The sequence below is a fragment of the Eumetopias jubatus genome, unplaced genomic scaffold, assembly GCF_037043125.1.
Source record: "Eumetopias jubatus isolate StellerSeaLion01/CBP00866 unplaced genomic scaffold, mEumJub1_p1.0 scaffold_4, whole genome shotgun sequence".
Lineage (NCBI taxonomy): Eukaryota > Metazoa > Chordata > Mammalia > Carnivora > Otariidae > Eumetopias > Eumetopias jubatus.
In genome coordinates this window covers 140,783,474-141,936,906 of record NW_028274810.1, presented here as the reverse complement: position 1 = coordinate 141,936,906, position 1,153,433 = coordinate 140,783,474, and the positions used below count along the sequence as shown (strand labels likewise).

Sequence of the window (1,153,433 nt, the reverse complement as noted above, 5' to 3'; positions counted from 1 at the left end):
TGGTTGACAAGCCGAAGTGGCAATGTGACTATATAATTTATTACATTATTCCATTTAATTCTTACAACAACAATAGAGGTAGATATTATTGTCTCTATTTTACAGATGAAAAACTGAGAGTATTATATATCATGTTGGTAGTCAAGAATTTGGGAATCTAATGGAATACCTGGCTGGCTCAGTCAGTAGAGCATATGACTCTTGATCTTGAGGTCATGACTTTGAGGCCCACATTGAGCATAGAGATTACTTAAAAAAATAAAAGTTAAAAAAACTTTGGGGGCGCTTGGGTGGTGCTGTCGGTTAAGCGTCCAGCTCTTGGTTTTGGCTCAGGTTGTGATCTCAGAGTCGTGGGATTGAGCACAGTGCAGGGCTTCACACTCAGCATGGAGTCTGCTAAAGTTTCTCTCTCCCTCTCCCTTTGCCCCTCCCCCCCATTCTATCTTTATCTCTCTAAAATCAATCAATCCATCCATCAATCAATCTTTAAAAAAAGACCTTTGGAATCTGAGAATATCATGGGTCTAGTACTAGGGTTCTCATTCCTTAGCACTATTGACATTTTGGATCAGATAATTTTTTGTTGTGGGGGTTTGTCCTGCGCATTATAGGATGTTTAGCAGCATCCCTAGTTTCTACTCACTAAATACCTGTCATATCCCTCTCCTCACAGGTTGTGACAAGCAAAAACATCTCCAGACATTGCCAAATATCCTCTGATTGAGAACCACTGGTTTAGTGTATTCTATTCATTAATTATGAATATTAAACTCCAAACATTCAAGATATAAACTCAAACCATTTTCTTTTTTTAAGATTTTATTTATTTATTTGACAGAGAGAGACACAGCGAGAGAGGGAACACAAGCAGGGGGAGTGGGAGAGAAAGAAGCAGGCTTCCAGCTGAGCAGGGAGCCCAATGCTGGCTCAATCCCAGGACCCCGGGATCATGACCTGAGCCGAAGGCAGACACTTAACGACTGAGCCACCCAGGCGCCCCTCGAACCATTTTCAACACTCACCTTCATAGGGGGCTTAGTTCTTTGTCTAAATCTTTAATTGATGTTGTGGTTGATGAAAACAGACTTTATGATATAATGGACATATTTTGCATAAATATTTTCCTATCTTGTGAATTATTTCCACCCTAATGTAGAGCAAATAAATGAACATTTTTAAGCCTTCACTTTCATAAGTCAAATTGGTGACGGTAAAAGTTGTACCAGTTTACATTTCTGCTAGCAGGATAAGGGAGTCTATCTTACCACATTCTCACCAGCATTGGCTATTATGTATATATTTCTATCTTTGCTAATATAAGTTCTCACTTATATTTATATATTATTTTTATAGATATTTATATTGTCTTATTTCTATATATATTTTAAAGATTTATCTATTTGAGAGAGAGAGAGAGAGTGAGCGCACATGCAGGGGAGGGGGCAGAAGGTGAGGGAGAGACAAACTTTGAGCAGATTCCACGCTGAGCGTGGAGCTCTGAGTGTTGAGCATCATGTATGGCATGATCCCACCACCTGGAGATCATGACCTGAGCTGAAACCAGGAGTAGGTCATTCAACCAACTGCACCCAGGCGCCCTTGTCTTACTTATATTTTTGAACACTAGTAAGGGTGAATATTTTCTCATATGTTTTAGCAGTGGTATTTCTTCTTCTCCTAATTGTTTGTGTCTTTTCTTCATTTGTGTGTTGGGGTCTTACTGATTCTTCTTATCCATTTGTTTGAGCTCTTTATGTAATGTGACCTGAGAGGAGAAATTTCTACAAAATAAAAGCTTATATGAAGCATTTGAACTTAGACTTTATTAAAACCTTGGGCAGATGGCAAAAGATTTACATCACAGCAATCTCAAATGGAGTTCTAAGCACTCCTGCTTTTGTAAGCTCTTTATCATGTTGCTTCCTTTCTCTTCTCTCTTCCCTTCACTTCCCTATGCTTTCCTTCCACCTCTTCATCCCAATTTTGTTTCTTTCCAATCTGGAAACTAGTTTAGTTATGTCTTGGTTTGTCTCCATTTACCCAAGCTCAGTTTATCTTTGATTTTTGCTAGTTTATCAAGACATTTTCCTAAGCAAGAACAATTCCTTTTCTCAGGAGAATACCAGTACCAACTTTCAAGATATTTTAAATATTATAGGAGGATGAAGTGATTTTGATTTCTATTGTGCTATTAGTTTCAAATACTTCCCCCACTTTAATTAAAACACTTATCTTCTTCCCTTAAAAAATGTGAAGAAAAAATAGATATTCTCTATGCATTTTTTCAGTGCCTTTAAGCTTAAAAGGTACTTCCTGGTGGGGAGTATATAGGTATTTGGAAATGGAGGGAAAAGTGTGGCATGCCTGCTATGCATACTGACATACTTAGCACGCTCCTACGTGTAGTATAGAAAAGTGAGCTTCCTCTCTTTTCGTAAAGCATATTCTCTTACTATTAGAAGCATTAGGAAGCAATCATGCCCTGCTTACATTAAATATGCTTGCTAGATTTTTGAATGAGATATGCTGGACCTAGTAATAGAGCTAACATTTATTGAGCACTACATTACACTGCCTTTCAAGTATAACATAGTGTTTAAAACATTGGAAAGTGTCAGGAGGACAGAAGTGGACGCATTTGAGTTTAAAATTTAAGAAACTGAGAGAATTCTGCTTCAGGGCCACATACAAACAAAAAAAACCCAAAAGATTTCAAATGCAGACCCTAAAATTGCACTGTCCAAACCAGTTGCCACTAACCTCCTGTATTTAAATTTTAATTAAAGTGAAATAAAATTTAAAATTCAGTTTTGGTCACACTGCCACGTTTCAAGGGCTCAGTAGCCACATAAGGCTAGTGCGTACCATATTAACAGCACAGAATAACATTTCCATCATTGAAGAAAGTTTTATTGGACAGTACAGAGCCAGCAAAACATTGCTTTTAGGCCCATTTTTGTGATGCCAGATAAAACTTTTGAAATTCCTGACAAGTTTCCAAAGCTGTGTTATAGAACTTGTTGTTGGAATTGCCTGAACTTCATCCAGAATTGATGAAAAATATCAGGTTGGGGATAGTTTGGTTGGTTGTTACTTTCTGTCCAATTTAATACTGAGGCTTTAAGAAATTTTGTGGTGAATTTCTAAAGGACCCAAGAGCAGAAAAGGCATGGGATAGCTCAGAAAACCTGGGTCCTGTAATGTACAGTAATCCTGGTGATCATTTGCGGGGTGTTTTCTATGTGCCAGCCACTGTGCTAAATGCATACTTCCTTCAATCCTCACAATACCTCTAAAAGATGTGTATCATTACCACCATTTCACAGGTGAAGAAGCTGAACTTTAGAGGCCTAAGGTCACACAGATAGTAGAACGAGGATTTAAAACGAGGTATGTTTATGCTCTTGTGCTAAACAGCTCTGTTGACTTCTGGTTCTTCACTTTCCTCATCTGTAAATCTAAAAGGACTAAGTTAGAAAATCCCAAAGTTCTCTACCGTTTCTAAAACTATATTCTAAATTAGAACACCCCCTTATTTTCCCAAGCCAATGGAATATGCAGGGTTCAGAAGAGCGGCTTGCTACCTTCTTCCTCTCAAAGGATATGCTTTTTCCCCTGTCCATACCTTTGTTCTGAAGGTACATGGTTTCTCATTATGTAATGTGGTTTCAACTATCGTGATGTTTATCACACGCCACACATACTCCTAAACTAGATAACGTGCCCTCTCATGGCAAGAAGTGATTCGCTCTGGTAGATAAACCCTAACAGAAAATTAGCAGAATGCCTAGTGCACAGTAAATGTTCCAGGAACATTTATGGAATTAACTGGAAGTGGACTGGAAGGAAAATGTGAATCAGCCGAAGTAAACTATTAAAGGATGTTACTCAGAAAACGGGGCTGCCTGAAAAAAACCCCGAGTGGGGTAGCCTGTATAGGGGGCTGGAGACAAAGTCTGACCCACAGAAATCTGAAAAATTGGGATAATGTTAGGGATGGTGGCGATGACGTTCACAGGGGGCGGCCCAGACGGCGCCAGGACACTGGGAGAGGCGGCAAACCCCACCCACCCCGAAACGGCAGCCGCCAGCCCTCCCGGGACTCCCGGGCTCCCCGGTGAGCCTCCCAGCCCCGCCCCTCCGCGGAGGTCGCGGCTGCGACGGCAGCTGCGGCTGCGCAGTGGCGCGCGCGTAGGCGAAGCGGCGCGCGCCGCGGTCAGCTGACTGCTCCGGCTGGCACGTGACTTGCTCCGTAGGCGCTGGGGTCGAGAAAGCCGTGAGGCCGGAGCTTAGGTCCGGGAGGGATGGAGCGCTGAGCCGTTAACGTCTGCAAGGCTGTCCGCCTCCGTACCTGTTAGTGCAGCCACTTCGTCGTTTGACACCTTCCTGGGTCAGTGAGCGATGGTTACCCCGGATGGGGAGTCCTGGCCAGGCCGAACCTTGTGCTGCGGTCGCCGTCTGGGAGGGATGGGGGTGGGTGCAGGGGCAGAGACTGTGGCGTTGGAGCTGGCTGGGTGGTTGTGTTTGGTTTCTCTGCGTCGGTTCGTTGAAACCTTGGGCGTGGGTTCTGTTTCTAAGGAAGGGGAAGAAGGGAAAAAGAAATGGCCCTAGCGGGTACTGAATAGCCGACCCAGGAAGGAGAAACACTGCGGGTCTGGGACGTTTCTCCTTGGAAGGGGGGCGGGGAGCGAGTCCACGCCCCTTGATTTAGAGGGATGAAATGTGATAGAGTGGCCCAGATGAGGCTCTGGGGTGGTGTGTGTGAGGTCACAGCGGGCTCAAGAGCCTTCACTGGCTTACGCGCTTGTGAGTAGCGCGGGGATGGCAGTTTAAAGGGTCTAGGAGCCCCTCACTACATGCAGGGGACTCTCACAGAGGATGCAGGGTCTTTGTAGGCAGGGAAAGAACAAGAATCCAGAGAACTCAAACCATTTTTTATTAGAATGGGGAAGGGTAGGCAAGAAACCCCTGAAAAGGAACTTGAGGGGAGAGTCACGTATGGCAAATTGAATCACTTGAGAAAATGAGTAAAGAGAAGCTGATACTCTTTTCAGAGGAAAAATCTGGTATGTTAGGGAAAAATCAAGTATTTCAGTGAGATCTCAGTACTTAGCACTGCTCTGGGAGTGCAGGAGTGGGGTTGTAAACAGTCCAGCCTTAGGAGTTCGCACCAGTGTTGGGGAGATAAGTCACACACACATGACACAGTGAAGTACTATGAGGTTATATGTAATTATCAAAAAAATTGCTAAGTGCCTTGGAATTGTGGAGCAGGGACAGAGGTATGAACTGACACTACCAGGAAATTATCCTGGAGGAAAGATAACGGGGGTTGGGTCTTTGCAAGCCAGTAGGATTTGAACAGGTGGAGAGAAATGAGAACTTTCTTGGCAGGGAAAGCCACAGGATTTGAAGGTCTGAAGATGAAAAGAGTACTTCTAGGGGAGTTAAAAGTCCAGGTTTATGGTGTATTTGAATTCCAGAAAAGTGAAAAATAAAGTTGGGGTCAGATAATGAAGACTTTGAATGATATTTACTCATTCATTCAACTGATATATATTGAGCTATATACCAAGTGCTATGCTGGTACGAAGGTTTAGAAAACAGGATCACTCTCCTAGAGCTTCCAGTGGAGTGGAGGAGAGATGGGTCTTAATAAATAATTATGCACGTGTGAAATGTGCTTGGAAGGAATAACAGTGGTGTGAGAGAGTTTGTAAAGGACATGGCCTTTATAGAAGGTTCAAAGAAGGCTTTCGGAGCATATGACTTCCAAACTGATACCTGAAAAGAGGCTAAAAAGAATGTGAAGGTGTGAGTAAAAACATGGCAGACACAAGGAACAGCGTATGTCAGTGCCCTGAGATGTGAAGAGGAATAAAGCTTTTGAGAAGTTGTAGGACTAGCAGGGTTGAATCTGGAGAGAACTATGTGAGAGAGGCAGGCAGGGGAAAGCTGGGCTCAGGCCCAGCAGGGCTTTTATCCTAAAAGCAGAGGGAAGCCAGTGAAGATGATAGGCAGTAGAGTTGAGTTAGACGTGGTTTTTAAAAATAAAATTTTGTTGAGACTGTGGAGGGTGCAAAACTGAATGAGGGGAAACCACTTCAGGAGGACATTGTTGTAATTCCTGTCAAGAGATGGCAAAGCAATTTAATAGTTTCCTCCTGTAGGAAATGGAGAGCCACTGAAGGATTTGAAGGCAGGATACCTTCTCTCTCCACTAAGGAATTAAGGAGAAGGTTTAACCGTATTCACTTTCAGAGGAGCTAAGGAGTTGGGGAAGGGGAAGAATGATTAGATTCTATTTTGACCCTTCACTGAGGGTAGTTATAACTACCCCCTAAGCAGTCCTGAGGACAGGGGAGGCTGGATCATTTGGGAGTTGACTGGAGATTCCTTTGCAAAAATCTGTTTTGGCCTTCCAGACTTTGGTAAGGTTACTCCTCCAGAATACCTTTTATTGAATAGTAGTAACAGGGTAGACTCAATTAACTTTCATGTTTATTTTGTTCTCACAGGTCTTTGAGAGAGAGTAGATGAAAATGCATTTCATTTTATAGATAGGAACCTATCTAAACCCTTGGAACTAGAAACAGGTTTGTCTCAGTCTGGCAGAACTTTCACAGTGTGCTGACTGCTGGTATACTGTTCCTCCTGATTACCTACATAATACTTACCCCTAATCACATCTAGAGAGGATGAGTTTCCTGAAGTACGTTGTAATCTTCGATTCAGCACGTTAGCACTTTTGGTGTACTTTTTCTAGTAGGACACCTTCAAGGGATTTGGCAGTGGTGGTCAGTGCTTTAAAAACTGATTTTCTGTAAGCTTGGGTAAAGCTAGTCAATTTACAGTTCTGCTGGAGGAGATAATAAGCAACAGAGTGGAGCGCACAGTGCTCAGGTTGTCAATCACGGTTCTTTGGCAACAAGCAAGTCTCAAGTTGTGCTGAAGACCGAGCCTTGGGGTTGTGTCTCAGAACTCCCGGATCTTTTTCTCTTTTGGTGTATCTTGCAGGGACTAGATAAAATCTAAGGAAACAGTACTCGGGATCTGACTGAAGTAAATGCTGAGAGCTAAGTAGTTAATGTAATTCTGCTTTTAGAACTGGGCAGGAGATACTTGTTTTTAATTTTTGGCATATCAGTATCAGGGACCTCATTTACATTGGCTTTTACAACCTAAAAAGAAAATTTAGGGCTTCAAAAATTTTATTCTGTGATTATTTCCATAACTCATGAAATAATTCCATTGGCCAAAGAGCAACACTGGAATGCCAGAATAAGCCTTTGCAGAAGGATCTCCTTGGAGTCCACCAGTTCCGAGGCAGTCCTCCTATTGAACTTGTTGAGGGATAGCTACAAGTATCTCCTAGTTAAATTTTGTTCTCGTACATACTTTGATCTGTCTGCAGAAGTCAGTCGTTTTCACCCTTTGGATGTGAAATTATATGCTGTTTTAGTTGTAAACTCATTCATGTTAGATTCCCATTTCATCGACCTTTTGTTTAAAGATTTTATTTATTTATTTGACAGAGAGAGAGACAGCGAGAGAGGGAACACAAGCAGGGGGAGTGGGAGAGGGAGAAGCAGGCCTCCCGCCGAGCAGGGAGCCCGATGCGGGCCTCGATCCCAGGACCCCGGGACCATGACCTGAGCCGAAGGCAGACGTTTAACGACTGAGCCACCCAGGCGCCCTATTTCATCGACATTTTTAAGACATAGTAGAAGCCTGGGGTGCCTGGGTGGCTCACTTGTTAGGTGTCTGCCTTCGGCTCGGGTTGTGATCCCGAGATCCTGGGATCAGGCCCCTCATTGGGCTCCCTGCTCCGCGGGAAGCCTGTTTCTCCCTCTCCCACTCCCCCTGCTTGTGTTCCCTCTCTCGCTGTCAAATAAATAAATAAAATCTTAAAAAAAAAAAAAGACATAGTAGAAGCTATTACTATAGGTGCCCTTGGAAAGATAGCTCAGCAATGACCCAGGGCATTCTAAAATTTCTTATTGACACGAGTGACCCTTGGAGCCAGAAATTTCAAACTATATTCTTGATAATGAAGCAAAGTTATTTTCTAGTGGTAAATCTACTTCTAATGTTGTATCACTGTGTAAATCTGCTATACATTTATTGAGTTCAAAAAGGAGCCAGGTGGGCAGTGGAGGAGAGGTGCTTTGGTTACATCAGAGGATAAAAGCGTTTTCGCTCTTTATCTAAAATGAGGTGTGTGTATATTTGAAAATGAAATGCCAGGTAAGTGCAAAAATGGTGTTTTATAAAAAAAACTAGTGTATTTTTAAGCAAACTATGAGTGAATAGGAAGTTATTTATAAACTAAACTGATTAACAGTTGGATTAACTTTACCATGAAGGGTTTTCGTTATGAACCAGGCTATAGCTTAATGTTTCTGTATGGGTGTTACTGGCATTTTGGACAAGACGGTCTGTTGTTTGGTCCCTATCCACTAAATGCAGCTAGTAGCCTCCATGTTGGGACAATCTAAAATGTTCCCATACATTTCCAAACTTCTCCTGGAGGAGAGAGATACCATTTGGTTACAAAACACTTGCATGTGGTGCTACCATTTATTTGTTGGACAGATATTTGAGTGCTCGGTAAGTGACAGGCACTGTTAGTTGTTGGGGGTATAGAAGTTAAGAGTAGTATTTTAATAAACTAGCATGTAAAATGTGTATAGTCACTAGCTATGTGATCTTGGGCAGATAATTTCATTAACTGTTCTTTGATCTACAAGTGGGGGTGGTAATAACATCTTTGAAGAAGTTAAACACAAAATTGCATAGCACATTGAAGTGCTTATCACATAGTGCATATTCAGTAAGTGGTTGTTACTATCAAACAGAATCTCAAGCTTACTGGAGTGATGAATTGGGAAAAACTAACTTGTTTTAAGTCTGTAACTTGATGAATCTCAGGCTACATTGTGTTAGAGATATAAGCATCTTCTGGTGGAATGTGGTATTGTGGTCCAATTACTGTTATAAAATACCGGCCCCAAATTAAAGGGAAGTAACACTTTGGGAGCCATGAGTGTAGATTCAGGGATTCCCCTGGGATGGAAAGAATTGTTTGTTCCTTGGGTCATTGCTGAGTTGCCTGTGGCAGAGAGGAAGTCTCTGGGAGCTCAGAAGGTCCTGATGGTTACTTTCAGTGATAGGTGTACAGTGCCCTCCTGTCTTCATTTAGCTTTACTAGAAATTACAAGAAATTTTCGCTAACACACCCTAACACCATCCACCTTGCCCTCCCTCCCCACATTTCAGTTTTTATGACTGATATCTGTGTAAAAGTTAAGGCTTGGCTTTTACAGATTTGTTTTTAGCCAACTGTGAAATAAAAAGATAGTAGTTTAGGGGTGCCTGGGTGGCTCAGTCAATTAAGCATCCAACTCTTGATTTTGGCTCAGGTTGTGATCTCGTAGGTCTTGGGATTGAGTCCTGCATCAGGCTCTGCTCAGCGGGGAGTCTGCCTGAGATTCTTTCTCTCTGCCCCCCCCCATCCCTCGCTCATGTGTGCATGCACTCTCCTCTCTCTCAAATCTTTTTTTTTTAAAAAGATGTAGTTTATAAAATCTGTCTATTAAAGATAAAATTGTCTTCTATCTTTAAACGTATTTATGGGTTGGAATTCAGGTAATCTGTAATGGGATTATAGAGCAGTTTTAAATATTTCAGTTGAAAACAAAAAAGGCAAAAATCAAGGTTTATTTAAAGAAGGTATATGTTCTGACAGTTTCAAAATTTCGTTCTGTATGAATCATGAAACTACTCCTTGAAAGGTAAAATTCCCCTTTTAGTTATTGGAAACTTTTAAACAAGTTTTATTACCAGTAAGCCCTTCCCACAATCTCAATTAAGATGCTTCTGTTTTGAAGGGTAGAATTTTAACATTCAAAGACGAAATAGTTGTTCTTGCTTTTTATTTGTATGGTGTTAACAATTTGTGGGGTAGGATGTGGCAACTTTTTAAAACGAATGGGTTGTGGTAAATCTTTTGCACTGATGAATTCTCAAAAGTTGATGTATCACAGTTGGAAGGCGGTGATTGATATTTCACTGACATCTGAGGTGTATCTTGTGCTTGTTGAAATAGGCCACTTTAGTAAACTTGGTATTTTCAAGTACTGAAAAGGAGGTTGTTTTGCATGTAAACCACCTTCAGTCTTAATTTGTTGTGAAAATCTTTTTTAAAGATTTTATTTGTTTATTTGACAGAGAGATAGCGAGAGCAGGAACACGAGCAGGGGGAGCAGGAGAGGGAGAAGCAGGCTTCCTGTTGAGCAGGGAGCCCGACGCGGGGCTTGATCCCAGGACCCTGGGATCATGACCTGAGCCGAAGGCAGACGCCCAACGACTGAGCCACCCAGGCGCCCTGGTTTTTTTTTTTTTAAACAAAAGTGAACATTTCTCCCCTTATTACCAAAGCAATACATTTTCATTGTGCTCACAGCATAACTACAGTCAAGCTTTGCTTTGAAGCCTACTTTTAAAAAAATGGAACTTAAAAAGCTGAAAAACACATCTAAGGTGAAAAATTCACTTTATGAGATGAATAGCAGAATACTCTGAAGAAAAGTTCAGCAATCTAGAATATAGAGCAAGAGTGTACCCAAACTGAAGCATAGAAAAACAACTGAAAAAAATGGATAGAAGCTTTTTGACCTGTGGGACAATGTTGGGTGGTTCAACATGTGATTTTTGTCTCAAAGAAGGCAAAGGGGAGCAGAAAAAAAAATTGAAAAAGATAATGGATGAAATTTTTTCAGATTTGATGAAACTAAACACAGATTGAAGAAACTCAGTGAAGTCCAAGCTGTGGAGTAGGCAAATTTTTCTTATGCCACAGCATATATTATAAAAGAAAAAATTGGTAAATTAGACAGCAGAATTGAACACTTCACAGCACTAAGTGTTGGTGAGCAGTATAACAACTGGAACTTGAATACCTTGTTAATGTATCTACTTTAGAAAACAGTTTGGCAGCTTCTTATGAAGTTAAGTGTATGCTAATTATTCAACTCAGGAATTCCACTTCCTGATGTTTATCCAAGAGAAATGAAAATATATTTTCACAGAAAGCTTTGTAGTGGAATAAACCAGAAACAGTCTAAATGTCCATCAATAGACAAATAAATAAGCAAACTGTAGTACATTCATGTAATGAATAGTAAGCATAAAACAGTGTACTTCTGATGCACACAACATGGATAAATATCAAAGATGTGCTGAGCAAAAGGAGTCTGATACAAAGAATATATAATGTATTTTCCATTTACAGTGGACTTCTAGATCAGGCAAAACTAATTTGTGGTGTGACAGCAGATCAGCATCTGTCCAGGGCTGGCAGTGCAGTAGGAATTGACTGGGATTGGGTGTGAGGGAAGGCTTTGGGATGACAAATGTTTTAATCTTGGTTGTGGCGGTGGTTCCACAGGTGTGTACGTTTGTCGACTCATTAAACTACCTTGATAATGAGTGCATTTTATTGTCTATATTTCAGTAAAGTTGATTTTAAAAAATACAGGGGAGGGACGCCTGGGTGGCTCAGTTGGTTAAGCGACTGCCTTCAGCTTAGGTCATGATCCTGAAGTCCCGGGATCGAGTCTGGCATCGGGCTCCCTGCTCAGCGGGGAGTCTGCTTCTCTCTGTGACCCTCCCCTCTCTCGTGTGAGCTCTCTCTCAAATAAATAAAATCTTAAAAAAATACGGGGGGGGGCGCCTGGGTGGCTCAGTTGGTTAAGCGGCTGCCTTCGGCTCAGGTCATGGTCCCAGGGTCCTGGGATCGAGCCCCGCATCGGGCTCCCTGCTCGGCAGGAAGCCTGCTTCTCCCTCTCCCACTCCCCCTGCTTGTGTTCCTGCTCTTGCTATCTCTCTCTCTGTCAAATAAATAAATAAGAAATCTTTAAAAAAAAAAAAATACAGGGGAAGTGAAGGGAGGTAACCAGTTATAAACCAGGTACTTTAACTATATTATCTCATTTAATTCTCACAGTTACTTATTCATTCAAGAGTATTCAGTCATTTAAGCATCTGACTTTGGCTCAGGTCATGGTCTCAGGGTCCTGAGATTGAGCCCTTTGTAGGGCTCCCTGCTCAGTGGGGAGTCTGCTTCTCCCTTCCCTGTGACCCTCCCCCCACTCATAAGCACATGCAATCTCTCTCTCAAATAAATAAAATCTTAAAAAAAAAAAATATTCATCAGATACTTTTTGAGGTTCTACATTCTGGCCTCTGTGCCAGGTACTGAGCATACTGAGTTGTGAGCAAAAACTGTCATGGTTTCCACCTACTCCAAGGGGAAGTTTATTTGGAAGAAAGACATTAATAAAAAGTGTCCCTCAGGGAAATACTGAAAAGAAGGTGCTATGAAAGCATATAATACATTTCATTCTTACCATATAATGATATATGGTATCCTTTTAGCAAATCATGGTATATGATACATGTTAGATATCTCCTAATAGATGAGGCACTTTCTGTGCCTTGGTTTCTTTGTTTGTAACTACTACCTATCTAATACGGTTGTTTTAGAACACTAAATGAGTTAATATGTATGGAGTGTTTTAACTGGTGCTAGTACACAGGAAGTGCCCAATAAGCTTTGGCTGTTACCTTGATGACCTTTGACATTGTAATTGTCTAATGTTGCAAGGGTACACTTGGACTTGACTCAGGGAACACTGGGGTAGGACAAGGTTTTGGGGAAGAGATTATGAGTTTGACTAGAAATGTTGGGTTTTAGGTGCTTTTGAGACATCCAAGTGGAGACATCGTGTAGTTAGTTGAGGAGGCTTGTTGGGTACAGCTCCAGATGCAGCAGAGGGGCCTGGGCTGGAGATAAAAATTTGGGAGAGTGTTTAGCATCTAGTCTGGAATTTCCTTAAGTATAGATAACATCTTCAAGAGAAAAACTATACACACATGTTTAAAAAAGTTTTTTTAAAAGATTTAAAAAAAATTAGTGCGCCAGTGGGAGTTGGGGCAGAGAAAGAGAAGCAGATTCTCGGCGGAGCATGGAGCTGGTTGCAGGGCTTGATTTCACGACCCTGAAATCATGACCTGAGCTGAAATGAAGATTCAGATGCTTAACTGACTGAGCCACCCAGGCGCCCTGTGTACACACATTTATACCCACATATAGCAGAGGGACTCAGACCTAGATCTGAGTCTTGAGGAACTCCAACATTTGATTGGAGTGTCATTTATTTATTTATTTATTTTTTAAAAAATTTTATTTATTTATTTGACAGCGAGAGCAGGAACACAAGCAGGGGGAGTGGAAGAGAGAAGCAGGCTTCCCGCAGAGCAGGGAGCCTGATGCGGGGCTTGATCCCAGGACCCTGGATCATGACCTGAGCCGAAGGCAGACACTTAACAGCTGAGCCACCCAGGCGCCCCTGCAGTGCCTTTTAATTTTCTCTTTTGTTTAACATATGATTTGTCTGTATTTATGCCTGAATTCCAATATGTAGGATGAAATAAAGGGAAATGATTAGGAATAAAAACAGAAGTCATTTGAAGCATTCAGAGGAGGTGGAAGTGTCTAGGTTCGTAATGAGAAGATAACCAGGGGACACCCAATTTTGACTCTGTTTCCATGCAGCTGAGATAAAAGGGGAAATGTGTTTAGCAATATGGATTTCATTTTCTGATCCCAAAAAGTACATATGTACATTCATCTGCAAAGATAAATTTTATTTGGAACTGGTTTCTTAAATTTCAAGGAGAATTTTTTTTAATTAAGTAAGCGCTACACTCAATGTGGGGCTTGAACTCAGTGACCCTGAGATCAAGTGTCACATCTCTACTAATTGAACCAGCCAGGCGCCGCCCCTCAAGGAGAAATATCTTTTATGTGACTTGTGTCCACAGGATAACTGGACATTGTTCAGAAACAGAAAAAGGGATTTTGTAAAAGATTTACTGATGCTGTTCTCATGGGCATTTCTTACATTCATTGTTTTGTTGACTCCTTCCAACAGCTCTGTGAAGAGATTTGTAGTATTCCACAGATGAGGAAACTAGTGAGAGGATAGAGTGTGTTAGGATTTTAACTATTATGGACTCCAAAGTTTGTGCTTATTTTCTTTCTGAAATCAAGGTCCCTTTTTAAATTTAAATTTTATCTCCAGGTCTTTTGAATCTCTTATTTATTTTGCTTTTCTGTTTAGAGATACCATTGTTCCTTCTAGGAGCTAGGATAGTTTGGGATGTTGGGTGTTGCTGTTTTAGAAATTGTGATGATTCTGGATGAAACAAAAAGGGAAGGGAAGCTCAGATCAGGTCCCTTTATCTAGCAGAATTCCTTGGGCCTGGAAGGAAACAGGACAAAAGGGTTTAAGGTTACAAGTGGATCTCTCCAAATAGGAGAGCTCAGGTGGGTGAGTGCAGAACATTTTCTTCTAGCATGACACAGAAGAAAGAACATAGCTTTACAGTCAAACCCAGTGAGATTTGAACCCCATTTGCCACTTGTGGAACCTTGGTAAATTAGTAACCTCTTCACGTATTACTGCCTAGTTCATAGGGCTGTCTAGAGAATTAAATGAGATAGCATAGGAGATGTGTCTAGCACAATACCAAACATAGAGGACACCTCTTCCTTCCCATCACCAAACAGGCCCTAGAGAAGGCTCCAGTTGAAAGATGGAATTAGAGTACTTTCTGTAAGTTTCCTAGACATTTTTTCAAGTTTTAGTAATCTCTGCACCCAGTGCATGCCTCAAACTCAGAACCCTGTGATAGAGTCACATGTTCCACTGACTGCGCCAGCCTGGCACCCCTTTCCTAGGCATTACTAGACTCTACTTTTGCTTAGAATTATTATGACATTATTTCATTTGATCCTGATAAAAGCTCAGTGAAATAGGGTAGGACAGGTATTTATAGATAAGAAATGGGGTCCTTTTTCTTATATCTTGAAATACTTTGGAAACCTGTTGGATGAAAAAGATTTTCTAGAACTCTAAATGGTATGATAGTGACATCTACTGTAATTGCTCATATTATTACAGTCTTTGAAGAAGCTGCATTTTGGATAATTTTAAAAATCTCAGGAAGAACTTAATTGATTTAATCATCTGCTATTTTGAGGGGAGAGGAGGTATAAAATGTCATCAGATATACTTTAACAGAACCATTTGTATAAGTAATTAAAATAAAACCTCAAATTTCCAAAAACTACCATCACAAAGAAGATCTGTATTATTAAAAAAGAAGTTGAAAGATATTATTGGATTCTCTAATCAATCAAGAATTTTAAAGTTCAAGGTAGTCCTGTAATTGGTGTTTGGGTTAAAAAAAAAAAGCTAGATTTGATAAGTATAAGACTATTAGGTGGAGGAGACCAGAGATAGGGAAAAGCCAAAGCTGAAGTGGCCAAAGGCAAGTGAAAAGATAGCAGGGTTTGGAGCAGCTTAGGTGAGGTGACCCAGCTACAGTAGAGAACAACAATGACAGGAAGGCAGGAGATAGAACCACAACATTTCATCAGCAATTCAATTTGAAAAGCAGCTTACTGAGATGGATCCTGTAGTTAATATAGGTGAAGCCCAAGCTCTTACCTTTACAACCTTATGTGATTAGAGTTGCTCAATATGTCGACCCTAAAATATTTTTTAAAAATTCCAAAACATCAAAAAGGTTTTTGCTCAATATATTATTATACTTGGTCATAACTTTATAAACAGATTCGAAAGCATCTTTACTAGTATTAAAACAGAAAAGTTGTGTTCGGAGGATTAACGTAGTACCAAGGCTACTTTATTCTCTGGATTTCCATTTGAAAGTTCATTCAATTATAATTTTATAAATTTGCTAAGTATTCTCTTTTACTTTATCATAATTATATTCTTGTAACAGTTAAAATAATTTTGAAATATTTCAAGTATACAGAAAAGCTCAAATATTTAAGATCGACAGACATCCATGTATCCACTACCCAGATTTAACAGGTATTAACATTTTGCCATATTTGCCCCAGATATTTTTTTAAAGAAATCTTAAATACATAAGCTGAAGCACCTTGCTCCTATGCATGTTTCTGTATTTTCTGTAGATACATATTTATGAACAATCTATACCATTGTGTGGGAACTTCAGTTGGTAACTGCTTTGGAGAACAGTTTGTCAGTACCCAGCAAAGTTGATGATGGTTTTTGTCAGTCATCTCATGATATATAACAAACCACCTCAAACTTTAGGGGCTTAAAACAGTGATTTCTTATTTCTCCTGATTCTGTGGGTTGTCTCAGTGCTTCTTCTGCTTGTTTCACTTGGGCTCATTGATGGGGCTGCAGTCAGCTGGGACATCGCTATGCTGGAAGTTTCAAGAAACTCAGCTATTCCGTAGTTTCTGCTGGTTGTCAGCCCTAGTGTTGCTGTTTCTCTGCCACGTGACCTATTATTTTGCACTAGACTAGACTACATGCTTCCTTCCATGGTGGTCTGAGGACCATAAGAAACAGAAGTGGAAGTTGCAAGGCCTCTTGAAGCCTGGGCCCTGAACTCACATAGTGTGGCTTCCTTGAGTTTTGTTGGTCAGAGCAAGTCACAAGACCAGCCCAGATTCAAGGTGAGGGGGAATAAAATCCACTTTTGATGGGAGGAGTGGCAGTCACATTGCATTGGAGCATGGAAAGACTTGTCGTCTCCATATTTGAAGACAGTCTACCACGTGATCATACTCAATTCAGCGGTTTTACTTCTTTTTATTTTTATTTTTTTAAGATTTATTTATTTATTTATTTGACAGAGACATAGCGAGAGCAGGAACACAAGCGGGGGAGTGGGAGAGGGAGAAGCAGGCTTCCTGCAGAGCAGGGAGCCCGATGTGGGACTCGATCCCAGGACCCTGGGATCATGACCTGAGCCGAAGGCAGACGCTTAACGACTGAGCCACCCAGGCGCCCAGCGGTTTTACTTCTATCCTGCAGAAAATTCTTTCACAAAAACAGACATGCACAAGCATTCACTGAAAAATTGTTTACAATAGCAAAAAAGTAAAATATAACTATTCTTCCAGAGGAAAATGGATAATAAAATTTAGGTTATTCATAAAATACCTTATAGCAATTAAAATGAATGAACTACATATACGGATCACCATGAATAATTCCAAAAACAGGGTGAATGAAAAAATTAAGTTGGAAAAGAATATGGGTAGAATGATATTTATATAATAGTTTTAAAATTTAACATTTGAAGTTTCTCAGGTAGTCTAGTGATTTTGTTTTCAAGTCAAAGCTTATCTCTGGATGGCTTCTTTAGAACTTGGTGCTCTGAGTGGCTTCCTTCCATGGATGGCCAGTTAAGCTGTACTGTTTTCTGGCCAGACTGAATGCTTTTTCTGGGCTTACCATCACTAACAAGCCTGTGTTTAGTTTGTTGATCATTCGAGACAGTGTAGCTCTTAAATGCATCTTTATCATTAATGTTGGAAAAATCATTTTATTTTTTTTAAATTTATTTATTAGAGAGCACGAGAGGGGAGAGGGTCAGAGGGAGAAGCAGACTCCCCGCTGAGCAGGGAGCCCAGTGCAGGACTCGATCCCGGGACTCTAGGATCATGACCTGAGCCAAAGGCAGTCACTTAACCAACTGAGCCACTCGGGTGCCCTGGAAAAATCATTTTACAGTAGAATTTTTGAGATAGTCATTTAATACCACCATCTATATTTATACCAGTTTAACCTGTCTGAATTTCTTATCTGTAAATGGGGAGGATGATGTGTATCTCATAGAGGTATTGGGAAGATCGAGATAATAATGTATAAAACATTTACAACAGTACCTGGTATATAGTAGATGCTCTACAAGCAGAAATTGGAAAAAGATAAATATATAGAATGGCGTCTGTGTTCACTGCACTTTCAGTTGTATAATGCATGGGATTACTTCAATTATAATTCTAAAAATAGGCTGAATGAAATCATGAAATTAATAAAAACCCATTATAATTAGCTATAATACTTTACATCTTAAAGGAAATTTAAATTTACAAAGTCTTTTCACATTCATTATATGATTTTGTTATCAGGACAACTTTGTAAGGTAGTTATTTTCTATTCAGGGGAGCGTCAACAATCACAGTAGCAGGAAAGTTTATGGTGGTTCTAATGAAGACATATTAAAGTGGAAATAACGGTATGGTAATATTTCCATTTTTGAGTTTGTGTACTTTACCTACTTAGATTCTGAATACATTTGGCTCTAGACTTTTGTTTTTCTGTGTGAGAGGGAGGGAGGAAGGAAAGAGGGAGGTTGTAGAAGAGGGTTGGTTGTGTCTTTTTTTTTTTTTAGATTTTATTTATTTATTTGACAGAGAGGGGAGAGGAGAGGATAAGAGAGGGGAGTGGCAGGCAAAGGGAGAGGGAGAAGCAGGCTCTCGGCTGAGCGGGAAGCCCAATACGGGACTTGATCCCAGGACCCTGAGATCGTGACCTGAGCCGAAGGCAAATGCTTAACCAATTGAGCCACCCAGGCATCTGAGGGTTGGTTGTATCTTAATGGAACTCTTTGGAAAGGGGATCCACACAGAGCCTCTCACTCAGATTCAGTGGGATTCTATCACTACCCCCCCCATCATATTTTTACGTATAAGGCTAATTGGCAAGATTTCTTTTGCAAATTTATAAATGTTTGATGGCAACTAAGTATATGCCAGGGATTTGAGGAGATTCCTTTAGGTTGAATATGGATTAAAGTTAATGACCAATTTGGCTAACTTTGTTGGATTTGCTAAGCCAGATATGACAGATTTATTTAGTGGCTACTGTTCAAATGCATTCGTTCAATTCCTTCTCAAAGGTAAAAGTTATGCATGTTTTTAAATTTCCTATTTTGGTTTTATGTTTTAAAAGTTTAAGATAAACCTATAAATTTGTGACTTTTCTACTTTTGTGAAATGAAACCGTTGGTAGCTAGAATTTGAGTAATCTTCTTTGAGTAATTCCCATTTTGGATGTTTTGTAATTTAAAAAAAATTAGATACTTCCCGTGTTAGGTCTTTGTCATTTTTTTTTCTAGTATCATAAATAAATCCCCTTTTACCATTTATGTAGATTTGCTTCCAGGTAAGTAAATTTGACTTTGCTTGAGATCATCTGCCAGTGCTGGATTAGTTTGAAACAGGTTAATAATTATCTTATCCTGTGACTCTGAAATACTTTAGGAACAAATGGTATTAAAGGTATTTTTTGTTTGTTTTGTTTTACCTTTCAGAGTCCCTCTTGATTTTGGAAAAAATACTTGGTAACAAATATGACTGAGTTCTGGCTTATATCTGCTCCGGGGGAGAAAACATGTCAGCAAACTTGGGAGAAATTGCACGCGGCAACTACGAAGAACAATAATCTTGCTATTGCTTCAAAGTTTAACATTCCTGACTTAAAGGTAAAACTGCATGGGGCAAAATAGTTTGAGTTCATCATGAAGAGGACAATTGTCTCTGCTTACCTTTGAGAAGAAATGAGATATCTGGGTTCCTTCAAGAAAAAAAAAAATCTCATTTCTTGTCATTGGCATAATTGAAAACTTACCTTGTTCTCTCTGATCTTCAGATTTTAAATAATGAGGAAATTGAGATTTTAGAAGTAAACTACCAAAGTGAGATAACATTTTTTAAAACTTTTGTGCTTTTCTATAAATTGTAATGAGAAATCTTATGAAAATATTTGATATGTTACATTCACAAATATGATCTTCAGAAGTGAAAAATCTTAGTAATATATATTAAATTTCACAGTGAACCCAATTTTTTGTTAATTAAATTCATATAGTGTTCAGTAATGTTGTAAATGTTTTACCTTTGTATCCCTTTAATCATACTTGGCAAGTCTCGCCTAGTTATTTAATGTAGTTAATTTATTTAACAGTTATTGAAGATCTGTAACCTGGCAGCCTCGAAGGGAAAGCAGGCTGTCAGAAATTTTACAGAATGAAAAAAATCATGATATTTTTATTTTGCTGGTTAACTTAGCAGGCACTTATACATCACATTCATTTAAGAAATACTTAAAATTGTATTTGGGGAGTTATGAATTGCTTTGAGACACTGATAGTCATGACCCCTATTTAAGAGGTGCTGCTGTAAACCATGACTTCAGATGATCCACCCGTCACTGAGCAGCACAGGTAGAGGCAGAGGCCTGCCATTAGGGAATCTGCACATCTTAAATAGTGGTTGTACCCATGAATTAGAGGATTATCTTCCACATATAAATAGCTTTGAAAGGTCTGACAGACATTTTTTAACCACACTTGTACTTTATGAAATAAAATATGGAAAACTTAAGATTTGTGGGCCCTTCAAATCAAGATGTTGTATCACCTTGTAAAAAAAAAAGGGGGGGGAATGAAACCTAGGTAGTAAAATGGTATATTTCCCTCCTAGGTTGGCACACTGGATGTCTTGGTTGGTTTGTCGGATGAACTGGCTAAACTGGATGCATTTGTAGAAGGGTAATGTACTTATATGCATAGACTAGAGCAAAATGAGAGTCACTGTTATCAGGCTAACTGGACATTGGGCTTATTAACACATGTATACTCTGCTTATTGGAATGGTTTTAGAAAATAATGACTTATTTTTTCTTTGTAAATCATCTTTATGAAGGTACAATTTATATACAATAAAATATACCTGTTTGAAGTATGAAAATAGTGACTGTCTTTTTAATACTTTTATTGAAATATAATTTACATCCCACGCAATTCAGCTATTTAAAGTGTACTGCGATTTTTAGTATAGTCACAGAGTTGTGCAGCCATTGCCACAATCCGTTACGGTACATTTTCATCACTCTCCCACTTCCACCATCACAAACCTTCTGTTACTTGTCCCCCCTTACTCCCTGCCCGTTAGTCTATTTTCTGATATATGTATAAGATTTGCTTATTCTGGACATTTCATATAAATGGAATCATACAATATATGGTCTCTTGTGACTAGCTTCTTTTCCTTGGCATGTTTCAAGGTTTATCCATGTTGTAGCATGTATTGATATTTCAATTTTCTTTTTTACTACCAAAGAATATTCCATTGTACAGATACACCATATTTTATTAATCCATTTATCAGTTGGTGGACACTTAGGTTATTTATTTCCATTTTTTGGCTAATAAGAATACTGGTATGAATATTTGTGTACAAGTGTTTGTATATTCCTATGTTTTCATTTCTCTTGGGTATGTACCTAGGAGTGGGGTTACTGGGTCATGGTGGCTCTATTTTTAACATTTTGAGGAATTGCCAGACTGTTTTCCAAAGAGGCTGCACCATTTTATAGTCCCACTACCAGTGGATAGAGGTTCTAATTTCTCCACATTCTTGACAAACTTGTTACTATTCATCTTTTTTATTATAGCCATTCTAGCGGATATGAAGTAGTATTTCATTGCATTTTCCGTTTGCATTTCCCTAAAGATTAGTGATGTGTTGAGCATTTTTTCATGCATTTACACTGGCCATTTGTGTTTCTTCTTTTGAGAAATGTCTATTGGATCCTTTGCCCATTTTTTAATCATCTTATCTTTTTATTATTGAATTGTAAAAGTTCCTTATAATTCTAGAGACAAGTCAGACTTATCAGGGGGAGTGGGAGAAGGAGAAACAGGCTTCCCACTGAGCAGGGAGTCCGATGTGGGGCTCGATCCCAGGACCCTGGGATCATGACCTGAGCCGAAGGCAGACACTTAACTACTGAGCCACCCCAGGCACCCTGTCTTCACTTTCTTAATAATGTCCTTTGAGGCACATTTTTTTTTTTTTTAAGATTTATTTACTTATTTTAGAGGCAGAGAGAGAGTGCATACATGCAAGCAGTGGGGAGAGGCAAAGGGAGAGGGAGAGGGATAGAACCTCAGGCAGACTCCCTGCTGAGCACAGAGCCTGCTGCAGAGATCCATCTCAGACCCTGAGATCATGACCTGAGCCGAAATCAAGAGTTGGACGCTTAACATTGAGCCACCCAAGGTGCCCCCCCCAATTTTTTTTTTTAAAGGATTTTATTTTTAAGTAATCTCTACACCCAGTGTGGGGCTCAAACTCACAACCCCGAGATCAAGAGTCACTGCTCCACTGACTGAGCCAGCTAGGTGCCCCTGAATCATAAAATTTTTTTTTTAGATTTATTTATTTATTTTGAGAGAGTGAGAATGAGAGAGAGAGTACATGAGAGGGGGGAGTGTTAGAGGGAGAAGCAGGCCCCTCGCTGAGCAGGGAGCCCGATGCGGGACTCGATCCCAGGACTCCAGGATCATGACCTGAGCCGAAGGCAGTCGCTTAACCGACTGAGCCACCCAGGCGCCCTGAATCATAAAATTTTAAATTTTGATGTCCAATGTATCTATTTTTTGTTGCTTGTGTTTTTGATATCATGTCTAAGAAACTATTGCCTGATTCAAGGTGACACAGTTTTATAGCTATATTTTCTTCCATGAGTTTTATAGTTTTAGCTTTTACATTAGGTCCTACATCCTTTTTTTTTTTTTTAAGATTTTATTTATTTAGAGAGTGAGTATGAGCAGGGGGAGAGAGAGAATCTCAAGCAGACTGGGCCAAGTGTGGAGCCTGACGTAGGGCTTGATCCCACAAACCTGAGATCATGATCTGAGTCAAAATCAACAGTTGGACACTTAACTGACTGAGCCACCCAGGCGCCCCAGGTCTTACATCCTTTTTGAGTTAATTTTTGTCTATGATGTGAGGTAGGAGTCCCAAATTCACTTTTTCGCATGTGGGTATCCAGTTGTCCTAGCACCATTTGTTGAAAAGACTATTTTTTCTCCATTGAATTGCCCTAGCACCCTTGCTGAAAACCAACTGAGTGTAAATGTGAGGGTTTATTTCTGGACTCTCAGTTCTATATTTCTTTCTAATCCTTATTTCTATCTTTATGCCAACACCACATTGTCTTTATTGTCGCTTTGTAGTAAGTTTTGAAATCAGAAAGTGTGAATTCTCTCTGTTTTTCTTCTTCAAGGTTGTCTTGGCTATTCTTACACCTTTCATTTTCATACGGATTTTAGGATCATCATGTCAAATTTCTGGAAAGAAGTCGGCTGGGATTTTGATGGGGATTGTGTTGAATCTGTAGGTCAGTTTGGGGAGTATGGCCATCCTAACAATTTTAAGTCTTTGTTCCGCGAACATAAGATGTTATGCCATTTATTTGAAGATAGTGATGCTCTTGTTTTTTTAAAATTCAGTTACAGTAAAAGAGTTTTTCTAAACTACAGTTTTAGTCACTCCTGATATTTACTTGCTCTGTATTTCAGCTGAAGATGGATATGGGATCCTTGATCACTTTTTGCATTTTGATTAATTGGCAGAACCAGTCTACGATTACTTTGATTCTTGGAATACAGAGCGTTAAATACTTAGGGTTTGGGTAAATAGGTACAATTTTGTAAGATACAGAATTTTGGAGAATCTTAGAAATGTATATTTGAAGCTCTAAGGGAACTTATTCTTGAAGTCTGTTTGGAAGGGTTTCCCATGTATGCTATTAGGCTTTTCTTTATTGATGGAACAGCCATAATGCAGCCTCTCTGGGTAATAGAGGCTGATGTTGCAGAGAGACCTTTCAACATAGCAGTGTGTAGTAAGTAAATAGACAAAGATGTACTGATGGTCTTTAATATCGGAGGCAAAAAAGTCAGACATGTTTACAGTAGATAAAGCAAGAGATATTAAAAGTTTTAAGATGAGGCACTTGGCAATAAGAGTGAGTCAAAGGGGGGGCGCCTGGGTGGCTCAGTCGTTAAGTGTCTGCCTTTGGATCAGGTCATGATGATCCGATCGAGCCCCGCATCAAGTCCCCCATCAGGCTCCCTGCTCCGCGGGAGGCCTGCTTCTCCCTCTCCCACTCCCCCTGCTTGTGTTCCCTCTCGCTGTGTCTCTGTCAAATAAAATCTGTCAAATAAAATCTTTAAAAAAAAAAGGATGAAAGAAAAAGTACAGAGTACTTTACGGTGAGTAATTCCATGCATTCATTATAGGGCAAATGTGAAAATAAGTATTGATGATATTCTCAGAGCTCTAATTTGATGGTATGAACATCTCTTTGTTTCTTGGTTGCGATGAAGTTTGAGGAATCTCTTTGTAGTTGCCATCCCTGAGGTGATTGTATTCCCTACAGTCCCATCCCCTCATCACAGTTTCAGGTCATGACCAAGAGCCGTGAAGAAGGGAGGTCCCTGAGAATGTAATTATTTGGATCCTTATTAATCATCTCGTTGGCACTATAGGTCTTTCCTTAAATTGTCATTGGGATATCCTGAATGTAGTGTAAGATTTGCTCACATTTTTTAGGGAAGGAATCTGGAAAGTATTTAGGTTAAATGTAGTTCATTTGGTTGTGGAATCAAAAGTTACCTGCGCAGTTTGTCCGCTGTTCTTTTCTGCACTGTTATGTAATCTTATCTTTGTCAGTTTTTCTGAAACAATGAGGAATTTAAAAATCCTGTAGTTGTTAGATCTTGGTAGAATTGACAGATGGGAGCTTAATGACTTAAATGTTCCAGTTTTTAAAGGTTGAACACTGTGATATGTGGAGTAGATTACAGTTTTTACTTATCAAGTAATCTAATCATCAGAGCAGTTTTTAAGGCGACCATGTGTACTTTGACATAGATACTCTTGTAGAGATGCACAGGGAGATTGGGAAGTTCTGAATTACACACTCGGTTTATAAATTTGACACTAGGCAATTCTACACTCTGAACTATTTCTGCGGTAAACATATGGCCATTTTTGCATGTTCATAGCAAATGGTTCTGTTTATAAGATGCTTGTGAAATTACACGGGAATAATGGCTTGTCTCCTTTGAAGGGATAAGTGAATTTTGGAGACACAGCCAAGTGTATGTACAAATCCCCAAGCTAAATGTGTTGAAGACAGCAGTTTACATCATTTTTTCTACAGTTGTTCTACTTTATTAGGTTTGAAGTCATTTAGCATAGGGTTTTTTCTGGCCCTTATTGGTTCATGTTGCAGGAATTTCTTTTTCTTTTTCTCCTAAATATTTATTAGAGAGAGAGGGCACATGTGTGCAAGTTAGGGGAGGGGCAGAGGGAGAGAATCTCAGGCCAACTCCCTACTGAGCATGGAGTGAGACACGGGGCTCATCCCCAGGACCCATGAGATCATGACCTCAACCGAAACCAAGAGTCGATGCTCAACTGACTGAGGCACCGAGGTGCCCCTTGCAGGAGTTTCTTAATTTGTCCACCTGTTTATCCTCCCTGCCATTGAGCATATGGTCCTCAGATTAATTGTCCAAAGCCTTGTTTTGACCATGTTACACTTCTGTCTAAAGTCTGACATCAGAGGCTATCTATCCGCAATCTGGCTCTAGGCTACCTTCCTGGCCTAACCTCCCCTTCTCAGCACAGCACTCCGGGCAGTGTGGATCCCTTGTCATCCTCTGAATGCCCTTGCTTTTCTGCCCCTCCTGATCTTGACTCAAAGGATGCCTTGCAGCAAGAATGTACTTTCTTCCCATCTCATCATCCTTTCAAAACCATTCCTGTCCTTCATTGCCCTGCTCATGAGTCATTATGCTTTTTTGATTATAGTAGCTGGAAGAGATCCCTTTTTCCTTTGTGCGCCTCTCTCTCTGTAACCTGGTATTCTCAGCTGGCGCTTAACCATAGATTACTTTGTATTTAGTCATTTGTGTCTTTTGGTATCTCTCCATTTGATGTGAAACTAGTGTTGTTTGTTTGTTTTTTGTCTGGTATACCTTTGTATCCCACCCAGCGCCCAGAGGCAGACATGGAACTGGAGAAAGAGCACCAAAGTCCAGACACCATGTTTCTAGTCCCAGCTCTGCCATTAGCTGGTTTTGTGACTTTCTGTGATTAAGTCAGTTATTCTCTTTGTACCTTAACGTCTTTACTTATATAAAATGAAGGGATTGACAAAGTGATATCTAGGTGCCTCAGTAGTTAATGCACTATGGTTTCTCTTTAGCATTGTTCCTTGCATGTAGTAGATGCTTAATAAATAGTTAATGAATAAATAATACAGGACCTCATTCTTCATCATTAGTGTTGCTTGTATTCTGTTGCCTGTCAGATCTCTTTTGTCCTAAGTGAAAGCATATAAGTGGTGAATGCTAGCTCCCAGCCTCCATCCTTTGTTGTTGGTCCTTGCAGTCAGATTCGTTGATCCATTTTTGTCATATAATGTATGTTTCTCATTAGTTTCCCATTACTTTCTTTCCGGACTTAATAAACATATTGCATGTAGTCTCTTTAAAACTCTACAGTTACTCAGTTGAGCTTCGCATATAACAAAATCTTGGTCCCTTTTATCCTTAAAACCTTATTTGTAGAAGTTATGACCCGTGTTCTGTATTATACAGATAGATGTAATGGGAACGGATATGGTCAGATTCATGTGCTTATGTAGTGTGTTCATTGTATAGCATGGAATTGAGGTCTTTTTCCTGAAAATGATTGTTGTTGTTGTTGTTTTTTTTTGTGCCTCCCAAGGGTGGTTAAGAAAGTGGCTCAATACATGGCTGATGTATTGGAGGATAGTAAAGATAAAGTTCAGGAGAATCTGTTGGCCAATGGAGGTAAGCTAATACGTCGGGATTTGATACTGACTTACATAAGGTGAATGATTTAGATACGAAAACAGGGAATTCGTAGTTGAGTGTCTCTTTGACTCTACATTTTTTATTCTTTTCATTTGAATGTGAAATGGTCTGTGTTTTGAAGATTGTTGAAGTATAGACTCCTAGAAACAATTATCACCTGGTTTTAATAGATTTATTTTCAGTTTAGGTTGGCAAAGAAAGAACATACTTTTGCCAGAGTCTGCTTATTGAGGAGACAGTTTGAAGTTTCTTAATCTTTGTGTCTTTCTCCGACATTTGAGGCATATCATGGCTATGCGCATATTTCATTTTTTAAGTCATCAAATTAGAAGGAGCATTTTAATATATAGCTATATATACACACATACACATACACACACATATATGTGTATATATAAAAATATAAAATTTTGAGTAAGGAGAAGAGAGCCAGTCAGAATACAAGTAAAAAATATTGATTAATCCATGTTATTTAATATAGTTCCACATTTTTAAAATCAGGACTCTCCAGCAGTGATGATATCTTTACTGATTCTCTGAATGCAAATTTCAGCATTAAAAGTTATTACTGTGTAGGAAACCATAAATACTCTGTTGCTTCTCAGTAATTAATTTATTTCCTTATTTCAGTTGACTTGGTTACTTATATAACAAGGTTTCAGTGGGACATGGCTAAGTATCCAATCAAGCAGTCCCTGAAAAATATTTCTGAAATAATCGCCAAGGTAAGATAAAAAATGACACAGGTAGGACACATTGATTTATAGTGGTTTTATTTTATAAGTATTTAGCTGGGAAATACTCTTTAGGTTTTGACAAAGCAACTAAATGATATGTGACTGATACAAACAGGAGGTACCCTTAGTACAACTTTACGAAAAAAGATGTTAAATATAACACTTTGCTGTGTACATTATCCAAGTTGTGGTGTTTACTTACTTAAATGGTTAACTTAGATATTTTATCAACAGTGTTTAAGAAAGTAAACTTTAAAATTCTGTATTTATGATTTATACAAATTTAAGGGTAACAGATTATGTAGAACAGGAACATTAAAGATTTAGTAGTCATTCAGGTAGATGAAAATGATTACTTTAGCATGGTTATGTATAGTACTGATTCAGACATTAAACTTTATGGGCTCTCTGACCCCTTCTGACATTCAGTATCAATCCTCTACCCCCCAAAATGCCTGTATTCACATACACATGATTTTATGTACAGTTTCAGGTCGTACACAGATCCTGTGAAGCTCATCCACGAACTCACCTTTTATATTGTAGTCCTTGAACTTGAGAGAAAATGTAAAAGTCTTACCTGAAGCTATAAACAGGGCAAATAGACGAGGCCCTTTTAATTGTCAACATTGTTATGATCTGGCTAGGATGAAAATAATGGTTTAAATTATTTGGACAGACTTTTTCCTGGCTCCCAATGACTTTATTTGAACAATGTGCTCTATAGTTAAATATAAATGAGTAGCTTATTAAGGGTTTTAAAACTGAAGTCATCATTATAATTTAATGAAAATGAGTAGTTTATATAAAATGCTCTTACTGTGACTGAGCCTTATTTTCTTTTGATCCTGTTGAAGGATCTAATCATCATCTTCTGATACTAGTATAGATGAGGAAACAGGCTCATAGAGGAATGGTAACAATGGTAGAGCTGAGTTGGAACTAGTTCTTCAAATGTTAAATCTGATTTGTACTTTCTTCCTAAATTGTTAGTAGTTTTTTTTTTTGAAAAATCAGCTTTTGTAACATTTATAAATAATATTCATCCACAATTGTTTAATTGCAAAAATATTTTGTGTAAGAATAGCGGTGTTGTGAACAACAAAACTGTGTAGTTTATTACTTTCAGAAATTAATCCTTCAGCCTTCTGAAGTTAAAGCCTTTTAATCAATAATCTCTGTACCCAGTAGCCTAGATTGCATTTATGTGGTTTAAGAAATAGTATCATAACAGTAATTAAAATATATGTGGACTAAAACATTATCTTTGGTAGAAAAGATTCATATGGAAATTACCAGGGTTATTAAAAATGAAGTAGGTTATTTTTTAAAATGACCTTTTTTAAAGTTGTGCTTTTAAAATAATGGTTCTTACATCAGCAACCAGTGATGGTGTTTTTTAAAGTAAATGTTCAGCTACTTTGTGTTAGTAGAGGCAGATTTAGGAAAATTTTGCCTATTTTTCTTTTTCATTTTTAAAGGGAGTGACTCAAATTGACAATGACCTGAAATCTAGAGCATCCGCATATAATAACTTGAAGGGAAATCTTCAGAATTTGGAACGGAAGAATGCGTAAGCGTATCAAGTATATGTGAATATTAAGAATTGGGGGAGCACTCTAGCATACATTGAACAAGCTATTGTTGGGGTTTAGTGAATTCCAATTTATGCTGTTTTTGTAATCAAAACGGTGTTTGTTTACTTCATGGAGAAAATTTTATTAATTCAGCCTAGTCAAAACAGATGCGAGACTGATTTATTGTACTTGTTTAGTTTATCCCTTTATGCATTTAAGTTTTTACTGAAAAATTGCCTAAAATTGTTTTAAATCAAATCATAGTTTAATTGCATAGCAATTACTTGCTGCTTAAAAGAATTCTATCGAAGAATCCTTTTACAATGTAATTTATCCACTTTTCTGTTTTCCAAGTTTAGCTTTTTTACGTGAGGTTTTTAAAAGAGCACGTTTGTTTTCTTGATCTCATTGTACTATGACTACTGCAAGTGTAGCTTTTAGCATTTAACTATCCAAGTTATGCATTCATATTCCAGAGGGAAAATTGGTTGGATACCATCAGTGGTACAAACAGGGCAAGTCATTTTCATTATGAAATGTACTGGGAGGTGAAATGAAGACTGATTTGAAAGAGTTGATTATTAGGTTAACTAACCAAAATTGCTTAGTATCAGATGATACCCAGGGAGAGGGAAGAAAATCAAAGGTTGTCCTTAGATGATATAATTTTGTAATTATGATGAAATAGACTTTAATTGACATATAATGAATAACACTTGCCCAGTCAAGGTATTATGTATGTAATCAAGAGAAGAGCTGAGTTACAATAATTAAAGCAAACACAAAGGAAGATACTAGAGGCAAATTTTGATAAATGTTGACATTTCTTTAATAGTGAGGGTGGGAAATAGCTAAATTTTGACTTCTTGCAAAGTAAAAACGTTAACTAATAAAATTAACCCATTTCTCAAGATGTATATATAGTACATATATGTGAATATAATTAGCCTGCTATTTCTTTACTTGTGTTATGGAGGCATTATCAGCCTGATTATTTTTTTCTTACTCCTCAGAGGAAGTTTGCTAACTAGAAGTTTAGCAGAAATTGTGAAGAAGGATGACTTTGTTCTTGATTCAGAGTATCTCGTCACATTACTGGTCGTAGTTCCCAAGTATGTCTTGTAATTACAAAAGTTTTTTACTTGTTAAAATATAAGAAAAATGTTAGTATCTGATATTGTAATTTGAAGTGTTCCATAGAACCCAGTTGTAAAGGGACTGTTACGTTGTCCTTCATTCTGTGAACCAACATGTATTCATATGGCACACATAGTAGAATTGAGTTCATAATCTGGTAATGGAGACATCAGTTATAAATTGCAATTCCAAATCAAATTTAGCAGCTTAGTAGAGTGGGCTTATTTAAAAATTAAATAATGCTAAATTTTTAGATTTTTTTAAAAATACAGATTTTAGATTTTTCAAAGTAGGAGCTCTTTGTATTTGTTTTTCTGAAAAATCTTTGGTTAGGATGCATTAAACCCTTTAAGAAGCAAAGGATGGATTAGGTCAGGGGTTAGCAAATTTTTTCTTTCAAGGGCCATACAATCAATATTTTACATTTTGCAAGGCCAAGGTTCTCTTACAACTACTCAACTCTGCCATGTCAACTTTGTGGTTGTAGCTGAAAGCAGCTGTACATAGTACATACAGAATGGATGTGGCTGTGTTTCAGTAAAACTTTATTTACAAAAACAGGCATAGGCTCTGGGCATAGTTTTCCTGGATTAGAGAACCCTTTGAAATCTTCTTGAGACCAGCTCTTCTGTGTTAGGTCACGTTTGATCATACTTTATCTTGGTAAAATGAAACCTTTGGACACTCATAGGAAGGATTAGAACTCTGTGCACATGCACGGGTGTATATGAGAGAGAAACACTGTTAATGGTTTCACTTCTGACTTGGATTGAAGTCTCACTATCAGGGAATCTTTGGAGGATCCAAACTGAGGTGGGGGATTTGGGGATTCTTCACAGAACTCTTGCACGAATTCTTCCTTTGCTGTGCTCTCCATTTCTATCTGGTTAGGGAACTAGGAATATTGGAAAATGTAGGAAAGCACCCGCATTGAATTTACCGTGGCTACAATATTATCTGGCTTCTGCTTTTCTCCCCTTACTGCAGAATACTAGAGCACTGATTATTTATAATAAACTTCTTTGTATCTGTGTCTTTATACTATGTAGGAAAATAACCTTTGCCCAGATAAAAGATTGGCCGCAATCTTTATTGAAAATTTGTTTTTAAGATCAGAAATTTTTATAGTTTTCCGTACATAGTAATTGAAACATAGGACCTAGGGTACCTTACATGTTGAATTATTCACGATGTGGCCTACAAATACTGCAGTTCATTAAATTGCAAACATAACTGTCTTTCTGCACACGCCCAAATCCGTTGGCCTCTACAGAAGATTGTTGCACAACGTTCTGTGCAGCATGGTTTGCTGTCACTTAATTTACTCAATGCTTCCTGGTACGCTGTGCTTTTAATAAATATGGTTTGATGCAGCCTTTTGTAACGGCCAGTGAATAGACATGATAGAGATTTCAGTATGGCCTTTAAATTAATTTATTTTTAATAAGGTAATGCATTTAACTGCAGTTTGAAAGTCATTTAGAATCTGTACTTTGCTTTACTTCCTTTCCAAACTTAGTTCTAGGATGTGCCTCTTTTGCAATAGTTACTGGATATAAGAGTGGTGAACTGTACTTCCTGCTTCACACTTACTGTGTTTGAAATTCATTCTCAGTACGAAACTTGAATTTTTTTTTTTTTTTTTTTTTGTTATATAGATTTGAGGTATACTTTAGTTGAATTTCCTGTTTGTCCCATATTTTTTTCTCTTTCTGGTTATGGCAGGAGGTAAGACTTCTTTTTTCTTTTCCACTACTTACTGTACCTTTTCTGCAGGTTAAACCACAACGACTGGATTAAGCAGTACGAAACACTAGCTGAAATGGTAGTTCCAAGGTCTAGCAAGTAAGTAGTAGTCTTTGTAAACCTGTTTCTTTCTTTCCTAGAATTCCTTTTTATAGTTGGGATGTTGGATTAGGAAATAGCTTTATCTTTTCTTTGTGGTAAATTTATGGTTTCAGGACCATCTTTTTCACCTTATAAATAAGTTAACTCTAGTTATCACAGTTAAAGACCTGGAAGGGACTTTGTACAGTCTGATTGACTGTCTCATGTTTATAGATGGAGAAGTTTGAGGCCACAGGGGTGAAGTGGTTTGCCCAGAGTCACACATCTCATTAATGGCAGGACTAGAATTAGAACCCAGGTCACTGGTGTGGTACTTTTTCTGTCATGCTTTGCCACCTTCTGAAAATTCTTCATTCAATATTTATTGTATACCTACTATATGTCTATAATTCTTCATTTCTCTTGCAAAGGAAGTATACCAAAATGGCTGCTAGAGTACCATGTTGATCTCAATTTTCAGTGAGCATAGATTCTACCTAATCTATATCTTCCATTAAAAAAAAACTCAAGTGTCTTTAAATTTATGGATTGATAATACAATATCTAATTTGATATTTACAACAATTCTGTGAAGTAGTTGGAGTAATTCTTGTGGAGAAAGAAGTAAAAATACAGAAGAATTATATAGTTGCCTAATATATTTGGTTGCATTGGCTGTATTAGTGTCCAGGGACAAAGGACTAAAAGTCAGGTTTTTTAATGTTAGGTCTTATACTGTTGACACTACCATGTCATTTTTTCCTGTATTCTGTCATTGCACACGAGATATTCTTTGAGAAAATATTAAATACAGTGTATATGCACCCCCCCCAAGGATCCTTTTTGTATGGTTATGCCTCAAGAGGTGGCAACGTGCAGTGAGAGGAAGTTATAGCAGATAGTAAAGAAGTGGTATTAGTAAGGGTAGGCCCATGCAGTATTTTCTTTTCCAGTTCATTGTGTCATATGGGAGGTAGCTTAGTATAATGGAAAGAGTGCTGGGCCCAGGGATTTGAGTTCTGTTGCTGGTTCTGCTACCAACATGCTGTGTGACCTGGGATAAGTCTTTTACCTTCTCTGGGCCTCATTTTTCATTGTCTGAAAAATGAGCATAGCCCCTTCCCAGTACACATTATGAGGCTATTTTAAGGCTCGATAAGATATACAAAATATAAGGTAATATGATTATCATAGTTTCACAAATGTTGATTTTTTTGAGAACTAAACCACAAACCTCTGCTCATCATGAATTTTTTTTTTCCCATTTTGGGGAATACCTTCCATTCGCACCAGCCCTTCACATGGTAGACTGAAGACTAAGGGACAGCCTTAGTCTTCATATTAGTTTCCCACTGAAGCTGTTTATCCTGACGAATAACAACTTCTTATACCTTTATACTCTGTAGGATGTTAAAGCCATAGAGGTTATTATGTCTGAGAGGAGGGGAAGGAGGAGACCAAGGGCCCAGTGTATACAGAATGTCCTCACAGGTTGTACATATGCCAGACCCAAGGTCCTGGGGAAGGGTGTGTACCTGTGTTCAGGTTTACTCTGAAAGAAGGACATTAAAAATATTACTTAAGAGATTTACATCTCTTGAACATTACTCTAGTAGCTTGAAGGAAAAAATGCCAAGTGGTAAGAGTTTAGTGTAGACAACGCCTGTCTTCTGGACGACGAATAAGTGCTCCCTGACCACCAGTCGGTGCAAACCTCTGTTCTGCCTGTGTCTCTGTTCTGAAGGCCTTTGGAACCACTGACGTGAAAGCTTCGCTGTTTAAATTTAGTCCACAAGAACAGCAGCAGCTCAGCCAGCACTGTGACAGGACTGCTCATCATGTGGGGCAGACAGGCTGTGCTGGGTTAGTTTGGAATTTTGTCCCCTGTTCAGGAAAGATCTCTGTGACTTGATGCTGGATTTTTAGCTCATCATAACAACATTTTTGAGTAGCTGCTGTGTGCTCGTGATTGTTCTAAGTGCTTCATTTTTAAGTAGCAATACTTTGACTTGTTGCTTTTTGGCACTCGAGTCCTTACTCTTGGGAGCAGTGAAGATGAAAGTAGAATTGTGAGGTAGAAGAATGGATTGAAAAATACGGTCTTCAAGGGCGCCTGGGTGGCTCGGTCGGTTGGGCGGCTGCCTTTGGCTCAGGTCATGATCCTAGGGTCCTGGGATCGAGTCCCGCATCAGGCTTCTTGCTCGGTGGAGAGCCTGCTTCTCCCTCTCCCTCTGCCTGCCTGCTGTTCCCCAGCCTGTGCTCTCTCACCGTCTCTCTCTCTGTGTCAAATAAATAAAATCTTTAAAAAAAAAAATACGGTCTTCAAATCTGAAGGAAATAATTTCACTTAAAAAATGCTTAGAATCCAACTATTTGTAAAATATTCTACTTAAGTCTTAAAATCATTGGACAGTTTGAACTCCCACCATTGTTGTGTGGATAAGTGCAGGGCTGTGTGTCAATGCCATGCACAGTTATGGCCAGAGAAGTGGAGGCTGGGCTGCTGGCTGCTGCTTGTTGGAAAAACTGTTCAGAGACCGGTGTTTTTCACTTACACTTAGGATTACCACTTTCCTTTTTGTCTACTTTTCTTTGTGAAGGTAGTCTGACCAGGTCCGATCACTAGTTGACTTTTGCCTTTTTTCTATTATTGGAAACAGTACCAGAAGCGCATTGGTGCTTCCCAGAGGGTTTTGGCTGGGGAGCTAGAAGAACCCAGCTTCGAAAGCCTGGGAAAAACTGTGCTAGCCATCGTGCAGAGAAAAGTTTCCCCTGTGTTTTGGAGCAGGGGTGGCAAAGATAACTTTTGGGAAGAAAAGCAGGAGAGATGCCTTGGCAGTGACATAGGCAGATTAATTAGGGAACAGAGAAGATGGCAGGTCTGAGTTTTAGGACCGAGCTAAGAAATCCGAAGCAGCAGACAGAGCTAGTGAGCTCTAGAAGCAGGGCTACTCACACAGGTGACTGAAAATGCCGTCTCCTTCAGGCCCGGTTATATACCTGCGTGAAGGTCGTGCTACTATTTCTACGTAACGGTAGAACTAAAGGAGTGTGCGTTTGGGTCATTTGTTTGAACCTGGTAGAACTTGTGCAGCCTGGCTTAAGCTAAACTAAGCTCCCTTTCAGGCACAGTCCAAGTCCATGTTTCATCATGAAAAGATGGCACTTAACTCTTTCCTCTCCTTCTGGCTTTCATTTTGTTTCTCTGCTTTGGTCTCCTATGTCACTTAAGGTCACTGCTGGTTTTGGCTTGGTTTGAAATCCCTCCAGCTTCTGGCTTCTCATTTCCCCGATCCCTGCAGCTCACAAACCGTCACCTCCACTTGAGTTTTTTTGGTTGTTGTTTATTTATTATTTTTAGAAAGATGTTATTTATTTGTCAGAGAGAGAGAGAGAGAGAGAGCAAGCGCACAAGCAGGGGGAGCGGCAGGCAGAGGGAGAAGTAGGCTCCCCACTGAGCAAGGAGCCTGATGTGTGGGACTCAATCCCAGGACCCTGGGATCGTGACTTGAGCTGAAGGCAGATGCTTCACCGACTGAGCCACCCATGTGCCCCTCCACTTGAGTTTTGTAGGCTCTTGCCTTGCCTCACTCTTGACCTCTAAAAAGGCTTTACTTCTGGGCTCTTAAATCTGTAATCCAGTTCTTGAACCGGAGCCTTCTTTCCATCTTTTCCACTGTCCCAGAACCTGCTCTTTGACCTTGTCCACATCTCTAGTCCCCACCCCTTTGCTCTGACACTGTTGATCTCCTCCAGTCATGCTTCCTCTTCTGCTGAGCCTGGACTCTTGAGTCAGCACTTTAGCTGTTGTCTTGCCTGCACCCTCATCTCTGGCCCCATGACCTCCTGCAAACTGTCTCCGAATTAGTCTGTTATGCAGCCTGCTGGCTTCTACGCCTGAGAGCTGGAGAGAATCTGTTAGCCCTGAGTATTGGCGAGTCTAGACTTGGGCTCTTCTATCTTAGTGGGACAGCCTGTTCTTCTGTCAGCGCCTTTTCAGCCACACCCAGGGCTCTCACTTCTGCCTGCAGCTTTGGGACTCCAAAATCTCCCTCTGTGGCCTGGCTGTCCCCATAGTTTCAGACTCCCACACCTGGGTTCCTCCTGGGCACTGCACATGTCTACGCCGCAGGTAACTACCAGTAGGACATTATCCCCCCCCAACCTCAGCCTAAGTCGTCCATCTCCCTTGTAGTGTGTGGCAGCAACGTGTGCCTAGTTACCAAGCCAGACCACGGTAGTCATTTTGGACTCTTACGTCTCCCTCACTGCCTGCCCTCCCCCCACCCAATCTAACAGTTGTGTTATTTCTACCTTCAGTAGCATTTGGTTGACTCCTACGAAATTGCTATTTTGTAGGTCAAAAATGGCCAGATACCAACAACTTCACATGGTTCAGCTGACTTGAACACCCCCCCCCCCCCGCCCCAGTAGCTATAGCCGCTGCTTCAGTTTAGATTCCCGTCTCTTGCCTGGACTGTTGGAATTGCCATTAGCTGGTCTCCTTTATCTCCACTCTTTTTTTCCTCTCATCAGTCTCCTGCATTGATGCCATTTTCATTTTTGTGGTGTACTGATCTATGACTGGCACAGGTGCGTGCACACACACCCACCCCTTGTACTCTGTTCCAGCTATGCTTGTATCTGGCAGAGCCCCAAATGTGCCATGCTGTTCCACACCTGTGTGCATTTGCGTGTGGGGCTCTACTGGCATGTTCTCTCCTTCGCCTGTCTTTCAGACTTGCACTTGGCATCACTGCTTTTGTGAACTCTTTAATGTCCCCTGAGATAAAGTTATCAGTTTCCTTTTTGTCCCAATATGTCACATATATCTTCTCTTATAACATTTGCAATTTTGTACTGTATTACTTGTTTCTGTCTGTTTCCTCGATTAGACCCATGCTTTGAGGTCAGCGAACCACGATGTCTTAGTTTTATTCCTAATATGTAGCAAGAGCTGGGCACATTTATAGAGGCTTAGTACATGTTAAATGACTGAAAGTCCATTATGCCAAGGACTCATGGTTCCTTTTTTATAATGTTCTAAGCAATACCTTTCCTGGGGTAGGAAGGAAAAGCAAATGGTTTCTATTTATTTTTTCTTAATAAGGTAGCACAGCAGGATTTAGTCATAAAATAAGACTGAATTTTTATCTTGGCTTCCTTCACCATAAGATTTTGAATAAAGTCGGACAACTTTGCTGTGACCCCGGTCTTTACATTATAGAGGAGCCTGCATAATAGACACCCTGCTCACTGTCACAGAGGCGTGTCAAACATCAAATGCTTTTGAAATGGTCTTTAAAATGGCAAAGTACTGTGTGAATTTAAAAGATAACTATGACAATGGAGGAATATTGTTAGGGGTCTGCACTAGCCTTTCAGGTTGGATTTGGATTTGTTTGATTGCAGTGTGCATTTTACAGAGGTAAGCCTGGGAGACCTGAAGATCATTAAAGGTTTTTTATTGAGTTCTGTCCACTTGGTGCTTGCCGTGCCTTGGATTTGATAGGCACCGAGAGCAAGAACTAAGGGTAATAGTTTTGAGAGAGTACCTCTTATTTATTTTTTTAATTTTTAAGTTTTTTTTTTTTTAAAGATTTTATTTAATTGAGAGAGAGAGGGAGCGAGAGAGGGAGCACAAGCAGGGAGAGTGGCAGGCATAGGAAGAGGGAGAAGCAGACTCCCCACTGAGCAGGGAGCCCGACGCAGGACTCGATTCCAGGACCCGGGGATCATGACCTGAGCCAAAGGCAGACGCTTTACTAACTGAGCCACCCAGGCACCCTAATTCTTAAGTTTTTAAAAGATTTTTATTTTTAAGTAATCTGTAGGCCCAGTGTGTGGCTCGAACTCACAAGATCAAGAGTCACATGCTCTAGCTCTATTGACTGAGCCAGCCAGAGAGGGCACCTTTTTTTTTTTTTTTTAATTTAAGAGAGGGAGGGGGAGAGGGCAGAGGGAGAGAATCTTAAGCAGGCTCCACTCCCAGCGCAGAGCCCGATAGGGAGCTCGATCTCAGCAACCCTGAGATTGTGACTTGAACCGAAATCAAGAGTTGGTTGCTTAACTGACTGAACCACGCAGGCGCCCCGAGAGGACACCTTTGAAAAGGAAGTTTAAATGTTCCAAATCCAGAGTAGCTGAGTTTCTCTCTGTGTTGGTGATGACAGTGGTCAGTCTTCCCAGAGACGTCTGCTGGTCCTACTGCTGGAGAGGTAGACCAAGAGCCAGGCTAGCATCAGTTCTTATAGCCATTCTGCCATTAAGTATTGTTGTTGCCTCCTGAATTTACCTGAATTAACCTAATCAAGCAGTTCTTAGACTTTCTTGGAAAAACTAAACTTGCTTTTTTTTTTCCCTCCCCCCATATTTAGTAAAGTATCTTTGAATTCCACAAGCACTCCCTCAGGTTTGTAAAACATTATTTTTTTGGATTTCAGAAGTACCACATTATAAATAAAAACTATACAAACAAAAAAACCTAATACTTGGAAAATAGAAAGGAAAAGAGACCCCTCCACACACCATTAAGTGATGCTGCTGCCCCAACATCATCACTGTTGAACAGGTCACTGTATAGCTTCGTAGACCCCGCATATGGGTTTCTCTACATAAGTAGCTATAGGTAACTTTTGAAAGCCAAATGAGAGTCATAGTATACATGAACTGTACAGTTTGCCTTTCCAAACAGCTTTTCCCCGGGGCATTAGAAATTTATATGACAGTTAAATTTTCCCTACAGTTGTGTCTGGAAAGGTTTTTCCAGTGATGTCCATGAGACCCATGACTGGATAGAAGTTTTGACCTCGCTGGGATCTTCTAGAGCCTAGGAGGAAGCCCTGAGATGCATAAAAGTGTGTTTTGTCAGAGGATATTTAGACCATTGCATTTGTCTGTTTTTGAGTTAGGGTGTTACGGGGGCAGTGGGGAAGGAAAGATCTGAGGTAGAAGCTATTGGCAGCGCATAGATGGTGAGCCAGGGCTCAGTGGGCTGGGCTGGACTGGAGAGAGGTAGAGAGAATTTGGTACCCAGAAGAGAAGAAGGTACTTACTATTAGCAAGGAAGCAGGGTGACTCTGGAATAAACTAGCTACTGGTTTTGTCTCAGCCAGCCTGGCAGTGATAGATGGAAAAGCATGGTTCTTAGAGCTTGGACACTTTACTTGAGTAAATGTTGGATTTTGTTGGGTTAGGAAGAGGTAAATGGCATAGGGCTGTTGAGGCATTGTAAATAAACACATCGTAAACACTGAGTATCCTCAGTGTTGGAGGCAATACAGGTGCTTAGCCTTGAGGTGATTTGGGAAGGGCTGCCATATACCCTATTGTTTGTCCTCCTTCTGTTTGTGAATTCTGCCCTCAGTGTGAAAGAGAGCAATCCATATAAAGCTTTCAATGGACTTTTTTGTGTTTCTTTTTTTCCCCATAGTGTTCTCTCCGAGGACCAAGACAGTTACCTTTGTAATGTCACCTTGTTTAGGAAGGCAGTTGATGACTTCAGGCACAAAGCCAGGGAAAACAAGTAAGATAATTATTTTTTGTTTTTTAATTTATTAGATCACCTATATACACAGTATGGACAATTTTGTTTTTCCCCCCACCCCAAATTTAGATTCATTGTTCGTGACTTCCAGTATAACGAAGAGGAGATGAAAGCAGATAAAGAAGAAATGAACAGGCTTTCTACTGACAAGAAAAAGCAGTTTGTATGTGTTCTTAATATTTAGTATTATGAGCATTAAGCAGAAGAAAAAGCAGTACTGCTTTTTATTTTATTTTTTTATTTAAAAATTTTTTTTAAAGAAGAAAATATTTTTAAGACATTTGATTTTAGATATTTTTTCTATTAATCAAAATGAATTTAAGCAAACATAGATCTTGAAGTCCATACCTTAAAGTTATTTACTCCATCGAAATCCATATCAGGAATTAATTTTAAATGTAGTGTAGTGAGGTATTATTTTAATTAAGTAATAGTTTTTTCAGGAAGAATTTTTCATTTTCTGGAGGCAAATTTTTTTAATGCTGCAATATTATATTGAAGCAATTTCTATTTAAAACCCCTGGAAAGTTAGTATGTTTTAGGCAAAATGGAGAAAGGGGATGGAATTGTGACAAGAGAAGATGGTGTCAACTTCCTTGTCATCTTTAAGTGCCGGCTTACTATGAAGACTAGAAGCTAGTATGGAAGGGGTGATGAGTGAAAATTTATTTCTCTTGTAATGAAAGAGAAAATAAAAGCAAATCCCATTTAAAATTATTCCTAAGTACTTTATAAACCATATCCTCTCAGTTGGGAGAAAACTAATCCTAACCAAGTGATGCCCAGTAATACCAACTTGTTAAGACGGTCCAGAGCCTTTTTAAAGACCTTTAAAAAGACCTTTAACCAAAGATTTTCACTTTGTCATGTCCTTTTTGTTTAAATTAATTGGTTAGTACATCAAATGAACCTAATGATGTTCTGTAAATAATTTAGCTGAACTGATCACGTATGTCTTTTACATATTGAAAGGCAGTATTAAGTTATTTAAAATCTGTTTAAGGGTGTATTTTTATTTAGTATTGGAAATCATATTAAATATTTTAAGTTCAAAGAGAAGTTGTCCTATGTAATAGAATCATTAAGAATTTAGAATGTGAAGAGGTTTAAGGGATCTAGATCAACACCCCTGATTTTACAGATGAAAAAATTAAGACCTAGGGATATGTATTAGATGACTTACTACATAACTGTTTGTCCTGTTCCTGAGAAGTTGTTTGTAAGTTGAATTCTATTTTAAATGTTTGAAATGTATTGCATAATAAGTTCAGGTTTTTATATTTTGGTTTTCAAACCTAGGGCACATATATGTTATGTATCAGTTTAAACTACTTTCATTAAAATACGTGCCTTTTTCTGTATAGTGAGTAGGATCCATCAATTTTGGTGTCTGCTGAGGTTTCAGTGTAGTGGCTAACCTTTTAATCATATTTAAGATGAGGTGTCCAAGATAATGAGAAAAATGAAACATTTTTAAAGTGACTATAATGTGATTTAATTCTCCTATAGATTCTTACTGGATAGTCACTCCTTTAAAAATATTTGGTTTATTTATTTCTAATTGCCATTTTCAAGACCAAAATTGTAGTGATTTTTTTTTTTCCTTTTTATAGGGACCACTTGTACGGTGGCTGAAAGTAAATTTCAGTGAGGCGTTTATTGCGTGGATTCATGTGAAAGCATTGAGGGTTTTTGTTGAGTCTGTTTTAAGGTAAAGAAAGTTGTCAAGAAACTTGGAACTGAAGGGTTTATAGATCGCTTTACATTAGACCTCTTTGTTAAAACATATGGTCCAGTAATAGGAAGTTGATGTGGGGGAAACCAAACCGACAATCATGAGAGAGAAATTGTCAGTATCATACATTCATACTAGTCTTGTCCTTGATGCCAGGTTTGGAAAAAGCGATCCATACTGCTGTATTCCCTGGTTCTTTGCTGGTGTAGTTAAGTTAAAAGTAGATTATAGAATATTTAGCTAATGTTTGTTTAAAAGAAGATCTTTCACATACTTTACATGTAGTTTGATACACAGTATACTGATGATGTATTTGAAATCACTGTTTCATATTAACCTTAAATATTTTATTATTTTGAGATACTTAAAAATCTCAATCATCTTGTGATCTTCTGTACAGATGTAGTTCAAAATACTTGTAGCCATGCTCGCTATTTGTAAATTTCATTGACTTTTCAAAAGGTAATTATGTTGTTCCTTATCATGAAGGTGTCTTCTATAAGTATACATATTATTGCTGAGGGTATTCATAGATTAAAAATTGAAGAGTAATTAAAAGTAATTCATAGTAGACAGTGGGTTCTCATTTTAAGGAAGAGTTCTAGTGGACAGTGAGGACCAGAGAAGATTTGAGTTTCTTTGTATATTAGTTGAACTTGAAAAGGTGGTCATTAAAATGAGACACCGTCTCTCTGTTAACTGATTAAAGAAGACTATGAGAATATTTGCTTTGAAAAGAATCTCTCTTTGTATATTTACTTGTGTTACATACTGTACATTTGCTTTCTGATAAGGTATGGCTTGCCAGTGAACTTCCAAGCAATGCTACTTCAGCCCAATAAGAAAACAATGAAGAAACTAAGAGAAGTATTATATGAATTGTATAAACATCTAGACAGCAGTGCAGCAGCTATTATTGATGTAAGTACTTATTAGGCACCTTGGAAGAGTAGGAACTGGAATGAATTTCAGAAAAAATCATTGGAAGGAGATAAATGGAAAAGGGATAGTAAATATTGTATTATTCTATGTTTTTATTACTTTGAGGGTCTCAATTAATTTGTTAGATAAACATAGCAAGTAATTTACATTGTTTACCCTGTTTTATACTAGTTCGATCAGTGCTTTTGCTTCTAAGCCAGTCATCGTCTTGCTATAGATCAGATGTTTATAGCTGCAGAAATAAAGAAGCAACCGGTCATACTATACTACTTATTTACCAAAGTTAATGAATTGCAGAGAAGAAGAAAATAAGTAGTTAATTCCGTTGTATTTGGTACAAGGAGCGATGTCAGTAGAGGAGCATGTTAAAAGGAACTACCATTTTTCTAAACTGGTGTGTTTATATCTTCTTTCAAACAGAGGGAATAAGCAAACTATTGCTGTTTAAAATTGTAGTGGGTTTTATTTCATATTTTTTTATTTCAAATATCTTGTTGGTTTTTTCTTTTTAGGATAGTAGTATCTCACATTTGCATTAGTTAGAACCCACGAAACGTCAGATTTTCTTGAAGAAAATGTAGAACGTAATTTCCTGCATTTTCATGTAATTGTCAATAAAATATGAGGTTCAACTATTTAATACATAATTTCCTACCAGTATATTCCTTTTTTTTAAGATTTTATTTATTTGAGGGAGAGAGAGCATGAGGGGAAAGGGAGAGGGAGAAGCAGACTCCCCACTGAGCAGGGAGCCAACTCGGGGCTTGATCCCAGGATTCCGAGCCAGAGGCAGACGCCCAACTGACTGAGCCACCCAGGCGCCCCTCCTACCAGTATATTCTTAAAACGTGTAAGTGATAAGTGATACCATTAAAATCATACTTGGTTTACTTCTCTTCAACATTTTAGTAAGCCGGGTACCCCATAAACTGAATACCCCAAGCCTGAGATTTAAAAAGTAATTTTATACATTATGCATAAAAAGGGATCACAGGGTCATGGTTAAACACATACAGGCTTTGGAATCAGTGAGTGCTTAAATCTGGCTTTACTACCCACTGTGTTTCCTCATTGGCAAAATTGGAGTAATAATGCCTAACTCAGATTAAATTAGCATAAACATATACACTTAGCTCAGAGTAGATGTTCAGTAAGAAGGTAAATGGTAATACTTAATTTCTTCTTCTTCTTTTTTTTTTTTTTTGATTTCTGTAAGTACTGATTTGGATAACTGTCTGATTTTCCTATAGGCTCCTATGGATATTCCAGGCTTAAACCTGAGTCAACAGGAATACTACCCCTATGTGTACTACAAGATTGATTGCAACTTGCTGGAATTCAAGTAAAATTGAGCTCCTTCCCAGACAATCCTGTCCTTGTGTTGGTGTATTCTAACAGAAATAGATTCAGTATGACAGTACTTTTAACTCCCTATTGTCCTTTGCTTGCTTCTGACCACTTTTCCTAGTGAGTTCTTCCATAGTGGTCCATCTCTCAATATTTCCTTCTTAAAGGAAAATAGATGTCTTATTTCTTTTTATTGATCAGGTCTGTAAATGTGTACTAAAAAAAAAATCAGAGTTTATTTATAAACAGAATAGTTTATTTAAAGAGAAGGTCTTCATTGATACTGTGGTATGCATTAATTCCATTTGTTACTGTTGTGCACAAAAGCCTTGTTTACAAGGGAATGGTAAACGTTTATACCATTTTGCTCATTGTATTTAGTAGACATAACTGTTTAATAGTTACTGAATCATGATGTAATGAAATGTGACGATATTCAGGTATGTGCTTTCTGAATGTTTCAAATTCCAATCTGTGAGCACTGTTGACACCCACAGGAGAGAATAAAATTACCTGTACAAAGGTATATTGTGGTGTGTGTAACTTCAGAAGGTAACAGTTCAGGTTGAGAATTTAATAAAGGAGAGCATAGCTGCCTTGCTGTGCCACTTCCAGGCTTTTGTTCTGTATCAAGGGTCAGCTGTTTGTGTCTGGCTCGCGTATGATTTAAGTGTGCCAATTTCGGGTCACAGCACAAATGTAAAGATTATTTTTCAATATATGATGGATATTTACATTTAGACACTAGATTTTTGAGTTCTTGCAAATAATTAGGAAGTGGGGCCGACTTTGAATAAAGTGTAGCGAAACTGTGCAGCTTCAGTCATTTGTTCTGTGTAAGTCCTTACTTTACATGTTTCCTTTCTAGGATTTTCTAATTATACAAGCCTTTGTTTTGACATATATGTCATTCATGACATTGTCTGAAAAAAGGCATTGTTTGTTGTAAAAAATCTCTGAACTGGACGACGTCGTTGAGCATCCTGAAGGAGCTTCTAACGAGGGTTCTGTGACAGTGCTCCCCTTCCTGTGCACTCCCAGGGCATTTCTCAACTATTCTATTCCTTCTAGAAATTCACCTTCCAAATCCTTTTCACTTCGCAAATTTATATTGTTATTTCAGAAGAAATTTACCTCAAACATTCAGACTTCTAGAACGTAAAAAAATGAGAGATGACCCTTCCTCTCCCCCCAGATTTCTTCTCAAGGGAGTTGATGTATTCTTCCAGGCCTTTTTCTGTGTTTCCACAGCATATATATCACACACATGCAAACATAGTTTATTTTTAAATAAATGTAGGATCAGACTGCATAGATTCTGTCACTTGCTTTTTTGCTTACTAGTATATCCAAAATAGCTAGATGTTAGTCTATCTAGAGCTACCTCATTTTTTTCCACTGGCTGCATGGTTTTCCATCACGTATTTCTGCCATAATATAGCTGACTGATTGGATATTTGGGTTATTTTTTTTGTTTTTGCTCTTAACAAACACTGCTGCAGTAAACCTCCTTCTACAGGTATCTTTGTTTACTTGTGTTAGTATTTCTGTAAGAAAGACCCTGGAAGTGGGGTTCGTAGATCATAGGGTATGTATATTTAAAGTTTTGACACGTACTGCCAAGTTCCCTGTCAGAATTCTAAATTTAAGACATGTTTAAGACATGTTGCAGATTTTATTTTCAATTTTCCTTTGGATAAAAGGAAGCTGAAAATTTTTGGTTTTGGTGTCAGGAAATTCTGGTTTTCTGTCTTTTGCAAGTGTTTTTTGAGTCTTAGTATCTGTACAGTGGACGTAATCTGTGATAGAGGATGTGTTTTGAGAAAGTGAAAGATTGATAGGCCTACGTGATGACTTTAAGATTTTACCTGGACATTAACATTGTTCTGACGTGGGTAGGTAGGGTTGTTTCAAGTTTAAAATCCCAGTGTGTGTTTGGAACTTCAGGACTTTCACTGTAATTTCTATCAGGGATACAGAGTGACCGAGATGTAGCTCTCAAGCTCTTGTGGAGCCCAAGCCGAGTTCTGCTGCTGCTGAGCCCTGTGATCTCCATGCCCCATCCCTCCTTCGTAGAATGGGGATAACTAGAGTGCCTACCTCATAGGGCTGTTGTTCTGAGTGCAAGAGTTCCCACCTGCACGTTTAGGGCTTTGAAATGGTGCCCGGTGAGAGCTGGAGGCATGTACTCGGAATCCTAGATGAGTGCCTAGAGCTTCTTTTCACCTGTGTTTAGTCATGACATTGTGGAGTTTGAAGGTTAGAAGGAAGTAGTGTGTGTGTGTGTGTGTGTGTGTGTGTGTGTGTGTGTGGAGTTTGAAGATTAGAAGGAAGTTTGTGTGTGTGTGTGTGTGGTGGGGTGAATAGACTGTGTGTATGTAGCATAATGTTAAAGCAGTTTGAGTGTCTCTGAGCTTCAGTCTGTGTTGGATTTTTTATATTTTTGAGGTAGCTACCATTCCTGGGAAGGGACTCTCCTATTCCTCTTGCCTTGTTTGTTTCAGAGTCTATTGGTTCTCCTCTAGGATAGAGCTCAGATTACTTTGAGATTCATTAGACATTTATTGGGTATTTGTTCGAGACCATTCTGCCAGTGCTCTCAGTACCTGTTGCCTGATCCCTTCCCCATGTTGTTTGTGTTGGAAGGACTGGTGGTCCCCATTCTACTTGTGGAGGCTTAGGGGCAAAGGACTTTGGTGATTTCTTTGTTAGATCTCACAGATTTTGAGTTAGGTTCCGAATATGAACCTAAGCTTTCTGACTGCTGGGCTCTTTTGTCCATATCATGCCTCTTGCCCTCTACGGGGTCCTGTATGAGTGAGACAAACACTTTCCTTCAACTTAGTCCATGTGATAAAGAGAAGGAAAAGGCATTACATGTGCTTCATGAAATATTAAATTGTGCTGGTATTTGGCACGAACGTAGGAACCCAGACCTTTTTTTCAGTGATGGGTAATGATGTGTCTAGCTGTTGCATGCTAATTTCAGTAGCCCAGGTTATTCAAACTGGAACGTTTTCCTGCCTGCTGAAGTTGCTCTTAGGCAGACACTGTGTGGTCTGGGTGGAACAGACTCCAATGTAGCTTTTTGAACGAACATATGCCAAGTAATACCTTTCAAGTAATACTTTGTGCATCACAAATACTCAGCAAACATGAACTTCAAATTTAAATAGTCCCAAATGTTGGAAATAAAATATAACAAATTGATCTAGATACGAAGTTATTCTCCTTTATTCTCAGCTGCATTTTTCTTTTTTTTCCTTAAATCAGAGTAATAGGGTGCCTGAGTGGTGTAGTCAGTTGAATCTCTGACTCTTTGTTTCAGTTCAGGTCATGATTTTGGGGTCGTGAGATTAAGTCCTGTGTCGGGCTCCACGCTCAGCATGGAGTCTGCTTAAGACACACTGTATCCCTCTCCCGCTGCACCTTCCCTGCTACACACCCCTGCTCTTTCTCTCCTTCTCTCTGTCTCTCAAATAATAAATCTTAAAATCAGAGTAACAAATGCACTAGGTTAAAAACCATATATACAAATATTATAAAATAGCTAATAATTAAAACCTTGCTATTCTATAGAGAAAAATGGTTTTTTTCTGTTAACATCAATAAAAGATGGTTTATCTTAGAAGGTCTGTAACAGTATTATGTTCTAAAGGAAATGCATTGAAAACTGTCCTAATTTAGTTGTCTGTAAACTGAAGTTTACTCATTTCAGTAATGTAAACTTATTTAGGGTCTTTATTTTTCTAGCCTAGATAGCTTTAGATTAATATACGAATGTAATTCTGGCTTTTTTTTTTTTTTTTTTTTTAAGAACTATTACCCACCAGAACTATTTTACCAGCACATTCACCTTTAGAATAGTTTTGGATCTGGGCCCCATGACTTGTGGGAGAAAAAGGGAAAAAGGTAAAACCATGGAAGTGATCAGCAGTAGGGAATAGCGCCTGGGAAGGTTTAGCTGGAGAAGAAAGTGAAACAGGAGAAACAGGACATCCTTCACACCAAGAATGGTCAAGATAGTGCAAGAAGAAAAAAGTTTGAAACAAAGCAGAAGTTAGAAGTTCATGAGCAGACACACAGATTTTCTAACAACTGCTTAATACTGAAATTGATTAGATCTACAGCAGTTCCTACTTGGGGAATTTAATAAAAATGCAGATTCATTGCCCAACTCCACCAAGATGTGGTTTGTAAGTCTTGTGTAGATCCAAGGAATAATTGACATTTTTAACAAACACCCAGGAGACTCAGAAGCTGGTGATCAGCCAGTTAAGAGACCGCCTTTGAAAGAGTCTTCCTCTGAACCCCCAGTTAGTGTTGTTGACTTAGGATTTGGGAGCATCTTGGGATCTCCTTCAAATAGTGATTTTTCTCTCTTTCACACAGACTACATTCAGTAGGATAATTATGAATAAATCAGCTTCTCTTCCTCTGCCACCTGAAGAAGCATTCTACGTTACTAATCAACAGAACCAGAAAGTTCTGCCTCAGCAGAAACTGATCAATGTAGGTGTCCTCTACCTTTGCAAGGCCATAGAATATCAAATTGGAATTTTCAAAAACCATCTAAAGTAACCAAAATCACATTTCTATCCTTTTTTGAAAACCCAGTTTGGGCGTGATTTATCCTGCTTATAAAAGTGTAAAAGAACAACCAGAACAGATTTTCAAAGAATGGTTTGCATGAAGAAACAAAGTTAAGACAAAAGTGAACAAAGTAGGATGCAGCAAAGATTACTGTTAATGTTAGACCAAAAGAAAAACTGTATAGATTTGAACTTGAAAATAATCTTTTTTTTTAACCCGAGGATGAACAGAAACTATCCAGAATATCAAATCCAAAGAGCAGCTTTGATGTATTTTGCGGTTTCCTAGGTATGTGGATGATCTCTTTGACAGAACATTCTTAATTACCTTTTTCACCAACACAACTTGCCAGATTTTATATTTAACTATCTTGGGTACCAATTTGGGCTGGTCAGTACAGGTTTTAATGTGTTGTTAGAAGCATAAAGTCACTTGTTTCTTAAAAAAAAGAATTGTGACTATACACGGGTAGTACATTTCACCACAAGAGGGTGCTCTGGTGCCATTTAGAAGCAAACAGGTAGCTTAATCCCCCAATCCCCCTCATGGTTGGTTATGAAACATATAATCAATTTAGAGGAGCCCACAAACACTAGGTAGTGCTCTGATTTGGGATATTTTGTTAACAAGTTAATGTTATTAATATAAAGTTCTCAGAAAATTTTAGACGACTTATATTCATTTTGTGAATTAATCCAGCCTGTGCGAGGGTCTGTGTGTATAGAAGCAGTGTTTTAGAACCCAAACACTGGTGCCAGCCAGTGATAGTTTTCCCCAAAGACAAGATGAGAAAAGTAAGGCTCTGTAGATATGTCTGTCCGTCTGTGTGCACATATGTTCATTTATTCAGCAAATTGAGCACATACTATGAATCAGGCATAGTTTTTGGTGCCAGGGGTATGATGCTGAGCAGTAAAAAGGCAGAGTGAGAAATGAGAAAAAGCACTGTAATTACTGATCTGTGAAATCAAAAGTCTAAAAACATCCCTGAGGATATCTGTCCAGAAAAATCAACCTGTACTATTAGTCAGTGAGTGAAGAATAGACCTCCCTGCCCCCCACCGAATACAACCATACAGTTGGCCTGGTTCAGCACTGTCCAAAACAATTTTCCACGATGATGGACATTCTGTATTTATGCCACTCACTGTGGTAGCCTCTGCCACATGGGGCCATAATTCACTTGAAATATGGCTGATGTGTTCGAGGAAGTACATTTTTAATTTTTAATTAATGTAAGTAGCTACCTGTGGCCAGTGGCTACTGCACTGGCCAGCACAGGCCTAGTTGGTTATGCTCGAATCGTGAGCTGTTTTGCCTTTGAGTTCCCAATATGCCCCATGTCCTTTGGCTTTTTGTGTTCCTCTAACTGGAAGAGCCAGCCTAGCTTCTGTTCACTCTGATTGCCAGATTTAACTTCCCTGCCAGCCTGAGAAACAAGGCTTTCTGAGTCATTGTTGATGTGCCTCAGATTGCTACACAGACAGCTTTCACTTGGATCACAAAAGACAACTACATATACTTTGTGTCTTTATGTGCATGAGGGTAAACTGGTTGCAATATTGAAAGACCAAAAGCTGTTTCTGATGGGAAATATTGAATCCACAGAATTGGAAACACAGCTGTGTGGTTCTGAAGGGGATATAATTTCTTCTGTCAGTCAGTGCTCACTTAGCACTCATCGTGTGCAGGGCACTCGCATCTGTAGGGAGACATCAGGGAGATGCTCAACATGTGTTCCTGAACGACGTTTTTTTGGTCTCTGTTGACTCTCTTAGGAATTTAAGAAGTTCATAGAAGAGTGAAGCAGTCCAGGTCTCTAGCAAGAAGAGTGACAATTTACAGGGAACCAACTCTTGGAAAGAGGAGAGTTGTATATGAAAGGATAGCACCCGTCTGCGGGTTGTTTTCATCAGTGGTATGTTGGCCTGGATCTTGCCGCATTCTTGAGCCCAGTGGCACCAGCTTGCAGGACAGCTGGCCTAGGGAGGAAGGAGCGCAGTCAGAAAGCCAGCTCCTCCCCCCGTCCTCCCCACCGAGCCCCAGGCTCCCTCTCTGCTGTGTGCTCATTGTCTCTCTCCGCCTTGGCAGCCAGGCATTCAGGCATTCTGGAGCTTCTCTCCCCTTCCCAGTCCTTCCTTGCCCCAGTTTGTTTTGAGAGCCTCCTAACTGGCCTTGTCCTCTCTGCTCACCTTCATAGCACCCTTGCTCGGCTGCGAGGGCACTGTCAGGTCACTGCCCACAAATCCTGAAGAGCTCCTCCTCATTTACCCACAGAAGAAAGTCCCTTTGTTCAAGTTGGATTGTTTCTTTCTTTTTAAGTTAGCTTCTCTTATGTGTTTTCTGAAAGCAGGATGTTTAATGTTTTTAATTTTGTCTGAAGTTTCTTTGATGGGGGAATGTAGACTGTGGGTATTTGTTACGAATGCTCTAAGGGTCTGTTTTTCTCTTCTGGCCCTTTGGAGCTGGCCCTATGTGCTAGATCCAGGTCCTACTGTGATCTTAGACAGCCTGCCACCCTGGGTCTGACTCCATTTCTTCATTTACAGAAGAGGGATGGTGGTGATAACACTGCAGGATCATTGTGAGGATTAAACCTCATGGTGTGTTCAGATTTTTTGACAAGGTATATGCATTGAAGAGGGGGTTCAACATGCTAACGGCCACTTTTGTTAGTAGTAGTAGTATTTTTTAAGATTTTATTTGTTTATTTAACAGAGAGAGACACAGCGAGAGAGGGAACACAAGCAGGGGGAGTGGGAGAGGGAAGAAGCAGGCTTTCCCCCTGAGCAGGGAGCCCGATGCAGGGCTGTATCCCAGGACCCTGGGACCATGACCCGAGTTGAAGGCAGACACTTAACGGCTGAGCCACCCAGGCGCCCTAGTATTATTTTTTTATGCTACTTGATTTTTGTTTCTTTTTTGCTTCTTGGCTTCTCTAGCTTAGGTGAATTGAAATTAGTTTCCCTTTAACTATATCTATTTAGAAGGCAAATTCCTTCATTAAAAATCCACCAGGATTGGGGCGCCTGGGTGGCTCAGTTGGTTAAACCGCTGCCTTCAGCTCAGGTCGATCCCAGAGTCCTGGGATCAAGCCCCGCATCGGGCTCCCTGCTCATGCAGGAAGCCTGCTTCTCCCTCTGCCTGCCGCTCCCCCTGCTTGTGCTCTTTCTCTCTCTCTCTCTCTCTCTCTCTGTGTCAAATAAATAAATAAAATATTTAAAAATAAATAAATTAATTAAAAAAAAATCCACCAGGATCATAGGATAGGCAGCTCCAAGGGTGTGTGTGTGTGTGTGTGTGTGTGTGTGTGTGTGTGTGTGTGTATCCCCAAAAGAATTGAAAACATAGATTCAGGGGCGCCTGGGTGGCTCAGTCGTTAAGCGTCTGCCTTCAACTCAGGTCATGATCCCAGGGTCCTGGGATCGAGCCCCACATTGGGCTCCCTGCTCAGCGGGAAGCCTGCTTCTCCCTCTCCCACTCTCCCTGCTTGTGTTCCCTCTCTCGCTGTGTCTCTCTCTGTCAAATAAATAAACTCTTAAAAAAAAAAAAAACATAGATTCACACAAAAGCTTGTACATGAAAGTTTGTAGCAGAATTTATAATAACTGAAAAGTGGAGACCCAAGTGGCCATCCACTTAAGATGAATGAATGGATAAACAAAATATGGTACGTCCATACAAGAGAATATTACTCAGCCATAAAAAGGAATGAAGTCCTGATCCATGCTACAACATGGCTGAACCTTGAGGACGTTGTGCTGACTGAAAGAAGCCAGACACGGAAGGTCACAAAATGTCTGATTCCTGTTACATGAGTTGATAGGAGTAGGCAAATCCAAAGATAGAGAAACCAGATGAGTGGTTGGTGGGGACCAGGGAGAAGCTGGGGATTTAGAGTGGCTGCTAATGGATACGGGGTTTATTTTGGGGGGAATAAACATGTTCTGGGGTTAGATAATGGTGATGACTGGACAACCCTGATATACCAAAAGTCACTGAATTGTATAATTGAAGAGAATAAATTACACTCTGTGTATTATTTCTCAAAAAACCTACCAAGAATGAAATCAAATTTTCAACAAATTCTCTCAATTCTTGGCTCGTGTTTATGTCAGTGTAGTTGTAAAAATTAATTTGAATTCCCTTTGGTGAAAGAGTTTTGTGTTTTAGGGTTTTTCTCCTTTCCGTGGTCTTGCTATTCATTGTGAGGTTTTCTCCTTTTCTGTTAATCTCTGTTTATCTTTTGTGTTTTCCTTCGTTCCTCTCATCATCCCAGTGAGACTTGGCTGCAACAGCAGCCAAACCCCGCCTCTGTTTCCAGGGCGGGGACACATCGGTTTCAGGAAACTCTGATGCCACTGGTCATCAGTGTCAGCACTCAGCCCACCTTCCCAGCAGTCTCTGAGGAAAAGGTCCATTCTCTGAGACTTTACTGGCCTAATGGTTTAGTGTACATGACCCCAATGACTTGTCTAGATAAAAGAATCCTTCGTTCATTCCTCCCTTCAACAGCCAGTTACTGAGGACATACATTACGAGTTCCTTGAGGGTAGAATCCTCATTCACTCAGCACATACTTAGCTGTGGCTCAGTACCAGTTGCTGGAACAGGAGTGAGCAGTGAGGAGAGGGCTCCTGCCTCTACGGAGCTCACCTGCTGGGGGTTGGTGGCAATGGACACGTAATAAACAAGACCCTTTACTTCTGAATGTGTGAGGTGATAGTGACCTGGGCTGGGAAGGGGTAAGGGGAGCTGTGGCAGACGCGGGGGGGAAGATGCCAGCCAGAACCAGGGGGAGAATATCCCTGGCTGAAGAAACAGCAGATGCAAAGGGCCCCAAGAGAGAATTGGCTCAGAGAGTTGGAGTGGCCGGTCAGCAAGTAGGAAGCTTCATGAGCGAGGGGGTATAGAAAGTGCAACACATGCAGGTGGGGTGGGGCTTACAAGCATGGTGGAGAACTGAGATTTTGTTCTACAAAGGGAACCCATTGTATGGTCTAATTTACATTTTTCAAGGATCATGCCAGAACAGTCTTACTCATGTGTTTGTAACCGCAGTTTCTCACTTCGTGTTTGGCACGTTCATAGTAGGTGCTGGTTCGTCCAGTGGGTGGGCGTATGGGGTATACACCACGCCAGGGAGTGTGCCTGATGCCGACCCCAGAAGCTCTTCACCTTGTCACTTTTAAGAGTGTTTTGTAAACATACGTAATACTCTCCTGAAAATGTCCATGAAGATGCAGAATCTAACAATTTATAAACTTATTACTGATTTTTTTTTTTGCAACTGCCCTGATTTCTTCAAAATCACGGTCATTGCATGTTTATAAAATGAGTTGGCATTTTAAATCATATTTGATACATAACTGGCTAACTCTGCACCTAGTAGCTAGTAACAGAGTTGTTCTCTGCTAAGAGCCAACACGACAGCAGGGCTTTTGGGGGATGGAAGGGGCACTCTGGGTTCTAACTCATTTTTCCAGTGTGTCTGAATTTCTTGCTTCCATGCTCCTTAGAGGGAAAAACTTTTTTTTTTTTTAAAGATTTTCATTTATTTTAGAGAGAGCACGAGCGGGGGGAGGGAGAAGGAGAGAATCTTAGGGAGACTCCACACTGAGCACGGAGCCCCATGTGGGGCTCTCTCTCAGGACCCTGAGATCTTGACCTGAGCGGAAACCAAGAGTCAGATGCTTAACGGACTGAGCCAGCCACCCCAGTGCCCCAGGAAAATTGTCTTTTTGTTTGCTTCAAATTGCTCTGGCCTTTTGCTGGGAGACCAGAGGCTATATGATCTTCATCCACTAACTTAATGCAGGAGGTGAAAATCTATCACGTGAATTGCCACTGCTCTAACTTCCGTCTTGCCTCTGCCTCTTCAGTCATTTAAGGCATTCATCTGGCTCAGCTACGGCGGATCCCTCACATTCTGCTAGGGGAACTGATGCAGCTTTGGAGAGACAGGAATGCTGGGGTCTATGAGTCGACTGAGAAGTGTTCATGTAGGTTCTGGAATGGTGCCTGTGTCATAGGTACTAATGCTGAAAGGAAGTGTCAAATTTTCCATAGTCCAAGCTTTCCAGAACTTAGTTGGCTGCTTGCCCCTGAGAATTTCTTTTCTAAAATAAATGGTTTGGAACACTCTTATACTTGCCTCCCAGACACACAGTTGCAGTTCCTCCTGCCTGGGAAAGTTAACTCTCCAGCTGTAATACGGTGCACAGCGTCATCCTGGTTTAATCAGCTTCCAAAAACTCATTAAACCCCACATTAAAATTGTAAGGCAACAGCAAAGTTGATTCTTCCCCCGCTCCCCCTTTGATGCCATTGTGGTTTTTTCTGGCTTTCCTTTTTGGTTCCTGGTCTTACCCCCTATTCTTTCTTCTTAATTTTGTTTGGTCAAAATCTTTCTTTTAACATTTAGGTTCCCTTAGGCCTGTTCCACCTTGGTAATTCCTCTGCTTATTCTTTCTTCTGTTTTCTCTCTTGAATTCAGAACACCCCTTTCCCACGAACCTGCTTTTTCCTCCTGCAAGGATTGCCGTTGAAGAGAAAGCTGAGTTGCCTGGAACTTCATGTCGCTACGCAGCCGTTTCACATCCTCTTTTAAGCCGAGGGAATGAATGATAAGATCATGCAGTTAGGCAGTGTATTCGTCAAGGTCTCCAGAGAAACAGAACCAATGTGATATACATGTGATCCTTGAACAGTGTGGGGGTTAGAGGTGCTGATCCACCGCCCTGCATAGTTCAGAAATCTGTGTATAACTTTTTCTTTTAAGAAAGATTATTTATGTGAGAGCGAGAGAGGGAGGTGGGGCAGGGTGGGGAGGAGCAGAGGGAGAGGGACAAGTAGACTCCACGCAGAGCATGGAGCCAGATTCAGGGCTTGGTCCCACGACTCTGAGATCATGACCTAAGCCAAAACTAAGCGTGAGAGGCTTAACTGACTCAGCCACCCAGGTGTTCCCTGTGTATGACTTTATGTTGACTGTATGTTGACTCTCCAAAAACTTAACTAATAGTCTGTTGACCAGAAGCCTTGCCAATAACATAAAATTGATTAACACATTCTTTTATGTTACATGTATTACATACTATATTCCTTACAATAAAGTAAGGTAGGGAAAATGTTACTAAGAAAGTTGTAAGGAAAATACATTTATAATACTGTACTATTAAAAAAAAATCTGTGTAAATAGACCAATGCAGTTCAGATCTGTGTTGTTCAAGGGTCAACCGTGTGTGTGTGTGTGTGTGTGTGTGTGTGTGTGTGTACAAAAGGGATTTATTATAATACATTGGGCCACAGGATTATGGAAGCTGGAAAGTACAGAATCTCCAGAGTCCATGTCCCAGTTTGAGTCCAGAGGCCAGAACTGCTGTAGAACCAGGAAGAGCTGATGTCCTAGCTGGATGGCCATGAGGCAGGAGAATTCTATCTTACTTGGGGCAGGTCAGCCTTTTGTTCCATTCAGGCCTTCAACTGATTGGGTGAGACCCACCCACACCAGGGAGAGCAATCTGCTTAAGGCAGTGCACTGATTGAAGTGCTAATCTCATACAGAAACACCCAGCATAGTGTTTGACCAACTCCCTGGGCACCCTGTGGCCCTGTCAGATTAACATCAAGGCAGCTCCTGGGCTGGGAGCTGTATGTTGTCCAACATGTACAGAAGCTGACCTCAGGTCAGAGCTGGGACATCATTTTGTAGTTTGACGCCTCTCTGCTCTTATGTTTCTGGTCATGCACCCTCTCACCATGTTTTGTACATGCTCTTTTTACTGGTCACTGGTCGGTGGCCTCTCATGCATCACAGGAATTGCTCCAAATTTCCTTATTTTCCAAGTTCTTTTCCTAACTCCTGCCCCTTTGCTTCCCATGTGAGATCTGGCCTCTTCTTTCGTGGACGGGAGAAACAGACTTGGACAGGTCTGTTAATTCGCCCAAAGTCACGCGGCTATTGAGTGGGCAAACTGGGATGGAATTTGAAGCCATGGGCCTTGTCAGTCCCGGGAGCCCCCCTGGGTGCCAGGCACCATGCCAAGCGCTAAATGCCCTTGTTTCCCCAACGTCTCTAACCTTGATGCCTCTGTCCTTCCCATTTCTGGAAGGGTGTGTCCTGTTCCAAGCACCCAGCACTGCTCAGGTCTTACTGACTAGTGCCTGCTTCTTAGTGCACAGGCCTCTGGCACTCTACTCCTGTAATTTTCTTTCCTGCTTATTTTTCCCCTTTATATTTGTGGTATAAAAACATCCTTCTGCTCTTTCATCCTTAAAAACTCTCCCTTGACCCTGTGTCCCTCTCAAGTTATTACTGATCCCTTCTCTTCGTTTTACTCCCCATTCTTTATTTTTAACTCCCAACAAGTCCTTGGCCTGCTGAGACCCAAGCTGCTGCTGCTGTCTGTCCATCCACCGACACTATTCTTGGCAGAGGCCTGGAGAGCATCCTGTTCAATCCCGTGTGACTGTTCTGCTTGACTCCACAGCATCTGTCACTGCTGACCATTTCTTCCCCCAGGAACTCTCGTTCCTTCTCTGCTCTTGCTCAGCTTCCCCCACCTTCCGTCTGTGCCCCCTCCCGCCCGCGGTTCTCACGCTTGACTGTGCATGAGCATCACCCCGAGGTTGTGTGGCACCCCAGGTGGCGGCCCCGCCTCAGGGCTGCGGATCCAGTAGGTCTAGGTGGGCCCCAGGGTTTTGCATCTAATTGGACTCCAGGTGATGCTGCGGCTCCTCCAGAGACCACACTTTGACACTGATGTTGCAGGTTTTCCAGAACGTTCTCTCATTGTGAGTTCCCCTTAGTGTCATCCTCTCTCATGGATTCTGGTGTCATTTATTTTCTGAAATTCAGTCATCTCCACATCTCTCTGGTCTCGCAGGTAGATGTCCTTTGAGATTGTCTTTAGTATTTCTTGGAAGGGTACTTTTGGCATTTGGGATGTGACAGTTCTCTGCTGAGTGGGATGGTCCTATGCCCGGAAGGATGTTTGGTTCCACCCAGTCACTGGAATAACCAAGACAACCCCCACCCCTGCACATTTCCAAATGCCCCTAGGGGTGTGGTGCTGTCCCTGGTTGGGAAGCGCACTAGGTTCCCCCATCCTGTACCTCCTGTATCCTAGCACATGCCTAGTCAATCAAGCAGAGACCTTGCCCTTCTGCCTCAACCTTCCTCCCTTTTAATTGGTTACCAAATTCCATCCATTTATTTCTAAAATAGCTCTTAATTCTGCTCCCTCTTCTGTAGTTAAAAGCACAGGTTTTAACGTCTAGCTTCTTGACAGGAGTTCGAATTAAAATCCTAACTTGGCCTTTTAGTAGCTTTATGACTTTAGGCAAGCTAACTAATCTGAGTCTGTCTCTTCAATCCATAAAAAGAAGGTAACTCCTACATAGCATTATTGTGAGGATTGGCAGTGAGTACTAAGCACTTTTCCCTGACACAGACGGGCCTCACATTTCCCACCTTAGACCAGTGCAGGGGCCCCCTGCCTGCCTTCAGTCTCCGTGCCCCAGCCCTTGCTGGGCATCGCCCAAGGAGCTTTTATAAATGTAGCCTGGCCAGGCCACTCTCTGCTTAGGAATCTTCATGGATCCCCATTGCACATACAGTTAAACTCAGCGTGACCTACAGAGCTCTTTGGAAATACGATTCCAACCCAGTCTTTCAGCCTTACTCTTGTCTGTCAACCTGTTCCCTCTGCTCACCACCTCCCCCAGCCCCCTACCCTGCCAGCTTGCATTCCCTCTCTCTCTCTCTCTCAAGGGCTCACTGCCCCCCCCCCCCGCCCCCTTCACATCCCCATGTTTCTCCTTTGCCTAGGAAGGGCCTGCTCCTTCTAGGCCGGCTCAAATGCCCCTTTCTCTTTGTGAAGTCTTTTCCTTGTGCCTCCTTTGACCCTTGGCTCCCATTGTGAGAGGTGTGTGCCTGTGTTTTGGCGTGTGTGTTGTCTTTAGCCGATTTCCGGTTTCTCCTTCGCTTGCTGAGTGTGATGTGGTCGAAGGAGCACGGGCTCTTTCCCACGACACACACCTTGGGCTGCATCCTGACTCAGCCACTGTGGAGGCGTGTGACATTGGCACGTAGCCCCTTTGTTCATGAGTGGTGTTTGGGTTCTCCTCTCTGCCTCCCTGGGTCAGATGAGATCACATCATTAAGGCACCTGATACAGTTCTCAGTGGGGAATCGTTTGGCAAAATGCCCCTGGGGCTCTCCACTGCCCTTAGTCTGAGAGGCACTAGCCAGGGCCATTCCAGTTGTATTCGTTTTCTGTTGCTGCCACAACTAGTTACTGCAAACTCAGTAGTTTTGACAACACAAGTTGATCATCTTACAGTTTGGTAGGTCAAAAGTCGGACACAGCCTTATCCAGTAAGGGCAGGCCTGTGTCCTGGAGGCTCTAGGGAATAATCAGGTTCCTTGCTTGGTTTGGGTTGTTGGCAGACTTTACTTCCAGGAGGTTGTAAGACTGAGGTTCCTGTTTCCTTGCTGGCTGTTGGCTGGGGCCACCCTGAGCAGATAGCAGTCTGTCTCAGGTCCTTGCATGGGCCTCCCTAGAGCTCAGCACCAGCCACGAGACATCACATCTCATTCCGCCGCCTCTGACCCATCACATCCATAAAGGCCCTTTTGCCATGTAAGATAACATATCCACAGTCCCAGGGACTACGGTGTAGACATTTTGAGGGGCCCTTATTTGCCTGCTACACCTATCATGCTTCTAAACTCTCTGAAATATCACTGTGAATGTTACTTCCTTTCTTGATGATCCTGTGGTCATTGTCTGCCAAAGAATCCTTTGTTTCTGTGATACCAGATAGCTCTTCTTGCACACGGTGAGCGAGGTGATTGTTGGTTGTTTTTGGTAGCCCAGATCTGGTCCTCCTCCTTTGGGTAATGGTACCCTGATCCTCTAGCCCCACTTCTCAGTGTTTGTGAGGTGGTACTTAGCCGGCTGGCCAGCTCAGGGATGGTTGGTGGGCCCTGATGACACAGCTTAAGAGTGATTGGGCCAGGGATGGGGACCCGTCCCACACCAGGCCCCTGAGACATTGACCTGGGACGTTTGCTGGAACTATTGGGCAGGAGGCCTTTCTCCTTCCAATGGGACAGACGATTGGATAGAAAGGCAGCCCAGAGATGGAGGTGGTTATCTTGAGATCACCAGGAGAGGGAAGAACCTGCCAGGGAATGAGGCCAACCTGGAAAATCAAAGCAGACCTAAAAAATGGAAACTGATAGATTTCTGCTGACCTAGTTTGAGCCCCTGGATTTAGAATTTTCTGAAGCCTGATGTGTACCTGGACTTTTAAGTTATATCAATAAATTCCCTTTTTTGGCCTTAGCAGGGTTCAGTTGGGTTTGTGATGACCGTGTGTCCTGACTATAACCGTGAGCGAAGGTGGAATCCCAGAGCTGATGCGTTCGGATAATGGAGCTCTCTCTTCCAGATCTTCACTGAGATTTTGTGGAAGGACTTTTTGCTTCTAGTGGTGCTTATTATTATTTCTCCAGAGTTTTTCCGAGGATCCTCTGCTCCTACAACTTAGTGGAAGAACTTCTTTTTAGGGACACCTCTAGTTTCAGTGGTTGTTTATTCATTTTTTAAAATTTTAAATAAATCATTCTGGGCCAAGCTGCAGTAAGAAGGTGTGTGTGTTTCTAGGGAGATGTTGGCAGGACAGTGAAGAGCTGTGTCCCGGGGACAGGGCAGTCTTTGAGCAAGGGATGAGGAGGAAGGAGCCCTGCCCGCTCCCCCTCCTGCCTGTTCCCCAGGCAGTCTGCTAGCCAGACCCAGCGCTCACAGACAGACCTAGAAGGACACTCAGCACAAAGACACGCATAAAGCTGGGGATCCCCCGATATTTGAGGAAAACCAGCCTGCTGAACAGGACGAGAAAATAACATGGAAGGAAACATGAATCAGATAAGTAGAGTAAGACTTGTTGAAAAAATATATGAAGATTCATGTTTATAGACAAAGAGCTAGGCATCCCGGGAATTGTTAAACATTAAAAGGTTAAAAGGCTTTCTAAGAAATGATTTATTCTCAATCCAACTGAACATTTTCATGAGTCCTCCAAAAGCATGTTAATATAATGTGCTTAGCATGGGGGTTTGCACAAACTCAATAGACATTAGCTATTATTCAAGTTAATAAATGAAAAAAAAAGCAAGTTGAAGAGCAGTATTGTAATATGTGACTGTATTATTAAAACAGAGAGCAAAACTCCATCTTTTTAGAGACCTATATGTGTGTAAATGCCTAGGAAAGGCCTGGAAAGAGTCACTGCTGGGGAAGCCCAGGGTGGGGAGTGAGGAGTGGTGTACAGAGATTTTTACTTTAGTTGGATGGTGTGCATTTTTTACAGTGAGACCGTATTCAAGTCCATTATTTTAATTAACACAGATTTTTTTTTTTTGGTTTAAGTAAAAGAAGAAGTAATAAAATCCCACAAAGCCTGCTAATACAGTCTTGTCTATAACATGGGTTTTTTTTTTATTCCCTTAGCCCCAGTATTATAAGTGACTGTTAACATGTTTTTTATGTTAATCCTTGTTAATGTACAATCACCATTTGATCCAGAGTTTTTGAGATGCAGGCCAAGATCCATCAGAGGGTGGTGAAACCAGTATAGAGGGGTTCAAGCAGCACTTTCTTAGAAAGAGAGAGACAGAGAAAGAAAGAAAAAGAAAGAAAGGGAGGGAAGGAGGGAGGGAGGGAGAGAGGGAGAGAGAGAGAGAGAGAGAGAGAAAGGAAAGAAAGAAAAGAAAGAAGAAAGAGAGAGAGAGAGAAAGAAAGAAAGAAAAGAAAGAAAGAAAGAAAGAAAAGAAAGGAAAGAAAAGAAAGAAACAAAGAAAAAGAAAATAGAAGATAACCGAGCAGAACAGAATAGAATAAAATAAAAAACATTAGTGTGCTTCACAAGTTGTAAGCAGAAATACTGTTTTGTGAAACTTTGTGACATGAAATGTATTTCTTACTGTGGCTTGTGGCCCTAAAAGTTTGAAAAAACCCTAGTCTAACTTGCTTTCTTCCTGTGAGGCTGCTAAATGCAACTGAATTTTTTCCTTTAGTGTTTTTGCAGAATACATTTTCTTGAATAATTAAATACTAAATCAAACAAGAAACACTGCAGATTTATTTTTGCCATTTCCTCAATAGGTTCAGCTTTGAAAAGCAGAACCAACAGAAGTTGTAAATGATGCAGGAACTTTGTCTCCTCCTTCTAAGTGCTCATTAGCACAGTCCAAGAATCTCTCCAAGTGAGGGTCAAGAAGCTGCTTCTAGCTTCTAAAGTACATCATTCCTTTGTAACTTAATGAGGAAACTAGCCAGCAACTAAGTAACCTGTCAAGAATTTCTTTCAGCCTAGATTTCCAGTTACAAAATATCAAAAAGGGACATTTAGGGTCACTCTAGCCTTTTTAGAGATGCTTGTGATAAACACTCATAGTATTAATATTTCAAGGAGGACATGGGTTAAAAATCACGAATAACATTTTAAAACAGATTGTCAATAAAGGATCAAGAAGCCATATATACAAGGAAGAGTTTGGAAGGTGAATTTTTGGAAGTCATGAGTCTAGGATAGGCATACAACTTGTCTTCTCTGTGCAACAGTATATTTTTATTCTCCTAAACCTAATATGTTGTATGAATCACATAGAATATGTTTAATAAGAGAAATTTCTGAGCTCAACACACATGATCTACATTTACACATGGAGACTTAACTGTCCCCTCTCGCTGCTTTCCCTGATCCCAGCCAGCTCATTTTACTCATCTTCTCTTGGAGCTAAGTTAGTTCTTGATGCGTCCACTGCAGTGTGGGACTTGTAATGGGTGTGAAAGAGCCTCAATGCGAGTGAGGCAGTGAAGCTCTAGCAAAATCTTGCTCCAATATGTCTAAAGCCAAAGTCAGTCAGTTATCTTTCATATCTGTTTTCTACAAAAGAGAACAGCTTAACTAATCCATCATCCCACATAACTGTTATTTTTGCAATACATTACATCGTGTGTGTGTGTGTGTGTGTGTGTGTGTGTGTGTGTGTGTGTGTGTGTAAGTACAATTATTTTTAACGTCCTGTTTGGTATTCTGTTCTCACTTACCTATTGCCTTCCTCCCTAGTATGCTTGATTATCTGTGTTGATTTTGCTGCCAGTGTTTGGGCTCTTCCATTTTAATAAAAAAGGAAATACAGCTAGATACAGATGCTCATGTTATTTGAACCTATTTTTACTCATCAAAACAGTGCTTCTAAGTCCTAAATAAAGCAGCAGCCAGTCTTGGTCTTATTTACTACTGAAATAAATCCCCCCTTCCAGCCTTCTCAGAACCACGTTCTATTTCCAACCCATATTATTCCTTGGGATATTCCACTTAGACTGGTCATTGGAAAAACTATGATTTGGAATCCACACTTCTCACGGTATTGTGTTAGTGACCATTGTGATGGCAGGGCCTGGAGTGGCTAAGGGCCTTTGGGTTCTAGTATGATGGGGGGCTAGGGAGTGCCCCTTTGTCTTGGCTTGAAGGGGTAGCAAGGCGTTGGATCCCAGGCAAACCCTCCAGTTAGCCCTGCCCCAGGGACAATGTCGAATGTTTCCCTCCCCCAGTACCTTCACCTCGACAGGTATCTAGGGACCTCCTCTTCTTGAAGAAGCTTTACGTGTGTTCAGGACATTAAAACATAAGTCAGAAAAGGACAGATTCCTGGGCACAGACAGGTGCCCCCTATCTAATGGTGGCTGGAGGTAGTTAATGCATGACAGACAACCTGGTATCAGAGAGATTGTGGCAGACACTGTTGGTTGCCTCTCAGTAGAGTAGTCCAGATTCCCTTTCCTTTCATACCCTGTTAGAAGAGCTCTCTACCCACAATAGAGACTGACTATGTCAGATGTTCCTGGCCTCCACTCTCAGCTAGGGGAGAGAATGTGACCCAGTCCTAACCAATGAGATGTAAAGGGAAGTCTGCTGAAGGGCATCTAGCAAAGATTTTCCTCCCCACTAAAAAGAAATATGCACAAGAACCCTTCTTCCCTGTCTCATTTCATTATATCTTTGGATGCAGTTGTATGAGGATGTGATGCTTGGAGCTGTGGAAGACATCTTGCATCCATGAGGTGACAAGCCTAAAAACAAAATAAAACAAACAAGCAAAGAACAGTTCTCTGAGGTAGGAGAAGAGAGAGCCTGGGCTTTAAATGACATTAAGTTGCCAAACCAACTTTTCTTTCTTTCTTAGGACATCATATAAGATGATTAAGTGTCTCTGTTGTTAAGTTATCTTTGGACAGATGTGTTACTTACAGCCAAAAGTGTTGTAAAAAGAAGTTAATGAGAAGGACATCCAGGGAGCTCCCCAGCCCTGGTGGTGTTTGGTGCCCACTGGGGTAGAGGCTGAGGGTGGTGACTTAGCTCCTTAACCAAAGGTCCTGTCAGGTATAAAGGCCCCATGTCTTGGGTTCTTCCCCTTATTCCTGTTGCCCTCCAAGTCTCTGCCCCCAGTAGCCTGGGAAATCTTTTTCTAATCTGAGTGTATAAAAATCTGGCCCATGTTCATCCTGATTTTTCTGTGCTCTGAATTTTCTCAGGGCCTACGCTGTTAAAGCTAAAAATATCCCTTTATTCTCCTTCCACTGTAGCATTTTTCAATTTACAAAACAGCCTCAATGCTTAAATGGGGGAAAAGCCAACAGGACATGTATATGTCGTAGTGGAAGGCAGAGCTGGGGTGGGCGTGGGGAGAGGATAAGGCAGGTAGAAGGGAAAAAAACAGAAAACAGTATCAGTTAATATTTTAAGCCTTGTATCCATTCAAAAAACTCTAGCCTTTTTACAGATGCTTGTGATTAACACTCGTAGTATTAATATTTCAAAGAGAACATGGGTAAAAAATCACAAATAACATTTTAAAACTTTTCGACTTTGTTCCTTTGTCATCTGTCAAAAAGGCAAAGCCACTTTCAAATCCGATACATAATGTTCATCCATTTAGGAAGTGTTTTCAGAGCCAAGATCTATGTGCTAGGGATAGGGCAGTGTACAGAAAGAAGTTTCTGCCATCGTGGAGTTTACATTTTAGAGGGGGAAGACAGACCACAAGCAAGTAAAGGAAAACAGAGAGTCTAAGAGGACGATAAGCATGATAGAGATAGACGGGTGGATTTGTAGTTTTCAGTAGGAGGTCAGGGTTCCTTAGAAAGAGATGTGCACGAGGAGATGAGGCAGCCAGCCGTATAGACACCTGGGGTGGGAGCATCCCAGCAGAGGGAGCAGCTCAGGCAGGAGATCGCTCAGCATGGATGAAAACTGTTCAGGTCAGTGTGGCTGGAATGGAGTGAACAAGGGTGAAAACTAGGAACAGACCAGGTTCCAGAGCTCACAGGAGCCAGACGGGGGAGGGCCCTGCTTCGGACCAGGGAAGCTTAGACAGTGCCTCTTCACCGATGCCCTTCGGAACCCCTGGCTGGCAGATGCCGCGTCCTGCAATTGGTTGTCGGAGGTCCCCACCTGCCTGGGTTGTTCTGTGCCACCGTAGACAGCAAAGCAGAGGAGGACTGCTTTTAAAAATTACCTGCAAATCATATAGCCAATGTGTATGGATTTCTGGAAAATCCTGAAAATTCAAAAGGCATTCCCTCACGTACCAGGCAATGGAATTTTGTTTGGCTTCATTTGGACTCATTTTGTCAGTGACATTTCCCCTCCCCAAAGGCAACAGTGACATAGAATATTTGGGGCTGTTTTAAAGGAAACCAAAATTTGCATTTTAAAAACTTGGTAAAATAACATTTGATCAAAACTATACATTTATTATCAGTTATTTTAAAAGTGCACCACATCGCCTGGCCTCTCCAGCACCTTCAACTCTCTATGCATTGATATGGCATCTCCATTACCTACGCAAGCTTCCCTTCGGGTAACTCTTCTCCCTCCCTCTCAGGGGAACAGATTTAGCAGGTAACTCTGTTGTCTTCTACCTGGTTCGGTTCTCCCTTTGCATTTTTTCTCCTTGGGCCTTTCTCTTGGGCATGTCAGTGGCAGCTGGGGGTTCTGACCAAAGAAGATGGGTTCAGGGCTGGGGGGCAGTGCTCATTCTGGGGAATCACTGAGCGAAGCTAGAGCTCCATTTTTTTTTAAAGATATTTATTTATTTATTTATTTATTTACTTACTTACTTATTTATTTCTGAGGGAATGAGAGAGAAAGAAGAGGGGCAAAGGAAAAGGGAGGGAGTAGGGAAAGAATCTCAAGCAGACTCCCCACTGAGTGTGGAGCCAGAGTTGGATCTCATGACCCTGAGCGGAAACCAAGAGTCAAACGCTTAACCGACTGAGCCACCCATGCACCCCTAGAGCCTAATGTCTTTTCCCATCGTCTGTTACTGACCCATCGTGGAGTCTCTGAAATTTTGACCTGGTGTGAAATCCTTGAACTGACAGGATTTCTATAGGACGGCCTGTGTCTGCCCTTATCAGGACCACTTCCGCCTTCACTCTGTCTCAGTAGATGGGCGAAGGCTTTTATGATTCCACCACAATCTCTCAACTCGGTTACAGGTGTTGTGTTCCAGTTAGAAGTGCCCACGAGTTGCTCATCAACTACATACTGAATCTGGATCTTCTTGAAGAGAGGTATGAGTGTGCGGACTGGGACGATGATATCATTCATTCTTTTCCTGAGTAGACATTTATGGAGTGCCTGCTGTGTGTTGGTCGCAGGAGCTGCAGGAGATAGCCAAAGAAAAAAATTCCAACCCTGGAGAAGCTCATGGGTTTTTTTCTTTAGCAGTCTTGAAAGGACTCAAAATATTTACTCTCTAGCTCAGAGGTCCCTTCCGGATCTTTCCTTGTGGACTGAGGATCTTTATGTCCTACCAGGGCCAGATGCATTCTACCTTTATGTCCTACCAGATGTGAAGGCAGCTGCTCAGGGCAGGGATGCTGGTGATGATCTAGAAAGCTGAGGCCCAGAGAAGGCAAATGTGACCTCCGGTCACCTGGTGGTCTGGTGATGGTGTTGGGGAGGGACACTGGGCATTGCAGGCTGGGGAGCAGGACAGGGGAATGTTTGGGGGATGCCTGAATTCCAAAACAGAAGAAAGGCTGGATTTCTGTGAAGCAGGAACATCTCAGAGGAGATGGGGGGGGGAGGATTCCAAGTTCGCAGATATCGGGAAAAGAGAAAGCTCTCTCCTTTCCTACCCCTCTCACCTGCCATGCTTCCTCACCCCAGCACCTGGAAGGAATGCAGATTTCTGTCCATTCTGGGGCCTAAGGACACAACTGAAGAGTTAATGTACTATATGTAATGTGCTGAGAACCATGCCTGGCACAGAGTGAGTGCTGTATAAATATCTATTGTTGTGATTCTGTTATTTTAGTTCCCAGATGATCAGACAGATAGACCTGGACTTTTCATTTGAGCAGTCATTAGTGGTGGGAATGCTGGTCTGAATTCTATGCAGGCCACTTTTGGGCAGATGGCCCATCTATGGCCCATCTCTACACCAACCCTTGCTAATGTCATGTGACTAGATCCCTCTGCTGCCTCTTTTGAGAACTTCCTTTCTGAAGTGTAGGAAGCTGGGGGAAGCTCCCAAGCCCCATTTCTTCCTCAGAGCGGGACAAAGTGGGGACAATGAGTCATCTGCCATGAGTAGTTCTGGTTGGCATCCATGTAGCAAAGAGCCCCAAGGACACCTCGGGTCCAGAGGTGCAGTGAGAAGAGGCATGACTCTGTGAGGAGGTGAGGAGGATGGAGGTTCCTGTCTGGAGAGGGGGCTCTGGAATACTCAAGCATCCCGAAATCCCAACTCACATCCCTGTTGGAGAGCATGCCCCGTTATTATGCAGAGGGCGGCTCTTCTCATGTTCTTAGCAGTGTGGGAACTGTTCACAAGGGTTAACCAACCCTCCTGAGACTTACTAGGGTTCCTTGAAGGCTCCCAAGAGTTTGTCTGGAAATGGAAATTGGAAAAAAAACCATAAACCAGGTAGTTGGGGGCTCCCCTGATGGTAGGGGGCTCCAGTCACCCATATGACAAATGTAAAATAAATCTTAAGGGACTGTCATTATAGAAAGTGCTTAAAAAGTAAGACTGGGCCATTACAGTATCCAGCATCTACCAGATAGCTAGCATGAGATAATTAATTGAAAATGCACAATATTATCATCAGCATTTCCAGAGGGTTTAATAAGTGCCAGACTGTGCTGAGTGCTTAGTTATCTCGTGTCACCTTCCCGGCAACCCTGTGATGACAATAATCATGAGTGACTAGATATAGAGCCACGGTCACTTGCCCGAAGCCGCACAAGCTGGCTTCAGCCCTAAAGCTGTGTTCTTAGAACCATTCGAACTCACTGCTTGGGAAATCATTAGTTTTCCTTATGAATAGTCACAAGGGTTCTGGAAACCAGTCACGCCTATTAGAGGAAAGCTCTCGTTTTGGACTTTGAGGGGCAGGGAGAGAATATTTATCGTAGTCTGAGGTATAAGGAAAAAAGGAAATTGGTCTCATGTCTTCTGAAATCACATGTCAAGTGGTCAGATTACTTCAGCCACAGTGGATTTTGGTCTCTGCTTAGCCCGCCGCAGGTGCGCTTTGGGGATCCGTGTTGTCAGACCCAAAGCTCCTTTCTCTTCTCTTCCTGGTTCAGGATTGGGCCAGGAGGCTGGGGGCGCAGATTCTGGCTGGCCCAGGCTGTTCTCGGGGACCCCAGGGTGGGCCCCTCAGCCTCCTCCACCTTAGCCTTCTTGTGCGTGAAGTGGGGGTACCACACGGCCTTCCTCAGAGCTCGGGTGGGAAAGGTCAAGTGTTGCACAAGCGTGCCGCATCACCGTTCTCAGGAGGCTGCGGAGGGAGATTTAGGCACTCGGCAGAGACGTGGCTGGGTGCAAAATCCACTAGGCGGCCTGAGTGAGGGAACAGGCGTGCTGCTGAGGATGGAAAGCTCCACAGAGATCTATTTTTGAGACTGATGCAGAATCCCAGGCAGTGATGTGCCAGTGACTCAGCCCAGTAGGTGGAAGTGATTTTAAATAATGACAGTATCAACCGTCTTCCTCCTCCCGCGGTGCCACACATCAGCACACACACACTCAGCCCCGCACCCACGGAGTCAGCCACTCCGCGGGAGATTGAAAAGGCTGGAACGACCCACGGGTGTCTCGGCGCATCCCCCCGGGCCAGTGGGGTGAAGGAAGGCGTCTATTGAGCAGTGTCCTTCTCATCCCTCCAAACCAGCCCCGATGACCGAGGGGGGACAAAAAGGTGACTCTGTACGTCCCCCAAGTTTCAGCGGTCCTCTCAGAATGAAGTGAGCCGTCATGAGAGCCACCACCCTCAGGGAAGAGGACACACGAGTTCATTAGAAAGGGAAGCCACCCAGTTTCAGTTAAAAACAGCTAGAAATCGCTAGCACTCGAGAGAGGAAGAAACGGCAGTAATTGGATTGGCAGCTTCTGATGTCTCTTTATAGACAGAACAATAAAGGGGCATGGGCTCAGGAAAGGGGGCGCAGGTCATGCCGGGTTGGGATCCCATGAGTTCCTCTGTGATTCACTGAGCTCGAACGGTGCCCACCGCCGCAGCTGCCTCGTGTTATCCTTGACCCCGGGCGCCCCCAGAGGCGAGGGCTCCATCAGGGACTTTACTGGGACTTCTGGAGGCTTGCAGGGACCAAACAAAAATCAAAGCCCTTGAGCTAGCAGTGGGAGGAGGGGAGGGCGGTTTCTTAGGAGCAGCCACCTAATGAAGAAGAATGAGATGGGAAGGGTTGGAGGGAAGAGTCCGGAGACAGAGTCCATCATGTCAAAGGTTGCAGGGGTTTGAAGCCTTCGTCTGCACCCCTCAGCTTTACTCGGGCCAAAGCTAGGGGCTCCAGATGGGGAGCAGGGACCAAAAATGATTTATTTTGTGTGCATCATTTTAAGGAAGATCCAGTGTGTACTGTCAGGACCAATACAAATTAAAAACAGGTTTGACTCTCTCTGCTGAAAATGAAGGAAAAGATTTCTCTTTCTCTCTTTCTTTCTTTTCTTTTCTTTTTTTTTTTCCCCAAGCATTGACTTTAGGACACTTGCCATTGAAGGTACCTTCTCTCATCTTTGAAAGATACACAGATCATTTGGAAGATGAGATTGGCATTTTTTCAGCGCTATGGCCCAAGAGTGTCTTCCTCCCCGGACCTAAGCACCATCTCTTTGAAATGTGAACATCAGGGGAGACGCTGTTCTGTCTCTCAGCTTAGGTGGGAGGGTAGGAGCCTAGCTTCAGTGGGCACCTCCTTCTGAGCTGCAAAATAACCTATCATAAAGTAGGAGAAGGTGGTTTCTCCTCTGGATAAAGCCAATTAGCTAGCGCGGAAGGTCCTCGATTACCAGGTAAAGTTAGGATGAACTATGTGTGACCAGTGGTGCTGTGAAGTCCCTTTACTTGAGGACTAGTCATGGTTCATCTTGAGAAAATGTATGGAATGGACATCTGCTTGGTTCTATGAAAGGGTGAGCTTGCTTTCTTTCTCTGCAATTCCTAGTGAATTTTGTGTGCTGTGCATCACACTCTGGTTTAATGCTTATTCAGTAATAAAACTGATTCTGTTCTCTATACTCCCTTTGTGGAGAGAATTTGTGGGTTGAATGAAGATTTTGATTTTGAATGTATTTCTCCAGCCATCCTCACCTATGTCTGTTCTGTGGCTGCCTGCACCCAGTCCATATTTATAAGTACAATATATGTCCCCTTGCCTTTTTATAGCTGAAGTTCTCTTAAAGTACCCAAACATTTGCTAAGAGATGATTTTAAAGCTCAGTGAAGGAAGGAGCAGATATAACTACTTTCATTTTATGGTGGTTGCAGAAGGTGCGGGGCTTGTTCGTGTTCATGTTGACTGGAGAAAGGTAAGGAAGTGTTAAATCCAAGGACACTCCATATCTGCTGTCCTGTCGCCCAGCCCCTAGGACCCCACACCACCTGATTTTCACTGTGTTATAATATTATAATTTTCTTTTCTAATCATCTGTAATAGTCACATATCCCCCAAGTTCCTGCTCATGATCTGCATCATCACATTTGATGAATGGTTAAAAATGCAATTTGCGGGGGCGCCTGGGTGGCTCAGTTGGTTCAGCGTCTGCCTTCTGCTCAGGTCATGTTCCCAGGGTCCTGGGATCGAGCCCCGGGGTGGACTCCCCACTCAGCGGGGAGCCTGCTTCTCTCTCTCCCTCTGCCTCTGCCCCCTGCTCGTGCTCTCTCTCTCTCTCACACAAATAAATAAAATCTACAAAAAAAAGCAATTCGCTCTCCTTCTAGATGTATGTGCAAGAGAAATAAGTGCATATTTCCACTGAAGGGCTTGTACAGTAATGTTCATAGCAGTTTTATTCATGATAGCCAGAACCTGGAAACAACCAAAATACCTATCAACAGGTGAATGGATAAAGCAGTTGTGATGTGGGCGCCTGGGTGGCTCAGTTGGTTAAGCGACTGCCTTCGGCTCAGGTCATGATCCCGGAGTCCCAGGATCGAGTCCCGCATCGGGCTCCCTGCTCAGCAGGGAGTCTGCTCCTCCCTCTGACCCAACCCCCTCTTGTGCTCTCTCTCCCACTCTCTGTCTCAAATAAATAAAAAATAAAATCTTAAAAAAAAAAAGCAGTTGTGATGTATCCATACAATGGAATACCACTCAGCCACTGAACTCAACTGCTGATACACACAGTAACATTAGTGAGTCTCAGAAACATTCCACTGGGCTAGAGAAGCCAGACACAAAAGAGCACACACTGTGTGAGTCCGCTTCCACGGTATTCTGTAATAAGCAAAACCAATCTCTAGTGATGGAAAGCAGCTCAGTCTTTACCTGGGGTGGGAGTGGGAGAGGCTGACCATAAAGGGGCACGAGGGAACTTTCTGGGATGGTGGAAATGTTCTATTTCTTGATGAGGGCAGAAGTGGCCCGGGTATATCCCTTTATCAAAACTGAAACTATATGCATAAAATGGCTGTAGTTAACTAAATCAGCAAAGTTTATTCAAAAAATAAATTTTTCTTTGTGCACAAAATTTGACATAAAAACACAAACTGCAGTTCGCTTTCCCAGCTGTGGGGACTGGGTTCGCAGGAGGGACGCTGCCTCTCTGCGAAACCAGCTCCCAGCGGGCCGCAAGGTTATGCTGGTCTGTCCCCATCTCCGAAGGGCTGTAGACAGAGGCGGGCTCACAGTCTCGTGCAGCTGGGGGTGGTGTGTTCCCAGAGCTCGCCTCCTGGGGAAGCGGCTCTGTCAGAACCGCTAGTTCTCCAACATCTTCCTTTTGTGGGGCACATCAACTACTTAGCCCACGGTAGCCAGGTTGTGATGATCCTGCGGCTCTTACAGGAACGAAAGGGCGGTGACTCACGCGTCACGTTGATGGGAATAGTAAGGGCTCCCTTCTCCATGCAAGGAGGGAGCAGAAAACTCTCTCTTTCAATATTACTTTTTTTTTTTTTTTTGTAAATGTCATTTCAGCTCCTCCCCACTGACTCATTTGAGAGAAATACCTGTCAGGCCTTATATTGGTTAAGTCAAATCCTTCCTCAGAACAAGACCGTGTAGGGTGCAGGGAAATCACTGAACTCTCATCCATGACTACCAGGCGGGAAACCCCGCTTCTCTCTTGGTTCTGTGAGCCATGCCACGGGAAGGCAGCGACACGGCCCTTCTTGGACTGGTTTTCCCACGCTTGAGGTTCAGGCAGGGGAAGATGGGCCTGAATTGTAATTTGTTGTTTTAAAATGGACATCTCGAGGCCTGCAGACACCAGAATGGGATCCTAGGGAGATTTTTCAAGAGGCTTCTGTGGATTCATCGGATTTCCATCCACCTTAGGAAGGCTTGGGGGAAGAAAGAGGTGAAGCAGAGACAGGAGTGATGCGTGTCCAAGCCTGGGGACAGGATTTCGGGCTGTCGCCAGAAGCCGGTAGAGAGGCGTGGCCCAGACTCGCCCTCGGAGCCCTCAGAAGGAAGCACCGAGCCAACACCTGACTTCGGCCTTCTGGCCTCCAGAACTGCGGGGGGATACATCTCAGCTGCTTGTGCTCCCAGCTTGTGCTACTTCGTGGTACTTTGTTCTGGTAGCCCGAGCAAGCTGGTCCCAAAGCTCGGGTGGGAGAAAGAGCCTGCGTGGGTAAAGAAAGGTTGCAAGGCCGTCGTAGCTCGATGCGTGAGAAGCAGGCCTCCACCATCCCTCTGGCTGGGACCTCCGTAGGGGAGTCTCCCAGACCCATGTCCTCTGGCTGCCTGTCCCTATGGAGCTCACCTTTCCACGTTGCTCATCTGGAACATGGCGGGGGGGGGGCTGGTAAGAGCATGACGCCTGGCCTGCCCATTTCTCCGGGTGCTGGCGAGGAACAGAGGAGACTGTTTGAAAGCGTCTTGTGAATCACATGCACAGGGTGTTAGATGCACCTTCTGTTGTTTCAGAGTTTCGACAGAGACCCCAAAGGGAAAGAGAAATAGCTGCTTATCGATGCAGGACTCACTAAGAGCTTATTATGCAATCAGCTTTGAGAACTTCAGCTGGTCACCGACCTGGAGACCATAGAAGAGGCTGGGGGGTGGGGTGCAGCACAGGACAGGTGGAGAGAAGCTCGTCAGCGTGGGAGCTGTCGTGGTGTGAGGGGCTGCTTCTCCCCCTTGGCCTCGTACTCTCCCCACAATAAGCCTAGTGAGACTCTGGCTTCAGAGTGCCCACAGAATGCTTGACAGGTGCCCTCTGGAGTTGGAAGGACAAAGGACTGATACTTGAGTCACATTTCAAACCACAAATGCAGAGCCTGGTTGGAGGAGCGTGTGATGGCAGGACAAGGAGAGAGGTACAGAGCAGTAAGCTACACTCATGACCGCTCTCAAAGGAGCGCTTCTTGTAGCTGATGAGGACCCCACAGAGGAGAGCTACCCCTGAGTTACCTTAAAAGGGACGCTGCCCTGAAGGACCATCTGCAAGGCAAGGTGACCCCAGCAGTGTGACTCAGGATGGGGCAGACATCAGAAGCCAGGGGCCAGGGACAGTTATAACTGGGCAGCTCAAGGAACATCCCCGATGTCTAATATTGCCTCACAGAGAGACCTCTGGGGAATCTGCAAGAGCTCCCTCTGGGAGAGAGTAAGCACTCCGGCAGGCCACACCCCTGGGTCCTGTCCTGAAACTACTCGTGCCGATCAACTACTATGCTTTACCACTCTCCCCTCCCTACTCTCGGTCTGGGGCTGCCAGAGTGAGGTGAGAAATGGAGAAGTCCACCATGCTTTTCCTCTTCTGTTTAGAGTTCCTTAGCCTGAGTCAGTCCTGAGTTTTACATTGTGGGATTTTAGCTTTGAGAGTAGACTGAACTGGACTTTCCAGTATCTGAAGAAGGTGATTGGAGTGACTGGAAAAGCTGTGGAACTTTTCTCAGAATCCATCCCGGGATAGGGAAGAACAACCAGAGAGCAGTTGCTTAAAGAAGCAGTGGTCAGAAAGAATCAAGATTTTTTTTCTGTTTGTACCATATTGCATTTTATTCTTTTTTTTAAAAAAAGATTTTATTTGAGAGAGAGAGAGTGTGTGTGAGAGCAGGGGAGAAGAGGCAGAAGGGGAGGGGCAGAGGGAGAGAGAGAGGGAAAGGCAGACTCCCCACAGGGGCCTGACCCCAGGACCCTGAGATCATGACCTGAGGTTAAATCAGATGCTTAAGCCACCCGGTCGCCCTGTATCTTACTGTTTTAATAAAGAGGTTATAGTTAGATAAATGTTAACCTTGGAACCTCCTTTTTTGGGAATAAAAGGATCAACAGAGCTCACTCTCCTTATTGTAGCTAAATGAATATCCACATAAAGGGCATGTCATTAATTTTATTTAGAGTGAATCCTGAATTAGCAATACACATAGGTATCCATTAAGATTTCTATTTGCATTCAAAGAAGATGAGTATTCCTTAAGTTGTACTTTGCATGACGTTTGTGAGATAACTGTATAAGATTACAATTAAGCGTTAAATGTTTTTAGGCAACTTGAAATGTGTAGGAATGCATTAAACCATAAAATAGCATTAGAACAGCCTTATAGTTTATAAAGAATCTTGACGTATCTTGAGTACCAGAAATTCTAGTGCCTGAATCTGGTAATATATTACTCTTGGTGTTAGTTAAGACTTCTTTGGGAGCCACAGAAACCCAACTCAGACTAGCTTCTGAAGGAGAATACATTGGTTCATATAGCCGGGAAGTCCAGAGGTGGATCTGGTTTCAGACATGGCTGGATGTAGGGCTGCTTCTCTCTCTCTCGGCTCTGCTAGTGATGCTTCATTTCATTCAACAAACTTTCTCCAATATGGTGGGGAAAATGTCTCCCGTCCCCTTCTATCTCCCATGCTCCGCAACCATGGTAGAAAGTGAACCTGTCTCAGCAGTGTCCACAGAGCTATAAGCCCCGAAGACAACCCCGTCATATTCCACCCCGAACCAAACTCTTTGGCTAAGAGATGGGAAGCTCTGACTGGCCAACTTGGGTCATGTGGCCATCTCTGTTGAAGGAGGCTGTCTGTCGCACAATGGTTAGCAGTCCATTTAATGGCCCTCACAGAATGGTCAAGAAGTTATTAGTAGAAGGGGATGGAACAGCATGCTGCCTTAGCACGTGACAAGCTCTGTTTTCTTCTTCATTCACAGAGACGATTCAGTTGGCACTTTCTAGGTCTGGAGTCGAAGTGATGTCCCTTCACCCCATACCACCATTGTCTGATTGCACTCAGAGCCAGCCTCCCCATCTGAGCCCAAATCATGGAGGGACTGGCCTGGAAAGAGAACCTATTTTGAATACGTGTAGCTTTCTCCTTAAAGCATCAGAGTTTATTTTTTAAATCCATCTGTCATTTATTTATACATTATTTATACTTGTTTTAAGTTTTCTGCGAAAACAACTCATGTAGTTTCTGTTTTCCTGACTGGCCCCCAATTGATTGAAACATATCCCTTTGAGACTGATTACCACGTGTAGGGCTGGCTGTGAAAGGATGAAGTTTGTTCTTGGATCCAGGACACCTCCTTTCCAGGCTCTGACTCCCAGATGCTTCCCACAGCCCCAGGCTCCACATCACGCTGCCAGCCTTCCATTCTTTTCTCTCTGTCACCCACACCCCAGGGGCTGCGTTCTGCTAGGTGACTGTACCTGGTCATGGGTGTTGGTAAGACCGCCCAATCCCCTAGTTTGCTAGCTAGTTGAAATGTTTCCCTCCTAGATAAACTATTTCCTTGGTTTAGATAAACATGCTTCTTAAGAAGGCCTTTAGGGGATGTCAGAGATGGAGGAAATCTCAGTCCCAGGGGCTAACTAGAGGCTTCCATGCACATAGACACAGTCATCTACTCTGCCCATGTGTTGGGCAACATGAGGGCACTTGCGTGTTTCTTCCTCCTTTGACACCTTCGCATCTGGGCCAGTGGGAAGGTTAAAGCACAATCAGGCTGATGCATTCTAACGTTGGTCAGTATGAGAGCAAGGCTGCCAGAGCCTCAGAGATGTTATTTGTTAGAACAAATCATTTTTAGCTGGTACAGATAAATTGGTTTAATTTTCTCAAGCAGTTTAAACAAAATTTGCTAAGCTTTGTTTTGAGTAATTCAATGCAATTTGAACTATGAATTGTGTGTAACTGTTGTACATTTGGTCATGAACAACTACTCCTCCTTCCCCTTTCTGTGGAAAAGGATTTTATCTTCTGTGATTCTTTCAGAGCCCCCATAGCATGTCTATTTTCATGCTCAGTTCTTAAACCTACAATTTATTCAACCAATCCAGTGCTTTATTATTTTTTTTAAAGACGGCTTTTTTTTTTTCAAAGACTTTATTTATTTATTTGACAGAGAGAGACACAGTGAGAGAGGGAACACAAGCAGGGGGAGTGGGAGAGCTGAGAGGCAGGCTTCCTGCCGAGCAGGGACCCTGATGCGGGGCTCGATCCTAGGACCCCGGGATCATGACCTGAGCCAAAGGCAGATGCTTAACGACTGAGCCACCCAGGCGCCCCTCCAGTGCTTTAAAATATTTCAAGATAGTATATGGAAATCATAAACACATGGTAGGCGCTCAGTAAATGGTAACTCTTAAGAACACTGTGTCAGATTGTATTTTCTAAATATGGTCATAACAGTCTTTCCCACCCCATATATTCTTTTAGAACCTTGCCACTCCCCCATCAAGAGGTGAGGACTATGCTCCCTTCCCTTGAGACTGGATGGGCTTTTGTGACTGCCTTGACTATAAGAGTACAGAGGAAGCGATGCTCTGAGACTTCTGACGCTAGATCAGAAAAGCTCTCTCTCTCTCTCTCTCTCTCTCTCCCCACTTTCTCTGGAGCCCCGAGCCTCCATGTGAGAAGTCTGGCTACTTGAAGCCCCCACGCAGGAGAGTCCATAGAGCAAATAGCTATATATCTCATGATAGAGAGAGAGTATGGTGGTTGAGGAGCCCTGCTGTTCAGCCATCAGCTACTGGAGTCTTCTCAGCCCGGGTGCCAGACACACGAGCGAACCTTCAGGGGGTTCTAGCCCCACTCACCACCTGACTAACTACAGGAGGGACCCTAGGGGAGAATCCCCAGGTCTGTGAGATAATAATAAGTTATTGTTGTTTTAAGCCACTAACTTTAGGGATGATTTGTTATGTCTCAATATCTGATACAACATTTAATATTTGTCAAGTACTGACTGAGTCAAGCATTGTGCTAGGTACTTGATGGAGATTACCTCATTTAATCCTGACTATTCCCCTGAGCTAAGCATTTTCACTCACCCTCTGAGAAGTCAAGTGATCTGTCCAAGGTCACCCGACAGTGGACGACAGTCTGATCTGGGGTTTAAGCTCCCAACCACCAAGACCTGCACACGCAGCGTTCCCTTTGTTCATGACTTTTCTGCTGGGTAGTAGCATCTCCTCTGACCTCACGCACATGCTGTCTGTCACCCAGCAGCAGAGAAGTAGAGCGTGTGAGCAGAGGAGGGGCCAGCGGGGCCTCACAGATACAAGATGATCACTTCCAGCCAGTGCCTCAACCCCAATGCTATAGTTTTGACCCTTTAGCTTTCAGACTGTGTGGTGTTTTAAAAAAATCCCCAGTGGTGGTGGCATTGGTGGGTGGAGACCTATTATATCATATTAGTCATTTATACTCAATGAGACTGAGTTTATAGGAAGCTTTCCGGTTGGAAGATTTTAATGGCAGCTGGGGGTAAGGGAGGGAGAGAGAAAGAAGGAAGGAAGGGAGAGAGGGAAGGAAGGAAAGAAATAAAACAGTGAAAACGTGGAACAGACACCCAAAAGGAAAGGGTTCAGAGATTGGGGTGCCAGAGACAAAGATTCATTCCTGTATGAATGTATTTATTCATTGTCATTCAAAAATTGTATTGAATGTCCACAACATGCCCTGCTGTACATTAGATGCAAGGCATGGATATTTCCTACCCTCAGGTCATAGGACTAGAGATGCTTACAATGTGTTACCGGAACCCTTACTCCTCGATAGGCAGAAAGATCAGGGAAGGCTTCCTGGAGGAGGTGACAGCTGACCTGAGGCTTAAAGAACAGCAGTTCACCAGGCTGACAGGAGGTGGAAAGTATTAAGTGGAGGGAACAGCATGAGCAAGGGCATGGAATGGTATATGTGAGGGCCATGAGCAGTTCTGAGGTACTAGAAGGTAACGTGCAAGTCAGGTTGTGCTGAGAGATGAGCCTGGCTTGCAGGTCACAGAGAGGGCTGTGGCAGTCATTTCCAAAGTTTGAATTTTGTCCTTGGGTGAGGTGGAGCCACTGAAATGTCTTCAGGGGGCTCCAAAAAACCACGTTCACCAGCTCTCCCTCCTCACTTCTGACAAGCTCTGCCCAGCAGGGTTTGTTGTCCAAATTCTACAGATTGAAGACCCCCCCCCCGCCTTAAAACCAAACTTGTTCAAATTCTAGTGGCAAAATCCACGGGGAAAATGACCTAGCAGGGTGAGGAAAGTTTCCCCATGCTGGGGTAGCTGGCTTGGCTCCCTTTCCTCCTGAGGTGTGGAGGCTCATGAGGGTAGGGTGGTGGCTTCAGGTGTCCATGGTCCCCTTCCTCAACTTTTCCTTTTTTGAATTCCTTTGGCAATACCCGACTCATTTGGCCCTTATCAAGTGCTCCCTTAAATGGTTAATTGATTTTTACTATATAAATACTAACTCTGGAACTAGACCATAAACTCCTTCAAGGTACAAGTCTTGCTTTGAATATTTTGTGCCCCCATGTATCATTGGTTCGAAATGAGGTATGCCAGGTAAGGTTCTAGGGGCTGGGTAGGGAGAAAAGAGAGTAGGTCTACCTTCAGGGAGCTCACAGTCTGCCTGGGCAGATAGGTAAGTAGACAGGAGATGTAGGCTGTGTTTGCTCTGGGCTATACACTCGTGGTTTGGGCCATCCTGGATCTCTCTCTCCACCTTTTCTCTTGAAAACCGTGTCCTATCCAATAGGTTTTCTTCTCCCAACTTGAGAGGTGGCACCCAAGGTCTAGGCTGAAATCCTGTACTCACTTCCATGATTAGGCATGTGACCAAGGGGTTGGGCCAGCTGAGGAGTCAGGTGCCTGGTTTCCTGCTGAACTTGAACGTGGGAGGGAAGGGGGCAGGGGCTGCTCTAGCAGCATGACTCCAGTGCCTGGGCCTATAATGCTCCTTCAGCTCCAGGCAGTCTGAGCCGAGTTTTCTACAGAAACCAATAGAAAATAGAGGTATTATGAAAGAGGGGTGTTATGGGATCATATACAATTATGTGTCACAAACGTGTATGTGTGTGTGCGTGTGTGTGTGTGTGTGTGTAATGGTTTCTGGAAGGAAGTGATACCTGACCTGAATCTTGAAAGACCGGTAGGAGTTAACCAAAGCTCTTCCAGACAGAGTGGCAGGCCTGTGCTTGCATCCTGCCATTAGAGTAGGTGAAATTCCAGAAGGCTTTAGTGCCTCTGCATTCTGTTCTAGTGCTTCCCCAAACATCTATGAAGAGAAAACACTTTCAGAAGATGTTACTGGATAGGGGCACCGGGGTAGCTCAGCCAGTTAAGCATCTGCCTTCAGCTCAGGTCATGATCCCCGGGTCCTGGGATGGAGCCCCGCATCGGGGTCCCTGCTCGTGGGGAGCCTGCTTCTCCCTCTCCCTCCTTCTCATGCTCCCTCTCCCCCCTTCTCATGCTCCCTCTCCCCCCTTCTCATGCTCCCTCTCCCCCCTGCTCATGCTCTCGCATGCTCTCTCTCTCAAATATATTTTTTTAAAAAGATGTTACTGAATAGATGCGCAGAGAGAAAACTGTGAACAAAATTGCTCTCCTTTCAGCATTGCTGGTTTTCTCTGGGCCCTTAATATGTTAATGTGCATGCAAGAACAGAATCCTTTGTCCGCAGGACACAAATCATGCTGTCTGCGTTGAACAGTTTTGGAAAGTTTATAAAGTGCACTTTTCTATGAGATGTGGAGTAATAAATCACTAACACTTAACATCCTGCCATCCTGGGTTTGTAATTGGTGACACTGTTGTAAAACCAAATTACATTGTACCAAAGACAATATAAATGTGATGAAGTGGGTAAACAACAGCATGATGGATTACTGGAAGCTTGTCAGTAGTTCCTGCATAATTTAGCCTTACTCTGTGTTGCACATGAAGGGCACTCACGCAGGCATCATTCTGTAATTCACCGGAATACAGCGTAGATGGCCTGGATGGGTGGAATGAACCATGACAGTGGATGCATCCTGGCTCAGTTAGTGGAAATCTCCAAGAGGTGAGCCCATTTTTATTAATCATGCGACGGGCTTTCGCAGAGACCCAGCAAGAGATTGTGTGGAGGGACGGGCCATGGCAGGCTCAGCGAGTTGAGATTTCAACTTCAGGGTAATCGGAAGCCTTCGGAGGCTCTTAACGCGTGGGGTGTGATGATCAGGTACACTTCAGAAGGCTCATTCACAGAGAGGATTTGAAGCGGGGGCTGATGCTAGAGACCAACTAGTTAGGAAGCTGTTTCAGTAATGGGGGAAGTCATAGAGGGCCGAGCTGAGTGAGTGTTGAACGGGAACGGAGAGAGCGCAGGGCCTGAGAGACATTCAGGAGGCAGAACTGGTTGACTTGGCTCTGGAGCAGCGGTGGGGACCGTGAGTGAGGAGGGAGGAGTGGGAGGACGACCCGCGACTTCTGGCTCGTTCAGCGGTGTGGACAGCTGTGGCCCTACAGTTCGCAGACAGTCTTGTAGAGAGGGAGCACTGCACAACGGACCTCAGTTCGAATCCTGGCTGTCAACTACTTAGCGCCGCGACCTTGTGCAAGTCAGTGAGCATCTCTGTGCCTTGGTTTCTTCACCAGCAAAATGGGATGGTAGTACCGCTCTGCTGCCAGTATAAGATGGCAGACGGCGGGCTCGAGAAGTGGCAGCCACTGCTTCTGAGACAGGGAGCAGGGAGGAGAAGCGGTTTAGGGAGACAAGCAGTCTCATTTTGGAGACGTTGCCCTTGCGGTGACTTGGGCAGCTACGTGGGGGTGTCCAGTAGGATATGAGCGATCCGAGTATGGGATTCTGGAGGAAGGCCTGGGCTGCGCAGAGGAACGGGGGGCCATCAGTCTTTTAGAATTAGACCAGGCCAGTAAAGGGCAACAGGCCGAGAGAGTCCAGACAGGAAGTGGAACGGAGGGCCGAACGGAGGGCGTGGGTAGCACCACCACTCGGGAACAACAAAAAAAGCACGTGCAGAAGACCCCTTACCCGTGGTCTCACTTCCGGCGGTTTCCGTTCCCCGCCGCCCGCCCCCGCCCGCCGCAGATGGTCCTCCTGACCAATCAGCACACGTCAATAGTAGCCTCACCCTGCGTCAGCATGCCTGCGTCGTTCACGTGACCTCATCGCCGCAGGTGGTTGGTCTGTCCTCTCACGTCCTCCCAAGAACAGGGGGGAGTACCTACAGTAAGCTATTCCGAGAGAGAGGCCGCGTTCACGTAACTTTTATTACAGCATATTGTTATAATTGTTCTCTTCTGTTGTTGCTGTTAATGTCGTGCTGTGCCTGATTTACACATGAAACTGCATCAGAGGTACGTGCATCCAGGAAACAACAGGTGTGTCTGGGCTTCGGTACTGTCCTCGGTTTCAGGCATCGCTGCGGGTCTTGCAGCGTGTGCCCCGGCTGATAAGGGGGGGCTACTGTAGCAATGAGGAATCGGAAGGAAGCACAAACTGGAGTCACAGGGCCTGGATTTGAGTCTCAGCTCCACTGCTTACTGGTTTTGTGATCCCAGGTAACCCACATAACCTGGCAGGCGTCAGTTTTCTCATCCCTAAAATGGGACTGCTACTGATAATAGCCACTTCCGGAGACTTTGGTGAACTAAAGTACGTGAGCTTGTTTTTTAACCTAGAAAGCTTTATAAGTGGTTCCATGTAATCATTTTTTCCCCCTTAGACTGAATCTAAGAACAAAGTGACTTTAAGAGGCACTCTGTGACTCTGGCCTCACTTGCTTGGAAGGAGTTCCAGTCCACTTAAATTCCTCTCAAGCAGTTCAGAAATCGCTGGGCTAGAGGTACCACCAAAGCATCTGTTTTCCTCTAAGGGGCTCCAAGCCCTTCCAGGGAAATGGCCCCTTATGCACAGGCCCTCCCATTTTCACCCACTTGACCTCACCACCTTGGTTACAGCTGGTGGGAGGAGGGGTGGGCCCTGCCCCCAGGGTCTCGGATGAGCCAACAACTCCCCAAGTCTCCCCAGGGGCCCATGCACTGGAGACCCTCCCCTCTTCTGTGCAGACGTTTGGACTCAGGTGCGCTGGATGGGAGTGGGAGCTTTGGGAGCAGAGTGAGGGTAGCTCACGGCACACCTCACCTGCTTTGGGCGCAAAGGTGCCTGGTGCCTGGGAGAAGCTGCTCTGCCTCCTGCTGTTCTCTAGCTGTTTTCAATTTCCTTTCTTTCCTGCCTTCACTATAAACTCCCACTGGTTAAGGTAACCTGGGAGTGTTGCTCTGTCTCTCAACTTAGAGGAGACCGATTGCCCTGGGAGAATCACAAGGTCCCTGCAGAGGTGCGGAGTTTGCTCAGAGTAAAGTGCATCAGCTACTCTATTTGAAAATGGAAATGCCATGATGTCTACTGACGGGGGGCTGGTAAACAGGATCATGGCATCCACACCACCATGAGATCCTACAGCTGGAAAACAGTACAAGGAAACCCTTTATGTACCAGTATGGAGTGATCCACAGGACATTTTCCTCAGCAAAAAGTGTGAGGTTCAGAACGGTATGTATAATCTTCCATCACTTGGGCAGCAAAATGAAATTCATAAAATATCTCTGGAATATCACACATAATCTAATGACACTGGTTGTCCATGAGGAGGGGAGCTGGGTGGCTGGTAGCAGGGGTGAAAGAAGGAATTTTCACTGAACATCCCATAATGACTTTTTCTGAATATAGAACCTGAAATTAAATCACCTACTTAAACAATCACATCAGGAAAAAAAAAGTCTTAAAAATGTGCTTTATGAAGTTGAGCAGTCCTGGGTTCAAGTTTGGCTCCACAATTTATTGCTGTGTGTTATCGAACAAGTTACTCAACCTCTCTGAACTCAGCTTTCTTATTTGTAAAATAATAACAGTAATGCCAGTCTGATAGGACTGGTGCAGTACTCTACCCTGTGTCGCCCATAGCTGCCATTCAACTTTGGCTATTGCCATCGCCAATTTTCCCACAAGGCGTTTAACATTACCCTCCTAGCCTGTCCCGTGCTCCTCAAGATGCAAAATTTCAAAGCAGTGCTATATTTTGTTGGCATTTTTGTCTTTTCTGTTTGTTTTTGTCCAAAATTCTCCCCAGGATAAGGGCCATGGAAGTTGGGCCAAGTAAATTAGAATGAGCCTCTGTTGTGCTCAAAATCAGTCTTCTGTTTGAAATGGGCTCATTGTCTTTGGACCCAGCCTATGTCTATCTTTCTTTGGAGTGAGTTCTTCCAGTCCCTTCTTAGTCTCTTCTGCAGTCTCTTAACAGCCCACCCATGGATTCTCTAAGCACTTGTAACTGCCTGGTGAACACATTAAGCTATGATGTTAGTTATTATGGTCCCCACTTCCCATCGTCTTCAGTCACAGTATTTGATGCATTATAGTCACAAAAGTGTGAGCAGGATTCCAGCACAGTGATGACTCCGGCGCTCAGGGGCTGGAGAGACTAGGGCCATGTTGCTTCTAACAGGAGAGAGGATCCAAGCCAACTCCGTCGTCCTATCTTGCTGGCACTAGGGGGCGCTATCTTGTTTAGCTATTTTCTTAAGTTTTGCTTTAGCTTTTGAATGGATGGGCCTGCTGTGATCATATCTTGATGAGTGGACAGTAAAAGCTACAGGAATATGATTACGGAAAGGAAGGCCAGGTCTGTGTGTCTGGTTTTCTCTCTGGGGAGTGAGTATTAATGCACATTCCCAGGCTCAACCCCCAGGGCCCTGTCTCAGTGGGTCTGGACTGGGACCCAGGAATGTGCATTTTAGTAACTCAGGTGATAGTGGTATGTGTGTTTCAAAGGCCAGACTTGAGAAAGCAAAACACAGGGGTCGTTTGTTTGTTTTAATCTCCTTTTCCTCTCTTTTCGTAAAAATATGTCTGCTGACTCTCACTCATGGTGGTGTTGCCCCTCCTGGGCCTGCCAGTCTCTGAGTGTACACTCATATTTGTTAGATCTTCATCTGTGGGAATCTCCCAGGTTTAAATTGGGGGTGCGCTCTTCAGGAAGGATTTGCATCTGTTTCTGCCAAGCGCTGCTAACTTGGAACCACTCAGACGTCTACTAGAATGATAGCCTAACAGAAGAGTCCAAGGCTTGGCTCCTCCGCCAGGCTGCTGGCTCAAGGGTTGTATCTGGACCATGCCACTGCTACCACCATTTGCTCAGAGGACAGTTCTGTTCTTCCTTGCCTGATCACTGCTTGCAGCTCGAATTTCCATTTCTGGTCTGCTCCTTTTTCTGGGGAGGGGTGCCTTGGCAACTTCCCTAGTTTCCTATAAGCCCAGTGTTGCATCTGTAAGTGTAGTCATTTTGCAGCAGGAGGGCCCTCCAGAATATTGAATCCAGCACATGACCAGTGGAAGTCTTTATTTTCAAATGTAGACGTGCTTATTCCTGTGAGATAAAAGGGTAATACATCCATCGTGGGAGTTATTCAGTGGAGGCAGTTTGGCGTCCCACACTGTAGGAGGGTTGAAGGAGACAGGAACATGCCAGGAGATGGTCTGTGTGTGACTTCTCAGGTAACTGTTGGTGTATTCCACTGGCTTCCACCCTGAGTATCTTGTTGAGGCCTGACAAGGCAAAAAGCAGAGTCCCAACAAATTCTACAGTGTTATTTGTGTCTGCACCTATCTTTTTCTTCCCTCTCATTTCAGGGAAGGAGATGTTCCTCCCATATCAACATCTGTCCCCACTCTGTGGGCTTGGGATTCCATCCCTCTAATCTTCTCAGGGACTTTGCTCCTTCGAATCCTCCCTCTGCTACACCATCAGCTTCTCCCCCCCCCCCCAGTAAATAATTCTCATGCCAAATGTGCTCCATTTCCCATCTTTAAAAAAACCCACCCTTGACCCAAGCTACCCTACCCTCACTATTCTAATCCCCTTTAGAACCAAATATCTCAAAACACTTGGCTATACATGCCCCCATCACTTCTTCACTTTCCATTTACCTTCTTTTTTTTTTTTTTTAAAGATTTTATTTATTTATTTGAGAGAGAGAGAATGAGAAATAGAGAGCACGAGAGGGAAGAGGGTCAGAGGGAGAAGCAGACTCCCTGCTGAGCAGGGAGCCCGATGTGGGACTCGATCCCGGGACTCCAGGATCATGACCTGAGCCGAAGGCAGTCGCTTAACCAACTGAGCCACCCAGGCGCCCTCCATTTACCTTCTTTTCTCTTTGGTTTCTATTTTTAGTGAGGTGATTCACACACATTTTTTAGCCAAGTAGTTCTGTAAGGCTTGTTATGAAAAACAGTCCCCTATTCTGCTTCCCCCATCAAAGACAGCTACTTATAATTCTTTTTGCTGATTTTCTTTTTGGCATTTAACTCTGTGTTTTTAAATAAAATGCTAATATCAAGTTGCTTTTGATCCCTCAATTTCAGGGACTTTTAGGCAATTTTATCTGCTGACTCCCCCTTAGAGAGAGTGAGGATTTGACTCTCATTTTTTCCATAATTTTTCTTCCCACAGCACTCACATACACTCTTACATCAGGTTAAGGATATGGTTACATTACAGTTTTGCTTGATTCAAAAATCAGTTTTTATTTTATTAAGATATTGAGAGTTGAGCTATGTCATAAATCTAGATGACTTTTTTTTCTTATACAATCTTTAATTTTCCCTGGGAATGCCTTTTTTTTATTTGCTTAGTTTCCATGTACTTATCACCAGTTCAACTTCAAGCTGTCACTATTTAACTCTCCTCTCAAATCATTTAGATTTAGCTATCAATTTTGTTTATTCTCTTGAGGAAATCTCTTCCAGGACCTTCTGACCTTTACAAATTTAGTTCTTCTCCAGTCTGCCTTCCTGAGCTGGTGTAGTTGGCACTGTCTCTTAGGAGGTCCCTTCACCATGAGCCTGGGATTCTCTTCATCTTTTTCTTCGGTCCTGAGTCTAAACTCTTCTTCCTTCCTTTTGTGGGGCATATCTTCCAGTTAATTCTTGAGAAAAGTGGATGGGAGGTAAATTTGGGGGGACCTTGCAAATGGAACTGCCTGAATTCTAAGCTTTTACTTAATAGATGGTTGGGCTGGGTATAAAAAGAATCTAGGTTGAAAATAACTTCTTCAGAATTTTCAAGGCAATGTTCCACTGTGATCTAGCCTCCAGTGTTATGATTGAGAAGTCCAAAGACATTCTGATTCTTAATCCTCTAAATGTTACCTGTTTTCTCTTGTGAAGCCTGTAGGCTCTCCTCTGTGTCCCCAGTGTTCTGAAATTTTACAATGATGTGCTTCGGGATAGTTTTGCCTTCATCTATTTCGACAGTTCAACTCTAGAAAATTTTCTTGAATTATTTCATTGATGATTTCCTTCCCTCTGTGTTTTCATATCTCTTTCTGGGATTCCTATTATTTGGGTATTGGAACTCCTAGGCAGATCCTCTAATTTCCGTATATTTTCTTTCCTGTACTCCATCTTAATGGCTTTTTTGCCTAAGTTTTATTTTTCTAGCCCTTCTACTGAGTCTTTCATTTCTGCCATCTTAAATTTAATTTCCAAGGGCTCTAGTTTGTTGTTGTTTGTTCTCTGAAGGTTCTGTTTTACTTGCAATCTGTTTTTCTTTCGTGGTTGTTGCATCTCCTCTAATATCTCTGAGGATACTAAACATCATTTTCTGGAGGTTTTTTTCCCTCTTATATAGTCTTTATTTTCTCCAAGTAGCTCTTTCACATGACAGGCTTTCTTCACATATCTTGTAATAGTTGCTGTCTGCTTATGCTTGACAGTGGGGGCCAAAAAGCTGGTTTGAAGCTTTGTTAACATGACTAGAGCTTATCAACTGTGAGCTTCATAGGAGGGCACTCTGGCCTGGCTGTTCACTTGGGTAACCCTGATGCAGGTATCTTGCCTCTGGACTGGACAGTTTCCCAAGAGAATCTTCCCTGCCTGTGTTCTGGAAGGTGAGGAGGGGGAAGAGCCCCGAGGAGTCTCAGTACACGTAAGCATACTGTCTCCTCATCTTCCTGCTTGGTACCCCAGCCTAGAGAGAGACCCATTGTTTTATCTTTCCAGAGAATGAAGCCCATCTGAGGGAGAGCAGTAAAAGACTATTCAGGACATGGTGGGGGTTCTGCATATACAATTATTTTTAAGACTGCTTTCAACCAATTCTCCTTGTTCTCATGCCAATTCCCAGCCCCCTTGCCTTACCTCTACTTTTAAAGTTTCCTAGTGCCGCCAATCTCTGCGACTTTGAAAGTGTCCGTTGTGTTGGTTTGAGGCTTCCTCACTACTGACTCAGATCCAGCTTTCTTCAATCTGCTTTATCAGTTACAGCTTATCTATGGGATTTTCAGCTTTCAAAATGTGGTGGTTTTGTGCTCTCCCCTTCTCACTGTCCTTCTGGGTTTACGGAAAAGATAGTCCTGTTATTGGGGTTTATGTGGGGTTTCAAGAGGGAGTAGAGTTGGATGCGTGTGTTCATTCGTTTATTGGCCCATCCTCTGGCTCCGGCCCCACTGACCTCTCTCTCACCAAGGTCACCAGTGACTCCATGTTCCCAAATCCAGCACGCTGTTCTTTGTCCCTGACCTGCACCACCTCTCAGCAGCTTTTGTCAGAACTGAATGCCCTCTTCTTGGCAGGTCCTTTTCTCTCTGCTTCTAGGACACCACCTCCCGCTTCTTTGATGTCCCCTTCTCATGTTCTTCTCAAGTTCATTTTCCTCTACCCGTCCTCTGAAGAGTGGTTTCTTCAGGGCTGGTCCCAGACCACCCTCCCTTCTCTCCCTTCTCTCCCTCTCCACTCTCTTCTCTCTCCTTAGGGAACCCCACACTTTTGTTCGTGGCTCCGCCACTGACCTTCCTTGATCTCCCGTCTTCTCTCAACTCCCAGACATGTTTAATTTCGAAGCATCTAAAACAGAACTCCTGATTTTTTTTCTCTAAATTTATTTCTTATCAAGTCTTTATTACCCACCCTGCTACTCAAGCAGAAATCAGAGAGTCATTCTTGTTTTCTCCCTCTTCCTTACCCCTGACATCCAAAACATCAGCCAGCCTTTCTGACTCTCCCTCCGTAATGTGCCTCTAGTCTGTCCATTTTCCCCATCTTCACTGCCACCTTCCGAAGCCTATGAGCTGCTGTTGTCTGTCTCTTGCTTTGATGATTGCAGCAGTCTGTGAACTGGTCTCCCTACTTTTTTTCTTGGCTCCCTAAAATCAGTTCTCCACACAAGTGATCTTTTAAAAACCGAACAGCGGATTAGTTTCTCTTCTGAGAAAAATACTTTGTGTTGTTCTTATAACAAAATCCACACTTGTTGCCATGTCGCTACCAGATGCCATGGCTTCTCTGCTGGGCACCCTTGTTATTTCCCTGGATGCCACCACTTCTAGGCACTGCAGTCTCCTGTTAGGAGCCCTAGACACGCCAGACCACACACCTCTCCTACTTTTCTGTATGTTTCATCTGGTTAGTAGAGTGCCAGAGGAGTGAAACTTATGCCCTAGTATCAGACAGCTGTAAAATTTTTAAAAATCTCATTTATTGAGGTATAATTGACATTGACTTCAGATGGACAATATAGCGATTCCATATCTGTACCTATGGTGAAATGATCACCACAAGAGGTCTAGTTACCAATTCATCTACTCTCAGCAATCCTCAAATATGCAACACAGTATCATTACCTATGGTCGCCGTGCTCTACATTACATCCCCGGGACTTATTTATTTTATAACTGGAAATTCTACCTTTTGACCTCCTTCACCCATTTTGCCTGCTCTCCACCCCCCACCCCTGGCAACCACCACAGACAGCTTCGAGTGGAACTGTTTTCTCATTTTGCTTCCATTCGCCTCCTTTCTACAGGCTTGGGCACAGGTTCATAGAGGAAGAGAATTCGGAAGCCTGGGGACTTACGTGGGGCAGGAGGTGAATCTGGATAACCACTGTGAGGCTGCACTAAGAGCCTTCCTTCTTTCTGACTGCCAAGACCTTCATTTATGAGCAAGCTTGCTTTTCCCAAATCTTCTTCCCAGGAGGCTTTCAGTCTCTGAAGCAAGTAGAGTTCCCCCGAGCTTTGTCCAGGGAGGTTTAGATGTTTAGCTTTAACATGTTCCTCACCATGACCACTTACTTTTCTTTAATTCTCTAATCATCTCCCCACCCCGTACCTTTTCCCCCTAAAATGTCTCCATACATTTTTGAGGGACCAAAAGAGATACACTGTGCTTCCTGTCGGGCTTATTCAGGAAGGTGCCTTTTTCTCCCCCCTCCCCCATCCTACTTCTATTATTATTTGAGATGCTTTGATAAGCATGAAACCGCCTGCTTTCTGACCTGTGATGGCAGCATTTCCCTGAGATTCCTTTTTTTTTTTTAAGATTTTATTTATTTTTTGACAGCAAGAGGGAACATAAGCAGGGGGAGTGGGAGAGGGAGAAGCAGGCTTCCCGCTGAGCAGGGAGCCCGATGTGGGGCTCGGGGCTCGATCCCAAGACCCTGGGACCATGACCTGAGCTGAAGGCAGACGCTTAACGACTGAGCCACCCAGGCGCCCCATTCTCTGATATTCCTAAGTGAGTTGCTTGCTGTTAGCTGAGAACTTGAAATGCACATCAGTGCATTAATTCAACCTTATGAAGGAATCTATCAGGAGGTAAAATCAACAATGCAGATAAAACATTCTCCCAGCCCACACATAATTTTTACTAGCTTGTTTCTCCCCAGCACTGCCAGGATGAACACCCTATGCAATATAGATAATCAACATAGAGATCAAATCATTGTTCTCATACTCTGGCTTGTTCCTGGATTTGGTCATGTGACTGTTTACAAGGGAGTTCTAAAGTGTGGAGTATTTTTCATCCTATTTGCAGTAACTGTTTCATTTTTCTCAATTCCAAATAGGATTACTAAAAGCATAGACACTGCTTGAAACTGGAAAATTTCTCCCAAGGCTCTGCTAATCTTCATTTTTCCTCCTGTGAATAGTAGGAACACATGGAGCTTTTCTTTTTCTTTTTTTTTTTTTTAAGATTTTATTTATTTATTTGAGAGAGAGAGAATGAGAGATAGATAGCACGAGAGGGAAGAGGGTCAGAGGGAGAAGCAGACTCCCCGCTGAGCAGGGAGCCCGATGCAGGACTCGATCCTAGGACTCCAGGATCATGACCTGAGCCGAAGGCAGTCGCTTAACCAACTGAGCCACCCAGGCGCCCCACATGGAGCTTTTCCAAATGGGGTTGCCCTTGGAGAAGACCTCTCCTTAGATGTTTGCAGGTAGCCAGCCCCATCTGAACAGCTTCCAGTGGACGACTGGCACTGGCAGTGTGATTGATGGGTGCACTTCGGTGTTGCCTCTACCTGTGTTTAAATCTTGGCTTTGGTATTATGCTTGACATTCGACGAGTCACTTAACCTCTGTAAGTCTCAGTGTCTTGTTATAAAAATGGGGCTTTTAATAGCACCTACCTCCTAGCATTGCTGTGAGGATTAAATGAGCTAATCCATATGCAAAGTGCCTATTATAGAGAGACTGGGACATATAAGTGTCCCATAACTGTTAGCTAGAATTAGTCATAGGAGCTGGGTGGGAGACCACTGTCTCCCCCCTGAGCGTACCTGCTGCAGTCTGGGAAGCCTGTCCGTGTGTACCAAAGGTCCATCTGATACACTGTTTATCAGAAAGGACGTTCTTGCAGAGATGGTCACCCTCCAGAGCCCCCAGTTGGTTTCCATGTCACCTCTGGGTGAAAAATGCAGCTGCATCTGTGCAGAAAGCTGGTCCTGCCTATTGGCTCTGCCTCTCTGGCCAGAGGTGGAGACACGAAGGGAGAGGTGCCTCCATACATTCAGAGCCCCCTTGGGGTTCACTTAGCTTGTTCCCACTCTGTCTTCCTCTTAGGAGGCCAAGACTTTAAGGAGGTTGAAGGAGAACATGTAAGGTCAGCCCTGCGATGTCAAAAGCAGGACAGAAAGAAGACCTAGCCGTCCCAGCCAGTCAAGGAATAACAATGATGATAATAAAACGGTTTTGAAGATTAAAACAATAGCTAGCCTCTATTGAACACTCGCCATGTGTTAGGACTTGTGTTCACTGTCCCCTCTTAGCAACACTGTGAAGCAGGTACTGTGTTTATGTCCATTTCATAGATGAGAGCAAGGCACAGAACAGTGCCTCTGGTCTCACATGAGTAAGCATCGGAGTCCGAATTGGAACACAGGTTCATTTGAGGGAGGAAAAATGCTAAAAACACTTTAAATCCTTGATTTAATGACCCTGAAATGTAGGCAGAGTCAGATGGACCCTCCTTTCCTGGGCAGTGTATCGGGCGCTTCATGTATCTGGACAACTTCAGTCTTCAGAATGCCCCACTTGCTGCCTCAGCTGCTCTCCCATCAGCCCCTGAGCGACCAGCTCTTTCAGGAGGCAGTGTTTTCACTGGGTTCTTACAAATGAAAGACCTGGTGTCTGCCCTGCTCATTTTTTTCCTTCCCTCTCTTTACGAGAATCAGGAAGTCATGTTTTTCCTGTAGGATAAGGCGATTACTTTTCTATTGACTGAAGACAAGCAGAAAGCAAACTCAACCTCCTTTCCATGTTGATTTTACAGGGACAGGATTGAGAGATGGCCTGACTTTCCTGCATCTCACCCCTGTCTCTTAACATCTATACCTTCCCTGATGAAGGCAGGCAGTTCCAATGGCAACAACCAAGATGGCGTCAACAGAGTAACTGACTGTGGTCCTTTTTGCCCTCATCTGGGAAAGATGAACAAAAGTCACCATCTGTTCCCCTGAGCTTTGCCATGCTGTGGTCTAACATTATACATAAGTACAGTTAACAGCCTGCCCTACCCTAAGGAGCAATATAAATATGAAAATTAATTTGTATGTTTTCACTTGCCTGGGATTCATTTTTATTTGCTCTGACTCAGTAAGGCAAGCAACTCTTTTCAAAGGGAAATAAATAAGATACACCACATCTCTTTAATGATCGGAGGTCCAGGTTAAGTGTCCCGTAGGTAAGCAAACAGCAAACAAAAAATTGTATGTGCTTTCTTTCAGAGAAAGAGTCTCAATGATCTGGCCTACTCTGGGCTACATGAACATTTCTGAGAACAGTCAAGAGCTCCAAGCCACAGTTTGCCTCCGTGCTCCAGGCCATGGTCAGAGGTGAGGAGAACATTCTGTTCCTGTCCTCGAGCTTTGCCTTAAAAACCCAAACTCTGCACTCCTAGGCTCTTGGCATTGTAAACTTGCAATCCCCCGCCAGCAGCAGCAGACCGAATCTGTTCTCTCTTTCAGTTCCTCTCTCTTCGTCAGATTATATTTTGACAAGTGCCTGCTGGTTCTCAAACTACTTTTCCGATTCACGTGCTGTCAGAATCTTCTGGGTTCAAGGTGAAGGCTCGATCAGAGAGAGCTGATGCATGGAATTGGGACCATTGTTCTTAATAAATACTGCACTTTAAAAAAGGCAGCACCATGCAAAGCCATAGAAAATGCTCTTTCTACAAACTCGGGCAGAAGTTACAACCTGCCCTTCCTTTGCTCTAAAGAGAGGGAAGCCTCCCTGCGTACGGACTGAGATCTAGGCTCTAATCTTCCTCTTCATGATATTTAGAGTAACCTTTGGCAAATGATTCAACCTTTCCTTGTTTCAGGTGAAGAGGAAGTTCAGAAACAACACTGTGGATTCACCCAGGGTGATGCTAGGGGACATAGATAATGAGGGCGCCAAAGTGCTAGGTCGTGCTCTGTGCACACTTTATCAAAACCTTCTCTGGGCTTTCACAATTGTCTCTGGAATTAGTCCTGTGGGACTCTGGCTCTCTCGATCTCACTTCTAATTCAGTCCCCTTTTCTTCTAACTATTATAGTCTACAGTTTGAAGTCCTGTCATTTTAAAACCTCACGCATCCACTTCATCATCTGATTTTCCTCTCCAGGCCGTTTCCAGGAGAATGTGGCTCATTCTCCCCATTGAGAGAACAAATCGGTTATTCATTACACCTTATCAATGAGCTAGTCCTACACGGAAAGGAACTATAGTGAAATCAGAAACTTGGAAACACTGGCAACTGCTTTGTCCTGGGTTTTCCTCTGGGATATAACAAAGCTCCACAGGACATTCATCCAGGAGCCGAGATAAATTCTGAAGACATTGAAGGAATTTGCTGAATCTCTTTAGAATTAACCCAGAGGAGCTGACCTCTCCTCTCCTGAGACTTACTTGGTTTAAAGATTCATGGGGAAGAATTTACAGTGTTTAGTTTCACATTTAAATTTAATTTGCTATATCCAGGTTTTGGGGTAACATGCAATTACTTTCTTTTTTCCAAGTTTCTGCTTTCACCCTTTCTCACTTCTTAAACCAAATCCAAAACTCATTTATCTTCTTGCTGTTTTAATATTTCAGTTTCTCTTTGTTTTTACTCCAGTTGTCATGTTTACCTTGTATTTCCTGAACTCCAGTGCCACACATCTCCCCAGGGATGGAGTCATTTTTTAAGGGTGAGAGAGGAGGAAATGGGCCCATGTGACACTTTGCTGACTTTTTTTTACCCAGACGTGAGGAATGCAATTAGATTTTGTGCTTTGGGGCGCTAACGTGGAGCTCTTTTCCTTTAAAACAAAATTACAATTTGTAGATCCATGAGGATGTGTCAGCTAGTCAAGATTGGGGAACAGGAAGGATGTTCAGTGGAAACTACTTGAGAATCCTCCAGACAGAGGGCATGGGGCTACAGTTCTGGTTTGCTCACTGAATGTGGAGTTGTGGGGTACTTGCTGAAGTTTGGCATTCAGGACTAAAGAGATTTACCTGGGGTCTGCATCCTGTTGGCCAGAATTACTGCTGCTATAGCTGCTCATTTGTGTTACTTTTTTGCTTGTAAAATTCAAAACGTAGAAGGCAGTGAATCCGTCTGAATTCTTTTTTCAGATGACTGATCCTGAGGGCAGGTTGAAGGTCCTGCAGAGCTTCTGTTCTGTCTTGGACTGTGACTGTCTCAGTGAAGGTTGCCTTTCTTCAGCTCGCTGACAGTTGGGCAGAGCTCTGTGATGCTAGGCCACATAAATAAGATCTGGAGGTGAAAGGGATTTGGTCCGTAAAGCCCTCTGCTCTAGTTTCCACAGAAACAAGCCAGGGGTGATACCCACCACAGGGGCTCTTAAAGCCACAGATACTTCATTCTGAGAATCCCATCATGTTACAAATACCATTCAGCAATAGTTTTTTGTTTTTGTTTTTTTAAGATTTTATTTATTTATTTGAGAGAGAGAAAGAGAGAGAGCACAGGAGGGGGGAGGGTCAGAGGGAAAAGCAGACTCACTGCAGAGCAGGGAGCCCAATGCAGGACTCCATCCCAGGACTCCAGGATCATGACCTGAGCCGAAGGCGAATGCCTTCCTCTCGTTCACCCAACCAACTGAGCCACCCAGGTGCCCCTCTGCAATAGTTTTTAAAGGCATAATCTACTTCATTGCTCAGGATGGCTTTGGCTAAGGCTTTCAATTCCTTGTTGCAACCTTCCTTTAAAATAGTTATTTTTTGTTGTTGCTTTTATTGTATGTATGTATGTATGTATGTATGTATGTATGTAGGCTCCACGCATGGAGCCCAATGCAGGGCTTGAACTCACAACCTGAGATCAAGACCTGAGCTGAGGTCAAGAGTTGGACGCTTAACCCACTGAATGTCCCTGTTGTTTCTTTTAAACTTGATGGGAAAAGGTGACCAATTCAGGCCAGTTGAGTTATAGATTCGGAACAGATGGTTTAAGATAAATTACTACACTTTACATATTTACATTTAATTTATTACATTTGTTTCTAAAGTTTTGGAGAAAATTCAGTACCAACTAAAGAGTTATAATTAAAAGTGTACAGACCCAGCAGTCAGAGGCCCAAGCACACGGATTGAAACTTCATTTCTGCCAGAGATCACACTTTACTTTGTGATTTTGGGTGATACCACAAACCTCTCTGGACTATGATTTCCTAGTTGGTAAAATCAAAGGACTGGATCAGCTGATCTCTAACTTTTTCTAGGTTCAAAAATTGTCTGAATCTGTGGTTTTATATAACAGCAGAAGAGATTCCATGAAAAAATAGAATGTTGCTCTGTCGATGATGATTATGTAGGAATGGGGGTAAGAAATTTGCAGGGAAGGTTGCTAGTAACATCATAAAGGAAGGAAAAGGGAAGGAGGGAAAAGAAAAAATACGATTTACCAAACTTCTGCTGTGTGCTAAGAACTTCACAGACATTATCTCATGTGAAAATATCATTTCAGTGATTTCCTTCTTAAGGGACAGAGATGCCATTTTTGCTTCTTGCCCCAAATGTGCATGAAAGCTAACATTGATTGAGCGCTTTCTATGTGCCAGGCACACTCCCAAGCACTTTACACGTACTTAGACCATTTATTATCCCCATTCTCAGATGAGGAAACTGAGGCACAGAGCGGTTAGGAAACTTACCAACATTCAGTTGGTAAGTGTCAGAGCCAAGCTCCAAACTTAGAGAGTTGGGCCCTAGATCTGTGCTCTTAACCCCATCCCCATATTGCCTCTTGTCATTCATTTATTAAGAAAATATTTGTTGAACAGTATTTGAAGGCAATGCCCTAGGCTTGGTCTATTTACGAGATGCTACGTATTATAGACAATGTAGTCTACATTCTATACATTATGTAGGATATAATGAATACTATACCTTTATTCTATATACTTTATAAGGTGTATCAAACAGTACACACTACAGCCTATATACAATGAGTAATATACACAGTATATTATATGGGTGTTATATATATACTAGCAATGTTTTGCCATAATAGGTATTTAGTAAATATATGTTGAATGAATGAAAACGATACTCATTCAACATCATGTTCTATTCTGGCAGAGCTTGATCACTGAGGATTTATTCTTCCAGTTCTTCCCCTTTCCAGCCCTCTCCTTTAAGGGCAGTTTTCTTCTTTTTTTTTAATTTATTCATAAGAGACAAGATGGGGGGGCCAGGCCGGAGAGAGAGAGAGAGGCAGAGGGAGAAGCAGGCTCCCGGGGAGCCTGATGCGGGACTTGATCCCAGGGTCCTGGGATCGTGACCTGAGACGAAGGCAGACGCTTAGCCATCTGAGCCACCCAGGTGCCCAGGGCAGTTTTCTTTTACCAGGTGTCTGGCTTCTCTGGGACAGGCAAATTCATTGGCCCACCCAGGTCTGAGCTCTAGTGTGCAACAAGTTGCTGAGTGTGCAACAGGGAATGAATGAAGGGCTGACAACTGGGCTGTGCATACAGGAATGTCAAGGCTGCAGGTGGGCTTGGAGGGAAGCCAGCCATGCTCCCAGCCGCATCCAGAGAGGGTGTCCTGGATGCCCAACAGTTCCTGGTCCTGTTTTGCTTTCTTTGAAAACAAAGTTAAAAGTCACAGAACTGGAGAGGTGTTAGTGATAGAGTCTAACCCAACTCCCTCAGAAATCATAGGCCCCATTCCCTACTCTCCAAACCAGCTAAGACCAGAAAAGTTCTCTGACTGTTCCTTAATTCTTAACGGCATTACTTTCTGCCCATTTTTTTTTTTTTTTTTTTTTTTTGGCGGGAGGGCGGGGTAGATTGTCCTCAGCTTCACTGCTTTTGAAACAAGTGGCCAGAACGCTTGGGATCCCTTCCCAAGCGCTTCAGTTCTTCCCAGAATAGATGAATGGAAGGAAGGAAGGAGGGGGAAAAAGGAGGAAGGAAAGAAGGAAAGGAGGGAGGGAGGAAGGAAGGAGAGGAGGAAAGTGGGAAGAAGGATACATGCATGAATGGATGAATAGATGAATGGATGAACTGGGGAGTGTGCGGACGCATGGATGCGCAGGACCCTGGGAGCGTAACCCCAGCCCGCGAAGCCGAACCCCTCTTGGGACCCTGCCTTCCTCTCGTTCTCTGGGCACCGCTCCTGCGTCCCCGACCAGCTCCGGCGTTCTGAGGGAGGGAGCCGGGGACGAGGGGGTGGGGAGGGAACGAGGGAAGGGAGGGCCTGGGAGGAGAGGAGGAGGGGCGCGGGGAGAGGGCGACGCGTGGGGGGCGGGGGGCGCGGCGGGAGCTGGGCGCCTGGCTGCGGCGCGGGCGGGCGGGGACACGATGTCGCCGCCGCCGCCGCCGCCTGGGCTGTGCCGCTGGGGCTGAGCAGCCGCCGCCACTGCCACGGGAGCGGGAGCCCGAGCCCGAGCCGCGAACCGAGGGGCCGCCGGGCGCGATCGCCGCGCGGGAGAATGGGCTGTGGCGGGAGCCGGGCCGATGCCATCGAGCCCCGCTACTACGAGAGCTGGACCCGGGAGACCGAGTCCACCTGGCTCACGTACACCGACTCGGACGCGCCGCCCAGCGCCGCAGCCACCGACAGCGGCCCCGAGGCGGGCGGCCTGCACGCGGGTGAGTGAAGCGGCTCCTGCGGACCCCAGGCGCCGGGAGGCCGGAGCCGAGAGAGAAGCGGGAGGGACACGGGGCGCCAGGGGCAGCCAGAGGTTTCCGTGCGGGTGGTAGGGGGTTGGGGGGGCGGTGAGGAAGACAGACAGACAGACCCAGGCCCAGGGAGTGGGGTCAGCGCGAGACCCTTACAGAGGCTCAGCCAATCTCCGGAGCCGCGGGGAACCCAGCTCCCTGCCTCCGCCAGTGCTCGCTCAGTGCAGGGACGCATGCATCGCTGGGAGGACAGCCCACCTGGCACGCACACCTGCTCCTCAGCCCACGCGCGCCCCGGCCCGCCTGACTTCGCCTCTGTCCCGCTTCGTTCCCCACGCCCCACGCCGGCCCCTGTGGACCCGATCCGGCCACGTCTCCATCCACCCGCTGCCTGGACCGTCTCTGCCTTGATTTACAGACACGGTGCCTGACCCAGATTGCCTGGGTGGAGTCCTCCTCTTCGCTTCCCCTTCTCTCCCTGCAGGGAAGGAGTTCCCCTCGGGCTGCGAAAACCAGGATCCAGGGCACAATGCACGCCCGCCCATCCCATCACTAGTTCTGCACTTAAGCTTACTTCTCCAGCAGGTGTTCCGGAGCGAGGACTCCCTCTCCACCCTGTGGTGCCTCGGTGCTTCATATGAGGCAGGGCACAGGTGTGGACTAGGGCTGTAAATTACATACTCTTACCATTCTCCCTGTAGCAGAAATTTAACAGAAGAATATGCAAAGAACTTTCTCTGTGGGTCACACATCAGATTTTTTTTTTTAAAGGAGACACTAATAATTGTAGAGTAGAGATGAAAATAGTCTGTTGCCACAGACTGACCTTTAGTCATAAATGTGTTGGTGGAAAAGGAAAATACCTCACTACTTAGTATATGGATGTTGTCAAAGCTAGATTCTTATTTGCATAAAATATTTTAACTCTTTCCTGACCCCTTTATGTTGTTGGCATTTTTGAATAATGAAATTTGAGATAGAAAATGAGGTTAATTTGAAGCATACTGTATATTATAAGGAGGAGGAAAGAAATGTGAAATACTCTTAAAAGTTCAATAATCCTAAATCCATGCTTCCTACATAAGAGCTGCCGTTTTAATTTTAAGAATCAGTCCCTCCATCTTGTAGGACCAAAGCTGGCTCCTTTTTCATATGAACTTGGTGAGTCCCTTTTTTTAAAAAAGCAAGAACTGTCAGTGAAAATGGTGTAAGACATAACACTATATTTGTCTCTAATGTTTCTGACTCACCGTAGTAATCATAATGGTTACTTTGTGTCGCTGGTGCTTTCAGCAAGTTTCCAAATGATGTGTTGGCTCAATTCAGTGTCAGAAATGAGGATAAGACATAAGCCTTCACAAGGGACCTGGTAAAAGTTAGATTTAACAGCATTTCCCCAGGAGGTGTGGTACTTCTCAGCAGAGTCAAAGGCCAGAGCTGCACTCTAAGGAAAAATGGTTGAAAAGATCTAGTGTGGAAAAAAAAAAAGTACAGCTTCAAGGACTGGTTGCCTTGGTAACTGGGAGTATATGGTGTGTGTGTACCTACGTGTGGGTATGAGATGGTTATTATGGGATGGCTAAATATTCATTTCCAGTACTTACTCCTTTTTAGTCTGCCATCCTGACTCCTGTCCCACTGTGCCTCATCAGATCGGTGCCCTGCAACAGGTAGGGCCTGGGACAAGCATGCTCATTTGTGGTTCCTTGCCAAATATGGGACAGCCTTGCCAGGCAGGTGGTCCTGAAGATGTCCTTACTGAAGTTTGCCCACTTCGACCCAGTTAGCCTAGATTCTTCAAAGTGCCTTTCTCATCGCACAGATGCTCTTTTTTTTTTTTGAGAGAGAGAGAGCAAGAGCTTGAGCTGGGGCTGGGGTGGGATAGGGAGGGGCAGAAGGGGAGAGAGAGTCTTAAGCAGGCTCCATGATCAGCACAGAGCCCCGAACTGGGCTCCATCTCAGGACCCTGAGATCAAGACCTGAACTGAAATCTAGAATCAGATGCTTAACCAATGAGTCACCCAGGCACCCCCTACAGCTGCTTTTAAAACTGTACCCTATTCCATTGAAATACCCAGCCCAGTTCAAAGATTGCATTTCTTCTGGTGCTCTCCCCCACTACCAACTCCATACTCATGTCTACTGAAAAGTCCCATTTAAGCATGTCTGCTTGTAAATCTTACTTCAGTTTCTTAGTCCAGTCCAGATTGAGGGCATGTCACAGGACAAATAAATATTTGTTGGATGAATTCTGCATTTTACTGCAGGAAGGGCGGCATGTTTTTTTGCCAGTCCTACAAAGGAAAGAGTTTCTTGCCTCCCCCTTACTCGAAAAGTAGATCCTGAGCCTCTGGTTCCTGTTTTTGGAGATCATCTCCACTAGCCAGCAGAATTCAATTAAGTTTTTAGATTTGGCTATTATGTAGGCTGGAATTAAAGATTTAGCTGAAACCACAGTATCTGATAGCCCGTTGCTTCCCTGTGTCACAGCAGCGTGTCTCGCTGTCACAGGAGGAAATTAAATTGGTCTGACATGATTTAGTCTTCATAAAATCGGTTTGCTGGATTGATTTTTACTTCCGTTGTCTAATGAGGGTCTCTCAAGGAGAAAGGGAGTCTCTGAGGTTACCATGCCCAACCAGCTCAGCCATCCCATACATGAGTAACACCCTAGCTTTACCTCAATTTGATCACAGGTCCCTTAAATTAAACCCTTAAATATCCCTTCTTGTACTGTTAGGTATTTTCCCTAATTTCTCTAGGGAATAAAACATTTCAAATTTCTCTAAAGTCCTTCTATTTTACAGTTTTAGATTGCTATAATTGCTTTAGGAAATGCAGGATGGAGGATTACAAAGTTAGAGACTCACAGGAAAACAGTTCACCTAAATAAATTGAAATATGTAAAATAAAATGAAGAACACTTAATATTACCATCAGTTAATGTTTATCGATGACTTACCGAGGGCTGGGGACTATACAAAGCAGCACTTAACGTAAATCATCTCACAAGTCCTCAGGGCCAGGATGAGGTAGGAGCTGTGACCATCCTTCTCTTACTAGTAAGGGAATGAGGCGTAGAGTGTGGGAGTGACTTCCCAGTCCAGTACTGGGATCCAGCTCTGCCTGAATCCAAAGCCCATACTCCTAAATATTGCCTTCCTGATTGATGGGAGAGTAACTAAAGAATTCTTGCTTTTACAGTTGATGGGACTCAAAGTCTACTGTGATCTCTTGATATTCTAGTCTGGTCTCAGATAGCATAGTTTTCTTCTGCAGCATCCCTGAGGATGGGGTATGTCTTCCCTAGGGAAGGAGGCCCCCACATACCTTAGTGGAGCAGTTCCCCTTGTGAGAAACTCTTTTGGCTGCCTTGTAATTTCTACCTGGTGAACTCCGTGCCCTTGCAATCAAGTCTTGTACAGACAATTCTCAATATTTGAAGAGAGCTATTGCATCTCCTCTGACCATTGGTTCTCCAGGCCAAACACATGCAGATCTTTCAGTCATCTCTCAGGCTTGTGGGGACCTGACCATATTATTTCCAAATATGCCATTTGGTTTGTCAAAGTCCCTCTTGATACAAGAGACCTGTGGTTATCTCCAAGCTCTTCGGTATTAGCTGAGCAACACAGAGCAACATGTGGGCGCTGAACCTCTCCTAGTGCAGGTAAAATCAGGTTAGGATTTGTCTGTTTTCCTGCGGCTATATTGCCTTGATGACTCACATTAAACTTGTGATGAGTTAAAACCCTCAGATCCTTCTTTTTAGTCAAATTTAAGTCCTATGACATAAGAGATGTTGTCTGTGCTATAAATCCAGCACCTGGAACAGTGACTGGAGCATAGGTGGCACTCAGTAAATGTTTGCCAAATGAATGGCTTTTCCCCCTCATGAATCCTGCAGTCATATTATTGATTTCAGTCATCCAAAGTTGAGATTTTGTATTTACTCCTATTAAAATGTATCTTGTTGGTTTCAGTTTAATACTTAAATGTGCTGACCTTGATTCATCTTGATAGTGCCATTAAGACAATATTCTAGGTCTTTGTTTCCTTCCTTGAGAGGGAGTACCAGTAGAGAGCCCACCTGGGGCTTTCTGATGAATAAGGCTCCTCCCTCCCCCTCCCCCCCAGCTCCCTCTATCTGCCTGTTACAGTTGTGGTTATATTTTCAGATAATTTATCCATGAATGCCTGCCCCCTCAAGCATGACAAGCTGTATTAGTTAGGTAAGGGGTCTTTTTTGCTCACCACCAGATCCCTGTGCCTAACACTGTGCCTGTAGTAGGACCTCAAGTGATCTTTCTTTAAGGACTAAATCTCCTAACACTTCTCTGTGTCCATTTCGTTCTCCTGGATTCCCCAGAGATAATGTTTTCCTTCCTTGGAAGTTCCATCTGCTCATCCTTTGGGGGTTCTTTTCTGCCTGATTGGTTGCAAAGTAAGAAAACACCTCCACTTTTCTCTGCTCCCTTTGCCAAACACAAATCTCTGTTACCAGGGTTGTTTTGCAAAAATCACTACAAAAACAGGTGGGAGCAAACCCAGGCGATTCATAAAGTTTGGGAAGTCTCCTGTGCTCATGGCCCAGGCCCCATGTGCGCAGAGTGACATACGGCCTGCCACAGGCTCTCCAGGGACTGTGTGCAGTCCCGTGGGGGCACCGGTCACACTGCGTTGTTCTGTCTCTCCAGGTAGCCTGGGAGCTCTGCCGGCTTGGGTGCTGTGTGAGTGACCATTGCACGCCTGCCTGTAGAAATAAATGAATGGTTGGAGAAATGATCCCGCTAAGCAAGTGAAGTTTTATTTTACATCCTCTTTCCTGAGTCTTATCTTAGATGATTTTGTCTTAGAAATCAGTCCACTGAACTGTGTCTTTTTTAGACACTAGATAAACTATTCTGACTCTAACTAGAGATGAATTTAAGGTTCCAGACTTGGGCCCCACTCAGAGGAACATCATCCCCTCTCAATCGGCACAGAGTCTTTTCCGGGCTTGTCCTGTACTCAGCAATCTCTCGGGCTTAACTGGTCCTGCCTTTGCTTTGGAATCTCGGCGCCCACAACCCCTTCCTGCTGATGAGGCCGTCCTGGCCTTTGGTGCAGTCGGATGTCTGAGCTTGTTGTTCCCGGCAGATGACCTGGGCTTGTATCCCGGGAGCCTTTCTGTGTCAGGCCCACAGCCCCTAGCCACTCTCAGGCGACCGGTTTGCTTCAGTTGCAAAATCCTATCTCTGCCGGGACTCCTACAGAGATTCTCTGGCTAGTCTGAACACCTCCTTAGCTTTCATCTGGAAAGGAGGCTGGATGGTGTTATCCTGAGCCCACATTATGTTCTAGTACCTTCCGCCTTAGCTGCCACCAACATTCACCTTACGTGCTGTGCTCCCACTCTGTCCCCCAACCACCTCCATCGCTGTGTTGTTATGGGCTTAATTGTCTGCCCCCCAAATTTCTATGTTGAAGTCCTAACCCCCAGTACATCCAAATGGGACCTTTTTGGAGATAGGGTCTTCACAGAGGTTAAAATGAGGTCATTAATGTGGGCCCTAATCCAATGTGACTGGTGTCCTTATAAAAAGGGAAATTTGAACACACGAATAGACACCCAGGGAGAACCCCATGTGAAGGTGAAGGCAGAGGTCAGGGTGATGCTTCTCCAAAGAACATCCAAGATTGTCAGCAAGCCACCGGGAGCTAAGAAAGAGGTCTGGAACAGATTCTCCCTCACAGCCCCCAGAAGGAACCACCCCGAGCTCAGATTCCTGGTCTCAGACCTGTGTGACAATAAATTTCTGCTGCTTAGGCCACCAGTTTGTGGTCCTTTGTTACAGCAGCCCTGGAAAACTAATATGAGTGTCTTTATGAGCACTAACATTGTGAACATTTGGAAATCACGAAAGGATTTGTATTGTCACTGCCTCATACTTCCTTCAGAGATTGGGTCTGTTCTCTTGTCATTTAAATTCTAATACCATTGATAGAGCATCTAATGTATGTGAGAATTTTTCTTTGGGACATTAGTTTACGTAACTCTCTAAAATAATCTCATAAGCCATCGTGCTCCCCCTTTACTGGATGAGGAAACTGAGATTCAGTGAGATGAGGAGAGCGAGTCAGGTCACCGGCCGAGGGACTGGAAGAGCCCGCACTGGAAATCCGGTGTCTTGTTTCTAAATCCAGGGCAGTGGCCATCATGCCGTAACTGGTGAGCTTGGAGTTAGTGCCTTCCTCCATCCCATCTGCCTTTAGCGGTTTTGAAAACCTACTTGGAGCAGGAGCCTCCTGCCAGCATTTACAAGGCTGAGGACAGGAGTCCTTGAGTGGACACCGGCAGCCCTGTGGCAGCAGCGCTACCCCCCCGCCCTTGCTGAGCGCCCTGAGTGGGCTGCAGACAGTGCCCCAAAAATCACCCACATCCCAGTCACGATGGCCTCCTTAAAGATGAGCGGTCTTGGGGCAGAATTGTTTTTTTTTTTCTGGTTTCAAATACAAGGATGTTGCTTAAGAAACTTGAGAAAGTGTTAGAGAAGCACACAGAAAGAACTTCTGTCAGCATTTGGGTATGGTCCTGCATCTAGGTGCCAATGGGGCATCTTGTATCTTCTGTAGGGATTATATTTAAAGTTTAGGGGACATAGGAGAACTTCCTCAAATTTCTTGGAAGCTCAAAGGCCAAGAGAAAAAAAGTAGTTCTGTTTCTCTTTGTGTTTTGGAAACTATTTGGAGGTCATGGCAGCCAAAGGCTAGTTTGAACGGAGGAAGGGGTGAGGGGTAGGGAAGGCCCTGGATAAGTGAAGGGATTTTTCTCCCCTTTTTCCTTTCAGTACTAAGCAAATACAGTTGAATTCAGGTAAATTACATACAAGGCAAATGCATAGCGTGACTCCACCGTTTACGATAATCATATCCCCCTGTCACCTCCCTGCCACCCTCACAGTTGGCTCAGGCTGAGTTTTATATTCTACCCAGCTGTTTCTGGGATTTATGGTTGCTTTATGGATGTAGCAACATGGTCTGTGGTGTGTGTATGTGTGTGTGGGGGGGGTTGTGTAGGGGCCAGTTCCCTCTCTGAGCCTCAGATGCCCGTGAGGTCATGTAGACTGGCTGCTCAGTGTTCCAGTTCAGGTACAACCCAATTCCCTTCCAGCTCTGGATCTCTGTGTCAGAGCAATAGTACAGAGTGTCTACCTACATCCTGCCATGTGGTGTCTGTATAAGGAAGCAAAACCAGAAGCCTTAGATTTTTCTTAATACAGCTCCATCTTCTTTATGAATAGTGCCAATTTCTCCCAGAGTCTGGGGTTAGGTTTTCTATTAGTCTTCATTTGGGTGATTGTGAGTCTTGGTCTTTTTCTGTCTTCATAGGCATTTTAGTGGGCAGTTGGGCAGGACTGAGTGGGTGGCTCGTGACCAGATGCCCTTCAGCCCCAAAGTCCAGCCCAGAGCCTGTTGAGCTTCTCCTGCAAGCCGCTGCATCAGCCTGTAACACATCCTCACACGCAGGACTGCCCAGCCTGACCTGCTGTCGGTTTATAATTTCATATGCTTCCTTCCCTTTTGATGAGCCAGCTTCTCACAACCATCATGACCTCCAGTCTCTGGACCTTTCTGGGCTTTCTTCTTTATCATCATCATCTTCCTTATTGTTTTGCTTGAAGATTATAGTTCAGTGGTTAGGGAATTAGACTCTGACAGCAGACATTGACCAGCTTTGTGACCTTGAGCAAGTTTCTTAGCTTGTCTGGATTTCTGTTTCCACAATGTAGGATAGGAATCATTGTAGAATGAATGTGCTTACAAATATGAAGTGTATGGGCTCTCAGAGCTGCCATTCTGGTACCTAGGTTCTCCTCACCTCTTCAGTCTTGCCCTGGGCTCAGTGTCAAACCTGGGGTACTCTTCCTCTGTGCTCCTTACATCCCTGGTTCTGAGTTGCCTGGCATTGCTGGAGCAAGTCATGGGTGTTGGTGATTGCACCCAATAGTAATTCATTCTCGAGAACCTCAGTGTTCTTACCACTTCTTGGCAATTCTATTAATTCCTTATTAACATGCTGTGACAGTCGCCATGTAATAGCTCCCAACACTTTGCTGTTCTTTCCCTCTGAATACTAAATAAAAAAAAAAAATCAAAGGCTTGCTATGAATTCTCCCATCTTTCCCTCCAATCACCTGTTTTATGTTCTGGGCACCTCAGCATTTAAAAAACACCTTAGCTACCCTGTCCTCATCTCTGCCTGTTTGGATTCTAAGTGCACTGATGAGGTTGTTCGTCGGTGAGGACATCACAGGCAGTGCCATCCGCAGGGTGAGGGCTACTCTGCATCTCCATTGGTCCTCCCTGAGCATGTTTTACTTGAACCTCAGCAATAGCCTGCTTCTGTTCTTGCCTTTGACAAGTCATTCTTCATGTTAGATGGAGAAAAATCTTTTAAAAACATATATTAGCTCTTGTCCCTCTCTTGTTTAACGGCCTCCGGTAGCTTCCAAAGCTGTTATATATAGAATAAAACCCCAGCAAACCCTTTCCTTGACCTGCATAACCTGGTCCTGCTGCTTCTCCAGCTTTGCTTATCCTGCTCTCTCTTTCTCTGGCTCACAGTGTTCCAGCCACGCTGGCTTCCTCCACTTTCCTGGGGCCCCTGCTGGAATGTGGCCCCTCCCCCTCCCCCCTCATTGACTCCACCTCACCCTTCAGCTCTCAGTTCAGATGGCACCTCCTCAGAGAGACCAGCCTTCCCCAGTTACCATCGGATTATTTTTTTTCTTCTGATCACTGAGCCTGTCATTGTCTTGTTCATTTACTGTTTATGTCTTTACTCCTTCACTCCAGGAGGTGAAGGGCTGCGGGTCATATTCGCTACTGTCGCCCAAGTACTTAGCATGGTGCTCAGCACAGAGTAGGCGCTCAAAGAATATTTTTTTTAAAGATTTATTTATTTATTTATTTGAGAGAGAGAATGAGATAGAGAGAACATGAGAGGGGGTAGGGTCAGAGGGAGAAGCAGACTTCCTGCCGAGCAGGGAGCCCGATGCAGGACTCGATCCCAGGACTCCAGGATCATGACCTGAGCCGAAGGCAGTCGCTTAACCAACTGAACCACCCAGGTGCCCATCGAAGAATATTTGTTGAATGGAGGGAACTCTCCTCATCTTCTGTATTGGTAAGGAACTGCTTTTGGTGGCAGGAACAGAAACCAGGGGAATGTGGGTTAGCAAGTAGAGGCTTTAGCTTCTGCACTTTACAGAGAGTCTGGAGGGAGGCAGCTGCACTGCTCGGGAATGCTGTCAAGGACCCGAGTTTATTACTTTGCCATCTGTGGTGTGTGAATTTCATCCTCATAGTTGCAAGGTGTTGTTGCATCTTACTTTAGATAGGCAGAAGGGGGAAAGGCGCGTTCTACCCAAGTCTGTTCCTTTTTATCTGCAAAATGATAGCTTTCCCAGAGCCAGTAAGCTTTGCTTGAGTCTCATTGGCCAGAACTGTGTTACATGGCCATCCCTGGCTGCAAGATAGTCTAGGAGATCGCGACTTTTATTTGGGCGCACACCTCCCTAAAAGTCTTGTGGTCCTTTTGGCAAAGAAAAAAAGGGGGAGAACGGATATTGGGTAGGCTGCCAGCAGGGTAACTACACCTTTCATCCTAAGGCTGCTTCAGAGGGGAGACAAGATTAGTAGGAGAAAGGGAAGGAGAAAAGAAAGGAAGGAGAAGGGGAAAGGAAAACGAGGAGAGGGAGGTCTGCTAGACACCAGAGCAGCATAATTATTGGTATGAAGATTTTACAATAGTAATAATAATAATAATAAAACAGTGTTTTTAGTATTAGCATGTGTTAAGTGAGTTCACGAAGGTTGATATCTGTTGGGAAAGTTACATGTGCTAATATTGAACTGATTTGAGAAATAATACAGTAGCTTAAACTTAAATCTTTTGGAATAGTCTTTTAACATCAGACCCTGTGTGGTGTACACGAGATGTGCAGTGGGCATTCCTTTGTTTTCTGCTTCATTTTCCTGCAAAGTTAATGCCAGCCGGAAAGTGATGTGCCCCCTGCTACTCGGTGGCACCGATTTCCAGGGGGCGGGAACGTTTGTGGTGGTCCACTGTGCAGGGTCACACGGATGCTCAGGCTGGGGGCTTCTGGTGGAGAAGCAAGACAGCCAGTCGGCTCATTTAAAGCCTTGACAGTATTTCCTGCGGAAATCTAAAAAAACCACCCCGCTATTGTCTCTCAGGCTTGTGGACTTGAGGGCAGGAGGAAACTGAAAGGATTTGAAGAAAATAGCAGGGCTGTTTGGGAAACCGGTCGTCATAACAACAGGGCACAGCGGCGGCTACAATGGAAGTGCCAATTGCCTGTGCACCCTTCATAAGGGGGATGGTTCAAGTTGAAGCACGAAACCGAGGCCTCATTAAATTACTACGTGAGTTGCTTTTCAGGGACAGTCTCTGGTGCAGCCAGGCTCAGGTTTGCTTGGCTGAGGTGATAAGTGGTGTGTGGGCAAACGCAGGTGAGCACAGCCACTGACTCCCGAGCGTGGCTGCCCTTAGCGCGTGCCCAGCGTGGGCCCCGCGCGGAATCTGCATTACCTAATTCTGTTATGCCCGTTTTATGGGTGGGAGAAGTCAGGGAGGCCAGGTGGCCTGCGCCAGGGCTTGAAGGTTGTAAGTGGCTGAGGGGGCTCTGGAACCCAGCTCTGTCTTCATTCTGAGCCCTGTGCTCTTTCCTTCATGCCAGCCGCCTAGCTGATCACTAGCTCTGGGCCTCGGTGCCTTGCAGCTCGACGTCTGCAACAGCTTTGTGACCTGTCCCCTGGCCCCCAGTCACTGCCGCTCCGGTATCTTTCATACCGTTGCCAGGTGAATATTCCTGAGGAATAACTGGGATCATTATTGTGTTATTTTCCTGCTCAGAGCCTTTCATGATTTTTCTTTGCCAACTGAATGCAAGTGTCTTAACCTGGCATTTAAGGCTTTCTCTTCGGCCTTCCCTTCCACTAGCTGTCTGCAGGTCCTCTCCACTTAGCCTGACCCACGGTTTGCCCTTTGCCTGGAGCACCGTATCCTGTTGCCTCACCCCCAGCCCACCCCCACTGAAAGCCCCACAGCTCCTGTGTGCCACCTCAGTCCTGTGTTCCCTTCTGACGCGCACCTAGCACGCTTATTCTGGTTTGCATTTTCTTATTATGGCCATGTCATGTCTACTATCATGCCATATACTCTTACAGACTGTCAGGAAATAGACTGAGGTGGACTTTTACTGGGGCGAGCTTTAGGGAACAACACGTGTGGGGGCGAGGGGGGCGGGGCTGGGCTAAGGGAGCAGGGATGGCCCTTCAGATACTGTAATGAGAGGTGTTTTCACCCTCTACCAGCCAAGTTTTACCCACAGGCTGCCCCCAGCAAGGGGAAGCGATCTTGGGTGGGACCACTTCCTTCCACGGAGGGCATTTCCTAGAGAGGCGCTCAGCTACGAGCCGTCAGTGGTCACCTCTCCTGGCCGCTTGAGGATCTGGTGCCTGTCCTGCAGGGAGATCCTGGGAGGGCCCGTACTCCTGATTTCTCAGTCAGCTTCCCTAAGGCTACACGTCAGATTCGCTTGGGCAACGTAAACAAAAGGCCCCACCCAGGGCTTCTATCAGGGCCAGAAAGGCTGCAGGTTTGACAAGTTCTTCTCTAGGTCAGGGCAGAGTGGAATTCCCCGGGTCTGGGGTGGGGGGGCTTAGGATTCTGCATTTCTTTCTTTCTTTTTCTTTTTTCTTTTCTTTTCCTTTTCTTTTCTTTCTTTTTCTTTCATTTTGTTTATTTGACAGAGAGAGCACAAGCAGGGGGAGCGGCAGGCAGAGGGAGAGGGAGAAGCAGGCTCCCCCTGAGCAGGGAGCCTGATATGGGGCTGGATCCCAGGACCCTGGGATCAAGACCTGAGCCCAAGGCAGATACCCAACTGACTGAGCCACCCAGGTCCCAGGTGATGCTGATGCTGCCGGCCCAGGGACCTCTGAGAGAAGGGGGTCCTAAATCACAGGCTGGCAAACCTTTGCTGTAAAGGGTCAGATGGTAAACATTTTAGGCTTTGTGGGCCATGTGATCTTTGTTGCAGCTACTCAACTTGATGTTTTTAGTACCAAAGCAGCCAAGGGCGATACATAAATGAATGGCCATGGCCCTGTGCCAACTCAGATTCCTGTCCTAGGTAATGCAGAGGCTCGGCCAGGTTTAAGAGCCATGGTCTTTAACCCTCAAGGCAGCATGGAAGAGAGAAAAGAACAGGGCTTGCAGTTAGGAGTCCCAGACCTCAAGTGCACCTCTAAAGAGCTTAGCACATACCGAGCCCTTAGCAGTATTGGTGGGATGAGCAAATAAATGGGACTAAGAGCATTTCTCACCATGAGGGCAATTTTTGAAGGTGGTGAAAGTATCTCTGATAACATTAGTCATTAAGGCATTAGATATTTTATTATGCAAATCATAATCCTGAGTGGAGTGGGGTCTGGGAAGCACAGTGTCCTGGCGCCACCCGGAGTAAGAGCTCTGGGGAGCTCCCTTTGCCTCGGGCTTCCAGGAACTGGGACTCTTCCATCCTTCCAGCACAGGTCACGTTGATTCAGTGCTGGGAGCATTGCCTCCAGAAATGCATTTCCCAGCTGGCAACTCTTCTAAGGGTGTGGAGCTGCTTCCAGAAGGTGTGAGGAATAGTTTCCTGGGTTTCTCGGAGCTTTGCTCACTTTTCCTTAACTCAGTTTCCCCCACAGCCTGTGACGCCGTTGCTGGGCGCATGGGTGGCTCTGTTGGTTAAGCATCTGCCTTGGGCTCAGGTCTTGATCCTAGGGTCCTGGGATGGAGCCCCACATGGGGCTCCCTGCTCAGCAGGGAGTCTGCTTCTCCCTCTGCCCCTCCTCCCACTTGTTCTCTCAGTCTACCTCTCTCTCTCTTTCTCAAATGAAGTCGCCACATGTCTGGTTGGTTGTGAGTCTGGGCAGCTGATGAATGGGTTTCTGTTATGATGTTTGCTTTTCTGAATCAGGTGTTCCTTTGTAGAGATGGGGGCTTCTAGCCATTATGTAAGGCTGCAGAAAACACCCAGTGAACTTAGAGAAGAGGGATCATTTAAATAGAAGCTGCCAAAAACGTTAACAAAGAGACGCAGGGAGAGTGTGCCCAAGCCGGTTAGCTTTATTTTTTTCTTTTGCACAGGAATTCAAAATTCAAACACTGACTCTTGTTAGAACCCCCAAATCCCACAGCCACAAGGAAAAGAATCAGAGGGAAATGTAATGAAAACTTACATGAGAAGGTGATTTAAACATATATGTAGTCACATACACACACACACACCAGCAATTATATTTTCAACTGAGTATTGCTCTTCCCAGTGGACACCAGCTGCTTGCAATTGCTCAAAACAACTCTGGAATCCCTTAACTGTAGCCTCAGGCATTTTTTTTAACATAACATTTCCACACATACAATAGTTTAAGACCTTAAAATGACACACACACACACACGTTTCAAAAATCTATATATAATTGGGAGAATGGTATAACAAGCCCGCACATATCTGTTACCCAGCTTCAACAATTATCAATGCATGGCAAATCTTGTTTCCTCCTTACCTCCATTCCCTTTCACCAATTGGACTAGTTTGAAGCAAATTCCAGAAGTCATGTAACTTCGTTCATAAATACTTTTGTATGGATCACCAAAAGATGGGGACGCTTTTATTTTATTTTTTTTTAAAGATTTATTTATTTATTTTGGAGAGACTGAGAATGAGAGAGAGAGAGAGCACATGAGAGGGGGGAGGGTCAGAGGGAGAAGCAGACTCCCCGCCAAGCAGGGAGCCCAATGCGGGACTCGATCCCGGGACTCCAGGATCATGACCTGAGCCGAAGGCAGTCGCTTAACCAACTGAGCCACCCAGGCGCCCCTGATGGGGATGCTTTTAAAAAAAATAAGATTGAACCATATGAAGTGGTCATTTCTTTTAAGTTGAAATGGTGTAATATCAGCAATTCTATATGCTTTAACCTTATAACCACAATAACGTTATCACACCTAAAAATTAATGAAAATTCCTTAGTTCTCATATAACTAAAATTCAGTCATGTCCAAATTTCGCCAATGGTCTCACCAGTGTTTTTTCTACAACTGGTTTGTTTGAATTGGGATACAAAAGATGTCCACACATTGTATTTCATTGATCTTTTTCCTCAATTTCCTTCAATTTATAGATTTCCCATTTCCTCCTCCCCCCTTTCAATTTTTATTTATTGAAGAAACCTGTTTTTTTGTTCTGTAGGGTTTCCCATTTGGGGGGATTTTGCTGATTGCATGACTATGGTGTTGTTTAAAATGTGTCCCTGTGTTCCCTGTAAACTAGTAATTAGAACTGCATGCTTGAAGGGCTTCAGGTTCAGTTTTGGGGGCAAGAATGCATCGTAAGTGATGCTGGTACTCTTCCCGCTGCACACATCAGAGACTGAACAGTATCTGGTTATCTCTCATTGCTGTGAGGTTACGATCAGCTGTGCCAACCCGATCCATCCGTTATAAAGTATCTCAGCTTCCTGTTGCTGATAATCATTCCCTATATCAATGATTTTATTAGGAATTGCAAAACGATAATATTCTAACATTTCTTAGCTGGAATTCTTTTAGAGGGGAGGGGGATGGGGGGATGGGTTAGCCCGATGATGGGTATTAAGGAGGGCACATACTGAATGGAGCACTGGGTGTTATACAAAAACAATGAATCATGGAACACTACATCAAAAACTAATGATGTAATGTATGGTGACTAACATAACATAATAAAATAAAATTTAAAAAAAAAGAATAACTTTTGCTTTGGTTTCCCTGAAAGGTGGAGTAAATGCCTCTTTATTTCCCTTTGATGATAAGTTTTCAGTGCATTCCCTAGTTTCTTCAAAGGGGGTCAACAGGTATTTTATTTTAAGATTTTATTTATTTATTTGAGAGAGAGAGCATGAGAAAGAGAGCATGTGCACAAGCTGGGAGGAGGGGTAGAGGGAGAAGCAGGCTCCCCGCTGAGCAGGGAGCCCATTGCAGGATTTAATCCCAGGACCCTGGGATCATGATCTGAGCTGAAATCAAGAGTCAGATACTTAACAGACTGAACCACCCAGGTGCCCCTAGATTGCTTTGTTTTAAAGGTTCATATGTTTCATTTTGCTTTTGTGGTAAATTTTCTTTTTTTTTTTTTCATTTCAGTTAAATTTTGTCTTGTCTTATATTTAGGTAAGGAGTTTACATGATTCCAATGGCAAATCTACAAAAGTTACATTTAAGAAGTCTAATTTTCATCTCTGCCCCCTCTACCCTGTTCCCTTTGTCCTCCTATAGATACTCATTTTATTAGTTTTTTGTTTTATCTTTTCATTAAAAAAAGTATACATACATACTATACCCTTTGTTCTATACTTTTCACTTAACGTATTACAGGGATCATTTCAAAGCAGTATATAGATAAGTTCTTCATTCTTTTTTATAGCTACAGTTGTGTGGTGCTCAGTTGTGTGGATATGTTATAATTTATTAAACTGGTCTCCTATTAATGGCCATTGGGATTGTTTCTAGACTTTTGCTACACACATAATCTTATCCATGTATTTTTTCATTTTTGCCAGTGTTATTTTTAGGCAGATTCTTAAAAGTGGGATGGCTAGGCCAAAGCCTGAATGCAAGTGTAATTTTGCTCAATATTGCCAAATTCCTCTCCTCAGGCCTTGTACATTTTGCATTTTCACCAGCAGTGTATGAGAGTGCCTGTTTTTCCACATCCTTGCCGACACAGTATATTGTCAAATGGGGGGGCTTAGGGGGCTTTGTCACTTTAATAGATAAGACGTTGTAGCTCAGTTTTACTGTGCATTTGTATGAGTAAGTTTGCTGTCTTTTACACGATTATGTGCACATTGCTTTTTCCCTCCTGTATACAATTTGTTCATATCTCTAGGCCTGTTCTTTTGATCATATTTAGTAGTTGCAAATCTTTGTCCTTTGACGTTGACTGAGATATTTTGAAAAGCAAAAAAGTCCCTAATGTTATTTGGTAAATAAAATTGTTGGGTTTTTGCTATCAGATGGAGCAGCTGGGGGCTGGCTGGGCTTCTCCATATGGTCTTTCTGCATGGGCTAGTTTGGGCTTCCTCACAGCGTGGTGGCCTCAGGGCAGTTGGACTCTTTACATAACTGCTCTGAGCTCCAGCACAGTCCCAGCTAAAAAGAGAAGCTGCATTGCCTCTTTATGACCTAGCCTCGGAATTACGCAGTGTCACTTTTCCTGTGTTCTTGGTTACAAGTGAGTCACAAGCCTCCCTAGATTCAAAGGGAGGGAATTAGACCCCACCCCAGATGAAGGGACAGCAAGATTCTAGAAGAGCATGGCAGTTTTAAGAACTGTGAAGGGTCTGAGATTTTACTCGACTAGTTAGCTGTGAGTTTCTTGGAAGCAAGTGAGACACGAGACTCCTGGGTCAGAAACAAAGGCACAGCAAGCCTCACAAGTGTCAGCATGTTGGCTCTGATCCCCTTTCCCCAAGTCTCACAGGGCTGCGGGGATGAGTCCAGGCAGACGTCTGCACATGCAGTAGACTGCATTACCGGAGATTTCTGTGCCCACTAATCTGCTGAAACTCTTCCCGCGAAGAGTGGTCTTATAAACGCAGTCAGTGTTCCCCGTGAGCTCTCTGCAGCTCTCAGCACTGTGGATCTGGCTCATCTCCTCTGCCCACACCCTCCTCCCCAGTTTGGAAGTCGGCTTTTCCCCTTGCTTTCACCGCCCCCACTGCTGGTGACTTTCTCTTCTACCTCTGATTATGTCTTCTCTGCCACCCCCTCCTTTCTTGGCTCCCTCCTTCCTGCTTCCTGTCGCCCCCACCCATGGAGATGTGACTCTTCACACCCTTCTCCAGTAGTCTTCCCTCATTCAGCTGAGCTCATCCACTCCTCTGACTTCAGTTTTCCCCGGTGGTGGCTCCATGATTCTCCGGACTCTAGAGCCACATTTCCAGCCAGTCACAAGACATCTGACTGTCGTCGGCCCAGTGCATCAAATTCAACTTGCCCCAGGCCTGATTGACCTCTTCTTCCACACGTTGGTCCCTGCTGCTGTGTGTCCCCTCGCAGTTCACCATGGTCCTCCTCTTGGTGGCCAGGTGCAAGACTTGGCAGTTATTTTGCTTTCACTCCCATCTTTCTGTCTCTCTCTGCACATTTAATGCGGTATCAGATCCCACAGACTGTCTCTGAAATGTCTCCTGTAATGAATCATTTCCATCTTTCCAGCCCCAGGAATATTACCCTAGTTCAGGCCCTTAGTCATGTTCATCTTCAAATTGTTTCCCATTGACCTCTCTGGATGTGGGGCATCTTGATAGCTAGGCAGGCATCCCCCTCTTCTCTCATTGCTCCTGCTTATCTCTCCCTAAACCATAAGCTCAGTTTAATCTTATGCATTTCTCAGATAGAGAATGCTCTTTTTTACTTTTCTCCTCCTTCCTTTCTACAAATATTCTTCAGCACCCAGTGTGGGGTGGGCACTGTTTTAAATATTGTAGCAGTAAAGAAGACAGCCAAGACTGTTCTTGGAGCTTACATTCAGGTTGGGGGTAATGGTGATGGGCAGAAAAATAAATAAGATAGGTAATTTTAGATATTGGTAAGCACCATGGGGGAGGAGGGGAAACAACCCAGATAATGAAATAGAGAATAACTGGGTTGAGGGTTGGAGGAATTAACAGATTGAGTGGTTAGGGAAGGCCTCTATGAGAAGTGGTATTTGAGCTAAATTGTGGGTGAAAAGTGGGGCGGGGGGCGGACTCATGAATGTTAGGAGCCAGAATTCCTCAGGAAGAGCCACCAGCAAGTGCAAAGGCCCTGAGGCTGGAATGAGCTTGATGTGATTGAGGCACAGAAGGAGGCCAAAGTGATGGGAGGGAACTGAGAGGGAGTGTGTGGCAGGAGAAGATCTGTGTAGGGGATGGAATATGAATAGCCTGTGGATGATGGGCAGGAGTTTGGGCTTCATTACAGTGGTGGCAGGAAGGAGGGCTAAGATTAGGTGCCCCTGCTACAACTTGAAGTCTCATATTAGGTTCTGACCTTTCCATTCTCTGGTCATTCCTCACACTCTTGCCTGACCATAGATGTGATCCTGTCACTCTCCTGCCCCAAAACATCTTATGACCCCTGTTTCCTATTGGACAAATGATGAAATTTTCAGCATGGCATTCCAGGCCCTTGGCCGCCTGGCCTGAGCCTTCTCTCCCTACCAGTTCCACATCCCTGAGTCCTTACTGTTTCCTAGGCCTGCCCTTTTCTTTCTGTTCTGTCCTTAGTCTTACATTTTCCCCAGATGGAACATTTTACTTTCACACTTGTTCATTGTACAAGTCTAACCCAAAGGCCAACCCTCTGCAAAACCTCCCTAAGTTCTCCCTAGGTGGAACTAATCTGTTTCCCCACATCCCCATTCTATTTTTTTGTCCTTTTTATCATTATTTCCACTGTTGTATAGTCAGCCTTGTATACATGTGCACAGGCCCACCCTGCCATAGGAATGAGGGCTCCTTGGGGGCAAAAGTCGTGTCTTGCTCATCATCTGTCCCTTATGAAGCCTTGCATGAAATAGGAGCTCCATTAATGTTTTCTGAGATTGACAAAGTCGGCACACATACTTTGTTATCCTATCTTGCCTTTGAAGAAGACGACGGGCTATTGCTTGGCTATAAAACTGTGAGATTTCAGGCATGGCTCCATGGACGTGAAGCTGGGTGGTTGCATGGCTACAGAACTCCATGCTCCAGTGACCACACTGTTGCTTTGCTGCATGACCGCTTGGCTGCATAGTTGTGTGGCTGTTTAACTGCATGAATATATAGAAACATAGCTGTCTGGCCACTGGTTGCATGGCTGCATGGCTGGGTAGCTACTTTACCATGGGACTGTGTGGCTGCATACCCATATGGCTCCACTGCTTGACGGAACACCTTCCCTTTGCTTTTCTGTGAGTTATGTCAGGATTCCCAGCAACATTCTGAGGCTGGTTGGGTTTTCCATAGGGAAGCCATCGGCATTTGGGGTGGCACTGCTGCGTGCATTGCTGGACATTTAGCATCTCTGGATCCAACAACCAAATGGCAGTGTGGCTCCCTTTAAGACACTGGAATGCCCTCATACCTTTCTAAACTACCTCTCTCTCCACCTAAGACCCCGAGATCATGAGCACAAGGGGGATAAAGTGAAGGAAAATTACAGAGAAACTGTGTTCATCAGCAAAAGTTCATAGCTAAAACGGATCCAAACAAGCCCTAAAGTTTTTATGAGACATTCAAGACCTGGAGCATAGGGCCTTCCTGATGCCCCAGCTTGTCAGCAGGATGCAGACTAGAATGTATTTTCTTACCTGTGATCTGCAAATTGGAGATTTACTTGTTTCCATATAACAAGTACTTACATGTTTTACTTACTTTGGGCCAGACACTGTTCTAGTCACTGAATACTTGTAGCAACCCTGTGAAGGTCACATTACCCCTCACACCCCCCCCCCCGCCCGTTGCAGATGAGGCCACACAACACTTTATGACACAGTTGTCTTATAATAAAGCACAACCCTAGAATGTTGTGGGGCCGACTGAATGCTGTGATGTATGTCAAGGACACAGCTCTCGTATGTGCTCTCTGAATACTGGCCATCATTCATTATGCTGTGACTCTGTCCCCCTTCCCAATGTACTTCCCTCATCTAGGCTATACAAGTTCAAGTCCTTTTAGATGTTTTAGGTCTGTCATCCAACTAAGGCCTGTGTTGTTTGCTTTTCCCTGAAATGACCACACATGATGGGTACAGGACACGGATCTGTCTTTGGGAGTGGAGGTCATCTTCACACAAGGTTTTTTTAGGGACCCTGAATTTAAACTGCCTTTTGTGTCATGCTTGATTCTTAGAATCCACTTGCTTCTATATGCACTTGTTTCGCCAGTCCCTGCTCCTGAAAGGCTGTAGGCTTCCCTTTGGTTGTTTTGGTTCCAGAGAGGGTGAGAACAAGAGGGAAGGGAGGCAGATAAAAAAGAAGGCAGAAGCAAAATATTTGTCATTGAAAAGAGTAGGAGAGAGCCCTGCTTTCCCAGACTGCTTTTTGCAGGCCTCAGGAATACTTTGTACATTGCCAGGGACCTCCTTGAATCTGGGCTTGAAATGGAGAAGAGATATGGATGGGGAGGGGGAGCACCTGACGGCAGATACCGCTTTCTGGAATGGGCAAGCATACTGGTAAGGAGACTCCCCTAGCCAGCAGGTTGGGAAGAGGCAGATAGTGATTTACTGTTATTCAAAAATACCTGGTTTTATTTTTTTTAAATCTCCAGAGTGCTTAAATAAATATATTTGAATATACCTCTGGGTTGTTGAATTTGTTCAAACCCAATGAACACATTAACCATTCATGAGATACTTGTGCCTCTTTGAAAGGCCTGGTAATAATCCTCTTTAAGGCAAAGCATAACCACTTAATCTCTTTCTTTGTGTGTAATACTAAAGACAGCATCTAAACTGGATTTATACTCCACTGATGCCCAAAGGGACTTAGCTTGCCACAGTCACAAGGCACATTAGGATGCTTAAAGTCTAAACGGACTCTGAAAATACATGTCTTTAACAGTTAATTCTAATGATTAGTTCATAAGACAAATCAAGAGTCTCATTCTAGGAGTGATAATCCTTTTGAAGTGTATAATCATTTTGCCTTCACGAGTCACTTACCTACACTATTTTGCCTCAGGTGGTGCCCAGAGTATTTATTTAGTTACCTAGGTTTTAATTTTCTTTGCTCCAGGTTTTGCTTTTGGGATGATATAGAAATAGATGTTATCAAAGGACTGGAGACTAAGATGGATCAAATATCGCTATCCTTCCAATTAGAGAAGTGACCTTACTTTTTGCCCTCTATGAACTAATTTCTTTATTCAAGAGTTACTTAGGGAGCACTTTCAAAGCCCTTAATATAGTCCTAAGCAGTCAGGAGAGATCCACAAAGAGCCCTTGGTGGAGTTTACAGTTAAGTGCAGTGCCGTCCAATAGAACTTTCTGTAATGATGGAATGTTCTGTATCTGCACTGTCTGATACCCTGGCTACAGCTCTCCATCATTTGAAATGGGGCTAGTACAGATGAATTTCTCATATTCTTTAATGTTAATTTAAATTTACATAGCTCAAATGTAGCTAGTGGCTACCATATTAGAAAGGGAGGTAGAAGAGATAATAACCTGATTCACACAGTTAATTACAATTGTTGTAAATGTTACAAAAGAGAAAACAGGTACTCTGGGAAGATGAAACTGGCAAATGTAACCTAATCTAAGGCTCGTAACCTAATCTAAGGCTCGCTGAGACTTCTCTGAGATATTGATGTTTGTGTTAAAAACTGAAGTGCTTGAGATTCACTAGGTTGGGGTTGGTGTGGGCAACATTTTTAGCAAAAGGAAGAGCATAGGGACGCCTGGGTGACTCAGTCAGTTAAGCAGCTGCCTTCGGCTCAGGTCATGATCTCAGGGTCCTGGGATCAAGCCCCCCATTGGCTCCCTTTTCAGTGGGGAGTCTGCTTCTCCTTCTCCCTCTGACCCTCCTCCCTGCTTGTGCTCTCTCTGTCTCAAATAAATAAATAAAATCTTAAAAAAAAAAGAGCATGTACAAAGGCTTTGGCGGCAGGAAGAGCTTGGCACTCTCCAACCAGTGTGATTAAACCATCATGAAGCAATGCATGAGAGGAGGCAAAAGAGGGGTTGGAGGGTTGGAAGGGTTGGGGGTGAGGAGTGGAGAAGAGGCGGGGCTAGGTCACATTAGGACCCCATAGGCCACATTAAGGATCTTGGATGTTATCCTAACAGCAGTGAGAAGCCTTGAGCAGGAAAGTAACTTGATCCAATGATATATATTTTTAATGTTAAATATTTTCCAGTTATATACATGCCAGATTTTAGAGTCAAACAGTTTCTACGAGGCTTGCTATGAAAATCAGCAAGTCCCCTGATGTACGAAATTTCCAGTTTTCAGTTCCCTCAAGGTAACTACTTCCAGTTCTTTCAGCTGATTCTCTTGGTTTTTACTTTTGTGTCTCTAAATACTTTGCAAGTGTTACTCTTTCTCAATGTTGCAGTTGAAGACCTGGTCTGTTGATTACCCACAGGGAGGGTGAAGACCTCACTCTTTCTCCTCCACCCCCCACCACTCCCAATAGAGTTGTAACATAATTTGGTTAGATGGATGGTCAATGTTTGTATTTTTATGACTTTGTCAACACTATTTACAGCTGAAACATATCTATTGTGATTACTTCTCCTTTCACACAATGTTTTATTTTTGCACTAAGAATTTTTTTTAAAAATTTGAACTCCTCGCTGATTCATGTTAAACTATCCTCTGGTTGTGTAAATTTCCTTTTAACATGTTTAAGCACATTAGGAATTCTATCAATTTTTTTTGTTTTTGAAGAAATTGCCCTTGGCACTTTCTGACCTGCTCCAGTCTGGGCTGCTTGCTTTCCAGGCTCACTGCACAGCCCTTGGCTTGGAATCTGTCTTCACCATTAACCTGATGACCCTCTTAGCCCCTCTCTTGTGTTGAGTTGATACCGTATTTCTTGGATCCTGCGTCTTCCTCTTTCTTAGACGGTTCTTTTATTTAGCCAAGAACATGCTCTAGTAGCTTCCTGTGTGGGAGGTAACATTTTTGAGACTGCATTAAAAAAATTTCTTTATGCTTTCTCTCTTCAATTGATAGTTTGGCTGGATGTAAAAGTCTAGTACGGAAATCCCATTCCTTTAGAGGTCTGAAGGTATTACTCCATGTCTGCTAGGGTCCAGTATTGCTGTTGAGAAAATTTAATAGTATTTCTTCTTCCCCTTCTCTTTGTCCTTGGAGGATCTCTTACATATGTTTTTGTGGGATTGGGGAGTGGAACAGAGCTAATTGCAGTTGCAATGATAAAATTCTTCATTTAAAAATTGGAATTCAATGAGCCTGTTTTGTTTTGGTTTGGTTTTGTTTAAAAAAAAACACCTTGGTTATAATGTAGAAAATGGATTTGGTGGTTCCTGGTCCTTGTGTTAATTATATGAAGTACTGGGTAGAATTTGTCTCCCAGGAAGATATATGTCCAAGTCCTAATTTCCAGTGCCTGTGAATGTCGCCTTATTTGGATATAGGGTCTTTGCAAGTGTAATCAAGTTAAGATAAGGTTATACTGGATTAAGGCGAGCCTTAATCCAATGACTGATATCTTTATAAGAAAAGGAGATTTGGACACAGACAGAGAGGAGAAAGCACCATGGGAAGACAAAGGCAGAGATTGGAGTGATGCGTCTACGTCTGCAGGCCAAGAAATACCAAGGATTGCCAGCAACCACCAGAAGCTAGGAGAGAGGCATGGAACAGATTTTCTCTCAGGGCCTCTAGAAGGAACCAGCTCTGCCCACGTTTTGGTTTCAGAGTTCCAGCCTCCAGAACCGTGAGAGAATAAATTTCTGTTGTTTTAAACCCCCAGTTTGTGGTATTTTGTTATGGCAGTCCTAGGTAACTAATAAGGGTGGGTATTAAATTATGCAATTTAGTGTTCTTAGAAATGGAAGGTGTTTGGAGAAACTTTCAGTTTTCCTAGAAATTGAATGTGCCTTTGGATATGAAAGGTGATTTACCCTGAAATAGGAATTTGTTCCCTAAATCATTTATCTGTCAGTTTCATTGAGTACATGTCTTAAATTTTCTTGAAACTATAAAAATTGTCATAGTGTAGCACACATCTGTATGTATCTTAATTTCTGGCTAGCTTTTAAAATGCCTGTCTGATTTCTTTGGAAAACCATCAAGTCAAACAGAGCCAGCTGAAGTTTAGGAAAGCCAATCTGAAAAAAGGAGAGGGTCCAAATATATCTTGATTCCTCTTGATCTGACACTGGATCTTCCAACAACAACAAATCTAGTAGGACTTTCTCCCCACCTCCTGCTGTGTCTTCCTCCTGAGGTTACTGGGGACCCCCAGAATCTAAGTTGGGTCCCCCAAATTCTTCCATGCAATCCAGATTCTAGTTCCTCCACATGGATTTTTCTAAGGACCTGATATTATCTAATTCTGCCACCATGACCAAGTTCCTTACTGGTGGCCATCCACTAGGATTTTTCAATTATCTTGGGAACACTCATTTTATTTTATTTTTTTTAATTCCAGTATAGTTAACATACAGTGTTATATTAGTTTCAGGGGTACAGTATAGTGATTCAGCCCTTCCATACCTCACCCCGTGCTCATCACAGCAAGTGCCCTCCTTAGTCCCCATCACCTATTTCCCCCATCCCCCACACCCACCTCCCCTCTGGTAGCCATCGGTTTGTTCTCTATGGTTAAGAGTCTCTTTCTTGGTTTGTCTCTTTTTCCTTTGTTCATTTGTTTTGTTTCTTAAATTCCACATATGAGGGCAATCATATGGTATTTGTCTTCCTCTTACTGACTTATTTTGCTTAGCATTATTTTAGCTCCATTCCATCCATGTCATTGCAAATGGCAACATTTCATTATTTTTTGTGGCAGAATAATATTCCAACGAGTGTGTATATCATATCTTCTTTATCCATTCATCAATCGATGGACACTTGGGCTTCTTCCATAGTTTGACTGTTGTAAATAATGCTACAATAGACATAGGGGTGCATGTATCCTTTTGAATTAGTGTTTTTGTATTTTGGGGGGAAATACCCAGTAATGTGTTTACTGGACTGTAGGGTAGTTCTATTTTTAACATTTTGAGGAACCTCCATACTATTTTCTACAATGGCTGCACCAATTTGCAATCCCACCAACAGTGGAACCATTCATTTTAAAGAACACATTAGTAAGTGCTGGGCAACCACAGGGACACATGGAGAGCAGAGAAAAGCAACAAGGAGAGAGGAGGAAAGATCTCACCAGCAGATTTTAGGTGTACCCCACCTCTCTTTATTACCTCTCAGGTCAGAGTGAGGACCTGGATGAACTCAGGAAACCCAGGCAAGGTGAGCTTCCCACCCCAAATCGAGATTGCACGCGAGAGAGGAATTGACTATCAGTCCAAAGGCCAGTTCTCCACGAGTCAATTTGCCAGGTAGGAAATCCACTGACTGCCTAAGGGCTTTCCCTCACTTGGGGTCCTGCCTCAACTTTGCTGCAGCTGCTTTGTCTTGGAACAGTTAGTCCAGGATTATTTTAAGTGTAAATAACGGGGCTTTTCCTTAAATCATTGTTGCTGCCTGCCCTCCCTCTTTGGACTGCTGCTGGGTTACTGTATCCACTCCCAACTTCTGCCCCTGTCCTTGACTGCTCTCCTGGTGGGTAGGACCACATATAGTTCCAGCGAACTTCCCTAGACCACAGGTAAAATTGTCTGATCGTGCTTAGGGGATTAATTATTGGGCTCCACTCCCCCCACCCCCACCCCAGTGAAAAGAGTATTTGATCAGTTAGCTTTTGGCAAATTGGTCTTTCAGTGAATTGATTTGGATGAACTGTTTTTTGACAAAATGATGCAGAGGCCATCTTTTGCTTTAGGAAGTCAGTAGAAGGTTATAAGGATTAGGTAACTAGGTATCCTGAATTCAGTTCTGGCTTGCTTCTTATTACTGAGGCAAATTTCCACATCACCTAAGCTCCAGTTTCTCTATAAAATGGGGATAATAATGCCAAAGGTTAATTGACCCCAGAGATAACCTAAACAGATTTTTTTTAAATTTAGATTATAGCCTATTAAAAATTCACATATTAGGTAAAGCTACCCCTTACAGCTCTGTCATAAAACAAAAAACAATTTACAAAGGTGAGACCTACAAACTAGAAAGCCAGTAACATTGTGAATAATAGTATTAATTTAGCAGATAATTTTGTTTTGTAGAAAATGAGTTACACTGTTGATTTTAGTGGTAGAAAGATATGTTCACTTGTTTTCTGTTTCACTTTTGTGCACTTGATGCTTTTAATTTGGGAGCATAGTGGACCATCCAATGAGTCATCATCATTATTGTAATTCTTTTTCATTTTAAAAGTAATGCCAGTTTTCATCATCCACCAAGTCAGTACCTTGAAGGATGGGAACTGCACACCACATCTGTTACAATAGGATGCCATCATTTCCAGCTCAGCACCCCTGTATTTCCTTAGGCTGGGTGATTATTCAACTCTCCCACTCTCTTCTCTATTTAAATGACTCAAAAGTCTTCATTTATGATGTCATTTCCCTTTTACGTATGTAGTGCGGAGGTCTCATTTATACATTTTTATTGCATTTCAAGACTATTAAGGGAGTTGGTGCCAATACAGCCTTAAAAACAATACCAACGGGGGCACCAAAATCATGGAATTCTACTACATCCATCTGGATGACCTTAAATATGAAGATTATAATTTTTTAATTAGTTAAATTGAAAATAAATTAAATTGTAAATAATAAGTTAGTTATCATCCAGATGGAAGCACGAGAATATATCCTCAGTTCCCCCGGGAGTTTGCTGACCCCTGCATTTTTAGGCACATTGGCCAAAATGTAGGAAAGCATTTGGCATGTAGAATGCACTTGGTAAAGGGAAATTGTTGTGATATTTACATCAGAACCATCCACTAAGACCAGAGATTGCCAACCTGTATTTTTAAGGTTAAATCAACCGGATTTCAATGACTCCATGTTCCAAAAGATTAATAAGATATTAGGAAGAATATTACTCAAATTAAACCCTGACAAAGTTGAATTTGAATCTCAAATAACTGGTAACAGTGGTGCCAGAAGTGAGTAAAGTGATCTGAGGAATGCAAACTTAGTTATGCTTCTTGCCCCACAGTCTTGCAGTTCTCAAAGTCACCAGGAGGCCCTGATAAATTTCTTTTAAAAACCTATCACATGTGGCGTCTGGCTGGCTCAGTCCGTGGAGAGTACAACTCTTGATCCTGGGATTGTAAATTCGAGCCCCATATTGGGTGTAGAGATTACTTTAAAAAACAAAACAAACAAAAAAACAACTTAAAAAAACCCTATCGCATCAAGAAGGAAGATGCTGTGAGGAGGAGCATCAGCTGTCCGTGTGGAGAGCACTGGTCCCCCTTGTAGAGAACACTTGATCCATAAGCAATCCAGAGAATGAAAAATACTTCATGAGGACACTGCACAGCTTTCAGGGGAATAAAACTCCAGAAGCAAATGGTTAATTAGACTCTGAAAGGGGGCTGGATCCTGAATCTACTCCTCCAGCCTTCTTCCCCAAGATGGACTTTTTCTATTAGAAAGACTCATTTCGGTCTACCTCCTGTGTGTCTCCTTTCCTACTCACACAGAACACTTTACTTCTGACAGTTCTGGTTACCACATGTGTGCATTGATAACAGTGTTGGAAATAAAGACCTATCTCTTCTGTGAGTTAAAAAAAAAAAAAAAAAGGCCCATTCTTGGTGCCTTGGTCTTTCTACCACGGTTAAACCCCTTGGAGTTTCAGAAAAGCCCTGCTTAGGAAGAAGAGAACATTGTTGGATTAGGTTACTGGCATCCCATCTCCATGAAATTATGGTCAACCAGAGAAACTTAGATGCTTCTAGCCAGAAAGACATTAGGTCACTTTTTTTTTAGAAATTTTTTTAAAGATTTTATTTATTTATTTATTTATTTATTTGAGAGAGAGAGAGAGAGAGAGAAACAACATGAGAGGCGAGAAGGTCAGAGGGAGAAGGAGGCTCCCTGCTGAGCCGGGAGTCCAATGTGGGACTCGATCCCAGGACTCCGGGATCATGACCTGAGCCGAAGGCAGACGCTTAACCAACTGAGCCACCTAGGCACCCGACATTAAGTCACTTTTATTAATAAACTGTTCCAGCATAGTTTTCACCACCTTGAGTATAAGCAATGTTTTATAATATCAAAAATGTCAGAAACACAGCCAATGTATGGAGCTCTTTGTAGTCTCACTACAGTGTTGGCCCCACAAGGGTAGGGCTCATGTCTTCTGTATATGTTTACTGCTATGCCCTCAGCCCTAGTACAGTGCCTGCCACATTGTAAATGCTTAATGGTTATTGAGTAAATGAAAAAAAAGTGTTCAATTTAAGAGTTCTTTATTTTGATATCACTTTCTTAGTGTGATAGAATATAGTAGTTTGATTTTATTTCCTAAGTTTTATGTGACAAAAAAGTCTACAACCCTGTGTTGTTTTCTGTATCAGTTAGGGTTCGGTTTAGTTGTGAAGAAGAAACCGGAAGAGCTATGTTTTAAAACAAGAGAGAGGTCTGTTTCCCTCCAGGGCTAGTAGGGTGGCTCCAAAAGTTCTCAGGGACTCAGCCTTCTTCTACCTCATGGCTCTGCAATGAGCTTACTGCTCTGTTATGCTTGGGGGGGCCTTTGGACTCCTGGTCCAGGCGTGATGTCACATTCCAGGGTAGAGAAAGAGAAGGGAATGACCTGCCTCCTGCCTTTAAGGAAATGTTCTGATGTTGAATTACTGTGTTGTACACCTGAAGTGAACATAACAGTGTATGTTAACTAACTGGAATTAAAATAAAAACTTAAAAAAAGAAAGGCAACCTTCTGGTAGCATCCACTATCACTTCCATCTCATTGGCCAGAATTTAGTCACATGACCACATCTAGCTTCAAGGGAAGATGGGAAATGACTTTTAGCTAATTGGCCACATACCAGGCTAAAAACCAAGATTCTGTGACGAAGGCAAAGCAAAGGCTTAACATCAGATGGCCGTTAGCAGTATGCCCACAGTCCCCCAGACTTTTCTGAATCATTTAGAAAACATGGGAACCACGGCTGAAGGAGGCTTTCCCTCTCTGTCTCTATTGCCTGGAATTATACAGGTTGCTATCCACTCAGCAAAACCCCAGGACAGAGCCTGTCAGTTGGGCCGAACTGCTCTAGCCTCTTCTGTTATTCATCATGCCCTCCCTCCCCAAACACTGGGAAGCCCGGAGACTTGTGTCTCTTTGCTTTGACTCAGCTCTTTCTCAAAGCGAAGCAGCTCTCTCTTCCCACCTCTGCCTTCACCGTCCCTTGGTTTCCACCACCCTCGGTTTACTCATTTTCCTTTATTAACATAATTCTCTGATAAGCATGAACTCCAGTGAAAGGCAAGGTTATGCTTGAATGAAAGCAAAACAGAAAATTGAAAATGCATGCAAATCAAATTGCTGTGAAAAGAATTCCTGTTTTCTTGCTTATGTTCTAGTTTCAGGGTTATTTTGTCATTTCTGAAAAATATCCCTGTGGTAGTGGTTCCTGACCTGTTTCCTCTCTTTCCTAGATATACTGAGGAAAGGAATTTATGTATAAATCTATTCATTTCTAAGGGTCTCCAAAGTCGCCACCCTTATGTAAATAGACTGGCTCCAGCAATTTGGAAATGGTACCTGGAAACCTTTTGATTTTTATCATTCATATTTATAGCAACGGGCTTGAATACTAAATTAAGATTCGCTCCTTTGAATGCCAGGAAACTGCCTTTGGGTGGCCTTTGTCCAGCTTGGCCCCAGTTGTCGGGCTGTGGACCAGGAGCACAGAGCGTACCCCACCCCCTGGTGGGCTTTTGAGAAGAGGTTCTGGTGGAGAAGGCCGGCATCGACCATGGCTGAGCACAGTGACTCACTGAACTAAACTTACTCTTACCAGCCCCTACTTTACATATATCATCCTCTCAATTACTAGTGCCATTTTGTAGGTCATGAAATGGAGGCTTAAAGATAGAAGCAGGGGGGGCGCGCCTGGGTGGCTCAGAGCGTCTGACTCTTGGTTTCGGCTCAGGTCATGATCTCAGGGTTCATGAGATCAAGCCCCATGTCAGGCTCCACGTTCAGCAGGAGTCTGCTTGGATATTCTCTCTCCGTCTACCCCTTCCCCTGCTCTCTCTCGCTCTCTCTCTAAAATAAATAAACCTAAAAAAAAAAAGAAAGGAACTTGCCCAAGATCACGCAGCTGGTGGAGACAGATTCAAACCAAGCCGGCCTTCCTCCAAAACCCTTCCCTGCGGCCATAAGAGTCTCAGACTTTTAGAATTCATGGGCCAGTAAAATTAAAAAAAAATTTTTTAACTTAAAAAAAATATGTGTGTATGTTTGTATGTGTACATGCTAATATAGAGGAGCTAATTTTTAATTTGCATCAGGGCATGGAAAAGGTCTGTCATTTGTTATTACTATCATTTTGTTGGAAAGAATATTTCTCTGTCTCCTCTCTCTCTCTCTCTCTCTCACACACACACACACACACACAGAAAACATTGCTAAATTAATTCAGCAAGTATTTATTGAGCATCTATTATGTGCCAGGCACTGAAAAATATGGTAGTGACAAAATAAACGAAAATTTCTCCCTTGTTACTAAATTCTAATAAGGCATGATACAATTTTCAAAAAAGACAGAAAGCACATAGTATGTTAGAAGTGAGTGCTGTAGGGGAAAAAATAGGGCCGGGAAGAGGGATCCGAGTGTGTGGGGGAGGAAGGCCTTGTTGAAAGTGAAGGAGCACACCATTCTTGCTGAAAAAGGCTGTGTGCAGTCCTAGCACACGCACATACCCACGACGTGATGTCATTTTTCTCACCACACACTGGGGAGCTTGCCTCTAGGACGTGATATGTGGAACCCCCTACCCTGGGCTGTCCTAACTCCATAGAAGTGGGGATGGGAGGCACTGGTGAGGGTGGTTCAGGCTGTGCTGCTGGTTCATCCCCCCCAACACACCCCCCCACCTCCCCACCCCCCGGCCTTTTCTAACAGTTGGCTTTCATTTCCTAGGCTACTGATTGGCTGAGGTTTTGTCTTGCCTAAGACATGATCCAGGAAGTTTCTCATTATGCCTCAGAGCAAATCAGTTATTACCAAGAAAGAACTATGAGTCAAAAACTTCTGCTTCTTGAGGACAGATGTTCTGGGGCCCTGTGCTGCCTGCCCTTCTACTGTGCTACCTTCCCTTTGCTAGACTTGCTAAAGGAGCCTGAGCCAGTGAGGACTGGTGTGTTCTCCCCACGTGTTTCCAGCTGCCTAGGGGAAGAAAATTTATGCAAAATATCCTTTCGTTCATGTTAGGAAGGTTTTCCTTTGGGTTTTGTTGTTGAAGTTTTTGTTCAAAGGTGTTTCTAAAACTAGAAATAAGACGGTAGAGGTGTTCGGATCTCAGAAGTTCAGTTTCTCTCTATAGCCACCCAACTCATGAAATGTTTCCCACCTTCTCAGCAGCCTGGGTTCCTCTAGAACCTGAGTTTCTCTCTTTTTTCTCTGAGTACAGTTGTCCCAAATTCTCATGAAGTGAGTAGGGCCACTTGGCACTTAGAGTCACAGAGCTCAGAGTTCTAACCCTAGCTCTGCCTCTGACTAGGTTGAGACCTTGGGAAAGTGACTTGAACTTTCTGAACCCTGGTTTTCTTATCTGGTATACTGAGATAATAAGAGTATCTACCTCATAGGGTTGTTACATCAGAGCATGCATGGTAACTACATCAGATGTCTGTTACATCAGAGCATGCATGGTAACTAAAATGGATTGAGAATATATTATGCACCACCTGCCAGTCTAAGTGCTTTGTGTGTATTAACCAGGTGAGTTTGCCATAAACTCCTTCTGACAGGAGCCATTATTGTCTCCATTTTACAGAAGATGGAGCTGAATTGCAGAGAATTTAAGTAGCTTTCTCAAGATTACTCTGTGTTCCTCACACAAAGAGTGATGGTTTTCATTAATATGGTCTCTGGTGAAGATATTAGGAACCATCTGGTCTATGCTTGTCTTCAGAGCTCAGCCTGGAGCTGCTACTTAATAGGGTAATTTCATTAATGGAAAAGGAATATATCAAGGCATGTTTCTCAAATTGCTAAAAACTTAATTCTCATAGAAATAGTGAGCAGGTGTCACTATCTGTTGGACTCATTAATGAGGGTCACAGCAGGATGATAAAGTCTGGTCAAAAGAGAAGATGAGGGTGTGGTTATTAAAAAGACAACATGAGGGCTTCTTGTTGTGATGGAACTATTCTGTATCTTGACCGTGGTGGTGGCTACATGGCCCTACTCATGTGATGAAATTGTACAGCACTAAACACAAATACAGAAAAGAGTCCACGTAAAGTTTGGGAAATCTGAGTAAGCTGGGTAGATTGTATCAGTGTCAACATCCTGGATATGATCTTATCCTATAGTTCTGGGGGGAACCGCTAAAGGGCATACAGATCTGTGTGTATTATTTCTTCCGACTGATCTCAAATAAAAGGTTAACGACAAAACCAAATAAATAGCTCAGAAAAAAGAGAATATGAGAAACTGGTTGGTTTATTTTAAATAGACTGGAAAGAAGGAAAGCTGAGATAACATTGAACATGGAAATTTTATGGGCAAAAAGCAGCTCCATCATCTTTGGATTTATCCTCTCTAGCAGATGGAAAAGAAACTTACCACATATTTTCAGTTCATAGAATTGTAACATACTTGGGTCACAGTCAAATGTGTGAACAAAGTTGCACACTATAGAGCAGGGTTTCTCAACCTCAGCACTATTGACATTTTGGGTCTGGAAAATTCTGGGTTGTGGGAGGCTGTCCTATATATTGTAGGATGTTTAGTGGCATTCCTGGCCTCTATCCACTAGATAACTGTAACTTCTCCCAGTCAATAACCAAAATGTCTCCAGATATCTTCTGGGGGTATAGTCGTCCTGGTTGAGAGCCATGATGCTAGGCTCTTAGGGCCCACAGAGCAAGAAGACCTTTAGGTGAACTTGTTATTAAGTGCTCCTAGCATGACATAAATCATCTTTCGGCATTATTCCCAGGTTTTGGATAACTGTTCACAAATAAACCCACCAATTACAGGGTCATTGTGCTGGACAGAAGCACAGTGTGCTCTGTCGGGAGTTACAGACGTTCAGCACAATAGGAGCCTTGGAGATTCACCAGGCTTGATCCAACCTCCTCATTTTACAGCTGAGGAATGTGAGTGGAGATGGCTTCCCGAAGGCAAACAGCAAGTTTGTGGCAGAGTATGTCAGTGAAACCCTCTCTTGTTCCAAAATGGATTTAAGGCAGTTGTTAGGGAGTCATTAAAACTTTGTGAGCACCAGTCAGGTGCCAGGTCCTGTACTAGGCTCCAGGCTTGGGCGATGACACTTGAGTTCCTGTCCTCAAGGTATTGGGGTCTTACTGGGGAGATGGAGCTGTGGGCAAATCACAACTGTGAGACTTGGAAATAATAAGGTGGATGGGGGCTGGTAGAGGGTCATGATGGCCTTAGGGTCTCAGAGCTTAGGGAAACCTAAGGAGGCCTAGAATTCCCAGATCCTGATCAAGGAGGGGTGGTCGTATCCTTGGCAGGAGCCTGAAGTTGTCACTCCTGGCGCAGGGGGAATGTGAGGTCTGACAGGGATCTGCCCACAGGGCAGGCTTGGGCCAGGTTCTGGGATGACTGGGAGCCAGAAAATAATGATAAGAGAGGGGATGCAGAAATGGGACCTGTGAAGAACAAGGGGGAGAAAGGAGCTGATTGACAGACAGCCAAGAGAAAAGGCCAAAGATAGAACAGGGTGGGCTGGTGGGAGGAATGAAATTCCCAGATGGAGATGAAAGACAGCTGGAGCTGAGGGAGAAGAGAATGGGGTCAGGCCACTCAGCGTTTGTAGCCTGGCGGTGCCAGGGGCTGGTTGTTACAGGTCATGATGGGGCTGTGGGGAGCTCACAGGCACAGGCTCGAAAATCTGAAGCTGGGACTTCCATGCTGGCAGCACGGGGGCTCCCGCGGCGCTCCCAGGAGGTACTGGCCTCTGGAACCGAGACTCGACCTTCCGAACAAAACCCTGGAGAGGAGGGAGGGCAGGGCTGGCCTGGGGCTGCTTCTGAGATACTTTGCATGCAGAGCATCAACCTCTCCCACTGTAGCAGTTAATGGAAGTAGGCTCCTGCCTTCCAGCCCTTGCCTCCTTCCTCGTGATTACTGAAGAGTCAGCGAGAGGTAAACTGGAAAATAGGCCCCCGTGGGATTTCTGGAAAGGCTCAGACAGAATCGGAGCGCAAGAGGTGCCAGGTGAGGTGCTGCCTGGAAGTTCTCTGGCGGGCAGCAAGCTTTCCTTGGGGAAGATCCTTTCCAGAAAGGAGGAAAATATGTGGAGGCGGAATCACCAGGATTATGTGCAGATAAAGATAGCACTGCAAAGGAACTGAGTCGAAGATTTTCCCATCCCCAGATTTTTATCAGTCCAACTTTTTTAAGACTCTGGCTAACCAAACATCTATCATCTATGTAGTGGTTTTTCTCCTTTCTTTTCCTCTCTGGATACTTAGATTAGAAAAACCTGATAAACCTCAGTGACAGCATTCCCGAAAACAAAGCTTGATAGGGGAAAAGGGGGAGAGAGTTGGTTTTCCTCTCCTTAGGATAGAGGATGCAGCAGTTAGGCTCTCTTGGAATGGTCCCTCTCCGCCACTCCCCTTGTCTTACGGAGGTGGGTTGGTTATTCTGTGGGGGTGGAAGAGGCAGGAATTGATTGGTGGGAAGTTGTAATTTTAGAACATTAACCTTTGCAAAATTTTCCTGGGCGGGTCATGCTGTGACTAGGGAGTCGTGTAAGTGGTTTGTGGTAACTCCATGCTGCTAACTAATAAAATTCCCCCTGTGCTGTATGTCTATCTATCTGGCATCTATCTGTCTTAGTCTGTATTGATTTCCCAGGACCTAGGGGCCACAGCTACCATGGATTTGGACCTAATAGCCATAACAGAATAAATGAGAATTTGATTAATAATAGCTAATATAAATACTAACATTTCTTGGCACTCTCTATGGGCCAATTCACGCATGCTGTATGGACTATTTCCCTGGAGTCTCACAGCCATCACACATTCATTTTATAGATGAGAAAACTAAGAGTTAGCAAGAATAAACAACTTGCCACAAGGTCCACAGAGTACCTGGAAGGGCCAAAAGTCAGACCCTTTAGGAATGGTGGTTCCTCTGCTGCTTGGAAGAGGTCACATTTATCTCTTGCTTTGTCCCATTGCTGTGGGGCTTGGCCCACCAGACCATGATGAACCTTGTTCAGACATTGCCCTGGGCTGCCACCGACTGGTGGTAGGGCCCGCTTTGGTGTGGGTTAACCTGGGACTTTGCAACAAAGGGAAGCTGAGAACCTCCAAACCTACATTATAAAATAAACCCTGTTTGCTAGACCTGAATACATGTAACCATACTTTTTTTTAAAGAAAAGATTTTATTTATTCGAGAGAGAGCGAGAGAGCACAAGCCGGGAGAAGGGCAGAGAGAGAGGGAGAAGCAGACTCCCTGCTGAGCAGGGAGCCCAATGTGGGACTCGATCCCAGGACCCTGGGATCATGACCTGGGCTGAAGGCAGATGCTTAACCCACTGAGCCACCCAGGCGCCCCTCCACGTAACCATACTTTATATACTGGCTGGATTTTGCAGTGTCATTCTGTGGCCGACTCCTGATCCCTCCTCACAAAGATTTGGGATGAGGCACTTAGCTGGAAATGAAACACGAAGTTTCCTTTTTGCACTGTCCGGAGCCGTTTTCTCCTTTCATCCTCCGCATTCTGCATCCTTTGCGATCTCATATCCCACCCTGGTTTGCCAAGAAATTGAGTACCATTCAAGAAGTCCCCATTTCTTCGTCTGCAATCATGCAACACCTCCACTCCAGCCACATTTTCTAAGGCTGTTTTGTGAGGCTCCAGTCAGTTCCCTTCCCAGTGTGCTATTATTTAGATCCACGAAATGCTAGAACATTTGACCATGTACACTCCCCTTTGCGGTGAACTCTGCAAAGTGCCTACTTCAGCTGCTGTTATGCCCACACAGCTTTTCATGTTCTCTACCTCATCCTGTGGTGTAAAGAGGCAGAGAGAGGCTCAGTGGGTGATCCTATATGAGCCGCCGGGGCTTTTAAGTGCACAAGTTTGCCATCAGAAAATCGGTGATGTCTAGTAGAACTGAAATGTGAATCTGGGGCGGAGGTACCGGCCAGTGAGACCAGGACCAGGGGATCCATACATTGGGCGAGCCCCGTGGCCCAGGTGTGTCCAGGGAATCTTTCCCGGCGACAGACGGACATGTAGGCTTCCATGCAGCGGCCACAGGATTGCCAACAGTGCTTTTCCGGCAGAGGTTGGGGTGACGAATGGTGCAGCCCCACTGCCCCCACTCTATATTGCCCCACTGAGAAGGCATCTTATCACACAGATCGGTCCCAGGCACAGAAGTCAGGGTTGTCATTGGAATACATAGGTTTGCAAAGCAGGATGGGAAAACTCCCACGGTGCCAGTGTATTCGTTTCGTGTTACTGTTGTAACAAATCGCCACAGATGTAGTGGCCAAAACATGATTTGTTCTCTTCCAGCTCTGTAGTTTAGACGCCTGACCTCCTCTCTCTGGCCTGAGGGGTCAGCAGGGCTGTGCTCCTCTCTGGATGCTCTAGGGGAGAATTCATTCCCCTTCCCAGCTTCTAGAGCCTGCCCACATTTCTTGGTTTATGGCCTTTTCCTCCATCTTCAAAGCCTGTGATACTGCACCTCTGTGTGTTTCTTTCACAGTCCCATGACCCTTTGCTTCTTGCTCTTCTGCTTCCCCCTTCCACTTTAAAGGACTCTTGTGATTACACTGGACCCACCTGGATAATCCAGGCTCAGCTATTTTAAAGGTCAGTTTAAAACAGCTGCCTTAATTAGATTAGCACCCTTAATTCCCCTTTGCCAAGTAACTTAATATATCACAGGGTCTGGGGATTAAGAGTGCGCTTTTTTGGGGGGTCTGGGGGGCATTATTCTGCAGACCACACCATGTACATAGTAGAGCTGCGGTCAAACAGAGCTGCAGAGGAAGAGGTCCGCCATTTATCAAGTGCCTACTAGGTGTCAGACAGTGACCTGGGCGCATTATAGATGATCTCATTTAGTCTCCCAACATTCAGCGCCTCATTTACAAGTGAGAAAATGCTGGCTCCGAGAGGTTTAGTGACTTGCCCAAAGTCCATAGCTGGTGACTGTGGAATTCTGTCTGTATGTCCTCCAGTCCGTGCTGCCTTCGGTTAGCCTTTGCTCCCTCCCAAATGGGCCCAGAGGCTTCCAGATGTATGTGAGCATGTGTGTGTGTGGGGGGGGTGGGGGGCGTGAGGCTGAGGGACAAAAACACAGTGAGAAGTCACCTTCTGAACTTGAAGCGAAAAAGAATCAACTTAAAATAGATGAGAGCGGCAAGCAGGTGCAGTGACTCATCCGAGAGGAACTGTTGGCTGTTCGGCTGCTGACAACAGGGTCGTTAGGGTGCCAGCCCAGGAGACCCATCTGGATGAAAGCCCAGAGAGCTGTCATTTAGTCAGTTGGTTTATAACTTGCCTGATGCAGGGGTACCTTTGGAATCTGATCAAGGCATAAGGAGGTCTCAGGTTTTTATCCAACCCTCTGTAAAGGGAGGGCACAGTGTCATGAGGGAGGGTAGAATAGTCCCTGTCTGTGGCTTCACCACTCCCAAGCCTGGGTGGAACATTTGACTCAGTCTCTGCTGGCCTCTTCTCTCATTCCTTCTCATTAACCACTGTGAGCCTTCTCTTTCTCTTTGTGTGGTTATCCTAAAGTTTTCACACATCTGCTTCATTTATCAAGATCTAATGTTTATCAATATTTCTCCTGTTCCTATATTAGCTTCCTTCCTTCCTAGGAAAAAAGACACTTGTGCTTGAGAGCAACACATGGGGCTGTGCCTCACGCCTCAAAGTTATGTGACGCCAAGAAACCGTGGCCAGAGACACCTCGGTGTGTGATCTGGGGGGATCAGAGGGAGGAACTGCGAAAGGACTCAGTCCCCTGCCACCACCTTGGATTCCTGCTAGTCTGTTCTCTTTAGTTACTAAGTGTGTTCATTATTTCTACGGCCCCTTAACAAAGTACCACAGCCTGGGGGCCTTAGAGCAACAGGAATTTGTTCCCTCCCAGTTCTGGAGGCTGGACGTCTGAGATCATGGTGTTGGCAGGGTTGGTTCCTTCCGTGGGCTGGGAGGGAGAACCTGTTCCGTGCCTCTCTCCTAGCTCTGATGGTCTGCTGGCAATTTTTTGGTTTTTTTTGGTTTGTAACAGCATCACCCCAATCTCTGCCTTCATGTTGTTTCTCCTTATGTGCATGCGTCTGTGTCCAAATTTCCCTTTTTTATAAAGGACACCAGTTGTCTCGGATTAGGGCCCACCCTAATGATCTCATCTTAACTAAGTTAACTAACTTCATCTGCAATGGTCTCCAAATAAAGTCACGTTCTGAGGTCCTGGGGATTAGGACTACAGCATTGGAATTTTAGGAGACACAATCCATTAGACTAATACACTAAGTAAACTACTAAGTATAGTAAGTATACTCATACTTTCTAATGCATTTGTGAAAAAAAATTACAGTGTATCTGAAAGGTACTTTTGAACCTGAGGGTTTGCCTCAATAGTACTAATAAAACATTATAATTCATTTTTTCCAGCTTTATTGAGATACAATTGACATACACCGTTGTGTAAGTTTAAGGTATAAAACATTATGATTTGATATATGCATATATTGCAAAATGATTACCATAGTAAGATTAGTTAACACCTCCATCCCCTAATATAGTTACCTTTTTCTGTGGGGTGAGGACTTTTATGATCTACTCTCTTAGCAACTTTCAAGTGTACAAGATAGTATTGTTGAGTATGGTCACCAAGCTGTCCATTAGATCCCCAGAACTTACTCATCTTATAACCGGAAGTTTGACCACATTCACCTCCACCCCCCTGTTTCTGGGAGTTCTGTTTTGTGTTTCTGTTTTGTTTTGTTGTTTTTTTAGATTCCTTATATAAATGAGATCATAGAGTATTTGTCTTTCTCTAACTTATTTAACATAATGCTCTCAGGATTCATCCATGTTATTGAAAACGCTAAGATTTCTTTCTTTTTGTGGCTAATATTCCATTGAGTATATATGTACCATATTTTCTTTATCCATTCATCTATCAGTGGATACTTAGGTTGTTTCCATTGTCTTGGCCATTGTAAATAATGCTGCAATGAACAAGGGGTGCAGATATCTTTTCAAGATAGTAATTTCCTTTCCTTCAGATACATACCCAGAAGTGGAATTGCTGGATCATATGGTAGTTCTAGTTTTCATTTTTTGAGGAACCTCCATACTGTTTTCCACAGTGCCTACACCAGTTTGCATTCTCACCAGCAGTGCAGGGGGTTCCCTTTTCTCCGCATCCTCGTCAGCACTTGTTATCTCTTGTCTTTCTGATACTAGCCATTCTAATAGGTGTGAAGTGATATCTGATTGTGGTTTTGATTTGCATTGCCCTGATGATGAGTGATGTTGAGCACCCTTTCATGTACCTGTTGGCCATCCGTATGTCTTCTTTGGAAAAATGTCTATTTAGGTTCTTTGCCCATTTTTTTTAATTGGGTTGTTTGGGTTTTTTTTACTATTGAATTGTATGAATTCCTCATATATTTTGGATATTAGCCCCTTGTCAGATACAGGATCTGCAGATATTTTCTCCCACTCCACAGTATGCGTTTTCATTGTACTGATGTTTTCCTTTGCTGTGCAGAAGGCTTTTAGTATGATGTAGTCTCAGTTATTTATTTTTGCTTTTATTGCTTGTGCTTTGGGTGTCAAATCCAAAAAATCATTGCCAAGACCCATGTCAAGGAGATTCTCTCCTGTGTTTTCTTGCAGGAATTTCATGGTTTCAGGTCTTACACTGAAGTCTTTAATCCATTTCGAGTTAATTCTTGTGAGTGGTGTAAGACAGGGGTCCAGTTTCATTCTTCAGCATGTGACTATGCAGTTTTACCAACACCATCTGTTGAAGGCTGTCTTTTTCCCTAATAAAGCATTATACTTTGTGCCAACGTCTCCCTACCCAGCTGGCCTGCACTAGTGTCTCATAGGTGGCCTGGGAGAATAGAGACTGGTGTGCCGTCCATCAAAAGCCAGATGTGCACCCTACCCCTGCCAGGGCTCTGTTCTGGAAGGACAGCTGCATTTCTATGGAAGACATCTTTCCTCCAGGGAATAGTTAGGTTTTGCAATACCTTAGGTACCATATATGCTTACCGAGGGCTCTGTTTTATTAGGTGTACCTGTCTTAAATTTGTGTTTCTTTGGCCTTCCCAAATCCACCTAGGGCAAACAGTGTCTTTCTTAGAAATGGTTGAATGATGGGGCATCTCAATCCCTGAGTTTTCTTGTTCACTAGAACTGTAATGGAAATCCATCCCTCATCTCTAAAAGGAGGAGAACAGACAGGGGCAGTTTAAACCTCACTCCCTGCCTGCGTCGTTCAGTTGGCTAGAAAACACCTTTCTGCAATTCTGAGAACTCTGCAGGTTGTAAGATCATTTTTTTTTATTTTTAAAAAGTTTTATTTATTTATTTGTCAGAGAGAGAGAGCACACAAGCAGGGGGAGCAGCAGGCAGAGGGAGAAGCAGGCTTCCCGCTGAGCAGGGAGCCTGATGCAGGGCTCGATCCCAGGACCTCGGGATCATGACCTGAGCCGAAGGCAGATGCTTAACTGTCTGAGCCACCCAGGAGTCCTGTGAGATCATTTTAATAACAGCTTTTAAGACGGGGAAAATGCTGAGCAGATTAAATATGCACATCAATTTAAAAATATACAATAATTTCAGAAACAAAAATGTGTTGTTTGGAACTCAAGATATATGCTATTTTGGAGTTATCTTCTAAGTGCTGGTGCTAAGAGTTATAATGGAAAAAAGTCAGACACAGTCCTTACCCTCATGGGGCTTTATCCTCTTACACTGGAGACAAACATTAACCAAGTCATTAATAAGAGAGTCACAAATGTGCTAAGGGCTTTGAACTTGAAATACAAAGCACTGTGGGAGTGGCCACCATGGGAACCTTGCATTCACTAATTCATTTCCTTTCCCATTTGGTACATGCCTATGGAATCGGGCCCACTTTCCATTTCTTTGTTTGTATGAGACCTCTTTTATTGCCAGGGTCTTGCATTAGTCCTCACTGGAGCCCACATGCCCAGTTCTATACTTACACACAATTTAAATGTTTGTTGAATGGGATTGAAGAATGAGATGTTAAGCCCCTTCAGCCCAGAGGGCCAAGCCTCATCCATCTGTGGTCCTTAGGGCCTGCCCCAGAGGCCGCTGAGTAACAGCACCTACGATCACTGTCCGCAGAGCCAATGTCTGGGAGTCACTTCCTGTTTCTGTTTATGGAAGGTCAGCTAGTGTGTGGTAAGGCACCTACTAAGTGTCGGACCTGCTCTTGGTACTTTATTAGATGAGGAAACAGACTTTGAGAAGTGACTTGCCTAAGCTCATTTAACAAATAGGGGATGGTGAAGGGATTGGACCCCAGTTCTGTCTGGTGGCGAAGTCAGTTCTCATTACACTGTGACACCTCGGCCCCAGACATAAGAGGTCAAGAAAACTGTGGTGAATAGAAGAATCTGGTTCCTTCTGAAAATCCCAAAGAGTTTTGTTTCTTGTCACCAAACTCCTTCTGTTGTCCACAGGGATTATTTTCCATCTGCCTCAATGCCTCCTCTTCATCCAAACTGATCTCCCTGCTATCCTGGACACTCTTGATTAAATTTGCCCAGAAGACACCTTCCTGCTTTCTTGGTCTCCTGGTACACATACCCAAATGCCCCAGCCCCAGAAGTGGAGTCTGGAGTGTATTCTCCTGTGGCCATGGGGAAATTTACTTGTGACAGAGAGAAGAGTTGTGGGTAATGGTGAGCTAAGCTATTTGATAGGGTTCAACGTTAGGGGATTTGTCCGACTGTCCTATTCAGTCCGTATAGCCTCAGGTCTCACTGGCCTCTGGGGACAAATGGGTTCCTATGAAAAGCAAAGAGCCTCTCTCACTGTTTCTTGCCACCACTTGTTCTCTCAGGCACCTAGCTCTGTTGCAGTTTGTCACAGTAGTTCCGGGATCTCCAGGGTGCAGCTCACCAGTGAGACCAACCAGCAGCTGTCTGCTCCCATGGGGTTCTGTCTTTGCTTTTTGTCTTTTGACTTTATGCTTTGGAAACTGCCTCCCACCTCACCGTTCCTCCCCCTCCACACACACACACACCCAGGGCCCTGGCCCATCTTCCAGGCACATTTATTTCTGTGGCGGAGCATCACTGCTACTTCCAGTCTGCACTCGTCCCCTCTTAGTGCCACTGCCACTAATACTCTAAAGCATTTGTGTTCAACCAGGCTGTTTCACTCCCTAGGGGACATTGGACAAGGTATGGAGACTGGGTTGTCACCACAGGGGGCGGGTGCTATTGGCATGTAGTGGGTAGAGATCAGGAGTGCTGCCAAACACCCCACGATGCTCAGGACAGTCCCCCACGACAAAAAATGATCTGTCCCCAAAAGTCAGTAGTGCTGAGGTGGAGAAACCCTGCTCTAGAGCCAGGATATTTCGAAAAACCAGAGCTATAAAGTAGGAAAGAAAACCTCGCTCCCCACTTTTTGTTATGCTGTGATTTTAGAGGGGCCCCCACATAGTGTTGCTTGCACCCTTATCTTAGATAATTTTTTGAAAAGCAGCTTTCTGAATTTTTGCTTATGGCCCATGTCCTCTCCCTGGGGTCAGGTCGTGGACAGCAGACGGGTCTTAGGGACAAGCACTGATTGTCTTTAAAACTGTTCCTTCCTCTGACCTTGAGGCTTGGCTCTTCTTACTGGGTAAGGCCTGCTGGGCCTGGCTCCTCTTCCCTTGGGGCAAGTTATTTTCAGGAGGCTTCTCAGGCCCTGATGCAGATATGCTGCTAGCCCCCACCAGTTTGTCCTGCTGTGTCTGCACTCCAGTCTGGATTCCAGCTTACGCTCAAATGAGAGGATTTTTTTTTTGTGAGTCAGTGCCCAGGTGCTACAGAACTTGTATGAGCGCAGTTGAAGGGTAAAGCTTGTGGTTTACTTTCTGTGTCAGTTAGGACTCTTTTGGGAGCAAGTAATAAACATATCAACATCCACCAAAACAAAACACTAAGCAAAAACAAGGGACTGTATTGGTTTGGGGTGAGGCTGGGTTCAATGCTCACATGGTGCCAGGAACCCGTGTCTCCCTCTCTTTCTCTCAAGCCCATTCTTCCATGTGGGTTTTATCCTCAGAAAGGGTCTCCCCTTGTACAGGTCAGACCACCGCCACCGACCCACCATGCAGTTTCCAGACTCAAATCTACTGGGAAAGAGACAGACTCTTAAAATAGCTCCTGCAGAGAGGGCCTGAGTGTTACTGGGGTCATGTGATGCCCCTGAACCAATCACATGGTCCCTGAGAATACAGAATGGCAATTGGCTTTGCCCTTGGTCTGGTGCTCCTACCCAGACCCCAGGTCTGAGAGTAGGAGGCTGGGATTCCTGGGAAAAAGAGCCCAATGGTGGAGGAAAGGCCGCTGCATGTGCTTTAGAATCTTAGGGGCTGTCAAACAAACTGTGGGATCATTAGGGAGATCTGGAAGAGACTCTCTGAGGAGGAATATGTCCTTTTATTTATCAGAGAGAGAGAGAGAGAGAGTATGCACGTAGGGGAGGGACAGAGAGGGGAGAGAGAGAATCGTAAGCAGGCTCCATGCTCAGAGGATCCCATCCGTGGACCCTGAGATCATGACCTGAGCTGAAATCAAGAATCAGTGGCTCAGTGGACTGAACCACCAAGGTGCCACAAGAATATATCCTTTTAAAATGAGAAAGGATTGATAATTTTATCTTTAAGCAAATTGGAATACATGGTGTGGGGAGCTGGGAGCTAGGAAGGTGTAGAAAGTTATGAGGGAACTTTGATGGAAAGGAAATATTACCTGCATGTTCCTCCAGTTATGCTTTTTATAGCCCCATAATTTGGAGTGTTTTTCCCTTCCTAAACCTTTCAGTACATGAAATTTATAAACACTTTGATTTTTGCTTGATGATATGCCAAGATGTGTTTGACAGTAATGAGTACTTATATTTTTCTGTATCTTAATTCATTCATGTTTTAGATTTTTCCTAAAACTGCTTGTGAAATTTCACATCTTCATTTCAATAGGCAACTTTCTAAAACAATGTTTCATTATTTTCTTTGTAAAGTCAAAATGTGGCAATTAAAGTACTTTTCATTTCCATTAGACTTTAAAGTGCTTTTCTTCAACTTCATATCCAAGTACTTTTTAAAAGCATAATTTTTTTAAGATTTTTTTAAAATTTATTTATTGAGAGAGAGAGAGAGAATGGTAGAGAGAGAGCACATGAGAGGGCAGAAGGTCAGAGGGAGAAGCAGACTCCCCGCTGAGCAGGGAGCCCGATGCAGGACTCGATCCCGGGACTCCAGGATCATGACCCGAGCCGAAGGCAGCCGCTCAACCAACTGAGCATAATTTTAAAATAAAAAAAAAAATTTTTTAAGAAAAAAATGTCTTTGCACCTATCGCAGGATAGTAATGAGGCTTTTTAAAAGCCAGGCACCCAATTCAGTGCCTGACATGCAGTGGGCTCTTTATAAATAGAAACTCCCTTCTGCTCATTTTTAGAACCCTTAAAAATCTCTGATGAAAAAAATTATTCACTGCAGTTTGTAGAGATGGTGATGTTCATGTGAGCCAAGAGGTTATAAGACTTGAACCTGCTTTAGAGTTTCACTTTAAATAAAATATATCATTTAATAATTAAAAATGAATTAACAAATTGTAAGAATTGGTCACAAATTATTGTTATATTTCCCACGCTCCATTTGAGAATAATATAGGTAAATGAGAGCAAAAACCAAAATGCCAAAGCTCCCTGGAGATCTTTCTTCTTCCCAGGTTAGTAGAAGTATCTGGGCAAAGTCATAGAGATAGGAACAAAATCTATTTTTGTTCCTGAACAAATGAATAGCCTTGCTGGGGAGAGAAAACCTGGGCACATGGAACAAGCAAGGAATCAATGAGCCCTACTTGTGTGATATTGACTACAGATGCCTAGCAAACACCAATCAGTGTTGCCCTCACCAGGTTGGAAAGATGAGGGAGTGAGGAAGAACACTGCAGGTAGAGGGTCATCCTGAGCAGTAACACCAAAGTCGGCAGGAGTCTGGCATTTATGGGGCACAAAGGACACCAGCCTGCCTGGAGGATAAGGCATGTGATGAGAACCAAGCCCAGATAGTTACAGTGAGCCCATTCGATGGAGCACTTGAAAGCTGGGCAGAGGTGTTTGGATCTGATGCAGTGAGGAAGAAAGCCATGTTTGGGGAAGACTCATCTTCCTGTCATGATGTGGACATTCCAGACAGTGGAGAGAGACTGGAATCAAGGAGGCCAGTTGCATGCTACTGCAATAATCTGGAAGTGAGGTGCATTGGACCTCTCCAATGGGAGCATAGGTGGAGGGCAAAGAGCTCTATGGGAAGATGGGTAAAAGGAAGAAGTGACAGGGCTTAGTGTCAGACTTGATGATAGGGAATGAAGGAGAAGGGAAAGGAAATAACTCACATGTTTTAAGGCCAGAGCCTAGAAAATGGGTGGCGTGACTGATATAGAGGAGAGAGTCAAGGAGAACTAGATTGAAGGTAATAAGTTCAGTTTGGACATACTGAGTCTAAAGTGACTTGAGGGACTTCCAAGTGGAAAAGTTAGACTGCAGCTGGTTCTGCAGGGCTGTCTACATCTTTGTCTGAATCTCTTCCTCTCTTCCCCCCATCTCTTCAACACATCCTGTTCCCCATCCCATTGCTCAAGTTGAGGTCCTCCAGATAGTGTAGCAATCCTGACCAATTTTCCTTTCTCCAGGCTCAGCCTCTTTAATCTGTCATCTTCCATGTCTTTGGACTTTTTTCTTATTTTCATTATGCCCATAATTTAGTTTTCCAGATCACTAATTCAGTATTTATCTAGGAATAGTATAAATTGTTGGGAACTCCCTTTGCTTTTTTCTAAGAGGAGCAAGTAAAGGCTTTAGATTACTTTCGAATAACTCACGAGTGTTGACCATTGTTTTCTTCAGTATAATGTGATTCTGAGACTGGACCATGAGGATGACTCTATTTAGAAGGACTGCATTGATTTCTGTTTCTGACTCTCCCACTAGATGTGAGGACTTGTGGGGCAAAGTATGCCTCTGTGAGTCACCAGAGCCTGGTGACATGTCTGGTGCCTGTTGGGCATCAGCAGATACCGGGTGAGATGAACTGAAAGGAGCAGAGAGCTCGGTGTCCAATGTGAGCCACCCCAGTGAGGACGGGTGTCATTTCTGAGGAGCATATGAGAGAGCAGGGAATAAGATGTTTCAGTAGGTGGCCATCTCAGTGATGCACGAACCACCAGGTACTGGGTTTTTTCCCTGAACAGAAACTATGACGCCATGTGGGTCAATAGTGGGGTTCCTGAGTAAGCCAGTCCCCGTACTGCATCTGTGGGATCCCTGTGTGAACCTGGGACTCACGAACTTTTCCACAGGGCTCGCTCCACTACCCTCTCGTACATCCAGTTTGAATGGGGGTACTAAAGAAAAATCAATTTTGCTCGTTTTTTTAAAAAATTTTTTATTGTTATGTTAATCACCATACATTACATCATTAGTTCTTGATGTAGTGTTCCATGATTCATTGTTTGTGCATAACACCCAGTGCTCCACGCAGAATGTGCCCTCCTTAATACCCATCACCAGGCTAACCCATCCCCCCACCCCCCTCCCCTCTAGAACCCGCAGTTTGTTTTTCAGAGTCCATCGTCTCTCATGGTTCCTCTCCCCCTCTGACTTACTCCCCTTCATTCTTCCCCTCCTGCTATCTTCTTCTTTTTCTTTTTTCTTAACATATCTTGCATTATTTGTTTCAGATGTACAGATCTGTGATTCAACAGTCTTGCACAATTCACAGCGCTCACCATAGCACATACCCTCCCCAATGTCTATCACCCAGCCACCCCATCCCTCCCACCCCCCACCACTCAGCAACCCTCAGTTTGTTTCCTGAGATTAAGAATTCCTCATATCAGTGAGGTCATATGATACATGTCTTTCTCTGATTAACTTATTTCACTCAGCATAACACCCTCCAGTTCTATCCACGTTGCAAATGGCAAGATCTCATTCCTTTTGATGGCTGCATAATATTCCATTGTGTATATATACCACATCTTCTTTATCCACTCAGCTGTCGATGGACATCTTGGCTTTTTCCACAGTTTGGCTATTGTGGACATTGCTGCTATAAACATTGGGGTGCACGTACCCCTTCGGATCCCTACATTTGTATCTTTGTGGTAAATACCCAGTAGTGCAATTGCTGGATCGTATGGTAGCTCTATTTTCAACTGTTTGAGGAACCTCCATACTGTTTTCCAGAGTGGCTGCACCAGCTTGTATTCCCACCAACAGTGTAGGAGGGTTCCCCTTTCTCCACATTCCCACCAACATCTGTCGTTTCCTGACTTGTTAATTTTAGCCATTCTGACTGGTGTGAGGTGGTATCTCATTGAGGTTTTGATTTGGATTTCCCTGATGCCGAGCGATGTTGAGCACTTTTTCATGTGTCTGTTGGCCATTTGGATGTCTTCTTTGGAAAAATGTCTGTTCATGTCTTCTGCCCATTTCTTGATTGGATTATTTGTTCTTTGGGTGTTGATTTTGATAAGTTCTTTATAGATATTGGATACTAGCCCTTTATCTGATATGTCATTTGCAAATATTTTCTCCCATTCTGTCGGTTGTCTTTTGGTTTTGTGGACTGTTTCTTTTGCTGTGCAAAAGCTTTTTATCTTGATGAAATCCCAATAGTTCATTTTTGCCCTTGCTTCCCTTGCTTTTGGCGATGTTTCTAGGAAGAAGTTGCTCGGCTGAGGTCAAAGAGGTTGCTACCTGTGTTCTCCTTTAGGATTTTGATGGACTCCTGTCTCACGTTTAGGTCTTTCAACCATTTGGAGTCTATTTTTGTGTGTGGTGTAAGGAAATGATCCAGTTTCATTCTTCTGCATGTGGCTGTCCAATTTTCCCAACACCATTTGTTGAAGAGACTGTCTTTTTTCCACTGGACATTCTTTCCTGCTTTGTCAAAGATGAGTTGACCATAGAGTTGAGGGTCCATTTCTGGGCTCTCGATTCTGTTCCATTGATCTATGTGTCTGTTTTTGTGCCAGTACCATACTGTCTTGATGATGACAGCTTTGTAATAGAGCTGGAAGTCTGGAATTGTGATGCTGCCAGCTTTGCTTTTCTTTTTCAAGATTCCTCTGGCTATTCAGGGTCTCTTCTGGCTCCATACAAATTTTAGGATTATTTGTTCCATTTCTTTGAAAAAAGTGGATGGTATTTTGATGGGGATTGCATTGAATGTGTAGATTGCTCTAGGTAGCATTGACATCTTCACAATGTTTGTTCTTCCAATCCATGAGCATGGAACGTTTTTCCATTTCTTTGTGTCTTCTTCAATTTCTTTCATGAGTATTTTATAGTTTTCTGAGTACAGATCCTTTGCCTCTTTGGTTAAATTTATTCCTAGGTATCTTATGGTTTTGGGTGCAATTGTAAATGGGATCGACTCCTTGATTTGTCTCTCTTCTGTCTTGTTGTTGGTGTATAGGAATGCCACTGATTTCTGTGCATTGATTTTATATCCTGCTACTTTACTGAATTCCTGTATGAGTTCTAGCAGTTTTGGGGTGGAGTCTTTTGGGTTTTCCACATACAGTATCATATCATCTCCAAAGAGTGAGAGTTTGACTTCCTCTTTGCCGATTTGGATGCCTTTGATTTCTTTTTGTTGTCTAATTGCTGTGGCTAGGACTTCTAATACTATGTTGAATAGCAGTGGTGATAGTGGACATCCCTGCCGTGTTCCTGACCTTAGGGGAAAAGCTCTCAGCTTTTCCCCATTGAGAATGATATTTGCTGTAGGTTTTTCATAGATGGCTTTTATGATATTGAGGTATGTACCCTCTATCCCTATACTCTGAAGAGGTTTTTTTTTTTTTAAGATTTATTTATTTATTTGAGAGAGCGAGAAAGAGAGAGAGAGTACATGAGAGGGGGGAGGATTAGAGGGAGAAGCAGGCTCCTCGCTGAGCGGGGAGCCCAATGCGGGACTCGATCCTGGGACTCCAGGATCATGACCCAAGCCTAAGGCAGTCGCTTAACCAACTGAGCCACCCAGGCGCCCCTACTCTGAAGAGTTTTGATCAAGAAAGGATGCTGTACTTTGTCAAATGCCTTTTCTGCATCTATTGAGAGGATCATATGATTCTTGTTCTTTCTTTTGTTAATGTATTGTATCACGTTGATTGATTTGCAGATGTTGAACCAGTCTTGCAGCCCGGGGATAAATCCCACTTGGTCATGGTGAATAATCCTTTTAATGTACTGTTGGATCCTATTGGCTAGTATTTTGGTGAGAATTTTTGCATCCATGTTCATCAAGGATATTGGTCTGTAGTTCTCCTTTTTGATGGGGTCTTTCTCTGGTTTTGGGATCAGGGTAATGGTGGCCTCATAAAATGAGTTTGGAAGTTTTCCTTCCATTTCTATTTTTTGGAACAGTTTCAGGAGAATAGGTATTAATTCTTCTTTAAATGTCTGATAGAATTCCCCTGGGAAGCCATCTGGCCCTGGGCTTTTGTTTGTTGGGAGATTTTTGATGACTGCTTCAATTTCCTTAGCGGTTATAGGTCTGTTCAGGTTTTCTATTTCTTCCTGGTTCAATTTTGGTAGTTGATACATCTCTAGGAATGCACCCATTTCTTCCAGGTTATCTAATTTGCTGGCATAGAGTTGCTCCTAATATGTTCTTATAATTGTTTGTATTTCTTTGGGGTTGGTCGTGATCTCTCCTCTTTCATTCATGATTTTGTTGATTTGGGTCATTTCTCTTTTCTTTTTGATAAGTCTGGCCAGCGGTTTATCAATCTTGTTAATTCTTTCAAAGAAACAGCTCCTGGTTTCGTTGATCTGTTCTACTGTTCTTTTGGTTTCTATTTCATTGATTTCTGCTCTGATCTTTATTATTTCTCTTCTCCTGCTGCATTTAGGCTTTATTTGCTGTTCTTTCTCCAGCTCCTTTAGGTGTAGGGTTAGGTTGTGTATTTGAGACCTTTCTTGTTTCTTGAGAAAGGCTTGTATTGCTATATACTCTCCTCTCAGGACTGCCTTTGCTGTGTCCCAAAGATTTTGAACAGTTGTGTTTTCATTTTCATTGGTTTCCATGAATTTTTTTAATTCTTCTTTAATTTCCTGGTTGACCCATTCATTCCTTAGTAGGATGCTCTTTAGCCTCCATGTATTTGAGTTCTTTCCAACTTTCCTCTTGTGATTGAGTTCTAGTTTCAAAGCATTGTGGTCTGAAAATATGCAGGGAATGATCCCAATCTTTTGGTACCGGTTGAGACCTGATTTGTGACCTAGGATGTGATCAATTCTGGAGAATGTTCCATGGGCACTAGAGAAGAATGTGTATTCCATTGCTTTGGGATGGAATGTTCTGAATATGTCTGTGAAGTCCATTTGGTCCAGGGTGTCATTTAAAGTCTTTATTTCCTTGTTGATCTTTTGCTTAGATGATCTGTCCATTTCAGTCAGGGGGGTGTTAAAGTCCCCCACTATTGTATTGCTGTCAATGTGTTTCTTCGCTTTTGTTATTAATTGCCTTATATAATTGGCTGCTCCCATGTTTGGGGCATAGATATTTACAATTGTTAGATCTTCTTGTTGGATAGACCCTTTAAGTAGGATATAGTGTCCTTTCTCATCTCTTATTACAGTCTTTGGTTTAAAATCTAATTTGTCTGTTAGAAGGATTGCCACCCCAGCTTTCTTTTGGTGTCCATTAGCATGGTAAATGGTTTTCCACCCCATCACTTTCAATCTGGGGGTGTCTTTGGGTCTAAAATGAGTCTCTTGCAGACAGCATATTGATGGGTCTTGTTTTTTAATCCAATCTGATAGCCTGTGTCTTTTGATTGGGGCATTTAGCCCATTTACATTCAGGGTAACTATTGAAAGGTATGAATTTAGTACCATTGTATTGCCTGTAAGGTGACTGTTACTGTATATTATCTCTGTTCCTTTCTGATCTGTGCTGCTTTTTGTCTCTCTCTTTGCTTAGATGACCCCTTTCAATATTTCTTGGAGGGCTGGTTTTGTGTTTGCAAATTCCTTTAGTTTTTGTTTGTCCTGGAAGCTTTTTATCTCTCCTATTTTCAATGAGAGCCTAGCTGGATATAGTATTCTTGGCTGCATATTTTTCTCGTTTAGTGCTCTGAAGATATCATGCCAGTCCTTTCTGGCCTGCCAGGTCTCTGTGGCTAGGTCTGTTGCCAATCTAATATTTCTACCATTGTAGGTTACATATCTCTTCTCCCGAGCTGCTTTCAGGATTTTCTCTTTGTTTCTGAGACTCGTAAGTTTTACTATTAGATGTTGGGGTGTTGACCTATTTTTATTGATTTTGAGAGGGGTTCTCTGTGCCTCCTGGATTTTGATGCCTGTTTCCTTCCTCACAGTAGGGAAGTTCTCTGCTGTTATTTGCTCCAATATACCTTCTGCCCCTCTCTCTCTTTCTTCTTCTTCTGGGATCCCAATTATTCTAATGTTTCGTCTTATCGTATCGCTTATCTCTCGAATTCTGCCCTCGTGGTCCTGTAGTTGTTTCTCTTTTTCTCAGCCTCTTTATTTTCCATCATTTGGTCTTCTATATCACTGATTCTCTCTTCTGCCTCATTTATCCTAGCAGTTAGTGCCCCCATTTTTGATTGCACCTCATTAATAGCCTTTTTGATTTCGACTTGGTTAGATTTTAGTTCTTTTATTTTTCCAGAAAGGGTTTCTCTAATACCTTCCACGCTTTTTTCAAGCCCAGCTAGTATCTTTAAATTCATGATTCAGAACTCTAGGTCCGACATCGTACTAATGTCCGTATTGAGTAGGTCCCTGGCTGACGGTACTATCTCTTGTTCTTTTTGCTGAGGTGATTTTTTTTGGCTTGTCATTTTGTCCAGAGGAGAATAGATGAATGAGAGAACAAAATGCTAACAGGTTAACCACATCCCCAGCAAATATACTCTATACAAATCAGAAAAGACCTGAAACCAGGGGAAAAGAAAGGGAAAGAAAGAAGAAAGAAAGAAAAAAAAAAGAAAAAGATGAAAAACAAAAACAGAACAATACAAAAAAAAAACCCGAATATGATCAAATATGATCAGGCTAGTGCATAGATCAGTGCCACACACTAGATTTTGGGCATATTTTGGTCTGTTAGAAAAAAGTGCCTCCTAAAATTTTAAAGGAAGAAAGACATATATGTACAAAATAAGGGTTGATACAATGAAGGGATGGAAGATGACTGTAAAGATGAAAATTATAAAAGATCTTATAAAAGGAATTGATACGATAAGAAGTTGTTTGAAAAAAGAAAGAAGAAGATTTAAAAAAAAGGAGAGAATGTGATCAGGCAGGAGACTAGAACAAAGCCATACACTAGTGATTTAGGGTATATTTTGATCTGTTAGAAGAAACTGTATCTCAAAATTTTAAAGACAGAACAACTTATATATATATGCCAAAAATAAGGGTAACTACTAGGAAGGGATAAAATATGACTCTAAAAATGAAAAATAAAAAATGTTTTTTTAAAAAAAGCGATTGATAAGATGTTGGTTGAAAAAGGGAAAAAGTTAAAAAAATTAACTTTGAAAAACTAATGAATCATGGTAAAAAAGCCATGAATTCTATGTGCAGTATTCCCCTAGCGCTGGAGTTCTCCCGTTCTCCTTGATCGGTAAACTTGGTCTTGGCTTGCTGGCTGTTCGTGCTGATCTTTTGGGAGAGGGGCCTGTTGCCGTGGTTCCCAAATGTCTTTGCCGGAGGCGGAATTGCCCCGCCCTTGTTGGTCTGGGCTAAGCAAGCTGCTCGGCTTTGCTCTCGGGAACTTTTGTTCCCTGCAAGCTTTCCGTGTGGCTTTGGAGAACGACAGTAAAAATGGCGGCCTCCCAATCTCCGCCCCAGAGGAGGCAAGAACTCGGGGCTCCACTCCTCAGTGCGCCCCCAGAGAAAAGCAGCCCATCACTCCCGTGTCCCCGGTCTCCGGCCGCACTCCGTGCTCACCTGGCCTGTGATCCAGCGTTTCTATCTCTGGCACCCGACCCCGTGTGGAGTCCCCAAACCCAGCAGATCCCTGCGGTGCGCTTCCGCGCCGCTCCTCCCGGGGGAGGAAGGGGAGTCTCCCTGGATCTGCCACTATGTGGGGTCCCTGCTGGAGGAGCAGTGGCCCGACTGGGCCGCGGATCGCAGTTTATGGCCACCCCGAGCTGAGAGCCCGCGTCTAGGCTCCGTCTCTGCAGCCGGCTTCCCCGCTCCGATACCTGGGAGCTCTGCCGCACTCAGGCTCCCCCGGTCTTTCTGTGACCCCAAGGGTCCTGAGACCACACTGTCCCGCGAGGGTTCCACCCCCCGCTTAGCCACTGCAGCGACGTTCCTCAGCGGAGCCGACTTCTGAAAGTTCGGATTTTGTGCTCCGCGGCTCAAGCACTTGCCAGAAGCGGCCGATGGAGGCCCCCTCCCCCGCCGTCTATCCTCCTGAATATCGCCTCGGATTTACTTCTCCGCCCGTCCTACCTTCCAGTAAGTGGTCGCTTCTCTGTTCAGAGAGTTGTTGCTACTCTCTACTTCGATCTCCTGTTGAGTTCGTAGGTGTTCAGAATGGTTTGATCCCCATTCAGCTGAATTCCTGAGACCAGACGAAATTCAGGTCTCCTACTCCTCCGCCATCTTGCCTTGCTCTTGTTTTACACTGAAGAAAAACTGCCTGAGAGGAAAATCCCTGGACAGAATTTTGATTTTTCTCAAGCTTCACATCCCCTGGTTCTAGTATGCTAAACTAAGCAAAACTGTTTCAAAATGGATTCTGTGCATTTAGGGTGGAATCAGGTCACACAAACAGGTTATTGGCTTTACAGATGATGTGGTCCAAACACCACTGGAAAAGCCACCTCCTCCTGTAAATATCAAAAATGGTAATATAATTTATTTATTTATTTTTTAAGGATTTTATTTGAGAGAGAGAGAGCGAGGACATGAGAGGGGTTAGGGTCAGAGGGAGAAGCAGACTCCCTGCCGAGCAGGGAGCCCGATGCGGGACTCTATCCAGGGACTCCAGGACCATGACCTGAGCCGAAGGCAGTTGCCCAACCAACTGAGCCACCCAGGTGCTCTGGTAATATGATTTAAAGCGAAACCAACTGCACCTACTCCCAGAACCTTGCAGGAACTTGTCAAAAGGGGGAAGCTTGAACTTGACTTCTTAGGAGAAAAAAGTAAGCTTAAACCTGCTTTTATCTGGGGAAAGCTGCACAGACAGGAACCAGGGATTTAAGAGCCAGTTACTGCATTTCAGAAATACAAAATCAGATTGGCCCATTTGGAGTTCTTAAATGTATGCTTCCTACAGAAAACCCACAGCATTTCTGTCTTATGTGGCTGCTACAGAAGAGATTTTTGGTTATTACCAACTACTTAAACATTTGTAGTGAGTAGGTTCTCAAGCTTAATCCTGTTCTTTCTGGCTGTGTCCTTTCGAAATGGTTACCAAAATCCTTGTCATCTAGATTGTGGTTACAGATGATTATCCTAATTAAATTACCATTATTTTTCTCTTTTCCCCCTCTTTCTATATACCCCATTGCACTTGTCAGTTGCGTATTTTGGCAAAAGCTGTCTTTCTGAAAAAAAGCATAATCACCAGTCACAGCCTTCTGAGAGTGGTTTCCAACCTGGTGAGTGCAGCTGGGAAGATAATCGTCTCAAAAATGTATTCAGAGGGCTAGGGAAGCTCTGGAAGGAGGCAGATCCCCAAAGGCAAGGCTCTTCTTACTGGACTCCCTGCCTCCAGGCTTGAGCCTTTCGCATGGATCCCCCACACTGTCCCCAGGCTGCCGTTGCCCACAGGGCACCATCCAAACTCCTTAACAAGGTGCTAATGGCTACCCATGATACGCCCTCTGCCTCTCTCTGACCTGCTTTGTACTTGGCCACCAGCAATACCCCTTGGACATCTCTCTTCCCCACCTCCCAAATATCACTGCCAAAGGGCAAAGATGGTGCCTATCTCCTTCACTACCACATCCCCAGCTCTAGAGCAGAGCCAGGCACATCGAAAAAGTGCAGGTAAATACGCATGGCGGCACAACCGGCTCTCCCGTGGTCTGTTTTTCTCTGGCTCTGGAAGGAATTTTGATTTTTCTCAAACTTCATATCCCCTGGTTCTAGTATGCTAAACTAAGTCTAATGGAGTCTTCTCCATTGTTGTTTCCTTAAAATCACTATTGAATCCCTTGAAATGCTTCAAGGATAACCTTGAGTTTCTGGCACCTTGTCTCTAAGGTTTCTTTTGTAATTGGAATAGCTAACAGCTTGGTCACCCTGCCTCAAGCTTTCACCTCTAAATAAAATCCATTGAACTGAAAAAAAAAGAAAAGAGAAAAAGGGCACCTGGGTGGCTCAGTCATTAAGTGTCTGCCTTCAGCTCAGGTCATGATCCCAGGGTCCTGGGACCAAGCCCCGCGTATCAGGCTCCCTGCTCAGCGGGAAGCCTGCTTCTCTCTCTCACACTCCCCCTGCTTGTGTTCCCTCTCTCTCTGTCAAACAAATAAATAAAATATTTTAAAAAAAAATCAGCCCATTTTCAGCCCAACTTGTCTGTCCTTCAAAGAAGGGGAGGCACAGCAGGGGTGTGAATAGTATGTTTTATCTTTTATCTCTGTCACGTGTGTCCCATATCAGCCCACTGCTAACACACAGTGAACACACCCCGAGGTAACAGCAATCTGTTCTGCAGTCCGGGGCTCCCACTTCATCTCAACCTTCTGTCCTCTTGACTGGCCTCCTGGGTGCCCCTTAGCTCTGGTCTCAGACCCTTTAGGGGTTACACTCTGACCAGATCTGGGACAAAGTGGTCCATGTGACACGTAGCTCTTTGATGATACTGTCTTGTTTCTATGGTTTTCTGCATTCTTTTTCATCCACCCAGTGCCCTCCCTCGCTCTCCAGAAAGGATCTGAAATCAGCCTTTGCACCTCGCTGTGCCTGGGGGTGGGGAGTTGTGAAATCAAGCCCGACTGTGTGCCAGGCGCACCTGTTCTGTTCTTTGATCACTACTGTTTGATGCCAGCATCAGAATTCTCATTTTATATCCAAGGAAATTGAGGCTTAGTGAGGCTAAGTCATGGGGCGATGACAGAGATGGTAGATGGGAACAAGATGTCTCCGGAGTCACACAGATCTGAGTGTTGAGTCCTGGCTCCACTGTTGGCTGTTTGCTCCTCTTTGAGTGACTTATTTGGCTTCTCTGAGGCAGTGAGTAAAATGGGAGTCACCATAGTGGAGAGTTTGACAAACAATAAATGTTACTATTTTGTCACTTCAAGAAAGGTCACACGCTTGCAAGGGGCAGAGCTGAGCTTTGAACCCAGGCCTGCCTGGCTCCAAAGGCAGCGCCTGCGCCACTGTAGCACATTCCTCCTGGGTGTACAGTCGCCAGGCATCAGTGATATACGTTGAAAGAACATAGATTTAAGTCATTCAACTCACAGACTCTTAGGGCCCCAAGAGGTTCAGTGTCAAAATAGAGTCAGGTTTAGGGCCCCTGGGTGGCTCAGTTGGTTAAGCGGCTGCCTTTGGCTCAGGTCATGATCTCAGAGTCCTGGGATCAAGTCCTGCATCGGGCTCCTTGCTCGGTGGGGAGTCTGCTTCTCCCTCTGCCACTCCTCCCTGCTTGTGTGCTCTCTCTCTCAAACAGATAAAATCTTTTAAAGAAATAGAGTCAGGTTCAGAGATACGGAATGAAGAAAAAAGTAATTCAAATCTTGTGTCTCACAAAGAAACGTATCACAAGGGAAGGAGTTTATTTTTTCAGCTTTACTGAGGTAAAGTTGACACAATTGTAAGATATTTAAAGTGTTCGGGGCGCCTGGGTGGCTCAGTCAGTTAAGCATCTGCCTTCGGCTCAGGTCATGATCTCAGGGTCCTGGGATTGAGCCCAGCACCAGGCTCCCTGCTCAGCTGGGAGTCTGCTTCTCCCTCTCCCTCTGCTCCTCCCCACCCCCTCATGCTCTCTCTCTCAAATTAATAAATAAAATGTTTTTTAAAAAAGATTTAAAGTGTTCAGTGTGATTTGAAATCCATTATAAAAGGATCCCACTATTGAATTAATTAGCACATTCATCACCTCACATATTTACCTTTTGTCTGTGTGTGAGAGAGAACACTCAAGTTCTACTGTCTTAGCAAATTTTAGTGATTCAGTACAGTGTTATCAACTACAGTCACCATGTTATACATTAGATCCTCACACTACTCACCTTACAGCTGAAAGGTTGTCCTTTACCAACTCTTCCTATTTCTCCCACTCCCAGCCCCTGGCAGCCACTTTTCTAATCTCTCTGAGTTCAGCTTTTTCTTTTATTTCTTTTTCTTTCTTTCTCTCTATCCTTTTTTTTTTCCCCCTAGATTCCACGTAGAAGTGATACTATGCAGTATTTGTCTTTCTCTCTCTGGTTTGTTTCATTTAGCATAATGCCCTCCAAGTTCATCCATGTTGTCACAAATGGCAGGAGTTTGGAAGGAGTTTACTTTTGATGCACAACAAAACTTCTTGGAAATCTTCTGACTCTCAGACGTTTTTGTTTTTTTTTTTTTTAAACAAACCAGGCAGTGGCTCCTCTCTCCCCAAATCTCTCTACTCTCTCCTTCTGCCCATACCACTCTTCTGCTTCCTATTCCTTCTCCACCTAAACCCTATTAAATACATCAACTGAATGTCGCTCTTTTCTTTGACTTCCTTCCCACTGTTTTTTTTGTTTTTTGTTTTTTTTACATGGATTCTTAAACCCAGAAGCAGCTGTGAGTTCATTCTAGCAAATAAGCCTTCCTGCTCTGAAATGATTGGGAGAAGTGGACAGAGGTGAATTTAAGTTACCATGTCACTCTCCTGGAATTAACTCAGTTTTAAAACTTAGTGCTAATTGCGGCGTAAAGGATACTATTCCCCCGGGTAAGGAATTTCAAGCATCAGCAGAAAGGGAACATTTTGGAGGCTGGAGGGTCCTTCCTTTTCCACACAAAGTTGCCCCTGGAGACTTTCCATCCTGGAATCAGAGGCCCAAGGGTCAGGCCATCAGCATGTTTCCAGGGCCCCATCATCAAAGCTCCCCTGTCTAGCAGTGGTGACGCCATCTGTAGAGAGGAAGGGACAGCCCAGTGTGACTCACCTCTCGCCTCTACCGTCGCCAGCCCCTAGGCAGCATTGCCCAGCCTTGTTACCAACCCTTCTTGTTCCTCGGCTCAGGGTGCCCTTAGCTGAGATTGTCAGAGGACTGCTTTCACCAGACGGCTGTGATGTTCGCAATGAGCTGCCATCCCTTTGTTTGGCAGCACAAACCCCTAAAGTGAAAATGGAGTCTGGGGAGAGCTACAGTACTGTCTTTGTCTTTGTATTTAGCCCTGGATCCTGGAAAGGCACCAGCCTTGACTGGGGGCCCTTGGAAGCCACAGTAACCTGGAAAGGATGTGGGGAGAGTGATCTGCGTCATAGGACAGGGCTGTCGGAGGCTGATTTCACTGTTGACGTGCACTTTCCTTCACTTCCTGATAATTGCACAGTAATCAGAACAGCAAGCATGTTTCACATTTGCACTTGCTTCCTTTGGAATTTCAGCCATTTGGTACAGGAGGGAGAAAACACTCAACGTACAGAGGTCTATATGGCGGCTTCTCCTTGCAGTGATGGTACTAGGTCTGGCATCCTCCTCAGTGCTTCAGGACCATTTCATGAATGCCTAATATATGCCAAGCATGGTAATGAACAAGACAGGCATGGTCCTTGTCTTCATGGAGCAACCAGGCTAGTGGGACAGGCAGGCATAGAACAAAAAATTCCAACCGGGCTGGATGCTCCCAAGAACTACAGGGTGCTATGGGACAGAACTAGGGGAACCCAACCTAGTGGGAGGAAGGAGTCTGGGAAGCCCCCTTGCTCTCCGCCTGCAAGGAAGTCATGTTTAAGTTGAGGCAGAGAACCAACCAGGCCAAAGGAGGAGCAATCTAGTAGAAGGGACAGAGTGATAAAGGCGGTGAGGTGTCTTTGATGTCTAATAAGGCTGGAACATAGGGAATGGTCGGGAGAGCATAAACTCGTGAAGCCAGGAGAGGCAAAGTGTTCACATGGAGCCCTGCGGGACGTGTGGGGGTTTGGGACCTTTATCCCAAAGGCGTGGAGAAGTCAGTGAAGGGATGGGCTAGGATCTGATGCCTGGTCCTAAAAGATTGTTCTGGCTGTGCAGTGGAATCCACAGGCCATTATCCCTTTGTTCCGCAGCCTCTCTCGTCCCCTTGATTGGATCACCAAGTGTCTGCAACACTCTGGTTTTGTTTGCTTCCCTGGAGTTCTTTTCCATCCCGGATCAAGTAGTCATGATCCCGCCTGGAGTAGAGATTGCCCGAGGCCAGCTGGCTGCACCCCTGAAACGGGAGGTGTTGAGTGCAGAAAATGAGCCTTGGCAGTGGCTTCTGAGTGTTCGAGGACAAGTGATGAATGTGTAGTGGGTGACCCAGAGGGCTGTGCACCTGGCAGAACGATTTCAGGGTTCCGAGGGGTAGAAAATGCACCAAGGTAGTTTAATTAAATACACTTATCTTCCCCTGTCTGTACTTCATTGCCACCCGCTTGAATCTGTTGGCAACTTACTTGAATTCTAAGTATTCTTCCTCTTCTTCTTTTTTTTTTTTTTTAAGATTTTATTTATTTATTTGACAGAGAGAGAGCACAAGCAGGGGGAGCTGCAGGCAGAGGGAGAAGGAGAAGCAGACTCCATCCCAGGACCCTAGAACCATGACCTGAGCTGAAGGCAGACGTTTAACTGCCTGAGCCACCCAGGCACCCAGATTCTAAGTCTTTCTAAAGACCAGCTCCACCCTGAGGAGTAAGACCTGTGAGCTGTGGAATTATCTTTTAAACAACAAACAAAAAGTCTTTCATTTATTTTGATGATATCATATACTCCTGTTATTGCCTAGCCTTGAAAAGGGAGAACATGATTCATTGTAGGTTTTGTTTTTTGTTTTTTGTTTTTTTTCTAAATGATGTGAGTAAACACAAATGCATTGAAAGCAAAGGTTTTAGAGTCTGACAGACCTGGGGTGGAAGCCTGGCTCTGGCCCCAGCTGTAGGACCTCAGGCAGAATACTTAAGCTCCGTGAGCCTCAGTCTCCTCTTCTGGAAAAATAAGGGATTGTAAGACCTACTTATATGGTTGGTGTGACAGAGAAATAGAATTGGGAACCAAATTCCAATGCCATGCTCTTAGCTACCAGTCCTTTCAGGAGTCCTCCTGTCTTTAAATCCTTAGTTCTTAGCATGGGCTGACACTCAATGGGAGCCCACAAATGTGAGTTTCATTTCATTTCTTCTATTACCTTCATTGTCAACAATGCCCAGTCTTTCCCTCTAAACATTGTGCAAGAATCCTCTCCTCTGTGGGGACTAACCATGCCTGATTTCAGTCATGTAAGTGATCCCCAGGTTCTAACCAACATCTATAATTAGTTCCATCCACATTCACTGTTAGGATACCCCAGTGAATTGTCTGATGGCCCTGCAGAGAGTTAGACATCTCATCTCTTGATTTTAAAATGGTTGACCTTTCTTTGTAGAATGGACTAATAGCAACGTGTTAATGCTTGTGGGCTGTTCTTGTCTTGTGTGTCGTTATATTTGATTACTATTTTTGATAGCGTATTTGATCAAATATAATCTAATAACTAAAAGATAAATAGCCAGATATTCTAGGTGGGTCCAGAGCCACTACTAATGAGAAAAGGCAGAATATGACAGCTCTATTTTTAAAAAATAATTTTTATTTCAGAAGTAATGTATTTTAAAAGGAGACATGTTATAGATAAGGCCCCATTAACCACCCTCTCTGATCTTGGTTCCCTGCCTTTTCCTCAGAGACAAACATCGTTATCAGGTTGTTGGGTGTACACATACACGTATATGTATAAATACGCATAGATAGACACGTAAAGATATATAGACACACGTGTGTATTGCTGTGCAAAAAAATATAATGACACATATAACAGTGTTTTTTCTACATAAAAGCTGTCATTTTTAATGTATTTATCCTCTACTTGCCTTATTCCACTCATTATTATATATTGGACTTCTTTCTGTATAAATCTTTATACTTTTAAATTGTATAGAATTCTGTAGGATAGGTAAAGCACAGTTTAGTAAATTGGCTTAGTAAACTGATTGGCTCTGCTGGTTCCATTTTCCGCTGTTTCAGTGGTATAAAGAGTGTCCTCAACAGGCCTCTTTGTGCAGTGATAAGAGCTTTTCCACAGTAGACACTGACGACTGGAATCGCTGATTCAAAATGTGCACATTTTAAACTTGAATAGATTCTGCTAATTGTCCTCCAAAATTGTTTGGTTTATACTCCCACCGGCGACCTATGAGAGAACCCATGCATGGACCCACACCCTTTCAACATTGAATATTATCAGACTTAACTTTTGCCATTCCGATAGGTAAGAAACAGTATTTTGTTTTTTAAATTTTGCATGGCTCTGTTTTTCAGTAATTTTTAAATAAACTGTGAAGTTTCCAATTAAGGGACAGAAGCATAAAGAATTCAGGTGGGCAAATGCTTTATATCCACTAATAGCAGCCCAATGCTAGACAGGGTAGGCACTTATAGATGCTAGAGGATTGGTTGATTGCTTTGGATCATTTTAAAATGTCAAGAATTAAAACAATACAATTGACTTAAATCTCCTAATTCTGATTGAGCCACATATACTTCTTCTGTGTAATAAGGATGTCTCGCCCAATTTCTAACATCACCTGAGAGGACGATTTAGTGCCAGCTACAGCCAGCCTGGAAGGAGCCTGCTGAAAAAGCTAGTTGTACTAAACTCAGAAAGTGTCAGGGAGTAAAAAAAAAAAAAAAAAAAAAAAAAAACCCCAGGAAATAAGCGCTCACTTCCTTAAAGGGCTAACCATCCCCCAAAATGAACCAAGGAATAAAAGAAAACAGAGAGGAAAATTTCACTGGGTGACTCTTTCCCTAAAGAAAAATTTCACTAAGTGAAAGAGTGAAGGGCAGGCCATGAAGACTAGCATGAGGCCAGGTATCTTGGGAGCAGCATTAGGGTGCAACCCTGGAGTGTTTTTCAATCCCTAACTGATTAGATCTGCTGACTTTGTGGGAAAGAGCCAGGCCATAAGCCAGCACACCTTGTCTGTACACATAAGGAAGTGGGGTAGGAATGAAAGATCAAAGGAAGCCTTCCCATTCAAGCAGAAATGGGGCCCTGATGGGCAGGGCCATGGCCAAGGATGGCAGCAGGCCCTGGGGGGGCCTCCTGGGACTCCACCCTATTCCCGGGACTGCCTTCCCAGCCATGCTACGGGTGCCACTTGTCGGGGATTGCCTGGGATTGCCTGGGATTGCTCGGGACTGCTCAGGTAGACAATTCCCTGGAGAGGCAGTTTCAGCCTGAGTGAGAAGGTGGGATCCAGACTGGGTTTCATGGAAAAGGACGGGAAAGTTAGATGCGTGGATGGATATGATGCATTGTCTTCTGAATGTTTGCTGCCTTGCCTCGCCCTCCACCTGTCACAGATAATTGTCAACACCGGTCCAAATTCTTGTCTTCTGTCTCCGCCCCCTGCCAATGGGAGTTCAACCTTTGCCATCCATCTCCCATTCCCCTCTCTGGTGTCGGCCTGGAGGGTTTAGTGCAGACTGGCAGAGGCAGGAAGAAAGGGAAAGTGGGTGGAGGGAAGATGTCACTGAGAGACCGCCATCCTCCTGCACTGTAAGCTCGGGTGTAACCCAGCACCCAGCAGAGTGCCTGGCATGTTTAGGCACGGAACAACTGTTTTTCAAATGACTGGCTAATTCTAAGACAGAGGATAAAAGAGCAAGTAAGTGATCACTTATGATGATGAGGAAGAAGCACGTGAAGGAAGGGATCCAAGGGAGAGAGGGAAAAGTAAGCCTGACAGATTCTAACAGTATCAGCACAGAGAAGGAGAGTGAGGTCTTGATCTTTCCTTTCGTCTGCCTCCCGGTTCATCAGCTTATTTGTTGTCCTTGGGTGTCTCTGGGGAGAGAGGAACCCAGGCCTGCCTGCATTCAGTGCGGACAGACGGGACTCCTCTTGCTTCTCTTGGGATCCTTTCAGTTCAGCTGTTGCTCTCAGCAGGAGTCTTTCTTGCATGCTGCGGGATACCAGGGGGAAGCCATTTGCACCACCCATCCCCATGGCCAAGGGCAGATGTGATAGGCTGGCAACTCATCTCAGGGAACAGGGTCTCTCCAACACCCTCCTACCCAGGACCCATGGCCTTTGGCAACTGTTAGACTTGAATTGCCGTTATCCCTGTAGACGTACAAGTCCATCGGTCCGTCTCTCTCCCTGACCATTGCTGTTCAAAGCCAAATGTGCTTCTTTCTTTTCTTTAGTCAATATAACATTCCAAAATGTGTTGCTGACATTTTTTTAAATTACAGCTTTATTGAGCTATAATTCACATACTAATCAATTGACCTGCTTAAAGTGTACAATTAAACGGGTTTTACTGTATTCTCAGAGTTGTGCACAATCCATTTCAGAACATGTTCATCACCTTAAAAAGAAATCCTTTGTCTTTTAGTAGTCATTCCTTATTCCCCCCGCCCAACAACCCCAGCTCCAGGCAATCATTAATCTATTTTTCTGTCTAGAGATTTACCTATTTCTGCACATTTCATATAAATGGAATAGTATACTATGTGACCTGTAACTGGCTTCTTTTACTTAGCATAATGTTTGCAAGGTTTATCAGTGTTGTAACATGTATCGGTACTTTGTTTTCTTTATTGCCAAATAATATTCTGTTGTATGTGTATACCACATTTATTTATCCATCTGTCATTGTTGGATATTAGGGGTGTTTCCATTTTGGGGCTACTATGAATAATGCTCTGTGAACACTTACGTACAAGTCTTTGTGTGGACGTGGGTTTTCGTTTCATTTCATTTCATAGACATAGGAGTGGAATTTCTGGGTCATATGGTAACTCTATGTCTAACCTTTGGAGGAACTGCCAGACTGATGTCTAAAGTGGCTGCACTGTTTTTCCAGCAGTGAGTGAGGGTTCCGAATTCTACACATACTCGCCAGCACTTGTTATTATCTGCCTTTTTCTATTAAAGCCATTCCAGTGGGTGTGAAGTAGTATCTCATGGTTTTGATTTATATGTCCCCAATACCTAGTGATGTTGAACATCTTTTCATGTGCTTATTGGCCATTTGCATTCTTGTTTGAAGAAATGTCTATTCATACCCTTTGCCTATGTTTTCATTTGGTTAGTTGTCCCTTATCAGATATAAATTTGCAAAAATTTTCTCCTGTTTTGTGGATTGTCTTTCCACTTTCTTTATGACGTCCTTTGAGGCACAAAAGTTTTAAATTTTGGTGTCCAACCAAAATTTTGGTTGAGGGTTTGATGCCCAATTGCTATTATTGTTTGTGCTTGTGGGATCATTTTTAAGAAACCATTGCCTAATCCAAGGTCATGAAGATTTATGCCTATGTTTTCTTTTAAGTGTTTTATAGTTTTAGCAATTACATTTAGATTTTTTATCCATTTTGGGTTAACTTTTTTGTATATGGTATGAGATAGAGGTCCAGTTTCATTCTTTCAAATGTAGGTATCCAGTTGCCCCACACACTAGTTGAAAAAACTCTCCCCCGTCTGCCTCCCCCGCCACCAAAAAAAAAAAAAAAAAACTCTTTCCCCATTGGCACCCTTGTTCAAAATCAATTGACAATAAATGTAAGGGTTGCTCACCATTTTTAAAGGACTTCCTGATACTAGCCTTACAAAAAGCTGCATACCAGCTTCTTACACATAGTGTGTGCTCAGAAATTACTTATCACATTGAAGAAATGACAGCTACCTCTCCATTTTAGTTCATTTTGAAAAATAAGGAGACAAATTCTAAGTGGCTGGGTAGTTGCAGTTTATTTAATATATACCTCACTTCAGGCAAAATTATCATCAGCCACGTGCTCAGGGCCTAAGCCCAGACGTTGATGAGCCAGGGTTTCACCTGATGTGGCTTTAGGAGATTCTTCCCAAATAGACTGCTAGTGTCTTATACTTTGGTTTTCAGTCATTGAAGGTCTGACTTGCAGGTGGTTTCAATGACTTTGGACACTGAGATCACTTTCACCAAAGAAAGCCAGGTGCTTGGGTTACAGAGGAGTTGCCCCTTGTCCTCCTTTCCACATGGCTTCCAGCTATCATTTTTAATTTCTCTGTGCTGACCCCCTCCTGGCTCCATTTCCAAAATAGTAAGAAACTGGCAAGAAGTCATTGGTTGCAGGTTCTCAGCAAGCTTTGGACACAGCTGTTTCCCGTCTTTTGGCAAAGTCGGTGATTTAGCCTGTCTTCTGGATGGAATGAAAATTTTGTGAAGGATGTCAAAAAAAGACATACCCTAGGGGCACACAGATGACCCTCAATTTCCTACTACAGAGTTCACTGTGGAAAGAAACATAGTTGGGCATTTTGCATGTAACCCTCAAAACTAGCGTGAGCATCAGTCTCCATGTCAGGAGCCTAAAAGTGCAGTTTTTAGAATTCCACGTCTCAGCATCACTGGAAGTGGGTAGGGTGGAGGGAACTTGTTAAAATGCGTACTCCTGGGCCCCTACTGAATCAGAAGTTCTGGGAGTTGGACACAGGGATCTGCATTTTATCAGACACCCCAGGTGGGTCTCATGCCCACTAAAATTTGAGAACTGCCTACTTGGGATTTTTTTCTTTGAAGGATATGTGAATACTTGCTAAGACCGCAAGCTTTGGAAACATACAGAACCTGCATTAAACTGTTTCTTCTGCTGTAAAATAAGAGTCACTCTCCCATCTTTCAGACTTGAGAGGGCTGGCATGGAGTAGAGTTGCAGGTGCAGCTCAGGGTCTCATACAATGCAGCTTTCACAACAATGTCCCCCTGCCTGGGGCACTTGGCACCTAGTAGGGTTGTCAGATAAAATTCAGGAATTTCAGAAAAACAACAATAATTTTTTTAATACAAGTGTGGCAGCAATGCTGAGGCCAGTTTCCAGGGTGTAGGGCTTGGGAGGCCAAGCTCTATGGAGGGATTTGGGACATTGTGCTTGGATAGATAACCTCTGTGACTCAACATCCAACCCTCCCCAGAAAGTCTGAGAGCCTCCCAGAGCATTTAAATGAATTGCTTTCCTACTTTAATTCCCTAGAGTCAATTTCTGTTGCTTGTAGCTGAGAACCCTGACTGATGCAGCATCTTTAACTTCCTACTCAACAACTTGCCATCTGTCCTCTGTTCCTACCACTCTGAGCCTTCCCAGAAGTCGCCAGGAGCCTCCTAATTGCACGGTCTCTATGGCTTTTCTTGGTTCTGTACATTTTTTTGGTGGAGGAGTGTATAGAGGACACAGTGCACCCTGGCGACCCTGCAGGGAGGCAGCTAGGGGAACAAAGACCTGACCTCAGTATGCTACTCTGGACCCCTCTGCTCGGGAGCTAGTGGTACCCATTGGCAAACCCAAATAGAAACCAGTGGATGAGGGAGCCTGTTGACATGGTTCCTTCAGGTCAGTGTCCTGGGACGTACAATAGGGTAGGGAGGAGGGGAAAGTGAGTGTGGAGGAACAGAAGGAATATATCCGGCATGCAGGCTGTATACACTGTCCTAGGTTTGGTTCTCTGGAAGCAGAGCCTGAAAGGGGATTTTACGCAGGTGACTCCTGGAGACACTACTGGGAGGGGAACTGTGTGAGAGAGAATAGGGAAGTAGGGTGGGCCAGAGGAAGGAGCTGGGCAGAGATGTAGTTTCAGGTTTAGTCTAGCGTTAGCCTGATCCAATGGGTTGCTTTGGAGCAAAGGGACAGAAATTGCCCTGCTCAGAGACAAGGGGGCTGAGCTGTTGTACCCCACCCCCCCACTTTTAATTGATTATTGACCATGGCTGTACCTGATGTAATCAGCCAGGCCTCTCCTGGTAAGGGGGCTTCCTTCAGCCAAGGGCCAGCCTTAGGAGAAGAGGGCAGCCAAGAGCTACTAGCCACCAACATCCACCGCAGCTAGGGGGTGGGTGTAGGGGTCAGGTAGGTGGACCTCGGTGGACACCAACAGCATCTGCCAGAAGGACATTTACCACCTTGTGAACAAGAGATAGCTCTGGGTGATGAGGTAAAAATTATTCTTCCTTTGTGGTTTTCTATAGCTCACAAATTTTCTAACATTGTATCTATTATTTTTAGAACTAGAAAATACAAGTTAAATTAAATGCATGCAGCAAAATCATCTGGTTTATTGTAGGCAGAAGCAATAGTAAATGACCCCATATTCCTGACCCCCTGCAGTTACCTCCTGAGCACACCAGGCAGATGATCCCCTCTCACTATTAGCTCCTCTGCTTATTTATTAGGCTCAGCGGGCCAGTCATTTAGCACTTCATGGGCACCAATTGTATGACTCATAAATCAAGTATGTAACTAATGTGGCTAATGGAGAAGGGCGCCATGAGGAGATATTAGGCCATACAAAAATAAGTACAATGTATGTGCCAAACATGTTGGAACTTTATATATGTTGTCTTATTTAATCCTTACAATGGTTTCTAAAGTAGGAATTGTTATTCCTTTTTTTTTAATTGTTATTCCTATTGAATCAATGAGGAAGTCCCTGGATTGGGGATTAAGAAACCAGAGTTCTAATTTTTGATTAGCCACCAGTGAAAACTGAAAATACTGGACCAAGTGAATGATTTTCCAGTTGTGTTCCTAGGAACCCTGCAGCTGAGCAGAGAGGCCCAGGGAATTGCAGGGCTGCTGAGAATGCAGGAGTGACCATTTGTGCCTTAGCCATAGCCGCTCTGCTTTGATCTTAACTGTTGGCAGGACTGGCTTCATGGGTGTGCACCCGTGCAGCAGCACAGATTCTGCTGAGCTCAGAAGGGGCTCTCTACTTAGGATTTAATGTTCTGCAATATTCCTTTCTTTCTTTTTTTTTTTTTCTTTAAGATTTTATTTATTTGACAGAGAGAGAAACAGCGAGAGAGGGAACACAAGCAGGAGGAGTGGGAGAGGGAGAAGCAGGCTCCCCGCTGAGCAGGGAGCCCGATGCGGGGCTTGATCCCAGGACCCTGGGATCATGACCTGAGCCGAAGGGAGACGCTTGACAACTGAGCCACTCAGGCGCCCCACATTCTTGAAATTCTTAATAATTTTATCTTTTATTTTGTGGTTTGGAAGTGAAATCCTCTGGAACAATGGAGCATTTGCCGGAGGCTTGCTCGGTTCCACTTCGTGTTGCCTATCTGCCTCCCTGGGATGTGTTCTCCACAGCCTGCTCTTGGCACCTGTGTCCCCAGCCTCCTTTTTCTGCCTTGCCTTCCCCATCCTGGGTTAGCAACTGGGTTGCATTGGCAAGGAGGAGAGCTGGCCATGGGCATGGGGAGGATTGGGGTCAGATACATGTGTTGAATGTCTTAGAGTAAGATACGGGGGTGGACATCCCAACCCAGGCTGGAAACACCATGGGACCTTCAGTGGATGGCTCAGTAGTGCCTCTTACCTACCCTTAACCCGGATACCAAGTCATGAGCAGCATAGAAAATGGTAACATTCTTATGGCCCACTGTGCTAAACAGTCAAGGTAGTACTGGCTAGCTGTGAGTCCCACTCAGTAACCCGAAGAGCTAAAGGCAGTTCTACCCTAGACTAAGGTAGGTGGAGCTTCTGCCTCGGTCTTGCATTGCCTTTTCTGCCCCCACCCCACTTGGTTCCACTCCTCCCTACAGGGCAAGGGGACATACCTGACAAAGTCCCCAGCCCTCCTTCAGGATCAGTTGCTTTTGTTCTCAGTCCATCACAGACAAATGTGTGGTCTTACACTGTGCATGGCTAATGCACAGCTCACACCACTTGGGACTCACTCTGTGAGTTGGACAGCTCTGGAACTGGTCTATCTTCTATTAAATCAGAGATGTTCAGTCACAGAAGTTCACCCTCACATGTTCCAGTAATGTCAAGTGCCATAGAAATTTCTAAATGCTTGCATTCAGTTTTTTTACTTAAGCTACAGCAGACCAGTAACAACAGTTTGGTCCCTGGATCACACTGAGAAGCTCTGTTCCAGACTCTTCTGTGGGTGCTGGGACCCTTGAATTACCAGCCCAGATCACGCCAAGCCTGCTTTCGGGTTTTTCATGGGCCTCTTCTCCTGATTCATTCTCCAGGTTAGCACTCCCCTGGGCCACGGGGCAGCTAGAGATGGAGATTGAATATGTGTGCTGGGGTGTCCATACACCATACACATGCATGTGAGGCCCTTTAGCTGTAGGATGGAGGGGGATGAGAAGAGACAGAGGGTAGGCTGCCAGCTGATGGAGAAAGGGGGCCCCAAAGATGTGGGGCAAGCCAAGCTGAAAGAATCCATGTCTCTGTGTATCTGGAATACGTCCACAGTGCCCCAACGTACTACAGCCTGCCTGTCAGGAAACTCCAGACCCTCCATTTTCTATTTTCAATGTTGAATTCTGATTTATATCCCATTGCCACAGATGAGAGCCTCTTAGCATTTTGCACAACAGGTGGGTGCCCTGTGGACGTGTGTGTTCTTTGGATCACTGCTTCCTCAGCTGTGCTGGGATTGTGGCCTCACCAGCTCTGCCTAGTCAGTCAGCCCTCCCGCTCTTTGTACATCAAACATGCTGTGCTTCTGATGCGTGCCTCATGGCAAATAATTTCTCAACACTCTGGGAAAGGATTTTGTTTGTTTTCCTTAAGTTTGATTAAAAGCAAATGCAGGCTAACACCCCAAAAGAAAGATAGGCAAATGACTTGACAGTTTTAAAAAAGCCCCACACAATTAGCCAGTAGGCACATAAATAGTATGGTATCTCTAGTAAATCAAGCAGTGTAAATCCGAGGAGTGAGATACTTTATTTTGCCTCTTAAATTGGCAAAGATGAGAAACAAAAAAGAAAATATTCAGGGTTTGTGCAGGTTCGGGGAATATTGCCATTTCATATACTGTTGGCAGAGGGCAGTAGGGTAATTGGAGATTTATAGAGGTAAATCTGGCAAAGTATTGCAAAAGACTTTACAATGTGCCTATCCTTTGAAATCTTGAAGTCATTGTTCTATATTTTCTTAATCCATTGGTTGTTGATAAAAAGTCTAATGTCAATCTCATTTTGCTTTTTGTTTTTGTTTTTGTTGTCCTCTTCGAAGCTTTTCTTGTTATTGACAGGGTTTGAATTTTCACTAAGCTCTATCTAGGTTGGCTTTTCTTTTCATTTGTCTTGTCAAGTTTTTGGTAGGCTATTTCAATTTGGGATTTCACATCTTTCTTCATTCAGTTCTGAGAAATACTATTATTTCTGTGAATAATGCTTCCCTTCATTTTTCTCTACTCTCTCCTTCTGGAACCAATCTTCGATTGAGGTTGTAATGTCTGGATTTTGATCCTGTGTTCCCAACGTGTTTTTCATATCTTCACTTGCTCCTTCCAGGAGAATCGCTAGGGCAGCTCACTCACTTGCTCTTTATGTTTGTCCTGCTATTCAGCTTCCCTACTGAGTTTTTAAAAATTCATTTCAACAGTTAAAATTATTATTTCAAATATCTTTAGTCACTCTTGTCCTTGTTTTGTGCTTACCTTATCTTCCCTCATTTTTCTGGGCAGATTAACTACACTTATTTAAGATTTTCTGCTGCATACCTTATTAGCTACATTTCCTAGGGTCTCCACCATAAAGTTTGCTGTCTCTCTTCTATGGTATTGGCCTTCTCCAAATGTTTGTTTATTCTTGTTTTGTGCTAATTTCTGTAACTGAAATTTCATGTAGAACGTCAGCTGCGCCTACTTCTTTTGAGAAGCCCACTTGGAAGGCAGGGATGGAAACTATTGGCCTAACTCTTGGCACTATTTCCAGAGAGTCAGCCCTCATGGTATGGATCTTTTTTTTCTCTTTCTCTCAGGGGTCACCAGCCCTTAAGAGTACTGCCCTTCTCTCTGCGCCAGGCCCCTCTCTGTGCTGTTTCTACTTAACAACACTTCTGACACCAGATGTGTGGGATTTTTTTCCCACCAAATCAACCAGTTCTCCAACTCTCTGGACACTGACTAGGTGTCCTACAATTCAGCTCAATTCTGACACCAACTACCTGGAGTCAGCACAGCCCGCACAGGTGAAGGGCTCAGTCCCACAAGATTGCCCCCCACGTCAGATGCCAATCTCAAGTCCCAGGTCACCACCTGTACATGTGCCCCTTCAGCTGTAAGTTGGAGTTCTTAGATTCCCTCCTCAGCTTCAGTGATTTGCTAGCATGGCTCACAGAACTCAGGGACACTTTACTTACGTTTGCCAGTTTATTGTAAAGGATATGGTAAAAGATACAAATGAACAGCCAGGTGAAGAGGTACACAGGGCGTGGTCTAGAAGATTCGTAAGTGCATTCTGTTCCTGTGGAGTTGGGGGTTGTCACCCTCTTGGCACATGGATGCTTTTACCAACCTGGATGCTCCCCCATTATTGTTATTTAAGGGTTTTTTTAATTGGAAATTTCATCATGTAGGCATAACGAATGACTCAATTTCCAGCCCCAGAGTTTGGGAGGTGGGGCTGAAAGTTCCAAGCTCTTAGTCAAGATTAGGTCTTTCTGGCAACCGGCCCCTATCCTGAAGCTATCTAGGGGACCTCCAAGAGCTGCCTCATTAGAATAAATGGCACTCCTGTCTCTCCTGTCACTCACAAAATTCCAAGGACTTTAGGAGCTCTGTGTCATGAACTGGAGCAAAGACCAAATGTTATAACAAAAGATGCTCCTATCACCCTGTCACTCAGGTAGTTACCAGGGTTTTAGGAGATCTATGCCAGGAACTGGAGGGAAAGACCACATATGTATTTCTTGTTCTGTCACAACATCCCACCTCACAGACCGCTCTGTGACTGCTGGCTGGCCTCCGCTGCTGGAGGAGTAGAAGCACCAGCCCACCTGGTTGCCCCTGGCCTCCCTGTGGCTACTGCAGAGCTTCTGCCCGCTTCTGGTCTCCCACCTGCTCGTCCCCCTCATGCTTCCTGGGCCACCTTTGCTCTGTTCAGTCAGGTACTCTTCAACCAAGTATTCCTTGATGTAACCCTCTTGCTTTTCAGTGAGGCTATTTATTTAAACCTCATTCTATCATTTCTTGGCATTTGTTATGGAAGGAGCATATGCTCAGTCCAACACCTGCAGATGGAATGGTGTAAAAAAAACTGTATAACCTTCAAACCAGTAACTCCACTTGTAGGAATTTATCCTAAGGAGATAATTAAGAATAAAGCTTTAAAGCTTTAAGGGGCGCCTGGGTGGCTCAGTCCGTTGACATCAAACTCTTGATTTCAGCTCAGGTGGTGATCTCATTGGTCGTGAGATTGAGCCCCGCATCAGGCTCTAAGCTCATCGGGGAGTCTGTTTGAGATTCTCTCTCTCCCTCTCCCCCTGCCCCTCCTCCTGCTCTCTCTCTCCCTCTCAAAAAAATAAATCTTAAGAAAAAAAAAAGAAGAAAGCTTAAAGCCTAAGGGGTTTCAACCACAGTGACATTGTGAAAACAAATAACCAGCTAGAGGGGATTAAATAAATGGTGACACGGGTGCCTGGCTGGCTCACTCGGTAGAGCATCCAATTCTTGATCTTGGGGTCATGAGTTCAAGCCCCACATTGGGCATAGAGCTTACTTTAAAAAAATTATAAATGGTGACACATCCGTACAATGGCAAACTTACTGTGTGAAAACTAACAAGGCAGAATATTGAATTGCATGGAAAAATGTCATTGATGTTAGTAAAAGTTTCAGGTTACAAAATTATTTTAAAGTCTCATTTTCGTTAAAAAAAAAAAATACACACAAAGGGGCACCTGGGTGGCTCAGTCAGTTAAGCGTCTGACTCTTGATCTCAGGGTCATGAGTTCAAGCCCCACATCAGGCTTCACACTGGGCGTGGAGCCTATACATATGTATATATATGTATATATAAATATAAATATAAATATATATATATATTTAAAACCCCCACACACATGTTCTTTTAGAAAAGGGTAGTTTCGCATGGTGGGATTATAGTGACTTATTTCTTCTTTGTGGCTTTTTCCCCACATGGTTGGGGATTGTTTGCAGCAGCTGTCATGTGCAAGACGCCCGTGCCATCCTCTGCTTCTCTCCCCAAGGTGTGCTGGAAGATGGACTGTCCTCCAATGGTGTGCCCCGATCTACAGCCCCAGGTGGAATCTCCAACCCAGATAAGAAGATGAGCTGTGGGACCCAGTGCCCGAATCCCCAGAGCCTCAACTCCGGCCCTCTGACCCAGAAACAGAATGGCCTTCGGACCACGGAGGTAGGTCACAGCCACAGAAGCCACTTGGTTCTGGAGAAGGGGGGAGAAGCTTGCTTCAGAACAGGGCCACGCTGAGATGGTGCCCAGGGAAGGAGCAGTGACGGCTCCCCATGCCAATGGAGAGTCTTCTACTCCACCCATGGGAAACCTGTTGCAAAGGCAGGACCCCACCCCATTCCCATTCCTCCCTTGAGGGTTGTTTTGTTGAGTCAGCAGAGATGGGCCCTTGCTGTCTGCACTCTAAAGGAAGCCTGTGTTTGCTTAAATACAGCTTTGTTCGAGGATCCCTTCAGCACAGCTCTCACCATCTTGACACTGAGGATGGTACTGGGCACAGGAACCAGTTTGGGGCCAGGCAGTGGGCAGGGCCCAGGGTTGACAGGGAAGGAGAGAGAAGACAGGTGTGGTAGGAGACAGGCCAGGCGTTTTTACCTCACACCCTCCCCCGAGGCAGGCAGTGGGAGCATCCCCACAGTGGTGGTGGGGCCGGGGGGCCTGTCATTGCAGAATGTGGTGGCAGCGTCACCCTCAGACTGTTAGTGTTGAAGAAGAGGCAGGGCTGTGGCATCACAGTGCCAGGGGAGCTCCTTTGGAGTCTTTCCTTTCTCCCAGAGCTGTTGTGGGGAGGTGCTCCCCCTGCCGGCTCTAGCTCCTCCCACTGGCAAGACTGCCCCTAGTAGGCCCCGCCCCTAGTAGGCCCACCGGGGTCGGCCCTCCTTCCTCTTCCTTCCTCCCCCACCTCCTCACCTGCCCCTGCCCCACTGCTTACCTGATGCTGATTTTCCAAACCTACCCCCCCACTCTCCCCTGTCAAAATTTATTGGTCCTGGCCCCTCAGGCCAAGGCCACCTGTTTCCTGACTCTACAACTGGTTCTTTAATGATGGGATTCTTGAGTCAGTTACCTCCCTAACCCTTGGTTAGAAAACCTGTTGCCAATTCAGCTTTAATGCTTGTTAACTAAGTGGCCTGGCAGGAACCACTTAATCTTTCGGAGTCTCAGGTTCCTTATCTACACAATGGAAATAATAGCACAATGAGAGAACAGATGGGCCCGCTCTGTGTAAACTGAGAAGTGTTGTAAGACCCGGCAGTAGGAATTAGCAGGGGATGGTTAGGCACACAGCACCCAACAGGATGGAATGAAGCACTGGTGGTAGCTCTTTAGACTCAGAAGAAAGACATGGAGGGGAAGGGATAGACTTGAACTTGAGGGTGGCCCTCTGAGCGTCCTGGATCACCTACTCGGCCTGTGCGTGAGCTGGCCTTCTGGAGGCCTAAGCATCATTGCCTCCCCGCCCAAGGGTAGGCCCCACAGAACTATGCTCAAAAGCTGGGTGACTGCTTTAGTGCAGGCGTGACATTTGTTCCGGAGCCTCCTTCCCACGCGTGTGCCCTCACCTTTTGAGTCAGGCTGGGTCCTGGTGGGCAGGAAGCAGCTTTGCCTGGTGTGTGGCATGCTCCATACACTGGCTTCCTGCCCCCCCCACCCCCAGCATTCAGCCCTTTAAAATTGTGCTCTGCGGTTTACAAAGTGCTTTTAGGTCTGCTGGGGCATTAAATCCTCCCAAGAGCACTGTAAAGTAAGCATCATCCCCAACTTACAGAAAAGGAACCCGATTCATTTGACTTATGACATGAGTCGTTCATGTAAGTGCTGGAGATGAGTGCCAATGACTTGAACTCGAAACAGGCGACTATTATAAAGATGGAGCATAGAGATGTGAATGGACGCTTTACTGAAGAATAAGGTGTTAGTCTTTTATGGCCACAGTAATGCTGCATACCAAAGCACACCAGCATTCAGTGGCTTCAAACAGTCATCTTTTGTTTTTCCCCTCACAGTCAGTTGCAAGTTGAGTGGCTAGGCCTGACTTTCGACACCAGGCTCCTCGTGTAGCTCAAGCTGTTCCATGTATATTATTTTGGGAATCAGGCCAGAAAAGCAGCATCTCTGAGGCATATCTTCTCATGACTGCAGTAGAAACCCAAGAGGGCAAAACCAAACTATCCAAACCCATTTCATGTCTCTGCTCATATCCTGCCCAAGGAGGTCACATGGACAAGCCCAACATCAGGAGGGCAAGGAAGTACACACTGTCCCCAGTGGAGAGACAGCAAAGGATTAAGGGCAATCATGCTATCTACCACATAGAACGTACATTCAGAAAAACGCCCACATCGGTCATAAGTGCAATGAATCTTTTTAAGGCGACACACCCATGTAACCGTCATCCATGTGAAGACACAGAACATTTTCCGTACCCCAGAAATCTCCCTTGTGCCCCTCACCGTGGTGACTGGGATGTGCCAGTCACTGTCCACCTCTGCAAACCTAACCACTCTTCTGACAGCTAGCTAGATTCTAGGTCAGTTGTGTTTATTTTTTAGACGTTTGTAAATGGAATCATACGGTATGTGCTCTTTTGTGCCTGGCTTCTTTTGTTCAACATGGGGCAGGTGAGACTCATCTGTGCTGTTGTGAGTTGCAAAGATTTGCTCATTTTCATTGTTATGTGTATCCCATTATGTGACTGTAACCATCCTATTGAAGGACATTTGGGTTGTTTCTGGTCTGGGGCTATTGTGAACAATACAGCTGTTAACCTTCGTGTGCATGCGTGCTGGTGGACATTCATTTCTTTTCTGAGTAGTCCTAGAAGTAGAATTGCTGGCTCATAGGATGCGGCTATATTCGACTTCTGTAGATACTGACAGGTAGTTTTCCACGCTCACCAGCTTTACACGCTAACCAGCCATAGGTGAATTCCAGTTATGGAACATAAGAATTTAAAGCCAGGAAGTTGGGGCGCCTGGGTGGCTTAACTGCTTAAGGTACCAACTCTGGACTTTGGCTCAGGTCATGATCTCTGCATCCCGGGGTCAAGCCCCACGTCAGGCTCCACGCCCATCGGGGAGTCTGCTGGTCCCTCTCCTTCTGTTGCTCCCTTGCGCTCTCTCTCTTTCTCTCAAATAAATACATAGATAAATAAAATCTTTTAACAAATACATAAATAAAGCCAGTAAGTTGTGCTTCGTCTTCCTTAGGCCTGTGACATCAGCCTTGCAGTCAGGCATGGAGCACTAAGCACTTGTTATATTATCTCACCCAGTCCTCACAATGACTGTAAAATGTTGATATTCTCACCAGTTGACAGAGGAGGACGGAAACTCAGAGATGGCCGAGGGAAGCAGCGCCCCGCACCCCCCCCCACACACACACGCGGTGGGGCCCCCCCGGAGGCGGGGGCGGGGGTGAGGAGCTAGCCCACCTGACCAGCCCCAGGAGCAGGTGGTACCCGCTGATAGGCCATCCATGCAGGTTGTTTTCACAACCCAGGGAGCAATGGCTGTGGTGTAGCCACTTCCCAGATAAGATCAGGGAGCAGAGGGCTTCAGTTCTGAGTGTTCAGACAGTTGCTGAAGTGCATCAGTGGTCTTTGTGTCCTGGGATCTCACCATCTCATCATCTTGCGCCCCCCCCAAAAGCCATGGCAGAGGTTCTTCTACCCACAGTGGCAGTTTATAAGCCAAGCTTACCTCTGATTGAAGCTCCTGTCAGCAGCGCTGTCTTGTCCCAACACAGCTCTCAGCGGTGAATCTGCTCAAGGAAAGTAATTTTCTTCCTAAACTCTCCGGGGCCTTTGACATAAGTCTTCCTTGCTGCTCCTCTATACTCTGGGCTAAAGCTTCCTGCATTTTCAGTGACTGGCTCAGGCAGTATCCACTCGCCTCCTCTCTCTTCCTCTACTCCCCCAAGATGACCTATTACCCTTTCACCGCGTTCCCCTGTACGGCATCCGGCCACCAGGCTCATGGCTTTGGGCACTTTTTAAGAGCTTTCTTTCTCCAGAGGAACCCGTTCATGAAGCATGCATCTTTATGCACCTGCCTACATTCCGATGTAGAAAACAAGTCTGCGTGTTAGAGGCAATCCTTGCTAGGCCTGGAAAAGTTCTGCTCGGTTCCTATAAGCACTCCTTGGATTCACTCGTGTCATGTTCTTCCATGGAGGGCCATCAAGGTGCCAGGCACTGTTCTGATGCCAAGGACCCAGGTGTGGAAAAGGAACACGTGCCCTGTGCTCTGAAGCGACTGCCAATTTTAATGGGGGTGAGGTTGGGGGGGCTCAGATAATACAGAATGCATGAACAAGGGCTTCACCAATTTGAAGCAGTGCTGTTTATTTCAAGGAAATAAAAGGCCATTAATAGGGGATGGCAGCTCCTCCGGTTAAGGTAGACGCCTCTGCACAGGTCAGACTGCTTTCTGGAGGGTGCTAGGGACAGCTAGTGGTGCTAATGGCTGTGGGTAGCAGCGTCCCCTGCTCTGAGCGCCTCGCCACTTCATGCCCCAGCCGAGAGACCATAGCTTCCTTCCTGCGATTCCCTCGGCCCCCGTCTTCCGCCTAGTGTGAATAGGTGCTAACTAGTGAGAGGGATGTGACAGTAATGATATTCGGCAAGTTGGAACTGTCTCGGTGGAGAGCCCTTTCTCTTTTTCTGCTGTGTCTTGATTTCCTCCAGTCCCTCGGGACCTTCCTGACATCTCAGCATCTGAGAAATCCTTGACTGGATCTCCTTCCCCCAGCCTCTTCCCTGAGCTTGACAAATACCCAGGAGCAAGTCCTATAGATGCTCTTCTGTCCTGCTCATTAATCGTTCAGGAAACTCTGGACTGCCTCCAAACATTTGCTCTCCAGGCTGAATGTGCCATTTCCTCAGCCTTAGGACTCCTGTTTTTCTCCCCCAGAACTATCTCCTCAAGTATTCAGCTAAGGTAGAAATGTATGTGTGGATACAGCTCTGAGCAGACGAAACTTGAGTGTGTGGCTGGTCTCCCAATGAGCCCGCATGTCTTTGGAAGCTGCGTCATTGTGAGTTACTTTATTATTCTTGACAAAGTGGCCAGACCGCGCTGAAGAACTCCACCGATGTCCTGACCGATTCTCAGCGGAGGAGCTTCCTCCTTCTGCTCCTGCTCCCCCTAACCCAGTGTCTGACTGGTGGCCAGGCTTGGTCCAGTCCAGGAAAGATGGACTTCGGCCAGAAATGGCTCTGGCCAAAGAGGGAGGCCTGCTCCAGAAAGAAGGATGGGATAAGCCCAGAATTTCTCCAGGGTGGTGGTAATAGGAGATACGTGAGAAGTGTTTGGAAAGTAAATATGAATTTCTCCTTGCAAAACAAAAACATGCCATTAAAAGGAGGGAGAGAACAAAAGAAACCATTGAGGAAAACCAGAGACGGAGACCTGTCAGAACGGCACTTTGATGCACATTTTAGTTTGAGCCTGGGAAAAGAAGGTAATTTAGCAGTATAGGGATGTGGAGGGGTGTGTGGGTGGGTGTGTGTGGGTGGGTGGGTGTGTGTGGGGGTGGGTGTGTGGGTGGTGATTTCCACTACCTCCGTATATGCAGCTATCTGCTGGCTGCCACCTTATATACATGAAGAATTGCAAGACTCACTGTTCATCTAAGGGTGTGTGGAAACACCAATCCTACTGGAAGACTCTCGGGGCAGAGACCTCCTTATTCTTCATTCCCTTGCCCCCTGAGCCTGCTTCAGGTTACGAATCTCGTATGTACTCATCAACTGCTTGGGACCTTCCTGACATCTCAGCATCTGAGAAATCCTTGACTGGGTCTCCTTGATCGAATGAGGCTGGCCTAGTACTTCACTAGGATTAGAAAGGTTTCCCACAGAACCACTCCTACCCGGCGCCACCATCTTATGATTGATGACTGTACTGTGGGATCCCCAGTACTTTTCTCAAGCAGGTTCTGCTGCCTTCCTAGTGTTTGATCTACCGGAGGTTCAAGTTGAAAAGCAACAACTCCTTTTGGCACTTGCTACCAGATAGATCTAAACCCCTATGCTGAGTAGCCGAAGTGAGTACCATGCATGAGGCTGTGGTCGGCACAGGATTTGCTCCAGGCTTGGGGGGTTCTGGAGAGTTTTGCCTGAGGCGTGACCTGACCCCTGCTTTTGGAGCCTAGCATCCTGGCCCTGGGTGGAGTTGCTACGATCAAATGTTTCCTGACGACCTCGAATGAGTGCCGTGAAGCAGCAGCAAGTAAAATCACAGAATTCAGGAATAGCTAGACGTTAGTTGTTATCTGTTTCCCTTTAATGGGGCTTGACTGAAAAGAAAAATGTCTTGAGTTGCAGCTGACAAGGCTCAGTCTTTAATCTTTTGGGAAGGAAGAGGGGGGAGCTGATATTTTTCAGTGTCTACCATGAGCCAGACACACTGCATATGGCATCATCTTTACCCCTCACTCTACGGGGGAAGCAGCGTTTCCCACTCAGGAAAACAGGCTCAGGAAGGTTAGGTATTTGGCCAACGTGGCCCAAGGAATAGTGATGTGGCTCTGTTAGACTTAAAACCCAGATCTGTCTGCCTCCAAACCCCATGTTCTTCCTTCCCATTACCAAAAAACAGTGGAGAATTCAGAGTAAGCTTTGGCAGAGTTGTGGGAGGCTGGATGTGGGACCCGGGTCCACCATCTTTAGTTCAACCCACCGTCTTCATTGACATTGGCCTTGGGAAAATTATGTTGGCCTGAGTGAATTCCCCTGTCTCATTGGGAAAGGGAGTGCAGTACCATTTCTGGCTCTCTCAGGGATGGCACAAGAAACAGTCAACTGTAAGCATAATGTAAATATGTGTGAAAGTTCTAGGGCAGGGCAGTGCAAACAGGTGTGCTATTCCCAGGACATTTTTTGTCTTCTTTCTGAAGATTTCTTTTTATACGTGTGCTCAAGTTATTTGTTGGGTGTCTATTATGTGATAGGCACTAAATTATATTCTGGGGATATATTCTGCTGAACACAACACACTGGGTCCCTACCTTCTTGAAGTTTATAATCTGATGAGGATGTAGAAAATATGCAAGTAAAAAAAGCAAATATATAATCCAAACCATGGTTAAGGCCAAGAAGGAAGTAAAGAATACTGGGAGAGAGAAATCTTTAGCTGTGGTTACCCCTGGGGAAAGCACAAGTGTGGCCAGAGCATAACAATGTTACTTTTCATTCTGCCTTCTCTACTCTTTGAATTTCTTTTACCATAATTTTGTATTGGTTTTATAAATAAAAAATACAGTTAGAGAAAAATCGATGTCTGATAAATCATAATCTCAGTAAGCCTTGCTTTTCTTTGTTGTCTGTGAGGAACTGTGAAAAGGTTCAGATGATCTCGTGTTAGGTATAGATATATTTGTGGAGTCAAAGTAAAGTTGAGAACATCTGTATTCCCATGTTGAGGGTGATGTGAGAAACGGTGAGCGGACTCAGCTGCACCCCTGAGTCCAGGCACACTGCCCCTACTTCCACGGAGAACGAGCTGGGTCGTCGACTTCTAAACCCCAAGAGAAACAGTTTCATCTGGGTTCGAGGCTGCCGGGAAGTTATCACGGTCAATCTGGTTACCCTTGAGAAACAGCAGCCGATAAATTACTTTTAATTAAAGAGGCAGCATCAAGAGGACTAAAATCCATGATTCATAGAGTTCTAAACCTGCAGAAATGAAAATGAGGCAGAGGGAAGAAGAGAAAAGCTGTAAAGCTGAGTGAGAAACAAGAGGTGGCCCATTAACAAGAGTCAGTGGTGATAAAACTCACAAAGCAAGAATTTTAGAAGTGGGGAAAGGATTGAATGAGCAGAGAAGCCACAGAAGAAAAAGGTGCCAAATGGGTTTCTCTCATCACTGAGTTGCAAACCAGGAGTTTTTTTTTGTTTTTTTTTTTTAAGCCAGTAATTGCAAATGGAACATGTTTTCTTTTCCTGTAGTTAAATAAAGGGAGTGGGCTGTGAAATAAAAAGGTTTGGCTGGCTGAGAAGCACATCATAGGGGAAAACGCCTCTTCTACACACTGTCTGAGGAACCAAATGGGAAAATTGTTCCGTGTATCCCGATGGCTCTTCTCTTGTAGGAGGGCAACGCAACTTCTCAAGAGGGCTTCTAGAGAAAATAACCTGGCATTGTGGTTCTCTTTTTCCCTCTCCTTTGGGCTTGAAATCTGAGATTTCCAAGTTGTACCTAGATTCCAGCAATGACCCACCCCTCCACCCCCGAATGTCTGCATTGCTCTTTCATAAAGCACTTGCAGAAGAATGCCTTGTTGTTCTGTTTAACTTGATAGAGTTCATACAGCATGATTATTTGAGAGTGGACTCGTTTATGGCTTAGATAGAGCCTGTACCCACCACTGGAGTAAAGAACTTCAGTTGCCCTTTATCCAAATGCATATGGCGCAGCCTTACCGTCGGTGTTGTTTATAAGGAGCTAGAGCAAGACCCATAGTTCTGGTAGAATAAGAAGGTTTTCAGTTGAAATTTAGAATGTTTGACATCATCATTTTGCAAACAGAATTAATGGCAGCTCTAACTGGGCTGACTGACTGACCTGGTTTGCGGGCACCTGAGCAGGTTCCCAGAATGAAGGACTTCCAGTTTTAAAATGGGCCGATCTTGGGCCAGCTGGGAAAAGTTCGTCACCCTATTAATGCTGAGTGACATGCATAATTCTCTCAAAAAGGCCCACAAAGAATCAGGCATTATTGCCCCATGTTTCAGGGAAGGGAACTGAGACTGAGAGGCTAAAGCAACGTATCTTGCAGCAGCTGACTGGTGACAAAGCCTTTCCCCAAGGCCAGCTATGTCTAGCCCCAAAGCTTGTGCTGTAAATAATGCCACTTTGGATCGGCTTTCGATATCCAGATTTAAGAAACTTGCAAAAAGAAAAAACAGAAATTGCCTTGTTGTTCTTGAGATTAAAACCGTACATATTCTGTGGCTGTTCTGGGAATGACTGTTGTGTAGCTTTGGACTCTTAAACAGGCAAGGAAATGAAGAATCATCCAACTATTGAATTTTTGCTTATATTTTTAAGCTTAGAAAAGCAGACTAAAATATAGAGCAGAGCATTTTCTGTTTATAATCTTTAATAACCTTTTGTGAAATCTTGCCAGGAACTCTAAAGAAAAGCAGTTACACTGTTTGGAAAGTTGACATTTTCATTCTGGAAAGCTCTCTTACTGCCTACCGGTTTGAGGGGAAAGCCGCTGTCAACTTGGCTCATTTCAAATAAAGCTTCTGTGTCTCCATTCCATGCCCCGTTCTCAAGGCTTGTATGCAGCAGCACCTGAAATGCAAATCAGATGGAATCGGCCTCCTAATTGCCGCATTTTTCTTTAGGAGACAAAATTGGTTGTGGGACTTTAGGAGTTCTCTGCTTTTAGGGAAAAATAAACCCATCAAAGTCACTGCTTGCCCTGGTGCCAGTTCAGGCTTGGAAGAGCTGAGAGTAAGACTAAATCCTTAAAACAGCATTGACTTCTGGTTGTTCAAACAAGGGGGCATTGACAAATGCAGTGTGCTCATTCAGTCATTCATCCACTAATTCAGCCAAACTTCAATAGAGAGCCTGCTCTGTCTCAGATGGTGCCAGGCACTGGGAACATGAAGAGAACAATGAAGTCCTAGCTCATGACATCAATGGACAGGACTAAAATTGCATATAGACAAAATTATCCCGTAAACGCCCCTCAGATCACCCATAAAGTATTCTTAGGTCAGGTCCCCTAGAAGCCGAGCCCAAGACAAGGATTCTTGTGCAAGCAGTTGATTGAAAGAGTAGTCTCAGGTGAAGCCTGTGTGGTAGTAAGGGAAGCAGGAGGGGCAGAGGACCCAGTTCAGTCTTATATGAGCTCTGCTGAATCCCACACACAGCCTGATCCCACGGGGGCTCTGGAGCATGAAGATGCCATAGATTTACATCCCCTCAAGGCAAAATGGCCAGCCTTTTGTATCCCCAACAATCAGACATTGGCTTTGGGCTGTCTCCAGGAATTAGTGTGTGACCTCTGTCGCATTTCTGAGCAAGGTGGCTCTGATCAGATGAGGGCAATTCTCAAAACGTGGGTGTTGCTGTGAGCAGTTAGCTGCCAAAACTCAAAGCAGTTGGGGGATGGATGCACCAGGCACGTAAAGAGAATCTGGAAGGGGCATCCCAAACAGCTACTACACAGGATTTATGTGACAGGCTACAAACTACAGATCATTTGTTAGTAAATCAAATAGGCCAATTTATTTTTCTCCAATAGCCCCATAGTCCACCATGTCTTTGGATGCACTACAGATAAAGTAGTTGTCCTGTGTTCAAGGGTTATATTATATTAAGAACATGTATCTACCCACACTCACACCCAGCATGGGGAGATGCTCACGCCCTGGGAGATGCTCCCTCAGATCTGAGGCTGACCGTGTCTTCCAGGAGGCAGACGTTGAGATGTCATTATACAGGATGCTTATTGGGCATCAACCCCTGTGGTGAGGAGGGATGGAAGCAGGAGTGGCCAGAGGGAGGAGGTGAGCCAGCCAGATGCAGGCTGAGCAACAGCTGCAGCTGACCCCACCCCCTGGGGACCTCTAGAGCCTAGCGTCTTGTCAGAGCTGGCCTGCTTTGTGCCAAAATGTCCAGGCCTTTGTACCCCCGCATTGGGCCACCCTGGCAAGGGCAGGACCTGGGGTGAGGTGGCTTTCTGCAGCTGAGCACCCCAGGGGGACACCTGGAAGTTATTTACTGATTACGCTCCCAGGAGCTAGGCAGCAGGTCTTCCTGGACTGAGGATTGGGCGGCACCTGTCTGTCCATCCACTGTGGAGGCAACTCCTGTGACCCCTCCCGCGCTCACTCCAAGCAGTTGAGCAGAATGGGCACAAAATCACTCCCCACTGGGTAAAGTTTACTCTTGAGGCGGGACACATGAAGTTGAAGAACCTACAGTTTAGTCAGTACTTTAGTATTTAATATGAACTCCGGACTTTTATCAGCGGTTTATCTTCACTTAGAAGTAGATAATCTATCTTACTTTTTACTTATTATACTTACTAAATCTTTTTGTGGTCATTTTTTTTTAAGAGTTTATTTATTTGGCAGAGTGAGAGACAGCCAGAGAGGGAACACAAGCAGGGGGAGCGGGAGAGGGAGAAGCAGACTCTCTGCTGAGCAGGGAGCCCAATGCGGGGCTCCATCCCAGGACCCTGGGATCATGACCTGAGCCGAAGGCAGACGCTTAAGGACTGAGCCACCCAGGCGCCGCCGTGGTCATTTTTTTTTAGTGACAGGCATTATGCTGAGTCCCTTAATGCATGACCTGATTTAATCCTTACAATGATCTGGTGAGGTAGGTACTATTAATATTCCCTATTTTACGGATGAGAAAACTGAGGGTTAGGTTAGAAAAAAACTTGCTCATGGTGGAATTATCTAGTCAGTATTTGAACCACAAAGTCTGTCTGGCTCCAAAGCTCCACTCCTTCTCTGCTTTACTAAAGCTAACTGTGAAACCTTCCACACTACCCCTTGATGGACCTTAGCGATTATTGCATTCATTCGACAATGTTTTACTGAGCATGCCTTATGCCAGGCTCTGTGCTAGGTCAGTATTAGACTTTTAACAGAGAAACCTTTGAAAAGGAGTATATATGCATGTGTTCTCGTGTGTTCTTCCTGCCTCTGTGCGTGTGTGTGTGTGTGCGCGCGCGCGCGTGTGCGCATTTATGTAACAATCTCAAGAGGTGAATACAAATTTGGATATTTTCCACTAACTCAATTCATGATGTTAAACTTTAACAGGCTAAAAGAGATGCTAAGCGAATGCCTGCAAAAGAAGTCACCATTAACGTTACAGACAGTATCCGACAGATGGACAGAAATCGAAGAATGGCGAAGAACTGTGTTAACTAGCAGAGTGTTCTACTAGAAGGGTGGATGGACTTCTTTGGTGCCCTCCACATGCTGGACCCCATCAAGGAGGCTCAAAGAAGTGGGTGGCCCTTGCTGAGTGTGAAGAATGCTGCCGCTTGAGACACTCTCTTACCTGGCAGGCCAGTGGCCGCCTGGGCTTTTGGGACATTCTCTGCCTCCTACTTACCACGTAGATGTATTGGCGCAGTACTTGCATAGGGTAACAAGCTGCAAATGTGCAGTTTGCCTCTTTGCAACTCCTGCGGTGTGGTCTGATGGAAAAGTGGTGAGCAAAGGCCACAGGTGGGTGATGAAACAGACAAGAAGGAGTAGGTTCCCTGGTGAGAGATGCTCACGTGGCTGCTAAGCTCCTGCCCGTGGTCGTGTGCACACTTGCGGGCCAGCTTGTTCTTTCATTTGTTCTTTCTGAATACTGCCAGTACCGCCATCAGAAAGCTTACCGTGTTCACTTAAAAGTTGTTTTTCACCCAACTGCAAGTCCAGATATAGGAGAAATCACGAACCAGGAAAACTCCCAGCTCTACTTGTTTCCTTAGCTCGGTAGGAGACAGATTCAGATCCCCTGTCACACGAACTAACACCCCCAACACCCACAGCGTGTTTTGGGAGCTCTCCATGAGGCAGTCACACCCATTTCTCGCCTGTCTTCCATGTCCCCCCCCATACCGGTGTCCACGTCAGCCTCCATACCACAATACCGTGGTCACCGTGGTCCACGCACCCAACCTGGGACGCCCCTCAGGGCTCAGCCAAACACCGCATTTACGGAGCTTTCCAGGTCTCTCTGCTTGTACTCTTGAGTGTTTGTTCTCTCCAGTTGGGTCGTTTGCAATTGTTGATCAAGGCGCGGACACAGCTCACAAGAGGGCGATGATCCAGAACCCACCAGCAGCATACATGGCTTCGCTCTGGCCTCTCGACCATGGCGCCAGGACTGTGCCATGTGCTGTCTGTGAAGGAATTGCTTTAGAAAGCCTGGACCTGGTTGCCGTGCATTCACGCTGACACGAGACTGATGCGCCCTGTGTTAGACATCAGAGGTGGGGAAAATGTCTTGATAGATTAAAATTATCTAACATTTCTTTAAACATGTTCAGGTGGAAGTACTTCCTCCAAAGTAATGTAACATGATTTTTAAAGGACTGTTAACATAGCCTGGATTGGGGAAGGTAGGACTAAAGATGTACCAGATGATACCAATAAACTCCATGTTTAGCAGAAATAGGCAGCCTGATGGTGTGTTTATATAATATGGTCCAGAGAATTGACATGCCTAGATTACAATTTAGAAACGGCCTCATGACCTGCCAATTTTGTTATTCCTCAAACACAAGGAAATAGTGCCCGCCCACCCTCCCTCCCTCCCTCCCTTCCTTCCTTCCTTCCTTCCTTCCTTCCTTCCTTCCTTCCTTCCTTCCTTCCGTAGACTGTGTATTTATTCATTTAGCATTAAATACCAACCCTGCACCAGGCACCTTGCAGATGTTGGGAGATTTGGAGTCTGGCCAGTCACACTTGCGTATCCTGACTCTAACAATGGACTTAATAACTAGGGGACTACCTTCAACCCTAAGGTTTGGGTGTGTTGTGAATTGTTCCGTAGTGGAACTCACTTTTACATTCAGAATAGGTTTCTCTCTTAAACCCTGGATCTGGGCCTTCTCCTTATCACTGCACAAGCCTTTACCCTGCACAAAACTAGTTTTCCCAAACCTCCATCATTTTGAGGTTCTTTGAGAAAGGGCTTTTGGGGAACTTCATGTTCTGAAAATGAAAAAATAATGATAAAAGCAAAACCTGTGACTTCTGTGGCCCCACTGGCATTACTCAGCAGGAGCCCCCAGCTGCCAAAGGTTGGCAATGATCCTGCACGTTCAAGGCTCGTTCTCCCAGGGCACATGTGTCGTGTTTCTGTGTGGGGTGTTCCTGCTGCCCCCCCCCCCTTCGTGTGCTATCAGTTGTGGACAACACCAGTTTCTCTTCACATCCTTGTTTTTGCCTCACTTAACTGCTGCAAGCTGTTTGGGATTTAACTCGAGACAGTGTCTGTTTCATGTAGAAACAAGGTCTCACTCCTGGGGGAGAAGGGAATGAAGAGCATATATGATCTGCCTCTCCCTGGAACAATCTGGATTTCACAAAGATAGTGATCAGAAGTTAAACCATGCTACTGGAAATTCATCTGGCAATTTTTTCATGTGTGCATGATACAAGAACTGATTCTCACGATCCTATTAACATAACTTTTTATTGCGAAGTTTGTGTCAATAAAGTCATCAATTTCAAGCATATGAGAGTCTTTACTGGAACCTTAAATTTATATTTAGGGCTGTTTAGATTTTTTTCTTCTTTGATAGAAAGGTCTTTTATATAAGTGATCTCTGTGAACCCTTCAAAAAGCCTTATGAAGTAGGTAAGGAGACCACTAGTCTCCAATTGACAGTTACAAAAGTATTTATAGTCACTTAACTAGTAAGCGATGGAGCAGGGGCTCAAGGGAGAGAAGTCTGCCTGCAAATCCCGTGATTTTTCCAATATATAGCGTGGTGCCTTTCCTGGCAAGAAGGTCTAACAGGGCTGGGAGGCTGAGCCATTTCACAAGGTCTGAGAGGAAGCTGAGCCCCGGTCTGAGAGGGTGACAGCAGTGACTGAGGAGGGCTGGGGAGCTTGGGGCGTTTGGGTCTGGCCCAGGCTTCCTTATCCCTCCAGAGAGGGTGACCCTGACCTAGCTCAAGAGGGCATCTTTGGTGAAAGTCAGAAAGAGGAGAGACCTCACGACTTAGAGGAGCTTGAAATCACACCTGTCAGAAGAGCTGCTAAGACTTCAAGCTGAGAGGAACGGGGGCCACCAGGAACCCCCCCCCCCGATCTGCCCAGGCCCCAAACGCTCCTTGATGCACAGGCCAAGGACTGTACCTCCTCGCCCTGTCCCGCCACCACCTCCACAGCGTTCCCCGCTACCCCAGGCTACCTGAATACACTCCTGTTTGGACTCCCTGTTGAAGCCCCGTTAACCTTCACCTGCTAATGACCCTCACCAGCCCCGCTCGCCAGCTGCCCCACCTGCCACAGAAATGTATCCCATCCATGTTTGCTTCCCCAAGCAGGGTCACAAACCAGCAGCATCTCTGCCGGCCCAGATGACAGACATGCTCTGTTTGTCTGTCGTGGTGTTAAAACCCGAGAATTTCACAGAAAAAGCCAGCTCTGGCAGGGACTTCTAGTTTAGAACTCCAGTATCCATCCTCCCCTTCTTCCTTAGCTGGGCCCACATCCACATCCACTTAGAAAAAAGATTATATTTTTCAACCTCCTTCGCAGCTAGGAGTAGCTGTATGATTTAGTTCTGGCCAATGAAAAATAATAGTGGGGCATGGAAGCTTCCAGGAAGTCTCCTTGTAAAAGAATGGTCAGGCCCTTTCTTTTCTCCTTTTCCTTCCTGCTTCCTAAAATGAAGAGGTAATGGCTGGAGCCACAGCAGTCTGCTAGGTCATGAGGTGACCTTGAGAATGGAAGCCATGCTGAGCTGAGCAATAAATTAGAAGCAGCCTAGGTTCCTCGTTCCACTGAGTCTCCATGGATTGCACACCCCAGACCTCTTTTTGTGAGAAATATACTTCTACCTCATATAAGCTACTGTTTCATGTCACTACTCACAGCCAAACCCAATTCTAGTTGATACACAAACTTTCTGTCTTCTTTTGAAAATTTGGGAGATCTTACACCTCTGGTCTCTTACTGCCCCTTGGCCACAGTTGGCCGCAGCTGATCAGGCTGCGTTAGCTAAAGTTACAGTCTCTAGACGGTCATGGCCCCCACCACTCACTGTGGCTTCCACACAGCAGCCTCTAGATTGGTGTTGCCTGCCTGAACCCTGAGACATTGGCATTTGCAACCCCTGCCCCAAATTGTGTTCCCAATGTGTTCTTTTCAGGAGTCATCAGAATATAGAAGGTCCTTTTCCCCATCCCACCAGTCTGGGAAGCCAATCTCATAAGAATTTTCTGGGCAGGCAAATTACAAACATGACTCAAGAGACACCTGGGTGGCTCAGTCAGTTAAGCGTCTGCCTTCGGCTCAGGTCAGGATCCCAGGGTCCTGGGATCAATCCCCACATTGGGCTTCCTCAGCAGGAAGCCTGCTTCTCCCTCTCCCTCTGCAGCTCCCCCTGCCTGTGCTCGCTCTCTCTCTGTCAAATAAATAAAATCTTAAAAAAAACCCAAACATGACTTAATATTTAAAGTTATGTATTCACTCACACTTTCATTTACTCCATGTGTATTTATCACGAAGCTTCAATGTGAGTGAAGAATAAAACAGACCTGGCCCCCTGCCCTCATCAAGCCGGCAGAAACACAATAAAAACAAGCGAAAAGAAATAAATCATCACGATAATTTAAGATGGTGATAACTGCTAAAAGAACGGAGGGGCACCTGGGTAGCTCAGTCTCAGGCTCTTGGTTTCGGCTCAGGTTGTGATCTCATCACGGGTTGTTGGACAGAGAGCTGAGTGCCCCCCCCCCCCCGCCGTGCTCAGCTGGGAGTCTGCTTGAAGAGTCTCTCCCTCCCCCCATGTGCACATGTTCTCTCTCAAATAAGTAAATCTTTTACTAAATAAATAAATACAAGAATATTAACAGAAGAATGGACTGGAAGGAGGCAGGAATGCAAGCAGGAGACCATTTAGGAGGCTCCCACAGTGGCCCTGGGGAGAGATGTTAGTGGCAAGGAATAGGGTAGATGGATAGCAGTTTCTATTTTGGAAATAGAAACATTAAGATTTGCTGTTGGAATGGGTGTGAGAGGTGAAAAGAAGGAAGCAATCAGGGGGATTCTTAAGATTTTGGTTTGTTCGACATGGTTCTTTGTAAGACAGGGTACGACAGGGTGAGAGACATTTTGTTGTTGTTAATGGTTCACCCAGCTGGGCTGTCTTTCCCCGTTTCTCTGGCAGTGAGCTCCTAAACTCTTTCAGCACTATTTAGGTCTCCTTAAATTACCTCGGATTGTTCCCGCAAGCCACCCCGCTGGGAAGACCGTAGAAACCAGCAACAGAAGGAGTGTGTTCTTAATTCTTTTAGGAATATGGGACCTATCAGAAGATCCTGACACAATCAGACAACGGATCACCCAGGTTTTTTAACCCAACAGAGAGCACGTCTGTGTTATTGCCAGCCTGAGCTTTACAGTTTTAGTTTCTTAGCTAGGCCTTCTCCAGGTGGAACTCCACTTTAAAAGAAAAAGGGGTGACTAATATTGCCCTTTCTGATCCTTTTCCATAACATGGCCACGTGCCAGGGAGAGAGCCCAAAATTTTTGTTTGCCTTTTTATTTCATTTCATTCTCCAAAGAGACTATGTCCTTCTGTTCTAATAGCTACATCAGCCATGGGATGGACTGTGAAATAGGGGCTGGCAGCCAGCCAGCCAGGAAAAACAGAACACAGGCCTCAGGTGCAGGAGACAAATCCTAACGTGTCATTTTCCAACTGTGTGCCCCGGGGGGGGGAGGGGTTGCAAATTGTGGAGCCTCTCAGAGGCTCACTTCCCTTCAGCGGAAATAATAGCATCTTTTGAGGGTCTGTTGTGAGGATTCAGTGAGACAACAAATGTAGGTCACATGATGTCGGTCACCTTATAATAATTATGGCCCCGCGCCAGGTACAGAGCTGGGTGCCTCTCGCACACGCTCTTCTCTCTAATCAGTAAAGCAGTCCTGCCAGGTGAGCCCTGTCGGCCCCCTTCACAGGTGAAGAAACCAAGACTGAAAGGCAGGATGCCACCGCTAGCAAACAGGGAGCTGGGATATGCTTGCCTGTGAAACTCCATGCTCGGCCCATTGCACCATGAATGTGAATTTCCTTCCTGTCACGATGGATGGCAAGTGACTTCACAGCCCTATTTATAGCATCCGTGTCTCAGCACTTCCCAGCTGTCAGTGCTAACGCTGGAATCAATGATTGCACCCTACATACAAATCTGTGAAATCTCACCCTTGTTTCTTCTCAACTTTCTCTTTTTTTCTTAACAGCAACAAAGGCAGTGGCCGTCTTTTGAATCATGCTATAATATTAAAATTCCTTTGAAGGTAATACTAATACATTTGGAGGATCTTTCTAAAATGTATTGCAAACCTGAGTATTATAGATCTACCATAGTGATCACTCCTTCCTTTTTTGTTTCAGAATAGGAAAATGATGGCCTGAGACAGCTAGGTCCTCAAGGAGAAAGGTAGCATGCAGATGGTAGCACCAGGCCATGGAGGCCTCTCAGCTACTGCTTCTGGAATGGAACAAAATGGAATAGAATTTTTTCCTAGTTAAAAAACTTAGCAGGTGGAAAGAATTAGGATCCCTTGCCATGGTTGGTTTGTAGTATGGCTGCACAGTGGAATCACCTGGGGAGCTTTCAAAAACAATTTATGCCTGGGTCCCACCCTGGAGATTCTGGTTTAATTTGTCTAGTGTGCAAATCTGCACGGGAAGAGGTTTCAAAATTCCCTAGAGGGTTCTCATGCACAGCCAGGGCTGAGAACTACTGGCTTAGCTGATCACAGACAGAATTAGTGTCTCCAAAACTCTGTGAGGGGATCTTAAATCATAATCCCTGGGTTTGAATCCCAGTTTCACCACTTACTAGCTTTGTGACCTCGGGCAAGTCATTTAACTTCTTTATGCTCTGGTCTGCGCATTTATAAAATGAGGCTAACTGGTAGCCCACAGTAGCAGGGGCATTTAGTAAGGCTCTATCTGTAAAGCACTTATCACGCTGCCCAGCATATGAAGATAAACACAAGGTTATTAATTATTGTTGAACTGTGCTACAACCCTGAAATTCCAGGACATGGGCAAGACCTGGCATATAAAACTCAGCTCAAGGGTAAATGTACCAGAGAGCTGGGTCCTTATTTGAGCACGTTGTATCCTCCAATCCACCACAAATGTACCTTTTTTCAAGATAGGCACTTATTATTATAAAGGAGATTTCAAAATGGAGCTAGCAAGCATAGCTGAGAAAAATCTCTTTGAAATTGGGTTGGGAGGCCATAAGGGAGGAAGAATTTACGGACGTCCTCATAAGAGAAACTATGAACTTTTTGTCAGCTGCAAGCCCTTGGCAAGGACCTAACTCCCTCCTCACCATGACACCTGACTCATTCGCATTCCTTACTTTGAAAAGAGCCCACGTGATTTGACAAGTTTCATTCCCTCATTTTCGTATTAACCCAAGCAATCCCACGCCATAGTTTCAATTCCTGTTCTGCACAGAGGATCTAAATGAGAACTACACGCCTGACCTCTGTCTTTTCTGCCTCCTCTTTGTCTTCCTTGGAACAGGAGTCAGGTTTCTACCTGAAGCTGTGCCTCCCGAATTGCAATTCTGATTGCCCACATAAATGCCTGTTTACTTAAATTTTCAGTGAATTCTTTCTTGGTCATTATTCAATGCAAAATGTACCTTGGGCACCATGGGACGAGGAGAGCAGCCGCCTTGAAGAAATCTTCCTAAGGAACCTGTCTTTGGCTCTGGGCAGAAAACCTGACTCCGAATAATGCAGAAGAAAACTTGCTTCCTTGGCTTTAGGCTGTAAGGGGTTGGTGTTTCCCTTTAAAGGTGTCTGAGCTTCCATTTGCAAGCTCTCTGGAGTTAAACTGGTAGCTAGCAAGTGAAACATGATTTTAGATGTAAGGGAGTCCCTAGTGAGGAGCTGTCTGGCAGTGGATTGGGGATTTTCACATATTTGTTTTGCACCAATAAAATGTCTGGAACCTGGCATCAAAGATGCAATGCTGTTCTCTGGGAAGGGAGAATGCTCAGCTCCAGCATGTGCGCCAAAGTTGGCGATGTCCCCCGCAGACCCAGGGTAAGCTCATTTGATTCTCCTCGTCTGTTTAAGACCTCTTAACTTCCTTCCTGGCTGTCAGACCCAGGAAAGACCCAAGTAAATATGTATATTCAAATAGATCACTTACGTGGACATGGAAAATTAAATTCTTTTAAAGATCCTTCTAGAACAGCTTTATTTGACATCCCTGGAAGACGAAGAATAGTGGTAATTCGCCTAATTCTTGAGTAAAATCAAGGCTAATTTGTGAGACGCAGAAAAGCTTCTGGACAAAGAAGACTGAGTGGAGGAGAGAGACTCTGGTGACCCTACATTTACTGCTGTAGCCTTGACCCCATTATTACAGCCTCGGGCCAAAGGCCTAGAATAAGGACAGACCCCGGCTTGGCTCCAGGCCAGGCTACTCATCACCGTGAGGCAGCACAGCTCGTGGGGTGGGATCCCAATATGGCTTTATTTTTGTCTCTGTCTCTTAAAAATGTATCCTAAAAGGGAAGGTTTTTCCTTGGCACCTGTAGCAGCCCTGAGACTTTTCTGGGCACTCTTAGATATCAGAAAGCCAGGTAGTCACTGGGAGTCACAAATGTGATCTCCATTCAGAAATCAGAATAGCAAGTCCCAGGGAAGTTACCAACCAACAGTGAGTTGATCTTCACTCAAAGGTAAGCTTTCTCCCCCTCGGGGCTGGTGGCCACAGGAAGGGCCTGGAGGAAGTGGCTGACGGGCCAGGGGGCAGAAGTCCAGGTCAGCTCCTGCCCCTTATTTGCTCACCTTCTCTCTCCTCCATTCCGGAGTCTGCCAAAGGATGAGGGGGAAGGGAATGGAGAGTTCTTATTTCACAGTTTGAAGTTTGCTTTCAGGGGCATCTGGGTGGTGCAGTTGGTTGAAGCGTCTGACTCTTGGTTTTGGCTCAGGCTCTGATCTCAGGGTTGTAAGATGGAGCTCGGTATCAGGCTTCGAGCCTGCTCTGAGTTTCTCTCTCTCTCTCTCTCTCCCCCCCTCTCTCTCCAATAAATAAATAAATCTTAAAAAAAAAAAAAAAAGGTTTGCTTCCAGCTCTCAAATTCTTCTAATACTTAAAGTTCTTATTTTTGCTGCTTTGGTGTTTTTGTTTTGTTTTGTTTTCTGGGCATTTCTGTGTTCTCATAAACTCCCTCGCTGGACCCCTCCAACCGCACCTCCTGGGCTGGGACCCTGTGGCTGTTGATCCCACTCTGCCCTGGTTCTGGGGATCCACTCCATATAGTCTCACTCTGTTGAAGCCCATTCCCCTCCCCCCCCCCCCCCCGCCAAGCTATCCTTCTGGGCAGGAGTCCACATGACTCAGGCTCAGCTCTGGCTCCCCCTGGACAGCATCTGCCCCGGCACAGGGTGGGTGGGTCAGAGCTGGCCTCTGCCAAGGGGACGTTTGAGCCGAAAGCTGAGTGACTAGAGGAAACCTGCTGCACAAAGCTGCCATCTGGGCAGAGAGGAGTCTGGGCAAAGTGACAAGCAAGGGCAAGGACTCTGAGTGCAGCTGGGGACTGGGGAAGGCCGGTGTGGCTGGAGCCAAGGGAGAGCAGGGGGATGGGCGGGAGTCAGGTGGGGGGTAGCAAGGCAGGGGCCGGATGCGGGGAGGGGGGCCTGAAGAGCCGTGGCGAGCAGTCGGAGGTTTATTTTTACAAGGTCCTCTGGCTGCTGTTTGGAGAAGTAGATGGATTTGGGATACATTTTAGAGGCTGAGCCACAGAACTTGCTCTTTGGCTTAGAATCGAGACAGAGCAAGTGAGGAAATCAAAGATGATTCCTACGTTTCAGGCTCAAGCAATTGGCTGGTTGGTGGCGTCATTTACTAAGAAAGAGAAACTAGGCGAAGGACAGGTTTGGGAGAGAAAATCAAGAGGTTTTTTTTTGCCCTTGCAGTGTCTGGAGGCTATTACACAGTGAAGATACTGAGTAGCAGTTGGAAATTCAAGTTCTGTAGCTTGAGGGTGAGATGAGATGGTCAGACCTGCAGGTACAGATTTTGGAGTCGTTTGGTCCAAAATGTGGGCCTTTTCTCACACCACCAAGCGAGTCTTCGACACCATACGGGTGTTCCACAGTTCAATTCAATTCTGACATTATTTCCCTGCAGAATTCAGATTCATTCAGTTCCACAAGACTGCTCCCCCCGCCCCACTTCAGATGCCAATCAAAAGTCCAGATTGTCACCTGTGCTGTAGATCAGAGGTTCCCATGACCCAATCCCTGGGTTCCATTCATTTGCTAGAACAGCTCACAGAACTCAGAGAAACATTTTACTCCCTATATTACTGGTTTAGTAAACACTCAGTCCTGAGACCCTTCAGATGTCTATCAGTGAGTCACATGCTTAGAGGATGATTCCTAACATGTATCTTATGGTGGGGGGGTGGCATAGAGGAAAAGGGAGCTTCCAAAGGAATTTCTATATGTTTAAAGTAGACTCACAGGATCCTGGAGGGTCAGGCTAAGACCGTCTTTTGCCCTTGGCAAAGTGTCAACATCGAGGCAGCTGAGTGACCAGAGGAAGGTCACTCTGCCTGTTTCCTTGTCAATGGGCTGGAAGTAGTAAGGAAATTTAATAATTTTTCTTCGATCTTTGTTTCTCACATCACTAAGGACTTTCCAAAAGTCACCTCATTAACAAAAGACACCTTTATGGTTCCTATCATTTAGGAAATTCCAAGGGTTTTTTTAGGAGCTCTGAGCCAAGAAAGGGAATGAAGACCAAATATATATTTCATATTATAATATTGCAGGATCACATCAGCAATACACGATGTTTAAATTCATGGGACTGAATGAACTCACCTGGAGTGGGGAATGTGCAAAGAGAAGTCCTTCCTCTCATTTTATGGATGAGACGGCTCCGCTCAGAGAAGCTGTGTGCCAGGTTTTCACAGCCAATCGGCAACAGAATCAGGACTAGGAACCAAGTCTAGTTTCTGGCGAGGGTGACACCAAAGGATTCTGGGATGGGAGACTCTCAGTGCTAAAACCATGGCAGTCCCAGGCAACCCAGGACAATCTGATCACCCTAGTCCCAGACCAATGATCTTCTGGGGCCATTTTCTCCTTTGGCAATGACAGTTGAGACTTGAGTGATTATAGTCTGTGACTCTGTTTATTCTTGTCTTCGAAGGGAGATTGTTTTCATTCTGTTCATTTTTGTTCTATGTCCATGAACTATTATGTTCATTTTGGAGGAGATTTAGCTTTTCCTGAGAGGAAATTATGAGTAGTAATTACCATGTTTTCCTGCTCCTTCTGGAATACTCAGAGCAGGAAAGGGAATCCTTCTGGATGGTACCACGTGATTAACCCTCCAGACAATGTGGACACGTAAGCTGGTAGAGGAGGCACAGGAGAGAAAGAAGCTCCCCCGAGCCCAGCCTCTTGCCCAACTCAGTTTCTGCTTGTATTTTGGTCACATCCTGTCTCTCCCATCCTTTGCCTTTATCTCCCCCTTCCTAATGCCAGTGCCTAGGTCTGTAAATGTGTCCTCACCCGTGTACCTTACATCTCACAGTCAGTGGCCCTCTCTCCACCAGACTGCTCGAAACAGAACCTCTGGAGTCGCCTTTGGCTCTTCCCTCCGCCTCTGTCATGGAATCCTGTCTCATACCCGTGACAACAACGTCTTTCCCACCCGTCTTTTCCAGCGTGCCTCCCAACCTCCACCTTCGCCCCCAGGCCACCACGCCTCCCGGGTTTCTGCAGACCTTTCCTTACCTCTCTGCCTCCCTGTTTGCCTGAAATCCAGACTCCACACTGCTGACAAAATGACCTTCCTAGAATTGTTCACTGCCCTCAAGATCCAGACTCAGTAAGACTGGCTTACTGAATATTCACTTCGAACTCTGGCTCCTTCTACCACCTTTAGCCAGTGTCTGCATTTGGACCAGAAAATCCTTTTGCATCTTCTCGTGGGCAAAATAGAAGACCATCTTACGTTTGAGGTCACTTTATGTGTGGCAGCGATACGCTGGATGCATGTAAAGGAAACATCAATCATGTCCTCTCATCTAGCTTCTGTCTCCCTGGCTCCAGCCCTGGCTACCTGGCTCCAAGGTGCAGTCTTCCCAAGGAACGGCTTCGGTGTGGTGGGAATATCAAGGGACCCCTGTAGATTTCCATCCCTGCCACCTTCAAATCCGCCCAAGTATTTTAATCTGTCTGAGCCTCATTTATCTAATCTGTAAAACAAGGACACTCAATAAACATGGATTATAGTAGTCCACCCTTATCTGTGGTTTCACTTTCCACTGCTTCTGGAAGCAGATAATCCTTTTGACCTGTCCTCAGAAGGTCAATGGTAGCCTAACGCTACGTCCCAGTGCCTGAGTCATGTGTCAGTCACATCACTTCATCTCATCCCGTAGGCATTTTATCATCACAAGAAGGGTGAATACGGTACAGGAAGATTTTGAGAGAGGGAAAGCACATTCAGATAATTTTTATTGCAGTATATTGTTATAATTGTTTCTATTTGATTACTGTTGTTGTTAATCTCTTACTATGCCTGGTTTGGAAATTAAACTTTTTCATAGGTATATATGGTATAGGAAAAACCGTAGTGTATATGGGGTTCACTACTTTCCACGGTGTCAGACATCCGTTGGGGGTTTGGGAACATATCCCCTGGGGATAAGGGGGAGCTACTGTAAATCGGAAACTTCCCTGCTCTAAATTTTCAGTAGCTCTCACAGCCTGACTTAAGAACCAATTTCTCAGTCTTTCAAAGCCCTCCTTGTCCTTGCAGCTCTAACCGAGCTGTACGTATTTTGTGCTTCAAATCAGGCTCCTTGCAGCCCTCCGAGTACCCATCGCACATTCTGCCTCTGGCTCAAGTCTCCTCTGGAGCATCCTCTCCCCACCGTGGTGGGGATCTTACTCATCGTCCGAGGTTCAGTGCCAGGGATAACTCATTCTTCAATGAAAATTTCTTAATCCCCTCAACCAAATGCAATCTCTCTTTCCCCTGAACGCCCCAGGGCTCGCTCTAGAGCTTATGGCACCAACCTATCCTATCGTAGATGTTCTTATGCTCATCTATAAAGTGATAAAGATTCTTCACTTGATGGTAAGGGCCTTAGCTCCATAGAAGATACTGTGTTGAGCATTCTGTATGATCAGCATATGTTTATTAGACTGGAAGCACTCGTGGGACATAGGGATTAGCAAAGTCCATGACCTAAATGCTTACTTAGGAAGTCATGAATTCATTTGTCATTTATCAAGCATTTACTGAGTGCTTTTAAGTCCTGTGGGCATAGAAAGAATTTTAAACAGAGATCCAATTCCTCATGATCTCATAGCCTAATCAGACAGCTAAAATATAAAACGATAAACACAATAGGAAATCAGAAGATAAATAAACACGAGTATAAAGACTTTATTATTGCTGACTATAATAAAACTCCTTAAAAGACTCTATTTTAGTCTTTGTAAAATCCCAACATCTAGATATATACACCCAGCCATGGTAGCTTAGAAAAGGGAGCAAAGAATTTTTACTTCCAAATGCCTACATTTGGCATGCCTGCAATGCCTGCAATGCATAGACATTATCTCGTCGGAGATCTTGGGGGATATTATTAGTATCTTCATTTTATAGATGAGGAAAATTGGCTTCAGATTTGTTGTGTAACTCGGGGAAGGTCGTACAATTAGAAGTTCTTGGCCAGCTTTTAAAACCAGGACTTTCTGATAATCAGTCGGCCTGTGATATCCCTTTCTAGTCAGCAGTCAGACCACTACCTGAAGGCCCCTGAGTGGCCTAGACGTCGTGTAGGCATCTGTTCTAGGGACTGGAACTACTGATCGGGAGCTGTGAGAACTTGCCCCTTGCTCTGAAGACCCAGATGTCAAAGGAACCAGGGATACTTGGCCTGGAGACAATAAGATCTAAAGGAACTATTCTACCAGGAAAGGTAAGACACGCCAGGTGACAGCTCAGGAAAGAATGGTCCTTTTGAGACCTGAACACAAAGTGCCTCTTGGAAGTACAGCCTTTGAAAGCACCACTCAGGGGCTTCAGTAAGAAGAAGAAATATGGGTATTGAAACACAGCACTGAAGATATTTTCTGCTTTTCACAGGGAAGCAATATGTGACTTGCTCCCGTTTCAAGATGCATTTGCCCCTGGTCCTTCAGAATCGATTCGCTGTACCATGACGGGCAGTGGTCAGCAGAAGCTCAGGGCTCCAGGGATGACACAGAAGGCTGAAAATTCTCATTCTCCTGCCAAGTTCTTATTTACCACTGAAGTAATCTGGAGAAAATAGCTTGAGACTTTGTGTTCAGTTTCCCCCTCTGGATTCAAGTTGGAGAAAACAATGCTAATTACATTTCTAACAGCAGTGAATACATTTGAAAGTCAAGCTCTTTTGCTATGTCAAGGAAGTTTTTGTCATAATTAAGGAGTGTGCCACACACTAGTCATACATAAGATTTGGATCTGTACTAATTCGGGTGAGAGGGGGACCGAGGTGTCAGTATAGTTTAAAAAGCTCCCCGGGTGACTCTGGTCTGCAGCTGGGGTTGAGAACTGCTCGTGGAGTGGAAAGGACACGGGCTGTGGAGTTAGACAGACTTTGGTTCAAACCCTGGGTCTGCATTTTCTAGTTGTGTGACTTAAGGTGGATTTATTAATGATTTAAAGCCTCAATTTTCTCCTTTGTCGAGGAAGATGAAGTAGAGCTTAGTGGGTTTGCATTGAAGATTAAATGAGATAACTAACAGGTAAAATATGAAATTGCCTGGCACAGAATATCTTATAAATATGTGTGCTCTTTCTCCCTTTAAGATGTAATCGTTTTGAACAGATTCAAGTGATAATCCTTTACAGAAAAGGGGGCAAGCCCCATTGACCTTCTGTCGAGAATGGAAGTAAGAGCACATTGGTATTGATCTGGGTAGATGAAGGATGAGGTCAAATCTCATTTTACTCTGTGATGGATAATCATATAAGGGTTGCAAATCACAGGTCTCTCAGAATATTCTATTGTTGTTTCAATTAAATTTTGCAGTACCATACTACAGAATTTTTTTTTCAGAATTTATATTTTAAACATCTAACAAACTTTTTTCTGAGGTATCTTTAGAAATCAAGAATTACTTGGATTTTCTGCTCCATTTACTTTTTTTATTGGCTTGTTCACCAATGGTGGCTATCAGTTGGAAGTTCACAACACTAAAGAACAAAACAATACTTGAAAATACCCAATAGAACAAGATAACTTTATTTAGTTATAAATCGGGTAATGCGGGACATGGCCCAGCCGATTGGTTTTGAATAACCTTATAGAAACTCTGTTGGAAGTCAGCTGAGCAGAGGGTCAAAGAGATCTTTTTCCTCCTGGTCCCCAAGACTGAGGAGCTCGCCTAGCCCAGGGGATGACTCAATGTTGTATTGCTCTCCCACCCCTACTTCAAGGACATGGATATTAGGTACTATGATGAAAACAAAAAATCATGTAGCCATAAGAGAACCTGGGTGGTTCAATTCAATCAGCAAAACAGTGCTCAACTCATAAGAAATAAATCCCCAATTCGTGTTTTTCTTGAAAGAAAAGAAGTTAACATTTTCTTATAAAAGCTATGTGCATTCGTAGTATACATGCAATATATACATAGTGTATATATTTTATGTCCTACAGTGCAGTCTAAGTGCTCGGGCTCAGGAGGACAGATCTCTATCCCATCTCAGCTTCCCAGTTACTAGCTAGGTAGCTATCCTGCTAAGCCTCAGGTTGCTCATCCTTGGAATGAGAATGATAGTAGTGCAAATCTTATCAGAGATCTGCTGTGAGGATGAGGTGCTGGTGCTGGACACAAAGCAGTCACTCCAAGTGAGCTACCGATATTAAAAATGGGCGGGGGATGACATATTTGGAATTCATGGTCTGGGAAACACTTAGAACAATGTCTGGCATGGTGTTGATTGAACCCCAGCCATTATCGTCAGCGGCCCTGCCCTCTTCTTCATCACCCTAGTAGCTGATTTCATTACCTGCAACGATACTTAGTGCCGAGTTACTTTTGGAATGCTTTTCTTTTCCCTCTAATTGCCAATGCATTTCTCCTAATATGTAGGATACTGTTCTGTATAGATAAAGATTTGTGATTTGTCCTGCATAACCGACCACCTGGGCCTGCATGCACACAGGCAGGCTAAAGAATGTTGTTTGTGAGACTCCTGCTGTGTGAATAACCCTGGGAACGTAATTTTTAAAATATATTATCTGGCCTCCAGGTCAGAACTGGCCCTTCTGTTCTGGAGGCTAAGAGCTACAAATCCAATCTTCTCACATCCCCCTCCTGCTGCAGGCAGGGCTGGCTGCCTGGAATGGAATCCGGGAGGGCAGGCAGACATAGCCCAGGCTCCTTGAAAATAGAGAAACATGATCACATGAAAATGCAGCTTGCTCCAAATTGCCCGTAGGCAAACAAATGTTTAATTTCAAACCCTGTTATTTGCCCTATAAATATGGCCCTTATGGGGATAGTCAGTTGGAAGTCTCACCTGAGGGGGGGACACTCCTCTCAATGGGACTTCAGCCTGGCTGTCTCCCCGGGGCTTCCCCAGCTGATGAGGTGGGAGGTTGTAAGTACTCGATTTGATGTCACTTGGCCTTGTTCTCATTTATTGCCCACTATTCCCTTTGTCTATGTGTAGATTCCTTTCCTCTTCTGTTTCTATTAGGTTTCTATAATAATAATAATAATAATAATAATAATAGTTTTCTTTCCTATTTGAAACCAAAACACGGCTGTTGTGAATCTATATAAACAGATATTTTTATCCCAATATTTCCCAAAGTGACCCACAAAGGTGTCAGTCAGCTCCACACAACCATGAGACAATACTGGACTCACGGTACTCAATATACATATTCAGTAGTTAATATTTCTTTCTTTTTTAAAAGATTTTATTTATTTATTTGAGAGAGAGTGTGTGCACACAAGTAGGCAGAGTGACAGGCAGAAAGAGAAGCAGACTCCCCACTGAGCAAAGAGCCCGATGTGGGGCTCGATCTGGGATCACAACCTGAGCCAAAGGCAGACGCTTAACTGAGCCACCCAGGTGCCCCAAAATAACTGATGTTTCTTGACCACTAACCAGTACTAGGCACTTATGCAAGCACATTCATTAACACACTTAATTCTCAAACTAATTCTTTGAGGTAGTTTCTCTTACTACCCCTTATGGCTGACACTGTGGATTGGCTACTCAAAAGTCATTTACATCCCTTTCCTTCATGACTGGAATGCTGATGTGAGGACGAGGGTGCAGCAGCCATTTTGCAACCATGGGACAGCAAGCAGGAAGACGGATGTCTCCATGCTGAGAATGTCAAAGCAGAAAGAGCCCCACAACATTCATGAGCAGCTACAAGGGCCCCGAATGGCCCAAATAGGGACTTATTATTAGATCAGAAAAATAAACCGTGAAGTAACTCTGACAAATTTTCTGTTCCTTGGGCCAAATACATGTCTAATTAATGCATTTCATGTTATGGATGAGGAAACTAAAGCTCCGTGAGTTTGGGCAACTTTTTCAAAGTCATGCAACTGGTCGGTGTTAGAGACAGGATTCATACCCAAATCTGCCCAAGACCGATGCACATGCTAGTAAGCACAAAACCCGCTGCCCTGCTCTCTCATTCTCGCATTTCCATCAGGGGGTCATGGCTCATCCTTTCCAAACTATGTGTCACAGAATTCAGAGATTATTCATAGGTGAGCCTCAGAAGAAAAACTTCTCTGGTAAAATAAGAAACACTTCATCCTATGGTCCTGTTTTTGTTTTTGTTTTTGAGAACCTCGATGCACAATGTATCAAAGTTTCTGAAAAATTCTGCAACAAAGAAACCTGCCTGACTGGTTAACTCAGAGGTTCCCAAATGTATTTGCCAATGGAACACATTTTTTTTTAAAAGTGACAATCCTATGAGTTTCCTTCAGAACATTGTTCCCTGGAACACCAATTTGGGAGGTCATTCACTGAATTTTAATTAAGAGTTATTTCCTTAGTGTTGGCTTAAAGTAGAAGAAAGTGAGTCACAAGGAATTTGCTACTTTGTGAATATTCTTGAGGATTTTGTCCCCTACACAACTCAGGGCAACCTATGTAATCGCTAAACAGTTTCTATGAGAATTCGGGGCCCGGTCGAAATAAGCACCTCCCGAGGAAATTGTCTGCTTCCTTTTTTCTAATAATGAGAATTATGTGACTTACTGTGTCTTCTCTTCTGCTTTGGATTTCCGGAAGCTCAGAGACAAATGGGAAACAATTGCTGGCTCAGGTTCCTGGGTTTTACATATTTATGTTTTCTTTTATCTGATCTTGATTTTCCTCGGTCATGATTCTGTATTTGAATTTTATTGGTATTATTGTGTATGTTCTTGTGACGACATTCTTTGTGGAATGGGGCGGAGTATAAACAAACACTAATCGAGATTGTCTTGAAAAAATAGGTCACATGGCCTCCTTGTCAATATGGTCATCCCTGTAATGCCTGATCAAGGAATCAAGTTAATTCATTTACATTGATACTATAAAAGTGAAATTATACTACATAATTGAAATTATGTCTTATGAATATCTAATAAAATGAGAGAAGTAAGTCTTCACAGGGGGCATATATTCCTAGAGATGAAACATAAATACCTTTTATTTGACTATATTCTAATATAAATTGAACTTTTATTAGAACTAATTGTACTTCTCTAGATTGCTGAGCTAACTCAACATCCATACTACCAAATTAGGCAACAAATTAATCACAACTGTAGGGGAGGGAAACTTTTTCCTTCTTCCCTTCTAGGGCCTTTGGCTGGTCTAATAATTAAGTTGACATGAGAAATTAACAGGAGAAAAACACATTTAATTTCCTACGTATGGGAGCCTCAAAGATATGAGGCTCAAAAAAGTGACCAAAGCAGGCAACTTTTATACCTTTTAGACAAAGAAACAACACATTTGTGAAGAATTGACACAACGAAGGGGTTTGGGCTTGGGTGGCACATTAATGAAGCAACAAGGTTTATTTATACAACCTCCTTGGCTTTGGATTCCCTATCCCTGGCCATGAGGGTGCCTTCTGTCCTCCTGGTATAGGGAGGATACCTTCACATAGGAGATTTATTTCCTGCTTTCATGGAAATGAAGGACAATCAGAGTGTCCTTCTTGCACCAGCTGTTTCTCAAGTAACCTTAGTTTAAAATCATGTGCCAAAGTGGCATATTTTTGGGTGGCAAGTTGTGCTTTCATTCACAACCTTGCAGAAAAATAAAATCAAGAAAGGCAGACATGCCCTATGATATATATCTATTGGAGGAAACTTAATTTAGTTAACCGTGGTTGACTAACCATTACTTCCTTAACAAGGAATAGAATTGGCAACACAGAGGAGCAGTAAGTTACTCATGGGGTTGATTACCTGTACCATTCATTAAAGGGGCAGCCCTGCAAGCTCCAGACCAATAAGCAAATGTTAACTAAGGGCACATTGTGAAATTCAGTAGGCGGATACAAAGAAATATGATACAGACGTTGACTTCTCAACTGTTGAGGGGAGAATGCTCAGGCGTTGAGTAGGAGCCGGGAGAGAGAGTTTGGAGTATATTATTTGTAGCTGCTCTCTTCTTTCAGGTAGCAAGAAGATGTCCTCCTCATGGTTCTCAGAAAAGGATTGTTGCAATATAAACTCAAAGAAAGAGAAAGTTCAATTTTAGCTTTTGGGTTTCAACATAGATCTTGTAAACTCAGGGCAGAGAAAATGGCTTGAGAAAAAAGAGTTTTCAGGAGTGCCCTCATTAACCTTGCTAGAGTTAGACAACATCAGACAGAAAGTGCAAAGACTTAAATATAGAAGTTTATTTCTCTTTCTTATTAAAAAAAAAAAAAAAAAGCCTGGTCATGTAGACCTGACATTGTCACCAGATACCAGATTCCATCTGTATTTTAGTTCCCTCCTAGTAATGGTTTACAGCCTTACGATTACCTCCTGGTACAAAATGGTTGCTAGAGCTCCAACCATTATATCCACATCCGAGGCAATAGGAACTAGGGAAAGGAAAAAGGGTTCCTTCCTACAGAGTCAGATCACTTACATAAGTCACCACAGAAGTCCCACAGAACATCATGTTGTATTTCATTTGCCAGAACTTAGTCACATGGCTATGCTTAGCTGCAAGGGAGCCCAGAAAATGTAATCTTTTGTAGGGCCTATGCACTACAAATAAAATCAGCACTCTGTTACTAAAGTAGAAAGAAAGAGTGGATATAGGGTCACAAATAGCAGTTTCTGCCACAACCCTGAAGAAGTCAAGGTATAAAATTGATACCATAAATACAAATTGAGAGTAGTCCTTGATCAAGCAATGGCAAAATTTCTCATTCAGGATGAGATAACCATCCTTTGGACTGCGTGATGGAGGAGGAACAGAAAGGAAGTGAGGAGAAAATGGATGTTGTGGGTCCCAAGCAGGTTCCTATGCTCAAAGATTCATGACCAAATCCTCCAAAGAAAACTCAGATAGACTGGGGGATGCAAGAGCAGAGGTTCTGTGCCTTGCTTCCAGGTGAAAATCCAGGAGGTGACAAGCCTCATGGAATTGCCCCAGGCCTATGTGGTGAGTTATCCGTAATAGAAATGGCAGCCTGATGTGTCTAGGCAGGGAGAGCCTGAGACAACTATTAATAGATCGCCTATGACCCTAGGGTAGTTTGGGAGAACATCCAAAATGAATGTCTGCAAGCCCTTCCCATTCCATTCTGAGGAGCTCAAAGGTAGCTGACAAAGGTCAGCAAGCCTGAAGATACTTTGAGATGGAGATAAGAGGGAGGCAGGGTGACCTTCCTGGACCTACTACCAGAGACCAGATGGAGAACCCAGATGTCCTAGAAATTTCCAGGAGGGGTGACGCACATCTCCATAGATGCCGGCTGGGACGTACACCTCCTGGTCCTCAAGCACTGTGGCTCTGTGAGAGCTTTCAGAACAATCCAGAGAATGAGGTGGGGAGGGTGGTGAAAATCCTGAATGGAATGAAAAAAAAAATCCAGATCTGAATGAAAAAACTCTGATTTGAATGGGTTTTCTCTAAAATGGCTGGGATTAAGCTATGTTACTAGACAAAGTGGGGGCTTGAGATTAAATTAAATTCAGTTATAGAAAAAAAATTCTGTACCACTGAGTGTGTGGTGTGTGGACATTCCTCGGCCACACGTGCTTTCTTGGTTTGTCGTATCTCACTCTCGAGTCATTCAGCTCAGAATTTTGGCACCTTCTTTCTTCAGTGGTATGTGAGAAGTAGTGACAAATGAGCATTTTGCTATTTCGACTGAAGTTATTTTGAGTGAACAGAATTTCACTGTCACTTTGCCTCAGTAATAATTGTACCTCAGGTCTATGAGTCACAAACCCCCTCTCCACTCCCCACCGACAAGTGTCTACACCCAAGGCCCAACATGTATTTCCCAAACTTTTGCTGCATCTGAAGTGACCACTTGGTTCTGTCCTCCCCAGGGCTTTTCCAGTTTTAGTAATGGAAGTCCCGTGCCCCCGGGAATCTCTTCAACCCTTCCCAGCAAACCAGGACCATTGGTCACCCTTGCTGTGTCAGACTCACCTGGAGGGCTTGGTTAGTATGGATTCCCACGCTCCACCCTCAGAGCGTCTAATTCAGCAGCAGCGGGGGTTGAAGCCCAAGGTTTTGCATTTGTTAATGAGCTCTTGGGCGATTTGATGCTGTAGGTCTGTGGGCCATGTTGTACGGGCCCAAGAAACAGGTCAGTTTTTTCCCAGTCTTTTTTTTTTTTTTTTAAAGATTTTATTCATTTATTTGTCGGAGAGAGAGAGCACAAGCAGGGGGAGCGGCAGGCAGAGGGAGAAGCAGTCTCCCCGCTGAGCAAGGAGCCTGATGCGGGGCTCCATCCCAGGACCCCGGATCATGACCTGAGCCACCCAGGAGTCCCAGTCTTAACATAATAAAGCAATGATGTTGATCCATATATTTAGTCAATGACACACTTGTGGCAAAAACTTTGACCAAGATCTTAAGTTTCTTTCCTCTTCTTTTCTAGCAATTCCCTTGCCAGGCCAGCCGTGTGGGGCTGCACTAGAGCTCATCCCCTGGGGGCTTTAGTCTAGAACCTCTCCCTCCAGCCCCTCTAGAAGTTCTCTAAGCACTTAATTTTTTATATTGAATCCTTTCCTGCTAAAACCACCAAAAGAGTGTTCTGTTATCTGTAGCTGAATCGGGCTGACAAATCATGGGACCCTGGAACACAGTTTGAGAAGCAGTAAAGAAAAGGGGAGAGGAGTTTGTGCACATTTCCGGGAGCAGGGGAGAAGGAAAAGCAGAGATTTCCTGTGAGTGCCAAAGCCTGTCTAGACAAAGATGTCCATGCCCACCTCGGCAATTTACGAGCAAAACACTTACCAACCCAGCTATAGAAAACCATATCAATACGTTCCTGAACAATTACTACAGTCAGCAAAGAAATGACATCATCCCTCCTCTCAGTCAGAACAATAAGCTTGCTCTAACTCTGTATACAACAAAAGCAAACTCTGTCTGTCTAACATATGGAAATGAACGGACTTGAAGGTCATGGTGATCCTTCTGTGGTCTAACCGGCCTCCCCCAGCACAGTGTCTTACCCTAGAAGATCACAAATCTGAACACAACTAGACACAGTAAAATCACCTGAGCCCAGTGAAGACTTCTAGAGACCCAGGTCCTGCCATGCTAAGAGGAGTAAGTACAATCTAGAAGAAGGGAGTCCCCAAATTCTCAAACATCTCCCAGGAGATCAACTTCACAGCCATTCCTTTTGATTTTTTGTTTAAGCCTTAAAAAATTCCTTCATTATGTAAGGTAGAAAGGAAAAAGAGATGGCAAACATACTCTCAACTACAAGGTCACTAATTTGCTCCATCAGGCATGGTGGGGGACAAAGTAAATTATGAAATCTTTTTTTTCTAATTTTTATTTAAAATTTAGTTAACATAAAGTGCAACATTGGTTTCAGATGTACAATTCAGTGGTTTATCACTTACTTACAACACCCAGTGGTCATCATGACAAGTGCTTAATACCCATCACCTATCTAGCCCATCCCCCACCCACCTCCCTCAATCAACCCTCAGTTTGTTCTCTATCATTAGGAGTCTCTTATGGTTTGTTTCTCTCTCTCTCTTCCCCCCCCCCATATATTCATCTGTTTTATTTCCTAAATTCCTCATATGGATGAAATCATATGGTACTTGTCTTTTTCTGACTCACTCTAGTTCCATCCATGTCATTGCAAATGGCAAGATTTCATTCTTTTTGATGGCTGAGTAATATTCCATTATACCACATCTTCTTTATCCATTCATCAGTTGATGGACATTTGGGCTCTTTCCATAGTTTGGCTATTACTGATAATGCTGCTTTAAACATCGGGGTCCATGTACTCCTTTGAATCTATATTTTTGTATCCTTTGGGTAAATAGTAGTGTGATTGCTAGATCATAGGGCAGTTTTATTTTTAACTTTTTGAGGAGGCTCCATACTGTTTTCCAGAGTGGCTGCACCAGCTTGCATTCCCACCAACAGTGTAAGAGGGTTCCCCTTTCTCTGCATCCTCACCAACTCAATGTAGACCATCCTTAATATTAACTCAAACATGCCAATGAAATCCTTGAAATTGGGTTATGCATGTGTACAGACTCAGTGCTAGATATTAAAGTTAATACTCCTCCTGATAGGGGCACCTGGGTGGCTCAGATGGTTAAGCATCTGCCTTCGGCTCAGGTCATGATCCCAGGGTCCTGGGATCGAGTCCCACATCGGGCTCCCTGCTCGGCGGGAAGCCTGCTTCTCCCTCTCCTTCTCCTGCTCGCCCTGCTTGTGCTCTCTCACTTTCTCTGTCAAATAAATAAATAAAATCTTTAAAAAAAAATACTCCTCCTGACAAAGCAGCACTTCTGCCAAGACTTGGAGAGTGGGTCTGCATGCACTGATAACCCATCACTGCATGCACCGATAGCACTGACAAACGCAGGGAAGTACTGTACATTTTTCTCTGTTTTATTTTCCAGCTTTATTGAGATATAATTGATACATAATGTTGTGTAAATTTAAGGTGCACAGTACGGTGATTTGATACATGTGTGTATTGCAAAGTGATTACCTTAATAATGTTTGTTAACACCTCCATCACCTCACATAATTACCATTTGTGTGTGTGTGTGTGTGTGTGTGTGTGTGTGTGTGTAGTGAGAACATTTAAGATCTACTCTTTTAGCAAATTTCAAGTATATAATACAATATTGGTAACTCCAGTCAGCATGCTCTGTGTTAGATCCTGGAAACAGCACACATTGCATTAGCCCGACTCTCTTATGCCTTTGCAGACACCTTACACTGCCATCTTTGACTCAATTTAAAAATCCTTTTCTGACTTGCAAAAGACTTTGCAAGAGATGCTTTGCGTAAACTTGATTACTATTCTGTAAGGTCCCATTCTAACAAGGCAAAAGAATCAACATAATCCTTTTTCTGCCCCTCTCAAAATTTGGCTTCTTATCCCAATAGAAACTCTTTACCCATTGGGTTATTTAAAAGGTATAAAATCATCATATGTTGCAGCTTTTACATTTTTACTTCTGTTTTTCTCTCCTGTTACACTTGTAATGAACCTATTATAATTATTTCACCCATTTTTTGGAAGGCACTTTATATACAATTCTTCAAGTTATGGGGTAGAACAAAAGGGTAGAATCATTCTTTATCCCACTTTTAATAATAGAACAACCAGGCAGAAAATCAGTAAGGAAATAGAATTGAACAATACTATACACCAACCAGACCTAACAGACATGAATGAATCTTGAGAATGCTGTGCTAAGAGAATGTTAACCACAAAATACACACAAAATACACACATTGAATGATCCCATTTGTAGAAACTGTTCAGAATAGGTGTACCCATAGAGATAGAAAGTATAGTAGTGGTTTCTAGAAGCTGTGGGGAGGAAACATGACTCTGTCTGGTTGGGAAGGGAGAGAGGAAAGATAGACATTCCTGTCTGGGACCTTAGTATCAGATAACTCTGTGCCCTTAGAAATGAGTTCTAACCTAAGCATTTCCTTGCAACTTTCTAAGTGAAACCAATATTAACTGCCGTTCATGTGTCACTGGAATTTTGCTAAGATTTATGACATACTAGGCATGAAGTGAAGCTGGGAAGGGCACCAACGGGGCCCAAGAGGAGGCATGAAGAATGGGAAAGGAGAGGAGGAGAAATAGTCTCTTCACCCACTTTATAGGGCTGTTGCAAGCATCAAAGGATGCCGCGTCTACGCAAGTGCTTTGCATCCACAGCACACCATGTAAATGAAAGGAATCATTACTGTTTAATGAGCCAGAAGAATAGTTCACTAAATTATTAGTGTCTGACTGACTGTTCAGTTCTTATGTGTAGGATCATGCCCAGATTTTCCATAGAAAATTTTGGTCTTTGAAAGATTGGTGTGTCATAAATATAAACAGTCATTAGGTGGCATAAATTATCCTGTTACTAGGACTACGTGAGATGTCAACAAAAATCTCAAGTTCATAATAAGATTTTTCTCAGCACATTGACAGAATTTGAGACAGGATTGAGACAAGGGTGTAAAAACACTTTGTTAACTGGAAAATGCTAAATAAAGGCCAGTTATTACTATCATTTGAACTAAGTAAGTTGTATTCATTTTGCTTTTATTTTTAAATACATGTCGAAAAATACCAACCAATTTCCATTTCAGTCCCATGACAATATTTATTGGTGCCATCTGCTGGTGCTGGAAGTTCCTGAAAAATTGATGAGCTTAAGATGAACCAAATGATAAACAGCGCGGTACATGGTATTTCAAGTATATCTATTCCTCACATATTAATGTTAACATAGGTAAAGTTTCTGGCATGCATTTCTCATATTAAAATATTCTATGTAAAATATTTTGATGCTGAATAAACGAATATGTTTCATAAGCTGTAATATTCATTCATTCCAGCACTCTATTTTGAACTCTTTGGGTCTGCCAGGCCCCGGGATAAGAATTAGGGATGCAAGGAGGTGTAACTGTCTCTGCTTCCAAGTGGTCAGGGTCCTCCATTTAGTGGGGGAGAGGACAGATCCATAAACAACTAAATGTGACAATGCCCTGGGGTAAGCAAAGACCCCGATGGGGGAAACCGAAGAGGGAATCTCCCCAATCCACGAGGTGGTGGTCTTTTCCACAAAATATTGAAATCTCCTACCTTTTCAGGGGTGGAGGAGAGAAGGAAGAATTACAGAAGAAAAATCAAACTTGAGGAAGTGAAGCTATCAGGCCAATAGAGGTAGGAATTAAAAAAAAAAAAGGCTTCCTCCAATCACAGGAAACAGGTTCAAGTGGTCTCCATGAACAATGAGCTGAATTTATTTTATTTTTTTAAGATTTTATTTATTTATTTGAGAGAGAGAGGGGGGAGGGGAGGGGTAGAGGGATAGAGAGAGAGAGTCTTAAGCAGATTCTGCATTGAGTGCGGAGCCTGAGGTGGGGCTCGATCTCAGGGCCCGGAGATCACCACCTGAGCCAAAACCAAGAGTCAGAGGCTTAACTGACTGGGCCACCGAGGCGCCCTGAGGAACTGAATTTTAAACTCTGTTTCATTTTAAATTAATTTGAGGCACCACGTGCAGCTAGTGGTTTCGTATTGGACAGCACAGACTTAGCCCCCTGTGATGCACAGCAGATCACAGAAGGGCTGGATTGCAGCTGAGAGCAATAAGCAAATCATGGCCAGAGGGTCAAAGCCAGAGAGGTGTGGGTTCCCTCCCTGGCTCTCTCACTTCCTCTATGTGTAACCTTGGGCAAGAGACTCAGTCTCCGGAAGTCAGCTATAGCATGGCAATGATAATAGTACCTACTTCCTAGGAGGACAGTTATTGGCAGAACCAAGCAAGATGATGCAACCATTCAGCAAATGTCTGACGCATGGTAGGTACCCAAAAAATGTTCATTATAATTATCATCTAAATTATTTCCAAAACTTGATCGTGGGGAGGCAGGGCAAGATGCAGGGCGTCTAACGGAGCGATGGTAGGCCGATTTGGCTCCCAACACTTCTTAGAGCTGTAATTCCGTGGGTGTATTTGCTAAACAGTTTCTTTCTCCTCTGTGTTATTCTTTGTCTGTCTGGAGATTTCAGTCTTTCTATTCTTCTTATAGTATGGACTGTTTGTTTTATTCTGTTTTTTTACTTGACTGACTTAATTATCATACTGTTAAAGCCATACTAATGTGGAAAACTGACTAATGATTACACGCTATAGAAGTCTGCAATTATGTCAAAATAATGTTTGATGGACCTGCCACAGTGATGTAAGTTTTCTTGCTAATTATTGTTTTGTTCCCAGGGGTGATTTTTCTGATACCACTATGACATGTCATGGGGCTTTACCCATAATACACTGCATGGTAAGTTTATGTCTGACTGACTTTTCCTTATTATATTCTTTTTTTAAAAAAAGATTTTATTTATTTATTTGAGAGAAAGAGAGAGAGAGAGAGAGTGCACGGGGACAAAGGGGTGGTGGGGACAGGCAGACTGAGCTGAGCGTGGAGCCAGACACAGGGCTTGATCCCACAACCCTGAAACCATGACTGAGCTGAAATCAAGAGTTGGATACTTAATCCAGTGAGCCACTCAGGTGCCCCTCCTTATTCTATTCTTAAAGATGAGATTTATAAATGTTCGCAAATGTTTTATAATAGCTCTGATACATTGTGGGGCTTGATTTATTACAAAATCTATTATTTTTGCCAAAACTAGCACCGTCTCCCACAATCTCTTCTCTTTCCATGGTTTAAGAGAGCAGACTAGCATCTGGATGCTTATTTTTTTTTAAAGATTTTATTTATTTATTTGAGAGAGAGAGAATGAGAGATAGAGAGCACGAGAGGGAAGAGGGTCAGAGGGAGAAGCAGACTCCCTGCCGAGCAGGGAGCCCGATGTGGGACTCGATCCCAGGACTCTGGGATCATGACCCAAGCCGAAGGCAGTCGCTTAACCAACTGAGCCACCCAGGCGCCCTGGATACTTATTTTTTACACAAATAACATAGATATGCCTATATATTATCAGCGGCCTGGAGAACAATATTCCGGTTGAAATTGACAGGAATTTCACAAGACATGACTGCCCTTTGCAATGGTGTTGAAGGAGCATCTTGGTTCAAGTCAGAAACAGCGCTAATGAGGTACCCTGGGAGTGGAACATTCTATCATGAGGTAAAAAAAAATATATATATATATATTATTTTTTATTGCTCAACTACATTGTTAAACATGGTACATTTCTTAGATAACTTACAAGGGAGCGTTTTTGAGGAAAGGGTAAACATAAAAGGAATGTTGAGCCCTAAATGGAACCTAAGCCAACAATAACAAGATTAGCCTGCATGCAGCTATGAGCCTGGATAAATTGCTCTCAGTATAATGTGATGACCTGAGCACAGGCACATCAGACCTTTCACTTAAGCCGGCCAGAGTCGTGGATTGCTCTGAATATTTCCTGTGGATATGCTTTTAACACTAGTGGGAGCTCTTGACGTTAGGGGAAAAAAAATCACAAGACCCACCGTTGTTCTGCAAACTTCTCCCTCTCATGTTAGATCCAGTCCTCATGTCTAGGAGACTTTAACCTTAAGGACATCATCTGCCAAAACTTAGATCAATTTTTTTTTAAGTGCATGCTTAGCCTTAGCATAAGTCACTAGAACATGGAAGTAAATAATTTGCTACACAGTCTTCCTTTCTAACCTCTGAACAAGAGCTAAGCCAGTGCCAGGAAGTTAGTCCTGGGTCCTTTGTTACTGCTGTCTTTCAATTTTAGGTTATTTCCACACCTGTTATGTATATGAGACTGTCACTCGAAGAAAATCACACACAAAAAGCACATGAGAAGATGCAGAGGAAGGAGCAAACAATTGTTTTCCTACACTTTCGAGGACACGGAAAGGGAAATGTAAGAAAAACAGTAAAGCTTACTAAGCATTTACCTGTGACATTTGACAGTGGTATTTCTGCTTCCCAGAACAGCCTTTGTCCGGTGGTCTGTCCCCTCAGTTTCAGCTGCTGTGACACCTTGTATTCTATCTAGCACTTTATTAAACTCCTGGTGAAAAGCCTGGACAAAAGAGGGCAATTTCTCCCTAACTTTGGCCTTCTAGACCGTGGTACTTGATTGCCAATGAGAGGGTGGCCTGGCATATTCTTGGGAAGCAGAGAAGAGACTCTTATATTGAGGGATTACTTAATCTTGGAAGGGTTGAATTTCCACTTTCTTGTGCTCTCTACCGTAACCCCGACACTCCTCCATAATTCTATTTCTGATAAAAGAATAAGAGAACCTGGAAGAAGTGAATCATGAGCTATAAGCTGTCCTGGGGACCTCAGGATCCATCCCCTTCCTTACACATTGCGGTGAAGACTCTGAGACCTGGAGTAACTTGATTCAAGTTTTCTTTTGATTCTTTCCAGGACACCATGCTACACATCATGAAAATGCATTGAATTAAATTCCTAGCTTCCATTAGGTGGAGAGCAGGTAGTAGAGGGACTTATTAAATGTCAGGCACCATGCTAAGGGTTTTATGTACATTCTCTCACATAATCCTCATATCAAGTCTATGAATTATTATTATTCTAATTTTTCAGATTCATAAACTAAAGGTTGGAGAGTTTAAGTCACAGAATAGTGAATGGCTGAGCCAGGATTCAAACCCAAATATGCAAAGGCCATTTATTCAAACTGCTATGCTACACTATGTTGTCTATGTAAAATATAACTTATTGCCAAGACATGGGGAGTAATTAGAGACCCCAGGAGACAGTGAGATCCCAGGAAACATCCAGTGCGGGAATCATCCCTTAAGAGTAATAATAATGGTGATAGCTACCAGTAACCGAGTTCCTGCTAAAGGCCAGGCCCTTTGTTTTCGTTATTTAATTGAATTATTACAACCACTCTGTGAGGTAGGGATAATTACATACCCATTTTTCAGATGAGGAAACTGAGAATTGAAGAAATTAAATAACTTCCCAAGTCACAGAGTTGGAAAGTGGTAAAATGAGACTGATAGGTAAATCTAAGTAATTTGAAATGTCCTGCTCTTACTCATTTTAAGATGAGTGCCTGGCCACAGAATCTATTTAATAGCTGCCGAATACATGAATAAATGAATGGGAAAAAAATGAATGAATCGGGACTGCAATGGAATATGTACCTGTTATGTAATGCCCAAGTAGGCCTTGGTAAGAATCTCTTAAAAACAAATGAGTAACAAATATATAATGCTTTGTTTTGCTCCGAAAGGTAGAACTGGGACAAATCCGTGGAAATTGCAGACTTCCTGTGGCTTCCTGCACAGGAATCTGGCTTCAACATGTTCATTGCCTGGATGACCTTCAATCCTATGATTCAAAGATTCTATGAGAATCAGTGTCTTTATAGAGGCCTAATAATGAAGAACCTTCCAACATAGAGCTGCCCTGTGAAACAGTGATCTGATTATATAATAATATATTTGAACTGATTTAACAGGTATAGAAGCCATGAGAGAGAACTGAAGACACTTACCCAGGGTACGGAGTTAGTAAATGTCTAGTACAGGTATCTAACCCAAGAAGTCTAAAGTTACAGCCCTTTCGACTAACCATCCTACACTGCCTCTTGCTATCCAATGTAAAGGGGAAGATTGTCAGCAGGGACTATACTTAACCTTCACAAAACCTGGTGGTTGTAAGTAGCCCCCCGACACCTTTCACCAGGCTCTCTCCAGAGCACCAGATGTCACCAAATACCTCATTCATTTTCCAGGCTTCTCCCACCTCAAAGTCGTTTTTCTTACTTCCTGTTTCTAAGGAATTTCACTGTTACATTTGAAGCTTAGAACCGTGATCAGGAGAAATGTTTAAAAAGGCTCATTACCAAAAGTATGGGAGCAATTAGAAAAAAACACTCCTTTCCCAAAAGAGAATCAATTTTCCATTGTGAGAGTTTCCATCCTACCCAGAAATAGAAGTGTGCATAAATTAGGTTTAGAAAAATGTATGAGATGGGCTTATGCAAAAGGCTTCAGCAGGGAATCAAATGCTAAATAAAATGATAAAAGCAGATCTGATAGTCATGCCTAATGTCCTAGACGTGTCCAGTTTTTTTCTTCCCTGATATAGTTTCTCTGCAGCTCATGATAGTTACAAAATGTCTCAAATGACTATTTTTGTTGTTGTTGCTGAGTACAATGGACTGCCAACACTTCAATCGTAGTTAAACTAGTCCAGCAGGAAAAAAGCCAAGGAATGTCTCCTTTCCAACGTTTTCTGCAGTGTGGTAGTGTATAGCTCTCTGCTATAAGATTTCTGAAATGAGAATTCCAGTCGCCAGACTGGATGAAACATGACCAAGACATATACACTTTTCTAGAAGTTTCCTCTACCTTATTTAATTTCTCCCTCAGACCAGGCAGTATTACTCATTTCCCTACTAGTATTTTTTTTTTCTGACACCTCTTGGGGCCCTGGTACAACACCCCCTCCCCCCGCATTCCACAGATACACACAGTAGGACTTTGTCATTCTTGACTTGATGTGGGACAGTGGGAATCCTCTACTACCCCTCACCTCCAACCCACTGCTAGGGACTTGACTGCTGCCTCTAGGCAGAGTAGTATAAATACTTGTCTATCTGCTTATAGACCTTCTTTTTATTTCACCCATTTGTCTAACTAATTATTTTAGAGCATTCCTATAATCTCATCTCCTTCTTGCCTGTAGTTTTTTTAAGACCCAGATAGGAACCCCTCATTTCTCCCACCTCTTGAAATTAACCATCGGGCTCTCAAACCCAAGATGCCAGTCTTGTTCAGGGAAGTTTTCATGGAATGCTTCCTTTTTCTTTTTTAATGAACTTTATATTTCAGAACAGTTTTAGGTTCACAGCAAAATTGAGTGGGAAGTACAGAGAGCTCTCACATCCCCCTGGTATACCCCTGGTCCTCACAAGCACACAGTCTCCCCCACTGTCAGCAACCCATACCAGAGTGGTGCATTTGTTACAACTGTTGAACCTACATTGACACACCATTATCAATCAGAGTCTAACTTTTTTAAAAAAGATTTTATTTCTTTATTTGAGAGAGAGAAAGAGAGAGCCGGCATGAGCAGGGGGGAGGGGCAGAGGGCATGGGAGAAGCAGACTTCCCGCCAAGCAGGGAGCCCTACAGGATTCAATCCCAAGACTCTGAGATCATGACCTGAGCCAAAGGCAGGTATGCTTAACTGACTGAGCTACCCAGGCGCCCCACCCAGAGTCCATACTTTATGTTAGGGTTCGCTCTTGGTATTGTATATTCCATGGGTTTTGACGGATGTAAAATGGCTTGTGTCCACAGTTATAGTATCATACAGAATGGTTTCACTGCTCTACAAATCCTCTGTGCTCTCCCTATTCATCCCACTTCCCCTTCAATCCCTGGCAACCACTGATCTTTTTTACTGTCTCCATAGTTTTGCCTTTTCCTAAGTATCATATAGTTGGACTCATCCTATAATTCTTCACTTTTTTCAAATTGGCTTCTTTAGTTAGTAATATGTTTTCAAGGTTTCTTCATGTCTTTTTATGGCTTGATAGCTCATTTCTTTTTAAGTGCTGAATAATAAATATTCCATTGTCTGGATGTACCATAGTTTATTTATTCATTGACCTACTGTCTCAGTCAGCTTATGGTGCTACAACAAAATACCATAGATTGTGGGTGACTTAAGCAACAAACATTTATCCCTCACAGCTCTGGAGGCTGAGAAGTCTAAAATCAAGGTGTCAGCAGATCTGGTTCTTTGTGCTTTATGAGGGCTTGCCTCTTGGCTTGCAGATGCCCACCTTCTGGCTATGTCCTCACATGATGGAAAAAGAAAGCTTTGGTGTCTCTTCCTCTTACAAGCATACTAATCCCATTATGGGGACTCTATCCTCATACCTCATCAAAACTCAGTTACCTCCACCTCTTTCCTGCAGTGTCATGTTACTACTGAAATTTTTATTTCCCAGTAATACTGGAGGTAGTAATTAGAAGGTGTATTATTTCTGGCCAACCATAGTGGATACAACTACAGCAAAAAGGTTAATGGCTAGGCTAGAGACGCTATAGCAATTAGCTTTTAGAGCAGGGAGCAACAGGCCATGCACTTCAAGTGAAAGTTTTCAATAAAGGCTATCGTCTACTTGTGTTCATAGACTCCCCCAAATTAAGTCAATAAGCCATCACATTCGCACGTGTCACTTGGAGGGACTGCAGCCTTGAGCAGAGCTTTCAAGGGTAAGGCAAACAAGAGTTTGGGAGGGAACTTCAAGAGGGAAGGAGCCCCTGGAGCCCAAGCTCCTTTCTTCCTCTGTCACCTTCTTTGCTCCCGCTCACTCAGCTTCCTCCAGCTGGGGTCCCCCTACTGCTGTTTGCTCCCTCCACTCCTAAGGCCTGGGCATCAGGTCAGCGATTACAAGCAGGTCTACCCACATGACCTGTGCGGGCTCCAGGCAAGAGTACAAAGGAGGACACCGTACCATATGTCTATATACTTAAAAGCCATAAATCAAGCTAACAGACTGTTAAATAAAATATGTTCTGCCTCCCTACCTTTATCATAAAATTTAAAAAAATTTAATGTATAAAGGTATATTTTAATGAGCATAGGCAAATTACCAAGTTCAAGAAATGTAATTATTATTGTGTGCATCTGCTTAGCCTGGTGACAGGCTGGAGATGTTTGGATAAGTAATAAAATAAAAACTTGGCACAATTTACAAGTGATATGTTTACTCCATAAACTTTATTTTCTTCTCTTCATTTTAGCAAAATCACTTAATTTTGTTATTATAATCATGATTTTCATATAATCAGTGTTCTATTAACAACAACGTTAAATTACATAACTTTCCTGAATTGTTATAGCTCTTGGAATGTTTGAACTTAATTTTAATTCAGAGAAACTCTGTTCTGCTAAGGCAGTAGCAACTGAAATGTTGAGCCATTTTTTAAAGCAATACTTATTTTAGAAAATGAAGGATTGGAGTTTCTGGTCTGGCATGTAAATAACTGAGAAGCTATCACTCCATCTGAACAAGTGAAAAGCTGAATAAACTGAAGATCAATAACTTTTCTTAGATCTCTCAGAGAATTGAGATCATAAGGCCACTGCTGTTCCTCAAATTGGAGAGACAGACACAGAGAATCACAACCTATCAGAGCAGAAACCTTCCAGGGGAACGAGTAGGGGATAGGAAAACTTGAATTCTAATTGATGATTTGCTGGAGACTCAGTGTAGACATGTCTGAGTGTTAAAAACCCCACGGGGACCCAGTCTTCAGGGAACCCCCAAACTTGTGGGTTTGTGCATCTGCAACCCCCGAAGCTCTACCAGGTTCTGACAGTGACTAGTGGAGAAAAGTCCCCTCATGTTTCTGGCAGGGGAAGGAGCAAAGAAACCATATTAAAATATGCCTGAGCATTCTGTTCTTCTTAATAAGGGCTGACTTCCAGGGAAATTATTTTGTCAAAGCCTAACCTATTGGGATTTTATCAGAGCCTGAGTTGGGGGAAGAAAAATACCGGACCCCTCTCAGCCCACTCCGGTGATATTGTCCCATCTGAGAAGAGTATAAACTGATAAACACTTGTAAAGTTCACAAGCTCCCTAAAAGACAGCCCTGATCATAGGTCTATAGAATGCTCCCCCACCCCCCACCCCCCACCCCCCACTCCCCACTTTATTTTTTTTTAAGATTTTATTTATTTATTTGACAGAGTAGGAGAGAGAGCTAGAGAGGGAACACAAGCAGGGGGAGCAGCAGAGGGAGAGGAGAAACAGACTCCCCACTGAGCAGGGAGCCCAACGCAGGACTCGATCCCAGGACCCTGGGATCATGACCTGAGCCAAAGGCAGATGCTTAACTGACTGAGCCACCCAGGCACCACCCCCCATCCCTATGTTAATACCACATCACTAAAGCCTCATTTACTGCAGTTCTTTTTCCTACTACATCATGTCTGGCTTTCAACAAAAAGTTACAGGGCATACTTACAATGCAAAAAGACTCAATCTGAAGAAATAGAGCACGCCCCAGAACTAGACTCAGATATGCAGAAATGTTGGAATTATCAGACCAGGAATTTAAAATAACTATGATTAATATGCTAAGGGATCTAAAGGAAAAAGTAGACAGCATGCAAAAACAGATGGGTAATATAAGCAGATACATGCATACCTCAGAGATACTATGGTTTGGTTCCAGACCACTGCAATAAAGCAAATATTGCAATAAAGCAAGTCAAATGAATGTTTTGGTTTCCTGGTGCATATAACAGTTATGTTTACACTATGCTGTAGTCTAGTAAGTGTGCAACAGCATTATGTCTAAAGAAACAATGTACGTACCTTAATTAAAAAATGCTGACCATGGTCTGAACTTTGAGTCATAATCACTGATCACAGATCACCATAACAGATATAATAGTAGTGAAAAAGTTTGACATAATTTGAGAATTACCAAAATCTGGCACAGAGACATGAAGTGAGCAAATGCTGTCACAAAAATGGTACCAGTAGACATGTTCAACACAGGGACAGGTGCTGGGGTGTGGGGCGAGTCACCCTGCCCAGTGCTGGAAGCCTGGGCGGGGCGTGTGTGTTGGAGGGTGCAGTTACTTGTGATTCAGGGCCCACAGTCTTCCTCCCCCAGACATTCTGTCACCCTCCTGGCCCAGCTTTGTTCATTAGGAACAGGATAGAGAGTCCAGAAATACACCCATATAGACTTGACAAAGGACTGAAGACAATACACGGAGCAAAGAGAATCTTTTCAACCAACAGTGCTGGAACAACTGGACATTCACATGAGAAACAATGAATCTGGTCACAAATCTTACACAAAATCTTCACAAAAATAAACTCAAAACGGATCATAGACCTAAATATAAAACACAGAACTATAAAACTCCTAGAAGATAACATAGGAGAAAGTCTGGAATTCGTTAGGTTTGTTGATGACTTTTTCTGTACAACACCAAAGGCATGATCCATGAAAGAAATAATTGGTTAGCTGGACTTCATTAAAATTAAACACTTCTGCTCTGCAAAAGACAGTGTCAAGAGAATTAGAAGATAAGCCACAGACTGGGAGAAAATATTTGCAAAAGATATATCTGATAAAGGATTGTTCTCCAAAATATACAAAGGACTCTTAAAACCCAACCAGAAGAAAGCAAACAACCCATTAAAAAATAGGCCAAAGACCTTAACAGAAACCTCATCAAAGAAGATACACAGTGGGTGGCTCAGTCTCTTAAGCGTCTGCCTTCGGCTCAGGTCATGATCCCAGGGTCCTGGGATCGAGTCCTGCATCGGGCTCCCTGCTCAGCGGGGAGTCCGGTTCTGCCCCTGCTTGTCTTCTCTCTTGCTGTGTCTCTCTCTGTCGAATAAATAAATAAAATCTTTAAAAAAAACAAAAAGAAGAAGATACACAGACTGTAAATAGTGCATGAAAAGATGTTCACATCATATGTCATCAGAGAAGTGCAAGTTAAAACAACAATGGGATTCCACTCTGCTCCTATTAGAATAGCAAAAATCTGGAACACTGACAACACCAAATGCTGTTGAGGATGTGGAGCAAGAGGAACTCTCAAACTTTGCTAGTGGTAAGGCAAAATGGTACAGCCAATTTGGAAGACAGTTTGGCTGTTTCTTATATAACGAAACATGCTCTTACCTTATGATCCAGAAATTGGGCTCCTTAGTATTTGCCCCAAAGAGTTGAAAATCTAACATCAATACAAAACCTGCACACGGATGTTTATAGCAGTTTTAGTCACAATTGCCAAAACCAAGACCTCCTTCCAGAGGTGAATAGATAAATAAATGATGGTACATCCAGACAATGTAATTTTATTCACCACTAATGAGAAATGAGCTGTCCAGCCATGAGAAGACGCTGAAGAATATTACTAAGTGAAAAGAGGCCAATCTGAAAAGGCTACATATACAATTCCAACTATATGACATTCTAGAAAAGACAAAACTATGGAAAGAGGAAAAAGATCCCTGGTCGTTGGGTCTTAGGAAGAAAGGAGGGATGAATAATAGGTGAAACATCTGAGATGTTGTGTGACATGGTTGGTACTAAAAACCAGGTTGACTTCTAAAGTAGTCCAACTTTCTATTAGGCTTTTGCCTCAATAAAACTGTGGGACCTGCCAGGGCTGGAATCCCATTGCCACCTGCCCTCAGGTTGGTGGCCGGACTCCCGGAATTAACAAAAGGGATTTTTTTTTTTTTTTTTTTTTTAGGATAGTTACCGAGGAAGTTACCCACTTTCCAACTAAGGACACCTGGACGATTGACTTTACAGAGCAAGTCTGCCCCCTTTTAAGAACTCTTGTGTGTCCTGAGATACGAAACGCAGGGGGTTCTCTTAAAGGAAGTTTTGTTTAGGGGATGACCAAGAGCTTCAAGAAAACCCTTCTAGGCCGAACCCCTCTGGACCGGGATAGCGAGCCGCGCGGCCCAGTCGTGTGCTGCGGGTACCAGAACAGACGGCAAGGTGGAGGGGACCTGCCGGCCGCACAGCGGGACCCGCAGCCCGACCCCGGTCACTGGGGCGCCGCCCGGGCCGCAGCGCAGGCGGGGCCGGGCGGAGGGCCAGGTCCGCCGCCGTCGCCGCCGCCGCCGCCGCGAGCCCAGACCTGCCCGCCCGACCTGGCGGCGCAGTCTCGCGGGATCGCTCGGCCCTCGCTCCCCGGGCCGCTCGGGAGGCAGCTGGAGTTCCGGACGCTTCCCGGAGCCGCCGTCTCAGGTCGCGGTGGGCGGACGGCCGACTGGACGAGGACTGGAGGGAGGTGAGGCTCCTCGGGCCGGTTGCGCGCGCGGCCGCGGCCCGGCGGGTCCCGGGGCGAGCGGGCGGGCCTCGCGGGCGGGCGGCGGGCCGGGAGCCACAGGTGTGCGGCCGGCGGCGGCGGCACAGGCCGCGCAGGCCAGGGTTTCCGCAGAAGTTGGGGCCAGCTCCCGAAGGACGAGGCCGGGGCCCCCCGCCGCCCAGCCGGGCCGGGACGCTACTGCCCGGCTGTAGGCCCCGGGGCAGGTGGGGCGAGTTACCGTGCCAGGTGCTGGAAGCCTGGCACCGGGCGGGGGCGGGGGTGTTGGGGTGCGGGGTGCGGTTCGTCGCGACTCAGGGCCCACAGCCTTTCGTCCCCCAGACGTCCGTCACCCTCCCGGTCCAGCTTTGTTCCTTTTCCCTTTCGATGGGGTCACTCCTCGCCCCAGCCCGTGAGAGCTAATTTCGCTCCTCCGGGAGGAATCCTAGACGTCTGCGCCTAGTTGGCCCTTTGAAAAGCAGGAAAGTCTCAACGTCTCTCTCCCAGAGACTGCCACAGAAACTGGCTCTTTGGAGCCCTTAAAGAGTTGAGGAACTCATTAGGTCTTAAGGAATTGCCCTGGGACTCAAGTTTTCTCGTGCGTAATCAGATATCCAACAGGGGCCCTCAGATTTTACAATTCTATTAATGCTTTTTAACTTATTCCCAAACCCAGTATGACTTTTTTTTTCCTCCACCGCACTCATCCTCTGTCCCCCTTTTACCATCTGTTTCAGACAGCACAAACGTTCTATCATCAGTTCCCTAGAGATGAGACTTCCTCAGCAAATTCTGTATTCTGTGCCAAAGCAGGTGGAAGAGTATCTCGAAAGGACGGAATTTTCCGTCCTTTTTCCAGTGTTAGTTACCCAGGGTGAAAATCTTAACTCTGCACTTTGATGTCCGCGTTTGAGTTTATGACAAATGTTGCAGATGCCCTCTCTTGGTTGTTTTTACAGTAATTGACCCAGAACTCATTTCAGGAAAAGAGCTTCCTTCAAAATGGCAAAATAATGAAAGAGGAATTTGAACATTTTATTTTTGGATGGAAATCTGAGGATGAAAATTCGAGCGATTAATCCCAGCCATGTGGTAAAACCAGGAATTTGAAGAAAATGGAAATGTTGACATTTTTGTGGACATGTGTTTTTCTCCCCTTCATAAGAGGGCACAGTCTTTTCACCTGTGAACCAATTACTGTTCCCAGATGTATGAAAATGGCCTACAACATGACATTTTTCCCTAATTTGATGAGGCATTATGACCAGAGTACAGCTGCTGTGAAAATGGAGGTGAGTATTTCTTCACACATTTATAGAGAAATAGTTTATGTTCTGCTCTGGAATAAACTATAAATGTGACTTTTTTTTTTTTTTAAACACAGTAAGGGATTCCTTTAAGTTGTGCACAACTTCATATTTTGAATACATCCTTTTGAAAATTAATTTCCCCTATTAGGTTTTGTGTGGTTTTGTGGCCCTTGTTAGTGGATTTGCTTAAGGTAGGGTTCATTTTATATGAGACATAGTGATGATTTTGAAATATCTTGCAGCTAGCAAATATTTTGCTTCCCTGAATCAATTATGGTAGTTCCTCTGGAAATGTGAATTCTGAATTTTTCCTAATTCATTGAACATATATCCTACGTTGCTTGGACTAAAAGTGCTTGAACTATATCCCTATATTTTCATAAGTAGTTATAATGTTCACCTGGCACAGGTTTTCTGAAATAAATCCATTACTGGAAGATTTGGGGGCTGTAGTGTTTCGCTAAAAAGTGACTTTTTTTTAAGCGTGGCACTTAAGTACTGTTTGTAAGATACCTGTTAAAAGAAACCACATGTCTGGGGAGGAGCAGAGTGACACTAAAGATTGCCTTAGGTACCTCAGTTACCTGCCTCCGGTTTAGAGATATGCAGATTGCTAGGGATGTGTGGGAAGAGTTACCTGTAGAGACGGGAACCTGCCCTCCTGTACAGATCTGTTAGGTTGATAAGTCTGACTCATGAAGGAAAGAAGACAAAAATTTTTGTAGTTTTTCTCCAGAAGAAATGTCCAGGGGTGGTAAAGGCTTTTCCCCCTCAGAATGTTGCTAAGAGATGAAACTCCTACAATTTTAATGTAGACACTAATTTAAAAAGTGATTAGATTTGATTTTGTGCATTCAAAAGTCTTCCACTGTTGTTTAGTTGAATAGTTTTTCGACTACCTCATTTGTAGATTCAGGTCTAAAATAGCAGAACTTTGGGAGGGATGGGTTGGCTGGGCGATGGACTTTTTTTTTTTAAAAGATTTTATTTATTTGAGAGAGAGAGAGAGCACAAGAGTGGGGAGGCTCAGAGGGAGAAGCAAATTCCCCACTAAGCAGGGATCCTGTTGCGGGACTCGATCCAGGGACCCCAGGATCATGACCTGAGCCGAAGGCAGTTGCTTAACCAACTGAGCCACCCAGGCGCCCCATGCAAATTTCATTTCAAAAAATTTCTATAAAAATTAAACTGGGAATTTTGGTACTTTTTTTTTTTTAATCTCTATTCAGACTTACCTCTCTTTCTCTTTCTCATCTGTGCCATGAATACCAAGTCTCCTCTCAACAGTTTTTACGTGGCTCTCAACAGTTTTCACCAGTTGCTCCTCTCTGGTGATGTCAAAGTGATTTTATTTAAAACGAAAACCCAGGGGCGCCCGGGTAGCTCACATGGTTGAGGGTCTGCCTTCGGCTCAGGTCATGATCCTGGGGTCCAGGGATCGAGCCCCGCATCGGGCTCCCTGCTCAGTGGGGAGTCTGCTTCTCCCTCTCCTTCTCCTGCTCCCCCTGCTTGTGCTTTCTCTCGCTTTCTCTGTCAAATAAATAAGTAAAGTGTTAAAAAAAAAAAAATCCACACAGTCCACTTTGGGGGTAACATTCTTCACCATTTCCCTAGAGCTAGAAGAATAGACCTGACTCTAGAGTGGCACCCCAGGCTCTTCATATGGGGGATCTTGCCTTCCTGTCCAGCTTCCCCACTTGTCCCTTTAGACGTTACACACTCTGCTTCAGACAAACTGACCTCTTTGTAGAACTCACACCCATATTACTCTCAGTTCTGTACCTTTGTACACATTGTATGCATTGCTTCCCAGGCTTTCTGCCTACCATTCACCTGCTCCGTTTCTGCAGGTCTCAGTTAAAGCAGTAACTGTGCTCAGTGAGGCTTTCTTTCACCTTTCTCCCAAGCATATGTGATCTGCTCACTTTCTATACTCTGATAGTACTAAAAATATACAATGGTTCTTACACTTATTATGCTGTATTGCAGTTATTTATGTGGTTCTCATTAGATTGCAAGTGTGTTGAGAGTAAGGATGGTGTTTATTCATTTTTTTCCCAATGCCTAGTACAATGCCTCAGAGCCCTGTAGATGCACAGTAAAAGCTAAATAAAGAAAAGGTGGTGTTTCCTGTTCTAATAAATCAGCAAAGAGAATTTTACCTCCAAATCTTTACTTTCCCCCTCTATCGTCTGCAGTATTCAAGTGAAAGAAACTCTGATATTTTTAGGTGGTTTGCATATCACCCACTTTGGATCTACCTGAGCCTAGTTCTTATGAAGCGTATTAGTTGACATCCTCTATATTCTTTCCCATATTTGCATGATACATGTTTCTTAGAACTTTTTTAAAGAATCTTATTTTGGGGGCACCTGGGTGGCTCATTCTATTAAGCATCCAACTCTTGGTTTCAGCTCAGGTCATGATCTCAGGGTCCTAGAATCTAGCCCCACGCAGGGCTCCCTGCTCAGCAGGGAGTCTACTTGTGTCCCTCTCTCTGTCAGAGACAGAGACCCTCTGTCAGAGGGTCAGCCTCCTCCTGCTCACATGTGCTCTCTCTCTCTCTCTCAAAAAAAAAAAAAATCTTTTAAAAAAAAGATTTTTGGGGCGCCTGGGTGGCTCAGTCGTTAAGCATCTGCCTTTGGCTCAGGTCATGATCCCAGCGTCCTGGGATTGAGCCCCCGCATTGAGCTCCCTGCTCAGCGGGGAGTCTGCTTCTCCCTCTCCCACTCCCCCTGCTTGTGTTCCCTCTCTCGCTGTGTCTCTTTCTGTCAAATAAATAAATAAAATCTTTAAAAAATATATTTTTCTCTTTAACCATTTATATTTATATGGAGTGAAAGAATTCACCTTTTGATTGGCTCATTGTATTATAAACCACATGTCTCAGTTTTTTTTCAAACATTGTACTATAGTCTAGTCAAATACTAAATCATAACTGCACATAGCCTGGCTTTTACAAAAACAACAAAAAAAAGTGCTTTATAACTTCTCTAAAGAACAGATTGTATTTTACACTTCCAACCCGCTGCCTTCCGCTCCTGCTGGTCCCTGTTGTGTTCACTATGAATTAATATTAGGATGAGGGGCTGAAGAATTATCAGCTGATTACAACAATCAGTTGTGCTTTCTTGGCTACCAAGAATTCCATATGTCAACAGATCTATCTCCTCTTCTACACCTTAGTTTTCATTTTGTATGAGGGCTATCCTGTTTTATAGTCCTAGAATTTATAGCATCTGTTTTCCTTGCTCATCCGTGATTACAGGAGATGGTTTAGAACAGTGGTTCTCAAAGTCCAGTTCATAGACCAGCAGCTTGTGAACTTGTCAGAAATGCACGTTCATGGACCACCCCCCCGCCCCGCCATCCCAACCTAATGAATCATCTGTCAAGCTAGAGCCCAGGAGGCTGTGTTTTAACAAGCTAAGTGCAAACTTTGTGTAAAGGACCAAATAATAAATATTTTTGGCTTTGCAAACCAGACAGGTTCTGTCACAGCTATTCAACTCTGCAATTGTAGCAAAACAACCATAAACAATATGTAAACAAATGAGTGTGGATGTGTTTTCAGTAAAAGTTTATTTACAAAAACAGGCAGTGGGTCATTTTTTGGCCCACGGGCTGTAGTTTGCTGGACATGGTTTAAGGTATTTGAATGTGTTCTTAAGGATTATACACACAGAGTATGTAATAAGTAAACATTATTGTTCATTCTTGTTAATATGTTACCTGAGCTATATGTTATTTACTTTCCACATAAATTTTTCTAAGGCCAAATTTATCACAGACCACTGACTGGGATATTCTGGCTCTTCGGTTTTGTTTCAGAGATTGCTTGAAATGAGGGACTTTAGTTTTTTATGTATTTGAAGCTGAAGTAATTTGTATTTCAAAGAGTTAATTTACAATTCTGAACAACAACTTGGCTTGGTAATGAAAAGGATGTTGTACAGCCTAACTCTCCCAAGTAGAAAAACAAATGGCTGCTGGTTTTCCATTGTGTTCCTTTTTGTTTCGTATCTAGAGCATTGTTTCCCAAATTGTGAGGTTGATGTCCCTTGAGAGACTGATTTCATCCAGAAAGAGCTGAGACTGATCTAGGGAAAATGGAAACAGGAATATTGTATTTTTCTTTTTGAATTGCCTTCATGGAGGTCTAGGCAAAAGCAAAGTCATGTATTGTGTTTGGAACAGCATGTGGTCCTTCCACTTTTGAACATTCTAAAGGGAGGTAAGACAAAAAAAACCCTTTCCTTTCCACCTGTTAATATGCACCACTAAAATGTCTCTCTATCCAATTAAAAACAGAGGAATGGAGAAAAACTGTATAAACAAACTTCTAAGGAAAAAAACCTATTTCTGCTAGGCAGTGATTTTTAAATATTTTCACTTTCCTGCTTTTAGAAGAGTCTAGTGGGCCCCTTCATTTCCTCCTTATTCTCTACTCTTATATCTCCATATAGAAGGAAAGAAAATATTTAGTGTGACTAACTTTTGTTTTTCAGGAAAGACTTTCTGAATATAGCTGTAACTATTCTGAAAGTAAGTTGTTGAGTCTTTCAAAATGAAACAGATATTGAAATGTGTTCCAAGTCAGTGTGTGTATAGTGGCTGCCTTTGTATTTTTAAATGTAGAACTCACAAACTTAACTTCCTTTGTGATACTGTGTTATAGTAGTGATGTAGGAAAGTTGTTAGGGTTCAGAGCCAAGGAAGAATTCTTGAGCCGTCTTGGATGGTAAAAGGTTGTTTTGTTAAAGCATGGGGACAGGAGTGTAGAAAGAGCTGCACTGGGGTCATGAGGAATGGCCCATTTTACACTTTCAGGTTGGGAGGGGGTTAGGGATACCTAAGCCTCCCAGGTTATTTTGGAAACAAGGATCCTGAGGGGGGCTAGCTATTGTTAGGAAAAGGTCATTTATTACTGTTTGGTAAAAACTCAGTCATGAGACTCTTCAGATATATTTCAGCAGGTCATATGCTTGGAGGATGATTGCCAACATGTATGTGGCGGGGGGGGGGGGGGGGCGGGTAGAGAAAAGGAAATTTCCAAAGAAATTTTTATGTTAAAGTAGACTTACAGGATCCTGGGGGTCGGGCTAAGATTTAGCCTTTTGCACTTAGCAAAGTATTAACATCAAGGCAGGAGTTCCTAGAGGAATGTCACTCTGCCTGTTTCAAGGACTTGTCAGTGGACTGTAAGTAGTAAGGAAATTTAATTTTTCTTTTACCTTTGTTTCCCACATCAGTAGTAAGAAAGTACCATGACTATTTCTGCATCTGCAGAATCAGAATTAGACGTGTATGTGAACAAAGACCAGTACTTCTCCTGGGAGACTGAGCTGATAGGCACAAGGTCCCTACAGGACCATTCCTTGATATTCCACAGTCTAGGACATTACTAGTTATGCCTTCAGGAAAGCCTGTCCACAAAGAGACGTGGTTCTCTCAGACCGTGAGAAGACTGTTGTGTTGTGGTTATTTCCTTTCCTTGAGAATGTGACATGTAGATAATGAAGCCTTATGACTCTGGTTTGTATATTTATCATGTATTCATTCATTAATATTTGTTGAATGTGTACCTGAAAGTGTAGTTTCCCTGGAATTAGAGTTTTTCCAAGTTACAAGTTTTAATTTAAAAAGTTGACTCTTTACTAGACAGATTCTTTTGTAGTATCAACCAGTTATTGTGTATATTTGTCTAATTTCCAAAATGAACAGTCTTTTGGAGAAATAATTTAAGATTTATAATGCTGCCTGCTAAGAACTAGTTTAAAAATAACAAGTATTCCATTGTGGAAATAATGCAGATTCCTGCTTTTTCTTCTCTTGTATTCCAGGCTCTGGTCTGTATTATTTAAAGAAGCTCACTTGCCTGATATTGGTCACATTCATGAAAATAAGTGACAAAGTTTGCATCACTTTCTTGTATCGTTGTTGTTAATCTTATGGAATTTACTTGAGATCTCTGTAGCCACTTTAACGGTATTTACTATCTGAGGTGTAAACATATAAGGACCCCTTTAGGTGTGCCTGGGTGGCTCAGTCGGTGAAACGTCTGCCTTCAGCTCAGATCATGATCCCGGGGTCCTGGGATCGAGCCCCACGTCGGGCTCCCTGCTCAGTGGTGAGCCTGCTTCTCCCTCTCCACCGCTTGTGCTCTCTCGTGCATATGCGCTCTCTCTCTCAAATAAATAAAATCTTTTTAAAAAATAAATAAAGATCCCTTTAGATCTTAAGTGACTCTGTTGTCTAGCTAAGGCCTATCACTTTTTTTTCCTCAATTATTTTTTAGACTTATTCACTTCCCCCCAATTTTCATTACCATCACTAGAAGTTGACTGTTTTGGTGCTTTTTTAAAATAAGGAATAAAGCTTTTAGCACTTTCTGAGAGTTACTGTGTATGTCCCCATAAGTAGAAAGCACAGATCCCAAGCTGAGAATCAGATATTTTGTGGCACTCGGTCTCGGTCAGTAGTAAAGTGCTTGCTTCCTTGCTTCAGCAAAGTGACAAATGCTTATACATGCTCTTTTAGTTTAGTAGTGAGGGAGTCAGGGCATAGCTAGGGTACTGGCACAGGACCACTCTGCTCAGGGGTAGCTTTATATATTTTTTAAAAAATCAAAATATCTTTCTTCTTTTGATCGCTCTCTAGAAAATTCTAACCCAAACTTTCTCCTGAGGATCTTACAGGGTCACTAACTCCAGGCTTACATTATGATTCCTTCCGTTGTCAAGTCATGGCATGGGAAGCTAGCTGGTGTGTTTTAAGGAAAAAGATGGTAGTATGGCAGAAGCAGGCACTCTGAGAGGGTACACAGTTCGCTCGTGCTGCTTTCCCATGTCTTTAATATCTGCTAGGGCACTTGAAGATGGAATGCTGTTGGGTATACCTGATGTCATGAGTTGGTGAGTTAACTGAGATAGTACTCAGTTCATGAGAGGTAGCTTCCGGTGGTTATGTGTAGATGTCCCATAGTTGTATCTAGTCTCTACCAGGAACTATTAGCAAAACCAAGGTGGAAGGTCCTTTTGTTTATTTAAGGTTAATCTCCTCATCGGAATATATCTATGGCAGCTTTATGTCCTAAATATGGTGGGCCATTGCGATGTCCTGTGAAGCAACAATATGGTTAGAGTCTCTGACGATGAAATTGAGGCACAGAGATGAAGAGCTGATGTTACTCTAAGGTGGTGCTTCTCAAACTTTGGTGTGCATGAGACCCCTCTGAAGGGCCTGTTAAAACACAGATCACTGCCCTTACCTGGAGAATTCCTGAATCTGTAGGCTGGGGTGGGATGGGGAGTTTGCACTGCTAACAAGTTCCCTTGCGATGCTGCTTACTCAGGGACTGCTCTGAGAACCACTGCACTAAGGCAAGTGGGGAAAGATGTGTTGTTGTCCTTCTAGATGAAAGTAAATGGCTTTTGGAAGCAGAAAGCATTGGCCAGATTAGCACGGGCCTGCATATGAGGTGCTAAGACGGTACTGATTTGCTCCCATAGAGAGCACATCTGGAAAAGCATCTTAGCCATTAGATTAAGGTTGCTTGAGACAATCTATTAATAACATATTTGGTTGTGCTGGAGAGTTAAAGTGGACAGGTGCTAAGAATTACACCCCTAAATATGTTTTCAGTGGTCTTACTAGTCTCTGAAAGTGCCCCCCACCCCGGCTTGTAGTATTGCTTTTGATTTTCTACCATGGTAGAGGGAGATTTCTAGTGGTTTTCATTTGGCTGCTTCTACCATAATAATGTTTATCCAGGAAGCTGTATGGTGATTTTGCTGTTGCTAAATACAGCTATTTGAAGTATGTATGCATGGACTTGGGAAATTACAGTGGGTTGTGTTTGGGGTCCCACCAAACCCCTGTCATGAGCCCATTTATCATCTGACCTCCAGAAGTCCAGTTTCTGAAACTAGCACATTGAATCGAGAATGAATACACCCGTATCAGTGTATTTTAGCCCTGTCTAAAATTCTGTTCTTTCCTCCTTAATCCAGCACACTCAGAAACCAATATAGTGAACATTGTCTTACAAGTAATGTATAGTCCTCTTTTCCAGATTTGATTTTGACTTGACCCTCCTAGGGCATGCTGCGGTAGAAACTCTGCTTATAGGTTGAGACGTTGAAGAGTGGTTTGGATGTGGTATGAGGCTATTTCTTTTCTTCTGACATAGCACATCTTTCAGATGAGGAGCACCTGCCCCAACAGACAAGGGATGAGAGTCTGCTCCGAGGTCTTCAGGTTCAGAGAGCTCTGTGTGAGTACTCTAAACCTTGTCTTGTACCCCCACTTCAGATCTGGGGGCCCCACTGCTTCCAGATCACAATATCTCTCCATTCTTAGGGGAAAGAGAAGAAGATTTACCAAAATATAATTTGGCAACCTGCGGGATCAGACTGTGCATTTGGTTTTCAACTTCTTAAACCTTGAATCCTTTTAATCTTTGTATTTTATTCCACTCCTTGAACCAAGAATTGAGGGATGCCAGTTTGTCACTCTTTTCCTAAGCTAAACAGTGCCCCTAGAAGCTCACACCTCAGCCCACAGTGCTTGAACACCTCATGCTTTCCATACGATCTTTGGCTTCTCTGGCAGTAGCCACTCAGCCTTACCTTTACTGGGCACATCATCCTAAGATATTCGGGGAATTTAAGTGATTACAAGGAAAATGCAATTAGCTGGTTTTCTACTATATACCATGGGCTGCCAGATTTGCATCTCCGAGTGCTGGCAGAGTGTTCACTGCTCTTGGCCCCAGTTAGGCCAGAACACCAGTTCTAGGATTCCTCCTGTCTCACCGAGGTCACCTCCAACCCATTCTTTATATAATTGCTGTACCAGTCAGTCTTCTTGGCTGCAAACAATAGAAACCAACTTTGACTAAATTAAGCAGAAAATGGACGGATATTGGATAGCTTCTTGAATCGCTGGGGAGACTGGAGAACCAGGTTCAGAATAGAGAGGGGAGCAAAGGGAACCAGGACACAGCTAAGATCATGCCATAGGATCAGTCTGTCGCCAGTGCCAAGGCCATGGGACACTTTAATTAGACCATTGTCCCTGGATACTTATTTTGACACTGCGGGCCTTATCAATGCCTTAAATAATCTGAGTGGATCTGTTCTTTTGCACAGCCTTTTCCCCAAGAATCACAATCCTTGGAGCACCCAAATGGCCACGCTTAGATTACGTGCCTATGTGTTTATTGTCAGGTTGCACCCCTGCACCTGTCCTTAAGCTTCTGTAGCATCTCACCTACTTTGGGATTCCCAAAATAGGGTTGCTGGGCAGATGGAAATGATAAGCGTTCACTCCAGAGCTCAGCGCAAGACAGGATTACCTATCAAGGAGGAAATTTCATTGTAGTTCCTGTAGTTGTTTTGAAATTTATGTCCAGCTCTGCTACTCAAGTCTTTGTTACCTTCCTTGTAAACTTTGAGTCATAAAATGTCCTTAGAGATTATCTGGCAATTCATCACTCTCATTTTACTGACGGATGGTCTGAGACTCCAACACAGAAAATGATCTGCCAAAGGTGGCACGAGTAGTTAGTTAATGGCACGGCTAGAGCCGGAATTAGAATGCTGGCATTTTTTCTGACAAAGGATTATATAAAATACTTTGCATATTTTGGTCCTTATTGTCTATTTATCATAGTTTGACTCTGGTTATATTTGAGAATGGAGGCATCAGTTGCCTTCTTAATTGCCCACTTCTTCCTCATCCCTGCTAGTGCTAGTAGTAACTACCACAGGATTTCTGCCAGGGGCTAACCATTTCCTTAAAGGAGGCTATGTTTAATTTCTCTGAATGTTAAAACTATAATCAACTAGACTATTTTATTTTTTAAAGATTTTATTTATTTGTCAGAGAGAGAGAGTGCGAGCTCAAGCCGGGGGAGCTGCCAGCAGAGGGAGAAGCAGGCTCCCTGCCAAGCAAGGAGCCCAATGTGGACTCCATCCCAAGACTGTGGGATCATGGCCTGAGCCGAAGGCAGACGCCTAACCAACTGAGCCACCCAGGCGTCCCAGCTGGACTATTTTAGTTACTATTGAATAGTAGAATCTCAAAAGCATTGATACTTTATGTTGTGGTGGGTTACTGGATGAGTTTCTGAGCTGCCTTTGAGAATGAAATTTGAAAAGGAGAAATTCACAAGTGACACCATGAAGGTTACTTACTGAGAGACTTGAAGGAAGTATGTTACTAGGGGCGGGGAAGAAAGGGAGCCGACTGATCAGACTAGGAACTTTGAATCTTTGCTAAATTCACATATTTACATAGCACTTGTCCTGCTAAATAGAAATACTAGTTTAATAATATGATGGAATTCAGAGTATAAGATTATGGACATAAGAAATGTCACAATGAGCCAAGTTAGTAGTTTTTCCATCTCAGGGCTTGGTTTCTGAGAAACACAGTACATTTGGTGGAAAACCATAAGTGATTCCTATCAAGTTTTTTAGTTCAAATGATTGGGGAAATATGCTTGTTCTATTTGTTCTGTTTTCACCCAATTGGGATGAGTTCAATAACAGGCTGACTACCCATTATTTGAAGTGCTCTTGTTCTATAATTATTTGTTTTAAAAAACCACCTGCATCAGGAGGTACATGTGTCATCTGAAATGTAATAAACAGAGTTTGAGGTGTTATACTCTTTGATTATGTGTACTCTGAACATTTATTTTTCAAACTGAAGACTTTTGTTTCATGTAGAAGTTTACCAGCCCCCTTTGGATATCTGTTTTCCCCTTCATCCTTATTGGCCTTCTTGCCCATCTTGTGGTTTGGGGACGGGTAGTTTTCAGGGAGAGTTGGGTGGTAGTGTAGTGTCACAGTTAAAGAGGACATACTCTGGAGTCGTGTGGACACACGTTCACATCCTGGTTGCCACTTACTACTTAGGACACTCAATGAAAGTTGCTCGTGGAGGCTCGGTGTCCTCATCTGCAGGGTGAAGGTAAGAACATCTCTCACAGAGGATTGTTGTAAAAGAATTGGCACATGAAAAACCACAGTGCCTAGTTAATGGCAAGTGCAACTCTGATTTATTATCAGTACCTCTAGTGTTGGTAAAAGGAGCATTAAGCAGGAGTAAGGGCACTGAGATTCTAATTCAGGTTAGATTTGGGGACTTCAGTAACAACTTCAAGAAGCAGTTGGATTCTGTTTTCTCACTTTTAACCTGAAGGTCTGGATTAGGTCAGTGGTTTTCAGACTGTGATCTTTGGAAACGCTTTGAGGTCCCTGGCAGGGGAGGGAAGCAGTGAGAGGTCTCTCCGGGGGAGGGCTTCCTTTTCAGCCGGAACAGCTGTGCTTTTATTTATTTAATATATCGGGCTTCTTTGTAATCTCTTATTTAAAGAAAATCTTCTTTGGCAAAATGCACACACACACATTTAGAAAATAATAGATTAAAAGTCCACTCAAGTCCCTTCCAAATCTAAAATTCTTCATGTCTGTTAGTTTGCAGCAGAACTTGAAAGTGGTCCACGCTGGAGGTGACCTGAAGACATGTTTTATTTGTCCTGTACGGTATTTTAAATGTTTATATTAAAGTGCCAAAATTTAAAATTTGGAGATTTTACATAAAAATCTAGATTCTGTTTCCTTCTGAAAGATTGATATCTCTGACAAGTCTGTGCCCCCATGGCAGCCGCCCCCAGCTGCTCCTGCTCTCTTCTACCCTCTGAATTCACCTGCCTGGCCTCTGAAGGTATTTGAGGGTTCAACATCTGATTTATTGTCTGCTCATTGCATGAACCCCAACATTGTTGGATTAACCTGTGCTGGCATTCTAGAAGAATTAAGCAAAGGATGGGACTTGCTATATTTGCCCTGTAAGGAAATGATTTTAACATAGCAAAAGGACATGTGTCACTTTCATTCCACCTGCCCTTAAACTGGACAGTAAAGAGTTCTTAAATGCTGACTAGCTATTACAGAATGACTCCTGAGTTAGAATTAAACACAGTGTATTTTCATTCTTTCCACTATAGGTGTGATTAACAGACACTCAAAGATTTTAGGAACGAGGCTTATTTGGGAATAAGGAAATAAATGCTACTAGTTGCCCATGCTTCTTCTTGCACCTCAGCTCCAGAATGGGTACTCGCACAGTCTGGGCATTCTCCCCCTTGCGGTAGAGAAAACAGAGAAGTACTCTGCTGTTTGTTCTCTAACAAGCTCCTGTTAGGCAGCAAAGGGTCGGACTTAGATCATTCGTATAAGGGCGATATGGTACACCACCTGTGGAGGGCCTGTCTTTGCCTAGTCACCTTGCCCCATCAGCACAGGGTGAACTCTCCACTGGTCCAACGTCCTTTAAAGCTCTTGTTCTCTAATTGTTGGGTGTGGGTTCTGTATGTGCCCTTTAAATCACACTTGTTAATTGTAGTGTTGTAATCACATCTCATATTTACTTATTAATTTTTCTATGTTTATCCTTTCATTTACTGGGAAATATGCATTGAAATTTCTCATTAAGATCATGGAATTCTCCATTTCTCCTTGCAGTTTCGTTGCTTTTTACTTTATACATTTTATGCTATTTTATTAGGTGTATACAGTGCTCAGCAATGCGTTTTAAAGTATATCTGTTGCAATTTATCCAGAATCTAAATGTTTTTTTGTAGGAGGTATTTAGTTGGTCACACTCCTAGAAAGTAGAAGTCCTCATGCTTTTTTCTTTCATTTCTTACATTCCTTCAGTTGCTCAGCACCATGTCACATTTTTATTTTATTTTTTAAATTTTAATTCCACTGTAGTTACCCTATAGTGTTAGATTGGTTTCAGGTGTACAATGTAGTGATTCAGCAATTCAGTATTTTACTCAGCGCTCGTCAAGATAAGTGCACTCTTTAATCCTTATCACCTGTTTCACCCATCCCCCAACCCACCTCCCTTCTAGTAAACATGTTTGTTCTCTGTAGTTAAGAGTCTGTTTTTAGGGGGGAGGGATTGTCTTTTTTTGTTGTTCCTTTGTTTTGTTTCTTAAGTTCCATTTATGAGTAAAATCATATGGTATTTGTCTTTCACTGACTGGCTTATTTCCTTTAGCATTATACTCTCTAGCGCCATCCATGTTGTTGGAAATGGCAAGATTTCATTTATTTTTATGGCTGAATAATATTGCATTATATATCTACCACATCTTCTTTATCCATTCATCTATCAAGGGACACTTAGGCTGTTTCCATAATTTGGCTATTGTAAATAATGCTGCAGTAAACAAAGGTGTGCATACATCCCTTCAAATTAGTGTTTTTGTATTCTGTGGGTAAATACCCAGTAGTGCAATTACTGGATCATAGTGTAGTTCCGTTTTTTATTTTTTGAGGAACCTCCATACTGTCTTCCACCGTGACTGCACCAGTTTGCATTCCCATCAATGGTGCAAGAAGGTTCCATTTTCTCCACATCTTCGCCAACACTTGTTCTTTCTTGAGTTTTTGATTTTAGCCATTCTGACAGGTGTGAGTTGATACCTCATTGTGGTTTTGATGTGTGTTTCCCTGATGATGAGTGATGTTGAGCATCTTTTCATGTGTCTGTTGGCCATCTGTATGTCTTCTTTGGAGAAATGTCTGTTCACGTCTTCTGCCCATTTCTTACTTGGATTATTTGGTTTTCTGGTGTTGAGTTATATCAGTTCTTTTATATATTTTGATCGATACTAACCCTTTATTGGATACATCGTTTGTAAACATATTCTCCCACTCAGTAGGTTATCTTAGTTTTGTTGATTATTTCCTTTGCTGTGTAGAAGCTTTTTATTTTGATGTAGTCCCAAGAGTTTATCTTTGTCTTTATTTCTTTTGCCTCAAGAGACATATCTAGAAAGATGTTGTTATGGCTGATGTCAGAGAAATTACTCCCTGTGCTCCCTTCTAGGATTTTTATGGTTTCAGGTCTCACATTTAGTTCTTTCATCCATTTTGACTTTATTTTTGTGTTTGGTGTAAAAAAGTGGTTCAATTTCATTCTTTTGCATGTAGCTGTCCAGTTTTGCTAACACCATATGTTAAAGAGACTGTCTTTTCCCCATTGTGTATTCTTGCCTCCTTTGTTAAAGATTAATTGACCATATAATTATGGGTTTATTTCTGAACTTTTCTGTTCCATTGATCTTTGTGTCTATTTTTGTGCCAGTACCATACTGTTTTGATTACTACAGCTTTGTAATATAGCTTGAAGTCTGGAATTATGATACCTCCAGTTTTGTTTTTCTTTTTCAAGATTGCTTTGGCTATTCAGGGTCTTTTGTGGTTCCATACAAATTTTAGAATTGTTTTAGGAATGTGAAGAATGCTGTTTCATAGGGATTGCATTAAATGTGTAGATTGCTTTGGGTAGCATAGACATTTTAACAATATTTGTTCTTCCAGTGCACAAACATGGAATATCTTTCCATTTGCGTCATCTTCAATTTCTTTCATCAGTGTTTTACAGGTTTCAGAGTACAGGTCTTTCATCTCTTTGGTTAAGTTTATTCCAAGGTATTTTATTATTTTTGGTGAAATTGTAAATGGGATTATTTTCTTAATTTCTCTTTCTACTGCTTCATTATTATTGTATAGAAACACAATGAATTTCCCTACACTGATTTTGTGTCCTGCGACCTTGCTGAATTCATTTATCAGTTCTAGTAGTTTTTTGGTGGAGTGTTCAGGGTTTCCTATCCTATATATAATGTCATGTCATCTGCCAATAGTGAAAATTTTACTTCTTCCTGACCAGTTTGAATGCCTTTCATTTCTTTTTGTTGTCTGAGTGCCATGGCTAGGATTTCCAGTACTATGTTGAATAAAAGTGCAGAGAGTGGACATCCTTGTTTTGTTCCTGACCTTAGGGGAAAAGTTCTCAGTTTTTCCCCATTGAGTATGATGTTAGCTGTGAGTTTTTGATATAAGACCTTTATTATATTGTTGTATGTTCCCTCTAAACCTACTTTGTTGAAGATTTTTATCATGAATGGATGTTGTATTTTGTCAAATGCTTTTTTCTGCATCTATTGAAATGATCGTATGGTTTTTATCGTTTTTCTTATTGATGTGATGCATCTTGTTGATTCATTTGTGAATATTGAACTGCCCTTGCATCCAGGAATAAATCCCACTTGATTGTGGTGAATGATCTTTTTAATGTATTGTTGGATTCGATTCACTGATATTTTGTTGAGGATTTTTGTATTTATGTTCATCAAAAATATTGGCCTGTAGTTCTCTTTTTTGTGTGCTGTCTTCATCTGGTTTTGGTATCAGGGATGCTGGCCTCATAGAATGAATATGGAAGTTTTCCTGCCTCTTCTATTTTTTTAGAAAAGTTTGAGAATAGGTATCAACTCTTCTTTAAATGTTGTTAGAATTCACCTGTGAAGCTGTCTGTTCCTGGACTTTTGTTTGTTGGGAGTTAATTAAATTACCCATTCAATTTCATTGCTGGTGATTGGTCTGTTCAAATTTTCTATTTTTTCCTGATTCAATATTGGGAGGTTATATGTTTCTAGGAATTTATCCATTTCTTCTAGGTTGTCCAATTTGTTGACATATAATTTTTCATATTCTCTTACAATCCTTTGTATTTCTGTGGTGTTGGTTGTTATTTCTTCTCTTTCATTTCTGATTTGGTTATTTGAGTCTTCTTTCTCTCTTTTTGTTTGTTTGTTGTTGATCTTTTCAAAGAACCAGCTCCTGGTTTCATTGATCTGTTCTATTGTTTTGTGTTTTTTTTTTTAGTTTCTATGTCATCTATTTCTGCTCTAATTTTTATTATTTTCTTTCTTCTGTTGGCTTTGGGTTTTGTTTGTTGTTCTTTTTCTAGTTCTTTTAGGTGTAAGGTTAGGTTGTTTATTTGAGATTTCTCTTCTTCAGGTAGACCTGTATTGCTATAAACTTCCCTCTTAGAACCAATTTTGCTGCATCTCAAAGATTTTAGACCATTGTGTTTTCATTTTCATTTCTGTCCATGTAATTTTTTATTTCTTTGATTTCTTGGTTGACCCATTTATTGTTTAGTAACATGTTATTTAACCTCAATGTATATGTGTTCTTTCCAGATTTTTTCTTGTGGTTGATTTCTAGTTTCATAGCATTGTGGTCAGAAAAGATGCTTTGTATGACTTTGATCTTTTTGAATTGGTTGAGACTTGTTTTGTGGCCTAATACGTGATCTGTTCTGGAGAATGTTTCACATGCACTTGAAAAGAATATATATTCTGCTGTCTTAGGAAGGAATGTTCTGAATATATCTGTGTCATTCAAAGTCACGGTTTCCTTGTTGATTTTCTGTTTGGGTGATCTGTCCATTGATGCAAGTGGGTGTTAAAGTCTCCTACTGTTATTGTATTACTATCAGTAGTTCCTTTATGTTTGTTATTAACTGTTTTATGTATCTGAGTGCTCCCATGTTGGGTACATAAATATTTACAATTGTTATATTTTCTTGTTGGATTGTCCCCTTTGTGATAATATAGTGTCCTTATTTGTCTCTTGTTTCAGTCTTTGTTTTAAAGTCTATTTTGTCCAATATAAGTATGTTATGCCACAGCTTTCTTTTCACATCTGTTTGCGTGATAAATGCTTTTCCATCCCTTCACTTTCAATCTGCCTGTGTCTTTAGGTCAGAAATGAGTCTCTTGTAGGTAGGTAGGTAGCATATAGATGGGTCTTGTTTTTTTTATCCATTTTTATCCGTTCCATCACCCTGTGTCTTTTGACTGGAGTGTTTAGTCCATTTGCATTCAAAGTAATTAATGATAGATATGTATGCATTGCTATTTTGTTACTTGTTGTGTGGTTATTTTTATAGTTCTTCTCTGTTCCTTGTTTCTCTTGCTCTCTTCTCTCGTGGTTTGCTGGCTTGCTTTAGTGATATACTTGGATTCCTTTTCTTTATTTTTTGTATATCTATTACTGTTTTCTGATTGCGGTTACCATCAGGTTTGTATATAACATCTTCTGTATATATCAGTTTATATTAAGTTGATGGTTGCCCAAGTTTGAACCTTCTTTACTCTTTCCCCTGCTGTGTTTTACATATATTGAGTCATACTTTATATTCTTTTAATTTGTGAGTCGCTTGACCGATTTTTACAGATATACTTAAATTTTACTGCTTTTGTGCTTCCTACTTTTCTTACTCTTACTTATGGTCTTTCCTTTCCACTCAGAAGAGTCCCCTTTACCATTTCTTGCTGGGTTGCTATAGTAGTCATGAACTCCCTTAATCTTTGTTGTCTGGGAAACTCTTTATCTCTCCTTCTATTCTGAATGATAACCTTGCTGGATAGATTATTCTTGGCTGCAGATTTTTTTTCCTTTCAGCACTTTGAATATATTATGCCACTTTCTTCTGCCTGCAAAGTTTCTGCTGAAAAGTCCGCTGATAGCCTTATGGGGCTTCCCCTTGTATGTAACTGTCTTCTTTTCTCTTGATGCTTTTAAAATTTTCTCTCTGTTACTACTTTTTGCCATTTTAATTACTATGTGTGTTGGTTTGGTTTCCTAGGGTTGATCTTGTTGGAGGGCTTCTGTGCCTCCTGGATCTGGTTATCTATTTCCTTCTGCAGATTAGGGAAGTTTTCAGCTGTTACTTATTAAAATAAATTTTCTGCCCCCTTTCCCCTCTCTTCTTCTAGGATTCCTGTAATGAGAATGTTATGCTTGATAAAGTTGCTGAGCTTCCTAAGTCTGTTCTCATTTTGCATAATTTTTTTTCTCTTAGCTGGCCAACTTGATTATTTTCCATTACTCTGTCCTCCAGGTCACTAACTCATTTTTTTGCTTCCTCCGGCTAGCTATCTATTCTATCTAGTGTATTTTTTTAAGCAGGCTCCATGCCCAGCCAGAAGCCCAGTGTGTGACTTGAACTCACAACCCCAAGATGGAGACCTGAGCTGAAGTCAAGTTGGACACTTAACCAACTGAGCCACTCAGGCACCCCTCCCTCTAGTGTATTTTTAATTTCATTTATTGTGTTCTTCATCTTTATTTAGCTCTTTTTATCTTTTTTTTTTAAGAGTCTCACTAATGTCCTCCACTCTTTACTCAAGTCCAGTGAGTATCTTTATGATCATTACTTTAACTTCTCTATCAGAGGCATTACTTATCTCTGTTTTCCTGCGGTCTCTTGTTATGGTTTTGTCCTGTTCTTTTATTTGGTACATATTCTCTGTCTCCTCATTTTGTCTAACTCTCTGTGTCTGTTTCTGTGTGTTAGGAAAGTCAGCTACATCTCCTGTTCTTGAAAGTAATGGCCTTATGAATAAGAGATCCTGTAGAACCCTGCGGTGCAGTGTCCCCTGTTCCCCAGAATCTGGTGCTTTAGGGGTATGTCCTATGTGTATTGCATGCACCCTGCTGCTGTGTGTTGGCCACTTTTGCCTTTAGTCCAGTCTTCTGCAATGGCTCTCTTTGCCTGTTGTGGGCAGTGTTTCATCCCTGTGTTGTTAGTGGGCCAGTGTGGGGCCACCTTGGGCTTGAGTTTAGTCAGACCAGGCATTTGCCTGAGATTCTATAGCACCAAACTGAAGGGTGCTTTCCCTGTGTTGTCCCTTGAGAAGCTTTTATTGGTTGGTGGGCCTGCAATCAGACCACCTGTCTGCCCCCAGCCCACTGCTGGGACTGTCCGACTGGGGTGTGTGGTTATCTTCCCCTCACCCAAGGGCAGGAGTCACTTTGCAGTGGTGCTGTGGCCCCGTCACAGCTCCTTGCACACTGCCCGGCTTGTGGCTCCAGTTGGAATAGGCTCCAACCAAGAGCTGTTGGAGGAGGCAGGGCCCACAGTGTCCACAAGGTTTGTGCTGGCAGAGGGGAGCTGCCAGTGCCGGGTGTGGCCAGTGCAGCCACTGGTATGGAGCCTGCAGTTTTAACAAGGCATGCTGGTCTGTAGTGGGACCCACCACCACTGGAGGATTGAGGCTTCACAAAGCGCAGGGGTTGGGAGACAAGGTGTTGGCAAGGTGCGCCAGTATACTAGGGAGGAGACCTTCAGTGCTGGGACTGAGGCAAGCTTGGCTGGAGGGGGCAGACCCCCTAACAGGGCAGGTGGTGGTATAAGCAAGTTAGGTAATGAGTGTCAGCTCTGGGCTAGTTCCCAAAGGTGGCCATGTGTTTGTGCTGGGGGTGCGGAAGGGAAATGGTTCCTGCCAGCTCCTCTGTTCCTGGGGGAGTCTCCCAGGGATCTCTAACCCCTGGGGACACACTCTGAAATTAGTAAATAACCCTCCTGTATGCCCCAGACTGCTGTGTCTAGGCTGTATCCCCACGGGTTGTTTGTAGTGCTGTCTCTTTAAGGTTGGGAACTCAGCTGGCTCTCCCAGAAACCGGCCTGCTGATTTTTAAAATCTGAGGCTTTAAGTTCCACTCACAAAATTCAGCCCCTCTAGTTTTGAAAGCCAAATGTTATGGCACTTCATCTTCCCCATGCAGGCTCCCCTGTGTGATAGTCTTGCTCTCCCCTCTTCATGTCCATGGTTCCCTCCTTTCCAAGGACTGCCAGGGTTCATTTAGCTCTGACCACATCTCCACCCTTCCTACCCTCTTCAGTGTGGCCTCTTCTCTACCTTTAGTTGTGGAGTTGGTTCCACCAGTCTTTGGGTTGTTTTCTGGGTTTTTTACACTGATGTGAGCATTACCTAGTTGTATCTGTGGGCCAAGGTGAGCTCAGGGTCCTCCCATTCCTCCATCTTACCAGATGGTCCACTTCCATTCCTTTTTATCGTTCAGAAATGTCTCAGTGTTTATAGTTCATTGATAAGATCTTTTCCTGGTTTTTTGTAGAGCTATAGATTTTCTTTTTTTTTATCCTTAGACCTTTTTTCCCATTTCAGTGGCATTTGGAGAGGGAAGAGGATGTTAATATGTAAGTTCAGTGCATTCCTCTTGAATCAGAATTTTCATCTCTTACTCTATATGTACTCTTTGGGCAATTTCATTCACATAATTCAATCACCATTTTTATAATGATGGCTTCCAAATCTACATCCTTTACCTAAAGTCTCTCACTTGCAGAGCTCTATTTATTTAACCGGCTGCTAGTAGATATCCACATTCGCATGTCCCATGGGTACTTCAAACTGTCCATCAACAGGTGAATGGATAAACAAATTATGGTGTAGCCACATAATGGAATAGTACTTAGCAATTAAAAAAATGAACTGTTGATGTACGGAACAATATGGATGAGTCTCAAAATAATGATGCCAAGTGAAAGAAGCCAGGCAAAAAAAGAATATATGCCGTATGATTCCATTTCTGTAAAACTCTAGAAAACACCACTCTATAATGACAGAAAGCATATCAGTGGTTGCCAGGGGAGGTGACTGGCTTGGGGTGGGGGTGGGAGGGGAGAGGGGAGATAGGAGGGAGGGATTACAAAGAGGCAAGAGGGAACTTTTCATGGTGATGGATCTATTTATTTCCTTGGTTGTGGTAGTGGTTTCAAAACCCATCAAAGTTTACACTTTATACATGTTCAATTTATCGTATGCCAGTTATACCTAAATAAAGCTGGAAGAAAACCCTCGGTATTAAAGGCTTTTAACAGAAAAATGGCAGTTCCTGCCCACTCTTCTCTGTCCCCCTCCCAGTCCTCCTCCCCAAAGGCAGGCACTTGGAACTCTTCCAGGGCTCTTCTGATACATAGGCCATGTTCTAATATGCTTAGTCTGTTACTTATTGATTCTTCCATTTAGAACTTCAGGCAGTCTCTGTTTATTCTTTCCTATTACAGTAGTTGATAATTTATTTGTCTCACTCTACTATTTTTACTTCTCTTCCCTGTGTTCTAATACAGTTCTTGGTTAAATCAATCATCAGTGCTAGCATTACTAGGAACATTAAATATTGTACATTATTGAGTCAAGTAGTATGCTTTGATTGCATGTATTTCTTTAATACCTTCCCTCTTGGTTAACTGCATTTTCCCTTATTTGCTTTGTTTTTTACGTACTTATAGCTAATTTTTTTTCCTGATGTCCCAACAGACTTTTAGACATCTAACAGCAATTTTTTCAGATGCTCAAAATATATAATCTGTCAATTCCAGTCCCCCATTCCCTTGAGACAGTCCTCCTGCAGCTGTCTGTCCTCCTATATATGCCCTGATTGCTTTCTGGACTAGATACATAGCCATCATGCTACGGCTTCTTCTCACCATTCTCCAGTGTTGGCAACTAATTCCCGAGTCCCACGTCATTTTCCTTCATGGTTTATTCCTATATTCCTTCAGTTGGTTTTAGGAATACTACATCCTCTAGTTGCTTCCTAAAAAGGGATACTTGAAAGTTAATATTTTTTATTCCTTACAGGGCTCAAAATGTCATTATTTTACTGTCACCTAAATGTTTGGTTAGGTATAGAATTCTAGGTTAAGAGTAATATTCCTTCAGAATATTAGAGTTATTTTTGCACTGTCTTCTAGTATCTGATATTCAGAATTTAATTCCTTTGTGTGTGACCTGTTTTTTTCTATTTGGAAGCATTTATGATCTTTTTATCTTGATGCTCTGAAATTTTTTATTGATGTGCCTAGTTCATTCATTGCTCTGGATTCTTCATTTATTTGACAAATATTTATAGAAAAAATCATTCTATACACACACACACACACACACACACACACACACACTGTTCTAGGCAGTAGGGATATAGCAGTGAAAAAAATAGACAAAATCCCTTTCCCTCATGGAATTTACATTCTAGTGGTAAAGGCAGAAATTAAGAAATAAACTAGTATATAATGAAATGTCAGATAGTGGTAAGGACTATAAAGAAATACAAAGCAGAATAATGAAACAGAGAATGGAAGGACAATTTTTTACATAGGGTGGGCAGGGAATGCTTCTCTGAAGTGACAGTTATGCAGAGACCCAAATGAAGGAGGACACAAGCCTTGTGACTATGTGGAGGAAGAGTGTTCTAGGTAAAGGGAACAGCAAATACAAAGATTCTGAAGCAGAAATACACATGGAATGATGAGAAGCAAAAGGCCAGTTGGGTGGCATTGGAGTGAATAAGAAAGCATGGTAGGAAATGAGGAAAAGGGTGGTAGGAAAGTGCATTTGTAGCCAGGGGCCAGGAAATTTAAGGCCTCATAGGACTTGATGAGGACTCTGGAATTTATTCTAATGGAGTCTTTTGAACAAGGACAAACGTACATTTTAAAAGAATCACATCGGTTGGAGGGTGGATCTGAATGGAAATGGACTGTCAAATTTGCAAGAATGTTAAGTAGTGAGACCATTAGGAAGCTATTTCAGTAGTCTAGGTGAAAGATTTAGTGGCTTAGATGTAGTAACTTAGCAATAGTGAGAAATGGTCAGATTTGAAATATATCCTACAGGGAGAACCAACAGGATTTGCTGCTGGGTTGGATATGGGGTGAGAGAAAGAGAGGAGTAAAAGATGAATGTTTGGATTTTTGGCCAGAGCAACTTGGTGAATGGTGGCACCACCTAACTGAGATGAGGGAAGACTGAGGGATTGTTTGGGAGATAGGGTGCAGGGGATTGAGTTGTGTTTTGGACATACTGGGTTTGAGATGCATGTTGACAGCTTATTGGAATTCTCCTTGGAGGCAGGTGGTCATCAACTAGAGGGTTCACAGGAGAGATGGGGCCAGAGATAACTTTGGGAATCCTTCACGTACAGTTGGTATTTAATGCCATGGTTCTGGATGAGTTCCCTGGGGGGTGAGTATGGATAAGAGTGCGATCTGAGGATGGAACTCTCGAGCACTCCAATATTTAGAATCGGGAAATGGAAGAGAATCAAAAAAAGAACAGCAGTGAGATAGGTAGAAATCCAGGAGAATTCATATTCTAGAAGCCAGTTGAAAAAAATATTTCATGAGGAGGGCGGGATCCACTGTGTAAAATGTTGTTAAGAGTTTAGTAGGGTAAGGACTTAGAATTGACTATCGGATTTGACCATGTGGAGTTTATTGGTGGCTCTGACAAGCAGTTTCACTGAAGTATGAGGATGATTGGAGGGAAGCTCAAGAGGGAATGGGGAGAGCAGAATTAGAGAAAGAAAGTAAAGACAACTATTTTGAGGAGTTTTTCTATAAAGGGGAACAGAAAAATGGGATAATGGCTGAATGGGAATTGGGATGTGGAGTCAAGGAAAGATATTATTGTTTTGTTTTGTTTGTGGTGGGAGATAATAGAACAGGTTTGTCTGATGGGATAATCACTGTAGCATAGGGTTTGGAATTAGGGGGTTGAAAGAGAGGAGAATATGAGAGAGATCTCTGTAAAATAAAATTGGGGGCACCTGGGTGGCACAGTTGGTTAAGCATCCAGCTTTTGATTTCAGCTCAGCTCATGATCTCAGAGTCATGAGATTGAGCCTCACATCGGGCTCCGTGCTCAGCATGGATTCTGCTTAAGACTCTCTCTCTCCCTCTGCCTCTCCCCCTGCTCATGTTCTCTCTTTCAAATAAATAAATCTTAAAAAAGAAAAGAAAAGAAAATTGACTGACGTTTTAGCCCAGAAATGTTTTAGTCATAAGACTGCAGTGTGACGCCAGCCTTTTCAGTTTGTAAACTAGTACCCTTCTGTTCTGAAAAATGTTCTTATATTCTATATTTGATTATCATCCATACCCCAGTCTCCCTGTTCTTTCTGGAATTCCTTTAGTCATGTGTTGGACACTTGGACTGATCCTCTGATTGGGAGAATTTTCTCTCTGTCCATCTCTTCCCTCAGCCTTATCTTCTAATCCTTCTGTAGAGTTTTGTTTTTTTTTTAATTTGAGCTATCTTACTATTTTAATTTTCCATAGCATCCTATCCCTTTTAAGTGAGTGCAGTAACTTCTCACTTAAGATCTCAAGGTTTTTATTTGTTCTGTGATTTGTTTTCTTCTGTTCCCTGCATAGTCTCTGTTTCCTCCAAATATTCAATCATCTGCTTGCTTGTTTTGGTCTCTCTTTGACATGGGAGGCTTTCTTCAAATGTCTGATGATCCTTGGCTGCCCATTTTTATTTGTGTGGGGCACTAAAAAGCTCCATGTGCAAGAATGGGGCTTGTTACTGGTGGGCTTCCTAGTAGGGTGAGCTCAAGGTCAACTGGCTTTTTCATTGTCAGTGTGTAGAGCTCTTCAAGACTGTTGAGTTTTTTCAAAGAATGGGGATGGTAAGGTATATGCCTGAACAGAACAGGAACAGGAAGATGAGGGCTTCATGTTCCTACAGGTAGACTGTTATTCAGTCCCCCTCTTTTCATTTTGTGCATTATCCCTGCCCTGTGCTTGATGCCCCAAGTGCAGAACATCTCCATCTCCGTTTCTCCCGGAGACAACCCTGGTAGAATGCAGTAGTCATCTGGGCTGGGGTAGGGGTGAGGGTAGCTTTTTGTGCTACTTGGTACCTCAAAGAACTGAGACTCTTAGATTATTTAGAGCACATCAGCTCATTGTTATCTGAATCCCTCCACTCCTACTTCATAATCCACCCCATGTCCCATTAAGGCACTTTCCATTCCTCTAATAGCTTTCCATCACGGAAAGGCTGGGGCTTTTTTTTTTTTTTTGGTCATCGGAAAAGTCACGTATGCTAATGTAGTCTCTTCTGTTCACTTACTAATGGGTTAGTGCCTTTTTTTCCCTTTATTATAATTTTAGTGAGGAAGCATGAGGAGGGAAAGGGGGTAAACATATGTGGTTAATGTGCCAGGTTTATCCGGAACCCATCTGCCTCTCTGAAGTGTAATCATCGCAATAATGTTTACTGAGTGCTTACTGCATGCCAGACACCGTTTGAAGTGCTTTACATTTATTAATTCCATACTCATAACAATCTTATGCAATAGGTACTATTATTATTGCCATTTTACAGATGAAGAAACTAAGGCACAGAAAAGTTAACTTGACAAAGTTACACAGCCAGTAAGTGGGGGACTAGCATTCCAACTCAGCTGTCAGACTCTAGAGATACTTCCTGCTTTTAAAACTCTCCAATAGTATTTCATTCCTTGATTTCAGATTCCAGACAACTTAGCATGCCATTCCCGTTCTTCACGATCAGGCCCAGCGTACCTCTCCAATCTCACCTCTCTCAACTCTGCCCTTAACACCACCTCTTTGACCTTATATTCTAGCCACACTAAGCTTGCTCTGCATGGAGAAGGTTCTAGTGATCCTCATGCCTTTTTCATGCTGTTCCTCTGCCCCAAACATTCCTTCATTCTCTAGAATGCTCAGTACAATGTTAGGGTATTCCATTTTATTAAATTGAATATTTGCATAATTTATTTTATCTAGCAATCAACTCATGCTTTTGTTTTGTTTTTTTAAGATTTTATTTATTTATTTGACAGAGAAACAGAGAGAGAGAGGGAACACAAGCAGGGGGAGTAGGAGAGGGAGAAGCAGGCTTCCCGCTGAGCAGGGAGCCGGATGTGGGGCTCGATCCCGGAACCCTGGGATCATGACCTGAGCTGAAGGTAGACGCTTAACGACTGAGCCACACAGGTGCCCCTCAACTCATGCTTTTGATTTGATTTAGCATGTCTTCTTGAAAATGTATAATTGAATAAAATAATAATATTCCATTATGTGTGATGGGTTCATAAGTCTAACAGACTAACTGAAATTATCTCCTTTAAATTTGATTGTATTGAGGGACACCTGGCTGGCTCAGTCAGTAGAGCATATGACTCTTGATCTCAGGGTCATGAGTTCAGACCCCATGTTGGGCATAGAGATTAGTTTAAAAATAAAGAAATTAATAAAAGTGAAAAAAATTGACTATTGAGAGTGAAATATTCTTTTGGAGTGTAAGTGAAAAGGTATATACTTTAAGTAGTAAATAAGTTCCATTCATTTGTTATTAAAATGTTTTCTAACCTTATCTTGCTCTTTTTCTTAATAGCCTTTTCTTCCTCTTGCAAATTTGGAGTGTTCACCAAACATCGAAACTTTCCTTTGCAAAGCTTTTGTACCAGCCTGCACAGAACAAATTAATGTGGTTCCACCTTGTCGTAACTTTTGTGAGAAAGTATATTCTGATTGCAAAAAATTAATCGACACTTTTGGTATGCGATGGCCTGAGGAACTTGAATGTGACAGGTAAATTATGTTTTCAACTGAAAGCTACCAGTGATCTTTTAATGTTGATATTAGTTTTCCAGAATGTTTGTGACAGGCTTTCATTATTTAATTTAACACATGTTTATTGCACACTTAACATATGCCAGCCACTGTGGTGAGAGTGTTTTGGACACAATGGTGAGCAAAAACAGATTTACAGTGGGAACTTACAGTGGGGTGGGAGGAACAGATAGTAATCAAATGATTATAATAATAAATGTAAAATTATAACCATGCTAGATACAACAGGGAGAAGTACACAGTTCTCTGAGAAGATGTAAGGGTGCCTTTGACCCACACTGGGGGGAAACGAACTTATTATCAATTCACTGACCTTTTTGCACATTGACCTTGACTCATTACTTTTGTCTCCTATTCTCTAGACACTGGGGGATTGTAATTTGAAATATTCTGCTGATGTAATGAGACTTCACATGATAAAGCTGGGAAGGAAGCTGTGTCTACGTTTTTGTGTCTTTATCTATAGTCTGAAGTGTAGAAGCTTTGTAGAAGTCATATACCTCTGGTGGATAATTGTTTTCAGGAACAATTGATAATATACGGTAAAGATGAGGATGCTCGTACCTTACCTTCTAGACAATCCCCTTCTATAGAAGCTTTTACACAAATAAGGAATCATGCTAAGAATACTGATTGCCACATTATTCCTAATTATTTAAAAAAGGGAAAAAGTGAAACTCCACTGTAGAAGAATGACTAGTAAACTGTGATGTACTTGTACACAAGAATACCATGATACAGTTGATAAAATTAATGTAGTTGATCCACCTCTGTAAACATGGATAAATCTAAAAATTATAGTGTTAAGTTAAAAGAGGATGCTACAGGATAATATATATAGTATGATGTCATTTATATAAAATTTAAAACCTTCGTAAAACAGTATTATATATAACATTATGGTTAGAAAGTCACATAGTAAAATTTTTTTTAAATGCATAAGGAGAATAAAAACTGAACTTGTACTAATGAGTATTTCTGGGGTGAGAGGAAAGAGAATAGGACCAGAAAGGGGTCCCAACTGATCTCTACTGTTATATTGTTTTCTTTTAAAAGATATAAAGCAAAACTGACATAATATTAAGTTTTAAAAATGCTGGTAGATACATAGTGTTCTTTTTATGGGCATACATTTTAACATTTGCTACTCTTATCTATATCCGAAGCATATTTTAAACATTTTCTTCTTGGGGTGCCTGGCTGGCTCAGCTAGTGGAGCGTGAGACTCTTTTTTTTTTTTTAAGATTTTATTTATTTATTTGACAGAGAGAGACACAGCGAGAGAGGGAACACAAGCAGGGGGGAGTGGGAGAGGGAGAAGCAGGCTTCCCGCTGAGCAGGGAGCCCAATGCGGGGCTCGATGCCAGGACCCTGGGATCACGACCTGAGCCGAAGGCAGACGCTTAACGACTGAGCCACCCAGGCGCCCCGGAGCATGAGACTCTTGACCTTGGGGTTATGAGTTTGAGTCCCACTTTGGGTGTGTAGAGATTACTTAAAAATAAAATCTTAAAAAAACACAAAAATAAATAAAATGTTTTCTTGTTAGAAACTCCCACTAATTTTTATTTTTTTTAAAGATTTTATTTATTTATTTGAGAGAGAGAGCACAAGTGGGGGGAGGGACAGAGAAAGAGGGAGAGGGACAAGCAGACTCACACATGAGGAGAGAGCCCAGTGTGGGGCTCAATCTCAGGACCCGAAGATCATGACCTGAGCCAAAATCAGACGCTTAACTGACTGAGCCACCCAGGTGCCCCAAAACTCGCACTAATTTTTAAACTATATAGATCCTCCAAATTAATACTCATGTGTAGAACTCAACTGAGTAATGAAGTTTTTCACAAAACAGAAATACACCTGTGTATATCATTCTGGTCTCCCATAAACAAGGGAGGCAAGGAGTACAGACTTCCAGTTATAAAATAAATATGTCATGGGGACATAATGTACAGCATGGGGAATATAGCCAATAACATTGTATTAATTTTGTGACAGATGGTGATTAGGTTTACTATGGTGACCATTTCTCAATGTATATAAATGTCGAATCACTATGTTGTACACCTAAAACTCATATAATATTGTATGTCAGTTATACCTCAATTAAAAAAACCCAGCCAAACTGAAACAGAATAGTGATGTGAATTAAGCTGGTCCCCAGTCTACCTCTTGGTGATCTTCTTGCCTTTAAGAATGTAGAGATCACGTAAACTCAATCCAGCAAGGGGAAGGGTCTCATTTCAGTCAATTTTAACTGTCAAAACCTTAGTCATATGGTTGAGCTACTTTGCTTGTGGGCATTAAAAAACAAGTGAACTTCCCCAAGACTTACATTTCAAATGCTGTAAACAGACAAGCCAACACTTTTTTGTCTGGAGACTACTAATTAAGATACATTCTTTCTTTCTTTTTTTTTCAGGATAAATTCTTTCTTATTTAGTCTGGGAAGCAGAAATTATTTAAAAATTATTAATTGGGGCACCTGGCTGGCTCAGTCAGTGGAGCATGCAACTCTTGATCTCAGGGTTGTGAGTTCAAGCCCCACCTAGGGTGTAGAGCTTACTTAAAAAAAAGTTTACAAAATAAAAATTATTAATTGATCATTTTCTGAGTAAGGGAATTTTCATATTCACTTGCCTCGTATTAAATATATGTTAGCGTGTTGGGGCCTCACTAACAACTACAAGTTTTTGGTTAACTTCAAAGCTCTAACCTATAATCTATCCAGGTTGTGTGTCTTCCCATCAATTATGAATGCATAAGGTAATACTTTATAGTTGGAAAGCATAGCATTAAAATAGTGAATCAGTAAAAATGTTGCCTTCAATTTTTATAATCTCTACAGATTGCAATACTGTGATGAGACCGTTCCTGTAACTTTTGATCCACACACACAGTTTCTTGGTCCTCAGAAGAAAACAGAGGAAGTTCAAAGAGACATTGGATTTTGGTGTCCAAGGCATCTTAAGACTTCTGGGGGACAAGGCTATAAGTTTCTGGGAATTGACCAGTGCGCACCTCCATGCCCTAACATGTATTTTAAAAGTGATGAGCTAGAGTTTGCAAAAAGTTTTATTGGGATAGTTTCAATATTTTGTCTCTGTGCAACTCTGTTCACATTCCTTACTTTCTTAATTGATGTTAAAAGATTCAGATACCCAGAGAGACCAATTATATATTACTCTGTCTGCTATAGCATCGTGTCCCTGATGTACTTTATCGGATTCTTGTTAGGCGACCGCACAGCCTGCAACAAGGCAGATGAGAAGCTAGAACTCGGGGACACAGTAGTTCTGGGCTCTCAGAATAAGGCTTGCACTGTTCTGTTTATGTTTTTGTATTTTTTCACAATGGCTGGCACGGTGTGGTGGGTGATTCTTACCATTACGTGGTTCCTAGCGGCAGGAAGAAAATGGAGTTGTGAAGCCATTGAGCAAAAAGCGGTATGGTTTCATGCCGTTGCGTGGGGAATACCGGGTTTTCTGACCATTATGCTTCTTGCTATGAACAAAGTTGAAGGAGACAACATTAGTGGCGTTTGCTTCGTCGGCCTTTACGACCTGGATGCTTCCCGCTACTTTGTGCTCCTGCCACTATGCCTTTGTGTGTTTGTCGGACTGTCTCTTCTTTTAGCTGGCATTATTTCCTTAAATCACGTTCGGCAAGTTATCCAGCATGATGGCCGGAACCAAGAGAAACTAAAGAAATTTATGATTCGAATTGGGGTCTTTAGTGGCCTGTATCTTGTGCCACTGGTGACCCTTCTAGGATGTTACGTCTATGAGCAAGTGAACAGGATCACCTGGGAGATAACTTGGGTCTCTGACCACTGTCGTCAGTACCACATCCCATGTCCTTATCAGGTAAAGAGCATTTGTATTAGTTTGCTATCTTTTTTAAAGATTTTATTTATTTACTTATTTATTTGAGAGAGAGAGAGAGAGAGAGTGCACAAGCAAGTGGGGATGGGCAGAGGGAGAGGGAGAAGCAGACTCCCTGCTGAGCCGAGAGCCCGACATGGGGCTCGATCCCAAAGCCCTGAGATCACCACCTGAGCCGAAGGCAGACGCTTAACCAACTGAGCCACCCAGGGACCCCTGTATTAGTTCACTGTTTAACATAGAGGATGTTCCCTGGAAGCACACTTGAACTAGTCATGAACATGACATTAGATTTCCCATAAGAAAATCCAGTAGACAGAGGGAAAGATTCCCTGGGCATCAGAAGAAACTGGGGTCAGGGCGCCTGGGTGGCTCAGTCGTTAAAGCATCTGCCTTTGGCTCAGGTCATGATCCCAGGGTCCTGGAATCGAGCCCCGCATCGGGCTCCCTGCTCAGTGGGAAGCTTGCTTCTCCCTCTCCCACTCCCCCTGCTTGTGTTCCCTCTCCCGCTGTGTCTCTCTCTGTCAAATAAATAAATAAAAAACTTTAATAAAAAAAAAAAAAAAGAAACTTGGGGTCAGTGCCTCAAGAGTTCTTTCCTCAAGTTTAGGCTTTGGTTACAATAGTTAAAATGCCTCCTTTAGCTATTCTTTTTAAAAGTTAAATTTGGTTGCAAAGGCAGATAAATAATAATGAGGAACAGAAACAGAAGAACAGGTCTGGTCAGTTTCTGCTGAATTGGGAGTTCTTTTTAATTCTTCAGTTAGTGGGGGGAAAAAATTATTTGGGTATATCGAATTTGATCGTATCATAATTTTTGTTTCATATATATGCTTATAAAAACAGAACTTATTTTTACTGTATTGTATTAATGCTTATTTCACTCTGACCAGCCAAATTTTTTAAAACATAAACAACAATGCATAAAGACTCTAAAATAGTATGTTTTTCCAGTGAATTTAAATGTAATTTTTTGGTAGATTTTCATGAAGGAAAGTAGATGAATACTTAAAGCCAGATATTTTGGCAATTACAAGAGGCTGCTATACTTATAGGGAAAAAATGCTGGGAAATCAAGCCAAGATTTAGGATATTCTTCCTAAATGTATTTAAGTGTTTTCCTTTTCTAGCTATATATTTTGATACACAGATAAGTTCTTCATTCACAACTTTAGTAAAGAATATACTTAATGCAGCACTATTCATTATATTATGCTATGTCAAACATTTTATAATAAAACTGAAGATTTATACTTTTTGTTCAAGTTTTACATTGACTATATAGACTTCTTTCCACTGAAAATGTATCACTGAAATTTTTATTACTCACTTTTCTTTGTAGGCAAAAACAGAAACCCGACCAGAACTGGCTTTATTTATGATAAAATATCTGATGACATTAATTGTTGGCATCTCTGCCGTCTTCTGGGTTGGAAGCAAAAAGACATGCACGGAATGGGCTGGGTTTTTTAAACGAAATCGTAAGAGAGAGTAAGCAGCTATTGAATTATCTGATGTTGTTTTAAATTAAATAGAACAAATACCAAGGAACTGTTCAAGTCATTATTGTACTTTCGTATGTCAACTGTTATGTCAAATTTGGAAATCTTTTTCCTGGAGAAATATACTTTATTTTGTTTGGCATTCATTAAAATAGTCTTCAACCTATACTATTCTATTGAAATATGAATGAAAGTTTTATAAAGTGTTTATTTTCTTTACACAGCTTATATTTAATATTATCACTGCTATCGCTGGATTCATTATTTTGGGTGCAGCATTTTAAATTTTAATTATTTTATCAGTGATAAAAGATTAGATGAGATCAAATATATGTAAGGAAATCTATAGAGTATGATTCACAGATACTGTATGATCATTGTTTCCTACCTTTAAATTTTATTACACATAGTGCTGGCTTAATATGTCACTTATTTGCCTTGCTTAAGATGGTAAAATTTTAAACTTATGTAGTATTTTATAACAATATAGTAGATTTAGAAGTAAATAGTTCATTTTGGTTATTTATGTACATTGTACGCTCTATACAATCAACAGTGTAGTATAGGTTTTTCAACTATTTCCCATTGGTTTGATTAATAAACTTTCTTGTGGTAAAAATTCCAGAACTATAGATCTTTTCTAAGTTTTTGAAGTCTGAAGAATTACATTTTTTTTTAAGATTTATTTATTTGACAGCACACAAGCAGGGGGAGAGGTGGAGAGAGAAGCAGTCTCCCCGCTGAGCAGGGAGCCTGATTGAAGAATTGCATTTAACTGGACTTTAATTTTTTTGCACTATTATTACATATCTGTCCTGTGTTTGTATACTCACACTTCAGTATAACTTGCAAACTTTAATGTTAGAAAGCAAACAAACTTAACAACAACCATTCTACGTCCTTTTTCTTCTGGTTTACTTTTATATTTGATGTATTTACGTGTGATACACAGATCGTCCCCTACTTTATGCTGCTTTGCGTTTCCTTGCCCTCATCCTTGGTTTAGCTTCTTTAATTTCTTACCAATCTACTTATGCTGATAAAGGCAACTAACAGCGTATGCAAAAAAGACTTCACTTCATGACAATCTACTTATAGCTCGTAATACCTAGAATCCCAGATTTCATAACCATAAGTCATTTAGAATTTTTGACTTGTTTGACTCAGGATTTTTGGCATAAGAGATGTATCCTTTTTGGCTTCTCGATAGCACTTAACATTTACCAAGTAAGTCCTGTGCTTGGTTTCTCTTGCAGTCCAATCAGTGAAAGCCGCAGAGTTCTACAGGAGTCATGTGAGTTCTTCTTAAAGCACAACTCTAAAGTTAAACACAAAAAGAAGCACTGCAAACCCAGTTCGCACAAGCTGAAGGTCATTTCCAAATCCATGGGAACCAGCACAGGCGCTACAGGCAATCACGGCACCTCCTCGGTGGCAATCACTAACCACGATTACTTAGGACAAGAAGCTTCGACAGAAATACCGACCTCCCCAGAGACGTCCGTGAGAGAGGTGAGAGCGGATGGAGCGAGCACCCCCAGATCCAGAGAAGAGGGCTGTGGGGAGCCGGCCTCCCCAGCAGCATCCGGCTCCAAACTCTGTGGGGAACAGGCCGACAGGAAAGGCCGGGCAGGCAATGGGAACGATAAGATCAGCGTGTCTGAAAGTCTGCGGAGTGAGGGAAGGTGAGCTTGGATTTTGTTATCTTCAGTCGGGACTACTTTGAATACTGCATTATCCATTTTTTATTAAAGCATAGCACATCGGGAAAGAAAATGTTCTAGGAGAGGACATGTCCATACACTTCATCCAAGGAAGTTTGGCTTTAAGAAGTTTGAGTTCAGCCTATAAGTGTGCTATTCGGTAGTTTGATTCTTAGCTTGGAAAAGAGCCTTCGTGAATGTTGTTCAAGTAGGAAAGTGATGTTCATTTTTATGGCAGTTGTTAAGTGTTGCATGTATATTTGGGTAAATGTTTAAGATCCTTCTGAAATACAGGCTATTAAGTTGTAAGTAGCACTGTATCATAGTACTAAAAGGCAGTTGTATTTCATATGAAGATGATTATAAAATTATTTTATTTTTTATTTATATTTTATTCATTATTTATTTTCTGAACATGAAAGGATATTGACATTATCTTTAAGGGAATTTTCCCAAATGGTCATAGGTGATCCAAACACAGGTAAACATCCAATTAGCCAGAATGCCAACAGCTAAGTACTTTTAGGTCTCAAGGTTGTCTCACTTCCCTCCTCCCAGACTAAACCACATGCACCTTTTTTGTGTTCCCATAACAGCTTTTGCAGACTGGATTCTAAGTAGATACGTGCTCTGATAAAGGTGGATGCTGGTTGGGAGTAAAACTCATGAGAAGTGGATGGCAGTTGTAAGGACATTTGGCCTCACATGTGTGCTTTGGTCTGTAGTATGTCACCTTTCGTCTTTTTACCTAGGGTAACTCCAAAAAGTGACGTCACTGAAGCCGGCCCAGGGCAGAGCTACAGCTTGCAGGCCCCAGGTTCCTCAGAGCCGGGCAGCCTGAGAGGCTCCACGTCACTGCTCGTTCACTCGGCTTCCGGGGGTAGAAAAGAGCAGGGCCCCGGCAGTCACTCCGATACGTGAGGGACGGGTTCGCCCCCTGCTGAGAAGTGGATTCGTGCTACACTGGAGCGGACAGCGCGCTGTCTCGTCAGCATCACTGTTCTGTTCTTTTGCACCGACAGCTACATTGCGGGCTGTTACACTGGAAACAGTAGATTCCAAGAATAAAAGGATTCATTTCGCACAGAGGTTAACGATGACCGTATACCCAGAAAGCAGAAATGTTCAGGTTAATAATATTTTTTTAAGTTGTGCGGGAGGAGGGAGTGAGAGGAATCTTCCTTTTCTATTTATGAAGATTCTACTCTTGTTAAAAGTATTTTAAGACGTACTATATGCTATTTCACTTTTATGGTATAAAATCAAGATATTTCTTTGCTTAAGTATTTAAAACTTATCTTTGTATCTTTTTTATATATTTGAAAATAAGTTTATATGTATTTGAACTTTTTTAGGAATCCTGGAAAAGCTATCCAACTATTTTTGTTATGTTATTCTGAGATTTTAGCACTACTTTGGTAGCTTTGACACTGAGTTTCTAAGAAAATTGAAAAATAGTATTCTTTTATAGTATAAAAAATATTTGACACACCAGAAGGTGTTGTAATGGGAATTCAGCTTTAAAAATCCACTTATTCCACTTTATCATCTTCCCTGTGTGAATTTTATAAAGTCTTATTGTTTAGGAATTTCATACATCTGTTATGCCACTAAAATAAGGTGCTTGATGTCTAATGTTGATTGTATTATGCTGCTCACTGATCCTTCTACACTTTTAAATAATATGTCCTGAAGGATTAGATGAAATCTACTCTTTTAGAAATTAAGCCAAGGGCAATTGATTTCCTTTTTTAAAAAAATATGACCACTCAAGATTGTATTTTTATGACCATTTATAGTTGCTTATATTTTTAACTTTTGTTTTTTTAACATTTAGAGTTCTAAAGTTTGTACAGTATCTTTGTCAGGCATTATGTAGAATTCATTTCTGTACTTAAATAGGATTTTGCTGAACATTTAAAAGTGTGTTAAAAAATGTGTTAGCATTAGTGCCAATTAAATGGGAAAAAATTTGTCTTGATAAAATGTATTTTATATAACGTACTTTAAAATATTAAAGAATTTTCTTAATTTTATTTCCAACTAAGCGTTATACCTTGAACAATGTCTTCTGATGCTTTTGGTTTTTTCCTCTATTTAGCATTCTATTAGGCATAAAAAAAAGATTATCATGTACTGTATGGAAAATGTAAATATTAACTTTTCCACATTTTTGAACTTTGTATACCAAAACATTGTGTGACCTCTCCAGTAATAAAATTTTCTCTGTGTAAGAGATTGTGGAGTATTCTATGCTTATTCTTAGTGGTCCTAACCCAGGAAGTGGTAGAATTTTTCAGATCAGTGGCTCCATGACTAATAAGCCAGAAGTTTGTTTGTTTGTTTGTTTTAAAGATTTTATTTATCAGAGAGACAACGAGAGGGAACACAAGCAGGGGCAGTGGGAGAGGGAGAAGCAGTGACTTTATTAACGTCTCCTAGTCACTCTAATAATTTTATAGTTGGTTTTTCCTGGATTTTCAATGTAGATGATCTTTTCATGTCAAATAATGGTAATTTTATTTCTCAGCTATTAGCCTGAACTGGGAACCTATCACTGTTAATAAATAGCGGTGTCAGCGGGCGTCCTGGTCTCGTTTATTTGAATGAGAATGTCTCTAGTATTTCATCATTAAAAACAACATTGGCATTTGATAGATCTTTTTTCACTAGTTAATAACGAATCCTATTCTGACAACTTTTTTCAAATTAGCAGTAGGTGCCGAATTTTATTGAATGCCTGGTTGCTGTATTAATCAAGGTAGGCTAACTGCTGTAACAATCCTCAAGATGTTAGCAGCTGAAGGAACAGGTGCAAATATTCTTGAGGTAGCCTTTCAACTGATTTTTCAAGGACCCACCACTTCGAGCTTCTGATGCAACCATCCACAGCCATCCCTTAGAGCTGCAGATTCTTTGCGGGATTCTCTGCACCCAGCCAGTAGATGGAGGAAGAGAGAGTAACCGATTGCACAGGAAGATTGTTATGGGTCCGAGGGGGAAGTGGCACACATTATTTCCAGCTACATTCCACTTGCCAGAACCCAGGCACAGAATCACACCTAACTGCAAGGCAGGCTGGGAAATATAGTCTAGGTGTGTGCCCGGGGCGGGGGGTGGGGGGGTAGGAGGAACCACCTTACTCAGTCATTGGCCAGCAGTGTTGCATTCTACAAATCTAATGTCGTAAAATAAATTTCCCAGTATAATGCCGTTCTTTCCTTCTTTGAATAATTCAAAGTCATGGTGTATCATTTAATATCCTGCTGGATTTGATTTGTTAGCAGTTTATTTAAGATAAAAATGTACATCCATACCTACCTGTATTCTAAGTGATTCCTCAACCAGGAACATAGCATTTGTAATCAGTAAGCTTAAATTTTTAAAAATATTCTATTTCTAATAGCAGACATCAAGACTATCATCTAATTCAAAAGAAAACAGCAGTTTCTCTTTTTCATGAGACCAGAGTCTGTGATGCAAGAGCCAACTGTTTCAGAAGTGGTGACTTTAATTTTTATAAGAATTACAGAGCATTTTTTGACCAAGAAAGTGGACCTAAATTACAGACTTACATTTACAATAACAATATTGGCATGAGCATTGTGCAGCTCAACTCCATAGCAGAAAAAATATGATAAAGCAGCATTTCACCTTGAAAATCAGCCACAAATCCTCAACCGAATTTTATGGAATGCCATCTTTCAAAAAGTACATCCATTAGGATCCATCTGCTAGGCTATTTATGGTAGTGAAGGAATCTTTCCTAGACTTACATCGAAGAACTAGACCAAAAACAGCTTGTAATTACCACCGATCATCAAAATCACCGCTTTAGTGCTTCCTTACTTCTCAGAAATACGCCACTAGTGGGCTTTTCCAGTTACTACTGCTGCAAAGTTTTAACGTTGCCAAGGCAAGCCCTGGTACTCTCAAGAAAGATATATTTTTTAATAATCAACAAGAAGCCTTGCTATAACTCTTCTGCATGGAAAATGTAATCTTTAATACCTCACTGCCCACAGCGCAAGTCCAAGACTGAAAGTTCCAGACGCTGAAGGTTTTTAACAGTGGCCACTGTGATCTGTACGTGCAGAAGAATCAAACTTTCATTAACTCCTTTGCACCAACAGAGAGAGCAGACAAGAAAAGATTAAAAGCCTAATCCAAACTTCTCCAAATGCATTGGCACCCAGAGCTGAACGGTAGGAGCAAACAGCGTAGGAAAGTCTGTGGTGGACACTGCTGGGGGAGGGGAAGCAAAAGGAAGGACTAGAAGTGGTAAACACTAGTTAGAAATGAAAATAAATGAAAGAAATGACGCTAAAATGAATTTCACCAGCCAAATCCAAGGCTTTTATTTTCCATCCCTAGAAGGAAAAAGGAGAAAACCAGAAAAAACTTCTAAGGATATCCACCACAAAAGGAGGGGTGAGAGAGAGAGAGAGAGAGAGAGAATCTATTAAGTTTCAACAGAAACATCTTAAAGTTTTTCAAATAAACCGTTTTCTCCAAACTCATGCCATTTATTTACATTATTATTATTACAAATATTTCCTACTTGGCTTGTATACGGAGTTTTGACATAAGTGCAAAGAGTCTGTTAAACTCGATGTTTAATAGTCTACATATTACTACTTTCAGAAAATGGTGAGAGAAGCACAAAAATCAAGAAAGATTTAAGTTTTTCCTAACCGCGGAAGAAAATAAAATACCTTCGTATTTTCTCCACCTTATTTCCCAAGGTGCTAACTAAAGTAAAACTCAAGTTCGTGGGTTTATTTTCTTGGGGGCCTATTCTAGGATCTAATTAGTTTCACTGTCAGAAAGTATATAAGGCTGAATACATAGATTTTAGACTTTATCTGGAAAAATTCACCAGTAAAGTATAAATAAGCTCCTGTAGCGGTTTTCATCCTTTCGAATGGCCCGTCCAGTGGCCCCCATGTAAACTTTCATGAAACCGAAACCTCCAGAGCCGGTAAACAAAGTTAACCACCGGCAAAAATCTTTGCTGGCACTTGCCGCCACCTCTCTCCGGGCAGGCTCCAAGGGAAGGAGAATGGCACGCTGTGTTTCTAGAGCTGACCTGGTTGGCAGGCGGTGGGCAAAGAAAAAGTACAGTAGAACAAAACAGGAGGACTGTGTTTCGTCGACTGACAGTCATCACTGCCTCTTTGTCCCTGGTCCTCAGACTCTGGCCAGGGCTTTCCAGGCCTGTCCCGCAGACACAGAGAGGCTCCACCGCTTTCTTGATGAAGCAAAGACCAGGAAAGGGGCAAACACATCCGAAACGGGGGGAGGGAGCCTCAGGGACCTGAGAGGCAGGGCAGGGTCTGGCCACCCTGGACACTCGGGAGAGATCTAAACAATATAAAATCCTGTCGTCTCTACTCACCAAGTGTCCAGAGCGATGGAGGAGAATGGATCCACGTGTGAAAGAGGAGAGAACACCTAAAGAATTAGCAGTTAAGAGGAGTGAAATCTAAAGCCACGGATGAAGAGTTCCAAGGCATTGTAATGCACCAAAAAGCAAGTCGCAAAACTATATTTACAGAATAATACCGTGTATGTAAACCCTCCCCCATAGAACAGTACTATGTTTTCTCTTGTTACATATACATGTATCTAAATGCATAATGATACCATGCATGTAAGCAATTCCTCATCACACAGAATAACCCTGTATATGTTATATAGATACATAAATGTAAATGCACGAGAAGACTCCAGAAAATGTGATAACATGTGTGATCTCTGGGGAGGAGATCAGCTTTGTAGGTGATAATCAAAACAGACTTGAACCCAGTGTGTAATGTTCAAATTTTTATAGAGAATCTGTTAATATATCATGTGGTGTAATTACAAATTAATTCTTTTTAAGAAAATTTACTGAGCCCAGATCTAGCTGATGCTGCTGCAGCGGGTCCAGCCCAGCTGCCTGAGGGGAACGGAGCCTGAGGGCAGTCAAGGCCTCCCACTGTGAGCCGCATGCCCTGCAGGGTGGGGGTGGGGGGGGCAGCAGACCCCACTGAGACCCCAGAAGGTCCTCAGTTCATCTAGTTCCAACTTCCTTTGCTTCCTCCCTGCTTTGTTTCTCAGTCCCCGAAGCCATTTTCTCTTTTGTTACCAATCCCACAGGTGTTTTGAGAACCTCTGTGCCTACTTCTTTCTCTTGAGACCCTTCCCGAGACTCTACTCCTACGCCCATGAGTAAAGCTTGGACCTGCTTAATCCCAGCACTGGGAGACACAGGAGGCCAGACGACCAACCCCCCAGGATGTGATATGGGGGGGCACAAGGGAAGACTGAAGTCCTCAGAAAACCCACGAAGGCAAATTCTTTCCATCCGCCACGCCCCCCGCCCCACCCAACACAAACAGACCACCAACGTCTTAAGTGCCCCGGGCCATGGATAATTCATACTCACCAACTTCAGAAGTGAATGCAGAAGTCTGAGGGCTGAAGGTCAGGGAGAGTCTAAGGCTAAGGTGTTGGCGCCTTTAGGCAGAAGGCAAACCCCTGTCCTTCTCCAGAGACACCCCCAGTGCGTTCACGCACCCCTGAGAGAAATGTAGTTGGCCCAGGCTGCTGAGTTCAGACGGGGCATGTGAGAGGGATGTTGGCCATTTATAACTGGCTCTGTTCTAGTAGCTACAGCGAGGTATTCTCAGGGACCACCCTGTTTTGATCAGCAGCTCCCAACTGGCTGGGTAGTTCCAAACTTGGGCAGAACTGTGAAGTCCAGACGTTTCTTGTCTGTCCCTGCCTACTGCCAGAACAGCTGAGAGATTAGCTCTTGCTTTTAGAAAATGCCTTAGTCCTTTCCTTCCAGAGCAGGTGAGTCAACTTTTCCTCTTAACGTGTCCGCCAAGAGCAAAAATAACATTCCTACCCACCTGACACCTAAGCCGGAGATTCGTTATTTTTAATCGGGGGGATAAAATACTGCATACATTAGCCAAAGATAAGGCCCAGCTGTGTCCTGGGAGATTACTGGAGCTTTCCGAGTGATCCCTCTCTCCCTACTGGATGTACGGCTCACCTCTGGAACACAGCCAAGAAGAACACGTAAGTTATATTTTGGCAAGATTATATACACACTATAGATCCTGAACTCAGTGACTCCCGATAGCTATTTTGTTCCTATGTTTTGGTTTTACGGTTTCTGCAGAATGAGAGGCTGGTGTCCATACTGGATTGTGTTCCTCCTGTGAGCTCAGTCCCTTGGTGTCATTTCCATGGGATGGGGGTGTTAAAGTCAACTGTTTGTACTGCCAGCGGCAGGCAAGGTCCTCATAGGATAGAACTCGAGATATACCAAAGAGTTAAAATCATGTGTCTCATATAAAGAACACAGGCGCACGGGCGGCCTGGGTGGCTCAGCTGGTTAAGCGTCTGCCTTCAGCTCAGGTCATGATCCCAGAGTCCTGGGATGGATCCCTGCCTAGCAGGGAGTCTGCTTCTCCCTCTGCCTGCCGCTCCCCCCGCCCCTGCCCCCCCGCCGCCGCTTGTGTGCCCTCTTTCTCTCTCTCTCTGGCAAATAACTAAAGTAAAATCTTAAAAAAAAAACAAGGCCCACGACAACAATACAACCTTAAATTTATTTTTATATTTTACTGAGATGCTTATTCCAAATTGCAAATTGCTCTGGATTTGGAAACGGCCATTTCCTGGTTATAAAGGCCTTTTACTAAAGTGTGTGTTTAGCCTTCTAGGTTTTAAAATCAATAAATATCCAACATGTGTGTTTGGGAGTGTAGTGGGTGTAAGCTGTTTTCCCTTAGGTGGCCTGTTCGAAGGTCTAAAGTCAGGAGGGTTAGGAGGCAAGGAGCAGAAGCAAGCCCACTTGGCTCACAGCAAGCCATGCTCTGCAGCAGCAGGCTTAACATTAACAACAGTGGGATTGTTATCTTCACCTGCCCGACTCTTGTCACTTCTCGAGGGCTTTAAGATGTCGGTACCATTTCTTCAGGACCTTCAAACACAAAAATTAGCATACAGTCTCAAAAATCAGGGGAGGTAAAACTAAACGAGGAACCACTCAGACAAACCATAGAGATTTTTGGTAAATCTATTAATAAATCAAGTGGAAAAAGGCAGGTTGTTCTTTCTTCTCAGTGCTCTGTTGCTAATCACAGTTAGTTGGATAAAAATAAAGTTTGGAAAAACTCCCATACTTCAACAAATGATGCTGGAACAACTGGACATTTACATGCAAAAAAAAAAAATGAGTCTACACAAGACTTTACATCCTTCACAAAAATTAAGTCAAAATGGATCCTACACTTAACTGTAAAACACAAAACCTAGATGACCTTGGGTTTGGTGAAGACTTTTTAGATACAACACCAAAGACATGATCCGTGAAAGAAATTATTGATAAGCTGGACTTCATTAAAATTACAAACTTCTAGGGTACCTGAGTGGTTCCGTTGTTTACATGTCTGCCTTCGGCTCAGGTCATGATCCCACAGTCCTGGGATCAAGTCCCACACTGAGCTCCTTGATCAGCAAGGAGCCTGCTTCTCCCTCTACCCCTCCCCCTTGCTCGTGATCTCTCTCTTTTTCACTCTCTCTCAAATAAAATCTAAAAAAAATAAATAAAATTACAAACTTCTGTTCTGTGAAAGACAATGTCAAGGGTATTAGAAAACAAGCCACAGACTGGGAGAAAATATTTGCAAAGATATATCTGATAAAGGATTGTTATCCAAAATATACAAAGAGCTCTTAAAATTCAACAATAAGAAAACAGACAACCCAAACTAAAAAATGGGCATAAGACTTGAACAGATACCAAAGAAGATATGCAGATGGATGGTAAACGAGCCATTGGATTTTACCAAGAGCATAAGTGTCAAAGGATGTGAGTGACCCAATGTGTCCTGGCTCCCCACCTGCCTCATACAGTCAGATAAGTCGCCAAGAGGAAAGGACACATGGTGGGGGTGGAATTCCTAAGTTCTGAACTGGTTCCTAATTTTCAAACTGTGAATATTTCAAGATGTTAGAGAAGCAGAATCCCCACAAGGGCACTGCTTAGGCAAGAAGGAGTTGTAACTAGCTAAGCCAGAGGACTAGGTAGGGAGAGGTCCAGAAGTAGCCACCTCACCCCAGGTTGGATCGTTGAAAAGACCTAGAAATATCTATGTGCTCCCAGTAACAACAAGTGATATTATCTATCAGGTACTGTCCCAGCTGCTAAGGATATAATCAGGAACAAGGAGTGGGTGCCTGGGTGACTCAGTTGTTAAGCCTCTGCCTTCAGCTCAGGTTATGATCTCCAGGTCCCGCCTCAGGCTCCCTGCATCAGCGGGAAGCCTGCTTCTCCCTCTCCCTCTGCTTGTGTTCCCTCTCTCGCCGTGTCTCTCTCTGTCAAATAAATAAATAAAAATCTTTAATCGGGAACAAGGGACGAGCCCCTGCATTCACAGAGCTTATATTCCAGGGGGTGTCAGACAATGAGCAAGTAACTAAATAGACAGTAAGTTCTGATAGAGATTAGCATTATAGTAGAATATTATTCAATGATATTAATTGAAGCATCATTTAAAACTGAAACTTAAGTGGGTCCCTGGGTGGTTCAGTCAGTTAAGCGTCCAATTCTTGGTTTCGGCTCAGGTCGTGATCTCAGGGTTGTCCGATTGAGCCCCATGTCTGGCTCTGCACTTAGCAGGGAGTCCGCTTGAGATTCTCTCTCTCTCCCTCTCCCTGTGCCCTTCCCCCACTCTCTCTCTCAAAGAAATGAATAAATCTTTTTAAAAAACCCTGAAACTTAAGTATCTATAAATATGCAACTGGTTATATAACTTATTCCATTCATTAGAATGCTCTGAAAATGTTGAAAAGGAGGAACTATAAATGTTCACGGGGAGAGATGTCCAGGAAGTATCATCAGTGAAAAAAGCAGGTTACAATATGTGTTCCAATGTGTGCGTTTTTTTCAACGCCATCCAGCAATTAAGTCAGTTCTTTTTTTTTTAAAGATTTTATTTATTTATTCATGAGAGACAGAGAGAGAGAGAGAGAGAGAGAGAGGCAGAGGGAGAAGCAGGCTCCCAAGGAGCAGGGAGCCCGATGCGGGACTCGATCCCAGTACCCTGGGATCATGACCTGAGCCGAAGGCAGACGCTTAACCATCTGAGCCACCCAGGCGCCCCGCAATTAAGTCAGTTCTGACACTGTCTGCCTGGAGGTCCCACTGTCAGGGTTCAGTCCTAGAAGACTGTCCCCGACTTCAGATGCCAATTGCAAGACCAGGTTGTCCCCATTCCTTCTGACCCATTGCTACAGTTGGAGGGGCCCGTAACTACCTCCACAGGTTCAACTAATTTGCTAAAGCGGCTCACAGAAGTCAGAGAAACATTTCTTTACGTTTACTAGTTTCTGATAAAGGATAGTATAAAGGACACAGATGAACAGCCAGGTGAAGAGGTCCATAGGGCAAGGTTTGGGGAAATGGGCATAAAGCTTCCATGGTCTCTGAGCAACCACTCAGCACCTCCACGAGCTCACCAGCCTGGAAGCTCTCCAAAGCCCACCTTTTTGAGTTTTCTATGGAGGCTTCATTATAAGTATTGATTAAATCTTTGGCCATTGGTGACTGATTCAACCTCCAGCCCCTCTCCTCTCCTTGGAGGTCATGGTGTAGGACTGAAAGAGCCAACCCTCTAATCATGTGGTTGGTTCCCCAGCAACCAGTATCCATCCTTAGGTAGTTTCCAAAAGTCATCTCATTCACATAAACCCAGGTGGTTGAAAGGGTTTGTTTTGAATATCAAGACCCATTTAACACTCTTATCACTTCAGAAATTCCAAGGGTTTTAGAAGCTCTGTGCCAGAAGTGGGGACAAAGATCAAATATATATTTCTTATTATGTCACAATATCACATATGAATACAATAATCCTATTTAACTTATATTCAAACACTGTCTTGTGTGTATGTTTGATGACTAGAAACATCTAGCTATATACTAAGCTATGGACAATAGTTCTTTTCAAGGAGTGAGATCATGGTGAGAGTTAATAACAAGGAAACCTTTCACTTTCAGATTTATACACTTCTATATCGTTTGAATTCAAAATGAGCATATACTACCACTTGCCTCCAAAATTGGGTGCCATGGGGCATGCTCAAAGTGGTAAGAAAAAACAGCTTGTTTTGCAAACTTTTATTACTTGTTTTATTTCATACTTCAGCTAAATGAACGCATATTGCAGTTCAAGATATACATCAATATGAAGATAAGCAACTTTATGAATTTTGTTATTATCTATATTATTCTAGAATTCAAAATTATTGCTCACCAGATAGATATTTCCTTTTTTCCCCCAATTTTGCAAAAGACACAATAGGTTTGTTCTTACATGAAAAAAAATGTCTACATGGCATGTAAAATTTCATTCATCGCATAGATGATATTAATGTATAAAATACATTGTTGGTTTTACCTACTACTATAACTTGGTTTGGACCTTAACTTTGATGTAGGATCTGTAGGTCTTTGGATAGAGATCTTGGAAATATTTAACATGTTTAGTCCTATACTCAATTCTAAGTTAAATATTTCAAGATGGCTTTGGTCAGCCAAGCCTGACTGCTGGTATGCAGACTTGAGCAAATCACTAAGAAAAACAATTAAAACCCTGACTTTGGATATGCAGCTTGGAAACCAGCATATCTGTTGAACGTATTAACAATGACTCATAACCACATGAGTTAAATATACTGAGGAATTAAATGTTTAGCTCATAGTTCTGGATGAGCTGAGGTCTAGGATTACCATAACTCCAACAGAAAACTTGAATTGAATTAGATATACTGGACTTGACTCCTAACTTCAAAGCCAAGAGTTTGCTAATAATGCACCCTGTTGGGCTCAGACAGGAGGGGAACCTCCCTGCCTCCCCCTGCCTTCAGTTTTCCAAGGCTCTGTCAGACAGGAGGGAGAAAATATCTTCGCAGTTGCCCATGGTATAACTTGAATTCTTGCTTCTGATGCAAAGTCCAAGAACAACAAGAGTCCTGGTGACAAGTTATAAGTGGAGGGAAATCTGTACTTGTCTTCTTAGGGAATCCCCAGGAGCCCCCAGGATAATCCTACTAGAGTCTGGGCCTCCTCTTTCTACATGGAGTTTCTTCTTCCTTTGCTTAATTTCTATTATGGTTACCTCCTTTTCCTGTTTGAGAAGTATTTGAGGGTTGGGTAGATGACCTCCTTCTGGCCAATGGGATGTGCAAGGGCAGGGGGCTACTGGGAAAGATTCTCTTCCTCTTAAACCAGGAGATACCACAAGAACTGGGCCTCTTCTAGACATTGCTTCATCCAGCAGGGACACCTGGACCAACTGTTGCCCCAGGGGGGGAATGATGACATGGGGAGAAACCCTAAATCCTAAGGGTGGCAGAACATAAAAGTTGAAAACATCTGAATCCTTGATGATGTGGTTGAGTCACTGAATTAACCAACTCTGGAGCAGCCCTCCCTCTGAACTTCATGTTAAATAAATGTCCTTATTTAAGCCACAATAAGTAGAATTTTCTGTTATTTGCTGCTGAAAGCATCTTAACTGATACAACAGTCCACTCCTTGGGGGTGATACATAGCCACCAGTATAGAGTGTCTGTCACACAAAAGACACTCAATACATGGTTGTTGAAAAATTATAGGAATGTGAATCTCAGACCCTTCGATGACCTCAACTAGAGTTGCATTATTCCACCCAAACAAGCTTAAATTTGAGCTTCTTTAGGCTGCAAAACAAGTAGCAAAGTAAGAGGACATTGTAGGATCATGTGGACTGAGTACATCTGGGACTCACTATTGGTCAAGAGTAGGCAGGAAACACAGCAGTAACCATCTGGCTGGAAAAATGTGATTTTTTCCTGCAGAGACTTCAACCTTCAGTACAAAATCCTTGAAAATTCTGCTATAAACATAGGGGAATGATGGCAGCACAGGGTAATAAGTGATAAGCTGAAAGCTTTTCCCCATCCGAGGTCTGGTAAAGACAAATGAAATAGGTACTGAGCCTCTAGAACAAAAGGTTTAAAGTTTGGGGTTATGCCCTGAGTTCCTGTACTCTTTTGTACTTAGAGAAAAGTCACCTGTGGATCTGCTTTGCATATTGCCACAGCCAAAGTGATTTTTACAATAGGGATAATGGCAATTCTACGAAGACTTTGTTCAAACAATGACACAGAGCCATGACTTTATGGGGACCTTTGTCAACACTGTACTGTTCCACCCAATCATACTCATCTTTTTAAACAGACCTTATTTTGGGAGTTTTAAGTTCACAGCAAAACCGAATGGAAGGTACAGAGCTTTTCCATACACCTCCTATTCTACACATTCATAGCCTCCCCCAGGATCACCATCACTACTGGACTGGTACATTTGTTACATTTGATGAACTACATTGACACATCATTATCACCCAAAGTCTATACATTATACTATAGTTTGTTCTTGGTGTTGTACATTCTGTGGGTTGACAAATGTGTAATGACATGTATCCACCATTATAGTTTCATACAGAATAGTTTCACTGCCCTGAAAACTCTCTCTTGCTGATTTATCCCTCCTGCACAACCCCTGGCAACCAGTGATCTTTTTACTGTCTCCATAGTTTTGCCTTTTCCAGAATGTCATGTAGTTGGAATCATATTATAATATGCGGGCTTTTCGATTGGCTTCTTTCACTTAGTAACATGCATTTAATTTTCATCTGTATCTTTCCATGGCTTGATAGCTCACTTCTTTTTAGCGATGAATAATATCCCATTGTCTTGATGTAGTACAGTTTATTTATCCATCCACCTACTAAAGGACACCTTGGTTACTTCCAAGTTTTGTCAATTATAAATAAAGCTGCTATAAACAGGTTTTTGTGTGGACATAAATTTTCAACTCATTTCAACTCATGCAAATACTAAAGAGTGTAATAGCTGGGTCAAATGGTAAGAATATGTTTAGTTTTGTAAGAAATGGCCAACTATCTTCCAAAGTGGCTATACCATTGGCATTCCCACCAGCAATGAATGAGAGTTCCTGTTGCTCCACATCCTCATCAGCATTTGTTGCTGTCAGTGTTCTGGATTTTGGCCATTCTAATAGGTAAGCCTTGGCATTTCAGTGTTGTTTTAATTTGTAATTCCCTAATGACATATGATGTAGAGAATTTCCATATGCTTATTTGCTATCTGTGTATCTTCAGGTCTTTGGCCCATTTTTTAATCGGGTTGTTTGTTTTCTAATCGCCGAGCCAAGTTTTTAACTTCATTTTGGTGACAGATTTAAAAGGGATTGATCCTTTTCCCAACCAGATTCTAGCCATCTGTTCTCTGAAACTCACAGGAAGGCAAGCCTAGAATTTCAGTTCAATGCAATATGCATTACTTAACATCATTATGTTCTGTGCCCAACATATTGTTTTAAGTATTGTGGACGATACAAAGAACTGTCAAATATAGCCCCTACCATCTTGCCAATCTTTGGGGGAACCAAAAATGTGGCAACGAAAACAAATTAATTGCTAAATGGGTGGTATCCCCTTTAGGGACTTCCGATGAAACTCTTTTATCCGATTAAAATGCAAATTTTCTAAATACATATATTTAAAAGTTATTTCATGAAAGGTGACAATCAATTGGGCAGGTGTGTTACTGAGAACCATTAATCTGTAAACTTATAAGCTGTATATACATTTTTTTTTTTTACTGGCGTACTGAAGTACAGCAGGCAGAATAGAAGAGGGAATGGAACAATCATCTTACAGTTCTTTTAAATAAATAAACTGGTGGAGAACTCTATAAATGAAGGAATTTACCACAAGGATTCATAGATTTTCTTTAGTGTAGAAATAAAGACCACACCAGCGAAAATAACAACCAGTGTGGAAACGACCAACCAGTGAGCTAAAGTGTAGTAACAATCATCATAACAGAGATACGGTGGTAATCATTAGTAGCAATTTGGAAACAAATTCCTGATAATTCAGTTTCTGAGTCTAGGAGAGAATACAGGCATTATTATGAGAGATCCTAAATTTCATCTGAAGAATTATCAAGAGATAACAAAGGGCCTGTGGCAAAATGACAGACCCGAAAAACTGGCTTCTCAAGTGAGCGCTCCCAGGCTTACACAAGGCTCCTCAGTAAGTGGGCCCCAGGAATGATCACCCCAGGAGGGGGGAAAAAAGAGCACATTCCATGGAGATTAGATCCCTGGGGAGGCAGGAAGCAAACATTACAGGCAAGATACTGAGTGAGCCAGAAATTTATGTAAGCTCCTTAGTCTTTGCATAAAACACTCATGAAAATGGATCCTCTCAGGAACATTCCACAGCAACCACACAAAGATGGGGCTACTTCCCTAAAAAAACAGACCTGGGTTCTCTGATTGGCCTTTGTGTGCTAGAAAAACTACTGGTGCAAGAAGAGAGCAGTTAATATCCATAAATGGAACTTTGTGACACGTCCTTTGGACTTAAGAGGCTTACTTTCCCTGATGCTTTATCCTAAACCCGTTCCCAGGAGGTCTCCTATTTCCAGAAGGTACCCAGAGCTGACAGTAGGTTGCAAAACAAACCAAGGGCTTTCCTGTGGGTGACAGGAGTAGGGAAATGGTAAGATTATCACTCTGAGGAAGACTGTACTCTGGCAGATACTTTCAGTTGTCTACCCAATAGTTAGTCACTATGCCTGCCACTTGCCCTTCTTCCTCGCTAATAGAACCCAAATGTTGTTCACTGTCCTCCAAGCGGCCACGTCTTTCAGGGAAGGCATGGTCTTTTTCTAGCCCCGGGAGGCGAATGTCTCGTGCCAAGTGATTTGTTTTAGGGAACAGGCATGCGCAACAATCTTGGCCAATGAGACAGAAAGGAAATGTGCCAGAAGGACTCTGGAAAGAATTTTCTCACTCTTGAAAAGGGACACATCACAGGGTCATTTCATGTTTCTGCCTCTGGAAGAATGCTAATATATATTTATTTCTTTATTCACTTAATAAATATTTATTGCCCAGCCTGTGTCCTGAAATCCAAAGTCTACCTGTTCTTGAACCGGAAAGGGGTGGCTTTAAAATTATAGGTGAGTTTCAAAAAAATTTAATTAATTAAATTAAATAAAATTATAGGCGAGTTTCAAAAAAAATAAATAAGATTATAGGTGAGTTTCAAAGGCGTATTCCAATAAAGTCCTGTACTTTAAAAATAGAGTGTAAATGTAAGGGAATTAGCAACCCAGAAGAACTGAGGGCTGGTTTTCCGGCTGAGCAGTTCTAAAGGCCCAGCTTGGTGGAGAGGTCGGGGAGAAGGAAATGCACGCTGTGGACAAAGGCTAAAGGCGAGGAGATAGGAAGAAGAACAGCACCAGGGTTCCAAGAAAATCAACAAACTCCAAAGCCCAGGAGGTCCGCAGAGTCGTAAGAGGATGTAATGCCAAAGTCCAGGGCTGAAGAGCAGAACCTACAGTCCGAGAATCTGGAAGCCCACCATGTGCTTGAATGGGATGAAGCTGCTAATCCTACACCAAGGATGTTTGCTCTGTGCTGTGATTTTAATTTCCCCAGTGCACAGGCACATGTGTGCTCAGCCATGTGCATGTGGCCAGAGGAGGACTGACTCCGTCCCAGCTGGCTGGGCTGTGATCACAGTGCAGACCGCGGTTCTGCTCCCGCTGCTGAGCTTCTCTTGGATTTCCTCCTGTTTCTCCGGTCCCTTCTTTGGGGCTCTCTTCTTCTGCCCATCCCACAAATCATCTGTTCTCATAATGGGGTCCAGAGACCCCTGGGGGTGCTTGAGACAGTCTCAGGGAAAATATGACATCGAAACTATGTTCATAATAATAAGATGTTGTTTATCTTTTCTACTCTCATTCTGTCACGTGTGCACAGCAGAGTTTTCCAGAGGCCACGTGATGTGTGATATGGCCACAGATTGAATACAGAAGTAAATAGGAGAATCTGACTGCAAAAAAGATTTGCAAAAGATGCAAAATAATGCCATTCTCTTTGTTAACTTTTTGTTATAGAAAATATAGCTATTTTTTCATTAAAATGCTATTTATTCTAACATATAATGGAGCTAATAATTGCTATTTAAAAATGAATTTGTAAAAATATCTTTTAGCTTTCTATTTCAATTTTTAATGCATGCCGCCTGGCCCAGCAGCCCCCGCCGAGCTTGATAGAAATGCAGATTCTCGGGCCCCTCCCTAGACCTTATGGACTCAGAAGGTTTGGAGGTGGGGTCCCCAACTGGGGTTTGACAAGCTCCAGGAGATGCTCATGATCATTGAAGCTTGACAGCCGCTGCGCTAATACATCAGCCCCCGGAACCATTTCCCCAAAGTGAGTAGAAGCACATGCCTGAGTGTTCTGAATGCAAGTGTTGAGAGGTAGTGGCTCCGGTTCTGCGTTATGGACCTGTCTTGGTCAGCTCGGGCTACCATAACAAGATACCAGAGGTCGGGGGGCTTAAACAACAGACATTTGGTTTCCCACAGTCCTGAAGGATAGAAGTCTGAGATCGAGGTGTCAGCAGGTTTGGTTTCTCCTGAGGCTTCTGTCCTTGGCTTGCATGTGGCCTCCTTCTGGCTGTGTCCTCACACGGTCTTCCTTCTGTGCGTTCTGAACACTGTTTCTTTGGCTGCACTTACATTCCACTCGGCGGCATCCCAGCCTGTGAATTGCCACCCAAGCTAGAAATCCTGGCAAGGGAGGGATCGCGGTGGTCCTCTCACTCTCTCACACCACCACCTTGGACTGATCAATCACAATCCTCTGATCGCATCTTCTAGATTTTTCTCACTGTCACCCTTCCCTCCTCATCAACCCAGCTATCAGTATGCAAGTTTCGATCCCTGTTATCTCTCACCCACACCAGTGGGCATCATCTTTTCTCTTCTGAGAAAAATATACTCATGCATAATCACAGCAGGTATGCTCAGGCTGCTCCTAGGGCAGGCGGTCCAGACAAAATAGGCTTCAGATCCTGGGTAGTTCCGTGGACCCTCGCAGAGATAGTTCTCAGATCGATCAGGACACAGTCGCATTGCGGACAGCTGCTGGCCTGAACGATCTTCCAGATACCACCTGGCTCCCTCAAGTCCAGCCCCTGCTTGCAGCCAGGAGGGTCTGCCTAAACAGCCTGACCGGGCCAGTCCTGGTTACAAATCATCTAAAGCTTCTCACCAGCTCCAGAATGAAACCCAGTTACCTCTGCAATGAATACAGAGCTCACCATGCTCTACCCCTGCTGGTCTCTGCAGCTCATTGCTGGACACCCCTGCCTTGCACCATAAGCTCTGGCAACCCCAAGTCTGTAGTTCCCTGAACTGGGGGCTATTCCTTACCTCTGTGCCAGTCCCTGTGCTGCCACGCTGACCAAATGCTCTTCCTCTCATTACCCTCCATGCCATACTCTTGCAAATAGCCAGACATCACCTGCTCCAGGAAGCCTTCCATGGCAGCGCCTCTTCCTCTTCCCTCTCCCCATCTCAGGCAACCTGTACTCACCCCTACCATGGCATTCACCATCCTGTTCTGCATTCATATGTTTAGAAATTTGTTTTTAGAAATCTGCCTTTCTCATCAGACTCAGAGCTCTCTGAAGACAGAAACTGTGCCTTTCTCTTATTTTTATTCCCAGTGTCTAGCACCGGATCCTAATTCATAGTAGGTGCTGCATAAATGTTAAATAAGTGAGTGAATGACTTCCAGGAATAATGGAGCTAACTCAAGTGGCAGAGTCAACCCAAAGTGAAAGAGAGGGTTGGCACAGTTGCCGGGCAAGGCAGGGCTGGGTGGAGTCCCTTCGAAATTAAAAGTCCTGAGATAACGTTGAGAGGAAAATGATGTGCCCGAGCCCTGCTTTATAAAGCTTGGGGTCTGCCCCCCACAGCCTCATCGCTCTTAAATTGGCTCTGCCTGAGGCTGTTTGGAGAGTAGGTATCCGATTTCAGTCCCCAAGACACTCACTACCTATTAAGCTCGGTTTCGGGGATTTAGACATTGTCAATTCATATCCTATTTCTGGAACGTAGTAGTCATTGTCTCTTAGAATCAACCCACTGCCTATGCAAACTCCCCTCAAGGAGACGCCTTGTGGAGGTGCCGCTGCCCATTCGGACAGCACCCCTGCTCCCCCCGCTTTGCTGCGGGGGTAGCTGGTCGGTTATTACGAAGCCAACATCATCCTCAACGACCGCTTCCCCTCTGACATGCGCTGGAATGCCGCAGACAGCCTCCGAGAAGTTCATCCCGAGCGCCTGAGCACAGAGCACAGTAGACCAAGCTCCTCCCTCCTCTTCGTGACAGCCCTTGTCTCCTCCTCACCACCCTGCTCCAACTTTCCAATTGTTCCATCTCTGACATGATTTCTGAGCTCCCTCCCAAGCATGCTCCCTCTGCCAAGAAACCTCCCTGTGCTGTATTTGCCCTCGGTCCTCTTAAAACACGTCCCCTGGGGTGCCTGGGTGGCTCAGTCGGTTAAGCATCTGACTCTTGATTTTGGCTCAGGTCAGGACCTCAGGGTCGTGAGATTGAGCTGCCGTGTTGGGCTCTGCGTTCAGCAGATTCTGCTTGAGATTCTCTCTCTCTCCCTCTCCATTTGCCCCTCCGCCCACTCACAGGTGCTCTCTCTTTTTCTCTCTCAAATAAATAAATATTTAAAACAAACATGTTGCCTGGCATTGAGCACCACACTCCAGCAGGGTTTTTAACCATGCAGGACAGTTTACGTCTGTCAATGCTTTTTATTTCTTATTGTGGTTACGAGATCACTAAGATTACCTTGGTTTTTAGTAGTGAAATATGGAGCAATATAATTATCGTCAAAGCAGAAATGCAGGACTTTACCTTTGTCTGTGTGCATGAATATGGGCCAGGAAGGCGTGGTGACTGGGCGATAGCCCCAGAATGTAATATTCCAACCATACATTGACTTGTCATCAGACATTAATGAATTACCAAGAAGCAGAAGTTCCTGGGGACATATTAAGCAGATGCTGAGGAAGTGACCTGGCTCTTAGAAGAATTCTACCTAAATGAAAGGGGGTATGGGTGCAAATTTCCTTTCATGTCCAAGGGAGCAATCATCTTTTTTTTTTAAAGATTTTATTTATTTATTTGAGAGAGAGAATGAGATAGAGAGAGCATGAGAGGGGGGAGGGTCAGAGGGAGAAGCAGACTCCCTGCTGAGCAGGGAGCCCGATGCGGGACTCAATCCCTGGACTCCAGGATCATGACCTGAGCCAAAGTCAGTCGCTTAACCAACTGAGCCACCCAGGCGCCCCAAGGGAGCAATCACCTTAAAAATTGGGGGAACGGGGGTCAAAAGGTACAAACTTCCAGTTATAAAATAAGTGAGTCCTGGAGATGTAATGTACAGCATGATAAGATAGTTAATAATACCGTATTGTGTATTTGAAAGCTTCTAAGAGAGTGGACCTTCAAAGTTGTGATCATAAGAAAAAAATTGTAACTACATGTGGCAATGGATGTTAACTAGATTTATTGTGATGATTTTGCAATATATACAAGTATGGGATCATATCTCACACTGATTTAATGTTATATGTTAATATAACCTCAATAACAAAAAAATGAGGGCCCATGGCAAGGACTCCAGTTAGCTGACGAGATTTCGCAACAAAACCATGAGGGGATCAAGCTGTAGGGTATCTCTTCTCATCCCTGGTGTGGGGATCACATACAACTACCTGCTGCCACATTTATCTGGTGAATTTAAGAGCCAAAAAGAAAATCTGCATATGGCTGGGGTCGTTGGATGTTTATATCTGTTTAACAGATAAGTGAGGATTTTTGTGGTCTCTCATTCAACTTCAGGTGACTTTTTTTCTGTATAATAATTCTTTGGTTTTCCTTTAACAAGTGGCTAATTCAGTTTTCCCCTGAGACGCTTTGCTGCAAGGAGTTTGACTACCTCTCCCAGCTTTGGGTCATCTATAAATAGCAAAGCATGCTTTCTATAAAACCCATAAATAAATGAAGAGGTCAACAGTCCATAAAAATAGGAATCATTCATTTAGCCAAGAGTTAGAAGGAAAAGGGGCAACACGATGTTTCTGATAATGCTGATAATTTTGTAAGGCTGATGATTCTGATAACAATGCCAAAGTATCTGATAATATTGCCAAAGGGTTATTTTCAAATCATGGTAAAGAACATGGGAAGAGAATTTGCCTAAACCAATTTTAACTTAATTAAAATTAGTTTCAATTTTCTACATGTGGTGGTTAGCAAATGGTACAACGGGTAACTTCCATGCTGTAATAAATAGTGATTTGTTCCATTCACTCTTGTTTTTTCTTCGGACAGTTAGCCATTTCTTGTTTCATATCCAAACCTCTTGATTTTCTCCCTCCTGCCACCAATCAATTCCCATGTTGTCACTATCCAGCATTCTCTATTGGGCAGTTTGGGAGGAAGTGAAACTGCATTCAGCTTCTTTGTTATTTGCTAAAAACTCTGATAGGTGAGGGAGGGGATTGATATTTTGGCTTGTTTTGATTTCCACTCCAATGACCTGACTTTATATCAACAAAGCAATAACGAGAAACCATGGTCTAGCTGATGGGGTTGGAGATGTGTGCAGGGAAACGAGAGACCTGGATGCATTTTGTAAACCTAAATGTTTTAAAATGTAATTCCAAGTATCCTGCTTACTTTGGCTTTCTTTTAGCAGAAAACAGGCGACTCTTTGTGCCTTGAAAGAGACACACAGGCTGCAGAGTCATCTGAACTGCCCAGAGATGTCTTTAATCTTGACCATTCTGAAACACAGATCTCCATGGTGAACCATCTTCTAAGGAATTCTTACAAGGCAGAGCCTGTTCAGAGGATGCTGATTTCAAAACCTCTGTGCACAGGGCATAATGAAAAGGGGCAGAAAGCGCACAGCTTCGGGTAACTTAAGAAAGGGAAGAAAATTTGACAGGAAATGAAAGACTACCCATGTTGAAAGCATGTCGCATGCTATGATTCAGAATAAATGAAATGTAACTCTTGCAGGTCTAACACAGACCACCAGGGCTTGCCCTCAGGCATGTGCACAAATCAAAAAGGGTACGTGAAGAATGTCCTCGCCATAATCACAGACAAGGGACTTACACTTATCTTTTATCAACGATTTGGGTTCTATAATTTTCCATCACCTTTTCTTCTTGTAGAACTATAAAAATCCCAATCACTCATGTGCTGGGAAGGGTGCTAGATACTTACTGTTTATCAGTGCCGGATGTGGATAGATTAACGGTTTAATACCAGTCCAAACAGTCTGGTACTTTACATATTTCGGATTGCAGATGAAGCCACCACAGTGTTGGATTTGAGAGCTCCCTGTGTGTACACATGCAAGCATGAGCCAGTGGAGGGAGGACTTCAGGACCCCCCTTCGCACTGATTAGTGCTCTTTGCCCTCAGATCATTCTTCAAGCTTCCCCAGCTCCTCTTTGTATCTCAGGAGACCGAGGGCTGCAGGCTGTTTCCCAGACTCCTGTTTCTGGGGGCCGCTAGCTGCGCTTGACCAATCAGAGACTGGAGGGGGGAAGAAGGGAATAGCCCCAGTATTACTCATCTTCCTTCTCTGGCAGCGGCTCCATCTCTTTCACGGTTCCAGTTTCCAGTAGATAAACCCACCATGATTCCAGCTTTGACTGGTCAACTTAGGTCTCTCCAGCTCAAGAGTGGTAGCAGCTTATGGCCATGGCCAATTGTGGGTCGCTTTACTGTCCCCTGTTGACATTTTAGACTTTGTAGTCAATTTCCTACGTTAATTCCTACATGTAAATTCTCTTTACATACTCAGGGTGGTTTCTGTGTCCTCACTGGGTTCTGAATAATACAACTGATGTATATGTTAAGTGTCCTCTACTGAACCACGGCTTCCTTCAATTTTGTATGGAATCCCCAACTCTTATAATAAAAATAATAATAGCTAATATAGAGAGAGCGCTCCATGAGTACCAGGGAAAAGCACTTAGAAGTCCCTACACAGAGGATCGCTAAAACTTTAGCCTCTAGTTCCTCCTGGTAGCAGCTGATAAATCTCTGTTTGAACTCGCCTGCATGGTTTATGTTACTCTGACTAGATCTTGACTGATACTGTAGGCTCTTCTACCTTAATTCCAGTAAGTATCCCCTCAAGTCTTTAAAAAATGGTACTTTCAGCCCATTCATTTCTATTTTATTTCAACTATACTAACTTTATGAGTTCTTATTTACATTGCTACCTTTCTTTTCCCTTTTGCTCTTTTTTTTTAGAAAATAATAAGAACAGGGACGCCTGAGTGGCTCAGTCGGTTAAGTGTCTGACTCATGATCTCAGCTCAGGTCTTGACCTCAAGTTTGTGAGTTCAAGCCCCGTGTTGGGCTCCACGCTGGGTGCAGGGTCTAACAAATACAAGCTGTCAAATAATTGCACAAATACTGTTTACGGAGATAGAGACGCTGCTGGAATTTTGACTGGCAGGCTATGATTACATGATTCTTAGAAATGTTCATTATCAAGTGATGCGTGGAAGATGCACTTGGCAAACAAAGGGTGACTGAGAGACAAGTGAATGCCTAACAGTGTAAAAGTTGAGGACTCCCTGTGCTTGCTTTCCTGCAAGGGAAATGCAGAATTCTGTGGGCTGACTCCTACCACTAGTGTGATTACAATATTTTTATTGACCACCTTGATCTTCTTGTCACCTTCCAGAACTTTTTATGTTAGAAAACATCACTTTTTATGCTATAAGGAAACAAGTGATGACAATCAAAAGCTCTCAGCCATAGCCCATTGATACATGGGGTAGACAGATTTCTAAGACAGCACCCTAAGATTTCTGCCCTGTGGTAAATAATTGCCTCCCCTTGAGTATGAGCAAAACTGTGAAGATGATGGCTGTCACCTCCATGATTGTGTTATATTATATGGCAGAAGGAATTTTGAAGGTGTAATTAGGTTCCCTCATCAGTTGACTTTGATTTATCCTGGATGGGCCTGACTTAATCATATCAGACCTTAAAAGGTACTACACTCTTCTCCACAGATTCAAAGGCTTACAGGGAGGGGCCACATGGTAAAGACATGAGAGTGGCCCCTGGTAGCTGAGAACGGTCCCCAGACAACAAACAGCCAAAAAAGCCGGGACCTTAGTCTTACAACCACAAGGAAATGAATTCTGCCAAGAACCCAAGATTAGAAGTGCATCTTTCCCTAGTCAAGCTTCCTGATGAGGACTCACCTGGCTGACTCCTTGACTTCAGCTTCGTGTAACACTAATCTGAGCTGGACTCCTGACCCACAAGACTGGGAGGTAACAAATTTGTGTTGTGTTATGTCACTAAGTTTGTGGTAATTTGTTACACAGTAATAGAAAAATAATATAGTCTATGGGATGTGTGTGCAGATTCCATTTGCCACAGCAGCAAAATACATCATAGCAACAATAAGAAATATATAAAGATAAATCCTAAAATTTTACTGATGCATAAAAGAGGATTTAGAAAACTGAGGAGATATATTATGTCCCTAATGGGAAGAGCAAATGTTTTAAAGATGTCAACCTTACAGTAGTTTTTATGATAGATAAGAAGTGCATGAATAGTCCAATAGAAAAAGAAGCAAAATATCTGAACAGAAAATATGCAGAACATTTGGAAATCTTTGGGAAAGGTAACTCTGGAAATAACATCTGAGACACTAAACTAGTCCATAATCTCTAACTGGAACAAAATCTGTAATGGTAGAATGGACCTAAGTTTTAGACCAAGAAATCTCAACTGGACTGAAATAGTAAATTCTAGAGGTGGTAGGAAAAATGACTTAGCAAACACACAGAGGTATATAGAAGTAAGCTCAGAGACAGTGAAGTTAATCAAACCCATAGTGGGAATAGATTTGTAACTTTAGGACCTGAGAGGGTATGTGTAAGGCACTTATACGTTGTTACAGATTATCTTTGAAATACAGATAATGATATCTGGTTAACTTATCTTACAGTATAGTTTGATCAGTTATGTGAATGTGTACTTTAAAAACGTATTGATATTATGGTGTCAGATGGTAGCTACACCTGTAGCGAGTACAGTGTAATGTGTAGAGTTGTTGAATCATCATGTTGTACACTGAAATTAATGTAACACTGTGTGTCAACTATACTTCAATTAAAAAAGTTTTTTGGGGAGGCTGGGTGGCTCAGTCATTAGGCATCTGCCTTTGGCTCAGGTCGTGGTCCCATGGTCCTGGGATCGAGTCCCGCATCGGGCTCCCTGCTCGGCGGGAAGCCTGTTTCTCCCTCTCCCACTCCCCCTGCTTGTGTTCCCTCTCTCGCTGTGTCTCTGTCAAATAAATAAAAATTTAAAAAAATTTTTAAAAATCTGAAAAAAAGTTTTTTTTTTTTTTAGATTTTATTTATTTATTTGAGAGAGAGAGCACAAGCTGGGGGAGAGGGTGAGGGAGAAGCAGACCACCCCACTGAGCAGGGAGCCCAATGTGGGACTCGATTCCAGGACCTTGAGATCATGACCTGAGCCAAAAGCAGATGCCTAACCGACTGAGCCACCCAGGCACCCCTAAAAAAGTTTTTTTTAAAGCAAAAGAAATGAGAAAAAAAAGTGCATGGATGTTAATACAAGATGAGCTGTTTTCTGAAAATCCAATCTGGACCCCCAAATTTACACAGAGAAGGACCATTTGAACTCCCTGGGTGGTAACGGCAGCAGGAGTTGTGATTGGATACCCCCTGGGGGTACCCTCCCCTCTCTCCAGTCTGTAGATTGCTGCCACCGCAGTGGTTTGGCACATAAAGTCACCAGTGGGTACCTTGTTCAGCTTTACACAGAGCTGTCTCATGGGTGAGTGACCTGTGCACCTATGCTTAAAAGAATCCTATGCTTGGTGTATAGTCCTGTTAAAACTGTCTTGAAATTCTTAACAATTTTTTTAAACAAAGGAAGGACCCTGCATTTTCATTTTGCATTGAGCCCTGCAAATTATGTAGCCAGTCCTGGCTTTAGAACTCATTGGATTTTTGCTTCTTCTGACAAAAAGGAATGAAATTTACTTGCAGTTAGCCAGTGGCCCAGGAGGGAGCATTCCTCCAAATGCCCTGACATGCTCCCCTGCCACTGTTCCTTTTCTGTAATGTCCATCAGTTGGGTCTACTGTAACTTCCAAGAAACTGGATGGGTCTCTAAAGAGAACCTTGCTGAGATGAATTTGACCTCAGCAGCATTGCCGTTCTGTCAACAACCTCCACGTTGTTACAGGTATGGCAAAACATCTCTCCTGCCAGATTTCAGCCACTGGTGTATAAAGGACCCTACCTGGTGGCCTGGGTCCCCTGAGGATATTTTTTCCAGAATGGCCTGGAGCGGGGCGGGGGGGGGAGGGGGACAGGGGGTTAGAAAAAGATAGTATCAGTCAGAAGTTAAGAATGATTACTAAACAGTGAAGTTTTACCATTGATTGTTGCTTAATCTCCCTGAACCTCAGTTTCCTCATCTGCGAATGGGGCAAATAGAGGAGGTATCAACCCCCATAGGATTACCCAGAAGACAGAGAGGATGTATAAAAGACTGTGGGGTTCGTGGTGTTTAGTAAGTGTTAATGCTCATGAAACATCAGTTCTTTTTTTTTTTTTAAGATTTTATTTATTTATTTGACAGAGAGAGACAGGGAGAGAGGGAACACAAGCAGGGGGAATGGGAGAGGGAGAAGCAGGCTTCCCGCTCGCTGATGCAGGGAGCCCAATGCAGGGCTCGATCCCAGGACCCTGGGATCATGACCTGAGCCCAAGGCAAACGCTTAACGACTGACCCACCCAGGCGCCCTGAAACATCAGTTCTTTTTAAATTTTTAATGTATTTTTAAAAAATGTTTATTGAAGTATAATTAACAATTTTATATTAGTTTCAGGTGCACAACATATTGATTCAACAACTCCATACATCACTCATTGCTCACCACAATAAGTGTAATCACGATCTGTCACCATACAAGGTTATTATAATAGTATCCACTATATTTCCTATGCTGTACTTTTCACCTCGGTGACTTGTTTTATAACTGGAAGTTTGTATCTCCTAATCCCCTTCATCTATTTCACCCATCCCCCCCCCCGCCTCCCCTTTGGCAACCACCAGTTTGTTCTCTGTATTTAAGAGTCTGCTTTTTGGTTTATGAAACATCGGCTCTTAATCAGTTAGGTCAGGGGCCCCTGGGAGCACCCGATGATACCTATGGTTACTCCCCCATCCCTGCTCCGCTCCCAAATGTCGTCTCCGAAGAAGAGCTTGCCTACTCTGACAGTTTGACAACCCCATGAAGGTGGTTTCCAGACCCCGGTAAGGGCACGTGCCTCTCAATGTTCATTTAGGCGGTGCCATCTCCACCCCCCCCCGGAAGCCTCCACCTGTGGCCCCCCCCACCGCCGCCCCCTGTGCCCTGCCCCCTGGCCTGGCTCCGCAGGAGGCTTCTCCGCCAGGGTCCCGGCGGCCGCGCAGGAGGGGGCGGGCCCGGCTGTCGGCCCGCCCAGGGTCGGGCTCGGGGTGGGGGCTCCCGCCTATTACTGGATGGAAACTCGGTGTCCAGTGGGGCGGGAGGGAGGCAGGGAGGGAGGTGCGCGGGTGAAAGGGACATTGATGCAGCCTGCGGCGGCCTTGCAGCGCTGCGGGGCCAGACTCTGACCACGTCCCGGCGCCGCGTCTCCGCCGCCTCGTCCTCCTGCTCCGCGCTTGGTGTATAGTTCCCCGCCGCGCGCCATGCGCCCCCACGGCCCCGCCGCCGCCTCCCCGCAGCGGCTTCTCGGCTTCCTGCTGCTCTTGCTGCTGCAGCTGCGGGCGCCGTCGAGCGCCTCCGAGAGCCCCAAGGGGAAGCAAAAGGCGCTGCTGCGGCAGAGGGAGGTGGTGGACGTGGTGAGTCCGGCGGCGGGGACAGAGACGCGGGCCGCACGGGGGCGACGGGAGTCCGGCTGGTGGGGTGGGGGTGGTCTGTACAGCTGCGTCTGTGGGTCGTGCGTGCGCCTGGGTGTCCCGCTTTGTCTGAGTCCACGTGTAAGGTAGGACCTGGGCAATGCGAGCAACGCGCCCGTCTCCCCCACCTCCCCCCAACATGGGGACATGGAACTCGCACGGGAGACCCAAATGGTGGAGCGGAGATGCGACGTGGGTCGTGTGGGACGTCCCAAAATACATTTCTGGCCTCTGAGGGCCTCCCCCCGCCCACCCCCAACACCCCGGGAAGACGGAGAGGGTTAGGGCGGCAAGGCGGGAGACTGAGAAGCTTGAGTAGGTTAGAAGGTGGGCCTGGGAGATGTCTGGGAGACCCTGGACTCGCTGATCCCCTGGGTGGGCCTGGGCCAGAGCTCTGCGACGTGTCCTGTGTTGGGGCTGGTGGCCACGTCTGCCTGCAGGAGAGAATAACAACCCTCACAAAGTATCTGTCCAACTCTTTGTAACTTGAACACTATGAGTCATGTTGGGTCATCTTCCTAGGGAGTGTGGGCTGCAATTTACTTTGTCGGGCGACCACAGCTCAGGACAGGAATGGTTCAGAGGGATTAAGGCCAGAAGGGGAAAATGAAGAGACCCCGCACTAACCCTCCCAGGACCCGGGTCATTGTTCTGTTTATAGACAGATGGGCGGTCAATCCTTCCAGATACCCTGGGTCCTCAGCCTGTGGCCACCAAACAGGAGCATCACAGTGGAGCTAAGGGAGAAGACAGTTTTCAGAAGAGAAAACAAATAGCCCAAGTGTTTTCTGAGGGGCTAATCTATGGGAAGGTCTGTTTTCTTAAAGCTCTTTCCCTCCAAAAGTCAACAAACCCAATGGAGAGCAGAGCAGTCCTCTGCCCTGTGTCAAGAGCTGTCCTTTCACAACTACAATATTCCTTGGCACATAATAAACTTCAGTCCTTAGGCCAATCTTATTTGCAGACAAATGTCGTTTAGAGGCATTGCAGGACCTAAGGGGGGGGCATTGTTTTGATTAAAAAAAAAAAAAACCTCCTGTTTTTTTAAGCTGCCATTATAAACTGAGCTCCCTGGCAGCTAGTTCTATGCCAGATTCAAAACCTCTGGAAAAAAATTCCTGCCATTGCACACTGCACTTTTTGGTGATGTGCTATGTAATTTTGCTCCACAAAGCAGACAATGTGTTCAGGGCTTCGGTTCTATTTTAAGTGTCTAAATTGCCTAAAACTGTACCAAATGGCTGGGGTTCATGTGCAGTTTGCATTTTATGAATTTGTAATTATGATACACAAAATACCCCTTTTCTCCATAAAGCTAGCAATTTTTTCTTTTCCTTCACGGATTTACAGTACCTGCGGTTTCCCACAACTCTCGCCCAACTTGGAAAAGCTTATTGTGCAACCAAGCTCAGGTGCATCCTGTAGATTGGGTTTGGGTTTTGCTGGAGAAAAAAAAAATGTTCATGTGGTCACTGAGAAGGTTTTAACAGATTCTATAAAGCAACTTCTTTGTACAGGAGCTTTCAAAGCGTTCCTTTCAAGCTTCCAGCAAGCTCTGCCCCCTGGTGGCCAGTGGAAAAACAGGGGTTCATTCTACAGACATTTACAGAACGCCCGCCTAGTACTAAGCCTATGCTGGGTTAACATTTTAAAGTGAAAGAAGACAGATGTAATACCCGTGGAACCAAATTCAATAAAATTATGTGGCCACTGAAATGCAGGTTTTAGATAAAAATCTGAATAAACATTCTCAACCTTGGCACTACTGACATTTGGGGCTAGATAATTCTTTGTTGTGGGGACCATCCTGCACATTGTAGGATGTTTAGCAGCACCTGTGGTCCCTATCTCCACTAGATGCCAGTAGTACCCTCCCCTCCCAAGTTGTGACAACCGAAAATGCCTCCAGACATTTGCCAAGTACACCCTGGGGGACAAAATCATTCCTGATTGAGAACTAGTGATATATAGGAAAATAAAACTTTGTGTACCATCTTGCCTCAGGGAGGATAATAGTGAAAAAAAATCAGAAGTCTTGTTTCTCCCTTCCCACTTGAAATCTATGTCTAAACATGTATCTGCTAGTGAAAGTGGATGAGATTACTAAAACGAAAAGTAAGTCTAAAATAAACCAAACTGTTTTAGAATATTTTATACTTTAACTTGTCTTCAAATTGTGTTAAATACATTTGTACTTTTGTTACATACTTTTACTGTTTCTTTGGTAATAAATAGTGCCTTTTCTTACATCAGGAAAATGGTAGTGGCCAAAGTCATGACAAAAATCATTTATCAGTGATTTGATAGATGAAATTGGTGATGTGAGAAGAAATTGATTGGGAAACATTATTTACATGAGGATCTTTCCTAGGCAGCGGCATTACTGGATTTTATGATATGACCATGTCTAAGTCCAGAAGTTATTTTAATATATAAGGAATCTTGTTTTTTGTTGTTGTTGTTCTCACTGGATAGTGTCGTTATACAGAATGATAGTACAATTTACACCAATAGGGGAATGTTAAAGTAAAAATTTAAGTGGATTGCATTTGAGGTTGGGGTCCTAATAAATGGACCAATTCCAAAAAAGACAGGGGAATTAGACAGATGGAGATAAAATGTTACCTTTACCACATACCCAACTATGTTGGTGTGTGTGGCTTATGTGTGTGTGCTGGCCGACCGGTTTGCTAATGCTGCCTTTCCTGGGTCTAGACCCTGGTAAGGTCCACCCAAGGGAGTAGACACACCTGCCCAGTGTCACTGCCTCAACATGGTCTTGGGGGGTAATAAGAATCATCATGGCTGATGTACGCAGTGTGTACTGTGTGCCCTGCATGGGTCTAAGCACAGTTTTATATAGGATCTCACTTAAATCTCACACAAACCCTGTAAGGTAAGAATCTTTATTATTTTCCCTCTTATACAGCGAAGGGAACAGGCACTGAAATGTTGAGCAAGTTGCCTTATCTCACATAGCTAATAAGCAGTGGAACCAGTATTAAAAATCCAGAGAATCCATACTCTTAATTTCTAGCTGATACTCTTGCTGTCTGCCCACCAAGAAAACCAGAGAGAATCCTGGCACTTAAGAGGTTTGAGAGATTACTGCCACCCCACTGAAGGCGAGTGGTCACCTGTCACCAGGCCATTTGCTCCTGAGGAGACGTGAGGTTGGAGGCCAGAAGTTTTAATCTAATGACACTTCCTTCACATAAAAATAGAGAGAAGCGGGAGATGTGCAATCCAATTCAAAGATATTGCTGGTGTAAGACAATTATTAACTAAGATCTTTTGATAATTATATCCCTAGGACTATGTCTTAGGGAAATAATTCAAAAGACAAAAAAAGCTATATGGGTGAAAATTTTCGTTACAATAATACTAATGATAGAAAAAATAGAAATAACCTAAGTATCCCAAAATAGTGCAATGTTTGCATAAAATTTTTAAAGTATCATTAGGATACTTTACAGTGCTTTACAACATATAGGGTCAGAAGAAAAAAGCAGTATATCTAATTATGTTCACCCTGGAATACAGCAATTTAAAAATTATGTTTGCTTTTAATAAGCAGTAGAAAAAAGGCAGACAAATGAAAACATTTTGTCTTTTTTGATTGTGTGTGTGTGTGTGAGCAGTCTGTGCAAAAAAAAAAAAAGAATGGGAAAGAAATCTCAATATTTTGGAAATAACTTTAAAATCAGTTCTCTCTATAATAACTCATCTAGAACACATGCAAGTGGTATGAAGGGATTCTTGACTCCAAGGGCTCAAAATAAATGCAATTCTAGGGGCCCCTGGGTGGCTCACTTGGTTAAGCAACCAACTCTTGGTTTTAGCTCATGTCATGATCTCAGGGTCCTGGGATCAAGCCCCCCTCATTGAATTCCCAGCTGAGCCCCCAGTCAAGCCCCATTGAGCCCCGAGCGAAGCCCCATGTTGGGCTCCATGATCAGCGGGGTGTCTGCTTATCTCTCTCTCTGCCCCTTCTCCTGCTCTCTCTCCCTCTCTAAAATAAATAAAATAAACCTTTTAAGAATGCAATTCTAATCAGAAAGAATCTTTGAATCTTGAATGATGGGGGTTTGTCCCCTTTTCCTTTTTCTGCTCTAGTATAATGGAATGTGCTTACAAGGACCTGCAGGGGTGCCTGGGCGAGATGGAAGCCCTGGGGCCAATGGCATTCCCGGTACCCCTGGGATCCCAGGTCGGGATGGATTCAAAGGAGAAAAGGGGGAATGCTTGAGGGAAAGCTTTGAGGAGTCCTGGACACCTAACTACAAGCAGTGTTCATGGAGTTCGCTCAATTATGGCATAGATCTTGGAAAAATTGCGGTAAGTAAAGTCTGAATTATTTTAAATTTGAAGCAAAACTTAAGAGTTTTCATAGTTGAGTGTGAATTTAAGATTTTATTTTATTTTTGCTAAAAGACTTTTTACAAAATTAGGGAGTAGGGACCCTGTGGCTAAGTTAGAATTAATGAATAAAAAAGATAACATTTCAGAGTTAATTTTATAAAGGTATTTCTAAGACAAATAAATCACCATGGTATTTTAACCCTAATAATGTCTAAAATGACACTCCTTTTTTAAAAACGCAAACAAAAAGGGAGAGCATAAGTATCTGTGCTGGACAGTAAGCAACTTTCCAATCTTGTTCGAAAGTGAACTTAACTTTAAATTAGTACAAGAAAGGGGTGCCTGGGTGGCTCAGTCGTTAAGCCTCTGCCTTCGGCTCAGGTCGTGATCCCAGGGTCCTGGGATCGAGCCCCACATCGGGCTCCCTGCTCGGCGGGGAAGCCTGCTTCTCCCTCTCCCACTCCCCCTGCTTGTGTTCCCCCTCTCGCTGTGTCTCTCTGTCAAATAAATAAATAAAATCTTTAAGAAAAATAAAAAATAAATAAATTAGTATAAGAAATTCTGCTGTGGCTCCAGACACCATAAGGGTGGGAAGAAATTTCCAAGAAACTAACCATGTGATAGGAATGATCTCCCAAGTGGGAAGTCCATCGGTATTTGTCCTTATTCTGGGTAGCAGATGTGGCTTAAAATTACTAAGCTTAGGAGAAGTGGAACAGACCAGAGATTGTACAACAGTAAGCATTTAAAATTTTTTTGCCACATTTAGGGAGGAAAAGTACTCGGAAGAGCCTGTCTAGCAACGCATTTTGATTAATGATTCAGTCACTTAAATTAGGGTTTGCTTCAAAAGTAACTGGCCAGAGGACCAGGATGGCACAGAATTGAAGAAACTGGTGCTATTCCTAAGACTCTTTCTTTTGTTGACCAACTCTGTACATGGTTCCGTGTGTATATTATTATTATTCAACAATACGTTATTCCTTGATATCAACCACTCCTACCACCAGGCAAATGCAAGTAGAAGAGATCTTACTTTCACAGAACTCTGAGATGCTCCTCACCTCAGCTCTTTACTGTCTGTTCCATTATCTATAAAAATGTTTGAGGCTGTCTTGATTTGATTTTTTTGTACTAGAATTTCCATAGAGCTTCCAGAGTTTTGGTGACCGTGACCATTTTTATTTTCCTATGTTACTTCTTAGAAAGCATTGTGTTTAAATGTGTTAAAATGTTGCCTGCTTCTTTAAACTCCTGACATTGATAGACTGGTTACTTATGTATAGTTCATCAAAAGTTGCTGAGTTCTCTCTGAAACTATCCCTGTGGACTCTGAATTATTAATATGTTTTTAAGATTCTTTTAGGAGCGGTCAGAATGAGTTTGGGAGCTTTCTGAAAGTAAAAGATAGTAGACCATGAGCCAGTAGAGAGACAAATTTTGCAAAGAGTAATTAGAGAAAAAACCCGGGGCCTTCTAATTGTGTCATTATAGGTAAAGCCTAAAACCTCCACCTCTGCTTTACCCCTGATACTGTTTGCTGTTGCTCAAAAAGAAACTGGTCAAGAATAAATATATAGTCTAGAATATAAGTTCCATGAGGGCAGAGATTCTGTTTCATTTACTGTCGTTAACTGTAGCATCCAGCATGTAGGGCTCAGGAAATATTTTTGGAATGAAAAAAAAAGTAAATATATAGGCTGGTTTGGCTTAAAATACTGAAGACAAGCTGTTTTGAGTAAGACTAAAAGATACCTTCCGTGGTGTGAAGAATTCTAAGAATGCCATGATTTGATTTTCTTAGAGTGCCTAATACCAATATGAGTCTTTTCTCTGCCTTGCAGAGAATCTCTCTCCCTCTGTAAAAGTTAAGCTTTTTAAAATGTAGTTGGAGGAAAAGGAAAATTGAATAACATCCACACTACAACTTGAAAGCATCTTTTGAATGAAAATTGAAAATGCTAATTGAACCCTATTTCTGTGTTTGTGATAGGAGTGTACATTTACAAAGATGCGCTCAAACAGCGCTCTGAGAGTTTTGTTCAGTGGCTCCCTTCGGTTAAAATGCAGAAATGCATGCTGTCAGCGTTGGTATTTCACGTTCAATGGAGCTGAATGTTCAGGACCTCTTCCCATTGAAGCCATCATTTATTTGGACCAAGGAAGCCCTGAACTCAATTCAACAATTAATATTCATCGCACTTCTTCTGGTATGTGGAATAGTGACTGCAGGGTGTGCCTGATGGCTTTAGACACCAAAGTTTGGTTTTGAACCCACTATCATGCTCGTTCACCAGCCTGTGATAAAGACCTATAGCAAATTTTCAGTACCGAACTACTCATTCTGGTTGCATTCAGAATTCCGTGAAATGGATCTTTAAAAAAAATACACAGATAACTGGGCCCCGTCTCTGACGGACTGAATCAAAATCTCTGGGGATAATACCGTGTTTTTGTTTTTTTTTTAAAGTTCCCCAAGGTTGAAAATCACTGAGTTAGATGAAATGGCAAAACAGCCCATGATGCCACAGAACAGGGGTTTTCAACCCTGGCTACACATTAGGCTCAACTAGGGAACTTAAAAAAAATCCCCATACCTGGGTACCACCCTTCCAGGGAGTCTGACTTAATGGGTCTAGATGCAGCCAAGGCCCTGGGATTTCAGAATCGTTTCCAGGTAGTCTAATGCTCAGCCAAGGTTGAGATCCACTTGATAAGGAGATTATTTCTCCACCTTGTCCTTTAAAAGGATAGATGTTGTCTGCTGAATTTGTAAAAGAGGACATTTCTATAGTGCATTCTTTGTTTCTGCCTAGTATAAGAGAAAAGACATTCATTTAAACCAGTGGTCACTTAAGCTGTAAGAAAAAAAGTTATTGGTTTGTTTTATTCTATTTTAAGGTTCATTAAAGAAAGCTTGGAAGATACCAAAGAAATAGAAGGGGTGGGGGTGTCTGTTAATGTCATCACCCAGACACACCTCTATCAATATTTGGCTTTCTTGAGTTGCAGTGGGATTGTACATCATGATGGTCCCTACTGGGAGAATCACAAGATGTATGTATCACTAGCTTCATTCCCCTGATGTCTTGCAGGGATTTCTCACTAACCTTGTACTTAAAAAATGGCAGAGGGAAGAGAAGAGATCCCTCCACTGTTAATCAGAGGAAATTCTATTTCAGCATGCTTTGGGGATCCAAGTCAGATACTGAACCCCAAAATTAACATAGCACGTTTATTCCTGAGAAATCAAGGGCATCCCTTCTGCATTCTTCCTCAAATCCCCACACTGTCCTTGAGTTATAAAGAAGATATTTGAACCCCCTCTCTTGGCATATAGAGAAAGTCCAGGGAAATAAAAGTGTGTTATGCAGGACAGTGGAATCAGTGTTCAGGAAAGCAGAAACCAGCCCCTTGCCTGCCCTCTTGGCTCCCCAGCCCTCTCTTTGATCAGGTTAAAAAGCTTCATCGCTAAGTCCTTAGATACTTGTGCTGGAAGGGATGATATGTTTTCCATCTGAGAAGCAGTCTCTACAATAAGAAAAATCTGGATTAACATCAAAATTCAATTAGGAAGTGACGTATGTGTAGTATATATGTTATTAAATTATATAAATGTTTAGTATATATGTTATTAAATTATATATATAAGTATATATATTAAACATTACATACTATATAGTATGTATGTGATAGATACAGTTGGTATAAGCAACTTACTTTCTACTGTATTACCTTTAAGGTGTTTGTGCTAATATCTTGCTGTAATATAAGCCCTCAGGCCCAGGAACTGTGACCTATACATGCATATGCTTTATAAATTACTTAACATAGCAGTTCCCGACCATGGTGTAGAAATTTATTTGGTGTGATCACTTGGGTGGAATGTCAGAAGTTATTTGTTATTTATAGCAGTTTTTGTATTAAGATGATAGAAGTTTACCTCTGTAATAAAATCAGTTTCCCTCATACACTGAAACTCTTTCTTGAGAGAAAGGAGACACACTTATACTTAGCACGTTGAGGATGACTTAAAGCCTTGGATATGCCCATGGGGAGTTTGAAAAACATTTGAATGTCACCTTGTTACCTAGGGCCAAGAGGAAAGAAAACAGGTCTAGAACCCCCTAATCCAACATATTTTAGGTGCTTAATAAGTTGCAATATTACCGTAGAGCAAAAATGTTCATTCATTCAAAAAACATTACTTCACAGGTTCAAGACCATGAAGTGACCATTTGATTCTCCTCATGTGAGACTGATGCTAGACCCAAATTTGCCTTATGTCCTGTAGCGTGAGGTGAACGAGTTTCTAGGCCATGGACGTGCAGAACTTGGGAGAACATGAGTATTTCTGGCCATTCTCCCTCGGTGTGGTGCTAGATTAAATAGGATTGTGGCCACACTGCTTCATTCTCCCAGCTTTGAAAGGGGCCTGAACCAGTCAAGTCTGGATTCTGAGGGACTTACGCTAGATTCATTGAAGTGTCAGCTCAAGGAAGAAGATTGCTTCAGGACTACATCCCTGAGGCTCAGTTGGAATGTACTAATCTACCAAATGGGAAACCTGACCAGTCACATGATGGCATCCCTACACTACTTATATATGTCAGGACTCATTTTCTGAAAGAATGTGGCAACCTCTGGTTCCTTTCCCCCCTTCCACAGACATACATATCTTTTTGTCTGTTAAAATGACCAGTGGGGGATTTTTTTTTTTTTTAATATAGAAGGATCTTGGTAAGATGGACTGCAAGTCGTATATTAGTATGTGAAAGTCCAGAGACCCTAAGAAAAGTTGTATATTTATAAAGCATAAGAACATAGAGGAAAAGCAAGATTGTTTGTTTGTTCACGGTGAGGAAAGTCCATGTAAAATGGGATTCCCAGATCGAAGGACTGGTATAATGATTATGCTAGAATTTCTCTTAATGTTACAGAAGTCCTTTCTTCTATGCATCAAGTGTATAGGTAAATGTTGGAAAAGGCTTTCTTTAAAAAAGGCCTGCAAAGCAAGTAAAAGTCTTGGCTTCCTTTGTTTAGTCAAATAAATTGCTTTTTTGTTTTCAGTCACCTAAACGGTAACTTTCAGTAACTAAACAGATTCTGGTTTTATGGCTGAAACCTGTAAGAAAACTGCCTGTTCAGCTTATATCATCAGATGGATAGGTATAGGTTTTTAAAAAATATTTATGTGGTAAGAAAGAGAACTTATCTTTATGAAATCCTTATTAAGTATTAGAATTTTTAATTGTGCATTCAATAGATTTGTCACCTACTTTGCTAAAGTAATAACATTTAGGTGAAGATTTTTGCTTTTTGTTTTAAAGGAAGGTCTAACTTTCATCTCTGTTCTGCAGTGGAAGGGCTTTGTGAAGGAATTGGAGCTGGATTAGTGGATATTGCCATCTGGGTTGGGACTTGTTCGGATTACCCGAAAGGAGACGCCTCTACTGGATGGAATTCAGTATCTCGCATCATTATTGAAGAACTGCCAAAATAAATCCTTTAATTTTCATTCCCTACCTCTTTTTTATTAAACCTTTGAAGGGTTCATTTTAGTGGCATTTTTATATAATTTTTATGTATACATCTGAATAAAAAGCAAAGCTAAACGTGTTTCAGACCAAAGTGTGATTTCACACTGTTTGAAAATCCAGTATTATTCATTTTCCTTCCATCAAAAATGGTTTCAGGATTTTGTAGTTGATTAGAATACCTTCTTCATAGTCCCCATTTCCTGTACCTATAATTTGGAATGTCATTGTGGTCTTGAACTTTTCCTATTCTCTTAGGATAGCAATTTTTAAAACAGAAACGCTACCATACCAGTCTTTGTACAAGTTGTAAATATTCAGAACTGTTTTATATCTGTGAAATAAAAGCTATTTCAAACAACTTTAATATGTTAACCTAATTGCAAGTAAAATTAGAGTTCCATATTTTGAAAAATATAAAGAAAAAAAGGATATTTACCTGTCAGGAAATACATTAGCATTTTAGGAATTTTATCTTTAACAAAGAATAAAAAGATCGTTATTTTTTTTTAAGATTTTACTTATTTATGTGACAGAGAGAGATGCACAGAGAGAGAGGGAACACAAGCAGGGGGAGTGGGAGAGAAAGAAGCAGGCTTCCCGCGGGGCAGGGGGCCCGATGCAGGGCTCGATCCCAGGACCCTGGGATCATGACCTGAGCCGAAGGCAGACACTTAATGACTGAGCCACCCAGGCGCCCAAAAAGATCATTATTTTTAACAAAGAAAAGAGGAATTCTGTCCTCAAATTGCTTGCCACTTGGTAGGGAAGATATATACAAAAATAACAATAAATCAAAGATCAATATGTTGATTGACATAGAAGTTGTTCGAGGGGTGGTACAATTCAAAGGACGTTCTATTACCTCTGGCTGAGGTGATCAGAAAGAATTCATGATGAAGGAAGTACAGGTGTCAGACTGATAAAGTTAGGTGAGTCTTGGCCTTGAATTGGAAGTATCAGGCCCCTTTAAAAGGGTCCTGAACCAGTCAAGTCTGGATTCTGAAGGACTTACCTTAGATTCATTGAAGTGTCAGCTCAAGGAAAAAGATTGCTTCAGGACTACATCCCTGAGGCTCAGTTGGAATGTACCAATCTACCAAATGGGAAACCTGACCAGTCACATGATGGCATCCCTACACTACTTACCTGAAGTACTTTATCTTAAAGAAGCCTATAAAACAATAACAACAAAGCCTCCTAGTTTTTGGCCTGCAAACAATGACCTAGAAAAGGCTTAGAAATGACCAGTCAGGTAACACCCAGATTGTGATCTCCACATTCCATTTCCTACTAAAAGGAACTAAGCCTCCTTGAAGAAATGGGTTATTTCAGCTCGGGGGCAGAAAATGTACAGTGTGAGTCTGGAACATCATGGCATACTGGAAAACAAGGCAGCTCTGAAAGACAACTGAAAAGGATCCAAGATCCAGCTTGAATTGGTTCCCACTGGCAAAGATGGTACAATGTAAGCATCAATAAGGATAACAACTTGCAATGGTTTACAACACATCAAATATGTTTTAATGCAGAAGTTCATAATGATATTAACATAAAATTCATTGGTCAACTTGGAGGATGCCAGCAAACCAACTTGTTACTTTGAAAATTGGTAAATAGAAAAAACCAAGCATTTATTCTACTTTCTCAATATGAACCACATTTCTGGGTGACCAAACTGTTGATGAAGGGAAATTTGTCCTTATAGAAGTGTGTATGTATTTTGTAGTGTGTATTGGTATAGATAACAAACAAAGAGTGATGGAATTAGAATATCAATTTTCAACCCCTCATGAATTAAGGGATCTAGCAATGACCATCAATGACTAACATTCCAAAAAGGAAGGGACCAGACTATGTACCTCTTAATGAAAGTAACACCACCCAAGTAGTTTTGCCAAGAAACAATCTAACTTAAATTTGATATAGCTTCCAGATATAACCCTTAAATTTTAGGAATATTTTTAGGGGATAGAAGAACATGTTAATTGACATAACAATCATAATCAGCAAATCTAGACTGTGGGAAACTTGAAAGACAACTTGGTTTCTTCAACAAAAAATAAATTGCAAAACAAGAGAAAGAAAAAACATGGATTAAAAGATTTACTATCATATCAGCCCATCTCAATGTTTGAACTTTAATTGGATGCTTGAAATAGTTGAGGACATTTGAACATTAACTGGATATTTGATATCAAATAATTGCTTATTTTTTAGGTATGAATACTGGTATTTTTTTTTTTAACTTTTATTTATTTATTTATTTATTAAGATTTTATTTTTGGGCGCCTGGGTGGCTCAGTCGGTTAAGTGGCTGCCTTCGGCTCAGGTCATGATCCCAGGGTCCTGGGATTGAGCTCCACGTTAGGCTCAGGGAGCCTGCTTCTCCCTCTCCCTCTGCCTGATGCTCCCCCTGCTTGTGCTCTCCCTCTCTCTATCTCTATCAAATAAATAAAATCTTTATTAAAAAAAGATTTTATTTTTAAGAGGCACCTGGGTGGCTCAGCTGGCTAAGCATCTGCCTTCAGCTCAGGTCATGATCCCAGGGTCCTGGGATCAAGCCCTGCATAGGGCTCCCTGCTCAGCGGGGAGCCTGCTTCCACCTCTCCCTCTGCCCCCCTCCCATTCATGCTCTCTCTCTCTCTCTCTCTCATTTGCTATTTAAATAAATAGAATGTTTTTTTAAAAAGATTTTATTTTTAAGTAATCTCTACACCCAACATGGGGCTCGGATTCACAAACCCGAGATCAAGAGTCATATGCTCTACTGACTGAGCCAGCCAGGCGCCCCATATTGTGGTTATTTTTGAATAATGTTTATCTTTTAGAGGTACTACAATATTTAAGGTAAAGTGGTATGATGTCTGGAATTTGCTTCAGAATATCTGGAAAGGAAAATTGGGTGAAAAGGAGTCTAGATGAAATAATGTTGAAAAGAGAAGTTAACCAAGATGGGTAAAAATTTTGAGAAATGGGACTGGGATTAAGGACATTTTGTGTGGGGACAAGAACGTTAGTTCAGACCTCTTTAAATTGGCATAGACTGTGAAGATACTTGGGTTCCATGTGAATGTCTACCAAAGAACATCCATTGCAGAGGAGGCTCTTAATAATAAGATAGACAAAATAACACACTATTGATGTCAGCTCCTTTCCCCAGACATGCCAGTGCTAGTTCAATGGACCTATGAACAAAGAGGCCATGGTGGCAAGGATGGAGGCTGTTCAACAACATGTTATTTCCCTTAAAAGGTTGGCCTGGCTAGTGTTACTGAGTAGAGACCAGCATTGAGTATGTAACACTGGCACCATTCCTTGAGAGGACAAGCCAGACACCTAGTGGACCTCTTCTACCATGGAGGGGCAGAGATTCATTCTCATGCAAATAGACATATATTCTGGATATAGATTTGCCCTCCATGCCCATAATACTTCCGCCGGCACTACTATGCATGGACCCACAGAATGCCTTAACCACTGTCATGGCATTCTACTCCACACTGCTTCAGATCCAGAAACCTCATTTTACAACAGAGAAGCACAGCAATGGGGTTCACCCCATGGAATTAACTCGTCTTACTACATACCCCATCACCTAGGAGTGGCTAGTCTAAAGGAAGGGTGAAATGGCTTATTGAGGACTCATTATGGTACCAGTCAGTAGACAACATCCTAGAAGAATGGGGCTTTGTCTTACAAGATACACTATGTGCTTGGATCAGAAATCATTATATGCTGTTATCCCTCCTGTAGCCAGAATAGAAGCAGTGGAAGTGAGAGTGTGTTCTCTCATTATTATACCTAATAACTCATTTGTAGACTTTTTGCTTCCTGTCCTGGCAACCTTGAATGGCTGGTTTGGAGATCTTGGTATCCAAGAGGGGACTGCTTCCACCAGGGGACACAAAAGTAGTTCCACTGAATTGGAAGATGGGACTGTTCTAGTTTTTTATTGACTGCATAACTAATTTAGTAGAGTAAGACAACACAAATTTATTTATCTCATGGTTTCTGTGGGCCAAGGGTCTAGGTACAGGTTAGTCGAGTCTTCTCCTCGTGGTGTCACTAGGCTGAAATAAAAATATTGGCTCAGTTATCTCATCTGACACTCAGGATTCTCTTGTCAGCTCACGTGATTGTGAGCAGCATCCAATTCCTTGCAGCTGTGTTGAATAGCTTGTTTTCTTGATGTCAGGTGAGGACTGCTTTTAACTCTTGGGAGGTCGCTCCCAGGTGCGTGCTATGTGGCCCCTCCTCTTACAACATGGCTGTTTTTCTTCCAGACCAGCAAGAGAAATCGTCTGCTTTTAAGGCTTGCCTGATTAGGTAGGTTGGACCCACCCAGGATAATCTCCTTCTGGATTATAGCCAACTGATTAGGGACCCTAATTACACTTGCAGAATTCCTTCTGCCATATAACATAATCATGGACTTAATGACCAACTATGCTCAAGTAGAAATAGGTTGTTTACATCAGGGGGCATATGTGTTAGAATATGGTAGGTACCCACCACAGACGGCCACCTGGCCATTTTGCACTCTTTATACCACTGAATCAACAGGTGAAAAACAGGAGGTTAATCTATCGGCTTTGCTGATGGATCCCAATTACCAAGGGGAATTGGTTGCTACTATGGTGGAAGTGTTTGGAACCCAGAATATTTTCTGAGGTTCTTTTTAGTACTTCCATGTCAAAGATTAATGGAGAACTGCAGGAACCAGAAAAGACAGTGACTGGGGATCCAGACCTTTCAGAAAGGAGAATTTGGATCGACTTCACCCAAAGCTGTGGGTTGTGGCTGTGGGCAAGGAAAATGTGGAATGGGTAGTTAAAGGTGGAAGCTATAGATACAAACTACGACCTTGTGAACAAGGACAGAAACCAGGACTGTGGTAATTTTGGATATTTTCTCTTTGTTATATGCCTGTTTATACCTGCTAACCCTTTTCTTCCTTTCTCTCCTTCCCATTTTTATTTTGTATAAAAGTTGGTGGAGGTCAACTTTACAATGTACGTAGTCTTTAGTTAACAAAACATTCATTGGGATCATGACTGAATTTGAGGAGTATTTAATATAGCCAGCAATGGATTCCATGACTGTTGGGCTTTGTTTTCTCATATGGGGGAAGGGCAGGCACTTCACTTACCGGGAGAGCTGTCTCATGCTAGGGCTAAAATAGTTAGTTTCTCCATCCTTGTGCAGGCATTGGAATGTGTGTAGAAGGTTGCAAACGAAGCTAAGTATTCCAAAGGGTCAAACTACTCATCAATTTATTGCTTCTGAGCTCTAAATTCTATCTTCAGTACCTACAGCTGTGATAATGAACTGGCCTCTAACTATTTCTCCTTTAGAAGGAGCCTGCTAAGAGACTACTGGAGGGACATTGCAGACGAAAGAAGCTTGTCTTCCTAGTTTCAGTGTGCTGCAGTGTGCTTTTTCTTGCTCCTATCAGTGATGTGTGTGTCTATCTGGTGGTACTTTGCTCCAGTTGCACACCCAGAATGCACAGTCCTTTAACTAGGACTTGCAGCCCCAGCCCCGGTGGTCTGATTATCTTGCTGCACTTGAGAGGGACGCCACATACTCCTGGCCTCTGCTGCAGCAGCGCCCCCAATTCCCCAGCATGCCCATCCACAAGTCTCGGCTTGCCTGTCCCAGAGTTGTTCCTGAAGCCTTTCCAACGTGGACAAAGTCTGCCCTGGTTTTGCACCTGCAAAAATGTCCCAACTCCCCCTTGGCCACCTGCTCAACTAGCCTTGGCTTTGTGTCCTAAGGGATCTTTTCCTGCCCCTATTATGTAATTCTAAACCAGCTCTGATCCAGTAAACCCAGCAGACTTTCTCATCATCCAGTGGTCTGCAATGGCACTTCCTTCAAGAGGTCTGAATTTCAAAGGGGGACCCCTCTTCCAAGCTTGTCCTTCCATGGCTACTCTTTCTCAGCTTTAAGGTACTGTTTAGAGTTCCTGTAATATATTTATCATAGCTTAGCAATTCCTTAATCTTCTCCTGGTTAAATTTGCTATGTGTTGTCTCCTGGTTGGACTTTGATAGAGTGTGATCAGTTGGTAAGAGTTGGGGACAAGGAAGTGAGCATGAGTGGTGCTTTCTCTCCCTCCTCTTTGGGAACAAGCTCCTCACAGCATGAGTTCAGCCCTGTATCTCCTTTTTTTTTTTTTTTAGATTTTATTTGAGTGAGAGTGAGCAAGTGAGTGTGTGAGAGAGAAGGAGCGGGGGGGGGAGGGGCAAAGGGAGAGGGAGAAGCAGACTCCCCACTGAGCAGGGGGCCCGCCATGGGGCTCAGTTCTGGGACTCTGGGAGCATGACCTGAGCCAAAGCAGACACCCAACTGATGACTGAGCCACCCAAGCACCCCCTCCTTACTGTGTTTTCAAGGACAGGCTGTAAGAGTGTTGGTCCAGTGCTCTCTGTGGCTGGATGGGTAGGTCTGTATGATTCAGCCTTAGTATAAGGAAGCCCTCTTTTACACAGATACAAGCCTCATTCTCTAATTTCAGCCTTACTACTACTAAGGATAATATTTCATGCTTCACTTACCTTGTCAATTTATGAATTAATTAGTTTTTTTTAAAAGGATTTATTTGAGAGAGAGAGAGAGAGAGCTCGTAAGCAGGGGGAAGGGCAGAGGGAGACAAGTAGACTCCCTGCTGAGCCGGGAGCCTGATGCTGGCTCAATCCCAGGACCCTGAGATCATGACCTGAGCTGAAATCAAGAGTTAGATGCTCAGCCAACTGAGCCACCCGGGCGCCCCCTATTTATGAAATTGTTTAAAGCCTGGATGAGAAAGAGTTTAAGGTGAATCACTTAACAAAAGCATCTTGTTGCTTTTTGACATGTTGAGTATGAATTGGTTTTATCACTTTCTAGCCTTGCCTGGCATCACAATTAATATATACTGAGATTTAATATAAACACACAATTTTGTAATATTTGATGTCAGAAAATACGTTGGGGACAACTTTCAAATCATCCAATACTTGTACAGTTGGACCTTCTCCAACAGCAGATTTTAGTTATTTTTCTAAGGTTACTGGTCCGTCTTCTTCTTTCATGCTTTTCATGGTGAGGTGAATAACCCCTTTAATTCTTTGTAAATATTAAATAACATGTTTTTCAGTTAAGGTAAAAATATTTTCAAAAACCTATACAACCTATGGAAGGGTCACAAAGTGCTCCTTTTTCCTAAAGATAACATCAATTTCCATAGAAACGAGAGTTCAACATCAAGACAGTTGATGGGAAAATGACACACAGACTTAAGGGTCTGTATCACAGATTCTGTGTCATCTGGGAGGCTTCCAGTCACAGCGAGTAATAGAAAGATCCAACGAGAGTGGCTTAAGAAATAAAGTTATTGGTTCACTCAAATGAAAACTATAGAGGTACATGTAGCTGGGGGTCAGAACTGATCCAGAATCTCGTATGACATGATTTAGGTCCTAGTTTCTTTCAATTTTCATTGTCATTTCCCTGGTTTTGACTCCAAACTCCCACTTCCCATTTCATAATCTGAATTGGCTTTGAGGAGCTTTGCGAATTAGGACACAAATCCTAACGGATGACACAACAAAGAATTTACGTCAGGATACACAGGAAAAAAAATGTCTTTTTCAGAGTCATCCAACTGGGGCAGCTTAGGCAACTGTGTCAATTCCAAACATTCATTATGAACAGAGATGGCACATGTAGATTGGCTCTGCTAATCAGGGCCACTCTGGGGCAGGTGAGGCCAATTCCATCTAAACCACAAAGGTGAGACTGGAGGGAGAGGTTCTGAAAAGGAATTCCAGCTACTAGTCTCATAGGAGAAACAGATGCCAAGCAGCCAGTAACAAGGTATTCACTACAGATACTTCCAGAGGCCATTTCTTACTCACTCACTCCGAAAGAAATTTAAGACCTCACCCAAAGTAACCCAAAACTTCACATACTTTCTGCATGTTAAATAATACATTTTAAGAAAAGAAACAGTTAAATCATTTCACGGTATTTTATTTCTGTAATTCTACAATCACTAAAGAGGCCTTGCTATTAAAGTAATAACACTCTGTCTGGAGGATTTTATGTTCAGTAATGTGTCTACATTCAAAAGACAGACCTTGCTCTGATGACTCCTGAACTCAAACGTACTTTTTAGTTGATATCCCTTCTCCAGTATGGCTTTAAACAACACAACCTTCGAAAATTGCCACACTACAAAAGCACATACTGACAACATAACAACCTTCTTTTCACAAGGCGTGGCACCCAACGTTGTCTTGGTTCACATTCTACCGTATGGTTCGTTCTCTGATGCTGAGCTCCAAGTTTTGTTTTGGCCTAGATCTTAATCTTCGAGCATTTTTACGATCGTGTTCTGGTTTTCCCTTGGCCAACCTCCCCACTTGCACCCTTTCCTAGACTCCCTGTACCTTTTTCAAGCTAAAGTTCTCTCTCTACCTTTCCTTTATCTGCTGAAATCCAAGAAAGAGCCTAGAGTGAAATGAATACTTGCTCTTTGCCCCACCTGCTTAGCTGCTTGCAATCTGTCTTCAGCCTCTATAATTTGAATCTGCCTAAAGTTATCAGTGACATTCATCTTCATCTTACTGAAATATTTACATGGTTGATAACCCCTTCCCTTTGAGTTTGCTCCTCTTATCTGATTGGTTGTCTTCTGTCACCCTTAAGATGGAACCATGTCTCTCTGTTCTGTTAATGACTCTCATTTCTCTTTTACTCATCAAATAAAACCCAAACACATTTAGGAAGAGGCAGAGTTTTCACATTCTGGTCCTGGTCTTTCAGCTTTCTCTTCTATTTCTTCCTTCTATTACCGCATTGACAACACACTGCTCAAGACATGTCACCTGTGCTTTTTTCCATGGTTCCCTTTTAAATCTCTACCATCAAGGCCAAGCTTCAAGTTTTCCCTTCCATGAACCCTGCTCTAGTTCCCCCCAAGCTATAAACTATCTCCAACTCCATCAACCAGGTCCATGCTATCACCAGCTCTTCACTAGGTAAGCTTCGTAACTAGTAACTCTTGTTTCTTGTCTCCTAATTGTTTCCTCATACAATCGCTAGAATGATCTCTCCCACAATCTAAACCCCTGACCAGCCTATAAGATCTGGCCCATGCTAATGTTTGTAAAATGCTAAGCACTTTACATGGACTGATCCATTTAATCCGATCAATGATCCTATGAGCTACCTACTTTTTAATATCCTCATTGGCAGACGCTGTTGATGACCCACCAAATCCCTTTTTTCTTACAGGGCTGGTACACCCATATCCCAGCTGCTAAGGGCTGTCACCTCCACCTTATTTGGAGGATTGCTCTTGACTGAGAGGGACCTAGCTTCCCCGCTTCCCCTCCTCCCTGTGACAGGTTGTCAATGACTGCCTGATGTGAGAACACAATAGCCCAGCCTCTCACCTCAGGGCAGGACAATCTCTGTGGTCTAATTCATAATGCAGAGTGTCCTGTAGGGTCAGGCTGAAACTTCTGTTTTCTTCACTCCATTACAGATTCTCATAAGAGCACTCCCTCAATAATCACTTGCCCAAGAATCCTCATATCATCCTCATCCACAAGGGAACAAATCTTTTATCTTCTATTTTTTTTTTAAATTTTATTTATTTATTTGAGAGAGAGAGAATGAGAGATAGACAGCATGAGAGGGAAGAGGGTCAGAGGGAGAAGCAGACTCCCTGCTGAGCAGGGAGCCCGATGTGAGACTGGATCCCGGGACTCCAGGATCATGACCTGAGCTGAAGGAAGTCGCTTAACCAACTGAGCCACCCAGGCGCCCCACAAGGGAACAAATCTAAGACACATGTTACATGAGAAAACTTGGTTGGCCTGAGGCCAAATAGCAAATGGGAAAGCTGAAATTTAAAGACAATCCTGTACTCTTTCCTACCATACTATAAGGGCCATTTCTCCAACCTCCTCCTCCCTGGTCACCCTCTCCTCACTCATCCCCTTCAGCTAAATTAATTCCTGCCTCAGGGCCTTTGTACTTCATATTTTCTCTGTCTAGAACGTTTCCTTATCTCATTGTGGCTTGCTTCCTCATTTCTTTCAAAATGTTTCAAATATTACCTCTTCCAAGAGGTCTTTCCTTACCCTAACCATCCTAAGATAGCAGCACTATTTCCAACTCTGTTTTAGTTCTATTCATAGCATTTAATATCCGAGATTGTATTATGCATAATTGATGTTTTTTGTCACTCGCACTAAAATGCGAGTGAGGGCAGGAATGTTGTCTGGCCTATTTTCTGCTGTATCTCCAGTGCTGGCATGGCACAGAGCAAGAGCTCAGTAACAATTTGTTGTTGCATGAGTGGAATGAGTTCTCTTTTCACAGAACTCTGACAGAGCTTTGTAGAAATCTTCTTGCCTGTTAGTCTAGAATTATTAGTTACTTAATGCTTATTTATTTTTTCTGCAAGCTTGAATGCTCTTAGAAGACAGAAATTATGTTTTAGTAATTTGGGGGTACACAGGAGGCATTCAAACAATGACACTACCTCTAAAACTCCAAACAGTAATTTCATATTAATTATAGTAAATCCAGAAGCATGGAAAAATACATCGCATTTAATTTATAAAGTATTCCTGTGCATGTTACAAGAGATTAAATACAATTAGATACTTACTGTTTCATATTTTTAAAACAATGCCATTTTCAAAATATAAAAAATAGACCTATTTTCAAAGAACCATTTAAATATGGCTTTGAAAACCACAATGTTTTATTTACAACAAATAGATGGAAGTGCAACAGCATTCATAAAGGTTTATGATAAATAGAAATATTATTCTGGCATCCTTTTGGGGCAGGCTTTTATAGATATTTACAATGGCTTAAAGAAGTAAAATCAATAATGGCCATCAATGTAATTTGTATTTAAACCTGAATATGAACAACCAATGGAGATTATTCATTATTTGGGATCTGAACCCATATATCTGATAGCTGAAGTAGGAAGTTAGTTTCTTATTTTCACACTTTCTCAAAAAACACATTCCAATCATTCCAGTATCTGTATGAGGTGATCTACTAGTCATCTACAGCCAATTAGTGATTTATAGCCAAATATGCTAAGTTAGGGCTGACAAAGCTAGATTCTAATTCAGATTTTATAAGTTTAAGAGAAACTAAGTACCTATGTCAAAAAATATAATAACTGGATCCACAATTACGTTTTAAATTATGGAAGAGCCACTGGAGAAAAAAATTAATGACAGAATGACAACAAATATCAGATATTTCTCAAATTAAGTATATAACTTCTCTAATTTCCCTAGTTAGCACATTCCAGTTGAATTAAAACTAAAGCACATTTACAGTATTTTTTTTTCTTACCAAAATTTCCCAATTCAAAAATGGTCTGGATTTAAGCAGTACTTTTCCCAGCAAATCCTTAAAGTTTAATTTGCCCTTGAAACAGCAATGATAATTCTTTTCAGAAGCCATTTTCTTTCTATTGCACAGAGACTGATTTTAAAGCCAATCCAGGCAAATGAATTCAGAAAAAGCACATTTATCTAATCCATTTAGCAAATGCTGTAATCAGCTTCTACGTGAACAGTGAAATACAGAAATTTGAAACTCTCCACTTGATGTCAGTTATACTATTGTGTTGATGGGAGCCATTTCTGGCAGAGGTAGCCAAGTCCCATACATATGGGGAAGGCAAAAAGCAGAAAAACATTGCAAAGTCTTAGCAGTTCTTTGACTTCTAATGATTACAGACCAATTTCCATTGTGAACCATGTTGCTGTGCAGTCTTCTTCCGAGGTTTACATCTCAAACACAAAGAAAGGAACAGTTGCTCCCTTAAGCAGATGTATTGGAATTATCTTCTTCTAGCTTACTTTTTTTTTTTCTCTAAGGTCAAGTAGAAAATGTGAGACATTCTCATATACCACAAAAGTGATACAGCAGGCTGGAGTCACTCTAATCAAATTGGGGGCAATTCCTTTGTAAAATCCACCGATGCCTTCTTTCCTTTAGAGGGAAAAATAGATATATGCTTAATTGCCTACATAGCTAACCTGACGATACAAAAGTTTAATTGGCACAGGGCATGGAATCAGCATTCAAGCCTCCCCGTGCTTTAAGTCCATGTTTTCGACATGCTGAAGTAATGTAGTTTACGAGCTATTTGTAGGGGCTTCCATTCCTTCTGTGACTGACTCAGGAAGAGAGGGCAGAGGCACTCCAAAACTGAAAAGTGCTATAATGACAACCATCTTTCAAATGTCTCTAAACATACAAGCACACAGGAGCATTAACTGATTAACTAATGTACGCATTAAAAGTCTTATAGCTTATATAAATGCAAGGTGACACTAAATCTAGCACATACAAAAACAAAACTTTATTTCCTTAATGCCTAGAATGGAAATATGGCCTTCGAACTTATCACTTGGGTTCTCAATAAATATTTACTGAACTGAACTCAATGTAAACATCCTAAATATTCTGCTCTGGCCTTTCAGAATTACAGAAAAATATGGGGATGTCTACCTATAACAGTTTATCCACAGGCTGAAGAGCGAGCATCTCTTCTATATATGGAGACAACTGTTTACAAGTTATCGTGCAAGTAGCAGTTTAATTATATTAAACTAGGGTTTTTATGACTTCCTATATTCAATGCCATTCAACTATCTTATGACACCTAAATTTTGGTATATTAATTTGCTGAAGCACAGTTTTTTTTTTTTTTTTTGAAAGAGAGTGTGAGCAGGTGGGGGTGGGTGGAGAGGGAGGGAGGGAAGGAGAGAGAGAGAATTACAAGCAGGCTCCACGCCCAGTGCAGTGCCTGACACAGTGCTTGATCTCACAACCCTGAGATCATCACCTGAGCCAAAAATCAAGAGTCGGATGCTTAACCGACGGAGCCACCCAGGAGCCCTAATCTCATTTGATTTTTTTAACAACCTTGTCAGCCTAGATTTTCTGATTTTACAAATGAAGGAATCAAGCCTCAGAGATTAAGTCTGTGGGACTTAATAGTCCCAGAGGGACAGGTAGTCAATGGGAAACAGAAAAGCAGGGGCCACCAGCCATGTTTTCCCCACAGCAAAGTGGCCTTTGCTACCCAACTAACAGCAACCGGATACTTGGAGGCATGCAGGGCAGCTCCTGAAAGCTGTTTTGAGACGCCACATGCTCTCACCTCCATGTCTTTGTGATCACGTCCAGCACGCCCTTGTAAAACATGTGCTGGTCCTGAAGACGGGCTCTCACGACCTGATACGGGTACGTGGCTGCCACAGCAAATATTTTGGAGAGTGCTGCAACAGATATGTATTCTATCGTGCTCTAAAATGACAAAACAAAACATTTATTTTTCTTTAGACGGGATTCCTCTACAAATATAAAAGTTAACATTATATAGGAAAACGTTTAAATGGATCTGAGAGTGAAAAATATGGTTTCCCCATTTAACACAAGCTCTAGCAAATAAGGGGTTCTATTTTTAACATGTGTCATTTGCCTATAAAATATTTAACTGTAAATTAAATTAGTGGCAGCTGTCATCATAGCAATATTACCAAAGTAAACATAACAAAACTTCCATCTATTAAATGCTCATAAACGTAAATGATATCCTTTTTTTTTTTTTCTTTTTTTAATAAAGAACCATCTTACCAACTGGGCTTCTGGTAATCTGTTGATATGCTGGTTGTATTTCAACTTCAACAATTCATATGCCATAAATTGAAGGGCACCATGTGATGTTCCAAACAGCCCAGGAATAAATCCCTAAAAGGGAACAATTAAACAAAACAAAAACTAAGCCAGTTCCCAAAGGACCACAGTTTCCAGGGACGGGAGTAAGGAATGGGTGACCTCGATGTGTGACTTAGAGAAATGGTTACTGTACAAAATTTTAGACAGGCCTTCTCACACCCACCAGTGTCATGGTGATGTACCTTATGGTAATCAGGATAAACAGATTAAAGCACAATTTCTGTTTATAAACTAGAACTTCGGTTTTCACTAAACTGTTTCTTGCCTGAGTCTGGCTTCTTTTCAGGACTGACCAGAGGTCACTCAGAACTCAGACAACAGAGTCAAGGGAAGTTACAATGGTCAGTTATTCAAGAAATACTGATAATTCATTACCTTATACAATCCACGCACACCTTCATACTTATATATTTTCAGAAGTGTATCAAACATTCCTTTATATTGTCGTTGTGAGGAGTTAACAACACCATTGTACTGTAACATAAGGCGAGTTTTTGTTACCCATAATGGGTTTGTAATGCAGAGGGTCATGGCTCCTAAAATCAAATTTAAATAAGATTACTCAGCATACAGGTACTTTGTCACTTACGACAATCCAGATTGAAAACAGTCCTTTAATATAAACAATGGGTTGCCCAGGGGTTGTACCTGAAACAGTGAGATACAGTATCTGAGGAAGTCTGAGGGTTAAAGGGTAGCCACAGTTTTTGGTGGTCATAAAAAGTTCCTCACTCGGTTAGTGGGAGGTAAATTAAAAGAGAAATGGAAATGTGAAACACTGTCCCTTTGAGGTGTGAGGACAGCAAAGATGTCCTGGCTCCTAAACAGTATGGTTTGGTGTAGAGAACAGATGGGAGTCCTAGGAAGCAGACTCTGATAAGATATAAATATTTGGGAGCAGGACAAAGTGTAACCCAGAGGGGTTGGATATTAGGGGAAAAGGATCAGGCAGCCAACACCTCAATAATTCCTACACGTGCCTATATATATATCCAGCCCAACTTTACCACAATCCTCCTCAAATCCAAAGTGGCTAATGCATCTCAAAACTTAAAGAACTACATGATAAATAGTATTTTACATTCTTTACAGAAAGTGACAATTTTGTATATGAAGAATTTCATCTGGTCAAGTTTCTCATTTGCTGAGTTTCCTAAGTAGTCTTTCATTCAACAAACATTTACTAAGTCCCATTGTGATTCAGGCCTGTGCTAGCAGCTAGGTATTCAAAACTGAGTAGATTTTTTAAGACAAGAGCTATCAGTAAACAAAGTGTCAAAGTATGAGTTACAAAGATTTATGGGTCCTGTTCTGCTTTTCTCTTCAGAATATTACACATACATGAGACAATTAAACAAGGCTACTAAACTGTCTAATTTGAAAACCGAAATCATACTTTAATTGAAGAAAACACCATACCAAATCATCTTAAACTATCAGGAATTCATAACTTTTCTAAATTTTACTTCCTTTGTGATAACTAGAATTCTTGAAATCTGTCCAGATTAACTGATAAGAATAGCTGCTTTCTAAGAAATTCCATGTGATAACTGGTTACATAAGCATACTCAAACTCTATTGTTCAATGGGGGGAAAAAGCAAACAAAACAAAAAACAAAAGTGAAAATCAAGTTGGTAGTTGCTGTTTTAGATTTCACACACTGCCTTACCAGCTTCAGCAGCGGAGACGAGGTACTCTGTTGCCTCTAAACGTTCCGCTCTTCCTTCTGTCTTATATGATTTGATGGCATTGTAACTAAGAGAATTAAACATAAGCAGTTTGATAAATATTTGATAGGTGTCATAGAGCAGTAAAGTCTGTTTTAAAATGTGTGTAACTTAACAGCAGCACCCCAGAAGTCAATGCATGAGGCAACCAAGAATGGATTTGCTGGAAATGGTTTACTCTAAGAGTTTACCCATCCCGCCCCCGGAAATGTATACAGCTACCACTACATACGCAAAATATTTTTAACCAATTAATAGCGACAACAGGAAAACTGGGAGGCGGAGGGCCGTAGCAGTGGTGCAGCAATGGGGCAGACAAGGCAGAAGGACAAAAGGGGGCCCCTAACAAAGAAGTGCTGAGCACCATGTTCAGGTACTGTGGTTGGCAATTCTACCACCTAAAACACTCGGTGGGTCCTTCCTGGTGGATTAACAAGGACCACAGGCAGCACACAAGTAATCATAATAAAGACAACAGAGATGGTGTCATAAGAGCTAGAGAAACTAGGGCTGAGATCACAGAAGGCTTGTGTAGGAGGTGGCACTGGTGGGGCGTGGAGACAGGTACAGTTTCAATGGGGAAACAGGTGAGCATGAGCAAAGATTATAATAAGGGCGGCCGGGGAAGACAGAGAAAACTGAGACACACTTGAGTGGCAGACTGACACTTGGGCTTTATCTGGCAGAAAATTGAGAGCCACTCAATGTTTCTCAGCAGAGGAGTCCGATCAGCCTCTTCTAACTCCAATTTCCATTTTCCTCTTGGAAGAAGAGTTCAGCTACATAAATCCTTCCAAACTTTACCAATACTATTCTAACATGAAACAAGTACACTTTTTAAAGAAATTCTCATCACATAATCCTTACATTCATACAGCATGTCCTTAGAAACTCTCTTTAGAGAACCTACACAACTTAAAATTCATAATAGAATCCATTTTATACCTATAGTTTCACCCATCTAAGTGTGTTTCAGAACCAAAAAGAAGAAAAATACATTTTTAAACAATACTAAGTTTGAATCTGTTTTGCATTCACTTAAAAAATATTTTAAGATTGTGGTTTGGGGGCACCTGGGTGGCTCAGTTGGTTAAGCTTCCAACTCTTGACTTTGGCTCAGGTCATGATATCAGGGTTGTGAGATCGAGCCACACACCTGGCTGTGCGCTGGGTGGGGATCCTGCTTAAGATTCTCTCTCCCCCTCTGCTCCTCCCCACCGCCAAGATGACTGTGGTTTGGATACTGCCATAAAATTATGGCAGATAAAGTAAAATATACAACACAAAAGAGAAAAAGGCAGATAGACCAGGTCCTGATGTTCTCCTAAAAATGCCATCTATAAAACAAAGACAAGCCTCCCCATCCTGGATTCAGGTTCAAATATCAAAGGCAGCAAGCGCTCCTGCAATGCAGTGCTCTGTTCCCACGTTCTTGCACAGTCAGTAAGCTCAGTGTGCCTGTCACAGGCACCTTCTGCAGCTTCTTCACTGCTCACAGAATTGCAGCTATTTCACACGGTGACCATACCTGACAGGGGAAGGAGGAAGGAAATGAACGAGCTAGGAAGATGATGGAGCAGGTCAAATAGGTGGCAAGAAGGGATGTGCCTCAAGCTCTTTTAGCCGCGCATTGGCTTTTACTTTCTGTTCCCAAGAAGGGCTCCCATTATATGTGTTCTTATGAGAACCCCAAGACACGTCCTCTTCGGCTTTCCAACTTCCTTACGAATCAGGAGTACTTTGATAAGGCATCTTCCCGAATTCACCTCACAGAGGTGGCTTCTCTAAGAGCGTTTCTCCAACTCATCCTTCACCTTCTTCCTATTTAGAACTTTCTTCCAGACCAAATGCCTCTGATAATAGCTGACAGAGAAGGAAAGTAATAAGCCTTTTGCTCTTTCTGACCTTTCCTATTCAGAGAAACTGATGAAATGACTCATCTTGGTTCATCAACTGAAATGTACAGATCACTGAAAACAAAAACTCCTTTTATTTAATACTGTGAAATCTCCCAGATTTACTCACAAGAAAAAGTAGAGTCCCCAGGATAAACCTGCACCCCACACATTTGGGGTTACTCCTTGGTAAAGTCCCCGTAGTCCATCAAGTTTCCAAATGGTAGTCAAGCAATGCACAATTCCTTTATATTTTGGTCTCAGTTCCAATCCATCACTCACTGCAGTAAAGGCACAAAATTAGGTGACAGGAAAGTTCTAGCTCTGAATCACATATAAACACAGACATCACATAGTCATAGTATGGAGATAAATTCAGAAGAAAACCCTTTTTAGATACAGAAAAATATTTCTCTTTATTTTTTGGAATTATTTACTCTTTATTAATTTCTCTTTAAAACATCTGATGCATATTGCTAGAATGTTCAACAACTTTCAGTTCTTACGGTCTCTGAACCTTAAAGCTTTTACACAGGCTATTCTGTCTGCCATGAACACTCTGTCTTCTCAGTCACCTAACTCCTTTACACAGCTAACTTTGATTCCTCTTTCAGGTCTGTTTAATAATTTCCTTTGGTGATCCTTTTCCTATCCCCTAGATGAGCTCAAGTTTCTTTGCACCCATGGCATACCATACTTTCCCTACCATAATAAAAACACTCTTCATTGCAATCATTATTGTTCAATTATTCTGGCTGCCCAGTAGGAAGATGCTCTCTGAGGGCAGAGACTACTACTTCTTCGATGCAATATTTCTACTCCTATCTTAGTGCTTTGTACACTGTAGGTGCTCAATATATATTTGCTCAATTATTATATCCTGAATATTGTTTCTTTTCCAGATCCACCGTCTATCCCTTTCTACCACGTTCTGCCTAGCAGCCTGACCTTGTGTTCTAGTTTCTAGTTGAGTTGGGCTAGTGGGGAGGCCTGACAAGAGATCAGAGGGATGCAAGAGAGTAGATGCAGGTATTTACTCTTTTACCTCCCTTCCTATGGGGTTGCCTTAGGCGGGCTGCACTTTTCTATTGCCAGTCACAGCTCCTCTCAAGGTGGCCCTCCCTCAGTGACCTCCTTCCCCCTGACATTTGGCCCTTCAGGTGGCAACAGCCCAAACGGTTTCTAGCTCCAGAATACTGCAGTATTCCTTGTGGTTTTGCTATAATCTCCTATCTTTGTAAACGGTCCTGTTAAGCAACCACTCCCCTCCCACGCCCTGAATTATCTTATTTTGAATGTGCCTTCTGTTTCCTATGGGGAAATGGAATGAAAGAATGTCAAATTTATAATCTAGATTTTTTAAAGTTGGAATTTTACTATAGTTTTGTATACTGCTTTTTTCTTCACTTGAGAGTATACTGTGAGAATTCCTCTTTGTTATTATAAACTTATTTGTAATTAAATAGACTATCAAAAGATTTTTTAAAATGGTATGATGGTTTTCCCTCTCACAGATATCCCATCATTTGTACAATCATTCCCCTAGTTGACATGTAAGTTTTTTTTTTTTGCTATTATTAAGAGGTTTCTAGAGAATATTCTGTGCAACATTCAAATTCCTACATCCTTAGAATTAACTATTAGAATGGGAATTAATATGGGTCAAAGGTTTTAAGTACATACTGAATCTGCCCTCTAGTTTATACAAAATTACAGTCCTCTGGCCATATAAAAGCATGCCCAGTTCATTGTCCCCTTTGCCACTACTCCACCACATAACACAGCCTGGCAAAGAATCACTGTTTAACATTGCCAGGGAAAGGGAGAAAGTCAATTTCTTTCATCATTAACCTGACAATGTTACACCATGAAATGAGATTAAAGTACATGAGGCTTTGTCAGAAGACCTGGGTTTGATATCTAATTTCCCTAATTAGCTACATGATCTTAATCTTTCTGAGCTTTAGCATCCTCATTTATAAAACGGGGATAAATATGACCTACCTCACAGGTTGCTGACAAGTTTATACAAGATACCAAGTTTAAAAAAGCAAGTAATAGAGGGACTGGCTCTCAAGAAATATTTTGCTGTGTTTATTTCATAATCTTTCGGATAAGCATCAGAATTTGAATTTCACATCTCTTATTCTCCTGATAAATTTCTTTCCATTTTCCTTTCAATAATAAGCTCACAACACAGTTTCTCTCTTGAGGTAAAAAACAAAACCACAAAAACACCATCTGCTTTTCATGGGTATGAACCAATGATTTCTTTATTGTTTTGACGGGTCACTTGATTATAAAAGTAGAGTATTAAGTATCTCAGTAACAGGCAACAACATTCTATACCCTATACTTCTCTGATACTATAATCTTGTCTCCACTATATAGTTAGGATCAAATCTTTAAATCTGAAAAATATTCATTTGTACACCTATCAATTTAGAAAAAAATTGAAAAACTATTTATTGACTCCTTATTATTGCCAGGCAAAGGGGGAATCTAAACGTAAGTAGGACACAAACCCTGACCCTGAGGAAGACATAATCTTCAAGGCCAAACAGCAACAATCACGTTGCAAAGTTACAAGCACTGTGGTGAATGGAGTGCTATAGGATTACAGAAGAAACACACAAAAAATGTTTTGTATAGAAGGAAGGGGGGAGATGCAGTAGAGTGACAGGGAACGTGAGAGAAATGCTTGGGTAGAGCCTTGAAGATTGATTAGAAACTTGTCTTTGGGGAAAGGAGAGAAGGTTTGTCTCTAGACAAGTGCACTAGCTGGTGTAGATAACATGCAAGCATCCCAGTGCCTGGCACCGTCTGGGAGAACATGAGGGCTTTGGTGAAAAGTGTACAGTTGATGGAGAGAAGGGATGGTAGGAAATTAGGCTAGGGAGTAGGACAACGGTGTGATAGTATGAACTGCCCACTGCCCTGTGATTTGGTCCTCCACCCATTACTGCAAGTGTTCCAAAGCCCCCGAAGTGAACTTTGGGAATCCTCTTTCTCACCAACCATTTAGCAGCACCTAAGACTGTCTGCCTCCTAAACACTCTTCTTTGGGCTATTTTTACACCACACTCTCCTGATTTTCCTCTTTCTTCGCTAGCCACTAAATTTCGTTTGCAGCCCCCTTCCACTCCAACACTTAATGTGTGACCCTGTGTCACTTACCTGATTACTCTGTGGTTATCTCATCCACAGAATGGGAAAGATAATAGAACCTAACTATAAAAATTACAAAGGGCTAAATGAATTAATACATATACAGCCCTTAAAATCATGTATGGCACACGGCAAGCATTAAGTGAGTATTAGTTTATTTAAGCTACAGGGTCTTGCAGTATTACCCTATATATACAAAACTGGACTGTATGATATTCTTGTTACTTGATTTTACATTCTGGTTCCTCGATTAACTTATGGATTATTAGGCTTTCAGGTTATTTTAGAAACTATTTTTATACCTCATTCTTCGTTGGGGCTTGCATTCTCACTCTCATCAGTCTTTTTTTAAGTTTTATTTAAGTAATCTCTACATCCCACATGGGGCTTGAACTTACGACCCCAAGGTCGAGTCACACCCTCCTCCAACTGAGCCAGCCAGGCACACCTCTCTCTCATCATTCTTGGATGATTTAAAATTGTATCTTAAAGTTAGAAGGGTCCTCAACAATCACCTCATCCGACTGACCTTTCCACTCAACGAAGAGTATCTTCTACCTACTGTCATCTAGCCCTGAACCACTTCCAGGTATCACCAGTTTCATTTCTGAGCACCCCCACTTGGGGCAGGCCACAATCTGCTTACCTGTCATTTCCACTCAACCTCCACCTGGTCTTTAGATGAACTCATAAGATAAATCCCTTTCACACATGGCAGCTCTTCAAACACCTGTCTCTGCCCTCCACCCACCTGCAGCCAAACTAGTTCATCAGTCATTTCTCACAAGTGATTTCTAATCTTTCTACCACTCTGGACACTTCTGAGTTCCAATTTGCACCTGAACTCATTGAACTATTCCAGGTTTGGTTTAATGGGACATTCAAGACTAATACCCCCGTCACTAGGTAATTAAAATTTCATTACAAGGGTGTAAGTTTCATGAAGCCTAAAAACTACAGCATTAATGCTGATGGCCAATCAACTATTTTGATTTCAGTTATTCATCTTCCTAAATTTTCCTCTTTTCTATCACCATTTCACAGCCACACTTTATCATTACAAAGTCCTACTTTGATTCCTAGATCTTTAATTTTGTCCTCCCATCCAGGCTCAATCATCTTACATATTACCTTGGCCATACTGGTTTCCTGAGACTCCCCATTTCATCAAGGTTACCAATCTTCTCAGGTACCAAGAATTCCCTTTTTTCAGGCACAATCTGCTTCCTAGCACACTCTTAAACTCACCAAGCCAACACTATTCCTCAATGATCATCCCAACTGTCACCTCTTCTCCTAGACAAAACATTGGAGACACCAAATCATACAGGCCTGTACCTGCAGCCAAATCCAAAATTCTTTTCTTCATGTTCAAGCCACCATATACTAGGGAGTCCTAGAGGTAGAATGGTGAGTGGTTAAGAGTCAAAGCATTCTAGAATTAGACTGCCTGGGTTCAAATCCCACATCTATGCCGTTATAAACTTGAGACTTGAGCAAGTTGGTCAACTTCTATTATTTTCATTTGTATAATGGAGATAATACATTCACAGGGTTGTTCAGGGTAGTAAATGAGATAGATAATGCATGTAAAACTCTTAGTTCATTGCCTTGCTCTTAGTAAATGCTCAGTGTTACTTGTCATCATAATTTTTATCTGTGCATGTGTCACAAACTCCATGGAGACTATATGCCTTTCTGGGTTTTCTTTCAAGAAGTATTCTGCGTAATTTTCACTGATTTTCCTCTGTAGAATGGCTTCTTGACTCCTTTCCAGCTGTCAAAATATCAGTCCTTCTGTGGGGAACCTCAAGATCTAACGGAATCTTACAGATACAGCTACATATGGCCGTCAGCAATCTATAATTCTCCTGATAGTCTGTCTCTACTCATATTTTGATATTTGGATTTTGCCCTCGATTTTATGTTGTCTTAGAATTATCTTTTATGTGACTAACACTCAAGCCTACAATTAGACCGTAAATCCCTTGAGGATAAGAACTTTGTTTAGGTACGTCTGTATCCTATACAGCAGTCTACAAATATTAAGAAAACAATATATTTTAGGCGGATAGAATCATTCTGACTCTTGAAGATGAACCACTTCTGCAGATCTAATTCTCAAGGCAGAACTTGTAGTAGTAAGAAAACCAAATGCCAGAAAATAGTTTCCCAGTAAAGTTATCAAGATCTTCTTTGAAACTATCTTTTCCGGAATTCACTGTTGGGTTTAACTTCTAAGGTGCTTTGTAAATTTCACTTAACTCCCTGCACTTAATTCAATAAACGTCAATTTAAAAAAATAGCATTTGGATGGTAGCTATCTATTCCTTCATAGGACTTTGTACCACACTATAAACACCAAAAAACAAGCCTTCAAGAGAATCCTATCCCAAACCTATTCCCAGCCACCCGCTGAGGATTACGCGGTAGCCCACTTTTTCCTCAGCTCAGCTGCCAAACATGTGGCTACCGTAAGATTTCAAAGTACCTCCAGAGGTTGGTGAATGATTAGCACATGCGAGGGCTAAACCCTAAAATGTGCCAATCCCTTTCTCACTTTACAAATACGGCGTTGAGTCCCCCATCCTACGCCAATTTGAACTTTTCTCAGACTTTTCTATCCCTGTTCTCCATTCCTTAGACTTGGGGAACTGGGACGAGGGCGGCCGGATCCCTTTCCTAGGCTCCCGTTCCTCAACTAGTTCCAGGTGAGGCCGGATAAGCAGCATTTGCTTCAACGCTCGCCTTGTAGTATGCAAGGGGCAGGGGAGAGCAAGGCCTCCTTTTGCTTCTTTATCACCCAGTTCGGGTACCAGCGAGGAGAAGGAGCCCAGGGTACGAGTGGGCTCTTACCGGCGAAGCGGATCTTCACGAGGTCCAGCGGGTGCAGCGCGAGGTTGGACAGGACCCCGCCGCTCACGCCCGCCACCAGGTTCTCGTACCGGACGTGGCGGAATATCGTGCTCCACGCCGACGACCCTGACGCCGACTGGCCCTGGGCCGTCATAGTCCCAGGGCCCGCTGATACCACGCCCAGGGACGCGGAGGTGGTAGGAGATGCAGTGGCCGCCACCGTGGCGACCGTCGCCGCCCAGGAGCAAAAACCGCGGGGGGGCGAGCCCACTTCCGGGACCAGCGCTAGGACGCGGTAACTAAACGGAGAGACCCCAGCGCAGAGCCAGCGTGAGAGGCGCGAGGTAGTACGTCACGCCAGCAGAGAGCGCGAAGGAGGCGGGGCGCCGGCCTCTGCCAAGTCCCCGCCCTTCCCTCCCCGCCCCGCCCCCAGCTGCGGGCGTTTCGGGCCGAGGGAAACGGAACCGACAGCACTGCTAAGAACCACCTCGGCCAACCTCGGTCAGCAGAACTACGGAGCGCTGCAGGGTCCTGCTGAGGCAGCTGGCTTCCACACAGTGGAAGTCACATGACAGGAAGTAGTATTGAAGCGGAAGTAGCATGTGGCTGAGGAGGCGGGGGTAACCCGAACGCGGAGGAAAGCCTTAGGGGGTCTGGGACAACTAGCCGCCAAAATGAAGGTGAAGATGCTGAGCCGGAACCCGGACAACTATGTCCGCGAAACCAAGCTGGACTTACAAAGAGGTGAGACAAGTTATTAGGGAGTCTGCCCGCCTAGAGTCTGGCCTCAGCTTCCACGGAGCAAAGCGGGGGGCACACTGGCGCTCCGGTCTGGTTCTTTCCCTGTTCCCTTTTGCCGAGGCCGACTTTGTACAGATAAGGACGTTGCGGGACTGGGTAGCAGGTAACTTCTCTTCAAGGCCGTTTTTGAAGAGCTTTTTCTAGTGGTAAGGGGGAAAGTTGGTCATACCTGGAATGCTTCCGCCTTCCCCTTTCCAGCTGCTGCTCTCTGATTTTTCTCAGATTCCAGTTGTTGAGAAGTGGAACGTGAAAGCCAAACTCGGGAATTCAAGGATTTGACAGGCTTCTTTAAACCTCTCGAACTTTTGGCCACTTTACTTAAAGTTACGTCCTTCTAAATGTGGAAGGAGACAAAAGTGAAACGTAAAGCCATCGATTTTCTAAACCCTTGTGCAGAAGTCTGATGGGGAAAATGGCTAAAATGAAATTAATAAATCTTACTTATTGGTCTTATTCTTATTTATTCGTCTGTTCTCCCATTAGCATCCTGATTGCTTATCATTTATAGATCATAATATCTAAATGACGAGGGACTACCCATGTCTGAAAAGAGAATAACAAAGGCCTTAAGGCAGGAATAAAGATAAAGCATAAGAGAAGGGCCATGTCTTCCGAGTTTGAGTAAGGGGGATAAGCCATAGAAGATGAGGCTCGGATGATATTTCAGTATTTTGACTGAGTAGTAGAGATTATCCACATATATATGAGTAATGCTGAGAAGTAAATATGTGGTCTCTGTTCACAAGATGTTTACAGGTTAGGTAACAAGATAGTAATGTTTCTAAAATGCAGATTAGTTTATGTCATTTGGACCTGACATCATCCCTGCTCCTTGAACCTCTGGTCCCATCTTCCTCTCTAATTTCACTTAGTTACTTTCCTTGCAAGTAGCTTACATTTACCCTTGGAGATCTGAGTGCATTTCAGACATTTCTCTTTCAGATGTCCTGTGCACACACCCTTACTCAATTTAGCTCCTTCCTCTGAACAATAATCTTTGCATACTTATTCCCTGGAGTTGCCTCCCCCCCCAGCCCATTTAAAGCACCCTTCCTCTGTGCTTTGATCACATTTTTGTACTAACATCAGAGTGTGTATCACATTGTCTCATGATTATTTTGGTTATTAGTCCTTTCCATCAGACTGAGCTTGCATAGAAGGGAAGAATCTTTTTTGTTTCTATATCCACTGTGTCTAGACAACACCTGGCACATAGTGGTTGCTTTATAAATGTCTGAAGGAAGGAATGAGTGAGTGACTGGCTGGCCATAGACACTCCATGTTAGGAGATTATTAGTCATCTGATGTTATTGAGTGTCTTATTTTCTATATCTTCCTATTTCTTTATAGTTTCTGATGGAAGTGGGTTTTTTTTTTTAAAGATTTTATTTATTTATTTGAGAGAGAGCAAGCACGAGAGGGGGAGGGCAGAGGGAGAAGGAGAAGCAGACTCCCTGCTGAGCAGGGAGCCTGTCCCAGAGCTCAGTCCCAGGACCCTGAGATCATGACCTGAGCTGAAGGCAGATGTTTAGCTGACTGAGCCACCCAGGCACCTTTGATGGAAGTTTTAATAGCAAAATGGAAAAATAGAAGTTTAGGAGCTCTGTAAAACGTAAATCGAGGAAGACATTTGTTACCCCCTTTTTTAAAATTTTATTTATTTATTTATTTGAGAGAGAGAAAGAATCTCAAGCCGACTCCCCTCTGGGTGGAGAGCCCACCGCAGGCCTCAATCCCAGGACCCCAAGATCATGACCTGAACCGAAATCAGTAGTCAGCTGCTTAACCAAATAAGCCACCCAGGCGCCCCATTTGTTACCTTTTTTTATTCGTTCATTCTTGTTTAGGTGTTATTTCCTTGTAAATTTTGATTGAATGTTGGATATAGTACCGTTAATAGGGAGTTAGAGATTCAAAGACAGCAAGGTGAAGATGTGGGGTAAGAAAATGCATTTCCTTTTAAACATTAAGGGTTTTTTAGACATGTGTGCTTAGAAATATTTCCTAAGCCCAACTGTTAACTGAGACAACATGTTTGGGAGCATAGCATAATAGTTAGTAGAACATGGATTCTGAAACCAGACTGCTTTGGTTTGAATCCTGGCTTTATCACTTCATAGGCATGTTACCTCTCCGTGCCTCAATTTCTCAGCTATAAAATGGGAAATAGTAATAGAACTTACCCCATAGGGTGCTGTGGAATTTAAATGAGTTAATATACAGTATTTGGAACAGTGCCTGGGACATGGTAAACTTTTTTAAATAAGTAAACAAATGTGTGAAATGCTCAATAAAAAGTAACTGTAATCATAATCACAACAGTGTATGCCTGTCAGTATAGTGACTAGTGCTGGAGATTAAGTGTTCCCTGCCTCAAAAGGAGCTTAGAGTTCGGTTGAGTAAACATTTGTCATATATTTGTTTTGTACCAAGCACTGTGCTAGGCATAAGTAGTAAAGTGAAGAAAGTGGTGAAATCCCTGCCCATGAAAGCTTTACAATCCATTTAAAGAATGTAGTCAGACATATAAAAGGAAAAGCTGAGGTTATACGTAGGGTCTATTGTTTTGCAAGATGTATGCATTCCATGATTTTCCGGTAGTTTTGGAAAGGTTTCTGCGTAAAATGTCATCTGCTTTTGTATTTTTCACAGTGCTAGGCATAGAACAGTGTTCCTAACAAAGGCTTATTGAGTAACAAATTGAATAATTAGCTGAAGAAGACCACAGGAAATATTAAAAGCTAATTATTTTATTAAGAGGAGACGTTTTTATTTCAGTTCCAAGAAACTATGATCCTACCTTACATCCTTTTGAGGTCCCACGAGAATACGTAAGGGCTTTAAATGCTACCAAACTGGAACGGGTATTTGCAAAACCATTCCTTGCTTCTCTGGATGGTCACCGAGATGGAGTCAATTGCTTGGCAAAGCATCCAAAGAGCCTGGCTACTGTCCTTTCTGGGGCATGTGATGGAGAGGCAAGTGTCATTCTAAACATTGCTATTTTAAACTAAAAATAGTTGTGTGGCAAATGTTCTTTAGTTTTGCGTTACTGTGGATTTTAATTGATTTGATTTCATTTTTCTATGTCCTGTTTTCTATTCTCAAGAATGAATTCTGTTTGAATTACAGACTACAGTAGTTTCTCATCTAAGCCTCAGAAATTAGAAACATAGCAGCTGAAGGCTCAATTGAGCTGAAGGCTCAAGCATGTTTACAGTAGTAAAGGTATTGGTGAAATTTTTTTTTTTTTTTCCCCACAGAGGATGTTATTAATGATTCAACACTTATTTCCACTCTGGCAAGAAAAAGCTTTGAAACACTTTAAACTAGTATCAACAGAGTACTTAACAGATTGAATTTTTTGCTTGTTGATACACTATCCATATGCACCACAGTATTTTAAACTAGAGGATTTTGTTTTTAGCAGTCTGGTAGAATGAGTCATAGCCCTTTCAGTTTGAATTTATTTTTCTTGGAACGTAGTACTACTCCTGCGCCTGAACGTTTTGTGTTTATAGTTCACTAAAATTTCCTGGTATGCTTTACCATAGGTTAGAATTTGGAACTTGACTAAACGAAAATGTATCCGTACAATACAAGCACATGAAGGTTTTGTACGAGGAATATGTACTCGCTTTTGTGGGACTTCTTTTTTTACTGTAAGTATAATGCAATTAAGTCATTAACTCTTTAAAACATGTGTAAGACTGAGCTAATATTTTCTGAATTCATTTATTTGTTCCAAGTTTTTGAGTTTCACAACCCAAAATCACTTCTTAAAGTCTTGAAAAGTCCTGGTTTTCTTTATATACTCCAGCCTTCTTCATAGTTCTTGATTTTTTTAAATAAATAATTACCTCAACATGTTATTGAATTAATATTCTGTAGAACACTGAGAAGTGGGATTAATGCAAGGCAAGGCTAGAAAGGTTATTTACTCTGGAAGATTTTCAGTGCTGGAGATGAGTAATTTGTACTTTGTCAGATAGTAGTAAATTTTTGAAGTATTTGTGTGTGTGGTAAGGTATACAGAATGTACAATTTACCATTCTAATAATTTTTAAGTGTACATTTCAGTGGCATTAAGCACATTCATATTATTGTGTGACTGTCACCACTTTTTCATCTCCCCAACTGAAACTCATGTCCATTAAACGAATACTCCTTATTCCCCTCTGCCCCCAACCCTTTGTAACCACTGTTTCACTTTCTTTTTCTATGCAGCTGCCATGTTGTAGCTGGTGTCAGAATTTCTTTCCTTTTTATGGTTGAATCATACTCTAATTGTACATACATATGTTTTGTTTATCCGTTCATCCATCAGTGGACATTTGTCTCCACCTTTCTGCTTTTATGAATAATGCTGCTATAAACATTGGTGTGCAAATATCTGTTCAAGTTCATTGAAAGTTTTGTAACAGGAATGAAAGAATCTAAGCTGTGCTTTGGGGTAATTAGTTTGACAGCAGTAATTGATCAGTTTGGAGGCTGTTTTAATAATCTGGGTAAGCAATAATGAATCTGTGCTAGGGAGGGAAAACCGTGGAAAGTAGTTATTAGGTTTAGAAACATTTTGGAGGTGTGACAGGCGTGGCAACTGGGGGATGTATAGGAAGATTCCTTTTCCTTCCAGAAATGGGCAAGTCAAGAGTGTCAAATTTTAGGGGAGAGAGGGAATGGGAAGGATATGGTATGATGAACTGGAGTACAGTGGGCTATCTGAGTGAAGAGGTCTATCAGACCCTTACAGATATAGGTCTGGAGTTGAGGAAGGAAGTCAGAACTAAACTTGGTATCATCAGTACAGGAATAATGATTGAAGCCATGATATGGCATCATTGGGGGAAAGCGACAGGGAAAATGTAGAATTCCAGAAATGTCAAAGAAATAGCCTTGGGGAGTACCTGCTCCTAGGAAGTAGGAAAACTCTGGGAGTAGCCAGAGTTAGAAGAGCCTGTAAATGAGTTTAATGTCCCAGGAGGAAAGGATCATTGGTTGTGTGAACTCCTAGAAAGGATGATGAGGATGAAGACTGAAAGAAATATTTTAGGAATATAGACCTGTGAAAAATAGAAAGTTAAAGGTCCTGTGATTCTAATCTTTCAGTTTTACCACTGTTGGCAGTTTGGTGTCTATCCTTTCATATGTTTTGACTTATATATATAGCAGTTTGTGTATACGTACACACTAATCAACCATGTAAATCTTGGGTAGCATGCTGGGTGCCAAGGTAGATTGAAAAGGAATAGCAAAGGGAAGAGATGACTTCTGGGAAACCTTTAAATATTTGAAAGATTGTCGTGTGAAAGAAGAAATGGACTTTTCTGTATAGCAGCATTAGGAATAGTTGTTAATATTAAAAAGATTTGGTTTCGGTGTAGGGACAGACTTACTTGCTGTCAAAAACCGAAATAGGCTACTTGGTAGGGAATTCAGGTATTTTTCACTAAAGGGGTTTAAACAAGCTTCATGACCCTGTATAACAGTATGTTGTAGAAGGAATTGGGTGGGAAGTTGGAGCAGACTGACTGTAACTGCACTTCCAGTTGGTTATTCTTTTGGATATATTGATTAGTTTAATATCCCAGCCAGACGATTTCCTGGCTAGTTTGTTGTTGTTGTTGTTTTTTAATGCTTAAAATGAATAAAGGCTGAAAAATATTTCATATTAACTATTCACTTCCTTTCTTCAGGTAAGACATGTGAAAACTACTTGTTGGCCAAATTTTAGCACTTAATGTTTCAAAAAATGTTCAATATACAATGTTGCAAAATAACATCTGTATCTCAATTTGTGGCACCAACAGGTCTTTCTTCAGCCTACTCAGCCTTGAGATAAGATATTCTGGCCAGGCATATATTGCTTGGCTCCTCATTTCTACAAAATGTTAATGCTTTCTCAGGATTGATGGGTCTGCTAAGGCTTATACTCAACATATAGAGTAGCTTAGTTGATTACGAGGGAATTCAGTCTTGGGCTTGCAGATAACTATCAGAAGCTTGATCGAAAAAAGCAGTCTTTAGGGTAGTCTTTCATAAATGCTAAAATTCCAGTGGGTCAAGCCAGATTAGCGAAGACCTCAGTACCTAAATTACATCTTACTAGCTGCCAGTAATGGGTTTCCAAAATTCAGTTTTTGTTATGATGCCAATAGCTCAGGTTCAGGTTGTTATTAAGATATAGCCCTATTGGGCGTCCGGGTGGCTCAGTGGTTAAGTGACTGCCTTTGACTCAGGTCATGATCCTGGAGTCCTGGGATCGAGTCCCACATTGGGCTCCCTGCTCGGCGGGGAGTCTGCTTTTCCCTTTGACCATTTCCCCTCTCATGCTCTCTCTCTCTCTCTCTCTGTCTCTCTCAAATAAATAAATAAAATCTTTAAAATAAAAGATACAGTCTTATTAAATACTTTTTGTCTATTATAAGGATGTTTTTAAGGATTCTGTTAGCATCCCCAACAAAAGAAATTCCTGTCTGACCTTAGTACTAAAACTTCTTTCCTAATTACTTACCTGTTCTAATATCATGGGCACTATGAATTGTTTTGCAGAAAGTGTTTCCCTTTTTGAATTTGCTGTGGGAACTAAATTTACACTCCTCTCCTAGATAAATATATATCTTTGTTAATATTTTTATTTAGAAAGTAGATGTAGATTGTATATAATTTAATGTAAACTAGAAAGTTAACATACCCTGTATTTCTACTTTCAGGTAAAACTAGTGGTTTGGTATATATATACAATTGTTCGTACCCCGTATATGATTATTTTATGTTTTTAACCCTAAACTAAGTTATATTGTGCATTCTGTTTTGCAGCTTATTTCACCTAATATCTTGAATGTATCTGCCACATGCCCAAGTCTAAGTTACCATTGTTTGTTACCTTACCTTGCCTTGATTTGGGCTCAAGTGCCAACAGCCCTACCCACCATGGCTTTTTCACCATCTGCTGCAACTGTCAGTTCAGTGAAAAGGCAGATGATGTCTTTACAACATTATGAAAATAGTTTTGACCTCATGGACCCCTGGAAAATTCTCAGGGTCCTTCAGAGGTCTGCATTTCACAGTTTGAAAACACTGACTTAATAGTTTTGGAGTCTTATGTCATGCAAAGAAGGGCTTTACCCATAGCAATAACAATGACTTCTGTGTACTATTCTTATGTTTTGTATTTAATTTTTTACATTTAAAATTATGTGGAATTTTATATTTATGTCAGGTATCAGATTGCTTCAAACTTTTTAAATGACTAACTTGATATCATAATACCATTTTATTATAATCCACTTTTTTCCCTAATTTGAAATGCCATCCTTATCACAGTATGCAATGTTTTGCAATATTTATGACCTTTGTTTCTACTCTCCTTTTGCTTGACTTACACTATCTTATTTTTAATTTTATTTACTCTGTGTATTTGTCACAAATCTATACTATACCATAGTATAACAATGTGGGACATAAATGCATCAACAAATACAGTACTGGAAGGATATGGGATGTGTATTTTTTAAATTAGAGATATTTATAATTTGATGTATATGTTATCAAGTTTGCAGCTAATAACAGTAGTTCATTATCATTTGAATCATTAATGTTTCGAGGTTGGTGATGACAAAACTGTGAAGCAGTGGAAAATGGATGGACCGGGCTGTGGAGAAGTGGAGGAACCATTGCATACAATATTAGGAAAGGTACAGAAATAAATTGACCTGTACTTTGTTAAAATTCTTCTCTTAAAATTATTTAATTAAAAAAAAGATGTAAATGAGACTTTAGGCTGCAATAATTGTCCTGTTTTAAGCAATATTTAATGCAGTTAAGATGTTTTGCAGCTAAAGAATTTGAACGGGTCTTTGGTGTTCATTTTACTGGGTTCAGTTTCTGTGTTTAGCTGGAGGATGCAATGAAACATTTCCTATGGTAAGTCCATAGGAGGAAATCTATAAGAAAAATAATGCTTCGGCTTCTCTCTGATTTATATTATCATAGATCTTACACAAAGCTTAGAACTTCTTACTTGAAAGAACCCTTTAGGCAACGAAGAGGTATTATAATATGATGCTATTTGTATAAATCTCATTTACATTTCTTAGAACATTATTCTGCAAATCAGATGATATGGTTAATTATAGCTTAAGTATAATTCAGATCATATGGCCTACCCATGTTTCATAATGCTTACATTTTGATATTAAGCGAACTTCTAAGGTTAGATTTAATCTTTAAATACATTTTTAAAATCAGTTTATCATTTTAGTATTATGTTGGTATATATTTAAGTTCTGCTTTTCAGATTTCAAGAAATTGTAAATGTTTTTAAAGGCACATGGAGGTGGGGCATGAGTATAAGATGGAAATAATTTGTAGGTGGTAAAAAAATTAGTAATTCCGAAAACAAAATTGGCTTCATTCCTGAAAATGTCTTCTCTCTAGGAGCTCCAAGTATTTTTGAAATATTTCGTCTCACCCCCATATCTGTGGTAATGGGGATTAATTCTTACTGTGGAAAAGTTTGTCATACTTGCTTTCATGAATAGAAAATATAATTGGAAGCCTGCAGATGCTGCTAAGAGTTCTTAAAAGCCTAAAGTGTTGGCTAAATATTTCCCTTTAATTTGCAAACATTTTTTACCACATAGTATAAAGACAGATTTTAATCTGGCCCTGAATAGATCAGTCACATCTTTTAAGTGGATAATACCAAATTTATGAGATTTTACTGATTTTAACAGTATTAGCATCCATCCTTGCCAGGTTTATTTCTCCCCCTAAATTTTAATCCAATTGTTGGATTAAATCAGTACTTCATATGTTACATGTGGAACTGAGTGTTTTAGACCTTACTTTTGCATTTCATTAATTGTTTGCAAGATCCTTGAATACCCAGTGATGATTTAGGGATTACTTCAGGTGTGTATTCAAACTTAAATACATCCAGTGTTAACAGTTTTCTTTATTCCTGGAATGTGTGATAGGAATCATTACTTTTTATCATATTGTTTTCTCCTTTATTTATTTTTTTATAAGTATATTTTTTATTGTTATGTTAATCCCCATACATTACATCATTAGTTTTTGATGTAGTGTTCCATGATTCATTGTTTGCATGTAACACCCAGTGCTCCACGCAGAACATGCTCTCTTTAATAACCCATCACCAGGCTAACCCATCCTCCCAGCCCACTCCCCTCTAGAACCCTCAGTTTGTTTTTCAGAGTCCATAGTCTCTCATGGTTCATCTCTCCTTTATTCTTTTTTTCATTTTTTAAGTAGGTTCCATGCCCAGTGTGGGCCTTGAACTCACGACCCTGAGCTCGAGTCATATGCTCTACTAAATCTTTAAGTAAAGTCTTCAAAAGAGTTTCTTTGTAAACAGGGATTTTCTTAAAAAAATTAGAGTGTGAGTAAATATATTTAAAATATGCAGATTGAAATATTAACGATAGAGAGACCCATCTAAAACATCTTTGCTCTTAAAGACAGTGTATACGGGAATTGATCATCACTGGAAAGAAGCTGTTTTTGCTACATGTGGACAGCAAGTGGACATTTGGGATGAACAAAGAACAAGTCCTGTATGTTCAATGACCTGGGGATTCGACAGTATAAGTAGTGTTAAATTTAACCCAATTGAGGTAATGCTGCTTTTTGAAATACTTCTGCTTGTTGTTTCTTTAATAATTTCAGCTCTGTTTAGGAAACTTTTGAGTGTATGATATAAGAATTTGTTTAAATTTTAGTGGGCTTCTGACATTTGGTTAGTTTTCTAGAGTATATCTGAGTTCTGATACCTTTGGTCAATCTTGACATGTTTGCCCACAGTTTAGTCCCATATACCAGTGTTAAAATGCACAATTAGAGGAAGGTGTGTGCATGTGCTCTTAGGAGTAGAATTCAAGCAGATACTGTACTGTGAACAGTTTTACTCATGCCTTCAGTGCTCATGTTCCACAGATTACATCATTGTATATTTGGGGAAATGTTCATTTCTTAACTCTTTTCGAGGTCAGAAGAGGCATTGAGCATTGTTTTCTTTAATTATTTGTGACAAGGACACTAAAGATCTATAATAATATGTACGATTACTACTATACTGCATGATGATAGTTATATTTTTCTTTGCTCAGATGTCTGATGTGATTCCTAAGTCCTTCGAGGTCTGAGGGAAGAGTTGGAGATTAAACTCTACTTATTGTTTATTGAGGTCTGAATTTAGGAAAGGAGGCTGCCCTAAAGGCTAAGCTAGCCCTTACTTAAGACCTTTCCCTGAGCTATTTCTGAATACATAACAATAGGTGAACTCATTGTCCAAAAGACTCAGTAGAGATGCCTTTTCCTGCAGAAAGAAAAGGAAATTGCTGCATATATAAACTAATCTTCCAAAGTTATCGAGACATTATGATGTTAGATGGTATAAGAGAATATCCTGATGTGTAAGTTTTGCACTCTCAGAGACCCAAGCTGATAAAAGAGGAAAAAAGTTAAGTCAAAGTAACAGGGTATAAAATTGTTTATATGAAGTATTGGAACATGAGGTGCTGCAGTTCGATGTGAGTTTGGCCTTGTGCTGCTGCTGAAAGGTCAGACGGCACCCTTCCTGCCCCCAGCACATACCTACCTGCACACTTCTGGGAGGGGCTATAGGTCAAGAGCAGGGGTTGGCAAACTGGTTCGTGAGCCCACTGCCTGTTTTTGTAAATCACATTTTTACTAGAACACAGCCATGCCCTTTCATTTATATACTGTTTGCAGCTGCCTTTGTACTATGACAGCACAGTGGCCCACAAAGTCTAAAATATTTACTCTTTGGTCCTTTACAGAAAAAGTTTGCTGACCCTTGGTCTAGAGTATCTGTACTGTATCTTCCTCACTCCATCCTCCATCACCTTTTGATTGTAGAAGTGAGATATGGCATGGGGGGCGGCAAGCCAGCTAAGCAGAGCCAGGCCAAGGTGACCCTAGGAAGAAGCAGGCTACAAACACAAGCAATTGTAGGAACATTTTGTGTCCTACTTGGTGTGGAGCTAAACTGGAACTGTATTTTCTGCCAGTGTACCTTGGCAGTGACCTTATACAAGTCACACTTCTCTATATTTGCTTCTTTATTTTTAAAATGAGATTAAATAAATCTTCCAGTGTACTTTATACGTTTGTCATGAGGGTAAAACGTGATAAATTCTATGTGAATATTTTTTAAAGATGCTACCCAAATTTAGGATGATGTTATTACTATTAAAAAAATAAACAGAACAGAGAAATTGATTCCTACTTCTCTGAGGGATAAGCAGTATTTTGCTTCTGTATTTTGGTGAACACCTTTGTCAGAAGAGCTGATGGTTAATTCCAAAAATCATAACTAGTTATTAGTCATGACCTAGTGACCATGTTTTTCAAACTTGCCTGTATAACAACTATATTTGTTAAGCTGTATGGGTTTTTTTTTTTATTATTATTATTACCCTTATGAACTGAGTGGTAAAAGCAAATGGTGTGCATGTCTCTTATCCTATATTAAACTTAATGGGAAGGGCATGTTGCTGTGAACAAATGGAGTGTATTTGTTTCCTCTAATCATTAATAATTAATTTTCTGTTAAAATATTGAAGCCTACAATTTTGCTAAAGCCAAAAGTTTTATGCTGAGCATTGCCACATTTTATAGTGTAAAAGTCGGCTTTCAGTCTAGGCAGAATCTTTTACTTTGCTCAGATTAAAGTCTTTATTTTTAGAAATGGAACCTAGTCAGACTTTGAGGTGGCATAATGAGAAACCAAGAAAGATTGAGAGGAGTCACTAACTAGGGAAAAGTCTCAGAGGAAGTGATTTAAAAATGAAGGTTTTGGGTTTTGTTTTGTTTTTGTTTTTTCTAAAGAATATATTATTTGGGGGAGAGAGAACGAGCATTGTGGGAGGGCGGGGCAGAAGAAGAGGGAGAGAGAGAGAAGCAGACTTCCTGCCGAGCAGGAGCCTGCCCTATGCGAGCAGGAAGCCCAATGCGGGGCTCAATCCCAGGACCTGGGGTCATGACTTGAGCTGAAGGCAGTTGCTTAAACTGACTGAACCACCCAGGTGCCCCAAAAAGGAAGGTTTTGGAAAGGACTGGAGAAGAGGTCATGATTGTAGCATTAGCTTTATGATGTTTTATTTGAACTGTGTACACACATACAATAGTAGTTAGTTGGCCATACAGCTGTGTAGTAGGTAACTCTTCTTCCTACACTTGCAGTAGGAAGTGATAGGCAGAAGCCAGGAGTTCTAAGTGTCAGGAACCGTGAGTGAGGAGGCATGGGGGAACTCAGGTCCTGCTGGTAGGTAGAGGGCTTGTTCTAACATAAAGCCAGGGGTTAGTTATATCAGCCTCTTGGACACTCTAACTGACTTAAAAGTAAATTAAATACTTGTAAGTAGGTATGTGCTGGGGGCAGGAAGGGTGCCGTCTGGCTGGCTGACCTCTCAGCAGCACCACAAGGCCAAACTCATGTCAAACTGCAGCACCTCCTGTTCCAATAGTTCATACAAACAATTTTATACCCTGCTACTTTGACTTAATCTTTTTTCTCTTTTACCAGCTTTGGGTCTCTGAGAGTGTAAAACTTACATATCAGGATATTTTCTTATACCATCTAACATGATAATCTCTTGGTAACTAAAAATTAGTTTATACATGCAGCAATTAAACAGTTGGACAAAGAACAGGCTTAGTTTATACAAAGTTAACATGAGGAAATGTTTTAACTATGAAAAATCAATAGTTTATATGATTAGAAAATATTTCTCTACAGATATGAACTTTTAAATGTCACTACTCAGTGCTTCCCAGTTGCAGTAAAACTGACATATTTCCACACTGCAGTGTGTATTGATACAGCTCCTTGGAAAACAATTGGTCCTAAATATCAAAAGCCATAAAATTGTTCATACTTTTGACTCAGTAATCCGTTTCTGAAATTTTATCCTTAGAAAAAGAAGATTTGAATTTATGAAAATGTTTGTTGAAATGTTAGTGATAATACTGAAAATTAGGATTGTTTAAGTAGAGGAATGGATAAATAGGGGCACCTGGGTGGCTCAGCAGTTGAGCGTCAGCCGTTGGCTCAGGTCATGATTCCGGTGTCCTGCCCATGTCTGGCTCCCCGGTCAGTGGGGAGTCTGCTTCTCCCTCTGTCCCTGACCCTGCTTGTGCTCTCTCACTCTCTCTCTTTCCTTCTCTCTCAAATAAATAAAATCTTAAAAAAAAAAAAAGAATGGATAAATAGAATATGTTCTGTTATAAAAAGAACACTGAATTATCTGAACACTGCCATCACTGACATGTAAAATACACTCATGGGCATTTAGCAATGAAAATACTTGACTTAGGTTGCTGAGATTATGAGTGATTCATTGTTCTATCTTAAAAATGGACTTTGATATTATTATAACTTTGTATCTTAAACATAAACAATAAGGGCAATTGAATCATTTGTTCTTTGAATGGACAAGGTTTGCTGCCAAGCCTGGCTTTTAACCGACAATTGTTATTTTTAGACATTTCTCTTGGGAAGTTGCGCTTCTGACAGGAATATAGTACTATATGATATGAGGCAAGCTACTCCCCTGAAAAAGGTGAGTTTCAATTTGTTTCCTGCTTTGTACAATTGTTAATGCATTCCTCTATGAAGTGAGTGACAAAAAAATATGGAGCAAATGTTTTTTCAGAATTAAATATTTTCATAGGCTTGTTCTCAGAAGCCAAAGTGATTATAATGGCATTCTCTCATCTCCTTGTTGCTTTTTCGAGACCCTTAAATCTTCACTAAGTTCTGTATCCTAGTCAACTTCATATCTTCCATAATGCCAGTAAATTTTAGGCAACAAAATTGGTACTTATTGAGCTCAAAGTTCTTAAGTATTGCATCCCATTACTACACACCCCATGGTTTTCAAAAGACACATAAAGTATTCTGTTCCAGAATGTTTTGTAATGGATTCACATAACCAGCTTTTTTGTTTAATTACATGCTAATGAATACTAGTTGACGTTTTGTTTAGATAAGCACTGTCTTGTTCAAGGTGACACATTTCCCAGCAGTTTTAAGGCAGTCATTCCAGGACTTAGATACCAAAGCTGAAACAACCTTAAGCTGACTCTCAAGAGGGACAGACATATTGTCAGTAAAGAGAGGAGTGCCCCTCTGAAGTTGAAGGATATAAAGTTGATTTCAAGTGCTCCAACTCAGAGTGCAGAAGGGCCTAGACACCACTCATGTGCCACGAGTCCATTGTGATAGACCACATGTGAAAGAAATGCTTTTAATATTTTTGTTGTTTTTTTTACTACATGTAGTAAATTTTTACTACATTTTTACTACCTGTAGTAAATACGGAAATATTAGAAGTAGTGTATATTCATTGAGGTTTGAACTACATAAAAATGATGATCTTTCCAAAGTACCATTTTAATCATTTCACTCATTCACATGGTATAGTGGGCAAATCTTGCATGAACTTTGGTGTTAGACCTTAAGCAGGTAACTTAATCTGTGTTTCTCCTGTAAAATGATGATATTAATAATTACTTTCCCGCACATTGGTGAGAATAAAACATGATATTTTAACCACTTAGCAGAATGCTAAGATGAAATCTAGTTTAACAAATAGTAGTTTCTACCCCCTCTGCCCTTACATTTTCTGTTTTTAATGGTGCTCCATTACTTTTAGTTGAAGAAAAGAACTATAGCCTGGCTTTCAAGGCCCTCCAAATCTGGTCCCAGTTTGCATTCCATTGATATATTTGTTTCAGTCAGTAAGACACAATTTAAATAGGGTTTGTCACATGCAAGTCGCCGTGTTGGAGGTAGAGATTCTATTTTCTCTCATTTCTTTACTCTATATAGTAGGCTGTCGTTGTGTCTTCTATCTTTTCTCTCCTACACTTACTAGTTCTCAACAAGGGGTATATTTGTAGAAATTTTAGAGATTAGCCTTTAGTGGACATGTGCCTGAGAGGCTAAACATCTACAGTTACAGTTACACAAAACAAAAGATTATTCTGCTCAAAATGCCAGTAGTGTTCTTGCTGAGAACACTATATGCTGGTCCTTCCCAGGTCAGCTCAAATCATGCTTGTCTTTTTTGAAACCTTTTTTCTCTTCTTTAACCCTAAAGTCACTGTTAGTTTTGCCCCCCGTTTGATACTTAAATCATTTACTGTTTGTTTGTATTTTAACTTTTCTTACACATACCTCGTTTTTCTGACTAAACTCTAAGTTACTCGAGGTTGAAGGACCATTTATTAAGCATTTTTGTACTTTTCAGTATTTACTATTTAGCCCGTGTACTCTGGAAACAATTATTGATTGATTTCTTTTCCTGTTGCACTGAGCTGAGTACTGTGCATATAATAGGTGTTTACTAAATATTTGCTTAAATCAGTTAAAAAAAAAAGGAAAGGAAATGAAGTGGGTGACTTATCCATTTGAGAGGGAATTGATTTCATGGTGATGGGTTAGTGTATTCTTCCTTTCTCAGGTCATCTTAGATATGAGAACAAATACAATTTGTTGGAACCCTATGGAAGCTTTCATTTTTACTGCAGCAAATGAAGATTACAAGTAAGTTTTCTTCTTTTTAAAACTTACTTGTTTCTATGTGAAGTGGCTCAGTTGTATAAATCTTACTAATATGTTTTCCTAGATAATAGTCCTCAAATATTAGAAAATTGTCACTTGTTTTGCTAAAGTAAATGTATTTACCAAATTGGAGAAGAGCTTCTTAGAGAAATATTCTCAGTTTTCAAAGTGATATAGACCAGAGACAGTAATCTTCGACCCATGGACCAAATCCTCTCTGCTGCCTGTTTTTGTACATAGTTATTGGAATATAATGATACTCATTTATATGTTGAATATGGCTGCTTTTGTGCTGTCATGCCTGAGTTGAGTAGTTGCAACAGAGACCACATGGCCCACAAAGCTAAAAATATTTATTATGTGGCCCTTCACAGAAGAAGTTGGCTGATCTCTGTACCATATAATGACTGAACCATACATGTTTTAATAGAAACTAAAAATATTTGCCTACCACATGTGTAGTTCTTCACATAGTTGATAATCATATAGTCATATTATCAGTATCACTATTAACTTCAGTAAGACAAAAGGAAAAATATAGTTTCAATTTTCACCTTAACGTTTGTAGACTCCATATACAGTGACTTAGCAGCCTTACATTTTTGACCTAGATGGAATTTTATGATCCCTTATATATTGCCTTAAAACTTGTTGAGGCATTTCACATTGGCTGTCTTATCTTATCTTCTCAGTATCCCTGTAAGGTAGATAGGACGTGTATGTTATCCCCTTTTTAGACATGAGGGTGTTAAAGCTGGGAGTTTAATCCCCTGGGGAGGAAAGAGTGTCTTACCTTTTCTTTAATCCAAAGCATTTGTTATAGTACAATGCGTATGGTAGATTCTTAATACATGTTTTTTTGAGAAGGTGAAAGTTTGTCACTGGACTAAACTTTAGATCTTCTGCATTTAAATTCTTTGTTCTTTCCACTGTCATTATTTATGAAAAAAAATTAGCTCAGAAATAGGATTTATTACATGATGTTTTAGTGGTACCAACTAAAAACCTCTATTATGACTTTCTTTACTTATGCTCAGTTGGATTCTCATTAGGTGGTAATATCCAACCAAATTAGTTGAAGGCCTTTAAGTCTTTATCAACGGTTAGAAATTAAATGGCCTTATTCCAGTTAAAGGTAATAAAATAGTGTTTTGCTGACCAACCTTATTACGGTTTCTAAAGTTTGTTCTAATTAGCTCTTTTGGCAAGATACCTTTTTACAGAGTATCTCTGGGATTTCTCAGTTCTTGCCTTGGGAAGAATTTCATACGGCACCTGAAACAAAAAGCACATCCTTTGTAAGAAGGCTGTTAGACTATCGTTATTGCTCTTACTTGAAAGTGATCTTGCTTTGGTAGTCTATGGTTTTTTATATTTTCTTTTATTGCCCACCAAATAATCTAATCATTCTGAATTTAAAACCCACCCAGTAACCGCTGTAAAAATTTGGACTTGGTCATGTAAACTAACTCCATGCCATAGTTTCATCATCAGTAAGATAATAGGGTTGAAATAGATAATCCCTAAAGACTCCTATAACTTGAAACTTTGTTTATGTAAACATTTTCTATTCAAATGGGTTGATTTGCTTAGATTTTGAATAAGTTCTTAACCTTTTTTTTGTGTAGAGATTAACAGAATTTACTAACAAATCAGAGTGTGCTAAAACAAAGAAAACCTGGTTGAGGACCACTGCTCTAGACAATGAATATAAAGTAGTTGTCAACTCAGAAATTTAACCTCAAAGCTCAGTATGACATTGGCTGAACATCCTGTGGTGTGTTGGGAGATGTAAACAACAACAACAGTGACTTGTCTCTTGAGAATTTTGTGTTATTTGGGATATTTTACCAATACCATGAGTGATTTTTCATAGTAATGATGTTAAAAAGTATTCTTTAAGTGTTAGGTCAATTTTTTAAACATTTTTTTAGGCTTATTGAAAAGATGCAAAAATAGTATCTGTCAGCCAGCTTCCCCTAAGGTTAACATCTTATGTTACCATAGTTCAATTAGCAAAAACAAGAGATTAACATTGGTACAATACATTTGACATTGATTAACTAAACTACAGACTTTACTCCATCACCAATCTTTCCATTAATGTTTTTTGTCCATTCTAGAATCCAACACAGGATTCCACGTTGCATTTAATTGTCATGTCTCCTTAGTCTGCTCAGTCTGTGACTGTTCCTCAATCTTCCCTTGTTTTTGATGACCTTAGTATTTTTTTTTTTTTTTTAAAGATTTTTATTTATTTGATAGAGAGCGACACAGCGAGAGAGGGAACACAAGCAGGGGGAGAGGCAGAGGGAGAGGGAGAAGCAGGCTTCCTGCGGAGCAGGGAGCCCGATGTGGGGCTCGATCCCAGGACCCTGGGATCATGACCTGAGCCGAAGGCAGACGCTTAACGACTGAGCCACCCAGGCGCCCCAACCTTAGTACTTTTGAAAAGGATTTACTTGTTAGTTTATCTTGTAGACTGCCCTTAATTTGAGCTAAACTGATGTTTTCTCATTATTAGATGAGATTATACAATTTTTGCAAGAATACCACAATACAGATGTGCCCTTCTTGGCTCATCACTTCAGGGTTACATGATGTCACTTTGTCTTATTACTGGTGGTGGTAATCTTGATCACTTAGTTAAGGTGGTATCTGCCAAGTTTCTGCACTATAAAGTTACAATTTGTTTTTCCTTTTGTAATTAACACTAATCTTTGGAGAGATACCTTGATGGGGCGCCTGGGTGGCTCAGTCATTAGCGTCTGCCTTCGGCTCAGGTCATGATCCCAGGGTCCTGGGATCGAGCTCCACATCGGGCTCCCTGCTCAGTGGGGAGCCTGCTTCTCCCTCTCCCCTGCCTGCTGCTCCCCCTCCTTCTGCTCTCTCTCTCTCAAATAAATAAATAAAATCTTTAAAAAAAGAAAATGGAGAGATACCTTGAAATTATGTAGATACCTGATTTCTCCTCAAACTTTTGCTCAGTAATATTAGCATTTTGAAGTGTTGTAATGTTAGGAACTTGATTACAGTAATGCTGTGTTACTGTTGTCAGTTATGCACATTGGTTCATTTGAAGCATTATTATTTTAGCTGTTGATTAAGAATTTTTAAATCTTGGGGTGCCTGGGTGGCTTAGTTGGTTAAGTGGCTGCCTTCTGCTCAGGTCATGATCCCAGGGTCCTGGGATCGAGTGCCGCATAGGGCTCCCTGCTCAGCGAAGAGCCTGCTTCTCCCTCTCCCTCTGCCTGCCTTTCTACCTACTTGTGCTTTCTCTATATCTCTCTGTCAAATAAATAAAATCTTAAAAAAAAATTTTTTTTTAAATCTTGAAAATCATGAACTCTTTTTTTTTTTACCAGCTGTGCACAAAAATATAGTTTTCTAATTTTAATACACCTTTGAAAAGCCATAGTCACTTTTATATATCACCGACAGGAGTGGAACTTTGTTGGAAATGACTTGTCAACTCAAAACCCTTAAAAGTTCTCATGCTTTTGGACTTAGTAATTTACTTGCAGGAATTTGTCCCATTCAGTTAAAGATTCAATTTCAAAAATTCAAATACTGGACTTTAATTTAAGAATTATTTAAAATTGAAAGTTGGAAATTTTTTATCAATAAATTATAGATAAATATATTTAAATTTTTAAAGAATTTATAAGTTACTTTAACTCATTTAAATATGCAACCATAAGTGTTTATAATATGCTACATGAGATATCAGAATACAGAACTTTATACAATGTTACAAATTTTGTTAAAAGTATACATTTAAATACTAGCATAGTGAAAAGATTAGAAGTAATTATACTGCACTAACTGTTGTTCCTCTGGGTGGTGGAATTGAAGGTAAGTTTTGTACTCTGTACTTTTTTGAAAGTTTCACATTTTCTTCAATGAGGATGAAAGTGTGTAAGTGTAATCTTAAGGAATAATAAAAGCTGGTAATATTTTTCCCTATCCCTTGCTGCTTTGTAAAAAAAGCTATATATTTAGGTGTGCATTATTTAGCTAATGGTCTTAATTTCCCTAGTGTCTCTTAATACTGCATATGTTTCTTTATAGAAATTTGTATGGAGTAATCAAAATTTCATTTACAGCTTGTATACTTTTGATATGCGTGCACTGGACACTCCCATAATGGTACATATGGATCATGTATCTGCGGTGCTTGATGTGGATTATTCTCCCACTGGGAAAGAGTTTGTGTCTGCTAGTTTTGATAAATCTGTTCGTATCTTTCCTGTGGACAAAAGTAGAAGCAGGTATGTGACTACCAGTAAACTATTTTTTCTTATTTGATGTTTTCTTGTCTTGATCATCATTTACCTTTTTTGAAAGGTTGTTTGCTTATGTGTATATGGTGGGACTCACATCCAGGTATTGTGACTTAGGATATCAACTTCCAATATATCATCTATGGGCAAAACATGAGCCTACTGGGCAGTTTCCTTCATTGAATAGGATATTACCTTTATATAATTTCTTGATATGAAATCTTAGGGTTTGGGTTAAGGTGAAAACCTTTATTTCAGAGTTGTTTTTAAGTGTTTTATAGTACCCTTTTTTTTTAAGACTTCATTTTTTTTTAGAGCATTTCTAGGTTTACAACGAAATTGAGAGGAATTCAGAGTTTTTTTTTTTTTTTTTTAAGATTTTTATTTGAGAGAGCGCAAGAGAGCACAAGGAGCGGGAGCAGCAGAGGGAGAGGGAGAAGCAGGCTCCCCACTGAGCAGGGAGGCTGATGTGGAGCCTGATCCCACCCTGGGATCATGACCTGAGCCGAAGGCTCAGGTTAAGCATCTGCTTAACCAACTGAATCACCCAGGCGCCCCCAGAGATTTGTTATATGTTCTCTGGCCCAACACATGGAGAACCACCACCTCTCCACCCATTATCAACATCATTCACCGGAATAGTATGGTTGTTAGTAAGGATAAACGTGCATTGACACATCTTAATCACCTTAAATCCATAATTTACCTTTAGGGTTCACTCTTTGTGTTCTGCATCCTATGGGTTGAACAAATGTATAATGATATATTTTCATCATGATAATATTTTCATTGCTCTAAAATATAATAAACTTTTTAAAAATTTTAATTTGTTAAGAACTTAGGCAAGTTTTCCCTCCTATAGTTTAAGAGCAATTAATAACAATACTTTACCTTTTTTTTTTTTATTCAAATTCAGCTCTTATACCCTCAAGCAAAAATAAAAAAGAGAAAAAAAGCAGTTTAAATTGTTAGGACCATTCTTCCTCCATTCCACTTAGTAGGTATATGCCCTGGAATGATCAAGAGGTGGGAGCCGTGATACTCAGCTGTCCTCTCCTCCATTTGTCTCTTGTTCTATAAGCACGTCGAGTGTAATTCTAGTGTTAAGATACGTGTTATTTTGTAGAGCTTGGCCCTTTACTACATATTACGTGTTATTGAATGTAGTGTATATTTATATATCTCTACTGTATTATATATTGCTGTATTGAGTTAGTTTATAGAGAACTGTGGCATTTTAAGGTTTTAAGGATAGTTTTGACTGTGCTTGGTTTTTTGCTTTATGGGCTGACTATAAAACCTAACTTCTGTGTAAGATAATCGCTGCTTGTATAGTGTGCTATGGTTTATAGAGCACTTTTATGCACATTCTTGTTGTTCCTTAGTAATGCTTTATATTGTTCCTGGAAGCATATTCAGAGCAAAACCTAGTAAGTTGGAGGAAATTTCCCCCTAAAAAATAGTGATAATTAGGGCATCCGGCTGGCTCTGTCAGTAGAGCATGTGACCCTTGATCTCAGGGTCATGAGTTCAACTGCCACGTTGGGTGTAGAAATTACTTAAATTTTTTTTAAATGATAAAGTACTATAGTGGTATTGTTCACACTTGAGGATATGACTAACTTCATTTTAATACAGTAATAGTATTGACATTAAAATTTAAGAAGAATAATCTAAATGAGTATTCTCTCTAAAGTACCATATAAATATATATACACAGTACATGTATGCATATACATAAATACATATATTTGATTGAGTGTCCTACTCTTCTTGCTTGGTGGAATTAAGGCTCGGTGGGGAGAAGATGGACTTGGTGAAAGATAACAGAGTGATTGGAGGTAGGAAAGGAAAGGAGAGGAGTGAGTGGAATCTGGGAGAGGAAAGAACAGAAAACAATTATGAGGGTGGGAGGTGATGATCTGTGCAGAGGACAACAGTGTGGAGCTGGTAAAGCAGTGTACCTAGGTTCATAAAGTTTGATGGTAGCAGAGAGTTTGTTCTGGGACCCTTCCTTCACTTAAAAGAAAAAAAATCTAAAGAATATTCACTTGGTGTTGTAACTACAACAAGCTGGGGAAATCTCACCATTTTAGTCCAGTGATGAGAATTTTGATCACTACTTTTACTGATAACTAGCTTAGCTTCTATAGTGCTGAAGCTTTTTGAGTCTTTTCAAAGAGTGATGTTCATTTTCAAAGGCATATCGTGTCCTTCTCCTGACTCACTGTCGTTCTCTTCTAGCAGGGTCAGAACTAGGGTGCATCTAAGTCAGGGGCCCTCACTCAAGGAGTTCCTCATTGTTGTCAGAGTTGTACAGGTGCCAGCCCTGTGTCTATATCTCAGTTTCTTCACCCTTGTCCCAGCCCTGTTTCAGAAACAAAAGATCTTTCAAACAGTGCCTCCTGAGAGTCAGGCATCTCATCCATACCTTTTTTGGTCATAGCCAGCCTGCTTTAGTTTAACTCTTTGGTATTTTTACTTATGGTAGTTGCATCTTTCTACCCTGTAGTTTGAGGGAGCCATACTGATTCCTAACCCGTCTTTTATCAGCAACGGTATGCTGATAAAAGGTACTTGAATCAAAAGCATACTGACTGGAGTGTTCTGATGACTTTGATCTTCATTCCATCTTCTCCATGTAGAACTCCTCGTGTTGGTTCTCATATGGCAGTTGCCTCCTTTACAACTCACTTGATATTCTCCAAACTGTCATGAATGGTTTGTTGGGATTATTCAGTCAGGCCCACAACAGGGTTGGTAGTTTCCATTCTTCTCACATCCATGGAAGACACTAAGAATTAGGGGAATGTGGCCCTCCATTATTTTCTTTGCATCACAACTGCCATAGTAGGACAAAACTTTTCTAATATGATGCATGAGCAGACAGAAAGAATGGGAACAGAACAAAGAAAAAGTAAGAGAATTGAGAACGTTTGGGCACTTATGATCTTAAGGGCCCTGCATCTGAGTTCAAAATGAATTATTCCAAAGCTATTGTGGGCATCCAAATGCAGGTCTATCTAAAAAGCTCAAGTAATTCCAAAGTTGTATGAAGTAAGGAGTTCTTAAGCCCCATTTCCAGGGAGTTGTCTTCTGATGTCATTTAGAGATTTTGTAATCACAGCGGTGGTATATGGTACTTGTGATTGGGTTTAGATACAAGTGGTATTTCCTCTAATCTTTGCCTTCATCTGCTTAACAGGTAGTTCTGGTTTGTTCTGTGGTCTGCTCTAGTTCATTACAAACATCAAATAGCACAGCCAGTGCTTCGAATAATCTTTATTTATTTATTTTTTTAAATATATCACATTGCTGCTTTTTTTTTTAAGATTTTATTTATTTAATTGACAGAGAGAGAGACAGCGAGAGAGGGAACACAAGTGGCAGAGGGAGAAGCAGGCTTCCCGCCGAGCAGGGAGCCCGATGTGGGGCTCGATCCCAGGACCCTGGGATCATGACCTGAGCTGAAGGCAGTCACTTAACTGACTGAGCCACCCAGGCGCCCCGAATAATCTTTATTTTTAAACTGTTTTTCTTTGAAAGACTTTAAAATGGTAAAATGTATTTTTAAAGTAAATTTTTAATGGATTATTAAAAACTACCATAAGTCAGTATTTGAAATTAGGAAAACAGTATGGAGGTTCCTCAGAAAGTTAAAAATAGAGCTACCCTATGACCCAGCAATTGCACTCCTGGGTATTTACCCCAAAGACACAGATGTAGTGAAAAGAAGGGCCACATGCACCCCAGTGTTCATAGCAGCAATGTCCGCAATAGCCAAACTGTGGAAGGAGCCGAGATGCCCTTCAACAGACGAATGGATAAAGAAGAAGTGGTCCATATATACAATGGAATATTACTCAGCCATCAGAAAGGATGAATACACACCATTTGCATTGACATGGATGGAACTGGAGGGAATTATGCTAAGTGAACTAGGTCAAGCAGAGAAAGACAGTTATCATGTGGTTCCACTCATATGTGGAACGTAAGAAGTAGCACAGAGGACCACAGGGGAAGGGAGGGGGGAAATCAGAGGGGGTGACGGACCATGAGAGACTGTGGACTCCGGGAAACAAACCAAGGGTTTCAGAGGGGAGGGGGAGAGGGGATGGGGTAGCCGGGTGATGGGTATTGAGGGCACGTATTGTGATGACACTGGGTGTTAAACACAATGAATTGTTGAACACTACATCAAAAGCTAATGATGTGTACTATATGGTGGCTAACTGAACATAATAAAAAAATAATAAAGTTACTAATTTGAGAGCTTAAAAAATGAAATTAGACTTTAATTGCTATTTCATTCAATATTTACTAAGCAAACTAGTAAATTACTTGCATTCACATGGAATAATTTGATTGTGTAGTAAAGAATTTAAGTTTTTAAAAGGTATCTCCTAATAGTAGAACTTTTAGTGAGCTTTTGTAAATCTTTAACACATATAAACATATCTAGAAGTTAAGAACTCTGCATAGTTTACCATTAAGGAGGATCTATTTTGGTTAAGGAACTAACCATTGGATTTGACTGGTTTCATATATCAACAGATTATTTTTAATAGTTAAAGCCTGATGAATTTCCTATCATTTATTTATTTATTTTTTAAGATTTTAGTTATTTGAGAGAGAGCGCAAGCAAGCACAAGCAGGGGGAGCTGCAGAGGGAGAGGGAAAAGCAGGCTACCCACTGAGCAGGGAGCCTGCCACAGGACTCCATCCCGGGACCCTGAGATTATGACCTGAGTGAAAGGCAGACGTTTAACCAGCAGAGCCATCCAGGCACCCTGAATTTCCTGTCATTTAAATTCATTATGGGATGCCTGGGTGGCTAAGTTGGTTAAGGGTTTGCCTTTGGCCTAGGTCATGATCCCAGGGTCCTGTGATCAAGTCCTGCATCAGGCTCCTTGCTTGGTGAGGAGCCTGCTTCTCCCTCTGCCTGCTCTTCCCCCTGCTTATGCTCTCTCTCTTTCTCTCTCTCTCTGACAAATAAATAAAATCTTTTTAAATAAATACATACATACATTATATTGCTAAAGAAAAGAAGGGCCACTTAAATAGGTAGAGACTATGAGAAATGAATCTTGTAAAAAAGCAGAGCCATTGAGGGGGGAAAAATGCAGTCTGTCGTATTTTTATTTTAATAGTTGATGTTTTTTCTAACCATCCTTCACCTTTTAGAAATATATTTCTTAGGGTTTCTCTACGTGTTCACTCAAGAGCTCAAAACATACCCGTTGGAAACAGTGTAAAAGACTAGTTTCGTGAGTGTATCTCAGATATTTTTTATAAATCCAAATTCTTTTTGATCTGGTGGTCATCATGTGTGGGTTTTCTTTTACTATGCTGAGTGGCTAGGCTCATTTCCTTTCTCTTGAGTCTGCATTTTGAATCATCTAACCCAGATATGGAAGATTCATTTCTCCAAAAGTCTCGATTTTTCCTGACCCTGTCTTTTACTTGTTTTTTAATGCTCTTCTTAACACTTTCCCAATATAGTATCTTCTGTGAATTCACTTAGCATGTTTCACAGCCTTTCCAAATAGGTACGGTATTTTACATCTCCATTTATTAAATGATTCTTAACTCATCAGACACTTCTACAGCCTTCCCGTGCTGTTCACACATGTAAATCATCAACTCTCACTTTAATTAAGCAAGCTTTTTAAAACAATTTGACCAAAACAAAAATCAGACAGGATCAACATATCAGGATGTGCTCTTTGAATGCTATTGCATTTATTTTATTCTCCAATAAAATGAAAAAAAAAAGTGATTATTGACCTGTATTGATTTGGAGGGAGGAGACAATCTCTTTCTTATTGTTAAAAAAATTACTCTAGCTTTAACATATTTTATTTGTGTTATATGCCTTCAGTGATTTTGTGAACTTTATCCTGGGCATCTGGTTTTGCTTAACTTATTTTTCTTATTGAATTGTAATTTCTCTGAGGGCAGGAATTTTTTTAACTCCCCAGGGCTTAGCATAGAACCTTGTTTAGTTCAATAAAAGTATGTTAAAATTAATTTGAATTTCCCTTTTATACTCTCTTCAGACTCAGAAGTGCTATCCTGATACTTGATGGGCAATGGCTAAAGAAAATCGATATCAAAATCCTAATTTTAACTTAATTCCTCTTCTTTAGGGAAGTCTATCACACAAAGAGAATGCAACATGTTATCTGTGTAAAATGGACTTCTGACAGCAAATATATTATGTGTGGATCTGATGAAATGAACATTCGTCTATGGAAAGCTAATGCTTCTGAAAAATTGGGTGTGGTAAGAACTTGTTTTCTTTCATTATCATAAAACTAGCTTCAAATTTAGTGGGCATCCTTATATTGTAAAAAATTTATTTGAAGTTCTTTAAGTATTTTGATCAAACTGGCATAGTTTTGATAAAAAGAAATAAGTTAGCAACAAAATAGACAAGTCTATATTGAGATTTATTTTTTTCATGTCACAGGCACCTGCAGGGGCCTTTGTTAATTAAAATGTTTGATAATATTTGAGCCTTCTTGAGTCTTTGTGTTTTTCTTGAGATAAGGAGAGAAGGTGTAGAGACTAGAAGGTTAGAACTGAGAATACCTGTTTTTTCTGTTAAAGGAATAGTAATCCGGCACATCAAAGGCTGCAAGTACCTGGGAGGTCTTTTAATTTCAAAAACGGTGAAACACTAACTTAAAAAAAATTACGGAAAGCTTCAGGCTATAAAAAAGATTCAGTGAAGATATAACACATTATCATTGGCTGGCTACCTCTGGGTTGGGTTATGGTTGGTTTTTCTTTTGTTTTGGTGTTTTTCTAAATGTCTCATGTTTCATAGCAGAAATATGAGACATTTAGAAAAACATCAAAAACATAGCAGAAACATGAGACATCAAATATGAGTGTTTATATCAGCAACAAATATTGAGTTTGAAAAGGAAAGGTTAAATGTGAGTTATTTTCTACTTAATCCCAGTAAGAAAATCAAGATATGATAAACAGTAATTAAAGACAATTTTATTTTAGGCTTAATGATTGGTAAGTATTACACTATGCCTCGGTTTCAGTTCGTTATTACAAGTTCCTCTAAATCTTACCATCCTTAGCATTTGTTAAACAAGACCTTGTCTTTACAGAATTGAACACTTTTTCTTTTCTGTTTCAGTAGTTATTTTTATGGAAAAATGTTGAGGGATTATTTTAGGAGCTTTTTCTCTGTTATTTATGCCCAGAGTAGGTCCGATTCAGTGGTCCACATAGCCCTACTCCCTCAGCACTGATATTTTAGCTTGGTGGCATCTATCTACATTGGAGGCATACAGCCTAAAAGGAAATTCAGTGTTTGCAGAGAGATGACTCACATAACCTTGTAAAGGGTAGAATTACATTGGCAATTTTGGTTGCATGTCCTAGAAGTTTAGTTTTTGGGAGAAACGGTGCTTCCTAGCTTTGTTATATGAAGAAAAAGAACACACCATTCACTGAAATATCAAAATGCATTTTTCCAGCTTACATCACGAGAAAAAGCAGCCAAAGATTATAACCAGAAGTTGAAGGAGAAATTTCAACATCATCCTCATATAAAACGCATTGCTCGTCACCGGCATCTACCAAAATCTATCTACAGCCAGATCCAGGAACAGCGCATCATGAAGGAAGCTCGCCGACGAAAGTATGATTTGGGGCATTTGATTCTCTCTGAGTGCCCTTTTCTAACTTACCCTCTCAGCTCACTGGAAATAAACAAAAACCTGCCTTTCGAGGGAATAGTTTATGTGCTGTTATGCAGTAGAGATGTTTTTGAATACTCCCCTGAAGGGGAAGCAGTGATTATCTGGGAATTTCCATTACCTGTTTTTTGAGATTATGTTTAAAGGGCAACCAGTAAAAATGAATTCCATCAAAATAAGAAAACATTTCTGCTCATACTAAAAAAAACTATTGTAAATAATGTTTTAAAAAATGATTTCTAATGAAGTTAGAATTAAGAGGTATTGTATATTTTCCAAGTTAAAGAATGCAAAGAACTCATAGCTTCCATTTCTTGAAACATGTTAGAAAATTTTTATTCATCATAGAATTTTGGATCTAAAACAGAGCTCTCACTAACATTTTCCCAGTAGAATGTTCTTCTCTTTGTAATAGGACATTGTTATGTGATAAGAGAAGAAGCAATTAAATAAGTTAACCAAAGTTGATTTCTAGCTACTTTTTACTCAATCTCCTTGTGAAAACTTATTTTTTAATAAGGAGATTTCTAGTGAAAGAAAATACTGTGGTTTTTCTAAGAAAGCTTTCTTTGGTTAAGGTGATTGCTCATAAATTTGCTTATGTTTTGTATATTTTGTTTATTTCTAGGGAGGTGAATCGTCTCAAACATAGCAAGCCTGGATCTGTATCAGTTGTGTCAGAGAAGAAGAAACACATAGTGGCAGTTGTGAAATAATACTTGGTATTCCTTCCAATCCTGATGAATAATTATTTGTTACGTTTTGATGTACAGACTCTGCAAATAAAGTACTGGCTTTAGAATAATAACAAACAGTTCAGTTACATGTGTAGAACATTACCCTGAAAAACTGTCCTGAAAGGTGGCCTGGTTGATAAGACTATCCAACATTTTATTCTTGATCTGCTTTCTTATTTCATTGAAGAATACAGTATTTGCAAGCTAACATGTTTATTACTGTTAGAAATTGCAGATATACTTTCACTTTGATCTATTATTATAGATACTATACATTTGAATTTACATTTAAGACCGAACATCTCTTTTGTTACCTTTAATATTACTTTGGGTAATTATTGCAATGATTCTTCTCGTGATTACATATAACATGGAAGAATTATGTCAGACTTTTTAAATTCAGTTAATTTTCTGTGCTTTATTTGTATTTGGCTCTTTGAGACTTTAAAGATGATCAGTTTGCATTTATATAACTTTTATAAAAATTATAATTTATGGTCAAGTTAAGATAATAAAACCTCCTTTTCTCAACTTTGTAACTTTGATCCATTTCTGCTAATTTCTCAATCTCAGTAAATCATAAATACTTCTCTGTGACATATGGTGTTGTTTTTTTTTTAAATTGTAGTTTAGTAAACTTTACTATGAGTATATATAACCCAAATTTTAGGAAATTTTAAGTGAAGAATAGTTTGTTAGGGGCACCTGGGTGGCTCAGTTGGTTAAGCATCTGACTCTTGATTGCAGCTCAGGTCGTCATCTCAAAGTCATGGGGTCAAGCCCTGCACTGAGCTCCATGCTGGTTGTGGAGCCTACTTAAAAAGACAAAAAACTGAAAGAAGAGATTTTTTAAAACACAAATATATACGTTAAGAATGCATATATTTGTATTAAAAATATAAAGAAATGCACAGGGATGATAAAGATCAAAATCTGGAGAGAGAGAGAGGAAGATAGGGTGGGATACACGGGAGACTTCAACTCTTACTGATGTTCAGTTTCTTAAGCTGTGTGATCATTGTATTATTTATGCTTTCTTGGATATCTTGGATATTTCACCATATTTTTCTTAAGGCTGAGAAGAGATCATCTATCTACCTTTTTAATTCATATGATCTATTGTAGACCTTACTTATTGATTTGCAAGATGAACCAAGTTGTGTTTTGCACCTATACTGCTATTAGTTCGGGTGTGGTTTCAAAGAAGTATGCAAAAACTGATCCAAAAATAAGAGCTTTGGTGTAGTTTAAGTCCTACAAGAAGCAGATACCTAAATGAGATTAGATGGGCAAGATTTATTGGCCGGAACTGTCTGTAAAGGATTAAGAGGCGGGAGCAGGAGCACACAGGGAGAGCCTTCTGTCTGGACTGTAGGCTTGACACCTGTGACAGGAGAGCAGGAAGAAAGGACTGAGTAGGAGGAGCCTCAGGCTGCAGTGTGGTTCTAAGAAAGGTCGGGCCAGGCTGATGGGGTGTCCTGGAACCAAAGTTGCTTGTCAGAGGAGTCCCATATTCAAGAATGGGCCAGCACTAGTACCCTCACTGTGCTCAGTCGGTGGCAGGGTGCAGCCGTGGGGAAGCATGACCTTGTAGGGAATGCAGGTAGGGGCAGGTAGAACCCCTCAGCTAGGACTCCATCAGCTGTATTCCCTGCAGCCAGTTCGTGAAGGAATTCTGAGCAGAGCATTCTATGGCTGCAGCTCCTGTGCCACACAGATCCACTTCTTACAGGTTTGGGGAACAACTCTTCCATGATTTCCGTGCACCTCTTTTAGAAGAGGGAGTTTGGTTGGATGGTCAGGAACTCCTGTCTCTGATGGGCCACAACTAGTACTCATCTTTTCTGTCTTCTGTCATCTTTTTAAAATTTTCCTCATCCACAGCTATCACCTTATTAGCAAGTTTTGGTGGCTTACCTAATAGCATGACCCAAACCTTCATTCCTGAGAGGTCTGAACCTTTGGTAATCATAACCTCAGATAGGGGTTGCTACACATATCCATTAACAGTTGCAGTGGAGCAAGGGAATATCGGCAGACACCAAAGAGATTGCCTGTGTTCTGCACGTGTTTCTCCCATCTCCCCCCAAACTGCCTCTGGTCAAAGTCAGTACTCCTGCCAGGAGGCTGACCACTCTTGTAGCCTGCTGGTCCCTGGACATAAGTTCAAAGTACCTTGGTGATAGTCATAACTTAAAAGTTATAACTTAGGAGTAGGACTTTTGCAGTGTTCCCTAGCAAGAGTATGTACCCCTTTGGCAACAATTCTTCCAACCCTGCAGAGCCCAGAGTTTTAGGAATGGGAAGCTGTGGGTCACTAGGAATGGTGGAGCCATTCCTTTTCTTTCTTAGTCCTTGGACACAAAGGTTTGTGATTTGATGGATTTAATGCATTCAGAAGGATGGTACTCCATCCTTTTACTGTATTGTATCTGGGTTGGTGCTTACATTATGTCATTAGCAGGCCATTCCAGTAATCTGTGAGACTGTGTATTTCTGCACTGTGTATGTGCTATGACCAGTGGGGCCCTTTGGTTGGGCCCAGTCTCTTACCTCCTTTGCTTTGAAGTCGGCTCCCTGGATGAATACTGTGTTGAGTGGGATTCATGCCTGTGAATTAGGCATTCTGGTAGTGCCCAGATAGTGGTGCTGGCTGAGACTTTGTGACTGATACCTGGGGATACTGGCATAGATATCTCCGTGAAAATGAATTGCTGGCCCTTCTAGGATCAAAGGGATCAGTATAGTCATGTTGACACCAAATGGTCTTTTGTTCTCCTCGGGGAATAAATAGTGCTATATCAACACAGCATTGGTCTCTGTCACTAACAGTTTGGACAGTCAGAGGCACAATAGCTAGATCAGCTTTGGTAAGTGGGAGTTCATTTGCTGAGCTCATTCATAGCTTCTGTTCTGCCACAAGCCATTCCATCCATGTCCCCCTGTGCCTCTTCCAGATTGGCTAATGTCAACTAGTGGAGTTATTCTGTCTACTTGGTGCTTCAGTGCCTCTTCCATGGTGGATTTTTTTGGTGGACGTTAATGTTATACAAAATGTTATACAAAATATTTACTCTTGACTCCCTCATATCCATCCATATGCCTCTACTCCAGACTTTGTTGTCAGATCTTCTAGCCCTTTTCCTTCCATACCCTGACCAGCCATTGACTGCTGCCCAGGAATCTCACCTAAGGCCGCCTTTACATAAAATGATAACCAGGTACATTGCTCATACATCTACCCACTGGGAAGATTTTCCCTCACTGCTGTCTTTCAAGGCCATCCCTTGATGTGTTTTTAAGGCAGCCATGGTCCATTTGTGCCTTGTGCCCACATATTGAGCCAAGCCAACCCCTCAGTAAACTAAGCTTGGGCATTATCCACTTCCTTCAGCTGGTTTACCCCGCAAGGCTGTTGGTGCAAATGGGAGGAATGACACCGATGCCACTGTGGTGGGTGATGTGGAAGTCTGTGTTACCTACTCATACCTTGCTTACGCTCTGTCTCAGATGTACCATTCTTCTGATGGACTGCTGCTGAGTTCATACAACTTTATATATTGGTAGTTCTGACTAAATTCATCTCAAAATGGGCAGTTGTGGACACATGGTGATTTGGTGCTCATCAAGCATTCTGTGTTTACCAGAGGTCAGTCACATTCCAGAAGCCACTTCTCGAAAGCTCTAATTTTCCACTGCAGGTAGCATGGCCTTGCTCCAGCGGAATCCCAGGGTCTTGTGATTCTCCCACTGGGGCTTACCGTAAACTTCACACTGTGTTTTTTTCTACCAGTAATGCTTCCTATACTGTAAGGTCTACTGGATCTTGTGGCCCAAGCATCAGGGCTGCTTGTACCATAGCCTAGACCTGATATAAAACTATTTCCTTTTTTATTTTTATTTTTTTAAGATTTTATTTGTCAGAGAGAGAACGAGCACAAGGAGGGGGAGTGGCAGGCAGAGGGAGAAGGAGGCTCCCCACTGAGCAAGGAGACCGAAGCGGGAATCAATCCCAGGATCCTGGGATCATGACCTGAGCCAAAGGCAGATGCTTAACTGGCTGAGCCACCCAGGCATCCCCAGAAATATTTCCTGATCTGGGCTCCACTCAAAGCTTGTAGCCTTCTGTATTACCCAGCAGATGAGCCAAAGCAGTAAGTATTCTTAGGTGTGAAATGTGTTGCCTACAAAACTCAAATGGGTCTGCCAAGCCCAGTGCTTCCTTCCAATGCAGCAGTTACACTTTGGAAGAGATCTTGTGGTATGCCCCCTGATCACTGGACTCCTAAAAAGTCACTAATGTGGCAGATTGCTGAACCTTGATAGGATTAATTTCTCACCCTTTTGACCACATGTATCTTAACCAGGGCTTCTCGCATGTCGGCCATCTCTTCCTTGTCCATTCAGCAGGAAGTAATCAATGTAATGTGTAAATGCTCTGTGGGCGGTCCAGTCAGCCTCGACCTCTGGACTGTGAGAGAGTACAGGAGAGTTCATAGCCCAAGGGCAAAATTAAGTGAATATTGTTCATTCCATGTGAGCCTGAACTTTCTGATCCTCTTTTCCAGCCGGAATAGAAAACACATTGGCCACATCAGTAGCTGCATACCGTGTCCCTGAGGCCTACCAGCATACCTGCCCTAGCAACAGGACTGTGTCCACACAGCAGTGGGGATCAGCGCTGCTCCTCTTCACTGCTTGCAGTGGCATATGTTAGTCGTTCTCCACAATCCATCTGGTTTGTGCAGAGGTCAGACTGGCAGATTCATCGGAGATACGAAAGGGACTGTACCTGCTCCTTTCCTGCCCACCCACCCCCAATATTTTTTAGGTCCTTAACGGTGACACGAATCTCCCCTATCCTACCCACCCCCAATGCAATACCGATTTTGATTTACTGTCCTGGGGGAAGAGGTGGGATTTAAGAGGCTTTTTACTTGTTTTTCCTGTCATAGCTCTTATTTCATGGGTCAAGGACCCAATGCGGTAGTTATTCCAACTATATCATTTCCAATTATACACTTGGGAACTGAGGAAATGACAACAGGGTAGGTCCATGGACTCAGTAGACCCTACTATAAGTTAGACTTTAGATCTCCATTTATAAGATCCCCATAGGTTGTCATTCTAACAGGGTCATAATGACTCCTCAGGTCTTGGGAATAAAATGTCAAATCAGATCTTGGGCCAAATAATCCTTGCAATATCTGCATATTCCTCTTTTCCCCATGCACAGTTACAGTAAGTAAATGGCCATAGGTCCTTTTGAGAAACCATTATATCATATACTTGTGGTTTTGCAAGGTCCCTCCCCCTAAGGATCCAATCACCTCTGCAATCAGCAGTTCCAGCTCAAGTCTGGTAACTGAGCAAGAGATTGTGCCTTTTTACTGTGATTACACTTGGCCTCCTTCATTCTTGTCTTTTTATCTGTAGATGTCGGAGTACCATTATTGGATATCCATCTAATTGCCTCAAGGACACGATGCTTTAGTGATTTCCCAAACTCCCTGCAGATTAAGGCTATTTGGCCGCCCCTCCAACCTTGCTGGTCATGACTGCCTCCTGGCTTCTAATGGTTAAGCACCACCACTTGACCTCTCTTACTGGTGTGTGTTTGGGGGCAAGGGCATGATCGCCATGGATTTTAATGAGCTCAGCTCTCGGATTCCCTTTTCTACTATCGGTTCTGGGCTGTAGAGGAGAACTAGCACTGAACTTTTTGGTGATGTTACTGCCCCTCTCACCAGCACATTCCTATTGACCTTGATGAATGGTGTGTCTCCTAGGCTTTCCCTTGCACATAATCTGATGGTCTCTGCCTTACATAATATATCCATCCATCATGCCAACTTCCCTCATCTCTATTTCTTCCTCTACAGGCTGCCAGGGCAACAAGGTGTTTCCACTTTGCTCAACATTGGCCATCACTTTCTTCAGGCTTCTAGGAGCCATCCTAACAGTGAGTGTCCCCCTTTCCCTAGGGTCCTTGCCAGGGTGCCAAATCCCATGACAAAAGACATGATTCTTCCTTTTTCAGTGTTATGCCCCTCCCCCCTTGAAATTCAATCCCAGCAGTATTCCCTTGGCTCCTGCCAGGATACACCAATTCTTGCAGCTCTTTTGGTATGTAATCTATTTCTTTTCTTGTCAGGCTCAACATATCCCTAGCCAGGAAATGCTGGAATTTAACTCTAGTTATTGGCCCAGCAGTCCAAAGTGTAGACAGGGAGTGCTCCATACGTGTTAACCTTGCTGGGAAGAAGCCCGTGTGGTAACTTCCCATACAGGAGAATGCCAGCTCTTACTAGGAAAGGGTGGACCTCCTCTCCAAGCTCTAGGGGTTCAGGGAGGTTTGCAGTGCCCACATCATCAGAATATCCTTGGAGTTCTCCCACCTCCTATTTCAGAGCTCTAGGTTTTACCTACCAGAGCCCTGTCCTTAGCAAAACAGACTACACTCGCTGAGCATTTAAATGTTTACAGAGGTGTACAACTCTCATGATCAGATCCTTTGTCTGCTCCTCAGCTTTGTCTGCACCTTCACTGCAGGAGGGAAGGGCTGCTTTGTAAACTAGCAGAGTCTGGTCTCTGATTCTCACAGTAAGCCTTTAATTAATGACCCTCAGTTTCTCATTATTCCTCTGCCAGTCACCAGTACAACTTAATAACCAGCAACTCTGCTGTCCTTGGAGACATTGTGCCCTCGTCTCTTTCACATGCTTGAATCATCACACCTGCAAGGGTGGTTCCTCCCATCAGGACATCTTCAGCAGTTGAGCCACTCAGACTGGAGATGTTTTTATCAGCCAGGCAGTGAGTGAACCTGTCTCCAAAATCCATCTTACCTCTTATTTTCTTGCTCTATTCCTAGTACCAGGTTCTAGTTAGGTTCTCTGAGAAACAGACGCCAAGACAGGGTTAAGCAAGCGAGAGATTTATTAGAGGGAAGTGTCTGTGAAGGTGAAAGGGCAGGGAGCCAAAAAATAAATTAAAAAGGCAGGGAGAGGGTGCCTGGGTGGCTCAGATGGTTAAGCGTCCGCCTTCGGCTCAGGTCATGATCCCAGAGTCCTGGGATTGAGTCCCGCGTTGGGCTCCCTGCTCCTTGGGAGCCTGCTTCTCCCTCTGCCTCTCTCTCTCTCTCTCTCTCTGTCTTTCATGAATAAATAAATAAAATCTTAAAAAAAAAAAAAAGGCAGGGAGAGACTTCTGTCCGTTCTGTAGGCTTGACACCTATGACAAGAGAGCCTCAGGGGGCAGTGCATTTCTAAGAAAGCTTTAGCCAAGCCAATGGGGAGTCCTTGAGCCAGAGTTGCCTACTAGAGAATTCTTAATCCGTCAGGGATGGGCCAGAACTAAGACCCCTACTGTCCTCAGTCTTTGGCTAGGAACAGCAGAGGAAAGTGTAGCCTTGGCAGGAGCCTGGTGGTGGGGCTGCCGCTGGGGTTCTTAGTAGACTGTGCTCCTTGCTGCCAGATCTCTTGGAGATCTGAGGGACACATTTCCGTGGCTGCCACAGCTACCTGTTTTCATACCCATGTCATTATGAATTAGGATCTGTTTATATTTCTACATATAGATCCATTCAATAAATACACAGTAGTTTTTTACTTGAACTTAATGTAAGTGAAAGTGTAATTCATTTGCAAAGTGTTATTTAAATATTGGTCTTAAGTAATGTTAACTGTCATGGAATTGGAGGTGACCAATGGCAAGAAAGAAGCCGAGTTCAACATTTAGCTCTTGGCACGTAGTGGGTGCTTGTTAAATGTTTGTTGACATAAAATAAAACCTGACTTGCATTCCTAGTGGAATATTTACTGATTCTAGTTATGTATTTTCATGACTTAACAGTTTTCTCCTAATTCCCTTGTCCTTCGTAAGACTGAGAATGCAGAATGTCTCTTATTTACGGAGAGTGCCTTTTTAAAGTATATTTTGTTCTGAAATATTAAAAAGTGTATTGTTCACATGCATGAATAAAAACATGTAACTCGGGGCGCCTGGGTGGCTCAGATGGTTAGGTGTCTGCCTTCAGCTCAGGTCATGATCCCAGGTCCTGGGATCGAGTCCCACGTCGGGCTCCCTGCTCTGCGGGGGGCCTGCTTCTCCCTCTGCCTCTCTCTCTCTCTCTGTCTCTCATGAATAAATAAATAAAATCTAAAAAAAAACCAAAAAAACCCATGTAACTCAATTTTTGATGGTGCTAACATCAAAAAATTTATTTGATAAAATAAAAAGTTGACTAAATTCAAGCCATTGAACTCTGCCTCATAACTGCTTAAATTTACCTTTACGAAGAGACGCAAGCTATTTTTGTCATTCATACCACACCTCAGTTTGAATCAACTAATTGAAATAATTGATTCAAATCATGAAAATATATCCATACCCAAAAATGCAGTCAAATATTTAAAGTTAGGCCAAATGAATATTACAAAATACCTTTCTGATTTTATGGTTTCGTTGAAGAGTAATCACTGTAACTGAAGCAGGACCCAACCATGATTCTTAAGGGATGGGGGATGGGACTGCATATATCAAATCATGCTGTCAAGAAACAAAGCCCCAGGAGTGCCTAGGTGGCTCAGTTAGTTAAGCATCCAACTCTTGTTTTTGACTCAGGTCATGATCTCAGGGTCCTGGAATCAAGCCTCACGTTGGGCTCTGCGCTCCGCATGGTGTCTGTTTGAAATACTCCCTTTCCCTCTGCTCCTCCCCCTGCTTGGATTCTCAATCTCTCTAAAACAAATAAATGAAAAAAAAAAAAAAGAAACAAAGCCCCAGTTTTCCCCTTTGCTTGATTTCTTTTTATGTTTTTTCTTCAACTTTATAAAACACAAAGGAGGACCAAAGATTTTTCTACTTATTGAAGGGGATGGACAAGGGTTTTCAGTGATGGAAAAACACTATTTCAGGGTTCTGGCCTATCCACAAACCATCTGACCACTTTTGAAAGTTTAGATATTTGCCCTCATTCTTTTTCATTTTTACTTGAAGGGAGTGCAGAGGGGAGAGATGAAAGATGAATGGTCACAGAGCTTATTATCACTTATAGCCACTGAGTTCTCAACTCAAAGATGTTGATGAAATGAATGTATAGGATAAACCTTTTTTTGAGATGTAATAGCCATGTAACATTAGTTTCAAATGTACAACATATGATTCAATATTTGTGCATACTGTGAAATGATCACCATACATTATTATAGTTCTTTTTCTTGTAATGAGAAGTCTTAAGATCTGTTCTTTTAGCAACTTCAAAATACACAGTACAGTATTAGCTATAGTAACCATGCTGTACATTACATCCCCAAGGACTTTTTATTTTATAACTGAAGTTTTTGTACCTTTTGACCCCCGTCACCCATTTCGCTTACTTGCCACTCTGCCCAACCTGCCTGTGGCAACCAACAATCTGTTGTCTGTATCTCTGAGTTCGTGTTTGTTCTTGTTTTAGATTTCACATATAAGTAAGATCATATATTTATCTTTATCTGTCTGATTTATTTCACTTAGCATAATTCCCCTGTAGCATAAGACCTTTGGCTTTTCTTTTTTGTAATGCAAGTGCCTGACTTAAGTTTTGACTGCTGAGCCATCTACTTCAAAGAGGCATCTACTTCAAAGATGGCTATCTTGAAAAAACACTTGCCTGCCGTAGGACTAAATAGTCAGGCCACAAGCCCTCCCTCCCATACCAGTCTCCTTTATTTTAGAGATCTTGGTTTTGTTAAGTGACCACTTGGGCTACTTGTTTTTTTTGTTTTTGTTTTTTTTTTCTCTTTCCACACTTTAAATTCCTTCTATTCTGCTTTAAATAATTCACCAATAAAAAGTGAGCCTGAACCCTAGGCCCTCATCTTCAACCCTAATAAAATCAGAACCCCAGGGCCACGCATGCCCTCTCTCTTTTTCTCTCTACCCACAACCTCCCTGTGTAGCCACAGATGTGCCATGTAATTTCTAGGTACGTTAAGTAATTAACCTTCTTTCTTTTGAAGTTTTCTGATGGTTATTGCTGAGGGCGTCTTGCAATTATAATAAGAAACACAAGGGCTGGTTCAGCCACAGCATTGGTTATTGATAGGCTGAGATTGGCACACAACATGCCCTCAAGGTCCATCCTTTTTGTTGTAGATGGCAAGATTTCCTTCTTTTTTATGGCTGAATAATATTACACTGTGTATGTGTATGTGGTTTTTTATCCTTTCATGTGTTGATGGATAATGAAGTTGCTTCCATGTCTTGGCTATTGTGAATAACGCTGCAGTGAACATGAGAGTGCAGATATCTCTTTGAGATCCTGATTTCAGTGCTTTGAAGTATATATCCAAAAGTGGGATTGCTCGATCATATGGTGGTTCTGTTTTTAGTTTTTTGTGGAACCTCTATATGGTTTTCCATAATGGTCATACCAATTTACATACCCACCAAAGGTGTACAAAGGTTCTCCTTTTCTCCACATCCTTGCCAACACTTGTTTTCTTTCTCTTTCTTTCTTTCTTTCTTTCTTTCTTTCTTTCTTTCTTTCTTTCTTTCTTTCTTTCTTTCTTTCTTTTTCTTTCTTTTTCTTTCTTTCCTTCCTTTCCTTTCCTTTCCTTTCCTTTCCTTTCCTTTCCTTTTTTTTAAATAAAGATTTTTATTTATTTGAGAGAGAGAGAATGAGAGATAGAGAGCACGAGAGGGAAGAGGGTCAGAGGGAGAAGCAGACTCCCTGCTGAGCAGGGAGCCTGCTGTGGGACTCGATCCCGGGACTCCAGGATCATGACCTGAGCCGAAGGCAGTCGCTTAACCAACTGAGCCACCCAGGCGCAGTTGAGTTAATTATTGTGTATGATTTAAGACAGTGGTTTATTTTCATTCTTTTGCATGTGGCTGTCCAGTTTTCCCAACACCATTTACTGAAGAGATGGTTCTTTCTCCACTGTATATTCTTGGCTCCTTTGTCATCAGTACTAAATTATGTATGTGTGGGCTTATTTCTGAGTTCTCTGTTCTGCTCTATGCATCTTTTTTTTATGCCAATACTACACTATAATTTAATTACTATAGCTCTATAATATGGTTTGAAATCAGGAAGTGTGCCTCTGGCTTCATCCTTCTTTCTCATCCTACTTTGGCGATTTAGGAGTTTTTGTGGTTCCATACAAATTTGAGAATTATTTGTTCTAGTTCTGTGAAAAATGCCATTGAAAGTTTAATGGAAATTGCATTGAATCTATAGATTGCTCTGAGAAGTATGGACATTTTAACAATATTGGTTCTTCCAATCCATGAGCATGGCATATTTTTCCACTCTTTTGTGTCATCTTCAATTTCTTTCATCAAGGTCTTATAGTTTTCAGTGTACAGGTCTTTCACCACCATGGTTAAGTTTATTCCTAGGTATTTTATTCTTTTTGATGTAATTGTAAATGAGATTGTTTTCTAATATTTCTTTCTTTTTTTTTTAAGATTTTATTTATTTATTTGACAGAGAGAGAGACAGCGAGAGAGGGAACACAAGCAGGGAGAGTGGGAGAGGGAGAAGCAGGCTCCCCATCAAGCAGGGAGCCTGATGTGGGACTCCATCCCAGGACACTGGGATCATGACCTGAGCCGAAGGCAGATGCTTAACAGCTGAGCTTGTATGAGCACCCAGGTGCCCCTAATTTCTCTAATAGTTTATTATTAGTGTATAGAAACATAACAGATTTTTTTATGTTGATTTTTCCTACAACTTTACTGAATTTGTTTATTCTGATAGTTTTTTGGTGGAGCTTTTACTAATATCATGTCATATAGGCTTTTTTAAAAAGCAGTATAAAATGATGTTTTAAAAAAAAAACCCAAACACTTGGCACATATTGCAAATATTCAGGAAGGGGAATCACTTATTTTTTTTTACATTTTATTTATTTATTTGAGAGAGAGAGAGCACAAGCAGGAGGGGAAGGGCAGAGGGAGAGGGAGAAGCAGGCTCCCCACTGAGCAGGGAGCCCGATATGGGACTTGATCCCAGGACCCTGAGAGCATGACCTGAGCTGAAGGCAGATGCTTAACCAACTGAGCCACCCAGGTGCCCCAGGAAGGGGGAGTCACTTCTGAAATGAGTCTTAATCCTCTGTCATTGAAGTTTAGGTGTTTAATAAAAAACTTACCTTTTTTTTCTTAAAAATGTTTAAGAAGAGTCTGGCTTTATAGCTCTCAGTTACCTTAGAGCAGGGCTTTTTGCTTTTAGGCCTGTGGTTCTCAACTGGGGCCAGTTTTGTACCTTTGGGGACATTTGACAATGTCTCAGACTTTTTTTTATTGTTATACCTGGTGGGGAAAGGGTTGTTGCTAGCATCTAGTAGGTAGAAGCCAGGGAGAGATGCTGCTAAATATCCTCTAATGCATAAGACAACACCCCCACAACAAAGAATTATCTGGTACAAAATCTCAATTGTGACATTGTTGAGAAACCTTGCTTTGGTCAAATTTAGCCAAGCCACTACAGAAATAACAACAGGGATCCTTCTTTTTTTAAATCAAAATTCAAAACTGCAAATTTTAAGTAGTTTATAATTCATTAAGAAAGAAAAAAACAGGTAGGAAGGCTGTTTCATTATCTAGCAATATCTTACAGGTAATAAGAATGAGCCTAGCAGGAAAGTGCATCCTTCCTTTACAGCTTCCTCTGAGTAATCAGTTCCAGTCACTGAGGCCAACATTCACTGATTTACAAAGTTGACTAGAATGGAAATTTATTATTTTTTTCTTTTTCTTTCATCATTTGACTCTGATCTTTCTCTTGCTATTTTTCCTGGTCCTATTTTGACTGATCTGAAGTCTGATTTGCACCTTAGCCCAGTGTCAACGTATATACCACTAAAAAAATGAAACAGGCATAGTATGTTGTTTGCCTGGCTTCTTGTCAGGGCATTGGGTCCTACTGACTTGGAAGTAACACCTGCTGAGTCACTGGTACTACCTTCTGCTACACCCTGTGGTTTCCATAGTGATGTCTCAGTGAATTGCACTCAACAGAACCTGACTGGTGAAAGACATGAGCAATTTCCTGTAATTCAAGCTTTCTATTAATCTAGAAATGGGAACATGATTTTGACCATTTTCAAATTTAACTTTATCAGTCAAAATCTTTTGGAATAAAATGCACAGATATGTTTTAAGAGTGTGGTTGTTAGGGTGAAACCCTAACAGGAAAGGAAGGAAATAAGGATGGAGGTGATATGAAAGAGTTGCTTAAGGAGGTAGAGAAATGCTAGTGAACACAAAAGATTGATAGTAACCTTCAGGAAAGAAAAGTTTCATCAAATACCTTGTTATTAAGTCTTGCCACTTGGTCACTGCTATCGGCCTTATCGTTATTTTTTTTAAAGATTTTATTTATTTATTTATTTGAGAGAGAGAGAAGACTGAGAGAGACAGAGAGGGAGGGGGAGGAGCAGAGGGAGAGGGACAAGCAGACTCCACGCTGAGTGTGGAGATTGACGCAGGGCTTGATCCCATGACCCTGAGATCACGACCTGAGCTGAAATCAAGAGTCGGACGCTCAACCCACTGAGCCACCCAGGTGCCCCTAGGCCTTATCTTTGATGGAACCAGAGAAAGCAGGTTGTTATCCGACAATTTTTTTTTTTTTTAATTTATGATTCCCACTCATCTTCTTATTTTAAGAAAAAAGAAAGGGGGTTGCCTGGTTGGCTAAGTCGGTAGAGCACACAACTCTTTATCTCAGGGTTTTAAGTTTAAGCCCCACGTTGGGTGTAGAGATTACTTAAATAAAATCTTTAAAAAAAAAAGAGGAAGGGAGTACACCTGCAACTAAGGTAACACTGTATATTAACTCTACTGGAATTAAAATAAAAATTAAAAAAAAGTTTTTTAAGAGAAAAAGAAGGGAAAGAGGAATTGATTTCCCTCTGCTTGCTACCCATTTATTTTTTTATTTTTTTTTTTTAAAGATTTTATTTATTTATTCATGAGAGACAGAGAGAGAGGCAGAGGGAGAAGCAGGCTCCCAAGGAGCAGGGAGCCCGATGCGGGACCCGATCCCAGGACCCTGGGATCATGACCTGAGCTGAAGGCAGACGCTTAACCATCTGAGCCACCCAGGCGCCCTGCTTGCTACCCATTTAGTGATGTGGACATAGAGCAGTCTTTCTGTCCTGTCCGTCCTTCCTTCCTCCCTCCCTCCCTCCCTCCCCTGCCTCCCTTTCCTCTTCTTCTTCTTCCTCTTCCTTTCATTCCTTCCTCCTCCATCTCCTCCACTTCTTTATTTTCTACATTTTTACAATTGCAGAATAGATTACAGAGATTTTTAAAAAATTGGTGTGACATCTTAGTACTACAGAGACTTAGGGACTGTGTCATGGGAAAAAAGAGATACGCAGGAAATCTGGCATCTTAAGTCTTTAGAGAACATTCATGGTCAGCTTGGATGCTTGAGCAGTGAATCCAAAATTGGTTGCAGCCTAGTGAATATTGGTGATTTATACAGGGCCTTAAAGCTGCATAATAGAAGGTAATAAATAAGCATTTGATTATTTGGTGAAGGAGGTTTTAAAACATAAAATTGATCAGTGTTTTCCAGATTTTTAGTATTATGACATGTAATAGTGCTAATGGTGCATACATTTTAAAGTTAAATGTAAGTTTGCTTTGATCCCTCCTTTCAAAGTTATTAAATAACTAGGATTAAGTCAGGGCCAAGAACTCTTTTCACCAAATGAATGAATGAATGAGTGGGAGTGAATTAATTAATTAATTAATTATTTATTTATATTTATTTATTTTTTATTATTATGTTATGTTAATCACCATACATCATTAGTTTTTGATGTAGTGTTCCATGATTCATTGTTTGCGTATAACACCCAGTGCTCCATGCAGTATGTGCCCTCTTTAATACCTATCACCAGGCTAACCCATCCCCCCACCCCCTGCCCCTCTAGATTGAGTGAACATTCTTTCATTTAGTTGATATTTGAGTCCCAGCTATGGGTGTGTGTCTTAAGTCAGCTTTATGCCTGGGTCTCTTCACAAGCAGTAAAGGTAATGTCCAGGAATGAACTCATTATTCTGTTCCATCTGCCAAATTTCATCTCCTTCTGCATTACCTTTTTCTGAATGGTGTGTCACACACAAAGATACCCAGACAGAAACCTGGGTATAAGGAAGCAAATTTTATTATTAATAATAGTGTTAATAACAATAGCTGCTAATGTTTATTGAACACTCATAATACAGCCAATGTTTTACATGCACTTAATTTAAACTAATTTACTTTTAATTCTCTTAAGAACCCCAAAAGGTTCTATTATAATAGAACCTTTATAGGCCCTGTTATAATCCATATTTAGTCTCTGTACTTGGCACTCAATCTATAAAAGATTCTGAAAGGAGCTCAGTCTCAAAGGAGATAGACAAGTAGTTGAAAACAAGTCATTGCAGTCCATTGTGATGCCTCAGCAGGATACCATAGCAGCACCCATGAAGAAAACCTTAGCTTCCTGCTGGGAAAGGAAGAAGCCCTCCAGAAGTGAATGATGTTTATAAATGCCAGCTAGTTCTGGTATATTGCATGGACGAGTAGAAATATAGCAGGGCTGTTTTCAAAATAAATCTGTGATCCCGTCATTCAGATATGTCACTATTAATGAAAGAATCTGTTGCAGCAATGCTATATTATCAGAAATCGATTACCCGAGGGCAAATGATATATAAGGTTTGGGCTCATGTTCTCCAGAGAGGTAAGAGAGTTATGGGATAGAAGTCTTAATAGGTATTAAAGATGAATGGATCGGAAAACACAAAAAACATATTTAGGGGTCTAGGACATGGGGCAGAAAGAATGACTGTTAGGTAAAGATGAAGGTTGGTGTGAGAATTGGAGGCACCGAGGCAGAACAGGATGTGCGGCAGATCCTGGTGGACAGGCCCATGACAAGATCAGTCAACAGTGACAGGAAGGAAGCTTACAGCAAGTGCACACACACATGCCTATGTTCGCGTGAGGGACCGGAGAGGACGGACAGCAACAAAAAGAGAAGGCATCTCTTCTGATCTTTACCCCCATAATTCACCCAACCGAATGAAGAAGTTAGATATACTTTTAGGACCAGCTTTAAAAATAGGCCTGAATGATTTTGTGACTTCCTCTCTCCTGCCCCTGCTAAATAAAATCTCTCTTTACTGCAATGAAACACAAAGATTAATATATAATGATTGGTTGAGTTAATACATTGATTTAAACACACTCTAGCTTTGTTGTAGATTAGGGATCATTTTGTTGCAAGGAACACTGTTTTCCTCAAGGCAGCTCAAGAAATATGTGGGGAAGAAACGTCATGGAAGTCCAGGGACGAGAACCCCAGAACCACCACTGAGCCAGACATTCAGGGATCTGGAGCTGGGCATTGGAGAGCCACAAGGAGATGAGACTCCTTCTGCATCTGCTCTATATGTTCTCTACCAATTGGCCTCTTCCCCTTGCTCATAATTTCTTATAACTTCAGCTCTTCCTGTACCCAAACAACTGCCCCAGCCTGACCAGACATGACTTTTCAGGTCCAGTGCCCCATCATTTGGCTGCTTACCTCTGTGTCTTTCAATTTCAGTTTCCCAGAGACGAAAACCCCTTCGTTGGGATCAGCTACTTGAGGGCAATGTCCCTTGCATCAGAATCACTTGGAGGCCCTGGTTAACAGGTCTGCCCTTGACCTCTTACGTTGCATGAGCTAGAGGTGGGAGTTTTCAAGATGAGCTGTCGGTACCAAGCCACTAAAATGTTTAGTACATTTCAGTTAATGATCAAAAGAAATAGCAACATCCTATCAATGTTTTGATATGGGCAAGGAATAGAAGGAAACAGGGACTTGGGAGTCTAAACTGGGGGGTAGGTCACTCCGAGTTGATAAAAGGGCACAGAAAGAGGAGGCTGATTTCAACCTTAACTCACTTTGACTGCCTCCGTTTTCCTAGCTTCTCAACCCTGTGTCTCCTGCTGGTCACCCCCAAATATGTGGGAGCAGGCTCAGTCTTGCCTCTGTTCCTCTTGAGGTGGGAACTGTAAGGGGGTCTTGGAATTCCGTTACTGTCCCCTACACCCTCAGTGCCTCCCTGGACCTGGGTGTAGATCCCAGTTGCCATCCTTCCTCCATGTGGCTCCACCCTGAGTCCCTGCAGTGAGTAATGCCATGGAACCCTACCTAGCTCCTGCCAAATGGACTTCCCCATCGCTGGATCCTGAGAGCCCATGCCCTGCTTACTGGCCTAATGGAGGGTAGTAAGTTCTTTGGCTCCTAAACTTCAGCACTCAGAAACCGTCCCTCCATGCCCTGGCCAACAACCATGAGCCCCAGAATTCTGCCAAGCTCACAAAGCCACAGCCAGGACCAGCAGCTGTAGCCCCCATTTTGCCAAGCCTGAGCTTCTCTCTTGCTGCTGAGGTTCCAACATGCCTTGCATCTGAGAAAAACACAAACTTTGCAGACTTCATTATTACCTCAAAGGGAATTTGATCATCACCTTAGCAGGGAAAAATAGAGGCTGTGTACAGAGGTGTTGTTGTCCTGCTAACACGCTCAGGAAGCCTTGCTTTGCATGCTTTATGAAGCTTTTTATTGGCTTTAACACCTTAACTTCCTCATGAAGAAACTTATTTCCCCAAAGATTCCTTAATCAAAACATTACAACATTAGATTTGTGAGAAAGTTCCCTTAAGCCATTAGAATTGGTAGGGAATATAAGCCCAAATATTGAGTTTGGTATGATGGTAATACATGCTCCTCAAAGCTATTGTTCTCAATATTTGTAATTTCAATTTAAAAATTCGTTTGAACTTAACATGTGTTATAACAGTACGTAGAATCCCAAATACAAAAATTTCAAGCTCAAATATAACAAGTAACTAGAACAAATATATTTGGGTCTAGTTTCAATTCTATAAGGAAATAGGTCAGAAAATTAATTTATAAAAAGCAATCTTGTTAATTAGATTCTTTCCAGGTGAAATGTGAAGCTTTGAATAGCATTATCCATTCCAATTTATAATTAATGAACTCAATTTCTGTTGTAACAAAATTTCCTATTCATCCATCAGGGATTTTCAAATCACCGTCATTCATTTTATGAGGAAAAAAATGTGAACAATTTCCTAGAGGAAATACATATTTTAAAATAATTTTACTAATCATGTTTTGCTTAAATTGGTATAAATAAGGTAGAAGAAATTAATTACTCCAAATCTGTTTGTATTACATAATAACCAATTATGCTGATAGCGTGTGACTATAGGCCAAAATCCTGTCTGAGACTCAGCCATGTCAAAAAAAAAAATGGGTATAATAAGGTGGTTCTATGCACACCTTCACAGGGCTGAGGGTTTCTAGTGAGACAATGCCACACCCTAGCCAAATAGCAATCTTGACAAAGATGCTTGCTTAAAGATCTTAAAATCAAAGTCAAGGATAGACCTAGAAGGGATCTGTCAAGTGAATCAACTAGTGGAGGTTACTCGAGCAGTTTCTTTGCTACCCTTACAAACATGTCTGAAATTCTTGGCAGAAATTCTACCCCTTCATTAAAATAACACTTTAGTAAATTATCATAAGCAGTATGCAGTGGGCATTTGTCCCTTTTGTGGTTGCCTAGTATCTACTTTGATGGAATCTGCACTGTGTGATTCTTGGAAGTTATGGAGCCAGACACTCCCTCTCCCTATTCCCTTATGGGCAAAGCCAATTAGATGCTTCTGCCCAGTGCTTTGAATCTGGGGTAAGTGAAACTATATGTAGGGCCAGTTCTGAACTGACATATAGAGGTGCATCCAGCAGCAGTGGAGGACCTGTCCATCGAGAAACCCCAAACAGACCATTCCTGCAGTGGGACTTTGGCCTGCTTCCAGTTCTGTAACCTTCCCTGGCTCCTATCAAATTTCTAGCCTTGAACTCCAGCCTTCATATCCAATCTGTGATCTACCCTATACCTTTCCAGCAAATTCCTTTTCTGCTGAAGTTAGCAACAGTCAGTTTCTGTCTGTTTTCAAGAACAAGTGTATAGCTCTTGGCCAACTAATTCATTAGGAAATTACTTTTTGGTGTTTGCATTAGAAAAGAGTCTAATTTACTAGCTTTTCTTTTTCATTCTTTTTTTTTTTTTTTAAGATTTTATTTATTTATTTGTCAGAGAGCACAAGCAGGGGGGAGCGGCAGGCAGAGCAGGCAGAGGGAGAAGCAGGCTCCCTGCTGAGCAAGGAGCCCGATGCGGGACTTGATCCCAGGACCCTGAGATCATGACCTGAGTGGAAGGCAGCTGCTTAACCAGCTAAGCCACCCAGGCATCCCTCTACTAGCTTTTCTTAAGTCAATCTTGCCTTTCTGAGAATCATTTTTCTTTAAAAAAAACAGTTGAGTGGACACCCTACAAAGAAGAGTAAACCCTGTACAATCTGTTGACCTGGGTATCTTGCATATGAACTGCACCTGGTTTTGATGGGGACATGTTTCCTCTTGTTGGAACTGCACATTTTCCTCTCTCTCTTCCTTGTAACCCTGTCTTGCTCTTCTCAAGATGATTTTTTTCCCTCATCTCTCAATCCCTGCCCCACTCCACATTCACTGATTTATTGGTTAGCTCCAGTTTTTCACAGAAGGGGGATTCCATAGGGAGAAGGAGCACAAAGGAAGGAAAAACTGTGGTCAGCATCTGGGACGGGTAGAAGAAGAAGGAAGCTTATCACATTTTTACTTTAGTAAACTTCACTCTCCTACATTCCCTGCAGTTTCTGCTTTCCACTCCTGTAGTAGAGAAATGAGACAGGGGTCAAGGTAGAAGAAGAAAGAAAATCTTGTCACTACTTTTGATCCTCAGCCTTTTATTTCCAACTGGACTGCAAGGGATTTTGTGTTGTTTATTGTTGACTTCTCAGCATATAAACAGAGTCTATGGAATCATAGATACTTGATTGAGTTTGTTGAATAAATGTGGTGAATCTCTTCAACATGATTTATATAGAGTCTTAGTCTAACTATATTAAGGCTTAAAATAACTTCTTATGAGTTACTTTGGGAACTTAGCCACAATTTGTAACTTGTTATATTAGAAATTATATTGCAAAGTCAGAGAATGGTCAGGGCGCCTATGTGGCTCAGTCAGTTAAGCGTCTGCCTTCGGGTCAGGTCATGATCCTCGGGGTCCTGGGATCAAGCCCCACATTGGGCTCCCTGCTCAGCGGGGAGTCTGCTTCTCCCTCTCCCTCTGCCCCTCCTCCTGCTTGTGCTCTCTCCCTCTCTCAAGTAAATGAAATCTTAAAAAACAAAAAGAATCATATAATGGTCTTACAAATAAGCTTTTGTAAGGCAATTTCAGGTTGGTTGGGGACTGCCCTTCCTAGGAAGAGAACTAATGTCGCCAGAGATGACTTTAATACAAGAGACTTCTGCCCAAAGTCGATTTGAGTTAATAAAGAAAATATTTAATATATGAACTCACTAGTAACTGTTCTCCATTTTAAAATGTTTGCTCAAATTTTTCTTTCAGCAGTAAATCTGCACCAGATAACTAAAGCAAATTAGTAAAAAAAAAAAAAAAAAAAAAAAAAAAAAAAATTGTTTTTGAAAATGCCAAAGAAGCTTCAGGAGCCACCCTCCGCAGCTTGAAGACTGCCCCTACCCACGGACACTTCTCCTACTGTCATCTTAGGCATCAATGCCTGTTTTCTCTTCCAGCTGCCATACCATCATCCTATATCCCACCCCTCGGCTCCTTCTATCTGCCCTGCAACATGCTAACACTGCTCCATTAATTCATTTGATAATTACCCAGGCACTAGACTTCTACTTCTGGATGTTCTTGGCTCTGTTCTGTCTTTCCATCAGTCATCAAGTCTTACATACTTCCTAATTATCTTCGAATATTCCCTCTTCTCTTCATCCCTACTGCCAATACCCTAATCTAGCCCACCATCAAACATCACTCAGACCATAGCAATGGCCTCTTTTTTTTTTCAAGTTTTTATTTAAATTTCAGTTAGTTTACATATCATATAATATTAGTTTCAGGAGTTGAATTCAGTGATTCATCGCTTACATACAATACCCAGTGCTCATCACAACAAGTGCCCTCCTCAAAACCCATCACCCCTTCAACCCAACTCCCCACCCATGTCCCCTCCAGCAACCCTCAGTCTGTTCTCTATGGTTAAGAGTCTATTTTATGGTTTGCCTTTCTCTTTTTTCCCCTTTGTTCATCTGCTTCATTTCTTAAATTCCACATAAAAGTGAGATCACGTGGTATTTGTCTTTCTCTATTTCAATTAGCAAAATACATGCTAGCTCCATCCATGTTTTTGCAAATTTCAAGATTTCATTCTTTGTTATCCCTGAGTAATATTCCATTGTATATATATACACCACTTTTTTATCCATTCATCAGTCAATGGACATTTGGGCTCTTTCCATAATTTGGCTATTGTTGATAATGCTGCTATAAACATCAGGGTGCATGTGTCCCTTCCAATCAGTATTTTTATGTCCTTTGGGTAAATACCTAGTAGTACAATTGCTGGATCATAGGGTAGCTATTTTTAACTCTTTGAGGAACCCCCATGCTGTTTTCCACAGTGGCTGCCTCAGTTTGCATTCCCACAATCAGTGTAAGAGGATTTCCTTTCTCCACATCCTCACCAACACCTATTGTTTCCTATGTCATTAATTTTAGCCATTCTGACTGGTGTAAGGTGATATCTCACTGTAGTTTTGATTTGTATTTCCCTCATCATCAGTGATGTTGAGCATCTTTTCGTGTGTCTGTTACCCATCTGTATGTCTTCTTTGGCAAAATGTCTGTTCATGTCTTCTGCCCATGAACTGGATTATTTGGGTTCTGGGTGTTGAGTTTGATAAGTTCTTTATAGGTTTTGGATACTAGCCCTTTACCAGATCTGTCATTTGCAAATATCTTCCCTCATTCCAGAGGTTGCCTTTTAGTTTCCTTGATTGTTTCCTTTGCTGTACAAAAGCTTTTTATCTTGATGAAGTCCCAATACTTCATTTTTGCCTTTGTTTTCCTTGCCTAAGAAGACATGTCTAGTAAGACGTTGCTACAGCTGATGCTGCCTGTGTTCTCCTGTAGGAGTTTGATGGTTTTCTGCCTCACATTTAGGTCTTTCATCCATTTGGAATTTATTTTTGTGTATGGTAAAAGAAAGTGGTCCAGCTTCATTCTTTTGCATGTTGCTGTCCAGTTTTCCCAACACCATTTGTTGAAGAGATTCGTTTTTCCATTGGATATTCTTTCCTGTTTTGTCAAAGATTAGTTGACCATACAGTATGGGTTCATTTCTGAGTTTTCAATTCTGTTCCGTTGATCTATGTGTCTATTTTTATGCCAGTACCATACTGTCTTGATCACTACAGCTTTGTAATATAACTTGAATTCTGATGCCTCCAAAGATTGCTTTGGCTATTTGGGGTCTTTTGTGGTTCCATACAAATTTTTGGATGTTTGTTCTAGCTCTGTGAAAAATACTGGTGGTATTTTGATAGGGATTTCATTGAATGTGTAGATTGCTTTGAGTAGTATAGACATTTTAACAATATTTGTTCTTTCAATCTATGTGCATGGAATGTCTTTCCTATTCTTTGTGTCCTCTTCAATTTCTTTCATCAGTGTTCCGTAGTTTTCAGAGTGCAGATCTTTTACCTCTTTGGTTAGGTTTATTCCTAGGTATCTTATGGTTTTTGGTGCAGTTGTAAATGGGACTGATTCCTTGATTTCTCTGTCTGCTGCTTCATAATTGGTGTGTAGAAATGCAACAGATTTCTGTATGTTGATCCTGCAACTTTACTGAATTTGTGTATCACTTGTAGCAATTTTTTGGTGGAGTCATTTGGGTTTTCTATAAAGAGTATCATGTCATTTGTGAATAGTGAAAGTTTGATTTCATCCTTGCTGATTTGGATGCCTTTTATTTCTTTGTGTTGTCTGATTGCTGAGGCTAGGACTCTAGTGCTGTGTTAAATTAACAGTGGTGAGAGTGGACATCCTGTCTTGTTCCTGACCATATAGGAAGAGCTCTCAGGTTTTCCCCATTCGGGATTATATTAGCTGTGGGTCTTTTGTATATGGGCTTTATGATGTTGAGATATGTTCCCTGTATCCCTACTTTGTTGAGGGTTTTGTCAAGAATGGATGCTGTACTTTGTCAGATGCTTTTTCTGCTCTATTGAAAGAATCATATGGTTCTTATCTTTTGTTTTATTAATGTGGTGTATCATGTTGATTGATTTACAAATATTGAACCACCTTGCAACCCAGGAATAAATCCCACTTGATCGTGGTGAAAGGTTCTTTTAATGTACTCTTGGATTCAATTTGCTAGAATCTTGTTGAGAATTTTTGTATCCGGGTTCATCTGGGATATTGGTCTGTAATTCTCCTTTTAAGTGGGGTCTTTGGTTTTGGAATCAAGGTAATGCTGGTCCTGTAGAATGAGTTTGGAAGTTTTTCTTCTATTTCTATTTTTTGGAACAGTTTGAGAAGACTATGGATTAACTCTTCTTTAATTTTTTTTAAAGATTTTATTTATTTGAGAGAGAAAGAGAGAGAGCACGGGGGTGGGGAGGGGAGGGGGAAATGACAGAGGGAGAGGGAGAAACAGACTCCCTGCTGAGCAGGGAGCCCCAGGAAGGACTCCATCCCAGGACCCTGGGATCATGACCTGATCTGAAGTAGAGTCTTAACCGACTGAGCCACCCAGGCGCTCCTCTTCTTTAAATGTTTGGTAGAATTCCCCTGGGAAGCCATCTGTCCCTGGACTTTTGTTTCTTGGGAGATTCTTGATTACTGATTCAGTTTCTTTGCTGGTTATTAGTCTGTTCAAGTTTTCTATTTCTTCTTGTTTCAGTTTTGGTAGTTTATATGTTTCTAGGAATTCATCCATTTCTTCCACCTTGCCCAATTCGTTGTCATATAATTTTTCATAATATTCTCTTATAATTGGGGGTGCCTGGGTGGCTCAGTCAGAAGTGTCTACCTTCAGCTCAGGTCATGATCTCCAGGTCCTGGGATAGAGCCCTTTTTGGGGGTCCCAGCTTGGGCCGGGTGTTTGCTTCTCCTTCTCCCTCTGCCCCTCCCCTGCTTATGCTCTCTCTCTCTCTCTCTCTCAAATGACTAAATAAAATCTTTAAAAAAATTCTCTTAAAATTGTTTGTATTTCTGTAGTGTTGGTTGTGATCTCTCCCCTCTCATTCATGATTTTATTTATTTGGGTCCTTTCTCTTTTTGGTAAGTCTGGCTAGGGGTTTATCAATTTTATTAATTTTTCCAAAGAAGCCACTTCTGCTTTCTTTGATCCATTCTGTTTTTTGTTGTTGTTGTTTCTATATCATTTATTTCTGCTCTAATCTTTATTATTTCCCTTCTTCTGTTATAATACGAACATTATTATGCTTTATGCGGGCACTGAGTTCCCTAAGTCTACTTTCGTGATCCCAAATTTTCCTCTCTTTTTTTCAGCTTCATTATTTTCCATTATTCTACCTTTTTAAAAAAAGATTTTATTTATTTATTTGACAGAGAGAGAGAGAGCCCAAGCAGAGGAAGCAGCAGGGAGAGGGAGAAGCAGGCTCCCCATTGAGCAAGGAACCTGACATGGGACTCAGTCCCAGGCCCTGGGACCGTGACCTGAGCCACAGGCAGACGCTTAACTGACTGAGCCACCCAGGTGTCCCTTTCCGTGATTCTATCTTCTATACCCCATTTTGTTCCTCTACTTCTTCCATCCTTGCGGTCATTACCTCCAGTTTCACATCTCAGTCATAACATTTTTATATTTTGGCCTGACTAGTTTTTAGCTCTTTTATCTCTGAGGTGAGGGACTCTATGGTATTTTCCATGCTTTTCTGAAGTCCAGCTAGTATCCTTATGATTGTTGTTTTATATTCTGGATCAGGCATATTACTTATATCTGTTTTAATTAGATCCCTGGCTGTGACCTTTTCTTGTTCTTTCTTCTGGGATGAATTCCCCCATCTTAGCATTTTGTCTAGGTCTCTGTCTTCTCTGTGTTAGGAACACCTGTTGTGTTTCCTGCTCCTGAGAGTAATGGCTTTATGAAGAAGAGGTCAGATAGTGTCCAGGGCCTGCCACTTTAGGAAGTGTCTCTGGTGTGTGCTGCTTGCACTCTGCTGTTGTGTTTTGGCTGCTCTATCCCTCAGGCCAGTCATCTGCTGAGTTTCTCCTTACCTGCGGTGGGGAGTGTTTGGACCTTGGCCAGAGTGTGGTGAGTTTTAAGTAGGTGTGCTCTGGTCTGCTTGTTAAATGATAACTGATACTATTTCCACTAGAACTGAAGCTTTGCAGAACTCTATGATCAGTAGGCGTGGTGCATGCAGAGGGTTTGTGCTGATCTTGGGGGGTGGTGGTGGGTACTGCTCTGGTTCTCAGGCGTGCTTGCTCTAGAAAAGCAGCACCTGCAGAGCACAGGTATGTGGGGCTTGGTGTAAGCAGTTTAGGCCACCTCTGTTGCCACTGTGCTGTTTACTGAAGTTAGTTTATGCTGAGAGCCTGGGGGAGAAATGGCACCAGCCCCCTCCCTTGTCCTTGGAGAGGAGACATCATGCCTACCACTTTCCGGGAAGCCCTCCCAGAAGAGCGAACAGTCTCCCCTCATGTGTCCCTAGCATCCCTCAGATTTCTGCCTTCACCCCTGTCTGTGTCCAGGCCATCTGTCCACCTGGCAGTGCGGTGCACCCGTGTTCTATCCCAGGCAGGCTGGCTGAGTTTTAAAACTCCAAACTTTAGGGACCTGGTGTGGCGTGGATCTGTGCTGGTCCTCTGGGGGAGGGTTTTGTGGCACTGGGACTGGTACCAGTTTGTCCCAGAAGAGCAATGGCTCTGAAGTGCAGGGGCATGGAATTTGGAGTAAAGCTCAGCAAAGAGCCATTGCCCAAGTTAGCCACCCTCAGCAGGTGTCTCTGTGCCTGTGTTGAGGTGTGGGGGATGGTAATGGTGCCCACTAGCTCTTTTGTCCCTGAAGAGGCAATGCCACCTCTCCCAGATGCACTCCAAGAAGGGGGAACCATCTCTCCCAGTGCATCTCAGGGGATCCTTAGATCCTTCCGTCCGGTACAGGGCCATCTGCCCTCCTTCTCCACAGGAACACCGCAGTGCCCTCTGGGCTCTACTCCAACCACACGTGGATCTCTAAAACTCCAGCCTTTGAGCCCTGCTGGTTGTAGAAACTCACAAAAATCAACCCCTCTCATTTTTCCAGTCATTATCTTTGGGGAAGTGTTCTCCTTGTGCGATCCCCTGTGCACTCCTCTCTCTCTCTCTCTCTCTCCCCCCCACTTCGCTCTGTGACCAGGGCTCCCTCCCCTCTGCAGCACTTGCATTCCTTTTCTCCTCCAGTATATCTCTGCAACTCCTACCTTCCAAGATGTGGCTTCTTCTCTCCCTCTCATGCATTTTGTTTTGTTAGTTCTCAGATCAATTTCTTGGATATTCAGAATGATTTGATACTTATCTAGCTGTGTTCCAGGGATGGGGCAAGCCTAGGGTCCTCCTACTACTCTGCCATCTTAGTTCTTCCCCCAATGGGTCTTTTTATTTTTGTAAGATTTTATTTATTTATTTGACAGAGAGAGACACAGTGAGAGAGGGAACACAAGCAGGGGGAGTGGGAGAGGGAGAAGCAGGCTTCCCGCCGAGCAGGGAGCCCGATGTGGGGCTCGATCCCAGGACCCTGGGACCATGACCTGAGCTGAAGGCAGACGCTTAATGACTGAGCCACCCAGGTGCCTCCTTAATGGGTCTTTTTAAATTTCTCCCCTTTTTAATTTGTTCTCTACCCTTTGGCAAAGTAATCATTTCAAAAAGTAAAATCACCACGATGACTCTCCTGTGTTTAAAAGCCTTTCAATAGCTTATTCTTGCCATTAGAATAAAGTCCAAAGTATCAACATGGCTTACAAGGCTCTCCATGGTCTGCTCTCTTTATCAACATCACATTTCTTTCTGATGCCACACTCCTCTTCCATCTCTATGTTCAGCCAACTGGATTTCTCTCAGTTTCTTTAGTTATCCTGGCTTTCTTCTGCCCCAAGACTTCCACAGATTGTTCCCTCTGCCCTTAGGGGACTTGTCCCAAATTCTTCAGGTCACCTCAAGCATCATTTCCTCAGAGAACACTTTCCTGTCCCTATAGGTCAGGTAGGTCCCTTATGTCATCCCAGAGAACTGCTCTGCCAACTCTGAGCCTTAGGAAGTCATGGACCATGTCTGTTATCCTTGGGTGTGTTCTCAACTCCCTGACCTCTCTGCTTTATTATATCTTCCACAAGTCCCCTTTGTCCTATACTCTAAGGAGTAGATGTTACTTCTGTCTTCTTTTTCTCATTTTGAACTCTCTTAGAGAAATATATCCCTCATTTAAAATTCTACATCCCTGGGAATCAATGAGAGAGGGCTCTAATCAAACTATTTCTTTCAATAAGAAATTTTAGAGAGAAAGAGTGGTAGATTAGTTAAGATCGTGGTCCCTCAAGGTAGACCACTTGGGTTCAAATCCTGACTTTGTCAATCACAAGGAATGTAAGTCTAGGTAAATTACTTAATCTCTAGCCTTGACTGAGTTTCCTCATCTGTGAAGTAGTGGTAATACATTATAGGGTTGTTGGGAGAATTAAATAAATTAATATATGTCAAACACTTAGAACAGTGCCTGGTATGTAATATATGTTAGGCAAATATTAGCTATTATCATTTCTTGAACATGGACTCTGTGCTACATTAGACTAACAAAGTTAACCCTGTGAGGGTAGGGCTTGGGTCTGCCTTCTTTATTTTGGTATTCTCAATGATTAGCACTTTATCTTAGCACTAACTAGTTGTACATTAAATACTTGTAGCTTGAAATCAAGGATGACTGAATGAATAGTCATCATTTGTTAGGTATCATCATAATGGAGAATAGCAGAGAAGGGACCTTTTTTTTTTTTTTTTCCAAGTAAGCTCTACACCCAATGTGGGGCTTGAATTCAGGATCCTGAAATAAGAGTCACATGCTCTACCCACTGAACCGGCCAGGCACGCCAGAAGGGACCTAAATTTTATTGAGCAATTTCCACAAACCTCCTCTCCTTACCTGAAAATGGTGGTAATATCTTTCTCACAGGACTGTTGTGAGATTTGAGTGATAATAAATGATGTAAAATGCTTATCTCAATGCCCAGCACACTAAGCTCAACAATTATGGGCTATTGTTAACCTCCAGGCTTGGAAGCTAGTAGGTCTAGTAGGTGACTTTCTTTCTCTCAGTTCCAGCATTAGGTTCTCAGTTCTGCCTCCTTGTCTGTCTGACTTTATTAAGGCATTTCCAACAAGATGATCTTCTATCTTCTCAACTTCTGCTCACTGTTATAAAATCTCTGTGAAAGCCCAAGCAGACTCCTCTGCCTTCAATATTAGCTAACACTTCCCCTGTCCAGAACTTACTCCATCCTTACGGATATTGAGAAGATAAACAGAAATGATTAGAATGTACTTTCCAAATATAAAACATTGTACTATAGGAGTTTACCAAGGGGGATTAATATAACCAGATATCTGTAGAACTTTATGAAGACTCTGTGTATCTCTGAACCTTAATGTCTAAGATTGTGGATATGATAGAAATCTGTAAATAGCTTAGAAAAGCAAATTTATTAAAGTCTAGGACAACTGCATTACCCAGCTGTACACAGTGTGTTCTTTCTTCAGATGCTGCAATAAAGGAAAAAAAAAAAGGTTGCCATAGAGATAGTTAAACTATGCCCTTTGGCTAGCAGATTAGAAGTCCATTTCAACCTAGGAAAAGAGAATGCATTCTGCCTCTAAGTGATCTTTACAGATTATTTTTATCACAGTTGCAGCCCAAGTTATTAAAGTTCAAATGCTAAACCTATAAACATAGCAACTTATAAAGACTTTTGTTCTTTTAATAAAATTTATTTTAACATTTATGTGCAACCCTTAAAGGCTGCTATCTTTTTGCTTTGGAAAACGTATGTTTAAAGTTCTTCCCCCAAAGATATTATAAAAATCTTCCTTGAAGTCTATTCTATCATACAGTAGGCTTTATTTTCTTTGAAGCTCATATTTTATTTTTGAATTATTTGTCAGAGGCAATATGTAGTATTGCGAAGGATGGACCAGCACAGGAAATGCTTATGAAATGTGGAAAACTCATTTAATAACTCATAGTAATCAGTTAGCAGAAAGATTTGTGGATGATAATATTTAGATCCTTATGTAGTCATTTCATCTGTTCTTCAAAATTCAGAAAGTAATTACAAATCCACAGCCAGGAAAATCTGCCAGTCAATGTGAGCATTTGCTGCAGGAAGAAAATTTGTCAAGGTTAAGCTTATTTTGCCTGGTTGGGTAAGATAGGTTCTGTGGATAACAAAGAGGCTGGATTTTTTTCCTCTAAAATTGAATGAATTTTATGTCATCATAAATCTGACTACTGTTCCTTGAAATATTGCTGTATAAATTCATTTTTCAGATCTGGTAACTTGGAAGAGATTTGTATTCCCTAGGAAAATAATGATTTCCCTCTTTTCCTGGGCATTGGGGATTCAGTCACGACCTTCCTTTGCTTATGCCAACATTTAGGTAATTGTTTCCGTACCTTATGCTGGTGGCAACTATTTATATCATTGTGTGTGTGTGTGTGTGTGTGTGTGTGTGTGTGTGAAGTATATATGTTTAATTGGGCATTTAAGGGGAGGAAGAATAGTAGAGAAAAAGTACCCTGCCCAATATCCTGAACTTCAAACCAGGAATCTTAAAGTTCTAAATTTGAGTGAGTAAATGACCATATAGCTTGTTTCCCATCTTTCCCTCATCCCCCACCCCCAGTGTCCTTCTCTTAGATGTAGTAAAACCAAATGAATCAATATGCATGAAGATCTTTTAGTTCCGGAAGGCCACACATCATTTATGGTAGAATACTAGTTTTCTTTTTTTCTGAGATGAAGTGAAAACTTAAGCAACTACATTATACATAAGGAGAGTTGAAATAGGAGTCATACATTGTTCAGGTTCTTCTTTATTATGCATAAAATCAGTTATTTTATTTCTTTACCTAAGAATCTCTTTCATGTTTGTACAAGGAAAAGCATGGCAAACAGTGAAATTTTACTAGTCTAAAAATTCCCCTCCCTCTTCTCCATTCCCAGTTTTCCACTAGAGAGGCTAGAAATGCTAGCTTTTTAGAAAGAAATACTTCCTTTCTACCTCCCTATGGCTGGGGGTGGCCATGGGAATCTGTCCTGGCGAATATGGCATAAACAGAAGTCTACTGTGAGATTTCTGGGAAAGCTTTTCTTTTTTAATAAAGGGACAGATGTGGTTGGTGCTACCCTTTTTTCCTCCCCCTCACCAATTTCTTTATGCCTTAAATGTGAAAGTGACGTCTGGTACTGTGGTGGCCATATTGTGACCATGAGTCCAACGTATTAAGCTAAAGGTGATGGAATGGAAGATAGAAAGGGCCAGGGTCTCTGATGACATCATTCAGAGAGGAGATACAACTTCCTGTTTCCTGTCTTCTAATTGTAATGAGACAAATAAATCCTTACTGACTCAAGCCACTGTTAGTTTGATTTTCTGAATACTTAAAACCAAGAAAAGACCCTAACTGATACAAGGTTTGGTTTGAATTTCAGTCTGAGAACCACCCCAACCCTAAAGGATGTTAATACTTTCCATTTTGTCTCTTGTCTATTTTCAGTGAGATTGTTTCATCTGTACTAATCATTATAAGCTGTTTTCAATTCAGTAAGTAAGCTGGACCTTTCCAAAGGGGATAGTTTGGTGTTCTGCAAACTTTAGCACATTATCAAGATGTGTATGTAACACAGTTCAAGAATCATCCTTTTAACCAGTTCGGTAAATGAGGCCAGTTACAGACCAGGAAGGAGAAAATTTAAAGTAAATCTTTTTGTACCAGAGGTACAGATAGCCCAAATCAAGTCATTTTCTGTGCAAGTTAATGAAATGAAACTGACTTCCATAAAGTAGAAAGCATGTCTTCTCTCTAAGTATTCTTATTTTTTCTACCCCAATTTTGTATCTCTGGGAATCGGACATGCTCTCTTGGCAGATTCATCTGTTTTTAGTGGAAAGATGTACAGGTCTTCCGAAGCACCTCTCCTTTCGACTCCCCCTGGTTCTGATTAGTATTCCCCAGAGTGACAGACATACTTCTGTAGTTTCTAAGCATCCAGCTGCAATGCTATGTATCTATCAGCATCATCATTTGACACTATCAAGTTCCCCATGATCTCCCAGTCACTTCAGATAGTCGGTCATGTTTAGGTTAGTGTCACTTGTTCTGAACCAATTCTCCATCAGTCATGGGGAACCAAGCTAAATAATTTACACTGCTATTTAACAGATAGCAGCTAAACTTTGAACATACACAGTTATAAAAGGGTTCCCTGAAAAGATAGCCTTTTATGATTCTTTGGAAAATTATTTCAGTTCAGTGAGCTATATACATCATCAAACATCATGGGCATAAATAACAATGTTGCATTCTGTTGATTCTGGCTCCAACTTTGCATGTCAGATCATTCAATAACAATCACCAACTGCTTTTTTTTATAAATTGAGGTTAAATTCACAAAGCATAAAATTAACCAGTTTAAAGTATACAGCTCAGTGGCATTTAGTGCATTCACGATGTTGTGCAGTCGCCACCTCTATCAATTTCCAAACATTTTTATCACCCCAAAAGAAAATCCCATACCAATTAAGCAGTCACTCACCATTGTCTCCCTCTAGCCTGGGACAACCACCAATCTGCTTTTTGTTTTTATGGATTTATCTATTCTGGATAATCCATATAAATGGGGTCATACAATATATGACCTTTTGTGTCTGGCTTCTTTCATTTAGCATAATGTTTTTGAGGTCCAGCCACATCATAGCATATATCAGTACTTTATTTCTTTTTATGGCTGAATAATATTCCATTGTATTGATCTACCACATTTTGCTTATCCATTTATTATTGATGAACATTTGTGTTGTTTCTATCTTTGGGGTATTGGGAGTAGTGCTGCTGTAGAAATGTATGTACAAGTATTTGTTTGAGTATCTTTTTAAAATTCTGTTGGCTATGTACCTTGGAGTGGAATTGCTGGGTCAGATGGTAGTTTTATGTTTAGCATTTTGAGGGGGCACCACCCTGTTTTCCACAGCAGCTGCACCATTTTACATACCCACCAGCAATATACAGAAGTTCCAGTTTGTTCCCATCCTTACCAACACTTGTTTTCCTTTGTTTTTTTATTATGGCCGTCTTAGTGGGTATAAAGTGGCATCTCACTGTGGTTTTGACTTGCATTTCCCTAATGATTAATGATGTTTAGCATCTTTTCATGTGCTTGTTGGCTCTATGCATGTCTTCTTTAAAGAAATGTCTTTACAAGTTCTTTGCCCATTTTTAAACTGGGTTGTTTGTCTGCATTGTTGAGTTGTAAGAGTTCTTTATATATTCTGGGTAAAGGTTCCCTCTTGGATATGTGATTTGCAAATATTCTTTTCAGTTATGTGGGTTTTCTTTTCAGTTTTTAAATAACGCCCTTTGATGCACAAAGGTTTTTAATTTTGATGAAGTCCAGCTTATTTTTCCTTCCGTTGCTTGTGTTTTTGGTCTCATATCTAAGAATCCATTGCCAAATCCAAGGTCATGAAGATTTACCACAATGTGTTTTCTTCTAAGAGTTTTATAGCATCAAATGCTTTTGTGAAGTTAGCACAGCGTGACTGCTAAAAACAAAAGTAAAAAGCAATAAAGTTTATGTACTAACCTGCTCCAGAGTAGAGCTTATCTAATGCTGAAGACTTTTTGTTTTCAGTACTATATAATTAGAAGTTGGTCCTAGATTCTGCTACCTAGACGTCACATTGTCCTCTTAGCATCTAATTAACAGAGGTTGTTAACTGATGAGCTAAGTGAGAAAAAGACAATTTAATAAGAAGGTCAACATAGCCTTTGGAAGATAGGCAGATGGTTCTGTGACACGATGCCAAGCTTCTTACCAAATGAAGGCTTACAGCACAAACCAATCTTTGCTGTGTTTCAAAATATTTTAGCTATCACATAAATTAATTTCATTTCTTAAGGAGCTCCACTAGTTAATACCTTTCACTGAATATCAAGGCAGGCCTCCACCAATAAGATGTTAGACACAGCTTTGAAATGAGTAGTAGGATGCCCTCCTAATGCTATCCAAAGCAGGGCCAGCCTTTGGAAAACTGGACTAGAGATTAAGTTTGTACCTATTGTACCTACTAAGGTTTCAAACACAGTGAGACAGCCTTCTGACCAGCCTACATCCCAGATGTGAATGGTTTTTATGGCTAGTCTCCATAGATGTTTAGCTTTGCAGGTTGAGAAATTATTTTTTACTTACTAAGATATTGTTCGAGTTTAGGAGGAATTCATTTCATTCTAACAACTCATAAGAGGTTGCTTTATCAGTTAGAATGCCAGTTTCAGGATTTATAGAGATTATACCTGCCCAGAGGCCAACATTGGCTATTTGCTTCAACTTCTCTATCTTAGGGGTAAATCCACTGGGAGAATAAATGGGTGCTGCATTTTGGTAGAAATATAGTAAAAGTGCATGTGATGGTTCCATGTAGTATGGATCGTCACCTGCCCCTCTCCGCTCATAGAAGGAGGGTACTCACATATAAATATTAGTTGACCTTCCCCAAAGAGGTTCTGTCTTTCAAGAGGTGCACCCCTAATTCCCATGTACAGCTTTTCTCTTTGGTGGGTCGTAGCCTGGACAAAAGCATATTCAGAGTATCCAGGAACATCATTCTATCTACATATCTCTACCCACAGTTCCTTCCATATTAGGGGACATCCTGCTCTTCCATGAATCTCAAGGCCAGAGGCAAACGCCGAATTACACTTTGAGTAATTCTGGAATTTAATAACTTAAAAATTAAGCTCTGAGCCATCCCAAGTGGGAGGGAGTTAATGGTGTTTTATTTTCTCTTGCTTTTTTAAAAGCAAGAAGGAACCTAAAAGAAAGTAAGTGCATTGAACTCTTACCTTTTCACACACCAAACCACAACATTACTGTGGACAAGCAATACATTTCTTAGGGTTTCTCTAAATGGGTCTGGGTATCACCAGTAGTGCAGAGGTTGATTTCAGCTGTTACCCAGATGGAGAGATTTTATTTTTAAGGTTATGCATTTATGTTAATGTGTGTTAGAAAAATATCTAACTAGCTTATCAAACTCATGGTGTCATAGATACCATTGCTTAGGGTGAAACTAAAGTATGAAAAACATTGTTAATGAACTGTTTTAAAGAACTCCATGAGCTGTTTTAAAGAATCACATTGACGAGTATACGTGGTAGAGGAATATAGCAAGGATGATAAAGGTAAGTAACCAAAGAGCAAAATTTGGGAAACACTGAATTTATTTGTCTTACATTAAGTGACAAAGTTTTAGCAGCTTTTCCGCAATATGTCTGATAGCTGATTTAATAAATCCAACTAATCACATTCTATTCCCTATCTCCTACTTTGACTGGTTGTAAATGCTTACCCCTCGATTGCTTGACATTACAAAGTATCAACTTTATTTGGGAAAAAAAAAGTGCTTACTATGGCAAGCTCTCCATGGACGTTTCTCCCAATTTTCCTCTTCATTCAAGCATTCAGATTCAGCATTTATCTGTAAATGCACTCCCTTGTGATTATGCCTCATCCCAACTTCCTCTTATCAGTAAGTCAGCCTTGCCTTTCTCCTCATCTTCCTTTCTCTTCACCCACCCCTGAGCTGTATTTCCCTTGAACCTTCCGTTTAGCAATTTATTTTCCTATCTGGCACTAGATGTACATTATTTTCCTCACCCATGACATTCCTCTCCTCTCCTCTTGCTAGTTCTTTCTGCCTACTGCAACGCTTGGTGAAAATAATGACAACAAAAATAGTTGGATGTAATTACTGGCTAGTTTTATAAAATTAAGTGCAGCTTGCCCCTGCTCTATTCTAGGTATATTCCAACTAAATAATTGACACTGGCCCTCTGAAGTCAAAGTGCCCTTCCATCTGGGGAGGCTGGATACACCTGGTATCAGCTTGGTCTCCTGCCTTCCTTTTCTTAGGTCTAAGGCAGACTTCCAACCCTCCTTCTGTTATGACAGCACAACAAAAATCTGAGGCATTTGGCAATATCATTGACAAGGCTACAGTTGTGTTTTTGTTTTTGAGAAACCCGGTGACTTTCTTAACTGGACTAAGAGACAATGGCTCGATTTTGAACATGTTTATAAATGACTTCAAGTGAGTCATTTCTGCAGATGCAGTCTTATTCACTTTTCATCAGTTTTATTATCAGAAGCTAACCTTTCCTTAACTTCATCCCTAAATTTCGGAGCTATCTCCTGTTTGGAACCTTAATAAATTACTGCACTGTTCCATGCAATGTTTCAGCATCTCTGCATGCAGGCCCTAGTCCGTGACCTGTGACAGGGCCTTCCTGTCTCAGTCAGGTGCCCAGATGTAAAGTGATCTTTGCTAACAAGGTTTTCATTGATTAACAGTTGTGATTAAAAAAGGGAACCCAGGGCACCTGGCTGGTTCAGTTAGTAGAACGTGTGACTCTTGATCTTGCGGTTGTAAGTTTGAACCCCACATTGGGTGTAGAGATTACTTAAAAAAATAAAAAAATAAATAAAAAAGATAACTCTTCCCTAATGAATGTATGGATTTAAGAGCATAGTACTCCTGTCCATATGGAGGTAAGAATAATTGAAATGTAAATGGGTTTTATGTTGTCTCAAGAGGGAAAGGATGAAGTCTCTGGAAGTACTGGAGGTGTAACTGTGAGAGAAGAAGATGGATAAAATGAAATGTAGCAGTTACTTAAAAAGACACTTGGGGAAAATTCCAGAAAAATGAGAAATGAGAGCAGGGATAGGAGGTTGGAAGGATATGCTAGTGGAGTCTGGTGGGAGAAGTACATTAGCCTTATAGAGATAAGTATCCAGAAAAGGCTTGGAAAGAGGAAATAGCAGCTTAAATGTCTTCCTCTGAATAGACTGAAGGGATCTTGAGATGAGGAATTTGATGAAGAGAGTTAGAATGGAATCCACAGTCAACTGCTCAAGCAGTATCTGGAGGTTGCAGGGAGAAAGCAGTGTTTAGCTGGGACCAAGGACAATGCATGGTGGCTAGAACTGAGCTTAATGACCGCCTGACCTGACAGTGAATTTTGAGTAGCAGTCTGTTAAAATTGGGTTTAGTGAGTTAAAAATCATCAAGCTGTTTTAAGAAGCCAGACTGTATTCCTGTCACTCGGGATAATTTGTATCCTGCAATCTCCTCACTTCAGAACAAAGCCTTGTTGAAACCTACGTGACTAACTGGGCTGAGACAGCAAGACCCAGAAAGGAGAAGAAACCAGAAACAAACAAACATACAAATAAATCAGACAAGGACAAGGCCACCGTCCGCATGGTAAGTGGTGATGGGGAAACTTGCCAGTCATGGACTACTAGGAAGATTTTCTCGGGGACTACTATGATATATCTTTGTCCCAAGGTATAAAAAGGATTATTTAGGGGTATGAGATCTTTCTAGTACCCTTCAAATCCTGCCATGTCTAGTTCTGAGTATGAACTGAGGTGGGTCAGAATGCACTTTAAATATATATATTATTGAATACTTAAATACATATATATTCACACTGAAATTCAATTATAGCTAAAGCATAAGTAAAATATTTTTAGATACATTTTCCTTCAAACCAAATTTTCCTTATATCAGAAGTGAAACCAAAGAAACACATGGTGAAATTCTGTATTCTCTCTTTTTCTACCACAATTGCTCTATTCTTCCCTACAGGTGGAGGTTCATGTTACCATTTAGGTTTGGCAAGCAATGGTAAGTTTTTGATTGCTTCTGATTCAGGTTACTTTAAAAATTCCTTTGTTTTGGATGTGATGAAACTCCATACACATTTTTCTTAGAGCTCTTCCCCTCAAAGACCAGTTCTTTGTTAAAAGAGTTTTGTTGCTGTTGTTGGCTTGTTTTAAAAGCAAAGCTGCTAATTGAATCTGGTGGTCATCATAGGCAGCACAAAATTTCGATTTGGGGATATGGAAAAAATTTGGAGGTTTACTGAAATAAAATGACTTGGTGGTAGAATCAGACATTGGGTGAAAAAAGGAAAACAGGGCATATGACACTGTGCTATCTCAGAAATGGGAGACCGGTGTCCAGTGTCAATAATAGATGGCATCTTGCTCACCTGGGACAGCCATCACCCAGATAAGACAAACCTGGGGATACTATCCTGGCTCTTTGGTTAGTGCCCTACCCCCATGCAGTGCAGTAGGTTAAAAACTCAGGTGGGCATTCGGCCAAGGGGAGAACAAGATGATCTATATTGCAGGTGATAAGAAGAGAATTTCCTAAACATACATTTGGTGCTGGAAATGAAGGCAGAATTTGATATTTGCACATATAAGCCCGAGGGAGCAGGGGGGTGAGTATGGGTGATGGATAAAGGCTTTTTTTTTTTTTTTTTTGAGAAGGTAGCAACCATGTAAACAGCTGTCAAATTTTGTCTTCCTTCTTGACTGTTTCTCAGTCTTGATTTCACACGTCTTCCTCTATATCTTCCCTTCATGGTGTTAACAATGGTCAGGTCTCATGTTAGGAAACTGTGGAAGGGGCGCCACACTAGGGCGGATACTTAAAACCCTTATTCCCCAAGTCAAATCAGTGAGAATTCATGTTCTCCTCCCGCCTCTTCCATCTTCCTTCCCAAACAGGCACATATGTGCACATGGTATTCAGGTTCTTTGTAGTTCTCTGTGACTTTTTTTCCGTCAAGGTGTGTCAGATGTTCATCTCTAAATGTGTCCTGTCGGGGCACCTGGGTGGCTCAGATGGTTAAGCGTCTGCCTTCGGCTCAGGTCATGATCCCAGGGTCCTGGGATCGAGTCCCGCATCGGGCTCCCTGCTCAGCGGGAAGCCTGCTTCTCCCTCTGCCTCTGCTGTTCCCTGTGCTTGTGCTCTCTCACTCTCTCTGTCAAATAAATAAATAAAAAAAATCTTAAAAATAAATAAATAAATGTGTCCTGTCTCTGGAATGGCCCTGTTCAGACACCATATTCTCTCCACTACACATATATTAAGCACCTATTATACAACCCAGTGGATATTCATGAAGAAAAGCCTGTGAGTGGATGTGATTTCCCCTTGTGTCTGCAGTTTGCAGGGATTCGAAACATTCTCACCAGACTCTCACTTCAGCAATTCATTTAAAAATTAGTTGTATTCTGGGGATTCCTGGCTGGCTCAATCAGTGGGATATGCGACTCTTGATCTTGGGGTCATGAGTTGAAGCCCCACATTGGGCGTGGAGTCTACTAAGAAAAAATTAGTTGTATTCTTTTCTTACCTGCTTGTATGGCATCTGGAGTTTCTTCCTCCAATGTTCTGCCACAAGTGAGCCAATGTTCTCTGTCCTTGGAAGTTTTTGTCTTTCCTTGGATTTCAGTGTACTTTGTTGTCCAGTGATATCAGCTCTTTGATAGGTATAAGAAAAGGTATGATTATATTGATTATCCTGCTTTTTCTCTCTTGTTAGGGTGGAAACAATATTATTTCCAGCTCCCTATATCCTAGATAGAACTAGAATTGTGTTTACTTTTAATTATATTTGATTTGGGTTTATGGCAGGATAAGCAAGCAGCTATTTTTAAGAAGTAGTAACAAATGTGAGACAAAAGACATGAAAATTCAGGAGTTATCTGCAAATGTGATCATCAGAGCTGATAGAATATGATATTTTAGGGGAAAAATAAACTGCAAAAAAAGTGCTGATGGTTGGAGAATGAAATCATTGAACTTACTGAAAAAAAAGATAATGTATATATGTCTGTGTTTGATGGGAAGTGGATGGTTGAACAAAATAATTAAACTTTCTTTGTAGTCTATCATTCCAGTTTTTAATCTGTTTTCCTGCTATCTGTGCCTTTTAGTTAAGCAGACCTGTTTCTAGAGAATCATCTGAAAGTTTTTCCTCTTTTTTCTCTCAACTAGTCAATACTGATACATTCTGGCTTTATCAGCAAAGAAAGTAATCACTATTTCTTTTATTTTTTTCCCCTTTGAATTCCTTTAATTATTTAAAGTGGTGCTGCTCCAAATAGCTAAAGACTAATTAAAAAAAAAAAAAACAACAACAAATGGTGATTCATTCATTTCCTCCACCAGAGCCACATCTCAGCCCAAGGGCTCAGGACGGCAGCAGCATGAGGTTAATTCTGGAATCACAGGCTGCTTGCTTGAGAACTGTTTCACTGATCATCTCTTCTAGGTGGGAGCTCCCACTGATTGCATCTACAGAATGACAGATGAGAATTAGGCTTTCTATTTGGGAGGTAGGTATTTTGAGCAAAATTGAGGATGGTATAGGTAGGGTGGATTAGGTTGAAATGAACCCCAGTCTGACAAAGCCCTTAAAATACACACACACATACACATATGCTCGATAACAAAGGCAGTATCCACCCTGAAGAACAAGGTAGTTCTTTTCTGGCAGTAGCAGCCGTGGCGTGATAATTAAAGTAATTAAGGCTAGGGACTCTGAGCTTAAATCCCAGCTGCATCAGCCACTAGCTGTGTAACCTTGAAAAGTGACTTGCTCTCCCCAGATTTTGGTTTCCTCTAATGTTATATAGGGGTTAATCGTCACAGCTAACATTTGTCAAGTATATGCTATGCACAGAGTATTTTTCACATACTTACTTTTATTTTCTGAGTGCACAAAATTCTTCATTTAGAACAACAAAGTACATGCACATATCTGATTTATTTTTGATATGACGAACTGGAAGAAGAGTTAGAAGAAAATATTCAAACTTCAGAACAAAATGGGATGGAAAACACAGAAAAGAGAGTAAAAGTCAAATGGGACACGGTGATTAGGTTTAACACATGTAGCTGGAGTCCCAGGAAAAGAGAGAGAATGGGGAGAAGCTTCTTATTTGCCAGACACTCTTAAGCGTTTTACAGATATAATGCATTTAATCCTCATAAAAACTCTGAGGTGTAGGTAGTGTTCTTGCCACATTCATTGTACAGTTGAGGAGTCCCAGGCACTGGTAAGTTAGGGAACTTGCCCAGGGCCACATAGCTCAGAGGTGGTAGAGCTGGGATGTAAACCCAGTCTAGCTTCACAGTCCACATTCTAGACCAGTCCTATTCTGAGAACTTTGTATATATTAACTCGTAAAATGTTCACCAAGGGGCGTCAGGGTGGCTCAGTCAGTTAAGCATCTGCCTTTGGCTCAGCCTTCAGATTAGCAAACCATGACGACGGTCTACTGCTAGTTAGCAAGATACATTACATTTTTCTGTGCCCTTTCCAAACAAAGAATAAGCTGTATATGCACCAAGGAAGAAGAATATGTAAGACTTATAAATCCCCTAAATCTCCTTTGTTTATAAATCCTGCTTGCCTGCTATTTTGATACAATATATATATTCTATTCCTTGAGTCTTTTTGCTCTTAAAATAAATTTTTGTTTTGATCAAGTAATTAAAAAGCAAATAGTGAATTAGTAGGCGAGAAGCTAAGGTATTGTTAACAAAGACGGCTCAAGTATTAACCATTTTATTTGATGACCCCAGCAATGCTTGATTGCTTTGGATGGCTCCCAGCAATCCTTGGTGTTCTTGACTTGTAGCTACATTGTTCCAGGCTCTGCCTCCATCTCCACATGACTTTCTCTCTGTGTGTGTCTGTGTGGCCTCTCCTAAGGACACTGATCATTGCATGTAGATAATTAGAGCCCACCCTAATCCAGTATGATGTCTTCTTAACTTAATTACATCTACAAAGATCCTATTTCCAAATAAGGTCACATGCTAAGGTTCTGGGTGGACATGAATTTTTGGAAGACACTTTTTAATCAACTACAACAGGTATTGGTGCCTATGTCCTGGAACCAAGGTAGGGGAGAGGATCCATTACATGTTCTTAATTTCTTATTTTAGCCCTTTATCTTCCTTCCTTACCCCCAAGCCTGGGACCTTAGTCCAGAGCCTCTTTGGTTTGGGGTGCCCATGTATCTATGGTATCTTGACAAAAATGTTTGGGTACATAGTTGGGTAGAGGATGGTGTAGATGAATGTGAAGTCACAGATTTTATGAGGTTGAGAAAGGAGTCTAGGGAGTTTAATCATTTTCTGTCCAGATTCTTCAGTCAATCCTTCTTTCAGCCCCAAACCTCACCTCTGTCATTTGCTTTATCTTGGGCCTTCAAGTTGAAGCCTTTCAGTGGTTTTAGGGTTAATTGTGCTTCATTCTCTTTAATATCCTCCCTCCTGCCCACCCCACCCCCAGCTTCACCCCCAGCAAGCACTTTATGTTTTGGCCTAATCTACTCAGCTAAATCTGTTGCCACTTCTCCACACTTCACCATGGGTAGGCTGTTGTTAAGATAGATGAGAAAAGTTGACTTTCATACAGGCTCATGAGAAAAACATGAGCTACTGTGTCTGAAAGCATACTAGGCATAGTAATTGTCATATAATAAGAATTTGAAAGATATTACTTAATCTGAATTTCCTATGAAAGAGAGCAAATATTTATGCCCTAATTTTTCTGTAAATCTCGATGTTCACATGTTGAATTGGCATCAAGGAGGCTAATATTTAAAAATCCCCCTCTTTCACTTAGAAATATTATCTTATAAAAAAAGATGTTTTAAGGAATCTTCATTTCTGAATAATAAAGCCAAATAAATTTTACATTAATTTGTTTTAAAAAAAATGCTTGTTTTTGGGAGCCTAGGTGGCTCAGTCGTTAAGTGTCTGCCTTCGGCTCAGGTCATGATCCCAGCATCCTGGGATCGAGCCTCACATCGGGCTCCCTGCTCAGCGGGAAGCCTGCTTCTCCCTTGGCCACTTCCCCTGCTTATGTTCCTGCTCTTGCTATCTCTGTCTCTGTCAAATAAATAAATAAAATCTTAAAAAAAAAAGTTTGTTTTTTGTTGTTTAAATATATACATTTTTAATTGAAGTATAATTAACAAAATGTTATATTAATCTCTGGTGTATAATATAATGATTACACAATTCTATACATTATTCAGTGCTCATAACAGTAAGTGTATTCTTAATCCCCTTTGTATTACCCATCCCCCCTACCAACCTCCCCTCTGGCAACCACCATTTTGTTCTCTGTCTTTAAGTCTGGTTTTTTGTTTGTTTTTCCTTAGTATGTTCATTTGTTTTGTTTATTAAATTCTACATGGGGCACCTGGGTGGCTCAGTCAGTTAGGTGTCTGACTCTTGATTTTGGCTCAGTCATGATCTCAGGGTTGTGAGATTGAGCCCTGTGTGGGGCTCTGTGCTCAGTGTGCAGTCTGCTTGGGATTATCTCTCTCCCTCTGCCCCTCCCCCCCAACTCATGTGCACGTTCTCACTCACTAAATAAATAAATAAAATCTTTTTAAAAAAGAGATTTTAAAAATTCTACAAATGAATGGAATCATATGGCATTTTCTTTCCCTGACTTATTTCACTTAGCATTATATCCTGTAGGTCCATCCATGTTGTTGCAAAGGGCAAAAATCTCATTCTTTTTTATGGCTGAGTAATATTCCATTATATATATTCCCATATATATATATATCTTCTTTATCCATTCATCTATCGATGGACACTTGGGACTTGTGTTGCTTCCATATCTTGGCTATTATAAATAATGCTGCAGTAAATACAGAGGTGCATATATCTGTTCAAATTAGTGTTTTTGTATTGTTTGGGTAAATACCCAGTAATGAAATTTTTAATTTTTTGAAGAATTTCCATACTGTCTTCCACAGTGGGTGCACCAGTTTGCGTTCCCACCAACAGTGCATGAGGGTTCCTTTTTTTCCCACATCTTCACCAACACCTATTTTTTCTTGTTTTTTATTTTAGCCATTCTGACAGTGTGAGGTGATATCTCACTGTGGTTTTTTATAAATTTTATTTATTTAAGTAATCTCTATACCCCACATGGGACCCGAACTCATGACCCTGCCATCAAGAGTCATACTTCTCTTACTCAGCCAGCCAGGCATCCCTCATTGTTGTTTGGATTTGCATTTCTCTGATTATTAGTGATGTTGAGCATCTTTTCATGTGTCTATTGGCCATCCGTATGTCTGTCTTCTTTGGAGAAATGTCTGTTCATGTCTTCCACCCATTTTTTAATTGGATTATTTGGGGGTTTTTCGGTGTTGATTATAAGTTCTTTATATATTTTGGATACTAACCCCTTGTTGGATATACCATTTGCAAATATCTTCTCTCATTCAGTAGTTGTCTTTTAGTTTAGTTGATTGTTTCCTTTTCCTTTCCTGCAGAAGCTTTTTATTTTGATGTAGTACCAATAGTTTATTTTTACTTTTGTTTCCCTTGCTTCAGGAGACATATCTAGAAAAATGTTGCTATGGCCAATGTCAAAGAAACTACTTCCTATGTTTTCTTCTAGGACTTTTATGGTTTCAGGTTTCACGTTTAGGTCTTTAATCCATTTTGAGTTTATTTTTGTGTGTGGTATAAAAAAGTGGTCCAGTTTCATTTTTTCATGTAGCTGTCCAATTTCACCAACACCATTTGTTGAAGAGACTGTCCTTTCCCCATTGCATATTCTTGCCTCCTTTGTCATTAACTGACCATATAATTCTGGGTTTATTTCTGGGCTTTCTATTCTGTTCTTTTGATCTGTGTGTCTGTTTTTGTGCCAGTACCATACTGTTTGATTACTACAGCTTTGTATTATATCTTGAAATCTGGGATTGTGATACTACCATCATTGTTCTTTCTCAAGATTTGACTATTCAGGGTCTTTTTTATTTTATACAAATTTTAGGATTGTTTGTTCTAGTTCTGTGCAAAATGCTGTTGGTATTTTGATAGGGATTGCTTTAAATCTGTAGATTGCTTTGGGTAATAGGGACATTTTAACAATATTGGTTTTCCCAATCCATGAACATGGAATATCTTTCTATTTGTGTCATCTTCAATTTCTTTCATCAGTGTTTTATAGTTTTCAGAGTACAGGTCTTTCACCTCTTTGGTAAAATTTATTCCTAGGATAAATGCTTATTTTTAATGTGACCTTTCATAAATATAACAATTTGGAAACACGTTGCCTGGAAATTTTTGTATGCAAATATAGCATTGAAAAATTGTTCAGTATATTTAAGATTCATAAGGCATCAACAAATTCATATTTCTAATTAATATGGTTATATAGAGTATGCTAATATTTTGAGTACAATAACATCTAATTTAAAAATTTATTGTAAAATGAATTAATTAAAATCTAAGAAGATATTGTTTAAGAAAGAAATATACTAATAACAATTAGTGTAGCCAGTTGAAATTTTTTCATTAAACTCTCAGCTGGACTTATAATAATGCATTGGTACATTATTTATTTATTTATTTTTAAAGATTTTATTTGTTTGAGAGAGAGAGAGTGCGAGACCACAAGCAGGGGGAGGGGCAGAGAGAAAGGGAGAAGCAGGCTCCCCGCTGAGCACAGAGCCTGACATGGGGCTCCATCCTAGGATCCTGGGATCATGACCTGAGCCAAAGGCAGGTGCTTAATCAACTGAGCCACCCAGGCACCCTGGTTTTAAGGTTTCTATTTACAATCTTTCTTTAAAGATAAGTTTTAGAGGAAATATTTGATTTTTCTTTCTTCTTTTGTTTTTGAATTTTTTTGAAGATTTTATTTATTTGAGAGAGAAAGAGAGACCACGTGTGCCTGCACAGGAGTGGGGGTGAGGGTAGAGGGAGAGGGAGAAGCAGACTCCCCACTGAGCAGGGAGCCCCACCTGGGGCTCGATCTCAGGACCCTGGGATCATGAGCTGAGCTGAAGGCAGACGCTCAACTGACTGAGCCACCCAGGTGCCCCAGTATTTGACTTTTGAAGTATAATTCATTTCACTTTCACCCCCTCACTCTGCTTAGGCCAGATAATACTCTTATTCAACCATAGGATACAAATTTGTCTCAAACAAATTTGAGCTATTATGGGTTCATTAATCCTATATATTGAGGTTTCAAGTTTCACATGACAGCAGCAAGAATAGACTTCAGCAGTTGTAGAGGTATAGCTTCATGCCGGCACTTGATGACCTTGTGTGTATCTTCATAGGCCATGTTAAGCAAGACTGAACAACAGCTGATTTGGCAGAATGCTTATGATTTTCCCAGAACATGGGCGCATGGGAGGCTTATAAGTTGTTGCTACATGGTCCTTCCCACTTGCCCCTATATCTACCATGGAGGGTGTCATAAAACAGTTTTTTATCATCTCCTGGGTACTGATGAGGTCTGAGGCTTTCTGACTTGCCCCCATGCCCTACTTAGGGTACAGCTGCAGCCTATAAAACTACTTAGCTGCAGCATGACATTGGCTTCTCAGCAACAGGGTGTCCCATCATTTGTGTATTGCCATGTCCAAGTGGCCACGGGGAGCTGGCACTTTGGATACTCTTCCTTATGTTGTCTATGTTGGTAGTAAACTGTCTGAATCTAAAAAAAAGGGCTATTGTTTCTTTTCTGGTCAAATCTGTTAGTCATACCTTACCTTGTACTTGACAATAGTAAAATAGCTAATAACAAACTGTGTTTATGTGTGTGTGTGTGTGTGTGTGTGTGTGTGTGTTGTGTGTGTCTTAAATACATCAGGAAAAGATGGATTTTTCAATAAATCATTTTGGGGCAACTGGCTATTTAGAAAAAATCTGTATCTGTACTTCATTTCTTATAATGTCCCCCTCCCCAATTCAGAGAGATAAAATATTTAGTCAAAAAAAAAAGAAAGAAATGAAACCATGAAAATGTCAATGAGAAAATGAATAAATTTTCAAACATGTTTTGGAGATGAGAAGATCTTTTGTATGGCAGAAAGTGCAGACTTTATAAAACAAAAGAATGATGATAAAGTTGACAACATAAAAAATTACATTTAGGGGCACCTGGGTAGCCCAGTGGGTTTAGCATCTGATTCTTGGGATTTCGGCTCATGTCATGAACTCAGGGTCCTGGGATTGGGCCTATGATGGGCTCTGTGCTTGACAGGGAGTCTGCTTAAGGATTCTCTCTCTTCCTCTGTCCCTCCCCCTGCTCAAGCACACATGCACGCTCTCTCGCTAAAATAAATAAATCTTTAAAAATAATTGAAACATTTATATGAGAAAAATATACCATAAAAATGTTTAAAAGGAAAAAGGCAAACTGGAAAATATATTCTCAACATATATGATAGACAAAAGACATATCTATCATAATCAAAGAATTTTTTTAAAGGTTTATATATTTGAGAGCGAGAGAGAGCATGTGAGTGGGTGGAGGGACAAAGAGAAAGGGAGAAGGAGAGAATCTCAAGCAGACTCCCCACTGAGTGCAGAGCCCCACACAGGGCTCAATCCCATGACCCTGAGGTCATGACCTGAGCCAAAACCAAGAGTTGATTGCTTAACCAACTGAGCCACCCAGGTGCCCCTCATATACAAAGAATTTTTATAAATTAGTGAGAAAAAGATAAAAAAGGAGAGGAACGGACATTTTGCAGTAACTCTCCATAAATGGCCAATAAACATTTGTCATTCACAGTTAAAGAAATTAATATTAAAATAGTAAGAAGATACTATTTTTCATCTATTAGACTGGCAAGGATTTAAAATAGTTGTAACATCCAGTGCTGGTAAGGGCATAGGGAAACAGGAAACATTCTTACATAGTTGGTGGGAGTATGAGTTTGTGCAAAATTTGTTAGAAGACAGAATTTAACAATCATTAAAAAAATGTAACATGCATCTACTATTTGACCTACAAATTTCCCTTCTAGGATATGCTTGCATGAATCCACAAGAATGTATAAAAAAGATGTTCATTGTAGCATTGTTTGTAATAGCAATAAAACTGGAAATAACTTCATTCCCTATCAATAGGGGTTTGGTTAAGTAAACTATGGTGCTCAGATATAAATGGAAAACTAAGCAAAACATTGCAGATGTAAATCTGCAATACTCATATGGGAAGGGTTCCTAGATATATTTTAAAATAAAAGTGCAAATTGGCAGAAGAGTATTATATTATCCCACTTGCCTTAATTACATATTGTATATGCATAGCAAATTCATGCATGATTTTGGAAGGAGCTTAATAATGGTAACCTCTACAGAGTGGCTGGCCTTTTATTTTTTTCGTTTTTTAGAGATTATGTATATAATTATATTTATTTATTTATTCCGGTGCTAAATTTTATTAACTTTACAACTGATTACTATGTACACTCCAACACTAATGTGAACACTTCTTTATTCCCACCTCCATTAACACCCTGAGGTATAACTAATATGTTCCTTTTAGAGCAAATATTCCAAAATAACACCATGGCTCATCTTCTAGTGTTGCCACAGATAAAGTCTGTAAACTTTAAGCCTAACTTGTTCAATTTTGGTTTTAGTGCTAATAAATCTCCACCTGGTTAGCTGCTGACAAAAAGAGGAAAACTTTTGAAAAAAAGGTTTTGTTTTGTTTTTTTTTTGCTATGAGTATAGTTTATTTTTAAAAAACTATTTAATATAAATTGCAAAAACTTTCACCACACAAATGTCTTATAAACTTTTAAATTATCTTCACATTTCACTTTTTCTGAGTCAAACCATTAAGAATATACAAAGGCTCAGCTCATTTTATACACTATTGGAGGAAAAAAAGAATTAAAAACATGGTCCATGTCCTCAAGTAGCTTACAATCTTCCTAGTAAAACATTAAAAAAAAGTTCTTCTCTGCACTAAATCTAAGGACAGAATGATTTCAGAAATAGGGGGCATCCGTGTTGTAGGTGCTAGAGTAACTAGAAATGGCCTCAGCCAGGCAGTGGGACTTGAACTCAACTTTGGAAATGAGACAATTGAGAGGAGAGGGAAGTAGCAAGGTCATTTCAGCAATATACTGGCTCTTGAACAAGCACTGAAGCAAGAATGTGCTTGGCATTGTAGGGAAGTGCCCAGATAGATGTCCCTGTCTAAAATGAGAGTACGTGTTAGGAAATAAATTTTATACAAGTAGGGTGGAGTTGGATTGTGGAGGGCTCTCATCTCTCTGAAATGAGTAGCTTTTTCTCACAAGGAGAAACTTGACTTTCATACTCTAGGCAATGTAGATTTTTTAAAAGATTTATTTATTTGAGCGGGGGAGGGGCAGAGGCAGAGAGAGTCTTTTAAGCAGACTCTGCACTGAGCGCACAGTCTGTCGCCAGCTCATCTCACCTGAGAGACCCTGAGGTCCCGACTCTCGACCTGAGCTCAAACCAAAAGTCGGGCGCTTAGCGGACTGCGGCACCCAGCCAGGTGCCCTGGTAATGTAGATTCTTGAGAGGATGAGTAGTGATGTGATGAAAATAATTATTAGCAATATTCCTCTGATAGTCATATATGAGATAGACTGGGTAGGGTGAACTGTACTGGGATGATGGCAGTGGAGAAGAAGAAAGGTGAAAGTGGAGAAAATGATTAAAATAGAAGGATTTAGTAATGGTGCTGATATAGGGGATGCACTATGGGAAAGAGTCAAAAGTAGCTCTCATTTTCTCTAGACTACAAGCCTAGAAGAACTGATTAAAATGCTCTAGGCAACACCGTTAATTGATTGATGGAAGCTAATGAGAACCATATTTCTCCACTCTTTATGTACCTCCTGGATATAATCTCTTCCCTTCAAATTCAGGAACATTAAGATGTTTTCCCCAACCATTTCTTCTGTCATTTTTTTTCTCCATTATATTTGTAAAGACCCAACCCACAATTCCCCTTGATTTCAGCGCTATCTTTTATTTTTAAATCTGCTAAGCTTTCCTCTAACTTAATCTTTATATCTTCTTTTTTTCTTATTTCTCAGTATTATTTCAACTCCATTAAATCTCATGCTCCCAATTATCTGAATACTTGAAGTCATTAGGGAGTTATCTTTGTACCAGCCCAACATAGCAACATGTAGAGTAGAAGGCAATCATCAGGTACCATGAAAATCTATAATTAAATTAATGATGATGGTAATAGTCAAAGATATCCCCACATCTTCAGTCTTGTTTTTGCTGAGATTTTCCTATTTTTCTACCTCCTTCTCTTAGGGAAACTACATGAGTTGACATGTTTAAGAATGATCTTATAAACCTTGTAAAAATATTATATGCTATGTGACAAACAATGCCCTTTTCTTAATAATGGCTAAAACACAAAATCTTCCAAAGTTCAGTCTTTGAAAATACTGGAAGGAAAATCTCTAGAAGGAGAAGCCAAGTAAATGACCTTAATTCTTTCACCTCCATTTTCATCTCCCTTTGGGAAGATTTGTGGTGTCCTACTTTGAATTATGCTGGGTACCAAACTCTGGCCAAATGTGAACAACATATTCTTCCTTGCGTCTCCTTAGGACAGAAGAAATAGGTGGTCATTTTGAAAACTTCACCAAATAGTAAGATAGAGTAAAAAATTACAGAACATAGCAAATTAAAAACAAAAAAACACAAAAGATGTAAGTTTTGATTATGAAATACTTGTAACTATACAGCAACCTTAAAGGATTAGATCCACTCTGCAAGCATGGTTTCCTTCCCTTTCATCTTCTTGCCTCTGTATGACAGGGCATCTCATTTACCATCACAAAAGAGCTATTTTCCTGACATACTGACTCATCCTTAGACCAAAGTTTAGGAGCCTGGTTTAAATGTCTCAGACTAACTGAGGTCTTCTCATGCAGTTCAGGTTTCTAACCTGAGCTATATACCTTATTTATCCATAGTAGATTATTGGAATTATTATATTTCACACAATGAGTTACCCAAACCTTTCTGGCTGAGGTTAACAGATTGTGCTACCTTCTTGAGCATCTGTGAGGAAGTGATCTAAAAGGTTACCATCATCATCATCCTCCTCCTCATCATCACAAAATGACCCTAATTGTATCACTGTAACACATACACAGGAACAACAGAAGAGTAATCTCATAGAAACACATAGGAAATGAAGAAGGAAAAAATATGAGCAATCCTGGAGGAAAAAATTATGACCTTCTATACTCTGTTAGAAAAGAGTTTAGTCATTTTCTTCCAAAAAAAAAAAAAGAGGGACAATTAAATTAAAAGATAGATTAAAACTAAAATGAAGGTGAGCTAGAATTTGGAAAGGTGAAGTAATGTTTCATCAATTCACCTAACCAGATATCTTAAAATTTTTTTCAATACTTGTTAATAAAAACCAAAAGGAAAAAACAATCTCTCATTTTAAACAAAGAAAATAATATTGCTATGCTTCCATGTTTTTCTTTCAAGTGTCAAGATTTTAGAGTCAAAACATTGCCTATCAGTTGTTGGCTCATTAGCAGGGCTTATTGGTTTTAAATTAAATTCAATAAATACTCAGTGGGATAACAGGCACTATGCTAGATGGAAGGTAAATAATAGTAAGAAGAAAGCATTTCACATGCCTTCAGGAGTTCATAGGCCAGTGGGAAAGACAGAACAATTATTGGAACCATTACCTAGGAATACATTTTTTAAGGTTTGAGAATGAGTAATTATTTGCATACTTATTATTTAATATCGAATCTGTTTTTAGAAATGAGTTTGTTCCTTAAAAATTCTTCCCTCTATTCTTTGTTATGTTGCTCTGGTGAGTTGAACTTTACAGAGTCTTCACTTCATTTAGCATTATTAGTGAGTACATTTAATGGAGAGAAAAAAGCATTAGGTGAATGCTAATGATCTCAGTGTATAAAAAAAGATTGCATCATAATTAGACAGCTGGATTTTCTTTCTTTTGAAGTGCAATGATTCAAGGAGAATTTTTCTTAATATTTCAAATCAGTCATATTTGAATTCAAAATTAAAATGCCAGCCAGCTGCAAATCTACAAGCAACAGTTGCATTATGAAGCCTTTATTATTAGAGACATATTAGATACCCAAATTTCAAGTCATAACATTTCAGTAAAATACATAATGTGTAGTTTCCTTTAATAAAATATTTTGTATAGAAATAGCAAAATATTTTTATATAAAGTAGAGGGTCTGTCATCACTTCTATTTGCAAAGGATGAAAACTGTCAATAAGTCCTGTTTGCAAGAGCATCTCGGGTTCTAATAGTCAGGGAAGTAATAAAGAGGTCAAAAGAGCAGTTATGAAATAAATGAATATATTTTCCCAGATGCCACTTGAGGGAGAACACTTCCGAAGATCCAAAGGAAATAAGAAACTTAAATTGAGATTTTCAAGGCTGAGAAAGCCACTGGTGGAGGCATAAATATAATCATCAAACACAGGTATTTATTATAAAATCATGTTAGGGGAGTGCCTGAGGGGTGCATTTGATTTTGGCTCAGGTCGTGATCTCAGGGTTGTGAGATCAAGCCTCAGGTCAGGCTCTGTGCTCAGCATTCAGTCTGATTAAGACTTTGTCTTCCTAAAAAAAAAAAAAAAAGACTTTCTCTTCCTTTCCCCCTGCTCCTCCACTCCCCCGCCCCCTGCCCATTCCTTCAAGTTCTCTCTCTCTCTTTCAAATAAATAAATAAATCTTTAAAAAAAGATAAAATCATGTTGGCTTCAAACTCATTCTGAAAGGAGAAATGGGATTCCGTGGGCTCCTGTTTCAGGGAGTGAAATTGAGGTTTTTTGTGTTTGTTTTTGTTTTTAACCCAGAGATCCATTGCTTAACTTGTTTCTTTTCTCAAAGGGCAGTTCTGAGAGCTGTGATACTCTTTTCCACCCAGGCCACTCCTTTTAACCACCTAGTTCCATTTTCCAAATATATAGCACTGAATCCACCATAAAACTATTTTATCCTTCATTGAGTGCTGTTTGCAGCTCAGTACTGAATAGAAATATAATGTCCCTGACTTCAAGGAACTTATAATCTACTTAATTTATAATCTACTTAATCTCAAGAGATGTATGCATAAAAGACACAGTATAGGGCAGGCCAGGCAGTATTCATAGAAACTGACATTGTCAAAGAGATGGTCTTTAACTGGACTTTAGGGATGGTAGAATGGACATTCTTGGCTCCGCAACTAATATTCATTACCTACTTTCCCATTACTAACATCATCTAGACTTTAACGTGGATAATATCCTCTACTCTAAGCTCAAGTACTTGAAGGAAGCTTATCCTACATCAAGCTTCGGGAGGAGTTGTGGTTGGTTTAATCCAATCATTAGCACACTCCATTTCCCCTGGTCACATCATTGTTCAGTTGGGGCTATGGGTAGGGGATGGGGGAGAGGAGGCTATGACTCAAACAAGGTGAGTTTCAGGAATCTTGTTTGGAATGCTGGAAAGTATCTCTCTCTTCCTCCATCAACAAGATGAAGCCTGGAACCATTACAGCCATTTTTCCAGATGTCAGTCAGCTTAAGGGCCAAGGAAATATATGGAGGAGGGCACTGGCAAGAGAACTACAAAGAAACAGAGGTAGAGCCACTGGATCAAGCCAATCTGAAACTAGACCAATATATTTCCTTATTATTTAACCTAGTCTAAGTTGGTCTTTTGTTTCACGCAGCTGAAAGCCTTCTGATTCAGATGGCTACATTTCAGATAAGTAAAGAGGCTGGGGTGTTCTGGGCATAAGTGATACTGAAGAGATGCAAATAAGTCAGAAACCCCTTGAAGATGGAGAATGGACTCATATGTTTGGGGTGAAGCGTCTATAGAACATAATTGTCAGGGCAAGTGTAAGGAAACATTGAAAACTCAGGCTGTGGATTTTGGACTTGTTTTGTAGGCAGGGTCAGTTAATGAGTTTTGATTGGGAAATGTCAGAATAATATTTATTGAGCACTTACAATGTGCCAGGCTTTATACATGTATTACCTCATTTAATCATTGAAATCTTTAATGAGGTGCTCTCTCTTTTCCTGTCTGACAGATGAGGAACATGCTTAGTAACATGATTGGTAATCGGTAGAGCTGAGATTAGAATACTTGCATTCTGACGTTAGGGCTGATATCCTTAACTATTGCTTTAGTGTGCCTCCTTCATGTAATAATAAAAGTGATGCTTTTTAAATTATTTATTTATTTATTTGACAGAGAGAGAGAGAGAGCACAAGCAGGGGGAGTGGCAGAGGCAGAGGGAGAAGCAGGCCCCCCGCTGAGCAGGGAACCCGATGTGGGACGCAATCCCAGGACCCTGAGATCATGACTTGAGCCAAAGGCAGCCACTTAACCAGCTGAGCCACCCAGGCACCCAAAAGTGATGCTTTTAAAAGGTTAATCTTCTAGTGGTGTGTGGAATGATTTGGAGGGAAAAATAGAAGGGAGTGAAGCAAGGGAAAATAGTTCTGGCACAAAGTTTTAGAACTGAAGAGAACACAGTGATCATCTTGTCCAGTTCTACTCATTTCATAGAGAAGTTTAGGGTTCAGAGATTGTGACACCTAAGATGACATGACTGACTAGTGGTACTGACTCAAAGTCCAGTGGTTTTTCTTCTACAACATACCTAGAATACTGTAATTATTTGAGTGGGATGTGATAATAACCTAAGTTAGAGTGGTGGTAGTGAGAAGAATTTAATATCTCTGAGATATTATAAAGAAATAATAGTATGTAGGGGCTGATTAGATGTAAGCAAAACATAAGGAATAATTACAGATATTTTTGACATTTCTGCTCCAGAAGATCTGGGGGGAAATGATGACTCCAGTGATAGAAAAGTGGAAGTCAGAAAAGGAATTTTATTTTTTTGTTGAGGAAGGGAGTAGTGGATAAATTCTGTTTTAGGCATATTAAGTTTGAGGTGGTAGTGGAACCCTCAAGTATAAATACTATACAGACAGTTGAGTATGAAGGACTGAAATTGGAGATACAATTTTATTTATTTTTATTTATTTTTTATTTTTTTATTTTTTATTTTTTTTAAAGATTTTATTTATTTATTTGAGAGAGAGAATGAGATAGAGCATGAGAGGGGAGAGGGTCAGAGGGAGAAGCAGACTCCCCGCTGAGCGGGGAGCCCGATGCGGGACTCGATCCCGGGACTCCAGAATCATGACCTGAGCCGAAGGCAGTCGCTTAACCAACTGAGCCACCCAGGCGCCCTTTATTTATTTTTTAAAGATTTTATTTGACACAGAGAGCGAGAGCGAGCACACGCAAAAGTAGGCAGAGAGGCAGGCAGAGGGGAAGGGAGAAGCTGGTGCCCAGCTGAGCAGAGAGCCTGATGGGGGGGCTCCTGGGATCATGACCTGAGCTGAAGGCAGACGCTTAACCAACTGAGCCACCCAGGCGCCCCAGAGATACAATTTTAGATATTAGTTTCATTGAGGTAGTCATTGAAAGCACAATTTTCTCATTAAACATAAAGTAAGCGTAAAACAGGGATGCTTGGGTGGCTCAGTCAGTTAAGCTTCTGACTTCAGCTCAGGTCATGATCGCAGGGTCCTGGGATTGAGCCCTGCATCAGGGTCCCTGCATCAGGCTCAAGGGAGCCTGCTTCTCCCTCTGCCTGCCACTCCCCCTGCTTGTGCTCTCTCTCTCTCTCTGGCAAATAAATAAAATCTTAAAAAAAAAAGTAAGAGTAAAACAAAGTGAGGGCATTATTATTATTTTTTTAATCTCCTGCATCATCTGGGGGTCCTTTCAGTTACTTAAAAAAAAAACTTTAGGGGAATAAACTTTCAGTTACTTTGAAAAAACTTTTGTAATGCTTCTGCTGGATTTGGATAAAAATCCTCCAACCAGTGGTGGAGAAAAGATAAGCAAAAACATGGTTGTACCTTATCATGGTCATTAACTCCATACACATTTGTATATTAGAAACACTATTTATAAGGTAATTAATTCCTGTGTGTATATATTTTAACAGTGGGGTGGCCAGAGTCCTTCTTTTTCACTTTTGGTACTGTTTCCATTTTATCAAAGATTCTCATCTATAGTTTTAGGGTAAAATCTGGATATATCCCAATCAACCTTATAACATCAATTCTTTTTGAGTCTACTTCCCCCACTTTTTGTGGCAGCACTAAGAAAGTAAACTTTACTACCTTCATGGCACCATTTTCTTCCTTATGCTCTCTCTAATGTGAGTTTCATCTGTGAATCTGAAACAACATCATTTACTCACTTTCACCTTTCAGTGTGTTTTCTTATGAAAAAAATCACTTGAAATGTAAAGACTTAAAAACTAAGTTGATATAAATGAAAACTAAAGAACAATAAACACTCTTTTTCTGTTGACATAGTAAGTTATTTCTTTAATACCTATTTCACTCTTCCCCCATTATGTGGCAACCACGTGGTTTGGGTGGACCAAGTCTATCAGTTAATCCATTCTCTTGCTACAGTGATGGGTTCAGGTTAGTCGGACCTAGGTCATCAGAGCATGGCTTGCCCGGGCCACAGGGATTAATGAAAAGTTCTCCAATCAATGCAGTTCAGAACTTATGTTGAATGGATATGGGAGCAGATTAGCTCAGATGTGAAAGGGCCCTGTTTTTGTCAGCCAGATTATGTCAGTGAAAGTAATCATTGTTATAGTGTATACCATGGACAGTGGAGTACATATCAAGAATGAAATGAAGTCCCTGATAAAACATAACTAGACTGCTGATTCAACCAATTCTGGAAGCAGATTTATCTACTTCTGAATTTTCTAGTTAAATGAGACAATAAATGTCCTTATTGTTTGTCACTTTGTGTTGAATTTTCCTTTATACATCACTGAAAGCATCCTGAAGTAAAGCATTCTTTCTTTATTGGTAAGTTGTCTGTTGCTATGGGGAAAAGCCGTAGGCCAGACTCCATCTTTAAACTGTTGTACTCAGTTTTTCCTTCTTGTCTAAACTACTCATGGCAGGGGCTCCTGGGTGGCTCAATCAGTTAAGCATCTGACTCTTGGTTTTGGATCAGGTCATGATCTCAAGGTTCCACACTCAGCACAGAGTCTGCTTGAGATTCTTCCTCTCCCTCTCTCTTTGCCCCCTCCCCCTGCTCATGCTCTCACATAAATAAATAAATCTTTAAACTACTCATGGCAATTGCATGAAGCTTTACAATGAAGCCTTATTTATCCATTGCTTACATATGGGGAATGTGTCTGTTACCATTCTCATGCACTTTTACTTACAAATGAGCTCATTTTCTCAAGGGTGTTATAATCTTGAGACATCTTCTGGGATTTCCAAACACTGGTGTTGTTTCTCAAAGGAAAATGATGTTGTTGAGCCTGCCAAGATTTCCTCACCTTCAACATGGTTTTCAAGTGTTACCATTTCTTAATTCCTTGACTGTTGGGTAAAAAAAATATTAAAAACATCTTACAAAATGATATGTTTTAAAAGAAATAAAAATATAAAGACATTGGGATGCTTTTTATGTTGATTCCCTGCAATACAGATGCTGAACTGATCCTTTATCATGCTGTGGAATAGAAATTTCTTCTAAGGTGAAAATGTCCTATACTGGTACTCAGCAATATGTAGCCACTAGCCACATATATAGCTATTGAGCCCTTGGAATGTGACTAGTGTAACTGAAGAACTGAATTTCTAATGTTATTTAATTTTAGTTAATATAATAATAAATTGATTTAAATCTAAATAGTCACATGTGGCTAGTGTGGCTATGGCTAGTGGCTACATGTTGCACAACATAGTTCTAGATCAATCTGAGACTATTACAGGGTTAAATAGAACAATAGCCAAAGATGGCTATAGCCAAACAAGTGTGTTTTTATGGTCTTTTCTTATTTTGGGGATGTAGTTCAATACTGATTTAATGAGATTTTCTATTTTTAAATCAAATTAAGTGAGACTACTGGATTCTTGTGTGGACTTCTCTCTCCCTCACCTGTCACAACTGATTGGTCATCAAGTCCTATTCATCCTACATCTTAAAAATATTCTAAAGACACCCCCTCCTTTCCATCTCCATTACCGTGGTTCAGGTTCTATGTGACCTTCATTATTTCAATAGCTTCCTCATTTTTCTCTTTAGCATCACTCTTGTTTCTGTTCATAGAGTAACCTTTCCTAAAAACAATCTTACCACATCACTTTCCTACTTTAGAATACACTTCACACTTAAAATGTGGTCCATGGATCAGTGGTATACAAGGCATCACTTGGAGCTCACTAGAAATGTAGATCTCAGGCTCTACCCAAAACTAAGTGAATCTGAATCTGCATTTTAATGAAATCTACAAAGGTGATTTTTATGCACATTCAAGTTTGAGAAGCATTGTTGCAGGATGAAGTCCAACTCCTTACCATATCTTAGAGGTTCTGTTTCCAGCCTCATTTGCAGCAACCGCCCCTTCCCAACCTCTTAAAACCCACACTCCAAGTCATACAAAATAATTTGCGATTCCATGTATTCATCTTTATTTTTCTGCCTAAATAACTTTTCTTTCAAAACCCATTTGAAAATTTTCTATGGTTTTGGGGCGCCTGGGTGGCTCAGTCCGTTAAGCAGCTGCCTTCAGCTCAGGTCATGATCCCAGGGTCCTGGGATCGAGTTCTGCATCAGGCTCCCTGCTCAGTGGGAAGCTTGCTTCTCCCTCTCTCTCTGCCCCTCTCTCCACTCATGCTCTCTCTCTCTCAAATAAATAAAATTTTTAAAAACAAAACAAAAAAAATCTGAACATTTTTATTTATTTATTTATTTATTTATTTATTTATTTGAGAGAGAGAGAATGAGAGACAGAGAGCAGGAGAGGGAAGAGGGTCAGAGGGAGAAGCAGACTCCCTGCCGAGCAGGGAGCCCGATGATGCGGGACTCGATCCCGGGACTCCAGGATCATGACCTGAGCCGAAGGCAGTCGCTTAACCAACTGAGCCACCCAGGCACCCAAAATCTGAACATTTTCTACGGTTTCTCATGAAAGGTGGGTATATCCTGTCTTTGTACTCCCACAGAATTATATAGATACCTCTCTTATAGCATGTACCACAATGGATTATAAATATTTGCGCCTCATGCTAGAATTACGAACAGCTATGTTCTTCTCAGTAGTTCCTGGTACAGGCTTGCTGTTTGAGTGATATGTTTCGGGAGTCTTAGATAATGGTAGTATTTTATAGGATCATTACATTTGAAAGGTAGAAAGAATCTTACTGATCACCTGGTAGAAGAATTTTATTTTATAAGGAAAACCAAAGCCCCCAAAGTTGAATAACTTCTCCAAAATTATTGGCATGGTGACATTTTCTCTGTATATATGAGGTACCCTATAAAATATCCAGCCAATAAATATGATAAATCTATTACTCTCTCTCTGGTATTTGGATGAACTAAATTATCACTAAGGTAAAGACTCTGATAGACTTGGATTAGTCTTGATCTCTTCTAATCTTTTCTTCACCTTTCCCTTGTGGGAAATGACAGGACTCTGTTCTATCTCCCTTTCAGTTTAATGTTATATGACACTAATCAGAAAGATAGTGAAGTAATTAGGGATGCAGTACCATCAGTACAAAGCTGATAGTAAGCTTTCCTCTCCTTTCGTCAGATCTAGGATGCAGTTTCTTGAATTTCAGTGTCTGGCAGAGTAAAGGACATGGACGAAAGCATTTGGATCAGGCACCATCTAGATAAGGCTAAAGTGATCCTCATAGGCAGAGGGAGACATTTGAAGTATAGAGCAGCCAGTTCATGTTGCAGAAGATAAACCGATCCCATGTCTCCGAAAGCCACAATTTTGTTGGAAATCTTAGATTGCAGGCTATTCCTAAGTGATTAGATTTTGGCCAAGACTTCCACAATCACTTCCTACATGTTTTCAAATAAACAACTATTATCTTTGCTTCCAGTTGGGAAGATTGTTATGGCTTTATCTTCTCACACTGTATTTTAGCCTATGTGGATGACATCTATAACCATTATTATGCTTGTCTTACAAATCCTAGGCTGTTTGATCCATTTTTGCCATGAATCTGCATTAGAAGATGGGCTCAGTATTCTTGGTATTCCTATTTCTGGATTCCAGAAGGAGTCAAAATCTTGTCCTAGGGAAGAATATAATCTAATCAGAGGGATTTTACTCTTTTCTAATGGAGAATTCATTAACTTTCAATCAAATTTATTAAATGTCTAGAATGTATGGTAAATACATGATGGTTATGACATAGACCTTTATCTTGGAATACACTGTTTGAATTGAAATAGATTTTCTATACCCATTACATATTGTCCATCTGAGTCCAGTTCACATTGCACCAAGTGCAGCACAACCACAAAATCTGATGGGTAAACTGGGGTACTTTTGAGAGTGAAGTGAGTTGTAATTAGTAATTACCCCTGATCAACAGATTACACAAGGGCTGTCCTGGGCAAGCTGGGATAGTGTCAGGCAAACTGGAACATATGGTCACCTTAACTAAACATTAGTTTCTGTTATAATTGTTTTTTTTTTTTTTTTACCATTTTAAGTATGACAGTTTGGGTTAAATATAACTATTTTATGATGTCTATTATACGTTAAACATTGCAGTAAAAGTTTACTCGTATTTTAGTCAGGGAAGCAATATATGCATATAACCATATTAAGCAATTGTGTATAGTGGCATTAATATTGGACAGGGAGCTGGGAGACCTCAATTTGAAAATTTGCCTTAGAATTCAATCTTTTCCTCCAGTCAAATCAATTAACCTCTCAGGGTGTTTTCTAACCTGTGAAATGGAGTGATACTAATTCTTCATGGGATGGTGTGAGAAGGTGGTAAAAAATGTGAAAGCAGCTAACATGGTACGTATCAAATAATAAATGCTTGAGAAAAGGTTATCTGAGTTTGTTGATTTTCCAGTTTAATGAAAGTCAGCCAGAATGGAAGCTAGAGACTCTTATTCTTTTGCTAAAAACTTTTATTATGAAGGATTTTTTACTGTCTTCCATGACTAGTTTTGCTCCTTTCACACCCCCATCCATATTATTTTGAAGCAAATCTCAGATATCGCATCCAGTAATTTCATACATAGATATTTTAATATGTATCACTAGGGAGCTTTATTTTTTAATATCATCACAGTATTATTAATAACCTAAAAAACCAATAATTACCTATTATTATCAAATACCTTGTTACTGTACAAATTTCCAGTTTTCTCAAAAGTTTTTCCAGTCTTTTTTTAAAAATCAAGGTCCAAATGAGGTTCATGAATTCTTGTACTTGGATGAGGTCTTTTAGGTTTCATTTAAAGTATAGATCCTCCCTCCAGCTCTTTATTTTTTCCTTGTAATGTATTTGCTGAAAAAGCTGAATTTCATTCCACATATTACATGGTGCAGTTTAATATGGTCCTTTGTTCTCAGTGTTTCCTGTAATTGATAGGTGGATCCAGAAGATGTTCAAATTCAGGTGTCTTTTTTTTTTTTTCCCTTTTTTACAAGACAACTTCACAGGTTCTGTTGTGTTCTGTGTTCTTCCATCAGGAAGCACATAATGCCTGGCTGATTATCTTTTATGGTGTTAGCAGCTGTTGCTATTTAATTGCTATTTAATGCCTAGATCCATTTGTTCATTAGGGATTTTTAATTTATTTCTGATCTCATAAAATTCCCTTGTTTTTTTACTTCGATAAGTGGTCAGAGTTGTAACTAAGATGAAGGTATAATTAAGAAAATAGTAACATCAGTTATGCCTCTATGTCCCAATCTCTAATATTGTCCTTTTTCACTTGAAAGATGTGCTCCCTGACTGTAGGAGGGAATAAAAATAGAAATAACTTTATAATGCCATAAATGAAAGATGATTAGAATATGATTTTCCCAGATCCTTTTAATATAAATGACTCTATGGGTTTTATGACATAATAATTAAGAAATAACCTCCTACATGGCTGAATACACAAAAAGTAATTAATAAAGCTTAGCTACACCAACATCCACTAAATTTTTCATTACTTCTTGGCCTCAGATCCTGATAATTAAACTGTACTAATCTTGAGCTTCTTTTCTAGGAATAAACAATGTATTCTTTCTCTGATGCTGTGCTCTTTTGTTATCCCTAATATAACACTGTTCTTTTAATTAAAACGACAGTCTGGTCCTATACCCACAGCTAAGTACTTTGTGTTGCTTTTCCAATAACGCTGATTAACTTTTGGTGAACCAGTCATTCTTCCACAGAGTTCCTGGTCAAGAAATAACATGTTGTCATTTGACAACTGGCAAGATTAACAGTCAGCTGTGGCCACTGCAATGACTGACTCACCCAGGGATTTAAACCATGACCTTGGCCTCATTATCATGCTGTTTTAATCTACTGAGCAAAATGGCCTGAAAAATGAATTCTGGAGACAGGAGGTAAAAACTCTGCTACTGTGTCTCCAAGCCCACTGCACATCTGTGTCCTTTCCATAACTCGATTAGCAGCTGTTTTGGATGTGGATGAGGAATTGAAGGCAGGATATTCTCCTCAAAATTAAAGCTGATCATGTCAGTCCTGTGCTTAAAAAAACCCTATACTGCCTGTCCAAGGACTATAGGACAAGTTCAAATTCTTCATCACAGCATATAAGGTTGTAGCATAATCTTCGTACAACCTATGTCTTTGGCTTTATCTCTTGCTACAGTTCTCTGCCTCTTTCCCTGCATACTCTAGTAACAGTGATTTTTCTCATTACTTTGTGACCACTCATGTAATTGTGGAGCATATATTTATTGAGCCCCTATAACATATAAGACAGTTCGGCAGGCCGTGGGGAAACTGGAGTGAAAGGCATATTCCTTGCTCTTAAAGAATTCATGGTGTAGTTGAGGCTACAGAGAAGGAAGTAAATGCTTACAATGCCATGTGATAAGTGCTATCTGTGAGCAAGGTCTGTGCAGTGCTGAGAGAGCCTGGGCTAAAAAGTTGGAAAGAGAGAAAGGGAGGGATGAGCATATGAAGACAAAGAAGATAACTGACTGAGAGGAGGGTTATGGGAGAGGGAGTAGAGAGTCACAGAAATGAGAAACTACACCTTCAGTAAAGTGCACGAAGGTTGTCATGGATGAAGAGGGGAATATGTTGGTAGGTTGGATTGGAGAAAAGCCTAGAGGTAAGGTAGGCAGGAGATGAACTGTAGAGGAACCTATATACCTTGACAAAGTTTAGATCTTACTTCTCTGTCCTGCATTTCCCTCTTTTGAGAATGCTTTTTCCCCTTTCTCCTGCCCAACTTAAACCAATAATGATGACAAATTCTCTCTCCAGAAATTCATTCAACAGGTGTTTGTTGGAACACCTACAATGTGCTATGTACTGTCTAGGTGTTTGGGCTACATGAGTAAAAATCTTGCTCTGTGCATATGCTTATGTTCCAGTAGAGGGAAGTTGATAACTAATGATATACGTTAGTATTGGGATATTAGTGAATGAGGAGTAAAAGTTGCCAGAGAATGGCCAGTGCTATGGAAAAAAGAAAAGTAGGGTACAGTAATGGAGATTGGAGCAACCAGGGAGCAGCAGGGCAGACTGGAATATTAAATAGGATGAATAACTGAGCAAAAGTTTGAAGGAGCAGAGGAAGTCAGCCAGTGAATACTTCAGTGAAGAGTGTTCTAGGCAGAGGGAACAGCTAGAGGAAAGCCTGAAAGAAAGTAGTGGATGAGGTCAGTGAGATTATGTGGGACTTGTAGGCCAATTAAAGAGTTTAACTTTGACTTACTGAATATGGAGAGCCACCACAAGATTTTGACCAGTGGAGTGATATGATTTGATTAATGTTTTAGGAGGCTTGCTCTTCATGCTGTGTTGAGAAAAGACTGTAGAGCTGCAAGGATACAAGCAGGGAGATGTGTTAGGAGAAACTACAGAAATACCAACCACCTACGTACATTCATGTACAGTAAGAAAGCTGCAGTGATTTCAAGCATTTCAGGGAGCCAGATAATCTTAGCAGAGTACTGAGTCCTCAGTAAATTCTAGTGATTAGTTTATGATTTTAGTTTAGATATGCCTCATATGACTTATTCAGTAGATTACAAGTAGCTCTTACTCACATGTAAAAATTAAAGTCCACAGACTTACAGGCTTTACAAACTTGTGTCCCTATTGGAACTGGAGAAAGGACTTGCATTTTGGAGTTGGTGTGTAGCCTATCAAGAGGACCTTGAGAATTCAATGATGAAGATTGTCAGTTACTTCTAAGGTTAAGAAGAACAATCAGTTTGAACTCAACCTCAAATTCATATATTTGAGGGACATGCCCAAGCAAAACATATGCCATACAGGACACGGTAAGATATGATAAACATTTTAAGTAAATACGAAACCAGAACAAACAAAACAAAATGCCTCTAAGATTCAGACTATAGATCAAAAGATAGAGATCTTTTGAAGGATAGAGGTATTTTGAAGGTACTTTTAGTTCTGAGCATAGCAATCTTACATTAAATTGGGCCTATTACTTTGAAAAGTAGCCCATTAAAAATTCTATGTGATATATATATTTTTTAAAGATTTTATTTATTTGACAGAGACACAGCGAGAGAGGTAACACAAGCAGGGGGAGTGGGAGAGGGAGAGGTAGGCTTCCCACCAAGCAGAGGGCCTGATGTGGGGCTCGATCCCAGGACCCTGGGACCATGACCTGAGCCGAAGGCAGACACTTAATGACTGAGCCACCCAGGCGCCCCTCTATGTGATATTTTATCCATATGATATATAGTCTGACACATTTTTATCTTGGAAAGATACATGAATCAAGGTAGGAGATGATTTTAAGATACTTCCTCAGGATTCCCTTTAATAGGAAAATCATGTATTGTAGTAAAGAAATGTAAAAATGAAACACAGTAAGATCACTCACTTCTGTTTCAATCCTGTAAGAAGTCAGCTGTCCCAATGATACCATCTCCTATGCATTGTATTTCACAGTGTCTCCAGGAAGGTGAGAGGCAGTGGGGGTGTAGGGAAACACAGCCATTGGCACCCAGCATGCTATGTTACTGGTAGAAAATAGTGCAGGGTCCAGGATGTGGCTCTACTGTAAAAGGAACACCAAAACTGTTTAATTTGGACAACCACTTTCAAGTTTACCTTTACGTACTCAACCTAAAATAACTAAAAGAAGTGTTCTTGTTTTCCACTTCCCAGTTCCTCCTGTTTTCTATTTTGCGATGCTCACGGTGTAATTCTGAACCTTTGTTGTACATTAGTCACTTAGGGAGTGTCAAAATATACCCATGACCAGGCCAGGGTCCTAACCCCAGAGATGGATTCATTTGATCTAGGGTTGGACCCAGGTGGTATTTTTGAAAAGTGACCCAGATAATTTTAATGTGCAGCCAGGGTTGAAAACCACCATGGTTTCACATTGGAGTAAAAATATCTAGGTTCTAGTTGTAGTGCTGCCATTTACTAGCTGGCTGATTTTTAAGTCTTCAATTTCCCACAGGATGATGAGGTTGGCTTAGAGATTTATTAAATTCTCTAACTCTCAACTAAAACAAAATTTTTTATTATTATGTTATGTTAATCATCATACATTTCATCATTAGTTTTTGATGTAGTAAATTGGGATACATATGATCTCTTTTAGTTTGCTTAGCTCTAAAAAGATGAAAAAGGAATCATTTGGAGTATGCTCTTTTGGTTTGAAGCAAGGGAGTTAAAAAAACAGCACTTAAGTAAACTTTTCCTTCTTCCCTCTTCCCAATTACAAGGCATAGGAGAAAAGAAACACAGACATTTAAGCTTAGAAGTCACAGGAGACTTCTAGGGCTGCTTTGTCTGTCCCCAGCTCTCTTAAATTGGGAGTTAGTCATATGGTACCTGGGGAACAGAGGCAGGAGGGAGAGTGCTTACTACACACCAAGAAGGTAAATATAATACAATCCCCAAAGGCCTTACACTACTCATCTGACCATAATCTGGCCTGGTACTAAACACTGCAAGTGTGGAAGGTGAGGTAGGGGTGTGCACATAATACACACACACACACACACACACACACACACACACACACACACACACTCCCCAACTCTCTTGTGGAGAGCGCCCAGAAGAGGATGGTCACCAGTGATGCTCCCCCAGTCAAGGCCATGGGGCTTCTCCTCCACCCCTCCCAGCTCGCTCCCAGTCCTGCCCCCACCCGGAGGGTTGTCCGGACTGCGCTCAGCTGGGTTCAGAGAAGGCGGCGGCAGCCACTGCCATTCTCCCGCAGCTGGTTCTCCGTATCTTTCACTGAATCCATCTCTGTGCCTCTAAAAACAGACGCAGACGCTAACTTGATCCCCTCGCTTCTCTGCCTCTTCTCTCTAGACTAGGCCCCCCCAAGGAAGGGCCAAATAGATCGCAGCCCTTGGCTCAAGCTCAGGCTCATTCTCACCCTCCGGATTATCCTAGCACCCTCACAGCTTCCTGGCTCCTCTTCATCCTCACACCTCTCCCAGACAAACCCTAACTCCCCCAATCTCATCTCCCCACTTCTCCGCGCTCTCCCACGTTGTCCCCTCAGTACCTCTCCACGCATTCTTGGCCAAAAGCCTTCAGTTTTCCAGAACTTCCTCATCCTCCCCTCCCCAACTCCCACCTCCTGCACAGGGTTCCTGGTCCTCGACATCACCTGCATTCCCTACTTGCTCATAGCTCCCTCTCCCTCCTTTTAAGGAACCCTGGCGAGACCCCTCACCCCTGGCACCCAAGGGGACCCTCCTTCCAGGACCCCACCCACGACACCTCGGGAGTCCCTCCACGCACTCACTCTTACACCTCCAAGCCCGACACCTGGACATCCTCCCCCTTATTCCGAACAGTTCCCTCCTTTCTAAAACCATAGGTGCCCCCACTTCCCAGTCACACCCCATCTCCTCCCCTGCCCCCAGGCTCCCACTCCTTTACCGCCCGACCTGACCCCCAGGGCGCCCCCATCTACCAAGGCTCACTCTTCGCCCCGACTCTCGACTTCTCAGGCGCCCCCTCACAGGCTCTCGTTCTCCAACCCCTCCCCCCCCGAAAACTCGCTCCCCACCCCCCCTCCCCGCCCGCCCCCAGCCCACAGGTCGCGCTCGGGAGGGGTGCTCGCCGTGCCCTGGCCTGGGCGGCCGGGAGGTGACGCGGCCCCCGCGGGAGGAGCCCGGGAGGCGGAGGGGCGGAGGAGGCGCTGGCGGCGGCGGCAGCGGCAGCAGCGGCGTAGGGAGTCGGCCCTCGGCGCCGACTCCAGGGACCCAAGGGGCGGCGGCGGCTGAGGGTTCGCCGGCAGGCGCGTGATGAGGGAACACCAGCACCCGACCCTGCTACGCGTCGGAGCTCGCTCGGATCCGGGCGTTGGCAGCCAATGGGCCCCGGGAATCTCCGCCGCGAGCCCTTGTCATCCCTTCCTCGCTTTCGCTTCTCCGCTCTAGCCCGGAGCGGTCTCCGGCGGCTGTCCTCGGCCCCGCGGCCCTTTCGCGGTTGTTTCTGGAGGGGTCCTCCCTCCGCGGCGCCTGGAAGCCCAGTGACGCGTCAGTCGGCGGGACAGCTGAGCTGCTTCTCTGGAAAATTAGCCCCTGTTTCCTTACCTACCCTCTCGGCTCCCGCCTCGGCGCCCCTCCGGCTGGCAGGACGCTGCCTCCCAGCGCCTGGAGCGAGTTCCCGGGACTCCCCCAGGGGGCCAGTTCGCAGCTAACCCCTTTCCCCTCCGCGGCGGCGCGCGCCCCCGCCGGACACACTCGCGCCCCGGCCGGCGCGCCGCCCTCCCGCCCGCTCCTTCCAGTCACCCCACCCTTAGCGGTCCCCGCCACCTTACTCCACCACCCTCCCCCGCCGCTCCGCGCACACCGCGCGTCCCGGCCCGGCCTCCCGCTCCTCTCTGCCAAACCGCTCACTTGCCAGCCCTTCGCCCCCGGGAAGAAGAAACATTTCCCGGAGCGCACTCCTCAGCCCTCACTCCCCCTGAGCTCGCCCTCCCCCCCCGCCCCGGCTCTTTCTTTCTTGGGGGAGGGGGGCTGTCGCCTCGGATTGAAGGCCATTGATTTGTATGTATTTGTCCCAGCGCCGGAGGCTGCCCCAGCCGCCCGCGCGGGTGCCGCTGCCGCCGCCAGTGGAGTTGCCTCCCTGCTTCCCTAGGGTGGTTAAGCTCCACCAAACATGTCGGCTCCTGTCGGGCCGCGGGGCCGCCCGGCTCCCACCCCGGCGGCTTCTCAGCCGCCCCTGCAGCCCGAGATGCCCGACCTCAGCCACCTCACGGAGGAGGAGAGGAAAATCATCCTGGCCGTCATGGATCGGCAGAAGAAAGAAGAGGAGAAGGAGCAGTCGGTGCTCAAGTAAGGACCCGGCTCCATCTTCCCGCCTCCCTCCCTACCCTCCGCCCCCACGGCCGCTGCCCTGCGGCCGCCTGCGCGCCCGGGATCGCCGCCCGCCCTCCAGCCGGCGGCGCCTGGGCCACGAGGGTTGCGGCCGCCGGCGGCCGCCGGGGCTGCTTTCTGGGTGTCAGAGTGCGGGGGTGTGTGTCGGGGAGAGAGGGCGCCGAGGCCGGTTGAGATGAGGGTGGCGAGCCCTTGGACGTTGTAATTTTCCCGGGCGTCCTTCCGGCTTCCCCCGCGGGCCAGGTGGGCTCCAGGGCCCCCACGGGGCTGAAGCTGAAACCAGGCTCCGCGCGTCCCCTCTCCTTTCCAGCCGCCCCCGTGCGGAGGCAGTGACTGGGGCAATGAATCCAATATGGCCGTGCACAGGTGCTCCCCGGCCGGGACCCGGGCGAAGGCGCGCCGCCGGGGATGCGGGCGCAGCCGGGGCGTCTCGTCCCGCGTTTCCGCAGGGCGGCTCTGCCTCCAACGCGGAGACGAGCAGAGCTGCCCACCGTCGCTGCGGGCAGGAGGGCGGCGGTGCAGGCGAGGGGCCTAAGCTCTGGCACGTCTCGGGTGGGTGTGCGGCCGCCGCCATCTTCCAGCCCCTCCCCCTCGGCGGGTTCTAACACCCTGCACTCTGCTGCTCTTTCTGTTTGCAACTAGTAAATCTGTTTAATCCTGAAGAGACTCTGAAGAGGCTCCCTTTCCTACCATTACTGCAGTTTGGGATGCTTCCTACCTTGCAAAGTTCTAGTACTCGTGTTCATAGCGTAGGCGGCCGGGATTTTGACGAGGGTGGGATAGTAAAAGCAGCACCCAGGCATCGGTTTAGCTCTGTGTAACTTCAGCACCAGGGAACTGTCCAGACAGAAATACAGCTTTGAGACTCCTTTCAGTCTAGCAAAGAGATTTGTTTCTACAGGTTTGCTTTTAAATGTTTTATGGGCATTTGATTTCTCAGTTACTGTATGAAAGAGATTGTGCAGAAGACGCGTAACCTTTTTATGTTTTTCCAACTCAACTTTTTTCTTTTTACTTGAAATGAATTACTTACTAAGAGATTAACTTGTACAGTTTATATGTTAAAGGTGGGATGGTTCTTCTGGGTGTTATCAAATACACTTTTCCTATATTCTCCACAGAAACACACAATTGAAAGAGTAGAGTTCCTCTATGAAGGAACTAATACATGACCTCTAGTCATGTAAATTTTAAAAACAGGTTCAATTCAGTATTCTTTAATACACTTATAAAGAAACAAACTTCTGTCTATACATATATATTTTCATATTTTAATGAAAAATACTATAAATTGTGATAACAAATGTATCAAATATCTGAGAAAAACACAATTTCTCAAAAAATATTGAAGCACTAAGAGAGCAAATGTTCCTGACATATTAACTGGAATGAAGAAGAATTACTTTTTCAAAGCTAATTTCTGGGTTTGGAGACTTGTTTGGGAATATGATTTATTAGTAGCCTTGGGAAATGAAAAACTGTTAAGAGATTAAGTAGCTTATTTTAATTAATGGAGGAATAAAGCATTACTTTTAAAAGCTTTTTGAGCATTCTACTCACTTTGCTTTAACTATATATACTGACAATACCAAGCTTTTGATAACTTAAGAGTGTGACATTTAGATATATGAATCTATACTTCTTACTATAATTGCAGTAAAATTAGTGGTGCCAAAATGATGTCAAATAAAAGGTAGTTTTATTTCTTTGACCCATATATTTAAATGTACAATGTGTTTTTATTTCTTTGTAGTATGCTAAATCATAGTATTTACTGGCTAGTTCACTCTTGTTCTGATATATAGAAATGTAAATGAACTTTTGAATACTAAATTAAGAATTACTCAGAGTGACCAGTATATTCCATTAGGAAAATGTTGTGAAAGGGTTTTTCACGTAGGTATATTACATACATTTCTATGTAAACCCACATACTATGCAAATACATATAATGTTAATGCATTCATAATTGCACAGTTTAGGTAAAAACATTCTCTAAACATACACTCATACAGTCTATGAAATTACATTGATGAAAAGTCTGTTCATATTTATTTTAAATATCTATTTGCATTTCTACCTAATAGTCTTGGAAGGAGTCATACCTCAAAGTGGCCTACATGGTTTCAGAACTATTTTTATATTCATTTTAACAAGAAGTTTTTTGGAGGTTAAAGCATAAAACATTTAATTTTAAATGTTGTTTAAAAATGTTTTTGGCTTTTGTAATAAAGTAAGGTGAGGCAAGGAAAATGAGGAAAAGAATAGACTTTATGATAGAATTATAATAAAGATAGTTTTGAAGAATTTTATAATTTATTAAGTAATATTATATTGGGTATTAAGTTATAAATACTATATGTAAGAAAAAATGATACTAGTATTCTTCAATGATTACTATTTCTCATTAAGTTTTAGGGACTGTTCATCTGGTCAAGACTACATTATCCTTTGTTTTTCTTTAGTGATGTCCATTTAATTGCATGTTAACATCTATTCTGAGAGAAGGTCATGGGCAGAGAGAAACTGAAAATCAAATTCATGTCTGCTGCTTGTAACAACTATATTAGAAGATAAGTTTGATGTGTGAAAAACTGAAACCATTGGATGAAAATATTTTCATACTAAGTATTCGTACAGAATGGGGTGTGCATACCAAAGTATATCACAAGATGGTATGTTGGAGTACAGGAAGAGAATATTAAAACTTCTATTTCTGTTTCTATTTTTATTTGAAAAAGAAATTCAGTTTTACTGATATTTAATATATAGATTGACAATATTAAGATGCATATAATTTGTGAATAAATATGCACATATTAAGAAGTTCATGCCTGAGATGTTTTTAATGAGAGAGGTGAGCAATCAAAGGCGATTGAGACCACTATTGAGACCATTACTATAGTAATCTCTCTCTTTGGGAAGAGATTAATTAAGAACTATTTATATTTAATTTTTAGCAATTTCTTCAAAGCCTTGCTGAACATCCACATACTCAAGAAATCTTCTGTCACCATCAAGTAATTTCATTTTACATGGGATTAAGATACTAAAAGTTTGGAAGCATTTTTATATCTCAGTAGATCCCTCTATAGATCAGTAATTACTTTTTTATCCTTACATGAAAATCCTTTTATAGTTTTAGTTTTGATAACTCAATCTACTGGTAAAATCTATAATGTTCTTTTACTTATTAATATTTTTAAGCCTTGTCTTTCAAGATTGTAAGCTTCTTGAGGGCAAGAATAAAAATGTACTCTTCTTTGAAGTTTCTGTTTTGCAGCATCTTTAACACCTGCACATATTAGGTACCTAATGAGTAATGTTGCTATGACTTGTGGTAATGTTAATGAGGCAGATTACAATTTTGTTGGGAAAATGAAGAATAATTTCTTTGCAAGAAAAGCATAATTTATTAAGTTTGTAGTTTTCAGTGGTTTTGTTGCTGTTGTTGTTGTGGTATTGTGAAAAAAATGCATGAGAAAAGCAAAACCACTGAAATCAATAGAAAAGTATTCATTCAGTAAATATTTATTGAGTTTCTACTAGTGCATGTTATAGTCTTTCAGATGAGGGTTTTTTTATATCAAATTAGAAATTATGTTTCTTGATGTGTAAATTATCTTTTTATTCTTAGTTTGGATTTTCTGTTAATGTCAAAGAGATAATTTACTCCCCAAATAAAGGAAGACAATGAGTAAAAGTTTCATGATAGATCAGAGTGACAATTTAACTTACATTTAAAACATAGATGAGCAGTTCTAGATTTTTAAAAATAATTTAAGAGTATTTTTCAAAGTCAATTTATAAGCTTCTTTATTTAATGGATAATATATACCTACAGTACAAAATTTCTTAGCTGTGTTTTTCCCCAAGCTAGAGGCAACGACTCTTGCCAGTTTATTGTATACCATTTTAGAGATATTCTTTATGTAGGAGTAGATATGTGTATACATCACACATATGTATGTGTATGTGTGTGCACACAGATATATGGATGTATATGTGTACATATAAAAAACACAAATGTGTACTGTGGTTTACTCTTTAGGAGATCAGTTCCACACCCATTAATATATAGTTTTCTCAGTCATTTTAATGGCTGCATAATATCTCATTTTGTGAATACTCTGTAATTTCTTTAACTAGAACTCTATTTTTGGATATTTAGGTTGATTCTAATTATTTTGCCATTAGAAACAGCACTGCGATAAATATCTTTGTACATATATCATTTCCTATGTATGTGAATATATCTTTGGAATACATTCCTAGAAATGCATTGTTGGGTCAAAAGGTCAGTTGTATTTTAAATTTTAATAAATATTGCCAAATTTACTTTCATAGAATAAGTATGCCTAAGTGACATAAACTAGGGAGACTCCTACATCCTTTCCAATTCAGTGTGTGATAATCTTTGCCAATATTTTGGTGAAAAATATGCCATTGTAGATTTAATTGAAGTTTTCTTATCAGTGAGGCTGAGAGCCTTTTATATTTGTTTAAAGTCTTGTTTTTCTGTTGGTCATTTTTAGTGATTTGTAGAAGCTCTTTTTATTGTCATTTGTTTTATGACCTTTTTTTATTGGTCAGGATTTTTTTAAAAAGTGTTTGAATTTATTACTTTTTTATGGCCTTGGGGTTTATGATGTAGTTAGAATGATCTTCATTCTAATATTTAAAAAACTACCATATTGTCTTCTTACAGCTAAATGAAATTTTAAGAAAAAGGCATGTCAAATAATAGATGCAATTTAATCATGAAGACTTCTAAATAAAAATCATTATTGTACACGTAAATAGCCATGGCCATTGTCAAAAATTGAAAACCTATAGTTTCTAAGAATTTAAAATGCATTCTAAAACATTGATTGGCATTTTATGAGATAGTACATAATAAATTACATATATTCTGTATTTTAAAGTAACTAGGACAATTAAATAATATCTTTTTGTTGACAGTATATATTGATAAGGAACTAATCATACTGTGTGACAAAGAGAGAGGTAATGGAGGCAAGTGTGAGGAATCAGATAGATTTTGACTTGAAACCTTATATGACTAATTAATAACTGTAAGGTCTTACTTACGTTGTTAAGCACTCTGAGCCCGTGTTTCCTCATCTCTGTTATCTGAATAATAACGCCTACCTTGAAGGATTGTTGTGATCAATATAGACTAAATGTCCTGGCATAAGTAAGTGTGCAACAAATAGTTGTTATTAACTGATTATAGACAACAGTTTCTAGGCCTTAATATTATTATAGCATTCCTGGGTGAAATCTTACCTTTTTTTTTTTTTAATTGAGACATTCTCTTCCTTGTCTACTGGGAAGTTAGAAGAATACCTGAAGATTTTTAAGTGACTTCATTAGTTATCTAGAAGGTCGGGGAAGGTGATGAATTGGAAGCAGTTTCCTCAGTGAAAACCATTCTTAAAGAGTCTGAAAACTAAGGGGTAGTAGTGAAAATAATACACCAAATTATTGGTTATCGGCAAGATACTGATTGTCTTGGGTGAATGTGAGGAAACTAATTTGTGCAGATTACTCCGTGATTGTCCTTAGATTTGCCTGGGATCAATTTTTTACTCTACTAATAAAAATATGTATTTATTTATTTGTCTTATTCATATTATATGTGAGAACTCAGAGAATCTTATCATGTTAATGGATTCTGAAGAATTATTACAGTTCAGAGTGCTCTTCTCCTATGCATTGTTTCTCAGATGCACACAATCTTTTTATGACTGCCTCTTTCTCATCTTTCTGACCTTAGCTTCAAGTTTGTGTCCTTAGAGAGCTCCTTCTTGGCGCTTTCTTAAGTAGGTTCTCTTTCTTCTTTTCTACAACATCTTTAATGTTTCCCCACTTATGCTTATTAAAATTTACAATTTGTTTTTTTATGGTCTGTCTACCCTGCTAGATTATAAACTCCCAGAGAGCAAACATCCTGTCTGTCTTGCTCACCATTTCAGTCTCTGCTTTTAACCTAACACAATGCTTTATGCATAGTAGTGCTCAAAAATATTAGTTGGGTGAATGAATGAAACATTGGGAATGAGATACTGTGTTCATTTAGGTACTGATTGCTTTCAAGGTGAAATTCAATAATCTAAAAGAAAAAGGTTTGCTTAGGTAGTCGTGCCCTTATTTTTGAAATCAACTATAATTTTTAAACATATATCCAATTTTGCTTATATTGCTCGAAGCAAACTTATAGTATTTGTGTATGATTACAGCGCCTCTTTCTTTCAGATTAAGCACATATCTGTTTTGACTAGAAATCAGAAGAATATTGTGATATGTCATTTTGAAATTTTAATTTGTTTAATATAAGGAATATTTTGCTTTCAAAATTATTACTTTAATTTCGAAGTGTTTGTAAATTTCCAATGTGCTTAACAGAGCTGAATGGTAAGTGATGTACAGAATGTTTTGGATAGAAACAATTCTCCCCAGAGACAGACAGTCAGAGGCCAACCATAATCATATGAACACATTGAAATATAAAGTGTCATGAAAAAACACAGTAAAGGTGTTTTTAGTACATCATGACCATAGTAAAAAATATGTCAGACTAATCAAGTGAGAGTGTTGTCTCTTTGGTATTGTTAGAGGGTGTCAGACATTTTGTCCTTTTAAATTCTCTTTTTTTTTAAGATTTTATTTATTTATTTGACAGAGAGAGACACAGCGAGAGAGGGAACACAAGCAGAGGGAGTGGGAGAGGGAGAAGCAGGCTTCCCGCTCAGCAGGGAGCCCATTGCAGGGATTGATCCCAGGACCCTGGGATCATGACCTGAGCTGAAGGCAGACCCTTAATGACTGAGCCACCCAGATGCCCTACAAATTTCCTTTTTTGTATGTATTCCTACATCACCTCCTAGGGAATTTTGGAAATGTGAGTGTAGTTTAGGGAAATATAGGGAAGATATTAGCTATGGAATGACATTGTGGTTGGTGAAGATTCTGTTCCTCTTTATATTAGTGAATTATTGCAGATTTCAGACAGTGTTGTGTTATGAGAGAGAGAGATTAGTTTTGTTGGATTTTGTGATGGGTAGTTTCAGAAATAGGATTAGAAATAGGATTATAGAAAGGGAAAAGTTAAGAACAGGTCTATAGACCGAGGAATGATATAATATTATTTTACCTACTTCTCTCTAGAACTGTTGTTACCCACCAAAACTGTAGGCAACTAGATAGTGTAAGTTAGGCTAAGAATGGACAACTTTTATACAGTTTATGTATTATGAACATGTATTATATCTATGTTATATATACATGTCAAAAAGCTCTAATTTGTATTTTCCATATCATATAGCATATTATCTGGCATTTAGAGTTAAGAACTTATATACAGTTTATAGATTGTAAACATTTAACATTCTTATGTAACACACACATACAATTTGGTAGGTTCTGCTAAACAAAGATGCTGGTTAAATGCCCTTTCAGGCACAGGAGTAAGATGGAACTCACTATGCACTTAGGCAGCTTTTTTTTTTCCCCAACTAAGTTTATGTTTAGCTGTAAGGGGAAAATAACTTAGCAGTTTCATGCATCCTGCAACTAGGCTTCTGAGATGCTAAAACTGGGAAAAAAGGTTTATACTAAACAATATAGCTAGATAACAGAATAATCATAATGGGGGTTTTGGTAAAGGGTTTACTTCTCAGGCACATATATGAACAATCTGTTTCATCATACATCACATCACACAGAATTCTTTTTGACTAAAAGCTGAAAGAATTAATGCTTTTATTTGCACAATTTTTTTTTGTAAAAAATGAATTTTGTAGTGGAAATAGCTAGGTTTTCATCAAAGATTTACATTCCTCTTTCACAGAGTTGTTGCTGCCCAGCTGCCCAGCCCTGGACTACCTTTTCCAGCTTTCTTGGTTTCTAAATGGGTTCATGTGATTAAGTTCTGGCTGATGACTTAACCTCCCTACCCCGGCCTCCACCCTCTCCCCCCACCGCTGCATTAGACTTTATATGAATAAGAGATACATTTCTGTGTTAAGTCACTGATTTTAGGTGTGTATCTTTAACTGTGGCTATCTTAAGTAATATCAGTTCCCTTATTATCTGTTATTTATTTAACTCTGGGAAAGCTTTACTCAGCCATCAGAAAGGATGAGTACTTACCATTTACACCGATATGGATGGAACTGGAGGGTATTATGCTGAGTGAAATAAGTCAGTCAGAGAAAGACAGTTATCATATGATTTCACTCATATGTGGAACATAAGGAACAGGGCAGAGGACCATAGGGGAAGGGAGGGAAAACAGAATGGGAAGTCATCAGAGAGGGAGAAAAACCATGAGAGACTCTTAACTCTAGGAAACAAACTGAGGGTTGCTAGAGGGGAGGTGGGTGGGGTAATTGGGTGATGGGCATTAAGGAGGGCACGTGATGTGATGAGCACTGGGTGTTGTACTCAACTGATGGATTGTTGAACACTACATCTGAAACTAGCGATGCCCTATAAGTTGGCTAATTGAATTTAAATAAATTAAAAAAACCCCAAAAAACAACTTTGGGAAAGCTTTAAAGGTCCCATCTGCATTGGTCGACTCCGGAAGTACTTCCGTGGTACTGAACTTTATTACCACAGGTTGATTTCTCTTTAACAATTGTCTGGTCTAAGCTAACTTAAGTCTTAACTCAGCCATAGGATTCTTGAATACAGAATTTACCAGGAAGGGTCTGTTCTATCTGCTTGGTGACAACTGGACTGTACCCCAACTGGGGATTTGTTAATTGAGTGTGCAAGAAGGTACATCTACTGAATCATAAAACAGATACTTGCTCTGGAAGCAGATATAGGACACAGACTTCATGATGAGACAGAAAAATTTGCAATCCTCCAATATATTTTAGAATAAACTGAAGTCTCGTGTTAGAAGTTTTGCAGGTTGAAGGTTAATGGTTAAATTCCATTTCCGAACTAAAGGTTAGGAAGGTTTATAAAATTGGAAGCGAATTTTATAAGACCAGAAAGAGATATAGTTGAATGTCGTTGAACTTTTATTACTGCGTGTTACTTATTTTTTCATTCACCCTTGTAGATCTACTCCTACTCCACGACTTTTCCCTCACTTTGCTGTATACAGTGGGAGGGTGACCTCTATGGATTGCACCAGTGGGCTCTCTTGGTTCTGACTTTCAGTTGGGTTCTGTGTCGTGAGATATTTGTGGTTTGGAGGGAAAGGAGGACAGTGAGGTCATATTATTTGTTCCCAGGCTTCCTTCAGAGCAGGACTTTGCAGTTGGTTGTGTCTTTCTACTGAAAACAACAGTTCCATTTGCTGGCCCTCTTAGTATAACTACTTTCTTCTGGTTCTGGAAATTGCTTTTCACTGTTGCCAGCCCCCCATACTGCTTGTTGGTTTCCTTAAACCCCGCCCACACCTTTGTAAAATAGTCTCTTTATTAAACACTAGTTACTCAGTTTGGATATGCCATCTGTTTGCTGGATACACTGTGGTTCAGTAAAAATTTATTGGGATTGTGAATGTGAATGGACCATGACTTGAGGTATTCACAATCTACTTTCTTCAATATATCCACAGTAATCTTTTAATGAATCCCTCTGTATGTCATGTTCTTTAATTCTTTTTTTCCTTTAATTCTTTGATTATGCACATGCCCTTACTCTTTACCTGGTGAGCAGTTTTGTGCCCACCTCCATTGCCATGAAGAGATACAGTCCTTTGATACATTTGTTAGCTGTCTCTTCTCTCAGTTGTTATAGCATTCTGTATATAACTATTTTATAATGTTTCTGATATGCAACACTAGTTACTAATCTCTACTTTCTCCTTGGTATCATTGGTTTCTTTGAAGTCATGGGCCAAGTTTAATCATCTTTTTATGCCCAGGGCAGTACCAGGCACATAGTTGTTAGCCAATAAACATTTGTTAATAAAGCTTGGTGTGTGTGTGTGGGGGGGGATCATTCTAATTTCCTTTTTCTCCCTCAGCTCTCAAATATAATCAGTTACCAAATCCTGTCATTATTATCTCCCAAAGATCTTTGAAATCTGTCGCCTCTCCATCTTCATTATTGCTTCACTGTTTCATGCCTTTATTATATTTTCCTTGATTATTTGTTTCTAAATAGGTATCTCCACTTTCAGGCTCACCTCCTCTAACTCAACTTCCATAATACTACAACACTCTAATACACAAATCTATTTTAAAGTTGTCAATATTCATCAGTGCCTCTCTACTGCATTTATATACAGCCTAGATGTCTAGGTGTGTCACAGAAGTCCTTTTGTGATGTTTTATCAGTCTTTATATGCTGGTAGTCTTTCATGGGGAGCACTCCACCTGTTTTGGTTATATTGAACTGAAGTTAGTTCCCTATTGTTTTTTTAATCTTCCATCTATAGTTTAGCATATACTGGTCTCTGTGCCTAGAAAGCGCAACCCACTTTGCTCTGGCTAAGTCCTACTAGTTCTTTCTTTTTTTTAAAAGATTATTTTTAAGTAATCTCTACACCCAATATGGGGCTTGAACTCACAACCCTGAGATCAAGAGTCCCATGTTCCACCGACTGAGTCACCCAGGTGCCCCTAAGTCCTACTACTTTTTTTTTTTAAAGATTTTTATTTATTTATTTGAGAGAGAGAGAGAGAGAGAGAATGAGAAAGAGAGAAATCATGAGAGGGTGGAGGGTCAAAGGGAGAAGCAGACTCCCTGCTGAGCAGGGAGCCCGATGTGGGACTCGATCCTGGGACTCCAGGACAATGACCTGAGCCGAAGGCAGACGCTTAACCCACTGAGCCACCCAGGAGCCCCAGTCCTACTACTTCTTAACTCATATTCATCTCAGGTTTCCAGCCAGCTGAAAACTGGGTTAGATGACTCTCCTTTGTGCTCTCGTAACCCTTACTGCATACCTCTGTGATAACTCTTACAACACTAATACTCAATAGCCAACATGTACGGGATGCCTATTGTGCTATTAGTATGCTACACTCTTTATGCATTATCTGATTTCAGCCCCTACACAATCTTATGAGATAGTTATTATTTTTCTCCTTTTTATAGATGAAAAAAATGCAGACTCAAGTATATGCTCAAAGTTTTCAGTAGGGAGCCAGGATTTTAACCTAAACAGTCGTATTCTAGAATTTGCACTTTTAATAACTACACTTTATTATATTATAGTTATTGTCTTACTTTAAAACTCTTTTCTAATAGATTATAGAGAAAGGATTGTCTTTGCAGTGGGTGGTCCATTGTGAATGGATATAAATGTTTTTTGAATGAATAATTAAGCCTGGCACTGCCTAACAGTGGATAGCTGCTGATACCTTAAGAAGTGATTATCTTTGGGGTTTAGTGGACACATTTGCAAGAAGTTTCATTGTTACCTCTCTTGGACAGGAGAGCTATTGGTTATGGTGCATGGATTAATTAAACTAACAATCAAGCATATGTTTTTAACAATACATGAAATCAGTGAGGACAAAATATAATACCTACTTCAGAAGTTATTATGTGGATTAATTGAGTTTACATTTGTAAAGCTCTTAGAAGAGTTTCTAGCAGATAGTAAATACAAATGTTTGTTAAATAAGTAAATAGCTAGAAGAGAAAAGCATTGATAACTATAGAGGGTATCAGTCCAGTTTATCATCAGTAAATTCTTTTATGAACACTCAATTTTTTAATTCCTGAAAGGACATTGCTACTTTCTTTAATAAAGTAAGACCTAGATCTTCCAAGGTTTAAATAGTATTCTATTAGTTTTCTACTACTAACAAAATTAGAGGCTTGAAACAACACACATTTATTATCTCACAGTTCTGTAGGTCAGAAGTCTATCATGGGTCTCACTGCACTAAAATGACAGGAATTGGCTGCATTTCTTCCTGGAAGCTAGAGGGGAGGCTGTTTCCTTGCTCATTTGGATTGTTGAAAGAATTCAGTTCCTTGAGGTTACAGGACTGAGTTAGATTCCTGTTTCCTGATGGCTGTCAGCCAGATGCTGTTCTAATGTCCTAGAGTCCTCTTTCTGATGCTTGCGCATAGCCTTCTACATCTTGGAACCAGCAATGGGGTGTTGAATCTTTCTCCTGATGCCATTTCTAGCCCTTCTTCTGTCATTGCATCTCTCTGCCTATAGGAGGGAAAGATTTTTCTCTTTTAAGTACTCATGTGATTAGATTGGGCCCACGCAGATATTCCAGATAATCTTCCCATCTTAACCACATCTGTAAACTCCCTTTTGCTATGTAAGGATATGCATTTACATGTTCTTGGAATTCGAATGTGAACATCTTTGGGAGGCCATTATTCTCCTTACATTTTTCTAGTAAGTGCCACTAGATACAAGCTTGGATGTATGTTTTTTATAAAGTAGACTTTGTACTACTATTGTTTTTTTTAAATATATTTGTTTTCAATGATACAAATTCCAAAATGATATCTCTGAAGTAATATTTTATAATGCACTTTTCCACAGGTTTATAATACCTTATTTCCCTCAAATCACTCACAATCTGCTCTTCATTTTTTAATTTATTTAACAATTTCCTCCTGAATGAAAATTTTGGCTTATCTGGAGGTGGGGTAGGAGGATTAGGGGCAAACAGTGTGAATTATTCTAGGCTCTATACATAAGGAGCATGTATGTACTCTTCCTAAGTAGTCATTTTAGTTAATACTTGGATTTATTTTTATAGAGGGAGGAGTAATTTTGCCATATGATTAAGTAGTGAGGAGTTATTGAAATGTTTCCAAATGCGGTATTTTCATTATCTGATAGTCATTTTTAAGATTCAACATAAACTTTATTCGCAGTATGAGTAAATAAAGATTTGGACTTAAATCTTTTGAAAAGATTATGGTTTCTCTTGCATGTTTGGTCAAAGAACCTTATCTTACCCTGCAGTGAGTGTGCCTTCATGTATTATCTTTTTCTTATAATGATTAGCTAAGAAGTCTGAATGAATGAAAAGATATAGTGTATATTATGACAAACTTTATGTCAATGTTTAAAATATAACTTAGTTTATATTATAACTTGATTTAACTTAGGCAATAAAACATTAAAAGTAGCTATGAAATAAAGTAGAAAAAGAACCCAAGGTTGTCCTTCAAAATTACTAACATAAATCCATGTCTCAGAATACAGTTGTATATGTTCGGATAGACTAGATATCAGAGTCCAGTCAGGAGACAGAAACTACAATAGTAATTTGAACAGGAAAACTTTAATATAAAGGATTATTAACCTGTAGCTGGGAGCAGCCACCTCTTTTAATGCTGAAGCTGAGTACCCAAGGAAGGAACAAATTTGGAAGAGATCCCTTTCCCCCAAGGCTAAAGCTGAGATTCAGCCCTTGTCAGAGGGTATGGCTATGGCCCATGGAGCTGCCACACGCTGGGGCAGGCAAGCTGGAAATCATCTGTGAGGGTGTTGGTAGGGCTCACAGAGAAGCTGGCTGGAATTCCCGGGGAACTCGCTGGGAAGCCACCTACTGGGGTGCCTGCTGGGGTGCTACTGAAAGTGATGGAAAGATGCCCACTGGGGTGCTAGGGAAACATGTTAGGAGGGTGAATGCCACTGGTGTCCTGGAAACTCCTGGCAGCCAGGAACACAGAAAATAACAAGGAAGCATCCAGAACCAGAAACAGAAGCCCCTTCTTCCTTTAATGCTGCTCTGGCTCCCTCTGCTGACAGAGCTTAACACTGTGCCAACTGGTGAAAGACAAATGGCTACCGAGTCCAGATCCAGTATCACAACAGGACGAAGAAGGGTGGATTTGGGGCTGAGAGATAGTAAATTTATAAATTCATAAACTATGTTCTCCCTAAATATCAGTAGCTTAAAACAATATAGGTTTGTTTCCTTTTCACACTATATGTTTTCTCTGGGGCAGTTTGGGTCTCTCTGTCATCCTCATTCTGGGACAGGCTGAGGGAGAAGGTATCTGGAACGTTGAGAGCAAAGGAAAAGAGAGACTGTGGTGAGCTGCAAGCTGTCTCTTCAAGTTTCCTCTCAGAAATATATATAAAAGTTGTGCTCACATTTCACTGGCCCAAGCAAGTTGCCTGATTGTGCCTCACTCAGGGTAGAGTAGTACAGTCCTACCATGTATGGAAGGAAAATCAGGAATGTTTGTTGAAAAATATAATTACTACAAGATGGACAGGATTGGTAATAGAAAATTTGTACTCCCTAGGATAATTACTTATATTTCTCCCTCTGAATTTTTTTTTTAAAGATTTTATTTATTTATTTGAGAGAGAGAATGAGAGAGAGAGAATGAGAGGGGAGAGGGTCAGAGGGAGAAGCAGACTCCCTGCTGAGCAGGGAGCCTGATGTGGGACTCGATCCCGGGACTCCAGGATCATGACCTGAGCCGAAGGCAGTCGCTTAACCAACTGAGCCACCCAGGCGCCCCCTGAATTTTTTTTTTTTAAAGATTTTATCTACTTATTTGACAGAGAGAGACACAGCGAGAGCGGGAACACAAGCAGGGGGAGTGGGAGAGGGAGAAGCGGGCTTCCCGCCGAGCAGGGAGCCCGATGCAGGGATTGTTCCCAGGACCCTGGGACCATGACCTGACCCGAAGGCAGATGCTTAAAGACTGAGCCACCCAGGCACCCCCTCCCTCTGAAATTTTATTTGCTTGTAGTTTTAATAAATTTTAGTGAAAAGTAGCATCAAAATAAAAGTTGATGGTGTTCTTAACTTGTGGGTCAGGAACCTCAAACCAGATCGTGAACTTAGTAATTTGTATGAAACAGTGAAGCTGTAAACAATTTAAGCAGCAGGAAATATATTTTTTTGAAGGTTAGATACAGACTTTATTTTTAAATTTTGCATTAAAAATTTTACGTTAACTTATGCTGACATGATGTTACATGCAATGTGAAATGTCTTTATGTAGAAAAAGGTTTTTGGTATTTTTATCATAGGGTTAAAGTGACACTATGTAAATGAAAGTACCTTTGAGTTATAAATCGCTATAACATGCTAATTATTACAATCACAATAGCCATCGATGTTATGATTATAATTAGCCATTTAAAATAATATTTATTTATTATTTTTGTGATGGTCTTTTTTTTTAAGATTTTATTTATTTATTTGACAGAGAGAAAGAGAGTGAGAGAGGGAACACAAGCAGGGGGAATGGGAGAGGGAGAAGCAGGCTTCCCACTGAGCAGCGAGCCTGATGCGGGGCTCAATCCCAGGACTCCAGGATCATGACCTGAGCCGAAGGCAGACGCTTAACGACTGAACCACCCAGGTGCCCCTAAAATAATATTTAAAGGAAAGAATTGAAAATTGGATTTTGCTGCTGTAGGCTCATTTAAATAGATCAGTATTGGGGTCTTTATTGATCTCAGATCATTTGAATTTTTATTAAAAAGATTTAAATGGGACTGTTGCCAGAAGGAGGTTTACACATGAAAAATCTGATCATGTCACTCTTTTGCTTAAAATATCTGTGTCTCCCCATTGCTACCTGCACGTAGCCTTTAACTGGAGTCCTTCCTCTGGAATGATAGTACACACAAATGATGAAAATTATTTTCTTACTTCACCCAGAGATGGGTATATAGCTACTACCATACTGGGATGCATTAGAGATTAATTTGTTATATATAATGGATGCTTTAGGACTTTACAGCATAATTCTCTTTCAGATTTCTGGTTGATGAAGGCTGGTGAGAGTATACAGTTCTTAGCACAGCAAACAAGACCTGTTGTGATCTGTCCCGTTTACTATTTGTACTCTTGTTTTTTCCCCTTCTACCATATATTTTGGCTGACTCGTTACATTCCTTTACTTAGTTATTCCTAATCTCTTTCATGTCATACTACACACAGAAAACAATAATAGACATGTATGTCATGAGGTAAACTGGAAAAGATTTGGGGACATCTATATGGGATTTTATGAAAAAAATAAATGACATTTTCTCACCACATTAATAAAACAAAGGATAAGAACCATATGATCCTTTTAATAGATACAGAAAAAGCATTTGACAAAGTAGAATATCCATTCATGATAAAAACCCTTGACAAAGTAGGGTTAGAGGGATCATACCACAACTTAATAAAGGCCATATATGAAAAACCCACAGCTGGTATCATCCTCAGTGGGGAAAAACTGAGAGCTTTTCCATTATGGTTGTGAGTAAGACAGGGATGTCCACTCTCACCACTGTTATTTAACATAGTACTGGAAGTCCCAGCCTCAGCAATCAGAAAACACAAAGAAATAAAAGGCATCCAGATCTGCAAGGAAGAAGTCAAACTTTCACTATTTGCAGATGACATGGGTATATTATGTAGAAAACCCAAATGACTCCACCAAAAAATTGCTAGAATTTACGAATTCAATAAAATTGCAGGATACAAAATAAGTGCACAGTAATCTCTTACATTTCTATACACCAGTAATGAAGCGGCAGACAGAGAAATCAAGGAATCCGTCCTATTTATAATTGCACCAAAAATCATAAGATACCTGGGAATAAACCTAACCAAAGAGGTAAAAGATCTGTACTCTAAAAACTGTGGAACACTGATGAAAGAAATTGAAGAGGACACAAAGAAATGGAAAGACATTCTATGCTCATGGATTGGAAGAAGAAATATTGTTAAAATGCCTGTATTACCCAAAGCAACCTACACACTTAATGCAATCCCTATCAAAATACCACCAGCATTTTTCACGGAGCTAGAACAAACATCCAAAAATTTGTATGGAACCACAAAAGACCCCAAATAGCCAAAGCACTCTTTGTAGGCATCACAATTCTGGACTTCAAGTTATAGTCCAAAGCTGTAATGATCAAAACAATGTGGTACTGGCACAAAAACAGACATGTAGATCAGTGGAACAGATTAGAAAACTCAGAAATGAACCCACAACTGTATGGTCAACTAATCTTGACAAAGCATGAAAGAATATCCAATGGAAAAACAAGAGTCTCTTCAACAAATGGAGTTGGGAAAACTGGACAGCAACATGCCAAAGAATGAAACTGGACCACTTTCTTATACCATACACAAAAACAAATTCCAAATGGATAAAACACCTAAATGTGAGGCAGGAAACCATCAAAATCCTAGAGGAGAACACAGGCAATGACTTCTTTGACATTGGCCGTAGCAACTTCTTACTAGATATGTCTCCTGAGGCAAGAGAAGTAAAAGCAAAAATAAATTATTGGGACTTTGTCAAGATAAAAATCTTCTGCACAGTGAAGGAAACAATCAAGAAAACTAAAAGGCAGCCTTTGGAATGGGAGAAGATATTTGCAAATGACATATCAGATAAAGGGTTAGTAACCAAAATCTATAAAGAACTTACCAAACTCAACACCCAAAAACCAAACAGTCCAGTTAAGAAATGGGCAGAAGACATGAATAGACATTTTGCCAAAGAAGATATACAGATGGCTAACAGACACATGAAAAGATGCTCAACATCACTGATGATAAGGGAAATACAAATCAAAACTACAATGAGATATCACCTTACACCAGTCAGAATGGTTAAAATTGATGATACAGGGAACAACAGGTGTTGGTGAGGATGTGGAGAAAGAGGAACCTTCTTACACCTGTGTTGGTGGGCATGCATACTGGGGCAGCCGCTGTGGAAAATAGTATGGAGGTTCCTCAAAAAGTTAAAAAATAGAAGTACCTATGATCCACCAATTGCACGACTAAGCATTTACCCAAAGGATACAAATATACTGATTGGAAAGGATACATGCACCCTGATGTTTATAGCAGCATTATCAACAATAGCCAAATTATGGAAAGAGCCCAAATGTCCACTGATTGATGAACGGAAAAAGAAGATATGGTGTGTGTGTGTGTGTGTGTGTGTGTGTGTGTGTGTGTGTGTGTGTAATGGAATATTACTCAGCCATAAAAAGAATGAAACCTTGCCATTTGCAGCGACATGATGGAGCCAGAGAGTATTATGCTAAATGAAGTAAGTCCGTCACAGGGGTACCTGGGTGGCTCAGTCGGTTAAGCATCTGCCTTCAGCTCAGGTCATGATCTAGAGGTCCGGGGATCGAGTCTCACGTTGGGTTCCCTGCTCATTGGGGAACCTGCTTCTCACTCTCCCTCTGCTGCTCCCCCTGCTTGTGTTTTCTCTCTCTCTGCCAAATAAATAAATAAAAATCTCAAAGAAAAATAAGTCAGTCACAGAAAGACAAATACCATATGATTTCACTCATATGTGGAATTTAAGAAACAAAACAAATGAACATAGGGGGAAAAGAGAGGAACACCAAGAAATAGACTTTAGACTTAGAGAAAAAAAAAATCACATTTTCTATTATGTAATTATAAGCAAAACAAAATGCAGGCTATTATGGAAGATAATAAATGTTGAATTGTAAAAACTTTTAAATAATATCCTTCAACATCTAAAATGAGAAACTTAGCTGGCTTCTATGAGCATACTTTTTATCACATTTATATACTTATTTTCGAAACATATATACATAATTCCTGATCAAGACTATTTAATGATGATCTCTTCAAATTCTTGTTGCTCACTATTGACAAGAAACTGTACAAGTAGTTGGTAGCAAATTGCAAGAAAGAACTTATTTTTCTTTGGTTGATGGAAATTCCTTTTATGCTATTAATCTTGAAAATTCACTCTCTTTAAATTTTACTTTAGTGGTGGTAACATTTAACTGCTTGCTCTTCCTTTTCTTTCACTGACAAATGTAATGTTGAAATTTCTTCCCATAATGTGAATGGATTCCAAATCCAATTGAAATTTAAAAATATCAATTACTTAATAATAATGTTGATATTCTTCTTCAAGCATATACAGTACTCTGCTAGCCTTAATTAGGACTCAAATTATAACATTGACTGTCACTGGTGAATCATTTTAACTTAATTTTTATGAAGCTGAACTATTGCTTTGAACCTGTAAACTTTGTCATACTCAATGTATTGCACAGTTTGTGGGAATTTTTGATTGAGTTCATCTAGGTGTTTGAAACTCACTTAAATGAGCCATTTTTTTTAAGCCAATTGCCAGGCTTCAACAAATCTATAAAGTAAGAATCACTCACAATGTCAATGCTTATTTTTAACCCAGAAACTTTAAAATGAAAGCTTCCTTTTGAATAGACAATGCACTGAGGTATGGAATAGCAGAGAGTAGTGTTCCGAACTCATTTATCTGTATAAAGCCAAAAGCAGCTTGGGATTGACTAAGTTCTTCATTTTGAAAACATTATTTAATGTGGAATCTATATCTATAGGCAAGATTTTGCATTCAAGAGCTTCTCTGGAATAAGATAGTGTTACTTGAATTTCAATTTTTTCCCAGAATAAACTCTGGTTGTAGAAACTTTATACTTTTTTGTCATAAAATTATACAGTACTTCTATAATATTTTGTTTCAAAATCTGGTACTTTCTTGCAGGACAAATTATATTTTTTTTGTCATTTCTCTTCAGGTGCTATAATGTCAGTTATTAACTAGATTACTAAGTACTGTAGATTCATTAATCTGCAATGAAAATTTTAGTAATTTTCTTGACTAGAGTTGTCTCTATATCCCCTCACATGCCATCAGTACACTTACTGATGAAAGTGTCATTCATTCTCTGTCTCCTTTTTTCTCCTTTTTGATTTATTGATTTAAAATATAGTGTTGCCAGTTTTTTTTTAAAGGATTTTATTTATTTATTTGAGAGAAAGAGAGCACAGAGAATGAGAGAAAGAGAGGGCACATGGAGGGGGGAGGGGCAGAGGGAGAGGGACAAGCAGAATCCCCACTGAGCAGGGAGCCTAATGCGAAGGCAGACACTTAACTGACTGAGCTACCCAGGTGCCCTAATGTTGGCAGTTTTTATGCAAACTGATAAATAAGCAGTTCTGCAGTTGTGCTTTGTTATTTTTCACTTTCAGACACTTTTTTTAAAGTTTATTTATTTGGGGTTCCTGGCTGGCTCAGTTGGGGGAGCTTGCGGCTCTTGAGCTCCACGTTGAGTTCAAGCCCCGTTGCTTTGTGGTCAGGTACTGGCATTGTTTATTTGGCCCCATTGTTTTGTGATAAACTTTTCATGCAGTAAGACATTTTTTTTTTAAGATTTTATTTATTTATTTGACAGAGAGAGACACAACGAGAGAGGGAATACAAGCAGGGGGAGCGGGAGAGGGAGAGGCAGGCTTCCCGCGGAGCAGGGAGCCTGATGCGGGGCTCGATCCCAGGACCCCGGAATCATGACCTGAGCCGAAGGCAGACGCTTAACGACTGAGCCACCCAGGCGCCCCAAGACATTTTGTTGAGAAGAATTATCAGGGTATGGGAATCCAAATTTGAGATCCTTATTATATTGCTTAACTAATTTTTACTTCAATAATTATAGTTTTCAAAAATTCACAGTTGCACTGATGCTAGAAGAAAACATATCTTATGGGTACCTTGACATTGGTCTTGGCATTGAATTTTTGGATGTGACTCCAAAAGGAAAAGTGACAAAAGCAAATATAAACAGGTGGGACTACATCTAACTGAAAGCTTCTGCACAGCAAAAGAAACCATCAATAAAATGAAAAGGGAACTTACTGAATAGGAGAAAATATTTGCAAATCATATATCCAATAAGGGGTTAATATCCAAATATATAAAGAACGCAACTCAGTAACGAAAAACCAAACAATTTGATTAAAAAATGGGCAGAGGACTACATACACATTTTTCCAAAGAAGTCATACAGATGGCCAATAGGTACATGAAAAGATATTCAACATCACTGCTTATTAGGTAGTTTGAAATCAAAACCACAATGAGATACCACCTCACACTTGTTAGAATGGCTGTTATCAAAAAGACAAGAAATAAATGTTGGAGAGGTTGTGGAGAAAAGGGAACCCAAGTACACTGTTGGTGGGAATGCAAACTGGTGCAGCCACTATGAAAACAGTATGGAAGTTCCTCAAAAAATTAAAAATAAATCTCCTATATGATCCCACTATTCCACTTCTGGGTGTATTATTGAAAGAAAATGAAGATACGAGTTTTAAAAGATATGTTTAGTCCTGTGTTCATTGAAGCATTATTTACAGTAGTCAAGATGTGGAAACAACCTGTGCCCATTGATGGATGAATAGATAAAGAAGATGTGGTGTACACACACACACACACACAATATGGCATGATACTCAGCCACCAAAAAGAAATCTTGTCATTTGTGACAAATGGATGGATCTTGAGGGTGTTATGCTAAGTGAAGTAGGTCAAACAGGGAAAGAGAAATACCGTATGGTTTCACTTTTATGTGGAATCTAATAAACAAAAAATAAAACAAAACTGAACTCGTGGATACAGAGAACAGACTGGTAGCTATCAGAGGGGAAAGTGTGAAGGGGGTCAATTGTATGGTGATGGATGGTATCGAGACTATTGTGATCACTTTATAGTGTATACAGATATTGAATTATTATGTTGGACGCCTAAAACTAATATGACGTTATATGCCACTTTTAACTAAAAAAAAAAAAAAAAAAAGCCAATAAGAAAGAACAGAAAGGAAGAAGAAGGAAAGAAAGAAAAACAAACAAAAAATTGACAAAATAATTTACATTCTACTAGGGACAATCGAGATGGTGATGCTGATGAGGATTATGATAGCAGTCATACAGACTTAAATGCTAGAAAAATGTGAAAATAAGGGCAAATTAAATAAAAATATTTTAAATATCTATATAAAACAAAGAACTTCGCCACTAATAACCCCACTGTGACAAAAGTAATAATTAGACTACCTGAGATAATCCAGTGGGAAGGCAGGGAAAGGGGCTACATGGTGCCACCTCTGCAAAACCATATATACTCTGTACTCTCTAGAAGAATTTAGAAAAAATAAGTATTCTCTTGTACATGTTTGTTTGCATGTAAAATTTTTCCAATTATAGCATATAGTATAGAAAAAAGAATAATTTTTTTGGCTTAGGTATTTATTCACTCTTCTTTTAAATCATGTGCCTTGAATGTCTGACATATATGAGTCACTGTACTCATTTAGGAAATGGAGAGGAATAGGAGATAGTCTCTACCTTTGAGTTGCTCATAAACTAGTGGGTAAAAATCATGTAAATAAATAATAAAATACATGATAAATGCTTTAAAATAGGTCTTTATCAATTGTTGAGCTGAACAAGAGAAAGGGGTGACTATATGAACATGGGGGATTTAGGAGGAAAGGTTTTATAACCAAAGAGAACCATTTCCTGGCTTTGCAGGAAGATTATAATTCAGTATGTGGAGGAGTAGGGTATTCTAGATATGTGCAGAGCCTGGGCTGTGAAAGAACATAGTGTCTTTGGGGAATAGCCAGTATTCCTATATTGCTGGGTGTGTGGAAGATGGGAGGAAGGGATGGAGTGGTGGAAGCTGGTTGTTGGAGTCAGTTGTATGTAGGACTGGAATTACTCAACTATATTCACCAGTACAGAGATACTGGTTATTAAAATATTTAATTGCTTTCATGCAGATTGGTAAATTTTATTGAGAGAATACGTTGCCTGATGATGTTGTCTAGGGCCATCGGTAGGGTGTAGATTATGGGCCCTAGTAACCTTGCTGGTGTGGATTGGTGTGACCCTGGGAAGTCATCAGTGCTTGCCTGATACTCCGGAGTGTCTTGTTGGTGTTGGAGGCAACGGAACAGGCTGTAGCGCAGGGAGTTTTTGTGCACTATTTTTTGGGGGTGTCCTGAGGCCCAGGGGTTTCATGCCCTGTAGGAAACACTAACATTCATATGCTTACGTGACAATGGCATGCAAACAGCATGCCCAACCCTTTACTGCTGCAACAAAGTGCTCCTGGGCACCAGGAACCAATGACTGTCATTTTAATAAGAAGATGTTGGGAAAGGACACCTGGGTGGCTCAGCCGGTTAAGGGTTAAGTGTCTGCCTTCCGCTCAGGTCATGATCCTAGGGTCCTGGGATGGAGTCCCTGCATCGGGCTCCCTGCTCAGCAGGGAGTCTGCTTCTCCTTCTGCCTCTGTGCGTACTCTCTCTCTCTCTCTCCCTCCCTCAAATAAATAAATAAAAAGTCTTTAAAAAGATAAATTAAAAGTTACATTAAAATCACCTTTTGACGAGTCTCAGATGCCAGTAAAGGCAAAAAACCCTTACTACTCGGTTTTCTTCAACTTTAATAGGAAATCTTATGGAAATGTTTTGGAACCCATGCTTCCAATCTGCCACCAGATTTTGCAGCAGGAATTTACATAACCATGCCATAGCTCAGCCTGTCTCACGATTTACCATATGTTTCAGTATTTCCAATGTTTGCAAACACTCCTTTTTCCCACCCTTTCCAGTTTACATTTCTCAGCTTTGTCCTGGCCTTTACCTCGTAGTTCTCATTCACTTCTGTGATTCATGAATCACCTGCTATAGCCTTCCAGTTTAGAGTCAGTTCTATACTGGTTCTCTTTCCTGGACCTTTTTCTAGACTATTAACATAGACAATGCTTAATCCTCACTGTAGAACTCTTGATTCCTCGTGTAGGTTCAGCACTGTCATCTCAGTACTTGTTTTTATGGCTTTGCTCCTTGTCTTTTTCCTCTGTCTAAAAGTGACTGGAATCAGAAACATGATTTAGAGTCAGGCTGGCTCCTGTAACAGTATAAGATAGCAGTTCTAGTAAAAATTTCCCTCTTACGAGTCCTGTTTTTGTCTGGTTAGAATTTAGGGGACTTTCTATAGTCTAAATCTCATCAGTTAAGACAGCTTTATATAAGTCGCTGGATCTTTATGACTGCAAATAAGGCCTTTGCTGCTTATTTTCCTCCTAATCTGGTGTTTCCTTAGCTGGTTTCAAGGAGTCAAGGCGATGCAGTGTGTGTAAGCAACTACGCTTGTCCTGTAAAGGAAAGGCTTTGGCATAAATCAGCTCTGGGTCATAGCCTAATTTGCTAGTTGTGTGACCTTGAGCAAGTCACTTAATTATTGGGACTCTCTGTTGCTTTATCTATAAATAATGCCTGGTTCCTAGGGTTGTGGTGAGAGACAAATATAATGTACCTGGCATACAGAGGATAGGCAATAGACGTTAATAGGAAAAATAAACATTTTGCCTTCTAGGATACTTTTTCTGCTCCTACTCTTGTGCTTGTCATCCCTATCTGAAGTTAGACTCATTTGTTTCTGTGAAGGTCAGTCTTGAGATTAGATGAGACTAGAGTGAGAGGAAGTGAGAACACCGGTGAAATTCATCTGGATATTTGTCCTTGAACATTTTCTTCGCTAAAGGATTTTTGAGATTGTTGGTAATAGCAAATTGCCCTCTTGAGGCTGGAAGTTTAGTTAATCAGAATTTTAAAAGGCTTTTTTTCATAATGTGTAAAAAAGTAGTATTTAAAAAAACTGTTTTGTTTTATAAATTCTGCAAAAAATCTAAGCCCTGCTATGGACCTACCACCTAATTTGACAAGTGTCTATTTCAAGGCTATTCATACCTTTTTCAAATTGATCCAAATAGCAGTACTCCTAAATTTATATTTATTCTCTTTTGATCATCATGTAAAAGAAATCACCATCTTTCAAATACTTTCACATAAAAGGCTGATTACATTATATAGAAATAGAAAATTCAAAGACTATTTTTATCTCAAATTTTACTTAAACTTAATAACAATAGTAGACTTTTTTTTTTTAAAGATTTTATTTATTTATTTGACAGGAGATAGAGAGCACAAGTAGGCAGAGTGGCAGGCAGAGGGAGAGGGAGAAGCAGGCTCTCTGCTGAGCAGGGAGCCGGACATGGGGCTCGATCCCAGGACCCTGGGATCATGACCCGAGCCGAAGGCAGCCGCCTAACCGACTGAGCCACGCAGGCGCCCCAATAGTAGACATTTTTTTAAAAAAGATAAAATTCTATATACTCTTGTTTCCCTACGCAACTGTTTGTTTTTATATATTCCCTTACAGTTTTTATCTCTATGCATCAAATGTTTTACATATATAATTATAGTGAATGTATTTTATATTCTGCTTAGTACTTCATTATAAATTTTTTTTCTTAGTAGAATATTATAGATGTTTTTCCATGAATATATTTTCTCAACCATCTACGTCACCACCTATCACATGCCAGGCATATTCAGTTAAATAGGTTCTCCTCCATTTTAATTTTTAATACTTGCAGAACATTTCATTGCAATTACAACAAAAAGTTCCACATTCCACTATTGATTTTTGCTTTATGTTTTGCCTTTATCTCTGCTCTGGCATTAAGCCAAATATGGGACACAGCCCTATTTCCTGGATTCTAAACTTTTACTCATATCATTAGGCAGCTGTGTTCATAGCATTTCTTTGGAGACTGAGGGATAATGATGATGAGGTTTACATACAGTGATAAGTCAAAACTGAATTAAACTTTCCCATTCTTGAAAAGTCTCTGATCATTTCCACCCAGTGGGTTCCAACTTGGGCCATATTGTTAACCCTACCTTCTTTTAGCTTACCCTTTCTTTTCTCCCATTTCTTCTTCACTCTCCAATTTCTGTTAATTTTTATACATATCAGGTTAGCTATGTTTTCTTTATTTCTTTTTGTTTTTCTTTCAATCTGTTCCCTTGGAGTTCCTCTTCCACCCTGAAGTAGCTTACCAGGGTATGTTTCTAAATGTACATAGTTTCTTCCTAAAGAAAAAAAACCACCAATAATATTTGGTCAGATATTTTCTCTCCATTCTGTTGCATAAGTTTTTTTCATAAATTGTTGTTCAGTTGCTCTTGGTTGGTTGATAGGGGATTCCTTCAGACTATAAGTTCACTTGGGCCTGAATAATATTAAAATGTGGATGAGACTTTTACTGCATTTACTTAAGAGAAAGGTTGAGGAACACCAGGTTGACATTATAATTAAATTTCACCAGTATTTTTCTTAGGTTTATATGGAGTAGAGTGATAACCTTGATTAACAGACCCTCTGAAGCCATAGCACCGTTGCAATAGCCTCAGTAAAATAGAAAACAAGTCATTAGTCTTGTGAAACAGAAATGTTGTGATTCTTGTGGCCCAAAGACTATGTTCTTAATGACAATGCAGTTTCTATTTATCTGCCCAAGTTTGAATGATAAAGAGGGTTGGGCCACAGTAAAATAGCAAACTTGGTGGAATATATCTCTTATCCTTCCTAGTTTTCCCATTTGATGCCTTTTTCCCCAGTTGCCAATGACTTTGGGCATCTACTGCTCTCCTACTCTTTAATCTTCTCTCCCCAATTGCTAGCACGTTAGAAAAAGAATAATCAACCGTTTGTATTTTCCCAAATGGCAGATAATAAAAAAAACCTTAAATTTTCCAAGTGGCTAACAATAAAGTTATAACTATAACAGATATTTATAGGTTAAGCCAGGTATTAATAAGTTATGTTTATGTGGAGACTGAGGGCAGGAATTGTGTGCGATGTATCATTCTATTCCTTTTTGAGGTTATCACAGTGCCTAACATGTAGTAGGGGCCCCGTAATGAATTAATGAAGGAATTAAGGACACTTTACTTAAACAGCTTCAAGATACTGATAAAAGGTATGAAGGGGTACAACGTCACAGAAATTTAGAATAGCACAAGCATATCTCAGAGATTCTGTGGGTTCCATTCCAGATCCTTCAGTAAAGTGAATATTACAGTAATGTGAGTCCAATGAATTCTTTGGTTTCCCAGTGCATGTAAAAGTTACGTTTACACTACACTGTGGTCTGTTAAGTGTGTGAGAGCATTATGTCTATAAAAAACAAGGTACATGTCTTAATTGAAAAAATATTTTATTATTAAAAATGCTAACCATCATCTAAGGTTTCAGCGAGTTGTAATCTTTTTGCCTGTATGTTGATGGCTGCTGACTGATCAGATGGTGGTTGCTGAAGGTAGGAGTGGCTGTGGCAATTTCTTAAAATAAGTCAACAGTGAAATTTGCCATATTGATTGACTCTTCCTTTCACAAACAATTTCTCTGTAGCATGCGATGCTGTTTGATAGCATTTTACCCATAGTAGTATTTCTTTCAAAACTGGAGTCAATTCTTTCAAACCTACCATTGCTTTATCAACTAAGTTTATGTAATATTCTAAATCTTTTGTTGTCATTTCAACAATCTTTACATATTCACTAAGAGTAGATTCCTTCTCAAGAAACTAGTTTCTTTGCTCATTCCTAAGAAACGACTCTGTCCATTCAAGTTTATCACGAGATTGCAGCAATTCAGTCCCATCTTCAGGCTCCACTTCTAATTCTAGTTCTCTTGCTATTTCTACCACATCTGCAGTTACTTCCTCCAGTGACGTTTTCAACCCTTCAAAGTCATCCATGAGAGCTGCAATCAACTTCTTCCAAACTCCTGTTCATGTTGATATTTTGACCTCTTCCCATGAATCACTTATGTTTTTAATGGCATCTAGAATGGTGAATCTTTTAGAGGGTTTTTCATTTACTTTGTCTAGATTCATCAGAGGAATCCCTATTTATGGCAACTATAGCCTTATAAAATGTATTTTTTAAAAATATTTACTTATTTCAGAGAGAGAGAGAGAGAGTGTGTGTGCACACAGGAGTGGGGCAGGGGGAGGGGCAGAGGGAGAGAGAGAACCTCAGGCATACTCCATGCTGAGCGTGGAGCCCATCATGGGGCTTGATTGCACGACCCTGAGATCATGACCTGAGACAAAAAAAACCAAGAGTTGGATGCTCCCCCAGCTGCACCACCCAGGCACCCCCAAATTGTATTTGTTAATAAGACTTGAAAGTCAGAATTACTCCTGATCCATGGGCTGCAGAATGGATGTAGTGATAGCAGGTCTGAAAATGAACTGAATCTTGTACATTTGCCTCAGAGCTCTTGGGTGACCTGGTACCTTGTCAATAAACAGTACTGTTTTTTTTTTTTTTAATTTTTTTATTGTTATGTTAATCACCATATATTACATCATTAGTTTTTGGTGCAGTGTTCCATGATTCATTGTTTGTTCATAACACCCAGTGCTCCATGCAGAACGTGCCCTCCTCAATACCCATCACCAGGCTAACCCATCCCCCTATCCCCCTCCCCTCTAGAACCCTCAGTTTGTTTTTCAGAGTCCATCATCTCTCATGGTTCGTCTCCCCCTCTGACATACTCCCCTTTTCTTCCTCTCCTGTTATCTTCTTCTTTTTCTTTTTTCTTAAAATATGTTGCATTATTTGTTTCAGAAGTACAGATCTGTGATTCAACAGTCTTGCACAATTCACAGCGCTCACCGTAGCACATACCCTCCCCAATATCTATCACCCAGCCACCCCATCCCTCCCACCCCCAACCACTCCAGTAACACTCAGTTTCTTTCCTAAGATTAAGAATTCCTCATATCAGTGAGGTCATGTGATACATGTCTTTCTCTGATTGACTTATTTCACTCAGCATAACACCCTCCAGTTCCATCCACGTCGTTGCAAATGGCAAGATCTCATTCATTTTGATGGCTGCATAATATTCCATTGTGTATATATACCACATCTTCTTTATCCATTCATCTGTCGATGGGCATCTTGGCTCTTTCCACAGTTTGGCTATGGTGGACATTGCTGCTATAAACATTGGGGTACACGTACCCCTTCGGGTCCCTACATTTGTATCTTTGTGGTAAATACCCAGTAGTGCAATTGCTGGATCGAACGGTAGCTCTAATTTCAACTGTTTGAGGAACCTCCATACTGTTTTCCAGAGGGGTTGCACCAGCTTGCATTCCCACCAACAGTGTAGGAGGGTTCCCCTTTCTCCACATCCCCGCCAACATCTGTCGTTCCCTGACTTGTTAATACTGTTTTGAAGGGAATCTTTCTTTTATTGAGCAGTAGGTCTCAAAAGTGGGCTTAAAATGTGTAGTAAACCACATTGTCAACAGATGTACTCTCATCCAGTTTTTCTTGTTTCATTTTTACAGCACGGATGGAGTAGATTTAGCATAATTCTTAAGGGCCCTAAGATCTTCTGAGTGGTAAATGAGCTTTGACTTCAAAAAGTCACCAGTTAGACTCTAACCAGAGAGTCAGCTTGCCATTTGAAGCTTTGAAGCCAAGCGTTGATTTCTCCTCTCTAGCTATGAAAGTCCTAGGTGGCATCTTCTTTCAGTATAAGCCTGTTTCATCCACAAAAATGCTGTTTAGTGTAGCCTCCTTCATTAACTATTTAGCTAGATCTTCTTGATAACTTGTAGCTTCTGTATCAGCCCTTGCTGCTTCACCTTGCACTTGGTTGTTATGGAGCAATGTCTTTACTTAAACCTCATGACCCAGCTTCTGCTAGCTTTAGACTTTTCTTCTGCAGCTTCCTCACCACTCTATGCCTTCATAAAATTAAAGAGGGTGAGGGCCATGTTCTGGGTTAGGCTTTGGTTTAAGGGGATGTTGTAGCTTCTAACAAGACTGCGAAAACTTTTTTCCATATCAGCAATAAAGCTGTTTCACTTTCTTACCATTTTCGTGTTCACTGGAGTAACACTTTTAATTTCCTTCAGGAACTTTTCTTTTGCATTCACAATTTGGCTAACTGGTACAAGAGGTCTAGTTTTTGGTGAATCTCAGCTTTTTTGACATGTCTTCTTTTCACTAAGCTTAATCTTATTTCTAGTGTTTAATTTAAAGTGAGAGATGTGTAACTTTCATTTGAACAGTGGAAGCCATTGTAGGGTTATTAATTAGGCTAATTTAAACATTATTTTGTCTCAGGGAATAAGGAGGTCCAAGGAGAGAGAGAGAGACAGGGGAATGACTGGTCGGTGGAGCAGTCAGAATATAAACAACATTTATTAAGTTCACCATCTTAAATGGGCGTGATGCCTCAAAACAATTACAATAGTAACATCAGAGATCACTGATTACAGATCACCATAACAAATATAATAATAATTAAAAAGTTTGAAATATTTTGAGACTTACCAAAATGTGACACAGAGACAGGAAGTGAGCAAATGCTATTGAAAAAATGGCTCCTTAATGAATTGTTGAACACTACATCAAAAACTAATGATGTACTATATATTGGCTAACTGAACATAATAAAAAATAATAATAAAAAAAATGGCTCCAATAGAAGGGCTTGCTCAGGTTGTCACAAACCTTCAATTTGTAAAAAAAATGCAGTGTCTCTGAAGTGCAATAAAGTGAAGTGGATTAAAAAAGAGGTATGCCTGAAAATCTGAATGAACGCTATTGTAAAGAAGATACATAGCTGGGTAACAGGTACATAAAGAGAGGCTCTACATCATTAATCATCAGGGAAGTACACATCAAAACCACAATGAGATATGACCTCACACTCCTCAGAATGGCTAAAATCAAAAAGAAATTAGTGTTGGTGAGGATTTGAAGAAAAAAGAACCCTTGTGCACTGTTGGTGGGAATGTAAATTGGTGCAGCCACTATGGAGAACAGTACAGACGTTCCTCAAAAAATTAAAAACAGAACTACCATAAAAAAAGAGGTATGCCTGGATCAGAAATTATTTAGGTTTTCAATTTTAATTCCAGTAAAATTAACATAGAATGTTATATTAGTTTCAGGTATATAGCAATAGTGATTTCAGCAACTCTATACTTACTCAGTGGTCAAGATAAGTGTACTTTTTTTTTTATTAGTACAGTTGACACACAATGTTACATTAGTTTCAGGTATACAGCTTAGTGATTTGACAAGTTTATACATTATGCTATGTTCACCACAAGTATAGCTACCCATTACATTGCTATTACAATATCATTGTATTCCTTATGCTCTGCTTTTTATTTCCATGACTTAGTCATTCCATAACTGGAAGTCTGTATCTCCCTTTCTCCTTTACCCTTTTGTCCAGTCTTCCACTTCTACCCTCTGGTAACCATCAGTTTATTCTCTGTATTTATAGTGGTGCTGATTCTGCTTTTTGTTTGTTTTTTGTTTTTTAGATTACATTTATGAGTGAAATCATATAGTATTTGTCTTTCTCAGTCTGACTTACTTCACTTAACATAATGTCCTCTAGGTCCATCCATGCTCTCTCAAATGGCTAATCCTAACCTTTTTTATGGCTGTGTAATATTCCATTGTATATGTATACCACATTTTCCTTATCCATTTGTCTACTGATGGACACTTCGGTTGCTTCCATGTCTTAGCTATTGTAAATGATGCTGCAATAAACATAGGAGTGCATATATCTTTTCAAGTTAGTGTGTTTGTTTTCCCTAGGTAAATACCCAGTAGTGGAATTATTGGATTGTATGGTATTTGTATTTGTATTTTTTTTTTTTGAGGAACCTCCATACTGTTTTCCACAGTAGGTATACCAGTTTACATGCCCACCAAGAATGCATGAAGGTTTTCTCCATATCCTCACCAATACTTGTTATGATAAGTATACTCTTATCCCCTTTCCCTATATCATCCATACTTTCACCCACCTCCTCTCAGGTAACCATTAGTTTGTTCTCTTAAGAGTCTGTTTTTTTTTGTTTGTCTGTTTTTTCTGTTCCTTTGTTTTGTTTCTTAAATTCCACATATGAGTGAAATCATATGGTATTTGTCTTTCTCTGACTTATTTCACTTAGCATTATACTCTCTAGGTCCATCCATGTTGCTGCAAATGGGTAAACTTCATTCTTTATATGGCTGATAATATTCCATTGTGTGTATATACCACAACTTCTTTATCTATTCATCTATTGATGTATAGTTGGGTTGCTTCCATATCTTGGCTATTGTAAATAATGCTGCTGTAAGCATAGAGGTGCATATATCTTCTCAAATTAGTGTTTTCGTATTCTTTGGGTAAATACCCAGTAATGGAATTACTTGTTTATATGGTATTTACATTTTTGAGGAAATTCCATGCAGTTTTCCACAATGGCTGCACCAGTTTGCATTCCCACCAATAGTGCATAAGGTTACCTTTTTCTCCACATCTTTGCCTACACTTGTTTCTTATCTTGTTGATTTTAGCCACTCTGAAAAGAGTGAGGTGATATATCATGTGGTTTTGATTTGCATTTCCCTGATTATTAGTGATGTTGCACATCTTTTCATGTGTCTGTTGGTCATCTCTATGTCTTCTTTGGAGAAATGTCTGTTTATGTCTTCTGCCCATTTTTTAATTGGATTATTTGTTTTTTGGTGTTGAGTTGTGTAAGTTCCTTATACATTTTGGATACCAACCCTTTATTGGATATGCAATTTGCAAATATATTCTCCCATTCAGTAGTTGTCTTTTAGTTTTGTTCATTGTTTCCTTTGCTGTGCAGGAGCTTTTTACTTTGATGTAGTCCCAATAGTTTATTTTTGCTTTTGTTCCCCTTGCCTTAGGAGACATATCTAGAAAAATGTTGCTATGGCTGATGTCAGAGAAATTACTGCCTGTGCTCCCCTCTAGGGTTTTTGTGGTTTCAGGTCTCACATTTAGGTCTTTATCCATTTTGGTTTATTTTTGTGTATGGTGTAAGAATGTGGTCCAGTTTCATTCTTTTCCATGTAGGTGTCCAATTTTCCCAACATCATTTGTTGAAGAGACTATCTTTTCACCATTGAGTATTCTTGTCTCCTTTGTGGCAGAAATGACCATATCATTCTGGGCTCTCCATTCCGTTCTGTTGATCTATGTGTCTGTTTTTGTGCCAGTATCATACTGTTTCGATAACTATAGCTTGGTAGTATATCTTGAAGTCTGGGATTGTGATACTCTAGTTTTGTTCTTTCTCAAGATTTCTTTGACTATTCAGGGTATTTTATGGTCCCATACAAATTTTGTAATTTATGTTCTAGTTCTGTGAAAGATGCTATTGGTATTTTGATAGGGATTGCATTAAGTATATAGATCGCTTTGGGTAGTATGGCATTTTAACAATACTGGTTTTCCCAATCCATGAGCATGGAGTATCTTTCCATTTGTGTCATCTTCAATTTTTTTTCATCAGTGTTTTATAGTTTTCAGAGTACAGGTCTTTAACTTCCTAGATATTTTATTAGTTTTGGTATAATTGTAAATGGGATTGTTTTCTTTCTTTCCTTTTTTTTTTTTTTTAAAGATTTTATTTATTTATTTGACAGAGTGAGAGAGGGAACACAAGCAGGGGGAGTGGGAGAGGGAGAAGCAGGCTTCTCGCGGAGCAGGGAGCCCGATGCGGGCCTTGATCCCAGGACCCTGGGATCATGACCTGAGGCGAAGGCAGATGCTTAATGACTGAGCCACCCAGTACCCCAATGGGATTGTTTTCTTAATTCCTCTTTCTGCTACTTCATTATTAGTGTATAGAAATGCAGTGAGTTTCTGTATATTTATTTTGTATCCTGTGACTACTGAATTCATTTATCAGTTCTAGTAGGTTTTGGTGGAGTCCTTAGGGTTTTCTATATATAATGGCATCTGCAAATAGTGAATAGTTTACTTCTTTACTAGTTTGGATGCCTTTTATTTCTTTTTATTGTCTGATTGTTGTGTCTAGGGCTTCTATGTTGAATAAAAGTGCAGAGAGTGGACATCCGTGTCATAATCCTGATCTTAGGGGAAAAGCTCTCAGTTTTTCACATTGAGTGTGATATTAGCTATGGGTTTTTAATATATGGCCTTTATTATGTTGAGGTATGTTCCCTCTAAACCTACTTTGTTGAGGGTTTTTATCATGAATGGATGTGTGCTTTGTCAAATGCTTCTGCATCTATTGAAATGAAATGATCATATGGTTTTTATCATTTTTTTAAATTAAGATTTCTTATTTATTTATTTGACAGAGAGAGGGAGAGAGAGCAAGTGAGCACAAGCAGAGGGAGAGGGAGAAGCAGGGTTTCCACTGAGCAGGGAGCCTGATGTGGAGCTTGATCCCAGGACCCTGGGATCATGACCTGAGCCAAACAGACGATTGACGGACTGAGCCACCCAGGCACCTCTGTTTTTATCATTTTTTGTTGATGTAATATATTGTGTTGATTGATTTGCAAATAAGGAATGACCCTTGCATCTAAGACTAAATCCCACTTGACTGTGGTGAATGATATTTTTTAATGTATTGTTGGATTTGGTTTGTTGAGGATTTTGTTATCTATGTTCATTAGAGATATTGGCCTGTAGTTCTCTCTTTTTTTTTGTAGTGTTTTTATCTGGTTTTCTTATCAGGGTAATGCTGGTTTCATAGAATGCATTTGGAAACTTCCCTTCCTCTTCTATTTTTTGGAATAATTTGAGAAGAATAAGTATTAACTCTCTTTAAATGTTGGGTAGAATTCACCTGTGAAGCCATGTGGCCCTGGACTTTCATGTGTTGGGAGTTTTTTGATTTGATTTCATTGCTGTTAATCAGTCTGTTCAAATTTTCTATTTCTTTCTGAGTCAGTTTTGGGAGGTTATATATTTCTAGGAATTTATCCATTTCTTCTAGGTTGTCCAATTTGTTGGTATATCATTTTTCATAATCTCTTATAATCCTTTTTTTAAAAAAGATTTTATTTATTTATTTGACAGGAAGAGACACAGTGAGAGAGGGAACACAAGCAGGGGGAGTGGGAGTGGGAGAAGCAGGCCTCCCGCTGAGCAGGGAGCCCGACATGGGGCTCCATCCCAGGACCCTGGTATCAGACCTGAGCCAAAGGCAGATGCTTAAGGACTGAGCCACACAGGCGCCTCTCATAATCTCTTATAATCCTTTGTATTTCTGTGGTGTCAGCTATTCTTCCTCTTTCATTTCTGATTTTGTTTATTTGAGCCCCCCCTTTTTTGTTTTTTGGTTTTGGGATGAGTTTGGCTAGAGATTTATCATTTTTGCTGATCTTCTCAAAGTTTTCATTGATCTGTTCTATTATTATTATTATTATTTGTTGTTATTGTTTGTTTCTGTTTCACTTATTTCTGCTTTAATCTTTATTATTTTCTTCATTTTGCTGGTTTTGAGTTTTGTTTGTTCTTTTTCAAGCTCCTTTAAGTGTAAGGTTAGGTTGTTTATTTGAGATTTTTCTTGCTTCTTGAGGTAGACCTATATTGCTATAAACTTTCCTCTTAGAACAGCTTTTGCTGCATCCCAAAGATTTTGGACCATTGTGTTTCATTTTCACTTGTCTCCGTGTATTTTTTGATTTCCTCTTTGATTACTTGGTTGACCCATTCATTGTTTCCTTGCATGTTATTTAACCTCCATGTATTTGTGGTCTTCCCATATTTTTTCTTTAGTTAATTTTTAGTTTCATAGAATTGTGGTTGGAAAAGATGCATGGTCTGACTTCACTCTTTTTGAATTTGTTGAGATTTGTTTTATGGCCTAACATGTAATCTCTTCTGGCAAATGTTTCATGTACACCTGAAAAGAATGTGTATTCTGCTGTTTTAGGATGGAATATTCTGAATATATCTGTTAGATCCAACTGGTCCAGTGTGTCATTCAAAGCCACTGTTTCCTTGTTGATTTTCTGTTTGGATGATCTATCCATTGAGGTAGATGGAGTGTTAAAGACCCCTACTATTATTGTATTACTATCGATTATTTCCTTTATGTTTGTTATTAGCTGCTTTAGGTATTTGGGTGCCGGGTGCAGAAATATTTACAATTGTTATATCTTCTTGTTGGGTTGTCCCCTTTATGATTATATAGTGCCCTTCTTTGTCTTTTTTTTTTTTTTTACAGTCTTCATTTTAAAGTTTAGTTTGTCCAATAGGTGTATTGCTACTCTGGCTTTATTTTGAAATCCATTTATGTGATAAATGGTTTCTCCATCCCTCACGTTCAATCTGCAGGTCTGTAGGTCTGAAATGAGTCTCTTGTAGGCAGCATATAGATGGGTCTTGCTGTTTTTTATCCATTCCATCACCCTATGTCTTTTGATTGGAGCATTTATTCCATTTACATTTGAAGTAATTATTGATAGTTATGTACTTTACCATTTTGTTACTTGTTTTGTGGTTGTTTTTATTGTTCTCCTCTGTTTCTTTCTTCTCTTGCTCTCTTATGGTTTGCTGGCTTTCTTTAGTGATATATTTGGATTCCTTTCTCTTTATTTTTTGCATATCTGTTCTCAGTTTTTGATTTATGGTTACCATTATGTTTATATATAACATCTTATGCAATTAGTAGTCTATATTAATTTGATGTTTGCTTAAGTTTGAACCCATTCTAAAAGCACTAAATTTTTACTCCTCCCCCCTTGTTTTAGGTATATGGTGTCATACTTTACATCCTTTTATTTTGTGAATCCTTTTGTTGATTTTTTTTAAAGATTTTATTTATTTATTTGACAGAGAGATAGAGAGCACAAGTAGGCAGAGCGGCAGGCAGAGGGGGAGGGAGAAGCAGGCTCTCTGCTGAGCAGGGAGCCCGATGCGGGGCTTGATCCTAGGACCCCGGGATCATGACCTGAGCCGAAGGCAGCCACTTAACTGACTGAGCCACCCGGGTGCCCCGATTTTTATAGATATACTTAATTTTACTGCTTTTTTGCTACCTACTTTTCTTACTCTTGCATATGGTCTTTCCTCTCCATTCAAAGAATCCCCTTTAACATTTGTTATAGGACTAGTATAATGGTCATGAATTCCTTTAACTTTTATTTGTCTGGGAAACTCTCTCTCTCTTATTCTGAATGATAGCCTTGCTAGATAGGGTATTCTTGGTTGACATTTTTCTCTCAGCACTTTAAATATACCATGCCATTTTCTTCTGGCCTGCAAAGTTTCTGCTAAAAATGAGCTGATAGCCTTATTGGGTTTCCCTTTCTTATAGCTGTTTTCTTTTCTCTTGCTGCTTTTAAAATTCGATTTATCACTACTTTTTGCCATTTTAATTACTATGTGTCTTGGTGTGGACTTTCTTGGGTTGATTTTGTTGGGGGCTTTTTTGTGCCTCCTGGATCTAGATTCCTGTTTCCTTCCCCAGATTTGGGAATTTTTCAGCTACTATTTCTTTTTTCAATAGTATAGTATTATATAGTATTATATAGTATACTATAGTATATAGTATTTTTCAATACTATTTTCTGTCCCCTTTTCTCTCTCTTCTCCTTCTGGGATCTCTATAATGCAAATGTTACTATACTTAATGGTGTTGCTGAATGCCCTTAATCTGTTTTCATTTTTTATTTTTTTTCTCCTTCTTGTTCAGCTTGTTTGTTTTCCATTATTCTGCCCTCCAAGTCACCGATCCATTCTTCTGCTTCCTCTAGTCTACCATTTATTCCCTCTAGTGTATTTTTAATTTCAATTATTGAGTTCTTCATCTCTGATTGGTTATTTTTTATGTTTTCTCTCTCTTTGTGATGGTCTCACTGAGGTCCTACTCTCTTTTCTTAAATCTAGTGAGTAGTTTTATGACCATTATTTTAAATTCTCTATCAGGCATATTACTTATTTCCATTTCATTTAGCTCTTTTGCTGTGATTTTTGTCCTGTTCTTTGATTTGGGACATATTCCTCTGTCTCCCCATTTTGTCAGACTGCTTGTGACTGTTTCTGTGTTCAAAAAGTCAACTACATCTCCTGTTCTTGAAAATAGTGACCAAGTGAAGAAGAGGTCCTGTATTGTGCCCTGCAGTGAATGTCCCCTGTTCACCAGAACCTGGCATTTCAGGGGTATTTCCTATGTGTTGCATGTATCCTAGTGTTGTGGCTGAGCCATATTTGCTTTCAGTCAAGTTGTCTGCAATGGTTCTCTTTGCCTGTTGTGGGCAGGGTTTGGTTCTTATGTTGTTAGTGGGGCAGTCTGGGGCCACCTTGGACTTGAGTTGAATCAGACCAGGCATTTGCCAGAACCAGAGTAAACTGAACTATAGGACACTTTCCCTGTGTTGTTCCCTGAAAGCTTTAATTGGTGGGTGGGACCTGCAGTTAGACCAGATGTGTGCTCCCAGCTCATTGCTGGGGCTGCCCTTGGGCTGGTGTGTGTGGTTATCTCCAGAGCTGAGTCTGCTGATTTTCAGTGTTTCAGGTGTTAAGACCCATTGATTGTAAGAACTTGCAAAGTTAGGGGCACCTGGGTGGCTCAGTCTTTAAGCGTCTGCCTCTGGCTCAGGTCATGATCCCAGGGTCCTGGGATTGAGCCCTGCATTGGGCTCCCTGCTCAGCGGGAAGCCTGCTTCTCCCTCTCCCACTCCTCCTGCTTGTGTTCCCTCTCTAGCTGTCTCTCTCTCTGTCAAATAAATAAAATCTTAAAAAAAAAAAAAAAGAACTTGCAAAGTTAGGCCCCTTTGGTTTTCAAAGCTAAATGTTGTGGGGATTTGTCTTCCCAGTGTGGGTCCCCCTTGCTTAGGGTGCCTGGTGTGGGTGGGGTCTGCTCTTCTCCCCTCTCTTTGCCCACAGTGACGCTTCCACTTGCAGTCCCGCAGGTCCGTTTCACTCCTGACTATGTCTCTGCCCTTCTTATCCTCTTCAATGTGGTCTCTTCTCTACCTTTAGCAGTGGAGAGTCTGTTTTACCAGTCTTCAGGTTGTGTTCTGGGTTATTTACAGTGATGTGGGTGTTATCTAGGTGTATCTGCGGGATGAGGTGAGCCTAAGATCTTCCTACTCCGCTATCTTCCCTAGATATCCCTATATTAGAATACTTTAAAAGCTGACCTTGAAGGTAAATCTGAATTAATCATTTTGATGTAGCCAGAAATGAGAATGTGGGGTGTGTGTGTGTGTGTGTGTGTGTGTGTGTGTGTGTGAGAGAGAGAGAGAGAGAGAGAGAGAGAGAGAGAGAGATAGATGGGGGGAATAGCATGAGAGATGGTTTACTCTTCACTATGGAGGTGAAAGAGTAGATATCTTGAATCTCCAGTATCTGTTCTATGTTAATGTATACCTTGCCATACTGTGCAGGTTCCAACTTGAATTTTGGATTAAGCATCAACTCACTTTCCACCTATTATTTGCTGAAGGAAGATGTGATTGACTTTGATTCCAGCCACTTTTCTGGAAGAAGAGGGAGGGCAGGAGACAAGAAAGTATGTGTGGAACATAGGCTGTTTAGGAGGATCTTGCCCAAGGACTGAGGGACTTTGTGCATGCATACATACTTTTGTGTATGTGTGTGTGCATTGTGTGTGTGTATGTATGATGAGTTAGGAATGAGTCATTCTGTGACCATTGGTTATTTTCCTTATGTCTGTGTTGAATAAGGAAAGTAGATAAGTTGAGGATGGACCAGTAGGTAGGAGCTAGATTAGAGAGGAACTTATATGACATGGCAGAAAATTTGATTTTATTCTAAATAAAATGACAGTTTAAGGAGATGGGTTGAGTGGTATGATGTGGGGGAAGTGGTGGTGGGAAGTATTTAGAGTGGGGCAGGAGAGGTTGCAAGTTTCTGTACTGAACTGAACTGAACAAGAGTTCAGTTCTAAACAAATGTAGAGTTTGGTTTGTGATCCCAAGTGAATAGACACAGACACAACTTGCAGATGTTTTTACAACTTTTCAAATGAGTTAAAATATCTCAACATTGTTTTCTTTTTTCTTTCTTTTTTTTTTTTTTTACTGTATTGTTATTTTTAATGTCCAGCATTTACAATAGGAGGGCCAGAGCTTTCTCCCCAACTTAAGTTTATAAATTCTCAATTGGCTTGTGAGGCCAATAGGGATACGTCTTCTTGTCTAATTTGGTTTCTGGGAAGACTTCATTCAGGTCCTCAATGGTCATCTGATCAAATGGAATTATGTTCCTCATCTTCTCCAGCTCTTTTTCATATTCCTCAATCCTGGCCTTTGAGAGAGACAAAAACTCAGCACAACTTTTCACATCTTCTTTTTCTTCAGCATCCACCTGAACAGTATATTTATCCTCTGGCACAGGAACCTTTGGGGCATTAAACTTCTTCTCAAAGTCATCTACCAAACCAGCCTTCACCACATTGGCCTTGTAGTAAGCCCAGTCGATAGCAGGTGGTTTCTCAGGGAGAGTAGCCAACCTGGAGGTAAGTGTCTCATTCCAGGATTTCAGGGAGTTAGCAATGGCCTTCTAGTTGCGGGGTATGATCTCCCCAAAAGCTACCCAGTCAATGGTTTTTAGAGCGAGTTTTCGCACAGCCATCTTGAGATCCTTCACCAACCCTGGTAGCCCAGAGTCCACAGCAGCAAGGAACGGAACTGTTCAACATTGTTTTCTGCTATCTTCTAAAACATGTACTAGATTTTCTTGTTTATTATGAGATAATGATGATACACTTGAAATGAAATATGAAATATCTAAAGCTATGAATTATAATTTCCATTTGAATTAAAATTATTACTTGAGTATTTTGGGCTAAGATGATATTGCCACTCAAGTGGCACATAAAATATTTTCTAGGTATTGACTGTTGTAATTATAATAAAAATTGGATTTTAATAAAGAGTTCTGAGGAAATTATTGTTTTTTTCACTTGAACTGCTGATTAATTAAATTGAAAATGTTCCAACTGCTTTTGCCCTGAGCATCATTATAATAAATGATGACATAGATATTGTTGGTATATTTAAGAAATAGGTCAGGAAGAAAGAAAAAAGGAAAGGAAGAGAGAGGACAGAGAAATGGAGTGGATGAATGAAAAAGAGGAAGAGTGGATAAAAGAAACACACAGGGAAATAGAAAAAGAAGCCCATGGCACTGAAAGTTGTGTAATTAAGAGAACGAAAGCCACTCTAAATATTTCATACAAAGGCAACTTAATATAGGGAATTAATTACCAAAAGTATTGGTAGGGCTGGGGAAGCAAAAAGTGGATGATGAATTTACTAAAAAAGATGGGCAACTGGAGGAAGCCACTACCTTTCCTAGGGCTAAGAGAGAAAAACTGAAAATGGTGCTAAGCAGAGCCTATAAGTACTATGATGCTAAGATTGTTGGAGTGCCACTGCTACACTTGGAGCCTAGGAGCCTGCACTTCTAATGATGTAGAAAGGCTACAGTCTTGTTGATGATGCTGGACTCACCATGGAGGATGCTGGAGCCTGTAGTCACTGCTGTTGCTGGTGCTTGTGCTGGTACTGCTACTACTCCTGGAACCAGAGCCCATGATTAAACTTGCTGAGCTTCCCGGAATATTGTTGCTGCCTCTGCAGGAACTAGAAAGAGAAGGAAAAAAATTAAATGATTTATCTTCCCCTGCCATCTAATTTTCACCAGTATGTCCCAGTAGCAGAACTTAATTGGAAACCAGCTGTCGAGAGTGTGAGAAATGTAGTCTATATAGGCTTCTAGCCCCCTGAAATAAAGGGAGAGTATGGAAGGGCAGGGATGGAACTGAGAGCCAATAAAGAACAAGCACAGAGAGAAGTTATAAAATATTGATTCTTTAATCGTGATAGAGAAAAGGAACATTTTTGTAACTCTTCTGAGCAATGTCAAGACCCTTTTTTCATTTTTTTCTGGTTAAAAGATTAGGTTATAAAGACTGGTCAAAAACCTTTGAAAGTGAGATATACCAATTAGGGTGTTTTAGTTTCAAGCAACAAAACTGGACCCTGGTTCACTTAAGAGAAAATACATTTATTATAAGGATATTGGGTAGTGCTCAGAAATGTGAAATATCTAGTCTCTGGATAAGAAATTGGAGTAGCTCTGGATAGCTAGTTTGCAGAAACTAATGGATGCCCTCTTCTAGGTGCTACTTGCTGTTTGTATGGATCAGCTTCATTATTTACCACTTAAGGTTCACATTTACTGGTAGAGAGGCAATCTGGCCGGCCTCTGGTCAGTTGCCCATGGCAGAGTTGAGTGGTTGGGACGGAGACTGCATGTGGCACTCTCTCACTTTGCACTGCTGCTTGATCCACTACAAATTACAATGATGCAATTAAAATTGAACAGCATTTTGGGTGCCATCCATACTGCTGTACTATGATATTTAGTTCTGTTTTATTTTTTACTTACCAGTGCATACCCATCATGTCAAAACAAGAAGAGAAAAATAGACTTCAAGTATGCTTTTAAAAAACACAGTGGAGTGTGGATTATTTTGTTATCAAATTAGATAACAAAGCCTTGTGTTTGTTATGTGTTGACAATGTAGTTGTGCTAAAAGAATACAATATATGTTGATGTCACCCTACTAAGCACCCATCACAATATTTCCGTTAGGGTAAATTAGAAATTTAAAGTAGAATATTTCATTATAGCAGAATTTCTTAACAAAAGTAAAAAATGAAAATGAGACTTCAATCAAAGAAAGTTGCCACATGGCTCATCTGTTAGCCAGTCCACTTACCATGATGAGTTAATTAAATCACATTTGATTGTAGCAGATGAAAAAATGTGTCCAGAGAAAATAAACTTGTTTACTACTATTAGCTTTTCCATGAGAAATTTCTCAAAGAGTTGAGGACATTAGGAACAACACCTTACAGTCAATTAAAAAAACAAGGCTAATGATTTTGAATGGTTTTCCTTGGTTCTTGCTTAGTTTACAGATGTTTTGGTAATGATCTGCTTTTTATTTGAGGAGTTGGTACTGAGTTTGAAGTGACTGAAGAATAAGGCTCTATGAAGTCAGTATGGAATAACAAGAGGCAATAACATTTCAAAGAATTTGAGAAGAGTCAGTACAACCTGAAGTGGAATCTGCTAAGATGTGTTAAAATTGATGATGACAAAAATATGTATGGAGTAGAAAAAGACTAAGTTAGATACATTTACAAATGCTGTGAAAATATAAAATGTTTAAAGCTCATGGTTATTCATTGTGTTGTGAGTAGGTACTTTGTAGGAAATTTTTGAATCATCATGGATTGTTGAATTGGTATTGTCAAAAGTAAACCATTCCCTCTTGTGAATTTAACCATCAATTCTATGTATTTTTTGTCAGAAATAGAAAGAATTTCATGACTTGCTCTGTTACAATAAGATTGATGGCTTAGAAAAGTAAAATTTTATGTGGGTTTTTGAACTCAGGGCCAATATTTGAACTGTCTCTGCATGAGAAAAATACCATTAACCACTGTTACTGAACACTGAATGGCTTTGGAAATTTGTTTTTGCATTGATAGTTTCTGAGTTCAACTTATAGTTACAAGGCAGAAGTATGCTTATCTGTGAAACTTATATTATGGTAAAGTCATTTTAACTTCAGTGACCACTAATCTTTATCATGAATAATTTCAGCTGCTTTATATGCTTCTCATGCTGTCAAAAGTTAAAACAAGTAGTAAGCTCTCTAATCCTCCACAATTTTCAGTGAATGTATTTTCCCAGCTCAAACTACGTTTCCAATAGCATTTTTCAGACTCTGATGCAAATGCAAAAAAAAATTACGTATTTAAAAATTCTTTTAATTGTGCAATTGTAGAACTACCACTCAACCTTAATCAGCAATGCAATGACATGCTAAAAGACAAACCAGGAAAAGAATCTAATTCAATTCTAGAAGTGTCCTCTAAGTGATGCATATGGTCAATATCAGTCCTTGATACTTATCTGTATGAAAAGACATTTCTAAGTTGAAATTCATAAAATCATATTACAGATCTGCATTAACAGAAGAACATTTGCAATTAATTTGAATGATTTGGAGTACTAACTTTGAATCCCAACTACTACCCCACAAGAATTCCATTATATTCTCATTAATGGACCTATCTTGTTATACTCAATTATTTGAATTTTGTCAATAAGAAAATTGTGGAAATGTGTTTTCTCTCTTATATTAGTAGTACATATTATTCTTAATTTTGCCTTTTGACCTGATGCTGGCAGGCCAGGTCCAGGGACCCAGAGGGAGTCACGCAGGACCAGTCAAAGAGGATCTTGGCTTTGCATAGGATAAAAATCAAATGTGAGCCAGCAGGAAGTAAGAGCAGAATATATTGAATATATAGAGAGAACAGATAGAGACAGAGCATCTGGGAAACTGGGAAAGGAAAGCAGCATGAGTTTCGTCTTTGTTCGGGGTCTGGAGTTTTTTTTATTGAGGAGGGTGGTCTGGTGTACCTTTCCTCTCAGGCATCCAGGAAATGGTTAGAACAAAGACGAGGGCCCAGGTGTTATTCCCTGGAGCCAGGGGGCCTTGGCGTCAAGATGTCTAGCTCCCATGGTCTGGAATATTCATGTGATGGCTTCATCCAGTCATTCTCACCTGTTCCTTCCTTAGATATTATCTGTTCTAGAGAAATCATTAACTCCAGTCCCTTATGAGGAGGAGGTATGCTATTTGCATTACAAGGCATGTGTGAAGTGGTGTGGGGGTGCAGGTCCTAGCAAGAATAGAAGCAGGAAAAGGAGGAAAAGAAGATTTTTATGGAGTCCTTTAGTTTCCTTATCTCAGACCCACAAAACCTAAAATTTTTACCATCTGGCCTTTTACAGAAAAGGTTTGCTTTGGTTTAGGCAAGTAAATACCGGTAGATACTAATCTGAAATCTGTACATTGTATTGGTTTTCTTTGTGTAATCAAGAGGAATTTGCTTCTCTCTAGCTTGAAATATCCAGTTTATTATTACCTCCTTCTGGCTAAAGGATTTTTTGGAGGAAACTTTGAATATAAATTGTTATTTACAACTTAAGAATGTAATTGTGCATGGTTGGTTTCAGCGTTATCACTTACTTTTTTTATTGCATCTTTTGCAAAGTGTGGACCAGCCAGAAGTAACTGTAAACTGTGGACAAAACTAGAACAGCTATCTTCATCTTTAGTTCTGAATGTCAGAGCTCCTTTTTCCCAGTGAAATTTTATCTTAGCATCATGAAAGCACAATCTCGTCTAGAGATTAGGCTAGTAGGAGTAGACTAGGTGTGGAGGGGTAGTATAAATGCTTCCTTCTCCTTTCCAGTGTAACTTACCAGTTCATCCTTAATTTTTTAAAAAAGATTTATTTATTTATTTATTTGACATAGAGAGCACAAGCAGGGGGAGCTGCAGGCAGAGGGAGAAGCAGGCTCTCTGCAGAGCAGGGAGCGCGATGCGGGGCTCGATCCCAGGACCCCAGGATCGTGACCTGAGCTGAAGGCAGTCACTTAACCAACTGAGCCACCCAGGCACCCCCAGTTCATCCTTAATTACTTCTATATAGTCTAGCAATGAGCTAGCTATACTGCCTGAAAAGCCTTATCTACACCCATATTCTAAACTTTTGACTCTAACAGTAGAAACTTTCAAGAACCTTGTTCATAAATATGATTATTCCACTAGTAGCATACCAGGCTCAAATATTTCTCCAAGTTTTTAATATTATCATGTTTAACCCTATCACTGAGGTGATCACAGCCAAAAGAACTGCTCTGAGCACCCGCAGAGCTTTGCCAGCATTCAACATTAGCCTTTGGCAAGGCTCCAGGAGCCAGTGGTGAATCTTGGCCATCTGGTCTTCTACACTTGCAGTTCCTGCCAAATAGTGAGGCAATGATTTGGCACATTTTGATTAATGATAGGTTTAGCAAGAGTTAGGCTTTCAGGTAGCTAATGATGAGTAGAACAATCTTCTGAATACTGTGAGCTGAGTGAAGGAGAGAATGTGAAAAGGCATAAGGAGCAAAGTTCAGAAAGGAACTAAAATGTATAGAGTAGCAGACACTGGCTTGGTGTTTCACATCTATCATTTTATTAAACTTACAGCAAAACATCTGGGCGAGGGGTACTATCATGCTTATTTTATAGGTGAAACTCAGAGATAAAGTGATTCAAAGTTGTAAGTAGTAGATTAAAAGCCTAGTCTCTCTGTCAATACTTGACTCTGAAAATACAGTTGACACGAGTAGATATTATAGGAAAAGGAGAAAAGGCCAATAATAAAACAGCAGTCTGGAACACCTCTGATTTCAGCTTCATCATATGGTGTTTTATTGGGAAGCCCGATTGTGTTTCATCTAAAGTTCTTTTCTGGGACTGGAGCTGCAGAAAATATCCTTATCTCTATTTTGGTTGTTAAACTCTAGGAGGAAGCTCTCTCAACTTTGCCTTAGTAAGACACACAAGGGCACTTCTGTGGATATGAGATTGAAGAGAGATTTTACATAAGAAAAATATTTAAAGTTTATATATTTTTGTAGATGTGCTTTATGGTAGAGGAGGCTTCAAGAGTCTCCATGGACCTAAGAGAAAGTAATAAGGAAGAATTAATAAGAATTAATACAGTATATAGAAATTGTCAGATAATCTCAGGATATGCACTGATCAGACCTTGAGTAATGTCCATATTTGAATTGTGAAGTTTAGAAAAGATAATAAGAGGTCTACCAAGAAAAACCTAAAATGTCGTCAATTGGCTAAAAAACCAAAAACCAAACTAAAAATTGATTAATTAATTCATTGATCTGTTCATCAAACTTTTATCTCTACTATGTGACAACATTTTTGCCAGGCACTGAGGAATATAAGGCATGGTCTTTTTCTTAATCTATCTAAGTCAGTTTCCTTATCTATACAATTAGTTCATAATACTTAACCTTAAAGGATTTGTGTGTGTGTGTGAGGTTTAAATAAGAGAACACATTTAAATTCTTATAAAGCACTTGGTCACATAATAGGGACTCAATACTATAGTCTAATAAAGGAGACAGAGAAATGAACAGTAATTATAATTGTAATGAAGGTATGTACAAATGCTATGGGTATAACTCCTCAGAGCAGATGGCATTGAATCCTGAAGAAGATGGAACAGAATTGAGAAACTTTGATGTTTGGAGGTGAAAACTTAGAACAGTTCAAAAGGTGTCTTAGCATAGTGCTAAGTACATGGAAGATAATAAGCACTCACTGGATTATATTGATTGATTAGATTATCAAGAACTGTGAAAGGTCTGAGATTTTACCCTGTTTACAAGTTAGCCTGCAAGTTACAAGTTTCATGGATGCTGGTAGAAGATATGAGACTTTGGGTCAGAGATGCTGGTAGAAGATACGAGACTTTGGGTCAGAGATGAAAGATAGTTGTTACTTAGTATAATAGTAGCCAGAGTATCATTTGTGCCAATTCTTTTTACTCCTGTACCCCACACAGTGGACCAGATTATACGTGCAAATTATACGAGAGGATTTCTGAGCCTAGGGACCCCATATCTTTTATAACATGGGGTAAGCATGCCTACCCTTTGCTCTGAAGGAGACATTATCTTTATCTTCAAAGGCTGTAAGCACATCTGCCCTTCTTGGCTTTGGAGGCAGATCTTAACTTCCAGGTCTTTTCTGTACAAACATCCTTGAGAAGACGGTATAGAAGAATAAGAAGTCAGTGCCTCTGCTTACAAGACATGTGAAAATGAGAGACCATGGAGAATTATCTTCCAACATCGTTTTTTTATTAGAATTATTGTTGTATTAAAGGATGAAAAGACAAATTTAGATTTTTATCTGTCTCTATCCACTAAAATACTAGACACTGAAAACATGTGACCTTTATTTAAAAATCTTCAGAAAAGAGTACACTCTGAAGGCAATATTTAAGTAAATTATTGAATGTTGCTGAATACACAGATCGAACATTGACTGTGTTTACTCTTTGAATCAAGAGAGATGGAAAGGCAGCTCATATAATAATTCAGGTGTTTTACATATTAAGTAATGAGGCTATATCTCAATATCTGGGAACAATCATGAAATTTAAGATGTTTTAAATTTTAAAAATAAGTTTATTTCAAGACTCATTCACTTTGTCAAATTCTTTAATGAAAAATGAAACCCCAGATAGCATACTTACGTTCTTTTAATTTTTTGGTTTCTTTTTTGTTAATAAATATAGATGTACTGTTTACATCAAGTAGGAATTGGTTAGCAGCTTGACTTGTATTGCTCGCAAACAAACAACAACAAAAATGCAAACCAAAGACCTGTGAACACAAACCAACAGCCAAAATTACTGTCTGTATCTTTAAATTCTTAAATGTGTTTTGGAATTTGTTGGGCAAAGTTAGGTTGGTTTTAAAATTTAGCGCAGTGACTCAGTTGCAGCTGTTCCAAATTATTGGTCATGAGCTTTTTATACTATCTGGCTTAATTTAACAGAGTACAGCTTCCTGCCATTTTTTCTTCTCTGTGATCAAGAATCTGAAATATATACATCTTAAGGGATTATCTCAGTTGTCATATTTAAGAATAACAGTCTAGTGTAGGCTTTATGAAGAGCGGTTTTCATACACTTTTTATTTTAGATACTTTTATCTGGATAGATAAAAATAATAGGAATTCCAGATGATATGTATTTTTAAAGTAAGAAACCCATGTTCATCGTATCAATTTAGAGAATTTAGGCATATAAAAGAAATCCTCCTTTCACTTAGAGATAGCTATTTTAATATTTGGTATATAGCCCAATTACTGTGTCTTGACATCTGATTTATTGCTTTTGTAATGATTAAGATTATCTATTATGACTATAGTGGAAATCAAGAGATACAGAAATTACCAATGCTGACCCACTGAGAACCATTTCCCTTCAAACAAACAAACAAACAAACATTGTATGGTGACTAACATATAAAATTAAACAAGCAAACAAACAAACAAAGAAACCCATTTCCTTATTCACACTAGCAGCAACTACAATAAAACAGCAACAAAACAAAAAAGATATGCAACTAATATATCTTGACTTCATAAATATTAGTTATTTGACAACAATAAAAATGAGTTAGCACCTACCTGATTGGGTTACTTAAGATCTTTATACAGGCAAGTGTTTTTCCCTGGCCTGTTTTTAATGTCCTCAAATCACAGTTTGTTGCATTGTAATGTCTAAGTCTGTTGCATATTTTTTTTTTTTTGAAGATTTTATTCATTTATTTGACAGAGACACAGCGAGAGCGGGAACACAAGCGGGGGGGGCGGGAGAGGGAGAAGCAGGCCCCCCGCGGAGCAGGGAGCCCGATGCGGGGCTTGATCCCAGGACCCCGGGATCATGACCTGAGCCGAAGGCAGATGCTTAACGACTGAGCCACCCAGGCGCCCCAGTCTGTTGCATATTTTTGGTCCTACTTCTGTATAGAGGAGGAACAGAACTTTTGTAACACATGGACTAAAGTTCATCTCTCCTTTCAACTCTCATTTCACGTGTATTTGCAGTAAACACATCAGATCCTATACCTTTGAGTTAATTTTGTCTCCTTAGGCATTGTGGGTATATTCCAACTATCCTGTCATTGCTGTTCACATTTTTTAGGGTCAGGCATGGCCATCTTTTTTTTTTTTTTTTTGTAAGAGTGGGAGCAAGAAAGTGAGAGAGAGACTGTTAAGTGGCATAGTTCCATCTGTAGATTTTTAGCCACATCTGTGGTTCTTCTTATGCTAGAGACTCTGGCTGGGTCCTATTTGGGCTCTCATTTGAGACTTGGAAGACATATGGACTAAAACCATGTATGTGTATAGAAGTTCATTGTCCTTCATTGTGTATATGATTTGCATTTCCCTAATGACTATTGATGTTGAGCATCTTTTCATGTGCTCATTGACCATTCTTTTATCTCCTTGAAGATATGTCTATTCAGATCTTTTGCCCAGTTTTAAATTGAGTTGTCTTTTTATTATTGAGTTTAAGGCTTGTGTATCTTGCAAGTCCCTTATTGTATATGTGATTTACAAATATTTTCTCTCATTCCATGCTTTGTTTTTTCACTTTCTTGATCATGTCCATTTATGTACAAAAGTTTAAGTTTTTTTTTAAGATTTTTAATTTTAATTTCTATATCCAACATGGGGCTTGAACTCACAACCATGAGATCAGGAGTTGCATGCTCCACCGACTGAGTCGGCCAGTCACCACCAAAAGTTTTTAATTTTGATGCAGTCCAATTTATCATTTTTTCTTTTGTTACTGCTTTAGTGTCCTATCTGTAAAACATTGCATAACCCAAGATTATGAAAATTTAATTCTCTTTTTTTGTACGAGTTTTATTGTTTTAGCCTGACATTTAGGTCTTTGATCCATTTCTTTTTTTTAAAAAAGATTTTATTTATTTATTTGAGAGAGAGAGAATGAGAGATAGAGAGCACGAGGAGGAGGAGGGTCAGCAGGAGAAGCAGACTCCCCGCTGCGCAGGGAGCCCGATGTGGGACTCGATCCCAGGACTCCAGGATCATGACCTGAGCCAAAGGCAGTCACTTAACCAACTGAGCCACCCAGGCACCCTCTTTGATCCATTTCAAGTTAATTTTATATTATGTGAGGTAGGTGTCTAATTTCATTCTCTTGCATATGGATATACAGTTTTCCCAGCACCATTTATTTCCTATGAAATTGTCTTGATGCTTTTGTTGAAAATCAACTCATCATTGATATAAGGGCTTATTTTTGGAATTTCAGTTCTATTCTATTGATCTCTATGCCTCTTCTTATGCTGGTACCATACTGTTTTAATTATTGTAGATTTGTAGTAACTTTTGAAATCAGGAAGTGAAGAACATTTTCAGCAGTGTTTTGGCTACTCTAGGTCCTTTGAATTTCCTTTTGAATTTTAGGATCAGTTTGTCAATATGTGCAAAAAAGCCAGCTTGGATTTTGATAATGATTGCTTTGAATTCGTAGATCAATTTAGTGGGTATTGCCATCTTAGCAATATTAAGACTTCTGATCCATGGACATGGGATGTCTTCTCATTTATTTAGGTCTTCTTAATTCCTTTCAACAATGATTTGTAGTTTTTAGGATACAAGTCTTACACTTCTTTTTTTAAATTTATACTAAATATTTTATTCCTTTTGATGCTATTATTTTTTTTTAAAAGGGAAGTAATTGTATGAATAGCTCTTTATATTTTACTTGGATTGTCAAATGGCTCTTGAAACAATCTGGAGCAGTAGAATGGGAAGTCATTAAAGTCTAAGGGCAGAGAAGACTAGACTGACTCTTTTCCAACTCACTTTTAGGTAGGAAGCATCAACATATTACATTATCTCTTCTTGGACATCTGGACTTCTTTACAAAGAGGTCTTTTCATTTATAATTCCTGAGAACGTGGGTCTCCAGAGCTCCAGAGCTCCTAGTTCCTTGTTGGCATTCTATAATCTATCCAACTCCTCTGTTCTTATTTTAATCACCATTTGGATGTACGAACAGCCCCCAGAACCTTGAGCTCTACTTTGCTCTGGGGCACCCATATAGCCGTTCAGATCAGTTAAATCAAGCCCAGAGGTCTTTAGGGGTATTAGCCCATCATCTTCATATGCCATATATAATCTACATAACCAGCACTGACATGCCTACTGATATGGCCTTACATTGTAGTCACTAAGCCAAAATGCTAGAGTGCTGTACCACAAAACCCACCTCTCATTCAGCTAGTTGGAATTTTCATTCCACTCCCTTTTGATGCTATATTTAAATGCGATTGTTTCCTTAATTTCATTTTTGGAATGTTCACTGTTCAGAAATACAATAGATTTTTTTTTATATTTGGCTTCTATCATGCAAATAATTTTAATCTACTCAGGACTTCTCAGATATCATCTTCTCTGGGAAGTTTTCACAGATCCTTCTGGACTGAATTAGGTAACCTTTATGTTGCTGTAAATACCTCCTCATACCATCACTGTACAATTCACTTTCATACTATTTTGTTATAGACTTAGAGTTACAGAGCTTATTTCTAGACCTCTCATCTAAATTATTAGATTGGCTTTTAGTCCTGACATTGTAACATACTTGTGTGCCAAGTTTAGTGAAAAGGTTTGTCCCAAATATTTCTAACTGACAATAATTTGAAGTACTGAAGTTTCTGAATGATTTACTAGTTAAAAATAGGTAATATTAAAACTGCAAATTCTGAGTCTGACAACAAAGTAAGGTTTATTTTTCTTTTAATGGTATTCATTCCCTCATCTTATTTATAATACCTAGAGAGTGGAATTTTGGGGGAAAAAGGCCAATTTAAAAATAGAGCTCAGGATTTAGAAAATTATGAGTCTTATTTCTTATTTATCCCTATAAAATGACAATTTTTTAAGTTCTTTAATGAGTTCACTAAAGTCACATGAATATCAAATGTTTTAATGAATAACTCTCCCCTTTTCCATCAATTCTCTGATGCTTTAACTCTGTGAACACTTCTTTCAGGAAAAATTTTGGCAGGAGAATGCAAATGTGTTTAGCAATGGAAAAGGTTAAGAATACTCCAGCAGGGGGGTGCCTGGGTGGCTCAGTCGTTAAGCATCTGCTTTCGCTCAGGTCATGATCCCAGGACCCTGGGATCGAGCCCTGCATCAGGCTCCCTGCTCGGCAGGAGGCCTGCTTTTCCCTCTCCCACTCCCCCTGCTTGTGTTCCCTCTCTCACTGTCTCTCTTTCTGTCAAATAAATAAATAAAATCTTTTTTTTTTTAAAAGAATACTCCAGCAGACTTCCTTAAGGGCAAGGAATTGTGTTTTATTTATTGTTAGCACAGTACCTGACACATTCAATAAATCCATTATTGAATGAATGTTTTTACCTGTAAATCTTAAAGCTACCTTATTCAAAAATAACATTTATTGAGCATCTGCTAAGGGCCAGACACTATTCTAGACCTTGGGTTTAAATAGTGACTAAAACTTTCATGGAGCTGACCTTCTAGAAGAAAGAATTTAGACAAAAAATTTTCAAATCAAGCTCATAGTATTTATTAATAAAAGCAATTGCTTTTTACTGTTTTTCCAATATCAATTACTTAAAAGTAGATATTTTGGAATCATTTTTGACCCTACTGTCCAATTGGTCTACTTCTAATTTTTCCTTTTTTTAATCTATCTGTATCTATTCTCATCCATTCTTGTCTGTCATCAATGGTATCTTTAAAGAGCATAAACCTGATCACTATATTTTAAATTCCACTAAAGCAGCTCTCATGTGTTTATATGTTCTAATGTAGTGTCTGCTACATAGTAGGTATTCAATAAATACTTATGGAATGAAGAGTGTCACCTATTTTCTTAAAAACAACATGGATCCCCGTTTTTAAAAGAGTAAATTCTAAATTCCTTAATATAACATATAAAGTCCATGATAATCTGATCAATTTACCTTTCCAACCTCGACTGCATTATTCCCCTTTTCCCACCTTACCCATACCAGTCTGCTTGAGATTTCCTGAAAATACTGTAACAGTACTTTATTGGAAACAGGATATTAATTTGAAGACTTGGCCAAAATTCTAAGGCAACAGTAGAGTTGTATTCAGCTCTTTATCATCTGAGTATATAGACTAAAGCTGCTTTCCCTTTTTTTTTTAAAGATTTTATTTATTTATTTATTTGTCAGAGAGAGAGAAAGCGAGCACAAGCAGGGGGAGCGGCAGGCAGAGGGAGAAGCAGGCTCCCCGCTGAGCAAGGAGCCCGATGCGGGACTCAATTCCAGGACGCTGGGATCATGACCCGAGCTGAAAGTAGCTGCTTAACCGACTGAGCCACCCAGGTGTCCCTAAAGCTGTTTTCCGTGTGTGTGTGTGTGTGTGTGTGTGTGTGTGTACACGTTTTCTTTTGTGATTTTAGACATAAGATGTTTTAGTAGTCAATACTTTTTTCTTTAAGTAAAAAAAACTCAAATTAGCATAAGGAAAATAAAATACTGGCTCAAATAACGGAAAGCCCAGTAGGTGATTGGATCCGGGAGCTCAAAGAATGTTGTTGGGACTCTGTTCTCCATTTTCTTGGTTCTGCTTCCTTTTATTTGTTGGTTTCAAAACTTTTTTTCTATTTGCTCTGCAAGTGACAAAGACAGGCTGCTTGCGTATTTACGCCACATTGTCTAAATTTAGCACTTTTATGTATTTATAAGACCAATAACAGAAGCAACAGCAGTAGGAATAGTAGTAATAATGGTACTGATAGTTAACATTAAATTTATTTAAAGCTTTTTTATATGGCAGTTACTATGCTAAGTGCTTTATGTGTTTCACTGTATTTAATTTTCATAATGATTCTATGAGAAAAATATTGTTAGCAGCTACATTTTAAAGATGAGGAAATTAAGAGAGACAGACCAATTAAGTAACTGGCTTAATCATTCAGCTAGTTAGTAGTAGAGCCGAGAATTCAAGTCTAGGAGATGGTGTGTGCTTACCACTGTGCTATTTTGTCTGCTTACTGTCAGTTTAGGGAAGAACTCTTATTATCTTTGCTTCGGTCACATGGTCACATGCCCACATGCCCATTCTCACACCAATTACTCTGTGCAGAAAGATAATGGTCCCATATTTACTCAGAGCTGTGCTATCTACCTGGCCCCAGTGGCAATCTTATTAGAACCACATAGCATGGGGGAGGGTGATTCCCTACAGAAAGTGATCTTGAGCATATAAAAAAACACATATGTCTACTAAACAAACATTTTATTGACCATGCTGCTTAGCAACAGAGATTTCTATATTAAACATTGAAAGCTCAGTTAACTGTCAGAGGCCAACAGTTTGGATTATAGACTCCTTCAGTGTGTTTGCTTTTTTCAGGTGATACTATTTGCTAGTAGGACATTGTTTGAGTGGTTAAATTATGAAAATCTTAGACTAATGAACTTTTTAAAACTTTTAAAAATAGATCATTTTGGATGGTTTTAAAGCCATCTGTATTTTAAAAGAAATTTGATTTATGATAATTAAAAAATCTTAGATGGAGAAAAGGAAAATGAAGCATATAAAATAATGATAAAAGATACTTTTCAAAATATTATTTAGATTTTTAAAAAAATACTGAAATTCAGTCTAGATAAGATCAAGCTTGTTAAAAGCAAATGACTAGAATAATCTTAGTGATTAAGGCAGAATTTGACTTCTGCCTTTAGATTGGTTTTTAGATATTTGTATTATTTTCAACTGGTATGTCAATATTATGTTTAGCTGTTTTCAGGTTTTTGCATTTTTCCCATAATTTTCTCAATTGGCCATTGACTCCAGTAAGCAAACTGTTTGGGGTTTTTTCCTCATCAAAAAGTGTTTCATCTGGCTCATATGTGTAGGCTTCATTGTTTTGTGAGGTGAACTATTTACTTGTAATCTATTTGGAACTATCTAAGAGACAACACTGGATGCTAGTCAAAGAAAAATTAGATATCATATTTGACCTAGGGTTCCCCAGTTTATTAAATAAAAAAAGATTTAAATTGAAGGTGTTTCTAAAAACCATAATAATTCTGGTATGGGGTGCTATTGTTATTCTTTTTACAGCAGTGAATCTTCAGACAATACTTTCCTACACCAGTCTTCCCTCCTGTACTTTCCACTAAGACTTTGTCACATCAAAACAGGTTATCTCTCAGCCTCATATTGTTTATATAGCTTCATCCTAAACTCCTTACCCTCATTTGCTATGGTTGACTTGTTCCTGTTTCTAGAGCTTCATTTTCCTATTTATTTCTTCACTTTACTGCTGTGATATGTAACTTCTCTGGTAAAGTAATTCTCTGTCTCTGGTGTTTACATTCAGCACAATTTCATTCTCTCTTTGTAAGGTGTCTTTCATTACCCTGTAAAAATATGCTTCTTGGTCCTGCCTGGTTCCTGGGACTTCCTGGTTCCTGCCTGGTGTACATTTGCTTGAGCTTTAGTAATTGTGATTGGCTGGTTACCAGAAAGTTCTTACTTTGGAAGCTAAATGGATTCTGTTTACCTTAGGGGACTCTTTCATTTGAATGTATATGTAGTATACACTGAATTAATTAGTGCTTAGGATCTGCAGAAGATACAAAGGAGATAGGAGATATTTTTAGCCCCTTCTCTGAGGTATCTTTCAATCTAGACTTTTGGCAATAGTACATTGAATGCTTATGATAACAAATCATGATGTCTGTATTGTAGCTTTCCATTTCTTATAAGGAAGGATCCCCAGCAGAACCACTGGACTGGTTCCTTTTTTACTCTCAAAAGGTCCTAATTTATGTGATTCATCTAGAATATGTAAACAACTCACACCAATCAATAAAAGAAGAAACCATTCAATGAAAAAATGGATAAGACACTCGTGAAAGTACTAGATAAAAGAGGTCATACAGATGGCCAATAAACATGTGAAAAGTGCTCAGCATCATTAATCACAATGGGAATACAGATTAAAATCACAACAAAACTCTACTGTGTACCCACGAGATTGGCAAAAATCCAAAAAAGACAATACCAAGTATTGCAAGGATATAGAATAACTGCACTTCAGATATACTCTTTTTGGGAGTTTAAAATAACTCAACCACTTTGGAAAACTGGCAATACCTACTAAAACTGAATGTGTGATGCTCATGACCCATCAATTCCATTTCTAGACATGCCCAGCAGAAATGACTACAGGTACACACCAGAAGAAAAGTAAAAAATGTCCATAGCAGCATTATTTGGAATATTTCTGTTTAGTTTCCCATTGCTGCTACAACAAATTACCACAAACTTAGTGGCTTAAAGCAACACAGACTTATTCTTTTATAGTTCTTGAGGTCAAAGGCCAAAATGGGTCTTACTGAGCTAAAAGCAAGGTGTTGGCAGGCTCCTTCCTTTTGGAGACTCTAGAGAAGAAACTACACTCTAGAGAAGAATCCCTTTCCATGCCCTTTTCAGCTTCCATATTCTGTCTTGGTTTATAGTCCTGCATTGCCTTTTCTCCTTTTGCTTCTGTTGTTAAGGTGGCCTTCTTTTCTGACTTTCTTGCATCCCTCTTATAAAGACCCTTATGATTACATTTGGCCGACCAGTATAGTTCATTATGTTCTCATCTCAAGATCCTTAATTTAATCATATCAGCAAAGTTCCTTTTGCCACATAAGATAACATTTACAGGTTCTGACGATTAGGGTGTGGACATCTCTGGAGGGCCATTATTTGGCCTACTGTAATTCCCAAACTGGAAACAACCCGGATGTTCATTAAGAACAGAACGGATTGGGGGGGGTGCCTGGGTGGCTCAGTTGGTTAAGTGTCTGCCTTTGGCTCAGGTGATTTTGGGGTTGATTATATATGAGAGATTTCTCTCTCATATATAAATAAATAAAATCTTAAAATAAAGAACAGAATGGATTGGGGTGCCTGGGTGGCTTAGTCGGTTAAACGTCCAACTCTTGGTTTCAGCTCAAGTCCTGGTGTCAGGGTTGTGAGATTGAGCTCTGCAAAGGGCTCTGCACTCAACAACAACCAGAGGAACATAGGCCAAAAATAGGACTAAGTCTTAAACTGGGTGCTTCCAATAGTCCTGGTCAACCTAATTCTGTGAAGAGAAAGAAACTCCCCGTAGATAGTGTCTTTAACAAATTGGAGGACGAAGACAGTGATGATGTTCCACGAAAAAGGAAACTGGTTCCCTTAGATTATGGTGAAGATGATAAAAATGCTGCCAAAGGCACTGTAAACACTGTAAACACTGAAGAAAAGAGCAAACACATTAAGAGTCTTGTTGAGAAAATTCCTACAGCCAACCTGAGCTCTTTACTTATCCCTTGGATTGGTCTACTGTGGATTCTATATTGATGGAATGATGGATTAGACCATGGATTAATAAGAAAATTATAGAATACATGGGTGAAGAAGAAGCTACATTAGTTGATTTTGTTTGTTCTAAGGTTATGGCTCATAGTTCACCTCAGAGCATTTTAGATGACGTTGCCATGGTACTTGATGAAGAAGCAGAAGTTTTTATAGTCAAAATGTGGAGATTATTGATATATGAAATAGAAGCCAAGAAAATTGGTCTTGTGAAGTAAAACTCTTTTTGCCTTTAGAAAAAAAAAAAGCTAGGAGTCTGCTTCCCCTCTTCCTCTCTCTCTGCCCCTCTCCCTGCTTCCACTCACACTTGCTGTCTCTCTCTCAAATAAATAAATACATCTTTAAGAAAAAAAGAACAGAATGGATAAACACACAATGGTATATTCATATAATTGAATACCAATTAGTAATACAAATGAAAGAACGAATACTCAGCCCAGAAACATGGATGTATCTTCTTCAAACATAATGTTTATAAAAGAAGCCAGATTCAAGAGATTATATAAAGTTCAAAACCAGGCAGAATTAACCTGTAGTTATTTAAGTAAGCAAAGTAGTTAACCTAAGGAAGTGTTAATGACTGAGAGCACAAAGAGAACTTTTGGAGCACTGGTAATAATCTATTTCATGATTTGGTGCTATTACACAGGTGTACTAGCTTTGTAAAACTTAACTGGGTTGTACACATATGATTTGTGCACTTTTCTGTACATGTATTATATTCTAGTATGGATACCCTGAGTAACTATTAGTTCAAATTATAAGTCTTTGAAATAGGGGAATTACCAGCTCTTTTCCAGTCAATTTTATGAAGTTAAATGCTTACTGATAAGGGGTAAGGGAAGTGAGTTACATAGAGTAGTGAAGTAAAATTCTTTGAAAATGGTATTGAGGAAGAGAGCATAGATATGATTCAAGTAGAAAAGCCAATTTTGATGACATAGAAGAATAACTAGAGGGGAGCAGTGAAAGTCTATCTTTGGTTGTGTTCCCAGATAGATTTCGAGGTGGAGATAGGTCTGCAAGAAGTTTATTGGAAAGTGCTTTTGGTCATACCAGGGAGGAAGTGAAGGAAGCAGAACTAGGAAGAGGGAGAAGTAGTACTGTGATACATTTGCAACAAAGGCTTTAAGCAATCCCAAGGGGAGTTCTGGAGGTCGGATGGCCCTTCAGGTTTCCCCTGACTTGAGGCAAAGGAGCTGGGGTTTTGTTTGTCCTTGTCCATGGGTGACTGGATGTGGATTGCCTTTGAGGAGTCTCATAAATTTGGAAGAGGCAGCTCCCTTCAGCTGAGGGCAGTTTCTGGGGCAGGTGTTCCATTTTAAGCTGTCAGTAGGCAATACTTTTGGCAAAATTGGGGGATTGCATGACTTTGTTCTAAAGAGGAATGTGGGCAGTACACTACAGCATCTACTATAAGAAGTACGGTTTGCTTGGTTAACAGGCATGTTTAACAGTTCTGGTGAAATACAAGTTGTGTGTGTGTGTGTGTGTGTGTGTGTGTGTGTGTACAGCATAGCAAGAGGGAATAGATTAGGGGAATTATGTAATGGAAATATTTAGATTTAGAATTGACTAAATTTCAGAAGTCAGGTATAATGAGGAAGTTGGCTGTATTTGATATTCTTTATTGTGGTTTGGGAAAGAAAAGGAGAAACAGAATCTTAAAGTTGCAGAAAGGAGCACCTAAATATGGAAAACAAATATTAATAGATCTGAAGGGAGAAATATAGCAATACAGTAATAGTAGGGGACTTTAGTACCCCACTTTCAATAGTGGATAGATCATCCAGACAAAATCAATAAAGGAAACATTGGATTTAAACTACACATTAGACCAGATGGACGTCATAGACGTTTACAGAGCATTCCATCCAAGAGCAGCAGAATACACATTCTTCTCAAGTGCACATGAAACATTCTCCAGGATAGATAAAAATTTAGGCCACAAAACAAGTCTTAGTAAATTTAAGAAGATTGAAATCATATCAAGCATCTCTCTCTCTTTTTTTTTTTTGAGAGCCAATGAGAGCGAGTACATGAACAGGGGGAGGGGCAGAGAGAGAGAGGGAGAGAGAGAATCCCAAATCCCAAGCAGGCTCCATGCTCAGCGTGACTTGATCCCATGACCCTGAGATCATGACCCGAGCTTAACCAACTGAGCCACCTAGGCGCCCCTCAAACATCTTTTCTAACCACAATGATAATGAACTAGAAATCATTTACAAGAAGAAAACTGGAAAATTAACAAAATTTGGAGATTAAATAGCATGCTCCTGAACAACAAATGGGTAAAAGAAAATCGAAAGGGAAATCAAAAAATATCTTGAAGCAAATGGAAATATAGCATACCACAACTTGTGGGATGCAGCCAAAGCATTTCTAAGAGGGAAATCCATAGTGACAGATGCCTTCATTAAGAAAAAACAGAGCTCAACTAAAAAACTTAACTTCACACTTCAAGGAACCAGAAAAGAAGAACAAACTAAGCCCAAAGTTAGTAGAAGTAAAGAACTTCCTCCCAAAGGAAGGAATTAACATAGATCAGAGCAGAAAAAAATGAAATAGAGACTAAAAACATAATAGGAAAGCTCCATAAAACTAAGAGCCTTTAAAAAAATAGATTAGTAAAAAGACAAAGATGGCAGCATAGTTGGAAGACCCTAGGCTTGCCTCATCCCTCGAACATGGCTAGGTAAATATCAAAGCATTCTGAATACTCAAGAAATTGACCTGAGGACTGATAGAACAAACTACACAACTAGACAGAGAGAGAGGAAGCCTCTTTAAGGAAGGTGGGAAGTGTGGGGAAATGATTTGGAGGAGTAATAGATTGTGGGTGGTGTGGAGAGGTGGGAGCCCTGGTCATGAAGAAGGGGGAGAGAGAGTGGAATGTGCGGGGATAGACACAAGGAGAACACTTCCCCAAAGCCATTGGCTGGGAAAACAAGAGGGGCTGAATTTCACGAGTTTTTGCAACCAGTGGGGCTCAAAGACTGGAGTTTTAAGATGTCCCCAGGCTTGGCTGGCATAGAGTCCTGAGGGTGCTGCCCTACTCCTGGAGAGGAGACAGGGAAACAACCTTGGGGCATACTGCATGATCTGAGGATCACCTTAGGGGCATGGAGAGAGACTGTTCATACTTTTTGGAACACATCTGTGAGAGGTGGCATTGCCTCTCTGGGGACAAAAGAACCTGTGGGAGCCATCTCCCTCCCCTATCCCTCAGCATAGGTTCAGAGACACCCGCTGTGGGCAGCTAACTGGGACACTGGCTGTTTAGCTTGCTTGCTCCAAATCCATGCCCCTGTGTTCTGGTGTGACTGCCATTCTGGGTCAAATTTGCATGGTCTCAGTGTGGCAAGATCCTTTCCCAGAGGACCAGTACAAGTCCCTACCACACCAGGTCCCTGAAGTTTGGAATTTTAAAAGTCAGCAGACCTGGCTAGAGTACAGCCCAAGGGGTGCTGTCCTGCTCCAGGCAGGTAACCGACCCAGAGATAGACAGTGTGAAATCAGCAATCTGAAAAATGCCTGTGATCCATGAGGAGGAATTATTCACTCCTCTGAAAGTCCTTCCCTGAGGGCAGCAAGCACGTATTCAAAACTAACTGGATGTAATGACCGCAAGGATGGAAGAAGCAGAGGAATGAATAAGTGATATAGAAGATAGAATCATGGAAAATAATGAAGCTGACAAAAGAGAGAAAGGAAATTTTTGGATAATGAAAGTAGAATTTGGGAACTCGGCCTCTATCAAATGTAATAACATTTGTATCATAGGGATCCCAGAAGAAGAAGAAGACAGAAAAGAGGGCAGAAGTTTTATTGGAAGAAATAATAGCTGAAAACTTCCCTGATCTGGGAAAGGAAACAGACTTCCTAATCCAGGCCACAGAGAACTCCAATCAAAATAAAAAAAAAACAGTCCAACACCAAGACATATTGTAGTTAAATTTGCAAAAAAACCTAAAAGCAGCAAGACAAAAGAAGCCCCTAGCTTACAAGGGAAGACCCATAAGACTAGTTGCAGATCTCTTCACAGAAAGTTGGCAGACCAGAAGAAAGTGGCGTGATGTATTCAATTTGCTGAATGGTGAAAATACCCTGTACAGCAAGGCTGTCATTCAGAATAGAAGGAAAGATAGAATTTCCCAGACAAACAAAAACTAAAGGAGTTCCTGACCACTAAACTAGCCCTGTAAAAAATATTAAAGGGAACTCTGAACAGAAAAGAGAGACCCAAAGCAGCAAAGACTAGAAAGGAACATAGAAAATATCAAGAAACGACAAAACAAGTAACAAAATGGCACTAAATGCCTATCTATCAATAATAACTGAGTGTAAATGGACTAAATGTTCTAATCAAAAGACAAGGGTGTTAGAATGGATTTAAAAAAAAAACCATCTATATTCTGCCTATAAGAGACTCATTTTATTATTTTATTTTATTTTTTAAAGATTTTATTTATTTCAGAGAAAGAGAGAGAGAGAGCACAAGCATGGGCAGGGGGAGGGGCAGAGGATGAAGCAGACTCCCCACTGAGCAGGGAGCCTGATGGGCTCAATCCCAGGACCCTGGGATCATAACCTGAGCCAAAGGCAGATGCTTAACTGACTGAATTGCCCAGGCGCCCCAAGAGACTCATTTTAGACCTAAAGACACCTGTAGGTTGAAAGTGAGGGGATGGAGAACAATTTATCATGCTAATGGACATCAAAAGAAAGCCCAAGTAGCAATGCTTATATCAGACAAACTGGATTTTAAACCAGAGACGGTGACAAGAAATGAAGAAAGGCACTATATCATAATAAAGGGGTCTATCCATCAATGAGATCTAACAACTGTAAATATTTATGCCCCCAAGTTGGGAGCACCCAAATATATAAAACAATTAATAACAAACATAAAGGAACTCATTGATAATAATACAATAATAGTAGGGGACTTTAACACTCCACTTACCATCAGTGGGCAGATTAAGCAGAAAATCAACAAGGAAGCAATAGCTTTGAATGACACACTGGACCAGATGGACTTAATATATCTTCAGAACACTTCATCCTGAAGCAGCAGAATACACATTCTTGTCAAGTGCACATGGGACATTCTCCAGAACAGATCACATATTAGGTCACAAATCAGGCCTCAACAAGTACAAAAAGCCTGAGATCATACCATGCATCTTCTTTGACTATAGTGCTATGAAACTTAAAGTCAACCACAAGAAAAAATTTGGAAAGACCACAAATACATAGAGGTTAAAGAACATTCTACTAAAGAATGAATGGTTCAACCAGGAAATTAAAGAAGAAATAAAAAAATACATGGAAACAAATGAAAATGAAGACACGATGCTCCAAAACCTTTGGGAATGCAGCAAAAGTGGCTATAAGAGGGAAGTATATAGCAATACAGGCCTACCTCAGGAAGCAAGAAAAGTCTCAAATAACCAACCTAACATTACATTTAAAGGAGCTAGAAAAAAAACAACAAACAAAGCCTAAAGCTAGCAGAAGAAGGAAAATAATAAAGATTAGAGCAGAAATAAACGATACAGAAACTAAAAAAAGAGTAGAGCAGATCAATGAAACCAGGAGCTCGTTCTTTGAAAAAATTAATAAAATTGATAAACCCCTAGCCAGACTTATCAAAAAGAAAAGTGAAAGGACCCAAATAAATAAAATTACAACTGGGAGAGGATAAATGACAACCAACACCACATATATACAAACAATCGTAAGAGAATATTATGAAAAATTATATACCACCAAATCGGGCAATCTGGAAGAAGTGGATAAAATCCTAGAAGCATAAACTACCAAAACTGAAATAGGAAGAAATAGAAAACTTGAACAGACCAAAAACCAGAAAAGAAATTGAATCAGTAATCAAAAATCTCCCAACAAATAGAAGTCCAGAGCCAGATGGCTTTGTGGGTGAGTTCTACTAAACATTTAAAGAAGAGTTAATACCTATTCTTCTCAAACTATTCCAAAAAATAAAAATGGAAGGAAAACTTCCAAATTCATTCTATGAGGCCAACATTACCTTGATTCTAAAACAAAAGACTCCACTGAAAAAGAGAACTAGCACTGGGTGTTATACACAAACAATGAATCATGGAACACTACATCAAAAAACTAATGATGTAATGTATGGTGATTAACATAGCATAATAAAAAAAAGAGAACTACAAGCCAATATCCCTCATGAACATGGATGTAAAAATTCTCAACAAAATACTAGCAAATAGAATCCAGCAGTACATTAAATGAATCAGTCACCATGATCAAGTGGGATTTATTCCTGGGCTGCAAGAGTGATTCAATATTTGCAAATCAATCAACTTGATATACCACATTAATAAAAGAAAGGATAGGAACTGTATGATCCTCTCAATAAGTGCAGAACAAGCATCTGACAAATGACAGCATCCATTCTTGACAAAAACCCTCAACAAAGTAGGGATAGAGGGAGAATATCTAAACATTATAAAGCCTATATACAAAAGACCCACAGCTAATTTAATCCTGAATGGAGAAAAACTGAGAACTTTTCCTCTATGGTCATGAATAAGACAGGGATGTCCACTATCACCACTGTTATTTAACATAGTACTGGAAGTCCTAGCCTCAGCAATCAGACAACACATGGAAAAGGCATCCAGATCTGCAAGGAAGAAGTCAAACTTTCACTGTTCACAATGACATGATACTCCATGTAGAAAACCCAAATGACTCCACCAAAAAACTGCTAGAAGTGATACACCAATTCAGTAAATTCTCAGGATACAAAATCCATGTACAGAAATCTGTTGCATTTCTATACACTCAGTAATGAAGCAGCAGAAAGAGAATCAAGGAGTTAATTCCGTTTACAATTGTACCAAAACCCATAAGATACGTGGGAATAAACCTAATCAAAGAAGTAAAGATCTGTACTCTGAAAACTATGGAACACTGATGAAAGAAATTGAAGAGAACACAAATGGAAAGACATTCTAGCTCATGGATTGGAAGAAGAAATATGGTTAAAATGTCTATACTACCAAAGCAGTCTACACACTTAATGCAATCCCTGTCAAGATACCACCATCATTTTTCACAGAGCTAGAACAAATAATCCAAAAATTTGTATGGAACCACAAAAGACCCCAAATAGCCAAAGCAATCTTGAAAAAGAAAAGCGAAGCTAGAGGCATCAGAATTCTGGACTTCAAGTTTATATTACAAAGCTGTAGTGATCAAGACAGTGTAGTTGTGGTACAAAAATAGACATGTAGGTCAATGGAACAGTATAGAAAACCCAGAAATTAACCCACAACTGTATGGTCAACTAATCGACAAAGCAGGAAAGGTTATCCAAAGGAAAAAAGAGGAGTCTCTTCAACAAATGGTGTTGGGAAAACTGGACAGCAACATTGCAAAGAATGAAACTGGACCACTTTCTTTCCTTCTTTTTCTTTCTTTCTTTTTTTCTTTCTTTCTTTCTTTCTTTCTTTCTTTCCTTTCTTTCTTTCTTCTTTCTTCTTTCTTTCTTTCTTTCTTTCTTTCTCTCTCTCTCTCTCTCTCTCTCTCTCTCTCCCTTCCTTCCTTCCTTCCTTCCTTCCTTCCTTCCTTCCTTCCTCCTTCCTTCCTCCCTCCCTCCCTCCCTCCCTCCTTTCTTTCTTTCTTTCTTTCTTTCTTTCTTTCTTTCTTTCTTTCTTTCTTTCTTTCTTTCTTTCTTTCTTCTTTCTTTCTTTCTTTCCTTCTTCCTTCCTTCCTTCCTTCCTTCCTTCCTTCCTTCTTCTTCTTCCTCCTCCTCCTCCCCTTCCTTCCTTCCTTCCTTTCCTTCCTTCCTTCCTGTCCTTCTTTCTTTCTTTCTTTCTTTCTTTCTTTCTTTCTTTCTTTCTTTCTTTCTTTCTTTCTTTCTTTCTTTTTCTTTCTTTCTTTCTTTCTTTCTTTCTTTCTTTCTTTCTTTCTTTCTTTCTTCTTTCTTTCTTTCTTCTTTCTTTCTTCTTTTTTTTAAAGATTTTATTTACTTATTTGACAGAGAGAGACACAGTGAGAGAGGGAACACAAGCAGGGGGAGTGGGAGAGGGAGAAGCAGGCTTCCCGCAGAGCAGGGAGCCCGATGCAGGGCTCCATCCCAGGACCCTGGGATCATGACCTGAGCTGAAGTCAGATGCTTAATGACTGAGTCACCCAGGCATCCCCCACTTTCTTATACCATACACAAAAATAAGTTCAAAATGGATAAAAGACCTAAACGTGAGACATCAACCATCAAAATCCTAGAGGAGAACACAGGCAGCAACCTCTTTGACATCAGCTGTAGCAACTTCTTACTAGATATGTCTCCTTAGGCAAGGGAAACAAAGGCAAAATTGAATGATTGGGACTTCATCAAGATAAAAAGCTCTGTACAGTGAAGGAAACAATCAAGGAAACTAAAAGGCAACCTTCAGAATGGGAGAAGATATTTGTAAATGACATATCTGGTAAACGGTTAGTATCCAAAATCTATAAAGACCTTATCAAACTCAACACCCAAAAATCAAGTAATCCAGTTAAGAAATGGGCGGAAGACATGAATAGACATTTTGCCAAAGAAGACATATAGATGGCCAACAGACACATGAAAAGATGCTCAACATCACTGATGATGAGGGAAATGCAAATCAAAACTATAATGAGATATCACTCACACTTGTCAGAATGGCTAAAATTAATGACATAGGAAACAACAGGTGTTGGTGAGGATGTGGAGAAAGGGGAACCCTCTTATACTGTTGGTGGGAATGCAAACTGGGGCAGCCACTGTGGAAAACATGGGATATGGGGTTCCTCAAAGAGTTAAAAATAGGGCTACCCTATGATCCAGCAATTGTACTACTAGGTATTTACCCAAAGGATACAAAAATACTGATTGGAAGGGACACATGCACCCTGATGTTTATAGCAGCATTATCAACAATAGCCAAATTATGGAAAGAGCCCAAATGTCCATTGACTGATGAATGGATAAAGAAGTGGTGTGTGTGTGTGTGTGTGTGTGTGTGTGTGTGTGTGTGTGTGTGTTTGAAATGGAATATTACTCAGCTATAAAAAAGAACAAAATCTTCCCATTTGCAATGATGTGGATGGAGCTAGAGAGAGTGAAATAAGTAAGTCAGAGAAAGATAAGTACCTTATGATTTCACTCATATGTAGAATTGAAGAAACAAAACAGATGAACATAGGAGAAAAAAAAAAGAGAGGCAAATCAGAAAACACACTCCTAACTATAGAGAACAAACTGAGGGTTGCTGGACAGGAGGGCGCAGAGGGATGGGTGAAGTAGGTGATGGGGATTAAGGAGAGCACTTGTGATGAGCACTGGGTGTTGTATGTAAGTGATGAATCACTAAATTCTATACCTAAAGCTATTATTACACTGTATGCTAACTGGAACTTAAATAAAAACTTGAAAAAGGAAAAAAAATAGACAAAACTTGAGCTAGACTCCCTAAAAAAATGTAGAAAGGACTCAAAATTAAAAATGAAAGTATTTCAAGTGATACCATATAGAGTATCATAAGAGACTACTATCAACAAGCATATGCTAACAAGTTGATAACCTAAAAGAAATGGATAAATTCCTAGAAATATACAAGCTATTAAGACTGAATCATAAAGAAATAGGAAATCTGAATAGACAGGAGAATGAATCAGTAATCAAAAACTTCCCAACAAGCAAAAGTCCAAGACTGATGAATTCTACCAGAGATTTAAAGAATTAATACCAATCCTCAAATTCTTCCAAAAATTGAAGAGGAGGGAGTACTTCCAAATTCATTTTGTGAGGCCAGCATTACCCTGATATCAAAACCAGAAGGACACTTCAAGGGAAAAAAGTTATTGGCGGATACTCCTGATGAACATATATACAAAAATTCTCAAAAAATATTACTACACCGAATTCAACAATGCATTAAAAAGATCATACAGCATGAGGAAGTGGGATGTATTCGAGGCATGCATGCAAGGATGATTCTCTATCTTCAACAAATGTAATTCACCCCATTAACAAAAGAAAGGGTAAAAATCATGATCCTATCAGTAGATGCAGAAAAGGCATTTGATGAAATTTAATATCCATTCATGATAAAAACTCTCAACACACTGGGTATAGAGGGAACATACCTTCACAGAATAAAGGTCATATATGACAAGCCCACAGCTAATGTTGTATACTCAGTGGTGGCTTTCAGTTTTTCACCTAAGATCAGGAACAAGACAAGGATGCCAACTCTGCATGTTTATTCAACACAGTACTGGAAGTCCTAGCCAGAGCAGTTAGGCTAAGGGAAAGAAATAAACGTCATCCAAATCAGAAAGGAAGAAGTAAAACTGTCTTTACTTGAAGATGACATGATATTATATACAGAAAAGATCCACGAAAAAACTGTTAAAACTGATTAATTCAGTAAAGTTGTGGGATACAAAATCAATATACAAAAATCTCTTGTTTCTATACACTAATAACAAACTATCAGAAAGAGGAATTAAGAAAACAATTCCATTTACAACTGCATTGAAAAGAATAAAATACCTAGGCATGAATTTGACCAAAGAGGTGGACGATCTGTACACTGAAAACTAACACATTGATTAAAAAAATTAAAGGAGACACAAATAAATGGAAAAATATTTTGTGCTCATGGATTGGAAGAATTATTTTTGTTAAAATGCCTATACTATCCAACGGCATTTATAGATTCAGTGTAATCTCTATCAAAATTCCAATGGCATTTTTCACAGAAATAGAACAAGTAGTCCTAAAATATCTATGGAACCATAAAAATAGCCTAAACAGTCTTGAGGAAGAACAGAGCTGGAGTGATCACACTTCCTGATTTCAAATTACATTACAAAGGGATAGTAATCAAAACAGTAGGGTATTGGCATGAAACAAACACACAGATCAATGAAACAATAAGGACTCAAAAAATAAGCCCATGTGTATATGGTCAATTAATTTACAACAGAGGGGCCAAGAATATACAATGGGGAAAGCATAGTCTGTTCAATAAATAGTGTTTGGAAAACTTTACACTTATTATGTAAAATAACGAAGTTGGTCCCCTATCTTATACTATGCACAAAAATCAACTCAAAATGGTTGGAAGATTTGAACATAAGACCTGAAACCATAAAAGGAGAAGAAAACGTAGGTGGTAAGCTCCTTGACATTGGTCTTGTCAATGATTTTTTTGGATATGATACCAAACCACAAGCAATAAAATTAAAAATAAACAAGTTAGGACTACATCAAACTAAAAAGCTTCTGCACAGCAAAAGAAACAACAAAAATGAAAAGGCAACCTACAGAATGGGAGAAAATACTTGCAAACCATATATTGGATAAGGTGTTAATGTCCAAAGTATATAAATAATTCATACAACTCAATAACAAAAATGTAAACAGTCTGATTTAAAAATGGACAGAGGAACTGAATATTTTTTCCAAAGAAGACAGACGAGTGACCAACATGTCTATGAAGATTCGCCCAATATTGTGAATCATCAGAGTGATGCAAATCAAAACCCCAGTCTGATATTACCTCATATCTGTTAGAGTGGCTATCTTCAAAAAGAAAAGAGATCCTTTTGCCCCATGTAGTAGGCTGGATAATAACCCTCTAATATGTCCATGTTATAATCTCAGGACTCTGTGACTATGTAAATACATTACCTTATATGGCAAAAAGGACTTTGCAGATGTGATTAACAATCTTGAGATGAAGAGAGTATCCTGGATTAATCAGGTGAACCCAATGATATAAATATTCTTACCAGGGAAGACAGAGGGAGAGCCTACTACTGGAGAAAATATAATGGGTGAAACCAAATGCTATGCTTCTTGCTTTGAAGATGGAGTTAGGGACCATGAACCAAGGAATGGAAGGACTACAGCTCTAGGAGCTAGAAAAGTCAATGGAATGAATTTTCTCTTGGCATCTGCAGAGAGAGGACACCCCTGCTCACACCTTGATTTCAGCCCAGTGCAACTGATTTAGAGCTTTTGACATCCAGAACTGTAAGAGAAGAGATGTATGTTGTTTTAAGCCCCCCTGGCTGCCTAAGAAGATAAGAGATAACACGTGGTGGTGGATGTGGATGTGTAGAAAAGAGAACTCTTGTGTACTGTTAGAGGGAATTGAATGTTTAGCTACTAGGAAAACAGTATGGAGGTTTTCCAAAAGACTAAAAGAAGAATTATCATATGATTCAGCATATGGGTTTATATCCAAAGGATATGAAAATAGGATATTGAAGAGATAACCTGCACTCCCCATTTTATTGCAGCGTTATTCACAATAGCCAAGATAGGGAAATAATCTGAGTGCCCATTTATGGATGAATGGATAAAGAAGATTGTAATGTGTGTGTGTGTGTGTGTGTGTGTGTGTGTGTGTGTGTGTGTGTGTGTGTACACAATAGAGTATTATTCAGTCACGAAAAAGAAGGAAATCCTGCCTTTTGTGACAACATGATGGACCTTTAGGTCATAATGCTGAGTGAGATAAATCAGACCTAGAAAGACAAATGCTGTATGATATCACTGATATATGGAATCTAAAAAGTCTGAACTCATAGAAATATAGAGTACAATTGTGGTTACTTGGGGCTGGGGGTGACGAAACTAGGGAAATGTTAAAGGGTACAAACTTGCAACTAGAAGATGAATAAATTCTGGAGATCTAATGCACAGCATAGTGATTATGGTAATACTGTATTATATACGCTAAAGTTACTGAGAGATTGAATCCTTAATCTTTTCAAAAAAGAAATGATAATTATGTGGCTCAGTAGAGGTGTTAGCTAACACTAAGGTAGTAATTGTATGGCAGTGTATAGATGTGTCAAATCAACATGTTGTACACCTTAAAAGTTCACAATGTTATATGTCAATTATATCTCAATAATAAAACCAAACCAAACCAACCAAAGATGATGGGAGATTGTTGTTTTGGTAACCTATCTCCTACTACAGGTTACTTTCAGTATTTCTTTCTTACAAACCATGTTGCAGTGAACATGCTTATATATTTTAGATTGTAGGGCATTTGCACCTCTTTTAGGTTTTTCTAAATTGATATTTCTGAAATTTATCTTTAATTGAACTTTTTTTTGGTAAAAGTTTCCCAAAAGCTTTTTGGGAAAAAACACCCTTTTTTGATAAAAGTTATTGTAATGTTCTACTAAAATAATAAGTCAGTTGACTAGGGATAGTTGCTAAATAGCAAAATTCTTGAGGATATTAGTACCATATAAATTTTATTTTATGAAATATTTATCTAAATTCATATTTTTAATTTTGTTAAATTGTTACTGAAATTTACTGTACTGTTACTGAGAATAATAGTTTGCCCTATTGATTTAGGTATTCACCAATTAATATGACAGCTAATACCACCTAAGCCTTTAAAAAATTTTGTATTGTGGTATATTTGCCTACTCATGAACTGGATTGAGTAGATTTTGGTAAGTTACCAAGTAGTGAATTAGCTCTGCTTATAAATGTAAATGTCTGACTAATTTTGATAAATTTAAATCTGACCTCAGTTTGAATTTCATTTAATTTGTTACGTGGTTACTGATTCTTATTTTCTAATAAATTTAAAAAAACCTACTCATTTTTCTTTTTTTTCATTTTGCTACTGTTTTTATTGTATCCATTTTTCAAAGACACAGCTTACACATTGCCAAATGTTAATAACTTTGTAGTAATTGCATCACTAATTTATTGAAATCTCTTGGAAATAATTTTTTTATTAGTACAGAATGTGAAAAAGATAAATAAAAGTTAGCTCCTTGTAGTATTAATTTTAATGCATTTTTCTGCTAAAACAACATAGGTTTTCCATAGCAGGGTTGTGTACATAAAATATTAAAGAAACTAGGAAACCATTTGGATCTGAAAAGAATTATAAAAGAATGTCGCAGAAATTAAAATTGATTCTAAATTCTGGCAGTGGGAAATTACCAAATAGATAAGGAGCATATGTTTATTTACTCAGTCAAGCATTTTTAATAAAAACAGGTCAACATTATTGGTAGGAAGGGAGTGCTAATTAACAGAGCATAATTAACAAAGACCACATTTTTTCAACTACAGAGTTTTAGCTGCATATAAAGTTCTAGTTCTCTGATAGCCTGAGAGAACACATATAAGAGCACATGCGTTTCTGCCCTCATGCATGATGTAGCCAAATGCCATCAGCCTTTTTTCCTTTCTGGCATAGCACATTGTTTTGTGTTGGCCTTGTTTCCTCTTATCTGCCTGTTTCTGCTTTCCCTTCTGGCTCTGGCTTCATTTAGCCTCCTGCTTCAGGTTTGACTTGTTTTCCTGGCTCTGGCTGTGTTTATCTTTCGTTCTCTGCTTTCTTTGTCAGCCCAGAAGGTCCCACACCTCCTGCCTCTCTAAAGTTCATTTCCTTTTCTCTGTTCAATGGTTATACTTACCTTCTGGCCTTAATAAACCTCCTTCTTCTGACTTGTGCACACAGAATTACAATGATTTGAAACCTATAGGGTGATCCAGCCACCTGTCACATCTGCAGGTCTTAACCTACTCTCTGAAACTTTAGGAAGAGTCTCAAAGTCATAGGGAACTCAGAAGATAGAGATTTGTCCTGAGGTTATAAGGTGTAATCTATCTCTAGTTACTGTTAGAGGAGTGTTTTTTTCACACTGGGTCATGAAATCAATTTAGTGGAAGTATAATTAGCAATTAATAATAAAGATGTAAATGGAAAAGAAAAGATGATATTATTGTGCATTGTCCTTTGTAAGTATTGTTTAATGAAATTTTATTGTATGCATTTATATAAATATATATAAATATATACTCTGTAAAACTTTATTATTGTGGGCCAAGTCAAAATATATTTGAATGTCATTGCATAGAAAATTTACTTTCAGCCTTGGTTGCTTTCAGATGATACTAATTCAGAGATCATTCCAGGGACACCTGGGTGGCTCAGTCTGTTAAGTGTCCAACTCTTGATCTCAGCTCAGGTCTTGGTCTCAGGGTCATGAGTTTGAGCCCTGAAATGGGCTCCATGCCTGGAACCTGCTTAAAAAAAAAAACAAAATAAATCAAAGGAGATCATTCCACATGGTTATGATCAACTTTAGAAGTATATATAAAAAAACTTTGAAAGAGTTGGTGTGAACTACATCAAATTTAGTAGAAGCCTTTGAATTCTATCACAACCTTTGCATGAGCCCTAGAACAACATTACCCAGAGATGCCTGACTTAACACGTCATTTGGTGAGGCCACCGTGAAAACTGGGATTCCAAAGTGTAATTCAGCAACATATGGGTATTTGAAGCTCCATTGCAGCTCTTCTGGTCTTAATGCTACATTGGAAGTGACTAGGCTAAGAGGATTGCACTGAAAGATGTGTAGATATTGAAGTCCTTATTTGTCTTCCTATTGAAATCTTTTTTTTAGGGTTTATTTATTAATCTTAAAAAATGAGAGAGAGTGAGAGTGAGCATGGGGATGGGGAGAGGGAGAGGGAGGGAGAAGCTTCAGCAGACTCTGTGCTGAGCATGGACCCCAACACATTGCCCAACACATCTCATGACCCTGAGATACTGACCTGAGCCGAAATCAAGAGTTGGTTGCTTAACTGACTGTGCCACCCAGGGGCTCCACTATTGAAATCTTATAGAAATCAAATCCATTGAGATAATGATTTTTTTGTTTTGTTTTGTTTTGTTCAGAGTTAGGGAGAGACAGCTGAAACACAAAAATGTTCTCGAAGGCATGTTAAAACTGGCCTTCTCCCTATCCTCTTCCATTTTTTTCCTTAAAAACAAGTACCACTACTACTACCAATTGTTGAGTCCTTAAGATGTGAACCAGGACTTTTCTGTCTGTATTTTATTCAGAGGTCAACTTTGTGAAGTAGATATTGTTTTAATCCCCATTTTTACAAATGAGGAATTTGGCTCAAGAGAAGGGAGGGCATTGTCCATGGTACCATAGATAGTGGTGAAATCAGGGTATAAACCTAGTGTGTCTGACTTGAGTTTGCATTCTTAAATCATGGTGATTATGGTAACTCTTTTTTTCCTCTCAAGTTTTATTTATTTATTTGTTTATTTATTTATATTTTATTTACTTATTTATTTGAGAGAGAGAGAGAGAATGAATGATGGGGAGGGGCAGAGGGAGAGGAAGAAGCAGGCTCACCTGCTGAGCGGGGAGCCCCACACGGGGCTCTCGATGCCAGGACCCTGTCGTCACGACCTGAGCCAAAGGTGGATGCTTAATCGACTGAGCCACCCAGGCGCCCCCCTCTCAAGTTTTAAAAACTGATCTCTATAGTAAGACAGATCACCAGAATATACCTAAGTACAGTTGATGCTTGCACAACACAGGTTTGAACTGTGTGGGTCCACTTACATGCAAATTTTTTTCCATAAATACAGTACAGTACTGTAAATGTATTTTCCGAATAACATTTTCATTTCTCTAGTTTGCTGTAAGAATACAGTATATAATCATATACAAAATGTGTGTTAATTGACTGTTTATGTTATTGGTAAGGCTTCTGGTCAATAGTAAGCTATTGGTTAAGTTTTTGGGGAGTCAAAAGTTACACACTGATTTTTGACTCTATAGGGCTTGCCACCCTTAAGCCTGTGTTGTTTCAGGTTCAACTGTAATTTCATTTTTTCCCTTACAGTGAGTTAATTTTTGTGACATCATCAACCAAAACATGCATTTTTTCCCCGTTGATTTATGATACTAACTATTCTGTAGGTTTTCTTTATTTTAATCACTATGGCTTTGTACATTTTAGACATTTATTTTTTTTTTAAAGATTTTATTTATTTATTTGACAGAGAGAGACACAGAGAGAGAGGGAACACAAGCAGGGGGAGTGGGAGAGGGAGAAGCAGGCTCCCTGCGGAGCAAGGAGCCCGATACGGGGCTCGATCCCAGGACCCTGGGATCATGACCCGAGCCGAAGGCAGACACTTAATGACTGAGCCAACCAGGCACCCACGTTTTAGACATTTAAACTGCAGTGATCCTTAGAAGTGGGTTCCTTTTTACATTTAGCACCAACTTTGTCTATTTTAGATTTAATTAATCATTATTTTCCTATTTATGATCCTTTTCTCTTAGGCATTGAGAAAAATTCCTCTTACACTCTTGTGTTGAAAGTCATCCGATGATGTTTATTTAATGTGCTAAATCTGCCTATAGGTAGGGGTCTGAATTTGGTGACCTCTAGTCCCTTCCTTTTTTTTTTTTTAACTCAAAACTCTGGTTTAATTTTCATGTCTGTAACAAGGAAGTGAGTCAACATTTATTGAGAGCCCATTATGTGCCACTCATTGTATGACGTGTTTGTGTAATACTGCAAACATAGAGAAAAGTTTAGAGAGTAATAAAACATGTGCCATGCATTTTCCCATTACTTTATTTAATCTGAACTGTCACTTTATGAGGTAGCTATTTCAGTGTCCATTTTTATAAATGAATTATAAAATGGTTAAGTAGCTTGCCAGGTAGTGAACATTGGAGCCAGTATTCAAATCCCCTGTCTGCTTGACTCCAAAGCCCAAACTCTTCCATATAAAAACTGACTAAATTGGGAGATCACATTGTTTCTTTATTAACCTCCAATATGTCACACCAAATCCCTCATTATCTTCATTTTCTGTCTTATGGATGGCATGAGGGACTTAGTGTTTTTCTGTTTTCTTTTTCATTTTTTTTTCTGAAAAACCTCATTATTTTAAGTGCTCTCATATGTTGTGACAGCAGGTTCCTTTGTCAGCCATCCTGTTCAGAATAAATAACCTGGGTTATGCCAGCATGATTTATTGCTGCTACCTCCTTTCTTTATGTTTTGAGTAATTTTATCATAAAAGGATATTAAAGTATTTTAGACATGTGCAAATGCCTGGCTGTTTGGCTACCTCTCTGTGGACAGTGCTCCATTGGATGGCAGAGAAGAGAAAAAGGAGAATAAATACGGTTCCTCACACAAGATCTGTACAGGGTCGTATCCCCATTTCTACTCTAACGATCCCCACAGAGAACTGCCCCAACATTTCAAAGCATCAGAGAATTTATACATACGGGTTATTTCTGTTCTTTGAGCAACTCTGTCATTGTGATGAGGGCAGAAAGAACTTGTTCAGCAAGTCCCCTCGCTGAACAGGTGGTGCTAACTATAAATCTGTTCCTTGGGAACTTTGAAAATGGATTTTACATCTAAATGTGTAAGATTGTTTAATTTTTAAACTGCCTATAAGCATAGGGTACACCAGATGTTTCTGCTTTTTTAAACCAGACAATATCTTAAAAATATCATATATATTTAATTACATTAGGGAAAATTTGAAAAAATCGAGGCAGGAAGCATAAAATCACCCACAATCTTGCCACTCTAATAAAAATAGTAATAATATTTTGATGTATTTCATGCTTATTTTTTTTTAAATCTTATGCATTTGAAATAAAAAAACTTAGAGCTAGTCTCCCAGATAATATCTTAACACCTCTTCTGGACCCAACACTACGTGATTTACAGTGATGATGCTGAGAAATTTCCAAATGTGTATATTTGTGTCATTGTGTGTATTCACTTAATCAGATATAGATACCCTTCTAATGTGGACTGATTTGTTGTGTTTACTCTGAATTATTAATTTTTATAATCAACAATGGAAAAATAGTTTTTCAATCTTCACAATTTACTTGGTTTCTCAATTGTAAAAAGTAACGACCCTATTTTTTTGTGCGCACTTTTTAGATTTTTGAGGTTGTATTTTTCTCTGTAAATCTCTTGAAATTAATGATAGTTTTTTTTTTTTAAGGGGTTTGATGCTATGGCAAATCACCAAAGTTTTTGGATTGCCTCTCTCTCTATATATAGATCAGTTACTTTTGGCTTCTGTGATAGCACAGTTAAGTGGTTGTATTCTATTATGTAATTTAGGTAGCTAGAGAGACATTTTCAGTCTTATTTTTGCAACCACATAAATATGACCAAACTGTAGATAGAGGTCTCAACTATGCACCCATTCTTCCTGATGTTTTTGAAAATTTATTAGGTGCCCAGCATTGTTCAAAATTCTTGGGTCCCATGGATGAATAAGACATAATCTCTGTTTTCAGGGGACTCACTTACATGAAATTATTAGGACTTTATGTACTGAATTTGATTAATATTTTTGGTTATAGTAGTTTACTATTTTTATTTAATTTTTATTCACTTATTTTCAAATATAATACGAAAGTTACAAAAAATTTGCAATGAAAAGTTTCTTTTCCAAACCTTTCTCCTATCCACCTATTACTGTCCTCTCCTTAGGAGAATATATTCATAGAAATGAAATATAAATATATATATATTTTAAGATTTTATTTATTTGAGAGAAAGAGAGAGAGAGAAGAAAGCATAAGCAGGGAGGGGCATAAGGACAAGCAGGTTCCCTGCTCAGCAGGGAGCCCAACGTGGAGCTCCATCCCAGGACCCTGAGATCATGACCTGAGCCGAAGGCAGACACTTAACAGACTGAGCCACCCAGGTGCCCCAAAATATAAATATTTTAAAATTGGATAATTAAATATTGTGAATTTAGTTTTGAAAGAAAGTTCAGTTTTGAAAAGGGTACGTTCAGTTATTGTGTAAGCACTATGTGCACTATTTAATCTTTTAAATATTTTTTATCCACTATCACAATTTTACTAATTACAAACAGAGGCTCAATTAAATAATTTGCTCATGATCACATAAATACCGGGGAACATAGCTAAGAAATAGGATCTAGGTCTGTCTAAATTCTCCTGAGCCCATTTTCTTTTCACCAGCTATTTTATACAAAATTAATGCTTTGGAATTTCAGTTGAGTTACTTTAAAAGTTTGTTAATTGATTTTTCCCTCAAAAAATGGTTAGGAAATAGATCTTTACCCCAAAGTGATAATGATAAGCTTGAGTAACTAGTGAAAGAAATTTGGGAAAAGATATATGAAGAAAAGATTACAGTTTTTAAATGATACACTCAAGTATTTAGTTGTTCATGTTAATATAAAAGAAGAACTAAAAATCATTTTGTTTTAAATTTACCTTCCATTGTGGATTGTCTATCTATCTATCTATCTATCTATCTATCTATCTATCTATCTATCTATCATCTATCATCTATGGATCTATCTATCTATCATCTATCTATCTATCATCCATCTATCTATAACTTAGAAAAAAATTAAGCTTGCATTCTCTGAGCAAATGCCATCTGGTATTGAAGGAACATCTTTGGTGTCAGGGGAAAGTAATTTGGCATTGAAAAGTTGCCACATATATAATCCAGATTGATTATGTAACATTTGTGGACTAACTCTAATATGGAAAGGACTTCAGCATTCATTGACAACCACCTTATTGACTTAACAGTTTGATGAATGTTCTCTTCCATTATTCATAAGTATTCCAGGTATTTGTGAGTGGCTTTTTCTCATAGGCAAAGGTAGTGACAGCTAGAATTTAAGAGCCATAGTTGCTAAAAACACTGGCCTGTTTGCTGTGAGTAAAATGCCAAAGAAATCAATCCATTTATAGATGTATACAAATGTTAAAATAAGTGGCATTAAGTAGGAAGTTATGTAGTTGTTAATGAAAATGTTCATATTTTCCCGTGATTATGTCCAGATATTTACATAGATCTTGTGGCAGAAAGGTGCTTGGCCCTTTTTAGGAACTAAAAGAGAGCCAGAGTGACTGAAGTACAGATTAAGGGGGGATTCTGAATAGATGGGGGCAGATGGTAATAATAGCTTTAAGCACCAATGGTAGAGGTAGATGCCTTGAGAAAGTGTTTGGCCTCTAGTCTGTCTTATTATTTGATTTTACATTTACAGTAAAGAATAGAAATCTTTCAGTATGTGATGTTTTCCTTGCCCTTTCTCCCCATTTTTGTAGTTCTGATATAAATGTTTGATGGCTTAGTTTAATTTTAATCTTTTCATAATATCCTCAGCCTCCTCTTTCTTTAGAATTGGTTCCCTAACAGTAATAACATAGTCTGTGATATAGATGGGCTGGACTGTTGGGGAACACAGTCCTTTTCTCTTGAGTTAGATTTCCCAGAGCAGAATCTTCCAGACTTTATGCTAGAGGGCATATGCCTGGCTTCTAGTGCGCTGGGGACCATGTTGGGGAAAAAGCTGGAGTCTTAACATTCATTATGTAAGATTTCATTTAATTTGTCTGTGTTCAGTGTATTGCTCCTGCTGTGTATCTGCCTGGTCTCCCCTAGTTTAATCATTCTGTTTTATTTTCTCCAGAGAAGATGCTTGTTAAGCTTCTGCTGAGGTTGGGGAAAGGCTTGGAGTGAGTGAGGGAATCTAGGTCCTATTGTTCGTGAAGACACTTTCACTTGTTCGTGAAGACACTTTAAATCTATTTTCAGTCTCACTCTTACTCTCTATTTCTAGAGATACCTGGTCCTGCCAATTCTTGAGCCTTCTGGGATTCTATGATGTTAATTTGCCTCTTTTCTTCATTGCATTAGGATTCAGCTTTTCAGGACTGCTGACTGAAATCAGTTACCACTTGTCTATCTGCTTGCAATTTGATAAATTTTACTAGCCTTGAATCCTAACCCATTTTAACAAACAAACAAAGAAATCCTGTCATTGGGGGAGTTTTGGGGAGAGAATGAAACTAAATGCTTGTATTTATAGCTCCACTTTTGATTAATCTAATTGTTTGAGCGCAATAGCTCTAATTTATTAATGGTGTTCTATCTATCTATCCATAGGCTTTCTTTCTCTCTCATCATTATCATCTCGATCTATAATATGTAATTATGCATAACTTCAGACTAATATCTTTGACTCTAAATCCAGCACTGTAGGCAGGGTTCATTCATTTTAGCCCCCCACTCTGTTTATTTGGAACTTCTTTTTCTGACAGTGAGAAACCTGGCTCTCATTATCTACAATTTAGTTATTGTTCAACCCCTGTCTCATGCACGATAGTTTCAGAATTGCTAACCTGTGCAGTGTGCAAATTTACCAATTAGTGTACAGTGTTTAAGTATAGTTCTTTTTTGTCTTTATCATTGGAAATATCTACTTAAAATATCCTTTCCCATTGTTGCTTAGAGCAGCAACTTTTTCTGAATCATTGAGGTTTATTATCCATTTTCCAAAAGAGTTGGATTCAATTATCATATTCTGCATTTCATCCTAGGATGTGCCTGCCCTTGTGGTTGATTATTTAAAAATTTGTACACATTAAGATTTACTCTTTGTGATGTATAGTTCTGTGGGTTTTTACAAATATATATGGTCATGTATATAGCAACACAATATCATTTAGAACAGTTCCAACATTGCCAAAATTCTTTTGTTTGATCTCTGTGTAGTGGATTCCTCCTTGATCTTAAGGGGAAGACTTTTAGTTTTTCATCATTAAGTATGATGTTATCTGTAGCTTTTTTTCTTTATCAAATTGAGGAAATATTCTCAATTCAGAGTGTGTTGAGAGTTTTTATTATGAATGGTTGTTGGATTTTGTCAAATATGATAGATGATTTTTCTTTGACTTGTTGATGTGATAGATTACACTAACTGATTTTTGAGTATTGAACCAGCATATCTGGGATAAACCCAACCTGGTCATGGGGTACAATTGTTTCATACAATGTTGGATTCAATCTACTAATATGTTGTTGAATATATTTGCATTTGTGGTCATGAAAGATATTATAAATTTTCATTTCTTTTAGTGTCTTTGGTTTTTGTATTATGGTGATGCTGTTCTAAGAGACTGAGAAAGTGTTCTCTTAGCTTCCTTTTCTGAAAGCGATTGTAGAGGATTGGTATAATTTCCTATTTAAATGTTTGGTAGAGTTCACAAATGGAACCATTTGGACCTTGGTGATTTCTGTTTTGCAAGGTTGTTAACTATTGATTCAATTACTTTAATAGATGTTAGACCTATTCAGATTATCTATTTCTCCTTGTGTGAGCTGTCATAGAGAGTATCTTTCAAGGAAGTGGTTCATTTTATTAAAGTTATTAAATTTCTGAGCATAGAGTTATTCTTAATATTCATTATCTTTTTAATGTCATGGGATCAGTAGCGATGGACCATCTTTCATTTCTGATATTAGTAATTTGTGTCTTCTCTCTTTTTCTTGACTAGCCTAGCTTTAGCTATGTTTATCATTTTATTGGTTTTTATAAAAAAGCAGCTTTTGGTTTTGTTGATATTGACTATTGATTTTCTATTTTAAATTTCATTGACTTATGCTCTTATTTTATTATTTCTTTTCTTTGTTTTACTTTAGATTTAATTCACTCTTCTTTTTCTAGTTTCCTAAGATGGAATCTTAGTTTATGGATTTTAAACCTTTTTTTTTTTGCATCCAGTGTTGAAATTTTCGTCTAAGTACTGATTTAGCAAGCAGCATCTCACAAATTTTGATAGGTTGTTTTGCATTTTCATTTCATTCAAAATACTTCAAAATTTTCTCGAGACTTCTTTTTTGATCCAGGTGTTATTTAGAAGTATATTGTTTAATCTCCAGGTATTTTTGGATTTTCCACTACAGTTTTGTTATTTGTTTCTAGTTTAATTTCTTTGTGAACTCAGAGGAACTTTGTAAGATTTGTATACTTTTAAATTTGTTAAAGAGCGTGTTAGGGACCAGAATGTGGTCTGTCTTGGTAAATGTTGCATTTGAACTTGAGAGTAATGTGTATTCTGGTATTATTGGATATATTAGAGAATGTCAATTAGATACATTTTATTGATGATGCTGTTCATTCAGCTATGTCCTTACTGATTTTCTGCCTGCTGGATCTGTCAATTATTCGATCGAAGTGTGAAGTGTTATAACTCTAACAGTGGATTTGTCTGTTTTTTGTGACAGGTCTACCAATTTTTATCTCTCATATTTTGACACTCTGTTGTTAGGCACAAACACATTAAGGATCATTATGTTTTCTTGGAGAAATCCCCCCTTTGTCATTATGGAATGCCCCTCTTTATCCTTGATAATTCCCTTGCTCTGAAGTTGACTTTGTTTGAAATTAACTAGATACTTCAGCTTTCTTTTTATTAATGTTAGTATGGTATATCTTTCTTCATTCCTTTGCTTTTAATCTATCAGTGTCTGCTATCAGTTCTTTCTAGTATATACCCAGAAGCGGAATTGCTGGATCATAAAATAATTTTTAATTTTTTAAGGAAACACCATACTGTTTTCCACAGTGACTATACTATTTTGCATTCCCACAAACAATGCACAAGGGTTCCAATTTCTCAATATCCTTACCAACACCTGTTATCTTGTTTTTTTGATAGTAGATATCTTAATGGGTGTGAGGTGATATCTCATAATAGTTTAAATTTGCATTTTTCTAATGATCAGTGAGATTGAGCACCTTTTTATGTGCTTATTGGCCATTTGTATATCTTCTTGGGAGAAACGTCTATTCTAGTCCTTTGTCTATTTTTGGACTGGGTTCCTTTTTTGGTGTGTGTTAAGTTTTAGGAGTTCTCTATATATTCTGGATAATAGTCACTTATGATTAGATATAATTTTCAAACATTTTCTTCCATTGTGTGGGTTGCATTTTTATTCTGTTGATGCACAAAATTTGAAAATTTTTGTGAAGTTCAGTTTGTCTGCTTTTTCTTTTGTTGCCTGTACTTTTGGTGTCATATCCAATAAATCATTGACAAATCCAATGTTGTACAGCTTTTGCTCTTATGTTATCATCTAAGAATTTTATAGTTTTAGATCTTACATTTAGGTCTTTGATTTTGATTTAATTCTTGTATCAGTTAGGTAAGGGACCAACTTCATTCTTTGCATGTGGATATCCAGTTTTCCCAGTTCCATTTGTTGAAAAGACTGTCCTTTCCCCATAGAATAGTCTTGGCACCCTTGTCAAAAACCATTTGGCTATATATATGAGGGTTTATTTCTGGGCTCTCTATACTATTTCACTGGTCTATGTCTGCCTTTATGCCAGTACCACAAATTATCTTTAACTGTGTAGTAAGTTTTGAAATCAGTATATGTGAGTCATCCAGATTTGTTTTTTTTTTTTTTCAAGATTATTTTGGCTATTTAGGGTGCCTTCTGATTCCATATGAATTTAGGATGGTTTTTTGTATTTCTGCCAAAAACACTGGGATTTTGATAGGGATTACATTGAGTCTGTACATTGCTTTGGGTAGTATTTGGGTATTTGTCTGTAGTTTGAATCCTTATAGTGAATTTTTTATGTTATTGTACTTTCATCTCCAGAAATCCTTCTTCATTTTTTTTTAGGTTTTCTGTCTCTTTATTGATATTCCCACTTTGTTCACACATTTTCTTGACTTTTCCCACATCTTCAATTCTTTGAGCTTCTTTAAGATGGTTATTTTAAAGTCTTTGTTTTTTTGATCTGCTGTCAGGTCTTTTTCAAGGACAGTTTCTATTCATCCTTTTTTTCCTTTGAATGGGTAATACTTTCCTATTTGTATGCGTTAGGATTTTTTTTTAATTGATAATTGGACATTTGAATCTAATGTGGTAACTCTGGAAATCAGGTTTTTTCCCTTCACTGGGTTTTCTAGTTTTCTGTTATTTTTGTTTATTGTGTGTGTGCGTGTATGTGTGTATTTAATTGTAGGCTGTCTCTGTGCTGAGGATTATCCTGTGGTATAAATTTAAGGTCTTTTCAGGTCTTTGCTATGCCTGGGTCTTTCTCTGGGCATGTATAGTGACTTGACTTTCTCTCATACATGCAGTTGCTTTTGAATGTTTCAGTCTTTAATGTCTGGCTCCCAAAGGGAGAAAAATTGAAAAACAGAGCAGGGTTGGGGGGTGGGATGTGCTGGCCATTTAAATATCCTGGAAATCACCTTAGCCAGAGGGGAACGGGCTTCAACAGTGTGAGGAGTTGCAACAACAATAGCCACCCAGTTTTTTGTCTGCACCTCTGAGATGAGAAGCAATAGCCCATGATCTGAAGCACAAATCACTGATATTTGGAGGACAGAGTCCTTTTTACCTATCCAGACCCCTGCAAACTGTGTGCAGGTTGCTCCAGGAGCAGGTGCACAGCAGTGTGCTATGGGTCTGGCATGTGGGGAATGGGTAGCTGATATTATGCTAAGAGCCCAAGTTGACCAAAATTAACTGCAGTGTATTGTTTAAGTCTTCTCCCGAAGTTGAAAGCCTTCATTACACTCCAAATTTCCAAAATAGTTACATCGGACAGATTTTGCCGCTGTTGTCTAGGTAGGGAGACAGATTTCTATTGCTTTCTACTCCATCATCCTCCCAGAATCTTCTCTATTGTCTTTATTTGTATTTTCCTTTCTTTTCCTTCCTTCCTTTCCCTTGTGTTTCCCTAGAGACTTTCAACTAAATAGCTAAATAGTGTCTAAAGCTTGTAGTTCTTTTAGTTTAATCTTGTCTTTTTTCAGGAACTCTATTGATTTGGCGGTAAGGTGTTGATATATGAGAAGCATTCTGTAGTCTGTCTTTTGGTGAGACTGAGTTGGGTATTTCTTTTTTCCCATGTTGAAGGCTAGATGGGGTATAGTTCTGTGTGTGTGTGTGTGTGTGTGTGTGTGTGTGTGTGTGTGTGTGTGTGTGTTTTCTCCCACATCAAAGGCTAGAAGAGGTAATTAACTTCTTCAGGCTTGTTTGGTTTTGGTAGAACCCCAGTTATTTAGGCTTTGGTAAAATATTTTCCCTTGAGTTTAGGATTGTTGAGGAGAGTAGCAAGCTCTGGGAATATTTCGTAATGGTTACTTTCCCCTTCTCCTGCTGGATGTAGGAGGAGATTTTTCTTTGATTTTCACAGTGAGCAACTGGTAGGGCTCCTGGAGATAAAAGTTATGGAAATGTGGTGGCAAAACTAAGACTGGGACCCCTTGGAATTTTAAACTCTCAACCCAGTCCACACTGAGTCTCTAGTTATTGGTCAGTTGTAGTTAAAAGTATTTCTACAGATAGTAGCTTCAGATGTGGGCTTCTGCCCCTTGGCTTGTACTTTTGGTAAAATGTGATAGTCTCTATCTATTTGTCTGTTTCTTTCATTTTCAGGGCAACAGTTTATCTGGTAACCTAAATTCTTTGATGGCTCTAAGAAGAGTTGTTGATTTTCAGTTTGTTCACATTTCTGCTTGTTATAAGGATGGAAGTGATGATTTCTAAGTTTTTTTATGTATCAGACTGAAAACTCGAAGCCCCTCATATACTTTTTAGAATGCAGAATGTAGATGTTCATTGTTAATAATGTTAGTGTATTGTAAAAGAAATATATGATATGATTACTTTTTCATATTACCAGTTCTTAAATTATCTCATCATGAATTTTAATTATGTCCAGACATTTTGAGGTTTGATTTTATTTAAAATATTAGGAAAAAAGGAGAATAATTTTATACTCTTGATTGTATTTAAAGACAGGGTAAATTTTTTTAACATAATGTTTTGTTAGTTTCAGATGTAAAATATAGTGATTCAACAATTCCATACATCACCCGGTGCTCATCACAACAAGTGTACTCCTTAATCCCCACCACCCATTTAACCTATTCCTCCATCAACCTCCCCTCTGGTAACCATCAGTTTGTTGTCTATAGTTAAGAGCTTGTTTCTTGGTTTCTCTATATCTTTTTCTCTTTTGCTCATTTGTTTTGTTTCTTGAATTCCACATATGAGTGAAATCATATGATTTTTGTCTTTTTCTGATTGATTTATTTTGTTTAGCATTATACTCTCTCGCTCCATTCATGTCATTGCAAATGGCAAGATTTCATTCTTTTTCATGGCTGAATAATATTCCATTGTATATATACCATATATTCTTTATCCATTCATCTATTGATGGACACTTGGGCTGCTTCCATAATTTGGCTGTTGTAGACAATGTTGCTATAAACATCAGGGTGCATGTGTCCTTTTGAATTTAGTGTTTTTTATATTCTTTGGGTAAATACCCAGTAGTGTGACTGCTGGATCATAGGGTAGTTCTCTTTTTTAATTTTTTGAGGAACTTCCATACTGTTTTCCAGAGTGGCTGCACCAGTTTATATTCCCAACAGTGCACAAGTGTTCCTTTTTCTCCACATCCTCACCAGCACCTGTTGTTTCTTGTGTTGTTGATTATAGCCATTCTGACAGGTGTGAGGTGATAACTCATTGTAGTTTGATTTGCATTATCCTGAGAGTAAGTGATGATGAACATCTTTTCATGTGTCTGTTGGCCACCTGACAGGATAAATATTTTAACTGCCTTATTATGATACATATTTTATTTGGGAAGCTGATGCAAATGTTTGTATATTTCACATATAGATATTTTACAATGCCCAGAAATACTTCCTGAATTGGTAATTAACATTTTTATGTCTGTTAATTTTTCAAGTCAAGATTTTGAAATTAGGAACTGATTGGTAGATTAATATCAATTTGTTTATGATGAAAACTTTTGTCACTAATTAAAATAGCAACATGATTCCTTGCAGAGATCACCCAAGAATTCTTTAACAATATGGTTTCCTCATTTACATATTTATTTCAATATTTATTTATTTATTTAAATATTTATTGTTTTAACATACATATTTGGTGAAGGGTAATCTTGCACTGTTCTCCATTTTGATGAGCTGATACGGTAATCTTTCTTTGTCATTATCTGTTTGGGACCTATTTTGTTTTGAAATGTTAAGAGATTTTTACCTTATTCTGTGGGAAATACAATATGTTTTCAGGATAGACTCCAGTGTCACTCTAAGTTTTTTGTGTTTGTTTGGTGATAGGATACTTGGTGCTAAATACAATCTTTATTAATCCATTATATGACTATATTTAAATATTAAATGATGTGGCTTTAGCTCTAGGATAAAACTGTTCCACTTTTTTGAAGTTTATGCAGAGAACACAAGATATTCCTTTTTGGTTTAATACAGAGATACATAATTACCAATTATATTTATCTATCAGGACACAAACATGTATAAGGGAATACCTTTATTTATTGCTTTTATCATTATAAATAGGAGCACACTGGAAAAGAAAATCAATTTGATCTAAAAAGAATTTAATGCACAGTGTTAATATAATTTCCTTATGGAAGTCCTAGATTTTGGTGATGATTTTTAGTTACCAATTCTTAGCCTTTCTTTGGGAAAGTAAAAGCTAATGAACTGATCATTGAATCATAAGTTTACCTCTCAGGCCCGGTCCTAGGTAGAGTGTGGGAAGCCAAATTTCAGAGGAATCAGGTACCCTTGGGTATGGTCTTTCTCTGCCTTGTAAATATCCAGTGCTATTTCAGTGAAGCACTGAGTTGATTATAGTTTAAATGCATTTTTAGTCTGTTATCTTATATGAATAATTTACTTTAGCTTATAAATATTTAAAATTTAATATACATAGTTATTTTAGTAGTTATTTTTAGGTAGATTGAATACATAACCCCCAATTCTTTTATCTGCTCTTTTAAGCAATAAATGAACTCATTTGTAAGGCTTTTAAAATACATTTATAAAACTATACATTTTATTTAAAATATTCAGGCCTTCAATTTATTATATTAAGGAAGAATTTTAAAAAATCAAGAGGAAATCGATTTATCTTCAGTAAAACAAATGTAGCTGTGTTTAATATGGTACTTTAAAATAAGTATTTTAAAAGCTTCAATATCAGTATTAATAAAAATATGTAGAGAACTTGAAGACTAAATCATGGAATCATTAAAACAGTAGTAGAGTTTTAATATCAGTCCTTTATTCAGAACAAGTGATTCCACTTCTCTTTTATTGTGTCAGCTTAATTTAAATGTATAATTCCAAGTAGCAAAGCACCAACCTTTTCTATGTAACAAACCTCATTTTTTATATTTATATGACCACAAATTGTAGATAGACATTTTTTCTCAGTACAGTGCACTCAGTTGTGCAAACTTATCTTTTTAGGGTCAAAGAAGAACACAAACCACAACCGACACAGTAAGTAAATGTATTAAGAGTGCAGTAGGCTTGATTTCTGTACCTTTGCCATATTCTGCTTTCTGCACCTTGGATGGTATTAGCTTACACTAATACTGGATAGGCTGCAGCTAGTGTGTCTTCTGCTTTCTGACTCTCTGGCTTGTAAGAGAGCTGCCTGCAGCTTCTTACTTCATCCACACATTGACTGGATGTAGTTTTTTGCTGCCTGCTTGTGGACTGGTTAAGTGTTCCAACTTAATTTCCATACATTCTGACTGCCTGATGATAATTGGAGCTCCCATTTCCACTGGCTGTAGCTTTTGTGCCTGTGTATTTTTATTATTATGGATAAGAAAACATTTGACCTACATTGTTATTCATTTGGTTATTCAGTCACATTATTTGCTTATTTAAACAGGTGGTTTCCCTTTAGTGGGATCACTGAACTGGTAAATAACGTTCTTCAGCCCCAGCAAAAACAACAAAATGAAAAGGAGCCCCAGACGTAAGTAAGCTGATGTGTACAGACTAAATATTATCTCTGATAGCATAACATACTGAAGAGTATGTATTAAAATGCTGCCCTTGGAATATTATTCCTCAGAAACAAAAATTGTTAGGTTATGAGTTTGATACTTTCATCTTTAATTATCATGGAAATCTAAAAAGAAGACAGGATAATTTATAAGGTAGTAAAAACGAAGAGAGGTAATTCTCCCCTTTCTCCAGTTATGCAATATATTCTAAAGTGTGTTTCTTTCAAAAATAATTCAGAGGACATTAAGAAATATTAACCCCCCAATTCAATCTTTGGTCAAATAGTTTTGGAAAGGTTCTTTTAAAAAAAGGTCAAGAAATTTTCTTTATTGTAATACTTCTGAGTGTCTAAAAATGCTCCAAAGGGGTTAGAACATTGAGTGTTTACTAAACATATTTGACCACTGAGTCCTGTTTTCACTGAACATTTCATTAAGTTATCAGCCTAATTTGGGAAATGCAGCAATTTATTCGCACATTGACTTGAAACATGAAAAAAAGTCAATTCCATTTATTTTAGTTGTTCGTAGAATAGAAAACATTCTTTAAAAAATTGTTCACACATTTCTTTTTAACTCTGTGCAAGAAATATTATTTATATTTTGAAGTGGAAGTAGCTTTGAGAATGTGAGAAAGATTGTATATATTTAAATTCTAATCTCTCCATGATAACTGTCATCTTACTCCAACGCACTCTTACCACTCAGCCTCTATGCTTTTTTAAAGTGGGAGCTCTGGCTTTGGAAAAGATGGTTTGGTTGTAGGGATGCTCAGATTGAGAAGTGACATGAACTCTAGGAGAGGATGAGAATGACTACTATGGGAGCCCTAAGTTGGAATATTCAGAGAAACTTTTTTTTTTTTGCCTTTAATGCAAACTAGAGGATAAACATCTTGTTATGGCTGAGGGTAATCTGCTCATTCATTTTGTATTACCTTGTATGCATTTTATTTTAAAATTTTGTCAGTGTTTTAGTTTCAACCGACCTAAAATTATGTTGTGGTATACTACTTCTAATAGTTTAGAGTAGTCCCCTTCACCCCCATCTGCACGTATGTTTCAAGACCCCCACTGGATGCCTGAAACAGCAGCCGGCACATAATTGCCATATTTACTGTTTTTTTTTTCCTATACATACATAACTATGATAAAGTTTAATTTATACATTAGGTACAGTAAGAGATAAACAACAATAACTAATAATAAAATAGAACAATTATAATATGCTCTAATAAAAGTTATGTAAAGGTGGATTCTCTCTCTCAAGATATCTTGTATAATATTCACTCTTCTTCTTGTGATGATGTGAGATGATTGAGTGCTTACATGATGAGATAAAGTGAGGGGGATGAGATAGGTCCTGTGACATAGTGTTACACTACTATTGATCTTCTGAGGATGTGGCAGGAGGATCCTCTGCTTCCCAGTGGATCACGGGTCACTGGAAGCACAGAAAGTGAAACTGAGGATGAGGCTTGGGGGGTGGGGGGTCTACTGTATATGTAGCTCTAAAATGGGAACTGTTGGTGTATTTAATCTAGGTGAAGTCAAGACCTGTTTTGTCCTATCTACTGTTTTATCTTTGGCATCTAGCAGAATGCCTGATCTGTAGGAGGAACTCAGCAAACCTTTCTTCACAACTGATTTTACATGTTTTATCCTTTTATGGTATAAGAATACTGTGCTACAAGGAATAGAAATGAATTTAGTAAGCTCTTTTCTAATAAAAATTTGTGTTAAAATGGCATACCATGTCATTATGTTGCTGATTTTCTCTTAGGCACTGAAACATCATAAAATAGTAAAATTACTATCAAAATATAATTAGATGCAAATTTGCCTCAGTATAAAATGACTTCAGTTATGTATCTTATTTGTAAGTTTCAGAAAGTAATCAAGATTAAGTTATATTATTTAATAGATTACAATGTGCATTAAATAAAATAGTAACTTTAAAAAGTGATGTCTAATTATTGAAATAAAGTGACATTTGATTGGCATAAAAAAAGATCAAGGGAAACTTGAAAAGAAATAGCTTTACTTCAATAATAAATATAATTCAGTTTGCTTTAGTTTTTGGATAGGAAGATGATAGGAGAAAAGACCAGTACTTTTGGATGTTTTAAAAAAAACTAATTCTTGTTTAATAGGTACTATTTCCATTAAAGTATCTTGGGCAGCTCATTCTTATTGTTGATCTGTGATTTATGCAGTTTTAAAAATTCAGAATTAGGGGCACCTGGGTGGCTCAGTTGGTTGAGTGTCCAACTCTTGATTTCAGCTCAGGTCTTGATCTCTGGTCATGAATTCAAGCCCCGCACTGGGCTCCACACTGGGCATGGAGCCTACTTTAAAAAAAAATTGAGAATTAATAGATTCTCTCAATAGTTACCTTTTTCATCTTACATTCCTGTTATGCTGAAGATTTTTGGTATATAATTTTCCAGAAGCTTTCCTTTTATCTTTCTGATCCAAAAACCAGGATACTTGTGAATCTTCTCTTTTAATTCATCTTTCCATGTTCTAAGACTTCTTTCTCAGTCATCTAATTTTTTTCTCTCTTTGACTACCATTTGAATGGGATAACTTCCTATCTGCTTACTTTCTGTTCATTCATCTGTAAAATTATTTCTAAGAACTGAATTCCAGGTATTCATTTAATATATAAAAAATAGGACTCAGGTTTCTTCATACTCCATATAGATATTTTCATAGTAGAATAACTAAGTATTCTATCAGATAGTATTAAAAGTCTAATATTTCCTGAACAGTAATTTCATTTTAATGAATTTATATAAATCCCATCTTGTGGTTATTCAAAGCTATAATATTGTAGGTTTCTTGAGTCTGCATTTTTGGAGTTTGTTTATTTCATAGTTCTTTAATATAACAGGAAGATTTACTAATTTTGATATTGATAATTCATGTGAAACTGTAGGTATAAGTCCAACTTTGATTTTCCGAAAGTTTTAAGGCATAGAAAATCAATTGAGCCATTTGTGTCAGTTTTCAGCTCATTCAACCTTTGCAGAAATTCTCCTTCCTTCCTTCCTTCCTCCCTTCCTCCCTCCCTCCCTTCCTCCCTTCCTCCCTCCCTTTCTTTCTTTCTTTCTTTTTTTTTCTTTCTTTCTTTCTTTCTTTCTTTCTTTCTTTCTTTCTTTCTTTCTTTCTTTCTTTCTTTCTTTCTTTCTTCTTTCTTTCTTTCTTTCTTTCTTTCTTTCTTTCTCTTTCTTTCTTTCTTTCTTTCTTTCTTTCTTTCTTTCTTTCTTTCTTTCTTTCTTTCTTTCTTTTCTTTCTTTCTTTCTTTTTTCTTTCTTTCTTTTTGCCTCAGCATAAAAATGAGGGAAAGTTTCTCTAAAGGCACAGGTTATATATAGTGTAAAACAAGTCCCTGGGTAATTAAGAATGGACATGCTAGGAAAAAAACTGTTAAATTCTTTGTAATACAACTGTTAATTTAACTTGCATTCCCAACATCTAGCATAATATCAAAGGTAAGTTAGAAAGTTTTAAAATACAGATTAATTAAACCAGTCAATTGGATTAGTTTATTTTGAATTTTCATGTAATAACAATTTTATTCATGTTGGGACATAAAAATTACACTTTTGAAAAACTGGGAAAATCTAAAATATTAATCATTAGAATCAAATGACCACTTAATATAGTAATCCTCTTTGATTATGAGGTCTTTTAATAGGAAAAAATGCTAAGAGAAAGAATTTTTTAGGCATAGGGAACATCATTTGTGAAAGTTTTTAAGTAGAGAAGGGTTTGAGAGACAAGGAAGACCAGTGTGACTATAATATAGTGGACAAGATGGAGTATGGCAGGATATGAGATTCCAGAGGTAGGACTCAGATAGGGCAGTGTGTTTATAGAGAATGATAAGTCTGAGTCTCAGTATAAAAGGATCTGAGTCTCAGTAAAAAAGGAAGATGATTGGAAACTTTTAAACATGGGATTGACATGATTAAATTTATGTGTAAAGATCAATCTGGCTGCTCAATGAGTAGGGTGAGTGAGAATAGAAGTGGAAGAGCAATGAGGAGGCTTTTATGAAAGACTTGCTAGAGATGATGATGACTTGGACCAGGTTGATTTAGAGTGAAGATGGAGAGGAGTGGATTGGGGATATATTTGGAGGTTGAAATGGCAGGATTTTTTTTAGTGTAGTAGATAAGGAGGAAGTTAGTAAGGAAGAGAAAAGAGCCAAAGGTGACTGCCAGATTTCTGATTGGAAGAACTAATTGGGTGGTGAGGCCATTAACTCTTACCAAGACGGGGAAAGGATGAATAGCTTAGGACTAGCAACTAAAATATAAGTTTTAAACTTTTTATGTTTCAGATGTTATAAAGTAGCCAGCTTTGAAGGAGAGATATGGATTGGCTAGAGTTACAACTTTTGGTGTTAAAGCTAGATGAATAGATAAGGTAACTTAGAGAATGTATGAAGAAGAGCAGATAAGAAGGTGCATGATTGAGCCCTGAAGAATTCCAGCGCTGTGCAGGGTACTAGGAATCCAGGGGTAGAAGGACTATGGTTCCTGCTCTGACAAATATTTCACATTCAAGTGGGAAAAAGACATGCTGATGAACAATGAAAAACAATATCATGGAGATTTTCTGGTTTCCTCTTTGACATGTAAAGATTTGGAAGTTGTTACTCTCATCCTCGCAACAAGAAAAGGCTTGTTCAGAACAAACTGAAAATCAACAACTCTTCTAAGATGTGTCACATAATTGAAATCACAGGGCAAATCAATGCCCTGACAACTGGAGGGAGAGGTGAAGAAAGAGAACCACAGCTTACTGGGAACAGACACTCTTGGAGCTAGGCTCTGGTAGGAAAACTTAAACTATAATTGATGGAACTCAGACTGAAGGCTGAGTGTGGACTGACTTAAGAGTTAAAAATTCCTGCGAGCCCAGCCTTACGGGAACAACCTTCCCAACCTCCCCAGCTTTGTGAGTTTTACCTTTAGGAACCTCACCAGGTTCTCAAGGTGAAGGTCAGTGAAAAATTCTCTTGCACTTTCAGCAGGGGGAGGGTAAAAGTAACCATTTTGAAATATTTCCAGAGCTTTTTGTTCTCGAGGGAAACGACCTAGCCAACATGAGAGAAGGGAAATACCCAACTGCAGTCCCCCCCTAGCCTTCCCATTTCACTGACAGGGGAAAAGAGGCTCTGAAGCACTTGTGAAGGTCACAGCCCAGGGGCACAGGCCCACTAAAAAACACTGAGACTTAGCTGTAGGATTATAGAATGCTTCTCTTCAAAATGGCAATTCAACGATCCAGGCTGTTTCCATCTTATCGGTAAGCCAGCTGTAACACATAGCTACCAGGGTTGCTGCATCAGGGAAGAGAGTGAATGGAGAATGGAGAACTTATTAACTACCTAAGACTGGTCACTTTTGCTCACAGCTCATTCTCCAAACCTGTCACAAGGCTCTTAACTGACTGCAAGGAAGTCTAAAAAGCCCCTCCATGTGATCATGAAGAGAGGTGACTCTATATAATGAGCAGTAGTACATCTACTGCAGTTAGTTTATGTTTGATTTTCATTTATTGTAATGAGATGGAAATTTCAGGATGCCCAAAGATAAAGATTTGCTGCTAAAGCAAAGATAACCCACTCCTGGTACTGTTGATTCTGTTGAAACTGCTGTGATGACTTGCGATCAAGGTCGAATTTTTGTAAGACTGAAGATTAGGGTTAATAACATGGGGAAAATGCCAATACAGAAATGCTCCAGAAGGAAGAAATTTACTGTGTGTAGTGTTTCCAGGAACATCTATTCAATTTTGTCAGTGGGATTATAGGGAAATTTTTGCATTTTCTTAGGTGGTAGTGAAAGACTAAAGGAGATTAAAAATGTGATAAGAATGAAAATACATGAAAGCATATGAGAAACCTTTAGTTGATCATTAGAGTACCAAAGCATAATAATAACTAAGATATACAGTAACCAAAATTATTTTAAAAAGGGGAAGTAGAGATATGAGAAAATCATTCTTCTTTTCTTGGATGGAAGCTATCGATTTTGATTAGTCATCTGCCTGATCCAAGAGTCATTGGTTAGCTGTTTCAATCCAAAATTCAAATCTGAATGACCCGAAGATCTTTTGCTTCTGGAGGAATCTTAAGATCCCCATGTTTAAGATCCCCTGATGGAGCAGATTTCCAACAGCCCAGGCAAAATTATTTATGTCTTTTTAGGTGCAAAACATGAATCCAAGAATCCACATTTTGAGGCTTTTACTGAAGTGCTAATTGTTAACATGACTTGTTACAGTCTTTTCCTTAAGATTCCAGGGCACTTTTTCTCTCCTGTCTCTTCCAGAAGACTGAATTTCTAAGTTTCAGGTCATAGAGAGTACCTTGGAAGAATGTTTTGGAGACTGCTTATACCTGTTGATGATAAGAATAAGTGTATCACTTGATTCTTTTGCTGTACTTAACCATGTTAACTTGCAATAGAGCTGAGTCTAGGGTCAGAGGTGAAATTTCTAAATGCATAAGCAGCCTATTATTAAGTCATAAGGAAGAGCTGATGGACCCCAAAAAGTGTTGATTTTTCTTCTTTTGAAGGCAGATGACAATGGAAATTGAAAGTTCCTTGAGAATATTGTTAATTTGATTTTACTTTAAAAATTCCAATGCGGTGGGGGGCGCCTGGTGGCTCAGTGGGTTAAGCATCTGCCTTTGGCTTAGGTCATGATCTGGGGTCCTGGGATTGAGTCCCGCTTTGTACTCCCGGCTCAGTGGGGAGTCTGCTTCTCCCTTACCTTCTGCCCCTCTCCCCTGGTTGTGCTCTCTCTCTCTGTCTCTCAAATAAATAAAATCTTTAAAAAAATTTAAAAAAATCCATTTGGGGTCAACTGAGTGGCTCAGTCGGTTAAGTATCCAACTCTTGATTTTGGCTTACGTCATGATCTTGGGGCTGTGAGGTCGAGCTTGCTTCTCGCTCTGCACTGGGCATAGAATCTGCTTGGGATCCCCTCTCTCCCTTTCCCTTTGTCCCTCCCCCTGCTGCTCCCACAAGCATGCATGCTCTCGCTCAAAAAAAAAAAATCCACTTGGTCTTTCTGCTTTTTCTGAAGATTGAGAATGGTATGGATAAAGATGTTTTCATGTAAGCTATATGCTTCTTATTGGTGCTTGACTGGTTAAAGCGCTTGACATGCTGTTGTGAGATAGTGAGGCAGTTCCTGCACATGGTGAGTTTCCAGGTTTGACATAGATATTCTTCAGTCTAGTCCAAAATTGACCACATCAGTCATGTACCTTTAAACTACCTTAAATTCCTTGTGACTCAAGAAAGAGATAAATAAGAATTATGAATGATAGATTGCTTATTCAGAAAATGCATTTAGAAAAATTGATAAAAGTAGCAAAGTGCTTATTGCCAAGTAAAGTTTTTATTAAGACATAACATATGTAGTGAAAAATGCACAAATTAAAAATACACAACTCGTTGAATTGCCAGAACATATCTGGAAACCATAACTCAGAGCAAGAAGCAGAACATTACCAGCCCTCCATACCATCCTCATACTCCCATCCAGGGAAGATTACTTCCCACCCCAAAGGGTAACCTTATCCTTTTATCTGACACCACAGATTATTTATATATATAATATATTTAGATTTATCCAAACAGAATCATGTAGTATGTATTCTATTGGATCTGTGTTATTTTGTTCAACATATTTGTGAGATTCACCTAAATGATTGCATGTTGTTGTACTTCATTCATTCTCTGGCTTTATGGTGCTCTAGTATCTGAATATACTACAATCTCTTTATCTGTTTTACTACTGATACACACTTGGGGTTTTTCCAGGTTTTGGTTATTATGAATAGTGCTGCTATATATATTCTGATGCCATTTTTTTTTCTGTTACTCTGGAGGAGAATTTTGTAGTTATTTGTGAAAATGAAGTACTTAAGCTATTTTAAAATATTTTCAAATAATAAAGCTAATCATTATGTCAGGGTTCTTACTCTGTAATTTCCCATTTATTTATTTGGTACTCTTCCTTGAGTATGTCCTACTGTTTGATGTTTTGGTGGCTCTGCATCTGGCCAAAAAAGGGAGAAAAGGCATTCCAGGCAGAGGAACACAACATAGGATGATATGATCTGATTTGCACTTTATAACAAACATTAGAGTTACAATAGTCACTTGGGGAGCTTTGTAGAAGTTCAGATGAGAGATCTGCCAAGGGTCTGGGATGGCCAGCTATGTGGCATATGTTTATTATTTGCTCATAAAAGGGCATAAATTCTTTCTCTTAGCTGATTAGTAATGCAATAGCTTTCATACTTTTTTTAAGCTTCCATCCATTAAAGAAATCTATTTTGTGCTATAACCCCGTATATACATACTGCATACAAATATTAATATATAATAGAAACAAGATTTGCATGAAATGCTTACTTGCACTCTTTCCAATGCTCTGATCTATTTTTATTAAAAAATCGTGAGTCTTGGCCGGCTAAATTGATTTGTGCCTAGTGTTGGGTTGTACTCTGTAGTTTGAAAAGCACTCTAAAAAAGTGTGTGACTACACTTAATGATATCGTTCCAAAACTGCATGCCATGAACTTGTAGAAAGCACTACTTGAAATTCATTCTCTGATGAAAATCAGTGTTAAAATGATATTTATTTTAATGCTTCAGTTTTATTAATAATCAAGTCTTACATTAAGGTTAGAGTGTCACAGATTTGGACTGTTAAAGAAAAGCTTTATAAATATCATTTCAATTTAAGCCTTAGCATAATAATCATAGTTAAGAAGAGTGAGAATACAGAAATGTAGTTTCATATTTGATTAATCTGATACATAATTTTAGTTCCTTCAAAGATAAAAAGGATAGGCACTTAGACAATACTAAAAGATTGTACGATAGGTAATGTAGAACATGGGGAACAGGTGCTTCTTCTATAAGGAAAGGAGCCAACCAGGTTCAAATACAGACATGAAGAACACAGAAAGGAGAAGAAAGAATGGGGAAACTTTGAGCCAGGTTGTCTTCATATGTTATCTCAGTCATAGTGACTCTGAAGTCTATGTTAAAATCCCACCTGACAGATGAAGACTAAGCTAAGTAACTTTCCAGCAGTCTCATACAGCTAATAGGAAGTGAAATCAGGACTTAGGCCGTGTTTAAAGAAAAATCTTCATTCTTTTCCTGCCATAGATTTCCTTGAAATACTGATTTTTTTCTTGCTTATCTAAAATACCTCAACTCAATTTTAAATAAGGCAAAAATAATAACCTAGCATCTGTCACGGACACAGTGCTGGGCAAAAGATGCATGGTCCTAGACAGATAATATACATAGGAATAATTACAGTATAATATATTGTTTAGAAGTGTACCCAAAGAGTGTTTGACTCTCCCAGGTGGTGGGGAAGACAGGGTTGCTAAAATCTGAACTAGGTCTTGAATGCTGAAAAAGAGAGTACTAAGTAAAAAAAAAAAAAAAGACTAAATTATATTCTAGTGGATGGAACAGCATCTGCAACAGTGTGAAAGAGCATGATGTGCTTGGAGAACTGTAGGAGAACATTACTGTTCTAGTGTAAATGTTAGAGTTAGTATTCAGTTATCTTGTTTGCCAGCAAGGTAAATAGCATTGTGCTACTAGATCATGCAGTAGTTCAATGTTTACAGTTATCTACATCAATCTGAGATTAAGTATGATAAACTTAGCACAGATTGCAAAAAATGTAAATAATGTGATCAGAGTTTTCTTTTTTCCTTTTATCATTATTTTTTAGATGATGAGAAAATAGTATTTTACCCAGGAGCAGTGCATAAAAGTGTTTTACTTCCTAATTTCTTTTTCAAAGAAGTAGTTTATTTTGGTTAAGCAGAAAGAACTTGAAGGTTGGATATCTATAATGGTCTTAAAATGTTTTTTCTATATATCGTCCCTCCCCCCAGAATTGAATTTGTCAAATACTTTTCTTTAAGAAACAAATTTCAGAGAAGTAATGAAATATACTTTCCTCTCGGCATCAGAGAGGGGTATCTACATATTGAAGATGAATCATTTCCTAATGTCAATAATAGGCTATGAGTGTACTTTTACTTATTTTAAATCTCAGTTTCTAACATCAAGATAATTTCATCTTGTGAATGAAATAATCATTTCAATCCAAAGATTCTATATCTGGTGATTATATAAGTTTTTGTTGTTTGATAGACCCTCTGAATTTCTTTGCCTTTTGGATATTGGTTATGGTGGCATGATGAAACACAGAAGCAAAGTCATATTAAAGATATATATTAAAGATAAAGAATTAATATTATCTAAAGAACTTCATGTAAATTTTAATATAAAGAGTGTTTCAGTGTGGGTTCTTTTTTTTGTGTGTGTGCAATAGTTATGTTGTTTTGGAAAAGTATTTTTAGCCTACAGGGAGTGAGCCAAATATCTGATTTATTTGAGATAGTTTTATAATATTTCTCAGCTTTCCCTTACTGATCTCTGTAACATGTGATGTGGCAAATTATGTTGGATATCAAATAGTATGGGAAATTATTCTTAGCAAGGAAGTCAGGATATTCTCCCCCAAGCTGCCTCTTCAGCTTCTATTCTATTTCTCTTCCCCTTCTTTTTTCATACATACTTTATGCCAAGACAATACTTTCAGCTTCCTGAATTCTCCATCTGTTTTCATGCTTTGCATACGTCAGGTTGAATCATTCTTCATTTTCTGCCGATCACAATTTTGCATATCCTTCAAGTCCAGGATGTGCAGGATATTTAAAAACTAAAACTTCTGTGAAGTCATAGAAGTCTTCTATGAAGTCATGCCAACACCATTCACAATTAATGGCTCTTTTCTTTGTGCTCCAGTACCATTTTTCTTACATATTTATTTAGTGTATGTATCATTTTGCCTTGTATTACATAGTTTATATTCATCTCATGTCTATACTTGTTCATATATGTTTATCTTACTGATGACAGGATTGGTTTATATTCAACTTTATATTATATTTTTGCTCCACCACTTGTGAAAAAGTACACACATAGTACACATTTGTTTATTCACTATTAATTCAAACATTTGGTAAATATTTATTGAGAACTTGGTGATGGGGCATGCATCATGCCCATCAGTGAGATAAAATGGACAGCAGAAACAGACAAAACAGCCTCATGGATTATATTTTCTATTAGGGAGATAGGCATTAATCAGATAATCATATATACAAATACAAGGAGGAATGTGGAAATGCAATATACTATAGCACTTGGTATATTTAATGGAGGGATTTGACATAGTCAGAGATGCTAAGAAATACCTTCCCAATGAAGTAATGTTGAAGTGCTGTGAGAACAATGAGAACTTATAGAAGTGAAGAGAACAAAGTATCATGGTTACATTGGCTTCATGAAATTGTTGGGGGACTTGCTTTTACTTTTCTTCTGAAACAACATATAAAACATGACAGTATCTCATAGAGATCTTTAATGTGTTTTTTATATGAATGCCTTGACAAGTTGGTGAATCCTGTAGATTCCATCTCAAAATAATCTTTTTAAATGCATAAGATATAATGCAAGCAAAATATAATTAGGGAGCCAATTAAATTAAAAAATGGGTCTATCTATGGACTCCTTGGAGGTGGATTATGAGTTAAAGTGAAAAAACTTGAGTTAAATAATTCACCTGTAAAGCCATATAGGTGGCTACTGTTTTTTGAAGATTAGCAATAAATGGACTCATCATGTCAGTAGGAGGGAAGACTCAACATTGTGAAGATGTCAAGTCTCCTAAAACTAATCTATAAAGGCAATGCAATTTTAGTAGAAATTCTACCAAGATTTTCAAGAGAATGGAATAAAAGGATTAAAACACTTAAATGAAAGAAAAACATTTATAAGTAGGAAAACAATTTTCAAAAAGAAGAGCAAAGAGGAGGATTCATTTTGCCAGATATCAAAATGAGTTACAAAGCCCAAGTAATATATATTTAGGAATATGTGGCATTCCTTAAACTTTTTTTTTCCTGAGATTATCCTTCTAGTAAAAGGAAATTGCTTTATTTTGAGTTGTTACAACACCTATTTTATTACGAAAAGCCCAGGGTTTCTTTAGTTTGAATTACAAAGTACTGCTTGGTGAAGACACATTACCCTGAAAGGACCTCAAACAAACATACCTGTACCTATAGAGATTATCTGGCCCGAACCTGTGAAAGGGGAGATCAAGAAATTCAGCATCAGTCTGGAAATTCCTGGGGATATGACCTCGCGATGGCTAGTGTTGGAAGTTGTAGCAAACAAACCTTTTAAAGATTACTTTAGGGGCGCCTGGGTGGCTCAGTCTGCTAGATGTCCAACTCTTGGTTTTGGCTCAGGTCCTGATCTCAGGGTCATGAGATCAAGCCCCACGTCGGACTCTGCACTCAGTGTGGAGTCTCTTAAGACTCTCTCTCTTTCTCCCACTGCCCTACCCCACATGCTTTCTCTCTTTCTCTCAATTAAATAAAACTTTTAAAAAAAGATTACTTTAAAAAAGGGGTAATGTAAATGGTTAGCTTGTAAAGATCATGAAAACATACCTATGAGGTGAGTGAGAAAACAATAGCAACAAAAACAAAATTACTAGAAATAGCAGGATTTCCAGGGACTAGGGGATTGAAAAAGTTCAACTTTTCAAATAACTCAGAAAGGGAAGAAAATTTGCTTTGGAAAACACTGAGTTCATTGAGTTGCTTTAGTGATGATGGAGACATTGATGCAAAAAATACACATGAAAATTTGGATAAAATAGGGACACCTGGCTGGCTCAGTCATTATAGCAAGTGACTCTTGATCTCGGGGTTGTAAGTTCAAGCCCCACATTGATTGTAGAGATCCCTTAAAAATAAAATCTTTAAAAATTTTTGGATAAAATAGCTTTATGAAATAAGGTGGAAAAAAGCAGTATTTCTAAACATGATATCTTATTGTGTATGTCTTTTAAATATTTATTTGTAATAAAAGTTTTAAAGTATATCTTTGACTCTTTTGAATATATCCAGGATCTGCAAAATGCGGCCTGTGGGTCAAATCCTGCCTGCTCAACTGCCTGTTTCTGTAAATAAAGTTTTATTGGAACACAGTCAAACTTACTTATTTTCGTATTATCTATGACTACTTCCACATCCTAAAGGCTGAGTTGAGTAGTTGTGACAGAGTTGAATAGTTGAGGTCTTATGGCCCACGAGACCTAAAATATCTGTCTGGCTCTTTAAAGAAAAGGTTTGCTGACCTCTGATTTATCTAATTGGAAAATGATATATTCAAATTTACATATTTAAGATCTTTTAGACTTTTCGTTGTATTTGGAGTTTGGTTCTGACGGTGTTGTTCTGGAGTAGGAACAACTACAAAAACCAATGAAATAAAATACAGAGTCTGTAAATAGACCTATGCACATGTGGGAACTTAGTATCTGGTAGATTGCCATCACGAATAAGTGGAAGAAAGATGGGCTATTTAATGGTGCTGGGAAAATGCAGTCTCTATATGGAGAAGATTGAAATTAAAATCTTGCATCACATCACATATAAAAATAAACTTCAGATCGATTAAAAGCCTAAATGTGAGAGACAAAATTATAAAGCTATTAGAAGAAACTGTAGAATTTTCTTGTGACTGACTTAGGGATTAGTAAGAATTTTTTTATATCCAGCCACTGAAACCACAAACCATGAAGGGAGAAATTGATGTATTTGACTACATCAAAATTAAAGATTTCTGTTTAACAAAGGACACCAAGTACAAAATTAATAATCAATTGTCAGACCAGGATATTTGTTTTTTTTTTAACTTATAAATGATTAACATATAGGCTATCTAGGATACTACTGCAAATCAGCAAGGAGAATACAGGAAATCCAACAGAGTATTGGTAAAGAGTGGAGTGAACAGACAGTTCTTTGGAGGGGCAGTCCAGTGAACTTCATTAGAAGGCAGACAAACATGAACTGGAAAAAAGAACCCACAAAAACACATCAATTCCCATCTATGAAAGCTGTAAAAATTTTATAAGTTAAGTAATATCACACATTGGCACAGACAAGAAAAAACTGGAACCTTCATACCCTTCTTGCAGGGATGCTAACTGGGTTAAGCCACTTGGGAATGTAGTTTAGAAATATTTAGTGAACTTGAGGATGTGTACTACATTCCTGCGTATATACCCCAGAGAAAACCATACAGGCTTACCTCAGAGATATTGTGGATTCAGTTCCAGACCACTGCAATGAAGTGAATGTGGAAATATAGTGAGTCAAATGAAGTTTTTGGTTTCCAAGTGCATATAAAAGTTAGGTGTGCATTATATTGTAGTCTATAGTGTGCAGTAGCATTCTGTCTAAAAAAATGTATATATCTTAATTAAACATACTTTATTGCTAGGGGTGCCTGGGTCACTCAGTCGGTTGTCTTTCTTCAGCTCAGCTCCTGATCTCAGGGTCCTGGGATGGAGCCCCACATTGGGCTCCCTGCGGAGCGGGGAGTCTGCTTCTCCCTCTGCCTCCCCCCTCTGCTCATGCTCTCTCTTTTACTCTGTCTCGCAAATAAATAAATAAAATCTTAAAAAAATAATACTTTATTGCTAAAGAATGCTGTATTGTTACTGATTACTGATCACCATAATATAATAATAATGAAAAAGTTTGAAATATTGTGAGAACTGCCAAAATGACACCAAAACATGAAGTGAGCAAATGCTGTTGGAGAAATGGCTGATAGACTTGCCCAATGCAGGGTTGCCACAAACCTTCAACTTGTTAAATAGGCAGTATCTGCAAAGTACAATAAAGTGAAGCACAATAAAATGAGGCATGCCAGTATATGGGTTTATAAATATATCATTACAGAAATATGTATAATAATGAATTATAAAGGGCCAACTTAAAAAAATAATGAATAAAATGTGATTTATGTAAACAGAACGTTATACATCCATTAAAATGCATGAACTAGATGCAAAAATTGTAGTGGTTGAAAGCATGGATTCTGGAGCAACACTGAATTTGGATCTGGCTTTAACGACTTACCATCTGTGTGACCATGAGCAAAATAGTTTTTCTGAAGAATAGGAATAAAAATAGAAATAATAATAATAGTACCTATCTACCTGATACACCATAAACACCATAGGCATTAGGTATAGTTTATCTATTTATATTTAAATATAAAAAAAGTAAAGTTGAATGACAAATACAAGAAGCAGAAATAAGTAAATGGCACAATGCCATTTATGTAAATTGACAAGACTGGTTGCCCGATGGAAGAGAAATCACATTGGGGAAGGGAAAATAATTAATTAAAAGGAGCCAAGTATGTATATGTGCTTACCAAGCTTATGATCAATTCTGTTCTGGATACCCAAGGTTTAAAAAAAGTGGAAGAAAGAAAGAAAGAAAAAAAAAGTGTGCATTGTAATCCATTTCAGGTGGCGGCAAGAGCATGTATAAAGTGCAAAGGCCAGTAATGAGATGCAAAATGATCAATCTAAAGGATGAAAGAAAGCCAGAACGGCATTAACAGAATGAGGGTAAAAAAACAGTGCAAAACACGCTCTTGAAGAGGGAATGTATGCCAGAACATTCAGGGCTTTGTAGGTCTTCATAAGAAGTGTTTTCTTTTTATTTAAGAGCAATCAGAAGCCAGTAGAGTATTTTAAACAGTATCTTTTAGGAAAGCTAAGTTTTCCTGTAGTGTACAGAACAGATGGAGGGAGAGAAATATGGAAGTGAGTAGCCTCGCTAGGAGACCACGTGGGCATGGGTGGTAACAAGGCCTATAGTATTCATGGGGGATATAGAGACAGGTGGAAGGATTCAAGACACATATAGGAAGTAAAACTGAAAGGACTTAGTGATAAATTATGCATGTGAGGTCGAGAGAGAGTTCCAGAACAATTCTAGATTTCAGGCCATGTAATTGAATGGTAGCACCATTTACTGAAATAGGGAACACTTGGAAGGGAATCTGGTTTGTATAGGAAAATGATGATTTCAATTTTACACATACTGAATTTCAGGTGGCATTGAGATTTCCAAATAGAGATGTCGAGTAGGCAATTGAATTTTAAAGCTCAAAGGAGAAGTCTGAGCTGGACTTTTACATTTATAAGCAATTTATAAGTAGGTGGAAATTGAAGCCTTGGATATGGGATAAGACTGCCTAAGAAGACATTATAGAACGAAAAGAGAAGAGGGTCTGAGTCTTGACCTTTAAAGGAGAAAGAAAATGAAACGGTGCAGATACAGGAAAATGAGAGAATCGTGAAAGCCAAGGGGGGCAGTGAACATAGTTGAACATAATTTCAAATATTGTTAGAACTCAGTAAAATAAAGAGTAAAAATTTTGCTCACTAATTTTAGGTACAGGGAGACCACTGATGAACTTCGTGAGAATTAGTAAGTAGACTGGAAACTAGATTAGATTGGCTGAAGAATGGGGTGAGGAAGCAGAGACAGAATTTTGCTTATTTATAAATGGGAAGGGGAGATACGTTCTTCTCGGCAAGGAATCTGAATCTCCTGTTTAGCTCCTGAATCTGCCATTCTTTATTTCTTTTTTTTTTTAAGATTTTATTTATTCATTTGAGAGAGAGAGAGAGAGAGAGAGAGAGAGAGCAGGAGGGAGAGGGAGAGAGACTCTGAAGCAGACTCTGCACTGAGCGCAGAGCCCCATGTGGTGTTCAGTCCAGGACCTCTTGATCAGGACCTGAACCAAAACCAAGTCAGACGCTTAACCGACTGAGTGACCCAGGCTCCCCTGTAAACTACCGCTTCTATGTATAGTAGTTTCTCACTTTATAGGCCTGGCAGGATGCATACACAGAATCTCTCTAAATCTTCTCTTGTTACCTCAAACTATTGTCGTTATGTCCTCCCTGGATTGCATCTTCTTTATCTCTTCTCTCCCCACAGCTGGGACCATTGGATCCCATCCTGCAGCCTTACTGCTCCAGTCTCTGGGATTTCTACAGTTCTCTGTAAGAGGGTTTCAAATAGTTCTTTATATAGTTCTTTGGGATACATGATTCCTAACATTGCAACTAACATGATGGGCCTTTCTCATGTGTGAAATGGGGCTTCCGCTTCCCTTGAGACACTATTTTAGCACAGTTCACTTCAGTAGACTGCTTTTTTTTGTTTCAGTGTGCCTTGGTAATTAGCCTAGTATTCCAGTGCCTCTAGACCTGAATCAAAACCTTGCTGGTCCTAATATTCCTCCTCCTGCCTTCCTTTCTCCCCGCTGGGTTCAGCCATTTCCTGAGAGGAATGTCAGAGATCATAAGTGTATCAACAGGCATACAATAGAAATGTACAATATATCTCACACATGGGAAAATATTTCTTCTAAATGGTGCAGAGCTCATCCAGGGGTCCACTCAAATTCATGCCTGCTCTGGTACACATTTTATGGGTGGTGGTGCTTGCTTCGTGTTAGCAGAGTGTCCCTTTTGGTGGGAGATAATCAGGGAAAAAACAGTGTATTATCGAAGTTACAGAAAAAGTTAATTAAACTGGCATAACTATTTAAGTGTATTGATATTAGGTGTGAAGAAGGAAGTGTGTGTTTGTAATTAAGTAGACACAACGGACTCACTCATAGAGTCTATTTTTAATTTACTTACTGACTTTATGTAGCATTTGAAAGTAGCTTTTTTTAAAGTCAAGGTTTTTGAGGTGTAATTTATTTACAATAAAATTCACCCCTTTGAGGTATGCACTTCAGTGAATTCTGAAGAAACATGCAGTTGTATATCTACTGCCATAAGGAAGACATAGAACATTTCCTTCACCCCCAAAAGTTCCTTGTGCCCCTTTGTAGTTAATTCCCTTGCTCTGCCCCAGTCCCTAGCAACCATTGGTCTGATTTCTGTCCTCCTAACTTTGGCTTTTCTAGAATGTCATATAAATGAACTCATATTGTATAGAAGTGGGCAAACTATGGCCCATAGGTCAAACATGGCCTAATGGCTGTTTTTGTGTAAGTGGTGAGTTAAGAATGGTTTGTACATTTTAAAATCATAGGAAAAAATTTTTTTAATGATAACATTTTGTGACTATAAAAATTACATGAAATTAAAATTTCGTGTTTATAAATAACATTTTATTGGAACAAAGCCATGCTTACTCATTTAACATATTGCCAATGACTGCTTTCTGGTTCACACTTTTTATATCTTTTTTTTTTAAAGATTTTATTTTTTATTTATTTACTTGAGAGAGAAAATGAGAGAGAGAGAGCACATGAGAGGGGGGAGGGTCAGAGGGAGAAATAGACTCCTCGCTGAGCAGGGAGCCTGATGCGGGACTCGATCCTGGGACTCCAGGATCATGACCTGAGCCAAAGGCAGTCACTCAACCTTTTTATAACTTGAAGAAATACTTGCCTAGCCTATCTAAGAAGTCTTTGTTTAACTCAAGGTCATGATTTCCTTCAGTGTTTTTTTTCTAGGAGTTTTATAGTTTTAGTCATTATATTTAGTTTTGTAATCTGTTGATTGCAGTTATATAATACATTGAGTTCATTTTTGTATAAGATGTAAAATATGAATTGAGGTTCTTTTTTTTTTAACACATAGGTTTCCAATACTTTTTTGGCATATGAATTTCTCACTGCTTAAAAGATTATTCTTTCTTCATTAAATTGCCTTGACATCTTTTTTAAAAAAAATTAATGACCGTTTAAGTATTGGACCATTTTGGACTCTATTCTATTCCATTGGTGTATGTGTTTATCTTATATTGACTTGATTACTTCTGTCACTTTTATAATAAGTCTTGAAATCTGGTGGTATGAGTCCTGCACACTTCCTTTTTAAAATATTTTGCGTGTTGTAGGATTTTTGCTTTTCCACATAAATTTTAGAGGTAGCTTGTCAATTTCTTAAAACAAATCATGCTGAGTTTTTGATTAAGATAACATTGAATCGAGAGATTAATTTGGAAAGAATTGATATCTTATCAATAGTGTTTCCTCATTGATGAATACAGCATATTTCTCCTGTTACTTAGATCCCCTTTGATTCTTTTTTTAGTATTTTATAGTTCTTACCATAAAAAGCCTGTATATATTTTGTTCAATTTATACCTGAGTGTTTTCTTTCTTTTGTTTTCTGATGCCTTTGCAGACTACTTTTTAAAATTTTGATTTCCAATTATGCAATGCTAGTATGTAAAAATACAAGTTTTGGGGGTATACTTAGTTTGTATCTTGTGACCTTGCCAAAGCACATTTAGGAGATTTTTTGTAGTTTCTTTGGGATTTTGTATATAGATAATTATGCCATCTGCACACAATTTTATTTCTCCCCCTTTCCAATCTCTATGCTTTTTATTGTTTTAATGCACTGGCTAGGATTTCCAGTTCAGTGTTGATTAGGGGTAATGAGAGAGGACACCTTCCTTTGTTCCTGACTTTAGAGGGAAAGCATTAAATCTTTCACAATACAGTATGATATTAGCTGTTGGCTTTTTTGTTGAAAACCTTATTGCATTCAGGAAGTTTCTATGTATTCCTAGTTTGCTGAGTCAAGTGCTTTCTCATTATATTTTGACGTAATTATATGTTCTTTTCCCCTTAGTCTGTTAATATGGTGACTTATATTGCTTGAATTTAGAATGTGGAATCAACCTTGCATTCCCAGGATAAGCCTGGTACACCTGTTTGTGATGTATTATTCTTTAACATATTTCTGGATTTGGCTTGGTAATGTTGTGTGAGGAATTTTCATCTTCCCATGAGGAATACTGGTCTATAATTTTCCGTTATATTTTTATATAGTTTTGGTATCACAGTAATGCTGGCCTTAGGAAATTAGTTAGGATGTGTTCCCTTATTTTCTAATTTCTGGAAGAGATTATGTAAAATTGGTGTTATTTCTTCCTTAAATGTTTGGTGGAAGTCATCAATAAAGCCAGTGAGAACGGGAGCTTTATTCTAAAGGTTTTAAACTAGGAATTAAATTTCTTTAACACATATGGGACTTGTCAGGCTTTCTTTTTCTTCTTGAGTGAGGTGTGCTAGTTTCAGTCTTTCAAGGAAATAGTCTATTTTATTATAGTCTATTTCTCATGTGAGTTATAGAATTTATGGGCATAGAATTGTTCACAGTTTTCTCTTGTAATCTTTTGCATTTAATTTTGATTAACTGTGGAGTCTGTAGTGATGTTCCCTCTATCATTCTTTCTCTAGGTAATTTTTATCTTCTCTCTTTTTTTCTTCCCCCTCTTGACCATTTTGGCTGGAGGTTTATTGATTTTATTGTTTTTTTTTTTTTTTTAAAGAAGCAGCATTTGGTTTCATTAATTTCTTCTTTTTTTTAAAAGATTTTATTTATTTATTTGAGAGAGAGAAAGAGAGAGAGCACATGAGAGGAGGGAGGGTCAGAGGGAGAAGCAGATTCCCTGCTGAGCAGGGAGCCCGATGCGGGACTGGATCCCGGAACTCCAGGATCATGACCTGAGCCGAAGGCAGTCGCTTAACCAACTGAGCCACCCAGGCGCCCATTCATTGATTTCTTCTATAATTTAAAAAACTTTTTAAAAATACTTTCTTTGGTTTTAATTTTCTCTCCTTTCTTTGGAAATTGATTTGAGACTGTTTTCTTTTTAATATAAGCATTTATTTTTATGTGTTCCAGGTTTCTATATGATACTTTCAAGGAATATCATACTCCTTCTGCTTAAAGAACTTACTTTAAATTCCTGTGCTTAATGTCTTCTGACAAAAAATTCTTTCAAAATTTCTTTGCCTGAAAAGTCTTTATTTTGCCTTTATTTTATTTTATTATGTTATGTTAATCACCATACATTACATCATTAGTTCTTGATGTAGTGTTCCATGATTCATTGTTTGTGTATAGCACCCAGTGCTCCATGCAGTACCTGCCCTCTTTAATACCCATCACCAGGCTAACCCATCCCCCTACCCCCTCCCCTCTAGAACTCTCAGTTTGTTTCTCAGAGTCTATAGTCTCTCATGGATCGGCTCCCCCTCCAATTTCCCCCCTCCTTCATTTTTCCCTTCCTACTCTCTTCTTTTTTTTTTTTTTTAACATATAATGTATTATTTGTTTGAGGTACAGGTCTGTGATTCAGCAGCCTTACACAATTCACAGCACTCACCATAGCACATACCCTCCCCAATGTCTATCACCCACCACCCCATCCCTCCCACCCCCCCACCACACCAGCAACCTTCAGTTTGTTTCCTGAGATTAAGAATTCCTCATATCAGTGAGATCATATGATACATGTCTTTCTCTGATTGACTTATTTCGCTCAGCATAATACTCTCCAGTTCCATCCACATCATTGCAAATGGCAAGATTTCATTCCTTTTGATGGCTTCATAATATTCCATTGTATATATATATACACCACATCTTCTTTATCCATTCATCTGTCGATGGACATCTTGGCTCTTTCCATAGTTTGGCTATTGTGGACATTGCTGCTGTAAACATCGGGGTGCACATACCCCTTCGGATCCCTACATTTGTATCTCTGGGGTAAACTATTTTCAACTTTTTGAGGAACCTCCATACTGTTTTCCAGAGTGGCTGCACCAGCTTGCGTTCCCACCAACAGCGTAGGAGGGTTCCCCTTTCTCTGCATCCTTACCAACATCTGTCATTTCCTGACTTGTAAATTTTTGCCATTCTGACTGGTGTGAGGTGGTATCTCATTGAGGTTTTGATTTGGATTTCCCCGATGCTGAGTGATGTTGAGCACTTTTTCATGTGTCTGTTGGCCATTTGGATGTCTTCTTTGGAAAAATGTCTGTTCATGTCTTCTGCCCATTTCTTGGTTGGATTATTTGTTCTTTGGGTGTTGAGTTTGACCAGTTCTTTATAGATTTTGGATACTAGCCCTTTATCTGGTATGTCATTTGCAAATATCTTCTCCCATTCTGTCAGTTGTCTTTTGGTTTTGTTGACTGTTTCCTTTGCCGTGCAAAAGCTTTTTATCATGATGAAGTCCCAATAATTCATTTTTGCCCTTGCTTCCCTTGCCTATGGCGATCTTACTAGGAAGAAGTTGCTGTGGCTGAGGTCGAAGAGGTTGCTGCTTGTGTTCCCCTTTAGGATTTTGATGGACTCCTGTCTCACGTTTAGGTCTTTCAACCATTTGGAGTCTATTTTTGTGTGTGGTGTAAGGAAATGGTCCAGTTTCATTCTTCTGCATGTGGCTGTCCAATTTTCCCAACACCGTTTGTCGAAGAGACTTTTTTCCACTGGACAGTCTATCCTGCTTTGTCGAAGATGAGTTGACCATAGAGTTGAGGGTCCATTTCTGGGCTCTCTATTCTGTTCCATTGATCTATGTGTCTGTTTTTGTGCCAGTACCACACTGTCTTGATGACAGCTTCGTAATAGAGCTTGAAGTTTGGAATTGTGATGCCGCCAGCTTTGCTTTTCTTTTTCAACATCCCTGTGATCCATTGGTCTGTTTTTGTGCCAGTACCATACTGTCTTGATTATTACAGCTTTGTAATAGAGCTGGAAGTCCGGAATTGTGATGCCACCAGCTTTGCTTCTTTTTCAACATTCCTCTGGCTATTTGGGGTCTTTTCTGGTTCCATACAAATTTTAGGATTATTTGTTCCATTTCTTTGAAAAAAGTGGATGGTATTTTGATAGGGATTGCATTGAATGTGTAGATTGCTGTAGGTAGCATTGACATCTTCACAATATTTGTTCTTCCAATCCATGAGCATGGAACGTTTTTCCATTTCTTTGTGTCTTCCTCAATTTCTTTCATGAGTATTTTATAGTTTTCTGAGTACAGATCCTTTGCCTCTTTGGTTAGATTTATTCCTAGGTATCTTATGGTTTTGGGTGCAATTGTAAATGGGATCGACTCCTTAATTTCTCTTTCTTCTGTCTTGTTGTTGGTGTACAGGAATGCCACTGATTTCTGTGCATTGATTTTATATCCTGCCACTTTACTGAATTCCTGTATGAGTTCTAGCAATTTTGGGGTGGAGTCTTTTGGGTTTTCCACATAAAGTATCATATCATCTGCAAACAGTGAGAGTTTGACTTCTTCTTTGCTGATTCGGATGGCTTTTATTTCTTTTTGTTGTCTGATTGCTGTGGCTAGGAGTTCTAGTACTATGTTGAATAGCAGTGGTGAGAGTGGACATCCCTGCCGTGTTTCTGACCTTAGGGGGAAAGCTCTCAGTTTTGCCCCATTGAGAATGATATTCACTGTGGGTTTTTCATAGGTGGCTTCTATGATATTGAAGTATGTACCCTCTATCCCTATACTCTGAAGAGTTTTGATCCAGAAAGGATGCTGTATTTTGTCAAATGCTTTTATTGCATCTATTGAGAGGATCATATGCTTCTTGTTCTTTTATTAATGTATTGTATCACATTGATTGATTTGCAGATGTTGAACCAACCTTGCAGCCCAGGAATAAATCCCACTTTGGTCGTGGTGAAAAATCCTTTTAATGTACTGTTGGATCCTATTGACTAGTAATTTGGTGAGAACTTTTGTTCCATGTTCATCAGGGATATTCGTCTGTAATTCTCCTTTTTTATGGGGTCTTTGTCTGGTTTTGGGATCAAGGTAATGGTGCGGCCTCATAAAACAAGCTTGGAAGTTTTCCTTCCATTTCTATTTTTTGGAACAGTTTCAGGAGAATAGGTATTAATTCTTCTTTAAATATCTGATAGAATCCTCCTGGGAAGCCATCTGGCCCTGGGCTTTTGTTTGTTGGGAGATTTTTGATGACTGCTTCAATGTCCTTAGTGGTTATAGGTCTGTTCAGGTTTTCTATTTCTTCCTGGTTCAATTTTGGTAGTTGATACATCTCTAGGAATGCACCCATTTCTTCCAGGTTATCTAATTTGCTGGCATAGAGTTGCTCATAATACATTCTTATAATTGTTTGTATTTCTTAGTGTTGGTTGTGATCTCTCCTCTTTCATTCATGATTTTATTTATTTGGGTCATGTCTCTTTTCTTTTTGATGAGTCTGGCCAGGGGTTTATCAATCTTATTAATTCTTTCAAAGAACCAGCTCCTACTTTTGTTGATCTGATCTGTTCTACTGTTCTTTTGGTTTCTATTTCATTGATTTCTGCTCTGATCTTTATTATTCTCTTCTCCGGCTGGGTTTAGGCTTTATTTGCTGTTCTGTCTCCAGGTCCTTTAGGTGTGGGGTTAGGTTGTGTATTTGAGACCTTTCCTGTTTCTTGAGAAAGGCTTGTATTGCTATATACTTTCCTCTGAGGACCGCCTTTGCTGCATCCCAAAGGTTTTGAACAGTTGTGTTTTCATTTTCATTTGTTTCCATGAATTTTTAAAATTCTTCTTTAATTTCCTGGTTGACCCATTCATTCTTTAGTAGGATGCTCTTTAGCCTCCATGTATTTGAGTTCTTTCCGACTTTCCTTTGTGATTGAGTTCTAGTTTCAAAGCATTGTGGTACAAAAATATACAGGGAATGATCCCAATCTTTTGGTACTGGTTGAGACCTGATTTGTGACCTAGGATATGATCTATTCTGGAGAATGTTCCATGGGCACTAGAGAAGAATGTATATTCTGTTACATTGGTATGGAATGTTCTGAATATATCTGTGAAGTCCATTTGGTCCAGTGTGTCATTTAAAGTCTTTATTTCCTTGTTGATCTTTTGCTTAGATGAGCTGTCCATTTCAGTGAGGGGGGTGTTAAAGTCCCCCACTATTATTGTATTGTTGTCAATGTGTTTCTTTGCTTTTGTTATTAACTGCCTTATATAATTGGCTGCTCCCATGTTAGGGGCATAGATATTTACAGTTGTTAGATCTTCTTGTTGGGTAGACCCTTTAAGTAGGATATAGAGTCCTTCCTCATCTCTTATTACAGTCTTTGTTTTAAAATCTAATTTGTTTGATATAAGGATTGCTACCATAGCTTTCTTTTGGTGTCCATTAGCATGGTAAATGGTTTTCCACCCCCTCACTTTCAATCTGGAGGTGTATTTGGATCTAAAATGAGTCTCTTGCAGACAGCATATCGATGGGTCTTGTTTTTTTATCCGATCTGACAGCCTGTGTCTTTTGATTGGGGCATTTAGCCCATTTACATTCAGGGTAACTATTGAAATATATGAATTTAGTGCCATTGTATTGCCTGTAGGGTTACTGTTACTGTATATTGTCTGTGTTCCTTTCTGGTCTATGTTGCTTTTAGGCTCTCTCTTTGCTTAGAGGACCCCTTTCAATATTTCTTGTAGGGCTGGTTTCGTATTTGCCAATTCCTTTAGTTTTTGTTTGTCCTGGAAGCTTTTTATCTCTCCTTCAATTTTCAGTGACAGCCTAGCTGGATATAGTATTCTTGGCTGCGTGTTTTTCTCATTTAGTGCTCTGAAAATATCATGCCAGTCCTTTCTGGCCTGCCAGGTCTCTATGGATAGGTCTGTTGCCAGTCTAATGTTTCTACCATTGTAGGTTACATATCTCTTCTCCCGAGCTGCTTTCAGGATTTTCTCTTTATCTCTGAGACTTGTAAGTTTTACTACTAGATGTCAGGGTGTTGACCTATTTTTATTGATTTTGAGAGGGGTTCTCTGTGCCTCCTGGATTTTGATGCCTGTTTCCTTCCCCAAATTAGGGAAGTTCTCTGCTATAATTTGCTCCAATATAGCTTCTGCCCCTCTCTCTTTCTTCTTTTTCTGGAATCCCAATTATTCTAATGTTGTTTCATCTTATGGTATCGCTTATCTCTCGAATTCTGCCCTCGTGATCCAGTAGTTGTTTATCTCTCTTTTTCTCAGCTTCTTTATTTTCCATCATTTGGTCTTCTATATCACTAATTCTCTTTTCTGCCTCATTTATCCTAGCAGTTAGTGCCCCCCTTTTTGATTGCGCCTCATTAATAGCCTTTTTGATTTCGACTTGGTTAGATTTTCGTTCTTTTATTTCTCCAGAAAGTGTTTCTCTAATATCGTCCATGCTTTTTTCAAGCCCAGCTAGTATCTTTATAATCGTCATTCTGAACTCCAGTTCTGACATCTTACTAATGTCCATATTGATTAGGTTCTTGGCAGTCGGTACTGCCTCTTGTTCTTTTTTTTGAGGTGATTTTTTCCGTCTTGTCATTTTGTCCAGAGGAGAATAGATGAATGAGAGAACAAAATGCTAACAGGGTAACAACGACCCCAGAAAAATATACACTAAACAAATCAGAAGAGATCTGAAACCAGGGGAAAAGAAAGGGAAAGAAAGAAAAAAGAGAAAAAAAGGAAAAGATAAGAAAAAAAGAATATGATCAAATATGATCAGGCTGCTGAATAGATCAGTGCCACACACTAGATTTTGGGCATATTTTGGTCTGTTAGAAAAAACTGCCTCCCAAAATTTTAAGGAAAGAAAAGCTTATGTATATACAAAAATAAAGGTAAATATGATGAAGGGATGGAATATGACTGTAAAGATGAAAATTATAAAAGATTTTATGAAAGGAATTAAGATGTTGTTTGAAAAAAGAAAGAAGAGAAATTTAAAGAAAAAAAAGGGAGAGAATGTGCTCAGGCAGGATACTAGAATAAAGCCATACACTAGAGATGTAGGATATATCTCTGGTCTGGTAGAAGAAACTGTATCCCAAAATTTTAAAGAGAGAACAACTTATATATATATCAAAACATAAGGTTACTACTCTGAAGGGATAGAATATGACTCTAAAAATGAAAAATAAAAAAGATTTTTAAAAAAGGGATTGATAAGATGTTGGTTGAAAAAGGGAAAAAGAAAAATTAAAAAAAAAAGAACAAAAAGAAAATTAATAAAATTACCTTTGAAAGACTAAAGAATCAGGAGGAAAAAAGCCATGAATTCTATGTGCTGTATTCCCCTAGCGCTGGCGTTCTGTGTTCTCATTGATCGGTAAACTTGGCCTTGGCTGGCTGTTCCTGCTGATCTTCTGGGGGAGGGGCCTGTTGCCGTGGTTCTCAAGTGTCTTTGCCGGAGGCGTAATTGCCCTGCCCTTGCCGGTTGGGGCTAAGTAATCCGCTCGGGTTTGCTCTCGGGAGCTTTTGTTCCCTGCAAGCTTTCATTACAGCTTTGGCGGATGAGAGCGAAAATGGTGGCCTCCCAATCTCCGCCCTGGAGGAGCCACGAACTTGGGGCCTCGCTCCTCAGTGAGCCCCCAGAGAAAAGCAGTCAATCACTCCCGTCTCTGTGGTCTCCAGCCGCACTCCGTGCTCACTGGGCCTGTGACCAAGCGTTTCTATCTCTGGCACCCGACTTGGTGTGGAGTCTCCAAACCCAGCAGATCCCTGCAGTGCGCTCCCGCGCCACTCCTACCCGGGGAAGAAGGGGAGTCTCCCCGATCTGCCGCTTGTTGGGTCCCTGCTGGAACAGCAATGGCCTGACTGTGCTGCAGATCATGGTTGATGTCAACCCTGAGCTGAGAGCCTGCTCCTCGGCTCCATCTCTGCAGCCAGCTTCCCTGCTCCGATACCGGGAGCTCTGCTGCACCGTGGCACCTCTGGTCTTTCTGTGACCCTGAGGGTCCTGAGACCACACTGTCCCACGAGGGTTCCACCCCCCGCTTAGCCACTGGAGCGACGTCCCTCAAAGGAGCTGACTTCTAAAATTTCCGATTTTGGGCTCTGCTGCTCTATCACTTGCCAGAAGCGGCTGATGGAGGCCCCCTCCCCCGCCGTCATCTTCCCAAATATCACCTCAGATTCACTTCTCCGCATGTCCTACCTTCCAGAAAGTGGTCGCTTTTCTGTTCAGAGACTTGCTGCTATTCTTTTCTTTGATCTGCTATTGAGTCCGTAGGTGTTCAGAATGGTTTGATTCCTATCCAGCTGAATTCCTGGGACCAGACGAAATTTAGGTCTCCTACTCCTCCGCCATCTTGCTCCTCACCCCGCCTTTATTTTTTGAAGCATAATTTCACTGCATATGGGATCTTGGGTTGACAGATTTTTTTCTGTCAGTACTATATATAGCTATTACTCCAAAGTCTTCTAGCTTCCATGGTTTCTGAAAGATGATCTTTTGTAACTTTTATCATTGGTTCTCTACATATAATGTGTCATTTTCTCTGGCTGCTTTCATAGTTTTGGATGCTCTGTTTGTTTTTTTCTTTCCTTCTCCAATTCTTTTTTGTTTGTTTGGATATTTTTTATTGACTTATTTCAAGTTTACTAATCTTTTCCTTAGTTCTTTCAAGCATATCCATTAGCGCATCCAAGGAATTCTTCATCTCTGATGCCATGTTTTCTATTTCCAGCATTTTCAGATGACTCTTACACTTTCCATCTTTCTGTTTTGGTACCCCATCTGTTCATGCCTGTTGTCCCCCTTTTTCTCTAAATATTTTACCTTAATAATTATAATCATTTTCAAGTCAGTCTGATAATTCTGATAATTCTATTATCCTTGTCATCTCTGAATCTAATTATTTTAATTGTTTTCTCTCTGGACAATGGGTTCTTTATTCCTTGTTATTTTCCCCTGAGTATCGTGGCTTTGAATTGTATTTATGCCTTAAAGTGGGCATGCCTTTTCTGTCAGACTGTTAGTGTTGGAAATTAAATTATCATCAGGTCAGAAGTTCAGATAGGTTTGGATATTGTTTTGGCCATCATTATCTTTAGTGCATCACAGTCTTCAAATTCCTCCAAATTCCTCCAGTGGGCTACTGCTGCATTGTATTTAGGATGGATGCAGGAGTATCAGAAGTTTTTTCCAGTGTTTTGCTACCCCTTTAGCCATTTCCATTTACTTACTCCACAGGGGCCATCTCTCCATATGCTCTTGCCCTTTCCCCTACAGTAGACTATTGATGCTTATTTCTTGATTCTAGGTTTGTGGCAGGGGCAAGGGTGTTTTGTTGTTTTCCTGCCCTTCATCTTTGACAGGAGCTGTCCATCTGGGCCTTATGGATGAGGTTTGCTCAGAGTTCTTAGGCCCTTCTTCCTATAGAAGTAAATTTGCCTTGTATCTCTCTGATAGGTTTCCATCCCTTCCCTAGTTATGAAAGGCCTTTGATTTGAGCAAAGGATGTTGGCTGAAGATGGTTTCCTGTCCCTCTTTCATGGGTAGAGGTTTTTTTTTCCTTTAACCTTTTCCTTAGCTGCAGTGGATCTTTGCCTTTGCCCTGGGGATGACAGAGTTTCCTTCTTCTCCCTATGGTTTATAGCTTTGACATTTTTAGGAGACATAGTCTGGGGAATGTGCCTGTACCTCAGCAAACCTTTAGTTAACTCTTTTACACCTACACATGTGTACCCCGAAGAGTTGTTTGTTCTTATGCCCTGCTCCCTATCTTCCTCATAAGTAACCAGTAGAGGCCTGCAGAAAAGTGCTTGTGAGTGAATGTGAACTTTCCTTGTGCCTGGGCTTCTAGGTATTCCAGACTGTCAACGTTAGCCCACACTTGGCCTTTTACAATTTGTTAAAATTTTAACTGATTTCCTCTTACCTGCTTGAATGGTGGCCCCTCTTTCTCCTTCTCTTCTGCCCTGCCAACAGTGAAACAGTGTATTTCATTTCTCTTTGGAGGGGCTTGCTGTTCTTTGGAGTTCAGATTATTATTTGTTTGCTTTATATCCTCAACTCTCTGATGGGCTCAAGAAAAGTTATGATTTTGTAGATTAGTTAGCCTTTTATCATTTTTAGTTTGGGAGTGACATTATTTACAGTTTTGTAAGTCCTAAGCAGAGTTAATTATAGTTTTAAAACATTTTTAAATTTCCTTTATGAAGATAATGGGAGTGAAAAATTTTATCAGTATTTATTTTTAAAGAGTAAATAATACCTTTTTCTAGGCAACTTTTTTCTCATTTTTTTGGTTTGTTTTTAAGATAAAAATTGGCCTTACTTTTATTTGTACAGCCTTATTTGCTAGGCTCCTAATATTTCACAGTGTTTTTAAAGCCAACTAATATCCAGACTGTTGAACAGATTTAAACAATTAGTGAGAGCACTCATCCAGTGTTTTCCCCTCTGTTTGGATTCTTAAGATCATTCCAATTGAGAGTTGTCTCAATGATTTGAAATTCATAGATTTTGGCTGTACTGTGTAAGTCAAATCAGCTCAGTCTATTTCTGAAGCTAAACCTTTGAAAAATAATATTTTAAATATTTTAGGGCATATTATTGAAATATATTACAAATGGTAGATAGAAATTTTACAATTATAACTCAAAGAGATATCTCTATTAACATGTATTGGCCCTTAAATTATCATGTATATCAGAGGGCAGAACTAGTTGCAACACTCTTGTGATGTGCCATGTAGGATATTATTCTATAATCAGAAAATTAAATTTTTATTCTTTATTCTCATTTTATGAATTTTTTGGATATAAAATTGTATATAGATTGTTGTAATTATTATTTTTTTGAGACCATCAGGAAATCAAATTTTTCTTATCTGTTTTCTCTGCAGAAAACTTCATCAGCAGTTTGAAATGTACAAGGAGCAGGTGAAGAAGATGGGAGAAGAATCACAACAGCAGCAAGAACAGAAGGGTGATGCCCCAACCTGTGGTATTTGCCACAAAACAAAATTTGCTGATGGATGTGGCCATAACTGTTCATATTGCCAAACAAAGTTCTGTGCTCGTTGTGGAGGACGAGTGTCATTACGTTCAAACAAGGTACAGAATGAAAACTACACATAATTCAATTATAGTTAAGCTTATAATACAGTCAAGCTAATTGTGAATAAAATAAAGCAGATAATTGAAATTAATATTCAGGTTAACCAATGAACAAAAACCCTCTAGTATCCTCATTTTAGATAAAAGAAATTTTTAATTTTTCCTTTCAGTTAAAGAGATTTGTCTCATTGTTTATGTCCTTTAGCTGATGATTTTGTTTAGAATCATAGGATCTTAAACTTTCAAAGATGATGAAGATAATTTAGAGATCTAAATTAGATCTAATTTAGAGATTGGTCCAACTCCTTTATTTTCACAGATGCAGAAAACTCAGATTCAGGGAGAATTAAGGTCATTCTTAAAGTCACACAACTGATTAATGTTAGAGCAGTGACACTGCTTTTTCCATTACTATACATAATTTTATAACTTTGTAGACCTACTTGTCCTTTGATCTCTGTTTTCTTTCCTTTCAAAGAGGCTCTTCCCAGCTTATAGAGTCTGTGTTTTATAATTTTATAGCTTTTAAAGCTACATTACCCTTTATTTTTGTTTTAACATTAATTAAATAAACATTAGACTATGGAATTTAAAGAAATGTTAAGGAGATGTTTTATACTAGAGTTTTGTAGTTTATCCATCCACTTTAGGGAATATGTTAAGGCTGCCCAAGGAATGCTTTGCTGAAATAAGCAAAAATAGTTACTATGTTTTTCTCGGTAAGTTCTTTAGAATTTGCATTTATCTCCTCCCTAGTATTTCATCACTTAATTCTTTACTTAGGCAGCTTTAAAATAGGAAGCTGATGTTTGTACATACATTACTTAGACATAATTATGGGGATTTGTTCTCCTGTGTGATTTCATGTCTCCATTTTCTCACCGTTTCCTGTTTCTCCTTGTTTTGTTTTGCCCAGAATAAATAATTTCCCATTTTTTACCCCTAGTCTTTCCCCCAGTTTACCTGATTATTTTTCTTTTCCTCGACTAGTTCTATTGGCTAGAAACTCCCGCACAGTTCTGAATAGAAATGGTGAGAGCACATATCCCTGTTTTTTTCTTGATCTTAGGGAGGAAGCATTCAGTCCTTCTCTATTAGATATTATATTAGCAGTCGGCTTTTCATAGATGCTATCCATTCCTAATTTGCTGAGAGATTTTTTTGGTTTATTTGTTTGTTTTTACATCAGGAATATGTGATGGAAATTGTCAAATGCTTTCCCTCCATCTATTGAAATTAATCATGTTTTTTCTTTGCTTGTTAATGTAGTAATGAACTACGTTGGTTGATTTTGAAATGCTAAACCAACTATATTCCCCCAGACAAATCCCATTTGCTTAAGATGGATTAACCTTTTTATGTAATAATGAGTTTGATTTATTAAAGTTTTGTTTATAACTTTTGCTTCATGAGTGTTAGTGTCTGTAGTTTTCTTTTCTTGAAATGTGTTTCTTTGATTTTGGTATCACAGTAATGCTGGCCTGATAAAATAAGTTGGGAAGTATTTTCCTCTCTTCAGTGTTTTAGAAAAGTTTCTGTAGGATTGGTATTATTTATCCTTTAATGTTTTGTAGATTTTACCAGGGAAGCCATCTGGGCATGCTGTTTAATTTTTGGGAAGGTTTTAAAGTACAGTTTCAATTTCTTTTAATAGGTATAGAATTGTTCATTTATTTTTTCTTAAATGAGCTTTGGTGTTTTTTAAGGAATTTCTCCAGATCCTCATAATTTGTCAAATTTATTGGCATAAACCTGTTCATAGTATTCCATTATTATCCTTTAATATCTGTAGATTCTGTAGTGATGCTACCTTTTTCATTTCTGATATTGGTAATTTGCATCTTCTCTCTTTTTTCCTGCTTAATTTGGCTAGAAATATATCAGTTTTAATGATCTTCTCAAATAATGAGTTTTTTGTTTCATTGGTTTTCTCAGTTGTTGATTTCGTCTTTGATCTTTATTATTTCTTTAATTCTGCTGATTTGGGGTTGAATTTTCTCTTTTTCTGGTTCCTTAAGGTAGGAGCTGAGGTCTTTGCTTTGAGATGTCTCTTCTTTTCTAATATAGGCATTACATGCTGTCAGTTTCCCCTAAGTACTTCTTTGGTGACACCCCCCAAATTCTGATATGTTGTCTTTAATTTTCATTCAGTTTAAAATACTTTCAGGTTTTCCTTTTCTTCTTTGATGCATGAATAATTTAGAAGTATGTTATTTGTTTTCCACATATTTAGGGAGTTTCCAGAGATCTTTATGGTAGTGATTTTTAATTTAATTCTGTTGTGGTCCCAGACATACTTTGAATACCTTGAATCCTTTAAAATGTATTCATACTTATTTTATGATTAGTACATGGTTTATTTTGTTAAATGTCTGTGTGTACTTGAAAAGGATATATATTCTTTAATTTTTTTTTCTAAGATTTTATTTATTCATTTGAAGGAGAGAGATAGAGACAAAGAGAGCACAAGCAGGGGGTAGAGGCAGAGGGAGAGAGAGAAGCAGACTCCCCACTGAGCTGGGAGCCTGACTTGGGGCTCGATCCCAGGACCTGGAGATCATGACCTGAGCCAAAGGCAGATGCTTAACGATCTGAGCCACCCAGGTGCCCCTTCTTTACTTTTTGATGGAGTGTTTTTAAATGTCCTTTAAGTCAAGTTGGTTTATAGAGTTCAAGTCCAGTATATCCTTTTTGATCTTTTGCTTATTTATTTTATCAATTATTTAAGAGAAGGATATTGAAATATACAACTATATTTAGTCTGTTTCCTTTTGCAGTTCTATGTATTTTTGTTTTTGTTTTATGTATTTTATTAAGTTCTATTTCTAAATGCATGAACATTTAGAATTATTCTGTTCCTATTAATTAATTGATCCCTTTATAATCATAAAATGGCTTCCTTTATTCCTGGTAATATTCTTTGCTCTGAAATCCACTTTGTCTAATCTTAATAAAGCCACTCTAACTTTCTTTAATAGATAGTATTAACATGGTTTACATTTTTCTCTTTTACTTTAGACTAATTTGTGTCTTCATATTTAAAGTATTTTTCTTATAGGCAGCATATAATTTGGCCTTGCTTTTTTATTCAACCTGATAATCTCTACCTTTAATTGGGGTCTTAGATAATTTACATTTAATATAATATTTGATATGGTTTTTTTGGTTATATCATTTTCCTTTTTTTCTACTTGTACCATCTGATTTTTTTTTTTTTTTAGGTCTCCTTTTAATTAGTCAAGCACTTTTTATGATACAGGTTATCTCCTTTGTTACCTCATTAGCTTTGTGACTCTGTTTTATAGCTTTGTTGGTTCTTTGTTTTTTCATTTTATTAATTGCTTTAGGATCTGTAGTATACATCTTTAAATTATCATCATCAGACTTAACCGATATTATACTATTTTACGTATAGTACAATATAAGAACCTTCTAATAGTGTGTTTCCATTTCTACTCTTTTGGACTTTATGTTATGGTGTGATGTATTTTACTTTTACTTGTTTTATAACCTGACAATACACTGTTATTCTTTTTTGTTTAAAAAGTTTATCTTTTAAGGAGTTTTAAGTAATAAAAGAAATATTGTATACTTACTGTCATCATTATCATTTCTGGTACTATTCGTTTCTTTTCATAGTTCTGTATTTCCGTATGGTATCATATTTTATCCGCCTGAAATATTTCCTTCAATATTTACTGTAGTGTGAGGCTGCTGCTGCTGAATACTTTAAACTTTTTCTGCTGAAAATTTTGCTTTTTTTTTTTTTTGAAGATTTTTTTTCTAGGTATAGAATTCTAGGTTGAGGGTTGTTTTCTTTCAGTATTTTAAAGATGTTGTTTCACTCTTTCCAATTAGAAGTGTGATACCATTCTCATCTTTGTTCTTCTCTATATAATAGGTTCTTTTTTTCTGAATGCTTTTTTTTTGAAAGATTTATTTATTTATTATTGAGCATGGGGTGGGGGTGGAGAGGAGGGGCAGAGGGAGTCTTAAGCACATTTCACACTGAGTGTGGAGCCAACTGTGGGGCTCCATCTCACTATCCTGAGATCACGACCTGAGCTGAAACCAAGAGTTAAACACTTAACCAACTGCACCACCCAGGCTCCCCTGTCTAATTGCTTTTAAGATAATTCTTTTTATCACTGGTTATGTGAAACTTAATTATGATGTTTCTTTGTGTATTTTTATTCATGTTTCTTGTGTTTGGAGCCTTTTTGAGCTTTTTTGATTTGTGAGTTCATAGTTTTTATAGGGTTTTGGAAAATTTTGGCAGGTATTTCTTTTCTTTTTTAAGTTTTTTTATTGTTATGTTAATCACCATACATTACATCATTAGTTCTTGATGTAGTGTTCCATGATTCATTGTTTGTGCATAACACCCAGTGCTCCACGCAGAACGTGCCCTCCTTAATACCCATCACCAGGCTAACCCATCCCCGCAACCCCCTCCCCTCTGGAACCCTCAGTTTGTTTTTCAGAGTCCATCGTCTTTCATGGTTCGTCTCCCCCTCCGACTTACTCCCCTTCATTCTTCCCCTCTTGGCAGGTATTTCTTAAAAAAGTTTTTTTAATTAACATATAATGTATCATTTGTTTCAGGAGTACAGGTCTGTGATTCATCAGTCTTACATAATACACAGCGCTCACCACAACACATACCAGATATTTTTATTGGGCTTTTCTTTTTCTCTTTTCCTTAAGGAACTCCCATTACCCATACATTAGGCTGCTTGAAGTTGTTTTACAGCTCACTTATGTTATTTTCATTAAACCAAATTTTATTTTTCTCTTTCCTTTTCATTTTAAATATGTTTTATTGCTGTGCTTTTGAGTTTACTCTTTTTTTTGTCAATGTCATATCTGCTGTTAATACCAGTGTATTTTTTCATCTCAGAATTTCAATTTTTGACTTTTTAAAATATCTTCTATGATCTACTTAAGTTTTTGTACATGTAGAATACATGCTCTTAATAACTGTTTTGATGTTCTCTTCTGCTAATTTCAACATCTTGTCAGTTTTTGGTTGGTTTTGATTGATTATTCTCATTATGATATGTGTTTTCCTGACTCTCTCCTGAGTACTTTAACCAATTTTGTGTTTGTTTATTAGACGTGAATTAAGAGTTTTTCCAGTTTTGCTGATGGAAACATCCACTGTTGTCTCTAACCCTTCAAATGACTTTTTTCACTTGCATGCTCACTCATCATTACTAGCTGAATACTTGAAGGGACTCCCTGCAGATCTCTAGGGTTCTCCCTCTGCAGTTTTCTCTGGTAAGTTGGCCTATAAAATGCAGCTGTGTTGGCCTCCTCAGAGTGCTTGTTCTCAGTTTGTTCTCTTCACCTGAGGATGTTTGCCAAGCTGAACTCTAGCTCCTCTGTACTGCTCTGCTGCCTGGCAAGTCTCTTAAACAGTAAGCTGGGGGCAATTGTCGAGCTTATCTGTCCGTTTCCCATAGTTTAGCTATCTCTGTACTTTTTTGCCTGATGTCCAGTGTCTTGAAAACCATTCCTTCATATGTTTTTCCCATATTATGTTTGTTTGCCAGGCAGGTGGAGAAATCTTATTCTTGCTACCCCACTTAGGCCACAAGTAGAAGTCTCTAATGACATCTGATTATAGTTTGCTTGATTATATATTTTCTGGTTTTTAATGTATGGTCACTTTATGCTGAGCCAAGTTTTAGTCAGTAAATTAAATACAGTGAAAAATTGGAATGCCCCTTGAAAGTCTGTTTGATTGTAGTCAGCTATAGAACTCTGTATGTTGTGGGTTAGCCTGGTGGGTGGTTTATGGAAGAAAGAAGGAACCAGAAGTAGTACTTCCCACTTTTCTCATGTTTTTTCTTATATCTGAGGGAAGTATTAGGGGAATGAAACATAAGAAAAAATAATCTAGATTTTAGCTCAAGGAGCATAACTTTGGATTTCTTTTATTAGTTTTTCTACATTTTCATTCATAATCTACTTGAGGAAGCATTCCTTTGTACGATATGTATAAAGCTTGTCTATATTGTAAATGAAAAAATATTGAGTTCAATTTCTCTTTTTAAATTGGATCATCCTGTGTATGCTTGGTGACCTTGTGTAATAGAAGAAGGCTTTTGCTCTCAATAGATGCTGAATACAGTTTTTGATTTATCATAGCCCCAAAGGATTAAGCTTAGTGAAATTTGTTCAGATAATTTTTATGAAGTAGAATAATGAGAATACAAATATTTTATAGCTTAAAATTTAATTATAAAGCTATTTAAAAATTATTTTAGTAATCTCCTATGAGAACAAGATGAAAGAACCTTTTGTTTAATTTTGAGGCTCTTTCATGTGGTGCCATCCTTTACAATTAATTAACTCTTGAGATATATTTATGATTCAGCAAGAATAAATTGTAGTGTAGGACATACGGAAGTACCAATATAATAAGTTTTTATGAAATGTTGCTCTCATTTATTTCCTTTTAAGATTACACTCCCTTAGTAAATTAAAGCTATTTATTTAGTTCAGATTTAAAAATAATGACTTTATAAGGAAGAAATTATTTTGTAGTCATAGAACGGTGATTCTAATAGGACAGACGTGAAAGGTAATTTACAATGAGGATTATTTTAAGCTTCAAAGCATAGCAGCATTTTTTCTTTTCCTTTCTGGTAGGAAAAATAAATTACCATGTGCTTAAAAGATATCTAATTTTGAAAAAGTAAGTAATATACATTTTTCAGAATTGTATTAATTTACAAATGTAATAGATGTGATTTTTTTTACTATAAATTATCAGATTTGAACCAGAATGAATTATAGCTTTAGAATGGTTATAAAAGCAAATGATCCTTAAGCAAGTCCCTTAAAATATATTGACATACATTGTTCAATATATTATATGGTAAGACTGAAATAAAAAGACGTTTCTGCTGTATAACCATGTCATTAAGTATCATTTATATGAATGATTTTAATGATTAATTTTTAAATTGTTCACTGAGAGATAAAATAATGATTAGCGTACTTCTGCAATCCTTCAGGTAGTTCTTTCTTTCTTAGAAATTTCAAGTCACAGGGCGTCTGGCTGGCTCAGTTGGAAGAATATGCAACTCTTGATCTCGGGGTTGTGAATTCGAGCCCCAAACTGGGTGTAGAGATTACTTAAAATAAATAAATAAAATTAAAAAAAATTTCAGGTCACTGTGATTACGGGCAAGTCTTTAGCTATTGTGCTGGTGCGATATACAGTCAGTTCCCATATGCCCAAGGCAAGCATATCATATATGAATTTTCTTTTAAATTTCATAGAATTACTACATACCAGTATATCAGGAAACACTTGACATTCTCCAGGACGTGGTTGGCATAAATTGAGACAGTAAAAGAACCAAGTTTTGTTTCTGCCCTGGTGTTGTGTGACTTTTGTTTGACATGTCACTTCATGTCTTAGTGCTTCTGTTTCAAAATCTGTAAAATGAAAGCATCAGTTTGTGATTTCTAAGATCTCTTCTGTGTTTGACATTTTATAATTTAAAATTAATACTAGATAACTTGCTTGAAGTACCTAAAAAGTATGTTCATATAGCCAAATATATTTACTGCTTAAATAATTTTTAAAAAGGATTTGAGAAGCTCCATTAATTCTCTTACATTACAGTATCTAGTACATTGTGTGTTAAACTTTGGTTTTTATCCCATCCCACATTTATAGAACATAGGAGTGTTGAGGGCATCTCTATGTTAGTAAACTGTGTTTATAGGAGTTTGAGAGATAGGTAGCAGGCAAGGTTATTAGAATTATATAATTCATAGAACTACCCTTAAGCATTGGGTAGCTGCATCAGGTGGATCCTCAATTTCAAGCCTTTAGACTCAATAACCTAGAATGTGTGAGAATGTTATTTGAAATGGTTGTTGAGTTTAAAAGGAAGAATTATTTACCCTCATTGATGTCAGCCTCCCTAATGGTAAGGGTAATACAGGGACTGTGAGAAACAGTCTAACTTCCAGAGTCTTAGGACGTTTTATACTTCCTCATGCATGTCAGCATCATGGGAGGAGGCAAAATAATATTGCAAATTGAGCATAAAGAAAAACATTTTCACCAAAGTTTACATGAACTCATTCCCTCTCCACATGGCATCTTTTATAGGTTTCACCTGGCTCAGCCCCCGCCTCTATCACCTGTAGAGCATGATTCAGTGTGGCTAATATTACCTAGAAGAGTTAGTAAGCTTACAAAGACTATTGTAGTTACCAGTTTGGGATTGTTTCTCTTCAGGAATCTCTGGATGATTCCATAGGCATTTTATACTCTGAGGTATATGGCAGTGGGCTTGAAAGTGAGGTAGTGTACCCCCTGCTATGGAAGAAAAGCTTTCTGAAGAGTAGATGAATGTGAATAACTTAAAGGGCAAAAATTTCCATGTGTCTTCTTTCATTTTTTCTTAAAATTGATCTACCTGAGAACATTTCTGTTTTGTGGAATTTTCTTTCTAACTCACTTTTACAATAGCCTTTATACTCTTCAAACCAAAAGCCTGCTCCTTAACCCTACCTAATGTGAATCTAGTCTTTATATAATGTATTGCTTCAGGATGTAAAAATTTCTGGGGCATGAAACAAAGGGACAATTCTAGAATGTATTGTCCTGAGGGAGAGTTCCTTGAGGGCAGAGCAGTTAAAGGTTTTCTAAGAAATAATAGAAAGGGGCAGCACCTTACTTCATTCAGGCAGCAGACTTCTGGTGAGACTCTGGTGCCTCATGTCTCTTTTTCAGAGTTAGAACTTTGATGTGTGATGATTACTGTTACCCCTAATGCCACATTTATTTGAATTTAAAAATGAATTTGGACTCTTTGAGAGAAAGACACATTTGTCTGACGGTTTCTCAATGTGGCCTGGTTTTCCGAACAGGTTATATAGTAGACATTTTCCATATATTGAATGAGGTAAATCTGCAACTCCAAGATTTGATAAAAATATAATTAAAACATACCTACAATATACAACATATCTGAAAATGCATCCTTTCCAACTATTGAAACTTAAAATTTAAATGTTATCCTAAAATGTGTGAAGGGTAGATGGTTTTAGAAATTTATTTTAGAGAAAAGAAAAATATATTTAGACTACTGTTATATAGCAGGTGCATAGGTATGCTTGGTTAATGGCATATTGTTAACCAATGGCTTGGTTAATGTGCATTTGAAAGCTTGCTATTTACTTGCTGTCTACTTGCTTCTAACCACTTGGTGGGAAGAATCCTGCTCAGTACCTAATTTCCTCATCAATAAATGAAGTAAGCTCCTTATCAGTAGATAAGATGAACACCAGGTTAAATAGATTTTACTTAGCTTGTAGGGGGAAGATTAATGATAGCATCTGCAATGAATTCTAATCATAAAAGTAGACTATATGGTAGTTTAATAGATAAAGAAATTCAGGATATCAACAAAACTGCAGCATAAACAGACACTAGGTAGGGGAGCACAAAGGAAATGGAATGCAGAACCTGTGTGAGAGGAGGGTTAGAAATAGTAATGAATTCCTCTACCCTTTTTAAATGGAATACAGAATAAATCTCACCCAGTTCTTTTCAAACAATCGCAAGAAAATATTTAGCTTCAAACATAAGCATAAAAATAAATGAGCTCTTACCTGAAACAGTTTTTTTAAGTTAAAAATAATCCTGATCCATAAAAAGAAAGGGCATAAAGGGGCACAAAGGAACTTTTGGAGGTGACAGATATGTCTATTAACTCCACTGTGGTGATGGTTTCATGGATGTATTCATGTTTAAACTCATCAAGTTGTATACACAAATATATGCATTTTTTTGTATATCTAAATAAATCAATGCATGACCCAATTGGAAAAAAAAAGTACATAAGATTCTTCCTTGAAATCTTGTCTTAATTCCCTTTCAATAAGTATAGTAGAATACCACTGAATCTCACTTAGGTCAGAAACAGGCTATGTATTTTCTATCACTGAAACAACCCCCAGATCTATTCCTTCTATAATTTTCAACATTTTGAATGGCACCACTATCTACTCTGTCACCTAAACCAGAAAACCAGGAATACTTTCAGGTTTCTATCCATCACCCCTCTTTACTCACAATGTTTGGATATGATCACTTCCTCACTATCTATATGAACTACTAACTGCGGTTTTATTTACGCTTTCATCTTCCATCACCTGGACTAATGTTAGTCTCCTAACTGGTCTCTCTGCTTTTGGCTTGATTGCTCATACACATACTTCACATGTTGTTACTGTGATATTTGTAAAATGTAAATCTGATTATTTTACCTTCTGCTTAAAACCTATTTAATGACGACTCATTTTTTGATGAGTCATGAAGTCATCACGACTCATGAAGTTTCTAATGGCGTAAAGAGCCCTATGATTCGTACCCTGCCTAACTCAAGGCACATGCTTCACTCCATTCTGTATGCCCCAGCCAAACTACACTATTTGCATTTTTCTTAAATTATTACTGCCATTTATCTCTTATGCTTTTGCTTACCCTGCCACTTTAATCTGAATTATAGCTCTGCTTTCCCCTAGACCCTGCTCCTACCCATAACCCCTACCCACTTGATGAACATTTACTCATTTTTCTGGTTTTAAATATCATCTCCCTATGGTGTTTTCTTTGGGTAACTCGTGTGAATTAATCATTCACTCTTTTGTGCCTCAATGGATTCTGAACCCTTCTAATCTAGTACTCTTAATATTTTATTAAGTGACTTTATTTCTCTAAGTCCTCTTGTTTACTGTAGGTTTCCATGTGTTTGACACATAGTAGATCAGTATAAATACTTGTTGAGTGAATGAAGGGAAGAAAGTAATCTCGTGTACTTACCATGGGCATGTTATTCTGGGATAGGCATTGTCTTTCTTTTTTTTTTAAGATTCTATTTATTTGAGAGAGAGAGAGAGAGAGAGCATGAGAGGGGGGAGGGTCAGAGGGAGAAGCAGACTCCCTGCCGAGCAGGGAGCCCGATATGGGACTCAATCCTGGGACTGCAGGATCATGACCTGAGCCGAGGATAGTCGCTTACCCGACTGAGCCACCCAGGTGCTTTTGATCCAGCTCCTTGCTGCAGCTCAGCACTATGACAATGTTTTTTTGAAGATGGCAGTCCAAACTTGTGAACAAATGAATAAAAAAGACAAATTTTATAGGCAGTATGTAATTGTTGCAATTCTTGGAAGAAGGGATTAGACTTGACAGAGAAGATGGAGTAATATTGTAGTGGTGTGAGAGGTGGTTTAGGATTGATTATACAAGGTAGGCAAGAAGGGAGAGATGTGATGGTAGTTTAACTATGGAGAGTATATTGTATTGATATAGAGGGAGGGATTTATCTTTTTGGCAATACAGAGAAGGAAGCAGTAGGAGAAAGATTGAATATCTAGAGATTTTATTGATTTATTTGAGAGAGAGGGTGAGAGAGTGAGAGAGAGCATGAGAGCAGGGGGAGGAGCAGAGGGGGAGGGAAGAGGAGGGGGAAAGAATCTCAAGCAGACTCCGTGCTGTGAGTGTGGAGCCCAATGCAGGGCTCAATGTCATGATCATGAGATCTTGACCTGAGGCAAAATCAAGAGTCCGATGCTTAACCGACTGAGCCACCCAGGTGCCCCATGATTGAATATCTAGAGAAGGAGTCAGAGGGAAACTGATATTGGTTTACTAGGTGACTGGGGAACTAATAATGGAAAGTTATACAAAGAATAGCGATATGATAATGAGAGGAATAGTGAATGATAATGAGAAGGTAGATTAACACTTCAATTGATCTACAGGAGAGGCAATGTAAATTGGTTATTAGCAGAAGTGGTAAGATAGTAACCACGGCCATAGGGAGAGTTGATTATGGGGACAAAATGGTGAGTATAAAATTACTAGAAAATAAAACACATTTTTAATAGCTTTTTGAAAGAAGTTTTAAATATATATATTTGTACTATTAAACTTTTAATAAATCACTTTTGGACATACTCTTAAGTTATTAGAATTTTCAGGTCTAGTAATTATGACCTGAAATAATTTATTGATCAATTAAATTCACTTTTAAAGAACGCTTTATTTATTTATTTGAGAAGAGGGAGAGAGAGGGGAGCTGGGGCAAAGGGAGAAGGAGAAAGAGAATCTTATGCAGGCTCCACACCTAGCACAGAGCCCGACATGGGGCTCGATCTCACCACCCTGAGATCATGACCTGAATCGAAATCCAAGAGTTGGACGCTTAACCAACTGAGCCACCCAGGTGCCCCTAAAGAGCATTTTAAAATTCAAATTATCCATATGCTTAAAATAAAGATATTTCTCCACAGGAAGTTATCTTTGATATTTCATATATTTATATTTTATATTTCAGAATATAATATTTTATATTTCATCAGTCTTTGTCCTAAGATCCTTGATAATATTTTATATTTATACACTACCTTTGATTTTCATGCAACTCAATTCCAGTTTGTTAATGAGCCTTATATCACTTTTGACAAATACACTGAAATTTCTGACTTAATTGTATTACTAAAATTTGATTAGAAATTAAAATCTGTTTTTAATTTCTTTTCTTGGAAGGCTTGCAAGTTCAAAGAGAAGGACCATTTTGATTAGGAGTCATCATTCTCATTCTTCCTGTTTCTTCTAACAACTTCCTGGGGGATTTTATGTGCTCCTATACCTTCAAATACCGTATATATGCTGATGATTTACAGATATGATTTCACTAGCCAGATTATTCTTTTGAGCTCCAGATCCACATATATAGTTCCTACTAAAAAATCTCTGTTTGGATGTATTAATTGGTACCTCAAATTTACCATGTCTATACCTGAATTCATTATTTGCCAAGTATGTTTCTCATGTGTTTCTTCTTTCAAGGAATGGTTCTCTTCCAGTTGCTCAAGCCAGACTCGGAGTCCTCGTCTATGTCTTCATTCAAGTATTAATAGCCTTATTCTCAGTATCTCCTAAATCAGTCTATTTCTCTCCATTTCTCTTGCTACTACTGTAGTTCACAATGCTCTCAAATTTGTTTCTTACCTGAAATATTTCAATATCTTTTTTTTAAGATTTTATTTATTTATTTGAGAGAGAGAGAGGGAGTGTGAGTGAGGAAAGGGGCAGAGGGAGAGAGAGAAGCAGACTCCCCGCTGGGCAGGGAGCCTGCCCTGGGGCTCCGTCCTAGAACCCTGGGATCATGGCCTGAGCCGAAGGTAGATGCTTAACTGTCTGAGCCACCCAGACACCCCGTATTTCGTTATCTTCTTAATTGTTCTCTCAGCTTCCAGATTTGTCTCCTTCCAATCAGTGTGCACTTTGTAGCATAGCTGAAGACTCAGTAAATAGTGGTTAATAATATTATGCTGTATTTAGAAATCATATGATAGGTTTTTTTGTTTATTTTTATTCCTGTTGAAAGATAATAAAGATATGATGGCAATAATATTTCATAATGTTTTATAGCTAAGTTATTCATGTATGTGTTATAGCTGAAATTTAACTTACCTGTTCAGAGGGATTAACTTGCCAAATGCATTAGTTATAGCTTCATTTTGTTTCATTTTTTAAATTTCTGCAGTGTGAATTAGTTTTTGTTGAAGTGTTATGCTTTTAATTAACCATGGAGACTTTAGTTCAAACATACCAGTTATAATTTAGTCATTCCCACATACTTGTATTCCAAATATACTAGTCTTATTTGTGCCTTTGTGCTTTTTGCATATTTCATGTTCTTTACATAAAATATTCTTCCTTACTGGTCTTGCTTGACATTCTCTTCTTTATTCTTTAAAGACCTGCTTACATCTCAGAAACTTTCTCTTAATCCTTTTTCTTAAAGTCCTGTTATCTCCTCAATCATTGTGTTTCTATAGTGCTTTGTTGTTTTCCTGCTTTCAGAAGTCTCTCTGTTCTGCAATGGGTTTTTAATTTTTTTTCTTATTACATTTAGTTCTTTGATGGCAGAAACTGTCTTACTTAATTATTATGTCCCAGAAATCTAGTTTAGTGCCTGATACATATATATTGAGTGCTTCATAAATGATTTTTGTTGGACTAAATGATTAGCAATAGATGTCCTGGACTGTGTACAATAGCTTTTATATGATCTTTAGTTTTATCATTTGTAACAAATGAAGCAATCAAGAACACAGTATAATGTAAAGAATGCAATTCTGTCCCTTCTAGGCAATATCCTATGTTTCAGTAGGTTAGAATATTAGATATAGACCTCTATACCAGGCACTGTATTGAGAGCTTTCCATGTTTTTTTATTTCAGAAAATCCTATAAAGTAAATATTAATTCCCTATTTTGCAGATAAAGGCTTAGAGAGCTTAAGAAAATTGCACAAGATATACAGGTAAAAATGTTATTTAAAAAAAAGGTGGAATTTTAAGATAGGTCTCTTCCTCTTTGTCACAAGTATTATATACGGCCACCCATATTTCAGAGAAGCAGTGATCTTCAAAACACATGATTTCAATTTTTAATTTATGTAAGTTCTTATATCAGATAATTAATATTATGTTATCACTTTTACTGTTATCATTATTTTATATTTAAGTAAAGAGAAATGCAGCAATTTTTAACTATAGAATATCTAAATATGTTCTCTTGACCAAGTCATGTATCTTGCTATTTTATTTTCCACATTTATAATAGGAAACCATAATCCAAAATTATCAACTGTAATCATAACATTTCATCTTTAATGCTTTTTTCTAATTTTTTTCTTTTTAGTTATAAAGTTTAGAAGGCTTCTAAATTAATGGGACAGAAATAACTTTTAGAAGCAATATGCATAATTCATAGAAAATTTTGTCTACTTTTGACAGTATATGATGAAATTAAAGATAAACAGTGATGCTGTGTTTTATTGTCTCTGCACTTAAAAAGCTATTTAACATTTTTCAGTTTCTCTCTTTGGATTAATTGAGTGTTTAATTGGGATTTTATTTGTGGAAAGAACATTCTCATTTTTCTGATGTTTGTATATTTAGTTGCTTTTACAGAAACTATTGTTTATGTATCTTTATATATTCTAGTACATGCTCTTGCTTGAAATGTGTGGAAAAACTTTTCCTTTTAAAATGTTTATATTTCAATCAAAATGGTAAATTAGACTTTTTCAGAATTTTTATCTCACTTACAAACTCTTAAAAACTCTTACTTGTTTTAAGAATGGAATTAATTATTATTTTTTTTGTTTTGTCTTTTCTGTCCTTTCTGACTTGCTTTCGTGGATTTCACACCAGGAGGACAAAGTGGTTAGAGTCTTTTTTTCCGTCTAATATGATTTTTTTCTTGCTGTTATTATTGCTAATTTTAATTTTATAGCTGTACTTAATTTATACACTTCTAAGTGTTTTGTTACAGCTGTAGTGCATGATAATTGCTATACATTGATATATTTTAAGCATGCTATCTGATTTTACTGATAAACACATTATATTATATTATAGATGAAAATTTGATTACTTCATTTGATTCTTGAAAAAGCCTGCTTCTTTAGATTTTCATGTTTTTTTTTAAAGGAGATATTCTAGTATTCTTCATTGTGATAAGAATTCCTTTCATCTTATGCTTCTCTAAACTCATCATTGTATTGGTCAGAGTTTTCGAAAGAAGTTTCTAATTTAATATAAAGATTTAATCTTTCTAATAATGAGTCTCAATAGCATTGAACATGGATTTTCTGAAGTGTATAGTTATAGTTGATTTGAGCATTTAATATATTTTTATTTTTGTTAACAATATGTTTTAGAGATTGGTAAAATGTCTATCTTATATCCTCATGTTGAGCCTATTAGATATAACTATAATTTTAAAATACTCAGGTATATAGAATTTGACCACAGGCAGGATTTGAATAATCTGCTAATGTCTGCGGAAGTCTGACTTGGATTTGAATCTGCTCTGGAGACTGGTGACTTCCTGCAAACATAGATAAAAATCTTTCTATTCTGATTCCTTTGATGAGTCAGACTAAAACTTGAGGTCTTTTCAAGTTTTCCAAATTCAAATTGGCATAATACCCAAAGAGAGATCCTTTAGCTGATATCTTCCAACAGTACCTTCTTTTTTGTTGGTTGGAGCATTTTTATTCTGTTCAGTTTTCAGTTACTTGGTTGGGATAATATAGGTGTTGGCAAATACTGATGTGGGTTTAGAATGAAATCTCTGAGCAGAAGAAAAGATAGTGACTACCTTCTTTTTTTTTTAAACCTATAGGAATTCTACTAAACTTTGAAGGCAGTTTTGAGGATGTACATTCAGTTATCATAGAACTGTCCCAGACTACATCATCCTCACTTCAAGGCAGGTTCCCTAGAGAACCCACCAGCTTTCTACCAGCCAGCTTTATTAGCTGACTCTCAAGTAGTACAGTTGAGGCAATTCAAAACCTTTAGAATCTCTCGTGCTACTTTTGTGTCCAGAGTTAACACAGGCTACATAATAGTTTGTCATCTGTAGTTTCCATAATGAATTCTGACACCTATCCTAGAAATGAGACTCTTAGTGCTAACTTAGCTGCAGAAATGACTCTCATGTACTGACAAGATTTCATAATATAACAGTCTGTATTTTCAACCACAGAGAGGCTAACAGATAAAAGTATGTGAATTTTATGTGGGTTTGGAACATCACAAATAAAACTCAACAGACCTTTTTAATGACACTCTTTATGCAGCCCTGTTTAATAGAACTTTCACCAATGATGACAGTGTTTCATATCGTTAATATCCGATGCGGTAGGTTCTCATCACAGGTAGCTATTGAACATGTGAAATGTGGCTAGTGTGGCTGAAGAACTGAAATGGAAATTTTATTTAATTTTAATTAAATTTAAATAGCCATAGATAGCTAGTGGCTAGAGAAACCGCAAGCATGGGTAGCAAACATTCTGTGACCACTCAGCCTCTAAGGCACTACCCTGTCCTCACAGTGGCAGTATAATGTGTAGACAGTAGTGGAGATACAAGCTGCACAGAACGTAGGAAGGCTACACTCGCCAGTGCCGGTCTCTTAGATAGCCCAGGAGAATAATGGACAAGGGACATCCTCCCAAAGGGCAGAGCCAGGGGACATGAATGATAATAGTCAAAGGAGAGGAGCCGAATCAGGGGCTGCCAGATGGGGTAACCAGAGAAATGAAGATATGTCCATGTAGGGATTGCTGTCAGCTATGGATAGTTAACCACTGTATCTTTCTGATTCTTCCTGTTTTTGGATGAGAGTTTTTGCAGTCACTCTGTTCTTTCTCCATCATTGTGTATTGAGTGTGTTGGGAACAGATAACTTGTCTTTCAGTGTGTAGTCAGTGGTTCACAGTGAGGGACACTCAACCTTGATGGAAAGATTTGCTAGAGATCCTAGATTCAGGGCTAGATTTTGTAACTAGATGAGACTTTGGGACTGTCTCCCTTAGGGAGGGAATGAAATGTGTTATGTGTAATGTGTATACATACATACATACATATACACACACACACACACATGTGCATATACATATGCACATGTTATACACACATTACACATACACATACATTACATATAGACATGTGTATATATATATGTACACAAAAACACATATGGACTGTTGACTAGTTCAAAGAGCAGACTGTTCTGGAACTTGCTCAGTAGCTATCCTAACTTCCTTCTCTCTTGCAATCCCCAATGGAAGGACCTGAAAAATATAAAAATTTCTAGATTTCCTTACAACTGGGAATGGCTGTGACACAGTTCTAACAAAAGAAAATTTATGAGGGCTTCTAGAAAGTCATGATAAAAAAAAGAAAGATGTATCTGGCACTACCTTTTAATGCAAAAGTGTTGCCTTGAGCTTTACCAGCCCTTTTTGAAGATGAGGGAAAAGCCAAGAGTATTGGAATCATTAGGCATGATATTGTTGAGCTACTGATTTAATAGTATTGGACACTGTTCTTCAATGTGAGAGAAGTACCCACCCTCAATTAGTTTCTGCCACTAAGAGTCAGATTTTCTGTTACTTGTAGACAAAAGTATTTCTAATGGAAACCTTAGTGGAGATGTAATGTGCTGCAGGGAAACCATACAGACATCCAGAGTTGTTCTTCAGAAATACAGAACTGGAAGAAAGAAATACATGTTGATCACTGTCCAGTTGTTATTCATCTATCTGCTTTTGCCTCTATAAATGTTTGAAGAATTAGGATCACGTAACATGTCTGCTTATATATTACATATAAATTACCTCAGGTTGTAAATGGTAAATTAATATGAATATGTTGGTCTTAGAATATTTTCTTAAATATGAATTTATCCTATTTCACATAGAATCAAAGAAAAGGGATTGATTTTTTTAAAATATAATTTGGTTGTTTCTTTGAATTTTGTGTGGAACAAATGAAGAAACTAAAGTTCTATGGTAAATTATTTGCCCATAGGTTAGAACATATCTCTGTTTATCTTGTAATAAACATTGACCTATTCATGTCTAGTGAGAGCATAATGAAATTATAGCTTTGGAAGCAAAGTGATGCTCAATTTCACTGTCTAGAGATAATATTATCTGTTTATATAAAGACCACCTTAACGAGGATCCTCTTTCTTTTTTTACAACAGCGATGAATTCTTTTAGGATACCAGTGTTACTAGTGGTTATTGTTATTGAAATAAGGGTGTGGAAGGATGATATGTGACTGGTAGTATTTCTCACATTTCAGAAACAGGAAGGTGATCTGTTGGGTTGCAGCTGCAGCTATGATATTCAGAGCAAAGTGCTTTGTTTTCACTGAAATTTAATGCTTTTTCTGATTTAAGCACATTATTCAGGATTCCATACCTACGTGTTTATCTAGCTGCTCATTGTAGTTCTCCTTTGGAGTTGCAATTCAGTAAGAAAGTATGTTTATAGTATGGTTGATTGTTCCGTTTCATCTGGGCAATAGCTGTGCAGAGCTGCATTCCAGTAAATACTCTCTTAACAGTGATAAATTAACTATTTGCTTTTGCATTTTATTTGATAATAAAATAACATGTAGGGCGCCTGGTGGCTCAGTTGGTTAAGCGACTGCCTTCAGCTCAGGTCATGATCCTGGAGTCCCTGGATCGAGTCCCGCATCGGGCTCCCTGTTCGGCAGGAGTCTGCTTCTCTCTCTGACCCTCCCCCCTCTCATGTGCTCTCTCTCTCTCAAATAAATAAATAAAATCTTTAAAAAAATAAAATAAAATAACATGTATATGATATTAATAAAATTGTTCTAGAAATTGAATATAAGAGCTCTGTCAGGGCCACTTTTATAATAAAATCACAAGTTTAAATGCTACCACTACCATTCTGCCTCTTATTATAAGTCTGACAAAGACCAGAATTTATACATTTTCACTAAGAATACTATGCAAACCTCCAGGGTTTTTGTTAGCAAAATAGAAGTATTTTGAACAATATTATTTAGATAACATACCCTACAACAGAAATGTGGAAAAATGAATTTAGAAAACACGGAGAGGGTGGAGGGAATGGGTGAAATAGGTAAAGGGGATTAAGAGATACAGGCTTCCAGTTACAAAATAAGTAAGTCACTGAGATGAAAAGTACAACGTAGGGGAAATAACCAATAATATTGTAATAACATTGTATGGTGGCAGATGGTGACTACACTTATTGTGGTGAGCACTGAATAATGTATAGAATTGTCAAATCAATACGTTGTATACCTGAAACTAATAGAACATTGTATGCTAATTATACTTCAATTAAAAAAAGGCGGGAAGAATTCTGAGTAGGGGAAATTGAAAGACAGGGAAATTGTAGAGCTGGGGAAATATTGTGCCTATTTAAAAGACAGGAATAAAAATCACATCAATAAAAAAAGATAGGAACGGCTGAATATTTACTTGGATATATTATATATTCTAAATTCAGTGAAAAATTTATAATAATAAAAATCATTCACCTGATCAGTTGCATAGTTTTTGTAAATGAACTTTGGAAATCTCATTTAGATCTCTTATAAAAAGGGATTAAAACTCACATTGTGCAAATTCTGTGAAATGACATATCTGTAAGATAAAATATCCTACAGGGAAATGACAAGTGAAAATACTGATAACTATAATATGTTGAAGGTTTTAGAAGTTCATGTTACTAATAAGAACTGATTTAAGTGACTCAATTTGGCTACGATAGAGATCAGAGGAAGTTGGAGAGAATATGATGTATATTTACAATTGCAGCATAGCTAACTGCTTTCTTAAAAAATTTTATTTTATTATGTTATGTTAATCACCATATATTACATCATTAGTTTTTGATGTAGTGTTCCATGATTCATTGTTTGCTTATAACACCCAGTGCTCCATTCAGTACGTGCCCTCTTTAATACCCATCACCAGGCTAACCCGTCCCCCTAACCCCCTCCCCTCTAGAACCCTCAGTTTGTTTCTCAGAGTCCATAGTCTCTCATGGTTTGTCTCCCCCTCCGATTTCACCCCCTTCATTTTTCCCTTCCTACTATTTTTTTTAAACATATAATGTATTATTTGTTTCAGAGGTACAGATCTGTGATTCAGCAGCCTTACACAATTCATAGCACTCATCATAGCACATACCCTCCTCAGTGTCTATCACCCAGCCACCCCATTCTTCCCACCCCCCACCACTCCAGCAACCCTCAGTTTGTTTCCTGAGATTAAAGAATTCCTTATATCAGTGAGATCATATGATACATGTCTTTCTCTGATTGACTTATTTCGCTTAGCATAATACCCCCTAGTTCCATCCACGTTGTTGCAAATGGCAAGATTTCATTTTTTGATGGCTGCATAATATTCCATTTTATATATATATATATATATATATATATATACCACATCTTCTTTATCCATTCATCTCATGATGGACATCTTGGCTCTTTCCATAGTTTGGCTATTGTGGACATTGCTGCTATAAACATCGGGGTCCACGTACCCCTTTGGATCACTACATTTGTGTCTTTGGGGTAAACACCCAGTAGTGCAGTTGCTGGGTCGTATGGTAGCTCTATTTTCAACTTTTTGAGGAACCTCCATACTGTTTTCCAGAATGGCTGCACCAGCTTGCATTCCCACCAACAGTATAGGAGGGTTCCCCTTTCTCCGCATCCTCGCCAACATCTGTCGTTTCCTGACTTGTAAATTTTTGCCATTCTGACTGGTGTGAGGTGGTATCTCATTGAGGTTTTGATTTGGATTTCCCCGATGCTGAGTGATGTTGAGCACTTTTTCGTGTGTCTGTTGGCCATTTGGATGTTGTCTTTGGAAAAATGTCTGTTCATGTCTTCTGCGCGTTTCTTGATTGGATTATTTGTTCTTTGAGTGTTGAGTTTGATAAGTTCTTTATAGATTTTAGATACTAGCCCTTTATCTGATATGTCATTTGCAAATATCTTCTCCCATTCTGTTAGTTGTCTTTTGGTTTTGTTGACTGTTTCTTTTGCTGTGCAAAAGCTTTTTATCATGATGAAGCCCCAATAGTTCATTTTTGCCCTTGCTTCCCTTACCTTTGGCGATATTTCTAGGAAGAAGTTGCATAGCTAAGTTCTTGAGAGCAGAGGCAGGTCATACATTTTGATTATGTATTTTGCTACTTCTCCAGCTTTAGGTAACTTTTGCTTTGATCAAGTTATTCCAATTTGGTATTCCATTCTATTGAATCTACAACTGAAATGAGACCTGTTTCTTCATCTTCTATGAGGTTCCCTAATTACTAAATGCCATAGATGAGAGTTTATGAGCTCCTGAAATAGGAGAAAGTGTCATTGGCTAATACTAAGTGATGGATCTGAGAGTTGAGAGTTAAAATTGAGAAGTTTAGTGGTTGAATAAAGAGGATGAAAAAGATAGAGTAGTATAGGATTGCAACTAGATTTTTGCATTGAATGAAGGTACTTGTGCGGAAGCCAGCCTGTGGAAGATAGAAGGCATATTTGGGGCAGGAAGGGAATGCAACGATTGTAGTTACAGTGATACCGGAGTTTAAAGAGCTTTTAGGAAACCAAGAAAGAGATATTTATTAACAACAGCTCACTTTGTTAAACAATCATCATGTATGAAAAGCACCGTGATAAACTTTTCAGTGTGTATCATTTCATTTCATTCTCATGACAACTTCTATTTAACAGGGAGCAGTGGGAGTCCTAATAGGGTCTGAGGTGGGATGAAACATGAAATGGTTAAGAACAAAAACTCTACTTTCAGAATGCCCAAGTTTAAAGCCAGCCTCTATCACTTTACTAACTGTATTATTTGGGCCAGTTATGTCACTACTATAAGCCTTACTTTCCTCATATCTAAAATGGAGCTAATATTCTTTTTTTAATAGTCTTTTTTATGGCTGAGTAATAGTCCATTTAATATATATACCACTTCTTTTTTATCCATTCATCTGTCGATGGACACTTGGGCTATTTCCATAATTTGGTTATTGTAGATGCTGCTGCTATATAAGTGTCAGGGTGCATGTGTCCCTTTGAATTAGTATTTTTGTATTCTTTGAGTAAATCCCTGGTAGTGCAATTGCTGGATCATAGGGTAGTTCTATTTTTAACTTTTTGAGGAACCTCCATACTGTTTTCCACATTGACTGCACCAGTTTGCATTCCCACCAACAGTGCAAGAGGGTTCCCCTTTCCACACATCCTCATCCACATCTGTTTCTTGTGCTGTTGATTTTAGTCATTCTGGCAGGTGTGAAGTGATACCTCATTGTGGTTTTGATTTGTACTTTCCTGATGATCCGTGATGTTGAGTATCTTTTCATGTGTCTTTTGGCCACCTGTATGTCTTCTTTGGAAAAATGTCTATTCATGTCCTCTGCCCATTTTTTAACTAGATTATCATTTTTTGGGTGTTGAGTTTTATAAGTTCTTTATAGGTCTTGGATACTAACCCTTTATCAGATATGCCATTTGCAAATATCTTCTCCCATTCCATAGGTTGCCTTTTAGAGTTGTTGATTGTTTTCTCTGCTGTGCAGAAACTTTTTATTTTGATGAAGTCCCAACAGTGTATTTTTGCTTTTGTTTCCCTTGCCTTAGGAGACCTATCTAGAAAGAAGTTGCTATGGACAATGTCAAAGATGATACTGCCTGTATTCTCCTTTAGGATTTTTATGGTGTCAGGTCTCACATTTAGGTCTTTCACCCATTTTGAATTTATTTTTGTGTTTGGTGTTAAGAGAGTGGTCCAGTTTTATTCTTTTGCATGTTGCTGTCCAGTTTTCCCAACACCATTTGTTGTAGAGACTTTTTTTTCCCCATTGCATAGTCTTTCCTGCTTTGTCAAAGATAAATTGACCATATAGTTGTGGGTTCATTTCTGTTTTTCTATTCTGTTCCATTGATCTATGTGTTTATTTTTGTGCCAGTACCATACTGTTTTGATCAGTACAGCTTTGTAATATAACTTAAGTCCAGAATTATGATGGCTCCATCTTTTTTTTTTTTTTCTTTTTCAAGGTTCCTTTGGCTATTTGGGGTAATGGCATGGATGGAACTAGAGAGTATTATGCTAAGTGAAATAAGTCAGTCAGAGAAAGACAAATACCTTAATGATTTCACTCACATGTGGAATTTAAGAAACAAAACAAATGAGCAAAAGGAGAGAAAAAAAGAGAGAGAGAGGAAAACCAAGAAACAGACTCTTAACTGTAAAGAACAAACTGCCGGTTACCAGAGAGGAGGTAGGTGGGGGGATGGGTTAAATGGGTAATGGGGATTAAGGTGAGCACTTGTTGTTAATGAATTGTATGGGAATTGTATGTAAGGTATTGAATCACTATACTGTACACCTGAAAGTAATATTACACTGCATGTTACCTAACTGTAATTTAGATAAAAAGTTAAAAAAAAAGAAAAAAGAAAAAAAATGGAGGCAATAAATAAATATACAAGAACAGTGTCTACCCATAGGGTTGTGTTATTTGATTATTGATTCTCCAGGACTCTGAGGACCCTCTTTCCTAAGTGCCAAAAAGGAAAGTAAAACCCAACATCATGTTTTAAAAATAAATACGAGAATTTATTATATGTCAACATAAAAGCTGAAATAGAACAATGTGTGGTATTGGTTTGGTGATTGCCCTGTGATAGTCATTGGGTCCAGTGATGATCTTACTGTCCTGAATATATTCTCCCCCTCTTGGGTCTGCTTAAGTCTCTCAAGGCCTTGGTTTAATTTGTCTGACTAGGACAGAGGCGGGAGAAAACTGTTTAGGGACCAGTTCTTTTTTGTATGGAGTTGCTTGTGAGTCCTCATCCCTGGTAGGATACACTCATTTCTTATATTCATGATCTCTCCATTTTCTTCTTCCTCTACAGCTCTCTGTTCTCAGTGCCCCTCCCACACAAAAGACCCTTTCTGTTCCCTTGACTCTTCCTCTGGTCCGGTCCTGCCCTCCAACTCCTATGTCTCTCTATAATATAGTTCTGCATCACTGCCATGTTACACTATATACAAATGTTTCACTTATTTTAAAGAACATTATTATGTATTTGGATAAATAACATAGGGACATGGTACAAAATTCAAAAGATCCCAAAAAGCGTAGAGAGCGAAACTAAGTTTCTTTCCCATCCCTGGCCCTTAGTCTTCTAGTTTCCCAGTATCTCCAGTGTATTCCCTACAGGCAGCCAGTTAGCATTTTCTTTTATATACTACGAGATATATTTATGGGCATACAGGTTTTACACAAATATTCTGCACCTTAATTTTATCTCTTACTTGTATATCTTGGAGATTTTCCCATATTGATATGTATAGAATTATCACATTTATCTTAATGAGTTCATTATTACCTGTATGGATATGCCATAATTTATTTCATCAGATTATATATGATCTTTTGCTATTATAAACCTATTTTTTGTACATGTGTCACATTGCGTATATGCAGATATTACTGTAGGATAAATTCCTTGAGATGAAATTGCAAAACATTTTGAAATTTTGGTCAATATGCCAAATTGTCCTCTCTAAATGTTTCATTAATTTATATTTCCACTAACAGTTATGTGAGGGTGCTGGTTCTCACATCCTTGATAACATGATATATCCATCTTTACCAAGTTAATTGTAATTTTATTTTGCATTTATCTTATGGTGAGTGATATTGAGCATCCTTTTAATATTTAGAAGCCACTTGTATTTCCTTTTCTTTGTACTACCCATTCATGCTTTCAAAGAAGAGGAAAGCTTTGTATCGTGTTTAGGTCTTAAATCATCAAAAGTACTTTTATTATTGTGTATTCATATTGAAGCAAGATGCTTTATCAAACACTACAAGTTTCAGTATGTTTTAAAATACAGAGCCAGAGAACAAAAGGGCTAGAGAAGGAAAATAAACTCCAAAGTTCCACTCCCTTTTACAGAATTTTATGATAATTTTGCTTGCTTGTTTTTCACATGACCATTTAGAAACAGCTTGTAAAGTAAGTTCACTGCAAAGTAATATGTCTTAAATGATAAACAAGGACAATTTATATACTGTCACGGTTGGCCATACTACGTTTTAAGACAATGCGTTTATTTTCAAAATGTTGTTTCAAGTGTTTCTAAAACTTAAAGTATATACATAGGTAGAGATGGGATTTATTTTTTTAAAGATAAAGATGGGTTCTGTAGTATATCTGAAAGAGCTGTTTACCTCTCTGATACTGTGTCAGGAAACATTGGGAAGATGGAACCCATGATGGAAGGAAGGGATAGGAGAATCCCATTTGAATTGACACATTTGGTTTTAGTTTAATGAGTTCAAATGATGAATCTTTGTACTGATGAGGTAAAGTCCAAATGACCACTTCCTAGATTCCCTTTAATACAAAATACAGAGATGCTATAAATATTGTTCCAGGTCTTTTGTGGGCATATATTTTTACTTCTCTTTGTAAAATACTGAAGAGTAGAGTTGCTGGGGCAAAAAGTGAGGGATGCACTTAACTTCTATTACAAATAGTTTTCCAAAGTTCGTGTACAATTTTACACTTCCATCAGCAATATTCAAAAGTTCTGGTTACTCCAGTTACCAGCATTTGGTGTGAGCATGAAGTGGTTTGATTTTTATTTTTATTTCCCGAATGTCTAATGATCTTGAGCATCATTAGTGTTTATTGGCCATTTCTATTACTTCTTTTGTGAAATATCTACTTGAATCTTTTGCCTATTGTCTTCTTATTAGTGATTTGCAGGAGTTTTCTCCGTATTCTAAATACAAGTATCAGATATATGTATTAAGAATATTTTCTTCCTCTCTGTGGCTTGCTTTTTCATTTCTTAGTGGTGTATTTTGGAGAACAGAAAAATTTAATTTCGAGAAACTCTAATTTATTAGCTTTTCCTTTATTGGCTAATGCTTTTTGTATTCTAAGATATCCTTGTCTGCTCCAAGGTTGCAAGGTATTCTCTTGGATATACCTGCTTATTTATTTTTCCTTCTATATGTTAGAATCAATTTGTTTAGTTCCAAATAAACCATATAGGTAATTTTTACTTAATCATATTTAATTATGGATATATTTGGGAAGAATTGTCATCTTTATGATATGAAGTCATCATATTCAAAATTAGAATATGATTTTTGATTTATTAAGGTTCTTTTATATCCCTCAGTAGTATTTATATTAATTTTGTGTACTTCTCAATAATTTTATTTTAAAATTATAAATGAAATATTTTGTTACTTATTTCATGTATTTTTACATAGGAATATATTTATTTTTGTATGTTAATTGTACATAGTCACCTTTCTGAATTATATTGCTTCTTAGAGTTTGCCAGTTGTTTCTCTTGGGTTTTAGCACTATGAAACCATAAGACCTGAAAATAATAATATAATCTATGCCCTCCTTTATGATTTCCCTTGTTTAATTGCATTAGCCAGAACTTTCATAACAATGTGAAATAAAAATTTATTCACTTATGTAATTAAAATAACCTTTGTAACTTGTCATTTTGTTGTATTTTAAAATTTACTTTATAATTGTATGATTACTTTCAAGTGCCTGCCCCCACCACTCCTGTGCAAGCAGGTTTTCCATTTCTGTTGCAGATTTAACTCAGTTTTGTTCAGAGGTTTCTTGACCTACCAACTTCCTACTTCATGGTCTTTAACGGTTGTAAATCATCCAACTGTCTTTCTTGTCTTCTTCTACCTTCTGGCCAGCTCTAAGACTAGTCACTGGACATGTTACTGACATCATCACATGATTTTTCTCCTTGAATCTGTTAGGTGGTAAATCAAAATCTTGGATTTTCATAAGCGATCTTGCATCCTTGGGATAAAACTCGCTGGGTTATGATATAATATTCTTCAAAATATATGCATATAGTTTTGGATTTGATTTGCTAGTGTTTTATTGAGGATTTCTCCATCTATGTTCATGAAGGATAATGCTCTATACTTTTCTATTCTTCTATGTTCTTTTCTGGTTTTAGTTTCAAAATTATGCTGATCTCATAGAATGAATGATTTTATTCCTTCTCTATTTTGAAAGTTTGTTTTATTTCTTCTTTAAACATTGATAGACTTTACCTTTGAGGCCAATGGAGTTTGGAGTTCTCTGTGGGAAGGTCTAAAATTCTGTGTTCGATTTTTAAAAGATATATAGAACCATTCACATTATTTCTTATTGTGCATTTCAGTAAGTTTTGTTTTTGAGGGACTTTATTTATTTTATCCAGGTTTTTGAATTTGTTGCCATAAAACTATTCATCATATCTACTTATTAACTATTAATGTTAATATGATCTGTAGAGATGTCCCCTCTTTTATGCTTGAAATAGAGAATTTATGTTTTTTCTCTCTCTCTGTTTCTGTCTGTCTCCACAATCAGTCTTGGTAGGGGTGAATCAGTTTTTGCTTTCTTTTCTTTTTGTTTATTTGTTTTGCTTTGTTGGGTTTTTTTCTTATCTTCATTATTTCTTTCTTTTATTTACTTTGGGTTTACTTTGTTTCCTTTGCTAGTATTTTAAAGTGGAAGCATACCCTATTAATTTTACACTGTTCTTCCTTTCTAACACAAGCCCTTAAAACTGTAAATTTCTCTTTAAGAATTGCTTTAGCTGCATCACATCAATTTCGATAGGTGTGCTTACATTTTATCATTAGGTTAAACTATTTTAAACATTTCTCTTTTGATTTTTAATTGAATTTATAGGTTATTGGAAAACATGTTGCTTTATTTCCAAATACTTGGATTTTTTAAGATACCTTATTGATTCCCAATCTAATGCCATTGCCGTTGTCTGAGATGTTACTCCTTTGGAATTTGTTGAGACTCATGTGGTCCTTCTTAGAGAATGATCCATTGTGCACTGCAGATTGTGCTTTCTGATATTGTTCAATATATTGTTTCATACTTATCAGATCAAATTGGTTAATGGCATGGTTCAAAACTTTTAAATTCTTACTGGTATTTTCTGAAATAAGTTAGTGAGGGAGAAGGGTTAAAGTGTCTTCACTGTGGATTTATTTACTTTTCTCTTTCATACTTTAAATTTTGCATCATCCGTTTGAGAGCTTTATCATTAGGTGACTCACATTCAAGATTGTGAATTGCAAATATTATGGGTTTTTTTTTTTGATGAATTGATCTTTTATTATCACAAAGTGCTTCTCTTTATGTTTGGTAGCACTCAATTTTGATGTTTACTTTTTCTGATACTAATAAAGCCACACCAGCTTTCTTCTGCTTAGTGTTTTCATGGTAGATCTTTTTGCCATACTTTTACTTTGAACCTGTCTTTGTCCTTATCGGAAGTTTTAAAGAGAAAAGTAGACAAATCCACAGAGTTAGGGGACTTCAACACCCTTCCCTCTGTTAACTGATAAGTAAAAAAGTACTCCACAGGTCTTATGTTTAAGATGAATTTCTTATAAATAACATCTAGTTGAGTCTTGCTTTTTGTATCCTGTCTGGCAATCTCTGCTTTTAATGAGTGTATTAACATGTAATTATTGATATATTTAAGTCTACTGCCTTTGGTATTTTTTTTTTTTCTATTTGTCCTCTCCTTTCTTTGTTCCTCTGTTTCTTCTCTCTTGTCTCCTTTGGGGAGTATCAAGTGATTTTTTTTCCCCATATTTTATTTCATTACCTCTATTGACTTTTTAGTTATGTCTCTTTCTGGTGTTTTTAATGGATTGCTCAAGAGATTACGGTATACATCTTTAACCTATCACAGTCTACTTTGAAAATATTCTTTTACTTCATGAACAATGTGAGAGTCTTACATCAGGTTGCTTTCAGTGACCACCCTCCTGCTTTTTGTGCTCTACGTACTTTATCTATATATGCTAAAAACCCCACATTACATTGTTATTAAAAATAACTAAGTAGTCAATAGTTTTAAAAATAAATTTGTATATGTCTGTGTATGTCTATATAAATAAATTTAAACAACAGACTTTTACTAACATTTATTCTTTCTGGTGTTCTTTATTCCTTCTTGTACAAACATATCTTTTTCCTTCAGCCCAAATCTTTTAACACTTCTTTTAGCACAGGTCTGCTGGAGATCAAGTATGTCAGCTTTTGTATGTCTGAAAATGTCCCCATTTCATCCATATTCTTGAAGCATATGTTTGCTGAAATTAGAACTTGGGCTAAATGGGTTTGTGGGTTCCTGGATCATGCTACAAATTATAAACCTGTGTGAAGTGCAAGATAATGTTTTGAGTTCTCAGGGGAAATATCTTTGTTAGTCTAAAGTGTAAGCAGAGATGTACTTCCTGTGCTTTCCCAGTCAGTAGACGAAATTTTTCTAGTTTACCCCTTCATTGAAACCGTAAAGTTCTCAGTACCCCGTATTGTGCATCATCATAGATTCAACTCCTTAGCCTGTGTAGACCCTGGGCTTTATTTTTTTATCTTTGTGTGGTTCCTGCGTAGGTGTTAAAGTCTTAAACTATACAGTGTCAGTGTTTGAGCGTACTACTCTGGTTTGTAATTCTATTTTCCTTTTTGGCACCTCAGCTTTTCCTTCCTTGTGTACTTAGCTTTGCATCCAAATTATTTATCTTTTTTATACATTATTATCTAGGTAGAATAATTTTCTGACTATTATTTAATGTTAACAAAGCAATGGATAATATAGTTTTTTTTTTTACATCAAAGATGTGTTACTTATAAAGCCATGTTGTGAAGAAGAGAACAGTCCAACAGTAAATAGCTTGTTCCATTTTGTCACTAGCAAGAATAGACCTGACCACTTTACTAGCTTTGAAATTATGCTTGTTGGAAATTATGCTTGTCTAGTCATTTATAAGAAATGACTTACTCAAGTTCTTTAACAATGTGAGGAAACATAAAACTGTATTCTGACATTGAAAAGATTGTAGCTTTGATTTTTGTTTTTTAGACCTTACCATCGACTAATTTTCACCTATTGTGAGCAGTTATGAATTGGCTAGAATGAATCTGGCAAACCTATTCTCTTTAGAGTTATTCAAGGTTTGGCTCAGTTTTGGTTCTTGACTGATTTTAATCTGAGAATGGGCTTTTATCTGGAAAAGCATTTTGGTGTATTTTGGGGAATGTTCTAGGGTATTCATGAAGCATAATATAATGGCCTAAAATCAACTTTTGTCACTAAAAATGATTCCTATGAATGTTTTATTTTTTTTATACTAGGGGCAATATTTAGCTAGAACAGAAATTTATAGACCTTTCTGAGCAGGAGCGTATTATGAATTATTAGGCTTGTATTCTCAGAACCACCCTCCATTTCACCTACAGATCAACTGAATGTAAACCAAATTCTAAAGATTAGAAAGTAGAATATGGGAAATCCCAGTGGCTTTAAGTAGCATCTGCACAGCTTACTAATGTCTTAGTCCACCTGGGCTGCTATAACAAAATACCACAGACTAGGTGCCTTATAGACAATAGAAATCATTTCTCACAGATCTGGAGACTGGGAAGTCCAAGATCAAGGCACTGGCAGATTGAGTGTCCGGTAAGGACTCACTTTCTGTTTCATAGATAGTATCTTTTTGCTGTGTCCTCACATGGTGGGAGGGGTGAGGGATCCCTTTTATAAGGGCATCGATCTTATTCACAGGGGCTTCATCCTTATGACTCAATCACCTTGAAAGTCTCCATCTCCTAATACCATCACCTTGGGGTTAGGATTCAACCTGTAAATTTGAGGCGGGGGGGGGGACGACAGATATTTAGTCCATAGCAACTAATGTTTTCCAAATGTATATTCTAGTCCTGACCTGTACTCTAGAATCATATATCTAATTTTCTACTTGACGTCTCTCCTTGGATATATAATAGATATCTCAGACTTAATATACAGCCCTCAAAAGAGAGCATCATTGGATACTCTGTTCCTTGAGCCAAAAGCCTAGGCATAATCCTTCATTCTTCCCCTTTCCTTCTCAACAATTTTATCACTAAATCCTCGTGGCTTCTATGTCTCATTTGAATTCCTCCAATAACCTTCTAATTAGTCTCTCTGCTTCCTTTCTCCAACCCCGTCTTCATACATCTCTCTCCCTCTCTCTCTCTCTCTTTTTTAAGATTTTATTTATTTATTTGACAGAGAGAGTGAGAGAGCACAAGCAGGGGGAGCAGCAGAAGGAGAGGGAGAAGCAGGCTCCCTGCCGAGCAGGGAGCCTGATGTGAGGCTTGATCCCAGGACCCTGGGATCATGACCTGAGCCAAAGGCAGATGCTTAACCATCTGAGCCACCCAGGCGCTCCTCCATACATCTCTTTGAGTGATCTTTTTCAAAGTGAAATCAGATTATGTCATCGCTCTGCTTACATCCCTTTCTCCCACCACTTCTCACTGGGACATACAGGGAAGAAGATACACTTTCTGGCTCCTGGCTGTCTCTTCAACATCATTCCCATACCATCCTCCCCCTCATTGCTTTCCTTTGCAGGCATTTCTGTCCCTGGAGCTACCAAGCCCTTTCTGGCCTGTAGGCACTGACCTATGTTTACATCTCCTCTACCTGGCATGCATTTCAGCAGCTTTTCCTGTGCAGAACTCATCCTCATCCTTGTTACGAGTTCACCTGTCCTCACTTCAAGGAAGCCTTCTCTGACTGCCCTCTGGAGGCTGTAACCCTCTTTCAGCACCACTTACTCTACTATACTGCACTTCATTTTCTCTGAAGCACACATGTATAGTTTCCTTGTTTGCATATTTGTTAATTTATTATCTGTCTCCCCCACTGGACCATAAGCCCCACAGAAAGGAACTGGTTTGTCTTCTTTATCACTGTATCTCTAGTAAGTCTCATAGGACTTGGCATATTGTAGTCGGTTTCAAAACTCTGCGAATATATGAATAATTAAGTGCTTGAATGAAATAATTTCCTGATATCACTAATTTTCCCCTGTCCGCAGCCCCAAATGAGCAGATAAAATAATAAAGACATAAAATGAGATAATTATTTTATTGTTTTTAAGAAATAATAGCATCATGAAACCAAAATTGAAGTGGAAAGATTTTAAATTTCAATCACTTTAATTTAAGCTTCACTATGATTTAAAATAAAAAAAACAGTGTGTCAGGCATGAGCTTGGATAAAAATGGCTGGTAGAACCAGATTAAAATGGGCATAGGTGAGAAAGGTATGCTCTGGTCTGGAGCCCTCCTAGTAGATACAGGAAAGTATAACCTGTAATGGGAATTCAGATTCAGTGCTTCATTACAACAAACTCTGAATCCACACTTATATGAGAGCCCACCAGAGTATGATCAGCCTGGGAGCTGCCTGAATTGGTTCTCTAAGAATAGCTCTGCATTAGTTCGAGCCATCCACAGAGTAACCTGGGCTTTCAGTGAGGAAGGTGGTGGTTTCAGGGACCTGTGTCTGCTACGCAGGATGTGCATTGGTAGGTGGCCTAACTTTGTGTCCAGAATTTCTTTTTAGGTATTTATCATGAGAGAATTTGCTGGGTTGTTTGTGCGCCTTTTAAAAATGCCAGCACATTGTGCTTTTTGGAATTGAGGGTACCCTTATTTAGTTGTAGGTGACACCCAGTGAGGCTTGTGTTAACCTAATAGCCTAGTATTAGAATTTATTGTGTTGTTGAAAAAGCAGCGAAATGGCCAACTAAAGGTAAGATCATGTTCATTAGAAGTACACTGAAAATAACCCATACTAGAGCCAGACAGAGTCTATGAAAATCCAAGACCATTGACTTGATTAAATATGTTTAGTTTGGGAGAGGACAGGGTAAAGCAGAAGCTAATTACTGCGATTGAAATTTAGCTATTATGGCATATAATCATCATTGGGATTTTCTTTCTCTTCTGTGCTTCTTAAAATTTTTTTATTGTGGTAAAATACACAGAAAGTTTACCATTGTGACTCTTGTTAAGTGTATAGTTCAGTGGTATTAAATACATTCCTAATGCTATAGAACCATCACCATTATCTATCTCTATAACTCTTTTTATCTTGTAAAATTGACACTCTGTACCCATTAACCATTAACTACTCTATTCCCCCATTTCCCCAGCTCCTGGCAACCACCATTCTACTTTCTATCTCTATGATTCTGACTACTTTTAAGTAACTCATTTAAGTGGAATTGTACAGTATTTGTCTTTTTGTGCCTGGCTTATTTCATTTAGCATAATGTTCTCAGGGTTCATTCCTGTTGTAGCAAATGTCAGTATTTCCTTCCTTTCTAAGGCTGAATAATATTCCCCTGTGTGTGTGTGTGTGTGTGTGTGTGTGTGTGTGTGTGTGTGTACCACATTTTGCTTATTTAGTCGTTGAAGGACACTTGTGTTGCTTTCATATTCAGCTATTGTGAATGCTGCTATAAATAACCTCAAGGCCCTGCTTTTAATTCTTTTGAGGCTATACCTAGAAGAGGAATTGCTGGATCATATGATAATTCCATTTTTAATTTTTTGAGGAATTGCCATTCTGTTTTTCACAGGGACTATACTATTTTACATTCCTCCCAACAGTGCACAAGTGTTACAGTTTCTCTACATCCTTACCAGTACTTGCTACTTTCTGTTTTGTTTTTTGTCTTTTTGATAGTAGCTACCCTAATGAGTGTGAGGTGGTATCTTGTAGTAGTTTTGATTTGCATTTCCCTAATGATTAGTGAGGTTGTGAGACTGTGGTTTGTAATAAAAAAATACATATTTAGTTTTCACTTTCCATTTACCTCTATGTATTCTCTAATTTCCCTTGTGATTTCTTCTCTGATCCATTGGTTGTTTAAGAGAGTATTGTTTAATTTCCACAAATTAGTGAACTTTCCAGTTTTCCTTCATTATTGATTTTTAACTTCATCCTTTTTTGGTTGGAATACTTACTTTGTGTAATATCTATCTGTTTAAATTTATTGAGACTTAATTTGTGGCCTAAAGTAGGGTCTGTCCTAGAAAATATTCCATGTGCAGTTGAGAAGAATATGTCTGCTATTGTTGTTGGGCGGAACACTGTGTATATGTCTGTTAGCTCTGCTTGGTTTATTGTGTTGTTCAAGTCTTCGATTTCCTTAGTCATCTTCTGTCTGTTTGTCCCATCCATTATCGAAAGTGTGGTATTGAAGTCTCTAACCGCTAGTGTAGAGCTACCTATTTCTCTCTTCAATTCTGTCAGTTTTTGCTTCATACATTTTGCTGGTCTATTATTAGATATGTAATTGTCTATAATTGTTATATCTTCTTGCTATTGAAACTTTTATTAATATATAATGTCCTTCTTGGTCTCTTGTAACATTTTTTGACTTAAAGTCTATTTTGTGTGATATTAGTATTGCCATCCTGGCTCTTTTTTGGTTACTGTTTGCATGGAATATCTTTTTCTGTCTTCCAATCTATTTGTGACTTTGGATCTAAAACGAGTCTGATGGAGCCTATAGTTGGATCATGTAATTTTAGCCATTCTTCAAATAGCTGTCTTTGAAGAGTTTAACCCATTTACATTAAAAGTAATTCTCGATTAAGAAGGACTTCTGTAATTTTGGTGTTTGTATTCCATACACTTTATAGTTTTTTTATCCTTCATTTCCTGCATCTTTTGTATTTAGTTGATTTTTTTGTAGTGAGACATTTACTTTTTCATACCCTTTCCTGTACAAACTGTTTTCTTTGTGGTTACCACGGGGATTACATTTAGCATTCTAAAGTAATAAAACTCTAATTTTGAATTTTTATCAGGTTAGCTTCAATGACATACAAAACCTCTGCTCATTACAGCTCCATCCTTCCCCCTTTCAGTTGCTGATGTCACCAAATTACCTGTTTATCTATTGTGTGCCCAAATATATAAACTAATAATTCTTTTAAATGCAGTAGTCTCTTAAATTATGTAGAAAACATTTGGAATTACAGACTGAAGTTATGATAATGCTAGCTTTTAGACTAATAACTAACAAAATAATGTATTAATGTCTTAAATCATGTAGAGAATACAAAGTGGACTTACAAATTATTACAACAATATTAGCTTTTATAATTTCTCATGCAGTTACCTTTATTGAGATCTTTATTTCTTCATTTGACTGAGTTACAGTCTAGTGTTCATTTTACCCTGCAGCGCTCCCATTAGCCTGTCTTGAAGGGGGTAACAAACTCCCCCTTCTTCTGTTTATCTGGGAATGATTGATTTCTCTCTCACTTTTGAATGATAGTTTTGCTGGATATAGGATTCTCGTTTGACAGTTTTCCTTTAACACATCGAATATATCTGGCTACTGCCTTCTGGTTTCTGGAGTTTCTGATGAGAAATCTGCTAGTAGGCTTATTGAGGATCGTGTGTATGTGACAAGCCACTTATCTGCTGCTCCTCTCAAGGTTCTTTCTTTATCTATGGCTTTAGAAGGTTTGGTTATAATGTGTCTCACAGTGGGTCTCTTTGAGTTCATCTTACTTGGAGTTTGTTGATTTTCTTGGGTGTTTACATTTATGTCTTTCATCAAATTTGGGAAGTTTTCAGCCATTATTTCTTCAAATATTCTCCTTGCTCATTTCTTTCGCCTGCTGGGATAACCAGAATACATATGTTTGTTACCTTGATGGTGTCTGAAGGCCCTTAGGTTCTGTTTACTTTTCTTCATTCTTTTTGATTTCTGTTCCTCAGACTCAGTATTTCCATTGCTGTGGCTTCACATTTGTTGATCTGTTCCTCTGCCTGCTCAAATCTCCCTTTGACTCCTCCCTGTAGTGAATTTTTCATATCAGCTATTGTACTTTTCAGCTCTGGGATTTCTTTTTGGTTTCTATGTAGATCTTTTTTTTCTTTACTGATATTTCCATTTTGTTCACACATCATTTTCTTGACTTTCTTCACATTTTTCTTTAGTTCTTTGAACATCTTTAAGATTGTTGTTCTAAAGTCTTTGTCCGTTAGATCCTCCACCAGGTCTTTTTAGGGACAGTTTCTGTTTTCTTCCTTTGAGTGGCTCATATTTCCTGTTTTTCTTTATGCCTCGTGATTGTGTTGTTGTTGTTGGAAATTGGACATTTGAATCTAATAATGTGGTATCTCTGGAAATCAGAGTTTCCCTTTTCTTTAGGGTCTGTTGCTTTTTTTCTTATTGTTTTTATTTTTTGATTGTTATTGGCTGTCTCTGTGCCAAAGGTCAGCATGAGGTATAAACTTAAAGTCTTCTCAGGTCTTTCCTGAGCTAACACCTTTCTCTGGGAATGTATAGTCATTTTTCTAATTTTTCCTGAATATGTTCTTGCTTTTAAATGTTATAGTCTTTAATATCTGGCTCCCAGGAGGGGAAAAAGAGAAAACTAAAGGGAAAGAAAGGTAGAAAAAGGGAGAAAAAGGGCACTAGCTCTTTAAATCCCCTGGAGGTAACTTCACTCAGAGTGACAGGTGTTTGCAACGCTAGGGGTAGGTGCAGCAATAATGGCTGCCATGATTTTTGTCTGTACCTCTTGGACCAGACATAGTAATCCACAATCAGAGTACAGGTGTATAATATTTGGAGGACAGGATCCTTTTTTTAAGGTTTTTATTTTAATTCCAGTTATTTAACATACAGTGTTATATTAGTTTCAGGTGTACAACATAATGATTCAGCATTTCCATATATCACCTGGTGCTCATCACAAGTGCACTCCTTAATCCCCATCACCTGTCTAACCCATCCTCCCACCCACCTCTCCTCTGGTAACCATCAGTTTGTTCTCTGTAGTTAATGGTCTGTTTCTTGGTTTGTCTCTCTCTTTTTTTCCCCTTTGCTCATTTCTTAAATTCTACATATGAGTGAAATCATATGGTATTTGTTTTTCTCTGACTGACTTATTTTGCTTAGCATAGTACTCTCTAGCTCCATCCACATCATTGCAAATGGCAAGATTTCATTCATTCTTTATGGCTGAATAATATTCCATTGTATATATATACCACATATTCTTTGTCCATTCATCTATTGAGGGACACTTGGGCTGCTTCCATAATTTGGCTATTGTAAATAATGCTGCTATAAACATAGGGATGCATGTATATCTTTGAATTAGTGTTTTTGTATTCTTTGTACAGAATACAAATGTATTCTATAGTAAAATAGTAATGAAATAGTAATATAGAAAATAGTAATGAAATTGCTGGATCATAAGGTAGTTCTATTTTTAATTTTTTGAGTAATCTACATACTGTTTTCCAGTGTGGCTGCACCAGTTTGCATTCCCACCAACAGTACATGAGGGTTCCTTTTTCTCCACATCCTTGCCAACACTTATTTCTTGTTTTGTTGATTTTAGCCATTCTGACAGGTATGAGGTGATACTGCATTGTAGTTTTGATTTGTATTTCCCTTTTTGCTGACCCTGGTCTCTGCAAGTTGTGTGAAGCTGCTGTAGGAACACATGTGTGAGGCTAGCCAAAGGGGAAAGGATGGAGGATGGGTAGCTGCCACTGTGCTGAAAGCTGAAATTGACTGAAAGTAACTGCAATTTACCACCAAATTTTCTCCTGGAAATTGTAATCGTTTCAATAAACTCCAAAGTTTCAAAATAGGTATATTAGATTCTTCCAGTACAATTATCGTCTAGATGGGGAGACAGATTCCTGTGCTTCCTACTCTACCATCTTCCCATCATTGGGATTTTACCAAATTCTCTACTTCACCTTCTTCCACTTTTGTTTTCGTAATTTAAAATTCATCACCTTTGGAACTACATCTTTTATTAAGGAGACACAATTCTCTTTAATGCTTCTGTGCCTTTTTACTCATTGTTTCCTCTGTCTAGAGTCCTCTTCTCTATTTTGTCCATATATACAGATTCTTCCAAATCCAGCTTAGATATTTCTTTCTTCATAAATCCTAATAGCTTTTATCAGTACTTGCTCAGTATCTTCTATATGTTTTTATTACTGTCCAGATTGTACTGTGATTTATTTGTTTAGTTATATGTTTTGCCTGTTGGTTTCTTAAGGGCAGAGATTGTTTTTTATTAATGTCTTTATCATAAGTATTTAACACAATTGCTAAGAGATAGGAAATACTTACATGGTTGATATTCAAATTATTTAACAATCAGCAGACCCTGGATGCCAACCAATCAGAATATATACCTGACTAAGCAGAATAGACAATGGCTATTACTCTATACTTTCATATCCTGTCTGGATATTATTCCTAGGTGCTTAGTTAATGCCTATAGACTGTGAATGATTAGTGGGCAAGAGCCTTTTTCTTTTTTTTTAATCTGTTTTATGTAGTGATTGGGTATGATTATGGCTTTCCTACATGAATTAAAGATCCTTAAATACATTTCCAACTAAGTCCAAAACAACCTGAATATGGGTATTCATAGTTTTGAAATCTCTTCACCAGTTGATTCCTGTAAAGTCTCTGTGTGCCATAATTTTATCAGTTATGTTGTTTTCAGTATAACTGGGAATGACTGGAAGCATCTATAGATTACTCAGTCGGTAAGTAGTATCTTCTGTCTCCACAAGCTGCTGAACATTGCTTCCTGCAATTTGATGAACTCTATTAAATATAGTGGTACCTATGAAAGTTTTAATAAAATTATACTTACGGACTCACCAGTTAACATCTTTTTTGCTACTCACTTGTGGAACAGAAGAATAACTTTTTTTCTCATGAAGGATTTCCTATCTTTACCAGTGAGCAATATTAATTTGTAAAAGTTTTCCAAAGCCAGTCTTGATTACTGCTTGTATGCTGCTAATACCTTCAGTTTTCTTCATGTAACATTAATAGATTTTTTTAGGGTTTGAATGTTTTGTAAATAAATGATGCTGCAAGAGAGATGGGTTCACACTGTTGTTTGATGATTATATCTTAAGAGCAGAGTCTCTCAGGGTCTCTGGAGCAATGCGGTTTTCCACAGGTTGGATATATAACTGGGAACTATATATCAAAGAGCATTTTCTTGTATATTCTCATACCTCCCTTCCTAACTTTTAACAAATTGCAAGATATTAAATGGCGTTAGTTTATTATTGGATAGCATATAATGAACAGGCCTTATAAGGTATGATCTACTTCAGTCTGCTTCTCCTTCTCCCTCTGCCCCTTGCCCCACTTGTGCTCTCTCTCTCTCTCTCTCAAGTAAATAAATACATAAAATCTTAAAAAAAGAACAATGCCAGTTATACATGCAAGTGATAATCTTCACTGTTTCTTACCTTCAAATGATATTTCAGTATTTTTTTTAACATATATTTTTTGAAGCAAGCTCCATGCCCAGCATGGAGCCCAACACAGGGCTTGAATTCACTACCCTGAGATCAAGACCTGAACTGGAGCTCTGTGATCAAGAGTGGAGGCTCAACTGAGACACCCAGGCATTCTGATATTTTTCAGTATTACTACAATCACAATTAGGTTCTTAATTTTTCAAACTTTGTTCAGCCGTTACCATGCTTAGTTATTGGTATATAACTATAGCTTCCCTAGTGTTCACTGAACACATAAGAAAACTCTGCACATTTAATAAGCAAGTATTGGTATTGCGTGGTGACACAGCTACACTTATGTCAATAATCTACAAGTGTATTGTATATATCATGTTTATATAACGGGAAGTTCTCAAGCAATCTGCCAATACCTTACAGATGTATTGAGAAGCTAAGTTAAGAAAATCACAATTACAATGCAGAATAAGACTGCCAGGTGAATTTGTTCATCTGTAGTTTCTGTTACATCAAGGTGTAATACTAGTGTCTGATTTGAAAATATTCTCTAAAAATTGGTAACTCTAGATTATTGACATGAAAAGCCCCCATATTTTTATTTATTTGCAATTTATGCAACTATCAAATTCATTAACAATATAACTGAACTAAAGTCTCCTTTCTGCCTATATTTCTGGATTATTTGTCTTACAGTTTTGTTGGTATATCAGATTCTTCTGTTTACTTTATCTTGCAAATATATAGTACTTTATACTCTAAGGAAGTATTTGAGAAAGCACAGTTATATTTGGTCAGATAGATCTGCAGTTTTTCCGTTAAGTTTAATTTTTGCTGAGGATTTTTGAAAAATAATATTTACCAATGTAAGGAAATGCCCTTTTATTCCTACTTCTTTTACCAAGTTAAAGAAATATAGTTGTATTCCTAATTTTCTAAGAGTACTTTAAACCATAAAATGGTGTGGAATTTTATCATATGCTTTTCTTCATTGATTGAGATAATCATCTGATTTTTCTTCCTTAGTCTGTTATATTGCATTATATAACTAAATTTTCTGATGTTGCACCATCCTTACATTCCTGTGGTTAAATGGTGGTTGATTGTGACAAGACATGTTTTCTAATTGTTTTGGATTTTGTTATTTAAGTTTTGGCCTATGTTTTGGCTCTCTTTACATGTACATGAGTAGAACTGGCCTATGCTTAGCTTATGTCAAAATTATATTTGGCTCATAAAATGAGATATGTGACTTTTATTCTTTTTAAAATTTAATTTCTGGAATAATTTATATAGGATATGAATTAATAACAGTCCCTTAAAACTTTGGTAGAATTTACCAGTAAAATTATAGCAATTGCTACAGGTACCCTACTCATAGACTTCAGCCCATCCCAGATGACACCTGCAAATGGTTCTTGAACATACCAATAGCTTCCTGCATCTCTCTGCTTAAGGGCATTTTATGGCCAATGAAGTAGGCTTAACCTGAGGTAGAGGGACAGAAATGCCAGTGAGCTAATAGATAAATACCCCACTTCCTTGCCTCTTAGTGTGATGAGTCTGAGGGTTCTATCAAGACCAAGCTTCAAATTAAAAAAAAAAAAAAAAAAGACCAAGCTTCATTTACCTTCAGAAATAACCTACTCTTTGACTGTTTATTGGCTTTTCTCTTTTACATATTTCACTACCCCTCTTTTTACTGTACTTTTTGGGATCATCTTTCAAATAAACAAACAACTTTGCATTCAGATCTTTGGGTCAGGATCTCATTGTGGAGAAACCCAAAAAAGATAAAAACCATCTAGGTCTGGGATTTTTTATAGAAGAGGTATTTAAAAAAATTATTAAATTGCAATATAATTCACATAACATCGAATCCACTATTTTAAAAGTATGTAAGTTAGTGGGTTTTCGTATATTCACAGTGTTGTGTAACTATCATCAATATTGAATTCCAGAACATTCCATCACCCTGAAAAGAAACCCTATAGTCATTAGCAGTCACTTCTATCTCACTTCACACCCAGACAACCTCTAAACTACTTTCCTTCTCAATGGATTTACCTATTTTGGAAAGTTCATATAAATGGATTTATATAGTATGTTTCCTTTTGTGTCTGGCTTCTTTCACTTGGCATAATGCTATAAAGTTTCATCTGTGTTGTAGCAAGAATTTGTATCTTTATCGCTGAATAATATTTCCTTGTATATGACATGTTGTTTATTTGTTCAACAAGTGAAGGGCACTGGATTGTTTATGCTTTTTGGCTATTATGGATAATGCTTTTAGGAACATACATTTACGAGTTGTTCTGTGAACATACATTTTAATTATCTTGGGCAGTAATTACCTAATACTGGAATTGCTGGGTCATGTGATAATTCTCTATAAGTTTTTGAAGAACTGCCAAACTGTTTTCCACAGTGACTGCTCCATTTTATGTTCTTTACCATCAATGTACAAGGGTTACAATATCCTATGTTCTCACCAATACTTGTTATTTTCCTTAAAAAAAATTACATCCATTCCAATGGGTATGAAGTTGATTTGGGTTCATTTGCTACCACTACTGTCCACAACAGCTATGCCTAGAATCAGATGGGAGTCCAAGAGATTTGACACTGGGTACCAAAATTATCTACATGAGATTTACAATGGACTTAATGTGAAAAACCTAGTATCCCTTGCTCTTTAAAGACTGGGTTTGAATTCTGACTGCATTGCTTATCAGCTGGAAGACACTGTCTATGTGACTTAACCTCCTCAATCTTTAGTTTCTTCATCCATTAACTGAGAGGAATTAGCATACATTAAATGGGATAACAAATATACAAGAATTAGAAGAGTGCCTGGAACATAGGGAAAACTCAACCAATGCTACTTACTGTTGTTGTTAGTAGCTATGGCAGTGGTGTTCTTACTAAGACCAGAGTTTGGTTACAAAGCAGAGTTTACAAACCAGAGCCTGGCTATGCAGCATGAGGTCTGCAGACCTGCAGAAGCAGCACACCTGAGAGATTGTTAAAGACATAGAATCCCTGCATCTGTGCCCTCAGACCCAGGACTCAGAATCTACATTTTAACAAGATCCCTTGGTGATTCAAATGCACATTGCAGTTTGACAAGCACTGGTTTAGTCTATCATCTTGCTGCTCTCAACTTATCCAACTCCTTATACCAGGCAGTATCCACAATTTTGTTTTTAATTTATTTTAACAGCTTTATCGAGGTGTAATTGTTATACAAAAAAGTGCACATCTTTAATGTAAACAATTTGATGGACTTGAGCAAATGCATACACTTGTGAAACCATCACCACAGTCAAGAGTGATAAACATTTGGAATCTGGAAAGTTCTTAAATATTATTTGATTTTTTTCTTAAAGACAATTTCATGAAAGCCTATGTATTTGGATTGTAGAAATTTGCTAAGTAAACATTTTAAAGAAAGAAATATATAACCGTTATCTACTTATTGTTAATATATTAATTCACTCATTCCTTGAGCTTGTCTTGGTGTTTTCTAGGCATGTGAGATAGAGCAGTAAACTAAAATAGACAAACATCTCTACTTTCCTGGACAATATATTCTAATTAGGAGATGCACACAACATGAATATTAATGATGAATAAGTATTATTAAGAAGGTGTGAATGCGCTGGAAAAAAATTAAAATCTAGATACTTTTGGGTGGTGTTGGAAATTAATTCGGATGGCCTTAAGAGTGACTGTTGGGCAACAACTTGAAAGAGATGAGGCATTGTAGATCTGTAGGGGAAAAGCAGTCCAGAAAGAGTTATTGGCATTGTAGATCTGTAGGGGAAAAGCAGTCCAGATTGAGGTAACAGTGAATACAAGAGTCCTATGGTACGAGAATGCTTGACATGTTGGAAAATAGCAAGGAAATGTATGGCTGGAGTAGAGCAAGTGGGTGAGAAGAGTGAGAGACAAGAGTTAGAGAGTAAGATTGCAGAGGACCTTCTGGATCATTGTAAGGACTTCGGCATTTATTCTGAGCAAGATGGGGAGTATTAAAAGGTTCTGACCAAAAATGTGACATGACGTGAGTTACATTTTAAAATATTTTAAAGGGTTTATTTCACTGTTTTGTTGAGGTAGATTAATGGGAAAAGTGAGAAAAGGATGGAACCTGAGAGACCAGTTATGAGATTATTGCAGTAATTTAGGCAAGTGATGGTGGTGACTTAGACCAGGCTGGTTGTGGTAGAGATGGTGAGATGTCATCTCTGTAGATATGGCTTAAAGTAGAACCAAGAAGATTTTCTGGCGGAATCTATGTGGGATGTGGGAGAAGAAGATGATTCCAAGATGTTTGGCCTGAGGCAAACTGGGAGGCTTCAGAGTCAGCATTAACTGCTATGAGTAAGACTGGATGGGACAGTTTTGGGGTGAAGGTCTGGAATTCAGTTTGGGCGTGTTAAATTTGAGATGAATCAAAATACAAATGCACTAAAACTTAGATATAAGGCTATGTTTTTAATTTTGTGTTGTGATAGTGTTGTGAGTATCAACACACTAGAATTGCAAATTCTTAGAATAGTAAATGTCTCTTGGATAGGTCAAGTTGGACTTGCGTTTTATTGAACCCTGCTTTGAAGTAGGTCACACGACTGTATGTGATGAGTGATGTTATTGCTTTTTAGCAGTTACAGGAGCAGGAAGTACAATTTAAAGGAAGTCCATATAGTAGTCTATGGCTTCTGAAAATTTACTTACAGGAAACTATGGAAGATCCCAAACAGTTTTGTCCCTTAACTTTAAAGTTTTAAAGAATTACTAGTAAGAATCTGAGAAACAGGTAAATGAAGCTTTATACTTGGGAATTTTTTTCTCTGAATTACGACCTCTTCCTTAAAAATACCGCCCCCCACCATGTTCCAGTGATTTCCATATCACCATATCTTGTTAGTATTATGTTAGGATTGCAGCTAGGTTTATACTCCCTGTTTTCTTCAATTTGGATGAATTATCATCATCTTTACTGTCTGATAACCTTCATATAAATGTTCTGGCCTCCTTCCTTTTATAACATGTCCTCTTCAGAAATTGTCACATTCTGTTTTCCATTTTAAATGAAATCTTCAAGGTGAATATGCTTTCTATTTAAGAAAAGTTAAACTTGTTTCCCCCCATTTTTAAATCATAATTTTACTTTAAATTTATTGAAATTATTTTATAATTCTATAGTTTAGACATCATAACTTTTAAATTCTTCTAAATGATGGAAAAGAAAACTGACAACTGATAGTTGTATTTATTCACATCTTTGAGTCAATCAGTATGCAGTGAAAAATAATTATTCTAATTAATATCACATTTTATAATGTACTCTTTGAACTCACTTTTTAATTTTGTTAAAGTTACTGTTTTTTAACTGAAATTTAATTTATTTTTAGGGCAAAGGGGGTTAACAATGTAGTGCTAATATATAAAGAAGCCAGTGAGTTCAGCTTGAACAAAGTGCTGTAGCACAGACTAGCGGGAAAACTTAGTAATTGCAGAAACTTTCACTTTCCTTAATCTTGCTGGATATACCTACTGTGTAAGAGTTGTCCTAAAAAAAATTACTTAGAGAAATTTAAACTTAAAATGCAGTTGTGAATTAAAATGAGATTTGGAAGTCAAATAAATATTTACTATGAAGGCAACAATTACCTTATCCTGATAATAATATGCAATTAAAATCTTTTTAATGACTACTTTGGCAACCACTTCCCTAGTTTTTTGGTAACATTCAATTTAGAACAGAGTTTATAAAATAAATCACATGCTTTGATGAAAAGAAAAATAAAACACCACAAAATATGTACAGCTAATTGGTTACCTTTGGTACAATTGACTCCTTTACTCATACCCCTCCATATAAAAGCCCCTGAAAGTAAGCTATATTCTATTTTTAAAAACATTTGTATGAAAATTCAGTAATTGATTCTCAGTTAACTAATATATTTATGTTAAATACATCTTTCAGTGTGATTATATGTTAAACACACTTTCAGTGTGATTATAAGTATCAGTAAATATTTTCACTAGTCCAGTTAACCTTGATTGGTTTCTAGTCTGACATTATCCTTCTTACATATTCCCAACTCCTCCTCCTGTTTTTTTCTTTTCCTTCTTTATTTATTTACTTTTTAAAGATTTTATTTATTTGACAGAGAGATTGACAGAGGGAAAACAAGCAGGGGGAAGGTCAGAAGGAGAAGCAGACTCCTCACTGAGCAGGGAGCCCAATGTGGAGCTCGATCCCAGGACCCTGGGGTCATAACCTGAGCCAAAGGCAGATGATTAACGACAGCCACCCAGGCACCCCTTTCTTTTTTATTTTGAAACATTTCAAAAATGTCAAGTTTAGAGAATAATACCAACCTTATACAAATCTTAGTGTTTTGCCATATTTGTTTTATATTTTTTTCTTTTTTTAGAGCTAGAGCGATTATCTTGAATACTTTATACATATATACTGCTAATCCATAGATAGTATTATTTTGCAAGGTTTGTAATGCTGTATCACAGATGTATTTATTCTTCTGTATTTATTGTATTCATTCCTCTGAAGCTTGTTTTATTTATTAACTCTGTATCTCTAGTTATCTCAACATTTAGACTCATCAAAACCCAATTCATTCATTTTGACTGCTGAATAGAATTCTTCTGTATGAATATGCTACACTTTATCCATTGTCATGTTGGTTTCGGTTATCCAAATTTCTTCTAATGGAAGCAGTGCTCCTTGTACATACCTGTTCATGTCTTCTTGTGCATGCTTGGGAATTTCTCTGGTGTAGAAGTAAGATTTCTGGGTTGTAGAGCACATGGAGAGCCATTTTCAGTTTCACCTGATACTGCAGAATGGCTTCCCAAACTGATCGAAGTGATTTGCAGCCCTGGGAGGAATGTTTGTGAGTACTGGTTTCTCTACTTCATCTCCAGTGTTGGATCTTTTTTTTTTTTTTTTTTAAGGCTGTGATTCCTCTTTTTTTTTTTTTAAAGATTTTATTTATTTATTTGACACACACAGAGAGAGAGAGAGACCACGAGAGAGGAACACAAGCAGGGGGAGCAGGAGAGGGAGAAGCAGGCTTCCCGCTGAGCGGGGAGCCCAGTGCGATGCGGGGCTCGATCCCAGGACCCTGTGATCATGACCTGAGCCGAAGGCAGATGCTTAACACCTGAGCCACCCAGGCGCCCCTCCAGTGTTTGCTATTGTCAGACTTTTAAATGCTGCCAAACTGATGACCTGTTATTCTACTGTGATGTTTGTCTCTCTTATTGAATATGGAAACTCTCCATATACTCTGACTGCATACCCTTTGTTAGCTGTATCCGTTGTAATAAAACCTCTTCCAGAGGGTGGTTCCTCTTTTTACTTTATCTTATTATTTTACTATTCAAAAGTAAACCTTTTAATACAATAGAATTTATTTTTTTTATTTTTAACTTCCATCATCTCATATAGATAACAATAGATACTCATCTCATATAGATACAATAAAAAGAAAAGAAAAAACTTCTTGTGTTGAGAACTCTTAGGATCTACTCTTTTAACAACTTTCCTATATATCATATAGTGGTGTTGACTATGGTCATCATGTTGTACATGACATCCCTAGTAATTATAACTGGAAGTTTGTACCTTTTGACCACCTTCCTCCATCAAGTCTGTCACTAGTAACCGCAAGTCTGGTCTCTTTTTCTAAGAGTTTCGTCTCTCTTCTGTTTTATCTTAATTTAATTTATTGCTATGCTAATTTAGAAGCTAAAATTCTGGGTGCAAAACCAAAAATCTTTCTATAACAGTTATGTCTGTTTTAGCAGAAAGATGTTAAAAATTAAGAATTATATCATGGCATAAAACAAACTACTTTAATATGTAGAGATAAAAATAGAGTTTAGGGAAAGTGGAAAGAGGAGTAAAGGTTTAAGTTTAGGCAGGGTGGTATAATTTTAATTCTTTTATATCTCTGAGGCTTTAAAATATGAGTTAAATTGTGTTTTTTTCTCAATTGGGTATTCTGTTTGGCTAAATAGGGCAGATGTCTGAAATTTAAGTAATATTGACTGCATGGTAATATAATAAATCATTGTGTTTTCAACTTAATTGTCTTGTCTTTCATTTTCATTATCATTTCCTGTCTTTTAACTAATGTTTGGCATCTCAAATTGCCAAAATGTGAGATGGACCCATCATACTATGGGTATTATAATGTTGAAATTGCTACTCAATTATCTGATTGTTTCAATTTTCTAACTTAATTGGTTACTTACTGTAAGGTCATGCAACTGAATACTCATATGATCGAACCACCTCAGTTCTGTAATTTAATTGGTTGAAACCAGTTTCAGCTTCATTCGATAACTCTTTTTGGAGAACACTCAAAAAGTGAATGAGTCCTTTAATACTTATGATATTGCTTTTTTTCCCCCCAAAGGAACTAGCTTACTACTAACATGCTATTTATAGCACGGTATAGCTCAACCATAGGTCCTAGTGGTTCTCCCCCCTCCCCATAATTACACAGATTGTTCCTTTTGACTCTCCCAAACTGGCTCTTTTCTCTAGTTTCTGAAGTTTGCCTCAGGCCTTCCTACCCCTGATGTTTTGTGCTATTTTTTTTTTTTTTTTTTAGATTACAGACTTCAGTTAATTTTGCTGTAAAACCTGGCACTTTTAACATCTTTTCTTTAAGTAATATCAACTCTGGGTAGTATAGGCTGTTGTCATATTCCTTGGGGACCACTTTGCCTGGACTAGGTTTCTTTTCTCTCTCCTCCAGCCTCCTATCCCACAACCACCCAGAGCAAAGGAATCAGAGTTTTCAGTCTGCATATGGGTCTGGTCCATACTTTGTACTTAGGCAATTATTAATCCCTGAACATAGCCGACAATGCTCAAATCATGGTATAATAGGTATATTATATTTGAAGTGCCTCCCAGTTTGGATTCTTTGATCAGTAAACCAGCTTCTTTTTTCTTTTTCTTTTTCTTTTTCTTCTTCTTCTTTTTCTTCTTCTTCTTTCTTCTTTCTTCTTTCTTCTTTCTTCTTTCTTTTCTTCTTTCTTCTTTCTTCTTTCTTCTTTCTTCTTTCTTCTTTCTTCTTTCTTCTTCTTTCTTCTTCTTCCTTTTTTTTACCATTTAAGGCAATGGGTGGGTTAAGAGAAGCTACAAAATGGGAAACCTGAAGCTCATTACTTCAAGCCTAAAGGTAATTTGGGACAGCGTTAGGTATACAGAAAAGGGAAGTCAAGGAAAAGCCGGCCCCTTCTATCCTTGTGCATTATAGGGAAGGAGAAAGAAGATAGAGGTAAGGCCAGTAGATGATCAGAAGTTTGGTCTAATCACTTCTTTCTAGGCTTTGACCCAGAAGGAGGATGCCTATTAGTTAAATTGAAGGGCAGCTTTTACCCATCTTAATATTTGAGGTTCTTGCAAGAGATCACCTATCCAGATGCTCTAGCACCCACTGGGGGCATGGCTACTTCAGATGAATTCAGCAGTGCATCATGGCCAAGAAAGGGCCAGCATTAGCTTTCCAGAGCTATCCTTAGTTCCAGTGTGGCATGGAGGACATGAAAGTAGCTGCATGTCCCTGTCATGACATCCCCCTATCCTGAGGGATGAGAGATGAAGGATGAGATGACTTTGAAGAAGAGGCTTCCAAACAGATAGCTTGAGCCATGACTAAATAGAGGATTATTTGGGGACTAGGTGGATTCAGTAGTGCCTTGGGATCTGAGGTGAGATCGAGTCAACAGTGGAGCACAATCCTATCAAAATTGAGAAGACCCAGACTGAATTAGATGAGTTGCAGATTTCAGCCGCAGAAGCCCTGTAGAACACCTAGACACGTTCTTGGAAAACAGCAGGGAAAGGGCAGAAATATCAGAAATAGAGAATTTATCCAAAGGAGCTATTTAACAGACTAACATTATGTGAGTGGTTTAAAAAAAAAATTTGGCTAGTATGCTGTTGAGGAAAACCAGATCAAAAATAAATAAGCTATGTTTTGTTGCAAGTAAGTTTTCAAAGCTACAACAGTCGGTAACAGAAAAGAGTTTGCAACAACTAAGATTTGGAGATGTTCCAGGTTAAAGCTTCTTCTGTCCTGCTATCTGCTGAGAGACTTACAGAAGACACCATAGAATTTTCTTGCTTCAATCTGCAAATGTGGCTGTAGCTAGAGAGGCCATGCTTGTAGTTCAAGGGGAATTTGGGAAAGTCTTGCTGTTTGTCTTGAGGTATTAGATGAAGCAAAATTGCTGATTTTTGTTTGGTAATCCGGAAGCCTGTTACTTAGAGATTACAATGATCTCTTAATTGCTTAAGGAATGTATTTGAAAACTGGAGACCTCTAGAATATGGGTCAGTACTTCAACTTTGCAAATCTACTGGGACAGTGCTGGGGGGGGCGCTTGTCGGTCAGTAGTTATAAATTCCACCAAATTCTGCCTTTTGAGATGTGGAGACACCATGGCTCTGGTGATGGGAACTTCTGGGTAATGCTGTGATTGAGCCTGTCTGGATTTCTAGGTCTCTTGCAGATCTTTTTTGAATCCTTGTTCTTTTCAAACACAGCCTGGGCCAGGGGAGAAAAAGATATCAAGGGATCTATGGTAGGAATGCATTCATTTTGTAGCATTTATCATAATTGTAATAGAAACAGTATTTGTGCAATTATTTGTTTTGCTTCTTGTCTCTCCCATGACACTTTAAATTCCCCAGTAAAGTCTATGTCTGTTGAACTGTATTTACCAGTGCTTAACATAGTGCCTGGCATATACCAGGCATTTAGTGAATATTGTATGAATGAGTAAATAATTAATGAATTAGTATTAATAGCTATTGGTCCATCTACAAATAAATTGGAATTTTATAGTCTGAATTAATTTTTATGATAAATTGCAGCTTCATCCAAGTTTACTTACTAATACTGAATGCAGTATTAATCTTTTAATACTACTAGTTGGATTAACAACTAGTTTTCTGTAAGAAAAAGCCCTGATTTGTGGCATTTTCCAATTTCTGTTGTCTAAACACGCCTCCAGGGCTGATTTCAAGCTAAGCCACATTACTTTGTTGAATGTGGAGTTGGGAAGAAATGTGCACAACTGGTTCTTATGACTTGGTGAAAGCTGGCTCCAGAACTACCCTGAAGCACTTTCCTGTGTGAGTTTAGGAATGCACATTCTTCACATACAAAGATTGTGCTGATGATACACATTCAACAACATGTAGTTTAAAAGGATTCTCAATTAGCTAAGGGAATGCTATCAGCTGTGAAGGATAAACTCAAACAGTGTCTGTAGCTCAACATTATGGACGTTCGTTTCTTATTTACAGTCCACATTACAGTCCACATTGGTCTGGCTGATCAGCAGAGGGCTCTCTTCCAAGGGCTCATTCAGGTTCCTGGGCTCCCTTTTTTTCTAAATTTAATTTTATTATGTTATGTTAATCACCATACATTACATCATTAGTTTTTGATGTAGTGTTCCATGATTCATTGTTTGCATATAACACCCAGTGCTCCGTGCAGAACATGCCCTCTTTAATACCCATCACCAGGCTAACCCATCCCCCACCCCCTCCCCTCTAGAACCCTCAGTTTGTTTCTCAGAGTCCATAGTCTCTCATGGTTTGTCTCCCCCTCCGATTTCCCCCCCTTCATTTTTCCCTTCCTACTAACTTCTTCTTCTTCTTTTTTTAAACATATAATGTATTATTTGTTTCAGAGGTACAGGTCTGTGATTCAGCAGCCTTACACAATTCACAGCACTCACCATAGCACATACCCTCCCCAGTGTCTATCACCCAGCCACCCCATCCCCCCACCCCCCACCACTCCAGCAACCATCAGTTTGTTTCCTGAGATTAAAGAATTCCTCATCAGTGGATCATATTATACTTGTCTTTCTCTGATTGACTTATTTCGCTTAGCACAATACCCTCTAGTTTCATCCATGTTGTTGCAAATGGCAAGATTTCGTTTTTATTTTGATGGCTGCATAATATTCCATTGTATGTATATACATACCACATCTTCTTTATCCATTCATCTCATGATGGACATCTTGGCTCTTTCCATAGTTTGGCTATTGTGGACATTGCTGCTATAAACATCGGGGTCCACGTACCCCTTCAGATCACTACATTTGTGTCTTTGGGGTAAACACCCAATAGTGCACTTGCTGGGTCGTATGGTAGCTCTATTTTCAACTTTTTGAGGAACCTCCATACTGTTTTCCAGAATGGCTGCACCAGCTTGCATTCCCACCAACAGTGTAGGAGGGTTCCCCTTTCTCCGCATCCTCGCCAACATCTGTCGTTTCCTGACTTGTAAATTTTTGCCATTCTGACTGGTGTGAGGTGGTATCTCATTGAGGTTTTGATTTGGATTTCCCCGATGCTGAGTGATGTTGAGCACTTTTTCGTGTGTCTGTTGGCCATTTGGATGTTGTCTTTGGAAAAATGTCTGTTCATGTCTTCTGCCCTTTTCTTGATTGGATTATTTGTTCTTTGGGTGTTGAGTTTGGTTAAGTTCTTTATAGATTTAGATACTAGCCCTTTATCTGATATGTCATTTGCAAATATCTTCTCCCATTCTGTTAGTTGTCTTTTGGTTTTGTTGACTGTTTCTTTTGCTGTGCAAAAGCTTTTTATCTTGATGAAGCCCCAATAGTTCATTTTTGCTCTGGGCTCCTTTTTTTGTGGCTCTTTATCTCCTAGGTCTTGAATGAAGAGCATGTTGGTAGTATATGAGAGGTATTTTTTTTTTAAAGGTTTTATTTATTTATTTGACAGAGAGAGGGTACAAGCAGGGGGAGCAGCAGGCAGAAGGAGAGGGAGAAGCAGGCTCCTTGCTGAGCGGGGAGACTGATGTGGGGCTCAATCCCAAGACCCTGGGATTGTGACCTGAGCTGAAGGCACACACTTAACCAACTGAGCCACTCGGGTGCCCCATATATGAGAGTTTTTTAATGGCACACATCATTGCACTTATAATCAAATAACCAGGACATAGTCATATGGCCATGGCCATCCCTAAGTACAAGGGAGATTGAGAAATGCAGCATCCTAGGGGAAAAAGAAAATAAATTTAATAGTTAGCCAGGATCTTCCAGTTTTCTAGTCATATGACAGATTAAGCTGATCAATTTATATTCTCTTACTAATAACACACATTTATAAGCAGGCTGCAATGATTAGAAGTGGAGTCTAGTAAATTCTTTTATGTGTACAGAGTTCACTGGGATCTTATGAAATTGGTCTATGGTCTAACCAATAATCCTTTGCTTCCCTGAATTACTCTATTATTTATTATCCCTATTTAAATGAAAATTACAGTTTTGCAGAGCTTTAAATTCTTTTAAATCATTGTATGCACTTGACATAATTTTGTTTTTCTTTTCTTTGGCTGTTCAGCTTAGTGCTTGCATTTATTATTTATATAATTTTAAAGAAATATTTCTATTTTCCTTAGTTTTTTTCCCTCCCTTTCAAACCCACCAAGGATGTTTGTAGAACGGAACATATGATAATAAGTGGCAAATATGGGTATTAGAGAGTATTCCATCTCTTAATATTGCTATATTACTCTGAAAAATTTGGCATATTTAGAAATGAAGGTAATAATACCTTATAATTTTGAATCCTATATGTCTTTGTATTCTCAGGGCCTTGGTGTTTTCGATATTTATGAAGATCAGCAAGACTAATAGGCCCTAGCCATGGCTATTTACAGGCATATATGTTACTAAGATATTTTTTAACAGCATTCATCATATGATACACTTGCCAATTAACTTAATTGGTTAAAGGGCTTCATTAGCAAAAGCCCTGTGATTTTGTTCCTAAATCAGTTTAATTTTGTTTCATGGACACATACTTACCTCTGATAGACATTAATAATTTCATAACCAGTTAGTTAAAAGTCCTCTCCTACGTACACGTGTGTATTTGTTTGTGAGACAGAGTTCAGTATCCTCGGTTCAGGAGTTACACTGCTGTGTGTGTGAGGGACTTTGAGTGGAAGTGTCAGTCTCCGTACTACTTCAAGTGAGTGGATTTGTTTACTGAGCTTTAAAGATTAACAAGCTATTAATCCAGGAATGAGGGGAGATAGTAAAAGAAAAGGAAAGTGAATTGGGTGTTAGGATATGAGGATCCTAAGAGCTGGCAGTTCAGGGGGGAGCATAGCGTCTAGTCAGAAAAGTAAGCAGCCAACATGGGTATCCCAGAGAGTACGGGGAGACAATACCGAGAGAGTCTTTAACAGGAATCGTACGGCATCCTTCAAGCCTTCTACTCATTGATTTTATATTAGTGTCCCCTGGGTGTTAACAGGTGAGGAAAATGAAGCGCATCATTCTTCCAAGTCTTGTTCTCATTTTGGGCTACCCAGAAATGTTACTATTACCATTTGTATGATGACTAGTTCATGCTGAGGTAAATGGGTGAGGCTACGCACAGCCTTCTGTAGTCACTGAGGAGCGTACATGTAACCCATTCCTCATATCAAGTTGGGAATCTCTGCTTCAACCAGTGGTTCTCTAACTTTATCCGGCATCAGAATCACCTATAGGATTTGGCCAAAAAGTCACAGATTTCTAGGTCCTGCCCCAGAATTTCTGATTCAGTAGGTCTGGAATGGGGCCTGAGAATTTGCATTTTTTTTTTTTTAAGATTTTATCTATCCTCTTGACCGAGAGAGACACAGACAGAGAGGGAACACAAGCAGAGGGAGCTGCAGAGGGAGAGGGAGAAGCAGGCTTCCTGCTGAGCAGGGAGCCCGATGCGGGCTCAATCTTAGGACCCTGGGATCATGACCTGAGCGGAAGGCAGACGCCTAACAACTGAGCCACCCAGGTGCCCCGAGAATTTGCACTTCTAACAAGTTCCTAGGTGATACGGATGCCATTGTCCCAGGGATAGTCTTTGAGAATCTCTGCTCCAGAAGAACTTAAGTAACTTGCTTACCTTGTCACAAATAATGAAGCAGCAATAGGTTGTTTCTGCAGATGATTGTGATTGGATACTTGTCTGTCTCACCAACTCACTTCTGTTTTATTGTCAGTTACCAGGCACAAAGGGTATTATTTTTCAGTACTCTGACTTATTCTAAATGGATTCATATGAAATCATATAGCTTATATTATCACTGTAATATGAGTAGTAATCTGTTTAAAATAAGACAGAAAAGTTGAAATTCAAACTTTATTTTAACATTATTTTGTGGTTCTATATTTAGTTTACTTTGGACATTTAAGAGAGATCTGCAGTACCAATATCTGTCACAAGATGGCATCAAAAGGCTGAAGATTTTGGTTGAAACTTCATTTTTGAGAGTTAGATATATTTCATGAGTATTCAAACCAAAAGAAATTTGTGCTATGAGCTATTTTTTTTAATTTGGGTGATATTTTGGTATTTTCATATCAAAAATACTTTCTTATTTACTTATAAAAATAAAATAGGCACATATATTGACATTATTGATGACTAATTCTTTTAGAAATCAGTGAAACATAAATCTTAGTGTAATAGTATCCAATAGCTTATCATCTTTCCCCAAGAAGGATTTCAAAAGAATTCAAGTTAGTAAGCATTTAAAGGTCTTACTGTCCTGTGATTGATAACGTCCCTTTATGCAAATAGATGATGTAAACCCTGTCCCCAGTGAGCTTTGAATTTAGTTGAGGGGGCAAAAGAAATGTATATACAGTTCAAAGAGATAACAAAATAATAAAAATGATTAAGTACAATGTTGTACAATATGGATTATACAAACATCATGAAGGAGAATGAGGCCAAGTAAGCAAAAAATTTTAAATGGCATTTTACAAAAAGTCTTTGTATCAGTTGAAAACACCATAATGAATCTTCCTTTTACTGCGATTATCTATCTGTTATTATTATAACTTATTTAAACTATAAAGAAGTGTTTGGCAATCTTGACAGCTGTGTAAGTTTCAGTATTTGACATAAACGTCAGAAAACACTCACTTGAAATATGAACTCACCTTTTATTTCATGAATATATAATTTTATTTTTCCTGATTAATTGAAAAAGATTTCTTAGAAGAAGGTGAAGGTTTTCTGGTCATAAAGATAGTAGTTAAAATATTCTTAGATTCCTGGAGTCTGAAAAACATATCTATTAAAAAATCAAGTGTAGAATGGTGATTACCAGGGGATGGAGGCAGGGGGAGAAAGGGGATTTGCTGTTTAATGAGTATAGTTTGAGTTTTGCAAAATGAACAAGTTTTGAAGATAGGTTTCACTGCTCTGTGAATATACTTAGCACTATCGAACTGTGTACTTAAAAATGGTTAAAGTGGTAAATTTTTTTTTTGCCACAAAGAAGAAAAAACAAGTATCCTTTATAAATTATGAGCAACTAATAGGTTTATATTGCGGTTCAACAGTGTTCCTAGCTTTATTTTAGCCATTAAGAGCTACTAAAAAGAAATAAATGCCCCTTTAAGAAGCTTATAATATAATTAATTGGTGATAGAAGATTAACCTAATTATTAGTAGGTCATCTACTAGAAGTCTAACATATAGCAAGCATTGTGCTGGACATTTTATATAAATTATTTCCAATCTTTAGTTCTCAAAACAATATAGGAAAAAAAAGTACTATCATCCCAGTTTCCCTATTTTATCACTAAGGAAACTGTTTTATGGATATGAAGGCTCAGCACCTTGTTCAAGGTTGCCCAATTTCTAATCTTAGAGTTGGTATTTTAACCCAAGTCTGTCTAGCAAAATCCATTTTCCCTATACACCATGCTCCTAATTTAAATAAAAAGTAACTAAAGAATACATATAAACAACCAGTAATTTGGGAGTCTAGTTTGGTATTTCTGCTGTTGGTTAACATTGCCTGTTTTATTATAATTATGCTGACAAAATTAAAAGATATGTGCTATAATAAATGGTAGCAGTTAATTGGGATTATATTTTAACTTCAGAAAGGATAACCATATGATTTTTTGTTGTTGGTTTGAACTGTCTTCTCTTTTGATTTGTGTTTAACTTTTGGAAACACTAATTTTTCTTCCCTGTGTCTTCGTGTGCAGGTTATGTGGGTATGTAATTTGTGCCGAAAACAACAAGAAATCCTCACTAAATCAGGAGCATGGTTTTATAATAGTGGATCTAATACACCACAGCAACATGATCAGAAGGCTCTCCAAGGACTGCGGAATGAGGAGGCACCTCAGGAGAAGAAAGCAAAAGTGCATGAGCAGGCCCAGTTCCAAGGACCCTCAGGTGACTTATCTGTACCTGCAGTGGAGAAAAGTCGCTCTCATGGGCTCACAAGACAGGATTCTATTAAAAATGGGTCAGGAGTGAAGCACCAAATTGCCAGTGACATAGCTTCAGACAGGTAAACATTTTGTTTAATCTTTAGGTAAACATTATTTTTAACCTTCATTCCAAACAGAAATAAAAATATATGAAATGTTTAGGCAACAAGTTGTCTAAATGTAATGTCAGTGTCCATGTGTTTTATATAAATGCCGGAAGTGATGTTCAGGACTTGAACTCTTAGAAGTTTGAACAATCTTAGGTTTATTCTGATTTTCCAGAATAAAGAAATGAAATAAAACAGGGGATTTAGATAGAAGGCTATTGGCATGGGAAAGACAGACTGGGATAAGAGCCACGGGAATGAAGAAGAGATGGTTTTAAGACAGTTTAGAGAAGTTGCATTGAAGGAACTAGCCAGAAGTGGGAAGTAAGAGAATGGGAAAAGTTACTGAGGTCTCTAGAAGTTCCACCTTGGGCTGAAGGATGAGGTAGTTTTCCAAGCAGGTAGATCCTGATGAAAGGATTTCACGAGTTTGCTGTTATCTGTGGGCTAGCTCTGTTACTACTATTTGGGATCAATTCTATGGGCTTCTTCATGTTAAAAATGTTGGACTTTTAGATAGTATTTATGGTTCTATATTTCATGCCTTTTGGAAGGGGAGAATGAAACATTTTCATGGGAAGATTATTTTTCTATACCACATTCCTATTTGAATTGCAAATTAAAAAAAAATCTGGTTTATACTATTTCTGTCACCCAGAAGTGGCCAATAAATTTCTGTGTGAATAAGTTCAAAGTCATGCATTTGTGGAAAATCAAATCTAAAATTATACTAATAGGATGGTGGGTTCTGAGCATTCATTTATCACAGGTAAGATAATTGGAGGTCACTTTATGTAGTGCCTAAAGTGTCACCCCGATGTATTGCTATGTCTTATGAGAATAATAAAATGATGACTTCACCAGTTCTTTTGAAAACTAGCAAAAGTAAAACAATGTAATCCTATCTTTGGGCAAAACAAGGGTGGTTTCATGGCTGAAATACTATGAACATGTCTCAGTGTAAAATCTCAGGAACCCAAGAATTTTAAGTGTAGAGGACCATCTTTGATTGAGGTGCACCTTAAGCAGACAAAATAGTTTATTTGGAGGGCAGTCCCAGGCACCACCTCTAGGGGAGTGAGCAATGATCCAGTTAAGAGAAAAAAACACAATAGTAGGCATATTCAAGGGCAGGTTACCTCTTTTGGCCAATGTGTCTCAATTTTACTGAGACTTCTGGGAGACAGGGTAGAATGGCCTCAGAGGTATCCTACCTAATGGGGAAGGAGATTGGGGTATTTATCCCTATCTCTCCTTTGTTATCAGTCTTGGGTTGTTCCGGAGGGTGTTAACTCTTTGGGACTCACTGGCCAAGCATGTTCTTGTGGCCAGAGAAAGGACTCAGGCAGAGTATTACAAATACGGGAAGGAGACAGTGCTGTGTAGGGACTGGTAAATGATGCAGTGTGAGTGGGGAGGACTTTAGAAATCAATAAAGCCTGTAAAATGGCAACCACAATGGTCACGGTATATGAATTTGGGTGAAAAAATAGATGATAACCAGTGGAGGTAGGATTTTCAATGAATGAACGACTAAGTAAAACGGATGATGGGAACATGGATGCCTTCTGCAAAAACTAGATAGACACATGAGATAGTTTCCTTTGGAGTTTAGAAAGATGGTTTAGGAAGAGTAAAAGGAAATACTAAAACACTGCATCATATAATAGATTATGAAGTTTTGGGATGCATTTCATCAGGAAGTTGTGGATGTTAAAAATCAATCCAACAAGTTTATGAATGATTAATTCATCTTTGTAAGGAAGCTAGATTCGTCTCTCTAATCTTTGAAGATGGCGGTGATGAGAACAAATATATCTCTTTCAGTATTATCTCTCAACTCTTCTGTTGACAAAGGATTAGCCTGGATGAGCAGTAGAATTTGATCCATTGTGAGGAAGCAAGATATAGTAGTTCTTTTTTTTTTTTTTTTTTTTCCCCTTCTCTTTTGCCTGGTGACTTTGGCTGCCATTACTAGTAAGTGTGTACCTTAATGACTCAAAGTATTCTGTAAGTATATCCTTCCTTTCTGATTCTCGTATAAGTCAAACCAGTAGCTCCTTTTGTGTATAAGAATTACTCAGTCAGGGAAGAAGTTAGAGTGTTTTAGATTTAGTAGTTATGCCTAGAAAATGGAATTGGTTATAATTTGTAAAAGCTTTTATTTGAAAAATACTTTCTCTTCAAGAATAATTCAGTTCCCCTTATCATTAGCAAAAAAAAAAAGAGCATTTGTTTTATTTTTAAATGTAGATTCTGTAGCAATTTGTTATTTGTGCATCTCTGAACCCACAGAATTCTTTCCCCTAGAGCGCCGGGTCAGCAAACTATGCCTCCAAGCCAAATCCGGCTTGCCACCTATGTTTTGTAGATAAAGCTTTCCTGGAACACCCCATACTATTCATTTACTTAGTGTTTCTGGCTATTTTCAGCTACAACTCCAGGGTTGGGCAGTTAGAAGGGACTATATGGCTCTCATAGCCTAAAATATTTACTCTCTGACCCTTTACAGAAAATGTTGGCCAACTCCTACGCTAGAGAGTAGTTAGTTCTCTTGTTCTGTTGATATGTCTGCTTTCTTTGCTCATTTTTTGTTACTGTTTAAATCATTTCAGTTAAGCCTGTTTTCTTGTAGATATACCACATCTTCTTTATCCATTCATCTGTGGATGGACATCTGGGCTCTTTCCATATTTTAGGCCTGTTTTCTTGTTCTACTTTCTCCCTGCCCCTCTCCCAGGCTCTCTCTCCCTCTTTCCTTCCATTTTTCCCTCTGGGTCTCCTGTCTCTCTCTATTTCGCTTTTCCTTTCTGCATCGCTCTCCTTCCTTACCAGAATGGATCTTCTAGCAGTTTGAGCTAGACAGTGAAATGGAGCTACTGATAAGGAATATAACTTCGGTTTAAAGTATTATTAGTAATTTGTTTCCTCAGTATCATTTAGAAACTGGTGGCCTCCAAAAAGAGAAGCTTTGGCTCAATTAATTTAAATCTCTATAGATCTTAGAATTGTGTTTGACAGATACAAAAATATTTTACATTTTCTTCTTTTAAGGAGTTTTAGTTTAATCTTTAACTACAGTAGCTTTGACCTGTTTTATGACTTTTCTTCCCTCAAAGGTTTTGGACCCTTAGTATTTATTGAGTGAATGAATATCAATTGGCCCTAGATCTTGGCTTTGAGTTAATGAATATTTACTTAATTAGTTTATTCATAACAATGGCATATATTTATTATCAATTTAGATGCAAAATATTGTTAGAAGTTTTCAGATATGTTTTTTTTTTCAGAATAGATTTGAAATCACCATTTTTAAAAAATTATGTGCCGTTTGCTTACCCTTTGTTGTGTCCCTCAGTAATGCCCAATGGCTGCTCAGCCTGTATTTACACACATGTAATGTGGTGATCTTATTAAAATATAGATTTGAATTCTGTACTTCTGAAGTAGGACTTGCTAATCTGTATTTTCACAGGCTTCCAAGTGATGCCAGTACTTCTCGTGCGGGCCAGTAGTGAGGCAGAAGGGCATCTAAGAAGGTCTTAGGGAGGGAAACACCAGTGGCCTTTAATAGCTCAATGGCAGTTGTCCTCTGTAGCTCTGCCACCAAGAGGCATACCACTTAGTGAACATGTAAGGTTCTTAGAGGCAACGTAATTGTTCATTTGAATACACTGTTTTGACATATTTATTGAATGGAGGACAAAGGTGGAAACCAGCTAGCTACCTGGTGGCAGATTGACTACATTCATGTAGCTGCAAGCACCTAACTCCTTTATTATGATGTTGTGGCTGAGCATTTACTTATTTAAATATGTTCTATTTTTTATAAATTACTTATTTCCCCATTATTATACAGTAAGGAATATATATATCTTAAAAGTTATATAAATATATGTATATTTATATAACTTTTATATATATAAATATATATAATATATATAAATATATATATTTATATAAATATATATATATTTAGGATATTTTATCTCTGGACTCATTTTCAAAGTAGTAAAGGGGATGTTACAGAATATTTGTTTTACAAAGAGGCCTTGGGTTGGAGGAGGGATGTGAACCGCTGGGTTAAGGAATCTAAGGTGGGATCTAGAGGAGGGTGGGTGAAATAACCACTTAAAAACTAAATTTTCGGGGCACCTGGGTGGCTCGGTTGGTTAAGTGTCTGCCTTCGGCTCAGGTCATGATCCCAGAGCCCTAGGATCGAGCCCCGCATCAGGCTCCCTGCTCAGTGGGGAGCCTGCTTCTCCCTCTCCCTCTGCTGCTCCTCCTGCTTGTGCGCTCTCTCTCTCTCTGTCAAATAAATAAATAAAATCTTTTAAAAAAAAACTATGTTTTTGTTAAGAAAATAAAATTAACTAAAAACTAAAATAAATTTGTCTTACAACATTTAGTTGACGTTTTATACACTTGAAATTATTTAAAAGTTGGATGCTTCGTAATTTTCATAGTTGAAAATTAGTAGTTAAAATTTAGGAAACAGTTAAATTTTTTTTCTTTTATGTATAATTTTAGTATTTATTTAGCACTTCCTAGGACATTGGGAGAAGTTAAAAAATAAGAAATGTTATGGCTAATTTGTTTGGTGGAAGGGATGAAAACTGGAAATCAGAAGGCATAGTTCCTGTTCCTACTTCTTCTCTTTACTATTATCATTTGTAGATGTATACCTTTTGTTTGTGTCTCCATTTTCTCATCTCTGAAATAAGAAAGGCAGTCTGTAAGATCTCAAAAAGACTTCCAGTTGTAAAATTCTTTGCTTTGTTGTATTTTAAGGTCTCTGCCATGGTATAAACTTGAAAGTTTTCTCTTCCATTATTTTTTCTTTCCTATAACTGGTAGTCAATTAATAGAGGGTTATCTTCCATATTGTAACAACTCATTGTTATAATCCACTTATTCAATAGATATTTATCAAATTTCAGTTAGATATTATCTGTTACTACATGTCTCAAATAATTTCACCATGATTCATATATAAAACTGAATGTATCTGACATGTTAGATTAAATCTCCAATAAGGACATTTTGACTTTGATCTTGTAATTATATTACTATGTAATATTTCTTACTCTATTTTCCCTACTTCCTTATTCTGTTATAAAACAAAAATTAATAAGTACTAGGAAAAAGTAACGGAGTTAACTGCTTCTAATGGACTATGAAGAATTTTAAGAAACATAACGCAAACAAATAATATTTCATAGGCATCCCAGATTCTTAAGTATTTGTTTCTACATTTTAGTGCTTAAATAATGACACGTAATGGAAGTACTGAGAAACTTTATTATCATTTTTTCTGGGATTTTAATTAGGTGAGAGTGGAAAACTAAAAAAATGTCATGACTCAATTACATTTCAGTGCATTCTGTTAGATGGTGATCATGCTACCAGGTGTAACTGATGAGAAGAGAGTAATAAAAATATAAGGTGATTATCTTGGATCAAAATGTAAAGTTTTAAGGCAACTAAAGTATAGTGAAAATTTAGTAGTTTGGTAATCACCATAATTTCCTTATTGTCTGATACTTAAAACCTACCAACTACTTTTGTGACATTTCATTAAATAATTAATTAAAAAGTTTGATTCAGATTTCAATTAGTTAACATACAGTGTATTATTAGTTTCAGGTGTACCATGTAGTGATTCCCTACAACACCTGGTGCTCATCACAGCCAGCGCCCTCCTTAATCCCCATCACCTATTTACTCATCCCCCCACCCACTTTCCCTCTGGTAAGCATCAGTTTGTTCTCAAGAGTCTATTTCTTGGTTTGCCTCTCTCTCTCCCTCTTTTTCTCTCTCATTTCTCCTTTGCTCATTGGTTTTGTTTCTTAAGTTCCACATATGAGTGAAATTATATAGTATTTGTCTTTCTCTGACTAACTTATTTCTCTTAGCATAATACTCTCTAGCTCCATCCACATTGTTGCAAATGGCAAGATTTCATTCCTTTTTATGGCTGAGTAATATTCCACTCTGTGTGTGTGTGTGTGTGTGCACGCGCGCGCGTATGCATGTACCATATCTTCGTTATGCATTCTTCAGTCAGTGGACACTTGGGCTGTTTCCATAATTTGGCTACTGTAGATAATGCTGCTCTAAACATTGGGGTGCATGTATCCCTTTGAATTACTATTTCTGTGTTCTTTGGTATAAGACCTAGTAGTGCTGTTGCTGGATCATAGGATAGTTCTATTTTTAACTTTTTCAGGAAACTCCATACTGTTTTCCAGTAGCTGCACCAGTTTGCCTTCCCACTAAGAGTGTAAGAGGATTCCCCTTTCTTCACTTCCTTGCCAACACCTGTTGTTTCTTGTATTGTTGATTTTTGCCATTCTGACTGGTACGGGTGATACCGCATTGTAGTTTTGATTTTTACTTCCCTGATGATGAGTGATGTTGAGCATTTTTTCATGTCTGTTGACCATCTATATGTTTTCTTTGGAAAGGTATCCATTCATGTTTTCTGCCCATTTTTAATTGGATTATTCATTTTTTGGGTGTGGAGTTTTATAAGTTCTTCATATATTTTGGATACTAACCCTTTATCAGATATGTCATTTGCAAATATCTTCTCCCTTTCTGTAGGTTGCGTTTTAGTTTCATTGATTATTTCCTTCACTGTGTAACATTTGATTAAAGTAAAAGTAATAGTTAAAATACATGCTTAAAACTTTTGCTTCTAGTATAGATGGAGTAATAGGGCCTGGATTTACCTTTCAGCCAGAGATATCTGAAAAAATAGACAATATAGTTGAAACAGTGTTTTTTTTGGAAATTGGGCATTAGGCAACAAAGGAGAGTAATGCCTGAGAGTTGGAAAATAAACAAAGTGAGCCCCATGATTGTCCTAACATGCTGCTTTGAGAGAGTTTATAAGCCATTGCACAGGGAGAAGAGTATATGCAGAGCCTAGATGTCTTCCTGTGTTGAGGAGACAGTTCTGAGGGCTTGGGGAGACCAAGGCAGCTATAGTTTGCTAGACAGAGTACCAGGGAGGAGAGAGATGAGCATAAAGATACCCTGGAGATCTGGAGAGGGTTCTTTTTGTGTATTCAGTGGACTAATGATTGGCACATGTGTGTGAAGAAACTATTTGCGGCCAGGGAAAGAATCACTCAAAATGATTAGAGGGAACTCTGGCCTGCATTCACATAGGACCAAGAATAATGTCTGTTCCTAGCAGACAGACTGCAAAACCTCAAGATTCCTGGAATATTGGGTAGAGTATTTTAGAAAGTTTTATCTCAGCAATGGGGAATAATTAATGCTAAATGAGCACTACTGTGGGACAGAATAGCAAATCATAAAAGCAAAACCTGAAAAGATCAGGCTGTTTCCAAGTCATTTAACTGCCCCCAGAAGTTCAAGAAGATTTATAGGAATACAAAAATATTCAGTACCCAGCAAAATAAAATTCACAGTGTTTGACATCCAATCGAAGATAACCAGGTACAAAATAGCAGGAAAACTCAATCAATAATGGGACAGTGAATAGACACTGGACGTCAACCCAGAAGTGATACAGATATTAGAATTAGCAGGCAAGAACTTAAAAATAGTTATTATAATTGTATCCCATACAATTTAAAAAAGTAGAAATAAGTAACATTGAAAAATAAAATCCAAATTAAACTTGTAAAGATGAGAATTAAAATATCTGAAATGAAAAATATACTTAATGGGGATAATGGAAGATTAGGTACCAAGGAAGAAAGGATTAGTGAATTGAAGACCAACAGAAATGATGCAAAATGAAATACAGGATAAAAAATGAATAAATAATTTAAAAAGTGAAAGACCATCATTAGTTATGGAATAGTATCAAGTATTTAATATACATGTAACTGGGTGGTCCTTGAAGGAGAGGAGAGCATGAAGAGCACTAAGAAAAATTTGAAGGAATAGTGGTCAAATTTTTTTTCTCCAAATTTTTATTTATATTCCAATTATTTAACATACAGTGTAATATTAATTTCAGGTGTAGAATTTAGTGATTCATCACTTACATACAATTCCCAGTGCTCATCGCAACAAGTGCACTCCTTAATCCCCATCACCTATTTAACGCCTCTCCACACCCCCTCCCTACTGGTAATCATCAGTTAAACACATTTTAAATATAAAGACAAATACAGTTAAAAGTAAATGAATGGAAAAGATATACCATGCTAAAACTACTAATAAAGCCAGAAAGAAAGCTGGACTGGTTGTACTAAGACCAAAGTAGATATCAGAGTAAGCAACATTACCAGGAATGAAGAATGTTGCTTCATAATGAAAAGGGTCAGTTAATCAAGAGAACATAAACATTTTTATTTTTTTTAAAGATTTTATTTATTTATTTGAGAGAGAAAGAATGAGACAGAGACAGAGCATGAGAGTGGGAGGGTCAGAGGAAGAAGCAGACTCCCTGCTGAGCAGGGAGCCTGATGTGGGACCCTGGGATCATGACCTGAGCAGAAGGCAGTCGCTTAACCAACTGAGCCACCCAGGCATCCGAGAACATAAACGTTTTTGTTTATGTCTCTGTTAACAGACCTTCAAAATATATGTAGCAAAAACTGATAAAACTGTAAGGAGAGATTAGACAAATCCACAATTATAGTTGGAGATTTCGATACTCTTGTCTTAATAACTAATAGAACAAGTAGGCAGATAATCAGCAAAGATAGAGTAGACTTGAGCAAGTATATTAAACAATCTGACCTAGCTGATGTTTCTAGAACAATCCACTAAACAACAGCAGAATATTCATTCTTATTATGTTTACACAGAACAGTTACCAGGATAGACCATATTCTAGCCATTAAACAAGACTCATTAAATTGAAAGGAATCCAAGTAATAAAAAATATATTCACTGATCACAATGGAAATAAATGAGATCTATGAAAATATCTCCTAATATTTGGGTGCTAAATAATGTACTTTTAAATAACCTAATGATCAAAGAAAATTTCAAAAGAGAGTATAGAAAACATTTTTAACTGAATTAAAATGAAAACACAGCACAGAATTTGTAGGCTGCCACTAAAGCGGTACTCAGGGCAGAATTTATAGCACTAGGCACCTATATTAGAAAATAAGAAAGATCTCAAAGCATTGATCTCAGCATCCACCTTAAGAAACAGAAAAGTAAATTAAACCCAAGTAAGCAGAATAAAGAAAACAATAAAAATGAGACCAAAACTCAGTGAAAGAGAAAATAGAAATAATGAAGCCAAAGCTGATTCTTTGAGAAGATCAATAAAATGGCTAAACCTCTAGACAGACTAATTGGGAAAAGAAAGAGAAGATAGAAATTCCCTGTATCATGAACAAGAGAGATGACATTACCATGGACTTCAATGATATTAACATGCTAAAAAAGGAGGTATTTTGAAAAACGTTCTTCCTACAAAATCGACAAGTTAGATGAACTGGACAAATTCCTTGAAAGACACAAACTACCAAAGCTCGCCCAAGAAATAGATAGCTTAAGTAACCTTATATGTACTAAAGAAATTGTATTTGTGGTTAAAAACCTTCCCACAAATAAAACCATGGACCTGATGGCATCACTGGTAAATTCTAACAGACTTTTAAGGAAATAATGCCATTTCTACATAAACTCCTCCAGAAAATTAAAGAGGAGGGAATATTTCTCAACTCCTTCTCTTAGCTAACATTATCCTGATACCAAAACCAAAACCAAACTACAGATGAACATCCCTCATAAATAGAGATGCAAAATTTCGAAACAAATTTAGCAAATTGAATCCATGAGGATATTAGAAGGATACTACATCATGACCAAATGGGGTTTACCTCAGGAATGTAGAGTTAGTTTTAACGTTTGAAGATCATGGTAATTCACCATTTTAACAAAATAGAAACATCATATTATTTCAATAGATACAGAAAAATCATTTGACAAACTCCAACATCCATTTTTAATAAAAACTCCCTGCAAACTAGGAATAGGAAGGAACTTTCTTAACGCAATCAAATGTATTTATGGTGATTCTGCAGCTGATACCACATCTACTCTTGAAAAATGAATACTTTCCCCTTAAATCAAAAACAAAACAAGGATGCCTATTTTCACCACTTCTAATCAACACTGTAGTGGAGTTTCTAGTGAATGAAATAAGACTAAAATAAATAAATAAAATAAAAGGCATCCAGATTGAAAAGAAAGACTTTCTTAATTCACAGAGACATGACTGCCTTTATAAGAAAAATCAGAGGAGTCTATAAGAATGCTATCAGAACTAATAAGTGAGTTTAGCAAGGTGGCAGGATATAAAGTCAATATCAGATAACCATTTGTATTTTTTTTTAAGATTTTATTTATTTATTTGACAGAGAGAGTGTGCGCACAAGTAGGCAGAGTGACAGGCAGAGGGAGAAGCAGACTCCCTGCTGAGCAGAGAGCCTGATGCGGGGCTCGATCCTGGGACCCTGGGATCACAACCTGAGCTGAAGGCAGACGCTTAACTGACTGAGCCACCCAGGTGCCCCACCATTTGTATTTTTAAATACTAAAAAAGAACAACTTGAAAATGGAATTTAAGATAGTATTATTTATGGGGCACCTGGGTGGCTCAGTTGTTAAGCATCTGCCTGCAGCTCAGGTCATGATCCCAGGATCCTGGGATTGAGCCCCGCATCGGGCTCCCTGCTCTGCAGGAGGCCTGCTTCTCCCTCTCCCACTCCCCCTGCTTGTGTTCCCTCTCTGGCTGTCTCTCTCTGTGTCAAATAAATAAAATCTTTAAAAAAATAGTATTATTTATAAGAGCTTAAAAATATGAACTATATTTTCACTAGCACCAACTGATTGAAGTACTTAGATATAAATCTGACAAAATATGCACAGGATCTGTATGCTGAAAACAATGAAATGCTGATGAAAGAAGTAAAAGTTCTGAATAAATCACGAGATATATCGTGTTCATAGATTAAAAGACTAAATATTGTTAAGATGTCATTTCTCCCTAGTTGAATCCGTATATAAAAAGAGATTCTTAAATTCATATAGAAGTGTTTGGAATAACCAAAACAGCTTTTAAAAAGAATGAAGATAGAAAACCTAACACTCTGTGATTTGAAGACATGATGAATCTACAGTAATTAAAATAGTGCAGTATTGGCATAAATAAACACAAATCAATGAAATAGAATGGAGAGCCTATACATAGACCCACACATATATTGACACTAATTTTTGACAAAGGTACAAAGGCAAATCAGTAAAGAAAGGATAGTTTTTTTAGCAAATGGTACTGGAACAATTGAATACCCACTTTAAAAAAAGGAGTTTGAGGTTTACTTTTTTACCATATAAACATAACTGAAAATGGATCATAATCTAAATGTAAACCTAAAAATATTATTTTCTCCTAGAGAAAATATAAGGGAAAGTTATTGTGACCTTGGTTTAGGCTAAAACTATAAAGCTTTTGGGAGGAACTAGAGGAGAATATCTTCATGACTTTAGGGTAGGCAGTGTTTTCTTAGGCACAGAAAACACTAATCATGGAAAAAAATGACAAGTCAGGCTTCATCAAAATAAGAACTTCTGCTCATCAGAAGACATTCTTAGTAAAATGTATAATCAATTTGTATTTCAAGAAATTTCAAGACAAAATATTTGCAATACATGTAGCTTAAAAAGGCGTATAATGAACATTTACATTTAAATGATAAAAATAGCCCCCAAATGCAAAAAATTAGAATAAGCTCTTCACAAAAGAAAATATATGAATGGTTAATAAACATAAGAAAAAATGTCTGATGTCTTTAGTCATTTGTGAGATGCAAATCAAGACTGCAGATAGTTTGATGCACTCACTAGGAAGGCTACGATTTAGAACAACAAAAAGATGATATCACATAATATTTGTGAGGACTTAGAGCAAATTGGACTTCTAATTCTTTGCTGGTGAGAGTGTAAAACGTGAAATCGTACGAGTGTTTTGGAAAAGTCTTTGACAGTTTCTTATAAAACTAAATATACATTGGGGTGCCTGGGTGGCTCAGTCGGTTAAGCCTCTGACTCTTGGTTTTGGCTCAGGTCATGATCTCAAGGTCGTGAGATTGAGCTTTGTGCTCAGTGGGGAGTCTGCTTGAGATTCTCTCTCTCTCCCTCTCCACCCTCCCCACCCCCCTCAAATATATAAATAAATCTTAAAAAAAAAAAAAACCACTAAATATACACTTAGCCTGTGACCCAGTAAGTCTACTTCTGGTATTAACCTAAGAAAAATGAAATCGTATGTCTATAAAAATACTTATATAATAATGTTTATATTAGCTTTATTCTTAGTAGTTCGGAAATGGAAACTTTCCATATGTTCATCAATCAGGAGAATGAATAAACAAATTGTGGTATATTCAAATAAAATGAGGGAACTATTTACATGCACAGAAACATGGATAAGTCTCAGAACTATTGTGCTGAGTAAAAGAAGCCAGACATTAAAGAGTATATATTATATGGTTCCATTTATATAAAGTTTAAGAAGAGACCAAAAAATGGGTAGAGGAAGAAATCATAACAATGTTTTCCTTGTGGGAACTTTCTGGAATGATAGTAATGTTCTGCATCTTGACAGAGATATGGATTAGTGATTGTGTATATTTGTCAATAGCTATTGCAGTGTGACACTTAAGATTTGTGTACTTTTTACCTGAAACCAGTACTATACTATATGTTAACAAACAAGAATTTAAATAAAAATTTGAAAAAAAATGAAGAACAATGACAAAAAAGATTTGTGTACTTTTTACTGAATGTAAATTATTTCTCAATAAGAAAATTAAAAGAGAATTAAGTGCATAATTGCTACATTAAAATTTTTTATCTTTAAAAAATTTTCCAGTTTTATTGAGATACAATTGACATGTAACATGGTATTAGTTTGTGTACAGCATAATGATTTTATATATGTGTATATTGTAAAATGAGTATCAAAATAAGTTTAGTTAATGTCCTTCACCTTACATAATGTATTTTTTTCTTGTGATGAGAACTTTTAAGATCTACTCTTATGTTTGCTACATTTTTAAGTGCCAGTTTCATTGAAATTTTTAAAGATTTTATCCATTTCTTTGTCAAAGAGAGAGAGAGAAAGCACACATGAGCAGGGGGAGTGGCAGAGAGAGGGAGAAGCAGGTTGTCTGCTGAGCAAGGAGCCCGATGCAGGACTCAATCCCAGAACCCTGGGATCATGACCTGAGCCAAAGGCAGATGCTTAACTGACTGAGCCACCCAGGTGTCCCAGTTTCATTGAAATTTTATTGGTACTAAGTGTTTAAGATTTGTTATGAATTTGGATTAGAAATAATGAATTTTTCTTCATAACCTTTCAACAATGGTTCTTTTCAGTATATTCAGAGATGCCTATATTTATAGAATGCTGATAGTGGACCTAGAACCAAATCAGTTGTATTTAGAATTTATTAACTGTGGATTACATATGACTTAGGGACTATGTAGCCTATTTCTGTGAGCTGTTTTCTGAAACTGTGACATAGTTCTCATGAAATCTTATTCTAATTCTTTACCTGAAATATGTGATGAGGGAAAAGTAACATGAAGATGAGAGAAAGAAGATAAAAATATATAAAGGGAAGTAATTTTATTTTTAAAAAAGATTTTATTTATTTATTTGAGAGGGAGAGAGAGGGAGGGAGAAACAGCCTCCCCACTGAGCAGGGAGCCCGATGTGGGGCTCGATCCCAGGATCCTGGGATCATGATCTGAACTGAAGGCAGATGCTTAATGGACTGAGCCACTCAGGCACCCCAAGGGAAATAATTTTGGAAAGGGAATCAAAGGGGACACTCGGTTGGGCATCTGCCTTCGGCTCAGGTCATGATCTCCGGGTCCTGGGATCGAGTCCCGCATCGGGCTCCCTGCTCAGTGGGGAGCCTGCTTCTCTCTCTCCCTGCTGCTCCCCCTGCTTGTGCTCGCTCTATCAAATAAATAAATAAATAAATAAATAAATAAATAAATAAATAAAGTCTTAAAAAAAAGGAAGGGAATCAAAGCATGGTTAAGAAAGAGATTAATTATAAAGAGCTAAGGAACTAGAAAAGGTAAAGCTCTGATGGTTGCCTTAGGAGAAGGAAGAATCTTAGTAACTTGGAAGCAAGTAGCTTTATAACCTTTATTCCTAGATATTTCTTTTTATACTTTTTAGAATATCAGATGAAACAAAAAGGCAACAAAGATGGCTGTGTGTTTGGTGCTACTTCCATTGAATTATGCACATTCAATAAATGCTTGGAACAGATGAGGAATGATTGAAAATTATAATACTAATGTGTTTAACATGACTGATGTCATTTCTGTACCATCTTTGTCTTTTATTGGCAGAATGATCAAAACACAGACTTGAAAATATATAATGACATTTTCTAATATAGCCGACACTTGAGACCTATTTTTAAGAATATGATATGAGCTCTGAAAGGCAAGCTATGTCTTTTTTAAAAAAAGAATGTTTAACATATTATAATTGGTTTGACAGTGTAAAAGTCTCTTCTCTCGGAATAAATAACTTTAACAGTTTTAATGTCAATATTTAGATGAAAAAGAATTTTTAGTTCTATTTTCAACTGAATTAAACTTGAACCATTCTCCAGTTTCCTTCCTTTAAGTGACCTATAAAAGGAATTGCAATGTGTGCCAGTTTGCTTAGGATGGTCCCAGTTTGCACCTGCTCTCTCCTGGCAACCTGCAGAGATTGGCATTTATCCTGGATTTTTTTTTTATATGAAGTGTTTCATTAACAGTTGCACTAAAATAAGTTGGGGTAAGTTTGGTAGGTCTCCACTTTGTACTTACAGCTCCCGACATGATTTCATTCTGTGTGGGATGCCTGTGCAGTGAACAGAGCTCTCTTTTGAAATGCAACCAGCAAGAATCCATCTTTCCCCTAACTTTTCAGACTCACGATAGTTAACATTTCTCTTTTATGAGCAGGATGCGAGGTGCTCGCTGACAAAGCAAAGTGTGGTCTACATGTCGCTGCTGGTTGTGGGGGAAGATTTGACATGACTGTTCCACTTGCCCTTTGGTATCGAGGGCAGTTTTATCATGGCTCAGTCTTTAGCATGTGAGATGCAGGAAGTAAGGTTTGTGGGAGACTTTAGAAATTATAGGTGAGGTGTATGTGAAGCATGTGCAGGAAGTAGAGACTGAACAGTTTTCGTTGTAGGGTGTATATAGAAGGTAGTCTGGGTGTTGTTTCTACAGTGGTATTATCATTTATTGTATAGTATAAATTATAACTGTTTATGTATTTTATTATTTTGTAGTTTTTAAAAACTTTGTGATAAGTATTTCATTAGCAAGGTGGTAAAAAAAGAAAATTGCATTTTTATTGATGAGTGTGTAATTTGCACAAATTTTTGTTTCATTTGACTTCCACTAGGGAGCCTGTGGTCACTGAAAACATACATTCAAAAAAGAAAATAATATCCCGCGAAGAAGGAACATCTATTTTAGAAGTCAGTTATTTTAAATCTAAAGTTGACAAAATCACACAGATACAGAAGGTGTATTTTACACGCCATTGTGTCAAGCATGACTTTTCTTTTTGATGATTTTTCTTTAAAACTAATTTTAGTCATTTTCAATTCTAAGTTGTTTGTGTGTGTGTGTATGTGTTGTGTGTGTGTGTGCGCACCCCGCAAGTAAACTCCATTAAAAGAAGAACTTCACTGTACCAGTAAATGCTGACATTCTGAAAAGCATTTTAAAAGACATAAATTTTCTTCATGAAAGTAAGGGAAGAATTGAACAAATTAAAAATAATTCCGATGCAAGGGTGACATGTATCTTCTTCATCAATGTATTCCTAGCAGTTTGCACAGTAACTGACACAGAGTGGTACTCAGTGAATAGTTGTTGAAATACTGAATGAATGGAATCATAGAAGAACTTAAGAAAAAGAGAAATGAATCATTAGGGCCTTGCAGTGTCTGACAGAACCCCAGGAAAAGAATGAGGATAGACCTTATGAACAACTGGAGTTACAGTGGGTGCCTGGGTGGCTCAGATGGCTCAGACCTGCCTTCGGCTCAGGTCATGATCCCAGGGTCCTGGGATCGAGTCCCGCATCGGGCTCCCTGCTCCTTGGGAGCCTACTTCTCCCTCTGCCTCTCTCTGTCTCTCATGAATAAATAAAATCTTTAAAAAACAAAACAAAACAAAACAACTGGTGTTACGGGCTCAAATACTGTGAACTCTGTCTCAGTTTCTTGTCTCTATTTCTTAGCCTGTCTGTGTTACTCTCATGCTCTCCAAAAAGGTTTTCACTGCTCAACTGTTCTACGTGGTGGGAAAAATGACCCTGCATAGAAATTTGTTAAATAATTGAATGAAAGGACTGTCGTAGTAGCCTTCATATTGGAAATCAGTACATTATGGGCATACATATTTTACATAATGCTTGGGAATTCATATGATTAGTTCACTGAAAGCTATAGAGACAGATTCAGTAGTCAAGAAACAAAACTTTGCTATGAAAAGATGGTTAAGGTCCAAGATAACACATAGTTGAACTGAGATTTACGCTAATTGGGGTTGACATAGATAGTACATAATTATACACTCTGCCATTTGAAAGCTATTAAAATGTCTCACCGTTTGATTATGTACATATGGCACACGTATAAAAGTGTTTTAGAACGGGCTATAGGCATTTTGATCTGACACTGAATATCAAAATTGATCTTGCCAGTGGACCATGAAAAGATTACCCTGACTGAAAAGGATATAAATAGAATTTTATGTTTTGTGCTTCTTAAACTGGGTGCATGACAAGAGTAACAACTTCTGAACTCATTTACAGCATAAAGGTTGGAGTTATCCTGTCTTCTGATATTAAAGCTTGCCATAGCTTTGATATTTTGAAAAAGTTTACCTTTCTTCATAGGTTAGAAGTAAAAGAAATGAATAGCATATGAAAAGTACATATTTTTAGTAAAATTAGATTAAATTAATTTTTTCTTTAGCAACAAGTGTAGAAGTTATTTTGTTGAAAATGACTTAGTATTGTGATAGAGATGAAATTTGATAGCACTTGAAAAATTGCCATGCTGATTTAAAATACAGTTTAAGATCTGGTTCCATGATTACCCCAATTTTTTGATATCCATTTTCTTTTTGAATTCTTGTTTTCTGGAGCAAATTTTAAGACCTCTGAGCTCATGGAGAAGGATTTTCGTAGGCTTCAAGGTGTATTTCTTCTTCTGTGTGGGCTCTCCCTATTCTATATTTCTGTTCCATACCTGAGACACTCAGTTTCTTTTCCCTCTGCAACCACTGTTACTATTTTTGTTTGCGTATATTTTTATAGTTATTCTCTGCAAATATAAGGATATATATATATTTATATATATATGTTTGTTCCTTTAAAATGATGTATACATATGTGTGTGTATATACTTTTATCTTTCTTTTTTCATTTAACGGCATATATTGGAGATCTTTTTTTTTTAACCAGTGCACGATGAGTGTGCTTTATCATTCCTTTTAATGGATGTGTCAAAATTATTCAGTCCCTATGATGGACACTTAGGTTATTGCCAGTTTTGTATCAGAGTAAATCTAGAAGATAAACTAAAATTCCCAGAAATGGAAATCGCTTGGTCAAAGTGCATGTGCAGTTTTAATTTTTGTAGCATTGCCAAATTGCTTGCTACAGAGGATGTACCAATCTATACTTCTGTCAACAATTATTAGTGTTCCTGCTTTCTAGCTCTTTTTTTTTTAAAGATTTTATTTATTTATTTGACAGAGAGAGAGACAGTGAGAGAGGGAACATAAGCAGGGGGAGTGGGAGAGGGAGAAGCAGGCTTTCCGCTGAGCAGGGAGCCCGATGCCGGGCCTGGGATCATGACCTGAGCTGAAGGCAGAGGCTTAATGACTGAGCCACCCAGATGGCCCCCTGCTTTCTAACTCTTTAGCCAACACACTGTTATAGAACTTCTAATCTTTTTATCTTATATCATAAATGAGTCAAATCGAGCATTTCTGCATATGTTTAAGAATATTGTATTACTTTTCTCTTTTTGAACTCTGTTGCCTATTTTTCTGGTTCGTCTTTATCGAAATGGGTTTTTAGCATCTCTATTTATATTATGGAAGATAATTCTTTGTGCAGTGGATTGTGTATTCGCTTTCTGCTGCTGTATAACAAATTATCACAAACCTAATGGCTTAAAACAACATAAACTTATTGTCTCACAGTTTTCGTGAGTCAAGGTCAAGGTACAGGTTAGCTGGATCCTCGGCTCTGAGTCTCATTAGACTGAAATCAAGGTGTTGCCTGCAGCTGCAATGTCATCTGATGCTCAGGGTCCTTTTCCAAGCTCACTGATTATTGGCAAAACTCAGTGCCTTGAAACTGTATGATTGAGGTCCTCAGCTCTTAGAGACCCCCCACTGTTCCTTGCTAAGTGTCCCTTCCCACAGCATGACAGTTTTTGTCTTCAGAACCAACAGGAGAATGTCTATGCTGCTTTGAATCTTTTGACTTTTGTCTCTGATTTCTATTAACTCTTTTAAAGGGTTAACTTGCTCCTTAATCAGCCCACCTCTCATAATTTCCTTTTTCATTAACTTAAAGTCAACTGTGTAGGGACCTTACTCATGTCCACAAAAGCACCTCACTTTTGTCATATAATGTATGGGAATGAGAATCCCATCATACTCTCAGATCCACCTACACTCAAAAGGAGGCGGTAACACCAGGCATGTACACTGGGTGGCAGGAATTGTAGGGGATCATTGTAGATTTCTGCTCACCTCAGATTGCAGATGTTTTTTCTGAGTTTGTTATTATCTTTTGGCTTTGCTTATATTGTTCTTTTTCCAATGCATAAACATAAACCTTTCTTTTACAGTGTTTGGAATTTTTTTTTCTTTTATGACTCCATTTACTTATTTTAATGGAGATATAATTCACTTGCAGTAAAATTCTTCCTTTTAAATTATATGATTCAGCGGATTTTAGTATATTTATGAATTTGTACAACCATCACCACTAATTCCAAAGCAACTTCCGTCATCCCCAGAAGAAACTACCCATTAGCAGTCATTCACCATTCTCCCCTGCCCTCAGCTCCCTGGCAATTACCAATCTACTTTATATCTCTATGGATTTGTCTGTTCTGGACATTTCATAAAAATGGAATCATACAGTACATGGCCTTTTGTGTCTCCCTTCTTTCAGTTAAAATAATGTTTTCAGGGTTCATGCATGTTGTAGCATAAATCAGTAATTAATTCATTTTTATGGCTGAATATTATTTAATTGTATAAATATACCACATTTTGCTTATCCATTCATCAGTTGATAGACATTTGAATTGTTTCCACATTTGTACTATTATGAATAATGCTGTTACACAAGTTTTTGTGTGGATATATGTTTTCAGTCTTCCTTGTCTTTTCTATTACAGTCATCCCTGCGAGTGTAAATTTTATCTCATTGTGGTTTTGATTCACAATTCCCTCATGAATAATGATATTGATCATCTTTTCTTGTGCTTATTGGGCTATTTATATATCTTCAGTGGAGAAGTATACAGTCTAATCCTTTGTTGTGACCCTCTCTTCACTAAGATTAAAAATATTTCCATGATTTATTCTTATACTATTATAATTTTACTTTTACATTATAAAACAGTGATCAGTCTGAAACTTAGTAGACTATGGTGTGAAGTACAGATCCAACCTTACTCTTTTATACATAGTTACCCCTTAGTTCCACAATTATTTATTGAGTGTTGAATCTTTTCATCCCACTGATTTGAGATGCCATTTTTATCACATCTTGAATTATTATATTTTAGGGTATATTTATAGATGTTCTGTACTGTTCTATTGATCAATCTGTTCAAAGCATGTATCTAGTTTCAAAAAGCCCATTTCTGCTACATAAGCAACTCAAATTATTTGTTGTTGAAAGCAAGAAACTTGGCAACGTGAGCTTTAGTAATACATTAAATTTCATAATTACTTAACTGCTTTGTGGTGTATATTGGACTATGCAATGAGTGAATTATGAAGAAGTGGGAAGGTCCTGGAGAGTAGGGAGGTTATATTTTTTACCAATAATACTTCTTCCAGTTATATAGTTTGAATGTATTAGCGGTCAGAGTAAAAAGTGAGAAGAGAAATAGCAGTTGTGTTAGAAATGAAATACGGGGGCGCCCTGGGTGGCTCAGTCATTAAGCCTCTGCCTTCGGCTCAGGGTCCTGGGATCGAGCCCCGCATCGGGCTCCCTGCTCAGCGGGAAGCCTGCTTCTCCCTCTCCCACTCCCCCTGCTTGTGTTCCCTCTCTCGCTGTCTCTCTCTCTCTCAAATAAATAAATAAAATCTTTAAAAAAAAAAGAAATGAAATATAAAAGATTCTTTCCCTGTAATATGTTGCTGGGAATGGCGATAAATGACAAGAGGTTTCCGCTTTTGAATGATCAAGGCTAAACCTGTATTTATCATTTTTGCCACCAGAGGGCGAGGGTGCATCCCTAAAGCAAACTGATTTTGATTCTGTGCTTGTTTCACCTGAACTAGTTGTACAGGGAGCGATGGACTGGTAAGTGCATTAAGCTGGTGTTCGAGATTGTGAAAAACAGAACTTCTTGTGTACCATTGCCTTTCCTATGGGAATATTATATTTATTGACAAATGTTTATCTCTAGTTCTGAGATCTCCATGTACCAGACTTGTATTTACAACTGGAAGGTGTACAATCTTACTTTTTGTTTCACAAATATTTCAAAATCAAAATGTTCTGAATCTAAGTGTCTGCTTCCTCCCAAAGAAGCAGCTTTGTTGTCATTCCCCAGCTCTTCTGATTGCACCTTCAGTAATCCTGCTGCCCAAGTTAAGAACCTTACATATTAATTATTTCCTAACCCTCTTCCTCTTGATTTTCAAATTCAATGAATATTTATTTAAGTTTTTGGTCAATTTCATCTTTATTGTGTTTCTTGTATTCAACCCTTCCATTCCAGTATGCATAACATCAGTCCCTGTTTAGGCATTAACTGTGTCTTGCTTTCTTTTTGGCTTTCTGCCTCTCTGTTTGCCTTTCTCCATTTTTCTTTGTTTCCAGAATGAGGATTTTTTTTTAAAGTACAGATATGATGAAGTGATTCATTTCCTGCCTTTTGGTGCCTTCCCATTTTGTATTTAAATTTCAAATCCTTAGTTTCCTAAGGGAAACTAACATTCATTGATTACCTACTACATTCTAGGCTCTGTGAGAAAAATGTAAGGCATTTACTTTTAATTCCCACCAAGTTGTAAGGTGTGGTTTAAGATACCTTTTTTTTTTTGTACTGAAATGATTTCTCAAGATTCCAAAATTAGAGGACCAATTTCAATTGCAACATACATTTTTCTGACTCAAAATCCTATTATTTTACTTTTCAAGGCTCACTATTATCTGTATTTTTATTTTCTTCAAAGATTTTATGTATTTATTTACTTGTCAGGGAGAGAGAGAGAGAGAGCACAAGCAGGGGGAGCGGCAGGCAGAGGGAGAAGCTGACTTCCAGCTGAGCAAGGAGCCCTGTGCGGGAATCGATCCCAGGACCCTGGGATCATGACCTGAGCCAAAGGCGGACATTTAACTGACTGAGCCACCCAGGTGTCCCCCCACCTTTTTTTCTAGGTGTTGAGGGTATAGCAGTGAATAAAATATACAAAATCCCTCATGGAGGTTGCTTTTTAGTTGGGGAAGACAAATAAGAAATAACTAGTAAACTAGATGGTAATAGAACTTGCTTTTGACTCTACAGGCTGCGCAGAGCAGACCTCCAGGGGGCACCATTCACTTGGAGTTGGCACCTCCTAGGCGCTGGTCATGAGTGCTGCCGTGGAAAATAATATAGGGGAAGAGAGAAAGGGATTTTTGTGGGAGAAGAGAGATAGTTAACAATTTTAAATCAGAGGTTATGGAACACCTTCATGTCCAGACCTGAAGGAGGTGAAGAAGTAAGTCATGTGGATATCTGGGGAGAGAACATTCCAGGCCCAGAAATAGTAAGTGCCAAGATCCTTAAGTAAGGCTGTACCTTGGCATTTCTGCCTAAATCTTAACTTTTTTTTTTCAAACCCCAGCCTAAGTGTCCCTACTTATAGGAAGACTTCCCTTAATTTTTTTCTAGCAGGAATTAAATTTTTTGCTTATAAAGTGTACCTTTATAATAGCACTTACCCCCATCTGACCTTCAGTACGCTTGTTATCAACTTGTTTTCCCCTTACTAAATTTTGAGCAACTTCAGAGCATTCTCTCTTTTACATCTTTGTGTCCATACATGCTTAGTTTAGGTTCTAGAAATAGTGGGGACTCAATGAAGGGTAGTTGAATTGAAATAAACTGAATCACTGAAAAGACAAGTAGATAGCTGATGGTCTTTTCCATACCTTTTACCTTTTACAGTTATGCTGTGTTTACAAAAATTGAATTTAATTATGTAATTCAGTACTGTATTTTTCTCTGCCCCTTAGAATAATTTTTTTTGCAATGTCTTTATAAAAACATGTTAAGCTGCATAAAAGAACTAAACTACTGGTTGCTACATATATGATTGATCTCTAGAATACTATTGTCTATTTCTCTTAGACACCTACACTGATGATGGGGCATTTCAAGTGTTTTAACATATTTTTAAAGCAATTTTTATGCATGTTTGCTCTGATCTGTCACCTTTTAGCTTCAGTTTAAAGAATGTGACTAAATATCTTGCTGTTTTCTATGTTCTTCAATCTATTTTTGGGTAAGGCGACCTATATCCCAGTTTGTCAGGGCCAGTCCTGACTTATACCTGTTGTCCCAGAATCATTATTAAGAGCACTTACTTTACTCTCAAAAGTGTTCTGGGGCAGACAATAAATCACATGATCTCTCTGTTCTTCTTGGGGGCTTTCTATGTAATATCTAATGAAAATACTGTGTAGTACTTGTTAGACTTATAGAAAGCTCCCCATGGAACTGTACTGCAGCAAATACTACTTCAGGTACTTAGCCTACAATATTTATTGAGTATATACGTTATTTATAACACTAGTTTATGCAGAGAAATACAAAAACAGAAGATGCTCTCTGCCATAAGAATTTATAATCTAGTAAGTCAGGACTAATGATGGAGTTATAGAAATGTGACTATTTGAAATTGGTAAAAACGAAGGTAACAAAATATAACTTAGAAGTATATAGAATTAGAGGCTTAAATGAACAAATTTATTTATGTATTTATGTGTTTATTTATTTATTTTAAGATTTTATTTATCTATTTGAGAGAGAGAGAGAACACGAGTGGGAGAAGGGGCAGAGGGAGAGAATATCCAAGTAGACTCCTGCTGAGCGCAGAGCCCGACACAGGGCTTGATCTCACCACCCTGAGATCATGACCCGAGTCAAAACCACGAGTCAGGTGCTTAACTGACTGAGCCACCCAGGCACCCTTCAAGTGAACAAATTTGAATGATGTAATTAAATAGAGCAGTTTGGGGAAAGTTTTGTAGGTTTGTTAAAACTTTAACAGAATTTTAATGAAGAATTTTTAAAGACAGAAAATACAGCATGATATAAAAATAGTAGGAAATCAAGTTGTGTAGTATAGATGTTTCTAGATCATCAGTGTCTCTTCTGCCACTCTAATTTATTTTGGTTCTCACATGTAGCAAGTTTTGTTAATCATATTTATCAGTTTATGGCACTTCAGTGATCTCTCTTGGGCTTTTCTGTTGTGTTTTTTTTCCCACCTAAGTATGTATCTTTGGATAAAAAAAAACTTGTATTGTGTATGTATGTGTTTTAAATTACATAAACAATATGGTGCTTTAGATCTTCCATTTGAAAAGATTTATTTATGTAGGAATTTTAGGCAGTTGGTCCATACTGCCACATTCTATTCTGTGGTAGACAGAAAAATCGTCTTCAAAGATGTCCGTATCCTGAACCCTGCAACCTGTGAATATGTTATCCTGCATGGCCAAAGGGACTTTGAAGATGTGATGAGAGTTATAGATTTTGAGATGGGAATATTATCCTGAATTATCCAGGTGAGTCCAGTCTAATCATTTGAGTCCTTCCAAGTGGAGAACCTTTCTTGACTGGGTCAAAGAGATGAGATAGGGAGAGATTCAAAGCCTGACAGACTTGGCTGGCCATTGTTGTCTTCGAAGATGGAGAAAGGGGGCCAAGAGTCACTTCAGCAGCATCTAGAAATTAGGAACCACTCTCAATTTCAGCCAGCAAGGAAATGGTGACCTTGGTCCCACAACCTCAAGGGACTGAATTCTGCCAACAATGTGAATGAGCAAAAAAAAAAAAAAAAAGTTTCTTTCTTAGAGTCTCCAAAAAGGAATTCAGCTAGTACCTCGATTTTAGTTCGTTGAAGCTTCTACTAGACTTCTGACCTACAAAACTGAGACAATAAACTGGTATTTTTTTAAATCACTAAATTCGTAATGACAGCAGTAGTGGTATATTTCTAGTATTATCTATCTTATTTTATTTGACAATCCATTAGTGATGGAGAATCTAGGCTATGTGAAAACTCCTCATTACTGCAAACAGTGAGTCAGTGAACATCCTGGAACATGTCTCTTTATGGACCAATGGAAGTCTTCCTCTGTAGTGTGTATATCTAGATGTGCAATTACTGTAACATAGGGTATGTATACTTTATTTAACTAGTTCTGTTTTCAAGAATGGCTCTGCCTTTACCCCTACCTGCAGTGCTTGAGGGTTTATGATATCCCATATAATTACGAATAGTTAATAGGATTCAGACATTTGCCTTTTACCAGTCTCGTAGATATAAAGGGGTATTTTTGTTTTAATTTGAAATATCCTGGTGACATCAAAACCAAGAATTCCTTCATATACTTGTTAGTAATTTGGACTGCCATTGCTGTGAATTGTTTATTTATATTACTCGCCCATTTGAAAAAATTATCTCCCCATCATTTTCATCTACAGTATCTTTGTTGAACAGACTTTCTTATTTTGATGTAGTAAAATTCATTGCTTTTTTTTTTACTTTATAGTTTGTGATCTTTTAGTCATGATTAAGAAGTCCAACCTCACTCAAAGACTGTAGAAATATTCTTCTGCGCTTTCTACTATTAGCTTTTATGTTCTCCCTGTCTCATATATGTCTTTAATCAACCTGAATATAATATGGTTATAGTGAAATACAGTTCAAGTTTATTCTTCCCATATAGTAATACTAACCAGGGTTCCCAGCGGCAGCTATTAAATAATCCATTTGCCCACTACTGGGTTTTGGTACCACCTCTTTAGAACATATTTCTGTATGTAGTTGGGCCATTTTTGAGTTCTCTATTCTATCCTGTTGGTTTATTTATCCTGTGACAGTACCACACTATTTTTTTAAACATTCCTTGAGATTTTTTCCATAGGTGATATTGTGAGGCGAACGTGATAACCACTACGCTACGGAAACGGGACTTCCATAGGTGATACTGTGTCATGTGTAAAAAAGACAGCATTATTTCTTACTTTTTAGTTTGTAAGTGGTTTACAAAAAATTCCATTTTTTGGTACTATTTAATGACTAGTGCCTCCACTATAATGTTAAATTGAGGTGGTGACAGTGACATCTTTACTCTCTTCCCAAACTTAGGGTGAATGCTTTGAATATTTTACAATCAAATGTGAAGTTAGTTGTAGGATTTACATAGATATCTTTTATGAAATTAAGGAAAAATCCTCTTCCAGTATTAGTTTGCTGAGAATTTTTTTTTTTTAAATCGTGGTTGGCTGTGGAATTTTGTCACTTGCTTTTTTCTGCCTCTGTTGGGATGATAATATGAGTTTTCTTTTTTAGTCTCTATATAATAAATTGTACTGTTCTCAAGTGTTGTACCAGTCTGTGTTCCTGGGATACCCCTTTTGGTCATTATGGTATTATTCTATTTATTTATTGATGGGTTTGGTTTACTAATATTTTGTTAGAGAATTTTTAATTTATATTCATGAAGGATATTGGTATGTAGATTCCTTTCCTTGTAATATCATTGTTTTGGTATCTGGGGAATGCTGACCTCATAAGCTGGGTTAGGAAGTGATCTTCTATCTTCAGTTTTCTGCAACAGTTTGTGTACAAGTGTTATCATTTCTTCTTTAAATGTTTGGTAGAATTTGCCTCTGATGCCAGGTGCCTGGAGTTTTTGTGTGGCTAGGTTTTTTAACATTCTGAATTCAATTTTATCAATAGATATAGAACTATTCAGGTGACTTATTTATTCTTGAGCATATGGATAAAAAAATATCTAGTCTAGGGGCGCCTGGGTGGCTCAGTCGTTAAGCATCTGCCTTCGGCTCAGGTCATGATCCCAGGGGCCTGGGATCGAGCCCCGCATCGGGCTCCCTGCTCGGCGGGAAGCCTGCTTCTCCCTCTCCCACTCCCCCTGCTTGTGTTCCCTCTCTCACTGTGTCTCTTTCTGTCAAATACATAAATAAAATCTTTAAAAAAAATTATCTAGTCTAGTTTTATAAGCCATGGCAGCTCTACTCATTCTGGGGATGTCTCACTAATAATTTGAAAATCATTCTATCTTCCTCTTAAAAATGCTGGAGACAGAATAAAACATTTTAGTGGAATACTTCTTTCCAACTTAAACTTTTCCATGTTCCATAGTGATCTACATCTTAGAACTATCTTTTATTCCAATTTCAACTCACTTTTTTACCTGCTAGTATCTTTGGGATTCATTCGTCTGCATCTCTGGTTGGATTTGGTGGCTTTTTACTTTTCACACAGAGACGTTCAGTGATAGTTATTTTCCCTTGACTTACAGAAGTTTTGCCTTGTGTCCACTTGTTTTGTCCTTCTTATTCAAAGTCTTAGGAAGTTGTTACCCACTTCGTTTAGAGTATGACTTGACTATACTGGTCACTTTAGAAGTAGTGGCTCTTCAGTCATACTTCAGATATTATAAGCCAATATTCATTCTCCTAATCAGTGACATTTAATTGACTTAGACTGGTACTTGTTGCTTACTATTTTTTGGGAAAAAAAGTGTCTATAAATTCATTTTTTTAAAAAAGATTTATTTATTTGTTTGAGGGAGAAAGAGAGTGCACACCGAGTAGGGTAGGGGCAGAGGGAGAGAATCTCAAGCAGACTCCCTGCTGAGCACGGAGCTGGACTCAGGGCCAGATCCCACATCCCATGAGATCATGACCTGAGCCGAAACCAAGAGTCCGACACCCAACCGACTAAGCCACCCAGGTGCCCCTATAAATTCATTTTTAACAAGCTTCTTTTGGTGCCATATATTCACTTAAATAGTTTTGTTTTGGTACTGATGATTATAACAAGGAAAATGCGTTAGTAGTAAAATTAGAAGGAAAGGAAAGCCAGAAAGACATTAGGATGGAGTAATTTGTTAGCCAGTGGTGGTGGTTTTGTTAGCCAGCAGCACTCTTTTTTAAGCTATTGCTGAGAAAATTATTGGCTAACACCAAAATGACCATTTTTGTGACTTTAAGTCATTCCAACAGTAATGAGTATCTTGGGTTACTCTAGTCAGTCATGCATAAAAATATAAAATTTAATAAATTATAACAAGTTCTTTTTTTTAAGATTTTATTTATTTTTTGACAGAGAGAGAGAGAGAGAGACAGTGAGAGAGGGAACACAAGCAGGGGAAGTGGGAGAGGGAGAGGGAGAAGCAGGCCTCCTGCAGAGCAGGGAGCCTGATGCAGGGCTCGATTCCAGGACCCTGGGATCATGACCTGAGCCGAAGGCAGAGGCTTAATGACTGAGCCACCCAGGTGCCCCAATTATAACAAGTTCTTAATTAATATTAGCATACGTGCTTATATAATCTTCTGCTGTATAGTTTTTTCCTGTATAGTTACTGATATATTGACAGAAGTGTATGTTTGAGTCTGCACAGTGAACTATGGGAATATTTGTAGTTGGGCTTTTATGGTGATATTAATGTTATATACTGACTTCTAGGGCATTTCACCCACTTCTCCCCATACCCTTTGGCTCTCCTGATATACACCAAATGAAACAGTTCTGATATTGGTCAAGGATGTAATGAATAAAGTTTACAAAATTGGACTGCCATACTAAGATGGGCAAGGGTTGGTGAGTGTAGAAGTGTTTAAGATCTTTTAGTCAAGTAAATAAAGTGGTAATAAATGAAACTGGTTTGAGGTAAATAACTGCTTCCATTTTTTTTCACTGCATATTTTCATCTCGTAGTTGATATGATAAGACATTTCTGGCATAAAACAATTGGGTGGTATCCTTTGGAGGATCACAGGGGAAGAGAGTGAGACTAAGGAGCCAGCCACTGGCTTTATCTTGTTGAATATTGAAGCTTAAGATGCACGAATAGTCTTTTTAAGGCTCGTGCAAGGTCTAGCATATCTCACCAGAGTTAAAAAAAAAATAGGGAGTTGGAGTCAAAGCTTTAAATAAAGTTAAAGATATATTTTCCTATTTAATATCTTTAATTGTTTAAGGATTCAGGCATCTAAGCTTATCAGTACATAATAACATGAATAATGGTAGTCAGTATCATTGTCGGATCTGTGGGGGAGTCTCTGGGATCTGAAAGCAGGAAAAGGGGATTTCAATCTTAGAGTCACAAGGAACTGAATTCTGCCAACAATCACATGAGCTTGGAAAGGACCCTGAGCTCCAAAGGAAATGTGGTCCGGCCAACACCTTGATTACACCCATTAAACCATGCTTGGGCTCCTGATCTATAGAAACTGTAAGATAATAAATGTATTTTTTAAGCCACCATGATTGTGAGGATTGGTTTTATAGCTATAACATATAAATACAACATATTTCATATTATAACATATAAATACAACATATTTCAAAAAGAAAAGAAAAACTTAGTAAGGAAATTGGCATTATTTTATGTTTTTGCAAATCCCTTTAATGTCTGATTTAGTGGAAGACAGCTGGATTCTTTTATCTCCTTCTGTATTCAGTATCTTGAGATATCATACATAATTTAGCCTCTGGAAAACTCTACCTTAAAATCCATGAGAAAAGAGAGTCCAAAAGGAAATAATGTTTTAGTATTATTAGGACTGTCAGTTTGACCCTGAAGATCCTCTGAAAGAGTCTTGGGGATCCCCCTTAGTTCATTAGATTATACTTTTGAGAACTGCTAAATTAGAGAATGTTTTTACTAGTCTCTTACTCCATTACCAATAGAATATTTAATTGTGTATACACAGAATTATATAAGATAACCTAAAGTATACAAACTCTCAGTTTCTTTCCCTATTTTTCACTTGATTTCTGTTTTTGCCCTTGAGTTTGTCCATGTGGTTTATTTTCTCTGCTCCTCTTGATAAACAGACGTAAAAGATCTTTGATGGATTTAGTTTCTAGGAGGAATAGGTAAGAATATGTTTAATATGTAGTGAATTGGGACAGGATTTTTCCAGAAATGATCCTGGCATGTTTTGACTGTAGTCTCTACCTACAAAAGTGTTGTAGCCTTTGAGAGATTTAGTTTAAAACTCAGGAGGAGTTTGTAAAACGTTTTTTTTTTTTTTAACTTATAAGAAGTTTATAGAAATTGTCTCTTTATTTTTAATTGTGTATGTCCACTTTTGCCTGTGTGTATATGTGAGTGCATTACTTAATAATGGCACTAGTGCATATTTCTTGTAAGTGTTTTTGTTTTAATATTGTGTGATCTCTTTTATCCCTAGGAATCCTGAAGAAAGATTTAATCTCATGCATCTCAAGATAGCTCAATTATTATGCTAAGATTTGGCATACAGTTTGTTGTTAGGAACATTAATACAGATCATATGGATTTCTTCTTTAGTAATCTGTGGCTACTCTAGTTTTTTCAAAAACTAATAATGCAGCCAAAGTAAATAGTGTAAAGAAAACAAATTGTTGTTACCTATAACCAAGTGTTTTTATTTCTGTGATATATACCCAAGAGTGCTTGTATATATTATTTGACACAGTTTTGAGGTATGATTTGGAGCTCTTTGTCTGGAAAGGTCTTTCAAGGTTGGTTTTGAAGGTTATTGGTGGAACAGTTCTTACTGTGCTTACATAATTACACAGTGCTTGAACTGGAAAATTAAACTTAAGAGTGACTTCCCCTTCTCTACTGATACAACCCCCTTCTAGTTTTTTCTTTTCGGTTCTTCTTTCTCTTTATATATTTTCACCTGAGCATTTTTTTGGTCTATTTCTTAGATGTTAGTTTTCAATTTATTTTTCCTCAGTAATATTTTCAAAATCTTACTGAGTTTTCTTTTTATCCATTCGCTTTAACTATTTTAGTCTTCCTTTTCTCTGCATGAGAATTGATTTGTGTTGATAGAGCAGAATTGACAAATTTTATTTACATTTCTCAGAAGAAGTTTATATTTTTCATGGCTGCAAGACTACAGAATATATGTACTCAAACTTACTGTTGGATAAAATTGTTTTGCACTTTTCTGCAAAACATCTAAGCTTCCTTCATTTATCCCACTTTTCTCCCTTGGTGGAAGGTATGCAAACAAAATTTTTAATCTTTGGTTCAGCCAAAGCAGAAGACCTTATGCAGATAAACTCATGCAAATCTACAGGTATCTTGATCCAATGCTACCAACTTGAAAATACAATTAGATATGCCTGGCCCTTAGAAATGAATCGAGATCAAGATTAATCAGAGAACCCAGCTATTTATGAGTGAAGGTGATATATATCTGAAATTTGCTTATGTAAATTATTTGACATGATTGAAAGTTTTGAGGTATGACTTATTTTTTTTAAAGATTTTTATTTATTGAGAGAGAGAATATGGTAGAGAGAGAGCATGAGAGGGAAGAAGGTCAGAGGGAGAAGCAGACTCCCTGCTGAGCAGGGAGCCCGATGCGGGATTCAATCCTGGGACTCCAGGATCATGACCTGAGCCGAAGGCAGTTGCCTAACCAACTAAGCCACCCAGGCACCCCTTGAGGTATGATTTAAAAACACTGTCTGGAAAGTGGTAAGAAACCTGTTTCTTATAGTCGACTTTGCTTAATAAGAATTAGAGTCATGTGGGGTGCCTGGGTGGCTCAGTTGTTAAGTGTCTGCCTTCAGCTCAGGTCATGATCCTGGGGTCCTGGGATCGAGCCCCGCATTGGGCTCTCTGTTAGGCAGGAAGCCTCCTTCTCCCTCTCCCACTCCCCTTGCTTGTGTTCCCTCTCTCGCTGTCTCTCTCACTGTCAAATAAATAAATAAAATCTTAAGAAAAAAAAGAATTCGAGTCATATGAGTGGGGGAGGATTATGAAAATTTGATTTTTTTCATTGGAATATTTCCCTTTCCTACCTAAATATATTTTGATCCAGTGCTTTGGTGCATCTTTTTATTTTACTCCCTCAAAAAATATGAGATTTTGGAGTTATGTTTATGTCCAAGTCTACATTGATCTTTTTATTTGTGTTTTCACATCATCCTTTCTTTGCATTCTGGGGACACTTATAAACTGTAAAATTAGCTTACATTTTAAATGAGAGCATTCATGAGAAGTTGCTGACTGACAGAGACATGGCAGTACTGTGTAAGGAGCACTGGACTGTAAGGAGATGTGGATGCTCACTCTAACTTTGTCACCAACCACTTGAACAACAACAACAAAAAAATGCAGGTTACTTACTTTCTGTAAAATGAGGGAGTTTAGATTTTGTTTTAAATGTGATAGGATACCATTGTAGGTATTAAACATGGAAGGGACAATATTATTAATGTTTTTGTATGGTCATTCTGTTGTGTGGAGAATGGTTGTAGAGGACAAATGTTGATGTGCAGAGAAATTAGGAGGCTGTTGAAGTAGTCTGAGAGAGATATTGGTAGCTTGAATGTGAATTGTAGTGCCAAGATGGAAATTTTGACGGATTTGTGTTCCATTTCAAAGGTAAAGTTGACAGAACCTAATGATTGATGTGGGTGGGTGGTAGAGTGTAAAAGAAAAAGAGATATCAAGGATAATTCCTAGATAAATCATGGTGTTGTTCCAAGATAGGAAAAACTGAGGAGGAACAGTTTGGATGAGGAAATCAGAAATTTTGTTTGGCCATATATTTGAGATGACCTTTTGATTTCCATTTGGGGATGTCAAGTTGACAGACAGTTATATCAGTTTAGAGTTCTAGGGAAAGATAAGGACAAAAAGGTATAAACTATACAAGGTATGTAAGGCTATGGATCTAAGTCACATAGGGAGAGCATGTAGATTAAACAACAGAAGGTGTGGAGGCACCTGGCTGGCTTGGTTGGTAGAGCATGCAACTCTTGAACTTGACGTCGTGTGTTCAAGTCCCATACTAGGGATAGAGTTTACTTAAAAAAAAAAATGAACAGAAGAGATCCATAACATAGTCACAATAGAGCCGTGGACATTCCCAACATTTAGAAGTCTAAGCGAGGAGTAAGGGCTGGCAAAAGACACTGAGAAAAAATTGCCACTGAGCAAGAAGAAAATCAGGAGAATGTATTTCAAGAATGAAGAGGACAAAAAATGGTTAAAGGGCCATGGACAGCATAGTATCAGTATCAAATGCTGTGGAGGGAAGTCATGTTAAGTTAAAGTTCATGTTAAGAAAAGAACAGAGATGAAGGTTAATATAACACTGTATGTTAACTAAGTGGAATTGAAAAAAAAACACTTTAAAAAAGAGAAAAGAACAGAATTGCATTTGAATTTGGCAACATGGAAGTCATTGGTGAGCAGAATCTTGATGGAATATTAGAGTTGGAATTGAGAAGAGGATGTGAAATGAGGAAGTAGAAATGGCAACTATAAACAACTCCTTGAGAAACTTTGTTGTGAAGAGGATCATAAAAATGGAGCAGTACCTAGAAAGGAATGTGGGATCAAGGGAGGTTCTTTTAAGATAGGAAATAACAGTAATGAAATCACTGTGACTTGATTCACACATAAAATAAATGTTATTCTTCATCATAACAAATATCATTAGAACCAAGAGGCTTCTAAACTAGATTCAATAATAGATAAACCCAATATTTTAAGAAGGAGCTTGTAAGGAAAAGGGAAAGCTAGATGGAAAATTGATAGAATAGGTCTTGTTTGTTTTATACTTTCCTTTCTACTTTCAAATTTGGTGCTTAATCACCTGCACTCATAAGTAGCTGGGTTCTCTGATTAATCTTGATCTTGGTTCATTTCTAAGGCCAGGCATATCTAATTGTATTTTTAAGTTGGTAGCATTGGATCAATATACCTGTAGATTTGCATGAGTTTATTTGCATAAGGTCTTCTGCTTTGGCTGAACCAAGACTAAAAATTTTGTTTGCATACCTTCCACCACGTGAGAAAAGTGGGGTTGATGAAGGAAGCTTAGATGTCTGTTCTTGGTCTGTTTTCATAGGCCAGGTTTGGGTCCTGTGGAGTGAGTGATTTCAGGCCAAAAGAGCTCTTTTCAGAATTGGTTTGAAGCACAGGGTCACAAATGGTAATTATTCAAATTCCAAATGACAGGATACGTAACAGAGAGTTGATCATACCATTCTTCTTAAAACATTGCCTTTTATTAGCTTCTAGGCCACCACACTCTCCTGATTTTCCTCCTACTTTTGTGGTTGTTCCTCCTCTTTCTCCTTTACTTGCTTCTTTACCTGATGGCTTAATGTGGAACTTAGTTTCCCTGTGTTCTGTCTTAAACTTTTTTTCCTCTTTTCATTTTGAACTTTCTCTTTGTGTAATCTCATTTACTTACTTGATTGAAATCATTACTGACATGCTGATGCTTCCTGAATTTATATCTTTAGATGAGAACTCTCTTCTAAACTCTAGAGTGACATGTCCAATTGCTTACTTGTTTGGTTTTTTAGCTATCTTGCATGCTTCTTAAATTCAACAACTCATCATCTTCCTTTTCCTTCTCCCTCAGTCTGCTCCTCCTTTAGCATTTTCTGTCTCAGCAAATTTTAAAACTATCTGCTTGGTTAGTTAAGAGAGAAATCTGAGAGTCATTTTTGACTCCACTCTTGACCTTTGTACACTACCTCCCATCCCTGTGGCAAATAAGTCATTATGTCCTGTTGATTCAACATCTACTTTTTCAGTCCTTCTTTGTCTGCATCATACTGTAATCATTTTAACCGAAGCCAACTAATGTCTTGCTTTGACTAATGCTTTAGCTTCTTAATTGATTTCCCTGCATCCATATGTAGTGAGTTACTATCTTGGTGTATTTATGATGTTTCCATTTGCTCATGATGTAATGAATAGAAGGAAATTGCATGAAATAAAGGAATTGTGGATGGGAACTCTTGGAGGCCAGTATTATTGCATAGTATTCCATTTGCTCCCATATTTTGCTAAAACAAATTTATAGTTGTGTCAATGATTGTTATTTCTAGTTTTCATGTGGTAACAATGGGCATTCAGTTTGCAAGCTTAGGTGTGAGTGTTTGGAGTCCCAAAGCTATAAACATTTCTTATACTGTGGTTCCTGGTGAATGTAGCTATTAGAGATTGAGTTGGCTCTTATTCATATTGACATAGCTCCCTGAAATTTTTGTTGCTTCCAGTGATTCTTTTGATAGTTATCAAGGAGATATATACTTGGAACTAGTAATCCTAACACTGGAGGGATTTACCAAATTGTGTTTTCAGAGATCTTGGTTCTCTCTCTTCTAACAGGTAGAACCTCTAGGTGTCAGATTAGATAAAATCACTCTGGATATTGTCATTCTGTAGCTTAAGTCTAGGCCTGACTCTTGTGTCCAATGGAAAAGAAATTCCTTTTGCTGCCAACTTGTAGGTGGAGGAACTACTCTGGTAAGAGCTGCTTGGCACTGGACTATTGAAGCAACCCTGTAATACCTCTCTTAATAAAGCAGCTTGAGCCAAGCGTAGTAGGATTAGCCCTCATATTTCTGGCCCTGAAAGAGGAATCACAGAGATGATAATGATGGTGAGGCTTCTTGCATTTGTGGAGGATTTCACTATACTTCCCTTTTCCTTTATGTATTAGATGGTAGAAACTGCTAGGAGTCTGTTCTGTAGCAATGGCCAAAACTTAGGGAAAGATAATATAGAGTTCAAGCCCCAGGAAATACTATAGAACTTTTTTGTGTATCAGAAAATAACAGTATCAACACGTTTTTAAAAACTTATTATGGAAACTGCTGTAGGTATTTTGAACTCCACTGTTTTCTGATTTTACTCTGGAATCTCTAGATCTGTAGTGTGTTTATTTAAGTCTAGACCATTCTTCCTCCTCCTTATCCCTGGATATACCATATACTGTCCACCCTATGTTGAAGTACGGGCCAATTTACCTTTATTGAATGCCTTTTCCTTTCTACTTTTGTTCAAAATTTCATCATCTGCCTTTTATTTGCTTATTTGTTATCCCTGAGGTGAATGGTTCTATGGTCTTGCCTCAGGGAAATATTTGCGATGCATGACATTAATTTGCAAAACATATGAAGACACTTGTTCTCTAGACCATCTTTCTTATCTATAACCCTTAGATTTTTATCAGTCAGGTGCTTCAAATAGTCAATGGGACAAGAATAATGCAACAGAAGAGACAGTGCAGTTGTTTTAATTATATAGCTAGAGCTACAGGTGTGTATTTTAAGAAAATGAAAAATTCCTTGAAAGAATTTCTGGGATTTTTGTTATGGATTATACATATTATATATCATATCATTTCTGTAATTGATTAGCTATATTTAAATGTTTGAATGTATGGAGCATTTTAGTAGACACACTTTGGTACTCTTAAAAATTCAAAATAAGCCCAGACATGTTTAAAATTATAAAATTGAAATATGTCATGAGTGATTGAACCTTAATAAGTAAGAGCCTTGTGTTGTTATTAATTTAGAAGAGAGTAAGTTCTCAATTTTTATTCTTTCATTTAATTTTTGAGTTTGTGTTAAATTTCTTAAGACATTTAGCCCACAGCCATTAGGCATTTGTAAACTAAGACACTCTTAAGTAATTTTAATTTTTAAGATCTTATACTTCCAGTATTTTTGAGGATGATGTAAACATGTTAGTGCTGTTTTTTTTCCTCCTCTCACTTGGATGTTTCATAGTACTAATTAAACAATTTGAGTTATTGCGGAATTTTAGGAACTCACTGACAAAGAATACCTTTGCTAATGGATATAGCTAATTATGTGAAAACTAATAATCTAGTATTTGACTTACTTGAGCATTGCTAAGAAAAAGTTCATGGGCCAACATCGTACTTAACATGTATGGTTATGATTTCATTGTAATTGTAAAATTGCCCACTTGTAGGTGGATTAAACTTTGGGCTTTTCTTGTGGATCATGTATAAAGAAGTATAATGAAGAAAAAAATCTGTGATGTTCTCGCTCAAATATAATCAATATTAACATATTGGTTTTATTCTTCTAGTGTTCTCTCAGATTTTGGACACTTTTAAAGTTTTTGGTACATATTACTAAATATTTCTCAGAAAGGTTCTACCTGTGTACACTTCTACCAACAAATATAGTAGGAGAGTGTACCCATTCTCTGACCCTCTGGCCAATTGACTTTGCCAATTTAATGGCCAAAGATACATTATATTGTTATTATTTTCATTTAAATTCTTTTGATGACTTAGATAACACTCTTTCAGGTGTTGGTTAGCCTTTTAGATATCTTCTTTAATAAAATTGCCTTTGCTGCTAAGAGTTTCTTAACACCTCTTCTTCTGGGAGAACTCTAATTAGCTTTTCATTACCAGTGAGGTGCTAAAAGATTCTAATAGTACAGCCAAGTTTCCACCATCTACATCACTTGTGAGAATTAATGCCTCTCTGCTGGACTCAGTGTAAATATAGAGTTAATTATCTAATTTTCCCAGAAAGAAGTAAGTGTAAGCATTGTATCCTGTCAATATCTAACAGACAGAGGGATAGAGCCTTGTACAAAGAAATTTGTGAATAAATGCACCAAGAAATGCATGAATAAATATGATAAATAAAAGATACCTGAACATTATTGTTAGAATCTTGGTTCCAATAATTTGATTCCTTAGGTAGCTCATAGTGAGGCTACTTCCAATTAGTATGTACTTTAGAGTTTATAAAATGTATTTATATACATTACATGTTGAAGTACAATAATAACCCTGTGAGGTAAATGACGTAGTTTGAAAAAACCATAGCCCGGATGTATAAAGCGAATGTCCTGAGGTATAATGGCTGGTTAGGTTTGGAGTTAATACTTAAACCAGGCCATTAAGCTCCAAGTGCCATGTTCTTTCTGTCCTCATAGAAGCCTCCAATATTTATGTTACTTGTGGCCTACAGTGTATAGAAAATGTAAAATAAATATTAGCTATAAACATTCATAAAATATTCAGGAGATTCCAACAAGTTATACAGTGTTTTTGATTGCAAATATTGGTTGCTCTTGTATTTATGAACTAATATGGTGTGGTTGGCTAAATAATATGGTGTGGTCGGCTAAAATAAACACAGAAGCAAAGAACCAAACTGAGCCATGAGCAGTTTCCTATCCTACTTATGGGATGTGACTTAAAGCTAATTACCTTTTCAGTAAAATATAGGCAACTGTTCATTCAACAAATATTTATTGAGCACTTACTCCGTACTAGGCACTATGCTGGAATAAAAAAATGTGAGCCTTAACCTCATGGGACTGAAGGTGAAAGAAATTAAGCATTTTTTTTCAAGTAAATATATAGTGACACTTTTATCAGATGCATGAAGAACAAACACAGGGTATGACGAGAGTGCGATAGGGGACCTAATCCAGGTCAGAGAAAGTCTTCTTGAGAAAGTGACAGTTCAGTCCTTAAGAATGAATGGGAGCAGGTGAAAGGTTGGTAGGGGCTGGGGAAGTGAAAGAAATAACTTCTGGAATGTTGAGGGAACTAAGAGAAAGCTGACCAGTAGTGTGTGTTGTATGGAAAGAGCTGAAAAAGAAGGCTCTGAGGAAGGTAGTTGCTATATTCTTTAGTCTTTCAAAGAAGTCATGTTATTGTTCCTTCCAGTGATGCCCCCATTGCTGAGACCATTTTTTGAAACTCTTCCTATGACCTTTCTTCAGATCCAATTTTGAAACAAAAGAAACTTTTTTTTTTTTTTAAGCAACAAAGAGTGTTTTGCCGTGTAATCACCTTCTTATCTAACAGACTTGCTTCGAAAGGGCTTTGATTATTTATAACAATTGAATCTACCCACAAGGGAGAAATATATACATGCATACGTATATGCATTATAGATAGGATAAGCTTGGAAATTATATATTCATCACAGATAGTATAAACTTGGAAATTAAGAATTTTAAAACTATAGGTTTTCACTTATAGAAATTGACCTTTTATAGATGTAAAAAATCAACATGATCAGAGGCTTAAAAATTTGAAGCACATCAGGTTGCTTCTGTTTGAGTTAAAGGAAAGAAACCTATTCAAAGTTACTTGTGAGTTAAAATAATTGAGATGTTTGCTTGAACTGAAATATTCTTGATTTGGTCACTGGCAGATAGTTTTCCTATTCATGTACAGAGACTGATCTGTTCACAAATAGGTGTGTGTGTGTGTGTGTGTGTCTGCACGTGCATGTGCTTGTGCCCATATGTGTACATACATAGAAGATAGACTGATAAGGAAGGAGCATGTGACATGGAGTCCAAAGCAAAGACCTTCATACAAATACTCTATTTTTACAAGCTGTGTGATCTCTAATCCTTTAAAGCCTCACTTTCTTTTCATCTATAAAACAATAGTAGAATTACAACCTGCTCACATTTTCTGGATATTAAATAAAATAAATTTAGAATTCTCGGGGCACCTGGGCGGCTCAGTAGGTTAAGTGTCTTCCTTCGGCTCAGGTCATGATCACAGGGTCTTAGGATCGAGCCCTGCATCGGGCTCCCTGCTCAGCGGAGGGGTCTGCTTCTCCCTCTCCCTCTGACTATCTCCCCTGCTCCTGCTCTCATTTGTGCTCTCTCTCAAATAAATAAATAAATAATCTTTAAAAAATTAAAAAAATAAATATAGAAGTACTTTATAAACAAAAAATACTTTATGATTATTGTTTCATAAATAGATTAATATGCGCCCATAAAAATACAAAGTAATAAATAATAAGCACTCTTAGTTGGGGCCAAACCCATAATTAAACATCTCAGTTTCTAAAAGAAATGAATTATTTAAGAATGTGCATTATTGCATGTTTATTTTGTGTCATTAAAAAATATTTATTGTTGCATGTTTATTTTGTGTTGCTCTTTTGTGACATGGGGCTTATTCATGTCAACAAAGAAGTCACTGGTTTTTAAAAAAACTTCTTAGTGTATTTAAGTGCCTATTTATTGATAGTGGTACCTGTGTGGAAGGGGATAGAAGGGGTTAAGGCTAAAAGTTGAGGTGTAAAAAGGGCTAAAAGGGATAGATCTGTTATAGAAATGTCATGGTTTAGGAGCAGTTAAAGATTAATAAATATATTAATTATCTCTATAAGGGAGTTGATTTTTAAAACTTGGTTTATACACTACTTTTAGAGCCTCTTTTGTAGAAAGATGGACGCATCTGGCTATAGAATAGCCTAAGATTTTATCTAAACCAGAATTACTCTTTTGAGAATGGATGGTGCTCTGAGGCACTCTAAGAGAATTGGAGCCTTCAGGAAATATTCCTTTCTGAAAAGTGCTATGACTACCATTTGTTGAAATAAGTTAATAATAATTTATAAAGTCTCTCTGGGCTTAGTTGTGTGTTTTTTTAAAAAAATTTGTGGAGAAGTTCATATTTAATGTGTGCTGCTTAAGTGAATTTTAGTTGATAGAGGATAATTTTTTTCTATGCACAAATTTCTTCGCACAGATAATCATGTAGTCACTATGTATGGCCCTTAGAAAGGGACTGGATTGAACATTATTCACTTTAAGGATAAATGAAGACATTTTAAAATTAACTAAGAAATTAAGACGAGTAAGTCTTCCAAATGTCTCTTTGGAAGCAGCACTATAAATGTGGGCAATAAAAGCCCTATTGTCTGTCATATTTTTATAGCTTTGTGATATCAAAAGAAGGATATACCACTTATTTTTAGAGTGTTCTGTCCTATGCAGCAGGCTTCACAGTGAAGAGACCTACATATTCTGTGGCTGGAGTTACTCGTTTTTCAGGGAAAGAAGAAAGGCTTGGGAAATGCATAATTTCTCTTCCTCTTACCCAGTAGCAACATTGAGAAGATACCTTGTCCCCATTTTTATTACTTTTGAGATTTTATTGCTGGCAGCCAGATGTGCTGAAACTCCTGACGACAGCATCTATTCATTGCGTGTTTTTAATAGGCTTAGAGAAATATGAGTAGAGTACATGAAAGCAGCTCAGCTTCACACTTCAGCTGGGAATGCCCAAAAAGCTTACTGCTGTTTAGAATTCTTGCTACAGTCAGGAGAAAGCCGAAAGCTGTACGGGTACTGAATCTTCCACGACTGAATTAGAAGAATAATGACTGTACAATTAACTATCAACCTCTGCTCATTTAAGCACAGTTTCTACAGAGCTCAGGAGAAATATGGAACTTGATTGGCATGTTTTTATTTGATGGTGTCTGCAAATAGATGACTTTAAAGACAGGTGGTAAGGAAAAATAAGAGAAGGAAAAAAAAAAAGGAAAGAAAATGCAATTTGAGACATTGCGCCAGGTCTGCAATTCTGTTTTATCTCATTTTCATGGGGTTTTCTCATCCCCACCAAATATTTTACAAAATGAGCTTTTTGGACAAACATTGAACAATGCAAGGTGAGTAAAGCTAAACTGTATTTCTTTTGGCATTGATATTTTCGGAATAATAATCTTGTATGTCTATAAAAATTTTTCTGTATTGAAATATTAGTATTATAAGGCTGTTGTCTTTTTACCATACATATAAAATTTTATACAGTATTCTTCTTAATTGATTTTAGGAAGGAAAATAAGCTTACTTCAAGGCACCAAAAGCATCTTAAATTTAACTGGTTTGACCTCTGAAACGTAACACAGACTGTTTCATGATTTCATTTTCTAATAAATAAGATGCTTAACTTAAAATGCCTGATAGATTTTTTTTTCCTTTGTGATCATGGCAGTGATTACAATGCATATATAGGATGGGAATATATAATCATATGTGATTTGTTGGAAAATGTGAATTAGTAGTCATGCATCTCTTTGTAAAACATGCGGAAGATGTTTCCTGGGTCTGAGACATTTCTCTATGCAGGGTAGATCAATAATCACTTTTAAACAAGCTATATTATCAAACTGCTAATAATGCTTTGTATTTGGTCGGCTAGTTTGAAAGGATGCTTTGTTATAAATTCCTGTTGTTTCTTCAACCTCATCATTTTGTGTGTGTGTGTGTGTGTGTGTGTGTGTGTGTGTGTGTGTGTGGTGAAGATTGTTAAATTAGGAACATATGTTTTAGACGGTTTCTCTGGCTTACACTAAAAGAGACAGCCCATTAAAGAAGGCTTTTAAAATGCAGTTTTATTACCCAGTTGTTTGTATTGTGAGAATTTCTAATGTTATATACCTCCTATAGAAAAGATCCCATTTTAACTAAATATATGTGGAGAAAGCCTAAGAAAGAAATTCTGTGAACATGATAATAATGCACTAAACCTTCTGGAAATTGAGGGAGAACTAATAGTGCATAGAATATTGAATGGTTCTGCTGGTCTCTTCTGAACAATGTGAGGCAGCCTATTTAGAGATTTTAAAAAAACCTATTACACAGTATGTGTCTTAATTTAGCAAATGAAAAGGAGGCTTTTAAAATTTGTTGGCATTTAAAATGTTTACTGATGATAAATATATCTATGACCTTTTCACTGAATATGGAATAACATCTTTTTTTTTGTTTTTTTTAATAAAATTTCACTTCTTTCCTCAGTACAGTTCTATTCAATTGAGTAATTTTATTTTATGTTTAGTTTTTAGATAAAGTATATAACAGTGTATGAAATGCTATGATATGATGTAGATATTAGGGCTTTTAATTTAGTAATATATCACTTGAGTCTTGAGTATCTGTAATTTATGGTAGAAATAATCTGTGTTGCATGTTATATTTAAATAGAGGAGGCAGTATGGGTTTCTTAAAATTTCCATGACCTGGAGCTACCAGAGTTTTAGGATTTGTACTCATCCTTTATAAATCTTCTCTTTGCCTGATTCCTATCTTTTCTTAATGCCAAGAATTTATGTGTTTAAATATATTAATATAAAGTCTGGGTGTATTTTCACATTAGAAATTGTGCTGTGAACAGTATGGCATGGAATTAGTTTTAAAGGAAATGTTAGTTTTAAAATGTGAGAATATCTATATTTTGACGGGATTGTGGATCCCTATCATTATGCTTTTGTTTTAGCTTCAAGTTTCTTTTATTATTGGCATGCTTATAATTGCATTGCTCTCATTATTAAAAATCTAGCATTTTATGTTTTTGCAATTAAATATTAAAATGTGGTTTCTGATGCTTCTATAAGACCAGTCTTATTTAACTTGCTTTGATTTTTTATCTAAGATTATCTGAAACTACCACTTAATCGATAAAAAATTTATTCTGGTTTAGGGGAAAAAATATACCTACTTTCTGTGTTCTCAACTTCTTAGTCTTCAAAAAACAAATGACATTTTTTCACATGCAGATCTATTGATTTTCATAAATAATCACCTACTCGATTTCCTTTTAAAATCAGTCAAAACCAGTTATGCAAATGGTTATTTGAAGAGTGAAAGTAAGTTTATATAACTCTCAGTGTCTCCACATATTTTAACGTTTTGGTTACTTTGTGTTCAGATGAGATATAAGTGGTCTTCTAGAACTCTTTCCCTGCTTAGATTCTTTAAAAAAATACAAATGCCTTGACATCAACATTTCAGTTAGCATTGAATTAGAAAGTAAGATTTAGACTAAAAAATCATTCCTGAAGGAAAAGTCATGGAAAAATAATGACCCTAGTATGTCATCAGAAGATATGATCTTACAACTTTAGAAATCTTCCTAAATAAATGAGCCTTTCAACCTTGTGGACTGGACATTAATGGTCTTGCGATTTGAAGCATCAATTATGTAACTATCTCTATGGAAAGAGCAGTTTTGATGTTATAACATGTTTAGTAATCATTTAATTGTTTGGACTAGTTGAAATGAAATATTCAGTATTTGTGTTGTGACATAAAGTATGATCTTTAAGCTGATAGAAAAATAACATCATAGATATGGACAATTAGATTATATTTTTTTCTGAATTGCTTTCAAGGAGAAATTACTAGAATAGTACTGTACATCAGTTGTAGATGATGTATCATTGAGGGGACCCTTTCAAGTAATATTCTTTAGACTTTTCCTAGGTAACTAATTATATCCTGAAATCTGCAACTCAACTTTCATCAGGTTTCAGATGGTAGGGCAGTTTACTACTATGACATATAAGCAATAAAAGGTTAAAAGATGAAAATCTCCCATAATAGTTACTCCAAAAACATTGGCAGGTCAACTTGTCAAAGAGCCAAGATTTTAAATACACCAGGAATATTTTATGGACGGTAAATTACTAAAACTGTTTATGAATATAGATTGTTAAAGTATTTTATTATCAAATGAATAATTGAAATTTATTTATGAGTGAAAATCTTTAGAATATTTTAGACTTGTTGTTGGAAGCCATATAGAATGACCCTTATGTTTCGTACTGAAAGTTCTTAGCTTATTCTCTTATCATTGTGGTTCTTGAGTACCATTTCAGTGCATAAAGGAGGTGGCAAGATATCCTCTGTGCTTTTACAACTAAAATGAAACAATTGAAGGTAAAGCAAGGAAAAAAAAATCAGTATCTGCATCCTACATAAATCCATTTGAAGGTTTTGATGAAATGCCGCTTTAATTTAAATTCTTGTTATCAAGTTTTCTTACTGTAAACTCATTTTCCAAATGAAATATTTAGTCAAATACAAAGATAATTGCTTTTGTTGCCAATAAAAAAATCCTCAAGTACTAAGTTCATTATGTGATCTTGTCTAGGGAAGCAAACGTAAATATTGGGATGCTAGCAGATAGGTTTTTAACAGAGCTCGCTGCATTGAGTAATCAATTGCTTTGAGCAGTATTCAAATACATGATAATGATGACTATCTTTTGTGATAAAACTTGTGGAAAAATGTACTTAATATCTTTCAAGTTTTTCCATTTACTGATTTTTAGTAATCTCTCTTGTATGGTGAAGAAATCTCTGGGTTTTTTTCCAGATGTGATTTTTTTCTTTGTGACTAAATGGGTGCAGGTGAATTTGCTGTGCCGGCTGGCCACACAGGGGCATGCTAGGACTGGAATGTACTCAGAATAGACATTAGAGACAATCTTTCTCTCCCTTCCATATACATCTCATGAGATAAGCAGACTTCCATATTTCAAAGTAAGATTACAAAGAACTTAACAGACCAAAGGATATTTGGATTTGTTGGTGTTTTCAATTCCTAGGAAGGTAACCATATGATCTGGTTTGCCTGGAGTAGCCCCATTTTATGCTTGCCATCCTCCACTAATTATTGTTAGTACTTCTCGAAAGCATTGCTATTTGATGATAAATTACAGGGCCACTCTATAAAAATGAAATGTAAGGCTTGAAATTACCTAGGGCAAATGGACTCTTTTCCACTGACAAATTTTCACAAATCTAGAACATTAATATTGTTTAAAATTCGATCTTGCAAAATAAATGTTTAATTATTTAGTCTCATAGTATTTTTGGTGAGAAGTATTTAGTTCCCTACATAGCATTTACTCTTGCTTTGGTTTATAATGAAGCCATCAATTTGTGTTCAGGATTTTTGGCATAGACTCCTGTTATTCATCATGGCACATTAATGACTACTTTGACATTAAAAGAACAGCATGCTTACTTTTCATAGCTCTGAGACTGCAGTCTGCACAGTATGTGTTGTTTGGAGTTGGTATGATCTAGCACAATTGATTTTCTATTATAGGAAGATTTTTTTATGAACCGTCTTTATTCTGAAGTGTAAACCACCCCCCAGTAGTCTGATACACACGTGCACATGTGTACACAAACACACAGATGCACATATTTATTTAACCTTGTTAAATCTACATACTAAGTATTATAAAACTAATAATTACATATAGTTATAAAAGCTCATCTTAACAATTCTCTCTTTATATTTGTTTCTAATCAAAATGACCTGTGATTCATGAATGTGTATCATATGTATTTTTACTAGAATATTTACTGTAGACCTTAGCTATAGACCACAATTGTTAGTACGGATACTTACTCTGACAGTGATATACAGTTTTTAAATATTTTCTTTTTGGGAACATTTTTATAAAGCTACTGTTTTTGTTGATGACTGACAGGTAAATGTTAACTGTGCTTATTTGCTACCAAGTTTTATGTGCTCATGAAGGATCTTAGAAAACTCAAGATAATTATCGGTAAACTTTCTGTTTAGTGTTGGCACTATTCACCAATTAGTAAAATGAATTCATTTCATATGTGCTACGAGCTCTCATATTCATATTCACTTATCAGTTACATACAAAGATTCATGTGTATGACAAAAGAATTCCCAGAACCGATCCATAATTTGAGTTAGGCTTCTGAATTTGAGAAGTTTTAAATATCTCAGAAATGTGTGTGAACACTTCTATTTGGGCAAATGGGAAAAGCCATTGCAGATGGCTTTCTTTCGCCTAATGTTTTTCAAACTATGCTTTTTGTTTGTTTTTTGTTTTTACCAGAGAATACTTCCTTCAGAATGTACCTCAGTAGGTAAAGCAGATAAAAGTAGAGCAGCTCTGATTTAGAAAGTGGGACATTAGGTTCTAGAAACAATTTTCAGCTGCTTACTTAAAATCAAACTCAGGACTTGTCATTTCAACTCCTTTAAACTTTCCATCTCACGGTGTGACCTTTGAAACGTCAGAGATAGAGGTAATGGAAAATGGCAAGGAGAGCTGCCGTGTTTAGTCAAGAATTGATCTGTGCCTGATTTTTCTATCAATATTGTGTTAGCTTTATGCTGTGTAGTGTTGAACATGGAACTCATGTTCATATCGTAGGTCTGCTACTTACTGGCTGTGTGATATTGGTAAAATCACTGCATTGTGAGTTCTTGAGTTAAGAGGATTATATATTTATTAATCTCTGAATTCCAACACTTGTCATATCCTGCATGCACCTTTCTAGTCCATACTGGCTTCTCCCAGCCTGTTCTGTTTTTTTCTCCCTCAGTATAGATTAGTCCATTCTAGAACTTCGTATAATTGAAGTCATAGAATGTATTATTTTATAAAATACTTTTAATCAGCATAACTTAAATATATTTATCCATGTTGTTGCACGCCTGAGTAGTTTTTTCCCTTTTAATTGCTGAGTAGTGTTCCATTTTATGAATATACTTACTCTCAATTAAGTCTTTTTTGTGGTCATTTATTTTTATTTCTCTTACATGAATACCTAGAAGAGGAGTTCTTGGGTCACAGGGTAGATGATGTATGTTTAGTTTTAGAATGCAGACCATTTTAAAAAGGGGTTGTTCATTTTAAATTCCTACCAAATATGTTTGAGCGTTTTGGTGGTTCCACACAGTGTCCAACCTTTGATGATGTGTCTTTTTAATTTTTGTCATTCCAGTGAGTGTATAATAGCATTTCCTTATGATATGATTTTGTACAATGTCAAGCACTTTTTCATATGTTCATTGGCCAGTTGTACATCTTCCTTTGTGAAGTCTGTTCAATTTTTTAAAAAATTAGGTTTTTCTTAATGAGTTGTAGAAGTTTTTTGTAATCTACCTGGATATCAGTCATTTGTCAGATATGTGCTCCATGAATATTTTCTCCCAGTCTGTGGTTTGTCTGCTCATTTTTTTTTTGCTTGTTCATTTTCTTAATAATGCCTTTAGATGAGTTTACATTTTGATGAAATATAATTTATTTAAATTTTGATGAAATATAATTTATTATATTTATAATTTATTATTTTTTTCTCTTAGGGTTTTTGTTTTCTGTGTGCTGTCCAAAAATCCTTTGCCAATCCCTAAGTCATGAAACTATCCTCTTATGTAGCTTCTAGAAGGTTATTTATTTATGGTTATTTCTCTGTTGAGATTTCCTGTCTTTTAACTTATTATGAGCATATTACCTTCACTTTCTTTAACATAGTTATCATACTCTAGCTTTGATATTCTTTTCTGCTAAGTTTTCTCTTGATCAGTCTCCATTGATTCTTTTCCTCTTGAGTATGGGTCATGTTTTCCTATTTCTTAATATATTGAGTAATCTTAAATTTTATCTTGGACATGTTTAACAATACTGTATAGAGACTGTGAAGTCTGTTTTGAAGAGTGCTGATTATTTTTAAAGCAGGAATTTAACTTGGCTGAACTTGAGCTACAGACTTTGTTTCCCTTGAGGTACAGCAGCTGAAATTTTAGTTTAATTATTTTAATTTTAGCTGAGCTGCTTGAAGTCTTTCTGTGCATGCATGAAATTTGGCAGTGTTTATTATTCACAGAAATTTCTTTCTCCTTCCTGTAGCTTTCTTTTTGTCATTTTCCCCTCACTTTCCACCTTCTGTATTTGCTCAAACTCTTTCCTCTGGTTTTTCAAGTTAGTAAGATTCTGAATTTTCTAACATAGATTTAGCCTGCAAGCACTGAATGGATTTAGTTAAGTTATAAAAATGGGAAGCATACCTAAGTTATTCCTTTCTTAAAATGTCAGTTACACCCCAGTGTCTATCTTCTTTTGTTACTTTCTAGGGCCTTCAAATAGTTATTTGTTCATATTTTGTCCAGAACTTATTATCTTTGGGAGGGTTAGTTTGATGGGAGTTGCTTGGCTATTATCCAAAGAAGAATCAATTCTGTAACATTTTAAATTATATTTATTAAACAGTATGCTGGCAGAAAATATATTTGTAGTTTCTTTTGTAATCATAGCTTCATTGTTTATAATATGTTATATTTTTCTAAATCATTGGATAGCTAGTTGTCCGGTGGCTAATTTGGGAACCTCCTGTTCTAATTAAATTAATATTGTATCATCAGAATATATAGAGAATACATAACTTTTAATTACCCTTTTTTTGCTATTCTATTTCATCCATATTTTAATGACTTTTGCTAATGGTAAAATATGAGCAACATGTGCACAGACTTTCTTCACAGAAAACAGAAGTTTGATATTTCTGATCTATCAGTAAAAGAAAATGTCTGTTTGGATATGATGGAGACACAAAAGCCATCATATTTATTCTTCATCTCTTAATTAGGTGGGCATCCATTTCAAAGATAATTTCCATGTGGATTTTTTAAAGGAAATTTGATGATGTTTTTGATGGGAATGAGTAGACTAAAGATGAAATCCCACTTTGTGAGAGTAGTCACCAGTTCTTCAACTGATGTTGATCACAGTATAAGGAATAAAATGTGTGTGTTGAAAATTTGATGATAATTACTTGTAATAATGGTCCGTCTTTTAAATTAATAAAATTCTCCAATGCCCATGCATTTTTTGCAATGAATTTTGAACATTACTTCTTTGGGTCCTGTGAAGTTATATTTTAATTTGGAAACAAAATTCTGTGTACATAAAATAGGATACACTACCTTTTCTCTAAGAACTGAACAGCTTGTTATAAAACTATATGCACAAAATATAAATCTGGTGATGAAAATACAGTTAAGAGCAATATGTGCTTCAAAGAATATTACCATGTTTCCCATGAAGCCCACAGAGCTGAAGAAATGTTCATTATAGCATTTACCATTGGTGTTGCAACAAATATATAGATGAGTAGTTTCATGAAAAGTGGTACCACAATTAGATACAGTCCAAAGATTATGTGGAATTCTTCACCTGCATGAGCATTCATCTTTTTAAATTTTATTTTATTATTTTTTTAAGCAATCTCTGCACCCAACATGGGGCTCAAACTCATGACTCTGAGATCAAGAGTTGCATGCTCTACCAACTGAGCCAACCAGGCGCCCCATGCATGAGCATTAATCTTTTAATTGTCTTTTTAAAGTTACTTTTGTTTATGTTGGCTTATGTCAAAAAGATTCATGGGGCTCCTGGGTCCCTCAGTTGGCTGAGCACCCGACTCTTGATCTCAGCTCAGGTCTTGATTTCAGAGTCCTGAGTTCAAGTTCAACCCGAGTTGGGCTCCACACTGAGCATGGAGACTACTTAAAAAAATGATTTATTACTTTATAAAACACTTAATGTGAGTGTATCATATATTAGTTTTCTATCACTGCAAGCTTAGTGGGTTAAAACAATACCCAGTTTTATCTTGCAGTTCTGTAGGTCAGAATTCTAGGCAGAGTCATCTGAGTTCTCTGCTCAGGGTTTCACAAAGCTGGATCACAGTGTCAGCTAGATGGGCTCTTATCTGGAAGGTCATGGGAAGAATCTACATCCAAGTGTACTAACATTGTTGGGAACCCAGGTCTTTGTAGTTGTGGACTGAGGTCCCTTTTTTCTTGCTGGCTGTCAGCTGGGGGCTGCTGTCAGCTTCTATAGGCCTCTTACATTCCTTGGCTCATGGTTCTGTTTTCATTTTTAAAGTAATTATTTTTAAATTGAGACATAACTGACATATAACCTTTTATTAGTTGTAGATATACAGCATAATGGTTTGATGTATGTATATATTGCAAAATGACTGCTAAAATAAGTTTAGTAACATCCATCACCACACATAGTTACACTTTTTTTTTATCTTGTGGTGAGAACTTTTTTTTTAATTTAGTCTCTTAGCAACTTTGAAATATATAATACAGTATTGTTAACTATAGTCACCATGCTATATATCACACTTAGGTTGTTTCCATATCTTGGCTATTATAAATAATGCTGCTATGAACATGGGGTGCAGAAGTTTTTTTGTTGGTGCTTTCATTTCCTTTGGATATATTCCCAGATGTGGAATTGCTGGATCACAAGGTAGTTTTATTTTTAATATTTTGACGATCCTCTGTACTATTTTCCATAGTGACTGCACCAATTTACATTCCCACCAACAGTGTACATGGGTTCCCTTTTCTCCACATCCATGCCAGCATTTGTTATCTCTTGTCTTTTTGATGATAGTCATTGTAACTGGCATTAGATGATATTCTGTTGTGGTTTTAATTTGCATTTCCCTAATGACTAGTGATGTTGAGCATCTTTTCATATACTTATTGGCCTTAAATGTTTCTTTTTTGGAAAAAATGTCCACTCAGAACCTTTGCCCATTTTTTTAACTGCATTGTTTTTTTTGCTATTGAGTTGTATGAGTTCTTTATATATATTTTGGAAGTTGACCTCTTATTGGATGTATGGTTAGCATTTCTTGTAAGGCAGGTCTGGTGGTAATGAACTCTCCCAACCTTTACTTGTTTGGGAAAGTCTTTGTTCCCCTTGCATTTTTGAAGGACAGCTTCACTGTGTGTAGAATTCTTGGTTGACAGTTATTTTCTTTTAATATTTTGAATATGTCATCCCATTCTTTCTGGGCCTGAATAGTTTCTGTTGAGAAATCCATTGGTAGTCTTATGGGGATTCCCTTATATGTAACTTCTCTCCCTTTTTTTTTTTCTTGCTGTTCTTAAAATTTTTTGTCTTTGATTTTTGACAATGTAATTATAATGTGTCTTGATATAGTCCTATTCAGGTTCAACTTATCTGGTGTCCTTTGGCCTCATGGATCTAGATGTCCATTTCTCTCCTCAGGTTTGGGAAGTTCTCAGCCATTATTGCTTTGAGTATATTTTCTGTCCCTATCCCTCTCTGTTCTGGAATTCCCGTGATGCGAATATTGTTCCTTTTCATTGTGTCCTATAATCCACACAGATTTTCTTCATTCTTTTTCATTCCTTTTTTCTTTTTGCTCCTCTGACTAATTGCCAACGTCCTATCTTCCTGGTCACTGATTCTTTCTTTTGCATGATTGAGTCTACTTTTTAAATTCTCTATTGAATTCTTCAGTTCAGTTATTGCATTTTTCAGCTCTGGTATTTCTCTTCAGTTTTCTTTCTTTTTTTTTTATGGTTCCTATTTCCTTGTTAAACTTCTTTTTTTGTTCATGCATTGTTTTCCTTTTTTTTTTTTTTTTTAGTTGTCTGTGTTTTCTTGTAGTTCACTAAACTTTTTTAAGAGGATTATTTGGACTTCTTTGATAGTTTATAGATGTTTATTTCATAAGGGTTTGTTACTGGAACTTGTTACTTTCCTCTAGTCGTGTCATATTTACCTGATTTTCATGATCCTTGATTCCTTATGTTGGCATCTGCACATTTGAGTAGTTGGGCTTCTCTTCCAAAGTTTACAGGGTTGCTTTGGCAGAGACAGTTCTTCACCAGTCAGCTGAGTTTGGGTTTCTGGGTCTGGGTCTGTCTACTGTTCTTGGGCAGGTGGTGCCTGATATTATGGCCTGTCTTTGGTTGAGGCAGCTGTTTGAGTTCTGAGGACTGGGATGGGGTTGTGTGTGCTGCTGGCTGAGAACAGTTAGATAGGACTGCTGGCTTGGTTCCCTACTCAAGTGAGGCTGTACGTTGGGCTCCATGGTTGCCTGAATTCTCTGGTCAGGATTACTAGATGGTCAAGAGTGGTTACCTCATTCAGTACCACATGGGGCTATTTAATATTAAAAAAAAATAATCTCTACACCCAATGTGGCACTCAAACTCATGACCCCTAGATCAAGAGCCGCACATAGTTCTATGGACTGAGCTAGCCAGGTGCCCCGAGATGCGGCTATTAATTAGCTTTCTTGTCCTGGCAGGACCCAGGACCTGTGGTAGCTAGTTGTTTGGGGACCTAAATCAGCCCAGAGTATGCACTGAATTCTCTGGTCAGGTAAGCCCACTGGTTTTGCTCTGCAGACAGGGGAAGCCCCAGGCTCTGCTCTTTGTTCCTGCGCCAGTCTACGTAGGGGTGTCGAATGGGCTGTGCAGCTTCCTGTGTGCTCTGGTTAGGTTCCCTGATTGGACAGGCTGAAGGCTGTACAGTGATGAGCGGGGATACAAATTAGATTCCATGCCTCGGCACAGTGGGAGAAGCAGCTCTAAAGCTGGTAAAGCTCTTAGTTTATTGTCTTAACTCAAGACAACCTGCACCCCTCATTCCCTGAGCAAACAGGGCCACTGGCTTTGCTCTGCAAACTATTGACTCTGCCTGCCTACCTTTTGGATTGAGTGCTACTGGGTCACATAACTTCTAGGACTTGTCCTCAGCCCTTCTGGTCAGATGGGGCTGAAAGATATCTTCTACAGCAGGTAGAGCTACGTTGCAGCTTGCCTGTGTGGGTGGGAGGTGCTGTTCCAGGCCACTTTCAGTTTCCCAAATAGGCTCTCCAGTTGGGAGGGGCCGGGAGCTACCCTCTGCTTTGGCTATGAATTAATCGCCCTACCTGTGCCTAGCATGGGAACACTACACAGGTGATACTGGCTTTGCTCTGAGGGTGATCAGCTCTGCTGCCTGCCTCTTGGCTCAAGTGCTGCTGGGGCTGCACAGCTTCCAGGAGTTGTCGCCAGCCCTTGGTCAGATGGGGCCAGAAGACACTCCACAGTGGGTGGGGCTATGATTCAGCTCCTTGCCTGGGCATGGGCAGCCAGGCTCTAAGACTGGCAAAAATCCTCCTTTGAACATCTGAATCAGGCAGATTTGCACCCCAACAAGTTCCCTGGTCAGAATGTACCCCTGACTTGGTTCTGCAGATGAGCAAAGCCACTGGTTGGGATTACTACTTGGGCACTGCGGGTAGGAACTCTCAGCCAAGATCTGTGTGCTGGTTGTTCCAAGACCCTACCCCCATCTCAGTCAAAGTCCGATTCTCAGTGGATGTGCCTTCAGATTCCCCAGTAATCCTCTTGCTGCAAGATCAGAGTAGCAGCTTTTGTAAAGCGACCCACAATGCTGGGGGTACTGGTCTCTTTTCCCGCTGGAGGAACCAGAGGTTCAGAGGAGACCTCTCTGCATGATGCTGCACAGGCCTGGGGGAGGGGCCATGCGGTCAACGTGTAGTCACTTCTCTTACCCTCCTAATGCAGTCTGTCTTGGTCTCTGTGGCAGGGGTGCTTAAGCCTCAGCCCCGTGTTCTGAGATTCTCTCAGTATGTCTTGTTCTTGAATAGTTCTAGTTGTTCTTACTGTGGGGGTGGGGGGGCTGAAGTCAGAAACAACCAGTGTTGTTGGTGATATCTTGGTGATATCACTCTAGCTAGTATAATTTAATTTTTACCTCAGTTGCCCTTTGTGCTATTGTTGTTATATATTTTATTGTATACAAATATTATAAACTTCACCATCCATTATTATTACTTTTGCATTAAATGATCAACTTTTTTATTTTTATGAAAAGAACTTTTTACAATTACCTACACATTTACTGTTTTTGATTATCTTCATTTCTCTCTCCAGATCTGGACCTCTTTTTGGCATCATATCTCTTCTACCTGAAGAAATTCTATTAGTATTTCATGGTGTATGGGTCTAATGGTGATGAATTCTTTCGGCCTTTGTAGGTTAAAAAAAAAAAATCTATTTTTTTTCCTTCAGTTTTTGGAAGGGTACTTAATTACAGATTAGGTATAGATTTAGGTGAACTTTGTTTTTTTTCTCTAGTGCTTGAGTCATTTAATTGTCATCTGGCTTCCACTGTTTATGGAGAGAAATCAGCTCTAATTTTTATTGTTTTTTCCTGTAGATATTGTGTCTTTTTTCTATGATTGCTTTTAATATATCTCTTTGTCTTTTGTTTTCAGCAATTTGAAGTATTTTTCTTTATATTTATTCTCATTGTGAGTCACTGAGCTGCTTGGATTTATAGATTGATATCAATCATCAATTTAAAAATATGTTGGTCATTATCTCTTCAATCTTTTCTCTGTCCCCCCTTTCCCTTTATGACTCCAATTACATATATAATGTATTCACTTATGTTTTTATCTAAATGCTTTTTAAAAAAAAAAAAAAACCAGGCAGTTAAATTAAGGAGCATCACCTTGATCTTATCAAAGTATGGTTTTAGGCTTTGTTTGGATAGTACTCTTTACTTTTTTCTTTTGTCATGGGGCACAGCCCTTACTCCTAAGGTATGGTTTCTTACTCTTAATGCATGACCTTTCTAGGTTCTCAACTGAATACCTTGAGATTTTCACAAATATCTTTCCAAGCCCGCTTTATCAGAGAGTTTCATTATATTGAATTTCATTATATTGAATATAAATTTCATTATATGAAATTTCTCTTCATCTCTCAGCCCTCAGCCAAGTGTAGTCTACCAGGCTCCAGAAAGCCTGCATATATATGTACAGCTTAGGATTTGGGCAGGAACCTGAGTAAAAACTCTATGCCTATTTCTGAGGTTTATTCTCTTAGCTCTCTTCTCTCTAGTAATCTGCATCACAAATTCCCACTGCATTAACAGGACTGATTCTGATCTCTGTTTTTAACACCAGGCTGTTTCTTATGCTTAGTAAGCCGTATGCCCTCTGACTGCCTGGGCTCCAATTCCTCATCGTGAAATTGTTGTGAATTGTTTCCAGGCAGAAAAGCTAGTATGGAGTGTACCTTATATGCTTTTCTTTTCTTAAGAATCTCAATCTTGTGTCCTATTCAATGCCTTAAGGTGGTTGTTTCATCAATTCTGCCCAGTGTTCTCGTTTTTTATGGCAAGAAGGAAAACCTTATACTAACTACTCAGGAATCTCTTAATTATTTTGTAGTAATTTAATAAACACCTATGAACCCACCATCACAAACAAGAGCTGGAACCTTAGCAGTAATTTATATCTAATCACTTTTTTAACTTCATCTCATTCCCTTGGCTCCTCCAGTGGCAATTTTAATACTAAACCCCACATTCATCATTCCTTTGCCTTCCTTTTAAATATAGGTTTCTTAAATGTATGTATTCCCCCAAAGTGTCAGTTGTTTTATCTTTATGAAAAGGTGTTTGTTTTTTTACACTTAATTCTACATTGTATCATATTGTTATGGGTTGTGGTAGTTCATTAATTTTGATTGCCGTATGATATTACATAGAGTAACTATATCACAGTTTTTAATACACTATCCTGCCAATGGGCATTTGGATTGTTTCTAAATTTTCTCTATTGTGAAAATGCTCTGGTGAACATTCTCAGGTGTCTCTTGTACATAAGCAGGAGTTTCTCTTGGATATATTTCATTCATATGTTCAACTTTAACAGATAATGCCAAAATGTTTTCCAGCTGGTTTTTTAGGCAATGATAATTCATTGAGAATGAAATGATTCAAAAGCAAAACCTTAATAAAAAAAAGTTGGACAGTTTTAACCATAGCTGTCACTGAGAGGTGCACTTGTTAATTTGGCAAAAGCAATCTTAGAATAAATATATTTTAAATGAGCCTGCCCATACCAGAAATTTGTTTTCATCCTTTCCTCTCTCCTTCCTGTTCTCCTTCCATCCTTCTCTTTGTCTTTTCCACTTTCCTTCCTTCCTTCTTCCCTCTTTGTTCCCTCTCTATCTTTCTCTTCTTTCTTTCTCTTTCTCTACCTTTCTCTTTTCTTTTGTTTCTTTCTTTCTTTTCTTTCTTTCTTTCTTTCTTTCTTTCTTTCTTTCTTTCTTTCTTTCTTCTTTCTTTCTTTCTTTCTTTCTTTCTTTCTTTCTTTCTTTCTTTCTTTCTTTCTTTCTTTCTTTCTTTCTTTCTTTCTTTCTTTCTTTCTTTCCTTTCTCTCTCTCTCTTTCTTTTTCTCTCTCTTTCTTTCTTTTTACCAAAGCAAGGTATAAAACCTCTACATCGGTAAAGAAAGATCTTTGAAATAGGCAGGAGTAGCAGGGGTTTGGCAGGCCTTAAAGAACACAGAGTCTAGGATTTTCATACATAGAGTCTCCAGATTGCTAAGAAAAACTGCATTGTCTATAATGATGCTAAATTAGGTTATTTGGGCTCATTTATGTCCTTCGTGCTGTTGCTTGAGAATTATTTGTTTATTCTCAGTTACCACAATTTCCCCCTTTCTACACACAACCCTATCAGGAAATGAATTTCTTGATTTTTGTCTCCAGAAACAATAAATGCTAGATCTCTAAAATTTGTTTCCACATCTGAAATTGTTGCCTTCTTTTTAAACTAGCTCTGAAGAATGTTTCCTTACTTTTTTCCCCTCTCATATATGGTAGTTTATGAATTATCTCTTTTATTTGAATGTTTATTGTTAAATGTTGAATACACTGGACTTGACAATTTTCTCTGTCCGTGTAAATCTTCATTATCAGCAACAAGATGCAAGCAAGTGAATCAGAGTAAGATTTTCCATTCTCACAGCCGGATGGTGCCCTTTCTCATTGCCTCTAGCTGCAGAAATGCAGGTGAGCCTTGTTAACCCAATCAGTGAGATGTCTTCCTCCGTCAGATCTTACAGATGGTTCGGATGTTTCAGAAGTCTCTTAGCATCTGTTTAAAATCTTCAAACTGCTTTTACCAAATTTGTTTGAATCCTATTTGTGGTTACACTTGATTATACATCTGTAGACATTTGAAGATTGTCATTAAGAAATGGCTTTATGTCTTATACTTACCCTATACTAACATTACTTCTAGTGAAGCTGTAATTGAAGTGAAAAATAAACAAAAACAAAACCAAAACATGTATGAGATTAGTGTATTCAAAGAAATAGAGGTTAATCTCATTTTATTTGGGTTCATAAAATTTTGCACATAAAGCAAGATCCTTGTTTTCTATTGACTTCCATTATATTTACAGTGATTGATAATAGAAGAACATTTTTGACTTCCTTCATCTATGTCAAGTGAAAAAAAAACATAGATGTAGCTTTCATTTTGTTTTACAAATAGGGAAGAAAAACATAGAAAAAAGAATTGAAGAAAATATACCAAGATATTAACAGCCAATGCTTTGGGTTTTATTTTTTTTCTTTTTTATTGTTATGTTAATCACCATATATTACATCATTAGTTTTTGGTGCAGTGTTCCATGATTCATTGTTTGTTCATAACACCCAGTGCTCCATGCAGAACGTGCCCTCCTCAATACCCATCACCAGGCCAACCCATCCCCCTACCCCCCCTCCCCTCTAGAACCCTCAGTTTGTTTTTCAGAGTCCATCATCTCTCATGGTTCGTCTCCCCCTCTGACATACTCCCCTTTTCTTCCTCTCCTGTTATCTTCTTCTTTTTCTTTTTTCTTAAAATATGTTGCGTTATTTGTTTCAGAAGTACAGATCTGTGATTCAACAGTCTTGCACAATTCACAGCACTCACCGTAGCACACACCCTCCCCAATGTCTATCACCCAGCCACCCCATCCCTCCCACCCCCAACCACTCCAGTAACACTCAGTTTCTTTCCTGAGATTAAGAATTCCTCATATCAGTGAGGTCATGTGATACATGTCTTTCTCTGATTGACTTATTTCACTCAGCATAACACCCTCCAGTTCCATCCACGTCGTTGCAAATGGCAAGATCTCGTTCCTTTTGATGGCTGCATAATATTCCATTGTGTATATATACCACATCTTCTTTATCCATTCATCTGTCGATGGGCATCTTGGCTCTTTCCACAGTTTGGCTATGGTGGACATTGCTGCTATAAACATTGGGGTACACGTACCCCTTCGGGTCCCTACATTTGTATCTTTGTGGTAAATACCCAGTAGTGAATGCTTTGGGTTTTATAATTAAATATAACTAAAATATAATGTGACAAGGAATTTTATGAAAATTAAATGTGCTAAAATATATAAAGTATTTAGAACATGGCCTGACAAGTAATGAACACTAAGTAAATAATAAGAATTATTTTTATTAATTACATCTTTTCTTTTATTCAAGATTTTACTCTGAAAGATTCTTTGAAGTCCAATTTCCAGGTCAAAAGCAATCAACTTTTCTAAGACTCCCCCCATCATTGCTAAATTGCTTTTCTAAAAGGTTAAACAAATTACATTTCCACAATGAACGTATGAAATTGCTCTTCATAAATGGCATTGGTTGCTTTCATATTATCATATGTTTAATTTCATTGTTATATAAGTTTTTAAAATATGTATAAAAACATTCACTTACCTGTATTAATTTGCTAGGGCTGCCATTACAAAGTACCACAGATTAGGTGGCTTAAAGAGCAGACATTTTTCTTTGAGTTCTGGAGACTAGAAGCTCAAGATCACGGTATCAGCAGGTTTGGTTTCTTCTGAAGCCTCTTTCCTTGGACTGCAGGGGCCTGATTCTTTGCTGTGACCTCGTGGTCTTTCCTGTGTATGTGTGCATCCCTGGTACCTCTCCGTGTGTCCAAATTTCCTTTTTTAAGGATACCAGTTAGATTGGATTAGGGCTGTATTCCTAATTCAGACATTTCTACTCTGGCAGGCACTCATAGGCTAGCATGTTGATATTAGTGACATTAGTGACATAAGGCTGGTCAGAAGGAAACATAATCGTTAGTTAAGTGGAAGAGGAGTAGGTATGTGGATCTGAATATACAGACTGCAGAAAAACAAAAATGCAAGAAAAAACAAGCACAGTCATAGAAAGGAATTCATAGCCTTTGCAAGGATGTTTGATAATTGTTTTCCTGCCTTTAATGGGTTTGAGACCACACTGGGCCCCAAATATGTTTCCATTATAGCAAAAGTAATAGAGGGATTTGATCAAATCAATTGGCATAAATGTTATCTCCACTTCACCTTGGAATTTGGTATGTTTTTGATGCTTTTTCTCAGTTTATCATATACTGCTTTGTTCCCTTTCCTCTTTTTCCTAATTTGCTGTCACATACACCGTTTGAAATGTTACCTGGCTTTTTTTTCCCCCACAACCTCTTTTGTGCAGATTCTTTTCTCTCTGTTCTTTCCCCCCCAACCTTTATTGAGAATTGTACAACCTTAGACAAAAGCTAGCTTTATCCTCTGATTTTAATCTGGAACCAATTTAAATCTGGAACTTTGGTGTAGGTATTAAATTTTCCTGAGTCCTTTTCTAGGACACTAAGTACCGTAATTTTCTTCCTGTGACAGGTTAAAAAGCATCTATTTTAAACAAAGGCACCTATCAAGTACTTTTTATTTTATCAACTAATGTTTGTTAACTATAATTTGCCAAGTGCTTTAGAATCCCCAAGGGGGAAGGTGGTGAAAAAGGCAGGTCTCCAAGGTCTCTGTCCTTGGAGAATCTACACTGTGGCAGGTCAGCTCACCACAAGGAAAACATGTGTCCAAAAACCATTCTTAAAGTAGGACTTTGGTCTCACCTTGCTTGGTTCTGCCCTAATTGAAAAGTCACTGGCAGATGACTGACTCTCATGTCCTTTTGAAGTTTGTGTGGAGCCCAGGGCCTGAGGACTAGAAGTCAGAATCCTGACATTTAATTAAACTTAATCTTGATGTCTATTTTCTTCTTGCTGCCTTGTACTTGAAAAGTCCGGTTCATTAGGATTTATGATAAGAGTTAGAAAGAGAGGAGTATCTTAGTACAAGCTGCATAGAAAAAGAGCCTGACAGGAATTCAGGTATGTATATTTTAACTGAGTTAAGTTCTCTTCAGGAAAAAAACAAAATAACAGGGAATGAGTGAAGCAGGACCTGGAAGAGCTGATCAAGGATGTGGTCTCAGGTTAAGTGTAGCCTTGGGGCTGGGGGCTGTCGAGCGTGAGGCAGTCCTCGGAGTTGTTCTTTCTATCCCAGTCACTCACTGGGTGGGAGTTACCTGGCTAACCCCCCAGGTTAGATGGCAGGCATGCTTTGAGAGCATTTCTTTGACAAATGGGGGTACCTGTGAGCAACTAGCAGCCAACACTTACAGCAGCTGGGGAAAGTGGGTGAACTGGCGCTGGGAAAAGGGATTGGGGGACCACCAATAATGTATACTTTAGTCTATCCCTTGCACAATTTGGAGCCACTTGCCTCTGACAGTTAAGTTTACTCCATTCAGGCACAGGTCCTCCAGGATTCTGTGTTCACAATTTCTCTGATAACTTACTTGAGGAGTGCTAGATCCACGACTGCTGCAGCTAACCCTGTGGCCATAATTGATACTTATCAACTCCTTCTCCCCCCTCCCTGCCCCCAACCCCCACCCTTTTATTGGTCTAAGTGACTCATCTGCTAGGTAGACCCTGACCCTTATCACTGCAGAGTCTAAGCACCTTAGCACCATGTCCTTATGGTGGATTCCCCTTGATAGTGGCAACATGACTTGCAAATAACAAGAGACACTCCAGTGGATAGCCTGAGTGTCAAACACATGCTCCTGCCCCCATTTTATAGCAGCCATCTTACCTCCTCACAATGATCAGGGTCAATTACTCCTGCCAGTATGACTATTCTTTTCTGGTGCAAGGAGCACAAAGTGACTAGGCGGTAGCAGTAGCTTTGGCTATATGTTCCTCATGAAGCATTCCCTGTTTTGGGAATCAGGATCTCTAGACCCGTGGAGCCTGAAGCAGCAGTATGACACACATTTCCCAAGTCGATAACTGGCAGTAATGGTTAGTGGGCCACTCGTATTTCTACCCCTTGGTTCCTGGCCTGTGTATTCTATCTATCAGGAGCATAGTAACATATGATAGCCAGTGATTTAAGGAATATAACGTTTCCTAAAAGATAGTGTGCCTTTCTTGCAGGGTGTCTACCTAAGCTGGAGTCTCAGCTGCATGTTTAAGAGAACATGCTGCTGCTCTAGCAGGCTGAAAGATTCTGGATGCCATGATATGTGTTAGGATCAGTGGGATCGCATGATTGATTGATGTCCTCACTGCATTAACACTACAAAGGAGGCATATATCCTTTGTTTGGTCAGAAGTATGTTCTGTGATACCCATGTAGGTAAACCAGGCACTCGGTGCATGTACAGTGGTACTTGCTGAGGCACTTTGGGCAGGAAAGGCAAACCCATATCGGAACACCTGCCTATGCCCATTTGAGTGAATTACTGACCCTTACAGGGTAGAAGGGTCTGATATAGCCACCTTATTACCAAATGTTTTGTGGTCTCTTTGAAAGATGGAATTATATTGGGTGAGAGGTCAGACACTCAGCAGGGTGTCTTTGTTAGTCAGGGTCAGAGTAGAATATGCTGTTGGGCACATGAATAGCTTATGTATCTGCCACGATGGCTTTATTCCACTTATGGGGTTGGTTGGGGTTGGGAGGACAGAGGCCGGCTGACATCTCATGACCAATTCATTGGTCTACTTGGTTATTTAAAACCTCTTTTGAGGCAGATGTTCGCTGGCATGCATTAATGTGCAGTACTAGGATCCACACACTGTCAGCCCACTCCTGTAGGTCCACCCACTTGTGTCTTTATTGGAACTCGTTGTCCCAGATCTTCCCGCCTTGCTTTTTTTCTGGCCCCTGATTAGTCATCTAAGCAATTCACTGTTATCCAAGAACCCATATATAGTTTTTTCTCTGCACACAAAATGGATAACCATGTGTACTCCCTGAAACTCGGCCTATTGAGAGGATTTCTCCTCATCACTGCTTTTCAAGGCTAACCTTGAATGGGGCTGAAGTCTAGCAGCACTCCATTTATAGCTTATACTTACATACTGAGCAGGTCCATTCATGATCTGAGCTCAGCGTTTTTCTTTCTTGGATATGAACTTCAGAGGAAGCACTGATGCAATAGTGTTAAGTGACTTGATAGCCTGGGCCATCTGTTTGGACAACTTACTTGTTGCCTCTGGACCTGCTCAACCCAATCCCAGATGAACTGCTTTCATTTTATTATGGAATGCTGCAGAATCTATCTCACCTTATGGTTTGGTGGTCTTAAGATGGGCTCTTCTGGATGCACGATGGCTTGATGTCCCAAGGTCAGATGTTCCATCTCGACCATGACAAAAGCAGATTTTTTAATAGTTCTCTGCTGTGTTGTCATGGCCTTGTTTCAGAATCCTATGGGTCTGTGTTTCAGTTCTCCTGCTGGGGCTTTTCAGGGACTCCACATGGCTTCTTTGTCTACTACCGTTCTCTCTAGTACCATGGATTATATGGGATTGTAAAACAGCCAGGATCCATTGCAGATTTTTCTTTCTTTCTTTCTTTCTTTCTTTCTTTCTTTCTTTCTTTCTTTCTTTCTTTCTTTCTTTCTTTCTTTCTTTCTTTCTTTCTTTCTTTCTTTCTCTTCTTTCTTTCTTTCTTTCTTTCTTTCTTTCTTTCTTTCTTTCTTTCTTTCTTTCTTTTCCTTCCTTCCTTCCTTCCTTCCTTCCTTCCTTCCTTCCTTCCTTCCTTCCTTCCTTCCTTCCTTTCTTTCTTTCTTTCTTTCTTTCTTTCTTTCTTTCTTTCTTTCTTTCTCTTCCTTCCTTCCTTCCTTCCTTCCTTCCTTCCTTCCTTCCTTCCTTCCTTCCTTCCTTCCTTCCTTCCTTCCTTCCTTCCTTCCTTCCTTCCTTCCTTTTGTTCTCGGCCCTATTCAAAATAATTGGCCATTGCCTTCTCCACCAAAGTGAAGTGGATCAGAGAAGTATTCTCAAGTACAGAATATATTACCTTCAAAACCCAAAGGATCCTAACAAATTTCGGATCCTAACAAATAGGCTTTTCTCTTAGTATTTGGAGGTACAAAGTGCAATCAACATTCCTTTAGGTTGGAGATGTTGTGTCATGTTCCATACCACTGAATCCTAAAATTATAAACTTTTTGAAATTTATTTCTCACTTCACCTTCTGGAGTGCATGTACCTTACTTTCAGCTTACTGTTCTGGTCCTGTTAACATGCTAATTATCAATGTAGTGGACCAAAGTGATATTCTGTGGAACATTTAGATAGTGGAGTTCCTTCCAACTATATTATGTCAGAGAGCAGGAGAATTAACATATCCTTGGAGCAAGTCTGTGAGTATATACAGCTGTTTGGCCTATGTGAATATGAATTGCTTATAATCCTCCTTTCTGATGTTGAAAGAATACTTTCACCAAATGAGTAACAACACATCACATATTCAAGAGCATGTTTATCATCTCTAATAAAGATACCGCATTTGGCCCAGTAGTTGCAGCTGGGGCTGCTACTTGGTTATACTTACGGCAGTGTGTCATCTTCCATGGTCCATTTGGATTTGCAAAGGCCAGACTGGTGAATTAAGTGGAGATGTTATTGGGACCGCCAGAAAGGCATCATTTAAGACTTTGAGGGTGGCACTAGTCATTTTTCTCAGAATGCCAATTGTTTTTCATTTACTATCGGGGTGGTGGTGGTGGGGTGGCAGGTACGCTCCAGGTTAAAAAAAAAAATGTTACAGTTCTGCCAGTTGCTAAGTATGTTCATTCTGATTGCACATTTGGAAATCAGGGAAATAATTAGCATCAGTGACCTGAGTGGGTCCACTGTGAGATAGACATAGGCTGGGACTCCATTTATTGTGTGACATTCCATGTTCCTCCTCTAATTGGGAGTGTGTGTGAGGGTGATGGTGGTGCTTTAGGTTCCTGGATGTTAGTGCCCATTTGGATCCTGTATCCAACCCTCGAAAAGTCTGGATAGTCTCCTTTTGTACCATCCCCATTGACACTAGAGAGCCCAGTTTTCTAATAGCATGTTCTGCCCTTAGCTTGGGCCTACAGAGGACAGTCATCAGTAGCTCCTTACCTATGCTCGTGTTCCTTTTGCCAGTGTATTTGTACCAACGTGGTAAATGGAATGCCCCTTGAGTTCTCCTGAGGAATATAGTCAGGTAGTGTGTTTCCTAGTCTTCTATAGCAAAACTGTTCTTGCATATACACTTCACTAAATCTTTTGATTTCTCCCTTGACAATTTTCCAGGATAATACTGGTGTTTTTACTTCATTTAATGGGAACCATCACTTTTTAAGCTTTTGGGAACTATGTAATTGCATATTTAATACCATCTGCTGTGGCCCTTGCCAGAGTGTTAAAATCCTGTCTTATCTAAATCTCTTATCCAGCTTTACATTTTGCCCTCTTTGACCCAGCACTTTTAGGATTTACTGCCAGTCCTACTCTCCCAGTTGGTCTCAGGCAAAGTCTAGCCATGGCTTGATCCTGAGTGTATGTATGTATGTATGGGAAGGTGTATGTTTGGGGGCTTGGATCTCAAGTATAAATCACAAGGTAGTGTTTTGTCCTTTGCGGCAAGAGTGGCAGACTTTGGTGTCCCATATTAGTAGGTCATGGGCTCAGGCCATGCCTGGGGAGGGAATGGCAGTTCTCCTTTCTAGGGAAGGTGACTTCTGCTAATTGAGGAGGGCAGTTCATTGAAGGGAGGAAGTGCATGCCATTATAGCAGCCAATACTCATGGCAGCTGAGGAGAGGATTCATCGACCTGGGGATCTGGGAAGGACACTAACAGTGTCTACCATAAGGAGAAACAAAAATTATGTATATCTCCTTGGAATAAAGAGACTTAGGAATTGTCTGTAGATTTCAGTGTTTTACCATATCATAAAAATTAACTGTTTTGGGGGTACCTGGGTGGCTCAGTTGGTTAAGTGTCTGACTCTTGGTTTCGGCTCAGGTCACCATCTCAGGGTCCTGGGTTGGAGCCCCATGGCTCCCCGAACAGCGTAGAGTCTGTTTCTCCCTCTCCCTCCCTCTTTGCTCATTACGCTGCTCACGCATGTATGTGTACTCTCAAATAAATAAAATCTTTAAGGAAAGTTAGCTGTTTTGTCTAAAGAAAGAGGAATCGATATATTTCATAAAGTAGTTAGAAAAAATGTTGAAAAGAAAAATGATCTAAATATGTGTTTACATATAATTTTGCTAAAGAAGATGAATGTAGAAGAACACAAGTATTGAATGGGTTGCATACTGCAAGATAGCCATAGTTTAATATTGGGAAGTATGCCAGTATTTTATCTAATAGGGAATTAACATTTTTTTCTTTTCACTCACAAAGAAAAAAGAAATTTTTCTTTATACTTGAAGATAACCCTACTGATAATGTGTCCACTGTTTAAATGTATTTATTCAACACATACATATGACTACATACTACACAAGTGGAAAAATTTCCAAGATTTGCATCTGTAACTTCTATTTGTAGAGCAAAAGAATAAAATACTACCACATTTTAAGAAAACATTTTAATGAAATGGGTATATCATTTTAAAATATAATATGGACTTGATATTGATAATGAATTGTCAACAAAATTCTCATTCCATTGCACTTGGGGTCCCTAAGTCATTGACAGCTCAGTAGATTTCCTCTGGTGCTTGTGCCATTTGGAGTCCTGTTACAGTGGCTGCTAAGTATACTATCTTGGAGGAAGGATCATCTTCCAGTGTAGCTCCCTGGTGCCTCTTTAGTTCTCCAATGAATGCCAAAGACCAGATGCTCTGGTTTTTGGTTGAGGGTGAAGGAATCAGAAGCACCATATTCTGATCTTTTTATCTTTTGTAACCATCTATTCTTTTTGCATGACTATGACTTCCTAATTTTACCTTACGTGTATATTTTCTGTTAACAACTCTAAGGGAGCAGAGCTAAGGAAGTAGGCTTGGAGTTTAGTAGGTAAGTCATATATTTTTAATGTGAATGATTGAAATGTACTGGATCTGCCTTGTTGCACATGATCTTATCTGAAAGTATATTTAGAATCCTATATTTTTTTCTCATCTAACATCTACTGCTGGATAAGGCAGCTAATTCTTGAGTATGAAGTGTATTAATGATATAATTTTCGATATAAAATCTGTGATGTCTTTGAGTGGGAGCAAGATTTTGGTAACTTTTAGATAAATGTTAAAGAACATTCTAGTTATTTATTCACTGTGTCAGAACTTTGGAAAATCAATTTCTAAACTCTCATTATACTTTATAATTTTACATTGTACATTGTTTACTGTCATACCTGATGTGAGTTTTTGCATTTAGGCATGAAGGAAAAAGTGCCTAGAGAGCACCTCTTAATATTCATTTAAAGTTTCCTTTTTTATGAAGTAATATGGTAGATTAAAAGGAAATAATAAGTGCATAGTCACAGCCAATAGTTATAGGTCAGTTTTCTTATTGATATTTTTTAAGAGCCAGGGAAGTTGGTTTTAAATGGTTGTGAATTTTCTACTGGTGTGTGTAATATATTTGAAATAAGAATTATAGGCTATATGTTATATGTTTCATTAGTTATCTTTAGAGTTGCCCTATAATTTTGACAATCCAAAAATACTTACAATGACTCATAAAGTAAGAAAAAAATCTGATAATGTTATGGGGATGAGTCCTTGAAATAAGAGTGGGATAAGTAATTTAGAAAAATAATGTAAACAAAAAAGTTGTATTCTACAAAGATAGAACAATGAACTTTCAGATATGTGACTAACAGTTAAGTATGTTTTCTTCATGTTCAGAATATAGTTTGATTTCAATATTATTTCATTGCTAGCCACAGGTCAATTGTGTGTGTATATGTATATATACCTGTGTGTATACAATGCTTGTATGTATGTACATGCATAAACACGCAACCCAAAAGCTGAAGATTCAAAGGATGACATATATTTGATCTTAAATAAGTAGAACCAAAGAAATTATTCACAGTGATGTCCAAAATGGGACTTCATAATATAGCATTTCATTTTCTGTATCTAGTATTGATTGTACTGTAAGGACAAATAAAACATGAAAAAGGAATTGCACTTTTAGGAAAATCATTAATTATTTCATGATTCAGCACCACGAAGAGCCAAGAAAACATTAGAAGCACCTAGATTGTAGCTCCCTATCTTTCCTGCATAGATGCTGCAAGTGATATTCAGGCAGTTGGTTATTGAGGGTGTTTAGGGCAGTCTTCCACTGTGGTTTCTATATCCTTCCCCCTTACTCCAAAACGGGATAGATACTAATGACTTCCCCCCCAAATGTTATTTTTGAGACTGAAGAGGTCTTTGACAGTAAAGTGGTTGCAACTTCCAACAAGACTGGATTCTGTGTGTTCCTTACGGCACAGTAGCTGGTTTGCATAAGTGGAATCAGCATTAATAGTATTGAGCAACATAGCAACTGGTAAACAGAAGATAGCATGAAAGTAATAGCAGTGGACTCACATGGGGAATTGGGAATAATTTTAGCACTGTGGTTATCAATGAATGAAATACACATAAAAAAGAAAAAAAGGAAATATGCACAAAAATATTTATTTGAATTTTGAAAGATCATAGGTAACGTTACATTAGTGACATTTTAATTTTGTAGTTTACAAAATATTCTTACATACAAGTTTTAATTTACTAACATGGCATATAATAAGTAGAAAACTATATTTTATATGTGACTATTTGCATTGGAAGGGCATTCCAAAACATTTTTTATTCAGAAGAAGTTGTCATATCTGTTTCACAATAATAATTTTCAGTTGTAGCTGATTAATTTGTTAGGACAAGTTCACATGGCAATTTGAAAAGAAGTGATAAAAGGCATAAAAGAGGGCACAAGAAAAGAAGAAAGTTGAAGACCTTTTACAACTTATCGGGATATATCTGAAAGCATTCATTTTTAAATAACCAAAACATTGATTCTACTTAATGACAAACATGGTGTATATCTAATTCTAGCTACAATACAGTAATTAAATATTTCCATTAATTATTTGAATTACCATTTTAAGTTGGTGGCATAGTATGGATAAATCAGATCTCTCTTTAAAAAATATATTTGAATATAGGTGACACAAAATATTACATTAATTTCAGGTATAACATAGTGATTCCACAAATTTATATATTATGCTATACTTACCACAAGCATATCTACCATGTGTTACCATATGACTCTATTACAATATCATGACTACATTCCTTATGTTGTACATTTTATTCCTTTTTTTTAGAATTTTTATTTATTTATTTATTTATTTATTTATTTATTTATTTGTCAGAGAGAGAGAGAGAGAGAGAGAGAGAGCACAAGCAGGGGGAGCAGTAGAGGGAGAGGGAGAAGCCGGCTCTTCACTGAGCAGGCAGCCTGATGTGGGACTCGATCCCAAGACCCTGGGATCATGACCTGAGCCGAAGGCAGACGCTTAACGACTGAGCCACCCAGGTGCCCCTGTACATTTTATTCTTGTGATTTATTCATTCCATAATTGGATGACTATATTTCCCACTCTTCACCCATTTTGCCTATCCCTCCATCCGCCTTCCCTCTGGCAACCATCAATTTATTCCCTGTATTTATATGTCTGATTTTGCTTTTTGTTTGTTTGTTTGTTTTTTAAAAAATTCAACATAAGAGTGACATCATATGGAACTTTTTTTTCTCAGTCTGACTTACTTTGCTCAGCATAATACCCTCTAGGTCCATTCACGTTGTCCTTTTTTATGGCTGTGTAATATCCCATTGTAAATATATACCACATCTTCCGTATCCATTTGTCCATTAACAGAAACTTAGGTTGCTTCCATATCTTGGCTATTGTAAGTAATGCTGCAGTAAACATAATTCTTTTCAAATTAGTATTTTCATTTTCTTTGGATAAATACCCAGTAGGGGAATAATTGGATCATATGGTATTTCTATTTTTAATTTTTTGAGGAACCTCCATTCTGTTTACATTCACACCAACAGTGGGTGAGGGTTCCCTTTTTCTCCACATCCTTGCCAACACTTGTTTTTTTGTGTCTTTTTTAATTTTAGCCATTCTGACAGGCATAAGGTGATATCTTATTGTGGTTTCTGATTTGATTTTCTTGATGATTAGTGATGTTGAGCATCTTTTCATGTTGCTGTTGGCCATCTGTAGGACTTCTTTTGAAAAATGTCTGTTTCTTCTGCCCATTTTTTAATAGGATTGTTTGTTTTTGTGTTGTTGAGTTGTGTAAGTTCTTTATATATTTTGGAGATTAATCTCTAAATCAAGCCTCTTTACAAAGCTTTCCAAAGAAGTTTAAGCTAGGTTTTTTTTTCCCTTTTCAATACTCATGTAATAGGTAGAGACATTCAGTATCATTACACTAACCTTTAAGTTTTTTCTCCTCCAAATCTGAAGACTGTCTTCAGAGAGGTTTGATAATAGCTAACAGAGTACTTTATACTGTTGTATGGTATAAAATTTTACTCAGGGGAATTCATGAGTATTGATTCTGTTACCAAAGTTGATACGTAAAGAAGTCAGGTAAGGAGTTACTTATTAATATATGAGTACAAGTATACAAATATATGCAGCATTTAATGAAGACTCCGAGAACATAGCTAGTGCCTCTGAATCTTCCACTAAAACATTTTCTTATTTTGAAATAGGTAGCATAGGACACTTCTAATTTGTTGAAATGCTTTTTTAAATCGTTTGTGTGTAACCATGATCGCTTCTTTTCATATCTGTCATTACTCTTAAGCAACTTTTTGTTCATGTGTATTATAATAAAATGGTTTCTCAACATTTAACTCAATATTTAATGTACTATTTAAAGATACTCATTTACTAGCTTCTTTGAGCCATGAATCTTAAGTTTTGCTTTGGGATATATAGGTTTATTTGAAGATGTATATTTATATGAGATTGTATATTTTGGCCTTTATTTTCATCTCAGAGTATTTGATGATCATCAATTTCCCACCTAAATGTCTGAATATTTACTGTATTAAACTTTACTATAAAATTACTATTACGATACTCTGCTCAACTTATGTTTAGAATTACACTAATTGGGAAAACAAAATAATTAACAGATCACAAGGTTGTGTACCCTCTGCAGTCTTACTAAGATCTCTGCTATAGATTCTTTTTTTACTACAGAAGCTGCAAAATGAAAAGCCCACCTTTTCTTTGTAGCTTCAGGCAGCCTTGTGACTCAGTTCTGGAGAAAGAGAAAATGGTCTACTAGTGCAGCCTCTCTTGGCACATGCAAGAAGTGCCTGAGCTGCAGTATCCAAAGTCCAGGACTGTAGAACAATACGCTGCAGAGTCTGGTGACTTCTCGGCATCCTTTAGTGCTGCACCAGTCCTAACATCTTGTTGTGCAAGACAGATAAATACTTCTCCTCTTAAAAATGCTGTTTGATGGATTTTCTGGGACTTGTAGCCAAAGGCAGTCTTAAATGATTATTAGATTAGCTTTTAGAATTGAGCTTCAAAAACGTTTGCACCTTATTGCTAAAACAGGCATGAGACATTGTCTTGGCTAGGCTTGTGTAACCTTCTTATGTACAGTCTCAGAAAACATTAAGAGATACAGTGAATACTGCTTTATTTATGTTTTTAATCCCACTCATGTCTATCACAATGCTTTGCGGCTGTAGGAAATTAAGATACGTATAAATGAATAAAAACTGAGTGTAACAGAATATATAAATTATTTGGTACTGCTTCTGATAACTTTTTATTAATATATACTTTCTGATTTTAATTTTTAGGGTTTATTTTGCCTTTATAATTTTTTACTTAGATTAGACTCTACACTAATTTTTTGAATGAAATTATTTTATACATTAAAAAATAGTATTAAGAAAGTAACTTTATAGGCTTACTAACTAAAATATCACTACATTAAGCTAGATCTACATACTGCTCTTACATTAGAAAAATTAGAACTGAAAATTTTCAATGCTTGTTGATAGTGTGTATATATATAAAAAAAATTGGTTACCGTCACAAAAATCTACCAACTTCTAATATTTCATTCAGGTTTCAAGAAATCTGGCCAATACATGAAAACTAAAAAGGAAAAACTGTAAGGATTTATTAGGAGAGCTTAAATCTAATCTTTTTTTGTTTTTGTTTTTGAAGGGTCAGAAAGTTGTGTATTGTATTCAGTCATTAGTTCTATTACAATCCTTTTAATATATATTTATATTAGAAAATAAGTAACATTTGTACATTATGTATGCATATATTCTTATATGAAATATTATTAATGGACAACTTAGAATTCTGGAAGAGTACCTTAGAAAAACCCAAATAATATAACTCTTTTCACATTTGTATAATTATATTTGGTTACCAGAAGACCAAGAAATTCAAGACCCTATTATTTCATGACTGCCAGGAGAATATTAGTTTATAAAATTGCTAAATTCCAGCCCCATAGTAGGAGGTGCAGAAACCTTTGAACAAATGAAAATTGCTGCTGTTAACATTATTTAACCAACTTTCCTTAGATTGTGTTATGTATTTATAAAAGTTGATTTTGGTAGTAGTCATTGGATCCTTTTTACCTTTATTCAATCATAAAGGAAAATGCCCCTTATCTTTTTAATTTTAAAATAAAAAAGTGAACTTTCCAAGTTGCTTTAATGTTAGTGCAGAAAAGCATTGGATTGTCATATAAAATTAGCAGAATTAAGTTAAAGAAAACCTTAGCTTAGAGTTAGCTGGGCTTACCTTAACTCAGAACCTAGTTACCTAAAGTTATCATGATATATCTCTACTAGCTGGGTAGTGTAGTAAAAATTCTATAACAATGTATATAATATTAGAGGATCATCATTTACAACAATATAATATGCAGTATTATAGGATTATAGTAGGGTAGAACTAGAAGGGATCTTCATTATATACTTTGAATCATTCATTTTACAGAGAAGGGAATATAGAAGCCATCTATAAGGGTATTTTTGTCATTCATACACATGTGTGAATGGGTACAACATGAGTGGTTCTTTATAATATACAGTTGAAATAGATAATCATGGTTTGAAGAAATTCTCAGTATTGAATAACTTAGATAAATATTACAAATAATAGCTTGGGATAACCTGGGACACAGTACTTGTAATAGGATATGGAGTGGGTCTTTTCCTGTTGCTTTGGAGTTATAGACTGAAGCCTAATATGGACCAAAAAGAAAAAAAAGCATTAAGTACCCCATCCTTAAACAAAAGTCTTGGCAATAATTGAGACCCAACACTTCTCTCAAGATTTTCTAAAAGTAGATTAGCTGGTAGCTATCTTCAGCCATCAACCCCAGTGGAATCTTCACTTTCCATAATATAAAAGAAGACTGGAGAGAGAGTAGGGGAAAGAGAGCAACCTGAATGATGAATCTCGAGTCTAGTGGGGAGTGCAGTGGACTTCTCTTCTCTTTTCCACATTTTGGGAAGGAATATATTATCCCCCTCTACCAAAAACTAAGTGAAGGGAATCTCTGAATTATTTGAAATGATTAGAGGTTCTAACAGGAAGGGGATAATGACATTCCATTTCCTGGTTAGCTAACTTCCTAGGTAGTAGAGTTATTGATCTATCCATCCTGTTGTCTATTTCAACAGAGGAGAAAATAATTGGGAAGAAAGTGGGAGTAGGGGATTTGTGGGCAGAGAATGGCCTGTATTTCCATGTGTGGGGTGAAAGGAATGTCCAAGTGTATTATTCAGGATTGGCAAGGCTGTGTAGCAGTAACAAGCAACTCTAAAATCCCAGTGATTCATATTAAAAAGAGTTTACTTCTTGCTCTTGTATAGTGTGGTATATTGTGGTACTGTGGGTAAAGGTGACTCTTCACAGTAATCACCTCCCATTCCCATGTTGTTTAGCTGTACCAATTCTGTCATCTTGCAGCTGCACTATCTGGTACATGTGGGCAGAGGAAGGGAGACGGGAGAATGGAGCATGGGTTTTTTACACCTCAGCTCACAAATGATATACTTTCCCTCATAGCTCACTGGACAGTATCTATCATTTGGCCTCTTCCATCTGGAAGGGGGATGAGAAGTATAGTCTTCTGGGTGCCCAGAAGGGGAGAAAAATTTGATATCATAGGACTCTAGCAATATCTGTCACAACTAATTTCCTATAGGTAAATTGACATCATAGAAGGTGGCTATAGTTGAGCTATTCTAGATGTCATTATAGAATTGGGAAGGTGGATTCAACAGAACATAATGGAATGCACTGAGTAGAGAAAAATAATATTTTCATATCTATTCTCTGGCAAGCTGAGACAGCTCATGAAACTGAACACATAAAGGAATGGACTGTTGTAAGAATATGGGTTCTGGAGTAAAACAAACTGGGCTCACATTCAGGCTCTGTCACTCCCTAATTGCTTTCTTGGGTATTTTATTCTTTTTGGCACAACTGTAAGTTGTGTAAGTTTTGGCACAAACTGTAAGTGGAATTGTTTTCTTAATTTCTCTTTCTACTTCTTTGTTAGCATATAGAAACGCAACTAATTTCTGTGTGTTAATTTTGTACCCGGCAATGTTACTGATTTCATTTTTTATTTCTAATAGTTTTTTAGTGGAGCCTTTAGGGTTTTGTATAGTATAATGTCATGACATTCTAAATTCTTCCTTACCAATTTGGATGCCTTTTATTTCCTTTTCTTGTCTGATTGCTGTGGCTAGGACTTTTTTAAATTGTATTCTTTTACTTAAGCTCTCTAAGTTCCACTTTCCTTATTTGTATAAAGAGAATTGTAATTGAACTTTCTTCATAGAGTTGTTTGTTAGGAGTAAATGAGATAGTATAATAAGTTACCATGCATAGTATTTAGCAGATAGTATTCAGTAAATGTTAATGGCCATTGTTGTTGTTAGGCATTTGGGGGCTTAGGAAGAGGCTGGAGTAGGAGGCAAACTAGGGCTAAAGAAAATGTTTGCTATGTTTGATAAAATTTTTTAAATTCAGTATTTTTTCTAGGTTCAAGTAAAGGAAAGAAAATTTGCTTTTTATACTCTTGTGCCCTCTGCAGTCCCAGTAAGCAGTAATATCCAAAAATAATGCCTTTCATCATTGAGCACTTACTGTGTTCCAGGCATTGTGTTAAGCACTGAACATATATTTAATTTTTACTATATTTCTTATTCCCAATAACAGATCAGGAAACTGAGGTCACACAACTAATCATAGAGCTAGGTTTAAAACCAACTTTGCCATTTTTTTTGGTGAAAGTAATGACTGAATTTTCATTCTTAATAAGCAGCTATGAATATAGTACAGTTCTATTGTGGAAGAAGACTTATTAAGAAAAGTAATTTAATGTATAGCATCTCATGAATTGTCATTGTAATTAGGCAATAGGTTAAGCATTTAGCTGCAAGAACTTACTTTTTAAAACCAAATCCATTATTTTTTAGTTTTTCTTTTTTGTTTTCTTAGCTGTTCAATTGTTTTTAAGGTTGACAGTTTCCCTAATATCATGTTTTCATGGTTATGAGGAGTGTTTACACATAGCATAGTGTTTTTGTTTTGTTTTGTTTTTCTCATAGCATAGTGTTTAAGAAGCCTTGGAGCCTGAAGAGCTAGTGATGTCCACCAGTCAAAGACAACCAAGAACACATCTCTAGTCAAACAAAGTTGGGTTTTATTATTTGCTACAGCAAGAGGGGCCACACACTTTGTGAAGTTGTAGGGTACCTTAGTGAGAAGGAGTTAAAGGAAGCTTGTTACAGAATTTGGGCTTGTAGAAGGTAGTTTGGGGGAAGTTTAAAAAATGGGGATCCGTGTTGAATTTGGATGCTATTAGAAAGTAGGGGCAGTTTGAGTATCTTAACTTTTATTTAGGAAGTGGGAGGAATAGAACACTGCTAGAGTTGTTACCTGAGAGAAGCAATAGTCACTTTTGTAGCTAGGGAAAGGGAATGGTTGGTCATCTCGGTTGCACAGTGTCTTTGCTTTTACATCTGTTTAGACATGATGAGGGCGTAGTATTGTAAAGCCTTGTTCTGTAATAGCCACAGAGAGTCCTTTCCACTGTTGACATTCTGTGGAACTGTTTACATTTACCAGAGGCATACCAGAGCCTAACTGTTAGCAACTAAACCAGCCACAAGCTGAGAGCTGTAGGGGCGGCTTTTTCTCTTACTAGTTTTAAATTCCTCCTCTGCCATTACTAGCTGTGTGATTTTAGGTGAGATAAATAACTTTGCACTCTATCATCAGAAAAATGGGGATAATGATAATACCTTTTTTCATAGGATTATTTTGAAAGATGAATAAGCAGATACATGTAAAATGCCCAGAACACTACCTAGTACATAGTCAGTGCTCAGTTTAGCTAAAGTATCACAATAATAATAATAACAATAATTTATAATACTCTTCATCACACGCATTAATTTATGGTGTAGTGTATTCAGGCACTCATACCCAGTATAGAAATATAATCCACCAAGTAGACAAAAATGCTCATATAGTCAGAACATCTCTTTTGTTCAGTGATAGAGGAATACACATAGCTTCTTACTGTTCAGTGTCTTTTATGAAATACATTTACTCATTGGGCAATAAAACATTTTCCTACAAACTTTTTCCCTTCTATTCTAAATCTCTTCATTTAGTCAGTCAAGAAATAAAATTCATAGTCAACTTTTTTCTCCCTTTTTCCTTATCCTTCTATATCTAATCTGTCAGTTTCACAGATTTAATCTCCTAGGTATATTTTGTTTCATTCCTTTCTACTGCCTTAGTCAAGATCTCATAATTTCTCACCAGAATCATTGGAATACTCCCAATTGATTTTCCTACCACTAGATTTGCTCCTGTTCCTCGTTTTAGCCAGATTATTGCATGAGTTAACTTTCAAACACAAAACATCTGATGACCTTCTCTTTGTCTACAGAATGAAAGCGCAAAATGCTTAGCATGGTACATGAGCCTTTTAAATCTTCATCCAACTTTGATTTCTGGCCTCCCCTGCCACTTCCGAGTTTGATCCTGATTTTCTTTTCTACTGAACAGTTTTCTGTATTTTATTTTTTGTGCCACTTCAAATTCTTGTGCATAGAGTTCTGATATAAAGAATTCCAATGAATAAGATAATGTAAAAGGGATTTTACATGGTATAAAAATCTGGAATAATGAGAAAATGAGAATAATTCTTTATTATTCTCATTCTCATTTATGGATGTCTCAAGATATGGATTCAATTATATAATCTAGTGCCATCTGGTGGTAAGTACTTTCAGTTTTCTCTACATAACCCACTGGGGAACTTCAAATGCAGTTTGACACCCCTTTCCCTGCCTACTGTCATTGCACTGATCTTTGGATCTTTGAAAATCGTACTTACCAGAGTTTTTTAAAGTTCTAACAAGTTATGGTTTCATAAATGCACTTAAATACACTCATAACTTGCAACTCAAACAAAGGACTCTAAAATTGGGGGTGGAATGCCATATTCAAAGAATTGCAGAGATCATCAGGTATTATTAAATTAAAACCTGAGGAGTTTGTTTTGCTATTTTTCATTCTTTTGAAAAGTAAAATTAACTCTATAGTTATCAGTGACTGAGGAATTCTTTTATTGTCCTTTACTCCTTTCTCAAACAGTGACTGAGATACTGCTAAATGTCAGACTCTGTATTAGGTATTCTTTGCACTTACGAATTGAAGTTTTCAGATGAATAATGATAGCTGTTGGCTAACTATTGCACTTTTTTCTGGGTTCTTGTTTAGTTGAGCAGTAGGGTTTCAACGGTGGTGTGCTGGTAAATGTTTGACAATCAGCTCTCCAAAGTGAAAAAAAATCTTGATTTATAGCATTTATTAATTTTCATGATGTAAATGACTGTGTCCCGACATGGCTGATTTTAAGGTACCAATATGACATCACTGAACACAGAGTTGGGAGGAGATGTTTACAGTAGGCTGGTGGCGGTACACCACTGGATAAGGAATTAGGGTCTATACTGTACTATTCTGCCTCTTTCATTTGAAGGCACTCTCCCCTTGGCTTATATTTATTAGTAAACCTGCACATATTTTCTGTTCCTAGAACTTTGTCACTTGTTTAGTTTCTACTGAAATAGCAGTCGGGTTACTAATGACCCCAGATGTCTTAGAATTCTCTCTAGAGGCAAGTCTTTGTCTGGCCTCAGTTAGCACTGGGTTTAGCTACATATAACATATAGAGCATAGCCACATGTTTAAATAAAGAAAGAGTTTTATGTTTTGCTCAGGTAAAAACAAGTCTGGAGATGGCCAGCTGAAGGATGGTACAACTTCTCAAGGAAATCAGCAGGGACCTGTGCTTTTTGTTGTTGTTTCCTGCCCTGCTGCCCACAGTATGGAGCTCTCAAACTCACAGTTAAAAGAGATCTGTTGAGTTATAGGAATAGGACCGCATTCCGGTCAAAAAGGAGGAAGGGCAGAGTGTGAAAGGTGTATACCAGCTGGCTCTGTCTCTTTTCATTAGGAATAAATAGCTTTGTAGAGCCTGTATTTAGTCAGCTTCTGACTGTTATTGACCTGAACTATGTCACATGACCACCCCTAGCCACAAAAGAGCCTGGAATATAAATATTTTGGACTAGGTACACTGTGGATCTGAATAAAATTAGGATTCTATTTGTAAGAAAGAAAAGAGATTTAGATATATTCGGCAGGCAACCAGCTGTGTCTGCCACAGTCTGTTTTGCCTTTGGTCCTGGTTCAACCCTATGAACTCTGTAAAACTATAATTTCTTACTGCTATCTCCTCAACTTATAGTTTAAGCAAAGTGTTATTTTTTTAAGATTTTATTTATCTGAGAGAGAGAGGAGGGGGAGAATGAGAGAAAGCATGAGCGGGGGGATTGGCAGAAGGAGAGGGAGAAGCAGGCTCCCCTCTGAGCAAGGTGTCCGATACAGGGCTCGATCCCAGGACCCTGAGATCATGACCTGAGCAGAAGGCAAACGCTTAACCGACTGAGCCACGCAGATGCCCCGAGCAAAGTGTATTTTGAACCCTAAATCATGAAGTCCTGTGTTCAATAGAATGGCTTTAGCTTAACGCAGTTCTAGACTTAACTGGTTGATAAGGTACCCTTCTTTCTCCCTCCTGTGTTTCCGTCCATGTGGAGAGAGCTGCACTACAGTAATATTCCCGGCTCCCTTGGACTCCCTGTTCCACTCTGCCCTTGGGGAAAAGGAAGTAAGCTTAAGTAGCACTTTCTTTTTCTTTTCTCTTTCTCTTGGGAACAAGCTGTGTACGGGATAGCATGTGTTCTCTTCTGTTTCTGCCTTAAGTTTTATAGGGATAAGCTGTAAAATAGCCTTACACCAGTGTTGTCTGTGCCTGGATAGGTGTGTTTGTATGGTTCTGAGGCTTAGTATTAGAAAATTCGCTTTTGCATAGATGTAGGCCAATTCTCCAAATTCAATTTTACCAGTAATAGAAGTAATATTTCATACTCTGTTTACCTCTTATATGTGTTTCTGAATTAGCTTACAAGTTGGGGTGGGAGATAGCTTAAGTCGGAGAGGGAGACGAACCATGAGAGACTATGGACTCTGAGAAACAAACTGAGGGTTCTAGAAGGGAGGGGGGTGGGGGGATGGGTTAGCCTAGTGATGGGTATTAAAGAGGGCACATTCTGCGTGGAGCACTGGGTGTTATGCACAAACAATGAATCATGGAACACTACATCAAAAACTAATGATGTAATATATGGTGATTAACAGAACAATAAAAAAATTTAAAAAAATAAATATAACAACAACAAAAAAATTTGATGAATCTAAAAAAAAAGCAACTTGTTGCTGTTGCTTGAGACATGTTGAGTGTGACTTGTTTTGATCACTTTCTAGCCTTAAATAGAACAAGTCTAATGTCATAATTATCACATGAAATTTAATATTAAGCATGCAATCTTGTGATTTTTGATCTCAGAAAAGAGTTTGGTCTCATTAAATGACTATTTTTAGTGTAAAATGAGAAACGTTGGTGGGAATGCAAACTGGTGCAATCACTCTGGAAAACAATATGGAGATTCCTCAAAAAGTTAAAAATACAACTACCCTACAATCCAGCAATTGCATTACTAGGTATTTACCCAAAGAATAAAAAATGCTAATTCATAGGGATATATGCATCCTGATGTTTATAGCAGCATTATCTACGATAGCCAAATTATGGAAACAGCCCAAGTGTCCATTGGCTGATGAGTAGATAAAGAAAATGTCACACACACACACACACACACACACACAGACACACACACACACACACACACACACAATGGAATATTAGCCATAAAAAGGAATGAAATCTTGCCATTTGCAACAACATGGATGGAGCTAGAGAATATTATGCTAAGAAAAGTAAGTTAGAGAAAGACAAATACTATATGATTTCACTCATATGTAGGATTTAAGGAACAAAACAGATGAGCAAAGGTGAAAAAAAAAGAGAAAGGCAAACCAAGAAACAGACTCTTAACTATAGAGAACAAACTGATGGTTACTAGAGGAGAGGTGGGTGGGGGGACGGGTGAAATAGGTGATGGGGATTAAGGAAGGCACTTGCTGTGATGAGCACCGCTGGGTGATGTATGGAATGTTGAATCACTATATCATACACCTGAAACTAATATTACACTGTGTGTTAACTAACTGAAATTTAAATAAAAACTTAAAAAATGGGAAACACTTTAAAGAAATTATGTGACTGCAAGATATATAAGGATCCCAATGTGCTTACTTTTCAAAGGAAAAAACCAGTTTTCATAGAAACGGAGTTTATAGGCATCATGACAGTTGATGAGAAGGTAACCTACAGATTCTTTGTCGGCCAAGAAGATTTCAGTTGCTAATAATAGAAAATTCAACTGAGTCTGGCTTAAAAAAATAAAGGGGATTTATTGGTTTACTTGATTGAAAACTCCAGAGATAAATGTTACTGCCATTGGGATTGATCTTGAATCTCATTTAACATTAAGACCTAATTTCTTTCTATTTTTAATTGTCACTAGGTGTCACTAAATTTTATGACTTCATTTTACGAGGACTCCCTCAAATCATGAGCCTAAATTGATTTCAGTAGCTCTGAGAGTCACATGAGTCCTCAATCCTAAAATAGGAATCTGTCTCAGTACTGTCAGACAGATATTTTAAATCACTGTGGTGGGACCAGCTTAGGTCATTGTGCTAGTCATGAATGGGGATGGTACATGCAGGGATGATGCTCTGCTCATCATGGTGCACCCCTAGGTCAAGTGAGGCCATTTCAATCCAAACCACAAAGCTGAGAGTGGAGGAGACATTCCTTCCCTTCCAAGAAAGAAGAGAAATCAATGACAGAAGGCCAGCAACAGATAACTCATTATAGTTGTTTCCAGCATACATTTCCTATTTTCTTCATTTAGAAGATTTTAAGTAACCCCCCAAATTTTCCCATTTTTCATTTTTTACCTAACATATTTTTAGAGACTAGGCATAAATTAAAGGTTTAAGAAATAATTTCACTCTGAGGTATTATTTTCTATCAGTTCCTTTAAAAATTGCTAAAGAAACTTTGCCATAAAAGTGGTAAAATGCATAATTTATCTGGAGGCATTTATATTTAAAAACATGTCCACGTTGAAAAGAAAGTCCTAACTTCAGCGTCTGATCTGATCTGATGACTCATCATCCTCATGGTTTCCGACATGCCTCTTAAATAATATCCCTCTTCCAATGTGGTGTCTAAGAGAGAACACTGTGTTTTAAATATTATGAAACCACACAAAGGCACTTGTTAAAATTTAACAGAGTTCTTTCTCAAAGCTCAGCTCCCGCAGTGGTTCCCATCACATTCCACCTCATAGGATTCGGGGTTGAGCTCCAGTAAGCATCATACTTTTTTGGAGGGTTGGTGTGGCTAGCTGTAACACAACACTGGCCGAGGAAATTTGTAGAGGAGTGTGGGAGATAAGCTGGTAAGGGTTAAAAGAGATTTATTAAGGGGAGAACTACTCAAGGAAAGAATTATTAAAAAGAGGTTGTTTTATGGAATGCTCTATGGGGTGCAATGTTATCTTCTTCAACTTCTTAGTACCCCTTCCTTAAAATGTCCATTATGTTTTAATACATTCGTGGTGTAGATAAATGGGTTTGGGGCAGACTTTCTCAGACTGGGAATGGAGTGAAAACAGTGGTACCCTGAAATACAATTGTTTATTACTCTCAGCCACTTTTGAAGACAATCTACTAAAGATTCCATTTCATAGTATTTTACTTAAAGTCTTAAAGAATTAAGTCTTAAAGAATTAAGGAATCAAGAGTATCTATCTTCGAGAAAATACACTGCCTATGTAAACAGTGGGGCTGATTGATGCATCATTTGAAGCAATTCAGTATTGCTATAGAGGGCTAAGGAACTCCAACAGATTGTGCCGGCCTGCACATGTCAGGTGCTGTTTTCTCTGTTTGAGCAAGAACATTCTGTCAATGGGAAGATAAATCAGGTTTCATTAATTGGTCTAATAGTCAGATCTGAAGGTGAAGATCATGCAGAAAGAATTTGCACCTGTTCCTTTAGCTTCGTGTCAGGATAGATAGCATGCTATGTGTGTATTTATTGGCACACGAACATACAGGAATTATATCAGAAGACTTCTATGACCTCAAATACTGGTATAATGATGGTTCCCACATTTAAATAAAATGTGTTTTGTGTTTTTGTCTTTGTTTTTATTTTGTCATGGTAGTTGCTCCACACAGTACTTTAGTATTGAGTTGGTTATCATCAGTTCTCTTCCAAGAAAAATCTTATTTAGAAAGAGCTTCCTTTGTACCTGTCACTCTCTAAAATAATTTGAGTGAGTTGTATTCTCATGTAGTTTGGTGGCAGGCTACTTGACAGAATGGTAGCTCTGGTTTTTAAGGATTCTTTCTGTTCTGCTCTCAAGAAACAGCCTGTTTGTTGACTCCTCACCTCTCCCTATCTGCATATCCCTATACAGTTTTCTCCATATCTCTGAAAACGTTATTTAAATTCTCAAATCACTCTTACAGATCAACAGAATTGCACAGAAAAAATTCGATAGCTGGGAGAGTGAAGAGGTTGATGTTCTTAAAATTCATCCATCGAAGGCACATCTTTTACTTGTTCCCTTGGGAGTGGTATTTTGGGTAATTTGTGAGTTTATTTTTTAAGTTAAAATACAAAAGGAAACAAATAGTATGAGTTTTGGCTAATCCTTTTATGGTAGGCTGGTCAAATAGGGCAAATGATATTTATTTTTATTATGGTGTAAAAAAAATACTTTGCTTATGTAGCTTTATTTGCTTATTCAATAAATGTTTATTGAGTATCTACTATGTGCCGGGTATTTGGGGATCAAGTGACCAGAACGGTGATCCCTGCCCACAACCTGCAAAACGTACAAAACAAGAAACAGTAAACATGACAAGTAAAAAATATACCATAATTACAAGGTGATACATGTTATGCAAAAGATTTAAAAAAATAAAGCAGGCTGAGGGGATTGGGATTGGGAGCACAGAGGCTGGAGACAAATCGAGGTATTAAGTAGAGTGGTCAGGGTAGGGAAGTCATGGTGGCTGGATCTGAGTGAGCCAGTGGGGAGGGGTAGAGAGTGATGGGTGCCAGATCCCATAGGCCTTATCAGCAAAACCAGGACTTACTGACAGGTGTCAAGCATATCTGACTTACTTTCTTGCTGCTGTGTTGACGCTGAGCTGAAGGGGGACAGAGTAGAAGCAGAGACCAGTTAGGAAGTTTTTGCAGTGATTCCCATGAGAAAGGGTGGTGACTTCTCCAGGCTTGTGCCACAGGAGGTGGTGAGATGGGGAGAAGTGTTTTGGGTTCTGGATATATTCTCTAAGTAGACCCTATAGAATTTCCTCATCGATTGGACGAGCAACTGGAAGGAAAGAATTACCATGAACTGTGATGGAATGCGCTGGCTTCTCCTTAAACCCGTTTATCTCTATTTCCCATATTTTAAAACACTGTATGATTCTTTTTCCCAATAAGGAAATAAACACTTAGGATGAAAATTTAATTATACACGTTTGGTTTGCAGATAAGCAGCATCTATTTTTTAATCTGATATATATTTCTAGATGTGTTTGTTTCCTTTTATAGGAAGAGATTCCTCTTCTCTGGGTAACTGTAGTTGTAGGCCCCAACCAAAATCTCTTAAGTTGTTTTTCCGGAACAAGTAGAAAAAGGAGAGAGTGCCATAGGTGCAATTGCAGTTCAGTAAAGGAACTGTAATATTAAAATAATATAAAGGCTTCAGGGGATAATGGGATAAAATAACTCTTTCTGGGGGCTTTCACTGATGATTATGGAAGGTAGTTGTTAGCTAAATGTATTTATACTTTTTTCTTCTATTTCCTGCTCATTGTACTTCTTTGTATTGTTTTGTTTTCAGTGAATATCATATGGTTGTTTCTAAGGCTGTCATAAACTCAGAAAGAGCACCTTAAAGAAGGGGAATAAAATCACTACAGTTTGAAATTGTCTTCTGGTATAGAATGGTTCCTAGTCTTTGTGGGTTTTTGGTTTGGTTTGGTTTGGTTGTTTGGTTTTTGTTGTTTTTTGTTTTGACATGGCAGTTTTGGGAGGGACAGTGGCAAGAGGGGAGTGTGGTACAGTGGGTTATTATAGGGGAGCATCATTTGTGCACTATTTTCTAGAGATCTGAATATCTTCATCCTTAAAATGTAAGTTGAAAATATTGTCATGAATAAAATTAAAGTTAATTTAAACTGGTATCTGATTCATAGAATCTTTATTTTGTACTTCTGGAGAAGTCAGTGGATACTAAAATTATAAATATTCTCATGAAAACCTTTTAAATCCCAAATTAGGTCCTCATAAATTTGAATGCATGGGAAGTACTTACCCAAAGAATTAAAAAAAAATACAAAAGTAAAGAGTTAAAAATGGGGAAAATTGTCCTAAAAGGAAAATATAACTCTCAAAGGGTAGGGAGGAGGAAATTGGGGACCTAGAAAGATGGATAGAGAGCAAACATATTAGGAATGATATAAACGAAGGTCTGAGGTGGGCAACTAAGAGGAGCAGGAAACAAGGCTGATGGTGGAGGAGAGGACTGGCGTGGAGTGTGCACTGCAGTTGGTATAACACTGCCAAGAGAACGCATGGAAGTGGGAAAAGTGAATGGCAGGAAAAATAAAGAGGAAGATTAGCTATCGTAATATCAACTGTAATCCCCTGTCTCAAATTTACTCGACTAACCAGCTTGGAAGAATCAAAGTATTCTGGCAAATCTTTTTTTTTTTTTCAGTTTGATATTAACTATGGGGTCTAAATGGTTGAATTTTGTTATTGATTAGCATTCCTATGAAAATGAGTGCTCCTGAATTTTTATCACATTTGTTTCAATAAACTATAAGTCTTTATTAGGAATCTCAGTGTTTAACCACTTTATCTGTTCCCGCTGCTCCTCTACAATCTCTCCAAGATTTATACTTAATTCTAGGAGAGAATTGGATAGATGAATACTGCACAAATAGTAGACCTTTATTTAAACTTGAAATTCAGGAGACCAAAAAACAGCACGGTACTTTTGTATTTTTCCCCAGTCTTCAAACACTGGCCTTTCCTCAGTTCTTTATAAATTTATTTGGAATCACTTAAATGTAATTCTCAGAAGTTATTAACATCTAGGTGATTGGTTTCTGGGAGAAAGGAGTCTGTGGTGTTATTGTCTTTACTATTTTTTATTTTTTTGAGTGACTGAATAGAGGCATTGAGAAGCCAAGTGATGAAGTGAACAAAACTTGATTTAAACTCAATGTCTAATGAATTTCTTAGTTCATGGAACACATTATTTTTTAAAGTTTCCACAGAAACTGGTATTTCCTGCCCTATTATGCCTCTGGGGAAGCATTCTCTTTTTAGGGAAGATTAAGACACTTACTGAAAATTGAAAAAAATTTATAGAATAGATCTGCTAAACCATCAACAACGTTTATTGTCACTATACACTTTATAGTGATAGCAGCACCAATAGCAAACACAAGGGAATTCTGTTATTTTAGTAATACTGTAATTCATGTAGGAGAATGTGGTTTACAAATTTCTCAACCTGTTTGTTTTAAGTAGGGTGCCCGGAAATGCCATGGATGTAGGATGCTTTTGGTATTCAGTATTGTGAGGCACTAATCAGCTAAGTACAGTAATCCTCCTTACAGGGTACATTCTTACTTGACCTGGAGCTATATCCAGCCATGTAGTAACAGCATTAAAGAATAACCTTTTTCTTAACAGGCCCATCCCTACAGGATTTTACGACTCCATCCATGAATGAGTGTAGTTTTATGTGTAAATTTTTAATAATTCGGTTTTGAAATAAAATGATTGTAAGCAAGTAGAGACTTTCAAATCATCTGATTAAGGATGGATCCTATGATTTTGCTAGAGCTAGAAGGATTAAATGAAAGCACTGCCTGGCACAGTGTTGATGTATTTTTGTCAACATGATGCTTCATGCTCGACAGATGTGCATTGGTTGAGCAAAAGGTAAAACTATAAAAATGTGTTAGATATTGTGATATGTAAAAAAAGTTTGTCTTTTTTGGTGTGTTTTTGGTGAATATAAATGGTTTGACTTATTAGAAGCTTTTTGTAGGAATTCTAGGCTGGGATCTGTACATTTCATACTTATAAGATCCTATATTTCTGTTAAATCCTGGATTTAATGTGTCTTAATTGCTTCAAATTTCAGAATTTGATTACAATGTTATGTTTAATCTTTATGGTAAGAATTGTTTCATTGAATTAATGAAGTATCATTTGAATTTATTTAGCAATAACCATGCTTTATAAAGCTTTTAAAAAGATGGAGGTTCTTTTCAGATTACTGATTCTTCAAATATCATTTCTATTATTTATAAATGACAATCATTTATTTAATGATCTCTACTAATAAAGATTATGAGTAAGGGCTTTTCTTATAGGTAGTGCTTAATCGAATAGCATAAAATTTGAATTTGCAGAAATTAGTAATCTTCAAATTCTTTACTTTCAATTTCATGATTCTTAAAATTGTATAGGTATTAAGAGTTAAAAGTACACAAATATTAAAGCTTAAGAGTTTCCATGTAAGCTTTCATTGTTCTTATAAATGTTTTCAAATGTTTTGTACTAGATTATATTTTCAGAGACTTGATGATTATTTTGTAGTATATATAGTCAGTATTGTAGGTGGTATAATAACACAAATCACATAGCATGGTAAAAGTTGTCAATATTAAAATGGAAACTATGGTAAAAACACAGTGAATTGTTATACAGCACGTAAGTTGCATCTACCTTTGGGAAACTGTTGAAAATGACTTTGATTGGGAAAGAATCTTTTTATTTGGAGTCTTTCTATCAGTCAGTCTGATTTTTAGACATGGAGCTTTAAAGAGACTAATTGGTAGAGTTTCTTGCTCAAACTATTATGCCTAATCAGAATACCATTTATAATGGAGGGTTAGGTGTGAATATACAGCTAGAATATTTAGAAATAGATTGAATAGTCCATATAACAAAAAAATTATAAGCAATGAACAGAAATGCTACTGATTAAGATACACTTACAATATTTCTTTTTTTGTATTTTCTTTTTTTTATTATGTTATGTTAATCACCATACATTACATCATTAGGTTTTGATGTAGTGTCCCATGATTCACTGTTTGCGTATAACACCCAGTGCTCCATTCAGTACGTGCCCTCTTTAATACCCATCACCAGGCTAACCCATCCCCCCAACCCCCTCCCCTCTAGAACACTGTTTGTTTCTCAGAGTCCGTATGTGATTTTCTATAAACTGGTTCTGGTTAAGACCCCTTTAATATGGGGAAAGAGAAAATAATTGTAACAACCTAGATTTCAATAAAAAGAGGTAAAGTAAACAGATATTAGGTGAATATAAAGTGAATGCAAATATATGCTGATATCGTTATATCAGAAATAGGGATTGACTGATGCATAGGAGTAAAAAGTAAGGAACTGTATAATGTCACAAATACATTGTATTCTAAAGAAAGGCATAATTTTGGATTCTGCCTCTTAATTTCTCAGTGTCTTTGAAGGATTAAGAGAAATATAACATCTTGGATGAATTGCTCCATTCTTCTGAATTAAAACTTGTGGGTGAAATACTGTTAAATGCTTTATGATTGCTTAGAGAATTGTACAATTTATCATTCAATTCTTTACCAATTAAATGTTTTCCACCTGATAATAATAAATGCTAAGGCTTGCTTATAGAGGGCAGTAGCAAAGGTAGAGATTAGAGATATAGTACTTGAATTTTCATGGGTTTTCTCCAGGTCCTGAAAAAAAGTATAGTGTCTATAAACACAGCAGTTTTAATTTAAAGGAGAGTATATATGAAATAGTCATGATCTCGTTGGCAAAATTATTTGACAGAATATTTTAATATTTTGGAGTAATTGATAGCAGACTCTTCATTGTTTGGTAAGAGTAGTCATAGACTAAAATCTTGCCTTGCTCCTAGCATAGCTTTAATGTACTACCTTAAAATGTATTTTTAAAAACTTTATTCCGTGTTAAGTAACAATGACAATAGTTATCCCAACTTCAGAAATCATGAGCATTGTTCTATTTTTACTTAAATCCAGTAAAAATCAGCATCTACAGTATGATTCACAGGCTTCAGGCAAATTTCATAATCTCTAGAACAAGGTGATTGCTGGATTTAATATTGAATTCAATTTTCTAAGGTATGATTTTTAAAAAGTCCTTAGATGACTTGCTAAGCCTAATTAATAATAGACTTTCTTTTGGAACTGAATTCTATGATAAATATTCTTTTTTTATCAATCAAATAAAATATATTTCCTATATTGTAAAGGCTCACTATAGTCACTTTATTTATATCCTACTTTCAAAAATTTACATTAATTCCTCAGGAAATGAAGTGTTTCTTTTCTTACCCCCTACCTCTGTCCCATAATAACAAGTGTGATATTAAATAGATTACTAGAAATCCTTAATTTACAAAGAGGTTTTGTTCTAAATGTTTAGTTGTAAAGTGATTGACATTCTAAATATATTTTGCTAAAGAAATCATTTTATAAGCAATTGTTGGATTTTGAAGCCCAACAACAAAAGTCAAATTAACATATAATGTACACCACTACTAAAAGCAGTTCCTTTTACCCACGGTGGGTGCTATTACTGCCAAGGGAACACTAGGGAAAAGAGAAGAACGACTATTTTAGCACATCAGTGGGTTTGATTCTAGAAGAAAAGAACAGATGAAAAGTAGAGATAATCTAAGGGAGAATTAATCAGTTCTTTAATTCAACAGATGTTTTTCAAGCACCTACTAAGTGCAGCTTACATAGATCCAGAATGCTTCTCCTCATGAACCTTAAGTTCTTAGAGTATTGTAGACATTCCTGGATAGAAATGGATACAATTACCTAGGGAATAGGTACAGTGAGGAGGAAGGCCGTCGTTAGGTTGAATGCCTTCAAACTATCCAATTTCTCCCTTAACATTTTCTGAATTTTTTTTACTTTCTTGCATGGCCATAAGTCCCACATTTTGGAGATTAATTTGCATTAGAAATCTTAAAGCATATCAGTATTTTTTATAATATTATAAAGCCAATATCCATTTATTCTGATTTAATCTGATTGTTTTCTTTTGACTCCCATCTGAAATCAAGGATAATGGGGAATTGGAATTTACTCAATTTGAGAGCATGAAATCTTTTGAAAAGGAGGGGTACATGAAAAAGGCTTGGTGAGCTGCTTTTAGGTAGGTTCTAGAGATGAACTACCTTGGAAAATCCTTGATTTAGTAAAACAACAGTTAAGAATTCAGTAGATTTTATATTTTATAAAACAGCTTTAAGTAAAAGAAAGAAAGAAATAGCAACCTAATGACAATACCCAACACATTTCCAAGAAGTTGTATATTTTATATAAATGGGCTACACTCAGTGTAATTACATTACTCAGGTCTTAGTTCAAATGTACCTTTTCAGGAAGACCTTTCTTATTGAAAGTAGCTTCCCTCAGAGACTTTTTGTAAATTTACCCTGTTTCAATCTTCCTTTATAGTACTTATCACTGTATGGAATTACTTTATTTACTGCTTAATTTATTTGCTTATTGTTTGTCTCCTCTACTAGAAAGAAAGCTTATTGAAGGCAGGGACCTTATGTGTCTTTTCTTGATTGAATTTCCAGCAACCAGAATCAGCTGGCACATATTAAGCCCTAAATAAATATTTGTTGAGTGAATGAATTAATACTGGAACTACAAAGGTATAATTGACACAGTCCTTTAAGGTTCAAAATTTAAAGTCTAGTGGACAGTACAGAACACCAATTAGGTAATTGTAGATAGGATGGGGTAGTATATGTTGGAGAAATACAAAGGCACAAAAGTGAGCTCTGTTGACCTGATCTTGCTGGTCTATAGTAATGAGGTAATACTGCTTTCAAAATTTATATGCATACATACAATTTTAAAATTTCCTATTCAATCCAGACTGGCTTTTAGAGAAATTAGAACTTCCTTAAACAATGAGGGCATGGTCAAGATGGGTGAAGGAGAGTGGGAGATACAGGCTTCTAGTTACAGAAGAATAAATCACAGGAATAAAAGGCACAGAAAAGAAAAAGGCACAGAAAAAAAAAGTTTTAAAAATAAATGAAGTTTAAAAAATTGCTTTCTTATGTACCATATAAATCTGAGAAACACTAGAATCTTACTCTTGGAACAGAATCAATTTCTAGATATTAAATTTGGTTAATGAGTAACCTATATTTTTGGAGACAAATATACTTATTAACTTAGATTGGAAAAAAATAACATACCGAAATGTATTTGAATTCCTAACATAAAGTCTGCATCTAATGGAGGTTAGATGGTCAGTTTAGAAGAACTGATGTAGAGCACCTGGGTGGCTCAGTTGGTTAAGTGTCTGCCTCAGGTCAGGTCTTGACCCCAGGGTCCTGGGATTGAGCCCCACGTCGGACTCCCTGCTCAGCGGGGAGCCTGCTTCTCCCTCTTCTTCTGCCTTTCCCCTCCTGCTCGTACACAATCTCTCTCTCTCTCTCAAATAAGTAAATAAATAAAATAAAATCTTTTTTAAAAAAACTGATGTAATTATTTTTTAGAGTTTTCTAGAGAAACTCTCATTTATCTCATTTTTTAATATAGTAAGTATATGTAAATAGCCAGTTAATGAGATGTGATTTGTTGAAAATTGGCACCAGTTAATTATATCTTGCCAGAAGTATTATTTTTTACTCTCCTTAAAGCTTTCATTTAGGCACACTAACTTGATGAAGTTATGGTGGATCATAACTTAATCGACTGAGCCACCCAGGTGCCCCACATTTCCTTATTCTAATCTATATTATAGTATGCAGTGTTTAGTTCTTGCCTAATACGTATGTGTTAAAATAATATATGAGTCAATGTGTATAATCTATGTTTCTCACTTTAAAATATAGACTCTCAAAGATTAACTGGCTGTATAGGTTCAAATAACTGGGTAATAACAAAAGTAGGACTAAGAAACCCAGAGCCCTTGATTCTGTTCTTCTTTTTACATTGCCACCGTGCTGAAGTATTTTTTCCTTTAGTCATATATATGAAAAATGACAAAAAAGTAAAATGATTTATGCCTAACAGATACACATATAGGATACTATGTAGGTCAATACTCTAAAATTTATTTTGAGTGCTCTGTTTTGATTGTATATTTTAAAATATAGGAGTCTATGGTTTTATGTAACAGTTGTAACTGAAAAGAGTTGTTTTCAAGTCCTAAATGTATTATATGCAGACATAAGACATAAATGTAAAAAAAGAAATCACATCCACTTGCCTAATCATAAAACAGACTAGTTCCTTCATTTTCTGGCTCAGGGTAGTCTCCCCAGGCTGTGCACCTGTGTGACACTGGAAGGTGGGGGACTTACCGAAGGCGTTACTGTCGAGCTGCAGTTGTTGGCGGGCACATAGGATGTGAAAGTCTCAGTGGCTCCTGGCAAGCTCTTCTTCATGGACCACGCTACTGCTCTCGGCAGCTGAGATAACTGGTGGCAAATTCCCAACGACTCTTGAGCTTCACAGCAGCTTCCTAAAGAACATTTTGAGAACCCTTGTCTTTGGCTCTGCAGGCTAAGAACAAGATCATTAACTTCTCTGGCCTTCATGGCTGGTGCAGTTGCATAGCTCTTGATAACTGTATTAAAACCCTTACTGCCTGGAAAACCTAGAGTGACTTCTGTTTTTATTAACAAATCTTGATCGGCACGTTGGCAGGCTGTATCTCAGATATAGGGGAGATTCGGTGACATGGGAGACTTTAGAGGAGAATGATGCTGTTGCCGGGTTGGGTCATTCCACATGTAGCCTTTCTCTGCTTTTGCTTTTAGCCTCCCCCCCCCCCCCGCCCAAATAACATCTAAGAAATTCACAACTGAACTATCTAATGTCGGTCATCTTGAACTTCAACTGACCTCACTTTTTATTATATCCTGTTCATATGGCCTGGCAAAAATCCCTGTAACAGATATTCTGAACTTCTCTCATCTTCAGGAGTCTGGTCCCACTGCTTTTCATGGCTAGTGGTTGACGCTATCTGGGTTCATACCAGAGAAGAGGTCAGTGTGAATATTTTGTTGACAAAGAGTATTATTATGATAACAAGGTCCACTGTGTTGTACCAGTGTTAGAGGGGCAGGTTGAGAACTTAATATACGGTCTCTTCATCTGAGGCTATAAGGAAGTATGTGGGGTCAGATGTGAAGACTAAGACAAGTGCCATTGAGCTGTCCTTAATCTCAATGAAGATAGTATAAAAATAGCAGTTCCTTCTGACTTCTACAAAGACTTCATGTGTGTGTGTGATGAATAAGTCATTATTGTTGTTATTTATTTAAATTGCTTATCTCAAGTTAGAGCAATAAAGAAGGGTTGGAGATATATTGATTTAGATGAACCAATAATAGGAGTGATCTAGGTAGCTGATGAATGAAAAATGATTTTTTAAAAAAGATTTTATTCACTTATTTATTTGAGAGAGAGAGTGGGGAGAAGAGCAGACGGAGAGGGACAAGTAGACTCTGCACCTAGCACAGAGCGGGACATGGGGCTCGATCTCACAACCCCAAGGTCATAACCTGAGCCGAAACCAAGCGTTGGATGCTTAACCAACTGAGCCACCCAGGGGCCCCTATGAAAAATGATTTTTAAGAGCCAGCATTTAATTTTAGTCAGAAAGTATTCAACTCTTGAACCAAATTAGTTTGGCTTCATTATGTTTTCAAGTGACTTTATATCAAGGTGTCAGGAATAGAGAGAATGTCAGGTGGAGTTTTTCAAAGCTTCTGAATAGCAGTTGGGAGATTGTTGAAGTGTATTGAGCCAAGCAAAGAAATTATAGAAAAGTCCATTTTGCAGCATCAGAGTATGTTGCTATCTTATTTCAGGGCATAGGTATATTCCATATGTAGTGTGCCAGGCATTAAAGAACCATATCAAAAATACCTTTTAAATTTCCTATTTGAACTGAATAAAATGAATATTAGTAAAACTTTTGTTAAGCATGACTTTAAAAAGAATTTTTTTAAAAAGCAAAAGAACTATTTGAATTTAATTCATCAACCCACCAGTGAATTAATAAAATGTTGAATTGTTTAGATGTTGCTCTTCTCACCATTCTTTTCCTTTGCTTACTTAGGACGCGAAGTCCATCAGTATCTAGAGATCAGAATAGAAGATACGACCAAAGAGAAGAACAAGAAGAATATCCACAGTATGCTACTTCAGATAACACCATGCCTAGATCTCCATCAGATTATGCTGATAGGAGGTCTCAGCGTGAACCTCAGTTTTATGAAGAATCTGACCATGTAAATTACAGGGACTCCAACAGGAGAAGTCATAGGCATTCCAAAGAATACATTGTAGATGATGAGGATGCGGAGAGCAGAGATGAGTATGAAAGGCAAAGGAGAGAGGAAGAATACCAGGCGCGCTATCGAAGTGACCCAAATTTGGCCCGTTATCCAGTAAAGCCACAACCCTATGAAGAACAAATGCGTATTCATGCGGAAGTGTCCAGAGCAAGGCATGAGAGAAGGCATAGTGATGTTTCTTTGGCAAATGCTGAGCTGGAAGATTCTAGGATTTCTATGCTGAGGATGGACCGACCATCAAGGCAGAGATCTATATCTGAACGTAGAGCTGCCATGGAAAATCAGCGATCTTACTCAATGGAAAGAACTCGAGAGGCTCAGGGACCAAGTTCTTATCCACAAAGGACCACAAACCATAGTCCTCCCACCCCCCGGAGGAGTCCAATACCCATTGATAGACCAGACATGAGACGTACTGACTCACTGAGGAAACAACACCACTTAGATCCTAGCTCTGCTGTGAGGAAAACAAAACGGGAAAAGATGGAAACAATGTTAAGGAATGATTCTCTCAGTTCTGATCAGTCAGAGTCTGTGAGACCTCCACCACCAAAGCCTCATAAATCAAAGAAGGGAGGTAAAATGCGCCAGGTTTCATTGAGCAGTTCAGAGGAGGAATTAGCTTCCACACCTGAATATACAAGTTGTGATGACGTTGAGATTGAAAGTGAGAGTGTAAGTGAAAAAGGTAAGTACTGTCTTCTAATCACACTTTCCCTATAGTTGATTCCCTGGAGGCTTTCTTTTTAGGTTGTATTTGTGATAAACCCTTAATAGTTAGAGATTACTACCTTTATTTTAAAAGTTTCTTAATGGTGCCAGTTATGTGAAGAAAGTTTCAAGTTTTTAAAAGTAAATATCTTCTGTTGTTCATGTGGAAGAGAAGTTTACTGATTTTTTTAAAAAAACTTTTTCGTTTTGTTTCTGAAAATTTTCTTGCATCACTTCATGGTGTATTAAAAAATATCTATTAGCTATAGTTGTAAAATAACATTCTGTGTGTGTTTCCTTTTACAAATAGCAATGTATTTACTATAGAATATCTGAAAATTCTTCAGTGTAAAGAATGAAATACAAACTATCCATAATCTTTCCCCCCAAATCTAACTGTTGTTAACATTTTATTGTATTTTCTTCCCTTTTTCCTATGCATGTATATTTCACGTATTTATAAAATTGATATCATGCTATACATAATTTGTATTCTGATTTTTTCAATTGATATCATATCATTAACTTTTTTCCAAGCCATTAGTTGTTCTTTAGAAATACGTTTTAAAAATGGCTGCACTAATAGTCTATCATATTATCATATGGATGTACCACAAACTATTCCTTTATTTGGGGGTGTTGCAGTTGCTTCCAGTTGCTAGCACAAATAATATTCTAATGGTTATCTTTATATAAGAATTTTAATATATATTCATGCTTTGATTCTTATAAGCTTTTGGTTCAGAATACCAACTTGCTTTCCAGGAAGGTTATAACGCTCCATACTCCTGTCAGAAGTTAAAGTTTTCAGTCTCAAAGCACCAAATCTTTGCAGTTGAATAGGCCACAAAAATGCTGTCTCTTTGTCATTTTAATTTGAATTTGATTGTGCAGTTGACTGTTTTGTATTTTATTGGTGTGTGATATCTTCTATGAATTACCTGTTCATTCCTGTTATTTCTTCTGCCCATGTTCCTATTGGGTATTAATTAGTTTTTCTATTACTGATTTATAAGAGCTTTTTATACAGTTAGGATTTTTACCCATTTAACTGTCATGTTTCAAGTGTATTTCCCATATTGATGTTTATCTACTAATTTTCTGTGGTCACTTGGGAATATTGAATTTAATATAGCTGTCTTTGCATCTTTAGTGATTTTTTCCCATTTTTTTATCCATAGAAACTCTTTATTCATCCCCAAGTCAGTTAACTATTTAGCTGTGTATTTTCTCATGTTTTTATTATTTGCTTTTAACCTTTAACTTTTTAATCTTTCTGTAATTTATTTTGGTATATGCCAAAATTTACCAGATATGTGAGCATCTAACATGAATCTCCTGTACGACCCACCTCTTGCCCACCACACACAGTTTTCTGACACCATTTGATGAATAATCGACTTCTTCATAAGAATCAACAGGGATCAATAAAGGAATTCAAGAAGGCAGCTAGATATGAAATTAATATGCAATCATTTTGTGCTGTCCCAAAAATAGTTAGAAAAGTGAATGAAAAGCAGTTCCCATTCTGAGCTAAAAACAGAAAATGTGATTTAAAAATAACTAATAAGAAATGAGGGGGGCCTAGATGAAGAAAGCTATAAAACTTACTGAGTAACATAAAGGACGATAGATAGTCATTGAGTGAGTAGATATTCATTTCATGTTCCTGATTGGGATGGCTAAATATTATAAAGATGCATGTTCTTTCTAAGCAATGTCTTGGGGTTAAGGCCATTCTAGTTATAATCCCAATTGATGCCTATATTTTAGTTCTACAAATTAATCTGGAAGGTGTACAGAGAAAAAAACTTAGCTCTTTTTTCCCCCCTCTATGCCTTTTAGGCTCATTGGGGCAGGGGATTGACAAAAGACGGATTAACAAGAAAAATACTTAGTTTATTATCATGTTCATTATGCGTACATGTGGGAGCTTTCAGCTACCTGAAACTTAAAGGGGTGGTTAGAATTTGTGCTTATATAGTCTCTTTACAGAAGAACAATAGATTTTTAGAGAGATGACAAGACAAAGAAAAAGGACTTTGAGTTTCTAGGGTAGCAAATCATGGGAAGGTGAGTGTATGAGGGAACTAATGGAAGGTAAGGGCTAGCTGGTAAAGTTTGTTATGTAGACTTCTCCAGAGCCATCTCTTGCCTGCTAAAGAGCAATTAACTTCTGTCCTTCCTTATAGAGGGCAGGGGAGACACCTTTACAATTTATGTCCTGCTTTTAGGCAAATGGGAGGGTATGCAGTTTTCTTGTATTTGCTTCTTCTCAGGTGCCTTCTGCTGAAAATAATCCTTATACCAAAATGCATATTAGAACAAATAAATAATAAGAACATAGAAAGTGCCGCAAACCAAAGGGGAAGAGATCAGTTATTCAACAAATGGGCTTGGGGAAGATGCATATACAGTGAAAAAAGAAAACCAAGTTAGAGCCTCATTTTATAGAAGTTGCATTGAGATTATAAATAATAAGAAAATTGTGTTTATTAAAATAGAAAGATCTAGAAGGAGAAACTGTGGATCTTAATTTTATCATAGGACATATAGAAAGTTTATTTCCCAGAAACTGTAATACTTTGTTAGGTATCATTAATAATTTTTAATTTGGTTGTTTTCCATAGTTGCCTGAGTATATAATAATACTAAAAGGTGAGAAAAAGATAGCTTGGTTATCTTTAGTGGATTAGTTTAGATTCTCTTATATACTTCTGTTATTCTTTGCTAAAGTAATGCCTTCAGTTTTACCACTTAAAGATGTAAAAAACACATAAAAATCTCACATAAATAAAAAGCTATACATGAGTTGAATTAAAATCTTACATAATGCTAGTTAGCAGAACTTAAAAAACATTTATCAAATATGGAGAGAAACTTAATGTCCCTCACGTCTGTATCCACCCTGTCTTGAACTCCTAGTAGACGCTGAGAGATGGTTGTTCTTCTCATCTGCCTAATAATCTGCATCACAGGGTGTGGTTTCTGGTCATAATTTACTTCAGCTTTGGAGGAAGAAATTTAAGTAAAACAAACTTTTCCTATTGGATGTTACCCTGGTGGTAATATCCAGTGATATGAAGCTATAGCTGTTGAGAGACCGGGACAAAGATTAAATTTTGTCATACCTTGGCTTTTCATCAAGAGAGAAGCACTTTTGGTTATTTGTGGAAACAGTATCAGTCTAATTTTGGAATAAGCTACTCATTAAGATATCTAGCATTGTGATCCATAACCATCATTGGTAGTTAACTAATGTTTGAAAATTCCTTCTAGTAATTAGAGAAGTTTTATTAGCAGCATTTTTTCCCTGTATGCTTATATGTGGATATATCATTTTGATGAGGATCAACCAACTTTTAAAAGATAGTTATCTCTTTGCTTTATTATCTCTAGGCTAAATGACCCCAAAGAAGGTGTTTAAAACCTGAGACATCTTTCTCATTGTCTTTACATTTCTGTCTCGTTTCATGTTTGTGCACAACTGTTCAAAAATGTGCAAAGCAGATTTGGATCAAGTAATGTAAAGTGTTAACCAGCATTGCATAGACAGATAGCACCAGGCAGCATTATTATTGCAGAAGGAGTCTTTGCTGGCCCTTGTATGTCATATTATAGCTTCTACTACATAGCAGGATCTTTCCTGATTTTTTTAAAATAATGAAATCTCTAATCCACAACAAGCTTATAGGCTTATATAGTTTACTTAAGTATAGTTTACTTAATTTATTTTCTTTGCTGTCCTATTGGCTAGCCTTTTTTTTTTTTAACTTATACTTTATTGGTGCTTTGGTGGCTTTGGCTCTTCTTAGTCATTTGTCATTTGTCTCTGTGAATAGATCTAATTTTAAGTATACAGAATTTCACTGAAATTTATAGTAGATGTCATTTCATTCACCATGTTTTATTGAATGATGCTGATAATTACAATTTATGAGTGATTAGGCCATTGTTGTGAAACAGTAACAGGGTTTTATGGAAAGAGCATGGGTTTTAGAGTCAAAGTCCTGACTGTGAAATTCATTAACTCCATGATCTTCTTCTACCTATTTAACCACTCTTGGTCTGTTTCCTCATCTATACATATAATAGGATGTTCATTGGTAATTTGTCAAACAGTAGGTAGTAAAAACATTTTTAGATTATTTATTTAATGTTTTATGGTAGTCAACAATAGCTAAGACTTCTTCGAGACAGCCTTCAAGAGTTTGGAATGAACGTATAGTCATGGTTACATGGATTATGGTCATTTATGTTGATTTCAGCTCTTCTATGATCTGCCACATGTTGAACTAGGCTTGTATTTTTAGGCTAAGAAGAATATACTTTTTAACCATGGAGATACAATTTTGAGATGTAAATCAGTGTGTTACTAAATATTAGACATCTATTCCCTTTTTGGCCAAATGCTTTTTAGTGTCTATTATTTGCAAGATGTTAGATTGGACCTAGTAGAAAATATAGAGATGAATAAGACACAGTTTCTTCCCTTAAGAAATTGAGAGTCTAAAATAACTAGCAATATAAGCCAATTGTATTACAGATACTATAAGGACTTCAGAAGGAGAGGCATTGGTTATCTCCACTAATTTTATGTGATTTCTATGTTTTGTAACACTTGTCTCTTAACCATGATATAGTTTGCTCTTTACAATGCTGTAGTGTATCTTCCTCATATTTTGTGTTGGGTTAGAAAATTGCAAACTGATTTTTCCTTTTTTTTGTCTTCAGATTATGGAAAGAGATATGTCTTAGATTGCTGATGTCATAGTATCTCTGAATCTAATTGCTAGACATCTCTCTCAAAGTTTAAAATATATTTTTTTCCTAAGGTTTAAAAAGAAATATTGACCTTCCAGTCTTATCTATGATTTCCTTATTAAATAGTCTAGAGCACATTTCTCAGTTTCAGTACTATTGACATTTGGGGCTGGATAATTGTTTTGCAGGACTGTCTTGTGCATTATAAGGTGCTTAGCAGCATCTTTAGCCTCTACCCACTAGATGCTAGTGGCATGCCAACCCCCAGTTATGACAACCTAAAATATCTCCAGAAATTGTCAAATATCCCTTGTGGGGCAAAGCCCCCCATAACCATCTCCACCCTCCATCCTTGGCCTCTCCACTTATTTTCCTTCTCTCCTCACTTTTAGAATCAAATGAGAGTCATGGCCAGCATTAAAAAAAAAAAAAAGGAAGAAGAAGAGGGAGTCTGGAACAGGATAGAGTAGAAAATATCAGAGTAGAGCACACAGAATAAGGGTAATTGATCTATAAAATGGTTTTTCTCTACAGGCCCACAATGTAAAATATATATTTCTTACTGTAGATCATGGCCAAAAAATGTTTTAAAGCCCTACTCCCTTATGTTCTAATTTTGTGATTCACTTGATGCTAGTATTTCCTGCCTTCCCTCTACCCCCCATCTTCTTCTAGACCCAGAGAAATGTCTAAAAATGTTGTTCAGTGGCTAAATGATGTATTATAAACATACTTTTTCTTATTTGGTATATTTTAATTTTAGTATTATAACGCAACGTATTTTTCACTTTAGTTACATAGTCATGCTGTCAATCATTTGCTCAACTCACAAAGGATTCTGTGTTTTTTGTTTTGTTTTGTTTTGTTTTTAAGCAGTGAGATCATTGTAAAGAGTTTTAGTTTTCCCCGTCTGCTGGGTTCTAACCTGACTGATTTTACTTGGTTGTTGCAGGTCTCTTTTGTTTTCCTGTAAAATCGTGAGGGACTGGACTGGTAAATGCAGGCATACATGTGTATGGCAGTGAAACATTTGATTCAATTATTAGACTCTTGAAAGTAGCACATCCTTTAACTTATTTTTGGGAAAGACTGAGTGGAGATGTGAAGGTGGAGCAATTTGGAGAACAGATCCAGAACAGGAAAATGGGGCGATAGACTGCAGATCTCCAGATACAGGCACGAGTCTTAAAGTATTAAAAACAAGTGCTAAATATATCAGCTTTATATATGTCTGAGTTTGGGTGTCAGTATCAATAGTGAAATTTATCCCCTGTATAATCTCAAGTTTCATATAATTTTTAAGTAATTGATTTATGGTATATGTTTATAAGGAAAATAGGCTATTGAAATGATAGCCAATATTCATTAGAAATTTGAAGAAAATGTTGATTTATGGTATTTGAGACGAATTAAACATGTAAAGAATTCTGAGCCAAATGGACTAAAAAACTTTTAGAATAAGTTGTAATAATGGGAATATTTAAAATTTTTTTGTTATCTATTTTATTACTAAGACTTCCACAAGTAAAATTTTTAAAAGTTAAAGGTTGAATACTTTCTTGTATATTCACTCCATCTGTTGATAAAATAATTTTATACTAAATAATTATTCCAATTGTAATATGAGTCTTAGGGCTTCGCTATGGGATAAAAAGAACTCAACTGCATTGAAGTTACATGGTTATAATTAATCACTCTTGCTATATTAGGCAACACTATGAAATTATTTCATCAAGGTCTATTTTAAATAGGATACTTTTTATCAGATGAGAAATAAACTTGCAAATACATATCATGAATCTGATTCCAGACTTGAAATTATATAACGTAAATATAAACAGATTAAGAAGTTAAATGAACTCAAAGTTAATTTGTAAAGTGCATAACCAGAAGGTAAATTTACAAATGGGAATAAATAATTTTTTGTTTCCTGATAAATTGTAGCACATGAATGTTGAAGATGGTAATTCTTTTCTTTGCAAAAATATTTCCTTGTTAATTATAGATGAAACACTATGTTAAGCATTTGCCTAAAGAAAAAGGATTATTTTTAATGGAAGACATACTACCCAACAGAGCAAGAAAATAATCTTACAATCTTGTGGGATATTTGAGAGGGTGCTTAGCTAGTTGAGTGAAAAATTAAAAGCAAAATTAAATTATGGATTAGTTGTTGAACTTAGTTTGGTTTATAGAAGTCTGTTAAGTTGGATTAGAATTCAATAGATGATACTTTAGATATTGATATTTAGTACAGCTTAAAAACTGATAATGAAATTTATTCAGTAGATAGAAAAATATAGAGCTTTGTGAAAAGCATATTGTTATTATTTGATAAAAAGTATAACAGAGCAAGTACTCTAATGGTGTTACAAATGCTGCATAAGCCAATTATATTTGAGTTAAAAAAAAGCATTGAAATAGAAAAGTTGGGTCTAATTCAACATCTCAGTCAGTATTCAGTAAATTCATTCATTCATTCACTCATACATCATTCTTTATTTCATTCAACTAAAATATATTAAATGTCAAAATCGTACTAGAATATGAAATATGAAAGTATTTTTGTGACCCTAGAATTGCTTTTTTTTTTTTTTTGTAGAACAAGAGTAAGAACTTGTGCTGTAAATCTGACTGCATTTATGCTAGCTGGCTTATCCAAGAAAATTATACATGGGTTGGGCTTTTGTTTTTGTTAGCTTATGATAGAAACTATTTTCCTTTCTAGGATATATCCATGAGAAGAGATTTTTCAGGAAATATTTGGGGTATGCTTCAAAGCAGAAGGGCAGCTCAAATTATTGCCATATATAACCTCATTCTCCCTGGAACTGCTTATCTGCCTCTTTTTGTAGGGCTTAGCTTGGTTAAGAGCAAATAAAGTGAGCCTGACATAGTAAAGTTCAAGGATGGACTCCTACAGTACAAGACTGATGTTTGTTAATTCTTTTAACAGAGGAACTAATGAAATATAGGTAAAGGTTTAATTTCATAGGAATCTAAGATGCTCCTGATACTTTTGTCTAAATCTTAAAATATATAATTATAATTAAGTTTTTGAATGGACTGTTGAATAAAATAATAGGATCTATGAAAATCACGAACTTGAATGGAAGACTAAGATGATAAGAACAATTTAGAATAAGAACAATTTAGACTATATGTAAGATGAAGGACATCAAAATAAGGAATTAGCTAAAAGAGAATAAAAGATGTTAAGATTCTGGGTTAAGAATAAATGGATATGAATGGAATACTTTCCAGTCTCTTCAAATGCATTTTAGATATGACTGTATTTTACAAAACAGTACACAGATTCAGAAGTGTGTGTGTGTGTGTGTGTGTGTGTGTGTGTGTCAGTAGATTGAGCTTTAAATTTTATTCTTACAGATGATTCTATAAGCTACTTTATTTCAGCACATCCCCTGCTCTGTACATGTTGGGAATTTTTTAAAGAGAAAATTTATTTCCCATGGGACTACTAACCTGTGCTTTGTAACTGAAGATACCTAGGGTTTAATTAACCTAGAATTTGGGTCTCATATCCTATTCGTAGATGGTAGGAGGGGGCAACTCTCCAAATTTTACTGAGGAAAAAGGAAATACGTATTTCTAATTTTGAACTTTATATGGATTTTCCCCAAGAAATAATGTTATGTGTTAATAAATTATAACTTTTTATTCATTTGATTCTGCAAATTTAGGGAGCCAGTTCTAGCTACTAAGTTAGGTACTTTGACCCTGTGGTGCAAAAGGCATACATCTCAGTTTTTGTTTTGCTTTCTTAATCTGGAAAATGTTTTTTATTTCACCTTTATTTTTGAAGGGTAATTTCTTTAGATATAGAATGTTTGCTTGACAGGCTTTCCACCCTCTTTCAGCACTTTGTACATGTCATTCCATTTTTTTCTAGAGATAAAGGGTCTTGTGTCTTGATGTTTTCAATATATTCTCTTTGTCTTTGGATTTCAGCAGTTTGTCCTGTCTAGGTTTAGGTCTCTTGTGTATATCCTACTTAGGGATCATGAAGCTTTGCGGATCTATAGCGTAATGTTTTTCCTTAAATTTGGGAAGTTTTCAGTCATTATTTCTTCAACTAGTTTTTCTGCTTCTTCCCCCCGCCCCACCGCCCCAGCCAGAGGAATCACACACACACACACACTTCTTTGAGCTTTGAGCTCAATTTTTCTGTAAAGCTAAAACTACTCAAAAAAAATTTTTTAAACATGAAGAGATGGCCACGATTCTATAAGTATTCATGAAGACAAACCCAGACTAATATCAAAACAAACAAACAAAAACAAAGTTCAGCCAGTTCTCAAGTCACTCTTAGGTTTTACTTACTACCAGGCTCTTTTGGCATTTCCCCTGAACATGGTGTAGTTTCCTAGTCAGTCTGAAAAGTGACTAGCTTTTTTCTGTGGGTCTCTCATTTCTGATGTCCCTCTGCAACATTTCTGGTTGGTCTGCCATTTACTATATGGGACTGCAGTCTTAGGGTAGCAAAACTGCTGATATTCTCTGTTTCCTATTGACTTTGTCTCTTTGAGCTGACAGAGCCATGGGTTTTCATCCCCACCCCAAATCAAGTAGTGAAGATCTGGTAGCAGAGCTGTTGCTTTTTCCAGACAGCCCCACACTGCTAAAACTATTGATTCTTCCCATAGACCCCTTCTTTTCTATGTACTGTGCCGGAAGAGGGTTATGGGAGCAATCCCAGGTAAGAAGGTAACAGACTTCTGTTGTTATTATCTGAACTTCTAGCAGTTTTTCTCAATTTTTTTTATTTTTTATTGTTATGTTAATCACCATATATTACATCATTAGTTTTTGGTGCAGTGTTCCATGATTCATTGTTTGTTCATAACACCCAGTGCTCCATGCAGAACGTGCCCTCCTCAATACCCATCACCAGGCTAACCCATCCCCCCATCCCCCTCCCCTCCAGAACCCTCAGTTTGTTTTTCAGAGTCCATCATCTCTCATGGTTCGTCTCCCCCTCTGACATACTCCCCTTTTCTTCCTCTCCTGTTATCTTCTTCTTTTTCTTTTTTCTTAAAATATGTTGCGTTATTTGTTTCAGAAGTACAGAACTGTGATTCAACAGTCTTGCACAATTCACAGCGCTCACCGTAGCACATACCCTCCCCAATGTCTATCACCCAGCCACCCCATCCCTCCCACCCCCAACCACTCCAGTAACACTCAGTTTCTTTCCTGAGATTAAGAATTCCTCATATCAGTGAGGTCATGTGATACATGTCTTTCTCTGATTGACTTATTTCACTCAGCATAACACCCTCCAGTTCCATCCACGTTGTTGCAAATGGCAAGATCTCATTCCTTTTGATGGCTGCATAATACCATTGTATATATATACCACATCTTCTTTATCCATTCATCTGTCGATGGGCATCTTGGCTCTTTCCACAGTTTGGCTATGGTGGACATTGCTGCTATAAACATTGGGGTACACATACCCCTTCGGGTCCCTACATTTGTATCTTTGTGGTAAATACCCAGTAGTGCAATTGCTGGATCGAATGGTAACTCTAATTTCAACTGTTTGAGGAACCTCCATACTGTTTTCCAGAGGGGTTGCACCAGCTTGCATTCCCACCAACAGTGTAGGAGGGTTCCCCTTTCTCCACATCCCCGCCAACATCTGTCGTTCCCTGACTTGTTAATTTTAGCCATTCTGATGGGTGTGAGGTGGTATCTCATTGAGGTTTTGATTTGGATTTCCCTGATGCCAAGCGATGTTGAGCACTTTTTCATGTGCCTGTTGGCCATTTGGATGTCTTCTTTGGAGAAATGTCTGTTCATGTCTTCTGCCCATTTCTTGATTGGATTATTTGTTCTTTGGGTGTTGAGTTTGATAAGTTCTTTATAGATTTGGGATACTAGCCCTTTATCTGATATGTCATTTGCAAATATTTTCTCCCATTCTGTCGGTTGTCTTTTGGTTTTGTGGACTGTTTCTTTTGCTGTGCAGAAGCTTTTTATCTTGATGAAATCCCAATAGTTCATTTTTGCCCTGGCTTCCCGTGCCTTTGGCGATGTTTCTAGGAAGAAGTTGCTGCGGCTAAGGTCGAAAAGGTTGCTACCTGTGTTCTCCTTTAGGATTTGGATGGACTCCTGTCTCACGTTTAGGTCTTTCAACCATTTGGAGTCTATTTTTGTGTGTGGTGTAAGGAAATGGTCCAGTTTCATTCTTCTGCATGTGGCTGTCCAATTTTCCCAACACCATTTGTTGAAGAGACTGTCTTTTTGCCATTGGACTTTCTTTCCTGCTTTGTCAAAAATAAGTTGACCATAGAGTTGAGGGTCCATTTCTGGGCTCTCGATTCTGTTCCATTGATCTCAATTTTTTATGTGTCTTTGATTTCCATAGCCATGCAGTTGTTGTCTTTGATAATTTTATCCAGGCTTGTGCTTGGTTTTGTGAAGAGAATTAGTTGATACTTCATGCCACTAATCCAGAGGCTCCTCATTTGTCATGATTTTGTGAGGGTGGAATTCAGGCAGGATTCAGTTGAGTTTTTTTTTTTTTTCTTCTTCTTCATTTGGTGTTACTGAGTTTAATTGGTGGAATTTAATTGGTAGGATGGACTGTTCTAGAGGGTTGAAGATGCCTTTGCTTACATATCTAGCACCTTGGCAGGCATGGTTGGAAGACTGCTCAGCTGGTATTCTGAATCAATGCACCTACGTTTGGCCTCTTCAACATAGAAGACTCTAGTTAGTAGGACTTTTTATATGATGGCCCAAGGCTAGTATTTATTTTGACCTAGCTTTGAAGTCATGCAGCATCATTCCCATCATATTCTTGGTTATAAACAAGTTATAGTAAACAAGTTACATAAAATGGAAGGAGTCTATAAAAGGGCATGAACACTATGAGACACAGTTCACTGAGGGACCATCCTTGGAGTCTAGCTCCCATAAAGGCTTTAATGTGTGATATGTAGTTTTTTTTTTTCTCATTCACATGAGTTTATTCACAAGCCTCTTCTCTAGACATCATTTTCCTCAATCTTTCAGTTTTTTTTTTCTTTCTAGGCTTCTGACCAGTTAGCCAAGTCATTAGCCCAAGTCTGTGTCCCTATATTCTTACCCATGGCACTTCTCTTTCTATCACAAGGTGGATGACCAGATAGAGCATCTAAAGCCCTGTCTATTGAAAGGATTTTCCTTACTGATATCTTCAAGACTACCCCGATGGGACAGCAACAATCTACTTTTGGCTCAATATATATATATTGAGCGGACCTATCTATGAACCAGGCATGACTTTGTCTCCTTTTTCCACAGTCATAATGGCCCCTTATATGGCCATAGATGTGAGCTGAGGAAGAGACAGTGATACTATAATAGTAGTTGGTGTTTAAGTCTGCGCCACCTGCTTATGCATTTTTCTTATATCCCCTGGCCCTACTTATGCTCAAACATGGATGCATCACTTCTATCTTACAATGGATTGTTGTTTGACATGTCGAACCTTTTGATTTGTTGAGCCTAACAGACCCTAGCTTATGTTGGGCACTTCTGGCCCTTTGGTCACTTGATCAGATCTTTGTCCCTACCAAAGCCAGGAGCATACCAGGGGCAGTTTTTCAAGTATTCTCCACTGCAGGCTGCATGGTCTTGATCCACAAACCTAGGAATGTACATCCTGATTCCCCTATTGAGGCTTGCCATAAATTTCACATGGGGTCTTTCCCCACCATTGATGCTTCTAATAGCGCACCTTCTGTTGCACTGTATGGCCCAAGTGTCAGGGCTGCTCACATTATAGCCTGAACTTAATTTAGAGCTGCTTCTTGCTTTGGGTTCCATTCGAAGCCAGCAACCTTCTGTAATTCTTGGTAAGTGAATCAAAGCAGTATTCCGCAGTGTGGAATATGTTGCCTTCAAAATCCGGAGGCTATCTATCAGGGATTTGTGCTTTTTTCTCATTGGTGGTAGGTACAAGATATAATAATTTTTCTTTTGCTTTGGAGGGATGATCAGCCATACCCATGACCATTGGGTCTCTGTAGGATTATCTTCTACCCTCAGGAGAAGATGTGTCTAAACAAGGTCTCCAATATAATTGCCACTTCTTTCTCACTGATACAGCCATCACAACCAATGTGATGTTCTCTGGAGTGTCCTTATGGTCTTGGTTTTGGGGGCTATATTATGATAGAGGGCAGTAGAGTTAACATAACCCTGGGGAAGACTAGTCAATACGTATTCTTGTCCATTCCAAGCATATGTGAATGATTCCTGTGTTTCTTGATAGGGATGGGAAAAGACACATTTGTCACTTCAGTGGCTTTATTTCATATATTTGAGTCCATATTAGTTGTCTCTAGGAAGGATACCAGGATGTCATAGCAGTTTTGACTGGGGCTACCTGGTTGAGTTTATAGTACTCCATTGTCATCTTCAGGATGTGTTGATGCTTGTTTTTTTAGGCACCACCCTGGGAAATTAAAAGGAGGATATAATGTGAACCATCATGTTTGCATCCTTTGTTTTTGATTTAATCTTTGCTGGTTGGGGAGGGCATTATCATAGCTTCCACATGACTTTTCCCATTTGATAGTTTTAACTCCACAAGCCAAGGAGCATTAGTTCTTTCAAATACCAAGTCTGCCCATTTGGGGACTGCGGCAATTACTCCTGTAACAACTGCATAACTTGTAAACAACACCTGTGGGGAAATAAGGGCAGAAAGACTTGGAAGAGAAGTTAAATTGTGGTGAGGTGTTTCAACTAAACCCACAGGAGTTTGAAGCTGGGGTAGATCTTCAGAGATAGCCTAATTAAGGAAGGGGTCAGGAGGGCTAGATATGGCTGCTCCCTGGGGAGGGCAAGGTGGGACTTGGCCAGAGTATATTTCTAGGGTGAAGGACTCAGCTATAAGCAGTGAGCATGCAACACTTGGGGCAGCTTGAGGAATGAGCACAATTATAGACGGTATACAGCAACATCCAGTAAGATTTTTTTCTTAGAATTGTCCTGTTATTTTTACAAGAGGGATATAACAATTTTAAGCCTCTCTTACTCATATGCCCTTTTGAAACTGAGGGAAAATTTTCTAGAAGTTTCCTCTGTAGACTTCTTCATATATATGTATTTTTTGGGATGTGTATTTGTGCCATAGTTGCTACTCATGCCAGTTCCTAATTAACCACTGATGGTAGAGTTAGAATTTTCGAGATTGGCTTAGAGTTCCCAGTTCTAAGGGGATAAGAAATGACTGGTAGATAACCATTTATGCCTGCCAGAGATATTCATTGTTAAGGATTATAATAATGCAAAACTGGAAATAATTCATATGTCCAAAAATAGTGTGATGGAGCTTGCTTGTGCCAGCTTGTGAGAACTAGTTGTGTGCATCTCTTCCCAACTCCACATTCAATGACATAATTTTGGTAGCTCAAAATTGGCCAGAGTGGAAGTATTTGCACCATAAAAATAGACAAATGTTACAAAACAGGTCCTGTTTTTCTCCCAGAAAACTGGTAGGTAAACATTAATCACCGTACCACTGATATCTATTTGAAGTTTTGATAACCTGTGGAGACTATGGCAACAAGGAAAATTGTCCAGGGTATAATGTAAACTTTTTTAGAAGCTTAATTGAAACTTATATCTGCTATGTTAAAATGACATGTGCATATAGAACCAGAAAGAAATAAGGACAAATTAGAAGTTTTATTTCTTGGAGCAGTAGTTTGTAGGAAAAATTTAATGTAGAATTTCATTAGTGTGGCTATAATATTTATGTAATAAACATGAAAAAAGGAAGTTCTATTGATTAAATTGTCTTACTATATTTCATTTTTAGTGATCACCCCCCCGGACACTCTCAGAGTACATATAAAAAATATTGTAAATATAATCTTATATATTACACAGGTCATGCTTAATGCCTAAAACATGTAAAAAAACTGTATTTACTTTATAACAACATTCATTTCTCCATAAAATTTTCCTTACAACTCCATCAAATTTCTAGATTGTTGAATTTTTATGGTTCACGCTTTATCTTTCCTAGCTCCACTTCATGCACTTAACATTTTTATATGGTGTCTTCTGTCTAGATTTATTTTATATCAGGTATGCTAATAAATTGCATATCTATTTTAATCCAGCTCCCATTTAAAAGATAAATCTACTTATATAAACCACATTTTAAGGAACAGGTTTTATTAATTAAACACTTCTAATGTTAGAAAAGTAGAAGGGCTAGTACAGGTACTTTTTTAGTATTAGGCTACCTTGAGAGCTATAGAGAAAAGGGATAATATGTTATACAACCTAATGCCTATTCCCCTCTCCTGCCCCTGAAAATCCCCTTTTGGTAGACTTTCTTTGAAATTAAGATTGTATTTAAATTTTAAATTTAGCTATATTTTGAAAAAAATCTTGTCATTAAACTTTGGATTGCATTTTGATTGGTTTGCTTTCTCTCTCTCTATTTTTTCTTTTTTCTCTTCATTAAGTCAGTGATATCACCCCTCCTCCAAAACAATGAGTGACTGGATGAGGAAAGCTGTACACTGGTAACAGATTGCCTGGATTAAAATCCCAGTTCCTTGAGCAGTTTTGTTTTGTTTTGTTGTTTTTTCACTTATTGTTTTGTTGTTTACTAACCTCATTTGCTACACCTGTAAATACATGTCATAATAGCATCTATTCCACATGGTTGTTATAAAGGTTAAATAGGTTAATGTGAATATTTTAACATAAATAAGCCATACTAAAAGTACTCTTCTGAAATTTGCTTTTCTGATTCAGTAATATCATCATTCATTTTACCTGTCAGCCTGATTCTTTGTAAAAACTTTCTAGGGACGCCTGGGTGGCTCAGTCAGTTAAGCGTCTGCCTTTGGCTCAGGTCATGATCCCAGGTCCTGGGATCAAGTCCCACACTGGGCTCATTGTTCAGCGGGAAGCCTGCTTCTCCCTCTGTCTGCTGCTCCCCCTGCTTGTGCTCTCTCTCTCTCTCTCTGACAACTAAATAAAATCTTAAAAAAAAAATCTTTCCAATAATTTGTATTTGACATACATTTTTCCAAGACATTTTCTGCTGTGAAGAATGCTGAAACAATTATTCCAACTAAGTTTAAATATTCTGTACTTGAAGTTCTGATAGTTCCCTGTATAGCTAGAGCCAACAATTAATTTATCAATTTTTGAAACACTGTCAGTAAAGAGGGCATTTGCTTAATGGTTAATACTATACTTTTTTTTATACTTTTTTTATACATTTTAACTAGAAATTTAAGGTTTTAACTATATTTTCTATTACCAAGAAATGGATAAGTACTATCTCAATTGTATTCATTTGGATATGTTTGGGAGAGTTAAATATATGATGTTTGGAATGAAAAAAAGAAGAAAAGAGAAATTTAGAAGCCATTGAGGAGCTGGTATGGTTGATAGGTTTATTAATTATCTTTTTTATAGAGAGACAGTGTGGTATATTAGAAAGAGCAATGGATTGAAGATATAGGTGCTATTCTAGGCTCTGCCAGTGACCGCATTGTAATCTTTGGAAGATTATTTAATTTTCTGGGCTTCAATTTCTTCTTTAAAATGAGGAAAATAGACTAATTCAATATTTTTAAAACTATGCTCAATGAAGCACCAGATATCTGTGCTAATGTTTTAAGAACTGCTGAAGAGGATATGAGGATATGGAGGTGCATCTGGATCTTCCACTTTGTTTCAGCCAAACTTTGTTCTTAACCAGTTTGTATTTGGAGGTTTTGTTAGGAAGGAGGCTACATTGTGTAAAGAAGTGTAGCAAAGACTAGACTTGTTATTTGAGTTCATTAATTTATTCAGTTAATGTTTATGTTCCATGCACTACTCTGTATGCCAGAGTCTACAACAGTTTTTTAAAAAAATACTATAGAGAATGAGCTTCTTAATTGTTTTGTTTTGTTTTCCTGTTAGACACTATGTAACCTCCTTGAAGATCTTATTTATGTTCTTTCTTGTATCACCGTTATTAGCCTGAGTCCTGGCACCTGGTAGGCTCTCAACAGATATTTTTTGAATAAATGGGTGACTGTATGGAACAATGAATGACTGAATGAGTGAAACAGTGTTTTTATGATTTCTTTTTGCTCCAACATTGTGTGATTTCTCTCAGTTACATCTTAGCTTAAAAAAAATTATTTTGCTTTGGTTATAAAGCTCAGAGTGTACTACATAATATCAAATAAAACAAATGAAAGAATTTTTAAGTAAAAAACATAAAATTAGAACTATTTATAAAAACAACATGAAGGGGCACCTGGGTGGCTCAGTCAGTTAAGCATCTTCCTTCGGCTCAGGTCATGATCTCAGGGTCCTTGGATCAAGCCCTAGGTGGGGCTCTCTGCTCAGCAGGGAGTCTGCTTCTCCCTGTCCCTCTGTGCATTCTCTCTCACTCTTGCTCTTTCTCAAGTAAATAAATAAAATCTTAGAAAAAAACCCCACAACTTGGAAACAATAAATAAATAGACTTCACATATAGTTATGAAAGCACATTCTTATGGACCTACTTTCCTAATTGTGAGAGATTCAGGTTATCTCAGTTCAGATTAAATGAATATAACCCAAATGATAAGAGGAATACTTACTAAAATTTAAATAATGGATTTTTAAATAAATTTAATAAATTTAGATAAAAAATGGAGTTTTTTTTCTTGCTTACTGCATTGGATTAATTTTATTTTTAACCACTTTTAGATAGCTCCTTAAAATCGTTTAAAATCCATTGAAAAGTAATTACTTAATCAAGGTTATTTTTAATATCATGCACAATTAGAGGCTGATTTGGATTATGTGACCTTTGAGTTACTAAATAGGATAAAATCTGTAGGATAATAATTCCATAGAATTTATTTTTAGCACAGGATTTAAGAATGTGAATTTTCAAGACAGACTACATGGGTTTTTAATCCTGGTTCTACTATAGCCTAATAATGTGATCTTGGGCAAATTATTTGAACCTCTCAATTATACTTTTCTCACCTGCAAAATATATCACCGTTATCTAATTTAAATGGTTATTGTGAGGATTAAGTAAGATAATCCTATAGAGTGTGCATTCCAGTTACTACAAATAACACCAAAACTTAGTGGCATAAAACAACCATTAAATATGCTCATGGTATCTGTGGGTCAGGAATTTGAACAGGGCTTAGCAGGGACTGATTGTTTCTGTTCTTGTCTGGGACCTCAGTGAGGATGAGCGGTGGGGAGGCTGGAACAGCTGAGCCTCCTCAGGTATTTCTCTCTCTCTCTCTCTCTCCATGTGATCGCTCTAGAATGGCAGCCTCAAGGAAATGGACTTCTTATGGATTCACAGTTCCCAAAGCACATGTTCTGAGACAATGTCAGAAGGAAACCATGCTGTCCTTTTAAATCAAGCATTTTATTGTTCTCTTAATACATAAAACAGTCGATGTTATCTCACATGTGATGAAATTAGTTACGTGAGTTGATAATAAAGATCAACAATTCCCAAACATTGTTTCCAGCATGAAACATAATTCATACTCAGGTCATATTCCTTTCCTAGTGATATGGATAATTTCTAATTTCTTGTGTAGCTTTACTCCTCTCCTTTCTTTTTCATTAACGAAATTGAGATTGATAGTAGCATAGATGCAATTTTGAATTAATTCTACTTTGAAATTTACTTTGGGTAAAAAAATTATATAATTTGTAAACTACATTACTTTATCAGTACTAGCATTGCTTGTGACAGTTTACAACCGTGTTATAACATAGTGGCAGAGTACTACTGATGCGGATCATGAAATAATACCCAATTACAGGTTGAGGGAAAGATTTTTTGCTAATATTCTACTACTTACCATTTCCCAAGCATATTATATATATTCATATTGGCAGCAGTAGTTTGATATATTCTCCTTTCTTTGCCAAGATTGTACATGTTGTTTCCCATTAAGAAAGTGAAAACCTCCAGTAAGTAAAAATTTACTGTATCTCTCAAGGTACAGTTTAAATATCACCTATAAGCATTTCCTAAATACTAATCTCTCCTTTTTCTGAATAATCAACAATTTTTTTCATGAAATGCCACAATTTTGATTCAAAGAAACAAATTTTTCTACATTATAATATCTTAGGAATAGAGGTAATTCTTACCATTAAATGCTTATCATTGTTTAATGGTAGCATTTTTTTTTAGTGATACATGAGATAATTGGTATATATTACAATTGATAGCAACTTAGATGAAGTGAAATAGAATACAGTGGATGTATATTATATTAAGGTATGTTACACTATGTTATACTGTGTTATATATTTTACCTACCTATCTTTCTAGAATGTGAGTTTCTTGAGATCCTATTTGTACCCACAGAACCTAGAACAGTTTTACACTGTGTAATAATTAAAATGAATTCTAATGGATGTAATATATACCATCGTTGTATGATCAATATATTCTTCTTTAATAACATGTGATTGATTAAAATTGATTAAAATCACATGTAATTAAAGAAGAATATATTAATAACACCAGAGGAGCAAGATTAAAAAAAAAACAAGCTAATTATGAATAATGTTTATCTTTCTATTTAAAGTGCTAATATATTTTGAGTAGTCTTGGTTTTGCCTTGGAGGTTGAAACTTGGTCTAAAGAATCTATCTGGCCTTTAGATCTACTGACTTTTATATTTTGGTCCATATCTTTAAAATTTGCTGCTTTGGAAGCTGGCAGTGTATTAGGAACAAATTACCATAAACCTAGTGGCTTAAAACAATACGTATTTACTATCTCACAATTTCTGTTATTCAGGAGTCTCAGCATGGCTTAGCTGTGCACTCTGCTTAGAGTCTCAAAGCTACAATAAGTGTGTTGGCTGGGCTGTGTTCTTATCTGGAGGCTCAACTGTGGAAGAATCTGATTCCAAGTTCAGTGAAATTGTCCGCAGAATTCATTTCCTTGTGACTGGATACTACCCAAAGTTCCTAGATGGTACCCACAGTTCCAAAAGACAGCCTGCTGTTCCTTGGTACATGGGCTTCTCATCATGGCTGCTTACTTCATCAAGCTAGCAAAGATAATCTCTAGAGCAAATTGACTAGCTACACAGTCTTGCTAATGATATCATGGGAGTGACAGTCCATCACCTTGTCATTTCACCATCTTAATTAGGAGCAAAAGTATGAACACCACAAGGTGGGGATAATGGGGCACTACCTTAGAATCAGTTTTCCACATATACCCTAACAGTTGTTTCTGAAGCAACTCCATGGAACATAGTTGGAAAATCATTGCCTTAGAGAATATTCACTCTATATAGCTTTTTTTTTTTTTAAACTTTGAGTCTCCTTTAATACTGAACATTTTCTTTATGGAGGAAATACTTACATCTTATTATCAGTTTTAATGGTTACCTTATGAAGAAAAATGACCTTCCAGGAAGGTTTCAGCATTATGTCTCAAAATATGGTTCCCGAAACACTTGTTCCATTAGAAAGGTTAGTGTTCCAGTTAGGTTTGTGGAAACTATATGTTATATAATTCATGTAAAGAAACATATTGTCATTACTATGTGAAAAATCCTTCACTCCAGAAATCTATTTAATTACATTTAATCTAGAGTTTTCCAAACTTATTTGACTAGAGGACCTTTATGTTACTCGACCTATTAACATTTTGCAATCAGTGTTCCATGTTGGGAAATGCCAACATTTATAACTTGACAAGTTCAAGAGGAGGGCAAAATATCAGGAAGAGAAATGAGAGGAAAAATAAAAGATTATAAATGAATTTTCCCTATCTATTTTAGAATGGAAGTTTGATTATTTCATTTTAATAGTGATGATCAAATGGGGATGACTCTACAATTTGCAGAGAACTTTCATTACCATTATCATATTTAAACCTCTTAACAATCTGTGAGATATCACAGTTAATCTCTTTTTATATGGATGAGGAAATGAGGCCTAATGTACTACTTGACTTGCCCAAGTCTTAAAATTAATAAGGAATGAAACAGATACTTTAACATAGGTTTTGTGGCTCTAGCTACAAAACTCTTTCTGTCACCATATGCTGTGGACTTAAATTTGGTTTAACTTAAAAATAAGGATATTGAAGAATACTTTTATATAATATGTGATTTAATTATAAAACCTCTGTTAAAATAATGAAAACAATGACATAAACAGTTAATAAACTCTTGCATTCACTTAATGACTTAGAAAAAAATGTAATATAGAATATTCAAACTTTTTTCTCTGTGTATTCAACACACACACACACACACACACACACACACACACACACACTGTTGGATTAGTTTGTGTTTTACAGTAGAGGTAAGTGAAGGAGAAAATCTTAGCCTAAGATGTGAGTCTTTGTTTACTATTTTTAATCAGGTTTAATATTTAAGAATGTTTAACTTGCAGTAATAGAATCATTGAATGTTAGAGTTACATAAAATTTAGTGTGCTTTTTGTGTAACTTCCTAACCGAAGCACCAGTTTTCTCTAAGTCATGCTGACAAGTGGTACTCTAGCCTTTGAATTGTAAGAAGTTGCAAAGATAGTACACAGAGATCCCGTGTGCCCTTCACCTGGTTTCCTTCAATGATTACATCTTGTATAATTATAGTACAATATCAAAACCAGGAAACTGGCATCAATTTATATAGTTTATATGGTTTTATGATATCACATATATGGTTTTATAAACCCCTGCTATTATGAAGATACAGAACTACTATACCACCACAAAGATCTTGGTTATGCTGCCCCTTTATAGTAACATCCCCCCCAATCCCTAACCTCTGCTAACCACTAATTTATTTTTCATCTCTATAATTTTATCATTTAGAGAATATTGTATGAATGAAATCATATGGTATGTAATATTTTGTGACTTTTTTTCCCATTCTGCATATTGCCCTTGAGGTCCATCTGTGTTGTATGTATAAACAGTTTTTGCTTTTTTTATTACTGAGTAGTATTCAATGGTATGGATATACCACAGTTTGTTTGGTCATTTGCCTATTGAAAGATATTTTGGTTGTTTCCACCTTTTAGCTATTATAAATAAAGATATTCTTTTTGGTGAAATTTCTCTTCACATAGAGAATAAAGCCTTTTACCATTAAGTATGATCGTAGCTATAGGTTCTTGGTTGATTATTTATTTGAGCAAGTTCTCCTGTGTTCCTTGTTTTTTGAGAGTTTTTTTTAATCATGAATTTTTTTTCTGCATCAATGAATAGGATTGTGTGATTTTTCTCTTTTAATTTGTGAATATGGTAGGTTGCACTGATTTTCAATATTCAACCAGTCTGACATTCCAGCAATAAACATCATTTGGTCAGAGTATATTATACTTTTTATATATTGCTGAATTCTATTTGCTAATATTTTGTTAAGTATTTCTGTGTTTGTGAGGGATATTGGTCTGCATTTTTTTGTTGTTTGCCATTTTATTTTTTGTATTCTGTTCCCTCTGATTTTTATTTCTCTGCTTTCTTTTTCTTGCCTTCCAGTGGGTTATTTGAACATTTTTTTAAGAGTTGCATTTTGATTCATCTCTAGTGTTTTTTGAGTGTATTTCTTTGCAAAGATTTTTTTTTTAGTGGTTGCTCTAGATAATATATTACATATGCACTATCACATCCTACTGGTGTTTACATTTTACTAGAGTGAAGTGTAGAAACCTTGCATACCTTACGTTCCTTTGCCTTTCCCTGTTTCTAAGGTAATTTTCTTAAATATTACTTCTATATATGTCAAAAAGCACATCAGACAATGTATACTTTTTGCTTCAAACACCAAACATAATTTAGAAAGCTCATGAGGAAAAGGAAAGTCTGTTGTATTTACCCATATTTTTGCTTACTATGTTCTTTATTCCTTCTCAGTATTTCTAGGTTCCCTCTTTTTTTGTTTATTTTTGTTTCCAGAACTTTTCTTCAGTCATTCTTTTAGGGTAGGTCTATTGGTGACAAATTCTCTTAGTTTTCTTTTGTCTGAGAATGTCTTTATTTCTCATTCATTTCTGAGACATAATTTACCATGTTTAGAATTCAGGGTTGACATTCTTTTATTTCAGCAATTAAAAATATTGGTCCATTTTCTTCTGGCCTCCAAAGTTTCTGATCAGAAGTCTACTGTCATTCAAATTATTTTCCCTCTTTAGGTAAGGTGTTTTTCTCTTGCTGCTTTCAAGACAGTTTGTCTTTAGTTTTTAGTCTGATTACAGTGTGTCTTGCACAGATTTCTTTGAGTGTTCCCTGTTTGGGAGTTTATGTAGTTTTTTGAATCATTAGGCTCAGCTTACACGTTTTACAAATTTGGGAACTTTTCAGTCAGTGTTTCTTTAAATACTTTTTCAGCCTTAGCTTCTTTTTCCTCTCCCTCTGGGACTACAGTGACATGAATTTTAGATCTTTTGTTGCAATTCTTCAAGCCCCTGAGGCCTCGCTTATTTTATTTATTTTTATTTTATTTTATTTTATTATTTTAATTAGTCTACTTTATGTTTTTTAGATTAAGTGATTTCTGTTGTTCTATTTTCAAGTTCATTGAGTTGTTCCTCTGTTTTCTGCATTCTACAGTTGAGCTCATCCATTTGCTTTTTAAATTTCAGTTATTTTTCAGTTTTAAAATTTCTATTAGGTTCTTTCTGTGTCTTCTTTTCTTGTTTTGGAACTGGAAAGCCTGGCAATACATTTTTGAAATGTTACTAAAGGAAGAATATTTTATTATCTTAGTTCTGCCCTTTGAAGCTATTCAAAATAAGAATATGAATACTAACAGTCCTAGTGGTTGAGGACTATTTTGTGTATGATTTACATTGGTTACTGTATTTAATTCTTAAGTATTCTTTTACTCATTCAACAAATGTTTACTGGCTACGTACCATATATAACACTTTTTTTTTTTTTTGGTCAGTCAAATATTTTTGCTTTGGCTTCAAATGGTTAAACAGCTTGTCCTTTATTTACTCAGGAAAGAACTTCATTTCTTCCTTTTTTGGTAGGTTGTAGGCATTGGGAGAAAGAGAGATTGTGAGCTAAGTTCTCACACCTTCACATAAACCAGCCAAGAATTTTCCTTTAGGGTTTCCACACTTTATTTAATTCAGTTTGGAGATTTATCAGTGCTTTTGTGTGGAGCAATATTGTATTTTCAAAGGGTTTTCTTAGATACAAATACTCTTAATTTTTTGGGTAGCCATAAAATTTTAATTGTCAATTTGTGCCATGAGAAAGATTGGGAAGCACTTGTCTATTTTGTAGATTAAAGAATATTTTTCCCCTACAAAGTAAATTCTGTGTATTTAGCCCAATATCATCATCCTTCACAAATAAACTTCTTAAGAGAATTATCTCCAGTGGTTTTCAAACATTATTGAGATCAGAATCACCTGGTGGGTTGTTAAAAAACAGATTACTAGGTTTTATCTACAGAATTTCTGGTTACTTAAGTCTCAGCTGGTGCCTAAAAATCTAGCATTTTTAACAAGTCCCGGGGTGATGTTGATTATGCTATTTAGGGGATTTCACTTTGTGAACCATTTGTCTACACACAATTTTTCTACTTCCTTGTCTCCCTTTGATTCTTCAGTTACTTCAACAGATTTTAATTTTCGTAATTCTTTCCAAAGTTTTCTCTAGCATCCTTCTGATCTTCATGGTGCCACATCAAATGCACACTTTTCAGTTCCTTATCTTACCTACTGTATAGAAATCATTCACCGTAGTTACTTTCTCCTCCTGCTGAGGAAACTCTCTTCTGTTTGGTTTGGGGAACTCCCTCTCCCTCGCTCCTTCTTTTCTTTCTGGCATGCTCTTTCTCAGCCTCTCTTTTTCTCAAACCAAACTCTAAATGTTAGGATTCAGTCGGGCTCCTCTTCATATCTTATTTTACCTTCTGTTCCTAAATGATCCACTGAGTCCTATCTGTGTGCTGACAATTCCAATTTATGTCTGCAGCTCCGACTTTTCTTTGTTACAGCTTAACAAATCGATTTTTTATATGCCCACTTGAATAACTTATAGATATTTTGAATAATACATCCAAAATCAATCACCATATTGAATAAATTCTAAGATGCATATTTCTATCATTTTAATATATGTGAATTCTATAGTCAATGGCATCTTAGAGTCTATGAAATAGAGTATTTCCTTCCTACCCCTTTCTGATAAAAAGTCTCTTCCTCCAGCTTTCTCCATCTCATAAGTAGTCTTTCCTTCCATTCGGCTGTTAATGCCAGAAACCTGGGACTTATCCTTGACTCTTGAGTCTTTCTTAATTTTTTTATTATTTTTTTTTTTAGTAATCTGTATAACCAGTATGGGGCTCAAACTTGTGACACTGAAATCAAGAGTCACGTGCTCTACTGACTGAGCCAGTCAAGGTGCCCCTGTTCAGTCTTTCTTAATTCTCTTATTTCTACTGCCAAAACATCTCTCAGTTCCCTTTTTTCTTACCTTATCTGTTGCTGTCACCTTTGTTCAAGCTATAATTACCTATCCCATGGATTATTGCCAATGCCTATTAACCTTGGTGTCTTCCAACCCAATCTGTAGTTAGTACTTAGATTCATCTTTTTAAAATGTAAATCAGTTCGTGTAAACATCTTGCTTAAAATCCTTCAGTGAATGAAATCCATAATCTTTAATACAGCATAAAAAGTCCTTTCTAAGCTGGTTTGTGCTGCCTCACCTCACTTAGCATTCTTTTTTTTTTTTTTAAAGATTTTATTTATTTGACAGAGACACAGCAAGAGAGGGAACACAAGCAGGGGGAGTGGGAGAGGGAGAAGCAGGCTTCCTGTGGAGCAGGGAGCCCGATGCAGGGCTCTATCCCAGGACCCTGGGATCATGACCTGAGGCCAAAGGCAGACTTAACAACTGAGGCACCTGGGTGCCCCCTCACTTAGCATTCTTTTGGGTTCAGACACACTGGTGTTCCATCAGTTCTTCTACAGTATCCTGTTGTTGCTTCTTCCTGGAATGTGCTTTCCTCCACTTTCCGTCTACCTATCTCCTTACTTGTCTTTTAGGCCACATATTTCATTTCTCATTTTAAAGATCACTTCTTTAGAGGTCATTGCTGACCCCAAAATCTACATTAGACCTTATTATACTCTTTCATGGTGTTTTGAGAGTTCTGCCCTTTGTGCTTATTGTACTCTCTCATAGTGTACTTTCCTGTATGACATTCATGATTTATTTATTGTGTTTATCTTCACTCTGTTCTGTGTCTCATTGTTTTACTCCTTATGCTAGAGCTTAGCACAATACATAGCAAATGGAAGGTATTTAGTGAATATTTTTAAGTAAAAGAAAATATGACTAGAGCTTAAAAAGATGCATATATATACCTATAGACTAAAAAGAATTTTTTTTAAAATGTAAAGCAAATAAGAAGCACATAAATTTGGGAAATGGATATTTATTCTTAGTTGCCAATTATATACATTGTCTGACAAAATTATTTTAAAAGAAAATTTACTTTTTATGAGAATGCAATTTCTGCAAAAAAGTTGAAAAATTATTTCAAAGTAATTTTAAGTAATTCATGATATTTAAGTAAAGTTTATTTTATTTTTACTAATAGAAATTGAGTGACTCTGTTTTTTTTCATTTTCATACAAAATTAATCTTTTGTGTAACCAATTCTTTTTTAAACCATCCCGATTTTTTGGGAGGTTTCAGCATTATAAAGAATATCATATTACATTCCAGGAACAACATTTAATTACTTGGTTTTTTGTTAAAGTGGTTATTGGCAAACCGCTGTTTAATTCTTAAAATGTTCCTTAATCTTTGGAGAACAAGCTCATGTCTGTAGGCCAGCATGGAAAAAAATAGCATGAATAACAGACACAGTGGATAGTCTTCTTCTTTTTTGGAATATATAATTTTTTCATTTCTATTCCTGTTTATTATTAGCCTTTTCTCTTCTTGCAGAACTTTTGATCTGTAGGGTCCATCTAGAGTACATAAACTTTGTATTCTGCATTCTATAAATTTTACTCATTTGGAATCTTAGCTTTCTCTTGGTATGTATAGCGAGTGCTGCAGACAGAGTTCTTGAAACCAGACAGGATCACATAGTTTAAAATGTTTATAATGTCTTTGTCTGTCCTATCTTTCGCTGTCTCCTTTACTGCACTCTTTGTCTGTCTGACTCTCACAGGAGACATGGATTACAACTGGTTGGACCATACGTCTTGGCATAGCAGTGAGGCATCCCCAATGTCTTTGGTGAGACATGTGGAGCCTTACTATTTAATTTTCATTTTTCATTTCACTTTTCCTTTTTTATTTACACCTTTGCATGTTTTCTTTTTTGTATCTTTTTTTTATTTTTATTTATTTTTATTTTTATCCCACACCTGTAGGGGACAGTCAAAAGGGAAAAAGAAAAACTAGTGAGCAGGCAGTTTTGTCGGACTCTAACACCAGGTCTGAGAGACAAAAGAAAATGATGTACTTTGGTGGCCACTCTTTGGAAGAGGACTTGGAATGGTCTGAGCCTCAGATTAAGGACTCTGGGGTAGATACCTGTAGTAGCACAACCCTTAACGAGGAGCATAGCCATAGTGATAAGGTACTGAGATTGTGGAGCCTGCCTTTTAACCTGCTCATTTGGTCTTCGTTTGCTCTCTGTCACTCATTCAAACAGAACATAATAAAAGGACAGGGCATTTCAAGGGTCAATGTAGCATTTCTTAAGGTGCAGAAAAGAAAAACAAAACCCAAACAAACAAACCAAAATACTTCTTGCTTGCTTTGCTGTTTTTGTTGTTTGACGGCATACCAAAAAATAAGTAAATGAAATAAAAAATTAGGAACAAAGGAATGCTTTGTCTATGGTCGCATGAGAGAACTTTGTGATGTTTTTATAAACCACAAATCTAAAGAATTTTTGGATTGGCTTATTTGATTGCTTGCATATATTTTCCTTGGGATGAAAATTAAATTATTAATAGTTTCAATCCCAGGCAAAAGGGAGATAATTGGGTCTGTTTGCACAGAAAAAGTTGTTTTTCTTTTTTCCCTTTCACTGTCATTTTGCTCTTTTGTTTTATTGTCATAGCATTTTAATGTAGTTTTACTTAGTACTAGAACCATTGCCATCTGCTTTGGTATTTATTATTTTTGCTTTTAGAATAGTGAGACTTTTGAAATCTTTTTACCATATAGATGTGATTGACTAGAACTTGTCTTTTGCCTGCCAAATTTTGCATGAAGATGTGCATGTTACTTTTAGATGACCGAAACTATGATTACACAAATCGTTTGTTTTGTTATTTGACATGTAATTCATAATGGATGGTGTCATGATTTATAAAGGGCTTGGCTCTACCCTGAGAAAGAGATAAACTCCTAACATTTTCAAGCTTATTTAACAGTGGATACCATTGAATTATCTAATAAATTTAATTTACTAAATAGATCAAAGACCTGAAAGAATCAATGAACCTGCAAAAAGTGAGAAATATAAACTAGCCTCACCTTTGAATTAGGTCTCTTTCTGTCATGTAGATTCAGCTGAAAAGTTACTGGGGCTTGTGTATTTTTATAATTTTAATCCAAAAACCTATTTCAAGGAAGCCCTTATCATAGGCTCAAATTTGATGTATTAATATAATTTTACCTTTTAACTTTTACTGTAATTAAGCCTTTCAAAGTCTCCAATGGTGTTTGAATATTAAAATATCATTTTTAAATGAATTTAACCTCATAGAATTTCAGTCTATCTTTTCTGTCGTGTGAATTTTTAATTAATCTTCAGCATTTAGATAGTTTGCATATATTTTCAAGATTTCTCAGATTTCATAGAACATAAAACTGCAATAATGTGTCAGGGCACTGCAAGAATTTGCAGTAATTGGATTTTGAAAAATCTTGAGATTTGGAGCGTATCAGCATAATGTAGTAAGCCCTTTTGATCAGTGTTTTGAATGCAAACTGGTTTGTGTAATCATAACTCTTTGGAAATCTGGAGTTTAGAGAGACTGTACAACAAAGGGTCATTTATCATAAAAGAACATTAATTTTTTTTGTTTGTTGATGCAATATGTCAGCACCCTGTGACGTGGCAGCCATCTAAAGATGGAGATCGTTTAATTGGTCGCATTTTGTTAAATAAGCGTCTAAAAGATGGAAGTGTGCCTCGAGATTCAGGAGCAATGCTTGGCTTGAAGGTATGTGTTGAAATATGAGATTTTGGCTCTCTACTCCTTTACTGATTTATGAGAAAAGCAAAAATTTAATAACTCTTTCCAACTTATGCCAATTTAGTGTTTCTTTCCCATTTTCAAGAATTCCCAAGTATTTGCACTCATGACCCCAAACCTTTTCATTTTCCAAGTATTATTTATTCCACAATAATACATGTATATATGATTTTGGAAAATATAACTTGAGTGATATTCTTGAATCCTGAATACAGTGCTGTCATTTAAGTCTGTATCTGTGTTTATTCTGTTAAAACAATGGTTTTAATCAATGACTATGCAAACTTGGGAAATGTAGTATATTTATGACATGGTGTTTAAAGGAAAACTACAGGCCTCAAATAGCATCACTTATAGGTTAAGGCCCTATGTCAGTAAAACAAAACTTAATCCCTAGCTTAATGCAGTTTCATCCCCCCAGCAATGTAACCTCTATCCAGTCAACATGGAATTTCCTGGTCAATACTAGGAAATTTATTGATAGACCCCTTTTTGGAGGGCAGTCTTGCCTTAACAGTGCATTCCTTGCTAATAAATTCCTTTCTCCTATTTTTTTTTTTTAATGCCCTCTCTCAGCCTTTGAAAACCTTTCTTTTGTTGAGCTCAGAAGAACTCTCCTCTGCTTGCTAGATGGGATGCTGTCCAATTAATGAATCACTTAATAAAGCCAATTAGATCCTCAAATTTACGTGGTTGAATTTTGTTTTTTAGCAAACAGAATATAATTTTTGTTTAAGGGTAGGAAAATGTGGGTGTGTGTGTATTTGTGTGTGTGAGAAAGAGTATACTGTTTAAAGTCTGGAAACTCAAAAATACTTATGCTAGGAGATTTAATGTAAATATTAATTCATATTTGACTGTAAAATACCAGACAGTTATGTGGTAAGTAGATCAAATAGAACTTTGTGGTTTTGGGTTTTTTGGTTGTTGTTGGTGGTGGTGGTTTTTTGTTGTTGTTATTGTTCATCTGTATGGTGAATTAAAAACTGAAATGAAAAAAGAGTAAGTGGTTTTTAGAGTTAAGCAATTGCCACAGAAGTTGCCCTATAGAATATAGTGAGATATTAGAACACTTGGGGTATAAGTGGAATTGGCCAACAAACATTTATTGGGTGCCTGCCATGTAGCTGGCACTCACCTGAGCATTTTACTTCTATCATATTATTTAACACAGCAGATGAGAAATAGGCTTAGAGAGGTGTCATAACTTGCCCACGGTCACAAAGATGATGATGAAGGTGAGATTTAAATCCAGATCTGTCCAATAGAGTGTTAGAGCAGTGAAAAGTAGAGGTTAGGGAGTCTTGGCTTGAATCCCTACTACAGCCATTATAAGCAACATGACATTGGGCAACTAAACTTCTGTTAGCCTCAGATTCCTCATCTGTAAAATGGAGATAATAATGCCTATTGAATTATTATAATAAACTTAAAGCAATATACAAGCATTTAGCACAGTAGCTAGCACACTGTAAGATTTTGATAATAATAATAATAGTATAAAGTATCATTAATTATTATTACTGAAGTTTATCAAGCCAAGAAAGTTTTAAAATATTAACGTATTTTTAATTTTCAGAATCAAACATAGCACTAATTAGTATGAACTAAACTAATGGGGTGTTTCACTGTTCACCCATAGTATGAACTGAACTGGGGGTGTTTCACTGCAACTTGGGAATAAATACATAGAAAAAGCCAGTGATTTTTAAAATTCAGATATCGTTCACTCAATCTAGAAGGAAAAAACTAATTAATGAAGTCAATTACTATTATTTGCTTAACATGCTATAAAGTTGATATATTGGTTGAATGGTAGTTGATCACAAGCATTAATTTTGTAAGAGGCCAGTCTTACAGGTATACATATGACTCTGCAGCATTATTGCTAACATTTGTTTTTCCTCTTTCTAGAAGATATATATTAATAGAAACATAAAAATAAAAAAATTGGGATGCAAATGGCCTAAAGTTTACATGAGTTCTAATGAGATTAAGTACATTTTGTAATTTTCTTAGGAAAAATCCATCATTATCATTTACATTATCAATGAGCCTAAAAGATTACTAAAGAATGAAATTTTGGTGGGTTATCATAACTATAATCAAAGTAACAAATATTTATGTGATTATGATATTTGAAATCTGTAACTAGAAACATTAATATAATTCTATAATACTGTAATAGCATGTTTTTGGAAATGATAAAAATAATTCTCTAAGAGAAAGTACAAATTATTAAATTCTTTCTAAGGTATGTAATTTTTTTATTATTATGTTATGCTAATCACCACACATCACATCATTCGTTTTTGATGTAGTGTTCCATGATTCATTGTTTGCGTGTAACACCCAGTGCTCCATGCAGTACGTGCCCTCTTTAATACCCATCACCAGGTTAACCCATCCCCCCACCCCCCTCCCCTCTAGAACCCTCAGTTTGTTTCTCAGAGTCCACAGTCTCTCATGGTTCATCTCCCCCTCCAATTTCCCCAATAATTTTTTTACAAATAATAGATTAAATTGTGAAAATTTTAGAATATCTCAAAAGAGTCCACTTATGGAACATGTACTCAGAACACTATATTATTAAAAATTATTTTTAGAATATTATAGTTTTAAAAGCTACAAATTGTCTGATTTTTTACTTGAATCTTCAACTATGTTCCTTTGAACAATATGCCTGTTTTAACACTTTTCTCTTTTAAACAGGTTGTAGGAGGAAAGATGACTGAATCAGGTCGGCTTTGTGCATTTATTACCAAAGTAAAAAAAGGAAGTTTAGCTGATACTGTAGGACATCTTAGACCAGGTAGGTTTCTATCTTTGATTATTTGTATTTAAACTGTTAAACTCAAGTAGTTATAAAAAAGTTGTCCTCACTTAGAAATGATTTGACCAAAAACAAGGGACTCATTTTTAACTTAAACAAAAAATCTTTATTCTTAATGGAAAGTGTAACTATTATTTCTTGGGTCACATTAGAAAGATTTTTATATTTACTGATTTTTTTGCTGATGGATATTCTTATTGTGTATCTAGTATTAATCTATCTTGCTTCCCATAAGGCTTTACTTTTCTTTCAAAAAAATTCCAACCGTTTAGGAAACAAACATTATGGATAAATACATATTTCCTACAATGTGTGACGCCTTATCTCTTTGGTAATGGATACTATTGGAGAGATCCTCGAGTCCCTTGGAGAGAATATGATAAGATGCTAAGCTTTAAACATTTTATAAGAAACTGTAGGGGCTCCTGGGTGGTTCAGTTGGTTAAGTGTCTGTCTTCAGCTTAGGTCATGGTCCCAGGGTCCTGGGATGGAGCCCCGCACAGCATCAAGCTCCCTGCTCATTCAGCAGGGAGTCTGCTTCTCCCTCTCCCTCTCCCTCAGTCCCCACCCCCCTCCACTGCCCCCCTTGTGCTCTCTCTCATGTGTGCTCTCTCTCAAATAAATAAATAAAATCTAAAAAAAAAGAAATTTTAGACAAGGTGCTCAGTTGCATATATATTGACAAACCTAGAATATAGTCATAAAATTTTCAAAGGGTTAACAGATTTTAGTAATTTCTAGAATTAGATTCCTATTAAGAAACCACAGAGATAACTTTTACATAATTTTATTCCTCAGACCTTTGTCCTTTTGGGTAAAAGTACTAATCATCCTTACCATCAAATTTTATGCCAATGGAGCTGTTCAGTATGTCTTATTCCATAATGGTGACTTTATTCTATTGAGTTCATTGCAGTTTAAGAGTGCTTTGGTTTCAAGTGCATTTTATGGGATTAGTTTTTCTTTCTAAAATTATCGTTACTGGAATACACTGCAGGTGATGAAGTATTAGAATGGAATGGAAGGTTATTGCAAGGAGCCACATTTGAGGAAGTATATAACATCATTCTGGAATCCAAACCTGAACCACAAGTGGAGCTTGTTGTTTCAAGACCTATTGGGTGAGTTGGTTTGTGTACTTTATGCACATACCTTATAAAGTTGACTACTATTACACAATTTGTAGTGTGCAATCTAAAAATATCTGATTGCTCTATAAAAATTGTTTTGAGGACAGTGCTTCTTTTCTCTTTCTTTGCTAAAACAGCTCACCAAAAATCATGATATTTCTTTATTTGATCATGCTAGAATACACAGTTATTATAAAAGAAGAAGAAATATTTAGGTGTTTATTATTTTTATTGTCTTAGTAGCTTAGTGGGTGGCTAAAGGCATAGTAGGAAAAGGGGACTATAATAACAATTACTTTTAAAAGAAAGTTCATGAACTATGGTCCTCTACATTGTGAAAATGAGGGTCAATGAATTTTACATATTTTTTCTTTCAAAATGGAGATTTCAACATAGGAAAGAGAGGTCCCAAGGACACAGTATTCCTAAATAGAGGAACAGTTTAAGGAACAACATGATGTGTTTAAGGAAACAGAACCAAAGTACTCCTCGGCTTTTGTAATTTTTTACCTATAGATTAAATTAGCAATTTCTAAAAGATGGTGATAAATATAATCCTTTGTGCCGTATCCTGATAATTTCTCATTAAATATCACAGCAGTGCTTCCCTTATAGAAGCTTATATTTTAAGCTGAGGTAAGAGATATACCTATAACTAAGTAAAAGCAATAGAAAAAATATATACAATGACAGCAAATTATTAAGTGCAAGTTTGGGGTAAAAGTATTTGAGGGTGGAAGCTATAGAAATTCTTTTTTTGTTGTAGAGTACCAATGGCCAGTTGTCTTTCACTTAGGAAATGATTAGACTGTATTATTTTGATCTCTTTTTATGTTGGAGAAAATGATTTATGTTGTTAACTTAGTTTTTTTTAAATAATTTAATTTAATTATGTTATGTTAATCACCATACATTACATCATTAGTTTTTGATGTAGTGTTCCATGATTCATTGTTTGCCTGTAAAAAGTAACTTAGTTTTATTGAAATGTTCCTTTCAAAGTAATGAATCTGGCACATGAAATTGTATCTTTTTCATTTTCCTTTTCATAGTTTTGTAATATGCAGTGTATCAAAACTGCAGTGTATCAGCTTAGTATATTAATCAAATATATTTCTTGGTATTAAAGGATCCTCTAATCATATTTTTAATATCTTAAATATTCTTTTATGTATTTTTCTGAATGACCTTAACTATTAAAATTTTTTCTACCTTTCTTGGCAAATCTCAAACAAAAATGTATATACTTTCGACATAAATGCAGTTACCATTTGTAAGTCCCAATGAAAAACATGTTTGCATTTTTTCCTCAATGGAGTTATTACATTTAAAAAATTTCATTCGGAATCTGACTCTTTAAATTTTTCTTGTGGTGATATTTTATTTATACTTCAATGTTATTGATTAAAGAATAGAATAGAATTCAAATATATCATAAAACCTATCTTTAATTCAAAAATTTATTAGAATGGATGATTATGTAGTAAAGCACATAGAAAATAAAGTATGTTTTTATAAATCTGCTATAAATGCATATGACTGTTTATTCCTTTCTAAGCAGTTGAGGTTAGTTCAGAATATTTTGATTAGCAATAAAGTACTACGTCTTGTTTTCTCTTACTTATATAATGCTACTATCATACACAATTTTGTTCATTTTATGCTCTCCTGTTATATATAGGTTGATGATCATCGAAATAGCAGTTGCATTAATTGTTGAAACAGTTTCTTGTTTTTTTTGTTCTATCATTTCAGAGATATCCCTAGAATCCCTGACAGCACACATGCACAACTGGAGTCCAGTAAGTCTCATTCATTCTTGAAGAAAATATTAATAGTGTCATTTTTCAGGGGTCAGATGAATTATTTTATCTATTAATATGAAGTAAGAAATAGAATAACCTTGTTATCAAAATATAGTTATTATACAAATGAAAAATTTAGTATTATTTCATGTTATTGTGGGATAAAATACAAATTCTATAATATTTTAAAGATAGTTTTATTTTTTTTAAAAGATTTTATTTGTTTATTTGAGAGAGAGAATGAGAGAGAGAGAAAGAGAGAGCATGAGAGGGGGTTGAGTCAGAGGGAGAAGCAGACTCCCCGCTGAGCAGGGAGCCCGATGTCGGACTCGATCCCGGGACTCCAGGATCATGACCTGAGCCGAAGGCAGTCGCTTAACCAACTGAGCCACCCAGGTGCCCTAAAGATGGTTTTATTTTAATCATGCCCTCTTAACTGCTACATGTTTTTAGATAGCTTTATTAAGGTACACTACAATAAATTGGACCTAAGTGCACAATGAGGTAAGTTTTGATATACAGATGAAAACCGTCATCACAATAAAAATAATGAACACACCCATCTCTCCTAAAAGTTCCCCCCCGCTTCCTTAATTTCTTCTAATTTTAAAATTTACTACTTTGTAAACTAACCCTCAGTAAGTGCGGGGGGGGGATGCTTGGGAAAATCTAGTGAATAATATCCCAATTTACATTTTTAGAAAATAGGATAGTAGTTTTGATTTGGCATCATAGTAGAAATGGAACAATAGACAAATACGTTTAAGTAATGTTAAATACATAAACGCTTTTTATTACTTGTGTTTGAGTGCTATTTCAGATGTTAAACAAATGGCTTTTTTTCCAGTGAACTAAGTTTCTTGATTGATTGAGAGTAAGGGATATTGTAAAAGAAGAGAGGAGAAAAAAAAAAAAAAGAAGAGAGGAGAAGGGTTGCCATTTGAAATATGTTGCTCAGGAGAGACCATATTGAGAAGGAATGATTGGAGCGAAGATTTGGAGGAGTGGCTATCTGGGGGAAAAACTTTCCAGGTACAGGGACCAAGTGGTGCAGAGGTTCTTGGGCAGGAAAGCCTACGATGCACATGAGGAAAAGCAAGAAGGCCAGTGTTGCTGCACCGGACTGAGCAGCGGGAAGGATGGATAGAGGAGTCCTGGCAGCCAAATTTGCATAGACTTTGTAAACCGCTGTGAAGACTACTTTGTTTTGGGCTTTTACTCTGTGGGAAATCAGTAACTACATACGATGGTTTTGAGGAGAGATTTATGTTTTAAAATCTGGCTACTGTGTTGAAAATAGTTTAAATGGAGTCAAGGGTGAAAGCTGAGAGAGTAGTGAGAGAACTGTTTTTATATTTAGTATTTTATTTGGTGACTTAGGCTATTGATGGGAGCAATGAGGTGATGAGAAGTGATTGGATCCTACAATAATTAAGAATATACTATTAAAATAGATTTTTTTACTTTTATATCACAATTATAAGTGTCTTTAAGATCTTTACCAGAGAGGTGAAATACTTTGGGAATGGCATAGCACTATATTTTAAAATATGATCGAATGACTTATTTGATTTAGTACCTTTAAGTAGGTACTAAACCATTTTATCCAAAATGATACCATAATCACAAAAGAACTATAACAATAAATAAATACAGTTGACCCTTGAATAACATGGGTTTGAACTGCATGGGTCCACTTATGTACACATTTTTTCAGTAAATACAGTGTATTACTGTAAATGTATTTTCTCTTCCTTATGATTGTTTAAATAACATTTTCTTTTCTCTAGCTCACTTTACTGTAAGAATACAGTATATAATATATATAATGTACAAAATATGTGTTAATTGGCTGTTTATTGGTGCATCATCTGGTCAATAGTAGGCTATTGGTAGTTAAGTTTTTGAGGCATCACAAGTTACTGTGGTTTTTTTTGACTGTGCAGGGGTTAGCGCCCTTAACCCTCAGGGTCAACTGTACTAATATAATGATATCATCATCATTATCATCATTGCTCCCATTTTACTGAGTGCCTGGGATTGTGGTTGATGTTGTGTCTACATTATCACACTTATTTCTTACAAAAGTCCAATTTTTATTCACTTAAGTAACATCACTCAGATAGTGTATGAGCAAGGTGGAACCCTTTATCTCATTATAGCTATTAAAAAAATCCCCTAGTCTACAATTTTACAATTGTTTCTGAGGAGATAAGGGTCCTTTATCAAATTAAATTAGAATCAATCCTTTATTCTTTTTTTTTTTAAAGATTTTATTTATTTATTTGACAGAGAGAGACACAGTGAGAGAGGGAACACAAGCAGGGGGAGTGAGAGCGGGAGAAGCAGGCTTCCCGCCAAGCAGGGAGCCCGATGTGGGGCTCGATCCCAGGGCCCTGGGGTCATGACCTGAGCTGAAAGCAGACGCTTAACCATCTGAGCCACCCAGGTGCCCCAATCCTTTATTCTTTAAATGTTGAAGAATAAGCCCAATTATTAACCTCTGTCCTTAGTTCCTCAGTAAATTCTTCTCTTCATAATGCTTTTAATTGCCACATGACTCCTAAGTTTATAGTACCAAGATGATCTGTCATCATTCCTTTATGCTTGAATGTTTAAATAATATGTTCTGTTAAGTGTCTTCCTGTTACTTGAAGCTTAACATGTACAAAACAGCTTATTTCTTTCCACTTCTAAATATTATATAAGGTACCACTGTATTTCTTTTTTTAAATTTTATTTTATTATGTTAATCACCGTATCTTGCATCATTAGTTTTTGATGTAGTGTTCCATGATTCATTGTTTGCATATAACACCCAGTGCTCCATGCAGTACGTGCCCTCTTTAATACCCATCACCAGGCTAACCCATCCGCCCACCCCCTCCCCTCTAGAACCCTCGGTTTGTTTCTTAGAGTCCATAGTCTCTCCACTTCTGATCCCAAAGCCTGAAGTTTCCCCCTCAGTTTATACTGTACTCTTCCTAGAGGTGTATTTTATCCTCTTATGGCTCCAACCCAGCAGACACTCTACACTTTGATTTCTAACACTAATATCTACTTGACATTTGGTCCCATCCATGGATCCCATTACCTGCTTGACATCTCCTCTTGGATTTCTCAGAGGTACCACGGGGTCACCGGGGTCACCATGTTACAAAGTAACTTCTCCACCCATTCCCTTAAGCACAGGACTATCTCCAGTGTTCCACATCCCGAGGAATATCAGCAGTGTTCCGTGCAGAGAACAAGACAGACCTTCAGGACTTTCTTGATCTCATGTCTGGCCACAAGGCTTGATATCTTCATGTTTCCTCTCTTCCCTTTATCTCTCATATCTAGTTAGTTTCTGAGTCCTCCTTTGTTTATTTTGTGCTCTCACCAGAATTCTTTCTTTCCATTCCATTTTCACAATATTTCCTATTATTGTTTTATTGAATTCCACCTGTTAAGTATTTTCCATCGCTCTCAAATCAATCCATGCTTTAAGTAAGTGATAAAGTCATCTACAAGTGTAGTTATTGCCTCATTCAGAAAAGGTAGCTTTGATACTCAAATTAGTACCAAAATGTGTAGCCCAGAATTCCAGGCACTTAATTCCCCCTGCTATCCCATTAGCTACATTTTGACTCACTTTCTGAATTATTCCTTCCTTTCTGTAGAGATAAATTCATACATATAACTTCTGGATATTGAGGCTCTGCTTCTTCTGCTATACTGTCTCTTTTTTCAAGGACGTTTACTTCCTTTCTGCCTGTCTAATTTATTATATTCTTTTCCAGATGTGGTTTAAAAGTATCACTTCCTGGAAAGACTTCATGATTAACATTCCAGTACTTATGTTTTTAGAATTACAAGTTTAAACCATCTTCAAGTCACTTTATTGGTTTAGGTTTTGAGTTTTCCTAAGTTTCTATTTTTAAAACTTTCCTAATATGTTATTATAAGATATGAATTTAGTATACACATAACAGATGAGGTAACCAGGTCCTGATGTAGAGGTCTGTCCCTACTATAACTGGCAGAGAAAATGTTTCACTTTTGGTCTTAAGAGAATTCCTCAGCTGTACTTATGCTTCAGAAAATAGCTGTAATTTGCGGCACCTGGGTGGCTCAGACGTTAAGCGTCTGCCTTCGGCTCAGGTCATGATCCCAGAGTCCTGGGATCGAGCCCCACATCAGGCTCTCTGCTCGGCGGGAAGCCTGCTTCTCCCTCTCCCACTCCCTCTGCTTGTGTTCCTTCTCTCGCTGTGTCTCTCTCTGTCAAATAAATAAATAAAATCTTTTTTAAAAATAGCCGTAAGAATATCTGGAACATTGTGGCTAAGAAAATGGTCTATATAATGACATTTTGTGGACATTTTAAATAAATAAATAATTTAAAAGACATATGGTAAAGATTATTAAGTACTAATGGAGAGTCATCATTATTGTTCTTTATGTATAATTACCATTTCAGGTTCTAGCTCTTTTGAATCTCAAAAAATGGATCGCCCTTCTATTTCCGTTACCTCTCCCATGAGTCCCGGCATGTTGAGGGATGTTCCACAATACTTATCTGGACAACTTTCAGTATGTAATCACTACATTAATTTCTCTTTTTGAAGTACCAAGTAATGTTATTACTATATGACAATAGCTTTTTGTAAACCAGCTCCTTCTTAGAATGTAGTTGTGTTTTTAACCATCAGTTTTCTCATTCTTAGTAGTTTTGATTAATTGAAATTTAATTTTAATTATTTAGCATAGAGTTTCTTTATTAAAGTATATTAGATTTTCTGGAATTCAGTGAGAGAATTTGTAGAGATATCTAAAACCTTCTTTACCTTAGTAATTTTATTCCAAAATTCAAGGTCATGATTTTTGCTCACTATCTTAAAATGGCTATAATTTGTCCTAGACTTTTGAGAGAAATCACATTGCAGTACTGTACAAAGATGGTATATTTAAGATGAAAGTAAATTTTATACATTCCCTGCTTTTCAAGTTTAAGGAAATTTGGTATGAATTTCATAGTAAATCACTGGGGTATGAATATTGCTGTAAGTATAATGATATTTGAGAAGCTTTGGTCAACAGACAAAACTAAGTAAATGGCTAATATATAATAGATAACTGAGTATACTGGGTGATTTCATAGTAAGGGATCCCTAATTTGAACATCTTATATAAAAATTAAAAATTCAATTTGGCATTTTCTGTCCATAATTAGAAGAGCTTTACAAATTTGAGCCCTCACTTTTTATCAATTTCTTCAGTTGCCATTCTCTTTTTAAACTATTTAAAATATTAAAATATCTAAATTCATCCAGTTGTATTTTAGAAACATCATGTTGATGAGTTACTAAACTTGCAATTTTATATGTATTAAGAACTATTTAGATTCTCAAAATCCAGACATTGAATTTTGGATAAAAAATGTTATAGTTGAAAACTAAACTATTCTTGGGCTGATATTTTAAGAGTAATAGAAAAAGCTTTTTGTTTAATCAGCTATGAAGTTTCTCCTTTTATTTTTCGGGGGGTAGGAGAGGTGTTTGATTTTTACTGAAGAATTTTTATTAATTAAAAGCTATAGGAAGTATAAGCAGAGCTAACATTAAAATTATTGAAATAGTTTTTAGACATGTCCATTCTGGGACTCTTTTGATCACAAAGGTGACAATAACAGAAAAATTATGCAAGAAAGAAGTTGAGATACTATTAGGAACTTGTAAATGTCTTACTAAAATTAATTTCTTCTCTTTATTATTTTCTTTTCCTTTCTCATAAACAGAGTGAACTTTTTCATTTGAAGACAGTGATCTTTCTTTCATTTTCTATACTAAGTAGCATCTTTCTACTTATTCTTTTACATATATTAACAGCACAGATGTTGTCATTTATAGTTACAAATGTATGTGTATTTTCTTACACCATTTTGAAAGTGCTAATATTAACCTTTTTTATTAAATTATTATGGCTCCATTCAAATAGTCCATCTTTAAATAGTGTTTAGGATGCCTGGATGATGCCAGTACATAAATGTGTGTGTGTGTGTGTGTGTGTGTGTGTGTGTGTGTGTGTGTGTGTGTGTAGTTGGCTTCAGTTGGTGGAGGAGGGAGTAGAAGTTAGACTTCCATAGTAAGTAAGTACCGCTTTGTTACCATCTTTGAAATCCCAAGGCCCTATAGAAATTGGACCGGGGAGGCAGGTGGGGGTTGGGGGGAGATTGAGGAGCATAATGCAGGCATTTAGACAAATTTCAAATTCAGCTATTTTTTTATCATGGTTCAAAATGAATATACTAGAAAGGTAAGACTTAAATATTTTGAGGAAATAAAAACTTAAAAGTTTTACTTCTAAGAGTATGATTAGTGATTTAAAGTAATGGTATTTACATTTATAAATGGTGTTAGTTTAAAATCCATGTAATTGTAATTTAAAATATGTACATTTTATCATTTTCTTGTGACTTGGAAGGGGTATGTTCCAGTAAGATAACATTAATAAATACAATACATATTTGTTGTGGTAAATCTAGAGAGTACAGATAAGTAACTAAAAAATAAAAATCACCTATAATCCTACCACTAAAATGTAACTTTTCACATACATATAAGTTTTTAAACAAAAGTGATAAATCTGTGTATAGTATTTTGAGACCTGCTTTTCCACTTAGTAATATATTGTACGCTCTTTTCTTTAAAATTTTTTCTTTAAATATTTCTCTTAAAATGATTTTAAGAGCTAATATACCATTTTAATTTAATTCTCCATTATGGGACATCTTGTTCTTAATTTATAGTACTCTAAACAATGATGCCATGGAAATCCTTGAATGTAACTCTTACATATTCTGTTAGGTCAGACAAAATTCTTTTGTCAGGATAACTTTTCAGAAGTAAAATTACAATATGAAAGAAAAGAGAAAAAAATTTAAGATTCTTAAAATCTGTTGCCAACATTTTCCTCAAAAGTGTTTTTATGAAATTAATCTTCAATCATCTATTCAAGATCACTTCTCGGCCTTTTGGCTAAGATCAAGGGCAATCATCTATTCAAGAAATATCTGTTAAGTTCTGACCCCAGGTCAGCCATAATACTAGTTGCCGGGAATACAGCAATGAACAAGATAGACATGGATTTTATCCTCATGAAACTTAATTTTATGTTCGTTCTTTGCATGCAGGAAAACATGAGCAAAACACCCTTCTGATATTATTTCCTTTATATTTAACCCTATTTCTGCCAACTGGAGACAATTTTGGTTTGCTCTAATGATGTAGAGTTTAGGAAATACATCTGCATATATCACCTTTTGAGAAAATTCCTAGGAAGTCATCAGGCAACATTACAGTTTCTATCTCCTTCTACTTATTTTACCTTTGGGCATTTTTATTTTGATGAGATTTTACCTGGGCTCATAACTCACTTACAAATTTATGATGTTGCTAATTCCAGGGAACAAAGGTAATTTGTATGACTTGTGAGCTGACCTCCTAATGTATTATGTCAGTTCATGGACTGATAATTTCTCAAATAGAAATATACATATAATTTAAATTGTTGTTTAAACTTTCTTTTAAAGACTATTGATGATTTTAAAAAATTTATGCAGTTTATTTCCTCTTTATGCTTGAATTCTGCTGGCTGCTTGTTATTATCCTAGAGCATAACTGTACAAGTGCCATGAATACATTTGGTGAGAAACTCAGTATGAGCTCAGGTTTAGGACATGTGGAGTGTGTGTTAGCCTTCTCAGTGCCAACACTCCCTTATTTTGATTCTTTTTAATATTTATGTTCTTCCATAGTTTAACAGTTTCCTTCATCAGAGGATTACTTTTGTGGTTCTTTCATTATTTTTAAATTAATCTGGAGTTTTTGGCTAGTTTTTGATAGAGCGTTAAGATAAAATATAGCCTTCAACTCTTTTTAAAAGTGAGAAATGGCTCAAAATTCTTTCTTTCTATAGGAACACATTGATTCTTATTGACAATCATATTTTATTTTACTTCTGAGTCTGTGGTTGATTTATGGCTATAATGTTTCCTCAAGTTACTTTGTTGTAATATTTTTTGACTCCATTTTTAGTGATTATTTGTAAATATTGTACATAATCATTTTGTATGCCCTTTTAAGTGGAATAGGTAACTGAAGAATAGGTATGTATCCTTCATATCTCCTTAGAAGTTCTATAGCCTTTTTAAACCTTTCTGTAAGTGAAAGTGTTTTCCTTTGAGCTTTTACCTATTAGACCTCATCGTCACAACCTTGTTAGTCCAGAAGCATTGCATAAAAGGAATGCCTTAAAGATAGACAATAAAAAATGCAAAACAAATTGTGTACAAATTCACTTCTTCATTTGTATGAGGCTGACTTGTTACAGGTTTCATCAGATATTTCCTGTTTAAAATACATGAATTAGTATTAATTACAAATTGCAATGCAATATATAATACTTCACCATTCCTGTATGAAATATCCAGAATCCACAGGGGCAGAAATCAGCTTAGAACGTGCCAAGAGTTGGGGCAATAGGAGAATGGGGATTGATTCCTTCATAGGTACAGTATATTCTGGGGTAATAAGTTTTGAAACTAGAGGGAGGCAGTGGTTGCACAGCATTGTGAATGTACTAAATGCCACTGAATTATACACTTTAAAATGGTTACTTTTATGATATTTGAATTTCATCTCAATTTAAAAAAACTAGCAAAACAAACATATGTTTAATGTATAAATTTATAGGTGAAGATTAGGTTTAAATTACCATAGATTGTAGACAACAGATTTCAGAAATCTGTGAGTTGCTTATTTGAGACTGTTTTAGAAGATGGAAAATGTTTGCCTTAAAGGACTAATTTATTTCAAAGTGCTGTTTGTTTGAAATTAATTTTTTTTCAGTTAATGAAGTAATATTTACTTGCAATAATCTTCCCTTACCTTGCTATTTGGGTCTAAAACAGGCAGAACAGGTGAGAGAGCAAGGAAAATAAAATCTATTTCCAAATAGAGTATTTTGTTAGTCCCTCTGTTCAGCTTGCCTTGTTAATCTCTATGCATTTCAGACATCCCTGGTCCATTTGCTAGAGAAACATCCACCTAGGATTCTGCAGACAGATATCAGTAAATACTCCATATCTAAAGATTTCTTTCTTCCTTTGGAAATGTCTCCACATGAAAAGGAAGACTGCTTAGATTTGAGACTGCCTTGGTTTTTGGAAAGAGAGAAAGATGACTCATATGATTGATATCTGCTTTTAAGGTCTGCTTTCCTTTGGCTTTTAGATTTATGTCTTAAACAATCTCTATCTGATGATAGTTGAATTAGGCAACGGTCCTCCTACTACCTATTATCTGTTTCCGTATAACAGTGGAAAGGTCTCTATTTATAACTCTTTGAATTAGACAAGAGAAACATCCGTGAGAAGTATGAGGAATGGGATGGAATCTTGGTGAAAGAAGAATTAAATGCCTTGAAATCTATCCCCAAACCCAGGGATATGCATCTGATTTTGTTCCTGATTTAATCATTGGCATGCCTTAATAAAGGCACAAAATTCTGATTATTGTGGTGTCTTTTGGAAACTGTTTCAAAGTGAAAACAGAATAACCCAGGAGAGAAAGAAAATTTGATTTTATTCTGAGAATTTGAAATAGAATGCCTTCATCAGAACTGGGCTTCCTTTTCTTTTCTTTTCTTTTCTTTTTTTTCTTTTTTTTCTTTTTTCTTTTCTTTTCTTTCCTTTCCTTTCCTTTCCTTTCCTCTTCTTTTCTTTTCTTTTCTTTCCTCTTCTCTTGTTTTGTTTTGTTTTTGTTTTTTTAGAACCCAGCTTTATTTTCTGTCTTTACACTATCTTACTTTTTGTTTGAGTATGGGCAACTGTATGCACCCCTTTTCTATGTCTCTGTTTCCTCATCTCAAATTAGACATAATAGCAACTACCTCCTAGTGTTGTTGGAGGCAAAGAACTTGCAATAAATTGTCAGTAAAAGAATGGAAATAACAAAAAGAAATGAGGTATTATCATTACTAAGTGTTTTTAGCAATAAACAGTGTTATCTTGAGTGGTACCTAATAAATGTTTAAAAATGGTGTTTAAATACTAGAATCTGGTATAAATTCTTAAGATGTGAATCAACTAATTAGTCTAGTGCCTTCTGCACACTTTTATCTTACTGTGTTTATTCTTTTAAGAAATGCTAAAGCCAACTTGGCTAATGTTTTTTAAACCTTCGTTAGACAAATTTTGGAGAAGTCATACAGTCAATTTACAGATAACTTTTCACTATAATTCTATGATGCATCTTCTTGGACTATGATTTTTTCCTATGGTAGTGTGTTTAAGGGTGAAACCAGAAATTTCTTGACTCTTGGATTATGTTTATACTCATTCTTTCAGAGTACACGAGCCCAAAAGCGTTACTTTACATTCAGTCTTAATTCTTGTTATGTTGATTACATTTAAAAATTCTAAGATTTTATATAGTTTTATATGTTTTAACATTTTGGCAAAATTAACTTATTCATTATATTGAAGTACTTAATTTAGATATATATTGTTATGGAAAAAGTATATTTAAGGGATAGTTTTATGTGTTTATTTTACTTTTGGTCTTTTAGTTCCAGCGTGTTGTCCTTTTTGGTTTTGTTTTATTGCTTTTTTCTTTAATTTTGCTTACCAGAGCCAAAGCCTTAGTAGAAGAACAACGCCTTTTGTTCCTAGGGTTCAGGTAAAGGCCTTGTCTGCCTGATAGAAACTAAAGTTGTGTTTTAACCCTTATTTGTATGTTTTTGGAAAATGCGTAGTAGGAAACTTTGTTTGGTATGTTGCTCCAAACCATATTATTGACTTTCAAATCATTTTATAAGCCAGCTTGTAAAATTCTGCATGGGGATTAAAATACAATAAAAATTTAAAGAGACAATCTTTGTTAGTGATTTTATATGATGAACTGAATACTAAAACTGATAGGTTTCAGACTGTACATATATATATGTATATAACATTGACAAAAATACCTAATTTTATACTGTTGATATTATCCTTTATTACACCAAGGTTGCTGTCTCTTTAAATAATTCATTATATCACTTAACATCTACATTCTCTTGCATTTTCCAAGCAACAACTCCTTGAGGAGACTGGCAAATAAATTTGTACCTTATCTAAAATATGAATTTTATGCATATTATATATAAGGTTCAACTTTGGAAAGTGTATTACTTTGAAAGAACAAAATAACAATCTAAATAAAATGTGTTGGGTTTATTTATGTTGTTTACATTTTGTAATTGAAATGTCGTTTAATTTTACTGTAATACTTGGTACAAGTTGTTTGCCTCTTTTCATTAGGAAACCCTTATATGGTTAAAGTAATGACAATATAGTTTTTTTTTTTTAAAGTAGTAGTATGCTTTCCTTGCTTTGCTGCATGTTTTTTTGTTGTTGGTTTTGAATAATACTAATTTAGTTTAAATTTTAAAAATTACACTTGTTTTAGTTAATGTTATTTAGAGTTAAATATTTACTTGTGCTGTTCAGTTCTCCTTAGGAAATTTAAGAATGGGTACATGGTAAAGCTGGAATGATTGTTATATTAAAACAATCAAAATGATGCCAGGATTTCTATTAATGAAATAGAGCTAAAATAAGAAGTATGTCATATCTAGAATTGTGGAGATACATTTGTTATATTTTGGGGAAATCAACATATGTTTTAACCATTCATTTGAAAAGCACAGATAAGAAATTTAGGAATGTGATAAAATAATCTAGCTAATAAGATAATTCTGTTTTGACAAGGTAAACTGGATATCTATTAAAAACTTCAATGCAAGTCCTGTAATATAAAATGAAAATTAGGGCTATTGATCAAATGCCTAATTTAAGACAGTTTATTAAAAGTTGTAATTTTGATTAAAAAATCAGTAAAATTAAAAAGTGCCTTTTTATCTATATTATTTTAACACATATATTTGGAAAGTATGATTTAATAGACTGTAAAGTATAATTGTGAAAATATGAAGGCCATATGCCTAATACCTGTTTGCATGAAAAATGAATATTATTGACAAATGATATTTTTGGTTTTCTATGGCATAAGAAATCTAAAAAGAATACTCCTTATCAAACATTTGAAGTTATGTATCTGAAAGGTTTCTCTTTAACAATTTTAGAGAAGCAAAAAGATCGCTTGTGGAGATGGCAAGTGCTTAGTCTCATCCCTCAAAAAAATGGACAGAAATCAGTGATTTTCTCAAATAATTATGAGCATAGTCTAATAATAATTATTATTGTTTCTTAGTTTCTAAGTGTAAAGTTTATCAGAAAATTTTTCTTTAGAGTCTTTTTCTCTTTGAAGTGCCTAATATTCATGTCATGATTCTTAGAGAAGGATTATTAATATCATGGGAAAATAAAGCCATAAGCTTTTATTGCTATAGAAAATAGAGAATATCAGAAATTAATATGGTTTTGGTGACACATTTTAGAGGAACCATGATGCTATCTGACAACATCTCTGTTTCGTCTCATACACAAGACACTCTTGTATTTCTTACTTTTGTTGTTGTTTTCCCCTTACGTCTTTTGCCAGAAGAATAGTTTCTTTTTTCCACTTACCCTCATCTCTATCTATGTTCTTATATTGTTACACAAGGAAATATTTGAATTTTTTCTATTTGCATGTGAGAGTCTTTTTTTTTTTCCAGGTTGTTGATCCCCTAGTTTAAGGCAGTGGTTCTCAAATGCCTATGAGAATCACCAGGAGGATTTGTTAAAATGCGAGTTCCTGGGCCCCATTCTGAGTCAGTAGGTGAGAGGTGGGCCACAGGAACATTTTAACAAATAAGCCAGATAACACTGATATAAGGAAGTTAGGGAACCACACTTTAAGAAAAACTTGTCTAGAAAAACTTGTCTAGAGCTGCCAGGTATCGTCTAGAGACCATACCTGGCAGCTCTATTAGGAAAACTTTGTTACACAACAGCAAGATAATACCTGCATTAAACATAAGGACTTCGTACAACATAAAGAGTAATAATTATAGTTTTTAAAAAAATTAAATTTTCTTACTATTACTAAGAGGGCTAATTCCATTTGACTGAAAAGCAGAATAAATAATTTTATGTACTCTTCTGGGCCATAAGTCTTCTTCTGAGTCATATCTTGCTCAGCCTCTCATTCTCTAAAATATGAAGTGAGGGACACAACAAAACCGTGTTAGAAATGGAACTGCACTACCAGTATATCATATATACATACATATATATTTATTTTATTATTTTAATATATATTTATAAATATATAAATATATATATTTATAATATATTATATTATAAATATATATATATATACACACACTTCTGGAGAAGAGGGAAGGACTGACATGAGACGTATATTTAAATTTTTTAAACTGCTGCAAATATTGTACATCCAAATTAAAGGAAAAATTAAACTATTAAAAGGCATTTAAACCCCAAAACTATATATAAACCATAATTTTATTCCCAAATTTCAGGTTTTGGATTCAATATCAAGATAGTGGTCAAAGATGTGCTGAGTTCTGAACCAAAATGTGGGATAGAGCCGTAGTTATAAATTCTGACATGGTAGAAACAGCTAGCTAGGTGTGGGAGTGTGAGGTATGTGTGTGGGAGGTGACAGTTGTTAAATCAAACGAATTTAGCAGCTGGATGTGAAGTTCTAATCCCTAATTATGTCATAGGGAAATTACTCACATTTTCTCATCTCCAGTGATAAAATATACCCTGTTATTCTAAGGATGTGATACATCTTCCTCACTAATGAAAAAGGGACTTTATATCTTGTATAAGAAAAATCTATAAAGATGAATTTATTATGGTTTTAAATACAAACTTAAGGAGTCTATTGACTAAAGCTACTAATAATTCCACCTTGCTTATAATCTTTGAAGTGTCTTTTAAATGAAATGTTTTGTCTTTTAAAACATTTGCTTAAAAATTCCATATGAATGCCATATAAATAAGGTATCTATTCAATTCATTTGAACAATTATTTTGAACTCATTATTGTAGGGGAACTAAAATGAACCACAATGATTCTTTCATAAAGATAGACACAGAGCAGTCATTGTATAGAAAGTTCTTAGTTATGGCAGTATAATTATTACATGCATGTTAATAAGCAATCAAATTAGGATGACAAAACCTCAAGTGATTTATCAGTCAACCCAAAATATCTGAATTATTTCTTCTATTCATTGAAGTTATTATAGCATATCCTTTTATTTTAACTATCTGCAACTTACTAAGTAGAACTTATATTCTGTGCTCACATGACTGTAAGAGAATGGGGCAAAGATTGGAAATATAAACATTATGTTATGGCAATAAAAGTTTGAGCTGATAAATGAATATTTTTGCTTTTCAGATAAAACTGTGGTTTGACAAGGTTGGTCATCAATTAATAGTTACAATTTTGGGAGCAAAGGATCTCCCTTCCAGGGAAGATGGGAGGCCAAGGAATCCTTATGTTAAAATTTACTTTCTTCCAGACAGAAGGTAGGGATGTGAAACAAAATAAATGTTCTTGAAAATAAATAAGAAATGTTAATAACAGTGGGTGTTTCAATTCTGTCTTATTTTATTTTTATGTATCATGCGAGTCAGATATTTATGAAGTTTAACGTAAGCATAATGATTCGTATTATTCATATGATTCATATTACTCATATGATTCATATTAGTCTTCAAAACAGTGACAGTAAATGCTTCAAGATTGTTTTAAGACATATCAGATGTTATAATATAGATGATTTTATTGAATATTTCTTTTACATTGTATGGATTCTTAAATGATGTATATTTTCGCTTATCAAAATCATTAAAAATTATACTTTTTAAAATCAAGTGCATTTTTAGCACAATCTACAGAAGCAAAAACCTGGAAATGATACTAAAAGGTATTCATCATATTCCTTTACAACTTCTACCTCCTCATACTAAGGTATCATTTCTTTATATTCCATAAAATTAATGAGTGTTTTATGTTTCACCACACCATATCATCCAGGAAACTTTACCACTGGGCCCAGAATCAGCTTCTTCAAGCATCATTGGTTTGTGTCCATGCTAACTAGCAGAAATGCTATTGTTCTGCCCTAATTTAAACAGAGGAATTAGGTTTGGAGAAATAGCTTTTCAAAAATTATCTAATCATTTTTAATTTCTGGAATATAAAAAAATAAGAGACTATTGAATAGACATCATGAAAAAAAGAAAGAATTAAGGGCACCGATTACCTTTTCCCCAGCTGTTCTGCATCCCTGGTTTCCAGGACAGAGTGCTTTCAAGGTCTGGTCATTTTTTTCTCAGGCTGGAAATGGCCAGGCACAGATGTGATCTTCAACACGTTTGCACACTTCTGGACCCTCATGTATTTAGTTCGAGTTGAAAATTGTCAGATTTGAGTGCCCAAGTATCATCTGAAGAACAATTTCTCAAAGAAAAGGAGAAAAGAAAGGAAGTAGACCATTAGCAAAGGCCTTACATCTTATGTGATTCCTATTTTGAAGTGAAATTTGTGAAGAAAATTCCTCAGAAAATATGTCAAGGTGCTATCACATCTAAAGTGATTAGAAACTATTTGCCATAAAATTTTATTTTACAAAGTTTGCTTGAAGAAAAGTTGTTTTCTCACAACTTAGGTTGTCTTCTGGATAGGGATATACTTGGAACTGCAAGCGAAGAAGAGGATATTCATAACTGGGGCTTTTACCTAGCTTAAACTTTAGTTGGATGACAGATTTCATAGGCACATTACCCTGCCATCCTGGAGGCCACATCACCTGGCTCGTTAGCGCACACGTGGTTTCTAGTCCAAGCATTCTTAGAATGCCATCCTAACAACCTGCAGGACATGCTGCCTTCCCATCCATGTTCTTATGTGTCCATAGAACTTAAGTTTCTACTCACTCAAATCTCTGAAGAAAGATACTTTTGAAGATGATAAAAGTCTTTCAAATTATGGAATTTATTATTTGATTGACTCTTTCTGTTTAGTTTCATTTTCTTTTACATACCCTCTCCCCCTTTCTGAGCAGATAGATCTCAAATGGAAAGGAAGGTCCCCTTCACCACTCCTTTATGTTTTAAATGTAGTGTTTTTTATCTTTTCTCAACACCAGAGAATGTGGGAAACACTTAAATATTTCATTCTCAAATCATTTCCCAGCTGTTTTCTTGTCTAGTATCAGGAATTTGAAGAATATTTAAGCAAGTTTGTTGCTTAGTTCATTGATTGATAAAGTTGTGTTGGGGTTTTATCTTTATTTATTGGAGAGAGAGAGAGTGAGAGAGCACATGAGCAGAAGGAGAGGGAGAAGCAGACTCCCCCGCTGAGCAGGGAGCTGGACCTGGGACTTGATCCCAGGACCCTGAGAGCATGACCTGAGCAGAAGGCAGATGCTTAACCGACTGAGCCACCCAGGAGCCCCAGGGTTTTTTATCTTTAAAAGAGAAAAAAATTCTTTGGTTAACTCAGAAACAGCTACATTATCATCAGTTTTTTTTTTCCTGTTGATAACAAGTTTTTACACATGCATAAAGGACTCTTTATGCTTTTGGAATGAATTATTCCATTTTTCATGACAGTTTTTCTGGGAGAAAAACTATTTGAATAGGTGAATGTAGAAAATAACTGATGCTTTTTTATCGATAAGAATTCCTGGAGGGACACGTGAGACTGCATTGAAGAGATTTAGACTGGAATGTCACTATGTTAGTCAATCCATTCAAAACATTATTTTCTAAGTAATGAACTATGTACTCTAAAAGATAGCTGGGTGTGCTTTCCACTCTTTTATATCTTGAAGTAAAGTTGGTTTTCAGTCAAAATACATTTCTTTCTCTCATTTTGAGTGAACACATCAGTCTTTGCATACGGTTACTCTAGTAAATTAAATGGAAACCAAAAATACTGGTAGCATGAAAATACATAGAAAAGGCTTTAGGTTGGATTTTATTTAAAAAAAATGGTTTCCATTCTTAACAGGTAAATGATGCTGTTAGAGATCAATGATTTATTTTACTGTTGTTGAGCTGCTATTAAAAAAAATCTCAATAGTATGCGTATTGATCTTAGTTTTTAAATACTCTTAGCAACTTTTCAGTGTTTGACTTATACAACCTGATCCTATTTTGTTTCTTTTTTAATTTTATTACATTATGTTAATCACCATACATTACATCATTAGTTTTTGATGTAGTGTTCCATGATTCATTGTTTGCATATATCACCCAGTGCTCCATTCAGTACGTGCCCTCTTTAATACCCATCAGCAGGCTAACCCATCCCCCCACCCCCCTCCCCTCTAGAACCCTCAGTTTGTTTCTCAGAGTCCATCATCTCTCATGGTTTGTCTGCCCCTCTGATTTACGCCCCTTCATTTTTCCCTTCCTACTATCTTCTTCTTTTTTTTTTTTTTAACATATAATGTATTATTTGTTTCAGAGATACAGGTCTGTGATTCGACAGTCTTACACAATTCACAGTGCTCACCATAGCACATACCCTCGCCAATGTCTATGTCTTTGTTTTTTTAGCGATTTTATTTTTAACTAATCTGTATGCCCAACATGGGGCTCAAACTCACAACCCCGAGATCAAGAGTTGCATGTTCCACTGACTGAGCTGCCCCCCCTTTTAACCTGATGTTATTTTAAAGGTTTTTGTTATACTTATAGAAGAAAAACTCATGTACTTTTTTTTTAACTTGCTGAAGATAATTTTTCATGGTTCTTTGCATGGATTGGTGGTTTAGTACACACTAAATTACCTTATTAAATGTTAATTGTACATGGTGGATGTGCGAGGAATTTCAGTGATTGTCTACTCTCCCTCCTACCCAGTATAGAAATCCCTTCTGAAATAGTCCTCTTTATCTGAGAACTTTTTTCAGTCCTTAAGAGGAAGTCAAGGTTTATTCTTCTATTCCCTTTCAGATTGCAGTATAAACCGTTGTTGAATTATACAACAAGGCTCCCACTAAATGCTTTCTTCCTGGCTTTAAAGGAGGGAACTTTCTCTCTTCACAGGGTCTCATAATTAATTTTTTAAAGTGTGGAATATATGTAGATGCTTTATAAATATTTGTGAAAATTTTAGATGAAGAGAGGAGATGACAAGAGTAAGAAATCATAGTCCTTGTTATTATTCCTATTATTTAGTTATTTTTATTTATAATACGTTTCCATAACATGGAATAGAGTTAAAATTTCCTACATGGGTTTGCAAAGTTATTTTCCTAACAAGACCATAGAAATTAATAAAGATACATTGTTTTAAACTGGCTTTCTGCCACATTAAATATATGAGCTCTGGAAACATATGTGCTCTTGATTAGTTAAATCCAATCTGTATTGAGCATTAAGCCTTGTATTTACCTAAGAGAAGTTGCATAGCCTCCCCAATCCAGACACACCCTGTCCTTTCTTGGTTCTCCCTGCTTCCTATATTCCAACAGTCTTAGAATTGTGTTGTGCTGAGGGAATTTGTGGCAGTTAATACAGTTCTTCTTGGAGTTTATGGTCCACTTCTCACTTCAAATAAGCTCTCTAGATAGCTTAATGTTTTCTTCCCAGATGATTTTCTTTATTCCCATCTAGCCATTGATCCTCTCTAATAAGCTAGAATAGTGATCTCCAAAAGGAATGGATACACCCAGGGGATGTCTAAGACAATCCCTTGGAGTTCAGGAAGAAATATTTGAATTTTCTAAATTTTTACCTAATTATTTTTAATTTAATTTTAATTTAAAAATTAATTTTAATTTTGTATATTCACAAATCGACACAATATATTAGTACAACAGTACAGTAATACATGTATATTTTTCATAAATATATATAGATATAGTGGGATGCTTTGTCAAAAACATTCACTTGATAGAAATATGCAGTCAAAAAAAGTACAGAAGCCTCTGAGCTGGAAGCCCCATCTATTAGGGATGGCCAGCTTGAATTTCCAGCCCACATTATAGTGGTGACCTCACATAGAAATAATTTTACAGGGGCGCCTGGGTGGCTCAGTCAGTTAAGTGTCTGACTCTTCGGGGACCTTGTGTGTTGGTGGTAGGAATATAAATTGGTGTAGCCATTATGGAAAACAGTATAAAGGTTCCTCAGAAAGTTAAAAATACAGGGGCACCTGGGTGGCTCAGTTGGTTAAGCAGCTGATTCTTGATGTCAGCCCAGGTCATGATCTCAGGGTCCTGAGATGGAGCCCTGTGTGGAGCCCTATGGGGTGTGAGGCCTGCTTAAGGTTCTCTCTCTCCCACTACCCCTCCCCCACCCTCTCTAAAAAAAGAAAAAAAAAATAATTCTACAGTGCTTTTAAAGACCTGATAACTATCAAATGGACAAGTTTGTATTTCTTTATGCAAGCAAGTAACTTGATAAAATGTAATTATAATTGTTCAGCTGAACTATATGGATAAAAAGTTGTGAACATCGCAATTTATTGGACTTTTGTGCAATTACACTTCTGTAGTTTAAGTGAGTAGCCTATGTAATATTATTGGTTCATTGCCATTTTGAAGGTTTCCAATAGAGCAATATGTTTAAAAATATAGAGAGTTAATATTCTTCAGCCTGGTTTTATTTAGATTTTGAGAAAAATGAAGTTTTTAATTATCATGGAAGGATTTCAGATTTATTGAAATATTGCCTTATGGAACACTGGGTGTTATACGCAAACAATCATGGAACACTACATCAAAAACTAAGGATGTACTGTATGGTGACTAACATAACATCATAAAATTAAAAAAAAAAGAAATACTGTCTTTATAAAGTGATGTAATTATATCCTTATAAGTTTTAGTAAGAATTTAAATGATTATAATATTTATATTATATGATAAATTGTGGTAAAATTTTACTCCCTGCCTGAGAAATTTTAAATGAATAATTTTTAGGGCAAAACTTAAAGGTTTAAGTTCATATGTTCTTATCTTTTTTATAGTGATAAAAACAAGAGAAGAACTAAAACAGTAAAGAAAACATTGGAACCCAAATGGAACCAAACATTCATTTATTCTCCAGTCCACCGAAGAGAATTTAGGGAACGAATGCTAGAGATTACTCTCTGGGATCAAGCTCGAGTTCGAGAGGAAGAAAGTGAATTCTTAGGAGAGGTATCTGGAATTTTAAAGCTGAGACTATTCATGTCCTCTTAAATACTTTTCTTTATGTGATTATCAGTAAAATCTTATATTTTGAATATCTGGAAAAGTCAACAGTTTCTTTCATGGAATGTATTTAGCTACTGCTCTAAGACAAAACATTGATGCCATAAAAAATGGCTTCTAAATAATCTGTGACAAATTTTAGGTGTTTATTCCTATTGTAGAAATCTCAGTGTTGATGCTGAAAGGTTGGTTTGTGTTTCACAAATGTATTGCATTTGTGGCAGTTAATACGGTTCTATTTAGGTCCCAGAGCTAAATAGTGATTTATCATTACACAACAGTTCTCATATACATAATCACAAACACTATCATGTTTGCACAGGACCCTAAAAGGAAATAAAAGGAGTCATTTATTCCTGTGGGCTGATTTCCTTTGTAAATTTATTAAATATTCATATTATAAAATCCATATTATGATATGGTTCGTATTAAAAATCTATTCTTCACTTTCTTTCCTGTTTTGAATTCCTAGTGGCATGATATTTTGAACCCAAGAGTTTTAAATAAGACAGACTTTGATTCATATTACACCTTTTTCACTTACCAGCTAGTTTGAGCTTAGACAAGTTCTTTTAACCTTTGTTAGCCTTGGTATCCTTATCTGTAAAAGTTGAATAAGACCAATCTAGCAGTTTCTTTCTGAGAATTAAGATAATATATGACATTGTTCTTAGCATACAGTAGACACTTCTAATTTGGTTTCGTCTCCCCATTTAAGAGTTTTTGCAAAGGTTAAATTAATAAATGTAAATAAAAATGTTTTTTAAATTATCAAATGATATACAAATATTAGTTATTACAGACTTGCAGTAATAAGCATTATTTCTGTGATGGGAAAACTGCATTTCCCTGATGATTAGTGATGTTGAGCATCTGTTTATGTGTCTATTGGCCATCTGTATGTCTTCTTTGGAAAAATGTCTGCTCATGTCTTCTGCCCATTTTTTAAATTGGATTATTTGGGTTTTTTGGTGTTGAATTACATAAGTTCTTTATATATTTTTGATATTTGCTGCATATATCATTTGCAAATATCTTCTCCCGTTCAGTGGGTTGCTTTGTTGTTTTGTTGAATGTTTCCCCTTGTTGTGAAAAAGCTTTCTGTTTTAATGTAGTTCCAATAGTTTATTTTTGCTTTTGTTTCTCATACCTTAGGAGACATATTTAGAAAAATGTTGCTATGGCCCATGTCAGAGAAATTACTGCCCATGCTCTCCTCTAGGATCTTTATGGTTTCAGGTCTCATTTAAGTCTTTAACCCATTTTGATTTTGTGTATGGTGTAAGAAAGTGGTCCAGTTTCGTTCTTTGCATGTAGATGTCCAGTTTTTCCAACATCATTTGTTGAAGAGACTGTATTTTTCCCATTATATATTCTTGCTTCCTTTGTTGAAGATTAATTGACCATATAATTGTGGGTTGATTTCTGGATTCTCCATTCTGTTCCATTGATCTATGTATCTGTTTTTTGCCAGCACCATACTGTTTTGATTATCATATCTTGAAATCGGGTATTTGATACCTCTATTTTTGTTTTTCTTTTTTCAAGATTGTTTTGGCTATTTGGAGTCTTCTGTGGTTCCATATAAATTTTAGGATGATTTGTTCTAGTTCTTTGAAAAATGTTGTTGGTATTTTGATAGAGTTGCATTAAATCCATAGATTGCTTTAGGAATATGGATGTTTTAATAATAATCTTCCAATTCCACGAGCATGGAATATCTTCCCATTTGTTTGTGTCATCTTCAGTTTCTTTCATCAGTGTTTTACAGTTTTCAGAGTACAGGTCTTTCACCTCCTTGGTTAAGTTTATTCCTAGGTATTTTTTTATTTTTTGTGCCATTGTAAATAGGATTGTTTTCTTAATTTCTCTTTCTGCTACTTCATTATTAGTGTATAGAAATGTACCAGATTTCTGTATTTTGATTTTGTATCCTGTGACCTTACTGAATTTATCAGTTCTAGTATTTTTTTGTTAATCCTTAGGATTACCTATATATATTATCATGTCATCGGCAAATAGTGAAAATTTTGCTTCTCCTTACCAATTTGGATGCCTTTTATTTCTTTTTCTTGACCGATTGCTGTGGCTAGAACTTCTAGTACTATGTTGAATAACAGTGGTGAGAGTGGACATCTTTGTCTTTTTTCTAATCTTACAGGAAAAGTTTTCAGTTTTTCACCTTTGAATATGATGTTAGCTGTAGGTTTTTTCATATATGGCCTTTATTATGTTGAGGTATGTTCCCTCTAAACCTACTTTGTTTAGGGTTTTTATCATGAATGTACTTTGTCAAATGCTTTTCAGCATCTACTGAAATGATCATATGGTTTTTTTCCTTTCTCTTATTGATATGATGTATCACACTGATTGATTTGTGTATATTGAACTACCCTGCATCCCAGGAATAAATCCCACTTGATTGTGGTGAATGATTTTTTAGTGCATTTTTGGATTTGGTTTGCTAATATTTTATTGAGAATTTTTGCATCTATGTTTATCAGAGATATTGGCCTGTAGTTTTTTTTTCTTTTTTGTAGTGTTTTTATGTAATGGCAAATTTAGCAGTAGGTGGGTGGTCAGAGGTCTATAAAATATCTAGATATTTAAAATTATTAAGTCAATAAGAAGTTATGCATATTTATCTTTTATTTAGTTATTGTCAAAACATATGGACAATTTTGTAACATGACGTTGCTTTTGACCTAACAACATTATTATTATAATTATCATTATTATAAAAGTTATGAGACCATTTAAGGGAGTTTCTGTATTATAGATATATAATGTTATTTTGTCTCTTGACTTTGTAGATTTTAATTGAATTAGAAACAGCATTATTAGATGATGAGCCACATTGGTACAAACTTCAGACCCATGATGTTTCTTCATTACCACTTCCCCACCCTTCTCCATATATGCCGCGACGACAGCTCCATGGAGAAAGCCCAACAAGGAGGTTGCAAAGTAAGTTTTCAGTGAGATTTATCAGACCTTTATTGAATTATCTTGAATGATATATATGTCATAGAATTTGAAGATCCCATTATGGGTATTAACAAGCATCTATCAGTGTTTTCATAGCTATTGATGGTTTTAAATTGATACACTAAAACAAGGTTATATTTATAGCATTCATTTATCATAGTACGACCCCAAATGAAACACAGTTATGTTTTAATTTTGGCTACTGGAAACTTATGTAAAAATGAGATAGCAGCTATAGTAAAATTTGGTCATGTAGCTATACATATCTGAAGTTATGATTTCCATCTTCATTATGCCAAGTATTTTATAAATATGGAGGATGGCAAGTATAGCATAGTGGTTGAAACCATGACCATGAGCATTAGTCAAACAAACATGGGTTTAGAATTTGATTCTCTCACTTAAGAGCCATATGACTTCAGGTAGGTTTTCTCTCCGTGATTCACTTTCCTCATTTCCTCAGGAAATAATACCTACATTAAGGGTGGTTATAAAAGTTAAATATTCTCAGGAATATAAACTGATGTGATTATTGTTGTTGTTATTATCATCATCAGTATTTGCATTTTACCCTGAATTATACACAGTCCAAAGTATCAAATGAGAATTTGATCAATTCAGAGAATCTTAAAAGAAACTTGGAAATGTTTTCTAGACTGAAAAGTGGCATTATTGGTTTGTTGTTCCTGTGAATCTAATTTGTTTTCTTGATGTGTCTATTATAAGGGGGGGGTTGTCTGCTTGCTTCTTTGTGTAGTGTTCATGGGATAATTTTATCTTCATGGAGTCAGCACGTTCCAGGCTTAGCAACATTTTTTTTGTGAAGTAATGGAGAATTGATTGACATTAAACAAATTGCAGAAGTATAAATTTATAAGCACAAAAGCCATGTCATTTATCAATCATGGGAAATATATTTGGCAACGTAACAAATGACTGTTGTCCACATGGATCACATTCTCCCTGCTGAATAGAGGACTAAATTATATATCAGAAGGCTATTTGATGAATAGAGAATTAGAGCAAAGAATAGGTCTTATGGGATATTTAGTCATAGGAAAGCCTAGAGAATTACCTTCACTCCTTTTTAAAATAATGTCTCTGATGACTAGAATTTTATTTTCACTAGCTACAGTCTCTTATACTTGGGTGGTATTATTTAAACACTAATTTTACAGCACTCATTTTTTTCAGCTTCTCCACAGAGTAAACATTTACCCACTGTTATTTGCATTGGCTTTAACATCATCTTTTATTGTAGTAATTACACTATTATGAATTTTATGTGGACTCATTTAGTGTCTATTCTTTCGGGTCACTGGAATCTACTAAGTACATTCTCTCTAAATCACAATGTAGGATCATGGGTTAGTACATGAAGTTTACTAATGTAAATCAATTTGTACTAATTCTTATAGTTTAAGTTTATAGGTTACTAATGCTAATACTTATTCTAGTTGCTATTGTAGTAACTAGTTTTGATGACTTAATATCTGAAACTCTTAAATCTACCAACACTTTTCATTACTTTTTTCCTCCCCAGTGAATTAAGAATAGTGTATGTGAAGAACAATGAGAATAGAGTTTTTTCTAGGTAGCTACATGTATCATAGATTTTCATGCAATTAATTTGACTTAGTCAAGTTTGTAGCTTTTAATATTTAATCATCCCCAAATGGCTCCTCTGCTACTTAATCATTAATAGTATTAAATTCATTCATGGGTAATATGGTTTCATGTTGCACCATTCAGTCTTGTCACTACCTACCAACTAACCTCTAATAAAATAGATTTTCAATATTTGAACATATGGGAAAAATTGGTGTTTTACACCTAAAGTGTGATCATAATTTATTAACAATGTATAGGACTGACTATAAGTAAAAATATGTACATATATATAAAAGAAATGAAGATTAGGAAATAACACTTAGAAATAGAAAGTTAAAGATATTACTGTTGGCTGAGGATATATTGTTCATCAATGATGAGCATTTAATATTTTCTTAATTCTTTTTGAGATAGAAGTCCAGGCCACCTTGATTATAAGGTTTGAATGGTTTCCCCAGTAAAGGAATTAGTGAAAGTATTTGAAATAGATGGCTTCTTCTTACACCAGTATTTCTGTATGTGGCAAAATAAGAGGGTTCTATGTCAAGTTAAGACACATATAAATAAACATTAATTACTTTAAAAATTCATTCATAAGAATGACCTCCTTCAAGGTTTTTTTTTTCATGGAGAGAGTAAATATTGGATTTATTTATAAGTATGTCTTATTTGGTCAAAAATCATGGTCATTAACATATTTGATGGAACATATGCATGAACAGTTATCATCAAAAATGTATAATAATCCCTCATTTATTCTCTACATCTGCATAATAGAATATGTTGGTAATTCAATCTCCAAGGCCGTGAGCTGAGGCTATGAGCTTATTGAATATATATGGATATTTACTGGTATTGTTGGAATTCTGTTTTCTGTGCTAATGGTTTCCTATTTTAAATTTGTAAATTCAAATGATTCAAAAAAGTACTTCATTTCCATGGACATTTGTAATTTATAATTTTAAACATGTAAGGAAATATTTAAAAACACTCTAATAATAATTATTTCATATATCTTATAACTAACTTTAATATTTTCTTAATTCTTTTTGAGACAGAAGTCCAGGCAACCTTGGTTATAGGGTTTGAATGGTTTCCCTAGTAAAGGAATTAGGTAAAGTATTTGAAATAGATGGCTTCTTCTTACACCAGTATTTCTGTATGGGGCAAAATAAGAGGGTTCTATGCATTAAAACATCTGTAGAAAGGGCCACATGCTCACTGGTCATGTATGAAAGAAATTAGGTTATGAGAAATTAAAATTTTAATATGAAAGTAATATTTTCTACAATTTTTAACTTTAGTCTACTTTTACCCACTCTTATCCCAGATATTATTTAGACATTACCAAATGATGGGACAGTGCATATTTCAAAGAGTGATTGATTAGGCATTTTTAAAAAGGTGTAAGCAAGATTAGAACCATATGTTCAAATAACTAAAATTTATCAGTAGAGAAGTGAGATTGCTTTTTTAGATAGTAAGATGTCTCACATATTCACATAATTTTATTTTGACTCATTGGTAAGAAACTATTCATTACTGTCCTGACACATAAAGAGATTGTTTTTGAAGGTGTATTTTGATGTTTAAGTTTTTATTTTTATATATTCTTTACTGTCATTCAGTTAAAGTTGCATAATGTCTTAAGTGAAGTATTTTCCTTTTTAACATGACAGAAGTCATTTACAAATTTGTTTGTTGCTTGGTATCTTATTCACCATTCTCATCACAAGTTGAACTATACAGATGAAAAAGAGTTTTCTTTTTTGATCCTTTATTCTTTTCCTAGGCCCATTTTAATCAGATTCATCTCTGACATCTCAAATGTTAATTCTTTATTTAGCAAAATGTAACATTATTTACCTTTTCACTTTTTAAAATAGATAACATCCTATCTACTATATTTTTATACAGTCTAATAACCACAAGTCTTTAGAAAAGTGAATGGAAATAAATTATTGGGACAAAACCAATATGATGGTTTTGAGAGGTGTACGATAAAAGAGATGTGATTTAATGATTTAAGTTTCTCAAGACTTCAACTATTTGGGATGATTTTTGGCCAGTATTCTAATTTTCAACCCCATTCTCTTATTTATCTCTTTCTTGGACTGCAGTACATATATAAAGACCTCTTAACATTGTTCTACAGGTTACTGAGTTCTGTTTATTTTTAAATCTTTTTTTCCTGTCTTACTCAGTTTTGATTATTTTTACTCATCTGTCTTCAAGTTACTGGTATTTTCTTCTACAGTGTCCAATTTCCTTGAAATCCATACTATGAATTGTTTTAGCAAAAATGTATTTTTCATTTTAAGATTTACATTTGGTTTTCTTAGAACTTCCTATATCCTTTCTGAAATTCCCTTTCTTTTATTATATCCCTGTGTGTATAATATTATATACATATATGATGTGTATGTGTGTATATTAAATAATTTACAGGATCACATATGTAAATATGAAAAAACCCATAGCATTACATATATACCTACACATGCACATATATGTGTGTATATATGTAATGTACATACATGTATGTGCAGTATCTATATTTACTTATATGTAATGTGTGTGTGTGTATAATCCTGTGAATTCTCTCATATATTTATAATATTTATTTTAAAGTCTGCTAACTCCAATATCTTAGTCTTCTGTGGGTCTATGTATATTTCTGGTTTTTCCTTTGATTCTGGACCACATTCTGCATGTTTTATATATAATAATTTTTATTGAATACTGGACATTGAGTTTCATACATTTTAGAGACTCTGGATTTGGAAAAAGGTTGGTTTTTATTTTGGCAGACAGTGAAATTATTGAAGGACCACCTAAAACCTATGGAGGATATATTAAGTGTTCTTCCATAGTTCTAAGGCATAGTCCTTAGTCTGGTTTGTGGTTCTCATTCCTAATATGTGAACTTTCCAGGCAAAGTCCAAGACATTGGCCAAAATAAATCCTATGACATCACTGGACTTAAACTCCAGACTCTGTGTCCTGTGCATCAAGAAGTTGCTGAAATCTCCTTGCATCTCTTTTAGCTTTTCAGCTGTGGCTTTCTTCTTGTTTTTCCTCCTGTGGTTTACAGTTTAGGGAAGGATTTAGGGGGCTGTTGTGTGCAAATTTTGTGTCTCCCCTTCTCTGGCTCCCTCTTTTTCAGGATTTTCGTTAAAATTCTAGCTGCTCTGACAACTCTGAATTCTGAGCTCTGGCTCTTCAGCCATGTAAGAATGAAACTTTTTTCTTGGGCTATAACTCCTCTGCAGGGCACCAAATTGGTAAGGCCCTTAGCAGAAAAGCTGTTTCAATATGCACTTTTCTTATTTCAAGGGTCATATCACCAATTTCTGCCTGCATTTGTTTGTTGTCTGATGTCTTTAAACAGTTTGTTATTAAAATATTTGTCCAGAATTTGTAATTATTACTGGCAGGGGAGTTAGTCCAATATAAGTTACTCTGTCATTTCCAGAAGCAAAACTCTACATTTTTAGTAAACTTTTTACTGAAGTATAGCATCTATACAGAAATGTGTATAAATCATAAATATGCCAAGTGAATTTTCACAAAGTAACAACAACATGTAAGTAGCACCCACATCAAGAAATAGAACATCACCAGCCTCCCTCTTGCTCTCTTCTAGTAAGTATTCCTCCTGCCAAGGTAACAACTAACCTGATGTCAAACACCATAAAATAGTTTTGCTTATTTTTAACTTCATGTAAATGGAATACTCACACACACACACATATGAATTTTATAGAATTGGAATTGCAAAATAGATTATTCTTTCACATCTGGCTTTTTTTTTCATACTAATATGTTTGTGAGATTTATCAATATTGTTGCAAATAATTGCAGTTAACTTACTTTCATTGCTATACACAATTCCTTTCTATAAATATACAAGAATTTATGCATTCTGTAGTTGACTAATAGTTTACTTTCAGATTTTGGCCGTTCCTAATAATGCCGCTATGAACTTTCTCATACATACCTTTTTGTAATCATATGTGTTCGTTTTTGCTTTGAATATACCTGATAATAGAATAGATGGGTAATAGGCTATGCATATATTCAACTGCAGTAGATATTATTAAACAGTTTCTCAAACTGTACCCATTTTACTCCCTACAGTAAAAAACTGTACCAATTTGTACTTCCTATGGTAGTGTTGAGGGTTTGAGTTTCTCCACATCATTACTTGTTTTTGGAATTTTTATTTTCACTTACCCATTCACATGGATGTTTAGTGTTACCTCATTGTGGCTTTAATTTGCATTTCTTTAATGACCTTTTCATAGGTTAATAAACCGTTTAGATACCTCTTTTATGAAAAGCCTGGTCAAATTTTTAGCTCATTTTTCATTTGGGTTCTGTCTTTTCTTATTGCTTTATCATTTTTTTTTGAAATTATAAATTTGAATTCCTTATAGCATAAATGTATTGCAAATGTATTTTACTTTATGACTTGCCTTTCCATTCTTTAATGGGATCTTTTAATCAACAGAAATTTTTTATGTTAATGTATTTTAGTTTTCAATTTTTTTTTTTTAGTGTTAGTGTGTTGGTGTGATCTGTATAAAAATACCTTTATCTTCTTCAAGGTCATTATGATATTTTTATATGTTTTCTTCTAGAATAGTGCTTTACTCTGCTTGTTAAATCTACAACTCATTTGGAATTGAGTTTTGTATATTGTGTGAGGTAGGGATCAAAATTCATTCTTAACCCTCTGGATGTCCACTTGATCCAGTACATTTATTAAAAAAGCCACGTGCATGTGGGTAACTTTTTGAAGTCTATTCCTTTCAATTAGGCAACTTTTCTGTTCTTGTGCCAATACCAGAGTGTCTTAATTACTGTAGCTCTGTAATAAATTGTGGTATCTGGAAGTGTAACTAACCCAGCTCTGTTCTTCTTTAAGATCATTGTTAATATTCTTAATTTTTTTGCACTTAATAAACAAATTGAGTATCAAATGATCATTTTTCATAAATACCCTTCTGGAATTTTGATTCAAATTACATTCATCAGTTTGGGGAGAACTGAAGTCTCTCCAGGGAGTGAGGAAAATTCCACTCCATGAATCTGCTATATCTCTAAGTAATATTTTAGTCGGTTTCAAATCTTTACTATATTGGTATCTAGGGATTTGATTTAAATTGATGTTGGTATTCAGAAATAAAAGTTATTTATTATTATTCAATGAATCCTAGTAACATTTCTATACATTAGTTTGAGTTTTGATGTACAATATTATGTTACCTGTGAATAATGACAATTTCTCTTCTTTCAAATTGTTATACCTTGCTTTCCTTTTTCTTACTTAATGCTTTGGCAAGGTCTTATCATAAAATGCTGAGGGTCTTGTTGAGTAGAAGTTGCCATCCATGTTTTGCTCCCCATTCCTTAGGAAAAGCTTTAAATATTTCTCAATTATAGTTGATATTTTTGTGTAATTAGTGTAAGATTTTTACACTACACTGAGATTCAGGAAGTTCTATTTTATTTCTAGTTTGATGAAAGTTTTTAATCCTGAATGGATATTGAATTGTATCAGTTTTTTCTGCATATATATGTATAAGCATATGATATTTCTCTTTTATTCTATTAATGTGGTATATTACATGGATTTTCAAATGTTAATCTAGCACTCCTGTGATGAATTCAGGTAGCTCATGATGCATTATCATTTTATGTATCCCAGGTTTCAATTTGCTGATACTATGTTTAGAATTTTTGCCTCTATATTTGTGAGAAAGAAAGATTGTCTTTTATTAGCTTTTGTTATCAATGCTATATTGGCTTCCAGAAAGTACTAGGAAATGTTTCTTCTTTTTCCTTTAGATGTCTTATTTCCCTTTCTTGTAATAATCTCTGTCAGGTTTTGATTTCAGTGTTGTGCTGGCCTCATAAAAAATGTTTGGAAGTATACCATTATTTTCTACTTGAAAGAATTTCTCCATTATTGGTATTATTTCTTCTTTAAATGTTTAGAAGTATTCACCATTTAAGTCGTCAAGGTTGGCAGTTTCTTAGTGTGTAAGCTTTAAATTATAATTTCAATTTTTCTGCTAAATTTAGAACTATTCAAAATTTGTGACTTGTGTCAGCTTTGTTAAGTTGGATTTTTCTTGGAATTTGTACATTTCTCCTAATTAAAAAATTATTTACATTAAAATACTCATAATAATATCTTGTTTTCTAGTTAATGTCCATTGGATGTGTAGGGATGTCCTCTTTTCCCCAGTGTTGGTAATTTGCTCCTTCTTTTTCCTTTCCTGTTTTTCTTGGTCAGACTTATATTAGTCTTTCAAACAAAAAAAACCTGTTTTGTTTGTTTTCTGGGTTGTATTTGTTTTTCTTTTCCACTAATTTTTATTCTTATTATATCTCTCCTTTCCTTAGATGTAGTTTGTTTGTTTCTCCTCATTTCTTCAGAAAATATATATTTTTTACTGTGGTGCTTTCATTTACCTATCAGTTATTTAGGAGTGTATTATTAAGTTTCCAAACCCTAGGGTTTGTTTATTTATTTATTTATTTATGTGATATCTGGCATATTTCTCCTCATGTGAGAGTATATATACTTTGAATCATTTGGAATCTTTCTAAAATTACTAATTTTCTTTCTGGTGCTTCATGTAACCAATTTTGGCAAATGTTTTTGAAAAGAGTGTTTATTTTGTCACAGTTCTGTACATGTTCTACAAGTTATTCAGGTTTATGTTTTGTTGTTCAAATCTGGGTTTGCTTTTTTTTTTCTGATCTGAGTATTCCATCAGTTACTGAAAGTTGTTAACATTTCTATGTATGATTGTGGACTTTCTCCTTTTAATTTTGTCACTATTTGCTTAATGGATTTTGCAGTTATGTTATTGGGCATATACAACTTTATTATCAGGTTAACAACAGTCTGCTTTGCAGAAAATCTTCAAATAATATCTTTCAAATAGAAAAAAGAGATAATAAACTTAATGAGTTAAACCTGTCATTAAAACACAATGTCCAGATCATTCAAGATGTAAAAATCTAAAGTACATTAACAAACTAAATTGTTATACTTCTAATAGACTGATAATTTTATCATTACATAATATGTCTTTTTATATCTAGGCATGCTTTTTCCTTAAGACCCTCTTTGCTTGATGTTAATAATGCTGTAGCTGCTTTTCTCTGGTTAACATTTTTTGATGTGGTATATTTCTCTCAATCCTTTTACTTTCTACTTCTTTGTGTCCTTATATTTAAGGTTTGTCTTTTGAAAACATTGTAAAGTTTGTCTTAAATCCATTATGACAAGAGTTATTTTTTATTGGGGTAATTCATACATTTACATTTAATGTAATTTCTTATAAATTTTCCTTAATATTTTAAACAATGTTGGTTATTTTTGATTTGTCCTTTTTTCTTCTTTCTTGCTTTCTTTTGAAATCCACATTATTTTATTTATATCCACAAATATTTAGTTACTCGTTATGGTACTTGTGATTGATCTAAAGATACATTATATTTAGGTAGCAATAAAACCTATTCACAAATTTGAATGTAAAATACACATTTTTTTTCAAAAATTAGATTTAATCTTACTTAGGTATTTCTGTTCCCAGTCAAATATCAATATTCCTTCTCCTTACCTACTCCCACCTCTTAATGGAGGTTCCAGGAAGCCCTAAAAAAAGGAAAATATTCAGAAAAGACCCATTAATTTTAAATCCTTCTAGAACTTTGCTGATTTGTCCTAGTACACAATGGCTACTTGAACCTAGGTCTCTGCATAGAAGTTTTTACTAATGCTGGCTCTTTGGTGCTTAGCATACAGCTTGATCATGGAGCTACCATCCTAGAATCCTAAAATATCACTGGACTCCAGAGAGGTCCTGGAGCCTGGTTCCCTATTATTCACAAAGCTCTCTAACCATTGTCTCCTTACTAAATCTGGGAAATTTTGACCTTTAGCAGTGCCTTCCTTCTTTCTCTGCCCACTCTACACTCCTCTCTCATTTCCCTCCTCTAGCAAAATCTCATTAATAAGCCTAGAGTATGGAAAGTAAAGTGCTACTATATGTCACTTTGCTTTTCAACCTGAAACATTAATTTCCCTAATTAAAAGAAACACAAACAAGCTTGTCACCTCTTTAAAATGTATAAGGGGAAATATAAGGATAATAAACCATAATTTATATCTCAGTACATGATCATACCATAATCTTGGAATTTGTATCATTTTTTATTATATATAGAAAGGAGAGTTGTAAAATTAAAATTGTAAGCTTATGTGGAGTTATCGAATAATACAAGCTGTGATAAGCTAGGGCTTAAAAGAATAATAAGTAAGATTTCAGTAAATGGAGGTGAGAAAAGTAAACTGTTAAGTATGCTAGGATAAGACATAAAATCTAAATAGTATGAGACTTACATGCAGAAAGCATTGAGTGCCAGGCTACAGATTATGAAATTTATCATTTTTAAATATAATTTGAGGGTAGAAGTCTGAAAGAAGTAGTACAATAATGTCTTAACGTGATGTATTCCCTCTCCTTGATGTGTTGCAACCTGGAAAAAAAAAAGTGTTTTAAGGGGAGGAGTTTCCTTTCATTATACCGTATAAACAAATGCCTGCCTTGCTTATAAATGAAATCTCATGTATTTTGAAATTGGAGAAAGTTAAATGACATTTATATTAGGGAAATATTAGTGAAAGCAGTGAACTGCAATGGAAAAAATTAGGAGGGAAATGTTTTTGCTTGCATTTAGATTATAAGTTCTTTAATTAGGCAATGACCATAATGGTTTCCAATTGGTAAATGTCACAATAAGTAAATGATTCCCTATCTCCCCTCATAAAAATTTCTTTCAGTGTTTTTCAGCATCACAGTCTGTGCCAAAATATGTACATTGTTTAAAAAATATTATATTTGTGCTATAGGAAAGTTATGTTATATATAAGTGTATTATATGTAATAAATAGAAATACATACATTTGGGACATATTTTTAATATTTATTATTAAAGTCCCTGTAATAAAAAATGTAAGCTTTAATAGCTTGAAATATTGATACCTTTTTTCCAATATTAAAACTTCTTATAAATTGTGAATTTTTAACAATGAATAGAAACTATAATTTTAAAAAGACAAGGGATCTATACCCTTGAAGGAGAGCACCCATATTCATTCTCTTATTTCTTTTTAAAATATTAGGTATTTAACAAGATCTGTAGAGAAAGAGCTACAGTTTGAGAAGTTTAGTTAATGTCTTTTATTCTAAATTATAGTGATCCTTTTCTTACAGTTTTAAGAAATAGTGTAATCCTTTGACTATTAATCTCAAACTCATTAATATGTCTTGTTCTAAATTCTGGCAGTAAAAATCTGCACTGCTGAATTAAGCCTTATACTTCTTGGTAGTGGAACTGATTCTTTCACTTTATGTCCTTTTCCCAAGGGCATATTAGACAGTGATAAAAAGGAAAACCATATGGGACTACCCTCTGACTTTAAAATTGATGCAGTGAGGGCGCCTGGGTGGCTCAGTTGGTTAAGCGACTGCTTTCGGCTCAGGTCATGATCCTGGAGTCCTGGGATCGAGTCCCACATCGGGCTGAGCAGGGAGTCTGCTTCTCCCTCTGACCCTCTTCCCTCTCGTACTCTCTCTCTCAAATAAATAAATAAAATCTTTAAAAAAATAAAATTGACATAGTGATACAAGTGATTTTCAAAAAGCCACTTTGGGGACTTTGGGGATCAGGTTAACAACAGTGTGCTTTGCAGAAAATCTTCAAATAATATCTTTCAAATAGAAAAAAGAGATAATAAACTTAATGAGTCAAACCTGTCATTAAAACACAATGTCCAGATCATTCAAGATGTAAAAAGGACATGAAATAATACCTTTATCCTGATGTTCTTAGAAAACCATTATATATACTGTAATATCAATATGGGACTTAGATTTAGTTTTACTGAAGACACACTGTTACATGTGGGAACATTGTTGCCAAGAATGAAGTTCCACCATTCAGAGTTACTACTAAAAAACATAAACAGTAGGGGCAGTTGGCTGGCTCAGTCAGTGGATCATACAACTCTTGATATCGAGGTTCTAAGCTGGAGCCCCACATTGGATGTAGAGATTACTTAAAAATAAAATCTTTTAAAAAAGCAGAACACCTAAACAGTAGAGTGACATAAACAGAAATATTTCCTTTACTAAATATTTATCCATTTGAAATTCTAGGGTTTGGGTATGTTATATTAGCATTAATTTGCATATGTGGGTAAATCAATATGAATAGGCATATCATCATCCTAAATATTTTAATAAAAAGTATTTAACATAATACAAAGATATCTATGAAGAATTATAAAATTGGTAAAAATGTTAATTGGTTCAGCATGTAAAATACGATTTCAATTTAGACATTTACTTAGATTTACAATTATGTTCAGTGTTTTCACTTGGAAATATATAACAACTCATTGGTATTACAATTTAAAATTATATACACTATGGCAATTCAGTTTTTAAAGTAACATGATAATTTTATTTATTAACTGTGTAACACATTTCTATTACCCTTTTTCCTATAACTTTTTGCTGCATACCTTGTGATCACCTCTTCATAAGAGTTTTGTCCTATCAGTTATATACATGTGTGCTCTATTGATTGTACAAATTCTTTTTCTTTATGTGACTTTTATTCTGCTTTTTTTCTTGTTTAGAAAGACTGTTATAACTTTATCTCTTCTTTGGTTATTTTCATTGTCTTTGTTTTTTGGATGTTGAGATTCTTCATTATTATTACCCTCAGAGTTTTCTTTTTTTGTGTGATATAAGAGTTTTTGACATCCTAAAGCATCTTCAGTCTTCCCATTTTCAGTTTATGTTTGTGACTTTACCGGAGTTCTTCTACTATTACATTTTAACTTCAGTATGGTTAATAACTTTTTTTCTGATGGTATGTTGGAACTAGAACCAGTTGTGCATATTTCTTCTCTTTGACATTAGTAGCTTGAATTGGCTGTCTGGGAGTATTTATATTATGGAAATTGACAAATATCACAAATCAGGGCTTTTTCTTCACCAGATGGATAGTTGTTAAACATTTACCAGCATACCACTACCTTATATTGTATATCAAAATTAATTTCAGATTTAACAAAATTTAAATGCAAAAAGTCAAAATGTTAAAGGACTAGAAAAATATACATGAGTATTTATTTTTTTACATTGGAAAATTAATCAATTTATTTTTATTTTTTAATAGTAATTTATTTATTCAACTGCTTTTTTAAATTATTTTTTATATTATGTTCAATTAGCCAGGACATAGTACATCATTAGTTTTTGATGTAGTGTTCAACGATTTATTAGTTGCCTATAACACCCAGTGAGTATTTAAACAAGCTGTATATGAAAACAATGAAAGGAAACTCAAAAAAGAGTATCAATAAGTTTTAAAAATATATGGTAAATATATTAAATCTATTTTAAATGAAAATGATGGAAGGTAACTTGGTAACCTGGTAAGTGAAGTGATGGTAAGTGTTGGTTGGTCAAACCTGAAACTTTATGTTCATTTTATAAAGTTCTCATTTAAGCTAGTTGATTCGATTTTTCTTTAGTTTATGAACATATGTCCCGGTTAAATGTTACAATACTTATAAAATTATTCAACTCTACAGTTTTTTTATTAATTTCTACAATTATACTCTGACCTCAGAAATTCCTATGCAGTGGTTAGAGTAGTTATTTTTTTCCTTAAAATACTTTATACAATTCCACCACTGTGTAGATTATTAATCAAAAAAATCAATCATGTAAAATATTGTCAAATATGCTATTTCTCTATTTGTTAAAGTTCAGAATAATTTCATTCAAATTTTAAATCTTTTAGTTGAACATTAGAAACTAAGCTTCTGTGATAACCTTTGAATCTATTATTTTATTTTCCTGTGACTTATTATCTTTGGGCTAATGACTTAGATGTGTCAGGATAAATATTTACATTTTTTTTAGGTATTAGGGCATATTTACACTTCTCTGGTATTTTATGGCATGATAGTTATACATTCCCTTAAATTTCTAATGATATTCACATGATAGTTTACTTATCTTTCAATGTGAAAACAATTTATTAATATTTTCCTACCTTTTAAAACTTTGTAAATATTTATACATAGAAAAAAGTCTAACTTGTATTCTGCTAACTTATTTGTGACAATTTCTCTTTCTCTATATTCATTTTTACCAAGTGAGAATATCAAAATAACTTGTTCCCTGTAAATTTTCAAATTGTTCCCCCTCCAAAAGAAATCAGTTTTAAAATATACTTTTTCAAAATCAAGGATTCAAAAATTAATAATGTTTTCTAAGATTCCTTCAATTTAAGCTCATTAGACACTTATTGCATGCTAAATTTCTGTGTGTAGCCAGTACCTCTTACATTTCATGGTTTGTTATATAACCATGTATTATTAAATAAAATTGATACCATTAATAAGCAAGGCAGGTCTATTATTAATTTTTTATTTCATGTACCTTCTCTTAGCCTGTAATTATTTCATTTAATCAAAGTGTCTGCTAGCATAACTTGGATTTTTTACTAATTCAGATATGATGTGTCTTTCTATCTTATTTTATTCTGAATTAGTATGCCCTTTTTATTTTATAACAAAAATGTTAAAATACAGTCTGTAATATAAAGTGGAGATTAGATTTTAATATCCCTATTACATATAAAGATTTTTAAATATATTTTTGACATTATTTTAACATTTTTTTTCCAGATAAAACCTTATGTTCATATAATTCAGGTAAATTTTAGCATGCACAATATTTAATGCATGTATTCATATGCACAGTGTAGTTGGTTTTGCTGTTTTGTGCTTTGTCTGGTTATTGTGCATATGTTAAATTTCTAAACAAAATGTTAGTAGCTTCCTTTTTCCGCCTTTAGTACTTTTCCAGCATTTCCATGTTTACATCTTTATTATTTTGGTATTAAAAACCATTTGTTGAAATATAGTGATTTATGATTTCAGTGTGTCTAATATTGTCTCTTATAGTATGGTACTATTTCATCAATGAAGTATGGTTCAATATATTCTGTGTTACTGTGTGCATTGTTTCATAAAATTTGAATTTATATGGATACAATTTTTAATGTTTTTTACTTATGGAGGGGTAGTGTTAAAAATTCTAAGTATGTTGAATTAGAATATAATTAAAACTATGATGTTTGCTGTAGTTTCCATCATTTTAGCTATTCTGTCCTATCTTCTAAGGAAAACTGAATAGATTTACTTGTATTACTCTAATGTATTATGATTTTTAAATTCACACATGCACAGAGTATGTCAAGATATTTTAAACTAATGTGAAATTTTATAACTGGTCACTGGGACTTACTTTAGTTTTAATACTTTTAATATGGAAGTATTTTACATATATTTAGTCTAAGGAACTTTTACATTTTTAAAAATTATCTTCTTGAATAAGATTAGGAAATAATTATAAAAAGCTTCAGGAATGGTACACAAAAGTTTCAGATCTACTGAGGAAGGCTACCATTTACCACCAGGATGGAATAGAAGGGACTGTATTTCCTACCTCAGACAACGAAAATGGACAGATACATGTAAGTGGATTTAATAACACTGGATATCAGGCAACTGAGGACAGTACTTATTAAGAGTAGGAAGACAAATGAGTTGAATCCTAAAATTGCCTTAGCCTGCCACTTTAAGAGAATATCCTGCACAGAACATAGGGGGAGAAATGGCAGAGGGAGCCTATGGACTCCCTGAGCTAAGGTGATGGAACTAAGAGTCTGGGGAGACAACAGTGTCTAGAGTTCACAGAACTCTCCTGAAGAGGAGAGAACTATCCAGAGAGAGAACTCCAAAGAACTTCAGAGGGTCCCTCTCAAGTGTTCAGCTGAGTATTGGTCAGTGCATGAATGGAGGAATCTACCCAAGCCTTGAGAAAGGACCACCCAAAAGGTATAAAAGTAATAATGCCTGAGAATAGTGCCTGTTTTTTTGTTTTTTTGGTTTTTTTATTTCCCCATGAGGCTGGATAACATCAGATTTCAAAGGACATTGGGTTGAGTTCACAGAAGTCTCTGGCCTCAGTAGTGAAGAGTATTTGGCCCTAGACTGACACTGTAATCACCTAAAAAAAATCTTAAAAGCAAGAACTGAAAGGTTCAAAGTGTTTCTAAGTACACAACTACATGTAGAAAAAGCTCAAGAATAGTTATAGAAATACAGAAATATCTAACACATAACAAGGGAAAATTCACAATAGCTGGCCTCTAATAAAAAATTACCAGCCATACAAAAGAAAAAAAAAAAAGACCCATAAAAAGGATTTAAATCAATCAAAACTAAACAAGAACTGATACAGATGTTATAATTAGTAAAGATATTAAACAGTTAAAGAAATCTACTTATGTTCAAAATGTTAAGACACAAAAGGTATGAATGGATCCAAATGAAACATCTGTAAATGAAAACTACAATATCTAAAATAAAAATATACTGAATGGGATTAACAACAATAAACATTGTAGAGAAAAATTTGTGAACTTGGAGATAAAGCAATAAAGACTATCCAAAACGAAGCACAAGTGAAAAAAGAGAATTTAAAAAAATAGCAAAGTATCTGTGAGCAATGGACAACTTGAAGCTGCCTAATACACAAGTAATTTAAGTCATGCAGGAAAGAAGAGGCAAATATTTGAAGAAATAATGACTGAAAATTGTCCAAATTTGATGAAAACTACAAACCCACATATCCAGGAAGCTTAATCAACTCTAAACTCAAAAAATATGAATAAGAATATATGAAGGTACCTCATAATTACATTTTTTAAAAAACAATAATAAAAAATTATAAAGCATCTGGAGGAAAAGGTCTCAACGCATAACTGAGAAATAAAATAGACGCAGATTTTTCATTGGAAACAGTGAAGTACTCAGAGAAAAAGATATCAGTCCAGACCCATTCATATTTCTTTTAAAAATTAAGGTGAAATAATGATTTTTTTTCAAACATACAACTGCTAAAAGAACTCATCACCTAGAAGATATGCACTACAACAAATATTAAAGGAAGTCCCTCAGGCAGAAGAATAATGATACCAGGTGGAAATATAGAATATAGATGTATATAAAGGAATAAGGAACACAAGAAATGATAACTGTAGGGGTAAATATATAAGGTTTATTCTTGTTTAAATACCTTTAAATATAATTGACTGTTAAAACAAATAGCAATGTAGTATAAGGTTTGCAACATATGTAAAAGTAAAATATATGACAATAGCAACAGGAAGGTTAGGAGAGGAAAATAAAAGTGTATGATTATAATTTTGTCTTAAAGATTTTATTTATTTATTTATTTAACAGAGAGAGACATAGCAAGAGAGAGGGAACACAAGGAGGGAGAGTGGGAGAGGGAGAAGCAGACTCCCTGCTGAGCAGGGAGCCTGATGTGGGGCTCGATCCCAGGACCCCGAGATCATGACCTGAGGCAAAGGCATATGCTTAACGACAGAGCCACCCAGGTGCCCCGATTATAACGTTTTTATACTGTACTATATGAGAAGAAGTATGATATCACTTGAAAGTAGATTATAATAAGATAAATATATATGCTCTAAGCCCGAAAACCACAAAACAAAGGGTTATAATAAGCAACAAACGGAAAAGATAAAATAGAACCATGAAAGTATCCATTTCATGCAAAAGAATACAGAAAGTGGGGAAATTGGAACAAAGAACAAATGGGACAAATAGAAAATAAACAGCAAGTTGATAGATGTAAACTAACCAAATCAATCACATTAAATGTAAATAATCAAAATACTGCAATTAAAAGGCAGAGATTGTCAAATTGGATTTTTAAAAAGGCAAAGCCAGCAAAGTATTGCCTATAAGAAACCCACTTTAAATATAAAAACACAAAGAGTTTTAGTTTAAAAGGATGGAATTATACCCTCCTAACACTAATTTAAAGAAATATGAAGTACCCATATTAATATTAGACAAATAAGACTTTAGGGCAGAGAGTATTACCAAAGGTGGAGGTTATTTTCTAATAATAAAAAGGTAAATTGATCAAGAGGACATATCAATCCTAAACATTTAAGCATGTAATAATAGAGCTTCAAATTATATGGGTAAAAATTTTAAAGAGAGATTGTTAGACTGGATTTTAAAAAAGAAAAAAACAAGATCCAACTATGGTGCTTTGAAAAGCTCAACAAAATTAACAAACAACTAGTTTGACCAAGAGAAAAGACACATATTACTAAAACCAGTAATGTATTGGAAATCACTACCAATTGAACAAGTTAAGAGGATTAGTTTGGGAATACTTTGGGGAATCACTTGGGAATACAATGAACACCTTTATGCCATAAAATTCAACAACACAGAAGAAGTGGACAAATTTCTAGAATGCCGCAAATTATAGAAACTGATCCAGAAAAAATAAGAAATCTGAATAAACCTATAATGATGTAAAGAGGCTGAATTAGTAAAAAGAAAAGCTTAGGCTTAGTGGCTTCACTGATGAATTCTATCAAATATGTAAAAGGAAATACCAATCTTTCTTACATTCTTTGAGGGAAAAAAAGAGAAGGAAATTCTCTCCAATTCATTCTATGAGGCCAGTATTATTCCAATACCAAAGGGAGACAAACATTATAACAACAAAACTGCAGACCAATATCTCATGAATGTAAACACAGAAATCCTGAACAAAATATTAGTAAATCAAATTTAACAATATGTAAAGATGATTATTAACTAAAAAGGATTTATCCCTAATGCAATATTTGATTGCATTAATTTAATTGCAATAATTTAAATCAATTAAATGTAATTCAACATAGTAATAGATAAAAAGATAAAATCACATGATCATGTGATGAGATGGAGAAAAGGCTATGACAGTAGTCAACACCACTTCACAACAAAAACTATTAACAAAGTAGGAATAGAAGGGAACTTCCTCAACCTGATAAAGAAGACTAAAAAACCTACTGCTGACATCATTTTTAACTATAGAATGCTTTCTCCTTAACTGGAGACTAGGCAAGTATATTTGCTCTTACTATTTTTATTCAGTGGTGCACTGGGGATTCTAGTTAGGGCAGTCAGTCAAGGAAAATAAATAAAAGTCATTCAAAATGGAAAGAAAGAAGTAAAACAATCTTTATTCACAGACATGATTCTTCTACATGCAGAAAATTCTAAAGACTCAACAAAAAACTACTAGAACTAATAAACAATGTCAGCAAGGTCTCAAGGTGAACATATATATATATATATGAACAATATACAAAATCAATTATATTTTATATACTAGCCACTAACATTTCGAAAAAGGATATTAAGAAAATTTTCATACCCATAGTATCAAAATTTTTAAAATACTTATGAATAAATTTCATAAAATAAGTACAAACTTGAATACTAAATAACTCAGAAAATATTGCTCAAAAAATTAAAGGAACATCTAAGTAAATGAAGAGATATTCCAAATTAATGGATTGGAAGACTCAATATTATTAGGATGGCAGTTCTCCCCCAGATTTGTCTATGGATTCAGTACAATCCCTAACAAAATCTAAGCAATATTTTTTGCTGTAATTAAACTGATCTTAAAATTTATATGGAAATGCACAAGATCCAGAATAGTCAAAAAGGAACAAATTTGGAAGACTTCCTGATTTTAAACTTACTACAACACTATGGTAATCACAACATTGGGGTACTGGCATAATGGGATCTAAGTCAGAATTCAAAAATAAACCCTTATATTTATGGTCAGTTGATTTACAACACAGGTGCCATGGTAATTCATGGGGAAAATTGTTTCTTAGCTATTAATACTTGAACACTTGAATAACCACATGCAAAAAGATTAACTTAGACTCTATCTCACACCATCCACAAAACCTGACTTAAAATGGATCATAAACTTAACTGTAAGAGCTAAAACTACAAAACTCTTAGAAGAAAATATAGGAGAAAATTGTCATTACCTTGGGTTAGGCAGAGATTTCTTCAAGACAAAAGCAAAAGCAATATCAATAAGAGAATGAAGTGATAAATTGGACTTCATAAAGTGTAAAATGTGGTTCAAAGACACCATTAAGAAGGTAAAAGCTAAGCCACAGACTTGGACAAAATATTTGCAAAGCACATATTTTAAAAAGAACTTGCATCCAGAATGCGTCAAGAAATCTTAAAAGTCAATAATGAGACAAATAATGCAATCAAAAGGCAAAATATTTGAATAGTCATTTCACTGAAGATATATGGATAGTAAATAAGCACATGAAAATATTCCCAGTATCATTAGTTATTATTGAAATGCAAATTATAACAATGAGATATCACTTTACATTTACTAAAATGAGTGCAATAAAAAAAGACTAACAATTTTTGGCAAGGATTTTGAGAAAATGGAATCCTCATATATTTGCTGATGAAAATGTGAAATAGTGTAGCCCTTTAGAAAACAGTTTGGTGGTTTGTTAAAAAGTTAAAATAAATTTACCATATGACACAGCAAATCACTCTTAGATGTACACCCAAGTGAAATGAAAATGAATGTCCACTCAAAGACTTGTACATGAATGTTTACACCAGCATTATTCATAATGGCCAAAAAGTGGAAATAATTCAAATATCCATCAGTTAGTGAATGGATAAATAAAATGTGGTATCCATACAGTGGATTGCTATACATAACAAAGTATTAATACATACTACCATATGGTTTAACATAAAAAATATTATGCTAAATAAAAGGTGCCAGATAGGAAAGGCCACATGTTTTATTATTCCAATCATATAACATGTACAGAAAAGGCAAATCTATAGAGCAGAGATTACATTAGTAGTTGTCTGGCTGGGGGTAGAAATGGGGAATGAGTGAAAATGAGTATGAGCAATTTTGGGGGGATGATGGAAATGCTCTAAATGTAGATTGTGGTGATGATTACACAACTCTTAAAATTTATTAAAAATTACTGGATAGTATACCTAAAGCCAATTAAATTTATATTATATAAATTATACCTCAATTTTTAAAATACAGTGAAGTAACTACAGAAGAAATAGATAAAACCTCAGTTATAGTCAGATTTTAATGCCCTTTTCCTAGTAATTCATAGAATAAGTAGACAGAAACAGTAATACTGGAGAGGATCAATAATTTCAACTAACTTAACCTAATTAATGTTTATAGAACATTCCACATAACAACATCAGAATACACATTCTTTTCAAGTGCATTCAGAGAACTTACTAAGATAGATAATATTCTGGCCAAAAAATGTCTCAAGAAATTTAAAAGTATTCAAATCATACCAAGTATATTATCTGACCATAATAGAATTAAATTAGAAATCAGTAATAGAAATATCTCCAGATAATCTTCAAGTATTTAGAAACTAAATAACACACTTCTAAATAACCGTGAGTCAAAGGAGAACTCAAAGGGAAAATAAAATGTATTTTGAACTGAATGAAATGAAAACACAACATATCAAAATTCATGGGGTGCAACTACAGCAGAAGAGAGATGGGAAATTTATAGCACCAGATATTTATATTACAAAAAAATCCTCAGATCAATGACCTCTTTTCACCTTAAGAAAATATAAAAAGAGAGAGAGAGCAAATTAAACTCAAGTTATATAGAAGAAAGGGAATAGTAAAAATCAGAACAGATATCAATGAAATAAAAACCAAAAAGCAATAAAAAAAGTTAATGAAACCAAAGGTTAACTCTATGAGATCAATAAAATCGTTCAACTTATAGGCAGAATGATGAGCAAAAAAAGACAGAAATTACCAATATGAGAAAATAGCTACAGATCTACAAACATTAAAGGGATAATAAGGAAAAGTTATGAAAAACATTATGTCAATACATTTGACAACTTAGAAAAATAGAAAATTTCTTTGAAAGACAGAAACCCAATGCTCACTCAAAAAGAAATAACTTGAATAGCCCTGTATCTATGGCTAAAAACTTTCCCACAAAGAAAATTCAAGAACCAGATGACTTAACCACTGTGGTGTACCAAACATTTAAGGACAATATAATACCAGTTCTACAAAAGCTCTTCCAGAAAAATGTATATTTGGGAAAACTCCCCAACTCATTTTATGAGAGAAACATTACCATGATACCAATACCTGACCAAATACTAAAAGAATGAAATCTACAGACCTTATAGAAATTATGGCAAGTTTAGCAAATTTAATTATAGAAGATTTAGCAAAAGAAAAATTTAGCAAACTGAATACCACAATACATAAAAAAGATAATGTAGCATGATCAAGTGGTGTTCATCTCAGAATTCAATGTTTAACATACGAAAATTAGTGTTATCATATTTAAAAAACCCAAAATCATTATCTCAAGAGATTCAGAAAAAGCATTTGAGAAAATCAAACATCCATTTCTGTTAAAAAAAAAAAGGAAACAAGAAGAAACTCTAAGCAAAGTAGAATAGAAAGGAGCTTTCTCAAAAAATAGGTAAAAGGCATTTATCAAAATCTACAGCCGAATCATACTTAGTGATAAAAGACCGAAATCTTTCTTCCTAAGATCAGAACAAGAAAAGGTTGTCTATTCTCCCTACTTCTATTCAGAATTGTACTGGTGGTTCTAGCTGGTACATAAGGAAAGAAAAAGAAATAAAATGCACCCAAATTGAAAAAGAAGAAGTAGTATGGTCTGTATTTAAATACACCTTCATCTATATAGAAAATCAGATGGAATCTACACAAAAGGTATTATAATTAAGAAGTGAGTTTATGAGCTTGTTGTATTTCTATGTACCTGCAATGAACAATTAAAAATTGAAATTTAGTATTAATGCCTTTTAAATATGTCAAAAATATTAACTAGGAGTAAATTTGACAAATGTAAAGGATCTCTAAACTAAAAATTATAGAACACTGTAAAAATGAATTTTAAAAGACAAATTAATGAAGAGAAATACTGCATTCGTGGGTCAGAAGAAGCAATATTATGTTAATTTTCCCCAACTTGATCTACAGACTCAATTCAATTAAAAAAATCTCAACAGGCATTTTTGTGTAAATTGACAAACTGACTCTAGAACTTAACTGAAAATATTTAGTATCCAGAATTGCTAAAAACAACTTTGATCAAAGATCAAAGTTGGAAGCCTTAACAATAGTTGATTTCAGAACTTATTATAAAGCTGTAATAAATGAGACATTGTGATAAAAGTAGACAAACGAAGGGGCGCCTGGGTCATGCAGTCAGTTAAGCATCTGACTCTTGGTTTCAGGTCAGGTCATGATCTCAGGGTCTTGAGATCCAGCCCCGTGTCAGGCTCTGTGCTCAGGGTGGAGTCTGCTTGAGATTCTCTTTCCCTCCCCCTCTGCCCCTCCCATTCATTCTCTCTCTCTCTCTATCTCACTCTAAAATAAATAAATAGATCTTTTAAGAAACAGGAAAATGCTTTAAAAGAACAGTATATAGAATGCAGATATAAACCCGCACATATATGGATAACTGGTTTTCAACAAAGCTGAAAAGACAATTCAGTGGTGTAAGGATAGTCCTTTTAACAAATGCTTTAAGGGCCTGTAGATATCCATGTGCAAAAAAAAAAAAAGAGAGAGAGAGACTTCTATTTATACCATATACAAAAGTTAACTCAAAATGGATCAATGTAAACCCTAAAATTATAAAACTCCTAGGAGAAAACTTTATCGCCTTTGGTTAGGCAAAAATTTCTTGGGGCATGAAAGTCATGTGCATTGATTAAATTGGACTCTCTCAAAATAAAATATTTTTTTCTTTAAAGGACACTGTTAAGATAATGAAAAACCAAGCCACAGGCCAGAAGAAATATTTGCAAATCACATATGTAATAAAAGACTTGTATACAAAATATATAGATAACTGGGTTTTTTTTGCAGAGATGAAATATATATTTTCTTTTTTTATTATGTTCAGCCACCATATATTACATCATTAGTTTTTGATGTAGTGTTCAATGATTCATTAGTTGTGTATGTTAAAACTCATGAATAAGAGAACATAACAATAAAAAATGGACATAAGATTTGAAAGACCATTAAAAATATCTAGAGATTAAAAATAGACATATGAAGGGGTGCCTGGGTAGCTCAGTCATTAAGCGTCTGCCTTCGGCTCAGGTCATGATCCCAGGGTCCTGGGTTCGAGGCCCGCCTCGGGCTCCCTGCTCAGCAGGAAGCCTGCTTCTCCCTCTCCCTGCTGCTCCCCCTGCTTGTGTTCCCTCTCTCGCTGTCTCTCTCTGTCAAAAAATAAATAAAATCTTTAAAAAAAATGAACAGTTTTAAGAAATTCAAACTAATGAATTAAATGGAAAAATAAAAAATAACTGAATTCCTATAACTACAAATATTAATATGTTGAAGTTGAAATAGATCTTTGATTTACAGAGAAAACACTAGATTCAGACATTCTTTTCAAGTAGTTCATATTTAATCTTAACATATTATTTCAACTTAATAAAACTCTTGCATAATATACATAAAGAATATTTCCAAGCTCATTTATGAGGAAAACATAACTTTTATACCAAAAATCTACAAATCCATTCTAAAAAAGGAAATTTATAGTCCGATTTCACTCTTAAATATAAATGACAGAAAAAGCTACATAAAACAGCAAATCAAATCCAATAGTTTTATAAAAGTCTATAAATGTCATCTTTTCTATAAATGTCATCTTAGACATTTACAGATAAAAGGAGAAAAAATATGTTCATTTCTTCATAATGAATTAAAAACTTTATAGAATTCAAAAGAAATTCAAATCATGAATTAGAAAGAAACTTCTTCAATCTGATAGAATGTCTACTAAAAACTTACAGGAAATATAATCTCAAATGGCCAATGATAGAATTATTCATAAAAAATATGAACAAGAATGTGATTGTAATGGAGATTCTAATGCAATAAGAAAGGAAGAATTTAGAAATAAAAAGGATTCAAAGGAAGAAATAAAACTATCATTATTTATAGATGATGTAATTGTTTTCCTCAAACTCTGAAAAGAATATACGGACAAATTATGGTTTACCAAGATGTCTGGATATAAGAATAATATACAAAGGTCATTTGTATTTCTATACACCAGTGCAAACAGACATACTTTACAATAGTAACAGAATATCAGATACTTAGGAATAAACGTAACAAAAGTTATATAAAAGAACTACAGGAAAAAATTTTAAAGTTTTATTAAGAAACATTAAAGATGGTAAATTCCTAGCTGGGGGGGGATCCTCAAAAGTGTGCACATTCGTAAAGTATCCTCTGGAGCCAAATGCCCCTCCAGAGCGCCTGCACTCAGGTGCCCTCCCCCCGGGGGCTGCGAGCACCCACTTCCACACAGCCAACCACAGGAACGGGGTCTAACCCTTTGGGCATTTTGACCACCTGCTGCGTGAGAAGTGTATCTCATTTTGTAATCATGACAGTGAAATTGAGCATATAGAAAAAAAAAGAAACATTAAAGAATAGCTAAGTAAATGGATATATTCCCATAACCATTGATAGGAAGACATTATTGTTAGTTTCCCCTCTTTGACATATATATTTAATTCAGTTCTAATCCAGATGTCTTCATGGAAACTGATGAATAGATTCTAATATATAGAGGACTAAAGGGCCAGAAATAGCTAGAAGGAGTCTTATGAGAGCAGGGAGGAGAAACTTTCTCAGATATCAACATTTACTGTAGTTGACACAGTGTACAACTGGCATGAGAATAAATCAATCGGTGGAATAAGATTGAGAGCCCAGAAGCAGACTCTCTTAAAATGAGACAGTCTTTTATAAGGATCTGAGGTAACATGTCAGATCCAGAGAGGAAAAGTAAGTGATTTAATAGATTGAGCTGGAAAAATACTATCCATAAAAAAAGAACATAGATGAAATTAGATCCTTATCCAGCAACATGTACATAAACTTTAGATGGATTAAGAACAGATAAAGTTAAGTGTCAGTCAGGAAGCTGAAGAACCATTAGAGATATGAAATAAAATATTTATTATAAAGTTTAAACTACAAAATTGCAGGAGAAGCTGGGAGTTCTTTGTAAGAAGGTTTGTAAGAAAGAGAATGGTCAAAGAATCTGAAAAGAGTCATGTGCCAGAGGCAACAGAGAGGACCTAGTTAAAAAATTTGAAGGGCTTTTGCCCCTTCATTCACTAGGGGTCTTGAAGTCACTATAGGTCATAAGGACGGGTTGGGAAGGAAAGATGCATGCAAAACATCCCCTCATACTGTAATTTTGTGGGTGGTGGGCAGAAGAAGGTATGTAGATCCTTTGTCATGGATCTGCAGATGTGTTTGGCACAGGACTAGGGAAATCTGAAGAAAGAGATCTAGCAGAAGCCAGGGGAGCATCTAAAATCCCAGACTTGGTTTTATCATACCTATTTTAAAAACCCCAAAGAATTAGAAAAAGAAATTGAAAAACCACAATTATCATAACAGTCTCTCATGAATGTGAACTACAGAACTGATGAATTTGAATAAATAGAACATTCTCCTAACAAATAGAGAATATACATTCTCTTCATCTACAAATGAAACATATGTAAAATGTTGCTATAAATTTTTAAGTAATCCCTTCATACGGTATAAATTTAAAAGTGAAAAAAACCTCCCCCCACTGTTTCTCAAACATCTAGTTCTCCTTACTTGAATGTACTGCTGTTACCAGTTTCTGTGTGTTTGCACAGATAGTCTATGTTTATGTAAAAAAAAAAAGTATGGATTTTTCCTCTTTTTTTTCTAATATAAATAGTAACAGTATCATTGTGTACCTTCTGATTTTTAAATTTTTATGTCTATTCTTTTAGTGATTACTATTGGAATCACAACCTTGCACGCTTAACAAAGTAACATTAATTAACATCTCTACGTTTTTTTCCAATGTACATAAATATTGTAAAATCTGATTTGTACCATCACCCCTACTATTTAACATATTATTGCCAGAATTTTACTCTGCCTCCTAATTAGTAGTTTATTATAATGTCATTTTGTTCATTCAGAGTTTTAGATTTACCTGAATTTTTACCACTTTCTTTGCTTCCAACCTTTTTCTTTTCATTTTATCCTTTTTTTTTCTGGGATGAATTTCTCTATTTTTTAAGTACACATATTTTAGGAGTGCTCTCAATGAAGATCTAGAAACAGACTCTGTTTTTCTGAATATGTCTTTATTTCTTTATTCCTGATGAAAAGTTTAGCTATATATAAAATTCTAGAATTACTTTTATTTTCTCTCAGCATCCTGACAATGTTATTTTAATAACTTCTGGCTTCCATCCTTGTAGAAAAGTCTCTCCATTTATTTAAATTTTCTTTAAATTGTTAGCAGTTGTTATGAGTTTGTGTCCCACCAAAAGTGTATGACCTAACCCCCAGTACCTAAGGATATGACCTTATTTGTAAATAGAGTTAATACAGAAGTAATCAAGTTTTCATTTTTGAGGTCACTAAGATAGACTTAACCCAATATGACTGATGTCCTTACATAAAGTGGAAATTTGGATACCGAAAGACATGAACAGAGGGAAAACAATATGAAGACATTCAGGGAGAAGATAGCCGTGTGACTGGAGGGCTGTATCTACAAGTGAAAAGAACACTAAGGATTGCGAGCAAACACCAGAAGCTAGAAGAGACAAGGAAGGATTCTTTCCTGGAGCCATCAGAGAGAGCCTGGTCCTGCTGACATCCTGATTTTGGACTTCTACTCTCCAGAACTGTGAGACAATAAGTTTATGTTGTTTTAAGTCAGCCCGTGGTTGGTCCTTTGTTACAGCAGCCCTAGGAAACTAATACAGCAGTGTTTTGTGGTTTGGAGGTGTACATGTTTTGCACATTTTTTGTTACAATGTTTTCGTAGATTTTTCATGTGTTCTTGTAAGTGATAGAGGCTTTGCAATTTATTTCTAGTTGTTCATTGCTATTCTTTAAAAAATATAGTTCATTTTTGTATGTTGACTATGTATGTATTCTGCAATCTTGCTAAATTATTAGTCTTAATAAGTTTTTTATAGCTTCCTTAGGAGTTTTAATTTACATGATCATGTTACTACTTGCTTTCCAATCTGTATGCCATTCATTTATTTTCCTTGCTGTATTTTACTGTAATGCAAGTGCAGTGTTTAACAGAAAGGGTTGGAGTGGGCATCCTTAGCTTATTCTTTGTTTTAGGGGGACTACATTCTATATTTCATAAGTATGTCTGATGTGAGCTATAGGTTTTTTGTAGATGCCCTTTATTGATTTGAGGAAATTTTCTTCAGTCTAGTTAACTGAGATATTTTGTCATGAATGGGGTAAGCATTTTCAAATGATTCTTCTACATCTATTGAAATAATTTTAAAATTGCTTGTATAAATGAAATAACTCCAATATACATAAAGTAAGCTAGAAAGAAAAATTAACAAATTAACCACTGTTGAAAATTCCGTTATAATTTTCTCTCAATCATTGATAGATCAAGCAAACAAAAATTTAGGAAAGATACAAAAGAATCAAACCATACAATTAACAAGTTTAATCTCATGGTCAAAAAAGAACTCTGCATCTAATAGTTAATGAATTTATATTCCTGTTACATCCATGAAACATTTGTAAGTATTATTAATATATTATTTAATAATTCATTTTTTGACAAAGTTCAAAGACTTGAAGACTTGACAAATATAGGCTGTTTTCTTCAACACCAGTGTTACTATGTCAATTTTTTATAAAAATTAATAAATCATACCCATATATTTCAAAATTTTTAAAAATAGACATTTTTACTCTAATGAACATTTCTTTCCAATATTTATTCTCTCTGCAATTATAATGCATTATTCAGACAATGGTGTTTTAGATTTAATGATGTATAGTAAATATCTTATAGACCCAAGGAGAAGATACCTAGACCTGAACTTTAAATAATACACTGCCTATAAATATTTGAGTAATGCAGGGAAGTACTCAGAGGGGGAATGCTTATGTTAGTAAAGATTAGAAGGCTGAAAATTTTGACATATTCATCTAATTTAAGAGTTTAGGAAAAATAAATAAATTTAAAGTAGAAAGAAATTATAACTATAAGAGTAGAAATTAATAAAGTAAGAAATAAATTTCTAGTTGATAAGATTATGGAGCCTCAAAGTTAATCATTTGAAATGAATGGCAAAATAAACCTGTGGTGAAATTTATTGACAGGATAAAAAGAAAGTACAGGATTCAAATGGACACATAAAAGACACATCAGAAAATAAATACATAATATAAAATTATGAACATTGTAGCAAACACTGAAAACTTGAACAAAGTGAACAAATTCCTGTGAAAAATATAACTTACTAAACCTTGAGTCAATAGGTCATTCAATGTCTACTGAAAATAGAAATTAGTAATTTAAAATATTTCCATGAAGGAAACACCAGATCGTGATAGTTTTATAGATGAGTTCCATCAAAATTTCAAACAACAGATTTTTTTTTACAATCCTGCACAGATTTAACCAGAGAATAAAAATGGACTAATTCGCAAGTTTTTATTGTGCCACTATAGCCTTTTTCCTAAATCAAAAGTTTAGTGAAAGAAAGGAAATTTTTAACACATCAGAATCACTTGTAAATAAAAATGTAAAAATCCTTAATGAAATACCACTGAATTTAAGAGACCTTCCTCAATCTGATAAAATGTAACATCAGCAGATATCATTTTTAATGGTAAAATATTAGAAAATTTCTATTTAAAATCAGAATTTAAAAAGGAGTATAAAATTTAACTGCTTCTTTCCAGCATTGTGATTATCAGCATAGAAAGACAAGATAAAGAAAGAAGAAAGACCTTAGGATTAGAAACATTGTCTATGGAGAAAAATCCAAATTGAACCATATAAAATTTATTAGAAGTAAAAAGATAGAGACTTTAACAAGGTGGTTGGTTACCATTATTTTACAATAAAGTATTTCCATATATGAGCAATTAGATTACTAATCAGAATTTTAACAGTATTTCTTATAGCAGTGGAAATGATAAAATGCAAAGGATAAATCCAACAAATGTGGGAAATTTTAATGAGCGAAGTTAAAAATTTCACAGAAATTTAAATGGAGAATGCCTAGCTCTTGGCTGATAAAACAATGCTGTACTACATGCCAAGGCTCCCTAAATTGATGTATTGATTCATTACAGTTCATATCAAAATTCCAGTAGGATGTTTTGTGCAATTTAATAACCTGAACCTAGAGGAAGAGCAAAGAGGAAAGATTTGAGATATGAGGGAATTTGCTTTTTCATATATAACAACATAATAACAAAGATAGTGAGTTATTGGTTTATGGATAAATGGCCAGTACAAGGAAAAAGAAATAGATCCTAGCAAATAGGATACATTTATTTATGACCGAGGTGACATCACAGATCATTGGGGGAAGTGGAAATATTAAATAATGCCAAAATATGTGTTATACATATGGAAAAAGCCAAGTTGCATCCATATCTCAAACCATACATAAACTCACTTCAAGATAGACAAGGATGTAAATGCTAAAAACAAAATTTTTTTAAATTTCAGAAAAAAATATGAGAATATCTGTCCATTCATAGGCTTAGGAACAATTTCTTAAACAAGACACTGAAAACACTACTTTTAAAAGAGAAGATTGATGCATTCAATGACATTAAATTAAGTACTTGAATTCATCAGAATGTTAAATGACAAGATCCAAGTAGAGATAACATAATTGCAATATATTAAATCTCTGTAGAATTACTAGCAAAATAGATTGACTTCCATCAGGAAGATAATAAGCTTTGGAAGGAAGCAACATTTACAAATCACATATACCCATCCACCCTCAACTCTATGCACAAACCCACACAAGACCACTCACAAAGGCCGATAAAATGAACTTCATTTTTTGCTGGTGTCATTCTTATTTTACACCAGAGGCAGATCTGATTCTTGACCAATACCAAAAGCATGTAATATTTAGGCCCTAGTATATCTGGCACATTAAACTATCATTACCCTGTCCTTGAGCATTTACATTTACAAAGTGAAATCATGTTACAAGATGAGTAGCAATTCTTATTATGCCTCTCTTCAATAGCTTCAACTGTGGTATCCTTTTTCCCCCCCAAATCCATTTAGAATGTATACACTAATTCTGTAAATCATTTTGTGCTCAGTCTTTTGGGATATTGTGTGGTAATTGTAGTTTCCATATCAGTTGGGGCTGTAAGAGTCTATGATTTGATTGAGTCTAAATTTTTTAAAGGCTTTGGAAGGAAAATAGCAGTGAACCCTTCCAGTGGGACCACATGATCAAAACAGATCAATGTCTTTTATGTAACCATTAAAAAGAGGAAAACAAGTGTTCCTGGCAACAGACTCTTCCCCTTCCCAAGAGGGCAGGGGTAAAAACAAACAAAAAAAGAAAAAAAATGTATAGAGTATTTCTAAGAGGAAGTTGGAAATATTGGAGGGCATTTCTAGAACATTTAATTATTGCTACTTTAGACACCTTATAAAATGTGAACTCTCAGTGTTTTATATACGTTACAGGAAAGCATTTATTTTCTGATAACTGAATTTGGTCTATTTAATGAATAATGTATGGTGTAAGTAGACAGACAAAAGAAGTCATTTCTTGAAATAGCAACACTGTTTTCATTTATCATTAAGCGTATTCTGATTGTAAGGAAGGAAAAAATACTATAATAAGGGATTCTACTGTACAAGATGTGCCTATTTTTGAGACACATGTAGGAGAAAAAATATATTAAAAAACAAATTATAACATGTTTATTTATATATGTGATGTATTTCATCATTAAAGTCTGCTGTAACAATCAATTCAGTGCTATTTTTGCCATAGCATGATTAACATTTTAAAATTTTGTTATAGAGGTCTTTAATTATGTTAATTATTACTGCTCTGTTTTAGGCTATCTCTTAGAAAATGTAACAATTGTGTGTAATCAATACACAATTTAGATGTATTAATAAGTTTGTGGATGATTTCTCATTTTCTTTTCTAAAGCAATGGAAGAACAGCTAAACTAATACTAAAAGAAGATGGTTTAAGATGTCTTAAATTATACTTCTCCATGAGTGTGAAAAATGAAGAATTGGGTACATTTAATTTATTAGTCATGCATATTAGAAAAAGGCACATGAATGCTCTTGAAATAACATATTGTCTCGCTTTGAAATTTATATAGACTTAAGTACCTTTGTCTAAAAGCATCTGAAACTGACTTAACATAGCTATATTTAACTTAGCTTTTTGTTCAATAGATTTTATCAATCAGCATCAAATCACATACATATATTATTTAATATTATTTCAAGCTTTAAGGCATTTAGGAAATTTATTTTATACATTTTAAGAATAATTTATTTTAAGAATAGTATCTTCACATTATGAAATATGTGTAAAAATAACCATGAGCTTATAATGACTTTCCTTCTCTCTATATTTTTTATTCTCAAGTATTTCATTCAAATTTCTTTCATTTGTTTTTCAGGTTGGTGAAGAGTTTTCTTTTTCCTTAATAATCAGCAATTTTAATTATTGCTATTGTTTGCTTCATAGGATCAAAAAGAATAAGTGATAGTGAAGTCTCTGACTATGACTGTGATGATGGTATTGGTATAGTATCAGGTAAGAATTTCAGAATTATTTTTATTCATCATTATCTACCAATAAACAGATTAAATAATAAATAAAATGAGAAAGAAATAACTTGCCCCTTTATCCACCCCCCCTAAAAAGAAAACAACCTTATGGCAGTTTAACCTCTTGAATAATTCCAGTTGCTGGAACTCTTGTATCATTTATTAAACTGAATATTCTTACTGAAATATGTCAGATAAGTGAATACTTCTAAGTTTTCTATTTTTAAACTACTAAATAATAAGGATTTCACCATAAATTTGAAGTTATTGTATAATTGAAACTTCTTTATACTGCATAAGTGTGAAAAAAATAAAATCTTTTTGACGTCACCAACATACCCAAGTATGTCAAATATTTGCACTTTTTGAAATTTTTTCCATTGTTGTCATCTTGATTATATATCAGGCACAGCTTTATTTTCAAATTATGGTATTGTAGTTTAAATTTTGCCTGATTTATGATTGGAAATTGATGTTTTAAAAAATACGATGATTTCAAATCCTCGAAATCTGTTGCTATTAGAAAGCTAAAGTATCACCATATTCTTTTTCGTATTCTTTTTATCAACCTGAAAATCAGGATTATGGTATTGTGGTTTTTGAAATGTTATCTTTTCATAGGCTCATATCTTTAATAAATTACATTTACATAAGTATCATGATAACTAAGACTTAAACGTTAATACTGTTAAAAAATACTTTTCTATGTTTTCTTTTTTTTTAATGTCCTTTTTGTTTTAAGCTGCATCATTAACAGTAGTTTCAATAGAGACTAAATGCTTCAGTCAATAGTTTATCAAGAATTTGACTGTCAGCTGAACCAAATAATCCTATATTCTCTGTGAAATTGTTCCTAAGGCATTTTGAATGTGAATTGCATGTATTCATATACACAGTACCTTCTTACCATGTTAACTAGCATTTTATTTTTATTTTTTTATTTTTTATTTATTTTTGTTAACTAGCATTTTAAACAACTAACCTAAGTCTAGACACCAGCAAATCTGTTAGTACTTTCTTCCCCATATGCCGAGATTCATTTCCAACTGCACATTACATATCTGTCAAATTCAAAGTATCTGTTACAACCGTTCAAAACCCTTTTAACCTGAACTATCAGCCTTTTCTCAATAATGAGCAGTTTCAGCTGCTTTATTTAATTTTTCCAAGTTTACAAGGCAGATGTCTTGAAAATTAACTATGCCAGAGGAGTATTTCCCATGTGATTACTTACTTCATTTATTCTGACTAATTCAAGTCAGAGGTAATTTTTTATATTTGCATTGCTAATGTTATTCTTCAAAGGAAATAGAAACTTTGATTGATATTGAAATTTAGGGTTCTCAGGGAAGCTACTGCTGGCATGGATTTTGTGCCCCAGGGGTATACTGAGTAGGGAAAGAATGGTTGTACACCAACTATTCTTTTTTTAAAAATTTTTTTATTATATTAATCACCATACATTGCATCATTAGTTTTTGATGTAGTGTTCCATGATTCATTGTTTGCGTATAACACCCAGTGCTCCATTCAGTACGTGCCCTCTTTAATACCCACACCTGGCTAACCCATCCCCCCTCCTCCCCTCTAGACCAACTATTCTTTGAACTAGTTGACTCACCCCACAATGCTAATAAATGGTATATATAAAATATGAGATTATAGCCACTTAGAAAATGTTAGTGTTATTTTCTACTCTGACCCGAAACAATATACAAATACATGTAAATAATTTATTTTCCATTGGGAAGGTAGAGTGACATTTTAATAATTAGCTCTTAAATGTCACATATAATATTCTAATTTCCTAAGTTAATTACCTAACCTCAATACTCATTTTTTATCACTTCAGAGTAGCTCTTCATATTATTAATAATGAATATTTTCTTAAAACTCTTTCTTCTTAGTTTTCATGAGACTGCATTACTTGAATTTTCTTCTTGTAGTAACTCTTTCTCTTTTTCTCAATAGTCTCCTTTGAACTCCAGTCATATCTCTTTTCTCTCTATATATTCCCTTACCTTGGATTTCAATGATGCTCCTTTTATAAATGCCTCTCAAAACTTTATTGACAGTCCTAATGCCTTTCCCAAGATTCTTTTCCACATGTATAACTATTTTCCTCTGAGGCTGAAAATACTGTTACCTCCTCCTCTCCAAACTGGTAAACCTTCTAAACTTCTCTCTTTGTAGTATACTTTTTTTTTTCCCAAAGATTTGACATTTGACACTTGACATACACACACACACACACACACACACACACACACACACACACACACACACGCAGAGAGATACTTGTTGAATGAAAGATTGTATTGATTTTTTTCTGTGTAGTCTGTTGCTACTACCAGTTGTCATACTCCAAAGTTGTACCACTAGGTATATATGGCTATTTCTATTTAAATTGATTTAAAATAAATACATTAAAAATTCAGTTTCTCATTAACACTAGCAAGATTTCAAGTGCTCAGTAGTCATGTGTGTCTAATGGCGACCATATTGGACAGTGATGATAGAGAACATTTTTATCATTTTAGAGAGTTCTGTTGGACAGTCTGTTCTATTTTATAAGAGCAATTAATCTTGCTGCAATCTCTCTAACCTTTAGGTTGAATTGTATACTGCTGTCAGCTTCATCTTCCTAAATTATTACTGTGATCATGAAAGATGAATGTAGTCTTAGAGCACAGTGAGAGCATTGGGAATGAGATAGAATTTGCTTTAAATCCCGGATCTTGTATTTGACACTTAATTTAAATTTCTTAGTAAATTTCTTAATGGAAATTTCAGTTTCTTTAAATATAAAATAGGGATAATATATTTTTTAAAGATTTTAGTTATTTATTTGTCAGAAAGAGAGAGAGGGCACAAGCTGGGGGAACAGCAGGCAGAGGGAGAAGCAGCCTCCCCGCTGAGCAGGGAGTCTGATGCAGGACAATATCCCAGGACCCTGGGATCATGATCTGAGCTGAAGGCAGATGCTTAACTGACTGAGCTACCCAGGTGCTCCAAAATGGGGATAATATTATCTTCTTTGCAGAGTTGGTTCTTTCACATCATTTATAGGTTCCTGAAAAAACCTTGTGCTCTGCAAAATCATGGACTAAAAACAACAGGGCATCTGGGAAAACCAGTTGGATCAGACCATTCAAAACTCATGTAGCTTTGTAATCAAAACACTAAAAATAAAAGTATAAGCACAGTTTTTAAAAGTCATGTTAACTTTTAAGCAATAAAAAATATTAAATGTGGGATTTAAAAATAAAATGAAGGTATCCAGATGGAAGGAGTATGTCTAGATGGAAAGGAGGATAAGTCTGCACAGTTATGGTGTCAAGGGAAATATTCACAAAACCAGGAAGAACCCATGCAAGAAATACTTCTAAGGTGGAGTTTTGTTTTGGCCAAAGTGAGCCAAAAGGAAGAACATGGGATGAATGAGCATCATATTTAGTTCTGTATTTTGCTAGCTTTCTGCATCCAGCTGTGCTAATGTTCTTTGCTTTCAGCTGCTGTTATTAGTAGATATAGTGGACACTGGTGCTCCCGTAGCCTCTTTGGTTCAGCTAGTTTACCCATCCCAGTGAATGTTGGCTGCTAACAACTCAAGCTGCCCCATGTTCCAGAGAACTGTTCTTAGACAAACAGAAAACAATCTCACCCCCTTCCCACTGGCAGTCTTCAGTCATGACTGGCTAACATTGGACCCTTGCTTCAAAGTCAGAGCAGCTCTGGTACAATTCACAGTCCAGTGGAATCAAGCTGACATCACATTCTTACTTAGTTTCTTCTCGTGCCCTGTTCTAATTCCTTTCTCTTGAGACCACTCCTTCAATAGTTTGTGTGCACTCAAGTCTTTCTCCTGCTGCATTCCTTGGGAACTAACTTCAGATAATACTGCAAAATGTGAACATGTTGGGAAAAATCACATATGAACCAATACTTCTCCTGAGTTATTTCTGAGACAAATGTAGCAGAACACTTTGTACAGTACCTAGCAGAGTTCCTGGCACATAGTAAAAGTCAATAGCAGCCGTGATGAATGTGATGAAGATAATGGTGGTGGGGCAAATATCAATTCCTGCCCAGAAATGTTAAGGTTTTTTCCATTACAAGCCTCATGATGTTTTAGATATACACAACTTGCGTCAAACTTACTGTTTATTTCCCTACTGCTGCCCCACATTGAACTGCTGTTTTTCTAGCAACTTTGAATTCCTTCTACTTTTCTCTCCATTGGTCAAATATCTATTGCTTTCTAAGATTCATTTGAGTTCTATCATTTCTAATACACTTTTTCTAAGTATGTCAAATCATTGAGCTGTTTCCTTCCTGCAAACTGTCGGGTTTTTATTCTCAGCCATCTATTGTATCTCAGCCCTGTCAATCACTGTAAGAAAAACAGTTTACATAGGTACTTCAGATGGTATTCCAAATACTTTCTAATATTGTTTATCTCTTAAAGAAATAACCATAGGGGTGCCTGGGTGGCTCAGTTGGTTAAGCTTCTGCCTTCGGCTCAGGTCATGATCTCAGGGTCCTGGGATCGAGTCCCACATGGAGCTCCCTGCTCAGCGGGGAGTCTGCTTCTCCCTCTTCTTGCTGCTCCCCCTGCTTGTGCTCTCTCTCTCTCTGTCAAATAAATAAATAAAATCTTTAAAAAAAAAAAAAGAAATAACCGTAGACTTTTAGGAATTTTTGTGAAGTTCATAATTTTGAATATTTATAATTGTTGTGAAGTAATTAAAGCTCTTCTAGTTTATTGAAGAGATGAAAATGTTTTTAGAATAAACTTGCCTCTTTTAGTAAAGATAACTAACTGTCTATAAAAGTTTTAGCCTAACTAGCACAGCACCTTGGACATAGTAGCTATCTAAATATTTGTCATTCATTTTTAATTTAAGTGTTCACAAAATATTATTTTATGATGGTATTGTGTTTTACTCATGCTTTACATTTAATATATTCAAAGGCCTTCAGTTTCATAACGTTAGTTTTTTCACTGAAGTGCAAAATGGCAAAGGACCTAGCGGGTAGATAACTGTACTCTCAATCTTTCCTCTTTAGATTATCGACACAATGGTCGAGATCTTCAAAGCTCAACATTATCGGTGCCAGAACAAGTAATGTCATCAAACCATTGTTCACCGTCAGGATCTCCTCACAGAGTAGATGTTATAGGAAGGACTAGATCATGGTCACCCAGTGTCCCTCCTCCACAAAGGTAGGATACCATACACATTTTATTTGTAGGATGCTGTTAAAAGCCTATTTATCACAAAGAATCGTCAATAATTTCTAAAGGTAATAAATTCTTGTGGGAGAAAGTTACTTAAGAAAAAACAAATATGTTCTTTGACAGCCTAAATATTGAGAGTAATATGAAACATGGGCTACTTTGTAACTTTGGTTGATGTGTGTATTCTTTTATGTGAGAGTTCAAAATCATAAAGAAGACCCAGCTTTCAGTTGCTTATCACTACTGAGCATATCTAGTTAGAGCCAACTAACTACACTCTTGAATGATATAGGTATTGATAATTTAAGAAATAGGAGGAAATAAACATCTGATGGGGTTTTAAAGTTAGGAGCAATCATGCAAAGAATAAAAAAAAAAGCACAGGCAGAGGGAAGAGTGACTCAGAAAATCTACAGCTCTAAGTCTTATGCCTCGTAGAAAACTCTAATCAATCCAGTTAAGTACAGAAAGCTTAGAGGAGTAAAAGCCATGGAAATAATATATTTACTAACAAGAAATATTTATAGAATTCACATTTTATATACTTGCAAAGTTTAAGAAAATTTGAACTCTTAGAATGATAGTTTTATAATGCCTATTTTGAATGAATAATTGATTTATTTTTAGATTTAGACTTTTTCTTATTATTTTAATTTTATCCATGGTATTGGGCTTTCTAAGGGAACTTAAGATTTGTTATATTTATGAATTTAATTTATTTAGTGTATAAGGATGTAAGTACTAGAAAGTGTTTACTTAATTTAGACAATTGAAGTAATTAAAAAATATGTTAAGTTTATAAAAATTTAAAAATGATTGACTAAGTTTGTAAATGGGACTAAAATTATTAAAAGTCTTCTGAAAAGTAATTGTTCAAATATGGTAGACCTATCAATAGAATAATATTTTTAATCTGAAATTTAAAGTTTAAGAAAGAACTAGATTTTGGATTTTAACTTTAATAAATTAAGCCATTTCTTATTTTTAAAAAAAGGACATTGAACATTATATCAAAAACCAATGATGTACTATAGCTTGGCTAATTGAATTTAAATAAAAAAATTTTAAAAAAAAGGATGCTCGACTTTTACCAGGGAAAGAATATTTGAACACACCTAAAAAAAATAGGCAAAGTTTTGGAATAGATTCAGCTGTACCTAACAGAAAGCAATAGCAAAAGCTATGTGAGAGGCTTATTCTATCATGAAAAAGAATTGTGTAAGTTGACAGTCCAGGCCAAGAATGGTAGCTTAAAATAAATCATCACTGATCAATTATAAAGACTTCAATTTAGATCTTAAAAAACAGATCATAATCATTTTCCTAAAACAAGATACACCAATATTATCTATAAGCAACATGCTGAACTCATTTTCTCCACACAAATTTATTCCTCCTCCTGTATTGCATATAAAAATCACTTTTGGAAGCCTGGGTGTCATCCATTAATAATTTTGATAATCCTTATCTCTATCCCCATTGACGCCATGTTTATGTTTATTTCTGTTATAGCAGGGATCTCCCAACTTCACCGTCAGCCTCCAGTTGAAATGTATCCCATTAGCCCGAGATGCAGTTAGTTAAAAAACTTGGGACTTGACATTACACTGATTTTTGTCTTTTTCTACATTCTTTATTAATAAACGTCCTTTTTGGTGTAGTGCATGATTATGGTTTATTAAAATATTTAATGGATTTTGCTCTTTCAGTCGGAATGTGGAACAGGGGCTTCGAGGGACACGCTCTACTGCTGGACATTATAATACAATTAGCCGAATGGATAGACATCGTGTCATGGATGACCGTTATTCTCCAGATAGAGACAGGTAAATAGGATTAAATACTATGAGAGCTTATTATAATTGCTGCCTTCAGGACGAAGGTATTACCATAAAATACTTTCATCCAGAACTTGGATATTTATTAATCTTAGCTTCTAACACCATTTCCTTTACAATGCCTACATTCGTTCTTATGACCACCATGTAAAAAAATAAAACAAACAAGAACAACCTTTTCTTTGGTTTAAAAAAAATCATCTTGCTTTTGCAGTTTTGGTCCTTTGTTAAATCAAACCAGTTAAGCTAGTGAGTTTGCACATGAGGTTATAAGGATAATTATAACGAAAATAGACATTTTATTATTTTCATTTATTATAACCAATCATTACATATAAATATACTTCATGAGACAATAGATTTAAAGTCTTTTACATTCATCAGGGAACCAGTGTGACTTTATATATAAAAGTATTGACACAAGTCTGGTTTGTTTAGGAAACAGACACAAGAACTGATTCATGAAGAGGGTTTTTCCTCATGGCTTTCAGTAAACCTTTTAAGCATCTTAAAGAATTACACTTATTGATTGCTGTATTTAGAGGAATTCTCCAAGTTTGCTCCATTAAATGTGACATACTTGGAAATAACATATGTTTCAATGCATTAATCACACTAATTACTACTAATTTGTTTTAAGTTAAACAAATTAATTAACCCTTGAATTCATGGTTTAGTTCTCTATAAAATGAAAAATGCTATGGTATTTCCCCCACACTGTCAAATAGGTTTGAGATAAGGATTAGCAAAGAAAGCTTAATTTACTCTTCGGAGAATATTTCAATAAAATAACAAGGGAATGCAGAAGTCTCTTTGTATGAGACCTAAACCAATTTTAATAAGAACATCTTAAATCAACTGACTTGAGAAGTTCCCAATATTCATCATTGTCAATATTTATAAACTTAATTGTTTTCATCTAAATCTAAGGTTATACTCAATTCAGGCTTATAATTTCATTGTGTTAAGTACACTTTTCCAAAAGAAAAGATAGGGAACATCTATCCTAATCTTCAATAGTGTCAAACAAGTATTGGCTTTTGTGTCTGAGACCTAAGAAGAAATAGAAGTTCTTAAATTAGTATCTTTATTAATTGTTAAATAAAAGTTAATGTGGTATTTTATTTTTTTATTTGCTTAACTTTTTCATAGTGATCTGTGTCTTTAGTCGTAATTATAGGTGTGGTACCTAAAGAAATTGTATCACATCAAGTATGATACTAGTGAAAGAAAAATAACTGTATGGGCACGATCAGGAGTTGGAAGAAGTCATATTAGGGTGGGTGAATGAGTACTTATATTACATTATAGAATTCTAATAAGTTTGATAATCTCTGGAAATTATTTATATAGCGATTCATAAACTCCTTGTTCTTTGAAAGTTCCTTAAGGCAATGATGAAAGAAAAAAGTCTGAAATGACTTTAAATCCTTCAAGTTTGCATGAAGTTTTTCTTTAGATGAGAAATGGACTTGATATTTTCTCTGAAGACAATATGGTCTAAATCTTGCAGAGAGGAATAGAATAAAATTAACCTCTACAATGATATTCACAAACAAAAATAGTCACCATCATGCAAACACATAATAATTTATCAGTATTTTAAGACAAATGGCCGTAGCATTAATGATAAAAGACTTGCTGTTAAATCCTTGGTATATAGCTATTATAGTCATAATGCTATGTCATTATATTTATTCTTGTTTATAACTTTATGACTCATTTAGTTTGACAAAAATGTTCAAGTAATTCAGACGTTTTGGAGGAATTTGACCCCTGGGGCTTCATCACTTTTTTAGAGTGCTGTAGATTACCAAATCATAATTACTGGGGTTTCATCACTTTTTTAGAGTGCTGTAGATTATCAAATCATAGTTACCCCTAATTGTGAGCCGTTTTACATTTTTTTTAAATAACTAAAATACAATTTCTTTTAAATAAGACTATAAAACTATTTCTAATATTATATTTAAGTTATCTGTGTAAACATTACTTATTAACATGAGGGATCAAAAATCAAAAAGTACAATAGTATCCATGTTAGGTAGTCTATCAAATTATTAAACAATGGGTTCTTAATTTCTGTGTTATGCTTTATATTCTAAATATTCTAAAAGATTTTCAATAATAGAATGCATGTGAAGACATCGTAATTTTTATGCACTCTTTAGAAGGTAAGAATTCTCTAGAGCTCTTACAGTGAATTTTCATGAGTAGTGTTTTATATAGTCAATCGATAATACTGTTGATTAAAAAGCCTAAAAGAGAATTTCCTTTGAGATAGTAAGTAAAATGTAGGCATTTTGAGTGGTGCATTAACTTTTCTTGTCAGTAATAAATGGTGCACTGGACCAGAAGAGTATTTTATTGAATATACTCTTTTTTTGTAGGATTTGGAGCCAAATGGCGTTGCAATTTAATGTAGGCTTTTTATTACTTGCTAGCTGTGTTTCTTTGGGAAAATTAATGTCTTTGGCACTTGATTTCCTTATCTATAAAGTTAGAACATTAGTAACAACTTTATATGGTTGTGGGGTAGATTAAATGACACAGCACCTCCAGTTGCATAGTACGTACTCAAAAAATGTGCCTTACTCTTAACATTTTAAAAGATCTTGTGGCTTACAAATAATTGACATCTTAATGTGCTTATTAACTAAGCAGAAAAAAAGAAATCAGTTAATACAGGTATTTTCTTAAAAAAGCTTTATAGAGAGTGTAGAACATGAGTTGGACCTTGAAAAATGGACATGCTTATTTAGGCAAGAACAAAAGCATAAATACAGAGGCAAAACATACATATATATCAGAAAGACCCAGTATGAAGGATGAAGGACTTGGGACATATTGGAAAGTTGTGCATGAAGATAATGGCTTTTACATTGGCTATATTGGGTGAGAAATGATGCTATTTGGCATTAATTCATAGTGCCTGGCTAAACCTAAGTGGTATAAGAAGAAGATAATAGTATTCGGATTCCCTTTTTCTTACAGGTAATGTTAAAAAGAGTTATATATCAAAATTTGACTGGATCTTTATATCTCTGCACATCTCACTCTGTTATCATTAGTCAAAATCCTATTTTGTTTTGAAAAGAAAATAGGTTCTTCGTAAGTAAATCAGAAGCTTGGAGGCAGGGCTATTAGCTAAAATGAAGAATTATAACAGACATCGTTCATCTTCCTCTCCATTCCCCATACTTTTTGGATCATTGTTTCTCTGGCAAATCATGGTAACTAGGACTAGGAACATAATTTTCCTGGGGCAACCTATGTGGCTTTAGTATTAGAAACCATTTCAAGAGCTTATGTGTTTACATGAGTTAATTTACTATTAGAATAAATATAGAGTACTAGATAATATTTCTGTAACATGTCAGAGATATCATGCAGCACTCATTTTTATGTTTATCCTGGAGGCCAAAATATATTGGGTACCTTTAATTCTATTCAGTATACCTTTAGCATAATAAGAAAAAAAATACAATTAACACTGGCCTAAGATACATTACTTCATAGGCTTTTTTTGTGTGCATTCAATTAATACATTTATATTCTAAAAAGAAAAATGTCATATTATATGGATCTCTAGGATACCTCACACACTTATGCCATTTCTTACTCTTTATCAGCCAACCAGCTATAAGGAAGTGTCAAAATTACCCATAACTATTTATAGTCTTCTTGGTCCTTTTAGTTATCAACAATGAGGGGAACACATCTCTGAAAGTTTGAAAATACAGAGAAAGTAAAATAAAAGTAATACATTTTATTACATTTCAGGAATATATTTTAACATAATTAAATCATACTGAGAATGTTTTAGGAACTATAAAGTAGCAAAACATTAATGATATTAAAGACACAGAACAGAAAGTTTTGCATTAAGTTGAGATTGTTGGAAACTTTGCTTTCAAAAACTATAGGTTGTTTAAGGATGAGATATTTTATTTCTTCTTTTTGCAGTCCTTTTTGTTTGGTAGTTTCTAAAAGGAGACATTCAGATTCATCTGATATAATGGAAGGATAATTTATTATAAATACAGTTTTGTTCTGTCTTTAAAGATTACATTTCCTAATAAGAATCAGAGTGTCTAGAAATTAGATCAGTACTCCAGTTCAATTATTTGAATAGTGAAATTTGTCATTATGATTTTTGAATCTATAATTTCTTTTTTATTCTTTAAAATTTAGTAATTCTTTTAGTTTTCTATTTTTTTACAATGAATTACTGCTCTGCTCAATTTTTAAAAAAATTTTCAAAGAGATTGGATAAATTACAATTTTTAACATAATTTTTTAACTCATTATGTATATTGGCGACAGTATTGTTTACTTGGGTTTTATAATTCCATTAATTTTGGAAGAAATGTAAGAATGATTTAACTGAGAAGAATAAATGAAATGTTTTTAAGTTGTACCAAGTGGATGTGGCAAAGGACCTTGAATGCATCTCTGGATCTTAGGTGGATTTTACTTCCAAAACAATGTGGATTTAATTTTATGTAATATTCATTGATGCATTTTTATACTTTTCAACAGAATCTCAAGGGGTATCATGACCAGACTGGGTTAAGAGGTATAACATGACTATAGAAAACTATGCATTTCGGGTTCTCCAATGAAACAGAGCCAGTAGGATAGATAGATAATAAGGATTTGGCTCACATAATTATAGAAGTCACAGGGCCTCCCATATGCTCTCTGAAAGCTGGAGACCCATGAAATGATGGTATAATTTGGTCCAAGTCTGAAGGCTTGAGAACCAGAGTGGCCAATGTTATAAATCCCAGTCTGAGGAACAGAGAGATAAGAGATGTCCAGCTCTAAAGTGAGGCAGGAAAAAGGGAGGAATTCATCCTTTTTCCTACTTTTGTTCTGTTGAGCCTCTCACCAGATTCTGTGATGCTCACCCAGTTTGAGGAGGGCAGTCTACTGAGTCCACTGATTCAAATGCTAATATCATCCTGAAGCACACCCTCACAGACACACCCAGAAATAACATTAAATGTGAGCACCCTTGGGCCAGTTAAATGTCACAAAAAGGGAAATAAAACAAACTGATGTTTGATAAAGGTGATCCTTGGTTCATGTTTTCTTTGACTTTATAGAGACAAAATTAACTATAAGGCTCCTCAAGGAGGATATTAATTGTATGTTCTATGAATTTGAAAATTGTAATAAGTTTCAAAGTTTATATATTTTCATTCCTCAAGTAATTTGCAGAGAAGATCTATTTGTTCTTAATGCAATAAATCCTAACATCACAACTGTTGGGTATTACTTCTACCCTTTGTAATGCCAGGAATATCTTTTTTGAATACTGTTTTACTTTCTTTTTATACCACATAGGTTTGTAATGTTCTGTTTACATTTCTAGAAGTTTCTGTGATTATGTGAACCATTGCTCTCTTTGGAGGGTAGGCTCACCATGAAAATAGTATAATTCTGTTTTTACTTTTTAGTTCAATCCAAAATGTATTTATTGAGTGTGTCAGCCAATTGTGCGCAAAGATTTAAAATAGACATTATCCTGGCTTAAATAAACAGATGATCCAACTAATTATACCAACTCATATATACCAACTAATATACAATATACCAACTAATTATAAAACATAGAAGCCTGTCAGACTGAGCATAATATTATTGGAATAGATTGGAGAGAAAATTACTTGCTTGAGTATTGGAAAAAGCTTTAAAGGGAAGTTGGACTTTAAAGATTGAGTACAATTTTCAAAAGCAATAAAGTGGAGACAGAGGGAGGATAATGGCATTCTTGGCAGAGTGATAAGCGTGAACAGTCTCAGAGTCAGGAAAGTGTGGGATATATTTAGAGAATCTTAGGTGGTCTGGCATACCTACATAAAAAGTTATAGTATGAAGGATGGGAAGTGATAGGCTATATTGAAGACTGAAGTAGTTTAGAACTTAATTTGTATGCTGTTTTAAGGAATATGACTTGTTTTTAATATGTGAAACCAGAGAAGGCTCTTAAGCAAAGTACCTACATGATCAAAAGCATAATTTATAATTATCTTGCTTGTAGACAGAGTGGAGAATGGGTTGGATCAGGAAAGGGTTGGGGTAGAAGGACGGTAGCAATAGATTATTTTAATGGACATGGTAAGCCTGATTGAAGGCAGTAGCAGGAGAAAAGGGAAAGAAAGGATAAATCTGAGTTATTTAAGCATTAGAACTAGCAAGGTTTATAAATCAATTAAATGTGGAAAATAAGGAAAATGGAGGAGTTAAATTATGAGATTTTTTAAAACTTGTTAAGTAAATATTTAAATCTTTAGTTAAAACTGGGATTACACAAAGAGAAATAGCTGAAGTATTATATTAAGTTTCAAAGGAGGGTTAAAGAATTATATTTAAAACTGGAGGGTCTTTTAGAGATCATGGAGTCCTGGATTCTGAAGAGGTACCTGAGGGACTGCGGTTGTAGGTAAGGACCACGCCAAATGGATAGGGATTAGTCTTCTCACTCCCTCTTTAGCCAGAGTCATTCTGATTTTATTGGCTTCCTAATGATTGGTTTTACATAAAAATTTGCTCCAAAAAAACAGTGGTCTTCTGATCAAAAAGAAAGTTTGAAAACTACTGCTCCAGCCCCCTCATTTCACAAATGCAGCACCAGGCGTCCAAATAGGCTAATGTCTTGCTCAAACCTTAAAATTAACATGTGTTTTTCTGAAGGGTCTACATGACAGTTAGGTAGCTGTGTGGGGAGCCCAGGAAGCAGCTGGAAATGTGCTGTGAAACCCAAAGAAAGATGAAAGCTAAACAAAGTGAGAGTTCACACTATAAAGGAAATGATATAATCCAGAAAGAATGTGTTGGAATATAAAGAAATTTGGAGAACCCATCTTGGGAAACCACTGCCTCTGTGGAATAAAGTGAAGGAGAATCCAGTAAATGAAATGGGTAAAGAAGCAGTTAGATAGGTGTGAAACCAGGCCGTGTGTGTAAATGTTAAGAGCCTGAATTTTGGATTAAGGAAGCCGTGAGTGTGAAACCCAGTCCAGCTACTTCCTATATGGCACTCACAGCCTCAGTTTTTCTGTCTGTGGCAATACTAAAACCTACCTCAAAGAGTTGTTACGAGAAATAAATGAGATAAAGTAGACAAACCTTTAATGGAATACTTGTCACCTCATTAAGTGTTACATAAAATACTATTTTTAATAGCCTGAGAGAATCATGTTTCAAAAACCAAGAGACGAGAGAGTGTCAAGAAACAGAGCTTGAAAATCAATGTGTAACATCATAGATAAGGGTAATATGAGGAAGATCAAGAAGTTAAAGGATTTTTCAGGATTTCACAGGTAGCATTCATAGGCTAGCTTCCAGAGAATGGTGGAGACTGAAAGTCCCATTACATACAGTGAACTTAAAGCTTGGATGAGAAGTGAGGAAGTGGTGGCAAAAATTGTAGATATGGCTAGGATGTTGTATGATGAAAGTCAGAGACATGCAAAGGCTTGAGAGGAAGGGAAGGTTAGTGAAGGGTTCATTTTTAGGATTAAGTGCAGTTCAGGAATGGAAGGCATGAGACAATAATGAATGAAGGAGAAAAGAAGGAATGTGGGAAATTAGGATTACAAGTAGAGGAGTTTCTTCCCTTGGTGCAAAAGAAAATGACAAGTGAAGATATAAGTGTAGGTACTCTGTATTTAGTGGTAGAAATATGACAGAGAGAATTCAAAGTTGGTTTCCTTTTTTAAAAAACTGAAATGTAATGATCATCTGCCAAAATTAAGTGTGTTGGAATGAGAGGTTTTAAGAAAACAGAGAAGTTTAAATCAGCGCTGTGGAAAGAAGAGGAGCCCCTAGAGATGGGTGAAAATGTCAGTGTGCTGCTTTGATGGTTTGGGATAGTCATGAGGCGTGAAGTGTAGCACAGCCCACAGTAGGTAATAAACATGTACTAAACATAGTGAATGGAAAAATGGATAGCATCCAATGAACCTAACAAATAAAAGTACTAACCAAATAATAACTCAAGTCAGCTTATTCCTTACTAAATGGAATTTTTTAAGTCCTTTTAGTTACTTTTACTTATTCATGATTGAAGAAGAAATAATTACCTTATAAAATCTCCTGTGTATTAGAAATTACGTCTTTAATTATTTTCTTCTTAAACTTCCTTGTTTTTTTATTAGTTTTCTCTTCCCATCTTTCCTCCTCAAAAAGGGAAAGCAACTATATATTGTATAACATTTTATAGATGGTGCTAGAGATGTTTGAGTGACAATTGATAAGATTTTAGTTTGAAATATAATTTATTTGAATCTTGATTTGCTATGTTTTTGTTGTGTTTATTTTGGAATACTTAGAATATTTTAACCTTTAGCATGGCCATGTTACAATGGACATTGGGAGGAAAGAACAAGCTTTCTAGTAACAGTTTTCTTTTGCTTTGCTTACTATCTGCTTATCTTTTTTGAATTTCACTTTTTAAAAGTAAACTATACCTTTTCATTTCTTTCCTGAGTCTCATTTATATTCTTGTTTCTGCCATGCTTGCAGTCATTTTCTTACTCTACCTCGCTCCAGATACAGTCAGAACACTGAACATCATCACAGGGATGGCAGGTATATTTTTCTTACAATTGAGTCTGTTCGTAGAATTGCATGTGCCTGTCTAATGATATGGTATAATTCACTTCTATTTCTGCTTTTTATATATACATATATGATTATTCATGAAATATAGAAATATTATCCTTACTAGATACGATAATAGAAAACAAAGCATATGTAAATACTTACATTGTAGTAAGATGTCAAAAACATAGCTTCACTTTAATGAGCTAGTATCATCTCCTTGATGGCTCTAAAAATTTAGGTCACCAGGCTTTACAGTTAACCCTTGATTACCTAGAAGGATAGAATAACAGTATTTTAAAAAATTAATTGCACTAAGACTGACCACCTTCATAATTATATATTTAGACAGCACTGGTTTTCACGTATCTTAACAATCTGCTCCCCTATTCCCCCTCCCTCACAGTTGAGGAACCAGTCATAGAAGTGCTTAGGTTGAACTGATCAGTTTACAGTTTACCTTGTCAGAGGTGGCTGTGATCTACTCAACTGGTCATAGATAACCCTGGATCCATGGAGAATATTGGGTCTGTGGGAAAATCCTTGTTCATTTCTACTTTACCACCATTCTCCTTATATTGAAGGGAAATATCAATTACTTGGCATTTAACCAAAAGAAGGATAAACCAGAAAGAGAAGGGAAAGAAGATCTCTAAAAGCTTACAGTTTCTCCAGGCTTTATGTAGCTTTAGGGATTTGAGCCATCCTGTGACATTTTGAGGCCCTGCAGGCAGAGAAGAGAGTATCAGGGATAATGTGGTAGTGGGTTCAGCTAGGATAGATTAAGAATTATGTGCTCTACTCAGTTGTTTCAAAGTGATCTGGGTTGTGTGTGACCACTTTTGTACTATTAATTTAATTCATTAAGAGTTATTCATAAAAGGGTTTAGAAAAAAATTGAAACTAATGAATAAATTCCTGAGGATTGAATTCATGTAGATAAATGTAGAAGGAAATATAAGAGATAATATCAATAATAGATTCCTAACGATGGAGGTTTTGTGATGTCTTTCAGTAAATATAATTGAAATGTAGTGCCTTCCAGTTTATTATATGGTAGTGATGATTGCTGTATTTTATTGTCTTTTGCATTTTCTCAGTTTCTTTTCTGTTATTTTGCTTTAGTACTAAATAATTCCTTTTTGTTATGTCTTTTTATTTTTAGTTTTGCTGTATATTACATTCTGTTTGGGGTTTGCAGTGATTATACAATTACCTTACAAAAATGTAAGGAAGTAGTTCTATAACTGTCCCTATAATTGACCAAGACCTTTCTTAAAGTGGGTGACATGAATGAGACATTACTGATTATAGGCTTATTCTAATTACGCTGGTATCTTCATTTAAATTTAAGTTAAAATCTTGCACCACATTAGTTTTTTTTATATTCTACTTATCTTAGTTATCAATAAGTAAATTGCTTCATATTATTTATTTTTTCAATGAGCCAACATGTGTAGAATCAGTTCTTGATCAGCCCTAGGTTGGTTATCAATTTCATGTACTTATTCAAATTCTGAACCTAGCCTAGCTGGCCTATTTTGCATGATATGTTTCTGAATTGCCTTTTACGCCATGATTTATTTTGTGGTCAGGAAACACAATATCATTAATATTTATATTAAAGTAAACACAGTTAAGAAAATCAGTTTTAGAAAACAAGTAATCAAGGTGGGATTTGAGCCATCCTGTGACATTTCGAGGCCCTGCAGGCAGAGAAGAGAGTAGCAAAAAATCTTCTTACTGAAGATTTGCCATCACTTAGATGATTCCAGTATGTGAGACTAATGTACACCTACTCCTAGACAAATTTGGGTGGATTTTATGAGAATGAAATTCTTTAGTTGCTTTTAAAAATACTATCTTTCATCATTATCAGTTTGATACACAAAAAAGAATATGTGCACCTTTCAAAGCATAAAGATAAAATGAAATCCATGAATCTGCTACCCAAACTGAAAACCAGAATTTGTGGTTTTACTTATTGCATCTATCTGTAGAATCTTTGCCTATTGAATCCACATGCCTCTTTCATAGAAGTAGTAAACACTATACTGATTTTCAGTTTAACATCCCCTTTCTTTGCTTTTTTTAAAGTGACTTTGGTCATTTGTTTTCACTCTGCTAACTTTTTGAGTTACTCAGTCTTTCTGACCCTCACTTCAATCCACTATGAGATTCTAGGATTATTGAGGATATAATCAGGTATCCATTCTCCTATGTTTGTTACCATAATTTTCTAGGCTTCTTGTTTTTAATTTAACCCCTGTGCCTTTGTATGTAATGTAACTGAGCACAGCCCTTCCATGTTGAGATCATCTGGTGACCTCTTGGTTATTCCATTTTAGTCACTGAAGATTTTAGCATCTGGCTTTAGTCTAACTTTTAATAATTCCTGCCACCAACCAGAGTGATGTTAGCGTTCACCTGAATGATCTGTTCAGCAGCCACTCACTTCCTTGGCTGTCTCAAATTGGACGTAGTGAACTTTAGTCCCAATTCTACTTTAGTCAGTTACTGCCATGGCCATATCTGAATCTTATCATCATTTGAAATTATTACACCTCTAAAATCTTAATTCAAATACTTCACTCTTGGACCAGAACTACACATGGTTCTTTCTTATTTTTTCACTGAGTTACTTGTACCGCACTGGCTCTTGTATCTCAATAGAGAACTCCACACTCCTGACCCCTTTTCCTTTCCCCATTAGTCTCCACTTTACTTACTTACGTATCCAGAGGTTGAGTCCATTCTTAGAAATGTCCTCAATCCCCTTGCTACGTTGTTCTTCTTTTACCTATTTGACAGAGTTCACATCTGGGTCAATCTCTTTCTTTTGCAGAATTGTTCTGAACTAAATTTTCCAAATTCTCCCCAACTCAACTGAACACTTAAAGGAAAAGTGACCTCTTTATTGAGAGTTGTGAAAGAAAGAAAGGATGGAAAGAGGGAGGGAAAAGAGGAGAGAGGGAGGAAAAAGAAGAAAGAATAAGAAAGAAAAGAAAGTGGCACCAACTCTCTAAGTGTCCAATTTCCCAGCCCAGATTTCAAAGTGACATTTACTGTCATGGTCTGGAAATTCCCTTTCTGAGGGTAAATATGTGTTAAGAGCTCCAAGTGGACTATAGTGTAGCTACACTACACTATATGAAATCTGCATTTTTCTGAATGGAATGAATGTAGTAAATTAAACATGGCATCCCCAGTCTGTGAAGAATCAGAATCACCAGTCTCTCTACCCCAGCCTTGTAAAATGAAAAATTATTAGAGCTATCTCTTTGGAACAGATGAATAGAGGCTTAAATAATGGCTGCTAAACTTTTTATATTATTTCAGGAGACAAATATTAACTAATATTAGGAATCAAAACTCTTTTTCTTCTGACCAGGTTATGCTAACCAGTACAAATCTATCTGAGTCATTGTGTATTTTTAAACACAGTCAACATTTAAACAAACATATTTAGAATAGGTATCATGTTACCTTTTATTAATATCCCTTTATTAAGATGTAGCCTTTATTTTAATAAATAATATCTTTTATATTTAAAAAATTTATCCCCATACCTTACTTTTTTCCCCCTAGTATTTATCTCTACTTAAATCATTGTTCGGCAGCATGATGGTGGACTTTCATGGAAAGAGGTCATGGAGAAGACAACTAGGCTATATTTTAAAAGAGGAATTGGAATTATTTAAATTTATATAGAGGTAAGGTAGGATGTCAGTGGAATTCTAAAGAAATGTATGAGCAAACTCACTAAAGTCATAATTACCATGTTTTAGTGCTATTGGAGCATTATCCAAAAGGCAGGGAATAGCGAGAAATGAATCTGGGATGATAGAGATGGTCCCAATTATGGATAACTTTGTATGTTCTGTTAGGGAATTTAGATCTAAGACTGTAAGTGATAGAGGTACTTCAAAGAGTTTACATAGGAGATGGTTATAATATATTTATTCATTCTAGAATAATTACTCTAGAGACTATGTGGTTGGTTGATTTGAGAGAAAAGGGTGTGTGAAAGAAAAGCATGCATAAAGATATTTGCTGCCTTGGTCTTGGGCAGCAGAGAACTCTTTGAGGGCCTGAACTAAATAAGGTAAGGGATGGAGAGATAGAAAGAAGACAGGAGATTTAATCAATTGAAATCAATAATACATGGTAAATAATAGCATTTGGATGTTGATGGGGAGCAGATCAAGAAACATAATGAGTCTTATAGTTTGGGTAACTGGATGCATGTGGTACCTTAACAAAGGTGAATGAGGGGGAGGAATGTTCAGAGAGAAATTAGTTTAGGCTAGAGACAAGTTCACTTCTGGAATGACTGAGAGAGTTAAGGGGAAACCTCCAGCAAGGAGTAAAATCAATGATTTTAAAACTTAAAGTAGTTTGAGCTATATAGAGTAATTTGAGAGTAAATTCACTAATAACAGTAAGTAGTTACAAAAATGAAAATGAAATCAATCAGAGAAACAACCCATGAAATGAAGCCCAAGGACTTTTCCTCCACTCTGGGAAACATTAACATTTAACTGGTAGATAAAGGAAGAGACCTAGAGAAGGAAGAGTGAGAAGAATAGAGCTAACAGAATAGAGTTTAAAGCAGGAAGAAATGATGTCAACCGGAAAAATAATAACTGGAAAATGCCCATTAGATTTGGCAAGTGAGGAGTCATCGGTGACTTCTTCGATGATTTCAGAAGGGGGTGATTGAAAAAAGCAGCTTGCAGTGGCCTGAGGCATTCCTGGGAACTAAAAAAACAAATGCACTATGAGTGTGGAGGAGAAATACCGGATAGGGGTATGTGATATCAAAGTAATTTCTTTCTTTAGAATACAAAATGCATCATGAGTTTGTAGGCTGGAGGAACAGATCCTCGAGGAAAAGTTAGATTGAAAATACAGAGAAAGGAGAGGATGACTGTTAGAAAGGTCTTAGGGCAGGAGATTGGTCTAAACACACAGATGGAGTATGTAAACAGAAAGAAGCTCTTGTTTCCTTTTGAGACAGGAAGAAAATAGATGAGAGAGTTGAAACTAAGTTTTTAGAAAAAAGTTGTTAAATTGAAGGTAATTATGTTTGATAGCCTCAATTTTGTTGTTGCTGTACATCAAGATCATGGTGATTGTTTTTGAGACAAATTCTTGATTGGGGAGGCCCAAGGTTGAACATGGTGCTTGACTAGAAATGAGGAAGTTTAAAATGGTCACTGGTTAAAAAGTGATGGGAACTGATGAAATAAAAGTAAAAAGATTATTGGTGATACTAGCGCAGCAGAAGTTGGAAGCCATGAATTTGCATTGTGCCATCCTGAATGAATATAAGTTTTGCTTAAACTATACCCAGTTGCCTAGATGTAGAGAAATCCAATTATGGCATTGAACCAATTTTGGGGTTCTGATGAATGTTTGAAAGATTGGGTTAAAAGGGAATCTGAGGGGACGCCTGGGTGGCTTAGTCAGTTAAGCGTCTGCCTTCTGCTCAGGTCTTGATCCCAGGGTCCTGGGGTTGAGTCCTGCATCAGGCTCCCTGCTCAGCAGGGAGCCGGCTTCTCTCTCTGCCTGCTGTTCCCCCTGCTTGTGCTCTCTCTCTCTCTCTCTCTGACAAATAAATAAAGTCTTTAAAAAAAAAAAAGGGGGGGAATCTGAGTGTTGATATGGGAGTGGGTCAGGTGATCAATCATAGGAGTCTAGGATGGGTAAGGAAGGAAGGCAAAGGGATTTTGATGATACAAGGAAGTTTGTTAACGATGGATAAGGATTTTTGAAAATACAGCTAAGAGAATCAGAGGAGATTAAAATGATATAGAAGAAAGTACAGGAGATGAAGAATTTAGAGAGATGACATCAGGGGCAACTGAGCTTGCCCTTTAATTGAAAACTAAGAATGACAGGGATAAGATGCTTGAGTAGAAGTGATTTATGTCAAATATCCTAAATTTATCATAAGTTGTTTTAGTGCAAGAACTGGGACTTGTTTTGGTGCTAGAACAGAGCAAGGTTCTGGGAAGGGTCTGAGCTGGGTCTAGAGTAATGCTGAGGGATGCCATGGAGTTTGAAGAGAGGCAGTGACTGGTCTTATCTCAGGGTATTTGGGGCCATGATTAAGGCTAATCTAATTAAGATTACAGAAAGGATTCTGACAAAGTTAGCAGAGTCACGGCGGGGGTGGGGGGCAGGGGGGGATTTCTGTTTGCTTATAGATAGATGCCTTATCTGGCAAGTAGTACTGAGAGCCCTTAGTAAACGTGATCAAATCCAAGTAACTCATACTTCCTGAGCTACTTTCCTTTTTGTCTTAACTTCTTTGCATTGTTACCAGTCTTCTCTCTTATAAGTATTTTCTTTTCCATCACAACTCATCTTCTATTTGTGTTTCTGCCTGTAACCTCTCAACGCCTTTGGAATTTTTCTTTGCTCTTTATTTCTTGTTTCTCTTGCATTTCAATTTCTCTTATTTTCATGATTTTGTTCCTTCTTGAATTATGGATGAAGTCTAAATAATACCTTCTTTTTATTCTGCCACATCTTCAAGCTACTTTGACAATGATTCCGTTCTCTCTTATAAATAAGTCATGTTTCTTGAGTGTGTATTTTTACGTATGCTTCCAACACTCCTTCATCAGCTCCTAAGCTTCAGCCCTCTACGGTTTGACCTCTGCCTCCAGCACTTTATTTTAAATTATTTTCCCCATGGTTATTATTTGCCAAGGCTTTTATACATATTTATCTGTGTTGCCTCTGCACCTGCCATTATTAATCACTGTTCTGTTTTGTTTTGTTTTAGTTTCTCTAATGCATTACTATCCTGATTCTCATTCTACCTTTTGATTGTTCTCTGTCTCCTTCTCTTCTTTTCTATTTCTCACGTCCTCAACTTTTTGACTGTGTTGAGCCATATCCTATCATCTCTGTGGTTTTGACCTAAACTTCCAATAGCTGGTATAGTTCCTGGCCCATAATATGAATGCAAATAGTACTGATTTGAATCCAAAATAGTACTGAAATAAGGAATCAATCAACCTATCCTGAAATATTAACACTGTGCAGTGACTTCTCAAAACGTATCTCCTGTACAGCTCTGTCCTTTGAAGGCCAGATTTCTCTATCTGGTTGACATCAGTAAAGAATATTTTTCCACCCCTCACAAATTTAAGTTCAAACCTGAAGTTACTGTCATTCCTCCCTAGAATCCTTTCATTTCTGTTAATAGATCATAATTTCATTTTGGAGACTGGGAATTTCAGGTTTTTTCTTTAGTTTGTTTATTTCTACATTTAATTCATATGGTGATGTCAAACATGTTTGAGAGAAAAAAAAAAGTCCCTGATATCAGAGAATTTATAGTTCAGTGAGGTTAACAGGCTTTAGAATTGAGAAAGCTCGATTCTAGTTCCAGCTCAGAAAACATCTACTTGTGTGACATGTCCCAAGTTTCTGTGAGCCTTAGTTTGCTTTTTTCTGAAATGACAAAGATTGGATTATATGACTTCTGTGATTCTTTCTAATCCTAAAATTCTGCTTATATAATTCTGTATATTGTGTATATCTGTATAGTGCATGTTGCATGTTTTGTACATTGTGATTTATAATGTTTGTCATCCATACTTTTGTTTCTATTTTCACCCCTGTTAGTATAAGTTAGCCTATTCCTACTCTAATTCATTCCATATACTGCTGCTGAATTCAGCTTCTTAATTCATTATTTAAAAATTACCTTTGTTCAGAAGCTTTAGGTCACTCTCATTGAAAATTAAACCCTATTGGAGATGAACCATGAGAGGCTATGGACTCTGAGAAACAAAATGAGGGTTCTAAAGGGGAGGGGGTGGGGGGATGGGTTAGCCTGGTGATGGGTATTAAAGAGGGCACGTACTGCATGGAGCACTGGGTGTTATACACAAACAATGAATCATGGAACACTACATCAAAAACTAATGATGTAATGTGTGGTGGTTAACATAACATAATAAAATTAAAAAAAAGAAAATTAAACCCTATCTAAACTTCTTTTTTTTTAAAGATTTTATTTATTTATTTATTTGAGAGAGAGAGAATGAGAGATAGAGGGCACAAGAGGGAAGAGGGTCAGAGGGAGAAGCAGACTCCCTGCTGAGCAGGGAGCCCGATGTGGGACTCGATCGCGGGACTCCAGGATCATGACCTGAGCCGAAGGCAGTCGCTTAACCAACTGAGCCACCCAGGCGCCCACCCTATCTAAACTTCTTAACTAGGCATTTAAGACCCCTGTAAACTGAGTCCAGGAAAATTTTCTAACTAATATTTTGCCATATTTTACTTTCTATATTTCTAGCATTTCCATTTGACTCCTTTCCCCCTCCAACTTGATTTATTGAACATAAGAAAATTCTGTATACAAAATGACCTGGACCTGCTGCTTCAAAATGTGACCCTTCCATACTAATATTTTTGATAAGTCAGTCCATAGAGTGTAAAAAAGCTTAATCTAAAATGAATAGAAAAGCACCTAATGCACTTGAAATGAATGGCCTAACTTCTGGAACTTCAGTAGCTTTATAAGATAATTAACATGGGTAGGATTAAGTCCCTAGATGACTGGCTGCTGGAGAATTTGATATAAGACATCAAGAAGCCTTGTTGTGCACGGCCACTGTGACACCATCATGTTTCTGGAGAATAATGTTCGCGTTATCTGATTCTAGGCATCTCGCAGGAGTATCAGTGGGGTCAGAGGCTAGCCCGGCAGCTTGCTGGGCTAGAACAGATAGCACCCAGCACACTCATCTGACAGGATCCCCCAGCAGCCCACATTAAGTCCTTATGAACCTGTGCCCAGGATTCAAACAATGGACAGATTCTTCACTGTGTCCTCCAAGGGCTGCTCCAGAGTCTCCTCCATCACACCCATGATCCACCCAGCCTGGGGCCCCAGAGCACATTGTGCATGTCTCCCACTTGACCCTTTTTGATGGTTTCCATCTATCTGCTGAAAGTAATCCATCTGTCTTTCCATGCGTGTTGTCCATCTTCTCTAATGTAGACTTTAATATATCAATTATCTTATTTGAAATTCCCTGTCTATTCATTCCAACATCTCTGTCATCTCTGAGTTTGTCTCTTGACAGTGGGCCCTATTTTTCTTGTTTTTTGGTGTTTCTAGTCATTTTTTATTGACTATTAAACGTCATGTCATCAGTTGTGAGTAAGGCAGTATTTATGTCTGAAAATGTGCATACCTTTTGCTGTGTTAGATGTGTGAGAGTGTGTGTGTGTGTGTGTGTGTGTGTGTGTGTGTGTGTGTGTGTGTGTGTGTTGGGGGAATTAATCCTCTGACCACCACCTCTGACTGTGTGATTGGGAGTGACCTGAAGTGGCAGCTAAGGGCGGCTGGTAGCAGTGTGTATGAGCTCATCGCACTGTGCCCATTCCATTCTCCATGTAAACCTCACAAAACAAAGGAAGATTAGTGAATTGTTCAGAGTTGATCAGTGAAACTGTTGAACACAGCATTCTTGTGTGAGGACCAAGCCTCATCACATTTACATATATATTTCAGTAACCATGTATAATTTGGTCCTTTAGACATACATCTTTAAAATGTTTGTTATTTTATCGAAAATTTGAGGACCTGGGAAGGGAAAGCATAGGGATCCCCTACCATAGTGGAATAACACTAATTTTTTACAATTGACAAAATGTTATTAAACTGGAACATCCACTGACAATGAAAATTATCTATTTAGTAAAGTAAGAATTTTATAGATTATTGATGGTAATTATATTATCTCAGGATTTTTAAAAAATATATTTTAAAGATGTATTAATTTGCTGCATGTTAGTTGCTGCTGAGTAAGTAACCCTGCTTATTTGTGGTTTTGTTTCTGTTATTTTTTGAAGTAAAAAATAACTGAATATTATAAATATTTAATAGAATACTCAAAATATCCTCAAGACATTTACAGATTTTATGTTTCTGTGTGTGTATATTTAATAATACAATATATCTTTATTTTTCAGTATTGCATTTTTCCCTAATTTTCTTCAGGAAATTGAGATATTTAATCTTTTCTTCTTGCTATCTCCTATTTCTAAGAAAAATGCATCTCTAGATATGAGAACAGTTTACTTCTCTTTTTGATGATAAACTAGGCCTATCAGTAACAGTAATATGTTTTCCTACATTAGAAGTGTCTTACTTTCTCACCTCACTATATGTATTATTGCTGTTTTCACATCTTAGGTTGTTAACTTGGCTAACACTAGATATCGCTATTATTTTTGAATAAACTCACTTTTAACTAACATACAGAATTTACATTTAAATGAGCAGAAATGTTCTGTAAAGAGATGCTATCATGCCTAAGGATAAATTAATCTATCTTCCACCAGGATAATAAAAATGTTCCTATCTGTACACAGTATCTCTTTCTTTATTTACCATGATTTCCATTGTGTGTCTTGCAATTCTCTTTACCTTGGAAGCAATACTAAAATAATATAAACTAGAGTTTTTAAGAAGTTAACTTGGACATCCTAATTTATCATGAGCGTGAAAATTATAGAGTTGAGTTATCGAATTTAAATTATTTGTTATATTACATAAATATATATTTTTATTAATTACCCTAAAATGTCTATTTTTAAAATTTTATCCTGTATTTTATTTCTTCAGTTTTATGCAGTTAATTCTCAGAAAATCTCTAGACATTCAGTATATTTTATCAAAAGTGTAATGCTCCTGCTGTTAATCAGCTTACTGTATTACACAGTATGGATAGAAGGAACACATTTCTTGCCCCAAATGACAGATGTCCTTGTTGTCCTTCAGAGATACATTGAAAATTTTTTTAATATAAGATTTCAGCATTAGAGAAATAATTTCTTTATGAAAAGGAAGAAAAAGAATAAATAGCTTCACTTTTTACAAGTTTATTTTTTAAGAAAAGCTTTCACATTGACTTATGGCATCTCTACAATCTAAGTGTGAAATGAGCCTAATTTATCATAGACTATAAGTTCTGAGTCATATTCTGGGATAATTTTCACTAATATCTGCAAATTACTTTGAAATTTTGTGTTGTGCTTGTGGTGGTTTTTTCTTTCTTTCTCTCTCTCTCTCTTTTTTTTTTTTTTTTGAGTATTCTTAGTATTCTTTTGTCATACCTACAGAGATGCTCTACCTTGAACTTTTGTTGTTATGGAGTTGAATCATTGTGATGGTCGGATGTAAGTGGTTATAGAAGAGAAGGCCCACTGCCCTATTCTTCCCTGTTACATTGTGCTGTAATTGAGAATAGGAAAAGTAAATAGCAAACGTGATGAAATAAGTAGAAAGCTGTGCCAGATACTTGGAAATTTAAAAAATTCTTTTCAGAGCAACTAGAGTGAAGGGAAATATAACTCAAAATGGGCGACTTTACTAGATGATTATAAAACTATTTTTCCCTTAGAAATCCTCAGCTCAATTTCTACCTGTGCTATTATAGGCTTTTAAAGCTGAGTTGTAAAAAAAATAATAAATAAAAAAAATAATAAAGCTGAGTTGTTACAATACTGGCTCTTGTTACGGTATTATCAGTCAAGATGAATTAGCTCTGTTTGTGGAAGGGCTATTAAACAGGTCCTCTGCAAACGCTTGCAGCTTGGAATAGGAGCCCCTAAATAATGCAAACCATTCTGCATTATGGTTTCCTTCCTTTGGACCCTTAGCTGCCACTTCAGGTCACTCCCAATCACACAGTCAGAGGTGGTGGCATTTATCCAGGTAAATGATACATGCAAAAATCTGAACTATTTTACACATATGTTTCAAATTATAAACTATTTATGAAAAAATATAACTATGAAAGATAGCAAATTACTAGAAATGATATCACTTTTTAAAAGACAGCAAGATTATTTACCTTAAGAAAGATTTAAAGTTAAAGGTGCATGGTTCCTAACCTTTTATATGGCTTGCCCTTCGGCGGTCTTGGAAAACTGATGGCCATTCTTTTTAGAAGAATGTTTTAAAATGCCTAAAGTAAGATAAAGTAAATTAAGTGGAGGTACAAAGAAAACTACTTACACTGAAATATGGACCCCAAGTTAAGAACCCAAGTTCAGGAACTAAAATATTTTATGCCTTGTAAATGCATATTTCCCACATCTCAGTTGCTACCATTCAAAATTAATTATTTTTAAGTTCTTATCTTAAAACTAAAATTCACTAAGAATTTAGGTGGAAGTTGTCAAGGTTTATATCTCATTCCCTTAAAGAACCTGCTATAAGACTGGGTGTTATATGTAAGACGTAGGCATTGCTGCTTTCAATTTTCTAAGTAATTGTCTTAGTTCTTACTTAGGAAGGCTTATTCTCCCCCAGTTGTGGGAGCAGGAGCCTGTGTTGATCTTCTATTGTGTTATCTAAGTTTAAAATATGGTAGCTTTTCATTCCCCTTAACTATGGTAGACATTTTAGGAAATTACTACGTTCTACTGTGGGTTTTTTGTGTGTGTCTGTGTTTCACTTATCAACCAATTTTCCTTTCACACTATGGAAATCATATAATTCATATTATTTATGAATGTGTAGAGAAGAATTATAAGCAGAATTTAAAACATTGACATAGTCTTCACACAACTTTTCCACTAAAGAGAAATTTTAATAAGGCTTATTTCCTAAAGAGTGACCTGTTTGCTTTATATAAAAGTAACAGTATCCTTTTAAGGACATAGCAACAAATTTGAAATAATTCTCTGGATTTCACTCACAATCATGTATTTCAGTTATTTAAAATATAGTGTCAAAGAAGTAAGAGTATATATCCTAACATCTTAGTTTTCACTTGGGAAAGTTGCTTGAGGGAATCAGAATAAATCAAATTTTGCATAAATACAGGAAAGATTAGCCTGCTTTTCTGCTGGGGTAGTCAAAGACATTCCACAAAATTTTGTCACTACATGTCATATAATAAGATAAGTTTATTATTAACACCCTAAGATAATAGGAAATCTGAAAATAATGTAAAAATTGGTAGTCTCCAAAAAAATAGGTTTTAAGGAATCTAAGATATAAATATATGTTCCTTTGCTTCTGCTTATGTACTGTGATGCAGCTCTACAAAGATATGTACACTAAAAACATTTAAACAAACTATTTAGCACATTTATTTCTAAAGAAAAGTGTTCTCTCTCAAATAGTTTTTCAGGAACAAAAATAGAATTATAAATTTTTATACCATCAGGTTGCCTTTTTTATATCTCTCTTTGAAAGTAATTGAATATTGTATATGTATTTACACTTTGTATTTGTCAGCTTTTTTGACATATCCTGGATATACTTATATAAAAATGCTAAATTTATCTTAGGAAATCAATCATATCATGGCGCATGGATTTTAAAATATTAAAAAGAATGATTTGACTGATATATTATTACCTTGTAAATTTAAAGTGTACGAGAATGACAAGCTATATTGTAGAATAAACCCAGCATTCATTTCCTAAAGTCATCTAATCTCATGTCTGCTGGTCCAAAATTATATGCCATATAATTAATTACATGTGGGAAATTGTGTCCTTTCTTTTCTTGTTTTTCTTTAATTGCCCGCATTTTTCATTATCAAAAATGAGATTGGGAGAACTCACAGGTGAAGTGGAAGTTGTTTACATTAGTCTTGGGGGAGACTAATGCTTGTTTTTACAGTCCATAATATGTAAGCATTTCCATGTCTATGGTTACGACTAGATGGGGAGGGCACAGTTTGATTTGAAGTGTAATTTGGCGTATGTGTTAGTTTGGAGCTCTCGAGCCAAAATTGTGTTCTTAGGGTTGTCTCGCAGATAGTGGGGCTGGTGTTGGAAAACATTTATTGATCACACGTTAGGTGTTAAAAGCATGGTAAATTCCAGGGATACAAAAGTCAGTAATGGTGGGTTCCTGAAATTTAATTATACTTCTTTCAACAAGGGTTCGGTTTTGATATTGGTCCTACTTGTGGTCAAAGAGATCCCATTGTTTCAGAACCATTATTATTTTCGATCTGTTAATACATTTCTGAATGGTATCAGTTGGCGTTGCTAAAGTGCCCTGAGATAGGTGGCATAGACTGGCTGACTAACCAGTTGTCTGTGATTCTTCCTGTGGACCATGTGTTTAAGTATGACTACAGCCTGCGAAGTTGCAGTGTTCTCTTAGAACATTTCGATTCTTCTGTTGGAATGTTTGGGTGCATCAATATACTATTTTGGGTGCCGAAAGCCTTTTTATAGCTCAGTTGACATATAATAGCCTTAGCGGCTTTAGAATTAATGCTTATATGGTTTTCTTCACTCTTATGAAAAGTGTTAGGAAAAGCCATTGAATTCTTTGAAATAGAATACTTCACATATTTCACCTGTTCCATTTAGGGAGCTCATTTTGGAAAGGAGGCAATTTCGTTTGTCACTGATGATAACTGAGCAACTCCTAGTAGCTTCACTGGGAATTGCTGTTAAAGGCAGGTTTTGGTTTCCTTAGATATTCTGAAGAAGTTTAGTGAGAATTGCTCAGACTATGTTTTTGCAAATTTGATAATTTTAAACAATGACCTTTTTCAAAATCAATTTGATGCATCATAACCAAATAGCAGAAGGGCACTAAAGATCAACTGAGCTGCTTTTTGACTAACGTTTCAGGGATTGTGAAGCAGCAGATAGACAGCCATATCACAGATCCAGATCAACAGAACAGCGGCCTCTCCTAGAGCGGACCACCACCCGCTCCAGATCCACTGAGCGTCCTGATACAAACCTCATGAGGTCGATGCCTTCATTAATGACTGGAAGATCTGCCCCTCCTTCACCTGCCTTATCGAGGTGAAAGATAAATCAATCAGACTAACCTCCCCTTTGCCCCACCAGCACACCTATTTATTTTCCCAGCAGCTAAATGGTCTCTTCTGTCATCCTTGGCTGATCACTAATAACAATCTGATACTAACCTTTTCAGTATAAGCACACTATTTATATTCAGCGGATATAATAGTGTGTGGCTACCATTGTAATTTGTTTTTAACTGTCCTGACCACATTTGTTTTGTGATTTCTCATTTATCAGGAGTCCTGGGTAAATCCCCCCATAATGCACCTCATAACTATCATGTTCTTCTCCTACAGAATGAGAAATTGTTTGTGTCCATTAGATATCACTTTTGGAATAATCATCATAATGACAATAACTAAAACTAGATTTTTGTTTCTTTCTATCAATACTAATATCATGTATTAACCAGTACCTTCTTTAGTTGAATTTTGAATTGTTCAGGGTTTTATTTGTAGTTTCAGGAGATATTTTCTAATAAAGGATTATCTAATATAAGCCTGAGTAAAAATCTCCTTGGATCAAGGGAGGGAGGTTAGTAGTGCTGAGAGTTTAAAATCTGGTAGAAAGAAATGTAAAACATTACCTTTTATGTTTTGAGCTGCAGAACTCTCCTGTTGCTTTCGAATGGATAGAATACTAATTTACATGAACAATTCCATGGACGTTACTGTAGGATTTTGTGTGCATGTATCTGTGTATGTATGCATATGACACAAAAGTAGAAACATCTTTCGACAATCATTCAAATATCCATATTTTGTCCTACTTTCCTAACCTTTTAATCAGCAGCTACACCTCTTTTAAAATTGCACTTGCACAGCTATCATATGAACCAAATGCATTCAAATTATTTCATTCATCCTACTGAAAATGAGCATCAATGGTGTATCTTGTAGGTCTCATCCTCGTACTGGGTCAGTCCAAACCAGCCCATCAAGTACTCCAGTGGCAGGACGAAGGGGCCGGCAACTTCCACAACTTCCGCCAAAGGGAACATTGGAGAGAAGTAAGTTTTATTTCTAATTATGTCATGTAGGAAATACACATGGAAGCTAAGGTGAATCAAGATTTTTTTACTACCTTTGTTTTAGTGTTCTTCTTTTGTTAATTGAATGCCTTAGCCGCATTTGCTAGTAGTTATATTTATAAACATATTTATAAATGTTATATATTTTGCATTTAAAATTTGTAATATTTGGAGGTAAAATAACCTACTGTTATTGCTCTTGCTCATTTTCAAAATTTGAATAAATGCATTTTAAAAAGTAAACTTAATACTCTTAAATAAGCAGTTGGATGATATTTCTTTGCTACAACTAAGTGTATGTAATTGTTGATAGTTACATAAAGTTTATTAGTAACTAGCCAAATCAATTTTCACACACTGCAAAGGACTGGTTAGCTGATGCACAACAATGGTGATCCTTCTCAAAACTGGAGTACCAGAGAAAAGGTAATCATGAATATACAAAGAAAGATGCATGTTGTACTGATATTTTTAATACTTTCAAATTTTTGCATAAGGATAGCACTATTTGTTTATACACAGATGAGCATATTCCCCAAACATCTATAAATTCTTAGATAAAGGACCTCTAAAAGCATGGATGATAGAATATAATAATTTTTAACCTCATTTTTTAAATGGTCCCTTTATTTAGTAACTGGATGTGCTTTGCCAAAAAATACATATATATATATATATATTTAAATCACCATTTAACTTTTCTTTAATGGATGATACATACATTTTGTGCCTTTGGAAATTTCTGTTGTTTTTTAACCCCTGTGCTTTGGTTCCCTTTTTTGTTTTGTTTTTATTTTGTTTTTCCTAGACAATGGAGTCAAGGAGATAGAACCTTATGAAGGTCTGTACATAAAGGAGGGTTTGTTTTGTGCTGACAGCCTTTTTGGGGGGCTATGTAAGCAAAAATAAACCCAACTGCAATTGATATCCCTCCATTGTATAGACTTTTATATACAGTAAATGATTTTCTTTTATGATTTTTGGTATTCAACTTTTGTTTTACTTGGAAATTATACCAAGGAGTTAAGTTTCTTTGATTCGTTCAAGTAAGAATGCAAAGAGTTGAACTTCCTTTAAGTGATAAGATAAAATGTTCTGTTTTTAAAAAAATTTTAATTTGCCTTTCAAGCAGAATTCTATATGTCGTGGAAGACTTTAACCAAAGATATCAATTGCAGTCTGTGTTTATGTCACTGAAGATGTACACCTAGTCTAGTGATACTTATCATCATATATTTCATTTCGTATTTATGATGATCTTTCAGTTATTAAATTTGACTTTCTAGAAAAGAAAGTTCTTGAATTAGATAGTGATTGTGGTTTGTATTTCCTACATCACTTTTCATGTTGTACCAAGACTGTTTACAGTATACCAAAGTTAAATATATACAGTTTTATTATCTACACTACATTTATGACTCAAGAGAAAATACTGAGTCATGATATATGGAGTGTAATACATTTACTAAATAATAAAAATTCCTCTACCAATGAAAGAATTCTGAAATTAACTTTGTAAATTTAAAGAATTGTTAACTGTTTTATTTACTTATGAATTTCCAGCACATAGAATAATGCCTGGCACTTTATAGGCCCTCAATAAATATTTGTTGAATGAATGCATGAAACACTGTTTAAAAATTGAAAAGCTACTTCAAATAGTGTATAATATATCCCTAAAATAATCTTGTCATTCTATAGATGTTTATATTAAAATGTGTTTTATATTAAGATATCTATAACCTATTTGTAACAAAATTTTAAGTGCACTGCTTTTGGGCAGCAATACTTTTATCGCTTTATATAACTTGGAACAGTTGTGTTCTTGTTAGTAACTGAGTGATTTATGGACTTCTATAGTGAGGTTCTTTCTATCCTATGTACCATGATTTTAAACAACTCCATGCCATTATGACTAATGTTCTCTTAGCTGTCTGGCAAGGAGATTACAGCAGTATTTCTGTGGTTCTTCATTATTCACATTAGAATGGGTTATATAATTTTAAAAAGTACTTTCCAGAAAGAAAGTTCTGTGGTACGTAGGAAATTTTTTGTCTCCCCAGGACTTCTAAAGACAGAATTTTGACTTCATTTGTTGGCATATGAAGTCAGAAACGTAGTTTATGTCACAACTTTTTAAAAAATTCAGCTTTAATATCTTTTATAGCAATACTCTGTTGAGATGTGAGTAGTTCTGTTCTTTGTAATAATAAACCTACCAGAAAGTCAACCTAGAGCTAATACTGAAAGTCAGGGTTCAGGAAGTTTTTAATGGGCTTGTCAACCAACATTCTATATGCCATCAGTTTTTGCCCTATAGAATCTATTAAAACCATGGTTTTCCTTTAATGTCCCTTTCTTTGTGAATTTTTTTTCCTTTTCCAGTTCCTTACCATTTCCAGTATGAGATAAAAGGATTTTTTGTTTGTTTTGTTTTGCTTGATCTTGTGAATGATTTCAGCAGTGTTTTTGTAAATGTTGCTATGAAGACTTCAGCAGATACATAATTGTGTAATTTTCTTTAGCTTTAGTGGAGATACAAAATATCTCTTTTAGAAGTTTTCAAATTCCAACTGAAGTTAAAGGTGCATAACCCAAAATAGGCTATCAGTTTGTGGTCTAAATCAAATGATGTTTGGATTATTTCTTAAAAAGTTGTCAGAAGTTGTAATTTAATGACATTATTTTAAAATCAAGGTAATGACGTGTTTATTTTTCTCATCCTGTTCAACAACTAAAAAATGAATAACTCCTACTTTAATTCCTTTTGATTTTGGTTATATTTTAGTCTGTTAAGTAAGTTAATTTAAAACCTTGGATATGTTGGTTTTCATGATGGTACAATATTGGTTATCTTTTTGTTTGAGAGCCAGAAAAAACAGGGGCAATATAAGAAAAGTACAATGTGCTAAACAACTGTTAAGGCATTAATATTTTTTAAAATTTTCTCCTAACTTTGATATCCTGGCATTTTGTGAAAATAAAAGAGAGTTTATAATATCATTTTTTTGGTTCTGTAGAAGAAAAGATATATATTATTTTTCCAAGAATATATCAAGTTTATAGACAGAGTATTTTGCATACTTTACACAGTTCTCACATACGCAAATATTTTAGGAGCTACAATTTCTCTTTTATAAATCAAAGCCATCATAAAAGGAGATAATATGATAATTTATTAATAGAATACTTACTTATTGGCTTCTAGAACATGTGAGGAACTCATTAAAAATAATCTATTAGTCTCCTTATAGTCATTCATTGTATCATGAATAATTTGAAATTTTTTGTCACTAAGGGTAACAAATATACATATCTGGTCTTATTTTTTTCTTTACTTGTGCAAATACAGAAGTTAATGAAGAAACTGGGCATGTGGAAGAGCAGTGGGGAGAAAAGCAGGGTGAAGAGGTCAAGGCAGGTCTGTCTGACTGTGTGTCTAAAATAAATAACTGAATGTTTTAGAAGTATGACTTTTCGATTTCACATAAGACTTTGGGCTCTAAATTTATAAATGCACAATAAAGAACAGTTTGTTTTTTAGTATGGATTTTTAAATAAATTGCCTGATTTTATTAATGGAGAAATATTATATAAGCTATCTAATCTAGATAACTTACTAGAATATTTAATTCATCCATCTGAACATGTTCCTTAATAGTTAAATCGAACTAAAATTATAGACAGTGCCTCTCATCACATTTGTACCTATCTTTTACCCCAACTCTGTATTCAGGTCATTTATTTATTAAAAACTGAGCTCCTACTGTGGGTTACACTGAGTAGTATGTTGTACTCCTAGCCTCTTCTCTAAAGAATTTTGGTTTTGTAGAGGCAGATTACAAGTAAATATAGAGCAGAATATAAATTCTATTAAAATTTTTAGAGACTATCACAATTTTCTTTATAAATTTTTTTCATAAAATAAGAACAATTAACCGTATATTCCTGTTCTTTATCCCAACTCAATATTGCTCTAATATTTATTGACAATCATAATTTCTTACTAAAGAGTCTGTCTTCTGAGTGGTGTGGACGGCCTCCATTTTGGTGTTTTTTTAAGTCCCTGTTATGTTTACATGTCATAATTTTTGCCACTTTCTTTGTCAGAATGACCCTGAAAGGATTTTAAAACTTAAAATATTACATAATCAGTAAATGTATTAATACACTTCTTTTATCAAATTTTCACTATTTTTATTTGAAACAGAATTGAATCCTAATCTTTTCTAAGATATCAGTTTTTTAAAAAAAGTTTAAATTTCTTTGAACGATGAAGAATAACTGTAGTCCTAATTTCATCATGTTTAACTCATCATCATTTTTCATTTGTGAACAGAAGAGTGTACTTTATGTGCCTTATGTTCTCTCCTTTTCAACTCTGTGAAAGCAATGTCTTTATGTATATTGTGCATAACATGTATTTTCAAGGATGTATTTATAGTATAAGACACAAGACCTCTTAAGCTATAGTTGCTGATTATCGGTAACTATTTTTAATGTCGTAAAGTTGAGAATAATCATCAGAGTGCATCTGACCATGAAACAAAGGAAGTTTAGCTGCATTATTTCCAGAAATGTATAAGTATCTCTCTTCTGAGTATCATGCATCTTCCATTTTCCTGCAATGCTATAGGAATCCCATGTTTAGAGAATATGATAAAAAATGAATTTCATTTTAATTTAGCTATACAATTAATGTTTTCCTATTTGCCCATTCTTATGTATCTTATATTAGTCCATATGAACACTGAAATGCTTTCACACTGTTCATGAATTGGCTTCCACAGGAAAGTCATTTTTTAGGAAATCATTAATTTGGAAGCTTCAGTGGTAGTTAATATTTTTATTTATTTTTCACTTCATTAAGATAAAGCCTATTTGTTGAACCAGTTTGTCACTTATGCTTTATTCTCAAAATTAACTTAATTAGTGAATACATCAATTATTAAATTAACATAGAACCGTTACTATAATCTTTCTAACTTACTATAGAGTGAATCTTTATTCCTCATTTTATTTTTGTTTTTATTACTTTTCTCATAGGATAGGAAGGATATACTTTACTCTCGTGTTCATTAATGTGAGATGTCATGTTTAATGCATGAATTTGTTTCCCTAGTGTGTGATTTCATCTTTTGTGGTGTGCTTCGTTTTTATTTGGGTTGTTAGTGACCTTAATTATTAACCACTATTGTCTGTTTCCAATGTTAAAAAGGCAATGAGGGAGAAACACCAAGCCCATCTAATAATGGGAAAAAAGGCAAGTCTAATATGAAGTTAATCGTGCCTTTCTATATATCAGACACTCAGTATTGACACTTGTGTTGTGTGTGAATATACTTTCTTAAATTAAATAAACATAAAAAAACATCATATTCTATTGAAATGTATGTCATTAAAGTCAGAAGTTTGGCTTTGTTGGTCATGTTAAGATTCTGAGGGAGAAAGTGATGGCCAAGTTATCTTGCGAAAAACACAACATAGATATTTTTCAATCCAGAAATTGTTTTAAAAGAGTGATTTAAGAAATATTTTAAGCAGAATTTTTAATTAGAACATGATATGAACTTAATAATTAGTTCAACAATATTAAATGAATACTTATAATATTTGTAGATTTTTCAGTTTTATACACATGAATTAATATATTGCCTGAGTGAGTAAAAAAGATCAATTTCAATACTTAGGTTTAGTTTTCTTACGATTATTGGTGACTTAATTCTATAACCTAGCCCAATTAAGTTCTTTCAAAAACAGCCGGACTGTGTATGTTTTATAGTAATTGATAATCAAATATAGCTACAGGTACTGACTCAGAATGTCAGAATTTTAAGATGGTTATTAAAAAAAAATGTTCTAAAATTTCTCTATATCATAACAATCTGCCCTTGTTGTTGGGGCCAAATTAAAAAATGAATAGTTTTTGCTTTAGTGACTTTAGTTAAAATGTCCTTTAGTCTTGGATATATTCTTTCTTCCATGTCTTCATCTGTTATAATGTCTACAATGTTCTGTGTGATATTTAATTAACACTAAAATAATTTTGTAATTTTATTTACACTGGAGTGTTAATTTAATTATTCATTAACACCCCTTCCAGCATAAAATTCTTAAAATATGCTAGGATATTATAGGTAAAAAAGGTGAAAATAATATTACAAAATAAATAAAATGAAATCAAGTTTTAAAAATATTAACATTCTCCATAAAACAATAAAAATTTAAATAATCTTTTAGTGTATATTTACATATGTGTCATTTTTATCTATATTTTAACCTCCATGATTTTTGCTTAGTACCTATGAAAGGTTATGTTTATATGTACTAAAATTTATATCAGTGATCTGAAATATAGATATATCTCCTTAAATGCTCAATTGTTAGAGTGCAACAAATTTTAAGGACATTTAATGCCATTTTTTTAAAATTTAAGTACGTATAAATGTATCAAAAGAATAAGGACTTCCCAGGAGGTCACTAAGGTAAATACTATAACTGAGCAGGTTTTTTGGGCCTCCTGAGCTCCAGTTGACCCTAAATGCTGTTAAGTCTTTCACCTCTAAGCTGTTCTGCATTCCTTTTATTCCTTTGATCTTGCTTGTAAAGGTTCAAATGACAATGACTGTTGAGTCCCTCCCACTTGTTATTAATGTATTTTTATCATTTACATAAAAATCCTCTTTACTGTAAAACATCACTATTGTTATATAGATCAATCCTACATAAGAAATAGTTGGACCTAGAAAGAAATTAATGAATAAAAATTTGGGAACGATGAGAACTCTGGATATTTTATGTATACCAACTCACGTTTTAATTAGCATAATCTTTTGATAGACGACCTATAATTAAGGTCTAGGCACCTAATTTTTCCTTCTGCTGTTTTCTTTGGGGAGAGACAAATTTACTGTTTGTGTTGAATTTCACAGTAAAGTTCATGAGTAAGATTAAGGTGGGAGGTTGTTTTTAAATTGGCTAAAGCATATTTATGGATTAAGGAAAATTCCATAGGTTAAAGGGATGTTACTATATTCCTTCTTCTACTTATGTATTCAGAGAAAAAAAAAAAAGTGGAAACTATGAATTCCAGCTGTAACCATGTATTAGAAATGGCCAAACATTGAATTGAAAGATGGATTTATCCCCATCCTCTCTTCTGATTTAAAATGCAAAGGGAGGAAATAATAAAGATAAAGATAGGTTTATTCTACATCTTTCTGTGAAGTGCCCACATATCATTTTGGAATAGACATAGTGTATGCTGCCGTTCAGTTAGTGAGATATGTGATCAGTCAGCCAGAGCATCTCCATTAACCCTGTATTAAGGTCAGATTCTTTGGTAGGTGGAATCGGTTTCATAGTTCTCAAATGACAGTCTACCTAAGCCAATCCCTTTAGATACATGATCTTCATACCTCTAATGAGCTAAAATGAGACTATCATTATTCCACAGCATAGCACTATAAATTAAGATTCAAAGAACAGCATGATTGGTGAGTTTCTAACTACTTACAATTTTTTTTAACTTATTCATTCTACAAATCATTTTGGGGTACCTACTATGTTCCAGTGTTTGTTCTGAGTGCTGGAAATATGCTAGTGTACATGTCAAACAAAGCCCCCTGCCTTCATAATCCTTACATTTATTGGGGGAAGCAAACAATAAATGAATGACTATATCATACCATTTCATATACTAATAAGTACAAAGAAGAAAATTCAGGATAATGGGATGGATAGTGTTCAAGAAAGTAGGGTAAATAATTCTTGATAATGCATTCTGAGAAGTATTCCCACCAAGGTAGTATTTGAGCAGATAACCTTAATAAAGTGACAGAATTACCACATGAAGTCCTGGAAAGAAGAGTGTTCCTGGCAGAGGGAACTGCAAGAAGAAAGGCTCTGTAATGGGAGCCAGCTTGACTTGTTGGAGGAGCCAGGAAGAGGTCACTTGAGTATGACCCAATGAGCAGGGTGAATAGTAGTAGGTGTGGTCAGAAGGGGCTGGGGCAGGTGACTCATATTATCTATCAATCAATATTAGGATTTTGTTTTCACTGAGTGAAATGAGAAGATTGGATTCAAGTGACATAATGCCATTTCTTTTTGAAATAAAATCAGTTTAATTGCTATGTTAAGCCTAACCTGAAAGAATTGAGATTAGAAACAGGGAGGCTTTTGCAATAACCCAGGAAAAAGGTGACAGTGGCTTAGACCATAGTGACAGGAGTAGTTGGAGTCTGGATAGTTATTACTTATTTAAAGATGGAGCCAACAGAATTACTTGATAGGGGAAAAGAGAGAGATTCAGTGGTAACATCCAAGTTTTGGGCCTACGTAACTGGAAAATAATGGAGTTTCTATTACCTGATAGAGGAAAAAACGAGAAAAATTGTTTGGTGGGAACATCAGGTGCTCAGTTTGGATATAAGTTAGAGACCCTCCTAGATATCTAAGATAAGATGTCAAATTGGCAGCTAAAAGTCCGGTCTGGATTTCAGGTTGGAGATTTGGACTGTACTCAAAGACACTGTGCTCCATGGTTTCCCTCCTAGTTCTCAGTCTCCTCCAGTCTTTCTCTTTATGAGGGTAACTCCCAAACAGTCCAAATCTCCAACCTGAAAGTACTTGAAGTGGGAGAGAACTATTGAGTGTGAAACCGTCATTAGGTTTAGCAAGTGTGAGGTCATCACATTAACCTTCATTAAGAGCAGTTTTGGTGGAGTCGTAAGCAGCAGAAGGCTGAGTAGAATGGATTTAAAAGAAGAGAGAAAGGCAACAGTGAACATAGATGCCTTTGAAAAAGTTTGGCTGTAGGGGTGCCTTGCTGGCTCAGTCGTTAGGCGTCTGCTTTTGGCCCAGGTCATGATCCCAGGGTGCTGGGATCAAGCCCCACATTGGGTTCCCCGCTCATCAGGGAGCCTGCTTTTCCCTCTCCCGATCCCCCTGCTTGTGTTCCCTTTCTCACTGTCTCTCTCTCTCTGTCAAATAAATAAATCAAATCTTTAAAAGAAAAAAAAGTTTGGCTGTAAAGGAAAGAAAAGAAATAAAAATCTAGAACTGAGGGGCGAGATCATGGGAATGGATGCATGCAGGATACATGGGAAATTTGGTGTGCTTTTGTTTCTTTTTTTTTTTTTCAGTATGACTGGTTTTATTAAAAAAATTTCTAAGGTTTCCAACTACTCTTTCCTACTATGATAGTTCTTTTTTTTTTTTTAATTCATTGTTTGTTCATAACACCCAGTGCTCCATGCAGAACGTGCCCTCCTCAATACCCATCACCAGGCTAACCCATCCCCCTACCCCCCTCCCCTCTAGAACCCTCAGTTTGTTTTTCAGAGTCCATCATCTCTCATGGTTCGTCTCCCCCTCTGACATACTCCCCTTTTCTTCCTCTCCTGTTATCTTCTTCTTTTTCTTTTTTCTTAAAATATGTTGCGTTATTTGTTTCAGAGGTACAGAACTGTGCTTTTGTTTCTAAATCCAGATTGTTGGTTTGCTTTGTAGAGCCACCTGGCCCTAGCCATCTCCCTATAGTTTACCAAGGTATCTCTCAGTATTCTGTGGCTTCGGTCCTAGATTTAGAATCAAGACTTTTTGATGTAGAAGGAACCTTATAAATCTTTTAATAAAACTGCTTTTCTTCATTGACAGAGGAGCAGAAAGCTAGAAGATAATCAGCTTTCTTCAATCCACATAGTAGCAGATCTCTAGTCTTGACTTCCAATGTATGCATTTCTATACCATGCCTCTTCGGATAAATAGCAATCTTCTTGCATGGGTTTCAACCATTCATTTTATTTTAAATATTAGTGAATGGCTTAGTTCAAGTCAACCAATATCTGCTATTTTTAGTGTATTGTACTAGGTGGTTATTGAGGATACACTGACAAATCAGATGGGTTCCCTGCTTTGGGGAGGTCCCAAGATAAAAAAAAATGATAATATAATGAGAATAACAAAACAGAGCTGGTAAAATTATTTTATAGCATGTCACTTACATAAAGTGTCTTGAGATTCTGATACATAAAGAAGAGGAAAGTTTTGAGGGGTTCTGGGTAGATTTTCAGCTTAAGAAATTTCTTCCACTGCTTGCTATAGTTCATATTCTGCCATTTCTCTAGTGGCTTAATTATTTTAATAAATAAAGCTTTTAGGTTTTCCAGAACACTGAAATGTAAATAGTCCTGAGGAGACTGACCTGAGCTATTATTGCATACAGATCTCTATAGGAAGCAAGTTAAAGCCTGTGAGTGGAGAAAGTCAGGTGTAGGGAGAGGGATGCTGAAAAATGCAACAGAGCACTAGGTACCTTGGAAGAGTGATAATGACGAATTCTGCCTTGAACAAGCCCTACTCTAGTCTATTCGTCTGCTCTAAATAGTGTTCCTTGCTATGTAAATATGCTCTAAATTTACTTGCTTAATGAATTTGGTATATTTAAATTGTTCAGAACAATACTTGTCACATAATAAGTACCGTATAAGTGTTAGCTGTTACTATTAATGTTTCTTAGTGATATCTTGCTCCGATTTTGTATTTTCAGCACAAACTCTGAAAACTTTGAATTTAAAGTAAAAGCACACTTGATTATAAAAGTAAACCCGAACCATTTATTCAATGCGTTTTGTTTAGTAGTTTTTAGGAAATTATTAATCTTGATGCTGTTCTTGATTACATAGCTTGCATAAGAAACAATACCTGGGGGAATAAATCAGATCAGGTTGCAGCCTTAGTTACTGCATAATATGCTAATGCATTTGTATGTGTTTTAATCCATGTGTAAAAATCAATATGCAAATGGTTAGAATACTTTTCTCTAAGAGAACTATTTATTAATACTTTTCAAGTTTTATAGTGTTTAGAGGACTCCATTGGAAGTCAATACTTGGCTCTTAAGCTCATTTCTACTCCTAGGCCTATGACCTCTGGTGAGGCCTTTAATTTCTCTGCACCTCAGTTTCCTCTTCTGTAAAATAAAGTATCCTATAAGAATTTTTTTATAGAAACTAAGTGTTTTTGGAAATGTACCTAATGAAATCTAAAGTCTCAAATAGTTTTGTTTCCAATTTATTATATATGTTGTTACTGCTATTTGTTAATTTTATTTGGTTTTGGAAACTTAACAGATACAACCTTTAATTGGCTGTTAGTGAGTCATTCACTGTCAGGATGATAGACTAAATAAACCCTATTGTACTACCTATCAAAAAATCATGTCCTTAAACATACAGAAGGAAAAATATTTTATCCCTTTAAGCCTCAAGGTATAGTTGCCTACGTTATTTCAAACATAGATAACCTTGTAGATAAGAAAGGAAAGAAAGGAGGCAGAAGAGGGAAAAAAAAACAGGTTACAAAGGCACCAAAAATAATAAAGTAATTTTGACAGTCTGTAATGAATACTTCTATAAGCATTCTAGAAGTTGGATAGCATTTAGGGTATGGACAGGCTTTGTTTTGCTGCCTCTCTGTATGCTTGTGAATGCTTCTAGAGCAAGGAAAGTACTTGCCTTAATGTCTTAATTTCCAAATTTGATTTATATCTAGATAACAATGGATTTTATATTTCCTAAATACAGCATTCCTTGCCAGCTTTAGATGAATGATGATTTGACTAAAAATTATATGGGAGGAATCAAGGATATCATAAAAAAGCAAGGAATTTATCATATGATTTTTAGCAGGATGAACATTCAATCACATCTGTATTATGGAATAGTAACTTGGTGACAATGAGCAAGATGGCTTGAAAGAAAAGAGACAGAGGACAAGACCATTTTGGGTATTTCAATAGTCCACTATCATGTTCTGAACTAGAGCAAGGAGAAGAATAAATGTGTTTTAAATATTTCCCTCCTCATTCGAATCCACAAGCCTAAGTGAATCAGTTGTAGAAGTTAAGTACTTATAAACAAATATTTTAAAATTTCTTTTCCTAATCTTTCCTTTCCTTCTTGGAGGCCATTTCTCCTTTTTTTTTTTTTTTTAACATCTTAGAATACTTGATTTTATTAAGTTTGTGCTTAGTTTTTTTTTTTAATTTTTTATTGTTATGTTAATCACCATATATTACATCATTAGTTTTTTGGTGCAGTGTTCCATGATTCATTGTTTGTTCATAACACCCAGTGCTCCATGCAGAACGTGCCCTCCTCAATACCCATCACCAGGCTAACCCATCCCCCTACCCCCTCCCCTCTAGAACCCTCAGTTTGTTTTACTTTCTTTCCCTTTTGCTCATTTTATTTCTTCTATACTTCCAAAGCCTCAATTGGCTAATGAGATTTAGTGAAAAACTTCCTTCTGCCTCATACCTTTCTGCATACTTCAGCCATTACTCAAGCCATGCCATCACTGACTTCCTAAATATAATCCTGAAGCCATCTTCTGTTTGTTGTTAAAAATAATGTGATTTTAGGAAGATGATAGACTAGAGAAAGAGCACAGGTTTTCGACCTTGGCTCAGGGCCTGTCTTTATTATGTACCAACTATGTGACTCTAGGCCTTTAACCTAAGTCAGTTCATCTGAGAAAAGGAAATCTTACCGTATTTCTTTTATGCCCAATATGCTACTTTGAGAATCAAATGAGGTAACGAATGTGAGATTGTTCGTACATTAGATAACTGTTCAGTATCCTTAATAACCAGCTCTTTGTTTTCTTACCTGTAGAAACCAAACCACCTGATGGAAGGTCCTTTTTGTGTTTTATAGTATTAAATATGATGCTGTATGTGGAGGCAATTGAAGCATGTAGCATTATACAAATATAGTCTTATTAATGTAAGAATTTGTGCTCTTTAAATTGTAGCGTTTGTAGGATTGGCTGCCTGGTGTGATGGAAAGTAGCTGAAATAGTTATTTTAAAGACCTGAGTTTCTTAGATGTCACTTAAAAGCTCACTTCATAGTTAAGTCTTCATGTATAAAATCATTCTTCATATTATCTAATATTTATTAAATCAATCTTTAAGCTTTCCCATCTACAAATTAAGTTCACAAATGAATATTTACTCAATTCAATTTTAAAATACTCAATTAGAGTGTTAGTAAAAAAAAAAAGAAAGAAAGAAAGAAAATTATCCCTCTAGAACAAACTTTTTGTGTGTGTTTGAATGGATTCCTAGTCTGGACTATTTGACATATATTCTTTCAAAGTAATACTTACTAATTAAATTACATTGTACATCTTTGATTTTCACTTTTTACCCTTGGGTACTAGGTGTACAATATCACGGGCTAACACTTTGTACTTAAATTTCAATTTTAAGTTCATTATTATTTAACGTTGAGAATATTTTGTTTTTTCTTAATTATCAAAATAGTCCTTTAACAGAAAAAACTGTCTTTAAGGTGTTCCATCAGTGTATTTTTGCTATTTTGGTTTAGTATATCTAAAACAACTTTCAAACAATTGAACATTTTCCTGATACAAAACTAATTTGCCAGTTTCATTTTAATACTATGGCCCATAATTCCAAGAGGGCTAGATATGGGTAGCTCTCAGCATTGGTTTTTGGGTGATAAATGAATTAATGAGTCAGTAGTCAGTTCTGTTCTTTTTATGACTTTAATTCTGTTTTAAAATAGACATTTGAGTTTCAACATAGGGTTTAATAATAGTCACATTTAGAACTTTTGGAAAATCTTCTGTATCTCAGTGTCCAAATTTCATCATCTCTGCTGTAGGTATTATTCCACAAAATCTGACTAGTCTAGAATAATATGAAGCAAGAGCAACTCTGTAATTTTAGAGATGGAAATAACCTTTCAACTTTTCAAGACCAACTTTCTCACTTCAAATATAACATATGAGAGGCCAGAGAGGCCATGAAGCTTGCCTAAGGCTGTACACATAGTTAATAGCAGAAATGTTCTAGAAGCCACCATTCCTGGCTCAGACTGGTAACATATCTGTGACATTTTTTATCAACCAGTGATAGCCTTGATCTAGGTCTTCTTTCATTGTTATATTGGCTAACATTTATAAATTGATGATTATGGGACTTCTTTTGTTACTGGCATAGAATAACTTTTCAACAAATGCTTGCTAATTTCACTCTGTCAACACAAGACAAATGACTATAAACAACTTCTCTTCCACTGAAATGTTTGTCAACTCAAAGAAAGTGTTTAAAAATTAAACATGTTACGTGTTAAGGTGCTTTCTGCCAATTTACAGGTAGGCTGAACCATTTTCAAAACAAGCCATTTCTACTTCTACATACTCAATCTTAGGTAGAATGTCTTCTATTTTTGTGACATCACAAGCTATCAAGGGTGAAACAATTCTTTAAAATGATAAATGTATAGGATTTTAGCAAATTTTAGGAACAACTCTGTAATGCTTGTTAAATCTTTCGTATTTTATTGGTGGATAACCAAAAGTGCAGGTCTTTCAAAATCAAGAAATACTTTTTTTATGAGCTTATTATTTTCGCCCAGAGAAATTAGTCTGTTGTTTTTTATATTACAGATTAATTTGGATAAAGGGGCAGATGATTCCTTTATTCCTATAACTAAAGAGGGCTTAACTAGAGTTTTTGAGTTTACTAGAAAGTTTGTATATTCTTTAAAGGTTTTAAGATTTTTCTTTCCACTAGCGGTTGATTGAAATATAGTATCTTTATCTAGATTGTTTACCATTCCAGAGTCCTATATTACATCTTTAGCAGATTATTTACCAGTTAGAAAATCAGGGTATCAACTACACACCTAACTGTAACTTTAATACTCCCAAACCAAGGAGTTTGTTTCTTCACAAGAGCTGATTTATGTTGGGCCAGAATAAAGCGTCTTATTATTAATAGCATTTATTTTAGGTTTAGGAACTAGAAAACCCTTACAATTAATGCAGTTGATTCTAGCAGTATAAGTAATCAAAAACAGTAGTTTATCCCAAATCACCTATATTTGATGTTGCAATATAGCATATTTTCCATTTTGACAGTGATTCATCTTCCTAGTTATGTTTTGCTTAATATCATAAAATTTTGGTTAATATCATAAAATGTTAGTATCCCATTATTTATGGCCGAAGGTGGATAAGGCACCAGAAAATTTTGTATGACATGGTGAAACTTCATGGGGATTAAAATGTACATGGATAGTAACCAGCTACTTATAATACAGCTTTAGAAACATGTGAGTAAAAAACAGGCAAGTGTATACTTAGGTATTTATGAATGCTGCTATGAGATTAAATGGTGATCCATGAATCTTTTGATACACGCGTTACAAGGCCCTACATGATCTCTACTCCCCCACTTCCCGTTTCATTACCTCTTTAACCTCATCTTCTGCTTCTTTCCCCTTCATTCACTCTGTTCCAGTCACAGAGATCTCCATGCTTTTCTAGAACATGTCAGACATGCTCTTACCTCAGGACATTTGCATGTGCTGTTCTTCTGGTTGTAATGCCTTCTCCCCAAATAACCATTTGGCTAACTCCCTTACTTCCATAAGTTCTGTACTCAAACTTGCCTTCTTAGTGAGGCCGTCTATGACTAGCCTATTCAAACGTCTGTCACCCTCTGGACATTTTATTTTTTTTCTTACCTACTTCATTTTTGTTTTCTTAGCACTTACCAGTATCTAAGTCACAAAACATTTACTTATTTATCTTGTTTAATCTATTTCTCCCCTGGAATATAAACTTTATGAGAATATGGACTTTTGTCTGTTTTGTTTGTGGTTAAATTCCGAGTACCAAGACACGCCTGAATTATAGTAGGTGCTGAATATATATTTGTTGAATTTAAATATATTTTACAATACTACAAATAATTCTGGATAATCTTAGATAAGCCAGATAACTCATATTCAGTGACACCAAACTTAATAGTTTTCATTGAAATAATATCCCCACAGCCCATAAATTTTTCTGTTATTTAATGAAAGTACTAAATGTGGTAGCAAAAAACTAGTCATTTTATCTTATCATATATTAAAATGTATAGATTTTCTCTTGGTATGTATGGAAGTCAATGCACTTTAATTCCAAATAAACATTTATTGCACCACAGTAACACAATGTTTAGCAAAATGTTTATTTCTAAAATAAATTAATATTATTTAATATCAACTAAGAAAAAACTTTATTTGCCAAACCATTTTAATTATATTTTCTTCTTATCTTGGCCCCAACTCATTTTATTGAAAATAAATTTTGGAGATTACTGGAATAATTTTAGTGCTCTGGATTTTGAAACCTATAAATAATTCAAATGTCACATTCCTGTATTTAAAATATTGACTACATATTACTAAAAGTTTATGGGAAAACATAGGGGAAAAATCTAAAAAATAATTAGGTTCTGAAGTATTTTTAGGTTCTCGTTACACACATTATCTATACTTCTGACAATCTCTGATTATTGTTTTTTGATTTATACTAGAAGTTACATGGGAAGACCAGCAGAAAAAGGTGAATGGTACAATAAGTGATGACAAACTATTGCCGAAAAAGAAACACCAATCTGAGCAAGGTTTGTCAGGGTTTGGAAAACTACTGAAAGCATGAGACTCTAAGCACTGCATTTCATGCTTTTTAAATATGTGTGTGCTTGTTGTACCTCATTTTTCTCATTTTGGTGTGAACTTTATAGTGTGTAGAGCCTATTTAAATAAGAGTGGTGAACACTTTATTTCAAGATTTGTATGGAAAACAAATTCTACATATTTTGGAAAAAATATATTTTTTTGTTATCAAGATTACTTCTCTAGGAGAAAAATTGACTAATTTAAGCACAAATGGTCATTTATATATTTGGTTGTTGTGACCCAAATTAAAGTACCTTCATGGAAAGGTATCACAATATATAATTAAATATAATGTGTATAATTCAATATAAATATATATATAATTAAAGTACCTTAATGGGGAGGTATTACTTGCTTCCTTAAAAAGTACTCTACAAAGCTCAATAATACTGTCAAGGCACTATATCAGATATTGGTAATGACTTATTTACAACTTTTGCAGCTAAAATATTGCTAACAACAGCAAGAAGGAATGATAACTTATTAAGTGAATTCAGTAGTCTCTTTAGTCCATCAAATGAATTGAAATGAAGTGATTTTATTTTCCTCTTTCTTTCTTATTTGGAGAGGTATTATTAACTAAGTAGAAGACAAAAACTTGCACCAGGAGTAAAAGGAAGAGAAGCAAAGGGCAGAAGTAATCAATAAACTGAATAATCAGTCCAAGTTTTAATCAGTAATTGGATGAGAGTATATTGAAAATTTCATTCAAAATTTTAGGATGACGTTTCTGATAGTGATATTATCATTAAAATGACTGTGTCTATAGTAACAGTGTTAATGTATTTTTATATGGTGACTCAGTTCACCTTACATCTGTAAAACTTAGGCTTTAAAATATGTCAGTGTATAAATTAAACTAACTTATTAATGAGTATTCACTGCTCTCCTGTTGTATGCCAGGAATTGTGGTTGGTACTGAGTTATTCAGGCAAACCACACCAATGCAGCAATTGTCCTCATAGAGCTTGCATTCTGGCAAAAATACATAAATTATAAGTAATTGTACTAATGATTAAGTTACCACAATTGTGATAGTACTGTTCTGGAGGAGAATAGGGGCTTTGAGAAAAAGAATTATGTCACATAAGTCTGGTGAACAAGGAAAAACGCCACAGCACAAATGGCTTAATCTGTGAATTCTCTTTTAGTAAAACACATTCTGAAAATTTAATAAAATAAGCAGGAATTTACATTGGGAATTTAAATATAGTTATACATTGTAAGAAAAATATCTTGCTTTTGTTTTTCAATTTTTCAATAAAGCATCACAGTTTGTGTGGAAGATAATAATTACCTTAATATATTTAATGGGATTTAAAGGTAAACAGTATAAAATTAATGATTTATGTTATGATTTATATAACAAAAATTATTACTGTAAAAATCTTTCCTTGCAATATTGTGTGATACGGGTTATCCTTGGTCATATTTGTTTGTCTCGTTTGCCATCATGTCTGATTACATAAATAGGTTTGTGGCCATATAGGTCTATGTAAGTAAATTACATTGAATATTAAAGTCATGGAACAATGCAGTGTTTGACTGAAAAAAATTTAAATCTCACAAGCAAAATTTTTTAAATCTCCTAAATATTATTAATTTGTATATTCTCATAGGTAGCATATATACACTTTATCCCTTGAGTCCTCTAACTGAATATAAACTTCATGTGTAGAAGAGGAAAATTAATGTAATTAAAGTGCCTTAATGTCATGGTTTAAAATAGTTAAAGATTTTTCTATTTTGGCAACTGTGCATTTTCCTATATACTAGGAAATTCAACTGGCCCTGGAAATTCCCACCCTAAATGTCGTGAGTAAAGTATGCAGTATGCTAAGGCAGCAAACACTATGTTAAATGTTAGTGTTCCTAAATATTTTTGTTTGTTTCTTAAAGGTGGGATATGTAGGGAATATTTTTAATTATTGAAACTTTGAAGTGATAAAATGGGAGGAACGTAGTGGGCTATCAGGTGAGTGGGGCTATTTACATGTCAGTAACATGTTTTGAGTGTGGCTTTACGGAAGACATGTGTGGAGTCATCCTTTCTTTCATGTTTAAGCCCATCTATGGTAGTAATAATCTACTGATTGTAATCCGTGTTTAATACATAATTTTTATTCACTAAAATCTAAGATAGCATTTTCCATTAATTGTCAAAGATTCTTCATCAGAAGACTGTTGTAGTAAACTTGTGGTGTTAGAAAAACTTTGTAAGGACTTGAACCCAAATCTGAGATGCAAGGTCAACTATGTGTATCAATAGCGTATATTGTTGTCTTTTTTGTTGCTGTTTTATGAAAATCTGTGCAAGAATAATAGCTGGGAATTTAACATTTTTAGGATGTACACTAACATCTTAAAAAAATCATTTGAAATTTTTACTTTAAATAGAACCCGAGGACTAAATGGCACTATGTAGGCTAGAAAATATGCTAATAAATTTTGGATGAACTTTAAGTATTATGGACTAGTACCTGCTTCTTTTAAAGAAAAACCTTGATATTTCAAAACTAGACTGCCCAGAGGGGATTATCAGCAAGAGGAGTGATTTATTTTCTGTGTCTCTTACTTAATTGATGGTATAGATGAAGATCCCTGGGAAATATAATGGTGTTTATCACATTAGTGCCTTAAATATGAGCAAAAATATAAGTATTGTACGAATGATTTTAAACTTCAGGTTTTATGGATAATGTTTAGTGTAAATCACTAACATCTTCCTCAGGGAGATGTGAATTAGATTTTGTTTAGGTCGTAAAGTTAATAAAACATTCTTAACACAAACAAGGTTATTTGAGTATGGAAAATCTGTTGCTTAATTTTTCAATGAGCAATCTGATTCTAGACTAGAATACTATGGTCTATAATAATGCGTTGCTATTAAACATTGAAAAACTAATCTGTTGAACTTTATGTTTTCACTTTGTGAGTCTATCTGTTCTTGTAGTAATTGAAATGTATCTGAGAAAAGAGCATAATTTACATAAAATATTTTACCTCATATTTTGCTTAAATTCACCCCACAAAAAACTCTGGTGGGAAAGCTAAATTTAGTTAGGCTGAATGAATGTTTTAGAACTGATACAGTTTCTCCAAATAAAGATCTTGGACTTAAAAAGTTCACAGTGGACTTTGAGATACAATTTTAAATGATTTCTGATATGTTTGATGATTAATTGATACTATTCCTAAAAGGATTATCTGCCTTGATTCGTTATTTTTTAAGTGTAAGATATGCTATAGCTAGGAAAATTTTGAAGTGACTTAGCTACCCTTATTGTAATTACCCTGAAACCGTAATGGTGCTACTTTGTTATTTCTTCTCTGGAAAATAAGTCTATGCCTTTCTGGGAAAGTAAGGGCAGTGAAACACTTTGCTGGGTTACTGTATGATTATACAATATTTTGGAAATAGAAACTATTCAAAGTAACAAGTTGTGTTTTATAACATACTATAACATCTTGATGCATAAGCCCTTAGTTTTTAGCATTATATGATACAGTTAATGTATTAACCTTTAATTTTTCCAACATGGACATTTCCATTTTGTATTCTTTGTGGATCTGTAACTGTGGTGAAGGTAGGGATTTTTTTTCTTCTACCTTTGGATTTATGCTTTATGAAATTTATTTTAAGAAAAAGTAAATATTCAAAGATGTGTTTTGTTAGTGAATTTAATACTTAATATTTTTTTAGTATTTTGATGTATTGGACTTTTGCTTCCTTTTATTTTTGAGTACTTTGACTTTTCTTAAAGGTGGAAACAATGTATTTCCATCTAAATCAATAATCTAAATTAGTCTTCTAGTTAGAAGCTAGTCCAATCCATCTAAGCTGGAAAAGAGAATCAAGATTATGATCTTGGTCAGTATTAGAAGCTGGTAATTTCCAGATTGTTGTAGAATAAATGAATTTTATTTTTGAAAGAAAAAAAGTGATATTAGACAAAGTAAATATTTTATGCAAGACAAATCAACTGATGGAATTTCAGAATTAAATACTATTGATACCTTCAGATGTAAATATAGAATTCTTTGTTAACAACTATGTTTTCCTATCAATAAAGTGAAATTTCATGATGTATGAGTTTAGTTCCTTATTTAAAGTTAGTTCAGTTTCCTCTGAACACACAGAGAGGCTTATAAGGCCAAGCTGTAATTCAATGACTATTGTGTTTATGATAAATAGTGTGATGTATTTTGAAAGTCAGTTATTTTAAATTCCGTCAATACATTCTCTGAGTATATTTTTCTAATGTATTTAAAATTGCATTATGTGTCAGACCTCAAGGACAGAATCAGTAAAAAACAGTACAGCTAAGAAAGAAGATGTTTAAAAGATAAACATTTTTATTAGTGAGTTTTTAAAAACAGCAAAATATTTTAAAAGATTGTACCTTGCTTATTTTAAGAGGTAGAAGTTATTGTAAATATTCAATAATTTTAGGGTTGCTGACAAAATTACAGAAAGTAATAATTAAGTTTAAAAAATAAGCTCAGATCACTTGGTTGAGGAATTCTTCAACAAGATTTTGTCACAGTGGTGAGTTTTAGTTTGAAATCTGTAAATTTGGTAAACATTTTGTTTTTATATTCTACATCCATCCTGATCTTTGTACGCCATTGAGGCTCTCCCACAAAGTAGTTGCTTATTTAGGCTTCATTTTGAAAGGTATCTCTCCTTACCCCAAAGGGACATCCTAAGACTCTATGATCTTTAAAAAGCCCTCATAATATGATTAGTTTTTAATTATATGAAAGTTCTGTTTTAAAGTATTAAGGCTTCTGTTTCATTGTCAGGAATCTTTAACAGAATGCTTTCTCCTGAAGGACATGTGTTTACTCAAGTACACTTACATCTGATAATAGTACCTTATGTCTGTTGTAAATGGTGATAAATGAGAAAGAACATTAGCCATCAATGGGTTTCAAATAGATATCATACACACTTGGTAAAAACTGTATTTGTAGATAAACAGACCCATGTACATGCCTCTTAAAAATTAAGTTGATTACAGATTAATATTTCTTTTTGAACTTGAGGTGTATTAAGTTGAAATATAATAATAGTTAATACATTATATTAGCAAGAGAAAATTTTTGGTTTGTACAAAATTTTGCATAAAATTTGGCATCATATACATTCTTACAAACTTACTTTTTTACCAAATAAATCAATGAAAGTAATTATATATCTATTTATCTTCAGTAGATTTTTTTTTAATTTTAAGGACCAAAAATACAACAGCTTTAAGTGGTATGTAGGTAGATAAGTAAATAGATAAACACATAGATATTGTATTACTTTGCTTGATTAAAACCCCATTCTTTTTATAGTTTGCACCTTGATGCACCTAAGTTTAAAAGCACTTCTCAAAAATAATTTACCATAAGTGATGAAATGATATTATGGGGCTTATGAAGTATTCATCATATCTTATGAAGGTCTTTTTCGATATAATATATGAAAATATTTTATTTCTCCTTTGTTGGCTCATATGATGGAAAGAACCAAAAAAAAAAAAAAACTGTATATTCTCTCTGCAAAGTGTTTATATTTTCTAAGTCTAAAACTAAAACTACGATTCAGCCATAACTATGACAGTAACAGATACCAAAGAGAGGGTATACTTTTACTATTCCTTAACTTCTTACTATCTAACTGGTTATTGGTTAAAGGAAGCGTTAGAAAGAGTTCTCATTAGAACGGCCATGAAAACAGCACTGAAAAGTAGAATGTTTGTGGCATAGTAATGATCAAAGGAAAAGCAGAGAGATAGGAATTGTGGAGGCAGTTACTCTTAGCTTCTTCAAGGCTTACAGAAGTCTGCAGCTCATTTCAGTTGTATATGTGAATTAAGCATTTACAGTTTATTGCCATTTAAATAAGACCTGGCTGCTTAACTGATGCTGACTATAAGTTTTTCTTTTAAAATGAGGCTGTTTTAATACAAATAATGTATAATACAAATTCTAACAACAAGGAAGACAAGAAAGCCAAATTTAAAAAAAAAACATATTTGGTATAACTGTAAATTTTTGAGATTTTATGATTTAAAGAATATTCTATCTGCTAATTAAAATTAAGTGATTTTTACATAAGAATGGTTATGACCTATTTATTAACGGATCATCTTCACGTAAATGACGGAAAAATGATTTAATGGGAACTTTCAGTTAGTAGTGAGATCATTGTCAAATCTTTCATTTTCATCCTTTTATGTAAAATAAATTTTGTATTATTTTATTAAAAAATTAAATTACCAGTGCTAAGTGTTATCATATTTCTCACAAGAGTAAAAACATTAGTGAATTACTTGCATAGCTGTGGCAGTTACCTTTTTGTAAAAAAAAAATTCTAACTAAATAATATATAATAAAATGTCCAGATCAGGTGCCACCCTGAGAAGATTTTTTTTTTGTTTTTTTCTTTGCTTGACTTTTTATTTCACGTGTTTTTATTGGGTCATATAGCATCTGGTAGAAAGAAAGTTGACCTGGTAATCAGGAGACCTCTGTTCTCTTTCTGGTTCTGCCACTGAACTTGTTGTGTGACCGTGGGTAAGTCACTTGAACTCTGTGTGCCTCAGTTATTCTCTGTAATTAATGAATGGATGAGTGGAGAAGAATTTTGAATGTTTTGAATCTATATAACATGAAGAACATTGCCTCAATGTCACTATAAAATAATTCAAAATACAGAAAAATGCTAGGTAGAGAAAGAGCTTCACTTATTTATGTTGTGTTTACATTTTCTGCAAAAAATAATAGTAATAATAATAACATTTTTTCTTAGAGAAGGAATATACCTAAGCAGTCATTTTATCCAATTCATATCAATTTCAGTTTAACATGTAAGGAAATTATTTTAATAGTATGGTAAATATGTATATAGACAAATTTTGCATATGAGAAATAATACGAGATATAATACAATTCAGAATTAAACTGTGTTATTACTATATCTCTGATTTTTCTATCTTCTTTGAGAAGTGGGTGGACTGGGGATGGAAAACAAAATATGAAATATATTAATGTATAGAGTAAATTTCAGGAGAATAATACTTTTCCTAGTGGTCAATCCTATCAACACAGTCTGGTTTGTAATATAATTATGATGAAATTTAGTGTCCAACTTTGAATAGATCAAAGATGTGCTCAAACAATAATCAAAATGACATTGTTAAATTTCAAAATGTGTCATTCCTTTACAGTTCTCTATAATTCATACTAGGATTTCTCTTTTATCTAAGGAAACAAGTTTTGGTTATCTTAGCATCTTTTCCTAGTGGAAAGTTTTCATTTTCTCACTATTCAAAAAAGGAGATAAATTTGTTATAGGAAAGAATCCTCTCAAGAGTTATAATTTCAATATATCAATATTCCAAGCATATTTTGATATGTTTTTCTATATAGCTCTCAAAAACTATGATATAACCATTGCAGAAGTGAATTTGGTGTTTTGATTTAAGAATTTTATGGTACCTGACTCAAAACTAAGTATTAATTAAATAGGAGATTTTGGTTTTGTATTATAGTGTTTATCCGTGTCAGTCATACTAACTCACTAACATCTTTGGAAGAATTTTTTTTTTCCTAGAATGCTGAGTTTAGCAGGTGTTTCCTGCTTTCAATCACTGTGTAAAATGTCTTCTGAATTCCACTAGCAGTGGAGAAGGAAGTGTTTCCAAAATGTGTGCCATATCTATTATAGTAGATGTTGGATTTTGATGGGCAAATTTGAATAGAGATGTCCGTGATGTGTTATGTGGCGTCTGTAAGAATTTTCTGAATAAATAGGTATTATAAGGGAATATGATCAAATAAGATTTGTTTAAATTTAAGGTTCATTGAATTTTTAATATTTAGATAAAGCCGTATAGTTCAGGTACTTTTATAATGAGTCTTTTAGTTGTTACTCTCTATATTTTATAATATAATGTTTTATGGTAATATTTTGCTGTAGTGAAGTAATTTGGAGGAATATTGGCCTGATGGCCCATCTGTGCACTCATCAATTTGGGAAACTTGAAAGGCACAGAAATCTGTTGGAACTATTTTTAATGTTCTTTTTAAAGTTTATTCAATTAAATTATTTTCTTTAAATGATAAATAAAAATTCTAAAAGCTTTTTCACAGATTTTAAATGGACTCAGGAATGTCGTGAACAATATGGTCATACAAGTAACATTGTTTTCACTAATGGTATCTTTCTTCAGCATCAGTGTTCAGGATTGGCTGTTTGTAAATAATTGTAAACTTTTGAATCTTCTTTATTTCTACACTAACTTTATTTTTCTGATTCTGCTAATCCATAATAGCTTAACCAATTCTCCATCATTTTTTCCGTATTCTTTTTCAAAAATTTTTTTTAATATGGTACGTATTTTATTGTATCTTCCCTACAACTGTGTACAGGATTCTTTCTCAAAATGATTTGGGGCCCTTTCCTTCAGTGTCACTTTTTACCTGTTGAGTACATCCACTCACACTCATCTCCTTTGTCTATGTCTGTCCATAACACGATGTGACCACAGAAGAAGTGGACTCCACAAGGAGAAGACATGCAGGTCTGTCTCTTCTACTGTTTTTCTTTGTTATTTTTTCATGTATCTAACTTGTTTTAGAAATTTTTTACTATTTTTTATTCATTTCATAATTTTTCATTTTCCTCTAATATAAAAAAATGTTAAATCTTACAGGCATTTTTATTTTAGGTAGTAGTATATTCAACTTTTAACAGCAACTGCTCCAATTAGATTGATAAAAATAAAATGATTAACTTTTATGTAATATGTGTGTGTATATATATATATATGCATATATATATGTGTGTGTGTATGTGTGTATTTTTTCCATAATGGGTAATAACTCCAGATCCATATATATATATATATATATATGTATATATGTATATATGTTTGTTCATATATACATATAGATGTATAGTATTTAGTCAGTGAGTTTAAATTAACAAACTAATCATATTTCATTCTTCAACTTATTTTAGACTTAAACCTTGTTTTCAACTTTATTTTACATAATTCTAAAAGTATTTTATTTTTATCATGAGTTCTGCAGTGTGCTAGACATGTGGAGAACAGTAAATATCTAATACATGTCCTAAACAAGCTCTCAATACCATTGAGGAGTTAAAATATGTGGGCAACATGCTGTGTCAATGTGCAAATGTGGATGATTCTAGCAATAATGGTCTACAAAGATATAAAGTCAAATAAAATCTGTTTCACCTAGATGGCCAGAAAAGGCTTCGTGGAAGAAATAACACTTTAACTGAAACTTGAACATTCATTCAACACTCATTTATTATGTGCATGGTGACGTGAGGTCTTTTTCTAGATCCCAGAAGTAACAGGACACACAAAATAGCTCCCTATCCTTGCAGGCTTTTTCTAGTGTGAGTCTGATAAGTAAATGCAATAATATTACAGGTGCAATGAGAAATCTATGTGTATAGAATACAGTGGAATCATAAAGGATGGTATGATCATTTCCACCTGGAAAGTATGGGTATTAGTTCAAGAAAGACTTCATAAGAGAGATAACATAATGAATTGAACATTAAAAACTAGAACAATGTTGCCCTCGTGTGTAGAGAACATTTCAGGCAGAGGAAACAATATGGGAAAAATGACTTCAAACAAGTTCAGCCAAAAGTAAGCAGGGGAGGGTTTCTGAAGATCATGCAGGATATTGAAACATGTAAAGCAAGAAAGGAACAAGATCAGATATTTTTTCCTAGAAATATTGCTGTGGAAGCTATGTAAAAAAATGGACTAGAGCAGTAAAAGCAGAAAAATCATTTATGAGGCTATTGAACAGATCAGTAAAGAGATGATAATGGACTGACATAAGGTATCAGTAGCATAGGAAATTGATACATGAGAAGTTATATAAAGATGTAAAATCTGTAGGACTTAGTCATTGATTGGATATTGTTGATGCAAGAAAAGGAGAGAATAAGATAATTTCAGATGACTTAAATGTATGGATAGATGATGGCATATTTTGTCAGGATAAGGAATGTAGGTTGAACAAGTTTTAGGGAAAGAAATAAAAGAATTCAGTTTGAGGATGGGTTGAATTTGACATTCCTTTGGAATATTCAGGTATGGCTATCTAATAGAAGTGATTGAATGTATGGGTCTGGAAACTCAGCAGAGAAGTCTGGGCTAGAGACATAAAATAGAGTATCAGCACTTAACTGATTCCATTAAAATGAATGGAATTGTCAGAAGCATATAAAGAATAAGAAGAGAGCCAAGAATCACATTTCCGGGGTTACCAACATTTATTTACATTTAAGGAGTGGATGAAAGAATTAGAGCCAGTTAACCATGACAAAAAGAACTTTTGAAAGACAGTAGGGTATCCTGAAAGGAACAGAATTCAAGAAAGTAAAATGTTTCAAGAAGGGTATACTCATCAGAAAAATTCAAGAGAAGAACAAATATTGTTAAATGACAAAACTAACAAATAACGATCTTTGCCTAATTGGTGTTAGTGAAGTTGTGGATGGTGGAAGCCAGATGCAAGAGAAGGAAAGAGAGATCTAAAAGGAAAAAAAAATGAAGATGATCGTAGACTAGGTGAATGAATGAATGGCTTGGGGGATATTATAAAATGAAGAGTAGCTACCCTGGGGCTACAAGAGAGAGCTCACCAAAGATACGTAGAAAGATGGTAGTTTAAGTGAAGAACTTAAATTTGTGATGGCATTGGTTCTCTAATGTGTGATTGAATCGTCAGCACACTTCAGATAAATTGTTGGAAGTCTGTGGGCAGTAATAGTAGAAAGAAAAAGAGGATGTTGAGGGTGGCTGGCAAGGAAAGCATTTAAAGTAATGTCCAAGGGCGCCTGGGTGGCTCAGTCAGTTAAGCGTCTGCCTTGGGCTCAGGTTGTGATCCTGGAGTCCCCAGGGTCAAGTCCCACATCGTGCTCCCTGCTCAGCAGGGGGGCCTGCTTCTCCCTCTACCCTTCACCCTGCTTATGCTCTCTCTTGCTCTCTCTCTCTCTCAAATAAATAAATAAATAAAATCTTAAGAAAAAAATATAAAGTGTTGTCCGAGATAGATTAGGGAAGACGCTAGTCATGTGAAATCATGCGGTCTTGTTAAATCACGTTCAGATGCAGAGTTTTCCGTGAACTGGAAGAGAAGGGGTTCAATGAAAGAACAGGAATTTGCGGAAATATTCAAGGCTAATGGAGGCACATCGAGAAGGTTATTGTCAGAGACTGATTTAATGATGCGTAGAGGTTTTCAGATGTTAGACAATTCCGAGTAATATAAAGATACAGGGTTTGGTCCTGGGAGTGAATTTCTGAAGTGGAGCATGGATTACAGTTTGGAAAGGAAAGGAAAGTAATAAATTTTGATGTAGAATTTTTATATAGGCATTGAAGTCACTGATGGCCTAAGTTTGACAGGAAATGGATGAAGGAAATTGCCCGGAAAGAAGACAGTAACAGCAAGGAAGTATAATGATATGAACATAAAAGGACTAAATTTTATATGAAATTAGAAAAGTAAGAATGTGGAGGCAGCAGATCAGATCTAGAAGAATGCTGATCCCACTTCCGGGATTCCATCTTACTTAAAGTATAAGATTTGGGGCAGTTTCTCCTCAAAATATTCCTGATGGAGGTAGTATTCTTGTGGAAAAGTCAACTTTCCATTCAGGCTCACAGAGTGAGATGGGAATTCAGATGAGGCTGAGAATGCATAAGATTTAAGTAAAAGCAATTGGGCATCAGAATTCACAGCAGAAAAGATTAGTCTGTGGGAAGGAGTGAGGGAAAAATTAGAGAAAGAAGCTCAGGATAGGTGCGGCTCAGGGTACAAATCAGAAAATGTTAAAAGAATAGATGCTAAGATAAGGAAGAAATGAACTATTGAATGTGGTAGGGGAGAAAACGCGGAGAAAAGCAGAGAATGTAAGCTAAGCTCTGGAAGGGGGAATTCAACAGATTGAACAGAGGAATCTCCATGATAGGCATAAAGGTAAAAGGAAAGTACTTAGTTGAGGGAGTTTGAAAATTAGGAAGAGGAGAAGATTGATAAAGGAAGCAACCTTTCTTGAGAAAAAAAATCAGTGCTGTCTAGGACATATGTGGAATGGTTAAAATACAGAGGAAAGAGAATTTTGTTGTGTTCAAATATCAGGTCTTAAATTACTTTTAATTTTTACCTAAACATAATTTCTTAGTGTAAACTTTAAAGCTGCAGTCGTAACTATAGGTCTACAACACTTACTTTCCGTCCGGTGGGAGGAAGCTGGAGTGAGCTTTCTCAGTTCTAGCTGTAGACTCCCAACACTCTAAGTGGGGATTTGATCTTATTAACTAGCACTGAATTTAGGATTCCACAAACTCTCCAAAGCCTAGAGATAAATGAAGACTAATGCATTCCATTCCAAGGGAAATATGAGTAAGGAGAGAATGATAGAGAAAAAGGAGATAATTTTAGAAAACAGTAAATTTTTTAACAAGCAATTCAGAATGGATTTCCAACTGTTTAATAAAAGTTAGATGAAGCTAAAACTTTTCCAAAAACTGACTGGAGACTGTGAGCAATAAAATAATATCTTTATTAAACTATCATCACACCTCTAATGAATATGTAAGTTGGTTATTTCTCTGTATCAAACACCACATATTAATACTTCAAGCCAAAATGTGATGGGAAAATAATTTCATAAGGCTAATCATTTTCCTGACATATTAAGTTGAAGTGTGTATTTTACATTTTACACCACAAAGGACCTTCACATCTGTCAGTAGGTCCAAATATGGTCATTGCAACACAGTGAATGAAAGAATGGAGTTTGATCGCACATTTTGAAGCAACAAAAACCCCCCCACTAATTTTAGCCCTTGCAAATAATAACTGAGTTTCTTTTAAACGAGAAGTAGTGGGTTTTATTAGGGTTTACACTTTCCCTCTTACTCTTAAGAAATTGCATACGACAATTTTATTTTTTTTAGATAATTGTAAAACAGATCTTAGAGACCATTTGAAAGAGAGCTAATGATACAAAAGGGATTTTAAAAATACTGTTTGTAAGTTCCATAAAATAACATCTGCTCATGTTTTTGAATTCAAGTTTTAACTACACAAATTTTCAGAATTACTCCCAGACCTGGTCTCGAGCATCTAGTGATCTTAGTGCTTGTGTAATATATGTCTTACTCCTAACGAGATCTCAAAAACAAAGAATGCTTTGTCAGCCATATTTCTTATTAATTACTTAGGTAAATTATTATATTATAGTACCAATTATTATATTATTATGTTAACTAGCTTCTTACATTATTATAGTTGGTTCTGTGCTACATCAAGAGTTTTGGAAAATATATTTAAAAATTTCTATTTCAGACTGGTCCAGTGGTCTGCCAGGTACTAATGTTAATTTGAAAAGCTTAACAATTCAAGTTGAACAGATTTTAAACACTTCTTAATAAAAATACAACTGGGAATAAATAACATATCCTTTGCATTGTAATTATTCTTTTCTAATTTTTTAAAATTTATTTTTAATTATTTTAAAAATTTTCCAACTTTTTTGAGATATAATTGGCATATAATATTGTATTAGTTTGAGGGGGCACCTGGCTGGCTCATTCGGTAGAGCATGTGACTCTTATCTCAGGGTCATGAGTTCAAGCCCCACGTTGGGCATAGAGATGACTTAAAAAGACAAACATTGTATTAATATTAGTATTAGTACAACACCATGATTTGAATATGTATAAATTATGAAATTATTTCCATAGTAAGTTTGGTTAACATTCTATAATTCTTAATAAAATTATTACTTCACTTCCTGTTAGGGTTAGCTAAGGGAAAGTTTTCAAAATTAATACAATTACAGTATTATTTTTAGCATTAAAACAGTTCCTCTTTTTTGTTTTATTTCTGTGATTATCCTGAATGTTGCCCCTTGAGATATGTTAGTCCAAACCTGCAATTCGGTTTTTATCAGATTTGGTTGGCATATATGCCATGTTCTGAATGCTTTCACTTGACATCTTGTTCTACTTGTGTTATATCCTAAAAGGTAAGGAGAAGTAACATTCATTGTAGGGGAAATTTACTATATCTGTGAATATGTACACATATAGACATGCATATAATCTGTTACTGAAATTTCCCCAAATCTTTCAATTATTGATTTATTATCAGTCTTATCATTACACACAGATTCTACCCATTTTTAGGTATTTTCTGTGCATTGATTCTATCCTACCTATATTTAATGAACTCTATTATTGATGAAAGTCTGACATAGATACTCAAGATTTGCTCAGTCATGGAAACCATAACTCTGTAGTATACTGAAATTCTACTAGAAAATGTAAATCAGTCAATTCCTAAGGAGGAATGGAGTGTTAACTCCCTCTTCCTTACTGTGCTGGCGACCGTAGACGTTACAAGAGACACAGCAGCTTGGAATATTTCATGTAAGTTTAAGTTTAACATTTTATTAAGTAGTGTTGGGATATTTTAACCAAAAAAGTATCAAATGAAATATGAGTATATGTGCATATATATAAAAACATATCACGTCTATATGAAAGCTCCTATTAATAAAGTATAATACTTAAGACTAATTCTCTAAAGCATATAAATACTCAAATACAAAAGGAGAGTTTAGAATGTTCTTGGAACTTGAAATAATAGGGATAGCCACACGTAGAATAAGAATGGTCTTGAGTATTTCTTCCTTGTGGGGGTGGTGTGAGGGAAGTTGAAAAGATTGTTAGAATAGATTATTAGAATAGTAATTAACATGAGTCAAGAGACCTGGTTTTAGCTTTCGTCTTGCTACGGAGCTGTGTCATCCTAGACACATAATTTCAGATCTTTGGGTTTCAGGTATCTCACTTTTAAATTGGGGTTTGGAATGCATTGTTTTTTAATTCTTTTACAGATAGAAAATTGCATCTGCCTTGGAAGATACATCCTGAATTTGAGATGTTACCTTGCACTCTGAATACTGTAACATTTTATTTTACTTTGGCCTATTGTCCGCCTTAGCTCTCTTTCCTGAAAATTTCAGTTATTGATGAAAGTATTTGTTCCTATAAGAAATGTTAGCCTGAGGGGCGCCTGGGTGGCTCAGTCAAGCGTCTGCCTTCGGCTCAGGTCATGATCCCAGGGTCCTGGGATCAAGCCCCCCGTCGGGCTCCCTGCTCCGTGGGGAGCCTGCTTCTCCCTCTCCCACTCCCCCTGCTTGTGTTCCCTCTCTCACTGTGTCTCTCTCTGTCAAATAAATAAGTAAAACCTTAAAAAAAAAAAAAAAGAAAGAAAGAAATGTTAGCCTGAGAAGCAGTATTAGAGCACAGGCTCTGGAAGTAGACTGCCTGATCGGCCCACCACGCATTTGCTGGGTGATCTGGACAAAGTTGCTCTGTGTGGATTCCTCAGATTCCTCTTCTCAGAAACAGGGATAATAATAGTACATCAAAGGGTTATTGTATGGGTTAAATTCATTAATATATGATCTGTAAATCACCTAAAAGCAATGTCCGGTAGTTAGTAAGCACTTATATAAGTGAAGATAGTATTTTTTTTATTTTATAAAATACATTAAAAACCAGAATTTTTATTTTGAGTCGGGTATATTGAAGCCCAGGCATTTTGATGGGTGGTCCTTCATTCTATGGTACAGAATTAGTTATTTTTGTTATGTGCATCATAAATACCTTCTACTAGCTTGTGACTTCCGGTTTAGGACATGGCTGCCATACAAACCCAAGCATCAGAACTGCTGCACCCAGACTGGAGAGCTTTGTCATTTCTGGGACAACAGAGTTGGGTAGTAATCAAGAACATTGAAATCCGATCGGTCTGAATTCTAATCCAGTTTCTGTCACCCACTAGGGGATGTGACTTGGGGCTGCAGTTAGATTAAAAGGTTAATTATGTTTTAATGAAAGCATAAAAGAGCTTTTCTTTGAAAAGAGCAGGCCTTTCCAAACATAAAATAAATACATTCCTAAGTAATGAAATTTGAAAACAGACTTGACTACAGTGTGACAGGTATAAACTTCAGAATCTCAACATCAGCATAAACAAATTAAAAGGCAAACAACAAACTGGGAAATTTGCAGCAACTCAGAGTATTAAGAGCCTTAACATCTGAATCACTCTGACAAATTAATTATGTAGTCTGTAAAACTCTAATAGAAAAATGGGCAAAAGACATGTACAGACATCTCACTAAGCAAGAAATTTAGTGGACAGTAAAAATATAAAAAACATTTCATTCCAATCATAACCAAATAGATGACATTTTAAAAAAAAATGAGGTACTGTGTTTCATCTGTTTAAAAAACAACACTTCAGTGCTGGTGAGAATGTGATCCACGAGTGGCGGCATAATTTAGTATAATCTGCCTAAAAAGTAATTTTCCAATATAAATCAAGAGCCTCAAAAATATTCACACACTTTTGACCTGGTGGAAATAGAGTTCAGATAAAAATGTATGTACCAAAGTTTCACTAAAGCATCATTTGTAGCGATGAAAAGGATGTTACCATGAATCTTGAATGATGGGGGAATGGCTAAATTATGATACATATGCAACCATTCAATTGAATAATTTTATTGCCATAGAAATTAGAAACACTTATTTCTGTATTTTTTTGTAATTTGAAAAAAATTGAAAGTGATAATATCTGTAAGGAACCTGTCACAGAGTTCTTTCCATACTAGAAAGTAAAAAAATGGTAGTTCCTATTATTTAACTACTGAAAGCAATTATGCCAAATTTTCATTGTCAGACAGATATATAATGTAAACAATGAATAATAAAGGTGAGTCTTTATTTAAAATGAGAATAAAAATAAAATAGGAATAAAAATCCAAAGCAGAGACTATTAAAATGCCTGTAAAATAGCCCAATAATATGTAAACTTGGCTATGCTAGACCCAAATCCTTCTCTAGGTATCAAAATGGCATATTAAACTATCATATAACATAATTGGCTTATATAAAGGAGAGTTTATGCCTGAAATTCTCATTTTAGTGGTATAAAGGTATTTCACATCTGAAAAATTCATTTGTTTAACAAATATCTAATAAACATTTTCATATGCTAGGCCTTGTTCTAGGTGCTGGGAATATAACAGGTCTCCCCTGTCATGGAAATTATATTCTTGGGAGAGCAAATAGTCACTAAAGAAGATAAGTTTGGATTGTTATAAATACTATTATTTAAAACCCTTATGTACTTAGTGTGAGTGGAGTGGGAAGGCATTATTTTAGATGGAGCAATCCAGGAAGTCTTTCTGAAGAGGTGATAATTTGAATTGTAGTAAGAAGAGTAAGAAGAAACAAACTATGCAAAGGAGCCAGGAGATACATAAGTAATTAAGATCAATACATGGCAGATAAAGTCAGGACTTTTAAAGTTCAGAAGAGGAGAATAATTTTTGCTATAAATCTTCCTTTTCTGAGAAGACATTTAAGTGTCAGCGATGGATGAGTGTTTTAAATATTGAAGATTTTCAGGGAGATGAAGGAATAAACTATAGCTCTGTATGGTAAAGTTATGATTAAAATACTTTTAAAACCATTTGAGTTGAAAGGAATCAATGTAATAAGTTAGTAATCAGGTTATTTAGTTATTAACTTGTACACAATACTTACTAAGTATTCATTAGCACATGGTTAAAATAAGTTATGATTGTTTTCACATCACTTTCTCTGCTCATTAAAGCTCTATACCTTTATATCTATAATGAAAGCATTATAATATAAAAGGGTCGGCGTGAATGATAAATCAGTTTCATATGAAAGAGGGTAAGTTGGCATGAATAATGCTACATTGAAGATAATTGCTAAGGGAGTTTAAATTAGTTACAATTCAACTGAAGAGAAGGATGTTATTTGACATATAGATGATAGTTTCTTTTTATTAGTCTGTATGAAGGCTTCAGGGGATGGGGTGTGGGAGGTGAGAGTAAGGATGAGAAAGGGAACTGATAGTAGGAAAGGCAGAGTTTAATGGAAAGCAAAATGATAATAAGTAAAAGTGATTAGATTCACTAATCATGTGACCTAACTGATGGGGAGATCACAGTTATAGATTCTAAGGTCTTGAAGAATGTGAAGGAGGTTGATAAGCCATGTCAGAGTAAAGGAATGAGAATCAGAAGGAATCTCTAAAAAGAAGATTAAATATTAAAAATGACCATATTTAAGTTTGGGTCATACAGAAATAAGTTAAAGATTGACCCCCCCCCCAAAAAAAAGGCCAAAGAGAAGATGATGGAGTTAGAAAAGGAAAGGGGGGAAATGTTAAAAGGAAGGAAAGTTGGGGCAAGAAAAGAATTAAATAAGAGTTGAGTCGTATGTGTGTGTATGTGAAAGAGATAGAAAGACAAGAGAGAGTCCTTTAATGACTAAGTATTTCAGATGATAAGTTTTGGAAAACAGACCAATCTCAGCCATCTACTAGTTATATGACCTTGTACAAATTTTCTAAAAAGTAAAATTGTGAAAATAGTCCTATCACATACAGTTGTACTGATTAAGTGACATGATCATAATACATGCAAAGCTCTTAGCACAATTCCCAGTATGTACAAAGTATTATTCTTGTTAAGCTCTTAATTGTTCAGGAACATTAGTATTAAGTCTCGAATACAAGATTTTAACCATGTACTCTTAAAAGCCTTGTTATATTTTATTTTCTGTGCCTTGATAAAGTAAAATTAAACATTATTGAAAAAAATTAACAGCTAGACAGAAATCTGATCATTGGTTATCTGGGCTGGCAAGGAGAGTATTGACCACAAGTGGCACCAGGGAACTTTTACAGTGACAGAAATACCCTGTATCTTGATTTTGGCGAGGTTCCATGACTATATACATTTGTCAGATGTCATAGAATTTTGCACCTAAATAGGGTGAATTTTAATTTATGTAAGTATGCCTTCATAAATCTGACTTTAAAAATAACTGAAAATACACAAAGTTTAAATGAAATTTTTAATACATTACCCAAATAGTACTAAATATATGCTAATAGAAAATTTTATTTGATCTGACACATCCCAAGCATTTAAGAGCCAAGTTCCATCCTCACAAGGGTTCAGGGGGCATGGTAATGGATGGGGTTAGCCTATAAGTCACAGAGAGAAGAGATGACTATAGTGGTTGAACTAACAAAGGAAGGCCTAAAGCTCTGAATCTAAAGCAGTGGTCAAGAAACCAAGAAAGGGTAAGAAGCGTGTTTAGGCTTGACAGTTGGAAGAACAGGCAAGAAATTAACAAAGATATGGATTCTGGATATTCTAGATATTCATTAATAATAAGTAAAGGAAGAAGAACAGATATGAGAAGTAATGTTAAATTGTTTTGGACAAACTGAATTTTAGGTACCGATGGGATATTCATTTGGGGATGGCTAGGAGACAACTAGAAATCTGAATCTTAAGCTTATAGGAGAGGTAGGAGCTGAAGGTAAGAGCCTTCAGCAGTCAAACATTTTGGATAAATAAGTCACTGTGGTATAAATTATTTTAATCACAATTGAGTTTAGGACCCATTGTAAGTACAATTTTTATTTCTAGTTTACAGATTGAAAAATTAAGGTACAGGTCAGTTAATAACTTATTCCAACCATTTGAAGCTGGAATTTAAAGCAATTGGACAAGGTAGAAGATATAGAAATGTTAAAGCCAAGAAGCTGGGACATGTGCAGTGAATACCATTAGAGAACAAAGCTAAATGTCTAGAAAAAGGAGAAAAGGAAGAGAGGAATTCAGAAGCGGAGATTTAATGTCAACAGAGACCAACTCATTCTAGTTTGCAGTTTTATTTAGGATCCTCAGTGTAACTTGTATTCCAATGTGAGAATTTGGAAGGTTGAATGACGTTCAGCCTGGTCTCTAGCTTGGACTGTCTCTCCTGGTGTCTCCATTGAATCCTTGTGTGTCTCTGAGAGACATCCTACCTTTTATCCCTCTTTCTTCTCAGTATTGAACAGAAGCGTTTCAGGAGATGTCCCTATTTGGGAAACATTTAGGATGCGTTCCTTTGAATTCTGAGGGAGTATTAAACTGCAGGACATTAGTCACTCTGTATGGTTCTTCTAATTCCCTTGACTGATAACAGTCATCATGAGCACCTATGGAAAAAGATAAACAGCTTGATATCCAAGCATGAGTATTATGTAAAATCTCTATATTTAGGGGGATGCCTGGGTGGCTCAGTTGATTAAGCGTCTGCCTTCGGCTCAGGTCATGATCCCAGAGTCCTGGGATCGAGCTCTGCATCGGGCTCCCTGCTCAGCGGGAAGTGTGCTTTTCCCTCTCCCTCTGCCTCCTCCCCGCTGCTCATGCTCTCTCTCTCAAATAAATAAATAAAATAAAATCTTTAAAAAAAAGATCTCTTTGTTACCTTCAAAAATATTTACGTTATCATTTTAATGCCATAGTTAATATAACTTAGTTTTCAAGTTTTTATTTAAATTCCTGTTAGTTAACATACAGTGTGGTATTAGTTTCTGGTGTATAATATAATGATTCAACACTTCCATACATCACCCAGTGCTCATCACAACAAGTGCCCTCCTCAATTCCCATCACCTATTTAGCCTCCTCCCCCCTTCTGCCTTCTGGTAACCATCCGTTTGTTCTCTATAGTTAAGAGTCTGTTTCTTGTTTTCCCTTCTTTTCTCTTTCTCCTTTTCCCCCTTTGCTCATTTGTTTTGTTTCTTAAATTCCACATATGAGTGAAATCATATGGTATTTGTCTTTCTCTGCCTCATTTCGCTCAGCATAGTACGCTCTAGCTCCATCCATGTCCTTGCAAATGGCAAGATTATATTCTTTTTATGGCTGAGTAATATTCCATTATATATATATCTTCTTTATCCATTCATCAGATAGATGCTTGGGCTGTTTCCATAATTTTGCTATTATAGATAATGCTGCTATAAACTTTGGGGTGCATGTATCCCTTTGAATTAGTATTTTTGTATTCTTAGGGTAAATACCGAGTAGTGTTATTACCGGATCATAGGGTAGTTCTATTTTTAACTTTTTGAGGAATCTCCATAGTGTTTTCCGGAGTGGTTGCACCAGTTTGCAATCCCACCAAGGTTCTTTTTTCTCCACATCCAATGCTTGTTTCTTTCACTTTTTATTTTAGCCGTTCTGACAGGTGTGAGGTGATATCTCACTGTAGTTTTGATTTGTATTTCCCTGATGATGAGTGATGTTGAGCATCTTTTCATGTGTCTGTTGGCCATCTGTATGTCTTCTATGGAGAAATGTCTATTCATGTCTTCCGCCCATTTTTAAGTTGGATTATTTGGTTTTTGTGTGTTGAGTTTTGCAAGTTCTTTATATATTTTGGATACTAATCCTTTATCAGATATGTCATTTGCAAATATCTTCTCCCATTCCCTAAGTTGCCTTTTAGTTTTGTTGATTGTTTCCTTCACTGTACAGAAGCTTTTTTGAATAAACAAGCTCTCACAGGAGTTTTAGAAATGCTGAAATGAAACCTAAAGAAATGAAAACTAAAGAAGTAATCAGTATGAACAATATCAAATACCACAAAAATTGATTTTGGGGGGATTTATATTGTTTGGATTTCCATTTTTATGAGTTACATACCGTAGGTCCAACATTTTGTTAATCCTCATTATCATTTCTTTTCTATATAAACTTTGTGAGATGGTTAAAATTCTTTACATAGGAAAAAATCAACAGACTAAACACACTTTCATAAGCAAAATATCTAACTAATTGAAAATCCAAAATTTCACCATGTGTTTGGAATCATACCATGACTATTTTTTAAAAAGAATTTAGAGTATCAATATTAAGGCTAAATACAAGTTGGAACGCAGAGATCTCAATTTTAATGTAATGTGGGCAAATTTAGATACGTTTTTAATTATAGCATAAAGAATATACTGAGTTTCTAGTATTCATAAGAAAAAAATATATGGGTCTCTTCCTAGAATAGGCCTCATTACAGTTTTTGTATGATGGACATTTTTATCTTTTTATGATTTAAGTTAACATTCTTAACATTCCTAAATATACTTATATTTCTATTTCTAAATCAACATGAATTTAAAGTTGCATTTAAATTTCTTCATGACGCTCCTCTCAAACCTTCCATGCAATCTGCGGTATGTATAATAGTGGATGTAGTTGAAATGTATCTCATGGCTACACTCATTAGGCGCCAGATGTGAGACACAGTGGTCTTTCATAATATGTCATACCCAACCATTATAAGATGGGGACAAGTCATATACACAGGGCAATATGATGTGCTACTCTGTGGATCATCTCTTCCTCAAGGTAGATTTTTTTCCATCAGGAAAAAGGTAGGAGATTCCAAAAGTGCTTCACACATATGGGGAATAGTTCATTAAGTCAATGAATCTGACTCATGTTTCTATCTTTTCTCAGTAGTTACTGCACTTTCTCTCAGAAGCATTTTTAATAATAACCATTGTTTCCTTCTCTGAGGGACTTTTACTTGAAAATTAAGTTTATCCTATAAGATAGATCTTGTGTTTTCAGAGACAGGAACTGTGAATAACACGTTAACAATAACTAAGTTATTAGAAAGTTACTAATATTTTCTTTTAAACACCTCCCTGTGTATGGGGGCAAAAAGTATACAGTAAGACAGTTACACTTGAGCTAGTCTAAAAGATCCTCCTAGTCTCCTATATGAGATCATCCTTATGATTCTTTTTGCTGGGCCAATTCTCTGGTTTAATGAACTTTTCAGTAGTGTCTCTCTCTCTTCCTCTCCCAGTCAGGATCACTCTTAAGATTTCTCTCTGTCTCTTTCTCTCTCTCTCTTTCCTCCCTCCCTCTTTTCCTTGTCTTTCTCCTTCCCTCTCATTTCTGTCCCTGTCTCTGTACACACACACACACACACACACAGAGTAATGCAAGACCAGGGCAAACAGAGTAGGGATTTCCAGACCACTTTATACTATTTATATTAATGAAATAGATATGATAATATAAAAGAACAAATACTTAAACATTATTTGGCCTCAAAATTAACCAACCAGATAGTTTTATAGCAGAAGGAATCATAAAGAATATCTGGTCTAAAACTATTAATTTTACAGTTGGTGAATTTTATGGCCAGAAAGGTAAGTGAGGTGCTTACAGTTATAAGACTTGTGAAATCAAGACTTGAACCCAAGTCTTGTCTCTTCTTATCTTTTAAGATTTTGTTTTTAAGATTTTGTTCATTCCTATGTATCATAAATTAACCCATTACCCTAAATTTGGAGTTCCAAAGTCCCATCAACTCTGTAATGATTATCTGCACTACACAAAACCCTGACTTTCCCCTATAGGCCAAACATATCCCAATTTTATTTTTTTAAGATTTTATTTATTAATTTGACAGACAGAGACACAGCAAGAGAGGGAACACAAGCAGGGGGAGTGGGAGAGGGAGAAGCAGGCTTCCCGCGGAGCAGGGAGCCCAATGTGGGGCTCGATCCCAGGACCCTGGGATCATGACCTTAGCCCAGGGCAGACGCTTAACGACTGAGCCACCCTGGTGCCCCCAAACATATCCAGATTTTAAATGTTAAAACCTAAAATGGTGCTAAAATCCAAGTCTTCTGAATGGTAAAATCTCAGTAATTCTGTTTACTGAATTTAGTTGTCAAAAACAGATATACCCTTTTTCCTTAAATACTAGGTCACTCCTAATAACATATGTCCTAAAGTAGTCTGAATATCAGTTTCTTTTGATAGGGAAAGGAGTCTGTGCCATTTGCTATAGCATCTCCTTTGAAGTATTATTTAATGAATATGGTAGAGAGTTAACAGAGAAATAGTAGACAGATACACACAGCAACAGGTAACCTAAATATCTAAAATAGGTTGTCAAAGTTTAGAACATAATTTAAAAACCTATGAGCTTCAAGGTAGTACAATAGTTTTGTAAGTTTCTAGAGCCTTTATGTTTCAGTTAATTCCATGTTTCACTTAGGCACATATGGAGTTCAGTCTTCCTACGTTCCTAGGAGCAAAGGAAAGATCATTTTATAAGCAAACATTATAAACCAAATCACATATTTTCTTTTGTTCCCAATGTGTTAGCTCCTAGTAACCACAGTAGAAACGTCCTCAAAATTGATTGATTTGGAAATAAGTATTCCTCAAAATTTGTGTATTGTAGTTGCACGGTTAAGATTAAGTGTGTTTGAGCAAAGGGAAAAGAAGAGAGAGAAAGTCAAACCAAGAAATAGACCCAACTATAAGAACAAACTGATGGTTACTAGAAGGGAGGTAGCAGCAGGGGGATAGGGGAAATAGGTGATGGGAATTAAGGAGTGTGCTTGTGATGAGCACTGGGTGTTGTATGGAAGCGTTGAATCACTATATTGTACACCCGAAACTAATATTATACTGTATGTTAACTAACTGGAATTTAAATAAAAACTTAAAAAGATTAAGTTTGTTTACACTTTAAAAGAAAATGCTTTTGGGGGCACCTGGGTGGCTCAGTCGTTAAGCGTCTGCCTTCGGCTCAGGTCATAATCCCAGGGTCCTGGGATCGAGCCCCGCATCGGGCTCCCTGCTCAGCGGGAAGCCTGCTTCTCCCTCTCCCTCTCCCCCTGCTTGTGTTCCTGCTCTCGCTGTGTCTCTCTGTGTCAAATAAATAAATAAAATCTTTAAAAAAAAGAAAGAAAGAAAGAAAGAAAGAAAATGCTTCTGTTTGCCCCAGTACTGAAGTGGAAATAATCTGGTACATAATTTATAATTTTTATCTCAATATTTATTTCCATACTTTTTAAATTTAACTTGTTCCAATGTTTGTTATGCTCTGCATTACATGTATTTAAACGAATGATTTAGCTGACAAAAGTGTACTTTTTAGGAGTTTCTAGTATATAATAAAGTTTTAGGATTAAAAAATCAAAATTTATTAAGTGATTATGAAGAAGTGATTATGAAGAAATCATTTTAAAGTAACTTCGAAAAATTTTGTTGCATAGTTTCTTAAGTCCCACATTTGAAAAACCTGAGAAGAAAAATTTTAAAACATGCCATGTCACTTTTTAATATTCATAAAATTTGAAAAGATCTGTACTTTATTACACTTGGAAATATTTCTCATTATACACCATTTTCAATCAATACACCCAAATGCTTTTATTTAACAAATAAATATTTATCTCTAAGATAAATTAAGCAATGAAAAAGTAAATATATATCCCTTAGATAAGTTAAGCAATGAATGGTTGTGTATTTGCATTTTAAAAATTATTTAACATTTACTTCCAAAGCACTTTTATAGAATCGTGACAAAAAATACAGGTTTTCAAACTGAATAATTTGTCCTTTTTCACAAAAACACTATGTTTTGTGTTTTTTAAAGTAATATTTTTCTTCTGTATAGTGCCTTTGTGGGCATTTTATAAACTATATATTAACCCAAATAAGAAAACAATAGCACTTAATTTCAATAACCAGCAATAACTGCTAACATTCTAATATGTAAATCTTAATTTTTCCCTCTCTTTGTCTTTTGTATAGGTTATGTATATATATTTTTATGAATATATATATAGTTTTTTAAATTATAGTTTATAAACTATAGTACTATATCACCATTTAATCTGTTTTATAATTACTGATTGCAATGTCTTTATTTTACATTTGTATGTGTGAATGCACATGCACATCATATGCATTCTTTTTCATGGATGCATCATAGTATTCTGTAGGTACACCACAAGTACAATTTACTAACACCTATTGTTGGACATTTAGAGTTTATTTTCCTAGGCCTTTACAATTTTCAAACAGTGTAGCAATAAATATACTTGTATGTACACCTTGCACATTGATTTCTCTTTTTTATTATGTTATGTTAATCACCATACATTACATCATTAGTTTTTGATGATTCATTGTTTACATATAACACCCAGTGCTCCATAGAGAACGTGCCCTCTTTAATACCCATCACCAGGCTAACCCATCCCCCCACCCCCCTCCCCTCTAGAACCCTCAGTTTGTTTTTCAGAGTCCATCGTCTCTCATGGTCCGTCTCCCCCTCCGATTTCCCCCCCCTTCATTTTTCCCCTCCTGCTATCTTCTTTTTTTTTAACATATAATATATTATTTGTTTCAGAGGTACGGATCTGTGATTCAACAGTCTTGCACAATTCATAGCACTCACCATAGCACATACCCTCCCCAATGTCTGTCACCCAGCCACCCCATCCCTCCCACCCCCCACCACTCCAGCAACCCTCAGGTTGTTTCCTGAGATTAAGAATTCCTCTTATCAGTGAGGTCATATGATACATGTCTTTCTCTGATTGACTTATTTCACTCAGCATAACACCCTCCAGTTCTATCCACGTCATTGCAAATGGCAAGATTTCATTCCTTTTGATGGCTGCATAATATTCCATTGTGTATATATACCACATCTTCTTTAACCATTCATCTGTCGATGGACATCTTGGCTCTTTCCACAGTTTGGCTATTGTGGACATTGCTTGCACATTGATTTATTTAGGAACAATCCTGGGAAGTGAAATTTCAGGTTCAAATATATGACCATTGTAAAGCCTTTTGATACACAGTACCAAATATGTTGTATTTTTAAGCAATTTACTTTGTATCATTGTACATCGGGTACTTTGGAAAACATTCATATAAATGACCATCAACTTTTTGTCAAAAGCTGTCAATGACTGTCAGTCTGAAAAACAAATTTTTTCACAGTTAACAGATATTGAAAGACAGTTAAAATATTCAATAAAAGTCAAGGACAGTATTTTCTTTTTGAATTGCTGGTCCTTTGAAAATAATAATGTAACAAAATATTACATTTCTTTTATCTCATATACATTTTCATTTATTCTTATTTATCTCATTATATCTTAGGTAGTCATTTTAACAATTTCTATTCTAGTCCTCTGACTAGTGAAAGACATTAATAAGTTATTTTTATAGTCTATCCTACTGAAACTAGAAAATAGACATAAGGAACAATGCTTTCTCCTGTGTAATTGTCCCCTCAGAGTGGGCAACTAGCTATTGCATACACTGGTTCTACCTTTTTCTTTATTGCACTTTTATTTGGTACATACGCATAGGTAATATACTTCTTTAATCTTAATCAGAAAACTTTCTCAGATAATATTTTGTTTTATGCTCAGATTCCGTTTATTATATCTCTGTATTTTATGAAAATCAATTAGATTTGTTAAAGCTACACTTCATCCATATTGTCATCAAGTGTTTGGGGAGTTTCAACAGAAGACAGTTTTGTATTTCCTATGATGGATCTCTTTACCAGTAGGATACTTTTCTCTCTAAGGATATCATTGTTTGTGAAGTGTTTTCTTTATGAGAATAGGTTGATAAAAATGTAGAAAAGAAATGGAAGACTTCATAGGAGCCAAATAGTTTTGGAGAGAGGAATGTCTGGTTACTGTTTGTCCTAAGGATTAGTCTCCTAGAAGAATTTAAAGTTGTAAGTTAAAAGTGTATTTACCCAAGTTTGTTGACTGTATATCAAGTAAGGTGGTCACTTGAGATTTCATTAGTTAAGGTTCTAACAAAGAATCTTTCCATCTAAGGTCTGTCTATAGATGGTAATAGTCTGGAGATGAGAAATGTGTTTGAAATTGGAATTTAGTTGATAACATATTTAAATAATTATTTCACTCTCTCTATTTGCATCTTTGTTTACTTATAGCAAATACAAATTAATATTCTTCTTAGGACCCCCCAGTGATCTGTTAAATATAAATGATGTCCCATAAACCTGATTCTACAAGATCTTTAAACCCTTACTAAGGAGAAAGACTCCTTTGCAAAGCAATATTAAATCAATATGTTTTAAAAAAATTATGCTTCAATGCAGGGATCATCAAACCATGGCCCACAGACCAAATCAGGCCCGCTGCCTGTTTTGTAAATATGGTTTTCATAGAACAGTGACGCTCATTTATGTATGCATTGTCTATACCTGCTTTCATGTTATAGTGGTAGAGTTGTGGTAGAAAATATACCGTCTGCAAAGCCTAAGATACTTAATATCGGCCCTTTACAGAACAAGTTTGTCGACTCCTGCCAGTATATATCACATTACTACCTGGTTATTAAAAACAATTTGATGTAGCTTCATAGGAGGCCGATGTCCAAAAAAAGTCTAAATATTAGAAAATGTGTATATATGTATGTATGTGTCTATATCTATGTGTATGTATATATATTTAAATATGAATATATAAAATGTGTTCAAGCTTTTTTGTCTGTTGGTGCTATTCATATTAATATACTATCTTGCTACCATGATATCAAAATGAAACTTTTTAAAAGAACTTCCCACTCAATTTAGCTAGTATCTTTAAGTACACATAATTTTTTTGATACAGGGATGGCTTTTTGTTCCATTGCCCTTGGAGAAAATAAACATATTTACCTGAGAATATCTCTTAAGGTACAAATAACTTCAAAATTGTATTTTAATATGCTAGTAGACATTTATACTTCACTGTATTTCACATTCAAATCATGGAGGCACTCACTTGATTTTGTGTATCATTCAATTTATATCAATATGACACATCCCTATTTTTTAATTTGGCACAGACTTAATCAAATAACTATTAAAATGAGACTCTTAAAAGGAACAAATTGCCTCACTTTATTGAATAGTTGACTTAAATTTGCTGTTTTACTTAGAGGTCATGTAATATAGATTCTTTATACATTCTTTTATTTAGGATTTTCGTACTCCTTTTTGAAATTTTTTCTTTTTTTATCTTTATTTTAAATTAATCGGTTTTTACTTAAAATTTGTTACCAACAAGAATTTTCTGATATACAATGAGATTTTTTTTCAGGATAAGTATTAAAATACTTATTTTTAAATAGGCACACTTTTGTCTAGAGATCTTTACTGCAGTTTTCAGGTTATGATGTTAAGCAAGGGATATATATGTGTATGTTTACATTCCTCCCCACACTCAGTGGTTATGAATTTACATGATGACATGTTGTAGATACCCACTTGAGCCCAGTAAGCTATGATTATTTTTCCCAGTTTGTACATTTGTAGTATACAATTGAGATTTTGTGAGCATAATCTCATTATGCATATTTATGAGAAATGGAATTTTCATATAAACTCTCTTTAATAAAAGTTATAAATATACCTTAAAAACACTTTTTCATGTTTGCTAAGATTTGCTAACTGAATTTAGTTCTTATTCTAACCAAAGTTTTTAAAGACCCTCTTGATATCTATAATTGATGTGTTTGGAGGTAGACCTGTTATAGAGAGTATTAGTCTCATTTTGTAATAGGCTTACCATCTCATTTTCTCACCTCCTTACATTTTTTTTTTCTGAAATGATTTCAGTTATACTCTGTGCCTTTACTGGCATAGTATGTTCTCAGGAGTATTATTCCAAGTGCCTCTTTCTTGGTGCTAGTTCTAGAAAATTCAAGTTCAAAAGATCCATATGTAAGCTTGGACAACCTACTTTTTAACACATGGGCTAATTTTATGATAGTTTCTAAACACAATTGTAAAACTGTATTTGAAACCAATTAGACTTACAGCTATTTTTCAGTAAATAAATCAAATCCTGATGAATTACAAGCCAGTTTTTATTTATAGGATTACTATTGTCAAGTTTATGTGCTGTCAAATATATTCTCCTGGGCATACATGTACCAGAAATGTTTTCTATCTAGTTAAGATTTGTTGTTCTGTTAAAATTCATTTACATTTTATTCAGATTAATTTTTTTACATATTTAGTAATCATGCTTTTATTCACCAGATTGCATACTTTAAATAAATCTAAGAAATAATATGACATTTTAATTTGTATGTACTACCTTGAATGAAAGTAATATATCAGCCTAGCATTTCTTCTATTATTCTATTATACATCCTGTAAGTAGGGCTCAGAAATAAGAACTGAACATTAATTTTATGGGTTTTTTTCTACTCGATAGGTGCTATGGATATAGAGGAGAGAAATCGCCAAATGAAAATTAACAAATACAAACAGGTAGCCGGATCAGATCCCAGACTGGAACAAGATTACCATTCAAAGGCAAGACATTTTTCTTTTTAAAAGTTGTAAAATAAACAATCATATGAAACCGTTAGATTCTCTTCAACTTCTGAACGCAGATTAGTTAGACACAAACATATAATGCAATGGCCCCATGCTATCAAATGCTAAAATTTATAATGTGTTTATATTCCAACTTTTAAGGATAGAAATTGTCTTATTAAAAAAGTCATTATAATAATATAGGAGATTAAAGAAATGAAACTTATAAATGATCTGAAGAACAAATCTTTTAGAATTTTTTAATTTATAGAACCTACAAGGCTCAACACCCTCAAAAATGTTTAGGAAGAATGGCTGTGGTTTTCCCATACATAGATTTTTTTTAATTTTATAGCATTTTAATTGAACCTGGTTTATTAATGAGTCATCAGAACAAAATACATATTCATATGAGATGCTGTAAGTTCAAAAGTGAGCATCCTTTTGAGCTACTTTTTGGGAATAAGTTGAGGTATGAGGTCAATCAGGGAAGATTCTTGCCCTTCATTGCTTTTATATTTTCAAAACGTGTTTAGGTTCGTGATATTTTTCACGGTCAAAGTCATGAAAAGACTTTGCTCTGATGTACCTATTTAAGATTTAATAAGAGAATGAAAATAGCAAAATTTACTCATATAACATTTAGTTACTGTGTGTTCTGTGGCTTAGTAATGTGATCATTGCAATCATGTAATATTTGTGGTCTATATATTTCTGTGTATTAGAGAAAAGCAGTTTAGATTTTTATACGCTTAAGTCTATTTTATTTTTACCTACTTAACCTTTAGTTCCTCTCCATTATACTCCATTCTTTGGTGAAGTCAAGACTTACTAAGTAAAGCATAACTGGCTACATTGGATATGCATATATACGTTTCTGGTTTCCCCACTATACAACCTAACAGAGGCAGAGATTCTTACATCAGCATCATCTTCCAAATCACCAATCTTTTCCCAAAATTACACAAATACTGACATGGTGAATGTAGAATTGTTCATCACAGAGTTCTGATGTAGTGGAAATGATACAGGCCTAAAGCCAGAGAAAGGTAAATTCAAGACAAATAAACAAAGCCTTGCCTTTACTCAGCAGGTCCTAAAATATATTCATTTTCTAAAATAAAAATACGAATAACTTCAAATAGGCTCAGTGAATTTCATAGAAAATAGTTTTGCAATGATATAGTATTTCAGATACATACCAATCTTTTGAGCTTAATGTCAGAAATGATATCTGTCTTCCCAGGTACTTTGTCAGTATTTCTTCGTAGGGCTAAATAGATACACCTGATCTTTTGTGGAATCTCTTATACTCTAATCTCTCATTTATTCAGTATATATAGTCCAAAGACCAAGGCATGTACTCCTAATAAAATAGGATCTTAAAACTTCCAGAAACATGTCTTCAAGTAACATCAATTTTTTTTTTTGTTTAAAGATTCTATTTATTTATTTGACAGAGAGATAGACAGAAGAGCACAAGCAGAGGGAATGGCAGAGGGAGAGGGAGAAGCAGGCTCTGCACTGAGCAGGGAGCCCGATGCAGGGGTCGATCCCAGGACCCCCAGGATCATGACCTGAGCCGAAGGCAGATACTCAACCATCTGAGCCACCCAGACGCCCACATCAATTTTTTTTTTATCTCCCACTGTATTTTAGGAAAGAATGTAGATGATTTTTTAAAGTACATATAATACTCTCAATAATATTGTCAATGAAGAGATGAATATCAAAGTTAAGGCAAAACAAAGGAACAGTAGAAGTAAAGTTTGTGAACAAAATGCATAATGTGAGACCCTATATACCTGCTGCATGTGAAGCCTGTATTTTCCTCGTGAGCTTCCTAAAAAGCAGCAAAGACAGAAGGGATAGCTGGGTCGGTTGTATGATTCCCATTGTTTATACAATAAAAACAAGTTCCTTAGATGCAATATCAATGATTCTTGTTATAGATACCTGGCAGAAATTTGCTATAGGAGGATGGACCAATGGAATACAATAGGCATGGCTCCAGATTTTTTTGAAAAAAAATAAGTTTTTATTCCATTCCAATTCATAAACTAATTCTTAAATCTTCAAAGTTTTATAACTTTGACACCAATTATTTTGGGCTGGAGAAAACTTAAATCTTGGCAAAGTACTAATTATACTAAGCAATATAATTTCATAGGTATTCTGTAAGGAAGTGGTTTTCTAAGTGTAGTCTCACCAGTGGCATCATCACCTGAGGACTTCTAGAAGTGCAATACTCTGGCCCAAGGACTTAATCAGAACTCTGGGGGTCGGGTCCCTGTGTTTTAACAAACCTACCAGGTGTACACCAAAGTTTGAGAACCGCTCTAAGGTGAGCCGCTTATAAAATTGACTTCCTCTATTAGGGTCTTAGCTGGAAGCCATGATGAATGATGTCATTAAAAAATGGAGACTTGGAGATTAGATGATCTGACACCTTTACAAGGTGCTCATAGTTTATAACATCCTATCACTTGAATATCAAATACTTGTCATTATGAAGTTATGCATTCAGCTTAACTAAAAATGTACTTAAGCCATTAAGGTATACCTTCTTTAAAGGGTCCAAAACACAACTCTGTTTCATTACCCTACAAATTACTTACTGATATGGACTATCTTTGCTGGTCATCTATCTCCCCATCATCCCTAACATGATCTTCCTCTGTCATGGATCAAAAAGAAAATTACAGAAGCATCTGTAGAACAATAACTACTAAGTTACTATCTAAGAATATTTTAACTATACTAGGAAATTTGAAAACAGAAAGCTTTTGTTTAAGAAGAGCAGTAAAAGGCATGTGCAGACATGATTCCAATTTCTCAGGGGGTCTTCCCTCAAAACAGAATTTAACTGCGTTTATCTCAGTCTATTTATCTTTATCCCCTTTCTCTCTCTTTATCTCAGCTTAAAATATCTGTTCCACTCTCAGCAGAAATTTAAGGAGCAACTTTGATTTTTCCCTATAAGATCAATATTCTCTGCTCTTCGTTGGCTCAGAAAAAAGTGATTTGTCTATTAAATTTAACAGTGCAAAATATAATTCAGCATAGACCAACTACCCTTCTGTGAGTTTTGTAATTGCTAATTAACAGAACTGGCAATAATTGAATGTCAAACAATATGTAACTAGACCTGAAAATTAATATGGAGAATTTGATAATGTTTATTTAAATATATAATGTTTATTTTTTAATTAGCTATATTTATTATTTTAAAATGATCCAGGAAGATATTTTTTTAAAAGGGTAGTCCCTAACATTTCAATAGAGAATGCTATACAGTTCCTTGGTACAGTATTTATTTGGAATTCAAAGCTTTTATCTCTGTAGAAATAATGCTGTTTTTTAAATTAAATAATTAAATGATTTTGTATTCCCACAAAAATATCTTACTCTTATTACAGCATAAGTGCTATATATAAATATCATATTATAATTTTGTTTTCTTATTTATCTCCCTAGAATTAAGTAATAAAACCCATAAGTGCCCAGAAATTTTCAAATGTGAGCCAAAAGTCTAAATTAATGCATTTAACCCTTAATCTAATGGACTGACTTAGTGTTCAGGGAGCAGAGGATGGTGTAGTAAAAGAAAGGAAAAGGGTTTTACTCCATTCATTGTGCACACCTGAACCTACTTCTTGTCACCCTAGTTAGTCTCAGGCTTTTTGTCCTTTAAGGACCCATTCACCCATTTCAAAAAGACCTATCAAAAGGAAAGCAATCCGACTAAAGTAATGTACATTATAATATGAATAACATAACACAGAAATAGTTTCAGTTTTTTAAACCTATAAATACAACTAAAACTCACATTGATGCGATTGCAAACAATATCAATGTAAAAAATTTCAGACAGTTTGGGTGCCTGGGTGGCTCAGTTGGTTAAGCGACTGCCTTCGGTTCAGGTCATGATCCCTGGGATGGAGCCCCGCATCACAATGGGTTCCTTGCTCAGCGGAGAGTCTGCTTCTCCCTCCGACCCTACCCCCTCTTGTGCTCTCTCTCTTTCTCTCTCTCTCTCAAATAAATAAAATAAAGTCTTCAAAAAAAAATTCAGACAGTTTAAGTATTTTTGACAAGTAGGTCGCCTCTGTTACCTAAGCTCTTCCTTTATTAAAAGAACTTATTCTCTTCTCCACACTGAGAATACACATTCAGGGTCAGTCTTGAGTGTTTTAAATGGATTTTCAAGACATAGGCAACAGGGACACCAAAAGAGGGAAACAGGCTGGGGCAGGTTAGGAGTGGCCGCATATGGAGTGTTTGTAAGTTTGCTGTTTGTAAACAGGAGTACTTGAAGACTTGAGTGTCCTCACAATGTGGCAGTGGTTCATGCCTGTAGTGTAGTAGTTGGAGGCACAGCCTGCAGAAACTCCCCCTGGGTGACTTTGGGTAGGTTAACCCTTTATTCTCAGTTTCTTTACCTATTAAACTGGGCTTTGAGACCTGTTTCGTAGGGTGATGATAGGGTGAAATGAGATGATGTGTATAAATGGCGTAGCATTTAGTGATTAAATGCTGAATACGTGGTGCAGATAACATTTGTTTTTATTTTTGTAATAACAACAGCAAATGTAATCATAGACACCAGAAATTAAAATTACAAGGTCGAAAAGAAATAGTAAAGAAATAATTGAGCTAATGAAAAGGATTTCAGGCTAACTCAAATATCATGGAATGTTCCCTTTGTTCTCAGAGAATTCAAGCATCAGAGATCTAAAATGAAAAATCAAATTTAGGGGGAAGGAATTTATGAATCTTCAAGGGATATGGAGATTAAAAACGCGAGCCTGGAACATAACATGGGATGGGAAATTACAAACTAAATTATTGAAATTAAGAAATTATGATATCAAGGCTGATGTTAATGGGCGTGGTCCTTGGAAAGTGGTTAACAGGTGCACGCGCAGGCATGGGCATTTAACAGGAAATGCTCCATAACAGCAGTGATGTACATGGATCTGAACATTCTAAGACGAAATTTATAAAAAGTAAAATTTAAAAACGTGGATAGGTGGCCTTGTACAAATTAAGAAATTGCATGAAAATACATGTATTTAGCAGAAGTGAAGAAATGAAAGCTATGTTTTAATTTTATAAGCAGTGATTGAAATAAAATGCTCAAACTTTTTTGGCAGAAAAGTTGACCTGCTGGCAGCATATAACACAGTCCAGCCACAGAACAGTTGAGCTGGGCTTTGTGCGCACTGGAGGAAATACTGCTGCAGACTCCCTTCTCAAGCTCCCTTCAAGAGAACCTGGTATTCGCATGAAATAGACCCCATTGTGCCAGCATTACTTAGATGGAATCATCTGATAAATAGGGCAGGAGCGATCTCAGTAACTCAGTCTCTCCCCTGCAAGGCCCTCAAGGAATAGGTTAAAATGTCCCGTAGGAAGTCATGAAACTTCCTTTCTTGGAAGAAGCAGTTCATTGTTTCATGAACAGAGGTAGGGTTCAGGTTTTCAAAATAAATCCCTGCTAGGCTTCGTCTAGCCAAATAGCGAACAGAATGGTTTCATTTGTAAAAATCAGAATTAAGATTACTTACCTGTGGTTTCCATCCCAAGCTAGGTCAAGAAATCTTACCCCTTACTGATGGGGATGCCACAGCCAGAATGCTAGTGGCTGCACCTGGATTGCTGCAGTGAAATACACCATTTCTCTCACCTTCGGGTCTGCTTCGGCAGATGTTTCTGTTGGGTTAATTTCTCTATAACCCTGAAGTCAGCAAGCTTCAAGATTGATAGCAAAATCCCAAGAGAAACTTCTGGAATTCACTGAAAGTGGCTGATATGCGAACATAGGAAGAAAAGCCAATGAGTTACTTTACCTAGAAGCATTTTTTTTTTAATTTAAATTCCACTTGCCAACATACCTGGAAGCATTCTTATTGCCAAACTTAGCCACCAAGGTTCTGAGAAAGCGTACAGAGTCCTGGATGCCGCTGTCCCTTCTTAATATTCTCTACCTCTCCTCCACCACTTAAGGATACATTTTGTCCAAGTACTGCACACTTTAGGTTGCTTCCTGGCCCCAAACCAGACCACATCCTTCTGTACTATCTTGCTACTTACCCGAGCCAGACAAGCCTCCACGCCTTTTATTAGTCACCTGCTGTGTACTTTTTTACGATTAGTCTCTGGTTGTTCCTTTTCCAAGTATATTTACGAAGAGAAGTAAAACTAGATTTTAAAATCTAGATTATTAAACTAGCAAGAGCAGCGGTATATAATACAGTGCTACAAGTACATGAGATTTAGTGGTAATCTTACCAAGGCCTGAATAAAAAAAAACTTCAGTCTCACCTACAAAACTGACAAATGGCTATATAAGCCTAATGAAAAGAGAGTTGGAGATTGAAATGAAAAAGGAACCAGACAAAATCATATCGTAAAAGCCTTTGTACCCTATTTCCCCCTCTTCTGTAGTCTCTTACTCATGTTTGTGAGGGTAGATTTCTCATTTATATTCTATTAAACGTCCACCAAACTAGAATTTTAAAGTAAATAAAAAATTTCTATATACATTTATATAATTTCTTCCTTTACCTTTGAAATAAAGGGATGATCAAGGCATCGTTAAGGGAGAAGGGGCCATTGGAAGTATACCTTCATGCTAATGGGAAGCATTATCCATAACCAAAGTAGCAGCTATAATCATAGCACAACGTCTGGTCTTGATTACCGTAATGGAGATATATAGCCAGTTTTCTTAGTCACTCTTCAATTTATTTTTAGTGATTATGATTAAATATAGGCTGCAGAGTAGCATTAAAAGTATGGACTCCAAAACCAAACTGCCTGGGCTCAAATCCTACCTGTCATTATTTATATGACCGTGGGCAAGTTAGGTTTCTTATTCTGGAAGATGTGCTAATAATCGTACCTACCTCATTGGATTGTTTTCAAGATTAAATCCATTTATATACATGTATAACACCTAAACAGAGTTTGGAATATAGTAAGGAATACATACATGTTAGCTGTGAGATGATGATGGTGATGATGATGGTGATGATGGGGAAGAAGAAGAAAAAGAAGATTCATTTTCAGCAGATAACTTGCTCTTACCAAAGTCTATTTGTTGCCATCAACAATCTACTAGGTAGAGATAAGCATATCTCTAAGGTAATCCTAAAAATAATTCGGTGGAAATGGAGGAAAAATATAAAAATTAATGATAATTTTAAAAGTCTAAAAATTGATGAAGGTTGTATTATTTTTTTACCAGATTAGTCAAACCTTTATTTACCCAAAATTATTTTTCTTACCATTTCTACTCCACAGTAAGCTGGATGTGCTTCGATTTTAGTTTAACGAGAGAGAGAGATAAAATTATTTTGCACATAAATTTATCTATTTGTACACACACCTGCACACACCCTAGAGCTCTGAGCCAAAGGAGAATTTCTCTTCTCCATATTTTAGCTGATAGAGGTAACAAATATTCATTTCTTGCTTATCCCATAGATACAAATATACCTACTTTATGTAAAAGATCCACAGTTAAAAACTTAACGGTAAATAATTTTAATGCAATTTTAGAAATGTGGTATTTTTATGTGTGGTTAATCTTTGAATTCAAAACTTTCTAATTTTAGGTTCCTTTTTCCCCTTAATATCTCGTATTAGTTGGCTAGGACTGCCATAACAAAATGCCACAGACAAGGTAACTTTAAAAAAAGAAACTAAGTTTCTCATAGTTCTGGAAGCTTGAGGTCCAAGATCAAAGAGTTGACAGGTTTGGTTTATTCTGAGACCTCTCTCCTTGGCTGCAGATGGCTACGTTCTTGCTGTGTGCTCACATGGTCATCGCTCTGTGTATTGGATTAGGGCCTGCCCATATGAGCTCACATTACCTTAATTATTTCTTTAAAGGCACTATTTACAAATATAGTCATATTCTGAGGTACTAGGAATTAGGATTACAATATATGAATTTGGGGGATACACAGTTGAACCATAACCTATCTCTACAAAATAATTAGTGGTCTTTTAAAATAACTTTGCTGCCTTATAAAAGCATATTTGATTATAATATGAATAGAGATTTTAAGGCAAGTAACTAAATATAGCTATTTTGTTTCAAACTAGTGCTCGCTTCGGCAGCACATATACTAAAATTGTTTCAAACTTTATGATTTTTTAAAAATGTTGTTACTTTTTTTATTTCACCAACTACATTGTCACATCCTAGGAGATGAAATATTTTGTTTTTGTATCGATAAGTTCATTTTTAAAATTAGTTTTCTTAGTGATAAAACCACATTTAAATTTAAATATGGTTTTCTTGGTCATAATTTTATTATGACATTCAAGCCATGGCTCTTTTTTCTTCACATATATTTGTGAATTGCTACCTATTATTATCTAACCACATGTCAGGCCAAGAAATACGAAGATGATATTTTTTAATTATGAAGAAGTCATTTGAGGTTCCTAAGACAGCAATTTGTATGTTATAGAACACTATAAGATTTCAGAAGAAATTGTCATTTCTCCCTTTTTCACCAATACAATGTTGCTAAAAACTGACAAAAGAATTTTAAGTAACATGTATTCAGCTACCTGCTGCTAGAAAGGTCAATCTGTGAACAATAGCTGCTATTGCCAAGATCACAATTCTTTTAGTATGTTGTGTAAGAATACACAGGGAAAACATTTCTCTTTTACCTCCCCCACCCCGCCAAAAAAATTCACGCATTCACCTTTGCTTTCATCAAGCCTCCGGAGTTGCTGGATTGCTAACTACTAGCATACCTTAGGGAATATAAGGGATGAATGGTACGGATCACCAAGAGGAGAGAAGTCTTGCTTTATAGAATCAAGGAGGATATGAGAAATAAAGAAGGAAGAAAATGTGATAAGTAAGGCAGAAATATTATTTCCACTCAAAGCCCATGTAATCTAGAAGCATTGAGTATTTTCAGAAAAGAAATTACAAGTATAAGAATATTCTAAACAACCAGAGAGGTGAAAACATATATACCTTCTGAACCAGTCATGGCATTTATCACCTCCTAAAACGCATGTATTCTGCCTTATATGATAATTTGCTTATTTTTTATCTTCTTGAGAATGGGGACTATGTTTTTTTCATCTTGGTAGTCTCTCTAGTGGTAAGCACTTTGCTTTGGCTATAATAAGCACTCAAAGGGATATTTTTCTAGAATATGGACATCAATGCTGAGAGGAAGCTAGAGTGTCAGGGGTGGTGTATGTTTGGAAAAGGCTTTAGAGGAGATGAATGTCAAGTATTTCGTACCAAGGTAAGGACAGGATACGAACCCCGGGAGAAGGTATGGGTAGGTTATTGCATGAGAGTCAGAAGCAAATTTTCTAATGGGTATGTAATTATTGATTTTATCTGGAGTTAATCATAGTAGAAAGGATACTGAGAAAAAAATTAGAAGATTTGGGCTCTAATTTTTATTCTACCACTTATGTGATAAGACTTTGGATAACTGACCAGTAGTTCTTCACAACCCAGCTTTTTTCTGTGTAAAAATCGAGGAAACCTGGTAATCTATGAAGTGTTACACAAATACATGGTACTTTGGAAGCGGCATTGAAAAAAAAAAAACCACTATGTATTAACATTTGGGTTTTAGGCAACCTCATCATTAATTAAGTGAATCATTTAATCTCATGGCCTAATATTTAAAATTAGGTTTGAAGTAAGATTTTCTATATTTCATTTTCTTCATCTAAGTGATTCAACAATCTCTGATCAGGGTCAGGCTCTCTATTAGATATATTCTCACAAAGGATTGAATCTATGTATTTTTAAATTAATTTATATCATATTAATTATGATTTAGAGAAAAAATTTATATGTATAGTATTTTAGCCTATTACTTCACATGAAATAATTGACAGCTAGGTTTGAATTGACACTTAATTCAAAACCTTTAGTCAATTAGGCAGTCAGTCAAGTAGGACAACGTGGAGCTGTCTACACCTATCATTTCAATCTAATTTGGCTGATTATAATTTGAACATCTCTACAATTTTATTATGTAACAGCTTGTTCATGAGCACAAAAATTAGTTGTAATTTTTCCTCAATTGGAAGAATTACAGATATTGTTTATTAGCAAAATAAAGTCACTACTGTTTTCCTTAACATGGAATATTGATTATTTCTATTTCATCAGTTTTGAAGATTGCAAAATAATACTCTAGTCTGGAAATAATATAGCTGACCTATAAGAGAAGGAACTTTTGGCTGGTGATAACTTCGAGAGGTAGAAATGTTGTGTGTAAAGGGTACAGAACTTGGCTTGGCACATGGGAGCTCCCAGTAATGGTAGTTATATTTATTATATATGTGATGCAGGGGTAATAAAAGAAAAACCTTACAGTTGAACTTCATTCTCGTAGATGAATCAAAATATACTAGTTCAGGACAACTTCCTGATTAACAAAGAAAATGGCTATGATTTTATGATTGACCCTTTTCAGGTCATTTTCATGACCAGGGATACTCACAGCAAAGCTAATAGTCTTCAAGATCCAGTCATGTAAGAACCTGTTACTTCTTAAGCACATTACCATTTTCTGCCTACCCCACCTCCCCCCCAAAAAACAATGACCTGAATTTTAAATGGAATGTAAGGGGGTTATTTCAATAGGACATAAAACATCTTTATCTTTTTATTCAAGTTAGTTTGCAAGATACTGTTTTTTTGTTATTTTCAAGTTTTATTTAAGATCTATCCAGTTATAGTTATAAGTTTTTGTATTCTGATTATGCATGTCGTTTTAGGTAAAGTTTTAAAATTCAGAAAAGGAAGAAAATCTTTATTCTGAAGTATACACTTAAAAATGTGAATGTTTAAAAAGAAATGACTTAGGTTCTACATAAGCTTGCCAAGTATCCCATTAAACATGAAATTATAGGTAACACATTTTTTAATGAAATTGAAAGACTTCAATACTAACAAATCACATAAGCTTAGTCAATTCACTTCGCTGTTTCTTAATTTTCTCATCTATAAAATTAAGAATCTAGATTATATCCTCTCTGAGGTCACTTTCAGCTTTAAAATACTGTGATTTCTTTTTAATGACTCAGTGATGAGCGAATAACTAAAAGTATGTTTCAGCACGAAATGACTTTCCTGGGTTTTTTTTTTTTTTTCCTTAAACAAAGGGTGGTTATAGATGAGTCCTCTTCTGTGTATCTGAACATAATCTCAGGGGACATTTAGTAGCTTTCTCTTTTCTGCAACTCAGAATTGCATGCCTGGTATGTCTCTAAAGCTGATCAGCTGTAATTCTGTTTTCTGGTTCTGCAACATTAAAAGAAAAAAAAATTTCCAGGGAAACAATCAAATGAATAGCAGTAAAATGAAGGACTGAGCAAATGGAGGGAGGAAGGGAGGAAGGGAGGGAGTAATGAAAAAAAGAGAGTTTGAAAGCAAAGGAAGGAAGGGGGAATGGGAGAAGGGAGGCAGGCAGGCAAAATCCTTCCAGTCTAAGAGCTCCTAATTGAATTAGGGAAACACAGGTACATCAGTGTGACTTTCACAAAATAGGCTATGTTAACTGATATAATAAAACTTAACCATGCAAAGGAAGCATAAGAAGAGAAATATTCATTTGGCTTGGAGAAATCTGGAACATATCGTAGAATAATACATGAGGTGAAGGACATGTCAGGTAGAGGAAGAGCTTAAGCAAAGTTGCAGAAGCATATGAGCAAAAGCCGTATGTTTAAGGAACAGCTAGTAGTTCTTTAGAGTGGACACACACAACAAATTAGGTTACATATTAGGATATAAGAATGGAAAAGTTGGCTGGGACCAGATTGCAGAGGGCTTTGAATCACTTAGTTAAAAATCCAGAATGTTTTCATTATAACCGTGGGATTTGAAGATATTTGAAGAAGTCACCTATATGAACAAATATTAATTCTAGTGGTAAACTTAAGATGCATTTGAAAGGGAGATTAAGGACAAGAAGTCCTATGCAGAGGCTACTGCTATAGTCCAAACAAGATGTAATTGTTACTCCTTGCTGTGTTTTAACTGTTGCCTCCATCCCAAATGGTCTTAATGCAAACCCAACTGAGGCTGCTCTGTCTTCTCACATGAGGAATGAGAGTAGTGGGCTTCTTCCAGATTTTCAACAGAATAATTACATCTGCCCTCTTCCTGAATTTAATGGATCATGGCAATTCTCAGGCCCTTCCAAGTTTTTCAACACTTTGTGGTTATTTGGGCTGTTATTTAACCCTGATTCTCTTAAATACAAGTACCTTGAGTTACTCTTTTGCTTTCTAAGGTACTAATTTGAAAAGGAGCCGTCTCCATATCCCCAGTCCATTAAATATTGTTTTGTGTCTGCCTGCTTCACATTCCTGGGACCTTTGTCCTGATGCTGTGTTCCCATGTTTTCTTTCCATTGCAGCTTTTGGAATGCTAGCTTGCCACTCAATATCTGTAATGTCACTACCCCATATCCCAGTGCAAGTTATAAATATTCTCTCAAAAATACAAAAATCATATAATAAACCATGGAATATTTAAAGATAATCACAAAGGACCAAGTATAAGGGATTCTTATGGCAAAGGAGAGCTTCTTTGTGATATTATTCAGTGCTAGATAGATCTTACAGGTTTCTTATACGAGGGTTTAGAAAACATTTGGTCACAATAATGGTACCAGTGCTTGAATATTGACTCTTCTGTCTTTTGGAGAAGTCTGGGTTTGTGGGTTTGCACCAGCAGCAGGCATTCTGTTCTCCCCTCTGTCAGCTTAGCTGTAAGTGAAATGTTGTGTATATCACAATGAGATATTATCATTAATATTTATTTAACAGTCTGGGAAGAACAGACTTCAAGAACACTTCTTCATTGAAGCAGAAATTTCAGACATTTGTTTGAGATATTACTGAATAAGAAAGGCATAAAAATGAATGTAAGACTCATTAAGGCTGTTGAAAAAGAAAAAAAATCATTTACCTTGTGTGAATACATCTGAATCAAGAGATGGCTAAGTGTTAACACATAAGTAAACTTAGAAAATAATAGCTGTCTTAGGCATTGGGCAAAGAAAACAATATATAAAATATTTGGAAGTTTATAAAGCATAAAAAGTATCCACATTTTAATAATTATTAGTGTTACAGTCATGAATTGTTACATTCCCTGGTTTAACTTTCCTTGATGCCTAGTAGAAGCATAGTTACAAAAAGTAACCCAGGTTAATAGTTTCAAGAATAAAAAACATGAATTTCCAAGTCAGGTTTGGTGTTGTCCTACTCTAAGTAAATAAACCAACCTGGTGTCAAAGACAATGCCGTATTTTTTTTAATGAGATATGCAAGTAGGAACTTACAAAGTTTTCATAGCCCTTTTCAAGTTTTTTTTTTTTTTAGCCAAGAGAAAATATTTGAGGTGATAGCTGGAATGATGAAGAAACTGAGTATCACAGCCTAGAGCTTCTTTAATTTCATCACAGACTATGCCTAATGATTATCATGATATAAATATTTACTATGTGTCAAGACCTGTGATCTCATTTAAAGCTCACCACAGGCTCAGAGAAGTTAAGAGACTTGCCCAAGATAACACAGCTCCCACTGCCTCTTACGATCAAAATTAGACCACATTATAGGTTTTATCAATATTGTTGGTTAAAGAATGTGCCTTTGTACCATGAGGTCAGAAAATAATTTTTTTGACCCAGAACAGAATGAGTGGTATAGCATTCAGGTGTGTATACTCATGTTCATGATTAAAAAAAAAAAAAAAAAAAAAAAGCCTGGCAAAATTATCCAAATAAAAATTTTTTTTTTCACAAACAAGAAGTCCAAACAGCTGCCCAAGGCTGATCCTGCTGTTTAAGGAGCCAAGCTTCCTTTTCTTGGAGCTTCTCTTCCTGCTCCCTGTTCTTAGAGTAGGACATTCATGCTCATTGTCACAGAATGATGACTGCACCCCTAGGCCCATGTTCAAAATCCAATTAGAAAGAAAAGCAAAGAGGGAAAGGCAAATGGCCATCCCAGCTGAGTCAGGCAACTGTAATCGCTCTCGCCAACCCCCACCTCCTATTTTCCTGCTTATATCACAGGGACCAGACTCAAGTCAAGTGATCTCCCTGGCTACAAGGAAAATGAAAAATGACGTTGTTTTGTTTTGTTCTTGTTGTTGTCATTGTTAGACTACTAAAATAAATCCTGATTCTTTGAGTAAAGAACAAAAATGGAGAAAGAATGTTGGTAGGCATTCAGCAGTAACTGTGACCAATGAATAGGAGTAGTAGACTTGAATTACCAACATGAAAGACCAAGGACTTATTCGTGCACCCCTAATAGCTAAATATCCAGATATCTGTTACAATAAAATGAGTAACTGATATTTCTTGACTAATCAGAGTGGAGAATATTGAAGAAGGAGAAGTCAAAGGTAACACAAATTTCTCTGTTTTAGTTCAATATTGAGCCTGTTAAGTAATGCAGGGAATATAGGAGATTACAAGAATAGCTGGTTTGGGGTGAAAGAGAATAAATTTGGTTTTGGCCACAATTGAATGTGTTATGCCTGAAAAACAACATGTGGTAGATGCCCTGCTAGCACCTGGAATTACAAGTCTAAAGTTTGGAGGATAGTGAGAGCAGACGGTCAGAATTTATTCGTCATTACATGGCAGTAAAAATGCACAGATAATCGATCAGGTCATCCTGGGGGGATATGCATAGTGAAAAGAAAAGTGGACTATTGATCAAAATTTGGGGAAAATATCATTTAAAATCAGGTCAGAGAAAGTGAAACTGGCAAAGGAGATTAAGAAGGAACAGTGAGAGAGCCAGGGGAGAAACCATGAGTGACATTATCTGAGAAACCGTTCATGGAAACATTTCAGAAGGAGAGAGGACGTCAATATTAGATGTAGCAGCAACATCAAGAAAGAACTGAAGACACTACTGGCTGGTAAATTAGGATATTTTTGGTGTTTTCTGTTTGTTTTTGAGAACAGTTTCAGTAAACGGTAGCCTAGAATGGGTGAACAGTTATGGATTCTGAGGGGAAAAGTGGTAAGTGCATTTGCTAAGAGCAAAAGCATGAGTTCTATAGCTACCCGAGATCTGCAAATCTGGAATTTTATCACAGAACTGGCATTTCCATTTCTAAAATTGTGAGACATTGATGGAACTAAATAACAGATGATGAGAGCAGCTGATTGCTGATAGACATGTAGTTCCCACAGAGCCAAGCCTTTGTGAGAGTCATAATTGACTACTAGCAATAATTCCTCCTCTACAAATTCTCCAGGAAAAATTATTAATCTTATAAGTTTCCCTCAAACCAAAAGACAGTAGGCTTTTTAGTAAGTCTTGGCCAATAGGCTAATGGCTACCCTTTCTACTCTTGTAGTTTTTTCCCTTAAGCTGTTCTTGCTATTCCATCTTTCACAAGATTTCCCTGGATGAATAACTTACAGATAATGCACCTTATTGTCCCTTACTCATTGTCTCCTGATGAATCTCAGTGAATCCTACAAACAGTGCACGTATTTCTAAACCCCATGCTTGGTGGGATACACCAAGTCTGCATTTGGTGACCACTTGGTAACTTGAAATCAGCCATGGTGGGAATATTTATTCCTCAGAAATTAGCAAACGCTGTAAATCAGAACTTTTTCCCCTTGGATACTGGCTGTTAAACATATCAGCACACCACTGCCCATACCTATCATGGGGAATAAGAGGATTACATGACTAAACTCTATTCATCTATCTTCACAGTATTTTATACTCTGACTTGATGCTTCATCCTGGAGATTATACTCCAGTATATAGTCCAGATAAAACCACCATTCCCTTCATTTCAATTCATTAAACATTTATTAAGTTCCTACTGCCTGCCAGGCAAAGATCTAGGTAATTCCCATTATCTATACATACTAAAATAAGTAAGACAGTCATTGTTCTCAGGGAGTTTATAATCTAGGCAGGATAGATAGATAGATAGATAGATAGATAGATAGATAGATAGATAGATAGATAGCTAATGTGTGAGAAAGAGATACGTGATAAAATTGTAAGAAATTCACGAATAAAGTAGTATAGGAAAACTCCGGGCAGTGACTGTCTTAAAGGAATTAAGGAAGAGTTTCCTGGCAGGGATTTCATTTGCAGAATATTGTTTTTAGGGCTAAATCTTAAATTAGCCCTCAGTTTTCTGTAGCTTTTCCTCTCTTCTCCCTCTCAGGGAGAGACCTTATTACACAATACCCTCTTTAGGAGTCGTATCTAAACAAAATGATCTCTTAACAGATTTTCGCATAGTGCAACATTCCTATCAAGCACTGTTAAGAGCCTTGGCTGGGACAGAGGGGAAATCATCTGGAAGTAGCTCCTCAAAGAGGGAGTTTCTGCAATTTTGGTACTATCAAAAGGCAATAGGACTCTTTGAATTATGATCTGAAATACTGTAAAATAGGTTAGCAAAAATGAGAGCATCTTCTTGCTCACATGATTATTTCATTGTCCACAGTGCCAAGACGCCCCCTGCTCTGTTCTTGTCTCCTGCAGACCCCCACACTGGTGTTGAGAGCCCTGTCCAGAACTTCAGCTTCTCCTTTACCTTCCAAAGATTATGTTTGCCCTATTTTTTTCCAATCTTATGATCTATTCGTTGTGTTTTCTCTCTGAATATGATATGAATATTCCTCCAAGTATTTCTTCATGACATAAAACTTATTTTTCTTCAAACTTAGACTTTTTTCCTGCCTGGTATTTTGCAATAACCAAGTCTTGGACTAGATTCCCAGACAACAAATTGCAGTTTTCTGGTGAAATTTAATAAATCAAAGATAAGCAATGCTTAAGGCAACTCATAGTCCCACTCCTGTGTCTTGTCTGAGAAGTTCATGTACAAAACTTAAACCTGAGTTGATGAAATGCTGGTAGAGAAATCAAGCTGGGAAATTGCCTAATCTGAAAGCTTCATATGAGTATACTGGAGAAATGGAAATCTTATTTTAGAAATTTGAATTTACTTTTTTCTCAGGAATATTATTCTAAAATTTTAATAATAACTTTCCTTTTAATAGAGCTTTGATGATATGCTGTTACTTTCCACTATTGTCAGATGAATAGAGAGAACATTAACTTTTCTAGGCCACTTAAGAACTCTTTAGAGTCTGGAACATCCTGAAGAATAATAATTTCCTGTAAATTTTTCTAGTTCATGATCTACTTAATAGTAACGTACAAAACATCAAAATGCTGTCGGGAAAGGCTTCCTTACTGTCTTCCAAGATTTTAATGATCTCCATTCAGGGCACAATTTTCAGCTGAGATCATATAATCCTATGTAATAAATCTTCTTTGTTTTTGTTCCATTAAAGAGAATGGTGAGGATATCATCCATTGTTGATCTGTCAGCTGTAAATTAATACATGCTAATTGTTGAAAACATTTTTTATTGTATGGTGCCAAGACAACACCAGCCATTTTCTAGATAAATGAGATGATTTGCATTCATAACTACCTTGGTACAATAATAATTTAGCTGCTGCTATCTCACTGTTAAACTAGAAACTTTTGTTTACCATAATTTAGGAAAAGAAAAAAAATACATTTAAGAAATTTTTAAATAATGAATTGCTTTAAAAGTAAACTCTAATATTAGGTCATTTATGACTTTGAATTTTGGGTTTTTTGCAGCTGTGTATGTGAAGATATTTATATTCTAAGTATATTTAAAATATGTTCTTCTGAAGTTCTATTTATAAAAAGATTTTTTTCTATTATTTCTCACTTTCTATATTTCTCATTCTGTGTATCATGTGTAAATTTGCAGTGGAAACCTGATCTATACCCTAAAGGTAAACCTACTTAGTTGACTAGAAGTAGACAGAGAAATGCACTTAAAACAAGCCTTGAGAAGGCAGTAGAATCATCATCAAACTAGAGCTGTTAGCTAATTTGTATTCTTTCTTTATATAAACTTTTCCACTCAGTGTCTTTTTATTTAATGACTTTCTGCTTTATGCATTGGAAATGAGCAGTTGCTGTGTGCTACTAAGCACACTACTGGGTATTTTAAATATATCATGTCTCTTACTCCTCGCAAGAATCCTTAAAATGAGATTTATCTTTATCTTACTGGTACAAAAACTAAGCTTCAGAGTTTAAGTTAAATCAAATTAAATCTTTGACTCTTAGGTGCTAAGAGAGTTACTAAAATAAGGAAGATATTGTCCTGGCCTTTAGGAGCTTATATTCTAGTAGAGGGTTTGAAAATTAAAAATGAACACACTTAAACACACGCACACACACACACACAAACACACATCTTTAACAAGAGTTAGTGTGTGTTGAATTCTATAAAACTGTATATGTGTAATCTTATCTTTCCCTAAGTTTTGCATATCCAAAATTTTAGCTCAGCAAACACAATTATCTAAGAGGTCTTAGCCAAAGATATGTGCAATGTGCACTATGTGTGTTTTTTTTAAAAAAAACCAAATTCTTAAGCCTTAGGCTAGCCTGTATGTACCTATGAATCATAGTAACAGGATTAAAAGTCATGACAACTCAAAAAGACAAAGACTAGAGCATGCAAAGTCAGAATCCTAACTAGTGAAATATAAAAATCAAGTAAGAGTTAGGATTCAGAAATGAAGGCACAGCAATCAGACAAGAACCAATCAGGGAAACACAGAATAGACAGATACCAGTTGGCTTTGTGTATTGAGATAACGTACCAGAGACAGATACTAAAAATGAGGCATGTTCTCTGTCAGCCAAGAAGTGTCATGGATTTCCTGCTGAGATAAAGCTACTTCTTATCCTGTGTCTGGGAATCAGTAGTTCTCCATAAAATAATGGGATATGGATGAACCTGGTCAAATGGGGAAGGTGAGACCTGAGGACAGAGTAGGGGTCAGTGGAAAAGTTTGGTTTCATATTTTAATTTTGCTTTATAAACATATTTTCTGAAATGAATCTCTTGGAGATATGTAAAAATGGTTATATTTTTATTGTAGCTTAGAACAGTCTTAAAATAATGTATTTATTTTGGGGTATTTCTACCTAGTATTTTTTTCAGTAAAGATATACATGGAATTGATACTAAACCAGTATTCAACTACTGTCGAATCATCATCATCATCATCATCATCGTCATTTGTCATTTATTAAACACTTGTTATATGTCGATATTGTGCTAAGTGCTTTGTTACATACATTATCTTATTTAATCCTTGCAGCAAACGTAGGAGATGGGTACAGTTGTTGTCCATGTTTTAACAGATAAAAAACTGGGACTTATAGAAGCAATTGGCCTGAGATTACAAACCTAAGAATTTTATGTAGCTAGGATTCAGACCAATAATTCATTCTCACTCCAGGGCATGTGCTCTGGTTACATTATTATTTCTTACTACCTCTTACAGTTAAAACTCAGGGTTTTTCATTTGCTTTTAGTACATTTTTTATATCCTGGCTAACTTAGATAATGTTGGATCCAACCATTGAAATGCTATTCTATACAATGGCTGAAGACATTGTCACTTAAAAATGTCACAAAATGTCACAATGTCACAAAAAATTGTTTTTAATATTTTAAAGTGACTTCAGTTTGAAAAAGAATATCATGGACTAAGTGTTCTCCAATAAATTCACTGTAAATAACTGATCTACCTTTAAAATCAACGTGAAGGTTCTATTTACATAGGTATTCCCTGAAAAAAAGGCAGCGAGTTTTGCAGAACTTAAGTGTATTCTTTTTGATACTTGGATTTACCCAACAAAGTTGAAAGTTAAAATGTACTAAGAAAGGCCAATACCTCACCTAATTTGAATGTGTATTTCTAGATTAAGGATTTGAATATCAAATTTTAAGGAGCCTTAAAATTAATCCCTTCATTTTATATTTGAAGAAAAGAATCAGTCATTAACTCAAAAATATATAACTAGACACTGAGAGATCCTGGGGGGAAGAAAACAGATCATTTTAATCTGATTTAATGTTTATACTATACCCTATCACCATTCAATTTATTTTAGCCATAATGTTTATATCTATCTAATATTTGCAGTGAATTGTTATTCTTACCAGATGGTTTATTAGGTAAAGATTCTTCAAGTCACAGTAAATTGTTTATATAAGGTAATCATCTTTTAGGGCTTTGTGAAATTTGCTAGTATCTGTGATTAGAAAAACCTCCATTGCAAAATCGACCAAATAAGGATGTTTCAACATTATGTTTGAAGTGCATGTAAATAAAGAAATACCTATTAGTAGATATTCTCTTAACCCACTAGTAGCCACCAGGTAGTAATGATACAATCATAATTATTTATTTATATTATTAGATAGCAGACATGTATTATTTCTAATTTTCAAAACAACCCTGCAAGCAAGATACTATTATCCCTGTTATTTTATAAACAGGCTTATAAAGGTCAAATAACTTGCTCAAGTTTACCCAGCTAGTAAGAGTTTTTCTTGCTCCAGGTTTTCCAGACTCCAAAGTATTAATACTTTTTTACATCCCAAGTGTCATGAACATAAAGCATTCATGATGGCTTGCAACCTACCAGAATATTTGACCACCCAGAACACCCTGCAGGCTGGTTGTGCCAGATAACTATTTGATTATTTCAATTCCAGGAAATTTGAACTATTGTAAATAATAATGACTTTTTCTAGCATTTCTAGGATTCATCAAAATTCCAGCAACCATGCAAAAATTAAACTTTCTTTTTTCTTGGCTTTTCTTTAAAAAAATTAGTGTTTTAATAATTAGATTTTATATTATCTCTAGGTTTTCAGTGAAGCATAATGGATTACAAGAGAACATTGGTGGCTACTAAAATTGGTCTTTATAAGTACAATGGCAACCTTATACTTTTTTTTTCAAATTCTATACAGAAATCAAACAATTCTACTTCCTTATATTATGTTTATTTCCCAGATTTTACCTAAATGTTCTTCCCTGGGGCCATTGCTATTGTGAAACCATTTTAATGGCCTTCATTGGGGTGTGGTGAAAATGCTCTAATTGCCTTTGCTAAAAACGAGGGTTTCATATAAATTTAATTTTTCTTTTAGGATAATTGCCATTCACTTTTGTTTTATATGCCACTGAGTGGGGTTTTGCAGTATCCTCTGTGGACAATTAAAGTGCTGAAATAGGAGAAGCTACTGATTGCTTTGTGTGGTAATACTGACAACCTCTGCGTGTTTGTCAATCTGTGTTAACAGTATCGATCAGGATGGGATCCTCATAGAGGGGCAGATAATATTTCCACTAAATCTTCGGACAGTGATGTAAGTGATATATCTGCGGTTTCAAGGACTAGTAGTGCTTCTCGTTTCAGCAGCACGAGCTACATGTCTGTCCAATCAGAACGGCCAAGAGGAAACAAGAAAATCAGGTGAGTAAGGGGACTTGAGCAGGAAATTCTTCTAAACATGTTTTAGGAGGTCTTTGATTTTTCTTTAGATAAACATAAAATCCTGGATTTCAAAATGGTTAATACGTGTTGTTAAGGCAGTAAGAAGTTCTGAACATATCACTCTTTATTATATTTTGGTCTCTATTCAAACTACTTGCACAGAAAAGTTTTATAGAACATAATTTTCCTACTAGACTACTTGAAATCCTATCATGAGTTATTTTTTTCATGCTCGCTGTTTTAAAAAGTAATTCTGTTATTATTATATCTTTCCTGAAATTAAAGTGATGGCTAAGTTAAGACTTGAATTTGTTAAGGTTCCAAGGAATAGGAAAAATAATATTTTGAAGGGTTTTTTTTTTTTCCCTAGCCTAATACACTTCGGTGATTCAGAATACATAAGAATATTACTCTTTTAGTAGGATGCTCTCCCATTCTCCTGAAACCTTTAGAAATGCATGGAAAAAGTCCTCAGCTTCTCAAGAAAATGTATAAATGTAATATATGTTAGTATAATTTTTACTTATCACCTGACCTATAGATTTTATAGGCACCTAAGCTATTTTTTTTTATTCCCATTACATCAGAAAATATCTGTAATGGAGACTACAACTTTTTTCCATGCAACTTTGTGACAGGAAAATATGATCTAAAAACAATGATGACTGAGTGTTGCTTACATGCACAGTGCTTCTTCTGGTAGACACTGGAGAAAAAAGTATTCACCATTTAAAAGATAGAATTTTTGTTTGCTTTAGTAGTTTTCATTACATTTCTGTTTAATTTCATGTGCATTTTTTTCCTTGACTTTTTCTTTCTTGTTTGTGTTTATTTGCATGCCTTCGATGTGTGTTGCTTTCAAAAGGCCAAAGGGAATAGCAGAGGGAGGGCAAGAAGGGGATGAGCGTGAAGAGATAGTTCATGAGAAGGAAGAGGTAAAGGAAGAGAAACTTAGTGAGAATGAGAAAGGGACAGAGATCACAAACACATGTGATAAGGAGAAAAACAGACAATCAGGAGACGAGGAAAAAGCACAAGATGTACCTGAGCAAGGGAAAGAAAACGAACAGTGGAATAAAGAGGATTTGCAAAGACGATTTTCACAAGATGATGACAGGTAAAATTTGCTTATTTGTGTAGACATTTCCCATTAGTAACGTAGTCCTTTTTCCTAATCCTAAAAACTATTTTGCCATTTTCATTTGGTTTATTTTCTTGTGTTTTATCTATTTAGCTTCTAATGCAACTAATTCATATATTGGCAAATTATTATCAAACAGATTGACTTACGAAACAGTCTTTAATTTGTATCCACTAGCTCTGAGGGTCTGCTTTGTTCGATTTTCTTTATGACTTGCTGAATCCAATGTGAATTTCCCTTAGTTCCTTTCATGTTAATTGCTGTATAACTTCTCCATTTGTAGAGTCAAAATTTTTAGAATGAGCTTCTGAAGAGCCTGAAAAAATTTGGCCTACTCCATAAAAAGTATGACACATTGGAGATTAACTCTAAAAATGAGTGGCAAAATAGCTAGCAAAAAGTAAGCTTTATTCATTCCCCAGCTCCCTTGCCTCTTAGTTTTCTGGTGGGTTCTAGCCCAGTTTTGAGTACTGAGGAAGATTGCGAATCAGGGGCAGTACTCTGTTACTAGGAAAAGGGTAGATGCCCCAGGGTTTGTTAGAAGGCAAGCACGTGGGGTTAGCTCCCTCGAAAAATTTAGGCAGCTAGAGAAACTGCCAGAGAAGGAACTTTGAATGGGAAAGAAAGGGGAAAAAATATAAGCAGCAAGATATAAAAATAACTATGTTTTCATTTTCATAACACAGGCACCAAGTCAGTAGGAAGCTATCTTTCTTTACAGTACTGTACTGAAAAGCACATCAGCACAAGTATGCAGTAGACTTCATCTTCCTGCCTGAGTAGATGAGGTTTCTCTAATTATACTTCTCAGAGACTGAGAATTGTACATCATGTCCATTTTGGAGAAATTTGGATTTCTAGTTGTCAATCCAGAATTTGATTTTATGTTAGTACATGGTTGGCTTGATAAGCATACCCTATTATAAGCCAAACTTTGCATTATTATATCTAGCCCCAATCGCAGTTTGTACTTACTCATAATTAATGAGAAAGATAACTGGGGCAGATGTTTATCCTTTCAATATACAATTCAGTGGTTTAGTCTATGACATTTCACTTTTTGTCTCAGATTGGTATATTACTATATCTGTGATCTGTGAAAGTTTCTGTGTAACAGACATTAAACCTAAAAGGAATCCTAAGTTTGGTATGTTATGTGATTTGAATCTAAACTAGTAATTGCAAATCTACCTTCATTACTTCTCTAACTTTCAATAATTACAGCAGTTTAGCAATAAAGACCATTTTTTCTGATTTGTTGGGCATAGAATAATTTCATCATTGGTTCACAGAGAAAAGCTTTCAAGGTTTCCTTGGAAGAGTTTCCTTTCTTTCAAAAGCAGAGCAAAATCCAGGTCTCTACTGTTTTTCTTTGTGTATACTGTGTAGAGAACACCTGAGCCCATTGGTGTTTGCCTGGAGCCAAAAGTCTGACGTACCGGGCTTGGTGGACAAAGATTTTAACTTTTAAGTTTTCAGTTTTTAATTTATTACTTTCTTTATCATTTCCTTTAGGGAAAGAGTACATTATTTTGCGGGGGAAAGGGAAAGATGGTATATTCCTAGCAATCTGAGACATCAAGGCACTGTACTCAGCTTAAGTAACTATATAATCCTTCTGAAATTCTAAAGGGGGCCAGGCAAATGTCTCTAGGGAACATAGATTCTATAAGATGACAAGAAGTATCAACTGCAATTATTTGTAGGAAACTTTTGGTGTCACTAATTATTACAACATAAGATCTTGAAATTGCTTTCATTTCTTACAATAAAATGAACAATCTTTATTAGAGGATATATGTCTGAATGCTCCCAGTAATATTTTGTTTTGGTTGTTGATGAACACAATCATAGATTGTTTAAACACTAAAAACAGCTTATGTGCTTTATGCCTTTTACTAGTAATCCAAGTTTTATAAAGGAAAAAAGTTTTTGACTTCAGAATTTAAGAATTTATAGCAATGCTAGAACTTAAAATTAACACAGTGACTACAATGTACCAAATCCATTATAGTTGCTTTTTTCCTTACAGTAATTGAATCTCATTGCATAATACAGAATTATGTTTTTTGTGGTCTAGTAGTCACATTAGAGTATGTCTTCTGAATATATAAGTAGAAAATGAATAGGAAAAAGTAAATTCAAAAATGGTTCATTAAATTTTTGAATATACTTTTCAAAGTTGATAAATAATATATTCATATTTATATATTTACATTTACATACATGTATATAAGTCAGGTGAATGCCCCTATATCATTAATGATTATTTGTAAGCTCTAGAAAATCCAAAATTATTTTAACCATTTAAAATATTTTTTCTCAGTCTGTGTACATGTGTGCATGTTCTAAATTTTATATCCATTTGCACTTGCCAATTATATATATATATATCCATTATACATTTGCCTATATATATGTATATGTATTATATATATATATATATATATATATAAAATGGTAAGCTGGCTCAGAAGAAAACAATGTTCAGAGTTCAGAGGTAAGGAGAAATCATTTATTCAACCAATACTTTCTCAAGCACTGTACTAAAAACTGGGGATAGAAATGAAATTAAGCATTTCTAAATATCTAAGCCTGGGAGTGAAGAAGTTTCTTAGCCTTGTGTGAGTGGACATTTAAGGATAGCTTCGTATCCAAAAAATGTTATTAATATACCTAAACAAATTCACAAGCATATTTGAGGAAGGAATTTGGCACAGAAAGGAGGGGATCTTAAGTAAATCTGCAATGGAAGATAGAAAAAACAAATACTGAAAAATACAGTATTGTCAAAGCCAACAATATTGGTGGCTTTATGATCAAACTAGACTCATCTATTCTTCCAGGTTTTGTTCTAGGGCTATAAAACAAAAGGAAAAATTGAAGAAATTAGTTCTCTATAAACTTTTAGTTCTCAGATATGTCGGTAAATGCTAGAGAGTTATAATTTCTTTTTAAAGAGAATGTTCTTGAGATAGGGACATTTTTTAAATGAAAAAGGTTGGCATCTGTTCAAATATTCATGAAAAACTGTTTTTAAGAAACTTAAGCCATCTAAATTGTGTAGATAAAAATTCTTAAAATATTTAGAATAGCAAGCAGAGTAATTGTAATGAAATATTTATTGCTACTAACATGTAGATCAGAGTTATAGATTGGAGTTGAACATTTTCATGACCATGTAATATAAGTTGGTACATACAGCATATTTATGCCCATATTAGAGACTTTTAAAGGAGAAACAGTATGTCTCATAAAAGTAATTGTGGTTGAGGCATCGAAGATACCTGGATTCTCATCCTGACTCTGTTACATTTACCCGCTCACTTTGTCTGGGCTTTTTTGCTTGCCAGTTAGAGGAATGGATGATTCCTACTCCTTCCCATAGTACACAGCCAACAGGAAAGGAAACATCTTCTGTTACACTGAGATTTGTCATTATTATCATGAGCTCAAGAGATCATTGGTTCTGCAGCTAACCACTAGTAGAACAAACAGCTCAACCTAAGTTTCCAGCATTTGGCAGATGTTTCCAAAATTTAGGTGACCAGTATTTAATACTCCATAGATCAAGCTGAGTCTTTCAGTTTTCTGGAAATATGTTTCAGTGCGAACTCATCCCATCGGGCATACTGAATGACTATGCTGTTCTGTTGTATTACTGGTGGTCTGTGTTTTCTTTTGCTTTTTTCTTTCTCATTAAGGCTATCTTCTAGTTAATACTACTGAAATCTTACAAGCTTGTGTAAGTTCTCCTCTATTTTATGATTTGCATGAAAAGGGAATTTTAAAAAAAATACGTAAATATCACTTTTAGAATTTTGATTCTGTAAGTTTGGGGTGGAGCCCAGGAATTTGCATTTTTAAAACAAATACCCCAAGTGGTTATGGATGCTATCTATTCTTTCTTTGCGGTTGCTTATATTTCCTAATGAATTTTATGATCAGCTTGTCAGTTTTGGGGGGGAAAAAAGCAGCTGGGATTTTGATGGGGATTTGTTTAATTAGATCAGTTTAGGGACTGTTACCATCTTAAAAATATTACCTTCCAATCTGTGAGCATGAGATGTTCCATTTATTTTCTTAACTTTCTTACAATGATGTTTTATAGTTTTCAGCGTACACATCTTACACTTCTTTTGTTAAATTTATTCTAAGCATTTTTGTGTGCTATTATAAATAGAATTGTTTTATTAATTTACTTTTAGTGCTGTTCATTGCTAGTATATAGAAATACAATTCATTTCTATATATATATATATTGATCTTGTATCCTACAACCTTGCTGTATTTCATTTATTAGTTTTAAAAGGTTTTTTTGTTAATTCCTTAGGATATTCTATGTAAGAGATCATGTCATCTGTGAATAGAGGTAGTTTTACTTCTTCCTTCCAATCTGAATGCCTTTTATTTCCTTTTCTTGTCTAATGACCTGGCTAAAACCGTCACTACGGTGTTAAACAGAAGTGACTCATAGAAAGTTCTTAAAAGAAACAGCCATATAGAATCACTCTGCATTAACTGTCACAGCACTTTTGAGGATATTTTCTCCGATGCCACTCATCCATTTTAGAATAGTCTATGCAAAACTTCCTTTTAAAATTCTATGAGTATTTCTCCTACACGACTGATGTATCTGCTTCACAGGAAACAAAACATTGTAGCCCACTGTATGTTCTCTTTACCTAGTCTATCAGGAAGTCAAGTTCATAGTCAACACCTATTAATGCCATTCAATTTCTTGAACTACATATTAAAATTATATTACATATAATAATTGACATATTCACTTTTGCCTCTTTTTTGAGGCTTTGCTTTTCTACTTCTATTTTACTATAATTTAGAGTTCTATAACTTTTTCTTAAAACTTCCTCAAATTATATATGCTGCTCAGCCTTAACAGTTTTCATATTTTTATTGTGCAGACTTTTAGAATTTGACCCTGTTACCCTTCTCTTCTTGAAATGCTTTTTTCTCAGAGCTTTTGTGATTGTACACTCCTTTAATTCTCCGTCCATCTCTCTGGTCCCCTCTGTTTTTCCTGTGAGCTTTCTGTATGCCCCTTTTATGTTGGTATTTTCCAGGGTCCCATCCTAGGCCCCCCCTTTTTTTACTCTACACATTCTATCTTGTCGGTGCATTTTTAATTCCATGGCTTCAAGTAGTATCGGTATATTAATGACTTCCCAAACTATATTTCCAGTCCAGATCTCTTTCTTAATCCTCCACCAGATCTCTCCAGTCCTGTTCTGTCCATCTTCTTGTCTGTCCTGGAGACATACCAAGCTCAACATATAAAGCTCAGTTGGTTAAGCATCTGCCTTCAGCTCAGGTCAAGCTCAACATATAAAGCTCAGTTGGTTAAGCATCTGCCTTCAGCTCAGGTCACGATCACGGGGTCTTGGGATTGAGCCTGTCATCAGGCTCCCAGCTCAGTAGGGAGCCTGCTCTCCCTCTCCCTTTGCCTCTCTCTCTCAAATATATAGTTAAAATCTTTTTAAAAAATGTAAAATTAAATTCATCATACTCCTCACCAAACAAGCAACCAAAATGAATGGCCTGCTTCTCTTGTACTGTCTCTCAGTGCATGGCTCCCATATTCTTACACTTGCCCAAGTGTAGCAACCCAGACATCACTCTTTACTGAACACAATTCCCTGCCTCCGGTCACCAAGTCTTATGGATTTTAATGCTTAATCATTTCTGAAATATGTCCATTTCTCCCTATTTCCCTATTTCCATTTCCATGAATTAATCTATTATCTCTTACAGAGATTAGTTTAGTAGGAAACTCTTTTAAAAATAATAACTCATAACTCTGAGCTCATTATGATAATAGCATTTATGAATTATATACTTTTAAAAGATGAGTTTTATGGTATGTGAATTAGATCCTTTAAAATGCTCAAAAAATACTAAAAAAATTTAAATGCTCAAAAAGTATCTGCAAAAAAAATGAAACTGTGATCTATGTTGCTTCTTCAGTAAATATTGTGAGTATAGTGGTGATAAATGCAGGTATTTTGTTTAGGGCTTAGTTTGTCAAGCATGTTTTCTTCTATTCCATTTCTCCTTAAGAGCTACCTTTCCGTAAAATATTTATCTCTCTTTTTAAAATATTCTTGCATACATTTTTAACATCACCAGGGTGCTTAAGATGAATAAAATACAGCCCTTATTCTTAAGAAAAGGTGATGACTTTCTTTTCCCCTTTTTTATAGTCCCAGATTTCTCCTTTGCACATAAATATAGTTGTTGGCCTGAAACTAAGAACTCTATTTATATACTGAAGATGCTCAGTTAATAAGTAAATAAGCTATTCTCATACAAATTTGGAAAAATTACTGGGTTAATTGATTCTCCATCATATTATTTTCTGTGTGGTAAATCTGAGTGTGCTTATGACTTCATGATCTCCATATTGGATCACTGAGTGAAAGCTTTGAGACTTGATTATGTATACGGTCTAAAGAGAAGGAGCATTTGACAATAAAGTGCTGAGAAGGCACAGCTAGTAGAGTGAGAACGTGAAGATGGAGGAGGGCTTTGGGTCAGAAGCATAGGTGATAGATTGGCTCAAAGCAGAAAAAAGGCAAATATAAAAATAGATAAGTTAGACTGGGAGTTGGGAAGTTGGTTGTCACTACCTGATAGCCTTAATTTTCTCAAACACATAAGAGGCAGAATGTAAGAGTTTGTAAGTTGAATTAGAGGTTTGATTTGAAGATTTTGAATAATTGCTGAAGAAAATTGGAAAAGTAGCTGACCAAGGACAAATTAAAGGGTTGATGAATAACTCAGTAAATCCAACGGAGGGACGTTTCCAAGAGACACCAGCATGGGAGAGTAGTGTGATCTTTTCTAGCAGTACTGAGCCAATCTGAGTGTAGGTACAGAAGTCAGATTGTAGCATTTGTGGAGGATGGGAATTTCGATGGGAGGGGCTGTTAGGAAAATAGAAGTGGAAAGAAATTAAGGGTTCTTATGTAAATATCCATGCTAGACAAGAAGGAAGAAAAGTCCAGACAGGAACTGATATACTAGGAGAAGGTAGAGAAAATTCAAAAATTGGAAAACTATGTCATGTAGTACAAAAGCAAATTTAGGGAACTGGAAACGTGAGAGGTTTTAACATCACAGTATGACATTGAAACTTAAGATTGTGTGATGGAGCTCTTGAACTAGTTAGCAAATTTTAAGACATAGCCATTGCAGCAAGTAGAATAGAGTGGATGAAAAGAGTAAATGTGAAGGTAGTTGGAGATAGGTAAGTTTTGGAGTTATGAAGCAGTTGGTTAGGTCTTCTTAATGAATATGTAAGTTTCATAGGATTACAGTAAAATTGAGAATTGAAAAGAAGACTAAGCCAGCTCCTAAAGACTTGAGTGAATGAGTCAATGGCCATGAAGTTACCAGATGATAAGAGGAGAAAAGAGGAGGAGAAGTACATGTTGGCATAGCCAGAAGTCATAAGCTGCAAAAAAAAAAAAAAATAATTAAAATTAAAAAAATAAACTTTTAAGTAAAAGTAGAAGAGAAATATTCAAAAAAAAAGTAGCCAGTAGTTAGAAATATTACAACCTATGAAGAAGGGTAAGTATTTGTCACTAGAGAGGACTTCAAGGGAAACAATGTGTTCAAGGAAGCCCCAGGTTTTAGTTAGGACAAGATACAGATTGTTTTGTTGACCATAATGAAAAGGGTTTGGCATAAGTAACAAGAGTATAGCTTTTGTCATAGACGCACCTGGCTTTTCCTCTGCTGTTGGCGTCGCCACATTTTTGGGGTATTCTTTTCAGCTAACTCATAGTATTTATACTTCAATACCACATCTCTCTATTTTGATATGAAATTAGAGGTCATTATTAATTAAAATTTACTCCTACATCCTACATAAATTTTAAGAGACATAAAATTTAATGGACTTTGTAATGTAGTCGTTATTAGCAAGTCTGTTAATTTGTAATCCTCTGATGCTTGGTTATTCTATCTTGTTACCACCAGAAAATCCTATTCAGAGATGTCTACACAGACTCATTTTTATGGATGAATCAATTTCCCTATAGATAGAACAGCAATTGGAGATTATATACATTTAAAATGTCTATTAGCCTTCATTTATATATTGAACTTTTGTTTTCTGGTATTACCACCATTGGTTAAGCTATAAGTAAATAACGTTTCTATGGACTTATCTTCTATAATAGATAAAATTAATTTTGTTGCTCTTTTTTTACATTTATTTCTAACATTCTCCCTACTACCTGCATGTTAGAGAGTAAAATAAATTTACTGTGAAGGTAGAGAAACAATTAAATTGGAATAACTTTCACCATACAAAATAATAGCAGAAAAAAACTACTGCAGTAGTTTCCATCATATTTAATATTTGTTTTTACAAGCCAATAAGGACAATTAATCTACAGTTGTTATTTTAAACTATATGCAATATTTGGAGCTACTGACTCCTAGCAGAACTACAGGTATCCCTTAGGATGAACAAATTTAACATATAGAAGTTTGATTTTTATAGAAATAATAAAAGTAAGATCAAGTTTAAAGTCGAATTTTCATGCATGAGTATTATTGGCAGTATATCAGTATAATGTGGTACTATATAGTATGGTTTCATTTTCAGCTTCTGATTCTCCATGTGGAAAAATGGGATCTAATCTTAAGGAAGCAAAAGTCATGGAAAAAATCCACAAATACCTGGCCTGAGACTTTAGAACCTTAATGACACAATTTAATCTTTATATTTTAGCCTTATTTTGACTTCGGTCTTTCATACTTACTGATCTTTCTCCTTACAGGCTCTTGCTTTTATACTCTTGTGTATATGCTCACATCGATTCTTGTGCCTAAATTGTGGTTTCTGCCTTTCTGTTTATGAGTAAAGTACCTGCCCGTCCTTCAGTACCAACTCAAATATAAATTCATCTAAGAAATACTGTCTCTTCTCTTCCTTCAGAATTTATCTAATATCCTTTTACGATAACAGTTTCTCTTGCGGTATTCATTTCTCTCCTCTGAATATAATTAATTAAATGTCCACTTAATCAACCCTGATTGACCAGTAGTTAGCCTTTTGAAGATAAATTATCTATCATTTTTATCTTTTTATTGTCTTATCTCCCAGTATCTCCAATACATCACACAAAGTAGACGCTCGATAAAAGTTTGTGTATGAATATATGAATAAGTAAGATTGCAATGAAGCAGTGAAAATTTAGAGGTGTGAAGAGCTTCGAACATAGTGCTTCTGGCTTCCAACATAGTGCAATACTCAATATGCCCATCTCAGTCTTCTTTGATGAAAGTTTTAAAATAGTCCAAGAGGTCATTTGTAATTCATTTTGGAAAGATTTAGTTGATTGATGTGTTAGTTTACTGATTTAATATATAAGAATAGTTCTCTCTCTCATCTTTGTACTTTTTGATAGGATTTTAGAATTAATTTTACACTGTTCTTTTGGGGTGCATTAGATTGGCATTCGTTTGTCTAATCTTTAAATACCATCTTATGGAACCCTTTTGTTATTTTTTCTTATATGTTTTTCCCCCACCCTTGTCAGACTTCATACAGGATTTTTACATATAAAATAGTGATTATCATTAGGATGGCAAAAATAAGGACACTTGTAAATTAGTCTTCTGAGACTTTCTATCAAGATATTTTGAATAAGTGATACATAGGACTTAATGTTGAAGCTGTCTGAGACAACTGCATATTTTCGGAACAATCTGTGAATTAACCAACTTACTTTACTATTTCTATTTATCATGGATTATGAATTACTGCTTTGCATGGTATGCCTGTCATCTGTAGAGACTTAGTTTCAGTCTGACTCACGGAGGATTCAGCTGGCTTGCTTTGCAAAGTTGTGAATGAGAACTTGATGCCATGTTGCACTGACTCATAGTAAGCATAATATCACTTATCATCATCCAAAATTTATTTTAGTATTATAATTAACACATAAGTCCTCCGAAAATATACATGAGAGATAATATAGCATAATGGTTAAAACTTAGCTCTGGATTCTTACAGAACTGGATTGAATCCTGGTTCTGTCAATTCCTAACAATATAAATGTAAGCAAATAAAAATCACTCTTTTCATGTATATATTAGGGATAATAATAATAATTTTTCACAGGGTTGTCATGAAAATTCAATGAAATTATATCCTTAAAGCTTTTAACACCATTCCTGGCATTCCTGGCACATGATAAGCATTTGATAAATAGTAGAGATTAGTAAAGAAAGAAAAAGGAGGCACCTGGGTGGTTCAGTTGGTTAAGCGTCTGCCTTTGGCTCAGGTCATGATCTCAGGGTCCTGGGATTGAGCCCCACATCGGGCTCCCTGCTCAGCAGGAGGCCTGCTTCTCCCTCTCCCTCTACTTCTCCCCACCCCCACCTGTTCATGCTCTCACTGTCTCTCTTAAATAATAAATAAACTCTTTAAAAAAAAAAAGGAGAGGAAAAATAAATTATAAAATTCTCACTTTTTTAGCCTTTTTAACTGCATATTTCATAGAAACTCTCCTGTAACACTTTGACAGATAATTCAGAATAAGATAAGTCCATCTTACATTTTGTACAAGAGAAAATAATTCCCAAAATACCAAAGAGATTTCATGATAAGATAATTTCACAAAATAATATGGTAGAGATTCTGAAAAATGTTTATAAGGTTTGTTTCAGAGTTTGATATGGTTGACCTTTAATGGTCTTGGAGTTGTAGTGGTTTTATTCCTTAAATTGCCTTAATTTATTCAGCAAATATTTTTGAGCATCTTACATATGCCAGATCCTCTGGTAAAATGGGTTGACAAGACCTTTCCTTCAAAGAGCTTAAAGTCTAGAGGGGAGATAGAGTAATTAGAAGTAAATAAATGGTCACAAGAAGTAATTACAATAAGTAAAAGTATAAAAATTAATTCTAACATGTGATTTGGTAATAACCCCTTAGTACATCATTTTAACAACCCACTCAATTATCTCATTTAAAGCTCTCTACTAACTTTAAAACACAGGTGTATGGAAAATGAAAGTTATAAAAGGTTATCTAAATTGCCCAATATTAAATCATTTAAACTGAAGCAGAAACAAGTGACTCTTTCAGCATTATACAAGCTAGGAAAACATCCTCAGAAGAAAATCCATTATGTCTTCTAAACCTCTAACCACTTAAAAATTCTGACGTAATAGCTTAAGAACATATTTGAGGGGCGCCTGGGTGGCTCAGTTGTTAGGCATCTGCCTTCGGCTCAGGTCATGATCCCAGGGTCCTGCGATCAAGCCCCATGTCGGGCTCCCTGCTCAGTGGGAGGCCTGCTTCTCCCTCTCCCACTCCCCCTGCTTGTGTTCCCTCTCTCGCTGTCTCTCTCTCTGTCAAGTAATAAATAAAGTTAAAAAAAACACACATTATTTGAGAACCTTTGTTAAATAGTTTTTCTTAGCTCTGATGCATACCAAACATAAGGCTTTTAAAATCTAAAAAATACAATAATTAAAACATTACATACTATTTTGTACTTGGGACTCCTGGGTTCTCCTATTTCATTTTTTGTTTGTTTGTTTTGGTTTTTAATCTTCCTGCCATATAAATCTGAAAGGGTCTCTAGCTAAAATCAATCAGCAAGGCAAGACTATGAAGTATGAATACTTAGAAATATAAAATCAAATCTTTTAAATTGGTGTTTTCCAAGTATATTTCCAGAAAATTAACCCCATGTACTAATGCTTAAAAATTAATGGCTTTAAGGTCAACAAGGGTGGGAAACCAGTATACATACTCTCCTTCTCTTTGAGATTCGTAGTCTATATCAGCATTCTGAGAAGTTCTGTGATAAAGTTGTATTTAAACAAGAATTTCCTAAACTTTATGATAGATTATTTTAATGTAATACTTTCACATTTTATTCTGAGAAACGTGCTTTAAACTCAATGACATGCATTCATTTTTCATTCCTAACTTTGGCTTGCATTCTCTCAGTGAAATAAATATTTTTATTCTTGATGAGATTAGGCATGGAATTATGGTGCAAAATTTGGGGTTTCCCAGAAGAGATTCTTCGAGCTGAGAAAACTTACTTATAGGGATTGATCTTGTCCCTAAAGAAGTAGATGGGTGGGGCTAGGAAACTAATTGTAAAATCAACTAGAGAGTCACAAATCTGACAAGGAAAAGTATGATCCAAAGAATGTAAGATAAGATTTATCTTCCAAATAATGACACTAACAAAGGGCTGCATAAAAATGGCTTATATAATTCAACAAATATCATGAACATTTATAATTTTTGCTGACTTTTCACATGTATTTTAAAATTTAATTCACCCCATCTCCTGTTTAGGAAGTCACTTCAAACAAGGCAGTTGAGTCGCACTGTAGAGATGGAGTTGATGGGTAATAGCCCATTTCTACCTTGTCTATCCTTTTCTATTTGCTTGGACTATTAGTTGCGGAGATCAAAGGAGATAACAGCTTGAGTTCCACTGATGTCATATGTGTGCATGTGTGTCCGTATGTATGTGCATGCATTTGCGTGCACCACACTCTAGCACATGCTTAATGGAACTCTCTCCCAATTTCCCTCTTTAAGAAGTGCTCTATCTTGCTCTGAACTTGAGACCTTATGTCTAATTTTCTAGACTTCCAGAGCTGGTTTTGCATTGTTATTTAATGTAGTCCCTGACTCCCACAGCTAATATTTTAACACATCATTAAACTTTGCTATTTCTACTGTCATTAGAATTCACCCTCTTCACTAAAAGGATTAATTATACATATTATATAGGACAAACATGAACATTCTCTTACGTTTAAGGTTATATAAAATATTCATCAAGGTCTGTCAAGATAATAATGAGTGAATATTATAAGGGAGATATTTATAGACTCATTTTTTAAATTCAATATATAGCTAATTCATTGTCCTATTATACTTTCAAAGACTTCACCGCTTTATTGTTATTCTTTTAGTAAATAATAATGTTAAGGGGCGCCTAGGTGGCTCAGTCGGTCAAGCATCCGACTCTTGATTTCGGCTCAGGTCGTGATCTCAGGATCGTGGGATTTCGGCTCAGGTCGTGATCTCAGGGTCGTGGGATTTCGGCTCAGGTCGTGATCTCAGGGTCGTGGGATTTCGGCTCAGGTCGTGATCTCAGGGTCGTGGGGCTCTGTGCTCAGCACAGGGTGTGCTTGTCCCTCTCCCTCTGCTCCTCCCCTCTGCTCTGTCTCTCAAATAAATAAATAAGTAAGCAAATAAATAAATAAATAAAATCTTTTAACAATAAATAAATAAATAATGTTAATATATTTACAGAGTACTGGTTAAAAAAACAAATTTTATGTATAATACATACAAATATATGTACATATTAATATATAATATAGTATATCCATACATTATATGTATGTTACATATAGCTCTATGTACGTATGTATATGTGTATATCATGAGATAGTTAACAGTAGACTTGAGAGATTGAAAGCATGTTTTATTATTACATTTTGAGATGAGGATTCTCCTGGTTGAGGATTCTAATGCTGCTCTAATGAAATAAACTTAGAATTTAGGTTCAATCTGTACAAGTGGTTATCACTGTAAAAAATAAAAAGAATCTGTGATTTAGGCATACTTCTCTCAGAATAATGTTTAGGGAATGCTAAAATCTTGACTTCATGGGAGCAGAGTCTTCATCTGTCTTGGCACTGCCTAGAGCACTTCCTAGCTTAGTGCAGGTCCTTAACACATATTTGTTGAAGAATAAATAGATAAATGAATACCTATTTCAGTAATTTTTTAAAATGTGGTTTTTCACTAAAACAATTGAAGTTAGATAATGAATTAGAATGATAATTTTAAAAAATAAAGATTTTTAAATACCAAGTAATTAGATTAAATTGAGTGCCTTTTCCCACTAATCCTCAAACTATTATGAAATATTTAATCACCATATTACCTCTTCTTGATTACAATTTTCCTTGTTAATGATTCATTCTTAAAATCTTAATGTAGTGCTTCTCTCTTTTTTCTTCCAAGATTTTATTTAAATTCCAGTTAGTTAGCATAGAGTATAATATTAGTTTCAGGATAGCATTTAGTGATTCATCTCTTACATAAAACACCCAGTGCTAATCACAACAAATGACCTCCTCAATCCCCATCACCTATTTCACCCATCCCCCCCCACCTTCCCTCTGGTAACCATCAGTTTGTTCTCCAGAGTTAAGAGTCAGCTTTATGGTTTGCCTCTCTCTTTTTTATCCCCCCATGTTCATCTGTTTTCTTAAATTCCACATATGAGTGAAATCATATGGTATTTGTCTTTCTCTAATTGACTTATTTCGCTTAGCAAAATACTCTCTAGCTCCATCAATGTCATTGCAAATGGCAAGATTTCATTCTTTTTTATGGCTGGATAATATTCTTCTGTATGTATATACACAACATCAGGATGCATGTATTCCTTTGAATCAGTATTTTTGTATTTTTTGGGTAAATACCAGTAGTTGTAGTGTTTCTCTTATAATAAAACTATTTTTTAAAAGATTTTATTTATTTATTTGACAGAGAGAGACAGCGAGAGAGGGAACACAAGCAGGGGGAGTGGGAGAGGGAGAAGCAGGCTTCCTGCTGAGCAGGGAGCCCAATGTGGGGCTTGATCCCTGGACCCCAGGATCACGACCTGAGCCAAAGGCAGACGCTTAATGACTGAGCCATCCAGGTGCCCCTATAATTAAACTATTATATACAGAAAGCCACAGACCATTATTGGAAGGGACTTTAGAAGTTCCCTAATTCTCTGAACTAACTAGAGTTAGACTTCTATATCAGTGGTTCCCAAACCAACCTGATAAACAAATTGCCAGGGGACAATTTTAAAAACATCAATTCTCTGACCTTAGCATGAGAATTCTGTTCCAGTATATCTAGATATGATAATCAGCAACCCTATACAATATCACTGATAGTTGATTGTTAAATCTGTGTAAAGAATTCAGACCTCTCTACCTTATGAGACAAGTCCACTATATTTTTGGACATTTGTAACTATTAGACTTTTTTAAATGAAGCCAACCCTACCTGCCTGTAACTTTTTAAAAAAAGGTTCGTTGTCTTAACCTGGAGAGTGATTATAAAGGTATTCACTTTATAATTACCCTGCAATTGAACATATGTCTTACATACTCCTTTGCATTTGTGATATATTTCACAAGTTTAAGAACATGAAAATTGAATTGGAAGGGAGAGTTGTATCCGGGACTATCATCTCAGAATTGAACCAAGTTATGTTTGACCCACTGGGCGGGGTGGAGGGGTGGGGAGGGGTGTAAAATATATATAAAATAAAAAATATTTTTAAATTATTTTATTTTAATTAATTTAATTAATTTATGTTCATTAATTAATTTATGTTCATTAATTATATAATTATTATTTGCCTTTATGACAAAAACAACACATACCTAAGAAGAATTCTATCTTTAAATAGCATTTATCCAAATTAAAGATTTGTCGTATTCCACCAATCTCTACTACATTAAATTTGCATTTCACTTGCTTTGTACAAATTGTTTTACCCATTTGAAGTTATTCCGCAATTTGATAGTAAATCAACATAGCATGCATCTTGTATTGAAAGGATGCAAAATAGTGAAATCTTACCTCTTTAGCACAATTTAAAAACATTATGTTTGTAACAATGATAGAGAAAAAAACAGGAAGGGAAAATTAAAGATGAAGAAAAGAACAGAAAGGCATTGAAAGGATTAATTAATATATTTTCTTTAAGAAATAGATAAGTTGTGCTATAAAGCATTTTTATTAGTCTTTTGTATAAAATCAAATGTAGTCATTAGTAGTATTTAAGCCCCTTAGGAATTTGCTCATAAATGTTAATAGCTAATATTTCTGTTAGCCAAAGTTAAGACTCTAGGACCACATCATTTATTTTGAAAAATCTTACAGTTCCATTTTTCTGAATTGATGGAGTAGATATCCATGCCCTAATCATCTGCAGAGTTGCTGTGGAAAATGATAGACTAAAAATTCAATATTCTTACAGTGCTTTTATTGTTCAAATTTTCCTCTTTTTTATCATTTAAAATTCTCATTTACATAGATTATAAGAAAAATATTTAAGCCCCAATAGCTTTTTAAACTTGTATTGAAGGATTGCAAATTTTCAAACTCTAATAACTATGAGAACACCTGTGAATCAGTATTTCTTTTTGAATTGAAAATAACTAGATGCATTGTCTCAGAATATTACTGCATAATAAATAGTTTGTAATAATTATTCTGCATGACAAAAGGTAATAGCAGTGCTCTGAAGCTAAGACTATAAATGTATTTAAATTTGCATTCAATTTATTATAAATCTTAAAATATAATGTTAATAATGGTGTTTAAATTCTTAAGCTTTTTTTTTTTAAGATTTTATTTATTTGAGAATGAGAGAGAGACATGAGAGGGGGAAGGGTCAGAGGGAGAAGCAGACTCCCCGCCAAGCAGGGAGCCCAATATGGGACTTGATCCTGGAACTCCAGGATCATGACCTGAGCCGAAGGCAGTCGCTTAACCAACTGAGCCACCCAGGCGCCCTAAATTTGTAAGCTTTTAGCAAAATAAATTGCATAGGAATAACAGCTGCCCTCATTTCTTTTTACTTCAGAAAGAGTTGTTTGTCAAGAAGGTATTCTGTTCATTAACTCAAGGATTAAGTTTCTTCAGTGCTAGATTGACAGTATCACCCTTGATGTCTCTACTGAGTCATTAAATATTTCTGGTTTCAGTATTTGCATATTTATAATGAAAATCACATGCAAAAAATCCCTTAATGATCTTTTAGATGGTTCAGTGAGGAGGCTAGGATTGTTAATTTTATTAGAACAAAATCTTTGATTGTTCCTTCTAATAATATAGAAACAATTGCTCAGTGTATCTGGTGTTGACCAACTAGAAATTAACTAGAATTGTTATTAACTATATTTTGCTCCCATGCTTTACCAGAAATAGGAAAGTGACCAGAGAAACTGCCTACACCAAGATTCCTGAGATTCTTTTAAAGGCAACTTTGACAGAATTTTCTCCAGACTCATTAAATTTAATTTCTATGACTCCTACAGTAACAGCGTTCTAATACTAGTCTAGGGATCTCAAATTCAAAGTCTTACAGAGGCCAAGCAGATAATATAAGTGACTAAAATCAGGTTTGAGGACTAGGTAGTATGCGAACTGTAGCCCACTGAAGAACACAAGTTCCCTTTAAATGGGGCCAGTGCTGCTCAGGTCCAGCTAGTCCTTGCCAGACTGGAATATAGGCAGTATTGCCAGATGGGACGTTTCAGGAGACCCAAGCCCCTAATCCCCTAATCCTTATGTTAACTTTGTAAAAACTCTTCTGGCTAAAGAAAGTATATCAGTGGGCCAGATTCACTGGTGGGGGTCAGGGGTACTGGTTTGCATCTGAAATAGTAATTATTCCTAGAAATAATGACTCTGAGTTACCAAAAGTTCCAAATGATAAAAAAAGGAAATAATCATATTCTTCATATTATTCTAAGTCAGAAAACTCCACATGTTTTAGAATACCCTTTAGTAATGTAAGTACAGATTAATCAGAATATTACATTTCTAAAATATTCTTGTTAATGATTAGCTAGCTAGGCAAGGAGATAGATGTAAATAGATAAATTGATTGATTGTTAGAGAGATGGTAGAAAAAGCATAATAATAGGATGTTATATGGAATTGTTATACAGAATACTATACAGCCCTTAACAGATAGAAAAAAAGTGCTGTGATGGATTTAAGTACCCAGGAGTGGAGCTAATTATAGAAATGCTAGTAAGTATAAATAAATGATGTTGCCATTGTGGAAAACTTTGTCTTCTATGTTTTATAGTATGATTACCTAAATTAAGGGCAAATTAAATTAAGCTTCATTGAGATTGCTAGAAAATAAAAGACAGTTAAGTTTGTTCTTAAAATGGGAGGGAAAAATAAAATAAGACCAAATCAGAGAGGGAGACAAACCATAAGAGACTCTTAACTATAGGAAACAAACTGAGGGTTGCTGGAGGGGAGAAGGGTGGGGGGGATGGGGCAAGTGGGTGATGGCCATTAAGGAGGGCACGGGATGTAATGAGCACTGGGTGTTAAATGCAACGGATAAATAACTGAATTCTACCTCTGAAACTAATAATGTACTATGTGTTGATTTTAAATAAAACAAAATTTTTAAAAATGGTTTTAATAAAAGCAGTTCTTTAAAATGCAAAATTAAACAACTATTCTTGATCGGTTTAAGGTTCACAGGGTATACAGTGAGTTAGATTGAATTCTACATTTTCAGCTAGTAGTTTTGGAAATTATTTAATTTACCATTGGAGAGGATGGTTTTAATTTTGTTTTTAACTCTGAACAAGATTGTTATCTGAAATCAAATAAGTATGGCACTATTAGATTATAATTACTACAATTATATAGTAATTATTATTATTTGTAAGGATATGACTACAAATATTATTTAGAATCATATTAAGGACACAATTCATACAAATGGACCACAGCTCGGGACAGTATGCTATGAACTTCCATCGGCACTGCCTACTGAAAATTTCAGCAGAGGAAATAAATTACTAGAAGGAAGTAAAAATACTTCCAATAACTAAGAAAGTCATCTCAGTGATAGAGGAGTTTCCTTTTTTAACCCCACTTTACGTGTTTATTACAATAGATAAGAAATATAAAAATTTTAGAATTCCTTATGTAGTGTGAGATAATACTATAAAGGAAGACCTTAAAGACACTTAGGAGAATTCATAGAAAAAAACTTAATAAAGAGACTCACTCTATTTCTAGTTGATGATTATAAATTTTTAGGTTAAAATTTCACACTTAGTGTTCATAATACATATTCTTTTTAATTATTGTATAGAGCAGAACTTCACTTCATACGTGATTATAGTACTTTAGAAATGCTGATATATATATGTCAGCTAAAGGAAAATGATTGGCAAAATACACTTTGCCCCTAACTTGGGGAGTAAAATTTTCAAAGAAGTTTAAAATCCCAGTGTTAACTCCTTCATTAGAGAGAATAAAATTGTCTAAATATTAATACAAAGAATTATTTTTGAGTTAAAAAGATTATTGTATATTATTCATTTTTGTTTAATTCTAAATTTGACTTCTCGATATTCTCTCTGAAACAAAATTTGCAATAGAAATAAAACATGCTGTTCTGTCAGTCAGCTTCCACCTGATTGATGCCTATGAATCAACGCTCCTAGGTTGGAGCTGAAAGGGGCAATTTAACCATTCTTGACTGTCATGTTGCTGCAATCTTGCTCAAAATAAAACCCAAGGTGACTGAAAAATCGGCGTCCTCAAGCCTGCCAAAGTGACACACCCTTATTTGTTGCTTGAACAGCCAAAGCAAATGCATGTATGGGCAGAAATTTTGACTGAGATTTAGTCTGTCATGTCTAAGAAAAGATAATTTCATAACTATTTTTACTTAAAGCATAATAAAGCTCTTGTATTTTTAGACAAATGTAGAGCACAATGTGATAAGCAGAGTTAATATCCAAAAATTTTCCTAGCATATTTCCATATGTTGTGGTAGAACTGGCACTCGGTTGGATATATTCTAATTCCATTCACTGTTAACACTGAGACCTGGGGCGAGTATTGTCATTCTTCAGTTTTATCATTCATAAAGAGAGCCAGATGGTCTTCAAGTCTCTTGTCTCTACTCAATTCAGATTTAGATCATCATTTTAACATTTAAGTAACACTTAATGTAAACTTTTAACATTTAACCTAAACTCCAAAGAACATGAATTAGATTATAATTTATCTTTGAAAAATGAATGCTTAATATTTTTTGCTTTTTACCCAACCATATAAAGCATATTTATATTATTATTTGAATGAGCCACTTCATTCCTTAAGTTAATTATTGACAATTTCTTGAAAGAGTATCTAGTAACCTTTTCATCTGTGTTTTCTTCCTCCTTGGGATAATATTGAGGTATTTCTGGACTGCAGTCTTCATGAGGGTAAAGACTATGTGTTAGTCATTTCTATATCCATTAACCAAAAGCAGTAATTCTTCTCACTGAGAACTGTGTGTTGCTTTAGATTAAATAAATAACTCATTAGCTTAAAAAGTTATAGGCAATTCTTATTCACTGTTTTGGTTCATTTTATAACATACAGCATATAAAAAAACATACAGCATACAATCAAGCAGTGATTATTACTTAAGATTTTTTAAACAAGTTTTCTAGGAAAAATGTTGGGATATCAGTCTTCAAATAGACAGCAACAGTGTTATAAAACTAAAATACAAAAAGCAGGAAAAAAGGAAAAGACCTGCAAAAGTCACATTTTTCAGTGTCGAGACATCATTCCATTGCACTGTGGTGGAAATAACACCATACATGGGAAAGATTCAGCCTTTTTCCCTAGTCACCACTGAAATACAGAAAGAAATGAACATGTAGATTAACTAAGTGGACTCTCTCCTTAGCGGTGTTTGATAGGCAATGAACTAACTAGCTTCCTACTTTCCTTCTTCCCACATCGTGTCCTCCCTCTCTCTCTCTACCTCCTTTCCTTCCTCTAGCCATTTGCCCAGTAGCAACATTTTGTCCATTGTGATAATTTCTAGAAAGATACTGAGATAGGGGCGCCCGGGTGGCTCAGTTGTTAAGCGTCTGCCTTCGGCTCAGGTCATGGTCCCAGGGTCCTGGCATCCAGCCCTACGGCAGGCTCCCTGCTCGGCGGGAAGCCCGCTTCTCCCTCTCCCACTGCCCCTGCTTGTGTTCCCTCTCTCGCTGTGTCTCTCTCTGTCAAATAAATAAATAAAATCTTTAAAAAAAAAAAAAAGAAAGATACTGAGATATATGAAACTAGTTCTTGTCTTGAGGAAGTTAAAGCTGGAGGAAGACATGGACATTTAAATAATTACAATATAATAACTTGTTATAATGATATATTCCATCATTGAATATTTCATAGTTACATATATTGAATGTTAGATGGTTACACATATTAAATAACCAATGATTCTGTATTTGCCTTGTGTAAGGAAATAAGTGTAAGGGGAACAGTCTTAGGTGATACCAGTTAAGTTCTGAGGCTCAAATTCACATTCCCAATTCCACCATATTCCAGCATTTGATATATTGCCTCAGAGTGTTACTAACTATTCCAATTAATCTGAAAAATGAAGTTATTTTAGTTTGGTTTTAATAAGGTGCTGGACTAAAGAGGTAGCAAAAAAGGACAAGTAAGGGAAAAGTCCAAGATTATTACAAAGAATGAATCAAATAGGGCTTGATGATTGGTTGAATTACTTCATTCATATATTCAGTAAATATTTATTGAGTGCTTATTACTTGCTAGGCCCTGTTCTATATACATGAAAATTATTTTTTTAAAGACAAATATCCTTCAGTAAAGCTGCTTTGGTCTTTGATTTCCTCAATAATTTTGAAGATCTGAAAAGCTACATTTGTCTCCAGAGATAATGGATCAAAGAGGAAGTGCAAGTTTTCAAGCCAGTTTTCATTATGGCCACTCTGAAACTAGTGTCCATTCAGCTCTGAGTTACATATTATCTAAAACTCAGAATAATAAATGATATTTATGATTCTTATACTGGTCATCAAGAAAAAGTTAAAGTATTTTAGTGGCTTTTAAAAGTTAGGAAAATCTATAACACCATATGTATTTAATTTTAGTTAAGTGTTAGCTCTCTAGAACATTCACTTATTTCAAGTTAATTTTTTCTATAAATGGGTCTGCTCTTGGCTATCCTAAAATATTGCCTTTTAAGGTTGTACTTATTTTAATTTATAGTTACTTCAGAAGTAACCTACAGTGGGGGCGGCGCCTGAGTGGCTCAGTTGGTGAATCATCAAACTCTTGATTTCAGCTCAGTTCATGATCTCAGGGTCATGAGATTGAGTCCCGCGCTGTGCTCCACGAGCTGGGAGTCTGCTTAAGATCCTTTCCCTCTGCCCCTCCCCACCCTCTAAATAAATAAATAAATCTTAAAAAAAAAAAGAAGAAGAAGAAGAAGAAGGAACCTGAGGATTCATTAAAGTAGAATAAAGTTGAAGTAGAGCCATTAATTCAACAAACATCTTCTGAGTATCTTACTTGTCTCTGCCTGTTGCCAGTGTTCAGCCTGGAGCTGGTATATATAGTAAATGCTCACTAAATGTTAGAAAGAATGGATGGGTAAATAAATGAAAGAATAATGTATGTAGGATATAGCGTTATGTTTAAGAGTACAGGCTCTGGAACCAGACAGTTGAGTTTGAATCCTGGCTCTCCCACTTATTATATCTCCCACTTCATATCTTGGAAAAGTTACTTAGCCTCTCTGTGCCCAGTTTTCTCATCTATAAAATTGTGATGATAATAATAGTTTCCTCATTGGATTGTTTGAGGATTAAATAAATTAAAACTAGCCAAGTATTTATAACAGTGACACATAGTAAACACCGGTAAATATTTGCTAAAATAAACACAATGAAAAAGAAATAGTAACTACAGCTTTAAAGGCAAAACTTATATGTGAAACACCAACACTTACAAAGTCACGCACTACTAATTTAAAATTGCTAGGGATGAAGACTGGGTTGGTAAGTCAACTGTAGCCAACTGATACTGACCCAGGCCATGTTTCTCATTTGCAAAGCTTTTTCTCAGCGGTTGGTGACTTGGCAAAAGGGGGAGGGAATTTGAATCTGGTCTGGAGTAACACTCAGGCAGTTGCCACATGAGATCACATCTTAACCCATCTCGCCCAAGATTACATAAGCGACAAATAAATATTTTCCTCTTATAAATGTCAAAGATACTTAGTCATTCTATTTACAACAGGTGAAACAGGGAGGTTCTTCTGAGTCTAATGAAAGGATAGCTTATTAGTCATACTTTGGGAGATCCCCAGATGTGCCGGTTTTAGGAGTGGGAATGATCTAGCTCTAAATTTGTGTTCTCCCCAGTTACTATTTGATCAGCAGGGACATACTGCTAACATGGGCAAGAATACATTTGTCCAATTTTGTGGAAGGTATTTAGAAGTTTCTCTGTGCTGGTCAGTTAGATATTTGAGTATCAGGGATGTTTCCAAGAGTAATGGCTTTTCAAAATGTTATCAAAAGACTACATTTTAGGGGCGCCTGGGTGGCTCAGTCAGTTGAGCATCTGACTCTTGATTTCAGCTCAGGTCATGATCTTGGGATCATGGGATCGAGCCCCCTGTCGGGCTCCACACTCAGTGGGGCGTCTCCTTGAGATTTTCTCTCTCCTTCTCATGCTCACTCACTGTCTCTCTCTCTAAAATAAATAAATCTTTTTTAAAAAACACTACATTTTAGATACTCAAATAATAAGTCATTTTATCTTCTAATCTTTGAGGAATTAAGAAATAAAAATAATCTTACATAACAGAGTAAGAGATACTGTTTAGTCAGCTGCGCTCTATTTCATTACAATTTTTATTTTCTTGATATGCTAGACTAAATTTTAAAAATACAGGCACATGTTGTGATGAGCACTGGGTGTTATATGCAACTAATGAATCGTTGAACACTGCATCAAAAACTAATGATGTAATATATGTTGGCTAACTGAACATAATAATAAAAATTAAATAAATAAATAAAAATATAGTTTCACCTGTTTTAGAGTGGCTAAACATCTTCAATTTATAAGAGAAAAAAATATTTATTGTCTACAGAACCTTGGGCTAGATGGGCTAAAATGTGATCTGATTTAGCAATTCCTGAATGTCACTCCACGCTGGATTCAAATATAAATTCGTCCTTAAATTATGCCTTAGATCTCTACTTTAATAAGCAACTGAACAGCAAAGTGATATATTCTGGACTAGATATTTTTTTATATAGAGACAAAACAGACTTAATTAGATTTTATAACAAATCAATGAAAATATTTATTGACATCTCACTATATGCTTTAGCTGTCTGCACATGATTGAAGATATAACCTAAATATAGTGTGGGGACCCTGGACGGTGGAAGGGTTAGCTTAAGTGGAAGAAGGCAGGAAGCTGCTGGAAGTCAGCGCAATGCTTTCTGTGTTGGCACAGAAGCATGCGTGCGGCGGTAAGCAGCTGCGTGGCCTACAGGGGATGGAGAGCTGTTGTGACAGGGACAGATGGACAGAGGGGATCAGTGCATTCCTTAATTTATTCGCTGGAGTTCTTGACTATTTGTTGTCTTTAGCATTTACTTGACACTTACCAGGTGTTGCCTTGGGTTCTATTTTGTCTCTGTGTTTCATTTAGCAAAACTGTGTTATAAGTGGTTTTAGAACAAATACCACGTCTTCTGCTTCTTTAGAGTTGGCATAGCATTAACTCCAGTGTCTTATACACGGTAGATGTGCAAATAAATATTTGTGAATTGATTGGCATCTATAGATTTCCAAAACATGTATTAGGAACTTCTGTTTTATCATCAGCCAATATTTATTCAGTACCAAAATGACTTATGAAACTCACTAGATGCTGCTTGCACATTATTATTGAATTATCCCTACGTTACTAGGAGCATTCGTTCACATAATGAATTTACTGAATTCATTTATTTAGTAAACTATTTCTTTAGAGCTACTTAGTACCAAGTCTCAGGTGGTAGGCTGCTGAAGGACTCTGACCAAATGAGCTTTCCAAGCTCCATGAGAAGAGGGTGCACAATTGTTATAGAATTTCTGTGATGGAGATATCATAAAACCCTGAGGAAACAGTGTAATTTGTATCCAAAAGTCTGTGGCGTCTAATGTAATGTTGCCGCGTTGTTAGGTTCATTCGATGACCTGGGTAAACCTGGGACAGCCAGCAGTCGTGCCGCCTGAGCCCAAATGCCCAGATTCCAGGTGCATTTCGGCGCCACCTGGCCGCAGTTGTTTAGTGAAAAAGCCAAAAATGAAAGTGATTCTGAATTCTGTGGCTAACGGAGACTTTCAGGATAGTGGCAGAGTCCAGGTATCTCTGTGTTGGTTTTCCCAGGCCATGTCAGAGGATTGGGAGAACTAGCGTGTTTCTCCAGATGGGCTCCAGAGCCTTGCCATCCCCTTCCCAGGAGAGAAGAATTTGAGTCCATGCATTTGCCAGCAGGTTCTAGGCAGAAGATGGAAGCAGATTGGCAATCATGTTCTATCTAATTTCACATTAGTGTGGAATATGTTATTGCAAGGTCTTACCGTATATAGTTGACCTAGGGAAAACACATCAAAGCTACCCGAGCTGGTGGGTGAGAGATTGGGGAAGTCTTCACAAAAGAGTTCTTGTTCCAGTAGTGACTCAAAAGAAATGTGGTAGCTTGCCAAGTGGCCATGCGAAGAAGGATGTTTATGAGAGAGAAAAAAAAGCAGATGTCAAGGTGCAGAAGGCTGAAAGGATGTAGGTATTTCAGAGAACTACATGTATTTCTAGAGCATAAAGTTTGAGAGCTAAGGGAGAAAGAAACAGAGATGAAATGTTTGGCATGGGTCAGATCATGACTCGTTTGTAGGCCCTGCAACAGTTTCTGTCTTGTTCGATAAACAAAGGAGCCATTAAATTTTTTTTTAAGATTTTATGTTTATTTATTTGACAGAGAGAGAGAGCACAAGCAGGGGGAGCGGCAGCAGAGGGAGAGGGAGAAGCAGGCTCCCTGCTGAGTAGAGAGCCCAATGTGGGGCTTGATCTCAGGACCCTGGGATCATGACCTGAGCCGAAGGCAGACACCTAACAGACTGAGCCACCCAGGCACCCTCAATTAAAGAAATTTTTGCAGAAATTTTATTTGTAAAAGATCACTATAAAACTCCGTTTTCTCATCTGTGAAATAAGAGATAATAGTACTCATTTCATAGGGTTGTATGGATTAGAGAGAAAGTATGTGAAGTCTCTTGCATAAAGTCCAATGCAAAGTAAGTATTAAATAAGCAGTAGCTATTAGTATTATCGTTATTAGTATTAATGTTACTATAATTAACGATGAGAGGGAAGGCCAGAGGCTCATAGCTAATAGTTTTCTAAATTCTTAAACATTTTCTGTTTCAGTGACCAATTCATATATACTTTCAAATAATTGTGAAAATTATTCATTTTCCTTTTCTGTTTTTCATGTTAATATAATTAGAACCAAGCTAAATGCATTTTAATGTATTTGTTATTTTCTTAGATAGAATAATCATGTTCTATATTACTCTAAGCTTATTAGCCTTAATAAAAACCTCTGCTTTGCAACTTTCTCTTTGGGTCATTTTAGAATTTATGCCTTCTGTAACTGAATTATATTACGTTCTATAATATTCATCCCCTTAAGTTTACAGTCGAAGAACTGAGACCTGAGAGATCAAATTATTTGTCTCAAGACAGATGCTATATAGTCCTAAAGTCAGAACTCCAGTTTCATAAGCCTATGGTGTTACTTGTTAACCTAATTTTGCTAATAATTTTAAAATATAGAACTATCCTTTAATGGGTGGAATACTTGTATTTCCACCCTAACTTTTCTCTGACCCACTATTATAGGAGGACATGAAAGCAAAAATGTTGTTTGGGTAAGTAGAGATAAAATCAACCTATGATTGGGGGCTACTTCTAGGTAGGTAATAAATGCAAGTCTTTTAATTGAGCAAAACAAAAGGAGTGACCTGAATGTTGTTTACCAAACAGCAGATAAAGGCCTATGTCTTGTTACATAAGATATAGTTGTACTATATAAGTCCTAGCTAGTGAGTCTCAAAATGGTTGCTGGATCTGTAGCGTCAGCATCTCCTGGGAACTTGTTAGAAATGCAAATTTTCAGGCACCACTCCAGTTTTAGTCAAAAACTCTGGGAATGGGGCAGAGCAATCTGTTTTAATAAGCCCTCCAGATTATCCTGCTGCAGGCTGAAGTTTGGCAACCCGTGCTATAAGCTAAGTGGCATTTGTTTTCATCTTCTTGAAGTATTGATAAAGTCTGGTGTCGAGGAGCATGTGTTCTAGAAGCAGACTGCTGGGTTCAAATTCCAGCTTCATGACTTCCTAGCAATGAGAACCTGGACAAACCTCATAACCTTTCTGTGCTTCACATTCTTTTTGCGTGCTTGTAATAGTTTCTATTTCATAAGTTATTCAGAGGAATATTTCAAGTGGAGTATAATATATGTGAAAGTCCTGAGGTGGAAAATTTCTTGGCATTTTTTCATAAATGTAAAAGAGGCTTCTGTGGCTGTAAAGTATAAAGAAAAATGAGATGAGGTGAAAGAGAAGGTCAATCATGCACGGTCTTGGGGCGCCTGGGTGGCTCAGTCAGTTAAGCGTCTGCCTTCGGCTCAGGTCGTGATCATAGGGTCCTGGGATCGAGCCCCGCATCGGGCTTCCTGCTCCACGGGAAGCCTGCTTTTCCCTCTCCCACTCCCCCTGCTTGTGTTCCCTCTCTCGCTGTCTTTTTCTCTGTCAAATAAATAAATAAAATCTTTAAAAAAAAAATCATGCACAGTCTTATAGGACCTTGGAGAAACGGTGGGGTCCTCCGCTCCTTGGAGGAATTGGTATTTTCAAGGAGGAGGGACCTTCTTTCCCCCCCACCTCTTAGGAGGGCAAAAGGAATAATGTGCAAAAGCAATTAGGTTTATAGACTATCTGTTGGAAGATAAGGGAATTTCTTCTGATAGCCTCTATTTTATGGATTTTGGATTTTTCCCAAGAATGATGAGAAAACATTGAAGAATTTTAGCGTAAGAGTGACTAGCCCAATTTATGTTTTAGGGAAAAAAAATCACTCTGGCTGCTTGTGTGGAAAATGGAACACGAGCAGCTAGGATGCTATTGCGGTAGAGTGCACAAGAGTGGCATGGACTTGAGCAGTAGAAGTCAGGATGGCAAGAAATGGCAGGTCTGAGTATATCTTAGAGGTAGGATCTGTAAGCCCTAGTGATAGATTAGGTGTGGAGCTGAAGGAGAGGGAGAGATCAAGGGAGTCTCTTCGATGTCCAGGTTAGGCAACTTGATGAGTAGTTATACTCTTTAGTGGAACAGGGAAGGCTGAGAGAGGAACATATTTGAGGGAAAAAAAAGGGTTAAGTTCAGTTTGTGGCACATCACATTTGTAACATCCTGTGTGACATCTGATTGCTTATTACAAGTAGGCAATTGGATAGATAGTTCTGGCATTTGGAAAAGAAGCTACTCAGCTAACTTAAATTTAGAGATGATTGGCATATTTATGTGTGTGTGTGTACATGTGGGTATAAATATTAGTATATATATAATATTTTTAAGGTAAGAATTAATTGCTTCTGATAGCTTCCATTTTCTCAATGAAATATAGGGAAAATAGCAAAAGGTGGAAAGTTTGAGTACTGTGAAGAAGGGGTGCAGTGGCTATTGTGGAGAGTGGGGGAAGCATGTGTAGAGTAACTGTTGAGGCTCATGCCAGTGAATTATAGTGGAACTAGTGTGTCCTACTGATTTTTATTTTCAACAATCCTACAGTGTTGAGATATAGGCATAGAAGAAGCACGTGGTAGGATTCATCAAAAGGTTCTGCCAGGGAGCGCCTAGGTGGCTCAGTTGGTTAAGCATCCAACTCTTGGTTTCGGCTAAGGTCATGATCTCATGGGTCTTGAGACCAAGCCCTGTGTAGGGCTCCACGCTCAGCAGGAAGTCTGCTTGAAAATTCTCTCCCTCTGCCCCACCCCAGTCATGTGCTCTCTCTCTTTTTCTTTCTCTCTCTCAAATAAATAAGTAAATCTTAAAAAAAAAAAAAAAAAAAGGATTCTGTCAGTTGGATGTCATAGGAGGAGGGATACTAAAAAAGGTGAAGAGTGATTGAAATGATGGGCTATAGAATCTAAGTTACTCAAAGATAATTGGAGAAAAAGTGAGAGAATCGAAGTTCTCATAATATTGAAGAGTAAGAATACCCGATTAAATGAGCTAGAAAGAAGGGAGACAGAAAGGCTTGTAGCAACTTTCTGAATAAGGTTGAGATCTTATTATCCTCTTTTTATACAATAGGACAACTGAGGCACAAGCTATGTTGTTTCCTCAGTTATGGCATGAGTTGTACAGCTACATCTTGAGTGTGAGTGTCTTGATTAAATTCACCTGGCTTCGCAGTAGATAATTACTTTTCTTAGTAGATAGGCAAATCATAGATATTCTTTGTTCAAGATTAGGAATCATTGCCTTTAACAGAAATAAAGTACAAATGTCCAAATAAGTATTAAAATAGAAAAATGGATTGTTTGTTTTAGAGCATATGTCTGCCTTATCTTTATAACTTTTTTTTGCTAAATATTATTCTGCTTCATGTTTTTCCTTTTAATGCACTTTATGTTTTATTTTGAATATCAATTGTATTATAGTCATAAGTTTTAGTATTAAGCTTGTTTTGTCAGTGATATTTGGTTGCCTTCATAAAAGTTTTTGTTTTAGTCCATTTTATTCACATGTCACTAATTCCATAATTAATGTCAAAGGGAAAGGATAATTTATATAGGGAAATACATTTTATATCAAATATTTCTGCTGGAATTATGCCATTTTAAACCATTTATCTAGAGCAGCATTATCCAACAAATATAATGTGAGCCACAAAGGTAAGTTTAATAATTTTAATAGGTACATTAAAAAAATAAAAAGGAAACAGGTAAAATAATTTAACAATATCTTTTATTTAAACTAATAGAGTCAAAATAATTCCATTGCAGATTTTAATCTATATAAAAAATGAATGCTATATTTTATCTTGGGGAGGGGTGTACTAAGACTTCTAAACCAGTGTGTGTATTACACTTACAACCCATCTCAGTTTGGACAAAGCTCATTTCAAGTGTTCATTAGCCACATGTTGCTAGTGCCTATAGTACTGGACAGTGCAGATGTGGAGCATTCATGAAGTATAATTCAGCAAAGTAAAATACTCAAATAAAGTCAAGCTCTTTGTGATTTCTCCTGAGGGAAGCACGGTTTAAGAAATCTTAGAAAAGATACATTTTTGTTGGAAAGAAGAAGGGAAGGATAGTAGTTTTTTTGTTGTTGTTGCTTTTAAGGAAATAGACTAGCAGTCAAATTGGTACACAGTCTGGTCTTTTTATAGTACAACAGTTTGATTGGTAATCCTATCTTTTAGAGCCATAGTATTTTCATATTAAACTTTTATATGTGACTACTTGAAAAAAATGGCCTAATTGTGTTTATTTATATAAATCTGACTTAAAATGGCTAGCGATAAATCTTGGGCAATTTGATAGCTCCGTTGTGTAACAATCTAAAACATAATCATTCAAAAATTTCTGAGGATTTATAATTTCCATTTTTGGAACATAAGAATTTCTGAATGTAAGGATTTAATCATGTAGAATTTAATAAACATTTAATAAATAAAAATTTAATAAATAATTTACATATTTAAATTAAAATTTTAGGGTCTCCATTTAATGCCAATTAGCAACATTATTGGTTTCAATATTTTAAATCAGAATTCTACTATAAAATAAACATTCAGGGCAAGAGAAAACATAATAACAATATATGCTTATTTTATGCTTATAATTGAATTCTGTAAAAAATGTCAAGGTGAAGAAGAATACCTTCTATTTATTTTTTTGTACATGTAATTCATTATTCACTCATTCAAACATGAGTTCAAATGGCAGGTTGTATTCACTAAAGAAAACGAACTTAAATAAATATCCACGAAAATAAAAAGTAGCTTACAAATGTAAAAGAGTAGAATGTTTGAGACATGACATTTGCTTAAATTTGATTTATCTTTATTATTTCATTATGATGATTAGGTATTTATTTTCACTATTCATTATTTTCTAGCCTTTGACATCACAAAATTCATTTGAAAATGGAACTTTATTAATTCTGCAATGGAAGTAATAATATCCTTGACTTAAGTTTTTGCTGTTAGTTTTCAAAACAAACTTGAGAAAATAATACTTTAATGTTTCATGGGAATACTTCTACCACAAGTGTACCCCAGGTTAAATGGTGACTCCTTTTCGATGGCCTCTTTCTTGTCTTTCACTAAGTCTCTAACCTCACTGAGCATTTTTATCCAATCTTAGTAACGTTTAGCTAAAAGCAATAAATAGCACTTAAATTGGCATTCTTTCTAGGCAAAAGGGAGTTTATGGTAAAGTCTGAGTTTTGGAGTGTGGGAGTGTTTTCAGGAGGATGATCTGTAGAATAAAGAGAATTTCCCATTGTAATCATTATTTACCAACAAAATGGAAGAGTACATTTATTCACATAGATTGTATGTACCATTTCATTTAGTGCCCAAAGGGTATAATTTTTCATTCACAGTATATGCCATTTTATAGTTACTCAGTAAATGTCTGTTAAATTGAATTTACTTGTAAATGCATTATTAATTTAATATCTGTGTAACAAGGTCATCTTATAAATATTTTCACTGAAACACATCTTTTTAACTTTGAAATGACTGAAGGTATGGGAGTTATTTACCTACATGAAGTCTGAGGGACCATTTCTATGAGGCTACAGAACTTCTCTATGTAACATAGCTGCTTCTTCAAATAAACCTAGCAAGTTTAAGTTTCTGTGCTTAGTAAAGCCTCAATGGCCCTATTTAATTGTAAACATATATAATTTAGAGCTAATATATCTTAACCATATTCTAGACGTTGTGCTAAATGCTGTATATATTTTATTTCATTTAATCCTCATCACAAACTTGTGAGAGTATTATTATTCTTGTTAGATGAATTAATTCACTTATTCAATAAATATTTACTGAATACTTAACCAGGCAGCAGGCATTATTTTAAAACCCGGGATTTAACAGTGAACAGAAGAGGTAAAGTCCTTGCTCCATGCAGATAGCTTCCATTCAGGAGGAAAGGCATATAATAAATACACAAGAAAACAAAAGCTCAGAACAGGTTAAAAAATATGCTCAAGGTCATGAACTATTAAATGATAGAAATAGGATAGAAAACCATGTCTGACTGACTCAGAACTTAAATTTAGGTCTCACTTGAAAAATTACCAGATTTTGTTGCCTTGAATAAATCACTTTAGCTCCAGAAAAATCTGGCAGTGGTATTAATTAATTAATTAATGTATTTATTTATTTATTTCTGTATACTGCATAGTCTTGTCATGTTATTCTTTATGTCTTTCAAATTTATAATAATAGTAGGAAAACTTCAAACACTATATACTAGACTAAAAAACAGCTTACCTAACTTCCTTTCCTATGTCAACTCCAAGTCCAATGGATTTCCTAACCTTCAAAGCCTCGCACTGTGCCTGCTCTGAGACATCATTTCAGAGCAGAAATTCATAATCATGGTTGGACTGATTGACTTGGAATCCAGGAAGGAAAAAAATAAGTTTAGATTTCTAATGAGCTGAAAGCCTTTCTTTAAGAGATTCCAAGGAGGATTCAGTATGTATGACCAAGCACACCTAGTCAAAATATTACTGTCATTTTAATCATTAAAGTAGATTATAATCTTTCTGTTCATGGTGATTTCTGGGTGACATATAAAACAAACTTATACTTGAGTTCCATTGTCTACATGCACAAACATAAGCTAAGCAATATTCTAAGTTAAATCAGGTATATTCGTGAGTCTTTACATGAAAGAATAATAAAATGCTCTTCAGTGGTGTATAAAGGCATAATCTTGGGAATTTTAATATAGTGCATTTATTAACGCTGGATTTAGCCAAAGGGAAATTACCAGTATTCATCTAATTAGGCAAGAACAGTATATTTTAACAAAAAGTAAGGGATTAACTGTCATAAAAGTATTTTGTTTTCCACATGAAATGCCTAAATTGAACTTAAAACATGCAAGTTTAAGTCTTAACCTAGATAGAGTACTATACTTCACAGAATAATCTACACATTAAAGCTACCTGGGAATTTTGCTTCATAATTCTTCTAGTTTATTATCTTGTTTTTCTAAACTGATTAACTAAGACAGTAAACCATGGTCCTTGACAGGAAGTACAGTCATTTCATGTATATATACATACCCAGTCTTCGGTGTTCTATGTGATGGTTAGTTCAGGGGTGGCCACAGGAGGAGCTCAGGAAAAGGAAGTTTATGATAACAGGTCCTAGGAGCCAGGAGGCGTGTCACGTCATGCTGGGCTACATAGGAAAGCTGCGGCGTAGGGTTCAGAAGGTAGAAGGGGCAGGAATGAGGCAAGAGTTAAGGCCAGAACCTTTTTGGAGGACGAGAAAGACAAGATAGGGCAGAGTACACAGTTGAAGATTGGCGGGTTTGAGTAATTCCTTCCAGCTGGGCTTTGGGTTTTAGGAGTGGTCTTCTATTGCCTGGTACCAGGCCCGGGAATGATTTAGGGCAGGGAAAGTATGGGTTTGGTTTGACTAGGCCAAATAGAGAAGGTGCAGCTCTGAATTTGTCTAATTTGCATATCAAAGGCAAGCACTGGGCTGAGCCCTTCACTATCTCTAACAATTGGCTAGTCCCAGGAAGGGCAGTTTCTTTCCAGTCAGGAAGGTTTTTAAGTTGTCCAAAACATCATAATATACTGAAAATAAAAAATATAAACAGTACACGTACATATGCTTATATGCACTCACATATATAATCTTTAGACAGTTTTTAATCCCCACTAAAATTAAATTAAGAAGTATAAAAAATTCTCACTTGGAGCTTTGTTGTTTAGATATTTTTAAATATCTGTAATTGTGGCCTGTTAGTGTGTACTATTGGAGGAAAGACCCTTTCTTGGTCTTTTATTTCTAAGCCCAGAGCCCTAATTTTTTCCCACGCGAGCAAGGGACCTGATAACTGTTAACAACACTGTCTCAGAAAGCACAATGTACTTCTCTTCCCTGACATTTCCAAATCCTGTGGCCCAGTCTCCTGAGCCCTGCTGTAAAGATAGATGGTAAAAAATGGCTATCTTTTGCGAGCAAAAGAGCTCGTTAAGAAGAATAATGTGACGTAAAACCACAAGTTCTAGGAACTTGGAACAGTGGTGCCCTACAAATCATTTTACCTGTCTCTAACAGTTGCTAAGACAGGTAAAAGGGCAAGGAACTACTTGTCTTTTCTCAGTCATTGTCAGCCAAATATAAGGAAAACATACACAACTTTAATAAAAGCATCACTGTTTCCAAATATAAAAGAATAATGTATGGGGAATATGTATTTGGCCTCTTGGAAAAAAATTCTAGAATCAGTTCTGGGTTTTTTTAATCCCATGGGACTCCAGAAATTCTGGTAGATTCTTCTGTGAATTTGAAAGGTTGATTTGATTAGCTATGGAAGTTACATAGATAATGAGTAATTAGATTTCATCAAGATATGTAAGTTTAAAGCATGTTCTCATTCTCTGAAATGATGCATGCAATATGATTACAGAAAGTAGAGATATATTTAAAATTTGGATTTGATCTGTAATCAAGTTTTCAAAAAAATCAGAGTACCCACTATTTTTCAAAATATGGGACTAATGTATTTTGTACTTTATAGTCTGGAGAATTAATATTCTTAATATATAGACATTCATACATTTTTATACATTTTGAAACACAACATCTAGTCATTTCATATGGGTAAAAATTACAGTCCAGAAATATTTTCATAATGTATGATTTGATGTGGGTAAGTTATAGTCCAAGAATACTTTCATATTATAGTATAGCTTTCAGTATTATTTTTAGAGGCATAAGGTGAATTTTTATTTAGTGTAATCATTTCGATAGTGTGGAATAGTCATCATTTGTTAAATACTCTACAAACTTGATACACTTATGGAGTTGGATGATTAGCAAGAATAAATCAAAGCTCTCAGTCTATTTTTTTTATTTTCACAAAATCTTAACTATTAGTATTCCTTTGATATTGATGAGAATGGTGAAAAATGCAAATTGATGCTTGAAATTATAGGCCTGTGAGGATACCTTCTGATATTTGTCATGGACCTTTTTATGGTGTAGCATATACTGTGGAATCATGTGGTGAAATCAGAAGAAGCTGAAATGAAAATGAGTGCGAGAGAAGTCTATTCTTGCCTCAAATAGTTACATATAGAAATAATCGAGTTTAGCTGGAAAGTACAGATGAAACAATAGAACAATTTAAGGGGATGATACACACATTGAATTGGTGGGTTAGAATTGTGGAGTTTATTTCAAACACTTGTGAAGGGAAAGATGTTATTACTTAAAAATCATATACCAAGGAAAACTGGGAGGAACAGTAGGCAAAGCTGAATTAAAAAAGAAAGAAAAAGAACCATGAAAATTTGAAAGGAATTAATTTTAGAAAGATTAACAGAGGTATTAAAGTCATAAAAATGTGGAGGTTAAAATCTATTAATGATCTCTAACCTCCTCATGTGCTAGGTTAGGAAAGGAAGGCCCAATGAGCAAAGAAACAAAGAAGTTTAATGTGCTAAATCAAACTTTTTCACTTGAGTTCTTGAACTCATATACCTATCCATCTTGAAGAATATTTTGTATCAATTTTTGACTTTCTTTTTAATCTTTCTCTCTCTTCAAGTTCTTCTGATTTTGCCTTAAAAAAAGTAATATACTAGTAATCCTTATTTTCATAACTGTTCTCTTCATTTTGATACTCCCATGAGTTTACCATTTCTTTCTTTCTCTTCAATTTCAAATCTCTCCAACATAGTATCCACCTTAATAGCTTCCTCTCTGTTCATCAAGTTTCTTTGTCACCTTCTTGGAAACGGACTTTGATCTCTATTTCAGTAGCTGCTTTCTTAAAGGCCAGTTGTGTTCTCTAAAGTGCTAAATCAAGAGCCTTTCTTAAATGTTCCTGCTGACAAATTCTTTGCATCACTTGACCACCTCAACTTTCTTGAACCTCATTCTTCTCTTGTCTTTCATGGAATTTAACCCTATTCTATTTTTCTTATTTCTGAGAATGTGTCTCTATTTCTCTCTCAGTCCTCTTCTTCCCAGCCTTTATAAGTATTCCACAGCGTATCTTCTCAAGCGTTGTCATTTCTGTCTTTGCACTCTTGGCTTCGCTAAGTAAGCGGCCTCCTAACTTCCTCTCTCCTCTCCTGTTCAATAGATATTTATTCACTCCATCTTTTTAGCCCCGACTCTTCTGTTGGGCACTTGTCCTAAATGTGCAGCGTCCTCCTATAGAACCTCTCCATCAGAAAATTCCACTGGTTCAGTGGTGATCACTTTCTAAACCAGCACTACACAGGCAAACACTACGCTCTTTGAGGGTGTTAGTTTCCTTTTCCAAAAAGGTTGTTGTGAGTTAATTCCCATAAAGCATGTAGAGTAACCATTGGCATATGGTAAATGCTTACTAATTTGAGCTCTTATTATATCTTATTCCCAGATCCAGATACTAAGCTGTACAGATGGTTCCTTCCAAATAACTTTTACATTAGTCTTTGCTTTCTTCTAGTAATAGCAATATAGGAGCCTGGGTTTTTCTATCCTTCTCCCAGATTATTCCTATAAACTGTCAATTGATTTTCCTATAGACAGTCTCTTTTATTCCAGTCTCTTTGTTAGTCAAAACAGATGAGATTGTGCTGTTGTGATAAACAACCCTAAACTCCTAGTGACATTAACCAACACAAGTTGTTTCTTCCCATTGTAGTCATTCAGGGACCTAGCCTGATAGCGGCCCTGTCTTCCACAGTCCCAGGAAGAAGTAAAGAGAAGTTGGAGTTTATCGACATCAGTTAAATGCTTCCACCCAGAAGCAACAGGACTCATTTCCACTAACATTTCACTTGTCAAAACAAGTCAAAAGATCACTTCTAGCCTCAACGGGGGAAGGAAAAATAAGCTTACCTTGCACCTGCAAGGAGAACAGAGTATTGTAAACAGCCTAATGACTCCCTCCACTATGTTACATAATCTTCCTTATTTATCATTTGTATGTTATTCTCTGGCTCCATCAGCTTCAGTGACTCTTTTTACAGGAATCCACATAGCAACCTGAGTCTAGTCTGCTTTTCCGGACTTAACCTCTGCTACTCTTAGCCTATAACATCTTCCACTTCAGCCAAACTGCACTACTCATCCTAAAAACATGGCATGTTCTTTCTTACCTCTGCATTTAATGCCTAATGTTCTCTTCTCTTTAACAGTTTTTTTTTCTCTGTACATGTGATAATTTTTACCCATTATTTAAGACCCAGGTTCATGAAACTTTCCAGATCTCTGATTTTAATGGTCTCTTTCACTATAGTAAAATCGCATACTACTGTGAGATTTTCTCTGGTATTTATAATATTTTTAAACTAATTTGTATAAGCCTTTCTCCTCTTATTTGTATTCTTAAACTATATGCTTCTTCAATCATGACTGTGCCTCATTCAGTGTTTTTATTCACCACCGGGCCAACCCTACTCTAGCCTAAATGGAGCTTTAGCACTAATCAGAAAAAGGTGTTTCCCTAGGTAGGTTATTGGAAACAGACACTTGTTTTGAACAGACCACTTAGAGAAAATTCTCCCTTTGTGTGCAGAATAAAAAGTTCTCTTCCTGTGAGTTTTGGCCCCGCTGAGCAGGAAGATGGAACTCAGATGCTCTTTCAGCCTCCACTTGCTTCTTTAGGACCTAATGCCAAGTAGGTGTAGATATTTGCTAATGGAATCAATTAATTAGTGGCAAGAATGCTTACTGTAGTGTAAAGTAGCTGAGTCCAGAAATGAGTGCAGGCCTAAAAATTCAAGGAGAAAAAGAAACAAAATATAAATTAGATCTTGTCACTGAGGACCGTTATAAAGAAGAAGCTGAAGTCAGAGATGTAGTTTTCATTAAGATACATGTTATAATGAAAACATCTTAAAATCATAATCCTTGTATAAAGTTTCTTTATAAATTGTTATCTTAAACCAATAGTGAAAGCAAGTGGCATGATGGAAATGTATACACCCTAAGAGTAGTTTTCGTGTTTAACTTTTTAAGGAAGACAGAACACAGCAAGGTAATAAAAGATATTGAAAAATAATCATATAAGGATGGGCAAAATATGTTATTTTGTGACAGAGAGAAACAGACTGTGTGACAGAGAGAAACATAGACTTAGGATTTATAAAGTATTAAGTTTAAATTTTTTTCTTAATATAAGTTTCTTCATACTCAAAGTGGTGGTAGTGGGATATGTTATTCAGCGATTTGGTGGCGAACTTATAAAATTAAGGAACTATGAGGCATTAATATATAGGTAGACTTAAGAGTTTAAGTAAATTTGTGAATGTTCAGTTAGTAAATGAATATTCCTAATACCTTTAATGATCTAGCCTCTATAAATTTGTCGCTGTTTAAAGAAGATAGTCATGTTCTCTCCAAAATGGCCTTTAATGGTATATTTAGAGATAAAATATTGGTCTGGATCCCAGGTCTCTTGGTGCCACCACATGTGCAGTGTGCGCCCCCACAGACTTAGGGCTGCTCTGATGTAATATCTGAATAGGCAGTTCAATAAAGTTGGGTAGGACAGGTCATGCATTGATCCCAACACACCCAGGCCCTCCTCTCTCTTGACCTCATCTTCTGTCAGTATCCCCTTAAGAATTCACCTCATTCAATTAACATTGGTTCCATAAATTCCCTCTAACAACCACGCTTGTTTTGGTCTCAGGATATTTACACTTGCTCCCCTCTCTGTACCCTTCCTTAGCATGACTGGCTTCGTCATTCAGGACTCAGCTCAGTTGTCTCCTCTTCAGAGAGGCCTTCCTGGACCACCCTGTTTAATGTTGTCCTTCCCCCAAACTTTCCAGTCCCCGTTATCATTTTATTCTACCTTATTTTCCTCAGATCACATATCACCATCTGAAATTGGCCTGTATTTACTTGTTTATTGTCATTCCCCATGACGATCTGAATGAAAGCTCCGTGAAAACAGGGGCGTTCTCTGTCCTTCTCTGCTGCACTTCTGACTCCAAGCACTGCCACATAGTAGGTACAAAATAAATATCTTTTAAATGAATGATCAAATCCTAGAGGTAGTGACATATTAAAAAGGGTCAAACCTCAAACTAGGAAATAAATCTTTTTTTTTTCCTTAAAGAATATTTTGTTTTGTTTTTAAGAAATTTTTAATATAGCAGAACTTTAGGCATTAACAAGAAGTTGGGAGGGAATTTTGGAGCTTACAGGCCTTCCTGGTGCTCCTTAAACTCTTCTAAGTAAGCAGTGATCTGCTCTGTTGACTCTGAGGCACTGCTTCCTTCCCTGAGACCCAAGACTTGAACCTTACACCCTGCTCTGTGACTAATGACTCTCATCAAGGCAGGTATTTTTGGCTAAAAATACGTCATTAATTAGCTAAATATTCCTCCCTAACTCTGGATATCAACTTTGTGGCCTAGACAAGCGCACATCCCCTCCAATACACTTAGATACTATACTAATAAATTATGGTATATTAATCGAATGTATTTATATAGAGTACTGCAATAATACTAAAAATACTGAATTTTAAATTTGTGTCATTTCCAGAAATCAAAGAATTAGTACAGGACACTCAGTTTTTACATACTCCTCAGAGAGAGATTTTTTTTTGGAATTGTTAGTTAAGGTTTCCTGACATTAGAGTTGGTCATTGGAATTTCAATTATAAACAAAGACCATGTCACTGTGCAGCCATATTTTTGTTTCTCATGCTGATATTTGCTAGTAAATTAATTAAAAGAAACTGTCATATCATGTGTTTATCTTTATATTTGTGGAGATAGATGTTAAATAAACATGGGTTGAATAGATGATTACTACTTTCCAAGCCTAAAATTGTAGATGGTCATTTGAGTATGTGAAATAAAGCTTATTAAATCATAAATTAGGGTAATAATAATTTCAAGTTCCACATTTTAGGAAAGCCATTGTATTTAATATAGAGAAAAATTTTAATTAAGAGAAATTATGACAGGAGCAGAGTTTGTTACCCCTCTTTCCTGCACCCAAGGAACATGCCAGAATTTCAAGAAGTGACGCTTTATAATCCAGACATCTGCCCAACAACAAGTATGAGTTATTACTGTGATAGGTATATTGTTTAGCCATTGGCACCTGGCTCCAGAAACACAACAATGGGAAGGAAAAGGAATTAAACCTTTCAAGGTGCCATAATGTTTGAGAGCTTGGCCAGTCTCACTGGGTGCTTTTTTTCCCATTCTACCGTTATTTCTGTTGTCTTCTACCTTTTGAGCTCTGCAGACCCTCTCTAGCACCACTTCTTAGCCCAGATGTTATAAGCACTTCCACTCCTGGAATTATCTCTGCCTACTTCCTATCCAGAAGCGTCTGTTCCGTTCCTGAGCTGCCATTCTCATACTCCACTGTATCAGCTGCTGGGCCCTCTGTAGCTCTGGCCACCACGTTCTGAATCACCTCAGTCTCTAACACTTTGGCTAAGTCTCTCCTGCCACCCTCCCAGCTCACACACTCAGACTTTGTCTTTGTCCTGTGTTTGCTATTTATTTAAACCAAACAACTTAGGTCAATTCATTCAAACTATTAATTAACATGTTTGGCCCCATGGCCTATAAACTTCATTTAATTTAATCACATACTGCTATAACCCCTGATATGCTATTTAAGTCTTTGAGGAATATCTACAAATATTTCACTTGCCTTTTATTACCTTTCTCCTAATGATTGACAATACTAAATTTCCCTTTTAAAAAATCTTTCAGGACACAATTTCACCATTTATAATTATGTCATAAAATAGATTGCTTGCATGGGCAATTTCACATGTTTTACTGTGAGAGTACTGAATGTATAAAGTTTGTCATTGTTTTTCCAAAATCAAAAATTAGAAAACATGTATAAAACAATATTTAGAAATGTAGAAATGCCTGTGTCTCTTTCTAGAACCGAGCATCCTGTATCAACACCCAGTATTATTGTGTGGTACTCTCTTAGGATTAGCTTGACAGCCAGGCTATACCTGTAGCATGGGATGAACTATGTGGATTGGATAACTTGACCTATCTAAAAGAAAAATGTATGTTAGTTCTTGATTGATGTTTTTATTTGTTTTAATTTTTCTAAAGTCATACATATTGCTATGTATGTTGGGGGGAAAATAGAAAAAAAAAAGAACATTTTTAAAAAGCATAATTACAAACCAGAGAAAATTAAACCTACTTTTAGTGCACTGTTCACAGTATATCCTTCTAGATCTTTTGCTGTGTGCATTTATGCTTTTTTCCCCACAAGAACATAAACATTCTGAACATTTATTTTATTTTTCATATTCTGTTTACTTGCCTCTTGTGCAGGGAAATGGTAGATCATCTCACAAATCCAGGCCTCCCCAACTACCTAGTTTAGCAAGGATAGATAGATATAGATAGATAGATAGATAGATAGATAGATAGATAGATAGATAGATAGAATGGATAGGTTCCAGGGTTTGAATTTATCTGTGTCCCCTAGCAGTAAGGTAAATCCATATTTGGTATGAGAGCCAGCCAAAGCTAGGCTGCAAATATCTGCTTCTGTCCCCCCATATCAAGAACATATTTTATGTCAATAAATACTTATTTACAACAGCATTTTCAAAGGTACATTCTATTTTATTGATGAACATAATTTATTTAAACACCCTCAACTATTGGACATTTATGAGGTTTTCCCTTGTGTGTGTGAGTGTGTTGTTATAATCAATTCTGCAGTAAATGTTATTGCCCAATCTGTACACATTGCCAAGTTTTCCTTTAGGATATACCTAAAAGTAGAATCAATAGGTTAAAAGCTAGGCTGGGTTTTTTTTAAAGGCTTTTGATACGTATTGCCAGATTGCCCTTCAGAAGTCCATCACTGAGACCCCACCAGCCGTACTGGAGATTTACCATATCACCAGACCCTTAGAAACACTCTCTTTTGTAACTGATAATGTAATGGATCTGTGTTTTCTTAACCACACGGAGCATTCCAAATGATCACCCATGTTTACAGATTTTTTTACTGCAAAGTATTTCATGAATCAGGAGTCATAAAGCTTTGAAAATTTTGTCTAATAGCTTGTTTGCTTGCAACATTATTTGCTTGTAGTTTTAAGTGATGTGGAGCAGGGAAAGTCAAGGAAATCAGTGGCGACAACCTAGCCTCAGTCTTTATCTTCTCAAAACACAGCACTGGGGGGGGGGGGTAGCTATTCAAAACTCACCCTGGTGATCTCAAAGGTTTAGAAGATGAAGAGTAGATCCCTCTTACAAACCTTTAATAACCCTTTTTTTGTAGATAATGCATTATCAAAGTTGTTAGGTTGAAGAGAATATACTTCTGTAAAACCAAATTGTCATTAAAATATTTATCTACAAACTGACTTAGCAGTTCCAGTTAGTATTTTATTGTATCCTGCTTAATTTTGATGAAGTTCTGTATGGTTTTAATAGCCAACCATGAAACTTAAAATGCAAAAATCATAAGGCACATTAAGCAATATTTTGTGAGTATGTCTTTTTCTTCCTTGGATGGGAATAGCTTAAGTGACTCTTTTAGAAAAGCATGTGTTTGAGAGAAAGTTGCCTACATGACAGGAGTACTAGATCACTCTGACAGGTTATATGGCGCATGTTATTATTTTGAAAGCCTTAGTTTCAACTAAACTTTAACTTTTTTAGGCTTTTCTGATGACAGCATACAATGAAAACTGTATTTTGCATTTCTGTGTTTATTTGCCTAGAATCCATGGAATAAGAAATATCATAGGGAGGCAAAGCGTTTCATAGTTAAAGGGGACCTTTCAGAAACACCAGTTTAAGACGTTTAATGGATGCTCAGTGGACAATGGTGGTGGTGGTGGTGGTGGTGGTGGTGGTGGTGGTGGTGGTGGTGGGGATAAGGAGAAGGAGGGGGAGACTAATTTTTGGAGCTCTTCTGTGACTGGCATTCCATTTAGTGCTTTACTTACATTTTCTCATTTATTAAGTGAGGAAATTAAGTTTCAGAAAAGGCTAACAACTCTCCCAAATGAGTCAGCCAAAGATCAAACCCGGATTTCCTGACTCTCAGTGTAGTCTGCTGTCCGTTATATAATGCTGGCTATCTTAAAGAGACTAGACATTTTAACTTAGAAAGTTTGTAAATTTATAATTATAAATATCATTTCTATTGATGCTGTTAAGTATTTATATGACACTTGTTGAAGGGCTTTAGCCTTTTTCTATCTGTTGCCCATATTCCTTAATAAAAATTGTTATGATTTCAATTCATTAAATTTTTACTCTAAATATATTATCTCTATTCTTTAAAATAAGAAGGGAAAATAGAATATTCTAATGTTATAAATGAGGAATCTGAGGCTCAGAGTAGAGCAATTAACTCTTCCAAGGAATTCAGTTAAGTAACAGTAAAACTGGGAGTTGATCCCGTATCTATTTGCCTCCAAAACTCTTTCTCTTTTATTCTGTTGTTGTTTATTAAAGAAGAGCAAAATCAAACAAGCTTGAAAATGATTAATTTGGGGTATTGTAGAAGCATATACACTGTTCTCACTTTTGGCCTGTTTATGCCTCATTTCTTCTTAAACTAATGTGAGGGGTAAAATAGTATAGTTTACTATTTTTTTTAAGATTTTTTTTTTTTATTTATTTGACAGAGAGAGTATGAGAGAGCACAAGCCGGGGGGGGGGGGGGGGCAGCAGGCAGAGGCAGAAGCAGGGAGCCCGACATGGGGCTCGATCCCAGGACCCCTGGATCATCACCTGAGCCGAAGGCAAACGCTTAACTGACTGAGCCACCCAGGCGCCCTTAGCTTACTATATTTTTTTTCAAAGATCTTTTATGTTTTTATTAGACAGGGAGAGAGTACAAGCAGGGGGAGCGGCCCGCAGAGGGAGAGGGAGAAGAAGGCTCCCGGCTCAGCAGGGAGCCCTATGTGGGGCTCGATCCCATCATGACCTGAGCCGAAGGCAGACGCTTAACCGTCTGAGCCACCCACGCGCCCCCTTAGCTTACTATATTTTTAAGACAATTTTACACTAGGCCTTTCCCCTCTGAAATACTTGGAGGAAATGTATGTAAAATTAACATGTGGTCCTGGCATTTGAGCAGATTTTACTCTAAGAGTAAAAAAAAAATTTTCTTAGGGCGCCTGGGTGGCTCAGTCGTTAAGCGTCTGCCTTCGGCTCAGGTCATGATCCCAGGGTCCTGGGATCGAGTCCCACATCGGGCTCCCTGCTCCGCGGGAAGCCTGCTTCTACCTCTCCCACTCCCCCTGCTTGTGTTCCTGCTCTCGCTATCTCTCTCTGTCAAATAAATAAAATCTTTAAAAAAAAAAAAAAATTTTTTTTAGAAAGACCAAGAAATTGAATTAGAAATAAGAGCTTACCTCAATAGGTCAGTTTTCTAATTCTCATTCTTTCAATGACATATAAATATATTTCTAGGGCTCCTGCGTGGCTCAGTCCGTTAAGTATCTGCAAACACTTTAGTCCTGAACTCAGGGTCCTGAGATCAAGCCTCATATCAGGGCTCCCTGTTGAGCAGGGAGTCTGCTTCTGCCTCGCCTCCCCTGCCCCCCATGGCCCCCCCACACATAGACTCTGTCTCAAATAAATAAAATCTTTAAAAATATATATTTCTAATGTTTTTTGATTTTGTTTCTTTTCTTTTGCTATTCACTCATATTATCAAAACCAAATTAAAGCAGAAATTATTACTCTAATCCTGAGTCAGAATGATATGTAAATAAGTCTTCCCATTCCTGCAACACAGGCCACTTCCTTCACATTCTCTCGGGTTTTGGGGGCCAGCTGGATATCCTGCTTCCAGATTCTCCAACCCCCATACTACTTCCCGCCACGCTCCAGTGATCACAGAAAAATCGAGGGTCCTGTCTTTAATTACACCCGTTGGCAGGGTTAGTCTACTGACTAATGCCAAAGGAAGTAATCAGTAATCACTGCTAACACTGCCAATGGGAGTAATCAGCTAATCAGTAATCGTCATCAGTAATCAGTAATCGTTAATCAGCTCACATGCTTCATTGAGACATTGATTGCTTTCTGACCATATTGCCTAGAAAACTGATAATGAGTTTTCCTTCTTTCAAATGAATGCAAGAGGGAAATCTTCCTTTTCTTTATTTTTGGAATATAGACATCAACAAATATAAAATTATGTTTATGAACATATGTTCATAAGTGAGTTAAGTTGGAATAACTTATTCTTACATCAAGTGAAATAACTTATTTTTAATTCATGTTAAGTGAAATAACTTATTTTTATGTTAAGTGAAATAACTTATTTTTAACTCAAAACTAATGAAAACATTGATCTCTATTAGAAAATTTAACCATTATTAGAGAAATCTTACAAATCTTATGAGACAAAGAAAACTTACGTTGAAAGGCCACTCTTAGCAGTGGATGCTGTCAGTTTTGCTATTTTTTGAAGAATTTTCCCACTCCTATAATTTCTTTTTGAAGGCGATAGGAAAGCAAACTAGAGAATGCTTTCGCAAACGTCTTCCCTTTTTGTATAGCTGTTTTACAGCGTATTTGCCCTTGCAGGACAGTAGATTATCTCCAATAAGCCCTCTGATTTTTTGTGAATTTTTTCCCCCTCTGTGGCCATGCAAACTGGTGCCTTCTCTGACAGCGGAAATGAAATCATGAGTATGAGCTTCCATAGTTGCATGAGGTTGACCCTGAATCGTAAAGCCCATTCAAGACCATGATACTTGAAAATGTTCAAACCCTAAAACTGGGTCCCATAAATGGTATCATTTAATTATACTCCAGATGTTTCATCTAAAATACATTTTCTGTCTTTTCCTTTTCACTCTTGTCCTCCCTTTTAACGATCCATCGGCCTACAGTGTCTTTACATCCAAAATGCAAAGCAGACAAATGGGCATCTCAGGGAAGAACCTGACCAAAAGCACCAGCATCAGTGGAGACATGTGCTCGCTGGACAAGGCAGACGGCAGCCAGTCCGACACGGCGGTGAGTGCCCTGGGCACCAGCGGCAAAAAGCGGCGCTCTAGCATTGGGGCCAAAATGGTAGCTATTGTTGGCCTCTCCCGGAAAAGTCGCAGTGCTTCCCAGCTCAGCCAAACGGGTAGGCATTTTTATGTTACTTTTGACTTGATATTTGAGTTGTCATTAAAATACGTATTCTTTTCTCTTGCTCATTTTATTACAGTCATTAATGGAAGAGGATATGTTCCAGAGAGATAGGGGCCTTTTAAACTGGTTAAACCTTTCTGAAAATAAAACAATAACTTTGTTTTTCAGTGACAAATGAGCCTGCTGTGAAGTGAACCCCGGCCCCTGTTCTTGAGAGGCATGTAGTGTCTTTCCTCCTCAGGGAGAAGTTAAGCTGTGGGAGCCAGATTGCCAGTGGTTGATCCTTCGTAAAGATTATCTGATCTGTGAGATATTTGCTTTCTTTAGGTTCCTCAAGAGGGAACCGGCCAAATTATTTTTCATTCTCAGCAAGTTACCCTGATGAAGATGACACTTCATATTTTGTGTGAATAATATAGTTCTTTTATTGCTGACAACCTAACTTCTTTTTCAGTTTGTAAGCAGCATTTACCAGTAGTATCAATTTTCTTACTGCAGTTTTTATTTTCCTGTGAAAACTTCCAAGCAGCAATATTCTCCAGCAGCAGGGATGGAGGAATTTTCTGCTGATAGTGAAGATATTCAAAGCTTTGCTACTTTAAAATTCAGTTTCTAACTCACATCTGCAAAAATAAATTAGGTACAGCACTCCTACTCCTACTCAGAAAAGCCACAGTTAGCAATTAAGAAATTTGTGAGTCAAAGCAATGTCTTTTCAAATGGTTGTTGATAATTAAACATTAAATCCCTGGTATCTTGGAAATAATAACATATCTTCTACTTAACAAACAAAAGCATATAATATGGTGTTCCTTTCACAGCAAATAAATTATAGGCAAATAGGTGAAATCTCATTTGTGTTTGAATTACTAGGGTTCTTATACACAGAAATGTGGACAAAAATCTGCAACACAAAAGAATTGGAGGATACATTAATTCCTGGACCCGACTAATTTTGATTTTATATAATTATAACAGCAATTCTGGAATCTGAGCCTTATATAATAATATTATATTGAAATAGTTATTTGATGGTTTTCCTTATATTGTGGTTGTAACTCACTATGTTCAATGTGCCTATTGAAAGGAATTTTTCATTCGGTGTTTTAAGATGTTATTTTACATTTTAATATACAAACAAAAATTTAATTTATGAACATAGAGAACATATTTCAATGATTTTTAAAATTACAAATATTTATACATAATTAGCTATGTTATGTGATGGTGGCCTTTTGAAATTGAAGTTTTTTTTATATGTCTCTAGCAGTTAGAACTTCATTGCATTTTTTTCCTTAAAACTTAGAAACATCTATAAGATGAAAATTGTTCTAAAAGTAAAGCCTATAAATTAAAAAATACAGAACCTAAACTTAAAACAGACACTCATATAAGTTTATATAAGTTAGAGAATATGTGGTGTTAAAATAAATAATTATTTCTACTTGCTCAGGGTTTTTTGGTAAATATTGAGCACCTACTATGTGCTCGGCACATGGAGAACAAGGATGGTATTTATCATTGTAAAAATAAATATCACTGTAACCAGAATGCATTTTCAGACAAGACTGCTTTATTGCCTTCTAAAGAGTAGAATACTCAGCAAAATGGGATCTTTCTAAAGAATAGTGAAATTATTCTGGAAGATATAGCAATGATATGTAAACAACTGGCAAAAGGGGAACCATTTATAAAGGTCTGTTGTTGACCAGTACACGTGGCAGCTAAGTCCTGTCTGTCTTCTGCCATGCTATTTTGTACGCTCCTTTGCCTGTTAATTGGAAACTCGCCTTTAAAGTCATCATTTCTAAAGATTAAATATGACTTGCTAGGCATTATAACTCAGCAGAATACACATAGAAATAACAAGGAGACTCAGATTCCATTGCTTACTCTGACTTATATAAGATAATCAAATATGAGCTCTTTAAAAACCTACCCGACTTACCTGAGTCATAGAACGTTCATCTGACTAACAAGGCCTTTTTAAAGATAATATTTTAAAGTTTATAAGAAAATGCTTTGAAAACTTAAATAATTGTAGATATAAGATATCCATAACAAATTCAGCCTCACAGGGGAATCCAGAGCTCTATTTTACACGTTGATTTTGAGATGCCTGTTTAGACATGTAAGCAAGTTGTTATATGGTTAGTTGGATATGAGTCCAGAACCTAGTAGTAGGTCAAGACTAAGGATGTAATTTGGGAGTGATCAGCAGGTAGTACTGAAAGCCATGGCACTAGATAAGATTACTTAAGGTAACTTGAAATCAAGAAGAAAACCAGAGTGAGCTCTGTGATACTCCAACTTTGGGAAATCAGAAGAGAATCCATCAAGGAAGACTTAAAGAACAGCCATAGGGGCACCTGGGTGGCTCAGTGTGGGTTGAGCATCTGCCTTCAGCTCAGGTCATGATCCCAGAGTCCTAGGATTGAGCTCCGCGTTAGGCTCCCTGCTTGGCGGGGAGCCTGCTTCTCCCTCTCCTGCTCCCCCTGCTTGTGCTTGCTCTCTCTCTCTCTCTCTGTCAGATAAATAAATAGAATCTTAAAAAAAAGAAAGAAAGAAAAAGAGCAGCCATTAAAAAAGGAGAGAGAGAAAGAGAAGGGAAGAGAAGGAAGGGATATGGTATCTTCGTCACCAGATGAGAGAAATATTTTAAGAAAGATTATCAGTGTGTTAAGTGCTTCTGACAGGTCAAGTAAGATGGAAGACTGAGAACTGACCTTGGATTTGGCAAGATGGGGAATTTGGTAAACCTTGACAAGCCTTGCAGTGGTGGACAAGGCCTTATTGGAGCCGGTCAAAGAAAATGGGAGGTAAAGTAGAGTCAGGGAGAATAATATCAAGAATAAAAATAAGAACATCTAATACTCATTGAGCACTTTTATGTGCTGGCACTATTCTAAGCACTTTACATGAAAATCATTTAAACTTCACAATAATGTTATGAAGCAGGAATTAATTACTATCCTCATTTTACAGATGAGAAAACCAAAGTGAGCAGAGGGGAATAACTTTCCCAAGTTTACCCAAGTAGTAAGGGTAACAGTTGGAATTTGAATCCAGGCAGTATGGATCTGGAGACTTCACTCTTATTCAAGCGTAGTCTAGACCAGCACTGTCTAATACAACTTGCAATGCGGGCAATTTTCTGTATCTGTGCTATCCACACAATACAGTAGCACTAGCCACACATAGCTATTGAGCTTTTGAAACTGATTTTTAACTTTTTTACATTTTTCATTTAATTAATTTCAATGTAAATAGGCACATGTGACTAGTGACTATTGAGTTGGACAGTACAGACAGAAACAGCTCTTTCTAGGTTAAGCGTCTGCCTTCTAGGTGTCTAGGTGAAAGACAGTTGGATTCAGAGCTTAAAGTGGAGATCACTTCAGATATTTTTCCTGAGAACATAAAGCTGATGCTGGAAAACGGGAAGTTGGGGAGTATAGTCCAGGGAGTCCTCAGGAGAAAGGAGAAGCAAGTTTGGTGGGCATACCAATAGTTTTGAAACTTATAATGCACATCACTTCAGATATTTTTCCTGAGAACATAAAGTCTTACTTTATCATTAGGAATCATGGTTTGCAAACATTTGTTGCATTTTAATCTTTTAAAATATTTGTGTTTTATGTGTTATAAAAGTACTATGGAATATGTGTTTTATTTATAAATAATTTTTTACTGAAATGGAGATGATATTTTAAAAGATTTAAAACAACTGGTCTAGTACATGTAATTCAAAAAGGTTTAAAACCATGATGCTAGTATGTTATAGTTCTAAGTGAGTGCTGACTCCACAGATCTATTAACAGAACTTTGTAATCATGAAGAATAATAGAGATGTTAATAATAGATGTTAATAATAGAGATTGCCTTTTCACGTTATTAGAAATCTCAAATTAACACTACAGGATATAACATGTTAAAGATTCTCACAAAGAATGTGCATCTAATCCTAAATGTAGGTATATTTCTCACTTTTGAAATAATGTTTTAGCACTTAAAATACTATCAGCCATATCTAATTAAAAGTATCGATAGTCATGCCACTATTTGTACCAAGTTCAAGTGGTTTAAATATAATAGATGAGGTAGGCAAAATATTTCATGTAAGTGAAAACTATTATAAACATTCTGAATTGTGGTAAAGTATTTCTATAGCAAGCTGGGATGAGCAAGTAGCTAAGAAAGATAGCTTTACTGTTAATGGAAATTAATTTAACATTTCTTAGATTTGGATTGAGTTTTATATCATTTGTTCTAAAAAGAAAACTCTTATTTTTATATTTTTTAATTGTGGCAAAATATACATAACATAAAATTTACTACTTTAACCATTTTCAAATGTACAGTGCAGTGACAGTAAGTACCTTCACATTATTGTGCAACCATCCATCCATCTCCAGAAGGCTTTTCATCTTGCAAAGTGAAACTCTGTACCCATCAAAGAGCGAACCCCCCATTTGCCCTTTCCTCCAGCTTCTGACCATTCTATTTTCTGTCTCTGAATTTGACTACTCTGGGTACCTGACATAAGTGGAATCATACTGTATTTGTCCTTTTGTGACTTAGTTATTTCACTTACCATAATGTCCTTAAGATTCATTCATGCTGTAAGCATGTGTCAGAATTTCTTTCCTTTTTAAGGCTAAATAACATTTCATGGTATGGATATACCACATTTTGTTTATCTGTTCATCTGTCAATGGACATCTGGGTTGTTTCCACCTTTTAGCAATTGTGAATAATGCTGCTATGAAGAACATGGGTGTAAAAATATCTCTTCAAAATCCTGCTTTCAATTCTTTGGGGCATATACCCACAGTGGAACTGCTGGGTCATATGGTAATTCTATTTTTAATTATTTGAGGAACTGACATTCTGTTTTCTATAGCAGCTGCACCATTTGACATTCCTACCAGCAGTACACAAGAGTTTGCTCTCTCTACATCCTTGCCAACACTTGTTAGGTTTTTATAATAACCATCCTAATGGGTGTGAGGTAACATTTCATTGTGGTATAGATTTGCATTTCCCTAATGATTAGTGGTGTTGAGCATCTTTTCATGTGCTTATTGGCCATTTGTATATCTTCTTTGAAGAAATGTCTATTCAAGTCTTTTAAAGTCCATTTCCTAATTGGGTTATTTTGTTGTTGTTGAGTTGAAAAAAACTTTTTATAATAGAAACATACAAGCCTGTTTTTCAGATTCTTAAGGGTTATCTCTATTAATAACATGTTGTATTGTTATTATTATTAATTTGTATTTTTCTGAATTCCACTAGGCCTATAAATTCCTTGAGGGGAGGAACTATAGCTCATGCATTTTAATATCTCTGGTACCTACGGTTATAGTTGATGTCTACTAAATACTCAGTATTTGTTAGAATGAATGAATGCACAATTCATCTTTGTTATAGACAAGGTAACTTAAAACTGTGTTCCTCAGGATGTTAAACTGGTACAGTGAGGTTTTAAAAGCTATAAATGATGACATAAATATATGTCAAATATTTCTTAACATCTCCTATTCTAGTGTTTTGTTATTATTATTTGTAGAAAGAATAAAAACTCTTGAAAGCAATTGTTAAGGAACTATCCATTTACGCCTACAAAAGCAAATTATCTTGCATTATTCTTTCCCAAAACTAGAGATTACACTCATTAATCAAATTATTAAAAATTTACTAATGAATTCTTATGGTATTTTAACCATTTCCCTAAAGTACAAACATCACCATACACTTACTCATCTCACAAAGTAAACATTTTTTATCAACTATACTATTTGCAAGGAAGGCATTTTGGTAGGCGCTATGGAAGGCAACACTTGACAAAACATAGTCCCTAATCTTTCACAACTTTTATATGAAGGATCTTAAAATCTACTAGAAGAAATGAGTTTTAAGCTGGAGGAGATATAAAACAAGGTGGAACATGATGAGGACAAGCAAGAGAAACAAAGAATATCCTATAAGGAAGTGTAGCAGAGTAGAGAAAACAGATTTGAGAGTTTTGGAGTTCAAATCCTACCTCTGCTATATGGACAAGTTGACTAACCTCTCTTTCCTCGGCTGTAAAAATAATGGACTCTTAGCTTCCGACCTCATGAGGTTGTTATAAGCACCGTGAAAGAACTTCAAACAGTGTCCAACATATATAAGTTCTTTATAAATGGCAGCTACGACTGTTAATATAAGTACTAGCATCAGTTTAGATGTTAATATTATTATATTGCTGTTAGTGTAGCCATGGAAATGATCACTTCCAACCCTGATGACAAGGTAACAGTTGATCTAAGCCTTAAATTATGGGTAATGTTTAAACTGTGAAGATGCTGATGACAGGAATGGACGTTTCAGACATGGACGATAGTAGACCCGAGACATGGAAATGTCGTTTACGTAGGAGCAGAACAGAGAATATTTAACACATAGTGGGAGGTGAGACTGGCAGTGGAGGTTGGAGCCAGATAAGAAATAACTTAGTGTCGGGCCAGGGAGTCAGAGCCATAGAACTGGCAGTAGGAAGCTCCTGCAGGATTTGGAATATGGTCATGATAATCAGAGGTGTTGTCATGATAATCAAGATGTTGTCAGTAAGAAAGTCCAGAGATCAAGAATAGAAGACGAATTCAGTAAGGCAGTTCAGAGCAGAGATGGTGAAGGCCTGATCAATGGTGTATTAAATTTTCTATTGCTGCCATAACAAATTACCACAGACTTAGCAACTGAGTGTAGATTTGCCTTTCTGTCAGAAATTTGGGTGAGCTTGACTGGTTTCTCTGCTCTGTGTCTCACAAGAAGCCAAAGTGTCATCAAGCCTGAGCTTTTATCTGAAGGCTGAAGGGAAGACTCTAAGTTCATTCAGGTTTCAATACTTTGCCTTTGTAGGCCTAAGGTCCCTTCTTTGACACACGACCCCTGTCATCTTTAAGCTAACAATGGCATGTTGAATATTTTTTGTGCTTCTAATCTCTCCAAGTACCGATTTTGCTGCATTTCTTCCCCCCACCTCCAGCTAGAGAAAGTTCTTTCCTTTTAACAGCTCCTATAATTAGATTGGGCCAACTCGGATGATCCAGAATAATATCCCTGCTTTAAGGTCCTTAACCTTAATTACATCTGCAAAGTACCTTTTACCATGTAATGTAACACATTTTGAGATACCAGAAAATAGTGTATGGACATCTTTGGGGACCATTATGCCTACCACAAATGATAATAGTAGGAGATGGAAAGGTGGGGAGATTCAAGAAATATAGATATGTTTTATAAAAATTATCATTTACGTCCATCCTATTATTTGCTTCCTGGGAGTAAAGCAAAAGAGGTGTAAATGTTAGTCTTCACAGTTTACACTATCTGACCAGAGTGCATACCAGTTATTAAGAATCTAAGCTTTTTTTAAATATAAAATTCAGAAAATAATTTACCATTATTAAAAACATCATTAACAGTACATGAATCTGTTCATTTTAATTTGTACAACCTTAAATATTTGCATTTTCATTCCCATTTTACATATCGGAAAACTGAGACTCAGAAGTTTCATAGTAGATGGATCCACTCCAAAGCTGGTACTCTATGTGACCTCACTGTTGCTAAAAGTATGTTTTTATAATTAGTTCTTTTCATATCACTAGGGGGGAAGAACTTTCTCTTCAAAATAAAAATTCTCAGGGAGCTACTTTTAATTTACTATAGGTTTTATTTCATTTAATTGGACATAATTTTAAAATGTGAATAGCCAAAGGCATTGTACAGGCTAGTAATCAGTAAAGGCCTAGTAAATGTAAGTAACAAAACCATAAAGAGTTTAATTGTAAGCTAAGAAGTACATACTAAGGGAAAGAAGTCTTTTAATTTCATTAAAAGTAAGTGTTTTAAGGTTTTTGAGCATGAGAGTATAAACAGAAATGGCATTTTATGGTAAAGGCCATTTTTTTTAATGAAATTCCCGTACACTCTGCATAGGTAAATGGAGCTACTAGATTATTTTTTTCAGGTGAGTCCCATTCCTTTTACCTACTAGGAAAACTTCCAGAGACAGTTGCAGGTATTTGTTGGAAATTTAATAGAGCCCTAGGTAAACAGTGTAAAACTCTACTGAGTAATGTCAGCTCATTTTTCCAACTTACAGAAAAATGTAGGAATGTTGGCTCATTGTCCCCTTGGGCTTTGAAAGCTGTTTTGTATTGCACACTTTGTGGAATGAAAAACAGTGAGGTAGAATCCATCTTTCCTCTCTGATGCTGCTCTAGATGGAAAAATCCTTCTTTTTATTAAAAGATTTTTTTTTCTAAATTGACACTCTTACTACCTTAGAACATGTTAACATTATATTGTTATTCAGTAAATATTTACTGAATTTCTACTCCATTGGTATATAGTACATGAGATCCTCTTTATAGGATATTTATGTTCCAGTGGGAGAGACAGGCCTTACCAAAAACATAAAGTAATAATTAGTCAAAATTCCAAAGCTGGCCTTGATGGAAAAATACCAAGTAGCGTGAAAATATATCACAGCAGATAACTTACCTAGTCTGGTTCATCTTTCTGTCCATCCCAGCTCTTACCAAATACTTCCCACATAGTTTCAACAAATGGTGGTCGAATGGTATAAAATGTTGCACATTAATAGTAGAAAATGCCACACTGCCCTTCTGTCTTTGTGTTCAGTTTGTTTGGCAATCTCTGCATTTGTGAGTACGGTCCACAAACTTCCCAAGGGGGTCAGTGTGTGGGTGTGTTTTCTGTTAAAAACAATTGAAAGCCAAATGATCTTTGGAAAAGAGATTTAAAAACTGTATAGGTTATGAATTTGTATACCATATATGCCATGAAGGACAGAAACAATAGATTCTAGTTTAACTTATATGTGTGCTTGATGTTGTCATAGTGGGAAAATGGATCTAGTATGCTCGTAGGCAATAAAGTTCTGCATTAACAGAAAAATGTAATTTCTGTAGCTTTTAGTCCAAAGAGTGGTTTTTGTTTTTGATTTTGTTTTTCTCCTGGTATCTGAGGATTCGTTGCTTTTTACTGGAAGCTTCATAATCGCTTAGAAAATGAGAGTGGGACAAGAGCTGATGAAATCTGAGATGAGGTGGGGAACATATTCTGAGGAAGAAGCTGATGGTAAGGCAGCATGTAATGCAGAAACAGAAAGGTGTAAAGACACAGAAATAATTGCAGAAACCACAGAGAACCCCAAGAGGGCTGTGCTCATAACTGAGACATTTCTACATCTTCCAACCAAAACCTTCTTTCCAAAGGAAATACAGTGGCCAGAGATGGGAAGTCAGTGGCCACCAGCCCAGCTTCTTCTCATATGCCTTCCACTTCCACTAACATTTGAAATATCTCAATTGCTTGTCCCCTTTTGTTTTCTTTCTCCTTCTGCCAGCAGTCATTTTATACTGGAATTAGAGAGATATATGTCAAAGGGAAGACGGATGACCAAAGGTTTCTGACTTGCTATCAGCCAGACTGAGTTTTTCTTCATCTAACCAGTCAGTTGTGAAATTTTCTTAGTGGAAATTACAGTTGGATAGAGTTCTACTTCACTATGTTAAAATAGATTTCTTAAAAAAAAAAACAACTTAAGAATCTGTGTTCATTTGACTTATTTGGAAAGGTTTTCCACCCAAAATTAGGACAATAAGAATAGTTTTAGGGGCACCTGGGTGGCTCAGTTGGTTAAGTGTGCAACTCTTGGTCTCCACTCAGGTCATGATCTCAGGGTCGTGAGGTAGAGCCTCTCACGTAGGGGTCGTGAGGTAGAGCCTCCACACTCTGTGGAGAGTCTGCTTGAGATTCTCTCCCTCTCCTGCCACTCCCCCAGCTTGTGCAGCCCCCTCAAATAAATGAATAAATCTTTAAAAAAATAGTTTTACACAAATGAAAATACCTGTGTTTTGCAAACAAAATAGTAGATGAAACTAACAATGGGAAAGATGGCATACCATATAAATAAATACATACTACTCTATGATTGAAAGTCCATTTCTTATTTCTAACCGAATGGAAAACTGAATTTTTTTTCCTTCATCAAGGAAGTGTAATGATTCTGCCTTCCAAATCACACAGCACTATGGACAATTCTAAAGCTATACAGGGTCCTCTTTTGAATTGTGTTCTAGAATTTAATCCCACTTATGGTCAAATCTTTTTTGTTTTATATTTTATAGTGATGAAGACCAAGTGGTTCACATACTTCCTCTGTGCCAGGAACTATGACAAGTGCTTTATATGCATTATCTTTAGTGCATTATCTATTAATCATCTTCAGTGCATTGCCTAACTTAATTCTTATTAAATATTAGCTTTTAAGATGTGAAGAAGGCCAGATCATCAGGGCTTAAGGAGGACAAAAATGGTGGAAGTTGGAGGTACCAACAAGAGAAGCAAAGGAGAAAAAACTCTAGTTCAGGGGCTGGAAAAGCATGGACCACAGATCAAATGCAGCAGGCTGCTATTTTTTAATATAAATATCTTTTTTATTTGATAAAGTTTTATGATGAAGTTTTATTGGAACACAACCAAGTTCATTTTGTTTATGTTTTGTCTGCATTTACGTTTGTGCTACAGTGGCTCAGCTGAGAGGGTGCCGGAGAAAACCTTTTGACCCACAAAGCCTAATATATTCCCCATCTGGCCCTTTACACACAAACTTTGCCAAGCCCTATTCAAGCTTGATTCAGGTGGGGATCCAAACATGATTTTACCCTCCAAGATAAGAAAAATTTTTTTGTTTGAACATAAAGGGAGGGAAGTAATTAAAGATATGAGAGAGGAATTGACTAAGTGTAAAAATAGACACCCAAATATTTTATTGGATGATTTTTAAATCTCAAAAGATGAAATGTCACTTAGTCCAGCCAGCCTTTTACCTCATGCTTAATTTTCACTTCTTTCTAAACTCCAAAAGGAGTTCTCTACTCTAGCTAAACTGATATCCCATCAAGATTATCTAGTCAAGAAGCTTTGCTCCACTGTTGTGAGAAACTGGGCTTTTCTACCAAAAGACATTTTATCCTTGTCCATACGTTTGCTACCGAGCACATTTATTGTGCTCTGTATAAAATGATGGCTGTCCTGTTTACCACCTCTGCTTTGGGTTCGCTGAACAGTGCTTGCTGTCACTTTTGGTTTTCTTGTTTTAATTTTGATTAATATGACATAACCATTTAAGTTTGTAAAACAAGTGTAACAAAATTAATATTCATATGTTAAAAGAAAAATTCTTTGCAGCCAGTGTTCATGATCATTTCTCCACTTTATCCAGAATGCTACTGGAAGACCCTTGTTTCTTACCCTGTAACCAGGGTTTTGGATTGGCTTTGAGATTTCAGTAGTCTTTGAGAAAAATGATGTGTTCCTGGTGGTTAGGCCATGCTTCTTCCAGACATGTCCAGTTTGGACAGTGCTGTTCTTTGTGGATAATCTTAGATTAATGTTGAATGCTCCTGTTTGTTTTAATGAATATCAGGTCATGTAAGTGAAGTAATATTCAAGTTTTTTATTATGGATTTAGTCACAAGAGTTTCTACAATGTTACGAAACAAAAGGAAAAAGTATGAATTATTGCTTTCTTAAGATCTTTACTACTGTAGGTTTTCTGATTTTTTAAACTGAATCTGATTCTAGGACTTAGAGTCTCATGGTCTAGACACAATGGGTAACATCAAAAGAACATGTTGTAAACCTGAAATTAATATAACACTATTCCTTTTTTCCAAACTTTTTAGTCATGGCTAAAATGTTCTTTTTTAAAAAAAAAGTTTTACATTTTAATTCCAGTGTAGTTACCATCCAGTGTTATATTAGTTTCAGGTGTACAACACGTTCTAAGCCTAGGCTTTTGAACTAGTCGATAATAGGTTTCCTGAAATCCTTTTGTGGGGAGGAAGGTTAAGTGGCAAGTTGAGAGTTTCTGGGCTTAGGAAGGCACATATGGCTAATATATATATATTCTTGATATCTTTTTATTTACTGTCATATTCATTGAGGAGAAAGTACTTTTTTTCCTTTAACCAAATGAAATAGTTGCAACAAGAGAGTAATGGACATTTCCTGGATCACCAGCCATTTTATTAACTCTCCAATCCCCATATTTGCTCTTTGAAGAAGGGATTATGTTCACTACTCTTCATTTCTTTTATAAGGAAACTGAAGGAAATAATAGAAAGAAGGGTGATGGGGAGAGGGAGGAGAGAAGACGATAAATGCTTTGAACAAGTCCTACTCAGAATTGGGAAGCAGGTGAATCGCCTCCAGGAGTCTCCACTTTGTGCTCCCTTCCTTTCTATTGCTGATCCTCCTTGAGTATTTTCAGGCTCTTTCACCCTTTTCTGTGCTTAGGAACTAATGGCTTAACTCATTCCTATTAAGATAGAGAATAGTTGGAATTACTTAAATACCCTCTACAAGTGTCTTGTATCTTCAGAAATGGAAAGTCTTAGACCTCAGTGGTGAAACTGTAAAGGTTTAGGCATCAGTAAGTACAGGGTAAAGTTGGGAGAGGCAAAGGGTCTTCTTCTATCTCCAGAATCATTCCCATAAGGATTCTGTAATCTCCTTTCCATACCCAAGGGCACTTTTGTTAAGCTAAAAGATACGTTGTTTGCTAAAATATCATTGTTTTAACATAAGGACGTTTCAGTAACTTTTTAAGTTGTGGAACAAACACAGAGATTTCAGTCTTCACATTATTGGAAATTGAATCCCCCCAAAACATAGAGAAACCTATTTTTCATGAAAGATGGTTTTGAAGAGCAGAAATACTGGGAGAAAGAACAAGAAGAGAAAAGTGCACCGTCATTTGTCATATAAAGCTCTCACAGCAAGAAGTTCTTACTGTAAAGGTTGAAGGAATACCAACATCTGAAGCATCCCGGAGCAGGCCCAGTAATCTCTAGAGAATCTGTGGCCAGTCCGTGATGGACGTTCCCTTCTTTCACTCTTCTTTCCCCCAAAGAGCAAAAGAACTGAACCAAGCTGCACATTCCTCTTTATTCCAGGACAGGCAGAAAATCTGGAGCTATGTTCCAAAACCAGCCCAGCTTCTCGGCACAGCAAATTTATATTCTCTCTCTCTCTGTCTCTTTGTCTCTCTCTTTCTCTGATACTGCTCAAACTACAGTTCCATCTGAGGCAGGAATTATATGAATCTCAAGAGTTCTTGGCCCCATTGTTTTATATCTGTTAGTCTAACTTGCCTACATTTGTGCTATCTTGAATTGACCCCTGGCAACCTGTATTCCCTTACTTTTGGCTCCTTGGCTGGTACTGATTCATGGCCTTGCCTATATTATCTTTAGCTCTCCAACTCTGGCTTCTTTTCCTGTCTTCCATTCTAAACCATCCAAAAAACTAAAGTAATGGGTAGACTCCCTAAATGTTTCTCTTCCAGTTGTAGTAACACACTGAATCAAGAACAATGTAGAAAACTTCTCTAATTATAATATAACCTTGACCACCTACCACCACCACCATCATCATCATTCTTGCCAATTTGTTTCTCTGTCATTAGACCCGGCCTGGCTTTAGATCATAGTGGGCATGGTTCATTCTCTTAGGCTTTAATTCTGGTGCTGGAAGCTCTTGTTTTACTTATTATCGCCTCCTTGCTGTGAAATTATAGACCCTGTTTTCATAGAAACAGTATCTTCATGGCTCTAGAGAGGCAAGCCTTTCCATAATAAAAAAGAAACAGACAAACATCATTTTCTTTTTAAAGAAAAAAAAAACAGAAATAATTGAATGACCATCATGTTACTTCCCCCAAGCTTTCTCAATATTTCTATACTATATGGAAGTTGTGTATACCTTTCAACTTATATCTGAAGAGGACAAATTGCACATGGTTGTGTATTGCTTTTATTTTATCATTAGCAACCTTTGCAAATATTTACTTACTAAAAGCAGTATGGTTATTTGACATATGTTAGAAATGTGACAAATTCGGGGTGCCTGGGTGGCTCAGTCGTTAAGCATCTGCCTTCGGCTCAGGTGATGATCCCAGGGTCCTGGGATTGAGCCCCACATTGGGCTCCCTGCTCAGTGGGAAGCCAGCTTCTCCCTCTCCCAGTCCCCCTGCTTGTGTTCCCTCTCTCACTGTCTCTCTCTGGCAAATAAATAAAATCTTTAAAAAAAAAAAAAGAAATGTGACAAATTCAACAAGTGAATCCATATTGAAATATGGAAGGCCAATATACACCTATGCATGGAACAGTTCTGTAAGTGAGGAGTCAACTATAATATATTTAAATATAACTTACTATAATTATGATTATAATATACTATCATTTGCATTTAGATTAATAATATACTATCATTGGCATTTAAAGGAGGTAACATTTTTGAAAACTTGAATTACTTGTCTCAATAGAATAAGACAGGTATAAGATCATTTCATGAATGTGTAACTTCATTCTTTATAATGTGATTGTGCTGCCTTTGTACTAAGAAATTTTCTTTTTATTTATTTATTCATTCATTCATTTTTAAAGATTTTGTTTTTAAGTAATCTAAACCCAAGGGGGCTCAAACTTATAACCCTGAGATCAAGAGTCACACGCTTCGCCAACTGAGCCAGCTAGGAGCCCCAGAAATTTTCTTTTTAAATTCATAGCTATATTCTATATAGTAGCTATTTTCATAGGGAATACATTAGGATGGAAATTTTGTATACCTTATATGTAATATCTTTACTTTTTTCAGAACTAAGCTGACTCCTTGCTTAGTAAGATCTCACAAATAATTATAAATAAATAAATATTTATAAAAAGTATAAATAAATATATAAAATATATATAATAAATATATATAATAAATATATAAATATATACAAATAAATAAAATATATATAATAATATATATAAAGTAAAAATAAAATATATATAATAAATATATAAAAATTATAAATAAATAAAATAATGCTTAATAATTTCTAGCTTTTATATTTCAATCAATATGAAATGCTACTGGAAATTTTCCTAACACAAGTGATTATAAAGGTAAACTAACTGTACATGCTTAAAGGCAGTCTCTTCAAACTGGCCACACAGGCAAAGAAGGAAGAATCACACATTGTGTGCATAGATGTAAGGTAGTAACAGACCAAGGCAAAGTGGTATTTAGTAATAATGTCTCCATAATGCACTTCTCTTTGGGCCTCCCTTTCTTGGTTCTAGGCTTAAAGGAAGATATCAAAGGTAACAACAGACTGCAGCAAGTGGTACTTCGTAGTGTCTCCATAATGCATTTCTCTTTTGACCTCGTTATTCATCTTCAAGATTTTCTTGGCTAAACTCTCATTTCTTTTATTGAAGGATGTTTGACACACAATGTTACATTAGTTTCAGGAGTACAACCCAGTGATTCAGCATCGCTCTGTTACACTGTGGCCACCACGAGTGTAGCTACCATCTGTCACCATACAACACTATTACAATACCATTGACTAAATTCCCTATGCTGCACCTTTCATCCTGTGACTTACTTATTCCTTACCGAATGCCTGTACCTCTCACTCCCCTTTATCCATTTGCCCATCCCCCCACTGTTATTCCTTCTGGCAACCACCACTTTGTTCTCTGTATTTACCAGTCTGTTTCTGCTTTTCATTTTTGTTTTTTAGATTCCATATATAAGTGAAATCATATGGTATTTGTCTTTCTTTGTCTGACTTATTTCACTTAGCATAATACCCTCTGGGTCCATTCTTGTTGAATGATAAGGTCTCATTCTTTTTTATGGCTGAGTAATATTCCATTGTGTGTATATATGATACCTTTTTTATCCATTCGTCTGTCAATGGACACTGAGGTTTGCCTCCATATCTTGGCTATTGTAAATAATGTTACAGTAAACACAGGGGTATGTATATCTTTTCAAGTTAGTGTTTTCATTTTCTTTGGGTAAATATCCAGTAGTGGAATTACTGGATCATATAGAAGGTCTATTTTTAATTTTTTGAGGAAACTCCATACTGTTTTTCATAGTGGCTGCACCAATTCTCATGCCCACCAACAGTACGCGAGGCTTCCTTTTTCTCCACATCCTCACCGACCTTTGTCATTTCTTGTCTTTTTTATAATAGCCATTCTGACAGGGGTGAGGTGATATTTCATTATAGTTTTGATTTGCATTTCCCTGAGGATGAGTGATGTTGAGCATCTTTTCGGGTGTCTGTTGGCCATCTGTATGTCTTCTTTGGAAAAATGTTTATTCAGGTCCTCTGCCCATTTATAATTGGATTATTTGGTTTTTTTGCTGTTGAGTTGTATAAATTCCTTATATATTTTGGATATATCCCTTACTGGATATATCATTTGCAAAAATCTTCTCCCATTTAGTTGGTTGCCTTTTTGTTTTGTTGATGGTTTCCTCTGCTGTGCAGAAGTTTTTTATTTTGGTGTAGTGCCAATAGTTTATTTTTGCTTTTGTTTCCCTTCCTGAGGAGACATATCTAGGAAAATGTTGCTACTGCTGATGTCAGAGAGATTGCTGTCTGTGTTTTCTTCTTCTAGAAGTTGTTGTTTTTTTTTCCCTTGGTAAAATGTAAAGTTAAAATTGCATCAAAATGTGGACTAATTTGAGGAGAATTGGCATCTTTATAATTTCGATTCTTCCTATTCAGATTCCTGGTAGGTCTCTCCACTGACTTAGGTCTTCTTTTCTCTCCTTCAGTTATATTTTGTAATTTTCGTCCTATATCTTCTGGACAGAATTTGTTAATTTTATTCCTAGGTTTTTTGCAACTTGTATTACTATAGTAAATACCATATTTTTTCCAATTACATTTTCTAAGTGGTTATTTTTGGTACTTATTTATTAAAATTATTAATTTAAATTGTGTTTTAAATATTCTGTCAGGCCACCTTATTGAACTCTGATTGGTACTAATGTTTTTTCTCATTAATTCCACTAGTTTTCCCTTTAGTTTTTCTAAATACAACCCTAGATCTTCTGAAAATTACTTTACTCTCTTCCTCTAAGTGTACTTCCAAGGTGCATCTGTTGAGATTTGTCACAGATTAATTGGAGCAGTGGCTTGAGATATGTTCAGAAATGTTATTGTATTTGTTCCCTGCTACTCTAGGAAATGGCTCACCACAAGCTCTGCTTTCTAAAAAAAGGGAGGGAGGGAGGAGAAGAAGCAATATTTTTTCCTTCCTAACCCTAAGTCTGTATTATATAAGTCATGTTGTCAAATAAGAAAGCAAAATTAAGTTTTCATTTGTACTGTATCCTCCGTAGTTCTTTGAAGGATAAACTTTAATCTATGATTCATTGCTTTTTAAGGTCACTGCACTATTTAATGTATTGATATGACATTGGGGCTCTTGCCAATCTAAGATCTATTTCTAGCTATCAATATTTTCAAAAGCATGAAAAAGTAAATTTTAAAAATGAATGAACGAAGTGACAGGAACAAGGGCAAAAGTAATCAGAAGCAATATTTAGTAAGGACTTCTAGGCCTCTGGCATTCTAACTTCACTCATGTAAAAGTGTCACTGGTTAAAAACGGGCAATAGCAGACATCATGAAGATGGAAAATTGTTTCACCGAAAGTGGCATTTCCCAAAGTGCATCCCACAGAGCCATAGACCTTTGGATGTCAACAGATGTTAAGCAGAAAAATAGGATTTCATGGTCAAATAAGTAGAGAAAATATGGGTTAAACAGGTTTTTGTTTTAATGTTTTAAGTCTGAGTAGAGTTGACACACAATGTTACATTAGTTTCAGGTGCACAACACAGTGAGTCAGCATCTCTCTGTTATGCTGTGCTCACCCCAAGTGTAGCTGCCTTCAGTCATCATACAGTGTCATTAAAATATCATTGACTCTGTGGCTTTTTTTTTTCTAATTGCAGGAGTTCATAAAGTCCTTTGTTATGTTTATGTGCCTGATGACTTTTCAAAAGAAAAATAGAATGCGTAGTTTCCCTTTGGCTCACTTTGACCAAGTAACCCTTTGTCTATGAAGCATATCTTGGAATTAGTATTGCTTGGACTACTTTAAAAAACACTTAAACATCCTCAAACTTAAATAGCAGCATGTGTTTTTAAGAAAACAGAGTTAGAAAAAATAGACAAAAAATTTTCTCTATTTGGTTGCATCTCTCTGGTTGCATTTCTCATTAAATGGGTGGCAAAGGACTAACGTGGCCTTCTTAGCCGTTTTATGTATCCCTGCTCCACTCTTCGCTGAATCATGAAGACTCCCTGCAGAACTGGGTCCGTGGTGAGGGAAGAGGTGTGGTAGGAAGAAGAAAGACTAATGATGGAGAAAAGGAGTCAGGTAGGATATAGGTGCAGTGGTCTAGCCAGAGATGAATTGGTTTGATCTAACCTATGGCATAAATGGGACTTGCAGATTTCAAACGGTAATGATGGTATGACTACTGTGGTTATTTTCAAGGTCCCAGATGTTGTTTATATCGAACCAGGGGGTTAACCTGAAGGGCACAGAGTAAGATTTATGCCACAGATAATGAAGGCTGCAGCTACCAAAGACAGCAATTGAGAACATTTTACAAAAAAGATCACTTATTTACAAAATAAAATTATTGATACACATATTAAGGGTAAAGGATATTGGGAAAGAGTCAAATAGGGCTCTGAGATTTAGTTTAGACAAGAGTATCCAAAAGAAATGTGAGCCACATCTATAAATTTAAATTTTCCAGCAACCCTATTATTTGACAGAGAGAGAGAGAGAGAGAGAACACAAGCAGGAAGAGCAGAAGGCAGAGGGAGAGGGAGAGGCACGCTCCCCACTGAGCAGAGAGACTGACGTGGGGCTCGAGCCCAGGACCCTGGGATCATGACCCAAGACGAAGGCAGACGCTTAGCCAACTGAGCCACCCAGGCACCCCTGTAGTAGTATATTTTATTTGATCTACTCTATTCAAAATATTATTTCAGTGTAATCAATAAAAATTATTAATGAGATACTTTATATTCAATTTTGCATACCAAGTGTTTGAATGCTGGTATGCATTTTCTCTTTGTAGTACATTTCGATTCAGCGGCCGCATTTCAAGTGCTCAGTCAGCACATGTGGCTGGTGTCTGCCTTTGGGACAGTGTGGCTTTGGACCCAGCCACTCTGCAGACGGGCATCTTCGTGAGCCTTGGCTTCCTTATCTGTACCATGAAGATAATATCCATTTCAGTGGGCTCCACTAAGGATCAAAATATAAAATGTATGTGAAGGTACTTTGTAAATTATTTACAAATAGTGATGAGTATTTACTTGTAAGTCATGGAACAGTTGCAGCTATTCCAGAGATGCAGCTCAAAGTACATTTTTTTCCCTTAAGCTGCAGAAAACATGAAATAAATGAAGTATTAATAATGAATCCATGAAAAGATAGAAGTAACTACAATTTTTACCCCATATTGGAAGTTGTTTTGCTGTTCTGCATTCTGTCCTGTCTGATGGAGTACAACTAAACAAAATAAATCCTTTCACATGCTACCTTCCCAAAGAATTAAATTATCAAAATGATTGTTTTCATGGAAGAGCTGATACATTTTTTTGTCTAATTATTTAATTCTGTACCAGTTATGATTTTGGCTGCCAAGAAGTTCAAAGTTAAGTTTAAATTTAACTGTAGCAATTAAGTTGGACTTCAAGTAGTATATTTCTACTCATTTACATTTTATTAGTTTTCATTCTTTTTTCTGTTTTATTTTACCATTATTTTTTCCATTTATTCTTCTTCAATAAACTCATATTTTGTAAAACCACTAAAAAAATAAAACCAAAAAAATAAAAATCATAAAAAAATAAAACCGAAGGTTGAACTATTTTACAGATTTTAAAGATTAGTAAGATTGACATTCAAATTAGAAAACTCTGAAATATCATTCATACCAGAAGGCAGAAGTTCCAGAATACCATGAAAAAAATGAACATTATTTTGAAAATAAACTGTGACCTTTTTTTAAAGAAAAAAAATTTAGTCATCAAGGAATATAGAGTTGACATTGTTAGAAAATGCTGCAATATTCCTTTAACCAAACTGAATTCTGGACGGCTCATCAGAATATAAAAGAATATGATTTTGTTGGTGAGATCCACAATTTTTACCATAACTAATAAGATAAAGTAGAATTAAATCAAATCTATATTTGATAGTCTCATTAATTATATGTATTTTTACCATTAGGGGAAAATAGTAAGTAGGTACAGATATAAAAGAATAGATATTTTTAAAAGTCTGGACTAGAGTTAAAAACTGTGAAATCAACATACTTTTGGTAAAACTTCCTGTAACACTCAATACAGTCTTACATGATGGAGATCTACAAGGAGAAAACGGTTCCATTTTTTTTTTTAATTGGCATTGAAGTACCTTTTTTTGGTGTGGACATGATCTATAAAAATTTTATTTATTTATTTGACACAGAGAGAGAGAGTGAGAGTGAGCACACAAGCAAAGGGAAGCAGCAGAGGGAGAGAAGCAGGCTCCCTGCTGAGCAGGGAGCCCAATGCGGGGCTCAATCCCAGGACCCTGGGATTGTGACCTGAGCCGAAGGCAGACGCTTAACCAACTGAGCCACCCAGACACCCCAAACATGGGAAATTTCTAAAAAAAAAAAAAAAAAAGGAAGCAGTGTGCTATCTATGTCATAACTTGTGTCTTACCTCAATTATGCAGAAAAGATATATAACGTAGTTTTTTTTAAACAGGTCATCTCTGCACAAGAGAGAAACAGAGTACAATACTATGACATGAAATTTAGGCACAGATTCCTGCAGCCCTGTGTTTTCTCAAGATCATCATGTCTGCATTCTCCTTAGATTGCTCATACTGCATTAGGTTATATGCTTCTCAAGTTCAAAGACTTTATCTTCTCTATAAACTATTATGCTTAACATCTACACTCAACCTCACATGTAATTATTTTGTATGTAATTTGAGTTACTAGTCACCCAGCTACATTAAAAACTACTAGAGAGAAAGCACCATTTATTATAATTCTTTTACCTACTTCATGCTATCAAAAACGGTATATTTATTGGATAGTGTGAAAGATATTTCTTGCTTGATGTAAACACTTTTTCTGATAGTATCGAGATGAAAGCTCTCACTGGCTATAATCCTCAGTCTTGTATGATTTCTCTTTCAATATCTGGGTTTGGAACAGTTTTCAAACAGATCAATGAGATTTTCAGTGGTTGTTAGCAACTGCTATAAAATGACTTTTATTTTATTTTGGGTAATTCTAAAAGATTCAGTAAAAAATTAAGATAATGTGATGCACTTCCTAGAAATCCCAGTAAATCAGAGATTGATTTGTGGAAATAATGAAGAACAAGTCAATTGAGACGCACCTACCCCTTTTTAAAAAGTACTATGTTGGGGCGCCTGGGTGGCTCAGTCGTTAAGTGTTTGCCTTCAGCTCGGGTCATGATTCCAGGGTTCTGGGATCGAGCCCTGCATCGGGCTCCCTGCTCCGCGGGAAGCCTGCTTCTCCCTCTCCCACTCCCACTCCCCCTGTTTGTGTTCCCTCTCTCACTGTCTCTCTCTCTGTCAAATAAATAAATAAAATTTAAAAAAATGAAAAATAAAAAGTACTATGTTTAGGCAACCTTTTGGTATATATGTACATACATATGCATCATGGTAAGAAGTCAGATGCTAGCAAAACTTTAAAATAGAAAAGAAAAAACCCAGCAAAGTCATGGTCTATGGAATAGTTTTTTGTTTTACTTCTGTTATTTTGGGTATACCAGTAGTACTAGCTAGCATCTGTTCTGACTGGTGGATTGTAAAATATTTTCAGTGTTAACCCTGGTTTGTGTGAGGCATAATTGCCTTCATTATATCTTTTTATGCATATGAATAAATGAAAATGTGTTTAAATTTCTCCAGTTACATTTACATTTCACACCAGGAACCTAATTTCAACTCAATAACCCCTGAGAATAAAGCATAAAATCTTGCTTAAGCCAGTAATTAGTTACATTTCATAGTAAACAAAAATGATTCGTCAAACTTTTATGTTTTTCCTTCCTGGTAATAGTGGGTTATGTATAAATTTTTAAGTATCCTTGATCTCTGTAGCCTTCAAAGCTGTTATTTTAAGTCTTCATTTATTTTCTGATTAGAATGAAGAGCCATTCCCCGTGTCTCCATGTTCTTTCCAAAGGGCCAAAGGCCATTCATCCTTTCTAGGTTTACCTGGATCAGTATTACCTGTAGCCCCAAATCCTGACAAAGGCACTGAGGCAAGTAATGAACATTGCAGTAAAAGAGAGCCTTCAGCTTTGGAGATGTAAATAGAAACTAGAGATTTGTCATTAAAACTCCAGATGGTATAATCAACAGCTCAAAGTTCAACTGTGTTCTTCCTCACTAAATATCTCCTTAGTTATCATTATTTCTACCACTCTTTACTCACTAGGGTCTGACTTCTTGCATTGCCAGGGTGGGGATTAAGGGTAAAGAAAAAATTGGGGAAAATTAGTGATTCTCTTTGTCTGTAGGGTTGATTGCCAATATTCCTCCAAAACTTTAAGGGCTCTTCATGGCCCTTCATGTTAATATTCAAGTGTGTGACCTTCTGTGTTACTGCCTTCCACCACTGACATCCTTTTTTTCTTTTAAGCCTCATCTACTCATAGATTGCTGAATTGTAGTGCAGAAATGTTCTCCACATAAGGCCAGATTGTTTCCCTTATCTACATTAAAGAATATTTGATACTCCATCTCCTTGGCCTTTTACCTATTCTGGGACCAAGTAAGGATTCAAAAAAGCCCTTGTAGCCAGGAAAGGTCACACCCCTAACATGATTCCAGCAATCTGCTGGTGTCCCCAACATGCAGGAAAGGACATTAATTCAAAGGAAAATATATCTTGAAGGAAAATAGAGGAAAAAAGCTATTTCCACAAGGAGGTCTGAGGAAAAGAGAAGGATGAAAAGAAATAGTATTGACAGACTGACAATAGGAACAAAGCCATAATAGTTGTCTCAAGTCTCGAGTTACATGATTTTAATATGCTTTCTCTTAGAAGTCACATGGTTGCCTTTGGAAAAAAGATAATCTATGCAAAAGTTGTTATATGACTCTAGATTTTTCCTTCATGGATTTCCTGGAGCAAACTCTTTGCAGAAACATAAGTGTGGAAAATATGTGTTCTTGAAAATTCTGGAAGAATTCAGTGTAGGCACTTAGTCCTTTGGTTTGTTGTTTGGAATTAGTTCCTCTTCACTGTGAGAACTTCTTTTCAGTGCTTATAATGTGAACAATATAATGATGATAATCTATAGGGTGTCTATGAAAAAATCTCAAGGAACATAATGATGTGACAGGCAAATCGTTTCCTGCTGCTAGTGAAATATCAATGCAGAGTTAAAATAGCCTTAGAAAATGAATCTGTAGGTGAAACTGAAATATTTCAAAGCTGGAGTCTTTTATTCTATCACTGTGTTCAGATCTAGCAAAGAAATGCGACTCTATTTTCATTTAGATTATGTACCTACTTGAAAACGTGATCTTTTGCCTTCCGTATCAAAAGCAGCACATTGTGTAGTTCTTAAAGCTTTATTTGGGGGCATCAAGTCCATTTTACTTGGCTAAAGGTTTTTCTTTTATTCCTGAATCTTTATTGAACTAGGTAAAAAACTATCTTATGAGTAATTAAGGAAGTAAAATGTAATTGTACTTTAGGTATATTATTCATTATTTAGAAATCATGAGATTCTGTAGAAGTAAGACCAGCCAGACTCTTTAATACTTCACTTTTATAAAAGTTATCAGGCTTGAATACAAAATGCTTCTCTTAACAGCGAATACCTTCCAATATCACAAATACTTCTTTGTCAGAAATTCTTATTACTAGAGATTGAAATGATACAAAGCGTTTTTTTTTAAACTTTTTTATTGTGAAATAATTACAAACTCACAGGAACCTGCAAAAATAATACAGAATGTCTCATGTTTCCTTCATCCAACTTCCCCAGTGGTAATAATATCTTTTATAAATATAGTATAATATCAAAACCAGGAAATCTAAATTGGTACAACTGTATTATTAGACTATGCATCTTAGATGTGATGAGTGAATGTGAGGAAGAATCTAGAAAGTTTTCCATATTTGAGACTTATATATTTAGTGGTTGTCTTAGTTTACTTGGGCTGCTGAATCAAAATTCCACAGACCAATTAACAATTGGTCTTAAACAATTGTAATTTATTTCTCACAGTTTCAGAGACCGGGCAATCTGAGATCAAGGTGCCAGTCAATTTGGTTCTTTGGTGAGAGTTCTTTTCCTAGCTTTCAGATAACTGCCTTCTCAGTATGTCCTTTAATGCCTGAGGTGGTGTAGGGGGTGAAGAGAGAGAGAGATGAAGCAAGCTTTCTAGCATTTCCTCTTGTAAGGCACAAATCTCATCATGAGGGCCCCACTCTCATGGAAACCTAATTACCTCCTGAAGGCCCATTCCCTAAATACCATCACCTTGGGGGGTTAGTGCTTCAGCATATGAATTTGAATGAGATACAATTTAGTCCACAGTGGAAGCATTTATCAAAATAATAAGGAATGTAGGTGAGGAGAGAAATACCATTTCCATCTTGGGAATGATGATTTTTGAAATGCCTGTGGAGATAGGTAGGAGGCAGCTGACACACCAGTCTAAAGTTTAGGGGGTTGGGTTGGGCCACAGATGTGAAATAGGAGATCTAGGAGTCATAAAAAATGAGAGTGTCTATAGGATGGGAATTGATGGAACTTAACATATCTGTTCAATAGAACAGTTCCTGATTGGTAATGAAAATTATAGAAAGGAGAGTTCAGGTTGGGTACCCCATTTGTGAGGAAAGGTTTCATTAAAGAAGTAGGACTTTGAGTTGTTTATTTAGATAGAGTGTATATGTCTGTGCATGTATAAAATCATCTAAGTATAGAGGCGATCTATCTAAGTTTTTATCTAGAGTTATCTTGAGTTAAAAATTCTTCAAGATTCCCAGTATCCATTTCAGGATTTTTATTTTAATCAGTAGGTTAATTTTAATTGCTATGTATTCAATTCACAAAGAGTAAATAATAGACGTATCTAGTGTCCATTATGTGCCAGACATGATAGATGTCCTAGATAGTCAAATATAAGTAAGATTTATGCATTTACTATGCACGAAATACTTAAAGTCTACCAAGCGAGGCAGATATAATGTGTGCCCAATCTGAGAAGTGTGAAATGATTAACATTTTTAGTAAAGCATTGGAGGGATGTGGTATCCAAATGAGAGTTTACTATATACGCAGGGGGAAAGGCTCACAATATGTAAGTTTTTAAAAAAGGAACACAAAATTATAGAGTAGGATTCAATTTTCCTTATAACTTAATTACAGATAGTAAATATACCAAAATATAGGTTCCTTCATTTAGGTAGTGAAACTATGAGGTTTTTTATTTCATTAGACTTTTCAATACTTTCCTGGTTTTGTACAATAAGTATATCATGTTTTTAAAATAAAATATTCTTGGGGCACCTGGGTGGCTCAGTCAGTTAAGCCTCCAACTCTTGATTTCAGCTCAGGTCATGAACTTGAGGTCATGAGATTGAGCCCTGCTTTGGGCTCTGCGCTCAGCACAGAGTCTGCTTGTCCCTCTCCCGCCCCCTACTTGGGCGCACTCTCTCTCTCAAATAAATAAATAAATAAATAAATAAATAAATATGCATTATTTTATATTCTTAAAGGAAAAAACAGCAGCTGAATGGACTAGGCCTGCATAGTGCCCATGACTACTCTTGTGAATTACAAATATTGACCTTTCATAATTATCCTCCATAAGGTTTGCCCATGTTGACAGATTGCTCAATCTTCATTCACTTCACTTTTTGTAATTTAAATTGTTTTTTGTCTTTCAAAACATAAATTGTGAATTGGCTTTTTAATGACTACTTATTTTAAGAACAATAAACCACCAGACTTCTCTGTAAGTTATCCTATAGAATAGCTGTTTCTGTGAGAATCAAAGAAAAGCAAAGAAGCCTCAAGTTAGTTTTCAAAGAAGAAATGGAAAGAAGGAATTGGAAACAAGCATCTTCTCTTTCCTGAAATTGCTTAAAGCTTTTGGCATTAGAAAAACATTCCAGCACCTACATGCTTAGGTCTCTGATGAAGGATAAATCAGTAGGTTTTTGTCATCAGGTCACTGATCTGTCTTCTTGACCTGGGGATGACACAAAACTGCACTCCCTTAGGTGCTTCCCTTTACCTCTGATACCTTCTTGCTATTGGACTGGATCCATTATTTCTCTAGAGGTCCAAAAGAATGAAATCACCAGAACACCAGAAGATCCTAGCATAAACTCTGGAAAGTCCTGGCTAGATGTCAACATAGAAAGCAAGAAATACATACATATATATATATATATATATATATATATAAATATATTCTGAATGTATTCCAAATATATATTCTAAATGTACATTCCAAATATGTATGTACTTCAAGTACATATATATACACACATTTAAATTATACATATTTTCCCCAAAGTGCTGAATAATGGTTACAAAATTATAACTTGAGGTAGTATATATATTTTTTATTAATTATTGAATTATGAAACAGGCCAATTTTTAATATGAAACTCTGAAGACAAAGAAAAAACTCATTAATCACTTGCTTCAGAGATCACAGAATACCAGAACTGAAAGGGGCCATCTAATCCAACTACCCATTTGTTTCTTGAATCTTCTCATATCATCTTTCAGGGTACTTGGCCTATGCTAAACACCTCCAGGGACAGGGAATTCACTTCTTAAAGATAAGGAAACCTACTCCATCTTGCCAAGAACTTTGATTATGATTTGTATCTGGCTTGCTGTGACTTCCATCTGTTGGTTAGTTGTACTCTTTGGCTCATGTAACTCTTCATATGCAGTTTTTCCTGCAAACTTTCCAAAAAGAAAGTTTGATGTCCTGTCTGAGTTTCCTTTTTAGTCTTTACCCTTTTTGTCTTTCCTGTTCAAATTCCCAAATATTTTGAATCATCTCCTCCAAAGGTATTCAAGTTTGCACTGAGAATGGAGTCCTGAGCATACGGGACTGCTTTGGTGCAGAATGGCCTATCACCTCCTTTCCTGTAGATTTGAAAGTATGCATCTATTTTGGCAGATCAGAGCACATGGACTCCTTTGGGTAACTCCTTAACAGCCCAATCATTTCACAGATCGTTTCAAACCATCAAAAATAAGAAAGATGTAGTTGCCACCATCGGGTTTTGAGTTGTAGTGGGTTGCAACTAGTTTAAAGGCCTGTTGCTTTCTTTAACACTTGAGGAATGTTAGATTTAATCTTTCTCTTTTCTTTTTGTGAGTTTGTTTTCATCTCTTCCTTTTATGGGGTGGGAAACAGATGGGAGAGGTGGTCGCACATAGGAGTAAGCAAAGATATGCAGTAATTTCTTAATTTCTTAAGAAATACTGAAGGACACAAAGAGTTTATTACCTAAAATGCTCTGCTTTTTTTTTGGGCAGGCGGGGGGGGGGTATCTCTTTTAGCAGAATCTGATTTTCATTATTTGCTCTAAAAAATAATTTAACCTATAAATTGAAATGTAATCTCTATTCCTATGAAATTTATGATGGGCTTCTCAAGACAGTGATAATTAAGCCTGCCATTTCAAGTCTTATTTTTATAAAGATTGTGCCATGGCTTCTGACTGAAATGAATAGACTCTGCAAAAAACAAAACAGAACAGAACAAACAAAAAAACCAAAAAAAAACCCAACTGTTTGTAAATTCCAACTTTTATGAATCACCATACTCAACCTAATAAGTATTTTTGTGGTGAAAATAAACTTCTTCAAATTCACCTATTTTGTATATGTGGGTCTTGGGACTTTGTTTTGTCAGACCAGATTTAGTAAAGTGAGGCGCCATGCATACTACAGTGAGATCTGCGCTTTTCAGGGAAACCAGTTGAGTTTAAAACCAAAAGATAAAGAGGTTTAGAAGGAAGTATATTGAAAATAACACATGACTTAAAAGCCACAAGAGATTATTTAGCAGCTTTAGCAGTTTCAAAGAAACTGTTGTTTACATGTAAATTATCTAGCATTGACCAATCTTTAACCCTCTAATCTTCCCCTGTTTCTAATCTGTTGATAATCAGCAACCAAATGGTGCAATGAGGATTTGTTAGAGCTGATCAACACAGCCCTATAAGTCCTCCTTAAGTAAATTATCCTGTGTCCTAGAAAATACATTCATTTCCCAAGAAGAGCAGGTATCCTAGAAAAATGTTTGTTCCCAGAAGAATTAATGTTCTAGTGAAAATGTTCACCCTAATATGTGTGAACCAAAAAAAATGTAGTTTTACTGTCAGAGAGAAGCTAGGGTGCTGATGAAGTTAAAGAGTCCTTCTTGGATAAGTTACTTGATTGGTAAGGGTTCTTTCACTTGCAGGCAGGAGTGAATGGCAGTTATGGATTCTGGCGGGGAATTGAGGAACAGTGGTATCTGCATTGCGAGGACAGGGACGCTTGCCCCACATTCCGCCCAGCGGAATACCCCTCTACAAGATTTAGTGCTAAGTGAAATACTGCAAAAGGGCATGCTTTATGAAAATGTTAAGTAAAGTCCCATTCCAACTGATTGTGTGATGTTACAAGTTGAAGGAAAACTCCCTGATAGAATTTCTAAGAAGTTCCAATATAAGAGAACATAAGGAAAATTATAATATGCAGACTGACTTTAGATTTTGAAAGAGAGAAATGTTTCTTGCTCTTTGAACAGTAGTATTTCTTTGTCTTTCTGATATAAAAAAATTGAAGATGAAAATCTTTATTCTCTCTGTTTTAAATGTATTATCTAAGACAAAAGAGGTCCAGCTAGTGCCACATAGGAGTATCATTAAAAATAAAATTTCTGCTTTGTCTGCTTCACTTGAATGAAATACAAGAACTTAACCTGTCTTGCGATGAAACCTGGAATTCAACACTGAAAAGATCCATGTGAAGTTCTTTTCAAGATCTTAAGTTCAGCTTTTGGTTTTCTCTCTTTTATGAGTCAGCCCAATATAAAAATGTGCATTCATTCATTCCTTCAACAAATATTCCTTGAATCCCTAATGTGTTCAAGCACAATACCAGGTACTGAGGATACAGCAGTGAATAAGGCCAAAACATGGTACCCACCATCATGTGGATTATGACCTAGCTGTAGAGACATGAGTGTATAAAAACACTATGGAGTGGTTGACAGGGGGCAACGCAAGGAAACAGGGTGAAGGGAGGTCACACAGGTCCACACAGAGAGAGGAGCTTGGCTCCTCCCCTCCCCTCTCCTCCTCTCCCCTCCCCTCCCCTCCCCTCTCCTCTCTCTCTCTCCCAGCCCCTTCTACCCTCCCTGTCTTCAGCTCTTCCTCCCTCCTTCTTCAATCCCCTTTAACCATTTTTCTCTTCCACCCGTTGGAGTGGTTATTTTACTATGTTTAATGTGTACCTTCAGTGTGTATATATGCTCTTGTAAAATGTGCAGTGTCTGTTGTTTTACATATACATATATGTATTTACCTATGCATTTTAATTTCCATTCTCCTTTTCCTTTTCTCATTGAGCATTATGGTTTTCAGAGCATCTGTGTGTACATTCAGTCATTCATTTCTAACTGCTGTGTGGTTCTACCTGGTATGCATTTACCACCTTTATCCTCTCTGTTCTTCCAATGCTGGACCTCCAGATCTGCTCCAGCTCCTGCCACCCCAAATAACACTGAGATGAGTAGGTGTCCTCCTAGATCTCTCCTTATGAGCCTGGGTGAGAATTTCTCATGTGTATCTATATTTACCCAGAACTAGGTTTGTCAAGTTGTTCAGTGTGCATCAGTCTGGCCAGGTTCTGCCAGCTTCCTCACCAGATTGCCTACTCTAGACTACTTTCCCACCAGTAACTTGTAAGCATCTCTAAATCCCCACATCCCTGCTGACGATTAGCATTACTTCCTGATTTTTAATATGCTAGTATCAGTATGAATGATGATTAGTGTGAGTGATGATTAGCAATGAGTGATTGCTCATTGTGTATTAATTTGTTTCTCTAATAACTGAGTTTGAAAATCTTTTTATACCCATCAATCTTTTTGTTTGCTCATATGCAAATTGACTGTTCCTAACCCTTACTCATTTTTTTGTTAAGGTTTCTATCTTTATCTTTTTGGTTTTCAAAATTTCTGACATTATTTCCTTCTTCAGTTTGAAATATTACAAAAATCTCCCTGTCATGTGAAGGTTTGTTTTTTTTTCCATTATGAATGTGGTGAGGTAACATCTGGAAGAATCCAGGACCCCCCAAAGCAAGACTCTTAACTATTAAGCAGTATAGACACAGTACTTACACCCCGTGAAGATCTTTAAGTGGCCCTTTTCACAATGGCTGTATTATTTTCTAGCCTGCTTAGAATAAATTCTTGTAGCAAATATCAATCTTATGAGAGTTTTCTCTTTTTTTCAAGTTGTCAAAATGCTCCTATATTCCACTTTTGTATTAAAATCTTTACTGTATATGATTCCTCTTTAACCTTCAGATATCATGGCTCCAAAATTCTTTTTCTGGAGCAAGCTTTTGCAAATAGTTTACCAAAATTAATGAGCTGGTAAGATTTCAGAGCTTACAAATATTGGACATTATTTACACTGTATGATCATATAACTTTACAAAATCTTCAAGGTGGTTTGCAATGATAATTTTTTTCTCAAAAACATGTCAAGACTTAATGTAGAAATAAAACAAATGTTTTGGAGCTATTGCTACATAGAAAGTACTGTACTAGACATAAGGTGGGGACATGAGGGTGAATGAAAATAAATTCAATTAAAACAGAATAGTGTTTCTCTAAAAGTTCAATTGGGCATTTTCACTCATTTATTAGCAAAAGTCATTTATTGAACTTTCAGTACATGGCACAAAAAGTGTCTGACCTATCATAGATATTCGATGAATAGTTAAGTATCAGTGAATGAACATAGTTACAACACAGTGAACACAGTTTTTAATACTATCTAGTAAAGACAGACTCCAGATACTATGGAGTCTTAAAGAAGGAGCATCCACTCCAACCTAAGATTAGGAGTTGTTCCCTATGCGTAGAAAATGTTTAGGTGAAGAGAAACAGAGGAAGGTGTTCCAGGTACCCCACCTTCACAAACATGCGGGTGCTAAGAAGTAGCCTGGAACGCGCAGGGCAGCTCACACAATCCAGTGTTGCTGGAGCTTGGAGTAAGAGAGAGGGAGAAGCAAGAGCTGGAGATAGATAGCAGGCCTGCCCTTTAGGCCAAGCGAAAGGAAGCTACTAAAAAGTTTTTTAAACAGTGACATGGACTAACTTGCTTTTTAAATAGATCATCTGGTTTCATGAAGGATAGATTGGAAAGTGCTTAGACTGAAAATAAAGCAACAAATCAGGAATATTTTAAATGATGGAAGTGAGAGATTATGAAGTCCTGAACTAGGGATGAAGTAGAATCTGTCTGATCGATATTTAGAAGGTATGAGTTGGGGTTGGTGATTAACGGATATGAATGGGAGTAAAGAGAGAGAAGTTAAGGAAGACTCGCAGTTTCTTCGAGTGGGTGGCCGAGTGAATGAAGGCATGGGTGTTATCACCTACCAGGAGAGGGAGTACAGAGTTAGGAGTAAGTTTGCCAAGGATGAGGCATTTGGGGATATTTTGAGGGTTTGATACCTCTGGAACTTTCAAGTAAAGATGTACAGCAGGCAACTGGAAAAGAAAAGTTCAACGATAATGGAGAATAATAATAATAATAACGAGCACTCGAAGAGTGAAGGAGGTAAAGGGATTTCAGAAAGAGGAAGGCATGACGATGGTGGATTCAGGAAGCTGGTGGAATTCAAGCTGAATCTTGAAGGATGGGCAGCATATCAATGAGCAGAGATCTGGGAGAGCGCTCTGTGACCAGCACGAAGACTTTAACAGGCTTTGTATTTGCAAGGCTGCTGGGACCTTGAATTCATAAACTTAGGGTTGGGAGGAGGGAAACTTGAACCAGAAAGTTCTGGAGATGCTGTAGAACTGGGCCCCTTTGTTAAGGGGTCCCAACTCGCAGTCTAAAGTGTGCTATAGGGATGGGATGAATGTGGGTCCTAGCAGGTCAAAGGACGTAGGAGGAAATGACAAGAGATAACATAGAAATGGCAATATTGATAACCAGACTAGGAGGTATGTCATGATTCTGAGGGTCCAGAGACTGAGGGTCTGAGAAATCAATAGCTTCCAGCCCCAAGATAAAGGAACAATCAGGGTAGGAGTTAGCTCTGGCACAGCAAACAAGAGGCTTTGGACAAGAAGATGCATTCCAGACCCTACTAATGGACTCAAATGAAAGGAAATAAGAAATGAGAAGCAAAGAGGTGTGCTGAGTAACAGAGAACAGAGTAGCAAAGCTTGATTAAAGCTGGATGTGTTTGAAAAGTGGGAATAAAATTGGGAAGACCTTTTGGTGGGAAGCCCTGAATTCAGAGATTGGTAGATTAGATTTTGTCCTATCAACCCACTGAGAGTTTGTTGTTTCCCTTAGAAAGAGACTTGATTAAAAAGAAAACTTTATTCTAGGAGAATGAATCTGGAAAAATGTCCAGAATGGACTGAAAGGGGGAGGAACTGGAGGCAGAAATGCCAAGAAGCACGTTGTGAAAGAATCCAGACATAAGGTCAAGAGGCCTGGGCCCAGGGCACGGGGACTGGAAATTGCAAAAAAGAAATATGTACCATATATATTTTTATTTTTTGTATTTTTTAAAGATTTTATTTATTTATTTGACAGAGAGAGAAACAGCGAGAGAGGGAACACAAGCAGGGGGAGTGGAAGAGGGAGAAGCAGGCTTCCCACCGAGCAGGGAGCCCAATGCGGGGCTCGATCCCAGGACCTTGGGGTCATGACCTGAGCCGAAGGCAGACGGTTAACGACTGAGCCACCCAGGCGCCCCCATTTATATTTTTAAATCGGAGTTGGTACCAGCATCAGTAGTTGTTTTTATATAAAAACTATGCCAATTAATAATGAAACAAAGTTGTAATTCTAACATAAAAGTTGATTTCTGAAATAACTTCTAGAAGGTGATTAGATATTTTAGCTTTGTTTTTTTTCTTTATATATGAGATAGGTTTAGATCATAAATACGTAGATTTATGGGAATTTTTTTATTGCTTCATTTTTTTTATTCAGGTATAATTAACATACAGTGTTAGATTAGTTTCAGGTATACAGTATAATGATTCAACAATTCTCCGTACATCACTCAGTGCTCATCACGATAAGTATACTTTTAATCCCCTTTACCTATTTTACCCATCCCCCACCCACTGCTCTCTGATAACCATCCGTTTGTCCTCTGTACTTAAGAGTCTGGGTTTTGGTCTTTTTTTCCTGTGATCATTTGTTTTGTTTCTTAAGTTCCACATATGAGTGAAAGCATATGTCTTTCTCTGACTTATTTCACTTAACATTATACCCTATAGATCGATCCATATTGTAGAAATGGCAAGATTTCATTAGTTTTTTATGGCTAAGTAATATTTCATTATATATCTACATCTATATATATATATGTCCATTCATTTATGGCTGGACAATTGGGTTGCTTCCATGTCTTGGCTATTGTAAATAATGCTGCAGTAAACATAAGGATGCATATATCTTTTTGAATTAGTGTTTTTGTTTTCTTTGGGTAAATATCCAGTAGTGGAATTGCTGGATCATGTGATAATTTTATTTTTAATTTTTTGAGGAACCTCCATACTGTTTTTCATACTGGCTACATGAGCTTGCATTCCCACCAGCAGTGTACAATGGCTCTTTTTCTCCATATCCTCACCAACATTTGTTATTTCTTGTGTTTTTTATTTTAGCCATTCTGACAGGTATAATATCTCGTTGTGGTTTTGATTTGCATTTCCCTGATGATGAGTGATGTTGAGCACCTTTTCATGTGTCTGTTGGTCATCTGGATGCTTTGAGAGGATATTTACAATTGATATATTCGATAAGGGATTAATATACAAAATATATAAAGAATTTGTACAAGTCACCGCCAAAAAAATAATAATAATCTAATTAAAAATGGAAAGAAGGCATGAATAGATTTATGGGAATTTTAAGTTGCTATGTAGATCAGTGCATCCTAACACAGAATTAGTAACAACACTTAGGGTTTCTGTATTCTTCCAGAGCTATCACAAAATTCTCAAAAGAGTCTCAAAATAAACTTTAACTCACTTCAGTTCAATATACGTCACAATTCAATATATGTCACTTCAATTCAACATATGTCACAATGTCTAGGGGAAGAAGATGGTCATGAAAGCAAATGAACAATTGAAAGATATAAAGAATTCAATATCACAGGTTTAAATGGATGATATTGGTTGGGACATTTAGAAATGCAAGATGTTACATTTCTATTATATTTAATTAAGTAGCTAGAAAATGACACAGTTAGTTTTTAATGTATTCAGTGCTTTAAAAATTAGCCAGGCTTCTAGTACTAAACACCTCAAATGATAAAAGTGAGAAATATATGTTCATTTTTTATTTGCTTCCTAATAAGTGGAAGCATAAAAGATGTGTTCATGGCATCCATTTACTTTAGTGAATTGGATAACTCATCCTTGCATTTTGTAGAGCTTTTTAAATATCAAAAAAAATGTAATTTGTAAGTAAGGATTTAGAGTGTGAATGAAGAAAAACCAATTTTAAAAGCCACAATTCAGAGTAATAGTTGTCAGATGATTCATTTACATTCACCACAGAAGCTGGTATTAGCAGTTTTAATTTTGAAATCTTTTCTTTAAAAGCATGAATGAGATAAGAACTAGAGTGTGACTATTGATAATGAGCAACTCCTTTATTAGAATTTATTTAGATAAATTAGTGTCCTTAGAAGCAAATCAGTGAGCTAGGCCCTGATCGTTGTGGCAGGTAGACCCTGTGAATTCAAATATCAAAAATAAAATACTGTTTCTGCCCTTAAGAAAAGTGACATCTTATGTATATAAAAATGTAGTGACGAGTGTGCTTTTAAGAGACTATATAAAAATTTTACTTTTGTTTAAACTGGACACATAATATCCACCATTGGTGTAGAAATACCAGGTTTTTGGGTTTGTTTAGGTTTTTTTTAAAGATTTTACTTGTTTATTTGACAGAGAGAGAGAGACAGCAAGAGAAGGAACACAAGCAGGGGGAGTGGGAGAGGGAGAAGCAGGCTTCCCGCCGAGCAGGGAGCCGGATGCGGGGCTCGATCCCAGGACCCTGGGATCATGACCTGAGCCGAAGGCAAACGCTTAACGACTGAGCCACCCAGGCGCCCCGTAGAAATACCAGTTTTGAAAACAGGAGAAGTAATTAGAAAATGCCATTTGATTTATGGAAATTCACTTTACAGCTTAATTTTTATTATACAAAGAGATATGGTCTGTTAGGACAGCAAAATTGTAACAAGATGTTAAAAACTTTAGACTAGATCTAAGTAACGCTAAATAAATACTTGTAGAAACAAGACTGCTAAAAGCTTGTGAAAGCACTGTAAATGCTGAAGATTATAGGAGATTTAATTTATCTCAAAGCATATTATATTACTTTGCTAGGGCTACCATAATAAAATACTACAGAATGGAAGGGCTTAAACGACAGACATTTACTGTCTTACAGTTCTGGAGGCTGGACATTCTCTCTCCTTGAGTCTTACTGCCTACTCACAATGATCTTTTCTCTGTGCATCCCTGGTGTCTCTTTGTGTGTCCAAATGTCTTCTGATAATGACACCAGTCCTATCGGATTAGGGCCACCCTTACAGCCTCATTTTAATTTAATCACCTCTTTAGAGACCTTATCTCCAACTACAATTACATGCAACTAGGTCTTGGCACTTCAACATCTGAATTTTGAGGGAATGCAATTCAGCCATGGGATCTATGAAGTGGTATTATATATAAGAGGTATAACTCACAATAAAATTTCTTCGATTTACTAGGAATAAGTATGGAATAGAATGTAAAGGATAGTGTCTTCACTTTAAGAGTTCCATCACCCTGGAAGTACAGGAGATTAGGAAGCATCTTTCTCAAATATTTAGGAGGAAAATATAATCGATTGTCTTCATGTAAGATTGTGCTTACAGAGATTATACCAGCACCTTCTCAAGACATTTTCAGATCTTCAAGACATTGCCATTCTTCCCAATCCCTCAAATACAAAATGGTTTATCAAGTCTAGAAACTAGAAAACATTTATAATAGCAACATGCTTAACATAATTATCTGGTTCTTTTATCAGAAACAAATTAATTTGGGGAATAGAAAATTACATACAGTTTTTAATACCACAAAATTTCATTATGTATTATATGGCTATTATTATATTCAGGAAAAAAATTATATTAGAAAAAATGTGGGAAAGGATTTTTAAAATAGGAAATTTCTTAAACTATTAGTTATATCATATCTTATAAATATAGTATTGCCCCAATGCAGAAATCTATTTAAATGATCAAATAGGCTTTAAGTTAAGAGAGCAACTTAACACCATGCGAAAGCAATTGAATTTTCAACATGTTTTAAAAGAATTGTTTGTCATGCAACTAGAAGCTGTCTAATTTTAATTTTGATAAATGCAATAAGTAAAGCAATTAGTCCATTAGAAACTACTTCTGAAGCATTCAAATTCCCAAGTTTTTGCTTTGGTGACTTATATAAAGGATCGCCGTAGCTACTTCTCAGTTGAGTAAGGGAACAGGTGAGGCCAATAGTTGGAATATGTTAAATTGACACTTCCTATGTCCACAGAGTTGTTCCATAGTCAATATGGCAGAAGTAGTTGATATAGAAGGACCCTCTGCCTCCCATTCCACCCACATGAAAATACTAGATAAAATATAGCAAAATAATTTGGAGACATAAACTTATCCTGAGTCCATCTGGCCACTCGAATAAAATAAAACCTGTGAGCAGTTATTCACACAGTTGGGTGATGGGCATTAAGGAGGGCACTTGATGTAATGAGCATGAGTGTTATATGCAAGTGATGAATCTCTAAATTTGACCCCAAAATTAATAATACATTATATGTTAACTAACTTGAATTTAAATAAAACAAAACAAAAAAAACATAAACATAGCATATAGTATCCTATATCGTAAATTTGCCTATATATACATTATGGAAAATTCTGAACTTTTGTAAATACATATTACATTCTAATAATCTTTGTAATATTCACATTATCATCATGAAGTAATACAAACTAGGTGATAACTTATATCCTAAAACTGCAGTTAATCACCTTGAGATAGCTGTTTTGTCAAACTTGGTTTTACTTAATCAAGGACTTGTCTTATTTAACATGATACTGTTATGTAGATATTATATAGGGTCTAATATTTGTGTATAGTATTCTTCATCTGCATCAGAGGAACGTTGCACAAAGGCTGATGTTAAATTTCTCTGGGTAGTATTAATTAAATTTTAATATATTAAAATATATGTGCAGATAGTTCTCTAACATACTGACTAAAAAATTGTCTTCAACCCCTCGATGTCCACTTCTAGAGCACCTAATTTGAAAAAAAAAAAGTTACTTGGCCATTTTAACAAATCTTTGTTCAGTTTTTTGGGGAAAAAACCAAAATACCAAAGCTTGAACTCAGAACCGAGCCCAGAGAAGAATCTTAGGAAAGGCATGTGTGCGTGTGAGAAAATTTTCCAGTTCCAAATTATAAAGCCTCCATAAATGTATCTACAAATTTTTAAAAATCACTTTTAACACTGCCTAAAATTTCACCAATTAAATTAAGGATAGTGTTTGAAAATAAAAATATCTGTGAAAGATGAGTCCATTTCACCAGTTTTTATTTCTGTCCTAAAGCAGCCAGAGATTACCAATACTTGGAGAGTAATATTTTAATTGGGGAAAGGTGGATAGGGAGCTGATGATTTGGAATTTGTGAGCTTTATATTCACTATGAAAGGAGATAATTCTCACAACACCCTGTGAGGCCATTACTGTTCTTTTCTCCCATTTCCAGGTGAGAAAACTGAGGCATAGAGAATTTAAGCAATTGCCCAAGGTCCTACAGCTGTGAAGTGGAAGGGCTGGGAGGTATATACTCTAGCCTAATTCCAGAGTTCACACCATTAACCACTTTGTCTTCGTGTCTCCTGGGTAAAGATAAGCAAACATCTGACCAGGCTGTTTGAAGGATGCTCCAAGAAGTAAGGAGGCCTAGCTTCCAGCCATTACATACATTCCTGTCCCTTTCTAGGGGGAATGGAGAATGGGAACTGTCTTTGTGCTATTCGGAACCAAGCAGAAAGTTTAAAACTGCAAACTGTTAAAGCTGGAGGGATCTCATTGACTCTGTGTAGACAGTAGAGAGAAGCTATCTGACCGCTTTTTAGAAAAGAAATCAAGGGACAGATAAATTAAGTGACTTGGGGCACCTGGGTGGCTCAGTTGTTAGGAGTCTGCCTTTGGCTCAGGTCATGATCTCAGGGTCCTAGAATCGAGCCCCGCATCGGGCTCCCTGCTCCGCGGGAAGCCTGCTTCTCCCTCTCCCACTCCTCCTGCTTGTGTTCCCTCTCTCACTGTGTCTCTCTCTGTCAAATAAAATAAAATATTAAAAAAGAAAAAAATAAAGTGACTTGCCTGAAATCACACATCTGTTAAAAAGATACTAGTTAATGACAGCCTCAGAATTAAAAACAGACTTCCTTTTGACATACAAGACTTGAAATGCCTGCGAAGGACCCAAAAGAAGAGATGGGGCTCTATGTTACATAGTTTCTCACGTCTGAAGAGGAAGAAGAGCTGAGCCAATTTCACTGGACCCAGCCCATCTTTCCCTCATGGATAACCAAGATCTTTGTCCACCTGCAGAGCTAGCAACTAGGACCTGGCAGGTTTTATTGAAGGGGACAAGAGAGGTACAATTAAAAATAAATTTTTAAATTATAAAATCCAATCTAATGTATTCCTAATGGCTATGTAGATGACATCAAATAAGATAGTAATCTTATTAAATTGTTAAATATTAAGTAATGATAATAATGTTTGACTGCCTGTATCATGATCCTGACGTTCTACATCCACCCCCACTATTTTCAACAGAGTGTTATGATGCATTCTCACCAGTAATAACAGCTCACTGCATAAATGAGTCACAGGTTCTTCAGGGAGGCAGGTGTAAGTTTTAAAGCCTTGTTGGGCAAGTTAAATAATCACTGAATTATGATACTGCTATGAAGAATTCCTGGCCAGAGATACCATATATTTCATGAGACCTCAGAAAATATGTGTGGTGGGAATTGACTGACCTTTACATAGTTCTCTTTAAGCTGAAATATGAGAAGTAAGGAGAAAAGGGTCTGTTTAAAACTGAAGGATACTTTCTCTGGTGGATATCAGTATTTTGTAACAAGAAAAACAACAATGGATCTGTTGGAGAAAATAACAGAAACTGGGTACCACAGGCAGAGAAAATCGGAAATTTGAACGTGAAGAGGTAAATATAATTCTAGAGGGAAAAAACAAGACTTAGAAGGATCAGATTTGGGACTGAAATATCAAGAAATAGTTTATCTTCCTCAATATAAACAGGTATTATAGAAAGAAAAAATGAGGAAGAGGTGCTGTTCAATTAAAAGATTTTAAATGGACCTGAAATTCCATGAACTTGAAAAGACAAGCTAAGTACTGGGTGCCTGGGTGGCTCAGTTGGTTAAGTGACTGCCTTCGGCTCAGGTCATGATCCTGGAGTCCCGGGATCGAGTCCCGCATCGGGCTCCCTGCTTGGCAGGGAGTCTGCTTCTCCCTCTGACCCTCTTCCCTTTCATGCTCTCTCTCTCTCATTCTCTCTCTCTCAAATAAATAAATAAAATCTTTAAAAAATAAAAGACAAGCTAAGTACAGAACATTTAAGTGAAACTGAAAAGAAAAATAATGGTTTTCAGATTTAGTGTAGTCAAGAGGACAAGATGCTTTCTTAAAACAGATCATAAAACTATTACAGAAGCAAAATGGAGTAGTTAGAAAGCTTCAAATATCTGAACATTTGTAGAAGTCTTTTCAAGAGAATTAGTATAACTATACTTCTAGACTCCACCTTTGAACAACAAAGAAGAACTGATGAAGAAGAGCAAGAATTAGAAATCTTGAGAGAACGAGACCATGTTTTCTTAGAGTTCAAAAACAGCCACCTTCCCATTCTGATTTGTATCCACACCTTGATTATAACACTCAACGTGTAGGGATTTCTGTTTCATGGTTCTGCTCCCACTAGATTGTGAGCTAGTCATGGAAATAGTCTCTCCTGGACCTTAGAGTCTCCAGAACCTATTATGACACCTCACACATTATAGTTATTAAATAAATCTGTAGGAAGAAGGTGGTAATTTATTTTTTTTTAAGATTTTGTTTATTTATTTGAGAGAGACAGCGAAAGAGGGAACACAAACAGGGGGAGTGGGAGAGGAGCTCCGAGCAGGGAGCCCGATGTGGGGCTCGATCCCAGGACCCTGGGATCACGAGCTGAGCCGAAGGCAGACGCCTAATGACTGAGCCACTCAGGCACCCCAAGAAGGTGGTAATTTAAAAGAGGAAGGGAAGGCCATAGGCTTGGAGAAGAGAACTATCTGTAAGACTCTGTTCAGATACCACCGTCTTGCCAAGGAGCACCCTGACTGTCCCCTCCCACACTCTTGATTTGTTTACTCCCTTACTGTGCTGTGCGATGTACTGTTCATGTGTGTGTGATAACCAAAGTCATCTATCTCCTGGTTTTCGCCATTGGTTCTATTTTTCTGTTGAATACTGTACTTTTCCAAAATTATGTGTTAGAATGTGATAGTCCTACAATTTTTAAAATTAAAATCCCATGATCTGAAAGTGTGGCATTATTATGGTCAAAATAAGAATTCTTAGCTGTCTTTGTTTTGCTTTGGTGCTGATATCTTAAATGCGTTTGAGCTTCATACACGTGTTCTAAATACATTATTATATCTTTATTTGTAATTACATAGCATTACTTGGTCTGTTTCCTTAGCTTTTCTACACTTATTAGTTCGAATAATAATTGAATGAAAGTAACAGATTTAACTAATGGTCAGTTATTTAATAAATGATACTATATACTACTTTTTTTAAAAGATTTATTTATTTGAGAGAGAGAGAGAGAGCACAAACAAGAGGAGCAGCAGAGGGAGAGGGAGAAGTAGGCTCCCTGCTCAGCAGGGAGCCCGATGTGGGCCTCGATCCCAGGACCCTGGGATTATGACCTGAGCTGAAGGCAGACACCCAACCGACTGAGCCACCCACGCACCCCACTATATACTACTTCTGCTTAGCACTGTACATGGACATGGTGGCATTCAATAAATATTTGCTTAAAGTATTTAATAAGCAATGGTTGAATGGAATATTAGTTCTACTACTAATAAGAACAATCAGTTCTCTTTGTTAAACACTTTCAATAGATTACTTTTTCACGGGCTTATATTCATGGGCCCTTCACATATATTTTTGCAAATAATTATTCAATATACAGAAATGCAAAAAGGTTTTATTTTTTGTTATTATGTTCAGTTAGCCAGCATACAATACATCATTAGTTTTTGATGTAGTGTTCAACGATTCATTAGTTGAGTATAACACCCACAAAAAGGTTACAAACCCACAGTATATCTCGGCTTCACCAGATCCTACTACTAATGGTTGTATAGCCTTTTATCTTCCTTATACTTTAGCAAATATGAAATGGGGCTTAAACTAACAGGTTTCATGTTTTATATATGTTTTAGAGATGAATATATAGGTTTTTCAAAAATACTTGAAAGTTACTGTATAAAACAATTATTATGCATTAGACAGATCAAATATCTAAAATTAAAGAGAAAAATTAAACCATGAGAAATGCCTCGTGTAGGTGCTAGAAAAGATTTTAATCCCTATAATATGTTACACTATTGTTGACATGTTAATAATTGCATCATTGGAATAAACTTTTAAAATTGGTACATACAACCTGCCTCCTTAGCGCAGTAGGCAGTGTGTCAGTCTCATAAAATTGGCACATACAGAGAATATTATAGAAAGCATATATAATTGGGAGAGTTCTCTTATAGTCACTGTGGTCATTATATTAAGAACTACATATTGATAATAGATTCTCATAGGATTATTTAGTTTCCAATGTTTTACATTTTTCTTAATGGATTCCATCATGGAAAAAAATACCATCTTTCTCTCTTAAGACAAAAAGTTGTATTAAAAGTGATGGAATGTGCAGAGACAAGGGGAAGTTCAGTTTTGGGGGGCATTTCCCTCTGGTCATTCAGGTCGAAAGTTCATCCACAAGGCAGTGAAGCAGAGGAGACTTGATGGTTTGACAAACCCCAGGTGAGCGTAGGACCAGAGCAACGAAGTGAGATTGAGAGTAAAGTTGCGATGAAATTGAAGATGGGGGTAGAGTTCAGATCTAAGAGTAAGGAGGTGAGCCCTAGCGCTGCAAGAACTGGAGCAAACTGTGTCTCAGAAGGTTGATGGGGCTATTCACCTCATGTGATGGCTATTTTATTTACTCCAGAACGGTGAAGTTCTGCCCCATGCACCTTCTAAGTGTCTATAGAAGGCAGAAAGTATACCCTTTGTCAGCCGATCCTGATCTATAATCTGAAGTTGAGAATAAAAATGAATCCATTTTAAAAAATGAATTTTAAAATAGTACAAAATTTTTTATATTCTGTGTTAAAATTGCAGTTATAGGGGCACCTGGGTGGCTCAGTTGGTTAAGCTTCTGCCTTCAGCTCAGGTCATGATCTCAGGATCCTAGGATCAAGTCCCGCATTGGGCTCCCTGCTCAGCAAGGAGTCTGCTTCTCCCTCTCCCTCTGCCTCTGCCCCCCACTCGTGCTCTCTCTCTCTCTCTCTCAAATAAATAAAATCTTTAAAAAATAAAAAATAAATAAAATTGCAGTTATGGGGGTCCCTGGGTGGCTAGGTTTGTTAAGCTTCTGCCTTCAGCTCAGGTCATGATCCCAGGGTCCTGGGACCAAGTCCCGCATCGGGCTCCCTGCTCTGCGGGAAGCCTGCTTCCCCCTCTCCTGCTGCGCCCCCACTTGTGTTCTCTCTCTCGCTGTCTTTCTCTCTGTGTCAAATAAATAAATAAAATATTTAAAAATAAAATAAAATAAAATAAAATTGCAGTTATGTTGAATTTTGATAAAATGTGTAACAATTACATTTTTAAGGTCACTGTCCTTGAAAAGTATCTTTTGGTATTTATTCAGATACAATGTAAGATGTATTAAAATATAAAGTTTTTATTATCCCTCACCCAGGGAACCTGTAAAATGCTGCCCTCATAGTGTGAGATACAGTATTATTTGAAATGAAATTAGGAGCTTATAACAGTGAATCATGAAGCAACGACTTTTTTCTAGATGTTAGATCAATGCCAGATAATCAAACACATAAAAAAATTAATGCATAACAGAAAATTAAGGAACTCAAATATTCTATACCACAGTTTTTCTATGTCCAAATGCTGATAAATAGTGGCTAGACTATAAATATTTTTGGAAAAGCTTTTTGAATGGTCTTACCAAATTTTAAATATATATATTTAGGTATTTTTTTAGACTGTAAATCATGCATCAAGACTTGTGGCTCCTCCCCAAATATCTTTTCACAATTTGTTGTCAAGTATGGAAAAGGAAGTTGGGATTTGAAACACTGCTCTATTAAGGGATTGAATGGCTGGAGTTGCCAAGCAGAAGGATCCAAGTTATAACACAGTGTTCTAGAAGAAGCATTATAGAATATTTCCTTAACCAGAATACATACTGAGTTGCCTCTGTTTATAACTACTTGTATTTATTAGAGAGTTTCTAGAGTCTAGAGAGTATGACACTACAAATTTCCCTCTTACTGAGACTGTTTTCCCTGGGGAATAGTCCTCTGTCTTGTTAGACCTGAACTTCTCACCTGATTGTGGGTGTATAGATAACACATAGCAGCTTGAATTGAATTTTAGGAAGGAAACATGTTTAATCTGTATTGTTATTTCCTATTATGAAGTTTCAGATCAATAAGACAGGGGCACCTGGGTGGCTTAGTCATTAAGCATCTGCCTTCAGCTGGGTCATGGTCCCAGGGTCCTAGGATAGAGCCCCACATCAAGCTCCCTCCTTGGCGGGAAGCCTGCTTCCCCCTCTCTCACTCCCCCTGCTTGTGTTCCTGCTCTTGCTATCTCTCTCTCTGTCAAATAAATAAATAAAATCTTAAAAAAAAAAAAAACCAAATCAACAAAACAAACAAAGTGTTACTTCCAGACACAGCTAACGTAGAGTGCCTGAATTGGGAGTCAGATGATGATGACTTGCCTAGCTCAGTTTCTAAGTTCGCCTCTTGGCACAGGGTCTGAACTATTTACCGAATGTACTGAGCTGCTCGTAGAACTACCTTCAAGCAGCAGTTCACTTATGCCCAATCTAGGTGATGTTTGACCTGGATCTGTACAAGATGATGGTTTTCCATAGGCTTTTTTTTTTTCAATATGCTATTAAGGATCCTGCAATTTTTAGTGCTTGGATAGAATTCTCATTCTTCTCTACTCCCTTTGGTTTTTTACAAATTTAAATGACTTCATTGCAAATCTTCTGTCCTCATATATAATGAAAAATAAGTAAGGTGACTACAATTAATAAGTCAACTGGATAGTTAAGTCAGAATATCTGTGAAAACTGTTCAAGTCTCCATTTTTATGTCAGCATGGTATCAAGCAGATACCATGTATAACCATGTATCAATACAAAAATGTATAACCATTTATATCTAACCAATATATGATGCAGTTAAACAAAATGCTAATCAGAGAAGTCTTTACTGCCACGTGTGTTTTTTTTTTTAAAGATTTTATTCATTTATTTGAGAGAGAAAGTGTGAGAGAGAGAAAGCATGGGGGGCGGGGGGGAGGGGTCAGAGGGAGGAGCAGACTCCCCACTGAGCAGGAAGCCTAATGCAGGACTCCAGGATCATGACCTGAGCTGAAGGCAGAGGCTTAACCCACTGAGTCACCCAGGCGCCCCACTGTGGGGAAACAGAACCAAGAGGAACAAGTAAGAACTAGATTTACCTGTGATTAAAGAAATACCTCTATTTTCCAGGCGTAGGTTATATTATTTGCATCACACTGTGATATGAGTAAGGAGGAAATGAATAATGAGTAAATGAATAGTGAATAAATAAATTAATGATGAACGAATAAGGCAGCTCAAATGAACACACTTTTAAGAAATATTGCATAGTTTGGGGCATTGGTACCTGAAACTTACATGAAATTTTTAGATCTTACTGTATATTTATGCAAATGTTTATGCTCACAGAATCTTACGGTGCTTTGGATTTCATAATGATAGGAGACGTTGCTAGGTGATGTTCTTTGATGTTCTTCTAGAATTCCAAGGGAGTTACAGAAGATATACTTCTCTCTTCTCTCAAATGTTTGAAAATATTCTTCTAACAGTGCTCTAAAGACTGTATAAATTTCTCACAAAGCCAGAGCATGGCTTGGAATAGTAGAACAGAACATGGGAGCAGGGAGTTTCTCAAACTTGGAAAGTTTGGAAATCATCCTTGCCACTACCACCACCCTAAAGGACTAGAAAGAGAGAGGCCCTAACTCTTACCCATTTTCAAAGATCCAAAAGAGGCATATATAGTAGTTATTATGGTCAGGGTAGAAAGACTTCTGTTGTCAGTGTTGTTCACCCTATTTCCTGCTTACCAGACAGCCTTCAAAATGCAGCTCAGTTGTCTCTTCTGTGAAGGCTTCTTTGGCCCATCTAAGTAGAGTTGTCACTCCCTGTTGTATATCACCAGAGTGCCTAGAACCCATCATAAATCTACTACCTATTCCACTATATTGCATTTATTTGTTTTTCTTGCCTGTGTTATCCTCTCTGTCTCCTATTACCAGACTCTGTGCATCTTGAGAGGCAAATTCTTACCCAAAGATCCTAGAAAAGAGTATTGCCTATGGTGCGCAGTAAATATCTGAATGAATGAGAAAATGAAGGGAAATGTGAAGGCCATTACACATTAGAAACTGAATGATTGAAACATAATGGTATTTCGTGTACCTCTCTTTTTCCTGACCCTAAACAAGTTTTGGTAAATGTCACTCTTTGTAGTCTACCTATCAGTCTCTAATTTATCATTGGATCATGCTTAAGCTTATCAGTGAATAAAGTGTTTCCTTTTTATATGAATATTTTAGTTTTTCTTTGAAAATGGCATTTCACATGACTGCTTTAAAACTTGGATAGATGGTCTATAGGAAGTATATAGAAGGCATGAGCATTCTTTTTCTAAGTTTTGGTATTATCTATCCAAACTGCTTAGCTTATGATTGACTCCATTTTATTTTGGGAGGTATACTTTGAGGGGTGGCCAAATACCAATAAGTTACAAATCTCATGAAAGTGTATTTCCTATTTTCTCTGAGGCTGAATTCTGTCTGAAGTCATTCCTGTACACTGACTCCTAAAATTGTTGAGGACATTTATTAAGAGTTTTGGATTCCTGGTGATAGCTAAATGAAGATTTACATAAATATGTCATATAATGAGACAGAACTACTGTGCTAAAAGTTCTTTGTTTTGGATGGAAAAACAGTTCATATTGGCAGCCCCATTGTCTAATATTGATATCTGAAGGTTCTCTTAAGCCATGTTATTTAGCTATGGATTTAATAGTTAATAGTATGGATTGTAGGGGCACCTGGGTGGTATAGTCAGTTGAATGTGGACTCTTGGTTTTAGCTCAGGTTGTGATCTCGTGGGTGGTGAAATCGAGGCCCGCGTGGGACTCCATGCTCAGCAGGGAGTCTTCTTGAGATTCTCTCCCTCTGCCCCTCGCCCACTCTCTCTCTCTCTCTCTTTAAAATAAATAAATATTTTTAAAAAATAGTATAGATTAGGGAGTCAGAAGACCTGGATTCAAATCCTGGATTTGCTACTTGTGACATCGGACAAATTATAAGAGTGTGCATCAAACTTCCTGGGTTTAAAATTCTGGTTTCATTTCTTAATAACCTGTGTGACCTTGGGCAGGAGATTGACTTGCGTCTCTCAGGTTTCTCATTTATTTTCTTTTCAGTTTCCTCATTTATAAAATGAAGATATTAATAATCGTATATCTCTCAGAGGGTTGTGTGTTTATTAAGTGAGTTGATGTGCTGGTTATGTAAAGTTGTTTAGAAAAAGACCTGCCATATCATAAGTGGGATATAAGTGTTAGATTATTCCACTAGAATGCGAGCTGCACGAGAAGCTCATTGTCAATTTTTGTTCACTGCTATATCCCCAGTAACTAGAATGTGTCTGGCACGTGGTAGGCACTTAACATATATTTATTGAATTAGTGTACATTGCTTTTCTTGTCTGTGAAATGAGAATAATGAGAGTAGCTACCTTATAGAGTGTTTATGAGCATTAAATGAGGTAATGCTTTTGAAGAACATATAACACTATTATCATCATTAATATTATTATACATAAAGGGCCATAAGTAATATTAGAATCCAAATTTTGTTCTTACCCTATATTGTCTAGCTATTCTGCTTTTATGACTCATAACTTTGATCTTTAGAGTTTTTTCCCCTCATTCCTAGGTCAACTCTTATTACTGTTTTTTTTGGACTAATCAAGAAATCAATTTGCTTACTTCCATGGACATTTTCATGTACCTCTCTTTTTCCTGGCCCTAAACAAGTTTTGGTAAATGTCACTCTTTGTAGTCTGTCATAAGATAAAGGCAAATATTATCCTAAATCTCATTACAGAATAATGAAAATGCTGATCATTTAATGTTTCTTTTTTATCTTCTTGTACTCTAAACATCCTTTGACTTCATCAACCTTTTGTGAAAGTTTCAGGTTGACCAGCTGCTAAAGTGTACCATCTGCTATTCACTTTGTAAGTGTGCTGGGTAGACACCAAAACTACATTGAAAAACTGAAAAATCACAAAAGCTTACAATTTATTTGTACTATATTGACATGAAGCTGGGGATGGGAGAAAAGACTGTATATTTTAGATTTCATATGCAAGTCAAGGCTAATTGCCCAAGACTATTAAATACTTCTAGCAATCTGAAGTTAGTAGAAAATGTTGACTACATGGATTTGGTCTCTCATGACTTAAATGCAAAGTTATTTTGTGACAGAAAAAAGAATATATATATTTTAGGATTCTGAGAGTTGGTTTTGAATTAAAAAATATATATATATATCCATAAATGTTTTTATTTAGCAAAGAATCATTGCTGTAAGGAGGACTGGTTCACGGTGGCAAAAGTAATTGACATCAATTGTGAAGCCTGAGGTAGGAATGAATCTCCATGTTATCTAAAGCAAATGTATATCAGGAGGTTAGTTCAGTCTGCAGCATGCTCTATGACCTATCCTGAGCAATTTCTGTCTCGTCTAGCAATGAGCCATTTCTGGATTGGCTGGAAAACACTGTATGGTGATAGGGTAGCCAGAGGAGTACTTTTTTCTATTTCTTTTTAGCATATCTACCTCTGGACCTTGCTACTTGTTTTCTCCACCACTTCTCTCAGGGACTTACTTCCTTTTCCTCCCTTCCCTTTATTAGGTAACTATGTTCCTGATTGAACTAATCTGCAGTCTAGACACTATATAACTACTTCACGTAATAACTGTTTTATATATCCACTTAAGTACCAAGTCCCTATTTCAGGAATAAACTAACATACTTTAAAATTTTGGTGATTTTTTTTTTGAGAAACTGTTAAAAAAAACAGACATAAATGACGTGTATTCTAGACCTGTTATAATTGTGGCTATGATTTGATAAAAAAAGCAAATATAGATTTAAAATTGTATATAGTTAGAATAAACAGTATGGTTTTAAGGATGTGTTTTCAATATTTCTTTTCTCTTGAATCAAATAATTTACTGTACAATTCATACTAGATCTATTGTCTATTTCTGTGTAAGTATACATGGTATGAGACACCTGTGATACAGTATACAGGGCATTGAACCTGAAATCAGAGCCTCTGAATTGGAGTCTTGCTCTGCCACTTTCTAATTAAGCAAATCACTTAATATTATTGAGTCTTTTCTAACTCCTCTATAAAGAAGAAGTAATGATGACATTTTCAGGGTTGACATAAGAATTAAGGGGCATAATTGGTGTGATATTCAACAATCAGAATGCTATAATAGTATATGCAAGCTATATTTATATATCTTTTCTTCAAAAAGATGATTTTCATATTTAGTGGTAGAATCTATTTTCAACACCACACTGTGCTTTTAGAAGGTAATTTATTGTGTATATTTGTGACTCACGTTTTCCTCTGATTATCTTTGGATGAATAAGAAAGTTATAAATAATTCAAATACTGGATTATAATGATTCTGGAGTTACACTTAGTTTTATATAATGAAACTACCTAATGGCCCATCATTTGAGAACTATGTCCAAAGCCATTTGAATATGTAGAGTACAGTATGGAGGAATGACATGTGTGAATTTTTATCAGTGGTTTATTTTTTATGTAAATTTTTCAGTTCCTTTGGGGGCAGTAGTACTTATATCAGAATGGAATAAGAAATAACTTGCTGAAAATATATAAACCAGAAATATTATTTATATAAGATTTATTATACATAGGCAAGCAATTGAGCATAGGACAAAAAGAAGTAGAATTATAAATGTTCTCAATAAGTTCAGTGTATGCCACAAGGTATCATTCAAGACTAGAGGTCTCCAGCTATTATTGTACTTAGTCTCTTGAATGCCTATGTGCCAACATTCTGCTGTTTCCTTAAAGCTTTCTTCCTTGAAATAAGGTGATTTTCTTCTTTCTTCTTGAGTTCTCCCTACTTCTTATGCCATTCTTCTGTCACTTCTCTGTATCTCTAAGCTTCTAACTACAGGGAAAAATATCAGCTTCCCAGGACAACCATGTTCTAAAACTACAAGAGAGAAATGATGGTCCTATAGAAATAGCTTCATCTAGACTATTCTAGACTAACTTCTTCATGGTGCAGAAAGCCAGGTCATTAACACAGAGAAGGCAGGGTCCAAGCAACTCAGACATGACCACCGTTTCAGTTTTTATAGTCTCTATCCCCCTGCAATCTCTAGTAGAAACCCAAGGTATTCCCTTCCAAAGTGACTTTCAGGTATCATTCTGATGTCCCTGGATGCCAAAATAAAAGTTTCCACCCCTGGCCAATTTATTTTCCTAGGATTTCCCCACTCAGTCCCTCTTCCTCAGTACTTTCCTCTTGACCACAACACAATACACACATGCGCACGCACACACACTCGTACCCATACATGCAGATGTAGTCCTAAAACAATACTGCAATTGATGCAGTAACTACATGGGCTAGCCGCTAATATTTTGTTTCACTTTATTTTTTGGAATGCTGATCAAAACTTAATAATTGATTTTTAGGACTCACTAGAAATCTGTGACTCACAGTTTAAAAAAATATTGGATTACTTTAAATAGTTTTTTTCATTTTGCAAAATTCTGATTGTCTTTATTCTTATGGTGAAAATTTCATTTAATAAAAACATCTCTGTTCTCTGAACAAAAAGCAATATGGTATGAAAAAGTGCTCTTAGAGTTCCTGGCTTTATCAGTGTTCTGTTGAAATGCTGATATGTTACAAAAGTGAATAAAGAACAGGAAATTGAACTAAGAAGGAGTTGTGGGAATAATAATGAGAAAGGACTAAAGCCTTCAGAAAAACTGAAGCAAGAAACCTGGATAATCCTAAATCTAAGCAACCAAAAGTTGTTATGTGATGGCATGCTTATTTGTACTGAAAGTTTCCTAATTTTTAGAAAGATTTGAAAGGATGATTTAGCTGAATGCATTTTTTTAATACCTTCTAAATTGCAGTGTCCAATGGCCAGAGTCATTAACATCCCTGGAAGGCCCTGGTAATCTGTTCCTCTGCCTCTTACCTCTCTGACCTCCTTTCCTTCCCTCTCACTCATCCCACGGCAGCCGCGCTAGCCCTTTCTGCTGGGCCAGGACACACCTCGAACCTTCCCACTGGAGGTTCTCTTTGCCTCAAACTCATTCTCCTCCTCACATACCCGAATGGCTAACTTTCTCAACCTCTTCACACCTCTGTTGAAATGTCACCTGGTCAATGAGGCCCACTCTAACAGACCTTTTTTTTTTTTTACATTGCAGACTGCCCCATCCCTCTTAATTTTTTCCCATTTGCATTTATCCTAACCCTTTTAACTGTGTAATTTACTGATTTATGGTGTCTGTCTCCCCCTATTAGAATGTAAGCTCCACTAGAGCAGGGATTTTTATCTGCTCTGATTATTATTGTGTCCTAAGTGTTTGCAAAGGTACCTAGCATATACGAGGAGCTCAAGTAGATTTAATTGAATGACTGTTTGAATCTCCCAGTACATCAAGCAAAGAATTTGTACATATATACTACTTAGGAAATATTTATTGTATGAAAAAATAGAGCTCCCTTACATGGACCCAAGAATCAAGCTGTGACATGGGTAGGACTGGAACCATTGTACCGTACCTTCCCACCCCCCTAGATAAAGAAACTGAGAGGTTGAGGGACTTGTGTAAACCATGAAAAGTGGGGCAGTCTTCTGACTCCTATTAAAATGGAATTATGGTTGCTTCATATCCTGGGATAGGGATTTGCAGTTTCCAGAATGTGACATGTTATGTCACTTATAAACTGTTTTGTTTCTAGTATGTTTGTGTTGTGTCCAACTTAAGAGGATGCTCTTTTATTTAGATGTTTAAAGACTTCCAGTGTTTATTGTCATTTTTAGCAACATTAGGTAGCAGATTATTTAATTTAGAGAAAGAAAGCATTAAACATTCCTGAAATTAAAGCAAAGTTGATAAGCAAGAAAGTACTTTTTTAGTGTGGGTGCTTTTTCAGGCTCTTGGTTTCTTTTTAACCTTTTTCTCCTCTGTTGAATTTTTTTTTAAAGACAGACGGTAAAAGAGAAAGCTTTAATTCTAGGCTTCCGTGGAATCTATTAAAAATTGGGGAGCCTTGTGTTAGGATTTGGAGAAATTTTCAGTATTTCCTGTCTATGCTTGAGGAGCGCTGACAAATTAAGTGAAACTGAGGAAAGGGAAAGTGACTGCCAAAAATTTCCGGGTATATTACCCGTCTGCTATGCCTAACGTAGTGCGTGTAACTAACACCCTCTGGCCCTAAGCACGCGGCGGGAAGAAGAGGAGCTCGCATGGGCTACTCTGGGTCCTAGCTGCCCAGAAGCCACGGCGCGCGGCTCCGAAGCCGCCAGCCCACCGCCACCGCCTCCCCCTGCGACTGCTGATTGGCGGGGACCACAGCATCAGCAGCATCTCCTGGCGAGGGGAGGGCGGCGAGACTCCGGCAGCCACTGCCTCCAGGATCCTCAGCTCCCTCCCGACGAGACCTCGGACTTTCGCCGCGAGCAGCCGCGTCTCCGCCCGCCACAGTCTCGACCCCCTCCTCCTGGCCCCTCCCCAACAAAGTGGAGGACCCGGCCGCCGGCAAAGCCACGTCCGGTCCGGACCGGGTCGGCGAGGCCGGGGCCAGACCCCCAAGGGTCCCGCCGCACCGTCCCGGCCCCCGAAGCGCTGCGGTCGCCTCGCCCCAGCCGCCAAGACGCCTCGTATCCTGTACCGCGGGAAGAGTGGGTCTTCGTCCAAGATGGGCCGGCAGGGCTTGGGGGGCGCCGGCGCTGCGGGGCGCTCCATGCAGCGCTCCCAGAGCCGGAGCAGCCTCTCCGCCTCCTTCGAGGCACTGGCCGGCTACTTTCCCTGCATGAACTCCCTGGAGGAGGAAGAAGGAGGTGAGGCTGTCTGTAGTTAGCATTTCTGTCTGTTCACCCCCTGGCATCTCGGTGGGTGGAGGGTTGTCAGGGGAGCGAGCACTCCCAGGAGCAGCGTCCCTGCCCCGCTCGGCTCTCGGGCACTGCGCTGGGTTGAGAGACCCCCCCCCCCCCCAGGCGCGAGGGTTGAGCTGCCAAGTTCCGTTTATTGGTTTATTCCGAGAGCTCCACCAGCGCTGACTTGGGAGACAGCTTTCCTAGCGAAGTTCATTCTCAAGTCCTTGCAAGTGGAGTAAGGATGCAGTCTGGGGGAGGCAAGGCAGCAGCCGTCGGGGGCACCCCACTATGTTTTTGTTTAGTCCCGCAGTCTCAGTATTAACATTTGGCCTCGAGGACAGAAGTACTCAAAAATTAAAGGGGGAGGCAGCAGCGAGTAAGTCAAGATCCAGATGAGGGGAAGGGGTGGTACAATGGACAGGTCAGAGGTTGACCGTACTGAAGGGGTGTTTGGACTCTGGAAACTTCACACCGCACAGTGCTGTCAACCTACCTGACCGTTGGTCGTCTTATCTCTGGTGTTAGGGGAATCCCATGATAAGTAAGCTGAAGAGAAAAACGGGGAAGAGAACTCATTGTTTTAAAGTTCTCACCAAGTGGTTTCAAGACCTTCATAAAGTTTTGAATAACACAACATAGGTTTTCTTCATGAAGAACTTTTCGTAAGATTTCACAACTAACACAAAAAAAATAATTTGTAAATCAAAGTAAAAATTGACTGCTGAATAATGGCGTCCCAACATTTGAAGTAGTGTTATTAATTTATTGATATGTTACTTGCAAATCGTGTGCATCTTTACATGTATATCCAGAGTAAGTTATCATCATCGTGTTAACTCTATTATTGTATGGTAATAGAGTTTATTCTGCTTTTATTTTGTGACAATCAGTGACCTCTTATCAAGATATCTGCACTGAGCCCTGATTGACAATCAGTGACCTTTTACCAGGATATTGTTACCGAGCCCTGATTTAGAAGAAACTAATTGTTGAATTTATAAAATACAATTCCTAAAGAGACAGGGAAAGCTTATATATAACATGAAAATTTTCAAAATTTAAAATACATTCATTTAACCTTGGCTTACACAGACTTATCCCAGAGGAAAATCCTCTATCTACACATGGGAAGTTGAAACAGATTTCTGTTCCACTACATGGCTTATTGAGTTTCCAAGACAAAATGTTTCATAAGGAAGCCAGTGTTTTCAAAATTAAGCCATAGTTATCTACAGGTAACCAGAGAGGAAGTGCTCCCCATAAATGAGCAGTCTTTCTACTGGGCTACAGTCATTTATACGGCCAAGAGAAGAGATCCTGACTTTATTCTTGTCTTGCAGTATTCCTACCAGCCTTGAAAGTCCTGAGGTGTTTTTAGGGTATTCCACATACCCTGCAGAGTTGTAAAAGTTAGAAATCACTGTCCTGGAGCAGTGCTTCCTACATTTTTTTTTCTATTGAGACACCCACAGGGACACATGAAGTTCATGTGGGTAGCATACTCTCGTAAGCTTATTCAGGAATATGGTGTTATAGTCATAACTGTGAGACCCATTCTAATGTATAAAGAAAAAGTAAATCCATCACAACAACAAATCCATCACACTGATTGAGAACAACTTGTCTAAAGAAATCGGTGGTCTACTAACAAGTGTAATTTGACTAATGAAACTGATTTTAAATTAGCCTGATTTAAAGCTTGTCTTTTTTTTTTTCTTTTTGGTTTTTTCAGACATCGTGCAATAACTAACTCAAATGTCCTCTGCCTTCCAGTTCCATAGTCTCACTTCATTCTTCTGCTGCATATCTGGACATTGCCATTCTGCACAAGAAGTACCAAGAACTTTATTGAGAAACCATATTCTTTTTATTCATTCGTTCATTCAAAAAAATTTAGTGAGGTTATTTGATGTGTCAGCAATGAGAGTCCTTGAAATACTTTGATATGCTCCGTACCCTTTTAGAGCTTCCAGTCTAATGGAGATAGTATTAATAGGAACAACTATGTAATTATAACTGACCAGTGTTAGGAAGGCGAAGTACAGAGTACAATCAGAATTATAAGAAAACTTAATTGAGGAGTTAGAGAAGGGTGTCCTGAGAAAGTGAGAGTGAAACATGGATTCGGGCCTCAGTGACAGCTCTCAGTCCCTCACCTGCTGGGATCAGGGCCTCCTGCAGACCTGTGAAAACAATTTGCTCAGAGCCCACAGCTAGGAAGTTCCTGAGCTAGGATCTAAAGCCATAATTTGGCTCTGGAGTTTATAATCCTAACTGCTCTGTGTATTATTTCATCATTATTATAGTACACTTTCTAGTAATATGCTATGGAGTTGATGACCAGGAATAGTACGTTAATAATAATTAGCAATTATTGAACACCCATGTGCCACATTCCTTTGGCTTCCTAATTCTTCAAGGAAGTTATTATTTTCAACATTTTACACATGTGAACACTGAGACTCAGAGATGTTAAATAGCTTGGCCATGGATTATAAATTTCAATGGGGCATCTTCATTGAGGATGAAAGGGGCAGTCCTGTAAGCAAAATAAGTTGTGATTGGTCTTTGTAGCATCTTTTTTGTATGCTTGTAGTTCTTTTTTATGTTATTTTATTTTTTGCTTCCTTGTCCCTGGATATATTCCAAATAACAATCCTCCGATTCTCTGAGTAGCTTTTTTTTTTTAATTAATTTATTTATTTGAGAGAGAGAGCACAAGTGGGGCAGGATGGGGGCTGAGGGAGAGGGGCAAGCAGACTCTGTGCTGAACACAGAGCTCAATGTGGGGCTTGATCCCAGGACCCTGGGATCATGACCGGAGCCAAAGGCAGACACTTAACTGACTGAGCCACCCAGGCGCCCCATGCTTTTTTCTTTTAAGTAAAAATAATAATAATAGCCCCTTACATTTTACATAAAAGTTTATGAATTATGCTTACTTATTTTATCATTGAATCCTATGAGATAAGTATTAACTTCACTATGTAAACTACTTGGCCCCAACATTGAATCTATGTGTCTACCTCCCCAGTGTAGAATATTATTGTATGTAGAATTTTTAAACATTACAGGTAATTCTAAGATTCCTTCCTAAGAAAGAAGGAATCATTTCAAGAACTTACCATCCTTAATAGGAGAAGCAGCCCCACAACTTCTACCTATAGATTCAATGGTAAGTGGTTATCATCTTACAATGTAGAAAATGGCACATTTTCTAACACTTGGTAGATCTGGTTTCTCAGAGGCTATTTTAATGTTGTTACCTGTGGTTCTGGGCTAGTGATTCTTGTTCAGTTGGGTACATATAATATGTGATGAATTTGATTTGCTTGATTTTATGGCCTGACTTCTTTGGTTAAAATATGGCTTGGCAATCATACAGAAGAGATCTTATCGACTTAATGCTATTTAACTGAATAAATTAATTCATTTAATTTCTTTTACATGCTACTAGCTTAAAAACTAAATTACAGGAAAACCATCCAAGAAACAGGAATAATTTTAAATTACCAGAAAAACTGAGAAAAGTTTTTTTTTTGCATATGATAGTGAAGCTATGAGGAATTAATATTAAAGGAACTAAAGAGACCAAAAGACCTATTTAATTCACCCCCACTCTTTAAGAGGTCGTGCAACCAATAAGCAGAGTATAAAAAATACTATCTTAGTCTAATCTTTGTATATGGTAAATGATACACTTAATTCTTAATAAGCAGTCCCATTTGATTAAAATGGAACATAGCACTTTGCCCATGCTCCATTGGAATAAAAAATTCTCCATACACTTAAATGTAATCCTCCCAAGTATAGACATCATGCCAAGCAAAGTATCCACTAAATGTCTATTAATAATAGTATATACTTCTACCATTCTTTTCAAAGTAGATGTTATTATACTGACTGCTATTTATTTTATTTATGTTGTTTTAAATTTAATATGTGATCTAGACTTTAAAATTCAGTGATCATAGTTTTTGCACATTTTCACAATGCCAATATTGGGGGCAGGACATGGATAGAGAGTTTTAGTCTGAATTTGTATCTTTTCTTAGGAGACATTATTTTCCCTAGATTATGATTGATAACATATAATAAATCGTTTCATAAATGAGTCTATACCATATTCAAAAATAGCACAACATTTTTATATTAGGTTTACATTCTAGGCAGATAAGTGAAGCAAAAGATTTTGGAATTAAAAAAAATAAATGAAAGAACAGGTCCATTCAGAGTGCTTATTAAATATGACCTTTTTATCTGAGATTCAGAATTTGTCACAAATTTGTGACAAAATTTGTCCAAACAGTATCTTTAAAGTAGTTTAAAACTTTAATACAAAAGTCAAGTTTAACCCCAGTTTGCTTTCATCCTTCAATAAGTTCACTAAATTCAGAGCTAGTAAGGGGATGAGTTTCCCTATGGAGACATCCTTGTGTGTAACAACTTACAGAAGAAACCCACTAGAAGGTGGTAATGGCAGCATCCCATTGCTGCCAAGGACTGTGGTTTAATGTAAATACTCTCTGTTGTTCTTAAGTAGGCTCTTATTGTTGATCAGACAAGATCATTCTATACATTTGCTCTAGCTCCTAATGTAATAGTGTTTGATGGAGAGGAGGGGCTTACCTAATGCTATGTATATATAATATTATTTGAACAATTGAAGAAAAAAGCTATCATAAAAATGATAGTATCAGTGTAGGTTTTGAAGTACCATTTCTTAAGATTTAGATTTTACCTAATGAGACTGCAATGAAAAGACTGTTTATTTTAGCTATTTCTGTGATCAGTTGTTCCCTTACTATCCTAAGAATCGGGGCCAGGCAGGTAACATACATCACTGAGGTAGACCAGATGTAATACAAATAGGAAAAGCAAGCACTCTGAAAAGCTGGAGAAAGCTTACCCACCCAATTAGCACTCTGTTCTAGCTAATTGATGCCAAATTGAATATCAGCCCAGGGTTGGCAAACTTACTCTTCTTTTTTCCCTAAGAGAAAAGCTATGAATCTGGATGTTTCCTCAAAATCTTTAACTTTTACAGTGTTGGCAGCTAAATGAAAAAATATAAACATTATTTGGGCCAAACAAAACATAACCTGTTGAACTAATATGTGCCACCAGTTGGCAACTTCTGCAAAGGAACTGCTTTCTTCCTTCCCATTCTTATTGTCACCTGGATAGTTTAGGACTACGTTTGCTCCCCTTTGAAATCTCCTGAGAGTCTCCGAACCTGCTTTCTACCTTCTGGGTCTCCCGTCCAATATAACTTTATTGCCTGTGTCAGTTCTCTTATATATCGTCTTGATCGTGACACTGCTCTTCCTCCAAAAACTTCAGTAGATTCCCATCTCCTACTAGATAGTTCCTTTAGTCTGACGTTCAAAGTCTTTAACAATCAGGTAATTATATACAGCATAGCTTCTCTGCCTTCTAAGGCCCTTTAGGAATCCAGTAATTCAATAAAACTAAGCCTTCTTGCTCGTTGCCTCCAAATTTTTGTTCATGCTTTTCTTTCTATTCATCCTCTACCACTGTATATGCATCACATCTAATTACCCTTCAAAGCGCAGCTCATATCTTGTCCATGAAGTTTTCAGAATCTATATAAGCTTCTGCAGGCAGAGGAGAAGGTGAATGGGCATATACTTGGGTTTGAAATATTAGCTCCATGTTTTCCTCCTTGTGTGAACTAAGTAAGATGCTTAATTTCCTTGAGCTTTAGTTTCCTTCTTTTATGTGAAATGTGCATAATAATACTTACCTTGGAGAGATGTTGTGAACTGCATTGTCTTGGCTATTATTCCCTTATGATCCCATATTGAAGTATGTTTACCTTTTTCTGAACTAGATTTGTGCTGTCCAATGCAGGAAGCACTAGTCGCTTGGCTATTTAAATGTAAATAGATTGAAACCAAATTAAATTAAAAAATTATTTCCAGAGTCACATTAGCCACATTTTGAGTGCTTAGTAGCTACACATGACTGGTGACTACCTTATTGAACAGTGCAGAATTATAGAACATTTCCATCATTCACACAAAGTTATATTGGACAGTATAGCTTCAGATACTTAATAGCACTCATATAGCACTTAGAATATATTGCCTTGGATTGTCATTATTTACTATCTTTTTTTTAAGATTTTATTTATTTGAGAGAGAGAGAGAATGGTAGAGAGAAAGCACGAGAGGGAAGAGGGTCAGAGGGAGAAGCAGACTCCCCGCTGAGCAGGGAGCCCGATGTGGGACCCGATCCCGGGACTCCAGGATCGTGACCTGAGCCGAAGGCAGTCGCTTAACCAACTGAGCCACCCAGGCGCCCCATTATTTACTATCTTGCCTCACATACTAAATTGTAAAATTATATAATGAGGAATTATGTGATCAAATGTTACATATATTTATCTCCCACAGTGCCTTGCACCAAGTAAGTACTTAACAAATATGTAGTGAATGAATAAATGAACAAATCTCTGGTTGGTTTCTGTGTTCATACCATGGAATAGAAAGAAGCTATTAGAGCTGGAAGGGACCAAATTGTTTGAATAACTGTTTCTAATCTTGCAGGTGCAATAGTGCTTGAAAGTCATGTGTTCTTGGTGCTATACCTAAAAGTTGGGTATACTTAGCCCCTTATAAACTAGGAACATATTTTTCTACAATAAATTATAAATGAAATATGTGTATGCAGTATGTTTCATTTAGAGTGTCTTCTTATAATCAACAGAAACCAAGTCTAGCAATTACATGGAAAAGGTATTTGCTAAGGGATTTTGGATGGGTCACAGAGTCTTTAGGACGACTGGAGATTCTGTGCTAAAGGTTAGGAATATTGTCCCAAACCATACTGCAGAACTAATCCTACCGAACTACCACACTACTACTTAGCACAGAAAACACAGTTTGCGCTGTTGTCAGCCTTTGAAGTGGAATCATTACCTACTGCTAGAGGACCATTCTTGGAAATTATACATTGTGGCTACCACCCTCATTAGAATGGGGGCCCACGATGTCCCAGCTTCTTTGCTTCATTAGCTTCAGATCAAAGTTTGGGGCAGTGGTGTCTGATCAGCAGAACCTCAGCCATTTGTTCATGCCGTGTTTGCCAGACAGGCTGGTAATACCCAACAATTTTAGTGTCTACAATTGAAGGATAGATTATTTCTCATACATGGGAAAAGGGTTCAAATACTAGTGAGCCAAAAACATTAAGAAATATCCACTTAATAGTATAAAATAATTAGCAGTGGAAAAAGCCCATTAAACTCAGCCTAATTAACTCTTTTTAGTATTTTTAAATACTAGCTTGCTATTGGGTTATTTTCCTCTTTGCTTGATAAGCATAATAAGCAAATAGGAAAGGGGGGAAAATCTATGGAAGAAGGCTAGGATAAAGACTATATAGCTCTCTTAATTTTAACTTTTTCTGCAGATTTGGCTACCCAAATATCCATGCGCACTCTTATTTTGCATATAGAACATAGTCAGTCCCTCCCTAGAAAGACAGCCTTAAAATGTCATTCATTTACTGCATGCAAATTGAAATCTAGGATGTTTGAGTGTTGTGTAGTTCTCTTCCTCATATCCAGATGGGGTTTTTCATTTTATATATATATATATATATATATATATAGGCAAACCTACAGATAAGTTATCTGCTTACAATACATTCATTTTAAATGGTAGAGTAGCAACAGGATAATGAAAATAAAAATTCTCATTTAGAAAGGAGAAAGTAGGGGGACGCCTGGGTGGCTCAGTCAGATAAGCGTCTGCCTTTGGCCCAGGTCATGATCGCAGGGTCCTAGGATCTCAGCTCAGCAGGGATTCTGCTTCTCCCTCTCCCTCTGCCCTTCCCCCAGCTCATGCTCTCTCTCTCTCTCTCTCAAATAAATAAAATCTTAAAAAAAAAAAAGAATTGTGTTTAAAAAAAAGGAAAGGAGAATAAGAAACACAAAACAATGAATTATCCGCAAGAATTATCAAATCCCACCTGGAAGGAATTGCAAAGATTGACAGAATACATTCCTTGGTTTACTCACCTGGCAACCTCGATTCTGTTTTTTTGGAAAGTATGTCTTTGCCTTTATTCTTCATTGGCCACAAAGATTTGCTTTGAAGAGGAGGCTATAGTATTAATAGCCTGTTTCTGCTACTGCATATTAGGAAACTCAGTAGTTACCTTAAGAGTTGAACAGACTTTTCTAAGTGGGTTAGTCCTTCAAAATTTCAATAGTCATACAGTCTATTTAATTCCAGTCAGTTTTAAGTATGAGTAACTCCAACCAAACATCTCATTTGACAAAGATTTTAAGCCTCAAGATTCTGTTCTTTTAGTGTGTAGCTTCTGTGCCCTGCCCACTTCTTGTGCTTTCAACTTAATGGCATCCACCTTGATATCATCTGAAAACAATGGAAGGAAACCCCTTAATCCATTTTGGTCTGCAGTCTCTTTTCTCTCCTTTTGAATGTCAAGGTCCCACTTAATTATTCCTGCAAGTTTCTTCCTGCAAGTTTCGGATAATTTCATACTTTCCAGTCATTTTTCAAATAAGAATTTGTATGGCATTTTACAGTTTTCAAAACTGTTTTGCATAGATTATAGTGTCAGATCTTTATTCATCACTACTTAGGCCTAATTCTGGGCTCTCTGTTCTATTTTTGTTGATCTATTTATCTATTCTTTCACCAATACAATATTGTCTTGATTACTGTAGCTTTAAGTAAGTCTTGAAATTTGATAGTGTCAAATTTCAAGTGCCCATAGCTTACAGCTTTCCAACTTTATTCTTTGCCTTCAGTTTTGTGTTGACTATTCTGGGTCTTTTGCCTCTCCATAATAAACTTTAGAATCAGTTTGTCAATATCTACAAAATAATTGCTGGGATTTTGATTGGGATTGCATTGAATCTATAGGTCAAGTTGAGAACTAACATCTCAATAATACTAAGCTTTCATATTCATGAACGTGGACTATCTCTCCATTTATTTAATTCTTTGATTTCATTTATCAGAGTTTTATAGTTTTCCTCATACCTAACATTATTTCATTTTTTGTATGCTAATATAAGTGATACTGTTGTGTGTTTTTTTTTTTTCATTTCAGATTCCATTTGTTCATTGCTGGTATATAGGAAAAAGTTTGACTTTTGTATATAAACCTGTATCCTACAGCCTTGCTATTATCATTTATTATTTCTAGAAGTTTTTAGATATTTTTTTGGACTTTCTACATAAACAGTCATATCATCTATGAACAAAAAAGTTTTATTTCTTCCTTCTCAATCTGTATAATTTTTATTATCTTTTTTTGCCTTAGTGCATTAGTTAGAATTTCCAGTAAGCTGTTGAAAGGAGTTATGAGAAGGAACATACTTGTTTTGTATTGAATCTTGGTGGGAAAGCTTTGAGTTTCTCACTATTAAATTTAATGTTGGCTTAAAGTTTTTTATAGATTTTTTTTTATTTTATTATGTTATGTTAATCACCATACATTACATCATTAGTTTTTGATGTAGTGTTCCATGATTCATTGTTTGCGTATAACACCCAGTGCTCCATTCAGTAGGTGCCCTCTTTAATACCCATCACCAGGTTAACCCATAGATCTTTTTTATCAAGTTGGGAAAGCTCTTTATTCTTTTTTTTTTTTTAAGATTCTATTTATTTATTTGACAGAGAGAGACACAGTGAGAGAGGGAACACAAGCAGGGGGAGTGGGAGAGGGAGAAGCAGACTTCCTGCTGAGCAAGGAGCCCAATGCAGGGCTCGATCCCAGGACTCTGGGATCATGACCAGAGCTGAAGGCAGACGCTTAACGACTGAGCTATCCAGGCACCCCTAGCTCTTCTCTATTCTTAGTTTACTGAGTTTTTATCATGAATAGGTGTTGGATTTTGTCAAATGCTTTTTTCTGAATCTATTGATAGGATCATGTGATTTTTCTTTTCTAGTTTGTTGATTAATCACATTAATTAATTTGTGAATATTGAACCAGCGTTGCATGACTGGGATAAATCCCACTTCATCATGGTGTATAATTCTTTTTATCCATTGTTGGATTTGATTTGCTAGTATTTTGTTGAGGATTTTGCATCTGTTTTCATGGGAGATACTGGTTTATAGTTTTCTGTTCTTGTAATAGTCCCTTTGTTTTACATATAAGGGTCAAAAAGAGTCAAGGTCTTTTTCAACCTCACATGCTGGCAAATCCATAATTTTTCACTATGTATTTAATACTGTTTGACTGCCATGGCATCATTTGATGAAATCTCCATTTTTTGCGTGGATAAATCCAAAGTAACATGCTGAGAGATAGAAATACATATGTATATAATAAGGAATAGCTATTTCTGGCACATTTGTTTGAATTTTATCATAAATATATTTTTTCATCTTTATGGTAATTTTTTAAAATTTTAAATTTTAATTCCACCATAGTTAGCATACAGTGTTATATTAGTTTCAGTTGTACAATATAATGGTTCAACAATTCTATACATTACTCAGTGCTCATCAAAAGTGTACTCTTTAATCCCCATCACCTATTTCATCCATTCCCCCCACCCTCCTCCCCTCTGGTAACCATCAGCTTGTTCTCTATAGTTAAGAGGCTCTTTCTCTTTTGCCATCACATTCTTGAAGTCAGAATTTAGTAATAAAATTAACATTTTTCCATTCATGATAAAAGAAAGCATGAATGATCTAAATCTTAACAATGTTCATAAAACAATTTAAGTTTATTTGGACATGCAGTGAGAACATGAGATGAGGTTTCAAGTCACTGATTACTCTGGAATCAGAAATTAGTGTCCAAAATACTAAAGATGGAAGCAAGCTTATTTGAGAAATAAGCATTGGCTTTGACATTGCTAGGGTTTCGGTTCAAGTTTCACCTATAGCACTTGCTAGCTGTGTAACTCAAGCAATTTCCTCAAATAGAAAGTGGTAGTAGTAATAACCACCATACAACACTGTTAAGAGGACTAGAGGCAGGTAGATTTTATATCCAAAGCATCTCCACATAGTAGTAAGTCAAAGACACAAGAGCTCTTTCTTTCCTTCCTTTGTTTTAAACTTAGTAATTGAATTTTTCCCAACTTTTATTGTGAAATATTTTAAACATACCAAAAAAAGTAGGACAGTGAACATCCACTATATAGATTGACCAATTTTTAGTTGACTTTATCTTTCCTGTCTCTCCCCTGCTTCTCTCTTTTTTTCTCTCTCTCTCACACACAAACACAGTATGTATTTTTGCGGAACATTTGAGAGTGAGATAAGTTGCAGCATGCATCTCCTAATTAAAAAAACTACATAAACAATAAAATTAACAAAAAGTGTCTATCATCTAATATTTCCTCCATATTCAATTTTTCAACTATCCCAAAATTCTTTCTTATAGCTAAAATTTTGTTGTATTTTTTTCCTCAATCCAGGATCTAGTCAAGGCTCATTCATTGTATTTGGTTGTTATGTGTAATCTAAAATAGTACTTTCACTTTTTTTTTTCATGATATTTACTTTTAAAGAATCCAGACAAAGTTGTCTTATAGGATATCTAACAACCTGGATTTGTCTCATCATTTTCTCTATTTCCTGTGTTTCCGGTAAACTGAACATTAGGTCTAGAGATATGGTTAATTTCAGTTTAAACGTCACAGGTGATGTAAACTTCGTACATTCATCAGTAGCCACAATATCACGTTTTCTCATTCTTGGGCATACAAAGTTTGATCACTTGGTTTAGAGATGACTACTAGTTTCCCTCTATGGAGGAGATGTATCTTTCCCTTTATAGTTACTAAGTAATCTCTGAGGTAATACTTTGGTACCATGTGAACATCCTGTTTCCCAAAAACCTCTCATCAAATGATCTTTAACATCCAGCGCTGATCCTTGCCTGAATCATTACATTGGGAATAGTGATTTTAATTTAATTTTTATCTGAAACATAATTGAGCTTATTTTAATAAACTTTTAAAATATGTATTTTAACTCTGTCCCTTTACATTATACCATACGGTATAAATTAATTTAGTATTGATAGTTTATTTTCATACATTCAGTATTATTTACTTATGACATGGCATATTTTCTATTTTTCTATTGATGAATATTTTCAACTTATATATTGTTTTTTAATAAAAACAAGTGGTTTCATTAATGGGTATATTTATACTATGATGAAATATACTGCATTTTAACTTCACATACAAAGAGCAGACTAAAAGGAGTTATAAATGTAAAAGAATGTCAGGACTTAAAGGCATTAAAAATCTGTCTCCAGGAGAAGTCTAAGGAGATATCATGATGACAAAATGTAATGTGACATCATGGATCAGAAAAAAAAAAAATCAGATTAAAAACCAAGGAAATTAAATAAAGCATAGACTTTAGTTAATAGTCATATATCAATATTAGTTCATTAACTGTGATAAATTTACCATAGCCATATAAGATATTAATAATAGGGAAAATAAAGGGTGAAGTATGCTGGAATTTTCTGTACTATCGTAACAATTTTCCTGTAAATCTAAACCTACTCTAAAACTAAAAGTTTATTGAAAGTTACTTTAATATTTTTAAAACATGAATCTGAAGTTTAAGAACAATTAAAATTCTTTAAGCATACTAATTCTTAAAATTTCTTTAAGCATACTAATTCTTAAAATTTCTTTAAGCATACTAATATGACAAAACCAGGGAAAGCAGTTATACAATAAAATATCAAATGCAGAGTTTTTTTTCAGAGAACTGTATTCAAAGTGGTCAATATATAAGTGATGTTGTAAAAAGGAAAAAGTTACACGAATAGTGTCTTCCAGCAATTCTATGTGGATCAGCCAGAATAGGTTAGGTTATGCTGTAGTAATAAAGGATTCAAAATTATTTGTGGCTTAACTCAAAGAATTCTTGTTTCACTCCTTCCGCAAGTCCATTGAGAGTCATCCTTGTGGCTGTCCTCAGGGACCCAGGCTGGTGGAGGTGCCTGTTGCTAACTGCTTCCACATTAAACGGGGGGGGGGCATGGTGACTCGCACTTCAACTGTTGAAGCTTCTTCCCGGAAGTTACAGGGGCCAGTTTTGCCCACATTTCGTTGGCAGAGCAAGTCACATCACCACACCTAACTTCAGAGGTGGGGGGACAGGTGAATACATTCATACAGACCCAATGTCTATCATGATTGTGACTTCTCTTTATAGTTCACTGTATTGTAGCTTTTAACTACGTACCTTTCATAATAGTTTTGACAAAGCTGTTGGGACAAATGGATTTGTGTTGGGCTCTGAAACAATTTTAGAAATCAGCTGCTAATTTCTATTAATTTTTATTTTATTGTAATTGTTAATGCAGATCCTGGTTTAACTCAGAAGAAATTATCAGGTACTTGCCCCTATTTTGTTTAGACTTTTAGGGGTTTGAATTATATTTATTATAATAAGTATATAGTAAGTATATTTATTATAGTAAGAAGCCCTGACAAACATAAGTACACAAGCTTTTATATGCAATTATAGCAATCTACTCGTGAGTATCCCGCTATTGAGGAATATAAATCACCCTCCTTCATGTCTTGAGACATAATCCACAGATGGGAAGTTATGTCCACAGTGGCCACCACTGAGGTGAGATAAAGAGCTGAAAGCATTTCTTACACTTGAAAGTTTGAGGAATTAGAGGGGTTAGGTGGAATAAAGTTCAATTTGAAAGTCTTCTACTAAAGGGGAGCTAGCCACTCTGGACCTCAACTTTCTCATTGCTACAGTAAGGGAGTACATAAACCATAAAAGCACGTTGGATCCCTGAGGTAGCTTCTGAAATTCTATGAATCAGTAATTTTAGAAATTCTCATTTTAATGCATTTTTAAATTCTTTCAATGTAATGCAAATGGCTTCTCTAAATTATACTCACTCTGGAAAATGGTAATCTTTAATAAAATGCAAAATCAGTGCCTTATTAACTCAAAGCACATAAACTGTGGCCAAAACTACACATTAAAGACAGTTTTCAGAATCTACCAACCTGTCTTCAACCTGTTTCCATAAATAATTTCCCACATTAATGTCAAGAAAATCCTGACTCGTCAGTAAGTCTGCCTTCAAAAAGGGGATGAGACTGTCCAAGTGAGAGCAAGCAGGAATGGGTTCTGTGGATACAAGATTTGGAAAGAAGTCACCATATAACATTAGGTTTGGCATTTCATTTTGAGCTTCATCTTGGGACTTAACAAAAGTTTCCAGATCGGTAGCAGAGAGGACCTTTTGATTGTTGTTGTCAAGTCACTCAAAGGGTTTTCAGATTATTAGAGGAAACTGACCGGTTGTTTATGGTTGTTTATTTAATCAAGTGGCTTTCATTGAATACAGAGGGTGCCAAGTCAATGTGTCATCACACTAAGCAGAGCAGAATAACAAGGACACCTCCTGTGTTCTGCTTTCTGCCTGTGATGTTTGGCAATTCAAGAACTTGATTTTTACCTGCAGGCGCCTTCTCCAAATACACTACGGTTTAAAATACCTAACACCAGAGTGGTTTTAAGGGGTCTACAACAACATAATCTGGGCCTTAGTTCTATAGCTTGCTACCTCAGTATTTTTAAATAGCTGTATATACTCACACAGGCACATATGTTTTACATGTTTACATATATGTATGTAGTATATATATTTATACCTTTTTAATAATATAAATTTTTAAATCATGGCTATTAAGTCCTTAAGAATAATTAAATAGGTTATTTAATTATAAAAACCCAATAGGTTATTTTTATGGATCTTGCCGTTTAAAAGAACATGTATCTAAAAAATTCCCTATTGCTGCTTAACAAATTTCACAAATTTAGCAGTGCAAAACACCCATTTATTAGTTCGTAGTTCTGTAAGCCACATGTCTGGGATGGTATGGCGTGGCTGGGTTTTCTGTTGAGGTTATCACAGGGCTGAAACTAGTTGCTGGCTGGTCTGAGCTCTTGTCTGGAGGCTCTGGGGGAGAACTGCTTCCAGGGACATTCAAGTTGTTGGCAGATTCCAGTTCCTTGCTGTTGTAGGCCTGAGGCCCCTGTATTCTTGCTGCCTCTCAGCCAAGCAGGCATCTCTCTCAGAAGCTAGAAGCTGTTCACAGGTCCTTTCCATGTGGTCCCCTCCATCTTCAACCAGCAGAAGTACACTGAATCTCTCATGGGTTTCAGATCTCCCTCAGTGACTCTTCCAGAATTAGCCAGAGAAAGCAGTCTGCTTTTAAAAGGCTCATGTGGGTATGTCAGGCCCACTCAGATAATCTCCCTATCTTTAAGTCAACTGATTAGTAGTAACCTTTTGTTTGTTGTTGTTAAAGATTTTATTTATTTAGTTGACAGAGAGAGAGCACAAGTAGGCAGAGTGGCAGGCAGAGGGAGAGGGAGAAGCAGGCTCTCCGCCGAGCAGGGAGCCGGACGTGGGGCTCAATCCCAGGACCCCAGGATCCTGACCTGAGCTGAAGGCGACCGCTTAACCGACTGAGCCACCCAGGCGCCCCAACTGATTAGTAACCTTAATTACATCTACCAAATTCCTTTTGCCTGATAAATACATAATCATGGGGCCATCTTAGAATTCTGCCTGCTACACTTACCTTATGTAGACACCCACATCCACTGTTTTCAGGTTCAGTTTTTAGGTTGGGTGACATGACAAAGCATTTGGAGCATTAAATGTGAATTACCATGGTCAATTATATTTAGATGAAATTACTTTTATTGTGAATGTCATGCAAAGGATTTGTAGTACTGAAAAATACATTTACTTTCTAAATAAGTCTATGTGGTGCATTAGATAAAAGTACATTAAAAGCCATAAAGACCTATTATAAACACGCAGCATGTTACTTACAATTCTCTGATTCCATCAGATGACGATGAGTAGCTTTATCTCCTCCATGTCTGCCATTAATCATGAGCTTGGTCATACACTAATGACACAGACTCATAGACTTTATAGCTAAAAGACAGCAGAGAGCATCTGTCACCACCACCCCCAACCCCCCAATTTCCTGCTTTTTTCATAAATGAGGAGCCAGAGACTCAGGATAGGACTCAGAGAGGGCCACAGAGTCAGCTGATCAGTGGTAGAGATTGGCCTGGAATATGTTTTCTGATTCCCTACCTGGTAATAACAGTAATGACAGTACCATTAATTAAAGATTTTCTATGTACAAGCCACATGTTTATGGCTTAATATATTATTTTTCTTATCCTCACAAAAATCCTGTGAGGTAGGCATTACTGTCTTTGCCATTTCACAGTTTGAGAAAACTGAGTCACAGAGGGGCTAAGTAACTGGTTCAGTGTCACCCAGCTTGCTTATGGTTAAGTGGGGATTCAAAGAGAAACAGTCTGACTCCAGGGCCAGAGCCCTTCCCTGTGCTCTGCTCTTTCCCCCGGCCTGCCGCTGCTCATGGGGCCTTCATGTGCAGTTACAGAGTTCGCCGCACGGGCTACCCACTGGCTGTATTCTGACACCAAGTCAGTGAATAGCGGAGAATTTGGAGTCGGGAAACTGTGTATAAACTTCAGTTGTGTCACTAACTGTGTAAGCTGCCAGGGCCCATGGACTCTGTGTCTGTAAAATGGGGATTGTTGGAGTTCTGAGGAGAATGTGGGTAGAAAGTGGTCTATAAACACAAGTTTGACATGTCCGTTGTATTGTTATTCTTTGGCAAATGGTAGCTGGTTCTCATCACCCTGTAATAATAGGTTTTCACATCACTCTTGCTGCGGTAGAGTCAGACGTGAAATGAGAAGGTTCTATGTCCTGACAACTTTAGGAATCTCATTTGCTTTGAAAGTCCTACATCTCCTGTATATATCCTCATTACACATTTTCCAGCTCCCTGTAGCGGCACAGCTCACTTGGAGGTGATTTTCCACCCGGGCATTCTTCATGGGAAGAGAACACTACAGCCGCATGGACAGGCCAGGACCTAGCCCTTGGCCGGGCTCCTGCACGACAGCCCGGCACCTTCCATGATTCTGGTGCACACCTGAACAGAACTGTATGACTTTTGGATGTGGCCATTTGGAGATCACCATCAAATAATCATGAATATTCAATTTCTGTGTACCAGTGGTCTCTTCTTCATCCCCATTCTTTTTCTAAAAACATTTTTTCTTTTTTGGGTGTATGTGTATTTTCTGCTCTACTATTTGAAAGTAAGTTGCAGACAACATAACACTTCAGGTCTAAGTACTTCAGCATGTATCTCTAATGATAAGGAAATTTTTTATAGTACATGTCACTATCTACCTAAGAAAATTAACAATTTCTTATCCTAATATCCAGTCCATGTTCAAATTTTCCTTATTTGTCCTAAAATTGCTTTTAGAGTGTTTTGCTTTTAGGGTTTCTTGTTTTGTTTTGTTTTTTTCCAAAAAGAAAGCCAACTCATAGCATTTAATGGTTACATCTCTGCGATATTTTAAAATCTGGACCAATTCCCCTACCTTGTTAGTTTATTTGTTTGTTTTCATGATATTAACTTTTTAAAGAGACTAAGCCAATTCTCTTGAACAAAACCCCATGTTCTGGGTTTGTCTGATTTTTTTTTTTAATTGTGTCATTTATCTTTTACTCTGTCCTCTGTGTTGTAGAAAACTAGAAGTTGGTTCCAAAGACCTAATTAGAAACAGTTTGTATATTTCTGTCTGGACTAACTTGATAGGTGGCACTGTTTATTTTCTATCAGGTGGTACCTACGGTTGTCCCACTGTTAGTGCTTCTAAGTTTGATCACTTGATTAAGATGGTGATTAGCTGCCTAGAAGGATCTCCAAGATACAGTGCTGAATAAAACAAAATTAAAAAAAATAAAACACACACACAAAGATGGTGATAGTTGGTCGGTCTCCCAGAGTTAAAGTCCATGTTTACCTTTAACAAGTAGTACTAAATTGTGGAATTATTTTTTTTTTTGGCTCATGTGAATATCCTTTCATCTAATGCTGTTAGCATCCATTGATGTGCCTTATCTGAATCATTTATTCCATTGAAGTTTGCAAATTAGTAATTTTAAATTTTTATCATTCCTTTTACACTTATTAAATGTATTAAATATATATTAAATATAACTAATATTTCTCTGTAAAGAAGGGCCTTCCCTCATCAATAAGAGATACTTTAGATTCTCTTATAGTTCATATCAGTACAACATGTTTACTATCAATTTTTTAAAATATCAGCCTTAGATTATGGATCTGAGCTGTAGATCAGTCATAACTTATATTTGATATAAACTTTTTAGAGCATTTTGATGTACATTGAGATTGGAAGTAGAGAATAGATGAAATTTAAAGCAGTGTTTCAAAATGGTAAGCAAATATTATAAGAGGTGTGGCAGGAGGAATTTCAAGAAGTCAAGGTCAACATCAGCAAATGTTTATTGATCTAAAATGAAATTATTAATACCAGGCATTAAAAGAGCTTACCGTATCCCAAAAAGCTGATGGTATGCATGGTCAATGTAGATACATATTTAGGCCTGACAAGAAGTAAATTAAGAGAAATAGTTTGGACTGTCACCTGTTGCTCCAGCTTTTGCGGTCTCTCCGCTCCACATTCCGACACGCAAGGCCCTTTGTGTTCTGGGCCCAGGTTCTTGTCTGACACTCCCCCACCATTACTCTTCATCTGGTTATTTGCATCATCCCTCAACTGCACATGGTTTTTCCTGCCTTCATGCCTTTGTCCAGGCCCTTCCCTTGGCACAAAACACTTCCTTCTTGCCTCTTAGGTCCCATTGTGCCCATTTCTCAAGCCCAGCTAAAATCCCACTCCCCTCCTTCTGTCAAGCTCCTTCCTCCCTGACCTCTCCAAATCACTTGCATTTCTTACACTCTGTCACATCTGTGGTCTCTGACTCAGTTTCCTGTTTGGCCTTCTCATGATCCCAAATTAGAAAGCTCTTTTCACATGACATTGCTGGATTTTTGCATTCCCTTTGAGAGTCTCTCTGAAAGTTACCAACAGATGTGAAACTATATCAGACAGGTTATCTCCCTTGTATGGCTTTCTTTGCCTTCTAATATCGATCACCTTACAAAATCAGGTTTTTGTGTGAGAGTTAAGGCTAGAATTGACGTTTACTCATCACCTGTTCTTTGGAAATAAAGTCAAGGCCTAATCATTTCACTATGATCAAAAGAAAGGAAAAAGAAAAAGACGGGTATAAATTAACGTTGTATTTAAATATTACAATGAAACAAAGCTTATTTTGTTTTCCTTAGGTTGACCTTTTTGTTTCTTTTGTAACCAACTTGAACACTGCTTTAAATGGAAATAAAACAATGGTATTTTGTGCTTCTTGAAGATTTTTTAAAAATATTTTCATCCCACTCAACAAGACATTGTTTGAAATACCTTTTCTCTGTGTCTCCTTGATAAGAGCACTTTGTCTTTATGCAGTTCTTTCCATCTGAGGACCTTCACCACACTGGCTGAGTATTCTTCGTTACCAGATGGTGATGATAAAAGCTATCATGCCTCTTGTTTTCTGTCTATGCAGAAGCAGGAGGTAAAAAGCTACGGAGCACTGTCCAGAGAAGCACCGAAACGGGCCTGGCTGTGGAAATGAGGAACTGGATGACTCGCCAGGCAAGCCGAGAATCTACTGATGGCAGCATGAACAGCTATAGCTCAGAAGGAAAGTGAGTGAGGCCAGCCATGATGTGGTGTCTCCTCTGCGCCTTGCCGCGACCATCTTCTCTCTCTTGTGCTTTCCCGGAAGCTAACTCACGCTCTTGAGAGCGCCATCTTCATTTCCACTGGCTGATTTGCTGTGAAGAGAACTTTTGCTCGCCTGCCACCAAGAAATGTGGCATATCTGGCTTTTTATATCAAGGGAAATAGCTTTGGGGATAAAGTGTTTTGCTTTAACAGCAAGACACTAAAATGTGACCGTCAAAATACATGCACATAAAAGTTTGCCCTGGCTGGAAATAATATATAGAAGCACAGAAAGAATAAGCCCTCACGCCACACCGCGTGAACAATGCTAATTTCCATAATCTTTGCTCTTAAGAGTTACTACCAAAAGTTGTAGAATACTTGACTCATACTTCGTGCCAAGAAGTAACAGGCAGCTCAGATAGATGTAATGCCACAAAGTAAGTTGGTGAGCCTTTCCTTCATGTAGTTAGCATGTAGCTTTTTCTTGAATCAGCTGTAGCTAGGATATTTTTAAAGCATTTGTCAAGATTGTGTAGCCCTGTCACCAACAAACTGACAATAATCAGCAACCACAGAGCCATAGATGGGTGCATAAAGGAGGTTAATAGAGGAAAGTGGGGTTTACTGACCTCACTCTGTCATCAGCATGGAAGCATCAGATGTTTAGACAACATACATATAGCCAGACGTGAGGCAGAGTATTGATTATGTGCCACAGGGAACATTTGTCTAGCATGAGTATATAAATACAGAAGATATGCATGGTTTCCATACATTTATCAATAAGGTCATATGGGATACTAATTAAAATACTTGGATTAACTATGTATTTGGAGATTTAAGTTGGGAGAAGAAACAGATTTGATGTTAATCAAGGAAGTCTTAAAAGAGATGGAAGCAATTGAAAAATGAATGTGCACTGAGCTTTCAACATTGCAGAGTGCTATGTTAGATACTGTTAGGGATACAAAAATGTCCCAACTGTGCCCCTGGCACCCCAGATGTTTATATTTTATGGGAAAAATGGGTTGAATACTTGTAAATTCATTCAACAAATATTTCCACACCTTCCAGTGTTCTAGGCACTGTGCTGAGTTGGGGATATAAGTTGTACAAGGGGACCAAAATCAGTTAGTGGTTAAGACCATGGGCTTTAAAATCACATAGGCTTAAGTTCTCATCTGTTTTTCAGTACTGTAGAAACTTGGGCAAATTATTTAACTTTTCTCGGTGTCATTTTAATTAACTGATTTTCTTACCAAGTATTTATTAAGTGCTTACAGTATTCCAGGCATGGTTCTAGGGGCTGGAGATATATCAGTGAACAAAATAGAAACAAAAAAACAAAAAACCCTACCCTCACCAAACTTACAGTCTAATAGATAAGATGGACAATAAATAAGAAAAGTTGATAATAGGGGTGCCGGGGTGGCTCAGTTGGTTAAGCGACTGCCTTCGGCTCAGGTCATGATCCTGGAGTCCCGGGATCAAGTCCTGCATCAGGCTCCCTGCTCAGCGAGGAGCCTGCTTCTCCCTCTGGCCCTTCCCCCTCTCATGTGCTCTCTCTCTCTCTCTCTCTCTCATTCTCACTCTCTCAAAATAAATAATAAAAAAAGAAAAGTTGATAATATGTATATATAAGGAAAATTCATAAAATAGTAGATTAGGTTGCATAAGTGCTAAAGAGAAAAAGAAAGGGAGAGAGATGAGAGAGGGTAAATGTGGGTTTCATATAGGGGTAGACAGGGAAAAAGATGTATTTGGGTAAAGATTTTAAGAATGTGGACATTCGAGGGAAGAACATTCCAACCTGAAGCTGTGCTGAGACCTGGAGGCAGCAGTTTGCCTGGCATCAGCCCTGGGGAGGGCAGCACTGTGCATGAAGGGCAGGAGTAGGGATTAAGATGGGGGGTGGGGTGGACAGCTCGTATCATCTTTATAATAGCATTGTGAGGACTTTGCTTTTCCTCTGAGAGGGGCGAGAAACCAATGGAGGGTTTGAGCACAGTCCTGATATTACCTGACTTGAATTTTAACAGGCCATTCTGATTGCTGTGGGGGTGGAAAGTAAATTTGGCCACCGGGGGATCATTCAGAGGGCTGTTCAGTAATACCGCAGATAGAAGATAAAGGCTCGGACCACAGTGGTAGCATTAGCCAGGTCAGATTCTAGATGCATTTGACAGTAGAGCTGATAAGATTTCTTGATACATCTGATGTGAGTAATGAGAGAAAGGGGGTGTATTCGTTTGCTGGGGCTGCCCTAACAAAATACCGAAGATTGGGTAGCTTAAACAACAGAAATTTATTTTCTCATAGTTCTGGAGGCTAGAAGTCCAAAATCAAGGTGGACAGGTTTGGTTTGGTTTCTCCTGAGGCCTCTCTCCTTGGCTTGCAGATGGCCTCCTCCTCAGTGTGTGCTCACATCATGGTACTTCTTCTGTGCATGCATACCCCTAATGTCTCTTGTTCTTCTTATAAGGATACCAGTCACATTAGATTAGGGCCCCACCCTATGACCTCATTTGACCATAATTACCTCTTTGAAGGCCCTATCTCCATGTACAGTCATACTGGGGGTTAAGCCTTCAACATATGCATTGGTGGGGGGACAAGGTTCAGTCTGTAACAAAGAGGAAAGGCCACCCCAAGGCTGGACAATTGAAAGAATGAAGTTGCCATTTAAGATGAGAATCCCCTGAGAGGAACAGACTGTGGCTTTTTATTTGTTTCGAGATTGGGAGTCAGTTTGGGACAAAATGAGTATCAGTTGCCTATTAGACATCCAAGCAGACATGTAGATAAAGCAGATCGAATACAGGTCTGTGGTCCAAGCTGGAGATGGCAAACTAGACCAAATCAACAAAGATGTCATTTAAAACCGTGAAACTGCATGAGATTACCAAGGAGTTTGGGGCATGCAGAAAAAATAAGAAGTCAAAGGATCGAGCTCCCAATATTTCATGGTAGAACCATTGATGGAGACTGAGGTAGAGTGTCCAAAGAGGAGAAAATCAGGGAGCCAAAGGGTCTGGGAAGCAAAGTGGACAAAGTGTTTCAAGGAAGAGGGAGGGCTCCATTGTGTTAGCTGATGCTAATGTGTTAAATCAGACAAGTGCTGAGTGTGAGCAGTTGGGTTTCCCATGTGGCCCTTGGGTAACCTTGGTCAGAGAAATTTAGGTAGAATGGAGAAAAATCAAGCAAGCAAGGGAGCAAGGAAAAACTGAATAGAGTTTCAAGGGAGAACAAGAAAAAAGTAATTGACAGCCTGTAGAGTAAACTCTCTCAAGGAGCGTTGAGTAGAGAAATGGGGTGGGAGCTGGAGAAGGAAGTGGCGTTAGGAAAGGGATTTTTTTTTTTAAGTGGATTTTTTTAAGGTGGAAGAATAATAGTATGTTTGTGTACTGATGGAAATGATCTAGAAGAGTTTCTTCATCTATAAAACAAGGATAATAGAATCTATCTCCTAGTGCCGCTAAGAGGATTAAATCCCATGATGCCTGTTGTGAAGTGCTCAGTAGGTACCGAGTGCTACTGATAGAAATCACAGCCCATGCCCTCCAGACAAAGAGGAGAAAGACACATACACAGCAGCCTGCAATACGGTGTGACAGGTGCTTCTGGTGACATACATGGGCTGCTAGAGAATAAGAAAGGATGAGCCATAGGAGGTGGAATGGGGTGCTGGGATCCAGTTAATATAAGTGGCAAAATCATGGTAGTACCAGATGGGGGCAAGAGAGAAACCCGAGCTGCCTGAAAGTAAATAGGTTGAGGTTTTAATCCCATGTGTTATTTTGCTTTTAGTCTGATTTTCCCTGGTGTCCGCCTGGCCTCTGATAGCCAGTTCAGTGATTTCCTGGATGGCCTTGGCCCTGCCCAGCTCGTGGGGCGCCAGACTCTGGCTACACCTGCAATGGGTAAGAATTTCTGTCATGTGATTTCACTGTTTCCCCTTTAGATTATCGAAAATTACATTCTCTAGTTTCATGGGATCTTTAACAGTATCATCAGCAGGAATAAGTATTTTTATTTTACCAATAAAAAAATTTTAACTGATTTTTCCAGGTTAATTGATATGCTTTTTAAAGTAAGAGATCATTGATAGAATTTTAAATATATTTGAATTTAGGAAAATATATGGGAAATGATGAAATGATATAAAACCAGGGTCTTTGGCACAAGCCTGTTTCTTACTGTGTTTGTACACTAAGGCCTGTCTCTTTCTTCCTCACACATCGTTAGGTGACATTCAGGTAGGAATGATGGACAAAAAGGGACAGTTGGAGGTGGAAATCATTCGGGCTCGTGGCCTTGTTGTAAAACCAGGTTCCAAGACACTGCCAGGTAAGAACAGAAGAGATTCTTCTCTTTTCTGCAATGCCTACTTTTCAATTCAGAGATTTTGTTTTTGATTAAATGCCAAAAACTGTGTTTTTAGATAGTTAAGGATACTAATGTGTGAGTTTGTTATCTGTAGTAGTTTGTGTGGTTATCCTAAGTGAGCATGCAGTGAGGGTGGTGTGGTAGGGATAATTTAAGTTATATAATTTAAGTTAACCTTATTAAGTACGTATGTAGTAGAAACCATTGCAAAATAAACAGGTATGTAAGAATTTCTTTTTCTTATTAGCTGATATTTTGTGTTCTTCTTTACTTTATCTGGAGCTTCAAAATTCTCCTTGGGAATTCTTAAAGCTCTGCATTAGAATAAAAATAGATACAGGTTTCCAAAGCAGCATAAGCCTTGTATACAGGACATTCTAATTAGACTTTTACTTCCTGCAGTGTACAAAGAAAGAGAAGCACCATTAGCAATTTGTATGGCGATGTCACACATTTCATACTGAAATGTCATAATCTAAGGTGCCTGGAGCCATGGAAAATGACACAGGGTCCAGATACCGTGTGCAGAGATGTATAGAACTTGAGATTGGATATGTGGAACAGTTAGTGAGGATTCTGAAATTTGGGTTCTCACCTTGGCACCTCCACTGACTGAAGTGTAATTTTGAATTTCATAACTTCCCTGTCCTTGCAGAAATTCTAAATGATAATGTGTACAACCTTGCAAGGTGATTAAGTCAATTGTGTTTACAAAGGTCTTGGAGCTAGTTACCCCACCGTGCTATAAAGAATACCATAATTTGTACATGCATGAAAATGCTTTTATGGAGAGTCAGATACATTTCAAGCCATGCAATTCATATTTAGTTGCCGCTTCCCAGCTTATGTGAACGTATTACATCAAACCCCACCCTTGTCTTGTACCTATGCCGCCATCAATAAATAAACCCTTTTGAGTAATAAATAAATGATTGTTATTTATAAAAATTTATACTGTATTACTTATATAATCATATTACATATTTATATATTATAGAAATTATATTGTTTATATTCTAATTTATTTATGAAAAGATATTGTTGCAAGCATGCTTACTTAGATTTAAGTACTGACAAATGAAAGACTGAGTAAGACCTCTCTCGAATATTATTAGGGACTGGAAGTATTTCATCTTATTTAATGCGGTGGTTAAATCTCTATAACCAGTTGATGGCAAAGCAGTAATCAACTCAGAGTAGCCTCTGAGTTAATATTGCCTAGACTGCCTCAGTGGCTGATAGGTACCTATTGTTTATCCAGTGATTTTGACATCATGTGGAAAGATGAATGACTGTTGATTGCTAGCTTCTTTGGCCTAAAACCAAGCTGTTGGAGACGTCACCCGTGAGCTGGGTATTCCATAACCATGGCTCGTCACTTAACCTCCCCTCTGCGTGTTCTTCCCCAAGCCCCGTATGTAAAGGTGTACCTGTTGGATAATGGAGTCTGCGTAGCCAAAAAGAAAACAAAGGTGGCAAGAAAAACACTGGAGCCCCTTTACCAACAGCTCCTGTCTTTTGAAGAAAGTCCCCACGGGAAGGTTTTACAGGTATTTACTGAATGGTCTCTCCCTTGCATCAGAAAGTGTTTCCGTGGACTCAGACCTTGGACCCACATGTCTTACCACACTCTCTTCCATTGCTCACAGCTGAAATTCCTGGGAAACGTCAAAGCAGTGGCCAAGGCTACCAAGCCGTGGATGCTGTTGTTTCCTTTCCAGCGAACTAGAGACTTGCCAACCCCCATTACACACAGACCCCAGTCTCCCGGGACTGCTTAGGGTCTTAACACTCCAGGACACTTTTCCTCACGTGCCTTTGGATTCTAGTAGTTAAAGACCACTATCCCAGCAATTAAAACACAACTATTTAACTTGATGTTTGATGATAGCACAATAACCGAATGTATTTTAGTTTGCAAGTTTCCATGTACATAACGATACTGACCTCACTCTCCTTTCCATTGTGCCAACAGATCATTGTCTGGGGAGATTATGGCCGCATGGATCACAAATCCTTTATGGGAGTGGCCCAGATACTTTTAGATGAACTGGAGCTGTCCAATATGGTGATTGGATGGTTCAAACTTTTCCCCCCTTCCTCCCTAGTAGATCCAACCTTGGCCCCTCTGACAAGAAGAGCTTCCCAATCCTCTCTGGAAAGTTCAACCGGACCTTCTTACTCTCGTTCATAGCAGCTGTAAAACTGTTGTCATAGCAACCAGCGTTACAAAAAAAAAAAAAAAAAAAATCCACAGGTCGCAAACCCTGGTAACACTGCATGCTTAATGTTGTGTCTTCTGAGCCTGTTTCTAGGGATACAAAGCGATCCTGTGTTCTCAGAGGAAGTTGCACACATTGTGCCCTAATGATGGCCCTCAGGTGAAAGAGCAGAGTTATGAAGAACTATCAGGTTTGGAGTTCAATAGCACTCGAGTTTTGGTCCAATCTGAAGCCATGGATTAATCTCAAAGAATCAGTCAGTTTCATGCAACAAAAGCCCTTTTCAAAGGCACCTTTCTATTTTTATCGTTCCTTTTTCTTCATTTCTCTGACCCCAAAGCCCTGTTATGCCACAGAAATGGAGCTATACAGTCATTAAGCCATGTTACGAGTCAAGGTGTGAAGTCCTAGGAAGCATCAGGTGAAAAGCAGGAGACCAAAGAAGTGGTCCGGGACAGACGTCAGCCCTCCTCTGCACGGTGACCAGGAGCAGCCCGTCCGGTGTGAGCAGGCGCAGACAGAGCTCCAGCAGGCACGCCATTCACTAATGCCACGATGTGTTGGACTCTGAAAAACAAAATTCTGTGGCTACACTGTACTGAATGAAATTAAAGAAACTTTTTTTTGCATGGACACAGATTAGCTGAATACTTAAATTATTTTCTTGGGGCTGCAACTTGCAAAAAAAAAAGAATAAAAATCAGCCATTTTCAACAATTTATATTATTTTTAAAGATAAATTTCACTATTGCATGGTTTTAAAAGGGGGAGAGAATGCAACAGGGTGGTACAAAGACACACCATGTTTATTCTTTAATCATAGTCTGTGTTTTGGCAGACATTACAAATGAGAATACTTTCTAGAAGATACTTAAAATTCTCTTTATGTGACAAATAAGCATACTATATTCAATTTGTTTCCATGTTAAATATACAAATCTTATGAAGTTCAATATGTGCAAATTGTTCACATCTTTCTTCCTCTTCTCTGTCTCACTTTTCCTCTTTCATCTTTTAATCTTTTATTTTCTTTCTCCCTACCAGAGTGAACATTATACTAAAAGATTACAAGTTTTTGACCTGATACTCCTTATACCCCATGTTGATTCAGAGTTGTAGATGCTTCTGAATTTATGAATTTCTCAAGGGAAAAAAAAACAAACTAAGCTTTCTCTATTTCAAGCATGTTGAAAAGGATTTTGCAACATGACTTGGGAGTACATTAAAGTAAGCATGTATTTGATAAAGAAGATATTTGAACTTTTGCAATTTATTGTTCAGTGCATGGTACTTTTCTTTTCACCTTCAAAGTTCAGTTTACAGGAAAACCCTAAAATCATGTGGCCATTGTAATGTCTAATAAATTTGTTTTGAGCACCAGCATTATTCATACAGGGGTTAAAGTATTATTTCTAGAAGGTCTTAGGTTTTGTTTTTTAATTAATTAAAGTAATTTCGTTAGCCAATTTCCATTTACTATGTGAATAGAAAAACACTGCTAAAAATTTGGAGCCTGAAACACAGGGCTGTTTATTAATTCATTTTTCTGTAGTAAAATACAATTTTTCACAAATTATATTTCTAAAGAAATATAGTAAACATAAATATGCAACAAATAATTTTAAAGCTCCAATTTTTAGGTGACTCAAAGAAAGTCAATCTGTCTATTAATAGTTCTTTGATGCCATCACCCAAAAGTCTACACCCCAAGTCCCCGAAGGTCAAACCCCTGCCTTTGATTTTACAGACAGTTATACCATTGGGTGGTGCTGCAAGGTCAAGTTTCTCTTTAGTTCCCCTATTGAGAGGAAAAGTCACTGGTTAATGTAATAAAGCCACCCATACTTTGTTTCTTTATGTACACTTTGATAACACATTCTTACAGGTTGATTTTAATTTCTTGAAGCAACTTTTGAAATCCACATACATACCATTTAAGGCCATGCACAAAAATTGCTTTCTTCTTTCTTCTTTTTTTTTCTTTTTAAATTTCATGCTGACCATTAAAAACTATCATGCTTGATATGGTGCAAAAGTTAAAATGAGTATCACTAAAAATGCCTTCTCTTTATGTGGTGCAATATGAAATACACCGAGACTGTGTCTTGACCTTCTGAGATCAACGATGGGCCCAGGTAGAGTTGTCCAAAGAACGAATAAAACTTTATGGAAATAATTTAGACACTTGTGTACCAGCAGCAGCTGATTTAATTGACCTATAGTGTCTATACTGTCCCTTAGAATAAATGTTTACCATTTTCCTGATACTAAGATGCAGTCACATACTCTTTTGTGCATATTCCTATATAAATTATTTCTAATTTTAATAAGAAGGACATGACTGTATGGAATATTTGTACATACTTGTCATTATGCAGTATTTATTTTAAAAGTTGGTGTAATTTTTTTTTTAATTTTCACATGTCTGCACCTCAACTTGTGGTTTAGTCGTGTAAATAGCACTATTCCAGTGACCATTGCTGCCCTGGACCATTGCTGTACATAGTATGTTTTAAAAGTAAAGGGAATTACAGTTGGTAAAAAAAAAGGGGGGGGGCAGATTAGTCCTGTAATGAACACCAACTAATGTAAATCAAATTCATTCTGGTGATGGTATTTAACACTTTAAATAAAACATTTTCTTTACAGACGTTGCATGCACGGCTTTCTCTGACTTCTCCCGTCCCCAAGCCTCCTGCAGCTTTCCCTGAGCTCACGCACCGTTTCAAAACAACGAAATCATCTTTTCTTACTTCTCCGTGACAGAAGCAGCCTGCTGGTCTTAGCCAATAGGCCTCAGTAGAGCGTGTTTTCAAAGTGCCAAAGGATCTCTGCTCACATCATTAAAAGTTGCTGCTTTTCAAAAAGGTGGTGATTCTGTGCGGGGTGAGGGCAGATTGGTGTTCTGGATTGAGGTGCTTTCTGTTAAGTGACTCAGCAGCTCACAGAGTCTCTGAGTGAACTGAGTGAGATTTCTGAGTCAGTGTCACCTCCATGGATAGCAGAGTCCCAGAGAACCCCACGCAGACTCTGCCATTTCCTGGGTGAAGTGGGTTTTATGTTGCTGTGTCAGGTCAGCTTTGTGGGGGGGTGGAGGGTGCCTTTGCAGCTGGGGAGACACCTGTGCTAATGTGATGGGTAACAACCTGTCCAAAGACCGGCTTCCCTCCTGGGGCTCTGGGTGGGAGGGTTTCTCCATCTCCTGCTAGGGCAGTTCCTCAAACTGGAAGAAAAAAACGCCAGCAAAGTTCTGATGGAAGTCCTCCCTGGCTCCAAATTTGAAAGGGAGCTTAATTATTACAAATCCAAACCTAGTCTTCCCTCCATTCTTGGAAACCGCCATTTCTTCCATTTCCAAGGACTCCATTTTGGCTCTGTCCTCCATGCCTATCCCAAATTACTTTTCATTATTCAATACACACCTCCTACTCCAATGAGCTGTTTCTTTGCTGTTCACACACTCCTATTATAACCATGCCCTTGCCTTATATGCCTTCTCCCGAAAAGCCCTTCTACTTCCTCAGAAATGATCCACCCTGGTCCCTCCCGGCAACTCCCTGCTCCGGATGGAGCTCCTCTTGAGCGGTTCCTGACTGAACCTGAACAACAAGACTGCTGTTGATGCCAACACCTTCACTTTCCCAGGAACTCCTGATCGAGGTGCCACACGGAGCAGTAAAGGACATGGGGGTCACTCTCGTAGGGGCTGACAGAGGAATGGTCGAAAAGTCACCAAAGCTGCCTGCCTGTACTGACTCCCAAGAATGTAAGTGACTGACTTCTACATCACAAACCAGTTTGGGTTGTTTTCCTTTTAAATTATATGCTACTGACTGGTTCCTGACTTTGCCACTTACTATTCCCCTTTGACAATGTCATTTATTTTTGTTTTGTTTTTAAAGATTTTTATTTATTTATTTGACAGAGAGATAGAGAGCACAAGTAGGCAAAGTGGTAGGCAGAGGGAGAGGGAGAAGCGGGCTTCCTGCTGAGCAGGGAGCCCGATGTGGGGCTCGATCCCAGGACCCTGGGATCATGACCTGGAGCCGAAGGCAGACGCTTAATGACTGAGCCACCCAGGTGCCCCGACAATGTCATTTATATTCTCTGAGTCTCAGTAGCCACCACTGCAAGATGGGAAAAGTAAAGCTACCCAGTATATTGGGGTTTCATAGGGATTAAATAAAGCACTGTGTGTAGAACACACAGCACCACGAGTGGTATAAAGTCAGTGCTAACTATTACGAGCATAAATAATTGATTAGAAGGTCTTAAAAACCATTTCATTCTTTGCTGGTCTGTCTCATCGAAGGTACAAGTCCTCCTAAGGAGACACATTACTTTCTCTGGATCCTCCGGGCCAAGCTGGATTGGAAGGTAGCCCCACTGAGCTCCCTGCAGACCATGTCTGATCTTCCCTGAAGAAGAATGTGCCCCCAGTGGGTTTAGTCATCTATCATCAGGGCTGCATAAAAGAAAGACCCCAGGAAGAAATCTCAACAAGGCAGCTCAGGGCCTCCTCAGAATGGAGCAGCTAGCAGACAGAGTTGGGCAGTCATCCAAATGATAGGACCTTAACAGTACCCTGGGAGAGTCCACAGCACATGGGCTGGCTCTCTGTCCTGGAAAGTCAGTGATGAGAGAGCAAGTCCCAGCTCTTGGAAGATAACATGACATGGGAGCAGGGTGACCTCAGAATCCTCATAGACGGATCCCTGAGTTCCTTATCATGCACCTTCTCTGATTGTTTCCTAGGCAAGAAATAGGTCAGGCTCTTCTCTGCTTCTCACCTCCAGAGTCTGGGCTCCCTTCTTGTCATAGGTCTGGCTGGTGGGCTGCTGGGGACAACAGACTTTTTGTGTGCTCAGCCAAAGACAATGAGCACCCCTACAGACTATACAGGGGCCCTGGTGATATACTGGGGTACCCAAGCCCTGCCCCTGATGACTTGGGCCCTATCTGGGAGTGATGAACAGCATGGCAGCAAGACAAACCTAAGCCTTTCTTAGCAAATTTCAAGCTCTTGCTGGAGAAATTTTGGAAATTGTGAGAAAGTGTATGAGTTGCCTACTTCATTCTTGACTTATTATAGCCAAGAACTTTGTGTGCTGACAGACAAAAAAAAAAAAACAAAAAACAGTACTTTGGTGGTAAGGGGGAACAGGATCGGGGATTGACTCATCCTGAATATTCTGAGTTCTGACAAGTGCTGAGCACTCAAACTTGACAATCTAGCCAACATTTAGGTACCAACTTGGTGCCTGAATACTTAGAGAAATAATCCCAAACTCACAAAATCAAAAATCTAGTTCTTCAGCCTTTCTCAGAGGAAGTGATAAGGTATAACGGAATCTCAAGTCTTAAAATTATCTAAGAGACAGGCGCTTCAAATATCCAGGAATCATTTATCTTCCAAATGGATGGGTCCTCGATCTCCAGATACTAACAGGCACATCTTTTCTGTCTTCTATCTTTTCTATTGTCATAATAAATCTCATTTCAGTTCTCAGGTGTAAATACTGTGACTCTTCATTCAAAGCTGAACCTCAAGCCCTATCACTCATTTTTCATGGTACCAAAGAGGAAAGGGGGGGGGAGGAGAAAGAGGGAAGGAAGAGCATGGGAAAGGAGGGGACCGGGAAAGAAAAGGCCCCCAAACAACTTAGCCCTTAATGAGATTTGGTCTTTTTTCCCTGTGTAGAATATGGTCCATTTTCTCACACCTAGCTGGAGCGAGGCAGGTGACTGGGTGAATGCAAATGAGCACCAGGAACAAAATGGAAACAGAAATAGACACTTGGAGCCTTCTTTTAATGATAGACTTATATCCAGGGTCTTGTTGGAGAGCTGAGTGGGTCTTGAATGTGAAGAAGGGTCATGGCTTTTAAGAGGATATTCGGAGAAAAGAGAGCCACACCAGTGGGCTGGAGTTAAGTTTGAGGGACATAAACTGCACGCACAAAGAGCAGGACCACAGCGGCACAGGGATGGAAAGGTCTTCCTCCTAGAACCCGATAAGCCGCAGTGGGAATATCTTGAGGCTCCTACAATATGTCTGTTATTTTCCTTTCTCTTCCTTTAATATGGAAATATCAGAGTACTAGTCTGCCCAGCCAGATGTCTTTTTCTTTTTTTTTTTTAAGATTTATTTATTTATTTAAAAGATAGAGTGTGTGCGCATGCACGAGAGGAGGCCCTGAGCTGCCTGGGGCAGAGGAAGAGCGAGAAGCAGTCTCCCCACTGAGCAGGGAGCCCAATGACCTGAACTGAAGGCAGAAGCTTAACCGACTGAGCCACCCAGGTGCCCCCAGATGTCTTTTTCTTATCTGCTGGGCTGGGCAGTTTATCAGCTGTATTTCAAACACAGGATTTTGCACTTATGAAACAGGTTCTCAGGACATGAAACAAGGTGGGGCTCAGGGGTGCTAGAACGTGAGGGTAGGCACCAGCAAGCAGCAGTCCTGGCAGGATACTTCAGATTGCAAGAATTTTTCAGGTCTTGGCATCCCAGTGCTCAAACTCTGCTGGTAGCCACTTGCTCTTGTCTCCCCTGTATAGTTGGTCTTCTTAATAAAGAAAACCCTGAACAATATAGTGCAAGACAGTATGTTCTCCATATTTTATTTCTTTTTTAAATATGGTTTTATATTTATTTTTTTAAATTCTGTTCAAGCACTAGTAACGTCACGAGCAAGACACCATGCCAGACTCCCAAAAAGCCTCCCTGCATATGACCAGAGTGTACGCTTCTATAGCTAAAATATGTCTGCTGATTGGTAAGTTATGCTAGACAGGAACATAGAGGAAGAATCGGTTAATTTTCTTTAGGAAGGTTGCCTGAAGGAGGTGAGCTTTTCCATCTACTGCTGACTTACTCTGTTTCAAAATGCTTACTCTCCTGCCACGGAGACACATAATGGCCACTTCAAAGAACTATGGGGGTTGAAATGGCAAAAGAAATGACCACTTCCAAATCCACTGAGTACATAATAAGTACTCAAGTTATTTCTTGTATTAAGGAACTGTGTTCATTATAGGTAAGAGAGTCTACAGTGAAAGTAGTTTGTTTTTTCTTCAAGGTTGCTTCCTGGTTAGAAGATGACAACTGTAGCTCCTGCCATAGCATCAACAGTCCTAGGAGAGAAAAAAAGAGGAAGAGGGAATAGCAAAGGGCACCACCAGTCAGGTGGGGAAATAGCTTGAACGCTTTCCAGGAAGCTCTGCCCAAGACTTCCAGGCTTAGTGGGGAAAGGTTCAATATTTGATCATTAAATATTTTGCGAGCTGTAGGATTTTTGTAGATGCTCTATCATACTGAGAAAGTTACCTTTTATTCTCAATTTGCTGAGAGTTTTTGTCAGAAAGGGCTGTTTAATTTTGTCAAAGCCTTTTCTCCTATTGAGATGTCTATATGGGTTTTCACCCACACGCTGTACTATATGAATTACATTGATTTTTCCGAAGTTAAGCCATTTAAAAATTTGGAAAGAAACCCAACTTGATCGTTAGTTATTATCTTCTTTATTTATTGCTGGATTCGGTTTAATAATGTTTTGTTAAGGATTCTTACTTCTGTATTCAGATATTGGTGTTTAATGTTCTTTCTTTGTGATATTTGTCAGGCTCCTTATCTGCACTATGAAGGCTTCATGAAAAACTAGTTGGCAAGTGGTTGCTCCTCTATTTTCTGAGTAAATTTGTGTAAAACTGGTATTCTTTCTTTCTTAAGTGTTCATCAGAATTCACCAGTGAAGCCAGCTAGGACTGGAATTTTCTTTGTGAGAAAATTTTGATTACAAGTTAAATTTGTTTACTAAATAAAAGGCTGCTAGAGTATCTTTCAGTTTTGGCTATGATTTCTAACCATTTGTTGACTTCATGTACGTTGCCAAATTTTATCATTATAAAGGTATTTATAATATTTTTTGCCATCCTTTAAATTTCTGTAGAACTTAAAATAATGGTCCCTTTCTTGATATTAATAATTTTCTCTTTTTCTTGATCAGACTTGCTAGGGGTTTATCAATTTTGTTACATTTTTCAACATACCAATTTTTGGCTTTGTTATATTTCTATATCTTTGTTCTCCATTTCACTGATTTCTGCTCTTTATTATGTCCTACCTTCTACTTACTTCAAGTTTGATTTGTTCTTTTTCTCATTTCTTTTCTTTTTTAAAGATTTTATTTATTTGAGAGAGAGAGACACAGCGAGAGAGGGAACACAAGGGGGGGGGAGGAGGGGAGGAGCAGAGGAAGAAGCAGGCTTCCCGCTGAGCCGGGAGCCAGATGAGGGACTCGATTCCAGGATCCCAGGATCCCAGGATCCCAGGATCCCAGGATCATGACCTGAGCCGAAGGCAGATGCTTAACGACTGAGCCACCCAGGCGCCCCTTTTTCTCATTTCTTAAGTTAGAAGCTTGGATCATTGACTTTAAACTTTCTGCTTTTCTAATGTCCATATAGTTATATGTACCCTTTACACACTGCTGTAGCTGCATCCCTCAAAAGCTGACTAGCATTTTCATTGTCATTCAGGTAAAATGCTTTATCATACTTCACGATTGCTATTGACATCCATAGCTCGCCAATTCCAAATATTTGGGCATTTTCTAGGTATCTTATTGTTGATGTCTTACTAAATTCTAATTTGGCCAGAAAACAAATTCTGCAAGATTTTGATCTTCTGGTATCTATGGGGACATATTTTATTGTCCAGCATATTGCTTATCTTGGCAAACATTCCCAGTGCCCTTGAAAAGAATGTTCTTTCTGCAGTCGCTGGGTGTGGTGTTCGTGTTCTGTAAATGTTAATTAGGTCGAGGTAGTTGATATTATTGCTAAATTCTTCAATATCTCCATCAGTTCCTGAGAGAGAGGTAATAAAATCTGCAACTGCCTGGAAGTGAGTCGATTTCCCCCTTTCATTCTTTCAGTTTTTTTCCCTCATGTATTCTGAGCCTCTGTTATGAATTGCATAACATATGTGACTGTTATGTCTTCCCAATGAATTAAATCGTTTATTATTATGCAGTATCTTTTTATCACTGATAATATCCTCCGTCTGGAATTTTACTTTGTGTTGAAATACTTTTACCAGCCTTCTGACATTTGCTGCTTCCACCCTTCTACTCTTCACCTGGACATGCTGGTTTATTTAATTGTGTCTCTGTCTCCTTCAGGGCAGTTTATGGCTGGCTTTTGCTTTGTAATCTATTCTGATAGTTTCTTCCTTTTACCTGGAATGTTTAATTCATTGCCATTTAGTCCCACTATTAATAAGACTGGGTTTAAGTGTGCCATCTTGGTATTTCTTGCCAACTTATCCTATCTGCTTTTATCTTTTCTTTTCCTGTCTTTTGGATTAATGTACTTTTTAATATTCCATTTTAATTCCTCTATTTGCTTTGCCTTGGGATTTTTTTATGGCTGCTTCTAGATAGATGACAAATGAATTCTTAACTTATTACTGTCCATTTAGAGTCAATATTTTACTAGTTCACATAAAATACAAGAACCTTACAACAGCAAAATTCTGTTTACCTTGCCTATCCTTTTTGCTATTGTTATTATTTGTCTAAGTAATGAAACACCGCTATGCAATGTATTAGTTTTGCTTTAAGTGATCAGTTCTCTTTCAAACAAATTAAGAGTAGGAAAAAGATATTTTTTTATATTTTTCGATAATATTTCCTATTTCTGGTTTTCTCATTCTGTTGTAGATTCAACTTTCTACCTAGTGTTATTCCTTTTTAGCTCGGAGGATTTCCCTTAGCATTTCTTACAACACAGGACTGCTGTCAACAAATTCTCTAAGCTTTTGTTATTCTGAAGATAGCTTTATTTCACCTTAATTTTTGAAATATACATTTTACTGGATAAAAACTTCTGTATTCAGTTTCTTTCCTTGGGTTACAGAACTTTAATGTTGTCATCTCATTCTTGTCTGGCCTCCATTCTTTATGATGAAAAGTCAGTCATACTTCATGTTTTTCCTTCTTTTTGTAACTTCTTTTAAAAAACAGTATGACTGCTTTTAAGATTTTTCTCTTCACATTTGGTTTTTAGCAATTTGCCTACATTTTACATAGGTGTGCTTCTCTTTATATTCTCTTTATATTTAAATTACTATTAAGTTTACTGGTGGATGCTTTGGTTCCTGTCAGGCTTGTTTCATTCTTTGTTAGGGCAGGTCTATTTCTGTTCTGAACTTAGTCTTAGGGCATGGCCCTCATTCCTCAGACATGGTCTTTCTGAATTCACAACTGGAAGTGTAAAGTACGTGACAGGTGTCTCTTCTCTAGCTGGTCTAGGACTCCAACGTCTTCCAACATTAGAACAAGAAGAATGAGAATTATCCCTGCAACCCAAAATGATGGAGGATCCAAAGCAGGATTAAACAGAGGAAGCTAATGGGTAGGAGGATTTTTAAAAGTAGGCATTTGAGACTGTAACTGCCTCACAATCATGGTGTAGCATTAAATCTCTGCCAGGATGGGGACGCCTGGGTGGCTCAGTTGGTTCAGCATCTTGTTCAGACACTTGCTTGGGTCTTGATCTTAAGGTGTGAGTTCAAGCCCAGCGTTGGGCTCTGTGCCCCACGTTGGGCTCCACTCGGTGAGCCTACTTAAAAAAAAAAAAAAGAATAAAAATAAAACTCTGCCAGGATGTTTTGATAAATCTTGAATTCAGAACCATCCTTCAGTTCCAGACTGCCCAAGGTCCTATCTTATTTTAGTTCTTCTCTTCTTCAATGTCCAAGGGATTCTACTCATCTTTTTATGTGATATTGGCATTAACCCCACCCCCTTTACTTAAGCTACCTTGAGTGGGTCTCTGTTTATTTAATCAAAGGGTCAAGCTAAAACTGTAACATACCTATCATTCAGAATATTTGGTAAGCTATGACACCAATCCTTTCATCAAATCTGAGTATTCTGTCACTGCAGGAAGAAACCGCATAAATTAAGAACAGATGAGCAACCCAAAGCCCAGAGATATTTTCTGACCATACTGGAAATTTCCTCAGTTCTCTTGACTTCAGTCATAACAGATGATATAAAACAGTGGTTCTCAAACTTGAGTATGCATCAGAATCTCCAAGAAGGTCAGGTTAACATATAAATGTTTAGACCCCCTTGCTAGTGTTTTTGATTTGGTAGGTCTAAGGAAGGACTTAAGAATGTGCATTTCTAACAAGTGTCCAGGTGCTGTTGGTCAGGGGACCACACTGTAAGAACCACTGATATGGAGAGTTCTCAGAGCAAGTTCATGTCTATGTTTGTCTGTGTTTATATTTCCCTCCTGTAGAGAGTCACCAGCCCTCCGTCACTCATTACTTTACAACATGATGTCATCCATAATCCCAGGAGGTGATGGGTAGGGGTGGAAGCTGATATCCTAGAGAAAGGAGAAGGTTACAAAGGAATCATTTCATTAATAATGATTCACGCCCCTGCCGGAAGAAATGACAACAGGGAGATTTAAGTGTTTCTAGTTACGTTTCCTGTACTTACTGTGCCATGAATAAAGGGCCATAAGTATAAAATTGAAATCTGGCAGTATTTCTTCAATATACTATATGGGAAAAGCTAATGAAGGTGAACTAGAGAGGTTTCTAATACTTAGGTCGTTATTATCACCAGCAGTATATCTCTAATTCATATAAAATGAAATTTCATAACCCAGTGATGGTCTATTTTTTATTAGTTACAATACTGGAAAAACAACAGTAACACTCATTATTGCCTAGGCTTGCTATAGCTCTCTGTTTTGTCAAAATGTGAGCTTCCCAAATGAATTCTCTTAGTCACACAAATGTTCTGTGAATTGAGGTCACATCCTGGTGCTTCTTCACTTAAAAAGCGTTTATGGGAAAAAAAAACAACAACAAAAGTTAAGAGCTGTGCTCTTTGGAGAAGCCACAGATGTCCAGGATATGGTGACTTAGGGAGAAAAGTCCGGGAGGGGAGATGAGACTTCTGCCGATAGTACTGTGACAGCAAGAAGTAGAGCAGAGCAAGAGCCCCAGGGGTCAGAGAAGAGCCACTGTTGGCTGGAGTGACCAGAGAAGGTTCTGTGAAGAAAGTGACACCTCAGCAGAGTTTTGAAAGTGGACTTGGGTTTTGACAGTCCTATGTGGGAAGAAAAGCAAAGATAGGGAATTAATTCTAAGAGCACCAGAGGTATACCAGCTCAGACTATATCCCATTTATAGTGAGCTAAGTGACCTCCTGCTCATCTACAATCCATGCAAAGGAGTCATGGGAGAGGAGGGTCGAGGTGAGAGGAAATAAGGTCTCAAATGCCAGATCAAGGATTGAGAGTTTATTCAGCAGACGGTGGGGACACACTGACATTGTTGAGCAAAGGAATCATATGATCCAGATATTAACCTTCAGCACGTTCCTGAATGGCCAATGACGAAGAAAGTTGATCATGAAGTGGAGGGAATAGAAGCAGTGAGATGACTCTAGAGGGGTAATAATCCAGGAATGAGGGGACCACGACCAGACCAGGAGGCACCCAGGGGAACAGTAAAGCAGGGACAAGATGAGACATCTCATTATATAGAGTTTAGGTCTTCGAAAGAATGTGGGTGCCACTAACCCAAACAGGAAAGTCAGGGAGAGAGGGCTGTTCTAGAGTCAGGGAGGAAAAGATGGGTCTGGGTGTAGGTATGTTGGGCTTATACTTCTTTAAGTAAAGCCACATCGAAATCTTGAAGGCAGCTGGAGAAGTAGAGCTGGAGTCTGAGGAAGAAGTCAGACTGAGCTGCTCTGTCCGTCGGGCGAGGCCGGCGGGGCTACCATAACGAGTTCAGTGGAATCCCAGGGGCTTGAAACAATGGTGCTTGTTTGTAACTCACGCTCCACGTTCATCCTAGTGACCGGAGACTCCGGTGTTTTGGAGGCTCCGTCTCAACATATTCTCAGTGGTCACAGAGCCTGGGAAAGGCAAACCGGGGGCTGGTTCATAAAACTTCTGCCCTTCAGGGACACATGACACCTTTTCTCACGCTTCACTGACAGAAGGAAGTCACATGATCCATCACTCCTCAGACCAAGTGAACACAATAAAAACCATCCTACACGTGCCTCTGGCAAAAGGACGGTGGAGGGAGGAAGGCACAGCCCCGAGAAGGCCAAGGCTGTTGCCACCCCTGAGAGCCAGGAGCGCCCCCCACCCCCCATCCCCCCATCCCCCACCAAGGGGGGCAGAAGCTAGTGCTGCCTCCAAGGGAGGAGACACAGAAGAAGAGGCAGGACCCCTGGCTGCAGAACCGTCCACGTCCCCAGGCTGGAGAGTGACCGAGCACCGGCCAGCAAGCAGAAGGAGTAGCTGGATGGGGGCAGGGGGGTGATCTCGAAGCTGCAAACACTGTGCCATTCTCGTGAGGTCACTGCTTGGACCTGGTGCCCTGGCTGCCTTCCTGTGCCCAGAAAAGAAGGGGCTGTTGCCCCCTCCCAGCCATGTTCCCTCTCCTTTTCCCTCCTGCAGCTTCTCCCATCATCCATCTGGCCTTCCTCTTAAGGCCGGCTGAAGATGGTCCGTTGCAGTTTCCCGAGTTAGGTTAGTGCTGGGACATGCTGCTGCCCCTGGCCCTGCCTCTCCTGTCCCCAGCCCTGTGTAAGGCAAGTGCTGGTTTTCTTCCCCAATTTTTTTCCAAGTAGGTTTTGTTTACTCCCCCAGTCCCTGAGCCGGATGTGGGGTGCCTACACTCGCAAACCCTGAGTGCCCAGCCTCCCACCTCTGTTGAGTTTTTAGTCTCTCGTGCTGTGTCTAGGGGCACCTGGGCTGGGAGGACACTGCCCCTGTCTAGATTTTTATAAATGTCTTCCTCAAATTCAAACCTCCAGCTTGTGATTCGACTGTCTCTTTTTTGACTTGGTAAACAAGTATTAGGCTTTGAGGGGAGGGGACGTCTGGAATGTGAAACAACTTGTCTTTTTCCCCCGCTCCCATTGTCGCCAATAACTTTTAATGGTCAAACCCCGGATTTGTACTTTTTTTTCCTCTAACTGATAAAACCATTCTCTTCCACCTTGTTTTACTGTAACGTGGAAAAGAAATAAATGTTGTCCCTTTAAAAAAAAAAAAAAAGAACTCCCCTTTGTGATCTGCTGCCCCAGGTCCCATGAGTATCATCCGGGTAACAAATGATGAAGACGGAGCAAAGCTTTAAGGAGAGAACCTCAGGGAGCGTTCTTACTTATAGGGCAGTAGGAAGAACACATATTTAGGGAGCAAAATAAAAACATATAGAAAAGGGCTCAGTTTAGTTAGGAAAGTTCCTTACTGACAGATCTGGAGATAAGTCAAAGAAGCTGAGGGTGAGGAAAGACCATGGGGTCTGACCTTGAAGTAGACCATGGGGTCTGACCTTGAAGTAGACCATGGGGTCTGACCTTCAAGAGAGCTGCTTCATGGAGGCCGTGGGGCCAGACCAAGGAAGGAGTGATCCAAAGTGGAGGTAGAACATGGGACTGTGAAAAAAAGAAGGGAAATAAGATGGTTGCTTGAGGTAGCAGCCAAATCAAAGCTGATTTGCTAAAGCAAATCTGACAGTTTTTCATTCATTCATTTAGCAAATCTTTATTGGGCATTTACTCTTGCCAAGCACTGCTTTAAGAGCCGGGGAGAGACAGAGCAAGATAAGTTTTCTGTGCCCATGGAGCTTATCTTGCGGTGGAGGCAGACATAAAATAAATAAGCGAACAAAGGAATGAGTGAAAAAGATAGTTTCCAATTATATTTAGTTCTGATAAAACTACACAAATTATATTTAGTTCTTCCTTTAAAGGAAGTGATCAGGTAGGTGGAGAGTGTGGGCTGGAGGGTATGTGCTCAACCACTCCGGAAAGTCTTCTCGGGATCGGAGGACATATACGCTGACACCAGGAGGACAAGGAGCATTGGCCAAGCAAGGATTTGGAGCTGGAGGTTTTCATGGTAGGCAGAAGCTCCGAAGGAAAGTTCTCATAGAAAATAGATTAGATGGACAATTAAAAATGGCTGTCTGTGTGAATAACTAGAAAAATAAAGGTTTTAGAAGGCATTTCTCAATGCACAGGGTTTATTAGTTTAGAAGCATGTGCCTTCTCCTTCAGGTACATTCCCTGTCACAGAACCTACTTCCATTGCTTGTGAAAGTTTGCTGCAGGGTACAGATCCGCGGGGGTGATTCTTTCCTCGGGGTTTTTATATTGTGCAGACTCTTTTTAAAGTTTCAGAACCAGCCCTCACCGGCTGATGGCCAAGTGCCTCTTACACTTGCATTGTTCCTGGTTTCAGGCTTGCAGAACGTAGTCAAACATTTGTGGAAGCGGGACCTTTCTCACATGTCACAGTGGGCATTGGGCGCATTTTCCTGGGTCCCCTCTTCTAGCCGTGTGGGCTTTGAAAAGAGAAACTTGAACAAATCCCTGCAGAGCTCTGTGACCAGCGCCTGTGGCCTCAGGAGATGAGAGCAGTCACCACACTCATTACGGTCTGAATGAAACTGCCACTGGGAATAAATGCACTCATTTTTTTTTTAAGATTTTATTTATTTATTTGAGAGTGTGAGAGCACGAGAGGGGGAAGGTGCAGTGAGAAAGGGAGAAGCAGGCTCCCCGCTGAGCAGGGAGCCCGATGCGGGGCTCCATCCCAGGACCCCGGGATCATGACCTGAGCCGAAGGCAGACGCTTAAGTGACTGAGCCACCCAGGCGCCCCTAGATGCACACATTTTAAATTGGGGGTATGCCAGTGCAGTCTGCTGAAAGATTAATTTGGGTTAACTTATTTCTATTTTTTCATATTCTTTGTCTATTGTCCCCACTGCCCTCCCTGCTGGAGCATAAGCTCCAGGAGGGCAGGAGTATCTGTCTGTTTTGCTCACTTATGGATCCCCAGTTGCTAGAACACTGCTCCACACGGAGGAGGCACTCAGAAAATACCGAGTGAATTAATGTTTTCTTCTCCCTGTTGTGGGGCCCTGGCGGGAAGGCAGGCTTTCTTTCAGGCTAGAACTCAAAAGGTAGCTGGTGGTGACTAGTTTGGCCTCGAGAGACGACCGGCTAGAGCCTCCATGCATGAATATCTAGAAAATAAAGGAAACCTGGACGATGAGGGGTGGGGAGCAGGATCGCTGGGGCTGTGGAGACTCATCCCCGGGGGCAGACAGGATGGCCAGCAGTAACAAGTGGGGGCAGCGGAGGGCCTGGCTTTGAGAGACAAGAGAGGGGGCAGGTGAACTTGGACTGGGCTGTGAAACCCCCTGGTATTTCACATGGCAGCTTGGTTTTATTAATACGCTAGCAATTTGGGGAAATCTTGGGCCAGGAAGGTTGGGAAGGCAAATTTGGCTTCCAGTACCTGTGTCGGGGGCGGGAAACTGGCTCCAAGGACAAGAAGGTGCCGGTGCAAGAACCCGGCCCCGCGCCACCATGACCTAGTTCACGTCCCCCATTCGGCCCCAAATTTCCAATTAGAAAGAAAGGAAAACAGAAGACAGAAGCCTTTTCACTAAATCTAATTTAGAACAAACAAACAAAAATCTCATGTGGTTATTTTGGAAATGAGACCCTTTCCCTGCAGGGTGGGTGGGGCCGAGAACACAGTGTAGCAGTGAGAAGAACTCCTTTTTCCCCCAGGCCCTCCAAACAGCATCCTCCTGGCCCTGGGAGACATGAAGGTTTCTGATTTTCCACCTTGCTGCTCCAACAGGCTGGGAGGAGCACCGGAGGAGACTGCTCCGCATGGGCCCATGTTCCCCTGACCAATGCCACAGGCACGCTCCTCCTTCCAAGGTCCTTGGGTCCCCGGGTCCCCAGAAACATGCCAGACAAATTCAGGGGGGGTCTGACTCGGGATGCGGGCTGGCATCCATTCTTTTGTCTTCAGCATCCTTTCTTTGTTTCTCTTGGTCCTGGCTTGAAGGGTCAGCCACTTTAGGGCCATTTGCCTCAGTCCTGGACTTGAGCAGAAAACCTGTGGCTGTTTGTTGACTGACACTAGGGCTGGGCCTGGGAGGACGGGCAGTCGCAGCCCCACGCAGAGACTGCCCAGGGTATTCTGCATCTTCTGCACCATGAGCACGGTGAGTGCTCGCCGAGCTAATGCCCTGTGACAGATGGATGCTGGGCCCGCGCCTCATGCTTGGCTGGTCGCTCCCGCAGAGAGGAGACTCAGCAGGGAGGTCGCTCGCAGAGAATTTATTTCCACTGGTTTGAAAAGCTACGGGGCCCTAGGAGCATCTGAAGACCAATGATTGAGGGAGATCAACATCGTGTTTGCAGCTTTTCAGTTCCGTCCCAGACAACCTGAACTAATATGTGAAAACAGAGAAAATTGGTTCCAAGGGAGTCCATACTTAGGGGCAGATGAACCTGGTGGCCCCTCCTTCCTCTTTTCCGTCTCTCCAGATCCTTGGCAGCGGCACAGTGCTGTCTCTAGGAAACATCCTCCGACCTTTATTAACTAGGAAGCGTTCTCTCTTCTGTCAGTCCCAGCGCTACCTATTATCTCACTTTCATACAGCCAACATTTACCAACCTCCTGCTTTGTTCCAGGCAAAAGAAAATGACAACGACACCATCTTATCTTCTTGCGGACTTGGAGGAAGACAGGCACTCATTAAAACACTCATGATGCATTAATGTATACTGCTTTGGAGTTTATCCATCTCATCTGCACGTGCACATATGTATATGTTAATTACATATACATATGTGTGTGTGTGTGTATAGATATAAATTGGTTTTCCCATAAGACTCTAAGCATTTTTTTAAAGATTTTATTTATGCATTTGAGACACAGAGATACAGAGAGAGAGTGATCCTGAGCAGGGAGAGAGGCAGAGGGAGAGGGAGAAGCAGGCTCCCTGCTGAGCCAGGAGCCCGACATGGGGCTCGATCCCAGGACCTGGGATCATGACCTGAGCCGAAGGCAGACACTTAACCATCTGAGCCACCCAGGCGCCCCATAAGCATTTTTTAAAAAAGATTTTATTTATTTATTTGACACAGAGAGAGACACAGCAAGAGAGGGAACACAAGCAGGGGGAGTGGGAGAGGGAGAAGCAGGCTCCCCGCTGAGCAGGGAGCCCGGTGCGGGGCTCGATCCCAGGACCCTGGGACCATGACCTGAGCTGAAGGCAGACGCTTAACGACTGAGCCACCCAGGCGCCCCAGACTATAAGCATTTTGAGCATAGGGCTGTATCTTGTATTATAATTCATAGGGTGCAGAGTATAGTGTACAATAATGTATAATTCCTTTTGAAATTGAAAGAAAATGATTTTGAGGTGGTAAAGTGGCAGTCTGAGCATCTTTTGAAAGGAAAACAGCAAGTTGTTCGTGTTTGTTGCAACTAAGCATTTGGGGTTGGTTTCACCCGCACTTTTTCCGCTTGAAATAAACGCCACCACTTACACAGCTAGAACAGAACAGAATCCTACTGCTGATCTCAGGAATACATTGTGGGCTGATAATTTCCAGGCATAGTTTTTCAAGGCAACGAAATAGGCCGGTAAGCAGCAATGAGGAATAATCATAAAGGGAAAATAATTAAGTTGGGTTCCGATCTCATGCCACACACAAAAATAAATTCCAAATGGGTTAAAGATTGAGATATAAAAACAAAACCTAGATAATTAGAATATCTCTTTGAAATCTTGCAATAAGAAAGGCCTTCTAAAAATAAGACAAAACTTAAAGCAAAAAAACTCGGAGGGCATAAAGAAAAAGACTGACAGATTTTTTTAGGATTTTATTTATTTATTTGAGAGAGAGAGAGAGAGAGAGAGAGCACAAGCAGGAGGAGCTGCAAAGGGAGAGGGAATCCCTCCCAGGACCCCAAGATCATGACCTGAGCCGAAGGCAGACACTTAACTGACTGAGCCACCCCAGGGGCCCCTAGATTGACAGATTTGACCATATAAAATTAAAAACTTCTCTAGGATAGAAGTATTTATTTTTAAAGCCACTAAGTAGAAGAATAGTATCCATATTATATGGAGACTAGTAGGAAAGGTGATTTTTTTAAGGCAATCTAAAAGAGAGTAAGGATTTTAAAAATGACATAAACACTTTTACAGAATATAAGCGGCCAATAAGGGATATCTTTAATTTTGTCTCTTAACGCAAGCCTGTGTTTTCATTGCCATTGGTGTTTTTGTCTCCATCAGAGCAAAATTCATCTTATGTGATTTTATAAAATAAGGCACCATTCTCTGATTAAAACCTTTTGTAAAGAAGTCAAGAATTTCATCCTTTGGAGGTAGTTTACCTCCATACCATCTAGACTCAGGCTTTCCCCCTTCTGAGCTGGTAGCGCGGGGGAAAGTTCCATCGAGGTCTCAGCTCTGAGAGCCGTCAACGGAGGAAAAAAGTCCCGGATCATCGTCGCCATGCTGGAGCCTCCTGTTGACGGGAATCCCGCACCCTCCACAGTGATGAGCTAAATGTGTACTTCCTGGTGGCTGAGGATAAGCAGAGAGTTTATTTCGGCACCAGTGTTGTTTCCGACACTCCTCTTTCAAAGGCGAGCTGACTTCAAATCGCACATGTTTACTCCACACAGAAGGATATGATGCCACTGGATGCCCGGGCCTTAGATGTCTCAACACTCAATCCTGTTAGCTGCTTTCTCTTCATCTGACCCCATTTCAGGGGTTGGCAGCCACGTCCAGAGCCAAGGGCCGCCTTGGTTGCCTGGACCCAGGGCAGAAGGAGAGAACGAGAAGTCTCCTTCTTCCCGGGGGCTGTAGGGGTCTAACGATAGTTACAGGTCTCTGAGAAGGGCTGCTGGGAGCTGGGAAGAGAGTCTGAGAACCGGAGAGTGACTTTGAGAAGGAACAGGAACAACGGGAATGCAGATAATTAGCTGGAAAGGTAAAGGTGAACCTTGGGCTAAGTACAACTGGAAAAGAAAGCTATGACTCCTAAGCAGAACAAATAAAAAGAAGGTAGACGAGAGAAGGTACCTGGACACATCACAGCAAAACTGCAGGTATCGGAGGCGAAGACATCTTTAGGGACACGGAGAGATAACCACGAGTGACACCTAGACTGACAGTTGACTCAGCAGCAACAGTGAAGTCAGAAAACAATAAGAAAATAGCTCCAAATGTTGAGATAACTGTCAACAGAGATTGATATACGTAGCGGGACTGCTTCTCAAGAACAAGGGTAAAATAAAGACATTTTCAGATCAACACTGAGGAGGTTGACCTCCAAACTCTCACTGGTGGAAATTCTAAAGGATGTATTACAGAGGGAATGAGAGCGAGAGAGAGAGAGAAGATCCCAGAAGATCACAAGATAGGTCTAAGATAAGTTCATTTTTTAAAAATTTTACATTCTAAATTTAAAATTCTAAAATATAGAAAAATTCTGAATCTCACTAACATTGAAGTGATAAAAATAATATCTAAATAGTGAGGTCAAGAAAGGAGCTAATGCTCCTTCTGAAAACTGTAGGGGAATCCTTCCTTGCCTCTTCCCAGCTTCTGGTGGTTTCCTGGCGATTTTTGGCATTCCTTGGCTCCTAGAGCCATCCCCCCAGCCCCTATGTTCTCATCATTTTCCTTCTCTGTGTGTGTCTCTGTGTCTAAATTTCCCTTTTATAAGAAAAACAGTCAGATAGGATTAGGGCCTCGTCTAATCACCTCCTTTTAACTTGATTACCTCCATAAAGACTCTATTTCTAAATAAGGTCATATTTTGAGGTACCGGAGGTTAGGATTTCAACATATCTTCTTAGAGGGGGGGATGGGGAGCACAAGTCAACCCATAACATCATATCAATCCTAACTGATGATTTTAAACTCTAGACCCCACCCTTGGTTCTAACTGCTACCACATCTTTCTTCCCACCTTCCATCCTTTCAAAGCTCCAAAACCAATTGTGCCTGTGGTGCCTTCCATTCTCCCATGCCTCTCGTTATGGGCTAAATTGTTTCCTCCCCAAATCTGTATGCTGAAGCCTAAACCCCCAGTACTTTAGAATGTGACTATTTTTGGAGATAGGTCCCTGAAAGTGGTGATTAAGTTAAAATGAGCCTGTTAGTGTGGGCTGTAATCCGATACGATTGGTGTCCTCATAAAATGAAGAAATTCGGACACTTGGAGAGACACCAGGAATGCAAGCTGTTAAATAACAAAAATTCAATGGAATAAATTTTAAAGATCTAACTGGCTTTATTAATCAATTCATGAATCGGGCAGCATCTCATCTAGCAAGTAAAGGGGCATTCCCAGGATTTGCACAAAATGGAAGGTTTTTAGAGGAAGGAGGGTTGGGCAAGAAGTTAATAAGCAAAAGGAAAGAAAGGATTATTTCATCAAGGTCACCTTCCCTTAGGTGAAAGGTCAGGGTGTCTCTTTAGGTGGATTACTTCATCTTCTTTGAGGAGTTGGAGAGCCTCTGGGGTAGATTCTTCAAGGAGGTGATGAGAAAATTCCTGACAGGTTGAGACTACATTTCTGGGGGATATGGAAACCACAGTTGGGTGAGGTGTTAAGTCCAGATGGGTGACTTGGCTTAAGTGAGGCCATTTGGAGGCTGAGGTTTTCTTTTTAACAACATGCACAGAGGAAAGACTTTGTGAGGACACAGAGGGAAGGTAGCTATCCAAAAGCCCAAGACAGAGGCCTCAGAAGAAACCAACCCAGCTGAGACCCGGAACTTGGCCTTCTAGCCTCCAGAAGTGAGAGAAAATAAATGTCTGTTGCTTAAACCACTGAGTCTGTGGCATTTTGTGGTGACAATGGGAGCCAACTAATGCTCTGCTCAAAGCCCCTCCCCACTGCATTTGGCCACACTCCTGAGAGCACTGTCCCCAGGCCTCACTCCGTCTCCAGATGTTCCCCTGCCCCAGGGTGCTTTCCTTCTCCTCTCCTGGCCTTTTCTACAAAACAGGAGTTAAGGCTGCCAAGAGCCTACCTAGGCTGCTGTTTAACTCACCATTCTGGGCTTTGCGGACCCAGGTGTGGGTGGCTGAGATTGACTTCAGTGGAGACTGGGTATAAACTAACAAACAACAAAACGCTCAGGGCGTCACGTGCTGAGGATTAAAACAGGGAGAAAAGATGGCAATGGATGGCTTTAGGCCCGGTGGCTTTTGGTGCAGCCCTTGGGGGCGGGGGCGCAGGATCAGCAGTTTAGGAGCTGCAACACTTATTAAGCACCGGATAGATACACCAGAGATTTGCCGTCTTGGCTGTAAATTACAAAATCGGAAATAAGTTTGCTTCTCTATCTCCAGTGGGGGGCGGGTAACCAGACCTGGTTAGAATGTGAATAACAAGTGCTCCCAGGTCCCATTTCCTTTGTCTCTTTAGAGAGCACTTTTAGTCACAAAGCTTTCTTATCAGGCTTTGATAAGGAAATGGGATGTTATGAAAGCCTGTTATCTAAGAAAACAAAAACCCGGAGATACGGAGATACGTATTGAACCTACCCTGGTAACTTAAGTCCCAGACCTGCAAGGACACCTGGAAGTGACTTGGGACCCCAAAGCCAGACACTGTCCCGTCGGCCCCAGCACTAAGTCCGGGAGAGCCATCTCAGGTGGGGCACACTTTGGCCAGGGGCCAAGGCCAGGAGGATGCAACACCCCAAGCCTCGGGGGTGTGCCCTGTGGGGGCGCTGGGGCAGCACTTGGTGGGAGGGGCTCGGGGAGGGGATTTGGGGGTGATATGGGGAGCATAGGAGGTGCCAGAAGCAGCTGGAACCTCAAGCTCCAGCCCCCTCCACCACCACCCCTGAAAGGGCAGGGGAGAAGGTTTGGCTCTTGTGGTCCTGATGGGCGTTCCAGGGCCAACACACCGACCTTCAGGTCAGGAAATGACTTCTTACCCGGTCGCTGCTTTTGAGGGACCTGCCAGGATTTGAAATGAAGCGGCAGTTCTTAAAACATCCAGCCATAAATCTAAATTTTTTTTTAACCCAAGCAAAATAGTGAGATAACTTGACATTTTACATGCTTAAATTTAGAACAGATTACAGAAATTGAGTACCCACGTCATAAGCTGCTTCATTTCAGCACAACACACATACCCAGACTCAGTTTCATGTGATTTGTGTCTTGGCAGTGCCTCCTCTTCTGCCAAAATTTTAAAATCTTAAGGGCATCCGCCTGAGAATGAGGCTACCTGACCTCCAGTCCTAAGCAAAGGCACCTCTCTGGGCCTCAGTGAACCCCTCTCTATGATTCCACGGTGTGCAGTGCCTGGCCTCTGTGCCCAAAAGGCACAATCACAAATGACCACAGATAGTGGTCACACCTCAGTGTCTAGAATGACCTAAGTAGGAAGATCTATGAGACTACCTTGGAATCTGTGCCTCATAAGGGTTCTTAATAATAGATGCCACTCACCAAGTACTTCTCAGGTGCTGGGCACTTATCATTTCTCCCAATTCTCACTACAACTTTATGAGGTATCACCATTTTACCAGGGAGAAAACTGAAGCTCAGAGAGGTTAAGTAACTTGCCCAAGCTCACACAGCTCATAGGGCTCTAAGTGGGGACTCAGGATATAAACCCAGGCAGCTTAGTGCCCTCCCCCTGCCTTGCAGCTTCTGGGTATCAGCCCTGAGGTCTTCCCACCATCGCTGACCTGGAAGGATGAGAAAGGGACGGAGCTAGTGATTCTGATCCAAAGATGACTCCCCACAGGGCTGATCATCTCTGAGCCTGTCCCAGAGTGACCTGTCCGGGAGGCAGGAGGGATGGACAGGATACAAAGTGGTGGATTCAGTTTAGGGGGAAAAAAAAAAAAATCTCTTTTGAGAAAATTGCTATAGATCTTAGAAAAATGAATCTAATGGAAGAGAAAAAGAAAGGCAAAGGGATCCCAATGATTTGAGTAGGAATGTTCAGGTTTAAAGCATCTTTTGCCCTTCAAATAACTTTTACTTACCTTGGTGGCAAGTCTCTGCTACTTTAGGACTGTCTCAGCTTTTACTGGAAAGCCTGGCTGGGACTGTCAGGCAGGACCATCTGTGCCGGAATGAGGTTTCTTCCAAAGACCTGGTTTTGATTTTATAGGAGCTGTACATGACATTATTCACTTTAAAGAGGAACTTCTCCACTTTTGCTTAACTTCTTCCCTTCTGCCCAAATGATTACCTGCCTGTTATTCTCTAAGTAGGCCAGTCGGGAGGAGAGCTACTGGTTAAGTCTTCCTTTTCGGAGGATACAGCTGCGGAGCCCAGGAGACACAGACATTCAGCCAGACCTGAAGACAAAACATCCGGGCCAAAGAGAAATGTTTAGTCAAAGCCCCTGGGTCTAGTCTTTCCAGCCCTTTCTTCATTTTCTTAGTTGTTAGCATCAAATTTGCCTAGCTTTCCGTGAGTTTGCTTGTGGCTATTTGTTTGCATTGGCTGCATTAATACACACATACATCAGTAGTTTCCACCTTCCTGTCACCTAGTAGGAGTCTAGTCAATAAGATGTACAATGAGGAAAGGGCAGAGGTTTGGCATCACAGAAGATTGTGAGAGGTCCCTGAGCTCTGGAGGCTTGCATTCAAATTAACTAAGCATCCCATGGGGCCATTGAGTGGCTCAGTTGGTTAAGCGACTGCCTTCGGCTCAGGTCATGACCTTGGAGTCCCGAGATCAAGTCCCATATCGGGCTCCCTGCTCAGTGGGGAGTCTGCTTCTCCCTCTGACCCTCTCCCCTCTCATGCTCTCACTCTCTCTCTCTCACGTAAATAAATAAAATCTTTAAAAAAAAAAAAGTAAGCATCCCATGTTCAAATAGACCAATTTATTTACTTGACAGAGGGAGAGAACACAAGCAGTGGGAGCTGCAGAGGGAGAGGGAGAAGCAGACTCCCCGCTGAGCAGGGAGCCAGACCTGGGGCTCAATCCCAGGACCCTGGGATCATGACCTGAGCCAAAGGCGCCCCTCAAATAGACTAATTTAAATAAATACATAAAGAGGGTCATCTCTGTTGTTAGAGCCGGACTATTAAATAAGACCGAACTTGAGAACATTATTATTAGCAATAACAGTAATGACACCATTTATTGAGCATCAGTTATGTGCCTGGCAACAATGTTGTGTGGGAAGTGCTATCCTCATTTTGCTGGCAGAGCCGCGGACCCTGTGAAGCATTAAGGACACAGCGGGCAGTGGTGGGGCCACAGGTCTGAATCCAGATGCAGTGCTCCTGTCACCCTCCCATGAGGAAACCAGCATCAGCCATGGGACTCACATGCCAACCGTGCTCATGCAGAAAGCAAGATGGCGTCTTCCCAGGCGCTGAGTCTGAGGACTGGGTTTGAGCCCTTTCTGCAATCTCCTTTCTGTGACTTTAGGAACACTCTGTGCCTCAGTTTCTTCGTTTCTCCAGTTTTCATACCAAGTGGCCCTTGTGAGCGTTGGATGGGAAAATGCTTTGATAACTCCTCCCGGTTTGTGTAAGTGTCCTGAGAATTGAAAATGTTTGTTTTGATCCCTGCTGCCGCCAGGCCTATTTTAACTATTGGTCAATTGAGAAATAATGCTTCTGGGAGGTGGCATAAAATGGCATCGGCTTTAACCTCTGTATCCTGCAAAGATACAGAGGAAATGTGCATCTCGCCCACTGGACTCGGGGCTCCTTGGTTGTCTGCGGCCGGGTCTGCGGGATGCTGAGCAAGTCTGTGAGCTCCCTGAGCTCAGCAATGGAGCTGCCATTTCGGGCTGGATGGAGGAAAGCTGTCTCCCTGCCATCATTTCCCCCCTTAAGTCACTGGGAACAGTGGTGAGCGATACTGGACTCACAGAACCAAGTCCCTCTGTGTATGGAAAGAGAGCCACACAGAAATCCTAAGACATCTTACTTGCTTGCCTCCCCTCCCGACAGAGGTCCCAGACCACTGCAGGAAGATTTATAAAGTGAATTGCTGATGCTTCAGAGCTGGTGTGCCCACCAGTGACCCTCAACATCCTCAACCTCACTTCTCATGCCAGCAAGGGCCCTGGGGGACCCCACAGGACTGACCGTGTCCATTCCTCTCTGCTTAACTGGTCCGTGACCACAGCTGAGCTCCAGGGGCCGTGCTGTTGTCGAGTTTCACAGAGCAGGCACCCTGTCAAAGAATTCCAAAGAAATCTCTAAGCTGTCTTTCGGAAGAGTTATTAAGCACCTCTGTGCCTCAAGCCATGCTCATCACAGCCTGGCAGCCCTGACTCATGTTCCAGCAGTAGGATGCTAGGCACGGAGTCCTTCCCCTGCCCCTGGCTCTGGGCTTGGTGCTTTCCCCATGCTCTCCCCTGTCCTGCCATGGAGTCGGCAGGGAAGGCCCTATCTTCATGGTACAAGGAAATGAATTCAGGCCCGAACTGGACAGAGCCAGTCGGCCAACTCGGGCCAACTCTTTCTGCTAAACTTTTTTCCAGCTCAGCAAGGCTGGGACTGGGATTGATTTGTGCCCCAAAGTGGCCTAGCACCAGGGGAGTCCAGTCCGAATCTCCAGTAATAATAGCTCCCCTTTGCCAGACTCTTGCTATATATCTGACCCTGTGGTTTACCAGTAAGATTGCATTAGTTTTCATAATGACCCAATGATACCAGTACCGATGCGCTCCCCACATTGGGGAGCAAGGGCTCTGAGAACCTCAGCAATTCAAGCACAGGCCACCGCCTGTGACAGCCCAGCCTGTCTGACCGGGAGGCCCTTGCTTGGAACCAGTGTGTTCCTGCCCAGTCAGGTGGTTTCCCAACTGTCCTGGTAGGAGCTCCTCAAGCCTGCGGTGCCCCACCTGACAGGCGGGAGAAAGGCAAGATATATGAAGAAGGCCAGCTCGTGTCTGAGCCCTGCCATCTGTCTCTGGGAGTTTGATTGGGGGCCAGTTGCGACAGCACGTGCCAGGCACCTGGGTGGTGGTGTGCTTGCATTCACTGTAGTGTTTAGCTCTCAGAACAACTTCACTGAGTAGGTGTGATTATCTCCATTTTACAAACGAGGAAATGAAGTCTACCTAGATTAGATTAAGTGACTCTTCTGTGGTCACAGAGCTAGTAAGTGGCGAGGCCTGGGTGGTAATCCTGGCTCCAGGCTCTAGACAGTGTTTGAGGAAGCGTTCTTCTGGCAGATGCTACTTGTTAATTGGCTTGAAACATAGTCTCACTCCCTTATCCTTGGTGCCTCCATTATAAAGGGCAATTGCGGCCTTTCTCACTCCCCAGGCCAATGGGATGTCAGCAGAAGTTCCATTGGGAGCTTCTAGGAAGGTCCTTGCTCTTTCTGATAAAAGGATGTTGCTGTTACTTCGCCTCTTCCCACCTTCTACTTGGTATAATGAGGCCACATGTCTCGAGTAGCACCAACCATCCTGCAGCCTTGTTTGAAAGGCCAAGAGCAGCCGGCCCTGACATCACTGAGCCCTGGACCAATATGACCAGCTGCCTAACCAAAGACTTCTTGGTATTTGCAACAAATACATCCCTTTGTGTGTGAACCCCTATAAATCTGATTTTCTGTCACTCACGGCCCAGCACCCTCTTGACTGATACAGGTCCTTAGAGGCAAGAATGAAGCAGTTGCATGCCTTGTGATACCTGGTCACCTTGCATCTGTTGATTAGTAAGTACTGAGATATTAATTCATGCACTCATCAGGAATGAAGCTCTTGGATGCGATTATGAAATTTTTGGAATGACTAGACTCATGTGCAAATGGTGTTTCATTTCCCCAGACTACAACATGTGAAGGGCAGATCAATAGGCAGGCAGAGAATAGGAACTAAAATGGACGGACTTCCAGGGAGCAAAGCTCTCAGGGGCTGTGGCTCCTCTCTGGGACCCCTCTAAAGCTCATCAAACCCCGGTGGAAAACTCCCTGGGAAGGATGGAAGGGAGAGCAGCTGTGGATGGTAGAAGTCAAAGTTGGAGACCCTGAGAGACATTGCCCAGGGAATACCGAGAAATGTGGGAATACTGGTGACTTTGCCTGATGTCCTCCTTGCTCCTTCACTCTCTCTCATTTGGGTGTATGATTGGCAATTTAATGTGGGCGCTAAGAGTTCAAAGTGTCTGGGTTCAAATCTCAGTTACAAATACAATTCCAATCACGAAACCTGTTCTCCGTAGGACACTGGTGAAGTTACCTAGACTCTCTGCACCTCTACTTCTTCATATACAAAATGGGCTCATAATGCTTTTTTCATAGCATTATCATAAGGCTGGAATTAGATAAGCCATATCATATGCATAACTCAGGGCCTGGCCTATGGTGTATAATTGATAATGTTAGATGTTGATAATGTTACTGTTAGAGTCTTCCACGAGTGCAGGTGGTTGTCTGTTCATGGTGCTTTTCTTTACCTTTTATCACACAGTGAGGGCCATCTTGCCTCCAATTCCACTACTCTCTGCAGGAGTCTTGCTGTCTTGGCCATTATGCTCTTCCACTACTAACTCCCCTTGAGGTCAGAAAAGCAAGTGGCTGGGCATGGAGGGCAGTCAGGACGTTCGTTGGCCAACGTGCCAGTTGAAGGACCTGGCCAGTGGCCTTGACTTTGCCAGTGCTAATCTTTTCATCCAAAAGGGCACACTACCATGGGTCAGGTCAAGACCAGAGCAAGGAGAGAACCAGCCCATAAAATAGGAATGGGAGTAAGCTGGAAACCTTCTGGGGGCCCCTTTCGGCCTTATGATTTGATATTGGCATAAAATTGAGCGGCATAAATTTGGCTCTGAGATAACATAGACTCCCCCCCCCCCCACAAACACACACCCCTAAGTCTGGGCAGTTTTCCTATTAGCCAAGAGAACAGAACATAAATTTCCCTCTGGACACAAGTGCTGGGCACACAACACACTCTGCTGTCTCCCCTGTTTCCAGAAAGGGCTGATGGATCCTTCCCCTCACATTTATTTCCACCATTAACGTGGCACAGTAGAATTTCAACAAGACAGAAATGGAAGACAGAAAGGTTGATCCTGTCAAAAGCTCTTAATATAATGATGAGAGTCCAACCTCTGCACGCACCGCCCCCCACATGCCCCAGGAATAATTAGGCTGCAAATCACTGGGAACTGGACTGGGGTCAGAGAGGGAAGGGAGAGCAAGCTGGGGACATTGCGATTAGCGCAATGGCTTCTGCCTTTCTGCAGGAGGACGCTGAGAAGCTGCATCTCTGCGGGCTCCCTGGGAATTCTGCAGATTCATAGAAGCCCCAGTTAGAGCTTAGATCATCCCAGGCAGCAATTAGCAGCTGTAATAGTTTCAGTGAGGCTCTGGGGCTGCTCCCATCCCTGCCCCAAGTGCTCCGTGTGCAAAGACCCTTTGCTGAAGTTTAGGTATGTAGAAATGCACCCTCGTCACCCCCACCCCCAGGGTCTGCAGAAGGTGGCCGGGAACAGCCTGGCCCCGGCACCAGGCTTCGGGACTGATGGGAGCCTCCGAGGCAGGCCCAGCCTGGGACATCCAGGCTACCGGTGAGAAAGCAGAATCCCTCTTCTCTTGAACGTTTGCTTTCTGTTTAGGGTTTAATTTTCTCTTTGAAAGGCAATCTAGGGACTGCAAAAAAAGCCAGTCCCCAAAGTTCATTCTTGGTGTGTCTCTTCTCCAACTTAATTTCCCTTCTAATGTTTATGTAGCTCCCACCCTGGTGGTCCGTATTTGTTATTCTAATTCCACTGTTCTTCTCCCCAGGGTTTGCTGTTTTATCAGGGGCCTGTGTGGCTCGTTTCAGGGGTTGGAGGAATGTCAGAGCTCAGGTGTTGATGGAGAGCACTCAGGAGGGGCCCAACACCCTATAAACGAGCTCTCCACGGCTGCATCCCCTCTCCCTCGGCCCCAGAGGTAGGCAGCTCTTTTGCTCGGCTGGCTGCCACCTGGGTTCTGGAACATTCATTCTACACTGGTGGCCAAGGGACAGAGCCCTGTGCTCTGTACGTGAAACAGACCCCTGAAACCTCCTCCTTCATGATTCCGTGCCTGTCCTCTGTCAACGGCAGTTTAGCCTTTTTGACAGCACTCCCTAGAGCTGAGCCAGATTGCCTTGGGTTTGGATCGCGGAACCGCCACTTAACAGGCTGTGTGAACCTGGGCTATTTCTTTAACCTCTCTGTGCCTCAGTTTCATCATCTATAAAACTGGGTACCAGCAGTACAGGGCCGTTGTTAGCATGAAATGAGTTAATAGATACAAATTGCCTGGAAGAGGGCAGGGACACAGTCAGCCTCAGAAAGTGGTGGCTGTAATTGTGACTGTCATCAGTCCCTCCTGGTCAGGCCTGGATGCTGACAAGGGAGTTGCAGTTCCCAGCGTGCCCAGCAGGGGGCGCCCTGCACCTCAGTGGAGCTGGTGGCCTTCGGTGCCTGGTTCGCCAGATGCTGACTGCCTGCTACGCACATACTGGATTCTGTCGGACCAATGCGTGCTGCTTCCATTTCTTACGTCCCTCTCCCTCCGGCCCACCGGACCTGGAGTGACTTGTCTGAGGAGGGCAGCCGGGCAGGGAGGAAATCACAGGAATTCTGATTCTCATCCTCAGAGAGGTTCGGTCCCTGGGCCAAGCCCACTCGGCTCGCGAGTGGGCTTGCCGGGATTCACACCCACCCTGGCTGGACTCCCAAGGACACACTCGCCTCTCAGGCCCCTTGGGGTGATGGCCCTTGTGTCAGGGGCTGCTCTGTGCTGAAAGGCTGGAGACAGCCCAGGAAAGAGAGGGGGCGGAGGAAATTCCCCACCCTCTCCAGACGCAGGATAAGCTGCCACCTTCAGGCCAAGTGTGGATGACAGGGCCTCTTCCTATAATGCTCGGCCATCAGTTAGACCCTCGTAGAACCCAACACGTCACGAATCTGTGCCCCTACCCACAGACAGGGGACCCCCCCCCGGAGCAAACCACAGCCTGCGCCCCATACCGAAGTGACCCCACTTCTGGGCACATGTGGATAAACCCTCTGCCCCCACCTACTGGGTCCCAGGCAGGAGGAACACCGCTGTCCCTCACAGCCACCCCTGTGCATTTTCCTAACTTGCTTTGTGGCACATCGCCAGCCGCCTAAGGGAGTGGCTGCTCCACAGCGTAGAGACGCCGAGCGCAAGTCTGTGGGCATTCTAGGGCTCTGGGCTGCACTTGGCCTCTGACTAGCTGGGCAGTGTCCGGAGAACCTTACAAGTAGGGGTCTCCTGAAGGCTGGACTCAGGCTGTGAGGTGGACAGACCTCCATGTCTGCCACCCGACACCCAAGCCCTCCTAGTACCTTCTGTGCTCCGGACTCCCCCATCGAAGAGGCCACAGTCTTTGCCCACGATCCTTCTTATGCTCAGGCTCTGGCTGTGTCATCTGTTTTAGGCTGCATTTCCCTAGATAAAGGGTACACCAGTGCTGTTCCTGGCAGACGAGGGAGACCCAGGTTGATCTGAGAAGCTGCCAGAGTCTTGGTGGCCGTCACTTCCCAGCCACAGTCTCCCCGGGTCCTGGCTTTCCTGCAATCCTTGCCTGCCCATCTGGGCAATGTCAAGGATGTGGCCCCTATAGCATTCACTGCCGTTCTGGAGTTAAGAGATCCATCTTCCCGAGGCCCCGATGGAAGATGGGAGGTGAAGTGTCGAGGACAGAGCCTAGCTTTAGGGCCAGATTTGAGCTCCAGAACTTGAGTGCCGTGTACCCCAGGGGCAAGGGATAACTCTGCTCCTCAGCATGCTCACCTCATCCTGGGGTAGGGTGGGTGGTCGCTCGGCCAACTGTCAAGGTGTGCGCAAGTGATAACAGGGGGGCCCACAGCCTGAGACCCCGCACACACCCAGGGCTCCCCAGCTGCTTGCTAAAGGATTCACTGGTAAGCCCAGAACACTGGGGCCGCTAGTTGGCTGGGAGGTCCTGTTGGAAGGAGGCTGGGCTTGCTCGAGGCTGGGAGAAATGGAAGACTGTTGTCTGAAAAGGATGGCAACAAAATCCCGGGCTCTCCTGAGCAAAAGAGCAAAAGAGGAAGGCATTGAAGGGCATTTGAGAAAGAAAGTGAAGAGGCGATGGCAGAAGCACCACCAATGACTTGCCTTTTTGCCATTTTGCCTAAAGGTGGCTCATCCTCAGGCAAAGCCCCCATGCTGGAGTTTCCTGCCCACCCACCGTCCACCCCGGTACCACACTTTGCAGCCCGCTCACGGCCTGTTGCTTTATGCCCTTGCCCTTTGGGGGGGACAGCTGATGCCCTGTGCTGGTCCCTGGGAGTACGAACACTTCTGTCTGCTGGCAGAAAGATCTGGTCTGCTCAAGGCATTCCGGAGGTTCTAAGGATCGGGAATCCTGGGCAAGAAGGAGGCCCGACTTTTAGCTCACAGGGCTTCTGGGGCACCTTGGAACTCCCCCCCAGCCCTCTCTGAGGTATGGTTGACAACCAGGGGAGGAAGATAAGAAGATGGACAGAGATGCGTGTGGCTGAAAGGTCTGGCTGGTGGATACATGGATTCACCCTCTTGGATTTTGGAAGGTCTGCAGGCTGGAAGAGAGGCTGGTCCCACAGATGAGCCTGGTCCATTGCGTGTCCATCTGGCTGCAGGGCCACCTGCAGAAGGGAGGGAAGGTGGCAAGGAGCAAGACTGGCAAGCCGGGCAGGCACACGGGGCCGCTGGGCAGGGCTGCCGTGGAGGCTGAGCCAGCTGCGTGCCCCGGGCTCCTTCCCACCTCGGGCCAGCCTCACAGGGCACCAGCGCCCACTTCTGCTCCATGCGTGCATCACAAACAAAATCATAGAAGAGCCATGCTGGCGCATGTTCAGTGCTACAGACACAATAAATCAGGAAATTTCCCTGGTACCTGAACTCCCCCAGATGCCATTTGATTTAATTATTCATAACCACCGTCAGTAGCTACTGATCTCCATGGCGGTGAATGGAGCTGGCCCCGGGTCCTGCGAAGGAGGTGATGGGCAAGCACCTGCCCCTGCCAGGGACCCTGCTGAGCTGCCAGGAGCCACTTCCTGCATTAATCTTCAAAGCACAACTCCCTCTCACCCGTCATTTCTGGCCTTATCTTATCGATCCTTTTAATAGCAGGCAGTAACAATTTATTAGCAATTTTCCAGAGTCTGTGCCTCCTGGCTAAATCTTTTTCCATCTTGAGAGCTGCAATAATATTTCTTCTAAATCTGGCTCTCTTCAAGGCACTCAGGAAGGCCAGTCTGAGGGAACCAGTGAGGCCTACAGAGAAGGGGCAATTAAATTAAGACACTTCCATTTTTTCCACCTGCAAAAAAAAATAATTTAGTGCTTTCAAGTGAACAACTGTGTGTGGGGTTGAAGGGGGAGGAGTGGACACCTACAGAGACCAGATGAAAAACAGGTAATCTTTTCTTCCCCCTTACAGAATGTGCCTTTATAAATGGAGGAAGAGATGAAGGGAGGAAGGCCCGCAGGCTGCGCGGGGTGGGCTCCCGGCGGCCCAGCCTCCCTGCCCTGCCCCTGTGGCTGAGGCTTGTGCGGCCTCAGTTTTAGCCACAACCAAAACCAGGGGAAGAAGAAGTCACTTCTCTATCTCCTGAGCCACGGTTGATTCATATCCTCTCTCTGCCCCTGAGAAGGAAGAACCACAGGGAAAGAGCTGAGGCCTGGCGGGAGGCACCTGACGAGGAGGAAGGTTGGGCGGTGGCTGAGTCTCAGGCCGAGCCAGCAAGCCCTGGGCAGGCAGGTGTCTGGGGCTGTGTAAATTCAAAGTGTTTATCCTGTTGATGGCCAAGAGGAACAGGGGCCAAGACCAGGCCCGGGACTGAGAAAGCCCCAGAGCAGATGGGTACTTCAGGCTTTCCAGCCAGAGTTGCAAATTTGCCTCTGGGTTTGGAGCCAGAACTTTCCCCAAGTGAGGGACTTAATGTCCCAAGGACTTGGACTTGCCCCAGGAGGACTCTTGTTCTGTTGCCCTCTGGTCCTTGACCTGTCTCCCCATTCCCCCCAACCCCTGCGGCCCATCCCAGAGCTGATACACACACCAGCCCCCTGCTCCCCACCCACCATGCCAGCCCTGTAGGCAGTTTACCCACTTCTCCAACCCACCCCCATTTGCAGGACAATAATAAAGATTCTTGAGCTTGGAGCAAAACAGAGGCTCAGAAAGGGTAAGTGACTTGTCCAAGACCACACAACTAGTAACTGGTGTGAAATGCAGATCTATCTGCTTTATATTATTTACTTATTAGTTTCCCAATGTTTATATTATAGGAAACTATTGGCTTATCTACTTATATAAATATATTCATTGAATTCACATAGAACTTTAATATATTGATAAAATCATATAATATACTAAGTTATAATTTAGTAATTATTTTATTATTGTTGGGAATTTTAGGTTATTTACTTTTTGAATAGGCCGTAGTGCATACAATTCAAAATTCAAACTATACCCAAAATTCAAAATGCAGTAAAAACTTCCCCTCCTCAACCTTTGCCCTGCAGCTACCCTCATCCCTCCACAGGGGCAACCACAGTAGTGTGCTGTGTAGCTTTTCAGAAACAATGATATAGGTAAAATAATATGCCTATGTATTTTTTTACCCCCCTTTATACATGGGTGCATGCAGCATATATCATTCTGCTTGTCATCTTTTTTTTCCAATCAGTATTTCTTAGAGATCATTCCATTTGAGTATATAAAGAACAGCCTCCCTTCTATTTATAGCTCCATGATCTGAAGACACCAGATTAAATTGTGTATTAATCTCAAGAGGCCAATTCTTTTCTACTCTCCTGTTTTATGCATTTATTTTAAAAGTTCCATCTTTTATGTAACTGAACTTTCCATTCTGAACCTAGATCGTCTGGTCTGGAGTAAATTTCCAGTGCCGAGGAGCAGGTGGGTTCTGGCTGGAGAATAACCAGTGGCGACGGGCAGCGGAACCCAGGGCCGACCTTGTTGGGCAGGCTCATTGCCCCATGTCCGACCAGCTCGCTTCACACGCTGGGATCCCAGCCTCCTGCAGGGAGGACTCCTTGGCCCATACCATGGGACTGGGTTCATCACCGCCTCCATCTGTGATGAAGAAGCATTTCTGGGTTTATCCCGCCATGTGTAGAGCCTGTGTTCTCAGGAGTCAATAAGGTTCTAGGTTATAAGTCTTAGGAGTTTAGGGAGAAGATATTGGGAAATGCTATCACTTTGGATGTCACCGAGAGCCGTACATTTGATGATTTTTCAGTAATAGAGATTATGGGATCATGGAATTTTTTAAAAAATTGGTTTTATTTTTCAGAGCATGTTTAGGCGCACAGCAAAATTGAATGAAAAGTTCATGGAAAGAGTCTCCATACACGCCCTGCCACCACACATGCACAGCCTCTCCCACCATCAACATCCCCCCACAGAGTGGAAAATGCGTTACAATCCATGAACCTCCCTTGACACATCAGAATCACCAAAGCCCATGGTTTACATTCAGGTTCACTCCTGGGATTGTCCCTTCTATGGGTTTGGATAAATGGGTAATGGCCAGTATGCCCCGATGTGGCCTCCCCAGAGTAGTCTCACTGCCCTGGAAATCCTCCGTGCACACCTTAGTCATTCTTCCTCCTCCTCGACTCCTGACAACCACTGATCTTTTCACTGTCTCCATAGTTCTGCCTTTTTCAGTGTTGTTGGAAACATGAGACTGGTTTCTTTCGCTTAGCAATATGCACTTAAGGTTCTTCCATGTCTTTTCATGGTTTGATTGCTTATTTCTTTTGAGCGCATAGTACCGTTCCATTGTGTGGGTGAACCACAGTTTGATGGTGGAGATGTCTGTGATGACTAGCAAAAGCACTGTAGCATTTCCTATCCTGGCTGCCGGACATTATGCCATCAGGCAGCAGATGTGGCTGAGGAAGCAAATACCCGGCAGCCTCTTGAAATGAGTTCAGGCTGTTTATAGCACTTCTACCAAGGACAGCTGTAAAATGGTCATGGCCACCAAATGCAGGTACAGACACTCACTCTGAAATTTTAACAGATCCTGCTATTTGATAAAATGAATGACATAGTAGTTCTTAATGAATGCTAACATAATGGAAACATCAAGAAAGATAAACAAGAATGCAACTCTGGTGGGTGAACTACAACGCACCTCTATCACAACAGCTGTCTATACTAAAATTCTCATGGTGCATATTTGAATTCTCCACCAGCTTAGGAATGCCTCGAGGTTAGAGATGGTGGCTTACTCCTTCCATAGCGCTCGTGGCAAGCCTGGCATTTGGTATATCATTTGCTCTCAACAAACATTTGTTGAGCTGAAACTTGGAAGCATTAAGATGTAGCTCATTATTGTTCACAGAGAATGAGGTGGCATCCTACCATTGCACATCTCATAGATCTTATATATTCACTTCAGTGTCCCTGCAGGAAGTGGTACACAGTTGTGTCACCTGCAATCTGGCAGGTCACCATATCACTAGATTCCCCGGGCTCTGGAGGGAGCCTGGTGGGCCTGCCGGGCGTGTAGGTGATGAGGCTGAGAAGCGAGACAGAAGCCCGTCATGGAGGTCTCAGGAGTCACGGGAAAGAGTCTGAACTGTGATCTGTCGCAATGCGGACCAGGTATGCATGTTAGGAAGTGTGCTCTCCCCACCAGAGGAACAGAATAGAAAGTTCTGAAATATACATCCCACATGAAGTTTTTATATGATGAAGCTGACATTTCCAATTAGTAGAGTAATTATGGATTGATTATTTAATAATAATACTGGGTTAACTGGTTAGCCACTATAAAGCAATGATAACTCCTATGGTAGACAGAATAATGCACCCTCCCCCCCACCCCCACCCCCACAGAGGTCCTTGTCTTAATCCTCAGAACCCGCGAATGTGTTACTTTACAGGCAAACAGACGTGATCAAATTCAGGGTTTGGAGACTGGAAAATTAGCTTGGTTTATCCAACTGGGCCCAGTGTAGTCATAAGGGTTATAAAAGGAAGCAGGAGGGTCAAATCCAGAGACGAAAATGTGAGGATGGAAGCAGAGGTGGGCGTGGTGTAATGTCTGGCTTTGAACTCGTCCAAGAACGTGGGTGGCCTTTAGAAGCTGCAAAAAGCAAGGACACAGATTCCTCCAGAAAGAACAACAGCCCTGCTGACACCTTTATTTTCACCCTGTTAGACCCATTTTAGACTCCTGACTTTCAGAGCTGTAAGAAATACATTCGTGTTGCTTTAAATCACTAAGTTTACCAAGTTTGCAAGTTGTTACAGCATCAGTAGAAAACTAGTGCAGATTTCTAGTTTATAAGCTATCAAATATTAGATAGATTAAATATTTAAATAGGAGCACCACACACAAAACAAAACTTGTAAGGGAAGTAGAATTTTCTTTCTGCAAAGGCAGATAGTGATAGCGTTTTAAAAAACCTGTCTATACAAAGAAAAAAAAAACCCTAAAAATCAAATTAAAATGCAAATTACAAAGTGGAAAATTATTTGAAGTGTATAAAATGGACAGAGAATTATTTTTGAATGGTAAAGTTAAGGGTGGTTTTCTACAATAAACGTGCATTCTTATTTTGTAAAGAAGATACGTATTTTCACAGAAATTCTGTTATTGTGGCAGTTGTATTAAAAATGAATTAGAGACAGGTACAGGCACTTCACCAAAGAAGATACAGGGATGGCAAATTAATACATGAAAAGATGCTCTGCATCATTAGTTGCTAGACAAATGTAAATTAAAAGTAGAATGAAATATCACTGCACAGTGATTAGAGTGGGTTAAATTAAGTAGACTGACTATCCCTAGTGTTGGCAAGAACCTAGAGCAGCTGGAACTCTCACACTCTGCGGGAAGGAATGTAAAATTGCACAATTACTTTAGAAAACTTCAGCCTTTTCTTAAAAGTTAATCATATATGCACCTACCATATGATCTGGCCGTTCCACTCCTAGGTAATTTCCCAAAAGAAATGAAATCATGTGCCCTTATAGAGACTTACATTCAAATGTTTATAGTGATTTTATTTTTAGTAGCCCCAAAGTGGAAACAACCCAAATTTCCACCAGCAGGTTTATGGAGAAACAAATGATAATACGTCCATATGTAGGAACACCACTCAGCAATCAAAAGGAATGATACAGGCAACCATGTGGGTAAATATCAAAATAATTACACTGCATGAAAAAAGCCAGACCAAAAGGAAAGAATGAGGACATGCCGTGTGGTTCCATCTATAAAATTCTAGAAAATACAAACAAATCTATAGTGACAGAGCAGTGATGTTCTGAGGATGGGGTGGAGTGAAGAGGGGAGTGGTGTACCAGGGAACTCCAGGGGTGACAGATAGGTTCTCTATCTTTTTTTTTTTTTTAAGATTTTATTTATTTGACAGAGAGAGACACAGCGAGAGAGGGAATATAAGCGGGGGAGTGGGAGAGGGAGAAGCAGGCTTCCCGCAGAGCAGGGAGCCCGATGAGGGACTCGATCCCAGGAGTCTGGGATCATGACCTGAGCTGAAGACAGCCGCTTAACGACTGAGCCACCCAGGCGCCCCTGCTCTCTATCTTGATTGTGATGATGATTTCATGGGTCTCCATGTATTTCGAAGCCTATAAAAATACACATTTTGAGTATGTGCAGTTTGTTCTATGTCAATTATACCTGAATAAAGTGGTGTTTCAAAGGGGCTTGACCTTGAAAAGAGATGGAAGAAACCTAAGTGCCTATCACTAAGCGAAAGAAGCCAGCCTGAGAAGGCTAGGCAGTACATGATTCCTCCTCTGTGACATTCTGGAAACGACAAAACTATGGAGTTCGTAAAAAGATCAGTGGTTGCCAGGGGTTAGGGGGAGAGAGGGATCGGGAGGTAGGAGCTCAAGGATTGGGGGGGGGCAACGGAACTGTTCTGCAGGCCTGAATATCCACTGTACTGGTGGGCACACGTCATCTCACGTTTGTCCAAACCCAATGAATATGTGACACCAAGAGTGATTTGTAATATAAACTATGGATTTTGGGTGACTATGAGGTCTCAATGTAGGTTTGTTGTAACCAATTTTCCACCCTAGGGTGGGATGTTGATAAGCAGGGAGGTTGTGCATGTGTGGGGACAGCGAGTACATGAGAAATCTCTGTACCTTCTTCAGTTCGATTTTTCTGTGAACCTAGAACGGCTCTGTAAGACAAAGTTTATTTTAAAAAGTGGCTTGAACAACTGAGATATTTGTTATCTCTTACATCAGGGGCCTGAGGTGGAGGGAGGGAAGCAGCTTCAGTGAGGCGGTGAATGTAAAACACTGCAAGGCTTCAGTATTGAGACAGCGGGAATGATCCAGATCTTTAATTGTAAAGGCTATTGCTTGGATGACCTCAGAGAAACACTTGGGGATATCACTCTGAGATTAAGAGGAGAGAGTTTTGGAGCAGAGACCACACCACTGGACTCACGGGACAGCATTCTCTCATTGTTCATTCAACATATGAACCTTAACTACCTCTTACCGGTTGCTCAAGAAAGACTACCGCCATTTTTAAGGGGCTAAAAGCTACTAAATGGCCAAAATGAGGGCACTTGTCTGTGCCAGGCCTCGTAGTCTCACAGAACACCCACTCCGTGGCTTGTTCTCCAGAAATCCCTGGCCTGGATGAATCACCAGTCTGAAGGGAACCTTGTATTTTCCGTGCTTCCTGACTCATCAACACCAAAATCACCTCTGGGGCAGAGATTCCTGATGGCCAGGAGAAAGAATGTTAGATGCTCCTGACCCTAGGCTCTTATAGGAATTTCAGCAGTGACTGACTGCTCCTTGTCCCACACTACAGGCGGAATCCTAGACATGCCCATGGTCACCAGGCTCTGGCCTTGGAATCAGGATGGTTGCTGCTCATCGGGCCCTCTCAACCATTGCTGTTCTGAAGCTATTTATCTCAGGAGTACAGAGACTCTCAAATTGTCCAGTCTACTAATTGCCCACGTTCAAAGTCATCAAGGAATCTTGAAGCTAACTCAGGTTAAAATTCACAGCTGAGCATAACTTTCCTTCCCATTGTCTGAGTTCCCTGGAAGCCCAGGAAAGAAATCTTGGCAGCAACCGCTGAATGTCAGCATCCCAGCCCCTCAACCTTAAGTGGCACCCACTTTTAGGAGTCTCTAAGGTCTGAACCCAGTTGGCCGCTATTATTCCAAAGCTTGGGCACTGCTCTGGGGCTCCCTGGGGGGCTTCACTAATGGCGAATTAGTTTCTTCCTCCTGGTGCTTCTTTTAGCAGCTGCTCCCAGATGTGCTCTCCACAAGCTGGCGACCCATCTCCCTTCCCTACTTTCTGAGCAGAGGCCCCCCCCCCAACCCTCACCCCAAGCGGATTGAGCCCATCCTCAGTGGCTTTCCTTCTTTTCTCCTTATCTCACCTCTGATATTACTAAATTTTCTCTGTTCTTCAAAAACCAATGGGGCGCAGTTGGTTAAGCATCTGACTCTTGATCTCAAGATGGTGAGATCGAGCCCCTGTGTCAGGCTCTACTCTCAGTGCAGAGTCTGCTTGAGATTCTCTTTCTCCCTCTACCTCTCCCCCCACTCATGCTCTCTCTCTCTCAAATAAATAAATAAAATCTTTTTTAAAAATTAATTTAAAAACCCCACAAAACCACTGCTTCTGGACTACTATCTTCTCCCGTCTCCATTTCTACCCCCAACACTACTACAAAGTAAAGAGGGCTTGCCCCTCTTCTCACTTCTGGCTCACTCCCAGCCCTCTACTGACATGGCTCTTCCGAGAGCACAGTGACCTCCTGATCACCGAAGTCCAGGGCCATTTCCTGGGCTTCATTCTTCTTCCCACCTTCGTGATCTCCAGCCTGCCTCTGGTTCTCCATTCCCTGACCCATCCCTTTCTTGGGGCCCCCAGTGTTGTTTCTGGATTCCCCCATCAGGCCCCCTCACTGAAGTCCGGACCTTCTTGTTCAAATGAAAACACCTTCTTCGGTGGCGCTCTTCACCTTCGGGATGGAGTTGCCCCCTGACGCAAGGGCTGTGCCTCTGGCAGCCTTGTCTGCCTCACTTGTGACCGCCGGTTTCTAGTGCCTTCACTTCAGTCACATCCAGATTTTTGCAACTCTCTCATTTGTTTCCATGCATTTATTTGCATGTGCCATTTTGTTCTGTCTGGAAGCCTCCCTTCCCCCCACCCCCACCCTTCCAAAGGTTAAGACTTGCCTCTCAGCCTACCTGGAAGCAGTTGTGCTCCTGAAGCCTTCCCTGCATGGGTTCGGTGAGTTTGATGAGTCCGCAGAAGCCCTGGCCCTTTGAGTCCCAGGCTGGCACCCCATAGCCCAGTACCCATCAACCCAGCCCCTCACTGCTGCTTTTCTCTCTGATACCGTCTCCCTCTGAAAATCCATCTGGGCTCAGAGTTTCAGCTTGCAGCTCAGTTCAACAGAAATGCTCCGGATGCTATGCTGCAGGCACTCTCCGGGCTAATTCTCAGCTCTCTGCCTTTATCCCTCATATCCTCTCCTAAGCCCAGGACCACGTTCCTGGTTGTTCACAAGATGAATATTTCAATCCGGACATCTCTCTGGGACCTTATTTTTCCAAACACATTCCCTACGAACCTCCAAGCTCTATGTGGGTCAGGTGGAAATTTTCGATTGTCACCGATTCCTTTCTCTCCCCTAGCTACCAATTCTGTCCATTCGCTCTCCACAGCCTAAACAAACAAATAAAACCCTATGTTTTGTCCTTCCTTTCTGTTACTCAGATCTGGTTGTGATGGTTATTCTGGGTCAGTTTGGCTAGTGCCTAGATATTTGGTCAAATACTAATATGGATGTTGATGTGAAGGTGTTTTTTAGATGATATTGACATTTAAATCAGTAAACGTAGAGTAGTTATCCTCTATACTGTAGGTGGGCCTCATCCAGTCAGTTGAAGGCCTTAAGAGGGAAAAAGACTGAGGTCCTCCAAGAAAGAGGGAATTCTGCCTGCAATTCACCTTCGGACTCAAGTTACAACACCACCTCTTCCTTGGGGCTCTTGCCTGCTGGTTCACACTGCCAATTTGGTACTTGTCAGGCCCAACTATGTGGGTCAATTCCTTAAAATAAACCTCTTTCTCCATACACACATTCCCCCATTGGTTTCATTTCTCTGGAGAACACTGACTAATACACTGGTCCTACCTCCTGACTCAGCTCCTTGCTCCCTGTACCCACTCCCCTCCAACCCACCGCATTGAAAAAAATCAGTGAGTTTTTTTTTTTTTTTTTTTTTGTAACGTTAATTTGCTCACAACATTTGCTGGTTACCTGTTGTTCATGATGAATAGATATGTCTCCCAAACATCATACATTTGGGTATCTTCCCCATGATGTTTGACCTGAGTTTTCTTTTTCTTTTTTACCTAAGTTTTCAGTGACCCATCATCTATCCACTTGTTTATTTTGTATTTTTCTTTTTATCAAACTTTCTGCATTTTGGCAGGAATCCATGGATTTTAAAATAAAATCTCCTCCACTTGTAGGTCTCAATTGAAAGGTGAAGCACAATTTTGTAGGAGGGTTTTGAGGTTTCCTTAACTCCCTCAACCATACAAGCTGATCCTCTTGACTTGGAAGCTAAATTTCCAAGATGGTAAGTTTGAGATGGGTTACACAGACAATGACACCTGTCTTGGGTCATCGGTGCAGAGGTGGCTCCTTCATGCCCCTGGGACTGTTGATGGCAGTGGGGATGGTGAAGATTGTCACTGTCCCCTTGCTGGGGGTGGGTTAGGGAGAATAAGAGTGAGGGAGAAAAGGACAGAGGGAAGAAACCCTCCAAATGTTCGAAACTCACTCTCCTGTGTTTGAAAATGCCCTATTTTGTTGTTTTCTAGAACTGAATTCTGGAACATCCATTCTGGGGAAAATACTGGAAAGAAATATGGAGTTTCTTTGTATCAATTATCCCCTTTGTCAATATTATGACTTAGTCACTTTGTGGGGGAAATAAAGATGCTGATTCAAGGCGATGTGACCCTCTCGTCACTTCTAGTTCCTCTTTTCCTGTTGTATATCAAAACTCAGAGTCCATGGGAAGGGCACTTTTGCACTCACAGAAGAACCTGAGAGGAACCTGTAAGTAAACTTTTTGAAAATTCTGTTCTTGGAATTGTTTTTTTTAATGAAAAAAATAGTAAATTGGAATAAACAGTTGAGACAGGACGATACTTTAAGCTCCTCCTCTACCTCAGACAGTTTATCTGTGTACAGAAATACCAGAAAGAAGTCTTTGTGGATGCTGGCCTGAGAGATCCGAATACCCTCATCTCGGAGCATGATTGTCCTCTGAACAGAGCAGCTTGGGTTAACTTGCCCATTTCCCAGCTTTTGAAGAATTGATGCCTGTTGGCCGAGCCTCCGGGTGGTGGCGAGGAGCAGGGCTGGCCCGGCCGGCCTGGAAGGCTGCCAGGCCTCATGGACAACGCCCTGCACAATGACAGACTGAACTGAGCCCTAAATGCTCTTCTGTTTACCTGGTAGCTTTCATTAATCTTTCCTTTCTTGTGTGAAGTTTGCTTTCACAGAGGAAGGCATTTGCTGGCTTTCCCAAGGCAAGAACAATGAAAACAAATGAGGAATTCATTCCACCTCAAAAGGAGGCCTCTGTGCTTGCTCAAGCTCTTTTGGCCTCCTGAGAGAACAGTGTGTTCCCAAGCAAACTAGAAGTTTGTGAAGGAAGGAAGGAAGGAAGGAAGGAAGGAAGGAAGGAAGGAAGGAAGGAAGGAAGGAAAGAAGGAAGGAAGGAAGGGCTGACAAACCCTCCATTCTTCCTCTGTCCCACTTACAGGTACCAGGCTGGAAAATGTCAGCATCCAGGGCCTGATCTGCTGCTCTCCTGTGCCTTTCATCTCAGACCGTTGGGCTAGCAGGAACGTTAGAACTCATCTAGCTCAAGGGAGCTGTGGTCCTGAGAGGTGAATTGACCTACCCAAGGTCACACAAGTCATTCTGGGTAGAAGCAGGTTAGACCACAGGTCTCCCATCTCCCTGCTGGCTACTCCTCTTATTCCACTCTGACCTTTGTCCCAATTTCCTTTCAAATGAGTCTCATCAAGTCCTAAATATCCTGAGAGAGGTATTGGGTAGGTAGGTTCCCGCAGGGGGTTAGCAGAAAGAATAGAGGGATCAGCAGTCTGCGTTTACTTTTCCTCCCCGGGGTGTCTACAGACTGCCGCTGGGCCTGTTGAGCATCAGCCATTGGCTTCTGCATCGGGGAGCAGGGGCAGAAGCAGCTGATCTCCCTTAATGGAAATGTTGGGGTGCCAGACAAGGCGAAGCTTCCACGAGTAGGGAAAGAGGGGAGCGATAGGACTGTCCCCGAGATCCTGATCTAGGTCCCTCCACAAGGAAGTCCGCCTTGATTTCTCCTGCATTTGCACTGAGGTCTCTGTTTGCCAGCCCCGGATTGGCACTGGGGATGTGCGTCTCCTGTACGCCCCCATCTAGAAAGTTCCTGGGATAGGCCATTTGTTGGGAGGCTCGAGTTATTATTTCATGGCTGCATGTGTCCCAGCTGCTGCCTGGGCCTTGTATGTAAAGTGAGGATGCGGTACACCTTGAGACGGGATCTGTGCTCAAAGGACAGTGCTCAGGAGCATCGGACCCGCTGACTCCCCCACAAAGTGGACGAGCAGGGCTCTTGGGGGTGGGGCTGGGGGACCTTGCTGCTGCCTCTGACATGTAATCCCCCCCCGCCCCCGCCCAGGGAAAACAGTGGAGGCCGCAGGGTATGCCCCTCACAGCCGGTGTTTGCTGGCGCACACAGGGTTGATGAAGGAGCCTGGCCACTGCTGTTTCCCATGGCAACAGCTCAGCCCCGCGTGAAAGCAGCTAAGTGTGGGCTCTGGCTGGCGACGCACACTCACAGGCTGCATGGCACTCGGCTTGGACCGGGGCGCCTCATCACCAGCCCCATTTCCTGCCTTGCTCCCTCCCACCCAGCCCCCCCCCCAATTGCTTTAACCCATAGAAGCGAGATGGGGCCTCCTCCGTGATACTGTCCCGTGCACTCCAGCTGTGGTTCTCCCACCCAGGCTGTGGTGCAGACTGTAGTTTAGGGATAAAGGCAGCAAAGTGGTAATTAGTCTTGGTATATTACTGTGGGTAAAAAGCAAGAAGCAGGTACTCTGTCCTGGGGAGACACGGATGTTGAGACAGATAATAAACATTATCGATAATGGAGGCAAAACAAAGAGAAATTGCAGGTTAAAGGGATCAGGTTTGCCTTTCAGCGGCTCCCCGAAGAGAATAGAGTTAGAGACCTTTGGGCAAAAATAAATATTCCCAGGGCATAGAGGAAAACCTTTATGCATGAGACTGGAAACTGGCCTACAGCATGATTTTAAAATGTCCCAGGGGGACAATTCAGGCAACGAAGGCAATTCAGATGAGTGGAAAGAGGAAAATAAGGGAAGGAGGGGGGCAGAGCTGAGAGGAGGAAGCAATGAGGATTCCCCAAAGACCAAGGTTTGCAAACTGACAGTTGGGTGGCCAAAACCCAGCCAGTCAGAGTATTTAAAAATCATTTGAGCCAAGTTTATTGTTGTTTGTTTGTTTTTTTTTTTTAAGTTAGGAGATGTCACCTCCCAAAATCTAGATTTCTGGCTTCTTTTGGAAAAAGAAAACAAAAATCAAAAAATTTGGCCACACTGGGTCTCCATACAGCCTTGAAGAAAATCTGCTGGGATGGAGGCTCCTGTCCAGATAATTTAAACTGGGGCCTGGGCTCTCCAGCCCCTCAAGACCCACAGCCCATTGCTCCACATCCCTCACCCTGAGAAGTATCCACACCTCCTGATTTCCTTTATTCTTTCCAGTGCTAGTCTGACCCTTGTAGCTATTTAAAATGCTGAGTGCTGGGCGCCTGGGTGGCTCAGTCGTTAAGCGTCTGCCTTCGGCTCAGGTCATGGTCCCGGGGTCCTGGGATCGAGCCCCGCATCGGGCTCCCTGCTCGGCGGGAGGCCTGCTTCTCCCTCTCCCACTCCCCCCGCTTGCGTTCCTGCTCTTGCTTTCTCTCTCTCTGTCAAATAAATAAATAAAATCTTTAAAAAAAATAAAATGCTGGGTGCTGCCCACCCTGTCCTGATTTGCCGGCGCAACGGAGAGTGTGGGCACCAGCCGTGAATGTACCTCCTGGCTCCCTGACCCTGGGAGAGAGGGCTTTTTGAGTTGAGAATGAGGGCCCTGCGGCCCAGACCACGGACCAGGGAGCCCGACGCCAAATGGGCTGGTTTAAGGCATGAGTAAGTCTGAGCCTCAGGCTGGCTGGAACAGTCTCTAAGGAGAACATGGAGCAGGCCACAGCTGAGCAAAAAGGTCAGCCCAGGGAGAGGAGATCCACAGTCAGCTCTGGAGGGTTCAGTGGGGCTGAGCTGGCAGCCGCGGTGGGGGACGCCGGATGCAGATGGCAGCGCAAGGAGAGCGTATGCCAGCATTGTTAAAGCCACGTTCCAGGATGCGTGCATGACTGGGGTTCTGGGCATATATTCCAAACAAATTTAGAAGCTGCTCTTTGAAGATCATTTTAAGAAAGCCTAGAAAGCTGCCCATCTTGAACCCTCAGGGCCACTGGAATGGGGGTTAGAATCCTGGCGTTTCCACTTACTAGCTGTGTGACCTTGGGCACGTTATTTGACCTCTCTGAGCTTCAGTTCCCTCATCTAAAATATAGAGATATAAGAATATCTGTAATATCTAGAGCTGTGAAGATTAGAAATAATGTACATCAGATGCTAACACAGTGGCCAAGCACTTGGTTAACAAATTGATAGCTATTACTATTACCTAGTATTATTAGTTGGCTAAGTCTCGGAGGTGCCGACTATAGTTTGTCCACTTTTCTAGTTATGTATTTGCCTGAAGGCAAATTTGGCATGTGGGAAATTTTACCTCTATTATCCAGGAACACTGGTAAGGATTTTATTTTTTTTTCAAGATTTTATTTATTTATTTGACAGAGAGAGACACAGCGAGAGAGGGAACACAAGCAGGGGGAGTGGGAGAGGGAGAAGCAGGCTCCCCGCGGAGCAGGGAGCCCGATGCGGGGCTCGATCCCAGGACCCTGGGATCATGACCTGAGCCAAAGGCAGACACTTAACAACTGAGCCACCCAGGCGCCCCCTGGTAAGGATTTTAAAACAGGGTTCATGAGAAGTCAGAGATGAGATGCTAATGTGACAGGTAAAGTGGTGGGAATTGGGGTCTCACCCCCAGCTGTCTCCAACGCCAGGACGGGCTCCGTGAGTCCCTTAGCCTCTTTGGATTTTTGTTTCCTCATCCGTGGAAACCAGCTGGCTAGGTGTCAGTCCTCTAGAGCTGGGCTGCTCAACACAACGACACCCGCCACATGTGACTATTTAAATTGGAATTAATTAAAATTAAATAACGTTAAAAATTCAACTCTTCGGTCCCATTGGTTCTATTTCAAGTGCTCAATCATCACATATGGCTGGTGCCGACTGGGTCAGACAGCATGAATAGAGAATATTTCCATCATCACAGGAAGTGCTATCAGACAGGGCTGAACCCACAAGCTTGCTACCCAGTGTTGGGTCCTCAGATGAGCGGCATCAGCCACCCGGGAACTTGTCAGAAAGGCAGAGTCTCAGGGGCCACTCTAGACCTTTAGAAGCAAAATCTGCATTTTAACAAGGTTCCTTAGTGATGACAGACTCACGTTTAAGAAGCTCTGATCTGTAAGATTCGTGTTAGCTCTAAAAATAAAATTCAGGAATCTGGGTATCTGCTTGACAAAGTCATTGGGAAAGAAAAAGCAACCGGCTTGTCCAAATCCTGATTTGCCTCAAAGGAAAGAGTTGGGGCCATCTGCCGAGAAAGTTCAGCAGGACACTCGCACCTCTGCAGGAAAAGAGGAAGGAAATCAGCAGCCATCTGAAGGAGACCCGGAAAGTCAGTGCTGGGAAGGCGGTGAATCCGGCTCCTGTTGTTATGCCTCCCATCAACTTGGGGCATTCAGTCCTTGCCTGAAGACCTTCAGAGAAGGGAAGTTCTCAATTTTTTGTGGTAGAAAAAAAAAAGAGAAAAAGAAATGGGCGGCACTTTCTGGCTGGGTCGTCTTAGGGGGCTTGCGACAGCTCCCCTCTTCAAACCTCACCAGGAAGGAGCTCAGGCAGATCTTATATTCAAGTAGGGAAAATGAACATAGGCGTAGGGAGGGAAACATAAACTAAGAGGAAATCAGAGAGGGAGACAAACCACAAGAGACTCTTACCTTTAGGAAACACACTGAGGGTTGCTGGTGGGGAGGTGGGTCAGGGGAAGGGATAATTGGGTGATGGGCATTAAGGAGGGCACGTGATGGAATGAGCACTGGGTATTATATGCAACTGATGATTCACTAAATTCTACCTCTGAGGGAAAAAAAAGAAAATAAATAAATAAAATAGGAGAGAATGCATTCAGTCCTCTCGTTGCAGAAAGTTTTGGTGTCTTTTGGTGACGTGCTGTTTTGAGTACAAAAACAAGGAGGATAATATTAGATCTGCTGCTCATTAAGAAAACATGTGCCTCTTATGGGAAAAAATTGCAGTCCTATATCTTATTTAATTGATACTAGTTTTTATTGCCCAATGTTACAGTTTTAATGTGTCCATAAATCTGTTTCTTACTTTCAGAGAAATATCTGTATTAAGAACACACCGTTCAAGAATGAAGGCAAAAGAAGGGAAATATGAATCCAAAATACACATTATTAATTTTTTAGGAAGCAAGCAAAATGGTGCTTCCATAAAGGATATTAGGGGGGGAAAACTGGCTGGGATTTCTGATCTACTTTAAAGAAAAATCTGCTGATTTGAGACACAGCTTTCCAGGGCCAACTATCTTGATGCAGGGGGAAAAATGAGCAGATAGAAATGGGTTTGTGATCTACAGGTCAGCTCTTAAGCGGTCACTGGCAGAAAGTGTAACGTGTTTCCAGCAGAGACACACTGAGCTGAGTGTCCTGTCACATACCCAGGAGTCAGGGAATCCGGCCACGGTGCAGGGGGGTGCGGAGAGCCGGCCCATGAGGCAGGGAGACCAGGTCTGGATTCCACTGCACCACAGACTGTCTGGGGGATTGCTGACAGATTTCAGTGAGCCCTCTGAGCCTCAGTTTCTGTGTGAAACGTAAAGGGCATTTAGGTTGGAGGGAGATGCTTTATGGAAAGTGAGCAGAATAGGCAGTGAATCTCTTTTAGTGGATCACTTAGTCAAATAATGGTTTGGGTCAAATCCAAAGCTGTGATGAAGAGAGCGAAGGGGGCCATGCCTGGGTGGGGAGGCAGCTCTTCTGACCCACTCGGATGCAGAGTAGCCTGCCCGTGGCCCACCTGCCCCACTGACTGATGCTGTCCTCCTGTCCGGGCCAGGAGGCAGCTCTGACCCAGGTTGGCAGTGCTGGGGAAGGTTTGGGAGCACAAGAGCCCTTCAGAGGTTTCCGGGGATCAGAATGGAGTAGGAATGGGGTCAGTGCATGGGAGTACTGCCAGCCTCTAAACCAACCTCAGAGCCTAAAAGGAGGCGAGTGTGCAGGAAAAAAGAACTTTGTCCTTTTGCGGGTCCCCATTCTAGTGGCGATTCCAATTTCCCTCCAGATAGAGTGAGAACATCCTCTAATGTGGGATTCTGAATTTCTGATAAGGCCGGTCCCACATGGTAATGACCCTCCTTCAACAGTTACTTTCTCTCCAGATCTCTTTTCTGTTCTGAGCCATCTCCCTTCACGTGACAGGAGTTGCAAACCCTCTGCATTATTGCAGGAGAAACAACCGCAGGTTTGTTCCTCACCTGCCCACGTCCCCATCTCATTTCTGCCCTTCATTCATTCACCTCATTCAGCCCGAACACAAAAAGAATCATTTCTTCACCTTGAGTCACTCAGTGCATGCCTACTAGCCAATGCCTGGACCTCTCTCACACCCTGGGTGTAATCCACTGGCTCAAACCATGTCCAGCTAATCCAGAAATCCAGCCCCAGCATATCTGATGTGAGGAGGGATGTATTTGATCGTGTTTAAAAACTGATCAATGTCTTCATTAAAATCCCACGCATATGGTATAGTGCTCATTAGCTGTTTTCCTGCTAATCAGGAGAGAAACATCTCAAATTGATTTTATGTGGCTCCAAATGAACCCAAGACTCTGAGTGCATCACAGACCTAAATATGCATGACTGACAGGGTGGTAGCAGCCCCATAGCACCTTTGTTGTAATTATGCCACATCTGGGAAAAAAGAAATGATGATTAACTCAGTGACAAAATATTCTTATTTTCCTTGCAAGATTCTCAGGGAAGAACTGCCCTGGGAAGGTGGGGGTGGGCTGGAGGGGTGTGGGTAGGATGCAATTGTCACAGAGCAGAGACACAATGGCTTCAGTCCAGCATTACATTTCAGTTTGGATGCCCTTGGTATGCTTTCTGGTCTGCAAAATTAGAGCACAAGAAAACAGATGACTATCAAAAATGATTTTACATAATGCAGTACATTGAAATCTCAACCTATCCATCAGCCGAGGGTTTATTGCAATTATTAAGGTCCATGATACAGTATTACTGCTTTTATCATTTAACAATCACTGCCTAATAAAGCAGCACAGAATTCAGTGGCTTAAAATAAATAAGCATTTATTACTACTAAAGTATCTGTGATCAGCTGGTGGGCTGGCTGGTGACCGGCTGGTCTGGGACGCCTCCTTCAGCTGTCTGGCAGTTGGCTGGCTATCGGCTGGCTATTGGTTGGTGGGACTGACTGGCCGTGTGTCTTTGTCATCCAGCAGCCCACCTCGTGTGATAGGCTGAGTAATGTCCCCCCAGCCCCAAGATGCCCATGTCCTAATGCCCAAAACCTGTTTGTATGTTATTCTGCATAGTGTAGAGAGTCTACATATGGGATTAGTTAAGAACCTTGAGATGGGGAGATTATCCTGGATTATCAGGGTGGGCCCAATATAATCGCAGGTGTCCTTATAAAGGGAGGCAGGAAGATCAGAGTCATAGAAGATACAAGGATAGAAGCAGAGGTCCAAGAGGAAAAAAGGTGCAACATTGCTGGCTTTGGAGATGGAGGAAGAAGAGTCCATGAGCCTCCAGAAACTGCAAAAAGTGAGGAAATGGATTCTCCCCTAGAGCCTCCAGGAGGAACACAACTCTCAGGACCCATTTTAGACTTCTGATCTCCAGAACTATAAGAGAATAAATAGGTGTTTCTATCAGCCACTAGGCTTGTGGCTGTTTGCTACAGCAGCAATGGGAGACTAATACACCGGGACGTGTTAAAAAATTAGCAGGAGGGTGCCTAGAGAGAAGCAGGGGTGAATCACAGACTCAGGATTGGCACCCTGACATTCCTGCCACATTCTACTGGTCATAGACATCACAAAGCCACTCTGAAGTCAAGGGTTGGAGAAATAGACTCGCCTCTTGATGGATTCTTCTCTTTCTCTAACCTCTCAATGGGAGAAGCTGTGAAGTCACATTGGAAGGGGTGCGGAGATAAAGATAGGTAAAGAATTATGACTATTGTTGGCCACCAGTCTACCACCATGCCCTTTACAAAGTGACAGGGGACATTCAAAAGCAACATCTGACCCTGGTTTCTTTTTTATTTCCAGGGACGCAGGGAGCATGAGTGTCTGGACCTCGGGCACTGCTATCTTCCTAGGTCTTTGGGGGACATATGTGTCTCCCAGAAGCCCTGGCTGGATGGCCTTTATCCAACATTGGGGAGTTTGCTGTTTTGTGGCTTTCATTTCAGTGGGCCTCCTCTCTCTGGCCTTTTCCTGGTTTCTGTCCTCATTCATAGTCTTCACCACCTTCTGGGTGATCACCGGTGTGCTGCTCGGCGGCTCCAAGCATGCACGATGTTTCATTCTTCTCTTCTTCCTCTCTTGCGGCCTGCGGGAAGGCAGGAGCACCTTGATTGCAGCCGGCACAGGTATAGTAATCTTTGGACACGTGGAAAATATTTTTCACAACTTCAAAGGTCTCCTGGACGGTATGACTTGCAACCTAAGGGCAAAGAGCTTTTCCATACATTTTCCACTTTTGAAAAGATATATTGAAGCAATTCAGTGGATTTATGGCCTTGCCACTCACTTAAATCTATTTGATGACCTTATTTCTTGGAACCAGACTCTGGCGGTCTCGCTTTTCAGTCCCACTGAAGCCCTGGAGGCACAGCTAAATGACACCAAAGACCACGCCCTGGGTGTCTTGTACCAGATGGTGACAGCGACAGAGGTACTGTCTTCGCTGGGTCGGCAGGTACTTGCCCTAGTGGGGCTTCTGCTGGTGCTGCTTGGCACCGGGCTCTTCATGAAACGATTTTTGGACCCCTGCAGTTGGAAGTTTGAGAACATCTTCATTACCAAACAATTTGTTCGGTTCGACGAAATGGAGAGGCATCTACAGAGGCCCTGCGTCCTCCCGCTGAATAAGAAGGAAAGGAAGGACTATGTAGTCATCCCATCTTTCCGGTTGTCTCCGAAAGAGAGGAGAAACCTGGGGCTGTTTTTCCTCCCCATACTTACCCACCTCTACATCTGGGTGCTGTTTGCAGCCATCGATTACCTGCTGTATCGGCTCATTTTCTCAGTGAGCGAACATTTCCAAAGTTTGCCAGGGCTTGAGGTTCACTTGAAACTGCACAGAGAGGTAGGCACATGTCTAGCGGCGTGTCCTGGCTGTTCGCTGGGGTGTCTTAAGAAGGGCCATGAACCTCCCAGACCACGGCAGTGTCTTATTCACCCTTGGATCCCTGTGATGGCACAGTGTCTGGCATGTTGGCATTATTGGTGCCCAATAATTGTCAGTTAAGTTGAATAGAAGTCCTACTGTTAAGAGTCTGATTTCAACCTGAACATCCTTGGTCACTGTGTTAGTTTCTCGGGGTTGCTGTAACAAATGAACACAAACTGGGTGGTTCAAAACAACAAAAATGTATTCCCTTATAGTTCTGGGGGTAAAAAGTCCAAAATTATTATCAGTGGGCTGAAATCAAGTGTTGGCAGCACCACATTCACTTCGGACTCTAGGGGAGAATCCACTCTGGCTTCTTTCTTCTTAAGAATCCACTTCTTAGCTTCTGGTGGTTTGTCAGCTTTCCGTGGCTTGCAGCTGCAACCCTCCACCTTCATTTCTGCCTTTGCATCGTCTCCTCCTCCATGTATGTAAAATCTCTCTCTGCTTCTCTCTTAAAGGATGAATGTGATTGTGTTAGGGCTCACCACGATAATCAGGGTCACTTCTGCCAAGTCCCTTTTTTCCAAATAAAGTAACATTTATAGATTCTGGGCATTAGGATCATATACCATGGTGGGTGGGCATTTTTAGCTTTCTATAGTCAGCCATCACTTAAATGTGGGAATCGGTGTCTCTCATACGGAACATGAAGTTGGTTCTCAAGCAAGAGTACCTGGCATGAACCTAGGCTCCTTTTTCCTCTCTCTGTTGGACCTCTGCCAGTAGACTTTGAGCATCTTTTGTGAATGAGAACTTCTTTTCTTTGAATCTTCAGCCCTTACACAACACAGGAGGCCTCCCAATGTATCCACATAGCATTTAAGACGACGGTCACCAAAAAAAAAGGGGCTCCTAAATAACCAAATGTTACGGCTGGTGCTGGCATGTGGTAATACCCACTAAAGCAATGAAAACAGCTACCTTGTTTTTTTAGGTTAGTGGTTCTCAACCTTAAATGTGTTTCAGTTATTTCCTGGGATGGATACAGAGTCTCAGGCTTCAGTTTACAGAGAATCTATTTTCAAAAGGAGAGTACCTTTAATAAGCACTCCATGTGACTTCAAAGTAGGTGGTCCATAGATCATACTTGGAAACACTTTGGCTCAGGCACCAACAATCTAGGACCTTCTAAACCAGTGGTTATCTACTGTGACTGCACAGTGTCATCACTGTGGACCTGAGCAAGCAAAAGAACACCCCAGAAATTGAATTCAAATGGATTGGGGTGAGGCTGGGGTAGGGGATTTTTAAAAAACTCTCCAAATAATTCTGATGTGCGGCCAAGATTGAGAACCACTGGTCTAAACACCACCCAGAAGAATGGAGCCGAAGGCCATTGGTAGATCTATGACAATCTTAAGTAGTCAAGACGGTGTGTTTCTCTAAGCTGGTGCCCCCTGAGTCTCGGGGAATCTGCCTTTCTCTCCTTTGTTCTTTTTTTTTTTTTAAAGATTTTATTTATTTATTTGACAGAGAGAGACACAGCGAGAGAGGGAACACAAGCAGGAGGAGTGAGAGAGGGAGAAGCAGGCTCTCTGCCGAGCAGGGAGACTGATGTGGGGTTCGATCCCAGGACCCTGGGATCATGACCTGAGCCGAAGGCAGACGCTTAATGACTGAGCCACCCAGGCGCCCCTCTCTCCTTTGTTCTTACTCTTCTTAGCAGCTGTGTCCCCAGCCAAGAAGACCATGGTTTTTGTGCATCCCATTTTTTGCTTTTCCATTTTTCTCTGGGGAAAGTTTGTGATTATGCGGGCATTTCAGAGGATGTGGATATTGTCAGATATTGTCTTGATTTCTTTTAAACCCAGAGGTTGTGAAGCTGAACTAGGTGGGATGTGTGTGCGCGCAGGCCTGTGTGTTTGCATGGTGTGTGAGTGGGTGTGTGAGTGTTGTGCATGCTGGGGTGGAGTGCGCTAGCCTGGGCTGGTGAAAACACCAACAGCTGTCTGCACATGTCTGATTTTCCCTTGCTTTTGTCAGGCTACGGTAGGGGAACTCTTAGAAGGAAATGGCAGAAAGGGTGTCTGCAAGCCTTCCTTTGAAGTTCCACTTTCCATGGCTCTCTTTATCTCCCGGCCTGGGGTCCTCCTGTAGTGTTGACACTCTCCCTCCCTGCTTCTTCTGGCTCTGCAGGTAGCTGGGCTTCTAATTCTGGGCTGCTTCTCAGAGTTGATGACCCCCAGCAGGAGCACTCTGCTGCCTCGGAAGAATTCAGTGAATTACAAGATCCCTGGTGCTCTAGATATCTGGAGCAGGGTCATAACGGCAGCAGCGGTGTTTCAAGTGAAAGCCAAACTAGACTTTCACACATGCTTGATCCCGGGGCTGGCAGGTAAAGGGGCCCCCCCTCCCCTCCCCCAGCGCATTCTCCTTTGTCTTTTTTCCTTGTTTGGTTCTTCCTCCCCTCCCTTCTCTTTTTCCTTCTCTCTCATTCGTTTCTCCCACAGACAATATCCATGCCTGCTTTGTGAATTCTCACCATTTTAGACAGAAGGAGAGAAAAGCAAGTTCTGCCTTCCAAAAAAAAAGCCCAGAAGCTTTCCAATGACAATGTCCTGACAAATACATTTTGGGGCGTCAGGGGGGATGGGGGATGCAAGGATGTCTAAGCTGTGCGGGCTGCCGTGGAGGCTCACATCCTGGTGGGGGAGGCCACCATTCGTACAACGACAGCAGGGCGGTGGGCGCTGGGGCAGATGTGGGTATGAGACTGGAGACTGCCATGGGGGCTCCTCTCAAACTCTCTCCTGCCGCGCCTGGGAGGCTGCAGTCGTCAGCAGCTGCCTCCGGGGACCCGCCGTGCCTGCCCTTATCCCAGGATGCCCTGGGAGGCTCCTGGTCCCTCCGTTGTCACAGGTTTGCAAAGGAGAGGCTCAGCAGGGAGAGAACCATCACCTCAAGGTTTTGCCAGTATTTCTCTCCCACCCTCATATGATTTTAAAGAAGTGTTTTAAGTAAAGAAGAAGGGAAATGACCCAAAGTGAGCTAGCTGGATGGGTGGACATCGTACGGGAAAATAGCCGGCGTTGTTACTTTTCCAGCCCCTACTTGTGCACAGCACTGGTCTGCATTAACTTTTCAGGACTGTCTGATACCAGAGCAGGTCCTCGGTCCATTCCTCAATGCTGTCTTGGCAAATTGTTTACTTAAGAGAGGCAAACACATTTTAAAACATCAGGGTACCATTTAGTATATTGCTCAGCGTTTTGAGAGAATCCATTACCCTCCGCCAACCTGGTAAAGGTTGACTCAATCTTTATGAAGCCCTGACTCCCAGTTGCAAAATCCCCAGATTCCTAGACTCAGTAACTTCTTCCCAGACCGGATACCCGCTGCTTTCTTATTGCAGGATTTCTCATCACTGACTCAATCAATGTGCTTGTTTTTTCAACAGTATTAAAAAGAGTGCATGCTTTTGCTCTGGGGACTGAAATCTCTCTCTTTAATTGTAGGCGAACTTTTTAATAAGAGAAAAGGAGAGGCAGTGCAAATGCTTTTCCTTGCTTAGGCATGGGGCCGGGGAAATTCCAGATGTGACTTGACCATTGTAGAGAGGTCCCAGATTTGAAGTGTCCAGAGTCTTCACAGGTACTGGGGTAGATCAAGGTGCACTCTGTTCTCTAGGTGTGGTTGTGTTCTTTTGGAGAAGTCATTTCCCTCTTCCTGGCCCCAGGGCTCTGGGGTACAGTGGTGATAATAATAACTTACTAAGGACTCCCGTCTGTAAGGTTAATGCTCCATCCCCAAGGTGCTTAATTTACATGGGGAGTAGTTTATTCATGGGCGGGATCTGGTCCATTAATTCCTGTTTTACCAAATCAGAAAACAAATCCACCGAGAGATGAAATGACTTTCTCAGGTCAGGGGAAACAAAGCGCTGAATCAGCACACACTTCTCTTGCTGGTGGGTTGGCTGGGAAGTTCAATGTCATCCTTTGCCCTCTGTGTCAGTCAGCTGAGGGCAACTGATCTGTACTCTTGTCTTCAAGCAGAAAGGAACACATTCCACCTGAGCATCCAGGAAAATTGAGAAAATGTCCTGTTTGAGACCTCTACAAATAGGATTTAAAGCCACCTTCAGCAAATACTATTTTTAGTATTCTTACACTAAGAGTAATTCCCCACCCCCAATGTCTAGAAGGTTGCTTTAGAACATAATATAATGCTTCCACATCTTTGTGACATTGTGGTCTGCTGTATTTGTCAAGATGGGGAGGATCTGACTGGGTCTATGTTCCAAAAATCTTCTCCTCCAGTTGAGCTAAAACCATCTTTCATCAGTCCCACATGTCCTATAGGGTAGAAGCAGGTGTTCCGTAAAACTGGGTGATGTGGTCACATTTGTCAGGAGAGCCACTAGCTGACGTTAACTGGATTTCTTTGTCTTCTCGAGACTTCAGCAGTCTCATGGGCATCCCGACTCTGCAAAGAAAGGACAGAGTAGACAAACTTATCTCATACCCTCTTTCAAGGAAATCTCTATTTCCACAAACCCACTTTGGAAAAACACTGCAATAGCTTCCAGTAAGACTCGGTCCTCCTCTTTACTCTGATCCTATCACACAGGAGGTGCTGCCTTAGCTGCTCCAGCCGGAGCTCCTGCACGTTGTAAGATAAATGCTTTGCATTGCAGGGCAGGATTGAGAAAGACCAGGACTGAGGACAACCATGGCATGAATCTTAAGGATTTTATTCTTTCATTCTAGGAGCAAGGAACTCAAGACATCATCCATGATTCTTCCTTTCACATATCTCTGTTCGAACCCACCTGCATCCCTGAACCAAAGCTCCTTCTGTCTAAGACCTGGATTCCTCTCAGCATCATTCTTGTGGTCCTAGTGGTGCTGGGCTTGCTGTCCTCCATCCTGACGCAACTCAAAATCCTGGTGTCGGCATCCTTCTACCCCAGCGTGCAGGCAGAGCGCGTCCGATACCTGCATGGGAAGCTACTGAAGAAAAGATCAAAGCAGGCAGTGGAAGGAGGAAGCAGTAAACAGCGTCTCTACTTCACAAAGGCAAGGCCAAGATGGGGGCATGACCTGTCATGAAGGAGATTTTGAGTTTGAAGGGCAAGTGGACTTTCAAAGCACTCTCCAGCTTCATGTTAGGGCTCACATCCCCAGGAACAGATGGGACACTGGGAGGAGAAAATGGAACAGATGTGCGTGGCTAAGGCTCTTAGCTTCTTGATGTTGGATGCTGGTCCAGATGATTCTACAAGCTGTTTTTTAAAACACTGATTTTAAGTGGGCACATTCAGCCATAAGGTAGAGAGACTGATGGGAAGACCCTCTGCAGTGATTATTAATGGACAGGGCCCAATTAGTTATTTATCATGCCAAGGACACATAAATAACAGACGGAACTATCTACAACAGCTTGGTAAACTCTAAAGAATTTGTTCATTCTCCGGCATTAAAATATATGTCGTGTGTGTGTGTGTGTGTGTGTGTGTGTGTGTGTGTATGATTTTATATATATGACACATATGCATATTTATACATATATATGGTAACCTAATGACTTCCTACACATAAAATGAATGCTCGTCAAAGACTTCATTTAACTAATTAACGAGGGAACAGTAAGAAATTCCAAGGGATTCAAACAACAATTCAAAGCACACGCATATGTAAGCCATCAGGAACACCAAAATGAATGAGCTTACTAGATGCAAAACTGGCTTCTTCCCCAAGGTGGGTGGGAGGATTAATTGCACTCCACAGGGTGAAAGTCATTTTCACATCCATGGACAAAAATCATTTGCATTGCTGCTTTCAGCTCCCAACAACTTACAGAGTTGGAAAATAGCTCATAAACAATGAAAGACTGAGATAACCCACAAGGATCAGTCTCTACCATTCTGAAGTGTTCTTTTGCATTTTTCCTGATGCCAGCCGTCGCACGATGAAAAGTTTATGTCAGAGGCACTTGAAATGGCTCTAATGCTCATTCATCTGTCTTTTTTGCCTCTTCAGATTCACTTCTGGCTTCCAGTCCTGAAAATGATCCGGAAGAAATGAACGGGCATTGCAGTTGAAGGCAATCCATGAGAAACCCCGAGGAGCTCCTCGGCCACACTGCTGCGGCCGTTCTTCTGGATTTCTGTGGACGCAGTTCCCCGTGCCTGCCCCACAGCAGAGAGCTGTGTTCTGTGCACCTGCTGCGGGGTGTTCGCAGGCCAAGCCACTTTTCTTCCTAAGGCCAAAGGGCTACCAGGTAAATGCCATTGTCATCTGTCTTCCAAACAAGGTACATGATCCGGACTGTGTCACAATGTAGCAGAAAAGTATAAACCAGACCCCTGGAGGATGAGTCTCAGCATAGAATAATACTCAAGGAAAAAACAAAACAAAAAAAGACAGAACAAAAATTAGAAAAAATCAAAATCACTACTAAAGGCTTATAGGCAAATGCCAAGGAGAACATACATTTAATGCCAGGAAAATATCTTTAAACTCTTCCGTCCCTTCTCTGCCCTTTGAAATATCATTCATAGCTATTCCCTACCCCCAGCACTCTCTGCCCTCCCCCTGTCCTTACTCAAACACCAAAGACTTTCTCTGAAACCCTTATCTAGCAGCTCCTAATTTCACTTCACCGCCACCGCCACCTCGGCTTTGACCCTCCTCTTTCCTGGAGCACTTTTGGCTTTATGTCTTCTATCAAATCCTCTATCAGGTATTTAGACCACATGTATCCAAACCACAGGAAATGCTTGTTAAAAGGACCATCTTGGGCTGCTATCTACAACGCTCAGTGTAGACTACATTGTATAGGGGCCCTATTTCCCCTAAACTCCAAATACCCAAAAGGGAGAAAAACCTCCTCAAATATTGATTCCATTATCTCAAAGGACCCTGAATAAGAAAGAAATAATCATTAAATTTTTCTAATATTTTAACTTTTCATTTTGAAAACTTTTCAGACTTACAAAAAAATTGCAAAATAGTACAGAGTTCCATTTACCCTTCATCCATCATTCCCAAGAACCATCGCACAATTATCGAAACCAGGGAAACAACCTTGAAAAAATGCATCATTTACAGAGCTTATTGAATTTTTGTCAGTTGTCCCACTAATACCCCCTTTCTGGTCCCTGAGTCAGTCCAGGCTCCCACATCACATTTAGTTTCTTAGTCTCCTCCCATCAGGGACAGTTCTTCAGTCTTTCCTTTTCTTTTATGACCTTGACACTTTAGAAAAGTGCTGGCCAGTAATCTTATAAAATGTCTTTGACTGGGGTTTGCCTGATGTTTCCTTGTGTAATTCCTCCGGATAATGTATTTTTGGCAAGAATACTACAGAAGCCATGATGTGGTCATCTCGGTGTCCCCTTGTACCAGCGGGCATGTGGTGTGGACGTGTCTCATTACTGGTTAGGTTACCTTTCATCATTTAGTTAGGATGGGGACTGCCAGAGTTTTCCACGGTAAAGTTACTGTTTTTCCCTTTGTAATTACTGGGTGTATTGTGGGGAAATATTCAGGCGATGCAAACATCCTGTTTCTCATCATCCATTATTAGCATCTGTCGATGCAGAACCAGGGTGTGGCCAAAGAGTGATTTTCTATTTACATAATATCATCTCCATTTTTCATTGGATCTACACTATCCCCAGAAAGAAACATTGTTCCAAAGACTGAGCTTTGTTTCAGGCCCCAGAGTGGGCATTTTACATACATGATCTCCTTTAGGTTTCACAACAATTCTGTGAGGTAGGTATTATTTCCGTTTGATAGATGGGAAACCCTCACTCAGCGGGCTGGGGGTAGGGCCTTGGCGATGGCTTGTCTAAAGCTCCCAGGTGATTTTAATGGGCAGCCAGGACTGAGAACCACCAGTCCAGAAAGTTTTACAGAATTGTCTTTCAATTCAGGTTCAACTGTGAAATTTCTCTAACAGAAGTAGCCTCCATTAAAAGCCTGTCTGATTCAGCATTTCCCAAAGTGTGTTCCTCAGACCACACCAGTCTCTCAGCTGTCCCATAAAAAAAAGAAAAAAAAAACTTTACATAAGTTAGTAAATCCATACCATCTGCCTTCTAACTTTGAAGATTCATAAAGCATGTTGGCACAATTCAAAAACTTGAGAAACCCTATAATAAAGAAATCTCTTTAAGACTTATTTTGCCCCAAATTATTAAACCCTGGAATAATTTTACCTGCAATAACGATTAGCATCACGTAGGGCCAGTTCTGCAGTCCATACTCAGGCAAATGCTGATGGAGTTGGCATGACTTTCCACCAAAAAAGGATTTGAGAAGATGAAGATGCATTTGCAGTTTTGGTTTATTTAAATCAAATCATTCTCATGATTTCATACCTTGTTGTGTTTTCTAAATAAACAAATGTATATATTAATACATGGATCCAAAGTATGAATGTTTGTATTCATTTTGCACTTATTCCTCCTACAGAGAAGGGATCTGTTCCATATTAACAAAGGCAAAGAATGAACTGCCAAATTTTTAGAAGGAATTGGATGCTTTTGTGCTTCTAAATTCTGTTAATTAACTAACTTACTAATCTACCTAACAGCATCACCAATGACTAGAATAAACTTTTGGGACAGGCCATGTAGAAGGTACTGGTGATGCCCAGACAGTTCACCTTGGTCCCTGCCTTTGGGATGCTTTCAGTCTAGTCAGGAAGACAGACACATGCTTAGACAATAAATAACAATTTACGCTAGGTTTTGGAAAGTGTCAAGGGCACAGGGCAGGGGTTGCCTGTAGGGCGCAGGGGCCAGGTTCTCTGCCCTGGCCTACTACGATTGTCTAGTTTACCCCTGTTCTTTATGAGAAGGGCATTAGAGAGATTAGTCCATTGGTTTTAATTCCCTTGAAACTAAAATTACTTTCTGAAGTAGCATAATCTCTGTTGTTTCCAGTGCACTGTGACTTTGAACAGTTCACAAAGCTCCTGGAGAGTGTCCTGCTGTCCCTGTTAGGCATGTTTGCCCTGACTTTGAAGTGCTTGTCCCTATTGGAAGGACAGGCTGACAAAGAGGGGGTGGCACAAAATGCAATTTGATCCTGAAAACAAGATTTAGACTTGCTCATTAAGGCCAGTCTAACTGGGATATAAAATGCTTATTTAATTACAGCTTATCCACTTTAGATTTAAAAACGAACAGTTGGTTAAATTTCTTGAGACATCTATTGTGAAATGTGCCCTGTTGATCTCGTGGAGGTGGAAAGATACCACTCAAAGTAATTTAACGGCACTTCCTTTTTCACCTCTAATTTTAATGGCTTATAAAAGATATTGCATTATTGCAGTCTAAGTCACTATTTCTCATCTCACGAACCCCAGCTTGGTGCCACACTCGTTCCGGTCTTTCAAGTGTCATTCTGACGTCCTCATTGGCTTCGCGTCTGTTGTTGGTTGTGTCTCTCTGACGGTGAGATACACTAATTCTGAACACCTTCGCAGTAATAGATCTCGTTTATTGTTCTACTTGGCATGTTCAACATCGTCTTTCCTCTTTCGATTCGCTCTCTGTTGCTTTCTTGATGAGGACTTCATCAATCCCAGTTATAATATGGGATATCCTGAAGTCTTCACACGCCATGTATTTTTGTCTTAATTCGCCTAAGAGAGATAAATAAATGTATCTCATCCCTCTGAAAGTAAGAACTAGCTTTCTCACCCAAAGTCAGTCATAGTGAAAAGACCATTAAGGTCAATTATTTTAGTTAACTTATACTATGGAAGAAAGAGGAACTGGTTAAAAAAAAATGAATATGGGCTGAACATTGGTTCTATATTCATATATATTTAAAAGCCTGTTTTCCCCCCCACAACAGCGGGGAGGAAAGATTTAAATTAATAGGTGGCTGAGACCAACAAACTTTCAGGGTTAAAGTCTTCTTTGGTTTTAATCTCTGATGGTTGCAGTGACATTTTTAAAAGCAGGAAAGGAAAGATGAATAACAGGGTACAGGGGATACGAGCCTTTTATCAGCTAAATTCTGGGTGTCTATGAACCTTACTATTATAATCAGAAAACAGAAGAAATCAGAGTTGTATTTGTCATTTGAGGAATTTCATGCAAATGCAAATGGAAAGTGAAAAAGACAATGATAGAAATCAAAGTATAACCAGCCAAATCACTGCAATGAGGGCACAAAGTGTTTGCACTACTTTCCTGGATACTGTGGAAACACAGTGTGGTGTGTAAGGTGCCCTCGCCCCAAGCCTCATTCAGCAAAGATGAGGAACAATGTACCCACTGCCCACAGCATGGGGCTCAGGAAGAGGGCGGGCTTAGAGGACACACAGGAGGACCAGGAAGGACTGTGACAAAGATACAGACGTCCATCCCCTCAGGACCCAGAGCAGAGTTCCCAAAGCTGGCTGATCATCAGAGTTGCCTCCAGAGGCTAAAGAAAAAAAGTAAACTTACAGATTCCCAAACCTAAATTCAGATCCACTGACTGGGGAGACGGGGGAGGGTCCCGGAAGTCTGTATTCTGTGGGACTTCATGAGATGGAGCAGGGGTTCAGATGATTAGGGAAATTTGGGAACCACAGCTTTAGAGGACTGGAGCAAGCTTTGGAAAGGATGGGTTGCTGATTAAATAAAAACACATCTACGATGTGATTAGCTCGGTGGACATACACATAGAACTTCCGTTCTACCCTTTGCTGAAGGAGCTATTAATCCACCAAGATTTTTCAATAATGCAAAATGCAAATTGTCAAAAAAAAAGTACATTGTTTTCACCTTCTGCAGCCCAACTCGCCATCCAAACAAAAACAGAACTGATGATGGTATCATAAAATTAAATAATCATAATGATGAGGGAACAGAAGGCAAGCTGAGAACAAAGCAGAAGCTGACACCCTACAAGCCCCCCCCCCCCACCATGGGATCTTTGTGACATTCCTCAGGCACTCCTGGCTGTCCTAAAGGAAAAACAAATAGTTAACTGATAGAGATCACAGTCTTGCAGGACAGGAGTCTCCTTCAGTTTACAAAAGTCTTAAGCAATTTATGAGGACAAAGCATTTCTATCAATGGCCTAGCTTCCAGAAGGGAATGTAGATACAATTAAATGCCCTTATAACCTGCAGCCCAACAACAGATACTTGAGGTGGGCAGAGTGTAATGTTTCTCCAGGAAGTTCCCAACTACCTTAATGTTAATGCCTTACTAGAGGGGTAATCAACCTTAACCTGACAATGGCAAGGCCTCCAGTGTCCTGTGAGTCTTCTTGAGCATATGAAAGTTCTTTGGAAACCTCCCTTTTTCCTCACCTCCCCCAAACCCATGGTATATAATCAGCCACCCCTCACAACCCCGGGGCGGGAGCTCTTTCTGCCCACAGGTCCTGTCCCCGGGGCTTTAATAAACCACCATTTTTGCACCAAAGACATCTCAAGAGTTCTTTCCTAGTCGTCGGCTCTGGACTCCACCCCACTGAACCTCACCTATATTCTAAAGCTTCATCAATAACTAGTAGTTAACTATCAAACATAGTTTGGTACCCATACTATTTTTTAATTAAACTATCCCAACTTAGGGGATGGTATATCACAGTGTTTTGAAAAATGAAAGTAACCTCAACTATGACAGTCACATGATACACTAGAGAGAACGGATTTTTAGAATGGGGAAGGCTGGATTCAAATCCTACTTCTGCTAAGCATTAGTGGCGTCAACTTAAGCGACTTAGCTCTTACCTCTCTGAGCCTCAGTGTTCTTATTTCTGAAATGGGGCTTAAAATAGGAATCAATAGCATCTTTTGAGAATTAAATGAAATGACCATATAAAGTCTCGCAAAAATAGATAAATAAATGTTTATCGTCTTGCTCCTTTCCATTTGCTCCCTGCTCAATCTCACTTTTTTCAACTTTTGACAATAAAGTCTGATACAAAAAGAGTAAAACAAACAAACGAACAACAACAAAAAAGAGTCTCAACCAGGCTTGGTACACACTAGGGATCGGCGACCTTTTTTTGTGAAGGGACAGACAGTAAATAGGTCAGGCTTTGCAGCCACGGAGTCTCTGTTGCAAACCCTCTCATCTCTGCTGGGGTAGTGAGAAGGCAACGCGTGGACAAAACGTGAATGCATGGGTATGACTGTGTTTCAATAAAGCTTTATTTGCAAAACCAAGAGTCAAGCTGGATCTGTCTGCCTGATAATGCAGGAAGACTTTTTTAGAAATGCATAGGTTGATGCCGGACATGATGCAATGGGGACTCAAAGTCAGAAAACCCAAATGGGGTCAAAATCCCTTTTACCATCCACTAGCTAGATGACTTCGCAAAATTCACTTCACCTTTCTGAGCTGAATTTTCTCATCTGTAAAGATGAAGGAGCTGGGCTACAGAATCTCTGACGAAGCCACCATCCCTTGTCTCTTGATTCTTTGAGAGACCACAGTCTCCTAGAGAGAATCACCAATACACTGTCACCCGAATTTCAGCATTTGTTTGTTCTTTCATTGTTGATCAGTGAATCATAAAGAGCAACAGAAGCTCTCAGGTCATAAGTATGATTCACTTGATGAAAAAGGGAAAAGATAGCATTTGGTCAAAATAAATGGTGTTTTCTCCACAGACAAAAAGAAACAATCAGAACAGTTATTAAATTTAAATGTCATACGTAATTTCACACGGTTTCAAGTCAGACTAAGATGTCAGTGGCTGAAGACCAGAAAATTGAAAGCCTTGTTTTTTCAAAGCGAGCAGTGCACTCACTCTCACTGTGATATATTAATTAGGGAGTGAAAGAAATCGATCAAAACTATTTTTCCAAAAGGAAACCATGTGGAGGTATGTTTGCACTAAATAAGGGTGCTGTGTCTTGCAAATGCAAATGCTAATACAAGAAAATAAATAAGACATCATTTTAAAACAGGATGCCATCAAAGAAAAAGAGTGTTGAATTAGAAGTCAGAACTGACTTCTAATTCTGTCTCTACTGCTAACTAGATTTAGCCAGGGTGCCATCAAAGAAAAAGAGTGTTGAATTAGAAGTCAGAACTGACTTCTAATTCTGTCTCTACTGCTAACTAGATTTAGCCAGGGTGCTTCCTTCTCTTGACACAATTCAGTCCTTCATAGAAAACATCATAATAGCTATGATTGACTGAACCCTTAGTAGGTACCAGACACTGTTTTTGGTGTGTTATTCCCATTAATCCTCACCAAAATCTCATAAGGAAGTCCTGATGCTATTGCTGTTGTACAGTTGAAGAAACTGAGGCACAGAGAGGCTAAGTAACTTGGTTCTGGAAGCAGGATTTGAACATAGCTACTCTCGACTATGCTGCCTCCCAAAGCGAGACTTTCCTGTGTCCTTTCCCAGCTTAGAGATCCAGATCCACACGTACTGTGAGTTCATACTCCCCCCACCGGGCATTCAAGCTCCCTCCCATCTGATCCTAGCCCCCACCATATTTCTCATTCTCCCTCTGCCTGAGCCCTTCCTTTATTAAAAAGCTCTTTTTGCCCGGCCTCCTGAAAGAGTCGCCTGCATTCCCCTTCAGCGCTGTGCTCTCCTGGATCTCCCCTCCCCAGCCCCCTCCCTGCTTTCTCCTGCCTTCCAGGCCCTACCCGGGTCCTGTGAATGGGGCCATGTCCCGGCTGAGTCACAAACCCTGTGTGGGAACTGGGAAACGTCCTTTAAACTCTCCTGGCCTCAGTTTCTTGATCACTTGAGTGTTGGACTCCATTTCGCTTTCTCAAACTTGTGAACTCTTTTCTTTGAAGCGGTAGACCCTTTCCCCTAGTTCACTTTCTAGATCACCAACTCCCCGTCCGGCAGACACAGGTACCCTGCTCCTCGAAGGGGAGGCTGAAGCCTGAAGCCACTCTCTGTCCTCTCGTCCACAGTGGCAGTCTGGGAGGCACCTGAGCGATGTGCAGACCAGAGCAGGAAGACACAGGGGTGGCTCTAGTCATGCAGGCCCAGACCTCCACTAGTTTGCCGCACATTGGCCGGGTCATCCTCTATCATTTACTTACACGTTCTTTAAACCAACTCAGCATTATTACTTAAATAAGTTCATTCAAAAGAAGGAAGCTTTATAACATCATTACAAATGGAAAAACAGTGTCACCTTCCATAAATATAAAGTAGCATACACGCACACACACATCATATATACAGTATTTGTTATATAGGCAGATTATGCACAGATACGTTATACACACAGTTATGTACATTTTATATATATTACACAGATACACATGCACTGAAAACAAAACAACATTATTACAGCATTAGTCTAGTGAGGTATTTGCCTGCCAAAGCCAACAGCCTACTTACTCTGTGTGAAACAGCTCACAGAACCCATGCTAGGGGTTATCCCACCGAGGGGCGAGGGACTGGGGTACTTGTACACCAACTCCCGCCACCTGCTGGTTGGGGTTGCTTCTGCTTTTGGGTGGTTTTCATTCCTCTCTCTGGCTTTCCTCGGTTATGGAAAAAAGCCCCCAGTCAAAGGGATGCGGAGCCCGGCAGCTGGGGGTCAGCTGGAGCGCACAGAAGTGCTGGTGGGGGGTGGGGAGGGCCCACAGCACCTGCAGCAGCTCCATCTCAGTAAAATGGGAAGGAGCTGCCTTCCACGGTCACCCGGGTCTCTGCCGACACCAAAGCCTTGTCATTGACATGATGTCATTCTTGCCTATAAACCACTGACAGCTCTTGGCTCTCATTCCTGAGTCCGGTCCTCCAACAAAATGCCGATTCCTGGGGCAGGGGTATTTACCCAACTAGAAAATAATTTTGCTGAAACATCATTCTCCATGTTACCTACTGAAAAACAGTTGTCACTATGGAGTACAAACCAATCACAGGATCATTAACTCAGCTTAAATAAATGAATAATTTCCTTTGAATGTCTGCATCATCCAACCGTGAAGTCCTAGACAACGTCTAGGCCCAGAACTCCCCGCTCTCAACTCAGAACCCTATTTAGAAGAATGCCCTGTGTGCAGTAGTCTTTACAGGTTTTTTTTTCCCCTTCTCAAATGTTCTTTAGCCTATGTAGATGGCATTTATGCAATTCAGAGAAAGGCACCGCAACAGGATTAGTCAGCAACACGCCCTCTGACGCAGCTTCTGTGATCTAGTTAAAAATAGGAAAGAGGATGTTTTGCATAAGTCATCACCGTTGTGCAGGATCAGAGAACTGTCCACTTTTTTTGGTTTCCACATCCTGTCACTTTACCTAAAAATAGATGAAAACTGTCCCCGGGATTTTTGGACAAGACATTTGCTTCTGTGATATAGGCTCCTTGGTCCTTCTTTTTTTTTTTTAAGATTTTATTTATTTATCTGACAGAGAGACAGCGAGAGAGGGAACACAAGCAGGGGGAGTGGGAGAGGGAGAAGCAGGCTTCCCGCCGAGCAGGGAGCCCGGTGCGGGGCTCGATCCCAGGACCCTGGGATCATGACCTGAGCTGGAGGCAGACGCTTAACGACTGAGCCACCCAGGCGCGCCGGCTCCCTGGTCCCTACTTGTCTGCAGGTTCCTTTGCTGGCTTCCCTTCACCTTCTGCCATTTCCAATTCTGAGGGTCAGCCTCGGGCTCAGGACCTCTGCCGTTCTTCCCCCCTCCCCGGGGATAAACTGCAGGGCCCACGGGGGCCAGGCCGGGGACATCAGCTGTGAAGCCAGCCGGGCGGGCAGGGTAAACCAGCCTGGGCCTGGCCCACCCGAAAGGAAGGAACTCTTCCTCAGTTTCTCACAGACCAACTGACTTTTCCCAGAGCGCCCAGAAACCCAGAGTTTTTTATAGGAACATACCTAATCTGTAAATGTTAGAAATGAATTTAAATATTAATTTTTAAAAAATAGAGTAAAGGTGGAACCCTGAGTTTGCAGTCTGTAAGCTCTATTCCATATATTCTCCTTCATGTGTTGCCAGCTATAAAGTGGGGGATCTACAAAATCTACATCCATAGGTCTAAATCCTCCCACTTTCTCCAGTTCTTCTCTCTCATTTGGACTAGGAAAGGAGTCCTGGATTCTGATTTTGGCTCCACCCTTTGCTAGCCATGGAACTTTGGTGGATAGCTTCCTCTCCCCAGGCCCCAGCTGCCTCGTCTGTAGAATGTGGCCCTTGGAGTCAATGACTTTGAGGGCCCTGCCAAGCTCTACCAGCCTGTGAGTCTGAGAGACCCTCCTCTTCGTCACCTCTTTCTTGCCTTTCTTGATCTCAAAATATCAATTTCCGACCACAGTCAGTGACCCAAACGTTTTCCAGGTTTTCTCAGCTTAGGAGTCAGTTTTATTTGTAACTCTGCTTCTAGGCAACATCCAACCAGTTCTATTGCTGCAACACTCCTTAAATTTCCCTTTTGACCAGGAATGACCTGCTACCATCGTTTTCCTACCAAACCATGAGATTTGCTTCCATCCCTCCTTGAGCTTCTCCATTACCCCCAGCTCTAGAACTCCTCCTCCAAAGACAAAACAAAAAAAATAATTTTAAGAGCATTTTTTTTTCAGAAATCTTCCTTGCGCCTGGGTGGCTCAGTCGTTAAGCGTCTGCCTTCAGCTCAGGTCATGATCCCGGGGTCCTGGGATCGAGTCCCGCATCGGGCTCTCCACTCCGCGGGAAGCCTGCTTCCCCCTCTCCCACTCCCCCTGCTTGTGTTCCCTCTCTCCCTGTCTCTCTCTCTGTCAAATAAATAAATAAAATCTTAAATAAAAAAAAAAGAAATTTTCCTTGGAAGAAAATTTACAATGGCTATTTATAATCTGCATTACTTATCACATCCAGCCTTCAAGTTGCCTTACTGCCCTTGTAGGCTAATGAGTCCACTCAGGCAACCATATTTAATTCATTAGCTGGGCGTGAGGGGAGGGTCCAGTGGTGTGTAGCAGGGTCAAGGGTGGTTCACAGGTAGCCTCTCATTGGAGTATCAGGCATTCATACTCCAGTAGGAGGTATAAATATTTAGGTAGTATCTCAAATAAAAGTGTCTAAAGCATTGTGGGTAATAATGTTACCAATGTCAGGGGAGGAAGAAATCTCTGTAATTGTTTCTCACATCCAAAAGTAAAGAAAGTATTCTCATCCCAGAAACAAACTGGGCACGTTTCCATTTATCCTTAGGGGAGCGGAACACTGGAGGCAGGACAAAATTTGAGAGTTTCAAACCTCTCACTTCTACCTGGGTTTCCAGTTGGTGAATGAATTATTTCCTAGGGCTGCTATAACAAATTATTACAAACTGAGTGCCTTAAAACAACAGAAATTTACACTCTCACAGATAAAAGCTGAATAACGTCTTGAAGGAAGAATCCTTCCTTGTCTCTCCGACCTTCTGGCTGGTTGCTGGCAATCCTTTGCTTTCCTCGGCTTATGGCAGCATAACTCCGATTTCTCCTGTCTTCACACTGACAGTTTTCCTTCTGTGACTAATATTCTCTCTTATGATAAGAACAGCAGTCCTTGGGCTGAGGCCCACCATAATCCGGTATGATCTTATTTTAATGTGATTATATCTTCAGAGACTCTTATTTCCAAAGAAGGTCACATTTGGGGAACTAAGCATTAGGACTAGAACATATTTTTGAAGGGGACACTGTTAACTCAGGACAGGAAAGACTCTCCCTACCACAATGCCCCACATACAGTATATAGAACCACCTCTTCAGAAAGTATTTTTCACAAATTGGTCACAGCACAACTTCACTGTTAGCATGAATTTGCATACCCTCTGCTGCCCTTTGTCTCTACCTGCAGGCGTGGGAAGAGCAGGAGCAATCAACACTGGATTTTCGATGCCACAGAGAAAAGGTTTTCTAAGGAATTTGGGATTATACCTTAGCCACCATGAACGGCCCGCTGTGTAGAGGCTCCCTGAGCTTTGAGGAAAGGACGTGGATGGAAGACCTCAGCAATACACTGAGTTGAGCCATGAGAGGCCATATAAGTGGGAGATACCAAATGTGGGAACCAATTTGGCGCTTTATGAGAAGGCAGGGAATGGTGGTGAAGGGCCCCCAGTGAGGAACAGGACTAGCTGCTGGGCCAAGGACAAGCCAGCCTATCCATGCTGGCTGCAAGTGGTGATTGCGGGGCAGACCGTTCTGCCAGGGGACGTGAAAATCCGCATCGAAAAGAAAAGATAAAGTCATCCTGAACTGGCATTAGTGGGTGCCATCTGAGTGCTTCCTAAGTCTTACAAGTTTACAGCTGAGAAAGAGACGGTGGTCAAGGCACTCTCTGTGAGTGGAGCAAGATGGAGTCTAAGAATGGGTTGGATAGATCCTTCTTCATTAAATTGCTGAAAACCATGTCAGGAGCCTTAAAAACAGAAATGGATGGGTCTCATAAAAATGACACGGTAAAATAAAATTAAATGTGCACTGCGACTCTTGTTCCTCTATTTTCTTGAGTTAGTGTTCACATTCCCCAGTATTGAGGGTGAGACAGCTGGCGATAAGATCCGGGGACAGGGACCAGCAGGGGGCAGTCCCCAGATGTAGGTGAAAATCTGACAGCCAGACATTTATTTGGGGAGCCAAATACTTCTCCCGGAGCCTCTTTCCAGGGCTGGCATACACTATGTATGGAGGAAACAGTTTTGAAGAGTCAATGACAAGGAAACATTTTTTGGCAAGGAAGTTGTGGAGAAATTTTATATTTCTAGTTGAAAAAAGAAGTCATGCCATAATGTGTTTCAGTGCATTTTTTAAAAAAGATTTTATTTATTTATTCATGAGAGACAGAGTGAGAGAGAGAGAGAGAGGCAGAGGGAGAAGCAGGCTCCCAAGGAGCAGGGATCCCGATGCGGGACTCGATCCCAGGACCCTGGGATCATGACCTGAGCCGAAGGCAGATGCTTAACCATCTGAGCCACCCGGGTGCCCGTTTCAGTGCATTTTTAAAGTTAATTCTGAGAAGACAATGTTCCCTTAATGAAAGACATTCTGGATCAGGACAGGACATAAACACTGCTGGGAACTGAATAAGGTACAGCAATGGCTGGGAATTGGAGACAGGTTGGGCGTGGCATAATGAAGAGGCAAGTTGCCATGGAAACAAGCCACTGAGTGGACGGCAACCATCTTGAATGCATACAACTTACAAAGAGAAGGGAAGGGACTGGAGGCATGCCGGCTGGCCAAGCGTTCTCAGGAGGGACAGTGAGGGTAGTCTTGGCATTAGCTATATGGCATGAGAAAGAAAGCCAAAGGCTGTCAAAAGCCACCAAAAGGGGGGATAAAAATTCCAAGTTTGATGGGTATCTTGAATTTGGCCTTATTCATTTGCCATTCATCTGTTGGCTCATTCCAACCAATACTGACTGACTGCCTTCTGCCGGCCGGGCACCGGGCTAGGCATTGAGGCTACCGAGAGGACTGAGATGTCCCGACTCTCAAGGATGCTGCTGTCCCTCAGTACTTTCTGGAGGACCAAGACCTACACACAATTCTCTTGTCTCTCTCCTAGGAATCAAGCCTCGCATAACTCTGCAGCTCTGGTCCTGCTCCAGGGCGCCTGCCAGGCTTCCATCCTGCCCAGTGGCCTCCTGGCCCCCTTGCCCAGGATTCCAGCTCCTTCAGAGCTGGTCTTCTAGGCGTCCACTGGATCCCCGTGGCAGGCCCGTACATCTGCTGTCAGCCTCCTCTGCCCAGACATCCTTTGCTCATTCTGACCTCCTCCCACGGCCTCTGGCTGGGCTTTCTCAGAACCCGCCTGGACGGTCCAACTCATTTTACCTACTGGACCTCTCGGCCCTGAGTGTCTTCTTCACAGATCCTTGGCACAGTCATCAGCCTGGCACCGCGTATTTATTCCTAGCTCTGGCTTTTGCGTGTGACCCTCAGTGTGGGTGGTTCAGTGACTCACGGAATCATAAGCTCACATCATAAGCTGTTACCCCAACCTCATATCCCCGGCATGTCAGAGAACAAAACCTTCAGCTTCCTCCAGTGGGACCCAGCAACACGTCTTCCTCTGGTACCGCTGCTAAGCTTTCCCTTCAGTTTCTCCATTTCCTGGCACCATCGCCCCAAAAGTGCCCTTCTATGACTGCTGTGATCTCACCAATCTATTTGTAAATCTCCACGGCCTTTACAACCTCTCTCCGTCTGAATCATTTCTGACCACAAACCAACTTTCCAGAGTGACTGGCTTTTTGGAGATGGCCACTGATATTAACAATCATATTCTACTCATCACATGCATATCGTTTCATTGTTCACAAACTTCATTTCAGGAGGTTCTTCTGACAATGCAGGAAAGCAAGCCCGGCAGGCATTATTATCATTTGCATTTCATGGATCTAGAAATTGAGGTTCAGAGAAGTTCTGCAACTTTCCCCAGGCCACACACGGATGAGGGCTGAAAGCCGGCTCCTCGCTCCAAGCCCTGGCTCCGGAGCCCCGGGTCATGTGTCCTTCGCTGCAGGAGGCACTGCCCTTTGGACCTCTGAGTCTTTGCCCACACCATGCCTCACTGTTACTCTAAGGGTGCTTCCTTCTTTGTGTTAAGCCAGGGTCCTCCAAAGAATCTGAATAAACAGAAACAGCGACTTGCGCCTTCATTCCCCTTTTCCCTTTAGATTATTGGGTAGCATAATTGTAGATGCTAGGATCCTACCACCAAGATTCAGCAAGCTCCATTTTTCCTTTGTCACCTACAAAAAAGGAGAAAGCCCAAACCAAACCAAAACCTACAACAAGAAAACCCTTTTCTCGGGAACTCTTGAAATGCCAGCACTTGGTGCATAGCATCCATGCTCGCTCGGGGGAAGCCAAGTGATGCTCAGGAACGTTTTTATCACGAGCTCTCCCAGGGCTGCCTCGACATCTCCCTAATGTGCTGTAGGGTTCGCTGTCTCTCAGCGGACCTGTGCAGAGCAGTAAATATTGATTGGGGTGGGGGTGGGGATGGGGGGGTGGCGTGTTCTTGTAGAAAGCAAGCAAGCCGTCTTGTTACTAGAATTCCCAAGACAAGAGAATTATATACATCGAGATTGGCCGTAAGGTGTAAAGCAACGCAGGGTATTGTAAACCACTTAGGGAAAAGAACGCAGAACCGGGCGGGGCGGAGGGGGAGTGAGCGGCGGAGCCGAAGAGTAAATGAGACCCGAGCCGGCCGCCTGCAGTGCGGGGAGTCTGGAAAGCTGGGGAGCCCGGAGCGCGGAGCGGCGGGCGAGCTCGGCGTCGCCCAGCCCACCGGCCCGCGCTCCACCAGCCGCTCGGGGCCGCCCCCCGCTCCCTCCCCGGGCCCGGCGCGAGCGCGGCGGTGTGGGAGGCGGCGCCGTCCCGTTGGCTTTCCTGCAGCTGCTGCCCGGGGCCTGCGTGACTCAGGGAAACGGCGCTGCCTGGGGAATTTGCAGTCGCTCTCCTCTATCGATGGCTCACTCCCTTCCAGCCCCGCGCCGGCTGCTGGGTGTGCACCGACTCGGCTGAACCTCACAGCACACTCCCCACGGTGCTGCTGCCTCCATTTACCCAGGAGGAAACTGAGGAGCAGACCGGTGAAGTCTCTTGTCCATGATCTTCCCGCTGGTGAACGCTGGTTATCTGACTCCCAAACCTGTGCCCTTCACCTACTCTTAAAAATGCGCTCTGACCGGGCGTCTGACAGAGTTCAACGATTTCAGATTTTATCTCGTGTTTTACCTCGTGTGTGACAAGCCTATGACACAGACGGGATGAATGCTGTCGTCCGTTGAAACTGAAGCCCAGAGAGGCTGAGTGATTGACCCCAAGCCACATGGCTAGAAAGGGGCAGAAGAGGGCTAAGAACACAGGCCGTTGGACCCTGATCTCAGGAACCTGTTCAGAGCAAATGGAACCCTGTGGTCATGTCTCATGACCGTGAGCAAGGTCACATGGAGCTTCCAACCCACAGGCTTTCAGCCTGGAGAGTGGGCGGAGTGTAGACCACCGGAGAGACAGTGAGGTTGGAGCAAGGGGCATACAACGCCTGGCACAGAGAGCCCATCCAGAAGTGCTTGTTGAATTAACAAATGAATTTATCGGGAAGAATGCTCCTTACAATTTTGGCATAACAAAACTGTTAACATAACCGGCTCTGGTTTTAATAGTGTTTGCACAGTGACTGTTGCTGATTCCTAATCTCCGACCATTTCATTGTCTCAGCTCATCTGCAAGGATTTGTTTTTTTACCTCTGGGGAGACCGCTGAGGGTGTTGTGGCTGAGCTCTTTAAAGTGTGTCATTGTCATTAGGAAACCTGCTCTGCCACTCCCCTCTCCATCTTTCCCAACTTTACAACCACCGAAACTCCCAAATCCCTTATTTACATTCATCAATTTAATTTAAAATGGTTATGTGTGCCTATTTTCTTTTTAGTGTTATATTGTGATAAAATACATAACAACATAAAACTGACCATTGTAACCATTTTAAAGTGTACAATTTAGTGGCTTTTTGTACATTCATAAGGTTGTGCAACCAACACAACTTTCTAATTTCAGAACATTTTTATCATCCCCTCCGCCCCCAGAAATCCCATACCCATTAAGCCATCTTCTGAAAGGGTGAGTTTGAGCAAACAAAATCACCAGTTACACACTCCTGTTAGGCACATGGTAGGGGCAGTCACAAGAGTGTAACTGATGGTTTTGTTTCAGAGGCTCTCTCAAGGCAAGGACTCTGATGGGGACAGTGCTATGGGATAGTAGAACTCCAAACTCTTCCAGAATATTTATGGCTGAGGGTTGTCAGAATTGTATACTCTATGCCTTAGAAACTCAGAGAGCAGACAAGTCAAGAATTGCCAAGGGGCTTGGAATGACGTAGCCACAGGGGGCACTTACGATCGATTATTGCCCCCACTCCTCCCCCTACCACACACACATACCATCTTTCCCACCCACAAACAACAAGGCATAAAAGGATCCTCAGTCTCAGAGAAGGAAGGGTTGATTCTATCCTCAAGAAGTCTCAAAATATTCCGTTAATTACACCAATTCTGTTCCACTATGATTCACTGATAACGTGTTTATTCAACAAGCCTTTTCTGTCCTACTACGTGCCAGGTACTGTGTTAGACACTTGGGAACAGCGATGAATTTGCCCATTGAGGTGTTGCTTGCCATGAGGGGTACAAGAGAAATCAAAGATCTGGCTCTTGGTTCCTCCTGGGTGTGGGCTGAATTTAACCGCGATGTGGCGCAAGGTTTGCGGCATCGAGGGGCGGCTTCAGGAGGGAGGACAGAGGAAGGGTGGCTGAGGCAGAAGATGGAGAAGATTGAGAAGGGCTTGCAGGAGCTGCAGGGGGATCTTTGATGGCCGTCCTCCTTCTCTGTTCTTAAACACCTTGCCACTGCCACGGTTCTTCCCACACTGTACTGGAGCCGCTGATTTGCCTGCCTGTCTAGGATCAGGGACTTCATCTTCATGTCCTGGCACCTAGCTCAGTGCCTGGTACCTGTCACCGAGAAACACCAAAGCTTTCTGCAGCAAGGGGACTGAGAGCATTCTCTCCTATAACTCAAGCCACAGGGTAGAGCTTTGGACCGCGTGCCCAGAGGCTGGTGTTCAGTCTGCCTTTCCTGTCACTGTTGAGCGTGGCCTTGATCTCTTCCTCATTCTCCCTCCTTGAAGAAGAGACCTGCCTGAGCTCCTTTCCAGTGAGGTTTAACAAAGCGAAACTTAGCAAGGATCTTAAGGCTCCTTGTTTCTTAAGTTAGTTAGGGAATTGATTAATGCAATGTCATCGAAGTCAAAGGAAATGTAAGTTTCAACCAGAGAATATTTGTGTCGACTAATAGACGGTGAGTGGGCTGTCTTGGGACGTGGTGACTGGTGAGCATCGGGACCAGTCCAGTTGTGGTGGGTGGGTCCAAGACTGGGAAGTTTTGAGGAGTGACTTGACAGGGAGGTAAATATGGGCTCCTCTTCCAAACTGGGCTGGGAAGGAAGGACAAGTAGAGTCAAAATAATTTGAGTCAGAAATAGGGTCAAGAAATCTCTTTAGGGTGGGAGAAACTTAAGCATAGTTATAGGCAAAAGGGAAGGCACTAATAATAGTACTTGCCGCATTTGCTGCATGTCTGTCACGCGCTAGACACAGATATTTTCATTAAGCCGCCGCTAATCCCGTGAGGGAGACAAAATGCTTCCAGCGTTTATCGTTGATGACGCTGTGGCACAGCGGTTGAATGACTTGCCCAATCCCGCCCTGTGGATGACGGGATGGTCAGAGACTGTGCCAGGTGAGTGGGGGGAAGGGGAGCACGGGTGAGAGAAGAAAGCGGGCATGGTTGGTGAGAAGGTCCCACTGGTTCACCAGCTTCAGAAGTTCAGTGATTATCCTAGACTGGACGGCAGTTTTGTGATCATTAGGCCGGAAGTGATTTTCTAATGCCGAAACAAGACTCCTCTTCACTTGGTATCTAAGCAGAATCATCAGAGCTATGGCATCTGCCCGAAATGTCATCTGAGGGAGAGGAGAGAATGAATTCAGACCATAGGAGAAGAATACAGTTACTTTATGCCTGTACCCTACCAAGCCCGGCTCATTCATAAAGGGGTGATTTCATATGCCTGGAGTCTAGCACATTGCCTGGCACAAAGTAAAAGCGACCATTTGCCTCTGAGGAGACAAGTGAGTGATGTGCTAAGTATAGGAGGGTGCAGTTACATCACAGGGAAGGGCCCAGAGCCTTCTGCCTGTCAGACGCGTTGCCAGAGCTTCACACCCACCATGTCACATAGCAAAATGTATTTAGTTCTCTATACCCACTTAATTTCAGAAAAGATGTGAAGAAATGCTCTCACTTCATCCCCACCTCATTGCTTGGATGTCAGGAGTTTCAATACTTGTATTTCCAGATCACAAAACTGAGGCATAATCAGGGGCCCGGTACTTTGGGTTATCTTGAGGAATTGGAGATTTGAGGTCTTTTGACATGGGTCATATCTATAGGGTTCGGATGCTACTGCTCAGAAACTGGGGTCTCTACGTCAGAGAATTGGCCTCTACATTTTGTTAGGGCAGTGAGTTTAGAGTGGGCCACAGTGGAGCTGTTGAATCTCAGGAATCTCATAATTGCCTGTAGGGTTCATTCCTCTCAGGTGATTGACCAGCGGTAGAGTCCAGGAAATAAGTTCCTTGATAATTATCATGCCCCGAGCTGACTTCTACTGAATACCTCCCGGGGGCTGCCACTGTGCTAAGTGATTTCTTTACATTATCCCTTTTCATCCTGAGGTGGACACTGTGATGATTTCAACTTAAAAGTAAGGAAACCGAAACTCTTCTGTTTGGAGGGGATCTGCAAATTGAAATCTTGGACCCTGCTTTCTCCTCTAGATGTCCAGCAGCCTCTTTGATCTTTCCCCTTGGATTGCTCACAAGCATCTCCAATAAACCATGCCCAAACCCCAGCCTCTGATCTGCCGCTCAGATCCGTCGGGGTCGCATTTCTGCTGAAGACTTTGCAAAGGCTCCCGTTGCTCGTAGGATGAACAGCTGTCCTGGTTCCCGCCTCCCTCTCTTGTCTGTCCTCTCTGTCTCTGTCTGTCTGTCTCGTCCTCTCTCTCCCACCAGATGTTCCAGCCTTTGTTCCCGTACTCCGACTTGCAGGTCCTTGCCCTCCCCACCCCCAGCCCCACACCCTGTTCTCTGCAGGAAGACATTTCCTGCCGGAGTTGCCTGGTTATATCCTACTTTAGGTCCCAGCTCATCCGTCACCTTCTCTGGGAAGCCCTCCCTGGCCATTCTCCAAATCATCAGGTCTTTTCCCTCAGGTTCTCATTTCACTGTATACCTCTTCTTTGTAGCACTTGGAACAGTGACAGATTTAGGCTGGTTTGGGATTGTTTGATCCATGTCTGTTTTTTGCGGGAGGGCAGGGGCCATATGTGCTTTTGCTCACAATTTTATCTCTGGTGCCAATACCTGGCACACGATGAATACTCAATAAATGTTAGTTGCCCAAGGGCATGAGCCAGGAGTGGAACCTAGGGCAAGATAGCCTGTGGGGCTCTCTTTGCTCATCTCTCTTCTGTGGGGCTAGAAGATCTTTCTGGCTTTAAATCTCTATGATGCTTTCATTTCCTGCCCGAGTGAAGTTTAAGTCTGATCTGTGTTTGAATGTAATGAAGATTTTGTCCTGCAAACAGCTCTCTCTCTTTCTATTCTTTTTTTTTTAATTTTTATTTTATTTTTAAGATTTTATTCATTTATTTGAGAAAGAGGGCGAGAGCACGCGCGAGAGAAGCAGAGGGAGAGGGAGAAGCAAGCTCCCCGCTGAGCAGGGAGCCCCATGCTGGGGGCTCGATCTCAGGACCCTGGGATCAGGACCTGAGCTGAAGGCAGCTGCTTAACGCACTGAGCCACACAGGTGCTCTTCTCTCTTTCTATTCTGATACAAGTTTTGAGGCATAAACACCCAGAGTTTAAGTTTGGTTTTTGTGAAAATAAAATTTTGAAACATTTATGACTTCGGAAGAATGAATTGCAGAAATGTATTTCATGTATTGTTGACATCTCATTCCCCAATAATTAACTCAAATAATAAATTTTATGAGACCGAAAGACGTATGTTTAGTTGGCTCATGAGAAAATTTGAAAACAGCAAGGTTTATTTCTCAAGTGGTTTCATAAATTACTGAAGCAAGAGCATATGCTTCCCTGCCCCTCAGCGGCTAATAAGGTAAATCGCTTTTCAATCAGAGAGCCAACGAAAGTAAATAGGAAGATAACAGTCCATCGATCACTGTGGAATTTCTTTTGTACAAGGGTTTGTTTTGTCTTTCAGTTTTAGTTCTGAGACTGTGCTGTTGAGCAACAATGGCCATGAAGTGTGACTCAGAGGAGACCGTAGGCTCCTCAAATGGCATTAGACAGCTTTATTCCACCTTGATGTAGAGCAACAAAGCAGTTAAGTTCAAAGACATAACAGTAGCTAACGTTGATTGGGGATTTACTTTGTGTTCAGTCTAGTGTTAAGTGCTTATGCCTTACCCCAGTACTGTCTTAGGTGGTTCAGAAACTGTTTACCGAGAAGACTTAATACACCTTGGAAACCCCCTTCCAGGTCATCCCGTGACATATCTAGGGTCTGAGAAGTTATAATTAATGTGCCTCAGTTTCACCATGTATAAAATGGGGGCAACCACAATCCCCTTCTCGGAGGATGGTGTGAACTAATACTTATAAAGTATGTCGGGCTCTAATAGGTAGGATCTTAATGATTGTTAGCTGCCATGACTTTATCTGGCTTTAATGAAATTCAGGCAACTGTACATCATCCAGGAGTGGGTTCTTTTGAAAATCTTGACTAAGGAATACACCATCATGGTCAAGTGGAGTCAAGTGGGCTGGGATTCACATCCTGAGTCACCCGCTGACCAGCTGAATGCCTTTGGGTAATTATTTAACTTCTCTGAGGCTTTGTTGTCTCATCTGTTCAATCAGGATGATCATAATAGCATCTACCTCATAGGACCGCAGGGAGAATGAAATGGCAGTGTCTGTACAGAGCTTAGCACTGGGCCAGACACCTAATAAGGGCCGAAGAAGTGTTAAGAATCTACTGAGCACATTTATAGGTTTCAATACAGAAAAAGCCAAAGGTCCTGTATTCTTGTGGAGACTACATCCTATTTTCAGGCAAAAAGCAGTCTTTAAAAAGCCCTGTTGATGCTTCCCTACTCCAGCAGCTTGTTATGTAACCCTCGTGGGTCCGTGCAGAGCCTCAAGGGCAGCCCCAGGGGTGAGCTCACCTGCGCTTTTGTTGTACTGTTTTCCTTCCTAAAACCTACTTCTCTCTCTCTCTGGCAGACGTAAGTGCCTTCAAAAAACAGGATTTAAAATCTTTGTTCTTTAGAAAGCCTTTCCAAATTCGGACATTTTCCCCCAAATCCCCTTAGCTGTGATACATTAATTTCCGCTCACTCAGCCCATTGTAAAGGTCTACGCTGTGTAAATCATTGTGCTGGTGTTGTCCGAGGCACAAGCTCTTAAGAAATTGTCCCAGTCCTCAAGGAGCTTACAATTACAATTTGCAGTTGCAAATATTTGGCACAATACCTGTAACATAATTATTTTATCATATTAGATTTTCATGCAGACTGAAATAAAACATAGGCAAATATATGTCAAAATTCCCCCCGACAGGCTAAAGGGGCAGTCCTGACCCCCGAACACGAATAATAATTTGCTGTAGCGTGAATTTTCCTTCGTGAATTATTTCTCTCCTCCTCCTTTGTCATCACCATCGTTTTCTTCTTTTATTCCTAAGATGAATTCACGGAGCACCTCACTGTGCCACTCACTGTGCCTTTGAGGAACAGAGGTAGCCCACACAGAGGGGTTTCGTTTAGGGTTCTATAAACAGTAGGTGTTTAATAAATGATAGGTCCATTGCTTTTTTTTTTTTTTTTTACCTTGTCTACAGATATTCTGCAAAAAGAAGGAAAGGGAGAGAGTGGGTTTGACAAAAAGAAATCTAATTACTCTATTTGCGCCTTCAGGGGGCTCCAGAGCAGGTAGCTGGAAAAGAAGGTAAGGAGGAGAGAAGTGGGTGTCAGGGAAGGGCACGGGGCAGAGGGCGAATCTGACCTCCAGTGGCGGAGAGCCGGAAGCTCTACACATGTCCTCTCAATTCATATTCTCAATTAACCCCCGCAAAGGAGGTATTAATTATTCCCACCTTACCAACAGAGAAACTGAGGCTCAGGAAGGTCAAGGGTCTCAGTCAAGTGGTACAGATCCAGCTTTTGTGGCTTTAAGGCCTGCGACGGGCCCATGATCCTTCCCCTACAGGATGCCACCCTCTGTCCAGTGGGCGGGCGGAGGCGAGAGCGAACGTTGGGACAAGAGGGTAGAGCTGTAGCTGCAGCAGCTGACCTCCGGACCCGCTGGACCTGCAGGGGGCGCTTGAGAGCCAGTCTCCACCCACCCCCGTGTTTCAGCTTGTGTCAGCCCGTTCCCACTGCTCACAGGGCACCTGTTGGGAGCTCCCATGCCCGCTGACCTCTGAGCCCTCTGCAGACCCATGCTGTGTTCTCACCCCACCCCGCTCTTCACTATGCCTTCTAGGCTAGGCCTCCATGCTCCTGAGGCCGCGGAAGGGGCCGGCACCACCAAGCCCGGGGAGCTTCCTTCCCCACGGAGAGAGCAGAGTCAAGACTGGGGCAATCTCTGGGTGGCATGTCTTTTAGCAATTCGCCACATGGCACAGTAATGCGAGCTACTTGTGCAGACCATGCAGGATGGGCTTCCTAACCCTCCCAGCAACCTCGGGTGTTAGATTAATACTACTACCAGTCTCATCTTATAAATGAAGACACTGAGGCTTAGTTAGATCAATGAACCTTCACAGCGAAAGGGAGCCTCATTAGCATAACTTTCCACTTAGAGAACAATTCGCCAGAATCTAAGCCAGGGGAGAATGCGCACACTCGCGGACCCCCCAGCCCCACTCTTCTGCTCTGCAGCCACATCCCCTGGAGTTCTCATGCGTCACAGGAGAGACCTGTACGGAAATGCTTACAGCGGCATCGTGGGTGATAGAGCAAGACGATGGAAACAACCTAAATGCCCATCAACAGGAAAGTCAATAGATTGTGGTGTGCTTACACAGTGGAATGTTATGTGGCAATAAAATGGAATGAGAATTAGTACTGATCAAGGGGCACCTGGGTGGCTCAGTTGGTTAGGCGACTGCCTTCGGCTCCGGTCATTATCTCTGGGTCCTGGGATCGAGCCCCACATCGGGCTCCCTGCTCCGTGGGAAGCCGGCTTCTCCCTTTCCCACTCCCCCTGCTTGTGTTCCCTCTCTAGCTGTCTCTCTCTCTGTCAAATAAATAAATAAAATCTTAAAAAAAAAAAAAAAAAGAATTAGTACTGATCAAAACAAACAACTTCCAAACACCTTGACTGCAAAAAAAGCAGGAATCAAAACCATATGCACTAAAAAACAAAACAAAACAAAAAACCCAAGGCATATTATATAATGTTTCTATAACATTTCACCACATACAACACAATGCTTAGACATCTGCGCATGCGTAGCAAGGGTATAAAAGATGCGCATGGGAATAAAACACCAGACTCAGACAGAACCCTGGTTCCTGTGGGGGAGGGAGGGGACTGGGAATGGAGAAGAAAACAGGGCACTTCGATTGTGTTGGTGACGTTGTATTTCTTATATGGGATGATAGATATATAGGTGTGGTTATGTTCATTTTTTTGCTTTTTGTATGTTTTAATCAACTCATATTTTGATTTTAAAAATTACTAAAGACCTCACAGTTAGTAAACAGAAGTTTAGAGCACACACTTTTTTGGCTTTCCAGTACATCATACTGACGACTGAAGGAAGCAAGCAACGGAAGGTGAAAATGAAGGAATGCTACTCATTCCATCTGTTCTTTGCACAGACCTTGAAAATGCAATCGTTTAGTGATAAAGGGATCTCATTTTGTATACCGGAGGCAATCCTGAAAAACATGGTATTAAATATTAATAGCTTGAATCCCATTTTCCTATGGCTTTATATTGTTATTTAGAATTAGGTTTCTACAAAAATATTCATGACAAGCCTAATACAAGCAACAAAGGAGTCCCCATATTCGTTTCAAATGACTTTGTTGACACAGAATCCTATAGCTATTTCATTCTCCAGAATGGATCTGTCAAACAGATAAGGAATCCTCACTCTGCATTTAAAGTACCTTTACATTCACATACTCCACCAGTTTCGTCCCTGTTTTGTTCAGAGTTCTCACTCATTTCATCCCTATCAATTTAGGAACTTAGCGGGAACTCCTTTGCTTCCTCCTTTATTTTAAAATTAATAAAGATGCATTGAATGCCCATCAATTCCCAGGCACTCTGCTAGATGCTGGGAAAATGACAGTGACCCAGACGGGCCCTGCCCTGAAGGAGCATTCAGTATCCTGGAGGAGACAGACTCCTAAAGCAGTGATTATAGCACAGTAAGACAGGTGCTGTGATGGTGCGTAGGCGGGACCCTGGTAAAGGGGAACACGGCCTAACATGACCTCCCATGTTGGATCTGGGAAAGCCTCTGAGAAGGGCTGATATTTAAGCCAAATGCCGAAGGATGAGTGGGAACTGGCTTTTCGGTAAGAAAGCAATTTAATGATTTCTTTTCAGAGGTTTCAGGCATTTTACTGCGGAGTTTCTATTGTCAACCAAAGCAGGGGAGAATACTAACAAAATATTTTAAGATATCTCTTACCTGACAAAAAAGACCTGTAAGTCTTCTTTAAGTGTAGTTCATGTCCTTTTTTCTGTGTGTCCAGAACAAATTATAATTGAGTCAACTGGATTCCTATCACTCTTTGTCAAAGGTGCAGGTGCACTCCTGAGCTAAGAGAGTAAGTCAGGGGCAGATGTATCTGCAATGAGAGCATAATTGCCCTGATTTTCCCCATGTTTTAAAAATTCCTCTTGACTTAGTTACCTAGGAGAAGAAATAGAAGCTCAGCTTCTCTGCATACACAGAAGGATCACAGGACAGATCCGGAAGCACAGGAGAGGGAAGGTACCACTGTAGCATCTTTTGGCCATGCTGATTCTCTTTAATTCCCCCAAATCCTGCACTCATCTATGTGCTTGGATAATTTGCCTTGGACTTAATCTAAGGTTGAGTATCCAGTTTAATTACATGAGGTTTGCTCAGGGAACCGCTTTCCAGGAGTTGCTGAAACAGATGTCAATAGGAAATTATGCTTTTGAATCAAACCCAGCCTCCCAGAGTCCCAATCCTACAAGTTAGAAGAAGATACAAATAACCCAGAAAACAGGATATAAAATGAAGATCTAAATGTTTATTAATTATAATTGCATGTAAAATCACAGAGTTCGCTGTTTTTAAACAAATGTAGCCATTAAAAAATCCTTCAACAAGAAAGTGATTTTTAAAATTTCCAAGTAAGAAATCCAGGACAAGTGAAGATGACATTTTAAAGTATCTTCAGTGAATTTTCACATCGACTTCCCATCACAATAATATTCATTTATGTCTTCAATCTTACACAACAACAAAGTCACAGTAAGAAAAACAGCAATTGCTTCTGAAAGGAAATCAAAGAGGCCTGGCATGATTATTTTTTCAAAAGGATCTTGGGGGGTTGAAATAAGGCCTGCTTCTCCATGGGCTGACAACGCTTCACAGTGATGGGAACAGCAGAATCCTTTTCTCTGATTTTACCTTTGAACAGAATAAAAGGAACTCAGTGTAACATTCTCCCTCACAAAGAGATGCAGAACTCAAGCCTAACCCCCAAGAAATGCTATAATCAAAGAAAACACTAATCCTGCTCCTATAAATTCTGTTAATAGCATGTTGCAGCATTCGATAGATTGTCTCCCTTTTGCTAATCTTCCTCTGAATTTTTAACACAATCTTCCTGGATTGGAAAAATAACTCCAATAGGAAGGAAATGACAAAAAAACAAAAAACAAAAAAACAAGACTTGAAACTTTTGGCTGTAGAGCATTGTTAAAGACAACATTCCATAATAAAAAGAAGACAGCACAGTCACAGCACCTCATTATTCAAGTCACGGGGTTTAGGGAAGCATCGGTTGTCTTAATGTGAAAATGTACAACTTCTAAGCGGTTATGTATAAAACTAGTCCTTTAGCAGTGTCCCTAATTAACACAAACACCTACCTCTGTTCATTATTTAGAGTTTAGTGAAATTGCAAACTGGCAAAACATGTAGATTTAATGAATTCAGTGGTGTTGGCAAAGCCACTCCCAAATAGACATCTGACAGGGCAGGACCAGAAAATAAATGAAAAAAAAAAAAAAAAAAGGAAGGAAGGGAGGGAGGGAGGGAGGAAGGAAGGATGATAATAGACGCTTGAAAAAAGAAAGATCTGGATGTCAAAAGACAAAACTGAGGAAGTACTGAAATATTTTTTCAATATCATTCCAAAAATTAAGTGTACAATAAAATACATCAAATCCTATCAAATAATTTTCTTGAAAAATTATACCCCCCAAAGCAACACTTGATTATTTTTTCATTCATTCTAAGTTCTAGAACATAGTTGCATTTACAATACGAAGATTTGTTTTCTCAGATAAAGCCCTAATTGAATAGTTTATAAATTCTGACCACGAAATTATAATCTGTCTTAAGACATGTCATATTTCCTCAGTAACAGGTCCCTCTGTATGCTACTGGCCTACTTGCCTCTTGCTCATATTTGATACTTCAAGTCTTTGCTGAATGATTCCTAACAGCTCAGAGAATAAAACTCTAACTAGACCAAGGCCTTCTTCCATCTGGAGGCTCATCAAGTGTTCTGCGTCAAGAGGTCTCTTATCAGTCTCCCCTTAGCTAACCTGCCCTGGAGACTTACGAAGCCTTTGACCTTGGCCTTGGACTCTTCAAATGCTTACGAAGACAGAGAAGCTGATTTCATAGGTTGTCATGCAGGAATACTTTCTTTGCGCACCGTCCCTTACCCACAGCACCCAGCTCAGGGGTGGGCCTGTTTCCGGATCCCCGCTGTGGAGTCTTCTTTTGTCTCTCTAGATCTTATTGTGATGACTACTCCCTTGTAGGGTTCACGCTCCACGGGAATAGGCGTGCAAGTCTGAAACAGAACAGTTCATGTTCATTGACTTCCGGAATTCAGAGGGTAATGCAGCTCCTTTGATGAAGTGTGAGAGCAAAAAAAAACGAATCTTGCAAATTTACGTATCACGTGCTTCCCACCCCTTGCCCTTTCACAGAAATTCCTGGCCACCTCAGGGACCTGTGCTGTGCCCCACTCTTTGCTGTGTCTGACAAAGGCCTAGGGAGCACTCTCGAGCGGTTGTTCTTTTCACTGAAACTTACACTGAAGCCTCTGCTACATCCTCACGCCCTTCTCGTTCTATTACCACCTTGCAGTCCTCCCGACCTACTACCCTCCCCTTTAGTTTCCATCTGAGATGTCTGTGTTCCTAGACTGCTTTGTGGTACCTTTCCCAAGACTCGGAGCATGATTTTCAGATTCTAGCAATCTGTGTGGGGGTTTTCTCATTTTCTCACCTGCTCCTGCGTGTCATCAGCCAACCACCACAATCTCACATCTCTCACTACACCTCTTGGGTGGCCGGTTGAGCAGCGGACTCCCCTGTCCCCCCCTCCACTGGATTCGGCTTGAGTTAATTCAGGGCTTGCTCAGAGTTTAGAAATCTGGATTTTATAAACAAAGGAATTCACAAGAAGTAACTAAAGCATACTGTTTGTAAACATGGATACACATTCACTGACAAGTCAGGACGCAGCAAGACAGTGATTAAGGGCCTGGGCTATGACACCAGACTGGGCACGTTTACTTATCACAGTGTTTCCGTTGCCTCAATTTACACGGGGAGTCATAACAGCACCTACTTTATGGGGTGGTTGTGAGAGGCTGACAAATAAGTAAATCATTTAGAATAATGCCTAGCATAGAAGAAGCTCTTAATAAATATGTGTGTACACATAAATATGTACACACACACACACACACACACACACACACACACAAATAACATTTGTCTTGTTCTGACCACACAAAGGAATATATTGCAGTGATCAACAATGTGGGCTTTGGCATACGATGCTCTAGTTGTAGGACGCTGGCAAGCTAACAGACCCCCCTGAGTCTACTCACTCGTCTAGGAAACAGAGGGAATAAAAGCCATCTCCCAGATACAAAGCATTTCCTTCCTTCATTCAATATTTATTGAACACAGACCGCCCCAGGTATTTTGCCAGGCACAGACGACAAAACAAAGAACAACACAGAGACTGTCCCTTCTGCTCTGAGATTTGAAGTACAGCGTCTGGTGCAGGCTGAGCACTTAGTGCCTGGGAGGAGCCCTGCCCTCCCCTGCTCAGCAGCCCAGGTCTCCGTCCACTTTCTGTGTCTGGTTAGATGATTTGCTGGACTTGCATTTTGGCTCACCATTGACTCTGTCCCTCTCTTCACCCTGGATGCTGTTGTCATCTTGAGGAACATCCATACCGGGAAACAGAGGACCCGCTTCCTATTTCTGCCACCCAGCCCCTCGACTTTGGGGTTACCTGAAGCCGACCACACCTGAAAATTTAAACCCTCTTAATACCCCACTCTTTGACCACATCTTCCCCTTCAAGGAGGTCTTCATGTTTTCTCCTCCCCTGGTTTACTTTCCAAGCCAGACTGTCTGATCTATCACTTACGCCTAGGGTGACCATAGAATCGATCCACAATGGGACACGTCTGAGGCTGTAAAGGGAACTTAAACATAAGTAACAGGCGTCATCAGAACCGGCTAAGAAAGCCAGGATTCACTTCCCTGAGTTGCCTACAATCTGAAGGGTCTTGCCTTTCTCTCTTCCTTTCAGCAATGACACTCGGCCAAACCTGTGGTGTATTTCCGATCAATCTCCAGTGACCTAAATGGGCAGATCTTTGTGTCACCTGACATGCTACATGTCCCTCATCAGCTCCACCCTGTCTCCCTCTTCATCCAACAGTTCCTTTGAAACTTCACGGCTTGTGGTTTTCAGCTCTTACTTTTTCCTCTCCTGGACTCCTTTGTGGGAGCTGGTGGCTACCACTGATGGGGGCAGGGCTGACACGCTGGGGAACTGCCCTCCTCAGTCAGGGGCAGGCTGAGGATCCTTCCCCGACCCCTGCTGCAGGCTCGGCGGGGGTGGGGGGTGGGAAGCACGTGACTCAAATCAGGCGACCAGTGTCCTTCCCAGGTCCTCCTGCCAGGGCTATGCGCTTGCCCATGCCGGCATTACCACCCTCCTTTGGGCCTAAATATCGCAGATTCCTCTTCTGTAACTCAGCCCAGACAATCATCAGTCTAGGAAGCTTTAACCTTCCCTGACATGTCCTCTATCCTGCTCACCAGTTTTCTGTAACCATTTGTTTACCTGTCCCTCTCTTCCAGCAGATTCAGGGCTGGGGTACTTGCTCTGTTTTTCCATAACAAATACTCAATACACAGTTGATCACGTTCTACCAAGGGTGTGATGGGCAGGAGATCCCCTTCTGAGCTTTGTTTCCTCTTTGGGTGGGTTGTTCTAGCCCGGGCTGAAGCTCCGTTTCCCCTCACACTCCGTTGTTGGGCTTCACCGTTTTTCTGTTCTCAGGGCCGCGCCTCTCTGGCCGGCTGCCAGCCGTGGGCAGGTCTCAGCTCAGCTGGTCGTCTAAGAACCACTTTCTGGCTGCACTCGGAGCCTGGCTGGTCGCTCTGGTCACGGTGGCCACCATGTATCTCTGGCCTCGCTGGCCAGGTCTGATCTGCACACAGTCCCACCCTTGACCTGCCTCTGAGGCTCTGGGGAGGCAGGGCCCGATTTCCCGCCAGAACCACTCCTGCCCGCACCGCCACCTCAGAAACAAACCAACCCTCTCTGAGGAGGCTTTTCTGCTCCACACTTGACAGTCTTCCCCTTTGATAGATGCCTGGACAGCAATCAGAGACAATTTAAGTTCTGGTCCCAAGCCTCCCAGTACTTTTCACCTCTCTTACCCTTAGAGGTGGGTTACCTAAACTCTTTATAATGCTAGACCCACATCTTGTTCATCTTTGTACTGTCTCCTGCCCCTGGCATTGCACTCGGTGTTTATTTCAGAACCTCAGTAGATGTTCACGGGGACAAAGCAAAAAGGTGACAGTACACATTCTATAAACTCTCAAGCCATCACTGCGTCATTCAGAAGCTGAGTGGCACGTTTGTTTTCTGAGTAGACCTAACCTACAACTCTTGTGACTTCTCTCCGGGGACAATGACAAGTCTTCATCTGAAGTGTGAAGTGCTCAGTCCTGACACGACCCCCAGCATGTGGGGAGACCAGGGCACCATGCTCATGAGCTATCCCATGTGGCTGGGTCCGAAATAAAGTGGGCTTCGTTCCCTAGTATCCCCGATGAGTACAGTGATTAACGTCGACTCAATCCTGAGTGTCCCGGCTAAACCCATACTTAATTCTTAAAGGATATTTATGGAAGAGCAAGAGCAAGAAGCAGATGGCTCTGGGTTGAACAAAGAGAGAGGTCTCTTCTCTGCTTGCCTTCTCTTCTCCATGTTCTCCTGGTTTTCTTCCTACCTCGCTGTCAGCTTTCTCAGGCTCCTTTGCCAGCTGCCCCAGAGCTCCATCTCAAGCCCCCTTTCTTCTCTGCCTACAGTCTCCTTCGTAGCCTCGGACTTAGGGTTTCAAATTTACATGCCACAATTCCCAAATTTTAGGTTCAGCTCTGATCTCTCCCAATCTCCAGACTCCTTTATTCCAGTGGCTAATTGACCTCATCACAGGGAGATGTAATGAGTGTCTCCAGCAGACCTGGAACTTAAGCACCACAAACTGTAGGTGAAACGGAAGTAGGATTTAAGGTCTCTGAGACCAAACACTGCTGTCATATTTATGCCCGCATCCCCAGGACCTTGGATAGTGCCTGGTGCTCAAGACATATTTGTTAAATCAAAGATTTCTTAACTGTAGGACTTCTTAGAACTTTTTATATGATACTGGGCAAAAGAATCACCCGAGAATGACATTATCTACAGTCATTTGACAGCTTTCTCAAGGTGCACTTCAAGGGACCAGTGTCCTGACTGAGAACACACTCTCAGAAGGCTCAGCTGGGGTGGGTCGTCTTTCCGTCTCTGTACAGGCGGGTAAAAATTCGATGATCTCACCCACCAGCAGTTCTTCCCATCTTGATGATATCACAATCCTACAAAATGGCTTGAGGATAAAACCATGTGAGAGGGTATCCTAAATCATATACAGAACACAGAGGGCATCTTGTCTGGTAGGTTGCTGGTGGTTTTCACTGGCAGATGAAAGTTCAGTTTAGGTTTACAGCATTTAATGATGATATTGTCATTGTGATGAGTTAGTTGAAAGACAAAGATAAGAATTATATCACCCTATGCAGTGCAATAGATAAATATTAATTACAATCATCATTACACCTGCATCACTGCAGAAATGCTTTTTGGTTAGCTGATCAGGGGAAACAAGAAGTTTTAAGTTGATGGAAAAACGTAACTGTATTGTTTGCCGAGAGTGGAGTGCTAGGATGCTACCTTTTCTGAGACTAGGAAGACCGAAAGAGAAAAATCTGGGGCTGCAAAGGAGGTTCTAATACCAACCCACCCATGGACGCTAAGAAGCTAAAATATCAATAAAGACAACAGAACTTCTAGATTCCAAACAACAGACACTGGCCCAGCACTGAACAGTCCAAATGAGCAGCCAATGAAATCCATGCCTGTCTGGTGAACTCAGGCTCTCAGCACACATTGAACTGAACTCTTCAGGGACAGTGAATCCCCAGCACATGAGCAACCCCTAGGTTCAATGGAGGTGACCTAGAAAAGGGAAAACTTGCATTTTGGTAATATTTTACAATCCACCAAATGTTTCCATTTACCCTTCGACACATCTGCACATTTCTCAAGGACAGTGTGACAAAGCTGGGCCCTCTCATTTCAGGGATGGTTCCTCCAGTAAGTCTGCCAGTCTGAGAGTAGGTGAACCCCGTGTGCAGGAGGGGAGGTTGGTGGGGTGACATCCTGAGCATGGGGGCAGGTGGCCATGTGTGTGAGTGGGGATTAGATGTTGTGATGAGTATGCTGCAGCACAAGAGGGTAAAAGGATTGGCTTGGAAGGTCGGAAAACCTGGATCTGAGTTCTGAAGCTGCCACTGAGTTACTATGTGACCTCCCTAAGCCTTGATTTCTTACTTTATGAGATTGGGAAACCGCTACTTGCCTCAGAAGGTTGTGGTAAGGATTAAGCTGGGCCGGGCACATAATTGGTTATCAATAAATATTTACTGAGTGAATGCTGAATGGTTAGATAAAGCCCAAAGGGAGAGTATTTAGAGAGTCCCTGTATACAGTGGTATGCCAAGCAGCTCTGCCTTCCCTTTTCTTACCACCCCAAAAGCCCTGATTTATAGCACTTGCCTATTTCTGGGGTGTCAGTCCTACCACCACAGCTGATTTCAAGCTACCAAAGTGACCTCACTGAATGAGGAGTTGGGAGGAGGTGCACACGAGTGTCTCTCAGGAGCTGCTATGAGCTGACTCCAACAGAGGTCTCACCTTTTAGAATTCTTAGCCATCAGTCTGAGGAAATTAGGATATATAGCAGTTACCGACATCTCTTAAATTATTTTCTCTGAGCTACCACATTGGGAAAGACATTGACAAACTGTTACCTCAGAAATGGAGAACACTCATTTCAAGGACCAGATCAGCCATCCTTTCAATTTTATCTTATCTAAAAGGCAAATTATGCTTATTGTTGCAAAGCTTTAAAAGTTTTAAAAGCTTTGGCAGCCGCGCTCTGAAACCATGCCTTGCTCCACGAAGCTATTCCTGTTTCTCTATAAAATGCAATGTGACCCTGATTTCCCAGAATAGACTGGGTTGCTTAATACTGGAAGAAAAAAAAAAGAGAGAGAGAAAAAGAGATGACTTAAAGAACTGGTGAAAATTATAAGTCTAAACACAAAAATTCTAGAAAAAATAATCCATTTGAGTTTCAAGAGCTATATTTTTGGGGGCAAAGAATTAACAGTGTGTAAGTCGATTTTGTTTTTTCAATATGCTCCTGAATATGTAAGTTGCTGTTACTTTTTTTTTCTCCTTCCTTCACGCCCCCAAACTCTCCCTTAAGTGACTCTTTTATAAAAAATTGAAATATATATTTTATTAGGTTATATTTATCAAATAGTTTGATGCCTCATCTTATGATTTAGATTTTTTTCTCTTAAGGATTAGCTGCTTAAATGTTAAAATAAATGAAGTGACAATTCCCTAAAGCTGTCACATTGGATAAAAATGTTTCTTTCCTTTGAAATTCCTCACTATATCTCATAACAGTGATAGGTGCATGACATGATGATGGTAAGTTTTATTAAGTAATAAAATCATGGACAAGAATCAGGCTCACAGACAACTCCACTATTTGGGATGAGTCAGGGGGCAATATTCTGGGTAAATTGATTTAAATTTCTTCCTATGACCTCTGAAACTACAGTCTTTGCTCTTTCCATGTGTAGTTTGTTTATTTGTCAAATTCCTACTAGTACCAAGCACTGGGCATGAAAATATAAGATGCTGTCCTCAAGAAACCAACATTCCAGCCAGATCAGCCAAGTTCTGGAGCAAGTGATGTGTTTCTACCATCTGTTCTTCTGGAGTCCAGAATGGTAAGTGATTAATTTTCTTGGGTTGGATAACAAGTGAACAGGAGAAATGGTATAGGCTGTCTTTGCTTGCCTTCAAACTCTTATCCCCACTCATAAACTGGTATTTTTCTGGAGCAGGTTTCTTACTGCTTATCCCAGGGAGTTATTTAATCTTGCGGAGACTCAGCTTTCTATTCTGTAAGATGAGGAAGATAATATCTACCATATGGCTTGTGATGCAGATTAAGTAAAATAATGAATATAAACTACCTGGTACAGTGCCTGGCAGATAGTAAGTGCTCAGAACAACACATGACAATAATGATAACAACTATCACTTATTGTTATTGCAAAAAACAGTAATGCACTTGAATGCCTTAAAAGTTGGTCATGTCAGAAGAAAATACTAGGAAACTAACTCACAGAATTGATAGTGAACTCTTGAAAAAGGAAGTTGACATGAATTTTGCCCACAAAACATAAAATGATCATTTGGAAAGGAGAACTGATGAAGCCAGTCATTTGGTGAGCTCTGCTGCTTCAAACATCTTCTCTACAAGAGAAAGACTTAGGTAAGGTCAGCCATTTAAATACAGTCTGTCAGGCGTCCCCAGTTAGTCTAGCGTCCCTGCTGGTGAGCAACCAGAACTGAGGCCAGGAGCCGCCCCTTCTTACATCCCTTCAAGTGTCACCTAACCTATCACTCAGTTCTGTTGATTCTCCCTCCTTATGATCCCCTAAGCCTCTCCCTTTCGGCTCATCCCTTGGATTACTACTGCGGCTTCATGAATGAATTTGCTGCTAGCAATACCTCCAATTCAGATTAATTATTTTTTGAGAGACTACTGTTTTTCACAGCAAATGCTGAATCATTTACCTCCCATGAACTCACTTAACTCAATCTTTATGATCTACAATATCATTTACTGAGCACGTATACAGTTTTTGGAATCAAATAACCAGAGTTTATGTTTTGGCCCTGCCATATACTAGCTGTGTGACCTGGATCAGTGTCTTAATTTCTTGAAGCCTATTTTCTAATGTTTAAAATGGGCAAAATACTACTTCTTTTCCTCACAGAGCTGTTACAGCACCAGCACCCATGCCCTGACTTTCACTCAGTTAGCAGTCTGTAAATGTCAGTATTGCTGTTATCTATCACATAAATGGTCAGAAACACATAGGCTGCTTCTAGTCACTATCTACCTGTCACCTGTCAGTGTCAACATTTACAAATTAACCTTAGCAGAATGAACTGTAATCATACACATTTTGACTGAAATGTAGTTTATAAAGAATTATAGCACCCCGAGGATTTAAAAACATTCTGGAGAGCTTGTCTACTTAAAGCTTTAGGAAGTGTTAAAACAACAACAACAAACGGGATGAATCTTGTATAATGGACTCTGAGAATCCACAAGTAAAAATTTCTCACAAGGCATAAGAGGAAAAACCAAACAGACTACAAGATCCAAATGGAATGCATTGAAAAACAGCCAGAGAACTTTGGGAAAAATAGAAGTATATTTTAAAATGGAAAGAAGAGAGAGAAGCCTTAGAACTAATCCAAGGGTTCCAAACTCTACTGTCTCTATGGCCAGATGAGGAACATAGCGAATGAAGCCTGCAGAGTAAAAATCACAAAGGCAGCCTTGGACGGTCTTGGCCATCCAATCCTGGCCTATTGTCTTCACGTGGGATTAAGGGCACAGATTGCCTCCTCCCACCCCAAATCCAGCAGTTTATATGGCTTTAATCTGAAATTTCCCAACAAGTTCGTGTATTTAGTGAGATGAATTTTCAGAACACAGTGTAAAGTAAACAAAGGTGTGAAAGCCCAAGATATATTAAGAACAAATATCTCTTTTATAATAACAGATTTATTACAAAGTCTTGGGGGAACTTTGTTATGGATTCAGTCATCAAAAGAGGAAAGCAAAGAGACAAAACTAATATTTGACTCCTACTATGGGCGTTATATTTAAAATTCTCATTTGAGTCTTACAATTTGTTAAGGAGGAAATGTCATTCTCTAGATGCGGTAACTGAGTCCAAGGATGAGAGATCTTGCTCTTGGCCACACAGCTAGGAAATGGAAGGGCAAGGTAGAATTCATATTTAGATCTACCTGAACCCCAAACTCTTACCATTGTTCTCATGCTATTAGAATGAACCTTCATACATTCAACTATAAGGAGCAGATTTTTTCGAGGAGCCATTCATTGCTAAGCTCTGAACTCCACCTCTGTTTCTGCACAGAGACCACACCTCCCATAGCTGCTCCCATAAAATGACAGCATGCCATGTAGCCGGTTGACAGGAGACTTGGCTCGAGGGCTACCTCAAGGCCCTGCTCAATCTATCTTAGACCGTATGGCAGACTAAGATGCTTTCACTCCTTTCTCTCTCTCCTTCACCAGGGAAGACTTGAATTGCAGTCTGAAAGCTCTCCCAGCCTTTTCTGGCTCCCTCCCATCTTTTCACACAGGTGTTTCCCCTAATAAAAACATTAAGTGTCTGCTTCTTGGAGGACACTGACTAATTCAACTGCCAAAAGTCCCCAGAGACCCTGAACTCGCCTGGGGAAACCTGACTTGGTCATGAGGAAACCCTCAATAGACACACCAATCTTCAAAGGAAAACGCATCCATCGAACAATGATTCTTTCTTTGAAAAGTGGTATTTTCTGGAACCTCCCCTATCAATCCTGCCATCCCAAGAATGTGTTAAACCGAGCGTATGTGACAACACCACCACCAACATCCAGGAACAGGTGACAGTCCAGCCCCTGGTAACAGCCCACTTTTGCACAACTCACCTGGTCCCGCTGTTTGATCCGTTTATAAACATACTCAGCAAATGGTTTTCGAGGAATAAACTTCCCATCTCCTGCTGAGACACTGAAAACTCCAGCTTCATACACCACTTTGCCTCTGGAAATAGTCACAAGGGGCACCCCATGGCAAACCATGCCCTCGAAGATGTTGAAGTTAACAGCCTGATGATGTGTTTTTGCTGAAATAGTCCTGTTTATAAAAACAAGGACACCCCAGATCATCACCAGCTCATCTGACAAATAAGATATTAAAAGAATGACTTTAGAAGAAAATTTAGCAACTCTATTAAGCCATATTAAGCTTTATTATTTGCACAAGCGACTTTAAGAATAGAACATAGCATTAACATTTCATTACAAAGTAATTACATTTTCTGAGAAAAAAACCCAATAGATCACTTCTTATGGTGATTAATGAGGATGAAGTGGGTGAAAGGAAGGTATTGTCCTTCATGTTTAGATTTTTAAATTAATTTTTACAACATGTAGGAGTCTGATGAACACCCTAACCCTGTACCCAGCTCTACAGAATTTTATCTTTTTGCAGATGCATGTCAGCTTCTTCATGACCTCTCCCCAAATCCCATTCCTGTCCCTCCCTTTCCAGAGGGATTTGCTAATTGATAGTTACCAAATTGAATTTGGTTGTTATCAAGGAAAATTGTATCTTGAATTTCTTTCCATTGTCTGCAGCGAAACAAAATTTGAGGATAATAAAATAACAAAATACATTAGAATATAATCTCTTAGCAGGATTTATGTCATCCATTTGCGAATTCATCATCATTCTCAGTAGTTTATTAATACTTTCAATCTTACACAATATGATCGATGACCTCCAGGCTAGATCCTTGGAAATGCTGAATGTCTTCTTGTCCTAAATCTTCTTTAGTGGAAAGGGGTGAGGAGAAGTGATCTGGCAGCAGTGACTAATTTGAGCATAATCTGAATTCCGGTAGAAGTTTCTACAAGCCCTCCTCAGGAATGGACTGAAGAGAAGTACTTTGCTAAAAACCCCAAGGCTGAGTCTGAGTCAAAGGAACAGCAACCCAACGCTCTCTCAACCCTAACCTGGAATGATGGAGCTGGGAGATTCAGAGCTTTTGTGTGCTGCCATCCTAGAAATGAATGAGACAATGCTGGCCTGGATCTTGGGTCCAGAATCCTATACCCAACTACCTACTTGGCTTTCAACCCTAATACGTCCAAACAGAATTGATTTTTAATGCCTCCCACAACTCCCCCACTCGGGTTTGTTCTTCCCTTGAGTTCCCCAACTCAGGAAATGATACCACTCTTTACTTTTCCATACCCCCCCAATTAAACTATCATCAAGCCTGTTGGTTCTATCTCCAGTAATAATAATAATAATAATAATAAATCCCAAAGCTGCCCACTTCTGTTGCTCCCCATCGTTCCCACCCAAGTCCATGCCACCATCATCTGTCATCTGAGTGACCCCCAATACCTCTTATTGGTCTCTTTGTTTCCCTTCTTACCTTCCTACACTCCTCACCACCATCCACAAAGAGAGGCCTTAGGAACCAACTTAAATGATACAAAGAAAAGTTGTAAAGGGCACCCGGGGGGCACAGTTGGTTAAGTGTCTGACTCTTGGTTTCGGCTCAGGTCATGATCTCAGGGTCGTGAGATCGAGCCCTGCATCGGGCTCCATGCCCAATGCGGAGTCTGCTTAAGACTCTCTCTCCCTCCCTCTGCCCCTACCCCACCTCGAATAAATAAATAAATCTTTAAAAAAACAAAACAAAACAAAGAAAAGTTGAAAAGATCAAATGAATCAGAGGTAGGTACAAATATAGCAATAATAATTTCAAACACTAAGGAGGAGGGAAGGCTACTGACCAAATAGTAAGTAATGTCACTAAAGTAGGAAAATGAATAAAATATTTAATGGGTTACTACGAATAGAATGAGTTGTGACCTATGAGTTGCTGATGAGAGATACAAACTCAGAGAAAAGAAATTTAAGGAACAAGGTAGAGGAGCTTCAGAGCCGCACGTTAAAGTGAGGTTTTATGACCACCACAGTCTCTTTTGGATGCTTCTGTAGTCTGGGCTGTGGCTTTCCTAGCTACCACAGTCACACTGATAGCAGGAACTCTTGGGCTTGTTTTGTAAAACGTGACATAAACATGACTGTAAGGCCGCTAGATAGAGAAAGTAGAATGCATAAAAATTCGTGCTGAAGTGGTTATTCAATACAAGAATGGGAGGCAAATAAGGGGAAACTCTAAATCATAAAAATCTATTTTTCCTGATGGGAAGTTAAGAACTACTGACACTCTTAGGGAAATGATTTAACAGAAGAAATAAGCTGCATACACCAAGACTGTCATCAAGATATTGCCTAAACTATTCAAAATCCGAAGCATAACAATTTCCTGATGACTATTCAATGGAATATCAGGCATCTATGAAAGACTAGAATTAAGAATATGCTGGGGTGGGGCACCTGGGTGGCTCAGTCGTTAAGCGTCTGCCTTCGGCTCAGGTCATGATCCCAGGGTCCTGGGATTGAGCCCCGCATGGAGCTCCCTGCTTGGCAGGAGGCCTGCTTCTCCCTCTCCCGCTCCTGCTGCTTGTGTTCCCTCTCTCACTGTGTCTTTCTCTGTCAAAAAAAAAAAAAAAAAAAAAAAAAATCTTAAAAAAAAAAAGAATATGCTGGGGAAGCAAAGAAAATGAAAACTGGATAATAATACATGGAAAAACGTTATATACGAAGTATATATATTATATCTACAGGGAAAATACATATGTGGGCAGACAAAAACAAAAGCAAATACACACAGTGAAGGGTTTTTTGGGCTAGGAATGAACGGATATGCAAAAAGACCCAAATAAGAAAGCTAAAGGTCTGTGACAGCAAAATGTCAAATCAGATTTCTCTGCCTCAGCCAAATAAAGGTCATGACCTTGACTTTCTCAGCCTTGGGGTTGCAAGAGAGGGAAGACAATTAGGCACCATCTAAGTGACTCTTTATAATAAAGCATTATGTAAATGAGGTCCAATTAGCACAAAATGTAAATCCAGGCAGTGTCACCAGCAGCAAAAAGAACGCACTTGAACTTTCCCGTTGGAGGTGTCGGACTGGTAGCCTCTCCTCTCCCAGCCCTTGCCTTCCAGGCCCAGCAGCAATCCTACCGTTCTGTAGGAGCTTCCGCGCTTCTGGATCTTGGTGCATGAACTTGAGGAACTTTCACACTTCTGCATCTTGGTGCACGGAGTTTTCTTCACTCCAGATCCCTCCTCCCTGCTCATAGCCACCTTCCCTAAGACCCTGCTCAAGAGTCCTAGGGCCACGTTCATAATATCTCAAAAAGCTGGGGGGAAAGAGAATCCTGGCCCTGAGAGGCTGACCCCAACGGCCCTCTTTCTTCTCTGGGTTAGCACTATCTGAATGCTAAGTCATGTAATGATCTCTTGATAAGTCCCTCTTTTCCTACTTGGTGCACACTTTAAGACTGAGGCCATGTTGTTTCATTCCCCAGCACACAGTAGGTGCTTAATAAATATGTAGGAAATGAACAAAAAGAATCGCACAATTTTCCTTCTGTATGTTTTATTTCCTGCCTCCACTGTCCTCTAGGATGTGACTGTGCTTTGGAAATAGAGCACTAAATTAAAGGAGAGGTAAACATCTAATCCCAGAGTTCCTTTGTACACTTAACATTTCTGGTGAGCTATACAAACTCATTACTAATACAGACAGACATAAATAAATAAATTGTTATAATTATCATTCTTAATTGCATCTTATCAAGTTATATGAAATGCCTGTTCATCAATACCTAGCAATATTTAGCAATGCTGATACGATCAACACAATACATACACAGGTAAGTATTATTACCCCGTGTCCCTGCTGATAATGCTGAAATAGATCCTTGCCCAAGGATCACACTGTCTGATCATGAATGAACCTCTGAGAGGTCAGAATAACTTTCACTTGAGAATCCTGGTATATTTGTAATCCTGCCATAAGAAGGTTAAAAAAATTGTGGTACATTTCAATATTTAATTGTTTTGAAGAAAAATAGAATGCAATATCATCACGAGATTTCTAAAATTACTACAAAATATATTTGAAATCTATTCGTTACTAGTGCAGTGTGGGAGATGTGGTCAGTTAAAGGAATGAACACAAGTTCAAAGTCATACAATTGCCTTTGGAAGGATACCTGTTGTTCCTTTGAACACGCTCCATTAAAGGCAGAGGCCTTCTGTTAAGGCAAAAGGCAAGGACATGCTTTCCCACCCTCCTTTGCAGCTGGGGCCCAGTTAGGGGACCCGGCCTCCTCCAAAATCGTGTCCTCACGCCAGTCTTTGCATGGCAAGCTGGCGACTCTGGATGCAGGTGTCACAGGAATCCATGTCGGCGAGGATGGAGATGGATAAATCTTGCTTTTAGGGCCAGCTGTGACAGAAGTTTAGCAGTGGGGTCCAACCTTGCTTCCATGGTAACTGTGCCCAGGGACTGCACTGGGGCTCCCCGTTGCCCTGTGGTAGGCTAAGGGTATTGGTCCTGGCTGAATAGCCTCTCAGCCTGGTCCTCTGGTCCTTCTGGAGATTCTTCTGAGCCCCCCAGTGTCCTTTAACACATTCCCCTTTTGTCTACCTAGAGTAGATTTCCCTTGGTTACAGCTAAGAACCTTGCCTGATACATATTTTTCTTTTAATATTTGCAGTGTACCTCTGGGACTTTTAGAAAAATCTTTGGTGATAATCTCAAAGGTATAAAATTGAGGGCTTCCTTGAGCATGAAGCCTGAGTCCAACCACCCTTCAGCCCTGTCCCAGTGACAGGTCCTGAGCAGAGGGGAGCATGAAGCATGGTCTCTCCGCTGCCTGGATCAGGCCACTGTCATGCAGGACAGAGCAGTGGACCCATCCTTCTCAGAACTTCATGGAAAAATAATGAAACATCCCCCAGGTTTTCCTAATTTGCTCACAGGGGCTCCCTCAGATGCAGCACAGGCCCAGGTATAAAGCCAAGGTCAGACTCATAACAAACCCCACCCCCACCCACACCCCTCAGAGCCAGTAGGCCCCACGTCACCTGATGAGCTGGCAATGCTTTGAACACTGAGACACCATGTTGGAAGAAAGCAAGAACGCACCTACCCAGACTCTGACTAAAAGAGAGACTGAATTAACAGGCTCGTGTGTCATCGTTGTAAGGTTCAGCAACACCGTTGCTGAAGACACGTTGGAGCAGGTGCCGTGGAGCTTTGCAGGGGACTTTCGTTCTGAAATGGGCCACACACATCATTCCATCCTGAGAAATGCAGGGCAGCAAGCATTGTAGTTTTGTCCCTTGGCTTTCATTCTCCCTTCCTCTGGTGTCAGCACCCCAATTTTTCTTTAAGACCTTTCTCTCCCCCATGGGAGAGAATTTGGTAAGACAGTTGGGCATGGTGCCCTGTTACATAACCATGGGATGAGCAATTGCCTTTTGTTTCCTAGCAATCTGAATCATTGGCAGAGTGAAAAAATAATTAAAAGTGATTGGCAGGTGCATTCCTGAACGCAAACCCAATTCCTGCTGCAGACAGCCCCAGGTTCCACCCTTCACAAGCCTGCCCCACTGGCTGCTCCTTTGGTGGGTGAGCTCCCCATAGCCATCCCGCAGTGTGTGTTTTTTGCTTAAGGGAGAACAAGTCGGTTACTCTGATTTGCAGCCAAAAACCCTGACTGATAAAGATTTTGTCCCTTGGAGAGTAAGTCCCTTAACGAAGAGCCCATGGATAATAACTCTGAGGCAAAGTTCAAAAGTTCTGTGATTCAAAAGGGACCTAGAAGCTATGTTCAACCAAATGTGTCTGCAGAACATCTAGATGCAAAGGCGGGGCGATGCTCTGATTCCAGTTGTAAGCCAGACCCAAGAGCTGTGAGATTCATCACTAAATCTTTTTCAAATTTAACAGTATGCAAGGTAGCTCAAGAGAGTAGCATTTTGAGAGATCCCTTCTCTCGAATGACTGATTGGATGGCTGGGCTGTTGGCCTGTTGGGGGTGGGGTGGGGGGAGTGGCAGGAAGGATAGAGATGATTAAAGCCTTCCCAGGGGCTAAGGGAGGCTGGGGTTCCTGGGCCACTGCCTCTTCATTAGCAGATTCACTAGGAGGGTGTTCCAGCGGTCACTCTGCCCCAAGGGAAAAGCTGCTCTTTGTCAAGCTCGCTTTGAGCCTGTATCAAAAGGCACGTCTCCCTGAAGCAGGGCATCAAGGTTGTCTTACCAAGTTCCAATTATACACATCTTCAAGGCTCAAGCCGACAGGGCAGCAGAAGCCCTGAAGATAACATTAAGCTATTTTCCAACTTAGTCAATAACTTTGATACCACTCACATCACAGCTGCAGAAAAAACATTCTGTCCCTTTGCAAATAGCTTTCTATCAAAGAGCCGTGTGCTCTTCTAGATGAGAAAGTCACCAAAGCAAAGCCTGCAGGAGACTGCAACACCACCTCTGTGTATTCGGGGAGAACACTGTGGAGAGCAAGAGGATTTCTGAGAGCAACGTGTGTCTTCTTGACCCCAGAGAAATGACTTGTTTCGGTATTTAGTTCTATTTTCTCTAGCTCGGCCACTTTGTCCATGGCACGGGTGGATTCTGAATCAGCCTGCCATGAGAACCCAAAAAAGTTTTAAAAAATCATGTCAGGTCTGTTAGTGGCTTCTTTAAAACTATACCTCATCTCTCTACACGGTGTTATAGGACACCTTATCTACTCACAGGAGAGAATAATCATCATTCTGTGGAGTAGGGGCTATTATTACTCCCATGCAATCAATGAGGCTGAGGATGAGACACAAAGAGGTTTATAACTCACCCCACATTGCACAGTTCCTGTAGGTCAGGCGAGATAAGAGGTTAGAGTCTGAATCCCTAGATAATGCTGCCCTTGAAAGCTCGATGAGAAGCCACCTGCACAGCATTCAATCAACGAAAGCATTCTTCATCAACCAGAAAACAAACAGGAAGGAGCTCATTCCATACTTCCTGATGTTTCTTAATTTGTTTTCTATTTAGAAGCAAGGGATTTCGTATGCTCTTACAAATTTCTTAAACCAAAACTGACCGGTCATTCTCAATGTGATCATGATGGAAGATACTTTTTTTTTTTTTGACATGTGTTCCAACTGTCTATTTCAAACTACCTCTTCTGTCAATTTCTAGAAACTGACAAGTTCTATAAATGTGGGGCACAGCAGCCACATCTCTGGAAATGCTAAACGGTGCTACTTCAAGCACATTGTCATTATTAAGCAAAATTGCTGCTCACTGCACCCATCAATCTTCCACGCGCTCTTCAGACTTTTCCACCTGCCTCTCACAGAAGGGAAAATGGGAATTGCTTCAGCCATGTTATTAAATCTAAATTGGACAATAACTTGGAACTCTACTGGTGCTCAATGCATGATGAGAGATTTAATGCAGGTTCATAAAAATGCTCCCCAACGTTGACTTAAAGAAATAAACTGGTCAGGTAACCCTGCTATTTTGTCCTTGAAGTCATATCATATAGGTCACAAATGGTGGTGTAGATCATGGTTAGAGAAAATGAATTTAACAAGTTGACCTTGGAAGTAGGTATCACTCCTTCACCTCCCATGCCTCACACAGCCCTGAGCAAAGAGAAGGCATTTTATATACACATTTGTTTACCTGAAAATAACTTATTAATAAATGTCTACATTATTACCTAACATAAATATTTCATGTTCCATATACTAGTTTTCAGAAAGTGGGGAACTAAAAATAATTTAGTGTCTTAAAGGAACAGGGACTGAATGTGAATCAGCATAAGCTAGCATGATTCTAGGATGTATGTCCTATGAATATTGAACAGGTGAGTGCATATAGGTGAGGTATGATTATTCACTTGTACCAGGCAAGGTTGTTGGCCTAACATATTGGCCAGAGTTAAAAGTAACTTTCTGGGGTGGTGTGTGGACTTGGTCTTGTAATTACATTGTCCGCATGCTGGGAAGCTGCCTTGCCCTTGGCTGATGACATTGTTTGACAGACTACGTATGGGCACAACTTGGGCAGAAACAAGATGCCGGTTCTCTATGCAGGAATACACGGGCTAACATTCACACAATACCCTTCCTGAAAAGTCAGAGTAGGCCAGATACTTAGGATTTTAGCTATAATGCTATATTTTAGGGAGAGAAAGGAATGCCTGGACTATAAAGGGAAGACAGTTGAGTTCTTTAAGGAGTTAGAAAAGAGAAGGCTGGGTACCAGAAATGAATGTCTGGGGGACTTCTAAACTTACTTTTTTTTTTTTTTTTTTTCTGAAAGGAAGATGATGTATTTTCCTTCCATCCCTACTAAGGGGAATAAAAAGAGGTAATAAGCATAAACATTGGCAGATGAAATGCAGTGTGACACTGGAAAACCACTGCTCGACAACTGAGAGGTGTGTTAGTGGAGGAGAGAGGCGAAGGCTGTGGCCGAGGTGGCTCTAGAAATGCAGGCTGCCAGAGAACTGGGAGACATCCTGGAGAGAGTCGGAAAGAATTCCTAGTCTGTGACTCAAGGAAGGGAGGTCTGGCCTCCAGGATTCCCGGGAAGGCGAAGAGGCAAGCATAATGTCGCATGATTCCGTTCCCTAGACATTTTTTTTTTTAATATATTCCACATACTTTATTTTTTTTTATTTTTTTATTGTTATGTTAATCACCATATATTACGTCATTAGTTTTTGGTGCAGTGTTCCATGATTCATTGTTTGTGCATAACACCCAGTGCTCCATGCAGAACGTGCCCTCCTCAATACCCATCACCAGGCTAACCCATCCCCCACCCCCCTCCCCTCTAGAACCCTCAGTTTGTTTTTCAGAGTCCATCATCTCTCATGGTTCGTCTTCCCTAGACATTTCAATGAGTCACGTCTGGGATAATTTCTTGCAGGGATCTCTTTCCTTCTCTTTTGCTATCCAAAAGCATCCACCCTTGACGTTTTCACTTGCTCTTCTTACATTTCCTAATAGCACCTCAGTGGCTAGGAGCCATGGTCAAGTCACCAATGCAAACATGATGATGATCCATAATACCATTCAGCTGAAGTTTCTATTTCCTGCATGCTTATATGTCAAACTGTATGCTAGCATCTTTTCATGCATTATTTTATGTAATCCTCCTTATAACCCTACGGAAGCAGGCTCCTTTTAAATACCTATTTTATAAATAAAGAAATTGAGGCTCAAGGAAGCTGAGTAACTCATCTAATATCATACGTCAGAATCCAATACTAAGTGCTTCACCACTATATATTGCCTCCCACTAGAAGAGATCCATCCAGGACACAGGTCTTGAATGAAATGTGCTTTTATATGAAAATTTACATAATCTCCCTCCAGAAATACTAAAGCACTTTGAAAGGAAAACACAATGTGAGGTAGGATAATTAAGGATAAAAACAGAACGGAAACACTGTAGAAAAGAACACAGTACCAAACCCCTGAGTGGGTAGTTGAATATAAGTCTATACATGAGATTATACTCATCAGCATAAATTTCTATGCAAAACCTTTCCCCAAAAATAGGCAACCAAAGAATGAATCAATTTTAAGGACTACCATCATGTTTTCTTTTAGACTTTGTGCACGATTTATTCTCATAGGTGCCAGAAAACAAATGAGGGATGTGGGGACTCGGAGGTGCCATATATTTAGGGGCTAATAATGCTCTCATAGGAAAAACAAAACAACAACCTGGGTCTTTCATCATATTGCTGAAAGCCATGCTTGGGTCATTAAACTCTTCTTGTCTCTGGTTTATCACTTAAATAAATGAGGTAAGAATTGTTAATTAGGCTTACAATGTCATCATATAGAAAGTTAGGTGCTAAGAAATGAGTTTCATAAGCCCAGAATTGTGAGGGCACTATTTCAAAGTTCTGACCTCCTGGCTGTCTATTCACTTCTGGCTTGAGGCAGAAAAGAAAGTGAAATGAAGAAGTCATCTTGGTGGAACGTTGTAGAAAAACCCTTTCCATCTATGTGCTTATCTTATACTCATTGATTTAACATATATTTACTGGTTACCAACATACTGATTAATTACCATTGATTACCAACATATATCTGTTAATTGCCAACTGACTGATTGATTCCATGCCATGCACGGTTCTAGGTCCTGGAGATGCAGCAGGAAATAAAACAGATAGAAATCCCTGCTGAATGAAGCTCCCACTCTCGTCATGCCTGTTTCTGAGTTTGCAAGACCCTGTTTGTTATAAACTTGATTCTAACATATGAACAAGGTCAACTTTTTAATAACAATAATATCTATATATATATATGGCACTTTACAGTTTCTGTGAAACACTTTCACATGATGATAGCATTTATTCCTCAAAAAACTTTGGGGAATTTGCAAGAAATATGACAGACTATTTAAATAAAGAGACAAGTAATATGTTACCAAAAGAAAAAAGAACAAAGGGCATGAATAGATATTTCTCTATAAGAAAAAAAAAAACAATGACTAATAAACATGAAAAAGTATTCAACTTCCCTAGTGCTCAAATACATTGCAGCTGAAGGTAACATTTTTTACTTGCAAAAATAACAAAAAGCAAAGCGGAAGAAAAGATTGTGTCCAGAGCTGGTGAGGAGCTATGGGGTGGTAACCACATATGCAGAGAGCCCTTAAATCAGCATATACTTTGATACAGTAATTCCGCTTTCAATAATCTGTCCAATGGAAATAATCCCAAATCTGGATTTAAAATAGCAAAAACAAAAAGTAAAAACTATAAAGTTATCCAAGTATATGAAACCTGGATAAAGGGTCTAACACAGGGGCTCCTGGGTGGTTTAGTTGATTGGGCATCTGGGCATCTGCCTTTGGCTCAGGTCATGATCCCAGGGTCTTGGGATCGAGCCCCGCATTGGGTTCCCTGCTCAGCGGGGAGCCTGCTTCTCCCTCTGTCTGCTGCTCCCCCTGCTTGTGTTCTCTCTCTCTCTCTGTCAAATAAATAAATAAAATCTTAAAAAAAAAAAAAAAGGCCTAACACAAAATCATTATCTAGAGAGCCTTTCCTGGAGAAGTCAGAAAATGTTCAACAGCCCTGTATAACCTGATGTCTAGGGCTTCCTACACAAGTTGCAGCTACAATTGTGCCTCGTTGATCTGCCAATTACACCCTAAATGTGCAGAGGAGGATATATAAACAAGAGTGAAACTGTGATTGACAAAACAAACTGGAATTCTGGCGTTATTGTGGATTTCTCTAAGCGTTTGTCCCTCTAGATTCCCATATCATAAAGGTCATTTACTCTGATTCCTCCCCGCTAGTTTGTAAATATTTCATGTCTTATCATTTTGTATGATAATGATAATAGAGATATTAATGTCTCTTAAAGTTTTACTATATGCCAACGCATCAGGTTGAAGGTATTGTGCTCCTTCCAACAACCCCCAGAGGCTGGTATTATTATTAGCATATCTACATTTTGCTGGCAGGAAACTGACCTCAAGAGAGGTGAGGAAAGCTTCCAAGGTCACACAGATAGTATTGACATAGCTGGGATTTGAATCCACTGATCCAGTTCTGCTCTAGATCCCATGTCCCCTAACCACTGGGCCACACACACCCCCATCTATTACTTTATATGATAGTTATGTTGAATATTTTTTTACCAGTCCAGTTAGGTCCTGAGTTACATTAGGGGAAGACACTTCTCACTCAGCTTTGAGTACAATGTATGGCACCTGGTTGGCAACTCAATAAATACTTGGGTCATAAATTAATAAAGCTGCAGTTGACTCCTCTACTTCATTCATTTCCAATCTTCCACCAAGTTGTTGGGGAAGAGTTTTCCTTCCAGGAAATCAATCAATTAAATCAATTCCTTCCCCTCCCCACACTTTTGTTGCCATCATCTTGTCTGAGGTCTTATCCCCTCAAGCCAGAGTCCACCAACAGCCTCCTGACCATTCTCTCAGACTGCTTGACCCCCCCCCCCCCCCCGCAGAAGAGCACTCCGCACACATGGCAGGCTTCACGTGCCCGTCTGGGGAGGCCCTTCACTGCCCATGTGGCACGCAGACCCAGTTACAGGACTGGAGGCGGGCACGCTGAACTGATGGGAAATTTCCTTCAGGCAACATAATCTCGGCATAAAAAACAATATTGATCCATTTGCCTCCCAGCCAAAAAGAAATCAAGTTAGACAAAGGAAATTAGGCAAGAATATGACTCCAGCTGCAGCTGCAGAACAAACCTAATGTTCCCTGACTCTCCTTCCCGAGCTTGCACCAGTTTGCAAAGGCCGCTCTCGTGGGAGGGCGCACGGAGTAGGTGTTCACAAGCACATGACAGCTTTTAAGCGAACAAGTCAACGGTCCTCTCATGTCCAAGGAATCCCACTGCCAGCCAAACGTGCTAGGAGTGGCGTCCAGGAGTGTTGGCAGATTTGCGAGGACCCATGCCACACACCTGCCAAGTGCACACTTGTCACCAAGGACAGAGCATGCAATCTGCTGCCCTGCAGAATGGTGAGGTAGCTCTGACCTTGGATTCACAGGCAGACAGGCAGCTCAGCTCACTGAGCACTCCCAGCTCATCGCTCTACATGAATATATATACATATATATATTTATACACACACACACATATGTATGGACATTCCTTCATCTCCGTTTCTATGGGTAAGAGTGAGGAGATCTCTCCGGCAGTGAGAGCCAATACCTGAAATGTAAGACTCTCAACTCGAAAATCAATGACTGCAGCAGAAAGGAAGGCCTGCCCTTGCCACCCTGGGTAAAAAGTGAGATTATGCCTTATTCACTTTGTCTTCAGCTACCTCCTGTGGCCTCTGGATCATAGCAGGGGCCTGATATCTGGCTTTTAATAACTGAATAAATGAAGGTGGGACAAGATAAAATGTAATAGGGACAAATGGGAAGTTTTGCATTTAGTTTAAAAAACCAAGCTATTTTAGGGCGCCTGGGTGGCTCAGTTGGTTAAGCGACTGCCTTCGGCTCAGGTCATGATCCTGGAGTCCCGGGATCGAGTCCCACATCGGGCTCCCTGCTCAGCAGGGAGTCTGCTTCTCCCTCTGACCCTCTTCCCTCTCGTGCTCTCTAGCTCTCATTCTCTCTCTCTCAAATAAATAAATAAAATCTTAAAAATATCTAAAAAAATAAAAATAAATAAAAAACCAAGCTATTTTATATGCTTCTACTGGCAAAATTTGACAGCATTTGATGTCAAAGAAATCAGGGGCTAGTTGGAAGTGCTAGAGAAACTCTTACACCTGTATCCAAGGATGTACACAGTGTCTGAAATAGTGAAATGTCCTAAATGTCCTGAGCAAAGAATATATAATCAATTATGCTATATTCAAAAATAAATACTATAGCAGTGAAAATGAATGAAACAACCTACACATTTCAACATGGATAAGATCCAGAAAGAGAGTACTGAGAAAGTCACACAATAATATATGTAGTACAAGACACTTCATATAAATCTAAAAATTCACAAAATTATATATATGTACATATACATCATGGTCTGGGACAGCATCTCCATACAGTAGAAATAGAAAAAAAAAAAAAAACACATGGGAGTGATAAACCTCAAATCCAGGATCCAAGGTAGTTGTTGGGGGTGAATATGCAAGTCATTATTTTTTGTACTTGCTATCTATATTAAATATTGCATCTTCTAAAAATTATTATGACACTGAGTGTTAGAATAATTTATAATGCTAGACATTATAAATTACTCTCTGCTCAAGTGGACTTAAAAGTGTAATATAGAAAAGCAGTCAATGAGTATACTCCTAGTCATTTTAACATAAAACATCAGAGAGGAAGACCCAATACCAGTTTTTAAACTACCAGCTGAACAAATGTAATAAGATATTGGAACTTCGTGCGTCTGGGTGGCTCAGTCGGTTAAGTGGCTGCCTTCGGCTCAGGTCTTGATCCCAGCATCCTGGGATCGAGCCCTGCATCGGGCTCCCTGCTCAGCGGCGAGCCTGCTTCTCCCTCTCCCTCTGCCTGTCTGTCTGCCTACTTGTGATCTCTCTCTCTCTGTGTCAAATAAATAAATAAAATCTTAAAAAAAAAAGATATTGGAACTTGAGGCAATTACTTACATTTCACTGTTTGTAAACTGCAAATGGCAATTTCATAAGGTGGATCCTAAAAAAAATGTAATAAAGGAAATGCAAAGTTCTACATTTAGTATAAAACTAATCAGCCTCACATGTTCCTGTCTGGTGGTATTCCAGGCAGAATCATGTCCAGTTCTCAGATTTGAATCTTTGTAGGACACGGACAAGTGTGTGTCAAGAGAAGGGTGAACAGAGCCTGGTCAGGACATTGGGATTCTGCTAATCATGGACCTAAAGATCTACTGAGGGATCAGGGATGCTTATTTGGTGGTGGGATGGGTTACTGGGGGCCAATGACTTTCTTCAAATATTTGAATGAATGAATGAATGAATGAACGAACTATCTTAAGAGAGCATAGATAAATTCTGCATAGCTCCAGAGGCAAACATTTTAGGAGCCAGAAAGAGGTAATTTTTAATGCAAACAAAGGAAGAACATCCTAACAATTACAGCCATGCCAGGGAGGACGGAACAGTTTGGTTAGGTAGTAACTTCCTTAAAGCTAGTAGTAATCGAGCAAGGCCATAGAGACTCTGTTTAGGGAGTTAACTGGACTTTATGAATCCCAAAGTCTTCTCTAATATCATGAGAACCAGTGGTTCTCAAACTTGGATATGCATCAGAATCCCCTGGAGTCCTTGTTAAAACACAGGTCGCTGGGCTCCACCCACAGAGTTTCTGAGGCAGCAGGTCTGGGGTAGTGCCTGAGAATTTGCATTTCTAATAAATTCCCAAATGACCTGATGTTGCCAGCCCAGGGACCATACGTTGAGCACCTGTGCTCTTAAAAAGAAAAGGTAGATCAGCTTCAATTAAGTTTTTTGGAGTTTTTTCAGGCCATTAGAAAAGACTGCCCTTCTCTACATCACTCGCTGCCTCCAAATAGACTTTCACTGTGATCCTCTTCTGATGAGAGGGGCGCAGTTTTACTGATGTTTTCCCCAAAGGCCTTTGTAAAAAGCCGTGGCTCTTTGCTGTGCTTTCAGAATCTAAGGACCCTGGGATTCTTTCCAGGTACGGATATTAAATTTCTTTTGATCCATTTTCACTTTGTTTTCTTGTTTCCTCTATAACCAAGGTTCCCGTGTTTTTAAGATAAGTGGCCAGAATTAAGAGTGAGTCTGGGCAAAAACCAGAATTATTTGACCCACTAAAGGATCCAACCTGGCTTAAGCCACATTCCTGACCAGTTCTGGCAACGCAACTGGCCACTAACTCTGGAATTCCTCTTTGCCAACCCCTACATTGGGGAAGGAGAAGGTAGAAATGCCGAGAATTATTATTTTTTTCTTTAACCCAAAAGGAAGTAATGTAAAACCTATCCTAAACCAATTCAAGGAACAGATAAACAAAGCCCAACCAAAAATTTTAAATCACACATTGGTTCATTGGCCCAAGACTATTAGTATCTGGTTTATTCACTCAAAAAATAACTATTGAGCTCCTCTATGTGATGTAACAGCACTGTTTTGAAACCTAGGGATGCGGCTGTTAATAAGATAGGCAAATGCCAAAGACAGAAAAATAGATAATATATGTCAGGTAGAAAGAAAAATATAGTAGCTGCTTGGTTAGAAAAGCCTATGCTTTTTGTACAACCATGTCCCCTTTGAGCTTATTTTTTACCCTAACACTTAAAATAAACTGTGCTTACCCTGACCAAGGCAAATGATCAACTATAGAATGGGTTATTGTGATCTGTTCCTAAGCTGCTTTTCTTTTATAATTAAAAAAAAAAGCCATTAGTAGTGAAGTCCTGGAAATCATTTTCTAGCTCACTTGAAAGGTTCAGTTGCATAAGAACATGCTTAAATAAACAAGCTGGAATAAATCGTGGTTAAAATTTTACCCATATGTGATCAGCAAAACCAGCTTTATTAAGCATGCATAGTCAAAAACTTTTTTTAAAAAAGCAAATGTCTTGGGGCGCCTGAGTGGCTCAGATGGTTAAGCATCTGCCTTCCGCTCAGGTCATGATCCCAGGGTCCTGGGATCGAGCTCCACATCGGGCTCCCTGCTCAGTGGGGAGCCTGTTTCTCCCTCTGCCTCTGCCTCTCTCTCTCTCTCTCTCTCTCTCTGACTCTCATGAACAAATAAATAAAACATTAAAAAAAAAAAAAGCAAATGTCTTCTGAAGGCCAGAAAATAAATCCTAGGTGGTTGGTTGGAACAGTTTCACAGCAAACAATTTTTCAATGGAGGCAGCTCTGGGGGCACTTGAGTCCTCCTTTAATCAAGTTATCTCAGCCAAACGAATCCATTCAAGCTTCTCAGTTTTAGTCATTCTTGGTGAAAATTGGATGTGAGCAAGACACACAGGAGATGGAACTTCTATATGAAATAGAATTCTAGTATCTTTTGGTCATGTCTGAATTAAGTCGTTACTGCAAGGACTTTTGAATCACAGCCATAGTTAATAATAGCTCCCACCTATTCAATAAATTGACAGTCTACTGCCACTGACAACCTACTCCTACTAACTGAGCACCTACTGCATGCCAAGCACTGCTGGACATTAGTTAATTCTGTCCCAAGCATTTTAGTTATTTTGTTTTTAAATACTCATGACCATGCTATGAAATAAATACCATCATTATCATCATCCCTATTTTACAGAGAAAGAAACCGAAATTCGGAAAAATTAAGTAACATTCCCAAGGTCACTTCTAGTTAGTAAAAGGGATTAAACCCCAAAGCCTTTTGCTTTACATTATGGTTCTGCTCCTGCCCCCGGGAACCAGGAAGATGGGCAGGATTTTGTGTCGATTAGCAAAAGACACTTATTCCTCAAGATACTTTGCTATCATCCCCTGGAAAACGGTCATAATTACTGTCTACATCTCTGGTCACCACTACGTGAAGGGTGCCCCTGTAGTTGTGCAAAGCATAGCCGGGACAACCTTAACCTCTCACCACATGGCCTCCATGAATGGACGCAAGACGACACAGTGAACAACCACAGCGTAAACTGTCATTTCCACCCATGTACCTGGTACGAGGCCTGGGCCTCCCACCCCCTCCTCCCATGCATATGCACCACCATGGTGTGAGTTTGGGAACTGGGGGAGGAGTTATAAACACGCTTAGAAACAGGCGTTACAAGCAGGGTCTTCAGGCTGACCGACTTTTAAAGGCAGAAACACAGTTGCTGTGTTTATGTGCACGGGTGTGAGTGTGTGCTAGTATGTGTGTGTGCGCATGCTAGTTTTGAGGAGGAGGAAGAGTGTAGTGTACCAATTAGTCAAATGAAACCCAGTGTGCGACTTTAGGGGAAAATGCCTGAAGCTTCTGTGAAACAGTCCCTGATAATATAGCTATAATAAGAAGCCGTCGTTATTCGCCAAAGGGCACTTTCTCCCTTATCTCTTCTTTGTCCCCACACTCCCCAACTCCCATTACCCAAGCGTGAAACAGTCATTCTTCCCTGCTTTCTTGCACATGCCAGGACCCTCCAGAATCCAGAGGGGCACTTTCATAGGCGACAAGTCATTACTCTTCACTGGATATAAGGTAAAATTCATTTATCTCTATTTTCAATGAGAAAGGGAAGGAAATTAAACAGGAGAAATGCACAATGCCGTTAAGAATGGTAGATTCAAGGTCAAAGCCTGCTATAATTGAGTTAAAAAATAATAAATGAAAATAGCTGCGAGCAAAATATGCCTGCTTTGCAGAGTACGGTCTAGCTAGAAGTCTTCATTAAATGTTCTGGTGCACACAATGTGTTAACTATGTGTTCGTGTGCTTGAGATGCTGTGAGATATCCTGTAGCTCATAAATACCGAAAAGGGACAGTTGCCATAGTAACTAAGTGCTATTTAATGAATACCGAAGAACTGAAGCTCACAGGATAGTCTTAAATTGCCAGAACGTGAGTTACTGCCACTGCTATGAGCTTGCAAGTAACTTACATGCCATCCTCCCCAGTACGATTTTTAACACGTTGGCCAATTTGACAGGTCTCCGTCTTGACCACACAAGGCCACAAGATTCTCTCCTGACACCACATGAAAATCCTACTCCTGATTTCGTCCCCTTGACTCTAAGTACCAACATATTTTACAGAAACGAGCCAAACATTTAGATAAAGAATGGGTCCTTAAATTTGAATCTTTGACCCAAGGAGTGAAGCATTAGGACACATATCTCTGTCCCAACCAATAGACACTGGCTCAAGGAGCCATCAAGCTGAACACAGCAGACTCTTTTTACTTCTGAAAAAGGTGGATGCTCCATATGCACCAAATGCAGGTTGTTTTTATTGTGCAATGACACTGAAGAGCTACTGTAGTTGATTTTTGCAGGCACTTTTTACAGGCTGGTAACATTGTAGGTAATCTTTCATTAGGATGTCCAAACCTTCTCTACAGACTCCCACTCCCAATTCTCTCTCACCATTCATCCCACATGTCAGATTTCTCATCCTGGAATCATCTGGCTTTACACAGGTTTTTTGTTGTTTTTTTTTTTTAAAGGCGGGGGCAGGGCTGCATTGCTTTTTCTTGGCTCTGGTCGCCCTCGGGTTTTTAAGGTTACAGATTGTGTTGCAAGCCGACTTACTTCTACATGCCATTAATAAATAATGAGAATTTAGAAAAAGGGGGAAACATCTATGTACCATGAAGCCAAAAATCATTAGCAAACACATCCATCCTCCAGAGGCTGGCTCGTTCTTGCATAACCAGCACCTCAAATGGCCCTGTTGGGTCTCAGTGTGGGCTGTGGGTGCCCCCTTCAGGCCCTGGGGTGAAGTGCATGCTGCTCTCATTTGAGAGCTAACTAGTCAGCTGGGCAGTTTTGGTTAAAACCTTTCGGGAAATTTCAAAGGAACATTGTGGCCTATCTGTGTTGGTGTGGTCAGAGGGAAAGCCCTCACATCACCAGCCTTCACCTAATATCAAAATCAGGTAGGTAAAATAAAAAGTGTCATTCAAGAAAAAAAAACCCATAGACACATTCATTGTATTCATTTGATTAAATGATGCTTTTGCACTAGATGAGCTCTGTTTAAAATTGTCTCTATCTGTAATAAACAAAATTAAAACTGGAGAGAGGCACCCCATGACCTCCTCACTTTCCTGCTTCCTTCCACAGCCTGAACTTGTTCTCTCACATAATCCCCAGCCTTAGCTCCTTCCTCCCAGACCTTTGGTTTATCTTGCCTTCATGTTCAGTCTTGACATTCAGGGACAGAAGCCCCATTGACTGTCCTCTCCAACGTGGTCCTATGCCAATGACGGCGCAAAGGTGAGAATGATCTTTGAACTTCAGTGGTATCTTGCTCCCGCCTCTCATGTGATATTCTTAACACATTCCTTCTAAGATAGAGAGTATTTGACATTTTATCTCCTCTCCTCCCCTCTCCTCCCCTTCCCTTCCCACCCCTCCCCTCCCCTCCTCTCCTCCCCTCTGCTGCCCCTGTCAGCTTCCTAAAGGTGGGGCCTGGCTCTCACAGAGTGTGGACCCTTAGGTCCTGCCCATGGTGGTGCCCCCCATGACGAGTGACCCCGTGAATGAAGGAGCACAGGAACGGAACTCTATTTGCTTCATTTTCTTCTCTATAACAGCTGCTCAACAAGTTAGTTCTTCCCCAGCCTCAAAAATGAAGAAGACACAAAGAAAATAAGACCAGTGGAGCAGTTCTTCCTCCTCTCCTGGGAAAAATCCTTTCCACTCACATTCATCTTGATTCATTCTTTCAACAACCATTTATTGACAACTTGCAATAAGTTAAAAGCATAAGGTGAGGAAATGCTGTTCTTCTTTACTTTTCCTCTCACTGTAATTGCTGCTGAATATAATATTTCCAATTTTCCTTCATGCCATTTCTTTATTTTCCACCAGCCTCATTAAAATATAATGGACATAAAACAAGGGGTAAATTTAAGTTGATTTGATAAACTTACATAGTGCAAAATCATTACCAGAAAGCATTAGCTAACACCACCATCATGTCACAAAATCACCATTTCTTTTTTTGTGGTGAGAACATTTAAGATCTGCTCTCTTAGAAACTTTAAGTATATAATGCGCTTGTTGCCTTTTCTTAGTCACGTGACGCCTACCTGCAGTGTGGAAGGCTGGCTCCTTCTCGCTCAGCCGTTCAACATTGCGCTTCTACTCTGTGCTGAACTGGGCCAGGTCCTGAAGACGTAGAATCAATTAAAACATAGAACTAGAGCATAATTCCCTGCTCCCTAAGTGTGAGCTGTGCACAGTGACTTCCTTCTAAAAAGTACAATCTGGAAAGGGAGAAAATGAGTGATTTGTATAGTGGAGAAAGCTGAGAAGCTCTGTGTCAGCCGGCTGATCCAGATCAACGTCAGCAGTGATAAGTCATGTTGATAGCATGTATCCATGGGAGGATGGGATGACAATGGCAGTACCTCTCTGGTCTTCCTCCCAAAACCCATAACCCCAGGCTAATAACGAGGAAGACATCAGAAGAATCATAACAGAGAGACATTCCACAACATGCCTGACCAGGACTCCTCAAAACTTCCAAGGTCATCAAAAACAAAGAAAGTAGGAGAAACTCACAGACCACTGGAGCCTAGAGAAACATGATGACTGAATGTCCTGTGGTGTCCTGGATGGGATCCTGATCAGGAAAAAGAGTATTAGGTAAAAACTAAGGAAATCTTGGGGCATCTGGGTGGCTTAGTCAGTTAAGCCACCGACTCTTGGCTTCAGCTCAGGTTATGATCTCAGTGTCGTGAGATCCAGCCCCTGGGACTGGCTTCACGCTCAGCTCAGAGTCGGCTTGAGATTCTCTCCCCTTCCCTCTCTTCCTTCCCTTCTGCTCCTCCCCCTGCGGGTGCTCGCACTCTCTCTCCCTATCTCTAAAATAAATAAAATAAAATATCCCTAAGGAAATCTCACTGAAGCATAGACTCTAGTTAATAGTAACATATCAATATTGGTTTATTAATTATAAAAAAATCTACCATAGGAATAATAATGGAAACTGACTGTGGATTATATGGGAACTCTCTGTACTATCTTTGCAATTTTTCTGTAAATCTAAAAATATTCTGAAATAAAAGATTTATTTTAAAAACTGGATTTGACTTCAAGAATGTTAATGAAGGAGGAAGACAGTGAGTAAAGACCGTGGTCCGCTCTGGGAAGCGGCTGTGCAGTGGTCGGCGGAGCTGAGTCTGCAAGGTGGGAAGAGGCAGACTCCCACAGCAAAGATGGGGCCGTGGCGAAGGTGGGGGGAAGCTCCGGGTGGTGGACGGGCGGTTAGAGAAGGTTAAAAATATTGTCATGACTCAGAAAGGTCCTTGTTGAGGTCATCAGCATAAATTTTGGTCAGGAACAGCCAGCCCAGATGAGCAACTTTCGCATAACAAGCAGGCCAAGAATAGAGAAAGCTGGAGCTATGATCGACCTAGATAAGGAATCCGCACTTTCCCCCAAATTCTCTCTTTTGATAGGAAGCATGATAAACACACTTTCTTCCTGTTCAAATATTCTTCCAGATTCATTATCCTATGAAGCCTCCTCTCCAACTGCCCCTTCTCTCCTGTTTCCCACATTCTGCAATTTTCACACTGAAAAATATCAATCATGATAGTGCAAAATATTCTGAGGGTGGCTTAGAGAAAATTCTTAAATTAAAGGGTTGAAGAAGTAAGATGCAGAAGAAGTTCAAAGAAATCCAAAGGGGGCTGGATCCTTTCAATATATCCTGCCAAGGAAAGATATCTATTTCTCCATTTTTCAGAAGGACAGTAAAAAGGAATAGAAAAACAAGGAGGTCTCCCGTTTTTTCAAAGAATCTGGGGATCAGAGAAATAGAAGCCTCTGGTTCATCGGCCTCCTGGACACCTCAGGCAAACAGCTGAGAACACCTAAAAGTGAAGATGGACAGCAAAGAATGACACCAGCTCACATAGATAAATAGGAAGTAACCAGGACAATACATATCTTGTCTCTGGGGTACGTTTTCTTAATTTATAACACATTTTCACACACATTGTTTCATGTGATTCTAACAAAAACCCGATGAGGTAGGCATAACGATTATTAATAATCTCACTTTACATATGAGAGGGAGGCTACTCAGAGACCATAACTGACCTGCCTGGGTTCCTAGCTCAGCACGGATGGAGCTGTGCTGTTTTCATTTAGCCTCGCGCCTAGGCAGTCACCATAAGCAGATGTAGGTAAAGAAGACATAGTGCTTGTAATTAAATGTCAATGCGTATCTTTATCCCAGAGACACATATATGAAAATGTAAATATTTAGTTTTCTGCTATCATGACTGCTATAAAGTGAAGGACAAGTAACACTTAAGAAATACTAGAGAATTGAGAAGAGAGAGAGATAGAAAGAAACTTAAAAGCAGAGAAACTTTTTAGTTTGACCTTAAGTTAGTTCTTCTTGGATGGGAAATGAGGGACATGAAGCAGGTAATAGAGCCCACAAAATAAGAAGTAAACATCTGGATCGTCATGTGCTCTTTTGCAACAACTGAGTAAGAAAGGAAGGGCAAGACAAAGTTACAGAAATCAGCAACTCAAACTCGTGCAAAAGTGCTCTAAATTTGTATCATCTAAAAACATGACTCAAAGAGACATAATCACAGCCTATAAATATCCCCCAAGCAACAATATATGTGGAAATAAAGTAAGTGAATTATTCACACCCGTAGGTTTGGGTCATTTCTCTTTGTCCAGTTGTCTAAGGAAGACAAGGCTTTACCCCTGAGCTGGTGTCACCCTCACAAATGAAAACAGCCAAGGAGACTCTTAAGGTGGATCCTGCCGCAGATGCCAGGTGTAGGGTTAAAAAGAGGAACCACAGGGAACGGCCTCCCACAGCTCTTCACGCTATTGGGAATGAGGCTGGATCACTCTGTTGACTGTTTTCATTTCTCCCTCACCTTGAAAAGGAATAATAGAGAATAGATTCAAATCCAAAACATCTTTCTGTGACTGGCCCACTTGATTGGAAGAAAACACAGACCATGAACAAGCACATACAGTAGAAAGTGCTCTGCTCTGGCGTCATGAAATAGCATGGTGCCAAATCTCATGAAAAACATAAAAGTTGGCAAAGTCAAAGACACTGTTCATGGATGCCATTGTGCTATGGTTTTCCCGTTGCCATAAGGGGGAGTCCTATTTGTCTTACCTTGTAAATCACGTTTCAGATACCAAAGCATTTTTTAAAACCACTGAGAACTGTGCAAATGCAAATGGTCGCTAATTATTATCATTATTAGGACTCTCCCAGATGCAATGCTTCAAAAACACCATTTTTCACAAATATTTCTTCTGTGTGATTGTTTTCTCCCTTTTGAAATTTTTGAGGTTTCCTGATTAAGAATCATCATTTCCTTAAGCCACAAATCATTTCAAAAGATCTATCTGTCCCAGTACCTGCGGCAGCCTAAATTGTTTGAATCACAGCAGAAATGATGCTGGGTTGGCCCCTGCCGGATGTACAATAGCGTGAGTGCAGTGATATTTAAAATATCAGGAACTCTAAACATAGCATGTTCAATGCATCCACAGACTAATCCAAATCCAAGCAATTTTTTTTCCTTTGTCTTCCCAAGGACAGTTTTTCTAGTCTAGTAGAGAAGCTGCCCCAAATTTGGTTTTATTTGGCTTCATTTCTTCTGCATGGAAAGGTGCCTAGATGATTTGACCACCAGATATTTAGTCCTTAAATAAGCAACAGCTCCTTGTTAACGTCATAACACAGACCCTGAGTTGTGCCTTCTTGCTTACTTAGGACCATGTACTGTGCTGCATGACTATAAGCCAGCAACAGGCTGGTACGTGGTCACTAATGCTTTGCAATGACCGTGGACTGCCCACGACGTGAACGGCTGCCTGAACTGGGACAATGAATGCCCCCAGACAGTGTTGAACCACAAAGACAAGCATTTTCTATGGGAGTATCTGGGGCTTAGTTTTAAGCTCATAGCAGTGGTAGCCCTAGTGCTTCTCCGTCTTCTGTTCCCCAGAGGTAGCCCAGGAGCATTTCAGTTGCAGCTGGGCCTTTGTGACAATAGCACCTCCAAGAAACTATAGACTTTCGCTTAGTACAATAAACCTAGTAGACCTTGAATAAGGTCTTATGTATCCCTATTTACACATGTATGCACGCGCGCACACAAACACCCACAGACAACATTAAAGTATGTGGGATTTTCTCCAGTACAAATGTAAAGGTTATGGAAGACACAAATTGGGATGCAGACATTGTCTGTGCTAATGTCTTATAAGGAGAAATTGCCAGAGCTTCAGCTTCTATTCAACGCTTTCCTGAGTTGGTGGAAATGGCCAAATCTGCAATATTAACATAGAATTATGGAAATCGGAAACAAAAAGCTGGAGTCTACTGGGAATGATAAGCTCAAGATGAACTCAACTGGAAAATTTGGCTAACTAAAAGTGACATCCTTTGTGCTGGAATTTTTCTATCTGAAAGCTTTAAAAAGGCTATAATTATTCTGAGTTTTCAAGACAGCCCTTTTCAAACTAAGCCTCCTATTTTCTTCATTGCTCTCTATACCTTTCCTCCAAGTGAACTCCGGTGTCTGCCAAGTTTACCACTGAAGTGGTAAATTCATACTGGTTTTACACACAAATGCATCTCCAGGGAATGCTAAGCAACGCAACTTTTGTATCCTCTATGCCAAGGAAAACAAAGGAATATCTGTATATCAAAACTCTTATCTTGGGGCACCTGGGTGGCTCAGTGGGTTAAGAGTCTGCCTTCGGCTCAGGTCATGATCTCAGGGTCCTGGGATCGAGCCATGTCAGGCTCCCTGCTCAGCAGGGAGTCTACTTCTCCCTCTTCCTCTGCCCCTCCCCCACACTCATTCTCTCTCTCTCTCTCTGTTTCTCAAATAAATAAATAAAATCTTAAAAAAAAAAACCTCTTATTTTGTGCACAGGCTCAAAATATATGGTAAATAAATCACCTAATAAGAAGTGTCTGATTGAGGCCAATAAATAATTTCTTTGCAAGTTAGTGCTTTTTCTCCATGGAGAAGCTAAGGAATACAAGAACTTAGACTTACCTGGTGGCTTTTGGGTCCCAAATCACAATGTCTGCATCTGATCCCACAGCTATTCTTCCTTTTCTTGGATAGAGATTAAAGACCTTAGCTGCATTTGTGCTGGTGACTGCCACAAACCGGTTTTCGTCCATTTTACCACTATGCTGTAAAACAATTCAAGAAAGAAAATGCATGTGTTTTAATGACCATGTACTTAAACATCTCCTATCAATAAAAGGGCAAGACTTGTATCTCTTAGAATCAAACAGAACCGCACCTAATTTCTTATATTGTGGAGCCAAACACCTCTGTGGATGCTGGTAAGTCTTGTATCATAATGATCATGATGGGGAGGATGGGGTAACACAAGCCTGAAGACAACCTTTCACAAACCTAAGCTTAACCCCCACCCTTCACTAATTTTTTCCATCCTTCCCAGAATCACACAGACAACAGCTAAATGTTGGCAATAGTATTTTCAATTTTTGTTTAGAGTTTACTACCACCACCTACTACATCTATGATCTAGCTTATTTATTATAGACCTGAGATTTATGAGATGATCATGTAGACAACAGGTAAAATATTATAGAGTTAAAATAAGACAGACCTTTAAATCAGACGACAAGAGGAAAAATCAACTGAAGAGGTTAAATTTTGTGCTATTGAAATGTACATGAACCAATAATCATGGACAGTCTATCAAAAGAGATTTTAATACGGACAAACTTTGGATAAATGTGGTCTCTCTAAAACCATATGATTTGTTTTTTTTTAATGTTGAGAGTTTATCCCTATGTACATTTATATGGTTAGGAGTATCCTTAAGGTTTATTTAATTCTCAGTGTGTCCATGTCTCACAAAATGATTAAGAATCACATCCTGAGAGTAATATTCCCATGAGTAAACCACCTCAATGTTTCATAAAATAACATAGTTTCTGTACATTATTAAGAAATATCCAATTATTGGGCGCCTGGGTGGCTCAGTTGGTTAAGCGACTGCCTTCGGCTCAGGTCATGATCCTGGAGTCCCGGGATCGAGTCCCACATCGGGCTCCCTGCTTGGCGGGGAGTCTGCTTCTCCCTCTGACCCTCCCCCCTCTCATGTGCTCTCTCTCTCTCTCTCTCTCTCTCAAATAAATAAATAAAATCTTTAAAAAAAAAAAGAAATATCCAATTATTTTAAAGTCATTTATACACTTGATATATTATGAAAGTTTGCTGTAATGAACATACTTTTATAATAGCACGAGTTCAGAGAAAAAGGTTGAACTTTTAGCAAGAAAATCTAAGCAAAGAGGAAGAGGAGTCATCTGGGATGATTAGAGTTAGGGTAGAGGTACAAAGGGCTGAAAAGATGATTAGCAGAAGATAGGGCTATGGAGATGTTTTGAAGATTCTTACATGTAAATTGATTGTTCAAATATCATCCTATAAGTAATGGAGAATATTAAAGGGTTTTAAAGAAGAAAGTAGCATGAATAGTCCTTTGTTTTTGGAAGGCAGCACTGGTGCTAGAGGATAGACAGCATAGGCAAGTGAGAGCCTGGTAGTAAGGACACCGGCTGCGAGACTACTGCAACGGTCCAAACAAGAGCAGGATTCAAACTAGAGTAGTAAACATGAAGATGGGAATAAGGAGACATGTTAGAGATCCAATTGACAAGAACTGGTAAGTAATTAGAGTTAGAAAGAAAGGTATGTGGAGGGGATTCTAAGGTGTGAGATATTGTCATCTAAGGGAGGGTAATATGTCATCTAAGGGAGGATTTCTGAGAAATGGATGATAATGACATGAAAATGGTGGCCTCAGGTATAACCAGGGAAGTATCCCCACTGATTGTACAACTATACCTGTCAAGTGGATGGACAGGTGAACATATGAACATTTAGCCGCCTGATTCTTCTCCATGCTCAGGGAGAAATTCTTAAATCATGGACATTTAAAAGATTTCTTTTTCTAGACTTTGGATTATTATTTATGTGACTTTATATAGCAGTTTCAAAAATACGATATTCAAAGATCCTCAAAAAGGGACATGAACAAAAATTTCATGAAAAGGAGATACAAACATAATAAAAATCCTTCCTGTATTTTCAATCATTCCAAGTATTTACACTAGTGATACATGAGGAACTGGGATTCAAAAATAAGAAATCAAGTAGAAGGGCTGTAACATTTCATAGACTTAGAGAGGAATCCTCTCGGTATCCAATCTAAATTTACCCTCTAATGTCTGTATAATGATGCAATGCATCTTCTAAACTCAATTATGCAGAGATCAAAATGATTTTTTATTATTATCCTGGAGGATGGGGTGACAATGGTCATAGTGTGGCATTCCCAGTCTCCACTCTAATAAAAACAATCAAAAAGCTTTTCTATGAAGGTTTGTGGTACTCTGATCCTGAAATGAGCCAGATCCTGGCTAAAGAGTTCAGCAAAACAAGCTGGATGCTGTGAAACTCACCATGCCTTTTTCCCATATTACTGACATCCGGTCCTCAACACCGTTCACCCCATTGGGAATCTTAGTGAAATCATCCTTCCCCAGAGCTTTCTGGCAAGTGTTGAAAGTGCAGTGGTCAGTTCCTGTTGTGGTTAGATCACCACTGAAAAAGAACACACAAGAGTATGGGATGAGTAGATAAAACACGTCAGAAGGAAACTACCAGAACCTTTCCTGTTCCGATGCCCTTCTCAACTGAAAGTCAGAAAACTGCAATGGACAATGAGTGGCTTTTTCAAGTATATATTTCAGCCATACCCATCTCTATTTTAGGAAGCACTTTTGGAAAATAATACTCTCTAAGAAGTGTGATGCAGGATCATACTCAGGTCAGAAAAACTGGTTCTAGGCTCCATCACTTGCTGGTTCTATGATTATGAGTTTGTCCAATGCTCAGTTTTATCTAGAAATTGGTGATGGTATGTACTCGGTGATAATTATTTTAGGATCACTGGCAATAATGTAAGTGAAAAATCTTTGTGAGTAGAGCACTACACAAAGATGAACTTCAGTGACCCACACGAACAGAGGCAGACCCTGGCCAAATGGCAACGTTGTGATGACAGAGACGTGACATTGGCTGAGGATGTTCATGTCACCAGCGACAGATAGCCCTGCTTTGAATTGTGAATAATCTCGACGATGTAGACATGCGAAGGAGGAAGGAGGCCAAAAGAAAAAGGTAAATGAACTCTTGAATGTTGTGAAAAACTTTTTGTTAACTTGGGTCTAGTACCTGAATGGGGAGTGCTGGGGTGTCCATGAATAGTGTATTTCTCAAGAAAAGTAATCATAACTTCCCAGAAAGAAGCATCTCTGAAAATAGTTTGGATGGCTGTTCATGGGGATAACCTCTCTGAGGGCAGGATTTTTGCCTTTCACCCCTACAGTGGCTCTGCCCTAGATCATAACCTGTCAGATATATACAGGCACATCTGCCTCTTGGCTTATAACAGCATAGAAAAATATTCAAGAATATGTGAGTGATAAAAACAAAGCATAATGAAGAGGCCAGGTTCTAGGCAATAAGTGATAGAAAAGATGAGGAAAAAATTAGGAGAGTAAAATTTTAGTAAAAATTATCTGATTTCTCTGTGTCCAGGAGGGATTTTGACACCATACCATAATTAAGCCACTGTTTTTTTGGTCTCAGGTGAGGGACTCCCCGCGGCCTATCATGTCAAGTAGAACAGAACACTGGAGGTCAATGGAAGGTCAGATGATAAGACAAGATGTCCTACGCTCAAACCCGAGACTCACAGAATACCTCATTTTGGCAAAACCCTTCACAATCATCTGCTAAATTATTACTTAGCCAATAGATTCATGAGGAAGTGAGGCGTTGAAGGGTCCGGTCGCAGGGGTGGCCCCATAACGTGGTGAGCTGCATGGTGCCACTCTTTATGCCAGTAGTGAGTGCCATCTGTGCCGAGACTTGCTGCTATGGGTTCTCCATAGACTACTTTCCCTGGAAATTTCAAAGGAAGCATTCAGTCCCTTAATTTGCTCTCAAGAGAACCATCTGACAAACACATAAATATTAGTCTTCTCTGTGCTAGCAAAATATGATAGGAATCCCAGACTATTAAGTTACCTTTTGTGGGCAGGCTTTAAAAATGAAAACTACTGCTTAGTGAGCATTTACTATGTTCTGACGCAGTGCATGCTGTGGCAGGTGATTGTACCCACTCACTGATATTAGGCTTGACCACATGGCTTACTTTGGCCAATTAAATACGAGTGGAAGGAACATGTGCTGCTTCCAAGCAGAAGCTGTTATAGCCACAGTGAGTTTTCCTTCTGTCCTTAGACTACCACAGGCTGCTTCTTCAGTTGTGTCTCAGGATGAAGAGAATATGGAACAGAGTTAGACCAACCCATGATGGACATGACTGTGAACGAGAAATAAATCGCTGTACTTGGAAACCATTGATATTTCAGATTCATCTGTTACCGCAGCATAGTCTAGCAAATGCTGGCTGATATGTGTGCCATTCTCAAGAAATTATCTCAAAAACCGTACCAGGCAAATGCTATTATTATCCCCATTAAAAGATGAAAATCAAGTTGATGGGGTTAAATAACTTCTGTACAGGTGCATTACATGCACTCAACATAACATAGATGGAGTTGAGGAGGTAGGATCTGAATCCAGGCATTTTTGACTCCAGTCCTAAATTCTATGCAACACTACCCTTATGACAATTACCACACGGTCATATGGCATTCAACCACAGTATATCTCTGTTACAAATCAATTGAGAATCTCTTCATACCCTTAAGGAAAAAACAAAAACAAAAACAAAAAAACACAAAACTCCTCCAAAAACTTATGTTAAATAAAAGAACACTCAGATAATAAAATTGTAGCCAGGAATGCACATTTTAAAAATCATGCAAATGAGGCCATCAAAGAGCACACAATGTTAGAAAAGCTAAAAGTGCATAGTGAATTTGAATTTAAAATCAGAATCCTATCTCTGATTAGCATTTGTTGGCATAATAGACGCACTGGCATTGGCATCGAGCTGATCATCCCCAAGCAATCACAGAGGTGAACACAGAATAAGGGATGCCTGTACATGGAACTGGTTCGCTCTGGCTAGTCAGACAGTGGATTTCAGTCAAAATCCTGATAGAGAACTGAAATTAACTCATTTCATCAGAGGATACTGACAGTGGATGGCCACCAGCTGCCTACATCATATTCAACTGGAATGTAGCACCCTCTCACAGATCATTTCTTCCCCAAACTAGCCACTTTCCTCTTGCAAACCATGAAACAAGGCTTACTGAAGCCTAACAAACCTTGCTTCTCAAGTAACCAAGTATCATGGTCAATAGAAGTTACCCCCCCAAGAACATAGCCACTGCTAAGATCCCTCACTTTCATGTCTCTCTCTCTCTCTCTCTCTCTCTCTCACATACACACACACACACACACACACACACACTGAACCCCATCCCCCTTCTGTTTCTTACTGTCTTACTCCCAGAAAAGAATACCATTAATATCTTGTTCTGGTGTGTAGGACAAGAAGCAATCCTTTTTTAATATGAACTAAGAAGTAATGTACTATTTGTTGGAGAGATAGCAGGAGAGACCCCATATCTGATTTGCAGGTATGGAGAGACCTTCCTATCCCAAGAGAACATACAGATAGCTGTTCAGACAATGAAACTCAGAGACTTGATCTGTAATCACTTTACAAGCTGCCAACTCAGGATTTTCCATGGCGCTTCATCATACAGGAAAGATTCTTGTCACATGCTCTATTCAATCATTTGGCCCATCAAGGTGAGATGGGGATACAGTTCCAAAGTTCTACAATTTTAATAGCTCTCAGGAAAAATTAAAAGCGTCAGCATCTACCAGGAGTCTGCCAGAACTGTTTTGAAACCAGATGACATGTAGTCTCCTTGGAAGGCTTTAGCACCTTTAAAATGTGACAGGCCACGATTTTGGTATATATACAACAAGCTCGTCATTAACGGGGATATTTTTAACAGTCTCCCCATTAAGCATTTACAAATATACTTTTTAAAGTTTTAGGTAAAAGTAAAAATTCCTAATTACTCTTCCCCCATTTCACAATGGTTCTAAGACATTTTCAGAAAATAGATAGTATTCAAGAAGTAAAAGAGGAGAAGGAAAACAAGGAGCCTGGGTAATCCATAAATTGGAGAATCAAACTGGATAATTCAGCATAATTGTGGGTTTATTAGATTTGGGCCAAAAATAAAGTAATAAAAATATCTAACATAGGTATGGCACTCTATAGTTAGCAAACATAGTTTGAAGGTCATGTGTCTCCCTTGACCTTCACGGCAACCCCCATGCTGGTTTGACAGATAAAGGAACTGACGTTCAATGAGATGAACTAATTTGCCCAAGTCACACAGGTAGTAAGTGATACACCAGAATTAGAACCCTAGTATTTTGATATCATAGCATACATACGCATTATGTTACTAGGTAAACTGTCATTCTTCATTTCTTGGTAAAGAATGTATGTTTTTAAATGTTTAAGTCAACCATAAGCCATTTGTGGATGGGGCTAAGCAATTTTCCAGTTTCACTTACTGGTTTCATTTACTACGCTTAGCAGGTTGGTAATGAAAAGTGCTATATCTGTCCTAGTTTGGTACTCTCCTGATTACATTTGAGGCCAGATGGTTTCAACAACTCTCGGGAAATAGAACATCTTCATCATTAATCTCCTCCCACTGTCTCAGCAAGATTCGCATTGTACCCTGTCTACCCAGATAGGGTCTCTCCTCTCTCCAGTGTTTGGCCCCAAGCCAAAAAGACTCTGCACTCATGATGCTATCTCCCACTTAAAGGAGTTTTTCCCTCTGAGAGATTCTAAAGATTTCCAAGTAATGAAAATGTCAAACCAATCCAAACTCCCCTCTGACCAGACAACCCATTTATTAGATGAAAGTGATAGAGCAGGTGTTCACACTTTGTCTAGATTTGAGAGTAGCACTTAATCAAGTCCCAAGGATCTGTTATAAAATGTCGAAAAATGCTGAGAGGCTGGCATGAGTACCCAGGAGTGGAAGCATAGGCTACCAACAGAAAGCCAAACACATCTATAAAAATAATTTTTCCTAGCTAGAAGGATAGTGTAGAACCTTCTTCGGTTCTGTTTTGGTTCAAAAATATTACATTTACAAAGGAAATGACCGAGAAGGAAAATCCAGAGAAGCAGCATAAGAGAGATCACACAGATTCAGGTTCAAATCCTGATTGTGCTACTTTTTAGTTAGTGACGTGTGCAAGACGACTCATTGCTCTTAGCCTCAGTTTTTCTCATCTATGAAGTGGGGTCACAATCTCTCTCTAGAGTGGCAATTTCATGAGGATCAAATAAATTAATGCATATGTAAGTACCTAGCATCTTGCGACTCTGGGTTTACTTCATGCTATGGGCTGAATTGTGCCCCTTGCCAAAATTCAAATGTTAAAGTACTTACCTCCAGTATCTCCAAATGTGACTGTATTTGGAGGGTCCTTTATAAAGGTAATTAAGTTAAAATGAGGTCATTAGGGTAACCCTAATCCAATATGAGTGGAGTCCTTCAAAGAAGAGGAAATTTGGATGCAGACACACACAGAAGGAAGACAATGTGAAGACAGAGGGAGAAGACAGTTATCTACAAACCAAGGAGAGAGATCTAGAATACATCCTTCCTTCACTGCCCTCAGAAAGAACCAACTCGAGGTTCCTGGGCGGCTCGGTCGGTTAAGCGTCTGCCTTCAGCTCAGGTCATGATCCTGGGGTCCTGGGATCAAATCCTGCATTGGGCTCCCTGCTGAGCAGGGAGCCTGCTTCTCCCTCCCCTCTCCACTCATGCTCTCTCGCTATCTCTGTCTCTCTCTCTCTCTCTCAAATAAATAAATATTTTTTTTAAAAAAAGGAACCAACTCTGCCAACACTTTGGTCTTCTGGTCTCCAAGACTATGAGAAAATTCATTTCTGTTGTTTAAACTGTCCCGTCTGTGGTACTTTGTTACAGCAAGTATGTCCCATAAACGTTAGTTTCCTTATGGTTACACAATTCTTTTTTTAAAAAAATGTTTTAAAATGGCCAGTCTTCAACTGCTTTGCAGTTGGACATAAGGTAAATCATCTTGTTCTAAATTTAAAGGACAAGGGAGTGTTCAGATGTTCACGTACAGAAAAAGAAAGTCTGAGATTCAGACCCACCTTGACTCAGCTGCATATGAGTCCTTCCTTGGGAACAACACTGGTTACTAAGCACCAGCTAATCATGCTTGTGATAACAAGATTTGATTTATTCTTGTTCAACTCTCACAAGCAATGGTCAATGCAACCACACAGAGAGGGAGTGGCCCCTATGTGGACCTTTCTGCCCATCTTTTAAAACACAAGAGGAACATGGTGGGGAGGGGGGCGGTGCAGGCAGAGTTTAAATAAAGTGGAAAATAAGACGTCTAAAACCTCTCTGTAACAGAAGTTTACACTTTACAGCAATAAGCCTGGAAAGTAAAGCTTTTTACAATAAGTAAAACCAAAACCAATCCACATCAAACAAATGAAAAAACCCCCAACCACAATGTAGCTTAGTTCACTATAAGTTACTTGAGGATCAAAATTAACATAATCACTTTTGCAAATCCAATGCCTAGAGCACAGTGCCTAGCATATATTTGGTGTCCAATAATTTTGGGGTTTTTTTTGGTGTGTGAGATTATAAAGAAAACATTTTATTAATAAGTTCAGATGAGAGTCTTATTTATACCCTAAAGACAGGAATATGGATATAAAATAGAGTTGAGCTTTATTAAGACAAGTTAAACTGGAAACTAAAAAAAAAGCATTAACAATTTCAGTCATAGATGGAAAACAAATTATAACATATATACACCAAGCAGAGCATCAAGTAAGTTCTGAGAGAAGTCCCCACCATTTGAAATAAAGCACCAGAAACACAGTGACTCCACGTGCATGAGAGTTCTAGTGGAAGGGGAGGGAGAGGTAAATGATACATTTTTGAAAGGCCATTAATAATTCCAGATGCCAGTACGTGGAGAAGTGGAGGCATGGATAACCAAAGTTACTCAAACCAAAATAAAAAGCGTCACTGAAGCCAGTGAAACATGTTGACACATATACTATTTGGACAAAGACATGAGTGAACGCAGTCTGGGGCCGGGCAGATGGGGATTTCTATATATGACACAAACACAGCTGGTTTGTCCAATTTTACACGTGGGTTATGGAGTAAGGGAGGCAGATTCTGCTTCTGGAAGAAAAAAAGGATAGCATTCTAGGGGCAGCCTTCTGGTTCCCTTACCGCATTTTTGCAAAAGTGGCTTCTCACATGAAGGATGAGAACTAACCTAGTTCTAGTTACTCAATTTAGATGAACTAAGACCAGAAATAAGCATGAAATTTAAATTCTTTGCAAACTGTCAAAGGCAATTCTGATTTCAATGGCTTACACCTGACATTTTTATTCTTTTTTTCCTGTAACCTGCTTTTTGTTTTTTATCACAAGTGCTAAAAGAAAACATCAAGGTAGGAACAAAGGGGAAGCTCAGGCTTCAAATTAAAGTTGGGGTCGCAACGTACACTTCCGTCTCTTTCTTCTCAGTTCACACCAAGATGTCTAAGAGATGGGCAAGACCCACAGCTGCTCTGAGAAGGAAGGAGGGCCCACAGCTGACCAGAAGTTTAGGTAGATTTTAGGAAGACAAGAAAGCAGAGGGGTGGCAATAGCTTATGAAGGACAGTCATGAACATAGTCCAGGAGCATGACCAAGATGTTAAAAAAAAAAAAAAAAAGAAAAATTGACTCAGCAAGAAACAGATGTGGTTGTCCGTTTCTTTTTTCTTAATTTTTATTTCATTTTTTAAAAGATTTTATTTATTTATTTGACAGAGAGAGACACAGCGAGAGAGGGAACACAAGCAGGGGGACTGGGAGAGGGAGAAGCAGGCTTCCCGCGGAGCAGGGAGCCCGATGCGGGGCTCGATCCCAGGACCCTGGGATCATGACCTGAGCCGAAGGCAGACACTTAATGACTGAGCCACCCGGGCGCCCCTGGATGTCCGTTTCTTTCCCCAGGTTTGGGGAGTTCTCAGGCTGTTCTTGCTTTAAGTATACTTTTTGTCCCTTTCTCTTTCTCTTCTTCTGGAATTCCCATAATATGATATTGTTTGTTGTTGTTGTTGTGTTTCATAATTCCTATAGGCTTTCTTCACTCTTTTCATTCTTTTTCCATTTTAGTCTTTTGACTGGGTAAAGGTTCTATCTTCTGGTCGTTGATTCTTTCTTGTGCACGGTCGAGTCTACTTTTGAAACTCTATTAAATTCTTCAGTTCAAGGACTGTATTTTTTGAACTCTGAGATTTCTGGGGTTTTGTTTGTTTTTTGATGGTTACTATTTCCTTGTCAAACTTCTCGTTTTGTTCATGCCTCTTTTTCCTAATTTCAAGGGGTTGTCTGTCCGCTGCTTATAGTACACTAAACTCCCTTAAGGGGATTATTCTGAATTCTTTGTCTGGCCGTGCATAGGTCTTCATTTTGTTAAGGTCAGTTATTGTAGCTTGATTAGTTCCCTCTGGTGGTGTCATATATACCTGATTTTTTTTTTTTTTTTTTGATCCTCGATTCCTCATGTTGGTGTCTATGTGTTTGAGTAATTGGGGTTCTCTTCCAGACTTTACAGGGTTGTTTTGGCAGAGACAATCCACCAGTTGGCTCAATTTAGATTTCTGTGTGTGTCTGCTGGTAATGTCTTTGGGCAGGTGGGGCCTGCTGTTATGGTGTATTTTTGACCAAGGCAACTGTGTGAGGTCTGGGGACAGGGATGGAGGAGAGGGGGTGTGCCACTGGCTGAGAACGGTTGGATGGGATGGCTGGCTTGGTTCCCTACCCAAGTGAGGCTGTCGGGTGGGCTCCGTGGGTGCCTGAAAGCTGTGGTCAGGCTCACTCAGTGGTCAGGGTACTCTCTTCAGTAGTGGGGTGGAGCTAGGATTTCGCTTCCCTGCCCTGGAGGGAAGGGCTTTTGCAGCTCATTGTGTGAGGGCCCAAATCGAGCCTGCGTGGACACTGAATGCTCTGCCAGGGGAGGGGACTGGTTTTGCTCTGCTCTCTGTCCCAGGGCCACCCCGCAGAGGGCTGGTGAATGGGCTGTGCCCCTTCCTCTGTGTTCTGGCTTCGTCTCCCTGTCACTCAGGCTGAAGGCTTGTCTTCAGTGACAAGTGGGGCTATGAATTAGATTCCTTGCCCAGGCACAGGGGGAGAAGCAGCTCTAAACTGGTCAAGCTTTTTGTTTGTTGTGTTAACTCAAATCGACCTGCACCCCAAGTTCCCTGGCCAGACAATGCCTTTGGCTTTGCTCTGAAAACTATTGCTTCTGTCCGCTCTTCTCTTGGTCTGAGAGCTGCTGGGCCACACAGCTTCAGGTGTTCTCACCACTTCTTCTGGCCAGATGGGGCCGGCAGACTCTCCACGGTGGGTGGGGCTACGTTTCAGCCCCAGTGCGTGGGCAGGAGGGGTGGGGGCCGCTCTGGACTCTTCTCAATTTCCCAAACAGGCCCGCTGGTTGGCAGGGGTTAGGAGCTACCCTCAGCCTTGGCTATGAATGAATCTCCTGCCTCTGCACAGCATGCAGAGCCTCCGTGCCTGCTGCTGGCTCTGCTCTGTGTGATCAGCTCTACCTGTTGCTTGTGATCAGCTCTACCTGTTTGCCTCCGAGCTTGAGCACTGCCAGGCCACACAGCTTCGGGAAGTCGTGGCCAGCCCTTCTTGTCTGATGGCATTGGAAGGCCCTCCCACAGCAGGTGGGGCCCTGACTCAGCTCCTTGCCTGGGCATGAGCAAACCAGGCTGTAGAGTCAGTCAGCAAAACTCCTGGTTTAGGGATGTGAATCGGGCAGATCTGCCCCCCCAGAGTCCCCTGGCCAGAGTGTGCCCCCAGCCTGGTTCTGCAGATGAGCAAAGCTGCTGTCTGGGATTACTACCTGGGCACTGCAGGTACGAACTCTTCTATCAAAATCTGTGTGCTGGTTGTCACCGCCCTTCCCTTCTTCCCCCAGTCAGATTCCTAGTGGGTAAGCTCTGCGGATTCCCCTGAAATCCTCACGGTATCAGACCAGAGTAGAGGCTCCCCAAAGTGACCCACAATGCTGAGGGAGGCTGGCTCTCCCCCTGGGTTCTCTTTTCCCACTGGAGGAACCAGAGGCTCAAGGGAGACCTCTACTTGTCGTGCTGCCCTGGCCTGGGGGAGGGGCAATGTGGTCAACGTGTAGTCACTTCTCTTACCCTCCTAATGCAATCTGTCTTCAGGGGGTGCTTCAGCCTCAGCCCTGTGTCCTGGGATTCTCTCAGTGTGTCTTGTTCTTGAATTGATGTTAGCTGCTTCTATGAGGGGGAGCAGAATCAGGAACGACCTAAGTCACCATCTTGGTGACATCACTCCAACCATGTGTTTCTCTTTCAATAACGATAAAAAATAACAAAATGATGATAATGTTTTAAATAAAATTTTAAATGTAAGGCCAAAAACCAAAGCCAATTAAATACAAACTTGATATCTGCATTTCCCAAATCTGTAAAACCAATTTCTTCCTGAACAGAGTGGACAGTAATGGAAAAAATGGGGCTTTGGGGCCATACTGACTTGGGCTTGAATTCCAGGTTTAGCACCTACTAGTAAGTGATCTTGGGCTTAATTTACCAAACTTTTCCAAGCCTTAATTTCATCAGTCAGAAAACCGATAAAACTTGGCTTAAGCATTGTTATGACAATTTAAAAAGATAATATTAAAATTAAACATTAAATGCATTAACATTAAACATTGAAATGCACTAATGACTTAATATATAGTAAAACAGGAAATGATATAAGACACATTAAAATATATGCCAGGCACATATTAAGTACTCAACAAATAATGTTGGTTGTTATATAATCGTTAACACTCAAGCTGCTCTCTTCCGGGTAGACAGTTGGCAATTCAACAATGACATCAAACTTAATAGCATTGTATTGCTAGCCTACTACAATAAAGAATTAATAATTGGATCCCTTTTGTGCTTCCTGGAGCAGTGATTCTCAAAATTTAATATGCATATGAATCACCTAAGGTTCTAGTTATAAGTGCACATTCTGATTCAGTGGGTCTGGGATGGGTCCAAGGCTCTGCCTTTCTAACGAGCTCTCAAGGGACACTGATGCTGCATTCTAGGGGCCACACTCTGATGGTAAGGCTCTGATGATAGAATGGGCTGGCAAATGTATTCACAGATAGGACGTGCGCATATCATAAATCTATAAGGCTGGACTGTTTCTTATTTAAACATGGTAACAATGAATAGATGTGTATTGTTTTATCATGTTCTGAAATTTTGTTAGATAATAAATGAGCAAAAGGTCAGTGTGGTCCACCAGCTTTTGTCACTCTAGACTCTCCAGGGATCCGCCCTTGGGTTGGCGGATACAGTCACCATGTGAACAGTCTGGCATTGTTTATGCCCAACCCACCCCTTCCTTACTCCCTTTGTGTTCCTGCTTGATCACATGTGAGAGTTCATATGCCAGGCATGGGAAACCTCGTATGTCAATTTATTCTGGACCTCTGCTGCCTCTGACCATTGCGCATTAGAAGGTTTTCACAAGTGTTACCACAGTAAGTGTGACTCAGCTGGAACATTTGGGTTGACATTTTAAATATTTCCCATTTACAGCCTCTTTAGAAAGGGATTTAGCAATATCCAAAAAGTATGTATGCATTTACCCTTTGAACCAGCAGTCCCACTTTTTAGGACGCTACTCTGAGGATACTTTTCTGTGGCCGGCAGAATAATGGCGCCCCAAAGACCTCCATGGCCTCATCCCCATAAGCTGTGACTATGTTCTCCTACATGGCAAAAGGACTTCACAGATGTGACTAAATAAAGAACCTTGAGATAGGAGCTTTATCCTGGATTAATTGCAGAAGAGAGGGACAGCAGAGGAGAGTAGAATAATGCAATGTTCTCCACCCACCCCTGCAGCTTTGGAGATGGAGCAGGGGAAATGTGAACCAAGGAATGTGGGTGGTCTCTAGAAGGTCAAAAAGGCAAGGAAAGGGATTCTCCCCCTAGAGCTTCCAGGAAAAGAGCCAAGCATGGCCGACAACTTAGTTTTAGCCCAGTAAGATGTGGGTTAGACCTCTGACCTCCAGAACTGTAAGAGAATACACTTGTGCTGTCTTAAGCCGCTAAGTTTGTGGCAATCTGTTTACAGTAGTGATAGAAAACGAATACACATTTCACAAAAAACAGCATATGGATAAGGCCATCACTGTGGTCTTATGTGTAAGAGCTAAAGACTGAAAACAGCGCAAGTGTCCATCAGTAGGGGACTAGTTGAACAAATACAGAGGCATACTCTGCATCCGTAGGAAAGAATGGAGAAACTCTAGACCTAACATGAGCTGACCTTTAAGACATATTTTCAAGTAGCAAGAAAAGCCAAATACAGAACACGAGATAAACTATTTTACCTTTCAAGTAGGAAAGAAAGAGAAATAAGAATATGCATATATTCTTTTTTCATAAAGAGAAACACTATAAAGATAGGCCAGAAATAAATTAATAAAAATAATTACTAATGAGGTGGAGGATGAAGTTGCTAGGGAAGGAAGTAGGGTTTCTCTGAGAATACTTTTTTAAAATTTTTTTTATTTTTTTATTTTTTTTAAAAGATTTTATTTATTTATTTGAGAGAGAGAATGAGATAGAGAGAGGGAGCATGAGAGGGGGCAGGGTCAGAGGGAGAAGCAGACTCCCTGCTGACAGCAGGGATCCCGATGCGGGACTCGATCCCGAGACTCCAGGATCATGACCTGAGCCAAAGGGAGCCGCTCAACCAACTGAGCCACCCAGGCGTCCCGAATACTTTTTTTTTTAATATATAATTTTGACTTGGGGACCATGTAAATGTTTTACCTATTCAAAAAATAAAATAAAATTTAAAATAAAATTAAAATGTCCATACTTAAGTTTAATAGTTTTCTACCCATGATTTATTCCAAAAACCTTCTCTAGACTTTTACTCTGCACCTAATGGAACTCTATCCCAGTAAAAAATTAATACTTTAGATCAACAAACTGTTTTCTGACAGGACCGTCAAAATCGTAGCTTGATGTGGGTTAAGATTGCCCATTTCTGCTGATTTTGCTATTTCTTAAATCATATTCTGACATTATGGACCTGACTGACAGGCTGTAGGACATGGCACATGATTTACAAAGCAAATAATTATACAACAACCAATTCCATAGAGTTGGCAACAGAGCCACCTGGTGGCAGAAACTAATACTGTAACTTTAAAATTGCAGTATTTTGTTTTTTAACTGCCGTGCTCTTTTATACTGAAATTATATTATTGGGGAAGGGGAGTGGGGAGAAGTAACCAGAAACGGTTGGTAGTAAGACCTTATTGGCTCCTGTGTACAACTGAGTTTACTCTGAACACAAGATACTGATGGACTACATTTTTAAAATGCATTCAACTTGCACAAAATCCTTATTGAACCGTCATGCAATAAGAAGCGATTTTGACAAAATTAATTTTAGTGTTAAAGACATGCCAAATCCAATTTCATAATTTTTATAACCCATATTTTGAAAGTTCAGTAAGTTTCAGTTTAAAAAGAAAACAAAGAGCCAGGATGATTTATAAAACTATTTCTGATTTCCTAACTTTTAAAAGTGAGATGATACTAGCACATCCTAGGAGGATCTATTATATTTTATGGGTGGGGGGGGGCTTTGGTTTTAAAATCTTAAAATAATTGTCATAAAAATACTATTTGGATAATTGCTCTAATAGCTTTAATACCCAAGGAGCTATGGGACAAATCAACTCAATTTGAAAGAAATTTGTTGAGCATCTACTGTGTACCCTGCGCCATCCTGATTCAGGTACTAAGAGGATAATGGAGATGCCTAAGAGACAGGTAATCTTTAAAATTAATCAGAGAGTTTGCACTTAGCCATCAGATTAAAAACTGGGCTGCAGATTAAAGAGTGGGGGACCTGTGGCTGAAGGAACTGTCTTGAGGTTCCAAGGATGGTGGAGAAATAACCTAAGGCAGAGAAGCAGAAAGGAGGCTACAACTAGACATGCATAAGGTGCAAGAAAACAGAAAGGATGTTAATGGAAAAGAAGGAAGACGAGCTGCGGAAATTCATGCGCAACTTTTTTTTTTAACAAAGGTAACTTCCTGTGATATTTATTTATTTATTTATTTATTTATTTATTTATTTATTTATTTATTTTTAAAGATTTTATTCATTTATTTGACAGAGAGCGAGAGCACAAGCAGGGGGAGCACCACGCAGAGGGAGAGGGAGAAGCAGACTCACCAGTGAGCGGAGAGCCCAACTCGGGGCTCCATCCCAGGACCCTGGGATCATGATCTCCACCGAAGGCGGACGCTTCGACTGAGCCACCCCGGCGCCCCCTGTGCAACTTTCTTGTAAGCAAAGCAGTAACTGTGGTCGATTTACCTCACTCTTCAGCTACTACTGAGCTATAGGCGAGCTTGTCGCTCAGGAATTACCGTCTCTCCTTGCATCTGCTATGACCTTGGCTGCAGACTTGCTCATCACGTGCACGATGTAGAGAGGGCAGTTCACCGCGCTGGCGATGGTGATGGCTCTCAGCGTGGCTTCTGCCTCCACCGCTTCCGGGCGGCACAGCTCATGGCCCTCGGGCCCTGTTATCCCCAACCCCAGCATCTTCTTTGCTCCCTAAAAAGGGAACAGACACATGTGCGTGGAAGGTCTACTAATGACAAGTACCATGATCTTCTTGTGAATTAAATACACAGCCAGGCTTTCAGACCTGTTAGGGGCAGATGTGTGTGTGTGTGTGTGTGTGTGTGTGTGTATTTGGTAAACACAATTTTAACACATAAACATGACACTTGGTATATGTTAGTTTTTCATACACATATTTCAAAATTAAATTATTTCGATGGAAAGGCTGAAAAAGATAGGAGGTTAATTTGAACCACATTCTTATTGCTGGTTCAGTACAAAATAAAACCAAATATTCGAATTCCCAATATTTTTAAGTGACTCATATGATGTTACGTAAGTAGCTGTGCTTTTTACTGAATCATAGTCTTCGCTGCCCTCTGTCCCACCCACCGAATGATATTGGACCAGACATTTTCCCACTCCAAAATGTTATTTCCTCCTTACAAAAAAAAGCAGTAAGTCAACACTCAGAGTGGGAAAACGGCTGGCCTGGTGTCATACAGCTAGGAAACGAGGAGTCTATTGAAACTCTGGTCGGCTTGAATTTACAGCTCTGGCTCGCTTCTCATGATCCCTGGTTGCCTCCTGGCCACCCAGCCTCACTCTCCCTGACTTTAACGGGAGCTGAGCCTGGGGAGAGAAAAAAAAAAATCAGCTAATATAAAGGGTAAGAGACAGCTCTTTAAATCTTGCAGATAGTGTATCCTTCGGGCATTAATAATGGAACTCCCATGAGAAATAAATACCCCATCTAGATTCCTTCAGAGCACATTTTAATACCAGTTTCTGAAAAGAGTGGGGCTTTAAACAGCACTTAATACACTGCTTAAGTCATCAGATCCCGCTCATGTCCGCACTTTAGCATTCTGAACCAGCAGGTGGAGCTACTAAAAAAAAAAAGTGCTGGGATACACAAAAGTATTTGAGAAACACGTTTGAAATCTGATAGCTAATCTGAAAAAGAGAAATCTTCATTCCAATGCATATACCACCTGAATAAAAGAGCATGGACTTAAGTAAACCGAGTCAAGTGTTTTCAAGCCATAGGACATGAGTGTCTGGATTTCCATTCTTCCAATGCACAGAATGAGCTCACCTACTTCGGTCCAACTGTCTCTGGCTCAAGTGATGGCTGTTTCATTTGTGGCGAAGCTCTGGGATGCAGATGCTTACCTCTGCGATCAGGTCTCCATTTTCCGCGTGGACCTGAGCAATCGCTCCAATTTCCTTGCACTGAGAGAAGGCCGCATACAGCTCCTCATCCCTCACCATGTACAGGTCTTTATAGGCCATAAACATCTTGAAAGAGTTCACACCTTTGTCTTGGGTAAGGATTTTCATTTCTTCTTTAACCTAAAAGCCACACACACACAAAATGCTATGCTTTCGTTCAAATAATAATTTCAACATTCTCTTCAACATTCGAGATGTTGCATTCAGAAAAGAATTAAGTAAAATACGGCAACAGTTAAATTCCTGAAAAAATGCAATAAAGGCCTTGATCCTTCCCTCAGGTTAGACCTCACTTCATCCAATGAAGTGCTGTTGGTATGATGCTTTTAATCGTGAAAGAGTTCATAGTTTTCCCCAAAGTACTTCATTTCTTTACTCGGACATAAAATCCTCGGCATCTATCTCCTGATGGGAGGAAATTATTTTGGAAAATGAAACAAAGCCACTTGGCAGCAATAGGAGAAATCATGTTTCTAGAAGGGATCAAAGCTAATTCGAGGTAAGGCTTTGGACTCAGATCTGAAACCCGCAGGATGGGCTCTCAGATGGAGGAGGAAGACCCGGATTGAGCCGCCGGCCCCTCCTGGGACGTGAGAGACTCTGGACGGGTTGGAATCCTTAGGAGCCTTCAGGTGTGCCAAAGGTAAGGGACAAGGTAAGATCAAAACAAGCTCACTCACTATGCTTGCAGGTCCAATTCAAGTCTCAATAAAAACTTCAAAGAAAAAATTGGTAGATTTGACCAAATACAACTGTTTGAATTTCTATATGTTAATACACACGCGCGCGCACACACACACACACACACACACACACAACACATGTTCTAGGCATAGGATTATTGATTGCTCTTAGCTGTTGTCTATCAACTTAATAAGAAAAACTCTAACATGCCAGGTGAAAAATACTACCAGCAATTCAAACAGTAAATACAAATGACTAATAAACACACACAAAAAATGTTAACCTTTCTGCTGATTAAAAAGTGCAAAATAAAACAATGCCATTTTTTTTCTATTGAATCAGTGGTGTTTATAAATGACTCCATTACATGTCAGATGACTCACTTCTGTCACTATTGATTCCCTTACTAATTTTTCTTACTTTTCTCTGTGGTGCTTTATTTATTATATATTTCCTTTCTCATGGCTTCCCCCACTAGAAAGCAGGGGCTTTGCAGAGTTTGTCCACTGCCGTGCGTGAGAACAGTGCCTGCCGCAGTGGCCATGCCGAAACTATCTACTGGATGGATGGCTGACTGAACGAACCTATATACAGCGTATTCATCAAGAAACAGAAAAAACACTCAAATGTTGACAGTGGTCATCACCAAAGGGATGGAATGAGCTCCAAGATATGTTAAGGGACAACAGCAAGGGGCAGGACATGATATAGAGTGCCTCATTTTTCGTTTTGGGTTTTTTTTTTGGTTTTGGTTTTTTTTTTTAACTTCTATAGTTTCAAGTTTTCTACCATGAGTATAATTTTTTTTAAAGATTTTATTTATTTATTTGACAGAGAGAGAAAGAGAGAGCACAAGCAGGGGGAGCAGCAGAGGGAGAGGGAGAAGCAGGCTCCCTGCCAAGTGGGGAGCTCGATGCTGGGCTCGAGCCCAGGACACTTAATGACTGAGCCACCCAGGTGCCCCTTGAGTATATTATTTTTATAGTCAGAAAAAAAATGCCTTGAACGTTGTTAGCACATGCACATGACGGGCTTCCAAATGCAGGCATGGTGGCTTAAGCCTTACTGCTCTGAAAGTGTGGTACCTGAACCAGCAACCTTGGCATCACCTGGGAGTTGGCCGGAAATGCAGATTCTCAGGCCCTGCCCCAGATCTGCTGCTATGGGTTGACTTGTGCACCCCCTAAAATTCATATGTTGAAGTCCTAACCCCGAGTACCTCAAAATGGGGCCTTATTTGGAAACGGAGGCATTGAGATCACATCAGTAGAGATGAGGTCATGAGGGTGGGCCCCAATCCAAGATGATTGGTGTCTTCATAAAAAGGGGGAATTTGGACACAGACATGCACACCGGGGAACGCCATGTGAAGACCAAGGCAGAGACGGGGTGTTGTTTCTACAAATCAAGGAACACCCAAGATTACCTGCAAGGCACGAGAAGCCGGGGAGGGGCCTCTACCGGATTCTCCCTCACAGCCCCCAGAAGGAAGCAACCCTACCAACATCTTCATCTCAAACTTTGGGTCTCCAGAATGGTGAGACAATAGATTTCTGTTGTTTAAGCCACTCAGTCTGTGGTTCTTAGTCACAGCAGTCCTAGCAAATGAATACATTTTCTGAACTTAAATGGGTGCTTTGGCAATTCCACCAGGTAACCATCGGCATATTAACGTGTGAAAAACTCTGGTGAGGGCAAACGTCTTCACCCTTGGTTTATGTTGTAAAATACGAGTGGGAGGAAGGAAGGAGAGAGGGAAGGAGGAAGGGAGGGAGAAAGGAGGAAAGCAAGAAGACCCTAAAAGCAGAAAAGAGATTAGATGCATCACTTAGAATGGTGTTTTGGGAGAAAAATTAACTTTTGCTGTGGACTGTAAACCTTGCTATTATGTTTGCAGAGCCATTGGTTAAAGATTAATTACTTGTTTTATACCAATTCGGTTCCTAAAGCCCAACTTCGAGGGGGGAAGTGCGGACATAAGTTGCACGGTAACTTCAAATAAGATCACCCTTGTGAACACTTTCTGGCAAAAGGATTTCCGAATTAAGTCCGATGTGGAAAAACAGGTTGGCAGTTGAAGTTCAAGTAAAAATTTCTTCCAAAGTACACGTGCATGTTTTTTGTGAGGAGAAATAAACATGTCTTAACATCTCTCTAAACTATCTTTTCTATCTGAATTCTGTGGTCCTTTCTGCCACGGCCTAAATGGTTAGCAGATAAGGAGAGCTGGTTTCAGCTCTGCCATCGAAGTATCTGGGCCCGTGTTGATAGAGAACAGAGCAGGAAGGGCACCAGGTTAGGCTATGGCTGGGAGACAGCCTTCAAAACGTTCCTGTTCTCTCCCTTCTTCTTTTTTTCCTCCAGATATTAAACATTTCTAATACAAGTTCTACTCTGTGGGAAAATACTGCTTAAAAGAGCTTGGAGGTGTTAAAATTGAGAAGTTCAGTACTTTTAAAAATTATGGCTAAAGGGCGCCTGGGTGGGTCAGTTGGTTGAGCGACTGCCTTCGGCTCAGGTCATGATCCTGGAGTCCCGGGATCGAGTCCCGCGTCGGGCTCCCTGCTCGGCGGGGAGTCTGCTTCTCCCTCTGACGCTCCCCCCCTCATGCTCTCTCTATCTCATTCTCTCCCTCAAATAAATAAATAAAATCTTTAAAAAAAAAATTACAGCTAAAGATTTTACAATCCATGGATCGTGTATTAGGAAAAGCTATTGTGAATGGGTATAAGGATGTAACCTATCACCTTTATATGCTTTAGTTTTTCAAGTTGATAATACTTCAGAGGATTCCAAATTCAAAAGGTACAAAGGAATATGTAAGGAAAAGTCCTCCCTCTAATTCTGACTTCCAGTCACCCAGGAAGCAACTGATATCACCAATTTCCTAGGAGAGCAAGGGCTAGGGGACTAAATGGAAGAAATCCACCCCCCCCACCCCCGGTGGTTCACCTGGTCACTCCACCATGTCACCGCCACATGAAGGCTGTAGTCGCAGCAGACTTTGGGGTCAGCCCAGCTTCGCCAGGTCTCAAAGGCCTGGAGGAGGGAAGCGCCTTTCTGAGGAATGGCAAAATCAATGATCATGGTGGTGCCTCCTGCCAGGGCGGCCTGGAATAACAAGAGGGTTTCAACAGGTTAGCCATCAATTTTCTAGCTGAGTCATTTATCTCCTTGAACGCTATGCACTGGCAAGCACTTGGGCGAGCTTGAGGGGGTCCAGGAAATTGCGCAACAATGCTGCTTGTTTAAAAGACCCAGAGGGACATGGGGCGCCTGGGTGGTTCAGTCAGTTAAGCATCTGCCTTCAGCTCAGGTCATGATCTCAGGGTCCTGGGATCAAGTCCCCCTGCCCCCCAGTTCCTGCATTCATTCTGTCTCTTTCTCACAAATAAATAAAATCTTTAAAAATAAATAAATAAAAGACCCAGAGGGACATGAATAGACTTTCCATAAATTAAAGTTGGAAGTACTGAAATTGCTGGAACTGTTTTGAAAAATGACATGTCTGATGAAAAGAAAATGGCTTTGGCCCAAACAAAATTCTCGGACTGCAAACTCTCAGCAGAAAAACTGAGATGAAAAAACAGAGAAGAACGCAAAACTTTTTCTTCTCCAGAAAACTAGATTCATTATTGTGAAATCTCATTTCATGACAATCAGTCTTGGTGAATTGTATCTCCAACTGCCTGTGCTGCCTGCAGAATCCCCGGAGACTCACATGGTGCCCGCTTCACCTTCATTCCCCACAACCAACTGTCTTTCCTTAACTCCCAACTGGCCCCTCTAATCCAGCTCCACTGCTCTGGTCTTAGTTCAACCTCTTGTCATTCTTCCCCTTGATTGTAATATTTCAGGTTTTGCTTCCATTCCCTACAATACAAACTCCTCGGGGCAAGTAGAAAGAAGCACATTCCAAAGCACAAAGGTTAAAACTGAATGCTTTTCACCACCTCTGGAATGAAGTTGAGTCTTCATAACAGGGTCTACAAGGCCACACATGATCTGGCTCAACTCATATTTTCCTTGGTATATTATAGTATATTATGTTAACTTACGACTAATTTTAAAAGTAAGTTAAGTAAGTTGCTTAATGAAGTGTCTTTGATGAACTACTGAAATTGATTTTACTTAAACTAAAATCATGAGGTGGTTAATGTGCTTTTAACTGTTATGGTCAAACAAGGTAAGTGAGGAAAACAAATGAGCAGAGAGGGATGCTCATGCAGTCGTTAAGGGCATTGACCAGGGAGGCTGACTGACTCCAGGGCTGGAAGCTCAGATTCAGTGCTTATCAGCTGGTAATCCACCAGCCCCTCTCCCAGGTCCCTCTGCCTACACCCCCATCACCCTCCCTGCAAAGCTGCCCAGATACACGGAGCAATCCCATGTCCCACCTGGTTTACTAGCTCTATTCTTGCTTACTTCAATAGATTTTTTATTTTTCCCCTAAGTCACTTGGCCCCACTCCAATTCTTTTTGCTCTCAAAAAATCTCACTTTTTGTACAGGATCCTATACTTTGTCTCTACCTTTAGATAACATTGCCTTATTCATGGCAAACAATACCTATTTGCATTTCTTAAGAAATCCCTATTGGTTCATTACAGTCGTGACAATACTAGAAAAAAAATCCTCAGGTTCTGTATTTTTATTTGAATGCAGATTAATCTTCTTGCCTTTTTCCTTCTTAAAGTGTTTTCCCAGTGCATCGCAGACATCCCTTGAGGACAAAGGGCATTTTTCTAATAGCAAGTGCTGTTAATTAAAGTGTTAGAAGAAAGTACTTTTTTAGTGTCTACTGAACTATAAAATCAAGCTTAAAGAACTATTCTTTCCATTCTTTCCGTATTAAGTCTTCCACATTCAGGATGCGGGCAAACCAGACACACTGCTGATGGAACTACAAGAAGATGGTGCAGCTGCTTTGGAAAGCAGTTTCTCAGAAAGTTAAACCTGGAGTTACCCTATGAGCCAGCAAGTCCAAGCCTAGGCATGTAGCCCAGAGAAATGAAAACATGTCCACACAAAAACCTGTACACAAATATTCAGAGCAGCATTATTCATAATAGTCCCAAAGTGGAAACAACCCAAATATCCATGAACTGATGAATGGATAACGAAATGAGGGAGAGGAACGCTATGGAATCTTATTCGACCAGACGGAGGAAGCACTGGCACACGCTGTGGATGAACCTTGAACACATTACGTTAAGTGAAAGAAGCCAGTCACAGAGGATCACATACTCTCTGATTCCACTTGTATGAAATATCCAGAAAAGGCAAATCCACAGAGACAGTAAGTAGGGTCGTGGTTGCCTTGGGCTGGAGGGGTTGAGTACTTTCTTTTTGGAGAGATAAAATGTTTTAACACTGACTTTGGTGATGGTTGCCCAATTCCAGGAATATACTAAAGACCACTATTAAGGTATACCTTAAATGGCTGAACTTTATTATATATGAATTTTATCTTAATGAAATTGTTACCAAAAAAAAAAAAAAAGGTCTACCACATGTAAGCCATTACAGGGAATGAGAGGGGGTGGGAGGGCCCACAAATAATCAGACAAAGGTTCTCTGTGTGGGTGTCTATAGTCTGGAGGCGGAGAGGGAAATATGAGTAAATCAATCAGTTTGTAATAACAGGTAGCAAGTATACTTCTACAAGAAGCAGTGGTATAGAGATTGCTAAGGGAAGGTAAAAATTGTTAAGCTCCTTAGAAGGAGTCCAGGGGAAAGACCACTGGGAATTCAAGAGGGAAGGATAAACAGACCAGAGGAAACGTGGACTTAAATTAGTATTAGGACACACACATGAAGTTGCCAACAGGATAAGGATATCTCACTTGCAGTGAGCACTTACTACGTGCCAGGAACTATTGTGATGTTCTAACTTTTATACTCATCTCACCAGATCTGCAGGAGGTAATATTTTAGCCCCATTTTAGGGTTGAGGAAACCCAACAGAGCACTCTTAATAACTTGACAAAGGCGGGACTGGAACCACATCATCAGGCTCCAAAGCCTATGCTTTGAGGAACAACCAATAGCATGGGGTCACTCTGAGGAAGGGCCCAGGAGGAAAATCCGGCAGCTCTGCAGAAAGTGGTAAAGGGCAGAATTGAATTAAGACCTAGACTAGGGTTAACTCAAAGCATTGGTTCCAACAAGAGGAAGGCTGTGCTATCAGCCTGGGCGACAGGGCTCTGAGTAGATTCTCACTGGGATGACTGATGGTGACAGATGAGGAGACAGCGGAGGGAGGCAGCTCTGGCGTGAAGGGGGAACATGAGTGTGGTGTGTAACATCCTGAGAGTGAGAGACCTGGGCACATGTCCACTCTGTGTATTTGCACACAGAGAGAAACGCAGACCTGACCCTGAGGAGCCAGCAAGGGCAGGAGAAGTTTGTGGCAGTCGCCTTGGAGAGGATGCCAGAGGGGTCCTGAGGGTGGCCGAGATGACCCCAGGACAGAGAAGGGAGACATGATAATATAAATCACAATGCATGCTCCAGAACATTCCAACACTTAGCAGGAAAGCAACAGTACCGAACCAAGACAACCATTTACAAAGTGGCTGTTTCTGGGTGGCGTGATGGCAGGTTGTTTCAATTTCCCTCTAGTTAAATTTTATTTTTAATATTTGCTAACTTTTCTATAACAAAGCACAAGTTTTACAAGAAGAAAAAATGGCTTTACAGATAGATGATCAACATGCATGCCTATGCTATATAAATAAAGTAGAGACTGTTGCTGGTGCAGATGTGATGGTCAAAGGGCCATTTTCTAAAATGACAGCAGACCGAAATTCCTGGGGCTACAATTTGCAAGCTCCCAAATCAGGATTTATCACACCTGCTCCACCTCCCTAGTTCCCCGGGAGCAGGAGAGAGAGAGGAGAACTGCCACTCACCTCTACTTTGTTTCTTCTTGTTCTGTTTCTCCTCCACGCCCTTCCTCCCTCTCCTCCCCTCAACACGGGAACACATTTCGAGAAGCTCTACTGAATGGAAGAGGGTGTGGACAGATGTATGGAAAACAAATCAGGGGGACATGAGCCACTCACCACAGGGGGGCCCCACTGCCACCCTGGGTCCTGGTGATCAGCTGCTGGCCACGGTCTGCGCCCCAACCTCCTCTGAACCTCCTTCTCCCCCTCCTCTCCTGGTCTCTCCGGTTACCCAGGGTCCTTTCACTGCCCAAGGTTACCTCAAACGCCCGAATATTATTTCAGTATTATTTCCTTCCACTAGATCCAGGGAGCCACAGGCTAGAGTGGCAGATCTGTAATCCCAAATAGGGTGTTAAGGAGACATGTTCCTCCCAGGAGGTACTGACCTCTTCAAAGAAGAGCTTGTAAATGCCCAGGCCTGGGTTAAGCGTCCTATACACATTAGATATTTAATTAAGCCTTGCAGTCTGGAAAGGTAGGAATGCTTTTCACTTTAAAGCTGAAGATGTTGAGGCTCAGAGATGTCGAATGACTCCCCAAGGTTACATGGAGGAGCATACAACTCTGAGGGTTAAGTCTTACTTTCAGCCTACTCTGGGCCTCAACCCTATGCAAGCCATTTTCCCTCAGCCCCTCTTCCATGTCCTGGGATCTGATTTCCAGCCAGTTGCCCCAGGTCATTGGTGAATCATTCCTTTGAGAAATGCAGAGGTTGATAAAAGTAAATCACGCACTTAGGAAACCAAATGCCTTACAAAACAAAACAAATGCCATCAGACTGTGAATTGGAAAGCCACAAATGAAACACAGTTTTATATGGCTCAGTTGATGTTCATCACTGTGACAATCACTACTGAAATAAATGTGTCCCTAGAAAATTAATAAGGAAGGGCTCTGTACTAGTGCTCCTTCACCTTCACGCATCTATGGGCCCTGGAAGAATCTCTTTTATTCAGCAAACCAAAGGGTCAGAACATCACCTTCCTAGGCCACCTCAGATATTTTCAGGATCTGTCTAACCGTTTTTATCATCAGATCCTTTTAATTTCACTTCACAAATATTCTTCAGGGTTTACCTAACATTTGAGGAATGAAAAGAGTTAGGGAGGGGAGGGAGAACCAGTAAAGGGTGAAAATTTCTCTCATATTTCTGGGTGAACCTGAATTGTTTCCTTTGTTTTTACTGCTGATTGACTTCACTCCGCTTTTATTTGTCAGATAGCCAAACAAAATGTATTTACCTTACCTAATCTTGGCTCATAAATCAATTCTTTCAGCTCCTAATTACTTCCGGCTGTTCTCCCTTGAAAACCTTCCAATTTATCTAAAACCTTCTTTTGGGAGGAGGAGAGCATGTGCTTATCAGGTGCAAATGTGATAGAACACACATTGAGATAAACTCCAACCAACAGCAGGGCCACAATATTATATAACACAAGATTCTATTTAAGAATGTATTAGGTTGTAGGGCGCCTGGGTGGCTCAGTTGGTTAAGCGACTGCCTTCGGCTCAGGTCATGATCCTGGAGTCCTGGGATCAAGTCCCGCATCGGGCTCCCTGCTCAGCGGGGAGTCTGCTTCTCCCTCTGACCCTCTTCCCTCTCGTGCTATCTCTCATTCTCTCTCTTTCAAATAAATAAATAAAATCTTAAAAAAAAAAAAAGAATGTATTAGGTTGTAAATCGTTATTGAAAGCATCCCAAGCATCGTCTTCCTTTTGACGGGGTCACCAAATTTTCATTTCTAAGCTCATCCTGGAACAAGTGACTTTGTCTCATTAAAATCAATCATAGGACCTGATCAATCAACCCAAGTAAAGCAGAAGGAAATCCAAGAGGACATTTGAGCCTTAGGGAGAAATCCTGGACTGAATTCTCAGCTTTCTCATAGTCGCTAAGACTTATGAAAACAAACTTCATGATCCCAATTTATGTTCCAACTCCAGAAGCACATTCGGCTTTGTAAAGACAGCCTCTGCATTGCCTGTCTCCTTGTGTCCCTGAGTCTGACATATTAACTGCACCACTGTCCATCCAACTTTGCAAACCAGACTGAGTCACCCTTGACATTTATCCCTCTTCTTCTTGACATCCCCAGATCCAATCCACTGGCAAGCCCAGCTCTCCCCCAACCCCCGTGGGCTGCCTCCTACATATTCCATGAATCTCTCTCCTTCCTGCGTCTTCACCTCTGCTGCTCAATGCCATCTACATCCTCTGACAGGACTAGAGCAGTAGCTCTTCACTGTCACCTCATCCCCAGCCATGTTTGCCACTGCCAATCTTATATTGATTTCCCTTTGCTCTTAGAATGGAGAAAAGACAATTATATTACACATCCCACAAGGCTGAACTTCAGCTGACCCTTCCGCTTGCTCTTGAGTCACCTCCTTCCCAACCCATTCGCCCCACTCCAGTGACACCATACCTCCCTCTCCTCGGAGAGCTCTGAGCTCCTTTCTTCCTCAGTGAGAGAGGTAAGAAGAAGCTCACACCTGCTCTTCCCTCCCCAGCCCTTCTTCTACTTGGTCCAGTGACTCTTAACCTTGGCTGCACACCAGCATCGTCTAGGGAAATTTATCCCATCCCTCAGAGATCCTGATTGGGTGGATATAGTTTCATCTCTGTCTGTCTTTTGCCCATTACAGTGCCTGGTACACAAATGTTCTTTAAATGTTTAAGGGAGTGTTAAAAAGAAAATCACAGTCCCAAGATGGAATGACTTACCCTAGGCCAAATCACCAAACCAGGGCTTAATACCTAATCAAACTGCAGTTTCAACCTCCCTCAGAAAAGTAGTCAGGAATTTTCTGGTCGGCACCAATGAGGTAATCTGTCACATGGGCCCTCTCCATCCCCCAAAGTAAGAGGAGGTAATCTGCATGGTAAGACACCATGCCCCGCCCCCTCAGGAAACTGACCACTCGTGAAACAATCCTTTCTTCTCTTTTGCTAGTAACTTCCTGCCCCACTCTCCTTCCTACAAAAACCTTCCATTTTGTAAACTCCTCGTAGCTTCTTTCTACTTGCCAGATGGGATGCTGTCTGATTTTTGAATCGCTTAATAAAGACAATTAGATCCTCAGATTTACTCAGTTGAATTTTTGTTTTTTAACAGGAGAAAGGAAGGGAGGGATCAATGAATTTCCCCCAATAGCTATGAGATGGAATAATTTTGATGGTTCACTTTTCCAATAGCAAAATGAGAAAGCAGTGTAAGTTGCATGTTAATGTGACATTTCATTTCTTTTTCTTTTTTTTTAAGATTTTATTTATTTATTTGAGAGAGAGAGAATGAGAGATAGAGAGCACGAGAGGGAAGAGGGTCAGAGGGAGGAGCAGACTCCCTGCTGAGCAGGGAGCCCGATGTGGGACTCGATCCCGGGACTCCGGGATCATGACCTGAGCCGAAGGCAGTCGCTTAACCAACTGAGCCACCCAGGCACCCATGACATTTCATTTCTTAAAAATACTGCTAGCCCTGGCCATGTAATTTCCTGGTTCCTTCTAGAAACATGTTCATGTGGAATGTATACTCTAAGCGCCTAGGAAAGCGAAACACTCAGTTTTGTCCAAAGCCTATCACCTAATCAGTGTTAACTAGGATTGTTAATACAACAGATTGGAATCCATATTTGCCTCAAATGATTTGGTTTGTTTTTTTTTTAAAGATTACACTTTGTCTTACTTTAAACTAACTTTTTTTTTAAAAGATTTTATTTATTTATTTGAGAGAGAGAGAATGAGAGACAGAGAGCATGAGAGGGAAGAGGGTCAGAGGGAGAAGCAGACTCCCTGCTGAGCAGGGAGCCCGATGTGGGACTCGATCCCAGGAGATCATGACCTGAGCCAAAGGCAGACGCCTAACGACTGAGCCACCCAGGAGCCATTCTTTTTTTTAAATTCAAGTTGTTCTTCTAACCGATGCATCATTATACAGACAAGATAATGTTAACAACCCTGAGAGAAGAAGTGACTTGCCCAAGGTCACACAGTCAGCCCACACAGCCTCTGAAGCCCAGCCCACTCCAGCAAGCAACAGAAAGAGGGATTTGGCTGGCGACCAAGTTTTCTGAAGCCCAGTTCTCCTACAAGGTGAAGAAATTCTATAAATACACCACAAATGCATGCTTAATCACATACCTTCCACTGCCTTATTATAAGAAATCATCTTGATGGCACTTTACCAAAAAGTTCCAGAGCAAAGTATAATTTCCTTTCTTGATAATTTTGAAGATTTTTTGTCCTACACAAAAAAAAGTGTTCTGCGTGTTTTCCCAATTAAAAAAAAAAAGATCCTTCTGCCAGCTACTGATGCTGCCAGATTTTTAATGTGAGTCTACCTACTCCAAGCTGCATATATTCTGAATATTAATAAATATATATTTGAAAACTAGCCAAGCTTTTTTAATTTACTCTCTTATCACAGGATGTAGTAAAAGCAAAGTCATAATTTCTTCAACTTTAATTCACAATTTCCATTTGAATAAAAAATCCCACTGTTTTTCCCCACGGATATTGAATTATTGGAAGACGAGTGTACTTCTAGTATAGACCAACAAGATGAAATATGATTTCTTGAAAGCAGAACATTATTACTATTAGTTACATCAGATAAAAAGCTTTTACCTGTAATTAAGTAAATCAATCATAGGCTTTAACCCAACCTCTGCCATAAATTAGATTTACAAACTATGTAACCTTTGGTTGACCTATATTCCATTTTTTAAACTGGGCCACATCACAATCTGGTGATCAATAAATAGAATACCACAAACACTATCCCTTCTATGTGTCAGATGTTATAAATGATCAGCCCGGGGCATGCAGAAAGCAAACGTTTAGAGCCCATCTCCTGAAAGCATCATATATCATTTTTCCTCTATAGCTTTCTGTATGTGAGGTACCCATTTCTGTATCCTTAGAGATGATGTGGCCATCAATGCAGTATAAATGCCTCACAAACCTAATGCCTGAGATATGTATTTATTTTGATAACCTTAACTGCCTCTAGCTTTGGGAAGGTGAAGGGCTACTGTATTTCTTAAGGATGACTCTGCTCGATTTTGCATCTCACCCAGCGTTCTCATCCCATCACCTGCCACTCGGACAAATCTAAACATCACACGTTTTCCCAATAGTTTCAGAAAGGAAGAGAGCCTAGTAGGTAAGAGCTCTAGCAATGGTAGGCAGTAAGGAATTTGAAGAGCCACTTGGTCACTTACTGGTGTGTGACCTTAGGCAAGCGACTTAAATTTCAGTTTGTTCAACTGCAAAAGGAGATAAGAGTGTTGGCAGATGAACAGCTTAGCACAGTGCCTAGCACCCAGTGAGTGCTGGATAAAATAAATGGTACTTTAACCATATTAATAAGATGTTTTCAAGTGTAATATACAGCACAATCAGCATCTACTAAAGACTTCTTTGTTTCTATTTCTGGGAACTAGAAACTCCACCAACATTGCCTTGGGAATTATTGTGAAGACTATAAAAGAGGACAAGGTGACTCCATAACATTCTCCTTTCAGAACTCAGGCCAATACTTGAATGCTCATGTTTATCTATATTTACCCATCTAGTTCCATTTCATGGAACTAGGAACCTCTGTTTCTGGGTGCCGGAGAGGTTATCTCCTGGGATCCAACCAGTATTGAAGTAGACTTTTGTAACTTAGTGTCTTTGTGAGTACTGTTTAATGTTCAACATGAATTTAGCCCCCGCTAAATCTTTGACCTTAACATCTCTGACTATATTGTTTAATTAAGACCATTCTATTTAATTAAGATCCAAAGCTCATGAGTTGACAACCTTTAAGTATGGAAATACCTAGAGAATCAGCTGGTGGATAAGTTCTTTCAAATGCTGATGACTATAATACTATAATATGCTTCAAAGACCTGCCTTCTCACTATAGAATTGTAAATCTCTCCAACCTAGGAATCCCTGAATGGCCAGAGAACAACAGATAGAAGACTAAGAACCAAGTTTCAGGGCCTTGGGGCATGCACAGATAATCTTGAGAAAGGGAAGGAATGTTCCTCCTCTAGAGCATTCCCAACCCCACTTCCTGGCTGCATCTGTAGAACCCTGATAAGAAAAAGGGAGGTGCTGAGGGGAAATGATGCTAGTGGGCCTGGCAACTGATGGCCAGAAGGAATAGCTTTGCACCTGGTAAATGGGGGTGTCAATGGAGTGCCCCGCCACCAGCAAACCACTTTGTTAATGATGAGCCTGTGATAACAGAAAGTGTGTCTACTGTGAAAACAACAGGTTACAAAATTTTATATACAGGTATACACACATACTCATACATACATGCATAATATGATCTCAATTATGTAAAATAAAGCATATTAGAAAGCATAAAAGCAATACACCCAAACAGCTGTCATGGAGTTAAGAGATTATGGGTAATATTTTTTTTTCCCAATTTTGTACCATCATGTATTGCTTTTATATCTGAAAATTTTATTTAAAATGTAAAAACTAAGTTCATTAAATTTTAAGAAATTTTACTTTTGAACAAAACGGCAAAATGAATATTCAATGTTCACAACAGATAATGATATGTCCTACAAAAAGACTTTGACCACTGCCCTGATGGTAAAGGTAAATAATTAGTAACTAGGAGTAAACTTTCCAAATCTTGATGTGAGCAGCAAGCCCCACACCCTTCTCTCTGGGTCAAATGGTTCTTTTTTCTATTAAACATTCTACTCAATCATAGATGACTGAGAAATATGGAGGGGTGTGTGTGAAGAAAATAAAACTATTTGAGAGAAGTTAGTAAGGTAAATGAACTATCCTCCAAACTGCTCTGAAAGCCTGCACAACTAAGTAACCTGATCTGTTTCACACACAAGGGTTTAGGCCTTAAGCATATCAATACTTTCATTCTGGAAAGAGCCATTTTTCTCCCTGCAGCCCCAAAACGCAAACCTCAAGAAGGGTGAGGGCTGGGCTTAGCCAAAGTGCTGAGCGGGGTTTTAACTTTATGTAGCTGTTAGGCCGCCCAGTTCAACTCCAGATCTTGTTTTCAGGAGCTTTGCAGAAACGTTTAAGGTTCTTTTCATTGACCAGAACCTCTAGGCCTTTGCATCTAGAGAAACCCAAGCCTCTCCCACCTTGGTTTGGTGATCTGAAACTCCTGCACCAACAGCCAGGCTGCCCAGGTTCAAGCAGCAAGAATTAGATCCCTATTTGACGTCCCCAGGGCAAGCCTGTTAAGAAGAGATGGGGCCAGGTTGCCTTGGGGCCAGTGTGAGTGCTGGGAGACCTTTCTGGAATATTTCTCTTCTAAATTCTTGTCGGGGGGCTGTCTTTTCTACCCGGGGGCTGGGGGGGGGGGGTAGGGTGTGGAGGCAAAGATTGTGGACGTCTTGGGCTTCCAGCCCGCCCAGATTTAACACGACCCAGCGCACGCTTTGAACTTGGAAGTCAGGGCACCAACTACTAGGTGAATGGATTTTTCATCTGGTTTTGGCTGGGGATGGAACACAGGGAGAAAATGGCTGGGAGTGCCCCCAAAACAAAAAGATGCCACAGATATTATGAAAGACGTGTGGACTTCCACAGAATACCAATGACGGTGGGGAGGGGAGTGAGGGGGGTACAGAGTGCAGAGAAATGAGGATGAGGGGACAGGTTGCCTTAATTTGTCAAATTACCCAGAGGGAGGAGTGGAGGGCGTCTGGCTCGGCCAGAGCTGGGCTGGTGGCCGCGAAAAGGGGCGCCTAGAAGAAGGGCGCGCGCGCGCGGGGAAGGTCAAGCCCGGCTCCACAGCCGTCGCTCGCTGCGGCAGGGCTCGCTCCGCAGCCCCCACCCCCAGCCCTTCCGCGCGGCGGCAGCGGCGGAAGGCCCCGGAGCTCGGCGGGGCGCCCGGGGCTGGAGGGCGCGGCGGCGCGGGTACCTTGGTGCCCTGGTGGAAGTCGTCCACGGACCGCGCGCCCATGAAGGGGAACTGCATGTGCGTGTGCGTGTCGATGCCGCCGGGCAGCACCAGCTTGCCGGCGGCGTCGAGGACCCGCAGGCTGGCGGGCGCGCCCCCGGGCGGCAGCAGGTCGCGCCCGAGCGCCCGCACCACGCCGTCCTCCACCAGCACGTCGGCCACCTGCGAGAGGTCGTCGTTGACCACGCGCCCCCCGCGGATCAGGAGCCGCGACGCGGCCGCCATGGTGCGGGGGGAGGGGAGGGGCGGCACCCTCGGCTCCGGCTCCGGCTCCGGCTCCGAAGCGCGGGCGAGCGCGGAGCCCCGGCACCCGGGCCGGTTTATCGACTGGCCGCGAGGGCGGACTCCACCCCGGGAGGGCTGGGCTGACTCTGGCAGGCTGCGACAGGCCGGCTCCGCGCCGCTCCCGCCCCGGGGTCCCGTCGCCCCGAGCCTGGGTGTCCGAGTCCTCCGACGGGAAAGTCTTGGAGTTTTACACATCTGTTTTCCTTTATAAGAAAAGGCACTTTGGGGGAAAG

At 38.8% G+C, this 1,153,433-nt stretch overlaps 9 protein-coding genes, 1 long non-coding RNA gene and 2 pseudogenes across 57 annotated transcripts; 7 read left to right on the top strand and 5 right to left on the bottom strand.

Annotated features, from left to right (window-relative positions):
• The first annotated feature begins 4,223 nt into the window (after positions 1-4,223).
• Positions 4,224-44,102, top strand: ATP6V1C1 (ATPase H+ transporting V1 subunit C1). The gene is made up of 13 exons (XM_028110907.2): positions 4,224-4,390; positions 19,237-19,407; positions 20,408-20,475; positions 26,516-26,601; positions 27,256-27,350; positions 28,844-28,935; positions 29,953-30,051; positions 31,853-31,921; positions 39,336-39,428; positions 39,519-39,612; positions 41,063-41,160; positions 41,979-42,105; positions 43,377-44,102. The coding sequence occupies exons 2-13, from the start codon at positions 19,276-19,278 to the stop codon at positions 43,470-43,472; spliced, it is 1,149 nt and encodes a 382-aa protein (XP_027966708.1). The 5' UTR covers positions 4,224-4,390; positions 19,237-19,275; the 3' UTR covers positions 43,473-44,102.
• A 53,004-nt stretch (positions 44,103-97,106) lies between these two features.
• Positions 97,107-183,668, top strand: BAALC (BAALC binder of MAP3K1 and KLF4). Its single transcript, XM_028112600.1, has 3 exons — positions 97,107-97,266; positions 170,641-170,807; positions 182,446-183,668. The coding sequence occupies exons 1-3, from the start codon at positions 97,107-97,109 to the stop codon at positions 182,554-182,556; spliced, it is 438 nt and encodes a 145-aa protein (XP_027968401.1). The 3' UTR covers positions 182,557-183,668.
• Positions 183,669-215,598: 31,930 nt separating this feature from the next.
• FZD6 (frizzled class receptor 6) lies at positions 215,599-255,879 on the top strand. 2 transcript variants are annotated; one of them, XM_028112374.2, is made up of 7 exons: positions 215,599-215,614; positions 221,567-221,715; positions 247,631-247,827; positions 250,718-251,735; positions 253,096-253,244; positions 254,512-254,940; positions 255,711-255,879. In XM_028112374.2, exons 2-7 carry the CDS (start codon positions 221,635-221,637, stop codon positions 255,877-255,879), a joined length of 2,043 nt encoding a protein of 680 aa, XP_027968175.1. In that variant the 5' UTR covers positions 215,599-215,614; positions 221,567-221,634. The 2 variants fall into 2 exon arrangements, with proteins under 2 accessions (XP_027968175.1, XP_027968166.1); XM_028112365.2 differs by lacking the exon at positions 215,599-215,614 and having other exon boundaries at positions 221,539-221,715.
• Positions 255,880-282,739: 26,860 nt separating this feature from the next.
• Positions 282,740-292,814, top strand: CTHRC1 (collagen triple helix repeat containing 1). Its single transcript, XM_028113398.1, has 4 exons — positions 282,740-282,892; positions 287,066-287,287; positions 289,305-289,521; positions 292,672-292,814. Exons 1-4 carry the CDS (start codon positions 282,740-282,742, stop codon positions 292,812-292,814), a joined length of 735 nt encoding a protein of 244 aa, XP_027969199.1.
• An 8,032-nt stretch (positions 292,815-300,846) lies between these two features.
• On the bottom strand, positions 300,847-316,662 carry SLC25A32 (solute carrier family 25 member 32). Its single transcript, XM_028110934.2, has 7 exons — positions 316,278-316,662; positions 310,384-310,534; positions 308,301-308,386; positions 307,006-307,166; positions 306,529-306,642; positions 306,053-306,198; positions 300,847-304,875 (listed from the first exon to the last, which is right to left on the bottom strand). The coding sequence occupies exons 1-7, from the start codon at positions 316,429-316,431 to the stop codon at positions 304,734-304,736; spliced, it is 954 nt and encodes a 317-aa protein (XP_027966735.1). The 5' UTR covers positions 316,432-316,662; the 3' UTR covers positions 300,847-304,733.
• A 107-nt stretch (positions 316,663-316,769) lies between these two features.
• DCAF13 (DDB1 and CUL4 associated factor 13) lies at positions 316,770-345,884 on the top strand. Of its 2 annotated transcripts, XM_028110922.2 has the most exons (11): positions 316,770-317,021; positions 319,857-320,056; positions 320,633-320,740; positions 324,686-324,775; positions 326,564-326,719; positions 330,611-330,688; positions 332,594-332,676; positions 336,801-336,965; positions 343,127-343,262; positions 344,480-344,643; positions 345,330-345,883. In XM_028110922.2, the coding sequence occupies exons 1-11, from the start codon at positions 316,952-316,954 to the stop codon at positions 345,415-345,417; spliced, it is 1,338 nt and encodes a 445-aa protein (XP_027966723.1). In that variant the 5' UTR covers positions 316,770-316,951; the 3' UTR covers positions 345,418-345,883. The 2 variants fall into 2 exon arrangements, with proteins under 2 accessions (XP_027966723.1, XP_027966717.1); XM_028110916.2 differs by lacking the exon at positions 319,857-320,056 and having other exon boundaries at positions 316,772-317,021; positions 345,330-345,884.
• Positions 345,885-412,599: 66,715 nt separating this feature from the next.
• RIMS2 (regulating synaptic membrane exocytosis 2) lies at positions 412,600-998,433 on the top strand. 45 transcript variants are annotated; one of them, XM_088023106.1, is made up of 35 exons: positions 412,600-412,775; positions 500,172-500,204; positions 500,605-500,691; positions 531,184-531,394; positions 546,667-546,678; positions 588,149-588,459; positions 680,883-681,808; positions 709,006-709,214; positions 710,695-710,814; positions 713,560-713,659; positions 714,678-714,801; positions 716,566-716,612; positions 721,075-721,187; positions 727,286-727,333; positions 731,018-731,148; positions 736,610-736,781; positions 739,649-739,802; positions 754,231-754,257; positions 772,137-772,205; positions 777,290-777,446; positions 779,171-779,287; positions 787,835-787,900; positions 802,562-802,741; positions 803,644-803,753; positions 804,583-804,615; positions 828,867-828,899; positions 850,366-850,466; positions 871,717-871,889; positions 872,776-873,027; positions 918,904-919,145; positions 991,690-991,831; positions 995,661-995,773; positions 996,099-996,200; positions 997,650-997,789; positions 998,215-998,433. In XM_088023106.1, exons 1-35 carry the CDS (start codon positions 412,600-412,602, stop codon positions 998,431-998,433), a joined length of 5,250 nt encoding a protein of 1,749 aa, XP_087879232.1. The 45 variants fall into 45 exon arrangements, with proteins under 45 accessions (XP_087879232.1, XP_087879231.1, XP_087879234.1 ...); XM_088023105.1 differs by lacking the exons at positions 754,231-754,257; positions 828,867-828,899 and adding an exon at positions 807,127-807,195; XM_088023108.1 differs by lacking the exons at positions 787,835-787,900; positions 872,776-873,027 and adding an exon at positions 882,841-882,973.
• Positions 452,384-452,905, bottom strand: LOC114215899 (ATP synthase peripheral stalk subunit d, mitochondrial pseudogene; annotated as a pseudogene).
• LOC148164612 (ragulator complex protein LAMTOR5 pseudogene) lies at positions 796,528-796,802 on the bottom strand (annotated as a pseudogene).
• Positions 998,434-1,041,430: 42,997 nt separating the features above from the next.
• On the top strand, positions 1,041,431-1,056,186 carry DCSTAMP (dendrocyte expressed seven transmembrane protein). The gene is made up of 3 exons (XM_028112881.2): positions 1,041,431-1,041,468; positions 1,050,007-1,051,048; positions 1,055,845-1,056,186. The coding sequence occupies exons 2-3, from the start codon at positions 1,050,020-1,050,022 to the stop codon at positions 1,056,184-1,056,186; spliced, it is 1,371 nt and encodes a 456-aa protein (XP_027968682.2). The 5' UTR covers positions 1,041,431-1,041,468; positions 1,050,007-1,050,019.
• Positions 1,056,187-1,056,677: 491 nt separating this feature from the next.
• LOC114216324 (uncharacterized) lies at positions 1,056,678-1,065,666 on the bottom strand. 2 transcript variants are annotated; one of them, XR_015768092.1, is made up of 4 exons: positions 1,065,428-1,065,666; positions 1,060,452-1,060,735; positions 1,059,303-1,059,477; positions 1,056,678-1,057,472 (listed from the first exon to the last, which is right to left on the bottom strand). It is a non-coding gene; the product is annotated as an uncharacterized LOC114216324 (long non-coding RNA). The 2 variants fall into 2 exon arrangements; XR_003610755.2 differs by having other exon boundaries at positions 1,056,678-1,059,477.
• Positions 1,065,667-1,082,932: 17,266 nt separating this feature from the next.
• On the bottom strand, positions 1,082,933-1,153,190 carry DPYS (dihydropyrimidinase). Its single transcript, XM_028110610.2, has 10 exons — positions 1,152,877-1,153,190; positions 1,140,970-1,141,128; positions 1,137,274-1,137,453; positions 1,135,899-1,136,088; positions 1,123,120-1,123,276; positions 1,121,770-1,121,911; positions 1,119,317-1,119,459; positions 1,094,091-1,094,298; positions 1,084,559-1,084,689; positions 1,082,933-1,083,290 (listed from the first exon to the last, which is right to left on the bottom strand). The coding sequence occupies exons 1-9, from the start codon at positions 1,153,138-1,153,140 to the stop codon at positions 1,084,573-1,084,575; spliced, it is 1,560 nt and encodes a 519-aa protein (XP_027966411.2). The 5' UTR covers positions 1,153,141-1,153,190; the 3' UTR covers positions 1,082,933-1,083,290; positions 1,084,559-1,084,572.
• Between the last annotated feature and the right edge of the window lie 243 nt (positions 1,153,191-1,153,433).

Bases quoted from the DNA above. Each gene is read 5' to 3' on its own strand.
- ATP6V1C1 (XM_028110907.2), top strand. From the start codon at position 19,276: ATGACTGAGTTCTGGCTTATATCTGCTCCGGGGGAGAAAACATGTCAG. The intron at 20,476-26,515 runs GTAATGTACTTA...GTGCCTCCCAAG, and splicing joins CTGGATGCATTTGTAGAAGG to GGTGGTTAAGAAAGTGGCTC. The intron at 39,613-41,062 runs GTATGTGTTCTT...TCCTTTTTATAG, and splicing joins CTGACAAGAAAAAGCAGTTT to GGACCACTTGTACGGTGGCT.
- BAALC (XM_028112600.1), top strand. From the start codon at position 97,107: ATGGGCTGTGGCGGGAGCCGGGCCGATGCCATCGAGCCCCGCTACTAC. The intron at 97,267-170,640 runs GTGAGTGAAGCG...TCTCTCCCCAAG, and splicing joins GGCGGGCGGCCTGCACGCGG to GTGTGCTGGAAGATGGACTG. The intron at 170,808-182,445 runs GTAGGTCACAGC...AAACTTTAACAG, and splicing joins ATGGCCTTCGGACCACGGAG to GCTAAAAGAGATGCTAAGCG.
- FZD6 (XM_028112365.2), top strand. From the start codon at position 221,539: ATGGAAATGTTGACATTTTTGTGGACATGTGTTTTTCTCCCCTTCATA. The intron at 247,828-250,717 runs GTAAATTATGTT...TAATCTCTACAG, and splicing joins GAGGAACTTGAATGTGACAG to ATTGCAATACTGTGATGAGA. The intron at 254,941-255,710 runs GTGAGCTTGGAT...CTTTTTACCTAG, and splicing joins AGTCTGCGGAGTGAGGGAAG to GGTAACTCCAAAAAGTGACG.
- CTHRC1 (XM_028113398.1), top strand. From the start codon at position 282,740: ATGCGCCCCCACGGCCCCGCCGCCGCCTCCCCGCAGCGGCTTCTCGGC. The intron at 282,893-287,065 runs GTGAGTCCGGCG...TTTCTGCTCTAG, and splicing joins AGAGGGAGGTGGTGGACGTG to TATAATGGAATGTGCTTACA. The intron at 289,522-292,671 runs GTATGTGGAATA...TCTGTTCTGCAG, and splicing joins TATTCATCGCACTTCTTCTG to TGGAAGGGCTTTGTGAAGGA.
- SLC25A32 (XM_028110934.2), bottom strand. From the start codon at position 316,431: ATGACGGCCCAGGGCCAGTCGGCGTCAGGGTCGTCGGCGTGGAGCACG. The intron at 307,167-308,300 runs GTAAGGCAGTGT...ATTTGATTTTAG, and splicing joins CGTCTCCGCTGCTGAAGCTG to GAGCCATGACCCTCTGCATT. The intron at 306,643-307,005 runs GTAATGAATTAT...GTTCCCTTTTAG, and splicing joins GTGTGCGTGGATTGTATAAG to GGATTTATTCCTGGGCTGTT.
- DCAF13 (XM_028110922.2), top strand. From the start codon at position 316,952: ATGAAGGTGAAGATGCTGAGCCGGAACCCGGACAACTATGTCCGCGAA. The intron at 326,720-330,610 runs GTAATGCTGCTT...TGTTATTTTTAG, and splicing joins TTAAATTTAACCCAATTGAG to ACATTTCTCTTGGGAAGTTG. The intron at 343,263-344,479 runs GTAAGAACTTGT...GCATTTTTCCAG, and splicing joins CTTCTGAAAAATTGGGTGTG to CTTACATCACGAGAAAAAGC.
- RIMS2 (XM_088023105.1), top strand. From the start codon at position 412,600: ATGTCGGCTCCTGTCGGGCCGCGGGGCCGCCCGGCTCCCACCCCGGCG. The intron at 739,803-772,136 runs GTAAGTTTTCAG...TTTGCTTCATAG, and splicing joins CCCAACAAGGAGGTTGCAAA to GATCAAAAAGAATAAGTGAT. The intron at 804,616-807,126 runs GTCTGTACATAA...GTGCAAATACAG, and splicing joins GGAGATAGAACCTTATGAAG to AAGTTAATGAAGAAACTGGG.
- DCSTAMP (XM_028112881.2), top strand. From the start codon at position 1,050,020: ATGAGTGTCTGGACCTCGGGCACTGCTATCTTCCTAGGTCTTTGGGGG. The intron at 1,051,049-1,055,844 runs GTAGGCACATGT...CTTTCATTCTAG, and splicing joins ACTTGAAACTGCACAGAGAG to GAGCAAGGAACTCAAGACAT.
- DPYS (XM_028110610.2), bottom strand. From the start codon at position 1,153,140: ATGGCGGCCGCGTCGCGGCTCCTGATCCGCGGGGGGCGCGTGGTCAAC. The intron at 1,121,912-1,123,119 runs GTAATAATTTAG...GTTCTTTTTCAG, and splicing joins CTCATGAATCTATTGGCTAA to TGGTGATCTAACCACAACAG. The intron at 1,084,690-1,094,090 runs GTGAGTTGTGCA...GTTCTGTTTCAG, and splicing joins GGATCAAACAGCGGGACCAG to ACTTGCACGCCTATTCCCGT.